Genomic DNA, 948,710 nt, shown 5'->3' with positions numbered 1-948,710 from the left:
AGAGGCAGAGTGGGAAGGAACAGGTGGAGGTGGAAGGGAGAGGGGGAGGGAAAGGGGAGATGGAGATGGAAGGAGTGAGGGTGAGGGTGAGGACAAGGGAGTGGGAGGGGAGAGGGAGAGGGGAAGGGAGAGGAAGAGGGTGAAGGAGAGGAAGGGAGAGGGCAGAAGATGGTGACGGTAAGGGGAGAGGGGAGAGGAAAGTGAAAGGGAGAGGAGGGAGGGAGGGAGAGGTGGAGGGAGAGGTGGAGTTTGAGGGAACTTGAGAGAATGAGGGAGAGGGAAAGGGAAAGGGAGAGGTGAAGGGGAAGGAAGGGAGAGGGAGATGGAGATGGAGAGGGGAAGGGAGAGGGGGATGGATAGGAGAAAGGGTGAGGGGAAGTGGAAGGGAGAGGAAGAGGGTGAGGGAGAGGGAAGGAAGAGGGTGAGGGAGAGGGTAAGGGTAAGGGAGAAGCAGGGAGAGGGGAAGGGAAAGGGAAAGAAAAGGGGGAGGGGAGGGGAGAAGGAGGTAGAGGGGCAAGGATAGGGGAAGGGGAGAGGGGGGAAATGGAGAGGGTGAGGGAAAGGGAAGAGGAAAAGGGAAGAGGAAGAGGGTGAGGGAAAGGGTGAGGGAAAGGGACAGGGCGAGGGTGAGAAAAAAGGGAAGAGTGAGGGCAAGGGAGATGGTGAGGGAAAGGGTGAGGGAGCAGGGAATTGAGAAAGGAAGGGAGAAGGGGAATGGAGGGGCAATAGGAGAAGGGTGAAGAGAGGGAGGCGAGAGAGGAAGGGAGAGGATGAGGGCAAGGGAGAGGTAGAGGTGATTGGAGAAGGGATGGTGAAATGGGAAGGGAGAGGGGATGGGAGAGGGGAAGAGAGAGGGAAAGGGGAAAGGGAGAGGGGGGAACAGAGGGGGGAGATGGGGAGGGGGGAGAGGTGGGGTGAGAGGGAAGGGAGAAGGGAGAAGGAAAAGGAGAGGGGAAAGAGGAAGGGGAAAGGCAGAAAGGGAAGGGGGAGGAGAAGGAAGAGGGGAGGGGTGGGTGAGGTGAAGAGGGGAAAGGGTGTGGGTGAGGGAAAGTGAGGGGGAGAGGGAAAGGGAGGGGAGAGGAAAGGGAAAGGTAGAGGGGAAGTGGAAGGGAGAGGGTGGGGTGAGGGAGAGGGGATAGGGAAAGGGAGAGGAAAGTAGGAGAGGGTGAGGGGGGGAGGAAGAGGGGGAGGGAAGGGGAGAGGGTGAGGGCAGGGGAGAGGTTGAGGGAAAGGGGAGAGTCTGGGTGCGGGTTAAGGGAAAGGAAGAGGGTGAGGAGAGTGGAAGGGCAAGGTAGAGGGAAGGGAGAGGAGAGGAGAAGGGAGAGGAAGATCGGACAGGAGAGGGAGAGGGGATGGGCAAAGAGAGGGGAAGGGAACGAGGAAGGGAGCTGGAGAGGTAAAGGGGGAGGGGAAGGGAAAGAAATGGGTTGGGAGAGGGTAAGAGGAGAGGTGAGGAAGGAGGGGTGAGGGGAAGTGATGAGGGTGAGGGAAAGGGAGGGGGAAAGGGAGATGGAAAGGGAGAGGGAGGGTAAGGGGAGCGGAAGGGGGAGGTAGAGGGGAAGGGTGAGGGAGAGGTGAAGGAAGAGGGAGAGGGGGAGGGAAAGGCAGAGGGAGAGAGGAAAGGGAGAGAGCAAGGGTGAGAGGAAGGGAAAGGGAGAGAGGATGGGAGAGTGTGAGGGAAAGGGAGGGAAGGAAGAGAGTGGAAGGGTGAGGAGAACAGGAGAGGGGAAGGGGAAGGGAGAGAAGGGTGAGGGAGAGGGGAAGAGGGGAAATGAGGAAAGGAGGGTGAGGGGAAGGGTGAGGCTGAGTGGAAGGGCAAGGTAGAGGGGAAGTGTGCGAGGGAGAGGAAAAGGGAGAGGAGAAGGTAGAGGAGAAGGTAGAGGGGAAGGTAGAGGAAGGGGAAGGTTGAAGATAGGGGAAGGGGAGAGATGGAGGGGAAGGGAGAGGGGAGAGGGAAAGGGAAAGAAAAGGTTGAGAGGGAGGGGAAGGTTGAAGATAGGGGAAGGGAGAGGGGGAGGAAAAAGGAGAGGGCGGGTGAAAGGAAGAGGTGTGTGAAAGGGAGAGCGTCAGGAAAAGGGAGAGGGTGAGGGTGAGAAAAAAAGAAGAGTGAGGGAAAGGGAGGAGGGAGAGGGAAAGCGTGAGGTTAAGGGAGCGGGCAAGGGAAAAAGTAAGGAAGAGGGGAAGGGAGAGGCAATAGGAGAAGGGCGAAGAGAGGGAAGGAGAGAGAGAGGGAGAGGGAAAGGAAAGGAAAGAAAAAAAGTGAGGGAGAGGGTAAGAGCAGAGGGGGAGTGGGAGGGAGAGGTGGAGGAGAGGGGTGAGTGAAAGTGAGAGGGTGAGGGAAAGGTAGTGGGATAGGGAGAGGGAAAGTGAGAGGAAGAGGTGATGGAAGGGGGAGGGGAGAAAGGGAGGGGAAGGGGTGTAGAGGGGAAGGGTGAGGGAGAGGGGAAGGAAGAGAAGAAGGGGGAGTGGCGGAGGGAAAGGCAGAGGGTGAGGGAGAGGGAAGGGAAGGGAGAGAGCAAGAGTGAGAGGAAAGGAAAGGGAGAGCGAAGGGAGAGGGTGAGAGGAAGGGAGGGAGAGGTAGAGGGTAGGGTAAAGAGAACAGGAGAGGGGAAGGGAGAAGGAAAGGGAAAGAAAAGGGGGAGGGGGAGGGGGAGAGGGTGTGGGGAAGGGAGGGGAGTGGGTGAGGGGAAGGGAGAGGGTGTGGGTGAGGGTGAATAGAGGGGAAGGGGAGGAAATGGCAGAGGGAAAGAGAAGGGGAGGGTGAGGGGAAGAGAGTGGAGGGGTGAGGGTGAGGAAAAGGGAGAGGGTGAGGGGAAGGGAGAGGAAAGGTGAGGGGAAGGGCAATGTAGAGGGAAAGGGAGTAAGGGAGGAGGGAGAAGGGGGAGAGAAGGGAGAGAAAGAGGGGAAGGGAGAGGGAAAGGGAGAAGAGAGGGGAAGGGAGAGGGAATGGAGAGGGGAAGGGAGAGGGTAAAGGGAGAAGAACATTGAAAAACATTGAGGGAGCAGGTAAGGGTGAGTAAAAGGGAGAGGGAGAAGGAATGGGAGGGAGAGGGAGGGGATGGGTGAGAGAGGGGAGTGGGTGAGGGGAAGGGAGAGGGTGTGGGTGAGGGTGAGGGGAAGGGTGAGGGTGAAGAGAGGGGAAGGGGAGGGAACGGTAGAGAGAATGAGGAAGGGAGAGGATGAGGGGAAGGGAGAGTGGAGGGGTGAGGGTGGGGAAAACGAAGAGGGAGAGGGTGAGGGAAAGGCAGAGGGTGCAGGAAAGGGAAAGGAAGAGAGGATGGGAGAGGGGAAGGGAGAGGTATAGGGGAAGGGAGAGAGGAAAGAGAGAGGGGAAAGGGAAAGAAAAGGGAGAGGGTGAGGGTAGGGGAGAGGGTGAGGGGAAGGGAGAGGGTGTGGGTGTGGGTAACGGAGAGGGAGAGGGTGAAGAGAGGGGAAGGGGAGGGGAAGAGAAAGGGAGAGGGAGGGATGAGGGGAAGGGAGAGGGGAAGGGTGAGGGAAAGGGAGAGAGTGAGGGGTATGGAGGGGGAAGGGAGAGGCAAAGGAAGAGGGGAAGGTGGAGGGAGAGGGGAGGGTGGAGGGAGGGAGAAGGGAAGGTGGAGAGTGAGGGTAGAGGGTGAGGGTAGAGAGGCAAGGTGTGGAGAGGGAAGGGTGATGGGGGAAGGTTGACGGTGGGGCGAAGGGAGAGGGAAAGGTAGAGGGGAAGGAAGAGGGGAAGGGAGAGGGTGAAGGGAGAGGGTAAGGGGAAGGAGAAAGGGAGAGGGGAAAGGGGGAGAGGAAGCAAAAGTGGAAAGGGAGAGAGGAGGGGGAAGGGCTGGTGGGAGTGGGGAGGGAGAGAGGTGGAGGAAGGGGGAAAGGTAAAGGGTGGGGGAAAGGGAGAAGGGGTGAGACGGTGAGGGAAAAGGGCAGGGAAAGTGTGAGGGAATGGGAGGGTGAAGAAGAGGCAGAGGGGAAGGGAGAGGGGAATGGTGAGGGGAAGGGAAAAGATAGGGAGAGGGGAAGGGAGAGGTTGAAAGTGGAGGGAAGGGAGAGTAAGAGTAAAAGGGTGAGGAGGGGAGGGGAATGGAAGGGAAAGGTAGAGGGAAAGGAGATAGGAAGGTGGAGGGTGGACAGAGAGGGGAGCGAGGAGGGTGAGGGTGCATTGTGGGGTAGAGAGGGATGGGGAAGAGATGGAAGGGGAAATGTGGGGGTAAGAGAAGGTTGAGGGGAAGAAGGGAGAGGAGTAGAGAAGTGAGGAAGGGGGGAGGTGAAGAAGGGAGAGGGAAAAGAATAGGAGGGTAGGGAGAGCAGGGAAGGGAGTGGGGATGGAAGATGAGGAGGATGGAGAGGTGAGAAGGGAGTGGTAGGGGAGAAGATCGGGGAGGGAAGGGAAGAGGGATGGAAGTGAAGGGAACGGAACAGAAGGTAATCGGAAGGGAAGGGAAATTGAGTTTCAAGCCAGTTTCAAGTCAGTTTCAAGTTTGGTTTCAGTTTGGTTTCAAGTTCGGTTTTCAGTTCAGTTTTCGTTTGGTTTATATACCCACCGTGTCCCTTTAGACCCATCCCCACCCACTTTGTTTTTCTGGAGCCTGATACGCCCCTGCTGCTTACACATCTCGCGGGCCTCAGCTCCAGCCGCCAGCAGTGGTCCTCTATGTCCGGTGCTCATGAGTGCAATGCTGCGGCTGCCTGGTTACCAGCCTTTTATACCAAGGGCACGTCACAATAGAGACTTTTCAACGTGTCATCATACATCACTGGTTAATGGACGATTGTGTTTTGCAGTGTAAAGGGGAGGGAGCAGGCGAGACACGGTTTTAATTACATTTCCTGAAAAAAGCAAAAACCCATTCAGTCACAAAAATGACCCTGCGATGAACCTCAAAGACGATCCCATCCTACGCGACAATCTTCCCCATCAGTGGCCTCTGCTTGTCTCGGTTGTGTCGGAGGCCTCCCCTCCGCACTGTCACAGGTGTTCCACTCACAGGATTCTGCAGCTGGTGCTAGCGCCGACCTCGTGACATCACATTGGAGGGCCTGGCCTGTCATAGGCGTTGCATACACAGGATTCTGCTGCTGGTGCTAGCGCGGACCTCGTGACATCACATTAGAGGGCCTGGCCTGTCACAGGGGTTCCACTCACAGGATTCTGCAGCTGGTGCTAGAGCGGACCTCGTGACATCACATTGGAGGGCCTTGCACGTCACCAGGGTTCCATTCACAGGATTCTGCTGCCAGCGTCGACCTCCTGACATCACATTGGAGGACCTGGCCTGTCACAGGTGTTCTATTCACATGATTCTGTGTGCTGCTGGGAAGGCGGTGATCTAAGGCTGATTCTCACAACTTGCTTGCACACACACAACCATACTAACACGTGCCACTTACACGGGGGTGTCACTCCGGGGTATCTCGAATACTCATTTTGGCATATCCAACCCTATGAGCTGCGAGGTCGTACATCGTCTTTAGAGAGGGCAGGAGAATGTTTGTGGGAGGGGTGGGGGGTGGAGGGTGGGGGGGGGGCGGGATAGCCATCATCCTAAAGGACTGCTGAGACTTCGTTACCATGCATTTAGATAACTTTGAGGGAGCTGAAGTCCGAGTCGCCGCCGTGAAGCCCCAACCACCTTGGCCCGATCCGGCCCCCGAGCCGCTCATGGAACGAACGCCTGCCCAAATGGCCGCCTCTCCCCGGTTTTCGGACCAGCGCCGGCGCGGCCTGAGTCAGCCCCGGTGACCAGCCTCAGATAGAGGGCGGGGGGCGGGAAACACTTCTCAGCCTCCACGATGCACCATAGCCCCCACCCCGTATGCTCGTCAGTGTGCAAGACCTCCAGAGGTGCAGTCCAGTACGAGGCCCCTCCCCTCAGCTACAACAATGTCCAGGCCTCGCGACGGTGCACTGTTCTCACCTGCACGCTCCGCCTGCCGTTAGCCGCCCCTCTCCACAACGGCAGCGCACCCAATTCGGAGGGAAGGGAAGCGAGAGTCCCCAACTCAGCGTGAGGTCCGGTCCCCTATGCTGTCTCTGTTTCGCAGACTATTCTTCCTGCGCCGGCCGCCTCTCAGCTGTGCCACCCCCTCCGCACGGGCCGATCTGACCCCCGGGCTTAGCTCCGGACGAGCGGCTGGCCCGTCCGGTTCCCTCCCCAGGGCCGGGCACATACTCTGCCACAGTCCGTAGTACCTCCAAATACTCACTATTGCAACAAGCATTGGCATAGCCAATAGGTCTCGCATTTATACGAGTTTGAGCTATTGGCATTGTAAGTGACTATGCCTTTTATTTATGTTTTGGTTTTAAAAATATAAATAAAAGGCATTGTCATTTTCAATGCAAATAGCTTAAACTCTTGCAAAAGTCCAGGTGCAAGTAAGGACTGGGGAGGAGGGGAGACGACTTGCTAGAACATGCACTCTCATGGAGCACAACATCAATAAAATGTAAATTATCTCCCAAAGCCTTCACTGTGCTGTATAATGGCTATCACTTGTAGATGGGAGAATATTATTACTAGCGATCACTTGAGCTGAATCCTTTCTTGTACATATGACTGCAGAGTGGCCCAAGTAAACCTGCTTATATACTCTAGTTTGGGAAGAAGAGAAATAGATCGACCCCCTCCACTTGTCTCTTTGACACCGATTGCAACTTAATAAGGCACTTGCCACCTGTGCTGTTGTAAAAAATTATGTAACACACTTGGAAAAGCAAACCGTGTGCTGGAAGCAGTACAAACCTGGAGTTCTTATCAGAGAGGGCAGGTAGGTACCTGTCTGAATAACATGCTTGTCCATGAATTCGGACACAACAGATGCCCAGAGGATTGCGGTCCTTCCTGTACAAAGAATTCAAGTTTTTACTCGCGACATGGAGGCACCTATTTCAAAATACTCACATTTTCTTTACTTAGTAGAAACACACACCGTAATAAAGACCGATGCGGCACAATGACTTGCAGTGTCAGGTGTAAAAACCCATACATGTGGCGATATAAACGAGCAATAGACTATGCAAAAAAGATTAATGCACTCTTATAGCGATATAACAAATGGAAAACACCTATAACGTGAAAAAGAAAAGATGAATGACTAATTAATACGGGCGTATATTACTAACAGCCACACACACCTGTAAAATGCACACAAAAAAACAGTCCAAACAATTTGGCAAGTACAGGATATCGCAGAACTTCAAGGATGTGAGGATTAAGGGGAGTTACCTGCTGTTACTGTGCAATAAAGAAGCAAACAATAGGCAGCTCAGTGTGATGTTGTATAAGCACACATCACACCGCTGTGCTATCTTTGAAAGTCTATGGCTCCGAGTGTGCCGATACGGTTATTTGGGTTAAGGCTTTGGGAAGGTGTACCGCTCCCCGCTCTCGAGGCAGTTCACCTGTGATGTCCGTGCCCAGGGGTAGGTTTCTGTGCCTTCCTGCCTTTGCTGCACTCTGCCATTGCTAGAGTGAAGGCTCGCATTCCGAGTGGGGGGAGGGAGGGCTCCTAATGCGAAGCGGGAGGGGGGGAGTAAATTAACTTCAAGACGTATACCACGGTGTGCAAAAGAAATAGAGAGGGGGCTCTTAATGCGAAGCGGGGGGAGAAAAAACTTCAAGGAGCACGCCATGGCCTGCTAAAGTTTGTTGCACTCTGCCATTTCTAAAGTGAAAGCGTGCATACAGAGTGGAGGGGAGATAAAAATGTACTGATCCCGAGGACGTTTACCTGCGATAACCGTGCCCAGGGGTAGGTTTCCACGCCGTCCTGCCTTTGTTGCACTCTGCCATTTGTACAGTGAAAGCACACATATGGGAGGCTCTTAATGCTAAGCCGGAGGTGAGGAAGCAAAAGAGCTCCAAGGAGCATGAGTGAGTACTACTCATGACAGATATAGGAGCACCACTCCTGAGCCATGGGCAGTGAGTACTACTATTGAGACTGGGGCAGTGAATACCACTTCTGGGAGGGGCGCAGTGACAACCAACCCTGAGAGAAATAGGCAGTGACTACCACTCCTGAGAGAGACAGATGCAGTGGGTACCACTCATGAGAGAGAGAGAGACAGGGCAGTGAGTACCTCCTCTGACAGGGACACAGCAGCGGCGAGGACCACACGAGAGAAGGGCACGCGGGCAGTGGGTTTCACATCCGAAGAGAAGATGGCGTTTGCGTACCAAGCCAGAGGGAGATACAGCATCTATGAGTGCCACACCTGAAGGGACCCGGCGTGGGCAGTACCAGACTAGAGGTGAACACAGGCGCACTGATTTCCACACGAGAGGCACGCGGCTGTGAGCATCATATCTGAGAGGTGCGGTCGGTGAGAGCCAAGCCGGAGAGGAACACGGGGACAGAAAGCACCATACCAGTGAGGGAAAGAGAGACAGTCAGTATCTCACACCAAACGAAGGAAGGGGGTGACCACTCCAGGAAGGGACGCAAGGTCAGTGAAAACCACTCTTGTGAGAGACACAGGGGCACTGAGTTACATGCCGAGTACCTCACATCAAAGGATGCAATTTAGTAAGAGACAGCACCCGAGAGAGGCACAGGGGAAGTGAATATCAAAATTTAAGGTAGATACGGGGGCACTGAGTACCACACTTGAGAGAGACACGGGGACAGTGAGTGCCACTCATGAGAGAGACACAGAGGCAGTGAGTATCAGAAAAGGAAGTGAGAGAGACAGAGGCGGAGAGAATACAGATAAGAGCAGAGAGAAAGAGACAGGAAGAAGACATTCGCAGAGACAAAAGAAATAGAGAGGGAAAGTAAAAGAGGACGAGAGTGAGAGGGGTGAAACTGAAGCTCAGAGAGACAAGCGCGCGCGCCTCGCGCTGAAAGTTTAAACAAGCTAATTAAAACAAGTAGCAGGCGGCAGCGAAAGCGATTTTGCGATCGCTATTGTTGGTACTGGGGAGCCATGGACCAATCTCGGCGTCAGCTCAAAAGCCTGTGATTCTGGGCGAATCCCTTAATCTCCCAATGCCTAGAAATAACAAACACACGAAAAGAACAAGCGCGCACTGAAGCTGACGAAGTGGGAGGGGGAGTGGGGGTGGGCACGCAGGCTGCCAAATGGTGCGATGAATCACGGCTAAAGTGAAAGCAAACAAGTGGTTGCAGGACTCCAAATGGTGCGCGCGCCCGGACGGGTCACATGCACTGTAGTTGGAGGCCTGCAAAGCCACTGTTTGCACTTCCAAAACGCGCTTACTATAAGTCTCGCCAGAGCAGCGCTAAAGCGCTGGTCAGGCGAGACCTAAAAATGATCGTTTCCCTCTCCATCATAGGAAATATGGCCACATACCTGATTAGTGGATGCCTGTAAATTAAAATTTCCTCCCCACAATAAAACATAATTTGTGTTAATTGGATCTAAAAAGGTCTCATGACCACGGTCAAGGGCTATTGCCACATTACTATGTGTGGAATCGAAGATGTTGTAATAGACGTTTACAACTATCAAATCTTTCCATCCTTTTTAGGTCTCGCCTGAGACAGCGCTTTAGCGCTGCTCTCGCGAGAGCTTTTGTAAAAGGGGGATCTGGAAGTGCAAACAGTGCTTTTCAGGCCTCCAAATACAGTGCATGTGTGCTGGGCGCGCGCACCATTTGGCAGCCTGAAAAGCACTGCCTGATCACTTCGCGGCCCCTTTGATGTCCTCAGTGAGCCATGCCACCACTGAGGACATCAAAGTGCACACCATTTGCCACCCCCTTCCCGCTTGTTGTTGTTTCCTTTGATCTCTATCTTTCCCTTTCTCAATCTCACCCTCTCCCTGCCTTTTACAACTGCGGCCGCACCACTGTGCCCGCCTCTACTCCCCCCTCCCACTCCCTCCTCGTCAACTTCAGTGCGTGCTTGTCTTCTCTTTTAGCAGCCTCTGCTCCCTGACACTATGCTTGGCTGTTTTTTATTTTTTCATTAAGATGTGCGCCACTTGGTTCTAAATATGAACAAAAACCAAGCTCGTCACCGAACACACTTACACGTGTGCATTAGTAATTTACCATTAACGTTTCGTAATTTGGGTTTGATAAAACATTTGTCCAGTGCAAAGAAAGTCACAGTCACTACATTTTCAGTTTTAGAGTCCTGTGTCGTATTTGCTTTCTGCACATTTTCTGTGGCACCACTGGGAAAGTCAGCTGTAATATATCACATTTGTGCACCGGCAGCGGACTGAAACTTCCCTATATGAACGTGAGGGAACGCTGCTGAAAACCCCCACCTGCATTCCAAGGATGCCAGCAGACAAACAACGCCTCGAAACCTGCCAGGAAGAACCGCTTCACAGTTAAGCCTACACTGCTTCTCGCATGATTGACTATCAGGGAAGGCCCTTAACTGGCACAGGATATCTCCAGGGAATAACTTACATTATTATGCTTGTTTCGACAAGTTTCCTTTCCCTGCAGTGTTTGTAGGGGTCTTGAGTAAATGTTCAGGACGTAAGCAGCTAAGACAATAAAAGCGACGCCCCCTCCAATTTCCTTCCAGGCCGACCTGTGCTTTCTTCATCCAGACATTTCACCTCAGGGGGAGGGGGGGGGGGTGGGGGACAAGGAGGTCTGTTTTACAAACCAGAGGCTTCTGTGATGATAGTAGGTCTCCTTAATTGTTCACTTTGTAAACCCAGCAGTCCTCCTGGGGAGATCAAAGCGGCCTTCGGATAAAGGGACCCCCCCTTGGGCCATCTGATAATGAGGAGTCCGGAGCCGCCCTCCTGGGGGCGCAGGAGCGTGCGCGCCGACACCTTGCTATCTAGCTGGTCCGCCAGGGTCCCTTGCCACCCCCCCCCCCCTCTCTCTGGGACATCAAACACCGGCCCGCAGCGCCAGCCCCATTCAGATGCAAATGTCACCTCATCATCAAAGAGGGGAGAATCCAGTAATGGCATCCGGTGCTCTTCCGGGGAGGTCACAGGGCCCAGGCGTGCCTCTGCCCCGCCACGTGGTGACCTGTCTAAAGCACTTTCTCCAGAGGAAACAGCGACATGTCTCAGCTGGAGTACAAGTGACATCGTCATCACTGGTCTGGCCCATGCCTGCCTGTCTCCTGCAGGGCGCTCAAGAGAGACACAGGTGGCTTCCCGCTCCCACCCGAATTCAAGTCTCTGCATCTAGTATGGTAATACCCAGGGCCACATAGACAATGAGTCACTGTCTGCATAATTATCGATTTACCTCACTTGTCAGACACTCCACTCTCGCTATGCAGTGTAGGCATTTTAACATCCTGTTTTTTTTATTTTAAGCTCAAAAAATGTTACGAAATAAAACTAAATGGGTAACAAGCACAAGGGTTTAGCACTTAACCATTTGTAGAACTCCAGGACCATTATTACCCCATGCGTGCACACGCTTTTTAATCTTTAACAAAGGCAACCTTGGAATAAAGGTGATTCAGGTGCCTTCAGTTGATTTTATTTCTACACCTTTCAGTCCAATCTGCACGCCTCACACTGCTGCACGCCGCACACTGCTGCACGCCGCACACTGCTGCATGCCTCACACTGCTGCACGCCGCACACTGCTGCACGCCGCACACTGCTGCACGCCGCACACTGCTGCATGCCGCACACTGCTGCACGCTGCTGCATGCTGCACACTGCTACACACCACACACTGCTGCATGCCGCACACTGCTGTACGCCACACACTGCTGCACGCCGCACACTGCTGCACGCCGCACACTGCTGCACGCCGCACACTGCTGCACGCCGCACACTGCTACACGAAACACTGCTGCACGCCACACACTGCTGCACGCCACACACTGCTGCACGCCACACACTGCTGCACGCCGCACACTGCTGCACGCCACACACTGCTGCACGCCACACACTGCTGCACGGCACACACTGCTGCACGCCGCACACTGCTACACGCCACACACTGCTGCGCACTGCTGCATTACTCACTGCTGCATGCTGCACGACACTGCTGCACACAGCACACTGCTGCATGCCGGACACTGCTGCATACCGCTGCTCGCCACACAGTGCTGCATGCCTCACACTGCTACACGAAACACTGCTGCACTCCACACACTGCTGCACGCCACACACTGCTGCACGCCACACACTGCTGCACGCCACACACTGCTGCACGCCACACTGCTGCACGCCATACTGCTGCACGCCGCACACTGCTGCACGCCGCACACTGCTGCACGCCGCACACTGCTTCACGCCACACTGCTGCACGCCACACACTGCTGCACGCCGCACAATGCTACACAAAACACTGCTGCCCGCCACACACTGCTGCACGCTGCACACTGCTGCACACCACACACTGCTGCACACTGCTGCATTACACACTGCTGCATGCTGCACGACACTGCTGCACGCCACACACTGCTGCATGCTGCACGACACTGCTGCCCGCCACACACTGCTGCACGCTGCACACTGCTGCACGCTGCTGCACGCCACACAGTTCTGCATGCCTCACACTGCTACACGAAACACTGCTGCACGCCACACACTGCTGCACGCCGCACACTGCTGCACGCCACACACTGCTGCACGCTGCTGCACGCTGCACACTGCTGCATGCCACACACTGCTGCATGCCACACACTGCTGCACGCACACACTGCTGTATGCCGCTGCATGCCACACACTGCTGCATGCCGCTGCATGCCACACACTGCTGTACGCCACACACTGCTGCACGCCGCACACTGCTGCACGCCACACACTGCTGCACGCCACACACTGCTGCACGCCACACACTGCTGCACGCCACACACTGCTGCACGCCGCACACTGCTGCACGCCGCACAATGCTACACGAAACACTGCTGCACGCCACACACTGCTGCACGCCGCACACTGCTGCACACCACACACTGCTGCACACTGCTGCATTACTCACTGCTGCATGCTGCACGACCCTGCTGCACACAGCACACTGCTGCATGCCGCACACTGCTGCACGCTGCTGCACGCCACACAGTGCTGCATGCCTCACACTGCTGCACGCCTCACACTGCTGCACGCCACACACTGCTGCACGCCACACACTGCTGCACGCCACACACTGCTGCATGCCACACACTGCTGCTCGCCACACACTGCTGCACGCTACACACTGCTGCACGCCATACTGCTGCACGCCACACACTGCTGCACGCCACACACTGCTGCACGCCACACACTGCTGCACTCCGCTCACTGCTGCACGCCGCTCACTGCTGCACGCCGCTCACTGCTGCACGCCGCACACTGCTGCACGCCGCACACTGCTACACGCCGCACACTGCTACACGAAACACTGCTGCACGCCACACACGGCTGCACGCCACACACGGCTGCACGCCACACACTGCTGCACGCCGCACAATGCTACACGAAACACTGCTGCACGCCACACACTGCTGCACACCGCACACTGCTGCATGCCACACACTGCTGCACACTGCTGCATTACACACTGCTGCATGCTGCACGACACACACTGCTGCACGCTGCACACTGCTGCACTCCACTGCACGCCACACAGTGCTGCATGCCTCACACTGCTACACGAAACACTGCTGCACACCACACACTGCTGCACGCCGCACACTGCTGGACGCCACACACTGCTGCATGCCGCACACTACTGCACGCCGCACACTGCTGCACGCCGCACACTGCTGCACTCCACACACTGCTTTTATGCGAGTTTATGCTACTGACATTGTAAATGACAATGGCTTTTTTTGTTTTAAAACCAAAACATAAATAAAAGGCATTTTAATTTTACAATGCCAATAGCTCAAACTCTTATAAATGCGAGACCTATTGCATTGCAAATGCTTGTTTACTTAACCACAATAATTGTGCATGGGAGGCCACTGATGCATCTTTCTTAACATTGGTGGAGATTTTATTAGAAATAAGTGTCCACAGTACCCCTTTTGCTCGCCCTTCTTGCGACCCAACTGCTGCTAAAAAATGCAAGGAATATCCTTCTACATGGACAAGGCTTATACACCAGGTCACCAGATATGGTACTAACCCAATCAATATTCTCAACCTTGTTGGATGGCCCGTTCACATTCCAAGTTGCGAACTCGAACCCTACCTCAAAAGGCTGACATACAGGGGGAATGTTTAACGCATTTATAGTTATGTTACAGGGACTAGGATTATCCTTACCAGTTGCATTAACTTCAACTAGCCCACAGATAGCGGGTGCCTGCGTGATATACATACAGTCTTTCGGGGGTGGCTGGCTTATCCGATTGGTTGTAAGATCCTTTGTAAGATCCCTTGTCTGATGGTTCCTAGATACCCTGGCATAGCTTTGATCATGGTTGAGTCATTTATTATCATCTAATCTACTCAATGCATCATATCTATAAGGCAATACAAATTCCAAACCATGTGACAGGTGCAAACTTTGAATGACCCTCTGTCTTTGTGAGTTCTGTACACTGCTACTGCGTTGGTCTGAACTCTTCAAATGGTATCCTATCAAGTTCAGGGCAAATGTGGGTATTCATGGACTTCATGGCTAGCAACTCTGCTTCTGAGTACCATATAAATCTGGCATGGGCACTGGCTCCTGGTCCCATTCGGGCGAGGACAGGCACAGACAGGCTTGCACCCACACCATGGCCCTGTTTAAAGAGGAAGTTCTCATAGCCAGTTGGTCTCCCCTGATTGCCAGAGGGCTTTCTTGCAATACAACTACTTTGAATGGAAATTACTTCCAATAAAGCGTCTTTGAATAGATAAAAGGGGTGAAAGGGATTCTCCAGTCATCCCAATTTAAGCTCTTCCTTCGCAAAACCAACGCAGTCCAGAGAGCACCCACAAAAAACACCCTCTATCCATGAAGATATCATGCCCATGTCCTGATGCCCACTTCTGTGGTGCTGAAATGAACGGCCTCAGTGCCAGCAGTAAGTATGCCGATTAAACCAAAAATGTCTTCAAGTGGTGAACTTTAAACAAATCTCTCAAGGCAATTCTAAAACAGTAATTAAAAAAGAAACAATTTAAAACTAACAACAAGTGCTCCACTTCATGAAAATATGCTGTATATAAATACTATGGGGCATATAATCAGGGGCCGCTCCTTCGTAATGGTGGAGGAGCATCGCCCCACTGCTTAGAACCAGCAGATGACATATAAAATGATAATTAAACAATGTTATTATCATTTTATTGATCACTGTCTGACTGAGCCGAAAGATGGAGTCTAGGGCGGGCGGGGCCAGGCCATGGCAGGGAGGAGGAGTGATGGGCACTGTAAGTGCGCATGTCAGTTTGGCCGGCCGTCTTAGGACGGCCAAACTAACATGCGCATTTATGTTCTCCAATCCAGCTGTGTTGCACAGCCAGATGGAGAAAATGCACAGGCTCCTTGTGCCTGAGTGAGCGTCAAACCAGCCCGTTCAGGCCAATCCCGGTGCTTCTCTCATGCTAGGTATAGCATGAGAGCAGCGTCTGGATTGGGTGGGGAGCCTGTGCTTTGTGGCCCATGGACTGTCGGAACGAGAGGAGCACCGAGGCAGACAGCAGCATCAGCAGAAGGTATGTCTTTATTTTAGTTTTAATCCCCAACCCCCCTGCGCACCACCCTACCACTTTACATTTGTGGCAGCCGCTACTGTGCATATTTACAAAAATATTAGCATAGGGCAGTATGCAAATCTTTTTGCTGCGCTGCCTAACACCAATTTGAAAGGGCAGGAATGCACCTTATTGTCGAGATATGGTGCATTCCTGTCCTTTTTTGCCAGCCCCGGCACACAATTTGGTGCATAGCGCCAACGCAGGGCACCATGGTGAAAGGGTGTCTGTGTTGTAGGCAGGATTGTTTTTGTGCAGGAAGGGGCACCTTCCTGCACAAAAACAATCCTGAGAGGCGTTTTCCTCATTCTATATAACAGTGTCAAAATCGATGGGTGTTGCGTGGAACATCCACCGCAAAGCCCATGGAACGCCTCATTGGCGCAGAGTAAAGCAACGCTGCCTTGCTTACTCCATATCTATGAGGCCATGCAAAGCCACGCAAGATGGCTTTGCCTTGCCTCATAGATATGATTGAGAGACCCACACCATCGGAGCATCAAAAAAAGTGATGCTCCGGCATCGCAGGCCTCTTGTAAATAAGCTCCGATATTCTAAATCGGGGCAGGGCCCATGACACAGTCAAATTTTCCTGGGAATTAAAGTCGCTTGGACTTCCTATCAGAATCACTGTCATCTGGTTTTGGGCTAGTTGGAAACTGTGGAACCAGGAGACATAAGGACATCAGTGATGTCATTTGAGATGTCATCAGTAATGTCATCAGTGATGTCAATGACCATGTCATGAGTGATGTAATATATGAGGTCATAAGCAGTGCATTGCGGGGGCGCCAGTTATAGTTAGCTCAGCTAACTATAACTGCTGATTTTCTCCTGTTTTGCATGAGTGAAATGTCAGCCTAACTATCACGTTCCTGTAACCTTTGGTTTTTTCAGTGAATTTCTAATTAAAAAAAAAAATGCTAATTCCTAAGTATAACGTTTTTCAGTGAATTTCTATGGTTTCTTCATCCTCCATCTAGTAGTGCACCAGGAGGCAAGTTTGCAGAGTGGTGGAGAAAGGGGGCATGCCTCTGACAACTTCTCAACAATCCTGCTGTGTGGGACTTACTGAAGGTAAGGGGGCCAATTACCCCTCCTATTACCTCCAGTAAGTCCCATACAACAGGATAGCTGAGATCTATTAGCAGGCCACGTCCCCATTCTCCACCAATTTGCAAATGTGCCTCCTGGCGCACTACTAGTAGGGGGATGACTGATGGCCACAGTCAATAGTCATGTGGGGAGGAAACTCCCGCTCCTGAAGGGTTGATTTCAGGGCTTGTCAGGCAGTGCCTGAAAATAGCATTCCTAGCATCCGGCATTCTAGGAAATCCCCTGATATCATGGTGGAACACACACATTTGTTCTAGATTGTGTTTTCTATATTGTGGAAAAGTCCCCCTTCCTGCCCCTGATCCTTCTATGTGCAAAGCACTAAAGTGTGGTGGAATAGGGGTGCACTCCTGCACTGGTAGAGATATGTATTTTTCCGAGAATGGGGATACATTGGTAGATCAGTTTTTTGTTGATGGTGGAGGTCCACAGGCAGAAAATTGTGTTTTCTGTGATGGAGTTGCGTTGGCAGCGCGATATGTGTACTTGCATTTATTTATGATGGAGGTGCACGGGTATTGGTGTTTTTTGAGTGCTGAGTCAAGTTGGAAGAGGAGAACTGCTACTGCAGGTGCAGTTGCATTGTCAACACTCTCCCGTAACTTTTCGCAGGTGCATTGTTGTAGGCGATCTGTGGGGCATCAAGACAGAACAGTGCTGTCTGAGTTATACATTGCTTTGGAGTGAATCTTATTTGAAGAGTCTAACCAACTCTCACCATTGTCATAAAATGCCTATTTTTTTAATATATAGGGAGACTATTTGTGTATTCTACTATTTTGCCCTAACGATTGCCCCAATTCTCACTTGCTGCTACATGGTGGTGGACAGGGAAGCTTTAGCCATGCTGGGATTGGTTGTCAGAGATATGAAATTGGGGGAAGATTCAATGTGGTGTAGCAGAGGCTGGAATCTGGACTAACTTTTTACAACATGCATTTTGCCTCTGACACCATTGATCACAAAATTTGTTTTGTCAGCTAGTCTGTTTAATGACTGCGATTTGAAATCGATTTTTTCATTTACTTATCAATTTTTGACTGGACGAACACTACTCATTTGTGATACACTTATTATATACATAAAACAGTGACATATATTTACATTTATACAGTGACTTCATAACATGTCAAAATAACACTGCAAAGAATTTGAAAGCAATCAGGAAGCCTATTTTGGCATAACAGTAATCATTTGTCCGATACTATTTGACTTTAGGAACTTGAGCCGGTTGGCTCCTATAGTTCTAGCTACTGTTGCGGTCCTGGGCAGAGTCGGGTACTTGTGACTAAAAAGAGTTCAACCAAGCATACAGATTATGTTCATTCTGTGTATTTGCTTGTGTGGAAAAACTGGTGTCTGGGTTAGTCTCTCACAAAAGTGTTCACGATCTCTGCTTATTCGCCAACGCGTTTCGACCTGTGTGACTGGGGACCTGTGTTATGTTTATGAGGTCGTCTTCAGGGCTGATGTGGGATTGTAATCGGACTTCTATTCCTGTAATCACAAAAGTATCTGTTTAGTTTTGGTGCTAAATTGGGTGGTTATGAAAGTAAAAAGTCATGTGTCAACTTACGCTCACTCTGAGAAGAGGTGGCTTATCTTCTTTGTCTTGCCGTTTTGTGTAAGGTGCCGGCTCTCAGGAGGTGACTTGTCTTGTATAAGTCTGGCTAGTTTCTTTCTGGGGGACAAGAAGTAAAAACGGTTGGTATCTCCACCCTGATATTGGCGCTGATGCTATTGAATCATGGGTGTCATGAATCACTACATAATCTCTAGCTTGTGATAGTATTTTGTGGCCAGGTACAAGGTATAGCTGCTGGTGCACTGTGGTTGGTCGTTTTTCGTCATGCCGGTTACTCGTGACTTACGTAGATTTTAGGTGCCTTGAATGCGGTGCTTAGGCTTTCCGAGCGTGACTTCACCTCTTGGTCAGTGTTTGAGGCTCATGCATGAAAAAGTTTTCTGAAATTGCGCTTTGCTTATTGGTGCCTTAAATGTATTAATACTGATTGGGCTTTAAAAGCCTGAATTAACCGCTTGGGCATTATTTAATCGCGCATGCATAGACGGATTCCTGACCTTGCGCTAGGGCAGTTTTTTCGTAGCGCGTCTTCCTTTTTTCCAAGGGGCCCGTGTGGGCTTGCTATTTCGTACCTCTTTGATTGTTGGTTCTCTAATCGTCTTGTTTGATGCTCCGTAGTCTCCTTTCTCTTTTTCGGCTGTTGTCACTTTTCCGGCATTTTCAAAGTGCTAGGAAGCGCTCTTTGGATTGGTTGGTTTATGTGGGGTTTCCGGCGCAATTGCTTGCGGCGTAATCATGGTTACAGCTGTTCCGGCGTGATAGCGTTTGATGTGGTCATTATTACGGAGTTGTTGTCACATCCGAAAACAAAGAGTTGGATAAAACTTTATTGTGCCACTACATTTTGTTCACTGCGGCGGCGTCCAGCGTGGTCATGGTTGCTAGTCTTCCGGCATGATTGCGTTTGCTGTGGTTATGGTTGTTGTCCCATCGGGAAAACGATGATTTTAGATGAAACTTTATTGTATCGCTACCTTTTGTTCACTGATCTTGCTTTTTGGTGTGATGCGAGGTATTAAACGTTGCTAGTTGGATTGGGCTAGCTTTTGGGTGTCTATGTTCCGTTTTCTCTTTATCCCCCTTGGGGCGGTGAAGCTTTGTACGGTCCACGCTTGCTGACTGGTGTGATCAGGTTTTTTTCTTGAGGCATAGAAGTGTTTAAACTGTATTTTGTTCCTCTCGTTTTGGTTAGTACGATGACGATCTCTTAGTTTAGTTTGTTGTTCTCGATCTCGTGAAACTTGAACGAAGTTTGTCTTTTATTGACACTCTATTGTTTGGTCTGGTAACTTCCTTGGAGAGAGCTCCATGTTTTTGTGCGGCACGGCATATAGGGATGGTTGTTTTGTAAATATTGCTTTTTAGCTGAGCTGGATTCTGGGTGTGTGGATGTGTCCAAGTTCTGCACGAGTACAGGAGGCATCAGATGTACTCACACTTTTGAGCTGGTGGTGGTGACTCAGTTGTTGTGTGAACTGGTTATTGTGTTGCAAAAGTTGACTTTGAGGAGATGACATGTCTGGCCCCTATCAAGTGATGTTGGATATTTCCGTCATTTCGTTTAATCCGTTTTCTATGGTCCCTAGGAACATAATGGTTTTTGCTTCCGTTTTTGATAGAATTGCGTCAACATTTTTGCCTTGAATATGGCGTAGAACTGTCCACTTGAGTTCGTTTGGGCTATGGTTTTTCTCAATACAGTGGGAAACCATTGGTGCATTTTGAATTTTGCATTTAATTCTTGATCGATGTTGCGAAATGCGATTTTTCACGGGTTGTGTGGTTTTCCCGATGTAGGCCAGTGGGCATGGGCATAAAACGCAGTAGATGACGTTGTGTGTGTTGCAGTTAGTAAAGTTCTCATGGATCATGTATTTTTGCCCGTACACAAACTTTGTGCCCTCCACTGTACTGTCGCATGATACGCATGTGCCACATTTTTTGTGGCCTTTTATTGGAGGTAGTAAGAGCATGGACCTCAATGATGTTGCTGGTTGTTTGTAAGTGGTATTTGCACGTACCAATTTTTCTCGTATGCTAGTGTTTTTTTTAAGAGCAAAAATTGGTATCTGTGTAAAGGATGGAATTCCTTTTACTGTATCCCAGTTTTTTCGAATGATCTTTTGCATCTCAGTTGTTCTACTTGAGAATGTAGTGACGCATACCAGTTTTGGGCTTGTTTTGTCTGGTCTTGAAGATAGAAGGGAATCTCTGGGCGTGTACCATGCCCTTTTTAATGCCCTCTTGAGTAGTTTTTTGGGGTAATTCCTTTTTAGCAGTTTCTCCATTAGTAGATGGGCATTCTCGAAATAATCTTCTTTTTTAGAACAGTTTCTCCTAATTCTCAGGAATTGACTGTATGGAAGATTTTCGCGTAAGTTACGTTGGTGGAAACTTGAGAAATGGAGAAAAGTGTTTCTGTCAGTTTTTTTGGTGTACAGTGTTGTATAGAGGTGACCCTCTTCATGTCTGATTAGGAGATCCAGGAAGTTCATTTCTGTTCTGTTATGATTCATAGTAAATTGGATATGTGGACTCCTGTTGTTCAGCCATGTCACAAACGCTTCTAAGTCTTGTGTCTCACCTCTCCACAGCAAGAAAACATCATAGATGTAACGAAGCCACATTTTTATGTGGCCGTCGTATGGGTTGTTGTTATACACCCATTTTTCTTCGTATAGGGCCATAAACATTATGGCCATTTCTGGGGCGAAGGGACATCCCATCGCAGTTCCCGTAACTTGCAAATATTGGGTGTCGTTGAAGGAAAAAAAGTTGTTTTTCAGACAAATTTCTGCTAGTTGGACGAGATAGTTTGTTGGTACATTGTGTGGTCGAACTCTTTTGTCAAGGAAAACTTGTATTGCTTCTAGGCCTTCTTCTTGTGGGATGTTTGAATATAGGCTGACAATGTCCAGAGTCACAAGGAATTCATTGTCTTTGTCAAAGGGGAAATTTTCCAGCATGATGATAGCCTGCATTGTGTCTTTAACATAACTTGGAGTATCTTTAATCAGTGGTTTTCAAAAAAGTATCCACATATTTTGCTGGTCTCTCCAGTATCGAGTTTACTCCTGAAATTATGGGCCTCCCTGGAGGATTCCTGGAGTCTTTGTGCACTTTTGGGAGGACATACATGATGGGTGTCCTGGGGTTATCATTGATCAGGAAGTGTGATTCCTTTGTTGTCAGCCATCCTTCTTCTTTGCCTATGTTGATAATGGGCAGGAGTTTTCTTTTTACTTTCGAGTTCCAATCATCATTGGTTTTTCTGTAATATTTTCTGTCCATTAGTTGGCGTTGTACTTCAGCTTCGTATTTGTCCCTCGGCCAGATGACTATTCCTCCTCCCTTATCTGCCGGTTTGATTATAAGATTCTTGTTGTGTGACAGGTGGTCCAAGGCTTCCGTTTCTTGTTTTGACAGGTTCCATTTTATAAAGGGTTTCTTTCTGTCTAAGTTGTCAAGATCTCTTAAGACGTTCTTCTCGAATGTTAAGAGTTCTACGGGCATGTTTTGTGCGTTTGGAAAAAAGGACGATGGATTTTTCAAGCCAGAGAAATTTCGAGAAGTGGTTTCTTCTCTATCTTGGAAGAATACTTTAAGTCTCATTTTTCTGAAGAGTTGAATTATTTCCATTTTCATTTGAGTTAGATCTGGTCTTGCCGTGGGGATGAATGATAGGCCTTTTTGGAGTACTTGGATTTCTGCTGGAAGGAGGGCTTCGTTTGAAAGATTGTATATGGAGCCTATTTCTTCCCTTACCATCGGTATACATTCCTCCTGGTTGTAATCTCTCCCTGGTGTTGGTTCGATTGAGGATTGTACCATCTGTTTGCTCGTGGACGGCCTCTCGGCCGGCTGTTGCCTCTGTCTAAAAAAGGTGCCTGCTGGTAGAAAGGCCTTTGTTGAATGTTTCTGTTGTCTGTGGGGCCTTCGCTGTCGCTCGATGTCCCGGATGAAGAAGAGGGTTCTGAGAAGGTGAGGAACCTTCTCTTGCTTCTGCCTCCGTATACGTTTAATATTCCAGTGTTTTGGGGCTGGCTGTAATATTCTTTTTCCAGATAGGGGTAAGCTTTAGATGTTGAGAAGTTTATTATATCCTTCTGTAGTTTAAATCTTTTGGCTTCTTCAGTGTTCTTTTTGAAGGTCGTATTTTCTTTTTCCAATTTGGATAGAATGTTCTTGGCGTCCTCTATTGCTGAATTGTTTAGGAAGGCTTCTTCCAGTTCTTGAATTAATTCCAGGACGCCGCCGCAGTGAACAAAATGTAGTGGCACAATAAAGTTTTATCCAACTCTTTGTTTTCGGATGTGACAACAACTCCGTAACCATGACCACATCAAACGCTATCACGCCGGAACAGCTGTAACCATGATTACGCCGCACGCAATTGCGCCGGAAACCCCACATAAACCAACCAATCCAAAGAGCGCTTCCTAGCACTTTGAAAATGCCGGAAAAGTGACAACAGCCGAAAAAGAGAAAGGAGACTACGGAGCATCAAACAAGACGATTAGAGAACCAACAATCAAAGAGGTACGAAATAGCAAGCCCACACGGGCCCCTTGGAAAAAAGGAAAACGCGCTATGAAAAAACTGCCCTAGCGCAAGGTCAGGAATCCGTCTATGCATGCGCGATTAAATAATGCCCAAGCAGTTAATTCAGGCTTTTAAAGCCCAATCAGTATTAATACATTTAAGGCACCAATAAGCAAAGCGCAATTTCAGAAAACTTTTTCATGCATGAGCCTCAAACACTGACCAAGAGGTGAAGTCACGCTCGGAAAACCTAAGCACCGCATTCAAGGCACCTAAAATCTACGTAAGTCACGAGTAACCGGCATGACGAAAAACGACCAACCACAGTGCACCAGCAGCTATACCTTGTACCTGGCCACAAAATACTATCACAAGCTAGAGATTATGTAGTGATTCATGACACCCATGATTCAATAGCATCAGCGCCAATATCAGGGTGGAGATACCAACCGTTTTTACTTCTTGTCCCCCAGAAAGAAACTAGCCAGACTTATACAAGACAAGTCACCTCCTGAGAGCCGGCACCTTACACAAAACGGCAAGACAAAGAAGATAAGCCACCTCTTCTCAGAGTGAGCGTAAGTTGACACATGACTTTTTACTTTCATAACCACCCAATTTAGCACCAAAACTAAACAGATACTTTTGTGATTACAGGAATAGAAGTCCGATTACAATCCCACATCAGCCCTGAAGACGACATCATAAACATAACACAGGTCCCCAGTCACACAGGTCGAAACGCGTTGGCGAATAAGCAGAGATCGTGAACACTTTTGTGAGAGACTAACCCAGACACCAGTTTTTCCACACAAGCAAATACACAGAATGAACATAATCTGTATGCTTGGTTGAACTCTTTTTAGTCACAAGTACCCGACTCTGCCAAGGACCGCAACAGTAGCTAGAACTATAGGAGCCAACCGGCTCAAGTTCCTAAAGTCAAATAGTATCGGACAAATGATTACTGTTATGCCAAAATAGGCTTCCTGATTGCTTTCAAATTCTTTGCAGTGTTATTTTGACATGTTATGAAGTCACTGTATAAATGTAAATATATGTCACTGTTTTATGTATATAATAAGTGTATCACAAATGAGTAGTGTTCGTCCAGTCAAAAATTGATAAGTAAATGAAAAAATCGATTTCAAATCGCAGTCATTAAACAGACTAGCTGACAAAACAAATTTTGTGATCAATGGTGTCAGAGGCAAAATGCATGTTGTAAAAAGGGTTTGGTTGTCAGTCATGCACTAAATATTATTAGGTGGTAACATCTAGCTATGGTAGTTTGGTAGTTCTATGAGAGAAGCAGCATATAATTTGTTGTCATCCCCAGAGCTCCACATGAAAGACAAGCAAGGATCCATCATTTTGCATGTTTATTCATTGAACTGCACTGGCAAACATGAATTATGCAAACACAAGGAGATGATGGACGAAGCGCTGAAACTTTTCAGGCACTCACCCCCAGTCACAGATCTGGGTTGAATCCATCATCGTTCTTTAGCTCACTTCGCCACCCCAGTTCAGACACAGCTATATGCAAATCAGTCTTGACCCAGTGCCTCATGGGAACAGTCCAGCCCGAACTGCCAAGCCATGTCTTCCCTGGACCGGAAACAGGCATCCTGGGACCGGTTTCGGGCTAACAGCCCTCATAAGCCAGGCTAGCTTGAATCCAGTGGCAAAGTGAGCAAGGGACCCACGTCTGGGCATACCCTGCCAACTTGAGACGAACAAAGCAAACACAAGGAGATGATGGACGGAGCGCTAAAACTTTTCAGACACTCATCCCCAGTCACAGATCTGGGTTGAATACATCATCGTTCTTTAGCTCACTTCGCCACCCCAGTTCAGACACAGCTATATGCAAATCAGTCTTGATCCTGTGCCTCATGATTTATGGTCAGATACAAGGAGCCGGACCTGATGATGTAGGCAGAAAGGGAAGTATGCTGGGATATATATTTAAGAACCAGTGAGGAATTCGGATACTGCAGACGTAGTACAGACAGTCAGCAATTCTAAAGAAAAAAACTGGTATTACAGTCTGGTCATAAATTACACATTTCTCAATACCAATATCAGATATATTTAAGGGCATCCAGAATTCTTAAACTTTATCCAAAAAGGCAAAATTACCACACTTGAAGATACTCACCTTCTGATGGTAGTAAAGGAGGTGCAGCAATTTTATGTCTCAAAGCTCCCAATACAGGGATGATAATGAGGGAAAATAGACTCAGTTACATATTATGGTCATCAAGATTCAGTATCGAGTTTAACATTAATTTTTCTACACAATAATCACTTATTTTTTAACAGTATTGTACCTAAATTGATCGAATAAATTTGGGAGAATCATATTGTAGCTGATCATTGCAATAAAATCTTTGGACACTTTCTTGATAGAACCTCTACGTTAAAATGTATTCATGATAACTCAGAAATCTCAAAATGTACTGGCATTATTAGAGGAAGACTTGATTCCTAAAGAAGCGCAATTCTGACACCAAAATAATTTTCTTTTTTGTCTGACCATGGTCCTCAAGGTACAGGAGATTACATTTGGGTAAGTGAGACTTTAACCGCTAATGCAATTAAATCAGAAACGGGCATAATTGTTATCTCTGGTCATGCCCTGTTATGTCTTCTGAGATCCTGATTACACTTTTTGAGGTATTTGATGTATTCATTTTTCACTTTCTTATTTTGATTTTAACAGATAATTCATAGGATTTACCACTAACTGCTTTTCTCTTAATGTTATGATACTTCCCTATCTCACAACTTGCATACTCATAAAAAAGCATAAAAAAATGTACTGTTCCTGATATAGCCAAGAAGACAAAAAGTAGAAGCTAACCATTTGTTTGCTGACTTAATTTAAATCTTTACAGCATGGCATTATATTACCAATTTACATGCTGCAAGATTTAATTAGGACTGAATTCGGACTAAATTATATTGTAACTCATAATAGTTTAGTCCTGTAAAGGGTCAACGCTAAAAAAAATATGGAGGGCAAGATAAAGCTGGTCAGATGCTGTACATTTATTGATAGAATAAAAAAGTATATGATCTCAATAAGCACTGCCAGTATACCCTTACAGAGGTATGTCTCTGTCATTTTAACAGTATTATAAAACCCAGTACTATTAAAACTTTTTTTGGATGACTACATCAATTCTATCACCTATGTTATTGGAGATAGACAAGACTTGTGTATTTTTCAAACAATTTTTTTCAATATTTTTTCTGGAGAAATAACATAATGCAGAAATATCTCAGAAGAATGGTATGTCTTCTGAGTTCATATTATTTACATATTTAGCTGTGTGTATGTACATTCATAAAATAACCCCCAAAGACATATAGTAATGCACCACGATCATGTCTGGGATGCCGCTATATCAGTAGTTAGTCTCGTTGGTCTAACATTAATCATTTCCATGCTCTGATTAGATACTTCCCCTTTGGGGGATCCAGGTAGATTACTACATCAGAACCCAACTACCCTTACTTAAATTAGTGGACCACCCACTTTCAACTGACTGGGTTATCTGAACTGAAAAAATCTTAAAGTCTTGAAAAATGTCTATGGCAAGATATGCTGAAGCAAAACGTGTTGGCTTATACCATCATTCTATACCTTCAACAATTAATGGACAGAATATTGTATATTGGTCAACAAAAGAAAGAGCTCTCTTTTTTTCCCCATGGAAGTATGTATAGAGAACGTTATACGGTAAGTACATTGAAAGACTTCTAAAAGCAGAAAATACAATCCATTTGGTTCAAGGAGACCCACTTCAGTTCAGGAAAAAAAATGTAAGTTACATATGTAACTGCTATCTAAACTGATAAATCTTCTTCTCCTAATGTCACCCTCCTCATCCTGCCCCCACTGCCTTCATTCCTCTTGTCGATTAAGATCTTCTGCCTTTCCCCACAACTGTTTTCTTTCCTTTACATTCATTTTTTTTTTTAATTCTGTTTAACAGATCGCAAAACCGAGCAATCCCAACTGCCACATCTAAATATCGCATCTCAGACAATAACTCCACCGCTTTGTTCCTATGAAGAGCATCATATTTAAAAAACAAAGGTCTTAAAAACTTGATCCGATTTGCAAAATAAAAAACACAGTCCATAAGAAGATGCGTGAGAGTACATTTAGTTTTCAAAGAGCAGGGACAAAGACCACTATTATTGTGCACCACAGTCCTATGTAGGTGGGATGAATAGATTGGTTTACATCCCACCCGAACTCTTAAAATGTATTTTCTCAAACCTGGACCTGGTAACTGTGATAAATAAGGGAAAACACAATCCTAGCCAAATGAAGCAAACGAGAAGCTAACAGAGGATTTCGTCTTTAAATATAATAAATCAATTTGTTCTGACGCCATAGCAGCAGATTCTCTCAGTACTCGTTTGCCTGGAAAAGTGAGCCAGGATGTGACTGTACCACTATTTAAATGGAGGTTCTTCATTACAGTTATTCTGGTTCTAACGGCCTTTGCCCACATCCTTTCACTGCTTTGGATCTCTTCCCAACACAATTTGGAGACTTTAACCACCTCATCATCCTCCAACAGAGTGTTAAAGTATCTTAGAGCCCGAGTAGCGGCCGCCATGTTCCAAGAAACCAGACTGCACTCTATCCTTATAGCCTGGACCATGGTACCTTGGGGGAGTGATAGAAGTCTTTTAAGCACTACCCCTTCCAGTCTCTCCCATTCATAGGTTGAATCAAGAGAAAATACCTCTCCCCCATACAGGCCTAACGGTGGAATCTTCCCTTCATAGGACTTTAGTAATGGGATATGGGATAGCCCCCCGAACCTACCATTGAATCCCGATAGACAGCTTGCCTGCAATAGGGCTTTTTGCTTAATGGCATCCCAATGCGCGCCCCAATTCAGATTTCTCCTAAAAGTTAAACCCAGGTATTTATATTGATCCACTTGTTCCACCACCTGTGCATCTAGATACCAGGAAAAACTCTGCACTTTTTCCCCGAAAATCATAATTGTAGTCTTTTCCAAATTAATGCAGAGCTTGTTCTGCTTACTATAAGAGGCCAATGAATTAAGTTTCCTCTGCAGACCAATTGGAGTATAGCCCAATAATACCAAATCATCTGCATAAAGCAGACAAGCGATATGCTGGTCCCCAATTTTAGGCGAAAAAGACTTTGATTGGGAAATAACAGTTGGGAGGTCGGCCAAAAATAGACTAAAGAGTAAGGGTGCTAAAACACACCCCTGGCGCAGGCCATTATCGAGATTCTTTTGGACAACCGTCCTGACTTGTCCAACTCCACCTGAGCCCAATTGCCAGAGTGCAAGGATTGAAGAGCCCCAAGAAGGTATGGTGGTAGATTCCAAGCAGCAAGTTTTCCCCACAAAATATCCCTGTCAACAGAATCGAAGGCTGTCCTGAAATCTACAAATCAACTGCACAATCTATGATTTTCCTCCAGAACCTTTCGAGTAATAGCCCACAAAGCAAAACAGTGGTCTATAGTGGAATGATCCTCCCGAAAGCCCCCTTGTTCTAGTGGGATTCTCTTAGTTTCGGTGGCCCAATCTTTAAGTTTGGCTAAGATAATCTTGGAAAATATCTTTAATGAAATATCCAAGAGGCTTACAAGCCTATAATGCATTGGGTCTGTTCTGCTCCCTTTTTTTAAAATCGGTTTCACTATGGAACCCTTCCAGGTAAAGGGGTAAAGGCCAGACCCTGCGACCCAGCTAAACAAGATAGAGTAAATTGTAGCCCACCAGACACTATTTGTTTTGATTATTACTGCTGGAACATTGTCTGGGCCGGTGGCACGAGAGAGTTTTATTCTTTCAATAACTGCCTTAAATTCCTTTGCTGAGAACCAGTTGGCTGGGAGACTTGCCCGTAGATATGCTGAGGGCCATCTGAACCTAAACGTCCCCTATATAACTCCGTCAGATAAGTAGCCCACTGGGCTTCCGGAATCATACAGGCCAGAGTACCCCTAATTTGACCATTAAACTCTTTGACCTTTGTCCAGAATTTTTGCTGATCATTTAATTATATAATCTCCTGCATCTCCTCCCACTTCCTATAATAAAAAGCTGCCCTTTTCGTCTGCACAAGGGATTTATATTGGCGTTTAAGTTTGACCAGCTCTTGGGTAGCTAAGGGAACGAAACGACGCCTAGCACTTCTTGCTGTCTGTCTCACAAGTCGTTTAAACTTTTGGCAATCTTGATTGAACCAGCCCGGGAAGCCCTTTGGGCGTGATTTTATGTGTCCACCCTTTTCACTTGTTTTCACTAAAATGCAGCCCAAAATTCGTTGCACAATATTATTATACCACACAATTACATCATCAACATGAATAGGGTGGATAGGGACCATCTCCTCTAACTGAAGGGATGCTAATTGTTGAAGATGCATAGTGTCCAAACGTGTTGTAAGCCTACGCGGGTAGGACATCTCTAAAGGAAAAACCCTCTCAGGGGATACCGGCTCACACAAATCAAGAACTGCTGTAGTTGCCCAGTGGTCACTGCCCTCATATTTCGCCACCTCAAAACTCTTAAAGAGGCCAAAATGCCAAAGGGACGTGAATATATAATCAATACAGTTTTTTCCTCCCCTTGGTGGAAATATATGTGAACCTAGATAATATTCTGAATAATGATTCTACTGTTTTCTCCCTCATCCTCGCAATTTCTGATTCCATTTGAGATTATTTTGAAAAAATATGTTGCTCTATGGCGTTATCTCTTGTGAAGTGTACTAATAACAGATTTTCTAAGATAGGAAAACATAAATGAATGAAAGACATTGCAAAATAGGTGATGCCAGGTCTCCCAGCAAACACATTTCAAATAATTACTCCTGTGGTAATGTTCAGAATAAACAGGTAAAAAATGTCCCTTTGAATAGAAATGAAGACAGTGAATAGAAATATTAATGCAGACGGTTTATTGTTATAAGATGGTATAGAATTGTGTGTGAAATGTGCTTGTAAATTATGTGTGAAAGGCTGCAAGAAACACATGGCAAAAATGTATAGAAAAATGCTAAAATGGCAATGTCACTGGATGAGCTTTGTTATACATCAATATGGCATCTGAAGAAATAAATATATATATCATAAACCAAATATGTTACTCTCTTTATATCTCTGTGCTATATAATTTCTTTAAAATATGAATCTTGCAAAAAATGCACTTTCTACACATTACATATTCTAAATGCTACCTAACATATATTAGTCATTTAATATATACAACATTCATAAATCCACATGCACCTTCGATGCATAATATTTGGAAGGGACATCCTTCTGTTTGTTTTTACACTAAAAGTACATTGTATTAGGATGACGAAACCCCATATTTGAGAAGCAAGAAACTGTGTGCGAATGAGATATTGAACAATATTTCAACAGGTGTACCAGCGGTCTTTCAGTTGCTGCATCTAGTCCACAAAGCACATTGTACAACTAGCATGGGATGTATAACACATTTTACACACGCATCTACATTAAGAACTTTTGTTTTCTCCACAATGTAAGGTGACCCACATAGGTTGTAACTGAGCGTTCTCATAATAATGCTGGAAGGGATACTACATCTTGAAATTGCAATCTATTTCATCTTGGGCACTACTGTTGCATTTCGTTACTGAATTATTGGTAACATGTCATAGTTTACAACATATGTTTTTATCAGATAGCAATGCTGGAATGAGTAAAGATCGATTTTTTTAACCAAAGAGTCCCCACAATTGTCCACAGACAGTTCATGCTGGAGATCTAAGGAGTTCCTTTTTCTTGTCAAGGTCGGGACCATTGGGCTCTGTGCTCCTAATCCTTTGCTATATCTCCTTTCTTTAGGATGATCTGCCGCTGCCATGGTGCCAGTTTTGTTTCATCATAACCGAGGGTTCTAAGTTTCTCTGCTTGCTCCTTCTCTCTTTCCTCTTCTTCTTTCTTCAATTTTTCTTGTTCTTTTCTAAAAGGAAGTAAACAGAAGAAGCATTAAGTATAAATGCCAGTTTTATTCAAGAATTGTTGTATGGGACTCATCTTCTCCTTCTGGCCCCTAATCATGTCCAACACAAGAATAAACATCAGTCTCATAAAATGCCTTAGAATTATAAAGCAATACCCACCACAAACAATATTTTCTCACTGAGATTTGGCAAAAATGCAGGAGAATATCCCTGAATTCCCTAGCACTGAACACAACTCCAAAATGGTATTCCACCTCCATTGAATACTAATGCATGCAGTAGTTGAGAACATATTCAGCCCAGTCTATGAGCCTACACCTAACCTACTAGCGAGAGTAAGTTATATCCCATAGTCCTGAATGAAGAATGAGGAGTGTCCATCCACAATAAGGGGAGGACATAATTTTACATGAAAGGTTACCACTTCAATGATATGCTCATTCTCAAAAGCGCCTTAAACAGCATCTTAAACTGGATGTCGGAGAATTGCTGAAACTAAATCATGACAGTCAGAATTCATTCTCCTTAGCGGAAAACCACCCCCACAAATATACATAGGATGTATCTATGAACTAAAAACAGAAATCCCCCACTCAAATGTACCACAACAGTAAAATCCTTCAGCTTTTGGATTCATGCCAACGTCTACAAGAAAAATCAAATTGATTGCAATGTTAAGTTGACTTGAGAAGGTCTTTTCTCTTTAAAATGCCTCAAACAACTTCTATTGCAATGAGACTTCTGTTCTGTAATCGAAGCCACAGTGATTTCCAAAACTGATTAAGGAATCGATAAACTCGAGGGAGCTATGGAAATCTCATTGGTGTTACTAAGTCCTTTTCACTCTCCGCCACATTTTTTCAAAACAGATTTCATTTGTCGTTTCTGCCACATATGGCCCGCTGGGCCCGATCCACACATGTACAGGTCAATGCGTATAGGTATGTCATTATTATCTACATCAGCACAAATCAAAAAAGGAATATCATTCAACAAGACAACTAAATGTACAATGTCACTACTATGCTCCCCCGAAACTGCTCTCCTGCGCCTAAATGTCTCCTGACACATATAAATCGTAGAGCGGTTTAATAAGCCAGTATCCCTATCGCGGTTCATACTCTGAATGCAGTGCTACAGGGATCAGGGGCTCCAAAAGAGGGTTGCATACTCCACCCACGCTGTCAAATCTTGGGATGTCTCTGTGGGCATCCCCTAACTTGGAATATTGGTAGTCCTACACCCATGCAGAAGTCCATGCCCTGTTTCCATACACCTAGCAAAGGAGGGGAGGTAGCTTTCTACAGCCTGGCTACATCTCATTTCGCCATGTAAGGCCCAGGCTCAGCAGGTGTCGTTTGAACCTATTGCCCCGATTTTGTTGGTGACGTATAAAAAAATCAATTTCGGAGACATGGGGAGATCCCAGGCCAAAATCTTGGACAGGCATGTCTTAACCCCCCCCGCCAGAACTTTGTAAGCACACCAAATTACCATATTGTGTGAAGAAAGGTACTCCCGCCGTTGCCACATTTTATAGGCATGTGGGGGAGGCCACCAGGCCGGTCTGCCAGAGCCTATGCTGGGTAAAGTATGCACAGTGTAGATATTTGAATTAAATGATGAATAGGCTTGAAGAAATGGCCGCGCCTTGTGGAGATTCTAGGCCTCGATCCAGTCGTCATCCTTTATCAGACCCAGGTCACCCTGCCAGGTTGCGTGGAAGGCATCAAATGTTGTGGTGTTGGTAATTAGAGATTGATATATCTGAGTAATTTGTGATCTCCAGCTCCCCATGAGTAGTTTGCCTTCTGGTGGATTGGACTCTGGAAGATCCTCTAGGTTCTTAAGGTAGGGGGACAGGGCATGACAAAATTGTATATATTTGTAAAATTGGTTGATGTGGCATGGCATATTTGCTTTCGAGCTTCTGGAAGATTTAAGAGTTTGGCTGTGCATGACTTCCCCCAATGAGGATATATCAATATTGTCCCATCCTCTGAACCAGGACAGGTTGGCCATCTGAGGGAAGCGAACATTATGCCACAGTGGTGTCTCTTATGTTAGGCGACCGCACCACCCCATCTGCAACTGCGACTGTCTCTAAAATTGAAACACCACTCCCATCGTGGGCAGATAGGCCTGAAGCCCCAGCCCACTATATAGATATGTGCGAAGAGAGGTGTCACCCGTTGCCCATCTTTCTACTGCATATGCAAGATCATCCCTGTCGCTGTTCTACCATTCGTTAAGCACCTGCAGATGAGACGCTGCATGATATAACTGGATGCCCACAGATGCAATGCCACCACAATATGTAGACTGAAAGCAGGTTTGTAGGGCCATCCGTACTGCACCCTGCTCCCATAAAAATTGTCCCAATAGTGCGTTTATTTGTCGACACCATGAGGCAGGAATCGGATATAGGTGGTTCTGCAACTGGCATAAGAGACGGGGAAGGGATACCATCTTAAAGATGGCGAATAGTCCATATAATGATAGTGGCAGGTGTGACCACGATTTCACCTTTACTCGTTCTGTCAATGGAGCTAGGTTATGCTCCCACGAGATAGGTTGAGAGGCGGACAAGAAGACGCCAAGATATTGCAGCCCCCTGTGGCAATGGTCAGATCAGCCGACCATGTTCCAAAGGCATGTGCCCCCTGTATGAGCCACAGAATGGCTTTGCTGGCATTCTAATATAGACCGGACGTCTCTCCAAAAACCTGTATGATACGAAGGAGCCTGGGGCCTGTTCTATGCGGGTCAGTAAGGAAAAATAAGACGTAATCGGCATATACCATGATGCGGTCTAAGACCTCTCTTGACCATTCAAAGCCCCGAACCAGGGCATCTATTCTGACCCAAGTCGCCAATGGCCCGCAGGGCAAATAAGTATGGAGACAGGGGACAAACCCTGACGAGTAACATGCCGGATAGGAAATCGGGGGGAAGCTGAGCCAGCCACATGCACCGAAGCAGTAAGCTCTGTATATAGTAGACTAACATATGATAGAAATCTGTGGCCAATATTGAGGCGTCACAGAAGTGCAAACAAATAAGTCCAGCTGACAGAGTGGAGGGCCTTATCAATATCGGCCAATAATAGAGTTGCCGGGCATCCCAGACGAGCTACAGCAGCTATGGCATTGTGAGCATGGCGGCTATTGTGACGGATAGCATGACACGGCATGAGGCCAGCCTGATCCGGGTGTACTAAAACAGTTATATGCTGCATGAGACGGTTGGCCAAGGCTTTGACGAGTAGCTTGGCTTCTATGTTCAATAGGGAGATTGGGCGGTATGAGGAGTGACAATCCTGGGGTTGGCCTGGTTTGAGGAAGACCCCCACTTCAGCATGTCTCCAGTCCCGTGGAAGCTTCTTCTATTCTATGGCGATTTGGAATGTCTCGAGATCATGGATGCCTAGTTGTGGCACGTATGCCTTAAAAAAATTCACATGTAAAGCCGTTGAGACCTGGAGCTTTACTTGGGTGTAGGTCAGCTAGGGTGGTCACTAACTCTTTAACTGTAAGGGGGATTTCAGGCAGCAACCTAGCCGTGTCTCAAAGGGCCTTCGGGGGTAGGTGGTCTAGAAATGTCGGTACTAAGGCATCTGGCAGCGCATCACTTTTGGTGTAAGCTCTTTGCAATCGCTGAGGGATCGGTGAAAATACCGCCATTGGAGTCGCAAATGCTTGAAACATGAACCGGCTGTAATGCATGTTGGCACAGCCGATGCAGTAGTTTACAGGATTTGTCTTCCCATTGATATATCTGACTACGAGAAGCCAGCCAAGCAGTCCATCCTTCTTCTAATAGTTCTCCCTGATACAGCTGTTGCGCTAGAGCCAACTGACGATGCGCCAGGCCCCCTCCCCACCCTCTGCCCCGCCCACTCTAAAATCAAGATGCCGGACTCCATCTGCAAGAACTTCTCACGATGTTGTTCATGCTTCACGGTGCAGAGTGAGATATTGACTCCAGGAAGAGTCGGTTTCATGGCCTCCCATAAAGTCGCAGCCAAGGCCACAGTCCCTGTATATCAAGGCCTACTGCATGTGTGTCCGGTATTGCTGATCCTGCAAATGCCAGGGGGAAAGACACCAGTGGAAGGGAGGACGGACAGGGCCCACCCAGAGTCCAAGCGACAACGGAGAATGGTATGACAGACTCCAGGACAGTTTTGCGGCGTGTGAGACTCTATGAAAGTAGCTAGAGGGTACAAACAAGTCATCTAGATGAGAGAACAACTCATGGACGTGGGAGTAGTAGGTAAAGCCCAGCTCAGCCGGGTGGAGCATCCTCCAAACGTCAACCCATCCCATCCTGTCAACCAGGGTCCGCAGTCGCAAATTGCGCGACCCCACCAACCCCCCCCCCCCCGTGGCTCACTACCTGTCTTGAGCTTGATACATAACATCATTCCAGTCAACCCCCAGTGCCGTCAACCGATCAGGGATGTCAACTCAGATAGCCATCAATCAGTCTACTAGGGCCTGAGGGAGGAGTGGGGGTGGGGCGCATATGCTATCTAGGATCACCTGTTCTCTGTGGATTGATCCTGTCACAACAACATACCTAACCTGCGTGTCTACCGATGAGCGTGAAAATTGGAAGGGAACTCTGCAGTGGATCACAATGGCCATGCCTTGGGAACCTCTAGCGAACCTCGAATGAAAGGCATGGTTGTAGCCAAATCGAGACAAATAGGGTGTTTTAGAACCTAGGAGGTGTGTTTTTTGTAATAGCAAAATGTCCGTCCCGAGACGTTTCACCTGCCAAAGCACCGCCCCCGCTTCACCTTGTCTAGGACACCCTGAACATTCCAGTTAATAATTTGGAGCCAACCCCGCGGAATACTATTGTTTACATCTGTCATCTGGACGGGTGGCAGGTATCTAAGGGACATGAGTTGTGCGCAGTCACTGTGCGAGGAGCACCTAAGTCCTTAAGTCACGCATAGCACAAGCAACAACTGAACAGTCCGAACCACCCCCCACCCTCACCCAATACCTCACAACCGTTGAAGTACCTATCGAGGATCTGGCATCATCCCATCCCCAACTGGGGCTGGAGACCAGGCCCCTCCAACGGATTACCCCAAAAAATGGCCCATTAACCTAGAGTCTTTCCCAGAGTTTGGGTGGTATCTCTCTAGGTGCGTAGACCATCTATATTGCCATCATGCAAGTAGGCGAATATAGCAGTAAAGTCCGGCTCTGTCGGGGCAACCAAAGTCATAAACATGCAATATGGATAGTCATATCAGACCTGGGGAGTTTCAGACTGGTCCTCACTACGCGCAATGGAATGCCACGATGACTCCAATCTGTGTCTACTTTTTCCCTTGGGCTTGGGCTGTTGACGAAGAAGATCGCTGGAAGACGAGTCTGAGTCAAGCCGCGGCGGTGTGTGTCGCTTCACACTTATCTCCTCACCCGTCTAGGCAAAAACCTCCACCGGAGTGTAAAAAAAGAGTGTACAAGGTTTGTATATCACTTGTAGGCAGGCCGGAAATAATTGCGCGTAGGAGAGCTTGAGGCTCCTCAAGCGAGCCTTCGCTTCAGGAAGGATTGATGACACTGCTGGACCAGTCTGGTATAGTCCAGGAATATCATGATATATTGGGAATCAAGAGAGCGAGAATATTTCAGCCTAGCCTGCCTGAAAATAGTGTCCCTGTCATGGAAGTTAAGGATCCTGGCAATGACAGGCCGCGGCCTGGCGCCAGGGGGGCCTCTTCACCAGAGCATGGTGGGCATCCTCGATAATGAAACACGGGGAAAGGGATCCAGCCGGAATCCAGTCTGCTAGCCATGTGGTGAGGAACTTTCCTACATCTTCACCTTTGCATCGCTTGGGAAAGCCCACAAATGGAAGGTTGTTCCTGCGGGCTTGCCCCTCAGCGTCCTCCACTCGCGTTGCAAGGCCTTTGGTGAGGGTCTCGAGGGAGTTCACTTTCTTTTAGAGGGTGGTCACAGTGTCCTCCACACTGGACACTCTTGTCCCAGCCTCTGTAAGCCTCTCAACCACATTTCACAGGACTTGAAGCAGCAGCATCACGTCAGAACCAACAGCGCCTATCTTGGTGTCCAGCATGTCTATAGATTGAGTAATAGCTGTCAGCAATGTTGCGTTATCTAGCTATGCACCAGCCGGTCCCCCAGAGTCTGAAGCCGGGGCGCCAGCCCCAGTGTTGCGGTCCATCGTGCTCTGTGTGAAGGCAGCGCCGGGTGGCTTATCACGTGCCAATATGGGGGGGCCCTCTCTATCTGGAGCTTCTAGGCCCCACAAGGCAGCAGCCAACTTATCCTGTGCGGACGAGGGTAAGGCACACACGGGTGTCTCAATCTGGGTGCTGGGCTCCCAACTGGGGGGAAGGGGGCGCCGGGTGTCTTTGTGTGTGTAGTGGGAGACAAGGAAAGTCAGCAGCGGCCTCAGTCTCACTTGGTAGACGCGAGGGGGAACTCACCACCCACAGGCCTCACTGGGGCCTGGCCAGATCGCTTCCACAGGTGGGAGCACTCCCCACCCCCCCAACGGGTGCCTTACCTATGGAATATGTTCAACGGTGTCTGTAGTGGATCAGCTCCCACAGCCAATGGCAGGTCCTCAGAAGGGCTCAGTAGCAGCTCGTCACCGGGTGTAGAGTGTGTGATGGAGCCCCACCATCTCGCTCGGGCCCAGTATGTGTCCTGTTGGGCCTCCTCTCTCCACAGGCCCCTGGTGGCGCGCGGGCCAAATCTCGGGCCAAAAAATCGACCTCCGCTCCAACAGTCAAGATCTCTGTAGCATCAGCAGTGGCGCGGGTAATGGGGGCCTGTGCCAGGTCCGTCCCGGCCCGACCCGGCCACCGAGACCCCAGCAGCTGTAGGCTGCACTCCTCAGGGGCCTCAAGCACACCACGGGCGCCGCTGCATCCAAGGCAACCCCACCCCAGCACAATCAAAGCCATCAAAGTGGCTCGATGTAGCCGCTGGATCTATTTGGCCCTTGTATGGTCGCGCTCACTGCCATGGCCAGGTCCGGCTGCCGAGACGGGAAGGAGCTGCAGTCTGCACTCCCAGCAGGTCGCTCGGTTACCGCAGGTTCCTGCCACCCCCTGAAACAACCTCCAGGCGGTCACAGTCCGAGAGCTGGCTCCAGGCTCTTTACAAAGTGGGGTCCCAAACTCCAGAGCCCCGCCACTGCTGTTGTATCGGCCAAGCAGCGGGGGCCCACCGTGCCACTCCAGGCAGCCAGCGCAGTCCAGACTGCCTCTGATGTCAGCTCTCGGTGGGCCTCAGCCACGGCCCCAGGAAAGACGATCCGGGACTCGATCAATCTCGGTCTCCATCTGCTCCGAGCAAGCCTACCCCTAAATTGTCACATCTGAGAGGCGACCGGATCTTGGCAGGGCAGGAACCTCCAGCAGACCATCTTCGGCCAGGCCTCAACCACCGCCGTGACTCGACACAGACGCCGGAGCACTCCTCTTAGGTGACCACACAGCCAACAAGTCACAGGGTATTTTTGAGGTGTCCCAGCATCCCAACGCCACTCCCCTCCTCGCCAAGTGACCCGAAAGGTACCAGGGTCGATGTAGGGGCGGCAAGGGGATAAGATACTTGCATTTCAGCAGAACTTCGGGCGGATAGAATATAGGGCTACTGGAGCTGGCCTAGAGTGCATGTGCAATGTTGGACTGCCAGGCCATGACCTACTCTCTACCACATTTAACCACAGGTCCCAACAGATTTGTCACATAACACGTGTGCTGAGAACACTTTACTGGCTACAGTTGGAGAAAAGGAAAATTCACACTTGCTTGTAGAACTTGTACGGACCTAAAATTTCAACAACCTTCACTCTTGTCTTCAGATCTCTGGGGGTATGAAAACCGAAGTAAAAAAGAAACCTTCCATCTTGAAATCAAGAAACTCAAATTGAAATTATCTGTGTCTAAATCCTTTTCTCTTTCCAAAATGCCTGTCCTCACCTGTGTGTGTATTTGGAGTGAAGCCCTGAAAAGAGTCACTTAAGCATTGCCTAATTATGTGAGGCATACTTTCCTGAATGCACCTTCCCCTTAAGTTCTGGGAACTGAGAGACTTTCAATTCCCCACAGCAGTGTGTGCTAACTGCACATGATATCCCTGGATCATTTGAGCAAAGGCCTATTTTGCAACCTACAGGACAGATTAGACTGGCCGAGGGGTATTGGCCTTCAATTTTCATACAACCTTTCAGACTATGCCTCAGATACTTAACAAGGAGTTCTAAAGTAAGGATGTCCAAAAGTGTAAATTCTTGCTACTCACAACTCCACAAATTCTACTTATTTTTTCTTTTTAAATTTCAAGAGGTTTAAACCTTGTGAAGTATGTGAAATTCTAAGAAAGTATGGTGCAGTGCTTGTGACCATTCGAGGCAGTGGGACATATTTCAACTGCCACAAGGGAACACTTTGGGCAATAAGGAGTGTTGTGCCACTTGATTGTCATCCCATCCCATGTAGTGAGTCCCTTACCTCTGCAAGTCTCAACATGGAGACTTCTTGGCCTCTCAGCCAGCCTTGTGTTCCCTCTTACCAATGCCCCTTGCACCTTGCACCATGTCAGGAGACCTCTTAAGGAACCTTTACCTTCCTTTTATAGCGATGTCCTGCTCCTGGATGTCTGGCTTCATTCAGAGTTGGGGATTTGGGCTCTATTATGAACCATTAAAAAGGTTAAAGACTGGAAACTTTGCCCATCTTTGCTGCGTTCAATGATTTTTTCTCCACCTAACTATGCACGTGTAAATACAGCTTTGCCCATTCCAAATCTAAAGTAACTATGACTTTGACTTTGTACACAAATTGACCATTCTTGGAAGGTCACACATTGCTCTCCCATCCACACTGTTATGTCCTTCAGTGTCATACGTCAAATAGAAGGACTTGACGCTGTTTCATCTCCCTCCTTCCCACACCTTGACAGGTGCTGGATTCTGCTCTGTGAACATTTCCTGCTCCTTCTTTTGGGCTTGCATGGCATGCCATCTGGAACACCTCTTTCACCCAGGTCATCTTGGCTGTGCGGTCATTGCAGGGCACTGGAACATGTCTCTTCTCCCTCCCAAAGCAGACTTCCATGGACTCATTATAGGAGAGTAGGATCTGCTTCACATGGGTACCCCCACTTTTTGCTGGTGTTTCACTGTTTTTCGACCTTAGTCTGGCTGTGGCCCTGCTAATCAAGACCCCAGCCTAGCTGCTTCCTCTCTAAAATGGTTTCCATGTACATTAGGTACATCTCTAATTGGATTCTGGAGTGCCTTATATGCCCCTAGTATATGGTATACTATGTACCTAGGGCATAGGTACTTCAGAGGCCTACCAGGGGCTGAAGCATGTGTTATGCCACCCCTGGGAAGCACTCCAAAATGACACCACAGGTCTGCTACTGCAGCCTGGGTAAGGTGGTGCCTGCACTCCTTACTGTGGTATAGGCTACCTATATCACTACCATTGCACACACATCCTGAAGGAAGAGTGCTTGGTATTTATGTGAGAGGGTGCCCCTGCATGAGCAGAGCCCCACTGCAGCATTCGGAGTACCTCCTCTGATGTAACCACCTCCCCAGACAGGCAGATATGTATTGGGGCTGGGCGGGAGCACTCTCTGGTGCTTTGAAGTCCTGCACTGGGGGCACACTTAGTGTCCCTGTGCATAGTCCAGTTCAAACCGGTTACAGGGGCTACCTGCCCCTGCTCTTGCACGAAACTGGACAATGGAAATGGGTGTAACCACCCCTCTTTCCAAACCCTCCCATAGGTGGGTCCCCAGAGTATGTCCAACCCCCAAACTTAGTATAAGTATGGGAACCCAGTCCTTGAGACTTTAGATTACCCTTGACGAAACTCTGCAACATATATCCTGGACCTTCGACTTTCTATTTTCGCTAGAAGACTGAAGAAATCTCCCTTGGGGTCAAGGAGTAACTCCCCTGCTTGGCAGGCACCAAAGAAGCAACTGTCCGGTCTGCAACTCTGAAGCTCCCGCCGGATGCCGAAGTCTTTGCATCACCAGAGGTGGATTTCCAGACTTTCCCGAGGCTACCCTGAGTCCACAGCAAAGCTGAGGCCCGTGGCTGTCGTGGGTGACGTGGAACCGTGACCCCTGGACACCGTGAACTTTTGCCGGTCCATCTTCCTGGTCTTCCTCGAAGTTGTGCTTTGGGCTCCGAGTAGCCCCAGCCTTGGGCATCTACAGCACCGAAGATCTCTGGCCTCCACTCCACGAGTGACCCGTGGGCCAGTTTCCAGTGCGACTGCTCGAGGCTCCTTTGCGATCGCTAGCCTGTTGGCTAGTGGGTCCCCATGAGGGCAACTCCTCTTCTGATTGTGCTTTCCTGGTTTCTCCAGACGTGCCCCGACTTACCCTCACTGGGTGAGTACCCCAGACCTTGCTGGTCTGCACCGACGTCTTTCTTCTGTTTCCCCTTGACTTGCCATTGCCAAGGCTTGTTGGGTCCATCCTGGTCGCCGACACCGCAGCACTCGACAGACTTTGTGGGACAGCTCGAATTTAGCTTCTGGTCCTCGTCCTGAAGACTCAAGACAACCGTCAACTCACCTGAAGCACCCGACATCTGTGGGCATTGGACTATCGTGCCCCTGGTCACAGGCAAGTGACCCAGACTCTGTCCCCTCTGCTTTCAGGTTCCTTCCATCCTCGATCCAGGCTTAGATCTCTCCAGACACTTCTCCTCTTCACGGCAGCAGCACTTCTTTGCCAGCTTCCATTGAAAACGACGCCGCGCCCCGACACCATTTGACACCTATTCACCCGGCTTCCCTGGGTGAGGTAACTCGAGTACTCCGGTGCTCCCGTGGGTGTTGGCCCTAGACACCTCTAAGTCCAAAAGGGTTTGCTTGTAGTCGTCCTCCAAGTGTCCTTAAACTCTTAATTTCCAACCGCGACTTTCCCCATAGAAGTTAACGGCGATTAGCGGCTGTGTTCTCACACTGCACGTGTCCCCTGTGGGTCCCCTGTGTCACTACCTTGGGTGGTTCCTTGTGGTCCAAGCACTTCTACAGGCTCTAGGCCTTGTGTCTAGTTCAGTTGTGGTTCTTATATCACTTTATTGGTATATGGTTTGGTACGCCCCAAGGGCCCAAACGTGTATTTGTGGTTTTACTGTTGAATACTGACTTGTAACTTAAGTACTTCGAACTCCAGCCTCATAAAGAGACTAGAGGGGTGTGTTTTATCTTAAAGACATATATTTTAAATATATACCTGGTGTGGTTGTCCTTTCATTTGGTCATTCAAGAGATTATAGACTGGTAAAACAAGCTGCTTTACATTCCTTCAAGACTTAGCCTGAAGGCTGCTCTCCATAGCTACCACTAGGATAGCTTTCAATAAAGGTTGTCTTTAACCTATCACCATAAGGGGTTGTTTGGACTGATACAGGGTGCCCACTATAACTAGTGGACAACATATATCAGGCCAACTTCTCACACTCATCCACCCCTGATGGCCCCAAATAGTACACCCTATCTCAAATCCATTGCACACCTATGGGAGCTTACTTGGTGCCAGGGCTTCACCTGAGAACAGCAATGTGCATGAACGAAGGGAAAGGAAGAGCACTCTTCCAGAGTGAACTGAGTACTTAATATAGATGATCTTGTATATAGTTTACTGCATTGTTGACCTGACTTGTGCCACCCTAAAGCTGGAGACAATCAATCATGTGTCTTTTGTTCCAAATAGGATTTATGTATTTGGTTTGTCCCAGATGTTTGATTACCTTATTTATTTCCTTTAGTGTGTCTCAGGTATTGTTTTCTTTTCCTGACATTCATTTTACCCAAGCTAGTTCATCTTCCTGGGGGAACATAATCTTTGTTAGTGAGGTCCACTCTCTTCATGAATCCAACACCCAGATGGCCATCCTGCACAGACCTAGCTGGAGATCATATTTTTTCTGCTTCTTTCTCCATAACTCAGAATGCCTTTATATTGCAAGACCCAGACTATACCCAGAGGATGGCATAGCACAGACGTTTTGTGCCTTTCAACCCATAAAATGCCATGTCAAAATCCCTGATGAGAATGTATTTGTTTTTGTTCTCTCTGGTGAGAGAGTTTGTTTCATACTCCTGGAGTGAGAAAGCAGGAGCAGTCACCAGCTTGCAATATTTTGGCACATTGGGGGTGATCAAAGGACGGTATTCCAAGTCACCTTAGGATCCACCTGTTTCATGGAATCAGCGAACATGTAAAACAGTAGGGTTATTCTATTCAGATAGCACAATGACCCATTGGAATGTGGTTTGTTGGAGCCAGGCTATAGGTGACCATAATAAACTGACTGGACCATTGGTTCTTAACCTGTTGACTTCTGTGGAACCAGCTATATATTTACTAGAACTCAGGGACCGCCATTGAATCTTTTTGGGAATTCGAGAACCACCACTGAGTCATTATTAGAAGCCGGGGACCCCGGCTTGAGCATTTTCGATGATTTCAACCTATGCACAAAAAATACAGAAACTAGCATTGTTAAAACAAATAAACAAGTTTTACATATCCTGGCAGCGGAAAGCTCCTAAAGTCATTTTTCGCTGTTGTAAGGCCTACCTCTCCCGTTGACTAACACTGGGTTACCTTTTTACATTTAATAAGTGATAACTTTAGATTGGGAGCAGTTAGAGATATGCTGGTTACCCTCAAATAAATTGTATTTTAAAACTCGCATCAATGGTGAAGTCGGGTTTTAAGTTATATTTCTGAAAATATCACTTTTAGACAGTTGGCATTTACTTGTCCCAAATTTTCTGTGCCTTCTGCCAGTGTCCTGGGTCAAATGACTGTGAATAGCTCTGCTGCTGGGGTTTTTGTATTGCTCCCTCAGAGTAACACAAAGGGGGCTTAGTTATGGACACGATGAGTTATCTTAGCAGTATGACTGGGAAAGGGCTGTATCCAGCCCCACTTAATCCACAAAAGGCTTTGTAATCCTGCTGCCCACACAAAGGAACCTGACACCAGGCCTGACCTGACTTTGGCAACTCCCAGACAGTTCGGAGCCTTGACAGGAGAAGGGAAAGAACTTTCCAGAAACAGATGTGGGGGTAGGATAGGGATTTTTCTCCACATAAAGGATAGCACCAGGCATAAATAATGGACCTCCAGAGCGACTCATAAAACACTCCTGGATCTGTGGAAGGTATAGAAGAAGGACTGCCCTGCTGCCAGAGGAATGTCTTGCTGCGTGAAGGACTGCCTTGCTGTCTGAGAAGGAAGACTGGACCAGCTTGCCTTTATCCCAGACAACCCAGAGTGACTCCAAGGGTCATTTGGCTGACCTCCTGTGTGAATTACAGGGACACATCAAGCTTCAGAGGCCTCTCTGCAACTGCCTAGCTGACCCGCTGCAGCTGGATCTTTCTGGACTTGCAACTAGACCTGCCTGATCCCTGCTGTTGGCCTCGGCTCGAGTGAGTCCTGATCCCTAATTGGTGCCTCCCAGGTCCTGGGCCCTTGGCTTGCACCAGTGACAGCACTACTCCATGCCCAACTGAAGATTCCATCAGATCCAGCGCGAAGCAATGCCAGGTTCTGCAAAGCCACTCAGAGGCCATCCGGAACTTCATCAGATCCAAAGCTAAGCGATGCGAAGCTCCGCAATGCTTCACCACCAGGTGAAAGATTCTTCGGAACCAGCATCGAACAATGCAAATCCCCATAAGACCTCACCACACAGCTGACAGCTTCATCAGAATTGACACTGAGTGACCAGAAATGCTGCAAAGCCTTGCCTCTCAGCTGAACATTTCACAAGAACCAACACAGACAGATACAAGGTCTAGCAAAACCATGCAGATCTTGTACCAAGGAAATAAGGTACAACTCCCAGTGGGTCTGTGCCTGGCCTGCACTCCTCCATTTTCATCCTGAACATGTCACATTGTCCCGGTCCATCATGACCAGATACCCTCAGTTGACATTTTGTGCCTTTTGGGGCTATTTTTGGCTTAAACTTAAAATTCAATATCTTCTGAATAGATTTGTGTCATTCTGGTTTCGTTTTATTTACAAAAAAGTACTCTATTTTTCCAAACTGGTTTGGGATTTTTCTTGCGTTATGTTTTCACTTGGTTACTTTTTGTGTGCTGCATAAATACGTTTTGCCTCTAAGTTAAGTCTAACTGCTTTTGGGCTAAGTTAGCAGAGGGTTAAACACAGGTAAATTTAGTAACGTTTGTTGTTCACCATGACAAGGATTGTAGTTGTTGGGGCTTTCACACCCTTCAATCAATAACCCAATTTCTTACATGGCTGAAGTTCCTCCATGATGATTAAGGCCACATCAGATTGCAGATTTGCAGATCTTTGACCTAGTCTGAAGACAGTTTTATGGCCCAGCTAAGCCAAGATAATGGAGTGGCAGCTCTGTACCGTGTGCACCAACAATAATAATTCTCCTACTGTGAATTTGGACTACAATGATTGTTGTTCCCTGGCACCAGACAATAAGGGAAATGAGAACATTCTGATTTCCTCAACAGGCACAACCAAGCAATCACCTAAAAGGATCAGAAGTTGTAGATTATGGTCAAAGTCCTATCAGACAAGTTTTTCTTCCACTATGGATGGTCAACCACTATGCTCATGACTCCAAAAATGATCTCATCAGATGTATGATGGACCTGTAGTGGTGAAAAAGACTACGTCCACACCATAATACCTGCAATGTTAAGCTAAGAAAGAGCACAGTCTAGGAAATACCATGAAAGAGAACATCAACCAGCATACTTCTCATGTTCAACACCACAAAACCACACCAGAATCTCCAGTTTAGAAAGCATGTGATTTATTTACTTTATGCATACATTTACACCAAATACAATGCCCCAGAGTATTCTCCCTACTACTTTATTGTTGGGAGGAATGCAAATCCAAGTGCAGCCAAAATGTAGTTATGGTTACATAACAAATCCTAAAAACCACTGTAATTTGCCAGCTTTGGATTCCGCCATGCTCATCTTATGACCTCACATATGACATATTAAATAACCACATTGATGGCATCATTGAAGACATCATTGAAGACAGCATCCATAGATAGCAATACTCTGCCTGTGGCTGCACACAGCTGAGGTTAGCCACATGAGCAGACACTGTGCCCAACCATGGGCCCATCATGACACACTCAAGGCTTCACCTTTCGTAAGTCATGACTCACTCCCAACACTCAACCCTATTAATCAAATTCATTCGACTTTTAAAAAATATATAGAAATGTAATGTAATGTTAAAAAAATTATATACAAGTACAAAATAAATATTAGTTTATGATTGAACATTTGAATAACCTTCTTTAATTAATAAAATTAAGTAAATTCATTTAAATTAATTCCCTGCTAACTTTTTGTAACTTATAATACATTATAGATAAATATTTTACTCTAGATCATTTTGTTTTAATAATACCTTAAAAGATAATTTATTTAATGTAATATATTTAAATTAATCACATATTTTGTGTCAAGGTATTTAAGTCAATTGTGCATCTATTATTTTTATCTACATTTAAAATAAATATATAAAATTAATGTACATTAATATTTAGGATACATATATGTCAAAACGTTTTGTATTTTTCCTATACCTTAATAAGGAGATCTCTGCATCAGTAGCGGGGAACTCCAGATTGGCATGCGGCGGATATTCACACATTGGGGGACCTCTACCGAAATGGGGCTCTTGTCCCATTCGCCTTGTTGGCGGAGGAGACAGGGTTACCAACTGGCCAATTTCTCCGCCACCGCTCACTGATATCGACGCTGGCGAGTCGGTGGGGAGATCTCAGAGAGGAGACAGAGCAGCACTTCACGATGCAATATCTACATGTCATGGGGCGGGGGAGACATATGATACGCTGGTTCGCAGCTTCCCTGCGCACACATACGGCGACCGACTTATCCTCGCTACGCCGTAAATGGGAGGCGGATCTGGCCCGCCCCATAACCGACAAGGAATGGAGCAGAGCGCTGCAGGTTCCTACGCGGATCCCCAGAAACATGCGATTCCGCCAAATCCAATACTTTATTCTACATAGAGCATATCTCACACCCGACTCTATAAATCGGTATTTTCATCGAGCAGACGCAGGCTGTCCACGCTGCGGGGTGCTGGATGCTGGACTGGTTCACATGCTGTGGAGCTGTCCCGCGCTGGGACTGTACTGGCGGATGGTGCATGGAGCATTAAGTGCATGCACGGGTCGGCTGGCGCCGCTGGAGTGGCCAGTCTGCCTGTTGCACCTGTTTCGTAGAGCCCCATCCACGAAAGTCGCCTCTCGATTTTTCGACCTGGGTCTGGTGGTGGCGAAGCGATTGCTTACCAAATGCTGGAAGGCAGCGGAACCTCCCCGAGCACGAGCGTGGCGGAGTTCAATGCTGGTGTGGGCAGGGGCGGAGGGCTCGGCCCTCTTGAGGGAGGAAACACTAGGCCTTAGGCGAACACCAATAGCGAACCAGTGGAACACACTCTTGTAGATCCTGACACACCTAGATGGGGACACCCTGAGACCCGGCGAGGTGCTGAGGGGGAGGGGGTCGGCGGTCAGGCTGAGAACCAGACATGAAAAGTGCCGCTAAGGCTTTAGCTGTCTAGGCGAGGTACCGGGGAACAGAGATGCTATCAATAGAGCTGTCTGCACAAGGGGACATGGGGTTGGTGGGGGGGGGTCGGGTCAGGGGACGGAACATGGGGATGTGGCAGTGAAGGTCGAAATTGCTGCTATTGTTTTGTTGGGGCACTAGTTGTTCTGCCCCCCTTTTCTTGCTGTTTAGTGAGCTGTTTCGAAGAATACAATAGGGAAGTGCGGGAGAATTATGAGTGGCTCCTTCAGGGGGAGCCCCCCAATGACGTGAAAGCAAAGGGGGATGTTGAGATGATGGAGCTGGCTGAGAGGCCTTTAATGTTCATCTTTCCTAGGAAGCGGACGTAGCACTTGATCCTGTTTGTTACTATACTCATGACTAGAGATGTACCAAGGTTAAGGTAATGTTATAGTTAGGTGAATATGTCAGCGGCACAATAACGCTATGAGCAAAAAATACCACAGCAATTCACCAGTTATAGTAGCAGTTCTTGCTATCACTTGCGCCTCCACCATGCACTGCTTATGACCTCACATATTACATTACTTATGCATGTTCAATGGCATCCTTCATGACATAACTGATCACAACTCAAATAGCATCACTGATGACAACATCCAATGAGTTTGCTAGTTTGCTTTATACTTTACATAGTGGTGGGTAGCTACCAAATTGCTTTTATACCTAATTTTGTACAGTCTGTGTCCAGCTAATGGGTGTAAGTGTTTACAAAACACATGTGCTGCCAATGTATCATAGGTATGTAGAGGTATTGAACATGTTCTAAATCTTTGTATTGAACAGCAACTCTGTGTGCAAGTATAAGTTGACGACTTGTGTTAAGCATGGTCCACACAAGTTTTTTGGTTCTGCAGATAATGTTTCCAACAGGGCAAGCCAAAGATTCTATGTTGCAGATACTAAGAGGCATATGTACAAGTGAAGTGGCGAAGTGAGGCGTTAGCCTTCCTGGTTTAACGCCTCACTCCGCCACTTCAGAAACGCAGGGCTGCACCATATTTACAAGAATATGGTGCAGCCATGCGTTTACCCCTGTGCTGGTGCTACACTTAGCAGCCTAGCGGCAACACAGGCAATACGTGCACGGCAATACGTGCAGGGGATCATTGTTTATGTGCAAGAAGGTTCCCCTTCCTGCACAAACAATTTTTAAATGCCTTTTTGTTACCTCTATGGGTGCTGCTTAATGCAGCACACATAGAAGTTGCAAAACGGCATTTTCAAAAAATGATTGTTTATGTGCAGGAAGGGGTATCTTCCTGGACATAAACAAACATTGGCCTTTTGCTGTTTTCATGTGTGCTGCACAACGCAGCACACATGAAAACAGCAAAAACTAGGAGAAATTAAATATTTATCCTCGTTGTGCCGGGTTAAGACCACGTTTTCACTGGTCTTAATTCTGGGGCTGCCTCCTATTTACGCCTCCCTCGTAAATAGGGGACAGCGTCAGAATCAATGGGTGTTGCTGTGGAACGCCCACAGAAACACCCATTGCCCTCCCCTTTCACACTAAGTATTGCATGAAAGGGGGCTTTATTTACAAGGCAGCGTTAAGCCAATTTAAGTTGCTTAACGTTGCCTGTAAATATGGTGAGGCCTCTATTGTTGTCACTGAAAGTGACGCTGTGATGGCGATAGGGGCTTGTAAATATGCCCTTAAGTATTTTAACCAGCGTGGAGTAATTAGACAGAATCATCTCAGCATGACAATTTCTACAATACATAGAAGACTGTGGGGGATATTCTCTGGAACGTGTGATAAATATTGCAAAATTAGCTTAACGCAACTTTGCATATCGCAGTCTATCGCGGGAAAACAACGCTGTGTTAATGTAGTATTCTCAACCCGGCGGCACCATGCGATAATCTCACGATAACACGTCAAATGACCATGTTAAAATGAACACGAAGCCGCATAAATGCGAAACACAAACGCGAAAAAAGTTGCGATGAGGTCAATCGCGATACATAAATCAGCGATAACCAGCGACATGCCTGCAATTCACACACGTCAGGCGGGGGCAAATCACTATAGAAGTAGAACAAAAAAATACAAACAAAAGCAAAACAACTGCAAAGCACAATGGAGGGAGCTGGAGCAAGTACAGAGGACAACCAGAACCCCACAAGCCCACCGGAGGCCCAGGCCGGGACCTCGGGGTCAGGGAAAGTCAAGGACAAGAAGAAGAAGAAGACGCGGTTCAGTCCACAGCAAAACAGGATCCTGATTACGAAGGTGATAGAACACCATCAACTACTGTTCTTCACCTCCACTGTGTCATTGGCAACAAAAAATGGGATATGGCAGTCCATCGTGGACAAGGTGAATGCAGTCGGAGTGCTGAAGAGGACAATGGAAGAGGTCAAAAGGCACTGGAATGATGTGAAGTGCAAAACCAGATGGCAGCAATGCAGACTGGAGGTGGGAGTCCCGCTCCACAGGAGGAGCTTGATGAGATGGAGGAAAAGGGGTCCACAGTCATCAGTGGGGAGACGGTGGCAGGAGTTGGGGGACTTGACACTGCTCAACATGACCTGACACAACAGCAACAGGCTGAGTAGCGACCAGGAACTGGGGGGACGGGGGGAGATGGGCACAATGGCACACATGCACAGTTAAACATAGCACAGTGCACACCCACAATGACTCTGGAGCATGTCCCTGATCCCCTTGGCACACTGCAGCACACCATGGAACAGCAAGTAGGCCCCTGTCGAGTATGTGCCCAGAGGGGGCCTGTCCTACACACCACCAATCCCACAACCAATCCATGCACGTGTCAAACCCAGCAATGTGGCGTGTCTGTGAACAACACTGACAATGCAAGTGACACTGCATGACGAGTAGCAGTGCTGCAGTCAATATACCATGAAATGTTGCACGCAACAACACTGAGGAGACTGAGTGAGGACCACATCCATAAAGGAGCAGGTCACACTCTGACACATCCACATGCACAACAACCCCTGATGTCAACAACACATCTGCAGACAAAACATGCCTCAGACCCTCAACTCCCACCAAGAGACCAATGTACCCGAGTATGCAACATCTCAGCATGGGCGACTCTCCCAAAATGCAGCACACACACATAACATGCAGAGCACATCAACATTGACAACAATGTGGTACAAACCGCAACATGTCAAAAACAGAACAGGGAACACAACTGTGGCCGCTTATCTGTAGAAACTGGCAAATCACCTTTGGCATAGCAGGGAAATGTGAGTTGATGATGTACAAGTAAAAACACACATCCGTGATGTTGTTGAAATGTCCACTGTCCCGCATCAAATGGGCAGCTCCTCCCAAACAGTCACAATGTACGTTGTCATGCAGTCTGTATGTAAACATGTGCAATGCGTCAACACACATGTGAACACAATGTTAAACTGCATCTCCCCTTCACATTGCAGGGGGAAAACCAACACCTCCTGCTGAGCAGAACGAACCTCTCTTCTCTGATGACGAAGGGGACCTCCATACCTTCGACACCGACGCCCTCCAAGAGTTCATCAACAGCTACGTCAACTCACCTCCAGGAGCAGGGCAGCCCAGCTGCATCGATGTGACCCCACCCCCTGCACAGACCACACAGCAGGCAGCACCCCCCACCATGGCTGCCTCCCAGGACCCCCACAAACAACACATGGCCTTCCAACACCGTTTGTTGGGGTGCCAGGAGAAGCTGGCTGAACAGGTGCAGGTGGGGTTCGACCGCATGGCGGCCAAACTAGATGCCATACGTGGGTGTCTAAGACCCATCAGGGACCCCTCACAGTCCCTAACAGACACCCACAGTCCGTTCCATGCTCTCCAATGATCCATGGCTGACATCGCTGGAGTCCTGACTCAGAGACAAGAACAACTGTCTCTAGCGAAGTAACCCGTGAGTTGGGACACATGCAGAGGATAATGGAGACCATGGAGTGGATGCAGGCGGAAAGAGCGGCTGCCACGGCTGCACACCAGGGAGAGGTAGCTGGGTTCCTCAATGCCCTAAAGACCCTCCTCATGACATTGCTGCCACAAGGCCTGGCTCGGATTACTGTTGCTGCTACCACTCCATCCACATCTCTGCCCCCTGAAGTGTCAGTGCCACACAGTGCGACAGACATTCCACCTCTGGCCCCTGAGGTGTCACTGCCACACAGTGCTGGAGACAGAACACCACCACCCACATGTGAGGCACATGAAACAGCAGAGGACGAAAATGCGGATGAGTCTGCCTTCGTGGTAAGAAGGACGCAGTAGCATTCATCTCCGCCATATGGCCGTTTTTTGCTTGGTTCTGCCCTCATCACCTTCCACTGTCCCCCGATACACTCTGCGACACTCACCTTGGACCTCGACATGGACTGCCATATTCTGTTTGGTCCCCAATGACACAGCATTCAGACTGCGGACTGAACTCTTCCTCTTCCGATGGACTTGTCATTCCCTAAAGGACTCTGACTGGCCCTCCACGGGCCAACAATGTACAGTGGGGTTTGCATGACCCTGTACTGCTTCAGCTACAACAGTCCGTTGAATGTGCATTAAACATTCATATTCACACAGATGTGTCATGTCTATGGTCATTCAAGTGTGGAAGTATGGATGAATATGGGGTCAGTGATTCCCCCTTACGTCCATGTTGCTCATGTTGTGGGACTTGGGTCACAGGGTGACACATTGCCGATTGCGGAACGGGTGGCGCCGACACAACAACAGAGACACATGCATTAGTTACTTCCTTGTCCAGCCCGGGACGGAACCATGCCCAGAGCGCCGCGGTCATTGTTCACACCCTTACGCTGGACTGGCATACGCCAGGCCAGCCCACTCCGCTTACGCTCACAGGGGACGACAACAACGCTACATGTCCCAGGTCCTCCCTGTAGTGATCTACTGATCACAGGTCTAGTTGTCAGCATGCCACAGCCACTCCCTCACGGCTGGTTTACACCCACACCACACCCATCCAGCACAGGCGTCACAGGACATGTGACCCTGCCAATAAAAAGGGCCACGCGCATGTGCTCAACGCCATTTCCACTCTCTATCTGGGTGTATCCATGTGGTTATTATTTATGCATGAGGGCCTAGGACCCTACCACATCACATTCCCCACTGCCGGAGGTGACATGATGGCGTCCGCACCACGATACGCAATCATAGAGAGTCCATGACTTGCCGTGCACAGACTTGGTGGCCCTGGATACACTGCGGCCAGCACAGGCACACGGGATGGTGTCTTTCGGTTCACTGAGGTAGGGGCACATAAAGGGCTGAGCGGCAGTGCAGCCTGCGATGATGCCCCATCCTGGCGGTCTGGACAGGTAAGGATTTGCGTGTGCCCCGCTGGACCACAGTGTAGGCCCGAGCCAGCGGGCAGAGTGGGCCTACCGCCACGTGGCGTTGCCTCGCGGTTCACAGAGTTAGTGGCACCTAAAGGGCTGAGCGGGTGTGCAGCCTGCGATGATACCGTGTGCACTGATATGATCTCTGCCTTTGTGAAATCAAGACCCAGAATCAAGTGTGTGACCTGGTGGCCCGCGGTGCGGGGCTGCATGATGTGGGGGTTGCCAAAGTCGCGGGCCCAGGGCTTGGAGCTTGCACCGGCACGTGGTGGGCCCTCTTGGAGACACGCCGGTGTCGGAAGGTGAGCAGTGAGGCCTGTGTGCGCAGGGGCAGACAATCACTGCTGGGCGGTGGGAGGGGCTGGGGTGCAGCAGACTGTGTGCGCAGGGGCCGGCGAGCAATGATGGCGTGTGCAATGATATAAACTCTGCCAAAACTGGACTCTGTTTCAGATAAGGGACCTGGTGGACTGCAGTGTATACCGGCACTTGGTTGGAGACACACCGGTGGCAGCAGGTGCGCAGTGAGGCCTGGGTCTGCAGTGTCGGCACTCTCTCTCCCTCTCACTCTCTTCCTTTCACTGGCTCTCTCTCTCTCTCTCTCTCTCCCTCTCTTTCTCTCTCTTTCTCTCTCTCTCTCTCTCTCTCTCTCTCTCTCTCTCTCTCTCCCTCTCTTTCTCTCTCTCATGTCCTCTCTCTCTCTCCCTTTCTTTATCTCTCTCTCTCTTTCTCTCTCTCTCTTTCTCTCTCTCTCTCTCTTTCTCTCTCTCTCTTTCTCTCTCTCTCTCTTTCTCTCTCTCTCTCTTTCTCTCTCTCTGTCCTTTGATGGCGCATAACGCACCTTCTTATCTTAAATTTTGTCTTGCAGGCTGTGTCTTACAGATTGTCCTGACTCTTCAATCGTTTTGAGTTTGATTTGAATAAAATGTTTTGTTTGTTTGGTTATTCAAAGATGTATGATCGATTCTCCTATTTCTGACCACACATGAATGTGAGGTGTTGTAATTGTGCGGCATCAGGCGAATTGTTTTGTTCATGATTTCGTAAAGTTGATGTGAAATATCTTTGTCCAAGGGCCCCGGGGGGGTGGGGGGAGGGTTAGGGTCCCTGGGGGTGGTGGCGGTGGGTGTTGTGGCCCTCTTGGGTGTCCGAGCTGCATCATCGGTAGCTCCATGGCATCTCTTGTTCTTCTGGTGTGGCTCTGGGCTGAGCTCCCTTTTATGGTGTAGGTTGTCATTCGACTTTACACCAGGTAAGAGCAGGTGTTAAATTCCTGTTGCTAACGTGCCTTATCGCCTGTTTTGAGCTCTTTTTCTTGAAAGGTAGAGACTAGGAGGTCACAAAACTCTTGACTGACATTTGCACAGTTACTAGGGGAAGGATTGGGTAGAGATTTAACTATTCTGAATAGCTATTTAGATTAGTTAATGGCAGATTCTCTTTTAACGGTGTAAGTATATATATATATATATATATATATATATATATATATATATATATATATATATATATATATATATATATTATCTACTGGCAGTCGCCAGTAGATAGTTATAGTTACAACCTAGTTTCCATAGGAAATCTCAAAATTCTATTTTGAATAACTTTGGCGCCAGTTGACGAATCCTCGCGAAATTTTCAAAACTAATGGGGCGCTCCGCTCAGCTCTTACCCTGAAAGTCTCGGGGTGATTCGTCAAGCGGGGGCCGAGAAAAAAAGGGGGGTCCCAAAACGCGTTTTCCCCATGCATTTTTCCATAGGGCCTTTAGACACAGCTACAGCCCGAACGGCTGAACAGAATTACTTGAAATTTGGCAGAGAGGTAGCCATAAGGTCAAGGAAGTACCTTTTGCAGGTCTGGTGTAAATCTGTTCAGTATTTCCTGAGAAAATAGCATTTAAAAGCATATCAATATCTATACGCGCGCACCGTGCGCGCCCAGTGCGCGCACCCTGCCGTGCGCGAGCGCCATTCTGATTGGTTGTTAGATGTCGGTAAACATTCGAATCGGTCGAAACCAGGAAGTTTCGGTTGCCATTTTGTCTCTCGCAGTCTGAGGGGGTGAAAAAAAAAGGTGGAGAACGTGAAAAGGGGGCAGAGTGGACAGTTCCTGGCCCCCTAGCCTTGGTCAGGGTGCGCGCACCTCGCGATTTAAAAAAATAAATAAATTCACGGTGCGCGCACGGGGAAGAACCTGAAAAAAAAAATTAATAAATACATAACTTAGCATTTAAAAAACCGTACAAATTCACTGAAAAAACCATAGGTTTGACACACGTTATAGTTACGAATTAGCATTTAAAAAACCTTGCAAATTCACTTAAATTCACTTAAAAAACCATAGGTTTCACACATGTTATAGTTAGCTGGACATTTCACTCGTAAAAAACCAATGAAATTCCCCCGTTATAGTTACTGCAGGCAACTATAACTCACGCGACCGCAATCCTCTGCTGATGACGTCAGATATTACAGCATTGCCTTTAACAAGGATGACAAACCCGCTTGTAGTTGCTTATGAAAGCTTTTAATCAGCCACCATTGAACGTGTTTCGGCTCACCAATGCTGAGGCATAACAATAATCACCATTTTAAACTTTTCCTTGTGCATAATCACGTGACAACTACCAAAAAAACAATAGTGAAGACAGACTCGTAGTTTATACGTATTTTCCAAAACTGTCTTGATCTTAGTGATTCTACTTATTTATACTTTGTGCCACATACTATGTGGTGGACGCAGTAGCACTTGACATGAGAGGGGGGAACAGAGAGAAGAAGTTGAGGAGACTTGAGTCTAGATATATCATTAAGCTGAATTCTAGAATCCCAGAAGGGCTAAGTGTAGAAGACGATTTTCACACGCATCTGTAATAAGAAAATAATTTGATGGAAGCAGTCCTCCAAGATCGCAAGCAATGATTTTAATGTAATTCAAAGCATGTTTTTAATTTTGAGCACTGTACATAATGAAAGACAGAAAATCAGGATGTAAGAGATATGTTGTGCCTAAAAATTCCCACTTGGGCTTAATTACAAAAGGATTGGTATAATATGATGCATTCATAGAAAATTGAACTAAAATACGGAACGCACAAATAAATGTGCGCTATAAATTGGGACACTTGTCACAGTATTAGTGATAACATCGTTAGTTGTGACGTATAAATGAATTTACATCAAATATTTTAGCAACAGTAATAATATTCTGTTACGGATATGAATTATGGAAATGCATCAATTCACGATGAATTTTGGCACAAAGTATAAATAAGTAGAATCACTAAGATCAAGACAGTTTTGAAAAATACTTATAAACTATGAGTCTGTCTTCACTATTGTTTTTTTGGTAGTTGTCACATGATTATGTATGAGGAAAAGTTTAAAATGGTGATTGTTGTTATGCCTCGGCATTGGTGAGCAAGGCTGCTGCGCAGCCGAAACACGTTCAATGGTGGCTGATTAAAAGCTTTCACAAGCAATTACACGCGGCGGCGTCATCCTTGTTAAAGGGAATGCTGTAATTTTATGGACCCGCTCTCGTGGGGTATATTGAGACGCGCACTGAGGAGGAATATAGATATTCGCCGGTTGACGAATCCTCGCGAAATTTTCAAAACTAATGGGGCGCTCCGCTCAGCTCCTACCCTGAAAGTCTCGGGGGGGATTCGTCAAGCGGGGGCCGAGAAAAAAGGGGGTCCCAAAACGCGTTTTCCCCATGCATTTTCCCATAGGACCTTTAGTCGAAGGTACAGCCCGAACGGCTGAACAGAATTACTTGAAATGTGGCAAAGAGGTAGTCCTCAGGTCAGGGATGTGCCTTTTGCATATATGGAGTCAATCTGTTCAGTAGTTCCTGAGAAAATTGCAGTTAAAGTACATAAATATCTATAGCCGCGCACCGTGCGCGCACCCTAACGTGCGCAAGCGTAATTCTGATTGGTGGTTACATGTCAGTCAACGTTCGAATCAGTCGAAATCAGGAAGTGTCGGCCGCCATTTTGTTTGTTTTGAGTGCGAGAGTGAAAAAGGAAGGTGGCGAACGTGAAAAGGGGGCAGGGTAGAGAGTTCCTGACCCCCTAGCCTTTGTCAGGGGGTCCATGAAGGACCGCCAAGGGGTGAGCGCACGGTGCGCACACGGTGAAAAACCTTAAAAAAAATATATATAATAATACATACATAACTTAGCATTTAAAAAACCGTACAAATTCACTGAAAAAACCATAGGTTTCACACACGTTATAGTTAGGCATTAGCATTTAAAAAACCTTGCAAATTCACTTAAAAAAACCATAGGTTTCACACATGTTATAGTTAGGTGGACATTTCACTCGTAAAAAAACAATTAAATTCCCCCGTTATAGTTAGTTCAGATAACTATAACTCGCGCGACCGCCACTCTATCAAAAGGATGATGTCATCAGTGATGTCATGAGTGATGCCACTGACCATGTCATGAGTGATGTAATATGTGACGTCATGAGCAGTGGATTGCGGGCGTGCGAGTTATAGTTATCTGAACTAACTATAACGGGGTAATTTCATTGGTTTTTTACGAGTGAAATGTCCACCTAACTATAACATGTGTGAAACCTATGGTTTTTTAAGTGAATATATATATATATATAGATAACCAAAGGTTAAAGCTTATATGAAGTTAAAGGTTAAGGCTCCTTTTATACAAACCAAACTTAACCAAACTTAACCTACACAACCATTAGAAGTTCTAAAGCTATTGTTATATCTTCAATTTATAATTTACGCACCACCATCAAATTACTGGAGCTCGCACACCTCCATACACAGTGTTGTCAACTCACTAGCCACAATACATTAACTAGAACTCATTACTGCCCATGCACACTGTTCTCAGAAACGATGTCATTTCAGATGCCATAAGCGCTGTGATTTCATATTGTATAAGTGATGTAATATGAAAGGTTATGTGCACTGCAAAGTAATGGCACAAGTTAGTTATAGTTAGTTTAGTGTGGCTGGTGAGTTGACAACACTGTGTACAGAATTTCAAGGAGTCCTGTAGAGTAGAGTGGTGCAGAGTATAGTGGAGTAGATTAGAGCGGCATACAGTGGAGTGGCGTAAAGTGCAATGGTGTACAGTGGCGTGGCATACATTGGAGTGCCATACAGTGGACTGGCATACAGTGGAGTTGAGTAGAGTGGAGTGGCATACAGCACTGTGGTGTAGAGTTGAGTGGAATAGAGTTGAATAATGTAGAGTGGATTGCAGCCGCGGTACGTGCAGGTAACAGCGGTGGGGCCCTGTGGGGGGGATTTTGAGGGACGATGCGAGGGAAAGTTAGTTATTTATTTTATGTTCCCTCTGCATCGTCCCTCGAAACCCCCCCCACATGGCCCCACTGCAGTTACCTGCACGGACCGCGGCTGGTGGATTGGCGTAGAGTGGTGTGGCAAACAGTGGGATGTAGAAGTGTGGAATAGTATAGAGTGGAGTGGCCTGGGTTGTGTGGGATAGTGTGGAGTGGAGTAAAGTGGAGTGGCATACAGTACAGTGTCATACAGTGGAGTGACCTAGAGTTGAATAATGTAGGGTGGAGTGGTGTACAGTGGAGTGGCGTAGGGTGGAGTGGTGAGGAGTGAAATAGCATAGAGTGGAGTGGCGTAGAGTGGAGTGGCATAGAGCGGAGTGGCATAAAGTGGAATAGCATACAGTGCAGTGGCATACAGTGGAGTGGCATAGAGGGAAAGAGCGTGAAGTGACATAGATTGCAGTGGAGAAGAGTGGAATAGTGTAGAATGTAATGGAATAGAGTGGAGTTGCGTACCGTGGAGTTGTGTACAGTGGAGGGGCAGAGAGTGGAGTGGCATAGAATGGAGTGGCATAACATGGAATTGCATTGATTAGAGTGATACAGAGTGGAGTGGCGTAGGGCTGAGTTGCAAAGAGTGGAATAACATAGAGTGGAATAGTGTAGAGTGCAGTGGCGTAGACTTGAGTGGCACAGAATAAAGTGGCGTGGAGTGGAATAGAGCAGAATAGCATAAGTGGAGTGGCATAGTGTGTAGTGGCATATAGAGTAATAGCATGGAGTTGCTTAGATCAGCTTAGAGTGGAGTGGCGTAGAGTGGAGAAGCACAGAGTGGAGAGGCGTAGAGAGGAGAAGCATAGAGTGGAGAGGCGTAGAGTGAACTAGAGTGGCATAGAGTTGAGTGGTGTAGCGTGGCATAGCGTAAAGTGAAGTGGCATAGAATGGAGTGGCGTAGAGTGGAGTGGCGTACAGCAGAGTGGTTTAGAGTGGAGATGGGTAGTGTAGAATAGCGTAGAGTGTAGTGGTATATAGTGGAGTGGCATAGAGATGAGTGGTGTGGAGAGGAGTGTTGTATTGTGGACTGCGATAGAGTGGAGTGGCATACAGTACACTGAAATAGAGTGGAGTGGTGTAGAGTACAATAGCATAGTGGTGTATAGTGGAGTGTCGTACAGTAGATTGTTGTGGAGTGACATAGAGTGGAGTGGCATGGAGTGGAGTGGGGTAGAGTGGAATTGTAGAAGGTGGAGTGGCGTAGATCAGAGTGGCATAAAGTGGAATAGCGTACAGTGCAGTGGAGTACAGTGGAATGGCATAGAGCAGAATAGCATGGAGTGATGTGGCATTGAGTGGAGGGCAGGTGGGTAGGAATAGCGTAGAGTGGAGTGGCATAGTGTCAAATGGTGTAGAGTGGAGTGGTGCACAGTGTAGTTGTGTACAGTAGAGTGGTGTAGAGTGGATTGATGTATGGTAGAATAGCATAGAGTGGAATAGTGTAGGGTGCAGTGGTGAAGAATGGAGTTACATACAATAGAGTGGCGTGGAGTGGAATAGTGGAGTGTGGGATAGAGTGGAGTGGATTATCGTAGACTAGAGTGGAGTGACATGGTTTGGAGTGACATGTCATCCAGTAGAGTGAAGTATCATGTCATAGTATCCTGTGTCATACAGTGTTTTATATTGGAGAAGCATAGAGTGGGGTGGCGTTAAGTGAAACAGCGTAGAGGGGAGTGGCATAGAGTGGTGTGGCATTGAGTGTAATAGCGCGGAGTGGAGTGACATAGTGTAATAGCGCAGAGTGGAGTGGCAAACAGTAGACTGGCTTAGAGTGGAATAGCGAAGAGCGGAGTGGCATCGAGTGGAATAGTGCAGAGTGGAGTGACATAGTGGAATAGCGTAGAGTGGAGTTGCATACAGTAGAGTTGCTTAGAGTGGAAAAGCGAAGAGTGGAGTGGTGTACAGTGAAATAGCGCACAGTGGAGTACCAAATAGTGGAGTGCTGTAGAGTGGAGTGGTGTGCCGTACAGTGGCATAGAATGGAGTGCTGTTGAGTCAAATATTGACGACTGATGTGGCACAGAGCGGAGTGATGTGTCGTAGAATGGCAGGGTGTAACATAACTGTTGGACTTGGCCCTTTTTGCAGGGTCATCACAGAACTTTTTGCCTTCCTCCTGTATTTTTTCTGACCTGTTGTGGGTGGTTTTACGACTCAGGGCGCGTTATTACTGCTGACTAGTGCTAAAGTGCATGTGCTCTCTATGGTAAACTTGGTAAGATTGGCCTACACTTGTTTGGCATATTTAATTTACCTGTTATTCCCTTGTACAGTGGTATCACATATACCCAGGGCCAGTAAATTAAATGCTACTGGTGGGCTTGCAGCGCTGCTTGCGCCACCCACCAAAGTAGCCTTTCAAACCTGTCTCAGGCCTCTGCCACTGTAGGGCCTATGCGCGCAGTTTACTGCCACTGTGACGTGGAAGATAAAGTGGTTGCCATGTCTGTGACTCCCCTTTTACTATGTATCAGTCACCCCTAAGGTAGGCCCTAGCTAGCCCTATGGGCAGGGTGCGGTGTAGTTAAAAGTAGGGGTGGGCGGAATTTGCGAAATTCACTTTCGCTAATTATCGCAAAAATGTTAAAAATCTCCGCAAGCACGCGGAAATATCGCGAAAATGCGGAAACTTTTTTCCCGCCCGTTCGCGGTATTTTCTGCGTGGTTTCGGCTCGCCAACTTACCCATGCGGTTGCTCGCGGGCGCGGCCATCTTGTTTTCACTTGTCTCGCGGTGCATGATCGCGAGAAGAAAGACGTGATCGCGCGACGAATGACGTTACTGCGGGCGCGAACTGTCGCGAGACAGCGTAAATGGCTACCAACAATCCAACATCTCGTGGAGAACGCGACCGGATCGGGAAAACTTGTCGGCGAACGCGGGGATTCAGGTAAGGCGATCGCGCGCACGCGAGAATGTATTATTTTACAGCGCGAGCAAGCGAAAAATTTCCGGTAACATGCGGATTGCGGAAATTTTGACATTTTCGCGCTCTCCGCGGAACGCGAAAATGTCAAATTATCGCAATTTCCGCGAGCAGAACGGAATTTTAGCCCAGGCCTAGTTAAAAGGTAGGACATGTGCCTTAACTGTGTGGTATGTTCTGGTAGTTACCAACAGCCTAGTTGGTTTCTCACTGCTGTGATGCTGCCCTCTTATTGGAATGCATTGGGGATTCCCTGGTATGTGCTTCAGTGGTAATTCCTGACATGATGGGGTAGCATGTTCAAGTTTGGTATGTTTGTGATAGTGGTGATAAATGCTGCATATTGGTGTTACCGTATTTATTATTACTATTTTAGAAATGCCACTTTTAGAAGCAGGCATTTCTGTGTGCTATGTGTCTTTGTGCCTGCCTGTTGTGTATTTACTATCTGGCTTTGGAGTGAAAGGGGCTGGGAAGGTGCAGTGGCTCCAGAGAGTCTGGATGAGTGAGCGCTTGGCTAAATAGGCCTGGTCTGCACTTGGAGTGGTGGGAAGAGTAGCACCTGCACCAGAATAGGGCTGTGCCTGCCTTCCACAATGATGGCTCCGCCGCCCTGTCGTGTGTCTGAGGCCAGGGCTTACGCTTACAACGGAGGTTGTTGTGCACTTGCAAAGTGCCCCCCATAAATTGTTTGGACTAGGGTCAGAGCCTGTGCAAGGGGGAGAACAAAGACTAATGCTATAAGTACTGGGGCTGTGACCCCATGTTTTTTGGAGCTTGCTGGGAACCGGATCTGAGGTGCACACTGCCAAGAGGAATCACCGTGGGACACAGCTAATACCTGCTGGGAGGCCCTGCGTGCTGACCTGCCTTTGTCCAGCTCTGCCCTTGTAGATTCCTGGGGAAGAGCGCCACCTGTTCCCTGTTTGTGTTTTCAAGTGGGAGACAGGCAGGGCGCTTTAGATTCCTCCTATTGCCTTGTACTCCAGCTCATGGCAAGCGCTCTCCTTCTGGTGCCCTAAAGTGACCAGAAGGGGCATTGGGCCCGGAGCAGCGCATGGGGCAATCCAGGATTTTTGTGGCCAGTGTAGTTGAGCCCTTACGTGGGCTCGTGTGGCGTTTTGCTGTATCGTACTGCGCTGGGAAAGCGCTGAAAAACCTATGGCCTAAAGATGTGTGCCCCTGCTTAGTACAGTGCGTGGAGGGCGCTTCTGATTGTAACTTCTAAGCCTGAGAAGGGGACTCTTACTTCCAACACAACGAGAGCAGCCGCAACGCGAACCGGAAGTCAGGCTGTGGAAGCCTGATCATGGGCGGGGCCCCCGTGAGGAAGAGGAGAGCCCCGCAGGTTTCCTCAGCCTGGTTGGAGGCGGGTCCAGACGCACCGGAAGAGACCGGAGCCCCGCTGGCTCCATTCAGCCGCTTCCGATGCAGACCCCTAGCTGGATGCCAGGCCTGGATGCAGGCGTTGCTAAGGAAGGCAGGAGCCTCCCAACCACACCAGGCCGCCTGCAGCGGAAAGTGAGGAGAGTGGACTGGTGGATGTCTGCAGTCTAAACTCGCTCAGCCCCCAGAAATTGGTGAGTGGGGCTGAGCTTCTGGGTGATGAGCCCCGGGGGCGGTGTGCTTGCGGGACCAGTCCTTGACGTGAAGGGAGGTCCCCAGTCAGCGCGGGCAGAGTGGGGCCTCCCCTACCTGTGGTATCTCACCTACATTGGGGGCACCTGATGTTTGGAGTGAAGGCATTGTGAGTTGCACCCCGGCCCCCTTTACTTGTGGTGTTGTGCCTCAAAACGGGATGAGACCTCAACGGAGGCTCTTGGGGCCAAGTCCTGCCGCATTTTCTGCTGTAGGTAGGCGCGTGGCCTGGAAGCCTATAAAAAGGACCCTAGTTACATCCAAAGGAGAGCGCAGGTGTCGCGCTGAATCGGGTGTTCATGTAGTAGTGTGTGCACTGCTGCAAGTGGGCTGTGGTGCACAACTAAATGTTGGTGCTGGGTATCATTAGGGTGCACACATGTATCTGGGGGACTTATGTGCCTATGGCCTCATCTGATACAAAGTGATTTGTGACTTATGTGATGCTTATGCCTAATGCTTCATGCTAAGTACAGCTTCTATCAATAGGTATTGGTTATCCCCAACTGTAATAGTCATGGCATGGCCCGATTGGCCTTGTGATGTATGTAATGTTATGACAATTGCCCGATTGTCAAGGTGATTTATGTACTACCTGTAAACTCACGACTGGTGACACAGTATATATAGGTGATTGTGTTCTAATGCGTTTTTATGGATAATACAAAGGCTATTTTTATGTAACCTTGTGTGGAGTTTCTTTTGTGGTGTGCCTAGTGTGTCGCTGCTGTGTCAGTGTGTTGCGTAAATGCTTTACCCATTGCCTCTGGGATAAGCCTGACTGCTCTACAAAGCTACCAAGGGGGTGAGCAGGGGTTATCTTCAGCGTGTAACTTTCTTGCCCTGACTAGAGTGGTGGTTTTTGCCTGACTTAGGCATACGCTCTAGCCAACCAGAAACCCCATTTCTAACAATAACATTATATGTGTATTTTTAAAGCGCATGTTCACCCAAGGGTTACCTTGGCACTTACTAATAGATGTTTATTGTGGCCCAACTCAATGGTACTCATTGTATCCTCCTCAGAAGGATGAAAGGCTGAGTGGACGCACCAGGATAATGCCTGCCCTTAGCCAACTTAGCCACCAGATCCGGCTTTGAGTGTAGCGTAGCTAAAGTCGAGGGGCGCAGAGTGGAATAGCATAGAGTGGGGTGGTGTAGAGTGGAATAGTGTACAGTGAATTGGTGTACAGTGAATTAGCCTAGTGTGGAGTGGCTTAGAGTGGAATAACGTAGAGGGGAGTGGCATAGATTGGAATATCACACAGTGGTGTGCCACAGAGTGGAATTGAGTGGAGTGGCGTGGAGTAGAATAGCGTAGAGTGGAGTGGGTAGAATGGAGTGTCGTACACTGTAATAGCATAGAGTGGAGTGGCATAGTGCTATAGAGTTGAGCATACACCAGAGAGTGCATAAAGTGGAGTGATGTACAAGTGGTGTTGTGTGGCACAGAGTGGAATAGCAAAGAGTGGAGTTGCGTAGAGTAGAGTGGCGTAGAGTGGAGTTGCGCGCAATAAAGTGGCATAGAGTGAGATATCGTAGAGTGGAGTAGCACAGATTGGAATTGTGCGGAGTGGTGTAGAATTGGATAAAGTACATTTGAGTGGTGTAGAGTGGAGTAGCATAGAGTGGAGTAGCATACAGTAGAGTGCCGTACAGTGGAGTTGGTTAGAGTCGAATAGTGTAGTGAATAGTGGCATAGAATGCAGTGTCATAGAGTGGAGTGGTGTGGAGTGGAATGACGTAGAGTGGAATAGGATAAAGTGGAGTGGCGTAGGGTAGAATAGCATACAGTGGAGTTGTCTAGAGTTCTTTGGCGTAGAGTGTAATGGCCTACAGTGGAATAGAGTAGAGTGGAGTGGCGTTCATTGAAGTGGCGTAGGGCAGAATAGTGTAGAGTGGAGTGACGTAGAGTGTAGTGGCATAGAGTGTAGTGGGATAGAGGGGAATAGCGTAGAGCGAAGTGGCATAGAGCAGAGTGGTTTACACTGTAATAGTGTGGTGGAGTTGTGGAGAATGGAGTAGCATAGAGTGGAGTGGCATTGAGGGGAGTGGTGCTCAATAAAATGTCATACAGTGGCGTGCATAGAGTGGTATAGCGGAGTGGCATACAGTGGAGTGGCGTATAGTGGAGTGCATAGAGTGGTGTGGCATAGAGTGGCGTGGAGTGGAGTAGGGTAGAGTCAAATGGCATAGAATATAGTGGCATAGAGAGCAGTGGAATGAAGTGGCATAGAGTGGATGGCATATAGTGGAATAGCATAGAGTGGAGTGGTGTAGAATGGAATAGTGTAAACTGGAGTGGTGTAGAGTGGAGTGGCATAGAGTTGAGTGCCGTAGAGTTCAGTGGTGTAGAGTGCAATGTCATTCAGTGGAATAGCGCAGAGTGGAGCGGTCATTGACTGGAGTGGCCTAGAGTGGAATAGTGTAGAGTGGCGTAATGTAGATTGGCATAGAGTGGAGTGTGGTAGAGTGGAGTGGCATGAAGTGGAGTGGAATAGCGTTGAGTTTAGTGGAATTTAGTGGAGTGGCATAAAGTGGAATAACATTGAGTGGTATGGCAGAGGGTTGAGTGGAGTAGAGGGACATAGTGTGGAGTGTTGTGTCAGAGTGGCATGTGGTACACTGTCTTAGAGTGAAGGGGCATAGAATGGAGTGACGTAGAGTGAACTGGGATGTCATAGAGTGGAGCAGAGTGGATTGGCATGCCGTAGAGTGGCGTAAAGTGGGAAAGCATAGAGCGGAGGGAAATGGAGTGGAGTGGCGTAGAATGGAATTGCATAGAGGAGAGTGTCATAGAGTTGAGTGGCCTAGATAGGAGTGGCATTGAGTGGAGTGGCATAGAGCAAAGTGGCATGGAGTGGAGCTGCATAGCGTGAATTGGCACAGAGTGGTGTGGCGTAGAGTGGAATAACTATGAGCCAAGTGTGATAGAGTGGAGTGGCATACACTAAAATAGTGCAGAGTGGAGTGTCATAGAGTGCCATAGAGTTGGGTGCCATAGAGTGGAATAGCATAAAGTGGATTACTGCACAATGGAGTGGCGTACAGTGAAGTTTGGTGGAGTATAATAGAGTAGAGTGGAGTGGTGTAGAGTGAAGTGATGTAGAGTGGAATAGCTTGGAGTGGTGTAGAGTATAATAAGAGAGTGGAGTGGCATAGAGTGGAGTGGTGTGGCATAGAGTGGTGTGGCATAGAGTGAAGAGGGGTAGAGCGCAGTGGCATGTAGTGGAATAGTGTAGACTGGAGAACAGTGCAGTGGATTGGTGTAGAATGGACTAGCATAGAGCAGAGTGGCATAGAGTGGAGTAGCATAGAGTAGACTAGCGTAGAGTTCAGTGGAGTGGAGTGACAGAGTGGTATAGAGTGTTGTGGCATAGAGTAGAGTGGCATAGAGTGGAGGGAGGTAAAGTGGCATAGAGTGGAAGGATGTAGATTGAAGTGGCATAGCGTGGCGTGGTGTAGAATGGCGTGGCATTCAGTGGAGTGGAGTAGAGTGGAGACGTGTGTCATAGACTAGAATTGAGTGGCATCTTATCGAGTGGCATGTGGTACAGTGTCTTAAACAGTGGTGGGTGGAACTTGTGGAGTCTCACTCAGCAGAATTCCATGGATTTACATAAAAACTCCACATGCTTCCATGGAGTTCTGCCAAGAGATGGAAAATATGGATGTTGTGGTGCAATTTGGTGCTGGTAGCATGACCAGTGCTGAAAAATCAACACAGATGGCACCATGCAGCCATGTGAGTTGTTTTTGCTGCCACTTGAGAAGTAAATCTACTCAAGCTGCAGCAAATCTACTTGAGATGCAGCCCTTTGGCCGCGACTGCTTGTGACTGCCAGTCAAAAATTACGCTAGGGTATGCCAAACCTTGCTCGCACTCACCAGCTCACATTTCTGGAGCCTCTCAGGGAAAACAATCACCATGCAGCGATTGCTGGAATTTGGCCGGAACTCCGCATTACAAGAGTAATGTGGAGTCGCCAAATTCCGCAGGCAGAATGAAACATTACACCCATTACACCCATTCTTAGACTTAGAGTGGTGGGGTGTAGATTTGAGTGACGTATAGTGAACTGGGATATCATAGAGTAGAGTAGCGTACAGTAGAGTGGTATGTCATACAGTGGCATAGAGTAGAAACAGCATAGAGCATAGTGATGTAGAATGGGGTGGTATACAGTGGAGTGGAGTGGCATGGAGTAGAGTGGAATTGCATGGAGTAGAGTGGCATGGAGTAGAGTGGCATAAAGTGGAATGGCATTAAGTGGAGTAGTTTAGAGTGGAGTGACAGAGTGAATTAGCTAGAGTGGAATAATGTAGAGCAGAGGGGCATAGAGTGGAGTGGCGTAAACTTTAATAGTGTAGATTAGAATTTAGTCGAGTTGTTTAGACCTCACTTAGCATTCTGGGTTTTAAATAGAAATATTGTGCACTACTGTATTTTAAGTGCATTGGAAGGAATGAAGCAGTCTAGGGAAGTATGTAAAGATAAGAAAAAGTAGTTTTATTACGTAATATATTTAAGAAAGATTTTACGGAATATTCACTAGTACCTAGATAAAACTGTGGAAATTAAAAAATTAGCTTATTAAATATGCTACAAATTGAAAAATCCACTATAGCACACTATGGGCCTGATTAGGATGGCAGTGGGACTGCCACCGTCAGCCCGTCGGTGGCGGTCCTACCACCATTGGACTATGGAGGTCCGCCCAACACATTACAATGGCGGGCGGATGGTTGGCGGTCAGAAAGACCGACCGCCACACATCTGATGGACTCGAGGAGCCCGTCGGTGCATTAAAGGGAACAACAATCCTTACAATGGTGGCGGTGCCTCCCTGGCACCACCGTAGAGATTACGATGTCCCTTCCCACCAGCTGTTTCATGGCAGTTTACCCGCCATGAAAAAGGCAGGCGGATTGGGACATTGTTGGCCCGTAGCTGGCCCCCTTTATCCACTGGCCCTCAGACATGGGACCTGGGGGGGATGCAGGGAAATGCAAAATGTGCATTTTTCGTACTGCGGTGTGTGCTGCAGCCCACAGCACATGACGCAATACAAAAAATACACTTTGGGACCACTTTGAAGGCGGTCACATTGTAATTATTATGGTGGGACCGCTGACAGAAAGTCTGGCAGCCCCGTTTCTGAAGGGATGGCGGTCAGACGTAAGTCCGACCGCCATCCTAATCAGGCCCTATATTTCTGAAATATAGTACAGTATTTTCTTTTCTCAAAGTTTTCTTTTTTTATAAGTACTGCAATACTTTCTAGGTGGTACCGCTGTACTGCATACACTTTTTTAAACATCTTAAATATGTAAAAAATTGAACACAAACTTTAGTAAACTGTTTTTGAAATATACTGTAGTACAGTGTATTTTCATTTATTTTATTGTTTTCACTAACACTGTACTTTCTAGTTAGTATTGTGGTACTCTATAAACTTTTTTTTAAAATATATAAAGTATTAAAACTACTTTTCCCTACATTTAAATACTTATCTAAAGTGCCTCAATACTTCCTATGCAATTATTAACAAGTAGACCATTATATTTCTACTTCTAACCCACAACACAGACTAAGTGTGGGCTAAACAACATGGCTGCCTTTCACTTTTGCAAAGGTAGTCATTAGCCAACCATATACTGCCTTATCATTGGCATGTACCAGGATATACAGCGGAATTACAGCAGTATACTACAGCCCAATATATCACTCATTTTTGTGCTTGATAACTAAAAAACAGCTAAACAAATTTTCATGAAATACCAAAAAGGATTCTTTCTAGAACATAACCTGTATTTCTGGAAGATATGATGAAAATCCATTCAGCAGTTTTGCCACTACATCTGTGTAAAAAGCCCTTCGGTAGTGTGATTCCAAGCATCTTAGAAGGTCGCGGAAGAGGTGGAGGTGTCCAGAATGGGAAAGATTCTCCATTTCCTGTGACCCAGGCACCGACTGGGCACAGAATTTGACAATCACAGACTTGGAGGAGCACTCCAATGGCAGCATAACTACAGTAAGGTGGAGGGTGCCCAACACAAGTCCGGTTTTACACCGACACCCCACTCACCCATACCAGCACTTGGGCCCACAATCAGGGATTTTAGGCAGTGCTCAAATGGCAGCAAAAGTGCAGTGAGGCAGAGGGTGCCCAACACAGGTCTTGGTTTATGCAGACACGCCACTCACTCATACCAGCAGTTGAGGCCACAATGAGGGATCTGAGGGAGAGATCCAATGGCAGAAAAACTGCAATGAAGAAGAGGGTGTGCAACACAGGTGGAGGTTTATGTACTCACCCCACTCATCCATAACAGCACTCAGGGGCCACAATCAGGGATTTAAGAGAGTACCCGAACTGTAGCAAAAGTGCTGTGAGGCAGAGGGTGCCCGATGCAGGTCCATGTTTATGCACACACTCCCCTCACTCCAAGTAACACCAAGGGCCGCAATCAGGGATTTGAGGTAGAGTTCCAAAGGGAGCCAAATTGCAGTGAGTTGGGGGGTGCCAACTACAGGGGCATATTTACATGAAAATCACGCAGCACGGTGCCGCAAGCAAATTTGCTGCACCGAGCGGCATCATTTTCAAAATGCAGGGATGCGTCATATTAACAATAATACGCGCACCGCTGTGCTCACCCCTGCACCAGTATTAAAAAAGCTGCTTAGCACAAGCGCAGGCACCCTTGCACAATGGTGCATTGCAGGGATGATTGTGTTTGTGAAGGAAGAAACACCTTCCTGCATATAAACAATCATTAATGGATATTTGCTCCTTCTATGTGTGCTGCAGAATGCAACACACATAGAAAGGGCAAAAAACGAGGAGAAATAAACGTATTTTTCCTCGTTGTGCCACATTAACGCCTCCTATTGAAAGGCCTTAATTGCTGGCGCTGCCTCAGATTTACAGACCTTTGTAAATCTGCAGCAGTGTCAAAAAGCCATGGGTGTTGCTGGGAATGCCTATAGCAACACCCACAGAAAATGCGTTGCAGAGGGCCATATTTACAAGGCCTTGCGTCCTTGTAAATATGGGCTTGCATAAAGAACTACTGGAGCATCATAAAAAGTGACGCTTAGGTGGTGCTAGGGGCTTATAAAGATGCCCCTTAGTGTCTAAACCTCTACAGGAGTGCAGATGGATCCAGAGATGCTCATGTCATATTTTGATCTGTTTGTAGCCAGTGTGTTTTCTGTGCCCAGACAATGTTTTAAGATTTTTTACCGCACTTTTGGGATTTGTCTTTATTGGTAAGTGATATGTATGGTCTTATTTTGCAGGAGATGAACTACTGTGCAGGGAAAGGATTTACGAGGTCATACATGGAAATTGGAAGCAGAAACAGAGAAAACTTTGATCATTTCGCCATCATGTTCACTGCCAATGGGAGGATGAAATTGTCACAGACATTTTCAAGGGTAATCCACATAATGTGCCCCTCTTTGGGGTTACATTCCCGTTGCCAGTTTTCAGAAATAACACCATGACGGACAGGGGCATAACGTTTACCGAATGTAGCTCTCCCACAATAGAAGATATTTTTTAATGTAGCAGGTTCCTTTTTCATCACTGGTTGCAGGAGATACCCCCGTCACAATGACATGTATGGAATCTGCTTTATCAACTCTATAGCAAGCAAACTTTGTTTTTTATTAGGTACAATCATTTTGAAGTCCTGCATCTCCTCCTTCCCTTTCTTCATATAGCTGAAATAATACAGGCATTGCATCTTTTAAATATCAAGCCCAAATCATCGAGGAAAGGCCAGTATAGAACCCGGAATCAGGAATGTTTCTTTACATTTAGCAACCAACATCAGCCGAGCAATACATGCTCATTCCAATGAACCTATTTGGCCCATCATGGGTTCAATTCCCAACTTGCAGGTGTAATGTCTGTATTTATGAAATACCGGCCTACTCGTGGTGACACAAGCCCACTGAAGTTAAGTCAAGGAATAATACAATCTACTGAAGGCTAACTCCAGTTCCAAATACCACCGTGGCCAATGAATACTATGCGCACTTCAACCCGGACTTGGATGTATTGCACAGCTGACTCTTACACCTAAGGAAGAAGCTGATGCCACTTCATTGTTAGTGCTAAACACAGGTGGAGGAGCAAATAGTGATCTTGTTAGACTGAACAATCTTGTAATATAGCAGCCAGATTTTTAAGAGGGCATCAATTTACATGTTTTGTCATTGGCCTCATAACCTTTTCCATGATGAATCCCCATAAATTCTTTAAATGTTAATGTTGTTTATTGATTCTCTGTATGTCTTTTTATATACCTGTCAACTGACATTATAATTTCTTATATTTACACTACTAGTTGTGTATACTTTTGTATACAGATTTTTGTTTTCTATACTTTTGTATACTGATTTTGCGTTCTATTTTGTTGAAAGTACAAAACAAGTTTCCTTAAGCCCAAACTGTTGCCTAGTGGTGTTTCAGTTTGTATGATCACTATTGGAAATGATTATTAAATATTTCAGCTATTTAATTTAAAAAAAAACTCTAGTTCCTCCATTTCACTGAACTACATAGGGTGCATTTTACATTGATGAAGGTCTTTACTGAGTAGGACAATCATTTCAAACCTAAGAATGAATATATAAACCATCACCGCTAAGAAGTCATAGTAAAGTGATGCATGTTTATGTGTAAACGTTTCATAAACGTAAAATTACTTTCTGTATAATTTGTTTAAAGTTACTTTAAATTAAACATGCTTCATCATTGACCCGTTTTGCTTCCAAAAGATGGACTTCTATGGTATTTATAGTTATTACACTGTGCCAACCTTGAGCTTATCTTGATGGCGAAAAGAGGTTAGTTAGCGCTACCTAATTGATAAATTTTGGCTCACATACATGGTCACTTGTAAAAAGAAAGTTCAGGACTAGATCATTAGAACAATTTACAAAGAGTAGTAAACTAACTCCATAAAGTCCTACATACCTAAGGATGCTTCATATGGCCATCAACAACAAAGCATCTCAGTTGCCTATCTTCATGTATCCTGGACATGAACCTCATTCTCAGTTCTGTTGACCAAACGTGTCATCTCCACTAAGATTTATGAAAATGAAGTCCATACTTTACACAGCAAAGTTGAGTAACATGAGAAATAAAGTTGTACCGCAGAAATAGTGCACCAGAAAGGTTTAGGTACAAAATCTCAAGAGTCATGTTGATAAAAAACACAAACAAAGCAGCAAAATACAAAATTCTGCACTGGTTATGTCATTATAATTCAGCACCTAACCATACGAAGATGGTCGATCCAATTTAGGAGGACAGTATGGCCATGTAGCCTGTAGGGTGAGAGAATAGCAGAAGAGCATGGACGTCATTTAGGGGTCACCAGGGGTCGCAGCTGCGACCCTTGGCTTGTCCCTTGCTACCCCTGGCACTGCCTTTGCGACCCCTGACATCCAGATCACAAAGGCACTGCCAGGAACAGAAGCAAAACGGGACTCAGAGACGATTTACCTTCTTCTGCTGCATGTAAACCAAGAAACTTTCATCCATTATAGTGCGCACCAAACTTCGTAATATTTTTACTTTCCATACATTCTCAAGTACCTGCAATGGACAGCTTAATGAATTAAAATATTACCCTGCGGGGGAGGGGAAGTTGTGTGTGTGGAGGGGAAGGTGTGTGTGTGTGTGGATGGACTGCTCCAACAGTAGAGCTTGTTTCACTTTTCACTTTCTTTGCTGCTTTGTCTCACATTGGCAGAGCAAGGCCTCTGTCTCCTCCGAAGACACAAATTGAAAAACAAAGGCAGTGAGAGTGAAGCGAGGGATAACATGCAAATGGTTCATTGTAAAAACCCAGAATCTGCGCTATTGCCCACATCTGCACAGCTGTTATGAGGGTTTTATTGTCCTATTTGGTGAGGCTTCTTGCACAGAGAGGGACAACTGGATGCTTGTTTGCTTCCTGTGGTGTTCGGTTAGTGAAGTATGCATTCTCAAATAATGCTCACTCTGTAACATTTGTATGAAGGACACCTTACTGCCCAGCAGTGTCTGTTTAGTTAAGCATTGTTGCCCTGTTGCTCCACTCCAAAGCTGTAACTGTTTAGTGAAAGAGACTTACACAACTCCTGCCCAGCAGGTTTATATTTTCTGTGAGGGTTTGCAAATCTTCTGCTCATATTAAACCTGAAATGGGAGTGATAGAGTGAGGAAGCACCATGCAAAGCATGCAAATGAACACTGTGGTTACAGAGAGAAGAAACAGGCACTTCAATGAGATGAGACATAATCGGAGAATGGTGGAGTTAAGAGTAGAACTATCTCAATAGAGCATCATGATGGAGGAAGATTGAATTTGGAAGATAACTGTGACAGAATGTTTAAGGGAGCAGTGAGGTAAAAAGGAAACTTGGCGATATAAAGGTAAGAGGATACGAGAGTGCTAAAGGAGACATCTACTGCAATGCTGGTTAGAGAGATAAGGATAATTAGTAGTGAATAGTGAAACTAAAGAGATCTGAGTAATTAGTATCCAGAGATAAAGATAGTGGTAAATATGAAATCAAAACAGAATGGGCTTGAGCTGAGACAATTCGAATCCTGCAAGTGAAGTGGAAACAGATTAGACATGAGAATGGTGTGGAGTTTGGAGAGAAACAACTGGGAGAGACATAGGTGAGTTAGAAACAGGTAGAGGTAATAGTGAAAGAATGACATTGACAAAGTTGGAAGAAGCAGGCTAATTGGGAAAGAGAAAGGTAGGAAATGAGCGAGGTTGAGGTGCAAAGATACCCATAGAAAATAGAAGAAATAGTAAGGCTATCAGATGCAGAGGAGAGAAAATATTTAAAAAGGTAGGTTTATTTGGAAAGGCGTGTATAATGAGTGTGCGAGAATGAGTGGTTGCAATTGGAGGGACAAAGGTGTGATAATAAAAGATGTAGATTTTAAAGTTAATGGGAAACTAGAAGAGTTCGGATTGTAGAGGTACTATGAAGTGTAGAGAACAGGGTGGGTGAAAGACAAAAACTGAACAAGATAGAGGTGAGTAGGACAGAGAAAGGGGTGATAGTGATAGGAAGATAGAGAAGAAAGGAGATTGAAATTACTGCTTTGGAGGTTCGAGGTGGACTCTGAGGCACAGCTGTGAGACAGAAAGATGGTGAAAGGAAAAGATAAAAAGATATGGTATGATATGATTGAGGTAAAAATAAAGCATGGCTACAACTCAGAGTCTGTTCTGAAGTACTTATATCCCTGTGTCTGTACCTCAGGTTTTTGTCACCTAATGGTTGCAATTAGTAGGTAATGGTTACACCATTGACATTTCATGTCAGTACGCTAATTAAAATATTGCTGGTTACTAAAATAGACATATCTGCTTTAGTAAGCCTTCTGTCATTTTATTCATCTTGCAATTATTGCAGGTTTGTTAACTTTAGTGATGTATTTTTACATTAAGTCATCTGGGTCAATGGGCATATGCCATAATTTCCTGAGAAGACATTGGATCCTATGATGTCACTTCCTGTGAAGTCATAGCAGTCAAACGATGTAGGATGCTTTATCCTCGTAAAAACAAGGAGAGGGGCTCAATAACGTCCAAAGGAACAGAGCACCAAAATATACTGTGAAGTAAAAGTTTTCCCTTTGGACTTTCTTACATCAATAATAGAGGCACTACTCAGGTGTCATGTCAAAGGAGGGATATAGCTTAAGAAAATTTCTACCAAAGCCAAACCAGTGGCCATAAGAGGTACAGAACTCCCTAACAGTATACACAATAAAAGCCAATGCGTGAGTGAAAATCAATCTTTCCGATAGAGTGTCGCAAGGGTGATCCAATACACAGCAATGTAATTAAACAAAGGGCATACATAAAGGAAATTTAGTTAGTCAATACATGTTTTATTAAAACAAATTTTAAAATAAAAAAGGAAGTGCGCATCATAGATACATACAGAATAAATCAATACATAAAAAGTTCTATTTATAAAAACAAATTTCTTCATACAAATATATACACAGATTTACTTAAAAAAACAGCAATATACATCACAAATCTAAATCACACAAATTAGTTGGAAGGACACATTTTGTGATAAAAGCACCCCAATTGTGCTTCAATATTGTTGGTTTGTGTTCCCTTAGGACCAGTACCACTAAGCTCACTAAACCCTAATATTTGGTAATTGGTCCCAGGACAAATACAACTCGGGTATCAGGCGTCGACGCGTTTCGGTGGACAAGATTATAGAGCCACCTTCTTCAGGACAGGTAATTGAGGTCCTTCCTTCCATAAATCGTACTTCTAACAATACCTCAAATTGGGAATTTAGGGGGGATGCCTGTAGTCTGTAAGGGTTAGTAGACCACTCGCCGTATCCACATTATAATTCAGCTTATTCACAGGAGTAAAAGGGATTGGTGTAGATGTTTTTTAATTTTATTTACAACACATCGTGGACGGGTCGTAATGATTCACCTTCTTATACCCGCGAAAAACGAGGGGGCGAGACGAAGACCGGATTGTGTAGAGCTATACAGCCTACCAGTATTAAACAGATGAAAGGCTATGCTGGCGAATTGTTCTAACAAGCGGAGATAGAGTATCAATCACCATCTCCCATCTTCTTTCACTACCGGTTATCAATGAACGGGGTGTTGAGAGAGTGTAAAGCTTACAGTGTCTTCGTCGTAGTTATCCTATAAGAAGGTGAATCATTACGACCCGTCCACGATGTGTTGTAAATAAAATTAAAACACATCTACACCAATCCCTTTTACTCCTGTGAATAAGCTGAATTATAATGTGGATACGGCGAGTGGTCTACTAACCCTTACAGACTACAGGCATCCCCCCTAAATTCCCAATTTGAGGTATTGTTAGAAGTACGATTTATGGAAGGAAGGACCTCAATTACCTGTCCTGAAGAAGGTGGCTCTATAATCTTGTCCACCGAAACGCGTCGACGCCTGATACCCGAGTTGTATTTGTCCTGGGACCAATTACCAAATATTAGGGTTTAGTGAGCTTAGTGGTACTGGTCCTAAGGGAACACAAACCAACAATATTGAAGCACAATTGGGGTGTTTTTATCACAAAATGTGTCCTTCCAACTAATTTGTGTGATTTAGATTTGTGATGTATATTGCTGTTTTTTTAAGTAAATCTGTGTATATATTTGTATGAAGAAATTTGTTTTTATAAATAGAACTTTTTATGTATTGATTTATTCTGTATGTATCTATGATGCGCACTTCCTTTTTTATTTTAAAATTTGTTTTAATAAAACATGTATTGACTAACTAAATTTCCTTTATGTATGCCCTTTGTTTAATTACATTGCTGTGTATTGGATCACCCTTGCGACACTCTATCGGAAAGATTGATTTTCACTCACGCATTGGCTTTTATTGTGTATACTGTTAGGGAGTTCTGTACCTCTTATGGCCACTGGTTTGGCTTTGGTAGAAATTTTCTTAAGCTATATCCCTCCTTTGACATGACACCTGAGTAGTGCCTCTATTATTGATGTAAGAAAGTCCAAAGGGAAAACTTTTACTTCACAGTATAATTTGGATGCTTTATCCGCCACCCCAGGCATTTTGGTGAATTCACTTTAATGCAGAAAAGGCAAACAGAACTGCCTTGTGGGCAGAGTACAGAGATTGGCCTCATCAGGCACACTTTAATTAAGATTGAGGTAGCAGGGGATAGAGAAAGAACATTCAGGAGTTTATCTTGTCTTCAAATATGAAAATGTATCCTAAAAAAGGTAAGAAGAACAGGGGTTGCGGGGAGAAGGACAGGACCGCACAAACAGAAGGCACTCGAGTATTCCTCCTTAAAAGAGTCAGCATAACAGGCCAGGAAAAGTTAAAGAAAACTCGCATGAGTGGCACAATGGAATAAGAATCAATGATTACAATAAAAAAAAAAAAAGAAAGTAAATAGGATTTTTTCAATTCAATTAATTAGGACGACACTGTAGTATTTTCAATTGCTAATCATTTAAAGCACGACATTTTGACACAATTATAATAACTCTACATTTTAGTGAACTGCATCTTAGCACGAGGCTTTTAATTCTAACACAACCCTTGGCAAACGTGGTTTTACCCAACCAACATTAGAGAGAGAATGAGAAACATCCAACTCACCGCTTCTGCTCCCTGTAAGCGATGGCAAAAAGAGAAAAAAGAATGAATTAGGGAAAACATGACTACTTAAAACAAAATAAAACGTAACTAAAACAACAACAGATCCTGCCATACCTTTCTTCCTCCATCTTCTTCCGTAGGATTTCTCTTCGCCAAGCTGGCATGGTGGCCAAGCGGGCTTCTTCCTCTTTTTCCTACAGTACAAAAACATATATGAAGGAGTTTATGCTTCGATCAGCAGTGACCTTTTAGTTTCCAAATAAAGAAACATTTTTTAGTCATTTATTTTTCATTTGTTATTCAGTTATATGTGTTTCATGGGTTCTGGCTAAATAAAGAGTTCTAGTTATTTTGGTCTTATCCTCCTGCTTACTCTGTGTTATTCCACTACTTGGAATGCAAGACCAGAGTACCATGTATGTGTACTGTTCATGTGAGATTCGCCATCTTCACCTGGCATGAGTAACATTTCACCCCTCCATGTTCTACTTCTGTGTTATTCATTGAAAGGGTGTGGCTGTTTTAACGGGGGCAAAGGACAGGAATCCCCAAAAGTCTAATGTGCTGCAATTCTGCAACTGTACTGGTTAACACAATTCCATCACTTGTGTGAAACTTTGGGAATGCTACATGAATTATGCCAAATTATGCAAAGTGAGATTTGTAGATATCTTGCATGACTTTTGGACACAGGGTGAACAAAAGTCATGTGATGTACTGACAGGAGACTACTTCGAGCAGGAACTGCCTCTCAGTCATGGCTTTGCTGTGCCCGCAAGATACTTTCTTCAGGAAACAGTCAATTTCAGGTGACATGCAAGTTGTGCATTTTGCATATGTAATTAAAATTTTACCTGGGCGTAATCAAATAAGGTGTTTCTGTACAAGGTCAAATATTTTATTTTGAAGAATCGTCAGAATCACACCGATTATATTTTAAATACATTCCAATAACACACACATGAGTTGAGTAAGTGTAGAAAAACTCAGGAAATAACTAAACACCGTAGGGTCTAACAAAATTGATCAGCGCCACGTTATACAGGACATTAAAATACTGCAAACCACAAAATGCAGGAAAGGGTCTTCTCAACCTATGATGTCTAACATTATTATCACTGTGCAGGAACCCTCTACAATTTAGTTGAAAACGTATTTGATTTTTTTTTATTTTACACCTCACTATTCAAACCATGGCTACATATTTTAAGATTCAACATTCAGAAGAGGAACAAGACAAGTTTTGTAAACCTATAAACCAAAGAGGAGTTTCACTGCCCATATACAGTGCTAAATCCGACAAATTCTATGTAAAACTATGGAATCATGTTCAGTACATGATTCATAGTAGAAAACCATAATAAAATACATTTAGGATCTTTATTAAGATCGCCAATCTTACCTTTTTTTAACTGTTTTCTTTATTGCTTTAATTAGGTGCTTCAGTTTATTGAGAGACAAGTCAACCACATTTAAAAGTCAAGTTTATTTCGGTCTTATGAAAGCAAACTACACAGCACACCACCTAAACTTTTATTTGTATTTAATAATTAGATTTTAAAAAACATTTTGATCATTAAGGTACACAAAAGCTCAATATGGCAGATAGCATGACTGGCTAATCTGATAAGTAACATGCCAGAGTAGGAATGTGTAAATAGGGGCCATTGGGTGTTAGGTAGACAACAGGTAATAAACATATAGACAAACAGTAACTAGAGTTTTATACAAAATTGCACACTTGCACATTAAATGCAAGAGTGTGATTTTCTTTTTATTTTCTGATCTCATGAGATTCTTCTTAAGGGTGGTTTGAAAATTAATGAGTGAGGGCCAAGCTTGGATCTCAAGGCATTCACTTCAGTGAAATGGAACAGGTAGAGAGATGAGAACCTAGATGCTGCAAAAGGAGGATTGTGGTTGAGCATATCTTGGAGGTGGGAAATGGCAGATCAAAAATACATGGTTGGGGTGTACCATATCAGAATGTCAGTCAGGTACATGGACAACTTTGAATAAACTTGAATTCATTATGTCTCATTTACGGAACAACATTTAATACTATCAAAGGAAGTTTTTCCAGTCCATGGATTCTATGTGCATGCCATACATGGGATTTAAAAATTAGTCTTTGAAACCTCTGCCACATTTTCACATTGACAAACCCTCCCTTCTCTTAAACTTTTAGTTTTACATTTAATGTATGCCATATTTATTTTTTTGGTCTTGCAATCTTAGATTTCTTTTTTCCTGAATGTATTAATCATATTTAATAAAAACAAATGAAGAAGATGATGCGAAATATAAAAAAAGTCACATGAGATGGAGGAGAAGCTAGAAGTCATTAGAGAACAGTTGTGGTAAAAATTGGATAGAAGAAGAAAATTTGAGATAGAATTTTGTAATAGAGTTACAATAGTTTCGTAGTTCTTGCTATGCATATCCATGTAGATGAATGTATTTTCCACATAAAATGTGGTTAGCGTTCCATACCTTACAAATTTCTGAACTCAGAGTTATGATGCATTGGTCAAATTTTACAATGGTAGTCTACTTTGCACACCTACGTTTGCGAAGGCCATCTACCTTCATTTCCTAACATTTTGGTCTTTACAGGCTGTTTTCCTCCTACACATACATACCTAAATTGTTCTACCTAGGACAAATGATATTAACTCTCAAAATTATACCATCGATATAATAATCTCTCAGTTGCAGCTCCTTATTCCAGATTGCTTTCATTATGAAACCCACACCAGTCCAATTCCTCTACTACATATCTGAATGTAAGTGATTTTGACAATATTGCGGACGTTTCCAACATAGGACTCAAAAATGCATTCAGTAAAGCAGTGAATGCTGATCTATACTGAAATATCTCTTGGCCACGCGAATTTCGCTACCTATATCACACTCAAATCATGGATCCTTTAAGGTATGTCCTTGTTAATATCTGCTCAAAAATAAAATGTAACCTGATCACTAGTGCCATTATATGATATTTTAAGTTATTTTAACAAGGTAATTTCAAAAACTGAAAAAAAAACCTTGGTTTCTTGAGTTCCTGTCTACAGGGGGTTGGATTGAAAGTTCATGCTGGACTGTTCCTACTGGAGCAGGACCTAGTCTGATTTGCATATGAATGGTCTCTGGTTGGAGCTGGGTACCAGGCACATTAAAGTAAAGTGCAATGGAGCGGAGATTTTTTTATGTGATCCACACAACATCTGTTTTTGCAATTTATATGTTTTAAGTGTAATTATCTATGTATTCCACTTCCTACTAGACACCTTAAACTTTCCTTGCACTGTTTTGTGAGACATTTCAAGCTGCTGCAGAACAGCATGGCAGAATCAGGAACCAACGCGATAGGACAGTGAGTCGGTGTTGTTTACTCTTGTATTACTCCTGGTTTAGTACTGAATTGCATTCAGGCGGAAACTGGGAGTACTACATGAGTAAAATCTTTTTGAGTCAGGCCCACTGTCACCTAGAAAAATGGCAAATGCACACTTTTTTTAATCGACTAATTAATATTAGTTCGTTGAGCCTAGTGCTTTGATTTGTGTAGTTGGTAACAGCATACCCAGATTTACCTGGCAAGAATAAACTCGTTACATCTCATGCCTTTGAAAAGGCATCTTAGATCTTGTAAAACTAAATATATTAACCTGTGAACCGTGGTGCACCATGTAGAACAATGCCAATGTGACTATTTCCTTAGACAAATTGAGGCAATTGCAATGAAACACTGTGATACTTATGCCCTTATTCCTTTTGTCATGGCACATGAAAGCACTGATGTTCTAGTAGTTCCAAGTTGTAGCAAAACCTTTGCCTTCCTAAAGTCACTTTAAGCAGCCCCTAAGAAATGGGGTATTACCAAGTGGGCTGTTGTTTCTAAACCCGTGTTCAAGGGGTAATTCCCCATTTTCGGCTGTTTTCACTCCAGAAATGGCTCCATCCTTAGCTCATAAAATGTCCTGTAAAAATAACAGGGGCCATATTACAGATAGTGTACTGTGGCACACCAGGTATGTGTGCCCCCTTTTTCATCCATGTGGCATCATGGATTATGGAAAGGACCGTAGACGCTTGTGCAACCCCTTCTGTAATAGTGATGGTGGAGGTGCACATCTAGCAACAGTGCTATCTTCAGAGAGAGTTTCCTCATTTGCATGGGAATGTGGCCCCATACAAATGAGGGAATCACTTTTACTCTGGGCCCACGTTGTATTATGGATGTGGGTGCAGAGGCAAACATGCCCTCGATGGGTAAACTGACAGTGCACCACAGAGGTGTCAGTGCACCCCGAGAGCAGCCCTCTGTAAGTCCCATGATCCCCAAGACATGTCCCTGCAAGCAGGTGTATTCACTCACTGCACCCGTCTTTGGGGGGGATCTGCAGTTTATTGAATGCACTGCCCTCAGGGCAGCGCACGTTTGAAGCTGCCCTGGAGGAAGCACATGCACTCTAATAGGGTGCAATATTCCTGTTTGCACCTGGCGCACCTGTGTAAAGGCACACCATGGTGCAAACAAGAACAGTGCGCCCTATCTGAAATACAGGCTCAGAGTCCAGATTTTCTATTTTTTCATGCTGGAAAGTCTTGCCCACTTGGGAAAACACAGTGCAGAGCCATAGTTACTAAGATTGGCCTGCTCTGCTGTCATCCCCTGTGCTGAAGCATACACAGGCTGCCTTGCCTGATGCTCAGCCTCACAGCAAGTGTGCGCTGTCCAGAATAGGGTTTGTACTGGAAGCAAATGCTTTCAGGACAAATTCCTATCCGTAAATAACTTAAGAAGGATTACATGAATTAGATGTGTGGTGAGCCATGAAGCACCCATGCAATGCATTTCTTTTTTGAGAAAAGAACAAATTTCACCTGTTGTAAGCCAGCAACAGGCAGGTGTCAGTATTTTAGGCAAAGCTTGGCCTGGACACCCTAGTAGATCGGGCTTTACATTAAAACGTATGAGTATTTGCGCTGACCTTGAGACTAAGTGATGCAAAACATTTCAAAGTGGCTTATGTGCTAAGTCACCTTTACCATGCAAAATACCCTTTGTACTGGGCTGTAAACGCCATGCAAGTGTTTGCGTTGCTTTGCACCAGTGCAAAGCCTTACTAAATCTGGGTCAGGGTTTGCTTTATTCCCACATCAGTCATTAAAAAACCTGATTCGCAAATAAACTAGCTGAATCAGCAAATACTTAGCACTAATAAAGAGGGCGTTTGATACCCTGTAAGACAGCAGTAAAATCTACTACCTAATTGATAGAAATATATCGAAATGTTGATACATTTCTTTTCTGTGATAAGTGGTTTTATTACACATATGGAAATTTGGAAAAGAAGAGCAAAAACTCATTCAAAAGTGGGATACAAAAACTTTCATTAAATACATAAAGGGCCTAATGTACAATTTGGCTGGCAGGCAGCCAGCTCTCTGCCAGAACGATGGAATAAATTACTCAGTCATTCTGACGGAGGTGCTGCCAGCCAAACTTAAACATGTCTGCTGGCCAAGCGCATATTTCTTGCATTGATAGGAACCACTGTTACAGTGGTTCCTGTCAATACATTGTAAGTTCTCCGTACAGCTTTCTCAACATGACAGAGCCGTATGGCAAAGTTACAAAATATTTCTGTTTTTCAAAAAGAAAATCCCAAAGCAGGATTTCTTTTTAAAATAACAAAAACAATGCTCCCCTCACCATGGGAGTTCGCTCCCATGACAAGGAGGGAATTGAGCACTTTTCAACGGCCTTACTGGCAGGTGTTTCCTGGCAGTGGCGGGTAGTGAAAAATGGCTGTATGCCTACTTGTCTAAATTAGGTGGGTGAACATCCAGCAAAACCTCCAACGGTCCTAAGTCCGTCGGGCCGTTGGAGGGGATTGACTGGAGCGGAGGTGGAGTAGTCTCCACTATCATTACACCCGTTTTTAGGTCTCGCCTGACCCAGCGCATGCGCTGGTCTGGCGAGACTTATTGAGAGGGCTCCAAAAAGTGCTACCAGGCCAGCCTAGAGCTGCAGTGCATGTGCGCGGGCGCGCGCGATGCTTTTACCGCGATTACTCTCACTTTCACGGACGCTTTGATGGTTGATCGCGATTGCGATCACTTTCGCGGCCGCCTGGCCGCTTGGCATAACCAATAGGTCTCGCTTTTGGGACCTTATAAGTATTTAGTTATACAACGGTTGCATGGCTAAACACTTGTAAGGTCCCAAAGGTGAGACCTATTGGCTATGCCAATGCTTGTTTAAATCTGGCAGGCAGACCGTAAAGTTGGTGGGGCGGGAACTCCGTTGCTCTCACGATAGACTTCCCTCTCCACCAACACATAATTCATGCCTTAAATCATTAATTCACATAAACAATGCCCAACTATTTCAAACGAAATTATTAAAAAACATATTAATGTTTCACACAGCAACAATGTAAGCAATAAACAAAAATTAAAAACAAAATGTAGACTGTAATTGAATAATTCATTCAGCTCTTAATCAAATATCCCTGGACAAGATTCACAAAGACTAATGTAAATGAGTGTGATCTGCTCTTGTACAATCCTGGCTCACTCGTAAATTTCAGGAGTAACCCAGGAGTGCGCTGGCCTTCCCCTGCCTTAAGCCTGAAATTCGGGAGCACTGCAACATCTCAGGGAATCAGTGTTTAAATACATTTTGACAAGTTAATGGTAGCTGAGGTTGCAACGAAAGAGATACACTTTCGCTTTACCAAATCTTTGCTACAGAAGCCAGTGAGCTTCCTGAAACAGCAATCTGTAAGAGACTAAGGCAGAAAGAAACACCAAACACATTAATGCACCCCTCATGAACATGAAGACATTAAAGAGCACATTGTGGAATGCACATCACTAATTCATATATCCTTTTGTGAGGTACAGATTCTACAGGAGCGAATGGATAACTCCGTCTTAAAATGTAATGGCCACCTTTGGTGCCTGCTCCGCCTGGATTTAACAACGATAAACTGTCTGAATGTGTATGCAGTTTCTTTAATTTTCAGTGTAAAAGTTAACTTTGGGTGCGATTTCACAGGAACACTGTGGCTCTGGAGTATCTCACCCCACACTTTGCTTAGAGATGGTTAAAAGAAATGGTAATATTAGGTATGCAGACCTTCTGGAAGGAGAAACTAGGCAACATCAAAGGGATGATAGGGTACCTCATTTCGCTGAAACTTCCATCCTACTCCTTGGGCTCCAGCAGACTACTTCAGAGAATGGGAAGTGCCCTTTAAAATGAAGCCAGAATCACGCTGTGCCTTTACAGTACCAGCAATGGAACGAACACGTCCTTACCACACATTTGTTTAGCACGCAAGTTGTTACAACAACTTGCTTTAGGAGGGAGCGTTGGTGGAGTGGTGCTGGATTTTAAGCCCAACACCTTCCCTGCTGTTGCACAGACAGGAGTTGAAATAGAAAGTGGTACTATTCCATAGTCCAGCGCCCCCCTAAGGCAAGTTGTTGTAATGACTTGCATGCTAAAGGAACGCATTGTAAGGATGCGTTTGTTCTAATGCCGGCGTGCTGAAGGCATGCATACTAAACACATGCAGGATTCCATCACACATTCCTAGAGCATATGATGCATGAGACTAAAGACTAGTCTGCTCCATGATGGGTGCCGCCAAACAGGTTATAACTCTATTCTGGGAAAAGACAGAGAGGCCCTGGCTACGGCACTGTGGTTTAGTCGCCTCTGGCATAAATTGGCTATGGCACACTGTTGTATCTTGACTCTGATGTTGTTCTGGCCCTGCCAATGGAATCTTGGTGCCATGACATAACATGGAATGTTGGGAGTCAAAGTGTCACAGTTGGCTGGGCTGAGCCGCATGCTGGCTGCTCCTGGTGGGGGTCTAGATCTGATCTATTGAACCATCTTGAATAAAACTACTTGAAACTCATCTTGCGTACCTGATTCAATCACTACAAGTTTTTGGCAATGATCCTGAAGTGAACCTGCATCTATCACCTCATCAAACGTCAAGCAACTTTAAGGAACATATCAACTCAAGTTAACCTTAGGCAACTGGCATCCCTGACCCCACCAGTGACCTTTACATCAGTCGCCCAGAGCAGTCTGCCAGTTGTTTCTTTTCCTGTGCTTCTGGGGAAGTGCTACTTAAGTAACTGCCCATCCAGTTAACAGCATCTTCTCTCCAGAGTCCATCTCTACGTGTCTGAGAAATCCTACGTCCACTTGTGCTGTGCTTTCAGCGAGGGTAAGCCTGTTTTTACTGTCTTCAGCTGCCACGCATAGACGTCTACACTGTCTGGTGAAGAAGTGTGCTTTTTCATGTGTGCCCTCTGAAGTCCTGCTACATTGGGACAGTGACTATCTTAACTGGATTGTACTTGTGTATCCCTTAACAGTTCACCCTGTTTGGATTGCCTGTTTCCAAGCTGACACAGGGGTGCAAGCTATTAAAAGTTGAGCTGCGCACATTGACTCTATTCCACTTTAAGAGTAACAAATGCCCAGTGTGGGTGTTTTTCTGATTGTAACATTGCACTATGTCTTACCTCCAGTCAAGGTTACCCCTGCACAAGCGAGTTGTTACCTTTATTGGGTGTATGGTTTGGGTTCCAGTCCCATTACCATAGTGCATGGTTTACGTTACACTGGGTGTTTGTTTTTACTGTTAATGTAACGCTTTGTTTCATTGTCAACACTACAGCCCAGTGCTGTTCCCTATTTTTTATTCGGTCTTTATTACATGATGGAGAAGTGTGAGTAATCTATTGTATTTCTCTTCTTCTCTGTCTCTTTGTTTCATCCTGCTCTGACTTGCCTCCTCGCTTTCTTGTCTGGCCAGTAGGTGTGCAGGTGGTTGTCATTGGTGGTTTCTCCTTCTATTCTTTATTTGTCTCGTTTTCTGTTTCATTCTTCTCTTTGTTTATATATATAGAAAGGAGGATAGGTAATGGTTTATGTTTTTCTGTCTTATCACATTTCTATTGTTGTTTCTCTATTTTCTCCCACTGCTCTTATCAGTCTCTGGTTCTCTCTTCTCTCTTTCGTTCATCTAGCTTCTGCTTTTCTCTTTTCTGTTTTCCCTTTGGAAGAAAGGAGGATATGTAGTATCCTGGTTTCAATGTGGTTCATGCTCTGTCCGTGAGATTCTCTCTGAATGATGTAATATGGAATGTTGGGAGTGAGAGGCTACAGTTGGAGAAGGGCTGAGCAGCATGCTGGCTGCTCCTGTTGGGGCTGAACATCTTAACATGTAACTTGTACAATAAATACTCTTGAAATGCTACAACAAGCCTGGAGTCAGTTACTACACACACATAACACATGATCTTGTACTCACAGATACAAAATATTCAGTTATATGGCAACCACTTATTGACTATATGTCAATAATTAGTATGACCGCCTCAGGTCTGTAATGTTCTTTCCTCAGGAGGACTTACCCTAGGGGAGGTTTGACTGCCCTTGAGTGACAGCATAGTACACCTACACAAAATGTCTTCTCCCCTAAGTCCAGGATATCCTCTGGCCACCGCCTCTTTCCCTTGGCCCTACTTCAGGCCACTGCAATCCTTATATTGGTTTTGGTCTTTTTTACTTTTTTAAAATATTTGTTGTTAAATCGTCTGGGGAGGCTGGTGGTGCCAAGGAGCTGTTATGCATCATATGGTGGTGCTTTTTGTTGCACATTCCAAGAAGGAATGTGCCCTGTTATGTTGTATAAAAACCTTCAATAAAAAAGATTTGAACAACACAAGAAATTGCAACAAACATGCAAGATCGGAGAGACGCACTACTTCCAGCATGTTTTTCCAAAGTATCTCTGAGTCAAGAGCAGATTACTCACTCCAGAATTACTGTGCCTGTGATATTGGTGATTTTAGGGTATGAGAATATAACATAAAATCTCCATAATATATGGGTTGCAATAGAGGCCATTTGTGCACACCTGGAGTTCAAAACCTGGTTAGTCACTGCTCTGACATCATAGCAGTGAAATAGCAAGTTTTGCTTTTTCACTGCTGACTTCAGATCAGTGAAGCACTGATAAGCAATGCCTGTGCTCTGTTTTGCAGTAATATTCTGCCTCCCTAGTCTTGAGAGACACAAGGTGCACAGTGATATGTCGGTGGCACTCTTGCCACGCCGCATAGTTCTTTTAATACAGTTCTTCTGCACACTTTTGCTGTCAGAGTGATGGTGGCAATGCTGAAGAGGGGCACTCACAGATCTGCTCTCAACATGGTTCCAGCTCTCAGGTCACGCTGTGAGAATTGGCATTGCTGTATTCAGTTGTGGGACATTGGGACTGTGCAAAGACACCAGCATTTAAGCTTTTTATATGTAGATGGGACAAGGGTTTCTGATGACGAGGGCGGGGCGGTAACCAGGCCTCCTGGTGATATCTTTTATATTTAGGCTGGAGAAATTGATGGTAATATTGTGGATGGTAGTGTGGCGGGTGGGAGGATACCAGATATTTTCTTTGAAATTTTTTGGTGGGAGGGAAGAGATGGCAAGTGAGTGGTAGAGGAGGGTGGCAGGACTATCCCGGGGACGCAGAGATGGGTAGGTGCAGACACACTGTCCGCACGCCGAAAATACAACACGTTTCAATGTGGCTTCTCCGCGCCACCTGATGTTGCTACATTTTTCCATTATTTAGGTTGGATACAGAACAACATACACACACAGTAGGTACATACACACACAGCAGTCTTAGTGTGGGTTAGTTTGTCCACTACACATGCTCTTTTTTTCGTCCTCATAAAGCGCTGTGGATCCTTATGCCCAGTTTAGGCGTGAAACATGTTGACTTTTCTTTATGTGAAGGAGTGACCAGAGTCAGGTCCCTCCCTTGAGACAACAGGAGACCCCACCTAGGCAGTCTCAGCACTAAGACTATCAGGGTTCCTTGGAAACCCCAAGGTAGCATTCACCTGCCAACAGGTTTTTATCTCTGTAAGGGTGGCCCTCCCATTAAAGTATAATGCAGGATCTCCCTTACCAGTTTTAATAATTTATTTCACACCCCACCACTTCACGAACCACCTCACCTGCATTCATCATATGGCATCCTCTTAAAAGATCTCCGCAAAAGTGACCCTTCAGGGGGACCAGTAGGGCATTGTAGCGCCGGACCGATGAGGAGCACCGCCTTTATGATGAAGTATGACATACTCTAGGGGATGTGTGAGGGCACTATGAACAGTCCAGCTGACTGTCTCTATGAAGTACTCTGACCCAAGGTACTCTCCACCTTTGAGAGATTGTGCCTTTCTTTCTATCCTTCATAGGAACATTAGCCCTTTGTTGAAACTTTGGAGGGTGGCTGGACACCAGGTATACAGTTGTAAACTTATGTATAATCAGGTAGTGTTGCTGAGAGAGGTGAGGCTATGTTTAATGTGGTTTATGCTTAATTGTTGTAGGACAAAAATAACATAAATGCACAGAGGGGTAACTGTGAATAAAGGAGATAGTTTTCACTTTAGTGTTCTGAGTGACAACACAGACAACTCAAGCTTCGTTAACATTGTGTATTTGAAGTCAAGGAGAACCCGTTGGTGAAAAATAATGTTATTGCTCCAAGTCCGAGTTTTCCTCGATCCAGTCTGCACATTACGAGGAGCTCCACCTCCCTCATACAAATTAACAAAAAAACATTTCAGGGAAGACGACATTTCCATTTTTTTATTTTTTGCCAAAGCTTACTTCCCTTTCTATGGCACTATTATGCCCCCCACTCCCGTACAACCCCTTAATAGATACAAATCCTGCCTCAAGAGTGTTTGAGAAGATGATTATGGCAGGAGGGTTCTAAAAGGCCTGGGACCAGGAAGCCTAGTAGAGTAATGAGGATCACTGGTAAGTAATCTAACTAATACTTCCTTGACCTTTTTCCCCATCTCAGTCCATATATCTTGAGAATATTTATTACATTAAGCATGATGAGAGAAGCACTCTGAATAATTAAAAACAAAATCTTGGATGCAGTAACAAAGATTTGTATTTATGAGCTAATAATACCCCATTTAGAGAGAGTTATCACCCAAATTGCTTAGGCCAGAACTAAAGGCCTCATTACGATGGTGGAGGGACCGCCACCGACAGGCTGTCAATGGCGGTCCCTCCGCCATCTTAACAGGGATGTCCGCCAACCAGATTACAATGGCAGGCAGACGTGTGGCGGTCGGAAAGATCGGCCGCCATGGTCCCGACATGCGGATGTCATCCAACCCGTCATCCAACCCGTCAGACCTCCTTGCACTCCCTGAATGGCGGCGGTATACAATATCCCTTTCCTCCCGTCATTCTGCGGCGGTCAACCCGGCACGAAAGGGCTGGCGGAAATGGATTTGAGGGTCAAGGCGGGACCCCCTTCCCCCCTGGGCCTAGGACATGGGCTCTGGGGGGCACCTATGGTGCCCCCCTACATATGCCTGCCACAAAGTGCAGGGATATGTCAAACCCTATTTTTAGGTCTCGCAGACCTAGCGCTGGAGCAAAGCTTATTGTCATTAATACGTTTTCAGAAGGGGACTTGAAGCCCCGCCCATTTTTTTGATTGGCTGGCATCATCCTCCATGCTAAACACTGGCTTCCGATTGAAAAGGAGGCTTCTTAGTCCCTCCCTGTTACCGCCCTGTCTCCTTTTGGGATGGTCCATCCCGACTAGATCTTTGACTTGTGGCGTTACACGGTCTCCTTCATTACTCGGTGTAGGCACTTCGTTTTTTCATTAAAGTGAAAGCACAATGTTAACAAGCGTCTGCCTTTGCGCAATGGCGACAGCTTATTTTTAAATGAAGGCGATCTCGGTCAAACCGGCGGGCAGCGATCATTTTCCTTTCCACCAGGGAACAAGAGTTTGAACACTTACAGTTGAGCTGATTTAAACACGCATTTCATTTATTATAAAAAAACAGTACAGCACCAGCAGTCACTAATTAAGTTTCACGCTTTGTTAAAGGGAGAGTAGAATTAACGATGGGACTTCTCCTTGTGACGTAGCCTTTGCCATTACTCCTTATAAACGTGCTTTAAGTTAAAACAGATTTTTGAAACATGTTATGTTTAAGATTTTTATGTACGTTTTAATTATATTAACTTGGTATTTATTCATGTGTGTGTATTGTGTGTGACAGTGACTATAAACAGCGTGAGCTTAGAACTTACAATACTCAAAATGCGTGCATGAAAATATTAATACTGTATGCTGTGTAGTGTGTGAGCGCGTTCTCATGTTGGTGCGTGCAGTTAAAACTACAGGCAGCTGAGAAGGCATAATTATTATTCTAGCTTGCAAAGCTCCTTAAAGGAGCAGTGCAGCCTAGCCAACCTCGTTGCAAAAAGAAACATGTAAGAGGAGTAGTGATAAAATGTTAGACGCAGGTTCCTCAGTATAGGATTCCCATGGAATTTTGATGTTCCCACGCGATGCTGTCGGGAGCAGCGACTGTCTTTGTGCTGGCTGGCACCGGGGTTCCTGCTGGGGAATTCCCTCCTGGGGCATGCCCTAACATAGGCTGCTGCGCCTGGCTCCTTAAACTCTATTGGGAGCAGTTCGGCCTCTATCTGGCGCTAAAAGGCACTTGAAATGGCGAGGCCGCATCTGTAGCCGCTCGCCACAACTGCCAGGTCATGTCTCTGCTCTCTTCTACTTAAAAATGCAAGGCCTTGGAGACGCGCGAGCTTGTGCTCCGGCTCCTCTGTGATAATGTTCTTGTGATTGGAAGCGGTTGTACCTATAACCTGAGTGCCAGGAATGGCGTTATCTTCACATCACAGCAGGAAGCTCACTTTCATCTGCCTGTGTCAGAATGCAGCGGTCACATCAGGGAACGCGCTCAGCAGATGAAGAATAACAAGCATTTTCAATGCAATAGGTCTCGCATTTACACAAGTTTAAGCTATTGGCATTGTAAATGACAATGCCTTTTATTTATGTTTTAAAAATGGAAACATAAATAAAAGGCATTGTCATTTATAATGTCAATAGCTCAAACTCGCGTAAATGCGAGACCTATTGCATTGCAAATGCTTGTTTGTATTACGGCTGGGACAGCTGACTGCATCCCTGCCGCAATACAAAATATAGGGAATGCGATTGCCGTGGTGGCGGTGGCATCATTATATGATATGTGAGACTACCACCTTGTAGGCGGGAGGTCTCAAATACGAAATGATGGCGAACGGACTGAAGTCCGTCTGCCATCATAATCAACCCCTAAGTGCTTCCAAAACGAGAATGATTTTCAAACGTTTGGAAATGAGCTTGTGTAGTAGCTCTGCAAAGCTCTTGGAGTTAGACCCTACTGACCTTTGTCCAGGAAATTCCGACAACTCTAATGGATGAATATTGAATTTCCACTGGAGGCTCCTGATCTACTGCAATTTAAGACTGGGAAATGGTAAATCACATATAGCAACTTAAAGTGCCTACTGAATATGTTTTCCTTCTCCTAGACCTCAAAAACAAACAAATGAAGCATCAGAAGAGTGAATGCTTTAATACCTTTTAAATAAAGAGATATGACCCTACGGGCGTCTAAAGAGTAGGCAAAACGTTCCTTACTTTACAACGAAAAACAGCTAGAATTCCTATGCTCAATGATTTGAAAGGATGCCTTTAGAAAGAACCCTGGAACAGGTCTTCCCTTATCTTAAACAAACCTAAATGTTGAGAAGTAATTACAAAGGATCATAGTTTACCTAATCCACAGGCCTAATGCATAGCAATCCTGAATGTGATGAGATAACAAATAATGATAAGTGGAATACAAGCGAGCCTCCTGTAACCCTTGTTGTATGGCTGGTAAATACCAAGAAGGAATGAGAGAATGAACTATGGGTTTGTTTAGAAATCCTCTAACTAGTTTAGAGGCCAAAGAAAGAATTGTAGCTAAGGAACTCCCAGATTCTCTAAAATGTCAGACAGCTTTCATTGATCATTCATATTAGAAATGAGTAGACCTCGTATGAGCCCATTCTTAAGAAAATGGTAAATTAGGAAGGGATTTCAAATTTTAGGATTTATATCACCTTGAATCTGACACCATGTTTCCAGATGGACCCAATGTTTTAAGTAGCAAGCCATAGTTGAAACTGTAGGGCATTCTTGAACAGCTAAGGCTACCGCTATAGCACATTCATGTAATTAGAGACTTACAACTTTCAGGTCATAAGGCATAATCAGACAAGAGCTTAATGAGAAAGCGGGGGGATTTTTCAGGGGAATGAGTCAAACATTATAGGGATTAGCTGCAGCCAGGGTCACAAGGGACAGAAATCAGGGACAAAGTGGACATCATCGTTATCTCCTCCTAAATATCTTCAGTACCATGGGGTGAGGGAGAATTTCATGGAAGGAACCCCGTGATGTGAAAAAACAAATCACCAGAGTAAGAAGACTCTCATCGAATGAAAGAATAGGCAGAGTGCACGAAAAAACATAGGGGCAGATGAAAGAATATAGCATTTTGCGATTCCTTAATTGTGAATCACAAGGATTCGCAATTAGGGAATCGCAAAATGCAATGTATGAAGGTGTATAGTACACCTTTTGCGATTCATAGGGGTCGCAAATGACCTACCTCATGAATACCGCAATTTGCGACCCCCTAGGAATCGCAAAATCACGGGGGTGGTGGCCTGCTAAGATCAGCAGACCACCATGACTGTGCTTTGCTCGTAAATAAAGCAAACTTTTTTTTTTAAAGCAGCCCGTTTCCCTTCAAGGAAAACAAGATGCTTTACAAAACGAAAAATGAAAAGTTTTCCTTTCATTTTTTAAGAGCAGGCAGTGGTCCGTGGGACCACTGCCTGTTTTTAAAAATGGTTTTACAAACATTCACAAAGGGGAATAAGTCCCTTGGGGACCCCTTCCCTTTCCATGTGCGAATGGGTTACCATCTACTTTAAGTAGGTTGTAAAATGCAAATGTTTTGCGACGTTCATTCATACTGATGCGATTCGGTATTAGGAAGGGACGCCCTAAACACGCTCCTTCCTAATACTGAATCGCAAACCCATTTTACGATTCGGTAACAGGTTACCAAATCTCAAAATTAGGTTTGCTATATCGGAGACACAATTTTTGCATTCTCAAACAGGCAGATTCTGTGTACGCAAAAAGGCTTGATACATCTTGCCCATAATTCTGACTTATGATGATCACCCACCACAAAGAATGCAGGAAAGCAAAAGAGAAGCAATAGGGTGGTAAATGGAATAAGCGCCTACTGGCCAGTAGGTTACCAAACATTAAAGAATTTTGGGGTGAGATAAACAGGCTGGTTGTGGGTCAGGATGGTGAACAAAATGCAGGAATCACAAGGGAGATCTGGGTGTCCCACTCCTACGCAATGAAATTCTTTCCAGTCGGTGGGTCGCCCGGTGAGCGCAGTCCGCATAAAACAAAAATGGTGATACCAGGCCTGATGCTGTCGGGGGACAGCAGGAAAACAGCCAGTGCCCAGTAGACCATCGCAATAATGGCAGACACCCAGAAGATTCAATCACCAATGCCTCCCAAATGGACTACGAGGAATCTTTAACATATATAAAGCGTCTGGAGAGGATACTAAATAAACTGAAGTCAGATTGGCCGCGGGGCCCTAATGGTCCACCAAACACTTGCTTTGAGCAACATGTCCACCGATGGGGTCAGTAGAGGGTTCAGCTTGGGCATGGGGACATTTAAAACCTGTTAGCTCTCAACATTCTAGCAGAAAAGGCAATACAGCAAAGGAGTCACCTATTTACATGTTTTGTCAGTCTCAAATCTGTTTCCAACAGAGTTCCCCGTGATCGTCTCTGGGGAAAAATGTCATAATAGGTCCTACCGGAAAAACTGCTAAACTCAATTAATGCCCTGTATAGTGACACATGGGTCCAGGTTAAAGTTGGAAACAACAGCAGAATAATGTCCAAGATTCAAACTTAAAATGGACTGAAACATGGGTGCTTGTAGCCCTTTGTTTATTTAACCTTTACCTGGCCAATCTCGAACGATAACTGTCACAAGTTGAGGGCTTTCTTCCTAGACTGGCAGCAGACAAAATTGGGCATTTGCAATATGCTGATGACATAGTAATCTTGAGTCAAAGACCCGTTGGACTCCAGAGGACAATAAGCGGCAGGTTATATATAAAACATAATGGCCATGAGCTGAATCTAAGCAAAACAAATATTGGTTGATTCAAAGTATAAGGTACTCAATTGGTTTGTTAAGGGGAAATGTATAGAAGTTGTATCCTCCTACAAGTACCTTAGTATCCAAATGGAACACCAGCTGACTTTCAAACAACATTTCGCCATGTTGCGGCCAAGGTGCACTCTTTAACCTTTGCCTTCAAACAGTTGCAATCAAAACTCAGATACCCATCATACTAGCACCTGCTAACAGTCATGGCTGCTCATATTCTACTGACAGTAGCATATGGTCAGGAACAAGGCCTCCATAGTGAAACTGCTACAAACTAATATTCACAAAGCTATCTTTCGATTGCCTAAGTCGACCACTCATGTGCAAGCCCGGCTGGAATTTGGTCAAATGAACCAATAGCTGCAAAGAATAAATACCTTTGTAAAGCTATGCTGGACCTTTCGAGGATGTGAAGGTGGCTCTCTGATTAATTTGTGCTAGCAGGAAATAGAGGCTCAGATGAGCAAAAAAATAAACAAAACATGGGGTGATCACTTGTTGTCATCTATAGACGTCCGAGGCACAAAATAAGCATGGGCTATCGCAATGGAAAGAGCATTTTTCTTCAGACAATGTAATGCATCAGCAAAAGTCCTGTCGCAACTGCAGGACAAGAACTAATTCACAAGGAAACCCCATGATTAGACAGTCATCAATTCATACCAACATCAAAAGCCCCTAGCATACTTGACAACTCATTTCTCTCTTGCAATAAAATTAGTTCATGTTGCTTCGCTTTGGGCTATTTGAAACAAAAGATCTCATTCCGTCTTTGAAGAGTTGTCTGATAAATCCGATCTGCCCCCTATGTGGGTACAAACTAGAGACGGTAATCCACATTCTTTGCACATGTCCAGCAAGGAAGTTATTCAGATCTCTTTTTTTTTGCAACTACACATACGCAGTCGTAGGCAAGCTGTTAGAAACTAGTTTTTTTGCTCGGCAGATGTATGCACCCTGTCCAAGCATGAATCACAGATGTATTCTAAAGCATTCACCACACACCCTAAATTAACCTGTGCTCACCCTCTAGTAGCTTGGCACAAAGCAGTCCGGTTTAACTTACGAGGCAATGTGTAAAATATTTGTGCAAAACATCAAACAGTAAAACATTGAAAACACCACCCAAGAAGATTCCACACCAAGTTTGAAAAATAGCTCTTAATTTATTAGATAAAATATGACCAACACAACAAAAATTCAATGAGTAGAAGGCAAGATATTAATTTTTTGCAGGGTGCAATTGAGTGATGCGTCTGTGTCGATCCCACAACTGAGACTTATGTGTTGATTTTCTCCACTGTAACGAAGGTGATGAGCTAGTTCCAAAGAAGAAGTGCCAGCTCCGAAAAGCAATGGTTATCCACGCAGTCGAGGGACTGTTTTAATCACCTCTCTATAGTGGTGGTGATGCAGTCATTCCGATGTGGAGGTTCTGATGGCGATGCGCTGGTTCCGAGTGTGATGCGCCTGTTCTGTTCCCACAACAGGGGAGATGTATCGGTTTTGCTATTGCAGCAGAGGATGCATTGGTTCTGCTAGAGCAAGCAGCTGGGTTTACTTCATTAGGCCAATCACTGGAGCAGGTTGGATGCCTTTGAAGTCCTTGAGTCTAAGAACAGGAGACTAGACAGCTAGCCCTTGAGTCACTCTGGGTTTAGTGATGGAGGTGCAGTATTTACCCAGTTAGTGATAGCAGTAGGGCAAAACAGCAAGGCAGCAGTTTTTCAGAGCAGCAGTTCAACAGAGTGGCAGTTCTTAAGCACAGCAGTTCTTCCAGGCAGAGTGGGCTCAGGTCCAGAAGTGTATTGAGTTGGTAGAGTCAGAGGTCCAGTACTTACACCCAGTTGTGCCTCTGTAGTGGGGGTGACTTCAAAGAAGGGTCTTTAAACTGCACAGAGTTCTCTTCTTCCTGTCCTGGCTCCAGGCTTACTACAGAGGGTATGTGGCCCTTTGTGTATGGACAGGACACAGCCCGTTCAGGTGTAAATATGAGGCTGTGCCCAGCTCCTCCCTCCCATCCTCCCAGGAAGATACATGAAGTCACACCTAGATTCCCTTTGTGTGTGGCTGTCTAGAGGAAATGCACATAGTTCAGCTGTCTCCCAGTCCAGCCAGTGATCAGAGACAGGCACCAGAGAGAAAAAGGTTATGATCAGGAAAATGCATAACTTTCTTAAAGAGGCATTTTCTGAGTAATAATAATAAATCCAACTTTACTATTAAAGAGGATTTATCATTACCGTTCCGTAGTTACTGATCATGACATATCTACAGTCTCTCAATTAGGAATTACAGCTTATTAAATGCAGTAAGGAATCCCCAATGTTAACCTATGAGAGGGATATGCCTCACAGTAGTAAAACAATGAATTTGGGTGTTTTTCAATACCAGGACATTCAAAACATTAAACTTTTGATTACACAGCATCCTGCCCTTTGGGCTACCTAGGTCCTACCTTAGGGGTGATGTATATGTAATAAAAGGGATTTAAGGGTTGGCAAGGGGTTTTAAATACCAAGTCAACATAGCAGTCCAAACTGCACACACAAGCTCCACAGTGGCCTGCCTGAGACCGTTAAAGGGTTAATTGAGTGGGTGACACAATCAGTGTTGCAAGCCCACCAGCAGCATTTAATTTACATGCCCTTGGCACATGTAGAGCACTCTACTAGGAAGATATAGGTGAAATCAATATCCCAATTTTGGATAAGTCTATCAAGCCATGTTTAGGGGAGAGAGCACATGCACTTTAGCGCTGGTTAGCAGTGGCAAAGTGCTCAGAGTCCTAAAGCCCAAGAAAACAAGGTTAGAAAAAGAGGAGGAAGGCAAAAAGCTTGCGGTGACCCTGCAGAGAGGTCCATTTTCCAACACAAGACATAACTTCCCGGCTGAGTAGAGTCTAGATTTCCCTGGTGTTCCGGGTAACAACATTTTTGAACAAACAGCCAGGCGAATCATTACACTAGGGACTTTTTCCCAAGCACCTTAAGTAAACTGATGGACATATAAATTGTTCTGCACAATGCACTTGCACATTTAAAGTTTTTTTGAGAAAACAGAATATAGTGGGCAACCTACTTGCCATGTAAGGGGAAATTGAATTGCTGACCTGTTCATACTATCTAAAACACAGTAGACATTACATTTTAAGCGATCCTTATTTGAGGTTTTTAATGTTTTTTGCAATTATTTATTAGAATGTCTAACATATTTGTAATGGTTTTTATTAACTATACAATAACTATACAATAAGCTACTACTTTATGGAAGTCATACATAAGATCCTGCAGTCATGGTATGATCAACGGGGAAGAAGAGGAATTTCCTTGGGTGCTAACAGGTTTAGTCAAGAAAGACCTAACTGACCTGTGATCATCTGAAATATTTCCTTGAATTGATTGAGTGACACTGACACTGCTGAAGGAATAATCCTGCATGGATGCAACCTGCTCTTTGTGTCCCAGAATAAAAGCTAGCTGGTTCTCCATCCAAAAATCAACTGCCTTGCCCAGAAGAAGCTGTACAAACCTCTTAAGAGCATCGAAAATTGCAGCAATTCCCACCAGTTTGTGTATCAGGTTTTCTCCATTAAATACCACCGACCCAGTCATTATTGTTTTTGAGCAGTGGTCCCTAAACCCAAATGACTCATCTTTGTGGTGAGTATAAGAGGTTATAGAGGAGTCAGATGTATTTTTTGCAAATGTTCTGAAATTAGCCACCAAAACAGTGTTCCAGAAACTATGAAGTTGTGTGAGGCTTGACACCAATGTCTGAGTAGGTGAACTTTTAGGGGTCTGTTTTGATAATAGACTCTTTTTCTGAAGCAGAGGAAAGGGACAAAATATAATTCAGGTGTTTTTGAAGATGCTAATGTTTGTCTTTATGAAGAAATCCTGATCCAAATTTGGACTGGAACAAAAACTCCAATGAATTCACATTCTTGGGAGGAAATAAGATGTAACATTTCCACCAAGAAACTATTTCATGTAAGATGGGCAGAACACTATTTTGGTATCAATTTCTGCCTCAATAAATAAGGGGCATACAGTAACAAGTGATCTAAGTAAGGGAACTAATGAATACCTTCAAAAATATAAGGAGAAAACCACTGGTGCCAATATGTATGTACTAAATACTCTTGCTGCAGACAAAAGGCTAAAAGGACGAGCCCTGAACTGGAAGTGAAACTTGTTTAGTCATTCCGAGTCTAAAATAAGGCAAACATTCCATTTGACTTGAGGTCTAGAAAGAGGATTGAGTTCAAATCTTCACCCCAGTTATCTTGTAGAACATGATGGATTGCTGATCCAACATGAGTGCCCCATTGAAAAAGTTTAACTTTTCTATGAGTCTTATGGAAGAGGTGTGTCCTAGTAGAAAAGTTCTTTGGGAAGAAGATTGAACTCCATAAAATAGCCACTAAATACAAAGTTCAGAACCCACTTTTCTTCCCCTATGGGATTCTAAGGGTTTTCTGCTTCCATATTGATCTGGTATAGTCAGGATTTTGGATGCTGTGGCAGCTGTTTCTATTGCAAAAGAAATCTTGGTTGTCCAGTGGATGCTTCATCTATGGGCTTTGCCTTGAAAGGGAAGTAAGATTTCTTGAGATCCCTGAGGTGCATATTAATATTCCTTTTTTATTATAGGAATTTTCAAAATGATGAACAGGATCTAAATGTATCAGACGCTGTGGAATGAGAGGAAGAACATAAGCAAGAAACTCTCTATTGAAAACCTGAAGAATCTTCCATATATCTGCAGAATATTGATTCACCCAAATTAGTTCTGAATCAAACAGTTTTTGGCTAAAAATGGATGGTTATTGATAAAGCTTCACTGCCTCCTCTTGAGTGTCCACAGTTTCATCCATATATGTTTCTATGCAACCAGAAAGGCACCTCCTGCTTTCGCGGAAGACTGCAAAAACGGTAGGAAGGTACCAAGGCAACATTAATTCTAAATTTTAACTTTTTATTGAATTTTTATTCTGCATATTTTTAATTGCTTATATATTATTTAAATAGTTTGTTTTGTTTTGTTTATTTGTTAATTTATGTTTACGTTTGTAATAGTAATACCTGTATAATGTTTGCTTAATGTTTTTCAAATTGTATTTGCTTAATTTAATCACTATTTTAATTGTACATTTTTATGGGTGTTTGTGTTTTTCGGGTTGTAAGGAAGGCAGTGAATTCAATTTTAATTAATTGTTTTAAGCTTATATTGTATGCATTGTTTAATAAAATATTATTGAAAAATGTATTGCAGTAAAGTTTTCTAGAAAATAATTATGTGTTGGAATTGCTTATGTAATATTTATGAAGTCCAACACTTTCACTACTGTTGTTTAGACTGGAGTGGAGATAGTAAATGGAACCTCTCCAAAAAACCCAACACTTGCTATACTGTTGCTTATTCTGGAGTGAGAATAGTGAATTAAAACACCTACAATCTACAAAATGTTACCTACTGTTGGTTAGAGTGGATCTATATTAATTTTAATATTGTTGTTTAATTTAGTTTGTTGTCTTAATATTTGTTTATTTAAATATGTATATTATTTTAAGGAAAACAATTACATTATTTTCTATACTCATATTGCTTTAATTGCTCTTTTTAAATATAGTTTATTATTTTTTTGTTTCTATTATTTTTGCAATCATTTAACTTGTTAAAATGTCATGTTCTTTTTTAAAATATATGTGAAAAATATTTCTATATTCAGGGTATAGTATTGGATAAAACTATTTTATATTTTTATCCTAATATTTAATTTAGGAGACATATTATTGTTAATTGTATGTATGTTTGCTAATTTTCACTTTAAGTTTGACTCAATGTTCACTTAATTGCTAATATTTAAAATTAAATGTATTTAAAAATAATTATTTCTTGGTATTTTTATAGAATATATATATTTATGTATGTGTATGTGTATATATATATATATATATTATCTACTGGCGGTCGCCAGTAGATAGTCATAGTTAGGACCGTGTTTCCATAGGAAATCCGCAACATTCTATTTGGAATAACTTTGGCGCCGATTGATGAATCCTCGCGAAATTTTCAAAATAGGTGGGGCGCTCCGCTCCGCTCCTACCCTGAAAGTCTCGGGGGGATTCGTCAAGTGGGGGCTGAGAAAAAAGGGGGGTCCCAAAACACGTTTTTCCCATGCAATTTTCCATAGGGACCTTTAGTCCAAGGTACAGCCCAAACGGCTGAACAGAATAACTTTAAATTTGGCAAAGAGGTAGTCCTCAGGTCAGGGATGTGCCTTTTGCATATCTGGAGTCAATCTGTTCATTAGTTCCTGAGAAAATTGCAGTTAAAAGTACATATATATATCTATAGGTGCGCATCGTGCGCGCACAGTGTGCGCACGGTGACGTGCGCGAGCGCAATTCTGATTGGTTGTTAGATGTCAGTAAACATTCGAATCGGTCGAAATCAGGAAGTGTCGGCCGCCATTTTGTCTCTCGCAGTCTGAGGCAGTGAAAAACAAAGGTGGAGAACGTGAAAAGGGGGCAGGGTGGACAGTTCCTGACCCCCTAGCCTTTGTCACGGGGTCACTGAAGGACCCCCAAGGGTGAAAAAAACATTTTTTTTTAAAAAGCGCGGGGTGCGCGCACGCACAAAGCATCGTGGGTGCTCGGTGCGCGAAGCGCGCCGAGCGCCCACAGAGCGCGCATGGTCGCCAGTAGATAGTTATAGTTAGGACCTATTTTCCATAGGAAATCCGCAACATTCTATTCCCAATAAGTCTGGCGCCGATTGACGAATCTGGCCAGCTCTGCCCCGCTCCTACCCTGAAAGTTTCGTGGTGATTCGTCAAGCGGGGGCCGAGAAAAAAGGGGGTCCCAAAACGTGTTTTCCCCATGCAATTTCCCATAGGATCTGTTGTCGCAGCTACAGCCCGAACTGCTGAACGGAATTACACAAAATTTGGCAAAGAGGTAGTCCACAGTTCAGACTCGTGCTTTTTGTATAAATGGTGTGAATCTGTTCAGTAGTTCCTGAGAAAATTAGGGTAAAAAAGTTAGTGATATCTATGGCCGGGGAGGATTCGCGCATCCTACCCGCACCGTAAGCGCACCCTCCCCGAACCGAGCGCGCACCCTGACGATCACACGCTGAATTCTAATTGGCTGTCGAGTGTCTGTCTACATTTGAAACCAGGAACTGTTGGCGGCCATTTTCTGCCTCGGTAGAAGCAAGGCTGAAGAAGCAAGGGGAATAAGTGTGTAAAACATATAAAGGGGGCAGAGTGGAAATACTCTGACCCTCTAGATCTGCTTAGGGGGTCCCAGAAGGACCCCCTGGGGCCCCCTTTTTTTTTACAAAAATAAAACGGCAAAATGCGCGCAGGGTGCGCGCATCCTATTGCGTTGGGTGCACGGATTCTCTCGCATTGGGTGAGCGGTTCCTAACGCGTTGGGTGCACGGATCCAAAAAACATGGAAAACAATATATAAAATAAAGTTTTGAACATATAGTTAAAAAAATATTTTAAAAAAAATATGTTTGAAAAACCCAATAAAAACAAATAATATTTTTTAATTTTGAAAAGATTTAAATGAAAAAATAGGTTAAAACAATAGTGTTAAAAAAGAATTTCAAAAAAACATAATTAATGAATTTGACACACTGAAATTGAAAAATATAGAAATCCAATGAAAATCATTAAACATGATATCTTTAGAGATAAGTTATAGATAGGAATTAGCATTTAAAAAACCTTTGAAATTCACTGAAAAAAACATAGGTTTAATGCTCGTTATATTAAAGAATAAGCATTTAAAAAACCTTTGAAATTCACTGAAAAAAGCAAAGGTTTCAGGGGCGTTATAGTTAGGAATTGGCATTTAAAAAACCTTAGAAATTCACTGAAAAAATCTTAGGTTTCAGGGGCGTTATAGTTAGCTGGACATTTCTCTCGTACAAAACCTTAGAAATTCCCCCGTTATAGTTAGTTCAGCTAACTATAACTCGTGCTCCCGCAATGCACTGCTGATGACGTCACATATTACATCACACATGCCATGGTCAGTGACATCACTGATGACATCACTGATGACATCTGAAATGACATCACTGATGACATCACTGATGACGTCATCCAGTGAGTGTGTGTTTCTGTAAATTTTAAATATGTTTAATATATATATAGGGAAAAACCTATGGAAGAATGAGTGGGTGTATAAGTGTGTGAATGGATGATTTAGTAGGTGCGTGACTGACTCTATGAGTCATTAAACGTATCTTACTGCAGACTAGTGACTAAACTGTGTGAATGTCTGCATCTGTCTGTCTGTTGGTGTATAAGCGGCTGCATGGTTTTGTGAATAGCTATATGAGTATCTCTATGGGTTATTGATTGGTTGTCTGAGTATCTGTATGGGTGCCTGAGTGTTTGTGTGGATGGGGTGTGTGTGACTCTGTGCATACATGTGTGAGTGGGTGATTCTATGCGTGCATGGTTTTAAGATTTCATCTGTGATGAACTGTATGGTTGGGTAAGTATGTATGGGTGTGTTAGTGATTGAATGTATATCTCAGTGGTACATGTGTGAGTAACTACATATGTGAAAGGCAGTATATATGTGTGTAAGAGTATATAAGTGGGTATATGTGAGAGTGTGTGATTGTGAGAGTGGCTGTATGGATGAGTGTGTGCTTGTATCAGTGATTGTATAGGAGCGTAAGAATGTGGTACTATTTTTATGAGTAAGTGAACTTGTGTGTGTATAACTGCATAGGTGAGTAAATGGGAGTGTGATTAATTATTTGCATGACTGACTAGGTGTGAGAGTACCTCTATGGATGATTGGTGGTGTGTGAGTGTCTATGTAGGTAAATAAATGCATATGATAGTCCTGTACTGAGTGACTGTAAGTATGAGTGACTGTACAGGTGAGTGAGTGGATGTGTGTGTAGATCTAAGAGTCAATGAGTGGGTATGTAGTTATTGGTATTGGAGTATCTATGGTTTTGAGAATGGACTTCTGAAATTTTGATTGAGTATGTCAAAGGGTGTGAGAAGATGCATTAATTTATCACATGAATGACGTCATCAGTGATGTCATTTCAGATGTCATCAGTGATGTCATCAGTGATGTCACTGAACATGTCATGAGTGATGTAATATGTGAGGTCATCAGCAGTGCATTGCGGGGGCACGAGTTATAGTTAGCTGAACTAACTATAACGGGGGAATTTCTAAGGTTTTGTACGAGGGAAATGTCCAGCTAACTATAACACCCCTGAAACCTATGGTTTTTTCAGTGAATATATATATATATATATGTATATACTTTAAATATACATGATATATGTGTAAATTAAATAAAAGAACAGCACATTCTTACCTGTTTCTGGTTGATATTCTCTTGCACATTATTGTTGACACAATATTTTGGTTGTTTCCATTATAAATGTGGAAACATATTTTGATAAGCAATATGTATTTGACAAGATATTTGTGTCTCAATATTTTTGTTCACAACCGCATTGTCTGTGGAGCATAGGAAGCAAATTAAGCCATCCTATAGGAAGAGGTACACTGCTTAATTCCCCCTTAATGGTCCTGCACATTGAATCTCAATCAATCAATCAATCAATCAATCAATCAATCAATCAAAGCATTTGTAGAGTGCACTACTTACCCGTGAGGGTCTCAAGGCACTGAGGGGTGGCGGAATGCTGCTACTGTTCGAAGAGCCAGGTCTTGAGGAGTCTTCTGAAGGTCCGTAGGTCTTGGGTCTGCCGTAGACGGATGGGGAGGGTGTTCCATGTCTTGGCGGCGAGGTGGGAGAATGATTTGCTGCCGGCAGTCACTCTACGGATGTGGGGAACAGTGGCGAGGGCGTGGTTGGCGGAGCGGAGCTGCTGGGTGGGGGTGTAGAAGCTGGTCGGTGTTGTGGAGTGCTTTGTGTGTGTGGGTGAGGAGTTTGAAGGTTATCCTCTTGTTGACGGGGAGCCAGTGCAGGTCTCTCAGGTGGGGTGTGATGTGGCTGCAGCGAGGGATGTCGAGGATCAGGCGTGCGGAGGCGTTCTGGATGCATTGGAGCCGTTTCAGGAGTTTGGCCGTGGCTCCTGCGAGTGGCGTTTCTGTAGTCCAGTCTTCTGCTGATGAGGGCCTGGGTGACTGTCCTTCTCGTTTCAGTGGGGATCCACTTGTAGATCCTGCGGAGCATGCGGAGGGTGTTGAAGCAGGAGGAAGAGACGGCGTTGACCTGCTTCGTCATGGAGAGGGTGGAGTGGAGGATGACCCCTAGGTTGAGTGCGTGGTCGGTGGGCGTTGGAGCATTTCCTAGTCCGGTCGGCCACCAGGAGTCGTCCCAGGCCGAGAGGGTGGATCCGAGGATGAGGACATTCATCTTGTCCGAGTTCAGCTTCAGTCAGCTGGTTCTCATCCAGTTGGTGACGGCCTTCATTCTCTCATGGAGGTTGGTTTTGGCGGTGTGGGGGTCTTTGTTGAGGGAGAGGATCAGCTGGGTGTCATCGGCGTAAGAGATGATGTTGAGGTTGTGCAGTCGGGCGACGTGGGTGAGTGGTGCCATGTAGATGTTGGACAGCGTTGGGCTGAGGGATGAGCCCTGGGGTACGCCGCAGATGATCTCGGTGGCTTCGGAGCGGAAGGGGGGAGGCGGACGCTCTGTGTTCTGCCGGAGAGGAAGGAGGTGGTCCGGTCCAGTGTCTTCTCTTGGAGCACGGCGTTGTGGAGGCGTGTTCGTAGTGTGCGGTGGCAGACTGCGTCACAGGTGGCTGACAGGTCCAGGAGGATGAGGGCCGCGGTTTCTCCGAGTCCTGATGTCGTCGGTGGCGGCGATGAGGGTAGTTTCGGTGCTGTGGTTGCTGCAGAGCCCGGAATGGGACGGGTTCAGGATGCTGTTCTCCTTGAGGAATCTGGTCAGGTGTATTTAGACGGCCTTCTCGATGACCTTTGTCGGGAATGGAAGCAGGGAGATGGGTCGGAAGTTTCTTGATGTCCTTGGGGTCCGCCTTGGGTTTCTTGAGTAGGGCGTTGATCTCGGCGTGCTTCCAGCTCTCTGGGAAGTTTGCTGTCTCGAAGGAGATGTTGATGGCTTGCCGGAGATGGGGTGCGATGGTGGTGCCGGCTTTGTTGAAGATGTGGTGTGGGCATGGGTCTGACGGGGATATGGGGTGGATGGAGTTCATGAGCTTGATGGTGTCATCATCGTTGATGTTGGTCCAGGAGATCAGGCGGTTGGTGCGGGTGGTGGTCTCGGTGGTTGCTGGGGCAGTCGCAGCATTGAAGCTGTCGTGGATGTCTGCGATCTTGCGGTGGAAGAAGGTAGCCAGCGAGTCGCACAGGTCTTGCAAGAGTGGGGTGTCGTTGGTGTTGGAGCTGGGGTTGGAGAGTTCCTTCACAATGTTGAAGAGCTCTTTGCTGTTGTGTGTGCGTTGTTGTCTAGTCGGTCTTTGAAGGAGGTCCTTTTGGCGGATCTGATGAGGTGGTGGTGTCTGCGGGTGGCGTTATTGTGGGCTGTGGAGCTTTCCGGTGTTCGTTCGCGGATCCAGTTCTTCTCTAGCTTTTGGCAGGTTTGCTTGGAGGCCTGGAGGTCTTCGGAGAACCAGCTCGCTTTCTTCTTGGTGTGGCTGTTGGAGGGTTTCTTGAGTGGGGCAAGGGTGTTGGCGCAGTCGTCAATCCACTGTCTGAGGTTGCGGGCTGCGGCGTCGGGGTCGGTCGGGTCTGCAGGTGGGCTTCGGGCGAGGGCGGTGGTTAGCTGGTCTTAGGTGACTTTGCTCCAGCAGCGGCAAGGCATCTGCTGGGTGCGGTGGTGTGTGGTGGGTTTCTGGAAGGTGAAGTGGATGCAACGGTGGTCAATCCAGTGGAGTTCGGTGGTGTGGTTGGAGAAGATGTGGGAGCTTGCTGAGAAAACTGAGCCCCGCGTGTGGCCGGTGGAGTGGGTGGGCGTTGACGAGTTGTCTGAGTCTGAGGTTGGCGAGGTTGTCGATCAGGGTGGAAGAGTTGGAGTCGTTGTTCTCGAGGTGGAAATTCAAGTCCCCGAGGAGGATGTAGTCCGTGGAGGCAAGGGCGTGTGTGCTGACGAAGTTGGCGATGCAGTCGCTGAACTGTGGTTGGGGTCTGGGGGGTCTGTAGATGAGGGTTCCTCTGAGGGTGGTGTTGGGGTCGGTGTGGATCTGGAAGTGCAGGTGTTCGGCGGTGCTGAGGGTGTCATCGGTGTATGTTGAGATTTTGAGAGTGTTCCTGTGGATGATGGCAATTCCTCCTCCCACTCCATTGGTTCGGGCCTTGCGGGTGATATTGTAGCCGTCAGGGATGGCTATGGCGATGTCGGGTGCTGAGGAGGGGTTCAGCCAGGTCTCTGTCAGGAAGGCGACGTCTGGGGTGTTGGTGTCGAGTAGGTCCCAGAGTTAAACAGAGTGTTTGCGGGTGGAGCGGGTGTTGAGAAGGATGCATCTGAGGTAGTTGGGTTCTTTGGTAGGTGGGTTGGCGGGCCAGATGCTGGTGAAGCTGCAGTTCCGGCAGGAGAAGGGTCCTTGGGTACGCTTCGGGCGGCCAGGCAGCAGATGCGTGTTCGTCCAGCGTTGAGTGCGTGGAGGGTGCTGGAGTCGTAGCGGAGACGGGCGTTGTGGCATTTGCAGGGGCCAGGGGTTCTGGCGCTGGGTGCGGTCCAGGTGCGGACGGGCGCAGACGGGCTTGCCTTAGGCGCGCCAGCGGTGCGGCTGCTGCGCGCAGTCTCCGTATGAGGGGAGGTGGGGGGGGAGAAGCAGCTGGGAGGTGGGAGCGGGCCGCGAATGGGTGGACAGTGGGCGGGGCCACAGGGACGCAGCGGCGGGAAAAAAACAGGTGGAGTACGGCGGGGAAAACAAAGGCAAAACAGGGCACAGAAGGAAATGGCAGGGGGAAAAAACAATTAGATTAGGCAGGAGGGAAAAAGGAACAAGGAGTTTAGGCAGTGCGCAGACAAAAAACACGACAGTGATCGCAGTAGTAGTCACAAATTATCACAACAAGCAGTACAGTAATACAGCAGCAGTGCAGAGGACAAGCCAACCTGGCCGTGCAGCAGCATGGGGAGCGACCTGTCTGCGAGCAGGGTCAATCTGGTAGAGATATTTTCTTCAAAGTCACTAATGAAGAGGATGTCATATTGGGAAGATTATTGTTCACTTTTAAGTCTTGCAGGAACTTCTCTTCAAAATTTGTCAACTTACATTGTTTATATTCTGACCTTATTATGACCGCCCTGCTCCTGCATCGCCAAACCAATATACAAATCGCCCGCCAAATCAGGAGTCTTCTCCTGTCTGGCAGGTGGTTCTTTGGCATTCCCAGTACCTGCATGGCAAGGACTGCTGCAGTAAATGCCCCCCTATGTGCATCCACATCGAGGCAGACACCAGGTGGCCCTGTTGAGCCCCCTTTGTTTCCTCACCGACACACATTTCATGGCAGTCGCACCACCATGAAAAGTGTGGTGGTGAGGAAATTCATATAACGCTTAGCCGGGCCACAGCGGCTCCACCAAGCATATTGTGGCCTCAATACCGCAGAGCCACCATCAGGAATCTCTGATCCCTGGCAGTTTGGTGGTCCCAGGGCGGCCCCACCGCCCTGGTTATAATGGGGTGGTTGGAAGACGACCACCACTGCGCCCCTGGTAGTCTGGCTGCTTGTCAATTGCCAGACTCATAAAAAAGCCCTTAGATAGCTAAGAAAGTTTTTTGATCAACAGGGGTGGCTCCTCTGTGCGAGTGGAGGAGCGTCGCCTCACCATCTAAATTGCCCCCAAAAGCCCCAGAGATGAAAAATAAAATAGTAATAAACTTAGTTTATTACCATATTATTTTTCATCCCCCCCATCCCAAACCAAGGGTCAGGACAGGCTGGGGCTTGCACAGTGACGGCAGCAGGGAGGATGATGGACTGCATGGACACTTTTCAAAGTGCGCATGTCCCTTTGACCAGCCGCCTTGCGACAGTCAGCCAGACAAGCGCCCTGTGAAAGCACTAACCCAGCTGTCTTAAGATGGGCTAGAGCAATTACAGGGCTCCAGTGTCCTCTGGAGTGGCAAGAGAGGCCACTCCCTCCAATCCTGAAGCTGCTCTCATGCTGGTCAAAGCAGCACCAGGATTGGTTAAGGCAGTTGACTGGGTCCTGTGTCAAACTACAGCAGCAGGAGTAGGACGACATATTTTATGGAGGAGCCCGTGTTTAAGGTATGTAATGTGTTTTATTTTTACCCACCACCCATTTGTCCATCCCACCACTTCTGATAGATGCCAAACATGATTGTTGATCAATGTCTTCTTACCACTCTTTTAATAAACCTCTGTTAATTCTTCAATGCCCATGCAGGGGACTGGCAAAGGGAGTATCACATTGTGCATAGAAATCATGTGTGACTTCAGATGTGCAGGATCTCTTCCTGTTACTGGACTCCCTGGACATTCCTCCCTTTGGTAAAAGACCTTGCTCATCATTATTCACATCTGCTGTATCAGATTAGGAGGTCACTACTGGATGTTTTGCAAGGTGAGGTTCTGTTATGACAAGAGTAGCAGCCTTTGCAGCGATTTGCTGCAATTCAAAACATGACAATGATAAAGAATCTTCCTCCTCCACAACTTGTTCAGGGTTGTTTCTCTTAATGAAACGTTCCTTCCCTCCATGCTGCTCAATCAGTGAATGACAGCAGTCGTTAGCAGCATTTCCTTAAATAACAGGTTGCTGAGCAACCTAACCTCAGAATTACAATAGTCATGAAATAGAGAACGTGGCTATCTTCTCCCTTTGATAACTGTAGTATCTATCGTAGCACGGCGTCTCGAACTATTAAAATTGCGCATGTGAGTTCAAACATTAAGAGCATAATCTTTTCCAAGAAGAATTATTGCAGCAGCTCACCTATGAGAAGGCAATTCTAAAAATCAGAAAGGAGTCACAATGCTGAGCATTATATATTAAGCCCAATATTGCTGGGTTACAAAAACAAACAAGGAATACCAAATTCCTTCCTCCCTGCTGGGCAGGAGAAAATTTAATAAAGAGCCACACAATGCAGTCAAGAGGGTGTGGCAGTAAATGTCTTATTACTGGATGTATTGCAACAACAGAGAGTTCTCGACTCACCATTGGTTACATACCCCAATGCTAAAGCAGAAGGGTTGTAGAGAGGAACGTAGAAAAACAACTGCCCGCCATAGCATGCCTTCAGCTTTCATGGCAAAAGACCAATAAAAGCTGTTGCACCTTCTACCTTGCCATGCAATCTGATGAGATCCGCTAGTGAGGTCTTTGGATCCTGGGAATTTGACAATAAGGGAAACATTGCCTCCTGATCCCTGGGCAACCAGTGTGAGACTCTCTATAGGTCTTCTTACAAATCTTGTGGCATTAGGCATCACCTTTTAAATAAAAATTGTTCCATCAAATGACACATGAAATTCGATGAATACATACAATCATTAATTCACATCCCTGTAAAAAATGTGAACTATTTTCATATAAAGAAACAAAAAGGCAGTGTAAAATCATGCATAAAGATAAGATGAAGGCTGAGATTATCTTTTAGAACAATGTACAATGATTTCCAGTGCACTGAATGCTGCTTTCTGATCATTTTAGATTGCTGTGCATTAGATATTCGTAAACTAAAGATTGTGCAATAGGCTTGGATAATTCCATGCATAATCATTGACTAAATACCAAATCAGATGTGTATTCTCAGTGTTGTCTGTTTTTGTCAATTATATTGAATGTAAACAAACATCTTGATGCTTCATCATATCATTTTAAAGACATACATTGGATACAGGCACATGTTTAAATAAAAACACACTTTTGTTTCGGGTTTCATTAGCAATCATTTATTGTAGGATAAGAAAGACCTCTAAAAAAGTCAACTCAGCCAAATATTAAAACCGCACAGCAAAGCATTGACAGTATTGTATTGTTTCACCATGGTAATTTAGAGTAGAGATTAAAATAAATTCATTAGAATATCCGTATCATCAACTCACACTGCTTTAGCAGGTTGAAATCCCATCAATTTTCAGCGACATGATTAAATAAACACAAGAAACTGTTGAGAGGTAGTGATCAGTTGAGCAGTTTTCTATGCCAATATCACGTATAGCACAAACTAGTTGTTAATAAGGACATTCACCTCTGATCAGTCCTTTAACAAAAAAACTATTTCTATTTATGTAGCTAACTGTATTTTAATTGTCCATCTGTTAAAGATAAATACACACAACACAAACCTTCTGTGGTGAAATTTTACACATCATAGAAAATCATGTCAAAAAAGAAAACCTAATATTAAACATGGCTACACCAGTGGACACTTTTGGATTCTTTACTAAAGATACACAGGATAAGGTACATACTATTTATTGTAGGTTAACAACAGTTATACAGCAGTAAATAAAAATTCAAATAAACCACTAACATTTGTGAGTTCTTTTGGTGTGAATGGATGTTTATTTTTATTTGCTATTCCTTATCGGCCAATTTCATCAAACTCTTTGGTTTGTTGGATTAAGACTGCAATAGCAAATGCCAGGATGGGTATTAGGTCTTATGTGCCTATTCCATTTGGGGGATTAATTGAAGTAAGATAGTGGAGTGGCTTGAGGACATTCTTTATAGGTCAATTGGTCCTAGATCTCAAATTTCCACAGGCTATACCATAGATTGGTAAACACAGCCTTAGGATAAAATAAAACAGCCATTATTCAAGTCCCCATGTAACAATTTAAATTGAACTTTCCTGGGAGAACAAATTCCAATAGTATTAACAAAACAAAGACACCATATAATTCCTCCACCCCCATTCACATGACAGGTTATGGTGCATCCGACCCAAGGGTCCATTTGTGTTATGTTATGAGAGAGTAGAATATTGAGCTGATGAACTGTGATTGGCGTAGTTACATTAAAATACAAAAAATACATTGTTTCCTAGGAAGTTAGACTTAGGGGCTGTAGAGAAAATAAGGTACTGGGGACTAGAGGTGGGTAAGGTGTGATTTTAGTTTAGATTTATGCTGATGTACAGAGTCGGCTCTGATTGTAGTCACGGACAACCTTAGGCACTCCCTGGACAATGGGCAAGCAGCATTACTGGTGCTACTGGATCTGTTAGCGGCGTTTGACACAATATCCCATTCCATCCTACTCAATAGACTAAGCAACATCGGAGTTCAGGGCTCTGCTATCCAGTGGTTAGCCAGCTTCTTAACCCACCGCACCCAAACCATCAACCTCCGCACTTTTCGCTCCCAAACATCGGAGCTGACTAAAGCTGTGCCCCAGGGATCGTGTCTCAATCCCACTTTATTTAACATTTATGTGGCCCCCCAGGCAAATCTACTAAGGGATTTGGCCTTTATCCCTTTCTCATACGCTGACGTTACCCAGCTTCTAATGGCGTTCAACAAAAACTCTCCCAACACCCAATCTACCTTCAGTGAAGGCATGATAGCTATATCAGCCTGGATGCAGAACAATTTTCTCCAACTAAACACCAGCAAAACAGAGATTATGCTGTTTGGAGAAGCACCCCTACTCTCGTTCCCTGATTGGTGGCCAGCTGACCTGGGTGATGCGCCCGTCCCAAAAACAGTGGAAAAAAACTTAGGAGTACAAATTGACTAGAAATTAGCGATGAAGGATCAAGTCACGACCATTGCGGGCTCTTGCTTCCACAAGGGTTTTTTCTCTCCTCCTGTGACAGTTCGAAAGACTCTCCTTCAGGCACTGGTAATCAGTCATTTAGACTATTGCAATGTCCTCCTGATTTCAGCCAAATGAGTAGTTTCTTAACAGACTTCAGGTGGTCCAAAATACTGCAGCCCGCTTAGTCTCCAACTCTCCTGCTAGGACCCCATCTATGCCACTTTCCCAAGGTCTGCATTGGCTACCCATCCACAAGCGAATCCAATTCAAGATCTGCTGCATAGTGCACAAGGCAATACATGGTAATGTCCCTAGCTATCTAGCAGACAGACTCATGCGATATTTACCCTCAAGAACTCTACGCTCTAGCTCTAAATCACTCCTCTTGGTGACTCGCGTCAAGAAATCTCGCATCGGGGGAAAATCCTTTTATCATCTGGCCTCCTCCCTGTGGAACTCCCTTCCCAGCCACCTGAGGAATTGCACCGACTATCTCCGATTTCGCAAGACTTTAAATTAATAAATAAATAATAAATGATGTATTTGGGTAGCAACATAGAATAAATATCCAAGTCCCTGTGATGGAGTGGTTCTTGAAGAAGGGAGGTTCGATGTCATAACAACAAAGAAGATGCTTTTGTTTTCTGTTCAAATATATATAGTTATTAGTGATACAGAGCTGACCAGCACTGCTACACAAAACAGGATTTGGATATTGCCTAGCTTTTCTGAAGAAAGTATTGTAGTAACAAAATAGAAACCTCTTGATGAAGTCTTGCACATTTTGTGACTCGCTAAATCAAGTAGTTCCCTTTCAATAAATTGCAACTAATTTATAGAAATCATATTACAAATGAAAGTTAAAGAAACATACATCACTGTTTGACGTCATAAGATTAATATTGGAAACAAATCAAATATTAAACAAATTTTGTCCTGAAGAAGACCAAGAAAAATTGATGTGATGTCTAAAACAGCAGAAACGTTTTACAGTTCATAATCTCAAAACATTGTTGATGAATTTAGAGTGATTCCTAGGTCCGCTATGCAAATAATATTTTCAACATGCTTAAGGGACACTTTTAAGTGTGCGAGGAAGCACATATGGATGTTCTGTAGGATTTTGAACATTAATGGGTTGTTTGTCTACAGGGTCTTTTTGGTTTCCCATTAGGTTTTTGTCATGTTTAATTTCTTGTTTTGACTAGTTATTTGTCTTGCCTATAAGTGTTTATGTTCTGACTCAAAACATGTGGTAAATTATGTTTATTTCTATTGAATTCCATTTCATTTATGTATATATTTCCTTGATTTGTGGAAATGCGAATTATTTTCTTTGTTAATTTTTTAATTAGGTTATAGCATAGAAGGTATGTTCTGAATTTGGTATTTGTATGAAAATATGTTTGATTTTTGTTTTTGAAAAAATTATAAGATATCATTTTTGGATAAGACAATGCGTTAAATTTCTTTTTATTATACTTTGAGGCTGATTACGATGCCATTGTTTCTTATTTGGGACTGCCCGCCTACAAGGCGGTAGTCCCACAGTACGAATTACAATGAGACCACCACTGTGGCAGTCGCATTGCCTATGTTTTGCTTTGTAACGGGTGATGCAGCGCTCTGCAGCACTCGCCACAAAGCAAAAAAGGGACTGTTTATACATCCCTGAACTATGTGGCAGGCACCATGCAGTGCCTGCCACATGGTGCAGGGATTTGTAGGGGGCACCATAGGTGCCCGCCAGGTCCGATGTCTGGGGCCAGGAAGTAAGTTGGGGTCGGAAACAGGCCCCCAAAGTCCCTTTCTGCCTCCTTGTTCATGGCAGGTTTACCAGCCATAAACAGGCGGGTGGAAAAGAACATCGTAATTCCTATGGTGGTGCCTGGTAGGCACCGCCACCATTGTAGGGACTACGATCCCCTCTGCTGCACCAGCAGGCTCAAGGAGCCTGTCGGATTCATAGCGGTTGGTGTTACCAATCGCCATTACACCACCTGCCATCCTAATGCGGCAGGCAGAAAAGGTGGTTCCGATGGCGTGGAGACCGCCACCGACAGGCTGTCGGTGGCAGTCTCCACGCTATCTTAATGACCCACTTTGTTCCTGGGAAATTAACAAGTGGTGCTTTTTGCAAAACTCTTTTGGACAGGTTAGACGGGTTTCACTGCAAAGTCCATGGGTTGTTAACACTAGTAAGGAGGAATAGCACGGTATTACTATATATTGTTCCTTTATTGATCTACAGTCTCTTGTGAAAGGATCACCATTTAGGTTGAGTTCAAGCATAAAGATGATGTCATCCTCAACTTTTAGTCATTCACAGCAAATCAATGCTTTAATTCATATAAAATTCTTATGTTCGGCTTTCATTTCAGGTCTAATTCAGAAAAAATCCAATTAATGTCATATTTGCCATCTAATTTTATTAATCATAATGTTCTGTTTCTTGGTGATGTAAGACGCGGGTAGGTCCCGTGCTGTGGAGGACTCGTACTGATTAGCTCTTCCCTCGCCAACTGGCGAGTATCTTGGACGTCACGGTTGGGGTTTCAATTACATCCCCTTCTGGGTGTTCTCCGGACGGTATACTGCAATTTTCCCTCACTTTTACACAGGACTACAACACGATTCCAGATTACAGGGGACGTGATATTTCATTCCACATACCCAGACTGCCCCCACTAGAGTAGATGAGGATCCCCTTGTCCTGAAGAAATGTCATAGATATTACTGGACGATATAGGGCATGAAACATGTCGGCCATCCCCACCCTACACATATCACTCTTAGCTGAAGCAGGTATAATTTTCCTCGTCAGCCACAACTTTTACAGTCGGTTGTTTTTATTTATAGCACAGGAACCCAGCAAATAAAATTGTTTTTGGGAATCCTCTAGCTATTTTTAATTGACACTCTTTGCTTCCCACCTCTACTCACTACACATCTGCCCCAAATCACTCTCTACCTTCATGTTGGCAACCAGAGAAGACCTCCGACAAAGAGCCCCCCTGTGGGGCCAGTGGGGCATTGCAGCGCCAGCACGACAAGGAGCTGCTCAATGATGAATCATGACACCTCTCGCGGTGTGTTATGGTCCGTGCTCCTAATTGGAGCTACTCCATTTTCATTTCCCCTTCTACACCAGGAACACCTAACATCCACCATCCCCTTCCATTTTCCCTTCCGCCTTCCCTTCCATGCCTAACTTAGGAACTGCAGACCTTTGTCTTGCCATATCTACTAGGGGCCTGTAAGCTGGACCTACCAAGCCCCTGTCCCTCATTTTTGTGATAACTAATGGACACATCACAAACAGGCTTCAAAACAGTACACATGCAGGGTCTCACCATCAAGCATTTTGATAAGGGATGCATTGCTGCATATAAAAGGATTAAAATAGAAACTGTTTCTACAAACCTTTCACTGGTGACAGACTGTTTTATGTAAGTGAAAATGATACAGGGAGAGTAAGGGGCTTGTGTCAGACAATTGTCACAGTCCCTTATGCGAGTATATGTGGAGATTGTAATTCAGGTCAGATGTGGCACTGGAACTTGCCAGGGACAAGCCTAGGTTCTGTCACTTTAATCTTATGGGTACTTGTTAGCCATCAGTTCATAGACATATTTGTATTTTTACATTGCACTGTAAGGTGGCTTTCAATGCTTACAGGTCAATGTGTTATTTGACACAATCCCTTCTACTGCCACACCCTCCACTTCAAGTACAACCAGCTGTATTTGTTGCTGTATCTTCAACATTTTTGTGACTTCATGTGCCAAACAATTGCTAGGTTCAAGCAAATTTAGGATTCTGTTTGCTCTAAGTCTCTACCTCCTATTCTTTTCTCCTCCTCAATATGTCACCTTCAAGTTTCCGTTTTTTTGAAACTTTTGTCTTATGCCTCTTAAAAACAACAACTAGTTTCTTGTTAATTAAACAACTAATTAAGAAATTCTTTTTACAATAGAAAAACCTCTGAGACTGACAGCTTGACATGTATGTGCATGTGCATTTCTGTGTACCTTTGACTGCTTCTCTCTATTATGTAGTAGTCATGAGATGTTGACTTGATGACATTGTACTCATGTGCTTTGCCTGCTGTTTCACATGGTAGAACTTTATCCATTAAAAACTATTTTGTAAGGAGAGTGTAGACTTCAAATAGGTGAAAATAATTTTCAAAAGGGGCTTTTTGATGTTTCTATCTTCAGGGTGGATGATAGGACAGTGAAATGTTATTTTTTAAAGAATAATTGTCTTGCACATAGGTTTTATTCTTTTACTAACTCATTCTTTATGCTGATTTGAATTGAAATTGCTTCACAGAGTCCTAGTAACTTCCAGACTGGTCTTCATAAACATTATTTTTTCTAGAGATTGCTAAAAATAAATATACCTTCTTCAAAAAACACAAAAATTGGAGTCCACATGGAAGCTGGTTTGAGAAAGAGGGACCATGCCTTGCTGCATGTGGACACCTCCACTGTTTATTGGGGATGCCAGAGTAAAATATAAATGTTTTTATATCTAATTCAAATGCGTGGAAGGCACAACCACCAACTACCTAATAGAAAACATCACATCTTATTCCCCACAGCAGGACGGTTCAGTCAGGCAAAGAAAGATTCAAAAATCAACTCAAATGTAGACTAATCACTGGGAGCAGGCGGAGGTTGGGATAACTTGGAATAATATTAAGGGACATTATTAGACAAGAAACGGACTTATGAACTATTAAGAAGAAGTTTAAGAACATTCCCTTTTAGAGTCCAGGACAAGCAATCATTGTTGGTACTTACAGACAACTAACCAAGGTAAGTGGCTAATAAATGTCAATAATAATAACACTAATCATATCATTTATAATACCTTCTTATTGCTCTTCTCTTTCTGCTTTGTTTTCTGCATCTATTTTTAAATATTGTTCCCATTAAGTCTGCTGAGATCCTGTACATATTCATAATGATCCTTATTTATTTTGCAGCATTACTGCCAAGAGTATCCATCAATATCACATTAGACTATTAGTTCTTAGAGAAATATTTCATGAACATTTTTTTGACTCTTCAACTTTGCAGATCCACTTAGGCATTAGAAGACCTCAGCCATAAACTCTTTTACTGATTGATCTATACCTTTCTAAAATCTTGATAATCTACTCAAAAGACTTGTGATGTCAATTGAACCCACTTTGGGCCTTATAAGAAGTCGGTAGGTTAATTACTACCCAGGCGTAAACTCCATGTGCGCACATATTAGAATTTATGAGTTTGAAGGTATTTAATGCATCCAATAATCTTCCTGATTAGGAGTGGGTCGATTAAATATGACCCAGGCATAAACCCCTATTTACGCACGTCTTGGAATTTATGAGTTTAAAGGTATTTAATGCATCCAATAATCTTCCTGATTAGGAGTCGGTCGGTGAATTATGAGCCAGGCATAAATCCCTGTTTACGCACATCTTGGAATTTATCAGTTTGAAGGTATTTAATGCATTCAATAACTGTCAGATGTGATAACTCAACCTCATTAGATTTCGGGAGGTCAAACCTGCTGGAATTTAACAGGGCAATTTGTACTGTATTTACTGTACCATGCAGATTTTGGTGCGTTAAACACCAAGTTTTGCATGTTATTCCCCCACAAACTCATAATAGGTGCTATTTATCACACACAATAAATAACTTACCCAGTGGTATCATTAGTTATCATGTGCAAAAAAAACATCTAAAATTGTATTTGGGCACTTTGTCTTATTATGCAATAGGTATGGACTCCAGCTCTGGACACATTACAATAGAATGTCTATATTGTTCGCCACCTACTCAGACATAACTTTTTCCCTGCTATTTTCATATTGTGCAGCCCTTTTTTATTGTCTTCATTATGAACGACATTGTTGAGTTTCTGCTCCTGTTGTTGCTCTTTAAAATGTTACCTTCTAATCTCCCTACTCTCATTACATTTTGCCATTTAGATATATCTTTACACAATGTGGAATTGTACAGTAGATGCCATTTTACTAAACACAAGATTAAAAAACAAAAACGCATACTTGCATTTATTCACACTGTCTGATGATGAACAATGTAATGTAATTTGTGCAAACACAAATGTGTTCTCTGAATCCAAAGCCAAATTTGATTTTTTCTGTCTTTAAATTCCTTTTCAGTATTATTTAAAATACATTGCTGAACATAGAGAAAAGGACAGCTTTTTTATCAAACCCTACTGATATATACTTTTCCCCAGAAGAGATGGAACCAATGACTGCTTAGCATTATCTTGGACATCAGAGACTCTAGACCTTGACAGAATCAATGAGCCTGAATAAAGTTTGGAATTAGTTGAAGCTCAATATTGTATTTGTCACAGATGGCCTAACAGCACGGTACAAAATCTGCAATTCAAGGGAATTAAATAGTTTCTCTGATTGAAGAATCCCAATGTATAGAAACAACTAAAAACAGAAATTTGGATATAGGAAATGAAAATACTTAACGTGTAAGGTGTGGTATGGTCCAAATATATGATGTTGATTGATTGATTTTATTTCTTATAAAGGTTGACCTTCACCTGTATTGACTCTCGGAGCTGACGAACAGCAAAGTCAGAGGTAATTAAAACTGAGAAGTTAATAGCAGCAAGGCCTTTCCAAAGCTAAGGAATGCTCAGATCTGTCTCAACTGTACTGGAAGTTTATTAATCATCTCTGGCTTTTAACACCTTCTCCACGGAACATGTTTCACTTGGAGGACCTGTAATAACAGGTGAGTTTCAGAGAGGTAGGTGGTTGTTTGTATCTAAGTACAGACAAGTTGGGTCAAGCAGGACTGTGCTGGGTGGTAAATGTATTTCGCATTAAACAGACGCATGGGAACTGAACTTTCAATCAATTTCTGCTTGAGAGACAATATCAAACTTTTGGAACTAGGAGATATGTTGCACCACTCCATTCTAAACTCTCTGACATATTAACTGGGAAAGAGTTGGTAAATCCAGATACTAGGAGCTCATTAAAAAGAAGTTGGTCGGAAAACAATCCGACTGACTCCTTGTCAGAATTAGTTCCGACGACTCGGGTTCGGAGAGTCTGACCGGCCGATTATGATGTTTCCGAACACCATTCGGTTGGACTCCCATTGACTTTAATGGGAGCCGGTGTTCTGACCGACAACACAGGCTCCCATTGTAAAAAGGGGTGGTTGCGGAAAACTTTGCACCGTGTCGCAGGCACCCCATGGTGCCTGCCACACTGTGCATGGTTGTGAAGAGAGAACCCATGGGTACCCCCACGGTCCCCAACCGGAGGCCTCCTGGTAAAGGTAGGCCTGCTACGGGCTCCCAAAGTCAGCTTCCGACAGCCGTTCCGTGTCGGACAGACTGATTCAGAAAGGCTGTCCTAATCCGACAACGTAATATGTTGGTCCGAAACGCAGTCCGTAGAGCTGTAGGATTCAGCTTCAATGACTCAGAGTCTCCAAATGCTGGTCGGAACTTATTTGGAATGACCGAACGGTCACCTTTCCATCGTAATTCAGCTGGGTCGGGTGGCTTAGTGGACTAATGCATCCACTGCAGGGGCCTGTGATTAGACTCATGGAACAGGTTCCAATCCTGGTGGGTCCACTCAGCCTTTCATCCATCTGAGGTCGATAAAATGAGTACCATTGAGTTGGGTAACAATAAACATCTGTGATTCAGTGCCTTGAGACCCATGGGTGATAAGTGCACTTTATAAATTCACATGTTATGTTATGTAATTGGTTGGTCGGAAATGTTTTAGAGTCGGTTGGAAACATAGATTCCGACATAGTTTAGGAGATTCCGCTGCTGTTCAAAGCCTTTCTGACCGACATCGTAATGAGGCCCTAGAAGTTACAATATTTTACCTGTGAGAGAATGCAGGCAGAGGTGACACATTTTGAGAGGCTACCATGTTGGGGTTATGGAGCTATTCACAAACCACTCTAATATTGGGCTTTGACTTAATAATTGGTAAATATTCCACAAAGGCCTAACAGGACCATAATACCAAAATTACAGAATAATTACAACATGTTTATATACACCATAGGGGGGATTCACAAAGGTAGATTACACTTTTGAGTAATTTACACTTTGTAGTATATTACTTTTTGGTGTTCGTAAACTCCAAGTGTAAATTTACGACAAAAGTGTAAGTTACATGTCTCCAACCCCTGTGTAAAGCTATTGGCTTACTCTTGTGTGGGCAGATGAAATCCCTTGCTGAGCCCCTCTTACTCCTCCTAATCCTACCAACTTTTGTAGTAAGTAGGCACCTTTTTCCACCCACTTTCTACAGTCTCTTTCACATTTACTACTAAATCTTAGCCTTGCATGTTTGGGGATTGTGCAGTCAGGGTGGAGAACAATCACACACATAAGTATAGGTAATGTGAAGGTGTAAACTCCACAAATAGTTTGTTAACCGCACTTTGTAGTATGTTATGTAGTACTACAACATGTACCACAAAGTGTAGTTTATGAATCAGGCCCAGTGAGTCCAAATTAGATGTTGAGAAAAGACTATAAAATAATGTTGTTTTTTTGCTGACGATATAAGCAAAAAGACCAAAAATTATATTATTTATTAATGTTAAGAACATGACAACAATATGGAAAAGACTGTCCTCTAAGAGTCTATGCAACTGAGATATACTAGAAATCAGAAATCGCCCTGATATTGAAGACAAACAATATAGTAAGCTTCTAAATATGACCATAAGAAGATGCTCAAAGGTAAACTTTGCAGAAATAGCTTGCATTAATGAAGCCAATATGACATTGATGATTCAATTACATTTTCAACAGACATTTTCTGCAATGTTTTAGAACCTCATAAATAAGTATATATATATATGGATGTTTTTTCAGTATCATTCACAAATGTTTGATACAGTAACAGAACAGCTTAGTAGTAGCTGAGAAGTGGACACACGCAAATAAAAGATTATAGGTTTGCCTAGCCTCTGTAATCATTGGTGTTCCTAAAGTGCAAACAGAAGTCAAAAGACCAAATGATTTTATGATTTTTGAGGAAGGTTATATCAATAGTATTAACAAACAAGAATACGAAGCCTGGGCAGCCACCATGTAGAAAATATTGGACAGTTGCTTTAGTGAATGCAAAGCTGCTGGGTAAATCGGCAGATACATCAGCGTCTACAGTTGTAATAATACTGAGTTTTAGACTCCACACAACTTCTGATTACAGGGAAAAACAGATAGGTAAAGGTGATACTATTAAATAGGAGGGTACCTTACATTGGCTTCTTGTCATATAATTATTCCTCTAAATTTTGACATCAGTAATTATTAGAAAATTGCCTCATTGGCATATGTGGCTCACCTGAAATGAATAAGAACAAATAAAGAGCACCAAAATGGGGCTTTGGACTTGTAATTCACATCAATTTCCTTTTATGATAAACTCTTCAGGGTTTTTTGATGTGACATAATAAAGATATTTTGTTGTTTCATACTCCAAGATGTTTATTAAACAGCGTAATTGGAGATGTACAAATAGCCATTTTACATATAACTTTGGGAATGGATGGGATTTCCACTGCTAGTAAAAGTATACTTTTCCTTTTGAAGTTGGTGTTTGGTAGTGTGTCGTTATTGTGGTAGAATCCGATTTTGGAAGCTTGTATTTAAAGACCTTAGTCATGAATTATGAGTTTGTTTATGGTGTAGCTCTAAAAAATTGAATAGGTGAGAGACGCTTGATAACTGGTTAAGTGAAAGAAGAAATATGTAATATGGATTCTGATATAGCAAGCCATTCTGAATATACAATGGTTAACTGTTGTTCAATTCCTTGATATTACTTTGAATTATGAGGACAGCAATATGTCTTACTATCAAATGCTTTTAAACACTCCCTTTAAACCTACTAAACACAACACAGCTTTAATCACATTCCTTATTTCAACACATTATTAAAAAAACGTAAACATCACCCTGCTTCTCTCACTCTTAAACTTTATAAAAAAACTCTAAGCCGCACACATTTTCTCCCACAAAATTGTACATTACAATGGAACTGCCTATATTTAAACAACAACTTGTGATTATTCAATTTACTTCCAGGATTTACCAAAACATTTATTTGTAATAAAACATGCAAAGGAAGACAAACACAATCTGAAATCTAAGTTCAGTTTGTAAAAAGTAAATGCTCAAAGAAAATGAATTTGCCTAATATTAATGTGACTTTCAGGACATGGAGCATAGCACAAAGTGTTACATTTATTCAAGTCCAACTAGAGAAAACACTACCCACATTCCTAGATACAAGATCAAAACCTCCTACATATAAAGTCCAAAGTGAATGGGCACTCAGAATGACTGATTTATAAAGATAAATAACATTTCACAAAAAGTAGGTGGTATAGTTTGATCTTATTTCTGCCTTCTCTCTGGCAAGTCTTATAATGCCACACAGAACATACTGGTGAAAGCGCTTCTGAAGATAGGCTTCTGGTGGTTTAGTTATATGAAATGTAGATAGGTTATGTCACCCTATCCTGCTAGTGTGAACCTCGATACAGCAATTGCACACAATACAGTTTTTCACCAAGAGATTTTGTGAGTGATCGCCACACCTAAAAATGTATAGACACAACAAATCCTAAATCTTGTCAGAACATTAGGGATGATATTAGAAACCATGTGGTGAGGCTACAAGTCAGTTCCTTGTAAGAAGGTGGAGCACAGACCTGACAATTTATTTAGGATTTAAAAGAATAATATGTAAACTACATTGCCACTTGTGGTGAGTATCTCCACTGGCTGCTTTGCACCTCAGCTGCATATACCAGTTTTTCACCAACATGTTAAGGGCCACATATGGGCATGTAAGAAAGATAATGCATACTTCCCAAACAATTCAGTGGAAAGTTAATGCACTTTATCTTAGTACTTGTTATCAATCCAAATACATTTGTACTAAATGAAGCTTTCAATGCTCAGAATAGTGACAGGATGTTTCTCATATTCTTCCGTTTTTTCTTAACCCCTTTAAGTGATGCTATGCTACCTCGAGTCTGAATGTTTCTTTTTAACATACTTTACAATTTCAAGGTGATGATACCTCACTGCAAGAACATTCACTGTTTCATTAAGCTGCATTGTGACCAAACAATGTGAGTCACCAAGCCTCTTTGCCCAACGGGACACCTATAATATTTACTCTGCATCTTGAAACATCATCCTGTAACCACCATTTGACATTCATCTTTGGTGTTCATTATGCAACATGTTCATTCTATGTTTTTTCTTCAGATGTGCATCTCCCTTAAGGAGATTGCTGTAGACGTTGCTCCATGCAAATGTGGCATGGTGATATGACATGATGCAACACTTCCTGATGTTTTACTCAGAAAACATGGTGTTAATTTATTCCACCAAACCTTCTTGTGTGCGCAAATATAATTAAAAATTTCAAATATCAAAAAGTTCAGCTTCTTTTTCTTTCCAAAATGAGAAACTGCGATCTATATATCTGCAAATATCATCATTACTAAACTCTCCAAGTTCTGATATGAGCTGTATTGAGTCTTTCCTGCTTTTTGTTAGTGGCATCAGTTCCCCTGCAATTGGCTCATTTGTTTCTATATTGCTCCCCAAGCTGGCAGAAGAGTCCTGGTGATTTAATTTGGGTTTAGAGGTCTCCTCTTGCTGTACTGGTTCAACTGGGGTTTTTTGTTCAACCCCTAGGCTTTCTCCAAAGAACTGTTGCTTGAGATCTTCAAACCCATCAGCCCAGTCTCGTTTTCCAGCTTCAACTTCCTGCATCACCGCTTTGTAAAAGTTACGAATAAGTTCCCAGCTGTGGCTACCCAGTCTGTCAAACATTTCATAGCACAAAATATGCCGAAATTTTCTTTCTTCCCGTGACATGTTCATTTCTAAAAGCTGAAAGTAGCCGAGCATAAAAAGATCAAGCGACAATGTTTCATACTCAACTGGAGCACCATTTATATGTGGAAGAAAGTGCTCTGGCCAGTATATCATGTTTGCTCTGCTTAAACGTCGGATTTGTCGTGTTGGGACCTGACTGATTATACTCCTCCAATGACCAAGCAATTTTCCAACGACTTGTCTTTGCTTCATAAAGTAAAGAAGCCTGTCGTCGTCGCTTGGTGCCTTCTCAATATCTGCTGCCACTTCCTGGCCATCAAAAACCTTTTGTTCATCTCCAAAATCAGGACTTAACGTGTTAGCTGAGAATTTGGATTTTGGAAGATTCTGTTTATCATGATCTGTAAATGTCCATTTTTTCCAGTGGTCAAGAAAAAGAAACACAATTCTCTCTTTCCGCATGTCGATGTAATCTTGAACACAGCTAAGCTCTGTCTGTACTGGAAGGCTTCTGGTCAAATGATTTTGACCAAGTAATGGGTCACCACATCGATCTAAACCCCCACGCTGGCTACTTGCATCATTATCCATAGGGAAAATATACCCTTCTCCCTGAAAATTCATTGTATCATAGGGTAAAGTTCTTGGAGATTCTATTAGGCTTGACTCTGCATCTTCACTGAGTATGTTATACTGATCATTACTTGTGATGTAGTCCTCTTCTAAGATGGGTTCCCTTCCATAGTTGTATGCAACGGTTCCAACTGGCAGGGAGCGTTTTCGTTTGTAAACTCTGCTGGATGCTGAATCAGACATTTGGGGCTGTGCATGGACTTCATAATTGGCTTTCAGATTTTTCACTGACACGCCACATTGTTTGATTTCTTTTTCAACTTCTTCTCTGGTTGAGCTAAATGATTGAGACCTTCCTATGTTAGTAGACCCTTCTTTTGTTGGAGAGCTTGGTACATTAGGCCCCACATTGTCTTTTTGTTCAGCTGTTTTTGGAGTCATCATGTCTCCTAAATCAACTTCTTTCCCTCCAAGTGTAGCCAAAAGAATTGCCATACTTTTTAGAAGAGTAGAAATTTTGCTGCACCACACAGGAAGGTCTTCTCCTCTACCTTGCATCTGTTTTGGATTGACAGTGAAATGCTCATGTGCCAGAGCTGCAGAAACAGGCAAAAGCTGCTGAAGTTCACGTTCCAATTGTTCCAGCTCGGTCTCTACCTTCTGGACTTTGTGCATCACTTGTAGGTTCTCGATTTGCTTCTCGATGCGGATTATGTCTCCCTCAGTCATCAGTTCCCCAAAGGGTCCCAAAATTGCATTGTGTGCATATGAATATCTCCAGCCTTCATGTTGGTAGTAACTACCAGTCTCGAACTAAGGCAGGAAAAAAACAGAGGGGAAAACATGTCCCTCAGGATGCTGGTCCAAATTTCCTTGTGTTGCACACTTTTTATTTTTACATGAATTTAGTGGTGTAATGATAGTGGCAAATATTTACTCCTTAGCATGAGATGCGCAAGTATCCGATGTGTGCATATCTGATTGGATAATCCATATCAAATTGCTTAACAGATTTACAATACATACCTTGCTTTGAGGAAGTTATCTTCTGCTGCCGCCTAAATCTTGCTTACAGTGCATGCACACAATTCAGCATGATTGTGGTATTTCTATGTTTTAACATGTCAGTTCAAATTGTTACTGAGATGATTAAAACCGAATGAACAGATTACTCATTACACCACTAAATGAACATGTAAACATTTAAACTTGCAGTATCTCTTCTGATAACTTTGAATATGACTTATAAAATTAGTGATTTTATAAATGCTTCAATATCTCAAATAGCAGATCTTGTTGAAATATCGAAATCCATAGAATAGGTGGATCAAATATATACCTCTTCAAGTTGCTACTATAAACCCAGCTCTGGTATCCAATGAGATTGGGCACCCTTTCATAGTTTTGTAGATTCGAAGGCACTAAATACTGCAGTTTAAATGCACGTTAAATTAGTAAAGTTGATGTTTTTCAGTACCAAGTAATCACACCATGCACAAATCAAAAACACTGAAAATCCATGCAATATTTTATCATTTAAGATAGTGTCTAAATTAACCGCAAAACCATGCAAATGACTACTGATTTCATTGGCTATTTACTTCTCCATTTTAGGAGAGATTATTTGAAAATATTTGGCCTATGTCGATCACTGTGAAATATTCCATATTCTATGGTGCGAATCCACTCAACCTACCACTTGTCCCTCATTAAGTGTGTTACAATAAGACCAGACCTTCGTTTTTATGGTCTAGCTTGACAGCTCAGTTGTTGTCAAACAATGATGTGTGCATCACTATAGGGGAGGTTTGGGTCCACCCACATGATGGGAGCCAGGAGTATATGTTTTGATTGGGCAGACAGATTTTATGCTTCAATAAAGAAAGGTGCTTGCCTTTCATGCAGCTGTGATCATTTTATTTATCTAGCTGCCTAGGCTTGAACCTTTAGAGCACACGTTTGACATTGGAATGCTATTAAAGTGTCTATATAACAAGATTATTGATGTAGTTTTTCTCTGGTAACAGCAAAGATAGGAGAAGGGCAGTCATTAACCTACATGAAGTTTTAGTCCTGGCTCGACAGTGCACTTTTAAACCTACTCCACAATTATTCTACAGTTCTTTGCTTCCAAACAAATCCATACTTATTTCCATGCTACTTAATGTTAATGCTTTAGATTACCATACAACATCCCTTTAAAGCCAGACCTATTGGCATGGCCAATGCTTGTTTCATTTTTGCCATTGTACGCTTTACACCTGTTATAAGCAGGCCGAATTCATCTGGGAGATTTCCTAGGAATGAAGCAAAGGCATGGGGAAATCTGTCCACAAGCAACCATTTCTCGGTTAATTCTCATTTGAATTACTGAAACTTACAATACTGCAGGGATTTCGTGCCAGGGAAGAACCAAACCTAGGATCTTTAGACTATTGGCTATGCACGCGTGATTTGCGTTACAGGGTAAATAATAAAAGGGAAAAACCTATAGTATAGCAATTTTGAGCTACTAAAACCCGATTTAGACAACTTGGTTCAATGTTTGATTGAATAAATCATTGAGCACAGAAAGTTCTCATTAAAGAGAGGGGTGATGGCAATTCCGGCCGCACAGTGCTCAGGCTCATGGTTGAATAATTCACTACCATGATAGAACAAGTTAGGAGTAACAGAGAGAAATTTAGTGTGAGTGAAAGTAAAAGCTGTGAAAGAAGCTAGGGCATTGAAGTAAGGAGTCTTCAAAAAATGTCAGACGTGGTGGTGCCTGATCAATTGTCAGCAATTTTCTTTCACTATTCTAGTCACAGTAATTGACTTATCTAATGGGTTATGTGATTTCCCGACATGCTGGTGGCTAAAAAAAGTCTGATAAGTTTAGGTACTGGGAGCTACACACCATCCGCCTACTAAAGCATTATGTTCATACACATATACCTTGTATCAAGTCATTGACACTAACAGCTGCCACTCGTGTGACCATTTTCTGTTGATCCTATTCAAAGGCCTCTGTGAAGACAGAGACTGCAACTCACCCTGTCTCAAAATAAATAAATTGAACTCTTTGGAAACCTAATACTCTTTAGTGTCGGCCATGAATTGATCATAAACACAAAAGATAATGAGGGTACAGATGTACAAAACCGTTTTGCAATAGCAAACTCAGTGCTTCATGCAATCATAGTGTTTGAGAATGCAAAATGCCTTTTTACAATTTACAAAAATCCTATTACAGTTTACAAATTCTTTTTGACTCATCAAAGATCTTTTGATATATTTTACGGATTGCAAATAGAAGGTGCATGATAGGGTCTCCCCCCTCCTATTTTTGATTTGGAAAGGAATGCAGCAATGGTTTGTGAATGCAATTGCAGTCACAAACCATTCTTCACTTAATGACTCCCTAATTGGGCTAGAAGCTGATTAATGAAGGGGAAGGTGTCCTCTTAGATCACCTATTCCATTGTACATCATTTTGGGGGCCTCAAGTGCAGACCAGGTCAGAAACCAGACAACCACTGCCTGCTGCTCCCGTTGTGATTCCGAATAGGATTTTTTTTTAAGCAGTACCTACTCCTTTAATGGACATGAGTATGAGGGGAGAAGATGTGGCCCAACGGCTAGAGCAGTCGACCTCGGAGCTGGGAAGCTGGGTTCGAGTCTCGGCAGGGACGATCAACATCCTGTGATTCTGGGCAAATCACTTAATCTCCCTGTGCCTAACAAAAATGAATGTGTCCATCTGTAATGCAACTGGTGCTCACGTAAAGCGTTGATACCTTCGGGTCGAGTTTGCGCTAAATAAAACCCCAGAAAATGAGTGTCTTTTGAAAACATATGTTTCCTGTTAAGGTACGGCAGGGACAGAGATCTGCTGTGTCTTTGTCCTCAATCTCTGCATTGGCAGCCAATCACAGAGGGTCCCAAATTGCAACTTGCCTAATTAATATCCATTAGGCAGATCATTTTGCGACTGCCAGTAAATGGCCAATTTTCAATCTAATCTCTTACTACATAGGTTGCATCACAAATTGCATTCCGTTCGCAAGTCAGATCTGGTTTCTGAGTCGAAATAATACATTTGTCCCTTCATAATTAAATATTCCAGTGATCAAATGCTAATAATATCACTGATTAACTACCATATTGTAACATTGCCCTTGAAATAAATGTCAATTCGAGGAAACAGCAGCTAGCCAAGGATATTGAATATATTTAGAAAATGCAATCTTTGAGACATTTCTGTCACATCGGTTAGACTTACTCGTTTATTCCTTCATTGAGAGATTTTATGGCATGTTTTAAACTTGCCCGCAGTCCCTCCTCTGGGGATGGTATTGCTTGGGTATCTGTTCAAAGGTAAGGAATCTGCGGCTAGATCTTTTTATCAGATGAACATGTTAGTTACCTTCGATAACGCCTTATCTGAAGGCTGCTTTTTAGCCAGAGCATAGCAAATTTTGATGCAGAGGATGAGATAATCCTCTTCTGTGCTGCACAACCATTCTTCATTCCAACGTACTCCACTGAGAGTTGGTTGTCCACCCGGAACTCTTCAGTGCGGTCAAGGTAGAATGACAACGCTGTTTTTAGCTCCAGATAGTAGAGTCACTCCTCTTCTTTAGAGGGGTGCGGAGGAGCATAAAAGTGGGCAAGGTGACAGACCGCCCCACATGGAATGGTGTTACCACTTTCGGGAGGAAAGTGCCCTAGTGTGAAGCATCAATTTGTCAGGGAATATTCTTAGGTAAGTAGGTTTAGATGACAAAGCCTGCAATTCGGTCACCCTCCTGGCACAAGTGATTGCCACTAAAAAGGCTGTTTTGATGATAAGCAGCCAGAGGGGGCAGTTGTGCAGAGGTTTGAATGGAGCACACATTATGTAGGATCTGGAAGGTGAGAACCAAAGTAAGGTCCTACTGAGGCACAATGCATGGGCAAGGTGGGAACATACATACAAGGTCTTTTAGGAATCTATTAACAATGGGAGATTTAAATAATGAGGGTTGGTCTGGCAGCCTCAGGAAGGCAGACAGGGCCCAAAGGTACCCTTTGAGAGTGCCCAGTGCAACGCCCTGCTGGGCAAGCATCAAAATAAAAAAATAAAAACTTGAGAGAGGGAAGCATAAAGAGGATCAATAGACCATTCTGTACAATATTTTACAAATTTGTTCCAGTGACAGTCGTACACGGTCTTGGCGGAGGGCTGCCAAAATGACATTTCAAACTTCAGGAGGAAGGTCAAATGCTATCAACTGCTGCCGCTCAATCTCCACGCAAGAAGGTGTAGAGTTGGTAGGCTGGGGTGAAGGACCCTTCCCTGCTGCTGTGACAGAAGATCCTCCCAAAAAGGCAGCCTGATTGGAGGATCGATGCTCAATTGGAGAAGCTCAGGATACCAGACTCTCCGTGCTCAGTCCAGAGTCACAAGAATGACTTGGGCCTAGTTGCTCCTGATCTTCTTGAGCACTCTAGACAGGAGTGGTATGGACGGAAAGGCTTAAAGGAGGCCTGAGCTCCCTCGAGACAAAATGCGTCTCTGAGTGAGAGCCGCCTTGGAAACTCAGGGCGCCAAACTGCTGATATTGCAAGTTCTCGGCAGAGGCGAACAGATCTCAGATCTAACCAAAGCACACCCCACTGTTGAAAGAAACCTTGTGCCACCTGCAGATGGAGACACCATTTGTGATCCACTAGGCATTCATGGCTAAGTTTGTCTGCCCTGGTGTTCAGAGAACCTGCCAGGTGACAAACCACCAGAGATATGCCCTGCTGTTCCTGCCATGTCCAGAGATGCAGTGCCTCTTGACAAAGGGTCTATGACCCCACCCCGTCCTGTCCAGTACCACATGGCAATGGTTTTGTCTATGAACACTTGAACCAGCTTTCCTTTGATTGAAGGAAGAAAGACTTTCAATGCCAAGCTAATCACTCAGAGCTCCAGCAAGTTGATGTGGAGTCTAGATTTCCCCAAAGACTAGACTCTTCTGATCTCCACCTCTCCCAGATAGCAGCCCCATCCCAGAAGTGATGCATCTGTCAATGCTGTGTGGTCTGGTTAGGGAAGGGAGAGGGGTCTGCCTCTGACCCAATTATGGTTGGTCAACCACCACTGCAGGTCCTGTGCAATTCCCTCCGAGATCTGGACCATGTCTGAGAGATTACCCTAGTGCAGCGATCACTGGAACTTGAAGTCCCACTGCAGAGCCCTCATACGCTATCTGGCACGTATCAGAAGCAGGATGCAGGAGGCCATGAGGCCCAGCAGCCTCAGAGTCATACTCACCGAAGTCCATGATTGAAGCTGAAATATCAGTATCATATCCTGAATATCCTGGACTCGTCGCTCGGGAAGATAGGACCGAAACTGCATTGTGTACAGAACAGCTCTGATGAAAGGGAGCGTCTGAGAGGGAATAAGGTGTGGCTTCAGGACATTGATAGTGAACCACAGCGAATGTGTGAGGTTTGTCATAGACTGGAGGTGTGAGACAACAGTCTGGGGCGAGCCTGTCTCCAACAGCCAGTCGTCAAGATAGGGGAAGACTGGCACCCCTGATCTGTGCAGATGAGTTGTGACCACTGCCATCCCCTTGGTGAACACCTGAGGGGTGCTGGTAAGGCCAAAGGGGAGCACGGCGAACTGAAAGTGCTCATGGCCTACCCTAAACCGCAGGTAGCGCTGATGAGCCGGAAGGACGGGAAAGTGAAAATAGGCATCCTGCAAGTCCAACGCTGCTCTCCAGTCTCCTGGGTCCAGGGCAGACAAGACCTGGGCTAGAGTGAGCATCTTGAACATTTTTGAAGAAGTAATGGAGGGCTCACATATCTAGGTTAGGATGAAGACCCTTGTCCTTTTTCAGGACCAGAAAGTAGCAGGAATAACAAGTGCAGTCTACTTCTGGTGCTGGAACAATCTGAATGGCTTCCTTGGCCAAGAGCGTCATGACTTCCTCCTGCAGCAAAGTCAAGTGATCCTCAGTCAGCCGGTCGTCAGTTGGAAGCATGGAGGGAGAAGTAGTCTCAAAGGGGAGGGGTAGCCAGTTTGGCCTATCTGGAGAACCCACCTGTCTAAAGTGATGTTCTGGCAGTGGTGGAGGTGATGGCTGACCCTGCCACCAACTGGCCACTCATGATCTGGAAGGGCCGGACTAGGAAGGTTTGGAGGCTACGGTTCCAGGGAGAGTGGGGGTCTGACCTGGCCTCTTGCCTGTCCAATCCAAGGGGTCAGAACGAGCCATACCCACAGCCGAGCAGAGGCTACTGAACTTGCTCTGTCTTGTGGCTGGGGTATGGCTGGCATGGCTGAAAGCCCCGTCCATAGCCATCAAAGGGGCAAAAGACAGACGGGGGACGTGTGGACACTGAGTGGCCCAAGAACTTGGCAGTAGCCTGTGAGTCCTTAAAGTGCTCCAGCGCCATGTCTGCCTTGTCTCCGAAGCGACGGGTGCCATCAAAGGGCATGTCCATGAGAGACGAGTGGACATCCTCTGAAAATCCAGAAGTCTAGCACCAGGTGTGGCGTTGAACAGTCACCATCGATAAAATCGCTCTGCCCAGTGAGTTGGTTGTGTCGAGATCACAATGAATGGCGATCTTTAATGCATCTCTCATGTCTGACACTGCTTCAGAGAGGATGGCCTGGGCAGCACTCGTGCACTCTTTTCCCACAGAGAGTGGGAGTGAAGGCCCAATAGGCATGTGGTGTTCACCGACTGCAATGCAAGGCTGGCGGAAAAAAAACATTTCATACTCCAACTGTCCAGCCTCTTGTATTCCTTGTCTAGGGTTGCGGAAGGGAATTTGTAGTGGGAGGTAGAGGCTTGGACCACCAAGCTCTAGGGGGTAGGGTGGTTTGGGAGGAAATTTGGGTCACCCGGAGCAGGGCAATGACGGCGGGTGATTGTCCTATTCACAGGATCCCGTGGTAGAAAGAGTTATGAGGAAGAGGCACCTTGCTGCAGGACCTCTATCAAGATATTTGTCTTACTACCACGCAAGGGAGCTGAACGTCCAGGACGTCAGCTGACCTTTGCGCCACATAGCATATGATGCTCCCGCCCCTGTAGGCATAGTAGAGGGAGAAAGCAGGCCAGAATCTGGAGAGGCATCCAGTCCACTGGCGTCACTCAATTCCTCGTACCAGTCCATGTCTTGAGAAAGCTAGTCTTGTAAAGGGTCCAGCAACCCCTCCTAATAGTCCTGCATTCCTAGTCCTTCAGAATAAGGCTGAGGTACCGACCTAGGACCTAAGGGTTCTGTTGGCGCCGGTATCAGCATCTGAAGGTGCTGATCTGGCTCTGGGTCGTCAGAGAAGAGAATGGGGCTGGCACCCCTGGGGTGCTGGCGGCTTTGGGAGCCTTGGTGTCGGTGCTGGCGCCGGGGAAGGTCACAATGACACAACCGGTGTTGTTCTGGATCCATCGCCGGATCCATAGTGGGTCATCGGTGCCAAAGCCGCTGATGCAGAACCCAATGGAGCCCCCTTCTGAGTCTCCAAGGCCTGAAGGAGTGCCGGTAGGGTCAGGCCCCCAAATATGAGACACATAGTGTCATAAAATTCTTTGAGCTGGGCGAGGGTTGCTCTGGTTGCTGGTAAGGTGGGGAAGTGCAGAGTCCACCGAGGCGCAGGTTTAGAGGAACCTGGCCTAGAACTCAGAGCGTCTTCCATGGTTTCGGCAGAAGGACGTAGAGAAGTCGAAGCACGTTTTGACTTCTTATGTTTTTTGTGCTTTTTACCTGACCAATTTGGCATAGCCAGTTACATAAAAGTATAATAGCCAGTTACATAAAAGTTTAATAGCCAGTTACATAAAAGTATCTTTGGCCATTAGGAAAAGCTATGAATTAGAACATATTGAGGTGTCCCAGTGATATTGTTTTAATTGAAGAGCTGCATGACCTTGGTCTTTTAGGATTTCTTTCTTAAAGGAAAGTCCAGTCGGTTAATTTATACTGTGATAATGTTTTTTGTTAATTCGAATTGGTGTTAGGAAGCGCTCCCAGATGCTGAATTGTAGGAAGTGTGTTCGATTGAATGCTATGGCTTTGAATTTCGGTAAATTATGGAGGTGTACTTAGTTGATTTTAAGCCTACTAGAAATGCACTTAACGCCATGTATTTACAAGATTTATGGATTTCTTATGTGATGTTTTTAATGTATTGAATGATTTTTATTTGCATTCTTTTATGGCTGCTTAAGCCGAATAAAGATTTATCGACGACCGATTTGGCAACTTCGAGTTGGAGGTCGAATACTTAGTGTAGAAGGTAGGATTCTTCTGCATGGTTACCTCCACTTTTTTGCCTGGTGCTCAGCTGTTTTTGACTAGTTTGCCTGAGATCCTGTAAATAGGACCCCATTCTCCCTGCTTTCTCCCTTAAACTGTTATGACAAGTACTTAGGTACCTCACATATTGGATACTTGTAAGTCCCTAGTATATGGTACTAAGGTACCCAGGGCATAGGTACCCCAGAGGTCCCCCATGGGCTGCTGCATGCACTATGCCACCAGTGGGAGACCATGCAAAATGGAATTACAGGCCTGCCATTGCAGCCTGTGTAAGATGGTGCTAGCATCTCTTACTAAAGCTATAGGTTTACTATATCTAGGGTCACTGCACTTAAAACCTATAAGTCACCCCTATAGCAGGCATTTACAATCCTGAAGGCAGGGTGCTTGGTTCTAAGTGAGAGGGTCCCCCTGCATGAGCAGGACACCCCTTCGGCCTATGGAGTCCATTCTCCCGGGTTGTCAGTGAAGCAGCCATATACCATATACAGGGGCACAGCGAAACTGCGAGATGGCCATCTCGAAACTGCCTGCAACAAATCCTATCATGTTTGGTATCAAACATGTTGGAATCATACCTCCCACACCGTAAATAGTGTGAGAAGTATGATTCCATGCACTGTAAAGCTCCTCCAGAAGGCCCTCAGGGCTCCCGGTACCAGTCTTCTAGACCCAGACAGCACAAAATGGTTCTGCAGACCAGAGACACGATTCTGCCCTCCTGCTGCTGAGCCAAGCTGGAGCAGGGGAAGGCATAACAATAGGCATCCTGTCACATGGAGGTGTGACCACCTCCCAGACAGGATTCACTGTATTGGGGCAGGGTGGGTGCGCTTGCCAGCTCCACTCAGTCTGCATGAGGGGAACATTTGGTGTCCCCATGCACAGACCAATTCAAACCAGTCCTGGAGCCATTGGCTCCTGCTCTGGCACAAAACTGGACAAAGGACATGGGAGCAACCTGCCCAGTGTCCAGACGCTCGCCTGGGAGGGTCCCCTGAATCATCCCAACCCTTTCCCTAGGGTACTTGTGGGCTTACCTGGGTGTAGGTCCCTAGATTCGTCTTGGGATAAGATTTAGATCAGACACCACTTCTTCTTCTACCGTTTGGGCACTATGGACTTCACTGGACTTCATTTGGGCTCGACTTTGTCTCTCTTCCAATCTGCTGCATCGTCTGTGCCTGTGCACCATACAGGAACCTTCCAAGGTCTCTGGGCATCAAAAACACCTAGAAGAATCTCCCTTGGAGAGAAGGAGTCACTCCCCTGCATTTGCAGGCACCGTAACTAAGTCGACCGGTCAGCTGATTCTGTAACAGAGGTGGTAGTTTTCCACAGCTCATGAGGCCTGCCCTGCCCTCTCACCAAGTTTGAGGCCAGTATCCCTCGTTGGGGCTGCAATAACCAAACCCTTATACACCGCATCAGCTTGCAGTTACAAACGCCTGTTGGCTTCCTTCCAAGAAGATCTTCGGGCTCCAAGTAGCCCCAATCTCGAGCACTTCCAGTGACCAGAATCTTGGGCCACATCACATCGTGTGCATCGTGGCCTGCATCTTTTGGTGAGCTGCTTGAGGTCCTCTCGTGACTCCAGTGCCTCCGGCCCATGGGTCCATTTGAGGGTCACCTTTGATTCTCTTGTGCTCCCCTGATTGCTCGGGGCCTTCCCTGACTACCCAGCTTGTGGTGAGTCCCCTTGATCATGCCGGTCCCGACGCTGCTCCTTCTTCAGCTCCTGTGTTGGTTGCATTTGCAAGGCTTGTTGGTGCTCCCGCCGGACACCGACCCCTCAGCACTCGACATCCTTCATGGGACGGCTCATGCTCGGTTCCTGGTCCTCCTAAGTGGCGCGTGGTCCTCACAGCTGCAGAGTCAAGGTCCTCGTCAACTCTCCTGCAACACCGGACAAAGGAGGGCATTTGTCTTCCAAGTCTCCTGGTTACTCCTGAGTGACATAGACTCTGTTACCTCTGCTTGCAGGTACCGCTCAACTAAAATCCACCTTCATTCACCCGGACACTTTCTCCTTCTTCAGCAGCGGCACTTTACTGAAGTCCTCCATTGGGTCCGACGGCAGTTTCTGACACCAGTTCACACGTATGCACCCGTATGCTTCTCTGGTGTAGATAACATGGGTAATAGGGTACCCACAGGTGGGGTGGCTCTCCATCCTTCTTTCTTTCCCAGGGTTTCTTCAGGGTCCACTGAGAATGGTCCTTAATCTTTAAAAATCTAACTGCGACTTACACGTAGACTTGTACGGAGCACGTAGTCGTGTTTCTACACTGGACACGCTCTCCGTGGGGTTCCTAGTCACTCACCTTGGGTAGTTCCTTGGGTCTCCAGCACTACTACACCCTCTCGACATTGTCTGGACCCATGTTGTGGTTCTTATACCACTTTCTTAGTATATGGTTTGGCCCCCCTGGGGTCCAATGTGTAGTACGCGCTATTTAGTGTGTTTCTTTGCAAAGTATTGTGTGCATTGTGCATATCTCCGGTCAGGATATATTTGTATGTTTTAGAGAATATTATACAATAAATACATATTTTTATAAATACCTTGCGTGGTTCTTTTTCACTTAGTCTATTCTATAAGACTGAATTCTGATAAAACAAGCTGCTTTAGACTCCTTCTGGACTAAGCTTGAAGGCTGCTCACCACAGCTACCACTTGGAGAGCTTTCTAAGGCTGTCTAAAACCTCTTAAATCACCATAAGAGTTGTCTGGACTGGTGCAAGGTGCCCAATTACATAAGTGGACATCATATACCAGGCCAGCTTCTCACACTTAGGACTTACAGAGCGGTGCCCGGACCTTCCTCTTGACTGGGACCATGAACGGGAGCTCCGAGGAGAACGACTCGGTGCTGAGCACCAGACCGCATGCAGCTCTAGGACCAGCTCCCTCAAAGCTTTCGGAGCCATGGCCCGGCAGTCGGAGCACGACTTCGAGTCATGGCCATGCTCCAGGGACCAGAGACAAACCAGGTGTGGGTAAATCACCGACATGGTGCTGTGACAGGAATCGCATGGCCTGAAACCAGATGTCTTCTTGGACATTTTAGGCAAAACCTACACACCAAAAAAGAGGTTAACAAAATGTTGAAAAAACCCTGTCAAAAAGTGACATAGGGTAGCTCTCTTCACAGATCTTCACTGGCTGGAGCGGAAAGGAAAGAACTGATGTCAGCGCACTGAGGTTGTGCCTAAATAGGTGACGCAGACGTCACAATAGTGCAGATGATGCCGATGAGGTCACCTGGAACCTACCAACGCAACCTACCAGCGCACAGGGGTATTGCAAGAAGAAAAATCATCTGGATCCAGTCTGACACCTGGGAAATGCAAAGGTTAGGAATCTGCAGCTAGTTGTCTCTATTGGATAGTGATATTTAAGTACTGGGAAAGAGTTATAAATGAGAGTGCAATATGTAAAATGGTAAGCAGTGCAAATACAATTGCATGATGAAGGTAGACAATAAAAAGGTCAATACAAGTGGCGATAAGAGCAAAACAAAGCAGCTAACATCTCCTCATCTGAATGAAGCGTCTGTGAAAACAGAAAGTTTTATTTCATTATTTTCAAAATGTTATGAAAATGACCAATCATCTGCCACCTAAACAGGAATTACTGACCAATAATCAATGCAAAACAGCAAGGAAGAGGAGCCCCAAACCGTGGCTCAAAAGCCTCAGGGAATAGACATGGAATCTACATTCATACACAATAAAACAAAAGATTGTGTATTGCATTAAAAGTGGGTAACAGAATAAAATTTAAAACATTGGAATCTTAATTTGCGCTTGAGCTCCGCCGTTAACTACGGGAAATGAAAAATTGGCGCCAGTCTGCACATAATTGGCCGGAAATGGGTCTCACAGTTCTGAGAATCAAAATTTAAAACAGTGTCTCCATGAGTTAGCCCTCACTGTCACATACTGACTCCAGATAACCTGTATCTTCTCCTTCTTGAAAAGGTTTTTTATTTTTACTGAACAGTGCATTATAAATGTGTGGTGTTTTCCACAGATATTCAATTAACAAACCACAAATTCTATACAGGTACAGAAGAAATACCCTCAGAGTTCTCAACAGATTGTTGCTGCATAAAATAGTTTCTTGAGTTGCACCTCCTTTTACACTTTTCTATGAGCCCTTCCACCTCCCCAGTATAAAAGCCTCAGGGCCAGATATATTTATACTTGTTTGCAAACCAGGTTGTGCAAATTGCACACTGACTGGTTTTAGAATAGGGATGCAAATTGTGATGTGACTGATAGTTTCATCTCAAAATGCCCTTTGGAAGGGTATGGCAAAACATCATGCCTACTGAATATTATTTAGGAAAGCTGGTATCTGTGTCCCCCTGTAATAGTCTATGAACACAGAGTTGGTGGCCACACGTTTCAGCAGACCTCCATTCTTGAGATCGCATTTGCAGCAGTATATATATATATATATATATATTTATATTTATTTATTTATTTAAAGCAAGCCATATTGCTTATGGCACAGGTGCTACTTTAAAAAAAAAGTTTCTCATTGATGAATCGATTGTGAGAGCATGCAGTGTCTATTTCACCCGACACAAGCCTGTCCAACATGAATCCCAAAGTGTTCCATAGAAACAGCTTCCTCTTTACAAATCAGATATCGCCCCAGCTCTAGTGTTAGTGTCGGACCAATGGTTTATGACCACAACTCCGGACACAAAGGACAATACACCCTGTTGCAGTGGTCAAAGTGGGCATGCTCAGAGGTGCACGCAGGGCATAAGTTGTGGGTACACACGGGTAGACTGTGTCTACCCACTTTTTTCACAGGGTGGACGCCATCTATCCTGCCAAGAGGTTGGGCCCCACAGAAATATGCTAAACTTGTCCCAGTGTAAATCTTAGACACTGGGAAACAGCACCTGCACAGTGTCTGCTTTCATTTGAAGCAGCAAAGAAAGGCAGCGAGGGGGGCTCATCAGATTCCAGCTGGGTCCACAACAAAGGCCAAAGTAAAGGGGCCATCAGGCCTCATTTTGTTGAAGTATCCTGGCTGGGAGCTATCGGGAGCCTCACACCTAAATGCAATGGCGGGGAAACAAAGGCACACAGCTAGAGTGCCATGCTTTTGACTTTGTTCAGTCCCCGTATATCAGCTAGATATGCACTCTTAGAATGTCAGGTGTGATGGTCTGTCCCAGTATTTACATAAATAACAATTTAAATAGCAATGTCAGGTGTGTTGTTCTGTCCCACAATTTACATAAATAACAATTTAAAAACCAGTGTTTAGTTGTATTTCTTTTATAATGCTATAGTGCTACTCATCCCATTGCAGGGTGTCAGAGCCCATTACAATAAATCATAAGTGTGTAAATCAATGTGCAGGGTGTGTACATAAGACAGTGAGGGTTACAAGGTGAAAAGGATCTTGGCGTTAAAAGCAGTAACCCACTTATCAGTTACATAAAATAAAATCTGCCATCTGTGTGTTACATCAAGTGCTTTGCAAGAGACATTTTAACACTCTATGCTACTTTGATTCACAACCGGAACTAACCAAGCACAAACCTCTTCAGCAAATAGTTATTTTACCATAATTATTATTATTATTATTCCTTGAGATTTACTGGCCACACAAAGATCTCTGCGGCAGGTGCCTAAACCCCATAAGATATTTAAAAATGTAGGCTGTACAACCAATTAAGCAGAGCAGATTTACTGACAAGTTTCTTCTTCTTGCAATTTCTTTGTGGCAGGGATGTGGGTAAGTTGAGGCCCTGAATTTGCGTTGGGGTCGCATCACTTTTTTGGCCACAACCCTGATGCAAAATCTAATTTGTTAAACATCGTAATGTGCTTTAATGTACTCATGATAGACCTTGTAAACATATGAGTGAAGCCTTAAGAACGGATGTCACTTATTGTGAGGTCATGGGTTGCGATGCCACTTCCTGTGATGCCACGCACTGTGATATCATGCACTGTGATGTCATGCGACATGGTGCCACTTCTTATTTTAGGACTTGTGATCTGGGTGCACGCATTTAAAAGGCAATGGCGGCTCCTCCGCTAAGGCAGAGGAATGTCGCCTCACTGCTATTTAAGCAGTGCAAAAAATAAAAATAAAATGATAATAACAGGACGTTATTATTATTTTATATTTGTATGCGGGAGTCGGGCGGGCTGGACTCTGTTACACCAGAGCAGGGGAGAAGTGGTTGGCACTCCTCTGAGGGCATATGACGGTTTGGCCGGCCCTCTAGCTAGGGGAATGTAGATGGAGCGGAGGTCATTAATAGAAGTGCAAGTGAGAGAGCGGGAGGACACTATACTGAAGAGGGGATTTTAACTTTGTCTATAAAACGATCTTGAGCACATCTATCAATAAATAGCGTGGCATGTTGCGCAGTGCCGCTGAAAGAGAGGTGTGTGGCCAAATGGATAGTGTTGGATGTTGAGTCTCTGATGCAGTGATCTAGTGATATGCAGGTCACTGGTCAGTAAGACAGTCCAATGCTCCTGCTGCAGAGGGAGAGTGAAAGGTGAAGAGTTTGTGAGTGTGTGTGCATAACCTCGGGGTTAGTTTTACTTTATATTACAAATTTAATATGCGTTAATCAAACTTCAAGGAGCAGCAGAGGCCCTTACAGAAAACGATTGTCACAGATTTCCTTAGGTACTTCTTTGGGTGGCAATAAAAGGTATGAAATCTCCTTCAAATGTGGTTGATGAAGAGAATTGGATTTTTTAATTTTCCTGATGTAGAATAGTGAAAAAAGACCCTGGCTTTAACCATGGTTTTGGTAATAGTTGGTAAAAGTTTTGGTAGCTTCTGTAGCACCCGTGGTGAACTAAATAACCTGTAGGCATAGAAGAACAGGTATATTTTAAGGAGATCCTAGGAGTATGGAGGTGACTGTCAAATGTTTTTGTTGTAGGGTAGATTCGAACAAGACTGAGCCAAAATAAGACCATGTCCGTCTGCAATTGTAATTGAAGATGGAATATGGGTTTGCTAACTTGGTGAAATACATAGCGCTTTTGCCTTAGGGCAAAAATAAAGCAATATGGTTTTGCCCTTTGTTTAACTCATGTAATAAGAAATGAAGTAATCCTATTGTAAACAAGTGGGCTATTAGAAGGTGGCGGTATCTACCCTTAGCTAGTAATAACACCATAATCACTAATTCGTCCAGTCAAGTCTCAGTAAATGAATCATTGCTAAACCTTTGGTAGCTTGGCAATTGAGCTTTCCAGCTTAACTTAGGAGACAAGCATGTGTAAAGCATTTAATACCACCAAAACAGCAAATAAGTAAATGAAAAAACACAATAAAAATCCAACACTAATTTATAAAAATAGGAAATATGTTTAGCTTTTAGAAGACACCAGTTTGCATCTGTTCTGAAGAGGCTGCTAGCTGCTTCTTGGTTCGTTTAGGGAGATAGGTGGCCTCTAGTACTGGTCAAATGTTTGGAGGATCTGGGTTGCCACTTGGGGGCTAGAACTCAATCTCCCACAATGCACTGGCGCAGTCCAGGGCAAGTCAAGTTAAAACTGATCAGCTGGTCAGCTGGCGTGTCCTCTCTTTGGCTTTGCAGGTGGCTTCTTCAGCTCTTTTGTACCTGTTGCTTGTCAGCAAGTCCACTCCTTTACTTTTGGAGTCAAGCACAGTCCTCTCTTTGTGCGGAGCCTTGTGAGTGCGGAAGGTACAGTCTTTCAGAGTGCAATCCTCTCTTTTGTGCAGTCCAGGGGTCCAGCAGGGCAGTCCTTCTTCTCTTCTTCTTTTACAGGCAGTGATCCGGTGAGCTCTTCAGAGCTGCCTTATTTAGTCTTCATTTCTGGGCTTGAGCAAGGTAAGCACACTAACCAAAAGGAAATAAGCTAAGTGACCACACCACCTTTACACCCTATTGAATGTCCTTCTGGGCCATGGGTTAAAATAGGTATTGACATTATGGGACCTTATGAGATTCTTCCTCTGGGAATGAAATACATTTTAGTAGTAATTGTTAGACCTGTCAGCCCTTTGGGTGGTCCCTCCTCATCATTATTTATTTTGTCCCACTTTTGCCTCAAACCCTGTTAGTATTTTTTTCCTTTTTGGGAACCACCAGACTTTTTAGTATTGATGCAGATTCAGGGAGCCATTTTATCTACCCCTGGAACTTCTGTCTGAGGGCCTGAAACACAAAATGGTGGCCACCCATTGTCACCTGTGACATCACTGGAACCTACCAGCACCTTCCAGAACATTCCAGAACCCTGTGACAGTGTGAGGCAGGTTTAGAATGTTGGGAAGGCATCTCCAGGTTGGCAGTTGGAGTTGGCAGTTGGCACCTGACTGGTGAAGAGAGAGGAGCACAGAACTGAAGGAGGAAGGAGTGAGGCAACAGGGGTGGAAACTTGTGCCTGGAGTGGGGTCCAGAAACCCACCCTTGATACTAGTCCCTGCTGACTGAGCCCAGCCTGGAGCCCTGTGTGGGAGAAAGCAAGAAAAACCATCTTAAGGACCTGGACAGCCGGAACAGGCCTTAAAAGTAAAGAACAGCAAGTTCCTGACCTGGTTACTGGTAACTTCCTGAAGTCCGACGTCGAGAAGCCCGAAGACCTGGAGCCCGAGGTGGAGAAGCGGCGCTGACTGGAAAGCAGACGTCGTACCCGGAGCCGCCAGAGGTCGGGAGAGGGCGCCGACGGAGGTCGTGGAGACACCAGAGGTCGAGGAGGAAGTCACCTGAGGTCACGTGTGTGGCGTCGACGTGGGAGTGAAGTCCGCCCTCCGGAGCCGCCGGAGACCAAGGTGAAGCGTGCCGGAGGTCGGGAGTGGAGATCGCACTCCGGAGTCGCCGGAACCTGAAGAGAATCGTGCTGGAGGTCGGGAGTGGAGGTCGCACTCCGGAGTCGCCGGAACCTGAGGAAAGGAGCACCGGAGGTCGGGAGTGGAGATCGCACTCCGGAGCCAGCGGAAGTCGACATCGAGCCAAGGCCGCCCGACGTCATCGAACCGGAGCCGCCCGAAGTCGACATCGAGCAAAGACCGCCCGACGTCATCGAACCGAGGCCGCCGACATCGAACCGGAACCGCCTCCCGGCGTCGACAAGAACTGTCATTGAGCCGAGGCCGCCGACATCGAGCCGGAACCGCCTCACGGCGTCGACACGACTCCAGCGGCGTCGGAACTTCATAAAAAGGGCAGTAAGTGGAATAGAGGGCGCCTAAGGCCCTGTGAAGCCCTAAGAGACCATCCTAGAAGCTAGAGAGGTGCTGGAACCAGTTTGATAGTGCCAGGGGCGAGCTGAGACTAATACAGAGGGGTTGTGTAGTGTGGGAGAGCCAGATCTCTAGATTCCCCCTTGATCTACCTCAGTTTAGGCCTCAGCCTTGTCCAAGCCAGGTAGTACACCCCGCAGGTCATCCAAAACTCTACAAGCTGGGATTGGGCCAAATCATCCCATAGTACCTCAGGAATGTGAACTGATTTTCAAGTGTCACTGTTGGCTTTTATTATTTATTGAGAGCACTGTATTTATTGTATTCATCCTATTTATTGCCTCACAGTATTTATTGTTTTACAGTATTTATTGTCGCACAGTATTTATTGACTCGCAGTATTTATTGCCTCATAATATTTAATTGCCTTTTATGTAATGCACTTATATTTATGCCTTGATTATTTATGATCTACCTTATTTATTGAATCGTTGAAGTATTATTTATTTGACTTACCCTTCCACAGGAAAAGCCTTGTGTACTGTGATTGTATTATTATTTATTTAATCAGCAACTAAGAGAAAAGAAGATAAAGAGATATATTTTCAGTATAATTTTTAAGGTGTAGTGTCGTTTTTGGAACGGATGCACGCATGGTTATTGTGTGGGTATGACGTATGCTTAGCACGGTGCCTGATCCCTGACCATTCGAGCCAAGCTACCACAGTGTATGTCTGGGAGAACACCACCACCCTTCCGGTGTGGGAGTGTTTTTCTAACAGTAATGGACTATGCATCTAAGTGGCCGGAAATCAAGGTAGTCAGGGAGGCTAATTCTTCATGCCTTGTCAAGTTTCTCAAGGATATATTCTTGAGGGAAGGGTTTCCACAATTCCTAGTTTCTGACAATGGGACACAATTTCTGAGTGAAGAATTTGAATCTTTTTTAACGCTATGTGGCATTAAACATCTCAAAAGCTCACTTTATCATCCACAAACCAATGGTCTCGTTGAGAGAATGAATAGGGTTGTAGGTGAGTGTGTCAAGTGGGCAGTTAATGGGAGACATGATGTATATAAAGCTCTCGAGAGTATGTTGTGGTTCTATAGAACTACACCACATTCTTCTACAAAGGTTTCTCCTTTTGAGATATTAAGAGGTAGAAAAGCTAATACAAGTTACCGTCCAGGATGGATGGGTAAATGGGTGGAATCGTTGTGTGATGTTGATGTTCTGATGGAAAAAGTCAATTCTGATATTGCACAAGGAAAAGAGAAAACATGGTTTGACAAAAAGAAAAGTGTAAAATTTGTTGCTCTTTCTGTGGGTGACTTTGTACGTATTAAGAGTCCTGTGCACACCAAGAAGGGGTATTCTAAGTTTGGAGATCCTGTCGAGGTCATTCGTATTTACAATAATGCTGCCCAGGTTGAAGGGGGTTGTTGGTGGAATTTGTCTAGACTAATTAAAACAAGATCTTGCTCTATTTCTAAAGATTCAAGTTCGTCAAGCAAAGTACACACCACTTCCAAGCCTTTTGCTGGACAACGTAGAAAGAGTTCAAGAGTCCGTGCTATTCCTCATAGGTTTCGTGATTAAGAATTTATGTAAGTTTTATTCATTGTATAATATGTTTTGTTTTGTATTAATTTTAGTTACTCAGGAGGAAAGGAGGTATGTTATATGCTGTAGTCAATGTTAAGTAAGCCTGAGTCATCACCTGCTCCCAGTTGAGTGTGTGTGATGTCATAGTTGGAATGTTATAATTCAACTTCAGGAAACTGACTGATGGTGAAGATGGTTGGCAGTTCAAGAGCTGTGTAGTCATCTACTTCAATAAATTCACTTTATTACAACCTGCTCCTGAGTGAATTACTACATCCTTCTACTATGATCACTTTGTGTAAAGTGTGGCAAATCTGTAGCCCACAATGCAACATTATACCGAAATCGAAATGGAGTACATCTCTCCTTGGAAAGTGTGTCTGTGTAACCCAAATAAGAGGTGTGGCTAATCACTCTCCCCTCCCAGCCCCCTCTAATCAAATTAGGATGGTTTCCATTCAGCTAGAAATCAAGGAAGTGAGGGTGAGCCCCTTGACATCTGTTTTCTGCAGAGGCTCCTGCCTTCGAAGTACAGCTTAATTGTCTAGCCTCACTCCTCTCCCTACTTCTCCAGGAAGGAGATCTGCTCTCATCAAATGGCTGTATTGATGAAGCCCAGGCCTCTTCACACCCACTCAAGGAGCAGGTTGGCTCAAGCTGTCAAAGGCTGACTAATCAGAAGAGGCTGCTACAGGGCTGCTTTAGGTAACTTCTAAAGCGACTTTCCGGTAACACTTATATTAATTCTGACATTGACAAGTTGTTGGGCTTTATGCAACTATTAAATTGATATTTTGAAAGATATGACTAGCTATCTCCAATCCAAAGTTATAGTTAATAACGCTCTTCCCATGTTAGCCTATGGGGCTGGCAGCACTACAATATGGAAAAAGAACTTTGGCTGTTTTCCCCCACCATGGCATATAAAACATATTTTTGTATTATGCCTGGCTTTATAACTATGCTACCAACCATTGGGCCACCAACGCCAAACTATAGAGGTGACATGAGTAATAAAAAGGCAGTATGGGACTTTGGAAGTGCTTTTAATTCCAAAGTCGAATTTGGACACAATTTTGTTTTAAAACCAACCTGGAAGGCAGACCTAGCTTTAAAATGACCTCAGAAACCACAGCAGTGCACACTTAAGCGCATTAGGCCCAATGGGGTCTCTAAACCTACATGCCCTACCATATACTAGGGACCTCCAGGTAGGTTGTCCTCTCCAATAAAAAATGTACCAATCAGCACATACCTTTAGAGGATTGAGCACGGGCCATTGGCCTGGTTAGCAGAGCCCAGTAACCACGAGCATCAGTCCAAAAATGGAGGGGGTGATCAGGGCAAAAAGGATGACTTTCCTACACCGATAAATGACCCACAGATATAACAATTGCGTACACTTAAAAATCAGTGCAAAGTGAGTTTACCCTCTAATGTCATGCCCATGTAGCAAAAGTTATTGAACCTGTTTTTGCTCCTCCAAAATGTGAATGCATTCAGTACATAGGAAATGCTTTAGGATGTATGGGAGAGTGAGGTCATGGTTTATGTTTAGTTGTGTCTTATGGCTTTGTAACATTTCTGTTCACAAACTTAGGCTGAGCTGCAGAGCTTTTGAAATGTTGCCAAAGTGAAATGGGGTGTAACACATCATTCAGTCATAAATGCTTGCTTACGGGTATTTGGCTTTGAGACCCAATTTTTATTTATAAAGTATTAAGGTTCATGGATACTGTGCCGTACACAGTCTCGTGAGATGGTGCTCCTACTAAATTGCTAAAAATCTGACAATGTCATGATCAAAGTGTTCTCCTGGACAGTCGGTGAGGACAAAGAAAGTCTGGCTTGCAGCAATAGATTTAGGTCACACATACATACATACATACATACATACATACATACATACATAGGGCCCGATTAACAAAAGTAAACTGAGACAAAAGTCTAACTTTACGACTTGTGGTATTCAAAAAGGGCATTTACTACTCGCAAATGCCCTTTGTAAAATACAAAAGTTGATCTTTACGACTTTCGGTATTCACAAAGTGCATTTACGAGTAGTAAATGCACTTTGTGAATACTGAAAGTCGTAAAGTTAGGCTTTCGTCTTATTTTACCTTTGGACCCCTAGTTTTTAATCTTTCCAAATTTCCCTGAGTTTGCCTGACATCAATTCAACAGTAAAACATAAAAAAGTGATTCTGCCACATTTTTGGGATCTGGAATTATGCTATATAATTGATTGTTCAGACTGCATTCACTAGGAAAATCCACACATGATTATTATAGCCTCACTCCCGACATTTAGGACAACATTTCCTTTGTTAGCGTTGCAAGATTTATGTTTGGCAATTTGAAAAATGCAAGGAAATATAGAGCAAAATTGCTAAAAATAGAATGAAAATGTCTCCACATTGTTCATTATAAATTCTGCTGCACTGGTTTGTAGATGCACGCTTTACACAAACACATAGCCCAGAATGTGTCGAAAAAGTATGCTTTGTACTGATGCACAAAGATCTACTGCCTTTTAAAAAAGCAATCCGGCACAGTTGGACCTGACATCCTTGGCTTGGTTTTCCTTAACTTTTTGCCTTCCATCCTTTTTGTTGACTTGTTTTTTTGCTGGCTTTTGGACTCTGTGCTCTTTACCACTGCTTACCAGTGCTAAAGTGCTTGTGCTCCCCTTTAAACATGGTGAAATTCACACACATCCAATTGCCACATTTAATTTTACTTGTAAGAGCCTTATTATGTGGTACTACATGCACCCAGGGCTTGAAAATTAGATGATACTAGTGGGCATGTAGCACTGATTGTGCCACCCACTAAAGTAGCCATTTAAACATGTCTCAGGCCTGTCACTGCAGCCTGCATGCATAGTTTTAAACTGCCATTTTGACCTGGCAAAATAAAACTTTTGCCAAGTCCAAACCTTCCCTTTTAATACATATAGGTCACCGCTGGCGTAGGACCTGAACAGCCCAGAGGGCATGGTGCAGTGTATTTAAACAGTTTGACATGTACTTTTACGTTTTACATGTCCTGGTGGTGAAAAACTCTTACATTTATTTTTCACTACTGCAAGGCCAACCTCTCCCACAGGATAACATTGGGTTGCCTCATTGCATTTAATAAGTGCTAGCTTTAAATTGGGAGCAAGTAGTATTGTTGAGTTTGGTGTCTAAAAAATTGCAATTTAAAACCCTCTTTAATGGTAAAGTCAGATTTTAAGTCACAATTCTGAAAATGCCACTTTTAGAAAGTTGACATTTTCTTGTCCTAACTGCTTGATGCCTGCAGCATATATCCTGGGCTGTCGCACATTCCTACTTTTAAGTAGGAACTGTTCATTTGTTGGACAACATAAATGTTGGAATAGTGCCAGACTGACTCAATGCACCCTCTCAGGATATGTTAGCATATAGTCCTGCTAGCTCACAGTGCCACCACCATAAGTACCCCTGAACCTACTAAGGTAACGAATGGTTTGGGTAAGCTCCGAACATGACAACCCAAGGAATCGTGGTAATAGATCTAGAACCCTTTCGCTCAGTCACTCGTGTTCTCTCAGAGAAATATATAAGAAATACACAAAGGAGTGTTTTCAATATTTATTGAACCGTTGTGATTCCATGTTAATAAACAGAAGAAGATGAATGTGATTAGCAACATAAGGACAGTGAAAAGACTGAATGATTCTACCATTGTGCTAAAACAGAATATATATGCTGACTGTAAGTACTGTGTCTAGTGTACTCCCACCTATGCATTCCATAACCTAGATGCCTTGGGCAGGTTTTCTGCCAAGAATCCCCTACTAGATGCCTAAATCCCAATTACCTGAAGACAAGGTATGTAGGTTGCCATCTTGGTCATAGGCTGGCCATCCCTCCTCGCGGAAGGTAAATAGGAATCAGCTGTGCTGAAACACTGACGATAGCGGATAGCGATGACCTCACAATGACAGCAGAGTGCTCCTCTAATTAGAATACGGAAATGTACGTGTATTTATAACAACAGCATTCATGCTTCTGTGCCGAACCTTCAGCCGAGCTGACATTGGTTATTGTCTCTGTGATAGCGCCGTCACCTTATGTACGAATAATAAACAACAACATTTGCATAATGTATGTTCAGACCTTGTACGGAGCGTTCAAGGTGGCATGATAGTGCACTTACAAAGAAGAATTGTATAAGCAATGTGATTTCAGAGAAACTAATTCTACACTGTCACATAAGCAAATGTGTGTTAAAAGTCAGTGTGTGGAAAAAGCAGTGAACTTTAGAAATGTGCACATGTAAAATGGCAGTGTTTCTTCCTGGGCTTAATGTAGCCATGTGACAGGGTCCCATGACTAATTGTAGCTAGCAGTTGGTCTCTGCGTGTTTATCCCAGACAGTTAAACAAAGGGAAATAGGTGTTGGCAGGATGGGCAAACTCTGACTTGATGAGGGGTGAGGAGCTGTCGCCTACAACACTTGCACATCACAAAGGCCCTACCTGAGCACACTCACAAAGGGTTTCACACAAATCTTTTATTACTCCAGACAAGGTGGGGCCACGGCAGGAAGGCAGGAAATTCCAAGCACCTCTGGGGGTGGAAGCCCCCAGAACCTTATCCTGCTTAAAAGTGAGTATCATGTATAAACATCGGACCTTCAGACCCAACTCTTCTTACACCTCTGAGCCTGGATTTGAAACCAGGAGCACAACAATTACTCTAAGAGCTAGTTAGCTGGCCACCTGATTAGAGCCTCAGGAACAGAAAAGGATCCAACCACCTAAAACCCAGCACCTGGACTCTGTCTGCTGTGTGTCCTCCCTCCAAGTGGTGCCACCCCAATCCTGACCCTTGGAGGTGGGCCTGAAGGTTCTCTGCCAGACCAGATGTGGTGCTGCTGAAAGAACTGATTCAGCAGGGTGCATCTACTCACACCTACGCTTCAGAACCGCTGCAGCACAATGCATAGCCGAAGCCCGACCCCACATCGCAGCCCACAGTCTCCTCAGAACCACTTCTGTAGAACTCATCATCAATGGAGGCCTTCCCATCACAACCCCCCGTTGTTGCACACTCGACAATGATGCACGACTCTGCATCGCAGCCCCGCAGCTTCTTTGGAACCGCCAGTGCATGACACATCTTTGATGCAGGACTTCATCTTCTTCTGGTGTTGTATTTTGACTTTAATATTGTTTGTTGTGTGGGGAACGTTGCGAATGTTGGGAGAGTTGAGCTAGGTCAGCAAAATGTAACAAGCAGCATGCGCTGCCCGCCCTTCGCGCACACCGACTCCTGCCGCAGCCTTGCGCATGCGCCTCTGCCATGTTTACGTCAGGCAGAGATGCGCGACAAAAAAAAAGTGCAATCTGGCGGACGAAATCTATAGTTGGTGGCCGCTGCTTCCGGACTACACGGAAGTCAGTTTACCATCATCAGCCACTAAAAAGCAAGCTAACAAGAGCCACGCCAACAATCAGCAAATGGCAAGCGGCAGGAGAAACTACCGGCCGCTTGCCAACACATACAGAATACTTTACGTCTCGCTGAGACAGCGCAAGCAGCATGTGCGCTGCCAAGGCGAGACCTAAAAAGGAGATCTTGGTCATTTATTATGCACAAAATGTCCTTGCAGGTAAGTTATGTTACAAGCCCCATTCAGTGACATCAGATCTTTCTCCGCTATTACTCAAATGCACTACCATTGCTTAAGTGAATATCAAAATATGCTACATTAATAAATACATCTCAGCTGCAGCTAGGAGTAATAAAAGAGCGTTTCAAGTATTGAGGTTCACAAAAATAAACCTTTTAAACAAAAGCCTGATTTGGCCTACTTACTGCATGACATGACTAATTCATGTGAGAATTAAGTGACTTGCGGCACAACTGTCCTTTGGTGGAGTGATTTTCAAGGTAACGGTCATACTGTAAATGCACTAGAAAACAAGTACAAGCAATACATCCACTATGAGTGTGTAATCAAATGTTACACAAGGCCTCTGCAAGATTCTGCACCCTCCAGAACCAAGGGAAGCTCCTCCATAATGGTGGAGGTGCATCGCCTCACTGGTCAAAGTCAGACATGGAAAAAAAAAAGGATAATAAAACAATAATGTCATTTGATTTTTCTGTAACTGACTGAGAGGATGCTATTGTAGGGTGGGTTGGGCCATGGCAGGAGGAGGAGTGATGGGCACTGTAACATGCACATGTCAGTTTGGCCAGCCGTCTTAGACGTTGAACAGCCGGGTTGGAGAAACAACACAGACTCCCATGCACTGTCGAAGCAGAAGACAAGGCTTCTTAGACCAATTCTGGTGCTGCTCTCATGCCAGGTATACCATGAGAGCAGTGTTGTAATTAGGTGGGAGGGCTGTACTTTCACAGTGACTGCCCGTAGCAGAGTACCACAGAGGCATCCGTCGACGACAGGTATGTTTTTTTTATTATTATTATTCCCCGCCCCCCCTCCCCACTTTACCTTTGAGGTGGCTGTCACTGTCCAGAATGATTTCAGAAAGTTGATCTGCCACAACACCATGCAAAGAGTTACTTTGAAGTACCTCATCTTGTTCTGGCATGGGCTGTGCTTAATTTGTGCCGGTGCTTTCACCGGGCCGGGTCTATATGATTTTTCTCCTCCGGCACATGGATGGCCTGGTAATTATTGAAATACATTTCTGCTCTCTTGTGGCTGCTGCTTTGTATGTCGCCTGGTATGTCCTCATAGGAAGTCCCACCCTGGTCCACGCATACTGCAAGAGCGTCGTCATCACGTTAGTGATGTCACGTCCGCAGATTGCGTATGTCTTTTACGGAACATTGTTTAATTTCCGTTTAAGAATGGCTGAGGGTGGGCTTTTGGCTAAGCTGGGGCACAGCATGCTGGAAGTGTGCAGGATTGTCAATAAACGTTTTAAAGTCCAGGAGAAGTGAATATACACGAGTGCCGACGCCCGCAATTAATACAGGTATGATTTTTATATATTCGATTTACTTGCTGCTTAAAAGCAAATAAACCGCAGTACTACTCCGAGTTCCACCACCCTGGACGAGAAAGAGGGCACTGTGATGATCATACCGCCATCGCCATCTGCAACTACAACCGGTTCCTCGGCCATCACCAAAAATGACATGCTGTGGGCTGGCCAGCTCCTGTGCTTAGAGGACAAGGAGAGCTACGGTGACTCCTTGCAGGCCCTAGGCCTTGCCGACAACTCCCCTAAATCGGCAAGTCCTTCAGCATGTTGGACTTCTTCTGGCACAGAGGCCACAACATGGAGGACATGCTGCTCTGCTGCCAGTACTGCAATGACGAATGCGGCCTTGTGAACTTCACCACCGCGAGTAGCCATGTAGCACCGAAAAACGTAATGCATATGCATGTAAGTTTATTAATATGCATACACTGGTGAGCCCTAGCTTCCTTGGATCACCTGTCTAGCACTATGGAGCAGGTCAGGCCTCAAGCACTAGTACGCCCCAGTTGTCAAAAGTTAATTAGCCACAGTTATCAAAAAAGTCAGTAAGCCAGAGGCATATTCTTTGTCAAGGAAAAAACGAGCCACAAGCCTAAAGTGCGGGAACAATAAAATGGATTGAAGGAAACGCAGCGTTTCTAGCACTAAATGTTCTGAGTTTATGATCTGAAACGGTAGAGTAAAGCTGGCAACCCTACAACACGGGAAATAATGAGAACGGTGTTATTCTCTGTGTGCAATGCTCTTCAGTTGCAGTTTAGCTGAGGGAACAGAAGTGGGTGTTCTGATGGTTACATTGGTGGACAGGATAGCATCAAGGTGCGTACTGACAATGTGCATTCTTAGAGGAAGCAACCTTCTTGCCTTTGGTAATTCCTTAATTTGAGCTGGTGGTTTTCGGTGCTCAGCACCGTTTCTTTTCATGAGCACCAGTTAAGAACATTTATGCATGAGGAGATTAAGTAATTTGCCCAGAAAGAGGATGTTGAGGTGACCTGAGACTCGAACCCCTGCTGCCAAGTCGGCAGCTCTGGCCATTACGCCACATACTCTCCCCACTTTCGTGGTTGTTCTATTGTAGACGGCGCTAACATGAGAAAGGGGCTGGTGTAAGCTTCCTCCTGGCGAGAGCCCCGGCACTTATATTTTTACAAATTAACCACTGGGCATGGGCACCTTTCACTGAGCTGCAATGTTATGGGACAAGCAGTACATCACAATGGTATAGACAGTTTTCAAAATGTACACTTGATTGTGTTGTGGGTGTGGCCATGTGCAGCATTATACTTCTCATTAGCTTCTGATTGCTAATGAAGAATTGGCATCATTATCCATAGCTTTGTGAGTAGTCATTATAACTTGTTTTTAGAGAAATAATGTCAGAAGTTTAATCTGCACAGACACGTGATACACATGTTTATACGTATATAATGTCAGTACTCACCCAGTAGCCAATTGCAATTGTGCAGAAAATTTGTTATAGCTCCAGGGACAAATATGCACCTCATAACATAGGCATAATGAGGTGATCCTGGACAACTGGCATAGCAGTGTGTTATGAACAAGTCAGCATCACTCCATTCCAATATTTATGGAATGGCTTATCTTTTCTATGCATTATATTTTTTCCTTAGAGTTCAATGGTATGTTTGGAAAATAGACAGTTTTGTAAAAGCATCCCAATACAGGAGGCAGTTCAGCACTGCTTTTTAGGACCATTATATAATAAGTTTGCACCTTACACACCATTGCGTTCAATGCTTGGGTAAGTATCCAAGAGAACTAGCTGGGGTGGTAGGGGTTTTCGCCACTGCGCCACCAAGGCATGGAACAGCCTTCCCTTCCATCTTAGAAACTCAACAGAGATTCTTCCTTTTAGGAAGGGATTAAAAACTTGCCTATTCACCTAAATGGTCATCTTAGCCAATTGTCACAGTTTCCTCTTTTTGGAAGGTAGCGCACAGCGCCAGGACACCCCAGGGTAACAGAGCGCTCTAAAAATCTCAGTAACGTAACATAACATAACATAACATGGGTTGCGAGATTCCAGCAGGCATAGTGACTCTTCCTCGATTGAATGAGTCGCACAGAAATGGGGGACAGGCAGGAGTTTGATCAATGGTGGTGCGTCAGAATTGATGATGGTCACTTTTCAATTTGAACTGACTGCAGCCCTTTGTGTCCAGGAGTCTTTCTTCATCAAGCATGTATTCAGCAGTACTAGTGGCAAGCTCATGTTGCACATGCTGATATGGGTTCAGTGAATGCTACTTCATCTTGTATAACTCTTGCAGTCTCATGTGTTGTGTTTTCTATACGTTTTACATCTAAAAAAACAGACCTGGAGTCCTCGCCCATTATTCTAAATCACAAATTTACTGTTTCGTGAATGAAGACTACAATCTAAGAAGGCCATGTGAAAAACTAAATATGTTGGCAGGTGCAGTTTTTTATACAGGCAGGAAACCCTCAAGAGCTATGTGCTAAATTTACAGCTAGTGCCAAAAATGATCAAGCAAAGTGAACTCCATGCTCTAAACATGTGACTCTTCCCTCTGTATCTGAGCTATGTTGTAAACATGTAGACCCTCCATTTAGACCAACACGCTCGACGATTCTTTCAGGGCGCGGTTGCACTATTTTTAACAATTGACACCAAGCGTTAACTATTAAAGTTCTTTTTTCGTTTGGTAGTCAATTTTAATATCACTTTATACATCACTTTGTCTCGCACTGCAAACACCCACCTCTATTAACATCCTTCATGCTTCACAGATCTTAGGAGATCAGACCAACTGACCCAATTGAAAACATCCGTGAGCTCCTCCCTTACAGTAAAGAGGTTGCAGCCCTTGGTTGCACTAGGCCTTGCAACTAAGAGGAGATCCCAAATGATGAAGCATGCCACCTTGGTGGGTGATGGGATTCTGTCCTGTTAAATAGGACTCTTTTTCCAAATACACATAATATTGCCTGTTTGTACTGTACTTGCTTCTGACCTCTTACCCCTATATGTTTCTAGGGGGAGGGTTCTAGACCCACAAATGTTATTGTTGGTAGTATATTGGACGGGGGATTGTGTCCACGCAGGTCTTTAAACTTATCCCTTGTGACCCCTTACCCACCTTTCGTTTTGTACAATCTAGGAAGGCCATATGAAAAACTAAATATGTTGCTAGGTGTATTTTTTTATACAGGTCGGAAACCGTCACGAGCTATGTGCTAAATTTACAGCTAGTGCCAAAATGATCAATCAAAGTGAACTCCATGCTCTAAACATGTGACTATTCCCTCTGTATCTGAGCTATGTTGTAAACATGACAACATGATTCTTTAATAGAAAAGGAGAAACATGTTCCAGATTGACAGCACTTACTGCCAAATAAAGGAAACTACCCGGCACAAGCTCTTCAAAAGAGAATCAAAGGCATTGTAAAATGTTAGTCATTAAAGGTAACAGCTGACAGCAATTACTTGGATACAATTCCCTGGATGTTGCACAAATATATTGATAGCAAGATTATAGGTATCCATAAGACCCTGAATAGAGTAATGCAAAGATGTTTAAGGTACCAATGACTCTCACAGTACTTCTCAGAGGAAGCTGACACTAATGCTTGAGAGTAGCTTACAGACCAATTAATAATGTAGTCTTTAAAAAGAAGGTCATTTGGAGAGCTTTGGTAGTAGATCATATACAGAGAGCTCAATCTCATCCTCCAGTGTTCCACTAAGATTCATCTTTGTAAGGAAATATCATGCTAAATGAAGATGCCCTCAGAGGGCAGAGTTATAAAACAAGATCCAATATAAAAAACACGTCCTTTATATTGTCTGTGTTCCCTGCCCATCTTCTACCTCATCCCCAGTCTTACCTTCTTCTTAGTGTTTTTTTTGTTTTGTTTTTCTTAGGGTGTGAGTTCTTAATAATGAGAAGTGTTGCATTAGGAGTAACGGCAAAGCCCTCTCTGATTAATGAGTTATAGCTAGAGAAGTATCACGTTGTGGCTATGATTCAGAGACTTTTCCTGTTCAAGCTACTCTCTTTTAGATGGGTGAGCATGTGAAACACAAATAGGTGTCTTATTTATTTTATTTTTAGGCTGGTTCTTATAAGGAAAAGTAAAATAAGGAATTAAGGGAAATTTGTGTTGATAAAATGCTGTGCTTTGGAGAACGATGAGCTATTTGAAATTCTTGAATATAGATGTGTATGAATAATCTATATTTTATCTGAGTTTTAGAATATGCTGAATTGGACAATTATGTTATATGTATGTATTTTTGTATGTGGTATTTCCATAACGCAAACCTAACCAAAAGGCAGCTGAACTTTGTACTGTGTCAAAGAAAATGAACGACTGATAGGAGAGTTAGCTGGTTTGTGGGCTGTCAAAACATTGTGAGTAGTGTTCTTTAAAGAGGTGTGTCAAACCCTTCCCCAAATTGAAGCAGCGTTGGGGGAGGGAATGAGTCCTGATGGATACAAGGATGTTCTTCCAGATCCTGGGTGCAAAGATGAAGAATGCTTGGTGCCTTTTTCTACTTTTTAGTCTGCAGTCTGATGGTCTCCTGGCAGCAGGTGTGCTGAGAACCATCAGAGAGGGCAAGCTAGTCTGCAAGATAAGTAAGCATGATGGCTGTAATTGCCCTGTAAATGATGCAGCTGCTTTTAAAGATGGTATGGCTCAGCAAAGGAAGACAAAAGAGTTCCATCAGGATGGGGATGATGTGATCATAATTCTTCAGGCCGTGGATGACACGTTCTGTGCATTATACAGTTAACAATCTTGCTACTAAGAACTCTTGTTGAAAGAAAAATGTCTGGTAGGTCTGGTGAAGAACAATCAATAGATGTGCCAGGATCCCTGTTTGTTCCTTCTTCTATAGGACAAGCCCTATGAAGAATCTCTTAAAAGTTTTCAATCAATCAATCAAGTAACTTGTAAAGCACGATTACTCACCAGTAAGGATCTTTCGCAGGCACTGTGGTTCACTCGAAGAGCCAGGTCTTAAGGTCCTTTCTGAATTGGGGCAGTGACGGTGATTGCTTTAGGTGGCAAGGCAGGGTGTTCCAATTCTTTGCTGCGAGGTAGGAGAAGGATCTTCCCCCGGCTATCGTCTTGCAGATACATGGGATGGTGTCTAGGGCCACTTGGGGGGAGCGTAGGTCTCTGGGGGTTGCATGGAATGCGATGGTTGAGGTATGCAGGTTCTGTGTCATGTAAGGCTTTGTAGGCATGTGTGAAGAGCTTGAAGGTGATCCTTTTGTTGACTGGGAACCAGCGGAGGTCTCTCAGGTGGCCGGTAATGTGGCTGCGGTGGAGGATATTGAGGATGAGTATGGCGGGTCTGCAGTTTCTTGAGGAGTTTTTGGGTGATGCCAGTGTAGAGTGCATTGCCGTAGTCGAGTCTGCTGCTACTGATGGGTGCGTGGGTGACCGTTTTTCTGAACTCGGTGAGGATACACTTGAAGTTCTTTCAGAGCAGGAGTAGTTTATTATTTCACTAAGATTAAATTTTTCGAAACATTGGAGATCACGAATAACAAAGTAGAACACAATTATCTTATAATTATTTCACTTATAAAGTCACTCATGACAGAAGAGGAAACTAGGGAAGTTACAGAAACTTCCAGGCCCATGAATGCCTTAAGGTGATGTGGAATAATGAGACTAATGTACTTAGTATTGAAGAGACATAAGAAGAGATTCTGAAGAGAGGGAGAATGCCTCCCCCACAAAATAGCTTAGTCGTTGGATATTTCCTTACCCACAATTGTCCTTACCCTTTTTATGGGTAGAAACAGACAATCTTCATAAAGGCAGCTTATAGGCATAATGGTTTGAGAGGTTCCTTTTTGGGTGAGTGGGGAATGGGAGTTTTTTTATCAGCCATAACGAGAAAAATCTTGACAGTGCTCTTTGCTCTATCTGTAGAAATCTGTTATTAGCAATGATGCTTACATGTAAAAGTAATTATATTTTTCAGTGTCTTGATACAAGGCAGTTAGTTAGATATTGTTATTATTCAGGTGACACATGTATGTCAGTTCAAGCTAGTGGTTGCCTATCATACATTTGGATCAAAGCCTGATTTATGTAAAGATGAATGGGCATGACCTCGCTGTTCTATTAGACTATCAATCACCAGTAGGGTGAGAGAGAGTTTAGATGACCTACAGTACATTTTTCCAACCACATTCTGGGAGGATGACAGCCCACCCTGGAGAGTGTTAGAAAATGCCTAACTTGCCTAGGCTGCTGAGATCCTATCCCAAGCTAGGTCTATAAGCTGGTCTTTCTTACCCACACATGCTTTACAACTTGGATGTTTCGGAGCTGTTTCTGAGCCAGCAATTAATTTTGTTAGGTGGGTTGGCCATGGGCTCTTTGTAAGTGGGTAATTTGTATGAAGAGCTTGTAACTTATCAATAGAAATATGGGTATGAATCGCTCCAGTGTGTAATGAAATCATGAAAACTGTGTGTAGGTAAGTTGGACAAGTATTTTTATTCATGTTATATCTCTACCACAAGATTAAAATCTATAGACTGTCTACTAGGACCCTACCTGCCTATTTCCTAACAGTAAACATATTTCTTGCTCTACGTTTAACAACTTCTTTGTCCTAGGCTTTCTTCATGACCATGTAGACCCCTATAGTTCTTATGTTGTCCAGCTAGGTCCTATAATGTCCTATGTTCAGGTATAAAAGAAATACACAGCTATAGCCTGCTTACTGAGCAGGACCAGGTCTATCCAAGATTCCTCTAGAGAAAATGAAATAATGATAGGTGACAGACTTGGAAAAGATCACAAAAGGTCTATCCATTTCCATTGGTGCAAACAAAAGTAAGCCTTTTCCATCTCTCTATGTGGACTGACCTACTTTAACTGCAATCCATCTTCACATTTACTCCACACATGTGAGCACGCACAGTATGCATTGTGCTCCTTTTATGCATGCTCTGATTAAGGACATGCTTTGCCTGGTGTAATGTACTCATCATCAAGGGGCAGGATGGATGCAGAACTTTGAAATGGAAGTAACCCTATTTTTCAGTAGGAAGAAATCAGATGTTAATTATGCGCAGTTCTATATTTTGGCTGATTATTTTCTCCAATTTACATTTTTCTTACCTAATTGTCACTATCCAGCACCGACCGTCATCGCGCTCTACTCTCTCTGACCCTATATTGCCTCTGAAGAATGCAGAGTGTCTAAAAGGATTTCTTGATCTCTGAATCATGCTCGTGCAACTGTATCAAATGCATCTCACATACATATGCGGCAGTGAATGGTGCCGTCAAATCATCTTGTCAATCGGATATTTTTCTGCAACTGAGTTGGGCTCTCTTGAGAGCTGGTGTGAATTATGGAAAATTTAGTAGAGAAGCTTTCCTACGGATTTTATCTGTGATGAAAGCGATTCTGGGAAATATAATATGAAAACTTTCCTGTTCATAAAGACCTATTAATGTTGGCAACATAGGCATGTTAATATCGTCTGCTCGACACTACATTCACAGTTACTGGGAATTATTTTGTCCTTAACAACATGTTTTGTATTTTCCTCACCAAATGTCACTGCCCATTTACGTTAGTCTGTCTGCCAGTAGATTAGTAAATTAACTGATTGCTAGAAGATGGGACAATTAACAGAATAGTGCATTTCAATCCACTTCATCACTGAGCCCCCTTTTATCGGACATTATTTAATATATTCCTCTTATTTATTTTTGTCATAAATTGCCTAGTTTTTACTCTTTTGTTTCCTGAAGTCTTTAAATGCTGAACTATTGCACATCTTTTTCTGAATTCTTCATTTGGGTAAGATTTCTTACCATTTTGACTCATCTAATGCTACCATTGTGTTCCAGGATCCTAGTTGTAACTCTTCTCATTATAATATCAATCACGATTCAATCAATCAGGATTTATAAAGCATGGCTAATAACCCAATAGGGTATCCGGGTGCTTGCAGGCCCTGGAGGCTTATTCGAATAGCAAAGTCTTGAGGGCTGTTCGGAATTCCAGTAGTGAAGTGATGATCCTGAGGTGCATGGGGGTGCTGTTCTAGGTCTTTGCTGCTATGTGGGAGAATGAGCGCCCTCCATTTCTGCTTCAGTAGATGCGGGGAGTATTGGCAAGTGAAAGGAGGTGAAGCGTAGTATTCTTGATGGTTGGTGGAAGCTCAGGCGGGGGTTAATGTAGGTGGGTCCTTGTTTGTGTAGAGCCTTGTGTGCGTGGGTCAGCAGCTTGAATTGGCATCTCTTCTGTACAGGGAGCCAGTGGAGTTTCGCGGGGTGGGGTGTGAAGTAGGTTCATCGGGGATTGCCTGAGGATGAGTCTGACTGCGGCATTCTTCATGGTCTGAAGTCTCTTTAGAAGGTGTGTGGAGATTCTTAGATAGAGAGTGATGGTGATGAGGGCTTGTGTCACGGTGTGTCTCGTGTGTAGGAGTAGCCACTTGAAGATTTTACGTATCATGCACTGTGGTAGGGTCATCGGCGAGTGAGAGAATGAGTTTGGTGCCGCCTATGTAGGAAATTACGTTGAGACCATGGGGTCTGATAATGTTGGCCAGTGAGGGTCATATATGCATTGAAGAGCATGGGGCTGAGGGCAGTGGTGGCTCGCCGAGGGAGTGCTGCGGGGCGATGAGGTGGAGCGGGGAGGGGCCAATGGCGATGCAGCGAGCGCAAGGTAAATAGTTTTATTTATTTAATTACTTACCTTACTCCTGTCCGTCGTATGTCTGAGTCCACTACCCCCCCCACCCTGCCCCTCCCCACAGCACTCCCTCGGCGAGCCGCCACTGGCTGATGGATGAGCCCTAGCGGTCACCGCAGGTGATCTCCTCGGGTTCAGTGGTGAAAGTTGGGAGGTGGATCCTCTGGGTTCTTCTGGTGAGGAAGGAGGTGATCCATCTGAGCACATTCCCTTGGATGCTGAGGTGATGGAGTCTTTCAATCAGTGTGTAGTGGGATATGGGATCAAAGGCTGCTGAGAGGTCAAAGAGGATAAAAGCTGCTGCTTCTCCTCAGTCGAGGAGGGTTCAGATGCCATCCGTGGCTGCAATCAGGGAAGTTTCGGTGCTGTGATTAGTGTGGATGCTGGATTGGGAGGTGCAGAGTACTTGGTTTTGATCCAGGTGTGTCATGAGTTGATTGTTGGTGATCTTTTCCAGTACCTTCGCTAGGAATGGGAGCAGGGAGATTGGCTGGTAGTTTTAACATTCGCTGGGGTCAGCGGAGGGTTTTTTGAGTAGTCTGACTTTGGCAACGGCAAATGTTGGGGTGGTGATTGAGGTGTTGAGTAGGGTGGTGAGTTCCTGGCCGATCCTTCGGTTTCTGAGGTTGCATATGTGGTGCGGGCATGGGTATGTGGGAGCGCCTGAGTGGATGGATGTCTTGGTGGATGTGGTGTCCTGGGTGGAGAGAATGTTCCAAGTGATCAGAGTGTGGTTCGTGTCAGTTACAGTGGTGGCGTATCTGTCGAGGAAGTCCATAGGTGTGGTTTGGGGGTCGAAGTTTCTGTATATTGTTACAATCTTGTCGTGGAAGAAGTGGGTGAGCTTTTCACAGAGCTCCTATGAGGGTGTGATGTTGTTTTTGCTGGCAGCCGGGTTGGAAAACTCCTTAACGATGTTGAAATGTTTCTTGGTGTTGTTAGAGCTGGTTTCTATGTGTGCGGGAATGGATATCTTCTTTGCTGCTCTCAGCAGGTGGTGGTAGAAGTTGAGGGGGGTCTTGAAGGCTGCACTGTCGATGTGTCCTTGAAGTGCGCCATCTCCTTTGTTTGCTGTCTCGTTTCCCTGTTCTGAGTTCTTGGGTGTACCAGATGGCCTTATTAGAGGCTTTTCGCTAGATACTGTTCTTCTTCGGGATGATGCTGTCTGTGCAATTAGTGATACCAGGTGTTGAACTTTTTCACTCCCTGTTCGAGGGTGGTGGCTGTATCAGGGTTAGAGGTGTTGAGGGCTTTCGCCCAGCTGGTCGCTGAGATTTTATCCGACCTCCGGTGGGGGCGTTGGTCATCTTGGGGTTGGCGGTGAGAGGGCTGAAGATGCTGAAGTGGATGATGGAGTGATTGGTCCTGGGGAGATCTGTGACATGGCTGTATTTTGCATGGTTGCTGGAGGAGAAAATTGGGTCCAGCGTATGTCCAGCGGTGGGTGTAGGGTCATGGAGGATCTGGGTTAATCCGAGGCTGCCCATACTGTCGAGAAGGTGTGCAGTGTTTTTGTTTTTGGGGTCGTTGATGTGGAAATTTAGGTCACCGAGGAAGATGTGGTCCTTGGAGTCTAAGGATAGGGGCGCAATGAAGTCTGTGATGGTGTTGCAGAAGCTGGAGCATGGGCCTGGGGGTCGGTAAGCGAGTTTGCCTCTGACGGCTGTCTTTTCATTCGTATGGAGTTTGAAGTTGAGGTGTTCCATGGAAGCTGTTGTGTTGTCTGTGATGGTAGTACATTATATGATCTCTTTGTTTAAAATGGCTGTTCCTACTCCCAGCTTGTTGGTGCGGTTCTAGTGAGTGGTTTTACATCCATCGGGGATCACTGTGTAAATATCTGGGGAAGATGTAGGTGACACAACCACAGACACACACATGATCTCTTGTAATTACATTCTGACTCATTTCATTCTGTATAGGACCTCTGTTGCAAATACATATTAGTCACAATTCTATTTATTATGTTTATACTTTCTATTTACTCCCACACTACATGGCCCATAAAGAAATGCCAATTTACTGGTGGCTTTTTCCACATTGTTTTCTTTGCATGTTCTTGGATGTTCACCTGAATGGGTAATATAGTAAAGGAGGTACAAAAAGCTTTTGCTGTATTTTTAGATTTTTGAAAGGTTTCTATAAGTAAAAGGTCCCAGTGGTTTGCCTTTTTGACCAATGTTTGTAGGTAGTGTTGCTCTATCAGTTTCATACACAGGTCCTCAGGTTGTCTATCAGCTAGATAAACCTGCCGACATGAAGAAATCGTCCTAATGGTAAGTCGTCCTGGAAAGGTCTCGGATAGTAGCTCTAAAAACAGGGCATTTTTGTATATATTCTTCCATCTCTGACTGAAAGTGAAAGGTCAAGGAATTTGAGTGCACTCGTAGTTACTGTAAAATGTAAATGCGATCTTTTGCATTCAGCCATAGAAACAATTCTTTGCTTCCAATTTGGTCTTTTTGGTATGGCTAAGATGTTAACTATGTAACATTGCCATACTTTAATATGGCACTAGAAGGTATTTCTATCCATAAATACCACTTGTATTTCAAAATAGTGCACATACATGGTTGCCATAGTCAGTGCATAGGAACAGCTTGTGCTAGTGCCCCCTACCTGAAGAAAAATATCTTCAAACTAGAAGCCATTTAAAACTAGGACTGCACATTCATTGATTAAATGTATTAGTTTTAGATATGGCCCTTAAAAGGTCTTTGATTACTCATAATATCGCCTCTTGTGGAACATTGCTTTACAAAGCCTACCGAAAGGGAACATTATTTATGAGGTAGCTGTATATATTAGTGAGCCCTTCAATTCCAAGTTGGAAGTCTGTTTGTTATACTACTATGGCCAATAAGAGGATGAGGGTAAGTTAAAATAATGATGGATTTTAGGCACTCACTAAGGGGATTTGACATAGGGTAGTGCAGCAAGTCACCTTGCTGCGCTGCCCTAGGTCAATGTGAAAGGGTAATAAATCACTGTATATATCCAATATGGTGCATTCTTGTCCTTTCCCCCTGCACTGGCACCGTTTCTGCAGCACAGAGCCAGGGTGCCTGTGTTGTCGGCAGGATTGCTTAGGTAAAGGAATGGACACCTTAATTCAAATAGACAATCCTTTGAGGTGTGTTCCTCTTTCCATGTGGGCTGTATAATGCAGCCCACATAGAAAGAGGAATAAATGAGGAGAAATAAGGTTATTCCTCCTCGTTACGCCTCACCTTGAGAGGCATAAGGTTTTGACACCTTCCCAGGTTTACAAGTCCTTGTAAATCTGGGAATGCATCAAAGCCCATGGGGATTCCATGGAAGCACGCACTGCAGCACCCATGGAATGCCTCCCTCGCACAGAGTAAGGCGACGCATAGATTTTCACTGTATTGCCTTACTCAAGATTTATGATGCCACTCAAAGCCACACAACGTGGGTTTTTGTGGCTTCAAAATATAACTCAGGGCTTTGCGTCACGCAGGGCCACCTTGCATGGTGCAAATGTGACACAAGGCTCTCATAAATATACCCCTAAATGTCTAGAGGGTCAGGTACCGAAGTATAGAGCAATATACACAATTGTCCCATTGAAATAAATAGTCACTGGGAGATGACAACATTCTGATTCATATTTTTTGCTGGATAAAGCCCATATTGAATGAGGCAACATGTTTGTCTGATCAAACTTCAGTAGAATAGATTGTGCATATCCCTGTGAACACTATTCCTATTTTTAGCTGGAAATGGATAAGGGAATAGTTAATGAGGATGATTTTAGGCTGATGGTTGTGAAAACGTTGGCCCAATTCATGTTGTAAAATTGGGGTGCATAATCTTTACAGGTTATGTGAAATGCCCACACGTTTGCCATTGTTCATCAGATAACATGCTTTTCCTTTTTCCGGAGGAGGAGGGAGGTTGTAGTAATGGCTAAGAATTGTGTTGCAAAAATAGAAACTAAGATTAATGGTTGAGGCTATCTGCTCAAAGTCATATTGATTGAGTTTATGTCAGAAGTGGGGAGTCAGAGCTGACAACTCTAACAAAATAAGTACGTATAAGATAAGGCAAAGGAAATGCGGTGAAAAATCTGATAACTTTCTAGTCCATATTTTGGAGGAAGTAATGTCCATAGAAATGATCATGGTGAACTAGGGCTATCTCTAAAGTCAAAAAGTCAATGATCTGCCGGCATTTAGAGATTGTTTTTACTATGTAATTCATATCTCCATTGTCGTGGACACCTATTAACTGATGGTTATCTTGGTAAATAATATTTGCCTAGTATTTCTGATAAAGACAAATAGCTGTATGAGGTAGAAAATCATCATTGGCTGCTGGCTTATACTGAAGGTGGTTGGCACAAAACAAAATCACTTACCTTTGCAGAGCAACATTCAACCCCCTCGGGTGTCTTTCAGGAAGCCTCCGATGCAGGAAACTGCACTACCCAATCCTGGCGCTGCTTTCACATCATGAAAGCAGTGCCAGGATTGGATAGAGCAGGCTCTCCCAGCGCTCCTAAGAGCAATGGAGGCCTGTGCTTTCTCTGACCAAGCTGTCTAAGACAGCTAGGTTAGAGAACTTTAATATGTGCATGTCTGGCTGGCCGTCCCAAGACTGCCGGGCAAAGAGTTATGCACATTTTAAAGTGCACAGCTCCCTGTTGCTGCCACGCCGCCGCACTGGCCCCGCCCCGCCCTGGCACTCAGTTGAGGATGGGTTGCTGAAAAATCAAACGGTAATAAATAAACTTTATTACCGTTTTATTTTTCAGCTTTGGGGCTTGTAGAACGAATCTCCTCTGCTCAAATGGAGGAGCCATCCCTGAAAATAACATTAGAAGGGATTTCAACTATGATTACGAACTACCGACCTGGGAAACCAGCAGGTTTAAATGGCCTGTGCTGAATCTAAAAGGTGTTGCTCCCCATTTTGTGAATGTTTTAATGCAGTTATTAGAACTCACAGTCCATGTGAATGTTTAGCATTAGCAAATGTAGACAGCTTATTGAAACTGGGAGCATAGTCCATGCTGTACATCCCCATGAGGATCTGAAAGGAGATGTGGATTGTAGGCATTGTCAGGATCAGGGGTAATGAGAGACACAAGAGAAACAGGATCAGGAGACAGACATGGCATGGAAAGAGCAGAAAAAAGCAAGATTGGAGGATTTGGACGGCAACCAAGAATGACTGGGGCACAAAGGCCTTCCAGATCAAGATCACTCAGTGACCAATCAGAGTGAAGCCTCGAGGGAAGGTGGGAGCATTCAGGGGAATTAAAGGACTGTCATCTATGCTAATCAGTTGCCTTGGAACTACATAGTTGTAAGGATCTCTCTTTCATAGCCATGCCTACTGTTTTCTCCTTGTCTCCTTGTTTTCCCCTCCATTCTTTCTTTGTTTCCGCCCCTCTGCAGAAGTCTAACTTGTTTGGTTTATTTGCTCTTGCATTCTATGTCAAATAGACCCTGTTGCATTCTAAACCTACCGTCTGGCATATTCAGCTGTTGCCTCCTCCTCCGATAACAACACACTGTCTTTGTACTAGCCACACCTCACATAATCAGCTTTCCATTTCTCAGACTCTCCAGGTAGCGGGAGGGTTACAAGTACTCTTGCCCTGTTACTGGAAACTCCTTACTGAAAGCCTGGAATGTCCTGGGGGTTTCACCAGAGATGGTACTGCCTTGCATTAACTATCTCCTAAGTCCTTTTGAATTACAATAATGTGAAGCTGGTACCGAACCATGGAAGTGTTCCTCTAATCCTTACCCCTACTTGCCCCCAACCAAGAGCTGGGGCTCTGAGCACCCGTCACTCAAAGCCGAGTCATTCTCCAAGGGTGGTATCATGGGAATTAGTATTGGAATCCACCAAATGTATACTTTAATTCCTGAAGCTCATAGTTATGCAGGTGGATTTGTTCTGTTGATCTTGCTAAATCAACTAGTACCCCACTGGATGTAATAGCCATAGATTTGGAGAAGGTAAACAGATGAGTTGGGTGTTAATCTGGCTAGTAATCATTAAAATTGGGTTGTCTACCATAAGACTGGTGGTTGTTAAGATATTCAATTCAAGGTATGACATTTTTGGTTGGCGACTGCTGTCAGTTTAAACACCCATCACCTAAACTTTTAACACATTATGTTTTTCCAAAACGAACTCTCCAAGTGGCAGTTAATGACCCCTACATCCTCGGATTTCTTTCCAGGGTGTGGTGTTTTTAAAAAAAAATTCTATCCCTCACCACCAGGGTTTTCCTGTTGGTCCAGACAGAAAAAAAGGACATTACACCGTTAACCCTAAATAGGGGGTTGGTGTAAAACACTTTCTCCAGTGGCCTCTACTCCTTGAGGCCATTGGAGAAGCCTTCCTTCAGCCGATCCAGCGGGGGCTCCGTTGACAGAAAGTTTACGGGCCGCCCATCTCTAAATCGGGTAGAGAGACCAAGGGGCCGATTAGGATGTAGGGCGGATCGCCACTGCCCGCATGACGGTGGCGATCCACCCTACATCCTTCCACACCCACCACCCATTTCCCCCCTGCCATATTAGTATGGTGGGGGGACCGCGGTGGACGGGAAGACTCGTCGACCGGGCAGAAAAGGGTTTAATATGGTGGCGGTGTCTACTAGACACCACCATCCATATCAGGATGCAGGCGGGGGGCAGCCTTTCCGTGGTGGGGTTGCGGGCCCCCAGGATGTTATGGTACCCCCTGCATGTGCATGCACACCATGGCAGGCACCGCGCGGTGCCTGCCACGTTGTGCATGTACCTGCTCAACATGCATTTCTGACATTGCGGAGGGTCCTGCTGAAAGCACCGTCCGCCGCAATGCCAGGAATGCGGGATGCGCCAACCAGTATGGCGGGGGCATCCTAATGCCCAATGCGGGACCGCTGCATGCAAAGCGGGAGGTCCCATTTTCCGGGCCTATGGCGGTCGGACAATACTAATGAACCCCTATGTGTTTGGCAGACAAGGCCCTCTGGCAACTGAGAATTCTATTCAGCAAACTATAAATCAGGCCGTAAGTTTAATCAGAGATGTTTCATGTACATTTTACCCATGGTCAGGCTATCTTTTACCTGAGGGACTTTTTGAGGTCGGACTATGTCAGTTCAGCTTCATGTAAGTGCTACTGAGAATCTTTCAGAGAATACCATGTCTCAGAGACATCATTAAAAAACTTTGATTTTCAGTTTCAGCAGGGAAAACTATAGTACGTTTTCCACCCCAATCTGTACTATTCTAATGTTTCTAAATATTGATAATTATTAAAAGAATGACTATTGTATTGCTTGTAGAGGGCATTCTCATCAATCAAAACTGTAATATTTCCACAATACAAGTGCTGTAAAAAGTATTTCTTAATATATGATCTTTATACTTCAATATTCAAGGCATGTCTGTATTAAGTAATAAGATAGGTGATCTTATCATGGTAAAGGATAAGCAGCTGTTTCAAAATCTAAAAGTATATTTGGTTGTAAGGAGATTTTTTTAATGAAGCAGGGGCTGTACCCCATCCCCTGAAGGGAGTTTTTTGGTGCCCCAAGAGAGTGGTTGTGAGCTATGACAGTCACTCAAAACGCAAAAGGGGGACAAGGAGCATTAAAGACCCACAAGTACTCTCTCCCTATATGTTAATCAATACACACAATGGGTACTTGAGGTCTATTAACACCAAGACGCAAAAAGATGTCAACCTGGGTAACAAGAGTTCTGTCTCTCAGGCACAGGGAGCATCCTCCTGTTAGGACAAAAGCCCTTTCCCACCCTTAGCTGACATGCTTCATCACAGGGTTCTTCCTCACACCATAAGCATAATTATAGTGTGGGCTACAACTCCCCCACAGGAGGGGAGCGCTTCAGATTGCAATCTATACAGGATAAATGGAGTGGGTAAGAAGCAGAGTGTACAGTGAAAAATGTGAGAAATCTAAAACTACCTCTTGGTGGATCTATCACTATCTTTATTCATGTTCTCAGGGGGTAGGATAAAAAAATTGGGGACTCCTTCTACCCTAGTGTTAATGAAGTGTCAACATGTTTCAGCCTCCAGTGACCCCTCTAATAGGTGTCTAAGACTTTCATCAGGACCAGTCTTCTAGTCACTCTGCATATATGTAAAATATATGGTCACTTACTGTAAACAGTGAATAATTACATGACGACAATAGCAAGAAACTTTTTTCATAAACAACAAAGTATAACATACCGCAGCTGTTATAGGTTGGGAGGTGTTCAGGGTTTTGACGAGGGGCTGGAGCAGATAGGTGAATAATATGGAAAGAAAAAGAGAGAAAACGCTATAAAGGTATTTGAAATATAGGTACAAAACCTTGAACAAGAGATCAGTTTAGGAAAAAGAAAGTAAAGACTTCAGTGTATCATATTTAGCTGATTTCATGGAGAATTATGTGGAAAGTCCTGATGGGTAAAGGCAGAAACACATGGAAAACAGAATATTTCTATCTCTAAATAAATCCCAGCCACTCGTATGGCATTATGAATTTCTTCTTGAGATATTTGTGGCAGGTTGTCTAAAATCAAAGAGAGAGAGAATGTCTCTTAACCATCTGTATCTACATCAATATGAAGAATAAATTATTGTTGGAAAGAGGATTGATTCATTTTGAGCTAGAATACTTAAAGATTTGCTATAGCCAGGACTCAAGCATGTGATTTGCACAATGCAGACATGTGAAATATGTAACAGTCCAATTTTCAATCCACTAAATAAGTTGTTTAAGAAAACCTCATTGGATACCTCCATCATGTCCATGAAGTGTCCCATTTCTTCCTGTTTTTATAGGATAGTGAAGATGCAAAATTAGGGGCCATTCTGATCCTACTCCTTATGAAATTGTGACTTGGACATACCAAGTTGAATTGAATTGAAATGAACAGTAACTCTACCATACTACACCAACATGTAGACTTTTTTTTTAAAGAAAAGGCAAACCTCATCTAATTTTGACAAAATATTCAGCTGCTGGGATGATGGTAAACATAGAGTAAGAAAAACAGTTATTACTATCTAAAACCTGCACAATGTTATTTTGTGTTGGTGCTATTTCTTACAGGTCATCTTGAACAGGTCATCCTGAAGAGCTCAAACAAAGTTCATATTTCACATGTTGATTTCAGGAGACGGATTCATCAGAATTGTAGAGCAAAATAAGGTGTCTACCATGAGCTCCTTGGGTGATTGTCCTCTTCTATAAAAGGAGGATATTCAGTTCTCTATGCACCCTTGGCCTCTTGCTTTGGCCTGAAGAGTATTTCAAGTATGAATGTAGGTAAAATCTGAGCTAAAGCGTTGGCAAGATGTTTTTCTTTGGCTTTTTATTGTGCTATAAGACTTGTTGCTGTCCTGTGTTGGCATAATAATAATATAATACCACATAATAATAACAACAATTGTTATAATAATAGTATTACTACTAATAATAACAAGAAGAAAAGGAAGAACACTTCTTATAGGAATACAATTCTGAGAATGATCATTTTCACTGATGCTTAAGGAATACTACATTGACAATGAGTGTTACATTAATACAAAAATATATGATATATAAATTCAGAAGGACTATAATAAATACGCAGTATCAATACAGAAGCACTTTTTAACCCTATTAAGTGTCTTGTAAGAGTAACACTGTTCAAGTATTGAAAATGAAGCAGAAAAACAGTAACACCATAAGCCAGGCAACCTGCAGCACAAGGAGACATTCAACCATTTTAGCTAAACTATATATTTAAAGTGATGAATAGTGAAGAACTACAGCTGGGACTTTCACACAGAACAAAATTTCGCCTAGCAGGTTAGAGACAAAATAGAATAAAAAGAAAGACTTTGATGAAAAACATCTGAAATGTGTTCTGTAAAAGCCACCTTTCAGAAGCAGGCCAGTCCCAGACGTAACCCTAAATGAGCCTCACCTGAAAAAAACAACATTACATACAAACAGGCAACTCAAGTACTCAGTTTGTGTGCCAAATGTTTTGGAAATCATCAGACAAATTGGCCGAATGACGTAAAGAGATATTTATTAACGGTGTTTGAATTTGTCAATATTAAACTCGATTTGAAAGATCTATCATCAGAATGGGGGGAAACTGTAGAATACCCTGAAACAACTATGAATACAAGACACAACATGAGGAAAGACATTGGGATTGAGCTGGAAAACATATACCACAGATAAACTAGCAAGAATAATTTCATTTTGGAAAATAAATGAACGTAGTGTCATATACTTTGTTTAATTTGTATTGGAAAATATGAGATGCCAGTAATCTGCACACTACACGGTGCTCTTGCGGCCCTTTGTTGAGTATTTCAAACAAGACTCAAGGAAGCACCTAAACCTGCCCATTTTGCTAAAAAAAATGCAACCTTTTTAGCAAGCTGGATCTAAGCAACAAATCCTCGTGCTTCAAATGAGGTGTACCCAGACTAATTTTAATGTTTAGACATTTCAGTAAAAAAAATAATGCCCAGAGATCCACAAGCCACATGATCAAATGCTGACAGGAGCGATTTAGTATATTTGATTCTGAGGTGAATAAAACAGATGCCATTGAGAAGGAAATCCCTTTCCTCATCGCCTACAAACAGTTCAAGTTGTGGTGCTTGATAATCAATGAGTTATTACTAATTTGATAATTATAATTAATAGTAGCTGTAACACTAACAGTAATAGCATTAGTAGAAGTAGCAACATAGTGGTAGAGTTAGTAGAAACATTAGTACTATTAGCAGCAGTAGTATTAGTCATAGCAGTATTATTGATAGTAGAAAAATGCAGTTCATCCATCTCCAAAACCTTATTTTGAAAAACTAAAAGTTATTCACTTTACCAATAAAATTTAGTTGTTGCGTTTAAATTTGCACACATTCAAGCCCAAAAATGTAAACCGTTTAATCAAAAAGGTCATTTGTGCCTATAAAATCTCTAGCTTTCCTGATAACATCAATTTCTTGTACTTTGGCAATTTGTTGTCCTCAGATATTATACATTTTGTTCAAGATACTGCTTATGTGCAATTAATGTGATTCTCTGCTAAATTTCTAAGAATGGGTGCAAATCACAAGTACTTGTTCCACACTCCTTGCTGCCCTTTATGGTGGGTGGTCTGAGGTTGGAAATGTAGGGTATATTGCAATAAAAACGTTACACTCCAGATGTTCTAATGGACGTTGCTTCAGAACAAGGAATATTACCAGTACAATTCACTGAAAACAGTCTAGGCGTCTTCATTTTTATAGAAGCTACAATGGTATAATAAATTAACAGCCAGTAATAGTGTTATGGCTAGGCCACGGAGGAGCCTTTGGGTGAGCTTCACAAAGTATTCCTCTAAGTGAACATTCAGGACCTGGTTTAATAACCTTTTTCTATGATTAGGGATGTCTTACTTATATGCGACTTGCTCTTAAATATGCTGAGCTGATTCACAAAATATTGCCCGTGAGGAGTTATGTTTTGTGGAAGCTTTTAGATGTGACCTATTCATAAATGTCTATGAGTGAGTCATTATTACTCACGACAAAAACATTTTTCCATGAGCGTGTGTTACTCCTTGAGAATTTGGGCCTGAGACTGGTGACTGATTAACAAATCTATTTTTACAAGTTGAAATTCCTGCTATGGCTTTAGATGATTTCCATCTTTTGGGGAATTCACAAAAATAAGCATACATTCTATTGGATTAATTGGTATGAGATTGCAATTGATGGTTGTATATCATTTATTATTAAAGAATGATCTGCAAATAATGATGAAGCATCTTCAAAAACACCCCCTGCTCAGGTGCTACGTTAGTGCACATTGTAAAGTCATTGTTTCCTCATGTGCTGGATAGTTTATTCCCATGCATGTGAGGGGCAAACAGCTTTGACAGTGTGTCATATAACAGAAATATGTACATTGGCACAAAGAGCTTAGGGTGAAATTTTTTTTAACTGCAAGCCACCCAGAAGATGGCACAATTTGTTTATCTGTCCGTGGTGCTTTGAGAGGGGATATGAACGATCCAAGCATCCTTAAGGTAATCTTTCATAGGCGGTGAAGCCACAGACTGCATTGAACTGATGGGGTACCTGTGCCCTCCCAAAGAAAGGCTGGTAGTTCCCAAGTAGAAACACTGACACTTCTCATATGAGTTGAGGGAAAAATAGGCCTCAAATAGTGAGTGGGCCCCTTCGTACTGGTAGCCCTGATGGAACTGACTTGGAGTGTATGTTTGGCAGGCTGTCCCTCACACTGTGCATGGCAACACAGTTAAGCAACCCACCAGCAGGTGGCACCAATTTCTACTTCTTAAAGGCAGTATCCACAACACTATCTATCATGGACACGGGGTTAAGTATACCTTTAGCACCCAGGACTGTGTAACATGGCAAGACGTACTGATAGGTTGACCATGGCCAATGTACCAGCTGTAGAACCATTTGTCATTACAGACCCTCCCACACACAGGATAGCAATGGAAATTATGGGTGGAGAGGCTCAACCTAAATTTCACTGCCACAGGGGTGAAGGATGAACAAAAGAGAGGATTGCTGTTGCACCTGGCAAGGACAGACACATACAAACTATGCCATTCAATCTAGAGGCGGGGCATCCGCACACCTATACGACCATGGTTGCTGCCTTCAATATCCATTTTGCATCAATGGCGACGCCATACTATGAGAGATTCATTATTTGCCAGGCTTGTCAAGAATCAGAGGCGTCAGTAGATTTATTCTACAGGAAAATCGAAGAACTAGCAAGCGCATGCACCCTCAGGGATGAACCAGAAGACATATGCGCATAATTTATCCAAGGTACAAAGATGCAAGTCCTCCAAACTAAGGGAACACATACTCCAAGAGCTGGAAACGTTGCTCTGCGACATCCTGACGCTTGGCTGTGTGAAGGAACTATTGCTGGCCTGAGCATATCATATGGAAGCGGTGCTGCATAAATAAAATACAACAGAGGGACCCTGAATATATCAATTATGTGAGGAAGAGGTCAGGGAATAAACTACAAAGCACAACAAAACTTCCTACACCTATCTCATTCAATGTTAGGCACTATGTCCATATAATGAAGCAAAACCCACAGTCAACAGTGTACAAAAATTGATCCATTCATTTATTTTATAATTTTTTTCATTTTCGAAAAAACATATACATGTATATTTTAGACTGAATATTGATACATATAGTACATATTACATCACAATAATAAGGCAAAATTATAACTTATCTTCAACAACCCACACCATGATGACATAAATAAAAAACACATATACAAAATACAATACAAAAACTAAGACAATAAACATCAGAATTAGCTATGGGAGGAAAGTGTTATTATTAAAAACAATAAACCATAAAATTATACACAAGACCAGCGCCAACGCGCATTTCGGAGATCCTATATAGCATATAAGGGCTCCTTCTTCAGTGCGTGTATGATAGGTCTTTCAAAGGGCAACAACTACAAGTTTAATAATAACACTTTCCTGAATGGATCTATTTTTGTACACTGTTGACTGTGGGTTTTGCTACATTATATGGACATAGTGCCTAACATTGAATGAGATAGGTGTAGGAAGTTTTGTTGTGCTTTGTAGCGGTGCTGCATAAACCATTGAACCTGTCACCCTGGTCACGTAAGTCCAGCCACCAACAAAGAAAAACAGTGTTAGACACAATAAAGATACTGTGGGCATTGCAGAGGTCCAGGACACTGTACACCTAAATGCCCAGCATTAGGGAGGAAATGTGCATCCTTCAGAAAAATAATCTATTTTGCCAAAGTCTGCTGCTCAAGTCAAAATCCAAAGATCAGACCATAAAAGACAGCGGATATAGTCATAGGCTCCCCAGGGGTTGAATTCGAGCAGGGTGGCATGCACCATTATGCATCAGAGGGCCCAGTACATGCCTTTTTTGTGGTCAGACATATACGCCTGCGACAATGCCTCCACAGAAATGTCAGGTCATGGGAAGATCGACAAAGCTGACAGTCATCATCTACATGGGAGTTTACATAAAGATTATAGCAAAGGGAACAAAAGAGAAGCTATGCAATGCCCAACACTTAGACCAGCAAAAATCCAGGTTTATACATATAGATAGACTCAACCACTGTCGCTAAAAGGCAGATTCACAACAAACATTTCTCACAATCACCAGGCAACCACAGCCACAATATATATTACCCAGGAAAGTACAGACATGCTGCTAAGTTACCAGAGGACAGGAAGAATAATTATGCAATTTGAGCTTAGGGTCCATGTCATAAGGTTGGATGACATCCTAGCACAGGTCAAATACTTATCTGAAGACACAGAGTGTCTGAAAGGAAAAACATTCACCCTGTACATACAGCATTCAATCCAGCCAGTCGCTTTGAGACACCAGCTTAGGCCAAAAGTGGAAGTGGAACTGAAAAAACTCACATACTCAGACATCCTCAAGAAAGTGGATGGCCCCTGTCACCTCTCTGTAGCCCAAACAACCAGATGCGGTGAGACTATGCAGCTACCGAATGTCACCATCAAAAGAGGCACCTTCCCGCACGGTAGTCATTGAACTGACTGGGGCAGGGTGGTTTGCAATGATAGATCTCTGCTCTGGCTAACACCAGATACGACTACACCCTGAATCAAGCTATCTAACAACCTTTTCGATTTATATGGGCATCCTCATGAATAAGAGGCTTAACTTCTGGATATCCAGCACTGCCGAAGTCTTTCAGAACATGATTCAGGAGGTCCTGTCTGGCCTATCGGGAGTCATACATGTAAGTGATGATATTCTGGTCTATGATGCATTATTAAAGGAGCATAAAGTTTGGCTGAGAAGGGTGGTGCTAGGACTTTCTAGATCTGTAACTCACGCCGACTTTGAAAAGCTGCAAATACTGCTAATACTTGTGGGGCACTGTATTTAGAATACTTGTGAGGCATTTTATCAAGACATTTACCTGTATTTTAACTACATGCATTCTCATGACTGATGCTCAAGGGTGCTTTCTGATTGATTCAGGAGTCGTCAATCAGCAGTAGGGTGGGTGGAGCTGGTCAGAGCTCGTAGCCCTTAAATGTGCACTGCAGAGTGGTCGTGCTTCTAAATCTGTAACTCACGCCGACTTTTACTCTGCTAAGCTGCAAATACTGCTAATACATGATGGGCACTGCTTTTACAATACTTTTGGGGCATTTTATCTAGACATTCACCTGTATTTTAACTCCATCGCATCGTCGTCACTGACGCTCAAGGGCGAATTCTGATTGACTCAAGAGTCCCCAATCAGCAGTTGGTCAGAGCCAGTAGCCCTCAAATGTGCACTGCAGCGTAGTTGAGCAGTGGACGCACGCCTGGCGTGCAGGTGGTGAGCCAAAGGCAAGCTTGCATGTATCCATCCACATCCGGAAGGCGGCCAGTGCCAGCCACCCTGTCTGTGGCATCCCAGGTGAGTCTCCTTCTTCACACTATTTGGAATCTTGTAAACATCTTGCTCCTCACTGTAGCCAAGTTTAAGACCCATCTTGTATCGAGGGCCCATTATCTTGCATAATGTGCAAAAGCGAGTTTGGTCTTCCAGTAGAGACATCCTTAACTACTATCCAGGCCCACAGTCCCCATAATAAGTCACTATTAGGTGGGCTTATTAATGCACGTTTCCTTAGCAAACATGCACAAGAGGTCCACTACTTGAACGAGGACCTCCATTTAGATTGTCTTTTTATCACAGAATCCTCGATTAAGGAATGGTGTAACTCAGATATTGCCTTGCTCTTCAACCAGGATACAATATCCTTAGGCAAGACATGGATGGGACATGTGGAGGTGGCTTGTAATAGTTTCTTTGATACATTTCAATGCTGTACTTTCCAACTAAGCTCCCTGAAAGGCACAGAAAGCCTAGGCATTTGTTTTTTGATCAGCCATACTCAATCTTTTGCAGGTAGTCTAACCTATTGTCCTCTGGCTGCTGAATCTACTTTTTTAGACTCCTTGGGAGAAGCACTGGCATCCTATCTACTTTGATATACAAACTTTACTATTCTTGGAAACTTCAATTACCACCTTGAGATCAGCAACAATCCTGCTATATCCAATTTCCCTTAAACATATTTGGCCTTAATCAGCTAGTAACTTCACCCACGCATATCGCGGGACATACCCTGACATACCCTGATCCCTCTTAGAATTTTGATTAACACAGACAGTGTACCCCTCTCCACCACATCAACGGCCCTCATAGTCTATGCAAATGGGGCAAGTTGATGACTGACACCAACCTAACATCACATCTTTCCACCTCTGCTCCAACTCCCATGGGGCATTTAGCTGCAGATCTTACTTTATTTAACAATTGGATTACTAATACAGCTAATGATATAGCCCTTGTAACATCTGCTAAGAAGCACAGACCCCACCCTTCAGCTCCATGGTTCTCGCCGATTGTAGCAGAGCAACGGCGGCTCTGCAAACAATTAGAACGCAAATGGCGGGAAGCATACAACCTCGAGGTCGTGCTTTGATTTAACACAGCGTAAAAACCCTATCTTGCCCAGATTAAGGCAGCCAAATAAATATGCTTCACTACCCAGATGGCAGAGGCCCCGTTTGATCCTAAAATTATCTTTAATATCTAAAATCTTTTTTAAAACCGAATTCATTGGCTAGGGACATTCCCCCTTCCCAAACTCTATGTGACCAAATCTCTTCCTTCTTTGAATCAAAAATACAGGCCATTAAAAGAAGCTTTTCAACCACTACGCTCCCTCCTGGCCGTACTTTTTAAGAGACCCCTTAAAGGCAGTGAAGTGCAAATTTGGCATCCTTTTATGAGATTGCACTGTCACAATCACGACAAGCCATCCTCTCATGTAAATCTGTCTACCCCAATGACCCTTATCCCCAGCTCTTTCTTCATAAGGTTGTTGACATTGTCAACTCATTATTAATCAAATCCTTAACACTCCCTAGCAATGGGTGAGGTCCCCTCAGATGGAAAATGGCAATTGTTAAACGTCTGCAAAAAAAACTGTTGCAGACCCTACCACACTGTCTAACCTTTGCCCCATCTTATTGCTTCCTGCATTAACCAAAATGCTTGAGAAATTAGTTAATGGCCAATTAATCTCCTGTCTGGAAAATTACATTGTGCTGCATCCCTGCCAATCCAGCGCCCACCCCCAAACATTCCATTGAATCAGCTCTGCTGGAAGTTCTGGACACGATAAAACTGACACTGGACTTGTGAAATCATGCAGTGTTGATTTTACTTTATCTCTCTACCGCGTTTGACACCATTTCACACTCGATACTCCTTCAGCAAATCAATGACTGGCGTACCTCATAAAGTCCCCGCATTGATCAAATCTTTTTCTAACCAGTCGCAGACAAGCAGTCACACTTGGACCTTTTTCCTCAAACGAAAGATCAGTAGCATCTAGAGATCCACACTGCTCATTTCTCAGCCCTGCACTATTCAATATATACATGGTCCCCTTAATTTCCCTGATAGCTTTTTTTGGAATCGCAATTACATCATACACTGATGATATGCAGCTGATTCTTTCCCTGGACAATGGGTCCCTTTGCTAGAACTAAACTTTAAAAACTATTGAACTGAAGTTATCCTGTGAATGCAATCAAACCATCTAAAATGCAACACAGATAAGACAGAGATCCTGCTATTTGGCAAATCTAATCTTTTCTATCCAACCCAATGATGGGCGAATTCCATGCCCCCCACCTCCTGCCACTGTAGAAACCACATTTGACACCTCCCTCTCATTCCACCCTCAAGTTATTGCAGTGGCAGGAATGTGTTTCAAAGTTTTTAGACTTTCTCTCTTTAGCTGCCAGGAAAACAGTCGCTTTTGCTCTCATCACTTCCAAACTTGACTATTGTAAAAGTCTTTTTGCAGGAGCTTCAAAACTAACACTCCACAAACTCCAGATGGTGCAACATGTGGCAGGTAGACTTGTGCTAAAACTTCCCAGATGGAGCTCTGCTTCCACTGTTCTAAAAACTCTACATTGGTTACCGGTACACAAAAGGATCCTCTTTAAGATCATTATACTGGTCTTTACAGCATTCTCAGCCACTGGACCAAAATACCTGACTGCCACATTCAAGCACTACACAACCACAAGAACTCTGAGATCCTCCCATGTAAATCTTCTCATGTCACCTCTAGTTAGACTAAAAACCTGAGGCAGCAAGTCCTTCTCAGTTGTAGAATCCAAGGCATGGAACCAACTCCCCAGCCCTTTGCGTTTCACATAATCAGAAGACCTATTCAAAAAGCTCTTGAAGACCTGCCACTTCTTGGCCCCTGATGCACTCTGCTAATCCCCTATTTAGTTATTTTTCTTGGCTGAGTATCAGATTCAGTTTCAGTGCCAGGATGCTCCACTGTGAGTGACAGTGTGCTTTATAAGTTTTAAATTCATAAATTCATTCACTTAGAGACAGCGGACTAATGCTACACACAATAAAGTATGAGTTCATGCGCAACTGAATTCATGTTTTCAGGTACCAGTTATCCCCGACCTCACCAAAGTTCGAGATGTCCAAGCAGCTCCAGCCCTATCCTGTGTCTCGGAAGTCCGCCGCTGCCTCAGAATGGTAAACTATTGCAGAAGATTCATCAAGAACCTGGCCAACCTCACAATAAGGAAACTAACCAAAACCTCTACACCACTGGTCTGGGAGGCTTCTCGTGAGGAAGAATTTCAACAAACCAACAAAGCATTGTCTGCGGACACCACCATAGTATACCTCCATCCAGCCCAGGATAACAAATTATTTGTTGGCACCAGCCCTACTGGCCTGGGGGCTGTATTGTCATGAAGGTAAGACTGTGGGGAGTGGGTCCCCACGGCACCATGGCATATGCCAGGCGAGTACTAACTCCCATGGAGCAGGGCTAATCAAAAATGGAATGTGAAGCAATCATGATTTACTGGGGATGCCGCCACTTTCACCTGTATGTTTACGGGCACCCGTTTGTGGGACCTACTGATCACAAAAGCATAATTCCCGTATTTCAAGGGTTGGTGTCCAAACCACCGCTGCACATCGAGAAGTGGGTCCACCAATTATAAGAATACCCCTTCAAGGTGGAATAGAAACGAGGTCTCAGAATCTAGGGGACTACATGTCAAGGCACCTCTGTGCAGTGACCTCTCAAGAAGAACAAGAGACCCAGGAAATGGAGGAGTTTGGCAGGTATGTGACAGAAAGAGCTTGGCCGCTATCTATGACACTGAGTGCCTCAAAACTGCCACCCAGCAAGGTAACTGTTTACAGCCAGTCCTAAAAGCAATTGAGACAGTATAGTGACATTGGGTGGAAAAGGAACCCGGATGTTTAGAAAACACTGGAACCACTATATGATGTACGCCATGAACTAGCAGCAGAGCAGATGGATTTCTGCTCTGAGGCCATTGCTTTGTCATCCCTAGCAGTCTTGTAGCCCAAGTGATTTCTTTGTCCCATACAAGGAACCAAGGCATGGTGAAGACTAACGCTGTCTATTTAACAAAGTGTGGTTCCCACAGTTGGATCATCAAGTAGAGATCACCATACGAAACTGCATCCTGTGCCAGGCCACGGAAAAACACGACTCATCAGCCCAATCATAACGGAGGAAGGCCACGAACAGCTATTAGACTGAGTCAGCATGAAATTTGGCAGCCTCTCAGATGGCAGGCACATGATGATCATCATTGATGACTTTTCGATATACCCCAAGGTCAAGATAGTGGCCACCCCCACGGCCAGCGATGTTCTGCCCAAACTGTAAAAGGACATGACCACCCAAAGTCTGCAGCAGGAATTACTGACTGAGAATGGATCCTCGTTGCAGGGTCATGAAATGGCAGAGTACCTGAGATCATGAAACATAGTACACATAAAGGTAAGGCAATGTTGACCCGTGGGCAGTGACGGCCGCCACTAACAAAGAGTGGTGAGACAGTGGGGAACACAGGACGGGTTAATAGTTTTAAAAATGTACGTGATGCCTCTGGCCGCCTCCTACATCACATCGCTCCTGCTGGCCTCTTTCTGGGTCCCCTTATAATAATGGGGAAACCCAGAAAAATGTCAAAGGACTTGAGTATCAATCGATAAAGAAAACAGTGGTCCTAGACAATTGCCGGCCCTGTCAGGAATTGTTGCTGGATTCAATCAAAAATGTCTTGGTGGTCCATAATTTAAGATTTGTTGTGTTTTTGAATGTGCCTTCAGACTGTACTTATGGCGCCTATATGAATTGATTGCATAGGATACTCTTTTTCAGACATGCATTGAGTACATTTGGCAATTGTCTAGGACCACTGTTTTCTTTATCTTTCTGGGTCCCAGCAGCCCCTGAGACAGACACCCAGCCAATCCATGTGCTGCAGAGCACCACAGGCATTGGTCTGAGCAGGCTGAAAAGACGCCCTGCTCAGACCAGGGAGTCTGTGGGGGTTTTTCCATCCCGGCTTCTGGATGCAGCCTGGCTGGAAAACCCTAAGTGTGCATGTCAGTTTAGGTCGGCCTGAGATGGCCAGCCAAACACACATGAGCACTTAGGAATTTCACAAGCACTCCTCCTCTACCCACCCATGCCCCAACCCTCCATGCACAAGTTGGCAAACGGAAAATAAACAATGCTAAAGCATCGTTTTATTTTTTGTTTGCTGGCTCTGCGCCAGGCAGTGGAGCGACTCTCCTCGCCATTGCGGAAGAGCCGGCACTGCCCTTGGGTAATGAGAAGCTGAGAGGTTCATGAGGACTATAAACAAAGTGATTTGCATTGTGCATAATAACCTGCAGCCTCTGGAATGGACCATCTGCTTTTGTCCCCAGGAGTATCGACAGACCCAGCACACCACCACTGGCCAAGCATCTACCCAAGCGAAGTGAAACACCTAGAGCAGTGTCAAGAGACAAGCCATACATCTGACTTACGGGAAGCATAAGTGTTTCTGGTTAAAAAACGGTACCCGGTCAGCAAGTTCAGGATGGTCTTTGAACCAGAACAATGGTATATGACCTGCAGACAGGGCACCATGATGACAGCTGGAAGGGGTGACAAAGAGGCCATGAGGAACATGTTGTTTTCTAAAAGGTACCAAGGCGAAGATCCAGAAGACCTGGAACACAGGCGAGAAGAGGAGCGAGAAAATGAAGAGGACAGGGTATAAAATGACCCAGGGCCTCCATCACCAGCAGAGGTGGCATCGCTGGACAGGCAAACCAAGACAGGCAACTCAAGTACGGCATCACCACCCCTGAGGCCATCAGTGTATGAGGCGACTCTCCAATAACTACAAATCTCTTGGGGAGTGGCTTACATGCACATTCAACGCCTGAGTACTTTCTCGCTCTCTGGTGAACCTGGTTATGTCAAACTCCATTATTTAAATGGTTGCCCTGGGGTATGTCCAGTTTACAACGGGTGCTATAACAAACAGGACCCATGACTTGGATGACGCTTTTATCTAGTTCTGGCTGTTCACTCTTCATTATTTGAGAACTATAATCGGTTAAAGAAAACCTACAAGTTCCGGAATGCAAAGGGCTTTTAATTTACATTTCAGAGCTGGTCCAAAGTGTGTAAATCGGCACAGTGCCACTTATCGGTAATTAAATATTGCAGGCAACATAGTCTGTATTTATTTTCTTGTTCAGAATAACCTTTCCCACTTCGTCGATAAGTCCATCTATGGACCTGTATGTCTAGTCAGTGGACGCTGTTAATCAACCATAGATTTCGGTCGTTTTATTTATTTATTTATTAAATGGAGCGTTCAGCAAATGAGCCGAGAAAATGATAGGCCTAAAGGCGCACATACTTAGCATTTGGTTTTTAAAACATACTAGCGGGCCAATGTGAATTATTTTCACTCTTGCATTCGAAAGGATTTTTTTTTATCTGCGAGTCTTCTTGATCTGGAAGAGGGGAATCTAATAGGATTTTTTTTTTTATTATTGTTTTTCCATCTTGAACTATTACTGGATAAAATGCTCCGGAACATGTGAGGATTCAGAAACGTCTACAGAACATATAATATCTTGACGGGTTCACCCGATAAATGTGTATCCCAGCAAAGCAGACGCACATGAAAAGCCTGCTGTATGCAAAATCCTGTTGTTTGCATAGACACTTTGCATTTAGTCTCCCAAACAGAGAAAACAAATAATCTAGAACTGCGAGGGGAGGGCTGCCTGACAGCAACCGGCATCGTTTTTCTTACCTAGCAACAATTAAGTAATGACAAAAAAATGGGGCCTGTGAATTGTTCTTCCGGCAATCAATGACTTCCACTATTAAGAAGCCATCTTAGAATAACTCGCAGTAATATCTTATCGGGACATCGATTTATATATCTTAAAGTATGCTGAACGTTATTTATTAGAGACTTTGTACATCTGGGAAGGATATTTATTTGATTCTTAATCTTTGGCAAATGAGGCTGTACGAGGGGTGATGAAAGGTTCTGGGTGGAAATAATGCAGCCTAGTACAATAAACTATTTTATAGATATGAGGGGTAAAAAGGTCTCAATCCCTTACTTGCCGGGAAATGAGCGCAGATTCTTCTTTTTCTGGTTCATGCCCTTGACAGGGGGAAAAACCCCTGACCCCCTAATGTGAACAAGGTTCAATAGGTTTGTCTGGGCAAGATTCATTTCATCTGTTTTTTCTCGAAGAAATTCCAATCACGTACTGGTTTGTTATGAGGTGCTTATAGCATAATATGGCACTCTATCCCATAAGAGTGAGTAAAGGACAACAACTAGCACGTGTTTCGCCCCTTTACATGGCCATCCAGCCTGGGGCTTCTTCAGGGCGGGTAGTAACTTTGGAAATCAATCAACGTCGTTTAAAGATAAGGTCCTAAGTAATTCTTAAGTCACAGGCATAATGCCGCGTCGGGATGTGGCAGTCAGCTTTCGTCGGTAGTGGTATATGATATGATGTGATCAAGACTGTCGTTGGGCAGTCGAAACGCGTCAGGCTGGGCACTTGCTGTAACAGAGACTTTGCACATGCACTTTAAAAATCTGCAACAATAAAAGAAGAATATATCTCCACATTGCGGTCCGTACCTGTTTGTTGTGATCGAGACTGGGATCATTGCAGGATTGTGGTTAACGTATATATATATATATATATATATATATATATATATATATATAGTGCAAACTCCGCTCGCATTCTTTTGCCACCTGTGTTAGTGACGGACCACGTTTTTAGTGCAGCAGTGGAAGTCTTTATTAAACTCCTCCAACACCAGCCATCATGACGTGTTTCGAGCCCCAAGGCCCTTGATCACATGAGGTGCTCTCAGGTAACAGGTAAGTTTAAATACATTTTTTTCTGTTTTTTCTTAAAGTGACAGTGCAATGGGTAGTTTTATATAGTTGACATAATAGACAGACTTTTGGCTTTTTAAAGTGCAAGTTGTATGCAGACATCATGTAATTAGCAGCATATATTTGTATAAATACATAAAAATTAGCCATTGATTACAAATTAAGGTTAAAACAGTTCTAAATGTTTAAAACCATTATTGTAAAAATCATATACCTAACGGCTTGCTAGACCCCAGCAGTAGTGCTAAGTCAGACCATACCATATTATAAAATTATAAAGTAGTTGGCAGGGAACACAATTTGTGGTCATCCTGAGCTTAATCTCTTTGGTATCAGCCACAAGTTTGTCACTCTGGTTCCTGCTGCTTATTTATTTAGATGTGTTGCATGCCTCCATTGTTGCCGTATGCCAATATTATGTCTGCAGAATCTACCTGTGTTTCCCTTTTGGGGTCTTAACTGGCGTTCAGGTCTAAATACCTGAAATTGCCCCCTTCGTCCAGTTGTTTCTATGCTACAGTGCCATATAGCTATTTTATCACAATGTAGAGTCATGTTAACTAGAAATTGAAGATAAAAACTTTCAAATACAATCTTTTCCATTGCATGTAGTGCAAATACTAAAAATTCTTAAATTACTAAAAGTGTAAAGTGCCAATGTGCTATTAACTTAAAATGAACACCCTGTCTAAAAAACGTGAATGAATGTGTTAGTGAGTAGGTTTGTTTAGGAGTTGGGCGGTTTTCATCTTCATACATTCACCGCAGTACAGATATCTGGGCCTAAATCCATCGTTTTTTTGCTCACCATGCCATTCCAGTTTGAACCCAGCCATATGCAAATCAGTCTTGACCCTGTGCCTCATGGGAACAGTCCAGCCCGAACTGCCAAGCCAGGTCCTCCCTGGACTGGAAACAAGCATCCTAGGACCGGTTTCGGGGTTTCACCCCTCTTCAGCCAGGATAGCTTTATTCCAGTGGCATGGAGAGCACGGGACTCACGTCTGAGCATACCCGTCCCACTCGGGGTGACAAATGCAAAAACAACAATTGATGGACAGAATGCAGAACAATGTCATACATTCACCGCAGTACAGATATCTGGGCCTAAATCCATCGTCTCTAAGCATCTTAGTACCTTTTCTCTGTTTCCTCCTCTCTTGTTAGGTGGGATGGCATCCATTCGAAAAGCGGTACAAAAGGGGGTGGTGATGGACGGAGCATCAGAACCAATCAAACACTCACACCCAGTCAACAGATCTGGGTTTGATCCATCACCGTTCTTTAGCCCACTCTGCCACCCCAGTTCAGACATGGCCATATGCAAATCAGTCTGACCCTGTGCCTCATGGGAACAGTCCAGCCCGAACTGCCAAGCCATGCCTTCCCTGGACCGGGAACAAGCTTCCTAGGACCGGTTTCTGGCATTTCAGCCATCTTCAGCCAGGCTTGCTTGAATCCAGTGGCAAAGTGAGCAAGGGACTCACGTCTGAGCATACCCTGCCAACTTATGGCGAACAAAGCGGTACAAAAGGGGGTGGTGATGGATGGAGCATCAGAACCAATCAAACACTCACACCCAGTCAACAGATCTGGGTTTGATCAATCACCGTTCTTTAGCCCACTCTGCCACCCCAGTTCAGACATGGCCATATGCAAATCAGTCTGACCCTTTGCCTCATGGGAACAGTCCAGCCCGAACTGCCAAGCCATGCCTTCCCTGGACCGGAAACAAGCTTCCTAGGACCGGTTTCTGGCATTTCAGCCGTCTTCAGCCAGGCTTGCTTGAATCCAGTGGCAAAGTGAGCAAGGGACTCACATCTGAGCATACCCTGCCAACTTATGGCTTGGCAGTTCGGGCTGGACTGTTCCCATAAGGCACAGGGTCAAGACTGATTTGCATATGGCTGGGTTCAAACTGGAATGGCATGGTGAGCAAAACAATGATGGATTTAGGCCCAGATCTCTGTACTGGGGTGAATGTATGACATTGTTCTGCATTCTGTCCATCAATTGTTGTTTTTGCATTTGTCACCCCGAGTGGGACGGGTATGCTCAGACGTGAGTCCCGTGCTCTCCATGCCACTGGAATAAAGCTATCCTGGCTGAAGAGGGGTGAAACCCCGAAACCGGTCCTAGGATGCTTGTTTCCAGTCCAGGGAGGACCTGGCTTGGCAGTTCGGGCTGGACTATTCCCATGAGGCACAGGGTCAAGACTGATTTGCATATGGCTGGGTTCAAACTGGAATTGCATGGTGAGCAAAAAAACGATGGATTTAGGCCCAGATCTCTGTACTGGGGTGAATGTATGACATTGTTCTGCATTCTGTCCATCAATTGTTGTTTTTGCATTTGTCACACCGAGTGGGACGGGTATGCTCAGACGTGAGTCCCGTGCTCTCCATGCCACTGGAATCAAGCTATCCTGGCTGAAGAGTGGTGAAACCCCGAAACCGGTCCTAGGATGCTTGTTTCCAGTCCAAGGAGGACCTGGCTTGGCAGTTCGGGCTGGACTGTTCCCATGATGCACAGGGTCAAGACTGATTTGCATATGGCTGGGTTCAAACTGGAATGGCATGGTGAGCAAAAAAACGATGGATTTAGGCCCAGATATCTGTACTGCGGTGAATGTATGACATTGTTCTGCATTCTGTCCATCAATTGTTGTTTTTGCGTTTGTCACCCCGAGTGGGACGGGTATGCTCAGACGTGAGTCCCGTGCTCTCCATTCCACTGGAATAAAGCTATCCTGGCTGAAGAGGGGTGAAACCCCGAAACCGATCCTAGGATGCTGGTTTCCAGTCCAGGGAGGACCTGGCTTGGCAGTTCGGGCTGGACTGTTCCCATGAGGCACAGGGTCAAGACTGATTTACATATGGCTGGGTTCAAACTGGAATGGCATGGTGAGCAAAAAAACGATGGATTTAGGCCCAGATCTCTGTACTGGGGTGAATGTATGACATTGTTCTGCATTCTGTCCATCAATTGTTGTTTTTGCATTTGTCACCCCGAGTGGGACGGGAATGCTCAGACGTGAGTCCCGTGCTCTCCATGCCACTGGAATCAAGTATCCTGGCTGAAGAGGGGTGAAACCCCGAAACCGGTCCTAGGATGCTTGTTTCCAGTCCAGGGAGGACCTGGCTTGGCAGTTCGGGCTGGACTGTTCCCATGTGGCACAGGGTCAAGACTGATTTGCATATGGCTGGGTTCAAAATGGAATGGCATGGTGAGCAAAAAAACGATGGATTTAAGCCCAGATCTCTGTACTGGGGTGAATGTATGACATTGTTCTGCATTCTGTCCATCAATTGTTGTTTTTGCATCCATTAGAAAATACATGAGACCCTTTGGGTTTCCTTGTGTTTTTCCTCGAAGTGCCTCGCCACCGGGTAAGATTGATCATGATTTTTAATGGCTCTAATGTGCTGAAGCACCCTTTTGTGGCCCTGTAGAATGGTACTACCCACATATTGTAGGCCACAGGGGCACTCCAGCACATAGACAACAAACTCACTTTTACAAGTTAAAGTTTTGGTGATTGGTTTGCTCACTTCACTGAAAGATGTTTGATATGTAATTTTGCTTAACCCAAATTGGCATGCTTTGCATGTTTTGCATTTGTGGAAACCCTTTCTCTGGGATAACCATGTGCCAGTTGGTAAAGTGCTTACATCATTTTGCACCAGGGAATCTTTCATTGAGGGTGCCCTACTAAATGTGATGGAAGCTTGTCCCGGTAGCAAATGACCTATAATTGGATCATAACAAGAGTGGCCAATTTCTTTTAATGATGTTTTTTATACTTCTGTGCTGTTTGTTGTAACCAAGGATCATTCTGAAAGTTGGGTCATCCTCTCCATGGTTGTCCTGTTTTCTTTTAACGGATTTCTGTTTAAGGAGACTTACTCTGGGGATAGCTGCACTTTTCTTTATTGCTGCATCCACACATGCTTGTGTGTAGCCCCTTGCTAGAAATCTGAATTTGCTGTCTGTCTGTGCTTTTTTCAAATCATCCTGACCACTACAGATCCTCCTCAATCTAAGCATCTCTCCATAGGGATGCTATAGATCAGATGCGATGGATGAGAGCTACTCGCATGTAAGACAGAGTTCCCTGCCGTAGATTTCCTGTGCAGTGTAGTCTCTATCTTATTTTCTTTTATGTATACCTCAACATCCAGGAAGGTGATTCTTTCTGGGCTAATGGTGGATGTGAAGTGAAGGTTTAGGCTGTTGTTATTGAGGCCTTCTATGAAATCTTGTGCAGCCCTTTTTGAACCTTGCCAAACTACAAAAAGATCATCTATAAATCTGTACCAACATTGCACATTATTGATTAAGGTTGTTTCATGCTGCATGTGGAGGACCAGCTCCTCCCACCATCCCATATGCAGACAGGCATAACTGGGGGAGAAGCTGGCCCCCATAGTCACCCCATTGTTGTTGGTAGTGGGCATTTTGGAACAGAAAAATATTGTTCTTCAAACAAAATTCAACCATACTGATGATCATTTTGCTGTGCTGTTCTGGTTCCGGTGTTCTTTTTGCAAGGTAATGGCTCAGAGCTCTGAGTCCATTCTGATGGCTAATTGGTGTATAGAGCGATTTTGCGTCCAAAGCAATTAATAGATAATCCTCTTTCCACTCCAGGTTGTGTATCTTAGATAGAAAGTCCCCAGTATCTCTAATATAAGAGGGCAATTTTTTAACATGGTCCTGGAGGTAGTAGTCTACATATTGTGATGTTGCTTCTAGTAGACTGCTACGGGCCAAGATTATTGGTCTACCCGGCGGCTTGAGGGGGTCCTTATGTACTTTTGGAATAAAGTATAAAATGGGAGTGACCGGATGGTCGTTGCGTAGAAATTTGTACCCCTGTGCTGTGATTAATCCTGCATTCTTCCAAGCTATTATATTTAGCTTATTAGAATAAGGGATGGCCTACCTGCCACAGCAGGAATCGAATTTCTCCCTCCAGTCCAGTGAACACCGTCCGAGGAAGTGGGTGGTAGGTGTTCTGAAGAGCGTAGAACAGCAGGGTGATCATTTTAAAAATGGTTGCCCTTCCTAACAAGGAGAGGGGGAGGTCCCTCCATCTCTCCGCATCCTCTTTAAATGTCCGGATGACCCTTCCAACGTTACGGTGCCTACACATTTCCTTATGTAGGGTAATGAAAATTCCAAGGTATTGAAAGCCCTAGTGGACCACCTTCAGGTCTCGGGTATTGGCAGACACGGTGGAATCTCCCCAAGGCAATACAACACTGAATTATTCCAGTCTATCTTGTACCCAGAGTGTCTCCCATACTCGTCTATGGTACTAAACAGGACAGGGATGGTAATTCCAGGATCTGTAATGTAGAGGAGAATGTCGTCCGCATAGAGGGAGATATTTTCTTCCTCTGTGTCGATGGGAGTGATTTTAAAACCTCGAGTCTCTGAGTGACTCCGAATAGTACATGTCAGGGATTCCAGTGTAAGAGTGAAAAGGAGTGGGGAGAGAGGGCACCAATGTCTCGTACTCCCGCCAGTGGGGAAGGCCAATGATGTCACACCGTTTACCCAGACCATTGCAACCAGCGTGTTGTATAGTAGTGCCACCCAACTCTGAACCTGGGTCCTATTCCAAGTTTAGCTAACGTACCATCCAGGAAGGGCCAGTGTACTGCATCCAACGCCTTTTCTGCCTTTAATGACAGGAATATGAGCTATGTATCACTGTCCCAGAACCTCATCAGTCAATTATGGGTCCTGCGAAGGTTTAGCCTAGTAGCGTGGCCTAGCATAAATCCGGACTGGTCATCATGGACAAGGGATGTAATATACCTCAGGAGGTGAGTCGCCAGCACTGTGGCCAGTATCTTTAACTTTGTATTTAGTAAAGAGATGGGGCGATATGAGTAGCATCTATTGTGAGGTTTACCATCTTTATACAGAACTACAATTGTGGTGGTACTGAGATCAGGGCGCAAGAGGCCATCCTTTTGCGCATCCTCAAAGAGACGCAGAAGGTGAGGACCCAGGAGGTCTATGCACCTCTTGTACAGCTCAGCCGGCATTTCATTGGGACCGGGGGTTTTCCTGGCTTGTAGTTTAGCCACTGCCCCTTATATTGCTGTCAGTGTGAGTTCTGTCTCTAGGTCCTTCACCTCCTCCTCTCCCAATACTGGGGTTGGGACAGCCGCCAGATAGTCCCCCATCCTATGTTGTAACTAAGAGGGCGTGCCGCATAGAACTCCCTACAGTAAACCGCAAATGCCCTGGCAATATGTGTCAGTGGTATATGTTACGCCATTAGTATCCATGATGTCCCGCACCCATCTAGCCTGTATTTTTTTTTTTGCTGAGTCAGGCCAGTAACGTCCCGGCCTTATCCCCAACCCCATAGAGTTGGTGCAGCATTGACAATCTTTGGTTCCTGGCATTAACCATAGCCAGGTCCCTATATTCATGTTTCAGTGTGGCTGTCGGGTTATTTTGTGATCCTTATCTGTCGGTAGCTGTCTTTCAAGCAATAATATCTGCTGTCTAGCTTTTCCAATTTTTCAACCCTTTTCTTTCTTACCCATGCAATTTGATTCTGGGCTTTATCGCGCAACACTGACTTATGGGCCTCCCACACCGTCACCCTAGAAGAGACAGAATTTTCGGTTTTGAAAAAGTAGATTTCTGTATCTGACCATTTTCCCCGTAGCATCTTACCATCCCGCACCATCCTGAGCGTCGGCCATGGCACCGAGCTCCCAGCTGCACCCCAGTGATTGGGACTCCCTTTGAGAGGGTAGAGATTGACATTGCTGGCCCCCTTGACCATCAGATTGCATCTGGGAATAAATGTATTCTAGTGGTAGTGGACCATGTCACTAGATTCCCAGAGCAATTCCCCTCAGGACTGCAACTGCTCCTGCAGTAGAATAGGCCCTCTTTGGAATCTCCGCCAAGGTTGGGTTTCCTGAAGTGGTGGTCTCTGATAGAGAGGTTACCTTCATGTCTGCATACCTAAAAGCTATGTGGGATAAATGTGGTGCAAGCTATAAGTTTATTACCCCCTATCACCATCAGACAAATCGTTTAGTTGAAATGTTAAACAAAACCATGAAAGGCATGACAATGGGCCTCCCTTAAAAACTCAGAAAGAGATGGGATGTCCTGTTACCTTGCCTATTGTTTGCATACAGAGAGGTGCCACAAAAGGGGGTTGGATTCAGCTCATTTGAACTTTTGTTTGGGCATCCTAAAAGGGGTCTAAGAAGGACATAGTGGACTATGTGTTAGGCCTACATTCATTTATGGCGGAGTACATGAAGAGAGCGAAGAGGAACCTATAGGCCAGCCAGGAGCTTATCAAGCACTGGTATGACCAGAAGTCTGCACTGGTAGAGTACCAACCAGCATGCACAGCCAGAAGGTAAATGAACCATCCATTAAACTTCGAACATTTTCTTCCATGTTTCAACTGTTTATTCCAGAGTTAATCACAAGTAATCCGACATTTCATTCTTCAATTCAATTTAATCATCAGTTCAACGAGTGCCATGCGGCTTTACTCTCGAACACATAGAGGTACATGTTTTTCTCACAATTCTCTACGCTGATTTTGGAGATCCTGACGAGGCCCCAAGTTGCAATAATGTAGTAACAAACGCGCACGGACGGAGCGAGCTCCAGGTTGGCACGCTGCAAAATTGCCTTGAGCATAGTATAACGGACATGTAATGTTAGGTGTGCATTCTACCTATTGATGTAATGTAGGAGTACCAACCAGGTCAGCTTGTGTGGATGCTGGAGCCTGTGGCTCCAGAACAAGTGGACTGGGCCCTATCCAATCTTGGTGAAGAAGGGGGATGTCAATTAATTTGGTTCACTTAGGCACCCCAGGAAGTCCTCACAGAGTTCTCCATGTAAATCGCTTAAAACCCCACCAGGACAGAGCAGACATGCTCATGGTTACTGATGGAGGCCAGGAGGAGGAGGAAAGCGAACCTATCCCTGACCTGCTGTCAAGCACCCCCAGTATGAGTTAGTTGAAGGTGTTGTCTTGTCTGGCACTCTCACTGCAAAACAACACTCTGATAGCAGGCAAGTTCCTATTATGTGGTATCAGGGGTACCAGGCCATTGGTGGTAAAAGGGTCCCCAGGGCTTCAGCACAAGTTTGTGCACCCTGGACAACCCATGCAACATACTGACAGTAGGCCTGCAATTGCAGACTGCAGGAGATGTGCAAACTGCTCGAACTAGACTGTGCCCTCACCATTTGTGACACATACACTGCCTTTCATGTATGTAAGGCACCCCTAAGAAGGCCTCCTCGGCCCAGGAGGCAGGTTGCATTATATTTAAGGTGAGGACATCTAACTGCAGGCCTATATATCCTTATAGTGGTGTTCCCATTGGAAGCCACTATATTTGTTAGCAGTCCATAGGATAACATGAGCTGCCAACGGGGCACCATCGAGATTGGCAGCTCCATTATGGTACCACTAAAATAAGTCATGTTTGGTATCAAGCAACATGCCTTCTCATCCTTGACATGATTCATGTGCCCTGAGGCACTTTAGAGGTAATCCCCTGGTTGGTCCCCATTTGCTGTGTGCTGGCTAACCAGCCCACACATTCCTGTGCGTGCTGATGCCAAGACAAGATTCTGACCTCCTGCCAGGCAGTGTGAGACACAGGGTGGGCAGGGCGGAGGTCACACCTCCCTCTTCCCTGGAAGGCTAATCAATTGGCACATCAGAGCAGTGAGCTTCAAAGGCTACACCGGCTCTGATATGAGTCTTGGCTGTCTCCCTGAGGAGAAACCATCCCTCCCCTTGCACCAGGGCACGGTAGGACAATAGCTATGAAGGAGGTGTCCACCCCCAGGAAAGCTGGTCAAACCTCTAGGGTGGGCAGCCTGGTCTGTACACCTAAAATGTAACTCTGCCATCATTAGGTGGGCAGAGATAGTGGGTTCTGGTTTGAAAAGGTAACCTATAGCACCAAATGTGGTCACCTCAGGGCAGACTAGCTGCACACACTAGATGCCCATTGGCTACTATCTCTCACACCTGCAACTTTCTGAAATCTAGGATTTAAAGGAGCCCCTAACACCAGAAAGTCAGATCTGAACAACGTACTTCAAGAAAGGACCAAGAGGAGACCATTGTCACAGACTACAGGACTTTGCCCACCAGCACAAAGCGAAAGAGGGATACTTTGTCCCTAAGGCAGCATACTTAGAAGTGAGTGAACAGCCCTCGTCCTAGGCCAAAACTCGACACTCCAGAAGAGAGGGACTCCTGTGGAACACCCAAGCACCCTCAGTCTCCCCTGAACTAGTCGCAGTAGTCCCCTGCCAACTGCAGGTATAAACGCTCACCTTATCTTAAGAATCCCTGACCATTGGGACCTCTGAGGGATCTCCCAAATCCAGGTGGTCAAGTGCATTGTGGGAGTTGTAGTCTCACCTGGTCCAAAGTCTCATGCTGCTACGTTACTGCCCCGGACCCAGTAAAGTTCCCAAAGCTTTTTGTGGTGCTTACAGTGGCCAAGGCTTGTTGGTCACCAGCCCAGTAACTGCCCTCACACTCAACGCTATAGCTATAGAGACCAACATGCAATCATCATTCGATGTCCTCTACTGTGTACCTGTTGTGTTTTTGTATTTTGTTTCTTGCAGCACCATGTAAGCGGCTAAAACAGCACCTCCCACGGCTCCCGTTCAGCACCAAGGATGGCCAGAACCACTGTGCACGTGGACTCCATGGACTAGGTAAAATTAATCTGACTGTTGTGGCTTGGTCCTGGGGCCTGCATGACCTTACCCTTATAAGAGTACCAAGTAACTCGACCTGCAAGTGAGCAATGTCACTAGTGGATTTTGCCATTGACTGTAATGTTATTTTGTCTATGTATTTGACTGCATTGATTTAATATTGCTTCAAAAATCATTACCTTCAGGTATATGTATGATATCCCATTTGTTTTGGTGTGTAACTTAAGATAAAAATACACTCCATTTTTATAAATTGGTGTTGGATTTCTCTTGCATCGTGTTAATAACTTATCGTCCACGTTGGTACTGTGAAATGCTTAACACATGCACATCTAGTAAAGTCTGACTGCTCTTTGCTGCTCTACCAGGACAGAAATAAGGATTTATTAGCGCACATACAAGGAGGATCTTTGGGGTATTGTGACAATATTACATACCACATAATATTCAATTTTCCTACAGCCTTTATATTTTATTTTTGACAGGTAGGCTGTCTCCAGTATGAACATCATTGGTACACAGATGTGTAAGCCCAGGAGTCAGAGACAACTGAGAGGTAAACTATCCCAACAACTGGCGAAAGTCCCTTTGCGGCTCTGGGGTCAGGGAAGTAGAGAGGTTCACACCCTTCACTGATCCATCTTTCTCTTAATATGACAGGAGGTCAGGGAGAAGATCACTCTCCTCCTCCTCCTCTGTCACCAGCAGCATGGGGACCTCAGACCTCTTGTAGTGGGGTCTGAGGTGGTTGATATGGAGTACCCTTAAAGGGTTTCGGGGGTATTGAGATCCACCACGTAGGTGACCTTCCCCTTCCTCTCAAATACCTCATAGGTCCCAGTCCAACAGTCTTGAAAAGCCCTGGGCTCCATTGACTTTATCACTCACACTTTCTGTCCAGGTTGAAATTGCACCATGGTAGCCATCTTGTTGTACCATTCCTGCATGACTTCCTGGTTGGCCTCCAAGTTCTCAGAAGCTTACTTATAGACTTCTAAACTTCACCATTTGGTTCCTGAGGGCACGCATGTAGCTCACCTCATCTTGGGGGGTTTAGGGAGCTTGCTCCCACCCCTTCTTGACCAGACTGAGAGGTCCCCTAACAGGGTGACCTCACACAAGTTCAAATGGGCTAAACCCAACCCCCTTCTGGGGCACTTCCCCGTAGGCAAAAAACAGGCATGGTAAGAGGAGGTCCCACTTCTGCTTCAAAGGCTGAAGCAGGCCTATTATCATGCCCTTCAGGGTCTTATTAAATCTTTCAAGATGCCCACTGGTTTGTGGGTGGTAGAGTGTGCAGAACTTGTAGGTTACCCCACACTCCTTCCACATTGACTTTATCTACACAGACATGAAGTTGTTGCACCTGTCAGAAACCACTTCTTTGGGGATCCCATCTTGTGTGAAAATCCCTATCAGGGCCCTAGCCACTACAGGTGCTGTCACAGTCCTCAGAGGGATTGTGTCTGGATACCTAGTGGCATGGTCCACCAAGACTAGGATAAACCTGTTGCCTAAAGTTATGTTGGGTTCCAGGGTCCTACAATATCAATGCTCACCCTTTCAAAGGGGGTGCCAGTGACAGGTAAGGGATTCAGGAAAGCCTTCAGCTTCTTCCCTGTTTTCCGACTGGTCTGGCAGGTGAGACAGGTCATACAGAATGCATCTAAGGCTATCCTTGTCCGGGGCCAATAAAAGTGGGAGACAAGCATATCAAAGGTCCCTGTAACATTGGGGGACTACTAAAAAATGAGTTGCCCTATGCACAGGTGCCCTAGGCTCACTATACAGGTGGTCATTCTCCCAGTAAATGAGGTAATCTCTAGACGTAACACCAGCTACCTGTGTTTCAGTTTGCCACCTCATGCTCCCTATGGTTGGGCACTTCTGTTGTACCTTACATAACTCCTTCATGGTGGGCCTTCCATCTGCATTCCATCTAGCAAATTCAGGCAGGCCACCATAGTAGGCTCCGGGTGACCTTCTCCAGCACCCCATTCACCTGTACCGTGAGACATTCAGGAGCTGATTTCCCATGCCTCTGCCTTTCCCTCTCTTGGCAGCTGTCTGGGCCATTTGCCTAGGCAACAGATCTTCTTTAGTCCCCTCCTAGGCAGCCATGGACCTGGTGGTCACACAGACCCACAACCCTAACATTTCCAGGTGTGACCTGAGCTCCACTTTCTTCTAGTAAGTGTGCTCCAGGTCATTCCCCAACAGACAGTCAATATACATGGTAGGGCTCACACCAACTTTCCGAAGACCTAAGACCACCCTCCCATTTAAAGGGATTCAGAGCCACAGGGTAGTGGCTTTCCCACTTATCTTTTACTACAACCTGGTGGACTGTATGGGTATCACTTGGTTTGAAGACACCAAATGACACTTGACAGTAGTCATACTGGCTCCTGTGTCCTCAGAACATCCACCCCCTGCCCACTGATGATGACCCACTTCCTATACTTTGAAGTATTTGAAGACATGTGGGCGCTGGGCACCATCTCTTTGTCACCCAGGGGCATTGGGGGAACCTTAGCTGTCTCTTCCACACTAAATGGGGCCCTCTCCTCCCAGCCACTATGTTTACCAACTCCTGGGTCTGCCCACCGCTGGGGGGCTGTGCCCTCTTGGTGCACTTGGGATCACCTTTGGTTTGCCCGTACTGTTAAAAATCATAGCACTAGGGGACAAATTTACCAGTGTTCTGGAACGCTTTCCCAATTTAATTGTTTTGGGGACCTTGAGAGAACTCTTTCTTTTTATCTCATCTCTTTTTCTTCTGGTGGGAACCCTGACCACCCTTTAGGAAGCTCCCCCCAACCCCAGAAGCCTTCTTGAACACTCTGTTGTTGACCCAGAGGCCCTCCTCCTCAGCAAGCTTCCTCTGGTGTCAGTCAGCTTTCTAAATCTATCTACCAGGTGTTGGCGCAGCTCCATAAAACAGGTGCTCCCTCAGAATCGGGTTGCACAGCCCAACAAAATCATTCACTTTGCTGTCCCTCACCTCAGTGTCTTGCTGGAATAATCTAAGAAGTTCACCCAGGACAGATTTGTGAGTTTGTGGCTGTCCCTAAAACTCTGATGGTATTTCTCAGGGGTAAGCCCACATTTGGAAATTAGGATAGCTTTCCTGAGGGCCTACTTGGTCTGGTCTTTTATCTCAAGTGTAAGAAGTGTGTCCCTCCCCACTGTACGCATGTACTTACACAAGCTGCCCACCAGTACTCCTCTTAAACCTTGTGTACCCTTCAAAGCTACCTCAATTTAATTTTTCAAACAAACTTTATTCGGTTTTCACATGTGAAACCACATACATGGTGTTAAAAAGGATACAATATTTATGCAAACTTCACATGGGAGACAGAGCTACCCTAAACATCTCATACAGTATATGAAATAAATTATAAAGTGCATATACCCTAGATCATAAAAAGTTAAAAAGATAATATCGAGGGCCTCCTCTAGACTATATACATCATCGGGGTAGCTAGAGTAAAAGAAACATACCCTTATAGCAACAATCATTTAATCGAAGCAGGCTCTGAGCTTTACTGCGGATTTTAGGAAATTGAGGACAAATAAAATGGAATCTCCATAGAACAATTGTAGATGACTAAATGCTGGATGCACCTGCTTGAATTTCAACCTCCTTAAAATAGGGATAATAAAGGTTTTCCGGGGGTTTGTATAATTATTACAAAATATTCAAAAATCCTGTGGAGACTCGCCGTCTCAGTCACAGGATTCTAAAATCTGACCTCTACTGCTCCCCCGTGGCAAGGCCAACAGGAGGTGAAACAGATCCAATCGGAACCTGATCAATAGAAAACGTTCATAGGTGCTGAAAGGTCCCAGGAGATATGGCTCAGTCATTGGTGTTGTTTTCAAAATTAGAATTTTTTGCAGACACTGGGTTTCCTCAGTTTCAGCTCTTTCCTCTCCAGTTTCCTTAGGCTGCAAAAAGACTCCCTGACCCACCCCAGATCATTCTTAGTCATCGATTCTGGGTTTGTATATAGTTCCACTCTTCCCAAGCTTTCAAAACTGCTCTTGATATATCCGAGCCAGGGAATGTATTGGTATAATCAAGGGGCATGCACTCCTTCAGGATCATATGACTCAAAGTCGATCCTTCATTCAGCCAAATCTTAGTGGACATAAAGCCAATTAATCACAGAGATAGGGCACCCCCAGTTCTTCGTGTACCACCAAGTTCGACGTTCCCTAGGGCACACCAAACAGGTGCTTCAGAAATAAGTTATTAACTACTTGTAACTCATTCATGGAGACGTAACCCCATGTTTTACTACCGTAAGTGGCTTTAGAGACACACTTGGCCTGGTATATCTTTAAAAGTGCAGCAATCAGTCCCTACCTAGTTTGGAGGCAAAGTTTAAAACAGCCGTATTTGCCCACACTAGATCTCCCCTTTTCCTCTGTTTTGGTGGGACCCATTTCATTTTCTCGTTCATTAGGACCCCCAGGTACGAGAAGGCATCAGTGCGGAGAACTTGAGTGGATCCAACCATAAATTGAAAAGGCTTTCACAGGCGAGGTCCCACCTGCATCACATAAGATTTGGAGTCGTTTATTGACACATCCTGATTCGCCATAAAAGTGGAGAAGGAGTCAAGCAGTGTTTGTAACCCTCTTGCGGTCCTAGATAAAAGGACCACATCATCTGAATATAATAAAACCACGTCTGCCTACCTGCAGATAGTCAACCCTTGTCTCCGTTAAAACTTTATCCAAATTATTAATATATACATTAAACAGAAAGGTGGTTAAAATACACCCTTTATGTACTCCTCTTCTTATAACAAAATTACGGGAAACCCTTAGATCTTGGGAAAATCTAACCTGCGCCTTGGTTGATTGGTGGAGGTCTTCCAGAGAATGAACGATGTTGCTATCTACCCCAATAGCCAACATGGCCTGCCAGAGTTTATCCCTATTCACACATCAAACGTGGATGACAGGTCCATGAAAGCTAGGTAAATAGTTCTGGGGCGGGCCACTGTCTATTTATTCAGAATCATAGATAGGTTAAGGCACTGGGCTACAGTGGACCGCCCAGAGCTAAACCCGTACTGGACATCCGATAGGATAGCGTGTTCTGCCCAGCTAGTCAACCTTTCCAAGAGTACTCGGCCTACCACCTTTACTACCGAGTCCAGCAGTGAGATTGGTCTATAGCAGTAGGTGCTATCTCGGTTGCCCTTTTTGAAAATAGACACTATTGTGGAAATAGCCCATGACTCAGGGTAACCTGTTTTTACTGCAGCGTTCATAACTGCTGTAAGGACTGGTGCCCAAAAGGTTGGATCTGATTTGCAAAGAGCCGACGGGATACCATCAGTACCCGGGGCTTTATTGCTTAACAGCCCAATGATGCCATCTTTAACCTCATCTATGTTAAAAACCAAATCAGTGGTGTCTGCCTCAGGGCAGTTAAAGTCAGGGGGACAATGGAACATGGCTTCAAAATGAAGCACCTACTCCTCTTCAGTAATATGGGCATCCACCACACTTCCATCCTCATGATTCAAGAAGGGGCTATTAATTATACTCCAGAACCTAGAACTGTCCCTCAGCGTACTGGCCTCAGTTAACTCCCTCCAGGCCTCCTCCTTCAACATGGACTTGCGTCTTACCATTTCCAACTTATACTCCCTCTGGCAGATCCTAACTAATGTTGAATCTCTTGGGTTCTTATTTAAAGCTCCCTCAGCTTCCTGGCTGCCCAGGAGCAATGAGAATCAAACCATCTGGGTGCCTGAGTAACCAATCGCCGAGCCGGGGCATTTAAAAAGTCACTTATTTTAGCAGAAATAATTTCAAAGGCACTAATGACCTCGCCCGGGGCCGTTGACGGAGTAGTGCACAAGGCTACCTCATTAGTACACTTGTCGGTTATTAGTTCATAAAATACATCTGGGGATATCTGGGCCCATTTTAGTTGCCTTCAACCATCTGTTGGTCTCACCACCCCACTCTGCCTGCTCCCCCTCTATGTCAGTAAGGGCCCACTAAGATGTACACATGGGTTGTGGTCACTATATTCGCTGGTTTGAATAATGAATCCCCTAAATGTCTCAAGTAGAGGCGTTGAAACCAATATGAAGTCAATAAATGACCTATCACCCCACCCATTAAAGAATGGAATGAGGGCCTTACTACAGGGATCAATTAAGCACATAGGGGACGATAAATCAAATTCATGTAAAAGACTGTTCAGCATGTCACCTTGTGAGATGTGTTCAAAACGAATTCTCCTCACGCGTGGACAACACAAATCTGCCAGGCTAGAGGTCCTAGGGTCACCACATGGGTGAATATTAAAATCTCCGGCAATCATAAAATTATTAAAATCAGCATTAAGATGTTTCCTTAGAAAGAAGCCCAACAGGGAGATATTGCATGCACCCTTTGCACAAGACAATGAGTTGTAAAAGTTAATAATACCCAATTTGTTGCACCTCTTACTCAAATCATAGGGACTGTAAACATGGATTCTCTGTCGACAGGGCCAATATCTTACACTCCACTGCCAAAGAGATATAAATAGCAAGGCCTCCCTTGATCTTTCTGCAGGTGAGGGGGAGGCCGGAACAAAAAAACGACTTATAGCCCTCCAATTTTAAACTGCTTTCAGACCACCATGTTTCCTGCAAGCAAATCACACTAAACTGTTTTATAAATAAAATCTACAAGGGGCCAAGAAGCTTGTTACCTAAACCTGCTATGTTCCAAGATATAAAATCGCAATCAATATTGCCCAAGGTCCCATTGTTTTGCAGTGAAGTTTCCTGCTGAGTATTATGAGTCACTTGATCCGTGGGGGCGGGCCCGCTAAGTCAGTCACACATATCCATGGCATCCAGGGCTGCAAAGCGGTTTGATAACTCCATTAGGGGTAAAACTGGCTGCTGCCCACCTTGTGGTAACCAATGCCTGTGATTTAAATTGGTGTTTGTGTTTCTGTACCTGGGGGTGGGCACGCTGGATATGATGGAGTCTGCCTGTTCAACGGGGCTCTGATGGTATTAGGCAGATGATTCTGCCCGAATGTCTCAGGTTTGTAGAAGAATCCAAGGGGTAGAGCCGTTATGGACGACTTAGGGCCACGGGGGGCATTGTTTAATGCTGTAACCAGAATTAATGATAACGCAATCATGCTTGCAGAACTTGGGGGAGCTGCCTACCCAGTCAATCCTAAGCACCATATTGATATTTTTCCCTACCCTTGTGCCTAGAGCTGTGTTACAAGATAACCAATGTAAGACTTTGTTTTTCAATTGGAAATAGTCCTCCTTGGCACCCTGAGAGAGGGTTGGCACATTCCCCAGTTCACAACATACGGTGTTGCCTCCGATGGGAGTTGTATAACAGGCAGACTCCGCATAAAGCCATCCCCTTCCCCCTAAGGTGGCTCTCTCCCTGTGTTACTCTCAGAGGTGGCTTGATCATGTGTAGAGGATCTTTCCATAAGGCCCGTGTTCGAACCAAGGTTTAACACTGTTTGATTCAAAAATGGCTGTGCAGGACCCCTTAGTAGCTTTGAAGGGGAAGGTGGGTGTTCCCTAGAGATTAAGGGAGGCGCTGTCAAGGTGGATCCTTTCGTTCGTCGTGGTCTATTGGACACCTTGATCCAGGGTAACAGCTTCCCCCTTGCGGGCATACATCATTTAAGATCAAAAAATCCCTTTTCGATTGACAACAAACGTTGGAACAAGGAACCCAGTTGAGAGTCCATCATGGCCTTCAAATAGACATGGAAGGATTCTAATACGGAAATTATATCCACCTTTGTAATTGGTTTAGTGCTTGAGGACTTCTGGGTTGTCAGCTGAGCTCTCGGTCTTTTGGCCTTTCCCCCAGGCAATTGGCCCTTACTTTTTGTGCCTGACCCGTGCCCGACCAACTCTACTCCTTCCGGTCTCCCTCGTGTGCCAAATCCAGTAATTATCGGTTGATTGTCCTGATGCTTGATAGGTGTGCTTACCACATGCCCTTGGGTAAGAGGTACATCAACCCCCCTAGAATTATTGACCAGAATAGTGGGTGTAAGTGGTGGCTGGTGACCCATTGTGCGACTGTCCAGACCATCTAATTATTGCAGTCCGGAGTTGTTTAATGATCCATCAGCACTGTCCATGGTCGTGAGGGCCCCTGCTGACATGGAGGGGCATTCACAGGGGACCTGGAGAGACGCCGGAGAAAAGAGTCCAGGCGTGGCCCTTCCAAGATCCGTGCTCACCTTGCGTTTCCCATTGTGAACCCTGAGCAGCATGCCTTAGCGCGTTTCAGCACAAATATAAGCAGTCTCAGGGCCTACTTGCACTCGCGGGATGTTAGCATCGCAGGCTCCGGTGCCCGAAACACAATGTTCATGAACACCCGGCCTCAGATAGATATTTTACCACTGGTGATACCAACAATTACAAGGGGTGCTGCCTCCCTACCTGCTTCTCTGCCACTGCCACCAGAGCTGAAGGATGAACAGACTTGCCGTGACGAGGTCCCAAAGGTTGAAGAAGAGGAAACCAAGTGGGTAGGCCCAGCCCAGCCTCCTCCGGTCTCGTACGGGCGCAGACGGGCCCGCCATTGGCCCAGGTGTGGTCTGGGCACACCTGTGCGCTTCCTGCGCTGCGGGAGAACCAGGTCGTTAATATGCGCCTCCTGGCGCAGGCGCGGTGTCCCCTGATGTAGCCTGCCGAGAAATGAAGCCCCCTGGTATGCTGAGGAAAGTGTTCGGTCAATTGCAGCGTCTATTACAGCGTTCCTCATATGCTGAGAACCTTTATTAATATCATCTCCCACCACATAATTGGGCACCAGTTCCTGTAGTATGCGAACCCTCACCACTCCAGTGGACACTGATGGTCGACTGCCACCACTGGTGCTGGACTACACATGTTTGTACACATGTTTGTACAGCTCTCTGAGACTGAGCTCTTGGTCCATTCTCCGTTCTTCCATGGACAGTCTCTCTCTCACAATTTTCTCTTCAAATTCCATATTTAACTTGTCCATTTGCAATTTGAGCTCTCGCTCTCTGCCTTTCTTTCCTCCATCCCCTCTTGGGTCAGGCCCCTGGCAGACACACTGCTCCCTACCCCATCTTGGGCATTGTAGCATACTGGTCATCTGCTGGGGTTGATATGGGCCCTCCCTGCAACTGTGCACCATCTCTTCATCCTCTGATAGTGCTCTCCCTTCCTCATTATCACGACAATCATCATTTCCTTAGGTGGACTGGAACCTCTGCACCTCCTCAAAGACTCTGAGGGCTGCCTGGATATCTAGTTTGGTAGCCTTCTTGTCTGCCTTCATCCCCTTCTGTTTGCAGAGCTTCAGCAACTCAGCCCTGTTGAGGGTGTCAACGTTACACAACTCCATCTCCATAGTGAAAATACGGGAAGGTTGGGCACTTAAATTGAGAAAAGGGAGAAAACAGCAAATGGAAAACTAGGAAGAATTTAAAAAGCAGTCAACACTGGTGTCAAATTATTTATCTGGGAATTGTGTGTAACATAAGTAACTGTATGGTATTGCATAAACACAAGCCCTGATCCAGACCCACCATGCTTATCAGTGGCATTTCTAGTCCCAGAGAAAAAACAAACTTCTGCCCAGAGGGGCGAGTAGTACAAAAGTTATCTAACTTACATGCCCGAGTTTCTTCAATCCAAATGTGTTTGCGTCAACAAACACACCTGTCTTGTACAGGGAAAGAGTCACAGAGCAAAAGGAATGAAGCTGATAAAGCAAGCTCTCCTACTAACTGCTCAATTCCTTCTTTTTCTAACTCTAGAGATAGTCTCTGATTTGAACTTTATTCCCATATAATAATAGGCATATTGGTAGAGTACACATTCACCCCAACAAAGTCTCTTGATGCTATTGACAGACAACAGGTGTTTATTGTTACCCAACTCAGTGGTTCGCATATTAGGGACCTTAAATAGATCAGACGCTGAATGGTCCTTCAGGATATTAAAAGATCTGTCGAATTTAGGATAGGATAGGATAGGATATGTGTTTGTAGAGCGCTCATATGCCGTGGCGTCTTGGCGCTAAGGGGAGAGTACCTGTGTTAAAAAGCCCATACCAGTTGTCTATGCTATAGCAAACAGCCAGGTCTTTAAGGCCTTCCTAAAAAGGAGTCTATCTGGTTGGAGACGTATGGCAGTAGGCAGTGAGTTCCATAGCTTGGCTGCACAGTGGGAGAAAGCTCTACCACCCCATCTTGCCTTCCTGATCCTGTCTACATGGAGAAGACCTAATGCACTAGACCTTAATGGTCGAGTAGGGATGTAAGGTCTGAACAAAATACGAATAGCCTTAGCGCCTCCTCCATGAAAAGCTTTATGGACCAGACATAGGGCCTTGAAATCGACTCGACGCTGAATTGGGAGCCAGTGCAGAGTTTGAATACCAGCAGAAGTAGATTGTCCCCTAGGTATGTCAAGGAGTAATCTGGCAGCACCGTTTTGTGCGTATTGAAGCCTACTCATTTGGGCCTTATTTATTCCCAATAGTAGACCATTACAATAGTCTAACTTAGAGAGTACAAGAGCCACTACCACTGACTTCTGTAATTCCTTCTTAATGAAGGGGAAGATCTTCTTCAAAGTTTTAATTATAAAGAAACAGGAGGAAGTGATACTGTTAACTTGGGAAGAAAAAGTTAAGTTACAGTCAAAAATGACTCCTAGATTTCTAATCTTAGATGCTGGGGTGGGACATTCCCCCGCTGTCATTGGCCACCAAGGTGCGCCCCATCGAGGTTGTCCCTGACCAAATTCCATAACTTCGGTCTTTCCAGTATTGATTTTTAGGAAGCTATGGTTCATCCAGGTTATGATCTCCTCCAAGCATGCATGAAACTTGACGGCTGTGTTATCGGGATGCTTGGCCATGGAGATTACAAGCTGAGAGTCATCAGCATATGACGTGAATTCGAAACCATGCTTCCTAATCAAACTGGCCAGTGGCAGCATGTAAATGTTAAAAATAGTAGGTGATAGTGCAGATCCCTGGGGGACCCCACATGGTAAGTTAAAGCTCTCTGATTGTAGACCATCCCAAAAAAGCCTCTGCACTCTCCCATTCAGAAAAGAAGATAGGAGGGACAATGCTGACCCCCCAATACCCACATCTCGAAGTCTCTGAATCAATTTCGGTGTCGAAAGCTGCCGATAAATCAAGCAGAACCAGGACTGCATTTCCCCCTTGATCAATTATTCTACGGATCCCCTCAGCAACTACGATCAGTGCAGATTCAGTCGAGTGGTTTGATCGAAAACCATGCTGGGTTAAATCCAATATTTCATTGGTGTCGAGGTATTCAGTCAAGGTTCTGTTCATTGATTTTTCTAAGATCTTGGCCATTACAGGCAGACCGGCAATCGGCCGGTAGTTCTTGGGATCTGTTGGGTCTAACGTAGGCTTTTTTAGAATAGGCCTGGTCGTGGCCTTTTTCCAGCATACTGGAAAATTGCCTGACTCCAGAACTTGATTAATCAATGGAGTCAGTTCATCACAAATCCTATTTGCAGCCAGGTGTAGTACCATTGCAGGGCAGGTATCTTTAGGTGATCCAGATTTTATGGAAAGCAGCAAGTTACAGACTTCCTCTCGACTGACCATAGGGAAACTAATCAGCTCCCTCAAGGAAGGTTTTACAGTCGTCTGTGGATGCTGAACTATATCCGGAAGCTGACAGGCTACGGAGAGGTTATCATAAATGACTTATTTTGAAAATAGACTGCTAACCTATCGCACATGACTTGGTCGGGATGAAAGATAGTACCTGATTGGGATTTGGAGAGCGAATTTACTATTTTAAAAAGCTCCCTAGCGGAGTTTCTCGCTTCCCCAATTTTTGTGGCAAAAACAACTTTTTGGCCTCTATAATTGCCTCTTTATATTCATTGAGAGTAACATTATAACTCGTTCTTGCAGACTTGTTATAATCCAGCCGCCATTTTCGCTCGGCTGTTCGACATTTAACATTTAGCACTTTCAGATGGGGATTATACCAGGGGGAGGTGGGCTTATGTCTTCTAATAGTGGACCATTTTTCAGGCGCGACCTGGTCGGCAGCTGTCTGAAACCAGTCGTTAATCTCAGAGGCTGCCACACTACAATCTTTGGATAGCGACAGAGGGTCTTTGCCAAGATCATCTGCGCTGACTTTATTCCACCGTCTGGACTTAACTTTGGTAGGTTTTATTTGTTTCCCCAAAGAAGGCAGTAGAACCTTAATCTCAAAGGGGACAGTATGATGGTCTGTCCATGGGAAAGGAATGACTTTTACCATGGTTGTGTCCGAGTTATTGGAGAAAACAGCGTCCAGGATATGACCCGCCCGATGGGTGGGCTCTGTGACAAGCTGAATAAATCCAAAGGTGACAAGATTATCAAGTAGTCTTTTAGTGTCAGGGTTGTCAATAATATCCTGGTGAAAATTAAAATCCCCGAGTAATATAAACGGGCCAGAGTCAGTTTGGGATTCCAAATAGGTCATCAAGGAGTGAGCGAATGGCGTTTTGGAACCAGGTGGGCGGTAGAGCAATAAGCCCTGGACCTTCATGATATTATTCACACTGATAATAAAATGCAGGGCTTCTGCGGGGAGATCCTTAATGGTAGTTACCCTCAGATTTATATGTTCCCTATAGACAATAGCTATACCCCCCATCTTCCCACCTCTCTATCCTGAGAAATCACTGTATAACCTTTTGGCAGGGCTATATTCCAGTCAGGACATGAGGCATTATCTGCCCATGTCTCAGTGAAGAAAAGTATATCGGTGTTCATGCTTTGAATCATGTCCTCTAGCTGATATTTGTGTTTACTTAGTGATCGGATATTAAGTAACACACACTGTAAATTCAATTCCTGAATATACAAATTGTTGCCAGCCGCTGTATGCTGTGAGGGGGAGCCACTTTGGGTATCCCTCTGGATTCCCATACTTCCACCTTCCCTCACACCAACTTTAGCATTGATCGAAACCCCCAAACAGTATGGGCAGTTAGTACATTTCGGTTTACCTAGAAGAGTTAGATCATGTGGCTTACATTGTCTTTGTTTCAGGGATAACAGCTCCTCCGTGCTGTATTTTCGGGGGGCAATTCGGCCAGGGGTCATGGCGCTGGACGCGTTTCGGGCGCTGACGGGCGCAGACAGGCTTGCCTTTGGCACGCCACAGGCGCGCCCGCTGCGCGCGTCCGCTGCGCGTCCGTCCCAGCGCGATTTAAGTAGCTTCCGTGTGATGGAAAGCTAATGTGTCCCTGAAGCGCATAAATTAGTCTATGGAGCAACCAGACCCAACATTACATTCAATGTGGTATACGGAAGAGGAGATTGGACATCTGTAAGAAATCGGGTTACTGGTTGAGGGGGGTGAAACCCTGTTCATGCAGGAACCACAATCCTTGTCAGAGTGAGGCACAAGTAAACCCCAAATTAACTTGTGCTCAGCCCTCGGGTAGCTTAGCACAGAACACTCAGGCTTAAATTAGAGGCAATATTTAAAGTATATATGCCACACTTCAAACTGTAATAAAGTAAAAACATAAAACAAGAAAAGTCTCACATGAATTTAGAAAAACTAAGTACATATTAATTAATAAACCAAGACCAAAATGGCAAAAAAACAATCAGTAGAACTGGAGATATGCAATTGTAAATATTTATGGGAAAATAGTGTCTCAAAGAGCCAACTATAGATATCTGGTGCGCTTGACTGGGACAAAGTCACCAGTTCAGGCTGACCACGATGGAGACCTAGGTACCCAATGAATAAGAGTACCTTAAATCATGGCTGCGAAGAGTTGCAGAGTTCCAAGTCAGAGATGCATTGCGCACCCAAGGCGATCCGAGGCCCTGGTCAGAAATGCATCGCACATTGGTTCTGAGGAGATGTGAGGCTGTGATGTGAGGTCCTGCATCGTCATTGAGGAGGCCGTTGATGAGGGGGCTTGTGGTTCTTTGGAGCTTGTGATGTGGAGTACTGAGTGGTCATTGAGGCTGTCACTACTGCATACTGGAGTAATGCTAATAAAGAATCACTTGGAAAAAGATAGAAGGAGCTCCTGGATACTCGTGCCTGGTTCAAAGACCAAGAAGCAAGGGGTAAGAGAATAGTGAATGAGGGAAGAGTTTGAGCAGAGAACACGAACCTTCTTCCAAAATGATGCAATGGTGTAATCTGGGCAAAGTAGCGCGAGCAAGGGAAGTCTGCCATTCCATTGTGTTTTACTTGCATGTGCAATTATGACCTAAGACTAGCTTTTTCCTGTCCCAATTCCAAAAGGGACCATAAAACCCAAAGAGCCAGGCCACGCCTCCTCAGAAGCAAACAGAGAAGCAGTTCAGCTTCTTTTCACTACATCATCCGAATTGTCCATTGCCCTCATTGTGAGGCTGGTGCTATGTTCATGCACACAAGCAAAGAGCAAGCCACGCACAAACATACAAAGTTAAGACACTGACGGCAACAAATAAATTCCGCAAGAAGACTAACACCAATTTTACTAAATCGGCAGTACTTGTTGGCTTGATCTGTCTCACATTTAACATAATAAGCTCAGTGCCAAAATAAATACACAGGCAAGTATTTCACTCTCCAAGAGGCAAACAGAACATTGTCAAAATATGGCACAAGCTATTTAAAAGGCATCAGGCTAGCAAGAAACAAGAACCCCATCACTCAGGACATAGGTGCCCGACGTGTGTTGGGTAGCTAGCACACCATAGTTGCACCTCCGCACTGTTAATGTGTTAATGCCGGCTCCGAAATTTATCATAGGGGAAGTTTACATCTCTTGAGGAATTTTCAATTATGCCTGTTATCCAAATTCTTGTTTTCCAAAAGCTTTGGTGTCAAATTTACAAAACCGCTCACACATGCTAGACCACACAGACCTTCCAATGTGTGTGCATCGGTTACGAGGTGTTGGATCACTGTTTGGTGTGATGCGTTTCAAAATGTGATACCATCTTAGACCTGATTATTAAAATAACTTGTGCAATTCCTAACCCAATTCCCCTATACATTGTCCTTATACATATCTCTGAGGTTGTATAATGTTACACAGCATTCCATGTATTTTTAATTCATATTGTCTGGTTCTGGTGTCATATAAGGGTGGATTTTGTGGATTTTAACTCAGAAATAATCCTTCTCCTATCACTGCATGGGTGCAATTTTGTTCTCTTCTGTGCTTGCTCTAGTAGAAGTTCAGTTCTGGCAAAATCAGTGTTGTAAAGTTTAGATGTTTCTAGGCATTTAGGGGAGAATATGACAGAGAATGCAATGAATTGAGATCATGATACTATCTGTGACCATCATTCTGAGTTGATGGCAAATTCTGGGTAAGCCACAAATAACTGTTTGCACCCTGAATGGAGATTGCTTCTTGCACACCCAATCTAATTTGCTTACATGATTTGTTCCAGATAAAACCTAACCTTATAGTCCTCATAATGGAAAAAACACAAAAATAGTATGTTATGCCTCATTCCAAGGTCTGAATCTATTCAAAATTGTGTGATATTTGTAAACCCAGTAAATAACACTCCCCGCAATATGAGTGTGCAATTAGCACCCAGAATTGTGGCACTGATGCCCAATGTGTCACTGACCAATTTCCCACTGGATTTGATACAGATTGATAATTCTATGGAGTCTATGCTCCTGAACTGCATTTTGAGTATTCTAGCTAGCAAGACAGTATAGAAAAAGAGAAGCATAAAGGGCTTGTATATTGTGTTGGGGGATGTTAGTTATTTGGGAAGCACTGAACACATATAACCAACACAGAAGATCTTGTATGAAGACTAAGGGGCTGATTTAGAGTTCCGCGGAGGGGTTACTCTGTCATAAATGTGACAAATATACCAACCACCATATTACAAGTGCCTTTGGATATAATGCACTTGTAACACGGCGGATGGGATATTCGCCATGCTTGTGTCGAAGTAACCCATGAGCCAAACACTAAATCAGGCCCTACATTTTCATCTTTTTTGTCACAGTTGACAGAATTTGTATACATACCTTTACATTATAACTCTTTTTGCATTTTAGCAGAGAAAATTATTGGTTCTAACACAAGACACAAATATTTAATAGTGATTAATTCTCATTGGCAGCTATTATTCACTACCAACACGTACTTCTTGGGTTTATGCTTTTATTTACTGTTTTGAGTCGCCATGTTGCATGTTACCACCCTGGAGTGCATGTCCTGGGAACTTGCAGGGGTCACGGGCAGTCCCCTAGCATGTTTCCCTTCAGAGGTGGGTTGCGATAGTGTAGCTGGCATATATGGGGACACCTACCTTAGCTGTTGAAGCATGGGGCGTTCCTTTGCGCCCTTCCCTGTCTTTTTCTCCACTCCTTTTGCCGAAAACTTGTACTTCTACAAGAATACGGCATTTTCCTTTCCTAACACATGCCCCCTACCAAGTGGGAGACGCGTGCCTATAAAAATGCGCATCTCTCATCACCAGCCGCTTTGCTTAAACGATTTTCTTCCGGGTCAATATAGTTGGACCCAGACAGCTTACAGGCCTTGGAGGTGAGCGACAATCAGCCGTGTTCACCCTACTTCACGACAGGGACCGCGGGTGCAGTTCCTTTTTTGGAACTATCCTTGCCTTTACTTTTGGTGATGCACCTTTCAGGAGAGGACCGCAGGAGCAGTGCCTCTTTAAATAACTAGCTGGTGAGTCAGCAAACTGCCTTGCTCACCGTTCTGTCACGCATTAAATGGCAGGAGCAGTCACCAGCGGCACCTCAACATGTGCTCACGGCGTTCCGCCGGGCACACTTGGATTGTCCTTGTGAGAACCGCAAGAGAGGTGCCTCAGGGTATATTCCTCTCTGGAGCTCAGCTGGAGAGGTTCCCTCATGGATTTTCTTTTTGTCTCTGCAGGAACTACCGGCGTAGTTCCATCCTGGTACCTCATGAGAGCTGCGCAGTCAACTGCTCACCAGCCCCCCCCCCCCACCCCCCCCGAATCCTTGTTGGATGCCCTGACGACAGCAGGTCTACACACCAGAGCTGGTGATCGTTCTTTTTTTTTGTTCCTTTCATCATACCTGAGATCCTTCCTCATGCTGTAGGTATTTTTTTTTTAATAAGTTTATTGGAGTCAGTCCACTGTCCTTTAGATGATTAGACCTACGTAGTAGTGAGGGTATTATTCCTCTCTTGTGGGAGCGGCTAAAGACCAGCTGCAGGTGCTGTTTTGGTCATTTACTGGACCTCTTGCTTTATCTACAGCTCTACTACCTTGGGCACCTGCCCCCTATGATGTGAAATAGGGGCAGTCCCCTTCTCACCCCTGTTTACCTTCCCTGGATATTATGTTGGCTGGGAGTAGCAACGCGCTCAGTCTCAAAGACGTGAGGCAAACCCCATCCTGTGTTATGGTCGTTTCCATGAGCATGCCTGTGGTCATACCGAGTTGACGACTTCTCCCACGTTTGTGTCAACCCTCCCTCTTAATTTTCCCCTTGGGACAATCGCCTGTGCAACTTGATGAGTGTGAAGGGTTGGTCTGGAGGTGAGAGGGAGGACTAGCTCTGTTTCCGCGGCCCCTGGCTTTCAGAGGAGTGGAATATTTGACATTGCACTTTGGCTAGAACACAATTATCCATGTTTTGATGGCCCGCCTCCTGCTCAGGCCAATGGTAACTGGTAAAGCACGAAAAGGAATTCAAAAGCAGTGAAAAATAATTTCTTTTCAAATAAATATTTGCCCTCTGCAATATCACTCTATTTTTAATTTTACCTTCTCATCTCAGCGGTCTGCTTTACCTATTGTTAATAATTTCTGAAACTGTACATCGAGTGGGCTTTGCCTCAGAGTAAAGGGGTATTATTGTCTCACCCTAGGTGAACCTTATTTCAATAGGACTGATCAGTATATGGACTGAGACATTTCCCTGCGCAGCATTAGAACACGCTGTATGAGAGTCTCTTGTGGGCTGGCCAGTGTTGAGGACTTCAGTCTTTAGCCCCCCTTTTTTTTAAATATACTACATCATAGCAAGTGTGTTTAAGCCTCAACTCCATTTTGTTGATGCCCCAGCGTATGTGCCTTCAATGGACGTCCCAGCCACTATACATTTTGTGGCTGGTCCCCACTGGGCGTAGTTCTGACGTTAGGATATGTGAGCCCACGCATGCTCCATCTGCACCAAACATAAAGGAAACATTAGTATTTGTGGTTCTAATTGTGTTTTTAATTGCACCTTTACAGCAGAGTAAGGTGGTTACTTTCAGGACTTGTCTCACGCATGATATTTCAGGTTTGGCGCTCCGTGTGATTTTTCACGCGCATGCGCTTTCTTTAGACACAACAATCACCGGAGTTGTTTCGGTTAGTTCTTGTCACGCGCATGCGTGGAGACGAGTGTTTTTACGAGCATGCTTTGGTGGTAAGATTTGAGCACCTACGCATGCTCTATTTGAATAAAAAATCAAAGAAACATTGGTATTCCTGTAGCAGAATAAGTTTGGATACTTCATACTCTGATCTCTAGCATTGTAAATATTTTTTCGGGATCAGTGCTTCCAGTGATTTTGGTACGCGCATGTGCGCGCGATAGACACTACAATTACCGGAGTTATGTCGATCTGTCTTCGCCACGCACATGCGTGGAGACTAGTGTCCTGGCGCCCGAGCATGCTCGCTCAGACAAGTGGGCGCGCAGAGAGCTAAACACCAGCACCTGATTTTCAAACGAGTGATTGTGCCAATTAGGGCGGATATTTAAGGAGCCCCCTCCTTCCTGCCGCCACCTCCCAGACAGCTCGCAGTCTGGCTTGAAGTACCGACGGACAGGTAAGGAGAGGGGAGTCCTATGTTCTGTATGATGAAGACTGGTTTATCCTTGCGTAACTTAAATGTAGCTGGTTGGGAGGAGACAGTGTAACACTAACTTCTCTCCCTCTGTATCAAAAATAGGGTGGCAGGGTTTTTTTTCCCACAGCCTGATTGTTTAGGTTTTTAAAGTGGGGTTGATCCTCTCTAACCATATATAGGGTGGTAGTAATGTCCCCCTCACTTGACTGCATTAGTTGTTGATGAAGGGTCCATCTTCTTTAATGTCAGAATTAGGGTTTCTCCTAACAGACTGAACTTTCAAAGGAATAACCTCCCCATATACCTGGATTGTCATGCCTGCGGGGCGGGTTTCCCTAGGTCTTTGACTTGTTGGTTTTTGTGTTTAAGTACATTGTAAGGAATGTAGATGGACAAGTATCAGTATGCAACTTGTTCTTGTGTCCTTACATTTAAACAGAGCGGTGCCTCCTTCTCCGAGCAGTCAGCCGGGTGAGGTGAGGCTTTCCTCCCACAGAAAGCTGGGTGAGTTGAATTAAGTTTTTTTGAAAATATTACTCATTTGTAACCACGTTTTTGGGTTCTTCCATAATAAGTCCAGTGCATAAAGGGCACTGTAGAATAGTAGTCACTGATGCTGTATTTGTATGTGAGATGCCTTTCTGATGGTTTGATTCTCCTAACTCCCTCCAGGAAAGAAGACAAAGTTCTTACATCCGAGCAAAAGGTTGCTTGTCTGGTAGGGTGGCTATTGCCACAGACTTACCCGATGATTATATTTTCACTGTTTTAAGGAATTTTTGTTTTTCACGTAGTATACACCAAATAAGTTAATCCTGCAGTAGCCTTGATTTCCATCATTTTAGGTCCTGAAGAAAGCAGGGTCAGTTGACCACACCGGCTGAAACATGTCGACCTCACTAGATCAAGTCAGGAAATAGTCAATCTTTCCAAGACTATTTGTTCTTTTAAATATGACACCTGGTCAATCCTTAATAAACATATTTTTTGTCCACGTAGTCATTTTTAATGCACATTTACACTTGAGCACTGCACATTATTAGAGTCTTCATAAGTTTGAATACACACCGTGGCAGGAGTTTTTTCTATCTTGGGATCATTAGGTCGGGCACTTGGCAGGGCCTGCTGGCTCGACAGTGTGGGCCCAGACCATGACCCCTTAGAGTCTCAGATGACGAAGCTCCGCCAATAAGGGTGGGCTGATGGACTCTTAACTCCAGCCTAGTGATGTATGAACTATTTGAAGAGGTTTTCACCCTGTTTACAGCATTTAGGGGCTTTCTGTTCACCATGAATGGACTGAACACCTTCTGTTAGTTTTTTCCAGTATTATTGTCTCACCTCATAATATTGGCTGGCTGTTGCATCCTTCCACCTCTTACGAAGTGCTTGCATTGCAACACATGTGACACTATTTTACATCTGAAAAGTACACTGATTCATAATATGTTACATTTTTCATCTGACACATTTTGTCTTTTTGTTTTTTCACAGTAGCAACATTTCTAGGTATTTCAATCAAGCCTCAAAATGCAGCCACACTAATTGGTTTTTCTCAAGCTTGCTTCACATAGGCCAGGACAACAAATCTGATAAAAGGCCTGTGAGTAATACAAAGTGCCTTAAACTGAATCTTTTGCACAATTGAAAGAGTCCCTATAATGAAAAGTCATTACCATTAACGTAGACCTATCTTGTCAAGAGACTCTCCTTGAATATGGAAATTACATATGGGTCTAGACACGTTCAACATGAGCTGGTAGGCAGGGGTCATTTCACACTGACATAAGAACAAACAGTTCTTTTTGCTGGCCTGAAACTTTCTTGCAGGAATTTTAAAAAAATATCATGCTTCAGTGTTAATGTCACTAGTTTTTCCATAAGAATTACTATTGGTTGACAGTTCAGAAATCTGCAAAATCTAACCGTCTCAGGGCAGTCAAGGGAAAGCTATTACTTTTTTTTTGTCTTGTAGCACTTCTTTGGCCTGATATAAAATGATATTTGTTCAAGCAGTTTTTTCAGAATGCTTAGTTCAACAAAGTATTCTGAAAAAACTAACTGAACATAGGTCATTAAACGTGATTTAATACATTGCAGAAGGCGATTTATCAAGCAACGTGTAAAAAGTGGCAATTCTGTGAAGCAAATTTGTCTTGAGTGTATCCATTAAACTTACTAACATGGTCTTCAAGGACCTACAAAGCACTTCAAATATGGTTAACAGTTGTGACAATTGATATCTCTCATTAAAGATCTTTTAGAAGCAGATCCATAACTACAGTAGCTGAAATCTGTGATGGGGGAATAGCCTGCCCTCACCATTAAGCTTCTCAGTGTTTTGAAGCAATTGAACATTGCTCTGAAGAGCCCTTGGCTATCCTCTTTCAAATTTCTACAGTTAATCTTGGGTATAGAACATTGGCCTCACTCTCTAGATTTAAACACTCTAAATATGAATTCAAGAGCATAAGGATAACGTTTATATTGCAATATGCAGTGTGTGTTGGATTCTACCCCCCCAGACAAAGCTTTATGTGATAAATGAATTTTAAATAGTAGAGAGCCATAATGACACACAGTAATCCAATTTTGAGATTGAATCTTTATATTTAAAGCTAAGTTAAACAGTTAAGTTGGACATATAATTAGGAAAGGATTTGGGAAAGACCTAGCCAAATTCATAGCACATCCACTAATTAAAGCAAAAAGAAATTAAGATGCAATGATTCTTAATCTGTGTTGAGATAAGAAAAAATAAAAGTGTTTTTAATTCTCCTTTTCAGGTTGGAAGATCTTGTAAACATGCCATAATCTTCCTGTTAATTTCCAGTACACTTGGATATCTCTAAATGTTATCCCCTAAAAACATTTGTCATACTTATAGACAGCACTTTGACAATTAGAGCAAAAGAATATAAAGAATGAAAAGTAAGTGATGGGTAGATAGATAGATAGACAGACAGACAGACAGACAGACAGACAGACAGACAGACAGACAGACAGACAGACAGACAGACAGACAGATAGATAGATAGATAGATAGATAGATAGATAGATAGATAGATAGATAGATAGATAGATAGATAGATAGATAGATAGATAGGCAGATTAACTGCGGAGAAAGGAGGGGATAATGGGTGAGTATGCTTTATAATTTCAAATAACTTAAGTTCTTTCTTACATAGGTGGACAGTTATATGCATATATTGTCTTTAAAGGCTCAAACCAGTGGCCTCAAATTATTTTCTTACTTGCTTGATTGTTAATACTTTTATTTATGTGTAAACAGTTTTTAAATATTTTAATATGTTTTTGATGATTGCATCTTTTATATTGTCTGAAGTTAATTCTGAGGCTAACTGTAAACCGTCAGTATCTGAAGTGAGTCAGTTTATTTTGAGGATATAAGGATAATTTTTGTTTAAGTTAATTTTATTTTCACTTATCCTAATTTGGATCTCCATGCAGCAGGATTCCAGATGTTTAAGGTTTACCCTGTTATGTTCCTCATAAATAGACAACTCAGTTTCACCGGAAGCAAGAGAAATAAAAAATAACCTACAAGGGACTCGCTTTTGTTACAAACAGTAATGTCTAAAGGGGTCATTTAGAGTTTTGTGGAATGGGATAGCAGCCGTCAATAAGTGGTGCCCCTTTCCCCGATCTTTTGGTTCACCTACCATATTTAGAGGTGAGGGGACCTCTAGCTTTTTGTCGGCAGATCCTCCGCTGGGTCCACTGTTAAAAAACTTTAACAAGGTGGGCTGTCTACCTATTTAGGGAAGGGCGACTGTCTCTAGATTTCCATGGCTATCCTGAGCAGGGAATTTGCTTAATGGCATTGGAGCGCAGTGAGAAAAACCCCTGAACATCAAAATAATGTATTTCTTTATTTTAGTTTTCACCAGAAACCCTTCGTTTGGGGGTTTGTTTCTGGAAACAAAAACTTTGGTGGGGGGAGCAAACACACACCGGACTGACAAAGTTGAAAAACTTTACTCCAAATGCTACCCAGCTGGTTGCAGGGAATGCCTTAGAGATCCCCAAGTCTAATTGAAGTGGATGGTCCTCATCCAGGAAAATGGAGACCTTTGCCACTGCTGACCTGGATGGTTCGCAGACAAATCACCAGGTTGTAAATGAGGGCATAAGTCTTTTTGCTAGATGCTCCTTGCATCAATTGCATTTATGCAAGTACCTTTTTTTATTACTCTAGACAAGGTTTAAGGGTAGTTTGTTTGAATACTGTGGTGCAAAACAGTTGGATGACTGGGCTCAATATAGGATTTACAATAGATTATCTTGTATATCCAGCAAGGCACATTTCATCCATGTAGGGGGTAATCCATAAAAAGAAAACATGCTGTAGTCATGTGGATTCCTTAAAAGATTTGAGTTGCACTATAACCAAACAATCAATAAGTCAGCCTTCAAGGGAAGGCCGCAAGTCTCTCTCTTTGGTTGTATGTTTAGAGAAACCATCTGTCTACTGCAGTTGAATGATACTCATAATAATAATATTATCATCATTATCATAATAATAATGATTCCACATTTGTAGAGCGCAAACTTATCATCCCTAAGGGTACCCAGGCGGTGGGGACCGACGGGGAGATTAAGTGACCTATTGCCCAGAGTCACATAATGCTGAACTAAGCTGAGCTGTCGCCGGCAATCGAATCGTATTCCCCCCGCTCCGGAGTCAGCCGCTCTGGCCAGTGCACCACACCTCTCCCATAGTTTCTAGACATAATTGAAGAATTTGTAGGGATGCTTTCTCTATTTGCTACTCTTTGTAGAGTAATTCTGCTTTTTTTTACATTTTGGGCCCAGATTTTCTTGTGGGTATCTGGCTTCTTGTTTTCTATTCTGCCATCCAGGATTTCTAAGACAAGTCCATGTCCCTGAGACCCAATGGTCTGGTACTTTTGTATCCTTTCACAAACATTTGCAACCTAACAGTTTATTATAATTAGTTCAAGTCATTTGAAGCAAGACTACAACTACCAGAATGCATTAAGTTGTTAAGGGAAAGTTCTGGGAGGGCAAAATATCTCTCTAGTGTCATGGAAGTCCTCAGCCAATAACCCTAATTAAATGGTAGTCATTTAGAAAACTAGGTTTCAAGTATTCATGCAACACCACACCAATGCACAACACACTTATCTCAAGCAGTACAACAAGAAATTATTCTGACCTTGCGCTTTTGTTCCTCCTCTTCCTGAATCTTCATCTGCAACTTCCGCACCATGACTTGTCGTTTCCACTCAGGGATGGGTCTGCCCTGCTCATCATGGGTGGGTATTAGTGTTTCTATGTCCATTTGTGAAGCTTGACCGGGGGCTGTCGGCGCGGTGTTGCCATTAAGCACTGGTTCTGGGGGGCTTGCAGCTCTTGAGTTGGAGGTAAATGTTGGTGTCTCAGGGGGTGATGGTGTTGTAACCACTGGAGGAGCTGAATTTGGACTCTCTGCCTAGAAAAGGAAAGAGCAGCAATGTGTCAGGACTACAGAGAAGCCACAGAATTTTTTCCACGATTAATTGCACTATGAAGACAAGAACTGTACAATATGGGAGTCATTTAAGCATGCATGTGCCAATCTGTGTTCATTCCTGACACACAGACCCTATAAGATTTCAAACTTGAAATGCCATCCCTCCCTTCTCAGTTATATTGCTCCTTTGAGTACATTCAGGGAATATTTTACATTTCTGTACTACTTGTGACTAATAGTAGCTGCTTGTGTGTACCTATAATTTCTGTGAAAATTGTAACCTTTAACGGTATCTCTGAAACTTTGGTATCCGATTGGGGGATTACTCTTTACTTGAAAAATGTTTTCCTCTTTTATTGTGTTTGGTTCCTTTAGTGTTTGAATGCCCCTGTTCTATTCCATCAGCACACCATTTCTCTAGTGTATTCATGTTTTAAATCTAAAGTCTCATGACTCTTCCATAATAAAGCAAGCATGATTATGTAAAGCCATGGCTGGACTGTCTCCAGTCTGTCTTCATCCTTCTGGAAACGTGGCCTTCAGAATTAGATACAAAAATGCTGATAAAGCTTAGCCTGTGATGCACACATTGGTACTATAATTGCCCTTAATTCTGGGCTTGCCTCTCTGTAGACAGTAGAAAGAAGTGTTGATTATACATATATTTCAAATTTGCTGTTACATGAAATTGCAAAGTTGTGATTTTTTTAAATTTGCTTTTCAATCCATTTTATGTGGAAAATTCTTCTACTAATTGAAGATTTGCAGGTTTCATTTTGCAAACTAAGAGAATACGTATGTATGGGTGTTCGGTTTATTTTACTTGGGAGGTATCAGTCAAAGTTTAAGTTTGCAGTTGTCGTCTTCTACAAACTTATTTTTCTGAAAGTTCCTAAATGGTTACAAATGCTGTAAAATTTGCATTGGTTTTCACATAAATTCACAAACATTTTGGAGGCAATGTCCCAGAATATAAGACTTTCGTGCCTAATAGTTCTCTTTTTCATCCCAAGGGCCTTCTTACACACTCGCACCGAACCTGTGGTGGCAGTCCGGCCACCGCCACACTGCGGGATCATCCACAGTATTACGACTGCAGCGGTTGGACTGCCACAAGAGCACCGACACCACTGGAATCAAGGATAGCACTGGACTGGTGGTCTTTCACCGGCAGGAATATGCTGGTGGTGCCACAGACGGCGCTGCTTCAGCATATTACAATTTGCCATTTCACCGTCCTTTTTAAGGCAGTGAACCCGCTATGAAAAGGGGGGTGGAATGGCAACAAAGGGGGCCCTAACAGGGCCCCCTGCCGGATTTAGGCATGGGGGTGCATGTGGGGGGCACATGTAGCACCCCTCTATATTTGCACCCCCATTTCCTGCACGGTGTGGCATGAAAAGGGGGGTGGAATGGCAACAAGGGGGGCCCTATCAGGACCGCCTGCCAGACTAAAATTTGACTCCTCCTAATCTGACGGGCTGTTACACCATGGGTTTGGCGGTCCTACAGCAGAATGCGTGTTGCACCGTCTGCTGTAGAACTGACAAAGTTGTAATAAGGCCCTAAGTATCAATGTTCATTCTCAAAAAACCTTGCTGAACCTAGTGTACCAGAGTCTTGTTTATAAGAATAAAATCATGTTTTGTACTCACAAAATGTGAATATACATTCAACAATAATTTATGTATTCACATGCATAACTACACCACTATGGTGTGATTTTCACACCTGAGAAAATTCATCTTGTAGTGGCCAGACGGGTTAGTCATTCCATAGCGAGATGACTTGGAAAGTTGATGAAATGTGTCAGTTGTGGATATACATATCCATTTGCAAGGCATAATCCCTCCCTGTCTATGGTCAAGATTTACTCCTGTCTAATTCTGGAATCAATCCGATTCTAGGTTGGGAAAGCAGGTCACCCCATCAAATTATTACCTCCCTTGGAAGATCATTTTTGTTACACTAACTCATTTGTTGTGTATATATTATTTTTAAAATATAGATATGGGTCTTGATTTAGGCTACTTAGAAGCTTTATCAGCAGAATGCATCCTTACATTAAGCTCCTCATGTTGGTTGGGTAAATGACAGCCCTAGAAGTGTGGAGGTCTTCAAGTTACTCAAATGGTTGGACTACATTTATAAGAGATCCTTGACATTTCTGCTGGGATTGTAAGCAAGCAGTTTGAGCAGGTTTCTTGGATTTTGACCGCCTTACTGAAGTAGGAATCAACCCTTTTTAAATCAGAACAAGACCAGCAACCCATTTCACAAATAGGATTAAAGGAGACAGTGTAACATTTCCACCAACCCACACATATCAATCCACAAGAACAAATGTTATCTTTAAATGAATCTTGTGACTTACATTGGTACCCGTCTGCCCACTGCCGGAGAAGACTGTTGTTAGTGCTTTACTCTGAGGTGTTGGTTTCAGGCTTTTCCCCGCTTTAATTTCTGCCAATAGTTCTGAGTTATCTCCTGTGGGTGACATCATGTTGAATGACTTTGTACCTGCAAAGTGCAGTTGTATATGATTGGTTTAAGAAGTATGCACTGCCAAAATGTGATTTACAATATGCAACAGTAGTGGAAAGAGATAATAAATTCACTTTTACCACTATTAGTAAACAATCAGATGTAGAAGTATATTAGGCATAATTGCCCACATATAGTTGTAGAAATGTAATAGTGGAATAGTTAACGTTTTTCACAATATTAATCGGCTCTGATTTATCAAAGGAAATAAAATGTAACTAATTTCTTAAACTTTCGGGCTCATTACAAGTGGGGTGGTTTCCAGCTCTGTTTACAACCCCTCATCCCATGGATTTACTTAAACAGAGGAACTATGGAGGACGATAAACCATTTATGGGTAATAGCATGCAAGAATCAGTGTTTCTGCACAGAGCTCCACAGTTTCAGACCGAAATATTTGAGCTGCTTTTATTAGTAGAGCCTCCAGGTAAAATACACCCCTCTCTGCTGATTTCTCTCACAAATCGCGTAATTCCAACAAAGCCAATAAAACTTGTTACTGGCCCCATTGATGTTACTTGGTATGTAAATTGAGGACCTATATTAACTTACTATTGATACTTTAAAGGGCAGCTGCCTGTGTGTATTTTTTCTAAGTAAAAATGATGAGGTTAAAGATACAGTGCTTAAGCTCTATTGGTAGATATTCCTAAATAATCATATTTTATGAGTTACCATAATTACAGTAAATTTCCTTGCACAGTGAACTCACAAGGCAAATAATTCTATGGTTCATGTACTAGAGTGTAAGCCACTTATTTTCTTATGACACATTCAATTAGAAATGGCCTAATGTCCACACAACCATGAGTCACAGAAGTTATCATGTATTTGAGAGAGTCCAGGATTTTTCCTATGTAAAGTGGTTATGCTGGATCCACTTGCAAGGGTCTCAAAGCAGTAGTTCACCACCTCTGCTTAGTAGCTGCATGGTTTGTCATCAGTTGATGTTCCATGGAGAAGCAGGTACAGAATAATAACTTACTTGATTTTGAGTATTATCTGTTGAATAACAAAGGTAGATTCCTCTTTTACAAAAGAACTGGGAGCTGATCATTGACATGATTTAAAGTTTCAAGGACAGGGAATAATTGTTTTAGTTTGTTGATTTATGGAGCCTTCATTCTTGGAAGTACAAACCTTACAAAATATTGACCATCATCATCCCTAAGAGGTGCAAAAGATTAGCTATAAATGTAAGTTTTTAGTCTTCTGATAATCATGAAACAAGGATCTAGGGGTGAGGTTTTTAATTCACATTATTTACATTCTACGATGAACTATTGCTGTTGCGATTCAGACACATCCTCTACCTTCTCTGTACACAACATATATGTCAAAACAACATATATGTTAAATCACATACCCAGCAGGATATGCAATAGCTTGCTATAGCTTACCATCAAAGTAGAAAGTGGTAGCATATTTACCTGGGTGTGATAGAGCACGTATCCAAAGAACAGAAGAAGATCTGATTGTCTGTCTTGACACAGGATAATCAAGATGTTTGATCTGGCAGTAGTGAGGGCCATCCTGTCTGCTTTAGTCTCCCTTATCCACAGCCTTGAAACTGGTAATAACTTTATACCTTTGGAAGAACATTTACATCTTGGTGGCTTCAGGATTCACTATTAGAAATTCACACTAGCTATAGAGTGTATGAGGTCTTTGGGGATCGTCCATCTTCTTTCAGGGACAGGGGTTGCTAAAAGCCAATATGCACACAGTCAGTGAAGTGGATGCAGGAATAGTGGTCTGTCGTCCCTCGGAGGCCTCCATTTCTGCAATTGCAGCTCCCCGGAGTAACAAAAAGAATCCTGACTCATATATATTAGTCAGCCAGTTTTTAACTTTCTGTGAATGGTGGTTTTGCACTGTCACTCATTAATACATCAGTCATGATGCAAAGCAATGTATAAAATGGTTTGCAAAATAGGACTGCTCTGTGTTCCTTATTTTATACATTGGTCTTTTCATGTTTAGGACACAGGTGTTGAAGGGAGGCCCAGAAGTACTATAACTATGCCATACTTTCAGGATGTCACCTTAGATCTAGACATCCCTGGTTTAGGAAAATAAACTTCAACAGCAAAATTGAATCGGTTGTATTCCAATTTCAAACCTTTGTGTTAAACCGTACCTTTAATATTACATTTCAGAAGCAATTAACACGTGTTTAAATTACTTAATTAGTTGGCGAACCAAAGCAACGTGTCTATTTAAAATGAAGTGTGTTACTACATTCATTATTGATTGCAACTGTTAAACTAGAGGTATTCTGTAGTGAGAATTTGTATTGTCACCATCTAATGACAAAGAAAGCAGTGAATGGGTCATGATTTGTATCTCTCTTTTCACTTTTCTAAGCCTGTTATGCTCATCAGGGTCATAGACATTCCAATACAACTTTGAAAGCAGGTTAGACTGAAAGTTTTCAAAGGAAAACAAATCAACTTTAAACAGGTCTAATGTATTAATAAGATATACTGATAAGAAAAGTAATAGTGGGTGGTAGGCATGTAACAATGGAGTAAATATTGTTTACTTACAAAACAAGCTTAAAGTTCCACCCTCCATTCCAGCATTCTACCCTCCAGTTCACCATTCTACCATGCAATATTGTGCCATATCACATCTCACCATACCATTCAACCTCATGCAGTTTATACCCAAAGCCAAAAATAAAAAAAATAATCAAGTTAAGAAAATAGGACTAACAGGGCAAAGTGGGCAAACCAATTGGGACTACAAGGATAAAACACAAGGATCCACCACATTAAAATAAACTGCTTGATTTTCAGAGGTAGGTTTATGCTCCTTGCGCTGCATCTAGCCCAACAACAATCAGAAGAAATAAGACACACAGAATTGGAACAAGATAATAAGGAAGTTGTGGCACCGAAAGAGCTGAAACAGGAATGAGAGATATTGCCTTCAAATGATCAGCTCTCCCCACCTCGTGACACATGGATGTCTCATCTTCCAACCCAACAAGATTAAATACAGTGGGGATTGAGTGTTCCAGTTGCATAAGGAGGTCAACACAAGCAAAAAAATAATCATCTATTTTGTAATCACGTTAGGTGAAACCAGGAATGTGACTTCCTTTCCCTCTAAAAATTGCTATTTTGTTCAAATTTAAAACAACACCTCCCTCAACTCTAACTGCACCTTTCAAAATTTTTGTAGCTTTGACAGGATCAGGCCATCATAGATGTGGCTTGCCGTGTTCCACTCTTTTGTTTGACTTGTATTGCTCCTACTGCTTTTAGTATATAACAACTTATTGTCTCACTCTCTTGTAAAATACTTTTCTAGAAACTCAAGAATTACTTAAAGAACTAACCTTATCTTTCAGCCACCACTGAGCCAGATGTGATGTTGGTTTGCACCCTCTCAAATGGTGAATGATTCCATGGGAAAGTAAAGTAGCTTGCAAAGCATTACTGCAACGGATTACCCATGCACACTCGCTGCCAACAGAATAGCCTCATTGATAATATGGTTCAAGTGCTCCACCTACCCATTAGCCATGAGATGAAAACATAACATGCTTTTGTGTAGTACTGGAGAATAAAACCTTGCTGATGTTACATTACTTTTGTGTTGGGCACCCCATTTGATAAGATACAAGTGAACTGGGGTCCATTGTCCAACTCTAAACATTCTGTTACCCATCCATGAAAAAGACATCCTCAAAGACATTTATTACAGAGTACGACATAAGTTTCTCTACAGCCTGCAATTCTGGCCACTTGGCAAAATTATCTATTGAGACAAAAGTATGTGTATTCCTCTTGGCAGGCACATGCATGTCCCTAACAATAGTCACGTACCTCAGGAAGGTTTACCAGCAAGTGATTCGCTACACAAGGTTTGGCAGTCTTATCACTCTTGTTGTAATACTTGTATTGCATCACCCTTGTCACCGACCTCATCTAGGCCTGACCAAAAGAAGCACCAGCAGGGTCTTCTTTTTGTAAAAGACATACCTAATTGTTCTTTATGACCTTAACTAATAAATATCCTCCTCTACTCAAAACATGGCACAATGGTACCTTGCCTAGTGAGTATACCACTTCCCATGCTAGGTCCCATTGGACTTTGGCTAATCATGTCAATTTGTTTTGTAGCTTTCATTCCTCTGGCCATCCAGATGTAAAACACTATTCATCCTACTTACTAGTTAAATCACACTACATAGCAAGGTTCCAAATTAATGCAATGAAGATCACATCAGATAGACTGAGTTGTTTCTTTCTGTCTTATGTAGGGTCCTGGAGACATACGCTAACACCCACTAATGCTGGCTATCAAATGGCTTTAAAATATCCCTTAAAGTACAACTACTGGCCTTAATAGCTATGTTATATTGTTTATCTATGACAAAGCACTTTAAACAAGGTGAATATACAATATCTTGTTTCCTTTATTCATCACCTCAAATTAATTTAGCATTCCCTTTAAGCATAGATCTTAAGGAATTGACTTTATTTATTGAAGGATAGTCTTCAAAAAGGTTTGTGTAACATGTTAGAGCAAGAATGTACATCAATTGTTTTTCAGAAGAAGAACCAGGGGCTTCAAGAATGGCTTCAACAAGGCACACCTTGTGTTTGATATCTTCTTTACTAATGGTGTGGATAAACATTCATCACCATTAGAAGTAGATTGGCACTTTTCAATTTTCAGAGTTGACCCTTTCCCAAATTCCCATTGTGTTCTGCCTGGTACTTAAAAGAACCAAGTATGTCCCTGTCTTCCTGTTAAAATAGCGGTTTTATTTATTTGTTAAAACACAGACAGAGCTTGCAAGGCCAAAGGGCACATGTGTGTACTGATACATGCTCTCTGTATAACAAAGGCTGTCAGATGTTTTGATTTCTTGTCCAAGACAATTTGAAGTTGGACACTTGCACAGTAGAGGGTTGAAAACACAGTTGTATAATTCAGCTTAGGTAGGATGGCATACGGTCAGCTTAGGGTATGTTAGGTAGAAGGTCATGATCTATCTAAATTGGCTCATTAAAACTGTGCAAACAGAGCCATATCTCATCTGATATTTTTAGGGAAATGATGATGGGGAAACCCAAGCAGAAGATTCTATAGTTTTCTTGATGTACTTGGAACACAGATGTTTCAGAATATAATTGAGTTTTCCCCTGCAGAACAGAAGAACATTCCTCACAAGACGCCTTACAGCAATAGTTTTTTCCTTTAATCTTATGCAATATTCAGGATTCTAATTCATAACAAAATCACTGAATTTCTTCTATAAGTTATCAAAATACATATTACTCATCCCTTTTTTCCAACCTCTTTCTTTGTACCAATGTTCTTTCTAAAATGAATCATGTAGACTGAAAAATCAAATCTGATCCTCACCTCCTCCTGCTGTGGCTAACCCAGCATGGGGTTTCCCTTTCCATGGCATACATTTTACCATAGCTTCTGTCACCCTTTTAATTCATGTCACCATAGAAATACACAAGGATGTTCTTTTGTAAGCTGTGGAACCACCTGGTTTGGGGATTTGTTTTTGGAATGTCAATAGGTAACAATTGCTTCACCCCTCTGAACCAGGGATGTGCAAAAGGATTATGAATCATGCACAAGAGTCACCATAAGTTGAACCTTGTCATCAATCAGCGTGGGCCATTTTAGCTATTAAGGGGGAAGTCAGCAGGCCCAGTTGGTTTGCCAATAGAACTTTACAAGAATCTGGGAGAGGTTATAATTCCAGCTCTTTAATGAGATTTTAAGTGAAGGAGAAAAGTTGGCCGGCTCTTGGGGTGAGGCAACAATTATCTTGTTATTGAAGCCAAAAGTAAAATGTGAGTCATATAGACCCATATCACTCCTAAACACAGATTATAAAATCTTTGCCAAAGTCCTAGCTGATAGGTTGGGAACAGTAGCAGGGGATATGCTGCACTTTGATCAAAAAGGCTTCATTAAGGGCAGAAACCTATACAAACTTACTTACGATCTGATAGGCGCAATCGATCTAGCCACAACGTATTCGCTTCCCCTTGCAGCTGTGACCTTGGATGCTACTAAGGCCTTTGACAGGGTCAACTGGGAGTATCTGTCGGTTGTATTGGAGAAATATAACTTTGGTATAAAATTCCGCAGAGCCATCCAGTTGGTCAATCAGGACCCGTCAGCGAAACTGCTAGTAAATGGCAACCTGACTAGCCACTTTAAAATCATGAGGGGCACCAGAAAGGGCTGCCCCTTATCTCCCCTCCTGTTCAACTTGTATATCAAGCCATTTGCTCAGAGGTTGAGGGATGAGATGAACATCATACCATTCAGGCACGAGGGATGGGAGAGGAAAGTGGACCTCTATGCCGATGATGTACTGGTCCTTTCCTCGGACCTTTCTAGTGCACTGCCAGCGATAATAAAGCAAGCTGAAGATTTTGGTACGATATCGGGGCATGACATCAATGCGGAGAAGACTGAGGTGATGTCCTGGAATTTAGGGGTGTGCCAATATCAGACCAAAAGAGACATGAGGAACTTGGCGGTAAGAATAGGACAGGAGATAGAGAAAATCTCAGAGATTAAACTGGCTAATGTAACAAAGGAGTGCCAGAAGCTTATGGAGAGCTGGGTCCACCTTCCTCTGTCAATCCTTGCAAGGTTTAATCTGGTAAAAATTATAGTGCTCCCCAAAATTACCTTTCTCTTCAATAACCTTCCACTACACTTTAACAAATTGGCTATAGATAAACTCCAGCAGGCAATTAATTATTTTATTTGGGCCTATAGAGGAACCAGGATTGCCTGGAGGAAGCTGTGGCCTAGGAGGGAGAAGGGAGGTCTTTCACTGCTGGACTTGCAGTACTACGCTTGGGCCTTTCAATTGTCCCACTCCAGGATGCTGCTAAAAACACCAGATTGCGCTAGGGTAGGTGCCATGATTTTAGCAATGTTGAAAGTTGCCAGCTTGGTTCAGGAGGACTTTCTGTTTAAATATGGCGACCCCAATTTGTTTTAAAAGATAAGGCTGAAGGTGCTGCAGGCAGTGGCCAAAACTTGGGCAAATATCAGACGGTTGAACGGCCTCAGCTATTTTTCTAGTCTTGTCCCGTTGTGGGATTCCCCCTGAGCACCAGAGTGCCTTAAGGATAAATTAGCACAGCCACTCAGGGAGGATGGGCTAAACATATGGAGCGACTTAGTCCAAGATCGTATACTTTTACCATGGTCAACGCTTTACACTATCTTGGAGGGGGCCATCTCTAAGTTTAAATATATACAACTTCAAAGCTGGGTCCAGAGCCAGAAAATACCTATTGGTACAGGAAAGACTTTAGAAGAACATCTTGTGGGCAGACCAAGTGGAAAGAGGGAGGTCTCCACATGGGACTGTAGCACTGAAGAGGAAATAGATGGGGACTTCAAATTAGCTGGGGCACCGTGGGGCGCCTGTATGCCAGGCGAACCCTGGGAACATCTTTGACAAACAACATTTGGTGCTCTATTCTTCATTGTCAAGCCTGCCTGGTTGAGAAGAGACCATGTGTTCACAACTCACAGGGCCTATTTAACACCCCAAAGGCTGTCAAAGATGACAACAGGACCACCTGTCAAATGCAAGAAATGCAACCTGGAGAAAGCATCCAATGTACATATGTTTCAGGAATGTCCTGTTATCACCGAGTTTTGGGGAAAAGTTAATGAAATTATCTCGACCATTCTAGGCTCGCAAGTTCAACTGAGCCTCTCTCTAATAATCTTTGGGATTACCAGTGAAGTTATGGGCCCATCAAGGGTTTTTCTTTTCTATGCCATACTCTTAGCCAGGAGAGAAATTTCTTAAAAATGGATGGAATGCTCGTCTCCCTTGCATGCGACTGGCTGGCCTCGGTCTTTTCGACATCAAAGCTAGATCTGAGTAGTATCCAGTCTGAAAGGAAAAAAGCACACTGGGACTTTTTATTAAGATGGTCAAATGCGGAGGTATGGATGAACCGTTAAGAAATCAGATTCTACAACCAAATATTTTGTTAATAGAAATGGGTCCCAAGATTAAACCTTTTGGGATCTCTCTAGACTGTGTTGGGCGTCCCTCGCTCCCTGTATTGCCAACACTAGCAGTCGCCAGTGAATACTGGACCAAATTGGAGAGTGACCATGCCCGTCAGAGGGATTGTGACCTCTCTATTCCGCATGTGTACCAGCAGGGAGGAGGAACTCTAAACCTGCAATCAGCAACGTGTAAGGTACGGGCGGCTGGTCAGGTCACGGAGGTCAGAGGTGAATGAGGACAAAAGAATTCAAAAAATCAGCGTCGTTAATTTTGGAAGGTGTTCATATTTTTTTTTGGTCCAATGCTAAAAACTATGTTAGAATTCATTCTCAAAGTATCTTTATCTTTCTCTTGAGAAACCACAATGATCTCACCACCCCCAAGTACTCTACTGAATTGGGTTTTCTTACAGCATTTGTTACAATATATATCAATGACAGGGCAATTTTCAAATTTAATTACCAATCTAGTTATTACTACTGCATCTGTCACAAAACGTGGAGAATTTCTTATCTGAATTAAAGTATGTGTTCTCCTGCTTCTTAGCTTTATCCACATTATCTTTCTTACTTATGGTATTCACCTATATATTTTGTGGTTCTCCCATTTCCACTACAAATTCCTCAGACTGCCTAATGCTCCTTGCAATATCACCAGGAGCTTCAAGCATTAAGTCTGAACAAAACCATAACCTCTCCTGAACTTTTATTTTACTATTGGTTCACATTTGGATCTGGGCCCTAAGCAGATCTTAATTTATGTTTTCAAAGTCACAATTTGCTGCAAATGTCCTTAGAGTCACTTCTATTTCTTTTAATAAAACTTGAAACGGGCAATTATTGTATTGACTCTATTGTAACCATATCTGATTAATATTTACTTAAAAGCATATTCACATATATCAAGGTTTGTAGCATTCGGCAAACTAGGTAATCATTTCAATTCTCTCAGACCTTGCCCTAAAGAGTTTTTGAGTTAAGAAATTTTCCTTGGAGGAGAACAATTATCACTCTGTAAAACATCTACAAAGGCTAAAAATATTTCATGCCAAATATTCCACTAAATAGTGAGTTCAATTGCAGAAGAAACGAAGAATGGTGGTGCAAATATGCTAGATATTTTTTTGAGTATAAAGTTTCTGAAACAAAGTTAAAAAGAAAAGAGATAAAATAACTTCTAAGAATAATCAAACTTATCACAGTTGTCTCATGGGTAAATAGGTACATTGGTATTGCACCTTAGTATCATTGCAAACATATGATGGTACACAAATATCAATAAAGATTGTGATGCCAATAATAATATGACATAATATACTAGTTAAAATAAAAATAAAACTTTGCTTTTGTTAGAAGCATTGAAGTATTTAATATTATTTTATGTGAAATCATTGCATATAGTATGCATTTTTGTTTTTTATAATGTTTAATTAGTTTACATTTTATAAGTTATGATTGCATTGTTATATAATTGTTATTCATTTTAATAAGATTTTTGGGGAGTTTAGTAATATGTTTAGAAAATTATATTTTATTTAAAATGTTTTTATTAACTGCCAGTTTATTGGGTTTGTAGGTGAATATGGTACAGTGTGTTTTAAAAGATATATTTGAATTAGATTATTTTAATTAATTTCATTTTATGTATATATTATTGGGTATGTTTATTGTATTAAATGTATTAACTTACTAATTAAAACTTTTTTTTATATAACAAATTTTATTGAATTTTCAGCCTACCAGAGGGGCGGAGCCTGACAAGCAAAGCAGAGGAAATGCATAAAATAATGTCACTGGATACCGTATGAAACCCCCCCAATAGTCTGCAGAACATCAGACAAGGAAAAACATGTAACCCCCCACCCCCTAATGCGCACCGTACATACTTAGGAAACATTGCCTGTATAAACCAAGGAAATTCCCAGCCACGTCTCATTAATATCGATACATTAGACAGACAAATTATTCACCACCAATTGTTCAATAGGATAACGGGCGGCGGACTGTGGCATTGGAGGCAGATCTATGCCTCTGTAAGCAGCCCACCAAGACCAAATCTTTCCATGCTGCTGGGGACACCCTCTCGCCTGAAACACCACATTCTCTGCAGACATGCACCTGTCCAGTGCCTTCTTCCAGTTAGTTACGCTGAGTTGGGACGCGTCCTTCCAATGCCGCGCTATGTCGCGCTTAGCTAAGGTGAGGCCCAAAAATAAGAGGTGTCTCTTATACCGGTTCCCCCCAATGTCTTCCGTGCTGTGTAAAAGGGCCAGTCCGGGGTCCAATGGGATATCCCACGCCAGGACACGACTTAAGCAAAACAACACGCCGGACCAGAATAGCTGCAGCGCCCCGCAGCCCCACACCGTATGGAGGAACGACCCCTCATCTGCATCGCATCGAAGACAGACCGGGGACTGGATTGCCCATATTCTCCAAAGCCGAAGACAAGTATAATATACCCTGTGAAGGTATTTAAATTGGATTAGTCTAAATCTAGTAGAGACGGCAGCATACGAGGGCTAGCCAACGCCTTGGCCCAGTCGTAATCTGTGAGGGCCAGCAGATCAGCTCCCCATGCCTCCCGGGTTTTATGAATAGTGGTCTTGGAATGTGTAGTGAGCGTCTGGTAAATTTGCCGTATTTTATGGGCCCCAAGATCCCCCATCAGCAGGCGAACCTCCAGGGGGTGGAACTCCAGTAGAGACTCTAGCTGCCGAATCAGGGGGGTCAGGGCGTGACAAAGCAGCAGATAGCGATGGAACTGCGATTTGTGAAGGTCAAAATCAAACTGCAGCCTTAGAAAGGATCCTTGCATAATGTCCCCAAGCATAGATATACCTATAAGGTCCCACCTGTGGAATCACACGAGCGCTGAAACCGGCCATAGATGAGTACCCTGCCAGAGGGGAGCTTACCTCACCAGCCCATGGACCGAACCACCCGCCTCCATGTCTGGATAACTATCCAGCAAGCCGGAGGGAGCACATCCAGGGAAGAGCTGCTGTATAAGAAATGGAGCAGAGGAGTACCCGCCATGGCAATCCGTTCCACGGCGTAGGCTGGGTCCATCTGGGAACTGTACCACCACTCGTTAAGCACCAGGAGGTGCGAGGCATAGTAGTACGCGCAAACATCTGTAGCCACGATACCCCTGCAATACGTGGAGTGTGTACACGTTGAAAGCGCCACACAAACCGTGCCTCCTTGCCAAAGGAATCTATTCAAAAGTGCATTGAGTTGGGTAAACCACGATGGGGGGATAGGGTATGGATAATTCTGGAGCCTATAGAATAAGCGCGGTAGGGACACCATTTTAAAAATTGCGGATCTGCCGTACAGCGATAGGGGTAGTTGGGACCAAATCTTCGTTTAATCGCGAACGGCCGGGAGTAGTGGAGCAATGTTGGACGTCCAGGCAACCGTGGGACACCGCGAGATATAGACCCCCAGGTACTTAAAGCCCGTTTCTGCGATAATCATCTCCGATGCCCAGGCTTGGCTCCTCTGTTCGCCGTGGATAGGAAACAGTGTAGATTTTGAAGAGTTGGCGAAGTGACTGGAGGTCTCTCCAAAGATACAGAGAATTTGGAGGACACGAGGCCCAGAGGCCCACGGGTCTGACATGAAGAACAGGGAGTCATCGGCAGAGTGCAATTCTGTCGGAATGCTCCGGCGCCAATCCAGTCCCCTAATGAGGGGGTCTTGGTGCACCCACACAGCCAGAGGCTCTATCGCTAAGGCAAATTGGAGCGGGGGTTGGGGGCACCCCTGGCGCGTACCCCTACGAATGGGAAAGGGGGCCGAGCAGCATCCGGCCGCGCGAATAGAGGCGGTGAGATCCATATACAGTAGCTTCACATACGCTATGAACCAGGGACAAAGGTTGACGGCCTCCAGGAGTTTATAAAGGTAAATCCAGCTCAGCGAGTCGAACACCTTGTGAATATCATCCAGTAGAACCACCGCGGGATGAACCAGGCTGGGGGCCTCTGCAACAGCATTGTGGGCTTGCCTGATATTGTGTCTGGTGGAGCGCTGTGGCATAAAGCCTGACTGATATGGGTGTACAGGTCTTGAATATAGGTACGAAGGCGGGCGGCCAGAACCTTCCCCAGTAGCTTGGGTTCAAAACTCAACAATGAAATGGGACGGTATGAACGAATGAATGATTCTTTATTTGTGTGATTAATAAAAACCAATACAAAAGGACGACCAATATAAAAAGAAATAATTAAAATAGAATAATATATATACACATCTTATTCTTAAAACCTCCTTTGGTGTTTTTTTTTTTATACAATGGAATTAATAATGGTCCTTTAGATGCGCCAGAGCAAACTTTCAATGGGGGCCAGACTGGGTAGGCCCCTCATCCAGATAATTCCCACGCGCTGCCAAAGTTGACCTGTCCATAAGAGCTGTGCGGGCGTGATAGATGAACTTGGCAAAGTTGTCCATATGTTTCAGTGTGTCCAGCAAGTATAACAGTTGAACAGCCTCATTTGCCGTCCGCGTGCCCAGTTGAAGGAGAATGGGCCTTAGATGGTTCAGCGGGCTGGCAACAAGGCAGGACAGCATAGCAGTGAGCCAGCGATTTGCGCTTATAATAGCAGAGGCGGCACTCCGTAAGGGCCGGTATTACTTTCACTGAAAGGTACAGACATTTTAGGGGAAGTGGATGTAGTCTGGCTGCAAGAATCCTATGAAGGGCGTGCCTCCCCACCGGCTGTGTAAGATGTGGTTTAAGGCCATTTGATGTGTGGGGGGGAACTTTGGATCTCATAAAAGCCTCTAGCTGTCAGAGCTTTGTTATCCAATATACGATAGTATGATCTTACTTGCTTTTTTATTGATGTTTTAATGGTGGTGTAAGTAAGTAAGTAAGTAATTGTTTATTTGTACATGATTAATTAAAATCTTTACAAAATATCATAAAACATCGAAATAAGTGTTTAAAAATTTGTTAATACATTGCCTTAAACTAAAAATTTACTTAAGATCAGTTAAGTAACCCTAAAGAGTTTTTTTAGTTGTCATCCGGTGCTCTTAAGTCTTTTACGCATTAAATCAAAAAACTTTACGACCTGGCAGTTCAGTTTGGTATATTTTGGGTTAAAACACAGTATTACAGCTTGTCTACAAGTCCGTATGCCATACTGCTTAAAGAATGGGCGTAGTAAGTTATGCCTTAAGTCATTTAATTTAGTGCAAATGCAGATCACGTGACCAATGTCCTCCTTGCCAGTTTTGCACAGTCGGCACTGCTCTGAGGGAGTTATTCCTCTCCCAAGGTGGCAAATGTGAGAGTATAGGAATTACTCCGAGACGTAATTTCAGAAACCTTTCTTTGATTTTTATTTTCATGCCAGTACTAAGATATGCTTGTGGTTGTACTGGCCCGTAATCACCCAGCGTTGTCCAACCATGCGCTCTTTTCGCTAGATCATTCTTGTCTTCAATTACTGAGATGATGCGCGCCGATTTTTTTGCGATTTTTTTGAAGGACAGGTGGTCTGTTGGAGCTTCCCAAGAGTCTGTCAGGCCCAAGACTTGAAGTGATTCAAATAGATAGTCTCTGGCCAAAGATTTTTGATGTCGAAATAGCTCCCCCCATACGTTGGAGCTTAAGGAGCCAGTCTCAGCGGTGCGAATCTTGTGCCAGGTCACTACGTACGCGCACCGCCTTCCTATTGTCTGTTTAATTATACCAAATTCCAGACGAATCTGAGCAGGAGAAACATATTTGGGAAGATTGAAAATGGCCCTATATGATTTGGCCATAAGTATGTCCAGTAGGGCAGCATCCTTCCCATGTAGGGATTCGCTCCCGTATGTGATGGTCGGCTGTAATTTTGCACGTAGTATTTGAAGGAGAGGTTTAAGTGTAAGATCAGGAAGTTTTGCCTTTTGTGATTTGATGGCCAGATGGATCATAATCGCCTTCCCTCGTAGGGATTCAAGACGTGTTTTTTTCGTCCAGGATTACTCTCAGGTATTTATAAGTAGTTACCAGATCCACTTTCTCTCCATTCAGGTACCAACGAATTTCCCTTTTTTTCCTATAGTTCACAGCCATGGCCTTAGTCTTTTTAAGATTTATTTGCAGGGCGTTTCTTTCAGAAAAAGTATACACAACATTCAGAAGATGTTGAAGGCCCATTGGGGTTCGACTTATTAACACTAAGTCGTCTGCATATAATAAGTTGGAAAGGGTAATTGACCCCAATTTGGGCGCGTGGTTGGAACATTTGTCAAGTTCCCCTGGTAGGTCAGCTAGAAAAAGGTTAAATAAGAGAGGAGCCAGTACACACCCTTGTTTTAGTCCTTTTGTTGTCTTGATAGGTTTCGAAAGGTGTGTTCCTGTTCCAAGTTTGATTTTAATCCAAGTGTTGGAGTGAAGTAGTATTAACACGTCTAAGAGATGTTTCGGTATCCCCCAATGGCTTAGTTTCTGCCAAAGTTTGTTACAATCTATGTGATCGAATGCGGCAGTGTAGTCAATGAACGTAAGATATAAAGGTGACTTGGTCTCTTTGGCCTGTCCCATCAGCAGGGACAGTGCCATGATGTTGGTTGTAGTGCCTTGGCCTCTGCAGAATCCTGTGTGAGTAATCGGGATAATGGATTTTTCAGCTGCCCATGTTGTTAACTCTTCCAGAATTATGCCTGCAAAATATTTAGCCTCTACATCTAGTAATGCAATGATCCGGTAATTATTTGGATGCTTCTTGCTACCGTGCTTATACATCGGGCTAATAACTGACCCATACCAGGACTCAGGAAGTATCTGGGTGTAAGTTAAACTATTGAATAAGGATACCAATGATTTGCTCCAAAATTCCACATCTTCCTTGTACAACATGGGTGGAATACCATTTGGGCCCGGTGCTCCCGTAGATTGCCCTCTTTTTATTTGTCGTTTTACGTCGGCTGGGATAATTAAATTTTGCCATTGCTCGGCACATATCGAAACTTCTGCCGCTGGTACTAATTTATCGAGTTTAGGTGAAGTCGTAGACCCATTCTCACACTTTTCCTGGAACCTTATGGGTGTGCAGCTGGTTTCTTTGCCTTCAGTTTTGGGCCACATGGTTTCTGCATGAGGTACGAAAGCCGAGGACCAGAACCAAATAGGTAGCAGGCAGGGTGACCGATCTTAATTAAGACCGCCCTCTTTGTCTTTTTGGTCCTGTGAGATACAGTCAACCTCCCCGAATTGGATGGAGCCTGGCAGTTGACACACACCCACCTTAAAGATATATCACGAGGAGCAGCTACTCTGCCCCCACCATACTGACAGGATAGGGACTTCCCATCCCAGTATTTACACTCACATAGGGGAGTTACATCTTTGCCCTGAAGAAAGTCCTGGACCATTTTTGGCCCTGTTATGGACTGAAACATGTCGGCACTAGGGTCCTAGGACCATAACACTCCTACAAAGACCCAATTTTATTTGTTTTAATGACCCAGACAGACCCAAAAATAAAGGGAAACTGGGGATCTGCCTGAGGTATTTTATCTAGCTAACCCCCTCTGTCTTTAACATATTAAAAGCACTCCCAACACTGTGGTCGAGCCCACCCGGACTTTTAGGGGTCTGGGTGACCCGATGAGGAAGCATGACACCACTAGGGTGTGTGAGGGTAACAAAGAAATACTTTTCTCCCCCACGATCATGGTTGGGTTAGGTACAACCTTCATTTCAGAATCTTCCATTTTCCTCTTCCCCTCAGTTTATCAGATCCTTTTTTTTATAGGTCCATTAGAGTATTTTTTGTGAATATAAGTATGTGTGTTGCAACACCCTCTGTGATGTCCTCATTGTTAAAATGCAATGACAGATATTTTGTCCAAACCTCCTCTGGTATGTGGGAGTTTTGACCCCGGTGGTCTGGGTTATTTTTTTTTTTTAACCATTTGCCAGAACTTCGAACTATTTTTCTGCTTCCCTTCATAATGGAGCTTTGCCCATAGATCTTCATTCTGTTCCTTCCTTTTTTCCCATTTCATCCATTTCAGGTGTTTTTTTGCTGTCTGTAGGACTGTTCGCAAATTGCAATTTGTTTGATCCTTTCGTAACAGCCTTAGAGTTTGATTTATTAGCCGTTTTTGAGTCTTCATTTCCAGGGTTACTAGATTTTTATTAGGGACTCTCTTCCCCTGGCGTAACACGTTTGGCAGGTTTTTTATCAGCTTCTCGCTAATTTTTGTAAAGAAGCTTTGCCAGTTTTCCGATGCTTTACATGAGGAATTGGCTGTTTGAGTAAAAAGGTTTTTTGCTGTTGTACTTACTGACCCGATGTTGTCAATGTTGCATCGTAACTGCCGTAGGTTTGACGTGACTTCCAAGCAAGGGCCTTTGTATAGTTCTTTTTCCAGTTTTGCGTTAACTTTTATTATGGTTTCTAAGGGTAGATGGTCGCTGAGGTCACTCGTCCCTATTCTGAACATTTTAGTCCAGCTGAACATGTTTAAAGATATAAACATGTAATCAAGATGAGAGGTTTGTTTATTAGAGTGGAAGGTTGCAACTGGTGGGTCGTCTTCGACATAACGCCCATTCAAGGCCCTTAGGTTGTAATGTTCCAAATTTTGGAGTACATTTTTTGGTTAATTTGCTGTTTTTTACCAAGCCTTGTGTGGGTACGCCCCATGCCACATTCAAATCTCGAGTAAGGTCGTCGTCTTGGTCCTCGCTGATGAGAAGCATGTTAAAATCCCCCGCCATGATGATTAAGTCGGAGTCCTGTTCTTCCCTTATCTTCTCCAAGGCTGCTCCCAAATCTTTTGCGGCCTTTTGCTTTTGTTTTGGATGTATGTATATATTAATTATGATTACTTCTTGAGGCAGGTTCCGTAACCAAAGTGAAATCTTTACCACCTGTATTGCACTCGGGGGAGGTATGTGAAAGTCTATTTCTTTAATTTCGCCTATTGTTTGTATAGAGGCAAAAAGCATCAGTCCACCTGACCTCCGCCCAAAGGTGGAATTTTTATTAGCCGGGATACAACATGATGCAAACCCTAACAGTTCAAATGCTTTATCTTCCCAGGTTTCTTGAAGCAATAGGAGATCAAATCTGTTCAGATATTGAAGAAATTCCGGAACATTGCTTTTGCTGGCTAAGCCATTGATGTTCCATGAGCAGATACTGATATCCCTCATCTTATTTAAGGGATTAGCTAGTTCTTGCCCTTTTTGTCAAGTTGCGCCAGTCGTTGTGCTAATTGTGCGTTGGATTGACTTCCAATTAGGGTTACAGTCTCGTGAAAAATAAGTACTGTGGTTTGGATTTTGTCCTGTTTGTAGTTTCCTATTGTCTTTGGAGTATGCCCTCGGGAAATTACTCCTAGCACCCCTTAAAATTGAGTTGGTTCTTTTGGGTGCTAAAGACCTATTGGATGGTAAAAAGGGTGTTGGATAGCGGGGGCGCTGTTCTAATCTCAACTCTATCCCCCATTGTTGGAATGTTGCTTCTTCTTCCATGATTTTACTCACTGTCTCAGCGGAGTTCCAGGTTGCTTTCGTTATTTCCGGGCGTTGGGGTTCGGTGTTTGGCTGAAACTCTATTTGTGCAAGTTCTGAAGGGCTAATATTTTCTAGGGTAGTGACTGAGTGCAAAAATCTTAGTATGTTACCCCTGTTTAATATATCATCCCTACCTCGGGATGTGTATTCAGGAATGAAAAGGATTGATGCCTGACTATGCAAATACTGAGGTGCTATTAGATTTACTGGAAGTCCCGCATTATCTTGGTGGAAGGGTTGAGGGGAACGTGCTAAGCGTATTGTGTCTAAGTGGTTTAGTTGCTCCGTTGGAATGTTATCTGCCTTTTGAGGCCTTGTGTTGCTGTTTATGTGCCATTTTGATTGATGCGGCAACGCTGTTTTGATGACTGCAGCGTTGTCCGCACTTTTTATTATTCAAGTATGTTCAACAAATGTTGGCTAAACATTGTGAGCATTATGTACCGATTGCTTTAGTTTGGTTTGAGGGCATTCCTGTTCAAGTTCTTTGAGGACAATTTCCTGAGTCGAACTGGTTATCTGTTTGTCGCAGGATTCTAAAAATGGTGAAGAAGTGCTACCTGTGGTCTTATAAGAGGCTGATGATTGATCATTGTTTTTTGCTTTTCGTCTGCGAATCGCTGCTAAGGTGGGAGGATACAGTTGTGTCTCTTTATAATGCCTTTCGTTCATTGACAAGCTGTTCCTTCCTTTCCTTTTCTTCTTTCTACGAGTTTTATTCAAAGCTTGATTGTTTGTTAGAGTTGAATTATCTATGAGTGTGGAAATAATCGTAGGGGCAGTATCCAACGGGTCAAAAGGTGATGTTTGTTTTAGGAGTAAGTTGGTTGTTAAGCTCTGTTCGGCAGACGGCTCGGTCTCTCGGTTTATGTGTGTCAATAAGGACTCTGGCGGTGGATCCGAAGTTTGTGGGATCGGAGTTTGTGAGGCTGTCAGTTTTAGGTCATTTATCAAATCTCCCAGCATTGCTGGTAAAGATGATAATTTGTCCAAGATCGGGTCGTAAGTTTGCAATTGTGGAGGGTTTGTTTGGGACTCATAGACGGCGTCTTGGCCTCTTTCTATGAGACCATTTAATTCTGAAATTTTCTGGTCAATTCCTGAAATTGTGTCCGCCATTGTCTGCAGAACTATGAGTTGCAAGTCCATTTTTTGAGATTGAAATTCTAGAGCCGTAGTCGAATGCTGCAGAGTTTTCAAAATTATTGCCCATATTGAATCTTTGCCCAGATTATCAATGTTGTTAGCTTTATCCAGTCTTGGTGATGCGTCGATGGGTGGACTGCATCCGACTGATTTCTGATTGTAGGTTGCAACTAGTTCCTCCCATTCCTGTGCTGCTATGGAGGACATGTCGTTATTTGCATAGTTGTCTGTGGGTTGAAAATCGTTGTACTGTGGTAAGGTGCAACATTGAGGTGAAGTGAGTATTGCTGACCTATCATTTAATACAATTTTTCCTATATTGCTATTAAGATTTATTTGAGATGTCTGGTTTTGGATCCAAGAGATTTTGGCCAGTTGATGACACTGGGTTCTGTTTCCTTGTTCCATTATTTTGGTTTGCTGCAATATTAGTATTTCTTCAATATCCTGGGTTACCTTCTTTGATTTCTTTGATTTTGGCGATTGGTAGGCTCCAATTTTTGATAACGGATTTATTGGTCGGCTCTTTTCCCAAATTTATGTGGTTGGAAATTGCTTGGACTGCCAGGGTTGCTAAGTGGGTAAGTGAGCCCACTTTCCTGTTTTTTACCTTTGATGGGGTTGGTACTGACCTTGCTTCAGCTACCTCAATATTAGATGTATTCAAAGGCCCAGCTTGCCTGGGGGGGCCTGTTAGGTTGCTGTTGGCGTTTTTTATACAGCTTTGATTATGTTCGCTTGGTAGGAGCGGTGCGTGGAGGCCCTTGATGCTCCCTGTCTTAGAAAAAATTGCTGATCCAGGATCTTTTAGGAAAGAAAACTTCGTATATATCTTTGGTTGGAAAAAACTTATCTTTTTCTTCACTGGCGTTCCCTCAATGGTTATAAGGTTGTTTTAACCCATTGATGGTGATTTAAATGCCGAAGGCGGAAATACCTGGGATGGTTCCTGTGGTTGCTGCAATCGTTGAGGAGCTGTCGCTAGACAGGGTAATACGATAAATTTGTTGTCGTTGTTGTGACACTTTATGTTTGAGGGTTTGTTAAAATCCAAAGTGGGAATTAGTTCACGACTAGTTCTTGGTTCTTGGTTAATAACTGACATCGCATCTTCCCTGTTTTCCGTTTTTTTACTTTCTCCGTTTTTGGTGGAGCTTAAATTTATTGGCGAAGATGTTGACTCTAGTTTCCTTTTCCGAGGTTTGGATGGGGAGTTGATTTTGGAATTTGATTTTATATTGGATGAGTTGGAAGGTGGTTGCCTCACTCTGCCTGATCTCATTGCTTTTTGCTATCTTTTCCGTTTTATACACAATTGATGTATTTGATATTTGTTATGTTTCGTTGTGGTGCGTGGACACGGTATGCAGCTTGTTACTTGTTACTTGTTCAACTCTTGTGCTGCTAGGTGACAATAAATTGCGACCTGGTGGTGCAACAATTCCCAATTTCCCTATGTCCTTTCCATGTTTGTCGTAATGTTTGCAATATCCAAAATAACCTTTTTTTTTTATTGGAGAGGTTTTTAAGGACTTCAAAGGACTTGAGAGAAGTAAGTGAGAAGTAAATGAGGCACGGTAGTGCACGATGATGTAATAACCAAGTACGCAACAGAGTTTTGTGGTGATTTAGAGCAGTTTTCAGCAATTTTCAGTGATAAAGTGATACAGCAATAATGTCCAACGATATCCAACTGCTCTTGAACTCGGTGGGTAACACTGGAGTGACGCTATAATTTCACCAATACCGGACTAGCAGCTGTTACCTGTTTGTGAGCTAATGAGCCCTTGGGGAGGGGGTACAACCTGAGCTGTTCTAATGCTGTTCTAAGATATAAGCTCTATGTCTCTATTGGTTTGTACCCCCCTATTCCTTATGGTTTGTTGTGTTTTTTTTTTTTTTACACCGGGCTCTTACTTTGCAACTGCCTCTAATAGCAGCTGCGCTCGTGCGCTTATGCGTCGTTCTCTGCTTTACCCCCAGCACCTTTACACAGCCTCGCCTTGCCTCACCTCGATCAAGTGGGAGCCGGGTGAGTGACCCCCACGCTCTCCCCTTCTGGGAGGTAGTGCAGGCAGTAGTAGTAACCGGAGCGGAACGAAGCAGGAACAAGACCGGGACTTAAAGGCCGCTGCCCAGCTGCCCGCAACTTTCCCGGTTTCCTCCCAGCTTTTTTCCAGCTGCTCGCTCTGTTCCACTGTTCAACGCCGAGAATTACTCAGCTGTCAGCTGTCACCTTCCAACATAACCTGGCGATTTCTGCCGGGGGAACCCAGAAATCGGAGACGAAGATCTCGGGAGGGAGTGCTCAGAAAGCAAGGCAGTTTCCTCCTTCAGCCCCTTCGTTACCTCGAGTGCACTTCTCAGCTGCCTCCACCGGTCCACCAGTCCGGGATCAAAATGCTGGCTTCGCCACTGCAAAAAGCTTCAGTCCTCCGCTTCCTGCCACTACCACCACAACCAGGGCACAATCACCAGCCTATCCGCCGGAGTAAGCACCTTGGGGCAGTAACGAGGGGTCCGGACCGGGGGCCTTAGGTGAGCGAGGTGAGCCGAGCCAAACGCAGTGCAGACCTCGACCAACAGTGGCGGGAGCAACGAAACCACGGAGTGGAGTCAATGCAGCCTCGTCTCACTAGGAGAAGCCTGTGGAAATGCTGCAATGAACTGAGCGAAAGTATTGGTGGTGTAGTTAATTATGTTGGGGTCCCAATTCTCTGTGGCTAGCTTCAAAAGTTATTTGGCTGAAGCAAAGCCAGTTGACCATGGATTGCCAGGTTGTTGAAAAATGTTGTTTACAACGGTCTTCATCGAATTCCCTGGTGCCACAGTTGTTAAATAAAAGTATTTCGCCAGAGTCGCCAGTTCTTCCAAAGATTGTCGGTTGAGATTGAATTCCAGGCGAATTAAAGTATTCCTAGTGCATGCTGGTAGACAAAATAACTTTTTGTAAGCTGCACAGTGGATCTTTTCAAGATCCTGCGTAAATTTGCCTGGAAACGCCTGTATCGCATAATTGAGGGAAAGTAATAGTTTTGCCCTCAGGACTCGTTGGATGGCCATTGTTGTTGGACTTTCTAAGACGGCATGGAGTTTGCAGATGGCGTAGGTAACCATTTTTCCTTTCTGCTGGAGATTATGGCGGTGGACCTGTGAGCGGCCAGTTTCACTGATCCAGACCTCAAGATAGTTGTACGATTGTGTACTATTCAATGTTAATGGGCCCAGACTCCATTTCATCAATTTTTTTTTCGGATGGCATCCAAAGATCACTATCTTGGATTTCGTTGGGTTGGCAAACCAGCTTGTTTTTAGCTTTGTACTCTGAGAGTGCTGTTAAAGCTTTTTGAAGGCTGACTTTGGTGTGGTCCAAAAGGACCAAGTCATCAGCATATTGCATTAGCTGGATCTTGATTTTCCCAATCCTAGGAGTCGCTAAAGTGGCTCCATGCAGAGCGCTACCCAAATCCGCTGTATATAAATTAAAGAGCAGCGGGGCAAGGAAACAGCCCTGCTTTAGCCCGTGATCCGTAGTGATTTTTTCTGTAGTGGATTCACATGAGAGTTTAACTCTTACCCAAGTTTGGGAATACAGCGATCTAATGGCTTGTAACAATTTCGGGCAGATGTTCCAACGCGCCAATTTCTTCCATAGGATGTTGCGGTCTACCCCATTGAATGCTGCTGTATAGTCGATGAAACAAGCAAAAAGCAGCTGAGTGCCGTGAGCCATCGTTTGGTGTACTAGGTATGATAGGGCTATGATGTTGTCTAAGGTGGAACCTCCTGATCGGAACCCGGTCTGGTAGAAAGGGGGAATTTCTTCCTTGCTGACCCAATCGGCTAGTTCTGTCAGAAGAGTGCTTGCATAAGCCTTGCCCTCAATGTCCAATAAGGCAATCATACGGTAGTCCCTAGGGTCCGTACTTGGCCCTTTTTTGCATATTGGGTGTAGCAGTGACCCCCTCCCGGAGTCTGGGACATCCTCCAAAAGCCTACACTTGGCATACAGCTGTTCCAAATTCTCAGCCCAGAAGTCGATGTCCTCCCTGAAGAGGGAGCCAGGCAGGCCATTAGGTCCAGGAGCTCCATTATGGCGTATTTCTTTCAAGATGATTCGAATTGTCTGTTTTTCTAGGGGGGTGAAAACGGCCAGAGGTTCCATAAGTTCTATTATCACTTTGCTAGATTGCCCCCCAAGAGTTGTTGTTCTTTCTATTAATTTTGCCTTCGAGTCATCGGTGTAGAGAGTTTTTACATGGGCTGTCCAGGTGCTTGCATCAAGTGGGTTCTCTCTGTTAGAGGTCCCATGGATTACCTTGTTTAAATATTGCCAAAATTCTTGGGATTTTCTAGGTGCAAGCAACTCGAATATCTTCAGCCATTTTGCCTCTGTGAGTCCGCGTTTTACCTGCTAAACCAGTAATTAATCGCTCTTGGCCGCTAGTTTTAGTTCCTTTTTGGCCGACTCAGATCTAGTTGCCCGATAGGCCCTGCGTTTAGAATTCAGTTGTTTGGAGCATTCCTTGATTGCTGGTTGGTTTCCCAGTTTATATGCGGGGTTAGCGTTGGTTCTGTGTGTTATGCTGCCCCAAAGCAGAGATGCTAAATCGTAGGCAAGTGAATCCCATTCCCCTATATGGCCCTTGTCGTTGAGACCGGTCTGCCAGCCTTTCCACGTTGATTTCCATGAGGCAAAGTTATGACTTAGGAGCTGCCCCCATTTGATTCTTCTAAGGAGTCTGTGTAGATCCTCACCCTTTGTGACTCCGATGGAGCGAAGAGTGTAACAAATTTTCGCAGTAATGGATAACTGTAAGTTTAGGGCGGCATGGTCACTTTCATTCTGGGGTTGGACTGCATAATTTAACACATGTTTTTGTAGACTCTCACTTGGGGCCATATGTAGGTAATTTCTATTTACCGATTCCTAAATACCGAATTTTACCGATTCGGTATTTAAGAATCGGTAAATAGAATGTAGGTAACAATCGGTGAATTTTACCGATTCGGTAATATTCGTTATTACCGATTCGGTATTTACCGAATTGGTAATAAGGAATACCTTCCCATTCATTCCTATTGGCCTGGAGGCCCATAGGTATGAATGGGAAGCCATTCACTATCACCGATTCGGTAAATACCGAATCGGTAATAGGGGGAGCATATTCAAGGGTGGCAGGGTGTCACATTGACACCCTGTTGCACCCCTGAATCGTGCATGTGTGCACATGTGGCGCACATACATGCCCTAAGGGCATGTATGTCTGCCACATGGCACTTTTAACAAAGCACAAAATTGCTTTTGGAAAGGTATTCGGTATTTACCACCAACTTGTAGTTGGTGGTAAATAAAGAATCCTTAAACCAAAAATGCACTCACTTGTGTGCTCCCTACATAGGATTTAACGATTCGGTAATTTACAGATTCCTTAAAATAACGAATCGGTAAATTACCGAATCCTTAAATCCAGCCTCCTACATCGCAAAGGGCTAAAAACCGGTCAGTAACGGGAAATTTACTGATTTTCGGCCATTACTGACCGGTATTAGCCCACCTACATATGGCCCTTGGTAGGATATAATCTATTGTGGTCCGATTGTTGTTAGTGGGTGCTATCAATGCTGTTGAGTTGACTTTGGTGGTTAAAGAATGTGTCGTTACCAGGTTGTATGCCCGCATTACGGCATTGAATCTTCCGGTGCCCCCGTTGGAGTGGCTTTCAGGTACTTTCAGCCCTATGTCGTGCATGTTAAAGTCACCAAGAATGATGGAGTCCATGCCTGCATACTGTAATAGCAGAGTTTCAATTTTGTTTAATAACCGATTAAGTTTGTCCTTCGAACCCGGTCCATGGCGATTAAAATAGACATTGATTAAGAGTATTGATGTTGGGCCATCTGTCGTGTTCAAGCCTTTCAGAGTGCCAGCCAAAAACATGTCTGAGGGGTTCTTTATTACTGAGAAGTGTACTTTCAGTGCATGCTTGACGTATATTGAAATGCCCCCTGATGGTCTCCCGAAAATGTTGGCTTTTATTGCGTGTTTGAAATATTCCGCATAGTCCCCTATTGGTGTAGAAGAAATAGCCCATGTTTCTTGGGCGCAGATTATTTCTGCTCCATCAAGGAATGTAATTGCAGCTGGACTTTGCAAAACTTTATGGATCTCTGCAATGTTCCAGGTCGTGATATTGATCGTTTGATTGATATCAGAGCGACTTCTACACTGGACGTGGCTGTTGTTTAAGGCGTAGCTGATCTTTGGTGGTATCGACTGATTGCCTAGTAAGGGCCTGATATTAGGAGCTAGAGTTTAAGGCCAGTGAGAGCCAGGACCAATCTTTGGCACTGTTCCCTTTAGTTGAACAGGAGCGATTGCCTCCTTCTACATATTTGGTCATTTGAATTGAACTGTTGCACCGCTGAACTGTTTGTGTGCCACCTATAGAGCTATGTAAAATGGATCCGGCAGCTAGTAAAGTTGAGTGTTTACTGTTCATCCATTTCTGACCATTCGGATCTTGTTCTCCCTGTCGAGCGCATGGCACATTATTTTTCAGAATCTCTGGATATTTAGTAACAAGTGGGGGTTTGATTTTTATGCCCCAATTGTCCAGTTGCATTTTGTATCCTCTCAAAGCGTCCGCCATGATCAGGTTGGAGAAAGTTCTCAGTTTTGTTTAATTCATTGGCCCAGGGCCAGAGAAAGCCACCGTCTCAATGTCAGTTGTTTTTATATTTTCCAAACCCGGAATATTTTCGCAACGCTTCAGAAGGTTTCCTCTGTTGAGGATGTCCCAATTCCCCTGCAAGTTATATTCGGGATATAAAAATACTTTCAGATTTTCTCGGTCTGTGGCATGGACCTTGAGGGGGTGAATTTGGTTAGAAAACGCCATAGTAGCATCTAAGGACTCTATAGAATTCCCAGTTGAAATTTCACAGGAAGCAGGTCCCTCCCCGGTCCAGTTTATACTTGAGGCACAAGTTTGCGAATCACTCCTGAGGGTAGAGATGCGATCCGGGGGGGACGGAGAGTCATTAGTGCTTACTTGGGAAGTTTTCATCTCCCGTTGGTCTTTAGGAATATTTACAAATTGGGGCTCCTTATGAGCTATTGGCTGTGCGGGGGCAAGTTTATTTGTGATATCTTGGCGTGGCTCTTCAATCTGTGGGCCCTGTGTGTTTATCAGGTGGTCGCTGGACACTGGGACTGTTGTGCTCAGAATTTTAATCGGATTCCCACTTAAGTTACCTGGGAGACTCGGAGCAGGTATGTCATTAGTAGTTGTGCCATAAATTTGTGTGCCTCTATTTTGATCAGTAGCAATTGTTTTTTGTGTGGGGCCACAGTCATTCTGGTTCACCTTGCTATGTTCTCTGTTTTCCTGTTTTTCTGGCACAAACCAATGCTTGATGGTCCATTTAGAATAGCTTTTGCCATTTTTTGTTTTGTTTGACTTTTTCAATTGTTTCTTGTTTTTCCTGGACAAGTATTGAAATTCTAAAGTTGATGATATTGGATCACCTAATTTTCCAGCACCGTTATCAGGGGTTAAGCAGGATTGTGATTTGGACTGCGAATTGAATTTCAAGGCCAAGACACTGACGCTAGATGGACTTTTAAGGTTGTTACTGTCATACCTGGAGATTTCCTGCGTTTTTCCTGAACTATCCTGATTGTACTGTAGCCTTAGCTGTGGGGCCAATGTAGGCTGCGGATCTCCTGTTCTTATTTTGTTTGTTTGGTCTCCCATTGGCCCTGATGACTTATATATGGCTTTTATCATATTTGTTTGTGTAGTCTTCATGCTTGGACTCTGAGTTGGATTGTAGTGGGGGAGGCGTGATGTGTTGCTCGTCCACCTATTGACCTCACACTTAAGGTCCGTAACTAAGGTGCTCCTTATTTCTGGAAGCTTTTCCAAGTTCTGCAGTATAGGGGAGCACCCGCAGTCATCTTGTTTTACCTTTACATCCGTGTTTGCCTGGGCTGTGCGTATCAGGGAGTTTAAATGTTCCAGTTTCAAGTCCAATCCAGCGATCAGGCTAGCGACTGATTGCAGTATGTTTATTTGAGTGTCTAATTTGTCTGCGTGCATTATGGCTGCATTTGCCATTGAAATCAAAGCTTCGTTGATCAGTGCAAGATGATTTCATATTTTTTGTGGCACCGAGCCAGTTTCCATTTCCGTTTTTAGCGAGCCGGGCGACCATGGTTCATTTGCACTTAGTAGGCTTTGGTTTGAGTCAGAACACCCTTTTAGTAAAAAGTTCTCGTCCCCGGGCTTAGTGGGCGTGAAAGAGGAAGCCAGGGGGTCCAGCTGGGGTTTCAGAAGTATGCAACTATTCGTAATGTCTGTAGTGTGTCGTGTTAAGGAAGGAAACTCCTCGCTTGCCTCACTTTCCTCTGAGGAGGTGGCGGGGAGAACTTCCATGGATCCATTGTCTAAATTTGTGGGCACTGATGTGCAGATTCCTGAGTTGTTGGGGCGAAGCGGGCTGTGATCGATAACATTTTCTTTTGCTAGTGCGCTATTGCCCATGACTATAAAAATTTAAGGAGAAAGCGGTGCAGTCAATGGGGAGCTTTGATTCAAGGTTTCATGTATTCTAGCACATACTGATGTGTTAGCAATGGTTTCGGTGGTTTCGGTGCCAGTTACATAGCGGGGTGTATCAGCTGTTTTTTCAAGGTTGCCAGAGTAGCCCGGTTTGGTCAATTGTTGGAAATAGTTTCTAATGTCATTATTACCTTTAGGACTGCTACTGTTGGTGTTGCCAATTGCGGTGTATTCACTCAGATTTAGGGTTGAGTTTGTATTTGTATTCCTGGTCTTTGTGCTCAAAGATGGGGGAGAGTTTGATTGCTGCTCTCCCAATTGTTGCCCATCCGGGGGAGGGGGGGGGGGGGAGGGCGGGTCGGACCGGATTTTGCACTACCTTTGCCAGGGGGTACAACATCTTAGCTTTTTGGTGTCTCGCAGATTTGTGAGGGTGGTGGTTGACCTGGGGCTGGGCCAAACCCGCATTCCTTGTGCGCATGATTGTTCTGCGCACCGTACTCTAAACTCTAAGGTCCGCTGTCCGAGGTCAGGGGTCCCAGAAAATCAAGTGGGTCCAGATATCCCTCCCTTATTCGGCAATGCAAATGGTCCTGATGGTTCTGGTGGTCGGGGGTAGCCTGAGGCTTTACGCTGAAGCTGATATTGTGGCTGGTGTTGTAGCTGGTGTTAGCCCTAGTGGCTTGGTCAGCTGAGTTTATCTGAGTTTGTCTTCTTCTGTTCGGCTAATGCCCGGTCCTTGGGCATGAAGAATGGAGGTTGGAGATTGGAGGCTTTTTGGGGTTTGCGTTTTCTGGTTTTACTGTCAGTGTCACTTTTGCCACTTTATAATGGGGGTGAAGAGGCAGGAGGCAGGGGGCAGGAGGCAGGAAGCTGCGGGAGCGGAGCAGCCCGGTGTCCTGACTCCAGCACCTCTCACTGCACCACTCAACACCTTCTGGCCCTTCTGGTCACCACTGACCTCCACTCCTCTCCATTCCACTTCACTCCCTACTGGAGCATTTGCCTTGGCGTTACCTTACCTTGGGGTTGCCTCTGTGGGGGTGAGGAGAAGTGTAAATGATGCAGCCAGGGGTGCGGAGGAGCCGCCGCCACTCAGCAGAGTTCAACTTGCCTCGCCTCCCGCACTCAGTCACCATCTCTGCTCCGCTTGTGGTCCAATGGCAGGCGAACGGCAAAGGTGAGAGCCGGGAAACGGGAGTGCGGGAGAGCGGGGGGGCGGGGAGGGCTGTGAGCGAGGAGCGACGAGCGGTACGCAGCGGCAAACGGCAAGCAAGATGCAGGGGGCAGGAAGTAAACCACCACCCCGCACCGCACCGCCACGCCACCACACCGGCTCAACTCGGTTATACTCACCCCCCTAGCTCCAGGCTCGCACGGCTCAAACCCGGCAACTCTGGATCAAAATTCGCGGCTCCGGTCGGATACAGCTTCTCTGCAGAGCCGCAGGCAAACTCGGGCAAACTCAGGCAGGGCGGGCTCCTTCTCCTCGTTCTCTGTGCGTCTCTCTGCACTTCACCAGTGTCGTCAGACCAAATCTGCTCTTAGAGAACTAGCTTCTTTTCTGTACCATTGAGACCTTGGACCTCAAAACTTTTGAAGTGGGACGGTATGAGCCTGAGTCTTCCGGGGGACTACCGGGTTCAAGGAAAACAACAATTTCGGCGTGCTGCCAGTCAAGTGGCAAAATGAGCTGGTCCAGGGCTTTGTGCAGTGCCTCAAGTAAGTGGGGGCCCAGGGTTGCCACGTGTGGGTGCAAGAAGTCACAGGGGAACCCGTTCAGACCGGGAGCCCGATCCGGGTGGACATTAGTCAATGCCTCCTGCAGTTTGTCCAACGTGATAGGGCTAGCCAGCAAGTCACGCATTTCATCGGACAACCGGCGAGGGGGAATGTCAGAAAGGAATTCGTCTATAATGGGCTCAGCTATCACCTCTCAATGCCTCTTACAGAGAGGCGTAAAAGGAAGCAAAGGCTTGGACCACGGCCTCTGTGGAGGAACACATAGTGCCGTCCGGGGCCTTCAATAAGGGAACCTGTGCCAGGGTCGACCAGACCTGGCACAACCTGTGAAGCATTTGACTGGACTTGTCACCCCATTGAGAAATTCTTTGCTGGGTCGCCAGCCACACCTCTTTGGCACTGTCCGTATGTAGCTGGTGGAGCTGCTGTTGGACATGCAGGAGGTTCCGGCGGGAGCTGGGATCAGATCCCTCCATCAGTTGGGACTGCAGTTGGACCTAACGGTCCTCTAGTTCCCTCACCTGTGCCAGGTGCCGCCGCTTTTCCCGGGTGCGAAAACTAATGTCCGCCCCCCTAATCGTTGGCTTAAGAGCCTCACAAATAGTGATATGAGACGGTGAGGTGCCCACGTTGAAACTGAGATACTCTGCGATGGCAATGTGTAATGTCTCCTGATAACTGGCATCCCGGAGGAGCCATGTCGAAATGCGCCACCGATATGGGGCCCGGTGGATCCGCAGGCGCAGCTTGAGTTGAACAGGCTAATGATCCAAGAGGCCTCTGGGCAAAATGGATGTGTGCGCCACTCTATGTATATAGCTATGTGGGAGGAAAATATAATCAAGACGTGAAAGTGTAGGGTGGACTGCCGATGCGTATGTAAACCCCGACTCACTAATTACAACTTTTAGTGTAATTTTGGTGTTTATGTTATATAAGTTAAAGTCTAACAATTGTTTTAATATTATTTAGAATTACTTTTTAAATATAAAATGTTTTAAAATTATCAATATATTTTGAATTCATTAGCTTGTTTATGAAATGTGAAAACTATTTCAATCTATCGTAAGGATGTGGCCCCTAGAGTGGTTGAACTCGAAGCTGGGGAACTGGGTTCAAGAATCAGCAGTGACGCTCAACATCCTGTGATTCTTGGCAAATCACTTAGGGCGTCATTAGGATGGTGGGCGCATCACCACCGCCGGCTCGGTGGTGGCGATCCGCCAGCCATCACAACAAGATTTAGCCCCCACCATATTATTATGGAGAGGGTACCGCGGCGGACGCAAAGTGGGTCCGCCGCTTTTCCGCCGGTCGGCAATCGCTCCGATTGCCGGCTGGGCAGAGCTGGGGCATAATATGGTGGCAGTGCCTAGAAGGCACCGCCATCCATATTATGATGCTGGGTGTCACAGGCCTTTCGCCATGGGAAGGCTGGTGGTGAATTGTTTTGGGGGCCCGTTGCGGGCCCCCGGGGCGGGCTGCACTTGGGGGGTACCCAGGATACCCCCTTCATTGCCATGCACAAGGTGGCAGGCACCACGCTGTGCCTGCCACGTTGTGCATGGCAATGCACAACATGCCTCTTTGGCATTGCGGCGGGTGCTGCAACCAGCAGCACCCGCCTCAATGTCAAAGATACAGACCTAATTGGCGGTGTGGGACCGCCGCACCACTGGCGGCCAGTCCCAGCACCGCTAGGGTGGCTGGCGGACTAAAGTCCACCCGCCATCCTAATGGGGCCCTTAATCTTAATGAATCTGTCCGGCTGTAAAGCAACTGGTACTCATGTAAAGCGCTTTGATACCTTTGGTTGAGTTCGCGCTATATACAACTCCCCCCAAAAATCATTTTGGGAAAATGTTATGACTGCTTCTTTTGTTAAAATTAATACATGTATATCTTAATAATTGCATTTTATTATATTTTATTTATATATTGTTTGTGTTCATTATGTTTGATAACTGATAATCATTATGTTTAAAGTTGTTTATTGTTGGAGGAATGTTTGGTATGTATTAAAGTAGAGTGGGACTGTTTCCCCAAAAAGTGTTGGTCATTTTAAAAAGGTATTTATTACTTAATAATTGTTGACATTTTTAATAATTCTGTAAATGAAGTGTTTAAATAATTGTATATAGACTTTGGTTAATTTGGTTAGTTAAGTTAAATTATGAGCCTCTCTTACAATCTGTCATAACGAACTTAAAAGACTGGAATAAATTACCCATTATCTTTGTCGGTTGGTGTATTATTTTACTCAACTTTTTATATCTATTTCACTCAATTCCTCTACGTGTCCCAAATTCCATTTTTAAACAATTAGAAGGTGCCATCTGCAGTTTTATCTGGCGTTACAGATGGGCTCGACGTGTAATACAGCTTATCAGGTTTCCTTATAACCAAGGAGGGCTTCAGCTCCCTTATTTCAAGCTTTATTTCTGGGCTGCATTCACTGGGCATCTCCGTAATCTATTGACAATTGGCAATTAGGACTCTATCACTTTCTGTTATCATCTAGCGCTCTGACCAGATAGCCGATTGTTTTTATAGAGACTTGGGGATCCGAACTATTTCAAGGGGGTCAGACTTAAGTTTATTAAGGATATAGTACAAATATGGTGCAAGATTTATTGGAAGTACCCTCTACCACTCATGCATTCGGATATGCCTCTTTGGCACAACCCAATGCTCCTGGATTTATTCCATGACTCTATCGCAAAGCTTGAGCTAACTATGGAGTAGAGCAGTTAGGACATCTTTATGAGCTAAACGGATTTTGTACATTTGAAGGGTTGCAAACTTCCAATAAATTTCCTTACTGTTTTTAAAAAAAGTATTTACAGATTAGGGATTATTTTATGGTGGGTTGTAGGATCATAACTGCACCCGTAAGCTCCAATCTACTTCTTTGTCTCTACAGTGCATCTAAGAAGTCACTTATATGCACCATCTATCCAAAATGTCTAACAGTATAGGGACAATGCTGTTCTTAAACGTGTTGCTAAATACAGTAATGTCCTCTCTGATGAAATAGTTCCTCTGATGTCCTAGCTGCATTAGAGACTGTAGAGGGCTTTGTGCACTCTATTAATTTAAAATTACAACAATTTAAAACTATATGTATGTTGTATTATACTCCAGAGAGAATAACAAGGTAGGACGGGAACAATAGTGAGGATAAGACCAAGTGCCCCAAATGCAGCTATGTGACTGCAAATATTTTACATTTGTTTGCTACCTGCCCTAAACTGGGGGAGATTTTTGGGCAGATGTGAATCAGCTCTCTGGGTTATGTATCAGCTATGATCCACAATTTACACATAAAGAGATTATGTTAGGCGATAGAGTGGAAGCAGACATGGGAATAAAACAACTGTTATCTATCATCATTGTGTTGGCCCCGCTCTGCATTGCCAGGGCATTGAATTCCTTATCGCCTCCTGGGGTAGCTGAGTGGTGGGCAATTTAGACGCATCTATGAGCAGGACCTCGCACTGGTAAAGTCAAGGAGGTTTTGCTCTTTTTAAAAGTTTGATAGCATCTGGGCTAGATTTAGCTGGGATCCACACTGTAATACAAATTCTCCTCTGATTCAATCTGTTTGAATCACTGGTGTAACAGCTTTGGATTGTTTGTGATTATGTTAATAAACTGTTTGTACCCATGTTATTACCTAATCATATGTCTGTTTTATTTTCTTTCTCTGCCATCCTGAAGATTAGAAATGTAATTGTAATATGTTTTTTTTAAGTTGGGAAGTAACCCTTGGCCTAATGTATTGAATTCATTTATTAATTGAACTAGAAGATTTGTGATCATGTTTGCCATTATATGCAAAGAAAAAGGGAAAAAAAGGAAAGGGATCAGCAAATCTGTCCCCACAAAAGTAAAATTCTTTCCCTATTGGTAAGTATTTTTTCGTTTTTAAAATGTATGTATTTTATTTATGTTTTTAAGACGTCGTCTATACAAGAATTGTGTAATATTATTAAGTGGACTTTTATTTGAATGTTTGAATTGTTTTGTATTTGCTTTATCATTTTCAGACACTTTTTTAAGTTTAATGTATTTATCTAATTTCATATTTATATATGTTTTCTACAAGTTGTTTGTGTTTCTTATAAATGTTACTTTTAGCATTACATTTTAAATGTTTTAATTGTATCTACGATTTAATAATTATATTTTGTAATTGTTATTCTGTATAATTTAACAACTATTTTATAATTTGTATAATAGGGTTGGTATACTTTTTATTACATTTTTAATCAATTATATTAGAAATGTATCTTTTAATTAAACATATATTCATTTTTTCACTCACATTTTATTTGAACTTAAAAAGAAAATTACGTTTTCAGGTTTATGTTTTTGTACTATAATTATTGTAACATATTGTAACATATATTTTAGGTTAATTAATCTATTTAAAGGTATTTTAATGTTAAAGACTTGTATACATACTTATATTATTTTCAATATTTTTGTCCACAATATTCTTTTAATCAACACTTTTACAATTGCCTAGCAATTATGTAAAGTCAATATTTTTGCTGAGATTTTGTTTTCCGCAATATTTGTTTCCTTGATATTATGTTATAGAAGTGCTGTGTTTAAATGGGAAAATGCATTCAAATATTATGGGCAAAGCAGGTTCAGTGGTAGTAACAGTACTAATTTCATATTCATCCTCACAATGTAAAGATTGTACACTCTGATGTGGTACTCCAAAGTAGTGCTGTTAATACATTTAATTTGAAAAGGCTTGCAAATATCTACACTCTGCTCATCGGTACTGCTCATGCTCTTCCGTTGCATGCTCAGGGCAACGCAGGTGTGTGGGCATTCTTCTCATCAGTGCTCTACTTATCCCATGATTGGGAAATCACACTCCATGCAAAGGCCTTCTGAATTTCTAAGCACATCATTGATCCTGCTCTGCAATGTAATAATGTGTGCAATACCATGGATTAGGTACATCGGGATCTTTGCCTGCTGCAATTTTTTTTTTTTTTTTTTTTTTTTTTGAAACCGTTTATTGCAGTTTATAGAAGTTACAGGTATGGGCCTACAACCACACGGCCGGCCGCTAGAGCATCAAAAGCATATTACATACATACAGCAAAAAGCTTTCTCAGCGGTGCACAGTAGGAAGACAGGAGTGATCAATGGTGCAGGCCTCACAGCTCCATGCCCACAGTACGGTTCCATTTTCTTAACGCAAAACAACATAAACAAACCACAACCGCAAGGCAACCCTCGATCCAAAGTGACAACACGTGCTCCATAAGTGGGGGATCCAAACCAGCAGCAAAATTCTGAAGAGGGGGACGGGAGTAGATCAGGGACTGGGGGACCGCGCGCCCGCGGCCAAGGGAGGGGCGCCATCTAGGGAGACGGAGCTGGCGAGGCCGCCGGTAGCAGCGGCGGCTCACAAATACCCCCGCGGTAGGCGTTCCAGGGGCCCCAGAGTTTCATCCACGCCCCAGGCTTACCCCTCGCCACATACACCACCTTTTCACGAAACATACACCAATCCATATGCTCTTTCCAGGCCGACACCGCAGGGGGCCTCTGGGATCCCCACAATTGGGCAATATCACGCTTGGCTATCATGTATCCCAGAGTCACCCACCGCGCCTGCGGGACCGAGTAGTCATTTGGTTCCCAGACATTCAGCAAGCATCTCCTCGCTTCAGGCAGCAGCGCGACACGCGTAACCATTCGTAGAACCTCATGCACACCACGCCAGAATCGCTCCACCTTCGGGCACTCCCACAGTATATGCATGAAAGTCGCCAACGCACCACAGCCACGCTTACACATTCCATCACCGGCAAAACCCATACGTAAAAGCCTTGGCCCCGTCACGTAGACCCGGTGAAGGATCTTGAGCTGGACGAAACGAAGGCGAGCCGGGATGGCCACCTCTTTCGGAGAGGCCACCGCGGAGATCCAATCCTCGTCGTCCAGCTCCAGCCCGTCGGCAACCCAAGCCTCGCGGAGACTAGTCAGCAGACACGATCTATCGTTAATCAATTTTTTGTATATGAGGGAGATCGTGCTGTCCGGGACATGGCCATCTAGCACTCTGTCCTCCAGGGGGGAAGACTCCGGAATGGATGCAACATCCGGGAAGACGGAGCCCAGCGCATGGCGGACCTGTAGGTACCGAAAGTACTCACTGCCCTGCAGCTGAAACTCCGCCTGCAGCGTCTCAAAAGTTTTGAATCCCCCCCCTCGTCCAGAGATCTCCCACCGTGCTGATTCCGATCGTGTCCCACTTCTCGAAGCCCTTCGACGTCCACAGGGAGCCCAACCTCTCAGATGCATACAGCGGAGACGCTCGGGTCAAACGGTCCTTCCACCCCATAGCTGCATTAGCCGCGTGCCAGACACGCACCATGACACGCGTCGGTCCCGTCAAGCGGGAGTCGGGCGCGCCAGAGTAGAGCGCTCGATTATAATCGCCACCGGGCAGAAGCGTCCTGTCCATCTCAAATGCCGGGTTCAAGACGGGCCCGTAAAGGCCATGATTAATTGCAGCTAGTTGGGAGGCCCAGTAGTACCGTTTGATGTCCGGGAGGGCAACCCCTCCATCGTACCACGGGAGCGTCAATTTAGCCAGAGCAATACGCGGCCTCCCGTCCCAGAACAGGCGCCGCTGGAGGCCCTCCACCTCGCGAAAGTAGCGTGCCGGGACCAGGTCCATGGTATTCTGGAGGGCGTAGAGGAAGCGCGGCAGAGACATCATTTTAAATAAGGCCGCTCGGCCGAGCGGCGAGAGCGGCAGACGCCGCCAGCGCACCACGTCCTCCCTCAGACGCTGGAGGGGGGGCAGCAAGTTCCGCTCATAGCGGGCCTCCGGGTCAAGAGTGATATATATACCCAGGTACCGGAAACCCTGGGAGGCAATCTGGATCGGACAGTCCCGTGGCAAGACCGGGGCCTCCCCGGAGAGCACATAGACACAGGATTTCGCCCAGTTGATGACCAGGCCTGAGTTGCGACCGAAGGAGCGCAAAACATCAACCAGGACGATCAGTGACTTGCGCGGGGAGGCGAGATACAAAAGGATATCGTCAGCATAGAGGGACACGCGGTCCTCATGCTCGGGGGTCCAGCGGAGACCACGGATAGAAGGGTGCCACCGCAACCACTCCGCCAGGGGCTCCATGGCCAGGGCGAACAGGAGAGGCGACAGGGGACAACCCTGTCGCGTGCCCCGCCCCAGCGCGAATGGGGCAGATACTCGCCCGTTCACCACCACCTGCGCCAACGGGCCCGAATATAGCAATTTGACCCAGCTGACGAAACCCGGGCCGAACCCAAACTTCGCCAGCATCGCCCAAATATATGGCCATTCGAGCGTATCAAACGCCATGGTGGCGTCCAAGGACGCCAAGATGGCCGGCTCCCGCACAAATGGGACACGCGCGAGCACTCCGTGTAAGCGCCGCAGATTAAGCGCCGTGTTGCGGTGTGGTATAAAGCCCGATTGGTCTTGGTGGACCAAATCGCCCACCACGCCAACCAACCGGTTGGCCAACACCTTGGCGAGGATTTTGGGCTCCGCGTTCAGAAGCGAAATCGGCCTATAGGATGTGACCCGCTCACGGGGCTTCCCCTCCTTATGGATCACCACAATTGTAGCCAGACGCTGGTCCGGCGGGAGGGAGCCCTGCGAGTGGGCCGCAAGGAACATCGCGCGCAGGTGGGGCGCCAACACATCCGGGCGTAGCTTGTATAGCTCAATGGGAATACCATTGGGGCCCATGGCCTTGCCGGATGCAACCGAGCGAATAGCCGAGGCAATTTCGTCCGAGGTGGGCGGGGCATCCAGCGAATCCCTGTCCTCCACCGTAAGGGAGGGCAGTGCGATGTCCCGAAGCAAGGCATGGGAATCTTCCTCCGAGCAGGGAGAAACCGGGGAGTAGACTTCGCGGAAATAATCCGCGAAGCAGGAGACAATGGCTTCCGGCTCAGTGACGCACACACCATCCACGCTCTCAATCAAAGGCACCACGCGGCTCGCTCTTTCCCTCTTGTCCAACCACGCAATCAATTTGCCAGCCTTGTCACCCACATCATACAATCGCCCCTGCTGCTCTCTACTGAGGCCCCTGGCCGCCTCCGTGACGAGGGCCCGATAGGCCGCCTGCTTTAAGTGCAAAACATGCAACTTGGCGTCTGTTACCCCGCTCCCCAGGTCACCCTCCAGTTCTGCAATCTCGGCCTCAACCCGGGTCACCTCCTCCCGCTCGCGCCGCCGGGCATTGGAAATAAAGGAGAGGGCCTCCCCTCTAAGAACCACCTTGAAAGCCTCCCACAGGGAGATGGCAGACGGGACCGACCCCACATTCTCATCGAAATAGCGCTGTAAGGATTTGATCAAGTCGGCACGAATGGTGGGGTCGCGCAAATACCAGGCATTGATCGGGGCCACTCTGCCATCCCCCCTCGGGAAGACATCGAAATGCAACAACAATGGGGAGTGGTCTGAGATACCCCGTGCCAAATGGCGCACCTCCCCCACCCTCCCTGCCTGGGCCGCCGGGACAAGGATGTAATCAAGCCGCGAGAGGCTACCATGGGCCCCCGAGTGGAAGGTGTACTGTTGCAATACGGGATGCTTTAAGCGCCAGCAATCCACCAGGCCCAGCGTGTCTAAAAGGCCGGGCAGCCACGCCTGTGCCCGGGGGAGGTCCCTAGGGGGATGGCGATCCATAGACCCAGAGGCAACCGCGTTAAAGTCCCCTCCAACCACCAACAGGCCACCCGGAAGGTCCAGAAGGAGGCGCCCCAGGTCCGCAAATGTAGTGGCTTGTAACCCAGGCGGGACGTACACTGATATAAAGATAAACACTCTACCCTCCATTCGTCCCACCAGAACAGTGTAACGTCCCCTCTCATCATGGCGCACCTCGTCAATCTCCAACGGGAGCGAGTTCTTGACCATAATACCCACCTCCCGCGAGCCCGAAGTGAAGCCGGAGTGGGCCGCCAAACGATATCCCCGCCGATTCATTGCATGAAAGGTGTTACCTATAAGGTGTGTCTCCTGCAGGAAGACAACATCTGGAGAAATACGTTTTAAATACTGCAGGACCACACCACGCTTAATCCTATCCCCCAGGCCGTTAACATTCCATGACAACACAATCAAATCCCTACCCCCCATCATACGCCAAAACAATCGGTCGCCCCCCACCGAGCACCTTAAAAACAACAAAACAGTTGCGGGTTTGCCTTGCGGTGCTAACAAACAACACACCCCCCCCACCCCCCGGTCCCAACAGAACTCCCCCCTCCCTGCACCCCTGCATGAGCCCAGACAGCCCCCCCAAAGTGCAGTGTGCCTGTCGCCCCATAGCTAAGTACTAACTAGTCCCCCCGAGGAGGAGGGAAGCCCCCAGCAGACCCCACCCGACCTCCCTGGGAGGGGAACATACGAAAGCAATATATGGTAAAGGAACAATATCCAGAGCAAGGCCTATACAGTCACCCCTCAATTCTGATCCGGCGGGCCCTCCCCGCCAGCCGCGCCCCCCCCACCCCGATCTCCAGGCAAAGTATCTAACCAGTCCCCAGCCACCTCGGGCCGGTCGAAGAAGTGCGCACGGCCATCCACCTCCACCCTCAGCTTAGCCGGAAAGAGCATTGAGTACTTGAGGTTTAGGTCCCTTAGGCGACGTTTAATACCAAGAAAGCTCTGTCGCTGCTTCTGGACCGCCGGAGTAAAGTCTGGGTAGAAGTGTACATCCATGTTGTCCAGCCTGACCGGTCCCTGTTGCCTGGAGGTCTGGAGGATGGCGTCCCTGTCCCTGAAATTAAAAATCCGGGCAATAATAGGCCGCGGCGGTGCACCGGTCTTAGGGCGGCCCCCAGGGACCCGGTGGGCACGCTCCACCGCAAAAAGCTTACTCAGCCCCCGGGGCTGGAGATGGGTCAGGATCAGTTCTTCCACGAAGAGATCTGCCGCCTCCGCCTCTCGGCCCTCCGGCACACCAATAATGCGAACATTGTTCCTCCGGGCCCGACCCTCGGAATCCTCCAGTCGCCGGTCCATCAGGGCGCTCGCCTGGCCAAGCCGGCGCACCTCCCTCTGGAGGGCCACCACGTCCGTAGTGAGGCCCGTTGTGGTGTGGGCCAGGGAGTCAACTCGGTCGTTCGTTTTTGACAAGTCTGCCCTCACAAGGCCCACATCCACCAGGACCGAGTCAATTTTTTGCGCCAAGGTATCGAAACGCTGGTCCACTGAGGCCTTCATCTCTGCGATGGCGCCCATGACGTCCCGGAGGGTCAGATCCACCGGTTGGGCAGGCGCCTCCGTCGGGCCCACCAGGGATGACCGCGATGTCTCCGGAGAACCCTTCTGGAGCGTATAGCGATCCATACTATTGGCCTGGTGCGCCGTGCCACGGCGGGTTGTCTTCATCTTCGCCCGGTCGCCATCTTGTTTGGTGGACATGCTGGCCCTTCCACCGTCGTGCCAAGATCTCCAAACGGGCCGCCACACCAAATCACGGGTGTCAGGGGGGGGGCGGGGGCGACCACCGGGCCGCGGGTCAACCCACCGCCGGCGGGTCAGCCGGGCACCTGGACAAGGCAACACCACCGCACCCCGCTCCGCAGCCCGACCCCGCCAGAGGCAAGGAGGGCGCAAAAGCGAAAGTGAAAGTGCGGGGTACGCGAGTCGCCCAGCCCCGCTCGCCGCTGTTATTCACTTCGTCCCCGGATCGCCCCACTACTCCAATCCGGGGGGCCGGCGAGGAGAAGGCCGCAACCTTCAATCGATGCTCCCACCGGTGTTCGGGGTCCGATTCGAGCCCAAAAAACGGGTGGCGCCTCAGCTCGGGTTCACCGACACAGTCCCCTCAACAAGGACAGGATATCGCCAGGATTAATTCAGGAGGTCGCGGAGGTCCTCGGGAGCCTCGCACCTACGCGGCCATCTTGGTTGCGCGCTAGGCTCCTCCTGCCTGCTGCAATTTAATGGCATGCATTGCACCATGCATATATTATGCTGGCAGAGACTGCAGTGAAAAGCAAAGCTTTCCATAAAAAAGCAGAGAGCTATTGTTCGATTACTGAGGCGCAAGAAGTTCTGATGTTTAAAGTCTCTCACTGCCTGGGATAATATCTTTGTCCACCTGTATTGACACTTCACTCATCATCTAACCGGAAAAAAGAACAGTTGTAAGAAACTGGGTTACTGGTTAAGGGTGGTGAAACCTTTCCCAAGCAACAACCACAATTCTTCTCAGGGTGAATACGCAAGCAATCCCTAAATTGACCTGAGCTCAGCCCTCGGGTAGCTTGGCACAGAGCAGTCAGGTTTAACTCAGAGGCAAAGTGTAAAGTTTTTGTGAAACACTTCAAACAGTAAGACAGTTAAGACACGCCACAAAAGAAGCCCACCACAGAGTTAGAAAAATAGAGTCGTTTTTAATAAATAAAACAAGACCAAAACAACAAAATTCCAGTCAGAAAGACTTTTTCAATTGTAAATATTTTAGTCAAAATAGAGGTAAAAGGTATAAAGCGTACACTGTGGCTATCTGGTTGGGCTGGACAGGGACAAAGTCACAAGTTCAGTCTGTCCTCAATGGAGCACAGGACGGCTTCAGTTAGTCCCACTGAACAAAGTACTTTCAATCCTTGTTTGCGGAGTGTTGGGAAGATCATGTGTTGTCCAGACAAATCAATGCACCGGTTCTGTGATACGACAAGACTTTGGTGCGAGGGCCTGTCACATCTTCGTTGAACATCCCATCGACGAGGGCTTGCGATCTAAAGACCGGAGTTGGGGATGCGTTGCGCAATTGGGGCAATGTGCTGGTTCTGAGGAACAGCGTTGCTGCAATGCTGAGTCCGGCACCATTGTCAAGGCTGCTGTCAATGAGAGGTGCAAGGGCCTGCGCTGAGCACGCATCACACAATGGCAGTGCCGAAGGCGATGCAGGCTGTGGCAGTGATGCACATCTTTGCAATGGGTCCAATCCAGGCAGCAGCAGAGATGTGTTGGTTCTGCTCAGGTTTGCGTGGCGCAGCAGATGAGAGGAGTTGGTTCGGCTGGAACCACAGAGACTGGCAAAGCACCTTAGGCCCACTTCCAAGGGTCCATGATTAGAGTGGCACCACTTAGCAGAGTAGACTCACAGATGGCAGAGTCAGGGGCAGGTGCAAGGTTGTTGAAGCCTCCTACCCCTGAGGCTCAAGTCAGGATGCCAGTCAACTAGCCCTTGGAGTCACTCTGGGATTCTGGGTTCAAGAGATATAGGTCCAGTCCTTCTCACCCAGGAAGGAGGGCTGCAGGCAGTGGGACAGAACAGCAAAGTAGCAGCACAGTAAGGCAGTAGTTTGGCAGAGTGCAGTCCAACAGAGTGGCAGTCCTTTAGTAGCACAGCAGTCCATCTTACTGGCAGAGTATCCACAGGTCCAGAATGTGTACTGAAGTGGTGGTGTTGTGGTGTCTGAAGTGCCCTTGTTCTGGAAGGTGGGACAAGCTTCTAGACAGTGTCATTAAAGTGCATGGAATCTCCTGCTTTCCCTGCCCTGGCTCCAAGCTTGTTGCAGTTACAATGTAGGGTTGTTAGGCCCTTTGTGTGAAGGTAGAGTAAAGGTTATTCAGTTGCGAGTGGGGCTGTGCTCAGCTCCACCTCCCCATCCAACCAGCAGATTGCCCATTCATAGACACCTAATCCCTCGATTGTGTGACTGTCTGGGAGGAATTCACAAAGTCTGTCAGTTACACCCAGCCATGTGACCCAAGACATGCTACAGGCACAAATGGGCTTAGGGCAGGAAAATGCCAACTTTCTAAAAGTTGAATTTTAAAAATTGTAATGCAAAATCCGACTTTACTGTTAAATTGGGTTTGTCAGTACAATTTCAAAGGCACCAAACATGAATGGTTTACCTGTTCGCTCTTTGAAATTACACTCATAAAATATAATAAGGTAACTCCAATGTTATCCTATGGGAGAGGTAGGCCTTGCAGTAGTATTTTTCACTAACAGGACATGTAAACTTCAGACCACATATTCTAATTTTTAAATAGTTTGTACCCTTCCCTCTAGGCTATCCAGTCCCTACACTAGGGGTGAGTTGTATGTATTAAAAAGGAACGTTTGGGCCTGGCTAATAGTTAATTTTGCCAGGTCGATAACACAGTTTAAAACTGCACAGATGGGCTCTGCAATGGCAGACCTGAGACAAGTTTACCAGGCTACTTAAGTGGCTGGCACAACCAGTGCTGCAGGCCCACTAGTAGCATTTAGTTTGACATCCTTGGGTACATGCAGCACCACCTTACTAGGACTTACAAGGAATTAAAATTGCCAATTTTGGTATAAGCCAATGTTACCATGTTTTAAGGAGAGAGCACAAGCACTTTAGCACTGGTTATCAGTGCTACAGTGCACAGAGTCCTACGGCAAGCTAGATAGTTAAGTAAAAATAGGAGTGAAGGCAAAATGTTTGGGGATGACCCTGCGGAAAGGGCCACGTCCAACAACAGTAAGAAGTGAAATGAGAATCTACAGATTCATTGCTCCAAAACTTCTTCAAAACCAGTGGTCGATCAAAAGAACTGCTACAGATAAATCTAGGTTTGCATAGCCCACAGGTAAGTTCCGTTCCACAAGGGATCTTAAACCATGCCCTGGGCCCAATCCCTTTATTCTCAGTGCCAAGAAGAATGGGTATCAGCTCAACAATGTGAGAAATTGGGTAGTTGGTTGAAATAGAGTGTGATCCCCTGTTTAAGCAACAGTCACAATCCCGGTCAGGGTGAACCACAAAACATCACCTAATTTACCCATGCTTTACCCTTTGGTAGCTTGGCACAGAGGCAGTCAGGCTTAACTTAGAGGCAATCATTAATACAACAACCAATGGTCTAGAACTGGAGGGGCACGAGTTGGGGGTTCAGGACTCACTAAGGTTGGGTCCAGGTGGGAGCCTTTTAAGTCCTTGCGGCTCTGATCAGGAGACCAGCAAACTAGCCCTTGGAGTCACTCTGGTAGTCCTCTGTTCAAGTGATGAAGCTGGGCTCAAGCAGTAGGGGAGGCCTCTGAGGGTTAAGGCAGGCTTGAGCCAACAAAGTGGTCATTTGAGGTGCAACAAAGCAGTCTTTTGAGGTAAACAGCAGTCAGTCCTCTGAGAGTCCTTCACCAGGTCCAGAAACTGAATGGAAGAGTTGGTCTGATGGTCCCTTTTTTATACGTGGCGCCTTCCTTGAAGAAGGAGAAGTTTCTAGAGGTTTTCCTTTGAAGTGCTTGAAATTTCCTGCCTTGGCCCCAAGGTGACAATTCCTTTGTGTGAAGGCAGAACACAAACTATTTAATTGCAAGTAAGGCTGTGCCCAGCTCTACCCCGCCCCATCCTGCCAGCAGATGGCTCATTCAGGCACATCTAGTATGTCTATTGTGTGACTGTCTGGGAGGAATTAACAAAGTCCAATTGCCAACTACACCCAGTCATGTGACCTAGGACAGGCTTAATGCACAAAATAGAAAGGGCGGGAAAATGCCAACTTTCTAAAAGTCATACAATTGATGGACAGAATGCAGAACAAATCAAAACATTCACCCCCAGCCAAGAGATCTGGGTTAAATCCATCATTCTTTTGCTCACCATGCCACCCCAGTTTAGACCTGGCCATATGCAAATCAGTCTTGGCCCTGTGCCTCACTGTAACAGTCCAGCCCGAACTGCCAAGCAAGGTGCTCCCTGGACCGGAAATAAGCATCCTAGGACCGGTTTCAGGGTTTCACCCCTCATCAGCTAGGACAGCTTGATTTCAGTGGCACAGTAATCCCGGGACCCACATCTGGGCAAACCCGGCGCACTTAGGGCAAGGAAGCAAAAGACGCACAATTGATGGATGGAATGCAGAACAAATCAAAACATTCACCCCCAGTCAAGAGATCTGGGTTAAATCCTTCATTCTTTTGCTCACCATGCCACCCCAGTTTAGACCTGGCCATATGCAAATCAGTCTTGACCATGTGCCTCATGGGAACAGTCCAACCCGAACTGCCAAGCCAGGTCCTCCCTGGACCGGAAACAAGCAGTCTTGACCCAGTGCCTCATGGAAACCCACATCTGGGCATACCCGGCGTACTTAGGGCAAGAAAGTAAAAGACACACATCTCCTTGTGTTAACTTTCTAAAAGTGGCATTTTGATAATTATAATTTAAAATCCGACTTTACAATTAAAGAGGGTTTTTAATTACAAAATCATAGATACCAAACATGAAATACTCACCTGGTCCTTAGCCCTCACTAAATGTAATGAGGCAGCCCAATGTTATCCTAAGGGACAGGTAGGCCTCACAAAGTGAAATACTAATTTAGGGGTTTTTCACTACCAGGACATGTAAAACTCAACAGCACATGTCCAACCTTTTAATACAATGCATTCTGTCCTATGGGCTACCTAGGGCCTTCCTTAGGGGTGACATGTGCAGTAAAAAGGGAATTTAAGTCTTGGCAAAGGGGTTATATTGCCAAGTCATATTGGCAGTTTAACACTGCATTCAGGTTGCAATGGCAGACCTGGGACATGTTTTAAAGAGCGACTGAAGTGGGTGCCACAATAAGTGCTGTAGGCCCACTAGTAGCATTTAATCTACAGGCCCTTAGTATATGGCAAGTCTACAAGGGACATATAAGTAAATTTAATATGCCAATAGCCATTGGTAGGCCAATATTACCATGTTTAGGGAAGTGATTACAAGCACTTTAGCACTCGTTAGCAGTGGTAAAGCGCACAGAGTCCTAAGGTCAACAAAAACAAATGTCAGCAACACTGGAGGGAAACGGGCAAAACATTTGGGGAAGACTGCCCTAAGGCTGACAGATCTAACAAACAAGATATCAGTAGTAAAGAAAGTGACATCATACAATCTTGACATGACAGGACTGATCTACTTGTCCAATCCTTACCCCCTCAACAGCCTCTTATTTCTGACAAGGGTTCAGGGAAATGGCAAGAACTGGAAGCAACTGAGCATAAACAGGGCTGTAAAGAGCCCTCTTAATTATTTGTTTCTGTCACTCCTTTCATGACTTCATATGTCAGGGGTAACAAGAGTAGTGTCAGGAATAACAAAGTTAAAGCCAGGGATAGGAGCTCCTACCCTTGACTGCCACTAAAACACATGCATGCCTAGCATGCTTCAACGTCATTCCTTCACCGGAAGTCACAAGAATCTAAGTAAAACATATGCATATTAATATGAAAGATTTTAGTGAGGTTTCGAAACAAGAGCGCTATTTTGCAAATCTCGTTTTATTATCTAAACATTTTTTGGGTACAAGGGGGTATTTTCATCACTCTTGTTAAATGACATATTCCCCTGGGGTGGGTGTGTTCATCTTGGAGCCTCAAGCTATTTTTATGACCAGGTTTCCGAAACTGAACAGCTTTTTCTTAAAGTTTGGAAAGGCTAGAAATATGTTTGCGTTCCACTCACTCAGATTTTTTATAACTTCAAGTATTGTTTATTGGACGAGTCCTCAAACCAAAATGTCGACTGAGCACTCATCCTCTTAACATGTCAAAAACGAGTCTATTTACATCAAACCACACACCGATTACAAGTAGGGCCATGGACTGCCTTTGCTTGTAGTTTAGTTTAAATCAATACAGTAGTAGCTTTGTGTGCGCTTGTGCAAAACACATTGTGCATTTTTTAGCACAAAATACATATTTTGAACAAGGCCATCATAATATCTGCCCCCCTCCTTGACTAATCTACATGGGTCTTCTAAAAATTCTAAAATTCTATAAGAAATATCGGAACAAATAGCACAAAAGGCAATAACCATCAAAAATTCACATTTCCTGAGGACTAACCAGAACAACCAAAACTAGAGGCTTTCTTTTGATAACTATCAATAAGATATTGATGACTGTTTCTTATGATATTCACGTTATAAATAGTTTTAAAGCTTTCATGCAAATGGCCAAAAGCTAAATACGGAATAAGAAGTAGAACATAAAGAGTGAATATCCAAAAGGCATTTGTTTTAAGTGTTTTCTGACTCCCTGGGTCCAAAAACATTCATGTCCAAACTGGAAGCTCTTTACAATTAGGGCCGTGCCCTTCTAAAGCTCTGAAGCTATCCCTTCCAAGAATCCTCAATGACAGTTAAAAAAATATCCATCTTAGTTTTGTAAAACTATTCCTATTTATCAGACATTAAGATCTTAGGGCCTGATTTTTTTTTAAATGTCATTGGTTTATGGAATTTTAGAGGCTGTCTTGAGCCAGAAGACGTATGTTTGATATATTAAGGTTTTCCCTGGCATAAAGCAGACCTAATCTTAAACCAGAAAGGAGTGACTTAAAGCAGCCTTAAGCTGCTATCAGCGCCTGGGCATTTGTGCGCTATATAAATGCACAAACTAAATCAATCAAATCAAATCTTAAGTGAGGACAAACACTTTATGAGTCAATGTTATGTTTCCTGGCTTAGGCCAGTCTTAAAGCTGCCTTAAGCAAGAATAAATAAAGCAGTACATAGACTGGGCCATTTGTGTAATATATTTAAATAGAATATTGCAAATACCGTCCCCATTAATTCTTCAAACAGAAGGCTTCAAATCTGCATTAACAAAAACTGGAACTCTTCCAAGGCCCTAACAGTGGTATGCTGGATACCTGATGACGGATGTGTCATGTGTTATACCTGTAGTGTCTTTGATGTTAGGAGAGCTAAGAACCTTGTGGTTCTGGGCGGACTCTGAAAAGAAAATGATGTAATCTGTTAAGGTGTGGCTATTAAAATAATGACGTAAGGTGTGTAGTGTGTGATCATATGTGAAAGAATAAAGACGTCTGTTATGGAGCACCGCGTGTGGCCCTAAGAAATGAAAGTGCTCTCCCTGAGAGTTTGCAGTGGTACAGTAAACTGCTCGTGTGTGCAACGAATAGATGCAAAGCAGTCTGAAGTTGGCGCATGTGGAGTCAAACCCACGCTCCATTCTAAAGATGGCCATTGAAGAAGTTGAAAGTCCTACAGAGGAGCATATTCGAACTCCTGAGAGAAACCCAATGGTAAGAACAAAAGAAGAGATACTGCGCCACATCATAACACAAAGCAATCCTCAATACGAAGTGAAACGCTTAAGGCAGCAACAACCAGGTATGATGCAAAAAGCTGAAAGCAGCTACAACTAAGTGTGAGAGACAGAACCGGTACTTACTGTCAAGAAAGAAGATGGCACCCTACGACCTCCGATCAGGTGTGTCAACCCAAGTGCAAGTACACTCGTAGTGCTTGCAGAAGTGGCAGGTAAACGTGAACAGCCACAGTTGTGTGAACAGCATATGCTCTCAACTGCAGTGGAAAAGAGCATGAAGTATGATGCCGCTGCATTTCTGAAACCACCACCTCAGTTTGACACGGTGAGGAAGCAGAATGTTGGTTCCGGGTGGACTGCATGAATCAAGACATTTGATGATTTCGTTGACGCGCTGTAAGGAGCAGATTATAAGAAAATCATCAAAAATGTAAAGAACCTTGCTGGTGAGGGAGTGAAAGAAGTGATAAAGAAGATATATCACTAACTGATGCAGTATCATACTGTCAAATCAAGGAAGCGTTAGAAGCCAAGTTTAATCCAATGACAAATGTCGACTATTAAAGGTACATTTTCAATCAAGGAAGATAATAAGCTGGTGAAACAATGGGTGAGTTTGTTGAGAGACTTGACATGCTTATTAAACACTGCAAGTTCAATGAATTCAATGATTAAGAAGCCATGGGTCTCAGAGTCATCAATGGTTGACTTTCAGACTCGTTCAGAAGACGCATGTTGAGAGAGACACTCAGTTTAGAAAATGTGCTAATGGCCGTGAGGGCAGAACAACATGCAGATCGACAGCCTGCTGATATGGAAGCTGGAACAACACAAGGTGAATCAGCACTGATCATGAAAAGCGGGCAAAAATCCAAGGTAGATGCACACAAGTCAATGTCTAAGAAGAGAAAGAAATTTCTGATATGGATTTCTGTTTCCACATGAAGGTAAATGTCCCGCCATCGGACAGACATGCAAAGGCTCTGGGAAGGAAAACCATTTCATAACGGTCTGCAAAGTGAAAGAAAAAACAAATACTTCACAGCGAGAAGAAAAAAAAGGGTGCCAGATAGTTGCAGAAACATTCTCACCCCGCCAACAAAGCCTAAAGGCAACATTAGTTACAACAAATAGACACTAAACAAGTCATTCATCATCAAATTCAACATCTAAAGACTCTTTAAAGTCATTATCAAGCGCTGATGAAGACGATGGATGTGCAGTAATGATGGAAACTAAGGAACAACATGCAAGTGCAGGATCAGCTGCTTGTAATGAAGATCAAAAGTCAGAAAAGAGCCACAAGTCAAAGTGATCAGATTCCTTTGGACACTGCTCCAAGATTACCTTAAAGGTGAATGGTTGCCCCATAACCTTCATTATAGTTAGTGGTGTGTCGATTAACATCATGCCAATGAAGAAGTTCAACAGCGTATCTCCTGTACCACGCCTCACTCTGTCAATCACGAAGGTATACACATGGGCCATTTCAAAACTGTTAGAGTCAAGAGTCATTCACAGCAACCATGTGACACAAAATGACATCAGTGCAAGTGCCAATTCCTGTCCAGGGAAAGGAACTTCATCCAGTACCTGTCTGCTCAGTTTGCCACAGCTGCTGACATGGGACTGATATCCCTCAACTTTTACTTTCATGCCCAGAGTGAAATTGTGAATCAATTCCCATCGTTGTTTTATGGTTTAGAAAGACTCAAGACAATGAAAGTGCAACTTCATATCAATGAGGGCAATCGCCATGTTGCACAACGGCACAGTAGAATTGCTTTTGACTTACAAGAAGCCGTTGAGAAAGAACTAGAAACACAGTTGAAGCACGACATCATTGAAAGCTCCACCGGTCCTACGCCATGAGTTTCACACATAGTGTTGGTTCCAAAAATGAAGTCTGGAGGTGCAGTGCGCATCTGTGTTGATATGCGCCAGGACAATAAAGCAATTGAGAGAGAAAGACGTCCTGGTCCAAACATAGCAGACATGATCATGCAGCTGAACAGAGTCGTAGTGTTCTCTCGTCTGGATCTGTACTCATGTTGGTTTATTCAGATATGAAAGACTGAGTTTTGGCGTGTCATTGGTTGCAGAAATATTCCAGGATGTTATACGTCAAACAATTCAACCTGTTACATTTAATTAAAGTGTTGACATACTGGTATTTGGAAGAACACAAAAGGAGCATGACAAGGCTCTCACACAAGTGTGCCAGCTACTTGCTGATACAGGTGTCACTCTGAATGCAGCAAAGTGTGAGTTTCACAAGACCAAACTTAAATTCTTCGGGCACATATTCTCTGACGGGGGAATGACTCCTAACCCTGACAAGGTGCAAGCACTGTCATCCACCTGCCCACCACAAGATGTAACTATGCTGCAATCTTTTTTAGGAATTACCAGTTATTGCTCAAGATACATTCTGGACTTTGCATCAATGAGCGCTCCATTGAGAAAGTTGATGAAGCGAAATGCCCCATATCAGTGGTCTCCTGAGTGCAACCAGAGTTTCAAAGGAATAAAACATGCAATTGAGAATGCAACTAAAATGGCCTATCTTGACCCCAAACTGCATATTGAGATCACAGTAAAAGGGAGCCCAGTTGGTCTGGGAGCAATCTTTGCTCAACATCCAAATGCTCAGGGACACATTGTGGACTATGCCAGTTGAAGCTTGTCTGAGACTGAACATGCCTGTTCCCAGCTGAAAAAGGAAAGTCTGGCTGTAGTGTGTGCCTGAAAACATTTTCTAGTGTTTCTGTATAGAAAACGTTTCACCATTATCTTGGATCACCAGTTGTTGCGCACTACCTTTGGAAACCCGAAGGCTAAGATGTCCCCTTGCATTGAGAGGTGGGAGTTGGGACTACAAGAGTATGACTATGAATTTGTGCACAAGCCGGGAAAAGATCAAAACCCTGCTGATTACTTTTCACGAGTGCCGCTGCATCACCACAGTTCAATGTCCAAAGTGGCTGAGAATTATGCCAACTTCATTGAGAGATCTAACACGCCATCAGCTCTATACATTGAACAGATTATTGCTGCCACCAATACAGACACCATTTCAGCTCGATCGTGGAAGACACATATTTGACCTTTTGCCGATGATTCAAGAATGTGCAGCATGAACTGTCTGTCACTTGAGAGGGTATCATATTTAGAGACTCGGGAATTGTCATAGCCCAGAGCCTGAGACAGCAAGTCATGAAACTCGCTCGTGAAGGACATCATGGTGTTGTAGTCACTAAAAGAGCTTTAAGAGATCATGTCTGGTTCCCTCGCCTAGATGAACAGGTTGAGAAAGAACTGAAAGCATGCCATCTCTGCAACTGCTTATCCCCCAAAATGATGCAACACAATGTGTGACCTACCTGCGCACGCCTGGAAAAGTGTTGAAGTCGATTTTGAAAAATGGACATCATCTCATGGTAGTTATTGATGAATATTCGCGGTTTACTCTGGTGGAGGACTTGTCTTCGATAACCCATGGCAAGGTCATTGAGCGGCTTGATGCCATCTTTTCGGCTTGGAACATTCCTGCTGTTCTCTATTTCGACAATGGCCCACCTTTCAATAGCAGAGAATTCAAGGAATTTCTCATTTGATGCAATGTCAAGCATCAGAAGAGCACACCTCTGTGGCTTCAGGCCACTGGTGTTGTTGAATGATTCATGGATACCCTTAAGAGAGAGTGATCCAATGAACATCAATGGAGGAAATTAGTATGCATCAAGCCCTGGGTTAAGCCCTTCATGCCTATGGATTGACTTCCCATTCCACAACTAATGAAAGCCCGCCACCTTACTATTTGGGAGAGCCATCGGAACTAAGCTACCCCAAACGATCAGTGAATGCTGAAGAGGTACATGTCACAGACATTTCGCGAAAGCACAAGATGAAGTCCTATGCTGATCAACGCTGGTGCTCTCAAGAAATAGCCTTCGATAATGACGAAGTGGTAATAGTGAAACAGAAATGGAAGTGGAAAATGGACACTCCATTTGCTGCTAAACCTTTGAAGGTTGTGATGAGCAAGGGACACATGATGACAGTCCATTGTCCCAGAAAATCCCTCACAAGAGACTTCTCACAATTTAAACATTTGCCTCTCTGTTCGACAGCCCTTGAGGTCGTGAGCAAGACGACTCGGCCTGAAAGACCTGTTCGAGCATCTGAGGCCACGTCATTGATGCCTAGTCCAGGTGCAGCTCAACTACCTCATACCACCCGATCTGGCAGACCAGTATGAGCACCTCGATGACTCATTCAGGAAATGTGATGCTAATTGTTATTTGTATTTTTGTTTAACAAAGGAGAACATGTAGTGTCTTTGATGTAAGGAGCGGTAGGACTCTTGTGATTCTTGGCAGACTCTGTAAAGGAAGGTACGTGGTCTGTTGGGAGGTGTTAAGGTGTGGCTATTAGAAATATGATGTAAGATGTGCAATGTGCGATCGTACAAGAAGGAATAAAGACATCTGTTACGGAGCTCCGTGTGTGGCGCGTTCATTTGCATGTTCCCGGGCAGGGGAGGACGCTACAATACCATGAGTATATATAGTATATATTGAGGTTCTAACTAGGAACCCCCTTTCTGAATTCCTCTGTCCTAAAGTGATAGAATAAACTGGACAGGTCGTCAATTCCTTTAAGTATTTTATGAATACATATATGTGAAATGATGTTAATACTGTGCCACATCGTAAAATACTTCTGTTCAATATTTATCAGCAATGCACAATGTTACTTCTAACGCTATAAATAAAGTAAGTGAGGACGTTCTTCTGTTTTTGTGTTTAGTTGGATGAAAATGCTTTAAAACATAGAAACAAAGGTGAGCAGTGAAATGCTTGCCAAAGTCGTGGGCACTGCCAATCACTTGGGATTGGCATCCGTGATACACAGGCACTTCAAGAGAATACAGATACATTTTCAAACAGTTGTGAACAGTACCGTAGCATAGCCATTGTGTTATGGGTCCTAGAGCAAGGAAGGAAAGGGAGCCCTGGCTGCTGGTTGAATCATGCGATACAGCGATAATCAGGGTTGAGCGGGCCCCAGTGCCACTGAACCTGCTGCACCAATTCAAGCTATGCCCCTGTTTCCATAGCCTTATATGAGTCATGGCATAGCCTACACAAATCTTTCCACATTTTTGTAAATGTAACCCCTACCCCCAATTCAAGTGGTGATCTCATATATTTCATGCTTTGTGGGAGATCTGTGAAGGGATAGCTGGGAAGCAATAAAGTCATAAAAATATAGAACCATCTTTGTGTATCCCACACAGGCAGCCCCGTTCGCAAACCGGCTATTTAACACTGTAAACGTGACAAAACTCCATCAAAAGTCGGCCATTATACACTTACTAGGCTGAAATGCTCCTGTCTTTCCATGAAAAACATGTATTTCACACAATGTTGTCTCCATTTAGTATATCGGATTTGCGCAATCAGCCCGCTGCCGATGAAAGGCAGGCTAAGTCCTGCCAAAATCTTCTGGTTCAGTTCTTCATTGTTGCTAATTGCATTGCCTCGCGGCGGTGGAAGTTTGTCTACTGTGTGGCAATTCGGGCCAAAGGAATCTCATAATTATGAGGACATTTACTCGGTTAATGATTATTTGTAAAATGTATATCTCACACATCTCTTAAAAGCAGACAATCTTTTAAAAAGTCAGTGGTAATCTTATTAATATTACCTAATGATGCATGTATATGTTCAATGTTATTAAATCATTTGGCTATGTATTTAATGCTTAGTTTAGCAGGAGACGTGAAGGGGGACTGAATGTGTGAGGGCAGCAGAAGAAAGCTTGTAAAACAATCCAAATATTATGTCCAAAATCTGTATTTACATTCATGTTTCATCATTCACTTTTTAAAAGGCCCCACATTGTTCTCAGAAGTTGCCCATAAATGTAATATATTATTTGTCTTGGACCATACTCCTATCTCACTAAATACCTTTGTTTTTCTTTTACAAATTTTGCATTACTACTCTTTATTTTTTGGAAAGTTTAAAAAAGATGGAAAGGAAAGTAAAATCCAAAGGCAGGAGCACAATAGACCACGTTTGTGTTGTAGACCCATTTTTAAATGTGAGGACGTGATGATGAACTATAGATTGCCAGTGTGCAGAAGCTTTATAAATGCCAAATGTACGTCGTAAATTTGTATCAAATTGTAATTTTAGCTTTCCCTAATGAACAGAGACAGATGCAAGGCTTCGCTAATTTCGATTTTCGCATTAAAATCCAAACAATAAAGAGCCACCATTTTAAAGCGCCGAAGTGAAAAGAAAGCATGGAGAAACATTGCAGAACTTTTTTGATTATGACAGAGCAACAGATTGTAAGTACTTACTCTTCCTTTGTCTCAGAGCTGTCACTCCTAGGTCGAGGAGAGCGAATCACAGAGGCACAGACACCGAGTAACACAACGGTGTTGGAAAAACCATGCAAACCAGCAACGAGACACACGACAAGAAGCAGCCATTTAGGCAAAAGGACAGGAAAGGAAAGGAGAGCGCCGACACACAGACATTTGTGAAAGGAGGCAGAGCAAATCAAGCGAGGAATGGATTTTGGCAAAGGAAAAAAGAACAGTAAGAAATAATTGTTAGTCGGAAAAGAAATAACATAAAATAAATAAATATTAGTGAAAAGAATGTATGTGAAAGAGCAAATTTCATAAGCTTGTTAAGCATTTGATGGAAAACGAGCAAATGTAATTGTCATTTGAAAATGCATTGCAACCCTTTGTGCACATTAGCTTCTAATTCATATAAGGAGCAGAGGTTTTTATAAATTAGGTTTAAATTCAACAACAATGGTAGAAAACTGGAGTATTATGTGGTGATGCTGGTTAGGATTAACCATGCAATTTTCTCACAATACCCCAAAGATGGTCCTTGGATTCACAATGATAAATCCTCAGCTCAGTCCTGGTGGAGTGGCAAAGAGCAATCAGGCTTTACTAGAGGAACATATATTAAGTATTTCAGAGTACCAACATGGACGATAAGCAATTGACGCTGCATGAAAAAAATCCTACACCAATTTATAAAAATGAAACATAAATTTATATAAACTTAGACACCAAAATGAAGTCAATCGGATAAGTATAACAGGAGTTATGGATTTTAGAAGAAAAATTAAATCAGTGCAAAACCATACTGCAAAACATGATCATTGCAGTCAATGGTAAAAAGCAGTAGTGACAATTGGTCATTTGCAGGTCAAGTTGCTTGGAACCCAAAGTGGGTAAAGGTGATGCAGGTCCCAGAACCACGCCACGACAGTCAGTTCGATTTTACCTGGCTTGAGAATCCCAGGTGCAGAGTTGATCTGGCTGCCCTTGGTATTGAAGCAGGAGCTGCGGGGAAACTGGTTTCATCGCTTACAAGGCGCTGGTGGGGAACCAGGTGCAAAAAGTCAACAACAAAACCATTGCTTATGTCATTTGAAGGTTTTGCAGAGTTCCCTCGAGGTACAGTGTCGAGTAAAGGGGATGGTTGCCAGACTTGCGACCAACAAGCTTTGGCAGCGGTAAGCTCAGCAAAAAGTTATTTCGACATCAGAAGGTAAATGGCAGCCTCTTGAAACTTGCTGGAGATTAGGACTATGCTTCCCACAATGCATTGGACCATCTACCTTTGGGTGATCCCTCGGAGTTTCAGGAAGGGGGCCACAGGTGAAGATAATCACACCTTTCTCACACAGATCCTCTTGTTGCAGACATGGGTCTCTTATTTGTCCTTAGTTTCTGTCAGATCTTAACTGAGGTCCTGGTGTCAGTGGTAGCCCTTAAATCCTAGCTTTAGAGGCATTAGGGCTAAGGGTGCAATTGGCCAATGGGCTACTATCCCCACTGGCTAATACACCCCTAAGGTGACCACATCCCGGGGTGGGCAGTGGCTGGCATGATTCGCAGGTAGTGGGTGGGCGGGTTGCGGGGGGACGGTTGCACAGGGGTAGTGATTGCGAGACGGAGGGAAAAAAATCACTTACCTTGCCGCTGCCATGTCCCACGTCACTGCTCCTTCTCTCCTGGTTCCGATTTCAGGAACAGGAAGCAGGCAGACAGGCTCCCTCCCCTAAGCCAATCACAACGCTGCAATTGCAGTGTTGTGATTGGTCTGAGAGCTGTGATACGGCGCTCAGCCAGGGGCTGGAGGGGTGGGCATGTACTACATGCAGGCTGTAATGCAGCCTGCATGGAGAAGTGGGAAAGTGCGCATGACTGGTTTGGGCAGCCCGAGAGGACTGACTAAACAGTCGCTGCACACTTTTAGGAGTGGGCAAACCACTCCTCCACTGCCCTGCTCGCAGAGCATCCCCACCCACCTGCCCGCCCGCAAAGCAGGCAAACATAAAATGATAATAACTAAAAGTTATTATCATTCCATGTTTTTGCTATAGCAGAGGAGCTGCCCCTGGATGTGTGTCACCTTTTCTACCCAGATCCCTCTATTCTACCACGTTTAAAGATGGCAGAAGTCTTCCTCATCTGTACAGATAAGGTAGCCCATCCTAGAGGTGTGGCTAGCCTTCTCGGACTATACACCTCCTGAATACATAATTTTCCCACCTGCTCAGTTGCGCAGAAGCCTGGGGGCAGGGAAAAAGCTGTTTCCTCCTTTGGGAAGTAGCCCGGTTGCATATCACAGGAGGTGAAGGCTTTGAAGCTTAACGCCTTGATGTGCCACTTTACCAGCTATCATGCCAAGGAGGGAGGTGTTACCTCCTTCCCGTCCAGGCCTTTGTTTCGACTCCTGGGATAGTTCACACCTCCTGGCAGAGGTACAGATTCCTGCCTTGGTGAGACAGCTGCAAGCTGGCATTCAGAGCACAGGAAAGGCTGGGGCATCCAGGTAGGAAGCCTCTAAGGTAGCCACCTGGGTGCATGTCACATTGTCTTTGACACAAGATGCATGTCAGGGGTGATGAGGCACATTGCTTGATACAAAACATGACATATTTCTGTGGTACCATAATGGAGCTGGTGACCTCGTGTTTGCCCGGGTGCCAGTCCATGTTATCCTATGGATACTTATAGTATCCTTCAATGGTAAAGGCCACTATCGGGACATAAAAGCTTGCACTTACATGTCTACATCTTTAATATAATGCACCCTGTCTCCTGGGCTCAGGATCCCTTCCTTGGGGTGACTTGCACATATTAAAAATAGTGCATTGACTTTGCCACACATGGTGATGGCAAAGTCGATTGTGAGCAGTTTGCAGTGGCAGGTCTGGTGTCAGTAGTTTACTTAGGTCACTCAGAGTGGCACAAACAGTGCTTCAGGCCCTGTGACACCTTTATTACCTATGCCCTGGGTACCACTGGTACCATATACTAGGGACTTATAAGGGGGTTAAAGTCCTTGCCAATTAGTTGATGTGGCATAAAGTGGATCCCACCAAAAGAATTAACTCCCCCAAGTTTGAAAAACATAAGTAACTTGGGGGCATAGCCAAGCAACATGTCTGATAGCATGTAGTTGCTGTGGTGCCGTGGCCTGATTTGTCATCCTAAATATTCCTGGATTCTTTGGGGTCACCAGATGAAACTCTGAAGGCTGACTGTGTTCCCTGGAAGCCACTGAAGGTGACCAATAACCCACATACCACAGCCATGTAATGCAGAACCAAACAGAGAGATCGAGCCGCCTTACTTGGGAGCACTGGGGGGCACCAGGTGATCACGATCTCTTCGGATTATGATCAGGGGGTGTCTGTGCTGCGCTCCTTTCTTGAAAATTCGCCTCACAGGTATGGGTGGCCCTGCCCCTTCTGGGGGATTGACTGCTGTGACCCAGGAACGCCATTGTGAGTCTGCACAGTCCAATCCATCCTAGAAGCAATGGGGATGTGATCAGGGGCTGCTGAGGAGGCTGGTGGTTGGGAGGTACTGTGGACGCTCACATCGGTATACTACAATGAGCAGAGAAATTAGGGATCCTCTTCTGATAGTGAGCAGCTTTCGGGGAACACTGGTGATGGTCCACGCTACCCGACTCAATATGGTGGCACTGGAGGACGATGCAGCAGCTGCTGATGGTGCTGACAGGTGGAGGAGAACATAGACACTTGAATTAGAATCAGGGAGAGGCACCTTCAAGAGGAGGCTTCCACAATAGGACAGATATTGGCAGACCCGAGCAGTTTATAATGAAGAACCTGAAGCTGCAGCTAACCTGAAGGGGAGCTGCTTTGCTGAGGAAATGTTGGAGTTCCTTGCTGGAGGGGCATGTCCTGCACTTTCTTTAACCTGGGCCCCTCAGGAGTGGCTAGCTTGTCCTTGATCTTCCTGTAGGTTTCACTGCAGATTTCGGAGGTCCATGCGGCAGACGGCAGACTGCCGTCCACAAATTACGTACTGCTGTCACTGCCTTCCTGTCCCGACTGCCTCTGTTGTTCCTTGGTACACACACATTGGTCATGGAAAAGGATAAAGCCCCTAAAACGGTGCAACAAACAAAGATGGAGAAGTATGCGTCAGGAGCCAAAGGACCTAGCAAGGCTCAGGTACGGGCACAGAGCCAGAGAAGGAAGCCACCTGGGCACCAGACAGTTCTACGGGGGGCGCAGGTCTTAGCTACGATGGAGAAAACAGGCAGTTGCTGGAATCCATAATAGATACCATCTCTTTAGAGGTAAATCTCCACAGACAGTTCTACAGAGAGGAAATAGGTGGACCCTTAAAATAGAAAAGCCTGTCGCAGGCCTCACATCCGAACTTAAACAAATTAAAAAGCACTGTTTGCACCCTCTCAGAAGGGGATCATCACTTTGACAATAGGGTGGAGGGTGCTTAGTGCCGCTTCTGCCAGGTTTGTTGGGTTCCTGGAGGGCATTGAAGAACGGGCTCGGGTGGTATCCCTGGTAAACTGGGTCAGAGACTTACCAAGGGGTTTTCACAATACTTCACCATGGAATGGGTGCATGGGGCCCTTGCGCCTTCTCCTCCACCTGAGAAGCCACTTCAGGCTGTCATTTGTAAGCGCCTTAACTACAGAGAGCAAGATCTTGTCCTGCAAAAGGTTAGAATCATTGACAACCTAGCCTATGAAGGAACAGCGACCAGAATCTTCCTCGGATTAAACCTATAGAGTACAATGCATCCGTCATACATTTGACCCAGTGAAACAAAGACTAAGGGCTATAGGTTTGAAATAAATGTTATTCTTTCCTGCAAAGCTCTGTGTTAAGCATGCTGGAAAATCCCACTTCTTCACCTCCTTGGAAGAGGCTTGAGAATGGCTTGACTTGGGGAGAGTTGTTGCAGCCACCGAGGCAGCGATTGGGTACCGCTGCTCCCGGGCCATCCGTACTTGTCGGCTTTTCTGAATATTGGGAGAAGGAGACCCCTGTAAAGCATGAGAGACACAGGCAGGCCAACAGTGCCGAGGAGGGCACTGTCAGTAGCCGGACGTCTTTCTGGATGTGGCACTAAGTGGAGGCTCTAGGAGAGACAAGATCTGAAGTCAGGATGGTTCTATGAATAAATACAGTGAATGGGATGCTTGATGAAGTCCAGCGGCACCACGACCCGGAACAAGGAGGTACAACTTTTCCCTTCAGAGAGTATCTCCATAGCAAAGAATGGTACCCTTGTTGCTCACAATATTGGCTTACTGAGTAGGGCCTTGGGCTTCTTCACTTAGGGAAGCAGCGGATGACTCTTCTCAATGGCACTAGGTGATGGTTATCTGTGGTTGTTCTCGAGAGGTGTGCAGCGATTTCGTGAGTCACCATCATTACACACCACTAAACCAGCCATGACTGAGACACTGAAAGAAGTCATGACTAACCTAGGCCGTTTCAACCTCTGGAGACGCATGCAGCCAATGGACAAAGAGTACGCATGTCACTCCACTACGCAGAATGCCTACAACCACTTAAAGTGTTTTATAACATTTGAACTACCTTCATCTCGGGCACTCAGGATGGACTACCTAACCAGATTTTTGTCAAACCACTCCCCGTTACTGTTTTTTATTATAAAATATTTATAGAGTGAACAGCTACCCTTGTGCGGGCTTCCCGGCACTGGCAGCAACACAGTGAGGACATGTGGGAGGTTTTACTCTGCTTGGGTGAAAAGGTTAGTTTTCAGCTGAAGAGTATTCCAGAGTTTTGAGACAAGGTAACCGAAAGACCGGCCACCCCCTCTTGCTCTCCTGACTCTGGAAACGGTTAACAGAGAGAGATTGTTTGACCTCAAATCTCTAAAGGAAGTATAGGGAGTGACGAGATGCTGAAGGACATGTGGTCCCTGAGGGTACTTTACCCTGTGAGCAATGCACAGGGCCTTAAGTTTACTCTCTCTTTCATTGGCAGCCAATGCACTAAGGCTGCTCGTGCAAATTGTGTTTTAGACAGTCCCGACAATGCTCTGGCTGCAGTATTCTGGGCAACCTGCAGCTTTCTAGTAACATATGAGGGGCTGGCTGCCCAGGTAGAGGGAATTGCTGTTGTACAATTGGGAGAGTATCAATCCCTGGACCACTGTTCTCAAAGACTTCATAGGAAGCCATTTGAGTTTCTTCCGAAGAGACCTCATCGGTGCCTGACACCTTTTTTTACTTGAGTGGCCATCTACAGGTCTTTGTCTAGGGTGACACCTATGCTCATTACTTCGGACTTGGGGGGAGGGGCAAGTACGATGGCCATACGAATTGGTCACAGAGCGCTGGATTGTTTCCTGTCACCACTACCTCAGTCCTGTCCCCATTTAACTTGAGGCAGCTGGAGGCCATCCATCGCATGTCCATGACACTGGTGCAGTTCATTAAGATATACCCATGCAGAATGGCAGCCTGCCCATGGCATAGGGAGAACTGCACCACATATATGCACCAGGTGTGGTCATGTGCTTGTGTGGCACCACTGGGTTACTGAGTTGGAACGCCTAAACATAGTCATTGGAATACCAATCAATTGGTCCCCCCTGATAGCTGTTTTTTGGGCATTATAGGTAAGCCAAAAAAGAGAGAAATACAATACAAATTTCTCCAATAAGTGCTGGTACTGGCAAAAAGATGCATGGTGAAATGGTGGATAAATGCCCTAATATTGATGCATGGCTCTGGGACACGAAGGCGTAAGCACTGGCAGAGGAGGGGTACCTTAAGATGACTAGAAAAGACAACAGGGGTGCAGAGTCTGGGGAGCGTCGTTGAATGCCTTGAGTTCTCCTGAGCCTCCTTATGGGATGTAACCGCCATCCAGTTCACTAGCTGATGGCGACGAGTAAAATGTGATTGGTGAATGTAAAAAAAAGGGGGGGAAACGCAGCCTTACTCGCCCAATAATTAGAGCATACCCGGGGTTAATACCCAGAACCTAGGGGGAGGGGAGGAAACAAAACATGGACATTGCAGAAAGTACAATAAGTGGCTCCTAAGCATCTGTTGGGACATGTATTGAATACGCATCATCATTGTTAGATTGTGGTTTCATCTGCTGGGGGTGCATCTCTGACTTGTAACTTGAGCTCCCATTTTTTTCTTTCTTGTTTCTTTTGTTTAACACAAAACCAAAAGGAAATATAAAAACAAAAAAGATGCAACGTACTTTCACTTGACACAGGACTGCCCAGAGTAACTGACTGATGGAAAGGTTCATAGAACAATAAAAGAGGGCATGTAAACTCCACTGATGCCAATACCACAAATGTGTATCCTGGGTATAGAAGCCTGCTGCACCAAAAATAAAATAAAGCAACATTTTACATACTCTTCTTCATATAAAGACAGCTATCCACTGAAAGATCCCTGAAGCACAAAAGCCCTGATTACGTGTGGGTGGGTTTTTTATTATTCTAGATTGGTGTAGGATTTTTCTTGAGTTTTCACTTCATTACTGTTTGTCTGGTGCTTAAATACTTTACACATTGCCTTTAAGTTAAGCCTGATTGCTTTTGTGCCAAGCTACAAGAGAGTTAAACACAGGTTAGTTTGGGGTTTGCTTGTATTTCACCCTGACAAGAATTGCTGTTGCTGCTTGAGCAGGGTTCCACCCCCCTCAACCAGTAACTCAATTGCCTACAAATATAATTATACCTTATAATCCATGGTGAAATGAATAAAGTAAGGGGAGATACCCTAAATGCAGATTCCTGAAACTGTCTTCTTGATGAGCTCCTAGCAATGACATACCTCCCGGCCTCTTTTCATCGGTACCCTCAAACAAACTGTGTTGGATATCCCACTGCTGAATGAGCCCCAAATCAACCCCGTGGAGCAATCCTGGACAGTAATAATATTTATTTTGTCTTACTTAAATAGCATCACTTCTTGTTGTGTTCTTCACCCACCTACTAACAGCTGCTAAATGTGTCCATATAACCTCATATGTGTGTCATGTGCATTCTATGCAATTCTTTCTACCTCATCTCTGGTAGATATGCTTTCATTTGTAAATAAATAATAATTAAACAAAAGCACCTCTTGCATTGCGCTTCTTACATTCCACTCTTGCTATTTTATTTTGTACCTTGATGACGCAATCAGAATAGATATCTAAACTCAGAACTTGGACCCCGCCCTCGACATGACACTCCCACACTCATCGTTCCTGATAATTTGTGTCACACCAAGTTCCACATTTTGCCACTGCTCTGTAGCTAGAGTCACACAATAAAAGCTGGTATGGGCTCCCCATCACCATATCCACTCACTCTCGGCATTCTTAACAGGCGAAGGATGCCCTATTAAGACTCAAAGCCCAAGCAGACAGCATTAAACCAAAGTACATCCTAGAATGTTTATTGCTTCTGTGAAAGGACAGAGTACAGAGATTAGTTATTTTCTCTTCACAAAAGGCCCCTTTAAAAGTTGGATAGATAGTTGTGTTACAACTGTCCATTTCTTGAGTAATGGATGTGTTTTTTTAAACTATATTACATATTTATCTGGAAATCTGAATAACAGGAGTTGATTTTGTATTTTTGAATGTTAAAAGGTTCAATTCTCCCCTGAAAAAACAGAGATTTATACTCTGTTAAACCACCAAATTGCCAATGCTATTATGCTTTAGACGATTCATCTGTGAGATGAATCTCTGCACTGAGAGGATCTGGCTACAGTTGGGCATCACACCGCAGGCAGCAGCACAGGCCTTAAAGGTTTTACAAAAACAAACTCTTTAATTTATTTTTGTTGGTAGTTGAGTTTTTGGTGTTGTATCAAACAGCTATGTAGATAGACATATATCCTTTCTCTCCCATTTTGTGGACTCTGCCCTTTAAACCACCGCTCTAGAATAACACACAATATAGTACGGAGGGTTCGAGGTGTCCATTGTGGTTTTTACTCTAATTCCCTCAGCACCTCTGCTGAACCATTTTGGAGAGGTTGAACATCCTCTTCTTGTGCATTCGATCGCACCTCAAGCACTAGCATGTTTCGACTTGAGGCATCATCGCATGTACAGCCCTCTCTGGCATCTGCTCTTCTTTTGGTCACAAACCTTGCAGGGCACCAGCCTGGCACTGAGCTTCTTCTGGTCTGGGTGTTGTATGAAGAATTACGAAATGATGAAACCCCTGGGGCCATATTAAGCATTTTCATTGTTGCCGCCTGGCCCACGTATTAAAAGGTGTACCCGGTGCAAACAATTAAAGTTCGCCCTATTGCGGTGAATGCGCTGCCCCCAGGGCAGCCGCGAGCTTGTGATGGCTCAGGACAGTGCATTCATGTGAAAACACGGAGTGGCTGCCACCTGCACATTTACAGGGGATTAGAGACCCCCTTGCAGGTGGATGCACTCAGTGACTGCACCTGCCTGCAAGGGGATGTCTGGGGGTCCATATTACCCCTTTTCCCACCTCCAGAGGGTTGCTCTCAGGGGGCACACTCACAGTATACCACCCTGAGAGCTTCTTTGCCTCTGCGCCTGCGTTGTTAATACGGCGCAGAGGCAAAGGAATCCCCTCATTTTAATAGAGCACACCCCCCATGCAAACCAGCGAACACCCCCTGAAGGTAGAGCTGGCGCTTTGAGTGTACCAGCGCTATTGGTATTACTGAAGGGGACGGCCAAGTGCCTGTGCCCCTTCTTCTGTAATGCCAAAGTGCCCCGGGGGCACACAAAGCGGGCACAAACACCCATTGTGCACTTGGGGCACTTACTGTAATACGGCCCCTGGTATTATTCTCACATGCCACAGTCATCCATGGAGTAGTTTACCAGTTGCTCGGCTAATGCAAAAGCTCGGGGTTCAGGTGACATTTATAAACTACTTGGGCTTGTGGTTTATAAATGTCATAGTAAGCACCGGATGGCAATATAGGCGCACACTACACATCTATCTATCTATCTATCTATCTATCTATCTATCTATCTATCTATCTATCTATCTATCTATCTATCTATCTATCTATCTATCTATCTATCTATCTATCTATCTATCTATCTATCTATCTATCTATCTATCTATCTATCTATCTATCTATCTATCTATCTATCCATCTATCCATCTATCTATCCATCTAGCTGACTGCCTATCTCGTTTAACAACACTATCTATCTGTCTGTCTGTCCGTCTGCCCGTCCGTCCGACCGTCCATTTGTCTATCTATCTATCTAGCTATTGGCCTATCTATTTATCTGTCCGTACAAATCTATCTATCTATCTATCTATCTATCTATCTATCTATCTATCTATCTATCTATCTATCTATCTATCTATCTATCTATCTATCTATCTTTCTTTCTTCAAGGCACATGGATGTAGTGTGTGAATAGTAAAAATATACTTATCTGCACATTCTTTTGATAGGTGATATTTAGCCTATGATATTTTTGCACATCAAGATTTTGCCCATGACATTCAGACACAACACCCCTGAAGATGAAGCAGCGCTGCACCTGGAGTCTGTCTGCTAATAGAAAACCCCGAACCAGGGCCAAGGAAGAGCAGTGAAGCTGAGACTTACTTCCGGTGGAATTGGAAGAGTGTCGCTGGCTGGAGCCGGACCGGGATAAGCGGCCCTCTGTTGGCAGTGGTGGTGGAGGTGGTGGGTAGGACATGCTTTCTGGAAGTGGAGGAGGAGGGGGAGGGGCAGGCAGCTCCCCCGCAGGCTTATTCTCAGTAGCATTTCCGTTCTGCACTGTGTCATCCGCCAAAAGGGAGCCCTGCAAACAAATGGGAGGAAATAAATGGAAAACAGTGAGGATAGCAACGGCCCTGGCTTGATCGCACTGTCTAAGTGTTATTGTGACCTCTCTGACTGTTTTTGCAAATTAATAATTAATATTTGCTTTTGTTACGGAATCCTGTTTATACATGTCCGTCGGTAGCAATCGCATGTTCGTTCTTTCAATTATCTATTTTGGCACATTTCTGAAGTCCAAGTAATATCATTTGGAACAAAGGCAATGTTACAAACCTCAAAGATTCCTATACCTGCACAAGAACATCCTGAGCATAGAGTTAGCTGGTCCCAAATATTCAACCATCAGGACAGAAGTACCAGCCACACAGAATAATCTCCATATGTTGGACTCGTGCCTGTATGTGATTCAGGTTGTTGTGGTATCACTGGGTTGGTTGCAAACAATGAGGGCAAATTGTGCTCCAACCTTTTACACCCTGCCCAGCATTGTTTGATGTTACAACTATATTAAGTAGTCACATTGCAAAATGCACATTTGCAGAAGGTCACAAAGCATGGACACATAGCACATCTCCAAAATTGAGGAGGATGTCCCTTTCATGCCTCCTCCTATTTTTTAGGTCTCGCCTGACCCAGCGCATGCGCTGGTCTGGCGAGACATTTTGTGAGGGCTCCAAAAAGTGCTACCAGGCCAGCCTAGACCTACAGTGCATGTGCGCGGGTGCGCGCGTCGCGCTTTACCGCTATTACTTTCACATTCGGCCGCTTTGATGTTTGATCGCGATCACTTTCGCGGCTGCACAGGCCGCTTTCATGTTTTCCGTGAGGCTTCAATAGATTGCAGCAGTTAAAACAAGCATTGGCATAGCCAATAGGTCTCGCTTTTGGAACCTTTTAAGTGTTTAGTTATGCAACTGTTGCATGGCTAAACACTTATAAGGTCCCAAAGGCGAGACCTATTGGCTATGCCAATGCTTGTTTTATTTGTAATGGTTTGCAAAACACACCTTTTTGTGAATCATAAAAAACCTTTCTGACTTGTACAAAGAAGTTAGGACAAAACAAAACCCTCTTGTCATCCCAAAGCCTACATTTTTGAGAGGTGCAGACTTTGCAACTGTGATGGTGTTTTGTATATGAGGCCCATAGTTGTAAAATCGGTGACTCCTGAGCATTACACAGGTTTCTAGTGATTAGCCAAAAAACAAGTCGTGCGCAATTTTAGACATTCAGACAGTAAAATGAAGTAATTTCGATCCAAAGAAAGACTCTCCCAGAAAACGGAGGCTCTGAAGATAGCGTGTAAGTGATTGAGATGCGCTCTGTGTTGGACCTGATATTCTTGGTGTGGTATTCCCCCAATGTTTTGCCTTCCAGCCTCCTGTTTTTGCTGACTTCATTTTTGCTGGCTTTAGGATTTTGCGCACTTTACCACTGCTAACCAGTGCTTAAGTGCTTGTACTCTCTCCTTCAAACAGGGTAATACTGTATTCCACCCAACTGGCATATTTATTTTACTTTCAAGTCCTTAGTAATGTGGTACTACATGTACGTGGGGCCTGCAAACTAAATGGTACTTGTGGGCCCGCAGCTTTCATTGTGCCATCCACTTAGGGAGACCATAAAAACATGTCTCAGACCCTAAACAGCCCAGAGGGCGGGGTGCAGTGTAGTTAAAAAATGGGACATGTAATTCGAACTGTTACATGTCATGCTAGTGAAAAACCCTTAAATTAGTTTTCCAGTACTACAAGGCCTACCGCTCCCATAGGATAACATTGGGTTCAATTATTACATTTAATAAGTGACAGCTTTTAATTGTGAGCAAGTAGGAATATCGCATTTGGGGTCTAAAGAATTGTAATTTAAAGCCCTCTTTAATGGTAAGTTGGATTTTAATTCACAATTCTGAAAATGCCACTTTTAGGGAGCTGACATTTTCTTGTCCCAACCATTTGGTGCCTGCAGTGTGTTTACTGGGTCACATGATTTGGTGTAGCTGGCAGTTGGTCTTTGTGTATTTCTCCCAGACAGTGAAACAAAGGGCAGTATGTGTTGGTAGGATGGACCATCTTTGATTGATGAAGGGAATGAGCTGTCACCTACCACACTTGTGCATCATAAAGGCTCTTTTTGAGCACACTCACAAAGGATTTGACACTAGTCTATTGTGACGTCAGACAATCTGGGTTCAGGGAGGCAGGAAAATCCATGCACGTCTGCGGTGGGAACCTCCCTAACCTTCTCCTACTTAAAAGTGGGAACCAGGTATAAATATTGGACCCACTGGCATAATGAAAATTGAGGGGCCCTCGCAAGGGATGTGAAGAGACCCCTCCGGGCTCAATCAAGAGCTCTCCGGTAAGAGTGATGTGCTGAGGGGGCCCCCTGGAGCTTTGGCCCCCCCCCCGCACCGCGGGGGCTGCGGGGGCCTGTGTTACGCCCCTGATTGGACCCTCATATCCAATTCTTCAATACACCTCTGGACCGTGGAATACTCAGAAGGACTGCTGTGCTGCTCTGCAAGAAGGACTGTTACTCTCTTGCCCTGCTGCCTGAGTGAAGGACTGGACTTGCATCTTGAACCCAGGACCACTGAAGTGACTCCAAGGGCCAGTTGGTTGGCCTCCTGATCAGAGCCTCAGGGAGTCAACAGGCTCCAACAACCGTGAACACAGCACCTGGACTCTGGGTCCTCGGAAGGGGCCTCCACATCGAAAACACTGAGCAATGCATCCCCGACTCAGGACTTTGCATCGCCACTGCAGATACTCAGAACTGCCGCTCTGTGAAGCATCTCCATGCAGGACCACGCATCGCCTCTGCTACACGATGGATCCTCGACATGGGACTTCACATCGCTCCCTGACCAGGATTTATGGTACTTTTGTTTAGCTGGCCTAACTTGGTTCCTGTAGCTAGTTGACGCTGAATTGTGGTCAACGTGAATTCGTGGCTATGTCCCAGTCTGGCAGGACCAGATAACCAGTTACCACTTTTTGCTTCGAGGCACTATTTTCACTTAAAACTTTGAATTTGCCTTTCTCCAGTTCTACTGATTGGATTTTTGTTGTTTTGGTCTCAAATAACATTACGTTTTAATCAAAATTTTCTAAATTGTTGTGGGATTTTCCTTGTTGACAGAAAGTGGGTTGTTGGTTGACTAGTGTGTGAACCCTGGTCAAGCAGCAACCACAATCCTTGTCAGGGTAAGGCACAAGTCAACCCTAAATTAAACTGCACTCAACCCTCTGATAGCTTGGCACAGAGCCACCAGGCTTAACTTACAGGCAATCTGTAAAGTATTAATCCAGCACTTCAAACAGTAATAAAGTGAAAACACAACACAGGTGTTAGACCTGGCATCCTTATCGTGGTTTCCCCCCAAACTGTTTTCCTTCCGACCCTCTGTTTTTTCTGACTTCGCTTTCGATGGCCTTAGGACTCTGCACACTTTACCGCTGCTAACTAGTGCTAAAGTGCTTGTGCTCTCTCTTTAAAACCTGTTAACTTATCTTATAGCCAATGACAATTACTTCTAAGTACCTAGTAAAGTGGCAGTATCTGTGACCATGGCCTGTAAATTATATGCAGCGCTGATGGTGCAACCCAGATATTTAGCACTTTAAACTTGTGCCAAGTCTACCATTGCAGCCTGTGTTTGTAGTTTTAAAACTACCATGTCAACATCACAAAGTAAACCTTTTTACCAGGCCAGAACCCTCCTGAGTAGGAAAGAATGACAGAAAGACAAAGAAAAAGGAAAGAAGGCATAAAAGAAAGAACACAGGAAAGAAGGCAAATTGAAGAAGAAGGAAAGAAAAAGGAAAGAAGGTAAAAAATGGAAGGAAGGAAGGAAGAAAAGAAAGAAGGAAAAAGAGAAAGCAAGAAAGAAAAAGAGAAAAATGATTGAATGAAAAAAGAATAAAATCAGGAAAGAAAGAAGGAATGAAAGAAAGAAAAAAGCAATAAAGACAAAATCAAAAGAAGTAAAAAAGGAAAGACAAAAGAAAAGGCAAAAAAGAAAGGAAGAAGGAAATAATGAACAAAAGGGAAAGAAGACAATAAAGAAAGAAGAGAAGAAAAAAGAAAAAAGGAAAGAAGGAAATAAACAATGAAAAGAAGAAAGAAAAAGAAAGAAAGAAAGAAAGAAAGAGAAAGAAAGAAAGAAAAAGAAAGAGTATTCACAGTATAAAATACTGGATAGTAAAACCCAAATTACACCCCACCTATGTTTAAATAAAACTGTTAGAAGTGTGCTGCAAATTAAACACCATAAGGTTTATTTTTCTTCCTGGGCAACGTTTCTAAAGAACCATTTTTGAAACTGAGTCCAGGAACAGAATATGATATGCTATGAAAGCAGCAGTCCACCTCAAAACGAATTTACAACAGCATATGAAGGAGACAGGAACTGATAAAGCTGGAATGTGCCTGTGCTCACTTCAAATGTGTCCTATTGTCACATCAGGCAATGCTGGTACTAAAGGCAACTCATTGTGTGTGGATGCGCGCCTTGTAAAAGAGCCAAATGCAGTCAATCAAAGTGACCTTAACCAGAGACTTAAGAAGGCTGCCTCATTGCCCCATGCTGTATGCTTTAGTGGGTGGAAGCAAAGTAGGCATGACACACAAACAGACCAATAGGCAAAGAGAGGTGGATGAAAGCCTTTTTAAGCAAGTATATTATACATATTATTTTAATAAAATCAAAGGTCTTAAGTAATGCCAGGCCTAAAGAAGGCCTTTCAGACCAGCCCTTTGGGCACTTTCAGACTGCCCTATAGGCCTGTTCGCTTGTACCCATGCACAAGAGGAATATTAGAGATGTTAAATGTTACATTGGCTCAGAGAGGGACAGACTCACGCAAGGTGGTATTCCCATTCATATGCAATATAACAGCTCAAGCTGTGTGAGTCTGAATAACTGAATAACCCATACTCTGTCCACGCACTCTTCACAGCTCATCGTCAGCACGCAAAAGAAATCAACGTTGATCCATCAGATGGGAAGACCTTTGCATATCATGATAGGAGCAATGGAAGGTATTACAATGAATGTTCTCTCCAAGCTGACCTACCTCTTTAAAGACCTTACACTTCTAATCAACATCAAAGCACTAGGCGTTTTTCTCCGTGAGACTGGAAGGAGGGGAGGCTGGTTTTGCTGCATTGCTACAATATCGACTACCAGTAACAAAATCAGCAGGACTGTGCAGCATAAAGACTCTCTTCTCACTCTCACTGCAGAGTTCCTTGTATACCCAGCAATTTTCAGGCAACAATAAAAGTGTCAAGATTGATATCTCAGGTGGTTTATCTTCCTGCTGGAGAGAGAACAGAGTTTTATCTATTGGTAGTTTTGAGTCATCTATTGTAATGCAGAGGGTTAATATGCCTGCCGAAAAAAAACGTGTACCATACAGATCACAGAACTGTTTTTAATGCGAATAGCTCCAAGGGTTACTGCTTTTATCACAGACATCCTTTAGTTACTTGCAATTCGTAACTTATAATTGTAATAAATCTAGCACAGGGAACTATGAACTGCCATCAAAGAGCTGCATGCAAACTGCATGCTACAGATTCGAAAGTTATGTTTTTTCCCCAGCCTTTGCTACAACTTATTAGCTCATATGGCTTTTCAGTTGTCTCCTACGCTGATGACACTCAGCTGATTGTTCATCAGGGACATCAGACATCCAGTATTACTAGTCATTGAAAGACATCTCTTTCAACTGTTGAGAAGTGGCTGGCTCTTAACTTGCTCCAGCCGAATGCCCAAAAATCTTCATTGTTGACAATAACACAGAGAGATAGCAGGACTCTCTTTTGTCCAGTTCACTGGATGACACTCTCTTTCCCTCATCCAGTGTTAAAACTCAGAGTATTTTTTGTAATATCAGTTGTTCCTGGAATGCCAGAATAAAACAGTCTTTTCAGTGTGTTTCTTTTACCTCAAAGTGTTAATAAGGATTCTTTGTTTTCCGCCCAAACAGTAATGGGTGCCGGTTGTTTTAGCCTGTGTGCTTTCCAAAATAAACCACTGCAATATTCTCTGTCTGATCTTCCGGATTCCTCCATTATCCAACTACAAAGAATTCACAATGTTTGCGATCAGATTATCTTGTGATTTAAGAGAGTTGACCATGTTACTGGGACCCAAACTCTGGCAACAAGTGTTATGTGTAAAGTTTTTTGTGGTATTGAAAAATCCCCACTAGCACTTCGATATAAGCCCTGCACACTTTTAACAGTGGTTTGTTCCCACACACAGTTACTTTTTTCATCCCACATATTAAATAAGTTAGATCACAGTATGTGTCTCTTTCCTTAGCGCCCGCAGGAGGCAACACCCCCCACCCCCCCACAGAAGCATGCATGTTCTACGTATAAATAAAACACACCATACAAATTTTGTTTGGGTAAGAAACTGCTGCAGGTTTATTACATACACCGTTATGTAATATGGTGGGTTATCTTACGGGAGATCCAAGGGCCGGCAACCATCTGGGCCGCCTGCCCGCCTGATGAGCCAAGCAGCACTGGGGCGAACCCATCTGTGCTGCCCCTTCGGTGATCCTCTTCCCGGATCACGGTCCCTTATTACTCACGCCCCTTTCAGGGCAGAGCGTAGCAAGACAAGCCCATGGTTGTTCAGGCCCACAACCTCCCGAAGGACTAACGGGGCACCGACACGGTTTTCCAGGAACCTCCCATGAGGCTCCTGGGCTCTGGCACCCCCTATGGTGCCGCGCAGAGGTACCCTTCGGTACCCATTTGCTTCCAGATTGCCCTGTAACTCCACCACAGCTCTGGAGGCGGCCACCGCCGGCGCCAGAGCCCCCCACCAAAATAGCTATAGTCTTGCCCGCTAACTCTCTGTCTAGAGCCTCCTGCAAATCAGATGAAAGAGGACATCCCTACTGGTTATCGATGCCCCATCTATATCCCAAAGGCCCTTGACGTTAGCTTGGATCAGCTAGTGTCAGGTGAAACCAAAACGCCCTTTATGCTTGTGAAGTAGTGCCAAGCACTAATCACCTCACGCCGCAAAGTTCCACTGCGTCACATGGCTCAGCCCCGTCCCACTCAGGGCGGGACAGTTTCAGACACCCTGGCACACGATGCCCCACCTATTTGCTGATCACACTGGCAGCCGCCCCTCTAGCATCGCGTGTGGCTGGACACATGTGTCTTCCATCCCTGGGACAGCAGCTCACATGTTAGAAGACTGTTCCGACCCCTTCTTGCCAACTAGGCTATGCCGGCGAGGGGGAAATGCTTAACCCTGGCTCGGTCCCTTTACTTGCTAAAACCATGTTCACAGGAATGTTTCTAACAGGCGTATGAGACAATGAGCACGGCTGCCCTCCAGCACTTGCCCTGCATCCCTTATTCCTTATGGAAATTTCGAACGCTCAGCTCCCTCTGGTAAAGCCCCCTAGGCATACCCGCTCAGAGAATCTGTCTGATTCGATACCGGGCGCACTATCTGTAATCCAGTGCCTAACACTTGATGTGGGAGGTGCCGCACACTGCCTAGGTGATGGGAACCTAAAGGAGCACCCCATATTCCCCCGGGCGTACCTCTACATGGGACTGGCTCAACCCAGCTGGGGCGCCGGAGACACCCCTCTTTACTGGTTTATTGCCACTCGGCACCCTTGTGGTTCCAGCTCTGTGTATTTGTAAAGTGCGCATGCCCCCGTGGCACGGAACCGCTGACTATCCAGTGTATGTCACCCACCAGCTGATAATTATCTATCGCTAACTGCCCTTACATGGATTGAATGGTTGCTGGATGCTACCCAAGGACTGCAGACTAATGTTCCAACCCAGTTTGACTCCAGAACTGGGGGGGAACCCAAGTAGTGACCATGCCTTTCGTGGTACAGCTATCCCGGTGCTTGACTATCCATGTGATCGGGACCCCAGTCCCAAAAGATGCCCCTTCTATTGTCTGGTTCTAGCCCGCAGAAGGATAACCCAGGGGGGGCGGCAGACAAGTCTGTGGAACCAGGAAGAAGTTATGTGCAAATACCTGCCCTTTCCTCAATTTGGGACGCCAAAAGGTAGATAAACCCAGTCGCCGTTTGGCACTAACGCAGTGTAACAAAGCATAACTGTGCCACAGCACACTGTTAGCTGACAACTACCACCACCCGCCTGCTGCCCTGGTAGAAGCACGGGTGAATATGTCTTAACAGAAGCTAACCGATACCGACCCTCGGCTGCAGGAGGACGCCCGCACAGTGTACATGGTACCTAATTCTGTATGGTGCCCGCAGGTGTTCCCCCAGAGGGCCCTCGTAGTCAATGGCACAATGCTGTCGCAGTACCTAACAGTGCATCTTTTTGCATTGAAGTTTCCTGAGTACGTATAACAGTAGACTTTCCCACCCTTGGGCTGGTAACCGGTGGGAAGGGCAGACTGTTATTTAGCAGCTTCTGACATTGACTCCGGATATATACCACAAAACCACAGTACCTACAACACGCCCATACCCTTGGCTTTACCACTGCTTGTTAGTTGTATAAGCTAACTGAAGCCACAATTCTGTCTTCCTTGTGTAGCCTATTGAAAATGATACCATCCTGAACTGGTGGGACTGTCACCCTATCGTGCTGAACATTCCTTAAAGGTCTCCCATCGTTGAATAGCAAGCTTTACCGCAACTGGGACCATTTCACGAAATCAACATCCGCAACAGCCTGAGGGGTCACCCGCACGTGACCCAGGTGCCGACAGCGGAAAGCGAGGGCCCTTAGGAAACGGAATACGGTGCACAATCCCCACATTGGAAACGAAATTGACCTTGCTGAACTGCGAACGAAGCCCATGCGGAGACAAAGTAACTATCCTTTGCAAAACAGAGTCTGTTCGTAACTTTTGTCCTTATTGGGACACTGGATGAACTATGAGTGACATTTAATAACTGACACTTTCTTGCGAGCAAAATCCACAATGGAGATGAGGGAGACATATTGGTATCAGTACTAAACCCCATTAGACCAACAAGAAACTTTGAGACCACCAAGCTTTAAGGCACCTTAGTGTGCCTTACCGGGCTGAGGGGCGCCTTGAGCGTACACATGTTACCTAACCCTTGGTGGCACAGCGACCTTGTCGGCCGAGCGGTAGGTCGTCACTCAATGCAATAGAACCAAACCGATTGCTCCAGCGCACGGCCCCACAGCGCCCCCCAGATGACACGGGACAAGCCGAAGTTTATACCGAGCTCTGGGGGCTTAAATCTCAGCACTTAATCCACCACACGCGTGAGGAATGACAGTAGTTAGTACCGTGCAAACTTGCAATCTTGCAAAACAACTACATAATATGTAACGGGTATTGCACTATGTGCTCTCCAACAGTGCAGTAAGATAACTTGAGTCACAATTCCGCCTTCGCTGTCTAGCATATTGAACATGCCTCCATTCAGAACTGGTGGGACTGTCACCTTGACGACTTGAACATTGCATGGATTGTCTCCCTACGCTGGGTAGTAAGCTTAACCGCAATTGGGACCATTACACTAATCAACTTCCGCAACCCGGACAGGTCACCTACACATAAGCCAGGTACCGAAGGCGGGATCCCTTTGGAAACGGAATAGCGGTGCACAAACCCTGCGTTGGAAACAAAATTGACCTCGTTGTACTGCAAAAGAAGCACAGGCGGAGACAAACTAACTATCCATAGCAAAACAGAGCCTGTCTGTAACTTTTGCCTATGGAGGAGCAAAAGATGAACCATGCTATTATCAATGACCAAGTCTGTGATGTAAGTATCAGGTGAGAAAGATGAAACCATGCATGCCGAGCCCCGGCCAGAACCGACAACCATTTTACCCTTTGTCATCAATAGCACATTCATCAACAAGACATTGCGAAGGGCCACATGCATAGCTCCTGGTGGCCCAAGGACCTTGCTGGCCAAGCGGCGAAAACTTCGCTCAATGCAATAATACGAAACAGACTTCTCACGGTGCACGCCACCCAGGCGCCAAGCAGGACATTGAAGGTTTACACCGAACATCCCACCGCCAAAGAAAAAGGCACCACAAACCCGAATCCCCTGCGCGAGTCACTCGCCGAGGCACCGCAAATCCCCCTGTAGAACAGGTAAAATGTTTGTAAAACCAGCCAAAGCCAGACGAAATCATTAGAGGCAGTACTAACCGGGAGCATTGTAAAGACGTATCAGATACTAGACAACCTGTCCCTTCTGTCTGAAACTCGATAATCATTAACAGAATGCCAAGGATACCTGCAATGTGCCAATTCCCCCAAGCTCACCGCGGAAACACCAACACTGCTCATTTACCGGACAGCGAGGGACCGGTATATAGACCAAACCGCCTATATTGGAGCACTCTACATGGGCAACGGTTGCTGGTGGGCAGCACTGCTGCTCATTGCCCGTGAGCAGAAGCGCTTCCCGTCGCCTTCGCAAGGACACCGCACTGCACCTCCTACCGGGCCCGTGGACAACCTGGCTGCGGGCCCTTAACCTCTGGCGGCGGTACCAGGAGGGTAACTCAACCGCCAACGGGCCCTGGGATCGCCCTGCAAAACACTGATGCTGCCTGCAGGCACGCAAGCGTGGCTATTCCGAGGGTCAGGAACCCATTGATCAACCTTCGCATGACAATGGAGGATACCTGCTGGGGTCTGGCAGGGGCACAGTAATTTATGCTGCAAGGTGTGTCTTCCCGTTCCGCCGACATAGGCACTGCGACAATGCACCTATTGCCGAGGCGCGAGGCTGCCCTCCCAAAACCGTGCAATGACAATGATGATAAAAGGCCACACGACTATACACTATTGCTGCCCATCAGTGCACGACTGCACAACTTGATACAGATAGGGGGAGGGGCGGCGCCAACAAGGCTGGCAATGCAATGATGCGCGGACAACACGCAATGCAGACACCACCCTACAATGCCCCCTCATTCAGCCGCATGGCCTCTGCCCCCGCCCTGCCAAAGCATGCCCCACCCGATACCTTCCTCACAAGGCACCAGCTCATTCATGGTGGACTGCGCAGGTGTCCCACAAACCCGTCTGGTCAGTAGAATTGCAGCTCTCTTATCCCTTTGCCAGCCGGGCAAACTGGTCTCAATACAGTGGCCGCAATCCCAGGCTGGCCCCAACTCACGCATCCCATCGGACCCGTGAAACCAGGCAGCCTCAACCCCCAGACCGACACAAGAAGGCTGGACTCACTGCTCAATATAGGCCACTTCTGGCCGCTTGAGTAAGTATTTTACCCTAGGCCTACTTTCCGACGGCCTCTGTTTAGTGCAACAAACAGGGAAGGGGTCGATATCCCCCGGTGCCGTTCGGTCAATATCCCCCGTGGCAGTAGCGTAACGAAAGTTCAAGGGGCCCCCCTGCAATATACGCGTTCAAGGGGCCCCCTCTCCGGATTTATTCCGGATCGCTAGGGCATAAGTACTGTACCGAGGGGGCTCCCTGCAGCTCGGGGCCCCCCCGCACCACGGGGGATGCAGGGGCCTGTGTTACGCCCCTGCCCCGTGGCCTCACGCCCAAACGTGATTGCCCGGCTGCAATCTCCCTGCTCCACAGAGGGCTGTTGGGACAGCGGTCCGGCCTGACCCGTCCCAGCTAAAAGGACCGGTGAACCAGGCCGGAGGACGGGCCGTTGCCTCTAGTAAGACGGCCGGAAAATTAGGGCCAAACGGTGGCAGGCCAACCCCGCGAAAGGGGAAGGGGCAAGCTTACCTGGGTCCCGTGGAGCCATGAACCCCTCAAGGCATCCTTAATGCCCCCCCCACCGCGGCCATGTCACAGAGGCAGTGAGAGCACGGGCACAAACGCCACACTAGGAGCCTCACACCCAACCCTCCAGCCCAGTTCCACCCGAACAAACCGGGCTCCCCAAGAAAGAGACCGGAGCAAAGTACCAAAGGGGGAGGGGAGATCATGCCTCCGCACTCACAGCCCACAACCGACGCACGCGGAGTCGCAAGACCAGGGGTCAAACGGTGTGCAGGATGCAGCAACATGCCTGCGCGGGCCCTGGCCCAACCCAGCCTCAAAAGGAGTGCAGCGGAGGGGGAAGCCACACGGCCCCCGCTGCCCCACACATGCCCCAATATGCCTGCGCGGGCCGAGGCCCCGGCCCAACCCAGCCTCAATAGAAGCCACACGACCCTCGCTGCCCCCCACACCCACCAACATGCCTGCGCGGGCCGAGGCCCTGGCCCAACCCAGCCTTAATAGTAGTGCAGCAGAGGGGGAAGCCACACGGCCCTCGCTGCCCTCCCCAACAACATGCCCCTGCCCGCCGCAGCCCCTGGCTGCCAGAGTAGGGGGACTCCTCCTCGAGGGGTCCCCATAATCAGAGGAAGGGGGGTGGGCTGGTGCCTTGCTGGCACTAGAGGCCCGCCCTTCTAGGGCACCCTGCGGGCGCCAGGGCAGCCGCATTCTTGGCAAAAAACTTTGGAATGATTTTCCTTTTGGGATCGAATCCACTATTTCTTGACGGATTGCCTGTTTTGTTGGAAATCCTGTTGAATTAGGGCCAGCAGTTATCAACGTGACTACTAATGTTTTTAGTTCACCAACAGTCCATTTTGGCCGTTTAGCCATTAATTCAAACCAACTATATAATTCTTTCATCTAGCCCTTACCTTCCTAGAATTTTCATAGAAATATATGCAATGCAATTTTCAGGTGTAGGAAAATTGACTAACTCTTAATATCTATATATTATTGATCATTTGGGCCAAGGAGCATCTATTTTAGCTGAATGGGTTGGTAAAGAAAGTGCAGGTTCAGTTCACCGATCCCACAAACATCTGCCGGGACCCATCACCACGCTTTTTCACTAAGGCTTTTCTCTCATTGTGCGACTGAGGAGAAACCCTTTGTGAACACTGCCTTAAGCTAGCGCATTAGCAAGTACACACCGGTGGCCCATATGGAACACGATAGCGGAGAGGCTAGAACATTGCAGTTTTGTTTTTGAACGTTTCTGTTTGAGCCAGTGTGTGTTGACTGCTGCCTGCTAAATTATTCAAGCCGTGAGTCATCCGGTTACCCTTTGTTCTCTACCCCTGCTCACTTGGTAACACGACACATCACCACCCAAGACACTGCCCTGTAAACCAGATTGCAGATCATCGTAAACTGTCGCGTCAGCTGTTCTCTGATTTTGGTTGCTATGTTTTGTCTGTTGATCCTAGCGATAGTAAGTTATTTGCACGCAAACTGCTAGAATGTTCTGAAGCGCGCAGGACGAATTCTGTTTTGGTGCCATTCATGCCAAAAGGGCTTTGGGTTTTAATATATACTCATGGTTTGCTATCGGAGAGCTTCGTTTCCGCTGCCAAATGTTTAATGTTATTCAAAATTATTAATATTTAATTCAACGAGCCTCCCATACAAAATACCTCACGGTTTAAATGAATCGAAGAACAGTTGTGTCACAAAATTCATCCCATTCCGAAAATGGCACTTTAAGACAAGTAAGTTTAAAAAATATACCCCCAGTATATAACCAAATAAAATTCAACTCCTCAGATAAAACATTACCATTTTTTTTTTTTTAATTGTGTTGTCATCTATAAAGTGGGCTGTATGACTTAACTGCTCATAGGTACTAATGAGACGAGCGCAGAGCTGGAAGATCGGTAGTATGGAGTGGAGGAGTCATGGGGCAGTGGCAGGAGAGCTGGACAACAAAATGGAGGATTTGAGTTTATTCTGAAGGACAAAAGGTTGCTGCGCTGCATGTGGACTTTGAGGGGTCATTCCAAGGACGAGGACCAACTACTGACAATTGTTTGTTTCCTCTGCTCTTGTATTTCGGGAACACTAGAAGGTTCTGTACTTCTGAGTGGACGTGTCCGTCTGCTTAGCATGTTTTTACAGCAGTTAGTATTGTGCAGAGCTATCTAGGTATCTGGAGATGGTGAAAAGTATTTTGAAGGTGATTATGGGATTGGTGGTATATCAGCGTTGGTTCCTGCTGTATTGTTTTGTATGTTGTCCTTTCACAGATGATATTTGTGCCAGATTGCAGGTTTTTGTGCTTGTTGCAGTGTCTCGACTGAGGCAGCTTAATGCATATTGCCTCGCCATAGTAGAGGCAGGAGTTGATTAGTGCTCCGAATTTAGCCACCATGCCGTCTTGAGGCTGAGGTATGCATCTCTGATACTTTTTTTTTGTACATTTTTTAACTTGAACAAGAAAGTAGTAAGACAGCGATTATACATTCATAACACATGACGTCATCTAAATTACACGTAATAATCAGTAATAACATTTATCTAATTAGTATACTATATTATAACCATAATACAAACAGAGAAAGTGAATATTGAGTGTGCAACTTCTACCCAAAAAGATATAGACTAGCATGTTAATGTTAATGTTAATGTTACTGGGTATTTATAGAGCGCACGGCTACTCCCAAGAGTGTCCCGTGCTTAAATTAGATACAGACAAGAGCTATTTTAAAATACGTAGTGGAAATAGCAGCAATTCGTTATTAAAATGCCATACCGAGCTAGCATTAAAGCCTTATGTACATCACGAAGACCTTCGGATACTTAGCAGCAGTTCTTAAATAGTGTGCTTAATATTTAGACCTTAAATAAAACAACCTGGAAGTATCATAACTCTTGTATTTGATAAATAGAAAAGCATAAAGCAGTTTAAAGTGCATAGTGCTAATAGCAGCAGCTCTTAAATAAAATGTCATAAAGAAGCAATTTAAAGTGCAAAAATGCAGAATAGCAACAGTTGTTAAATAAAGTGCATAATATTAGAGCTCTATTTTAATCGCCTTGCTCCTCTGCTATCTCAAGCATAATACTAATACACATAATCTGACCCGATTTATTTGGCTATGAGAAGGTTGGAGACTCTGGAGTACCTTGCCTTTAATGATCCTCCTCCTTTCCTCTCAGCCTGCTCGAAGTACTCGTGCCAAATAGCTCTAAATCTTTTGGTTGCTCCTATCCGTCTCGCATAGGCCTCCTCAAACTTAAAAGTTCTGTTAATTTTATTAAGCCAGTGGTCAATCCTGGGTTGTTAATCTGTTTTCCAATTTTGTAGGACTAGTGATCTTGCGACAGCTATGGCAATTAATATAAAATACTGCTGGTGTTTAGTTAACCCTTTGACCTCCCCCGAAGTGCCAAATAAAACCAGCATAACCGATGGTTGAATTCTCAGAGACAAAGATGAGGAGATCTTAACAAAAACATCATCCCAAAAAAGTCGTAGCTTATTACATTCATAGAAAATATGTACCCATCCACCCTCATCCTGGGTATTACATCTAAAGCATCGGTTTGGGTTTGTTGGAAACATCTTATGCAATTTCAGGGGGGTATAATAGGCACGCCATCTAGATAAAAAATTATCCTCTTGTAATTAGCCCCTCTAAGTGCTTTTTTTGCTAACTCATTGAGTTGTTGCCATTCCCTTATATTTAACTTACAACCGGTCTCTGAATAGATTTTCTGAAGTTCTATTGTCAGAATCTCTTCTGGATGGGCTTTTTGATGCAATAGCCGGTACCAGCCTCCTATCCCCAACATTTTATTCACCATTTGCCTGGCGATTTGCTCTGGCATCTTATTCAATGTTAGAAAATTGATTTTAAGAAAGTTAACTAATTGATAAAAACTCTGAGGGAGGGCTGTTGTTAAAGAATTAGTTTGTAATCGGACTGTTTCCCAAGTTATTAATGTCTCATGATTAAAGAAATTTCCGAGCCGACTAAAACCTAATTCTTGCCACTGTTGATAAAGGCCTCTAGATAATATGAGACCACCTACTGCACAGTCCTCTATAGGAGTAAAAGCATGAAATGCTGGAATATCTCGTAATTTAAAAAAAAGCTGCATTCTTTCTACTAATGTTAAGATCACTTTGTATCTGGTCCTTTTGGGCAATTTTGCCAGCCGTAAGAAATTCGGGAGCCTTATTGCACTCTCTTTCAGCATCTGCACCAATATAAAATTATCAAATACTGAATTTTCCGCACCCAATTGAGAAAAGAAATCTAGTAATGATGCCTGGTAATATGTTGAAAAATGTGGTAAAGCTAAGCCTTCTGAAGCTGCATCCAATTGTAGTGTGGCAAATTTCACTCGGGGATGTTTGTTATTCCAGACAAATTTCCGAATTACTTGATCTAGTTCCTTAAAATAAGAACTCGGAATTTTTAGCAATGCATCTCTGATACTTGCAAAGTTCCGATTTTGGTTTAAAGAAGTGAGGAGAGAGACTCTGTCCATTTTTTAGCAAGCTGGGTGGTCCCATCATCAGGAATTATTTCTTTAAATCATTAAGTTTTAGATTGTTTTGGTTCATCCGTAATCCATTGTACTCCATTTTTATGGACTGTCTAGGATAATCCAGCACAATTATTAACAGTATTTACAGCTCCCTGACTGAATTCTTCAAATAAGTGCAAATGTTATAAATCATTTTAATGAATCACAGACTTTAAACAACAATATTTACCAAGCTCCTTGTCCATGTTTCATTGCTACAGTCACGCATTGTATAGCCTTCAACAATACGTTTTTGGAGCCCCCTAGATACAAAAGTGAAACGGTTTTACTATAAGGAGATACTATCTTGAAGCCAGTTAAGTGCAGCTGAATAATAACTGCACTGCTGGGTCTCCTATAGTTCCCCTGGTAATTGGGTTGCCTGGTCAATTAGTATATGTTGAGTTACTTTCATACTTAGATCTTACTTTCAAATACTTTTTGCATTATCACCATTTCTGGTCAACAGACCATGTGAGTGTTCGTGGCTCCATGGCACTGAGCATAAACTTATTGGGGTTTGCTCCCAGTAGCAATTTGTGCGTTCATCTCCAAATTCTCAGATTGTGCACCATTATGTGAATATGAGGAGTATGGTGAGATCCTGTAGCTAGTTGTTCTTTTTGTCAACTAGGGAAACATGTGCTACATTCCCTTCTTTCGCTAGTCAAAGGCAACATCTCTCTCCAAGTTTGCTGTTATCACTAAAAATATCTCTTGCTTTGGACAATTATCTAACAAAGTACTAGAAGGTGGTCACTACCTGAAAAAGTGAATGCAGGCAAAATGATCCCAATCTTAGAAGGACATATGCCTTCTATTTGTCTGTCACAGAACATCAGAATTCTTCATTTTGACTGTAGGAAATATGACTTACAGGCTAATGGGGAGTGGGGTCACAAACTGAAGTGAGATGTGATTGATTACCAACACTGGTTTAAAAATGACTCACAAAGGTAAAGATTTTTCCCTAAATGGTAAATTTGGTTTACTTTTACTTGGTTCTTCTGAGGCAATCCTCAGATAAATTGTGTCACGTGTTGTGAGTAACAACCCAACTAAACAACGATATAGTTCAGTAAATAAAGTAAAGGTCCACACCTAATTTAAGTAGAAAGCTTCCCACAATCAACAAAGACTTCCAAAGTTTCCCCGCTGTTATATTAGTTCAATGAGAGTTCTTCCAGCTCATAGTAGCTTACTCTGAATAAGGACATTTCCAGCAGGCAAGTGGACAGATATTTGTTTAGGCTTCAAAAGGCTCTAACCCAGTGAACGGAGTTGGAAATTCTGGGATTTTCCCTCGGTTCTGTAGAACAAGGTGATATGAGGTGAAGCCAGTGTGTTTAAACATTTCTGTAAATGCCCTCAAACATTACTATTTTGTGATATTTTACAGCACTGCAATGCATGTTGTTGCCCAACCTTCTGAGACTCCGATATTTTTAGTGTTAACACTCATGGGAACCTCCACCACTTCCCACTGTACATACCTTTGCAAAGTAAGCAACTTATGAGTGACACACCCTAAGTTGTCCAGCCTCTCTAAGATAATGAGTTTAAGAAGTGGAAGAACCACCAGGTTTCTGCCAGCGGAGCCTCAGCCAGGTCTTCCACAGAAAACCCTTGACCTTGTGGTCAGAAAATGTCCACATTTATATTTCTGACACACCAAATCTGCCCTGTAACTTAGCTGTGCTTTTAAGAAACCTGATCATAAGGATAAACTACAATTCCTCACTCTATATCAGATGCAAAGTCATTGTGAGAAACTATAGATAAAACCTTAGCGGATTTCAAAATACATACAGTAAACCTGAAGACATCTAAACTGGTGAAAGATATAAAAAACTTTAAATTGGAGTGGGTCTACCCGTATTTGAAAGAAGATTTTTTTAAGAACAACAACCCAAGTAGCCTAAATTTGCAATATAGAGGCAGATCCCGTACCAAATTTGTGACTTTTTCTGATTCCTCCTCCTCCTCAGATTCAGATCAAGGTCCAGGACCTTTTTTTCAACCATACCCGCCATACCAACCATATTATCAGTATCCAAGAGCGCAGCCACCCCCTTTTTTAGACAGAGGTGGGAACAGGGGGCGGGGATTCAGAGGAGGATGGCGAACGCTGATGCAACAGAATCAAGAACAGGGATTTTTCAGGACACGGCACAGGATATACAGGCGGTAGAGCCAGCAAGTCTGGATGACAACCAGATGGAGTTGGCCACAATGCCGATTTATAATTTATCGAAACATTCTTTAACAGACATGGAGATAAAAATACTCCAAAAAGGTTTATCCTTTGTCCCCACGGTATTGCAGGATCCAGTTGACACTAAAACTGAAGTTTTACAATTTTTAAGGAAAATTAGACTCAAGGTCTTTTTCTCTGAATATAATGACACCAACGAGATGAACATTAGTGGTTTAAAGAAAGAATCCTCTTTTTGTCCTCAACGTATGGCTATGCCAGAGGAAGTCCTGATTTTTGAAGACCAAATTCTACGTGAAATAGATCAACTTAATACTAAACGAATTGCTTTTAAATCTAATTTTTCAAAACAAGAACAGTTGGCTCTAAAGGAACTCTCCCGTAATCCCCTCACGGTTATTAAACCAGCCGATAAGGGAGGGGGGATAGTTTTATGGGATAATGAAAAGTATGACGCAGAAATTATGCGACAATTGAGTAATAGGGACCACTATCGCCCCATTACAGAGAACCCTACAGCGAGATTAAATGCACAGATATTGCATCTTACCACTGATGCAATGGAATTAGGATACCTTTGTAAGAAAGAATATGAATACTTGAATTTTACTGAACAAAAGGTACCTAATATATACGTACTACCTAAAATACATAAAAATACAACCCAACCACCTGGGAGACCGATTATTGCATCTTGTGGGTCCGTTTTGGAGCCACTGGCTAAATATATCAATGTATTTCTGAAACCCTTTGTACCTTTAACAAAAGCTTATATCAGAGACACAATGGATCTTATTTCTAAGATAGAACTCTCAATGTTTGATGGAACCCAGCATTTGCTGGTTACCTTCGACATCGAGAGTCTATATACTAACATACCTCAGGATGAAGCCTTGATGGTGATGAAGTTAGTATTTGATCAGAGACCGAGACCCCATTACGTACCAACAGATTTCTTACTTTCCCTAGCTCGGATTTGTTTGAAAAATAATTTTTTCACCTTCAAAACAGATCTGTTTTTACAGATTAAAGGCGTTGGGATGGGTTGCTGCTTTGCTCCTGAAATTGCCAATTTAGTAATGGATCAGTTCGAAATGAGACACATCTTCCATGAAGCGTCCCCCTTCAAGGAACAGACTCTTGGATGGGTACGCTTCATCGATGATGTGCTCATGATTTGGAAAGGGTCACATGAACAATTAGAACAATTTCATTCGTGGCTTAATGCCCGGACACCAGACTTAAAATTTACCATGGCATCAAGTAACAAGCGTATTAATTTTTTAGATGTATGGATCGTGGATAAGGAAGGCAAATTGGAGGTGGACTTATATACCAAGCCCACCGACCGGAATACACTACTGGAATATACATCGGGACACCCGCGTAATCTCAGGGACAATTTGCCCTACGGGCAGTTTCTGAGAGCACGGCGTAATTGCACTGACAAAAATGACTATTTTAGAAACGCAAAGATTTTGCAAAAAAAACTCACTACCAGAGGATACCCGAGGAAACTGGTGAGGGGAGCCTTAAAGAGATCATGGTATTCCCCTAGGGAAACACTACTCATTCCCAAAACCAAACAAGAAACAGAACAATTGGTTTGTGTACTGACTTTTAACCCTAAGGCTAATAAGGTGAAGCGAATAATTTTAAGAAATCTCAGGCTAGTAAAACATTTGAATATCCCTAAGCCACTGTTCGCTTTCCGCAGAGGAAAGAACCTGAGAAATTCTTGGTTCAAGCCACCCGTTCGTCATCTGCCCCAGTTGACCTGCGAGGAATGATGGGTTTACCAGCACTTATAGGGCATTATAGGTGCAATGGGTGCGTTGTGTGCCCGCAAACTAAAGATTCTAAGTCTGTGGAAATAAATAAAGTACTACACTTGCAGTTGAGTTTCTCTAACTGCAATACTAAAAATTTAGTGTATTCATTCACGTGCCCTTGTGGAAAAACATATATTGGGCAGACAACTCAAGCCATCAAGATGCGGATTTTACAGCACAAATCCCGCATACGCTGTGGGACCGTAGGGGCTCCTATGGTCCAACACTTTATTGAAATGAATCATGGCGAGAATTAACTTTATTGGACTTTGTTAGCAGTAGTGAAAGCGCCCAATAAAATAACATTACAAAGTAACTTGAACCGCTTAGAGGCGCGTATGATAGAACGGTACCATACATCTACACAGGGATTGAATGACCACAATGAAATCTAGGCCTTGATATGAAGCAGTATGCTGCATAGGGAAGGGGGGACGTTTCAATTTTGAATTGTGAATTGTGGATTTTAATATCATGGGATACCATGGCTAGTATATATTCTGACGTTTCTCTATTATTCGTGCTCTTTGTGTGTTTATTTGGAATGTAATTTGCTAGATTCTGTAAATTTTTGTACATATTGTATTAATGTGTGGCCTTATTGCTCGGCCCTCTATGCGTTGGGTTTGAGATGGATGGGATTTTTTGGCGGCTGCCTTGCCTTTGAGAGGGGTTTTTGGACTTGGGGATGTCTCCTCCCACCATAGATAAAGGTGTGTGCATAATTTTTATACATACTCCCCCCTCTCTCTCTTGTTACACATTTCCATATACTTTATTTTTATATTATATTATTATTTTTTGTTTTTCATTCAGAGAGGTCCGTAGTGTTGCCCACTCTACTTTATAATCCTTCGATTAGGGAAGAATCTCCCTACTTAGACCGAGGAAGAATTACCCAGTTAATATGGCTGCCGTTTGTTCTTTATTTAAAACACGGAGGTCACGTAGTCCTATTTCTATTTCTATGCCTCTATGATGACCCGCGGCATGCCGGGCAAGGAATAACTCATATAGAGACGAGCTAACCGCCTCCGTATTCATCTTGATGGTTGGTGGACTACGGAGGACCGGATAAGTGATTAGACCCGTGATTAGTCAAGTAAGTGTATACCGACTTAACGCGGATGAATTACGTGCGCACGTTTGTAGTATGGAGAGGAGGCGAGATACGCTTTTCATAGTATTTGTTGGCTTTATTTAGGTCGTTTTTGAATCTAGACCCAGCAGAGAACAGAAAACGAAATAGCGACATTTGCGCTGTGGATCGGCGGAGAGCCGTCATTCGGGTTAGGGAGGTAAGCCCCTTTGAATTATGAGACATTTCTGAGCCGGTTACTTTTGGCCTTATATTTTTGATGTTTGACTTTACAAGAGGTGTCTATATTATATTTTTTTAGGTGCATTATTTCCTGCAGTACCTTGTTCATTTGAATTTGCCGCCTCTAATGCAAATTGCGGCGGTGGGACTTCTTTATAAGAAGTGAGTATAAGGTAGCCACGCTGTATATGCATGCTCTTTCTTGGCATTCCAATTGAGTGAAGCACTTGGGCATGTGTGCTTTAATGTTGAATAGTACTTGGTGGACAGGGTTAGTGCTTTTCTTCTGTTCTCTTTTTCGTTTTCTTTTTCCCCTATTTTGCACGAGGGATGCATTAAATATTGATTATCAGGCATGAGTGCCATAGGCGCACTGGTGATTGGAAGATACCTTGGGCAGCCTACTTTGCACGAGGGATGCAATAAATATTGTTTATCAGGCATGAGTGCCATAGGAGCACTGGTGATTAGATGACACCTTGGGCAGCCCCCATTCCCCACCACCTTATCCTAGCGCTATGGAGGGTTGAAGTAATACCACCATTATTTTATTACTTTTTTGGTAGTACGTGTGCAGTAATGTGTTAACCGTGTCCTGAGGAGGCCGAAGAAGGAGTAAGGCCGAAACGCGGTCGCGTAGACATTTCAAAAGGAGATATAGTAATGATTTGACATTGCTTGATGGTACACTGGGATGGCCTATATTAATTAAAAGACCTTAAGTGTACTATCTAGACTACCTCCTAGTGGTCCTTCCAGAGTTGTAAGGAGGACACTAGTGGAAATCATTTTGTTTTGGGGTTAGTGTATATTATATATTGATGTCCTATTGAATGTTGTGATTTATGTCATGTTATTGTGTATGTACATTTTTTTGTGTATACATGTATTTCTTCATGATCAGATGCCATTATCTATGTAGTATGTAAAAATGTTTTGATAACATCTTTCTAGAGTAATAATTAGAGAGGAAGTAATTAAATGTGCTCTATTCAAAAAATATAATCTGTGTATTATTTCCTTTATACCAATTTTTTGATTGTATAAAATTACGTCCTTTACCCAGGTTTATAAAGGGTTAATTGGGTATACCCCTGTTGTTCGTATGTTACAATTCCACACTCAGCACCTTAAAATCTTTAATATTTATGGCCTACGACAGGTCCAGATTGAAAGAGTTTGAGGTGTGAGGTGAGGGAAAGTAGTGTTCCCAAGCTTAACTATGATTAAATTCAAGGCCAAGGTCAACACTTAAATGACTGCACAATAGTGTAGGTTTGGGTTTTTTTTCCCCTTATGGAACCATGTATAGTAGTTCCAGCTTTCCACTTTGCTTTGACTTCATTATGATTAGACCCATTTTTCTTGACCACCCCAGTTTCTTTTCCTCTGTAGTTGTGTCCAAGCACATTTGTAAGACCTGCAGGAGTTATTTGTTGATAAGGGCATGGCAAATTTGGCAGACCAGCCCCCGTACAGCGCTGCGAGTGAGCACAGCAAGCAAGCCTGACCACTGCAAAGGAGGCTTGGAGGGGGGTTCTCTCCCCAAGAAAATTTTGGGAAAAAATTAAAAAAATGGTGCATTCTACAACACATTTTCATTATATATTCAATTGTAATAGCTTTTAGAGCACAGTAAATGGTGACATTACAGTGCATCAGGAAACGGCAGTGTTGTAATGAACCCTTCGATGATTCCCTCACTAGCACCCTCTAAGAGTGCCCCTCATCACTCCATAGCACATCATACACGTATTTCATTTCTTTTATAGCACCTCTCATACCAGTGTAGGGCGTTGGAGCACTTTACATCATGCACACAAACAGAGACAATGAAATATTTCTGTGTAAAGCAGTGTTTCAGAAAATGTTACAGAAGACAAAATGGAATACATTGTGTGGGATTTACCTGTCCTCCAGACTGGTAGGCATTTTGCAAGAGTGTTTGGTCTGGAGAAGCACAAACGCAGGATTCAAAACGTAACACAGTGGTTGGATTTACTAATACGAATGTATTTCTACACAAACAAACCCATCTTAGCAACATCTGGATAATGCGCCTAGACACCTTCGGTATAAGAAGTGCTATATAAATCTTCCTTGACTGTCTTTATGTTGGCTTTAGGAATCTGGGCATGTTATCATTACTAATCAGTGCTAAAGTGCATGTGCTCTCTCCTCTAAACATGGAATGATTGACTTACACCTGTTTGGCATATTTGGTTTACTTATAAGTCCCTTGTAAAGTGGTATACCATATACCCAGGGGCTGTAAAACAAATCCTACTAGTGGGCCTGCAGCACTGTTTGTGCCACCCACAGAAGTAGCCTTTCAAACCTGTCTCAGGCCTGTCACTGCAGGGCCTGTGTGCACAGCTTACTGCCACTGCGACTTGGCATTTTAAACCACTTTCCAAACCGGATAACCCCTCTTTTATTACACCTGGGTCACCCGTAAGGTAAGCCCTAGGTAGCCCTATGGGCAGGGTGCTGTGTAAGTATTAGGTAGGACATGTGCGTTTATGGGTGGCATGTTCTGGTAGTGACAGCCTATTTCATTTTTCACTGCTCTGAGGCCTGCTCCTCTAATAGGTTAATGCAAAAAGAACAATTGATGGACATCAGCCAGGATAGCTTGACTCCAGTGGCATGGAGAGCACGGGACCCATGTCTGGGCATACCCGTCCCACTCGGGGTGACAAATGCAAAAGGAACAATTGATGGACAGAATGCAGAACAATGTCATACATTCACTCCAGTAAAGAGATCTGGGCCTAAATTCATAGTTGTTTTGCTCACCATGCCATTCCAGTTTGGACCCAGTCATATGCAAATCAGTCTTGACCATGCACCCAATAGGAACAGTCCAGCCCGAACTGCCAGGCCAGGTCCTCCCTGGGCAGGAAACAAGCATCCTAGGACCGGTTTCGGGCTTTTAGCCCTCATCAGCCAGGATAGCTTGACTCCAGTGGCATGGAGAGCAGGGGACCCACATCTGGGCATACCCGTCCCACTCGGGGTGACAAATGCAAAAGGAACAATTGATGGACAGAATGCAGAACAATGTCATACATTCACTTCAGTACAGAGATCTGGGCCTAAATCTATTGTTTTTTTGGCTCACCATGCCATTCCAGTTTGGACCCAGCCATATGCAAATCAGTCTTGACCCTGCACCCAATGAGAACAGTCCAGCCCGAACTGCCAGGCCAAGTGCTCCCTGGACTGGAAACAAGCATCTTAGGACCGGTTTCGGGCTTTCAGCCCTCATCAGCCAGGATAGTTTGACTCCAGTGGCATGGAGAGCACGGGACCAACGTCTGGACATACCCGTCCCACTCGGGGTGACAAATGCAAAAAGAACAATTGATGGACAGAATGCAGAACAATGTCATACATTCACCCCAGTACAGAGATCTGGGCCTAAATCCATTGTTTTTTTGGTCACCATGCAATTCCAGTGTGGACCCAGCCATATGCAAATCAGTCTTGACCCTGCACCCAATGGGAACAGTCCAGCCCTAACTGCCAGGCCAGGTCCTCCGTGGACGGGAAACAAGCATCCTAGGACCGGTTTCAGGCTTTCAGCCCTCATCAGCCAGGATAGCTTCACTCCAGTGGCATGGAGAGCACGGGACCCATGTCTGGGCATACCCGTCCCACTCGGGGTGACAAATGCAAAAGGAACAAGTGATGGACAGAATGCAGAACAATGTCATACATTCTCTCCAGTACAGAGATCTGGGCCTAAATCCATTGTTTTTTTGGCTCACCATGCCATTCCAGTTTGGACCCAGCCATATGCAAATCACTCTTGACCCTGCACCCAATGAGAACAGTCCAGCCCAAACTGCCAGGCCAGGTCCTCCCTGGACTGGAAACAAGCATCTTAGGACCGGTTTCGGGCTTTCAGCCCTCATCAGCCAGGATAGCTTCACTCCAGTGGCATGGAGAGCACGGGACCAACGTCTGGACATACCCGTCCCACTCAGGGTGACAAATGCAAAAAGAACAATTGATGGACAGAATGCAGAACAATGTCATACATTTACCCCAGTACAGAGATCTGGGCCTAAATCCATTGTTTCTTTGCTCACCATGCCATTCCAGTTTGGACCCAGCCATATGCAAATCAGTCTTGACCCTGCACCCAATGGGAACAGTCCAGCCCTAACTGCCAGGCCAGGTCCTCCGTGGACTGGAAACAATCATCCTAGGACCCGTTTCAGGCTTTCAGCCCTCATCAGCCAGGATAGATTGACTCCAGTGGCATGGAGAGCACGGGACCCATGTCTGGGCATACCCGTCCCACTCGGGGTGACAAATGCAAAAAGAACAATTGATGGACAGAATGCAGAACAATGTCATACATTTACCCCAGTACAGAGATCTGGGCCTAAATCCATTGTTTCTTTGCTCACCATGCCATTCCAGTTTGGACCCAGCCATATGCAAATCAGTCTTGACCCTGCACCCTGGACTGGAAACAAGCATCCTAGGACCGGTTTCGGGCTGTCAGCAAACGGGGGTGGCATGGTGAGCAAAACAATGATGGATTTAACCCAGATCTCTTGACTGGGGGTGACTGGGGGTGACTGGGGGTGAATGTTTTGATTTGTTCTACATTCCGTCCATCAATTGTCTGTCTTTTGCTTTCTCGTCCTAAGCGCGCCAGGCATGCCCAGACGTGGGTCCTGGGCTCACTGTGCCACTGGAATCAAGCTATCCTGGCTGAAGAGGGGTGAAACCCCGAAACTGGCCCTAGGATGCTTGTTTCCGGTCCAGGGATGATCTGGCTTGGCTCGAAATGCATTGGGTGAAATTAAATGATATGAGCCTACTCGTATCAATGATTCTTCTCACGTGTCACTGTTAAAAGCCTGGATGGGTGAGCAGGAGGCATTTGAAAATGTTCAATACGCTGTGTCTGCAGTGATTTTCAGAAAAAGTAATGGATTAAATGTAAAATAAGGCATTGTTCTAATATGGTTTCACAGGTCAATAATGGATTATTCAGCAAAGAGTGGCCTATGGTGAGGAAAAGTTTCCTGCATCTAGCGGTGCGACATAGGGGTGCGCAAGGCTCGTGCCTTTTTGGTTTACTTTTAGAAAGTGGGCATTTCTCTGTGCATATAACTCTTTGTGCTTTGCAGCCTTATTCCAATACACGTCTGGGCAGGGAGACAGCTACACTTTGTGCATTCAAGACAGCCACAACACAGGAAGGGCTGGGTGTGACAGGAGATACAGCTGCATTCATCTGCATACTGATAGTCTTCCTGGGTTGGGAGAGGGAGTTGAGGTGGTTCACACTTAACTTTAGATAGTTGGTGTCCTGCCCTCACAAAAAGGACAGGTTTATCCCCAACTGATTGTCTGGAGCCAAGGTTGGGCTGAAAGGGATTGTTGTGCACTTCTATGGGATCCTTTGAAGTCCCCCTACATGAAAGACATTTTTGAGTAGAAGTACCAGGACTCTGACCCCATGCTTTTAGACACTGCATGGGACTTGTAACCAGACGCTGCTGGCTCTACAATCTGCACATTGCCAGAAGGACTGCTGTGCTGCCAGAAGGAGCTGCCATTTTTACAAACTGCTTTGTTGTGTTGGCCTGCTGCCTGCTGGGCTGCAGCAGGGACTGCCACTGTGCAATCTGACTTTATGCGCTGGCCCACTGTCTGCACCCTCAATTTGTGCCCCCAAGTCTTCTCCAAGGGCTTGTGGATGTCCCTTGTTCTCTCAGGACCAGAAAAGACTTTGCAGCCACCTGATTGATGTGGGGCTGAGTCCGGCAATATCCAGCTTTCTAACAACTCAGCGCTTGATTTGGCTACAAGTTTGGCACTCTGACAAGAGGTGTGTCTTGAGGATTATAGGGCAGAGCACTCAGAACCAACCCTATCAGCACTGAACTCACCAGCATCATCAACACCCCCATCTCCACGGTAGGTTTCCCGTACCGATGGAAATACGCAGTGGTCAGACCCCTCCTAAAGCAACCCTCCGCTGACCCCATTGATCTCAAATATTACCGACCGATCTCCCTGCTCCCCTACCTGGCCAAATTACTTGAGAAAGCCATCAACCAACAGATCACCGAATACCTGGAAGAAAACCACCTATTTGACGCCTCACAATCAGGTTTCCATACCAACCAAAGCACACTGATCCCTGCCACAGATGACAGAACTCTCCTCGACCATGGAGAAACTGTGGTCCTGATCCTCCTTGATCTCCGCTGCATTTGACACCATCTCCCACAATGTCCACCACATCCTCATCGACAGACTCTATAACATCGGCAACGTCTACAACATCGATATACAGCAAAATGCCCTCAAGTGCATCTCCTCTTTCCTTACAGGATGCATACAGACAATCCGGCTGCCTTCATTCACCTCTGAACCAAAGCACATCATATGCGGTGTACCCCAAGGATCATCCCTTAACCCCACCCAGTTCAACACCAACATGCCCCCTCACAGAAGTCGTCTGATCCCATGGCCTCAACATAATCTCCGACACAGATGACACTCATCTAATCCTTTCACTCACCGAGGACCCCTCTAACATCACACCCAACTTCTGCAATGCCATGACCAACGTAGCCAACTGGATGCGAAAGTACTGATCTTCGGGAAAAACACTTCCATCTGGGACCACAGCTGGTGGACAGTGGAACTCGGACCGACACCCACACCAACAGACCATGCACGCAACATAGGCATCATCCTTGACAGCAAACTAACCATGAAACGACAAGTCAATGTAGTCCCTTCCTCCTGCTTCCATGCCCTGTGCATGTTCCGCTGAAACTTCAGATGGATCCCAGTCAAAACCAGAAAGACTGTCACTCAGGCCGTTGTCACCAGCCATCTCGACTGTGCAATGCTCTCCACCTGGGTCCTCAAAAGACTTCAGGCCATACAGAATACTGCAGCCAGACTCATCCTTGACCTCCACAAATGGACCCACATTACCACCAGCTCAGAAACCTCCACTGGCTAGCTATCCAGAAGAGATGCCAGTTCAAGATCCTCATGCTCACCTACAAAGCACTACATGATCAAGGATCATCCTGTATCAATCATCGACTGAACTTCCACTTACCTGCAAGACACCTGTGCTTGCCCTCACTTGTCTGCACACCTACCCTCTGCATCCTTCGCAGCGGGGGCCGCTCTTTCTCCTACATCGCTGCCAAAACCTAGAAAAGCCTGGCCCTCACCTCCATACAGCACCCACCCTGGCAGACTTTAGGAAGAAGCTCAAGATCTGGCTGTTCAACTGAGACATGGCACCCGCAGTGCCCAGATACTGCTACGGGTGACAGTGTTGCACTATACAAATGCTGATTGATTGATTGAGTACTCTATTGCCACCAACGATCGTGAGCCTTCCAGTGCTGTTGTCTACCTGAGCTCTTGATCAGGGGAGAGAGCAGGTGCTTCTCTGCACAGTTTGGAACCAGTACCCGCTTGGTTTCTATCAATGATCGGGAGCTTGGTGACATTTTGCTTCACCCGTGGCCTGTGGGTGCCTAACTCAAAGGACAACACCACTGCCCTGTTGTCAAGCAACACTGTGTCCTGTTTCCGCTGCTGATGCACCACAAGGACAGCTGACTCAGCATGGCCCGCTTTGCCCATATTCAGGGTACTCGGAACAGCTACGGTGTTGCCAGAGGGACCCGATAGTTCCCCTCAGCTCCCTCTGAACCAGCTGGGATAACCTTCGCAGTAAGGGCTCACGAGACTGGCTGTGGGTCTGCCACCCACTTACATTGTTAGGGATTTTCTCTGACAAACACGGCTATGGCCGACTCCCGAATCAGCCCCTGCCTTGAGAGTAAGGCACTAAAAACTGGTTGAGGAGACTGGATAACTCTGAGTGAATGTGTGTGCCTTATCAGCCCTTGAGAATTCTTAAGCACTGCGTACACTCTACTTACTGGGGGTGACTCTTTCAGGGAGGACCCTGCGAGCGGTGCAGAGCTGTCCAGGGAGACAAAGTGACTAAAGGATTCTGGTTCCTCTGAAGTACTGTATCACGTGTAATAGGCACACAGGTGCTTCTGCGCCCTACGTTTTGTACCAGATTACTGTATAAAGTTTAATAGGAGTACAGGTGCTCTGTGCCCTATGTTTACATGGTTTAATATGGTGGTTCATGGGCATTTCTCTAACCTAACTTGCATTGCTTACAGTAATAGACAAACACCGGACCTGACCGCCTCAATTGCATAATGCTCAACACACGTTCCCTCCACAAACACACCGTTGAAATTTAGGACCTGCTCGACTCCGTCTACCCCGACATTGCCTTCCTCACAGAAACCGGGATAAACTCCACCTGCGCCCCGGAAATTGCCACCGGCATCCTGGATGGCTGCATGATCATTCACAAGGACCGCATCAACAAACCGGGGGGAGGCATTGCCATCATACACAAAAGCACTCTCTGCCTCCCCTCCCACACGACGATCACTCAACCAACAAGGAGCACCTCCACTTTCAGATCCAGACCAACCGGAACACCACCCTCATCTACTGACACCCTGAACTCTGTCCACCCTTCAGCGATTCCATCATCAAATTCATCACACCCCATGCTCTCGCCTCCACAGACTACATCCTTCTCGACTACCTCAACTTTCACTTGGCCAACTCAAATGACAAAAACACCTTGTCCCTGCTTGAAAACCTCACCACCATCGGACTCAAACAACAAGTCACCTCCTCAACCCACTCAGCAGGACACAAGCTCAACCCCATCTTCTCTGCCAGCAATAACATCACCTTCAGCCACAGCACCGAGCTCCTGTGGACCAACCACTGCTGTGTCCACTTCCCCCTCACCAAACACACTATACACCACCACACCCACCGCTACCCTCGCAGAAGCTGGAACAAGGTCACAGAAGAACAGCTCACAACCTCCCTCAGCAAAACCCCTCCACCGATATCCACGGACGCTAATATCTCAGCATGCAACCTCCACCGTTGGATCTCCAACTGTGCCAACACTCTGGTTCCCCTGAAGAAAGCCACAAGCAAGCTATACTCCAAGAAAGCCAGCTGGGTATCTCCCGCCCTCCATGAGTCCTGATGCACCTATAGACAGCTTGAGAAGAGATGCAGGAGCATCAAGACCCAGGAAAAGCACTCAGCCTTCAAGACCGCTATCACCCCACACCACCACCTCATCACAGCAATGACGAAAGAGCCCTACAAGAAAGTATCAACCCCAATGTGCTCAATAGTAAAGAAGTTTTTGCCATGGTCAAAGAATTTGCCAGACCCAGTACAGAGACAGCAGACATCCCACTCTCCAAAGACCTCTCAACAATCTCGGCAACTACTTCCACCGCAAGATTAAGGAGATATACGACAGCCTCAATACTCAAGACCCTCCCACCGTGCCCAAAGCCACTGCACCCTATGACACCAGACCCCAACAGACTCTACTCAGCTGGACTCCCCTCGCTGCAGATGACATCAAGGTCATCAAGAGCATCCACTCCGGTGACCATCTGACCTCTGCCCACACCACATTTTCAACAAAGCAGGCACCACCATCGCCCCCAAACTCTGTTGCATCAACTGCTTCATCAACTCCGCCACTTTCGCAGAACACTGGAAACATTCAGAGATAAACCCCTTGCTGAAGGAACCACGGTGGACCCGACGAACCTCAAGAACTTCAGACCCATATCTCTACTCCTCTTCCCAGCCAAGGTCATCGAGAAGGCCATCAACGCACAACTGTCAGAGTTCATCAAAACAAACAACATCCTGGACCTCTCCCATTCCGGCTTCCGAAGCAACCACAACACCAAGACAGCCCTCCTCGTCACCTCAGATGACTTCTGCACCCTCCTCAATAGAGGCAAAAACTACGGCCCTCATCCTCCTGGACCTCTCACCTGCCTTCATTACCATCTCTCACCGCACCCTATGCACAATATTCCACGATGCTGGCATCCGTGACAAAGCCTACCACAGTCAGACTACCACAGTTCCACACTGATCACACGATGAACAACTGCGCAGTGCCTCAGGACTCCTCCCTGAGCCCCACTCTCTTCAACATCTACATGGCCTCGCTTGCAGCCATCATCTCCTATGCTGACGACACCCAGCTTAGTCCCTCCCTCACCAATGAACCCACAGTTGCCAAGGACAACTTCGACAGGGTGGAAGCTGTTGCCACCTGGAAAAGCTGCCTCAAGCTCAACTCATACACGACAGAAGTCCTCAACATGGGCTCCACCTCCACCACCTGGGACAACTCCAGGTGGCCCGCAGCACTTGGAACCACCCACACTCACCAACCACGTACGAAACATTGGCATCATCCCGGACTCCTCGCTCACCATGAACCCCAAGATCACCACAGTCTCATCATCCTGCTTCCACACATTAAGCCTGCTCGGAAAGATCTTCAAGTGGATCCCTACAATTCCAGAAATACAGTCAACCATGCACTCATCAGCAGCAGAATCGACTACTGCGACGCACTCTACGCTGGCATCACCCAGAAACTCTTCAAGAAACTACAGAACATTCAGAACGACTCTGCTAGACTCATCCTCAACATCCCCCGTCATGCTACATCACCAGACACCTAAGAGACCTCCACTGTTTCCCAGGCAACAAAAAAATAGCCTTCAAGCTCTACGAAGCACTTCACTGCGCGGGATGTATGTCATTTTTGTCTTGCTTTAATCAGGAAAACAAGTACTATCTGGATAATGGCATAATGTGACGCGTATTTATGATTCATCTCATTTTGGTCTTTTTTTATCTACAATATAATCTATTTTTATATAATCCTGTGTGGAGTCTCTTTTGGGGTATATTCAATGTGTTGCTGGGTGAGTGTGTTGCACAAACGCTTTACACATTGCCTCTGTAGATAAGCCTGTCTGCTCTATGCCAAGCTACCAGAGGGTGAGCACAGGTTATCTTGGTGTGTATCTCACTTGCCCTGAGTAGAGTGGATGGTTCTGACAGGCTTAGATGCACACCCTAGCCAACCAGAAAACCCCATGTATGACAACCACAATCTGTGTACATTTAGTTAGACAAAAGGCAAACTACACCAGAATGTACCTTGTAAGTTTTGCCTCTATAGGTGATTTCAAAAGTGTGCTCTACTCCAAGGTATTAAAGCAGTGGACAAATCATGGAAAACACAAGCAGTCAAGTCTCCTTGATCTACAATCAATCTGAGATAATCCAAGGCAAGAGCAAGGGCTAGGTTTGTGATTCTGCCCAACTGAAAGCCTGGTTGGTTTGATTCTACGAGAAGATAACCAGCCATTTTGCTACCACCCCACCAACATTTTATCCTGGACAGTCAAGAGGGTAGTAGGTCTGTATGTCTACCATGAATGGATCAAATTTAGCTTTATTTGTTTGGAGAGACTTTACAATGCTACTTTTCCAATCTGCTGGATGAAACCCTGCAGAGAATGAGAAGTTGATAATATTCGGAGTAGTAAGAGTATAGAACATGCTTGTAAGAATGAAACTAGACATAGATTGTGAAGGGGGTATTCAGCTGCCTGAGTATAGCTCCCAAATCCTCCCAGGAGGTAAGTGAGAAGGTAAATCAGCACTCTAAAGAGATAATGGTTCAAATATGCAACATTTGTCTTGAGTAGAGAAGAGAGAATTCCTGATGCCCAAATATATCTCATTGATTATCAAAGAGAAAAAAGATGCTAGCTTGCCACAAAACTCTTGGGAGGCCTGGGCTGTGTGAGATTTACAATGAAGAAAATAAACCATCTTCAGGTATTGAAGAGTTTTTAGAGGAGTTTGAAGATCGCAGAATAACATAAAAAAGATAAGATAGGAATATTTTGCTCAAAATGTTATTTTAGACACTTTTATTTAATCTTTATATAAATGGGCATCTTCAATTTCATAAAAAAGCTTTCAAACTGCCTTGGTAAGACAGCTTTTTCCAAACAATCAGTGAACCATTTACTACTGGATTGTTTACCTTACAAAGTTTCAAGAGAATAAATAATTCCAAATAGCTACTTACTGAAATAGGATAGAGCCTTGCGTACAGTAAGTTCGCAATAAAACTTGAGAGGTTGATTTTGTACGAGCTTTTTTTAATATAAGCCTAGCTAAAAAGTGATTTGCATATGGTTTATCTAAGGAAGGGCAATTAAATCAACAATTCTCAGTTCTTTCCCTGAAAATAATTTTGTATTTGAATATGCTCAGCAGAATACTTCATGAAGAAGAGAACACTGGACATATCAGTTCGGACTGGTAATGGGGAGAAGCTAATGATGGCTATTAGCTCATCAACAAAACCCTCAATGAGAAATACATTGTACACAGTATTTTGGTGACAACTAAAGAAGAAGCATCTGGGAATGATGGTCTATCGGCAGAAATTTAGCAGATGTCTTCAAGAGAACTATTGCCACTGTTAGAGGAGAGTTTCAGTAGGGTGGTGATTCTGTTTGATTTGCTGGTTTTGGACGAAGTAGGTAGAATTAAAATAATTAAACAATGGCTTTGGAGAAGAATTTGAGTTTCTACATAATGGTATTAATAACAGATGAAGTGGATTATTGTCATCTTCTTTTCATAACAAGAAAAATACAAATATTCACGTAAATTCGCAGAGCAAAAAAAATAAATGATTAAAAACTCCAGGGTATAATGTAGCTGGGTGGAAGGAACTATTTAGTTTGTTTCACTGCACATTGTCCCATGCTAAAGCATGCAATAACAATAGTTTCCATGTAGTTTTCTTAGACTTTTCATTGAGCAATATCACTCAAATATTGTATAAGGAGTTCCAATACAAAATGAAATTACCTATGACTCCTTTCTGTTAATATTATATTTGAATCAAAGCTGATTAAAATTGAACTTTATGATTTCTTTTAAATGGTGTATTATAAATGTATCTTGGGTTTATGTGAATTAGACATGAGTGACAAGAGGACAAGAGAATCATTACAGAATTTAAAAGAGATTTCAAGGGTATATTTTAGCAGATTAAAACAGATAAGATTGAAATAGCTTCGGGTTTAAATATACAAAGATCCATTATTTTAACTCACTTAACTCTTAGGTATTAATGTATAAAACTGGTGAGATGTAGTACAAAATTATTCTCTAATTGGAGAAGGTATGAACAAATTGGTTAATTTTTATATACCAGCTATTTGCCTATTGGTCCAATGGTTTGGGACTGGCGCTCGGTTGTCATGCCTCTGTTACTAGGTGCTGATTTGCTAACTGATAAATGATTAGATTTTTGCTTGCATGAGTTGCAAAATCAAGGATTAATAGCACATTTGTCATTCTACATCTTGTGTGGCATGCTTTCACCCTTGCACAATAGTTGATGCTATTGAACAGTAGATGAATAAACCAGAGTGTGACTGAAGGCAACCCAAGTTTTGAGGAATCTCCAAAGCCTTAGATGATTATGCGTCTGGAAAATTGAGTCATGAACATCATTTCATTGTAGAGCATTCAAATGTCTTGGCCATCCCTTTTGATGCAATAGAAAATAACTTTCAAGAGGCAGCTAGTGCAGGATCTAGACGATTTAAGTAGCAGTGCAAAGCAATTATTCCAAATTTGATCTGGAACTCTAAATCATAGATTCCCATGAGGAAACCAAAAGGGGTGGGTATGCATTTTATCCATTTCTGGCTTGGCAGCCACTCATTTGATAGGTCTGATACAAATCAACTTTCTAACTTTAAACAAGATTCTGTCAAATGAGTAATGGACCTTTGCAGATGTGCAAATCATATTTTGGAAGGCCAAGGTGACATTGTTTCTGTAATCAAAATAGCATACACAAACGCCTAATATGTAATGAAACAGTGAGGGAATGCCAGCAAAAGAGGATTTATTTCAGGATTTTCAGTTGAGAAGAACAGGCCTTCACAACTATATTAACCTGCTACACAAAACAGTTCTGATTTGAAAAGTGCACATATACTGCAGATTATTTTGCATGGAGTTGGACACGGGTCGGAAGATGAGATATCACTCTTGAACTTACTCATAACACTGCAGTGATGTTATTTTTAGTCATGCTCTCTTTTTGGAAGGGCTGTAAATAAACAAGGTGTCATCGACATACATACAAAGTTTACTATAAACCAGTTAAGCATACAAGCCATACTCTTATAATAGTTTAACAGGAAAGTTACAATAAAGCCATTACCTTGATAGTAGTTGAATAGTGAGTAAGATGCACAAGATCTGGAGAACATCACGCTCATGGATTGAGGGAGGATTCAAGTGAAGTGTTGGCGATACAAATGATTGACTAACTTGGAAGAAAGTACTGTAGGCATTATAGCTCTATGTCTACACATGCAGATTCACCAAAATACCAGTGGTAGCAGACCTACAATCATGTACATACACGCACACATGCATGCAAACACACACGCACACACAAACACACACACACACATTTCAACTCCTACTGATATCCAATAATTAATTCCAAGTACCCTATTATTTTGAGGTTCTAGAGTAACATCATGGAATTTAAACTATAAGGCAAAATCAGAACGTTAGGTGTGCTGTTCACATCCTGTTCATGATTCCCAAGAGCATAGACTGCAAGGATAGTGCTGGGCAAATCAAATGGTAAACTAGTGTAGCATTGCTGGACCTGCCTACACCTAAATGAAGTCTATGACTATACCTCATAGACTGGCTGCGGAAAGTAAATTGAGCAGAGGCCAACAGCATCTTTGTTGAGATTTAAATGAAAAAAAGGCTGCTACATCATCAAATTCATGCTTTTTCTTCTTATTCAAGGTCTGAAAACACTTTTTGCCAATGCTATAGTGCATCACCAAAAGGCACTGGCAGAGCCAATAGGTCCCAAAGGGAAAACCTACTGGGTTTGCCAATGCTTGATCTCAGGTGCATTGAGAGGTTTCCAGTAGAGCTGGGGGACTACTACAACCTAATGTTGGATTTTGGGGGATGTTACAGGGGTATGAATGAGTGTAATTGTTAGCCTTCTTAACTGTGGGCTGGACAGGGTATTCCAAGGTGTACTTGAGGTAAATGCATGCAAATAAACATCAGTAGTATTTAAGCTGAAAGGGACTGCCATTGTTTGTTAAAAGTGAAGTGTGCTACAGTGCCAAAGATGCAGGAAAACAGAATCCGACCAACTGTTTACCTAAATGTCCATTCATACATTTTCTGACCAATACCAAGGACCTTTTATATTTTAATGTTTTAGAAGTAAAGTCTCCCAAATATTACTGTCAACAATATGTGCCTATCAAATTATCTTAGCTAAATATTTTGAAGATTCAAAATTGAAACTCACTGAGACTGTGGTTTATATACCAATTAAAAAAACAAAAACACATGTCAGCAGTAATTCCATTAAATCCACACAAAGGCAAAAACCATTTGTTTTAAATTGCTATCATCCCACATTTTGTCAAATTGAGAAAGGTTATCACATGTATGCATGAGTCCTTGTATCTACCTGTGCAGTGCCTTATAAATGTTATGACAGACACTTGTGTAAAGGACATAACCACCAGTACCAAAGAAAATGATCAGCTAATCAGAATTTCTCAAAGGCTTGAATTAATTAATGTACTCATACATGCAGCTCCTAGCTGAGGAATGCTTTTCTTCTTTCAACTACTAACTTGAAATTGAAATAGCATGCCCCTACAGTATGCACGTAAAATCAACTGAAAGTAGAACAAAGTGTTCAATATTTAAAGGATATAAAAACGACTGTTGTATGTTTTAGGGATTATATACCAAGGTAAATACTAGCAGTGAAAGTCTTTATATTTTAATCATTTATCCATTGTATGTGATCTCCTAAATCTACGTACATATGTCGTAGTAGACAAGAAGTGTATGAACATTTCCTCAGAGTAATATATTTAAATGAAACAAATGTACTCAATATAATGTTAAAGTGGATCACCAGATAGTTTATAATGTTTTGTTTTATGCCAATAATTTTAAGCACCCTTATATTCTGAAAATAATCATATTCATTCTACCTAAAAGCAATAGGATTGTTTATAAAAAAAAACAATGAAACTTAAAAAATAAACGCACTGAATCAGACCTATTACAAATTTATAAAGTTTAAAAGATTCTAACACAGGAATGGGGAAAACTATTACACAAACAAGGAAACTAATAAGAGGTAAAAGGAGCCAATGGAAAGAAATGAACAACAAAGTGAAAAATATCATTGAAAGTGTGAAATGAATACATGCATGAAATAGAGTAATCCCAAATAAAAAAAGGATACAAAATACATGTGAAATACAAGAAAACTCGGGCAAAGAGGATAATGTGTACTCTAGAAAAGAGTCAAAGTCCCTTAAAATGTCTGAAATTAAGTTCTACAAAACTGAACTTTAAAACAGTAGAGAGTAAGGAAAATGTGCATGATGCAAGTACATGGTACAATGCTAAAGTCTGAAATTAGGAAGTGAAGTAGAGGTACTGACAGTGGGAAGGTGAATAAAAAAGAAAATTCCTTTACAGTAACAGTTTAGAAAGACCATTCAAAAATGTAGTTGCCCAGAGAATGGCTGGAGGAGCAGACATTTGGAAGCCAACATGGGTCTCATAGAAGTTTAGTGGATCAAGAAATTTCACATCACCATTATTGGGTCATACATTTATAAAGGTCTGGGTGAATTTTAGGTTAGTAAAATGTGGGCATTGGGTTCTGCCCAGGCTCACCTCCTCACTGTGTGCCATCTTTCTACTCCCTGGTTGTTCGCCTGTGTTCTGCCCTAGATATCTATAGTAATCCCCAGTGCTGGGCTGCTTGCTGAAGTTTCTTGATTTCCTGCAGGAATCAGCCCGTCGAAGTCCTTCTGGACTATTTTCACGTGAAACAAGCTAAAAAAGACCAATTTTAGAGCTGTTTATCAAATAGCACACTCAAACATTCAATCGAAAAGGTAGCAGTCAACTTAGAAGAAATTAAAATAAATATACACATTTCACATACTGTATTATGTACTCATTGTATTAACCATTACTGTTCTATTTTTATGTTAACATCTGAAATGGTTATGACAACATAACCAACATAAGAAAACTAAGGGTTAGATTTAAAGTTTAGTGAATGGACTACTGTCCACCAAATTTAGAGCTCACCATTGACCCATTCTGTTCCTTGACAATAACCATACCATGGCAATTCTTGTCAAAAAACAAAATGTTTGGTGGATGGCCACTGCTGGTTTAGATGATTGTTCAGAAAACTTTAACAAAGCTTTTGTTTTTCACAAAGAAACTCACAAAGAGAGCTTATTGTTGAAAAATCAATAACTAATGACATCCACAACCAGGGACCTTTTCCCTGGATGTGGGGGTTCATTATTTGTTTTTTCTGTCCTTCGCTGCCTGAGTTTTACCTGGAGGTGATGGACAGAATAAAGAACATTACACTATCCACCCTATATAGGGTGAGCGGTCTAATGTCCTTTCACTGACAACATCTACTGTGCCAGGCCGATGGGGGATCTTTTCCATCCAACAAATACTCTGGCGATGGAAAGCTAATACTACACCCTACTCACAAGGAGGTAGGCAGACCAAGTGTTTGACAAACAGAGTACTCTGCCACATTTGTGATGGAGTACCCTACCCACCAAACTCCAAATCTGGTCCTGAGGTTTTTCGTCTTCTCTGGACCCAGTAACAATTCAGATATCATGGTTTTCAATGAGTACACCAGTCCATCATTTATAATATCTGTCAGCTTGTAAAATGAAAGAAATCCTTCATCAACTAAGAGTGATGCTGATGTGTAATTCGGAAAAAAGTTTGACTGTGAGTTGTGATGCTAAAGTGCAACTAATTTCATGAAAAACCCAGTGAAAGGAAATAGGTTGTCATCAAACACCCACTTTTGAAAGTTGTAATCAAAATATGCTGCAACCAATTAATATTGGCAAATTATTTGTGGACCTCAAATAATATTGTGCAAACAATGGGAAAAAGTCCACTAAAACAACATGCAAGTAAAAGTATTAGCACCAACAGGTGAAATTTGATCAAATCTGGTGAAATCTTTATTATCTTTGTCTTGGGAAGCTGCCACCAAAAATGCAATATGATATGTAGGAAAAACTTTTAAAATAAAATTTCAACTGGCATAACATGTTAAAATGACAATCTTTCTTGAGCATTTCAAAATGACATACATACATTTGGTGTAGAAAATGAAAACATGAGGCTTAAAAGGCCTTTAACCAGATTCTTTCTCCTATAATAAATCATGTTATTTTCAAATGTTAAAACATGTGCAAGTATAATTCAGAGTTACTGTGACTAGTTTAGACTTTATTTTAATTATAGAATGTGTTTATTTTAACTTACAATAATTAGTAAACATGTGTGCAGTAGTAGTGTACATTTGGTGTTAAATTAACTCAACATTTTAAAAAGCAACTTACACAAGAGCGGAATTAATGGTTTGCAGCTTGCTCAGAAGAAACTTAATTTGACCTTGCAGATAACAGAAAAAAGTACTGTGAATGTAACTTAGAGCCTTCCTGATATGTGTTAGTTGCTGGTACAATGTAATCTTAAACAGATATCTATTCATAAACTGAGATAAAGCCTCATTTACTTGCTGTAGTTATTATAAATAAAGCACACTACTTCAAAATACATTGCCACAATATTATTCTAAAGTTTTCCCTGCTTAAATAATAAGTTTCTCTTGCAGCTAATGTAATGTGATTAATTAGAATAACATGTTTATCAGAAAACTAGGAAATTAGATCATTTTAAATACGATACAAAATGTGTAGTGCCAACAAAGTGATAACTAGCTCCTGATGAATGACATGTGGACAGGAGGAAAGGGGAGGATGTGCCTTTTGGAGAATGCTGGATTTCCGTTGGAGGAGATGAAGAAACATGCCACATTTTGTGCAATATTTACAGATTTATTAACACGTTCCGAGATTAGGAGCTTTAGAAGAAGAAGAACTATATTGGAGTAGAATGTAACAGAACTAGAGGGAAGACTGCCTTAGATGAGAGGAAAATGGAGGAGAACTGGAACTGATGAGGGCAGGACTCAGACTGGGAGATCGGCAGAGAGGAGAGGAGATGCAGTGCAGACTTTGATTCAGACGAGAGCAGAGAAGAAGAGAGATTCCTTTCGATGGAGAGCAGATTCAACTGGAGAGGCGGAGGCAGAGCTGCAGAGCAGAACAACATGCTGTGTGCCCTATTGATATTCATTAAACCGCTAGCGTTATGCTTTGACTAATTGGCTTAACCATGACTTATTTGCTCTATGCTTTATTTTCTCCTATGGGAAACTCTGTAGTTATTAATTATTGATTTATTAGCTTCGTGCTAATCTTACTCTTGCCTTTATTTTTTAACTCTTCATGGGTTCTGACTGACATCATTTGTGCCCCAATTCTTAGAATAGGTATTCTTTCCATAATGGAACATGCTGTATGTTTAATATAATATGATCTGCATTTATTATATTTTTCTTTTATCAATTCTGTAACCTGATTGATATTTAACTGATGAATGAAGACACAGAGAACCTTCTATCTTAAACTACTCACAAACTCTCTTCGTTGACTCAATATAAAGTATTTAATAGTTGATGAAGCATAACTGTGTGTCTATTTTTGTTATTGCTCCTTCAGAAAATGGCGGAGAAGGTCCATTGGCCTGAAGGGAACCTATTAGGATTTCCAAACGACAAAATATGCAAGCTGGTATGTTTAGTCTTAAATACTAATTTGGTCCAATCCTCATAGAGATTCCTGTAGATGTAATAATCACAGAGCGGCGTTGATCACCAGTGATAATGAAAAACAGAGACGGTGACCAGCGATAATAAAAACTTTGAATCAAATGCGTACTTCAGGCTAATTTGTAAACATATTTGAGTTTCAACTTCCTAGCCTTTTTTAAAGATAAACTCGGAGTGGGGGCTTTATTCAGTTATTGTATTGGAGGTATTTTTTCACTTGCTTACATAAATAATAGTCAAATGCTACAGAGCTACCAGAGCAAAAACAGTGTCCTCAGTTGTAGAAATGTATAGGGCCATGGAACAGTCAGTAGCCTTACATGGGGCTGAATTGTGGGGGATGGACAATTTCAAAGTGCTCATTTCCAAAGAAAACCACTTTTTAAAACCCTTATTCACTCTGCCTAGAAGCACACCTACGTGCCCCCTGTGCTTTGATATTGGACTCAAACGAATTGGGAATATAGCAAAAATAAGGCCATTACCATTTTGGGTGCACTGGTGGTCATCCGCTGAACTGGCCACTTATAGGTCTGCACTCGAGGAGATAATCACCATGGGGAGCTGCGATACCATCCCCTGGCTCAGTTATATTAAGGCAAAGCTGAAAAATTTGGGCTTGGGAATCTACTGGTCAGACCCTTCTCTAATCAAACCCAACTCAAAGGCAATTGTGAAGGAGAAATATTGGACCAGTGTGACTGAATTGTACGATCGAAATGAGAAGACAGGTGAATTGACAGAAAGGTTGTTGGACTTCAAAATAGCCCCCTCCCTAGATCCTTATATGGACGCCTTTGTTCCACCGTTAGATCATACCCTGTTAATCAAATTTAGACTTGACACCTTGCAGGTGAATACATTTGAGTAGAAATGGCACAGAGCATGTAGAACATGTATTATTTTTTTGTCCACTTTATGGTAAATCTAGGAGATCATGGATGAAACTGATGTCCATCTCTTTGGAAACAAGTCATTTTAGTGATGCTTACCAGATTTTAAGATCTGACTTCAATATTCCCAGGGCACTAAGTTTGGGTTGTTATCTATTAGCAGTCAGGCATACAAGGAAATTGTTAAGTCTCCGGCTGTAACCATCGAACATGCCCTATGGAGAAGATGTGCTTTGGCCCAACCTGGATGTTACACTGCTGGGCTTATGATTGGACTTGATCTTTATTATTATTGGATTAAGATCATTTTTGTAACTGTTTCATTATGAATCATGTTTCGACAGTATGCCTTTTTCAACTCTTTGGCCAGTTCGATGTATGTTGCTGTTTTATGTCCACAAACTGAACAACATAACGGCTCCTTTGTAACGGTTTGCATAATTGGTTTAAATATCACCTGTATTGGCATGTTCCCCTCTGTTGCTTCTATATTTGTAGCTCTGTGCCACATGGATTTCTTATGATGCAATTGCTGCTCTGCCTATTTTGCACTCTATGAGTTTGATTTCAAAGTGCTTTACTGTGTGTGGGAATCGAATGATATAACCTGCCTTTTTGCAATGGTTTGCCCACTTGGTTTAAATATTACTTCCATTAGTACACTTCCATTTGCTGCTCCTATACCTGTAGCACTGTGTTTCATTGATTTTATTTGATCCAATCGCTGTCTTGCTCTTTTTTGAAGTTCAATTAACGATCTTGATTTTAATGTATTTTAGTGTAAATGTCTTTACTTTTTATTGCTTGTTTTATGGGTTTGTTCCCGAAAAAACCTTTTTGAACGAATAGTAAATAATAAATAAAATTATATTGAATTTATTTTTCTTAAGAGAAGGTGACACAGCATCAGTGATTCTCAGAATACTTCTTCTAGACATATCTTTGACCAGTCACTTTTGGGGAGATACAAGGATTGCTATATCAAGATAAGAGGCATTGTTGGTAGCTGTACCTATTTTAAAGGCCAGATGTTAATAAAATACCTTGGGTATTTCATGTCACATGACATATACTCAAGATCAACAATAGTGCATTTCAGTGCACTTTTTTATTGTCATAAATATTACGTTGTCTTTGCCCTGTACGGGTGAATCCTATATACATATGGAGAGAAAATATTATCAAGCTGCGGTTGCTTTCCAGAATATGAACCATTTTAGAATGTTATTCAAATAATGTTGTAATGTCGATTAGAGAAAAGCCTACAGTACATTTTCTTAGCAACTTACGCAGTATAATATCCAGAATATTTGAAGCACATTTTACGTTCAAGTTTCCAAGATGCTGAACAACCAAGAATGCCTACAGAAAGGCATCATGTTCTAAGTGGGGTAAATCACCATTTGGATCATTATTTCCTTTAATGACATTGAGCAGATCCATCTAAGGGGCATCTTCCAGTTCTAATCTCAGCTACTGGGCAGTCTAGCATGCTAGTTTATGATTACATATCTAAGTATTAGTAACGCTGCTGCAGAGTTGATGCCATGTACCCATTCCTTGGTATGATGTTTCTTGAAAGCAACTGAATCTTTGGGACTCAATGTAAGTTTATTATTCCTGGTCCAACTTTTTAGATTGAATGTCATTGATGTTCCCTCTCATTATTTACAGATTTATCCAGTGGTTTTACGGAATGAAACTTTTCTATTTGTAAGTGTCAACTATGGTTGGAAACAGTTGTCTTTATGTTAACACTCCAAATCCTGATTAAATTAATTGTCAGACCCTTAATGTCAAGTATGACATAGGACAAACTGGCTGCACTCAGACACTATCACCAGCAAAAAAGAGATGCCAAGTAAAAAGCATTGGCGAACCTCATCAAAGGATGCTCCAACAGCTGCAAGGAGATGTTCTCAATCGTTTAGGATTCAACCTTGCCCTTAGCCATTGTCAACAATATTGCTGCCTCCCAACAACTGTACAACAACCTATCCAACTTCTTCCAAAGCAAAATCGCAAACATCTACATCAACTTTACACACCAACCCAACCCCAATTAACTCATTGCTAATCTACCCACCACCAACCAAGACACCCACCTGACCAAATGGCCCTCACAAGAAATGATACAGCAGCATTCATGTGGACCATCCAATCAGGGACCCCAACAGACCCATGCTCCCACTACATCTACAACCTGGGAACATCATCCATCAGCACCACCCTGACTCACATCATCAACACCTTTATCACATCTGCCACTTTTTCGGATGAATGGAAACTTGCAGAAATCAATGCCCTGCTCAAGAAGCTCACAGTCCACACAAATCAACTGAGCGAATTCTAACCCATCTCCCTGTTCCCCTATCCAGCCAAAGTGATTGAGAAGGCCGTCAACAAGCAACTCACAACCCACCTCGAATTTCACCATCTTCTAGACAACACTCAGTCAGGATTCAGAGAGATCCACAGCACGAAACAGAATTGCGGTCACCGACGACATTCAAATCATCATGAACCATGGAGAAACAGTGGCACTCATCCTGCTTGACCTCTCCGCGGCCTTGGACAACACCCTCATTGGAAGACCACACGAGATTGGCATGTGAGAATCTGGTCTCACACTGATCTGTTCCTTCCTCCTTTCACATCAGAGACCAAGCAATTTATATGCGGAGTCCCACAGGCATAGTCCGTCAGCCCCATCCTTTGCAACATATTCATCACACCACTCGCCAACATCATCTGATCACAAGACATCACTGTCATCTCCTATGCCAATGACACCCAACTCATCCTCTCCCTGACGGACAAGAAAGCCACCACCAGGACCAACTTGACCAACTGTATGACCATGGTAGCAGACTGAATATGAACACACTGCCTGCAACTCAACTCCGACAAGACGGAAGTACTGGTCTTCGGCAACAAGACCTCCCTGTAGGACTCAACCTGGTGGCTGTCGGAGCTAGGAGGAACACCCCCACACCCTCAGACAATACAGGAAATCTAGGGATCATCCTAGATGACTAGCTCAGCATGACGGCTCAACTCAATGCAGTGCGCACCTTCTTCTTCCACATCCTACTCATGCTATGAAAGATTTTCAAGTGTTTGCCTCAGAACAGTAGATGGACGTCATGCAAGCACTCATGACTAGAAGGCCAAACGACGGCAAAATTCACTATGCCGGAATCTCCCTACAACTCCTACACAGACTTCAAACCATCCAGAACACCGCTGCAAAAATCATACTCAACCTCCCATGCCGCACCCACATCACACCACACCTCAAGGAGCTTCACTGGTTCCCCATTCACAAGCACACCCAATTCCAAGTTCTCAAGTTCCACAAGAAGCTGAAGACCTGGCTCTCTAAGCACCTTGGGGACCACATACCTACACACCTGCCCAAGCACCTGAAAACCCTCTTGGGTGATTAGTGTGGTATACAAATCAATATGTAGGATAATCAATCACTAAAGAAAATGCATGTGCCTGAAACAGCCAGTAACATACCACACTAGTCCAGGAGGCCCGCCTTGATCCACCAATCATTTGAGTGTTGCTAACATGGTATGATCTAATTCATGTATGATGTTACAACTCACAGGTCTCTGCTTCTGCAACAACCCCCTTCAATGGTTGCTACTGGAATTTACACAGTCTAGCTCTGCTTTTTTGGTGATGGAGACCAAAAAAGGCTACAGGGACTAGTGAAGATGAAGTAACAGCGGCTGATCTGGCCAAGTTGAATTGGGGCTCTGCATGAGGCAAAATGGGCACTGTTTGGTACAGAAAACAAAATAATGAATCACATAAGGAGAGTGGTGTCTCATATTTGCTCACATTATATTTCTTATATATACTTATATTACTGAAATATGGGGAATTTCAACCAGTAGTCCAGTTTGAAAAGTATATAATTTGCCTTTAAGTGTCTATATGAATTTTTATAGTTACTCAACTAAGTGATTCACATTTCCGTTCACATATCTAGCCAATGAGATCACAGCAAAACGTGTTCTTTTCTAATGCGAATGGTCTAAGGAAAGAATTGACTTGACTGATAAGTAAGCACAATAAAGATGTGCCCTGGACTGCTGTCATACTAGTTGTAGTGAATTGACCATCATTTCCATAGGCAATGCTGTTTAACCAGAAGATTCATCTGCACAAAACACTTTCTAGCATGGTTGGTGACACTAGAGTGTAGCTGGTATCTGAGTTTGCTTGTCCAGAGATGGATTACTTTGTTAAAATGTAACATTCCACCAAATGCTGTGAGCTGAACCAGTTATGTAGTATATGACAAATAAGCCACTTCCTTGAACAGGGCTAACCAAAGCAAACCAGAGGCAGGAGGGGGCTGACCCAAGGATCACTGCCTGTGTATAGTCAGAGCAACAGGTCTTATATCTACCATGAAAAGTGTAAATGATATCTAACAAATCTATTGACATACAGGTTGCTTTTTTGTAAACTCCAGATGCTGATAAAGGAAAAGCAAATGCATTTCCCAAAACCTCCTAAATGTATTACCTAACCACAGCTATGAAAGAAACATTGCTTCTGTAAATTGTAAGAAGCAAATATATTTTTCCTCAACCTTAATTTTCCAACTTATGAATGTGAAACAGCCACACAAACATATATGAGCCTTTCTAATACTCACTGCGCGGCACACTATGGCAAATTACTATTTATTATAATTATTTTGTGAACAGATATCCTATGCGAATATGGTTTGTGAAACTTAAAGGTCAACCAACATTGTGATTATGGAAATGGTAAATAAGCCAACAAACTTCCTATTCACATGTTTTGTCGTGGTGCTTGTCATAGAGTGCAGATTGATGTGTCACAGGCCATAGGATCATAAGGAGAAACCGAATACTGCCTTACAAAAATCCAAGGTTACAATCTTTCAAACATGACTATTGATCCAATGAGCAAATGACACATTTTATCAAAATGATTGATAATTCTGTCAGAAAACGAGAAGGGAAAGGAGATAAAAAAGAGGAAGGCTATAAAAAAAATCAATAGGGGTTTGCCATTTGTAGACATGGAAAAAGCAATTTCCGACATAATATTTTGAAATAATAACACTTTTTAAGTCTTAAAAAATAGAGAAAAATAAGTAATATCCTCAAAACATAAAACATTATTGAGGGTTGTTTTGTCTTACTTTATTGGAACGCTAATGGTTGTTTCTTTTTTAATGTTATACATATTGTTTTTATTTTATAGTGAATCATCTATGTTATTAGAAGCACATTAGATAATTAGGACAATCAAATTCAGGTACTTCGCATATGCACTAGGATGTTTCCAGGAGATAAATCTAGTGGCAAACCTAGGATTTTTGAAAGGAGGTTCTGAGGTATCAAACCTATAAGATTGTTGAGATATCAAACTTTAAGTGGGATATTGCTCAATATTGAAACATTAAAGAAATGACAGAATATGTGACGCAAAATCTACAGATTAACTACTGCTCAGTTTACACTGATCCATAAACTGGAGACCCAGAGCTTACAGGTTCAGGCATAATACAGCCGAGCTATCTTTCGAGTTACGCATGACTAGCAGACATGTGATTGGGCACTCTGGAGTTGTCTCCAGGGCCAATAGCACTGGCCTCCCCACTCCCTCCGGGGGACAGTATAAGGCAGTGGTTCTCAAACTGGGGTCCGTGGACCCCTAAGGGGTCCGTAACAAATTCACAGGGGGTCCGCAGGCTGCAGTTTTAAAAGTCCTGCAAAGTTCCTTGTATAGTCAGCAGTTTTCAAAGCAACAATAAAAGTGTCAAGACAATGTATCTGCTGTAGAGAGATGGGAGTTTTGTCTAGTGGCAGCTTTGACTCCTCTAAGGAAGGGCAGAGGTTTAATATGCCTGCTGCAAAGAAAGTGTACGATGCATTTAAAAAACCAATGTTTTATGTGCATAGCTCAGTGGGTGACTGCTTTTGTCACAGAGCTTCTGTTGTTACTGTGCAGATCATAAGTTACAATCGTAAACTAGCACAGTGAGCTATGAACTGCCATCTGCATTCAAACTGCATGTTACAAGTTGGTAAGTTATGTTTTCTCTCAATCTTTCACTATCCTGCTGCTGCTAATAAAGGTTTATTTGGGTAGAAATAAATTCTTATTATTAATGTCAATGCTGTTATGTTCTGAATCCTTAGTTTGTGCCTCTCCAGACTAAGCACTATTAAAAATGCCTACCAGTATAGATGACATCTGAATACGACACCTTGAAGTCCCCTTTGCCTTATGTAACATTTCCTATGGACTGATTTACACATGTATGATTCATTGTCTCTGCCCTACACCAGTATGAGAGATGCTATCAAACAAATACAATACATGTGACAGGGGGGCTATGGAGAGAGAAGAAGCACTGTTGGAGGGTGATAGTTAGGGAATCATTGAAGAGCCCCAACAAAGATCTTTGTATACTGGCACACAGCTAGCTCATCAATTACCATGCTAATATAGTCCAATATATAATGACGAATGTATGTGGAATGCACCACTTTTCCCTAATTTTCTTGGGTGGGAGCCCCCCAAAGCTCCCTTTGTAGTGGTCAGGCTCACTCGCTGCACTTGATGCGCACCATAAAGGGACTTGTCTGACAACATTTGCCAGGACTGCTTTGGGTTTCCAGAACGGCCCTGACAGGAGCAGGAGCCTCGTACCGCAAAATAAAAGCAAACATTGAAAAGGTAGTCACCGAGGTGCAGTACCAACCTTCCCATTAAAATCTTTAGATTTTCGCAAATTTTTTCAATATAAAATAATAAAATCTTTAGCTATTAGAGTATTTGTTCAGTGTGCACTTGTTTGTGTATTTTTCCAGAATTAGTGATTTAATGTTTGAAATGTAAATAGTACAAATTGCTTGGGGGTCCCCGGCTTCCAGTAGTGACTTACTAGGGGTTGTCAGTAGTCAAAAGTTTGGGAACCATTGGTATAGGGTGTAGACATGCAGGGGGACCCTGGAGGAGAGTGTTCCCCCGGACCTTTTGTGGACTAGTCCTATGGAGAGTATCTCTGGAGAGGGCAACCTCTCTCACAGCTTGGGCTGGACATGCAAGTGCTCCGCAAATGGTTAGAAGGCCATGGGGTGTGAGGCAGGTGGTATAAACTAGCCTTGTGGGCCGTAGGGTGCTGCTGAAGGAAGACTCAGGGGCAAGTACCCAGAGACCAGACAGAAGCAGAGGCTCTGGGCTATGCACTGCTCCCCACTGCCTGAAGGAGGCAGCTGTGTGTTGAGAGTTGTAGCAGAAGCTGAAACTCTGGCTGAGGAGCTAAAGGGCAGGAAGGCAAGCCCTGAACTCTCCCGTGTTGGATGGAGAGCAGTAGAGAAATCAGTTTCAAGACAACTGTATATAATTAGAGGCCAGTAGGCCTAAAATCAACACTCCTGATGGTTGGAGAGCTCCCCTAGGAGCCAAATACAACAAACCCCACAACAAATGGCCCAGTGGGGTCTAGGATAGTGTTTTTTTACTCTGCTTATGTTTAAGCCTGTTCTGTATGCCCTCAGTGCCACCGGGCAAAGAACACTGGAACACATCAAACCGTTTCTTTATATTATCCCCAGGGAGCCCATGGCTGCTTAGGTTATGCAGGGGAGGCCTTGACAGGGAGAATGCATTGCATCCCATTGACGCTTCGTTCCTCAATATCTCTCCGGAAAGGCCAACACCTCAGGGAGGGAGGGGGGCTATAGGCCAACTTAAGATTGTGGAGCTCCCTGCTCCAAGAACCTCCCAATTTCCCCGGGGATATCCAGCATAAAGGGGGCATCTTTGGAGCACTGCAGCACTCCGAGTAACAGGGACCCTAGGGAAGGCAATGGAAGCAGTGCCATTTGTTTTCTCCCGCTTCACATGCTCATACCTGCGGGAGAGTGGAGGATGCTGCAGGTGTGAACAGCGCTTGGTGGCAGAGCAGGAGAAAAGAAGGAGCTGGCTACCCTGCTGCAAGGGAAGTCTCCTCGGAGGGAGGAGTGAAGCTACTTTAGCTGCACAGCCTTGGGTTCCCTCACATCCTTTTCCTTAAAGGCACCTGGATACTCCACAGGAAGGGCACGGGCACCTGACTTGAGAAAAACACACATGCCCGAGAGCCCATTAGAAAAAGAAATGGAAGGAGAGCAGCCCATGGTGGCATCAGAGGAGGGCTCCCTATAGTTCTGTGTGGACCTGCAAATAGTTTCTGATGAAGCCCGACGAGCAGGGGTACCAGCAAAATGATTGCTATGGGTTGTGGGGGTTCCAGAAGAGTGGTAGGCCCCAAGAGCCCTCTAAGGCTTCTGAGGTCTAACAAAAGAGACCCAGGTGTAGTTTTCAATAACTTTAATTGTTGCCAGATTGACAACGTTTCGTTTTGTTATATTGGTGTGCATAACTGTTTTGTATTTAGTATAAAGTTAAAGAAGAAATCATATGTTCCAAACTTGGGACATTGAATTCATTATTTATTAGTGGTAATAACTTATTGCACATATAATAATAGAAAAGTGGTATCACCTCGAAATGTTTCAATATAGATTGCACTGTTATGACGTCAGAATTTTGCTTTTTACTATTGTGGTGACACACTGGCAAAGGCAGTAAGCCTGACTATTATTAAATGCACTCAGTATGTTGAGTTAGGCCTGTAGGGAGTCTTATTGTGTTCCTAGCACTCAATTCTTGCAGGTCGATAGACTGCTAGTGCTACCTCCTGCACACAGGGTAGAGGGTACATCCAGGGGTTACTTGAGCATCTGTAGCATGGTGTGAGGTCCTGTTGAGTGTCACCATAGGTAATGCTGCCAGCCATTAAATGTATAATACCTTGCAGCATATGTAATAAAATCGTTTTCCTTTTTTATAGGAAAAAGCACTGACTGGACAATTTACTAAGTGCTGTTTATTATGCTTCTGAGCGCTGATCTCTCTCCCGCAGCACCAACTCTGAGTAAGCCTTGGACTGCTCTGCCAAACTACCATGAGAGGCAAGTGCTAAAAAGGGGTACTTGGTTTCCAATTAGGGACTCCATGGTACTGGCCCCCCAGGACACCAGTGACGAAAGGCCCAGTTGTTACAATGGGGTCCAGTACCCCTTATCTGCCTTTGGATCCTTCAACTCTGAGTCCTGAAAGGTAGTATAAGTGTATCCAATTCAGGGTAAAAAAATCTTTTAGACGGGAGTCATTATTTAATAGTACTAGATGTGTTCAAGGTCTCAAACTGTTCTGTCAGCAGTCAGTCAGTCAATAACTCTTTAATCAGCTTAAAAAAAACATTAAACCATACATAACACACAGACCTTCAGTACAATAAATAATACAGAACAATAATTTTACCAGGCTTTAAAATCAATTCATAAAGTGACTTCAGCATAAAGGAAGAAAAACTTTTTCAACAGTCTACAAATAATACCACGAATATTTATCGTTACATCAAGCAGCTCACTTGTCTCACACACTCTAAATATACTTACTATAAATTAGATAAAAACGTAGAATAAAAAGGAACAACTTGTCTGACAGATCGACTCCATAAGACATCGCGTTACTGTACATTACTTGCCCTCCAGGTTTCTCAATCTCACTGCAGATTAAATTAATTTCTGAGCCATTTTGCAAACAACATCCGACAGCAGTGATTGAAGATAAAATGAAGCTGGCCTACATCTTCTTTTACTGAAAGACCTAAGGAAGGTGATTAAAAACAATGTCTTTGGTGCAGTGTTCAGCTTGCAAAAATAAAGGGGAAATGCAGCTTGGATTGCACAGACTCTCAATCACATGAACATAACACAAGATTAGATTCTCCAAGCCCATCTTTGTGATAAAACACCAAGAGATGGGCTACATTAATTCTAAATCTGACCAGATAATGCCTATGTTGCTGGTGAGGTGAAAAATATAAATAAGGCTCCATATAGGCTGTGGTAGTTAAAGGTTGATGAGCAACAACCCTCCTCTGGTTACACTCTAAAGCTTCTCTTCTACTCATCAACGTGGTGTATGAGCAACAAAGGCTTTACTAAAGCATTAAATGTGGCTAAAACTGGCAGTGTGTGTGGTAGATGCAGGTGCTTGATAAGATACATGGCACGAGCAATTTAACACATCAATACAGCACTGGGCTTGCGACTGACAGCAGATTGTGTAAGTGCCTCTCACTGATGATTGGATTGCACCTCATGTCACACTCTGAGAAATAAAGGTCATTCACTGCTCTGCATTCATGCATGGCACAGTAGAAGTGGCAATAGGGAAGGTAAAGAGAATGAAGCATGAGACCATGAGTGACCAGTGACTCATTCATGGTGAAAATTGGTTCTGGTCATTCTCTGCAAAGGAAGTAAACACACATGAAACACAGATGAACAGGCAGTGAGCAAATAATAATGTAGAACAGGGTGACCAAGGACCGCTCAGATGATTCTACACTTAATTATATCCATACTGAACTAATATTAATAGTATTTAAATGTGAACTCCTTCGGAGCAACAACCAGTGCCTTTTTTCCGCAGAGGGTGGTCCATAGGCAGAGTAATGGTCTTGAAACGCCTTACTAGTAAACTTGTTGTTATTGATAGCTCCTTCCAATCTTATGGTTATTTACACCCTCTCCCTATAAGCACTGCCTTTAAGCAGATTCACGTGGATCTTCTAAGCAGAGGGAGAAAGCCATTAGCTACACATAAAATGCACCGATTGACCACGTCCTCCTTTGTCTTCAAATATAAAAATCATGCCCACCTTCCCTCTAGCTTCCAACATGCCCACTTCCTTCTTACTACTGCACTATATGTTTCTAAAAGGATAAATCTTGACCTAGCACCCTTCACCCCATATTTCACATGAATTGGCAAAGCCAATAGGTCTGGCAATGTCCGCCAGCCTTTTAGCAATTCTTATGCAGAAATTTATAGATTGGGAAACTGACAGGTGGGAAACAATGTGTTTTGGTCTCAAAAAAGAAAACACATTACTCCCTGGCACTGAAGGGAACAACTTCGTGTGTGGATGTCCTCATTGTCAAAGGGCAGCAAGCTGTAACTCTTAGTGAAGTCAGCCATTTGCTCAAGTGGGCTGCTGCATTGCCCCTTGATGCATGCATGAATGGGTTGGGGAAAATGTGAATGACACATCCACACACAAATGGATGAAGTGTGTATGAAAACCTGTATATATGTAGCTATGTCATAGACAGAATTTTAGTAAAATGTAAAGGTCTTAGCTAACACAGACCTAAAAAAGCTTATTTATCTGCCAATGGTGCATCTTGCTTTTGAGAAAGAATGCATGAAAGAAGACAAGAAGTAAAGAAAGAGAGAAGGCAAGACGGAAAGAAAGCAGGAAAGAAGAAAAGAAAGCAAGAAAGAATTAAAGAATTACAGAAAGAAGGAAAGCAAGGACGAATTAAAGAAGGGTTAGAAGGCAGGAAGAAGGAACGAAAGAAGAAAAGAAAGAAAAAAGATAGGAAGGAAAGAAAGAAAGAAAGAAAGAAAGAAAGAAAGAAAGAAAGAAAGAAAGAAAGAAAGAAAGAAAGAAAGAAAGAAAGAAAGAAAGAAAAAGAAAGGAAAAAGAATGAAGATTGAAAAAAGAAAGTAAAGAAAGAAGGAATGAAGGATGGAAAGAAAGATGGAAAAAAGGAAGAAGGAAAGAAAAAATGGAAAGAAGGAAAGAAAGCAAGACAGAAAGAAGGAAAGAAAAAAGAATGACAGAAAGGATAACCGGAAAGAAAGAAAGATAAAAACACGACGGAAAGAAGGAAAGAGTGAAAGAAAGGATATAAGGATGGAAAGAAGGATGGAAAAAAGAAAGAAGAAAAGAAAAAGAAAGGAAAGGAAAGAAAGCAAGAGAGAATTAAGAAAAGAAAAAAAAATTAAAGAAAGGATAACAGGAAAGAAAGAAAAAACACTACAGAGAGTAGGAGAGAAGGAAAGAGTGAAAGAAAGGATAATAGGATGGAAAGAAAGAAAGAAAGAAAGAAAGAAAGAAAGAAAGAAAGAAAGAAAGAAAGAAAGAAAGAAAGAAAGAAAGAAAGAAAGACAAAAAAGGCAGGAAGAAAAGAAGCAAAGAAAGAAAAAAAATGAAAAGATTAAAAGAACGAAGAAATGAAAGAAAGAGAAAGGAAAGAAGAAAAAAGAAAGGAAAGAAGTGGAAAAAGAAGAGAGAAAAGAAGAAGGCAAGAGAGAAACAATCAAGCAAAAAAGAAGGAAAGAAAAAAACAAATGAAGAAGAAAACAAACAAACAAGGAAGGAAGAGGGGAATACATAACAAGTATTATAAGCTCTGCAAATTTAATTTGATAAAGGCTAATTTTCTTCATGAGTAACTATGAAAGAACGAATGAAAAAAGAAAGAAAGACACCAAGGAAGGAATCGGTATTGGGACACAGTTGCTGGTGATGTCTGAGTGTAACCTGAATTCTGTCACCTGCTTTGTGTTTGTGAAAACTGGAGAATGGTTGTAAAAGGTGGGGAAGAAGGCACACCATCATCGAACATGCCAGCCACCCCAGTGGGTCTCTACAAATTCAGATGAGGTAGAGGAATTCCTAGGAATCCACAATTTCTTCATGTGTGATAACAGTGTTAAAAATTAAGCTCAGTTTTTCACTGCTATGAACATAGAAGTGAATCACTGGACTTGAAGACCAGTATTCACGGCGTAGCCAAACAATGAGTTGTTTAACTAACAGTTGTCATTATTCCCCAACAAAATGCTGCTCACTTTATCAATCTTACAGTATAGAAGTTGAGTTGGTAATAGTCCCGGGCAAAGTTGACGTAATCTGACTGGATACACTAGTAATGTAAAATATCCGGAGGTACGCTATTACCCCACACTACATAATTATAAGACATTTGCTGCAGCGTTTTATTTAGTGCGTGAGCTCAGCACCAACGTGAGCGGCTGTAGTGTGGGGCGCTTATGTTTTCCAAGTCGTTTTTTTAGCTTGAAATCTATCCTCACATCCAAAATGGATATGAGGAAGCATTTCATTTTAAAATATAGTGCCAAACGCAGGTTACGCGTTGCGTAATTACGCACAAGTTCGTGTAATTTTCCCCGAAAGTTTGCGTGAGCATGCAAAGCTAATTATGAAGATTTCGCACCTTTCTAGTTGGTAACAGCTAGAATACACACAGATTCCTTCAGTAGGAGCCTTAACCCACAGCACTTTCTTCCTGGCAACGTATGAACCACTACGTACTGTTGCTCTCTCTTGTTGCCCCCGTTGTAGTTTTCTTTTTATGGGTTAACTATTTCCTCGCTGTTTGACCGCGGGAACCTTGGTTAACTTCATGCCATGCTACATCATCACAGCTAAATAAGGAAATTCTTTAACAGCAGAAAAACCTTGGCACCCAATATTATTTGGTGAGTCAAGGCCCTAGCGCAGTAACTAAAAGAGATCTCTTTTTACTGGGGAATTACACGGGTCAATGATTTGGCACAATGCTGGGCAGGTTTAATTTTTTATGTGCATTAGGTGGTAAAGACCTCCCAAGCGTCAGCATTTTCGTGTGCTCTGTAAGGTCCTTTTCCTTTGCATCATTTCTTTGGCCTGTGGAAGGAAGCATGTCCGCCCATAAATCTGTTTCCAGGTTCGTTGATTCGTCTTAGCTTGCAGAGTTCTGCTTCTACTGGACAAATGCCCTACAGAAAAACTCAGATTCATTTTTGCTGCAATGTTTAGGTAGCTGCAGTGCACCCCTCCTTTGCCTCACCTCCGCTTCCCCAAACAGTCTGGTTTTCTGTGACAGTAATTGCTTTCAAAGTAAGATGTCGAGGACACAATGGCAAGTTCTCATTTTTCTAAACCACTGAAATGTAAGGAAATCGACCCCTCCTACAACCCTTAGAAGTTGTGCTTCCTTGTTTCAACCTAGGCCTTTTAATTTTAAATCCACATTAATAAAAGTCTCAGTAATAAATCTGGAAATAGTTTTCGACTTTTCACATAAGCGCTCATACATACCTAAGGATTCCGCTTCTCTACACAAAGTGACATTTTTTGCCCTTTCTCCAGGCAACGTCACAACAGCGCTTCATGATTTTAGGAAATGGACGCCACAAAGCATAACTATTGTTATTCCTTAACATTGTTTACGCTATGAAAGAAACCTGTAAGGTGTGAGTAAAATAATTGCAATGCATGCTCCTACTGAAGGATTGTGGGAGAATTTGGAACATGTAGGAAAATTCTTTCTGTTGATTTAATGAATTTGACCTTGTCCATCTTTCGGCTTAAACCCAAAGTGGGTATAGCTGTTGTAACTATAGAGGTTAGAACAAAAACGCAATGATTTCCAATCCTCATGCTTTTGAAAGGCCAGGGTACATCATATCCTCAACAGCTGGTCTGAGACCCATGCTGACGCACTACATCTTTTCAGAGACATAGCTATCTATGGGGTACTTCAGAGGGCTTCCTGGCGGCTAGAACTTACTTACAGTAGTTCCATGAAAAAGGAACATTTCCAGCTCATGTGACATGAGCATTCTGCAGGGTGCAAACTGTTATCAAGAAAGGGACAAAGTTTTCTTATCACTCTGTAATTGAACAAATGTCTCTCATGAAAAAGTCCAACCTATATGTAACGTAAGGAGAGATAAAACTAGCTTGTTGGCCGTCTGAAGGGCCTGTATCACAAATCTGGGCTTGTACATCTGCCCTCATTGCCGGAGGGATTTCGGGGAGAGCAAAGTACAGGCGTTTCAGCATTTGTGTGATGTCATTCTCATGCAGACACAGGAATTTGATTTATGCTGTGCAGTAAAAAATTACTTGTGAAGGGAACTTTGTGCAGAGTCACTGCTAAAAAGGCCGTGGGTGTTCACGGGCTGGTGGGCTGCCGGCCGTAGAGCAACATTGAGATCCATGTGGTACTAAAGTTGGATGGTAGGTCTATGAGGGTGTTCCGTGCATGGATACCGATAGCGGTGTTGGCGTGTGGTTCTCCACCAAGGTGCAACGTGAAGATGACTTGGAGAGTAGGGGGTACGGAGGTCAATCTTCATAGTGCAGAGAAGAAACATATGTCTGACCACCCAAAAGTAGGACCCCGGAGGTGGATATGGTGACAGGAGGCCATTGCTAAGAGTTAGTGAGGTCTACAGGAGCAAGCCCCCACAGAGGACATAGGTCCTCCATGTGATTAGCAGGTTACACCACCAGTGGGGCTGATCGAATCCCTTGCAGATTTGAAAGACAGGTTAGCCCAGCAGCTGCATGAGCGCCAGCAGAGCTGGGAGGGAAGAGGCAAGGGTGTGCAGAAGGGGTCTAGTTGGGGGCAGAGGAACAGGAGGGGTACCTCAGGCAAAGACTGGCCCAGGTTTCAGTCTAGGATTGTGGGGGATCCTGTGTGGAGGGGGAAGGTAACCAGAGTGCCTAATCCAACTACTAATGTAGGAGGAATAGTCTTCTATGCTCTTGGCCTGTGTAACCAATGCGAGGGTGGGACAGGCCCATAGGGCAATCAGGCAGTGCCCGATGTGCTGGTCTGACAGGTCTGTGTGTGCACCGGTTTTTAGCAGTTATGGGCAGGTTTTATGGCAAGGTGGGCTGCGTTTACTGTTCATTTACCTTATACTACCACATTTAAGCTATCACTAATGTGGGCCTCTTTTTCTTTGATGCCCAGGTCTATTTTTTGTCCCAGTCCAACCCAGACCATTGGCGCACCAGTGTGCATGGTGCATACCAGAAACTGTCTGCAGTTTTGATTTTCCAGCTTGAGCCCCATCCCAAGACAGAAATGATGCAAGTGAACCGAACTTGCGGAGAGCATGAGGTAATGCAGCAAGGATGCCATGGGCTCTGGTGCAAGCAAGATAAATTGCCCCTTTGACTGCTGTTCGGGTATTAAATACAGCAATTATCAGGGTTCATAGTGCTTCACAGAGCTATGGGCCCTGGTGCTACTGCTGCATCAAGGGTAACTACGCCCGAGAGCACTGCTGCTTCACTAGGCACAAATGCTGTCCGTCGGTCTTACTCCGTTTTGAGCAAACCAATTGTTGTTACTTTGGCAATTGGCAGTTTGCATTTGCTATTAAATTTTAAGGTTTATAGAGCGGAAAGAGTATTCATCCAGGCAATATTTAGAAAGGGTATGCAGTTCCTTAAGGGGATGGTTTGTTAGTGAGGTCAATTCTCAAATCCGTCGATATTGACCTTAAGGAACTGCATACCCTTTCTAAATATAGTCTATCCGGGGCATGTATGCTGGACCTCTTGTAAACACCCTTCTGTCCTCCCCCTTTTGTTAATAGATTCTTAGCACGGGCGACCCCCGTAGGATAATTTATCTAGGTTACCAGCCTTGCCAACTAAGCAATAGCTGGCCCATTGCACTGCAAACTACAGTGCCTTACCTTTCTCTTCCTCTTCTTGTCAGCTTTGTCCTCTCCTACAATGGAAGGTGCAGTAGGACTAAGCTATGACGATGACACCATCACAGACATCCTTAGAACACCATCGCTCTTGGGAGCGAACAGTAGCACTGCCTCATGAGGACAATCTGACGATTGGACCTCCATAATGACACTCAAGAAAGAATGGCTGAAAGTCACAATGCATGGAGCCATTATGACTGAATACTTGCGGGCCAATATCGCCCCTAATGGCCTAGTCGTAAATCTACCACCCAGGCTATTCCTGGACGACCAGGCCTGCAAGACAGACTGGTCAATGATCCTATGGAAATGTACTAGAGACCTCTTGGTGCTGATCATCAGCACAGTGAAAAGGATAGGTGATGCTATCCTAGTGCGTATTCAGGCCGCTGAGAACACTATCAAATCCACCATCAACAACAATAACATTTACAAAACCAAACTCGCTGAGATTAACAACGAAATTACAGAGAGTAGAGAATTCTTACTCAAACAGAAAATCAGTAAATTACAAAAGGACATAGCCAAGTTCGACAAAGAGAAGATCTTTCCTTTTCTTAAAGCTGACTATTCTGTGTCTAGAACAGGATACTCCACAGATGAAGACTCTAACAACAGTAGAAGGGGATCATCTAATAGTGATTTGAGTTCTGGCAGTTGGAACAATAAAAACCAACGGAGACAGAACACGAACCCTTACATTCCTCGAGGAGGACAAATATATCAGGGTCCGCCACCCCACCCCTACTGGCAATACCCGATCTTCCCCCAAGGACCACCACAATTCTACCCCATGGAAAATGCCCAACCTTTTTTAGGCAGAGGCTGGGGCAGAGGAAGAGGAAGAAAAAGAGGGACACAACAAGTTCAGTGGCAGGACCAGCCTCCACACATGATGGACACAAGGAGCAAGACAAGAGGTCAGAGGAATTAGTAGTTAACCTCTCAGACCGTACCCTCACAGAGACTGAACAGAGGGTCCTGAAAAAAGGTTTGGGCTTTGTCCCTACCCCTAGGGTGGACAAATTTCAGGAAACTTGTGAAATACAACAATTGTTTAGGAAGATACGCCTAAGAGCATATTTTCATGACCATACTCCCATTGAGAGTGAGGACTCTGGGTTACGCAATCCATCTACCTTCACTCCAACGAATAACATGGTCCCCCCAGAAGTATTGACTTTTGAAAAGGCAGTCAAGAAAGAAATGGTTACAATACGTCCCACTGACACATTCCATAACCTCTCCAATGCTGAGAAGTCTGCAGCAAGGGCCCTTGCGACACACAATAGTATAACTATTAAACAGGCAGATAAGGGAGGTGCAACTGTCATACAATCCACTGTGGACTATGACAAGGAATGTCAGAGACAATTGGCTGACCGGAGATATTACACCCCGATCACATTGGACCCGACTGACAGAGTAAGGACCACCATCACCACTATGGTGGTCGAGGCCGAGAACAACGGCTGGATCACAAGGAATGAGGCAGAGTTCTTGTCCACAAAAAATCCAAGGACACCGTATTTTTATACGCTGCCCAAAATTCACAAAGGAACTACACCAACCCCGGGTAGGCCCATCATATCCGGGATCGGCTCAATCCTTGAGCCACTTTCGAGGTTTTGTGATCACTTTTTACAACCCTTAGTGAAACAAACACCCTCATATGTCAGAGATACAACTGACATCCTCCGCATTTTAGATGAGACAGAAACCACCGAAGAGATAAATCTCTTGGTCACTCTAGATGTGGAGGCTTTATATACAAATATACCACAACAAGCGACCCTAACAGTCATGGAGACGGCCCTGTTAAGAGAGGAGTGGCCATCACCAACACCAGTGTCCTTTATCATGGAATGCGCATCTCTCGCACTCACTGAAAATTACTTTGAGTACCAGAAGAAAATATACCATCAATCCCAGGGTACGTCCATGGGAAGTACCTTCGCGCAGAGTGTGGCCTGCCTCTACATGGCCTCATTTGAGTCAGAGGTCATCATGAGCCCAGAAAACCCCTTCAGAGAACACCTCATACTATGGAGGAGGTTCATCGATGACATTTTCATCCTCTGGAAGGGAGAGAGATCCTTATGTGAAGCATTTTGCTCATGGATTAACACCAAGAACCCATATCTGAAATTTACACATACAGTGTCAGCGACTGAATTACCATTTTTAGATCTGATGGTAAGACTGGACAACTCGGAGCTGAGCACGACACTGTTTAGGAAACCTACGGATAGGAACAGCTTGCTCCTGTACAGTAGCCATCACCCTGGCACCCTGGCACCCTAAAGAACAACTTACCAGTAGGTCAATTCCTGAGGATCAGGAGAAATTGTAGTACACTGGAAGACTTCAAAAAAGAGGCGAAAACATTGGCTGATAACCTAGAACAACGTGGTTACCCCTCAAAAGAGATCAAAAAGTCAATGAAGTGGGCTAGGAACAATCCTCGGGAAACACTAATCCAGGTAGTGACTAAAGAACAGACAGACACTCTGACGTGTGTTACTTCATACACACCAACATCATCTTCCCTTAAGAAAGTGATCAACAAACACTGGGGTATATTAAATACCGGAGATTTAACCATACCTAGGCCTAGATTTGCATTTAAAAGAACTCAGAATCTAAAAGACATACTGATACACACCAGACCATTGAAGGAGGCCAGGGTAACACAAAGTACATTATGGGGCCTCCCACCAGTCAAAGGCCACTTCCCTTCTGGTAATTGTACCACTTGTGGACAGACAACAAATACCAAAGAAGTGACCTTGAGAGACAATTTCACCTGGGAACTTAGACGACACACAAACTGCAACACTACAAATTGCATCTACCTTGTGACATGCCCTTGTGGCCTTGAATACGTTGGTATGACTCAGAGGGCAGTCAGGATACGAATAACAGAGCACAAAAGTAACATACGGTGCATGAAAACGACAACCAGGCTGTATACACACTATAAGGAACACAAACACACCCCAGAATCATTGAGGTGGTTGGTCCTTGAAACTCACCCTAACATCACACAACGAGCCCTGTTCAGAATTGAACAGAGTTGGATACACTGTCTTTCCTCAGACTCCCTTGGGCTTAATGATGACATCCCGTGGGTTAGCTTAAGGTAAATTTCACACGAATACCTTAAGATATTTGGACCCCCATACACTCAGAAGCAACTTTTTAAGGGGACTTACATAGTCCATGAGTATCCCTGGTAACGGTCGATATACACTTACTGACCCTTTTTCAATCCCCTACCTAATTTGTTCATAATACAACTATTAACGTTGATATATATCCCACATTATCACCATCATAAGATTCCAACACCTGACATAGATAGTCATTCTTACTTAAGTAAACCCACTACAAAATGGCGCCCACCGTAACTCTGACAACTTGGAGTTCTAACCGGACTTACATAGTCCATGAGTATCCCTGGCAACAGTGGTCGATATACACCTGCTGACCCTTTTTCAGTAATACAATATATCTCACATTATCACCATCATAAGACCCCAACACCTGACATAGATAGTCATTCTTACTTAAGAAAACCCACTACAAAATGGCACCCACCGTAACTCTGACAATTTGGAGTTCTAACCCAATCACATGATCATGAATTCCAGACCAATACAGATCAGAGCCCTTTACTACATAAAGGAAGTTGAAAGACACTCGTGTTGTTTCTAGCACTGGCGGTGACGGGTAGGTCAGGCAACATGAAACTGTGAGTATCAATTGGCTGCATGCGACGACGCTGCGATACTGAATATAACAACCTAACATTAGATTCATATATGTTATGGGTTAATTAATGGTACTAGAGACCATCTAACACTAGATTTATCCAACATATATTTATGTGGGGTTCAATAATGATTCTAGAGAGGTGTGTTTACAATAACCGCACTCCAGATTTCCTAATGAGGTTTAAGTAAGGACTTCATTTGTAATAAGATTCTTAAGCGGTCTGTTTGGCTCGCTATGTGCTAATGCATGCTAGTTGTGCCTCCGCTCAGCCACTAGCAATGGCCACAATACTTGGCGTTACCCTAATACATGACTATAACACCTGGCATTACCAATCAGGCTACCTTGGGACATGCAACCACTGTACCGTAGTATAGCTTAGACAAGGCATCTTAAAGCTATAACAACCGCTTTTTAATTTTCTTCTTTATTAACTAAGAGAACGTTTGGATGCCTAGTACTCCTTGTTCCATACACAACCTCACACTACAACAAGATATTCCATGTTAGGAACAGCATCCTATACCTGAATAGCCAAATCCTTTGCCGTTTAACACGTGGATTTACGTTTATTTCACTTCACAGATAGCTAATGGGCTAGCCTGTGATACCGCCAAGAGCTGATTGAAGCACTAATACCTGTCGCTCTAGGTGAGTTTCACCTTAACAAAATCATTTGCTACTTATTCTCCTATGCGATGAATTAAATTGGTGATGAGATGTCTACCACTTAAGGGTCTAATGAATGCCTCCACCCCTAGTCTTGATCACCCACTCAGGTGTTCACCTGCACTCTGACATAAACAATAACGGGCACAGAACTAGACTGATGTCATATACCTCACGATGGTTTGGTTGGCTTGAGGTATGCACGGTTGCAACCTTGAACATAAGCAAATATGATTCTGATATGAATTTTGATATTCCCTTCTCCGCAGGTTGCTCCACTGCGACGATTGGCACACCTTAGTGGTGCCAAATCCAGATAGTGATAGTATCACCCTCTGTACACTGTAGATAGAAACACACACAGGTCCTGACGAAATGCCATGAGGGCATGAAACATGTCGACCACTAGAGTAGGAGACAGTTAGAGACAAATACAAGTCACACTAACTGTCTATCTTCCTCTAACTTTTTAATGAGGTGGACAGCTGTCCTAAATAAACACATTCAACAGACTATCCAACCTTTTTTAACTCACTCTACTCATCTACACTCCTTCAGGCCCCTCACACCCACGCACTCAACGGCAAGGAACAAAAGATCTCCGCTAAAGAGCCCCTTCACGGGTGCCCGTCGGGCATTCCACTGCCGGCCCGACGAGGAGCAGGCCTAGATGATGAAGCATGACACCTAGCTTGCTGGGTGTGGGAGGGCATTAGTTTCGAATATGGGAACTCCCCTTCCCTACCTATAGGTTCTTTGAGTCCAATCAATATCGACGGATTTGAGAACTGACCTCACTAACAAACCATCCCCTTAAGGAACTGCATACCCTTTCTAAATATAGTCTATCCGGGGCATGTATGCTGGACCTCTTGTAAAAGCCCTTCTGTCCTCCCCCTTTTGTTAATGTATTCATCCAGGCAACCACTCATTTATTATTCCAACGTAGGTTTCTTTTTCAAGATTACTTCCTGCAGCATTCGATCTGCCGGTTCCTCTTAGCACGCCCTCCTGTGCACCTGTGAGCGGAGGAGGTGTTATGTGATGTTGCATCATTTCCTATCAACCCGAGCTGCACTCATTGTTCCCAGGTGCCCAGAGTGACTCAGGGGAACAGGATACTGCTCTGAAACAGAAAAGATTTCAATTACCGTCACAATGATTGGTCAGGCGCCTTGGTACACTCTACTGTGTGTCGGTGTAACTCAAATTCCGGCAGAATGCCAGTGCATTTAGGAAAAGTGGCATTTAAGGTAACTTGGAAAACAGCATCCTTGGCCAAATCTGAGCGTCAGTAATTGATATTGTGTTTTATTTTAGGACAGCATACTTGAATTGATTTCTGTTTCTCACCAGCATAGAAAATATTTAATCATGGGCACTATGCAGACAATGTGCAATACAAGTGTGAGACAAGTATGGTATATATTATAGATACTGATTACTTAATTTTCAAATGTTAGATTCTTTAATGGTACTAGACATTGCGCAAATAAATCTTAACAGCAATGTGTCTTACTATTTATCTACAAATGTAATGTGGGGTGCATCCCCCATCTCTGACCTTCGGTGGTCTATCTCTCCAAACCTATATGGCCAATGTATTATTTTATATGGAAGTTAATAAGCAGCATTGGCTTTTGTAAGCTACCAAAGTGGCACGTTGGCAAAGGCGCAGAGACAAATGCCTCTATGTGCTATAGCTCAAGTGCATCAACAAGGTAACCAGAGGATTCCCCTAAGCAAAACGAACCAGAGCATCCTAGGATAGCTCGTTAGTATCATCGACTGAAGTCTTAGTCTCAGAATGCGTTGGGGGACTACAAGGCTCCGGCAGCCAGGGTGAACTACTGCTTACCTCACTAAAATGAAGTGAGGATTGCCTTCAAGCCACTATGGTCTTAAATGGATTCCTGTAAATTCAACATGGTGGAGAGCTCAACTTGAAGGTAAGAGATGCCCAGTCTTTGTGCTTCCAATCTCTTTGCCTTTCAAGGGACTCATATTAAGACTGGAGACAGAGAGTCAGGTCTGCTCTTAATGAAAACACATATTGACTCACCTATTTAGACCGGGTAAAGTAACCTTCTCCAGCCAAGTCATAAAGTATAAAGTGCACTGGGCCTTCCCTGGGAAGCTAATCAGAATTTGATAGTTTCTATCCATTCCATGTAGGGAAGGTTAAAACTGCCCCAGAAAGCTTTTCAGATACTTATGCATTTCTTCAATGAATCAGTATTTGGCCGAGACCAGAAGCTACTTCATTGCATTGAGGAGTCAAATCTCATCAGTTGCACTTTAGAAAACCCCTTTTGCTGTGTTGTTTGATACATATCAAGAAGGAGGCGACTTATGGGGATCTTTAGCTTTGGCTTTTATAGGGGATTAACATTACTTGATTGGTCTTCCTTCTTTTTGGAAGCTGTGGGATCCTGCTGCTATGAAGGTGGGACCGGGAAGCCTCTTTGGAGAGACTCATCTCCAACAGTTTTTTCAATCCTGTAAATCTGACTGGCATTTAAGGTCTGGGCTTAGCAAGTTCCAGAGTTGTGTACTCATAACACAGATCATTCTGCCTCAGTAAATGTTAAATCAAATCTGCTTCTTTTATCAGTCTCAATTTCTGCAAGCTAAACCACAGCCCACCTGGTTGGTTTTACATTCTACACATTTCTGCACGTATTTCATGTGTTCTACAGTGTAGATAATAACATAGGAATTAAGACAGCACTATTCATGCTTCCTCATTCCTCCAATCGCACTTTAAAGCAGCTTCTTTAGAAAATATTGTACTCCTAGGGTGCTAAACTGTTTTAATTATAACCCAAATTGTGTAACGTCTTTCTTCCATTTCTGTTGCTAATAATGAAAACTGTTCTTTTTTTTCGGATTGTCTTGATCATTTTATTATTATTATTATTATAGATGAAATGTGTACTATATGTGAAATATATGATAAGCACAATTTAAATTTATGGAGGAATGCATACTTGACGTTTGAAGAAGTTTGTTTACTTTGGTATTTGTTTTATAGGATTAAGAGCACTCACTGTAAGAAAACTAACAAGCATTTGAAATGCAATAGGTCTTGCATTTGCAAGAGTTTAAGCTATTGGCATTGTAAATGATAATGCCTTTTATTTATTTGTTTTGATAATTAACACATAAATAAAAGGCATTGTCATTTACAAATGAGCCTGAGCCGCTCATTTACTAGTCACTGCTTCTGGCAAGGAGCACCCCATAATAGCCTTCAAGGGCTAATTTACATATGCTTGGTTGCATGGTGGCGTCCCTATCTGAGCTGGGGCACTACAAGCATGTTTTATAAGTGTTGTGGGGGGCTGCGCAAAGTGCAGCAGTCCAACAGAAATACTAGAAAAAATTAACCCTATGTTTCCTCGGGTCTATGAAACACGACCCCTGGAAAAATGTCTTATATTTTTAAGCATTCCCAGAGATGGAGCTTTTGCTCACCAGCTTGGGAATACAGTGACTACTTATGGTTGGTCTTATGGCTATATTTTGTGGCACGAGGAGTGTAACAGAAAGACAAAAGGCATGTTTAATGGTGTTTGGAACACAAATGCTTTAGTTAGACGTTTATTGACAGGAAATGGCGTCCTGACTTCTTGACAAAACCAGTAGGTTTGACTTGGATATTGTTGTAGTCACTCCTTGACAAAGCCAATAGTCCTGCTTTTTAGGTCTCGCCTGAGCCAGCGCTTTAGCGCTGCTCTCGCGAGAGCTTTTGTAAAAGGGGGATCTGGAAGTGCAAACTAGTGCTTTTCAGGCCTCCAAATACAGTGCATGTGGGCCGGGCGCGGGCACCATTTGGCAGCCTGAAAGCACTAGTTTGCACTTTCAAATCCTCTGTTTACAAAAGCTCATTTTGCGGCCGCATTGATGTTCTCAGTGAGCCGCGCGGCCACTGAGAACATCAAAGCCGCCGCGAAAGTGCTCACCATTTGCCACCCCCTCCCTTATCCCACTTCCTGCTTGTTTCACAATGGCGACAGCTTGTTACAAGTGGAGGTTGGGGACAGAAAACACCTTCCCACGCCCTCTCTTTTGCAAGTTTTACAAAAAACACCTTCCTCCACCCCCCCCCCCCCCCGCGCACCACTCTCTTCCGAATTTTCATCTAAAGCAACTGGTAAATAAATGGGGGAACCCTTTATTCCACTGACTACCTACATATGACCGCTTGTCTTGCTGCCTTTAAAAAGCTCAAATCCCTCCAATTACCTGATCCGCAACTTGTAGTCACCTGTGACGCCCCTTGTCCCCTAGGCGAACCGCATAGCAGCATCACAGCATGCCGCAGGCAGTAACAAGCAGCCAGCCTTTCGTTGCCACCACCACCCAAGTAGATGCACAGGGATGTAAGACCTTACAAGTGAGCAACATTCAGAGAGGTCCTTTACCAGACGCATGAAACCAGGGAGGAACCCTACACATGTTCCCGCTGACTATAACGAACTCACACCAGCGAGGCAATACTTTACCTGTTAGAACCCTAATCTGCGATTTTAAACACACAGAATTCACATGCATACGAACCACAGAACTTCGAGCACTTCGTTTCCCCTGTCCGAATTTGTATATTACACGTTTTTAGGAAATTATTTGCACTGCAGCCCTGCATTCTGTGGCCCCCACCCACCCGAAAGTACAAAAATTATCCACACACATATATCATGTAAAAGTGCACATTCCTGCAACCTCGGTGCAGGTCTGCAGTCTTTTACATAGTTTCACAGCCCAGCGAAGCGCCGCCCACGCCCCGCCCCCAAATACTGCAGGATTTTGAAAACTTCGACGGAGAGCAGGGGGAGAAGGGGGCTGTGCAGTTGGGATCTTGTAAGGAATTAGTGCCGCCTTGTTCCTCAATTTGCTGCCCGTATGACCCCCAGACTTTCTGGCGTAAGGAACTATCTTGTGACCAAGGAAAATGGGGGGTGGCGGAAATTAATTGCACTTTTCAGGCTGCGGTTTCAATGGACACATTGTAAATGACAATGCTTTTTATTTAAGTTTGTTTTTTTTAAAACTTAAATAAAAGGCACTGTCATTTACAATGCCAATAGCTCAAACTCGTATAAATGCGAGACCTATTGCATTGCAAATGCTTGTTATATATCGAGGTCACTTTACATTAAAAGTTAAAGTTACAGTTCTAGTTAGGTAAAGTAAACAAAACCTTAGAAATTCACTGAAAAAAGCAAAGTTTTAACCTCTTCAGCGCTGCGCGGATTCCCGCGCGGTGCTGAAAGTTCTGAGCGCGGGCGGGGCCATGACGGAACGGTTCCGTCATAAGCACAGCCCAACCGACGTGCATGACGGAACCGTTCCGTCATCGGCGTCGAAGAGGTTAAGTGACGCTATAGTTAAGTGAATATGTATCTTACAACATGTTTTAAACAAAAAAAAACACTGAAATTCACCAGTTATAGTTAACTGAAGTAACTATAACTTGCCTCATGAAGTAACTAATTCGTGCCCACGCCATGAACTGCTTTTTCCCTCACATATTACATCGCTCATTACATGTTCAATGACAGCATTAAAAACATTACTGATGACATCTGAAATGTATGACAACACTGTGCATGGCATTCATCTTTGACCCCTAGTGGGTCACGACTCTCATAATCACAATAGCCCCACCTATAATAGATGCAACATGACAATATAATGGGGTTTTATTGAAAATAAAGAAGGCTTATTGGCTTTGCCAAAGGTGCACTGCGTCAAGGTGTCACCACACTCAAGTATAAGGCAAACCCACTGGCTATGTCAAGAGGTCACCACAATGAAAGAACAATAATCACATGTTTGAAATCACCATGTTTCCACAAAATTAATAAACATATTCAAATGAAATCTTTCAGCCCTTAACTGCTATTGTTTTACCACAGTTCTGGCATTTTTCAAAGAGGTGCCCATTTTTTGCATTTTTGTGTGTTTTCAACCTATTTCCAGTTTGTGGCAGAAACCAGTGTGAATCTTATGGGTGATGCAGGGAAGCTATATATGTCTGAAAAGTAGACATAATTCTAAATTCAACAAGGGGTCATTTGTGTAGATCCCTCAAGGTCTTCTCAAATAATCTAACGACTGAGCTGAACCATGCAATGTTGTTTATTGTGTACTGAGTGTAGACCAATTCATATTGTAAAACATGCAGAGCGAAAAATTGGTATCAGGGTCACCTATGTATTTCTGAATTGAGCACAAGCTATGAAGTATAGGAGCAGTGGTTATTTATACCTCTTGGAATTTGTGGAATCCCCGTACGAGCATATGATTTAGAGGGTATTTTTAAAACTGCCTTCTTTCTGTGAAATCCAATTGGTAATAATGATCCTACTATTCTATGCTCCCACATGTCTTCTCATAAAAAATGGTACCTCTCTTGTGTGGGTAGGCCTAGTGCCTATGACAATTAATGGCCCAAAGCACAACCTAGATACATCACAATTTGGACCGGGGTGACTTACATAGCTCTCACCAGGTTGTTTTACCCAGAATCCCTGGCAAACCTCACTCTTTGACTAAAAAATAAATGTTCCTCTCATTTCTGTGATGGAAAGTTCTGGAATCTGTGGGAAGCCACAATCTCCCTTCAACCCATCATTCCCCTAAGTCTTCCAATAAAAATAGTACCTTACTTGTGAGGGTAGACCTATTGACCGTGACAGGAAATGACCCAGAATGCAACACAGATAATCACATTTTTGCACTTAAAACGAACCCGTTTTTCGAAAAGAGGGTAGGTGTGGATTTTGGGCCCTAATTCAGGGGGGACCTAGGGAAACCTAGAAAACCAGCACATTTTTAAAAGCTAGACACCTCAGAGAATCTAGGGTGGGATCACTTGTGTAGCTCTCACCAGGTTGTTTTATCCAGTATCCCTTGCAAAACTCATACTTAGCCTGAAATCACACATTTCCTTACATTTTTACGATGGAAACTTCCAGAATTTGGAGAAAACCACAACATTCCTATCACCCAGCATTACCTCACTTGTGCCGCTAAATATGCTGCCCCACTTGTGTGGCTGGACCTTTAGCCTGCAACAGGAACAGATCAAACCAAGGTCAAAGGAAGCCCCCTTGGTTTTAAACATTGCTGTCACGGCCACTAGGCCTAACCACACAAGTGGCACAGTGTTTTTTTATCAGAAATGTAAGGGAAATGTGTGATTTCAGGCAAAGCTTGAGGATTGCAGGGTATCATGTGTAAGAAAACCTCGCAAATACACCACCTTTGAATCCCTTGGCTGTCTACCTTTCAAAAATGTCTGTGGTTGGTAGGATTTTATGGGTGGCAGCCAAACAAGGCCCCTAATCTTGCAGCTACCCTTATTGCTAATCTCTTCATGGACCATTTTAGGGCCTTTTGTGTCAAGGTCTCTTGTCCCATCGACACAAGTCAGGGACCTTTTTTGTCAGGAGAGTTGGGGGAATGCTGTATGGTAGAAAATCTGTGGCTCTCCACAAATTGTAGAAGATTTCCTCACAGAAGTGTACAGAAAATGTGCGTTTTTAGTCAATGTTTGAGGTTTGCAGTGCATTGTGGGTAAGAAAATGGTGTGGGTTGCATGCACCGCACACCACCCTGGACTCCATCAAATGTCTAGTTTTGGGTAGATGGATGGCCACGCCCAGGCTGGGCAGCTACCACTGCATAGTCCTAATTATTTTTTTAAAACCCTAGTGTCTAGTGTACTTTCTGCGCCGCCCGGGGGGACAGATCAGGTGTAATTACCCTCATCTCCCCCGAGGGGGCAGATAGACTGTTGCCCCATTTAGTTGGAGTAGGGGATTTGATAAAAAAAAATCCCTGACATCTAGTGGGCTTTTTGTGTTTCGGGAGGGGGGGAATGGCCATGCCCATGCTGGGCAGCCCCCAACCCACAAGTCCTAAAAACAAAGAATTAAAAACTGGTGTCTAGTGGGCTTTCTGCCTATCCACGGAAACAGATTGCAAATAATTACACCCACCTGCCTCTGGGAAGCAGAAAGACTGTGGCCTCATTTAGTTGTGGTTGGAGTGGAGGCATAGCCATACCCAAAGTGGGAAGCCCCCACCCCTACATTTGATTTAAAAATAAATCCCTGGCGTCTAATGGGCTTTTTGCCCCAGGGGTGCATATTGGGGTAAAATATGCACCTCTGCCCCTGGGGAGGGCAGAAAGACTGCTTGCCAATGTATTTTTACGAGGGTCATGCCCATGCCCATGCTGGGCAGCCCCCACCCGAAAAGTCCTAAAAACAAACACCCACCTGCCCCTGTGGAGCAGAAAGACTGTTGTCCCATTTAGCTGCGGTTAGGGTGGAGGCATGACCATGCCCATGGGCAGTCCCCACACCTACATTTGATTAAAAAACAAATTCCTGGTGTTTGGTGGGCTTTTTGCCCCGGGGTAACTATGCCCCTCTGCTCCCGGGGGGGTTGGCAGAAAGACTGCTTGCCAATGTATTTCAGGGGTGACATGGCCATGCCCCCACCCCAAAAGTTCTAAAAACAAACAAACTAAAACTAGTGTATAGTGGGTCCCCCCTCCCCCACAGGAGCCGACAGGGGGTAATTATCCCCCTCTGACCCCCCCATTGGGGCAGAAAGACTGTTTCACCCATTTCTTTATGGTGAGGGCATGGCCATGCCCATGCTGGGTAGCCCCCACCGCTGCAATCCTAACGAATAAATAAACTCTGGATTCTAATGCGCTTTCTGCCCCCTGCAGGGACAGATCAGGGTTAATTGCCCCCATCTACCCCCAGGAGGGGCAGAAAGACTGCATTATAAAAATAACAAGGGGATCTCAAGCCATTGCCCAAGTGGCAGCACCCCAATCCCTGGTGTCTAGTGGATGGATCACTCTTTTGGGGCAATCCCGAAGCATGGATCCACTGGGCAGTCATACCTGTTGAAATGGGAGATTATCCCCTTTACACCGATACCTCTCCTATTAGAATCAGTGCTCGGGCTGAGAAAGCCCCTGAGCATTGATTCAGTGAATGTAGAACGAGCCTTTCAGCTCTTTCACTTTCACTTTTACTCTAATGACGTCAGCCGTCCGTGCCGAGCTTCATTAAAGCATAAAATAAATCTAAAATTCAGTCTGCTCGGGAAGCTCTTTCTCAGCAGCCTGATCTAAAAAAAGAATAAAGGACTCTCTCAGGTACAGAGCACCAGAGAGGCCTTTACATACCTCCCCAGTGTTGGCCATTAGAGGTTAATTAAAGCATTGCATTGTTTATCAACAGTCATTGTCAATAAAACATTTCAAATAAAGCATTGCAGATCAAATTAACATGTCAGAGTCTTTCTTTTTACTTATCAGGTCACATAATGCAGTCATACAAACCACCACTAGGGTTCCTGCACTCCTGAGCTGAAGAGCAAATGCTAAAGTCTAGGCAGTTCTTTTGAAAATAATTTAGACATTTCTGGGGGTCCTAAAGTCTCAGTTCCCATAGACTCAGGGCCATTTTATAACTGTTGGACTTGGACCTTTTTGCAGGGTCAACCCCTAACATGTTGCCTTCCTCCTCGCATTTTTACTGAATTCATTGTTGCTGGCCTTAGGACTCTGCGCACGTTACCACTGCTAACCAGTGCATGTGTTCTCTGCTCAAAACTTGGTAACATTGGCTTATACCCAATTGGCATATTTAATTTACATATAAGCCCCTAGTATGCTGCACTACATGTGCCCAGGCCCTAAAAATTAAATGCTACTAGTGGGCATGCAGCACAGATTGGGCCACCCACTTAAGTAGCCTCTTAAACATGTCTCAGGACTGCCATTGCAGAGGCTCTGTCTCCAGTTTTAACCTGCCATGTCGACCTGGCCAAATAAAACTTTTGCCAGCCCCAACCCTTCCTTTTTAGTACATACAAGTCACTCCTAGGTTAGGCCCTGGACAACCCAGAGTGCAGCTTGCAATGTATTTAAAAAGCTGGGCATGTACTTTAAAGGTTTACGAGTCCTGGTGGTGAAAATCTCTTCAATTTGTTTTTCACTACTGCAAGGCCCATCTCTCCCATAGGATAACATTAGAGTTGCCAAATCAAATTTAATATGTGTAATTTCCAAACGGGAAGAGATAGCTGCTTCATGTTTGGTATCTCTGGAATTCTACCTTATGGCAAAGTCAGATTTTAAATTACAATTCTGAAAAAGGCGCTTTTAGAAAGGTGAAATTTTCTTGTCTTAGCCATTTGGTGACTGCACCTTGCCTCCGGTCACATGACTGGGTGTAGTTGGCAGGTGGGCTTTTTGTATTCCTCCTAGTTAGCCACACAAAATAAAGTGACTGGATGGGTCATGAATGGCAGGATGGGCAGAAGGAGTTCGGTCTAGCTGCACTTACCCCTGAATAGGCTGTGTCCTGTGTCCTAGGGCTGCATACCCCCAGTAGTTAGTCTGGAACAAAAGCAGGGAGCCAGGGCATTTGTGCACTTCAAAGGCATGCCTTCAGAAGCTTCTCCCCAATTCAAATGCACAACTGTGTATAAAAGAAAGACCTCAGACACCACCACTTCAGTACAGTTCTAGACTTGTGGATACTCTGCTAGTAAGAAGGACTGATTTACTTCTACATGGACTGCCACTCTGGTGGACTGCAACTCTGAAGTAACTACTACTCTGCTGTGCTGACCTGCTGCCTGCTGCCCTCTTGCCTGGACCTGGAACTCCCTCTTGAACCCAGGACCCCAGACTATTTCAAAGGGCTAGTCTGCTGGCCTCATGATCTGAGCCTCAGGGACATAAGAGTCTCCAACATCTCCTGGACCCACCCACAGGGAGTTCTTGAACCCTGAAGCGGTGCCTCTCAAGCTATTAAAATCAAGCTTTTGGGCTCTTCTCAACCGCGAAAAGGCTCGTTCACACGGAACAACACCACTCACAGCGTAAACCATCACGAGAAGCTGCCAACCCATCTCTTTGCAAAGCAAGCATCAATCACCATGGAGGACTGCCAGCCTGAAGCTCCAGCCCACCCGTACGCGAAGCCTGCCCTGCTCTTCATGCCACACCGACCCTCAGCGATGCTCTCCTTGCTTCCTGTAACCCTTTCCAACGCGAACGGGACTCTAGGCACAAAACTGGAGAAGATAAAACTTCAGCCGGACTAATCTGGCACTGTCTCGACCCGTGCTCCATTGCGATTGGCCTGAACCTTTGACTTAGACCTGGGAGAGTGTGACCAGATAACCGTGCATAGCACTATATGCTTTTAGGTGCTATTTTTCAGTTTAATCTTTAAAAATTCAGAACTCTGGTTCTACTGATTGGATTTTTGTCATTATGGTCTTGTTTTATTTTTTTAATTTGGAACTGTTTTTCTAACCTGGTGTGGGATCTTTTTATGAGGTGTTTGTACTGTTTTACTGTTTGAAGTGTTGCATAAATACTTTACACATTGCCTCTAACTTAAGCCTGTTTGTTCAGTGCTAAGCTAATAGAGGGATGAACAAAGATTAATTTGGGGGGTGCTTGCGTCTTACCCTGACGGGGATAGTGATTGCTGCTTGACCTGAGGTCACAGCCCAGTCAACCAGTAACCCAATTTCTTACACCACAGTGCATGGATATCAGTACATTGTGCAACACAATATAGAGAGCTCTTATGATATCTATGTGGGAAAATATGAGAGCAGGACAGGTCAGTGTGGCGCAGATGTGTCCAGAATAAGCCCAGGAGGGCCTGATATCATGTTTTCAAGATATCCATATGCAATACATTTGTATACAGTGAATCTAGCTGAAACCCATTCTGATAGTCAGTGTTTAGCTTGAAAATCTTTGATGCAACTACCTCCAGCTCTACGTTGGGCACTCCTGGTTTGGCAATACACCCTGAGAGACATGCTTGATCTAGTGGGCTTCAGTGTAAAAGATTGACAATGCTTCTTCTGTGGCCCAAGTGGATTTGCTTGCTGGTTGCTCTCATTGTTTTGTACTTGGCAGATACATGCATCATTCCATGCCTTTGACAAACAGCGGTCTTCAGTTTTAAGAAAGATTTTTCAATGGATTGAAATGGATTAATAGTGGTCTTTCACTAGTGCATGCATAAACTGTCTTCTTGGGCAATATATTTGAGGTGTGGACAAAATTCAGTGTTGGGACTCAAATGTTCAAAATAACTGAAGGTCCCCAAACTACACTGAAGATTGTTTTGCTGGTTTGAAATATTTGCTCACTCTGAAATATGTGGGTGGTTTGCAAATTTTGGCAGGGATGTTCCTGCTTCCCAGTCCAGACATGGAAAGATGAGCACTGTGCGGCAAGGAGTTGGAAATAGTATCTATTGAAAAGCACTGTGCAGACAATGATTGGGTAGAAGAAATGTGTACATATTGAGGGGGAGATTTACTGAGATTTTGTACTGTGTTTGCGTCACAACAGTGACGCAAGTAGGTGCAAAATCTTTTTTTCAATTTACTTTCCAACTCTAAACTTGTTTAGCACTAGAAATAACGGAAAAATAACGTGAAGCATTACTTTGCGCCATGGTAGGGGCGGGGGAGCGGGACCAAGGGTGGAACATGGGCATTGCCATGCAACCACCTAAGGTTTCTTATGCTAAACCTAATTAACTAAGTAAAGTAGATTGGGTTCAGCGTGAGAAAACTGCGCCATTTCAAATAGGCGCAAGGAAGAAGAAATGCTTTCATTTCTCCTTCTTTTTCTGACTATGCATGTGTGCTGCACTGTGCAGCACGCATACAAAGAGGGAAAAGGCTTGAAGTGAGTTTCAGCATAGTATTTTGTACTGGAAGGGTACCCTTCCAGTACAAAACCTATGCTAGACTCACGACACACCCTTGCAATAAAGGTGTCTAAATGGCACACGGCAACTGCTTTCAGTGCCGGTGCTAGTGAGAGGGGCGGAGAGTGCCTTATTTTAGTAAATAGGGCACTCACCTCCTTTCTCCTTTTCACGTAGCGCAGCATTTGCGGCTGCTGCAGTGCGCTACGTGAATCATAGGTAAATCTCCCCCTGAGTGTGTTAGAGGTGCTGTGAATTCAGTTAGCAGGCATTGGATGAGAAAAACTGGTGACAAACTGATTAAGGGAGAAGCACAGTAGACAAGAAGTCTACAGAAATGAGTGAGACACAGGAGCTATGCAGTGAGTGGGGATCAGTGAGAAATGGTGCTATGTAGACAGTAGAGTGGATGAATGAGCGAGAGGGGCTATGCAGACAGCGAGTGAGAATGAATATAGGAGAAACACTGTGCAGTGGGTAAGATGAGTGATTATCAACTAGTTCACAGGAAGTATACAAAGTATATTATCCAGTGATTGGGAAAAAACACATGAGCTTGAACTTGTGAACTGCACTGTACAGAGAAACAGTGGACTGTCGTTGAGGGAGACGCTCTGCGAAAACTGGTGAACTGAAGGGCACCCTGGGCATTCAGTGTGTTGGAGATGTACACTGTACTACTGTCGGGAAAGGACTAAAGAGAAGACACTGAGTGATGGAAGCGAACTAACATGAAGTGAATGCGGGTTAATAAAGGGAGATTGAGCGGTGTGTGTTAAAGGAAAGCACCATTCAGGCAGTGGGTAGGAATGAGCATTGAAGAGGCGCTGTTCTGAGAGTGAGCGACTAAGAATTATTGTGAACGTAGTGAGTGGAAAGATGGTCACTATCCAGAATGTGAATTATGATGATTGAGGAGGGTGAACCCTGTAATGTTATGAGCAGTCTAGTAGTTGGGTGGGAGGAGTCCTGGGGTGAGGGGAAGAGGAGGAGTGATCAAGGGAAGAGGCAGTTAGAGTAGGGACCGGGAACCATCAAGACGTAAAGAATAAAGCTCTGAATAAATATCCATCGTGTCTGTCCTCATTGCGTCCAAGACACGACAGCTGGCGACGAGGGTGGGATAAGCAGTCCGCTATCCCTGAACCCAGAAGGAACAGTGTTCGGCCCCCGGGCATCACGAAGAGGAGGTCGCAGTTGCGACACGTGAGCCCCGACGAGACTGCCGTCTGCAGCACAAGACCAGCAGTAATTGTCTGCGCTCCGCGATGTACAGATCGCGTGGAGCCCTGTGGTGATAGCGTGGTCGAGCGCGGAAGAAGAGAATTCTAAAGTGAGCGCTCTTCGCGCCAAAATGCTAAAACGTGCCCCGATTAAACTGAGGGCTGTGTGAGGCTGAGAGAGGAATCGGGAGCCCAACCCCAATCCTGCCGTGCTGATCGGATGCCAGGAAAAGCTGGAGGAAAAGCGGAGTCTGTGAAAGCGCTGTGAAGAGGAGCGCTGTCCCGCCGTTATTGAATCTCACCCCCGATGCGTGAGGAACAGCACTTGCGCCCGAAGAAGAAGTCGGGAGTGGATCCCGAGCCTACCTGAATGGTGGAGTGGCGAGAATCCAAAGAAAAGACTGAGGGTGAGTCCTCGCCGAAGCCTCGAGTGTGGGAAAGAGTCGAGGACAGTCAAGCCTCGTGGGATCCAGTCGGGCGGCCATCTTAGAGTCAGGCACCTCAGAAGGACATTCCTATGAAGTAAATGGGCGGCCATTTTAGAGTCAGGCACCAGTTAGCTCCAGGAGACAATTCTACGGAAAGAAGAGCACGTGCATAACTAGGGAGCACAAGTCAAGATAAGAAGCGAGTAACAAGCATTGGCATATGAGAGAGTGCCTCAGCAAACAAGCACAAGTAAGTGCAAGAAGAAAACAAGACAACAAATAAGTACACATAGGAGCAAGAAAGGAACAAGATGTCAAATCACGGCTCACCAGTACGAAATGAGGCCAAACTCATCTTGATGGGAGTATCACATCTGCGCCCCCCAGAACCCTTGACGCTGGTGGCCGGAGGGAGTATGGGTCCCAGATGGGAGGAATGGATTGAGGACTTCGAGGACTACATTAAGGGGTCCAAAGTAACAGAAAATGAAGACCAACTAATTGCACTGCGCAATCTCGCAGGAAAAGACATCAGTAAAATAATCAAAGAGCTCCCTGCGGCGGACACTGGGACTTACGCCAAAGTACGAGAGGCGTTAAACAAGAAATTTCTGCACAAGAAAAACGTGGATTATGAAAGGTATATGTTCCAACTGGCTCGTCAGGAGAAGGAAGAAATGATGAGCACATACATAAGAAGGTTACGCCGTCTTTCACACCACTGCAATTTCGACACATTTTCAACAGAGGACGCCATCCGTTTACGCATCATTGATGGCTGCCAGTCAGAGACACTCCAGAGGAAGCTGCTGAAGAAGAATCACAATCTCGATGAAATTGAGGAGATGACGCGGGTGCATGATCAGGCAGAGGAACAGGCCAAGAAAATGGAGGCAGGACGCAGTGAAAGGAGAGAGCAAGCCTACCGGGTACAAGCCAGCAGCTCTCGCCGATGGTCGAGAGAGCGACCGCGAAATTCTCGACTGCCTTCGCGTCATCAGTATTCTGGACGTCGGCGGCACGAGTCAGGAAGGCGAGACAAGAAACAGGAACGTCCGAGGAAGTGTTACAGGTGTGGATATGATTTTCCACATACAGATGCGTGTCCAGCCATGGGCCAGCAGTGCCGCAAGTGTGGTCGGAGCAACCATTTTGAAGTAATGTGTGGGGAATATCGTCAAGAGAAAGGGAAAGATCCACCCAGGTCGTCTCGAGTGGACTCGAGACGGCATCACACGAGAGCGGTGCAAGGTCGCCCAAAGTCCTCGTCAGGATCTTCACACTCTAGCAGAGAGTCACAGAGATCTCGATGGTCGAGGAGGTCCCCCTCCAGAGAATCCAGATCAACATCTCATGAACAAGAATACACAGTTGAATACGTGAGTATGGTTGCTGACCCGGACCATCTCAAGAAGTATCCCCGATTGGACATCAGTGTAGGAGAGCATGCAACCAAATTTGTGTTGGACAGTGGGGCGTCACTGAACCACATTCCTGTGACCGAGTACAAAAAATTAATCCTCCGCCACCACTAAGTCCCGCCTATGTTCGGGTATACACCTGGATGTCCAGGAAGCCACTTCCCTGTCTAGGGAAATTCTCAACAACACTGAGGCACAGAACGACGTCGGTACCCGCTTTCATCCACGTCATCGAAGGCCCAGAGGCCGACTGCCTACTCAGTCTGCCGACTGCCGAGCGACTGCGATTAGTGGAAATCCTATATCGTGTCAGTGATGTTCCAGACATCATCCACAAGTTCCCGAAACTGTTCAGGGGGCTTGGTAAAATGAATCGGTGTCAAATTCGCTTACACATCAACGATCAAATTCGGCCTGTGGCGCAGCATCCACGGCGAGTGCCGTTCCATCTTCAGCAAGCCGTGGAGGAAGAACTTCAGGATCTGTTGGCAACTGACATCATCGAGAGAACGGAAGGTCCCACGCCATGGGTATCGCCAGTAGTCATTGTTCCGAAGAAGGGGACTCCTGGAAAGGTTCGGCTGTGTGTCGATATGCGGCTACCCAACACCGCCATTGAAAGAGAACGACACCCAGGACCCCATCTGAGCGATATGATCTCTGCGTTAAACAGTGTCCGAGGGTTCTCAAAGCTGGACCTCAACAAAGGGTATCACCAGCTGGGGCTGCATGAGAGCTCCCGGTACATCACAACTTTTGCAACGCACCTGGGGCTCTACCGATACAAAAGAATGAGTTTTGGCATCTCCTCGGCGGCCGAGATCTTTCAGGAGGCCATACACCAGACTATCCACCACATCCCCAACACGCTGAACTATAGCGATGATATCCTTGTGTATGTGGCCAATGTTCAGGAACACGATACTGCCCTAGACCGAGTGTGCCATGCTCTTCTGGAGGCTAACCTAACTCTTAACAAGGACAAATGTGAATTCCACCAATCTACCCTCAAATTCTTTGGACACATATTTTCGGGAGCTGGAATGAAGCCTGACCCTGAAAAAGTGACCGCCGTAAATGACACCAAGAGCTCCCGAGACGTCAGTGATATTCGGTCATTTTTGGGAATGGATAGCTACTGCTCTAGATATATCAAGGACTATGCCACCATTAGTCATCCACACAGAATCCTGACCAAGCAAGGACAGCCTTTTGTCTGGACTCCCGAGTGTAAGCAAGCTTTTCAGGAGATCAAACAAGCAGTGGAGGCTGCTGACAGTCTAGCATATTTCAGCCCTGACCGCAAGACAGAGATAACAGTGGATGCTAGCCCGGTGGGCTTAGGGGCTATTCTAGCTCAATACAACAATGACACGGATCAGAGACATATCGTAGCATATGCTAGTCGAAGCCTGTCTGACACCGAAAAGGCCTATTCCCAGCCAGAGAAAGAAAGCCTTGCAGTTGTGTGGGCCTGTGAACACTTTCATGTTTTCATATACGGCAAGCACTTCACCATGGTGACCAACCATCAGGCGCTTGTCACCATTTTTGGAAATCCCCGAGCCAAAATGCCACCTCGAATCGAACGCTGGGGCCTGCGCCTGCAAGAGTACACCTATACCATCGTCCACAAGCCGGGAAAGTCAGCCAATCCAGCTGACTACATGTCACGACACCCAAGAGCATCTCAAACATCTGGCGCGTCTGTCACGGAGGAGTACATCCACTTTGTGGTGGACCAGGCTCGACCACCAGCAGTTCCTTTGGAGGCTATTCAACAGGCAACCCGGCAAGATGTGATGTTGCAGAGGGTGATACGCCGAGTGCAGATCAACAGGTGGAGATAGGAGGGTCCAGAGGAAGAGAGTGATCGGCAGGTACGCCAGGAAATGCAGGCGTTTAGGAATGTGAGCGAAGAGTTGTCCGTCACCGCAGATGGTCTGCTGTTAAGAGGTCAGAGGATTGTCATCCCCAGTCAATTACGGCAAGGCATCATCAACCTTGCTCATGAGGGCCACCGGGGAGTGGTCGCGACGAAAAGAGCTCTCAGAGAGCGTGTGTGGTTCCCACTCCTCGACCAAATGGTGGAACTCACTTTGCGGGACTGTCCCCAGTGTCAACTAGTAAGCCACGGTGATCCTCCAGCCCCGCTGCAGATGACCCCGCTACCGCAGGGAGTGTGGCATGAACTAGCCATGGACTTTTACGGACCACTGCAATCCGGCAAATATGTCCTCGTGATAGTGGACGAATACTCCAGATTTCCCATCGCCCAGTTCGTGCCGTCCACCAGCGCCTCCGCCACCATTGCAGTCTTGGATGAAGTATTTGCGGCCTGGGGTGTTCCCAAGGAACTGAAAACGGATAATGGTCCCCCATTCAACGGACATGAATTTAGTGACTTTGCGAAGCACTTGAACTTCAAGCATCGCAAACTCACGTCCCTGTGGCCCCTAGCTAATGGCACTGTCGAGAGATTCATGGCCACGCTCAAAAAGACTTTCCAGCAAGCCACCATTGACAAGAGAGACTTGCAAACAGCTCTTAATGAAGTGCTAAGAGCCTATAGAACAACGCCACACGCTACCACAGGCAAATGCCCGGCTACGCTCCTGCTGGGGCGTCCCATTCGAACACGTATACCTACTTGGGAAGGTACCCTAAGACCAGTGTCACCAGTTCGAGTTCATCGAGAAGTAGTGGCTGCTGATCGCGCCGGAAAAGCGAGAATGAAATCTTATGCGGATGGTAGAAGAAGAGCCAGATCTCTTTCCTTTCATGAAGGGGACTGTGTTGTGGTTAAACAAGAACAAAACAAGAAAACTGATTGTCGATTCAGAGCGGAACCACTCACAATCACTCGCCAGAAAGGCACCATGCTTACTGCCGAATCTGATAACAGACGTGTCACCCGAAATGTGTCTCACTTTCAAAAATGTACTCCCACCATGAGAGAGACACTCACACCGGGGCTTGCAGCTTCTGAGACCGAACGAAGTGAGAGACCCGGTCAGGTTCCCCGAGATCAGAAACGGGACACCCCTGTGAACGATGAGACTGTGTCGGAAGGCATGTCCCTGCGACCAAGAAGAGATCTTCAACGGCCCAGACGGTTGATTGAAGAGCTATGAACAAAGCAAACAAGTTTTGTTAACAAAGGGGGAGATGTAATGTTATGAGCAGTCTAGTAGTTGGGTGGGAGGAGTCCTGGGGTGAGGGGAAGAGGAGGAGTGATCAAGGGAAGAGGCAGTTAGAGTAGGGACCGGGAACCATCAAGACGTAAAGAATAAAGCTCTGAATAAATATCCATCGTGTCTGTCCTCATTGCGTCCAAGACACGACAAACCCCTATGCAGACAGTGATGAGTTATGTGATTAATAAATACTTTGTAGGCAATGAGTGGAGCGGGTAAACTGTGCAGACGCTTAATGACTAGCATGATTAAAGATTGCAAGGACAGTGGTCAATTGGTGTGTTTGGTCACTGTTAAACTCTGTGAAGATAGAGTGTGGTGGCTTAAGAATTATCAGTACACAGATTTTTACTGGAAACACAGAAAGAGAGTGAATTGAGTGAGTCTTTCTGAAGACAGAGAGTTGGGGGTATGCACAGTGGCGTGGGTAAAGGGGTGGCACTGTTTTTGGGTCAGCGGAGGTGAGACAAGTCCGGTCTGAAGTCTACCACCACCCACCGCCCTGGAACAAGTCGTCGTCCCCCCCGCTCTGACCTGCACCAGCCAGACAGAAAACTTAGGGGCCGGCCCGGGTGGCCATAGGACTAGCTATGACACTGGGTACGCACGCACTCTGAGAGAGTGAGATGCATAATATGGACAGTGAGTGATGAAGAGGAAATGTGCAGACCGTGGGTGATAGTAAGAAAGAAGCACTGTTCAGTCGGTGACTGGAGTTAGTGAAGCAGTGTGTACACAGCGAATGAATGAGAAGCCCTGTACAATTGGAGGGTGAGACGCACGACGCAGGTGCAAAGGAGGTAAAGAACCATGAAGCCAGTGAGTGGAGTGGGTGAAGAAGTACTGTGCACAAAGTAAATGAAAGAAGCACTGTCCACAAGATGTGAGGGAAGTCTGAGTGAGACGCACTACCAGATGGTGAGTGGTGCATACTGCTGTGCAGACAGCACATGGGGGAATGAAATGGACATATACTGAGTGGATGCCAAGAATTGTGCAAAGTGTCAAAGTTACAACAGGCAGACACTGAGAGAGGAAACAAAAACTGTGGGCCTGATTCACAAAGGTAAACTTACACTTTTGTGCATGTTTTCTATTACATTGGTTTTCACAAACTACGAGTTTAATTTTAGTAATAGTAATTTTACGACTGTGGAGACTGCACATAAAAAGATTGAACTATCCTATATTTTTACGTGCGAAGTTCTAGCTCCAACTGCGGAGTCTCCGTAGTTGTAAAACTACTATTAGTAAAATAGCAAAGTCAAACCCTATAGAGAACGTAGCCACTTAAACTAAAAGTAGGCAGTATGTGTGAATATCAGTTGCAAATATATCATCTTACAAAATTATAGTCTACAAAGTAACTATCGTCCCATTGGTTGTAGAATTTCTATTAATAACTCCAAAGGGGTGATATTTGTGACAACAATATTTAGGATTGGTGAAGTATAGTAGATACTTAACAGCCAAGAGTCCAGAGTGAAGGAAAAGAGGATCACAGGTGAGGGTTCAACGCGGAACTAAAGACTTTTCGCTCTTGTGGAACAACGACTGTCTGTACTACTGTTACTAGTACTTCAATTCGCTCTCCTGCTCTGTCACACAAACTTATGAAAGTCTTTTCATACTTAGGAAATATAAATCAAGAATTATAGGGTTTTGAAGACTTGGTTTAAGATGCACCCCAATGAATATATAAATATGTTTAGGGCAGTGCACCTCAATAGAGCTGTATACAGCACTTTCTGCCACAAATGTCAATTTCCTAATGCTCTTAATAGTAAATAAAAGATGGAGCTACCACCCAACTCAATGATACTCATTTTGTTGACCTGAAAAGGTTGAAAGGTTGAGTTGGCCATGGTTAATACTGGTAGCCTGCAGGGTACACGCAGATCACAGTAGCATATGCTTTACACACTGAACTATTTTTTATCACCGTAGGAATTTACCACAGGTTTCCAATCCCAGGGAACACTGAGAAAGTAGGGAAACATGATGCTCAAAAACTAGTGTAATTACCATTGTGCGAGAGATACTCCTATGTATTGATTAGAACACCTAGAACCACATTACGAGTCAGGCGGTGTGGCATCCCTGGGGAGAATACCATCCTGCCTCATTCCTAGGTGGGATGGGGTTCCTCCTGCATGTGGTGATACTGAGTTCGAGCACTTTAGGCCCTGTTTTACTGGGTGGCAAACAAGTCACATCAGAGCTTTCCTACCCTACCCAGTTGACCCCTGTCTCCCGCCAAGCAACACAATTTGGTCCCCTCTCATATGTACCACCTGCTGAGAGCAGGTGGTAAATCTCAGCAGAAATGTCCCCAATAAGGTGAGACAACCAGTACAGAAGAAACTAATAATTTTCCTCACAGTTATTCCCAATTCCAGGGATATTATCGGCCTGCTACCTCCTTGTCTTAAGTTGTGATGAGGTTCAGAGCACTTACCAGCTTCAAAACGATTGGGGAATCAAATGCATTCTGAGAAGTCTTCCAGATCGGTTCAACCCATACCTGTCCTTCAAGGTGAATGAGTCTGATTTACATTAAAGTATTTCACAGTTTACAATCCTGTTTTTTACCCTTATGCAGTTGAATTTTCCTTTAATTTTTGGCCTCTGTTTTCGTTTATTTCATTCATCGTTGTTCAATGTTTGTGGTCGCTGTGTCCTTTAATTTTTGGCCTCTGTTTTCGTTTATTTCATTCATCGTTGTTCAATGTTTGTGGTCGCTGTGTTTACACACACACGCAGCCTGCAGCTCTTGGAGCAGTACAGAGGCTTAAGCAAAGAAAATTGTTTGAAATATTTTACGTAATATGCTTCTTTATAAAGGGCCATGTTTGTCAAACGTCATTCACCATTTTGAATACTTCTTCACTGTTCAAATATAGCAGAGTGCCCACTGTTCCCGTGTACTCCAAGCAGCAGTTTGTTAACGAAATTTCTGCCGCTTTCCTAAGCAAATGAATTGTGTTTTGTTTAATTTCTATCAATGAATTCTGTTTAAAACTAAGCAGTGTCATCTTAGAAGACAACTGTGTGATTGGAGTTTAGTAAGCCACACAGTTACAGAAACGTTTTTAAATTTTTTAGTGCCCATTATTAGTATTTCTGAGATGCTCTCGTTTGCCACAGCCTAAAAAAAATACAAAAATAGCATTTTAATTAAAAGTTTAAAATATAATATATTTTTTACAAATATAATGCATTTTTCCCTTCCAGAAAATTATTTTCAGGTATATTAGTATTCAAGGAATCAGCTGCAGTTGTATTAGCTAGCACAATTTCAAATATGCATTCTAAATGCAATTTCTGGTCCCCTACTACAGACTAAAACGTAAAAAGTTTGTACTAGTTAGTGGAAGTGCAGCCAATTTTTAAACACTACTATATCTGAAAATAATTTTCTGGGAGGACAAATTCAATACATTAAAAATATATTCTAAACATTTAAACAATATGCCATTTTTGTATTTTTTAGGCTGTAACAAATGAGAGCAACTTAAGAATACAATGTCATCTGCGTATGTCTGCGGCAGTGATCTCAAAAACAAAAAAGTGAAGGTGCGCTCACCGTGGCCACTATACGTTAGAGCAGTGGTTCCCAAACCATTGACTACTGAGGACCCCCAGTAAGTCACTACTGGAAGCCGGGGACCCCCAAGCAATTTGCACTATTTACATTTCAAACATTAAAACACTAATTCGTGAAAAATACACAAACAAGTGCATACCAAACAAATACTCTAATAGCTAAAGATTTTATTATTTTATATTGAAAAAATTTGCAAAAATCTAAAGATTTTTAATGGGAAGGTTGGTACTGCACCTCGGTGACTACCTTTTCAATGTTTGCTTTTATTTAGCAGTACAAGGCTCCTGCTCCTGCTTGGGCCGTTCTGGAAACCCAAAGCAGCCCTTGCAAATGTTGTCAGACCAGTCCCTTTACGATGCACACCAAGTGCAGCGAGTGAGCCTGACCACTACAAAGGGAGCTTTGGGGGGCTCCAACCCAAGAAAATTAGGGAAAAGTGGTGCATTCCACATACATTCGTCATTATATATTGAACTGTATTAGCATGGTAATTGATGAGCTAGCTGTGCGCCAGTATACAAAGATCTTTGTTGGGGCTCTTCAATGATTCCCTCACTATCACCCTCCAACAGTGCATCTTATCTCTCCATAGTCCCCCTGTCACATGTATTGTATTTGTTTGATAGCATCTCTCATACCAGTGTAGGGCAGAGACAATGAATCATACATGTGTAAATCAGTTTATAGGAAATGTTACATAAGGCAAAGGGGACTTCAAGGTGTCGGATTCAGATGTCATCTACACTGGTAGGCATTTTTAATAGTGCTTAGTCTGGAGAAGCACAAACTCAGGATTCAGAACATAACACAGTGGTCAGCATTGACATTAATAATAAGAATGTATTTCTACCCAAATAAACCTTTATTAGCAGCATCAGGATAGTGAAAGATTGAGAGAAAACATAAATTACTAAATTGTAACGTGCAGTTTGAATGCAGCTCTTTGATGGCAGTTCATAGCTCACTGTGCTAGTTTACGATTGTAATTTATTTATCTGCACAGTAACAACAGAAGCTCTGTGACAAAAGCAGTAACCCACTGAGCTATACACATAAAATATTGTTTTTTTAAATGCATCGTACACTTTCTTTGCAGCAGGCATATTAAACCTCTGCCCTTCCTTAGAGGAGTCAAAGCTGCCACTAGACAAAACTCCCATCTCTCTGCAGCACATACATTGTCTTGATACTTTTATTGTTGCTTTGAAAACAGCTGATTATACAAGGAACTTTGCAGGACTTTTAAAGCTGCACCCTGCGGACCCCCTGGGAATGTGTCACGGACCCCTAGGGGTCCACGGACCCCAGTTTGAGAACCACTGCGTCAGAGGATAAAGTGTCATTCACAGTTTTTATAATTAGTGTTCTTATTTTAGCAGTCAAAGGTTCAACATGTTATTTTTGTCAGAGCAAATTTTTTAAATATTATTTACTAACCACTTTTTTCATTTATTTTTGTTGGTGCTGCGGGTCTCTGATTAATTAGGAACACAGCTGGCAGTTTTTGTATGTTCTACTTTCTTGTGACTTCCTGCCAATCCCCTCTGTTCCCCAATTGTGTTTTGTCTTTTCCAGTAAATTATAAGGTCACCTTATCACTTGTCATAGAATACAGTCATGCTAGTTCAATCTTCCACTGTAATTTGCACCAAATGTAGACTGCAAAATCGACACGTGCACCAATCCACTTGCAGAAATCTAATGTTTTTGCACAGGTCATTTGGTGCAAAGTGTGTTTTTCTCAAAGTGATCTTTAGGTGCAAATGAAGAGGGCAAAATTTCATGGGCACTGGTGCAGACCCAGGTGATCATAGTCACAAGTCCTCGCACACCCCACATGTGATGCACCCCTTGCGATACAAAACTTTGTTTTTAGTAACCCACTAGGTTAGTTGTAACATATGGGAGGAACAGGGTCTATTGACACACTTGATGCATTGGCCATACCTCTCATTGTTTTAACAAAATTCAAAACAAGTCAAGAGCAATAAAAGAGTTCAATCATCTGTTGGAATTCTTCAAGGCATCCATAACCAAGTGCAAAAGTATACACAGACACATCATACCTACTAGCAACAGCGAAGGTACATCAACTGTTGGCTTCAACTCGTACACACCGACAGATAACCATTTGTGTTGTGGGGAAAAGGCCCAACCAATCAATCTTTATTCTAACTGCCCTTTATAGGCATTGCTTTAAGTTTTGCCCCATTCAGTGCCCTGCATGAACAAAATTCGCCCAAATGTCTTTGGGTCACTTCTTAGGATGAACCAGGTGCCAGTAAAACTCCTCACAGTCATTATACAATGCCAAAGTTCAATAAAAAAGATCAATGAGTTATAGAAAGTTTAGATGGGTATGGGGAAGTTGATACCTTAGATCTGTCCATACTATTCTGGGTCATTGAAAGACCTTGTCTTGGAATCCAACGTATTTCCTCACTTGCTCTGTGCCTGAAATTGTAAGTTTTGGGATTGTCTCATGGTCACATACCACAAGGATGAAAGTTCCTGCAGGACATCAAATCGTCGTATACACTTTGATTTGATGGCGAGGTCAATTTTACGTAACATTATTGAGGTAGCATAACTCTTCCTTATTTAAAGTGAAATAGGCAAAACTGTGGGATTAAAGAGTCTTACAGAGACACAGATCAGGCCCCCTCCCACTAATAATTTGTTACTTCATGCCCCACACCTGGCTCCCATTGGCCTCTGAACAGGTAAGGTTTCTAAAATATAAGCCCTTTTTGCAGGTGAGTGAGTGAGGTTATCTGATGGCAACCACTTGCATCTTCCATCACGTTTTCAAGAAAACCAAGTCAACACTTGCATGGCTTTGCAAAATCCCACCTAAGTGGGAGCAACAACTGCCCTCACTTTATGCAGTAGAATGTGGTCATTGCCAAGCACAGCAACAAAGTCACTGTTGCCTCCCTGGATGATAAACAGCCCATATGGAATAAGAACATCCATGATCTGGATCACTGTTGCCATCACTATTCACCCTGCAATTGACTCTGTGAGTCGGCACCACTACAATATTTAGGTTTTAGAAAAGGAACAATAGCACTCAGTAAACAGCAGTGATACTGCTGGGCCCTGAAAACCTCTTACTTAATGTTAACATGGTTTTGTTAGCTTCTTCTGTAGTTCACTAAGCACCTGGTGCAATCGCAACCTCATTGTGGGTCACCACACTATTAGTGAGTGTTGAGTCCCAATCTGGCTTATGAAGCATCCATATCTGGAAACTGCAGTTCACAAATGTGCTCCTTTCTCTCCAGGTTCTATAAACTGCGCTGCTAAATGGGGCCGTGGACTAGCAGATAGGGTGGAGATCTTGGAGCACCAATCTTTTTGCTGTTGTTTTGTTAGCCACATCCCAGTGGGCAAAAGACCAGAAGTTGGTAAGGAGACAGACTTTGCGCTATCTTTTCTTGAAACTTTAAAAGTGCTTTTTCCTCTACCCTTGACTGCTTAAATTTACCTCTTGGTTTGTGGGCTTTGTACAACAAAACTTCTGTTCTACCTGCCCGTGATTGCTTGAGTTTACACCCTATTGTGTGGACTTTGTACTTTAATATTGCTGATTTACATTCCAGTAATTACTTAAATTTACATCTTAGGTTGTGGAATTGGCACTTTAAAACTGATGTTTTAATTGAATGTGACTGCTTAAATTTACCTCTTGGTTTGTGGGCTTTGTACTTTAAAACTTCTGTTTTACCCGACCAAGACTACTTAAATTTGCCTCTTGGTTTGTGGGCTTTGTACTTTGAAACTGCTGTTTTACCTGCCCATTACTGCTTAACTTTACATCTTGGTTTGTGGGCATTGTACTTTAAAACTGCTGTTTTACTTGGCCATGACTGCTTAAATTTACCTCTTGGTTAATGGGCTTTGTACTTTAAAACTGCTGTTTTACCTGTCTGTTACTGCTTATATTTCTCTCCTAGTTTTCCCCTACACTGTGATAATGCCTGTTTGAAGGCAACCCACCTTCAGTTCCCTTTCGTCTTAGCAAGTGGAAAGGGCTTTCTACACGTCAGAGGCTAAGCAGAGTGTGCTTTGAGACTGCTTAAATCTGCTCTTAGGGTTTAAACTGTGCTTGGAAAGTGTATGTCGCACTTGTTTTTTGGCTAGAAGAGTGAGTTGTTTAAGTGTGCGAAAAGCAGTACTGTTAATGGCTTAGATTTGACCCTTACCTGCAGAGATTTGAACAGGACCTCCAGAGTGTGGATTAAGCCTATCTGTCTCCAAGGAGATTCTGACTTAAGGAGCAGCTCCCAGCCCTGCATCCTGAGCTTAAGGTCACAAGACTCTTATATAGGTTTCCTACTGGTTGTTACATCTGTGCTCTGGTTCCTATATCTAGGGTTTCTATTGGACATAGAACTTAGGGTTAGAGTTCTGATTGGCTAACAGGTCTGGTGTTCTAATTGGTTACTGCGCCCAGGGTTTCTACCAGACTTAGGACTTTGGGTTGGAGTTCTGATTGGCTGATAGGTCTGGGGTTCTAAATGGTTACTGGGCCTAGGGTATGTATTGGGTTTAGGATTAGAGTTCTGATTGGCAGATGTCTGGGGTTCTGATTGGTTACTGAGGCTAGGGTTTCTATTGGACTTAGTATTTAGGGTGTGGTCTCCGATTGGCGGCTAGGGCTTTGATTGGTTTTTAGGGCGTAGTCTCCTATTGGTCCTAGGGCTAGTGTTCTGATTGGTTAGGGTAACAGCTAGGGTTCCCATTGGCCAAAGGTGTCACCTGATCACTAGAGCTATTTAAGCTTAGGGTTCAGGGCATCTCAGCTCGGGCTTTGAAGATAAGGGCGTAGAGGACAAGGACAGTTGCCTGTTTGGTTCTGTTCAGCACTTGTTGGGCCTAAGGCCAGAAAGGCTCCCCATTTTTCCATTAACCAGCAACCACCGTAACCGATCTACAGCCACGAAAATATTAACAGACTCACAGCGGATGCACTTTCATAATTTACTACAAACAAACCCTAACCACTTTTCATTGTCTCAACAACCACTACAAACCCCCACAAACCAAACATATACACCCCTCTACCTTAACTACCACACAATGGCAACATAATTTTCACGCAAAACACCATTCTGTCCTATACCACTAGCAAATCCACACATCACCAACACAACACAAAGCCATACTTTACATAATTGTAATCCATCCAGACACACACCCTGTTCATACAAAGCATTATCTATACCTTCTACTTACTCTCAATAGACTTCTTTCTGTCACCACAAACCTATACTCGGCTCTTCGTTATTTCATCCACCAACACGCTACTCCTTATTTTACTTAAAACACACAACTAAACAATCCTTACACTCCACTCCACCATACATATTACCTCTTCCAGCTAGAAAATCTAACACAAACACTCATAACTCTTGTCCATCCCCTCTCATACACCACATACACTCTTTGCCAAAACATATCACCATCCCCGTTGCCATTCAGCTTCTACTCACCAACAATACTTTACATACAAATCCTTCTCAAGAAAACCACTAAATCATCCCTTCTCACTACTCCACAAAAATGTACCATAACAGACACCAGCGCAACAAAATCTCACACTCACTAGTTCATAATACATTTGCTCACAAACAAAAAACATATACCCACTCCCAACTTCTGGACTACACAAATAATACACCTCCTAAACCATCTTTACTGTCAAACTTGCTCTCTTACCCCACACCTAACACAAATACAACAACACAACAAATCTCATTTAACCACCTCTTATCCATTGGACAATTCAAAGCCTTACAACATGACCCACATGCTGCACCACCACCCCTAACTCGTGAACCTTTTCACCCTACACAGACGAAAAACAAAATAAACAAGAAGCCACTATTCACAACTTCACATCTCCATGTCTATTACACAACAAGACTACTGTACAAAAACAACACAGCTCACCAACTCATTCTCAACCACCATCTCCAACTCCTACACATGAAGACCCATCAAAGTGCATTCTAAGCCTGTTTGATGAGGAATATGATCTTGAAAAGCACCACTATTGCTATCCACACACAACTAATACCAGCACTATTGACACACCTACGACAAGTGAAAAAAACTACTGTAAACTCTTCTATAAAACAAAGTCACACCATCACCAAAAAACAATCTCTAAAACTGCCTAGTAGTAGATGCTCGATCACTATCTAAAAACAAGCATCACATCTACGACCTACTCACTGACATGCAACCTGACTTACTCTTCATAACTGAATCATGGTTTGGAGATGGCATGTCTCCAGTGTTGCAAGAGGCTATCAAACTGTCACACAAAATCGTACAGCCAAAAGATGAGGTGGACCAGCTGTTATATTCAAGCAAACAATAAATCTCACTAAAGCTGACAACGTCTCCATACAAGGTTGTGAGGACTTCTTCGCCGGATGCAACTATACATCATCTTCCTCAAGTAACTTCCTTCCTCTTTACAGACCACCACCTAGCAATGCAACATTCCCAGACATTTCTAGGTGCAGTTTCAAACCTGATAACACTACACTCCAACCTATGAATTCTTGGTGACCTAGACATTTGGTTTGACAAACTCAATATGCCCAATCCAAAAACCAGCATCACTGGCCTAGACATAATGAACCTACATCAGATCATCCACAAACCCACACATATCGCTGGGCACATCCTAGATGTCATTTTTGCAAATCCAGAACTAGTTACCTTTCAAAAAATGACTCCAGTCACTGGGTTTCCAACATAAAACACCACAAAGCAGCACACCTAAAACCCCCTTACATGCAGTACACCAAGCGACCGTGGAACAAACTAAATTTTAAAAACTTAGAAACACAACTAACATCCAACACAGATCTAGAAACAATGAATTCTGTTAAAAATCCAATGAGTAGCTACAGGAAGCTTTAGATATACTAATAGCACTCAGAACAACAAAACAGGACAAAGGAAAACAGGCACCATGGAGAAATATGGAACTAAAAGAGATAAAACAGCAAATTATAAAGCTGCAACACACCTGGCAGTTAAGACAAACTTCACCTACAGAAACTTAACAGATTATACAAGTCAGCAATCAAAAAAGCTACTATTCAAACAGAATTCAAAATAAATTGCCACATGTAAGTATCTGAATATGAAAATACAGAATTTTATAAAATTCTCAACGAATTTCGAAAATCTAAATGCATAGAAAGAACTCGTCCCATTACTCAAGAATTCACAGACAAACTGGCAAATCATTACACAACCAAAGCAGACACATTGGACTACTATTTAAAAAAGAGAAACCACCAGCACGAAGCCTTTGCAAAAAAACCTCCAAGATTAGGCTAACTCAGCCTCTGGATTACTTCAAACAAATATCATAAAGTGAATTTATGGATCAGGTCAAAGCAAGCAGGCCTGCCGGCAGCCCTTCTGAAGCATTGTCCTCCACAAACCTTCAAGAACATTCTTCTAACTACCTCTGCTTCCACACCTGTAACAAGAATCATCAAATAATTCTTTAACTACGGGAATCTTTCCAGAAGACCTAAAAAAGGCATACAGATACCCATTATAAAAAGAAAACAAATCTGGACCCGCTTGACCACGGCAACTAGAGACAGATTACAAATGGACCTATTCTGCATAAACTGATAGAAAGAGCAGCATTCGCCCAGATGTCACAATTCATTCAAAATAATTCCCGACTTTCCAACTTCCAAACAGAATTCCGTCCAGGAAGAGGCACAGACTCTGCCCTCATTGCCATCTGGGATGACCTCAAAAACACCATAGACAGGAAAGGGGTTTCTTGGACTTGGCCTTTTTGGCTAAAGTTCACTTAAACTTTTTGCTTTTCCCCTAGACCGTTTTCCTGACAGAGAGTTGCGAAGTTAGATGCTGTAGGTACTTGCCACTGCTAATCAGTGTGCACGTACAGATGTTTCCTGTATTAATTGTAGTGGTGATTGGTTGTGTCTGCTCCCCGGTCCAACACAGCTGTTGCTGATTGAGTGGAGGGAGCTCTGACGCTACATTTCCCCTCACTTCCGCCTGGACATTAACAGGCGCCATCTTGGGAGGGAGACGGTTTACTCTCTCCACAAGATTACCGGCACCGCAATACAAAAGCAGGAAATGGCGCCGACGCGCAGCGAACGCGCTCAGCGAGCGCGCCAAAGGCATGCCAGTCTGCTTCCGGATCGCATCCATTGCCAGCCATGCTGCAGGTTTCCAAGCAGACAAAGTCTTTTCACCAAATCTCCTAAGACAGTTGAACACCAAAAATCAGTGTGAATACTATCTGGAGGCGGATAAAATTAGAGGCCCTGTTGCTTGCTGGAAATGCCAAGCACAGGTAACTTTTGTCGAACTTAATCATGCAACAACAAAAGACAAAGGAGTTAACCATCAGGCGGTAATAAAGGAGGGACTAATTAATGCACGCTCTCTAGTTAAGCATGCATTGGACATAAGAGAGCTAATCTTAGATAATAATTTAGACTTTCTATGTATCACCGAAACCTGGTTAAAAGAGGACTGCAATCCAGATATCGCAGTCGCCTTGCCTCCTAATTTTACCATCTGTAGGACAGATAGAAAGGACGGCAGGGGGGAGGGATTGGCTATCATTCATAGAGAAACCCTACAATGGAAGAATTTTAATTTACATGGGCTTAAGGGAGCGGAAAGCCTTGGTTTCTGCTGTGCCATAAACGGATCATCCTCATTTTCTGGAATTTTAATATACCGCCCTCCTGGCAACAGCAGTACCTTTTTGGACTCATTAGGGGACACCCTTAGCCAAGCCCTGCTTAGATACGCTAATTTTACACTGCTTAGAGATATTAATTTACACCTAGAATGTAATAATAATCCGGGAAACAGTCACTCAACTGGGCTTGAACCAACTAGTTCAGGGGCGGACACACAGGACAGGACATGCACTAGATACAGTCTGCTCCAATCTTACCTCACTTCAGATAGAGGCTCCAATCCCGCAGGCCTGGTCTGATCACTATTTTACTCCTCTGGCTATCCCAATACCCAAGTCAGAACACGTAGCCATGAACAGCAACACAGGAGTGCCAAGGCGTAAATGGCATCTGCTAGCCACTAACCCCAGCTTACCCACAATTGACCAGGATAAGGTACCAACCTTAACTGGCAAGCCAGCAGAGGAGTCCCACCGTTTCCACAGTTGGATGACGGCTATAAGTGAGGAACTAATTCCCTCAAAGCACACCACCAGAAGGGGTAAAACTACATAACGATCTATGGTTCACGAAAGATCTAGCAAAACAACATCTACATTGTAAACAACTAGCACGTAGATGGAGAAGGGGATACGAAGTAGCCAATTTGCATATTTTTAAAACCCACAGGAAACAATATCACTGGGCTTTTAAATTAGCTAAAAAAGAGTACTTCGGCAATAGAATAGCCATGGCGAAGCAAAGCCAAAAAGAGATTTTTGAAATTGTAAAATCTTTCATCGATCCCAAAGCTCTACATTCAGAAATTCCCCCCTCTCAAATGCTTTGCAATGATATTGCAACATATTTTGAGGACAAGATCAAGAATATTCAAAAGGATTTTAGAACCTCTAGCCTACCTGAATCTATTAACGAACATGAGCTGGATCATAGGCAGGGCAGGCCCGTCCTTCAAGCCTTTCAAACTGTTACGTTGCCCCAGACACATGAAGCCATCTTAGCATGCAAATCAGGTTCGCCACTGGATGCTTGCCCCCCAACGATACTACATCATATTATTGACATAGTGAATCCTGTGGTTAATAACATTGTAAATTCCTCTTTATCCTCAGGCATAGTGCCGGATGAATGGAAATTCGCCATTGTAAAACCATTAAAGAAAAAACAAAATATAGAACCCTCTAATCTTTCCAATTACAGGCCCATATCCTTACTACCTATTTTAGGTAAGATCACAGAGAGAATGGTCTATAAGGAACTCTCCAATTTTTCTGAATCAGCTCAGATCTTCCACCTCCGTCAATCTGGCATTTTCCCTGGTGAAAGGCCATTCTGCCCATAGGACAGAATTGGGAGGCTGGGTGTAGTATTGTTAGTCTAGTTTCCCAAGAATTGGAAATGGAACAGTGAAGTTTGGTATGTCTGAACTCACAGCGTCATAACGCATCTTTTTGGGTAGATGGTTTTGTCGCTGTGTGTCCAGAAGCCGCTGTTTGAGAAAATGGACGAGTTTGTGCTTTAGACCTTTTTGTGTGTCTCAGCAGAATGTGAATTGCCTGCCTGGATCTGGGAGAGGCAAGAAAGGCTGAGGGAGGTCATGCCCCAGGGGAGGGGTGGAGACGGCACCAGGCTGCTCTGCACGTGGAGCGGGGAGAAGGAGAGGCTTTGCGAGGTGAAGAGGCCTGGTTGTGAGCCATAAAACAATAGACCCATCTCCCTCTGAGTGATTAAAGATCCAGGCCCCCAGTATCAAAGGGAGGACGGTGACACTGGGGGGGAGATACGCAAGACTGATTAAGGGAGGGGTCAGGGACCCCAGAGCACAAGGAAACTACAAAGGCAATGAGGGGTATAACTAGAAGAGCTGTAACCTCAAGACTTTGGTTATGTTGATGATGTCATTGAGAGTATAGTTCAGAGAAGTGCTGGGAGTGCTTTGAAGACGCCGTGGACTGGTCGAGTCTCTGATGGCTTTGACCTGTCCGCGATCGGGAAGAAAACCTCTGCCTCAGGAAGAGTTGCTGAATAGGCTGCGGGAGACACTTGACCCTTGCTGCGTGATCTGGGACTTGTGGGCAGTTTGTAGCTCTTGACCGAGGAGAGACTGAAGGGGCACTGCAGTGGGTCGTGTCCCCCCTTCTTCCTGAGCAGGACTTTGCTGTGTGCTGCGTCCTGTACTCCAAGGGCCCGCAGTGAGCTGGCTCCCTGTTCGGAAAACACAGGAACATAAAAGTTTCCAGGAGGTCTCAAGTGGCGCGGTGGTGGGACCGTGTCGTGACAGCCTGAGACCTCCGAAGGGGTGCCTAAGGTGATCGTGGGCACCTGGAGCGAATCAAGACTCTGACGAGCAGGGTGCGTGTCTTGGTGCGGCTACAGGCGTTGGAGCGCCTGTGGATTTTGGGCATCGCGGAATTGAGCCGAGATTCGGGACTCGCAGTGGGTGCGTGTCGCAGTGCAGTCAAGGCGCTAGTGAAGGGTGCCGGGACATTGTGCGCACCAAGAAACGAGGTGGGTCTCCAGCACGCAGGGTGCGTGTGGGGGTGTAGTTGGGGTGCTAGAGGAGAGTGCCTGAAGATCGTGTGCACCAGGAGACGGAGCGAGACTCGGACGTGCAGGGTGCGTGTCAAGGTGCCAGCCGAGGTGTAGTGGGGTGTTCCTGGTCATCGGAGGCCGGAGGAGGAGTGAGTCTCGGACGCACCGGGGGTGTGTGTCGAAGGTGCCACCGGAGGTGCTGGTGAGGAGTACCGGGGAGCGGTGACCACCGGGGAGCGAAGAAGTCCTAACAGCGCTGGAGAGGAGGGCCACGTCATTGGGCCCTCGAAGGCAACGTGGGGTGGCACCAGCGTTGTGTGGAAGGCTTCGTGGAAGGAGTTTGTGCTGAACGTTGGCAGCACGGACTGCCAGCCCCGCAGGAGCTGAACAACTTTCCTGAGTGCGCCTTGCCCGTGGTGACAAGGTTCTGGAGTAAGGCCAAGCCGCTGCTGCAGGAGAAGAGAGTGGGGTCGTGCACCGCCCCAGGTAAAGTGGATCATCACCTGGGGCGGGGTGCGGGCTCGGATAGACACTCTCTGGGCCTCTCGCTGCTGGCAGCTATGTGCGCCTGTTGCTTCGGCCCAGATCTCGGTCCGTGCTGGTCCCGGACGGGGCAGTACAGGGGCCAGGGCCCGGAGTGGAACTTGGGTGTCATCGTTGATCTGTGTTGGGGGCAACCGGTTGCACAACTTCTGAAAACAGTCATATAACACTTTGCATATTTGCTACTAACGAACTATAGAACTATTGGACAACGTCTGACACTAGTGGTGCTTAACGAACTCAGGGGTTAGTGCGACACGCACTACGTTATGTTTCTCTTGCAGGATACAGGATCATAGCGTGGCGCACTGCATTGGTTATTTACTGCACTGTACTGAATTGCACTGTGACGCATTGCCTTATTCCTTCCTTGCACGATGGTGGTGATACTCATTGCATTGTCTTCCTATCGCACTGTACGTAATTGCAGCATGACGCATTGCTGTATTTCTTCCTTGAACAGGACATGCTGGTAGCGATCCAAGTTGCATTATCTTGTGTTGACTCAGTACATGATCGTGACGCTACGCATTACATTGTTTTACTGTGGCATTGTACAGGAACCTATCGTTAAGTAGGGCAGTATTCCTTTTATTTTGCAACGGGTGTGTTTCTAGTGATACGACGTACCTAACCTGTTGAGAACGGTTAAAAGTGAGCGTAACTGTTGGTTAGAAGCAGCGGTTGGGGATTAGGACCGCCTAACCCACCGGAAACAATATTACCCATTGTATATATGTTGGGTTTGTATTGTGTGGTCATTTTGTATATCTTTCTATATAAAGTATACTCGTTTTATACAAACTCGTGTGGAGACCATTTGTGGTGACATCATTGGGATTGCTGTGGGCGTGGTTGCACATACTGAACACTTGTGCCTTGAAGATAAGCCTGTCTGCTCTTGTGAAGCCACTAAGGGGATGAGCAGGGCTGTCTCGGACGGTGTCCTTTCTTGGCCTAACGTGGAAGCGGGGGGTGGGGGGGGGGGGGTGGGGGTCCGGGTCGCGCACTTGACAACAACAGTGCGCACAGAATCTCCGGCTTCTAACAGCGTTGCTGCACTACTTCTCTTGGACCTCTCAGCTGCCTTTGACACAGTTGACTATGACACTCTACTACAAAGACTCTGTGGAGCCGGCATGGAAGGGACTACTCTCGACTAGATCACATCGCACCTTTAAAACAGAACAAATGTCATTCATTCTCCCCCTTTCTCATGCAAACCATGCTCGACAAAAGCAGGGGTCCCAAGGCTCTATCATCTCACCCATGCTTTTCAAAAGCTACATGAAGTCATTACCGGCAATAATTAATGAATTTCACCTCACACGCTATAACTATGCAGATGACACACAAACACTCCTTAAACTGGAAAGCCCGAAAGGCATTGGAAAATCACACATTTTCAGTTGCATCAGAGCCGTTGATCAGTGAATGAGATGGAGCCATCTCAAATTGAATGCTTCCAAAATGGAAAAATTCACATGCGGCAATTGGAAAAATTATAACCCACTCGCCGCCTGGCCTGATGATCAGGGAACACCTCCTAAAATATCTAAGGAAGTAAGAAACCTTTAAATTACCATGGATTCCAAGCTATCAATGAATACCCAAGTAGACAAAAATTAGCAAGGTCAAGCTATGAAAGCTCTGCAACGCATCTTTCCCCACCAGGGATTTTCACACAAGGCCCAGGCTACTATCTCTTATACTCTAAACTTGATTAGGGCAATGGCCTCCACCACGGATCATCATTATCAACTATGAAAAGACTACAACGCATTCAGAACTCAGCTGTCATGTCAGACTACTCCTACATGTATAGCCACAAGTCCACATCTTTCCTGACTTGAGAGCCTTACATTGGTTACCGGTTGCCAGAAGACCCACTTTGAAGCTGCTTCATATAAACCACAGAGCAATTCATGGACAGGGACGTTTTCATCAGGAATAAAATCACCAAATGCATTCAACAAAGGAACCTCTGCTACAGATTGGCATTACTAGAACAAAACCATAGGTGGCACATCCTTCTCTGTTCTAGCAGCCAAACTATGGAATTCATTACCCCGAAACATAAGATCCATGGATAACTATTTGATCTTCAGAAGATTACTCAAGAGTTGGCTCTTCCATACATAACCAACATACTCAAACACAAGTGTAAAGCAGATCCCTTTGTACATAAGCATTTAATTTGATTATGTGTATGTATCTAGATATGAGTATTTCTTTGTATAAATATGTATAATACTTATATTCATAAATGTATAGATATTCTTTAGGTCTGCTTAAAAATGTATATATCCCTTATGGTTTTATTATTCTATGTGTAATATGTATATAGATCATTGCATAGTTTTCATATAAGTTATTTGATTAGATACTGATGTTTCTCCATTTATCCATCACAACATGTAAATTCTATAATAACTATTATCTACAATTGCTTCACTATTGTATTATTGAAAAGAAAAAGAACACAAATACATTTGCTTAAAGTACAGCAACAATTTAAAGTCTGAGTTTATTAAATACAATTTAAATATTGATATATTACCTTCCTTATATATGTATACCTTCCATTTACCTATGTATCTATATATTTTGTACTTTACTCCTACTGTTAAAAAAACCAAATTTGCGTCTCTTCAATGCACTACTTTGTGTTTCACCATATACCTCTCTCCCTATTTCCCTTGCCTCCACTCTCATCCCAAACCTCATTCTACTACTATGATCTCTGAAATAACCCATTCTACTACTATGGGATCTCTAAAATAACAATCTCTGGACTCTTCCCTCCTCTGTCCCTCCTTGCATCACCCCACACCTCATTTTACTACTAAGATCTCCCAAACAACCCTTTCTTAATTCTTCCCTCATGTATCTCTCCTTATACTCATCTGAGACCTCATTTTACTACTAAGACCTCCCTTTTTCATTTCTGGAGACTCTTCCCTCCTCCATCTCTCCTTTAATCATCCTAAACCCCCTACTACTACTATGATCGCCCAATAAACACTTTCTAGACTCTTCCCTTTTCTATCCCTCCATTATCCTTTTCAATACTACTAACAGACTCACATGTCCATGTTCAAATTATCTCATCTTTCCCTATACTAATTCACCACTGATCCTTTTTGGATTCCGAGTAGTGTGCTACTTGCCGAAAAGCGCTTTGACACCTAGTCATGGGTAGGAAGCACTATATAGAAACAATTGCAATTACCGTATTCAATCCAACTCCACTTGTTTCTTTCATTGTGCCAGTGTACTATATGTGTCAGGAGCATGGATATCAATGCTACCTTGATTGACTAGTGAAACATATTCATAGAAAGCCCGGCTATCTGGAAATGGGTTACAGATGCAGAGCTAAGTGCAAGCGAAGAAGACTTAAGGTTACTGCAGAAAAGACCAAGGCTATAGGAACTTTTCAAAATGACCGATGGTCGGTTTACAGACAGAGAGACGAAGAAGGTTCCAAAGCTCAGCAGCCAGATTCAAAAAGTTTTGGAAAAGCCAGTAGGTTTAATGCCCCCAACTCAAGCACTGGCAAAAGCAATACAAGTGCGTGCTGCAGTGCAAAGAATTGATACATGATTGATTTCAGTATACAGTGCATGGGTGAGAAATGTGTAGTCACAGAATTTAAATTTCAGATGTAAAATAGTGCCTTATGTGCTCAAATGAGTGGTGGAAAGATACACCCAAAGAGATAGAAGACAGAAGGTGAGACTAAAACAGTCATTTGAGCCCATGCAAAATATAATTGACAAGGGGCCAGATGTACGAGTCGCACATTGGTATGTACTATAGTGTCTGCGACACTGATTGCGATTCCCAATGGGGTAGCAAATTGCATGCCTCATGCATATTCATGAGGCACTCGCAATTTGCGACCCCATTGGGAATGGCTGGCCCTCCCAGGTATGGTGGCCTGCTGGGCTCAGCAGACCTCCATGTCTGGGACTGCTTTTAAATAAAGCAGTGTTTTTTTTAATGCAGCCCGTTTTCCTTAAAGGAAAACGGGATGCATTGAAATAATTTAAGGGCAGGTAGTGGGACCGCTGCCTGCCCTTAAAAAATATTTTTAGAGCCAGTCACAAAGGGGAAGGGGTCCCCTGGGTACCCCTTCTATTTGCGAGTGGTTTACCACCCTTCCGGGAAGGGTGGTACACTGCGACTGTTTTGCGACCGCAATTACGGAACCAAAACAGTCACAAATGGCATTTGGGATCTCTATTAGGGAACACCCCTTCCTAATAGCGAGTCGCAAATAAATTGTGACTTGCTAAATAGGGTTTGTACATGGCCCTGTAGGTTTTTGCATGTGCAAATGGGTCGCAAATCCGTTTGTGCATGCAAAAATGGGTCGTACATCTGGTCCAAGGTCTGAAGCCAATGATCAAATGTTAGAAGCCAAAGAAGCTAATGGCTCAAAGAGGCTGAATCAAAGGAACTATAGTAAATTTATAAAATGTGTGCCATGAATTGCATTTGTGCCATTACACATGAAACCTAGAAAGAATCATACCCTAGCCTGAGATTTTAAATGACATGGGGCTACATACAAGGGAGGGGAATGAGCTCATGGTATAGATTTGCTAGGCCACAGCAGAGACTTGTGGTAGCGGGCCTTCCAATCCTGAGTGTCCTTAAGGCAAGGCTGGTGGTTGAGGGCCATGGGCCTGGGAATTGGGGGGGGGGGGGCACAGAGGTGAGGTCGGGAAATAGTTGTGCAAGAAAAAGCAAATGGGGAGTGGTGAGGTTCGGAGCAATGGCGAAGAGTAAGAGAAGGAAGTAGGAGACACAACGAAAGGAAAGAGTAGGAACAGTAGAGATATAGGTGGGAAGGGTAAAAGACAGACCAGTGAGACTGATCCGGAGAAAGGAAATGCGGAAGTAGAGAAAGGGAGGCAGAAAGAATAAGATTCGGGGAGGAGGGAGTCAGAGGGGGGAGGTGATGAGTCAACAGGAAGAACGAAAGGAGAAAGAAAATGGAGTGACGAAGATAAAGGAATGAAAGAAGGGGGAGAGGCAAGTGTAAGAAAGTTTAATTTAAAACATTGGAATAGCTTTGAGAGAAAGTTTATTTAAAGACGCTGCAAGACAATTATGTAAAAAAATGCGGCAAGATATTGGAGAGACAGTCTATCAAAAATGCTGCAATAACATAGACACTGCATCTCTTATATTGCCATTGTATTTATTTTGATTGTGATGGACTGGAAAGGAAGGGAGCACGAGGAGAAATAGGGGAAGTAATTGTTTCTTATCTAAAAACATGCAGCTTCCTAGAACACAGATATTTAAAAATGCTGCACATTCGCCACAATGTCCACAGAATTAGCACATTGTGCAGAGGTTGGTGTGGGCCACAGCGTAGTTGTCTGCTTCCTCTCCTGCTGCTCTGGCCCAGGGGACCACACAGTGAGCAGGGAGGCACCGGGCCTCGGGCCTGCCCAATGAGTAGGTAGGCACCGGAAACACCTCACAGCCCTCGGCTGAAAGCCTTCGCCAGGGCAGAACCTTTCCCACGTCCTTCCCCTCAGCCCCACTCTAAGATGGATGGCACATTCAGGAGGGGGCATAGGGATTATAAAGTACAATAAGGAGTTTTAGAGGGCAGGGTATGGTATTAATGGTATGTACCAAGGATCACAGGTTTGTTGGGCACACGGGTTGTGAGTTTTTCACAGGGTCTATTTCTTTAGCATGCGGGGTGAGGGGGAAGAGGTGTGGAGGGCACTTGGTATTAGAAGGGATTTTCGAGGAACTACCGCCCTGGGGCAGGGATGTTTTGTAGGTTGGCTAGATGTAGTGCTTTTATTGTTGAAGCACTAGGCATAGAGCTCCACAGCCCCTCCCCCCGCCTCCCCCCCACGAATGCGGGTGTGTTTAGGTCTGGATACTGGGTCGCATAAGACAGTGAGATAAGGTGCACCTGGCATGGGCGGTGTCGTGTATCAGGAGGCAGTAGAGACTTTGTGCCATAATTGCCGTGGCACGTGATGGTGCTCTCCTCGGTGTGTAGGCTGGCAGATCGTAGTATTAGCTAATGAAGCTAATGGTGCAGGGTTTGTTTTAGGGTGGAGAAAGGGGGGTGGGAGTTGGAGATGGGGCCATGGTGTTTGTCTTCCCTGCTGTAGCGACTGTCTCATTAACGCCTTCGCCGCGGCACGAATTTTGCCGCGGCGCTGGGGGTGGTTTGGGGGCAGTGCGGCGCCGCCATGCTCGTGACGGAACCACTCCGTCATGAGCCACGGGCGCGCTGTGCTCATGACGGAGTGGTTCCGTCACGACTCCGCCCACTCGCGCTATTCGCCCGCACAGGCGGGGAATCAGCGCCGCGTGGGCGGAGCGGCCGCCAACGGCCGCAGTATGACGGAACCACTCCGTCATGAGCACACGGCGCCCGTTGCTCATGACGGAGTGGTTCCGTCATGAGCAGCGATGCGGTTAATACGCTTTGTTTGTGTGGTTTTAGGTCTCGCCTGACCCAGCGCTTGCGCTGGTCTGGCGAGACTTTAAGTAAGGGCTTCAAAAAATGCTACCGCTGGCCACAGCTTGCAGTGCATGTGCGCGGGCGCGCGCTTGAGCAGAGGCGCCATATGGCGTGATTACTGCTGCGCGCACCACTCGCGCACATGCACTGCAAGCTGTGGCCGGCGGTAGCATTTTTCCCCCGCGATCACTCACTTTCACTTTGGCCCTGCGTCATTGTCAGTCCATAACAAGAGGGGGTTCCCCTTCCAGAGAGTCATGTGCGCGTGAACGCGCGCTGCCGCCATCTGTCTTTTCTTACGGTGTGATGCTGACTTTCACAGCATCATGACGAGCTGCGACTGTGAATGCGACTCGTGTTTAAAAAATGTCAACCGTGATAACAACTTGGTAAGTTTCAAATACAAATATTTAAGAGCACATATTTTCTAAAACAGTACCTGCGTTCCTTTATTTGTATAGAAGAGCGTATGTCGCCATTACTTCATTTCATACAATGCAAATAATTAAACATTTATCTGCATACATTAAGCTCCAAAAGTAGGCTCACTTACTTTCTAATATACTCACAATTTTGTATTTGTAAAAAACAAGATGTACATGTACGTTTCGAAATAAATAATGAATTATTTGCCTGGTTTAGCTACGAACATCGAACTGCAGACATGTTTATATATCCATATGTTGCAAGTACGCTGAGCCTGTGTCCTATATTAAGGCTAATCTAAAGTTGTGACATACTTTCTCCGGGGAGTTTCCCACAGTTTAATGGCTTCACTGGTATTTCCTGGGGAATGGGGCATTGCACCGGAGAGTGTGCTGTCGCCTTTCGGTATCTTTTTATGTGTCGTGCCGCCATGTAGTTTACTGTCCCCTTGCACACGTACAGTTATATGAAAAGGTACTCTGCAGGGGTAGGCTGCATACATCCTTTTGCTGCCACTGCTCAGCATGCTAGTCTTCGTTCTCCCTGCTCCTCAGTTGCGGGGCTGTGCTCACGCCGCAAACAGTGGTCGTTAGAGCTCGGCCATACGTGTCAAGGTTTGAAAAGGCATTGTCATTTAAAATGCCAATAGCTCAAACTCTTCTAAATGAGATAACTATTGCATTGCAAATGCTTGTTTTTTTTAGTGATAAGACTTTTTTTTTATAACAAAACACAGGCTTCTTGCAAACACATGCGGAGCCTACTGCTAGTGCTTCCTGTGCTGATAGAAAGGGTTAACCCTCCATGCCCTCCACACCCTTGCCTTCGGATGCGTTGGTACATTGTTTTCCTCATCCATGCCTTATTCACAGCCTTTCCTTACAAATTGAAGAGCTGTAGCCGAGTTTTCAAAAATGTATTTGTGAAATTTATGTGTGTTTCTATGCTTATTTGTTGTTGAGAAGGCAGATTAGCTTTCTATTTAATTTCTTATTTAGGTTTGAAGAGTTTCTTTGTTTTCAATAGGGCGCGCAAATCACTTAAATAAATTCTACATGCAAACACCTCTCTGTATGCCAGTCACAGCAATGATAGAGCTCTTTATGGCTATGCTAATTCTCTGGTTAGTCGAGCATGGCTGTCTCCTTTCTTAACACAGTTACAGACTATTTAACCCTTTCTCGCCACTTCAGACTCCCTGACTCTAATTTGGTATTGTTTGGGTGGAAAAACAATGTTCCTGCAGATGTCTTAAAAGGTAAAATGTGTATTTTTAAGCCTTTAGGCTACTTTAGCAAGTAAGCTAATTGTAAGGCTCTTACACTTTTTTTTATAAAGCAAGAAGGGTCGAGCAAGAAGTTTGGAGTGACGGACAATTGATTTTTTCATAGTTGTGTTTAGAAAGATACTTATGCTATATTAAAGAGAAAGTTAGCATAGCTGTAAAGATGGCTCTCCCCGCCATGACCTGCATATGTGTGTTTTTTTGGTACATAAACATTGTGTGGACTGCTGTAAATCACTGGTTCTGAAGCTTCAAACCGGGACTAAAACCTACTTCCTAAGCTGCTAAGTTACTGGTTGGGGATAGCAAGCCACATTTGCTGTTCTTTATTGTTACTCAAAAGAGAAAGAATTACTGGGTGATTGTTGCCTAGATGAAAAGGATCAAACCAAAACGTTGTGTTTCCTTGCAAAAAACAAAAAAAGTTCATTCTAAAGACACCCAAAGCAACATTTACGATGGTATAGAAAGTTGTGGCAATTTTGTGTGCGACCCATGATGCGCTAGGACACTTTTCAATATCATATAGATCAAAATGCTTACACTTTTGCATGAACCAAATGTAATCTGCATATATATAATGACAGTGTTAGACATGTCTAATAAGATCTCCCTTCTCTAACAAATGAACTGTTCTCTGCCATTTGCTGGGTTTCACACTTTCCCTTTTCATAGTGCAAGGTAGGAGAGCAGCTTAGCTGTGATGCCAGAAAACCACAAAAGGGAGAAAATGCATTTTTAAGTATATGGCGAGTGCTCCAAAGGCAAACATTTTTTTGACTTTGAAAAATTAAACACTGCATGGTGCATTGCAATTGTGTAAAGGCCTTTTTCACTACATTCACTTTTCTGTTAAGCTTCTGATTGTATATCATACAAAAAAGGCACTTCTTTGCATAGCTAAACAGTTTTTTAAGAGCAGAGTTGCCTTCATTGCCAGTCATCCACGCAAGGCCACTACACGCAACTGCACTCCAACAACACCAACAGAAGCATAACACCACCTCAGCATCACTCAGTCCAAGCACAGCACCACCTCAGAACCAGCGCAGCCCACCTCCACACCAGCACACCACCTCAACACCAGCTCTGCACCAGTGCAGCACCTTCGCACTACCTCAGCATCAGTGCAGCATCACCGCCTCAGCACAACACCAGCACAGCATCACTCTGCACCACCTTAGCACCATCGCAGCATTACCTAAGCATCACTCTGTGCCACCACCTCAGCACAGCACTACCTCTGCATCAGTGCATCATCCCCTGAGCAGCACCATCGCCGCCCCAACACAGCATCAGCACAGCGCCACCTTATTCTCAATACAGCACCAACGCATCACCAGCACAGCATCACATGAATATCACCAAATCATCACTCAGCACCACCTCAGCATTACTCAGCACCACTCTAGCATCACTCAGCACCACCCCAGCACCACCTCAGCACCTCCTCGGCATCACTCAGCACCAACTTAGCATCACACGGCTCCACCTCAGTATCACTCGGCACCACCTCAGTATCACTCAGTACCACTTCAGCACCAGTGCAGCACCACCCCAGCATCAGCATAGCATCAATGCAGCACCAACTCAGCCCCACCACAGAATTAGCACAGCACCAACTTGGCACCAGCGCAGCACCACTTCAGCAGCAACTCATCACCAATACAGCACCACTTCAGCATTAGCACAGCAGCACCAGTGCAGCATCACCTTAGCACCAGCGCAGCATTACTAAGCACCACTTGAACACCAGCACAGCACCACCAAAATATCACTCAGCACCACCTCAGCATCACTCAGCACCACCACAGTGTCACTCAGCATCACTCAGCAGCACCTCAGCATCACTCAGCACCACTTGAGCACCACCTGAGCACCGCATCAGCACCATCTTAGCATCAGCACAGTACCGATTCCTCATCAGTTCACCACCACCAGCGCAGCACCAACTCAGCAACAGCGCAGAATGACCTCAGCTGCAGTGCAGCACCATCTCATTATCAGCACAGCACCATCTCAGCATTAGCGCAGCTCCACCTCTATATCATTGCACCACCACTAGCGCAGCCCCACCTCCACACAGGCGCAGCCCCACCACAGCAGAAATTCAGAACCAACGTAGCACCACTTCAGCATCAGTGCAGCACCACCTCAGCACAGAACCAACTCAGCACCACTTAGCACCACCTGAGCATCAGTTCAGCTCCACCACCTCAGCATTAGTCATCACCGTAGAATCACTCAGCAACTCAGTACCACCTAAGTATCATTCAGCATCCCCTGGGCATCACCTCCGGACCAGCACACCACCACTTCGGCATCACCTCAGTATCATTCAGGATCACCTGTCACCACCACCTCAGCATCACTCCGCACCACCTCAGTCTGAACTCGGAACCTGGCATCTGTTGATTCTCCCCGAGTGTCACTCCACTGCTCCTATTGTAATTGAGGTACTATTTCCCAACCTCCACCCTCAGCTGTTTATGTCCCCCTCCCCCATAAGAAAAAAACGACAAATTAGCTTTAGAAAAGGCAGGGAAAAGTTGCCGGCATTGCATGGACAAAAAAACTAGAACACACTTTTCGTGTTAATTCTGTTTTTATTAGGGTCGTTCAGTTGTACATAAAGTTTTCTTGGTTATATATAGGGTGTTAAAAATGGTTATAACACTTTTTTTATTATAACTTTTCAACATGCTGCACAACATTCACAATGCTTTACAACACAGCTTAAAGACATTAACAAAGCCAATAGCTCTGTCTAAACACTTATAAGGTCCCAAAAGCGAGACCTATTGGCCATGCCAATGCTTGTTTTATGTGCATTGGGGGATGCAGTGCCGGCAAGTGGTGGTGCGTGACTGCTTTAGCAGCTGCCCTGTCCTGCACTGCAGTCCAGTGCAGCCAATGCCGCGCAAGTTGGTTGGAGTGTCCGACCTCCTGGACCACGGCGCTCCCTGGGACGGTGCTGGGGGCTGCCGATCAACTTTAAACTATGCGGGACCCGCCAATGGTGATTGGACAAATGCAATTATGATACTGAAGACTTGTGAAGTGACATCAGTGATTACTGCGAGCTGAGCCAGGTGACTGGGCGAATGAAATCACGAGACTGAAGACTCGTGATGTGAAGTAAGTGATTACCGTGGGCCAAGCCTGCCCCCAAGCCCGCAAGCTGCCTGCTAAGAGCTTTGACTGTCAGTGGAGTTGCTAAATAGCAGCGCTCTGGCAGACAGCTGAGGTGCTAGAAATGCGTGACAATGCGTTTCAGTGCAGTGATGGGGAACAGCACACTGAAATGCGTTAATCTAAAGCCTGATGTGTCGTACTTGGCAGGGCTGTTGAAAATGGGGTGTTTGCCAAAGAAATTGCGCTTGCTCCAATGTCATGATATGAAACAGGACAGTCTGTTAGTAATGCTTGTATTTATTAACTTAGTACGGCCCCTGTTGACAATGCTTGCACCATTGATGTTCTGTTTACCTTGAATTTATTTTGATCGTCCATGTTTATGTAACTAAGCAAGTACGCAGTTACTCTATCCAGTGCTCACGTTCTGGTGACTGGAGATTTCTAATAATTAATTTAATCTTTGTTCGCATATATTGAAAGCATTGAAGAATTAATAAAGACAGACACTGAGTCAGCCAGTATTAGTTTACTTTTCCTTTCTTTGTTGACAGAAGACTCCTTTATGTAGTTATCGATGATATTAGCAATTTCGAACCGTATCTGTAATATGTTTAATAAGTCTTGTATTCTAAATAATAATAATTCTTTCTATTTTCATTTTTGTAATAAAGATGTATCGATTCATCCGGGCTTTCAAAGTACAATACGAAACCTAATGCGTCCAAGCCTCTCCATTGTCAAGGCGATCCCTGGTCCTGACTCCTGACTCACCCAGTATTAAAACTATCTTGGTGACAATCATACTAATTTGCAAACTTAGCTGCTTTTCTGCTTCATGGGAATATTTAGCCTAATGACAAGTGAAGTTCAGCTTGGTAACAGCCTAGACATTTGCTTGCGAAATGAATAAACTCTTTGTTCTGCAACTCTAAACTGTTTGCTTTCCCAAATGGTTGTTTTGGTTAATGAATGCATTTTGCATAGCCATTGTTTGGGCAGCACACAAATAAATGGCCTGCTCCTCGTGACGGCGGATGGCCAGGTCGGAGCATTCGGTATTATCCAGGTAAAAAACACAAGAGCACAAGGGTAGAAAATGATGATCAATAACATGCAGCCGCAACATAGGAACCAAATGGAAGTGACAGGCAGGAGATAACAGTATTGATTAAAAACACAGGACACACCACGAACTGAAAATGTCTCCTGGCGTTTAAACAAATTGAGCTATTTTTTTCCTGACTCATTGATACGCATTTATAAACCTCATTCGTGCTGGGGTTCACCTTGGGAATCCCTGGATACATATAGGTCAAGGGGGCTTTGCTGAGCTAATTTAAGGCCCCTAAATGTTGGGTTTGAGAAAAAAAGAGATAAGCGTTTATTTCAAAACTTGGTGAAAAATGTCATTTGAAACACTTATTCTATTAGTTATTTTTAATACATTAAAATCAGGAGGGATTATGTATTTAAAGTCATATATTACTACTCTCTGCTTTGGTCACTTAGGGTTGTTAACTACCTATTCCACAAGGTCAAGGAGCATTTAACAACAGTAGCAACATCAGCAGAGGGCAATAATGGTCTTAGAACTCTTCACCCACCTCACCCCAAAGCCAAGATGCACAAGCCTACCATCCTCTTCTGCTTCATGCCACTGCTTGGCACATTGATATGCATAGAAGACAGACATAAAACATTAGTTAATGTCTGCATTCTTAGTCTTCTCGTTGGCTGAGCAATTCCCAGAATTCCGTAGATGGTCCTTACTTTTTGCAGTAGAATGCCAGATACGAAATGGAAAACACATAATTAGATAGGATTTCAGGCGATAGTCTGGTAACACAGGGTTAAAAAGCAAAACAGGGAAGGAGGCGTGGTTTCTGTGAGGAACCCTGAACATGCTTCATTTTTTAGCTTTGTGGGATGGGCTATATCCACAGATATACTGATGGATAAAATGTACATCAGTGGATCACGGCGATGAAGCTGAGTCAGGGAATTTATGGACAACACACAGAAAACCCAGGATCGTTGCTAGTGGTGCTACAACCGCTATTTGCATGCTGCCTCTCCCTCACCAGCAAGTGCAGACTCAAACTCGGTGGGGCCGATTCACAGAACTAATCTGAGACAAAATCCTAATCTTACTACTTTTGGTACTCACAGATGGCATGTAGTATTATCAAAGTTAGTATTTTGTCTTACATTAGTATTTTGTCTTAAGTTTGTATTTTGTCTTACGTTAGGATTTTGTCTTAAATTAAGATTTTGTCTTACGTTTTGGTTTTAAGACAAAATCCTAATTGAAGACAAAATCCTAACAAGACAAATCCTAATTTAAGACAAAATACTAAATTAAGACAAAATACTAATTTAAGACAAAATCCTAATTTAAGACAAAATCCTAAATTAAGACAAAATACTAATTTAAGACAGAATACTAATTTAAGAGAAAATCCTAAATTAAGACAAAATACTGATTTAAGACAAAATCCTAATTTAAAACAAAATCTTAAATTAAGACAAAATCCTGATTTAAGACAACATACTAGCTAAGGCACAATACTAATTTAAGACAAAATCCTAATTTAAGACAAAATACTAAATTAAGACAAAATACTAATTTAAGACGAAATCCTAATTTAAGACAAAATACTAAATTAAGACAAAATCCTAATTTAAGACAAAATACTAATTTAAGACACAATACTAATTTAAGACAAAATCCTAAATTAAGACAAAATCCTAATTTAAAACAAAATACTAACTTAAGCCACAATACTAATTTAAGACAAAATCCTAATTTAAGACAAAATCCTAAATTAAGACATAATCCTAATTTAAGACAAAATCCTAAATTAAGACAAAATATTAACTTAAGACAAAACACTAATTTAAGACAAACATTACTGTTTACTTGTAATCTGCTGTACTTTGAAATTTTCCATAATCACACTATTGACCTGCCAGTGAAAATAGCTTTAAGGGGCTAGTCACTGGCGGAACATGTCAACTTTAATTTTGCACATGATCCACTATTAAAATCAGACACCCTACCTTGTGGGCAACAAGTTATACTTAGTGGTGACTAGTTAATATTTTTCCCACTTGTCAGAAAGAGTTATTTTTATAGTTTTACCAACAGGGTTTTAGGCTGCTGCAGTCAGACTACGCATGGTAGGTCTGAGGTCCTGGGTGCATTTTCTGCACCATTTACTAGGGAGTGATTTATAGACAAGTAAAATATGTCAATCAGGGGTAGGCCAATGTAACCATGTTTAAATGGAGAGAACATGTACTTTATTCCTGCTTAGCAAGGGTAAAGTGAACAGGGTTCTAATGTCAGCAAAACAGATAGGGCAAACTTGCGAGGAAAATCTCACCAAAGATTTTTCTTTGCTACAGTGTTTAAAATAAAGGTACTTTTATGGGAATTCAGTTACACAGTATTTGTGCTTTTACCAAACAAATGGGTATGATATTGTTTTTTTTTTTTTTATTCTCATGAGTGTCCCTGGAGGGTGGCACAATATTGACACCTGGACTTAATCAGGTTTCCTGTATCCTGCGTACAGGTGTGTCTCTTTTATGCGCAAATGGTAGTTCACGTGTGACGTTTGGTAGAAAGAGCTGCACAGATGGTTCCACAAAGGTGAAAAAGGCAGAGTAAGAAGTAACTTTTAATACCAGTTATTAAGGAGCACCTAAAAGTCCACCAGAAGGTTGTCTATCCCTCAATTTTCAGTCTATTTTTGTACATAATGTGTTTCCATCTGAATGCATGCAGGGTTAAATTATAGTGACCCCACATTATGATTCCATTGTAATCTGATTTCCATTTTTCAGTTGATCAGATAAGCAAAAAAAGTCCACAGTCTACCTGAGAGTTTGAGCCTTTGAGAATGGTTGGCGGGTCATATTTTTTCCAGATACCAATGACTCATTGTTGATAATCAGAATGAAAACAAAAACTGCATTAACGAATTGTAGTAAGTAGATATTTTACCTAAAAATATCTACCTAGTTAGCGAGCTGAAAAGATTGAGTTTGGTAATTATAATATTTTGAAGGTGGTGGATAAATTGTAAATAAAAGTTATAACTATAACTTTAGAATTTTTTGATTTTGTGTAGTTTAAATTTGTTTTAGATAGCGAAAAATAAGTTTTCTTAAGCATAACAGAACATAACATGCGTTTGTAAAGCGCAGGTTTACCCGTGGGCATTTTAGCGCTGAATAACAGATGTTTGTTGTTACCCTACTCAATGGTACTCATTTTAATTAAGTTGTAACTTTGTTTTTCTTATAGAATTTCATTTAAAAAAAATAAAAAATGTGTTTAAAATCCTAGAGTCCAGTGTCGTAAGTGGAAAGTTGTTATGTGCAGTGTCATACAGTATAGTGGAGGAGAGTGTTGTAAAGTCTATTGTCGTAGGCTGGACTATTGGAATCGAGTAGAATAGAGAGTACTAGAGCATCGTACAGTCTATTAAAGTGTTTTATGCATGGTGTCTCGTATAGTGGAGTCAAGTATCATAGACTGGAGCAGCGAGTTGCACAGTGGAATGGCGTGTAGAACAGTACAGTAGGGTGTTTTAGAATGGAGTAGGGTGAAGTGGAGTGTCACAGATAGGAGTATTGTCAAGTGGAGTGTCATAGAGTACAGTGGAGGAGTGTTGCAGAGTGAAGTGCCATGTCGTATAGTGGATAGAGTGGATGGGCATAGAGAGTAATAGTGTGGCAAAGAGTGTAGTACAGTGGTTTAGAGCAGAATTTTATACAGTGGAGTAAATTGTCGGACAGTGGAGCTGTGTAGGGCAGAGTATAGTACAGTGGCGTAGAGTGGGATAAAGTGTATCAGAGTGGAGTATAGTGGAGGGGAATACACTGAAGTGGAGTAGTGTAGAGTTGAGTGGCGTGTTATAGAGTGGAGTGGCATGTTGTACACTATAGTGGTGCAGAGTGCAGTAAAGTGAAGTGGTGTAGCATACAATTGAGTAAAGTGTCATAAATTGGAGTACAGTGTTGTACAGTAGCATAGTGGGGTGTTGTAAAGTATTGGGAAGTGATGTGAACTACTGTGGAGTAGAGTGGCATACAGTCTAGTTGACTTTGTAGAGTTGAGTGGTGTACTGTACAGTACATTGTTGTAAAGCATGGAACAGTGGATTGGCATACAGTGTTATAGAGTAAAATGACATTGAGTGGTGTAGAGTGGACAGGGTATAGTGGACTAGTGGAGTAGCATGGAGGACTGTGTCAGAGTAGAATGGAGTAAAGTGGGGTGCAGTGGCATACAAAGAGTTGCGTACAGTGTCTTATAGTCGACTAGAGTATTGCAGAGTGGAGTGGAGTAGTGTGTTGTATAGTGGCATACTGTTTAGTACAGTGTTGTACAGTGGATGTAAATGGTATAGACAGAAGTAAAGTGTTGGAGAGTGGTATGCAGTGTAGTAGATTGTTGTAGAGTGGAGTTGCAAAGAGTACAGTAGTGTGTGAAACAGTGGCACTGCGTAGAGTGGATTGTTGCATAGTAGCATAGAGTGAGGTAAAGTCTCGTATGGTGGAGAAGAGTCGAGTGGAGTGGTGTAATGCAGTGTGGAGTATAGTACAATAGAGTGTATTGGTGTAGAGTGACACGGAGTGGAGTGTACTGGTGTATCGTAGGTAGTAAACTGTTATAAATTAGAGTAGCATCTCGGACAGTAGAGTGGAGTGCTGTCTCATATAGAAAAGTGTTGTATAGTGGAATAGAGTGTTGTACATTGGAATGTACAGGCATAGAGCGGAGTATAGAGTTGGACAGTAGAGTGTATGTGGATAAAGTGGAATAGAATGTCATAGCATGCCACAAAGTGTTGGAAACTTTTTTAGAGTGGAGTTATATAGAGTGGAGGAGAGTATCATACAAATAGAGGGGCATGGTGGCATACACTGTAGTGGCATTGAGTGGATTACCGTAAAGTGCAGTAGTATACAGTGGAATAGCATGCAGTGGAATACTGTACAGCGGAGTGTAGAAGAAAGGAGTGGCATTGAGTGGAACAGCATAGAGTCGAGCAGTTAACAGTGGAGTGGCATAGAGTGGAGTAGGGCACAGTGGATTAGCGTTGAGTGGGGTGGCATACATTGAAGTGGGATAGCGTAGACTTATGGAAACCTATAAATTGGAGTGACATCTCAAACAGTAGAGTGGAGTGCTGTGTTGTACAATGTTGGAAACTGTCATAGAGTGGAATATAGTGTTGAACAATAGAGTGCTTGGACATAGAGTTGAGTGCAAATTTGGACAATGGAGGGTAAAGAGATAGAGTGTAGTAGAGCCTAGTAGAGTGGCACAGAGTATAGTAGAGTTTTGCAGAGTGGAATTATATGGAGTGGAGGAGACTACACATGAGTGACATAGAGTGGAGTAGCATAGAGTAGAGTGGCATACAGTGGAGTAGCGTACAGTGGAGTGGGAGACAGTGGAATACAGTTGGCAGTTGTAGAGTGCCATACACTGGAGTGGCATAGAGTGGAGTAGCACATGGTGGAGTGGCAGACAGTGGAATAGCGTAAAGTGGAGCACGATCCAGTGGAGTGGCATACAGTGGAGTGACGTAGACTAGAGTGGTATACAAGTGGCATTGCATACAGTGTAATAGCATAGAGTGGAGTCTCGCAAATTCGATGTGTAGAGTGGAGTGGCATAGAGTGGAATAGCATAAGATGGATTGGCTACAGTGGCATGGCATATGGATGTACTTGAAATTTAGCAACAATGCAGATTGTTGTATGCAGAGCAATGCAAAACAGCCAATTGCGCTGCCTTGTGTTTTTCCGGATTTACAACGCAGGGCAACACATTGTGGCCTTGCATTCCTTTGTAAATTGGATTTAATTATTTAATTGCTCATGCAACACCATGAGTGATGCAAGGGTACTGCAATCCCATAATACAGCTAGGCCTTAGTGATATTTTGGGCCGTGGTATACCGTGATAACTTTGCAGTATACCATGGTACATAGCGATGACAAGCCAGTATATAATTGAGTAATGGCTGCTTTTAGAGAGTGAAAAGGCAGCCATTATGTTTTTTCTACATTTTGGCGGTGTTCAGTGTTAGGGCCTTGGATATATGTATGTGGTAGGTCCCTCCCTTTTACCAATTTATTAAAGTGATAATAGATAGGGGATATTTTTTTAAATATATTTTTAAACAAGTTTATGGCTATGTACCACAGTAGTTTCACAAACTTTTTTTTTGAAATTCTGCAATAGTACCTCGGTGACAGATATCACTAAGTATAAATGCCTTATAACTTAAGAAATAAGTACCCAACTTAACTGCAATACCCAAAAAAGCATCATCTCTGCACCATAATTTGTAGTCCTGCCGAATTTCATATAAATTTAATTAGCTGTAGTCACGCTACGTCAAATACAATGGTCTATGAAAAATGGTTTGGTGGAAAAACACATTTTGGGACCCCTTTTATCTTTGCACCCCATTTACGATTCACCCCAAAAATTTACCATCATCTCAAAATGTAGAAAATGCTATAAGGTCTGGAAAGTTTTGTGGTGATTCGTCAAACTAGAGAAAAGTTAATAAGGAGATGTTGGACTTGGCCCTTATTGGCAGGTTCATCCGTAAACCTTTTGCCTTTTCTCTGACATGGTGTTGGTGGTTTTAGGCCTCTGGGCACTTTAGCACTGTGGTCCAGTGTAAAGTGCGTGTGCTCTCTGTGTACATTTGGTAAGGTTGGCCTGCCCTCCCATAGGAATGCATGGGGGATTCCCTGGTGAGTATGTCAGTGGTAATTCCTGGTATGAGAGGCACAGCGTGGTCACGTTTAGTATGTATGAAATTGTAATAATAAATGCTGCGCAATATGGTGCGCAGGTTTATTATGACTATTTGAGAAATACCACTTTTAGAAGTTGGCATTTCTGTTTGCTATGTGTCTGCCTGCCTGATGTGAATTGCATGTCTGGCTTGTGAGTGACAGGGGCTGGGAGGTGTGTGTGGCTCCAGGAGGGGCAGGGTGAATCAGCGCTAGGCTGAATGGGACATCTGCAGTGGGAGTAGTGGGAGGAGTAATCCCCTGACTCTGAATAGGACTGTGCCCAGCCTGTACAATGCTGGCTCCACCCCCTGGTGTGTCTGATCACCTAGCCCCCACCTGACAAAGGGGAAGAGGAGCTTGGAAAACAAAGTGCTTCAAATCCACACTGAACCAGTTGCATCTGGTTCCCACAAGCCCTGCACTACAGACAGACTGTGTGGTATAAATATAGGGGCTGTGTTCCCATGGTTTGGTTCGGTGCTTTTGGTGCTGTTCCTGACTTGGGGGCGTGCTGCTGCTGGGGCCCAGGAAGAACCGCCATGGGAGCTTGCATCCCTGCTGGAGGGCCCTGTGTGCTGACCTTCCTGGGCCCAGCTAAGCCTCATGGACCTGGAAGACCTTGTTGCTTGAACCCATTTGTTTTTCTTTTGGCAGCCGAGGACCTTCAGGACTTTGTGCAGCATCTTGCGCCCTGTGAGCGCTTTATTTTTTATTTTCCCACAAGAAAAGGAGCGTGGGCTGCGCAGCGCTGAGATGCAGCCCTTTGAGAGGGAATCCCCATCGTAGGGATTCCCCTGTGATGCCTAAAGCGGTGGTGCCCACCCTGCGTTTTTCCTTACTTTCATGGGTGCCCACCTCGCTTATTTGATATTTGGAGATGGCAGGTGCCTTCCCCGCTTATGCTTTTATTTAGTTTGCGGGTGCCCACCCCGCATTGCTGACCTTACTGTAGCGAGCGGGTGCCCACCCCGCATTCAGAAAATTTCACAGGAGCTGCCGCAATCGAGCGTGGCGACCCGGAAGCCAGGCAAGCTGCCTGGTTGTAGGCAGGGCCTGTTGCGTGCCGCCGGAAAGGAGGAGAAGTGCTGAGGCAGGCCACCGGGTCTCCCGTGATGAAGGGAGAGCCCCGGGTGTGGCAGAAGCCAGGCAGGAGCCCACCCCGCACTGGCGAACCGAAAAGGAGGAGCAGTAATGAGGGCAGCCCTAAGCGGGGCTCTCGGGAGCTGGTGGGAGCCCCGCGTGAAGTAGACGCTAGGTGGGAGCCCACCCCGCACTAGCGATCATCCCGGAAGAGCGGTACCAGTGAGCCCGGTGAGTGAGGGCTTCCCTTTTGTTGGTGCCTTGTTTGCAGAGTGGACCTGCGGGACAGCTGCCCGCTCCAGCGTCGGGGGGGGGAACCAAATTGATTACAGGAGCCCCAGAGAGAGGCTCCACAGCATCGTGCCATTTGTTTCTGCACAGCTGCACCACCGTAGAAAGCAGCTGAAACGATGAGGGCAGTTTTGTTCAGACAGCCACAGTGGGGGCTGGAAAGGCACAGTGGTGCCAGGCCCTTTTCCTTAATCCGAGCTGCGCTGCACCAGAGCGGGCAGCTGCAACGTTTTGCGCAGATTTGTCTTAGAGAGTCCCAGTGGGGACCCACCCAAAGGGCACAGTGAGTGCCCAGGCCTACAATTCATCACAGCTGTACGGCACTTAGCGGCAGCTGCAACGTTTAGGCCAACATGTCTTTGGGGGCATTTTGAAGGAGATAGAAGTGAGATGCACTCCTCTGCCCCAGCACAATTGCGCACTTGCAAATTCTGCTGCATTGGTAGCCGCCCTGACATTTGTACATAGGGCATTTGAGCCCTCTGAGAAAGCCAGTTGGCCTGGGGGACTGTTAGGTTGTTAGGGCGCCAGGCCCTAATGTGATTTATGTGGTGCACAGGAAATGTAATTCATGTACTGTGATTGATGCGCCCTGTTTTATGCGTCTAAATGTGGTTTATGTATGAAGTTATTTGCATACTGTGGTTTATGCTTGTGAGGCTATCCTCTACTGTGAGTTATGCCCCTAATGTGAGTTATGCTTAGGAGGTTATGGTGTAATGTGTTTAGGCTTATGAGGTTGGCGCATAATGTATTTTGCGCCTGATGTGATACTGTGCATAATATGATTTATGTTGCAGGATGATGCTGAGTACAGTGTTTGCCAGTAATTACTGGTTGTGGTCTACGTTTATTATATGTTCTACATTTACTATGTCCACTTTGTGATGGTTCTGACAGTGGTCCAATTGGCCCTGTCATGTGTATATAATCCCCTGTAAATATTGCCTAGTGCCAGTTGGCACAGTGTATATTGTGTAATTACTATTCTAATGTGAAATATGATAATACAAAGGCTATTTTTGATATAACCTTGTGTGGAGTATCTTTTGTGGTGTGCTTAGTATGTTGTTGCTGTGTGTGTGTTGCACAAACGCCTTACACATTGCCTCCGGGATAAGCCTGACTGCTCGTGCCAAGCTACCAAGGGGGTGAGCAGGGGTTATCTTTGGCGTGTAACTCCCTCGTCCTGCCTAGAGTGGTGGTTTCTGCCTGGCTTTGGCGCAAGCCTTAGCCAACCAGAAATCCCATTTCTAACAGGAAATAATATCCAAGGAATTCCTATCTTTGAGAATACTAGCTATAACTACAGAGTGGCATTCAAATTTATTGTGAATTCTTTCTTTTTCTCTATTGTATTTGTTATGCATATGTTTATTGGTAATATAATCATGTGACCATAAATGTGTCTTTTAGTTGTTATTGTAGTAATTTTCAATCTTTACATATGCAGTCTCATTAATTTTGTAGGCTTCCTTGCTACTTCTAGTAGGATTGTTTTACATATGAAGCCCAAAGTGAAAGAAAATCAATCAAGATTTTTTGTTTCCTAATGGCCATTTATCATGTTCTCTAATAGTAGTTTGTATAACTCACTGCTAGGTCACTGTTCCATCTTGTTGCACAGGAGTGCATAAGAAAGATGTTTTTTGTTTAGCTTGCTTGGCCACTTATTTTGTGAGATAGAGAGCATGCAATGAAAACGTCTGTAGATTAAGATGAATTCTATTTGTATGTATTTGTTTATAGGTTTCCATTACGATGTGACCATAAATAGGTCTTTCAGTTGTTCATGTAGTAAATCTTAAACTTTACATATGCAGTGCAGGGTATTTTGGGGGCTTTCTTGGTATTTTTAGTAGTACTGTGCTACAAGATATCACTAAGTTGAAAAATCTTAGAACTTTGAAAATACTTACTCTACATACCTGCACTACCCCACAGAATCCTCTGTGCCCCTAATATGCCAAATTTCATAAAAATCAATGTAATGGTGACACACAAATGTTTATGGAAAATGCATTGGATTTCAACCCCGTTTTAGAACCTCTCCTTTTTTCATGCACCCCCTTGACCAAACACTGCAAAACATTCAGTCCTCCCAAAATCAAGCTGGGGCAGCAGGTCTGCAAAGTTTTGCATACATTCATCAAACAGGTGCAAAGTTATTAAGTGACAAAAAACTGAAAAAACCCTCTCTCTGGTCACCCCAACTATAACTACAGACCAGGTTACAGGGACGCTCGCCCTGCTTATAACCTCATGATGTCATTTGAGATGTCATCAGTGATGTCACTGACCATGTCATAAGTGATGTAATATGTGAGGTTATAAGCTGTGCATTGCGGGGGCATAGGGTATAGTTAGATCAGCTAATTATAATTGCTGAAATTTACTGGTTTTGTACAAGTGAAAAATGAGCCTAACTATAGCTTCCCTGTAACCTTTGTTTTTTTCAGTGAATTTCTAAGGATTTTTAATTCTATTTCCTAACTATAACCCCCCTGTAACCTTTGTTTTTTTCAGCAAATTTCTAAGACTTTTTAAAAGTTGTTTCCTAACTATAATTTCCCTGTAACCTTTGGATTTTAAGTGAATTTCTAAGGTTTTGGGGATTTTATTTCCTAACTGTAATCACTAACCTTCGACAGTGAGCCTGTGAGTCAATGTATGAGTGTCTCAGTAGGTCTGTGAGTGGGTGTGTGAGTTTCTGAGTGAGTCTGTGGATATCATAGTGGGTCTGTGAGTGGGTCTGCATTAACCCCGGGCGTAGCACTACGCTTCGCCCACGTAGTGTACGTAGCGCTGCCTGCTTCGCACTTTCCGAAGTAGGCGAAGCAGGGCAGCGCTACGCACACGCCGAGGGCGAAGCGTAGCTGCCTGCCACCCGCCACCCACCTCCCGCCTGCCCTCCTTTTAATAATATCAGCAATGAAAAATAAATTAAAGTAAAGCGACTTACCGTAAGCGTGGTGTCTCCGGGGCTCCCTCTTTCTCGTTTCTAATTTCTTCTGGCAAATGCGCATGCGCGGACACCCGCGCATGCGCATTTCTTGCGAGAAATGCGCATGCGCGGGCGTCCGCGCATGCGCATTTGTCAGAAGAAATTAGAAACGAAGAAGAGGGAGCCCCGGAGACGCCGCGCTTACGGTAAGTCACTTTACTTTAATTTATTTTACATTGCTGATATTATTTAAAAGGAGGGCGGGCGGGAGGTGGGTGGCACGTAGTGGGGCTACGCGAAGCACGTAGTGTGCGTAGATTTGGGCACACTACGTGCTGCTTCACGTATCCCCACTACGCCCACCCTTAGTCTGCATCCCTATATATACAAATTTGGATTTCACTTAATATCTAAAAAAATATTGAACAGATTTATGACAATTTACTAAAAGGTCACTTTCTGGAAAAACAGCAACGTCTCAGCCATATTTGGTGAAATTCCGTTCAATGGTTCCGGCTGTAGTCGTGTCTAAAATCTCTATGGGATTTAACATGGAGAAAACGTGTTTTGGAAACCCCCCCTTTTTCTCAGCTCCTGCTTGAGTGATCACCATGAAACTTTCAAGACAGCAACTGAACAGCGTGTTGTAATGGTTGTGAAAATTTCACGAGGCTTCAAGTTATTGGCAAAACTATAAACAGTGTTCCTATGGAAACAAGGTTCTAACTATAACTACCTATATACATATATAACAAAAATAGGTATATATATATATATATATATACACACATATATTACCTACTGGCGGTCGCCAGTAGGTAGTTATATTTAGGACCCTGTTACCATAGGAAATCCGCAACATTCTATTTTGAATAACTTTGGCGCCGGTTGACGAATCCTCGCGAAATTTTCAAAACTAATGGGGCGCTACGCTCCGCTCCTACCCTGAAAGTCTCGGGGTGATTCGTCAAGCGGGGGCTGAGAAAAAAGGGGGGTCCTAAAACACGTTTTCCGCATGAATTTTTCCATAGGACCTTTAGACACAGCTACAGCCCTAACGGCTGAACAGAATTACTTGTAATTTGGCAGAGAGCTAGCCATAAGGTCAAGGAAGTGCCTTTTGTAGGTATGGTGGAAATCTGTTCAGTAGTTCCTGAGAAAATACCATTTAAATCAATATATATATCTGTGGCAGCGCTCCGTGCGCTTACCGTGCGCTTACGGTAAGCTTACCGTACGCGTACGGTGCCGTGCGCGAGCGCGTTTCTGATTGGTTGTTCGATCAAAGTAAACATTCGAATCGGTCGAAACCAGGAAGTGTCGACCGCCATTTTCTCTCTCGCACTCTGAGGGGGGAAGGAAAAACAAAGTTGGATTACATGAAAAGGGGCAGGCTAGACAGCTCCTAACCACCTAGCCTTGGTTAGGGTGTCCCAGAAGGACCCCCAAGGCCCAAAATTAAAAAAAATTTTTTTGAAGAAACGCCGAATGTGCTTACCGTACGCGTACTGCCAAAAATTAATTTAAAAAAAACAAACTCCACATATCCCCCCCCCCCCGTGTGCAAAAGGAGCCCGCAGGGTACCTTTTGTGCATGGCATATAACCATTTTGAACATTTAATAGATAACCTTTCACAACGAAGCGCATAATATGTCCTCCGTGTGCGGACGGTGCGCGAAGCGCATCGTGCGTACATGGGCCATCCAGCGTAACGTGGGCACGCGGTGCGCGTAGCGCACCGCGTGCCCACCGTGCGTGCACGGCACTAACTGCGTAAAGTGGGCGCACGGTGCGCAGAGCGCACCGTGTGCTCACTGTGCGTGCACGGTGCGCGAAGCGCACCGTGCGCGCACGGAACGAACTGCGTGAAGTGGGCGCGCACGGCACGAACGGCGTAAAGTAACTTAGCATTTAAAAAACCGTACAAATTCACTGAAAAAAACATAGGTTTCACACACGTTATACTTAGGAATTAGCATTTAAAAAACCTTGCAAATTCACTGAAAAAACCATAGGTTTCACACAAGTTATAGTTAGCTGTACATTTCACTCGTAAAAAACCAATGAAATTCCACGTTATAGTTAGTGCAGGCAACTATAACTCACGCGACCGCAATCCTCTGCTGATGCTAATACTGTATTTAGACACTTATTTGCCCATGTCTTCTTCCATTAAATTTTAGCTATACATATATTACAAATATTTTTTTTTCATAAAGACACATATGTCATCAGCAGAGGATTGCGGTCGCGTGAGTTATAGTTGCCTGCACTAACTATAACGTGGAATTTCATTGGTTTTTTACGAGTGAAATGTACAGCTAACTATAACTTGTGTGAAACCTATGGTTTTTTCAGTGAATATGTATATATTTATATAAACACACACATATATATTATATATATGCACTGAAAAAAAACAAAGGTTGCGGGGAAATTATAGTTAGGAAATAGAATTTTAAAAAACCTTAGACATTCACTGAAAAAGCAAAAGTTATCGGGACATTATAGTTGGGCTTGGATTTTACATGCACAGAACCATAGAAACTCAGCAGTTACAGTTACCTCAGCTAACGATAGCTCATGCCCCTGCAATGCAGTGCTTAAGACCTCACATATTACATCACTCATGACATGGTCAGTAACATCACTGATCGAATCTCTCATGACATCCCAAATGACATCACTGAAATTTTAAGGTTTCTAATATTTTGCATGTGTAGAATCAGAGCCTAACTATAACGTCCCTGGAACCATTGGTTTTTTTTCAGTGAATTTCTAAGGTTTTATAAATTGTATTTCCTAACTATAATGTCTTTGTAAAGTTTGATTGTTTTGGTGAATTATATATATATATATATGTATATATATATATATATATATATATATATATATATATATATATATATATATATATAGAGAGAGAGAGAGAGAGAGAGAGAGAGAGAGAGAGAGAGAGAGAGACAGAGAAATTCACTGAAAAAAGCAGTTAGGCTCAGATTTCACTCAGATAATCAGTGAAATTCAACAGTTATAGTTACCTGAGCTGACTATAACTTACGCTCATACAGTGCACAGCTTATGACCTCACATATTACACCACTCAATACATGGTCAGTGACATCACAGATGACATCACTGATGATATCTCAAATAACATCACTGATGACATCATACAGTGATTATGAGTGTTTTCTAAATGTTTATGAGTGTTAACCCTATATACTAAGGTTTAAATCAATGTACTTTGTGTACTAATAATGAGCGATACTATTTCTAATATATATTATGTGAGTGGTTGTGTGACTGTATTTATGTGTGAGCTGTTGTGTGAGTGGCTGTATGGGTATGCGAGTGGGTGTGTGAGTGGCTGTATGGGTGAATAAGTGGGTGTGTGAGTAGCTGTATGGTTCAATAGGTGGGTATATGAGTATCTGTCTGGGTAAATAAGTAGGCTTTTGAGTAGCTGTATGGGTAAGTGAGTGGCTGTATGAGTGCCTGTATTGGAGAGTGAGTGGGTATATGAGTGGTTGTAAGTGTGAGTGAGTGACTATGTGAGTGGCTGTATGGGGATGTGAATGGATATGTGAGTGGTTGTATTGGTGACAAAGTGGATGTGTGAGTGGATGGATGGCTGTTTAGGTGAGTGACTGTGTGTAAGTGGCTGTATGAGTGATTTAGTGGCTGTTTGAGTGACTTTTTTATTAACTGAGTGGGTGTGTGAGTGGCTGTATTGGAGTGTGAATGTCTGTGTTAATGGCTGTTTGGATGAGTGAGTAGACATATGAGTGGTTGTATGAGTGTGAGTGGTTGTATGGGTGAATGAGTGGCTCAGATGATAGGCCGTATGGGTGAGTCTGTGAGTGTGTGAGTGGTTATAAGGGTGAATAAGTGGGTGTGTGAGTAGCTGTATGGGTAAGTGAGTGGTTGTGTTAGTGACTGTATGAGTGAGTGGCTGTGTTAGTGGGTATATGGGCAAGTGAGTAGCTTGGTGAGTAGCTGTATGTGCAAGTGAGTGGATGTGTGAGTGACTCAATGGATGAGTGAGTGGGTGCATGAATGATTGTATGGGTATGTGAGTGGCAGGGTCATCTTAAGGATTATGGGGGCCCTGGGCCAAAAGTATTTTAGGGGCTCCTATTCAGATTAGCTTTGAATTCATGTTCCAGTTTAAGCTCTTTCATGCCCTCTTTGGCCAGGTCACTGACAGTGCACAGGCGCACTGGTCCAAATTCTGAATATGTTTATATCTAATATTCAGGGCTATTGATTTGTGTTTTCAATATTGTAACACAACAGTAGCTCACTAACATTACTGCAAATAATCTCTTTGACACCCTCCCATTTCTCAAATATAAGATCCTATTTAGCTCTAAAAGAAACTTTTTTTTATGGATGTTGCAAGAAAGATAAACACAAAGGGCCCGATTCACAGAACTAACTTAAGACAAAATCCTAAACTTACTACCATTTTGGTATTACCAGAAGGCACTTACTCATTTTGGTATTCACAGAGGGCACTTACTCATCAATGAGTAAGTGCCTTCTATGAACACCAAAATGAATAAGTGCCTTCTGTGATTACCAAAATGGTAGTAAGTTTAGGATTTTGTCTTGAGTTAGTTCTGTGAATCGGGCCCAAAGTTTTTCTGCATAATGTCTGTAATAGAATCAGACACATCACCCACATTAAAAATTAATTGAGGGGAAAACGCTGGTTGCAAAAACCTGTTTAAGAATTATTCATGGTCATCAAGCCAAGACTCTCTGCAGAACAGTGCTGGCTCTATCAGGGGGCCCCCTGAAAGGTTGAGTCCCTGGACCAGAGCCCACTTTGCTCATGCCTTTAAATGTCTCTGGTGAGTGGGTGTATGAGTAATTGTGTGGGTATGTGAGTGGATGTGTGAGTGGTTCTAGGCATGATGTCACCAGTGATGTCATTTGCGATGTCATCAGTGATGTCACTGACCATGTCATGAGTGATGCAATAAGTGAGGTCATAAGTAGTGCACTGTGGGGGCATAAGTTTTAATTAGCTCTGAATTTCACTGATTTTGTTTGAGTGAAATTGGAGTCTAACTATAACGTCCTTGTAACCTTTGGTTTTTTTTTTCAGTGAATTTCTAAGATTGTTTTAATTATATTTCCTAACTATAACATTTATGTCACCTTTGGGTGTTTCAGTGAAGTTTCTATAGTTTTTTAATGTTATTTCTTAACTAAAACATCCATATAACCTTTGCTTTTTTTACTTAATTTGAAACGTTTTCTTTTATTCGATATCCTAAATATGACGTCCATGTAACCTTTGTTTTTTTCAGAGAATTTCTATGTTTTTTTATGTTATTTCCTAACTACATTGTCCCTATAACCTTCGTTTTTTTGTGAATACCTACTTTTATTATTTTTCTTTCCTAACTGTAACCTGTCCCATTTGAGAGTGGGAGTGGCTGTATGGGCTCTGCTCCCACCAGGAGACGATATGAAAGAAAATCAGAGTAACTACACATCAGATTTTGATCCGATCACCAACAAATTCATCTCCATTCAGGATTCCATGACGCTTTGTAGCATGGAATAAGCTTAGAAACACACTTGCTTTGCCTTCGCCAAGCCCAGAAAGTTAGGATCATTTGTCCTTTACAGAAGTGGAGCTTCAACTCGGGCACCTTCTATGTTTATATCTGTAAGTGCTTCCTGTTGATGTTTAATATCTGTGAAATGAGCATCAGGGCCAGAACAGAACCTCACCTGTCCGTTTATCCAACAAGAGTTCACAGTTTTGCACAAAATATCTACCCAACTGGAGTCATTTCTACTGGTTAATTAGTAAGTGCTACCTCATTGGGTAAATGTCTAGTGCAGATTCTTCATTACAGCTGCATAATGGACCATGAGGAAATGTCTCCAGTGACCTTGTGTGCATTTCAGCAACGTGATTGTTCCTCATGGGTCTTTATCCAGAAATCTGTGATAACATGAATCCTTCTATAGAGAAGACAACGAGACACCAAAGAGGTAAATCTCCACCAAACAAGGGTTCTTCCTCTTAACTAAATAAAGTAACTGCTTCTTTGTTTGGTAGAGATGTCCACATATTCCTCAGCATCAAGAACGTGTCATCCAAATCAGCGGTAAACATGTAGGGAGGGCATTTGTTAAGCTGTCCATCATCCTCGCAAAAGTTGGGAAGACCTATGCATACTACTAAGGTGGATGGGGTGGGGCCAAATGGGCATAGCTTAAGGTGATTTGTACATTTAAATACTCATAATAATTTAAAGGGAGAACCAAGAACTCTCCTCTCAAAATGACAGGACTGGACAGGCCTAGTCTTGAGCGACATTCACAGAGTTTCACTCAGCAGAATTCCACGGAGTTACTGAAAATCTCCACCAAATTTTGTGGAGTTCTGCGAGTGGGTGGTGTATTGCGCGACCACCCCTAATTAAGCTCTCTTGGATGCTGAGGGTCGTTGGAGGCCAAGAACTCTTCATGTTATCACCAGTAAGTCTCACACAGTGGGATTACTGCGAGCTCATCAGAAGCCCTGTCTCCTTTCCCAAACCCTCTGCAAACGCTCCACCTGGCACACTACTCGTTGGGGGATGAAGTCCCCCAGATGCTGAGGGTTCTTGGGGCCCAGCAAGCCCTCCTGTTACCTCCAATAAGTCTCAGACAGCAGGATTACTGAGAGATCATTGGAAGCCCCACCCCCTTCTCATCTACTCTGCAAATGCACCTCCTGGTACAGTACTCGTGGGGTGTCCCCTCGGATCCTGAGGTCATCCCCTGGGGCCTAGCTTCATGCCGCAGGGTGCCCTGGAGCCCACCCAGGGTACCTAGGGTACTATGTTGGGGACAGCAGGGGTGCCTCAATGCTGTCTCTACTGGCTCCTCACCTCAAGACAGGAGCCAACATTGCACCCACACAAAAAATGCTGCTTGTTGCATGTAGGAGCAATTCTGTCATCTATTTTCTATTTTCCCGCCCGCTGACAGTGAGCAGGGGAACCGATGAAAACTCTGCTCCCTGCGAGCGGAAGCAGTTTTTCTGCTCCAGCCCGCTGGGAGCGAATTTACTGTTTGCTCTTGCTTGGTGGGAGCTGTCAAAGCTTCTGCCAAGTGAAAGCAAACTGCTCTCTCCTGAAGGTAGGTACCTAGGGGGTCCACGTGGCTCCCTCTAATTTAATAATTTAAGCCCTGGGGCTCTAAAGAGCCACAGGAGGAGGGGTCTGTGAAGCCCCCTTCCACTATATTAAAATAGTCCAGGAGAGCTGGTAGTCCCGGGGGCCTCAACAGAGACTTAGGAGGGGGGCCCCGAGTGCCCCCTCCTTTTCTTCTGTATGTCCCCTTGCCCCTGGGACCTGGACCACTCAGGGCCTATACTGTAAACAAGCATGGGAGACCACGCTTTTTTTTTTGCTGCAAATTTGTGAATCTGTTGTGATTTTCACCGGAAAAAAATGCTTTTGGCCCTGGTGGGATCCCTGGGGGACCCCAGCACCAGGCCTAGGGAGTAAGGATATTCCTACCCTACCTCTTCTTTTTTTGTAAGGTTTTTGTTTGGGACTCAACTGAGTCCAGTCCCAAGGTGGCTGCCAACACTTTCTGGTTGAAGTGCTGGCAGCCAATCAGCTCTTTGTACAAGATTGGGAGGATACGCTGAGGGTTTGCGCTTCTAGATATATAAATTTGGTTTTCTTGGAATATATCAAAAACTAAGAACAGATTTACAACAAATCACAAAAAGCACTCTTCCTGGAGTAGGATCTGGCTTTCTGCCAAATCTGGTGTAAGTCTGTTAAGCAGTTCAGGCTGTACAAATGTCTAAAATTCCTATGGGAATTAACAGGGGTATGCACATGTTTTGCCCCCCCCCTTTTCTCAGCCCCCGCTTGACGGATCACAAAATATCCATGACCCACAAGACTCAACTTGACACTTTTTGGGAAAATTATGTGAAGATTCTGAAAGTGGCCCAAAGATATAGGCAAGTCAATAGACGCTTTTCCTATGGAAACTAGGTAATACCTATAACGACCTAGTGCCAATCGTCACTAGGGATATATATTACCTAGTGGATGTATATATTTACATGTGTGTGTATATATATACATATATACATATATATATTATATATATATATATATCTCTTGCAACTGCTGCTACACTTTCAACTGGACAAAGGCTTCGCCGAAACACGTCGTTGTTTTTGTGCACAATGAAGTTCATTGTGCAATCCTCTGGTGTGCCGCTGTTTCCTTCGGGATCTGTCCGGAAGAGCTAGAGCTGTATATGTGTGCGTGTGTATATTTTTTTTTTTCTTTGCTTCTCTTTTCACTGAAAAACCAAAAGGTTAAAGGGACGTTATAGTATGCTGAAAATGCAGCTTAAAACCTCTAATTTTAAACAAATAATATACCAGCTATAGTTATCTCAAGGAACTATGACTTGTGCCCTAAAAATCTTGCCCAGGGGTGAGCTCCTTGGGGCTCAGTAATTGAGCCTGTGCCAGGGAGGGGGCCCCTGGGCCTTGAGAGGTTTATAGAGGAGGAGAGTCATGTGGCCTCCTCCCCTTTAATGTTGAATTAAAGTTCAGTACTACCCCAGGAGATGGGGTCCCAAAGGCCTTTTAGGGTTAGGGGATAGGGGCCACTCTGCCACCCCCCCTTTTTAATGACATGCGGACCTAGAGGATAGGTCCCCTAAGTCCATTTAAGCTCGGGGACAGTAGAAATTTTACCAGTTGGCTGGTCTGACCATTATTTGGTCAAGTTTCAGATATTTAATTCAAGGAAGGTACAATCAGCTACCAGTGAGACAAGGACTTTCATGAGCAAAGACTGGAAGGGACTTTAAAAAAAAAAGAGAATACTTTATCCACAATCTTTTGTTTTGAAGAGGATCTCAACAATGGGAGGGCAGTGGAAGATAACTATGTAGATTTTTGTGATCAGATTAAACTTAGGCTTCACCAGGTCATTCCTATAAAAAATTGTAAAAAGACTGGCAGGCCATCAGCCTGTTGGTATAACGATCACCTTAAAACTATAAAATTGACCTGCCGGCAGGCGGAGAGGGAGTGGAGGAAGTTATAGCACAATGAAGATAAAATTAGGCGGAAGGTCGCAATAGTGGAATATAGGAAGGGAATTATGGCAGCAAAATCAGAATATTTAGCAAATATTATTCTGAACTCAAAACATAACTCCAGAAAAATTTTCAAAATAGTAAAGGATATTGCTGCCCCTGAATGTACACAATGTAAAATCCTGCCAACTCAAGATTTGTGTGACAATTTAGCGACCTTCTTTTTGGAGAAAATCAGTAAAATTATTGATGGACTGAAGGTGAACAACCTCTCCGGAAATGACGGTCCTATCACTAAAACTAATGGGCCTCGAGATCCAGACATGGAGAACGGGGGTGGAGCCAGGCCGATTGATTTTCTTGAACCATTTTGAACCACCCACGGAGGAGAACTTTAATAGAATAGCCATGGGTGTGTCATCTGGTTCTCCTTTAGATCCTCTTCCACACAAAATGTGGAAGGAATTGGGCTCTAAGCTTTTTCCCACTCTTTGACAGATTTGCAATAGTTCCCTGACTTCTGGATCAGTACCAGCATGTTGGAAACGGGCGGTGGTTACTCCACTTTTTAAAAAAGCGATACTCGACCCTACCTGTGCTAATATCTACAGACCGATATCACTCTTACCGTATCCGGTTAAGATCATTGAACGACTGGTCAGCAAAACTTTGTCTCAGTTTTTGGAATCTAATTCTAAGCTAGATGATGTACAGTTCGGTTTTCGACCTGGCCATGGAACGGAGACTGCTCTGGTGACCGTGTTAGACGATCTCCGATTGAGGGCAGACAGGGGACAATCTGGCATTCCTATTTTGCTTGAACTGTCTGCCGCTTTCGACACGGTCAACCACGACATTTTGCTGACCAGGCTGGATGAGATCGGGGTGTCAGGCATGGCTCTAGAATGGTTTAGCTCCTATTTATCTGGCAGGTGTCAGGCGGTGTCTCTCCCTCCGTATCAATCTGAGTTTTCCAATGTCCATCATGGCATCCCTCAGGGATCAGCGATCAGTCCCATCCTTTTTAACATCTATATGAGACCCTTGATCGATATTATAAAGGCGCATGGTGTGAAGTTGGTAAACTACGCTGATGATACTCAGCTTTTTTTCTCCTTTAGAGGGGAATCAGTCGATACCTCTTGCGACATTTCATGCCTGCATGCAGGACACTGCCTGTTGGCTAAGAGCCAACTCTCTCCAATTTAACTCTGACAAGACCGAGATCTTGCACTGTGCTTTGGGGAAAGTTCCCTCTCCTTTTCAAGATAATTTCTGGCCTTCTTCAACTGCCTCTACTCTGATCCCGGCTAAATCAGTATGCAATCTGGGAGTTATGCTAGATGCTAACTTAAACTTTGAAGTACATGTAAATAAGCTGGTGGGGAGCTGTTTTTCCCTGATCAGAGCTCTGAGGAAGATCCTCCCGCTGTTGCCTAATACAGCCAGAGCCTTGGTTGTTGGAAGTATCATCCTCAGTAGGCTGGACTACTGTAATGCCCTGTTATTGGAGTCCCCAAAAAATTTTATTGAACGCCTCCAAAGAGTTTCAACTTTGGCGGCCAAATTGGTATTGATGAAACCTCGCCGCTCGTCGGGATCTTCGGCCCTTGCAGAGCTTCATTGGCTACCAATCATGCAGAGAATCCAGTTTAAATCTCTCTGCTTGGTGTTCAAAGCCCTTCATGGGTTCGGACCCAAACCTATACAGGAGACATTCACATGGTATATTCCGTCGCGGTGTCTTCGATCCTCCACTGCCTACTTGGTGAGAACTCCTAAAATTCGAAGAACCAAAGCAGGAGGTAGGGCGTTTAGTTCGGCCGCTGTAAAGCTTTGGAACAAACTTCCTCTGGAAATCAGACAGTCCCGTAACCTTCTGCAAGTTCGGAAAAAAGGCTAAAACATGGTTGTTCCCTAGAATCTAACATCATTGAGGACTCTATGTTACCCCACATCTGTTGTCATCTCGGACTGATAATTCACGTACTATAACGCCAAGATACCCGTTGGGTGATAGCTACGCTCTATAAATACCGCATACAAATATGGATGTATGTCGTTACAACGCACACTTTTACAACGCATGCACTTACAACGCATTTTTTACAACGCAAAATCCATTACAACGCATTGCATTACAACGCATGACACTACAACGCATTTTTAAAAACTACCTTTACAACGCATACCATTACAGCGCATAATATTAAATTGCATTTAAGGTAAGTATTAGATAGTATAGGGGTAAAAATTACTATTCTAACTCCAGGGGGTGCAACAGTAGGGAAAGTGTTGGATAGTATAGGGGTAAAAATTACTAATCTAACTCCAGGGGGTGCAACAGTAGGGTAAGTGTTGGATAGTATAGGGGTAAAAATTACTATTCTAACTCCAGGGGGTGCAACAGTAGGGTAAGTGTTGGATAGTATAGGGGTAAAAATTACTATTCTAACTCCAGGGGGTGCAACAGTAGGGAAAGTGTTGGATAGTATAGGGGTAAAAATTACTATTCTAACTCCAGGGGGTGCAACAGTAGGGTAAGTGTTGGATAGTATAGGGGTAAAAATTACTATTCTAACTCCAGGGGGTGCAACAGTAGGGAAAGTGTTGGATAGTATAGGGGTAAAAATTACTATTCTAACTCCAGGGGGTGCAACAGTAGGGTAAGTGTTGGATAGTATAGGGGTAAAAATTACTATTCTAACTCCAGGGGGTGCAACAGTAGGGTAAGTGTTGGATAGTATAGGGGTAAAAATTACTATTCTAACTCCAGGGGGTGCAACAGTAGGGAAAGTGTTGGATAGTATAGGGGTAAAAATTACTATTCTAACTCCAGGGGGTGCAACAGTAGGGAAAGTGTTGGATAGTATAGGGGTAAAAATTACTATTCTAACTCCAGGGGGTGCAACAGTAGGGTAAGTGTTGGATAGTATAGGGGTAAAAATTACTATTCTAACTCCAGGGGGTGCAACAGTAGGGTAAGTGTTGGATAGTATAGGGGTAAAAATTACTATTCTAACTCCAGGGGGTGCAACAGTAGGGTAAGTGTTGGATAGTATAGGGGTAAAAATTACTATTCTAACTCCAGGGGGTGCAACAGTAGGGTAAGTGTTGGATAGTATAGGGGTAAAAATTACTATTCTAACTCCAGGGGGTGCAACAGTAGGGTAAGTGTTGGATAGTGTAGTGTAATATTATGCGTTGTAATGGTATGCGTTGTAAAGGTAGTATGCGTTGTAATGGAATGCGTTGTAAAGGTAGTTTTTAAAAATGCGTTGTAGTGTCATGCGTTGTAATGGAATGCGTTGTAATGGATTTTGCGTTGTAAAAAATGCGTTGTAAGTGTAGTGCGTTGTAAAAGTTGCGTTGTAAAGGTTGTTCCCCTACAAATATAAATACAAATACATGAGGCGCTGCGCACAATTACGTGGTTGTCTTAACGGCGCTTTCTAAGTATCCGGCGAAGTTGTTCGGCCTTCGCATTGAGCGCTCTCGTGCACATCCACAAAAGTGTTTATCGGTAATTTTGGATACAAAAATGTATGTGACACACTTTCCGCTAACTTTTTTTAAGGTTCTACATGCTACTGTACATTTACTTTGTTGCTTGTTTATTATGTCTTTTTGCATAGCAGATGGGAATGCCTCTTGGTGCTTGATTAGTTGGTGTTAAGGGAGTCCTACAGAGCATGATGATGAAATGTGTGCCCTTTGTGATTGCTAAAAATGTTTGCTTGCAATGGATGCTTTCTAACAAAATATGTGCGCCTTTTAATGTAACAAACTAAAGATTATATTTAGTGGGGCTCATTGTTGACAAATTGTACCCTCTATTGACAAAACTGATCCATTATGGCCGATCCAACACCAAAAAGTGTACCCCTTTTGGATTACAAACTAAAATTATTTGGCGGCGGCGGAGTGTGCATCTATCATTATTATTAGTAGTTATGTTTCAGTGTCCTAGGTTTGTTTCTTTTTTCCCCATCATTCTGATGCATGCACAAGTGGTGTCTGTGTGTAGGGGGGAAAAAGTTTTTTTTAAATATATTTATACACACAGGCCACCTGTCACCATTTCCTGTGCCTACACTAACATGATGTCTGAAATGCTTTACACATGGCAAATAGCAATGCCAGCAGGACCTCTTGACGCATTTTTTATCACCGGTGTAACTCCCACAGTTCCGGATGCATGTCATGGGGTTGCATATTGGCATCCAACCCCTTCCTACTGAGCTATTTCCTCCTCCTGCCTTCATACTTCTCCCCATGCCATTTACCCTTTGCAGGGGTGCACCAGACTGCCTTCCTGCTTAGTCCCGGCATGGCACCTGGTGGTTGCGGGGATGGGGAGGCCTGTGGGGAGGATAGTCTGTTGTAAAAAGCTTGTCATGTGAACTTGCCCTATACTGGCAGACTTTGCCCCTTGTGACTTGTCCCTAGTGGTCGCCGGTGGCAGATATTAATGTGAGCATCATTCCATCACTTTGTTGTTCTGACCCGGCAGCGGGCAGGAGAGAGACTGTGCTTTAGATGGAAACATAGAAGTGCAGGTACTCACTATTTAGAGTATCTGTGAAGTGCCCGTACTCTCCAATTATAGGCATTGCAGCAGTACTGAGACTGAGTGGCAGACAGTACCTGTCCATTTAAGGCATTGAGGAGACTGCTGTCATTCCTATTGAAGCAGTCTGTGTCTCTAATGAGCCTCTGGGCTGTCTGCCTGGTACATGGCGTGACTTCCTTCACTGGATGCCCCCTTGTAACTCTGCCCTGTGCCATGTGTGACCATCCTTGCTCCGTCCCTCGACAACGCCACCTAACAGTACAAAATATTTTAAGAAGATATGCAAAAGACATCTCCAACTGATTCATGTATGTCGCTGGAATGACTTTAAGGAGCTATCAATTGGAGCACATGGTTTCGAGATTCGAGCTAGCTTACCATACCAAGTATACAGTTAGGTCTAAATTTTATATTTCCTGTCCTGGAAGACACAGGCAAAACAATTTACTTTTTTTATTTTCACCTCTTAATTACTTACTTCCCGGTGGTACCGCAGCTGGCACCCAGCTGCACACAATATGCTGCATGGCTAAATACTTATTAGGCCCCAAAAGGGCGAGACCAATTGCATTGCAAATGCTTGTTTTTACTTTTTGTCTTGTTTGCGCTGGTCCTCCTTAGCTATCATTTGCCTTCTCTCATCCTTCATCTGTGTCTGTCTAACTGTCAATTTGCCACTTTGTCTTTTTATCTCTGTCTAGCTGGCAATCTGTCATGAAATCTTTACATCTGACTTCGTCTATGGGTCACATTCTCTTGTATCTCTCTCTCTAACCCTCTCTCTAGCTCTCTTTGTCTATTTTTCTCTTTACCAACCTCTCTCTCTCACTCACTTGCTCTCTTTCTCTTGTTCTCTCTTTCTTTTTGACTCATTAATGATGCCTAATGATGACATCATTCAATGGTACAAATGACACCACAAATCACTTCACTGATCACATAATCAGATGACACCACTAATGACATCATCCAAGGTAAAAAAAAAAAAACTCTGCTCATTTTGCCTTGACAAAATACATTTTTAAGTAGATCATTATTTACTAAGTGGCTCACCTAAAATCCTGTTACAACTAATGATGCACACATTGCTGAACGATCAATCTACATACTGTTGCAATGACATGCCAAGCACTATAACCTCTTCTTCAGCAACATAACTCTCCATTACACATGTAACTCACTACAGATTTAAAGAAAGATGTAGAACACATGAAGCAATATTTGCACAGATCGCAACTGTTGTAAACCACTATAAAAGAAACATCTTATACAAAGACACAATCATGATCCCATGAAGCAAATGCAATATTAAACCATGAAGAGGCTCTTAAAAATAAAACACTCAGTATTGTGCAATAACACAAATACAAGGATTTAGAAATGTTCCCATGCAAGCTAGACGTTTTGCCAGTATCATACGACTACACAGCAACTGATGAATACAAACAAAAACATACATGTAATTGCATTCACTGCAACATAACACTTTCCAACCATCATGCTGTCATTAAAATTATTATTTGAGAACTAGGGGCCCAACACTATGCTGCAAAATAACATACACAATTAATACAAATGTATTCACAGCTTTTTAAAAATATTGTCACAAAGAGGGTAGCATTAAAAACATGTACTACGACAAAAGAACTATGAATACTAAATATAATGTAATATCTACATTTATCATTGACCTCATGAAAAATCAAAACTAATGTCAACAGCAGTATCATGAATCATGTAAACAGGGAAGTCATCGATGGTGCCATTTACCATGTCATGAGTGATGTCATACCCAGGCCATATGCAGTGCATGACAGCGGTTGGAGTTATGGTTAGCTTACCTAACCATAATTGGTCAATTTCAGCAATATATATATCGTGGGAACAAGATCCCAAAACGCGTCGAGTTCCCGAATGCTTGCTAAAATAAATTACTGCTTGAGAAGCGATTTGAAGTCTGTGGTTGCTGTTTTTCCTTTGGATTCCTTTGGATTGGGACAGTGATTTTTGTGATTGAGATATATATATATATATATATATATATATATATATATATATATATATATATATATATATATATATATATTTTTTTTTTGTTTTCTTTCTTTTTGTTTTTTACTCCAAATACTCTATTTTGGACCACAAGTCCCAGCATGCATTAAGGAAGTCAACGCACTTGCGAGGCCCACTGGGGGTCGACAATCAAATGAAGCATGTAGGAAATGATTTAATTAGAGACAACTGACAAGTATATATAAATTGCCTATGAGGAAGAGGTAGCAGCCTCGAAACGCGTCAGGCGAAAAGAATTACTAATGGAATGCTGATTTTCCCTTTGAAAATGAACCGAAAGGTTTCTTCTTCGGTCGAGTGCTTTGGGCATTTGGAGTGAAATATATATATATATACATATATATGTAGTACGTAGACAAAAGAGGATTGATTAATTCATAAACCCCGTGTGACATGTTTCGACCGAATGACGGTCTTGTTCACACAAAGAGTACCAGGACGGAGTATCAATACATGAGTAAAGTAAAGTAGAAATCAACAAAGGATAACACATAATTAAGGCACCCGGTGTTCTGTTTAAACAGATTTTTACATATAAATACAGACGGGAAACTATTTTTCCTTTGTCTGTATTTATAAATAGAAACTGTAAAATACTGCTGAAACTAATTCAGAAACTTATACTGCGCAGCCATGCTCCAGCCCAGGGTTGCCACGCCCCTCTGCCTGATATAGATCTGTGGATGCACTCTGCCTGCCCCCAAACCCCTGCTGACATTTCCTAATTCGTTTTTTTCTCCTATTCATGGTCGGATCCATGTGTCACAGTGTGGGCATAACAGCCCCCCTCAGCCACTTCAAAGCTGATGTAAGTGAAAGGGAGGGTGCACATCTATGTTTTATTATTTGAATAGCATGGAGCGAGGGAGGGGGGATGGCCTTTTGTTGTGTAAACCTCGCTTTAAGTGGTGAGGTGAGCGATTCTTCACGCCCGAATCACACTTCTCTGCTCTACCTTGAAACTAGGCTTTGGGCTCTATATCTGGTGTGGGTCTCATGGTTTAATTCCTGATAGGTGTTAAGGGAGTAATTACAGCTGGATGGGGCTAGTGCAGATCCCCTCTACATGCTGGATGATTTGTTCCTCTGTTTATTGATGTTTAAACTTCTGACTTTTCAGAAGCACGAGCGCGCATTCATTCTAAACGACCAGGGTATCACAGTGCACTATTTCGAGATTTACATTTTTAGCTGCCGGGGGTGGGAGGCGAAGCAGGGTGTGTAGAGGAAAGTCCACAAAATAATAAATAGCTGAACAGGATGGGGTGCAGGATCGGCATGTACTCCAGGCATGCAGTGGATGGAGAATAATTACTGCTGGTTGATTTTCTCTGACCGGGATAGGGAACGTATAACTTTTTACAGACATCAGTGGTCTATTTTGTCTTTATTGTTTTGGAACATTGCACATTGTAGCTATTACATGATATCCTTCTCAGAGTTGTACTGAAGATCGTTTTTAATCCGAAGTATAGGAGCTCCTACGAAGCACATATAACAGTAGATCACAACTTGTCCTACGTCATCGATCCTGCTTTGTAGACCAATAATTACACACGTCATGAAAAGTGCACACGTCTGGCGGCGGGTTGCAGAGGGAAACAGCTGATATGGTCCTCATGAGCACTCTGACTCTAGGAGCTTGAACATGTGCTCGTACTACAATGGCAAAGTTTTCAGATGAATGTAATAAGTAAACTTAATTTGGCATATATATAGATTTATAAATCTATAACAACCAAGTGCAAGTGTGCATTGGCTATCTAAATGAATGTGAAAAAATACTAGCTGCAGCCTCTTCTTTTGCTCGCTATGAAAATAAATGTGGATAAATACACATAAAATGAACAAAAAATAAATATGGATAAATACAGACGGAAATGTTAAAAAAATAAATACCAAAAAACTGGGAGCCCTACACATAATACACAGTCATTATTGCACAGCTAAAGCAGTGGCCGAATTGAAACATTACCTACAGAAGTTATACAGGCACACACAAATGCTATTGGCTATGACAAGACGAAGCTCAGAGAGCAACAATTTCTTGTTCAATAACGAGTCACTTCACCAGTTGCGTGGAATGTCGATGGGCACCTGTTTCACCCCCAGCTACACATGTTTACATGTGAGCTAGTGGGAGGAACATGTACTCCGCAATGGCCACAAATGGGCTTGGGACCAACATGTTATTTGGACAAAGTTTATTGATGATTTATTTGTGATGTGGAGAGTGGCTATTGCTAGTGCTGAGAAGTTTGTGAGAGAGATCAATGTAAATAGTCTGAATTTACATTTCACAGGTCAAAACAGGTAATAGGTGTGTATATATCTATATATACATATATATATATATATATATATATATATATATATATATATATATATATATATATATATATATATATATATATATACACACACAGGGCCGGCTTTAGTACTGGTGGCGCCCTGTGCGACAGTGTTTGTTGGCGCATCCGCAATGACAACCTCCGCTGCGGATTCCCTCACTACCACCATTTGACAATGCCCCCCAAGTCTCCATAACCATTCTCTCTTAGATTTATTTAGTTTAATAGCGCCACTCATACCATTTTAAAATGTCAGAACACTTTACATCTCACACGCATTGCACAGAGACAATCATCGCTGTGCAAATCAGTATATAGGAAAGGTTACGTAAGACAGAGGCCTACAAGGAGTAGGAGTCACATGCCATCCTTACTGGTAGGCAGTATAATTTAATAGTCCTTGGACTGAAAAAGCACAAATTCAGAATTTAAAATGTAACACCATTGTTAGAGGGCTTCTTTAATAATAAGAATTGATTTCTCCCCAAATGAATCCCTTTGCAAAATTAGGACAACGAAAGACTGGGCAAAAAATATATAGCTCTAATATTTTCCTTGCAATTTACATGCAGCGGGCACATTAACCCTCTGCACTATGATGATTCAAACCTTTTACTAGACAAAGTTCCGGTCTTTCTTCAGGAAAAACATGAATCACTGGAGTTGTAATTTTTATTGATGTCTGGAATTTGCTGAGTCAATGTACACGGCATCAGGTGCTTTTGAAAGATGAACATGGTGCCCCCACCCCAAGTCAGCACCCGGTGCGGTGGCACCAATCGCACCGCCCAAGAGCCGGCCCTGTATATAAACATATTACCTACTGGTGGTCGCCAGTTGGTAGTTATAGTTAGAGCCACTAGGTTTTAGGGCCCAGTTTCCATAGGAATAACTTGGATTCATTTGACAAATCTTCACAAAATGTTCAAAACTAGTTTGCCATTCTCTTCAGTGGCTGTCTGGAAAGCTTTGGGTGATTCGTCAAACCTGGGCCGAGAACAAGGGGGGGTGGGGGGGGGGGGGATGTCCCAAAATGTGTTTTCTCCATGCAATTTCCCAAAGGGATTTTAGACACAATTACAGCCCGAACCGGTGAACGGAATGACACCAAATTTGGCAGAAAGTTAGATCTTGGTCCAAAAAGAGTGCTTTTTGTCATTTGGTTCAAATATGTTCAGTAGTTTTTGGAGTTATTAAAGAAAAAATAATTATGTATATCCAGATCCACCTACACACCGACAGCAATGCCGTGATTGTCTGGGCGCAACCTGAGAGAAAAGTTGCGTCTGCCATTTTGTCAATTGGGACACGGTTCTCGGGGGCGGAATAAAGTGTATAAAGGATATAAGGGATCAAGATAGCTCTATCCTGAACCCATGGGACTGATGGAGTGGTCTATAAGCAACCTCTCATGGGAAAGATATTGTCCTAAAATGTTTTTTTATGGGCATAGGAGGATCCGCAGATCCACCCTGGCGCTGACCCAGTGTCGATCCACAACGGTTTTGTGGATCCAGATCCCAATTAAAAAACTCCCACTCACAGACACACTCACTCACACACCCACCTACAAACCCACACAACCACTCACACATCCATACAACCACTCACACACCCACTCAGAGACCCAGAACACCACTCATACAGCCACTCACACACCCACTTGGAGAAAAATGAGAACCACTCACACACCCACAAAATCGCTCACACCCACTCACTCACTGGTACAACCACTCACAAACCCACTCAGAGACCCACAAAACCACTCACACCCACTCACAGACCCACTGACACACACCCTTACCCCCCCTACACACAAACTCACACAATCCCTCACATGCCCATTGAGCCGCTCACACACCCACTCAGAGACCCAGAAAACAACTCACACACCCACTTACACACTCATTCAGACACTCATACACCTACCCAGAGATCCTGGAAATGACTCACACAACCACTCACAAACCCACAGCGGCACTTACACACACTCACACCCACATACATGTCAATACAGCCAATTACATACCCACTCACAGACGTACACAGCCACTCACACACCCTCTCACAGACCCACACAGCCAGTCACACACACACACACATACTGACATATCCACTCACACACCCACTTAGACACCCAGACAAGCACTCACACACCCAGGTTAAATTGACATTATAGTTAGCAAATAGTATAATAAAATGTAGAAATTCACTGAAAAAACAAAGGTTACAGGATTGTTATAGTTAGGACATAGAATTAAAACAAAACTGAGAAATGTACTAAAAAAACAACGGTTACAGGGAAATTATAGTTAGGTTCAGATTTGACGTACACAAAACCATAGAAGTTCAGCAGTTATAGCAACTCGTGCCCTAAGGTGACTATAACTCGCGCCCTCATCATGCACTGCTAATTACTCTACATGTTACATCACTTATGACATCTTCTATGACATCATTGATAATATCACTGCAACCTTTGCTGTGAAATTATTGATGAGCAAACTGTGCATGGGGCACAAGTTATAGTTACCTTAGGGCATGAGTTATAGTAACTTGATATAACTAGAACTCTAACTATAGTGGCTGAATTTCTATGGTTTTGGGTGTGTAAAATCTGAGCCTAACTGCAACATCCCTGTAACCTTTGGTTGTTTAAGGAGTTTCAAAGTTTTTTTTAATTCTATTTCCTTACTATAAAGTCCCTATAACCTGTGTTTTTTCAGTGTAATCGGTTACTGTCACACAAAATATATGCTACAGTGACTTTACTGAAGCAAACAAGGAGCTCAGTCAGAAGGTCTATTCCGTGCAATTGTACCTCATAGAGTAGATTAATACAATTTTACAGTGTTTCTGGTTATATAACCTTGTGTATAACTACTACATGTGCCAAAACAGCATTGCATAAGCCATATAAGCAGATATGCAGAGTGAAATTTATTACCACCGTTTAGGAAGGGGTATCATGATGCACTCAAAGCTTCGCATCTCATGAGTCATGGCTACTCCCAAACTCAAAAATTTTAGTAAATGGCATATTACAGTCTGAGTATCTGTGTATCTATCTGTCTATCTATCTATCTTCCTTCGAGTTTTTCTAAAATGTCATTGCAGATGTTTAAAGGTTACATGTGCAATAGGAAGATTTTTAATTGCAATACAGGAGTCGTTGAAGGAAATGGTAATATAGTCTGAAATTAGCACGTGATAGGAATTCGTTCTTAGCTATGACCTGGGGATTGTCTTTGACTTTTGGCAACATGTACGGAGGTATAAATGTACAGCTAATGTATAAGTGAGCTTGTTCCTGCCTTGGTGATGAATTAAGAGCTTTTTATAGGTGAGCCAAATATCTATTATATAATTTATTAGGTTTTATCGTGTTTTATATTGTGTTATGGTTACAATATTCGTACAATCTGCATTTTAATTGTTTGTAATATGCTACTTTTTATGGCTATATATGCCAAATAAAGATATATATAACAACAACAAAAAAAATGTCATTGCCGTTACAATGTTTTAAATAAAAGATAACAGAATACAACATTTCAACTTCAAGGTAAAGTGACAAGTTCTAAGTTCTTAGTAATACACAGTACACTGCACTGAAAAAAATATTCAAGTGGGCTGGAAAAGGTATCGAATTGTAAATAGAACTGCCCAGTGTCAATTCAAACACAGGCTTTCTTGAGATGCCGAAAAACACCGTTCTCTTTTTAGCAATGTAAACCTACTTAAAAAAAAATTGCAGTTCTTTGTGTGGCAACAAATGAAAAATATATTGGCAAATATAAAGCAATGATATAGGAAAGGAAATGCTATCAACTGAAAAGACAAGACATAGACAAAGTGATGAATTCGTGATACGTTACAACCGTTATTAGCGAGTTGTATACTACGGATCTCTTTTATACAAATGAGAAAGACGCAAGGCTCATTTTCTAGATAATTATGAGCAGACACAAATTTTACCAAGGAGAGAATTGGTGACATGAATTTTCGTCTGTGAATTATTTCACGGTATACACCTGTCCATTTTTGCGGCTCAGAGGATGCCGGCGGCAACAACTTTACCTCAAATACAAAGGCACCTCCCTGAAGTCTCTCCCGTAGCATAACTGCCGGACTTCCCCGTTTAATTTCTCTGCTCCATCTGTCTACGTTAGATCGCGATTCATAACAAATACTAATCAACCCGAAATACGCATATAACTATTCATACATAGGCCTGATATCTGATTAATAAAAAGCATCCACCGAATTAGAGGTCCGCTTAACCCCTTATAATGAAACATATTCCAGTAAAAGAGAATAAAGTTCAACGACACAGACACTCAAAATATATATATATATAACCTGCGCAAAGTTTCTGGGTACGTATCGAAGCTTTTTCTTTAAAAGATAAATGTAGAAATGTTTTACCTGTGTATTTCGGTCCCTTGGCTGTCGCCCCCGGTACAGCTGCCTGTCTGCAGAGGGAGAGTTACCTGACACCGCCTCCCAGCACACCTGGGACACACAAGCCAGCCTCTCACGTTACAGGCCCCGGCTAATGAATTATCCAGCCCTGTCATCGGCTCGCGGGGCCATGACATCACTCGCATTTCACTGGCCAATCACACTTGGGCGGCCTTCCTTTCTCTTCACAAAACCATAACTAAGGGTTAGCCCTGGAAGCAGGCGGAAAAAAACTGCCGCCTCAGCAGCTGAACACCGAGCTCCTGGGTCAGCCCCCCTTTCACACGGCTGTTAAAAGAATTAGGAACTGAGGTAGACTGAAATCTGGGGGCGGCGCATGTGTTTGTTCAGAAGCTTATGGAACCTGTCAGGCCCATGTGACGCCATATTCACAAGCCAGCCCCATGATTACTTGAAATCATAGCCAGTCATCCTTATTAGTGAAATACGCTGCGAACTGGACAGGCATGCCTTGTTCTTTCGAGAGAGGAGGCGAGGGCTCTCCAGAAAGTAAGAAGCTTTAAGGTTTAAGTTAGAAAAAAAATAATAAAAAAGTTGTACAATCAAGGCAATTGAGTCGAACAAGGACAACCTGGTTTCTAGAAGTTAGCAGTTTTTATACAGAGAATTGTTCTTATTTTTCTTTTACCCTTGATGTAGGAATTAACTTTTAGGTTTTGTACAGTGGTGGACGTCTTTCTATTGCCTAGGGTGTAAAAACGTTCAGAAGCTCATACATAAAACGCAGTGCAGTGTAACTGCGTGCTTACCGTGTCTGCGCAGGCAAAAGCCCGTCACAACTGCCCTTAACTGGGAGACGTAAGTGCATCATTTGTAATTAAAAAAAAAAGAAAAAGAAAGAAAGAAAAAAAACGCAGGGGCCCAAAGGATGTTCAGTTGGTGAATTCCACGTTTGCCTAGTCTTGATTCATCCTCTTACCGGTTTCTTTCACCATACTACATTTGCTGCCTCTTCATCTCACTCTTAAAGGGTTTTTATCCATCCTTTATACCTTTTTCACTGTCTTCCTACATTTTCTCCCTTTTTTCTCTCTTTTCTGCCTTTTTCTTTCTTGCCCTGAGATAAACTTTGAAGATGAAAAATTAGCCTGTGTCCTCAAAAATGACTACTGGTGCCCATCACCTACCACCAGCGGTATGCATAAATGTGCTTCCTGTTTCTGCGCAGGCAGAGGCCACTGCAGCTGTCCCTAGCTGGCAGAAGGCGAATTAATGTAGTAAGGGAGCTGGCTGACCTAACAATTCCCGTGAAACCTCCTTCAAATGTATAAACGTACTCAGGTCAACCCACCAAGTGCACCCAATCAAGAAACTGTTTGGCTACCTCGTACATAACAGCGGAAGACGGCGGAGCAACAAAACTTGGTGGGGGGGGGGTGGGGGTGACTGAATGTGGTGAGGCGCCCTTCAGACTCCCATATCTCACAGATACTCAGGGTTGACAGGGAGGCCTCTGAAGTGTGGTGACCCCCATGCACCGCAAGGGCTGCAAATGCCAGTCTCATGCCCTTGGCAGAAGGTACAGTATAAAAAAATTAAGAGCCTCAAAATCTGCAAGAAATCAAAAACACTGATACACGCCTTCGTAAATTTTGTGCTGAGACAATGGAAGAACGCTGGCCCTAACACCACCCACACTGTCTCTCCTGTAATTCAGAAGCAACCTAAAACCCAATTCTATGCAGCTTTCAATGTCACTCCTAAACAATATCATCACTAGTTCCCATGCCCCTGCCTAACCCACTAGTAACCTACTACCGACCAACCCGCCACAAAGATAAGATCTCAATCCTATTTGTGTATGCTATGTTGGAATTTCGGTGCAAAGTCCCATTTGAGCCCAAAACAAGATTATGGTATAAACTCATATCAAAGTTATTTAATCCTGTTATTTGTGTCTGGCAAAACCTTGAACAAATTGTGGGACTAAACAGCAAGAATGAGTTCTTTGTGCAAGTAGGAATGGTAAATAATATGTGCTATTTGCTTGTTATTTCCTATTCCCAATGAAATTGGTTGCAATATATGCCCACGCTAATTTGCATACCCCACGCTAAACGTGTGTGACATCCGTAGGATGGATGTAGTGAATAAAAGCGTTTAGTACTGTTGGTGCAAAGGTTCAGACATATGGAAAGGGCTAGTTAAGCAGGCAATATAATTTAATGTACAACACTAACGGAAGACATAGGGCTAACAAAATCTTAAAATGGCAAGCGAATATTTTAATATAGGAGCAGGTTCCAGTTCGAGCAGAGAGACAAGCATTCAAAGGAGAAGAAACCAAAATTAATTTTAGGAATCCAAGACGCACACCAATTAAGGCAAGTTAAAGTGAGAGGGATAGAAAACACGCCTAGATGCAAAAGAGTAGGAATGTGTAGTACCAGGGAGTTCATGCCACAGGGAAAATTCTCCAAACTGAGACCACCAGGATCAACATATTCTTTCTAAATACCCACCATCCACGAAATGTTATAGTGATGTGCCTTGCACTATGCACCCCCACCACCAGTTCATTAGCCTTTTTGGCCATGAAGCCTACCCTCTTTGACACATAAATATTTCAGATATTCTTCTGAGTGGTGTAACTTTATCCCCTGCCTTTGATTAACACAAACATGTTAATCGCTTGATAAAATATCTATAGTCAGGACAGTGCAAAACCTGAAAATGATTGATTTCAACCTACCCGAATCTGGGTCTATGGAGAAACCCTCTAAGAAAAAACCCATAAATCCCTGTTGAGTGGATGTTACTCGGATTTGGGCACAAAACATAAAGAACAAACACAGAAATTATAGAAACATTAAAAGACTACTGTAAATAGTCTGAAAATTATCTTCACAAATGTCACAATAAGTAGGTGGAAACAAAGAAATAACCAATGACATCTGTCCTGGATTGGAAATTCACAAATCCACTCAGTGTTGTTAAAATTCTAGATGAGGATTAGAAGAATAATCCCAGACATGAAACTATTTCTAATTTAATCAAAACATTACTTAAACATGTGTTGGATAACAAAATATGCTTACATTGAAAATAACATTGAAAATAATAGATTCCAAATTGTTGGAGATGTAAGATGTTGTAGTGTCCTATTAAGAATGTTCTGAGAATGGTCAAATATCAATTTGCAGTGCACCGGGTTTGATAATAGGATGATGCTTATCACTGATTTCCACACGGTGTTGAATCTCCATGATGTAGGCAATCTAAAAACCCTTGAAATACAACAACTGCAAGAATCAGAAGAGGGCTACATTTTAACGGAAACCTCCAATACGAAAACTCAACTTGCAATTTTTGTTTTCAGGAAAATAGGTAAAAAAAAGCTCCCAAGGATTGTCTCTTGTAAGGATTTTGGTGTATTTTATGGTATGGTTGTGAAACCTTACTGTGCAATACACTCCCAAGAACTGTCTTGAATCCAGTCAGGCCCATTTGCAAAACCATTTTCTCAACCCTGGGTAGCTGTGGCTTCGAGCAGCAAGGCTTAAACAAAGGAACCATTGTAAAGTATTTAGAAACATCACACAACAAAACAAGAACGTCACACAAGTGAGACCAAGATGAGCAAAATTCACCAGAGGGTTCAGGAGCTATAGATTTTGAACATAAACCTAAATCTCAGTTCTTTTAGTCACAACTGCAAACATGCATTAGTAATTGTAAAGTTAGGAAACTTTTGAAAAGCTTGAAAGTGTTGAGTTTGGCTACTTTAGCCCAACTAGGTTGGTCAAATCCAGCAGGTCGAAGGTCAGGGGTGGCCACTAAGGATTATTTGGACAGTTATCTGATCACCAAAGCATTCTTAAGTCCAGTTCTGAACTTTACACCACAACTGCCATCGACTTAAATGGAGTGTTCCTGATGCTGGGTATGCAGGAGATGGAGGATGCTTAAGGGTGTTCTGGGTGCTGTGCGATCAATAGGGGTGTATTTGCGGTTTCTCCTCAGTCCACGGCTCATGTGGGGTGACTTTGATCACAGAGGTCAGAGTCCCTTGAAATCCTCTTTGAGCCAGTAGAAGGCCAGCTGCCGCTGGGCTACCGGTCTCAGTCCACAGTGGATCCATCAGTTTCATTTGGTGGAGGCTAGTGTCCCTCTTGGGAGACCAGTCAGGACTCAGATCAACCTTTTGGTCTGGCAGACTTGGGTGCAACTTTTGTCCAATGAGGATCGGTCTCTTAGCAGTGGTCAGAGATAATTCCCCAGAAGTGGCTACTCAACTGCCGAGTTGGGCTACTTCAGCTTTAATGGCCCTGGTGCTGGTTCCATGTTGTCAGCCGACTGACCCATGGAGTCACGTCTTTGGCCTAGGGCTTGGGAATTACTCTTCCTCAAGCTAGGAATCACAGGCACTATCCTGTCTATACTAGCCCAAGCTGCGAAAGGTTCAGTCCAGCCGGCGGTGCTGCCTTTCTTTGCCAGGTCCAGGGCCAGCAGGGCAGTCCGTCTTTGGTCCTTCTACAGTACCGTAGTGATCAGAGGCTCAGGGTGCCAAGGGTGCCATATTTATGCCAAGAAAGTGCCCTGGGGGGATGATGTGGACACTAGCCAATGGGCTACCAGGATCCCTCTTGCCCTGTGATGACTTCCAGCTATGTGTGGCATCTAACAAACTCAGGGTGCCTATTCTGCCCACTTCCAAGTTGTCTGAACCTTTCATTGGATGTTAGGAGCTTGGTAGCTCACCTAGAGGTGTGGCTACCTGTGGCTACAGGAAAACCGGTTTGGGCACTGATCCCCCCTCTCTGTTCCTGAGCTAGCCTGTTTACCTGAACCAAGGGGAAACCCCTCAGGTTTGTGATCTACATTTGCCCACCAAAGATGGCTTCTCCTTTGAAGATTGCCTTTTGAGCCACCACCCTGAGTGGCTTTCTGGAAGCAGGAGGTAACACCTCCCTCTGGAGCAGGGTACCATTATTCCTAAGCCTGGGATTCATTCACACTACTCCCCAGGAGGACAGAGAGCTGTCTCGTGGCCAGCAACCATGTGGGGCCACTGCACAAACTGGGCTACAGAACAACAATTTTCTAAAAGCTGCTGTTCCTGAAAAGTGGCATTAAATTTGACTTGTAAGGAACAGAAAACACTGGTATATTGTGGGGACCAATTTTCCGGCACAATTTCAACCCAGTGAATACTTAAATTAGTCAATAGTAAGATTATTTATTCAGCACAAAAGTTCATTTATTAATTGACTTATATACAAACTAAATAGACCTTGCTCTCTGTACTTATACCTAACAAATATCAGAACAAATCACAGGGCATACAGCAATGCATATATATAATAGGACAATTGAGAAAGGATTGTAACCAAAAACCAAACAAGGAATATTTTGTTTCACTATAGCTTTATCCAATTTTTTCATCCAATTTTAAAAATTGTGTTTTTAAACCCTTGCGTGATTTGCACATTTGAGTGTTATACTGTGTAATTTTGCAAGCTTACCGTCTTTTGCCCGCCCCGGTCCATCCCGGCTGTGTGCCGTTTGTGTGGAGGGTGGGGCAGAGCGTGTCAGGACACACCACTTCCAGTCTGGTCGGCAGAGGCGGGGCTTACGCCGGACTGCCTACAAGTAACCGAAGTGAGCGCGACCGCGCAGAGACACTCTAGGTGAGATCACCGAGTGTACGCTTGGCAGCGAATTGTGATTTTTGACTTGTTTAATGTTTAAATAACGAAGAAACTAGTATACCGTTTACCGTTTTTAAAGTGTCCAATTTTAAAAATTGTGTTGTTAAACCCTTGCGTGATTTGCACATTTGAGTGTTATACTGTGTAATTTTGCAAGCTTACCGTCTTTTGCCCGCCCCGGTCCATCCCGGCTGTGTGCCGTTTGTGTGGAAGGCGGGGCAGAGCGTGTCAGGACACACCACTTCCGGTCTGGTCGGCAGAGGCGGGGCTTCCGCCGGACTGCCTACAAGTAACCAATGTGTTCTCGACTGCGCAGCGGGCGCGCCGCGGGCGCGCCGAAGGTGCGCCCAAGGCAAGCCCATCTGCACCCGTCCGCGCCCAACTGGGACTTAGGGCTAGGGACCCTGAAAGTATAAGGCCAGATACAAAGAAGCACTACACTAAAAAGGAATTACTTGGTCTACGAACAGCTGTCAGCACTGTTTGCAGGCATAGCACGAACGTGGATAACATGGAACCCGCATGTACACACTGTAAAGCTAGACTTTCACATAGGGTACCCACTCTTAAGGAATCTAAAACTCAACTAGCTCTTAAAACTGTAGGTCTTTGGCCAAACATAAGCTTGAGATATGTGATCTCCTTATCGAAAAATGTATTGATGCCCTATTTCTGACAGAAACATGGCTCAACGAACACTCAGCACCCGATATAAAAGACGCAGTCCCGAAGCACTACCACATAGTAAGGCAGGATAGAGAGGGCCAGAGAGGCGGGGGGATCGCCATTATCTACAAAGATGATATGTCATGCGAGATTAAACAAGCAGGTTTAGAAAAATGTGAGGCTTTCTTTTTTACCCTGTCTATGGTAGAGGGCAATACTATGACCGGTTTCCTTATATATCGCCCTCCGGGCCAGATAGCTCAGTTTGTGGCCCGTTTGGAGGATAAGATAGTACACCCTGCTGTGAGACACAACAAATTATTGATACTAGGAGACCTAAATATACACTTTGACGATGCTGAGAACCAGGAAGTAGGGGCTATTTGCAAAGATATGCTCACACTTAATCTAACACAGAGAGTAGAAACGCAAACGCACCAAGGAGACCACATATTAGATCCTATTTTCACCAACTTCGAGGAGGTTGAAATAGGAGATCCCTGGCCAGTCCCATGGTCAGATCATTTTTTAGTCCCGTTCACAGTGCCATCACATAGAAGGAGGGCGCCTTTTTCCAAGGAGATCATTACCACTAGAAAGTGGAATAACTTTAACCCCTCATCCTTCGCCCACGCATTGGGGGAGCAGAAACCTACGCTAGATAATAACATCGACGTAGCGAATGAGCAGATTGAGCTCTGGATCACCAAGGCTTTAGACAAAGCTGCACCTTGGAGTACTAGAATCTCTCAGAGAGAGAAAGCGACAGCACCCTGGTTCAATGAGGAATTACGTATGGCAAAAAAAGATGTAAAAAGGCAGAACGAACTTGGAGGAAAACCTATTGTACTAAATTAAAAGAAGAATACAATAAGGACCTAAAAGCTTACCACTTGTTGATAAAGAAAACTAGACGGGTCTTCTACTCGGACAAAATTGATAGTGCAGAAAACTCTCACAAAGAACTGTTTACTATCCTAAAATTCCTCAAAAACCCTGGTGAGGAAACAGTTACCACCTCCTCCAAAGAGATCTGCAATGAAATGGCGGATTTCTTTGCAAACAAAGTCACGAAGATATACTCGTCTTTTCCGACTGCGGCTCAATTGGGCTGTAATCAGTCTACGGGCAATCAGGGGGAGTTTGCTGGAGTGATACTCAATGAATTTATAATACAGGAAAGGGAAGAACTTATAGCCACTATCAATGGAATAAAATCTGGATCACCCCGCGATCCAGCACGACCTGAAAGAGTTATGGTAGGGATTAACATGATCCTGCCGTACATCTCCGGACTAATCCAACGTTCTTTTAGGACTGGGACAGTTCCTTTAAGTTGGAAACAGGCCATCGTCAAACCTCTGAGGAAGAAACCCTCACTTGATTTCACTGTACTAGAGAACCTACGTCCCATCTCACTACTACCTTTCATGGCAAAAATTGCGGAAAAAATTACCAATAAACAACTAGTGGAGCACATCAACGCTAACGATCTTTTTCATCCTTCTCAATCAGGTTTTAGAAAGGCGCACTCCACTGAATCAGCCTTACTAATGGCAACTGAGACCCTAAGAAAATATGCGGATGAAGGGAAAACAGCTGCGCTGATCCTACTGGATCTCAGCGCAGCTTTCGACACTGTGTCTCATCCCCTGTTACTACAGAGACTAGAGGCTTGTGGCATCAGGAGCAATGCCCTCAAATGGCTGATTTCTTTCCTATCCCAACGGAGCTTTCAAGTAGCCCAACTCTCACATATATCAGACAGTCATCCATTAATGCAGGGAGTCCCTCAGGGATCTATTCTAAGCCCTACCCTGTTTAACATGTATGTGGGACCACTTGCAGAGTGTGTGCAAAAGCATGAGATATCAATTGTATCCTATGCTGATGATACCCAACTAATCGTTATGCTATCCCAAAATAGAGAACAGGCTGCCATCCGCTTTACAAAATGCCTTGAAGAAGTGGCAGGCTGGATGACTGACCACTGCCTCAAACTTAATGGGAATAAGACAGAGGTATTGGTAGTAGGAAAATCACCTTCCATTTGGTCATCTGCATGGTGGCCTGAAACACTAGGACAAGTCCCCCTCCCTAAAACAGAAGTAAAGAATCTGGGGATCTGGGTTGATTCCAAACTGTCTTTTGACAGCCAGATACGTAAGATTGCGGGAAAATGTTATGGAGCAATGAAAACCCTGAGGAAGGTTATAGATTTGCTCCCATTAAAAGCCAGGAGAACCATAGTCCATGCAATAATTACATCTCAACTAGACTATGGCAACGTACTGTATCTAGGTGCATCTAAAAGAGGACTAATGAAATTACAAAGGGTGCAAAATGCAGCTACCCGCCTAGTCCTCAGCCCACCCAGGAGAACGAATACGAAAAGGGCTTTGGCTTCCCTTCACTGGCTGCCTATAGAAAAGAGAATTCTATTTAAGGCCATGTGCTATTGTCACCGCATACTCACCTACAAAAGCCCTCTTTATCTTCAATCACTATTGACAAGATTTTTTTAACGAAAGAGGAAGGTGCACCAGTAAGAAGTCCAAACATGATAGGAAGTCCTTAAAGTTTCTTTAATTCTTGTATGTATTCTTAAAAACAGACATCAGCCAACGCGTTTCGTTCTAAGAGGCAAGAACTTCTTCAGGGCTCTACTTTGACGATGTGGGATACCTGCGATTATCAATCTGGTTCCGCACGATCAATAGATCAGATATTATCACACGTTTCAGTATAGAATTCAACGATGTGAATTCAAACAAGTAATAAAGATGTCTTTCACAGCACTAAATCATTTGGAAGTTCAATGGAAAGATATAAATAAGACCGTCGGTATGAGATACGAATATATCCTTCTAGTCAAGACCCGGAGTGGCATTTATCTTTGTAGTATGTGAACATTCCAACGCGCTTTTCCAAATACGAAAAGCGGAAACGGGTGTGCTGTCTGACCCCGTTACTCTTTTACTCTTTTTCCGCTTTTCGTATTTGGAAAAGTGCGTTGGAATGTTCACATACTACAAAGATAAATGCCACTTGGCGTCTTGACTAGAAGGATATATTCGTATCTCATACCGACGGTCTTATTTATATCTTTCCATTGAACTTCCAAATGATTTAGTGCTGTGAAAGACATCTTTATTACTTGTTTGAATTCACATCGTTGAATTCTATACTGAAACGTGTGATAATATCTGATCTATTGATCGTGCGGAACCAGATTGATAATCGCAGCTATCCCACATCGTCAAAGTAGAGCCCTGAAGAAGTTCTTGCCTCTTAGAACGAAACGCGTTGGCTGATGTCTGTTTTTAAGAATACATACAAGAATTAAAGAAACTTTAAGGACTTCCTATCATGTTTGGACTTCTTACTGGTGCACCTTCCTCTTTCGTTAAAAAAGTTTTTCCATCTGTTAATCAGTGAAGTCCTTCTGCGGCGGACTTTTGGAAGAACTGTGCACAGGATTTGCAATTTTTGTATACACTAAGATTGAGGTGCAGAACCAGTGGTCAGCCGTGGTGGTGCTTTGTGTTCACTATTGACAAGATATACCCCTGGACGTAATCTACGATCCAGGGATATGGCCTTACTGACTGTCCCCAGAATATTTAGAGCCAGAATGGGAGCCCGCTCCTTTAGATACCTGGCAGCCAAATTGTGGAATACTCTGCCAATGACCATGAGAACAGAATCTGGCAAAAATACTTTTTGTAGAACTCTCAAGACATGGCTATTTCATAAAACAGATCTCTGATTGGCGCATGTTTTTTTTCTATCAGGTCCTCCTCTTGACGTCTCAGCGCGGGGACACACCGCTAGGTGTAACCAGGCGCTTTATAAGTGAATAAATAAATAAATAAAAATATACACAAATGTGTACATACACAACATTAAATCAAAAAAACATGGTGATTAGATACTAGTCTTCAGTCTTCCAGCTATTTAGGGGAGATGTGGCTATCTCTTTAGTTGAGTCGACAGTCCACATCAAGAGATTGTCCTTAGAATAATCCACACAGTAAGGACAAACCTGTCCTCTGTTCGTTTCTTGTGTGTCCCAAAAGTTACTTTCTAAAATTCCAATTCTTAGAAGACTCAAGCAACAAGAAATGTTGATGCATTTTGGCCCTTTCAGATAAGGGCCTCTTAAGGACAGTGGAAGACCAGAAGGAAATAAGTTCCTCTAGCGCTTGACGGGTCAAAAAAATAGGACAGTCAAAGGCACCTTCGTCTTCTTAGAAAATGAATCAGCATCGACCTTGGGGCCAAGTCGCATCGGAGGGATGCAACTACCCACTGTGACGATGATTGAGGACCGCTTTCTTTCCGGTAACTGTGTTAGCCAATGTGGCTACTAACTTTTCCCACAGCAAAACGACAATTTGGAACTGTTGTTTCAGGACAGCTGAAAAGCATATGTCCAACTTAATATTATACAGCTCCCTGCCTCAGGGCTCCAAATGCCTTCCGTAGGGGAGACTTATATATATATTGTTAAGTGAAGTGGGGACTTAGTCACTAGTTTAAATGGCAAAGTTGAACTGTCAGTTTAAAACTGCTCTTCCGGGCTACAGTGGCAGTTTGTACTTTGTCCCACAGGATGGCACAACCAATGCTGGAGCCATGGGGGGACACTCTGTCTTATATGCCCTGGGTATCCTTGGTACCATATACTAGGGACCTATAAGTAAGTCAGCAAGTGCCAATTGGGGGTAGCCAATTCAACATACACTTTGTAAGGGGTTAGACACAGGCACTGAAGTCTGGTTAGCAGGCTTCAGTGCACAAAAAACAAGCAGCATCAGTCCAAAACTTTGGGGGTGATCATGCAAAAAGAGGCATTTCCTTATATATTATTATATTTCCATTAATAGAGGCAGACCAGGCTTCATGTTTCACTACTAAGTTAGCAAAGTCAATCTTTTCCAAACAGCCTCAAAGTGCACGAAAGACTGATCCCCTCCAATCTTGCTCCCCTTTAGGTAAAATCGCATTCATAGTGACAACTAATATGGAATACTTTGCAAAATTCAGCAATTAAGCTTGAAATGACAAAGCACATGTCTCCAAGTATACCTCACCCTCCAGAAATAGTAGCAACATATGCCAATTATTTATGAAATCCAAAGTAGGCAGCTCGCATTACATGCAGAAGTTATGTAATGTGATCAGGCGTGCAACTGCTATGGATAAAAATAACACAGGGAGCTTATTAGGAAGTACTTTATACTTTACAATTTGAAAAATTAAGCTTATGCTTCTGTGCAGCATCATGAGATATATGCCAGGGCACGGAGCTGGAAGTCCTCAGATGATCAAGGTAAGAGGGTGTTCAATGAAGTCTTGTGGCAGTGACAACAAGCAAGAACCGAAGCAACCACATAACTCCGCATGAAGGAAAAGCACAAATGTCTACCTTCCCAAACAATAATACTCCAATCGCATACCTTTATAGAGATGCCTCACTGCAGCACATTTTCCCAGAAGCGGGTTTACATTAACCCCGGGCGTAGTACTCCGCTTCGCCCACGGAGTGTACGTAGCGCTGCCTGCTTCGCGGTTTTCGAAATAGGCGTAGCAGGCAGCGCTACGCACACGCCAGGGCGAAGCAGAGCTGCCAGCCGCCCGCCACCCGCCTCTCACCCGCCCTCCTTTTAAAATAATGTAAACTATAATAAAAAAATTAAATATAATGCCTTACCTGCAGCGGGGCGTCCCGGGGCTCCATTTTCCTCGTTACCGATAATTTTTTTTCACAAATGCGCATGCGCGGACGCCCGGGCATGCGCATTTCTTGCAAGAAATGCGCATGCGCATTTGTGAAAAGAAGTTGTCAACGAGGAAGAGGGAGCCCCGGAGACGCCGCGCTGCAGGTAAGGCATTATATTTAATTTTTTTATAATAGTTTACATTATTTTAAAAGGAGGGCGGGCGGGAGGCGGGCGGCGCGTAGTGGGGCTACGCGAAGCGCTTAAGTGTGCGTAGATTTGGCCACACTACGCGAAGCTCCACGTAGCCCCACTACGCCCACTACTCCCAGGCTTAGTTTACATACTTCATTTTATATGTCATTATTTGACAGTTGGAGTATCGAGAGTTTTGTGGTCTAATATAGTTATGTTGTTGACACTAGGACCTTGAGGGTCCTACTCCTGGCATTGCTGCTTATCCCAAAGCAGTGTGATTCTTGTCACGTAAATGTATCCCTTTAAGCCAGGTTAGATTAAGCATGTTGTCAATCAGCTGGACAACATCCTACCTCGTATTGTCTCAGTTGCACATCCCTGTCTTTCTCCATGGCATATTCTGTAAAATAGTCACAACCAGATCGACCACCTCCATGCACAATACTTTCCTAAATACAGCAACTCATGATTCGGATACTCCTGCAATACAAATGTTACTTGTTAAGTGTTCAACTGCCTCATGGAGTTAGGTTTTTACTGTATTTCCAAACATTTACAAATAAACACATATACAAATATAAATAAATAAATAAAACTTCTAAGTTGATGAGGTACTGGGAGGTAGAGTGGAGATCTATGTTTGGCTGTAGCGCTACTATGGAGAGCGAGAGTGTTTCTACTGGCACGTTTGAAAGTGAATGAAGACATATGTCAAACCTTAGAGAAATGTATCCATGAGTCTATGCTCAGAGTTGCATTATACATTTCTACCGTAAAAGGTAGCTGGAGGAGTGGAAATCCTTCTCGCAGGGATTTACGCTAGGATATGCTGTGCATTACTAAACAGTAACATTTTCACACCGGTCCATTATCTTCCTCCAAGTCGAACCCTTCAAAGCTGAGATGGAGGAGATCAAGGCTCAAATCCTTGGGTCGGACTCCTGCAGGCACGAGCTTCTTTTGCTCCGGAATCTTCAGACTTTGGCTTGAAACATTGTCAATTACACCTTGGACCAGCCCAAAGAATCATTTTATTCTCAACATTTTTCTATTGGCTGTTTGGGTGGGTGTGTACTTTCACCTCTTTTAGAATGCAGATGGGTGTATTTTACATATGAAATCAGATGGTGAATGACCCAGTAGCACTGAGAAACCAGCACTATCAAAAGTATCTGCAAAATGGGTACTTCAGAAGAAAGGGGTTGCTTTATTTATTTTTGCATGCATTTTACAGATGTTTGTGTCTGTTCTTTAGTGTAATAGATTTGACCTAATTATATTCCACATGTTGATCCAATGTTATACCTATTGGTTTTGCTATGTTCAGTTTATTTTTTTAACTTTATTTTCAAGATTTCCATTATAACAAAATGCAGTTACATTTACTTTTTGGAAGACATTCTGAGGCATGGTATAATGTGCAATTAGACAAGGTCTGACAGCATCCTTTTGTAGTACCTTTTGTTAAGTAACATGAACATAAACAGCATTCCTGTTATATCAATACAATAGCTCGCACGTAACAGCTAGTCATTTTAGTCGTTGGAATTGGGGTGACAGTCACAAACTAATGCAAAACAAAAAACACAGTTTACCTCTATTTAGGTATATTATTAATCAACATTCCTTAACACTTTATCCCACTCCGTTGCGTGGTTCAGCAGTATCCTCTTCTGTCACAGCAGTTTTCAACAGGTAAGTCCTATATGGTCCCCATATGTCTTTCGGTGCACAACGTACCGGCATCAGTTCGTTATAGCCTTCAGACTGGGTAGAACAATACGCTAAGTCAGTTTTCCAGTCAACAAGCGTTGGTAATGGACCCTTCATCCATCTCATAGCTACTCTCCTTTTAGCCAGCATTAATCCAATAGCCGCTAGCTTACACACCCCTTTGGGAATTAGTTTGTCATAACCTAGTATTGCAGTTAAAGGTGTTTCTGGAATGACACATCCCAGCATTGTGGTCAGGACCCGAATCACCTCCCGCCAGAAGTGTCGTACACCTGTGCAGTCCCATGCCAAATGCAGAAAGTGCGCTCCCGGGGCATTGCATCTCAGACAGTTGTCCGTATCTCGGAGCCCATACCTGCTAAGTCGGGCCGGTGTATAATAGGTTCTATGAATATACTTAAAGTGTACTAATCTATGTCGGCCGTTGGATGAAATCGTTTTGATCTTATTAAAGCACCAGGACCATTGTGCCGTAGTCACTTCTACCCCTAACTCTTCCTCCCAGTCTCTTTGGTACTTTTCTTTGGCCTGTTCACTATGTGGCTTAAATAGTTTATACAATAATGCAATGCCATGTTGTGTAGTTGGAGCCTGTAATAGATATGTGAGGGAGGGCATTGCATCCGGTTCTGCTGTGCCAGTGACTAAACATTACCGCAGTGCATTACGGAACCTATAATAGTGGAAGGCATCAAGTGGTGTGGCTCTTTCTATGGGGGTTGATACCTGCCACCATGTTTTAGCTACCCCATTTGTGAACAAGTCTTTAAAGTACTTGATGTTTAATTTAACCAGTGTGCGCATTACATCTTTATCAGTGTGCAAGGGCAGCTAGGTGCCCACCCCAAAGGCAATTTAGGGGAATAAATCACTTGTAGATCATGTTTCTTTGCGATTTTAGAAAGTTGCTGTCCTGAGCTATGCACAGGGTCAATCTTTCGCATTGAGGGACGTGCGGCACCAGTCATAAGTAAAGGCAATGGTTTAGGGGAAATTCTGTTCTGTTCTATAAGGAGATGCGGTAGGTTATGAGGCCCATGTATCCAGCAATGTGTATGAAACGACTGGGCTGCTCTGGAGTAACGTTCCATATGGGGAGCATTCAACCCTCCTTCTGAAAATGGTTTAGTCAAGGTGTCCGACTGCACTCTGGGTTGCTTACCAGCCCAGACCAGTTTTAGTAATAATGTACGTTACGTTCTAAAAAAGGATTATCCGCACCCTTGCCAGTGGATTTGTATAAAGCACCTTCACCAGTTGTATAGAGACCTCCCTGACTCCCACTTTTCGAAGCACTGCATATAGAAACCGCCATTCAACCGAATCGAAGGCCTTTTCTATATCTATAAACAGAGCTGCTGCTTTGATCTCTGGCTGTATGTGTGCTATCGTCCCAAACAGTGTACGGAGATTGCCTGTTAAAGCTCTACCAGGGACAAAACGTGGTTGTTCAGGTCCTACCAGTTTGGGTAACAGTGGTGACAGTCTATTTGCCAATATTTTGGCAAATAGCTTTGTGTCTGCATTTAAAAGCGACAATGGTCTGTATGACGAGCATTGCTCTGGTGATTTTCCTGGTTTTAGAAGCGTAATTATTATAGCATCCCTCATGGAAGGTGGCATTTGCCCTGTCTTAGCGATTTCTTCAAATAAGTTTACTAAATGTGGTAGTAGTTTGTCCTGAAAGGCCTTATAAAAGGCCACCGTCAAAACATCTGCCCCCGGGGCCTTCCCATTGGGCATGTCTTTAAGGGCTGCTATGATTTCAGTGGGTCTAAGAGGTCCAATAAGGTGTGCTCTGTCTTCATTCATCAACCAGGTCATAGTGATATTTGTGAGGTAATCGACATCTGACTCTGTGTCGGCTGTCTCTCTGGAAGTGTATAATCCCTAATAATAATCAGCAAAGGTGTCAAGGATTTCTGGGCTAGTGTCAACTAATTTGTCACAAGTGTTATGTATATTTAATATGTGGCTGTCGCCACAATGTGGTTTAATAGTAGCTGCTAGTGTTGCACTGGGCCTATCACCTTCTGCATAGGTACGGGCTACTGCATGCGTTCCCAAGTGTTTTACCTCATCGTCCGCTAAGTCATTAAAGGCTGTGATCAAAGTTCTAATTTGTTCCAATATATGTGGATCAGTCGCCGTTTGCTAAAGTCTCTCTAATTCTCGTATCTTGGTTTCGATTGTGTGCATTCGGTTACGTATCGATTTAAGCACTCCAGCATGTTTGGATATCATAACCCCTCTAATATGAAAGCTTCCCATATGGAAGACATTGTAGGCACACTCCCCAGGTTGGTCATAAAGTATTCATCAATAGCAATACCCAACTCTGCACGAAAGACAGAGTCCAAAAGCGAATATTGAGGGAATCTCCAGGATTGCATATTCAGGGCCTTTATGGGGAGTGTTAAACTAAACGAGACTGGGGAGTGATCTGACAACATACGTGCCATATGTTGAAAATTCTTGATTGAGGAGAGTAATGTACTCGTTGCATACCAATAATCTATTCTGGTGTGTATATTATGCGCTGCTGAGTAGAGTGTATATTCACTGCCTTGTGGTGCAAGATATCTCCAGACATCACGCAGTCCTTCTTTCAGTGCAATATCTGCCACCACACAAGCTGCTTTGGAGGGGGGTCTGACGTTACCACTCGACCTGTCCAATTCTGGGTCTTGTAGGCAATTGAAGTCTCCCCCCCATAACATAGGTATATGTGCATAATTTGCCAGTTTCTGATGTAACTTCTGATAAAATGCGGGGTCATCATAATTGGGTCCGTATACCCCCACCAGTAATATTGTGAATTGCTCTTTTCTGCATTTAACAATGATGTATCGACCACCTGGGTCCGACTCAGCAGTATTTAGTTCTATACCCGAGTTAAGTCTAACTCAAACTAGCACTCCCCTAGCATGGGATGTGAACCCTGCTGCAGCGCATGTGCCTCTCATCCTTCTATGTGATAATAATCCAGTTGTGGGTGCTAAATGGGTTTCTTGTAATATCGCCACGTCTATGGAGTGTTTGTTTAAGTATGCTATCACCTTCCTTATCTTCCTGAGATCATTTAACGCTCTTACAATTCCAGGACATAACATTTATAATATTCGCATTTTTGTTTTGTTCAGTCATTCGTCGACTTTAACATCCAAGTCTTAACAGATATACATCCGCATTGCTCTATCAGCCCATAATAAAACATCTTTGTTGTATAATCAAGGATTCGAATGCCTTCCAAAGTACCCTTCCTGCGACCCTCCCACTCCATATCAAAAAAGGTAGATACGGATTGACAATATGTCCCACCCTTCCCACCCAACAATAATACCAAACCCCAACCAATGAAAACCCCTAAGATTAGTAACATGTGGTGTACACGTGAAGGCGTAGGCAGCCTAACCCACAGTGTATAGAACAAATGTCCAATGTAATGAGTTAGGTCTAGGCCGCTCCTATATAGCTACACCAATTGGGCTACACATTAAGAGAATTAGAAAAATAATAGGTCGTTACTGGCGGAAAATAGTCCTAAACCAGAAGTGATCCTACTAAGGGGTACAATTCTGCAGAAGTAGTATAAAAGCTAAATCACAACTTATCGTGTGGATCATCTAGAGCTCTGGAGCCCATATACAGGTTGATCATTCATCTTCTGCTTCATGTTTCACTGCAGCTGCGTTCAGAGACGTCTCTTTGTTTGCTTGTGCCTCCATCGTTTTGTCTGATCTGTTCTTGCCGTACTTTTTCAGGTCCTTCTGTAGCTGACTCGGGTCTGTCTAAAAACGTGGCTTAGCCGAATATAACATGGCATAATCGAGCTGTAGGTCTCTCAGCTTACATTTCACCGGGCCAAATTTCTTGCGCGCCTCCTGTACCAGTGGTGTAAAGTCAGGAAAAATGGAGAGTTCAGATCCCTCATAGCGGAGTGTTTTCAGTTCTCTTGCACGTCTTAGTGCAGCATCCCTGTCTCTGTAATTAAGGAAACGAGCTACCACCGGGCGTGGGGGTGTCCCGGGGGGTGGACGAGCACCCAGCGACCGATGCGCCCTCTCTACCACAAAAACATCGGAGAATGTCTCTCTGCCCAGCAACTGAATCAGTAATTTTTCAACAAATAACTCCATCGTACCTGTGGGTGTGAACTCAGCTAGACCAAGAATGTGCACATTATTCCGTCGCGAGCGCGCTTCAATATCTTCCGCCTTATCTTTTATTACTTTTAACATTTTATCCATACGTTTTTGTGTTTCTCCCATTTCGTTCTGGGTATCTTCAGTTTCGGAGATTCTGCGCTCCCGCATGTCAATCCTTTCGGCGTGTTTATCCACTCTTTCGGACATTCTGTCCATCCTGTATGATAAGGAATCCATCTTCGCGTCTATTGAGGTGAGACTTCGTTGCATAGCCGCTAGAATTTGGCGTATGTCCCCTTCCGGGTCCATATTTTCCGTGGATGTCAATGCTGAGGTTGCTTCCAAGTCATCGTCACGGTGTCTGGAGGATTGCCTCTGGGTGAAAGGGATTTTAGTCTGAGTCTTGTCGCCTTTTCCCATTTCGTACATTTCGGAATAGTAAGGGTAGTCTTCCGTGGACAGGCCTGGCGCACCAATGATGTGGATATCAGCTAGCGATTATGTTAGGCCCCACATCTCAAAGCCTGTTCAGGGCCGGTCAGACGAGTCTTTTGTCAGCCTTATAATCGTTCCCACATAAGCCAGTTATGTCTTGGTTATATTGATGCGTGGCTTAGATCCCTTCGAATACCAAATATTTATCTCTGCGATCGGCCGGAACCTCAGGCTATAGTTCGCGGGGACACTACAATGACACGTGACCGCTCCCCAAAGGCATCAGTATATTGCTGTGTTTGTCTTGTATCTCCTCATAGGCGCAAAGCTCTACACATGCACAAGCTCTCCACAGCCGCCTTCTCATGAGCCTCCAGGGGCCTCACACTACGTCGCAATCCGTGCGACCTCTGCGTCGCAGCGGTTAAAGCGGAATCCTTTTTGTAGGAACACTGTATCGGCCGCCACCTCGCACTCAGTCAGCAATAAATGAAGTGCACACCTCACGAACTTCCAGTGCACTGCTTAACTTTTTCCCCAGCGTGTGCATGCAATTGTGTCGTATTTCTCTCTTTCCGCACAATTAGGGGCTAGTAGAGACCGTGCTAGCACACGAACAGTAAGTTGTGGTCACTGTGGGCTTTTCCACACTGCGGCACTCATGCGTTTCAAAGCCTTAGGGTTATTCAGTACCGCATCACCCACGCAGGCCAGGCCCTTCCAAGCTGCGGCACTTGCGTAGATCAGCCGCCGAGGCCTCAGCGCGTGGGCGGGGACCATTATTAGACGCGCACAGGCACCTTCAGCTTTGGCACGCTCCACGGCAGTCCTCAGCATCTGCCCGGTCAGCACACTCGATCACATTGGAACTCACAGCCGGACCCCGCCAGCAGTTCTTCCAGGAGCATCTGCGATCGTCGCAGCTCCGACTTGCGATCCGCGCTGCAGTCAAGATGGCGGCGGGGCGCTGCTTGGATCACCAGTGCATAAGAAACAAGTTACTTACCTGTAACTTTGGTTCTCCAGTATTGGTAACTTTCATAGATTCCCATAGCTTCTATCATTCCCCGTCGTCGGAATGGGAGTCTCGGTATCCAAAATAACATAGCAGTAGTTACACAAGAGAAAGAAAAAAGGCCTAGGCCTCATTCCCTTTTGTAGCATATCTACCTCTTTTTGTAAAAGAGACCAAAATAAAGTAACAACCAATCAGATTAGCCTCACCCCACAGAACCTTCCTGAGAGAACCTCAGAGCCTCAGATTTTCGTAGCCGTTGTGTAACAGTACAACCAAACCTTGCGAGGGCTGAGCTTTCCCAGGGGAGGAGGGTGGGCGCATGTGAATCTATGAAAGTTACCAATACTGGAGAACCAAAGTTACAGGTAAGTAACTTGTTTCTTACTCCAGAATTGGAACTTTCATAGATTCCCATAGCTTGTATCTGAGTAGCTAGCAGTAAGAAACACATTTTGCCTCTCTGAGACATCTCATTGTGTATTATTATACATCACCGTACTTTACCTTGTGTTTATTTTTATTTTTTTGCAACATAAAAGTACCATGCAATCACATAAGAACAGTACATAGCAAAATGTGCAAGAACCATACAAAGGAAGGAGGGAAGAAAGGAAAGCTCACCACTCAATGGAAGAGGTTCCTCAGGACTGCCTGGCCCACAGCCGAGGCTTCCTGCGCCAAGGTCTCCAGACAGTAATGTCTTGTAAAGGTGTGCACGCTGCTCCAAGTCGCAGCTCTGCAGATGTCTTTAATCTGGACCCCCGCAAAGAGAGCAGTAGAAGAAGCCATGGACCTCGTCGAGTGTGCTCTAATTCTGCCACCTAGAGGCTTGTCCGCTGCAGCATGACAGAACTGAATAGCACTGGAGATCCACCTAGCAATACCCTGTTTGGACAGGGGTAACCCTTTGCGGGGAGCACTGAAAGCAACAAACAGTTGCGAAGATTTTCTAAAGGTTTTAGTACGGTCCAGATAAAACTTCAAGCACCGCTGCACATCCAGCGAATGAAGTGCCCTTTCTGCCTGTGTAGATGGTTGAGGAAAGAAAGCCTTGAGAATCACCGGCTCATTTAAATGAAAGTCCGACGGCACCTTTGGGATGAACTTTGGATTAGTCCATAGAATGACAGTATTCCTTTTGAATTGGAGGAAAGGTGACTGAATTGTCAGAGCTTGCAATTCCCCAATACGCCGCGCCGACATGAGAGCAAGAAGGAGTGCCAGTTTCCATGAGAGGAACTTCAGATCTGCTGGATGAACCGGTTCAAAAGGAGGCTTCATCAGCTGGGTGAGAACCAAGTTCAAATGCCATGTGGGAGGTGGAGGCCTCACGGGAGGATAAACTCTAAACAGTCCCTTGAGAAATTGCTTGACAATTCTAGAGGACCAAAGAGACGGTCCAGAGGCAGTACGTCTGAAGCGAGAAACTGCAGCCAAGTGCACCTTGATTGAGGAATGAGCCAAACCTGCCTTAGCTAAGGACAGGAAATAAGGAAGAACCTGATGAGGCTGAGACAAAAAGGGATCCACACCTTGCTGATGGCACCAAATGCAAAAGCGCTTCCATTTGAGACGGTAAGTCTTGTTAGTGGAAGGGGCTCTAGCCTGAGAGAGAACATCCCTTATTTTGTGCGAGAGAGGAAGATCTAGGAACTCTCGCTGCTCAGGAGCCATGCTGAGAGGTGCAAGGAACACGGATCCGGCTGCCAGATCTGGCCCTGGGACATTGTGAGAAGATCCGGAATCGTTCGCAGAGGACGAGGAGGAACCAGAGAAAGAAGGTGAAGCTCCGTGAACCAAAACTGCCTCGGCCATGCTGGGGCTATTAAGATCATTCTGCAAGGTTCCGCCTTGATCTTCGTGAGTATCCTCAGTATTAACGGAATGGGGGGAAAAGCGTACACAAATGCCCTTGACCAAGCTATCGAAAGCGCATTCCCCAGTGATCCGCGATGGTGAACTTTGCTTGCGTAAGACCGGCATTTCCGGTTTTCCGGGGTGGCGAAAAGATCTATCAAAGGTGTTCCCCACTGGCGAAAAATGTCCTCCAAGACCATCTGGTTCAGTTCCCACTCGTGGCTGATGGAAGAAAGCCTGCTGAGCCTGTCCGCCTTTTCGTTGAGGACCCCTGGAAGGTGTTCCGCTGTGAGAGATATGCCGTGAAGGATTGCTCATTCCCAAATCCTCTGGGCCTCCTGTGACAACGGAAGAGACCTGGTGCCCCCTTCTTTGTTGATGTAATGCATGGCCGTGGTGTTGTCCGTGCGGACGAGAACCGCGGAACCCTGCAACCACGGCAGAAATGCTTGAAGAGCCAGGCGGATCGCTCTGAGTTCCAAGAGGTTGATATGAAGGAGGCGGTGCTTGGGTAACCAATGACCGCTGACCTGCAAGTCCTGAAGCACCGCACCCTATCCTTCCAGGGAGGCATCTGTTGTGACAACATGAGGAGCCGGATTGCTTGCGAAGGATAGACCACGGGACAAATTCTCCTCCTGTGTCCACCACAAGGTGGCGTCCCTCATTGCCGCCGTAATCTGCACCTTGTCGTCGAAAGAGCCGTGAACTTGTTGCCACTGCATGTCTAGTTGTTCTTGAAGAGATCGCATCCGTAATCTGCAATGGGGTATCAGAGGGATGCGTGAAGAGATCACGCCTAGCAGGGATTTGTAACGGCGTACTGAAAGACACCTTCTTCTTCTCAATAGATGAGCCAAAGATTTCAGCTTGTCTTGCCTCTCGACAGTTTGGGAAGCCTTGTTGAGAGACGTGTCCAAGATAGCCCCTAGGAACCTTGCCCTCTTGGATGGGCAGAGCGACGACTTCTCTCTGTTGAGAGTCAGACCCAGATTTGTGAACAGAGCTGTACACGCCCGACAGTTTCCTCCGCTATGAGCCTGGACAGAGCCTGCAGCAACCAGTCGTCCAGGTAGGGAAAGATTTGATAATGCTGCTTCCTGAGGAAAGCTGCTACCGGTGCCAGCACCTTGGTAAAGATCCTCGGGGCAGAACGAAGTCCAAAGGGTAAAACCCTGAATTGGAAGTGGCTCTTGGCTACTGTGAAGCGTAGAAACCTCCTGTGAGCCGGATGAATAGGGATGTGAAAATACGCATCCTCGAGATCGAGAGTGGCCATGAAATCTCCCGGGCTGAGGAGACGCAAGATATCCTGGAGACACACCATCCGAAAGGATTGACAGATGAGATAGGTGTTGAGCTCCCTGAGATCTAAAATGGGTCGCCATTTCTCCGGCGTCTTCTTGACCAGGAAGAACCTGGAGTAGAAACCGTCCCCCCTCTGAGACAGGGGAACCGGTTCCACTGCTCTCTTGAGGAGCATCTGATGTACTTCGAGCCTTAAGAGACGCAGATGTTTTGAAGGCATGGCGACAGGGGGCTTGGAAGGTGGCATATGAAGAAACTCCAGCGTATGACCATCTCGAATGATGTTGAGGACCCAACGGTCCGATGTTATCTGGGACCAGTTGTGGAGGTAATGGGATACCCTGCCTCCCACAGGTGTCAACGGAGAGGAGGGTACAGTAGGCAGAGCCAGAACGCCGCTATTGTCTCTTGGAGGAGTCACGACCCTGGCGAGCCTGTTTCCCTCTAGTGGTGGAACGAGAGAAAGACGAGGACTGGCCTTGTCGTTGTTGGTACTGCGGGCGATACGACTGAGGTGTCGAACCATAAGAAGAGTACCTCTGTTGTTGGTACGAGCCTCTGTAGGACGTGGTACTCTTCCCTCACGGCAAGGCACTTTACGATATTGGAGAGTGCCGAGAGACCTCGCCGTTTCTGTATCTTTTTTAATGTCCTGGAGGGCATCATCGACATGTTTCCCAAACAATGCTTCCCCATCAAACGGGAGGTCCAAGATCTTGTTCTGAACCTCCGGTCGGAACCAAGTCACCCGGAGCCAGCCCTGCCGACGAAGAACCGCCGCACCTGCAAGTGCACGGAAAGCAGTAGTGGTGATGTCCATGGCGCAGTCAATCACTTCCGCCGACGTAGCCTCCCCCTCCTGAAGAATTTTCCTGGCCTCCGTCTTGGCCTCCGATGGCAGTTGGTCCAAGTAAGGTGAAAGGTCGCACCACATTTGGCGATCGTACCGGCCAAGGATCGACAATGCATTAGCTTCCCTTACCAAAAGACTGGTCATAGAGGAGAAACGTTTCCCGGCATTATCAAGGCGCCTGCCTTCTTTATCCGGAGGGGTGGTGAGTGGCGCCGAAGGGTTACGCGACTTGCGCTGCGCCGCCTGGGATATTACTGAATCCGGCTTCGGCTGACCAATCAAGGACGCTGGACTGTCCTCAGGCGCCTTGTATTTCTTCTCCAGGTGCGGCAAAACCGGAATCACCGTAGCCGGGTTCCTCATAGCCTTCAATCCCTCGTCCCAAAGATGGCCAACAATGGGAATCGAACAAACCACTTTCCTGTAGGGCTCCTTAAAATCATACAGGAAGCATTCCGCTGGGGCCGATGTCATAGGAAGCTGGAAGCGACTGGAGGCTCTTTCCATCAGCTTGTGGAAACCCCCAATATCTGCCGGGGGGTAATCCACCGGATCAAGAGTCGGTGAAGCCGGATCCGGAATGACAGAGTCCTCCCACTCAACACACTGATTAGTCGTGTTGCCAACATTTGGATCCTCATCAGAGGAATCATCCGGAACAACCTGGATCACTGGAAGCAACCCTGGGCTGGAAACTTGCAGGTGAGAAGCCACCTGAGGCGGTTGCCCCGGAGAAAAGTCTGTAGGAGCCGATGGAATAGGCACAGCATGCACTGCAGACGACGTCGAAGATGGAGGAGGAGGAGCGTGAGAAAATCTCCTCTGATAATCATGTAACATGCCCTGGAGATCCGCCAGGAGTGAGGAAGGAACCGCAACCATACCCTGGCCGGCGCTGTCCTGACGCCCATAGGATGGTGGATAGGAGTACCCAGGCGTGTAGTCACCCTCCGAATCAGTGTCCTGACATTTCACCAGCAGTTGTGAAGGACTATGGGCATAACCACAAGAATCCTGATCATCCCCATCAGAATCTTCTTCTTCCAATAACAATGCGGGAGGCAAGGGGGGTCACCCTCCTTGGAGATGTCATATCTGGTGTCAATCGCCTCAAGAAAATTGTAATTTTCTCCGTCGACGAGGTTGTCGTCGGTACCATCGGCGATAAAGATTCCATCGTCGACGAGGTCGTCGTTGGAAGCTGCACCGTCGACGACTGGATCGTCGACGAAGATATGGGCGTCGTCGACACTGCCGTCGACGAGACCGTCGACACTCCCTCCGTCGTCGTTGTCATCGTCGACGTCGTCATAGCCCTCGTGGACGACACCGTCGTCGCCACCACCATCGTCGACACTCTCGGAGACGCTGGCATCGTTGTCGACACTCCTGTCGACGCTGACATCGATGCTGGAATAGAAAGCACCGTCGACGAGCCCGTCGACGGCTGGACTTTTTTACGCTGAGATTTAGAAGTCTTCGTCGACGGAGTCTTCAACTGCGTCGTCGACGATCTAGATTCCTTTTCTGACCTCTCTGAAGACAGCGAAGAGGGTTTCTTGAACGCCACAGTGGATACCACCACTGCTGGGGCAGTAGAAAGTCCTTCACTCTCCTTTGCACCGTGGTGAGGAGATTTACTCGGACTCCGGCTCTCAGACTCACGGGGAGTCTTTTTTGAGGCCTTAGCAGGGCGGTCAGAGGATGGCGAAGGGGAACCCCTACCCCTTTTCACTGACCTGCGAGAGGAGGTGCCAGATGAAGAGTCCTCACTGTCACTGGATGCAGCACCCTTCCGTGACTTAAGCTTCTGGAGCCACGTAAGAAGGCGACCCTCACGGTCCCGGAGGGTCTTTGTAGAAAAGGTGCGGCAGATCTTGCATTCCGCAGCCTTATGTTCCGGGTACAGGCAATAAATACAATCTTTATGCCTGTCCTCCACGTAAAGTCGTTTTTTGCCACAGGTGGAACAAGGCTTGAAAAGGGCTTTCTTCTCCTTGTCAGACATTCCAGAAGGAAAACAGCAACAAGTTGGAAGCAAAATATTTTTTTAAAAAGCAGTCAACAAAGTTGAAGTGAGCAGAGCTCAAAGGAGACTCCCTAAGCACAACGTGCGGTAGAAAATCTGAGGCTCTGAGGTTCTCTCAGGAAGGTTCTGTTGGGTGAGGCTAATCTGATTGGTTGTTGCTTTATTTTGGTCTCTTTTACAAAAAGAGGTAGATATGCCACAAAAGGGAATGAGGCCTAGGCCTTTTTTCTTTCTCTTTTGTACCTACTGCTATGTTATTTTGGATACTGAGACTCCCATTCCGACGACGGGGAATGATACAAGCTATGGCAATCTATGAAGCTCCAATACTGGAGTAACTCGCTGTACCTTTCTGTCTCTAGAAGCTGCCGCCCTCTAATTTCACCAGTGCGTGCAGTTATGGTTCCACCACCACAGCAGTGAATCGCACTGTTAATTCAGCCCATTTAATGCAGGATATTGTAGGATTTCCATGAGCGGCCGCCGGAGCTCGTTCAAGTTGCTGCCATCCGCGAGCCAGGCAAGCCACGCCCCCTGCTATGTTCAGTTATATTTTGAGTTCCAGTAAGCATGTTAATTTACTCAGCTCTGTTCTTTTGTACTTGGCCCTCTCTGCAGGGTAACTCCCAAACATTTTGCCATCACCTCTTCTGATTTTCTGAATTCGTTTTTTGTTGGCATTAGGACTCTGTGCACTTTGCCCACTGCTAACCAGCGCTAAAGTGCTTCTGTTCTCTCTAAGTCACTGTAAACTTGTCTTACACCTAATTGGTACATTTAATTTACATGTCAGTCACTAGTACATGATACTACATGTACCCAGGGCCTGTAACTAAAATGCTACAATTGGGTCTGCTGCAATCATTGTGCCATCCAATAAAGTACGTAGGACATGTCACCCCGCCCAGCTCTGTAAACGCCCCGGCTGCTGCCTCATTGTCTGGTTAAGGCGCAGCTGCCCCCTGCTGCAACGCTGTGCCTTCTGGGATTTCGGAGCCTTGGCCCACCACCTCTCAGGGAATACTCAGCACAGGCTCCTGCTGACATCTAGTCCAGGGGGTCGAGCGAGATTAGACGCTGCTGCCGGAAGGCCCAACCCCTTCCCCCAAGGCCTGCACTGAGGGATGTGTGTGCCGCAGGCCACCTGCAATGCAATTGCAGAGGTGAGAAGTGGCAAATAAAACAGGTGGGGCAAATATTCAATCCACTGTCAGGCACTAGTAAAAACAAAGCAGTGACCTTAGGCTCAAAGCAAAAGCTCTCAATCGTGGTCCATTTTAAATAGTGTTTTTTTACGGACCACGTTTGAGAACTCTGGAGTTGAGACTTAAGGTCCTGTGAGTTTCTCACAGCATCTGTCAGTGAGTTAAACCAACGTTAAAAAAAAATTAAAGATTTACTTACATGTTGCCTCATGCTTGGTGCTCCTCTTCGTCTCAACAACACAGGCTCCCAGAGCTCCAGCCAGCAACTCCCCTCTATCAATCCAGACACTGCTCTCATGCTGCTCAGGAAGAATGAGAGAAGCACCAGGAATGGCTGGAGTGTGTTGGTTCAATGCTCCTTCAGGCTCTGGGGGCCTGTACTTTCTCTTTAGCCAGCTGCCTAAGACAGCATGGGTTGGAGTGTTTAAAGTTCGCATACCAGGCAAGACAGCCAGACAAATTTGACATGCACACTTAAAATTGAAGAGTCCACTGTTTCTCCCTGCTGCTGACTTGGCTGCTGCGAGCATGAAAAATAAAATGGTAATAAATTCGTTTTATTACCATTTTATTTTAAGGCTCCTCTGCCTTCCTCTTCCCTTATGGAGGCACAGCCACACAAAATTTTATTAAACAAGGAAAAACGATGGGTGTTCCGTCTGAAGTCACACATTGATGGCCTAAATGATGCTATACCTTGGCTATTGGTCACTCCTAGATAACCTGGAACTATATGTAATACTTTGGATTCTTTTAATATCTATAAGCCAACTGGTTTCCGAGCCAAAGACATTTTGGATATGAGCCTAGTATCATATAAAGATACTACGATGTTTCTATACCTTTAGCTTCTTCACATACCTATATACATCTCTCAGAAACGAGACATTGACAGGCATATGCAAATACAATGTTTATCTTCAGAAATACGTCAGTATTACTTAGAGAGTAACATGAACTCTACCCCACTCCGGGTCTAATATTTTAAATTCAATAATACAGAACTGACATTTCTCGCACAGCAGACTGATTCTTTATTGGGCACCTACAACCATATAACCATGATGATTGGAAATATACTCATTTGGTTGAAAAAACTTTATTTGATGCTTTTTCTCTGTAAGCTCTAACATAATAATGAAAAATCTTCAGTATAAATCACACTCACCGAGGGCACTAGGACTACATTTCCCAGCAACCCCACCATGTCAGGATGTGACGCAGACATGCCCACCTGTCAGGTTTGGCGGGCACACTATACGTACTGTAACTTTTGTGGGCACAGCCAGTACAGCTTTAGTGAAACGCTTTTAAGTTTTGACCCATCACCAACACAATGAAGAGTTAATTGAAAACGCTTAGATATTCCAGAGGAAAAACACCTTTGATGAATTAAGGACCGGGGACTCACGGGGATTGGATGCATTCCCTTCTCTCTTTTAAAACTATCGCTCGGCTCACTTACCATGCTGTTTTATGTACATAATTTATCCATAAACTGTGACGACTACAAGGGTTTTCCCAGCGAACTACTCCAGGGGGCCCTCACTAGCATGAGTCAGAAGAAGACTCCATGATGGTGTATGAAATGAACATATGCATGCATCTCAGTCTCACAGAATTACAGCGGTTTGCAGGGTGCACTTTTCACGTGTTACATGATCTTAAGAAATAGTTACTAGGAGTATGAAAAGAAACGGATTACTTTCTATGTTCTTTGTCTCTATCATTGTTTATTGATCATTTTCGTTCCGTTTATGTCTCCAGTTATGTGCTTCATCATTTATGATTTGCTGTATTGTATGTTTTACATACTTCCAGGACCTAAAAACTCCGCACCTCCAGCACACATTGTCCTACAGGACTGTACTAATAGGTATAGTGTGTCTGTTGATGAATGAATGAATGTGAGTTAGGAAAATAAGGATCCTGGTGCTGAAGAAAGACTAAGACTTGTTGCAGGATCATTATATAGGCTAAAACATGTCGACCTGTACAGATGCAGGGATAATAAGTAGTCCCATGCATCACCACATTTTTTAATCACCCCTTAGGCTCCCAAGTAATAAAGGGAAGTCATTGGGTCAGGACATAGGGATTATAAAGGGCTCCTAAATAAAAGGATCATTCCCTAAAAGCGAGTTCCATTTGAGAATGGCCTTGTTTGATTTTGGTTGTTTTACTTAAAAAGGATGTCAAAAAGTAATTTTTCTCCTGTGTACTTGACAAAATAAATGAAATGTTATTCTAAAAAAAAAAAAAAAAGTAATCTGTCTCAAATGTTCGGATCCAGAAAATGATCGCACGGTGGTCTGGTGCCTGATGTTTTTAAACAATTTTGAGGTTGCAACACCTGATATTTGCACATTTGAGGCTTTCCAACCACAGAACTCCAAGTCTTTGCAACTCTCAAGAGACATATTGTGACACATTATGAGTTGAATGGAGTAGGAGGCTTGAAAGGTGGAGATCCCCTCAATAGAAATCACAATAGAATCTATCAAGTCTTTGTGATTGCAATTGTTGTAGCTGTGTGTGTAGGGTCAGACTTTGGGAAGGATGGCATGACACTAGCCATTTTCAAACTGTGAGCGTGTGATCAGGCATTGGCAAGGAGGATACAACAGTAGACATTGTTTTTTTTCTGGGTAGGGGTTTAAGAATAAAAATGGGTGAGGGTAGCAGAATGAAAGGTATATATTTCCTGACACAAATGTATTGAGGAAAGAGGGAAGATTAGAAAGAGAGAAGTTGGAAGCAATGCAGGACATCAGTTATTGTTTTGATACTTGGTGATGACAGTATTACTTAGGTAAGAAATGGGAAGAGTACAGGTATTCTGTGTGTGCCTATCCTGCACAGCTAGTCCATGGTATCACTTTAAAACAAGAGTGTTAATTTGGAGGCATGCACAGCAAACACATGTAGCATAGTAGCTATCGGTAATAGGGAGGTTTCAACCTCAGGACTGTAAGTGACCTTGTAGACAATTTGAGTTGTCTACAAGGCCACCTGGAACCCAGAGGTGGAAAACAATCCTATTATTGATTGCTATTCATTTATAATTTAAAATTCCCAAGTAGAGATTTATTTTCTCAATGGAATATAATCCATATATTTGTAATGAGGTTTGATGGGCTCACTTTATCACATCAAAAATAAAATGTCAAAATAATTCCAACATCATGTTTAATTCCTTTCAAATGGTGGACTTGCATCCTTTCAAATGGTGGATAGATATCATATTTGTCTCCAATACGTTTATATGAGGTAATTCTACAGCATAAAGTTTCAAACAACAATTTTTAAACTCCATTAGCATTATTTTGCATATTTATATATTTTTTATATTTAATTTTGTTACACCCTATTATACTCAAGATCTTATTTGCATTTAATATCAGAGTCTCCTGGGATTTCTTGTTCTTGACTTTAAGGCAAAAACATAATCAGCATTTCCCTGAGTTTTAGTCAGTATAACATGTGGCTAATATTGACAACCAGCAACACCTGTGATCCTAAATAATGAAATACATAAGGTAAATATTATCAACTCAGTTTCAAAAGGTTTCACTGTTTAAAAAAATACAACTTCTCTTACACCACAGCAAAGGAATCAGTTTATAAAAAACAGATAAAAGTATAAAAGAGCCATAACATTCACAAATATCAATGGACGCATTTGTTAAAGTAATTGTTTGTTTTTGTTTAAAAATTGGAAACGGTTTTGTTTAGGGGTGGTGGTACTCGGGGAGTTTCACTCACTAGAACTCCACTGACTTACATGAAAACTCCACGAAATTCCACGGAGTCCCGCAAGCAGGCAGAATTCGGCACGTCGCAATGCTTGCTCTGATGTTTATACTGGGAGGTTGTTCACAGTGCAAAATTTGCATAAACGGCTACACGTGGCTCGCCAGTGGGGCTTTTTCTTTGCTGCATCTTGAGTAGAATTTCTACTCTGTTGTCAGCTTTCTCACCACGAATGGTTGCGACCGCCTGCGTTGAGAAAATTCTTGACGAAAAGTGGAATGTGTTTAAATTCCAAAAACCTTTTTATGGAGTAGGCAGTCTTTAGGAAGGCACACAATAGTAAACAACTTTTTGTCAACATTCCGATTTACGAATGGCTTAACACCTCCTTTGAGGAGGTGGTAAAATATAGATTTTTTGCAACCGGAATTCAATCACAAAAAATGACTACATACCTTCAGGAATTGGTATTTGGAAGGGATGTCCTTCACAAGCCCCTTCCAAATACTGATTCGGTATATATTCTCATACCCAAATTGTTATTGGGTAACGTGTTACTGAAACACAGGTTGGGTATTGTGATTACAAATATGCCATTTTATCAGGCCGTTCCTTCCAGGTTTGGGAGAACGACAGCCACTCACCTATCATCCCCCTCCGCTGTGGAGTGCCGCAGGGCTCATCTTTGAGCCCTACGTTATTCAACGTGTACATGGCCCCACTGGAGAAGAGAGTTAGTTCGTTCGGCGTTTCAATTATCAACTACGCCGACGACACCCAGTTGGTGGTAACTCTCTCACATCCCCATCACGCCCCCTCTGATCTCCACAGCTGCCTCTCCGAAGTCCACCGATGGATGAATCTCTCATCGTTAAAGCTGAACGGGTCAAAGACCGAGATACTCATGCTGGGTCATAAGGGGCCTTCCCTGCCACCTCACCTCTGGCCCAATTGCTTGGGTGACCCTCCCGCTCCCAAGGATGAGGTCAAAAGCCTAGGCGTGTGGATCGAGAAGGACCTGAGCTTCAAAACCCAGGCAAAAAAGACGGCAGGGACATGCTTCGGTCTCCTCAGAGCCTGTAGGAAGATCTTCCCCCTGCTCCCCGCTAACGCAAGGAAGCTCCTCATTCAGGGCCTCATCCTGGCGAGATTGGACTACTGCAAAGCTATCTATCTGGGAGCTCCTGAAGCCACCCTTAACACGTTGCAGAAAGTCCAAAACGCCGCTGCCCGCCTACTTACGGGCACACCGGCTAGATCCTCTGCCAAGCCAGCTCTCAAATCTCTACACTGGCTTCCAGTCAGAGAAAGGGTCGCCTTCAAAGCCCTCTGTCTGGCCCACAAAACCCTCAACAATAACGGCCCCCCCCTTCTCAAGGAACTCTTAATCACCTACAAGGTGGAAAGGGATCTCCGGTCCAGCGGAGAAAATTTCATCTCAGTCCCCAGAGTCAAAAAAGCCAAGACCGGTGGCCGTCGTTTCTCGGTCCACACGGCCAAATACTGGAATCACCTTCCACGAAGACTGAGGACAGAATCGAATCACCTCCAGTTCAGGAGATCATTAAAGACTCTCCTCTTCCCTCAAACATAATTCTTTAGACGGCTGAAACCCTTGGAGATGCAGGTTAGCGCTGGGATGCTCAGTGGGTTACTACGCGCTTTACAAAACCTTTAAATAAATAAATAAAATAAAATTTTGCGGTTGATAATGGCTCAAATTTTAAGATTTGGAGCCTTCGTGACCACAAATTGGTTTTGTAAATGAGGGCTACGTTTTGAAATATATTTTAAGTCCAAAGGAAGAGACGTCTGAACAGAACGCTGAAAATAACCAAGGCCTCTCTTAACCATCCTAGCATTTCTTCTTGTTTTAACATTCAAACGTTATATGTCTTAGATCAGGGGTCTCATACCTTTTCTGTAATAAGAGCTACTTGTGTTCAATTAAAATCCTTGTGAGCTACTATTATTAGAGATGTAGTAGGAACCAGATCAGACAAGCTTACATTAGCAGCCATCAAATGCAAGATTAGCAGTGATTACCTCTGTGCATCAAGCATGTTTGCCCACTGCAATGTAAAACATGCCTTATCAATGTTCAAATGTCTGCGCATTGGTAATACATAACAGCTATAGCTGCAGTGCCCCTAGTACCAAGTCAATAATATTAGTAATTGTCTCACAAGCACCTTTTGATTTTTATCACTAAAATATCAGTTTTAAATACATTTTGGAAATTCAACAATTTTATTCTCTAAACAACAGTCTATGAATGCTAAAAATACACACATTTTCATTTCAAATACATGCTTTTCAATTTTGGCATACAGATTTTGATCCAACCGAGCGAAGCTTTTAAGTTAGTCACTGGGCTGCTACAGAAGAGCTACTTCAATCAGCTTGAGTGCTACCAGTAGATCACAAGCTACTCGTTGGCGAAGCCTGCCTTAGATTAAATGGATGCCTAAATTATTCTCTGCTGTCTCTCAGCCTGTGTGAGCACTGTTGGGCTTTTCATAGTCATGACAAGAATCATCCAAACTGGTGCTTCAAGGGGCTTTCCATTTACAAGAATTTCTATAACGATATAAAAGAGAAGTGTTCATAATTTCTCCATTCCTTTTGTCTTTGACCTCAAAGGGGCTAGCCCTAGTTTCTCTTCTTTAGACACAGATATGTGTGAGAAATGCAATTTTTATTCTGATTTTGTAGCATGGCATTCTTGCCTTTTTTGGCTTTTGTTTTTCTTTATACGGTCTCAATTGTACCCTACTCTTTCTCATAGTTATTCTGGTGTTTAGTAACTATATTCCAAAATTAAAGTCTAATTTCGTAACAGAAGATGAGCGCCTTTCCTGAAAAGGGCAGGGACTGTTTGGCAGCGGTGTATGTGTCAGTAATGCAGGACCAGAGAGAGAGATGGCAGCAGCCGCTTTACCTGAATTATATGAAGACAGTGCTCTTGGGCGGACTGCTTTTCTCGGTTGCAAGACCTAGAACACGCGGGGCGCAGTGTTAGTCTAGCATGAATGGCGCGGAAGGAAAACAAGAAAGCTGGAAGAAGGTTGGAAGAAGAGATGCTTTATGCATCACCTGACCTTTCCCTCAGAAAAATGGCTAAGTGCATCGAGAGGACAACAGAAAAAAGAACAAGGACAGAGAATGCAGAGTATGAGATTATGGATGGTTGATCAGTGCACCATAAGCTCGTGTATTGGAAGTCTATATCCTATAATGGCCACTGCACTCCGGATATATCTTGTCACCAGGGCTCCCTCAATCATACATAACCACACTCTGGATGGTTACACTTTAAGAGGCTAATATGCTTTATCTTGTTTACAATCGCTGCTGTCCATTAAAGTAAATTAATTGCAATCACCTGTCGAAAAAACATTCTTCTTTCCTTAAGATTGACACTTTTGAAAGCACTATAAAAAGTTGTTTACTTTCACATCACTGTTGATGGAAGACTACGAAGATATGCTGACCTGCATTTGGGTCCATGATTGATTTGTATATCATTGGCCACTTATGTAATGTTGCAGACTATGATGGAATGGAACGCTCTCCGGGGGGTTCTCAGTAGTTAAGACTGATTCATAAAGTTTCATTCATAACTTTTACATTCCCATTTTAATCCCCTTCACATATAAAACCCATGAATAAAGGCCAAATTATCTTTAATAAAATGTATCAATTCAATTTTAGAAATCTAAATTTCCATGCCGGGTCAAATACCTGCTCTAGCCCGCCACCTCCAAAACCTTTTGTTTGTATACTTCTGTGCCTTTCAATACTGATTACTGTGTGATGACACTGGACTGTAGGTGATGAAACTCAAAATCCTGTGTTTGGGAAAATGTATTAAAAAAGCAGAAGCTTTGTATTGATGTGACATTCATTAAGCAACATCCCTAGGGCTGCAAACTTACCTTAACCCTTTAAGTGCGCCCGCCGGCCAACAGCCGTCGCGAGCACTACCTCGGTAGTGCTGCGCACGTCCGTTGGCCGACACGTCCCCGCCCACTCAATGGAACGCCCCGCACCGTGGCGGAATTACCGCTGCGGTTAAGGCGTTAACCACAAATTACAAAACAATAAAACACCAAGATCGATGTTTGAAAAGATCAAATGGAAAAAAAACTAGTTTAGTCTCATCTTTATCAATTTCTTTTTAAAGCATGTTGTCTGTTCAGATTTCCACTTTTCTTTTCTACCAGTACTTTCTAATCCGTACTACAACAAGAAAAGATAGATCTAACAGTTTGTCTTCCAATTGATCCCAGATTGAGTAATCTATTTACACAAATAAAACTAGTGTTCAAGTAATAAATGTATTGATTCCCATAGCTTTAACTTTTGAAACAACCCTTAGAAAAAATTAGCCACTAAGTGTGACAGGGAAAAAAAGATGTGCCAAAATGTTTTTCATACTATAGTACGCAGAAACGAACTGCATTGAAAGTCTGCACAATGTGTTTCCCCGTAACACCGATTAATAAAAGTGAATGGATGTGGGTCATTCAGCAAGTGAACTGCAAACTGTATGGGTTTTGCAGTTCGATTGGTTCTCCCTAGAGAAAAGAGGTCCAGAGAGAAACGCAGGAAACAACAACTGCCCAGTTCATGAGCAGTTCAAGCTGTTTGTGGGGTTCTCCCTAGACTTCCTTTCTCTAAGAAGTACCACATTAAGTGCACAAAGGGTAGGAAATCTCCAAAAGTCTCTTATCGTGCAATGTCGACCTGTTGAGTAAATTATGGTACATTTGGTATCCCAATTTCGCTTTGCAGGGAAATTTTAAAAAATAGGCAGCTTTCACTTGTTTAGCATTTTGCAAAACACTTTTTGCTGAACCACAGTTATAACATTGATGTTTAATGCCCAATGATGGTTTGGAGAACATAAAATACACCTGAGAATATTGACTAATGTGCTAGTCAGTGCATGTAAAGGCAAGTATCACTTCACCAAGCTTCGGCACTTGAAGCCCTGGCTGCACGCCACAGTGACACGGGCACACCTGATCGGTGTTGCTGTCTAGCATGTGCATCAAGATAATCTTGATAAACTTTGGCTGACGCTGGTACTTAATACTTAATTCAAGAAAATGAGCATCACCCGTCTAGTATGGAGTGCCACAGTTGCATATCTCGAAAGATGTAGGAAGTGAGCCAGTAGGACCCACCACCTCAGTTTGATTATTGCAACCCTCTATTTATGCGTGTTTGCTCTTTGCAAAAGGGAACACAATGCTACTGGTAGTTGTACCTCAAGGGCAGTAATAGTAACCTGCACATACTTTGACTCCTGAGTATTGACTACAAGACAAGCATACATAGATCTCCTTACATTGACACCATGTTGGTTGTCAACATTGAGGAGTCAATATAAGTAGTGACTGGTATGAAAAACTGAGGGCCTGATTCACAAAAGTAAACTTAGACCTGAAGTCTACATTTAGATCTGAAGTCTCAGTTTATACCTAAAGTCTAATTTTAGACATGAAGTCTAATTTTAGACCTGAAATCAAATTTTAGACCTAAAGTCTAAATTTAGACCTCATGTCTAAAGTTAAACTCTAGGTCTAAACTTAGACTGCAGGTCTAAACTCAGGCTTCAGGTTTACGTTTACGTTTGTGAATTGGGCTCTCAGTGTTTTGCTAGAACAAAAGGTTTGTGCAAGGAGAGGTACAGGATTAGAGAGGTATGAGCAGGTAGAGGTACAGGCAGAGTAGGAGCATTGTCATACAAAGACAAGAAATGGTTCAACTGGAACAGAAGCAGGCAGGGAGAAACATTGTCAGAGACAGGTACAGGCAGGCACAGAGTTATGGGCAAGGACATTTTTAGGATTTTGGGGGCCAAGTGTAATTTAGGGGCCCTCTTTTTGGAACAGCTTTAAAGTTATGATCCAGTTTCAGCTCTTTCATGCCCTCTTTGGCCAGTGCACAGGCCCACTGGTCCAAATTCAAAATCTGTTTGCATCCAATATCCAGGGATACTGACGCGTTTATAATGCAGCAGTTCACTAATATTATTTGTAACCCCCTTCCATTTCTCATATAAGAGGCCCTGTTTTGTTCTAAAATAAGCTTTTGTAGGGATGTTGCATGGTCATATCACTCACATTAAAAATCAATTAAAGGAAAACAGTATTTAAAACAAACTGTTTAAGAAATGTTCAAGGTCATCAGGTCAGGACTCTACAGAAAAGAGTTGCCTCTCCTGGGGACCCCCTGAAAGGTTGGGGCCCTGGACTAGAGCCCACTTTGCCCAAGCCTTAAAACGTCTCTGGTTATGGGCACGAGGAGGGAATTGACAAGAAGAGGATGAAGCTGGCAGAGCTGTGCATAGAGAGACGAGTGTGCAGGAATGGTTAAGTGAAATGTGCAGCCAGGGCAAGGTAGGGGATATGAGGTGTGGGCTGGAAGAAGGGAAGACAGACATAGGTGTAGACCGAATGTAGACTAGAAGAGGTGCTGGCAAGTAGAAATGTACGCAGGGAAAGGTACCGGCAGGGAGAGCTGCGGGGAAGGGGGGGACTGGGAGGGTTAAGTGAAGGCAGGGAGAGGTGCAATTTTAAAGAGGTGTAGTGGGAAAGGAGAGGTATGAGAAGGCCAAGGTTCGAGCTTTGAAAGGTGTATCTCTAGCAAATATAACCTGTGCAGCAATCCTAAAGGCCTTTTCGAGGCCAAGGTACCCACAGACCACCCAAACAATAGGGGCAGCATGCAGTCCAGGCTCCCTCTCCAGGTGCTGCAGCCCCCAAAGCCTTTTTAGTTAGCCCTTGATGGTACACAGCTGGATCCGATATTTTCTTTCACGGTGTCAGATGATAACTTCAGACATGTAGATTCTGTATGGGGTTACTCCTCACCATTCACAACCAGTGGTGATTGGTGACATTTATATATGGTGGGGCAAGTGAAGCAAATATTTTGATCCACTGACAAACACTGTGAGAAACCAGCAATGCCTTTACGGTCAACACCGAAGCTCATTATAAACAATCTTTATAATGGGCATGACAGAGAGCTCTGGAGTTCAGGCAGAAAGCAGTGCGAGTTTCTCACAGTGCCTGTCAGTGGGTCAAAAATAAGCCTGGGCAAAGCACTACGCTACGCTCGCGTAGTTTGCGAAGTTTGTGCTACTTCGCACTACGCGAATTTCACGTAGCACAGTGCAAACACGCGTAGCGTAGCGTAGTGCAGCAGTCATTTTTTGCTTGCTCGCGGTCCTCAATGTCAAGTTGGCGACCGCAAGCAAGCAAAATGACATCCCGGCGAGACTTTTTCCTCATTCCCGATCAGCAACATCAAGTTGCCGATCGCGAGCGTGGAAAATAAACCTACCGGCGAGATTCTCAATGCGGGGAGGTCAGGTTTCTCATTGCGAGTGGTCACGTATGCTCACGACCGCTCGCGATGAGAAACTACCAGTCCGCGTTGAGAAAGCTGCCGCTCGAGTAAAAATCTACTCGAGCGGCAGAACACTACAGCTCGCACTGTGCAAGATGCCGTTTTCAATGATTGCACAGTGCCGGATGCTTGTCCGCACTGTGCAATCATTGAAAACGGCATCTTGCACAGTGCGAACAGGGTACTACGCAGTTTGCGAAGTGCTACGCGTAGCTCGCGTAGTGCGAAGTGCACTTTGCATAGCTACGTGTAGCGCTACTTCGCGAACTATACCCAGGGTTAGTCAAAAACTTAAATCTAAAATGTTTACTTACCCAATGGACTGCATTTCCTCTGGTCTTCTGGATTCTTCTCCAAAACACGGGGTCACAGAGTCAACTCCCCTAACCAATCCAGACATGACTCTCATGCTGTTAAATTAACCTGCATGTGAGAAGCAGCAGAATTGATTGGAGCGGGTTGTTTCAGAACTCTTTTAGACACTGGGTGGCTGTGTCTGCTCTCCACCAGGCTGTCTAACACAGCTGGGGTTGGAGAGGTTTAAAGTGCACATGCCAAGCTAGCTGTCCCAAGACAGCTGGCCAAACCGACTTGTGCACTTGTGGCCACCACTCTTCTTGCTGCAAATCAGCAGCAACAATGCCCTCACCCTGCTCTCACACTAGGTTCAGACTGGCAGCACAGCAGTAAAAAATAAAATGTTCTTAAAAGCATTTTATTACCATTTATTTTTTCCAGGTTTGCTGTGCTCGCAGCGAGGGGTGCTTCTCTGCCCTAATGCAGGAGTCGCTGATGTTCACAACCCTGCCATACCTTCAACCACCACCAGACTGTCTGACAGAGGAACATATGTCTCTGTTGCGGCAGGAAGTGCAGGGTATTTTAGCCAAAGGACCCATATTGAGGGTGCCTGTGCCATACGTTGGTTGTAGTTGTTACTACCATGCTGAAGATGGGATTCCATGTTTGAAGGCCTAGGCAATTCAGAAAGCAACTGATTTCAGCCCGCCGTGGGTGGATTCTATGTAGGGCCCCACGTGTCACTTTCAGAGTGGGGCACTGTCGGCACAAAGCTGTATGGCACCACCTGTTGGCTTGAGATTTTCCAGATCCAGTCTGATGTTGGGGTAATATTGACAGACACGGAATCTGTGGTTAGATAGAGCCTCTACATGAAAGAGCATTACTGAAGGTATGCAATGTGTTCTTTAGGGGGCTCGTCTTTGGAGAAATATGCAAAATTTAATTAAGCATATGTTCTACTTTTACATAGCAGGCACCCTACCAAATGGGCCAGAAGGTGTACTTAGGGGTGACTTTTTAATATGTAAAAGCAAGGTTTCCTGTAAGGGTGGGAGGCAAACTCCGCTCCGCCGGTGGAGTAAGCGGAGCTTTGCCCACTCCGCGCTCCATTTGAAACGTAGAGTTTTAAAAACTCCGCCCACTGCCGGCGGAGCAGAGTTACCCGACTCGCGCTTAATGCTGCTCATCCTGTTTTGTGCACAATACGCCCCTCTACCTGCAGCAGAACGCGCTGTGGAGCACCAACCCCTCCCCCCTTTCATTCCGGAAGTCCCTCACTGTCACTGTATGCCGGAAGGGGCCTGAATAATCCCTGAACCAACTGAGCTGGTCTGCGGAGTCCCCCAGGGATATTCACTCAGCCCCACACTCTTCAATATCTACATTGCCCCACTTGCTAACATCGTGAGAGTCTTTGGACTCAACATCGTCTCATATGCTGATGACACACAATTCATCCTCTCCCTCTCCAAGGACACCGTCAGCAACCAAGCAAAGTTCCTCATGATAAATCAAACTGCCTCAAAATCATCTCAGAAAAGACAGAGGTAGTAATTTTTGGGAAGGACTCGATTATCTGGTCCTTGCTCTGGTGGCCAAGCCAACTCAGACCAACATCCACCCTTCCACCCAAGTGAAGAACATTGGAGTGTTGGTCAACAGCAAACTATTGATGGCCAGACAAGTAAACTCTGTCATATCTTTCTAATTCCACACCATTAAGACCCTTAGGAAAATCTTTAGATGGTTTACTCTTGGCACCCTCTGAACAATCATACAAACACAGTTAACCAGCAAGCTAAACTATACAAATGCACTCTACATCAAAATCTCTGTTCAACTCACTAAGTGACTCCATATCACCCAGAGTACATCAGGCAGACTTACATTCAACCAACCTACATGCATCCACATCTCCAGCCACAACAGAGACCTCAAAAGGCTCCACGTGCAGAAATGAGCTCTGTTCAAACTACACACAGACACACACAAATCACTATACAGCTTAGGCCCCATCTACCTGAATAGCTGCTTCAGCCCATCAGACACCTCTGCTCAGCTAACCAATGTCCCAAGCATCTGAAGAACCAGAGCCAATGGTCGTGCCTTCCTAAAGCCAGGAACAAACTCCCCCTCCACATTAGAGCCACCAGCTCAACCCTAGAATTCAGGAAAAGACTGAAAATGTGACTCTGCACATAGTAGCCTGTTAGGACAGCCACCACACTGTTTAGTTTGTCCCAGGATACCCTCCCAAGTGCGATTAATGCTTACACAACTTAACTTAACTTAACATAACATCACATCACATCCAGGGTCATGGTGGGAAAAGGACCATAAATATAATGACCCTCATGTGGTAATATCATGAGAGCAAATAATTGGTTTAATATTGGAGAAATATTTTCTAAATGACCGGATGTGTGATGTTTGGAACATGGGTCACCATCAAAGGATATCTGTTTTCAAGAGGATGTTACATAGGGAATTTACTCAATTTGTTGGGGATGCATTACAGAATAAAGTTTGTTTAGAATTTTTGTTAAAAGCTTTGGAATCAGGCAGAGCTGGTTGGTTTTATCTTAGCCAGAGATTAATTGCCAGGTGGAGCACGTCAGCAGGTGGTTAAGAGTCTGTTCATTTGGCTGTGCATTCATGATTATCATGAAAGAGAGCTGTCCAGTCTGTTCAAGTTGCTTATAGGACAATTAATCTTACTGGTGCTGGTAAACCCCTGTTTTGTATTAATGAAGATGTGAGCACTGGTTACATGGTTGTTTCAGGTGTGATTTGAATGGCAATATTTGATGTTATGTTATAGATATTTGTAGAGCGCATGGCTACCTGAAGGCGTCCCAGCGCTAGCCGAGAGAGAGGCAGGTCAGAGCAGCTTAGTAGGAGGGGTTTTGAAAAAAACACATTTTCAGATGTTTACAGAAGGGAAGGAGATTTGGTTCCGATCGTAGGTGGGGAGGGAGCGTGTTCCAGAGCTTGGCAGAAGTAAAGCAGAGGGAATGACCACTGCTTCTCATCCTGTTGATTTTTGGGACCGCAGCTAGGTAGAGACTGGATGAACGAAGGAGTCTATTAGGGTGGTAAGGGGAGACGATGGCTTGGAGGATGGGGGGCCTTTCTTCCAGAAAGATTTGTGGGCGATACATAGAGACTTGAATTTTATTCTGTCCGCAACTGGGAGCCAGTGCAGGGTTTTCAGAGCAGGCCTTGCGGAGTGGCTGTTGGGAGTCATAAAAAGCATCCATGCTGCACAATTCTGGATGACTTGCAGTTTATTTGTGGTAGCCCTAGGAGCACCTAAATACAGAGCATTTCCGTAGTTGAGGTGAGAGAGGATTAAAGCCTGGACTATGAGTCTTCTTGCTGAAAAAGGGAGGAGTGGAAGGACTTTGCGGGGCATTCGCAGGATGCCAAAGGATGCTGCCAGTTTAGTTGCCTGATGATCAAAAGTGAGTAACAGATCTAGCCACATGTCTAGACTTTTGATATGATTTTTGGGTGTGGGTGGAGGGTCAAGAAAGCTTGGCCAAGTTAGGCCGATGCCAGAGATGGGTGAGTTGCCAAGCATCATAAGCTCTCTTTTATCTCCATTTAGTTAGAGGAAGGAGAGTTCCATCCATTTGGCGAATTTCTCCAGGCAGGGGCCTAGACTGGACGAGGTGGATCCTGGGTGGTTCAGGGCCACCACTAACTGGGTGTCATCGGCATATGTAACAATGTCTATCCCGAAGGGGAGGACAATCTGTGCCAGTGGGCTCATGTAGACATTGCAAAAATAATGGAGGTACCCTTATTTGTCAATCAGGGACAGGGTTAGTAGTTCAGAAAAGCACACGGAGTCCCAAGAAGAAAAGAGAATTATAACTCAAGCTTTCTAGGGCAGTCTAAAATCAGAAGTTGAGTGACAGAGTAGTTTATAGTTATTACAATATATAATGGAGATCAATTGTAGTGAATCAACCAACTATAGATAACTAAGCACACAAATAACTCAATAAACAAAATTTATTCAAAATTGGCGCAATTAGGATGCATCCTAACCCGGAACTCGTTCGTTGGCTGCAGGGAGGCCGGATCGCTGTGTGCAGGTTTTTAATCTCTGGGAATCGCGGAAATTAAAGCGACTTTATCGGCCCAGGTACCCTACAAATTTTAATTAAATAGGGTGAAAATCCACAAGTGAATAGTACAACACCTACCCTAAAGCCTACCAGTGGGTGTATATACTCACCTGCCCTTTTTTATGTTGTCAAATAGAGACTCTCAATTTGAATCGGTGGCACCAACGAACATATTCAAATCCATTGGCCAATACCTAAGGCTTAATGTCGAGTGGACTATTCTCATTCCCTCAAAATTTGAAAAATTGTATGTTATGTGGACATCCTGAGTCATTCGAATTTCGTTTAAGACCTAAAGAATGATCAAGAAAACTGTCCTGAGGAAGGTGAACGATCCACTTCTCACCGAAACGCAGCGTCGACTTGTTGTTGTCTTTACATTGTATTGTATAGTATATTTTCCAAATTAAATGTTTTTTAATTAAAAAGATTTTTTATGTTATGTTTTTAATCCTGAATGTGCGCCAATTTTGAATACATTTTATTTATTGGGTATATTTGTGTGTTTAGTTCCCTATAGTTGGTTGACTCACTACAATTGATCTCCATTATATATTGTAATAACTATAAACTACTCTGTCACTCGACTTCTGATTTTAGACTGCCCTAGAAAGTTTGAGTTATAATTCTCTTTTCTTCTTGGGACTCCGTGTGCTTTTCTGCTCATGTAGACATTGAACAACATCGGGCACAGGGTTGAGCCATGAGGGACGCCGCAGCCAAGTGGGATTTGATCTGACGACTTATCCCCTTCAAATACTTGAAAGCTCCTGTCCTTGAGGAAGGACTATAGCCAGGTGATGACACTACCTGATAGACCAACATTCCTCAATCTGTGGATCAGGATGTCATAGTTAACAGTGTCAAAGGCAGCACTCAGGTCCAAGTGGATGACGGCAGTCGATCCTCCTCTGTCCAGGATCATTTCAGCCTTTTCAACCACTGCGAGTAATGCGGTTTCAGTCCTGTGTTGGGGACGAAATCCAGTTTGAGACAGGTGGAGTATGTTATTAGATTCAAGAAAAGCAGAGATAACTGAGTTAACATGCTTTTCCAGCATTTTGCTGATCCCGGGGAGAAGGAAAATAGGGGGATACTTTCCAAGTGTATCAGGGTCACGACTGGGTTTCTTCATTAGTGCCCGCACCATGGAATGTTTCCAGGGTGGGGGTACTAATCCCTTTGGAATAGAGGAGTTTATCAACTTCAGCAATACCGGGAAGATTGTATCCATATCTTTACTAAAAAATTGGGGAGGTGCTGGGTCATTGGCAGAGCCAGAATTTACTGAGGCACATATATGAAGTCCAAAGGATTCAGCTGAGTGGCAATAGATGGACAGATATGCATTCAGTGCTGACAAGAAAAGAGACAAACTGGACAAGTAAGTGCTTGGACACTGTGTTTGTGAGCAGAGGACCCTCCTATGGCAGGAGTACAGTACTCTGCCTATGCAGACAGACTTATCTCTGCCAGCAAAACTCTAAATCAGCCCCTAAATTTTTGTTTGTTTTAAGAGAATAGCTAATGTTGCATACATGTATTTCTGAATGTTCAACACATGTTCTATATCATTGGCATTCTGTATTGTTATTACTAGTAATGTAAATGCTTGCTGCTTTATCTTTATACCCAGTTCTATGTTTTGGGGCTTTGAACATCCATGTGCAGGTAAGGGGCTGGCAGGAACGTTGCCTGGCCAGTTGCTGCAACCTTGGTGTACTGGATGCTCTAATCCCAACATGGTTTCTGAATGTGGAATACATTTGCAGTTATATCATTACCAGTATTTGGAAGTTCATTCTCAAATTATTCTGCTCTTGCCCTGCATAACATCATAGTTAACCAATGTATTCTTAATCCAAGACTCTCTTACCTGCAACTTTAGGTGAACGGTATTACTATTTCTGGAGCAAGTAAGAGGGAAGCTGCAGTACCTGTCCAGTCTGTCTGCTGCCACCAGGGCTGCTCAACCATGCCATACTCATTGAAGTTCTACCAGGGGATCAAACTGGGTGAATATCCCCCTTTAGCAATGTTTTTACTGATACACTCTGCACTGTAGTGTGTTATAAATGGAATGTATAATTAGTACATAATGAGTAAGGATGAATTGCTTTACTTTGCGACGAGCACATCTGAGATGCTTCTTACAACACTCTTACAAAACAACATCCAGGAGGGGCTCCTCCGTAACAGCGGAGGAGCCTCTCCCCACAGCCCGTGCCAGCAGACAATAAATAAAATGATAATAACGCAATGTTATTATCATTTTATTTATCCTGTGTGTCTGAGCCCTGCAATAAGTATGGGGCGGGCGGGCCGGGCATGTCAGGGAGGAGGACTAGAGTGCACTTATAAGTGCACATGTGTGTTTGGCCAGCTGTCCTAAGCCAGCCAAACACACATGTGCACTTATGTTTCTCCAACCTGGGTGTGTTACACAACAGCATTGGGGAAAAGGTACAGTTTCCAATTCTCCATCTGAGTGGCAAACAAGGCTGCTGGTGCTGTTCTCATGCTAGAGCAGCATTTGGATTGGATGTGGAGCCTGTGCCCTGAGGGCCCATCCCCTTCCGGCCGACAAGAGAAGCAGCACGGCAGGTGGGAGCTGAGCGGAGCAGCAGGTAAGTATTTTAATTGTTTTAAATTACATTTTATTTCCCCCCTCCCTAACATGCCGCCCTCTGCACCCGCTGCCGCCCTACCACTTTAGGTAGGCGGCGGCCGCCACTGACATCACTTGGCACTTGTGTACATTTTCAGGATTTGCCGTTAGTTTCACTTGTGTGATTGGGACCTATCACTTATACAGGCATAAGGTATAGTCAGGAGTGAATACAAATGAAAAAGAAAACTTACCCACGACATAACCGAAAGGATGAATCACTGTTATAAGACAAATAAATAACTTAGAGAAGAATGTAAGCAGAGAGGTGCCTATAATTCCGAAATCTGTAACATAAGATTACTCTTTTATGCTGCAAAAGATCAGTGGCGGCTACCTCGGAACAGGGGTGGTGAGGCGGGGGATGATTTAAAAATTTTTTTTTTAATAAACATACCTTCTTCTTCACCGCCGCTCGTCTCTCCTCGGTCCTCACTCTGCAGCACCAGAACACCCAGGCTCCTGGACTTTCCCAGTCAATCACAACGCTGCATGAGCAGCGTTGTGATTGGTCTGAGTGGCCTGTTTGGCCGCTCAGGCAGTATCTGGGAGGCTGGGCATGTTGTCAACTGGGCTGTGCAACACAGCCAGTGGAGCACATGCTAAGTGCGCTTGACTGTTTGGCCGGTCCCAGAGGGCCAGTCAAGCCGCCATGCACGCTTAGGGAGAGCAAACCACTCCTGCTCCCTCTGTTGGTGGGAAGCAAGTGGCACAGAAAAATATAATGATAACAACTTCTTGTTATTAACATTTTCTTTTTCTTTTGCCCTGCTCAACGAGCAGTGGGGCGACGCTCATTTGCCTTAGCAGAGGAGCCGCCACTGCAAAAGAGGAAGTAATCAAGATCTTATATTTTATCAACAGGAACCATTTGTTTCCTGTTTCACATCATCCCACCCCCTCCATTGCTAACCCCGCACCAGAAATACACCTTGTGTACTGTGTGATGAAAGCATCGACTGCCAGGCTCGTTTCTTTAATATCTTTATTAATCTTATCACTTTTTAACAGGAAACTAATCTACTGTAATCCCTTTCTCAACTAAACTGACCCAGGTTGGATTTCAGGGAAACTAGAGACTTGTGTCTTTATTTCTAGCAACGCTATCTCTGGCATACAATACAGCGGTCAACAAAGGCCCTTTAGCTACAGGCTCCATTAGTTGTTAAGCTAAGCAGCAGACTTGTGTTTCCTTATTTTGGGGAATTCGTTATTGTAACTAGAGAGCCCGCTCTTAGAAAAGGTGATTAATTTACACGGTTGGAAGATGAGCACTAGTCAAAGACTAGGCATTGCACCGATAGAGATGAAGTTCCAGGAGGCATTATGTAAAGTGTCACAAAAGAGCTGTGGCATTAATACCCTAAGTGTGATAAGAGAGAACGCCGGCCTCTGTCCTGGCGCGTGCAGTGCTAGCCCCCGATGCCCATGGAGGCCTGCTCGTCTGGTTGAGAGGGTTCCTAGTTCTCTGTACAGTGAGGGTCTCTGTGACATCCTTTAAGATTACTAGGTGTTGTAACAGCCTCTTGCTGCTCTTACTCTCAGGTAGGCTTGAGAGGATATTGACTTTCCCTTGGCCTTACATTCCAACAAGTGTTTTTCCCTGTAATCCTGTGTCAACAAGGATACCAGATATGCCGGAATAACAAAAGGGATGTCTGAAAAGAGTCTCAACAGAGGAACAGCTGCGTTGGCATCAGACCCTGATACAATTAATCCTGGACTGAAAAGTTTCTGAGAAAGTTTGTCATCCTAAGAGAAAAAAGACCCAGTGGTATATTTTCTATGTTTATTATCCATGTATTTTTGTTAATCACATGGGCCATCATACTATCTTTGGCAGCCACAATATACCTTTATTGGCTTCCCAAAAGACATAGTATTATTTATATGTTGTTACAGTGACCATATAATACTATTGGGATTTCCAGCTAATTATTATACAGCTCATTTAAAAAAAAAACAATACTCTTCATTTTCTATATTAGCAGAGTACTGGTGCCCAGCCATAGGTTTTTTTCTGAACTACATGAAAATGATCATTAATGAGTATTTTTCATCATATTTCACCTTGTGTGGGAGACCACGGATATACAGAATATAACTGGATTATGTTTTCAACTGTCGTTCGTTGTGATATGTTCAGTAGTCTGTTAAGGAGTGCGGTGTGTAGTGTAAATGCTATGCTATTCCTATGTTTACCTAATATTGTCAATCTCTAGAGTACAACCTCCCACTACAGAGCTGCTTCGGAGCCTTGGATATACAAAAAACATATAGGCACTACAGTGTAGCGTGTCAGCGACTCACCTCTTTTCCCACAGACCTCATCTTCAGGGCCGGACTGGCCATAGCAGGCATCGGACGTTTTCCCAAGAGGCTGGAATGGTGGAAGCTGTTTATTTGTTACTGGAGGGGGCGGGGGGATATGAAGCAGTGCCAATATCAGTCCCCAATAACAAAAGCAGAAGTGCTTCACATTTGCCCCTCCCACCTCCCAGGGGTCGGGGGGGGGGGGGGTTAGTCCTACAATATTGTCCAGCCCTGTTCGCCTTAAGGCCTTGCTTCAAAAATCATTACCTCCGCCAGGTGCAGCTCTTTTCATCCCCTTCCCTGCAAATTTTGACCTATGCTGATGTCCCATAGCTCTATATCCATCTAGAAAGTGAAACTATCAAACTGCATTAATTCATGCATATCTGCTATGCACATGCCCTTATATGGTCAAAGCGCTTTTTGACAATAGATTATGCTTCTTTTGCAGGAACACTGGTAAAGGCTTCATCCATGTATTATTTGTTTTTCTGAGTACAAATAGTTGTGATCAGATGTTGTCTAAAACCTGTTTACAAATCCACATTCAGACAAATGTTGATTTATCACAAGGTTTATATGAAGCCAACCTTCCATTACTGTGTGTAGACTGTACATCATCGTAGATATATTTTTAATTTCTTGTTTGAATGCTCAAGGCACATTTTCAATAGATCTTGCAGTTCATGGTGCTGTATTTTATTTTAATCTATAAACAAATATCAACATTTGAACTTGAATACATCACAATGCTATTATATCTTTATTACGAAACAGGATTCATAGGATTAATTCAAATGATCCTTTGTCCCTCAAAGGAAATTTATTTTCAATCCTAGTGAGTGCAGACTCTTTCAACCATATTTAACTAATTGTATGTAATTCCTCTCCCCTTCGATGACTGACTAAAACTTAGTGTGAGAGTGATCAATTTTGACTCATTTTGCAAATGTGTTTTAACATCTTAAATTCCATCCTATATAGGAGAGTGTGCAGACATAATTTAAAATCTGTGTGGACACATGGGCCTATGATTATGTTGTGTAAACAAATGTATCGTTAACTCAGTCTTGAAGCAAATGTGTTTCTTACTATTGAATTACAGAATATGTTCAGACTCTTTCTATTGGAAATGATGATAACATTTAAGATTTTGCAATGGAAGAAGATGCTAAAGCTATGAAATAGCCAAAGAACCATAACGTCCACTCCGTGATGGAGTATCCTTAGATCTGTGCAAATATAACCTGCGGATAAGGAGCTTCTTTATAGCAAATTTATTAAACGCTTGTTATGGTATTGGTTATGGTCTGCCACAGACTCCTCTGCGTGCTAGATTCTTTGAAAAAAAAACATCTTTTCAAGGCTGGGGTGTGGGCAAACGATAATGACGTTTTAGCAAACATTAAGTATGTATTTAAAAAAGGTGTGGAGATGATAATTCAGTGCCTAACCTATAAATTGTCCACTGGAGAAATGTAGTCTACTGCATAAGGCAAGGGCACTGTTGCTCTTAGGTTCATTGACTTATCTACGGTTATTTACAAGAGTCAGGGTTGACCCAAAGGAACAGAGAACCTGATTTCTTAAATCCATCAGAGGAATAAGACATAGGCTATGTCCTGGAAGCATTGCTGCTGTCGCTGTATTTTAAGGGCCTGGCAGAAAAATTACATGGGGATGCCAGAAATTCACTGAGGATTACAACTAGAACACTCTGACTATTTCTAGACCTTCCATACATTTAGAAGGTCCAAATGAAGAAACCTGTATTTCACATGAACACTTGAAATATTTTCCATATGTTATAGGTGCTGTGAAATATGGGTTTTCATACTGCTGAATGCTGTGCAACAAAAGAACCAAAGCGTAATATACGAGTCCCTGTGAAATATGGGTTTCATCATTATAATGACAGTCCCTAAATCAGACCGCAGAGCTTCATCATCGCTTGGGGCAACAGTATCTTGCAGCATTGGAAACCAAATTATGTGACAGGGTTATCCAAATTATGCAGCTAGAAAAGATAAATTATTATGTGGCATCGTGCCTTTCATTTTCTGGCAGTATTTTTTTGATCTGTTTGAACTATGAGGGTTGGTTGGGATTCAAGCTAATTGCAGATTTGAGGACCAGGCTGCAATATTTCAACCCAGACCTTTGCCTAAGTCCACAGATCCAAGATAGCATGATGGATGTCATCTTACATTCACACACCTCAACAAAAAGTCTACAAATCTAAAAGAAATGTAAAAGTAAATAGAAAGCGCTCAGTGTCCAAATGGCAAAATTATACTGTTCCCTACCCAGGTCCCAGCGACTTCATATGGGTCGACCCTTTATGTTCTCTCTCTCCAAATGGCAAATGAGGGCACGGAGCATGGGGCATTGGCACAGTCTTGGTGTTTGGAGGCATTATGACTGGCTGGATGGCGCCAGAATGTCTCTACACGTGGCCAAAAGTGCTGCACTGTGGTTATAGGGGGCATAAAGGATGGATACTAGGGGCCTTATTCACAGAGGGCTTCTGCACTCATGGCGAAGGCCCCACAGTCATGGAGATATCTCTGCACTCAGGGCAGAATTCCCACAATGAGAATTCTCATTTGCGAGATTCTGCCCTGAGTGCGGAGACTCCCCACAACTGCGGAACCTCGGCCGCGAGTGCGGAGGCCCTTTGTGAATCAGGCCTTGTGTGTTGTCACAGGAGACACCCAGTCCCCCGAACCTGCTGTAGCCACGCATAGTATAAACTGGGGACAGGTACTGGTAGTGGGTGGGGAATGTAGAGTCAAAGGTGCAGCATATCATCCCGTTCCTTAGATCGATGCAAGGTGTCAAAGTGAAATAAAACTTTCTGTGCAATTTGTTGTAAAAAATGATTCTTTAATTAGATTAGACAATAACCAGGAGTGAGACAAGGTAATAAGTTCACCCTTAAAGTTGATTGAATGTGGAATCTTTGTCTTGGGCAAGTGAGACACATCCTCCTAACATATCTTCAGTTGAACAGAGATGTTTTAAGGCATGGGCAAAGTGGGTTGTTGCCCAGGGCCCCACACTTTCAAGAGGGGGGCTGATAGAGCCAGCTCTGTTTTCCATACAATCTTGCCCCAATGACCATGAATAATTCTTAAACAGATTGTTTTAAATAACGTTTGTGGATGATGTGTGAGAGTCCATTACAGACATTTTACAGAGAAATGCTGTGTTTATGTTTCATGCAACATCCATAAAAAAGTTTCTTTTAGATGAAAACAGGACCTCACATATGAGAAATGGGAGGGTGTCAAAGAGATTATTTGCAGTAATATTAGTGAGCTGCTGCTGTTACAATATAGAAAACAGGTCACTATACCTGAATATTAGATGGAAACACATTTAGAATTTGGACGAGTGTGCACGGTCGGTGACCTGGCATGAAAGAGCTGGAATTGGATCATAAATTCAAAGATGTTCGAAAGAGGGACCCCCAAAATACATTTGGCCCAGTCCAACAAAATTTGTAAAATGTCCCTGAAAGTTGAAGCAAGATTATTGCTACGATCCAGAATCTAAAGTCTACTGAAATTTGAAAATGATGGTTAGCTGCAGAGCAATAACTCCCCCAATGTACCGCTCATTACCTTAGAAACATATATATATATATACAACGAGGTTTAAAAATATATATGATATTCTGTGTGTTTCTGTGTGCACACGTGTTTGTTATACAACTCACTTTTGCACATGGAATGTCTCTCCCATATTCTTCACAGAATTAAAATTCAGTCCTGACAATTTGAAACCGGAAGTAGATTAAAAAATAAAATACACAAACGTATTCAGACAGAATTCAAATCTTCAGTCTATGTTACAGAACAACCAGCATGGCATTTGATCCCTGTGGATTTCTATTGCTGAGTTGAGAGAAATTATTTTGTGAAACAATGGGTTGATGTTGTTTTGCTTGTCCTTTCCACAGAACAGATCAAGTATACATTTCCAGAAATCAACCACATTTCACAGGCCTAAAATAGTCCTCTTCATCTCGGCTACTGTGCAATTAAACAAATTAGAAACCCGGTCATCACATTTCAAAACCTTCGAGTCTGCACAGGAAGCCGATGCCAAACAAACACAAAAGACGCATTGTTGGTATTGTCTTTCTGTTTCACCCAACAGTCATCGTGAAGAAAAGCACACTCTGTGCCACCCATCTCTGCAAGGATGCTCAGTGTAAAATGCAACATCATCTTTACATATTCGATTTTATCAGCTCTTGTTCGCAATGAGGCAGGCTTGAAGTTAATATAGTCAGAGAGGATGTGGCCTAACGGCCAGAGCTGCCAAGTTTGGCGCTGGGGGACCAGGTTGGAGTACCGGCATCAACTCAACATCCTGTGATTCTGTGCAAATCATTTAATCTCCAGGTGCCTACTAAAAAATGAATGTGTCCTTGTGTAATGTAACTGGTGCAAACGGGTCAATACCTTAGGGTTGAGCTCGCGCTATATGAAACTGCAAAAAAGACAACAAACTAAAATCTACGTATAGAGAAATTGTTGAAGCGTTAATACCTGTAAGGCAGCGATTACTATGATGAATAAATGTATGCAAATGCATCTACAGGAGTAGGAGGTCAAGCTAAAGATAATACTGCCTTCCCATACATGTATATTAAGGCCTTCCCTTCTAATGTTAAGTATCGTTTTTATCGTTAAAGGCTTAAAAGAAATTCTACAAAACGTTGCATTCCAGAAAACATACAGATGAACACTGTAGTTAAAGCAAGACACCCCGAATTGGAATATAGTTCAAAGATCAGTAAAAAAGATTTTCAAAAATTGATTTCAAGATTAATGTCACCAGTTGTGTTGGGGGTTGAACGAGACCTTTGTCATGATCATTCATGTAGGTGGTGCTGTAGAACTGCAAGGTAGTAGATTAAATTAATTATGACAATAGGGCTGAAGAAAAGAACGTCCCTCTAATTAAGTGTAATTAAAAGACATCTATTAATTGTAGATGTATATGCTATTCATATGGTTTCGTGGAACGAACACACTGTTGTAGCACACTAACTGCCAATATATGAATTGATACATTTGGCATAATGCAAGGCAGAATGAAAATGTGAAAACATTAAATGAAGTAAACCAATGTCTTCTCTCTCTCTCTCACTCTCTTTCTCTCTCACTCTCTCTCTCTCTTTCGCTCACCCGATCTCTCTTTCTCTCCCCTTTTAAATATGTATACGTTTTTTCAGGGATTACACATTATTTCCCCAAACTTAGGGAATAACATGTGGACCCTGGAATACCAGAGACAAATCCATGTCTCCTCTTATCTAGGAACTACTGTGCCCACATCTGTGCTCACTCACCAGATGCTTAACAGCAGCACACATCCCTGCCAAACAGAACAAGAACCGTGCCTCGGGACCTGGAATTTTGGGTCCCTAGTATGCAGGCAGGGGCTGCTCCTCCATTAGGGTGGAGGAGCATCACCCCACTGCTTTCTCGCTGCGAGAAAGTAAGCGGGTGGGCGGGTCGGGGAGGAGTGGTTTGCCCACTGTTGTGGCCCTGACTGTTTGGTCGGCCCTCAGGGGCTGACCAAACCAGTCATGCGCACTCTACATTTTCTCTATGTAGGCTGCATGCAGCCTACATAGTGAAAATGGCCTCCCTACCGGCACCTGGCAGGACGCTGTCCGCACCAATCACAAAGCTGCCATTGCAGCATTGTGATTGACTTAGGGGAGGGGAGAGAGGATGCATGCTTCCTGTTCCAGGAAACAGGACCCAGCCAGGAGCTGAGGCGGTGCGGGACTCAGTAAGGTAAGTTTAAAAAATGTTTTTTAACCCACCCGTATGACCCCCCACTAGCCTCCCCACCCGCGAGTCATGCGAGCCGCGACTGTTTGCAGGGCATGTAATTCAAGGACTTGAAACACCAGACACCTTGGAGTGGGTTGGAGTGGTGCGTTCGGCCAACTCAAAATAAGTGCATTATTGTTCTATGAAGAATTTCATCTCCTGCCTAGGGATCTGGATTTTATATAAAATAACATATGTTGATAGAAATTCTGTGAATGCTGCTCCAAGTAAAACCAGAGGGGATTTCAATGCTGCTAAAGAATACTTTTAAACATATAAATGAAATAGAATTTATAGAAAACGAAGGAATGGTTATGTTTGTACTACTATAGGTAGGTGATATTTCTTTATTCCCTAATACAAGACAGGGTGGGTACTTTAAGAAAATAAGATATTATGGAAAATGTGAATGGCGATAGAATTTCTAGGAGGAGAACCACAAACATATTGCTAAGTTCCTCTCCCATTACAGATCAGTGCCCCTGCTTGTGATAAATGGATGGCTACGTGGTCCAGGAGGAGACCCAGAACTGTGGGCACCAGGAGACACCTCCACATTATATTACATATGCGTGTACTTATCTCTACCCCCTGCGATATCACGCTGTGACTAAGACGGTCATCAAAATATGGAAAGACATATTAAAACAGATCCATTGGCAGGGGCAGCTGACCATGCAGACCCCACTTTGGGTCAGCATCCTACTTCTTCATGTGGCTACAAATTTAGGAAGAGTAGGGCTGGCAGGGTATCCCGAGGAAGAACAACTACACAAACTATACCTAAATCCTCTAGGGAGATGGAAGAGGAATCTGGTCTGTAACAAACACAGTTCCACAAATGTCTCCAATTTAGGCATGCTATACTCCACTATATTAAACATTAAGGGGGGGTCATTATGATGACGATCGGACAAGCTTCCGACCACCATCGTTGCGGAATTCGGACCGGCCGACAAGTAGTAGGCGGTCCCACCCCCCAGATTAGGATGCGATCGCCGTGTAGGTGGTCGTAAACATCCATTTTTCAAATTGCAGCTTGTGCTGCCGCCCAGAAAAGGGCCACAGCACAAGTTGCAATTGAAAAAAGGATGTTTTTAAACATCCTTGCACTGTGTGCCAGGCACCATGAGATGCCTGGCATGAATGTTTGGGGGGGCACCACATGTCCCCTCCTGGCCACATAGTGGAGGCCAAGAGGGTACTGGGACCCTGCTAGGGTCACCCAAAGTCCCTTTCTGGCTGCCTGTTAATGGCGGTGGGACCACCATGAACAGGCAGTTGGAAAGGGATATCCCAATTCCTACTGCAGTGCTTGCGCAGGCACTGCCCCCATTGTATGGATTAGGAATCCGACATTGGGTAGACCACCACTGACGGCCTGTCGGTGGCAGTCTGCCAGCCATCATAATGAGGGCTTTAGATACAATACCAGATTTCAACCCTCTCGAGGCTAAACTCACCATGGGAGAAATGGGGGCAAGGGAAAGGTCTCTAGGATATACAAATCATTAGTAATAAATACACCCAACACATTTTATATGCTTAGGGTAGCATGGGAAGATGACATAGGCACAATGGAAGATAGGGCCTGGCAAGAACCATCGAATAAAATTGCAATATCACCTATATATCACGTTATACAATTTAAATATCCACACTTGGTGCATTACACAAGGGCCAAGTCTCTTAACAGAGACTCTTTGCTCACATGCCTTAGATTCCAGGCAGAAGATGGCAAAGTGCTACATACGGTGTGAAGTTTTAAGGCCATAGTAGGTTTTTAGGGGGACCTTGAAACCATATGTAAAGAAGTCATAGACGCACTAATCAACTCCACAGATAGATCTCTTTAACATTCTGCAGGACACTGGGCTGACTAGATGCAAATCTATGCTCCTGAGTGTAGTTCTAGTAGAGTCCAAGAGGGATATATTGCTAAAATATGGTGAAATACATCATCCATGAGTGCAGCAAAGTGGAATAATGGCCTCGATGAATGTAAAGGCCTAAAAATGCCTATATACCAAGTAAGAGGATGTCCTTGGAAACATCAGAAAATCTGGGATGGGTAAGCCCAATATTAGGGCCTTACGGACTGACTAAGCTTCTAAATGATGAGAAAGAATATATTGATGTAAGGGGCAAATATATGATAAATGTGAATGAGTACACACCAGCATTATGGAATGACCTCAGGGGCCTACTTTGATGTTTCTTGTTGTCTATGTAATAATTTATTTGGAAAAACAATAGAAAATTATAAGATAAACTACTATTGCATTGTTTATACAATATTCTTTCCAAATTAAGTTTTCAATCCAAAAACAAAATAAATTCAGGCTCAGAATACAAACATGAACATTAGAGATGTGTTAGATCTTGTCAACAAAAAATGGGAAATGTATGCTCTTCTTGTCAGTTTATAGTTTAGAAGGGGAGAACTAAATTGATAGGGACGGCTCGGGCTGCTTAGTGACAACCAATGAAGTTTTTTAGCTTTCTTGCAGCAATTGAAGTGCTTATTGGAAATGTTTACTAAAACTCGAAGGCCATAGTCCAAATAGTAAAACACCCATATATGTTTACCGTACCGAGAGACTCTAGACCAGGTTGCCCATTAGGACACTTGTAATATGACTTCAAATTAGAACCTCTACTTGTTAAATTGTGAGTAGGTAATTTAACTCAAGGTATTGATAGTGGATGTAGTACATTAAACAGAGCTATGGGAGTATTACTTTACGCTATCAAAGCTACCTTTGTGATAATGGCCTTCGCCATCCTTAACATCTCATTGCCAATGTTACAATGCTTGTGTAAGTAGAATTCGTTGTGATGCTGAATCGAGCACTTCATGTAGGATCCCTTTGTATTATGTCAGGCTCCACACATGCGCCAAGTAAAAGAAGTCAACTTTGGTAGTACAACCCGCCAGGAGAAAGGAATTGTCTGTTCAGGCCCCAGAATCCACTTACGCTCACAGGCAATATTCCGCACTCATCAAGAGACGTTTTAAGGCATGGGCAAAGTGGGCTCTGGCCCCAGGCCCCAGACTTTCAGGGGGGCCCCCTTATGGAGCCAGCTATGTTCTACAGAGAGTATTACCCTGGTCACCCTGGGTAATTTTTAAACAAATTATTTCAAATACTGTTTTACTTTATCTTATTTTTTAATGTGGGTGATATGAGAGAGTGTATAAGGGACATTTTGAAGAGAAATGCTGTTTACCTTTTGTGCAACATCCATAAAAAGGTTATTTTAGCTCAAAACAGGACCTCACATATTCGAAATGGGAGGGCGTCACAGAGATTATTTGCAGTTATATTAGGGAGCTGCTGCTGTGTTTAATATTGAAAACACAAGACACTATCCCTAAATATTAGATGTAAACACATTTAAAATTTGGACGACTGTGCTTCTGCGCTGTCAGTGACCTGGCTAAAGAGGTCATGAAAAATCTGAGCTTGGATCTTAAATTAAAAGTTGTTCTGAACAGGGGGCCCCAAAATTCGTTTGGCCCAGGGCCCCCAAGATCCTTAAGATGGTGACTCATCGCTCTCAAGATTTCACTCACACACCATCAATAAGGCAGGCCTAGCCGCTACAGAAGTCATGAGGCAAGCTATGACACACCTCCGTCCCTTTAATGATAAAGACAAATGCACCACAATCTAATCACCCTTTCAGGGCAATACCGTCACTTGCTTCTGGAATGTCAATATTTAGTTTGAGGGCAGATTAAATCTCACTTTGGGGCAATCTGATCAGTGTTGTCTGGCTATAATATCCGTTACTATGCCAAACTAATGAACATTTTAGAGACAAGTTGATACATTTATTCTGGCACAAGCACTTTGGTTATGTAGAGGTTAATGCAAAGTTCATTCGAGAGATGAGCCAATGCCTTATACGAATATACTAAATAGGGGCTAACTGTAAAATTAATATACATGTCCTGTTCATACTTTTCCAACATAAACTAATGTTTATATGAAGGATGACTTAAACCTGATGTTGGAGGCAATCTTCTGTATGTATTTATACTTAAAGCTCTGCTCAGCGCCTTTTAATGATTTCAAAGCACTATCCTATTGGAGCAGATGTGGGTACCTAGGTACTGGGAAGCCGGTGAGGGGGGTTGGCATGTTTTCCTTACTTTTTCAATTACAATTCCTGGGCAGTCATATCCTTTTTCAAGGCCATTTTCACTCATGATAACTTGAGGTGGGTGATGTATAATTTAATAAGAATGTAAGAAGATAGACAATATCTTATATACGTAAAGCTATAACAAAAAAGAGAACAAATCATAATTGTTGAAATAATCTGATGTTTATATTATTAGCATTCACCTGATGATGATGATGATGGTGGTGGGGCCACCAGTGCAATGAGGGTCTATCCTTGTTTAGAGTGACCACCTCAATGGGGTCATTATAGACCTATCTCCAGCCCTGAACTTTTTACCTAATCATTTATTTCTGGTGTGTTAGTCTAATTAGTTCAACAGAAACAAAAATGACTACAAAACCCATATGCATTGGGCTATCACACAAAACTCCAGGACTGGACACAGTGTCTTTAATGACCCGAGGAGAGATGGTCACCCTTTTATGTAGTTTGAAAAGAAGAATAGTTCTCTAGGATGTAAATCATTTTTGATTTATATCCTAGTTAACCATTGTTCTTTTCAATCATTGTGCCACCCCAGGTTCTCTAAAGTAACGGGTCACCCTTGTTTATAAGTATACACTATTATTTAGGACATGAAAAATCATATGTTCCTCATTAGCAACATATAGTTAGATTGAAAACAATGCAAAATGATGATCATGTCAGTGGCAAGTAATGGCCATTGATGATATGCATTGTTGGCTCTATGTGTTTGAGACTATCTTTGAAAAACATCAATTTTGTTAAAGAGTGGGGAATGTGCCAAGGTGACCTTCAACTAATCTAACAAACTTATCCCCTGAACACGCCTTGATGGTACGTGTCCTTTGGAAGCACCACAATGGACACAGGAGTCATGCCATAGACGATGACTCTAGCCATACTGCCGAAAGTGCACAAGTGGTGCCAGCTAATTCATTCTCCTTGAACCAATGCTGTGTACCTTCCAGGGAGTGATTAAGGCAAGCGCATGTTGAATGTAACAAATTGGTAACACTTACCACTAGCTTCCTTCAACCCAAAAATGACAAAAATGATCAGACTGATTACATCAGGTTTGTGTGCTTTGTTGATACTACTGAACATTATATATGTAAGATCTGTGTACTGTGGACGTTCATCATTCATTCGTAATGGCCCATTGTACAACGCCATGTGATGAAGTAAATATTTTATATCACAAACCATGGCAGAGCATTCTCCATTAACCAATAAAAGTACTTTTCCTAAAATGTCTGCTTAGTGACATCACTGTATAGACGGATCCCTCCCAGCTGCATTCGGCACAGATCAACCTATAGTTGCTTCAAAGGTTACCCCAGGTTTCACTACCTCGCTGTCGATGTGGCGCAGGTTGTTCTTTGCTTGCACGTAAATCTCCGCCGTGGGCTGCCCCTCCGGAGGGATTGGCGCTGGATAACAGGGTGGCGGAGGCAGTTTGGAGTCAGGAGGTGGAGGCGGTGCAGGGAATCCCGGAGGAGGTGGAGGAGGAGGAAGAGGTGGAGGTTGTGGAAGGGTTGCAGCAGTCTCTCCTCCCTTTTTGCTTCCATTAGGTCCTATCTCTGGATTCAGCATGTCCATATAGGCCTGCATGTCCCCTATCGTTGATTCCGGCGGCCCTACACAGAAAAGGAAATCCATTAGAACATTTTCAATTTCTTCACAAAACAAAACAAGTTGCTATAATTTTGCACACTATATAAATACGCCTGCAAATTGGTGTATTGCAGCCGAGACATCCTGTGTACTACACACTGCCAGTACCCTCATACCCATTGGTGCTCCAGCACTATGATTTCAGCCATCCTCAACCTGGTCTATGCCCAACAGGCTCGATGATCAGATGGAGGGCATGATGCAAGATTGTGAGACATATATATTGATCTGCCAGAGGCATGTGAAATTAAAAAAACGAATTCAACTGGATTTTTTTAATCACCCTTATTTTAGGGTGATGGGGATTTTTCAAATGTCAGCATATTAGGTTCTTGTGGGGTTGAAGATCAGACAGCATTAACATTTCCTTTTAGGCCACGCAGGGGAGGATAAGCCCTTGCAGGGCAGTGTAGCGTTTGATCATCTTTCTGCATCGTGATGCACCTCTGGGAAGGGAAGGCAGGGCACTGCAGGACAGTTCTGCGGTTTTCTAAATCTCAGCCCTACAGCACAAATAGAAGTGTTTATATTATGTTTAAATTATGTTTATTACAAGAGAAGGAGCAAGGCAGCTGAGAACAGCTTAGACTTCATTTTTAATGGGCAGTTATGTTTTATTATGAGTCTTCAATTACGCAATAGATATAACAGTCCGTCTTTTATGTTTGTAGACAGAGGAGGAGCAAAGATGCTGACTCCTGCTCCAGCCATAGACATAAAAGACACTACTGTCATGTCTTGCACGAGGAGTAATGGGTCAGCTGTCAGCTATCCCAGTTCTCCTGCCCTATTACCCGTAGTTGTCCCCATATCTCCCCTCTTGCTACAGATATTATAGTCCTGTCATGAATTTCTAACAGGATTAAGAAAACGACAGCTATCGTTTCTCAGATCGCCTCATGTGTTGGAGTAAAGAGAAGGGACCTTCCTAGTACACACAGACATAATCTTTCATTCATGTCTCTATTGGACTAACAGCTGTGGCAGCTGTAAACTGTACTGCTCTTCCTCCAGCTTTTGAAATAAAGGAAGAAATATTGCACCTAAGATGGGAGGGTGAAGTTTAAAAGAAGTACAGGACTGGATGTGGATTACTGCTGCCCTTGAAGGGCTTTCAAAATGAAAGATAGAAAGTAAGGGCTTCTGAAACTGCTCTATCTTTGTATCAGGCTTCTGGACTATTACTGGCCCTCAAATAGCTAACATCCATATGTTTGCATACAGTTCAATTTCTATTTAAATGATACTTTGAAACGTATCCCCTGTGCTTCCCAAAAGTATTGGACAAGCATAAGAAGGCTCCTGTATGGCGTTAATAAAGGCACTGTAAACACTCCTCAATGTTTAGTAATGGTTTCTCCAAAGAAGGCTTCAAAAATGTACCATGTTGGAATCACAAATTATCATTGTCAGTGTTAGAACTGGGGTCTCTAATTAGCAGAGGGAAGTACCTTTGTCCAAGTAGGGACCTTTGATTCTAGTCAGGGTAAGGGGGATACATAGTCTAGATAACCCCTACTCACCCTCTTGGTAGCTTGGCACGAGCAGACAGGCTTATCATAAAGGCAATGTGTCAAGTATTAGTACTCAAAACACACAGTAATATAGTGAAAACACCACAAATGGACACCACACCAGTATAGAAAAATAAAGTATCTTTATCTAAACTCAACAAGACCAAAACAACAAAAAAACAACATAAAGGTAGTAAGATAGCGCCAGGATGCCCAATGGGTTGCAGTGCACTCTATAAATTCTTTTTACATTACATTACAAAATAGCACTTAAAAACAGTTATTTACAAAATAAAGCTTGTAGAAAACAAATAGCTTCACCCGGGGCTATTACAACAGCGTGACAGCAATAAATCGAAAGTATGCTGCTGACCGCGTGGTGCGCTGCGTCGACATGGAGTCACACGGACCCCCAAACAAACAGAACCTTGGAAAGCGAAGTCTATGATGAAGCGCCACCTCGTGGAGGTGAGACGTCAGTGCCAAGGTCGAGGCCAGCTCCCTGGCTGCCATGGGGGAGGAGAGGCGTCGTGTCCGCAAGGAGGTGACGTGTCAAATCCAGGACAGGGGAAGTCGGTTGCGTCAGCGGTGAGACGTCGGTTCCAGGGTAGCGATGTGAAGTCGGTGAGTTCATGGAGTCACCCTCGGTGGTTATCGGCTACGCGATAACTGGATGCAGGCACTGATGGTGATGGATTTGGTGTGAGTGCTTGCATTGGAATGGCTGATAACTGCAGGCGGCAGAGCTGTGATGCAGGCCGGGCGGTGCGTTGTGTACTTCACTAGCGGTGCCCCTGGCCTCGGTGCTGGTTGCGTTGTCACGGCGACATCGCTGACCACATCGTAGATTGTTTCTCTTGCTTCTACGAGGTTTCTTCCAGCTCCCAACAGCAGGAACAACCTCCAGAGGCCCAAAACTGGAACAGGTACATCCTGGCAGGTCAGAACTCCCAGCAGTGGAGTTCAGGGGACCTGATGGTGAAGTATTTGTGTCCCTGAGACTTCAAAACAGGAGGCTAGCACAAACAAGCCCTTGGAAATTCTTCTTCAAGCAGGTTTCTCTGCAAGGTTCCAGTCTTTGTCCTTTCCTTGGCAGAAGCAGCAACTGTAGGCCAACCCCACACAGAACACAGCAAAGGAGCAGTACTCCTCCTCACAGCTCTCCATCTCTTTTTCTTGGCAAAGGTTCCTCTTGAGTCCAGAAGTGATCTAAAGCTCTGTGGTTTAAGGTCCACAACGTATACCCCATTTTGTTCTTCTTTGTGCAAGGGTCTGTGAGCCTAGTCCAAATCAGTTCTCTTCTCAATGGTGCAGTATGACCACAGGGGGTGGAGACAGCATTGCGCAAGGGAGACAGGCCCTATTCAGGTGTAAGGAAAACTCCTCCCACTACTCTAAATGCAGCCAACGTCTATTAGGCTCAGCTCTGAACTGTCCAGGAAGGGCCAGACACACCTCAACCTCCCCAGTGGCTGTCTACAGTGAATGCACATCCCCAGCCCCTGCCACTCCAAAACCAGACAGACAATCCACAAACAGGCGGAGGCACACAGAATGGTTAAGCAAGAAAATGCCTACTTTCTGAAAGTGGCATTTTCAAACACACAATTTAAAAAACATCTTTATTAAAAGATGTGTAATTAAATTCTGTGTTCAGAGAGCCTAAGTTCCATTCCTCTATCTGGTCCCAATGGGAAGTTATACTTTTAAGATGTTACAAAGTATCTCCCGTGTTAGCCTATTGGGAAGATAGCCTTTCAATAGTAAACAATTAAATTGATAGTATTTCACTATTAGGACATGTCACAGACACAAGTACATATCCTACCTGTTTCATACACTGCACCCTGCCCATGGGGGTACCTTGGACCTTGCTGAGGGGTGCCTTGCATATAGGAAGAGGGAAGGTTAGTGCATGGCAAGTGGGTGCACTTGCCAGGTCGGCATGGCAGTTCAAAACTGTGCGCAGACACTGCAGTGGCAGGTCTGAGATACATTTACAGGGTACTCATGTGGGTGGCACAATTAGTGCTGCAAGCTCACTAGTAGCATTTGATTTACAGGCCCTGGAAAACTCAGTGCACCTTACTAGGGCATGCCAGTAAATCAAATATGCCAATCAGGGATAACCAATCACAATAGGAGTGTATACAAGGAGCACCTCCACTTTGACACTGATCAGCAGTTAGTGAAATACTTTATTTGATTAAAAAATATAATCATAAAAGCAGGACATACACACCACACATATACAAAAAAAGATAGTTAAAATGACCAAGAATTATATAAAAGTTCGAATTTTAAAAATAGGTAGCGGCAAGAATGTTAATGATGTGGCAAAGAATGGGTGTTACTTTCAGAGTCTAAGATGGAGGCCCAGAATTATAAGGAGACCCAGAGAGTGTAAACATTTCATTAAAATAGCCGTCAAGTAGCAGGATCGATAAAAATCCTCGGAGTCACATACCCTGATATTGTAGGCATCGAGAGCACAGGAGAGACCAGAATGAAATTTTGTAGGTCTACAGTTTTGTTTTAGACACCTGTGACTCTCTAGAATTGTTACCGGGCCTGCAATTTGCTGGTTAAATTTACGATATATATGATAAATAAAAATAGTAAAACTTATGTTTAAAACTGTATTCTCAGGGTTCAGGGCCGCAATAATTGCCTGCCTGCAGGTCCGAGCTCCCAGTCTGTTCCATTCTGGCCTCAATTTTAGTCTACGCTGAGTCAGGAGAGCGGGACAGTGGCATGCAACATGCTCCATAGATTCCACCGGGGCCCCACAACCCCTGCACTGTTGATTATCTGACGAGCGACGCCAGATAGGTAAGTGTTTCAGCAAGTGCCATTCCCCCAGTCTAAGTGCCATAAATCGCAGTTTTAAATACAAAGAATATGTGCAGGGCAGGTATGATGACGGTGATGCCAACTGATAAGAGTTAATTACTGCCCATGCATGCTTGCATTTGGCAAGAGAAGCTTTGTCGATGGTGTGGGACAGAATGCGAGTATGCTTCTTAATGCTGGTTTTAAAAGCTGTTTGACTGGGGTTTAGGTTCCAAAGGTCACCTGCTGAAAATTGCTGAAGACATTCATTAAAAAATTTACTATAGGACCCACTTGGATTATTAATGCCAATATCAGACCACAGCATAGACTCAAGGGAACCGACTTCAGCCCGCCTTAGCTTATGGCACAGATTTAAGTAGGCACCTGAGCAGGAAATTTCATAGTTTAGGAGGCCCAGTTCTAATCTAATCTGTGCAGCGGAGGCAGATTTCGGCATGTGAAAAACACTTTTATAGATCTTAGTCACGTGTTGATTTAATGTTGTCCTGATTTTACCCCTGAAAATTTCAAAACCATATGACAACGTGGGGCCGACTTTAGCTTTCATAACTTCCATCATTGGGGCCAAACTCGGATCCATCAGTTTTTTTGAGAGTTTTGAGAAGTTCAATCGGAGAGCTGTGGCTTTCATTGAAATGTCAGTACGATGCTTGACGAAGGTGCCCCTAGAGTCAAAGTTAACCCCCAAGTATTTATAGGATTTTCCTACGACAAGACTGGAATTGTTGTATGACCAGCCACCACCTCCATAACGTTTTCTGCTGAATATAACCACTTGGGTTTTCTTTAAATTAACCTCTAGGTTATTCTTAACGGTATAACTATGTAGCTTGTTTAACAATCGTTGCAGCCCTACTCGGGTAAGGCTGAAAAGAACAAGATCATCAGCATACAGAAGGTTACTTAACTGCACCCCACCGATCTTGGGGGAACGGCTATTTATCTCGTCCATTTCGGCTGAGAGATCGGCAGTAAACAGGTTGAAAAGCAATGGGGCTAGCACACACCCCTGTTTCACTTTTTCGAGACAGATGTGTGCCAGTGCCAAGCTTGACTTGAATCCAGGTGTTGGAATATAGTTGGACAATGGCCTCCAGTAGTTTGACCGGGATTCCCCACTTCATTAACTTTGCCCAAAGTTCTGCACTGGGGACTCGGTCAAAGGCAGCTTTAAAATCAACAAAACAACAGAAGACCAGCTTAGATGAAGTAAGCAATTTGCAATAAGTACTGATAATGGCAATAGATTAGACGAAGTACCTGAATTTACAGTAAAACCCGTTTGTTTTTTTGGAATCAAGCCTTTTTGGTCCACCCAGGCACTCAATTCTTCAAGTAAAATGCTCGCAAAGTACTTTGCCTCATTGTCCAGTAAGGCTATCAACCTATAGTTGATTGGGGACGAGTGGGCGTCAGACTTATAAATTGGATGAATTACTGCACCTCGCCATGAGTCTGGTATGGTTGAGCAACTCAGCACAGATCTAAAGAGGGTTGCTAATTGTTGTGCCCAATAGGGAACATTTGCTTTAAACAAGGCCTGTGGCAGGCCATTTGGGCCTAGTGCTCTGTCTGCTCTCGCTTTTGATAATATTTTGACCAGCCTTGCTTGAGTAATAGAGATCAACTCACATTGAGGCTGCGTCAGCTCTTGGGTATTATCCTGGTTCTCCAAAGGCCCATCTTTAGACGTAAAGAAGGTGTTTGTTACTAAAAAGTCTGCACCTTCGTTGGCCTTAAAGTGGTCAGTCAAAAATTTAACCCATTCTGCCTCAGCAATGTTTGCACTCCCCTGTCTGGTTATTCCATTGAGTTGTCTATTCAGTAATGCCCGACATTTTCTTGAATTACGATTTTTGCTTTCCCAAAGAAGGTTACCCCAAAATTGATCAAGATGAAGTCGTTTATCTTGTTTTGATGCCTGTCTGTAGTTTTTCTGAGCAGTTTTGTAGTCGATAAAACGATCATTGGATTCTGGATGCTTCCTGATTGCCCACAAAGTGGTATTTCTGATCAGCAGTTGCAAAGTGCCCAAAGCATCTAAGCCAGCAAAAACGAAATCTAGCACAGCATCAAAAATACAGGTGGTAAATCAAAAAGTCTGGGGAAACAATGCCAAAAATGCCAAGTCTATCAGTCAGTTGGTTGGTTAGTAACTTTATTTGAGCTTAATTGATAAGGTCATAAAAGTATGCAGATCATACATTATTCAAAGTATATAAGAAAGATATATCACAAACAGTATAGTTAAAACATCACAAATGGGACTAAGGAAATGTTTGGAGGAAGTAAAAGGCTGGATGACGAGATCCTCCCTTAAGCTCAATGGGGATAACACTGAGCTGATGCTTATGGGCCCCGCTGTTCCAACATTTTTTGACTCCCTCTGGCCTCCATGCCTAGGCACCCCCCTATACCCAAGGACAACATAAAAAGCTTGGGGGGCTGGACAAAGCCTTAACCTTTGACACCCAGGCTATCAGGCTTTCTGCAACTTGTTTTGGCCTCCTCAGGATGCTGAAAAAAGTGCTCCCACTTCTACCGATGGAGGCCAAGCAAGTTGCTGTTCAAGGCCTGATCCAGTCTCGACTGGACTTTAACAACACCCTGTATCTTGGTGCCCCCGACTACACACTGCGCAAGCTGCAGATTGTCCAAAACTGCGCTGCCCGCACATTGCTCCAGCTGCCACGGAGACTGTCAGCAAAACCTGGGCTGAGTAGCCTGCACTGGCTGCCGGTTCTGCAAAGAATTGCCTTCAAGGCAATGTGCATATCCCATCAAGCATTCTGGCACAAAGGTCCGCTAATCAGCTGTGAACTAGTCACACAGCACCAGCCTACGAAACATCTTCGCTCAGGCCAGGCCTTTTTGGCTACAGTTCCCAGAATCAGAAGAGCGAGAGCTGGTGGCAGGATGTTCTCCTATAACGCCGCTAAATCGTGGAACCTCCTCCCCCTTCAACTCAGGTCTAACCCTAATCTGCTCTCCTTTCATAAGCAATTAAAGACCTTTCTTTTTAATGTCCACAACTAACCCCCTGCTGATCGCCTCTGACAATTGACTACACTCTTCAGGTTGCGCTTGGACGCCTCAATGCAGCAATTTGCGCTTTATAAATTTACGCCAGTTCTTGCCTCCAAGACGGCGTTGTCTGCATATAGTAGTATGGGAAGCTGTTTCTTATTTACCCTAGGTACATCGATAACATCCACATTTACTGCTGACTCTATCCCATTAGTGTACATAGAAAATAAAAGAGGGGCTAAAACACAGCCTTGCCTAACCCCACGGCGAATTGGGAAGGCTCTTGTACATTCACCCTGGGATCCGTATCTGACACAAGCTGTGGACTAAGAATATATAGATGTCTGATAAAAATTATAATATTTTCCTCCATGCCCATCTCTTTTAAAATAAACCATAATTTTCCATGTGAAACTGAATCAAAACGCGGCGGAGAGATCCATGAACGCCACAAATATATTCCCCTCCTTCGCGTTGGTATATTTTGCCGCAATTAGGTTTAGATTTAGACACTGGTCTAATGTCCCCATCCCTTTTTTAAAGCCATATTAAGTCTAACAGTCAGAAATTGTTTTTTCAATTTGGAAGGCTATGACCCCTACCACTTTAACAAACACAACTTAATTAGGTCAAAACAAGTCTCTTGAGAATCTTAGTGTAATCCCTGAAAGCTATGGAAAAATAGGTATGCAATTCCCCAGAGAAATTTGTGTTAAGGTCAATCCGTAACAACAATTTCACTGTCAAGAAAACAATATAAAATTCCCAAATTAAATTAGAAACATTCAGAAATATCTAATGAGCAAAAAACACATCAAGATCATTAATATCAGATGACTGAACCCAGAGATGTTATCTTTTAAAGTATTAAGGCAAAATGACGCTTGAAAAAGCAAAGTGCCATTGATAAACTAAAGTTCACGGTTGACCATGACCGAGGTGCGAATTTAGGCTAAGCTCAAAGGATCAGAGGCCCAAATCATCCAGCAGGTTGTCACATTCGACATTTTACATTTTTGATAGATTTAGCCACCTCACCCCACACCAAGGTTTTACCTTTGGAGTTAGGGCTAAATTTAGAGTTTGACAGAGAGGGTACTCAGTCACAAACGTGACAGAATAAGCTGCTTTGTAAACTCTCGATCCACCCTTCTCATTTAGAGACGGGCAGACCTTTAGTAGTCCATCAATGGAGTCCCCATTGGCTCTTTTGATGGAATACTCTCTCTGGCATGTTGATGGAGGAGGAGGTGTCGTCAGTGGAAGGACATTACACTAGCCTCCCTATTTAGGGTGGACAGTGTAATGTATTTTTTTTCTGGTCTCTCGCTGCCAGGTAAAACTTGGCAGTAAGGGACAACAACAAAATAATAGTGACCCCCACACCTGCATTTGTCCTCTCCCCTCCCTTGCTCAGATTAAAACAACTGGTGCCATGCCACCTGCTCAGACGACCCTCTTTCCAGCTCCTACACTTCTCAAATAAATAAAAATAATCCTGGCCTCCTTCAACTCACCCACACCACTTAGCCTCCATGCACCTACATTAATACATTAAAAACATAAACTGGCATTTTGCCACCAGCTCACATCACCCCTCCCACACCCAGATATATTAATGTAATACAAGATATCCTGCGACACCCCCCAGCGCCCTTTGCTCCCCTCCTCCCCACCCAAAGCTGTGCTCTCTTCTCTCCAACGGAGCAGTCAGCCCTGTCCATGCAGCCTGGACTCTCCCGTGACGTCACAACAGCCGGAAACAACTTTTGTTCAACTGTTGTGATGCAGTAGGAAAACTAAAGTATCTTTAACTAAACTCAACAAGACCAAAACAACAAAAAATCAACATAAAAGTAGTACACAATCAGATTCCGAATTCGGCATTGACGCTACTAGTTTCCAAGGGAATACGTACACAGCAGTAACTTTAACTCACCTCGTGTGTGAAGTATATGTGTTCAGGAGAATATGTGGTGTAAAAGCCCTGTTTACTATACTATCATCAAACTCGAGGCTGTAACTCATACATAAACTCAGATTCAATTAAATATATTGCCCTGAGATTGAAATTATTCGATGAGCATATTTAAGAGGGGACATAGAAGGGTATATGAAGAGGAGAGATGCCTTTACCTTAATATGTTCACCAAATTAGCGAAAACAGTCTGTATTGCCTTTAAATCGTATACTAATAGTAGCTTGAAATCAAAGTATGGTATTTTTTAAACACATATCATTTACACGTTGAAGTTTCAGAAAAGACAGACATGCAGAATGTGATATTGTATAAATGGTCATTCTATTTGCTGCCATCTAGTGGCCACTGGAGGTATTACACCACAGTTCATTCAGATAGCACGTAATGCTTATTTGGAAACAGAGCAAAGACGACCATGGGGAAAGCAAAATGAAACACCTTGGAATGTTCATAGCTGATGAGTCTCTGGGTCACCGAGAGGCATATGTGTTTAAATGTGTTATTTCCAGTGGTCAATTTGTAAGATAAGTGCCGGGGCTCTCGTCTGGAGGCAGCTTGCACCAGCCCATTTCTCCTGCTAGTGCTGCCAAAAACAACTACTAACCATAAAATGGGGAGAGGATGTAGCGTAATGACCGGAGCTGTTGACTTTGGAGCTGGGGACCAGGTTTGCGTCTCGGCATCGGCTCAACATCTCCAATCACTTAACCTCCTGTGCCTACCAAAAAGGGGTTAGTTCTTAACTTGTGCTCATGAACCTATAGCGCCGGTGTTGATGATTAAGTGCTAGTGCTGAGCACCGGAAATCACCGGCTCAAATTAAGCACTGGTTCTTTCCACTGCTTCCAACTCAAGAAAGTTCTTTCTCAATCTAAAGCAGTGGCGTAGGGACTCCCCCTCCCCACACACACTTTAGCAGCTTGGGAGGGGGGGGGACTTACACTTAATAGGCCACATGGGTTGGTGAATAAGTTGTTTAGACCACTTCCTAATGCTTCGGGAATACATCAAATTGAATTTTAAGCCGTGGGGTGGCATGACAGAGAAGGAAAAAGAAATAAAACTAAGCAAAATAGTGGAAAAACACAGAGAGAGGATTGGATAGAATAAGTTAGCATGAAAGAGAAGGGCAGGAAAGAAAAAGTAAGGATTTACATGCAGTATCGCTACATCAAACTAATGCATCACTGAATAAAGAGACGCAAATGTTTCCTTTACTGGCATCTTGAAATAAACACATTTTGGCCTAGGTTTTTCGTTTTATGTCTGTACCTTGTAAGAGAATCTAAAAATCCATCACTTGCTGATGTTATTTCACAGACCTTTTTCTGTATAAAATTAATTGTGTCAGTTGTAGCATTTGTTGCAGTTCAAATGTACCAGTGTTTCCACCTGTAAAGAGATCCGACACCCCTCGGAATGCTATGTACTGTACAAAACTACAAAAACAAATTATAAATGAATGAAAAAGCTTTATTTGACTTAAAACATCACAGTCAATTATCTTTGCACAAGGATAAGGTTGTCTCTTGGTATGAGGAAGGGGCTTTTTTGCTATCCAGAATGATATTTATGACTGTGAAAAACTGGTATTATTTCTTACTAACTGCTGATGGCCCCCTCAATTCTTCTAAAAGTGATTTTCTAGAAAATGTAGTTTATCAGACAGCTTATGGTTTTGCAGTTAGTAATCTCAAAATTGCAGTGTCTCCATTAGTTAATGTAAAGCTGCATTAACATTTGCCCTGATATTTGAGTGGCTGCTCATGGTACGGTTTGCTGTGATGAAATGGGTTCTCTTGTGAGTTTCTCGTTTACTCCATGCCATTTCCTATACAATTACGAGACAGACAGATTTAGGTGTGGGGAAAGAAGACCTCAGTTCCAACCATTTATTCCATGCCTTTGAGTCGATCGGGTGAACCGACAACATTTTCACAAGTATACACAGTATACAAACATAGCCAAAACTGGAAATTTCTCTTCTTAGACATTTCCTAGTGCCAAACATCACATGATTTCAACAATAAATCACATTAAAAATACATTGATTATTTTTCGGTATAAGCAGACAGGCAACGGGGAGGCGGGTGGGTCAGTGAGGAATCCACAGGCATAATACTGTATCCACCAGAAAAAGCTTTTCCGAAGGTGATTAATTTGTTCTTCCGATGGATACATCTGCCAGTAGATTCCTTACCTTATGAATTGAATCCCCAAGCAGTCCCAATCCCGGTGGAGGGTGCCCGTCTGTCTGCCTATACCAAAAAATCCTGCAGCACAGAACGTGCAAAATGGCCGTCCCTCCTCCCCTCCGAACCTAAACAATAGTGCTTTGCAAAAGTGAGGAGGAAGGCCCAAGTTGCCGCCTTGCAGATTTCTACCACAGGGACACCTCTAGCTAAAGCCAAAGATCAAGACTTAGCTCTGGTAGAATTAGCTTGAATACTTTCAGAAGGCTCCTTCTTGGCCAAGGTGTAGCAGCTCTTGATACCGAGTATGATCCACCTGGTGGACAGCATTCTCTTGTGGAATGCCTTGCCCTTCATCTTGCCCACATATCTGATGAAGAGTTGGTCATCCAACCTAAGTCCTTGGTCCTGTCCAGGTAGAAGCTAACTGCCCTTTTAGGGTCCAGGCGATGACGTTTATCCTCCTCCTTAGAAGGGTGAGGGGGAGGGTAGAAAGTGGGTAAGGTGATGGATTGTCCTAGGTGGAAAGGAGTGCGCACCTTAGGCAGGAAAGCAGCTCTGGCCCTAAGAACCATCTTATCCGCATGGAATGATGTAAATGGAGGCTTGGACCTAAGAACTTGTAACTCACTCACCCTCCTAGCGGAAATGATTGCAACCAAAAATATCGTTGCAAATGCTAGAAACCTTAAGGGACAACTATGTAATGGTTCAAAGGGTGAACCAATCAAGAATGTGAGAACCACATTTGAATCCCACTGAGGCATGATAAAAAGAGTGGGGGAAACCTATTTGTGAGACTTTAATGAACCTCATAACTATGGGAGATTTAAACAACGAGGGCTGATCTGGTAAACAGAGAAAAGTCAACAAGGCAGACAAGTAGGGCCCGATTCACAAAAGTAATCCGAGACAAAATCCTATCAGACAAATGGGCCTGCAAAGCATCAATTGATCTCTCTTCACACCATTTAACAAACTTGGCCCACCTACCAGGATAGACGGATTTGGTAGAGAGTCTCCTAACCGATAAAATAACATCCACCACATCCGGTGGGAGAGAGAAAGAGCTCAGGTTTCCCTGTTAAATCTCCAGTTATGAAGGAGAAGGCTCTGCATGGGGGCAGGGGTATTTCCTGCCTCTGTGACTCTGAGAGGAGGTCTACCTTGAGAGGGAGATGGAGCGGAGGGTGCAATGAGATGTAAAGGAGGTCTGTGTACCACACCCTTCACTGCACATCCAGGGCAATCAATATGACTTGGGCCCGGTCTTGGCGAATCTTCTCAAGAACTTGAGGAATCAAGAGTATGGGAGGAAACGCGTAAAGAAGCTGTGAGCCCCAATCTAACTGAAATTCTTTCCCCAACGCTCCCCGTGTCGGATACTGGAGACTGCAGAAAGATGGGCAGTGCGCGTTCTTATGAGTGGCAAACAGGTCCAACAGAGGAAACTCCCACAGCCTGAAAATGTGAAGGACCACCTCTGGATGGAGACGCCACTCGTGATCAGCCGAGTACTGCCGACTGAGACTGTCCACATGCACATTCAGTTCTCCAGCCAGATGATTTGCGATCTTGCAAATCTGATGGTCCTGAGCCTCGGGCCGAGTTGCACAGCCTCTCTGCAAAGAAGATACAACCCTACTCCTCCCTGTTTGTGGATGCACCACATCGCAGTAGTGTTGTCCGTCAGGACCAGAACTGACTGACTATGAAGGGAGGGAAAAAAGGCCTTGAGAGCCAAACGTATTGCCCGCAATTCCAGAAGATTGATGTGAAATAATCTTTCCTCTGGAGACCAAAGGCCTTTGATGTCCAGATGAGCTCCCCACCCTTAGTGGAGGCATCCATTATCACTGTAGCCAACGGAGAAGGAGGTTGAAATGTCTTCCCTTAAGACAGGCTGGCGGGAACACTCCACCATAACAGCTCCACAGGCAGTGTCTCTGGAGATCCTGACAACCTCTTTGAGATCTCCATTGTGTTGAAACCACTGCCTGCAGTGACACCACTGGAGGGCCCTCATATGCCAGTGTGCATGGTTGACCAACAGTATGCAGGAAGCAAAGAGACCGAGCAGGTGCAAGACCTTCAGGACTGGAATAGCTGCTCCATTCACAAAAAGTGGAATCATAGCCTGGATGTCTTGAATCCTCTGTAGAGGCGGGAAGGCATGACTCACAGTAATGTCCAGTACTGCCCATATGAACAGGTTGCGCTGAGAGGGCACCAGGTGAGATTTGAGTACATTTATCGATAACCCTAAGTTGAACAACAATTGTGAGGTTACTTGCAAATGATGCCGCACCATCCCTTGTAACTTCGCTTTGAGCACCCAGTCATCCAGACAGGGGAAAACAGGAACCCGACCTTCTGAGATGTGCTGCCACCACCGCCAAGAAGACTCGAGGTGCGGAAGTAAGGCCAAACGGAAGGACCACAAACTGGTGGTGTTGAGACCCCACCGTAAAACAAAGATACTTGCAATGCAACTTCAGGATGGGAATGTGAATATACGCATCCTGCTAATTGATCTCACCATCCAGTCTTCCTCTGCAGCGCAAGAAGAATCTGCTCCAGGGTCAACATCTTGAATTTCTCCTGCTTGAGGTAAATATTCAAAACCCTGATGTCTAGGATCAGCCTCAAGCAACCGTCCTTTTTGGGAATCAAGAAGTACTGGGAGTAGCATCCTTGACCCCTTTCCTGATCCGGAACCATCTCATTCGCACCTTTTTGCAGTAATGACAGAACCTCCTGCTGGAGAAGCAGAAGCTGCTCTTCCGAGCATGAACCCTGGTGGGAAGGGAAAGGAGGGGGAACTCCCGGATGGGTAGGGCATACCCATTCTCTACGATGTTCAACACCCAGCGGTTTGTAGTAACAGACCTCCAATGTTGTAGAAAATGAGACAACGTCCTCCAACACGACAAGCATGCTCTAGGATGGAGGAGCTAGTTCGGCTTCCCTACCATACCAGTTACAGGGACAGAAGAGGAGGAACAGGAGACTTGCTGTCGTACTGCACCCCGCAGACGACCTCTGCTCTTTCCCCTGTAAGATCTGTACAGGGGATTTGCCTGCTGCTGAGGCTGCTGTCTGGCATGAAAGGAAAAGTTCCTCCCCAAACCATGAAACATGTGATATCCAAAGCTCCTGAACTGAGACTGGAGTCCCAAAGACCTTGCAGTGGCTCTACTGTCTTTAAAGCGCTGCATCACCTTGTCCACTTTGGCCCCAAACAGGCAAGAACCATCGAATGGCAGATCTAACAAGGTGGCTTGGACATCCGGGGAGAACCTTTAACCCCATAACCAAGCGTGCCTCCTGGTAGCCACAGATGATCTCATTGACCTGATAACCGAATCAGCAGTGTCCAGACCAGACTGTATGACCTGGCGGGCCGCAGTTTGGGCATCCGTTAGTACCTCCGAAAAATGTCCTTGAACTTCCTCTTGCAGCTTTGGGAACACCTCGCTGGCAGAGTCCAAAAGGGCATGAACGTAGCGACCCAAAAGGCACGTAGCATTTCTTGATTTGAGAGCCATACTGCCTGACGAGAATACCTTTTTCGCAGATTGCTCCATGCGTTTTGACTCCCTATCTACAGGTGTAGATGGGAATGACCCTGAAGACTGCCTAGAGGCGCACGAAGCCTGGACGACCAAACTTTCGGATGAAGGATGAGTGGAGAGGAAAGCAGGATCTCCCTGAGCCACCTTGCACCTCTTTACCACAGACCTGGGCACCGCTGGAGCAGTCATAGGCTTCTGCCATACATGAAGGATGGGCTCAGTCAAAGCCTTGTTAAAAGGAAGTAAATGCTCGGAGATAGCGGAAGGAGAATGGAGCACCTGAGACAAGATGTTAGACTTAAATTCCACTGAGGCAAGACCCAATTCCAGCATGTCCGCTGCCTTCCTGAGCACAGCGTGATAAGAGGTCACCTCCTGCGGTGGGAGACTTTTCGGAGATGAGAGCTCCCATTCAGGAGAAGTATCCAAGCCACTAGCCTCCTGCAAACGTTCAAAATCCTGATCAGGATCCACAATCGCCCCTTCCTCAGCCTCTTCATGCTCCTCTTGGTATTCTTCCTATTCTATCAATCTCTGTGCATCTCTCAGAGATCGCATCCTCGGAACAGGTGTCTGTGGCGCCAGACACGGTGCCGGGGATTTCGGTAACGGCATTGACGGGAGGTCTACCGGAACAGTAGTCGACACCGGCTGAGGTCGAGTCGGCGCCGGTTCAGAATCAAGCGGAGCTGGGCAAGATCCATCGAGTGACACTCGCCCCTCCAGAGCTTATACAGGCATAGAAAATCTCGGCGTCGGGAGAGGCCAATTCCTGGAGCCATCGGCATAAAAGGTGCCTGAGGGACATGAGGTGGCAAACCTCCCAGGGAATATGCCAGCAGACCCATGGGGCCAACAGGCGCACGAGCAGTGTTTGCTGCTCTGGCGAACAAGCCGAACATTGCGTTTAATAAATGCGACAGATCCATACACGGAGTTGGAAAGGCAGGATGCACCGAATCTGGCACTGCAGGCTCTGAAGCCACTCGAGAAGGAAGCACATTCAGCTCCAGTTGTGGTGCCAGACGCCCTAGAGCCAGAGGTGGAGAAGTCCGCTTCAGCAACTGCGGGGGCATCGCTTCTCTTGGAGACGGTGGAGTTACCGCTCTCAGAGCTGGAATCACCTTAGGAGAAGGAGATGGAGCGATTTTATCTTTCCGATGACGCTTGGGAACCAGGAACACGGACTTCAGCGTCACATCCTTCAATGAACGGTGCTGAAACCCATGGCGTTGCTTTTTCTTGTGCTTCTTCGATGACCTTGAAGTATGCGGAGTCGGAGACTTGGAACGGGACCTCGATCTTCTTTGACCCCTGTTTTGTTCCTAGCCTTTTACCATGAATAATTTGGCCTCCCTATCCTTCAGCGTTTTGGGATTGATGTGACTACAAGATGAACACTCCTCGACGTCTTGGTCTGATAAAAGACACCACAAACAGTCTTCATGGGGGTCAGTGATAGACATCTGACTCCCACATACTCTGAATGGCTTAAAACCAGATCTTCTCTGCGTAGCCATAGTCACTGTTACAAAGACACTACGACTTGCAACCAAGAAACTCCCAGAAATGGGGAGCCCTGGGAAAAACCGTTACACGTCGACGGCACAGGCAAAATGGGAACTGACGTCAGCACGCTGACAAGGTCTTCTTATGGCTCTGAGAACGTCGCGCAGAGTCGCGTGCGGATCCGTTCCATTGTGACGTCCTCGTCGACGTGGGAGAGCTGAGGAGAAAAGTTTCTGTAGCAGGCGTTATTTTAGTCTGAGCCTCATGCCATTTTACCAGCTGGATTTTCTGGCCAGCAAATTTTAGACCAGCGTTGCCGCACCCAGATAACCTTAGTGTGGAAATACAGGACTAGTTATAATCAGGCATATGACAGACTATTAATTTCGTATATTTAAGCAAATTCGAAACTATTACAGGGAAGCTGAGAAATTGTATTAGGACATTAGGACATCTTTATTTAAAAAATTGCTGAATTTCACTGGTATTTAAGAATGATTTTCAATGTGTCACAATACATATCTAGTTTGTAAAACAGTGTAAGCAGAACAAACGAGTACATATATTATATTCTGTGCTGCTTTTTCTTACAATAAAGCAAACACATAAAATTAATAATATATTGTAATACGGGGGGAGGTGATGCATCTAAGGAACATTGGGAAGCAGGGGATATATTTTGTCCAAGTAATAAACACTCTTGTCCATTGCTACCATTTGCTGTTTCACATTATTATATACACATATTTCATACACCGGAGTGTGCTTTAGTTCTCCCTTTAAATGCATATTTGGCAAGATTATATTGGTTTTCTGAGTCACCTTTGAAGCGTCTGAGGAAGCTGCAGTTATGTTTTTTGCACAGCTTTGCCCCATCACATCACATCGTTTGGTGCCACCGTTTATAGACTGGAGCATTAGAGATAATATTTCTCCAAGATGGCAAGCTGATTTTTCTTTAAAATGCATTGTTCTACACATGCAAGACATGCATTATATAACAGGGATCGCTCAGGATATAGCAGTAATTTGCCAAAAGAGAGGCCACAATTTATGGATTGTCTACTGTCTGACATACTTACTTGGCCCTTGGACACCATGCTGGCTGTTTTTCTTCTCTCCTGTGCTTGATTGGCTGGAATTGCAGGAGTCGTAGTTCGACAGAGTACTGGAAGGAGACCCGATGTCAAAGTGTGGTTGAGGCGCAGACATGGTAGTGTTTGGAGACGACATGCCAGAATCTGGCTGCTTGAACTCCATATCCGCAGATGGGTCTCTGGAGAGGACTCTGTGTTCCACGCTCTAAAAATCAGAAAGTTGAGGTAAGTATGGATTTTAAGCCTTTGCTCCTTATAGAAGACATTAGAGTACGATATATTTCAACAAACTATTTAAAGTATATATGTGCAATGGAGAAGCGTAACCCTTTAAGTGCGCCCGCCGGCCAACGGCCATCGCGAGCACTACCTCGGTAGTGCTGCGCACGTCCGTTGGCCGACACGTCCCCGCCCACTCAATGGAACGCCCCGCACCGTGGCGGAATTTCCGCTGTGGTTAAGGCGTTAATTAATCACAGTCTTCTTTCAAAAATCACAGAACTGCATTATACACCACATATCATGCTAGTTCACATTAAGCTAGCAAGATGCAAATGCCTCATATCAAAGTAAAGGAAACAAATTGATTTTGAAATAATAAATTAAGATAGCCATTCTTATCCTATTACTTACCTAAGTCTGGACAAGGCAGCATGCTCACTGAAGAGAGCTGGTACTTCACCTATGGTTGTTTAGGTGCACTTAGTGTTCAATCCAAACAGTTAACACTATATGGGTCTCAAATCTTTTCACCCAAATTGAGCCTTACATTATCTTCTGTGCAGGTTTCATGCTAATTTTTGCTGTTCAGATATGTTTTCCGACCTATCAAGTCACTGAGGGATGCATCTGTGCTGTACAGTATAAGAACTATGCTTCGCACACATTTTTAGGATAGTTTACAGAATTTTGAGATGACGGCTGTAGCAGATGGACATTATGCAATTGTACGTGCCTAATCTGGCTTCCTTACTGTTGATAATGTTAGCCTTACAAATACACTTCAAAAAGCCTCCCCACGCACCTCCGGACCATCACCTCCCTTCCAGATTTCCGGATGGCCCTAAAGACCTGGCTGTTCGAATTAGCCTCGGGGGCCTGTAAGCGCCTGGATGCCCTATCAGGATATTATCTGCGCTTTATAAATCCTGATTGATTGATTGATATCTCACCTTATGCACTGCTGTCATTTCCTATTGATAAGCGGAGAAACATTTGGTTGCTAGAGGAACTTTTCAAAAGTCCCAGATGTAATTAAGTTCCTCCCATTCGGTCCACATTTCAATCTGCTCCACTACCAGTGGCGGCTCCTCCGCTAAGGCAAGGAGCGTCGCCCCACTGCTTTGCAGCAGTGAAATAAAGGAAAAATAAAATGATAATAACTTGGTGTTATTATCATTTTATTTTCTCCTGCTGCAGCGTCTTTGTGGGGTGGGGCAGGGCTGCTCAAGCAGGGGGAGGAGTGGGGGGCACACTAAGTGCACATGATTGTTTGGCCGTCCATCTCGGGCCGGCCAAACAGTCATGGGCACTTTGCATGTTCTCCACCCAGGCTGCATTACAGCCTGAGTGGAGAACATGCTCAGGCTCCCATTCCCTTGGCTGAGCGCCGAACCACGGTGCTCAGATCAATCACAACGCTGCAATGCAGCATTGTGATTGGCTAGGGGAGCCTGGGAGCACCCTGTTCCGGTCCGAGTCCGACGCGGTGAAGAGACGGAGGAGAGATGAAGCGATAAGGTATGTTTTTTTTATTTTTTAACAGCCCCTTACCCCCCACACCCACCCCGCCACCCTGATCCATGCCGGCCACCACTGTCCACTACAGTCCATCCTAAACCAAAACTGTCCATTGTTCTAGAGTCTTTCTTTATGTAACAGCATCTAACCTGCAATAAAATTATGGATTGACTTTCTATTGTCGGTACCATTGTACCAGTTTTTAGACTGAAGCCTGTGTCCAGTTAAGAAGTGTTTAGCTTGTATTTGAAGAACCTGGCCACCAAGCACTATTCCAGGAAAGGCCCCAAACTGTTTAGTTGTTTTTAACACAGAGGGCCCTATTTGCAATAAAATACAGGAAAAGTAAGTAGGTGATTTATACTTCCACCTGAGTGTACTTTTCTGTTATTTGGCAATTCACAACCATTCCCAGATGTATGCCTGGAAATGTGTGCCAGGTGCAGGTTTCCAAGTGTATTTCTAGGAATGATATGTCACTTTTTAAAAACTCTCCTATTCATGCTGTGCAGAGGTCTCCGTAGCGGAGAAGTCCACACAGGTTAAATGTAGACCTCTGTGAATATGCCCACTTTTCCTTGATTTTCTTAATGGAAAACATTTACTTGATAGAATGTGGTTCGAGTAAAGTTTGGGAAAGCCTACAAATGTGCATGCTATTGGACAATTCCAAACTTCGAGAGTAAATTACGCCATGGAAATTCCTCTTCCAAGCCCTGGAGTGGGACTACCAAGTTCACAAACTTCCATGACAAACCACACCTTTGAACTCAGTCCTCCCAAAAAAATCCCTTGAGTGGGATTTACGAGTGTGGAGACTGCACTTGTGGCAGTGAAAACTGCACTCTCAAAACTATTTCCATCTGCCACAATTCCCATCACTCATAAACTTATATTTACTAACCAAATTTACCTTTGTAAATAGGCCCCAAAGGGCTTCTTCGCATGCATGTTCCCGTTAGTAAATCAGATTAACAAATGCAAACGACTGCGTTTACAAGAGCAAGGTATTCATAAAAGGTGAACTTCCCCTTTACTCCCAAGAAACAATGACCTATGTAATATTCCGTGGGAGTAAATTGCATGCAAGGTGTGCAGAGTGAGCGTTTCAAGGTGTGTTGAGCCGTAAAAGGTTTGTGAATGCCCATAGGCAGTTTGCCGCCATTCATAAACCTCCCCATGACCCTCTCCCACCCTAGGAATTGTTGCACATGTGTTCCTAACAAGGGCTGTAGCAATTCCTTTTCCATGCTAGGACAGGGAAGGCCAGGTTCGAATGGATGTTGGGGTAGAGTTTTCTCCACAGAGAACAATGTTTGGTTCACAGGGGAAAAAAGATGAGGAAACATGCGACATTGCATAAGGGTGTTGACAGTGCACAAATATACCTGCGTGCAATTCAACACTGTCAAATACCAGCACCTACACCAAAAATAGAATTCACAAATGTTTTCAAGGAATACACATGGAAAGCTGTGACTGACATGGCATTCCAGGTGAACCCTTGGAAAGTTGTGTGATTCTGAAAACACATAAACCTACGTCCATGTGAGACAGTAAAGCTAAGCACATAGTTTTACACTTTTGCTTCAAGATGGGTCAACCATATTTGACTTATGCTGAGGTTATTGTTAAAGAGTCAAGAGCAGAATTATTGTAAAATGAATATAGCATACCATCTCTCATTAACAAGGTAAGGCCCATCATTGCTTTCTGTGGTGTTTGATGCCAGGGCCATGAGGATACGAATGTGTGAGAATCTGCAAATCTGACTAAAACTCATTATGAATTCATTAATTGTCTCATACACCATATGCCTTAAAAATACGAACCAAAATTGTGTAACAGTAGTGGAAAGTTCCATATAATAACAGACACAAAGATATGCGATAATGATCCTTTGAAGAAGGAATTATTAACAAAATCATGTTGCCCAACAGGTTATTTGTCGAAATGTCATCTACAGAAACATCGCAATACCTAAATTTTGTGGCCAAAGTACCAAAGACCAAAATATCGATGAACTAAGTGGATATAGGTAATTATATTTGCAATTATTAACTCCACATTTATGTATTTTGGCAATAGATATATATTGTCCAGGCACACATATGTGGCGTTTAGTAAACTAAACGTATGTCACTAATATACAGGGCCAGCGTTAGGGTAGTGTGACCGGTGCAGCCGCGCTGTGCGCTGACCTGGAGAGGGCGATGACCTCAGGTGGGGGTGCTGTGTTTAGCAATAACTTACGATTTAAAAGCAGCTTATGCGGAGTTCCTTGTGCAAATATTGTGATTAATGTTCCTGCTATAGAGAGAGATCAGAGTTTTGTCTAGTGGCAGTTTTGACTCACCATAAAGTAGCACAGAGGGATAATGTGCCTGCTCCAAAGAACAGATCTGTATTTAAAGTGGATAGCTGAGTCGATTACTAAAACCAGCCATTACCAGCGCATTAAAAGAAATGAAATATATGTGAGAGAGGGGCTATGGAGAGATGAGGGGCCGTTTTGCCGGTTGGTAGTCAGGGAATCTGAGCAGGAGGTCGTGAGGGGGGCGGTAAAAAAGATTGTGGCACCAGGCACCACCAGCGCTAAAGCCGGCCCTGCTAATATATATTCTATTAGCACGAAATTCTGGACTCAATATCAACGTGGAAGACTCTCCTATATCCAGTGGGATAATAGATTCATGGTTGGTGACCATCAAGCAGAACATCTGGGATGTGTGCTGTGGTAGACATTGGGTTATTCTGCAAGCTATTGGGAAGCATCTGAACTGCAAGATGTAGTGGAAACCTCACTGTGCCGAAGAGACAAATACAATTTTAAGAGGTCTGTAAAAGTGGTATTGCTTCCTTCAATTAGCAATTAGGAAACAAGCAGCAAATGGCAATCTTACATGTTGAAGGAGCAGTTTAAAGTTTGCATTCTGTGGACATGCATAAAACAACGTTTGAGTTGGGGGCAATTGAGTTGTATTATAATCGGATGTACTTGCCAAGTGTTATTAAAAAATATGAGAAGTGTTTCGGAGTCGTCACACCTTCGTAAGAATGTAAAAAATGAGAACAAGTGTTGCTCGGCAGATGGACAAAACCATGCACTGGAACGGAAATCAGAAGGAGCCACAGATAGTGGCCTTAAAATATTAATCTATGCAGCCAATCGATAAGCCGAGGCTAAACAATTGCCATTAGATATTTAGTATGCTGGTGATGAGATAGGTGAGAGGTAGGTGTTGTTTGATATGGAAAGCATATTTTGTGAAGTTTTACATTTCATTTTACAATGAGCAGCGGTTTTAATAATCCCTTCTCTGTTTATGGAACTGTTGCTTAAGACAGGGACCGATATCGATGTCGGACGGACCTGAGCCTGGATCTGGAACTGGGACTGACCGACCTCCTGTCAGCGGTCCCAAACCAGCAATTGGGATGCGACCCAAAACTTTTAAGTCACAATCCTATTCTTTACAATGGGAGCATGCATTCCGACATGAATGCATGCTCTCATTGTAAAGATCTGAGATGCAGTGCATCCCTGTGCCCCGTGTCAGGCACCTCAAGGTGCCTGCCATGGGGTGCAGGGATCAACAGGGGGGCACCATAGGTGCCCCCTAAGCTGCCATCCGGAGTCCTTGCACCCATGGGGGCACTACTGGGAGCCACCAAAGTCGGATTCCCACAGCCTTTCTGTGTCAGAAATGCCGGCATAGAAAGGCTGTAGAAATCTGCCATCATAATCCCTCGGGGGGAAAGAGCCACCCATTGGGAGCCATTCGGAAATCCTGTTTGGATTGATTTCCAACCGACTCCATCAAAATGGGTTGGTTGGAAATTATCCAAACAGGAGATTACGATGCCATAAGAATGGTTTCTACGGCATCATAATCGGCCCTTTAGAGTTTGAGCAATTTTTAGGAGCTATGCTGCGCCGAGAATCACAATAGGAGTTGAAGTAATGCACTGATTTTATATTTTTAATTTAGATGTGTAAAAGATAGATCTAATTTTGCTGCAACAAGACTAATTTTGCATGCAAATTACTATTGAATCCATTTTTGAGAGCCAAAGACTAGTCCATGTATACTATACCTTTTTCTTTGGAAATATATTCAACACTGATTTAGGCAGTGATTTCTGTTATTTTCACTATTGTCAAATGTGACTCAAAGAAATACTTTGCTTAGATCTTTACAAGCAATTGGCGGTGTTGGACCCGGCCTCGTGGCGTGGCCCATTCAGACCCGTAGCGACAACAGGCTAACCCCCAACACCCCACACGACACTGACTAGCGTAGCCTACCCGACCCAGATCCCGGGGTTACCCCTGTCCTCCCCTCCATCTTCCCGACACCAGGCACCCTTCCCCTTCCATCGGCCTTGCGGCCTCCAGTACCCGGCCCAGCACCCCAGATGGCCGCCCTTGACCCAAGCGCAACCCCGGCCTAGTCGCGCCATGCCGGCTGGGGGGAGAGAGAGCTCCTGGTGAGCAGGAGAGGGAGGAGTGGCTTCATTCACACCTGGCCTCCTCCCAAGAGATGGTTTCGATCGGTCCTCCGGCCACCCTGAGGGCTGGCTCCACGCCTGCTGCGTGTCTGGGATCCCCCCCGACCCCGCTTTGAAAGGATCAAAGGGCCGCGTGGCAGGAACCCCCAACAAACGACCCCCAGGCACTAAGACCCCTGCCGTGAGGACTCCGGACATCAAAGAGGAGTCGACCTATAACAAGGGGCGCCCTGGGACCCTCGGCAGTTGAATCCTGGAACGAACGAGCCCTGCTGACGTGGTCGCGGCTGAAGAACATCCTCCCAACATCCGACGAAACTCTTGGAACCTTGGTGAGCCCTGCAGACAGCGTCGCGGCTCTACCTGGCAGAGACGGACTTCTGCCTAACAACATCCGAGCCCTGCTGACGTGGTCGCGGCTCCCCTTGCACCCTAGAGAACTCTGAGCCCTGCTGAGTGACTCGCTGCTCCTGGAAGATTGTCCGACCTCCGACACCCGGACTCGAGTCCTGCAGATTGGACACACACTCAAGAGACATTCCGGTCCGGCTGGGCCCCAAAGATCATCTCGTATCCCCCGGCTTGAGGATTGAGAGCCGTGCGCCGGATACGCTCCCGCACTGACCCAGATCCTAAGACTGTCCCGCTACCCCTAACCCAACCGAGACTTTGTGAGCCCTTGCTCTACTTGTACATACGCCTGCGGATCATAAAGATCCTGATATTGCTAGATAAAGCATACGTATTCCAGAATCTACGGTGTGGTGTCTCTGTGTTGCCTGGTGCTGAATCAGCGTGTACGATCCTAGGTGCGAGACCCAGTCCTGAAGGGGTCTCCGACCAGTGCTCGGCTATTTCTCCCGGAAGGGTGGGCGCAGGGTGGTCAGGCACATATTCTGTCCTTCCCTGGGGCTAGCCCTTCTAACAGGCGGCAATAAATATATTTCAGCACAAAGTTCGGAGGAATAATGCAATTCTTTTGCACGTGTACTGCCTTTGTGAAGTACTCATTTCCATCCTACCTGTGCAAGCAAATATCTCATATTAAGTTGCATACTGGTTTGTATTGAGTTATTCTTAATATGTTCTCAAATTATTGTGACATCAGAGCAAACTCAAATAGTGAATTAAATGTATCATTTAGAATTTGGCAGACAGGATACCCTCCACTAAAAACCTAGTTGAGTACCCTGTTCGCCAAACTGACGGTCTATCTTCGCTAATCAGAGTCCGGCAGACTATCATGCTCTCTTGGCAGCACCCATGCTGGCTTCACCACTGGAGACATCAACAGAAGGACAAACTTTGGGCACATTTAAGCAGACATTTTGATGTACTTTTCTTTTCTGTTTGGGACCACCAGGAAAAGTCTGGCGGTTCTGAACAGAAAAAAGAACAAACATTTGCAATGCAATCGGTCTCGCATTAGTAAAAATTAGAGCTATTAGAGTTGGAAATGCTATGATTTTTACTTTTTTTTTTAGTTTGCAATGGAGTGATCATTTAGAAAATCAGTTAACAGCACAATACTAAAATGCAACGAAGTTTGTGTTAGACAACGGATTCGAGTGTCACAAGCATGGGTTAAGTTGGTAATAATAAACGGTTCTAAAACCAAACGCTAAACATGATTTAAATGGATTGTGTGCCATTGCAACCTTCTAAATGAGAAAGAATGGGCAGGTGTCTCCATGTTAAAAAGTAAAAAATGTATTCTGGATTGGAGTTGTGTTATTTTTATAGTGATTAAAAAAAAACACCACATTGACTACTCAGCTACTCTGGTTAAATATATTTCTGCATCTACATGGAGACCCATACCAAAAAGTGTGTGCACATTTAATATACATACCGCAACCGGAACGTAGCCGCAAACATGGCGGGGAGCATTGTTTTCCAGCAAGTTGCAACTCCTTTCCCCTAACGGCTAGTGAGGACTACAAAGGGATGTAGGATTCCTTGGCGGCAGACAATGAAGCGTGGAGCCTTGTTGCCTGCCAACTCTTATGTTTAGTTATGGCCACATACTACAGGAGTATAATGTAGGAGTTCACAAGGGTCCGGCTGAGAACCGTGGCCCATGCTCAATTTGAAAGGTACAGTGGGAGAGGAGGCACATTACTGGCGAAAGGCGCATGGATTAAGGCAGCGGCCACAGAGTGCCAAACCTGGATGGCTCAAGAGGCATTGGCGACACCTCCTCCTGCTGACTCTCTTCCACCAGCTCCGGTGGTGCAGCGAAGCCCCCTGAAAGCACAGAGCATTATTATTATTATTATTATTATTATTATTAGGAGCTTATAAAGTGCACTTATACCCAAGGGTGTCCTGGCGCTGCACACTGACTCCCTGGAGCACGAGGGACCTATTCCCTAAATAGCCAAGTTTTCAGCCCCTTTCTAAAAGAGAGGAGCTCCTCAGCATTCCTGATATGTGCCGGCAGGCTGTTCCAGGCTTTCGCTGCACAGTAGGAAAAACTATTTCCTCCCCAACTGTCCTTTTTTATTCGGGGCACCGCAACTTGTCTGCCTTCGGAAGAGCGCAACGCTCTCCCAGGCACATACCAATCGAAGCACCTACTCGAAAACTCTGGGCCACTGCCCTTCAATACTTTGAAAACAGTGCACAGAGCCTTAAACTCAGCTCGTCTTGATACAGGCAACCAGTGCAGTTGCCGGAGTCCCTCTCGTACGGAGGCAAACCTTGAAATGCCTGTTAGCAGTCTCGTCGCCGCGTTTTGTAACAACTGTAATCTGTACAGATGGTTTTTTTTCAGATTCAGGTACAAACTGTTACAGTAGTCCAAGTGTGACAAAATGAGGGTTGAGACTGCTAACCTGAAACCATCGGCTGGAAGAAAAAATTTAATTTTTCTCAGTATCCTAAGGATATGGAAGCAGGTCAAAACCACTCCGCTAACCTGATCCCCAAAGTCAAGTTTCTGGTCCATGATCACACCCAAATTCTTTGCCTTGCAAGTGGGGACTGGTGGCTTCCCCATTGCTTCAGGCCACATATCAGGAGTCCAGATGTTAGGACTGTTCCCAAATATCATGACCTTGGTCTTCCCTGCATTCAATTTAAGGCAATTCGAGGCCATCCAACCAGCAATAACTTTCAGGCAGTCATGGCACCTTGCGGCCATATCCACTTGAGACCCTCACTGTATGGATAACACAATTTGTGTCATCAGCATAGGACGTGAGTTGCAGGCCAAAGGATCTTATCAAAGCAGCCAACAGGCTGACATAAATATTGAAAAGCGTGGGGCTCAGGGAAGACCCCTGCGGTACCCCGCAAAGGAGGGCAAAAGGTTTGGATTTATCAAGCCCCAGATCTACTGTTTGGATTCTGTCGGCCAAAAAAGATTTTAGGAGGTTCCAGGCCGTGCCTTCCACCCCCGCCCTCGACAACCAGTCCATCAGCACCCCATGATGGACCGTGTCGAAGGCTGCCGATATGTCCAACAAAATCAGGACGGCCACCCCTCCCTGATCAACCTCAGCTCTAACCTCCTCAGTGGCCTTAATCAAGGCCAGTTCCGTGCTGTGTCCTGCATGAATCCCGAACTGCGTAGGGTCGAGTGCCTTGGTTCTCTGAAAGAAAGAACTTAGTTGCCTATTTATGGCCTTCTCCAGTAAGTTAGCCAGAAGCGGGAGTCCGGATATGGGTCTGTAGCTATTAGCGTCATTTTTATCCAGTTTTTTCTTTTATTAAGGGCAGGATAGAGGCGGATTTCCACCTCCTACGATAGATATCCGAGTCAATAATGGTGTTGAACACTGGGGTAAGTGTGGTTGCAATGACCTCTGAACAGTTTTTAAGTACCGCCACAGGGCAGTAATCACTAGGAGATCCGGACCGAGCAGCCCGCAGTAGGCTTACGACCTCATTCGTCTATAGCGGACTAAAACTCTCTAATCTATCCGGTGCCAACCTCACCCTAGAGTTGCAGCTGATTGCTGCTTCCCCTACCTCTCCTTGAGAATTGGAGAGGGAGGAGAAAATCCCTTCCACCTTGTTCCGAAACAAGGAGGCTAAAGATTCGCACAAAGCCGGACTGCTGTGTATAATGGGTTTAGTAGGGATGGTAAGCTTCGTGATGGTCCTAAACAATTCTCTGGAGGAAGAGTTAGCCTTCTTTATCTGATCAGCAAAGTAGACTTTTTTGGACTCTACTATTAATTTCTTGTAGATAGTGAGGCTTTCTTTGTACTTTTCTTTATTATTGGAACTGTACCCATTCCTCCACACCCTCTAAGTCTGTTTTGTGCTTGTGCAGAGTGTCAGAAAACCAAGGGGCAGAGGGCTGGACCCGCCTTGGAGTAAAGAGTTTTACTGGCGTGAATTTATCGCAAGCCCTCTCAATCCACCTTGAGTAAATCTCCTCTGCCTTGTCTACATTTGCTGGAATGCTGGGGGTATTTAAGGTTAGAAAATTTCCCATCTCAGTCCCATCTATGTTTTTCCATGCCCGGATGGAAATCTTTTCCCTTAACTTGGGGTCAGCCTGGATCTGAGGCACCTGTGAAAGCGTGAAAATGATGGCTGCATGATCGGTCCACGGAAGAGGCAGAGTTTCCAATATGTCCAGGCCAGAGTTATTAGAAAAAATGCCATCCAGGGTATGCCCCGCTGTGTGTGATGGTCCAACCACCCTTTGATCTAGCCCCTCTCCGTACATGAGATCCATGAGTCTTTTATTATCCGGGTCTAAGGCATCCTCCAGATAAAAATTAAAATCTCCCATGATGGTGAAGGAGTTTGAGCAAAGTCCTTCCTCCAACAAAGCGCTGAGCGAGTCCAGGAACATGCCTCTAGGCCCTGGGGAATGATAGATCAGCAATGCTTTAAAGGTATTTTGGGGGGAGAGGCGGACACTGACAGAGCTTCACATGCTTGATTAGAGGCTATAGAAAAGGAGGGCTCCAAACTACTATGATAGATTACAGCTAGCCCACCCCCTCTTCTTGAGGGTCGGTCCAGCATGTGGCAAACAAAGTTTGCAGGCAAGGCCTTCACAATATCAGGACCTGAGGTGTTATCTGTCCAGGCCTCCGTAATAAAAGCCATCATGATCTGATGATCTTCAGTGAACAAACTGCATTCCAGGCGTTTAACAGTAAGAATTTCCAAGGAGGAACATTTGTACCTAGGTTCTGCGGACCCTTCACCTCTTTGAGCGGAAAATTGCTAGTGTAGGCCAGAATATCTGGCAGAGGACAGTGACAGAGCACGCACTTAGCGGCACGCACTTAGCGGCCGGCCTAGTGCTAGGTAAAAACCTAGGGCAACAAGCCTTCCCACCCTCTTGGTCCAGTCTTCTAAGCAGGTTGGAGGAATATCTTAAAACTTCTGATGTGCCAGAACCAGGGGGACTGGACCTGAGCCCGAACCGAGCGCGGACGGGCGCAGACGGGCTTGCCTTAGAAGCGCCTTCGGAGCGCCGGCGGCACATCCGCTAGAAAAGTAAAAACAGCGTGACCTGGCGGGTATTGCACAGAACCCAAATTCCAGGATTCAGCGCTGCGCGGTCGCGGCAAGCTGGAATTAAATAGCATGCCCAGTCCACCCGCCCAATCACAGCCCCGTTCCCCACCTCCCTGTCCCTCCAATCAACCGCCTCTCCACTCGGCGTCAATAGGGAGTCCGGAGAGTCGAGCAACAGTGGTAACCCTGCCCCCGGTAAGACTAATTAAAATATGGCACTTTAAAAGCAAATAGCAGCACTAGAAAAGTAAAGCCAGCGTGACCTGGCGGGTATTGCACACAACCCGAACTCCAGGATTCAGTGTGGTCGCGGCAAGCTGGGTTTAAATGGCATGCCCAGTCCACCCGCCCAATAACAGCCCCGTTCCCCGCCTCGCTGTCCCTCCAATCAATCGCCTCTCCACTCGGCGTCACTAGGGAGTCCGGAAGGTCGAGCAACAGTGGTAACCCTGCCCCCGGTAAGACTAATTAAAATATGGCACTTTAAAAGCAAATAGCAGCACTAGAAAAGTAAAAACAGCGTGACCTGGCGGGTATTGCACACAATCCGAACTCCAGGATTCAGCGCTGCGCGGTCGCGGCAAGCTGGATTTAAATGGCATGCCCAGTCCACCCGCCCAATCACAGACCCGACCCCCGACCCCCTGTCCCTCCAATCAACCGCCTCTCCACTCGGAGTCACTAGGGAGTCTGGAGGGTCGAGAAACAGCATGAAATGGTGCAACCGAACAAACTCACAGCAAACACACTTGCTAAAGCGCACACACGCTTCCCGAAGTGTTATAAACAAGCAATTAAAGTGCATGTTAACAAGCAATGGAGATGCGTGTGCATCGACTATTTAGCTTTATACACATTGAGGAACAAACTTTCCGTGCCTTCCAAAAATAAAATGCAAATATATGTGAAGTGTAAAAAATAAAGTAAAAAGATGGTGAGCATTTTCGAACACTGGAGCATGTGCAAGGTGAGGGATGTAGGGAATGGAAATAGGCAGGCTCTACTGTGCAGAGTTTAGTCACAATGTTGGGAAAGAGGACCGGGGAGGTGAGGCACACACGTATGAAGGAGGATGCGGTTTCTGATTTATCTTGTGCGAGGGAGGGTTATATTTTGATTGAAGCACACAACAACATTAATGACGTGCCCATCATTGTTAAAGTTGTTGAGCAGCGTGCCTATGTGTAATAAAAAATAAAATAAAATGTTGCTGTCCGTGTTCATGTCTTATGGGCAAGCAGGGCATAAGAAAATAACGGTGCGGCCGCCATTTTTTACCCCAAAGCATGCCGTGCTGAACTGTGAACAGACGTGAGGTAAACACTCTTGCATCCTGCAGCCAGCCGAGTGTTCTTCGGGTTACTGAGCAACACGTCTGAGGCAGCCGCTCATGTTAATTTCTTAAAAGCACTGCTTTATCATGCGCAAATAATTTTGCATTGGAAAACTTTCCCCGAAACAATTTCTCCTGCAGTATCGTGGATTCTGACCACAGAGGAATATTGCACATGCTGTATAAATTGCTGTACTGTAAACCTGCCAAACAAGAATGAGCCTTGCAATTTTGAACAAAACAAGCAGCAGTGAGTAACCATTAAAACAAAAATAGTGCTCCCACACAACAGCTGAAGAAGGAAAGCATAAGGAGACTGTACTTCACCAGTGGGCCTTAGTCTTGAACGGAAAAGACGAATAAGCAAAGCCAATCAATTAGGAGGCAGCAAAGAAGAGGGACACTGGAGTAAACAAATGGTAAGTAGCAGGAGGGAAACAAGTCATGTTATTCATTACAGCAGGTCCTGCATACAGCGCATGCGTGCTGTAGGCTCAACATAACAATTACCCGCAGGCCCTGGGACAAAGCTAGTAGGCTGTCCACCAGGGCAGCCGAGGCATGTACTCTGCTGCCCTTGGGGATATATTGCCCTCCATTTTTAGAGATCTCTGCCTGCCAGTGCCCGCTATGTCTCATATGTCCCCTCAGTTATCTTTTTCGTTCTTCAAAAACAAAATACTAATGACCCTTCATTAGTATTTTGTTTTTGAAGAACGAAAAAGATAACTGAGGGGACATATGAGACATAGCGGGCACTGGCAGGCAGAGATCTCTAAAAATGGAGGGCAATATATCCCCAAGGGCAGCAGAGTACATGCCTCGGCTGCCCTGGTGGAACAGGGTACAGTCCCCCCAAAAAAGAGCCCCCTGAGTCTCATAAATATTGAAATCAAGTTAATCTAGAGTGTGACAAAAATCTGAAGAAGTCCCTCACGAACATCCCACAGACTTCAACAATCCGAGTCTCAAGTATTTCCAGGCTTGACATTGGGCATAGCCTATTCATTTTTTACCCTAAATATCCCATACTTGTTGTTAAAGCTATCTTTCATCTTTCAGCACATTTCCTGACCAGCACAAGATCATTTGACCAAGTAACCCCTTCTCGGGTCACATTACATTAGATCTCTGTGGATACTTTTAGCCTCTTAAATTGTCCTGCTTCTGGCACAAGATGATTCACACAAAAAACCCACCTTCTCTGATATAAACAAGCCATTGCTGATTGGTGGACTGAGGGTGACCAGATGGAAAAAATACTCAACAGAAGCAATTCACAAACACAATGACAGGTCTTGGTCATAGTTCTGAAAAGCCCACTCTCTCACCCAACAAAGTCTACACATGCCCTGATTATGCACCAATCAGGCTAAGGCGCAAATCACTCCTCTTTGAACACCACCTCATTTTAAGCTACGAAAATGTAATGTATATTGGCTCTTGAGGTCAGTCTAGAAGTCAGTATGAGACTTGGGCTAAAACTTAATGCAAGCATTCTCGACCCTTCTTCAGTTTCTAAGTAGTTAAAAAAATGCACTTCAAGGTAGGAGAAAACATGGTGCCTGGTGCCATTTAGCAGGCTGGCTGCAATAGCAAAATCATTATTAATGAAGGTGACAGAATAGCTTGCCATTAAAAATGTATAAATAAACGCTGCTGAAATAAAAGCATGGGGCCTTGGCCATAAAGTCCCCTCTGCCCTGCCCCTGTGACAGCCTAGGCTGAGGTAGCAGTGGAAAGGTTCTCATCCTGAGTGGGGGAGGCAGTGATGACGTAGCAATGGGAAAGAGTTGGGCTATGGGTAAAAGAACACAGTTATGCGAAGATTCTTTTCAGCCCTGGAAAAGGTCAATGAAAAACAATGCCCCTTGCAATATTTTATGAATTTACGACTTTTGCATGAATAACAAGACTTTTTGGCAATTTGTATCACACAAATCTTTATTTAACACTAGCAAAATGGTTCTGCATAAGATATTCTTCTCAGAAAACCATTGTGTTTTTTGCTGTGCAAAGCCATTATACTCAGAAAAGTGGTGCAAAAGGTAAACATACAAAAAACAAGCATTGGCATAGCCAATGGGTCTCGTCTTTGTGACCTTATAAGTGTTTAGCCAGAGCTAATGGTTTTGTGTGGAGTTGTTCTGCATATAATGGAATGTCAAGCTTGTTGCTAAGTTAGAATGTTATGCCTTGAAAGGCATTCAGTTACTTGCAGCTGTGAAGCTGAGCTGGAGGTACCTGTGCTCACTCTTCAAGAAAGATTACCTTTCCTCTTCAACTGCTTGAGGTGAATCTTTACATTGGCGACGAGTTGACCTGATCTGCGCAGGGGGCAGATACCTGTACCAGTACCACCACCCCTGGATAATTTATTTTAAAGGACTCTCCTAAAGACAAGAGAACCCACTGTGCGAGTCTCCTACAACCTACTAATTGTGACTCCTGTGCACTGTGAGTACATGCGCAAATTTGACTAGACTGTCGCTGCTGAATACAAATGTTGTTGTTTTTTTACTCGGTTTTGCCTTGCCTCGATGAATTTTCTACGTGTGGATTTGTGGAGAGGTTCCAAGAGCGTGACAAAACCGCTTTGTGATACTTGTGAGATTTTACTGTAGCGCGTTTACAAGTAAATACCATTCAAGGCAATACTTGTAAAAAATTCTTCATTGAAAGTAAATAACGTTTAACGTTCAGAACGTTGCCTACCCAGTGAGTGGAACCAGCTTGAGACTCGCGCTGACTGCCTTGTTACGATATCCATGCCGATTTTCTTCGCGCTAACACGCTAACTTCTCACTTCCTCGCGTCACCACGCACGCCTCATCCTCATGCCCCATCCTCATGCCCTACTTTCTTCAGAAAGAAGAACGTGAACTGGGCGTCTTGGCAGCCATCTTAACTCCTTCAGTGCCCATGACGAGATGATCTCGTCACGGAGCGCGGCTGCGCTGTGCCCATGACGAGACTATCTCGTCATGAACCCCGCTCGCTAATGAAAGGGCCGGCACAGGGCGGGGAAAGGGCGGGGCACTGAAGGGGTTAAACAATTGGGAAGGATTTCCCTTGTTTTCAATAACAAGACGACGTTTCACGACGCTTTTATTTAAATAAGCCAAGTTTGTATAAAAAACTTCGCGAGCAACAGTGAAGATAACGATCAAGGACAAGGATTTCCCTTGTTTTCACAATAGCACAAAAGAGTAGGATTTCCTTTGTTTTCACAACAGCACAAAGGAGAAGGATTTCCCTTGTTTTCACAACAGCACAAAGCAGAAGGATTTCCCTTGTTTTCACAACAGCACAAAGGAGAAGGATTGCCTTTGTTTTCACAACAGTACAAAGGAGGAGGATTTGGGCATAGCCTATTCATAATGAACAAGTAGACACAAGAATTTGGTTCGTTATTTTTTAATTTTTATTTTGGTTTATTAGGTTAGTTTGTTGTTTCATATACCATTTGCTTCCTTGCAGGTGAGATTGTTACTGTAAATGTTGATTATCATGAGTGACCATGGGTTGTCTGCACCACCATCTTTTCTTCCCACTCCAGGTGATCCAGCTATTCTTTGGAAAGATTGGAAGAAAATATTTCTAACATATATTCTTGCAACTGGTGCAGATAAATATGGTCCTGTGCGTAGACAGCCATCTTGCTCCATCATTTGGGTGTGGAAGGACGGTGCCTGTATGAAAAATTTTCCCGAACTCTCTTTAGGAATGGGTGATGGTCAACGAAGCAATGTGTATGAAATGACAATGGAAATGCTAGATTTACGTTTTACCACTAATGTTTTTTTAGCCGTACGCAAAAAATAGATGAGGATATTGCTAGTTATGTGGCGGCTTTAAGAGGTCTTTCACTTACCTGCTGTTTCGAAGGTTTAGCAGACTCTCTTATTCGCAATCAAATAGTCAGGTGTACAAATAATAAGACAATACGTGAAAAGCTTCTTATTAAAGATCCAACTTTAGATGAAGCGATTCAAATTGCCAAAGGGTTAAAGCATACTGATTTTTGGATAAAAGAGATGGAAAGTTGTAGCAACTCTGCGGTAAAAAACAGAGCAAGTCGCAAAAGGGGCTGAAATTCAATCACGTATAGATGAAACTAAAGTAGTGAAACCTCATGTTAAAGCTCCTCCACCTTCTACTCCTCTCAACAAGTTTGGTAATAACCCTAATAACCCTAATACTAACCCTCATGCAGGTATTGCTGCTCCTGCAAGGGTTGCTAAATGCTATCGTTGTGGAGCCCCTGGACATATAGCTTCCAGTCTCAAAAGTATGGCTAGGAACACATTATGTAGAACTTGTGGTAAGAGAGGTCATCTTGCCAAAGACTGCAGGACCAAAACTCGGTTTGGTCAGATACAAGAAGTAGATGACACATGTGAGAATGTTCAGGAATTTATGCTATGTATTGATGACTTCAATGTTCCAGACACCTCTGAGGAGTTATGCCATAATCATGCTGTCTTGGACTGTGATATTGTTAAAGATAGTACATGTGTGTTAGAAAAACCTCACTGTATCATACATTTGGATAAGCATGATGTTAATATGCTTGTTGATCCCTGATGTAAAAGGATATGTATTTTAAAGTATGGAAAGAGGAAAGAGATGTCGAGTCCTGGGTTAAGCCTGATATCAAGGCTGTTGGGTATGGAGGAAAAACGATTGACATTTTGGGACTGAAGTGGATGACGATATCATTTAGTGGAAAAAAAGTATATGGTTGGGTATACCTAACAAAGCAAGGGTCTAACTTATTAGGTTGGGGCCACCAGAAAAATTTGAATATAATTCTCAATACTAATGCCGATGTGCCGGTCCACAATAATACATGATGTTAATACAACGTATCAAACAAATTTGATGGGAAAATACTCAGAAGTCTTTTCTGATGATTTGGGCAAACTTAAGAATTTTTCACACAAGATTATTTTAAAGAAAAATGCAATCCCAATTGTGTATAAGGTGAGAAATTTACCATATTTGATGAAAGGGCCATTGCAAGATGAGCTCACAAAATTGCTTGCACAAGGAATTATAGAACCTATAGAAGCCTCTGAGTGGTTGGCCCTCATCGTAGTCCCACCTAAGGATGGAGGGAAGAAGATCCGCTTATGTGTGGACTTGCGCGACTTAAACAAGAACATTTGGGTTGATAGACAACCTTTGCCCAATATTTCTGAGATGTTGACAAGTATGGGTGGTGGCGTTGTTTTTAGTATGATCGATATGTCTGCAGCATATCATCAGATTGACCTGGATTGAAAATCTAGACACCTCACTTCATTTGTTACACCGTTGGGGGCATTTCGCTATTGCAGGATGCCATTCGGCCTAGCATCTGCCTTGGCTGTGTTTCAGAGGGTAATGCAACTGAATTTTGATGGTATTACTGATATCTTGTGTTTTCAAGATGATGTGTTAGTTGTAGGAAAAGATGATGCACATCATGATGTGATAATGGAAGAGGTTCTGAAAAGAATGAGAAGTAATGGGCTGATCATAAGGAGTGAAAAGTGTCAAATGAAGGAAAGTTCTGTAACATATCTGGGACATGAGATATCTAAAGATGGTATCAAACCTAAGAAAAGTATTCTTACTGCCATTAAGGATGCACTCACTCCTTGTAATAAGGACCAGTTGAAATAATGTCTTGGCTTAGCTGAGTATTGCTCAAAATTCGTGAAGGGATTTACAGAAATTGTTGAGCCTTTGAGGAAACAAATGAAAAAACGGGTCACATTTGAGTGGACTGATGGTTGTGATGGTGCATTTAACAAGATAAAGAATTGTATTATAAAAGCTCCTACTCTAGGTCACTTTAATGTGAAGGACAAGACTTACATTACGACTGATGCTAGTGCTATTGGGATTGGTGCGGTTCTAACTCAAGGGTGTGATGGCAATGAAAAGATTATTGGATTTGCATCAAGAAGATTACGTGATGCAGAATTGTCGTATTCAGTAATCGAAAAGGAAGCCCGAGCATGTTGTTGGGGAATAAAGCATTTTAGGTATTTTGTTTGGGGTTTGCCATTCAGAGTTCATACAGATCATAAACCTCTTGTGCATTAATTTAAAGGAGGGCCTAGAGGGTAGTGTCACTCCAAGGTTTTCCAGTTGGATGCTGTCAGTTCTGGAATTTAACTCTGTGGTCGAATATGTTAGAGTATTTAGAAATGTTGTAGCTGATTATCTGTCAAGAATGCCTATAGAAACAATTGATGTGGATGGGGATGAAGTTTTGAAGAAGTGTTTCAGAGTAGCAATGGAGGGGCTACTTTTAGCAAACAGGAATGGAAAGATGCTATGTTAAGTGATGATATCTTACAGTGTGTTATAAGGTGTATATCAGATGAATGGAGTGAGAACCTCATTGAAGATGTTCGTTTTAGGAGTTTCCACCATGTGGTGGAGAAGCTTAGTGTTTGTGATGGAAAGTTATTGAGAAGATGTCAGATTGTGCCACCGCTGGGATTGAGGAGGAAAATTGTGAATATTGCTCATGAAGGGCACCTAGGAAGAAATATGACTAAGAGGAGGGTACGACAGTCATATTGGTGGCCCGGCATGGATGGTGAGATAGAGGATGTAGTGAAAGAATGCCATGCTTGTGCCCAAGCTGATAAGACTAAGGTAATTAGACAACCTCCTTTAGCATGTGTGTCAAACACCCATGGGAAAGGGTTGCAATTGATTTTTTGGGTCCCATCGCTAAACTTGGGTCACATAGCAAGTTCCTCATGGTTCTAATTGATTATCATTCTAAATGGTTTGTGGTTGAATCCACAGAGTGTGTGAGTACGCGAAAAGTAAATGCATTCATGGAAAGGACATTCTTGAATGAGGGAATTCCAAAGTTCTTGGTGTCAGATAACAATGTTCAATTGGTGTCAAAGGAGATGCAAGATTTTTTGTTCAAATTTGGAATCAAACTGGAGAGGGTTGATCTTTTCAGGCCTCAAGCTAATGGCTTAGTTGAGAGGATACATCGTTTAATAAAGGAGAATATTCAATTAGCACTTTCTAATGGATTGTCGTGGTTTGAGGAACTTAAAAAGCTCATCTGGTCATATAGAGTCACAGCACATTCTGTGACTGGAGTTTCACCATTCATATCTATTAAAGGTTGTGAGCCTATTAGAACAAAGTCCTGTGCACACGTTTTTAGTTTGATGGTTTCAGTGTAGAAACCGCTAATCAAGTGTTCTTTGTGCAAAAAGAAATATGAAGGTTGACATAAGGAGAATCTTTCTGAAGATATTTATATATCAAACCAGATCAAATACAGAATTGAAAAGCCAGCCGACGCGTGTTTCGTCACAACGCGGTACAATTGTGACTTCAGGGCTGTTATATGGAAAAATCGTGGTGCATGAGTCGCAGTACCGGTGATAATTCCAACCCAGTAAGGACATGGGTTCATCGAACAATGAGGACAGGTAGGAAGGAACGGGTCGTCCTTCCTAGGTGTTTCAGAAGTAGTTTGAAAACACGAATAAACGGACATGTCAGTCCGTAGGATCGGGAGATCTCAGCTCCCGAGTGAAGGGCGAACAGTAGTCGTGTCTAGAGTTCCAGTGTGGAACTTACCGGGTTGGAATTATCACCGGTACTGCGACTCATGCACCACGATTTTTCCATATAACAGCCCTGAAGAGTCACAATTGTACCGCGTTGTGACGAAACACGTGTCGGCTGGCTTTTCAATTCTGTATTTGATCTGGTTTGATATATAAATATCTTCAGAATGATTCTCCTGATGTCAACCTTCATATTTCTTTTTTGATTAGCGGTTTCTACACTGAAACCATCAAACTAAAAACGTGTGCACAGGACTTTGTTCTAATTTCTACAGTATGGGTCCTGACCTACACACTCGCAATGGTTGTTTTGGGTTTGTTTTTCCCTGACCTGGCAGCACCGTACTCACTTGTCACATCTGTAAATTCGATTGCGTACCTGCTTGAGCGCCATTTCTTTCTGTCCTCAATCAAAACCCTCCACCGAACCAGTATTAAGGTCGTGAGCCTGGTGTCAAGGAAGTTCCTGGATGGCTGAAGGATAAGGACTGTGTGTGGGTTAACAGAAGTGCTGTAGAGAGTGATGTGGCCCACCGACAGTTGGCTGCGACGAGGTATTACAATGCAAAAAAAAGGTGTAAAAAACCTTGATGTGAGAGAAGGAGATTGGGTAGTTGTAAGACGTGGAGGAATTGTCTTAAAAGGAGACCGCACATTTTCTAGGCCTATAGAAGTAAGAACTGTAAATAGGGACATTGTCATTTTGTCAGATGGTTCTGCTTGGAGCACTGGAAATGTTTGTAAATGTTGTGCTCCTTTGCCTCTTTCTGATAACTGATTTTTTTTTGCAACATTTCACCAGTTTTTTTTGTAACATTCTGTCAATGTGTTTTCGATATAATTTGTGTTGGTTATTATTAAAGGGGGGAAGATGTGTGGAATTGTTCTACATATAATGGAATGTCAAGCTTGTTCCTAAGTTAGAATGTTATGCCTTGAAAGGCATTCAGCTACTTGCAGCTGTGAATCTGAGCTGGAGGTACCTATGTTCACTCTTCAATAAAGATTACCTTTCCTCTTCAACTGCTTGAGGTGAATCTTTACATTTTGCAAAGGTTTTTAGGTCGAACCTGGGCAGACATTGCGCTGCGCTGCGAGCCATGCTGTATTGGAGTATGGAATAGAACCCCCGCCCACTCTCCACCCATATTTGTAATTGGCTTGTGTCATTGTCCTTCGTAAATGTTGGCTTGTGATTCTTTAATAGGCTTGTTAGTCCTTCCTAAGTACCGCCTTCTCTTCATTCGTACATGGTGTGTCTTTTTTAGTCTGTAAGCACTATTTCCTCTAAATAGTTTCTCCTACTACAGGCACAACATGTTTTCCAGCCTGGGACAATGGCAGCCGCTTATTTGAATAGGTCTGGAAGTGTGTGATTGACTACCAAACTGTATCCCTATTAGCCCTTCAATAGTGGTTCCCAGTGATATTATTTTACAAAACAGGAAAACAAATATGTTATCGCTAGTAACTTGGAATGTGGCGGGAATTACCTAAAAAATAGGTAACAAAGAATGGCATAATTATTGGCAAATGATAGACATTGTTTGTGTCAAAGAGACGTGGTCTAAGGAACCAGTTTTTTTCTCGGGCTACCGTACCATTCATACTCCTGCAGTCCCTTCAGTGTCCGGAAGAGCTAAAGGAGGTCGTTTAACCCTATTCTCCAATACACTAGCAGAACAGTTTACCTATATCAATAAAGAATAGCAACTCACTAATGACTTTCAGAGGGTTGCTTAAAACGTGGTCATTTAAGAACTAACTATCTAAGTATCTGGTGATCCAAGCAAAACTGCATAGAATCCCTATGTGTCGTTCATAGCGCCAAGACGCCTCTGGGCAATCGTGCGCTCTATAAGTCTATAAATCAAATCAAATCAAGTAAAACAGGTGGGCTCCAGGAATAATTGCTTTCAAATTCTCCAATTAGACTTTTTACCTGCTGGAGAGTTGTTATTAATTCATTTTTATAATAACGAATTCGGAGCAAATATGAAAAGTGTATTAGAGGTCTTGAATGAGGAGCTACGTCTAATTTATCTGGCTAAACAGAAGGGGAATCCCAGCCTAATCTGGGTTGGAGATTTTAATTCCCACCCGTGTAAGTATGATAATGACATTGTGTGGAGAAGAAACGATCCAGAGGGTAATCCCCTTCCACACTTTGTACATAATACTTACGGAGATACACTCAATAGGCTGCTTTTCACAAGGGACCTGACTGTAATTAATAGTGGGAAAACAGGCCAGATAGAGCCAACTTTTAGGAGGAATAATTCTGAGTCTATAATTGATTTTATCATGGTTTCAACTATAATACAGAATAGAGTGGATCATGTTAGCAATACATTCACTCCCTATAGTGACCATGCCGTCCTACTCATTCATGTAAGTGCTCCTCAAAAAGTTAAGAGACCCCATTTGAAAATCAATAATATCGCTCTTGTGAGGAAAAATGGATATCAAATGAGGTGGGCCCAGGTCGTGAAAAAGAACTTAGTCGTGGATATAATATCCCAAGTGAAAGGAGATATCCTACACTGTTTGAAAGAAGGTGGCCCCCTCCTCTTCTACTACTCTATTTCACAACCCTAATAGAAAATTTAAAAATTGCACTTACCCGTCAGAAACCGGCAACCGATGTACCATCTGACCGCTGGTTCAACTCAGTTTGCTCAGTAGTAAAGAGAGCACTTGATAGTGCATTAAAATCACAGCCAAGAGATACTGTACTGATAAGAACCCTCCAGAAAGGTTACAAGCAGGCAAGGAATACCCACAAAAAGGAGCTAAAGGAAAAGGTGTGGGATGACCTCGAACATGCAGCTAGCTCCAAGAGCAGTAAGGAGTTTTGGAAGGTCATAAATGCGCTGTATTTCATAAATGCGACTGACCCGTCTCTAGATACTCATGTAGAGGAAGAACTATGGGTAGGACACTTTGAAAGTATTTTTGCACATCAACCTAATGAGCCCCCTTATATAGATTTTTCGCTGCATCCCCAAGGTACCCTGACTTTCACCATTGGAGAAGTAAGGGAAGCTTTGGAAATGTGTGCCCAAATATGGTTTTCAAAAGGGCAAGGGGACAGTGGACCAAGGTTTGAATCTTTCTCTTTGTATAGATAAATATACAAAGGTGAAAAATGGAAAAATCTATATGGCATTCATGGACCTTTCAGCCGCGTTTGATTGTGTGTCCCATTCAAAACTGTGGTCCATGATGGAAGTAATGGGAATTGATCCCCTGATCATCCACTTTATTCGCCAGCTGTATTCCAATGCCTCTGCTTCGGTGAGATATGGTAGAAATAGGGAATGCACACGTTCATTTAAAATAGAAAAGGGCGTCAGACAGGGTTGCGTCCTCGTCCTGTTTTTTTTTTCCATCTATACTAACGGGGTGGAGGCGGCCCTGTCTGAACTGTCTTTAGATGTCCCCAAAGTTGAAAACAACTCACTCCCCATACTGGCATATGTAGATGACGCGGTTTTGATCGCAAGGACTGGGGTAGCCCTCCAAAAACTGCTATCTTCCAACGCCTCATTTATGACTTCACTGGATCTTAGAGAGAATGAGTCAAAATCGTTAATTATTATAGCAGGAGCTCCGAGAGGCACAAAGGCTCCATATTTCCATCTGGCCTCTAAGAAAATCGAGGTGGTTGACTGTTTTCCTTATCTGGGGATTTTGTTTGATAGTAAACAGTCATGGAATAACTTGGTTGCAACCAGAGCCCTGGGCATGGAAAGGGGTCTTCAAGCTATAAAAGGCTGTGCTAAAAAATTAGGAGCCAGCCCACTGGAAATGATTAAGAACATATATCAAGCGAAGCCAAAGGTAGCTGTTACCTACGGGGCAGGAGTTTGGGGAATGGCCAAAATAGATCAGCTTCAGGAAGCGGAAGATGCCTTTTTTAAGTCCAGGGCCTCGTTACCTCCCTCTACCTCTAATTATATTCTACATCTTGAACTGGGTCTCCCTTACCTGTGTGATTCTATCAGGTTAGCACCTATCCTTTTGTGGATTTCAATCTGGCGTAGGGATACCGTTGATTTAACGTATAATCAGGGACTGTCTGAGGCTTGAGGGTCACAGTAGAATTGGTTGGCTTAGTTATGTTCAGGCTGAACTAAAAGCAATTGGGCAGGGAGAATTATTTAGGAACCCTTTATTATGTACCAAGGTATCCAAACGGGATATAATTGATTTATTCATACAAAAGGCCTCTGCTGAACGCTGGTTAAAGAACAGGTGTTCACAGTGGCTTACAGTTTATAATGGACTTTCACCCAGACCGGGGGAAGGCTATTTTTATCTTAACCATGTCACAGTGGCTCAGCATAGGTTTATCCTGTTGCGATTTCATTTGAACCTAATCCCACTAATGCTGGGGTTTCCAGAAAAAAGGTTCAAGCTTTCAGAACTAGGCCTGTGCCCGTGTGACACTCACTCCTCCCAATCTGATTTACACTTGTTGTTCTTTTGCCCATTTTATTGTATCAAAAGGGAAAAGTTCCTTTCCCCAATTTTAAGGCGTCAAAATTTATCTCAATGTAAAGTTGCACTGTATGTTCTAAAAGCCTTGCCTAACCCTTATGTTTGTTTTGTGGTAGCATCTTTTTTATGGGCTTGTTGGAGAAATAGAAGGGCAAGAAGTTTGCTGTAATGAATCTCTAAGGATGGATCAATTATGATTTTAATCTGATTTTAATTGTTTTAAAAAACCATTTTAAATATTCTGGTATTCATGCAAATGGTTTTATCATAAAATCTGTTATGAGATTGTACTTTTATGATCTGTTTATTAATGGATCGAATAAAGATTCAAAATGGAAATGGAATAGGTCTCGCATTTACAAGAGTTTCAGCTATTTCATTGAACATGACAATGCTTTTATTTATGTGTTAATTATCAAAACATAAATAAAAGGCATTGTCATTTACAATGTTAATAGCTTAAACTCTCACAAATGTGAGACCTATTGCATTGCAAATGCTTAATAAGCTATGTTGTAGAGCCACTGTGTCTGCTGTGCAGTATGTTGAAAAGTTACAATAAAATAGTTTTCTATTAATTTTTTTTAACTTTTATATAACTAAGACATTATGTACAACTGCAGAAGATTAATATGCCTGCTGCAAAGAACATGTCATTGTGTGTCCAGAGGTTTTCAGGCAACAATAAAATGTAAACGGTAACTTTGGCGATTAAAGCTCCTGCTGGAGAGAGATCGGAATTTTATCTAGTGGATGTTTTGACTTATGTTAAAGTAGCGCAGAGGATTGAGATGCCTGCCACAAAGAACATGTCCTGGTGTGTCCAGAAGTTTTCAGGCAACAACAAAATGCAAAGGTAACTTTTGCGATTAATGTTCCTGCTAGAGAGATGGGAGTTTTATCTAGTGGCTGTTTCCACTCATGCTAAAGTAGCGCAGAGGATTAAGATGCCTGCTGCAAAGAACATGTCCTTGTCGGTTTAGATGTTTGTTGGCAACAATAAAAATGTAAAGGTAACTATGGCGATTAATGTTCCTGCTGGAGAGACATCGGAGTTTTATCTAATGGCTGTATCCACTCATGTTAAAGTAGCAGAGAGGATTTAGACGCCTGCTACAAAGAACATGTCCATGTTTGTTCAGAGGTTTTCAGGTAAAAATAAAAATGTAAAGGCAATTTTGGCGATTAATGCTCCAGCTGAAGAGATATGGGAGTTTTATCTAGTGGCTGTTTCCAATGATGCTGAAGTAGCACAGAGGATTAATATGCCTGCTGCAAAGAACATGTCTGTGTGTTCAGAGGTTTTCAGACAACAATAAAAATGTAAAGGTAAATTTGGCGATTAATGCTCCAGCTGGAGAGATATAGGAGTTTTCTCTAATGGCTGTTTCCACTGATGCTAAAGTAGCGCAGAGGATGAAGATGCCTACTGCAAAGAACATGTCCTTGTGTGTACACAGGTTTTCAGGCAACAATAAAAATGTAAAGGTAACTTTGGCAATTAATGTTCCTGTTGGGGAGAGATGGGAGTTTTTTCTAGTGGCTGTTTCCATTGATGCTAAGTAGTGCAGAGGTTTAAGATGCCTGCTGCAAAGAACATTTCTTGTGTGTTTCAAGGTTTTCAGGCAATGATAAAAATGTAAACTTAACTTTGGCGATTAATGCTTCAGCTGGAGACAGATGGAAGTTTTATCTAGTGGCTGTTTCCAATGATGCTGAAGTAGCACAGAGGATTAAGATGCCTGCTGCAAAGAACATGTCCTTGTGTGTTCAGAGGTTTTCAGGCAACAATAAAAATTTAAAGGTAACTTTAGCGATTAATGCTGCTGCTGAAGACAGAGACTGAAGTTTTATCTAGTGGCTGTTTCTACTCATGCTAAAGTAGCATAAAGAATTAAGATGCCTGCTGCAAAGAACATGTCCTTCTGCATGCAGAGGTTTTCAGACAACAATACAAATGTAAAGTAACTTTAGTGATTAATGCTCCTGCTGGAGAGAGATTAAAGTGTTATGTAGTGGTTTTTTCCACTGATGCTAAAGTAGTACAGAGCATTAGGATGCATGCTGCAAAGAACATGTCCTTGTGTGTACAGAGGTTTTCAGGGAACATCAAAAATGTAAAGGTAACTTTGGCGATTAACGTTCCTGCTAGAGAGAGATTGGAGTTTTATATAGGGGCTGTATACACTTACGGTAATTGTAAGGCAAAATAATTGTAAACTCCCAATAAACAAAATTTTACTCAAGTGTGAAAAAATTATTTGCTCAGTTTCTTTATAGAAACCAACTCAAAAAATAAGATGTGTTGAATTGTGGTGCAAATTATATACACACAGCGTCTGCCACAGAAAACATCACCCAACGTAAAAAATTTAAAAAAATTGTGCACATTAAAATTAAAATTATTTTAATAAAGGCTCAATGCAAAATGTAAACATGACGCTTTTAACGTGTAATGAAAAATATTAACACGGCTTCTGTCACCAAAAAGTGATGCCTCCTTTAATAAGTCATCACCAAAACACATTTAAAAAGGTTTAAATATTTCTGTAAAATACAAAGAGAGCTGCACTGCCCTTTCCTTTCAGAAATAAATACACTGTCATGCTGCATGGAATGTTATGCCCCTAGTGATCTGGGGTCGGTGGAGGCTGAGGTGAAGGGGGGATTTGCAGCGGCACGTTGATGTGTAAAAGCCTTAGGAAATAAAGCCCTAAAACATGAGCTGGAGATGGAAAGCATAGGAAACATGCCATCTGTTTCTAAAGTAAACAAGCACTGTAATTGTATCCACACAACTTGAGGGAAACCTGTGCCTTTAAAAACACACAAGCGAGCAGTGAGGAGAGGGCGGAAAGAAAAAGTAGTGCATTGAATAGAAACATGTGGCCCCTAGTGAAAGGATCCTTGTAGCAGGGTCAGTCGCCAGGGCGGTAACAATACAGCCACAAGGTGGGGAAAATGCACCCTGTTCACCAATGTCAGCAATGCTAGGGGAATAGGATGTAGCCTAACTACTAGGGCGGTCGATCTCAAATCTGAGAGACTGGGTTCGAGACTCGGCATTGACGCTCAATAACGCTGTTATTCTGGGCAAATCATTTAATTTCCCCGTGCCTAACAAAAATGAATGTGTCCTTGTGTAACGGAACTGGTGCTCATGTAAAGCGCTCTGATACCTTCGGGTCAAGTTTGTGCTATATAAAACTACAGGGGAAAAAATGCAATATGGAAAGGCTAACCAAGCAACCAATAAAAAAGTGGTAGGTGTGTTCAAACTCCACAGAACTTCACAGGAGCGATTACTGTATGCCTCGCAGAGCAGCGCATGCTCCCTGACTCTAGGCTAGACCTAAAATCTGCAAGCATTTGCCATTGGTCACTGCAAAGCTTTGTGAAAAGTAAACTTGAGTGAACATTTTTTTTTAACTTGGCTGCATTCGAGTGGAGCAAAAACTATCACGCTAGGGAAAACCATCCGGTAATGCCGGAACAATACTTCTATCTTGTCAAGATAAATCGGGAAAATTTACAAACTTCACAATGATTAAAATCAGGAATTTTGCAAAACTTCGCCAGTGAAGGAGATTGTTGCACATCCCTAACTATGAGACAAAGGTCGATGGCAGTTAGAGTATGGGCTTCATAATTTATTTCTCTGTATTTTGCTGCCTCCTTCACATCAAAGTGCAGTTAGCCTCACAGGACATGATTCACACTGTTTTTTTTAATGCTAAAGGGCCTAACCTACAGGTGCAAAGCACTGAGGGCCTCATTTATGTTTTTTTGCCGTAGGACAGTGCAGCAGGCCTTGCTACTGTGCTGCCCTATGGCAAAAGAAAGGGCAGAAATGCCCCGTATCTATCCGATATGGTGCAGTTCTGTCCTTTACCCCTGCACCGGCGCACAATGGGCTCCCGTGCGCCAACACAGGCAAATTTGCACCATGGTGCGGGTGCCTGCATTGCGGGGATGATTATTTTGTGCAGGAAGGGAAACCTTTCCTCACAAAAACAATCACAAGAGGCTTTTTCCTCTTTGTATGTGTGCTGCAGAATGCAACACCAGCCGCGGCCCGTGGAGGGAGTTCCGTGGGGCGGAAAGGCGGGGCGCGGGAGGGGCAGTGTGGGGGTTCTAAAAACCGGAATATGGATAATTGCAGGTAAGTAAACAATAACATTAATTAAACGAATTTCGTTGCGCACCCTGCATCGCAAAATGCGATGCAGCGCGCGCTACGAATTTTGTTTTATTTATTTTATTGTTTACTTACCTGCAGTTATCCATATTCCGGTTTTTAGAACCCCCCACCCTGCCCCTCCCCCGCCCCGCCTTTCTGCCCCACGGAACTCCCTCCACGGGCCATGGCTGTGCAACACACAAAGAAAGAAGAAAAACGAGGAGAAATAAAGATATTTCTCCTCATTGTGCCTCCCTTACGCCTCCCCTGGGAAGGTGAATGTTTTTGGCGCTGCCTCAGACTTACGATTTCTCATGATTCTGGGGCAGTGTGAAAAAGCCATGGATGTTGCTGGGAACGCCCCCAGCAACACCCATGGAACGCCCCTTTCACGCAGTTTTCTGTGTGAAAGGGGCACATATATATTTATAAGGCCATGAAAGCCAAGTAACGTGGCTTTACGTGGACTTATAAATATGCCAGTGGCAAATTGCCCACCGGAACGTCAAAATAGTGACATTCCGGCAGCACAATAGTGTCAGTAGTGCCTCATAAATGAGGCCCTGAATTTCCAGATCAAGATAATACATTCTAATTCATAGAGTTAAGATGTTTGTGTAGAAATCTGTTTAGTGGTGCAGGGAAAACTACTTACTTGGTTGACTTTTGCTCCTGCGTACAGCTAGCTAGGGCAGGAGCAGGAAAATGTCTGGGTGGGGTAATCCTGAGGGCGGGGGCAGCTGACGTGTTCATGCAAAGTTATAAAAATTATCCGAATACGTACAAAGGCTGAACTTTGTATATTCTCACAAAACCTTTTTTATGTGCCTTGTCCCACTATAGAAAGGCATGCAAAAGCACTCCTGCCGAAAGTAGGAGTACGTGTTCTTGTCAAGTAACAAAGAGAAGTGGAATGCCAACCGTTTGACCAGTTGTAAATAGGAAGGGATCTCACAGTGGAGTAGAACTGACGAATATAAAATGCAAAACGCAGTTTGACGATCCTAATGGCGCAATGCTGTATAACTTACAGGGTGTAAAGAATCGTTTTTTCTGTGTGCGTCATACAGACTGTATAGTATAATTGTAAACATACTGCTTACTTTATAAGAACAATTACAGAAATTAGCATTTCTTTTGTGGCATAATTTAGGTTTTATCCTAGAGTTAGAAAGGTTGCAAATGTACATGGCCGTATGTAACAATTGCTTTTCTGTGAGAAACACTGCGCTGTGCGGCGATGTAGGCTTTGTAAGGTTGAAATGCCAAATCTGAAAGCTTTAAAAATAAAAATGTGAGTTGCAAACGTTTTTCTGATGCACAATATCAAAAGTCAGATTTTTTGGAGACGATTGTAGCAAAAAACGCGTTCGCCCCTTTGCAGTTTGCAATCAAAAGTATCAAAACTCTGATTGGTTACTAAATGCACTTGTCAGCCGGTGACCATTCACACAGTGGAAGCAGCCTGTTAGGAACAGCTTCAACTCTGCGAATGTCAGATGCGTCGAGGAAAGTCAACAGGGTCTTCGATGAACTAACGCATTATCCCCATCAGCAAGTTCCAGTTTTTACTTCCAGAGCAAGCAAGACCTTACGGTTTTACCTAAACTACAAACATAATAAACTTATCTGTCGGGGCTTTGGTCTGTTGTGTCATTCACAATTTTTTTCAGCCCACTACAGCGTACACCATAGGGCAGCAAAGAGGCCCACTTCAACCATTGGCTAACTTCACTCTGAGTTACAGCATTCTGCTAATTCACAAGGAACACATTCACACTTCCGTGCCCGGAATAGCTATGGCAATGCATGCTTTTGGAGACCAAAACATTTATTCATTTTAGCCATGGTTTTTTATATATTGGTGAGGGCCTGGCAGCTCATCAAGCAATATATTGTACAAAACCCATGGCAAAACAAAACAAGCATTGACAAAACCAAAAGGTAGTCAACCAATGCCGAACTATTGGTTTTGCCGATGCTTGTTTGCTGTGCTGTGACCAACACCAGCAATTGCAAATGCCCTTGCTCCATCTGTTCATATACAACTGTTCACAAGCATTCACAAATGGAAGCCTATCTCACAAATGTTAATGATGCAGGATTTCCGAGACTGCTGGTGAATAGTCCCTTTGTGCTGCGCATTACCGAGGCACCCAGCTGAAAACAATGATTTGGCGGCTTCTCAGACACACACACAGATGCACCAAGCCCACCATTTCATTACTAAAGATTACATTGTAAAGGGGGCAGCTAACCTCAAATATGAAAATTAAAATCACATGCACATTACCATCTAGACTTTCAGTGCCAGTGAAGATGCACACACGACTCACTGTACATGTCAATCAAGAATCCCTGCACACGAGCACCAGCCAAACCACCCACAAGACTGAACTGCCACTGAACATGAGGTGAAAATATTCAGACATTATAATGGATAAGAACACATACGCTGCTTGAGGTGCCCATGTTTGCTCCGATTCCTGAGGCCTCCTGCAATTTGCTTTTTGAAAACAAAAAAATCTTCGCTGCTGGTGTGTGGCCCGGTGCAGCCCCGGAGAAAGGTTCCGTCGCCTTCAGGAGGAATGGAAAGCGCATAACAAGTCAGAGCTCTACGGAGTCCCAGAGGGCCCTGAAACGTGTCACAGGTCTATGGAGAGTTGGCATCGCAATAATTACAGTTGCTGTTAAGGGTAACACTGCAGCCTTACCAGCTGGTAGACAGGAGGCCAGATCCATAATTAGATCATATACGTATATTCTTTATCAAGTCCTCGATGGCTTGAAATCAATTACTTGCTGGTGATGATATAAAAACTCTTGCATTAATCCAAAACCAACAGTGGGTGAGGAGGGATAGTGCTGACTTGTGAACACAAACATAGAACCTTGTAAACATTGGGCAGTCTAAAACAGCTGAAAATAATCGAACATGCGAAACCTTTTAAGCAGGAAATACCAATGTTTTGACTTGGGAGTCACTTTTTTCTTTTTTTGTTTTGTTGTCACTGGCGAAGTTTTACAAAGCTAAAGATGTTCACTTTTCACAAAGTTTCCTGGCCTATCCTCTGCCGAGTAAATTTTATTCCATATTGCAAGATCATTTTATCTGAGCAAAGAGAGCATTATCAATGTGTTCAAACACAGCCACACTGTTCCCTGCAAGTCTATATGTTTTTCTACCTTTTTATTCACCAAGGGACATGTCTGCATATATTTTACTCGCTGCTTTCCTTTTGCACCACTTTGCTATGGGCAAAGGCAACGCACAGAAAAAGAACTCGAATGTCCTCATTGAGAGTTTCAAAAATTGGGCACAAACAAAATTTTACCCAATTTACTTACTCCAAGATTGACTATAATTACACTCCATCCTCGCGATATTATGAGGGATGTGCAAAGTTGCATAGCTTCACAATTCGTAGGCTTTTTTGTCTCTCTGGAAAACAGGGATTGGACTAGGTTAATTTGGAAGTCACCTAGCCGGCCCTCTTTGGGAAGCCACGGGACCACCAGATAGAGATCTGGCCAGCCTGCGCACAGAGATGCCCGTTGCCAGTTGGCCACTGGCAATATCCCCCGGGGGTTCACTGCGCACGGCCCTTCCCCGGTGTCAGCCTGGTCTCTGTTGCTGCGTATGCTACCTATATCAGATCTTGGCACTTTATAGTAGAGCATTATATTCAGTACTGATATTGCATATTTGCACTTAATAAGGTTCTATATTTTCTGTGAATTCGTTTTGTATTAGATGTATTAATCACACAGATTTAGGTCAGCTGAAGGTTACACTTATGGATCCCCGTGAGTCAATTATGAATGGATGAAACAATTTACCTTTAGATGCTAGTGTTTTTTTTTCTTCTTTTAAATGATTTTCCTGTGAAGCTTTTTAACACTGTTGCATTGAAGATATGAATGAATTGCTGTATTCTTTCTGTGGACCTCAGTTGAGTTCCATAACATAATAAACATAATTAAAATACGTGCCCTACCTGTCCACACACCCCAAGCAAGGCTGTGGGTGCCCTCCAAGCCGCACAGTGCACATCGAGGGGAGGTTTAGCCCTGCAGCCTTCGTCTGTTTGTTCCTTGTTCCAGGGCCTTCCTAGAGAAGGGAATGCTGTGTTTTTGCCCATCCAGACACAGTACGCAGCGACTACACGCCCGCGCCTTCTTGCCTAAACTCGGAGGAGGGAACTAGAATCGACCCGAGGAAAAATGGTAAAGGCAGTGAGGTTTTCTCGTGGGGTGATTTTAATGTCAATTATTGTCACACCGGCCAGAATGCGTGCGGATTCTTTGAAAACTATCACGTTCAAAATCATTTTTTTTGTGAGCAACATAACTTGTTGCAAAGGTCACAGTTTTCAAGAGGAACATGCAAAGTGGAAATAATTGCAATCCAAGGGTGTTGCATACACCTTTGCTAAGCTTGCAAAAAAAGTCAGGTCACCTTACGCTATGTCAGTCATGGCATTATTGCTCATCCATTATGAATTTACAAAAAGCTTGCAGTAGCGCAGAGGGATTAGGTGTGAGAGCGCGTGGGATCAAATTCACAGAGAAGTCACTTTATTCTGTTATCATTCCATTGCCTTATACTGTACTGACGCATCAAGGAGTTGGGAATCGGAAAGAACGAGGTGTCACATCTGAAGTTATTCGCCCATATGAGCTCGCTTTCACTCTCACTTAATCAGGATATTTTGCTGTGAAACCAAACGCATTGTGCAATGAAAACGAGGACATTCAAAGGGCAGCAGGTGCAGTGGCACCGAGTCCAAAAGCTCTGGGGACCCTACTAAATGCAGAATAGTGCAAAATGTTACTACTATACAGGCAGATACAATTGCAGTTATTTTGCAGTTAAAAGGGGCTTGATTTAAATTGTGCAGCAGGTGCAGTGACACCAGGGCCAAACGCTCTAGGTACCCCACTAAATGCAGAATATTGCAAACATTTTACTACTAAACAGGCAGTCACAAGTGCAGTTATCTAGCAGGCACTTTGTCCATGATTTCAATGGGGCTGCAGGTGCTGTGGCACTGGGGCCAAAAGATGTCAGAACTCCTCTAAACACCAAATACTGCTATATTTAACTACTAAATAAGCAGTCACAAGTGCAGTTACCTTGCAGGCACTAGGGTCATGATTTCAATGGTGCAGCAGGTGCACTGACTCTGGGGCCCAAAAGCTCTAAGAACCCCCTCTAAAACAGCAAATATTGCAATATTTTACTACTAAACAGGCAGTAGTCACAAGTGCAGTTACCTTACAGGCAAGGCAATAAGGTCATTATTTGAATGGTCAGCAGGTGCAGTAGCACCAGAGCCAAAACTGGTCATATCACCTCAAACTCCAAAATATTGCTATATTTTACTACTAAACAGGCAGTCACTAATGCAGTTATCTTGCAGGCACTAGGTGCAGTGGCGCTGGGCTCAAAATTTGACTAAACTCCTCTAAACCCACATTATTGCTATTACATCAATTAATTCTATTTCCTTCTTTTATTTCATTTTTCTAAATGTTGCTATTACGTCACGGTGCTATACCTCTAGTAACAGAACAATATATTGCCTTTCTGTACAGAAACAAGTCATAACACTTTAACAGACTTTCTGTGACTTATATTGCACAACTACTCAGCAAGCTATAACTTTCAGCAAAAAACAGCTTAATATTAATCACATAGGGGAAACCTAATGCATTTACACCATAGCTTGTTTCCTATGCAGAAAGTGCATACATTTAACGTCTCAGAGTTAGTGCATAAGCTGCAGATAGCAAAGCTTGGAAACAGTGAGTAGTGACTGCCTCTCTGAGGAAAGGATACACAGTAATATGATATGGGAGAATGAATATCTGCTCATACAATATCTGCATACAAACATGCTCTATCACACCCTCTGTATCGGCTGCCACCCTGTGGTGGTTAATGACCCTGTATTGGCAGACAGTTGGGAGCATCAAGGCAGTCCCTACTTGTTCCCCATCCACATAATGACAAACAAGCAGGAGAAATCTAAGAGACATTAGAATGGAGTGCCCTGGCTTGCACCGCATAAAGTGAGCTTCAAATACCCTGAGTGCGTATTCCAGGTATAATCCTTCGCCCTGTCCTTACCTACTCTAGCAATCAGATTTCCTATACACCGCATTGGCCTACTTCAACAGAGACCTTACAAGAAAGTGCTGAGTTTTGTGGCAAGTATGCTCGGCTGCATTTATTTCGTTGCTTTATTGCAAGTATATGACTGGAAATAAAAAAAGGAATGTTAAAAAAACAAGAATGCCCAATTTGAAAATTAGAAATCCATGTAAACTTCCAGAAAATTTACTGATATATATAGTTAACCATTTTACCTTTAATTAGTCTGACGAACAAATGATTGACAGTTTGATGATCTTGGATATTTGGTGGAAACAGCACGTCGACCTTAATGTATACAGATGGCTACAAAGACCTATGTTTTCTATTTACACATCATTTGAAAATAGGTACTTTAGTTCATCAAGAAGGAATTGGGGGTTTAGGAAAGCCCAGGTTTAGAGCACAGTGCCCCCTGTTAGATGGAATAATCTATTAAGGTTAGGCATGGAGAACTTGTTTAAGAAAATGTTAGAGTACAACTAGAACAAGTAATAAACAGATAAGAAAATGCAATGGCTGTATTATTATTTTGCTTACTTTGCAAGCCTTGTATAACAGCAAAAATTAAGCTATGCATTGTCCACCTTTGCACTGGTGTTAAGCAGTGCCTAATTTGAGCCGATAGTTTCTGGTGCTCCACACCAGCGCCTAATTGTTTTCCGGCGCTCAGCATGGCACTTATTTGTCAACTGAACCCTTATGACAGTCTGCCACATGGTGGCGCTGTTCATCTAATTTAGAAATGAGCACACCAACGGTTGTTTATGAATACAATACACATTAAAAAAAACACTGATACCTGCGTACCCATCCATTGCTTTAGCTTTTGGGGACCTGGAATAATCTCAACAGTTGCACTTGCAGGCGAGAGAGATGGCTAGTAGTTGTCCTGGTATTGTCATTGGTAGCAATGATAGGGGCAACGGGTGGTGCACGCTACAGTGACCTCCTATTATTTTACAAATCAAGCATTTGTTAATGGAGGTGCGAGTTTTGCAGACCATGCTATTCTATTACCCAGCAGCCTCCAGGGCCGGACTGGCCGTAGCGGGCACTGGGCAATTCCCCGGTGCGCCGCACAGGTGGGGGCTGGTTTTGGGCACCTGGGGGCCGTTTTTGCAGCATAGCTGCAAAATCCGCCCTGTAACAAAATCGGCAAAGAGCTCGGCGGCACCCCCCCCAGCCGAGCACTTTGCCAGGGCCAGTTGTGGTTCCCAGTCCAGTCCTGCTCAGAACTGCAGTGGAGCACGTGAAAGCACTGACATCATTGCACACTGTATGGCGTCACTTCTTAGTGAATAGTAGTATCAACGTTATAACAGATCATTATCAAGGAGTGGTGGACATACTGGGGACTCTCCGTAAGCTGTGCTCGCTAAACTAATATCACAATAGCTCGTCTTACCTTGTGTGTTTTGTTAGCATGTATCGCCAGGCTCCGTAATACTAAATTGGTGTTCAGAAGCAGGGCTGGACAAGGACAAAGAAATTGGCCTGGGCACCAAAAAAAAGTGGCTCCCATTATTGAAAGAGATAGATAAGAAAAGAAAGTGTCCCAGTTTGCAAATTGTGGCAGTTTTGAACTTGTAAAGACACACTCTATAAGTGGTTTGCAAGGATCGGAAGACTGCGTGGATTTGAGTTTGCTACAGGCAATGAGTGTGGTAACATTAGGGAAAACAACAGTAAAAACTGGCGCAGCAGACTATAAGAGAGGCCCACATATAGCCAATAAACTGGCCCATATAGTAACCTGTCAGACCAGCCCATCAGGCACTGCCTGATTGCCTTATAGGCCACTTTGAACCTGTTCAAAAGAAAGAAGCACAAGTGGAGGGATGGACCGGGGCGTAATGCATGTCTCTGTAGCCCCTGCAATGTAGGAGGCACCACACCTAATGGCTAGTGTGATCGACCTCAAATCTGGGGAACCAGGTTCGAGTCTCGGCAGAGATACTCAACATTCTGTGATTCTGGGCAAATCACTTAATTTCCCCTGTGCCTAACAAAATGAATGTGTCCATCTGTAACGGAACTGGTGCTCATTTAAAGCGCTCCGACACCTTCGGGTCAAGTTTGTGCTATATAACCCCCCCCAAAAAAAACTCATGGGGGCCCCCATTCAGCCAAGGCCAATAAATATCTGTGAGATAAAGGCAACTCAGGGACACCTCTTCATGTTGCGTTACATCACTGTTGATGGATATGCATTTATTTGCCCTGAAAGGTGGCCTGACACCTAGCGGAGATCAGCGCTGCAGTTCATCGGCAGATGCCACTGTCAGTGAATCTCAATGTCAAACCCGGGGATGCATTCTTCAAAGGGAGGCAGCTGTATTCCAGTAGCAGTCGCACCTAACAATGAGGGTACTGGCCATTCCGGGGATCAGGCGTTTCCCTGGGAGGCTAGAAGGGTGAGGGCCGGTTTTGTTACTGGGGGCCGGTTTAGCAGCAGCGTTGCAATATCGGCCCGAGTAACAAAAGCAGCATGCAAGCGTTTCCAGCCTCTCGGGGCCAGGCAGTGTCAGAGAAAATTGCCAGGGCTACTTTGGGTTCCCAGTCCGGCCCTGTTCCCAGTTATGGAGTGGGCACCCTTATGCAATGAAATCTTTCATAGAATGCACCATAACAGTAAAGGCAGCATCACCATGCTGAAAAGCTCATTAGGCAAGAGAAGCGTAAGTATTTATTTAATCTGCTATATGTAACCTTTCGTGTGTGTATCATGAATGTGTGCACTCAAACAGGGTACAACTGTGCACCTATTTTTTTTATTGCACTGCAAGCACATACATTTAACTCAGAAATCCTCAGAGTTAGTGCATGAGCTGCAGACAACAAAGCTTGGAAACAGTGAGCAGCGGTTGCCTCTCTGAGGAAAAGATACACTGTAATTTGACGTGGAGGAATGAATATCTGCTCAAGTGGCAATCAAAAACCCATGCTCTATCACACACTCTGTATCAGCTGCCACCCTACATTGGCAGACAGTTGGGGGATTCAAGTCAGTCCCTACTGCATCCACATCCACGTAATGACAAACAAGCAGGACAAATCTGAGAAACATCAGAATGGAGTGCCCTGGCTTGCACCGCATAAAGTGAGCTACAAATACACTGAGTGCGTATTCCCGGTATAATCCTTCGCCCTGTCCTTACCTACCCTAGTCAATCAGATTTCCTATACACCGCATTGGCCTACTTCAACCGAAGACCTTCCAAGAAAGTGCTGAGTTATGTGGCAAGTATAGTTGGCGGCATTTGTTTCGTTGCTTTATTGAAAGTTTATGATTGAAAAAAAAGGAATGTTAAAAAAAACAAGAATGCCCAATTTGAAAATTAGAAATCCAAGTAAACTTCCAGAAAATTCACAGATATACATTTTTACCCACTTTACCTTTACTTAGTCTGATGGACAAATCAATGACAGTTTGATGATTTGGGATATTTGGTGGAAAGAGCACTGGTACCTTAATGTATACAGATGGCAACAAAGACCTCAGTTTTCCTTTTCCACACCATTTGAAAATAGGTAGTTTAGGTAATCAAGAAGGTTTAGAACGCGGTGCCCCTTGTGAGAAGGAATGATCTATGAAGGCTAGGCATGACAAACTTGTTTAAGAACATTTATTAAGAGAGAGCAACAGGAACAGCTAAGAAAATGTAATGCCCTATTACTTACCAGTAATCTTCACTACTCCTGGTCCTGTAGTCCTCCTCCCATTTATAAATGGTGAGCTATTACTATCGCACGTCAAAAAAAAAGAATGAAGGAATGCTGGCTCTACCCCAGACCCTCCCCCTGGGAGTACAAAAGAGAACCAATCCCAGCATTCCTCCTGGAATAACACGCCCAGATGAAGGCCGGCAAAACCGGGAGCTAGGGAGGGAAGTAATGAATGTGACAAGGACAACGGGACCAGGAGTAATGAAGATTACATGTAAGTAATAGGGAATTATTTCCCAGGTCCCTCCTGTCCTCGTCCCATTCATAAATAGTGAGAATACCCAAGCAAACACCGGCATTCATCAACAACAAACCACCCGGACAAAAACATCCTGCAAACCAAGTGATTTATTGAAGAAACAGGTTGAGAAATTCAGGAGCATACAGCTTGCAGAACCCCCAAACCAAAATTAGCATCATCCCCCAGCAAATTCTGGATCCGATAATACCTCAGAAAAGTCTAAGTAGCCACCCTACAGATTTCGGCCAGGGACACTCCCACAAATCTCCGCCCATGAAGAAGCCACCCCACTTGTAGAACGCCCCTGAACTCCAGCCGGAGGAAGGGTACCTGAAAGCGAATAAGCCAACATAATGACCTGTTTCAGCCAGCGACCAATGGAAGAGGAAGAAGCCTTCCCCCCATGAGAGGCCACCCCAAACGAGACAAACAAAGAATCGGATTTCCTAAAGGAACTCGTACGGTCAAGATAGACCCGCAAAGCCCTGCACACATCCACCAAAGGCCAAGGAAGATCATCAGCCAACACAGGAGCGTCCAAAGCAGGCAAGATCAACTCCTGGGAATGATGGAAGTGAGAAGAAACCTTGGGGACAAAGGCTGAATCCAAACGAAGGACCACACCAGCATCCAAGAACAACAAAAACGGTTCCTGGGCCAACAGAGCAACCAATTATCCAAGGCGCCGAGTCGAAGTAATGGCCACACAAAACAAGGGGCAAGTTCCACAAAGGATGTGAAGGCTGCACCACAGGATGGGACAGCCAGAAAATCCCCAATAAACGATAGACCAAATCATCCATGTCCGACAGATTCCCCCAAGGGGAATGAAAAGCATTAATAGCAGCCCACTGAGCCCGTAAAGTGGAAACCGCCAACTGCTTCTCAAAGCCTTCCCAGAGAAACTGTAGAACTTCTGGCAAAGATCGCACCAGAGGGGACAAACCCAGCACCCAACACCAGCGCTGCAAATTCCCCCAGTGACGTTCATAGGGTTTCAAGGTGAAAGGCCTGTGAGACTGCAGTAGAGCCAAGGCTAAATGCTCTGAGAAACGTCTACGTCGCCACCCCTGATTCTCAACTTCCACACTGACAGCCAAAGTCGCATAGGAGACAACATCGGAGCCGACTGCAGAGGGGACGGAAAGCAAGGGAGAAACCAGGGACCCTGAACAGAAAACAACCTCAGAATGGAAAACCACAACCGGCGAGGCCAGAAGGGAACCACCACCCGGGACTCCCGACAGATGCAAGCCAAAAACCAGGGGATCAGAGCCAGAGGAGGAAATGCATACAGGAGGTGCGAAGGCCAAGGAACGGATAGCACATCCACCCCCCCCCAAGTCCACTCCTGCCGAACCCGTGAGCAGAACCGGGGCAGCTGGGCATTGTGCCGGGGAGCAAAGAGGTTGAGATAAGGAAGACCAAACCTCCTGCACACAAGCAGAAAAGCCTCAGGAGTCAGGACAACTCCTGGGAGGTGGGGAAAAACCTGCTGAGGGCATCCGCCACACCATTGTCCACCCCCCGAATGTGAACAGCCGAGAGAGACAGCAGATGCCCCTCCCCCCAACAAAACAACGGAATCACAACTGCATTCAAAGACTTGGACCTAGAACCACCCTGATGGTTCAGGTACGCCACAGACACCATGTTGTCTGAACAAACCACCACATTGCGACCCAACAACTGGACGTGGAAACCCATCACAGCTCGGAACACCGCAGCCAACTCCCTCCAGTTCGGGGAATGCCACCCCTCCGGAAAGGACAAACGGCCCTGAAGGGACCTGGAATCCAAAGTTGCCCCCCACCTGAAGGCACTGGCATCTGTCGTCAGAACCGCCAGTGGAGAGGACTGCAACAACAGCCCCTGAGAAAGATGGTGCGACAACGTCCTCCAGCGCAGAGCACGAAAGAGCGAAGGAACCACCAGAACACGAAGAACCAGATTGCGGGACAACAGATTCCAATGGGCCAACAGATACAACCACAGAGGCCTGAGATGAAACCGAGCCCAGGCCACCGTAAACACCATTGCCGCCATGAGACCCAGAAGCCGTAATCACAGATGGACAGGAAAGGAGGCCCCCGCCAAAAACATCCGAGCAAGGTAACATAAAGTTACTGCACGAGAAACCGTCAGGAACACCCTGTTCAGATCGGTGCGAAAGCGTGCCTCGAGGAAAACCAAGTCTTGCGATGGTTTTAACTGACATTTGGGCAGATTCAGAAGCAACCCATGAGCCCGTAATGCAGAACACACCACCTCCTGATCCACCAGCAGTTGATCCCGAGAGGGAGCATGGATCAACCAGTCATCCAGGTGTGGGTAAATGAAGATCCCCTGCAGATGTAAGTAAGCCACCAGAGGTGTCACCACCTTGGTGAATACCCATGGGGCAGACCTCAGGCCAAAGGGCAGGACCTGAAACTGGAAATGACGCCCCTGAAAGCAAAACCTTAAGTACTGAATAAAGCTGCGGTGAACTGGGATATGATTGTATACGTCCTGGAGATCGAGGGTGCACAAGAAATGACCGGGGAAGACACCAACGGAATCACCATCAGTAGAGTCTCCATTCAAAAGGGCAGATGGACCACAAACTTGTTGAGAGTCTTCAAGTCGAGAACCAGACGGATCCCCCCCCCGTCCCCTTGGGAACCAGAAAAATCTGAGAGTAAAACACCCTCCCCACCTCCAGAGAAGGAACTTCCTGAATCGACCCCTTCAGCAAGAGAGACTCTACCCCCAGCGACAACGCCAACCTCTTGACCGGACAGGATGGCCAAGGAGTCGGACGAATCCTCGACCTCGGAGGAGGCTCTGCAAATTTGATTCCATACCCCTGATGAACAATGTACAGAACCCATAGTCAGGAATGAGGCTGGGGTGGGGGGGGATTTAGGCATCCTATCCCTGCTCCTACCTGAAGAAAACCTCCTGTGACCCCTGGAGAAATGCCTACGAGAAGGAGGGTGAAATAAAGATTTAGGTTTGGAAGAAGGAGGCGCAGCGGAGGGCTGCTTGAAGGAAGAAGAGTGCTTTTTCTCCTTAAACAACTTATGCAACTTGCCCTCCAAATCCTCCCCAAGCATCATAGTCCCCTGAAAAGGCAAGCGTAAGGCACAAGCCTTCTGAGCGGAATCAGTCTTCCAGTCCTTCAACACCAGATTGCGCGCGTGCTGCCACACCCGCACTGCCAGAAAGGGTCATAGCCCTCACCACATCGAAGGATACATCCGACAGGAACTCGACCTGCTGCTCGATGTGCTCCAACAACCCAGAGCAGTTCGAAGAGTCATTCATTGATTGATACAACACCTTGATAGCAGAGATCAAGGACTGAGAGACGTAAGTTCCATGAATACCGGCCTTCAAAGCAAGATGGGACCCAGAGTACACCTTCCGGAGGGAGGCACCCACCTTTTTATCCACAGGATCTTTTATCACTGCATCCTCCGCCACGGAAGTCCGCCCCACCAGGCTAGCTACAAAGGAATCAATCGGAATTGAATCCAGAAACTCCTTGGACATATCCTGAAGAGGATAAAGTTTCGCCATAAACCTAGGACATAAAATAATGCAGATCCTTCCACTCCCGTTTCAGAATCTCACGTATGAAGGGGTGGACCGGCACATCCACCGCAGCCGAACACTGAAACTGCTGCAGCGAAGAACCCCCCGAGGTGCTGGGTGCCTCATCATCAGGAAATCCTATGTTGGATCTGACATGTCTAAGCAACTCAGGCAACATGTCCTTGTCCACATATTTACCTTTGCGTTCTGCACCCCCCAAACCATCCTCCTCGGAATCCAATGAGTGAGAGGAGTGAGGAGGAAGGGGTCTTTTAGAATGAGCCCCTCCCCCCATTTCACGCAGGGTCTCCTTAATAAGTCTCTTTATCCGATCATGATCCCGCTTAAACAGTGCTGGAGAAGGGGAGGAAGAAGAGCTGGAAGAAGAGGAGCGCTCCACATGCCTGCGCTTCCTCGAGTGCTTCCCCATCTCCAAAATATCAATGCAATTCAGTCACCAAGAACCCCCACCCTGCCGAGAACTGTAGGCCTTGGGAAGAGGGAGAAAAGTTAGAACTCCCCTCGAGGAGAGAGTAAATGTCCACCCAGGCAGCAGCCACAGAATCACCTTCAGCAATGTAAGGGAAATGTAGAAATCCAATCGATGAAATGTGAAAAAACTAGCCAAAGAACCGCTACGCGGTACTTACGTTATATGCCGGAGAAAAAGCAGACTCACTGCCGACCAACATAGCCATGCCTGACTTCCGGAACCGCCCCCGACCGGAAGCCAGGCAGCGAGACCCAGAAGCAACCACATACCTCGACAGGAACGCCACGCCTCCCAGAGTGCCTGGCAATACGGGAGGCGCAGACATTAATTCCCCTGCAAGCATCACACCATGGAGGAGGGAATCCACCCGGCTTCCCCCAAGCCCCGTAGGGAAGAAGACGGGACACGTCATGACGCCCCCACCGCCGGCAGTGGAGCAGGTGAGAAACCAGGAGCTTCCTTGCTCCTGCATCCTCATCCCATTCGGTTGAAAAAAAGAACAGGAGGAATGCTGGGATTCGTAGTCTTTTGTACTCCCAGGGGGAGAAGGGTGGTGTAGGGCCAGCATTCCTGCGTTCTTTTTTTCTGTCGTGAGATAGTAATATATCACTGTTTATGAATGGGACAAGGACAGGAGGGACCTTGGATGTAATGGCTATTTTATTATTTTACTTACTTTGTATGCCCTGTACAACAGCAAAAATGCCAGCAAGAAGCATCTTTGATCAGGTAAGCAAAATTGCTACAAACAGATTCCGTGCTGTGCTTCCACAATTTATTCACAAAATGTGAATATTAAAGATTTTCTATGGCAAGCTATGAGGTGGAAAAGGGAGAGGTGCACATATCAACGAAGATCGAAACAACTCAAGTAGTAAGACAATGTTTGAAATGCTAGCTGGACAGGATTATATTAAACCACTAACTGCTAAAGAATAATAACAGATATCACTTGCAGTATCGAGGGAAATAACTCAAATGCTGCCACAGGAACCTATGTACATTTGAATTGACCAGAAACCTCTTCACTGTCTGTGTATTCCTTTCTGGGTAGAAAAGAGAACGTATACATGCAATTTACCTATGCATTGCTTATATTCGATTTATTGGTGTATTTGCTGGTTCATTGTCTTTTACTTTATTTTATTTTTTTATTTAAGTTTGTTTATTTAGGTAGTTTTCCAGAGCATACACCCGGATGTTGCTACTTATCTCTGCCTTTGCATTTACCAGTTTTCTTCTATGGATTTCTGAATTCACATTGCACATAGTTAATCTACAGAGTCTAGAATGGAAAAAATGAAAAAACGCTGCAATTAATAAGCATGTGTAAATACATACATATGATCAAGATTCTGTCACGTAGTATTTATAATGCGGTCTGGAGGGGAACCAACTAGGTGACATACCACGAGGAGCTCTCCCACTAAATCTAAGATTACGAGAGCCCTCATCCTCCTCAGTCCATGGGGCACATTTTTGCTACATTATAAATACTACGTGACAGAATCTTGATCATACGTATGTATTTACGCATGCTTATTAGTTGCAGCGTTATTTCATTTTTTCCATTCTAGACTGCCTAAGTTCAGGCCGATTAGGAGTGGCGTACACAGGGCTGGTCCCTGTGTAGTCCCGACGAAGAGCTTTGGGGAATGCTCGAAACATGTTGACGTTTACTAAGGATTACTAACCCATTATAGCTAGCTTTTCTTGTATCCTACCCCGTTTTTAGACATACCAAACTAGGAGCAATAATAAAATATTTTGCCCACTAGCAAGGTATTTTTAACCCACCTCTGTCTACTCCACTACACTTTTGCACTACACATAGCCGGCACAAAAGTGCTCCTACATAAATATCGCAAGTCGCAGCACGCCTCAGTTCGTAGAGAACTGAGATGGCCCCTATGATGAAGCATGTCACCAAGGGGAAACCCTGGTGAGTGAGGGGACTCAAGAAAGATTTTTTTTTCTCTCTTGCAGATTTTCTATCTCAAACTGAGTGAAAATCTCTTTCCTGTTTCGGCTAGGTTCTTTAGCCGACACCTCGGGTTTCAGGTTTACTGTTGCATAAGGAGGCTGGACCTAGCTTAAAACACCTCTATCTCCCCCCCTTTTTTCTGAATTTATCCTCTCATTCAGACATCACAGGATATTGCAGTATGGATTGGGAAATTTTGCAGCACAAAAATGGAAATTTTGTGGCACATTATTGTGTTATTTGCGGTATTTTTGTGCCACATTATTTTAGTGACATTTAATAGTTATGTCCTAATAACAAGGGAATCTGGAGGGAAAACCCATGGTTTATGCTCTCCTAATCACAACAGCCTAGGGCTCCTTCTCACACAGACTATTTTGGGGTACCAGTGTGAGCACTCTTAAGTCATTGGGCAATGTTTGCGCTATGTAAACTGTCAAAAATAGAATGTGAATTCTGCCTATCACACACACTCTAATCTCATCCTCTAAAACTTAAGTACAAAGCTTTTTGATGTTTGAAAGAGACACCCATCTACTAGCTGGTTTGTGTAGCATAAAACTGGAAATCAGGGACCAATCCTCGCTTCCCTGCTTGACCAAATTGAGTGATATTTGGCAAATACTTTTTCACTGGGCCTCCTTTTTGTTCAGTACCACATAAGAGAGCACATCTCACTGCCACCTTCAAGTAATGGAGACATTTCAAGGCTGGCATTTTGTGGTCATGCTTCTAAAGATTACAGCCCAGCTTGGCAGCTTGATTCTGCAAACATTGCATCTTATTTGCCAACTTTTATAGCACACGATGTGCCATATTACAGTACTCCGATTGTGCTATTACCCTTGATCTGGTAGAATCTACATGGTTTGTGGCATAGAGGTACAGGAGAGGAGCTGCACAGATGCGTGCAATGCAGGATGGTAAGAAGCTTTGTGTGAGGATGTGAGTCCACCACCAACACTAGAGCATACATATACATATCTCCTGTTCCCTTATATGAAATCTGTTGCCTCTGTCTGTAGTATAGGTTGCCCTCTACTACAACTGAACCAGTTAGGACCTTATTATGAGTCTGGTGAACTGGCATCCTCGGATGGGATACCATTCAGTCTGATCACAAATGGTCAGGTTTTCCCACACCTGTTTGCACAAGTGTGGGAACACCAGACCTGATTATACCGACAGGTAATTCCAGCTAGTAAAATCACATGATTTACCTGCGTATCTGCACTTTTTCTGTGCATGAGGCCTCAGATTATAGTTGTCGATGTACTGAAATTTAGATGTATAACTCTTTCAAAAATGTTTTTTACTGTATTTTATGTGGACCTTTTCGAGTTCCAAATCATAATAAAATTTTGATTCTGACTTTGGCTAGTAAAATCACATGAAGCTTTGGCTGTAAAGGTAGCCAAGTCTCATCCCCCAGTCCCTGGCAATGCATTTCTCTGGGAAGGAAGAGATCGCATTGGATGCTCCGCCTTGTTAGAAACTGTGAGAACTATCCTTTTCCTTCTCTCCCATCCAGTCCCAGCCCTCACCTTCCACCGTTGTCCGACATAGAAGCCCATGCACACATTTACCACCTGCTCAGAGCAAGTGGTAAATGTGCATGATAAAATGATTGGAATTAGGAATACTGTGTGGAATTTGGCTCAGTAATTCTGTGTCCGCACAGTTATTTCCCTGTCCAAGGGACTTACAGTAACAAAAGGGGGAAGCAGGGATGAAAAACAACCTGTCAGAGTGCGATGAAGAGGCAGGGAGTGTTCTAAGGTGGATTAAAAAGGCATGAGAAAGAGCCAAAACTTTGCAGCCGTGGTGTGTTTCGGCACTCTGACTTTTGGTATAGATGGCCAGGAGCTTTTGAACAAAAACCTTGGGGCACTGCACTTTTACAAACTGGCCCTGAAAATACTGTTCTGCCTGCAGCTACATGGTAACTACCACCTATGTGTACTTGACCTTTCAGCACTGCAAAGTGACAAGAAGGCAACATATAAATACATAAACACTAGATAAATACGTAAATGGGGCATTAAAAATAACAGTTAAACTTTTACCATGTTTTCGACAGTCCTGAGATATTTAGCACAGTGGGTGTGTCCGTTATATTCTGCAAGGTCAGCCGCAGTGTAGCCATCGTGGTCACGGATTCCCAGTTTGACCCCATTGACGACAAGAATCTGGCAGCACTGGAAAGGACAAGGGACAAAGACACTTAAGTAAATGTGAAACAAGAATCTATTGATGAAGTGAGGATACTGCTTAATGTGTAGCATATTTCAGAGGCCAGTCCATCGTTGATGGCGCTCCAAGCCCATGAAGCCATGGTGGGCAACACTCACAACTAAACCAGCACATGAGAAGCATGACAGCACACAACATGAACAGAACAGAACAGGAAAAGGAAATAATGTGCACGGATTTTGCACATAGTGCAGTAGAAAGTAACCATTTCAAATGGCCCACATCCCACACAACAGCCCTTTCTAAAATGTTTTCATTCCAAAATGAAGAACTGGTATGAGGTGTGGCTTTGGAAAACTGTACAAAGGAACACCCACTTTGTAATCTAAAAGGTTTTGCAAAACAAACTAATGGTCTGAAAGCAGTGTAATATGATAACTTACCCATCTCAATATAAGCCTTCCCTACCTATTATGGACTTCTGTGCGATGTACGCAAATATGCAATATAAGAGCAGCGACTGCCCTCTTGCGGATTTAACCCATTTGCTATTCTTCTTCTCAGCGTATGTTTCGCAGAGGAAAAGAGGGCTACTGCCACTGTGTAGGACCCTGGGTGTTAGGAGCTACCTGGTGGCCAATAGGATTTTAATAACTGACGCATTAAGGTATCTCCAGGCAGCCTGGATCTGGCAATCCAAACGTGTTTGCCCAAAGGATGGTAGAGTATGTTCGGAGAAGTACCAATGGGGACCATCGTGTAATGCCAGCATTTTCAAGCACATTTTCAGTCTATTTTTCTACAAAGGAAAATTATTTTGCCCATAGAGAAATCTCGTAGCCCTCACACATTTTTTTAATTTTTTAAAAATCTTTTTATTAACATTTTGCTCAAATGACCACAGACAGTCATTATTATGACAGTATGCCCCCAGTTGCCAATAAAGTCCGATCACATTTGGTTCCCAGCAGGACAGAAGGTCATCAACAGCATTCTTTCCAATAGATATAAAGCCAATCAATGCGTACATAGAGCTGGTAAAACAAAAACCCGGCAATAAGGACTGAGCATCTTTGCCTCGCATCCCTGACTTTACGATTGATCGTCATCCAAACCCAACCCCAGTCTATATTTACACCATGGAGCCCATATTTTCTCCCACTTTTTGCTACATCCTCTTCTGTTATACACCGCCTCTTCTACCCTCTGGCACCAGTCCATGTCACATTTCCACTCTCTCAGTGAGGGCGGTAGGGGTGACCCCCACCTTCGTGCAATGTTCCTTTTAGCGATACCGGCCTAGAGCCAACCGGATTCCCGTATACCTGGACCAATCTGAATCCCCTTTGATCATCAGGAGTAGCCATTTTGCATCCATAGGGACACACTCGCCTGAGACTCTGGACAGTATACCTGTAATGTTCTGCCAATAACTAACTATCCTCAGGCATTCCCAGAATATGTGAAAAAATGTACCCTCTTGCTGACAGCCCCTAACGCAGAGCGCTGTGTCTGTTTTTCCCCAGGTATGCAAATGTGTAAGCGGGTAGTATGTGCGATGTAGAATTTTAAGTTGCACTAGCCTGAATCGTGTCCGGATTGCTGCTTCCCTCGGACTCTGCACTGCCTCCTGCCAATCCGTGTTGTCTAAGTTTCCCAGGTCCTCAGTCCATGCCGCCCGCAGCGCGACAAGGGGGTCTGGCATGTTATTGATTAACTTACGGTATACTGCGGAAGTGAGCTTTTCTACCCTCACATATTGCTTGAGGTGTTTTCTTATCTTTCTCACACGTAAAGGGGATTTACTGCTGAGCTTGACAGGAGTAATGCATTACCATTTCAGTGGAGCAAGAGATCAGAGAGGAGTTAAGAGGAGTCAAAGATTACCATAAACCTAGGAGTTCACACATTTTCCAGGAACACAAAGCCTATAAGTTATCAATTCTTGAGTGATCATGGGCATCATTACACAATCGGGTGGGATAATAGATTTATAATCGCGATGACACTTTTTGTAAATCCCGTGCAATGGTAAATTCAGCCATTTCCACTTGAGTAAACTCCTTTGGTATTCGGGCACTGGGTGTTTGTAACACAATATTCTCAATCAATAATGTGTGTTGAGCAGAGGTTTTGATGTTCAACAAGTTGAGGATCTCTGTTTATAAAGTGGTCGATTCGCCACAGGCTCCATTTATAAGTCAACTGCAAGGGATATTTATCTGATTGCCTTCATTCACGCAGTAGGAATTGGTTCTCATTTGGACCCAATTTCTCAAAAGTAAAGAGGATTAAGTCTACGAATTTGCTCCAGTCAAATTACTCCTAAGCTTGGAATTCCAAAAGAATTCTAGAAATTGTCAAAAAAATGAATGACTGTCTTAGATTTCCCTACATATTCAAATATGTAAGTATGCCTGAATGTGAAATTGTAACAAATTGTTCAGCTCTATATGCATATTTTCAGCAGAAATATGTATTTCCACGTCTAACTTTTCTTTTGTTTCTCCATAAGGAAAGTATTTTTCACATTTAACAAATTTTATTTTAGGGATACTCTGCTACCATTCCAACCTTGAAAACGAACATGACAGAAATAGATTTGCAAACATTTAAAAGATGTGTAATATGCAAGTTTGCAGGTGTTCATCAACTTTCACAGGTGGACTCACCGAGGAATACCAGAAAACCCAATTCTAGCCCTTCATTTATAAATGTACTATCACAACACAATTTCAATTGCTAAATTTAATTTTTTTTGGTAAAAATCGCCTTTTGTGATCTATAGTATAATGTTACCCTTGAGAATATTACTTGTTTGCACGCATTTATTGAACCATATTTCATCACATTTAACTGCGAGACAATTTACAAACAAGAAATATGCTAACAACATGGCCAACGTGAGAATAGTAATGCCAGTCATTACCAGCTGGGTGAAATTCCTTGCCAGTCACTTTCAGAGCCTCAGGTCCAAACATAACTGTTATGAAAGAATCATATTTACTCACACACAGATACATGTATATTACACTGCCTCGGCCAATGGCATATCTGCTCGAGAGATAATGCCTGCAGTGCTGATTCCAGGCTATTTATTTGTTCACTTTACTTAGGATATTAGTGAATAATACATTTTCTATTTTGACTCTTATTATAAGCCAGGCAGAGTGAATTACCATATGGAATCCTGCTTTGCCTCATCTGAGTGGGCCAGTGTTCCAGCTTTCAGTTTTCCAGATTGTGGGAACATCGGACCCAGTTATTCCAGGCAGTAAATCTGTCCAGCACTATAACGTGAGCAGAAGCAGCCTCATTCCCTGTGCTGTTTCCTGGCAAGGGGAGCATTCAATGCTCTCTTCTGCCGGAAATTAACATTTTCTCCTCTCCCATTCTCCCACCCCTCACCCCATCCTGAGGAAGAAGCATAGGTTTATCACCTGCTCTGGGCAGGTATGTATTAAACGCCATTGAATTGGGACTTCTGTGTGGTTTTACAAGTGGTATATCCAGTACCACATTATAATTCCCCATTCCATGGAGCTTAACTTGTAATTCCACATACTGGTGTGGATCTACCACATCGCAACAGTAAATCTGCATGAAATTTACCACCAAACCAGCACCATGCCACTCACAATCAGGGCCTTGGTGGTGTGGTGATGTGGATATTTGGCTACAATGATCAACTTGAGTAGCAGTCTAATATCGCTCGGATTTACAGTAGTGCGTAACCCTGTCTCACATGGTGTGATAATTGCAAAATCCCAATTGTCTTGATCCATACTTGGAATTAGGCACAAAAACCGACCTGACACTAGGCCTGGGTGGCAAATTCCATTCCGCTCGCGGAATTTGGGTAACTTTGCGTTCCGTGGAGAACACGGAATTGCCAAAAAATTCCACGATCCGTGGCTTCGCGGAATTTTTTGCTTGTTCGTGCTTCCAAAATACGTGTTCGCAAGATATTTCTCCCCGAGCATGCAAACAGCATTCGCTAACAGCAAAAAAGCATCGCGAACAGGCGGAACAAGCATTTCCACGTGTCCGTGGAAACGTGTTCACAGAGATTTTTTACCATTTCACGGAGCTTAGCATAGCGCAACTACGCAAATTCCGCCAACCCCTACCTGACCCCATATACAAATAATAATGTTTGTGCCCGATGTCACAGTAGAATGAGACAGTTGTTCCTGGTCTAATAAAAGATGTCTACACATCTTTCCCGTTCTTGCTATAAAGTAATAGTATTTTCTTAATGTAAATTTGGGGCTATCTGATGGTGGGTGTAAAGCTTATTGTTTGGCAGTGAGCACTGTGAACTTTTTCAATAATCAAATCATATGCTGCTTGAATTCGGCTCTTTCTACAGCATATCTGTAAGAAATTGTGATACTTGTTGAGGGGGCTGAAACACTTCTCAAGCAGCAATAACAATTCGTCTCACGGTGAAGTCACAAGCAAACCCTAAATTAACCTGTGCTTAACCTTCTGGTAGCTTGGCACAGAGCAGTCAGGCTTAACTCACAGGCAATCTGTAAAGTATTTGTGCAACACTTCAAACAGTAACACAGCAAAAATCCACTGATAATAGAGTAATTTTTAATAAATAAAACAATACTAAAGCAACAAAAATCCAATCTGTAGAACTAGAGATATGCAGGTTTAAAGTTCGCAGTGAAATAGCACCAAAAATCGCAAAGCTCCAACTGTAGATATCTTGTTGTGCCGTACTAGGACAAAGTCACAAACTTAGGCTGGCGGCGATGGAGTGTGTGGAAGCAACAGAGACCCAGTTAGACTTGATGAACAAATTAACGTAAATCCTGGTTTGCGGAGTGTTGCGAGGATCCGCATCAGAGATGCCTCGTGCAGTCGAAGCAATGCGTCAGTTCCGAGATGGGGCCAGGCTGCGGTGTGAGGTCATGCATCATCGTCAAAGGTCCTGTCAGTGAAGGCTTATGATGCGAAGTCCAGTATCAAGGATGTGTCACGCAGTTAGGGCGATGCGTTGGTTCAAAGGAGCTGTGTGGTTTGTTGCAGAATCCAGCATCATCATGGGATGTGTCGCGCTGGTGTGTTTACGACGAGGTAATAGCTGCGATGTGGATCTTTGCAGCGGTTCCAATCCACACAACAGTGGCGATGAATTGGTTCTGCTTTGGATTGCGCTGCACAACAGAGGAGATGCAGCAGTTTCGCCGGATCCACTGAGGCTAAGAGAGCACCTTAGGGCCACATCCAAGGCTCCAGTAATGAGCCGGAAGCACTTGGCTGGGTAGATTCAGAGATGGTAGATGCCAGATTCTGGTTCAAGGTTGTTAGAGACTTACATCCTCGAGGCTCAAGTCAGGAGGCCAGCCAACTAGCCCTTGGAGTCACTTTGGATTCCTGGGTTCAACCAATGAAGGTCCAGTTCTTCTCAACCAGGCAGGAGGGCAGCAGATCAGCACAGTAGGGCAGCAGTCCTTCAGATTAGCAGTTCAGCAGAGTGGCACTCCTTTCAGCAGCCCAGTCTTTCTTTCTGGAAGAGTATCCAAAGGTCCAGAAGTGTACTGAAGAGTTGGTGTCTGAGGTACAGCACTTATACCCAGTTGGGCCTTTGAAGTGGGGGAGAAGCATCTAGAAGTTTTGCTTTGAAGTCCCTAGGTATCCTGCCTTCCCTGGCCTAGAATCAGACTCACTACAGGGGTTATGCAGCCCTTAGTGTGGGGGCAGGGCACAGCCTATATTCAAGTGTAAGTAGAGCTGTGCTCAGCTCTGCCCTCCCAGCCTGCCAGTGATAGCCCATTCAGGCACACCTAAGCTCTCTGTTATGTGTGGCTGTCTACGAGGAAAACACAAAGCCCAACTGTCAGCTACACCCAGTCATGTGACCCAGAGAGAGGCTACAGGCACTAAATGGCTAAGGCCGGAAAATACCAACCTTGTAAATGTGGCATTCGCAAAATTGTAATTTATTATCCTACTTCTTCATAAGTTAGGATTTTTCCTTGCAATTCCAAAGATACCAAACATGACCTGGTCACCTGCTCCAATTTGGAAATTATAGCTGATTATATGTAATAAGATAACTCCAATGTTATCCTATGGGAGAGGTAGGCCTTGCAGTATTGACAAACTAATTTAAGATTTTTTTGCCGGTAGGACATGTAAAACTTAAATTTACAAACCAACTTGTTAAATACATGGCTCCTTGCCATATATATCATGTGATAAAGGCCCCACGAGGGCTGAAACGCGTTATGGCTGGGTGTACGGGTTTGAAATAAATTATACTGCACCAGATTTGGGTTCGCTGTGTCTTTGTTCGAGGAAACGAACGTGAAAGAGACATTTCATGCATATATATATATATATATATATATATATAGTCGGTCTTTTCTCCGTTACTCTTTGGAAAATAGGCACTCACGGAGTTCGTTATTCCATCCGTCTTTTATTGCATTTTAGCAAAACATGACGCGTTTCGGCAGACGCCTTCTTCAAATGTTATACATACATGCCAAAGCTACGGCATTTTTTATACATAAAGTCAACATTCAAAACCCGATCACATGATTTCCGGGGCCATGAAATTGAAGACGCACTTTCCTTACTTTCACGGAACCCGCCTTATATGAATGATTAGAAATATACAGGCACCCATCTAGTAGTCAAACCATATTTTGTTTAAAAACCACGTCTGATGTGCATAATTGTCATAATCTTTCTATATTTTTTCAAAAAGAAATAATATCTTTCGGCCCCATTGATTTTCCTTATTGTCCGCATGTTTATTCTTAGAGGTATGTTGTTGTGCTGTGTATCGGCTACTGGGTATTTTCACCTATCGTGAAAATCCTTGTCATTGCTCTTATCTAAAAATTACAAATGCATAATTGCACATTGATTCTATCTCACAATTGAGTTTTTTATCTATCCTCTCCTGAGCAATGCTCTATTATATTGTCCTCATCAAGCCCTGAATCGGCCCAACATGCTTGCAACAGTGTTTAACCGTGGATTCGGGTTATTAATTAATTATCTTCAATTCAAAACCAAACTGTGCATTCAATTTTTCCTAATCTGTTTTTGTTTTTATTTTAATTTTATTTTTATTTATGTTTCCTCTGAAGCTTTCACCATTGATAAGGATTCTTTTGTCTCTAAGTCGATAATATATCTAGACTCCATCCTCATTAGTCTTTTTACTCTGTCTCCTCCGCGTACATTGGGAATCACCTGATCCAATCCAAAGAAACAAAATAGATCCCTATTGCTTTGATGTTGTTCCGCGAAATGCCTCACCACTGGATATGTGGCATCCATTTGAATCCAGAGAATGTTGTAGGGCCATGACACAAGCATTAAGGTCTACAATAATACTACAGCAAAATACTACAGTAGAGGTCTTCAGGTAATACCCATTGTCCTAGCACACAAAACCATTATCCCACACACAAAATTGCAGCCAATCGTTCTGAGAGAACCAAGCTTCTGTTGCGTAGTGTTGTAGGAAATAACCTTACCTTTCAACCTATCAACACATCACATGGTGCTGGGCAGATGGTACCACTGTAGATTCAAAGAACACAAAGTGTATACCCAAGAACGACAAGCATGAGAACTAAAGAGAACCACATTAAGTTCCACACTCTTCATGTGGGACTGGAATAGTCTTGGCCAAGGTAATTTCCAGATAAGAGGATTTCATGACCTGAAGCTAGGGAGAAAATTGGGATTTTATTTAAGGCATGCATCTTCTGTACTTTAAAGTGGTCATGATCAAGCTTTTTCTCTCGACCATCTCCAGGATATTTACTCCCCGCAAGAAGGACATTAGATATGTGCCAAGCACAGTTACATATTGTGGCATGGACTGGTCTTTAATTTTGTTAACAACGTGATTAGGGAAGACTATAGATTTACCTCCAGCTCGCCGTTCTCCGCAGCATCATGAAGAGGAGTTCCTCCCCAGTTATCCGTGGTCATCTCTCCCCCATGAAGCAGCAACCAGCTCAATACCTTGGCATGACCTCGACTGGCAGCGAAATGCATGGCAGTGGCGCCATCATCATCCTGTTCTGAGAGGCTGATGTCTGTTAAGTTCCGCTGTAGAATTAAATCGGTTTTAAAATCAAATGAATAAGCCAAAGTTTGCATTGTCAATTAAAAAGAAATAACAAAAAACAAGCATAAACCTTTGTCTAGGCATCATGTACACTGTTTATAACCATCAATGGTATACCATGAAGACACTGTTGATCGTCCCCTAGGTAATGAATGAATTGCTACAAAGGTGCCTTCCAGTTACACTGATGCTAATGGTCACTGCCCGTAGGAGGCACTTACCAATCAACTACTCGCTCACCCAGCGACAACTCATAGTATCACTTCCCAGTTGGAGGAAATAACCACTCCATTTCTCACCTTCAGAAAGACAACTCATATGATCATAGTCCCTATGAGGAAATTCCCACTCCTCATATACAGAATGACAACTCATGCAGTTACTGACCCTTGGAGTCAACAATCACTCTACTCCTCACCTTCAGTTAGATAACACATAGCCCAGAGGTATTACTGAGTAGAGTGGCACTGAGTAATGCACGGAAAGGATGTCTACTCTTGATGCTGAAAATTAACATCCTTCTGTAGCCTATGCCTACACCGTTTTATATTGGAGCCAAGGGTACCCACTATCCAGACAATTTTTACACTGGTATGTCCTGGACAACCAGAACGTTTCAATACACTGCCTGCAGATCAAGAAGAGATGTGGTCCAAGATAGGGCCATAAAGGAGGTGCATAAGGATCAAATATATAACTTCTGCCTGCACGGTACACATAAAGTGACCAATAGCTTAATCCCATCACTTTAAGGGCATCTACCCCTCCTACGTGAAAACATGGCTGAGTGAGAATTGATGACAAGCCCTACAACGACTTAGTGAAATAAATTTCTTTGTGATGCATATACGACTACAGCCAGCAAGAGAGAGGGCGCTACTTATTTGTTCTTCTGTAGTTCATACATTGTGCTGTTGTACTGGGGCTTCCTAAATAGAGAGTGAAAGAGGACAGAACACAAACTTTGTGAGGTCCACAAAGGAATAAAACTGACAAGATACAGCCATATAAAACTTTCAAAAAACGATATTGCAACTGCGGGTGGGCAAAATGACCTTTCTTCAATCCGTGGTAGGTAGCCACTTCCAGAATTGTTTCAACCACCTACCCCTGTTTGAAAAAAGGAAGGGATAGAGGTGAAATGCCCTGCAAAACAAGAGCTCCTAAACCTGCACATCAGGAAATGCATGGAACAAGGACTGCTTAGGCTGCCTAGAACTGTCAGGAGCCAAAGAATGTAATTGATTTATTTGTCTAGCACTCAATAGTGCTAATGACTAGCACTTAATAGTGCTCTTCAAAGCAGCTTTCCTAGCAGGGGGTCTTGTGAGTGGTGCCTGCCTGTACTAATGATAGCTAATTCCATGGTTCTATGAAACCGTCCTCTACAGAATTGTGTCTGCTGTTCCCAGAGTACTTCTGCCATCCTTTTCTGACTAGGGGTACTGGAGAAGAGTTGCTAATCTCAATATAGTCATCGGCCACATGCACATGAATTGATGGTAACCAATTCCTTCACTGCGTCACATAACAGCCTGACAATATCACAGAAGGGATTAGACCAAATACTTAGAAAACTCCTGCAGCCTCACTTACTACAACGTTAACTCCTCAATAAAATAGGTTGTTAGCATATGGTAGAGCAATGTATTTTAACACATCGGTATTCCCATTTTCTAGTGACTATAAAATATCGGAGTACATAGGACCAAATAGTGTGAAAATAAATATATATATATATATATATATATATATATATATATATATATATATATATTCCAAATGAAGCTTGCTCGCTTATTGAGGAGACCACACGCAGTTTGTAATGTGGTAGGAATAAATGGGCAGCGTCTACTAAAGAATTTTACTTACCTGAACTGCAAATACCAGCAAGCATAGCGAGGACACGTCCCCGAAGGGGCAGTCTTACAGACTTTTAAAACACCGTAAAGACAGGAACACGCTGTCCTTCTTCCACCTGAGCCTGAGCCCAGCCAGTGACCAAGGGAAGTTGTCCCGGAACGCGTGTGGCGCCAGTGGCGAAAAAATGCTGTGAGGTCCGTTCTCGGTCTTGTTGCTGTCATCCAAATAAAGAAGCAAGAAATTAACGCTGCGTGTGGTCTCCTCAATAAGCGAGCAAGCTTCATTTGGAATATATATATATATATATATATTCACTTAAAAAACCATAGGTTTCACACATGTTATAGTTAGCTGTACATTTCACTCGTAAAATACCAATGAAATTCCATGTTATAGTTAGATCAGGTAACTATAACTTGCGCGCCCACAATAAACTGCTGATGACGTCACATAGTACATCACTCATGACATGGTCAGTGACATCACTCATGACATCAATGATGACATCTTGAAATTACACATTGTGGATTGCGGTCGCGCAAGTTATAGTTACCTGATCTAACTATAACGTGGAATTTCATTGGTTTTTTACGAGTGAAATGTACAGCTAACTATAACATGTGTGAAACCTATGGTTTTTTCAGTGAATTTGTACGGTTTTTTAAATGCTAAGTTATTTATTTATTTTTTATTTTTTGTTCTGGTTTTTCACTATGCGCACACCCTGCGCGCACCGAGCGCCCACGTTGTGCAGTCCATGCCGTGCGCGCCTCGCCTTTTTTTACGCAGTAACATTTGTTTTTTTCTCCCTTGTGGGTCCTTTAATTTATGTAATAAATGTGATTGTTACTAATTTATTTTTATTTTTTTATTTTTTTTGCCGTGCGCGTACGGTAAGCTTACCATACGCGTACCCCGCGATTTTTTGTAAAAATTATTAAATTTATTTTTCGTACTTTTGGGTCCTTCTTGGACCCCCTGACAAACACTGGGGGTCTGCAACTCTCTTCGTTGCCCCCGTTTCACATTCCCCACCTTTGTTTCTCAGTGCGAGAGACAGAAAATGGCGGCCAACACTTCCTGATTTCGACTGATTCGAATGTTTACAGTCATGTAAACACCAATCAGAATTGAGCTCGCGCACGGCACCGTACGCGTACGGTAAGCTTACGGTAAGCGCACGGAGCGCGCTTACAGATATATATATTGATTTAAATGCTATTTTCTCAGGACCTACTGAACAGATTTACACCAGACCTACAAAAGGCACATCCTTGACCTGAGGACTACCTCTCTGCCAAATTTCAAGTAATTCTGTTCAGCCGTTCGGGCTGTAGCTGTGTCTAAAGGTCCTATGGAAAAATGCATGGGGAAAACGCGTTTTGGGACCCCCCTTTTTTCTCAGCCCCCGCTTGACGAATCCCCCCAAGACTTTCAGGGTAGGAGCGGAGCGTAGTGCCCCATTAGTTTTGAAAATTTCGCGAGGATTCGTCGACCGGCGCCAAAGTTATTCCAAATAGAATGTTGCAGATTTCCTATGGAAACACGGTCCTAACTATAACTATCTACTGGCGACCGCCAGTAGATAATACATATGTATATATGTATGTATATATATGTGTGTGTGTGTGTATATATATATATATATATATATATATATATATATAAATATATATATATATATATATTACCTACTGGCGGTCGCCAGTAGGTAGTTATAGTTAGGACCCCTTTTCCATAGGAAATCCGCAACATTCTATTTTGAATAACTTTGGCGCCGGTCGATGAATCCTCGCGAATTTCTCAAAATAGGTGGGGCGCTATGCTCCGCTCCTACCCTGAAAGTCTCGGGGGGATACGTCAAGCGGGGGTTGAGATAAAAGGGGGGTCCCAAAACGCGTTTTTCCCATGCATTTTTCCATAGGACCTTTAGAACGAGCTACAGCCCGAACGGCTGAACAGAATTACTAGAAATTTGGCAGAGAGGTAGTCCCTATGTCAAGGAAGTGCCTTTTGTAGGTTTGGTGTAAATCTGTTCAGTAGATTCTGAGAAAATAGCCTTTAAATCAATATATATATCTGAGCCCGCTTACGGTACGCTTACCGTACGCTTACGGTAAGCTTACGGTACGCGTACGGTGGCGTGCGCGATTCTGATTGGCTGTTAGATCTTAGTAAACATTCGAATCGGCCGAAACCAGGAAGCGGCGGCCGCCATTTTGTGTGTTTCACTCAGAAAAAAAAGAGTGAAAACAAGAAAAGGGGGCAATGAGGAGAGTTACAGACCCCCTTACATTTGTGAGGGGGTCAAAGAAGGACTGTAAAGTACAAAGAAAACATTTATTGATTTTTAAAAAAATCACGGGGTACGCGTACGGTAAGCTTACGGTAAGCGTGTGGTAGAAAAAAAAATAAAAAAATAAATGAAATTCAGATTTAAGTGTTTAGATATTAGGGGGCTCTAAAAAGAGCCGTTGTGTTTATGAAATGATTTTTTAGTGGTACCTACAAGTAAGTACCGATGCAGAGTCTAAGGTTCAAGAGGAAGACTCTGTTCCCTTCATCATTGAAGTGCACACCATCTCCTCTATAAATGTCTTGCATGTCATAACGCAAGTTGTTGTGGTAAATGGCACCCATACCATAGTCACGGAGGAAAGCAGAAACAGATTTGTTGACGTGCTTTCTTGCTTTGTCATCGCACCGCGTGCCCACCGTGCGTGCACGGCACTAACTGCGTAAAGTGGGCGCGCGGTGCGCAAAGCGCACCGCGTGCTCACTGTGCGCGCACGGTGCGCGAAGCGCACCGTGCGCGCACGGAACGAACTGCGTTAAGTGGGCGCGCACGCCACGAATGGCGTAAAGTAACTTAGCATTTAAAAAACCGTACAAATTCACAGAAAAAAACCATAGGTTTCACACACGTTATAGTTAGGAATTAGCATTTAAAAAACCTTGCAAATTCACTGAAAAAACCATAGGTTTCACACATGTTATAGTTAGCGGAAATTTTACTGATAAAAAACCAATGAAATTCCCCCGTTATAGTTAGTGCAGGCAACTATAACTCACGCGACCGCAATCTTCTGCTGATGACATATGTGTCTTTATGAAAAAAAAATATTTGTAATATATGTATAGCTAAAAATGTATGGAAGAAGACATGGGCAAATAAGTGTCTAAATACAGTATTAGCATCAGCAGAGGATTGCGGTCGCGTGAGTTATAGTTGCCTGCACTAACTATAACGGGGGAATTTCATTGGTTTTTTATCAGTAAAATTTCCGCTAACTATAACATGTGTGAAACCTATGGTTTTTTCAGTGAATATATATATATATATATATATATATATATATATATATATATATTACCTACTGGCTGTCACCAGTAGGCAGTTATAGTTCCATAGGAAATCCTCAACTTTCTATTCCCAATAACTTTGGTGGCAGTTGACGAATCGTCGCGAAATTTTCAAAACTTTTGGCCAGCTCCGGTCCGCTCCTATCCTGAAAGTCTCACATTTATTCGTTAAGCGGGGGCCGAGAAAAAAGGGGGGGTCCCAAAACGTGTTTTCCCCATGCAATTTTCCATAGGAACCTTTAGTTGCAGCTACAGCCCGAACTGCTGAACGGAATTACACCAAATTTGGCAAAATGGTAGCCCTTGGTTCAGAGTCGTGCCTTTTGGTTAAATGGTGTAAATCCGTTCAGTAGTTCCTGAGAAAATCAAAAGTAAAATCACATATATATCTATGGGCGCAGTGGATCCGCGCACCCTACCGAGCACGAGCTGTATGCTAATTGTCTGTCAACACTCCAAACCAGGAAGTGTTGGCAGCCATCTTGTGCCTCAGTAGAACCGAGGCACAAGAAAACAGAAGGAAAAATGCGCAAAACGCAAAAAGGGGGCAGGGTGGAAACACCCTGACCCCCTAGGCCTGTTCAGGGGGTCCCACAAGGACCGCAAAGGCCCAAAACGGGGTGTGGCCTCTGAACACTTGTCTGCAACACAGCTCTCTGGCGCATACTGGAGGTACCTGGTGGGCTAGTTTGCCTCCAGGGACCCTCAGGATTGAGGAGGAATTAATTCCCCAACTTAAACCGTGCCACAGGGTGTGTTTGCACACATGTCACCTCAGGCCACACCCCCTTCGTTCACCACTGTGCAAACGCGCCCCGTGGCGCGTATTAAGTTGGGAGATTAACTCTCTTTCAATACTGAGGTCCCTGAGGGCCAACTAGCCCAACAGGTACCGCCAGTATGCGCCAGGGAGCTGCGATGCAGACAGGTGTTCAGAGGCCACCCCCCTTTTTACACCTTTCAGGAACACAGCTCTGTGGCACTTACTGGAGGTACCTAGTGGGCTAGTTTGACCCTAGGGACCCTTAAGATTCAAGGGGACTTAATCTCTCAAGTTAGAACGGCCAAAGGGCGCATTTACACAATGGTGAAGGGAGTGGACGGGGCCTGAGGTGACGGGTGCAAACACGCCCTGGGATGCGTTTTAGGTTGGGGAAATAATTCCCCTTCAATCCTGAGGGACCCTGGGGGCCAACTAGCCCACCAGGTGCTTCCAGTAAGCGCCACTGCACTGCGTTGAAGAGAGGTGGTGCAGGCTGTGCCCCTTTTTACACCTCTCTGCAATGGTGCTTACTGGACGTACCAAGTGGGCTAATTTGCCCCAAGGGACCCTCAGGATTCAAGGGGACTTTATCCTTCAAATTAAAACGGCCACAGGGCATGTTTGCACACATCAGCTCAGCTCCCCTCTCCCTTCAGCAGTGTGCAAACGCGGCCTGTGGCGCATTTTAAGAGGTAGTTTTAATCCCCCTGCCCTATTATATACTAGGGGCTTACAAAGGAGGTCATGCTAATAACAGGGGTACCCCAACACATACTGTTCCCTAGTGTATGTAGGTGTTTTAACTGTATTCTAAGTGTCTTTTAGCTTAGCACTGGCTTTAGGACTGGTTAGTAAGAGTCAGTTACCACCAGTACCCATCTGAAAAAGTTGAGGGTACAGGATGATTTTGCAACAAAGGCCTCTTTCTGCTCCTCTGTTTGTTCTTTCTGCACGTCTTCCTTCTTCCTGCACTTTTCTTCGTCTTTGAGGACTTCTGTTGCTTCTTTCTGCATTTCTTTTTCTTCTTTCTGTGTGTTTTTTCTTATTTCTTCACATGTCCTACCTCTGTAGGCATAGTTAGAAACTAGCATTTAAAAAAGCTTTGAAATTCACTTAAAAAACCATAAGTTTCTGTTACGTTAAAGTTAGAAATTAGCATTTAAAAAACCTTTGAAATTCACAAAAAAAAACATAGGTTTCAGGCACGTTATAGTTAGGAATTAGCATTTATAAAACCTTAGAAATTCATTTGAGATGTCATCAGTGATGTCATGAGTGATGTCACTGACCATGTCATGAGTGATGTAATATGTGACGTCATCAGCAGTGCATTGCGGGCGCGCGAGTTATAGTTAGCTGAACTAACTATAACAGCGGTATTTCTATGGTTTTGTACGAGCGAAATGTCCAGCTAACTATAACGCCCCTGAAACCAATGGTTTTTTCAGTGAATTTCTAAGGTTTTATAAATGCTAATTCCAAACTATAATGTGCCTGAAACCTATGGTTTTTTTCAGTGAATATATATATATATATATATATATATATATATACACTGAAAAAACACAGGTTTCAGGGATGTTATTGTTAGAAATTAGCATTTAAAAAACCTTAGAAATTCACTGAAAAAACCCACAAGTTTCAGAGACATTATAGTTAGTTGGACATTTCACTCATACGAAACCAGAGAAATTTGGCTGTTATAGTTAGAAGCGATAACTATAACTTGCGCTCCTGCAATGCACTGCTGATGAAGTCACATATTACATCACTCATGACATGGTCAGTGACATCACTGATGACATCACTCATGACATCTCAAATGACCACTGTTGGCCCCGGGGACCCCATCCCCGGGGCCTGGCCTGGTTGATTTATTTATTTTTATATATATTTGCGGTGAGGGGAGCCGCGTGGCCCTCCTCCCCTGGGCCATTTCTGGCCCTGGGGAACCCATCCCCCGGGCCTGACCATTTGTTTTTTTAAATTAACGCGAAGACGGGCCGCGTCCCCTCCTCCCGGGCCACCCCCTCATTTACTTTGAAAGCCCCCGGGGCTTGAGGGGCCGCGAGGCCACTCACCTCATAAATAAAAGTGCCCCGGGAAGGTGGCGGTCCCCGAGGCAGCGTGGGGGGGTAGGGCCACCCCACACATTTAGTAATGAATTCCCAGTTAGGTGGTGGTCCCCGGGGCTGCGGGGGGGGGCCGTGTGCCCCCCATTCAATTAACTAAGCCCCGGGGAGGTAGCGGTCCCTGGGGCTGCAGGGGGCCCCCGCAAATTAATCATTGATTGCCCCCGGGACCTGGCCCACCCGGGGGCTTATAGAATTTTGTTTTTTTTCCTCGGTCTGAATTCGCAAATCCAGCGCGAATGTAGCTGTTTTTTTTTAATAAAAAGCATTTTTTTGGGCTAGGGGTCAGGTTTTTCTACCCTGCCCCCTTTTCTTGTTTTTTAACCTTTGTTTCACTGTTTTCTTGTGACTCGGTTCTACAGAGTCACAAGATGGCTGCCGACACTTCCTGGTTTGGAGTGTTGGCAGCCAATCAGAGTGAAGCTCGTGCCCGGGAGGGTTCGGGAACCCTCCTCGGAGCTCAGATATCGAAACTTTTCTTTTTCTAATTTCTCTGGAACTACTGAATGGATTTACACCATTTAACAAAAAGGGCTCTTTGTGAACCAAGACCTACCTTTTTGCCAAATTTGGTGTAATTTCATTCAGCAGTTCGGGCTGTAGTTTTGTCTAAAGTTCCTATGGAAATTAACATGGGGAAAACGTGTTTTGGGGCCCCCCTTATTTCTCAGCCCATGCTTGACGAATCACCCCGAAACTTTCAAGACAGGAGCTGACCGGACCGCCCAAATAGTTTTGAAAATTTCGCAAAAATTCGTCAAACGGCGTCAAAGATATTGGCAAAAGAAAAAACGCTATTTGAATAGAAACGAGGTCCTAACTATAACTACCTACTGACAACCGCCAGTAGGTTATATATATATATATCTATATATATATCTATATATATATCTTCAAGGTGCATAGATGTGGAGTTGAGAATAGTAAATCTACACTTACATATATGCATTAACCTCCACTGTATTTTGTACATCGATATTTACGCTTCCATTCTTTGGCCCCATGATATTTTTGTTTTCCGTATTCTAACATATAATATATTCGACTGTCCCTGGTTTCCGATCAGAACTGAGCTTTGGTGATCCAACCCACATGTCATGACTGTCTCATTCGACATGATGGACGAAGTTAGTTAAACTTACCAGCCAGACTATGACTGTGTTGTGACCCATCTGTGCAGCTGCATGTAAGGGGGTCATTCCATCATGAGCTCGTATGTGGGGGTCAGCCCCACAGTTCTTCACCAAATACTGTATGATTTCCAAGTGTCCCTCCTGGCAGGCGAGGTAGAGGCATGTGGCACCGTTCTTTGTCTGAGCGTTGATAGCGCTGCAAGTGAAAATAGCGAGAAGTGAATGACTTAGGAAAATCACTACATACACTTTCATTCATGGAAGGATTGAGGCATGGGTCAATTACCATTCCCAACAAATTTCAAGTGTTTTGAAGTTATTGTTATGCACTTTCTACTTCACTGTCCTTGTTTTCAATCTTTAAGCCTAGGTATCATGGGAAAGTTTTATTATATTAGTACATAAATTGTTATATGAAATGCCTACTTGTGATGTGTCTATTCCTTTAGCAAAATGTTTGATGTCAGCGTTGCAGAAATAGAGACCAAAAATAGTATAATTGATTGAAATTATATGCATTTCATACTGTGGTAATAATGATTTGCTTTCATTTATACTTTACATGGTATGGTAAGCACAGTAGTCTAATAAACTTAACTAGATTGTTATGTAAGAGAATGCTGGAGGAATCTTTCCTAAGATAGCTATCAGGCTGCCCTCTACCCGAGGGCTACTTTGCAGCTCAAGGATATACAAAGAAAGACTAGGAGGACAGTATTTCTCCTATTTGGCAGGAGAAAATGAAATTCCTTTACAAGAGCCCTCAGAGACTTAGAATGGGAGAAGGCATTTAAGTCTGCGCTAAAAACACAGTGGATTAGGGAATTTTAAAGTTAGGCCCTTATATCGCTCTACTGGTTCTAGCCCCGAAATGCCTCTCAGGGAGCAGTTGTGCGCTTTAAAAGTGTTTTTCATTCATTCATGAAGCTTTAGGAAACGTACACATTTCAGTCTATATTTACTAAGGCTTTGCAACATTCCCAAATAATGCAAAGCGATACGAAGTCACCTCATTTGTGTTTACTCTCCAGGGCAAAAGGTATTTTGTGCTGGAAAGGGTCTGTTTCTCAGCAATGTTTCGCATTGCTTTGAGTTGAGAGGGCATTAATAGGGTGTTACTTGGGTGGATCAGTGCAGGGTTTGACAGATAGCCCGATCTGCTAAGACATCGAGACCAGACTTTGCATCATAAACTAACGGCTCCTTAAAGCATGTGCCAACAAGGGGAAATGCTTTCATATCTCAAAACAAAAACTACCCATTGCATGTGTGCTGAAATGCACATCACACATCCATTGTGTGGGACCACTCTGAAATGTGTTGAGGCATAAGACCTTTTTTTCTGGAAGGGTAGGCTTCCAGTACCAAACTTATGCTACACAGTGCACACTCAACTCAGCACCATGGTGTGAAGCAGAGGTAGAAGTGCATTAATAAAAGTACTGTGATGCAGCGCAAGTAGTGCGTGGGGTGAGCAAGCATGGGGTTGGGGTCAAAGGCATGGCTAAAAAAAGCAAAATATTCTGTAACTTTTTCGATCTTCCCCTTCAGGTAACTACATATATAATAACGCACAGCTTAAATTAAAAATAAATGCAAGTTAAGTTACTCAGTGGGAAGTGCATTATTGTACATTATGAAACCTCTATTGGTTGATGCACTGCATAGATCTGTGTGCATAATCAGAAAGCCACAGAATTGAACCCTGGTTGGTGCAGTGCAGAACAGAGACTAATTAATGTATGTTTAGTGCAACGGGGTCCCAACCTATTAATTATTATGAATGTGCATTACACACAGTAGAAGATAGGCTGCTGTGAAATGGGCAAAAATGTTTAAGATAATAAATGTCCTCCAAAATATAGATTTTTTTAAAAAAACAGACTGTGCATAGTGGAATTATTCTTCTAACTATTCATTAAAACCACACACTTCACAGCTCAGTTGGTAACTCGCTTTCAATATGACTGCAAAAGAAAAAAATCTGTTTCACCAGGAAGCTTCAAGTGATTCCGTCAATTGAAGTCATCAATACCAGCTTCCAAGCACCATTGACAATCGCAGATTGACCACTTGTGCACATTTACATTTCTTTCAGGCAGCAGGCACCCTGACAACCGGGCTTGTTTAGCTGTCTGCCTCTCATCGGTTTCACAGGGCAGGGAAATCCCTGCCTTACAATTCAGCTGACACATTTCACCTCAGAAATCACGGTCACGGGACGGTTGTCTTTTCTTAGAAAGTAGGGGAACTAAACAATATGGGTATGTCGTGCCCCTCAGATCCCGCCCACTCCTACCACTGGCTGTGAGGGTGTGCAACACCCAAGGCTGTCTAATTAGAGCACCAGCAAAGAGGATGACAGCAGCAACAGGCCAAACTGCACGCGCTGCATCGCTAAATGGGATGCAGCTCTCGCAACGAAATTCGTTTTATTTATTTAAATGTGTACTTACCTCCATTCATCCATATTTTTTTGGTTGAAATATGCAACTTTTAATGGAAGTGAACAATTTCACTATTTTGGAAACGATCCTGTGAAGATCCGCTTTCTGAGGGCATAATTCTCAAAGGCATGTGTACACTTATGATTATTTGAGGGGCACGCGGACTGGATCAAGTATGTCTAGGAGGCGCAGATATGAAGATTCCACAGCCCGCTGCCGGTTATAAAAGTAGAAGCGGCCCATAGTGGAAGGCAAGGTTTGTGACGGCCTGCAGTGCGAGGGAGGGGGGAGAGTTGGGGAGAGAGCTGGGGGGAGTTGGGGGGAGGGAGTTTGAACGAACTCAAACGGCTTGGAGATGCCAAGACATTAACTGGGCTATCAAGGAAAACAAAACGTAACACACCAGTCAGTCATGTAGCATGAGATATGTATTCTTAAGAAGAGAAAGTGTAGTACACCAAAACCCAATAAAATATGTTTAAAAAAAAATGATTATTTGAGGTGCACAAATACTGCAACTTGTGCAAATGCATCCATATTTTATATTCATTGAGAAAATGCGCCCAAAATATATTTGCTCACACACAATATTATACAAGCATGGTGAGCTCTCTTGGAGATCCTTTCTGAGCTGCTCATTCAGTCCAGGTTTTTTTTTTTTGCTCTTTGGGGTTTTGTTTATCCCATTATAAAATAAGGACTACAAATTTCAGAATGCAAAGGAATAAACCTGAACTGGAAGTGCTACTGACCCATATACCTAGAAAAACAAGAACTGTGCAAAGCAAGTGATGTTGAATTTCAGCAAAGCTGTTCCAGGGCATTCCATAGCGGGGATACCCCAACTCACCCGTGAGTTTTGTGGTCGCTCACTTTCACTTGCCAGAGACATTCCCATCCTGGATCAGGCCGAGATTTCCTGCTATTTATATCTATTACAATACATACCTAACATTTCTAGGTCTGGTTTCACAGTGCAGCTTATGTGATCAACTTATAAAGGAGCTTTCAGGAGCACTTCAAAGATGGATTTTGTTCCATCCACATGTGGGTGCACAGGGGTACATGTTACATGTTCTAAAGAACTTGTATGCTTCCACCGAAAGTAGTGCTTCCCCTCCATACAGCAGTCATTATTTTGTTTGTTTAGTCAAGTTTAAATATGATGGATATTGACCTTCTTTTGGGGGTACACAAATGGCACAGTAATGCTTTTACAATATCATAGATAGGTAACTAATTTACAGTTTTTGCTTTTCTCTGGCAGCAGAACAGATGGTATAAAGGCAGTTGCGAGGCATGTTTTGTTGTTACCAGCCCCAGCACTCCTTCTCTTTCCATAATTAACTTTAGACTTCAGAGTGCAGTTGTGTGTTTGAGAGCAGTATGGGGTGCCCGGAGCCACACTAATATATATGTGAAGCTGTCACCTGTCCTTATGTAATCAACAAAAAAGAGTTTTCAGATTACTACTGAGATATGGGCTTAGGCTCCACCCACATGTGGGTTCCACAGGGTGCAGGATGTGATAGGGCCAAAGTTGTGTGCTTCTGCTGAGAAGAACGCTTGTGGTGTACGTTTTGGCTTGTGGCAAAGCTTAAATTATGTACAGCACGGTAGAGTTGGATATAGTGACAAGCAAATGATCATGGCTAAGGGCTTTTCCTGTATATTATGAAATATTATGATAAAGGCAGTAGATCTGACATATTTATTGTGAAAAGCATATGTTAACATCAATCCATTTGATTATGGGTTGATATTACTCTGTATAAAAGCTTGCAGAGAATGATTTTGTTACGTTGAATCTCACATATCATCATTGTATTCCTGAATATTGAGACTAGGAATCTCGTGATACCTTAATATCATTGAAAATATAACAAGGACCAAAATATCGAAAGGTAGCGTGTATAGAGAAAGTATAACTTAAAAATTCTTAGCTCCACATGTACATATCATGAAGATATATCGCCAGGGTACATATATGTGAAGTTAGGTATAGAAAATCTATAAATACTTACCTTTCAAGACCTAGATATTTTGTCCACGATATTAAAGTTCCACAATATATGCTATTTGAAATTCAGGTTCCACCCCACAGATTACTTTACTAGACAAGGGGTTTGGTGTTGGTTACGCCCTTCACAAACCTTTGATATAAAATATATTTTAGGAGAGGCAGTTTCTTGCTTTGCCAACTGCAATTTTGTATACCTTTCTATGTGTGCCTCATGTTTGCCATGTGGAAAAGCTTATGATCAAAACATTAGGCGTAGCTGTTTATGGTGACAAGCTATAGCCCTAATTGGTGCACCGGGAAAAGTCTGAGGTCATGGGCCTGATCTGATTGAAAAGTTATGGAGGTTTTCATAGTGATGATTGTTATTAGGCCATATTGGGAGAGCATGTATATTGCTTTGCAAGATATATTTTCTACATATTTGTAAATTTATAATTGCATGTTCATTGGTTATCAGTTTATGTGCAATTGAATAGGGAGGGGTTGATCATGGTGTCAGGCAAATGGTAAAGGCTATATGCTTTCTCAGTTCATTGGGAAAAGTTATGCCAAGTTCGATAGGTCTGAGATGTGTGCGAAGCGTTGTTACAAATCTAGGAGGTTTGACTTACATATTGTGAAAAGCATGCACGTTTTAACAACTGCACTTTGAACATATTTGTAATTGTATTACAGTATATCTTATGGTTTCTTTGTCAGAAAGCCAATGCCCAGCACAGCAGGCAGTGCTCGGGTGCTTCTCAGGAGGCCACTGCAGCTTGCATCACTCATTGCCCATGTCAGCGTGGCCTGTGACAGCATCAACATAACTACTAATCATCACACTCCTACATGTGTATAAGAATGGCTTGGGCGGCAGGTATTACAATTTTTAATGTATACACAAACCTTTCTGCAGGGCCATCCCCAAACAATATGCCTTCCTGCTCCTATTTTTTGCTGAATTTGTTTTTGCTGGCCTTGGAACTCTGTGCATCTTACCACTGCTAAGCAGCACTAGTGGTTGTGCTCAGGGTAACATTAGTTTATCCCTAATTGGCATATTTAATTTATTTATAAGTCCAGAGTAAAGTGGCACTCCATGTGCCCAGGGCTTGTAAATTAAATGCTTCTAGTAGGTCTGCATCATTGATTGTGCCACCTGCTTAAGTAGCCCTTCAATCATGTCTCAGGCCTACCATTGTAGCCTGTGTGTGCAGTTTTACAACTGCCATTTCCACCTGCCTAAGTAAACCTTTTGCCAGGCCCTAATATTCCTTTTTAATACATGCAAATCACCCTAGGGTAGATCCTGGAAAGCCCAGAGGGCAGTGTGCAATATATTTAAAAAGCATGTACTTTTACATTTTCCATGTCCTGGTAGTGAAACACGCTTACATTTATTTTTCACTACTACAATGCCTCTCAATCTCCAATAAGATAAGATTGGAGTTGTTTTTATTACATTTTATAAGTGCAATTTCCAAATGGGAAGATATAGCCAGTTCAAATGTTGTGCCTCTGGAAACACAATTTAAAATCTGAACTTATGGTGAAGTCAGATTTTAAATTGCAACTCTGAAAATGCCACATTTAGCAAGTTGGTATTTTTTTGCCGTAGCCATTTGGTGCGTGCAGCCTGTCTCTGGGTCACATGACTGGGTGTAGCTGACCGTTGGGCTTGTGTATTACTTCAAGAAAAAAACACACAATGGGGAGCTTAGTTGTGACGGGATGGGCCATCACTGGGAGGATTGGATGAGGAGCTGGGTCTAGCCCCACTTATACTTGAATAGGCTTTACCCTTTCTCCATACAAAAGGCTTCATGCACCCTGTTGTTAGTCTGGAGCCTGGGCTAGGAAGGCAGGTTATCTGTGCACTTCACAGGACTACCTATAGAAGCTGTTCCCCACTTCTAGGGCACAGCTGTGTACTGGACCTCAGACATCAGGTCTTCAGCACACTTCTGGACCTGTGGATACTCTGCCAGGAGGAAGGGCTGCTGTGCTGCTATAAGTACTGCCACTCTGCTATGCTGCTGCTGTGAAGGAACTACTACCCTGCTGTGCAGACCTGCTGCCGGCTTCCCTCTTGCCTGGGGAGGAAGGACTGGACCTGCAACTTCATCTTGAACCCGGGACCCCAAAGTGACTCCAAAGGCGAGTCTGCTGCCCTCCTGATTTTAGGCTCAGGGACATAAAAGGCTCCCCAAACTGCTCCTGGACCCAGCAGCAGCAGGTTCCTGACACCCAAGTGGTGCCTCTCAGGTCCAGGACCTTTGGTGTGGCTCACAGGCTCTTAAATGAAGTTTTTGGGCTCTTCACAACTGTGAATGGGCCCATTCGCAGTGAGACTTTGCCACTAGCACTGAAAATCAGCACAAGCCGCCACCAGCCCATTTTTTCACACTGCAGAATTGACTGCATGCAAGGGACTGCCAAGGCAAAGATCCACGACACCGGGCCGGCTCTTCGCGCCACATCAACAACCTCCTGCAACGTTCTCCTTGCTCTTGCAAACCTCTCCAACGCTAAAGGGACTCTTGGCATAATACTTGAGAAGGAAAACCTTCAGCGGAATTAATCTGGGGATTTATCCAACCCACGCTCCATCGCAGTCGGCCTGAACCTTTGACTTTGACCCAGTCAGCGCAACCAAATAGCAACGGTTGGCGCTTTATGCTTTTAGGGACTATTTTTCACTTAATTTGATAAAAAAATAATTACTCTGGTTCTACTGAATTGTTTTTGTCATTTTGGTTTTGTTTTATTTATTACATTTTGCAAATTCTTTCTAACCTGGTATGGGATCTTGTTTGTGTGGTGTTTTCACAGTTTAACTGTTTGAAGAACTGCACAAATACTTTCCACATTGCCTCTAAATCAAGCCTGACCGTGATGTGCGAAGTTACCAGGGGGCTAAGCATAGGTTAATTTTGGGTTCGCCTGTGCCTTATCCTAAAAAGGATTGTGGTTGCTGCTTAACCAGGGCTCACACCCCAGTCAACCAGTAACCCAATTTCTCACACGGGCCTTGTCAGTTTACTGGGAAATATTCTGTCACATTCCTTATGTGTGATCTATTTATAATGAAAAGTTATGATGATGCCTGCAGTATTGACTTCCTGAAAATAAAAGTCATGTGTTAAAGGTAATAGGCTTTTAAGAGGAGGCTATCACGCTGTGCCAAAGCCTGTATACAGGTATTTTGTTACAGAGAATCTCACAACTCATTATAGTAGGCAATGATTTTGGTGCTGGTGTTCCACCCAAACAAACCATGGGGATAGAAGATTTGCACTATAGTAATCCTTAGTAGGCTCTATTAGGAGGGGTGCTACATTGTTTTGGCATCTGAAATTGTGTACATATTTGCAATTTTATTACAGTATACCTACTGATTGTCTTGTGGGAAAGCTTATGCCCAATACAGATAGTCTGAATTGTTTTTTTTTTTTTTGTTTTTTTTTTTGAAACCGTTTATTACAAAACTCAAAAAATATACAAAGATGGGCCTACAACCTTCCGGCCGGCCGCTAGTAGACAAAAGGAGCATATGATACACATTGTAGAGCGTGCGTTGCGGCTGAGGAAGATGCACAGGAGTTAGCAGCGTTGATAGCCACCCCATCCGGACCCCACTGTACGGTTTCATTTTAAACTGAAAAAACAACCAGAAAAAACAAACCCACAAGGCAATCCACAATCCGAAATAGCAGCATGTGCTCCCCTGAGAGGGGGACCCTACCAGTCCATAGGAGTATCAAGAAGGGGAAGAGATCAGGACTAGGGCTGGGTAAACTCAATGTCCGGAACAAGGAAGATGGGTCGGCTAAGGGGATGGGGCAGGCGACGGATCGGGCAATAACGGCGGAGCACAAATTCCCCCTCGGTAGGCGTTCCAGGGGCCCCATACTTTCACCCATGTCCCAGGCTTACCTCTCGCCACATACACCACCTTTTCCCGAAACATGCACCAATCCACACGTTCCCCCCAGGCCGAGACAGTCGGGGACCTCTGGGATCCCCACAGTTGAGCAATATCACGCTTGGCCACCATATATCCCAGAGTCACCCACCACGTCTGTGGCGCCGAGCAGTCGGCAGGCTCCCACACATTCAACAGGCATCTCCTCGCTTCGGGTAGCAGCACCACATGCGTAACCACACGCAGGACCTCATGCACACCACGCCAGAATCGCTCCACCTCCGGGCATTCCCACAGTACATGCAGAAAGGTCCCCAAAGCGCCACACCCACGCCCACACAACCCGTCCACAGCATAACCCATACGCAGGAGCCCCGGCCCCGCCATGTAGACTCTGTGGAGTATCTCGAGCTGGACGAAGCGAAGGCGGGCCGGTATGGCCACCTCTTTCGGGGAGGCCACCGCAGAGGTCCAGTCCTCGTCGTCCAGCTCCAGTCCATCGGCGACCCAAGCCCCACGAAGGGCAGCCAGCAATCCCGAGCGGTCACCGACCAGCTCCTTGTAGATCAGTGAGATCGTGCTGTCCGGAACGTGTCCATCCAGCACTCTATCCTCCAGGGGGGAATACTCCGGGATGGATGCAACGTCTGGGAAGACGGAGCCCAGTGCACGACGGATCCGCAAATACCGAAAGTACCCCCTGTCATGCAACTGGAATTCCGTCTGCAGCATCTCGAACGTTTTAAATCCTCCCCTCGTCCAGAGATCCCCCACTTTGCTGATGCCTATCATGTCCCACTTCTCAAAGCCCTTCGAGGTCCACAGGGAGCCCAACTGCTCGGACGCGTATAGTGGCGATGCCCGGGTCAAACGGTCCTTCCACCCCATCGCCACATTGGCCGCGTGCCACACTCGCACCATGACACGCGTGGGGCCGGTCAGCCGAGCGTCGGGCGCGCTGGAGTAGAGCGCTCGATTATAGTCCCCACCCGGGAGTAGCATCTTATCCATTGCGAATGCCGGGTTTAAGGCGGGCCCGTACAGGCCGTGATTAATCGCAGCCATCTGGGAGGCCCAATAGTACCGTTTGATATCCGGGAGGGCGACCCCTCCGTCATACCATGGGAGCGTCAGCTTCGCCAGCGCGATACGCGGCCTCCCGTCCCAGAACAGGCGGCGCTGCAAACTCTCCACCTCACGGAAGTTGCGCGCTGGGACGAGGTCCATGGTGTTCTGCAAGGCGTACAGGAAACGCGGCAGAGACATCATCTTAAACAATGCCGCCCGGCCGAGCGGCGAAAGCGGCAAGCGCCGCCAGCGCGTGACATCTTCCCTCAGGCGCAGGAGGGGGGGAAGCAAGTTCCGATCATACCGGGCCTCCGGGTCCAGAGTAATGAAGACACCCAGGTACCGAAATCCCTGCGGGGCGATCTGGATCGGGCAGCCCCGCGGGAGAATAGGAGCCTCCCCAGAGAGAACATACACACACGATTAACCCAGTTGATGACAAGGCCGGAGTTACGACCAAATGAATGCAAAACATCAACCAGTACTATCAGTGATTTACGTGGGGAAGCTAGGTACAGAAGGATGTCATCAGCGTATAGGGATACGCGGTCCTCATACTCGGGGGTCCAACGGAGACCACGGATGGAAGGCTCCCACCGCAGCCACTCCGCCAGGGGCTCCAAGGCAAGCGCAAAAAGGAGCGGCGATAAGGGGCAACCCTGCCTCGTGCCCCGGCCCAGCTCGAACAGAGCCGATACTCTACCGTTCACCACCACCTGCGCTAATGGGCCCGAATACAGCAATTTGACCCAACTGATGAACCCAGCGCCAAAGCCAAACTTCGCAAGCATCGCCCAGATGTATGGCCATTCAAGCGTGTCAAACGCCATGGTGGCGTCCAAGGACGCCAAAATGGCCGGCTCCCGGATGTACTGAACACGTGCGAGCACCCCATGCAAACGCCGCAAGTCAAGGGCCGTGCCACGATGGGGAATAAAGCCGGACTGATCCTGGCGAACCAGTTCGCCCACCACGCCGACCAGCCGATTGGCCAGGACCCCGGCGACAATCCCGGGCTCCGCGTTCAGTAGCGAAATGGGCCGATAGGATGTAACCCGGTCCCGAGGTCTCCCCTCCTTGTGGATAACCACGATTGTAGCCAGACGCTGGTCCAGCGGGAGGGAGCCCACCGAATGAGCCTCCAGGAACATCGATCGGAGATGTGGAGCCAGCGTATCCGGTCAAAACTTGTACAACTCGATGGGGAGACCATTAGGACCCATGGCCTTGCCGGAAGCGACCGAGCGTATGGCGAGGGCGACCCCGTCGGAGGCTGGAGCGGCGTCCAACGACACTCTGTCCTCCTCCGAAAGGGAAGGCAGCGCGACACCCCCGAGCAGGGCACGGGAACTTTCCCCAGAGCGGGAAGACACCGGGGTACACACCCCACGGAAACAGTCCGCGAAGCAGGAGATGACCTCCCCCGGCTCAGCAACACACACACCATCCGTCCTCTCAATCAGCGGGACTACACGACTCGCTCTCTCCCTTTTGTCCAGCCACGCAATCAATTTACCAGCCTTATCACCCACATCATACAGCCTCCCCCGCTGCTCTCTACTGAGGCCCCTGGCCGCCTCCGTGACGAGGGCCCTATAGGCCGCTTGCTTGAGTTGGAGGACATGTAATACGGCATCCGTCACCCCACATTCTAGGTTACCCTCCAACTCGGCTATCTCAGCTTCCACCCGGGTCACCTCCTCCCGCTCGCGCCTCCGGGTGTGGGAAATGAGGGACAGGGCCTCTCCCCGCAGCACTGTCCCGAATGCCCCCCACAGTGAGACAGCCGACGGCACGGACCCCACACCCTCGTCAAAATAGCGCTGGAGGGATTTAATCAATTCAGCGCGAATGGTGGGGTCGCGCAGGCACCAGGGATTGATCGGGACCACCCTACCCTCACCCCCCGGAAAAAGATCCAGGTGCAACAGGAGCGGGGAATGGTCCGAGATACCCCGTGCCAAATGACGCACCTCTCCCACCCTCCCAACACATGCCGCCGGGACCAGGACATAATCTAGTCGTGAGAGACCACCATGGGCCCCCGAATGGAAGGCATACTGTAACTGCGTGGGATGTTTTAAACGCCAGCAATCCACCAATCCCAAGGTGTCCAATAGACCAGACAGCCACGCTTGGGCCCGGGGGAGGTCCCTAGGGGGGTGACGATCCACAGTCCCGTAAACCACCGCATTGAAATCCCCCCCCCACCACCAGAATCCCCCCCGGAAGGTCAAGGAGGAGGCGCCCCAGGTCCGCAAAGGTAGTCGACTGCAGCCCCGGCGGGACGTATACTGACACAAAAACGACCACTTTGCCCTCCATCCTTCCCACTAAGACTGCGTAACGTCCCCTGTCGTCATGGAGCACCTCATCAATCTCCAACCGGAGCGAGCTCCCAACCATGATGCCCACAGCCCCCGAGCCAGACGTGAAGCCCGAATGGGCCACCAGGCGATAGCCACGCCGATTCATGGCGCAGAAGGAGTTGCCAATGAGGTGTGTCTCCTGCAGAAAAACTACATCGGGCGAGATTCGCTTCAAAAACTGCAGGACCACACCTCGTTTTATCCTGTCCCCCAGTCCATTCACGCTCCAGCACAACAAAGCCAGCTCCCCACCCCCCATCGTAGACAGAAGCCACCATTTGTCCCCCGGAGAGCACTATAGAGCTAGCACAATAATACTTTTGCCTTGTGGTAAAAACGAACAACACCCCACCATCCCTGCCCACCCGCCCCAACAAAACTCCCCCCTCCCTGCACCCCTGCATGAGCCCGAACAGCCCCCCCAACGTGCAGTGTGCCTGTCGCCCCATATATATAGTAAAAAACTAACTAAACCCCCTAGAGGAGGAAGGAGAACCCCCAGTAGACCCCACACAACCTCCCTAGGAGGGGAAATTATACAGACAAACGCTTAATCGAGAGCGGCATCATTTTTGTCCAGAGTGAAGCAGAATATTACCCCCTCAGTCCCGATCCAGTGTGCCGTCTCCCCCCGCCGCCCCCCCCCCGCTCCCCAGATCACGATCCCCAGACAGAGTGTCCAGCCAGTCTCCGGCCGCTTCGGGACAATCAAAAAAGTGCGTGCGACCCTCTACCTCCACTCGCAGCTTGGCTGGGAAGAGCGTAGCGTATTTAAGGTTCAGGTCCCGAAGACAGCGCTTGACGCCTTGGAAGCTCAGTCTCTGCTTCTGGACCGCTGGGGTGAAATCAGGATAAAAGTTCACCTCCATATTGTCAAGCTTAACCGGCCCATGCAGTCTGGAGGCTTGCAGGATAGCGTCTCTGTCCCGAAAGTTGAAAATCCGGGCAATGAGAGGCCGCGGAGGGGCTCCGACCTTCGGCCTTCCCCCGGGAACCCTGTGGGCCCGCTCCACCGCGAAGAATTTACTCAGCCCCCGTGGCTGGAGATGGGTAGCGATCAGGTCCTCCACAAATAGGTCCGCCGCCGCTTCCTCCCGTCCCTCGGGCACCCCGATGATGCGAATGTTGTTCCTCCGGGCCCGACTCTCGGAGTCCTCCAGGCGCCGATCCATAAGGGCGCTCGCCTGACTAAGCCGGCGCACCTCCTTTTGTAGTGCCGCCACCTCAGTAGTAAGGCCCGATGCGGTGTGGGCCAAAGAATCAACTCGGTCGTTGGTCTTGGAAAGATCGGCCCTCACCAGGCCAACATCCACGAGGACCGAGTCGATCTTCTGTGCCAGTGTGTCGAACCGCTGGCCCACCGAGGCCTTCATCTCGGCAATGGCACCCATGACATCACGCAGAGTCAGATCCGTAGGCAGGTCCGGGGCATCAGGAGGGCCCTCAGGGGATTTGAGCGGTCCACCAGGAGATCCCTTCTGGAGGGTATAGCGGTCCATACTGTTGGCCTGATGGGTGGTGCCACGCCGGGTCGATTTGGTCTTTGCCCGGTCTCCATCTTGTTTCGTGGCCATGGCCACCAATCCCCCGATCGCACCAGCCACGACGTGAAGAGCAGGCAATCAGGGCCACAAGCTCCGGGGGGGGCCACCTCAGATCGGCGGGGTGGGTCACAGCCGGCGGGCAGGCCGAGTCTCTCCGCGAGACCACACCAACACAGAGAGCCCCGCGACCCAACCCTGCAGAGACAGCAAGGGGGTGCGAAAGTGAAAGCGAAAGTGCGGGGTACGCGACTCGCCAGGCCCGGCCCGCCGCTGTTGTTCACTTTGTCACTGGGTCGCCCCTCAGCGCAAATCCGGGGTCTGGCGAGGAGAAGGCCGCAGACTTCAATCGGTGCTCACTCCGGTGTCCGAGGTCCGATTTGACAACGGGAAACGGGTGCCACCTCAGCTCAGGCTCACCAACACATTCCCCTCGTCCGAGACAGGATAAATTCAGGATAGTCGTAGGAGGTTGCGGAGGTCCTCGGGAGCCTCGCACCTACGCGGCCATCTTGGTTGCGCGCTAGGCTCCTCCCGATAGTCTGAATTGTTAATAGTGACAAACCAGTAATAAAGATTATAGGCGTGATTGTTTTTCTATGAAAAGTTATTATGAAGCTAGTAGGCCTGACAGACTCATTGTGAAGAGCATATGAGTTAATACTCATTTGGGAGTGGATTGTTATTGTTCTGTATTAAAACCTACAAATATGGAGCTGGGCGAACTCGAGGAGGAAGATTGGCGAGGCGCCTTGGCCTCCCCCAGATAGGTGGCCATCCCCATGAGATTGAGGTTAGTCCAGTACAAAGTCCTGCATCGTGTCTACCTAGCAGCAGGAATCCTGGTCAGGATGGGCAGGCGTACTGATCCCCTTTGCCTTAGGCAATGTCAACAAGAGGGGACCTTCTTCCATACGATCTTGGCATATCCAGTCATTCAGTCATACTGGAACGTAATTGCTGGGCATCTTGAGAGGGCCGGGGGGCAGAAAATAACAGCTACCCTGCAACTATGCCTGCTAAATATATAGGACGCCACTGACTTTAATCAGACCGAGAAAACATGGGTCTCACTCGGGTGGGCCATAGCCAAACACAACATTGCACAGAAATGGGGGTTGGGGGAGGCGCCACGAATTAGAGACTGGGCAGTCGACATAGATAGGGCCATGATTGCCGAAAAGGATGTATTTAAAAACAGAGGCTGCCCCAAAAAATGGGATCGTAAATGGGCAGCATGAAATACATATGGAGGGGAGATTTGCCGGTCACCTACAGTGGAGTTGCGACGTAGTGGGGTCAAAATGCATGAAACATTTACCGCTGTTGAAGAATTGGCAGAATAACGAGTCACTGTGTTGTCTATGTGTACTTTATTCATTCATGCTGATTGTATACCTGAAGATATGCTGGGCCTTGAAGGCATTGCTATACTGTTTGAGGTATTTTTTCAATAAAAACAGTTTAAAAACTAAAAGAAAACTACAAATAAGAATTGTGTTACATGGAATCTTACAGATTACCATGGTAGGCAATGGGATTTGGTGTTGGTTAACCCCTCTGATAAACCATGGGTATAGAAGATTTGAACCATTAGAAACCCTGTTAGACCCTCTTAAGAGAGATAATATGTTGCTCTTCCAGCTGTAATTTTGTATACTTTTAGAATTTGATGACTGTATGCCTGATGGTTGGTTGCCTTGTGGGAAAGCTCAAGCTCAACAACAACTATTGGCCTAATGGGTTCACCATGTAAAAGTATTTCAAATACCATGATCTGATTGGTTTATTATGAAACGTTACAACAAAGGCAGTAGGCCTAGATCTAAATATATATCCATATAGAAACATAGAGAGCCTTTAGATCAGCCCTCTTAAGCCTTTGGTTTGTCTTTGTGCTAATTACATTCTGCTTCCATCTGTGCCAAATCATCACACACACATATAATTTTGTGCAATCTCGCAAACTACTCCCCCTGTAGGCTCTTCTTGAAACAGTTACATAATTGAAAGAATGACATGTCTTAGTCATTGCAGGTATCAGACTGTCAAATCAATCAAAGGTCTTCCATATCATTTTATTTCTCTTTTTGTCATAGGCTCTTCTTGTATTAACAGAATTATGACACATGATATCCAAGTTGAGGCCATAACAATTATAAACAGGCATACTCCCTCCAGATCAACAAACGCATATAATTCTGAGCAACCTTGCGAATTCTTCCCGATTTGGGCCCTCCATGTTGCAAAAGAATGGCATATATTAGTCTGTGCCCTGTATCAGACTGCATTGATGGTTAAGATGTCCCATGTCACCTTTGTGTACTGGCGTTCTCCAGTGATACTAGCATAATGACAGGACTGACATTTTGTAACCACTGAATGATATAAAATTATTTTTAACCCACCATATGGATACACTTGGTCAGTGATTATCCATTACACTTGGTTTTTTTAATAATGTCTCATAATAGTGCATCTCTGATAAGATAAACACATTGTATGTCTCTACTACATATTCCATGACTGAATTTGTCCCACCAATAAATGACCAACCAGGCATTATCCAAATTCAACCTGACTTCTTCCATCTCCCAAACTTACCCCTGGCTACCACAATTATATTTTGTTTTCTCAACCATAGTGTGACAGACTTTGACAAACCATATACTTTATATGCCTCATAATGTCTATATTTTTTTCTTCACCTTCACTTCACATTCGATACCTCGCCTAATCCAAAATGACTGACACATTAGGACATCAGTCATGACCCTTCCTACTTCGACTCAAAGGTGCAATCGGTCATGAATGATACTCCCAACTTAGTGCCTTAATCTAAATGTCCCACTGTGCCACACCTCCACTTATAACATGGCCACCGTCAGAGAAAGTCACTTAACTTCTGTCCATCGCCCCTTCACACACCCTACTGTGCTGTATAAACACACATTATTTTAAGTACTATCCACTGCTCCAGACTGCAGCAAGAACAGCTCTAGGACCAGATGCTCGGCTGACCGGCTATGAGCCACAGCGGATGGCATGTCCTGATCAGACATTGAACTGCCCTTCCTCCTGTCCATAGTATATATCACCCAGACTAACATTGGTAAGCAAACGCAAGGCAGCCTCTGCAATTGGTAAAAGCAGCCCAGTCAGCCCGACCGATGTGTTGAATACATGTATCCTATACCATTTACCTTCTAGGTTTCATTTGTTTCATTTAACTTCTAACACTGATACATACCTGAGGTACTTACAAAAACCATTTTTGCAGTGTGCCACCACTGTTCTTCTCCTTTGCCCCCCCAGTTTTGACCATTTTAGTTCCTTACTAGGAACATTTATGACTGACTGCCTACCTACAGACATCTACAATAGGATTTCCTTTATATGCATGGTAATTCATTTTCCTTTATCTATGCTCAGTTGCACTTTAGTCTCGTTCCTGTGTTCTTTATGCACCCCATAAGACTCCATCTTTATCAGCCCACAATGATTACAAATGCTATGGGTGCTCTACTCCCGGAAAACGTGCGACACAGAGAAACCACCAAACCACTGAGTCTTCTAGATAACACACTCCTTGCATTTCTTCAGGACCTGACCAATTCCCGTAACTCTTGAATTAGTTCCCAACCTTCCTCAATCTCTTTCGTCTGCTATTATCTAGTAATGTAATATCTCCCAATGTACAGCAGTCACAAACTGCCTCGCTTTGTTGTGCTGTGATGTTCTCGATCTTGTGCCTGTGCTATCCCTTCTTGTGTATCGACCCATATGCTTAACTGTACCCTGTTTGTCCATTTCTGTTTGCCAATTAATGTGTATTTTACTTTCCTGTGTTTTCAAAAACAACACGAGTGCTTCACCTGTGTACTGATGAACGTCTAATCTCGGCAAAAGTACAGTTTTTGTATCTATATGGTAATCACTTCCTAGAGTAATTTTATTGACTCTTTTCTGAACATATCTTAGCTGTGATTACTGTAACAAATTGTTCATAGCCTTGAAAAAGCCCAAGGTCTGTGTGCCAGGGAGAAACGTGTTGGCTGTCCATTGCTCAGTGTGTCTCTGAAGAACATACTTCGAACAACTAAACGAGAGACCAACAGAGTCTGCAACATAAAATGTATACATTTTTAATACAATTAATGTGGCTATGATCCTCACAATCACGCCTTAAAAGGAAAACATCCACCTTGAGAAACATGCATTCATGACAATCATGCCAAACAAACATTGGCATAGCCATTTTGTTGATGGTTTTTTTGTTGTTATTTTTTTGGCAAAACGTTATTGTTGAGGAAGCTTTGCGGCCCTTGTCAGTCTAAAAAAAAAGCATTGACATAAAACAAAAAATGTTTTTGATCTTACAAAGCATACATGAACATAGTAGTGCCTAGTACTGAAGGAAACTACTTTGTGTGGATGTGCTCTTTTAGAAAGTCACTCATAGTGAAGTTAGCCAATAGCTGAAGCAGACTGAACCACTGCCGAATGATCTGTGCTGTAGTGAGAGGAAGAAAAATGTGCATGACACAATAACAGACTGTTAGAAATTGGGTTTCTGGTTGGCAGTAGTATGCACCCTGTCGAAGCAGGAACCACAGTCCTAGTAAGGGTAAGTAGAGTACACACTAAGTTTACCTGTGCTCACCATCTGGTAGCTTGGCACCGAGCAGTCAGGCTAAACTAAAGAGGCACTGTGCAAAGTATTTGTGCACACACATACAATAACACTGTGAATACACCACAAACGACTCCACACCAGTTTAGAAAAATAGCCAATATTTAGTAAAATAAGACCAAAACAACAAAAATCCAACATATACAAGTCAATATATGTATTTTGCAAGATGAATTAAAAAATGCAGTGCTTCGAAGTCAATAGCTCCAACTGGAGTTATCTGGTCACGCTTGAGCGGGACAAATCCAAAAGTTCAGTCTGACCGCGATGGAGCACGGGCCAGATGCAGGAGTTAACAGACTCACTGACAGTACCTTGGATACGTCGGAAACCAAAGAAGATGTGAGGCACAGAGGAAGTGAGTCGTCACGGATACAGGTGATGCGTCGTTTCCTGAAGACAGTGCAGGGTCGTTGAGACTTTAACGCTCGGGGACAATGCGGTGTGCTGAGGAGGTGGCGCGTCAATTGCTGGTGTGAGACCACAGTTCCTGCAGATAACGTGGTGTTTATAATGCGTTGAAGTCTAGAGCATGATGCATTAATCATATGGCATCAATATTGAACTGCTAGACTGAAGGTGCTGCATCGGCTGGAAGCCACACAGGCCGAGGCTGCGTCAGAGTCGTAATGGTGCGTCACAGGCTTCGGTGAGGTGGTGTTCGAAATTCAAGCAGTGGCGAGGCACTGCAGCTAAGTCAAAGTTGCGTTGTAAGGACTGGATTTGGCACCACGTGGGAAAGCAGGACTCGCAGCAGATTAGCCCAGGTGCTGGTAGCAAGATGCAGGTGAAGTCTTTGCTGTCCCTGAGACTTCAACAACAGGAGGCAAGCTCAGTCAAACCCTTAGAGAAACCTTAGATGCAGGATGTAGGGAGTAAAGTCCTCTAACTCCCAGGCAAGAAGCAGCAGGCCAACACAGCAAAGCAAACAGCAAACTGGCAGCACAACAGCTCTTCTTTCTGGCAGAATGTCCTTTGTCCAGAAATGTTCTGAGTATATGGTGTAAGAGGTCCAGTACTTATACCCATTTTGGCCTTTGAAGTAGGGAGACTTCAACAAAGGTCTTTGTAGTGCACAGGACCCTGCCCTTTCTGGCCCTGGCTCCAGACACATTGCATGGGGTATGCAGCTCTTTGTGTGGGGACAGGCACGGCCCTATTCAGGGGCAAGTGTTAGCTCCTCCCGCCACTCTAGCTCAGGAAGGCTCATCAGCCTGGTGATGGGTCATCAGGATATGCAGGACACAACCTCAGTTCCCTTTGTGTGTGACTGTCTATAGAGAATTCACAAATCCAAACTGTCATCCAACCCAGACGTGCATTCTAGGGACAGACAGATGCACAGAATGGTTACGCACGAAAATGCCAACTTTCTAAAAGTGGCATTTTCATACCTCCAAATTAAAAAACAACTTCCCTAAAGGATGTGTTTTTACATTGTGAATCCAGAAACACCAACCTCCAATTTTCTATCTGCTCTCAATTAGAAGATACACTTGTAAAGTGTTACAAGACAGCTCCAATGTTAACCTATGGGAGAGATATGCCTTTCTGAAGTTAAAAACAAATTTAGCAGTTTTTCACTACCAGGACAGGTGAAACTCAAAAGTACATGTCCTACCTTTTAGGCACACTGCACCTTGCCCATGGGACTACCTAGGGCCTACCTTAGGGTGACTTTTATGTAGTAAAAGGGAAGGTTTGGGCTTGGCAAGTAGGTGAACCTTCCAGGTCAAAATGGCAGTTTAAAAACTGCACACATTGGCTTTGCAGTGGCAGTCCTGAGACAGGTTTTGAAGGGCTATATATGTTGGTGGCCCAATCAGTGCTCCAGGCCCACTAGTAGACTTTGATTTACAGGCACAGGGTGCATGTAGTGCACTGTAGTAGGGACGTGTCAATAAATCAAATATGCCAATTATGGGGAAATCAAATGCCTTTACATTTTCGACACAGAGCACATGCACTTTAGCTCTGATTAGAAATGGTTAAGTGCCCAGAGTACTAAAACCAGCACAAATGAAATTCAGGACACAGTCAAAAACTGGAGGTCAAAAGCAAAAAGAGAGGGGGAACCATGCGAAACGCTGCCAGGTCTAAAACAGACCAATAGATGAAGAGGGCTGATAAAAGCCTCTATAAGTAGGTGTATACATATTACTTTATAAAATCAAAAGGTGTTGACAACCGCTAGACCTAAAAATGATTAAATAAATATTCTACTTTATGTGAAACTCAAACTAGAAGAAGGACAAATCGAGGAGAGAAGAGTGGCACAAGCAGTGGCGTAACGATAATTGACGGGGTCCCCCTGCAAGGTACGTGGAGGGGCCCCCTCCGGACTCTGTCAAAAGCTCTCCGGACAAAGTGCAGTGTTGAGGGGGCCCCCTGGAGCTTGGGGCCCCCCCGCATTGCGGGGGCCTGTGTTACGACCCTGGGCACAAGAAGCACTGTACAATGGAAAATGAGTGCCAAACCTACCTGCTATTTGTCTCAGCTCCCTTCTGTACATCAAGGTTAAATTGACTCAGTGAAACAAAGAAAGCTTATTCTGGCTACTCCATGATCTGTTGCATCTGTTCACCACGGAAGTGAACATGAAAACTAACATAATAGAACATTACTCTTGGACATTCTAAGAAGCAGATACATCGTGAAGCATTTCCCCCTAACTTGCACTTGTCCATAAATGTCAATACATGCAGTTACTGACGAAAAGCCACTCTCCTTGGAGTAAAGAGCATCAGCGAACAGATGGGATCACTACCTTAAGGGACAGCTACAGAAGTGTGGAAGCGTATCTTATTAAAGGTGCTTGCAGAGACCCTAAAGGATAGTGGGGGGTGGCTGTCCTGGACTGACTGCCATTGTGAGTGTTCATCCACCAAGCAAGACTAAACCAACAGAGGTTCAACCAGACAGGATGTACTGTGGACTAAGCCGTCTTCTGCCTCTGCTTAGAAGTCTGCTCCCTCTGCCCAGCAGTCTACTGCATCTGCTTAACTGTCCCAATGCCCAGGATCTGCTGAGGGCCACCAGGCATAGTATTTACCTCCCCACGCCATCCAAAGAATATTACCCATCAGTTGTAGGTCCTCAACCACTGCCTTTCCTTCCACACCCTCACCAGACATCTCCGCTCCACCCATCAGACCCTAGCCAACATCCCACAGACCTGCAGGACCACCACTGGAGGAGGATCTTTCTCCTACCTCGCTGCAAGGACCTGGAACTCCCTTCCTCTCCATCTCAGGCAATCGCCATCTCTACCTCAATTCAGGAAGTATCTCAAGACCAAGATCTTCGATTGAACAGCAACCCCACTCCCCCACAGCGACTTGAGAGCCTTAAGGGTGAGTAGTCGCCCTCTACAAAATCCTGATTGATTGATTGAGTCCTGGTGTTGGACCTAATGAAATTCTAAACAGGAAGGTAGGCAGTCCATAAGGCTGGGAGAACACAGCAACTCCTGACTGTAGGAGAGAATCTTTCGAGGGGCTGGCGGTAGGCACTGGTACCACAAGCAGTATGATTGTACTGTCAGCAAAAAAGTGCATTTTATCAAACTGAAAAGATCATTTTTGTTGGCAAAGGAATTGCATCTACAAATATATATTTAAAGCAGACATGTGAGGGATATATCCAGCTGTTTCTGGGTGCATAGTCTGTAAACCATCTCCTAACCAAAGCTCCAAGGTTTCCTTAATCTGGGAATAGCACTAATATAGGAAGATCCTGCAATTCCTCGAGGCTTCATTTTTCCACCTTGTCCCATCCAAAGAGATGCTTGTCCTAACATGTGTATGAAAAACTACGTAGAAGGGTCAGGGTTAAAAATGAAGGTAATTTAAAATAGAATTGTAGATAGGTGATATGGAACATGATAGATCATGTGAATTTACATTTTCTGAACTGTCTGTGGCACCTATGACTTTTTATTCAATTTCTTGGGACCTATGCTGGAAAATGCATCATTTTGCTACTATTTTCAAAAAATTATTCTTAGGGCAGGTAAAATTGTCCAGACTACTAAGGACAGGTTTGAGTGGCACTCGATGAGAGTTCTGAAATATTTCACCATTGCCTAATTGCAACCTATGACTTCTTATTTATGGGGAAATTCTGCTTTAAAAACTGTAAATTGCATGATATGGTCCCATTTTCTCAAAGCTTTTCGTGGTGAGCTGGACTTTTTGAAACTTGTTGATTCTAAGGTGCCCTGATAATATCACACATTTTTATCCTCCTTAAAATGCACCTTTTATAGCAAGCTTTGGCAATTCCATACATCATGCGGCTTTGCAGGTTAGGATAAATTACCGTTCATCTGTCTTTGACAATTGCCACTAGAAACAATGTAATTTCTTTTTTAATGGTGCTCCTTATATCAATCAACCCAGAGTCCTTGTCTGGCACACATTTCAACAGGTATGCACTAAGAAGACTTGGAGCCACACACTGCTTCCTGGAAATGCTAATGACACAGTAAAGAAATTCAACCCTCACAAAGGGATCGTCTCTCTGCTTTAAAATGCACGGATCGGTGTTTTTTTAACCAGCAGGATGTACTTGTGCTAGGTCAGAACTTTAATAGGTGTTCTGTCTGAAATGTCCCCTGGGATGCTTTGGCGGATGTTTGTTAGGGCAGTGTCGTGTTACTGCTTGAATGTTTATCTGGGGACACGCACAGGCCACCAGAACAGGGTTCCTGCCCATTCTGCAGATAGAATCCTATTTACTAGCAGGACACTGGAAGAGCATTCATTGAACTGACATATAGCATGTTAAATTTACAAACATAGAAGCAGATGGTGGTCAGGCCTGACTTTGAGGGCACCGACGTGCCTAAAACCAGGGGTCTGATGAAGCACGCAGCCTTGGGTCACAAAGCAGTTGCTGTTTTTGCACAGCAAATTGTTTGCGACCTGAGGCTATTTATTTTGCACTGCGAGGCATGTGTTAATCTGTCACAATGCAAACATTATTCACAGAATCCTGTCTCATTAATATTAATGATGCATGATTCCGTTTGCAAACTCTACCAAACGGGCTGCGAATGAGGTAATGCAGGCTTGCGAGGGACAGGAGACCTCCATTCCAGCATTTCAACTAAATGCCCTTTTTGGTAGCAGCGTCAGTCCCGTAAAGGTACAGTGCCTATAATAAAAACAAGCATTTGCAATGCAATAGGTCTCGCATTTACGAGCGTTTGAGCTAGTGGCATTGTAATTGTCAATGCCTTTCATCTACGTGTTGATAAACAGATAAATAAAAGGCATTGGGCCATATGTAGGTAAAACGTGTTTTGCGATTCTCTAATTGCAATTTTTAGGGAATCGCAATTAGAGAATTGCAAAACAGAATGTAGGTAGGATTAGCAAAATATTTTGCGATTCCCACCTATTCCTTATTTGCGAATCCCAAATTGAGATTCGCAAATAAGGAATACCTTGCCATTCATTCCTATGGGCTAGAAGGCCCATAGGAATGAATAGGAAGACATTCTCAATTTGCGATTCTCAATTAGAGAATCGCAAATTGAGAATGCAATTTCAAGGTTGCAAGGGTGTCAATAGGGCACCCTTTTGCACCCCTGAAATAAACATGTGTGCACATGTGGCGCACATACATGCGCTAAGGGCATGTATGTGCGCCACATGGCACTTTGAAAAATGCAAAAAAGTGCATTTTTCAAGGAAATCGCAAATTACCACCAACCTCAGGTTGGTGGTAATATGCGATTTCTTAAGCCAAAATTTCACAACTTGGGTGCTTCCTACATTGCATTTAAGGAATCGCATTTTGGGATTCCTTAAATGCATTAGCAAAATAAGGAATCGCAAATTTTGCGATTCCTTATTTTGCATGTGGGTTTTTGTGTGCTACATAGCACACTGCCCAAATTGCGATCGCAAACGCCGAAATTCGGCGAATTTCAGCATTTGCGATCGCAATTTGGCATCCTACATATGGCCCAATGTCATTTACAATGCCAATAGCTTAATCTCTTGCAAACGCGAGACCTATTGCACTGCAAATGCATTCGGCGCCCGTGCTATAAAGATTTTTAGGAGAGGGCATGTCCTGCTTGCAAGAGAAGGCAGTACAAGGCTATTTGAGGAAATAGTGCTCAGAGGCTGTAATTAAAGCCTACTGTGCAACAACACACATAACAGGGGGTGTCCTCATGAGAGGTTACAAAATAAGACAAGGCGGTACTAATAAAGGACAACTAAGCCTATTGACCAATGAAAAGCCACAGTTTACAGTGGACAATGACACAAGCCAATGAAAAATATGGGCGGAGAGTGGGTGGAGCTTCAAATCCATACCTGAATACAGCATGCCTCGCAGAGCAGTGCATGAGTTGCCCATGCTCCACCTAAAAATGCATGATGCGATGGGAATTGGGGGAAGCGTGTAGCAGTCGACTTTGGTGTGCTTCCCTCAATTCATCTTCTCATGCCCACGACAATACATTTTCTTGCTATTTGCAAAAAGAGAGGAGACGCTCCTACAAAATTGCAAGGCGTCGCAACATGTACATTGCAAGATGACATTTGTGACTCGTATTTAAAATTGCAACGTAAGGCTTTTTTCGTCAGAAAACCTGTGGTTTTGAATATTGCTGGCTTTGTGGCTTCAAAACTCTTTAAATACGTCATGTCCTAATTCAATATCCCCTGTCCTCTGGCTCTAATGTGGCTACAATCGTGCACAGTGGGATGGAGCAAACAGGTGCCTGCTCAGAGCTTACTTCCTCATAGTCGCACTCTTCCTCAATTATCTGTCTTTTTTGTTATGGTCTGCCTTGACAGCGCAGCTGTCTCCTGTCAATTGTGTGAGCATTACTAGAGAGGAGCTTTTATCCACCCACATGTTGGGAGACAGGAGCACATATTTTGATTTGGCAGAAGTTATGTGCTACCACCAAGCAAGTATAGTATTGGCCTCCTGGCTTTGATGGAAACTTCATAGTTTGCCTCCCACTTTTCATAATTGCTCTCTTTAATATTTTTTACACTCGACTTAAGCAAGGGCTGTGTGACTGGTGTGTCCGCACTGGGCACTGACCTGGGGGGGGGGGGCGGGTGGGGGGGGTTAAAGAACTCAGGTGGGGGGGCGCTATCTTTAGCAATATTGTAGAATTTAAAAGCACCTGGTGCAGATTCCCTTGTGCATCCAGGTTTTAGGCAGCAATAAAAATGTTATGATAACTGTTGTGATTAATGTTCCTGCTGGAGAGAGAGAGATTGGAGCTTTGTCTACTGGCAGTTTTGGCTTGCCATAAAGTAGCGCAGAGGGTTAATAGACCTGCTGCAAAGAGCAGATCTGTATTTTATGTGGATAGCTGAGTGGATTAGTAAAGCCAGCCCTTACCAGTTCTTTATAACCAGTGCAATGCATTTGAAAGAGTAGCTACACAGAGTTGAGGGGCAATTTTGCAGGGTCGTAGTGAGGGAACCTGTAAAGGAGGTCTTAGGTTGGTGGGGGGGGCATAAAAGACTTCGCACCGGGTGCCACCAGCGCTAAAGCCTGCCCTGTACCTAGGTTCTTGTTACTGGTAATTTCACTGCTTGATCTCAAGGCTTTGCAACACAATCCAAGCTTATCAATCACGAGTGCTGTGAGCTTACGTCAATTGGTGATGGCCAAACACACCCTGCAGTTCACATCTTTGACCTTACTTTCCAACCACATAATTTTGATTTTTTTCACTGGGTGTCGTTCCTTACTTCGTTGTGGCCAAACAGGTATTTCCTTAAGTATCTGCACCTGGACGGCCATAAAGAAGAAGAGAACACTAAAAATCCCATAAACTTATTATGTCATCACTTGAGAAATCAATAGGCCTTCCTCCTCCAAATGCTACTAATTATTATTCTGCATGTTCAAGCTTTTAACCATAGCTTGCTAAAAAGAATTGCCATAAATTAATTTCAGTAAAAAGCCACAATTCGGTTGCCATGCCTTTTAAAACCCTGTGGAAAAAACTTATTGTAAATCTGTTAATAAACGTACATAGGAAAAACCGAAATTGAATGAATGGCAGCGACAACCTGCACGGATCGGCGGTAGAGGGGTGTTTTTAAAAAAAAAAAAATCCTCCCTTTTCGCCCTTCCTCATCACCTCTCTCCTCTGTAGTCCTTCCCTCGCTCGGCCACAGGAAGCACACCCATGCTCCCAGTCAGCCAATCACAACGCTGCCTTAGCAGCACTGTGATTGGTCAGAGCACCGTGTTTCAGCACTCAGACGCTGACTGGAAGCTTGAGCATGTTCTCCACGTGGGTTATAATGCAGCCTGCATGGAGAACATGTGAAGTGCGCAATACTGTTTGGGTGGCCCGAGAGGGCCGTCCAAGCAGTCATCGTGCACTTTAGGAGGGTGCTACCACTCCTCCACTGCCCACTCATGCAATGCTGTGGCAGAAATAGGAGAAAATAAAATGATAATAATGCAAGCTATTATCATTTTTTTTCTCTGTGTTTCACTGCAAAAAAGTAGTGGGGCGACGCTCCTCCGCCTTAGCGGAGGTGCCACCACCGATGAATGGAACATTTGTATCTGGAATGAAGCCCAGTGTAATGGCTGAGAATAATTTAAGCCTTTCACCCGTCACTTTTGATGTCTTCTGGCTGAGTCTTCCCAAGTGGGAGACGTATGACCAGAAGTGGGTCCTGAGTTCCCTGTGTCAAAGGACGCCAGCTGCACTTCACTGATGAAGCCCAACAAGACCCAAATTGGCCTCTGGTTGCTTGTGTTCCCATTTAAAGGGGACATGACATTGTAATACAGGGTTGACTGTCCCTTTTGGGTGGTCCCTGTATAAAAAAGCATATCTGAGCTGAAAAACAATTAAATTGAATGTGATCGAGTGTAATTACCATTGACTTCGTAATTTAAAAATGCCATTTATCACTTTTTCTACTGCCACAGAACTTACAAACATACATGGAGCCAGGTCCGACCAAATCTTACAGGTCATACATAAAGATAAGGTAATCTTTATGGAAATCTAGGTCTTTGAGATTGCAGTAGCCATAACATGGCTATTGTTCCTACTCTAAAGTTATGAGACAAGCTCCCTAAATTCTTTGAGACTGAGGTCCTTAAAATAAGAAAAGCTAAGTCAGATGGTCATGTCAATGGCAGCTTTCAAGGCCATCTCAGAAGATCAATTATTGCACCATATGAGATCTCTTAAAACAGACTTCCCATTTGACTCCTCCTGTATTAACTTCTGGATCAGTACCAACGCACTTCAAATGTGCTTCAGTATTTCCTTTAATTCATTTGACAAATGCTTACCCGAAATATCCAGCTATTTTAAGCCATTCTCGCTTATCCCTTAGCCACTGGCTTGTCTCATCCAGTCTTGTTACATGTACATTGGTGACACCTAGATCTTGTTACATATAGATTTAGCTATATGTATTTAGCTGTCTGTATGGAGTGGGTCCAGGGCTGAAAGGAGAGCCACATACAAAAATTGAACATAAATAAGACTGTGGTGATGGTGCGTAGTGACAACATTTACCATTGCACTTAAGCTTCCTAGCGGAAGAATGTCAGGAATTCTCCCAAACCGGTTGAGGTGCTACAGAGCTTGGGTTTCATATTAAATTCTCACCTTTATTTATTTCTTCAGATTGTAGCTGTGAAGTTAACATGCTTTCTCCACCTCAAACTGCTGTGTAGGATTGTGTTAAGTCTTACTTCATCAGGACATATTGCAACAATCACATGAACTTGTGCCATCATAATAGGACTAGGAGAATCCCTTTTAAAGTAGTTTGGCTTAATGACCCTTACCTTGGCTGCGAGTTAAAAAAAAATGCTACATTGAGGTTACTGACTGGAGCTCATTAAGTTTTCTTCAGCCACTCCTTTGTTGCAAGAATTGCAGTAATTGGCAGGATCAGCTGCAATGTTCTTTAAATCACTGAACATCATCCGTCATGCTACATAAGCTTGAAACCCTTTGTTCTTCACAAGTAACCTCCAGAATTACATTGCTTCCAGAAATTGTTGCTCCTGAGATCAATCTCTCCTGCTCATAAAAAGGCGGTAGCAAAACACACATGGAATGCTCCACCACAACAGCAATGTAGAACCTCGGGTGATCTCCTCTTGCATAAAAATCTGAAATCTTTCCTCTCACGTAAATATTTTTATATTACTCATTTTAACATTTTTTTCTACTTCTCAGCAGCAGCTCCAAAGAACCCTTGAGGATGTATATGCGCTTTTATAAAGTTACTCAGTAAATATATGTGAGAAGGGAACTAACAATGTTAAGGAGATGATTGAATGGATTAGTGAGCAAGATTCAATTCTAGGGAAAGGAATACTAATATAGTCCATGTTTGGGATGCTGCAAGGTTCATCTTGTGAGAGATGGTTCAAGGAACGACATTTGGGTGTGTTCCTTTGGTGAATGTCGGGGATGTTAGTTGAATTATTGGTGATATAAATGGAGTGAAGGATTTAGCCAATCTTCTCCCAGAAGTGTTTGTTAATTGCTCTAGCTCTATGACCTTATTGTGGGACTAAAAAGAGGAGTGGGTTGATGCACTGACTGATCTCCTTGAAGAATGCTTGACCTGCATTGATATCTTTGGTAATGGGATAAAAATAGACGTTGCTCTGGCTCAGGGATATTCTGTTTGCTTTTGGCTTACAATGTTTTTAGGGTGTGTTGGTGAGTGTGAATGGATTTGTGGCAGCATTATTTCGCAGCCTGGAGACATCTCCTATGATGTAGTTGAACTTTTGGAAATACAGGTCGAAGAAAATTTTGATTTGTTGATATTATTTCAATACTGCACAGCCCACAGTTTGGAATACAGTGTTGTAACATGCTCTTCTGGAAATCACTTAGCCTAATACCATACCCTGGATGTTTCAAAGCAACACACATAAGACCTTGAATCTCATTTAGCCCTCTACCATTAATGGCATGTTTCGGAAACCTAGCATATATACTGTTGGCACAGTCCAAGATGAAGGGATAAAGTCAATTTCTTTAGTTGGAAAAACTTAAAGAAAATAATCAGTGTCACGTCTCCCACTTGCTGTCCTATGGTGAAATCCCTGTTCAGATTGACTCTCAAGTGCATCACACTGTGCAGTCTGGCACGGAAACGTCTGGGCAAAACTGTACATGGTCTGATTGGAAAGTTTACTTATAAGAACAGGAAAGATATTTTCAAGCTTGTTGCTGTTAGTCTGTGGTTATATGGTGTTCAGCTTGACTCTAATTTATGTAAGTCATTCTGCCAGAGGCTCATACTTGCTACTTTTCTGTTGATTTTTGGCAACAAATTTGCGTTATCAAATGAAGGCTGAAAAGATAGACCCCTGGACTGATCAAATATAGGAAAGGGTGCATGGGTACAGTGAACAAGGTAGGCGACAAGGGCGAACCCTGTGTTACAGCGCAAATTAGTCCATAACTCCAAGTAGGCGGTTAAAATCTGATCTCTGCTCACAACCCTGATTGTGTAGAGATTGGAATTATGAGTTGTGTGGTTAACGACCCCAAAACCAGTCCCAGGATTATTGTTTTCGGTCCAGGGAAGACCTGGCTTGGCAGTTGGGGCTGGACTGTTCCCATGGGGCACAGGGTCAAGAATGATTTGCATATGGCTGGGTCTAAATTGGGGTGGCGAAGTGAGCTACAAACGACAATGGATTCAACCCAGATCTGTGACTGGGGTTGAGTGTCTGAAAAGTTTCAGTACTCTGTCAATCATTTCCTTTGACAACACCCTAACATTGTCCCTGGGTGAATTTTAGCAGGAAAAAACTGCAAAAATTCACCAGGTGAAACAATGCGATGGATTCTGGGTAAAGGTTAACACATGACTCGATGTCACCAGGAACACCATTATCCAGAGCTGGGCTTTTAGATATAAACTGGTGCATTTTGAAGTTGTAGTCTTGATTTCTTTCAACTTAACCAATTTGACTAACACAGTTGAAATCAAGGTTTCAAAATGGAAAGCCAAGGACTGGAAAATGGCGACCCTGGTGACAGTGAGACCCGGTAATCGGCATCTGATACAAGTGAAGTTGGTGCAGAAAGCATTAAATGCGGCATGAAATTCTAAATGCTCAAAAGGGAAACTCAGAATTTGAAGTGTTTCCTGTACACAATGGGCCAAATGGACTGATTTTTCACACAATGCACCACAGCAACCAAAGGTGCTGTACTGTGATGTATGAAAGTGCAAGAGGAAAACAGCATAATATCTACTAAGATATGGCACTATGTCTCTCCCTACCGAGGCTCTCATACTTTAGGCTGCCTTGCAAGGGTGTGTGCAAGATGTCTAGTATAGGCTTTATACTGGAAGTGTATCCTTCCTGTGTGAAATAATATGCTTAGTCATAGTTTGAAAGATTTCCAAGTGTTTTTGTGTGATGTGCAATACAACACACAAGCAAAGTTGGAAAAGTTTGGAGAAAAGAAAACTTTTCTCCACTGTTAAGTCTACCTCAGCAAGGTGTACATTTTTGACTGAGAGCCCTGTCTTTATTCTTAGTAAATAGAATTGTGCATCAATGTGTGGTTGCATGAGAATGCCCATGTACCAAACTAAAGTACGCCCCCTTTGATGACATGTAGCACAAAAGAACATAGCACTACTTTGACTTATTTTAGGGCCACTTTCCAGTTCAAAAGAATGTTTGTGTTGGAAAGTAAATTCCAGTTTGACACTTTGCACTTGTTTGCATCACTTTTGTGTCACACAACCAGTGCAAAGGGTTAGTAAAATTGGGCTAGATGCACAGCACCCTGTAGTATAGATGTTTACTAGGTGCAGTAAGGTCCAGCCACAATCAGGGCTGCTTTGTACATTTTAACGGTTACTATCATATGGAGTGTTCTACGAATTTTAGAGCACCTCCTCCTTCTTAAAGGAGTGCCAATCATATATATACTCCTATCGCCCATATGTATAAGATGAGTACATCGCTTTGGCAAACTGCCCCATAAACGGGCGGCAGTCGCCCTGTTTCACCTGGGTCAGACTAGTGGAGAGACTCACCCCCTCTACTGACCCATCCTGCTCCACGGAGGATAGGAGGTACAGGAGAGGTTTAGTCTCTGTTTCCCCCATTATCCGTGACCAACAGCATGGTCAACTCAGTCCTCTCAAAATGTGGCTTGAAGCAATTCACATGCAGGACCCGCAAAGAAATCCAAGGAGTGTGCAAATTCTCCAGATAGGTGATGTCACTCTTGCGCTCCTTCACCTCAAATGGCCCAGACCACTTGTCCTGTAGAGCCTGAGGCTCCACAGGGGCCATGACCCACACTTTCCGGCCAGGCTGAAACTCAGTAGGAAAAAGTTGCTTCCCCTTGGAATCGGAAAATATCACCACAAAATTAAAATCCCCTTTTATCCTGCTTTACTCACTTGCATCTACAATCGATCCATTAATCATACACATATACCACCAAGATAGAACATAGGCTTTAATTAAAAATTATAAAAATCTTAATGCATCTTAAATATTTCATTTATACATAAAGGAAAAATTATATATATAAAAAACCTATATACAGTTTTATTATATATCCCCCTGAAGTGAAATACAATGCGTATGAGATGGAAAAAACATGTATTCAATAAAATAAAGCACAATTCATAACAGGGAGAACCCTAATGCACAGCGTCTAAAATCCTGTTACATTTTCTGATCCAATGTCCAGCATCAAATCTGAGTCCTTGTGAATGTAAATCAATTCATCACAGTTACTCTTCGTAGTTGGATCCAGTTCAAACCTTGCGTTGACGCGTTTGGGTGGATTCTACTACGTACACACCACCTTCTTCAGGACAGTACTATTTAGATATTTATCACCCACAGTCAGATTGACAAATTCATGAAGAATCGCATGTCACGGCGGTCCAATATTAATACCGCTTTGGACACATCCCCTTGACATTTAATGATAATTCTAGAGCCCAGACAATTGATTATTGACGGGTTGGACCTTTTGGCGGGTTGGACATTTGAATCCAGAATCAGAGAAAGGGGAGGATGACAACTACTCCCCATTAATATTAACCTGGATTTTTGGGGAATATGACCATTATTTACAAACACAATCTGGGTCAAAGAAGAAAAGGAACTAACTTTTAATCAGCAGGAAGTGAGATACTCAGGGGTTGGAAATAAAGAGGTGCTCAGGAACCTCCCACATAAACAATATATAACAGGATTGGGTCTGGGAACACGCTCATATTTATTGTGGATTGAATGACCAGGTCCAACCTGTGGTGGAGCTTGCTTAGGACACTTGGGATCCCCCAATAATGTCCTACTTGCTGACAAGCATAGCACCGGGGTGGTTCCTTCCCTGTAGGTAACCTCGTCTTCTTATCACCAGGGTGTTGGGACTCCTTACCCCGAGACTTAGGGGTCAATTAGGATGGCGGTCGGAAAATCTTCCCGACCGCCATGGTAGTGGGAAACGACCGCCCGCAATGACCGCGGCATAATCGCCGGTCCAATTAGGATGCTTCACAGTTGAAATCCGACCGCGATGTTAAAAGGAGCATGTCCTGCATTTCCCTGCACGGCGTGGCAGGCACTGCACAGTGCCTGCCACCTGGCACAGGGAAATGTAGGGGGGTACCATGGGTACCCCCCCAGTGCACCCACACACCCCCAACACATTGGGGGCCCGCAATGGGCCCCCGGAACATGTCTCCGCCACCCTTTCCATGGCGGTTCCACCGCAGCAGAATTGCTGGCTACCGGCAGCATCATAATCGTGCCGGCAGTGCTTGGCCCTGATCCGCCACAATTGTAGCGGACCAGCTCAGCCCGCCAGGCAAGCGGGTGGAAAATCACACCGCCGCGGTCACAACTGCGATGCTAATCGGACCAGAGGTTTTCCCGGTTTTATTCGCGGGCGTCCGTCCTAATAGACCCCTTAGTCTGGGGCCATTGAGAGACCTCCTTACTTTTGTTCCTTTTTTTGGACTTGGGTTTTAATCCAGTGGTCCAACAACTTCTGCACAATCAAATTGTACAGCCCTTTGTAGTCCACCACCTTTTTGCCCTTCACCAAACCATCCAATACCTTGCAAAACGAATTATCAGAATCTGCCCAGGTCTGGGGAGTCAGAAACTCCTGCTCTGTACTTCTCAGGGATCAGCCCATATTTTCTGACCAAGGCCTCCTTCAGGATGGAATACTTCACACAGTCACCCTCCGCAAGGGCCAACAAGGTGTCCCTCCCCTTTGGCGGAATATGGTTCCACAAACTCACCTCCAATCTCTCTCAGGGATCCTCTACCTTTGTAAAGCTATTTCATAGGCTCCAACCCACCATTCTGTGTCATCCCTCACTCCATAATCAGGCACCAGCCCCTTAGGTATGTAAACTCTTTTATCCGAACACACAGATGAAATGCTGCCACCATCTTGGCTGGACTCAGCCCTCCGGGCTCTTACGTCCAGCGCTCTCATGCTCAGCTTTTGAACCAACATCATTTTCTTTTCCTCCAACGCCACCTTGGCCGTCTCGCTTTTCCACCTAAGTTTGGCCAGCTCCAACTTGAGCTTCCTTTCCTCCTGTCTGTCCTCTAGCTCCTCTTGGGAGAGACTCATAGAGAAGCTGCTACTGCCCGACCTGGAGGGTGCTACGCTCCCCTCCTGCAGTTCCTGCTCCTCGGTGTCCACTATATCAACCTCCCCGGGATCCACAACTGTACCTCTGGCCTCCAGCCAGGACCTCAATATCTTTTGCAGTTCCTCCTTCCTATCGAGGCTTTTAAAAGAACATTTCAGGTCTCTGTTGAACCCTTCCTTAAAGCTGGGGTATTGTATATGTCTCCAACGTATCTCGCTCAAACTCCCCTACTGCAGGTATCTCCGCTGGCCCTTCCACCTTAGACATGATTGTGAACAAAGAAAGGTTTCCAAACTAAAATAGCAAAATCACAGAAAAAGAACCAAGAGCAAGCAAACGATATTGTACACCGGAGTCCGACACCACCTCAGAATGTAATCTAGGCATTCCTTCTACTCCCGCTTCGTGTCTCAGCTCCTATTAAGTGGTACACCACTGGGTTCAAGTGCACTCCAGAGAAAACGCCGGAGTCAACAAAATCTCATTCAGATTATGATGATAGAAGTGAAACATTCATTCAGCCAATCGATGAATGAAGGGCTAAAGTACTAATAGTGGGTCCAACCCTTCCGAAACACCAACATCTGTAATGATAGAAACATATATGAGTTGAAGTCCAACAGGACTGTCTGCAGACCTCGGTCAATTTAAGGCCCTTACTTCACCCCAGGAAGCGGCCATTCATCTGGTGGTCTGGTAAAAATGAACAAACCTGCACCACGTTGCTTCCTCCCAACTTCTCCTTAAATCTGTCAGTTCTGACTCACTCCGTCTTTCCTCCCTCTTTTGTCCTCTCTCTTTCCTTCCTTCCTCTCTCTCTCTCTCTCTTTCTCTCTGTCTCACTGTGTCTTTCGCTCCACCACCCTTTCTCTCTCTCTCCCTACTTATTTGTATACACCTGCTCTGCCTGCTGCAATTAACCCCTGGGTACTTGAGTGAGTGACAGAGGCCAGCAGCGGCAGTGCCTCTTCAAATATTGGCCTCCAAAATGCTCCAGCCCTCCATAACTGCTCACCATTCATTGTTAGAACTTATGGTCCGTCTCCTCTAAAGGATGCAAAGGTTAGGTCTGCAGGGTCTAGAGAACTGAGAACAAAATAACTGGCCTAGAAGGAGATAAGCCTGCAAGGAACCTAGGTGCCAGAGCCTCATCTTCACCCCCAGAGCACTCTCAGCTTCCTACAAGCTTTGACCACAGTCCTTGAGATCTCACAATTTAAATGGCCGCGCCCACAGAAAACCCATGCATGATACTCGCATTCAAGTGGGGAGAAAAATATCCAAATGCACCATCTTTAAAATGAGGCCAAATGTTTTTAATAAGCCTTTAATGTAAAGGGGCCATTGACGCTGCTTAACAGTTGAAGTCTGGTGTCTCTGCAGCCCCACACTTTCAGCTCCTAGGCCAGCACAGCCAGAGGTCTGAGGGCCTGCCCTTCCAACTGAGTAACTTGAGACCTAGAATGGAAGCATCTGAAACTTCAATAATCGAGTCATCTCTAGCACATGCCTAATTGAAACAACCAAGATTTTTACATGTATGCTTCCAGAGTTTTCAACATTAGCATAGGAATTACTGGAAGGGGTGAGAATGCGTCCAGGCGCTTCAGATGCCACTGTTTGTCGAAGGCACCACCCCGCCGCTCTGAAAGAGGAAAGTGAGTGGGAGCCTCCTCAGTTATGCATTCAGTGTGGTGGAAAAAGGGTTGAGGAAAGTGGTACAGCACCTGTCGTATTTGGACTGAAACATCTTCAGACAGAGGAAAGTCACTCGATAAGTTAGGTTAAAAGCAGCTCAAACATCTTCTTGTGCTTTATCCAAAATCCCACCATGGGCTGCTGATAAAGGAGACCGAGCATTCTGGTACTCGTGGCCGACTGGACTGTGCGAGCATGACCATGACCATGACCATGACCATGCTGTACCTAACAGCACTCTTTCCCATGGATGAAAATATTTAGTGTACTGAATACCACCACTAGCTCCTTCCAGTAGGACGCATGGTGAATTTCTTCCACTGACCACATTTTTTTAATTGTCTTGGCGCCCAATAACGCCCTCGGAAAGGGCCAATGTTTCCTGGGGTGACTGTATCAAGTAATGGGGTTTAATGTTCCTTCCCCTTCCAAAGTTGAGACGATTCCACCAAGAGAGGAGTTAGACCGATAAGTAAAGGGTGACTGGAATTAACTGCTTGAAATTTAGAGAATATGTGGACCATCAAGCCTGAAGGTGTGCTAATTGGAGCCAATGATTGAAGCAGGTACATTGAACTTTAAAAAACAAAATGCATGTCACTGTGAACTTGGCGCCATAGGCGCCATATGTATTTTGGAGCCACATGCTTGAGAGCAGGGGTAATAAAAGACTCCTCAACTTGTAATATTTCAGTGTTATAAAGAACATTGAGCCATATTTGTTAGAAATCGATTCCATACAAATTCCAAATGCTGAAGTGATTCAATCAAAATGTATTGTGATTGTTTAGGAAGTTGTCTGATAAAACCCTCTGGATGTGGCCAGCAATCCTCTTCCACCTCCTGCTGTAAGACAGACTGAGTAGTCCATCCTCCAGGTGTGCATGGAGTGACCAGATTTGGAAATGTAATGGTGCCACAATTGGTGTTAGCGCCCTAATGAAAATTCTGGGTGTTGTCAGAAGCTGAATTTGAAGAACCATCAGCTGTAATGTTTCTCTGAAACTACTAATCTGACACACACCTGATGATTTTGCAACTGTGAGGCCTGAAGGTTTTGCATGAAAGAAGTCTTGTATCGCTATGAATGTCCTTGCGGTCTCTAAGGGAAAGTAGTTTAACCTACTCCTCCAAAGGAACTGTCATGATCATCCTAGGTCCTTAATATGCGTGTCCAGGCCCACCAACTTCTATCGTCGAGTATATGAGTTCCTTTAGATGCCAGAATTGGGGTGGGGGTACATTTCAACACATACCCTCCTAGAGTGATATGGAGGACTCAGTAGTCAGGAGTGGACTCCTCTATTTCTTCAAGACACCCTCTATCTAGACATTCTATGTCAACTACAGCATGGTTTGGAGCACTGTGATTTCTGTATGGTGGAAAAACATAATTTCTGAGCTGTTGTCCCTGATGGATGATAATCTCAACTTTATGCATTGATAAAGGCTACAGGCTGAAACGCGTCTGCATTAATAAAGCTGATTGAAATCTATCCCGAGAGTGCCTACGTGTGCTGTAATTGCACATGCTGGAGCTGTGGTATTTACGTGAGTTCCCATTCTCACGAAGGAAAGGCACCCGCCTTAAGAGTTTGGCAAAGCTGCTTTTAAATGGGATTTTGGAGCTGTGATTTACGAGCAGAGACCAGAACCGCCTCTAAAAGAGACCTCCGTCGATGAGAGCATCGCAAATTATCCAAATTTGGGGAACGCAGGAATTGTACTGCTACCCGTGGAACTACATTTTGGCAAAACATCTAGAGGCTTGGCGAGGGATTATTTACACACAGCGCAAGGAACTGCAAACAACATTGGCATGCCTGCCAAGCAAGGAAAAGGAATTGTGTCCTTTTTTTCCTGGAAGTAAGAACTCGGTATGAAAATGAAAGGTGACATTTGGATTATAATTAACATCGTGAATATATCACCCTGCTTACATGTAGCCAGAATTGCGAGAATAACTTTTGCAGTCCTTTTTTGATTACCATCATTAGGAACTTACCAATAAGGGAACAGCACTGTTTATTTAAACGTCATGCTGTGCGCTGTGTGTTAAGAATCTCAACTTTATGCATTAATAAAGGCTACAAGCTGGAACGCGTCTGCATTAAGAAAGCTGATTGAAATCGATCCCGAGAGTGCCTACGTGTGCTGTAATTGCACATGCTGGAGCTGTATATATATATATATATATATATATATATATATATATATATATATATATATATATATATATATATTACAACCAATCCCGACTTGAGTAAAAGTCGGACACCGACACAGGAGAGGCTTTAGCTATCCAGCTTGGGTTTTATTTCTCTTCACGCTGACGCGTTTCGGCACAACTGCCTTGTTCATATATATATAAATATATATATATATTTCTCTGCAGCGGTATAATGAGGCCACAAATAGAAGCACTCACAGGTTGATTCTTGATGGTTTTCTTTATTGTGCAGACCCCCGCCGCACCGACAGACGCGTTTCGGCGTGAAAGCCTTTTTCAATGTCGGTGACCTCAAGCCAAGCACTGACTTAAGTACAAGCCCATTGGTGCATGCGATAGTCACAATGTGAAAGTAAAAATAAAAAACGGTTTCTCTGGCCTTAATTCATGGCAGCCATATTATAACGTACGAAAACTAATAGTGATAAACGGTAATTAAACCAAATAAGGTATTTACATACATAGGGGAAAACATTGTTGATGTGCACATTAGTCTCGCTCTTTCGATTAAAGAATATATGCAATTCATCTTTACGAAGGTGCACAAAAATCATACATAAAGAGATGTAAAAATGTATATATTTCCCCTCAGAATTGTGCCCTGAATGGGCTTATATCAACCAAGTTTGTCTTTCTGTGGTTGAAACGAAAAAAAAAAAATGTAATCCCACATTATTTATCCTCAGCCATAGTTGCACTCATTCATTAATTTTGGAAAGAGAGCTACACAATTCCTCATTTATCCTGCATGTATTGCTAATGTTTCGGAGTGGTAGTTAAACTGAATGCCCAAATAAATTGTGGCAGCACAGGCGTAGCTAGAGCTTGTGGCGCCCGGGGCTATCCCTCAGATTGCCGTCCCTGGGGAGGGGGGGTTGCTGGGAAAAAAGGACGGCGAGCACTAATAGTTACCTCGATCATGCAAGTTACATGCACAAACACGGCACGGTCCAAGGCTACACAGTTGAATACACCGGTGACTGGCAGTACAAAAGAGAACACACAGACTGCATGATTTATCTGGGGACTCAGAAAAACCGCATGTGACATCCATCAGAGAGCTGCGTGAATAATTACCTGGTAATCCCCTCAGCACAATGCAAACATGCACATGCATGACACTGTTCAGGGATCCATCATCTACAGCTGACATTAAATGACCATTCATCATGGTCCCCCCATTAAAGCAGTGCACTTTGTGATCTGAATGGTACATGTTCTTTGCAGCAGGCACATTAACCCTCTGTGCTACCTTTCCAGGAATCAACCCTTCCACTAGACAAAACTCTGATCTCTCTCTAGGAAGAACATTAATCACTGAAGTTATTATGACATTTTTATTATTTCTGAAAATTGCTGAAGGCCAGGAAGGAGGCAGCAAGTTATTTTTAAACCATAATATACTTGTAAACACTACGCACCCACCCGAAATAGGTACCCAGTGCGGTCACACCGTTCACATCGCCCTAACCTGCTCAAGGTTCATATTACCTCAGTGACAGAGTCACAGAGACTGGATCACTGTTGCTCTAGGGTGTGCTGCTTCGTAGGCCTGCCCGCAAGACTGGAGATGAACTTCAGTATGGATTGTGGTGGACAGGCCTTCAAGGTTAACCCACAATTGACACCACTAGGGTACACCTGCTTGTGCTAAGACATCAAGCCTTTTAAGGTCTAGTGGGGCCTTCTAAGGTCTATCATGGGAATGTGCTCCCGCAGTAGAGTGGTATGGTGGACTCCGGTTCCCCAGTTCCAAATTCGACAGCTCTGGCCATAGTGCCACATCCTCTCCCCCACTGAACACCATACTTCCCCACTGAGAGAAACTCGCACTGCCTTCAGCTATAACCTAATTGTGCCCGCTATAAACACTTGGATGTGGCTCAATTCAAATTATGCACTTAATAAGAGTAATATGCTGCCTAAAAAAAAAGTAAAAGCAACCACTCATAGGGAATGCACGATTAAGTAAAGCATGTGAAATTTAAGCAGAAACAACATGGTTACCTCAACGATCTCTCACTCACTTTTCAGAAATCAGCGAGTGGTTTTACCTGAAAAGTTAAGGACATGACTAGAGGTCCCTGAAGGGAACCGTTTCAATGTCCATTGCTTATATTATATCCTTACAAAACGTAAGCAGTATGGTTTAAAAAGACCACATCCATAAACACAGAGCCATGGTACACATTTTGTTTTCCAATCCACCCATCAACCAGGTATTGCAGTACCTCCAGGAATGGTACACTTTCCCACCTGGGAACAACAATGCTGTTCAAAGAAAGACGAGAAAACAAAAGTAGCACTTCACTGGCAAACTCTGTAAAGTGATGCTGATGTATTTGAATGTAAATAAAACCAATCTGGCCACTTTGCAACCACTCTGTCTTGCTTTATTTTGTTATGTATTTATTTTTCATATTTAAAACCTTCTATTTCTCTCCATCCTGCTGCACTTTGGAATAGAAAAATGTCAGAAAAAGGGCATTTCTCGGAAGAGTGTTTTTCTTTTTTGGATCCATTTCACAGGGAAGCAACTAAATGAAAGAAGGAAAGAGAGGTTGTGAACCATTTATTCAAGTCACAGTTTTCAGTAAGTGAGGAGCAAGACAGAAAGAGAGGGAATAATAGGAAGAGAGGGGGGGACAGCTGCAAGCACAAAAAAAGAAGAGGACATTGCCCAAGTCCTATTCCTTCTCTGCCCGTCCCCGAACGTCCACGAAAGCAAGCCGAGCCTTATCTGACTGCCTTTGTCCTCCCGCAAAATAGTGCCGCCTGGGGCGTGCCGCCTGCGGCGGACCGCCCCCACCGCCCCACCCTAGCTAATGTGTGGCAGTTGCCTGAGTGTAGTGAATATGGTCCTTATTTTCAGGTGATAGGGTACTGAGATTTCGAGGCAGCTATGAACATTATTCTTGCTAGGTTACGGGAATTTTTGTTTCCCTCAGAGTCTTATATCTGTGTACAGTGACTGAATTCAGGAATTAAGGAGTGTTTAAACTAAGTGAACCCACACCTCTTCATCCCCATTGAGGTTCCGCAACGCTTTTGAAATGCAATAGGCCTCGCATTTGCGAGAGTTTAAGCTATAGGCATTGTAAATGACAATGCCTTTTATTTAGCTGTTTTAAAAACAATGCAAAAATAAAAGGCATTTTCATTTACAATGCCAATAGCTTAAACTCTCCTAAATGCGAGAACTTTGGCATTGGAAATGCTTGTTTTATTGTGGCTTCTATACTGACAGGAGTCAGTCATTGGACAGCTGCTGCCCAAAGACCTGTCAAAAACAAATGCTGTTGATCCGTTTCGTTTTTTAAAAGTAACTTTAGAACCTCCTAACACGAGCGTAATTGAACACAGGGTAATCTTTCAAAAACCTGATTTAAGCAAAACTTGATTTGAGAACTTCGAATCCTGTCCACGAGGTGGCAGCAGAGCATAGAGGATGACCAACACTCGCAGTGTTATCGTTTCCCAAACTGCAATCCGGACTAGAAAAAGCATCATAAGGAAGCAGAGGCATGACTGAGTATATCATTATCTAGCCACTATAGGTCACTCAGATGTTATGGCAATACCAGAGGCTCCTAGTATTAGCTGCTTTGCTGCTTTGCTTCGTGTAGCAGCAAGATAAACACAAGAAAGGATCGAGAAACGAACCATTTGGAAAGAACTACAATACCCAGGAACACCTACGCAAGAAGAATCAATAAATGTTTCCCATTCACCGGCAGAACATGAAGCTTTTAGACCAGGTATGGCCCAGAGGAGACACAAAGTGTAATCTAGGTGGTGCAATTACTAGCGCTGGCGTAACGCAAAATTATTACCCCCCCCCCCACAATGCGATGAGAGGCCCTTGGGTTTGCCATATCTCACAAATATTAATTGGACTTGGGTTTAAAGGGACCCCCACCAAAGAAAGGATGAGGCGCCCCTGAAGGGTTGGGGGCATGCTGCACCGCAGGGGTTGGAGGGACCTGATTTACACCCCTGATTACTACCAATTTATCATCATGCATATAAGGTGTGCATTATCACACTGGCTATTTATCATTACAGGGAAAATGATGCCACTGACATAACCATCCTTTTGCTTGGTATAGACCACATGTAAGTATTGCCAATAGGTCTCGCTTTCGTACGTTGATGCGATGCTTAATTAAATAAATATATACATCTCAAGTGCATGAAACAAGAATAAAAATAAAAACTCCACAAAGCACATTTTACCACATAAATATGGCAACCATATGCTTACTGTAAAAGTTTTACATTAAAATAAATAACCATTTCTATAATTCACCACAGCACCATGTGCTTCTGAGCAGGCAGGTGTATAAAACCGTTTTAGTTTTAATGCACGTCCCTGGAATAGGATTCTTACTTGTGCAAAGAAGAGTTGCTATTTACTTTGAATCACTGTATTCTGGAGCTATTGTTTCAATACAGAAGGATGACTAGAACAAGTACAGCATTATGAAGCACTGAAAAATTGCATTGGTAAAGTATTGGCCGATGTTTGTGTTCCTTTATTTTCAGATGCATTTAGTATTACTGTAACACACACAACCACAACCACAACCACACACACAACCACACACACAACCACAACCACACAAACAATCACAACCACACACACACAACCACACACACACAACCACACACACAACCACACACAACCACACACACAACCACACACACACAGCCACAACCACACACACAACCACACATAAACACACACAACCACACACACAACCACACAAACAACCACCTACACACAACCACACCCACAACCACACACCCACAACCACACACAACCACACCCACAACCACACACACAACCACACACACACACACACACCACAACCACACACACAACCACACACACAACCACACACACAACCATGCACACACAACCACAACCACACACACAATCACACACACAACCACACACAGACACAACCACACACAATCACACACACAACCACACACACAACCACACCCACAACCACACCCAACCACACACACACAACCACACACAAAACCACACACACAACCACACCCACACAACCACACCCACACACACAACCACACCACACCCACAACCACACACACACAACCACACACACACAACCACACACACAACCACACACACAAGCACACACACAACCACACACAACCACAACCATACACACAACCACATACACACACAACCACACCCAACTGCACACAAACAACCACACACACAAACACACACAACCACACTCAACCACAAACACACACAACCACACACAACCACAATCACACACACAACCACACACACAACCGCACACACAACCACACCCACACACCCACCCACACAACCACAAACACAACCACACAAACAACCACACACACACACACAACCACACAGGATGACTAGAACAAGTACAGCATTATGAAGCACTGACAAATTGCATTAGTAAAGTATTTGCCGCCAGCCCTGGAACTGAAGTGCCTTTCTTTTAGGAAGTGCACATGTGATCAGTTAAAATATAATCACTCAAAGAAAGCGAGCCAGTGACTGAAGGGGGTCCCCCACAGCCTCATGCTGTAAACTGAGAAGTAGGCAGGTGCCAAACTATGAATGACAGTTGAAGAGACCAATGGTTAGGGCTGCCCCAACCTCTATGTATGTATTTTATTAATTCATTTATTTGATTACATGAAGCTAAGGAGAGAGCTAAAGATGTTACGAGGCAAGTCCTAAAAATCCTTATATATGGAGAGCATTGGCACATTCACTGCAAATGATCAGTGCCACAGTCATTCTGCTGACGACACACAACCACACACACAACCACACACAACCACAACCACACACACAACCACAACCACACACACAACCACACACACACACACACACACACACCCTCAACCACACACACAACAACACACACAACCGCACACACACACAACCATACACACAACCACACACACACAACCACACACAAAACCACACACACACACACACACCACAACCACACACAACCACACCCACAACCACACACACACAAATGCACACACAACCACACACACCACACCCACACACAACCGCACACAACCACACACACAACCACACACACAACCACAACCACACACACAACCACAAACACAACACACACAACCACACACACAGCCACACACACACACACAACCACACACACACAACCACACACCCACAACCACACACCCACACCCACACACACAACCACAAACACACACACAACCACACACACACAACCACACACACACCATACACACAACCACACCCAACCACACCCAACCACACATCCACACACACACCCAGAACCACACACAACCACACACACAACCACACACACAACCACAGCCAATGTCACACACACAACCACACACACACACACAACCACACACACAATCACACACACAACCACAAACACACACACAACCACACACACACAACCACACACACACCACACACACAACCACACCCAACCACACCCAACCACACATCCACACACACCCACAACCACACACAACCACAACCACACACACAACCACACACACAACCACAAACATACAACCACACCCAACCACACATCCGCACACTCCCACACCCACAACCGCACCCGCACCCACAACTGCACCCATGCCCACAACCACACACAACCACACACACAACCACACACACAACCACACACACACAACCACACACACACAACCACACACACAACCACACACACACAACCACACACACAACCACACACACAAACACACACACAACCACACACACACAACCACACACACACCATACACACAACCACACACAACCACACCCAACCACACATCCACACACACACCCAGAACCACACACAACCACACACACAACCACACACACAACCACACACACAACCACACACACAACCACAGCCAATGTCACACACACAACCACACACACACACACAACCACACACAATCTCACACACACAAACACACACACAACCACACACACACCACACACACAACCACACACAAGCACACCCAACCACACATACCCACAACCACACACAACCACAACCACACAACACACACAACCACAACCACACACACAACCACAAACATACAACCACACCCAACCACACATCCGCACACTCCCACACCCACAACCGCACCCGCACCCACAACCGCACCCACGCCCACAACCACACACAACCACACACACACACACAACCACACACACACACACAACCCCACACAACCACACACACACACAACCACACACACACAACCACACACACACACACACACAAGCACACCAAGCATTGGCATAGCCAATAGGTCTTGCCTATGGGACCTTATAAGTGTTTAGCCACGCAACAGTTGATGTGGTTGCACCAAGGATATTGTGCTGCATAACTAAATACTTAGCAGGTCCCAAAAGCGAGACCTATTGGCTATGCCAATGCTTGTTAAACTTTATGCTACAGCAGTGCAAGCGCCTTCGCTGGCTGCAGCCTCAATAGCTCCTTCTTGTAGTATGCAGGGAGCACACCCCGCCTGGGTAGGACAGGGCACGGGGTGCGGGGGGGAGACTGCCCACCTGACTCCTAAGAAGTATCACGGAGGGGTCTCCGTAGGAAAGAAAACACCCCAACCTCGGCTCCTTTGAGGCCATTTGAGGAGCACAGAAAGCAGCCGCCACTGTCAATGAACGCTGATGTGATCAGCCAGTTCAAAGGCAACGCCAGGAAATGCTGCTGTGTTGTTTTTGCTGTTTGAGACACTTTCACTTTATTTCCACATTACAAAAGCAGATACATATCAGTAAATTCAGTTTGAACAAGCACTGGCAAGGCTAATGGTGTTCCTTTCTGTAAAGGGAAAGCTTTTCTCTTCAAATAGGTAGGTAGGGATAAGTGAAAAAGAGAGCATGGAGGCAGAGGGGGCAAAGGGGCTCTCTGAAAACCTGTTCAGAATTTTTATGACATGAGTCTCGGCAGTTTAAATTATAGCTGGTAAGAGGCAAACTATCATCCAACCAATGAGTTTAATTCCTAGTCAGGGCTAGCCTTCACTCACAGTGAACCAAATTCGGTGTCTGCCATTTTACGGTGAATCGTTTGGTCCCCGACCCTTGTGAAGTTTGATTAAAAGTGGCAGTGGGACAGGGAAGAGGGTACGAGACGGCAGTCATGAGAATATGTATAAGCAGGATTGATATGAGTGTTAGCGCCCTGCAGAAATATTGATCAAATGCCATAGTGCTCTCACAACGTGCAATTTGCTACTCCCCTCACTGCAACAACTCCCAAGAAGAGAAGGAAAGAGACAAATTACTGTGGTTTAACCAAGTGCGTAGCCTTTTATTCACATAGTATCCTTGAGAAACAATAGCCATAGTTAAGCACATTGCTATGCAAATACAGGACGTAAGTAGACATTGTTATGAGAATACAGGACATAAGATCAGCAAAGACATACATTATTGACATACATTGTTGTTTGGAGAATGCATGACATCAGGTCACCAAAACCGTTCAAAGATACAGAGGTGTTTCCACCTTCCATCACAGCTGAACACTTCAGGATGGAAAGTGCCAGAAGGCCCCTTTCCTTATCCATCGCCCACACCCTCCACTAAGGGCATCCATACCTTAACAGGAACTTCACCTCATCTCTCAGAGGGATGGGAAGGCTATACCCGCCGGGCCATACCAACACATACACAAGGGCACCGCATAGCGCTCCGTCCTGGCCGGGGCACCTGTCACTAGGCAAATCCCCCAAAATCTTCAACTCCAGGCTTCCCGGGGTAGGGCAAAAAGGACCAGGACCACCAGAAAACCAGTCCCTCTTCCTGCCTGCCCAGTGCCCACACAAATCAACACCCCTCCACAGGGAAAGTTCAGTAACTCAGTCCATATTTGGGGTAGACCCCCTTTTCTGCTGCACGAAATTCCACCACAGGGCGAAGAGATCACTGGCGAACTCGCTCTCCTCCAGCTATCGCTGAAGGTCCTCCATAAGGGCGCCTATGATTGTGCACCTGATGATTGCAGAGCTTTCAGCCCCTGGATGACAAATGCACCACCTCCCTATAAGATCGCTCTCCATCCCCAGGACCACACTTCTATGGGTGCTTCCGGAGGTGCCTCTGCCCCAACTTCCCCGATGGGTACTTGTTGCGAGATGGCTACACCAGAACCTTACCAGCTGTAGTCATACCAACCCCACTGTCGGGCAACATACCATCCTAGATGTATGGCTCACTCCACCCGGGTACTGTAACTATTCCCAGTGATCTCAGCTTCCACCCAAGTAGGAGGCCAATGTAAAAGTACCCATGCTCAATCCTTTAGTCGCGTGAAGCATGCACTCTACCGAGTGCTTCTGCCATTTTCATAGCCTACCTGGGAGCCATACCAGCCTCTGGTGGATTTGTTCAGCCTCCCTGAACCTGAATCAATTCCTTGGCTGATGGTCACAGTAACGGAGCTTCACGGGTAGAATTGTAGGTTGCCGAAAATGTCTCTTGAACTTTGAGTTTAGAATGTTCCTAAATGATACCGCCCTTGTGACATGCGTCAGTTGTTGAAACTGACCCAGGCAAGAACCTTCAACTAATCCAAGATTACATACCAGGGGTTGTCTCACCACATTCATGTAGAGCCTCAGTACGTTCTAATGCCACAGCAACCCTTGACCCCTACTGGTTCCCCCTCTGGTCATACAGTCATACAAATGACCGTAGAACCCCAGAGGACCTCAACGGGGGGGGGAAACTGGATTCTACTCCTAACCTGGTATCACGTAGTTGGGTCCGCCTAATGCGGTAGGGTGAAATGCGGTGCACAGTGGATGGAAAAGAGGCCAACCCTTTGCCTTGAGATGCCTTATATTCTGCAGTCCCAGGCGGCGCCCCCAGATGACGTCACAGGGAACCCTCCTTTGCGGCGACACCGATGAGGGACTCCGACTTTGCTCATGCCTGTGGAGCGACTAATGGCGCCCCTCTGCTATTTGCAGGGGGCGCCCATCCATTTACATTGTAGCTGTGTCGGAGGGACGCTAGTGCATGTCCTGTATGCGGACAGCTCTCGAAATCCCTCAAAACGTCAACTCCTGGGTCCAGGTAAGCCATGCCCAAGGCCAACCCTGGTCCTTGTGAGTTATCGCCCTTCAGGCAGTGCACTGAGAGTGTGAGTATTCTATCAGACGAGACATAATTAAAAAGAATACTCAAGCTTTTTCAATTAACCACCTAAATGTTGCTCCCAGACCACTTCAATCATCTGCGATTTAAAATCCACTTTTGGAGCCGCTAGGAGCTTTTATATAGAATTTGGACCTTTTGGTAAATCAGCAAATGGACGGAAGTCAACTTTATTTAATTGGCTGCTTCATTTCCATTTGTCTCTTTCAAAAAAGAAAACTACGATGTTTTCCACCAAATGTGTGACTCTGGGGGTCATTTCAGGTTTGACGGAGGGAAAACTTCACCCTAAATTGATGGGATTCCCACTTCACCAAACCAGCGTTTGATCCTTCCCATTTAGGTTTGGAATATCCACTGGTCTCCTGTGGCAATGCCTCTACTAGTTCTCCTCTCAGAAACCCTGCACCTAGACAGTTGCTGGATCACAGGAGCGGATGTCACACCCTATTCGCCACACATTTTTTCATCTCAGAACCACAAGCAACCCATGGCGTTCCTGAGCTGAAAAATAGTGCAGGAAGAAATCTCCATGAACATCAGGGAGACTCAATGTAAAATATTTTTCAGGATTGTACACCACAATAATGAGTACAGGAATATTATCTACAAAGTTTCAACTCTTGAATATTGGCTAGCACTATAACATCAATCTAGGCGTGCATAGGAAGTATAAAGTTATATTCTTAATTTTACATGTATCCATCTTGAAGATATATATATATATATCAATAAAGTACATAGATGTGAACTTAAGAATAGTATATTTATAGTAACCTATGTATACTTATCTTGACAACAACTTGATAATGTGACAAAACTTGATAATGTCATAGAACAGGTTTTCATATATAAACCTCCCCTTTGAGAGTCAAAGAAATTGCCACAGCACAAGCTAGAATATCTAAATACGGCAGGGAGGCGGCCCACGTGCTGGCATCGGTAAACATCGTTTACAGCAATGTTTACACATCGGATCCATTTACAACGCGGTCATTACAACAACTGCGTTGTTACATCGCATGCCATTACAACGCAAGCTGTTACAACAACTTGCTGTAGGGGGCAGAAGGTGTGGAATTTTAAATCCATCACCTTCCCTACTGTTGCACAGACTAGAGTTGGAATAGTATATTATACTATTCCAACATCCAGGGCCCCCCCCCAAAGCAAGTTGTTATAATGACTTGCGCTGTAATGGTATGCGATGTAACAACGCGGCCATTGTAATGACAGAGTTGTAATGGCATGCGTTCTAACCGCATGCGTTGTAACGTGGCATATACGCTGGCATCTAAATCAGCTCCTTAGTAGGCCCCGGTGAAATGTAATTTACACCAGCATCATGTTCCATAATTTCACATTATACTTGTTATGCAAAATACCTGAGATTATACCATTAACGCACAATGCATAATTGAGATCTTGTTCAAGTGGAAATTCTTTTGCTGGAGCGTGGGAACAACACTAACGAACAGAACGCGAGTGGCTATTGTGTACGTCACATGTCATTTTTGCTAGTTTTTTAGGTGCAAATTATGTCCTTTTTTCAAAATGACCAGCTGGACTGGCATTTCATTTAAATTCACATACATTTTTGGGCATTTTGCATAATTTCCACTAAAAAATATTTGAATTTCACCCAGGCTTATGACTTAGACACTTCTTTACCACAGGATGATAAGACCCCTGAAAGGTAAATGGAGATCTTCTACTCACACACTGCTGGAATACTAGAAGTGGTGGCCTCCACAGAACAGAGGAAAATGAACTCAGTCCTTAATGCTCCCAACCAAAGATACTATCTAGAATTGTATGACCTATAGATCACTGATCATAACATTAAATGACAAAGACAGAAAACAATTTCATGGGAAGATAGGAAGCGCTACAAAATGTGCATGAGGAACAAGCGCAGAGCAACAGATAGGGCAAAAAAGACCAATATGTCTCTGGTCAATGTAATGAAAAATCAATCAAAAAAGTTGTTTAAGATCTAGATAGGGAGTCATAGACTCCAGAATTCCTAAACTAACTTCCACGTCTCGCAACAATATTTCAAAGATCTTAAAGTCTTTATTGTAACAGCACCTAATCCAACACTCTCAGAGTAGGAGACAGCCCAGGAAATTGTGGCCTGCATGCCAATTAATTGAAGACTGCAACCAACCTAAATGACAAATGTATGCTGCCCAGCTGACACAAACAGAGAATATAAGCTTTCGCTCCAAGCCATTCATTGAGACCGCTACACCTTAGCAGCCCTGCATGAACCAGCTGCGGCTTCCTTGACCCGAATAACACCCTGCCTGAGCCCGCATGGCTGCTCCAAGCCTGAAGGACTACACATGGAGCAACTGATGTTTTGTCTTTACGGTCTGAGATAAAAAACCCACTCATCACAAGAAGACCCAAGGCATCTAGCTAAATATCATTTACGAGAAGTGCAGGCTGATTCTGCGGATGGACATGCTCCCTCAAACACCTCTTGTCATACCACGGTATTCCGCAGCCTTTATTGCATGCAATCTGTGCTTGGTCCGCAGAAAGTTGTGGGCCCCGGTTGTGAAAGAATGACCTCCAAGTCACAATAAAGGCTCCCTTGACTCTTATGGGTGTTCAGAATTTTAGCATGTGGTTAGCCCTGTTCCCCGGATCTATAGATCATTGATTGGGAATGCAATATGCATTTGATGAACTCGATGCTTGAATTACAATGTTTAGAAAAAGGCTGGAGCCATTCAAACTCATCATCATCCTTTGAATCCAGAACATCTGACCTCGTGTGACGTTTACCAATGCTATGGGATCCTAATGGCCTGGGGTTCCCTAGCACTGTCATGGAGGTCATAGGAATATGAATTGAATTTTAAAAAAATAGGAAACTGATCCTATGCTCAAGCTGTGGAATGCCACATTAAGCCTAACTCTATTTTTTGTAAAATTTCTTCAATGGTTAGGGCAATAGACTTTAGACTTTTTAAGTCGTAAAGTTGTGCATTCATGTGGATTCTCATAGCACATGAATAGGTGTAGCATAAGCTGTAAGATGTGGGTGTGAGTTTGACATTTCCTGACCATTCTTGAAGTATAGCCAACTAAAATAAAAAGTCGGTGTAATGTGTGCGGGATAGGCACGTGAGGGGGCGGGGGGCACTTTTAGGAGGGCTGGGGGTACATGGAGTGCCTGGGTAGTGTCTATTCTAGTTTGAAAAGTAAACAACACTCTTGAAGCCATCAGAGTTCTGCAAGCATTCAGGACTGTGTGTGTTGGTCAGACCAGCTCGAGAAAATCTGCAAATAATCAGTAGAGCACTCGCCTTGGAAAGTGTGTCACAGGCAGATTGCAGGCTTTGATCCTAATGAGATAGCTCAGGAGGTTGATGCTGTGATCTGAGAATAGAATGCAGGTCGCAAGTTCAAATGCCAGTGTGATAGTTTGTTCGGTTGATGCATGTGTGAGAGTGTTTTTGTGTGTGCATGTGCATCTATTTCCGCGTTCATGTGTGCACGTGCATGTGCCTGTGAGTACGTGCGTGTGGCAGTCTCCATCCAAGTAGCTGCACAATGAGTAAACAGATCAGATTAAATTATCTCAGTGCGGATAGGATAAGTGGTATATCACAGAAATCTGAACTATGTCTCTGTTACCAGCTTACATTTTCAGAGGGACAAGTATATAATGGTATGAGTGCGGCTCATACCAAGAGAACCCCACTGAGACACAGCAGCCGAAACTGGGAGTCTTTTCACCCGACTATGAGCCAAAAAATGGATTTATTTGGGACGGGATAACCCACACACCCCCCCCTTTGAAGCAACACCCATGTGCATCCACGCTAGTTCCTATGAACTAAGCTTCCACTGCGCATTCAAGTCACCCAGGAGAGACAATCAGGCTTTTGGGGTTCGCACTCGTGGTGGAGTACTCACATTCGTTGTGGAGTACCCGCAGTCGTGGTGGAGTACCCACAGTAGTGGCAGGGGGCCCACACTTGTGGCAGGTTCTCCGATTTGCAGTTTTTCATTGCGGATGTCCAGCCACTAGTGCGGGCCCAAGCCATGACTGCGGGGCCTCTGCCACAAGTGCGGTCCCCCACCAATACTGCAGGCCCTTCGCCACGATTGCGGGCCCCCACCATGACTGCAGGGCCTCCGCCACAAGTGCGTGCCCCCGCCATGACTGCAGGGCCTCTGCCATGATTGCGGGCCCCCACCATGACTGCGGGGGCCTCCGCCAAGAGTGCGGGCCCCCCATGTCTGCAGGGCTTCCGCCACGAGTGCGGGCCACCCATGACTGCAGGGCTTCCGCCACAAGTGCGGGCCCCCACCATGAATGCGGGACCTCCGCCACGGGTGCGGCCCCACCCGCCATGACTGCAGGGTCTCAGCCACAAGTGCCGCTCTCCGCCATGACTGCGGGGTCTCTGCCGCAAGCACGGAGGCCCTTTGTGAATCGGGCACTTAGTGTCCTGACCAGGAGGATACGCATGCCATCCCTGCTGGTTCTGTGAGGTTGTAGTTTAACCTAAAGGATATGGGAAACATGGAAAATCTTCAAAAAAGGGACACATCGACTATGTATTAGGCCAATCAAGAATTGATCTAATATATAATGTTTTCTCTACAAAAGAAAAAAAAACATTCCCTGTTAGCTGTCTGTCTGGACCCTGTAATTACGCATAGCCAGCATCAGAAATTGAGGTTGTGTGAATGCAATGCAAATAAAGGTAGATGGATAGTTGTGTTTATTTCTCATTGAAAAGAGTTTGCAATCCTGTTTATTGTAGAGTTGCCACATGTTTATGTTTTTATTAAAAAATAAGCTTGACAGACCATTTTTTTCCGCAAACGTTTGCACAATTTGCTGCACACAAGGTGAGTTTCCAAATCTGTCCTGGTGACTAATTATAGACGTAAAGTATCCTCTCGCGCATCAATAACAATTACCAGCTCTGTAAGCAGTTAAGATAAGCCCTATCTAATCATTTCACATTAGTTGGTGCAACACAAATAGAAGGCATCACGTAATGAATAGCCTTAATTGTTCTGGAGATGAATGCCCCAGTGTGCATGTGCTCGCCTCTGCCATTGTCTTGGAGGCTTGAATTTGAGTAAGTGCCAGGTGGCAGACCCGCCATTTGCATGAGACACAGGTATCACCCTCTCTGCACACAAGGACAGGCAGCTTTTCTGTCAGCTCTTGTTGTGTTGGCAACTCATAATTTTGATACTTGTCGCTCTGCCAAAAACCGATAAAGAGACCCAACACTGTGGGCCTTATTTATAAAGGTCTTACACCGTCGTTGCGTCACTTTTTGTGACACTGCGGCGGTGTAAAAAAATTTGTCACACTGAGCTATATTTACAAAGTGACGCATCTGCCTAGAAAGTCATGCACCGCATTATACCTGCATCAGGTATAATGTAGGCAGGGTGGGCATTCCCACGTAAAAAAGGCTCGTAAAAGTTGCGCAGTGAAATAAGATTTTACTGCGCCACTTCTGTGACTTCACTGCATCAAATCCTTATGCCTGCTGCGTAGAGTGGTGCAGGCCTTTTTACATGTTACTCGCCCATGTGTAATGACACGTTGCTGAAGTTGCGTCTGTTTTGTGACAATCCAGCAATGTGTCATTTATGCGCCAACAGGTACGTCAGGATTCCTGACGTACCTGTTCAATACTTGCAACATGGAGCACCGTGGTTTAAATACAGTGCATCCATGATGTCACAAGGAGGGTGCATTGAAAAGTGCTGCATTGCTGTTTTTAACCAGCAGTGTGACACTTTTCATAAATGAGGCCCTGTGTTTTTTGTTTCGATTCTAAAAAAAGGTGCAGCAATGCTATATTAAACTTGACTGAATGGTGCTAGTGATATTCATAGCAAACTATTGCATGTAACCAGTGCTTTAAATAGGCCGGTACTCACAGGTACTGATTATCGGCACTTCTTATTTTTATCACTCTGAGTACCGGCACTTTTCTACTGCTGAGAAGAGTACCAGTACTCATGAAAGGATAGGTGCATTGGCTGCTAGGGCTGGTAACCTGTCTATGACAGTCAAAACACTTCTGTAGCCCTGAGCCGAGCCCCCGCTGAACTATTCAGAGTGGGCTCATTTGCATGATATCCGGGTGTTCACCATCATGCTGTGTTGTAAGGACAGTGCAATTAAGAAAGCCATGGGAGGTAAGGAGGTTGAAATGGCTTTAATGCCACCAATTGTTTTGTGTGAGTGTCTGCTTATATTTGTCTGTTTACCTGTGCGTGTTTTCGTGTGAGAGAAAAGAGGGAGGAAATCGAGACACTCTTGGGGGAATATTAAAGGAAATGTGTGGACTGCTTTGTGTGTGCACATCTTTCTGTGTGTCTTATGCTCGAGAATATATAGTATTGTGCCAAGTAACAACAAATAACAGTATTCAAGCTGCAAATATTACAAAACAAGGAAATGCTAAAATATCACAGTGTTTGTCTTTTGTTTTGTGTAACGAGTTGACCTATTTTGTTCATAAAAACAATTTCTCATGTGTTTTGGTATGTGCTACAACTAGTATAGAAGTCAATGAGTATGTCCTGTCTTGCCTTTGGTAATGCCCCTAGCCACGCCCACAAACCCCGCCCACTCACCACATTTAAATGAGTACCTGCACTATTTTTCCCCATTTAAAGCACTGTATGTAACATGCCAGAAGACGTTATTTATTGTGCATTTATCCAGAATTGCTACTTTGTGATTGGTTCAGCGACAGAGCTGTGCAAGCATCATGTCTCAGGACTCCAGATTAGCTGTTTTACATGTAAGGGCAGTTTTTTGCTATTTTCTTTGGTGGGTCAGGCAGGCATTTGTTGCAGTGACATTTCAACCCTCGTGAATGACAGCGGGCTGTTGGCAACGAGTTCAGGGGCTTCGGGTGTTTCATGCATCCCTTAGTTTCAACAATGCTCTGCTTGGAAGGACTTGTCAGTAAAAAATAGAAAGACTTGCAGGAAATGAAGCAAAGTAAAATAATTAAAAATCACGTGTGAAGTATTTTCTATTTTCTATCCTGCTGCCGAATCACAAGCGAATTCAATTAATTTAATTTATTTGAAAACTGTCATACGGACGTAAGATATCTTAATTACCAAATGTAAAAGATTTTTGTTTGTGGCACCAAAAAAATGAAATACAGAGAATCGGATTGCCTGTAGTATCAATTATTCCTGATATAAACGATGTTAAAAAAAGCAAGAACCATTAAAAAAAGGGACACTTTCCACCCAAAAAGGAAAATATGAAATTAAATATCAAGTCCTTTGAAACAATTAGGCACTCATGAGACAGAAACGGCTGCCTCTTTTCACGAAACAAATTCCCTCTATCTAATATACCAGAGAGAGAATACAGGACTTGGAGCGTTTCCATTTTCTAGTATTAAACAGGAGAGAAACTCTAATAGCAATACAATGAAACTCCAAGATCAGACCTGTAGTAGATTAAATTAAAACCAAACCCAACAATTCACGGGGGTTCAAGGAAAATGTGCGTTGGCAAACCTTAATAATACATTCAGTTCTGATTTCAATATTCTTCTAGTCTAGGACTGATAGAAATCATGTGTATGTCTTTTACATCTGGTGTCTCAGACCCAGGGCAAAATGAGTTAGCCCATCTACCCCATCGACACCGATCATCTAGGATATAAAATAATCTAAAAATAGTTTTTTTGAAAGTGCTGTTAATTTGATCGTACACGAAGAATGTGTAAGTTTGAAAAATTCGCATCACTCCTAGGGTAGAATTTGATTGTTGTGGGGCTGATTATGAGTTGAGTGGAGTGGACTTCCTGTGTGGAATTGTGCTGTACTCAAGCAGGATTTGCCTGTTGTTGCCAAACCCTGATTTACCAGGTACAGGAACAACAAACTCAATTTTACTAAGGAAGGCACACTCGTTTATGAGTGGACCATAGTTTACACATAACAGTCTCTGTACCTAACAGAGAAAGACTTTAAAAAAAAGTTTGGGCCAAGAAAGTAGGAACACAAAAACAAGTAAACATTTTGATAACCTGCTGCCAGCATGAAGGCCTCCATGTTTTGGTGTAGCGCTTTCATGAAACAAAACTGATTAACAAGTCTCTTCTAACAGGGAGGTTTTGCATGAATGGAAGCTGCTTGTTATTACCATGCTGCTTAAAAACTCCTCCGTGGTGCAGAAGTATTGTGAATGTTTGTCACAGTTACAGGCCTTTCATGGCTCTCAAAGATCACTGACATGGTCCTGGCAGACCAATTAGAGAAATATATGGATCATCATAATATATTAGCTATCTCTGCATTTGATATTCACTACCAGCATGGGATGGAGAGGGCACTTCTGCAGATCCATCTCTGCTGATAAGGATGATCATTTTAATAGAATAACTTGTTTTTATATATAGGATCAACTCCTTGCCCTTACCTAAGGCCTTTGAGGAACTGAAGACGGAAAACAAAAGATTAAAACACGGTAATCATGTGATGTCATAGGGGTTAAGGGGTATGTGATGTCACCTTTGCCCACCATGCCATTTTAGAAAGATCGTCCTTCGGTGTGTCCCAAATTAGCCAAAACACCTACAGTCTCTGATCCAATTTAGGCCAGTCTTACTGCTCTCTATATCACAATTGATATTTAAGATCTATCCAATTCGACTTGATGGTAGCATTTCAATTGTTGTTTTCATCGCAATTTTAATCACAAACCCACATTGGCAAAGACAATAGGTCTGGTTTTTATAATGCAAGGGTATACAAAATGCTATTTGCGTTCGTTAGCATATTTAAGCCAGGCCTACTGTCTTTGGCAATGCTGGGTGTCCTGAGTGCGAACAGCATAAGACTGTAACATCACAGGCTGTCACTTGGTGACCCCAGAGTGGGCACCAGACGCTTCAGTACCACAGGTTGCTACTGGGTGTATCTGGATTTATGTTTTTTTAAGCATCTGCAATTTAATACAATGACATTTCAGACTAACTGTATTCATGTATAACATATTTTATAAATGAAACAGTACTCATGTTGGTGACACTAAATTCATTGTTTGTGTAAATGTACTATAGTTAAAAAAGGCCACAACAGCACATACCATCAGCAAGACATATGAAGGAGCATAATGACATATACGACGAGTGCCCTTGAAAACTGTTTCTAATGAAAAAAACAAGCAATGATACAAGAGAAAGTCAGAAGTGGCACCAGGGACTTGAAGAAGGGCCTCGATGGCACATAGAACTGGTGACGTAGAAGCACCACAGTGGCATATAGAACTGGCAACATTTTAGAAGGAGCACAATGGCAGATACAAACAGCAACATTGAAGAAGGACTACAGTGGCACATGCTACCAATGACATTGAAGGAAAACCACAATGAAAAGAAAACAGACGAACCGACCCCGGAAATAAATTGGAATCCTAATGAAAATAATGACATAGCTCATCAAGAAAAGTATACAAATGCTGGATAGTCTTTATCTTTAAAGATGATGCATTTTGATATATAATTTCTTTTCACAGCAAAACAAGCAATTTCTTTAAAAACAGCAAGACACATACAATAAATGATTTATATACTTAGGGTCCTCGTGAAGAGAAAATAGTAAATACGCACTCGTAGAAGTACACCCACATAGAGGTGCAGATTCAATGCTTTTGAGAATTTACAAATATTCCCAGTGGTACGCCTGCAAAGCTGAACAAAGCGCAGGTTTCCAGGCGTGCTACCAGGAATGTTGAGTGGCATCTCACCCCCACGTGGAAATGTACACAGCGTAGATTTAAGCTGAGCGACTGACCATACCCTTCCCATCCTGGACAGGCAAGTACTCCAGCCCTTGCTAACTCCAAATCTTACAGGTAGGAAAGTAATGGCAAAGCCAACAGATCTTGCCTTGGCATACTGGTCCAATGGTTACGTTTTTTTTCTTTAACATTTTGTATTGATAGGTTTGTGTCACCAAAATAAAAAATAAAAGGAGATAAACTGCTAGGCAAATATGACCACTAGATGAATGCTATAAAAATATTAATTTAAAAAATATTGACTAATATGGCTATTTTTTTATTTTTTATTAAGCCTTTCAATGATACCCTGCATTTTACCATTACTTTTTATGAAGGGGACAAGAAGGAACCATTACACAGAAAAACACTAAAATTACAAACAGTCACAATGTCACTTAGTTAACAACAGTAACATCAAATGGAGGCAGGAAATAAATGCATCAAAGAAAAATAGATATTTTTTAAAGATAACAAGCAAAAACAAAAAACCCACACTGAAAGAGCTTTCTCACTGAAGAGAAAATAACAATTTTAGGCGAATGCAATCAATGCGCTTTTGCACAGTCACTCAATGTGAAAGAATCCAATGGGTAAAGTGTGGGGGGGGGGCACATTGCCCCATGCTTTATGCTGTGGTGGGCAGAAACAAAATGTGAGCAACGAGTCAAAAGACGAATAGATGAAGCTTTCTCAGCAAAAGCCCCTCTATGTACGTATATTATATCAGAATTTTTTTTCGAGTCCAACAAGAGAGCTATAGGTGCCACAATGACAAGACCTAAAAATTAAATGCATAGAATACGCATGAATAAGTACCATCCACTCAGATAGATAATGTTTGCACATCAATTGAAATACTGTTTGACTAGAAATCAATGAAAATGGTGAGCATCCGCACAAGGTGAGCTAAATAGTTGGAAATGTACATCAGTTGAACTGGCAATATGCATTCTGTAACGAGTCCTATTCACTGCTTTCCTCCAGTTCTGTGTGGGGTCATCTCCCTTCTTTTGGTTCTCGCACCCACATTGGAAATGTACCGGTCTTTGTTACTGCCTCCATGCACTGATCTTGCCCTGGCCCACTGTCACAGTTTTTCTCTGGTGAATTTTCCATCACGTAGAAACTAAAGAAATTCTATCACACCAGTTTCCCTTAATTGTGCATGCCACAAGGCTTTCTTTCATCAAACTCCAGCTCTATTGGCCACAGCTTTGTGCTGCCTCTGAGCACGTTGGGTAGATAAAAAAAGAATCACTCATCACTGTGCTGATTAGTTACTGGAAATTTTAATTACTCTGAATACCCTTCCTCATCCCAGTACTTACTAATGAGGTGTGTCCACCTCCTCCCAGATACCCTGTGACCGGGCAGAAACTTGAAAAGCTGCCTCTTTCAATTCCTTTTTCACCTCTCCTCAAAGATTTCCCCTCTTACGAACAGGGGCGGCTCCTCCACTAGGGCGGAGGAGCATCGCCCCACTGCTTTCTCGCAGTTCGAGAAACAGAAACATAAAATGGTAATAACTTTCCGTTATTGCCACTTTATGTTTGGTTGCAGGCGGGCAGGGGGCTGGGCTGCACTGTGAGCAGGGCAGGGGAGGAGTGGTATGTCTACCCACTCCCGAGTGTGCAAAGACTGTTTGGTCGGCTCCCAAGGGCCGCCCAAACCAGTCATGCACACTCTGCCCTTCTCCATGCAGGATGCCTGTTTCTGCATCCTGTTCCTGCCGGAGGCAGGAGAGCAGGAGCAGAGAAGACGCAGGATCCGGCCTGCGGAAAAGTAAGTTTAATTATTATGTTTTTATTATTAAATTAAACCCGGCACTCCGCACGACCTTCCCGTGCAACCCCCCCCCCCTCACCGCGCAACCGTCCCCACCTGCGAGCCATGCCGGCCACGGCTGCTTACGAAGACAGTAAAGGGGTGAGTTCTTCTGACCTTAGTGTAATCAACAGAAAACCCAGTATCATACATTACAGGTCATACTGAAAGTCTAAGGCCAGGCCAAAGCTCAAACCAACAAAAAGAAACAACAAAATATATTTGCAGTAATAAAAATGCTAAAGTCAAGACTCAATATGTCAAACTCCAAGCTGGAAAGGGAGAAGTCTAAGCTTGACCCCCAAAGAGACCTAAATTATAAAGGGCTGACATGGAAAGAAAAATCGGGCTTTATGTACCAAAAGAGGCTAGGACAGTCACAACTTCGCACCCCAGCCCCGAACCCAAGGAGCAGCACAAGAGGAAATCAGAATGATCAAAACCTAAACTGCAAGTTCTAAACACAGCAGAGAGCACACTAGAATGTCAGTGAGATTAAGTCCTAATTCACAAACTCCAGATCTGTTAGGGAGAAAAAATATGCCAGAACAGTCAGGGTTCAATTCACATGTCTCTAAGTTGCAGAATTATCACATTAGGAAACCAGAGTCATCGAGGTAAAATTCATGAACTCCAAACTCAACATGACAAACAATAACAACAGAGTGACCAAAGTCTAAAATGCAAACTCCAACTGTAGCATGACACAAAAGGTCTTACTCCAGAGAGCAGGAGGAAATCAGAATGGCCAAGGCTTAATTCTCAGGCTCCAAACTCAACAGAGGGTACTTGCAGAAGGAGCTCAAGTGTCTGAAGCCGGAGATCACAAACTCCATCCGCATCAGAGAGTACAAGAGAAGGCCACAGTCACCACGACCTAGAGCATCAAGCCCACAGTTGACGCGAGAGTCTAAAAGGAGCAACATTGACCAATAACTCAATAGGGAACACTCACAGAAACCAGAGTGACAATGGCTCAGCTTAGAATATAGGAGGAAGCCAGAGTCACCAGTCTAACATCTCGGACCCCAAGACCAGCAAGGAGCTCAAAAGGAAAGTAGAGTTACCAAGTTTTAATCCACAGACTCCAGTATTGGCAGAGAGCACACACAAAAGCTAAAGTGGCTGTGACCTTGCACTTCACACTTCATGCCCAGCAGAAAGTACAGAAGGAAGCCACAGTGACTAACACTTCAGGCCCGCGACCAGTATACAGTATAAGAGGATACCAGATTGGCCAAGGATTAATGAAAACTCTAAACTCAACAGGGAACACTAACATAAATCAACTTGTCTATGGCCCAGGCATCTATGCATGCCTACAGTGAGTACAAGATGAAGCCAAGGTGACCATGACCTAATACCTCTAGACCCAACACCAGTAAGGAGTATAAGAGGAAAGCAGATTGGCCAAGGACTAATCCATAAGACTCAGACTCAGCAAGTTGGCCAGAGTGGTTATGATCAGATACGCCACATTCCGTGCCCAGCAGGCCATACAAGAGAAAGTCAAAGCAACCAGAGTCTAATAACTGAAGGTCTTACAACAGCATACTGACCAAGGATTAATCCACAAACTCAGACTTATCAGGGAGTACTCATGGAAACCAGAGTAGCCATGGCCAGATACCTCATATTCTGTACCCAATAGCAAGTACAAGAGGATGCCAAAGTGGCCAGAGAATAACATCTCAAGACCAGCAGGGAACATAAGAGAAAAACAGATTGATCAAGGATTAATGCACAAGCTCCAGACTAAGCTGGGAGTACTTGCAGAAAGCAGAGGAACTCAGCAGGGATTACAAGTGGAAGTGTGAGTATGATCTAATGCTTCAAGCCCCAAGACCAGCAGGGAACATAAGAGACAATCAAAGTAACCAAAGCATTATCAACAAGCACTAAGCTTAATAAGATTTACTCAAAGTATCCAGAGTGGCTGTAGTCAGACTCCGTTGACTCCAACCCAGCAGGGAATGTACAAGAGGTCAAAGGCACCAATGTCGAACACCTCACACCAAAAGCTCAGCAGGGAAAACAAAAGAAATAGATTGGCGTAACCAAAGGATTGAAATTTGGAACAACCTCCTAGTCCAAGTAAAATAACACTATCAGGAAGGAATCCCAGACAATCCTCAATTGAGAGGAATCTCTCCTACATTAAGCAACTCCAAGCATATCAAGGAGCACCGTGGGAGGTCCAAGGCAAAGGGATAGGTCAGGGAGTCACAGATCATGTCCCACATAGATAGAGGGCCAGAAATAGAAACAGAAAGGCAACCCGCAGCTCCATTAGGGAGCCATGGGGAACCGAACATCAGACTGTCAATCTGGTAATCAAAAATAGAAAGCTGGAACCAAAGCATTTCTGCAGACATATTTCCAAAGACCCGACCATCCCTGAAAGAAGGGTGCACAATTCTGCCAAAGGCTCAAACACAGGAGTAACGAAGCTTAAGTCCCAAGCTCAGTCAAGAACTTTTGAGAGGACATCTAGCGTCAACCAGTAGGGAGACAAAAAAAAGAGATGATTGAAACAACCCATCCATTTATAACTGAATAGGAATATACCAGATATGTAGCCAAAGAAAGAGCACCACTGGCACCAACAATACTGTGCACCACATAGCCAAAAACCAGGGAGAGCACAATAACCTGCAAACAAGTCAAAGCACTTCTAAACAAGCCCAGAAGGAAGTAAGGAGAACTAAAGAGACAGACCTTTCGATTGAAGAACTGGTTAAGATATTCGGATTCTAATCCAGTAGAGTGTCCAGGAAGGGCATCCACAACCAAGTGGACCTAAAGGAATTTCAACAATCACTACAGAGACTTCAAGCCTCAAGGATCAATATCTCAGCAAGATTGATCCCTAGCCAAAGCACTTCAAAATCTGGCAACATAAAATGAACATCAACCAATCGACTATCTAGGCCATACAAGGCTCAGAAAAATAGGTTTTAACAGAGTCTCTCGAAAAAGAACGCAAGGGTGCCTTGTGCAACGTTATATAATCTATCCCAGACTGAGCTAAATCTTAAAACTACCAACATCAGCTGAGGCAAAGAGAACGGGAGTCCAGCCAGGACTCAAACTGCTAAGCCACAGAGAACTTCAACTGGGAATGATGATGTCTTTATGCACATGATTGGTCATGCATTTGAAATGAGAGGCCGATTAAGCAGCCAGGACATACCTCAGCACCAGGTCTAATAGGTCCATATGCCAAGACAGAATGGAAGACTACAAAACACATGCTATTGCAACATTAAACATCAAACTAATGCATTGATTCTCTGTACCTTACTCCTCTAAACAAGTCAACTGCGTCTGATTGGTTATACCCCTCCCACCCAGTTCCCAAGTTCTCCAGCCTTTTGAGCATCTCCAATTTCTGGACCATCCAGTCTACATAAACACTAGGCTTTCTTCAACCTGGACTTATGCTTCCCTAGGCTAGCCTATCTCCATAGCTTACCAAGCATTTTTGTAAAATCCACAATAGATGTAATTGAGCATCACACAATTGTCATACAACATTTCCAAACGTAGAGATTTAACTGGGCCCTTGGCACATTTACTAATGTGGAACTATGCTGAATTGCTAACTAAATGGGGGTGCAGAGGGCACAGATACAGACAGACAACAAGACACGTTGGAAGAGCTTGGATTTGGGAGTCAAGAGACAAGTTGGGTCAGGTTTTCACACACAGGAGGGAAAGCACAGACGATGATGGGAATCAGACAGGGTGAAAATCAGAGGAAAGGTTTTGGTCAGGGATAGTGTAGGAAAAGGATGCAGGAATTAAAAAAGACAAAAGACAGGGAAAGAATAGGTGCTTGGAAGACAAAACGTTTGGAGCAATATGTAGTACAAATAGCATACAATAACAGTCACCAGTCAGTGAAGGATTGAATTAGTTTTTTTATTACTTCTTGTGAGTTTATTTTAATAAGAATCACTTTTGATAGTCTTTCACCAATTTTCGAGAAAATCTAGATTTTTCTCCTATGCTAGGTGCCTCACTCATAGCTGGCATGCCTTGGCACACATTATTTTTTTTAAAATAGGTCACAGTACGAGTTAGTTAAGTGGGTTCTCAACCTGTTTCACATACTTCATCTCAGACAACACATCTGTATTCTAGGAACTCAATAAAAACAGATCATTTGATTTTAATGTGTTGGTTTTAAGATCTAAAAGGAAAACCATACACATTCTATGTAATAATGGCGCGTGCAAAGATTTCCCATGGGTCACTTGGGAAGACGACAAGCTATCAGTGAATCTCCTATGGGTTTGCAGGGGGATGAACTATATAGAATCCAGATGCTGGCTAATGATCTGAACATGTTGGAGAATGGAAGCAGATGTTTCTTTCAGATGCACCATAAAAATGATAGAAAGTGTTTAGAGACCCAAAAGAATTCAAAGCAGATGTTTTTTGCTTTAGTAGAGTATAAATTATGGGTCTGTTTGCTGTGGCTCACCTGCTATCCCTTCATTTGGCCAGAGACATTTTGAGGCATGGGCAAAGTGGGCAACTGCCCCGGGACTCAACCTTCCAAGTGGCACCCTGGAAAAGTGTTTTCTTCTCTCTCTGTATATCACCTCTATTTACCTACGTAACAGTGTAAAAGCTGATTATTCTTTAAATGACATAAAAGTGTTTATGACAAACAAAAAAGAATGTGCACTTTGCACACATCTAGAAAAACAACATTGCAACTGAGAAAAGTTGGGGTATCAGCACTGTAAAAGAGAGCTTGGGTTTGTAAAAATAGAAGAATTTACTTACTATAAGTATTAAATGATTATTAATGGATTACAAATTATATTAACAATATCAAATGAGTCTCACACGCAATTACACTAATATGAATGATCAAACCTAGGATCTTTAGCTTCTTTAAAGTGGTGCACAATTAACGTGCAATGTTGTATATGAATTGTTACAAATGGGGGTTTCTGGTTGGCAGAGGTAGGTATCTTAGTCCAAATAGGGACCCTTGCTTCTAGTCTGAGTAAGGGAGATACACTTCTAAAATAAGCCCTGCTCACCCCCTTGGTAGCTTGGCACGAGCAGACAGGCTTATCTCAAATGCAGTGTGTAAAGCATTTGTGAACACATACAATAATACTGTGAAAACACGAGAAATGGACACCACACCAATTTAGAAAAACAAGTGATCTTTATCTAAACCAAAACAAGCCCAAACGACAAAAATCCACAGTACAATAATAAAAATATGACTTTCAGATGGTAAAAAAGTTACGTTCAAAGCAAATTGCAGATGCAACACTTTTCTCACAAAGTACCTGGGATGCGTCACGCAAACAATCAAAATGGGCCGCAGAGAAGGTGATGCGTCGGTTCCTTACACTCAGTGAAGGGGATGCATTGGTTCCTTGCTCCGGGGGAGGTGATACGTCGGTTCCTTACCAGAGAGGAGGTGATTCGTCGGTTTCTTACTGTGTGAGGAGGTGATGCATCGGTTTTCTTACTGCATACGCCAACGATGTAACAAACTTGGCGCTGTGATGCGACGATCCGGAACGATGCGTAAACTCTTGCAGCCGCACAGCAGGCCTTGCGTAGAAATCGGAGCGGTGATCTCAGACTTTGGAAACCGGTGCCCTCGATTCAGCGTGCAGCGATTCCTCGAGTGCAGCAGGCGCTGTGACAATTTCTTCGGCGATGCATCAGAAGCAGTCCTTAGAGGTCCAAAACAACACCAGGCACCTCTTTGCAGGTCAGAACTACTCCCAACAAGGAAGTTCAGGGGAGCTGGTGGTGAAGTCTTTGTGTACCTGAGACTTCAGAACAGGAGGCAAGCTCAGTTCCAAGCCCTTGGAGATCTTCTTTCAAGCAGGGGACACAGCAAACAGCAAAGTCATTTTCTCAATTCCTAGGCAGCAAGTAGCCACTGCAGGCCAACCCCAGACAGCAAACAGCACAGGGGCAGTATTCCTCCTCAGCTTCTCCGGCTCTTCTCCTTGGCAAAGGTTCCTCTTGATTCCCAGAAATGATCTGAAGTTCTGGGGTCCGGGCCCCAATATTTATATCACAAAATCCTTGGTTCTCTGATGGCAGGGAAGCCCTGTGCTCAGTCAAAACCGGTTCTGTCCTCTCTGGTGCAGCTTCCTGGAAGGAGATGGAGACAGCATTGTGGTAGCCTGGCCAGTCCCATTCAGGTAAAATGAAGTCTCCTCCCCTTACTCTAAATGCAGCCCAGGTCTATTCAGCCCAGCCCTGACTCATCAGGCTCTCTGGAGCCACTGCTCCTCCCCAGCCCCTGTCATCCAAAAGCCAGACATGCAATACACAAACCTAGTAGAGGCACACTGGATGGCTAAGCAAGAAAATACCTACTTTCTGAAAGTGGAATTTTCAAACACAGAATGTAAAAATCCCTCTCACTGAAATATGTATTTTAACATTCTAAATTCCGGCATACTAAACTTTAATTTCCTACCTTGTTCCCAGGGATAGTTATGTTTATAAGATGTTATAAGAAAGCTCTCTATTCTGTCCTACGGGAACAGGTAGCCTTGCAATAGTGAAAAACTAAATTGACAGTAATTCACTATCAGGATATGCCACAAACATCAGGGCATGTCCTACCTTTCACATACAGTGCACCCTGCCCACAGGGGTACCTTGGGCCTACCTTAGGGGTGATTGACATGTAAGAAAAGGAAAGGTTAGGGCCTGGCAAGTGGGTGCACTTGCCAAGTTGACATGGTAGTGCCAGACTGCACACAGGCTCTGCAATGGCAGGCCAGAGTTACATTTACAGGCTGCTCATGTGGGTGGCACAGCTAGTGCTGCAAGGCCACTAGCAGCATTTGATTTACAGGCGCTGGGTACACAGGGTGCACTGTACTAGGGACAGACCAGTAAATCAAATCAGTCAATCATGAAAACACCAATCCATATCAGTAATTTAGAAAGGCAGCAGTTGCACTTTGACACTGAACAGCAGTGGCAAAGTGCCCAAAGCATCTAGACCAGGAAAACAGAGTTCAAAACACAGCAACAACCCTGGAGTTAAAGGCAAAAAATGCAGAGGAGGCCCACACCAATGGTGCCAGGTCTAACATGAATTAAACTTTCAGAAATGATGCTTAATACTAGTAGGGTCTCAGATTTATTAAAACAAAATGTGTATGTTGACCTTTGAGAATATTTTACATGTATGCAGTTTTAAAAATGTTAGTAGTCGGACATATTTGGGTTGAATATTTCTATACAATAATTGTTGACAAAAACATAAATCTTTCATTAAATGACATTCTCATTGAATTTCATTATACTTGAACTTAATTATGAGATTCTTTTGCTAAATAAAAAATGCTGACTTTAAATGCATTAATTTGCATTTTTCACTTAGGTTTGCGTTTTTTCATAGTAATGGACTTTTGCTACAACCCTTAAAATATTTCTTCATCTGTTTTCTTCACGTCATATTTGCCCAAAAATAAGATACTTTTTCTTTACCCACTTTTTGTGAAAGCATGGGAACTTGTTCTCTACTTTGACACATGACGAGCAACAAAGTAAATACATTCTGCGTTGACTAACCTATGGGGAAGGAATGAACAGTTGTTTCTCATGAGCAACATTGGAAAATATGCATGAGTATAAATCTTGAATCTGGTGAACGGAAAACAGTCACATGACAGCCAGACCCTCGTATGGTGAAAACAGATGTCAAAAATGGATGATCTAAAGTATAAAAAGTGATTTCCCTAGGAGGAGGAGCCCCAATACGCAGACACAGCCGTCTTGCACCTTTCTCTTTCCTCCATTGACAACTACCTGCCGGACTATCTTTATATGCCCCCTGCCTTTTTCCTTTGCTGAAGAACTTGCCTTTTGGACAATTTTGAGCTGTCTGGTGAGAGACCAGTCTTGAACTTTCCTGATTACTGCTCCATCCCCTTTGCCCATGGACTTTCCCCTAGTGGACTTTAAGCTAATCCCTTTTGCTATGCTTAGAGAACTCTGTTGAAACCATCCTCCTGCCTTTATTGGTGGTAGGAAGCCTCTGATTCAAACAAGCCTCATATGGATTTCTGTCTTTTCGCTACTGATTTTTTCTGACTAAGGGGCCGATTCCGATCCGGGTCGGAAAGCACTCCGACCGAGTCAGATCCGGAGTGTTTTCCGACCGAGCCGAACCCCTACAGTCCGACCGAGCGAGTACGATGCGCACGTATGCTGTCGGACTCGATTCGGTCGGACTCCCATAGAAGTCGATGGGAGCCAGTCGTACGACGTGTACATGGGCTCCCATTGACTGAATGGGTACGTCTCGAACAAGTGCGCCCTCTGCAGTGGGTATGCATCGGTGCCACCCGCACCATACATGCCTGTGTTGGGGAGACCCATAGATCTTCCCCTGTGTCCGAGTCGTAGGGCTGCGGGTGTCAGGGGGTCCGACGCGGACCCCCAAAGTCCAGCTCCGGGAGCTTTTGTGAGCCGGACACTCTGGCTCGCACAGGCTGTCCGACACGTGCATCGTACTGGCTCGGTTGTAAATCGCATCCATTGCACGCCACGGTTAGCTTCCGACCGGGACAAACGGAGCGGCTCGGACTCGGAAACGACTCAGTCGGTGAATTTCATCTAGCTCGCTTCGTACTTGCTCGCTCGTACAGCTGTACGAGTCGGCCGGAAAACACACGTACGGCTCGTAGTTTTTCGGCCGAACCTGATTCGGTGCCCTTCCGACCGAGATCGGTATCGACCCCTAAATGTGTGATTTTATATAACACGTTTGTGAGACTCATTAAAAAATGCCTAAAAATTTTACTTTATTCCATTGATTTTGGGTCTTTAATACAATAACTAAATACTTCTGAATTTGTCTGGGTCTTTTAATAATTGTGTCTAAGGGCCTCATGTAGGTAAATAAATTTTACCGGCTCTTAAATACCGAGCCGTACCGAATCGGTAAATTAGAATCGGTAAGTTATATGTAGGTAAAAATTCGGTAACAGTTACCGATTCGGTAACATTCGGTAAATACGAATCGGAATTCACCGATTCGGTAAATACCGAGGTGATAATTACCGAATCGGAAAATACCGAGGTGGTATCTACCGAATCGGAAAATACCGAGGTGGTATCTACCGAATCGGAAAATACCGAATCGGTACGTACGGATTCGGTAAATAACAACACATGACTTGACGAAACAGCTAATCCTGTGCAACGACAGCCCACCCAACCAGGAACTGCCCACACCCAGGCAGGTGGACACAATTAGCCGAAGTGGCCACACCCAGGCAGGTGTACATAATTAGCCGACCCTGGAGAGGCTCGGAGTGCAGAGGAGAGGCAGGGAGCAGTTGCATGTGCGAGCGGGAAACGAACAGCATGTCCAGCCAGAGAACACAGAAAGACGGAGGGGAAAGGAGGAGGAAGCTCAAATTCAGCCCCAAGGAACTCCAGGTGCTGGTGGAGGAGGTGGTGAAGCAGCACCAGAAGCTGTTTGGGAGGCAATCCCTGCAAGTGCCTGAGGCCGAAAAGCGCAACATATGGCTGGCCATCCAGGCGCAGGTCAATGCCGTGGGAGGGACCCACAGGGAAATTGAGGTCCTCAAAAAGCGCTGGTATGACCTGAGGATTGTGACCAAGAGGAAGATGGGCGACATCCAGAAGGAGGCCAGCCAGACCGGAGGTGGAACCAACAGGGCACCTGCCCTCACCGAACTGGAGGAGCTGGTGGCGGCCACAATCGAGCAAGAGAGCGTCGTGGGTCTTGGGGACGCCGACAGCTCTGCCAGAGCCGCAACACAGCAAGGTAAGACGAAAGCACAGCAATGTAGCCGCCCCTACCCCTATCCCACATCCCCCATTGTGAAACGAGAATCACACTGCAGTCCACACGTGTCAGTGCAGACAGGCAATGCATTCCGGGAGATGTAGTCAGGGCAACACTAACCATGACGTAAATGTCACAGGGCAACAAGGCATGTCACGCACTCGAGGCACAAGGAGACAGAGGACAGATTGGAATGTGAAATGATTTATTGTGACGCTTGCAATGCAGCCCTTCGGGGACACTGAGCCAATGTTGTTTTTCTGTCCACAGATGTGACATCATGCAGTACAGGGCATGCTGCAGGGGAGACGGCACACCGGCCACAAAAATCACCTCTAGCCAGCACGAGTGCAGACCAGGGAGCAGGCCCACTTGCAGCCGCACCACCTACGCAGCCAGCCTCGCCGCACACAGAGCCAGCATCACCTCACCGAGAGCCAGCATCACCACCACCAGAGCCAGCATCGCCACTCATGTTCGATTCACCGGCCACATCTCCGCTTGCAGGTGTGAGAATGAGGAGGCGTCCAGCAGCCAGGCTACGAGCCTTAGACCCCTCGTCAGACGACAGCATGGGCCCAGAAGACCGCACCGGGCCCCAGGAAGGGAGCCATCCCACTGTGCCCCACACCTCACAGGCAGCACAGACGGGAGCAAGAGGGCGCCGCAGGTCGCGTGTCCAGAGTCCACCAGCACCCACTGACGGCCATGGTGTCTTCTTGGGGCTCGAGGGCCAAATGTTGAAGCAACAGCGCCTGCAATCAAAGGCAGTAATGTCAGTCCAGAGGCACATGCGGGTGATGAGGACAAGCTTAGTCAACATGGACACAAACATTGGCGGCATGGCTGCGGGCATTCGGGACATGTCCCAGTCAATCCAGCAGTTGTGCAGCAAATTAGATGCTGACATCGAAGCACGGCGCCGGGAATGCCAGAGAAGGGACACTACCAGCAGGGCACTCAACCGTCTGGCAACTGCGACTTCCCTACTTTGCCGGCGCTCTGTGACGATGCAGGAGGGCCTAACACAGTGCTGCAGCGACCTGTCTCGGGGGATGGTGCAGGTGACAAGTGCACTAGGGGTGCTATTGACCAGTCAGGCGTCGACAACTGCTGCAGGGGATGCTGCGGAGAGCATCGACACCAGCAGCAGCATCACACCCCCCGTCCCAGAAGCACGCAGGAGCAGCAGGCGGCTTGGGGTTGGCTCTAGTGAGGATGCACAGGCCGTGCAATCCACCACTGCAGCGCGTATGCGCAAACATTGATGTGGCCCTGCTTATCCACTTGCCATTGGGTGACGTAACCCTGGACATACTCATTGTATAGATGGCATATTGCCAGATTGGCCTGTTCATGTGTTCATGGCGTGGTGCCACATTAAACTACGTCATGACTTCTCACGACTCGCTGTGTCCCCTCACTTACTCAGAAATAGTTGCATGTGATCTCTGCCCGTCTCTCTCTCCCATCGATTGCAGTTGGCACTCTAGCTGCGCTGCCCTCTGGCTGGCCTGACTCATCCTCGTTGTCCTCAAAATATGTTAGTTCCACATCTGTACCTTTTTTCGTGGCAAGGTTGTGCAGCATTGCACAAGTGGCAATTATCTTGCAGCAGGTGATGGGTTTGTACTGGCGTGCGCCTCCGCTCTTGTGGAGGCAGCGGAACCTGCTCTTCAGCAGTCCAAACGTGCGCTCCACCACATTGCGTGTAGATTTGTGGGCCACGTTGTATCGTCTCTCACTCTGGGTTGCTGGGTGTAGGTAGGGAGTGAGGATGAATGAACGGCATGCATATGCACTGTCGCCTGGATGAGTAAAAGGGAACCATCAGTTACATGCCTCTATACACTCTGACTTGCAGGTTTCAAGGGGCGTCACTGTTACTTACCCAGCAGGTATCCCTCTCCGAATTCTCCGGCTCTCAGTCGTGTGTAGATCCCACTATTCTGGAAGATGTAAGAGTCGTGGGTGCTCCCAGGAAACTTTGCAACAATATCTGTGATGATGTTCCCTGCATCACAGATCACCTGCACATTGATGGAGTGGGTGGACTTCCTGTTCCTGTAGATGTGCTCTGTGTCAGCTGGTGGACAGATTGGGATGTGTGTACCATCAATACAGCCGATGACATGGGGGAACTGTGCCATGTGATAAAAGTCTGTTTTTGTTTTCTGCAGTGCAGCCTGTGTGTTTGGGAAGCTTATGTAGTGGTGCATTCTCTGCATCATGGCATCCAGGAACTTCCTGAAGAAACGTGACAGGCAACTCTGGGATACCCCACCCACCGCAGGTATCACCACCTGATAACTGCCGGATGCCAACAGATGTAGGCTGCAGAGCACCTGCACATGTGGGGGTATGGCGTGCGCCCTTCTTATTGGCTGGTCCAGGAGTGGGTGAAGGTCCCTGATTAAGTCCATGATGGTTTCGGGGTGTAGCCTGTACCTCTCATGTATCTCTGCATCAGTCAGCTGGAATAGTGTGATGCGCTGTCTGTAGATTTGTTCCTCCCGTCGCCACACCCTCAGTCCTGCTGCCTGTAGACGTAGGCGCCTTGCAATGACGTACATGGCGGCCATGTTGTCCACGCTGTTGCATTTTGGGATTGCTTATGTGCATTGTTGATGGTTACCACCTGCTTTCCATCCGTGTTAATTACCGACTCTTATTTACCGATTTTCCTGGATTTCTTAATTACCGACTGCTCCTACATGTCATTTTAAATTTTTACCACTTCATATTTACCACTTCATATTTACCGATTCGTTAATAATGTATTCGGTAAATATGAATCGGTATTTTAGAATTCGGTAACTATGAATCGGTATTTACCGCCTCATATTTACCGAAAAGTGGTTTTTGGACTCCTACATCTCACTTGTCTGTATACCGGTCGGTAACGGCATATTTACCGAATTTCGGCCGTTACCGACCGGTATTTCGCTACCTACATGAGGCCCTAAATGTTGTTTCCATAGAAACTGTGCTTACCAGATTTGATTTCTAATGCACTATAGAGATAATTGTAAATTGTTTTCAGAGCATCAGGTTTTATTACTCTTTTTGTGTGTAGCAGATGCGGAATTGCTAGACTATATGACTCTTGCTAGACTGAACTTTTCAGAAGGTTTGGTTTCCCTATCACCTTCCTTTACGTTCATAGTATGGTCCTGAGGGTGGTGTATTTGAATTTGATCTCTAATTTGTCCTCATTGGGTGGCCAACAGTTCAACACCTTAATTCTTACCCTTGACTACAACCAACAAGATCCATCAGAGGACCAATGCTTCTGAGGGAAAATATTTATTAAAATAATTAGGATTTTGGGCCCAGTACAGAAAATAAAAAACGATTCCCCTGCAACACCTATCTCAACCTCTTCCCCTGTCTCTGCTTACTTCTTCCTCAGACTCTGTCTCTCTTGAACGAGTGTGATATTTTGACTGTTTTTGAGTGACCCCCGTTTCAAATAATTTTAACTATAATTCAATATTTTTTTACATCTTGCAGGCTTGCATTACCAGAAAATGGTCAATAAAAGTTCAAATATTTTATTGTATTTTAGAAAAGGTATACAGTCGAATGATAATGTGATACAACCATGAACAATGCGGTACATGGTGCACATGACAAGGTAATGAGTAAAAAATAACAGTAGTCGCAATCGAATGTCAGATAAAAGATCAGGCGTAATAGTGCAAGAGTAGTGGATCGAGCTAGCCATGTGATTACTACAGTTTACAACGTAAAGGCCCCAAGGGTATCGGGCCCCAAAAATCCTTAAAGGGACACTATTCATCCCAAAATTCTGATGATGTAGCATTCACATTCTAACAAGGGTGCAGTGCTAAATTCTCCATCCTGGCTTGAGTTCCTCTGGCTTTGTGACCTCACTTCCTTTGGCAGAAAGGCATCAGTGTGGGACGTGTCTGGGTTGTCGTCTGTTTAGATCCTTTCACATCCATCATGTCAGTGCTTAACTAGGCCGCACGCCAAGGAACAATTCACTCAACGCCAACTCTTTGATAATAAAGAAGTACTTTTTATTAATCAGCACACAAGACTTTCCTCTGATATGGAGCAAGGCAGATTTACATTACATTAGCCCTATATGACGTGCCAAAAAATCTTCAATTTCAAATTGTTTAATTGCACAACGTCTCCCTTATCCAATTTGCTAAAGTTGCGGATTGGATTATCAAATAACAAAGTTATATATTCAGGCCTATTTCCTGTTTTATCCCGTCTTCTGCAGAACAAACAGGGCGAACAAAACGAGATGAGAGACGGCAGATCTTCATTCACCTGTCTTCGTTTCCTCTTACTGGTGTGCTGCAGGTTGGAGGCTGCTTGTTGCCATGGTCACCACAACAAACAATGCCGGATGGAAAAGAGCCACGTGCTAACATTGCGGTCACTATCACAGCTGATTAAGAATTAACAAGACAAGACTGCAGTTTGAACCCGGGGCGCTGCCCAGGTTTAAAGCTCGCGAGCAATACAGCGGTGAATACAAATCCCAATTCCGACTGCATTGAGTATGCAACTGGTCCATCCCTACCTAGAACACAGCTCTTACTGCAAGGGCTGTGGCCATGCAGGGCTTTAAGGGGGATGAAAAAACGTGGGGGTCTCCCATAGGGGCGTGGCCGCTGCAATCAAGGGCGTGGCTTAAAACACTAAAGCTTAAAATCTGTGCTTAGCATAGTGTGCCGCCCTACTGGTATTTTGCTGCTTCTGTCCATTAATCCAGATATATAACACAACAAGTAACATTACACCTACAACAATCCAGGACTATTGGCTTTGTCAATGGTTGTAAGTCACAGAAGATAAATAAACAACAACTATAGTTTCGTTGTATAGAATATTGAAAATGCTATTTGCTCTTATGGGCGAGGTTGTGGCATAAGGCTAGAGAAGCCGGCCTTTGAGCTGAGAAAACAGGTTCGAGCCGGACGTCCTGTAATTCAAAAAATGAATATGTCCTTGTGTAATGTAACTGGTGCCCATGTAAAGCGCTCCAAGTTTGCACTATATAAAACTGAAAAAAGAGTCTCTTTGAAGTTACATCAAAGGCAGTGACAGGTTGTACCATTGCAGAGTTAAGGTTTTTTTTTTCTCAATCGGAGAGTAAAAATGGAGAGCTCTATAGGGACTCACCTCGGCACCTGCTTTTAAAAACTGCCAGTGCTGAGCACTGGCAGGACCGGGCCCAATTAAGGCTCTGGGGCCATGGCTTTAAGTGGGGCGCGTCCTTCCAGTGCTCATACCCGACAGCAAATAAAAACAAATGTGGAAGCGTCACGGGTTCTGCCAGATCATTTTAATCATGCCCTCAACTTTACAGGGAAAAGCATTGATCGATTTTTTTAACAATGACGTTAAAAACCTCATGGTCTCCAATGTCAACGAGGCAGTCCTTATTTACTTTAACGTTTTACTTCATCTTGCTTCTACAAGAGTATTTGCTTTTTGCAGATGTGTTTCTGTAGTTTTTTTTTTCCAAGCAGCATAAGTCTCCTGTATAGTGCATATTGTGAACTGAGTCGCCCCATGTGTCTGGGTAGTGCAGGGTGTGGATGAGTGGTCTCAACAAGGTACGAATGAGGTACAATTGAGAGCTCGGGAGTTGAGGCTAAAGGCAGTGCACATTTTTCACCGTGTTTGTTAGTGTTCGGACTACATGCTTATGCAGTCCTTGGCCTCTCTACAAAAAACACGTAGCAATGGTCACATTTGTGCCAATTGCGGTTACCATTAAGTGTGAAGGAGGTATACACCGCTGTTGTGTACATGTCCATGTGTGAGAGGGAGAAGGGGCATGGTGAAAGGGGATGACAGAAAGAAATATATGCAAAACGGCAGAGTAAAAAGCAGAGATGAAGAGGAAGAAGATGATGTGTGAGATGTTCATGTGGAGGATTTCAGAACGATATGAGGAAAAAAAGAGGGCATAGATGTCTAACAGAGTAAGAGACTGCAAAAGAAATGGCTATGGACAGTGGAATAGCAAGAGGGTGGGGTGGTGGTTTCTGCCCCAAGCGGCACAAGTTTTCGGGGCGGTGCCCCCCGTACCTGCAGCCGTGCAGGGCGGCAAAAGGAAGGAATTGATCTCCAGCACCCCCTACCTCCCCTCTTAGGCCACCGCGGGCGGCAAAAGCTGGGACCGCCACAGGTGGCAAAAGGCCTAGCTAAGCCACTGGCTATGACGGGGAGAATTTGGGTGATTGAGACACTTTGAAGACCACTATCCTTTCCACAGACATAGGCAATGTTTAATTCCCTGTCTTGTTGCCAGAATTGAAATATTTACAATTTTAAATATTCGGAACAATATCTTTATAATTCTTTTACCTGATACTGCTAGCACGCATTGATAAACCCAAAAGACCGGGCATGGCATATGTTCGTAGTTGTGTAGTATGTTTTGATGCAATGTCAGAAAACATCTATAGTATCACCCAAACACTGTCAGGTGGCATGCTGTGTCAAGCACAAGGCTCTAGTTCACTTGCTTTACTCATGCCTTTTTAGGCCACACCCTTAATTTCACAGGCCACACCTCTTGAAAGGGATTCCTAGGCACACTTCTTTGGCACCAACTCTTTTAGAGATCCCCAACTTTTTCATCCCACTTAAAGCACTGCTTAAGGCTGTATTTATTAAAGCAAGAAACAGAAGGTTTAATTTAAAGCATGGTCTCCTACATGGTTTTGAACTGACACGTGTCTTAAATAGTGGAAGAGCTGGAGCAGTATATTATTTTACCACATTAGTCATTGGTACATAGTTGTTTGGCACTTGAAATTGAAAGGGAAGTGCCGCATTCGGATGGAGATGTGCAGCATTTATTGTTATAGCTAAAGGATTTGTAGAAAACAATACAGTCACAAAATTAAAAGAACAACACAACATGAACATAACGGGGCACAACATAGCAAAATGTCCAAAACAGAACACAAAACAACAACCACAGTAGAATAGAATGCATTAATATAACACAAAACCAAAAAAAAAAAAACACACATCTCAGTCGCAACAAGAAGCAACACAGCGAATATGCACAAATATTGCCATATATTAGTACACATAATTCTGCTTTCATGATGCAGTGGTAAAAGATGTTCGCAAACACTGCCTTTCTCTGCAGCAAGGACAAGTAAGAGTATCCGTCTAAAACGTATTATGACCTGACCCTGTCTCTACACGGAGAAAGTCACCATAATGAATAGTACCTATGTATGTATGTATGTATGTGTGTTCTTATATAGCGCTCGACTTACCCTTGGGCATCTCGGCGCTTGCATTGGGAACCCGTCCTGGCTTTTCCCTGAGAGATAACCCGTACTGGGCATCCCCAAGGTGAAAGCCAGGCATCCCGCCGCAGGCGGGGCCGTAGTGGAGATTAAGCAAGCTATTGCCCAGAGTTGCAGAGTGTGAACCCATGATTCGAGTAGGCACCGAGTCCGTGGACACTTGGGCTCAGACCCTGCCGTGTCGGGAATTGAACCCTGGTCCCGGGTCTGACCTCTGCTTCAGGGTATGCCTCCTCTAACCAGTGAGCCACACTTCTCCACCTATAAACAACACATGTGACTGTAAAGTCCTGCGGTTGTCCTCCAAGGCAGAAAACCGTTGTGGGACAAAACTATGCAAAGTGAGTGGCACCCAGCCTCCTGTCATTGTGCTTTGGAATATTTTGCAGTAGTTTTGATGCAAACACCAGCCCGTGAATAGAACGCCATTTGATGACCTCAAGGGACCACCCTCACCTATCTTCCCCAATAGTAAGTAAAGTGTTATGATCAACTGAGTGATGACTATTAGAAAGCAGGAACTCTATAAAAACTGTAGACCATCAATAATCACAGAAACAAACCAACACCTGACTCCATGGTCCAGCTTCCTCCCAGGTACATCATAGGGATTCTAGAGAAATTAAACATGGACGTCATTTATGTTCGGAATCTGCGACCCTTGACTTGCCCCCTTGTGATCTCAGCACTGGCTTTACGAGACCTGCCCTCAGCGGAGGCAGAATCACTGCCAAGACACCAGAAGGAGCCCCATATTCCATATTTTCAGTATGTTTTCCTTTATATTAATAGTGAATAATATTCTATGATTCACTATTAGTGTATTAAAATGTGGAGCACACGTAGCTGGCACAGAACATATGATGGCAGCTACAGTAAGTAAAAACATTGTTAAATGTATGCTGTGTGCGTGATTGCAGGTGAGAGTCGGTTTGTGCAGGATAATATCGTATGTGTGAGCATGTGTCTGTATGTGTAAACGTGTGTGTGAGTGAAGTGAAGAAGGAGTCAGTGACAGGTAGTGAGTGAGATTGTGTGAAACTGAGGCCCAAATTCACTATTCTTTAACACAAGGCATCGCTGCCCCGAGGATGCTGTTCGTCCTTGTGTCAAAGAGAGAGAAATAATGCACAATATCTACTAATAAATGGTGCATTTTTTGTCTCCCTATGTGGTGGTGCACTTTTGGCATCGAAGCACCAATGTACACACCCTTGTGGCATAGGGCAAAGTTATTGAGCGTTCTGGATTCGATACTGGCAGCCGAGCATAATTTAAAATATTTCCTAGTATCCTTTGTGATATAATGTACCACCTTGATCTGACTTGCGTCTCTAATCACACTTTGCCAGTGATTCTAAAATAAAACTGAACTTCATAAATAGAATCCTGATCATGTGTAAAGAGCTTATAGAATATTTTTTTTTAAAGAAATTGTTTGAACATCAATGTTATCGCCATATACTACCAGGTTCAATTTGCCCCCAGTACGAATTCATTCTGACTTATGTGTTGAAATGCACTGAAATCATATGAAGGCCTCTATATCATATTAATATGTATGCCGCTACTAAAGTGCATTCGCAAAATGAACTAATAGAGCAGTTACACTCTCCTTTGTAACCTTCTTGTATACATATTCAACAGGCACTAAAAGTACAAGTGTTGTACCTTATAAAAATTGATAAACCGTAAGATTGCGAGGGCTCACACACCACTCTCGAACATTCTAGAACTGCAAACATAATGGAAATTAACATCTGCCTCAGCCAGTTATGTCTATATGTCTTGCCCTACCACCCCAAGCCCCCGCATCCCCCACACCCTCAGCGGCAGTGGATCCTTCTTCTACATTTCAGCCAAGACCTGGAAATACCTCCCACTCCAGCTCCGTGCGGCCCCCTCGCTAGCAGACTTCAGAAAGAAACTCCAGACCTGGCTCTTTGACAGAGACACAGCACCCAGATACCTCTAGGGGTGACAGAGCGTGCTTTACAAATGCTGATTGATTGATTGATTGATATGTGGAAATCAAACTCACTGCTCAAACAAGCTTTCTTGAAACATTCTCAAAGCCAGCTGTCAAACTATCCTTATCATTAACCTTTAAAGCCTGCCACACTTTTTTTTATAATGCAAATAAAAAATAAAATTAAAAAAACTAGTAAACAGATGCACCAACTGACAAAAAGGGTGTAATCTGAGTTAGTTTCTAGCTTATCTTTATCTGCCCCACTCATTTAACTTTGCCAACTAGATGCCCTGAGACTCGCCCGATTAGCAATAGATGTGATGAATACAGGCCCCAGCCAGGCCCGCAGGACACAAGGGTTCGCTCTCCTGTAATGGAATCTATAAGGAAGTTGGCACGGAAACTGCAAAGTACAAAGACAGCATTTATTAACCCTTAAGGCTGGTCCTACAATCCACACAACACTCTTCAGTATTGCATAGAATAGCACAAAGAACCTTCGTACATGGTCCCCTTTTATACACAGTGGAGGGGCTCACAAGTGGGTGGATACAGCATGAGGCCGAAGAACATTACCATTTATGGTCATTTTCGATACTGAATCAATATGTGGGCGGAGCTAACACACTCCTTGAGCCCGCGAAAACATGGTCAAGCAAGGCTAACTGATAACAGATGTGGTCAAGTCTGGGCATGTGCCAGATGGACAAAGGAGCTATTTATAGATTGTTACTAGGCAGATTACAAGAGCAACTAACACAGAGGTTGGACTCTTCTCATGGGGAACACGTGGAAGCATGACGATACAAAATGGAGTCCAAACTTCGGCCAACCTAACAGGAAAGACACGATCTATAAAAGGGGAATTAATGTCTTTAGTAAATGCTTAATCACATCGTCGTTTCAATTTACAACAGACGACCCTTTCAGCATTTACTGAAGACATCCGGTTTGTTAGGATAATCATCATGTATGTCAATTGTCATCATTCCTTCAACTTCTTTAGCTAAACGTTTTTGGTGAGCAACCTCAGCAATAGCTTTCTTATCTGGGATACAGAATGATACACATAATGAGCAGAACAAGGGACCACATTGAACGCAAATACAGCACGAAAACAGAACCACTACAATAATGCAGAGACCAGTTAAAACCTTCCATCCCCAGGCGGTAATTAACGCCCAAAACCATCCAGAAAAGGACCAAGTGCCGTTTTCTGTATGGATCTCAGCTGCAATTTTATGCAGTTTATTGATGGCATTATAAACTGATGGCGTATGATCAGGGATAAACACACAACAGCTACTTCCAATAATTTTACATGCTCCTCCTCTGTCAGCTAGCATAACGTCTAATACCATACGATTCTGTAATGCAACAATTCTAGTAATTTGCAATTCCTCCGTAAGATTCCCAAGAGCAGCAGCAGTCTGATTTGTCACAGCTTCTACCACTCTTGTTAATCTTCGGATCTTCCTACTGTTCAGGGCAGCTCCAACAAAGAAAAACAGTCCTAAGTTAAAATCAATATACTGCTGCAGACTGGTGTCAGTCTGATCTACATCGTCAATTGATAAAGTACGTTTATACCTATTTACAGTCACATTATTCAATAATTTCAGATCCTTATGATAAGATGCGGGTGCTAGGAATACAGGAGGTAATAGGAATGATACATAGCATACCCCAGACCACCCAGCCGGCAGACGGTAATAACCTTTATTTCCACACACAAAGTACGTATTATGGGAGGCTAAGAAGGTACTATTGTTCAACCCATCAATATTCAGAACAGTAATGCAATCACTAACACCGACAGGGATGAAACCCACACTCTGGACGCACAGGTCCGCCTGAGCTTGTGCTACTTGAATCACGAATTGGTCCTTTCCCACAGTGTCTCTTGTGTTCGTGAAGATGTAGGGAATGGATTCATTGTCTGGTCGGTACTCTTCCCACTCCCAAATTGTCCCATTCGCTTGTGGATACCCATTCTTGTCTTGATGACATTCTTTATTGAGTCTGAAAAGCAATCGTCCCACTGTCGGTTTCCGAGTGGCAAAAAGCAAAGTATACCATGCTCTACAAGAGCCATTATGAGAGAAAGGAAGTGGTATAAATGGCGTTCCTCCTTTCTTCTGATGAGCTGGCATCATCCCACATATCCAACAGTTCGTAGCATTCGTAGCAACGTGGGTATGATGCAGCATCTGGATGAAAGTGTTATTCAAGTAAGATTGTCGATGCTTCAACTCTTGATACGGTAATGTATAAAAGTAGTGCTCCTCAGGCACCGGAGTTGTCAACACAAGAATCTTCCGAGCGGGAGTTACATCCTCCACGAACCATGTGGTTATCCCAACAATGGCTACTGTCAACATGAACCCTAATGCACAAAGGATTTTCTTTTTCTCCATATCAAAAGCAAAAATAAACCCAATATCTTCCTGAAACTAAAAGTCTGTCAGAACTCTTCCCCTTGGGCAGCGGTTGATTTCTTCACCAGCGGGCCAAGACGGGTGTCGCTACACTAATGCAGGGCTGATCCCCCCCCCTTGCCTCATCGGCTCTCCGTTTCACTAACCCAAGGGCCGTTCTGACAGTATGTCCCGGTACTGGAAAACTCACTTCCTTGGTCGAAGATGATATCGCCTTCCTCCAGAAGTCACGTGGTCCGGAAAGAGCTCCTCAGTGGCGTTTGGTTCCGCAGCACGGCCTGTCTCCGCAGCCAAGATTTCTCGTTGATCGGTCAGCACGGCAGGTTCCACCAATCCGGGCGGCACCTTCCTACAGTGGATCCAATTCTTTCTGTTGGAGACTCGCACAGCCGTCCTCGTTGCGAGGAGGACCTGCTCAGGGCCCACCCATCTTAGCTCCAAACTGTTCGTTCTGTCGAAGACTTTCACCATGACATGGTCACCAGGCCGGAGACCATGTCCTTCGCCGGTAGACCGATCAGGGAGCGCCTCCCGGACCTGTTGATGAATAGAAACCAAGTTATCCGTTAACTGTGCCAGATAATCACTCATCATCACACAAGGTACATCATACACAGCCTTAGGTTTTGGCGGACCCCAAATATTCATTGGGCGTCCGAAAACAACCTCATATGGTGTAAGGCCAGTTCGAGAGTGCGGTACTGATCTAATTGACAATAACGCCAGTGGCAGAGCGTCTGGCCAAGTCAAAGACGTCGAAGCTTGAATTTTGGCGATCTTAAGCTTCAGTGTACCATTATACTTCTCAACTAGGCCTGCAGACTGGGGGTGAAACACGGCGTGGAACTTCTGAGTGATGCCTAGGCCCTTCAAGACATACTTTATAACATCCGCTACAAAGTGAGGGCCATTATCACTCCACAGAAGTCTACAGACGCCATATCGAGGGAAGAACTCTTTCAGCAGCAGCTTCGCAGTAGTCATTGCAGTATTGTCTTTCGTAGGGTACGCTTCAACCCATTTGCTGAAGGCGCAAACCACTACTAGAACATACTTCAGATTGTTACAGCGCTCAAGCTGGATGTAATCCATTTGCAGAACCTCAAAGGGTGCAGTGGGTGTCACAAATCCTCCTGCTGGAGTTCGAGTACCTTTTCCAGGGTTATACCTCAGGCAGATCATACAGGTCTGCACCACCCTCTTTGCCGTGCTAGCAATCTCTGGATGCTCCCAGACTTGGGTAAGCAATTTTACAATTGCGGAAGCTCCAACATGTGCTAGCCCATGTGCCATCTGAACCATTGGTTGTACAAAAGCCGTGGGTAATTTCCATCTATCCATCTGCTTATTTCTCCAGCAACCCTCATCATCCAATTCTCCCTCGCTAGCCCATTGTTCCCGCTCTTTGTCAGAAGCGGTCCTTTGCATTTCCCGCACTTCTTCCTTTGCATCATGCCATCTCTCCACCTGTGACTTCACTACATACATGGCAGTAGTACCGGGCTGCATCGCAGTCTCCCGTGCTACTCGATCCGCTAACGCATTCCCTTCTCCAACTTTATCAACCACTTTCCTATGAGCGCTACACTTAACGATGGCAATTTTCTTCGGGTATGTCAGTGCAGTTAAAAGATTGTGAACTAACTCTCCATGCATTATCTGAACTCCATGTGACGTTAAAAACCCTCTCTCCTTCCAGAGTAGGCCGAAGTCATGCGCTACTCCGAAGGCATAGCGGCTATCTGTATAAACATTCACACATAGTCCTCTACTGAGCTCACATGCTCGTGTTAATGCTATCAGTTCCGCTGCTTGAGCTGATTTCTGTGGTATTCGTGCTGTCTCCACTATCGTTTGTAATGTGGTAATTGCATATGCTGCTGAAGTCGTACCATCTGGTAGCTTCAAACAGGATCCATCCACCCACAGTTCTCCATCTACATCTGGAAAGGGCGTATCCTGGAGATCAATACGACCCTTTGTTTGTTCCTCAGTCACGAGAATACAATCATGCGCTTTCCGCGCCTCAAGCTGGGTTTCGGGGTACGGCAACAATGTTGCCGGGTTTAACGTTACGCACCTTTTCAACGTAATATGAGGAGCCAAAAGCGTCAACTCATATCCCGTTAAACGGGCGCTGGTCAAATGCTGCGTCTTCGTTTGATTGAGCAGGGCATCGACAGCATGGGGGACTAATACCAACAGCTTATGAGATAACACAATTCCCTCGCTTTGGCGTATTGACACAGCTGTCGCCGCAACCGAGCGAAAACACCCTGGTAATGCTCGGGCGACAGGATCAAGTACAGCCGAAAAATATGCACATGGGCGCTGCTTATCGCCGTGCATCTGCACTAAAACTGACAATGCACATCCATCTTTCTCATGCACATACAACGAAAAGGGTTTTGCATAATCCGGGGTCCCTAACACTGGTGCTGAACAAAGGGCCTGTCGTAGTTGCTGAAAGGCAGTATCACACTCATCTGACCAAGGAATTGGGATAGGCGTGTCCTTTGTCAAGAGGGCTAACAATGGCTTAGCTATGTGCGAAAACCCCAATATCCACTGTCTACAAAAAGAAACAAGGCCCAAAAATGCACGCACATCCTTCTGTGTGGACGGTCTCGGTGTATCCAAAATTACTTGGACACGATCCGGTGTGAGTGCACGTCCCTCCTTAGACAAAAGGTGACCCAAATAAGTCACCTTTGGTCTACAGAATTGCAATTTCTTCCTAGATACCTTATGATTGTGGGACGCTAAAAAGGAAAGTAAGGATAGCGTACTTTTTTCACACAACTCCAGGGTGTCAGCCGCCAGCAAAATGTCATCAACATATTGAATGAGGGCGACCCCCTCGAGCAAAACAAAGGAATCCAATTGTCGTTTCAAAGCCTGACTGTAAATGCTAGGGCTTTCTGTATAGCCCTGGGGAATCCTACAGAAACGATAAGATCTATTATTCAATGTAAACCCAAAAAGATATCGGCTATCAGGGTGAATGGGAATGGAAAAGAAGGCATTCTTCAAATCAATCACTGAGAACATGGTCGCCGTAGGCGGGACCAAGGTAAGCAACGTCGTGATATCGGAAACCACTGGATATTGAGGTATCACGATCTTGTTCACTTCTCTCAAATCAATTATAAACCGATAAACTCTGGCGTCCGTATCCTTTTTCAGTATGGGAAGAATACTGTACAAATATTGTAGGGGACTTCCTCGACTACCCCAACCGTTATCAAATCCTGCACTATCTGTATGAGAGCCTCCTCACCCTCCTGGGAAATACGGTACTGTGGGAGGCGTGGTAACACCGCCCCCTCCTGGACGCTAATGTGGACCGGTGGAATCACCATTTGTCCTACATCAGTATCCGAAGTTGCCCACAAAGCACGAGGGAGGGTAGATAACAGCCCATCTTCTGACATCGCACACATCCGTTCAGACCGGGGGTAATTGTCATTCAATATTACCCGCACACCAGCAGGGGAGCAGCGGATCGTAGCCCTAAAATGCTTTAACATATCAAGACCCATAATATTGTCCGGTGTGTACGGGGCAAGCAGAAACGGACAGGGCGCAGAAAAAGAATCAACCTTAAACATGAGGGGCTGGGAAAGAGGGCTTCGGGAGAGTGTACCATCAAACCCTACCGATGTGACCATTAAGCCGGATGGGGGGGCCCCCGGAACCAATTGCTTAGATAGCGCACTACGTGTCGCTCCTGTATCCACTAGGAACTGATCAGTAGAGCCCAAAACCTCAGCTGATACATAAGGGCCCTTCTGATCGACCGGCACCTCAACTGATTCTAACCCCCATCCAACGCATTCCTATGCATGCTGAGAGTCATGGTACCCCGACCGGTCAATCCCTGACGCTTGATACTGATGCTGGCGATCGAAAACATTTGATCTATCTCGGTGCTGCCCAGCAGAGTCAAAACGAGCCTGTTCGTTAGAGTTCCCTCGAAAGTTCGAGAAACCCCCTCTACCTCGCGGGCCGCCGTGGGTATGCCCCTGGCGCGATGCATGCAACACCGGGCAGTCCCTAGCCCAATGACCCGATTGCTTACAATACGCACATTGGTTCCTATTCAAATCAGATCGGCCCGAGGGAGGACCATAAGTTCCTCCCCTACCTCTATTACTACCCCGTCGGGGCGGGCCATAGACTTGCGCCAACATCACCTTTGTTTTCAAATCTTTCGACTTCTTTTCCTCCTGGCCCTTTGCTTCTTGCTCCTGACGCTCATAATACTGGGCGATAGTCAGGAGGGCCGTCGGTGTAGCGGAGGACCAAGAACTTTCACTCGCTTTTAGACGGGCCGCAACTGCCGGCAGCAGATTAGCTACATATTTATCCGCAAAAAGGTGGCGTCCCGTATCGTCGGTAAGCGACTGTCCACTAAAATCATGAAACGTCTCCTCAAAGCGCGTAAAGAAGTCCGCAACTGACTCGTCAACTTTCTGTTTACATGCAGCCAACATATTCCAGTCAATCTTTTTAGGGGGAATAATTGTCTTCAACTTAGCCACAATAGCAGCAGGGAGATCTAAAATATTCTGGGGCGGTTTCTGCGCAGGCTTCCTCTCCCTATCCTCATCCTCCAGTTCAGACCATCGAGCCTTAAAAGTGGCAACATCATCTACCTTTCGCACAGATCGCCACATGTCTGGTGGTAGAATAAGCCCAAAGAACAAATCTATATCTGCTAAAGTCATAACACAAGAATTCAAGGCCCCCTCAACTTCTTCATAGAAGGCCGCTGGATTCTTGCGGGGGTCGGGCAGCGCATTCTTCAATGCCATAACATCAGCCCTATGCCATGGAGTGTAAACCCAATTATACACAAAATATCCCTTAGCATCGGCGGAGGTAATGTCCGAGCTAGTCCCCGCTCCTTTAGGAGGAACATACAAAGGCGCCGCCTCTCGCATTGGTTTAACATGCACTATGTCATCCTTATCTGACTGGGAGGTGGATGAGTGGCCCTCTGTTGTGCACGAATCCGACTGCTTCTCCTCCCCTGCTCGCTGGCGCGCTTTCTCTTTAAAGACCAGCACCTCGTCCCGCAAGGCGAACAGCCGCCGAGCCGTATCTGGAGCCTTAGAAAAAGAGAAAACACCATTACGCAATGCTTTAGCATCCGATGACACTTCGTCGGGCTCAAAAACACCAGAACGTTTCCGGAAAGCATCAATCACTTCCTCCGCGAAATGACCCAGAAAATACAATTTATCTCTCTCCTGCCACGGCCACCAAGTATGGAATAATTCCTCTATGGATATCTTGCCTTTAAGTGCACGGAAGGAAAGTTGCCGAAGCTCAGCCATTTGTTCGGCTGATAACATGGACCGCGTATCTACCTTACCCGGACCCGGGACAGAATCTTGCGGCCTTGGAGCAGATGCGCCGACATAAGGGGGCGGAGAACGATCTAGTAAATAAAAATCATCATCAAGATTATTAAGGACAGGATAAAGTGGCTGCCGAACAGCATATTGACCCGAGACTTGTAGCCTACGCTCCTTCTCTTGCCTGTCCGTCTGCTCTCTGTCCTCCCGACGCTTCGCTTCCTGTGCTCGCACATGATCATTCTTCCGTTGTTCTTTATCAAACAGCGCTTTCTCACGCTTCTCTCGCTCACGCACCTCCTTCACCCACAACCGCACACACTCAAACATATCCTGACGAGCACGCCGTTTACACATACACTGTTCCACATACTCAATCTTACGTATATCAAACGATCCATACAAAGGCCATCGTAACTCAGGATCTTTTTTTGTATATTTCCTCCATACTGTGCTGTACATTATGGAAGAAAGACCATGCTTCACATACATATCCCTATTAGGAGTCCCCTCTGGGGGAGCTGGAGCAGATTCCTCGAGGTTCAACCGGTTCCCAAAACAGCAACACCACTTACGGAGTGCGCTGAAAGCAGGCATGCTCAGAAATAATGCAAAATATGCAATATTATAGAAAAAATGGCACTTAATCGTTGCGCCGTTCAAAGTTACACAGCTCCGGAGAAATCTCTCCACATTGCCTGCCTATATGTGTTGCAACGCATATATTCACAAAGACAAATACAAAATATGACTAGTCATCACAAATCAAACTCAAATAGCCAGATCAGGCTTCAAAAACTCGGAGCAAGTACCGTACACCGGTTCTTACCAATCAAGAGTCCAGATTCCAACTGCCAAGCTCCACAATCGCCCAAACGGCTTTCACGGCAAGATCGACAGAAGAGGTCTCAGTCGAGGACCGGCGCCACCCAGACGGTCAGCTCGGAAGGGAAGGAAGAAAAACCTCGGGATGCCAGGGCTAAGACGCCGCTGGCAGTGATCACGTCCCCGGCCAAATTCCTCACCTTCGTCGCGACCAGTCCTTCGAGCATCCGAGTCGCCGATGAGCCCCACGTGACGGGCGCCAATTGATGAATACAGGCCCCAGCCAGGCCCGCAGGACACAAGGGTTCGCTCTCCTGTAATGGAATCTATAAGGAAGTTGGCACGGAAACTGCAAAGTACAAAGACAGCATTTATTAACCCTTAAGGGTGGTCCTACAATCCACACAACACTCTTCAGTATTGCATAGAGTAGCACAAAGAACCTTCGTACATGGTCCCCTTTTATACACAGTGGAGGGGCTCACAAGTGGGTGGATACAGCATGAGGCCGAAGAACATTACCATTTATGGTCATTTTCGATACTGAATCAATATGTGGGCGGAGCTAACACACTCCTTGAGCCCGCGAAAACATGGTCAAGCAAGGCTAACTGATAACAGATGTGGTCAAGTCTGGGCATGTGCCAGATGGACAAAGGAGCTATTTATAGATTGTTACTAGGCAGATTACAAGAGCAACTAACACAGAGGTTGGACTCTTCTCGTGGGGAACACGTGGAAGCATGACGATACAAAATGGAGTCCAAACTTCGGCCAACCTAACAGGAAAGACACGATCTATAAAAGGGGAATTAATGTCTTTAGTAAATGCTTAATCACATCGTCGTTTCAATTTACAACAGATGGGCGGGGAGATGGTGGCTCGGCCTTTTGATTCGACCTATCATCTCGCCCAGGAGAGCACCCACCGCCACGCCACAGTCGTATAACGGAGGAGGAAGTCAATGTAAGAATGAATGAATTGCTGGAAGAATGAATACACACAGTGGAGGATGAGTGACGGAGGGCATGCATGATGACTTACTGATAATCATCATCAATCAATGTTTATTTCGGGGATAAACCCATAAACACATAAAATACACAAAAACAATATAATACAAGTAAAATCAAGTAAATTACATGGCATGTACAATATGTGCAAAATTAATCAGAAATTCATTTTTCGAGAACAGTTATAATTAGCCTCCATATTATAAAAACAACCCTTGACTGTCCCTTAAAAGTCATATAGCATTAAAAGAATTGGACAGACCAAAAACAATGAGTGTGCTAGTGCCAGACAAAAACAAAAGAAACAATTGATGGACGGAATGCTGAACAATGCAAACATTCACCCCCCAGTCACAAGAATCTGGGTTGAATCCATCATTCTTTTGCTCACCACACCACCCCAGTTTGGACCCATCCATATGCAAATCAGTCTTGACCCTGTTCCTTGTGGTAATAGTCCAGCTTGAACTAACAAGCCAGGTCCTCCCTGGACCGGAAACAAGAATCCTGGGACCAGTTTCAGGGCATCACCCTTCATCAGCCAGGCTAGCTTGAATCCAGTGGTGTAGTGAGCACGGTACCCACGTCTGGGCATACCCTTCCCATTTAGGGCGACATATGCAAAAGAAACAATTGATGGACGGAATGCTGGACAAAGCAAGCATTCACCCCAGTCACAAGGATCTGGGTTTAATCCATCATTCTTTTGCTCACTACACCGCCCCAGTTTGGATCCAGCCATATGCAAATCAGTCTTGACCCTGTTCCTGACAAAAAGACTCTCAAAGTGGTCTGATAATGCCTATTGCTCCAAATGCATTTATAGCAGTCTATCTACGTTCTTGCTGCTTTTTATACTGGGCAGAAAAGTAGGGAGGGCATGGTCTATACTCTCTTGGTAAACATCTTACAGGTTCCATGGCCATTTCGACTATGCTTCCATTTGCCTGCAAAGTTAATAACAAACACATTTCCAACCCTGAATTTAATGTACAGGGTTTTCGTCTGGTGGGGAATGTATTTTCCCATATAAGGTTCAAAGGAGGGGACAGGCGTGATAGCCAGAAATGTATCTGTAAAACTACTGTTTTTCACGGACCTGTGCCATTACTCTAATGCAAATGCACTATAAGCACCTTTTAGATTTTCTCTAGTCACCTTATTAATAGAGGCTGGGTCGTGCCAGAGAATTCCCAGCCCCAAGACATTCATCCAATATTTGACCTGGAGAATGTGGTCCTTGTCCAGGTTCTTCATTTCTTGCACGCCATTTCTAAATGAGGCCACTCAATGGTCGACCACAAGCTCACCCAATACATAAAGGATCTGTATTGGCTAGATCTTCTATTTTCTTGAGATTGTATAAAGAAAGAGTAGAAGGGTGGGAGTGACAGTTTTTTGCAAATACCTCAGAAAATTGGACTCTCTTCTTTACAACTCCTTACTTTACGCTGTCGCCAAATTTCAGCCCATATAGGGTGACAGTTTGAGCCTTATCTCTATAAACATCAGATGCTGGAGACACTGATCTAGGGGCAGTAGCCCTATGCATTTTTAGATTTGCAGAAGACCTTTGCAACAAAAACACCTCGCTTTTATGGACATGAGGGGACCAGGTAAGAGAGATGTCAACATTCACTCAGAGATACTCACATTTTCAACATTGTCTAAATGAGTTTCCCCCCCCCGAAGATTTGTGTAGGCTAAGAGTCATATATTTAGTTTTCAGACATTAATCTGTAAGTCTCACCAGTAGCGGTGCGTCCATTAGGGCGTAGCCCCCCGCCCGCAGCGTCGCCCGCAGCGTCGGCGTCTTTGAACTTAACTAAACTGAATCAGTTTACTTAAGTTCAAAGAAGCAGAGGGAGAACTGACAATCATGTCAGTCAGCATGACGTCGGACCGCCCACCCCCTTCAGAGTCTGAAGGGGGTGGCCGGTCCGGCGTCATGTTGACTGACATGAATGTCAGACGGACCAGGCAGGGGCAACAGGCAGCAGCACAAGTGCGCATGATTGCGGAAGGTGAGCGAATTTTCGCTCCGTGCCCAGTCATGCGCACTAGTGTCTGCTCTGGTTGGCGCATGCCCATTAGGAGACCGAGGGTTGAGCAAAGGCTCAAACCTCGGTCTCCTAATGGGCAGGCGGGCGAGCAGTAACAGTGCCCTAAGCCAACCCTGGCGCTGCTGGCAGCGCCAGGATTGGCTGAGAGCGGCTCTACAGCTGTAGGCGCCAACGGATGGACACGAGGCGGCGCGGACGTGCAGGTAGGAGAAGGATTTTTTAAAATTTATTTTAACACTCCCCCGTGAGATGGCGAAGAAAAGAGACAACACATATCAGAAAAGGAGAACGTGTATAGAAGCCTTGATTGAGGCACTAAGTACTGATAGGTTTCTTTTTTTTGGTGCAATTTTCTATAGCGCAAACTCGACCCCAAGGTATCACAGCCTTTATAGGAGTACCTTTTGCATTAAAGACGGACACATTACTTTTTTGTCAGGCACGAGGAGTTAAAGTGATTTGCCCAGAATCACAGGATGTTGGAGCCTCCTGCCTGACTCGAACCCGGTTCCCCGATTCAAAGTCCGCTGCTCTAGCATTAACCTGTTGAGTGTGGTATTTACCGGCGTTCTGTAACCTCCGTTAGGAGCTCTGTCATTTGGAATGGGGATATCATAGTAATGGTGCAAGTTTTCATCCTTCAGAACTGCAAAAATGTGTACTCTGTGGTACTTTCCATGTAAAAATCCTGCCAGGTTGTACGTGGCTAAAAAGTGTGGTATTATTGTACCAGTTGTGATCTTCATTTGGGCACACACGTTTCCCACAAACTCAGAAGGGCCTTAGCGCATTTCAGATTTCTTGACAGATAACATGCAGGTTTTACAGTTAGTGTCTGGAAAACCTGTGACATCTTTCACTCTGTTGTTAATTTAAAAGATTCATCGGTGCTTACTAGGTGAGAGATAACATGACGTGTATTTGTAAAGAGCACGTTCACCCGTAGGCCTCTTGGCGCTGAATAACAGGTTTATTGTTGCCCAACTCAGTGGTACTCCTTTTACAGTGACCGTGCTGCATGCTGGCGCAGGAGGCCTAGCTTCACTGGCTAGGGTGGAAGGTCACAAAACCCACTACTTTATGGAGCACCCAGTTGAGATAAGCCCACACTCTCCAAACCACCCACCAATAGCAATGTGGATAACATGTGCTGGATGAATCACAACCGCAGGCCATAGTCTGCGCAAGCAACAAGAGGCCGTGTAACTCACGACTGCTGTGCTTTAAAAGTAACCACAAACATCTGGTCTCCTCCACCTGCTTGAAATCATGCGATCCTGAGTGAATCACTCCACAACCCCCACCCCCGCGTGACATGCTCCCCCCCCCCATGAGCCGTGACTGCTAATAGGTAGTTATTACTTACATAATGTGGTCGTACACGTATACTGCAGGAGGACATATATAACAGCAGACAATTGCTGACCTTACCAGAGCCTTCGACCTGTTCCGATTAATGGCCCCTGCATGCCGTGTTGGAGGGGGTTGATATTTCATGCCTGTGATGGAGGAGTTTTGCTAGCCCACAGAGCACGCAAGAAATCTCTTTTTATTGCCTCCGTTGCGCAGCAAAGCATTCCAGGAACGCTCCGGCGGAGGCCTGTAATATTGGATGGCGCCGTGCCAGGCATTTTGTTGTATGATCACAAACACCTTACTGTACTGATGGAAATTTATAATGCACTCATAAAACATGACTGGGTCTCTGCGTGCTAAAACGCAGCCATATTTCTTATCCCTATTTTTTGCATTATCTAAATGCGATTTATAATACACAATATAGATACTAACGACAAACTTTAGATACTGCTCCCGTCTTTCCCAGCCCCAGCTGTTCACATTCTTTGTTCTTGGTAAGCTGTTCTGAGTCCATCTGAGATAAACTGACTCAGGAGCTGTGAAGTTAAACAAACCTGGCTCCTCTTTAAATGCATTCAGGATGTAAACCGCATTTTTAAGTCTGCGTGTAAATGATGCTCATTGCCCACATGTACCAAAAGCATAAGATGTCTCCTAAATTTAAGAGCAGACAGTACACTTGTATTGCACACCACGCTTAATAATATTTGGTTCAAAGAATGTTCAATGGTCAAATATTTTCCACATACGTCAATTACGGAAGAACCGCTGTTATTGCTTTTTGATGTTTGTGGAGTGTACAATGTGCCATAGACTGGCTTTGATGTGGTCTCTGTAGTTGGAGGGGCATGGTCGCCGGGTTTTCATCAGGACCGGAGTGTGATTGAGGGTGAGGATATGTAGAAGTGAGTGAATGCGTTTCCGTCTTATGAAAGTGTTTGATGGGGGAGGCCAGCCTGCTCCCCCAGGTGCCCCACATACTATGGCAGATGATTTTAATGCTGCCCGGGTCTAATGGGCAGTGGCTGCAATTAAAGAAAAACTATTTTGAGAAGCTAAATGCAGGGATAGAGGTCCGCTATTCCCCCCGGCATCCGGCATTCTCGGGCATTCTGACTGATTAACAAATGGAATGCCTGCTTCCTTTATATCAATTGTTTGTCATATTTTGTACATGTTATATGCTGCGTGATTTACAATGGCTTGGTTCGGCTCAGGATATTCATTTTTTTCGACTTCCTGCCTCTAGTGCCAAGTACAGTGCTTCTCTGGACTGGACTTCTCTTGACTTTATGTGTGAAAATGAGGGATGGACTCGTCATTCGCTCTGTTTTTAAAGTTGACTTTCTGTTGATATTACATGTTAATTCTTTACTAATGCATGCTGCAGATTGGCCATTGTTTGTAGCTTGTATGCTTTGGCTGGTGTACAGGGGTTGCTGGTTCAGATTGTGAAGTGTCCATATTTTGTAGCACCAATAGGATTGGCTGTCAGACTTGTTGAGATGGTTCTGTACTCTTTCAGCAACAAGATCAAAGCTGTGTGAAGTGAGGGGAAGGGAGGTGCAGTGACCAATCTTTGTTTATTAGGCTCAGCACTAATTGCTTTATTAACCTTCCTGCTTCCTCAAATTTGCTTAAAAATGCACCGTTTGTCCACTCTTTTTTCAAAATTTTCTTGGGGCGAAGAACCCCCCATAGGTTGTTCTAGCTCTCTCGCTACGCTCGCTCGCTGCAGTGCAGTACAACAATAATGTCACGCACTACCACTTTCAAATGTCACCAGCCACCACTGAGTCCCACGAATCACAAACGTCAGAGAATCGATTCAATAGTAAGCCTGGGCGAAGCACTACGCTACGCTCGCGTAGTTTGCGAAGTTCGCGCTACTTCGCACTACGCGAACTGCACGTAGCACAGTGCGAACACGCGTAGCGTAGTGCTGCGGTCATTTTTTGCTTGCTCGCGGTCCTCAATGTCAAGTTGGCGACCGCGAGCAAGCAAAATGACATCCCGGCGAGACTTTTTCCTTGTTCGCGATCAGCAACTTCAAGTTGGCGATCGCGAGCATGGAAAATAAACCTCCCGGCGAGATTCCCAACGCGAGGAGGTCAGGTTTCTCATTGCGAGTGGTCGCGTATGCTCGCGACCGCTCGCGATGAGAAACTACCAGTTCGCGTTGAGAAAGCTGAAGCTCGAGTAAAAATCTACTCGAGCAGCAGAAAACTACAGCTTGCACTGTGCAAGATGCCATTTTCAATGATTGCACAGTGCCGGTTGCTTGTCCGCACTGTGCAATCATTGAAAACGACATCTGGCACAGTGCGAACAAGGTACTACGCAGTTCGCGAAGTGCTACGCGTAGCTCGCATAGTGCGAACTTCACTTTGCGTAGCTTCGCGAAGTGCTACTTCGCGAACTACGCCCAGGCCTATTCAATAGATTCTAAAGGTCCACCAGTGTATGTGAAATAGTGTCTTCTGTAAAAAGAAGAGGGAGTATTGGCTTATCCTCTAACTTTGGGGAGTCATGGACACATTGAAGCAGGAAATCAATAACATTGTTTAAATAAGAGGAAAACAAGGTGGGCATCAAGACACAGTTTTAGCGAACTCCAGGATCTATCTGGATATGGTCTATGAGTTCTCCCTGTTTGTCTCAGCCAACTTTCACATAATTAAGTTTGTGGAGCCTCATTAGGATGCTCAATATATTTTGAGGCACAACCATAGACCTGACGGCTGCTCCTGGTGGGGTTATCTAACATCTTACTTACCATCTACATCATCTGGAACTGGATATAATAAACCACCTTCTTGTAACTAACTACCTGGCTACATCTGGACTTCTTTTACCTACTACATTTTGGCGACGATTTGAAATATGAACCTGCGTGTGCTGGAATACAATCTACATTTGAAACTGCGGTGGAAACCCAAATTCTGTAACAAAGAAAACTGTAAAGGAACTGTACTTCTGGAAATTACAAAATAAATGTGTGCTAAAGAAGCTTGAAACTTTGTGGAAAAGAACACTCTTACCAGCCCCACCAGTGTGCTTTACCATCTGGACAACCTGCTTAGAGCGTTTGACTTTCCTTAAATCTAGCAACATGGACATTGGGAGTTTACTAGCATCCTCGTTTGAGTAGCGACCTGCAGTCACTGTCAAGGCGTGATTTTATTGTTTGCAGTGTCTGGCAAGACTTCATGCTTCCTTTCTACAAATCCTGTCAAGTCGTTGCCACCGCGTTAGGAGCTGCACATGAACAAGTGCTCCGTGAATCAAGACTATACTGATGCGGACTGGTTTTGGTGGGGCGGAGAGAGGTTCCATTTATTTTGGGGGGTGAGTGCCTCTTTTACCATGTTCAAGGATTGCTGTTTGTCGTTATCTTAAGTGGCATTTGAATCTGCCACAGTCTGCGTGATAGTGAACAGAGCGCGCACACCTCACCTTACTTTGGTGTCGCGTGAAGCTCCTGTGACGTTTTCTCATGCCACCTTCGATTTCTAGCTGTCCTGTGATGCTGTGTTGTTCTGCAATGGTGGGAGAGCACGCACTCTGCCTAAGCCACCCTGCGCACTCTATTCCTGCGTGCCACCATTTTGGATGCCTGATTTTCTTCTTCATGCTGCTGCGAGTAAGAGCTGCTACACTTCTTTGGAATACCTTCACCGTGATTACGGTATCGGAGTTGCTGTTTTCCTCATTCTGCGATGTTCGAGTGTGCTGTCTCTTGCCCATTGTTTCTACAGAAGCTACATATAGACTATGCCGGTATTAGAGGCAAGTAACGTGAGTACTGTTTAAGTGCCTACAGCACCAGTTTGCCACCATCTACAACTCTACTGTAGACTTAGTCCATCGTAGAGGATTGCTATGTTCAGTCATTGGCATTTAATCTAACGTATGCAGATGTTGGAGTCCTGCTGAGGTCTCTATCTACTATCTCGGTAATGAATCGGGTGAGATTTCGCTCACCGGAGTTACTTCAGTGTTAACACTGAACTTTTCATTGACAACAGTTTAGCGTTATGCTACAGTTCCATGAATTTTTAAAAATGTTGTTTGTTCATGTCTTATACTCACATGATGTACTTGCTTTCCATTGGTATATGGTTACACTTCTTAGTTTGTAGTTTTAGTGTGCTGGTATTTATGCCTTGGATTTTAGTTAGGCTTATCTGTACTTTGAATTTTAACTTTTATGTAGGTGGCAGCTATTGTACTGCTTGAGCTTTACAAAATAATAAAAAGATTTAAACCATAAATTTTGACTTTTAGCTTACTGGTATTGTACTGCGTTGTGTACAGTAGTTTGTTGTGTTAAGGGTCTGTTGCTGCATAGTAATGTCTGCTTGGTATTGAGTTATAGGATTATGTATCTTTGTGCTGTGTTTAGGGTTGTGTACTTCGAGGTATTTTCCTTGAAACTTTTTGTTCTGTCAGGTTACAGCACAGTTCTTGCGTCATAGGGTTAGTTGCCCTAGAGGTTACTGCTTAGTGTGTGTTTTGCCTGAGACCTTTTGTCCTGTCAGTTGTAAAGCGCGTTATTTTTGTTGCGCTACAGGGTTGGTTGTTTGAATGGCTATGGTGTAGTGTGTGCATAGTGTGTGCATTGCCTGTGACGTGAAGTCATGTCAGGTGCATAGTTTGCATGGTTGCCTGAGACCTTTGTTTTGTCAGGTGTGCAAGACAGTATACGTGTGTTGCCTGTGATGGTAGTTCATGTCATGCTTACAGTATAGTGTGCAGTGTTCTTGCATCCTTTCTTTTGTGAGGAGAGGGGATGGGTGAGAGTGATTTCAAGGTAATTATTTTCTTGGTTTAATGCATTTTCATAATGTGATGCTTTTATGAAATCAGGATTGTTCTACCTTTTAATTTAATGTTTTATTGCATTTAGGACATTTTGAATGTGATGTCTATTATTTGATGATGTTAATATATTAGTAATTTTTGCTATCTTTTATTTTTGCTGTATTTTCAATTTGTTGATTTTACTTTTTCGCATTTCTGCTTGTATTGTTCTTTGCTTTTGTTTTTTATCTTGGTTATAGCTTTATTTTCGTCCATGCTTTATTACTGTCATTTGTTGGTGTAAAGAAAGGGGATATGTTGTGACTTGATTGTCGCCTCTCCTTTCTCTCAGTCACATCTTCCCTACTGCTCAGCCAGGATAAGTGTTGGAATGTTTGGTGATGTCGCAGAATGCATGGGTGACTGGTGATGTGGGGAGTGTCAGTTGGTGTGTGCAGGCTCAGCAGCAGGGAGGCTGCTCCTGGTGGGGTTATCTAACATCTTACTTAACATCTACTTCATCTGAAACTGGATATAATAAACCACATTCTTGTAACTAACTACCTGGCTACATCTGAACTTCTTATACCTACTACACTTACCAACTTTCGTTCAGCAGTTTTTGACTTCAGCATGGAGTAATTTGCTACGTTAAATCATAAACAGGCAAATTTTAGGAACCATCCTTATAGCATTTGAACTGTTTTAACAACCTGAGACAAATTTGTAAAGCTCAAGGATTACATTTTGTATGAGGTTTCACCCCTGGTTTGCAAATTGGCCCTGGGGTCCAAAGTTATTAAGTTGTAAAAATTGAATTTTCTACAAATTGATGTGTCAACAGTGATAAGACTCTTGTCATTTATAAATAGTAATACATTTTGTGATATAGCAAAATTACCAGCTCACATTCTTACTTCCTGTCTGGCACTGTAAAGCCTTTTTTGTCTACAGTTCTAAAAGAATCTGCATGGCACGGTGAAGAACAAAGCAAGTGCTCTGTACTAACTTGTCAAATGTTGTGTTTTTGCGTGAAAGCTGAGAAATGAATTCTGAGTATGCATCATTGTGCAAGTATAAACTCTGCATTTGAGCCCATAGCTTCAGGAGAGATTGACACAGAGTGGACACCTAACGACTTTACCAGTTAGGCCGAATTCAATCATGCGATCAATGGGGGAATTACGGATGTCACAACCAGATTCCGTCATATCCTAGCAAGGACTCTGCTCTGTGGAGGAATTACTTATCCCAGAATCCCATGTTGATACTGGAAGGGGGAGGAGAAGTCAGGCTCACAAACTGGAGGTACTCTATAAAGCATTATTTACATCCCTGCTGTTCAGGATGCACATGGGCTGCACCCAGAAAAAAAGCCCGGGCCAAGAGTGGGTCTATTCGTGCCCGTCAGAGCCAGGAAGATGCAGGGCATAGTCAGTAACGAAAGGCCTCTCCCCTTGGCATTGCATTTTAGGGTGATTCTATAATACTATTTCCATGCACCACCACCTCACATTGAATCTCAAAAGGGGAGCTACACTTAAAAAGTAAGATGCTCCAACAGGCAATAGGACATTTATCTGCCTTTATTTGTTTGGGTTATTTTAATGCAAGGTTTGTTTCTTATGTTTACATTTGTACCCTGATATGTGTTAAATTGCACAAAATTCACCTGTAATTTATTTAACATGTGCAATACTCTGGAACTCCATAGGTAGCCAATAAAGGGAGAAGAAATGCCATTGAAACTCAATGGGGGCAAGGAACGAGTCCAAGATAGCAAGACACAAGGCCGAAAAGTGTACCCTTCAGTAGACTGATGTGTTGATTGAGGAAGCAGAAACTATTTCAAGTGAGGAAAAACCTAAAACCAAAAAATCCACATGTTTGGCCAAAAGAACATTAGGTGGTAAATGTGTACAGCTTTGGGTCTGTCATTTAACCCGGTGAGGAAAAACACAAAGAACTGAATCAGGTATCTCCTGTTTCTGGTGTTCCTCTTATACTGATCTGTATCCGTAATCATATTCAACATGTTTCAGCCATTCCTACTCAGTGCCCATAGGGGTCAATATGGCTTTCGTCAGGACCACAGGAAATGCTCAATGCATGGTAAGATATGCAGAATAAGCTTGCATTCAAACTTACAGTGAAGAAATCACCTCATGCAATTATTTTTGTTGTGTAGAAATTTGTCACAACATGGCTTGCTCCGAGGGTGCGGTGGACCCTGTCACACTTTCATTAAGGCATCTCACCCTCTGATTCACCTTGTCCTCTTCCTCGTGAGCCCTGGATGAGTCGAATCCAAGGTGAATTTAGAGGCATTCTTATGAAGGTGCCTTGCCTTCCTTGCCCTGGCTCCAGACTAACTACAGAGAAAATGCAGACCTTTGTGTGGAGACGGGATACAATCTATTCAAGTGTAAGTGGGGTTGGGTTCAGTTCCTTCCTCCCACTCTACCAGTGAAGGCCCATCCAGTCATACCTAAGCTCCCCATTGTATGTGGCTGTCTAGGAAAAATACACAAAACCCAGTTCTCAACTATACCCAGTCATGTAACCCAGACACAGGCTGCAGGAACCAAATGGCAAAGTGGCATTTTCAAAATTGTAATTAAAAATCAGACTTCGTTTTAAGTTAGGATTTTTCATTACATATCCAGAGACACCAAACATGAACTAGGTACCTGTTACCATTTGGAAATTACACTTATAAATGTAATAGAGTAACTCCACTGTTATCCTGTGGGAGAGTTAGGCCTTGCAGTAGTGAAAAACAGATGTAAGAATTTTTCACTTCAAGGACATGTTCACGTAAAAGTACATGTCCTACTGTTGAAATACATTTCACCCTGCCCTCTGAGCTGTCCAGTGCCTAACCTAGGGGTGACTTACATGTATTAAAACGGAAGGTTTGGACCTGGCACATGGTTCACGTTGCCAGCTCAAAATGGCAGTTTAAAACTGCACATAGACAGGCTGCAATGGCAGTCCAGAGACATGTTTAAAGTGCTACTTGAGTGGGTGGCACAATCAGTGTTGGAGGCCCACTAGTAGCATTTAATTTGCAGGCCCTGTGCACAGGTATTACCACTTTACTAGGGACTTACAAGTAAATTAAAAATGCCAAATGGGTATAAGTCAATCTAACGTATATTAAGGAGGGAGCACAAGCACTTTAGCACTGGTTATCAGTGGTAAAGTGAGCAGAGTTCTAAGGCCACCAAATAGAAAGTCAGCAAAAACAGGTCTGAAGGCAAAAAGGTTGGAGGAAACAATGCCAAGGATTTCCGGTCTAACGGTACTCATTAGTGGTTTTTTGAATCGGCCCCATGGAATGTGATAAATAGACATTTAATATAGTATAACCACAAAAAATATACTTAGCAAGAGAAAACAACTAAACAAAGTGCACAGCTTAATTGCTCATCAGGATTGACAATATTTTTTAGTTTAACACTAAGGCCCTGAATACTAGGAGCAGAATTGCTGCATGGAATTTTACTCTATTTGACCACCAATGGCATGGTGTTCCCTAACCTGGGCTTCCTGGAACACTGGACACTATTTTACGAGGCAGGAATTCCGGCTGGTAAAACCGCATGATGCTTCGTCTGCTACAGCTCCACCCTGAATTATTTCCCTGACACACCCTCCCAGGATTGATCTTCTTTCTCTCCATAAACCCCTCCCTCCACACCCTCCCTTAACAGAAGCCCCAGCACACATTCAACACCCGCTGTGCTTTAGATCCCATGTAAAAGAGAATACCGTACGGAACACGGCACTTAATTCCATGTCCACTCAGATATTCTTCATTCTGAGAGGATTTACTCGTAATACGAGTAAACATGTCCAGGGATAACAGTCAGAAATTATAATGCTAGAATTGCTAGACATTTGCTTCTAACACGCAATCAGGATCTTAACAGCCTTTACCATTACATCAAAATGTGATCCACAATGTTGTAGGCCGGAAAAAAAAAAAAATCACCCCAGAAGATATACACCAAGGTTTGGAGTAAAATCTCATTCATTTTCTTTTAAATTTACAAAGAAAGTAGCCAGGAAAGGAATAGTCAGGAAAGCCACTCCTGTTGCACTCTTCCAGGAGTTTATGTTTGCTTCTGTGTAAATGCCCCTGCAAAAGTAGATTTGCAATTGCTACATTTTCTGTGGGAAAGTAATTTTTCCTGCACAGAAAGCTCTTCCTCTGCATTCCTTCCCAAGGACCCAGTTTTGTATCTTTCCCTCCTCTTTAGATATGTACTTACTACAGCACTTGATAGAAGTAAATCTATAACTGTGCCCAGGGTAGCAATATGCCTACCAAAGATTTGTGAATATCCAGAAACTTACAAGTGTTTGGATGTTCGCCAGCTTTGCAAGGGGTCCCTCACTCTGAAGCACAGATAAGTTTCACTTTCACTTTGGATCGGATATGCTCAAAGGTGTGAATAAATTCCTATACAAGTGTAGATTAACATTCTGCGGATATACAACATGAATTTGCAGTGTAAACTAACATTCTGCGAATGTACAACATGAATTTACACCTACATTTTCGTTAGTTGCGCGAAAGGATTTGTGAAGCTATCTATGTGCCAAAGTTCACCCCAGCTCTCCTCTCAATGAATTCTAATCCCTCATATAAAGAATAAATTTATTGAGCAAAAGAAACTCTAACTTAAAGTGATGTAGTCTTTGATAGCAGAGATCCTTTGCAGTGGAAAACGTACCCAGCCTGAAGCTGTCTGTGGGATTCCACGTGGTGCCTGGTGTTTGCAGTGGATAGAATTTCAGGCGTGGGTAACAGAAGCCGACCCCACGCAGGCACAGGAGGCAGAGTGAATAGAAAAAATCCCCCCTGTAGTGTGAATTATTCATGTGGTTTCTTAAGTAAAGAGGGCAGGTGATCACAGTGAGTAAACGCAGGAGAAGCATAAAATGTGGAATCATCTGATGTTGAAAGCTTTTCACTTAACCAAGGGGTAAAACCCAAACCATCTGTGAAACAAAGTGTGAGGGACGTTGAATAACCGGTGCCCACTGCCGGAGCCATTTTAAGACATGGGAAAGGTGGGCCCCTGTGCAAAGTCATCTGGACACTCTACCAGGCTCTGTGCAAAGCTCTACCTCTCTCTCTTGCTTGCTGTCGCTATCTCACCTCTCTCCCTGCACCTCAGTGAATTGTTTCCACCTCACCATCTCTCTTTATTTCTCTTCTAGTTCATCTAGTCTCAACCTCATCCCTCTTTTCCTCCTCACTCTATCTCTCTTCACCTCCCTATATACTGCATCTGTCTCTGTCCTTTTCTTATCCCTATAGCTGCCTCACCATTGTCTCCCTCTCTCAAATTATCTCTACTTCACATCTATTCCACCTTTCTTTTAAAACATAACAACTCAATTTACCTTACTGTTTGTTCACTACCTTGCTTCTCCACCTCCCTCCACTCTTTCTGCCACTGCACCCTCTACCTCACCGCTCTCACTACCATACTCTTTCCTCGCTACCTCACCTTCTCTACCACTTATTCTGTACCGGTTATTAGAATATTGGAATGTGGAGCACTTCATTGAATACAATGGAGTGCTCCGGGATTATACAGGCCGGTAAAAGTCCGCAGAGCAACATTCAAATTTCGTTTTTATTCACACCTGTTGCTGTGAACAAAGGCCTCTCGGGACCCGAGGGGATTTAAACCCCTTCGGGCTGGGTTTTAAACCCCTTCGGGCTCCGAGAGGTCTTTGTTTTTAGTAATTAGAACATTCTGCCCTCTAGGGGCGGAATGTTCTATTAGCCTTAGAGCCCTCCTAGCAGCTCTACCTGCCATTGAAGGCCCGCTCCCTTGTTAAAGGCTCTCGCCTTCGGCTCAGGCCTTTAACGCTGGCGCTGGCCTTTATTAGCTGGGAGAGCCCGCTAGTTCGGTCTCTAAGGACCTTCTCTCTGTCTATCTCTGCCTATTCTCCCTTCTTCTTCACCCCCTCTTCTTCATCTCTCCCTCTACATCTCTCTCTTTATAGAGCTCTCTAATTCATCCCTTAGACTGTACCTCTCAATCTACCTCAGCTTTCTCTATATTCCGCACTCTATCTCTCTCTCTCCTATGTACCAAACTCATCTCTTTTCAGTACCTCACCTATCTCTCTCTCTCTCTCTCTCTCTCTCTCTCTGCTTCCGATGTTCTCTCTACACCTCCACTTTCTTTTTAATCTTCTTTCCTCCTTTCACATTTCTCCCTCATGACTCTCCTTATCTGTTATTCTATACAACACTTCCACTGTGCCCTTCTTTCTAACTCTCCACTATCTCTACCTTGCGTCTCTATATTCTTCTCTCACTACCTCGCCTTTCAACCAGTGTACTCCTATCACTGAAATTCCTCTGTCTCTCTCTAACTCACTTCTTTGCCCCTTACCTCTCTCTGTGCCTCACCATTCCGTGTAGACCGCCCTGTCTACATTCATTTTTCCCCATCTCTGGCTCTCTCTTCCTCCCTACATCTCTCTAAAACCTCTCTTATTATCCACTACTCTCCACCCGCTTCTTCCACTTTTTAGTCTGTGTCTTTCTTCTGGCTATCTGATCTTTCCCACTTTACTTCCACTGCTGTTACCCTCTAGAACCAAAGGCACTGTGAATGTCTACCCAGAGAAGTTCACCCATAGAAAGAGAAGAGGAGGAACACGGAAGGGAAAGTGAATTAAAAAGAAAATGATCAGATTTCACCCAATTTAATGGTAAAAATCCTAAGAGCGGTGCTTTCATTGACATTGTTACAATGATGATGTCATTTATAATTAGACATATAAAGCAATTAAAGAGACAATTTCAAGCACTATGTGCATAATGTCTTCTAATGATATTATGCATTACTCCACTGTATATCCACCAAGTCATCCTTACCATAATTGTCATGCAGTGGGAGGAAGAGGATGTTTAGACATTGAATTCAACTCAAAATGTTGTTAATGTAAGACAAAGCTAAATGCAAGCACAAAAAGAAATGGCTTTATGAATGTTTGCCCAAGCTTTCCTACGGTGCTATTTCCCTGGCCCACTCAGGGCTGCTTCAACCATGCTGTTTTTGAACACAGGGGCAAATTTAATAATATTTATGCGGACTCTTGCGCAGTGCAGAGCAGAGCAATTTTGAACAGCGCGCACGTGCCTTTAATATATAAAATAGGTGGGCACTGCGTTTTGCATCTTGTTGCACCTTGGCGGGCCTGGGCAAAACTTTAGTAAGCCTTCCCCATAATGGACTGTTAGCTAGTGCGAGCCAATGGTGATTTTTAGGTCTCGCCTGACCCAGCGCATGCGCTGGTCTGGCGAGACATTTTGTGAGGGCTCCAAAAAGTGCTACCAGGCCAGCCTAGAGCCACAGTGCATGTGCGCGGGTGCACGCGTCGTTCTTTACTGCGATTACTTTCACTTTCGCGGCCGCTTTGAAGTTTGATCGCAATCGCGATCACTTTCGCGGCCACACGGCCGCTTTGATGTTCTCCGTGAGGCTTCAATAGATTGCAGCAGTTAATAGGTCTCGCTTTTGGGACCTTATAAGTGTTTAGTTATGCAACTGTTGCATGGCTAAACACTTATAAGGTCCCAAAGGCGAGACCTATTGGCTATGCCAATGCTTGTTAATAGGTGGTCATTATGTACTGCTGAGGAGTTCAGGGCGATTTTCATAACAGTAACAAATATAAAAGTCAAATTGCTCACTACTTATGATGTTCGGGATCATATTAATGTGATCTTTTTTTAATGGGGCCTTGAGCATGTGAATACTAGAGCAGTGTTAAGAGAGGTCTGTTTTAAGCAAAGTTAAGAGACCTTACCCCAGGAAGAGGTATTTTCCTCGATATCCATGTTTTCGAGGAAACATTGTGGAATTACATGCATATCAGTGTTGACTGCACCGAATCTCAGGGTGGCTGGAGTTTTCCTGCACATAATTCCACAAAAAGTGGAGATGTCAGTGGTGTTAGATCATGATTGACATTATTGATGACATGTCATGAGTCATATGTGAGGTCATAGTCAGGGCACGGCAAGTTATAGTTATGTCAGTAAATTATAACTGATGAATTTCATTGTTTTTTTTGTTAGTTTTCATAATATTTAAATACCCAACTATAATCTCACTTTAATGTTTGGTTTTCTCAGTAAATGTATATGTTGTCTTTTTTATTATTATTAAGCTGAAATGTTATTACTATACGTAGCTATAACATCACTTTAACTTTTTTTTTTTCAGTGACTTTTTGACGCTATTTGATCGCAAGCACCCAGCTAAGTACAGCTTTTGGCTATGTGAACCAATGGGTTGGCTACAGGGCCCAGGGTGCACCCAGGCCCTGCTTCCAACCCCCTTCTTGCAGTCAAACCCCTGCCGTGCACAGCCTTTGGCCATGCACATTATGGGGCTGGCCATATGGCTTGACCTGGTGCTTACAGCACAAACAAAATACTTTTTACATTTTTGGCCCATGCAGGGTTCGCTCTGGGTCATGACCAGAAGGGGTGTAGGGTCAGGATAACCCTATCCTAGTCCCTTATAAATATTTTCACTTTAACTTCAGCATTTAGGGAATGAATCCCCGTGTCCTGTATTGGCAGGTGCAACATTTTTCTTCCTGTTTCGTCCAGCCAATCTCATCGCTAGGTCCCATAATACCAACCAAATCGTTCGACAGGGAAAAAAGCTCTCTTGGCCAATTTGGTCACTCTATTTTTAAAATGTTTGTTAGCACCAGGGTCCCACGGAGCCAACCATCCAGTTATACCTATTTATTATAACCCTTTCAAGGCTACCCCAAGCACTACTTTAAATGCAAATTTCTCGAAAAAACGCTAAACAGATTTACACCAAATAATGAAAAGCACGCTATCTGAGTAAGGCCCTGCCTCTCAGGCAATTTAGGTGTCATTCTGTTAAGCCCTTCTTTCTGTGTCGCTTCCCAAAATGTCTTATGGGAATTAAAATGGGGAAATGACATTTAAAGACCCCCACTTTTTATTGACAGATCACCCTCAAACTTTCCAAGAAGAAGCTGAGGGGTCTGAACTTTTTTATGGAAAGATTCTATGGGCCAGAGTTGTTCACAATCGAAAATGCTCTCTCTATAGAAGCTCTGACCTAACCATGACAATACAATGGCGACTGCCACTGCGTGATATCTCCAAGGAAAACGAGAGGGTTGATCAAATATAATGGGCGTGTATAGCAGGAGATGTGATTAGTTGAAGTCATGCTCTAGCAACCAGTGCAACTGGGCTGAAGATGTCATGTACCAAGGCAAAACCTACAATGAAGGTTTAACTATTCAGTAAAGGGTCCAAAATGAGGGTACAGTCTATAAATAACATTTTGGAAAAAGTTTGAAATATCAATATTGCAGCATTTATTTAGAAATGTGTGCGTGTCCCTGTACACGCTTGGAAAACGTAGGAAATGCTGACTGGTTGCAATGTTTTTCAGCTGCATACTTTTTTTCCTGGAGGCGTGCCCTTCAAATACTAAATACTATGACTTGACAAACTTTTAACCTTTTACCACCTTGGATGTGTGCTGAACATTGCAGCACACAGGCAATTTGTGAAAAGTCAGGTGAAATTAAAAGATTCGTCCTACTTATCACCAGCCACAAGAGGGGTTATTTTTTTTATCCTGTTTAACAATTTTAGTAGACAAGGTTTTGCATCAAAAACCATGGGTGGTAGTATGGGAATGCCCATGTACCACCCATGAAATGCCCTCTTGATGCAAAGTAATCCAATACAATATTTGCATTACTATAATAGGTACTTTCTGGCTCACTAAATGCTTGCGCTGGAAAGATAATACTTTATCAACTTTGTGCCGCTTTGCGTCACTTAGCATGATTTTGTGGCTGTGAAAACTATTGATAAATCTGCTCTTTCATCTGCCTTTACCCCATTACTGTGTCACTGTTGTACTTTTTTGCCACTGTGCTTTATTTTAGGCAGTATCGGCGTCCGCAAACAGGTTTGCAGGCCTTACCGTTTCTGAGCCTCCTATCTCAAAAGGAACCATGTTTTGGTGGGAAGATAGCTGTGTTCCATACAGAGTTGATGATCGGGTATTGGTTGCTCAAGTTACATGTTGGAGAACATTGTACATAGCATCTGAGTACTTATATAGGATCTGCATTTCTATTCTATTTCCCTTCTCATTTTCAAGAATGACCTGCTAATCTCGGTCACCGAGCGATCACAAACGGTATATAGTGATTACATTGGGTCTACCTGATTTTATTATTGTATTCTCCTTACATTACAATATTTACAATGTGAATTGTGCACTTTGCATTACTTGACCTTACTTTTAGAGTACACAAATTAATATACTGAGATATCATTAAAGTGTTGGCCATTTACAAACAATCAAAACTCTTCTGGACAGTCACATCTTTATTGGAACTGTGAGAACTGTGTTGTATTGTAACCTCTCAACCCTGCACTTCTACTTTTGAGGCAGGTCATGAATTTATGAATATTTATGTATGCGTGTATATGGTATTTCTATATTGTGGACCAAGCCAAACGGTAGCAGAGGGCTGTGCATGTTCAAAGACAAGTGTACAGTCAACGAGTAGGAGGAGATGAAGCTGGGTGGTGGATGATTAATGCATTGCGATGTAATGTTCTTTAATGAATTGGGGACTAAATTGGAGCAGCTTTAGGGTGGGCCTGATGGATGTAAGGATGTTTTCCTTATCCTGACGAATGCTGATTCTAAGAGGTTGGAGGGACAGCTTTCCTACACAGAGGAGTACCCAGAGCTATAGTTGGAGCACAGCCAGGGCTGGACTGGCTGTTGCAGGCACCAGGCATTTTCCCAGTGGGCCGGTTTTTGAGCAGTTGGGGATGGTTTTGTTACTAGGGGCCAGTTTTGCTAAAGAGGCCAGCAGCAGTGCTAAAGCAGCAGCAGTGCTTCTCACTAGCAGCCCCCCATCCCCCTCCCCTGCCCACCTCTTCCCCCCATTGCTGGTCCAGCTGAATTGCCAGGGCTGGTTTGTGTTTCCATTCGAGCCCTGGGCACAGAATTTATGCTGAAACTGCATGTATAGAAAAAAGTCTGACAACCAGCGTAAAATGCAATTTAGTTAAGCACATTATTTCAAATAAGCCGCTTAATAATCAACAAAAAAGGAACAGTTCAAAAACGATAATTCTACACTAAATTATTCTGCGTGTTACTATTTAAAAATCTGTTACTACTTGACAGACCATGGAAATGTGCATCATATTCACACAAGGGTTTAAAATGTTATAGCAAGAATACGTCTATTTTTAATGAATTTTATTAGCATTCGGCAGTGAAAGATTAACAAAAGCAGCTTTTCATTTCACGCCATATCATAAGTGAAACTGATATTGCTAAAGCAAAAACGCTTACTGAAAGAGTGTATAAAAATTCCTACGGTGAAAATAAATCAAGGTAGATGGTTCTAATGAAGTAAAAGAAAATTGCCAAACAAAATAAAAATCTTAAAACATCAGGAAATGTAGGGGATTTATGAAATAATTTTGGGCATGCCACAAACTCAGCCCTTCCTTCTAGGTACACGCCTGTGCACAAGTTCCCCAACAGTGTTCTGTTTTAGAAGATGCTGTGCTGTGAACTGCAACATGATCATTTCTTTGAAAGCGACAGATTATGTAGACAGTTTATGTCAATCCCTGTAAATAGGATTAGTCATTAGCCGCATTGCAGAAATCCAGATTGCATATTGTGCCTTTCTGTTTTCCGGCTTGTATTAAACGTGTTTCGTTCCAAGACATTTGCAACCTTTTGCCAAAAAATAAAATAAATGAGAAACATGGTATCCTCTAAACATTAAGCAGCGTCCTCATACAATGCACCTGCCCCTATGTCTCTGCTACCCTCGCTTTAGTTGTATGGGTTCTTGTCCTGCCCATCCTCCACCCAGCCAATCTGCTCTAACTGCATCAGCAGTTCCTCAAAGCCTTCAGTGAGCAGGATAAAGACTGGCAAAGAGGCATTGTTGTTGTGCAAGCAATGAGGGCAGCCTTTATGGAAGTGGAAATGTGAACTATGAGTAACAACATCACTATATTTAGCTTTTGATTTATTTTATAATTTAGAATTATGCAGTGTTCTATTTCCCAAATGGATTATCAGCAGGCATAACATCGAACAACGTGGAATAGTCCTTAAGCCATCGAATCAGGCATGGAGAACAGGTTTTACTTTAGAATGCGCATAATGGACCCACACAAACAACACAAATACACCTATGCAACTATAGGCAATAGACATGCATCAACAGTGTTTAATTTGATACAATAACAAGTGCGCAGGTCAAAATGGTTTTCTTAGAATCCTATCACAGGCTTTGCCGAATGCTGGCTTTGACGAATACTGTTAGAAATGGCATTCTCTAGTTGGCAGTAGCTTTCAACCTGTTCAAGTAGGGACCCTTCCTTCTAGCCAGGGTAAGGGAGTTTCACACCTAAGATAACTCCTGCTCACCCAGTTGGTAGCTTGGCACGAGCAGTCAGGCCTATCTCAGAGGCAATGTGTAAAGAATTTCTACATAAAACACACAGTAGCACAGTGAAAACACTACAAACGGACACCACATCAGTTTAGAAAAATAACCAATCTTTATCTAAACCAAACAAGACCAAGCCACAAAAATCCAATATACATAAGCAAAGATATCACTTTTTAAAGATTTAAGCAAATTTGTCCATAGGACTTGTTGATTTTAGCACAAAGTACCTTTGATGCATAAAAATCCGGAACAAAAAACAGCCAAAGAGGAAGAAGTGTCGAGATCCCAAGCGATGCGTCGATTCTGTAGTGGCAGTAGAGTGGAGGCATCATTACTTCCTGCCCACAGGAGAAGTGTTGCCTCGAATCCTTACTGCGAAGGGAAGTGTTGCGTTGAATTTCAGACACACAGCCATTTTTTTCATTACTTGGCATGATGCGTGAAAAAATCCAGGCGCGATGGGTCGATGGCGCGGCGAAACAGGTGCTGCGTCGATTTCTACATCCGTGGAAAGGTGATGCATCAATTCCTTCAGCCGCACAACAGAGCCTGCATCAAAGTCGGAGCGGGGTTCTCGGACGTCGGAGATACTGTGCTATGGACTCAGGTTGTGGGTGTTCTTCCAGCCTGAAACAGGCGTTGCCTCGATTTTTAATCTGCGGCACGACAATGCGGTGTTAAATTCAAACTCATGGCAAGCTTGTGGTGGAAAAAACAGCATTGAAGGGCGATGCATGGATTTTCAGTCCTTAAAGCAGCAAAAACTCCTCCAAGGGCCCAGCACTGGAATTGGCACCACTTGGCAGGTCAGAACTCCCAGCAGAGGAGTTTTGGGGGACTGCAGATAAAGTCTTTGATGGCCCTGAGACTTCCAGCAGTAGGCAAGCACACACAATCCTTTGGAGAACTTTGGAAAGCAGGATTCCAGAAAGCAAAGTTAAATTCTTTCACTGCCCACAAACAGAAACAGCAGCTGCAGGCTAGCCCAAAAAAGCAACACAGCAAAGGGGCAGTATTCATCCTGACAGCCCTTAAGCTCTTCTTCTTGGTAGAGTCCTCAGACAGGAGTGTTCTACAAATGTGGGGTTTCAGGTCCAATACTTATAACCCTTTTGGCCTTTGAAGTAGGCATACTTCAAAGGAAAGTCTTTGTTGTCCACAAGTTCCTGCCTTGCCCTGCCTTGGTTCCAGACACACGACAAGGGGGTGGAGACAGGATTGTGGGAGGACAGGCACAGCCCTATTCAAGTGTCAGTGAAAACTCCTCCCACCACTCTAGCTCAAGAAGGCCCATCAGCCTGGCGATGGGCCATCATGATATGCAGGGCACATCTCAGCTCCCTTTGTGTGACTGTCTAGAGTGAATGCACAAACAGCCCCTGTCTTTCTAAACCAGATGTTGATTCCTCAGGCAGGCAGACTATGGTAAAGCAAGAAAAGTTCCACTTTCTAAAAGTGACATTTACAAACACACAATTCAAAAACCAACTTCACTATAAGATGTATTTTTAAATTCTGAGTTCAGGGAGCCCAAACTCCAAATCTCTATCTCTTCCCAATTGAAAGTTACACTTGTAAGGTGTTACAAGGGAGCTCCAATGATAACCTATGGGCGAGATAGCCCTTGCAATAGTGAAAAACTAAACGGACAATATTTCACTATCGGGCATGTAAAACACACCAGTACATGTCCTACCTTTCACATACACCGCAACCTGCCCATGGGGCTACCTTGGGCCTACCCTAGTGATGCCTTACATGTAGTAAAAGGGAAGGGTTGGGTCTGGAAAGTTTGTTGACATGGCAGTTTAAAACTGCACTGGCAGACACTGCAGTGGCAGGCCTAAGACGTGGTTACAAGGCTACTCATGTGGGTGGCACAATCAGTTCCGCAGGCCCACTAGTAGCATTTGATGTACAGGCCCTGGGCAAACACAGTGCACTTTACTAGGGACTTACTGGTAAGCCAAATATGAAAATCATAATCACAATTTACACAGGGAGCACTTTCACTTTAGCACTGCTCATCAGTGGTTAAATGCCCTGTGTACAAAAGCCAGCAATAACTAAGTTAAGCATACAGTCACAAATACAAGTGGTAGAGGCATAAAGACAATGGGATGCCAGGTCTAACAAATAACAACCCTTTCCAGCCTTGATTCCACCTCATGCCTCCTTCTTCCACCACCTTCCACTACTTGTCTTTTCATCTCACTATTGAAAGTTCATTTTCATCTCTGCTTTCTCCATTTGTCACTGCTTTCTTAGAGTTCTTTTCCTCCTTCTTTCAACCTAGTCTCCCTTTCGCTCTCTGGCTCTGGGCAAAGCTCTGATTAATGAAAAATAAATGGTCACAAAAATGTGTGATTGTGCCCTCCGGCTGCAACCTCTGGCATACGTTCAGCACTGCACTACGCTAGTATAAAGGCAGAGATGCTTACAAAGTGAATACCCATAAGGCATCAATACCTTACCCCCATAAGTTAGCATAGGTATGCCCCAATAGATAATATAGTAATGCCACAGCCAGGCAGTACAGATATATGGGAATTAGAAAATAAAGGTCATCATTACAATGGGTGAATCATTGAGGGAAGGCTGAGTGGAAGAGGCAGTACCCTACATTTACTACCTTTCATGCAACAGATTGATGCATGAAAAATAGCAGCGCTGACTTGCTCGAACAAACAAAAATCTCACAGTGTCTTATTTACAAAGAGACACTTGGTGATGATGGCATTGGCATTGCTCACACTAAAAATGGTTGTGTTGGATGGCACCCTGCCTCACGCTATGGCACAATGGGAGTCTGCGCTGTCTAGCATAGGCTTTGCAGTGGAGCTACACCTCCCAGTACAAATTCATATTTGTAACCAATAGTACATGGCTCAGAAATATAAGATGTGTACATACGGTTAAAGCACATGGTATATGTTGGTATGTCAGACCCTATTGGGCTTGATCCCTTTCTTGTATTACTTGCTGTTAGAATCTGGGGGAAATCCTTTGTGACAAAACTTAGGGATTTCAGCAGGCTCTCCCAAGTTACGTTCCCCTTGCAAATATTAATAGAGGGATGACACAAAGGGGGTTGGTAGCAGTGTGAGGGCCAACTTTCAGCACTGTTTTTCAATGTGAAAGCTGATCCGTACTGCTGTAGCTGATGCACTGCAAATCTTTGCATTGCTTAACGTTGTGACATCACCAGCACAAACCTGTAGTAAATCTAGGCCAGTGAGTCTGAAGTTGACGTTAGAGAAGATATTTGATATGAAACCCAGAGATACATTTGTTCTGATGCATTAATGGTGCTACACAGAAAAATCAGAGTTTGAAAGTGATATAGGAACACATTTCGAGATTGCCATAAGCGGCGACAGAATGTCAAACATGGACACTCGCTCCATAGCTCCTCAACAGGATGAGGGTTCTGATCTCTTTGGCTGCTGAATGGATTCACCAGATAAAAGGTGATTCATTTATACATTTTATTTTGCATGCATTCCACTGATGCAGATACAGCGAAGTTCTAAAGGAATCAGATGAAAGTGGTGGGGTTAGTGTGAAACGGGATAGATGTAGAATACACAGGGGTATATTTACAAGGGGATATCACCACCAGAACATCAATTTAGCGATGTTCTGGTGGCAAAATGCCCTTCTCCATATTTACAAAGGTCCGTTAAGCCACTTTTTGTGGCTTAATGCCGCCTTGTAAAGAAGGACCCTTTACACGCATCACTTAGCGTGAAAGGAGCCTGAAATGGGTGTTGCTGTGGGCGTTCCACCGCAACACCTATTGCTTTTGACACTGCCCCAGATTTACAAGGGAGTGTAAATCTGAGGCAGCACTAAAAACTAACGCCATGCAAGAGCAGGCGTTAGAATGGTGAAACGAGGAGAAATACTTTTATTTCTCCTCGTTTTTGCTTTTTCGATGTGTGCTGCATTCTTCAGCACACATAGAAAGTGAAAAATGCTACTAATGATTGTTTATACCAGGAAGGTGCCCCTTCCTGCACATAAACAATAATTAAATAATGATGATTTGCTACTTTTATGTGTGCTGCATTTTTCAGGGGGCACCTTCCTCCATATAAACAATCATTCCCTGGAGACATTTTCTTAAAGCAGCCCATGTCCATTAAAGAGAGAGGTGCTGAGGTGGTGCCTTAAAAAAATGCTTCGCATTTGAAAACACATCAGGAAGGGCAGGCAGTAATCCTATGGACCACTGCCTTTTCCGACTGAGACCACCAACAGAATTCTGAAATTGGAAGCTGTGCCTCTTTGCAAATCAGTTTCCACCCCAACTCTAGGGTTGGTAACTGATCGATGGTTTGAGACCCTCAAATGCAGTCATAAAGAATTGATACATTTCAGTGATAACTTACTATTTCCCCTTTTCTAATCCATTCCTATCATTCTATCCCCACTCTAAACTCTACTATATACACACACAAAAGAGCACAATCTTAACACAACTGTCCCACAAGAAAAAGAAAACACATTACAAACCTACTGTGAGGAATTGTGGTGTTTTATATGGTGTGGTTGTCCGATTTCACCGTGGAGGTCGATTACCTCCACGGATTATCACTAGTCTACTGTGAGGAATTGTTGTGTATTATATGGTATTCCATGATGGGCCTCATCATGGAATGCACTCACGAAAGTAACTCAGGTCCAGTGATGCTTGTTTGCTAAACCTTAGCTCAACTCGAGGTTTCTGCGGCTTCAAGCAGTCCGGCTTAAACAAAGGAACAACTGTAAAGCTTTTAAAAGTACCAAAACAGCAGAATAAGAAAGTCACACAACACAAAAGAAATCCAACACCAATTTATAAATATAGATTATATTTTTATGAATTTTTATACACCGGAACAAACAAAATTCACCAAAGAGTTCCAGAGATATAGATTTTTAAGCAAAACGCATATCTCAGATTTTCCCTCCAAAACACGAACAAGCATTGAAACCACCATGTTTGAAAGTTTAGTAAAACTTTTAAAGAGTTGTGTTTGACTACTCCGGCCTGTGTTGGGTGACCAACTCCAGCAGGGGAAAGTAAGGAGGCTAGGGAGAAGTAGTAGGGCAGTTAGTTTGGCACCAAAGATGTCGCAAGTCCAGTTGCAGGCTCTATGGGTGAACCGCCACAGACTTCAATGGAATGTTGCTGATGCAAGGGATATAGGATACTGAAAATGCTGTAAGATGCTGAGGATGCTGTGTGGTCGACAATGTATTTTTGGGGCTACTCCTCACAGCATTGATCACATGATTTGATGCCCCTCAAAGTCCTCTTTGGTGCAGCAAAAACCCAGTTGCCACTGGACTGCTGGTCTCCCATCACAGCAAAGCCAGTGGTTTCATTTGGGGAAGGCTAGTGTCTATCATGGGCGACCAAACTGCAGTTCAACGACTGCCCCATGTCTGGCAAACTCAGGTGCAACTTTTGAGCATTAGGACTTGGTTGTACAGGCTGCACGCTGATGGTCAGCCGTGGTCAAGTGATTTTGCCTACTGATTGACCAGACTGGGCTAATTCAGCTTTCGTGGCCCATGTACTGTAATAGTAGGTTAGCCAATTGACTCTTGGAGTTCACCTTCTCTGCCTGGGGCTCTGGAGTGACTTTGCAATGAGACAGGCACCACAGGCATAGTCCTTTCTTTGCTAGGTCAAGGATCAGCAGATGCAGACCAGCAGTTGGTACAGCCTCTCTTGCCAGGTCCAGGGAACAGCAGGGTGGTCCTTCTTTGGTCCACTCTCCAGTCAAGATGTGATCTGAGGTCCAGGTGCCAGGGCTGCCATATTTATGTCCAGAAAATGCCCTGGGGGGATGTGACAGTCACTAGCTAATGGGCTAGTAGGAGCTTTTCTGACTGATGACAACTTTCTGTAAAATGTGGCATCTTGCTATACCAGAGTGCATTGTTCTGTCCACTTCCAAGATGGAAGACCCCTTTCTCTGGGTGTGGAGCTTGGTAACCCACCCTAGAGGTCTGGCTACCCGAGGGCTAGAGTTATTACTCTTGGGAGTCATTCACACTCTCCTCAGGAGGGCAGAAGTCTTGTGGCCAGCATCTGTGTATATGTACTGGAAAACTTGGGCAAAAGAGCGGCAACTTTCTAAATTTTGCCTTTACTTAAAAGTTCAGTTAAACTCGACTTGGGCATCAAATCAAATTTAATGGGACAATTAATTTGATACCTTGAAGTGCCAACTCAAGTAGTCCCATTCAGGAGTTAGCACAGATAAGTTGTCAGTGTGTAACCCTGAACTTACCAATAAGGCTGCTAATCTTTCCACAGTGAAAATGTCAGTTTTACTCTTAGGACACATAAAACTACATGTCCTGGTTTTTAATATACAGCACCATTCTGCAGGACTTGATAGGACTGCTCTAGGGGTGACATATATATTAAAAAGGCAGGTTTGGGGCTTTGACATTAGTTTAAATGGCAAAGTCAAGTTAGCAGCTTAAAACTAACCTACAAGTCTGCAGTGGCAGACTGGGAGACATGTTTCCATGTTGTCAAAGTCAGTCGTGCTGTGGCCCTTGAGGAGACACTTTAACTTACAGGCCCGAGTACCTCTTGTACCATATACTTTCAAGTAAGTAAAGTTATGCCAACTGGGTATGGCCTATCTAACGTTACACTCTTAAGGGTCAAAGCACTGGCACTGAGGTCTGGTTAGCAGGCCTCTGGGCATTCTCAAAAACCAGCAGCATCCGTCCAAGACACTTTGGGCGATCATGCAAAAAGAGGCATTTCCTTACATCTACTAACTAGTAAAGTCAAATCTTGGGTTCTGGAGTAGCATGCTCCTTGCCGCAAAGCACCTCAATGCCTCATCAGTGATATTTGGCACTATATAAATAGAAGTTACAACTATAGGTCCAAACAGGAGGGACACGCTCCTTCATATTTGTGATTCATAATGGATTGCAAAAGCCTTTTCATGATTCAGAAAGACTTTTCAGACTATTGTACATGAGGCTCAGAGTCCTGTATTTGGCACTTTTAAGACTACCTTCAACATGATCAAAGGGACATAAGGGAACAGATCTACAGAAATTAGCCAGATATCTGGACTCAGAGCTTTCCAACATCACATGAGTATATATTTTTGACTTTTTGGAATTTACAAAAGCTATAGAGATAATGCAGAAAACCTGTGATAGTTGCTAATTTCCAGGCAAATTCTTGAAAAACGTATATAAACTCATGCAGAAATATCCACATATATCTTAAGATGCGAAAATTGCCAGCACAAGTGCAAGTCAAAATTTCTGTATTGTCTGGCTGTGAAAGTATGGTTTCAGAACAATAATGATTTGGAATATTGGTTGAATCCTAGGGAAAATATTTAATGCCAAAATATAGGCCAATGTGGCGAACATTTGTGTAACAACATTTGTGCCCATGTTAAGGATTAGTTGCACTGCTCTGGTCTGTGCTACACCACACATTTAACTGGGTGCGCCAGGCACACAACAGGTAATTGCACCCTATCACAATGAATACGCTGTCCCCAGGACAGGTGTGAGCTTGTGACTGTCTGGGGGCAGCACATCAGTGAATGGTGGGCTAGCTATTTGAAGCTGCAGATTCCACTTTAACTGAACAGGCAGCAACGCGGCATGCTTTTGAACAGTGGGCAGAGATTGGCTGCAGCGAGATGTCTGGGTAGTCCAAGGTGCCTTCTTGGGGTACAGATGAGCAGTGGCGGCCGGCACGGATCATGGGTAGGGGACGTAAGGGGGGGACGCGGGAGAAGCAGGAGCAGCGGGTGTACATCAAAAGAAAAGAACTTACCTTCTCGCCACTTCCTCGCCGCATCTCTCCTTGTAGTCCCTCACTCTGAACAGGAAGCACACCCAGGCTCCCAGTCAGCCAATCACAATGCTGCAAATGCAGCGCTGCGATAGGTCTGAGTGCCGTGGTTCAGCGCTCAGACACTGACTGGGAGCCTGGGCATGTTCTCCATGGAGGCTGTAATGCAGCTTGCATGGAGAACATGCAAAGTACGCATAAATGTTTGGCCGAGACGGCTGGCCAAACATTCATACGCACTTACAGTGTGTTCACCACTCCCCCTGCTCCTGTCGTGAGAGCATCCCCGCCCTGCAAAGCTTCCGGGCATCAGGACAAAATAAAGTGATAATAACACAAGTTATTATCATTTTATTTTTCCTGAACTTCACTGATAAAAAGCAGTGGGGCAACGCCCCTCCACTTTAGCAGCGGAGCCGCCACTGCAGATGAGCAGTGTCTGGGCCACCTTTATGTCATGCACAGTCAGTGCACCTCCTTTTGCAGCCATTTTGCCTCTGCATCTGCATCTGTAATACAGTGTAGATGCAGTGTTTCTTCATTTGCATTGGGCCAAGCCCCAATGCAAATGAGATAACGCCCCTTGGGATGATGCCAGCGCTGCATATGCGCCAACATGATCTGTATTATCAAAATACAGCCCCTGTAGTGTTCCAGTATTTGCACAAAGAAAGGTCCGACAAACCAAATAAATATTTTGTTATATGGATAGAATGAGAAGTTGAGGATGGCATTGGAGAACGTGACGTTCTCCTGGAGGACCTGATTCCATGAAATAATGTAGTATCTCTTTGGATTGGAGAAGAGGAAAGACTGGGTTGCAGAGAGGTTAAGTTCACATGTGAGGTTTGAATGTCACAGCACACTATGAAGCCTCTACTTCTCATCTGCCTCTTACCAAACGAGCATGATAATACCAGAGGTATATATCCTAAGACTGATATTTGATATCTGATGCACACCAGGGGCTCTATAATATATTCTACACACTGTCCCAGTCTGCACTGCGGTGCACCATTAAATGTGTGCACGAGTCATAGACCAGGACAGTGCTTCATATTACAGTGAATATACTGTTCATACTGAGGGCACAAACATGTGCCTGTACTAAGAACAGCACACTAGTGAAAGACGGACTAACTGTTTGAAGGCACTTGTCTGCTTTTCACAGTGCAGCTGCACCCACCTGCACGTGGATGCCTGGTAATCCATGCGACCACTTTTCTCCCTTTCAAAGAGTGCCCTCTCATTGAGTGTGCACTACCTCAGTGTGGTGCACACAGGTCCTTTACGTCTGCACCCATGTCTGAAATATAGTGGGGGTACACAGGCAAAGTGGTACCTCATTTGCATTGAGCCACACTCCGATGCAAATAAAGGAATGCCTCTTTTAGATCATGCGTGCTCACGTAGCACTGGCAAGATCTATATTACAGAAGGGGGCACACAACCACCAGCGGTCCTTTCCAAAATACCAAACTGCTTTGAGAGAGCTGAAAAAGATGCACAAGCCAGTGGCTTCCCCAAGGCACTGACTGTATTAGGACCCAAGGGTTTTGAATGTCTGCAGAGGCACCTTAAAAATCATGTAACTAGGGAGTCGAACATCTGAGGTCCATCAAGAAAATGTAGTCACCCAATTGCAGGTAAAGAAAATAAATCTCTACATATATACAGCTGGGAGGGGATCTGGATCACCTTATGAATGCCTGACCACATAAGGTGAGGCCATTGTGCTGTATGGTGCAGCAGTATTATGCCGCTTTGTCGGTTGGAGATCACATGAGCAGCTCTGTATAGAGTGACTGGCAGAGTAAGTGGTTGGTGTGATTGGCCATGCCACTGTACCAGAGAATGACACAACTATTTCATTTTGCCTAACCTAGCTGAAAGTGAAGAGCAATTCTTTGCGATGATGCAGAAAAATGAGTTTTGTTCATGACTTTGCTTGACCTTCCTTAGTGCTTAATTAGTAAACAAAAACAAATAAATGCGGGCAGGTACCCAATTAGACATCACTGGCTCTTCCCAATGTCCCTGCACATTTCTTTACTGGCACCACCCACTTCCCCTTCTGGTGCCACCCACTGCTTTGAGACACAGAGTCCAAAACAACACTGTAGCAAGCAAATCTGCTTTCTTCGGGGAAGTGTGAGGGGGATTCTGCAAAGAAAATGTTTTAAAACTGTGGACAAATGGTGCATTTTACAACCCAATTTTCACTTATAGTTGCTAAAACAAGTAGATGCCTGCATTTCATTTTTAACCAGCTAGGGTAGCAAGCCAAAGTTCATAATATTTTTTTTTTTGTGTGAATTGTTAAGCGCACAAATACCAACCGGTGTCTTGGTGCTAGCAGCCCTAAGTAAGAGAAGCTTGCCCTAATTGCAGAATATCCAGGTTTTGATTTCCTCCCCGAAGACCGTTAACGTAGACAAGGCCCTAATAAAGATCGGGAGGCTATTCCAGAGTTTGATGGATCCTGCTGTAAAGCTTATGCCACCCCAATTGGCTTTTAAGAACCTGGGTAGGAGCATAGGTTTCACCCCTTCTGAGCTGAGGGATCTGTTGGGGGAGTACCACTTCAATGACTGCCTCAATAACTGCAGGCCTGTGTTGTTCAACGCCGTGTACGTGATGCAGAAGGCGTTGAATTCGATGCTGCTTCTGACCGGAATTCTAAATGCGCCTAGCCACCGATTGGAACTAAGGAATATCAAGAAGAAGCCTGGCAGCAGCATTCTGTACCATCTGAAGCTTTCTCAGCTGTTTCTCATACGTGTTAAGGTAAAGGCCATGGCAGCAATCTAACTTGGATACGACTAGCGAGGTGATTCTGATCTTTCTACTGTGCTCGGGGATATACGGTAGAATATTTTTTTACATTTTGAGTAAATAAAAACTTGAAGTTCAAAGTTCAGTTTGTCATCAATTATTACTCCTGATATTTTTGCCTTTGTCGCTATGGTAGGCCACCATGCCAGCGACCAGTTGGTGGAGAGATTTCCAAACAGATTTATCTCGGTCTTTGCTGAGTTCAGTTTGAGGCAGCCCAAAGGATCTGATCAGAGTGGCCAACTCTGTGACGTAAATATTGAAAAGAGTGGGGCTGATTCATGAGCCCTGAGGAACCCCACAAGGGAGTGAAAAGGGGGAGGAGTCACATATGCCAAGGGCTACAGATTGAAGTCTTCCTAATAAGAAGGAAGAGATGAAAGATACTGCTTGGACGTGTTCCTAGGGGGGCGCAAATGGGTCTGCAATTACATGTAAAGGAAGCTAGTCTGGAAGCGCGAACGGCGCGTTTCCAGGCTGTCTTCATTTACATGCAGCAGTTAAAGCCCATCAAAAAAGTGTGAGTATGGTATGGTTTCCATATGGTCTCTCATAGATGTAGTTTTCAATGGTGACAAGTTATTGTTGTTTTCTGTTTTAAGAAGAAGGCTGTTTCCTGTAAAATAGAGGAAAAGATGGAGCATTGCAGAGTTTTCAACTTACTTGAGGAGCGCCTCTTTAATTAGGACATGCTTAGTATATGCCTGGAAAGCTTTAGTTGGTTTAGCACAGCATTTTTAAATTTACTGCATAAGGCACAGTAAGGTAAACATTGAAAAGCACTTAAATTACATGATTGAAGATAGCTTATCTCACAGGTTCTAGGACCAGCATTTAAACATCTGATTGCACCCATATGAGAGGGATTCCTCCTCCTTTGTGCCTGCCCAAATATACAACTTTTAAACTAAGGAAGTGTTGATTTCTCTTTTACGGGTTGTATTTCCTCTGTATTCCAGTGGGGGAAGTGTGTTTTTTTCCTTCGCATTTTACTTGCATTTTACTGTTAAAAAGTTATGTATTCTGGTTCTGATACTTTGTGTGTGCAGGTGTTTGTGTGTATGAAAGAGAGCTATATATGTAGCAGGGTTATTTAAAATGTGTGTGTGCTTATGCATGTCTCAGAGAAAGCTACATATTTGCAAGTGTTATTTCCTGTGCGCATGTAAGAGAGTAAAACATATGAAGTGGGGGAGGTGCGTGTGTGCTTGCGTGTATGTATATGTAAGAGAGTGCTTTATATGTAGAATGTTTATTACAAATGTGTGTCTGCCTGTCAGACTGTTTATTTAATCCTAACAATGACAAGGACAGTGAATAACTAGCAAAGCGTTGAGTACTAGTGGTGTAACACAATCCCCCGCTGGTCCCGAGCTCCGGGGTCCCACTCCAGCACAGGCAGGTCCCTGGCCTAAGAGCTCCGGCCTAGGTCTGGAGCTTCGGGGGGGCCTGCATGTAGTTTGCTGGGGGCCCCCTCAAGTTTTGTTACGCCACTGGTGAGTACTGGTGTTTGCTGTGCGTATAGGGTGACCACCTGGCCGTAAATTTCACAGACCGTCCGTTATTTGGGCCTCTTGTCCATTGTCCATGAGGAATTCTTTCACGAGCGCCCTTTGTCCATTATTTCGGACATTGTCACCGCAGGGGCCAGCTCGCCCTCCTGCTGTGATCCTAAGGGCCTGCATCAGCCCCTCCCTGACCTGGAACAGATAGTTATCGACCCATTATCATTCTGTATGTCGGCCTGATTATCACATACAGAATGATAATGGGCCTCTCTGTGCAGTGACAGTATTTGCTGGGCCTCCTCCTGACAGAGAGTTGGGGGCATAGTACCCTGCTTTTGTTTAGGGGCTCCTGTCACTGCGAAACAGCGCCTCATTGTGGACAGCATTAGAAATAGTGGCAAAGTTATAGTCAGCAAAGGCAAAGACGTGGGCATGCTCGTCTCATGTGAATTCACACTGCCTTTCATGCATACCTTACAACCCACTCCTCCTGGTCATTTTTTTTTGCCAGCCAAAACATGCTAGAATGGAACCAGCCCTTCTCATTTTTGCATGACTGGTAAGTGAGTGTCTATAATTGTGCAAATATTTATCTTTTTTTCTGTTGTATGCCTCTCTGTCAGTGAGTTACCTATGCAACTGCCTTATGGCACAAACGCACAGATTCACAGAGTGTATGTCCTGCAGGAGTCCCTTCTTTATTTGTTACCATCGTGAGAGCCTCATCACTTCAATCGGCCCGCACCACCTTTCAGCGTTCATTGTTGCATTACGTTTCCCAAGGTGCTATCTTTGAAACTAGTTCCAGTGCATTAGGAAGATTTATAATTAAATGATCCTGCATTAAACCCCTGCCATAAGAATTAATGATGTCCTGGTAATCAGCACAATGGCCGGACCTTTAAATGCCTCCTCTAATGGAAAGCAGATTGCTTCTGTAACTCTAGGAAAACTGATCATCCATTAGCAGAGCTCCTGTACCCGTAAGGTAAGATGACTTACTAGCTCCAGGAAAAATTTGGAGGCACTTGCAGCAGGGAAATATTTATGGCATTGCTTGCCGAAATTCAGATTTCCTGAGAGATTCTAGAGATTACTAGGTTGTGTTCTGGATCTTGCTGCAAACAATAAAGGTTCTGCGGCAGCAAACGATAAACGTAATGCTGAATAAATCAAACATTCACCCCCAGTCAAGAAGTCTGGGTTAAATCCATTGTGTTTTTTGCTTACTACACAACCCAAATTTGGACCCAGCCATATGCAAATCAGTCTTGACCCTGCTCCTCATGGGAACAGTCCAGTCCGAACTGCCAAGCCAGGTACTCCCTGGGCCAGCAACAAGCATCCTTGGACTGGTTACAGGGCATCACGCCTCATCATCCAGGCTAGCTTGGATCCAGTGGCAAAGTTGTGCAACCTCCTCTGATGTGTCTCTAACTTACCTTTTGTCCCGAATTTTTGTCCAGAATTTTGACCCTTTGTCCTGAATTTTTACACTCACTGTCCTGAATTTGCACCCATGCCAGTTGGTCACCCTATGTGAGTACTGGTGTTTGCTGCGAGTACTGGTGTTTGCTGTGAGTACTGGTGTTGGCTCTCTGGATGTGGCAAACAACCAATGTCTAGCTGAAAAGAAATGATATAGGGCTGAGGCTAGCTACAGTACAACAAAGTTATCAGAGTTGCAATAACGATGTGAATGTTCAGTCAGAAATGTGAGTTTTTGTGAATACATAGCACTTTAATAACGTCTCCTAATGTCTAACTATATTTACAGTAGAAATGGCGATTAAATGCTTACAAATCACACAAAACATAATACATCATGAGAATGTTACTGCAGGACTGTACAGCAATATAAGAAGGCAACGCCTATAAATGTTATATATTGGTTGTGTTCAATAACTGATCACTAACACCCGAAAAGTTTGAAAACAAGAAAATTAAACATGATACCAATGAGTGCTGCTGAGTGTTATGGGGGCAGGGGCAGTGAGTGTTTAGTCAATGTCAAAGAAATGGCTAAAAAAAAAGAAAAAAATCTGCATTTTGTTCACCTTCAGGTAACTGCATATAAAAACATGCACACACCTCAAATGAAAAATAAATGCAGGTTAAACTAATCTAAGGGGAATATACTCTTTTACCTTATGAAACCTCATTTGGCTAATGTGATCACTGCAGATGTCTTCATGTGTGACCTGAGAGTCACAGAATTAAATCCTGATTGGTGCAGTGAGGAATAGTGACTTGTTTATAGTGCTACGTGGTCCCAAATTGTGACAGAAAGCACTGTGCATGCCATTATTTTAAATTTGTATTACTCTATATAAAACAAGTGATTTAAAAATACAATTTTTAGCAATAAGCATTCAGAATATATCTAGTGTAAATCTTTGTATATGGGTCCATTAAAGGGTGCATTCCTTTTAACAGACATGTGTATTACATCTCAAACAGAATAAATATTTGTCACCATTAAGCTGAGTGACTGCATTAATTATAAGATACACTGACTCCAAAGCAGCCTTTATATGTGGTGATTAACCGTTGCACACATTTACATTTCTTTCAGGTAGCAGGCACCTTGGTGAGAAGGCTTGTTTCTTCTTTAGTTCTCTACTATATGTTTTACAGCACAAGAGCCCTTCCCACCATCTGGCATTCTTACTATGAAAAAGAACATGGGTGCATTTTCCTTGTTAGCATTAGGGCCCAGGTCACCATTGTTGCACACATACGGAAAAGGGCCTAAGCAACAGCGAGGGGGTGGGGGGGGTCTAAATGTGCTTTTTTTTTTGTTTTTCACACAGGGGAGCAGAAAGCCTGCTTTGGGCATCTGGCCTAAAAGTAATTGTTTATTAGGCAGAACAGACAGCCTGCTTCGCAGAGCTGTAGGTATCCTTGGTGCTGCAGTTGCAGGGAATACTTGCTGTGCCAGTGTTTCTTTGAGCCTTAACACAATGGCCTATGGGAGGGGAAAAATTAAGCAGAGGAGACACCTTGATTTGGGCATCAGAGATGGAGAGGCATGATGAGACATGGGAGGGAGAGAGATGGTGTGAGATGGGTGCCCATGTCAACAAACTTCAGAGGGACAGCAAGGAAGTACCTATCATTAGTGAAACAGGCGCAGTGACACTCTTACTCAGGGGCCCACTCCATCATAATTATGAATGTTTTGCAATACTAAGTGGGCATAGGGGGTCATTTTCCTTGCTAGCATTAGAGCAGATGGCGCCCCTTGGCACAAAAAAGGGGTGCCGCATGCAGTTGCTCATTTTCTTTCAGAAAGAGACCAGCCTTGTTTTGAGATTGAAGTGATGGGCAGACATGATGCGGAAGGAGTGAAAGAATGGGTGGTAGTGTTTTTGGTCAATTCTATTCTTGAGTGATGCTGTTGCTTTTTTACAAGTCCCACATTTAGTGTGGACCACGAGTGACAGAAATGCACCCCTGAAATGATCTCATGATCCTCGCCCCCTGGAATCATCCCTCTTCCTCCTACTATCCAAATCCTTGCCATAAAGTTTTGGAGGAGGGCCTAACTTCCAAACATTTTGCTTAGGGGGGGCTCAGAGCAAAAATGTTTGAAGACCTCTGCCCTAAGGGGTCTCCAACCAGTAGCTCGTGAGCTACTGTAGCTCTCGAGCTACCACTGAGTAGCTCATCTGTGTGCAGCCCAGCTTATTAAATTAGAAAGCTTTTTCTTGGCTGAATTATTATACATATAAAAAAATGTAAATGATACAACACTAATATATTAGTAGCTCTCAATGAGTTTCATTGAACATAAATAGCTCTCAATACGGAAAAGATTGGAGACCTAATACATATGTTTAATGTCGGGATCGTAATAGCTAAATTTACCAAAGGCAAAATAGCTCAGGACCTATTATTTATAAATCATTTATAAAATACAAAGGAGAAAACAGGGGGGAATGTTCACCCTGCCTTTGGAACAACATCCTGGAGCAGGAGATACTGGCTGCTTACATCACTCCCAAGCGGTGTATGAGAGTAGGTGAGTGCATAGGGGGATGATCAAGCGTGCCTGGGGTTGGGTGCAGTAAAAAGACAAGCCAGCACAGGAAAGTGCTGGTGATGATGGGGTGCTAGGAAATATTTTCATGTGGGGGACACATAGCATTGGACAGAGCATGGCTTGGATGCAGTACCACTCCTTGCGTTACCTTGGCTAGTCCATCATGGCCTCACAAGGCAGGTAGAACCTTTGCCACTGCTGTGAGGTCAGGTCAGGGCCGTCTATAGTGCGGTCTGCCCGGTGCCACCGCACCAGGTAGTGAGCACATGGACGGGGCACTGTGTTTTGAAATATCATTTAAGTTGAAAAGCGCCAGCTGAAGAGTTCCTTGTGTGTCCAGCAATTTTCAGGCAACAATATAAATGTCGAGATGACTGGTGGTTCATGTCCCTGCAGAAGACAGATAGGAGTGTTGTCTAGTGGCAGTTTTAACTCATCATAAAAGTAGCACAGAGGAGTGATATGCCTGCTGTTAAGAACGTGTACCATGCAGATCACAGCACTGTATTTTATGTAGATAGCTCAGTGGGTTACTGCTTCTGTCACAGAGATTCTTTAGTTTCTTGTAGTTCATAAGCTACAATCCTACTATAGCACAGTGAGCTATGAACTGTAATGAAAGAGTTGCATGCAAACTGCAATATATAGGTTATAACATTATGTTATTGCCACTGTTTTCGTTGTCCTAATGTTGCTGAAAAAAAGGGTTTGTTTGGGTAGAAATTAATTTTTATTAACAAAGCTAACCCCAATCACTGTGTTACATTTAAAGTCCTGTTGTTGTGCTTCTCCAGATCAGGCACTCTTAAAATACACTGCCTCCCAGTATGGATGACATGTGACTCTTACACCCTTGTAGTCCTGGTTGTCTTATGCAACGTGTCCTATACACTGCTTTACACACTTATGACTCATTGTCTCTGTATAGTGTGTGGGTGATGTAAAGTGTTCTGGAATCCTACACTGCTATAAATAGAACTATAAAAAAAATGAAATACATTTAAGAGAGGGGCTATGGAGTGATGCGGGGCACCATTGGAGTGTGGCAGTGAGGGAATCTGCGGAGAAGGAAGTCATTGTGGTGGGGTACAAACAAAGATTGTTGCACCGAGTGCCATCAGCGCTAAAGCCGGCCTTGCTGTTGGTGACACTTTGATGCAAGTCAGGAGACTTTGCAACTACCTGATATCTGAAATCAAGACAAGTCATTCTCAAAGTTACAACTAAATAGTACACAGAGGTGACTGGAATGTATGTGCTATGAGACAGCTCAGTGAGTCAATACCACAGGATTGCCTCCTTGCATGGTCGACTCAGGTTTCTATCTTCCTAAAGAAAGTAACATAAGAGCATAACACTGTGTAAAAGTGACACCAGTTTTAGCAAGACTTAATTGATGAGCGATGTATGCTGTACTCAATGCTGTTCATGCCCATGCACCTGATTCCCAGGCCAGGATCTTTAAGCCCCGGCATCTATTAAGGTCTGGAAACTATCCTTGTTAAACTAGCGTTCCTAAACTTAAAATATGTTATGGTTGATCTCTTCAACTAAAGAGATCCTCCCTCCGGAACAAATTCCCCTGTCATAGACAATGAAAACAGATTTCCTAAAGTGCAGGTGAGGCCGAAACACATTTTCTGCTTCTCTTATTGTTGGGACTGTGCAGGCACCAGCCTGACCCTCTGTCCAGCTTACCTCTTTCTGCTTTCACCTATCTGCCAGTGATATGGCTAGACCTGCTCATTCATTGGATAGACCTTCTCCTTTGGGGCTTTCCCACCTTGGGTAATATTTTTAACTTTGTCTTGTTGTTATTATATGAGTAAGGCATTACAGATGCAGTGTATCTCTGTTGCCTCCCTCCTTCAACCTCCCTAGTGCTGTAAGACAACAATAGTGACTGAGCGCTATATAAAAGCTTTAAATAAACACATAAGTGGTATTTACAATTATACGGGAGAACAATGTGATTTTAATGATATCACCCATTGCTTCTTCATCCAAAAATGATTTTGTGCAAACACGAGGGCACTGAACAATTGAAATTCAAGATGGCTGCCGCATAGGAAAACACGTAGCTGAGCCCATCACATGAAAGTCCTTATCTTAACCAAACGCTATATTTAGATGTTCCTCTTTTTTACGATGATTAAGGGATTTTAGATTTTAAAGACCGCTCTGTCATTTATCACAGTTCTAAATTCCTATACAAATTGGAAGGTTATCTTTCCTTTGTGTAGGTTGCTCATGTGTCTCTCCGTCTTCCAGGCCAATTTACAAACCGGTGGAACAAAGGCGAGCTGTTATCACAGTGCCTCAAAGCCCAGGCAAACAATCGCTAATCGACACCAGTTACAATGGTGAACAATATTCCCGTCAAAAGCTGAGGTTTATGGCCCCACCCTTTGTGAAATCTGCACTAAAAGTACAAAATGTGCTCGTCTTCAAACATCATGCTAGGTACCTGTCATGTCGTAGACAATGTACGGATTTACAAAAAGAAGTCTTTGTCAAACCAGCCAGAACAAATCTAATAAAATCACCAGCTAGCAATAGCATTGTGGGGACTAGGGAAGGATTTCCATTTTCAAGGTTAGCACAGTGGTGCTGGAACGATTTCTAGAGAGGTGGTGCTGTCATCAAACCTCATCACTGTACTCATAAAATTCTGAAAATCCAAGTGTTAAACAAATAACAAGTATCAAACAATAAGCCACGCCCATTCAGAAGGACAGTGGTAATGTTTGGTATTCAGGTTTCAGTGACTATTGTCATTTGTGCATCAGCAAGTATGTGTCTTGATTTGTGTTGATCCAATTAACATCTTTTTGTCCACTACACTATTGAATTGCTAAAAGTCATTCATTTGTGCTTGCCTAACTGCATATTTATTTTAAAATATGTGTACAGTTCATGTATAGGTATTTACATTTTGTTGTGTGTTAGAAAACAAAACAACAACCTACTGCAGTGGGTTGCACCCAGGTGTCAATTTCCAGGTGAGGAGAAGGTGGGACGCGTAGCGGAGGAGGCCCGGGGTCGAGTCGCCCAGGTCTAGCACCTGTGGGTGACGCACCCCCAGTGGCAGCTCATCCGCTATAGAGAAAGAGCTTCGCCCCACTGCTTTGAAGCAGTGCAAGAGGAAAGATAATAACATGATGATAACTTTCTGATGTACTCATGCTATGTTTCCTTTGCGGGAGGGGGGGTGGGGCTGCTCCACTCATGAAGCAGGGCAGGGGTGGAGTGGTATGCCTACCTAAGTGCGCAATGACTGTTTGGCCAGCCCATCTCAGGCCGCCCAAAGCAGTCATGCGCACTTCCCTGTTCGCAATGCAGGCTGCATTACAGCCTGCATGGAGAACATGCCCACCCCTCTAGCCCCTGGCTTAACGCCTTGTCACGGCGCTCAAGAACAATCACAATGCCACACTGCAGTGTTGTGATTGGCTTAGGGGAGGGAGCCTGGCTGCCTGCTTCCTGTTCCTGGAAGCAGACTCCGAAGAACAGGAGCACAGAAGACGGCCTCAAGGTAAGAATTATTTGAAAAAACTTTTACAACTCCCGTTCACCACGCGTGATCACGCCCCCTCCAGTGTCCTTTCCCGCGTTTCCCGCATCCCAGCTGTCCAGTCCCCCCTGCAGCACTACTCAGTGGGCGTACCACTGGTGTGTCAAATGCAAGCCAGAGGCAAGCCTATCTGCGTCCGTCCACCCTTGGACCGTGCCCAGCTCCAAGGACCCTTCCTCTCGGACACTACACCACTACGACGCCAGCACCCTCCTCGCCATCAACCCTGGATGCCACACCACCTGCCATCTAGCAACACTGTAAAATTTTCTTGAACCCTGTGCCTGTCAAAACTACAAACGCACCTTCTGCCACATCAGCACACCAGTTCATCCTGGCACCCAGCCGACCAACAGCACACCCGACCGGCTTAACTGCATCCTCCTCAACGAGCGGTCCCTCCACAAGCATGCAACTGAAATCTGGAACCTCCTCAACGCCACCTCTTCAGACATCGCCTTCTTCGTGGAAACCTGTACCAACCTCTGCTTTGGACCGGACATCGCCATCGCCATCCCTAAAGCCTACTAAATCACCCGCAAGGACCACCCTGAACGTCCAGGATGAGGCATTGTCATCGTCTTCAAAAGCACACTCCGACTGACTACGCACTCTAATGACCCAACGGTGACCATGGAACACCTCCACTTCCAGATCCAGATCCATCCCAATGCCATCCTCTGTGGCACCCTCATCTACAGGCCCCCCGGGCCATGGTCCCCCTTTCACCGATGCCATTATAGACCTCATTGCACCCCAGACTCTCTCATCCACCGACTACATCCTACTTAGAGACCTCAAGTTTCACCTGGACAACCCCAGTGACCAGAACACCCCCTCCTCCTGAATAACCTCGCCAACATCGGACATCTAGTCACCGCACCAACCCACATAGCCGGACACACGCTTGAGCACGCTTTCTCCGCCAGCGGAAACTTCAACTACAGCCACTCTACCAAACTCTCCTGTACCGACCATCATTGTATTCATCACGTCTTCACCATGCCCACGTACACCACTGCCATCATCGCCTCCCTCGCAGCTTGATCAAGGCCACCAAAGAACTTTTCGTCAACTCCCTCAGCACCACCACTCAGCCATCGCTTACAGAAGACAACACTGCTGCGCAGCCTCCACCAATGGATCTCCAACTGCGCTGACACCCTGGCACCCCTCAAGAAAAGACCATGCAAACAATGCTCCAAGAAGGCCAACTGGTTCACTCCTGCTCTCCACTAGTCCAGATGCCCTGAAGACGTCTCGAGAGGTGATGGAGACAGGGGGGCTTATTCATGAGCCCCTTCTGACAGTTTCACCCCGCCAGTGCATCATATTCTTGATGTACTTGCAGCGTGATTCTTGCACCACATTGCGCCGTATTTGCAAAGAGACACAACTAGGCATATGTGTGACCTTGTGAAGCCCAGTGCCAGATTATACCTGCATCAGGTATGATGTATGCAGGGTGGGCGTTCTCACGTAACAAAACCTCATAGGAGTGGTATAGTCAAATCCATCAGATTTCACTGTGACAATTCTAGGACGCCACTGCATCAGGACCTTATGCCTGACTCATAGCCGGCGTAAGGGTGACGCAGTGCCACAGGGATAGGCTGGCCCCATGCATTGCTGGAATTGCATCATGCTTGTGACACAACTGCAGCAATGTATGACTTTAGCGCTGACAGATACGTCAGGATTCCAGACGTATCTGTCATTATTTGCAATATTGAGCGCTGTACAATGTATACAGCGCATCCATGGTGTCACAAGAAGGGCATAGTGAAAAGTGTTGCAACGCTGTTTTGTCGCAGCGATGCAACACTTTTCATGAATGAGGCCCAGGAATGCGCCCTATCTTATTGATGGTGTGCATACCTGCCCTGTAGTTTTGTCGCAGGGCAGCGCCGTAACATTCCTTGCAGCGCTGTTCAGCACCAAAATCTTCTGAAATGAGGCCCCAAGTATTTGCACCATTTTTAAGACCAGCTATTTTCTGGTCTTAAAAAACTGCCTCTAACTGCAGTTAGAGGCAGTTTTTTGGGTTTTTCACCATACAAGGAATTCCTTGTAAATATCTCATAGTGGGGTTAGCGGCAGTTTTTGCACAGGAACGCCTACCTTGCATCTTATTTTCATTAACTCCCGATAACAGAAGTGGCGATCTTGAAAATGCATGTTTTCACCAGAAAACTGCCGCTAACTGAGGTTAGCAACAACTTGTAAATAAGACGATAAAAAAATAGCTGCCGTAACATCAACACATTGACGCTACGGTGGCGTTAAGTCCTTGTACATATGCCCCTTAGTGTCATCCTTAGTACTCATTCACCTTCAAACTTCAGTATGGTTATTTCGGGGGTGCTGCAGCACACAAGATCCACTTCCAGATCACCTGGGTTAGTATGTAAAACTCTGGATAAACAAGCTAATGACACAGGGCAATCAAGCAACACATTTATTGTGTAGGGCTTTCATTAAATGCCTTTGATAGTAACAGATTTTCTGGCTCCTTGTTATTACTGTGGTGATATCATGACAGTGAAAAACTAGACTGTTTTTTCAGCCCGGATATCAAAGCAGTGGGAAGCAGTACAAGATCTTCTTCCCCTTTCTTCAATCCCTTCGCCAAGCAGGGCTGGACTGATCCATATGGCAAACTGACTCAGCCAGAGTCATTGGTCTGACAGGTCAGTGAATGGGCCAATGCAGTGTCTATTTGTGGGCCTGTTGTATGGCCTTGTGGGGCGATTTGTACTGTTGATTCCTCTGACGTTACCACTAGCATTGCCTGCAGCAAGCACAAATGATTGCAGTCTCCCACACCTTGCAAAATGTGGATGATGTCCACAATATTAGAAATCAATTACAGTCAATCACACTAGTAACATGGCAGATATGATATCTGTCTCATTTGTGACAGAGTCCCTGTCTGCCAAACTCTAATGAAGGCCCAAAGTAGCTTAAATTCTCAACAGTATATGCACCAGATTTGCCAGTGGTAGACACAGGCACTTGTTAACGGACATTGTTAATTATTTTAATGATTTATGAGCTACATGGTGGTGCACAAGAACATAGCCTGCCTAAACGGAATGCTTTCTTCGGTGCTGTGCTTTGTCCAGTCCTGCTAGCCACCTGTTAGACCTGTCAGCCTTGAGGTGGTCTTCCCCCAAATGTGTTGGCTCCTTAACTCCAATTTTGGTGCTGATATTCGTCATGTTGGCCTTAGGACTCTGCAGTGCTAAAGTTCTTGTGCTCAATCCCCTAAACATGGTTTGATCTGCTTACATCTGTATATTTAATTTATATATGAGTGCCAGCCTTGTAGAGTGGTATATCACACACCCAGGGCCTGTAAATTAAATGCCACCAGTGATCCTGCAGAAATTATTGTGCCACCCACTTAAGCAGCACCTTAAAACATGTTCCAGGCCTGACATTTCAGCCTGAAAGCAGTTTTAAACTGCCATGTCGACTTGGCATTTAAACCCCTTTAGCAAGCCTTAAAGTCCCCTTTTCATCACATATGTCACACCAAAGGTAGACCCCAGGTAGCCCATGGGGCAGGGTGCTGTGTAATTAAAATGTTGGACAAGTATGTTTAAGTTTTACAGGTCTTGAAAGTGAAAAGCTCTGAAATGTGTTTTCCCTACTGTGAGGCCTACCCCTCCCATTTGAGAATATGGGGGGATTCCTTATTATATTTAACAAGCCATAATGCCCAATTGGGAGCAGGTGGCTATGTCATGGTTGGTATCTATGGAATTGTAATGATAACTCCTCTTTAATAGTAAAGTAAGATTTTTCATTACAATTTTGAAAATGCACTTTTAGAAAGTTGGCATGTTCCTACCCTACCCTTAGCCCTTTGTGCCTGCAGCCTGTTTTTGTGTCACATGACTTGGTGTAGCTGGCATACTTTGTGAATTCCTCCCTGGCGCTATGAAACCTACGGGTGATTTATGCGCCTTACAAATACCAAATACATACATACAAAATACATACAGTCAGTGAAGGATTGGGGTGGGTGATGAGCACAGCCCCACCTGCAACTGAATAGGTAGTGCTCTGCCTTCACACAAAGGCCCTAACTCCTACTAATTGTCACTGCAGCCAGTTTGGAGCCTGGGCGGGAGAGGCAGGAAGTTCCATGCACTTCAAAGAACCTTTCCAGAAGCTTCTCCTACTTTCCACAAGAAGGGCACCAGGGTATGAAAATAGGACCTCCAGACCCACTGTTCAATTCACTCCAGGACATGCAGAATGACTCTAAGAGGACAGCCTGCTGTTGAGTCCTACATCTTCACCTAAACCCAGGACTACAAGGGTGACTCCAAGGGCTAGTTTGCTGCCCTCCTGTTCAGAGCCACAGGGACACAAAAGGTTCCTACCAGCTTGAACGCACACCTGGACCCATCATGAGTGAGTCCTCTACCCCCAAGAGGTGCCTCACCAGTCCTAGACCCTTGGTTGTGGTGCTAAAGGTGCCCAGATGGCCAAATTCCAAAACTGAGGAGTTACTAAATTTTCTGCCAACAACTACTCTGAGAACCACGAGGAGACCGGGACCAACCTGCTTGCCTATCCGCCAGAGCTGTATCGACAGTCGGATTGAGTCCTCAGCTTCTCCTGCTAAGTTCTTCTCCACAGCAGCAAATCATTTTCAGCTGTCTTTCGCCAAAGGGGTATCCGGCCTCGTGAAACTGTCTTTGGCTTCAGCCCTCTGACTCGTCCTGCTGGAGATTTTCACCCTCCATTTCAGAGTCTTCGGGGCGTGAGACAATCACGCCGCCGTTGCGTCACTTCTGTGACGCAGAGGCGGCGTAAACCATGCGCCATGTTGCGCCTTATTTACAACGTGACGCATCTAGGAAGATGCGTCAAGTTGTAAAGCACTGCGCTACATTAAACCTGCGTCAGGTTTAATGTATGCACTGTGGGCGTTCCGTCGGAAAAAGCCTCGGAAAAGTGACGCCGTGAAATCTACAAGATTTCACTGAGTCACTTTTCCGACGCTGCTGCATCAAAACCCTGCGCCTGCTTGAAGCAAGCGTAAGGCATGACGCAGCATGTTCGGTATGGGCAGCCCCTGAGCATTGCTGGAGTTGCGTCGTGCTTGCGACACGACTCCAGCAATGCGCCTCCCTTATACCATCAGATGCGTCACGCATCTGTTTATTCTTGCACCACGATGCACTGCATTGTAAATGCAGCGCATCTGTGGTGGCGCAAGGATAAACTTGCGTGACGCATCTTTCCTGGCGCATCCCTGCTGATTTGCAGGGATGCGCCAGGAAACATAAATCTGCCATTAAGTCTGAATGTAGACATTTTCACTGTAACTTCACCCCAAGACTACCGCAGAGCAATACTTCCTCCTCAGACAGCTAAGCAGCCTTGCCCAGCTGAACCTTACCTTCTCAAACATTTTTTCTCAGAATTTCTTCTAAGTCTGAAGGTAAGCACTGACCGGCCCAATCCACTTCTTGTATCCAAATTGCGCTTCATTGTGGTTGGCCATTTCTTTTTTTCTTTGATCCAGCCTTGTGAGACTAGATATCTGTGGTTCGCACTGATTTTTTAGGCACTAGTTTTTACTAAAAACGTTAACAATTCATAACTCCAATTCTACAGATTAGATTTTTGTTATTTTGGTGTCAAATACTTTATTAAAATGTCCTCTATTTTTCTAAATAAACCTCCTCTCACTAGAGTTCCATGTAAGCTGCACGTGCTTAATGTGACTCACACCATGCATTAGAATACGTCATGTGCTAGCAGGCCTTCTCAGAGCTTCTGAGAGAGAGTGCACAGCAGCCTTAGCCTGACTGTTTGAAATGCAAGAACCATGCACACCCCATGCTACACAGCTGTTCATGGTGAGCTTTTAGGGGCCTCAAAAGTATCTAGAGACAAATTAGAGCTAGCAATTATAACCTTTATCAGACCCCACCCCCACCCCTCCTTTGGAGGAGCACAAGGTATGCAGGAGCTACTGTGCCAAAACTGTTGTGGTTGAGGTCGTTTGCCACTGGTGTCCCGGAACCTATCCTATGATGGTTCTGCAAACCAGTCCACCCATGAAAGGCTTCTCAGGCAGGTAGTGTGAGGGATAAGAGATCAGCACTCAACAGTCAACCAACTAACACAATTAAGCATCCCAGTTCTTTACTTAAAGTATTTTAATCTCACAGAAAAACAAAACACTACACAGTTCAAAAGGGTCCTAAGTTGCAGGGATGTAATCCTATTTATGGTTTTTTGTAAGCCGCTACACCCCTTATGGCACCCTCTTCTATAGAAGTTCTCTATTATCCACAGCCCCTCGTGTATAGCATGGGTATAGGAATTGAGCAGGCTCAGGTACAGTTCACAAAAGAGTACCCCACTGGCTAGATGCGTAAACAGCTTTCACCATTTCAAGCTCACCCGGGCAAAAGTCTTAAATTCATCTGGGAGCATTATCTACGTGGTCAGTCTTATGCACCACTCACGGTCAGCCTCCAATCTTACCTGCTCACTTTTGTTGCAGTTCTAGTGGTGCGGGTCTGTGTGTGCTCAGAATTCCTGCTCCTGCGGCACCGACCCTGAAACTACAGAGACGATGACAGCAATCTCACTCAGAACCTGAGCCACTGGGTTAAATGTGATGTGACGCACTCAAATGGAGGCACTCATCTTTGACAGCGGGAGACTCCCAGGCCAGGTGCTGACAGGAGCTTGGACCTGACAGGTGCAGCCTCTGGACCAAGACTTCAGTTGGTGGGTGTCTTTGGCAGGGCCGGCCTGAAGGACCTTTGGCTCTAGAGTTGGCAATGGCAACCTGTGTCTATCGGGCCCACAGCAGGAAGTCAGACGAAACAATTGCACTTGAAAATGAATCTTAGCACAGTTCGCAGCAAAACCAATCAGGGAGACCGGGCATCCTTTTTGCAATATGGGTCGCCCCGGGCTTTGATCCCTTGTGCCTGATGAGTGAGGACTCAAGTACGGTGTCAGGTGTTTCCACCTTCAGTATTGCCCTTCAGGTGATGCTGTTGACTTTTAAAAAGCAGGAAACTATTTAACAACTGCTTCATGCGTGCCTAATTTACACTTTCTAGAGCCGTCTCGGCAAATTGTCCTTTTCTTTTGCTTCATGCTTCCTAGATTTAATACATTGTACTTAGAGATATTTTAAGAGATAATGAAAATTTCAGGTTTCCTTTTTAGACCGGATTAAAGCAAGAAGCTGCTTGAAGAGACATCATGTTTAAATCGACCATTTTTCGATCAATTGTAAGATCAAATTGAGATATTATGTTTTTCTTCTTCGCACCTTGAAAAATCCCTTTATGCTTCAGGGTCCAGGCAGCAATTTACATGCATATGCTCACCTCATTTTTTTCAGAATTTGCTTTGGGTGCCCCTTGTATGTTAAGAATTACTAGCAGTGTGCCGGTGCCAGAGTCCACCATGGGTACCCCCTTATGCCAAGAATGACATACTACATGTCACTACCAGAATTTCACCAATGATACTGCCTCATTCAATAGGTGACCCGTATGTCAAAGTTACTTCCAGTATGTCAGAGCCAGCCCTTTCTAATGGTTAGCTTACTCCAATCAGACCTCTCACCCCCATATACCATGAATGTCAAATATCACCTCCCGTAAGCCAGCATCAGCATTGTGCAATAGGTGTCCTCTGTCTGCAAAGAATGAATTCCAGTATGCCAGGGCCTGCATTTTTAACGTGCATCTTCCCTTATGCCAAGAATTGCGTCCGGTATGCCAGAGAAAGCAAGTTACATTGAGTGTTCCCATAAGCCAAGAATTATTAAGAGCATGCCGTGGCCAGCAGCAGACTTACAACCATAAAACATGATAACAAGCACTTACTCACACTCATTCACTCTCACTCATACTCACTCACTCCCTGTAACACTCACCCTCTCTTTCCCTCACTGAAACTCACACTCTCACTTACTCATTCTGACTCATACACACTTCTGCTCACTGTCACTAACACATAAATGTGTTCACTCACGCATACCCACTGATTCTCACTATAATTCACAAATGCACTTACACTCACTCTTTCACAATCACTAATCCTCACCCACAACTACTAGTGTACAGGGGTCTCTGATTCAAACTCCTGGTTTACCGTCACACTGCTTTAACAAATCAGTTTCAATATGCTTGTAAGACATCTGGACCCTGGTGCAACTGCGCCTACTCCACTATTGATATCTGTGCTCCTGACATTCTCTCTCACAATTTCCCTCTCATACACTAATTCTAGCTCATCCACACTCCTTTACTCACTCCTCCACGCTAAATTTCTCTCCATACTCTCTCACACTCACTAATTAATCATCAGTTCCACACTAATTGTCATTCTCAAAGTCACTACGCTAACAAACATCGCTTTGTTCGCCCTAAATTGGCAGGGTATGCCCAGACATGGGTCCCTTGCTCACTTTGCCACTGGATTCAAGATAGCCTGGCTGATGAGGGTTAACCCGAAACCAGTCCCAGGATGCTTGTTTCCGGTCCAGGGAAGACATGGCATGGCAGTTCAGGCTGGACTGATCTCATGAGGCACAGGGTCAGACTGATTTGCCTATGGCCATGTCTGCACTGGGGTGGTGGAGTGAGCTAAAGAATGATGATGGATTAAACCCAGATCAGTTGACTGGGGGTGAGTGTTTGATTTGCTCAAGCGCTCCATCCATCATCCCCTTTGGTATCGCTTTGTTCGCCCTAAGTTGGCAGGGTATGCCCAGACGTGGGTCCCTTGCTCACTTTGGCACTGGATTCAAGATAGCCTGGCTGATGAGGGTTATTAACCCGAAACCAGTCCCAGGATGCTTGTTTCCGGTCCAGGGAAGACATGGCTTGGTAGTTCAGGCTGGACTGATCTCATGAGGCACAGGGTCAGACTGATTTGCCTATAGCCATGTCTGCACTGGGGTGGTGGAGTGAGCTAAAGAATGATGATGGATTAAACCCAGATCAGTTGACTGGGGGTGAGTGTTTGATTTGCTCCAGCGCTCCGTCCATCATCCCCTTTGGTATCGCTAACACACACACTCTCACATTAATGGAGGGAATCACTTTAGGGTCTCTGCAACAATAATTTAATCCTGATTTTCTTCTGAGTAGTTCGATATACACAAAGTTAGAGTGTAGGGCTAAATATGTATGAAAGTGTATGTGGTAAACGTCAAAAGATATACACAAAAAAATGCAAAGGAACCCAAGAAACCGAAAGCTATCTCTTAAGAGCCCCAGAAGTATCAGAAGACATCATGAGTAAAAAGGAAGAGGGGAAAAGAGGGACAAAACTGATATTTGACTAGGACTATGGGTCTGTGATAAATGTTTGGGAGTTAATTATGAAGTCTCCTGAAGAACCTTTTTCACCATGTTTTCAGAGAGTCAATGGGGCATTCTGGATATGTCTCTCTCCGATTAATACTTTGTTGTATATACGGTCATGAGGAAGGCCCCCACGAACACTAGGGAGGGCAGACACGGCATTGTAACTAAATAGATCTGAAATCTCATGACCACTATTGTGATAAAACGGAGGCGGCGTTATGCAGTCTACGTAACTGTTGATGCATAATTGCATAACTGAGACAGTAACAGTACACTTTCGCTTTCAGAAATCAGCAATCCCCCATTCATTATGTTGACTTTGTCTTTGCTTTTGATCCTGTGCAGATCTCTTATGCAAACAGACAACCATGGCCTTTAGTCTGCATTTGTGTCAATGACGCCATGCCTGGGAGATAACGGAGACTTGAATGGAGATTTAGGGCCGCCCGGAGTGAATATAAAGTGTTGACATTGTATGTATATCTGATGCGATCTTATTAATAGTGCTTAAACTTTTTACTTTAAAGAATTTTATGAAATATATTTGAATTACATTTTTATGTTGAAGTTAGCTTTGCTACATTTTGTAAATAATTAAGATAAATTAAAAAATATATATTGTACTAATCTCGCACTAAGTGTTACTTCGATTTCACTAACGGTGACCCTTGGTACTGAAGGCTGAGGTGATGGAAGGATCTAAACTACACGGCATACGCGTGACTGGTATATACAAAGTATTGCTAGGGATGTCTGAATGAATTGTAAGTGGTTTACGCGTTGGCAACTCTCCTAACTAAGGCATGTTTCTGGGAACATTGGGAATAGGAATCAGGGACAGTTGTGTGAGGTGTATGGTAATCCAGAGGCGATGTTTATTGGGTCATCCCTTTGCATTTAAATCCTATGAAACGTCAGTACCAGAGACAGCTCCAACTCCGTCCAGAGTGATGAAATAGTTTTAAACTGAAATCTATAGGGTGGCAACTAGAGAAGTATATAAGGAGGATACAGATGCTTGAGTCACAGTGTATCCTCTTCAAAAAGACTCAAATTCTTATGGTGTTATTTTGGGTAATACGATAATAGCTAAATAAAGACAATTTAATATTAGTCAAGTTGTCTGAAAGTCAGCTATTGCAAATTCAACTGCTCATAGCTTAATTGTTATGTTATCCCATGCTACCATATGGTACCAGATCTAATGGGATATTAAAAACTGAAGCGTACCGTCAAAAATGTTCATGTGCAGTGAGCCAATGATGCACTGGATAATCCAACTGACTGGTCTAAGAGGCCAACAAAACATTAATGCCTATAATTTTGGTACTACTGGTGGAGATAAAAAATGAAAATCCAATGGGGTGTTACACAAGGGGACGCAACAGTCTTCCTATTAAGATTAGAGACTCCCTTGAACTTCAGCATGGTATGTCACAAACCTCAATAGTTAGTGTTTGGAGCACTAGGTCAATTCACAGGACAGACACTATTGAACCTGAATCGGTTATGGACTTGCTAATACCCAATACTAGGTTGCAACCTGAGTTTGAGTGTGCGAAGGTGAGCAACAAAGCAAGGCCTAGATGTATTTAGTATCTAAACTAAAAGGTATCCAAGCTCTCCAAACACTTTCTTTAAGAGACGAGCCTCAGGATCTGAGGTTGCAGAGATCACTGCACAGGCAGGTCCACTGCACAACTGGGTAATATCTCTTGGTGAGATGTCTCTTTAAGGGTTCGAGTAACTCTGCCCTGGCTCTATTGGCTCCATGAGCTCAAGGCAGGCTTCCATGCAGGCAGAACTGCCAGGCAACTTCATGGCAGGGCAAAGCAACAGGACTTCGGGTAGTTCATAAGCTTGGTCTCATGCTTGTTCAAATGGAAGACATGAATCCAAGGCCTATATTACCAATAGGGTGCACTGTCCCATCTGCACCATGGGATATCTTTAACTGGATGTGGCGGCACAGATCACGATAGTGCCTCCTGTTACAATAAATGTGCTGTGTCCAGCGCCGTCAAGAAATTGTGCCGGCCTTTGGGACAGCACATTAGTGTAAGATGGACCAGCTGTCTGAAGCCACTGATCTGCCTTTCGTTGTGCAGGCAGCAACCTGGCCTGTATTTTAGAAGGAGATAATGATCCGACTGCAGGCAGGCATAGTCACTGGCTGCACCCTCCTATAGTGGGAAGCCTAGGGGATCCCTAGGAACCTTTATTACCCCTCTTCCAAGGAATGACTTTAGGAGGCACACTGTGTGGAGCATGGTCAGTGTGCTTCCCGGCAGTTCCTTCGCTCTGCACCCATGTCTGTAATATAGTGTATGTGCAAAGGTAAAGAGCTTCCTCATTTGCAAAGAGCCACATCCCCATGTAGATGACAGAATGCCCCCTTGATTTAACTCTGGTGTATAATGTGCACAGTCGCGAAACCGAATATAAAAAGGGATGCACATGCATTTGAAGCCCCTTCTTTAATATCAAAGTGCCACAGGAGGGCATGAAATGTGCAAACACCTGTTGTCCCCCAAGGGTGCTTACTGTATATGGCCCCACAGCTCCAGAATGCTCCAGACAGGGGTTGTATAGACTTTTGAACCTCTTCATCTTGACAGTTGGCTGCTGCAAGATTTATCACATTTTGACGCAGTTCCCACAGCAGTCCTCAGTTAATCAAACTGAATATACAGGTTCAGGCATCAGTCAGGTTTAAAGCTACTTTGTGATCTTTATCAAGCCCTGAACTGTACAGTCTTGGTGGGGAGTTGTTTGCTGTATGGCAAATGAAACCTGCTCCATTGAAAGCATGTTTTATGACTGATTCAAGCCAGGCTACTTGCATGGAAGCCGCTGTGGCGGGGAATTTGCAGCTTCATTATCAGGCAGTATATTCAAGAATTGGGAATGGGCAAATGCTGCTGTTTCTTTGAGTGGTTTTCAACCATTTTATATATCCCAGGCCCTGCTGAGCATGGCACAGTAGCAAACAAAAGCCCTCATCACAGGCATGGTGGAGTCGGACATCACCTGGAATCAGGGATTCTGCACCTCAGGTATCCCTGCATCTCCATAAGGTCAACTCATGCTGAGAGTGTGTCTGGGAAAAGCCAAAGTCTATACAACTAAATTAATGTATTAATCACAGTAAACTTGAAATTATAAAGAAAGTAGCCCATAGAGTACTTCAGCCGAAGTGACTAATCTATTTATTCATCATCACAGAAGGATAATAATCAAAAACACACACCTGTCGAAATATAAGACGCCGTTGAAAGGTTCCAACCAGCGGAGCCACGGGCGGAGCAATGCTCCATCTGTGGGAAACAGACTTTTGTCGTAACCAACCCAGCGCCTGCTACAGGAGCAGAGCTTAAGTGCCCCTAGTCCCCATGAAGTCCCAGTCCTGAAGAGACCCCCATATCCTTAGTTGAGTCGAAACGTCGTAGACAACTGTTAAGGATAGTCTGACAAGGACTAGAAAACAATCTGGTCCTTGATCTGGAATATTCAACTCAGAATCATCAAGACATCCTTTCTTTCCAATCACCTTAAATGCCTTTGATAGTAACAGATTTTCTGGCTCCTTTTTATTTACTGTGGTGATATCATGACAGTGAAAAACTAGACTGTTTTTTCAGCCCGGATATCAAAGCAGTGGGAAGCAGTACAAGATCTTCTTCCCCTTTCTTCAATCCCTTCGCCAAGCAGGGCTGGACTGCCCCATATGGCAAACTGACTCAGCCAGAGTAATTGGTCTGACAGGTCAGTGAATGGGCCAATGCAGTGTCTATTTGTGGGCCTGTTGTATGGCCTTGTGGGCCGATTTGTACTGTTGATTCCTCTGACGTTACCACTAGCATTGCCTGCAGCAAGCACAAATGATTGCAGTCTCCCACACCTTGCAAAATGTGGATGATGTCCCGTCCACAATATTAGAAATCAATTACAGTCAATCACACTAGTAACATGGCAGATATGATATCTGTCTCATTTGTGACAGAGTCCCTGTCTGCCAAACTCTAATGAAGGCCCAAAGTAGCTTAAATTCTCTACAGTATATGCACCAGATTTGCCAGTGGTAGACACAGGCACTTGTTAACGGACATTGTTAATTATTTTAATGATTTCTGAGCTACGTGGTGGTGCACAAGAACATAGCCTGCCTAAACGGAATGCTTTCTTCGGTGCTGTGCTTTGTCCAGTCCTGCTAGCCACCTGTTAGACCTGTCAGCCTTGAGGTGGTCTTCCCCCAAATGTGTTGGCTCCTTAACTCCAATTTTGGTGCTGATATTCGTCATGTTGGCCTTAGGACTCTGCAGTGCTAAAGTTCTTGTGCTCAATCCCCTAAACATCGTTTGATCTGCTTACATCTGACAGGTATATTTAATTTATATATGAGTGCCAGCCTGGTAGAGTGGTATATCACACACCCAGGGCCTGTAAATTAAATGCCACCAGTGATCCTGCAGAAATTATTGTGCCACCCACTTAAGCAGCACCTTAAAACATGTTCCAGGCCTGACATTTCAGCCTGAAAGCAGTTTTAAACTGCCATGTCGACTTGGCATTTAAACCCCTTTAGCAAGCCTTAAAGTCCCCTTTTCATCACATATGTCACACCAAAGGCAGACCCCAGGTAGCCCATAGGGCAGGGTGCTGTGTAATTAAAATGTTGGACAAGTATGTTTAAGTTTTACAGGTCTTGGAAGTGAAAAGCTCTGAAATGTGTTTTCCCTACTGTGAGGCCTACCCCTCCCATTTGAGAATATGGGGGGATTCCTTATTATATTTAATAAGCCATAATGCCCAGTTGGGAGCAGGTGGCTATGTCATGGTTGGTATCTATGGAATTGTAATGATAACTCCTCTTTAATAGTAAAGTAAGATTTTTCATTACAATTTTGAAAATGCACTTTTAGAAAGTTGGCATGTTCCTACCCTGCCCTTAGCCCTTTGTGCCTGCAGCCTGTTTTTGTGTCACATGACTTGGTGTAGCTGACATACTTTGTGAATTCCTCCCAGGCGCTATGAAACCTACGGGTGATTTATGCGCCTTACAAATACCAAATACATACATACAAAATACATACAGTCAGTGAAGGATTGGGGTGGGTGATGAGCACAGCCCCACCTGCAACTGAATAGGTTGTGCTCTGCCTTCACACAGAGGCCCTAACTCCTACTAATTGTCACTGCAGCCAGCTTGGAGCCTGGGCGGGAGAGGCAGGAAGTTCCATGCACTTCAAAGAACCTTTCCAGAAGCTTCTCCTACTTTCCACAAGAAGGGCACCAGGGTATGAAAATAGGACCTCCAGACCCACTGTTCAATTCACTCCAGGAAATGCAGAAGGACTCTAAGAGGACAGCCTGCTGTTGAGTCCTACATCTTCACCTAAACCCAGGACTACAAGGGTGACTCCAAGGGCTAGTTTGCTGCCCTCCTGTTCAGAGCCACAGGGACACAAAAGGTTCCTACCAGCTTCAACGCACACCTGGACCCATCATGAGTGAGTCCTCTACCCCCAAGAGGTGCCTCACCAGTCCTAGACCCTTGGTTGTGGTGCTAAAGGTGCCCAGATGGCCAAATTCCAAAACTGAGGAGTTACTAAATTTTCTGCCAACAACTACTCTGAGAACCACGAGGAGACCGGGACCAACCTGCTTGCCTATCCGCCAGAGCTGTATCGCCAGTCGGATTGAGTCCTCAGCTTCTCCTGCTAAGTTCTTCTCCATGTTACAACAAACAAATGATGGACGGAATGCTGACAATGCATACATTCTCCCCCAGTCAAGAGATCTGGGTTAAATCCATCGTTATTTTGCCCACTACACCACCCCAGTTTAGACATGGCCATATGCAAATCAGTCTTGACCCTGTGCCTCATGGGAACAGTCCAGCCCGAACTGCCAAGCCTTGTCTTCCATGGACCGGAATCAAGCATCCTAGGACCGGTTTCTGGCTATCAGCCGTCATCAGCCAGGATAGCTTGACTCCAGTGGCGTAGTGAGCATGGGTCCCACGTCTGGGAATACCCATCCCACTTAGGGCGAAAAGCGTTACAACAAACAAATGATGGACGGAATGCTGACAATGCATACATTCTCCCTCAGTCAAGAGATCTGGGTTAAATCCATCGTTATTTTGCCCACTACACCACCCCAGTTTAGACATGGCCATATGCAAATCAGTCTTGACCCTGTGCCTCATGGGAACAGTCCAGCCCGAACTGCCAAGCCTTGTCTTCCATGGACCGGAATCAAGCATCCTAGGACCGGTTTCTGGCTATCAGCCATCATCAGCAGAGTGGGCTAAAGAACGGTGATGGATTAAACGCAGATCAGTTGACTGGGGGTGAGTGCTTGCAATGTTCAACACTCCGTCCATCATTTCCTTTGGTTTTTGCTTTGTTCGCCATAAGTTGGCAGGGTATGCTCAGACGTGAGTCCCTTGCTCACTTTGCCACTGGATTCAAGCAAGCCTGGCTGAAGACGGCTGAAATGCCAGAAACCGGTCCTAGGAAGCTTGTTTCCGGTCCAGGGAAGACATGGCTTGGCAGTTCGGGCTGGGCTGTTCCCATGAGGCACAGGGTCAGACTGATTTGCATATGGCCATGTCTGAACTGGGGTGGCAGAGTGGGCTAAAGAACGGTGATGGATTAAACGCAGATCAGTTGACTGGGGGTGAGTGCTTGCAATGTTCAACACTCCGTCCATCATTTCCTTTGGTTTTTGCTTTGTTCGCCATAAGTTGGCAGGGTATGCTCAGACGTGAGTCCCTTGCTCACTTTGCCACTGGATTCAAGCAAGCCTGGCTGAAGACGGCTGAAATGCCAGAAACCGGTCCTAGGAAGCTTGTTTCCGGTCCAGGGAAGACATGGCTTGGCAGTTCGGGCTGGGCTGTTCCCATGAGGCACAGGGTCAGACTGATTTGCATATGGCCATGTCTGAACTGGGGTGGCAGAGTGGGCTAAAGAACGGTGATGGATTAAACCCAGATCAGTTGACTGGGGGTGAGTGCTTGCAATGTTCAACACTCCGTCCATAATTTCCTTTGGTTTTTGCTTTGTTCGCCATAAGTTGGCAGGGTATGCTCAGACGTGAGTCCCTTGCTCACTTTGCCACTGGATTCAAGCAAGCCTGGCTGAAGACGGCCGAAATGCCAGAAACCGGTCCTAGGAAGCTTGTTTCCGGTCCAGGGAAGACATGGCTTGGCAGTTCGGGCTTGGCTGTTCCCATGAGGCACAGGGTCAGACTGATTTGCATATGGCCATGTCTGAACTGGGGTGGCAGAGTGGGCTAAAGAACGGTGATGGATTAAACCCAGATCAGTTGACTAGGGTGAGTGCTTGCAATGTTCAACACTCCGTCCATCATTTCCTTTGGTTTTTGCTTTGTTCGCCATAAGTTGGCAGGGTATGCTCAGACATGAGTCCCTTGCTCACTTTGCCACTGGATTCAAGCAAGCCTGGCTGAAGACGGCTGAAATGCCAGAAACTGGTCCTAGGAAGCTTGTTTCCGGTCCAGGGAAGACATGGCTTGGCAGTTCGGACTGGGCTGTTCCCATGAGGCACAGGGTCAGACTGATTTGCATATGGCCATGTCTGAACTGGGGTGGCAGAGTGGGCTAAAGAACGGTGATGGATTAAACCCAGATCAGTTGACTGGGGGTGAGTGCTTGCAATGTTCAACACTCCGTCCATCATTTCCTTTGGTTTTTGCTTTGTTCGCCATAAGTTGGCAGGGTATGCTCAGACGTGAGTCCCTTGCTCACTTTGCCACTGGATTCAAGCAAGCCTGGCTGAAGACGGCTGAAATGCCAGAAACCGGTCCTAGGAAGCTTGTTTCCGGTCCAGGGAAGACATGGCTTGGCAGTTCGGGCTGGGCTGTTCCCATGAGGCACAGGGTCAGACTGATTTGCATATGGCCATGTCTGAACTGGGGTGGCAGAGTGGGCTAAAGAACGGTGATGGATTAAACCCAGATCAGTTGACTGGGGGTGAGTGCTTGCAATGTTCAACACTCCGTCCATCATTTCCTTTGGTTTTTGCTTTGTTCGCCATAAGTTGGCAGGGTATGCTCAGACGTGAGTCCCTTGCTCACTTTGCCACTGGATTCAAGCAAGCCTGGCTGAAGACGGCTGAAATGCCAGAAACCGGTCCTAGGAAGCTTGTTTCCGGTCCAGGGAAGACATGGCTTGGCAGTTCGGGCTGGGCTGTTCCCATGAGGCACAGGGTCAGACTGATTTGCATATGGCCATGTCTGAACTGGGGTGGCAGAGTGGGCTAAAGAACGGTGATGGATTAAACCCAGATCAGTTGACTGGGGGTGAGTGCTTGCAATGTTCAACACTCCGTCCATCATTTCCTTTGGTTTTTGCTTTGTTCGCCATAAGTTGGCAGGGTATGCTCAGACGTGAGTCCCTTGCTCACTTTGCCACTGGATTCAAGCAAGCCTGGCTGAAGACGGCTGAAATGCCAGAAACCGGTCCTAGGAAGCTTGTTTCCGGTCCAGGGAAGACATGGCTTGGCAGTTCGGGCTGGGCTGTTCCCATGAGGCACAGGGTCAGACTGATTTGCATATGGCCATGTCTGAACTGGGGTGGCAGAGTGGGCTAAAGAACGGTGATGGATTAAACCCAGATCAGTTGACTGGGGGTGAGTGCTTGCAATGTTCAACACTCCGTCCATCATTTCCTTTGGTTTTTGCTTTGTTCGCCATAAGTTGGCAGGGTATGCTCAGACGTGAGTCCCTTGCTCACTTTGCCACTGGATTCAAGCAAGCCTGGCTGAACACGGCTGAAATGCCAGAAACCGGTCCTAGGAAGCTTGTTTCCGGTCCAGGGAAGACATGGCTTGGCAGTTCGGGCTGGGCTGTTCCCATGAGGCACAGGGTCAGACTGATTTGCATATGGCCATGTCTGAACTGGGGTGGCAGAGTGGGCTAAAGAACGGTGATGGATTAAACCCAGATCAGTTGACTGGGGGTGAGTGCTTGCAATGTTCAACACTCCGTCCATCATTTCCTTTGGTTTTTGCTAAGTTCTTCTCCACAGCAGCAAATCATTTCCAGCTGTCTTTCGCCAAAGGGGTATCCGGCCTCGTGAAACTGTCTTTGGCTTCAGCCCTCTGACTCGTCCTCCTGCATCAAAACCCGGCGCCTGCTTGAAGCAGGCATAAGGCATGACGCAGCATGTTCGGTATGGGCAGCCCCTGAGCATTGCTGGAGTTGCGTCGTGCTTGTGACACGACTCCAGCAATGCGCCGCCCTTATACCATCAGATGCGTTACGCATCTGTTTATCCTTGCGTCACGATGCACTGCATTGTAAATGCGGCGCATCTGTGGTGGTGCAAGGGTAAACTTGCGTGACGCATCTTTCCTGGCGCATCCCTGCTGATTTGCAGGGATGCGCCAGGAAACATAAATCTGCCCCTAAGTCTGAATGTAGACATTTTCACTGTAACTTCACCCCAAGACTACCCCAGAGCAATACTTCCTCCTCAGACACCTAAGCAGCCTTGCCCAGCTGAACCTTACCTTCTCAGACATTTTTTCTCAGAATTTCTTCTAAGTCTGAAGGTAAGCACTGACCGGCCAAATCCACTTCTTGTATCCAAATTGCGCTTCATTGTGGTTGGCCATTTCTGTTTTTCTTTGATCCAGCCTCGTGAGACTAGATATCTGTGGTTGGCACTTTGATTTTTTAGGCACTAGTTTTTACTAAAAACGTTATAACTCCAATTCTACAGATTAGATTTTTGTTATTTTGGTGTCAAATACTTTATTAAAATGTCCTCTATTTTTCTAAATTCATTTTGGAATTTTCTTGTGTTGTGTTTTCACTGTATTACTGTTTGTGTGCTGCATAAATACTTTACACATTGCCTAAAAGCTATGCTTGCCTGCTTTTTGTGCCACACTACCCACGGTTAAGGAGAGGTTAATTTAGTGACTTTTTGTGGATCACCCTGCAAGGGAATGTGGCCGTTATTTGACCAGGACTCACACCCCAGTCAACATCCTTGTCTGCATGTGGTAAACCTCCTCTCACTAGAGTTCCATGTAAGCTGCACATGCTTAATGTGTCTCACACCATGCATTAGAATACGTCATGTGCTAGCAGGCCTTCTCAGAGCTTCTGAGAGAGAGTGCACAGCAGCCTTAGCATGACTGTTTAAAATGCAAGAACCATGCACGACCCATGCTACACAGCTGTTCATGGTGAGCTTTTAGGGGCCTCAAAAGTATCTAGAGACAAATTAGATCTAGCAATTATAACCTTTATCAGACCCCACCCCCACCCCTCCTTGGGAGGAGCACAAGGTATGCAGGAGCTACTGTGCCAAAACTGTTGTGGTTGAGGTCGTTTGCCACTGGTGTCCCAGAACCTATCCTATGATGGTTCTGCAAACCAGTCCACCCATGAAAGGCTTCTCAGGGAGGTAGTGTGAGGGATAAGAGATCAGCACTCAACAGTCAACCAACTAACACAATTAAGCATCCCAGTTCTTTACTTAAAGTATTTTAATCTCACAGAAAAACAAAACACTACACAGTTTAAAAGGGTCCTAAGTTGCAGGGATGTAATCCTATTTATGGTTTTTTGTAAGCCGCTACACCCCTTATGGCACCCTCTTCTATAGAAGTTCTCTATTATCCACAGCCCCTCGTGTATAGCATGGGTATAGGAATTGAGCAGGCTCAGGTACAGTTCACAAAAGAGTACCCCACTGGCTAGATGTGTAAACAGCTTTCACCATTCCAAGCTCACCCGGGCAAAAGTCTTAAATTCATCTGGGAGCATGGTCTACGTGGTCAGTCTTATGCACCACTCACGGTCAGCCTCCATTCTTACCTGCTCACTTGAGATGCAGTTCTAGTGGTGCGGGTCTGTGTGTGCTCAGAATTCCTGCTCCTGCGGCAACGACCCTGAAACTACAGAGACGATGACAGCAATCTCACTCAGAACCTGAGCCGCTGGGTGAAATGTGCTGTGACACACTCAAATGGAGGCACTCATCTTTGACAGCGGGAGACTCCCAGGCCAGGTGCTGACAGGAGCTTGGACCTGACAGGTGCAGCCTCTGGACCAAGACTTCAGTTGGTGGGTGTCTTTGGCAGGGCCGGCCTGAAGGACCTTTGGCTCTAGAGTTGGCAATGGCAACCTGTGTCTATCGGGCCCACAGCAGGAAGTCAGATGACACAATTGCACTTGAAAATGAATCTTCGCACAGTTCACAGCAAAATCAATCAGGGAGACCGGGCATCCTTTTTGCAATATGGGTCGCCCCGGGCTTTGATCCCTTGTGCCTGATGAGTGAGGACTCAAGTACGGTGTCAGGTGTTTCCACCTTCAGTATTGCCCTTCAGGTGAAGCTGTTGACTTTTAAAAAGCAGGAAATTATTTAACAACTGCTTCATGCGTGCCTAATTTACACTGACTAGAGCCGTCTCGGCAAATTGTCCTTTTCTTTTGCTTCATGCTTTCTAGATTTAATACATTGTACTTAGAGATATTTTAAGAGATAATGAAAATTTCAGGTTTCCTTTTTAGACCGCATTAAAGCAAGAAGCTGCTTGCAGAGACATCATGTTTAAATCGACCAGTTTTCGATCAATTGTAAGATCAAATTGAGATATTATGTTTTTCTTCTTCGCACCTTGAAAAATCCCTTTATGCTTCAGGGTCCAGGCAGCAATTTACATGCATATGCTCACCTAATTTTTTTCAGAATTTGCTTTGGGTGCCCCTTGTATGTTAAGAATTACTAGCAGTGTGCCGGTGCCAGAGTCCACCATGGGTACCTCCTTATGCCAAGAATGACATACTACATGACACTACCAGAATTTCACCAATGATACTGCCTCATTCAATAGGTGACCTGTATGTCAAAGTTACTTCCAGTATGTCAGAGCCAGCCCTTTCTAATGGTTAGCTTACTCCAATCAGACCACTCACCCCCCTATACCATGAATGTCAAATATCACCTCCCGTAAGCCAGCATCAGCATTGTGCAATAGGTGTCCTCTGTCTGCAAAGAATGAATTCCAGTATGCCAGGGCCTGGGGGGGCGTGGCTTCGGAGCCTTAGAAGATGGCCGCTATTCCCGGGAGCTCCGGCGAGCCGTGAGGGAGCGCGACCTCTGCAGGCAGCATTTCTTCATCGAAATCGCCGAAATTGTTTGTTTCGACTATCGGAACTGCCACTCTCCAGAATGATACCTTTATTTTTTCATAGGGTGAGGCTGGAAAGTTTATTTTAATGTTTTTTCTGTTACCTCACCGTCGCGGCCGCCATTTTGTTTTTTCAACGATCCTTTACTCCCCGCCTGCGGCTGTATGACGGTGCTGATCAACATTTGGCTGCCTTCTTTGTTAGTATCACGTTTCTTTCGTCCTTTTTAAGCAGCACCTATATTACTTGATCTCTGGTGTGCCTGCAGTTACTGCTCAACATTATTTCTTCATTTTTGCTGGGCTACTATCTTTCAATTTTGACTCTGCTTTCTTTTGAAGGATTCTCAGTATCTTTTCTCACAACATCATGCCTCGCGGCAATTGTAACGCCGCCCGTTCCTCCACCGAGGTCAATTTAGAGGTCTTTAATCCTTTTGATGTTTTACAAGAGCATACTGACGATAATACCAAAGACTATGTTGGCGCCAAATCTATTACTCCGCCTACTCCTCGTTTAAGCGCTAAACAAAATACCAAGATACCTGCTGCGTCACCGTCTACTTCTGGCAAAAGGGTGAAGGCTAACCCGCCTTCTCCCACTAGTTCATCGTCCCCGATTTCTATGGAACTCCTTCTTGATGAAATTCGTGCCCTCAAACCACATATGGAGGAAACTAACGCCAGACTTCAGAACCTGGAAGTTAACTGGTCTCTCACTGAAAAGAGAGTTGGAGACCTGGAATTACGTCTTGACTCTGTCCAAAACCTCACAACTCAAGTTCCTCTTATATCTCAGGAGGTGGCTCAACTTAAACAACAGGTTGAAATGTTAGAAAATCGTAATAGGCGCAATAATCTGCGCATTTACGGATTGGTTGAGGGTCTTGAAGGTGCTAACCCAATTTCTTTTTTCAAATCCTTTTTGCCAACTCTTTTGGGTCTTCCAGAAAACCCTTCGTTAAATATTCAAAGGGCGCATCGTTTAGGTCCCTTAGCTCGCTCTCCTTCATCATCGTCTACTAAACCGAGAGGAGTCATCTTATACTTTCTGGAGTATACGGATCTACTCAGAGTCCTGCAGGCTGCCAAGCAACGAGGGAAAATTACTTGGAATGGTTCTGCTCTTTTCTTTGCCCAGGATTATGCTAAACTAACTGCTGACCGTCGGAAAAAAATCCTAGACATGAGACCTGCGCTACGCAGCATAAACGCACGCTATGGTTTATTCCATCCATGCCTCTTTAAAGTAACTTATAACAACAAGACTACCAGTTATGAAGATCCTGCGCTGCTCCAACAATTCCTGAACAGCTGCAGAACGGAATCCATGGAAGTGCCTCAGCCATGATGTTGGATTTATTCATTTTAGCGGTGTCTATTTGTCTCACCATTAATGATATTTAAGTCTCCTCTCTTGTGTTTTGTATCGTTATGTTGCGCTAATTTGTTTCCCTTTTCTTTTCCCTCTCAGGTAGCGATTTTGTGGTTCCTCATCGTTCCTTGTTCTCCTCAGCTTGCCTAGCGGATGTCCCTTCCTTACCGTCGTCGTAGAGTCTCCCGTCTTAGTGTCCCATCTTCCTCATGTGGCTTCACCAACCCCGCTCTTCATTATTTTTGGTGGTATGTCTATTTGTTCTTCTATTTTTTCATTACTCTGGTCTGTCGTTTTGTACTTTTGTTTTTTGTAATAACTGTTTTTTCTCCTCTTTTTCCTTTATCTTTTATTCTCTTTGCTTTTCTCTCTGGTCATATCTCTCCTCCGGTTGTTTTTCCTCTTGTTTATATTTGATCCTCAATTTTTTTGTTTCATACCTTTCTGCTTTTAATCTTTCTTCTCCAAGTCTCTCTCTTATTTCATATTTTTTCTCCTTATTCGTTAGCTACTCCTCTAGACGCAATGCCATTTTTTCTCCAGTTTTTACAAGATGCTTTGTATTTTATCACTTTTGCATATATCTGACTTTCACACAACTTTTTTGGTATAAATTGTGCTTTTAAATGTCGATAAATATACTTACATGGAATGTTAAAGGATTGGGTTCTCCCATTAAACGGCAACGTGTTTTATCCCATTTAGCAAGTTTAAGAGGGGATATTGTGTTATTACAGGAAATTCATATAAAAGAGGTTGAAATTGCCAAACTACGTCGTAATTGGGTAGGTCATGTTTTTGCATCTCCTGGTTCAGGGAAGCGTAATGGTGTTGCTATTTTTTGTCATAAGCGCTTAAATATCAAAGTTATACACCAAGCCAATGACTCTGATGGTAGATGGGTGAATGTATCTTTGTTAATTGATAACATCCCTATAACTATTTTTAATGTGTATGCTCCTACCACACAGGACAAGTTATTTTGGCCACAGATGCTCACCTCATTGATGCAGTCTTCTGATGACTACCTCATTTTGGGGGGGGGATTGTAACACATTTGTGGACCCTCTTATTGATCGACGCTCCAACTGCCATTTCTCACCCTCTCTGGTGCACACTCAATTTACTTCCACTATTTCCCAACGGTCTCTTGTTGATTCCTGGAGACTCTGCCATCCTACACTTAGGGAATACACATATTACTCACCAGCCCATTCTTCCCAATCCCGGATCGACTACATCTTTATCTCTAAAGCCTTGACTCAACATATTACTCATTCTGAAATAGGTTCTATTTTAATCTCTGATCACGCTCCAGTTTCCTTGCACCTAGATTTACTCCCGCCCGCAAAAGGTACTAGGAGATGGCGGTTTAATAACTCTCTTTTATTAGATCCTAAATTTACCCCAGCTTTTCTTGAGTTCTCATCCCTATTTTTTACGGAAAATGAATCTCCTATGATCTCTCCTCAAGTATTATGGGACACTTTTAAAGCTGCTTCTAGGGATTTCATTATTTCTTTTGTCTCTCGTAAAAGGCGTGTCGCTTCCCAATCTTTACAATTGGTTAACTTACAAATCAAACAATTGGAGCATTCCTATTACTTGACTAAATCCCCCTCTGACTTGGATAAGCTTCTCAAGGCTAAATTCTCATTTAATAAAATCTCCACGGAATCTGCAAATTTATGTTTACTTAAATCTAGTGCCAAATATTATACTGCTCAGAATAAGGCTGGTAATCTTCTTGCCAAATATCTTAAAGTTAAAAGAGAGCGCACAAGAATTGAATCTATTATTTCCTCATCTAACGTCACACTCCATAAAGACGAGGATATTCTGATGGAATTCACTAATTTTTATCAAAAGCTTTATACTCCGGAATCCCCTCCCTTGTCAACTGATATTGACCAATATTTATCCTCTATCCCCTCCCCTTCCTTTCCCGAAATTGATTTTGCCCCCTTGGAAGCTGATATAAGCCTTAAAGACATTCAGGATTCCATTCAAGTGCTTAAAAAAGGCAAAGCTCCTGGGCCAGATGGTTTTACGATCGAATTCTATTTACATTTTTCCAAGTTGCTTGTTCCTAAGCTTCATCAACTGTTCTCATTCTTTATATCTTCCCAAAAATCTGAGGGCTCCTTTCAGGAAGCCTTAATTTGCCTCCTTCCTAAAGAGAATAAGGACCATACCTTATGTAAAAATTATAGACCCATTTCTCTAATTAACCTGGATTACAAAATCTTTGCAAAAATTCTAGCGCTTCGTCTCGATAAAATTTTACCTCACTTGATTGGTAAGGAACAATGTGGTTTTGTTAAGGGCCGTCACCTCTCGGATAATACTCGACTCTTTTTTAACGTATTAAGTAAGTCTCATTCTTATCCACACTCTTTAGCTGCTATTGCATTAGACGCCGAAAAAGCTTTTGATAGGGTTAATTGGCAATTTATGTTCGCGGTTCTTGTTTGGTTTGGTTTTGGTCCAAGATTTCTTGCTTACATCTCTTTATTATACTCCTTTCCTAGGTCTTTTATATTAGCTAATGGCCTTGTCTCTTCTTCGTTTCCCCTCTTTAGATGTGTCCGACAAGGTTGTCCCCTTTCTCCTCTTCTTTTTATTTTAACACTAGAACCTTTTTTGACAAAAATCCGAGAAAATAATGGTATCATAGGTTTTCCATATGGGGATAAGTATTTGAAACTTTCGGCCTATGCGGACGACATACTTTTATTCATTTCTAATCCCAAATCCTCTATCCCATCCTTTTTATCTGAAGTTTCTGGGTTTGCGAAAGTATCGGGTTATAAATTAAATGTAGACAAATGTGAAATCCTTCCTCTTAATAAATTTTGTTTCCACGTAGATTTTTTAGCCTCATCCTTTCACTGGAGCCCGACTCAGATTAAGTACTTAGGTTTGTGGTTTAAACCCTCTATTAAGGACACTGTCACGCTCAACCTTAAAAACCTACTAGCAACTTTAAAGGATTCTACAGCTCGGTGGCATCCCCTGTTTTTATCCTGGTGGGGTAGATTAGATTCTATTAAAATGATGTTAGTTCCGATAATTCTGTTCTATCTTTCTAATCTTCCAATTAATATACCTAAATCCTGCTATAAAAATATTTACTCCATCTTGTCAAAATTCCTATGGCATCATAAGAAACCTAGGATGTCTTTTGCCAGACTTAAATGTCCTAAGCAATTGGGTGGAGTTAATTTCCCGGATTTTGCTACTTATCATACTTCATTTTTTCTTCAGCACTCTGTTTCCCTTTTATCTGATCATGCGTCTGATATCCTTTCTCAACCTCTGTGGGTAGACATTGAGTCCTCTTTCTTTCATCCTTTCACTTTTGAAGAATTTGTGTCATTGTCCCGCATTCCCAAGAGCTTTTCCCTTCCCATTCTTAAAAATTCTCGGAAAATATTTTCTCCTCTTTTTCTGGACGGCTCCGATGATCGCTCACGTTTCTTGCATTCCTCCTTATGGTATAATCCCCTTATTAAACTAAAAAATAGGATGCTTTTTTGGAAGGACTGGAGAGATCTTGGTCTTAACTGGACTCACCAGCTTTTTCATGAAGGTACCTGTGTCTCCTTCAATACTCTTCAATCCCGTTTTTCTCTATCAGTTTCCTTTGAACTTAAATATAATCTACTACGTGCGGCTGCACAGAATAGCTATGATTCCCTCTCTCCCTCTACCACTCACATCTACCCTTCTCCTCTTCCTCTCCCTTACTTACTTGCTTCTTCTTCTGCTTCCCAAATCTACAAAAAGTTGAGAGAGTTTCCTACTACACAAGATAAATCTAAAGTAGAATCCGATTGGGAGTCAGATTTAGAGGACTCTTTTTCTGCTTCCGTATGGCAGAAAATTTGGGTCAAAATAAGGAAGTCGTCTAGAGCAGCTAACACAACTCAAACGTTATTTTTTATCTACAATAGACTTTTAATCACTCCTGCTAAATTGAATATGATTGATCCCTCTGTGCCATCTACCTGTTGGACTTGTTCAGCCTCACTGGCAGACCTTAAGCATATGTTATTTACCTGCCCAGTGATTTACAAATTTTGGAATGACGTATGGCGGCAGATCAACAAAATCTTTTCAACACATTTCCCCTTTACTCTTTCACATATTTTCTTAGGCAGTCTCTCCGACATATGCTCCTCTTCCACTGCAAATACTTCCATTATTGATCTACTTATAGCTGTGGCGTTTCAACAAATCACTAAGTCTTGGAAGGATGCTTCAAATGTTTCTTTTCAAGCCTGGTGGTATGGGGTTTGTTATCACCATAGATTAGATAGGGCCTATGTTTATCCCATTACACTTGCTATTAAACGTGATATATTATGGGTACCAATCACAAACTTTTTAAATGAAGTTGCACGTTCCCTACCCTTACACAATCCACGTACAGAAGAAGTTCCCAATCCTCCCTGAACATGTTTCTGTTGATTTTATGCATTTATACATATAAAATGTTTTGTATTTCCAAGTATTTTATACATTGTTATTGGAGAAGTCTTTATATACCCAATGTATCTGTATACTTTCTCTGCATACGTTTTATACAGTAATAATTATGCTCTTTGCGTATATATTTTGCTCTATTCACTGACAATCCCCTTTTCCTTTTTATTCCCTTCCCTTATTTCTTTACTTCCTCCCCTTCCGTACGACAATACTCCATTCTAGTTGATTTTATCCATGCTGTTTTATTATAATTCTGTTGTGCTTAAATTTCAATAAACTTCTCTTTTGAAACTTAAAAAAACGCATAAATAAAGATTTACAGTATGCCAGGGCCTGCATTTTTAACGTGCATCTTCCCTTATGCCAAGAATTACGTCCGGTATGCCAGAGAAAGCAAGTTACATTGAGTGTTCCCATAAGCCAAGAATTATTGAGAGCATGCCGTGGCCAGCAGCAGACTTACAACCATAAAACATGATAACAAGTACTTACTCACACTCATTCACTCTCACCCATACTCATTTACTCCCTATCACACTCATCCTCTTTCCCTCACTGAAACTCACACTCTCACTTACTCATTCTGACTCATACACACTTCTGCTCACTGTCACTAACACATAAATGTGTCCACTCACGCATACCCACTGATTCTCACTATAATTCACAAATGCACTTACACTCACTCTTTGACAATCACTAATTCTCACCCACAACTACTAGTGGTTCAGGGGTCTCTGATTCAAACTCCTGGTTTACCGTCACTCTGCTTTAACAAATCAGTTTCAATATGCTTGTAAGACATCTCGACCCCGGTGCAACTGTGCCTACTCCACTATTGATATCTGTGCTCCAGACACTCTCTCTCACAATTTCCCTCTCATACACTAATTCTAGCTCATCCACACTCCTTTACTCACTCCTCCATGCTAAGTTTCTCTCCATACTCTCTCACACTCACTAATTAATCATCAGTTCCACACTAATTGTCATTATCAAATTCACTACGCTAACACACCTCGCTTTGTTCGCCCTAAGTTGGCAGGGTATGCCCAGACGTGGGTCCCTTGCTCACTTTGCCACTGGATTCAAGATGGCCTGGCTGATGAGGGTTATTAACCCGAAACCAGTCCCAGGATGCTTGTTTCCGGTCCAGGGAAGACATGGCTTGGCAGTTCAGGCTGGACTGATCTCATGAGGCACAGGGTCAGACTGATTTGCCTATGGCCATGTCTGCACTGGGGTGGTGGAGTGAGCTAAAGAATGATGATGGATTAAACCCAGATCAGTTGACTGGGGGTGAGTGTTTGATTTGCTCAAGCGCTCCGTCCATAATCCCCTTTGGTATCGCTAACACACACACTCTCACATTAATGGAGGGAATCACTTTAGGGTCTCTGCAACAATAACTTAATCCTGATTTTCTTCTGAGTAGTTCGATATACACAAAGTTAGAGTGTAGGGCTAAATACGTATGAAAGTGTATGTGGTAAACTTCAAAAGATATACACAAAAATATGCAAAGGAACCCAAGAAACCGAAAGCTATCTCTTAGGAGCCCCAGATGTATCAGAAGACAACATGAGTAAAAAGAAAGAGGGGAAAAGAGGGACAAAACTAATATTTGACTAGGACTATGGGTCTGTGATAAATGTTTGGGAGTTAATTATGAAGTCTCCTGAAGAACCTTTTTCACCATGTTTTCAGAGTGTCAATGGGGAATTCTGGATATGTCTCTCTCCGATTAATACTTTGTTGTATATACGGTCATGAGGAAGGCCCCCACGAACACTAAGAAGGGCTGACATGGCATTGTTACTAAATAGATCTGAAATCTCATGATCACTATTGTGATAAAACAGAGGCGGCGTTATGCAGTCTACATAACTGTTGATGCATACTTGCATAACTGAGACAGTAACAGTACCCTTTCGCTTTCAGAAATCAGCAATCCCCCATTCATTATGTTGACTTTGTCTTTGCTTTTGATCCTGTGCAGATCTCTTATGCAAACATACAACCATGGCCTTTAGTCTGCATTTGTGTCAATGACGCCATGCCTGAGAGATAACGGAGACTTTAATGGAGATTTAGGGGCGCCCGGAGTGAATATAAAGTGTTGACATTGTATGTATATCTGATGCGATATTATTAATAATGCTTAAACTTTTTACTTTAAAGAATTTTATGAAATATATTTGAATGACATGTTTATGTTAAAGTTAGCTTTGCTACATTTTGTAAATAATTAAGAGAAATTAAAAAATATATATTGTACTAATCTCGCACTAAGTGTTACTTCGATTTCATTAACGGTGATCCTTGGTACTGAAGGCTGAGGTGATGGAAGGATTTAAACTACACGGCATACGCGTGACTGGTATATACTAAGTATTGCTAGGGATGTCTGAATGAATTTTAAGTGGTTTACGCGTTGGCAACTCTCCTAACTAAGGCATGTTTCTGGAAACATTGGGAATAGGAATCAGCGGTAGTGGTGTGAGGTGTATGGTGATCTAGAGGCGATGTTTATTGGGTCATCCCTTTGAGTTTAAATCCTATGAAACGTCAGTACCAGAGACAGCTCCAACTCCGTCCAGAGTGATGAAATAGTTTTAAACTTAAATCTATAGGGTGGCAACTAGAGAAGTATATAAGGAGGATACAGATGCTTGAGTCGCAGTGTATCCTCTTCAAAAAGACTCAAATTCTTATGGTGTTATTTTGGGTAATAAGCTAATAGCTAAATAAAGACAATTTAATATTAGTCAACTTGTCTAAAATTCAGCTATTGCAAATTCAACTGCTCATAGTTTAATTTTTATGTTATCCCATGCTACCATATGGTACCAGATCTAATGGGATTTCAAAAAACTGAAGCGTACCGTCAAAAAAGTTAATGTGCAGTGAGCCAACGATGCAGTGGATAATCCAACTGACTGGTCTAAGAAGCCAACAAAACATTAATGCCTGTAATTTTGGTACTACTAGGGTCGATAAAAAAAAATCCAATGGGGTGTTACACAAGGGGACGCAACAGTCTTCCTATTAAGATTAGAGACTCCCTTGAACTTCAACATGGTATGTCACAAACCTCAATAGTTAGTGTTTGGAGCACTAGGTCAATTCACAGGACAGATACTACTGAACCTGAATCTGGTAAGGATTGCTAATACCCAATACTAGGTTGCAACCTGAGTTTGAGTGTGCGAAGGTGAGCAACAAAGCAAGGCCTAGATGTATTTAGTATCTAAACCAAAAGGTATCCAAGCTCTCCAAACACTGTCTTTAAGGGCGAGCCTCAGGATCTGGGGTTGCAGAGATCACTGCACAGGCAGGTCCACTGCACAACTGGGTAATATCTCTTGATGAGATGTCTCTTTAAGGATTCGAGTAACTCTGCCCTGGCTCTATTGGCTCCATGAGCTCAATGCATGCTTCCATGCAGGCAGAACTGCCAGGCAACTTCATGGCAGGGCAAAACAACAGGGCTTTGGGTAGTTCATAAGCTTGGTCTCATGCTTGTTCAAATGGAAGACATGAATCCAAGGCCTATATTACCAATAGGGTGCACTGTCCCATCTGCACCATGCGATATCTTTAACTCGATGTGGCGGCACAGATCACGATAGTGCCTCCTGTTACAATAAATGTGCTGTGTCCAGCGCCGTCAAGAAATTGTGCCGGCCTTTGGGACAGCACATTAGTGTAAGATGGACCAGCTGTCTGAAGCCACTGATCTGCCTTTCGTTGTGCAGGCAGCAACCTGGCCTGTATTTTAGAAGGAGATAATGATCCGCCTGCAGGCAGGCATAGTTACTGGCTGCACCCTCCTATAGTGGGAAGCCTAGGGGATCCCTAGGAACCTTTATTACCCCTCTTCCAAGGAATGACTTTAGGAGGGACACTGTGTGGAGCATGGTCAGTGTGCTTCCCGGCAGTTCCTTTGCTCTGCACCCATGTCTGTAATATAGTGTATGTGCAAAGGTAAAGAGCTTCCTAATTTGCAAAGAGCCACATCCCCATGTAGATGACAGAATGCTTTAACTCTGGTGTATAATGTGCACAGTCGCGAAACCGAATATAAAAAGGGATGCACATGCATTTGAAGCCCCTTCTTTAATACCAAAGTGCCACAGGAGGGCATGAAATCTGCAAACACCTGTTGTCCCACAAGGGTGCTTACTGTATATGGCCCCACTGCTCCAGAATGCTCCAGACAGGGGTTGTATAGACTTTTGAACCTCTTCATCTTGACAATTGGCTGCTGCAAGATTTTTCGCACTTTGACGCAGTTCCCACAGCAGTCCTCAGTTAATCAAACTGAATATACAGGTTCAGGCATCAGTCAGGTTTAAAGCTACTTTGTGATCTTTATCAAGCCCTGAACTGTACAGTCTTGGTGGGGGAGTTGTTTGCTGTATGGCAAATGAAACCTGCTCTACTGAAAGCATGTTTTAATACTGAATCAAGCCAGGTTACTTGCATGGAAGCCGCTGTGGCGGGGAATTTGCAGCTTCATTATCAGGCAGTATATTCAAGAATTGGGAATGGGCAAATGCTGCTGTTTCTTTGAGTGGTTTTCAACCATTTTATATATCCCAGGCCCTGCTGAGCGTGGCACAGTAGCAAACAAAAGCCCTCATCACAGGCATGGTGGAGTCGGACATCACCTGGAATCGGGGATTCTGCACCTCAGGCATCCCTGCATCTCCATCAGGTCAACTCATGCTGAGAGTGTGTCTGGGATAAGACAAATCTATACAACTAAATTAATTTATTAATCACAGTAAACTTGAAATTATAAAGAGAGTAGCCCATAGAGTACTTCAGCCGAAGTGACTAATCTATTTATTCATCATCACAGAAGGATTATTATCAAAAACACACACCTGTCGAAATATAAGACGCCGTTGGAAGGTTCCAACCAGCGGAGCCACGGGCGGAGCAATGCTCCATCTGTGGGAAACAGACTTTTGTCGTAACCAACCCAGCGCCTGCTACAGGAGCAGAGCTTAAGTGCCCCTAGTCCCCATGAAGTCCCAGTCCTGAAGAGACCTCCATATCCTTAGTTGGGTCGAAACGTCGTAGACAACTGTTAAGGATAGTCTGACAAGGACTAGAAAACAATCTGGTCCTTCATCTGGAATATTCAAATCAGAATCATCGAGACAGCCTTTCTTTCCAATCACCCCGTTAAAAAAAAAAAAAAACCACAGTCACTTCATGATTTTGGTTCTGGTCACTTCACTGGGGTCACTACTGTCACTGATTTTTTACTACTGCTAAATGCATTATAAATATATTTCGATAAGTGAGTAAAGATTTACCACCAATCCCTATAAAAGAAGGAGGCGTACAAGCGCCTGTGGCCCCTTCAGTAATATCAAATTGGACAGGGCATTAAAGAGGCGTGTATACGTGCCCATTGCACGCCGGAGGCACTCTGTGTAATGTGGCCCCATAAGTCATAGATAGCCCAGTAAATGAACGTTCGCCTGTGATGGCAACACAATGTCGATTTTTTTTATCTCTGGATTTGTTACTGCCACTATATGGTAAGATTTCCAAATCACTACTTAAAATAGCAGAAGTAGTAACGACTATTAAATTTATTGTGTATTGCTTATTTTTTCCACATTTACAATAAAATACATACATGATATGAATATCAATTAAAAGAAACAATTAAATGAGCCGGTCCTTTCACCCATTAGCCACAAGGAGTGATTAATCAAGGCTTTGAACATGCAACACGAACTTTGTATTTAGCTTTCTGATGATAAATTATTTATTGGTTCTATGAAATCTTCATGTGTAGCAATATCCATAACGTCATTGCATGACACTGTATTACCAATGTTCTCATTTCTGGTACCAAGAAAACATAATGAAACTAAAACTTCATGTCCCAGAATGCAATGAACTTTTCCATAAAATGCAGGACGGGCAGTCATTGTCACTCAAGAAATGGAACAATGTCAATATCCTGTTGGAGGGAGACTAGTACTAGATTAAGGGAGCCCTGCAGGAGTCTGAAAGGCGAAATAACACAGACGCCTGACATAAGGTATCCTGCATGTTCTGAATGGAGAGATTACTGCCAATACACCAAGGAAGGGCAGTAGGTGTTTAGAAGGAGAGAATGCTGCTGAAGCCCATACGCGTCTGCGGTCCCTGCCATGCTCGAAGAGAAATCCCAGAACCCAGGGGGCCTATTTAACGTGGGTCCTAGAAGTATACCCTCACTTTGGTAGCGCATAAGCAGAACACACATTGTTTTGGGACAAAGAGAGACTACAGAACCCGAAAGGGGTCAAAAACACAGGAGTGGCTACAGAGGGGCACAGTCATGGTAGAAAAGATAGATCAAGTCATGAGAGCAAGGGGAAGAGGAGAGACATTCGGTGGAGTGGGGCAAGTTGGGAGATGATGGAACAGACATCACAGAACTTATCATCTGCAGCAGCTCCTGCCACACAGATGGTACCAACCGTGAGTGAACAAACAGCCACTGGAGGGGCGGTCTACTGCAAGTGTGATGGAGCTCTTCTCTCTATCTCACCAGCAGTGTGATGGGCCATCTGCCAAACCATAAGCCCTCACTGCCTAATTTAAAGTTGAGTGGTAAAGGAAAATCCTGTACTTTCTGGAGGAAATTCTAAATCCTCACGACAATGCATTGGTGGACCGAATTAGGTTAATGTGGTGGAGGAAAGTCCCACCAGTGGATTTAGTACATCCTACAGAAATCATGTGATTTTCAATACCACCCATCTGACCTTTAATGACAACTGTGATGCCTTTACTAAATTTCTTCACCATCTTTATACCTTTCTTTTGATTTGCTTTGATTTCCATAAAAGGCTCCTGCTATGGACTTTTGTTGGAATCATTAAACCTAGTTAATTAATACGTTTTTATAAACTGTATTTGGACCTTATAAATTGTATTCTTTAACTACATTGCTATTCAATACGTTGCAACCTGGCACCACCAATCACTGCTGGAGAGCAAGGTGGTAATATGGAGGTCTTCTGGTGGAATTTCCATCTACTAGAGGGGTAAATAAAGATCCTCTATATTGGACGAAGTAAACCTGCCATATTGTGAATTTGCTGCAATGACATGGGAGGTTTCTATCTTACGATTGCTGCCTTCAATGGGGAAGGAGCCACCTTGTGGGAGTTCGTTTGTAGGAATTCTGCCAATGCCCATTTCACGAGGGTAACATATGTGCCACTACATGTAGACATTGGAAACCTACGCGAAGAAGGTGTGAAGTGAAGGCACAGTTTTTGCTTTGTGGCTAATAGGGTGGACAACAATAATTTGAAGCAATCTTAGTTTTGCCTCTGGTGGATCCCACTTCCAATGTTGTTGTGGGAGTTTTTTCATGGCACAGAAAACGTGATTGGCCTACTCTCCCTATGATACTAATGGGTAGATTTTGGAAATTTTAAGAAAGCATACTGTTCTTGTTAGAGTGTCTGCAAGACACCATGAAGGTGTAATAGATCCTTATTTTAAAATATGTTTAAATGTAATTACATTCGAAGAAACGTAAATAAAAATAATCACGTGAATATTTTATTAGCAAAAGCTAGTAACCATTGAAATAGTTTTGTGCATGCTGGGTATTTAACCCAGGACAGACACCAAGGACAGGACAGTTTGCAGCAAAACACCACAAGCCACCACTGAATGCTGCGAGGGATGCATTAAAAGACACTGAAAAAACATCAAGTGGAGAATTCACACACTGTAAAGTTCAATCATCCAAAAATGTTGGACAAGAACATGCCAAATAATGTTATGGAAGGGAAAAAATTAACGACTTTACGTTACCATCTTTTTTTCTCTCGCGAGAGGATCGTGAGTGTAAACCTTTGCTGTTCATTCCTGTAGGATCATGAGATATATTAGTTTTATATACGTTATTTCTGCATTTTATTAGCAAGTAAACTGTTGTATCTTCACATACCAACAGTGTTCAAACGAGAGTGAAAAAGTTGATGATGTAAATGTTTTACCTACTCAGCAATCTTCCTCGACTCAGTGCCTAATTGTGTGTGACAGCCCACCTTCTCGAGACAGTTTACCCAACAATCTATGGCTTAAAGCAAGCTCAGTTCTCTTTCTACTAAGGGAACCAAAGTTCCCTTACCATTTCTTTTATTAACTCTGCCCCCTTCCCTATGTACACATGTTGTGCTCTATAAGCGATACTATAGTCCCACCTCTAGTGGAACATGGATAGTAGAAAGGGTGCTACACAATTTATCAGTCTCACAGAATTGTGTTTTTTAACTGCTTGAACAGAGAAGTACTCTTCCTGCCTAAGTAGAAGCCTTTTTAAATCTCACAATGTCGAAGTTATGTGCCCATGTCAGAAAAGGTTATCGGTTTTAATAAGCTCCCAGCTGTTGCAGGAGGAAATTTTCCTTACTTTAATAAAGTTATGATGTGATCATAATCAGGTCCCAAACTAAAAGGTCTATGCACATTCATTGTTGCATTTCATAACACAGGCCCTTTCTGCTATCACGCACAGCGAGATTGGTTGCCTAGCAACTTCCTGTTTAAGAGTGTGCTTCATTCCATGGTTGGAAATATGCGGAGAAAGCAGTGCCGTGAAAAAGGCTCAATGTAGAGCCTACTCCTAAATTAGAAAAACAAATCCTTTCTGTCTTTCCTTCAGAGCTGCAGGGTTTCCTTGCAGTGCCTGCGGCTGCAGCTTTAGGTCTTGGTGAGGTTCCTCCTGATAAACGTCATGCACTAGATATGTCAATAGATCTTGCTGAAAGTGAATAGGATGAGCAGGATCCTTTACCTACAGAGAAGTATGTGCAAGTATCAAAGTTACAAGACATTTTGGATCTCATTGAGTTCCAGGTGCCTGAATTGGCAGTATCCGATCACTTGAACAAATGTTTTTTGACGACTCCAGACCTCAAGGGTGGATCCATCAAAGTCTCTATTTATTCTACATATTAACACTTCCCACGGTGTGCAGTGGGGGGGCCAACCCTTCCAATTCAGGGAGCTGCCTTATGGCCTACCCACAGCCCTGAAAAGTATTGCCCTATTGATAGGTTCCTTACGGTTATGGGTGATACAGATATTCCTTTATTTTGATGATTGACTGATCTCTGCTCCTCCTTCCCCAAATGCGGTCTCCCATACCCAGAAGAGTTGCAGATGCCTGACAGAACTGGGATTTCTACTGAACCTGTGAAAACAACATCGCATTCCAGCTCAGCATCAGACGTGATTATTGTATTTCTAAAGGAAAAGAAGAGTTTGAGACACCTATTGTCCCTTTCTTTTGGAGCTGAAAGATATTGGTTAGTGGTTCAAGGGTTCTCGGTAGCCCCCTCAGCTGTGGCTCCTTAGTCTCTCTTTAATATCAAGCCCCTGCATTTTCTTATTCTCAAGTACCAGCTACCAGAGTCCTGAAATTAAGAGACTCTCGTCCCTATGACCCCTGCATTGCCCCCTGCCCTTACATGGTGGCTAGTTGCAGAATATCCTTGGAAGGTAATAGCCCTCGTTCCTTCATATTCATCTGTCCTCACTGCAGATGTCAATCCTTGGGAGAGGGAGCCACATTTCAACGTCACAAGTTGGAGGGTCAGGAGTCAATACTTGACTGGAATCATTCCTCAGATTGGATGGAGCTTTCAGCAATCCTTTAGGTCCTTCAGCCATTTGCCTCACTTTAGCGTCATGCGGTCCTACTCAAAACTGACGATAAGGTTGCCAAAGCTTATATCAATTGGGAGCGGGGCACAAAGTGACCAGCTCTAGCTTAAGTGCTCCAATCAATCTCCTGGCCAGAGAAACATCTTGTTTACATCCAAATTTGTTAACTCCCTGGGCATGAAAATCACCTCAGCAGGGTGGTCCCTTCGTCACTTCCCTTTCATATGCCCAACGAAGTGATCCAATTTTTAGCAGACCATGTAGGGCTTTCCTGGTTGAAGATGTTTGCTTCAAAGGAAACAACTCCTCTTCTTCCGCTTTCTCAAGAGGTTTGGTGTTAGGAAGCCTGGGGCTGGGTGCCCTATCTTTTGTTGGGCCAAGAGGTTGCTTTATGCATTTCCACGAGTTCTCCTCACCCCACGAGTGTGTGGGAAGTATGTGGGAAGCAGCGACAATTATCTGGATCACCCTGTTCGATCTCTGCCACCCATGGTTTCCTTTTGTCATTAAACCAGCCCATCGCTTAGTCTAAGTAGGATCCCTGGGAATTTTGGCCACAACCTTATGATTTTTTGCAAGACAAAGACTTCTTAACGTGTCTCAAGAGTTTATTCTACCAGTTTTTCAACCAAATGAAAACGTTCGCTCCGTTCTTTGAACGTTCTATATATTTGAAAATAAGGATTGGCATTCCTCTGATGCTGTGTTTGTTTGTTTTGAAGACATTAGTAAAGATAAAAAAGGGCTTCCCTTCTATTTCCCAAACTTATGTGGCAGTAAGTCGGCAGATTCCTCGGAGAATTCACTGACTGGCTACTAGAGGAGCAGCTCTTCATGGGCAGAGGCTAGTAGACTTACGCTCATTCAGATCTGCATAGGAGCCACTTAGGCTCCTTCCTATACATTTATACCGTCTGCAATTTGTAAAAGGACAGGTTCCAGCGGCTAAGTTCTTTCTAGGAAGCCTATCTGCTTCCAAATCTCGGGGTTACCGAATACCATGATGGTCTCATCTTTATTATCTGAATCTTACCCTTCCTTGTCTCAGTCCTCTCTTCCTCTTGCCCTGTCTTCTCTTCCCCTTCGTATGCCCTTAAGTGGGGATGACGTCTTTGTGCCACTTCAAAATGATGTAATGTTTTAGGAGGAGAGAAGAGGGTGTGTAGGGAAGGGGTCGAGTAATAAAAAAAATGGCAGAAAGGGAAATTGCCTATTTCTCTAAATGTTGGTTAAGCTGTCTCGAGCAGACTCACCACCTCACACAACTATGGTCTGGGATCAGGAAGATGGGGCTTTGTGTAATGAAGATTACCGGTAAGTAAATAGAGCACTTATTTCCAAATTGCAGCATGGTGCATCGACATTCAAAATAATGAGATAGCCAACTTTAAAAAGACAACAGTTTTGAACAGAATAATGATTTTTTTGCGTTAATTTGTGTAACTAAGTGAGACATTTTAAACTATAATATAACATCCAAAAATGCAACGTTTATTTTTAGGTGTCTGTGTTAGTAATAATGTATGTTTTATAGCCATTACTTATTACAAGTATTTGTCAAGAAAAAATCTGGTTGCAGTCATTGAACTTAGCTTTCATTTTCATTTATTGTGTGCCATGTGTCATGGATACAATATCGAATCATGCTGTTAGTTACTCAGTACCACTGATGCAAGAATGTCTTGAATTTCTGATAAATGTCCTGTTGTGAAGTGTCATGCCCAATGCACCATGATTGAACCTACTATCAAACTCAAAAGCGCTTCACCGGGGTCCTTGCAGTGTAATGCAAATTTCCAAACACCAATGTGGGGTGTGCACTTCAATAAACCAGCTAATAACTTGCAGGTCTAGCGCCTGTTTTTTTTCACGCTTGGCATTACGGGCAATCTGAATGATTTCAGAAATCGAATTAGCATCTGCTATGAGCTGAAGCTCACTGGGTGATTTGAGCCACCTTGAAGTCCGAAAGGATGTTTCACATGCTGTCCTGCACATGTGAACAGTGCAGAGGCACGTGGAAAGGATGTGGTGCAAACTTATTATAATATATGATCAAAAAGCGGATTGTCAACAATTTCAGTACTGTACCATCCCCAAACAATAATGTCACTGGTCCCAAATCCTTTAATGGCGGGTGATCCAGCCTTAGCCAGACTGAGGTAGTGGTCAGTCAGCCTTTAGGTGTGCCCACACCTGAGCGCAGTTAAAGGGATCTCATAGAGGCTCTTGTCGCTCCTTCGACGATTGCATTCTGGACTATTCAGTTCTTGAATATCTATTTGTTTCTTACTTCAAGCTCACGAGAGGTTCGTTACATTTTAAGCTTGCTTCTGCTATTGCTACCAAAGACTTTGTTTCACACAACAAGGACTCTGACGAAGCACCGTACCCCACGAAAGTGCTTTGCCGAATAGTAATTCTGAACATTATCCTGGCATAATGCTGCCTTCCATAAGTGCACCCATCCAACTTTATATTGTACTTTTATTAATAACCATGATTATTAAATGGAAAAACTTTTTGTTGCAGGTTCCAAAAATACATAATATACCATCGAGGGGAAGGATGCCTTTTTGTCCAAGGAACTAATTTCCAGCCAAAATGTAATTTATATATTTCCAAGTTCATGACATATCATTGTTTAGTCCAGCTGGTGTAAGCAGCCAATCATTAGGCTTTTTTCAGGATACAACTCGATATTTTTGGTCAAAATGATCTTTAAGTAATTTTCACAGTAGAGCACCATCGAACCTGGTCCTTTCTGCAGGGCCACTTCCAAACTTTTTGCATTCATCCCTTCTGTTTTGCTGAATTAAATTTGTCTTTAGGACTCGGTGCACATTACCACTGCTAACCAGTGCTAAGGTGAATGTGTGCTTGACCTAAAACATTGTACAATTGGCCTGCACCCAATTGGCACATTTAATTTATGTGTAAACCCTGGTGAATGGTACTACATGTACCCAGGGCCTCTAAGTTAAATGCTCCTAGTGAGCCTGCAGCACTTATTGTACCACCCACTGAAGTAGCCTTCACCACTGCAAAGCCTAGTTCTCTTATTAGATAACATTGGGTTACCTTATTTCATTTGATAAGTGCTAACTTTAGATTGGAACTGACAGGAATGTCAAGTTCGGACCCAATGAATTGTAAATTAAAATCCTCTTTAATAGTAAAACGGGATGGATTTTAGGTCAAAATTCTAAAATGCCACTGTGTGTCTTTTGCTTTCTCACCCTAAGTTCGCCGGGTATGCTCAGACGTGGGTCCTGAGCTCACTGTGCCACTGGATTCAAGCTAGCCTGGCTGATGATGGCTGAAACCCCGAAACCGGTCCTAGGATACTGTTTGTGGTCCAGGGAGGACCTGGCTAAGCAGTTCGGGCTGGACTGTTCCCATGAGGAACAGAGTCAAGACAGATTTGCATATGGCTGGGTCTAAACTGGGGTGGCAGGGTGGGCAAAAGAACAATGGATTTAATCCTGATCCCTTGACTGGGGGTGAATGTTTTGATTTGTTCTAGATTCCGTCCATCATCTGTGTGCCTTTAACTTTTAGAAAGTTGGCATTCACGCTATTTGATGTCTGCTGGCAGTGTCCTGGGTTACATGATTGTGAATAGCTTGGCAGTTTGCATTTGTGTATTACTCCCAGACACTGAGACAAAGGTTGTGGCAGGATGGGCCATCCTGCCAGGATGGTTGGTTGGGGCAGAGCAGTTCCCTGCCCCACTTACATTTCAAAGGGCTGCCTCAGGCACACACACAAAGGAACTTGACACCAGTCTTTTTAAACCCTAGACTACTCGGAGCCTAGGAAAGGGAAGGAAGGACCTTTCCAGACTCAGATGTGGGAGTAGTATAAGGAGTCCCCACACTTCAAAGGCTGGCAGCAAGTATAAATATTGAACCTTCTGAATCACCCATCTGATCACTTCTGAACCTGTGGAAGACTCAGACGAAGGACTGCTATGCTGCCCTGCTGCTGGAAGGACTGCCCTCCTGCCTAAGAAAGGAAGACTTGGCCTGCTCCTTGAACCCAGAGCCACCAGACTGACTCAGAGGACTATCTGGATTGCCGCCTTTCTGAGCTCCAAAGACATCACGAGCTCCAGAGAACTGTCCTGCATCTGCCCAGCTAACTGGACCCAACTGGACCTGCCTGTGCCCAGCTGCTGACCTCTGCTGGTGTGAGTCCTGATTCCCAGGAGGTGCCCCCAGGTCCTGGACCCTTCACTTGCATTAGAGTCTACTCCTCCTTGTATTCTGGTTGTTGCTTGAGAAGGGTTTAAACACCTCTCAACAATAACCCAATTTCTTACAAGCACTAAAAATAATGCTTTGTTAGAGGTATCATATATGCTGTGCTGACATATTATCAGAGAAAATATATTGTGTGGACAAAATATTGTGCCAAGAATATCGAGGACAAAAATATGGTGAAGGTAAGGTTCTATAAGTAATCAAAGTTTAACTATATATAAGTCCACATACATGCAGCTTGACGTTATATATATCTTTAAGGTAGAGCCACCTGAAGATCTTTCAAGTCTCAAAAAGTCAAAAAAATTTAAATTAGAATAGGTTTTTTCCCGCATATATACTAAGGACGGCAATATAATTGGATGACTGGCAAAAAACAGATGGTAATCTGCTGAGAGTCACGGAGCTAACACAGGGGATGTGCACTAACAGCATTGATAAAATGCATACTATACAAAAAAACAGCTGAGACTGAAGAAGGACAGATGTAGTACCACTTCAAGAAACTGGACGTAGGGGCGTGGCCAAGCCGGCTGTGATGGTGGACGCGTTTTGCTGAGGCTCCGTGATAGACGGGGTCTGTGTCTGCCTCACAGCGTCGATCCCGGCCGCAAAACGGACGAGCAGTAACCGGAGCTCACGGGGCATCTAGCACCGTTCCCCCAACTGCTGCACGGCGATTTCAAGCCAAGTTGCAGACTGCAGCCTTCCGAGAGCCCGTTACTGGAAAACAAGATGGCGGCCGCCCGGGATCTTGCCCGGCATCCACGTATCCGGGCATTCTAGGAGGCTGCAGCCTGGATAACAGCGTGCCAGATCGGTGGAGCCAGGCCACAAGGCGAGCCGGTGACCGGCGCACCTGGCAGCAACCAATGGCCCGCCCACTCTGGATGGTGGGCGGCCCTGCGGAATCCCGGCAGCGACCACGGCGATGCGCGACAGCGCTCAGACACCTTGGGACACATAGCGGTGGAGTAATAGCGGCAAGCGGAGGTGTACTCACTAACGGGAGGCACATGAGTGCAGGCTGCCTCTTCTCCACCCCCTGCGCAGTGAGACGCCAGGCCGCCATTTCACCCGAGGCCGCCTGCCTCTAACATGGCGCCCAGCGGTGAGGAGTGGGGATGACCGGTGAGCGTCCACAGTGCAAGAGCAGGGCACAGACCAAAGCTGGATGGATCGGCAGCACCCTACAGGCGGTGAGTGGTGAGGACTGAACACCCCCACAGGACCTACCAATACCGGGGGGTGTAGGACACCCCCTTCACCTTCACCACCACCACAGCCCATCAGCACCCGCTGCCTGGCCCTAAGATGGTGCAGAGACTGCCCGCTCGACACCAGGACTGACGGACTGCCCCTCCGCCGGGCCAGACACTACCTACTCATCGGTGTCTCCGCAAGGCATTTGGGACTGGAACTGTGGCTGGGAGGGGACCGCGGCTGCTTCAGGCTGGTGAACGGGTTAATTGCCAAGGACGGTGCAGGGTGAAGGAGGAGGGTACCAGCAACAGTGGTCCCCCACAGTGCGATCTACGCGGTGCCCGTCGCAGCAGCACCGGAGTCGGGGTCGCCGTCAACCAGGCTGGCGGAAGTGCTCGCGGGGGAGCGCGCAGTGCCCAACACTTACCCCAGAAGGAACAACAGCCCCGGGTGACACACGGGGATCCCCGACCTCGCATCGCGCAGGCCCGAGCCCGACTGGACTGTCCGGGTGCTGTGATGGGGAAACCGAGAACTACACACACCACCGCGATACCGGAGACTGCGCCCGAAAACATGCCTCAGTCCAAGACGGGGGCCGCAATGGCGGCGACCCCCTACGACATGTCCATATCAGACAAGCTTGACCGAGTGTTAGCAGCCATCGAACTTTCCCGAGTGTCAATGGAGGAGAGGCTTGGCACTTTGACGACCGACATCTCCCTCATCAAAGATGACCACCGGAAACTGGCGGATAGGGTCAACGAAGAGGGTAAGATTATGGCGGACCTTCAACCTGCAACGAAAGACCAGCAGAAAACGATGTGGGATGTCCTCAACCACCTGTCTCTAATGGAGGAGCGCGTGGTGGACTTGGAAGGCCGGTCCCGGCGCTGTAACATACGGGAGCTCGGACTGCCGGAGGGGATTGAAGGACAAGACCCGGTGGGTCACATGGAGACATGGCTGTAGTCCTTTACCCCAGCCGCACATAGGCCGGCCTTTTTATCCGTTGAATGCGCTCACAGAGTCCCGGCGCGCAGACCCCAACCCGGAGCGCCCCCGCGACCGATGCTCGCGAAGTTTCTGCATTTTAGGGACTAAGATGCTGTGTTTAGGGCCGCTAGACGCACCGGCCCCCTCCGAGTCGAGGACAAAGACGTGATGGTCTTCCCGGATTACGCGAGGGCAGTACAGCAGCAGAGATGGTTGTTTCTGGAGGTTAAACGGCGGCTGCGAGCGAACAGTATCCAGCACTCTGTTTTATTTCCCGCAAGACTCAGAATTGTCTACAAAGACTCAACATTATTTTTTATGTGTGCGGAGGAGGCGAGCGACTGGGCGGACATACACTGCCCGCAGAAGCCCGGATCAGGAATGGAGCGAAGACAGAGGAACAGGGCGCCGAGGCCCAGAAAACGCAACCCCAATAAGGGACACAAAGGCAGGGACACTCTGGCAGGGAGCCCGGCGTTTGACTCCCTGATCTGGAGCAGATTATGCAGGAGCGCCGGGACGCTCTCCGGGCCGTATCGGCGCTGCAAGCTTTACCGCCCTCAGATGACATGGACAGATCCCCGCGCCTGTTCTCCTCCGCGGGCGAGGAGGATAGCGAGGGAGCGTCGTCCAAGGGAGACTCCGTCACCCTGCCGCAAGTCACCCCCCAGACAGCAGATCTTTTGGGGTAGGATTCACGCAGGTTCCTGACACCGAGGCTGCAAGGGAGACACGGTAATGGGATTCTAGGGGTGAATGGAAATGGGGCAGCCCTGCTCACAGCTGATCGAGGGAGAAACCCCCCCCACATACACTGGTAGGTCTATCATACCACTTGTGTACCACAGCCCAGTAGCAGTCCGGGACCACATGATGCACAGTGATCCTTCCAGACCAGTCCATGGATCACCCTCGCATACACGAACCACCACCCCCACGATTGTTCATTGTTTGTCAACACTCTCCTTCTTCCAGAGCGTCAGTTTGGACGTATCGCCCCCAGCAATAGGTCCCCAGTATTGGGACTGTTTCTCGACCCCAGTTCTCAGTTTCCCCACCCCATTCGCCATGATCTTTGGTTACTCCCCAGATAGGGGGCAGGGGCATACACATACATTTCTACATAGTTACGCATATACCATTCACTGGCTAGCAAAAGGAGGCTCCCCTCTCTTGGGAATAGAATGCAACTGCGACCCAATGTCGACCCTACTATGGCACACACGGACTTCCAGTTCTTAACCCTCAACGTGCAGGGGATGCACACAGCCCGGAAGCGCTATGCAATATACGCATACATCAAGTGGCAGCGAGCACAGATCATATCTCTTCGGGAGATCCAACTCACTGGGGAGGAACTACGCAAACTCCTTAAGAAGTGGCGAGGCACCTTCTGCGGCACGACCTACTCCGCCTTCGCGAGAGTAGCGCTCATTTGGATCCGGCCCGGAGTGCCCTTTCGCGAAACCGGCAAACGAGTGGATACTGAGGGCCGCTATGCTCTGCTAGAAGGATTGTTGGATGGGCTGCCTCTCCTTGTAGGCAGTGTATATGCCCCAAATATAGATCAGGCACCATTTTGGGGAACCATGACGAGCGCGTTAGCGGGATACACACGGTCCCCGTGGATACTGGGAGGGGATTACAACTGCTCCCTAGAGCTCACACTGGACAGATCCTACCCCCCTGCCACGCGCTCCCCAACCCATGCACAATCAGCCGTAGTCCATGCCTGGGCTGCTCACTGGTCCCTGGTGGACGCATGGAGGCACACACACCCGGACTCCAATATATACTTATTTCACTCGACACCACATGACCTACGAGTCCGTCTGGACCGCTTTATGTGTACACAGTCTCTCATTCCCAGCATCAGGCACTCTGACTACTTGGGCAGGATAATCTTGGATCACGACGCGCACACGTTAACACTAGTGTGGCGACCCCCAGCACCGCCGATCCCCACATGGCGCCTCCCCAGGGACTGACTTCTGGACCCAGTGTTCAAACACGAGCAGTCAGAAACCATCCAACATTATTTCGCTGACAACGCAGGCACTACCTCGACAAGGGCCCTAGAATGGGACGCATTCAAGGTAGTCCTACGGGGAGCATGCATCAGACAAATCACCGGAGTGAAGCAGACATTAGAAAGAGCAGTGCAGACCACAGAACAACAAGTGGCTAGGCTCTCTAAAGCGGCCGACCAACGGGAGCTCCCCCCCACACTATTGGCAGATGCCAAACCAAATACGAAGAGGCATGCGCTGATGTACGCCAGTATAATTTCCGCACGTACACCACCAGAATCCACAGTGAAGGTAACCGTGCAGGCGCCTTACTGGCCTGGCTCATCCGTCAAGACACGCACACACAACCGATCACTAGTATTCGAAACGCCGCTGAAGAGATAGTCTATGCGCAAACTGATATCTTAGATGCCTTCCATGACTACTACGCCGTGCTCTATAGGGAGCCCATGCCGGAGAGTGGGGAACACATACGGAACATGTTGACATCACGTACCATAATCCAACTCACGGACGAGGAAAGTAAGACATTAGATAACCCGATCAGGCCGGCGGAAATCAAATCTGCCATGCACCACCTGGCCAAAAACAAGGCTCCGGGTCACGACGGGTTCCCGATGGAACTGTACTCCACATTCTCCCAGCAATTAGCCCCGCGGCTGGACACCGTCTTTCGGGAGGCGCTAGAAAGGGGACTCCTCCCTCAATCGATGCGAGAATCGGTTTTGGTAACATTCCCCAAACCCGATCGGGATCCTTTGCTCCGGCCTTCCTACCGACCTATCACCCTCCTGACTATGGATTGTAAAATCCTGGGAAGGATCCTAGCAGACAGACTGACTGACATACTCCCCAGACTAGTGCACATAGATCAGAGTGGATTCGTCCCTGGGAGAAATACTTCCCAGAATATACGGAGACTGTTCCAGGTCCAGGACGGGGTTCGGGGCAAGTTCCCGAGGGCGGCGTGCCTCGTGCTGGATCTGGAGAAGGCGTTCGACACCCTGGCGTGGCAATACCTTTTCGATGTACTACGGAGGGTGGGCATGGGGACCTAATTTACGAAGTACACCCGGCTTTTATACACGGACCTCTCCACGAGGGTCAGAATAGGCCGCTCCGTGTCTTCTCCCATCCCGATCATGCGTGGTACCCGTCAGGGGTGCCCCCTGTCCCCGGTTATATTTGCTCTTGCTATGGAGCCTCTGGCGGCTCAGCTATGGAGGTGGGCGAGCAATGGGGCATCCCTCTGAGGTGTTGCACACACTGCGTCTCCCTATATGCAGATGATCTCCTGATATACGTTAGAGACATCGCAGCGGACCTCACCACCCTCTGGGCCGCACTCGCAGACTTCGAGAGAGCTGCGGGACTTCAGGTGATCTGGCAGAAATCCTCTCTCTACCCCCTGCATCTGCACACACCGCATAGGGAGCTACGTATCGGAAACGCTATACTGGCATGGACGGGCGACGCCCCGCGGTACTTGGGCGTCAGACTCTATCATGAGCCACGAGACCTCCTGGAGGGCAACCACTATCGGGCCCTACGGGGACTTAAAAGTCAAGTTGCTTTCTGGTGGACCCTCCTCCTGGCCCCCATTGGGAGGGTAGCCTTATCTAAAATGATCATGGTACCCCGGCTTTTATATTACTTCACCAATATTCCAGTTGTCCCGCCGCGGGCCTTCTTCCAGGAGCTCAATTCATTACTAATTTCCTAGATATGGGGGAGGGGCCACAGCAGAGTGGCCCTTTCGGCCCTACAGCTGCCCTGCGATCAGGGAGGGATGGGCACCCCAACTTTTGAAGCCTATTTTCTGGCGGCTCAGCTGCAGTGGTTGTCGCGGTGGACGCCGCATCGCAACCTTTGGGAAACGATGTCCCAGGACAGACAAGTGACGGTCCCGGAGTTGACCCGAATGCTCCTCCCAGGCACCAGACCTGTCCCAGCATATCCGCTGCTGGTCAAGGCAGCCAGAGCCTGTACCATGCGAGTTCACCGCATGTCTAAGGGAGTACCATTGTACTCGCCATTACTACCGTTGGCCGGCCTCCCTAGGGGACGTGGGTTCTACACCGCGGGAGAGCTTAGAATCTGGACCGAATTCCAACTCACGGAAACAGAGGCCCTGTTCTCCGATGGCCAATTGATCCCGTTCGCAGACCTAGTCGAAGAGACCGGGATTCCAGACAGCCAATTCCTGTTGCATAGGCAGCTGAGAGCGGACTGTGAGCGGACCTGGGACCTCGGGAACGGGGAACCCAATACTCATCCGGTGCGACACACACTATTACGCATGGGAGCGGGCAGGCACCTCATCACATGGATCTACAAATCCATTATGGAACTCACACAGGTACCGCTAACCCGCTTACGGCTCCACTGGGAGGAGGATTTCGGGCGTGCCCTTCACGATCGTGAATGGCGGCTGGCCCTAGAACACCACAAAAAAGTGTCCCGCAATCAGAGGTTCAAAAACATCCAGCTCAACATATTACACCGAGCCTATCTCACACCGGCACGGCTTAAACGCTTCTACCCGACATCCCACTTTGATTGCCCTCGATGTCACACCCCGGAAGCCACATTTGCTCATATGTTTTGGTCATGCCCAGTGATACAAACCCTCTGGACGGCGGTGCACACCACCATGCAGACAGTCACAGGTCTCACAGACTTCCATACATGGGAGGCATGTGCCCTAGGCATTTTTAAGCGCAACAAGCGAAAGAAAGTGGAGACCAAATTTGCCCTACTAGCCGTGCTGTTGGCCAAGCGCAGTGTGGCAATGCATTGGCGAGCGGCTGAGGGGCCACCAATAGCTGCATGGTGGGGGGCGGTGCAGAAGTGGGCCGCGGCCGAGGAAGATCTTATTCGACAGGAGGAAGCTCGTGGTCTGCGACGGCGACCTATCTCATTAGAATGGGCAACACTCCTACAAGACTTTCGACTAGCGCACGTGAACGACACAGAGCACGTGCAAATCCTCCAGGTGGCACCAGCTTCACCTGCATCCCAGTCCACGCACACGACTGGTCTTTCATCCCCCACCCCTTCCCCACCCCTTCCCTTCCTCCAAGCGATGACTACTCACCCGGGGCGTCCCCCCGGAATCATGGCATTGACCAGGAGTAGGTAAAATGCACGACGCTAGCATTCTGATCTGGGACCCCTCTACACGGCCCCATGCCTTCTGCGACCCCTGCCACTTCTGCGACCCCTGCCCCTTCCCCCTCCCCCCCGGACCCCATAGTTCCCGAGTTACATACCCCCAAGTTTAGTTTGAAAACTGGATTACCCATGCATGATACCCAACACAGGGGTTTAGGATCAGAGATGAGCATGCGGGTCGGAGAACGACGGCAATTCTATTACTACCAGCCGCCCGATGCCTTCCGGCACCTCCGGTGGAGAAGCTGGGAGGGATACCCCTCCTCCACTAACAAATCCACTATGTGACGGCTTCCCCCGCTGCCCGTGTCATATTGCTGATATTGAAATTTGTACTACTGAAATGATTAAGCTGATTACTGTATGACTTGTAACATGCTAAAATCCAATAAAAAGGTTTATCAAAAAAAATTCAAGAAACCGCAAGTAGATAGTAGGCTACGACGTACTTGGTAGTCAGCTTGATGACAACATGGAGGAAATGAATGGAAACATTTATGAAAGAAGAAACAGACACACACCTTCATAAAAGCGGGTTTTTATCATAAACGTCATGCATCTCAGAGATAACATTTCAAAAGAGATATACACAAATTGGAGGAAGTTCGGAGGTAGACTACCAAAATAGTAAAGGGTTTACATTTCAAGTACAGTGGAAAGAGAGAGTTTTATTGTGCATACTACTAATTAACTGGTTTGTGGGGATTATGTTACCAATGATGGCATTTTATATGTGATTTTTAATGCTACCTATAATGTCATTAGCTTTAGTACTTGGAGATTATGTCAATCGCATTATTTTTATAGGTTGAATTTTCTGACTTTGTTGAGCAATGTGATAAATATAAAAGCCTTGGTCCACTTTGGCGAACTAGTACAGAAAACGGAGCCCAGGGGAGAGATGTCACAGTCTTTATAAAGTCTGTGACTGAATTCCCACAAGGGCCAAGTTTTGTGCCCTCCAAATGTAAACTGGTTTCTATGAGAAATCCCTGATTCACCATTAGCGGCCAGGTTCAAGAAGCAAGGCCTTCTACAGGGAAACTATGTAATGTATGTGTAATATCAGGGTAAACAATGATGGAGTTAATAAAATAACTTGCATATATTGTATAGGAGTAGAAGTTGCTCAGAAAAGGAAACAATGGAAAATTTATTTCTATGTTTCAGAAGCAGGTGGGACAAATATATATATTTACATTTAACTTCCCATATCTATAAACAGCTATGCAAAGTAGCAATTAAAAAAAAATATTTCCTTTAATTAGCAGATGCATTCATAGTCCTGCTACTGGACTATTAGTCTGGAGCCACTACACAGCCAAAAATATTAGAAGTCTAGAGGAAACTAAACTAAAGGAGCACAGCAAAAAGATGGCTTTACTTGCAGTACACACACAGTATAAACTATACTGTTATTTGGATTAAGAGAAGGCAATCTTGTTTTTTCATAACTTTTAGAATTTCAAAGAAGAACCTTAATGTAAGAAATTGGGATCCTGGTTGAGTGGGGGGGGGGCCTTCTCAAGCAGCAACTACAATTCTTCCCAATGTGAAGTGACCAGCAGACCCTAAATGAACCTGTGCTCAACCCTCGGGCAACTTGGCATAGAGCAGTCAGGCTTCACTCAGAGGCAAGGTGTAAATTATTTTTGCAACACTTCAAACAGTAACACAGTGAAACCACACCACAAAGGGATACCACTACATATTTAGAAAAATAGTGTACCATACCAGCAAAATCCAATCAGTAGAATAAGAGATATGTAATTTTAAAAATTTTAGTCAAAATAGTGCCAAAAATCACAAAGCGTCAAGTGTGGACATCTGGTCATGCCGGACCGGGACAAAGTCACAAGTTCAGGTCAACTGCGATGGACCGCAGGCTGGCTACGGGGAACCAGTTAGGCCCACTGAACAAAGTGCCTCACATCCTAGTTTGTGAAGCGTTGTAAGGATCTGTGCCAAAGATGTATCGCACAGAGGAAGCGATGAGTCAGTTGCAGGGAGTGGCTAGGCTGCAGTGCAAGGTTCTGTGTCATTGTGAAGGATCCTGTTGAGGTATTGCGATGCGAAGTCCAGAGTCGAAGATGCGGCATGCAATCAGGGTGATGCATTGGCTCAGAGGAGCTGTGAGGCTTTGATGCGGAGTCCGGTATCATCATCGAGGCTGCCATCTACGAGGGATGTGAGGGCCTGAACTGTGAATGCCTCGCACAACAGCGGTTTCGATGATGCGATGGACTGTGATGCAATATGGGTCTGTGCAACAGGAGAGATCAATGCAGCAGTGGCGATGCGTTGGTTCTACTTGCAGTTTCGCTGTGCAGAAGAGGAGATGTGGCTGTTCCGCTGGATCCACAAAGGCAGGCAGAGCACCTTCAGGCCACTTCCAAGGGTCCAGGACTGGGGTGCCACCTTTTGGCAGGGTAGACTCACAGATGGCAGAGGCCAGGTGCTAGGTTCAAGGTTGTTGGAGCCTTCTGTCCCTGAGGCTCAAAGAGTTCAGCCAACAAGCCCATGAAGTCGCTCTGGGGTTCTGGGTTCAAGAGATGCAGCTCCAGCACTTCTTGTCCCGCAAGAGGGAGCAGGTCAGCATAGCAGGGTAGCAATCCTTCAGAGCAGCAGTCCAACAGAGTGGCAGTCCTTTCAGAAGCACAGCATCCTACCTCCTGGCAGAATATCCACTGGCCGAAATGTGTACTGAATAGTTGGTGTCTGAGGTTCAGTATTTCGACCCAGTTGTGCCTTTGAAGTGGGGGGGGGGAGCTTATAAAAGTTTCCCTTGGAAGTCTGCAGCATCTTGCCTTCCCGGTCCTGGCTCAATACTAACTTCTGGGGGTATGCACCCCTTTGAACCGGAGGCAGGACACATCCTATTCAAAAGTAAGTAAGGGTGTGTTCCGTTCCATTCTTCCATCCTGCCAGTGACGGCCCATCCAGGCATACTTAAGCTCCTTATTGTGTGTGGCTGTCTAGGAGGAATACTTAAAGCCCAACTATAAACTACACCCAGTCATGTGACCCAGAGATAGGCTACAGTCACTAAATGGCTAAGGCAGGAACATGCCTACTTTCTAAAAGTGAATACTGTATGTGGCACGGAGTGTCCGTGTCACGAAAGGAGATGCACAGCTGTATGCACATAGGTTGAAAATATTCAGACATACTCCATAGTTTTACTGAGTTTGTCCAAATTTATTCCAATGTTTCAATATTTAGTCAATTTTTTACCATCACGTCAGAGACATAAAGTTTCTATATTTTATACGTTTTGAATACTCTGAGGATGCCCATCCAGGCTTATCCACAGGCAATTACTTGAAACTTCATGGTTCCCAAACATTTGAATCTACCCAATGATTTCGGTCCCAAACGACCTTCTTCGGGGGTATCTATGGTGTTAAAAAACATGTTTCAATTTGTATTTTGTTCTTATAGAGCGCTACTGTCACCCAACGGGTATCCTGGCGCTAGACTGAGATGGTAAAGAGACTTTTAACCAGCCAAGTAACCACAGACAAACCAAGAGAAATGCCGAGGTCGGCCAGAGGTGCAGAATTAGGAGATCAGGAGATCAAGGGCTTCTCCCTAGGGAAAAGCCAAGTTTTCAGGCTGTGCCTAAAGTCCATCAGAGAGTTAGCCTGTCTAATATTCAGAGGAAGATCATTCCAGCACCGTGATGCCACTGTACTAAAGGCCCTGCCCCCCATCTTGGCCTTCTTAACCCTGCCAGTAGTTAACAGAGAAGCATTTGAAGAGCGTAGAGTCCTTTGAGGCTTATACCAGGACAATTTCTCCTGCAGGGAGGTTGGGCCGAGACCGTGTGCCGCTCTATAAACCATCAGTCCAAGTCAGTGTACACTAAGCAATTCTTACCCACATTAACTTTACAAAAGCCATTTAACCAAAACACCCCTTTGTGATCTTCAAGAATATAACTAAATCGTGTGTGTAACTCTTAAACACGATGTTCACTTCCCCATCCTGCAATTTTAACGCTCCCCTCTGAAACTGCACCAGTTCACATAGCACATAGCTAGATGTGCCCTCCTTGTTAGCGTCGCGCTTAAATCCCTTTCAAAAATAAAAGGTGAAATCAAACTGCTGTGACCCCTGCTCCCCAACGAATCTCCTCTCAAAGCTCTACCCCAAGTGTCTGCTCCCTTAAATAAACTCTTAAATCCCTGTGCATACCTGCTCCAAACATCCTGAATTTCGGCCAACAAGACCTCCTCGTCTCCTTCCATTTGACTTTCTAATCGTGCCGCTCCCAGCGTAACTGTTTTTAACCTTGTCCACCCACCTGTGTTTGAAAACCTTGTCACGTGTTATCTGTGTCACCTTATTTCTTAAAGTGCCCCCTGCCACTAAATCCCTCTAATCACTGAAAAAACAAACCCACACTGCCATAATCGCCTCGAGCCCCGTGGTCATCATTACCAAACAAAAATGATAATATAAATAACTTCATCACCCCCCACAGTCAACACAAATTAAATAAACATAATTAAACAATGTGACACATTTCCATTACTTAAAAAATAGCTCAAAGGTCCATTGTAAAATCATCCGAGTTTAGTGCACCTTCACGTTCTGTGGAGAAAGTCTTTCTCCACAGAACGTGAAGGTGCACTAAACTTGGATGATTTTACAATGGACTTTTGAGCCAGTTTTCAAGTAATGGATTTTTCACTACCAGGACATGTACACATTAAAAGTACTTATGCAACTTTTTAGATATACTGCACCCTAGGGGTGACACATATATATATATAAGAACGGTTTGGGCCTGACAAAAGATTTGCCAGGTCTAAATGTCAGTTTAAAAACTGCACATATAGGCTGCAATGACAGGCCTGAGACTAAAGGGCTACTGAAGTGTGTGGCATACCAGGTGCTGCAGGCCCACTTGTAGCATTTATTTTACAGGCCCTCTATAGAGGTGGTACCACTTTACTAGGGACTTATAAGTAAAATAAATATGCCAATTGGGGATACGCAAATGTCACTATGTTTTAAAAAGTGAGCACATGCACTTTAGAACTGGTCATCGGTGGTAAAGTGTGCAAAGTCCCAAGGCCAGCACAATGAAGATCAGCAAGAATGGAGTAGGATGGCAAAAGGTTTGTGGAAAGCCCACGCTAGGGGTGACATGTCTAACACATAACTTTACTTAAGAAATGTAGTAAGAAGTTACAAAATAATTCAGGTTGCGAGACTAAGGAGGCTAGGGGAACATCAACTCAAAATCAGAGAGCTCAGGTAATGTAAAATCTTCAAAGAATAGTTCAGATATGGCTCAGCAGTTCTTTTTTAAAAATACATCTGTTCATAATAACACGACGCCAGTGAAATTCTGTCAATGATGATCCACATGATTCTTGTAAGCAGTTGCTTTACCCAAATATAAAAACAATATGGCTGCTAAGTATGTGTTAACCATGCCTATTACAGTATTTTTCAATAGAGATGTGTCGAGAGAAAAAACTCTCTGCAGGGGTGTATTGCAGGCCCCTGCAGCCCCTGCGGTGCACAGGGGCACTCAACTCTTCATGGGGCCCCCAGCCTTTTAAGGGGACCCCATTCAGTCCATGGCCAATCAATATCTGCGAGATAAGGGAGACTCAGGTGCCCCTCATCACATTCTACAGAGGGCCCTATTATTTGAGCTGCACCACTGGCTTTATGCATTTTGCTCTGAACTCACTGCACTGAGCACAGAAGCCACCATATGCGGCTGTTTCAGAGCACAGCATGTAAACAGGGTCAAACAAAGGGATATATCTTTGCAATTCCTTCTCTGCTGATATTTAACTAAATGTGTCTGTTAGACTGTATCTATTTTTTCTCAGCATGTGAAATTGTGGTGTGTGTGTGTTTGTGTGTGTTTGTGCGCATGTCTACGCACCTGTTTGTCAATATTTTGTGTTTTGCATGTGCGACTGTTGGTGGTGCATGTATGTGAATGTGTATCTGCATGTGCATGTTTGCAAATGTTTGTCTGCAGCAGCGTGTCTAGGCCTCGTGTGTATCTGCATCTGTATGTCTACTGCAAGGTATCCCTGTTCTTCATGGTGTTAACCCCTCCATGCATGTTCATACACACATCAAACATATCATGCGCTGATAATGTCTCTTCTGCCTCTTAGGTCAGAAGACGGGAGGAATCAAAGTGGGTAAAAAATAAATGGAAATTAGTTGACCTGCTTCATTGGCTTGCTCCACCTAAATTAATGTGGATCCCTGAAACCGTTCTCTTCCATCACCCACAGTCACTGGTAGATCCTACCTTTTCTTGTGCCTCGCTGACTCCTGGACCTTTGACATCTTCTCTGAGCTATGCTTTGAGCTATCCTACACTAGCTGGCCCCAGTTCCCTAGTAGGTTAGAACTGACCTGCTACTTTACGGGGCACAACACAACTATCTGCCGACTTGCACTCTCCTCTAGTTTGGTGCTTCTATCAACGCCTTGAGCACACACATAAATAGTACTCAAAGCTGAGAATCTCACCCCTCCTAAATCCAGTACTCTCCTAAGAAGTCATGTTTCAAGACAATTGATGAGTTTGTCCAGAAAGGAAAACCTAGAACATTTTCCCTGCACTAGCAAGTACTTTGTTACCAGATACTGAGAAGTATGGTATTTTTCACTGCATAAGAGTGGACTTGCCTAGGGCCAAACTGGGAACTCGAAACATTCCTGACAATTTTGACGGACCAGCATCCCTGCTGCTATTGTTACTGGGGGCTGAGATAGCAGCACAGCTGCAAAACCAGCCCACACAGCTGTAAAATCAGCCCCACACTTCCAGCCTTCCGGGAAAACGCCTGATACCCGCTACAGCCCTGGACATGCCTGATAGTCCCACCTGGTTCTTTAAAAATAGTTCAGTGTTCTTACAGTTGCAGCTTCATAATAGTTTGCTCAGTTCTACACTGAGGAGTGGAACTGTGTATTCAATTATATAAGTGAAATTAATTCAGCCTTATGTAAAATAAATGACAGTCATTGCAACAGCCCCCCAATCAGCCAGGATCTAGACATGATGGGAGTTGAAGACATTAAAAAATGTATTTCACAATATACAGCAACATAGCGAAGAACATATGCTTATTGCCCAGCCAGCTACCACTACAACCTTTATTAGCTCCCACCCCTCCCCGAAAGAGACAAAACATACCAGGTGCCCTTCCATCCTTCCACACCACTCTTGTTAGCAGCCACATCTATCCCAAAATACAACAATGTTGCCTGGTATCCTGCAACCATCCCACACCACCCTCTATAACATCAACCCTACCAGACCTAATGTTTAAAACTTGCAATAGCCGGTGTCCTATGCCTCTCCCACCCTGCCCTAATCCATGCTCTGAATGTCAGAGCCACGTTGACAGCAGCTCTCTTAGAGACACCTCAGTGTGTTGTGCATTTACGTATTAACAAAGGTATGCACAGACTTACAGCATTCAGGGAAGATTTTCCCCACCTGCCTTGAGTCTGCGAAGACTGGAAGGTCTGCCGGTTAAGGCAGCCACCATTCCGCAACCTCACGTTTGTCTCTACATCCCAAGTCAAGACGGTGGCTCCGCCTCACCTTCGCTTAAGGCCTGTTTTTTTCATTTTCTGGTCCTGATATCAAAGGAATAAATAACTAGGTTTCAAAACCTATAACATCAATAATGGCTCACACAGTACAGATGATTCGGCATATCAAGAGGAAATAGAAAATCTGTGATTAAAAATACCATGGTTTAAGAAAACCCGAAATGCTCATTTTCTGCTTCTGCCCATAGGGTCTGGAACCCTATGCAAAAGCATACCCATCTTGCTGCCTCTCTGAAAACTCCCGAAATATCCAAAGGACCAGCAACTGATTATCTGCCAATAATGTTTGAATGATATGTCAAATTTCTCTCTGTCTTGATAACAGTACACTTTGAAAAATGTGTTATTATAGAGTCTTTCAGAACCACAGAAAACAAGCTGTGCAACTAGTTTCTTTTAATAGGACTTTAAATATGTTCATATTGATTTATGGATGTTCACTTTGTATGTTGCACGTATCTGACGTTATGCGAAACTCTGTGTTTATTATCTCTGCATGTTTTCCTTTTTTAAGTTTCATACTCCAAATAGTCAAGTATAGAGGGACATGACTATTGTTATGCTGCTTGCACTGAGTCTAATGCCATTACTAAAAACATGTGGCCCCTGCCATAATTGGAGACTGTCAGCTTGCCCCTTGCAGAGATATACAACAAAATACTTCCCATGTGCATATTGTAAAAAATCAGTTTCTGACCAGTAACAAACCCCATGCTTTATGTTTTTGAGGACGTTCTGGTTTTTGGAGATCTCCTACGAGCGCGTCTCCAAAATGGAGCCTCACGCAACTTAAGTTTCTGTTTAAATATAGGTCAGCTACTGTGTACAGCTGGGGTACTCAGGCTGTATGCGACACAGGTTCACAAGTGTGTGGACACATGTAGAAGCCGAGTGATGAGCTACTTGTTTGATTCAGCCCATTATCTGTGCACAGGTAACACTGCCATTGACAAGACTCAGATTAAATTGGCTATGGTTTAATAAGGCCCTATTTTTCAATTGTGAAGAAGAAATGCCCCCGTTTGCTTGGCTTAAGTGTAGAGTGTGTAGTGTTCAAACTGTTCTTACATTTCGGGTAAAATATCCCTAAAACAAAACGTTAGATGGACACGATGTAGGAAAGCAACTGAAGAGCCCTTCCCTAATAATTTCGTGGCCCCGAGTGCATACTCACTGTCAGTATCATTCTTGATGTATTTATTTTTGTATTTTTATATTGGAAATAGTTTCTTCAGGCTGCCGAATGGACATCATGCCTTCAGCTACCCTGATGAGTACATGTAATTACTTTGGGGCCCTCTAGCGGTTCAGAGCCTCCAGCTGAACAAAAGATCTATATGGCGGGATTAACCCTGCACTTGGAGACAAAGAGGATGGGAAGAAATCTCACTAAGGCGATTATCTGTCTCTCTTTGTCAATCTGACACAGGATGCTCCCATAGTCGACAAAAGCAGGGCAGGCAGACGACGGGCACCAGTCACCACAGGGATTCTCTCGGAAACTTGGAGGGGATAAGCCAAATCTGTGGGAGAAGAGTTTGTCTCAGACAGAGTTCCTTCACGCTGCCCATTTGGAGAAATCCATAATTCGGAATAGGGGTTTGGACAGAGTGGGGGTTGTGCCATGGAAGTGTCAGTCAGGAGTCAGAAGTTGCAGGGTGATGTGGCATCTTTAGTCTGGGTAGGGACTCCCAACTTTTAGAACTCTCCACCATCATTTTTAAATCTCACACAAGGAAGGAGCCTTTGAGAATAGAAGACCTATGAAAAAAGAAGGATGGACTCACGATATGGATGAGCCAATGTCTGGGGAGAAGGGACACTATGGTCTTGTACATCAAGTCCTTTGGTGGATTTGATCTCCAGAGCTAGTGGCACTAGCTCTCCACCTCCCTCTTGGAAACAGGAGAGTGTTGATGTTAGAAATGGGGGTCTCTAGCTGGCAATGGTTTGCACCTTTGTCCAAATAGGGACCCTTGCTTCTAGTCAGGGAAAGGGAGTTACGCCCTTAGAAAACTCCTGCTCACCCCCTTGGTAGCTTCGCACGAGCAGGCAGGCTTATCTCAAGAGGCAGTGTGTAAAGCATGTGTGCACACATACAGCGACAAAGTGAAAACACTATAAATGGACACCACACCAGTTTAGAAAAATAGGAAATCTTTATCAAAACAAAACAAGACCAAAACAACAAAAATCCACCAAACACACGTTTGTACAGAACTGCTTGAGTCCGCGTGCAGATGGACTCAAGCAGTTGTGTACAAACGCGTAGCAGCCGCCCATCGTTCCCGTTCTCAGGCCTCACCAGGCAGATACACGTATCGACGTATTCGCAAGTGCCATTAATTTACAGATCCATGAACAGAGGGCGGAACAACTGACTTCCTGCTCCTTTGGCCAGACTGCACCACACGGATTGTTGTAGTCCCATCATTTTTTCATCCCCTTATCCTGCCACCTGTGCAGCTGTCACTGTCAGCTTCCCTTCCCCTCTGTGAGTGCCCAGCTGGGTCCCATTTGAGTAAAATACCCTCCCTTTGTCACACTATCACTTCCCTGAGGTGTACGTTCTTCACGCTGACATAATATTCTTACTCTCAGATGTCCCTATCTCAATAGGTCCTGAAGAGACCTCTCATTGCACTAGGGGTCGAAACGCCGTAGACAAAAGCAAAGTGAACCATTTCCCCAGCTCCTATTATTATATCAGGACGCTGTTGTGATTATTCATTTCCTCTAATGGTCGAATTTTACAAATGTTGGAAACCAATGGTGCATGTCCCTAATATGTCGCCACAATTGTTTTAGGTTCCATGTTCACTGGGGACACTCTTACACTGTTGTGTCGAAAAATTGTATTTACATTTACATAAATAACTATTACTTAACATTGAGTTGTATATGATTTTTCTCCTTCCGATATCGACGTAACCCTTATCTGCATTGCGATTGCGCATATTAGTATCACATTCCTTGTTATTGTCCCACAGGAACCGCTGTTTCTGTGTATAAAATACTTACCCTCGTTCCATGTGAGTAGGGTTTCCCTTGTTCCTTGTTCTCGACTCAGATCTTTACGATCACAGGGATATAGTGTATGTCGGTTGACCAAAAACATGCAATACCCAGAGCCAAGCTTACAATGCTATTTCATTGTGTAACACCTTGCAGCAATTCATGCAGTAAAATCGAATGAATGAGTATGACGGAAACCTCAGCAGTTTTGAAATGTGCCCATGATAATGAGATCAGGAGCAGTGTTTTTTTGTATGACTCTGAATTTGGGGTTACCCATTCTACCATGTGATTCACAGGTAATTTTGCATAATGTGTTGTTTCTTGGACAGTATCTTGCATTTTTAAGCAAAAATTGGACAGAAATGTAATGATGAATAACAAATGTTCTACTATTCTGTGTTCCTTCACTTCTCCCGATAAACACGGTACAGAAGTTGTTTGCTTGGACCTATCATCTGTGACAGGAAAGGCCTCCAAACGCATTGATGAGGTTTCAAACCTTTGCCTTGATAATTGACCCACACTGGTGGTTTAGGTAGTGGTTGTATTTGCGCTCTGGCTTAGCAGTCACCAAGATAAACCCACCAAACCCAGACATTTCTGACAATGAGACATCCCGGACAGTCCAATGTGGTGGGGCTTATATGGATCCCACTACCTTTTCTTACCCAGAACGCTCTGCAAACATCAAACTATTTCTACAATTATGTCTTTTCGTCACATATGTGTAAAGGAAAGTCTGAAATCTGTGGGGATACGCATAATTTCGAGCGCCCAGTTTGTTTGAACAGTTCTCTCAATAAAAATGGTACGGCACATCTGTGACTGTTCCTATTGCTTGCAACAGGATAAGCCCCAAAACACAACATGAAGGTATCACATTTTCTCCCTCAAAATGGACCAGTTTTTGCAATGTGTGTTGATGCAGTATTAGACCCAGGATTGATGCCACACAGAAAAAACCTAATAAAAACCCACACATGTCTGTAATTTCATTACATTTTCTTACCCAGAATGCCGTGCCTACCTCAAACTTTGACAAAAATTGACATTGCCCTCACATTTCTGTGAGGAAACATTTTGCAAATTGTGGAGATCCACACAACATTTCTACCACTGACACACTGCTCCTGCTAAAAATGGTACCCCACTTATGTGGCTGGACCTATCGATGGTGAGAGGAAAAAACCCAAAATGTGACATCAAAACTTTAACTCGAAAATTGGCCTGTACTGACAAAGTGGGTAGTAACAGTATTTGGATACAGGCTCGGCCACCTCAACGGAAACCTTTTATTACCAGACATTTCAGATAACTAGATAACCCACTAAAGTTCAAGGTGGTGAGACTTGCATGGATTCCACTATGATTTCTTACTCAGAATGCACTGCAATCCTTAATCTTTTGGCTTACATCACCAATGTTCCTTATACCTCTCTGAGGGAAAGTTCAAGAACGTGTGGGAATACACAAAATGGCTACTTCCAACAGTCCCCAATTTCTCCATTAGGTGCTGACTGCTTTCACTTCCACATTGTGATGTCAGCATGCTGAGCGCACTGATTGTCAAAGTTTTAAAAACACGTCAGGACATGAGGAAAGCTCTTCCCTCGTGTTTTTAATTTCTTGTTCAGAAAAACAATAATTCTAGTGCAAACACCAGGAGTGTTTTCACCTTAATGAAGCGGATACAATGTTCACATCCTGAACGCCAAGTTTCTATCATTTAAGGGGTTATTGATTGTTATGTGTTACATTGCTGAGTTCTGTGTCTCTGGGCCCACAGATAATCCCTACGTAATCCTTGAACTGCTCTACCTTGCTACCACGAGAGGCAAGTGCTAAAAGGGGTACTTAATTTCTTGTTTGGAAGTCCTCAGTACATGAGCCCAAAACATCTCAGTCTGCATAATTGGGGGCCAGCAACTTCTAATTGCCCAGAAACCCTCCAACCTGCATTTCTCACATATATATTAGCTGTAAAACTCTATACTGTCCAAACGTTCTAGGAGACCATTTAGGATCCTGTGATGAAAGAGCTTCTGCAAACATAGCAGAAACATTTTCATTGGAATACAATACTGGAATACTGGGTAGGCATTTGTTTTTGTTCTTTTCAGAAACAAACTTCCAGAGAGGGGATTTACTCATTACAAAAACCAAAGGGGGGGAGCGCTAGGTGGCGCTAGCCAAGATGGCCGCGCCGAGGTAGAGCTCCGTGCTACCTGACCCCTCACATCCGTTCTTCCTCCGTTGCTGCCGTCCTGGCTGCAATCCGCTTCCTGCCACTTGCTGCGGAGTTGTAGCCCTACCCTCGCTGCGACTTTTGGCTGCCTCCGAGCCTTGGGGACTGAGCTTTGCCGCCTGCAAGAGTCACCGCGGCGGGGGCGCGCACTCGGCCGGTTCCTCGGCCGGCGGCGCCTGCTACGAGCGCCCGCGGCGCTACACGAGGGGCGCAGGCCTCTGTCTGCTGGCGGCTGTCCGGAGGCGGGAGAAGCCCGCGGAGAGGCATATCGGCCTGTGACACACCGCGGGTGAGTGGGGGGGGGGGGCGCGACAGATCCCCAGCGCCTCCCCGGACCTTCCCCGGCCGCGGGGCCCTGATCGGCGGGCGGTTCGGCCCGAGCAGTAGTGGGAGCTCGTGGGGCTGGGCCCGGATCAGTGATTGCCGCCACCCGCCATATTGTCGCACCCTGGCCTGTGAACCGGTGCATCCTCCGAAGGACTGCCTTCCTCTGCCCCCCCCAGCCCCCCTGCTACGAGCGTATGGTGGTGATTGCTGCTGGCGAGGTCCCCCGTGGAGGCTCGGCCCCCCCCCGGATCTTCTGGAAGGCCCCCGCACATCGCGCTCCGGTGCCCGCGGCGGCGACCTGACGGGGGGGCGACGCTGAACTGGTTCCGCCTGGTGCCGACTGCTGGGGGGCTGCTGCCGAGGGGGCCCCTCTGCCCATTGCCCCTCGTCCCCCCTGCCTGGCGAGGTGGCCCACGGGGCTGCGGTGGGCTGGAAGGGGGCGCCCTGTGACCTCTGCGTCCCGGGAGCGGGGGCAGTAGCGGTGCTCCGAGCTGCTGGACTGGCCCTGCAGCTTGCCCGGGGCCTCCTTCTGGGACTGCACGGGACGCGGAGCGGTGCTCGCCCGGCCCCGGAGGGCGCGACGCGCTGATCCACCATGGGCAAGGACAAAGGCCCTAAGCAGCTGGCAACATCCCACCAAACTAAGATTGACCGCTTCACGACACCGGACCCCCCGGGTGCCGGCGGAGGGGAGGCGCCCGCCCCCAACAAAGACTTGGCCACCATCCTACACGCGATCGATGCCTCTCGCACCTCGTTGGAGGGGATGGTCGGGGAGGTGAAGATAGATGTTGCGCTTCTGAGGCAGGATCTCCGCAACGCCACGGCCCGCATCACGGAGGCCGAATCGCGGATCTCCGCGACGGAGGATGACATCCATCAATTACAAGACCAGGTCCGGGAGCTCACGACCCACTCCAAGGAACTACACAGGCGGGCGGAGGATGCCGAAAATCGCGCCCGCCGCAATAACCTTCGCTTGGTGGGCTTCCCGGAGGGGGTCGAGTCGGGCCGGGCCGACGACTTCCTGGAGGCCTGGTTTAAATCCTGGATGCCGGCGGGCAGCTTGTCAACCTGGTTCGTGGTGGAGAGGGCGCACCGGTCGCTGGCGTCCAAGCCTCCGGTGGGGGCCCCCCGCGCCCCTTTATTCTTCGGATCCTTAACTTCAGGGACAGAGATGCCATTCTGCGGGAGGCTCGGGTGAGCGGCAAACTGGCCTATGACAATCACACCATTATGATTTTCCCAGACTACACCCGGGAGGTCCAGGAGCAGCGCCGTTCATACACGGAGGTGAAGCAGCAGCTGCGCTCCCTGGGCCTTCAGTACCAGCTCCAGTTCCCGGCCCGCCTCCGTCTTGTCTTTCAGGGTAAGACGCTGTTCTTTGACACCCCCAGGGCGGCCTGGACATGGATTACCGAGGAGCGGCCTCTGCGGCAGCCGGGCGGAGGGCCGCCCGTTGCAAGGCCCGGGTGCCCCGTTGTGGCTGGGTCCCAGCGGCCGCGGCGCGGGAAGCGCACACGCTCCCGGCAGCGGCGAGGTGCCGCGGTCCTCAAGGCCCGGTCTGTGAGCGCTTCTGGCAGACCGATGAGAGACTCCTCCGCCTCTTCTGAAGCCTCCTCCCGGGCGGCCGGGGGATCCCGGCGCCGAGCATCACCTGGGCCGACCGGATCTCCGACCCCCCTCAACACGCACATTGACTCATCAGACCTTTCTCGCAGTCCAGCTATATGACTTTTTTCTTTGTTTCTTGCAGTTGCGGGGAAGGTAACAGCCTTGCCCGAGGGCGGGGGTAGGGGGCTCCACATTCTTGCGCTCCCCAGTGCCAGCCCAGGTCCGCACAATGTAATCCGTACTTCAGGAGGGGTCCACTACGCTCTTTATACCCGAGCACCTGAGCTTGGGGTCTTGTGACTGTTGGTTCCGTTCGGGCGACAGATGCTTCTGGTTTTGAAGTGTAGGGTGGGGGGTGGGGGGTTGGGGTTGGGGGTTTGTTTGGGGTTTCTCTTCGCGAGACTGTTTTGTTTGGGTTTGCACTGTTATTTACTGAGCCTTTCACACAGCGCTGCGCGGCGCGAGGCGTCGCGTCCCTTCACTCAGCTCCATTTGCGCGCTCTACTGCCGCTCACCCTCCGCCACCGTCCGCTCGCTTCCCCCGGTGGGGGCTCCATGGTCCTTCAGGGGCCTGCACGCTCCGTGCCCCCTTTGCTGACACCCGGGTTCAAGGGTATCCCCCCGGTGCCCCCCGCCTGCCCTCTCCCCGGCGCGCTCCATTCCCACTGCTGCCATGGCTGATTTAGCCCCCAAAGCCCAGGTGCGCATCCTGTCCTGGAATGTGAACGGCCTGCTGGACCGGCTTAAGCGCACTGCTGTCCTCAAATACGCCCAGCGCGCGGGTGCGGACGTGCTCCTGCTTCAGGAAACCCACCTCCTCGGAGAAAACTGTCCCTTTTTGGCGCGCTTCGGATTCGACCGGGTGTGGCACTCCGGGTTCTCGCGCGGGTCGCGGGGGGTTGCGGTCCTCCTGCGCCGTTCCTTCCCTTTTGTGTTGGCCCGAGTGGTCCATGACTCCCAGGGGAGGGGGGTTGCGATTAGCGGCATGCTCGAGGGCCGGCCACTCAGCCTCCTGTCACTTTACGTGCCGTCCACGGGGCTGTCCTCGGCCTTATCTCTGACCACGTCCTGGCTAGCGGCTTTTCCACCTGGTACTGTTGTTCTCGGAGGAGATTTTAACGCCGTCTCGGCCCCGCACCTCGACTCTTCGGGTCCGGTCTCGGACTCCCGCGCGGCGCGGGCGAAGCAGCTGGCCGGGTGGGCAGAGGCACAGGGCCTCTGTGATGTGTGGCGGCTCTGGCACCCACGCACGCGACAGTATACCCACACCTCGGCCGCCCACCACACTCAGGCACGCATCGACGCGATCTTTGTCCCCTCGGCCGACTGTCTGGGTATCCAAGACGTCCGCATCCTTCCCCGGGGGATATCCGACCATTCTCCGCTTTTGCTGGGTTTGGGCCCCCCGCCTTACGGTGCTCGCCAAATGTGGCGTTTTAATGCGTGGTTCCTGCAGGACAAGACGCTCCGTAAGGAAGTGGGGACCGCGCTGGCACTCTATTTTGGCGACAACGACGGATCGGTCTCCTCGGCGGGCACCCTCTGGGAGGCTTGTAAGGCCACGGTTAGGGGGGTTGCTAAGGCACAGGTGATGAAACACCGCCTGGCGCAGCTGCAGCAGCTCACAGCCTGCGAGGCTCAGGCGCTGCGCCTGGAGCAATCCGTCTCTGACTCTGCCGACCCGGCCGAGACCCGGCAGCTACGGCTCCTGCGTGAGGAGATTCGACAGCGGTCGCTTGACGCAGCTAAACTTCTTTGGCAATCATCGGTGGCGCGGGTATACGGCTGGGGCGACAAAAACGGGGCGCTTCTGCACCGGCTGGCCACGTACCCCAGGGCATCACGCATCATCCCGGCGGTGACCGACTCGGGTGGCGCGCTTCAGTCTTCATCCGTGGCTATAGCGGACGCTTTCGCTCAGTACTACTCACAACTCTACCGGGCACGGGCATCGGATCTGTCTTTGGCTTCCTTGCTCGCCGCTGGTGCCCTAAGCCTTCCCCGGCTGGGGCCGAGTGATTGGGAGAGCCTGGAGGCTCCCATCTCCCCTGAGGAGATCGGAGACGCGATAGGGCGCACGTCCGCCGGGAAGACCCCCGGCCCGTACGGGTTCCCGCAGGAGTTTTACGCCACCTACAAGGAGCACTTGGTTCCACGGCTGGGTGCCCTGTACGCGGAGGCGGTTGAGAGAGGCTCCTTCCCCCCAGAGGCCGACATTGCCACAATTGTGGTCCTGCCTAAATCCATTCCGCCGCCCAGTGACAGTTCGGCCTACCGGCCGATCTCTCTGATCAATACCGATATCAAACTATATGCCGCGGTCCTAGCCCAGCGGCTCCGGCCCTTCCTGTCGCGTTTGGTGCACCCGGACCAATGTGGCTTCATGCCGGATCGAGGCACTCGCCATTGCCTCCGCCGCCTCCATGTGGCTCTGGCGCACCGCCACCGCCTATCTCCATACCTCACTCTCCTGCTGGCTGACTTTGAGAAAGCCTTCGATTCGGTGGGGTGGCCCTACCTGTTCGACGTCTTGGCTCATATGGGTTTTGGTCCCAAGTTTGTTGGGATGGTGCGGGTTCTGTATGCGCGCCCTCGCGCCAGAGTGTTGGTTAATGGGGCACTGTCAGGAGCGTTCCGGATCGGCCAGGGCACGCGGCAGGGGTGCCCGCTCTCACCCCTCCTTTTCGCGCTCGCAATGGAGCCCCTTGCCGCCCTAATCAGAGCGGATCCTCTCATTCGGGGATGGGAGTGGCCGGGCCTCGAGGAGGACAGGATCGCCCTCTATGCGGACGATGTCCTGCTGTACCTTGGTGACCCAGCGCGCTCGGGTCCTCGGGCTCTCCACATTTTGGGCCGCTTTGCCCGCGCCTCTGGCCTCTGCCTCAACTCGCACAAGTCGGTCCTCGTGCCTCTTCATCCCTCCCGCGAATGCTTCGATTGGCAGACCACGATTCCCCCCTGCCGACTGTCCTTCAAATACCTGGGCATCTGGGTCTCCCTCCTCCCGGAATTGAGCTGGGCACTCAACGTGGCCCCTTTAGTCAAAAAAGCCAAAGCAGACCTCACTCGGTGGCACTCGCTCCCGCTGAACCCGCTGGGGCGCGTGGCGCTCTACAAAATGATGATCCTCCCTCGGTTTCTGTATGTATTGCAGAACACCCCGGTGTCCTTTCCGAGGTCGTGGTTTCGCGAGTTGGACGGGATGGCCACCAGGTTCCTCTGGGGTGGTGGAAGGCCGAGGCTGGCCTTGCCGATCTGCCGCCTCCCCACCTTTGATGGGGGGCTTGGTATGACCAACCTCTACCTTTATTACCTGGCCACCCGGCTCCTGGTCATCCACGACTGGTTTGGGGGGGGATGGTCCGATCCGGCCTACAGGGTGGAATTGGAAGCCCTGGGTCTCTCCAGCGTTCAGGACCGCATGTACGGCGCCCCGGTTCCCACCTCCTGCCCCGACATCACTAGGGCGGTTTTCCTGGCTTGGCGGGCTGCGCTCCGCCACACCGGATGGACCAGAACATTGACGCGCGCCACCCCTCTCTGGCATGGGACATGGTTGCGGGAGGTTGTGGGGCTGGAGGGCTTCGGACCGTGGGATTTGCTCGGTATCTCCCAGCTGGGGGACGTGTGGCGAGGGGGGCGCATGTGCTCATACTCAGAACTGCAGGCGCGCTTTTCTCTCCACTCGTCCCAATTCTATAGATACCTCCAATTGCGACACGCCATACGGGTACACACCCCGCTGGACATCCGGCTGCCGGACCATAGCCCCCCAGAGGCTCAGGTTCTGATGGGTAACCTAGGAAAGGGAGGCATATCCAGAATATATCGTTCCCTTGTTAACAATACCCCTGTGCCCCAGGAGGGTCTGAAGGAGCGATGGGAGGAATGGGTGGGTCCCTTGGACGAGATCGACTGGCGGGACGCCCTTATGGCCCCCAGGCTGGTGACGGCCTCCGCCAAGCTGAGGCTCATTCAAATCTATTATCTGCATACGGCATACCTTACACCAGCGCGCATGCGCCGTGCGGGTCTTTCCACCGACGCAGCCTGCCCTCGCTGTAGCTTTGACCAGGCCGACTTCATCCATATGGTATGGTCATGCCCGGAACTGGAGGGGTACTGGCGTAGCATTGAAACTGACTTGACGGATGTCCTGGGGTGGGAGGTGCCACACGACCCCAAACACATCCTATTGGGTATCACTGATGGCCTGGACGGCACCCGCGCTGAAAAATTGTTCCTTACGACAGCGCTAATGGTGGCAAAGCGGGACATTGCGGCAGCCTGGAAACAGCCGCAGCCGCCCAGTCTGACCAGGTGGAGCGCGGGAGTGGACTGGTGTGCGGCGCAGGAGCGGACTCTTTACCAAGCTCGGGGCTGCCACAAAAAATATCGTAGGGTGTGGGGGAAATGGTTAGGAAATGTGGTGTGATCTGGTGGGGCGGGGTGGGGGCGGGGGGGGGGTGGTCCGGGGGGGGGGCTGAGAGGGGGAATGATTCCCAGATGGGACTACTGTATATTGTTGGTCTGAAAGGCTCACTGTTTTTGTTGCAAAAAAACAATAAAAACTTGTTTATCAAAAACCAAAGGGGGCTTCTTTCTGCTCATAGAGGTTATTCTATTTTCCATGGGTGATCCTGGCAGGGAAATCTGCAATGTGAAGTTAACCCTAAGTAGGGCAGACCACCTGATGCACAAATCAGCAGCCAAGTGGGAGATCAGCCACTGTTACTTTGAGCAACATCAGATGTTTAACTGGCGCACAATCAGCAGATTCCCCACCTCTGATGGAGCATAGAAAACAGGTATTTTGTAGGGAAGATGACTTGTCAGTTTATTCCGGCACTCATGCTCCATCGGGCCCTTAATGAAGCCCAAGGTCACGTTCCCAGAACATTAATTATGCAAAAATCGGATATGCAGTCAAATTTCTGCGTAAGGGTCTAACCACAGATCTGATGTTCAGCAGGTAAAATGTTCACCCCAGATTGGGTTTTCTGCTTTCATTTGAAACCGATAAGCACCAGTAAAACCTCACAAATAGGGAAATAGCGCTCTTCAGTACAAATGGAGAGACACTCATAGGCATAGATTGCCCTGCCCTCCTACATTATCGAGAATTCCATCCCCAAAACAGAATAGCAGGCACTTAGGGATGCTCTTGAAACACACTAGATGAGTATCCAAATAACCTAAGAGAGACTGAAAGAGAGAGAGGGTAACGTTTGTGTATTTGACAGAGAAACAGAGAAAGTGTGAGAGAAGTAATCATATTTTTATATTTTTTTGCCAGCTCAGCACAATATGCCTTTGTCCTAAAAGGCAAGAGCAGGGTTTTTGGTTTTCCTATTGATTCTACAATCCTTTGCTTCGTGCACAGAGGTGCAGGTTTTTCAAATGGATCAAAGCGTTTTTTTCATAGAATTTGGAAGGATTAAATCACATGTGATCTTTTCTCAATGTTTTTATGCTATCACTGTTCTACGAAATGACTGATTTCTCATGAACCTTTCATCACAAGCCTATATCCTTATTAAGACACTTGCCACTGCACTTGGTGGTGTGACAGTTACTTATGAGATGTGTTAGCACCATGCACAAAGCAAAAGCATTTGCAGACTAACAATCCTTCCAGCATTCCAAAACAGTGTAATATAATATTCATAACTTCCAAGTAGTCAGAATTGGCCAACGGTGTCACACTTCACAGTAGAGTCACTTGTCACCTATTACTATACACATATTGGGAGCGCTGCTGTTATGTAGGCACATGCAATATAGCAGTGGACAGCGTGCGGAAAGAATCAGGTCTGAGGTATACAAGAAATTAATGGCACAGATTGCTCTCGTGTCTTTCAGGTTAATAATTTCACAAAGGAATTACACTGTGGCGTCTTCAACCACCCCTACACATTTCCTAATATTTAGTACACATTACGTGAATGAACTCTGCATGTGCATTGGTTACTCAGCAATATTTGAAAATAACAAAGAGCCTAATTGCGAGTGACCGCCGAACCCATGGTGGCGGTGCTACCACACCGGCAGTTCAACCGGCGTATTTTAAGTTTGGTGGTCGGATCACCACAGGACCGCTGGAACTGCCGGGGTTCATGGGTTCCGCTGCAGTGGCGCAGCGGTCAAAGGCCGCAATATGCTGGCGGTGCCAGTGCGGCATCGCTGATCGTATTAGAAGTTGCCTCACTGTGACCCTATCCACGGCGGTGAGTATACCATGGAAAGGGTGGAGGGGAGGCTACTTATGGGGCCCTTACTGCCCCCTGTCACCTCTGTAGAGGGGGAAGCATGCACTGGGGCACATGTTGTGCCCTACTGCATGTTTGCACCCCCAGTTCCTGCACAGGAAGAAATGCACGACACCTTTTCTCCCTGTGCAGGAATATGCTGCTGCGCTCCCACAGTGCTGCCTTCCTATGGCTGTCCTTTGAGCCTTAGAAAGTCACCGCCGTGGGACCGCTGCAGCAGGACCGTCTGCACAGGATTAAGTCGTAATCCGGCGGGTGGTCTGACTTCGGGTTTGGTAGCCTTACAGCGGGGCTCTGTCATGGTTGCCCGCTGTAGGACAGCCAACTCATAATCAGCCCCAAAATTGTAAACCATCTATTTATCCTCTAAACCAGCCAGAGTCCTGAAAGTGTGAAACACACTGAGCATGTGAGTGGAGGGTGTGCAAAACCGAGGGCTGTGAGTATGAAACAGAAGAGCATAGTGAGATACAGGCTGAGCAGCATAAATATCTCGATACAAAACATTAAGAGAATGAGGTAAGCACAGTCTACAAAAAGCTCATTGCACGAACTACTGATAGACACAACAGCATGTATATCCTGCAGTATGATGTTGCACAAGTGATGCAATAAAATTAAACTTTTTTGAAAACACTGGAATGGTGTAGTTTTATGCATTTCTTTAAGGTTCTTTGAGCTGTACAATCACTCATAAACACTGATTTCCAAAAGTAAGATAGACACTAGCGAAAAAACACACTTGTCACAAAAAAAGCACACTGAAAACAGGAAAAAAATGATCGTAGACTACAAGTACTGGAGAATCACATAACCAAAACCACAAATGGTACATCAACGTTTCATTTTACATTAGACTGACAATAATTACAAACCAATAACAAAGAATGACAAAATATTCTTTAACATTTACAAAATTGCTTGCATTGATATCAATGTAATTCCGACCACATCCAAGTCCTGACCCTAACCCTTTTTTATTTATTTAGTTTTTACATATCCTGATCCAGGATCAAATTGAACATTAGAGTATAATACATGAGAAAACAGGTAGGAACAAAACTGTCTTTAGAAAAACAAAAAAAGTACTATTTTGACAGCCATTAAGAAGCAGATTTAAACAAGCAATGGCAAAGCCACTAAGGGCCCTATTACAAGTCTGGCGGTTGGACTTGTGATGGCACGGCGGATCCAGCCACCGCCGCACCGGCGGTCTGACCACCTCATTAGGAGTTGGGGGGTCAGACCTCCCTGAGACTGCCGGCTCCGTCATTCCCCGCCGTTGGAGTGGAGGTCACAGGCTGCAACATGCTTGGCGAGACCACCATATTTGGGCCTATCGTACACGCTGTGAGAACACACTCCGAAGGAATCCATATACGGGAATGGGTTTGAACATGGAGATGCACTCATAATATCAGAGCCTCCATCTGCTTATACTGATGAATGCAAATGGACCACTTTGAGAATTGCATTTGCGGTACACATGGATATAAATCATTCGACATTGTGGGTAGTACGTGACGGGAATTACAACCGACATTAAGGAATTTATAGCTGGATAATATAGCCCTGAGAAAGTCGCTGGACAATTTTCCTTTCTATGCGACAAAACACGTGTTGGATAAGGCAAAAGAACTGTCCAGCTAAAACAAAAGAATTGTATAACTTAACTAAAGTAATAAATGAAGAGAACTACTGTTACATATTAACTGTGTTTTTTTATATTAGCGTGTGCTGGGGAAATTATGTAGTTGACAAATAAGGAATTATAAACAAAAAGGAGGAATTATATACAAAAAAGAGACACAGTGACGCACATTTTATAACTATAGACTAGGGCATTTTTCATCAGCATGTATGGCGCCTGGTCCATTTCTCCCATCTGGCAAACAGGTGCAAACTAAAATATAAAACTTTGCGCAACTTGAAGTTGCATCTGCATTACTCAGGCCCCTAAGCGCATTGAAGATGTTGCACGACCAGCACCGAATAAGGAGGGATCCTCTGCACCACACCTCCACTGACGTACACAACAAAGACATTGTGAAAACGTTACCAGAAGGAAAACTAGATATCATATGCTAGAGCAGTAACATCGTAAGGCTGCCTTGGGTCCTGATGTAACCAAGTAAGGTGGCTCCCAGATACCCGGGTTTGGTGGCACAATCTAGCTAAAATGTGGGTGCATTGAGACACGCAGCGCAATGGACCTTGGAGTCGCTGCACTTGCTGCCATATTGATGGCCACACCTCTGTGATTGGGACCGGCGTGATGAGGAGGATTATCCATTAATATATAGTTGCAATTGCACTAGTAGTAATGGTATAAATAGCAGTAGTGCCAATGGAAGTGGCGCTAGTAGTAAAATGAGTATGATTAGTGGTTGTCCTGTCACTAGCAGTAGCAATATAAGTATCTGATTTAGTCATTTTCTGTGCTACCTGTATACGCAGAGGTGCATGTAGCAGTGGTACTGCTAGCCGTAGAACCAGTAGGTTTTCTACCAGTAGCAGAAATAATAGAAGAAATATTCAGAAGTCATTTTCAGTTGTAGTAGGAGTAGTAGTAGTAGTACTAATAATAGAACTAGTGTCTGGTGCTCAAGCACTATTACTAAGAACTGATGATGTGGTACCAGTAGTACTTATAGCATCAATAGTAGTAATACTATATATAGTAGTAAAAAAAACAATAGCAGTGTAAGCATTTGTATCATTACTCAGTGCATTACTACTACTTGGAGTAGTGACAATAGTAATACTAATAGCAGTATTTACGCTATACATGATAGCGCTGTCGGTACTAAAGGGGATAGAACTACTTGTAACTACAGTAGAAGTAGAACTAAAAATGGAGGTAGTAGAAACGCTATTAGTCACACTAAAAGAAGCACCAGCAGTAGTTGTAAATGACAACAACTTTGAAATGAGAAGGCAGTCCCCCTTTCTCTTTGTATTGAATAAAATGCAGCTTACAATGGTCCTTGGTTTATTTTGGAAATTAAATTAAATAATTTTTACTCAGTGTATGGAATCCCGATATTAATGCAATTTTTAGATGCAAACAAAGTAAATAGATTAAATTAACTTCATGTGTTAGTTATAGATGAACTTGGAAAGATCTGTCAGGATCTGTGAGCGTACAATGTTAGTAAACCTTGCAACAAGCTAGTAGTCTTTTTAAATATTGTAATTACACAAGACAGGTCATGAAAAATATGTATACTTTTAGCCTAACACAAAGACATGACATTGGACTTAATAACCCATATTCCCACAGAATCAGGTTCAGTGTTTAATTGATGTTTGTGAGTGAAATAAAATCCTTACTTTGGACAGTCTTCTAACAAATACTGTAACGAGGGGAGATCTCCTTTGGCCGCTGCATAGTGAATAGGTAATGCTCCTGTGTCTGTAGTAACCATTGCGTCACTGCTCCCGAATCGCAGTAACCAATTGATTATTTCGTGGTGACCGAACCTCGCGGCGATATGCAGAATCGTGGCACCGGAATTATCCTTGTCCTGTGGAATGAACACAAATATAATTAAGCCTTTGATTGTGCTACAGAAAAAAAATGCAATATAGGACGATGAAGAGGCTTCTGGTGGGCTTCCTATAGGTGAAAATAGAATCCAAACAACCAAGTACATCTTTCCTAAAAGACTACCTACCATAAAATAGAGAATTCCATGTATACATTTTTGTAAATTGCGAAATTGAGTGTGATAGGCTCCTACACATACAAATATTGTATTGTGTTGTAGTTGCATTTATATAGTGCTTCATCTTTCTAATACGTTCCAAAGCGCTTTCTATGGACAGTAGCATGCTACGCCGTATGTTGTGCTTGGTTGAAAAGGTGTGGGTTAATGGTGCGCGTGATGGTGAAGGTGTGCTCGTATGGTATTACAACAGTGCCGGAAATGGGTTTATGGGACCTGAGTAATTACCAAGTGGTTCCGCTTTGACCATTACCTTAATAACTTCAGCATTCTGAATATTGTGCTGTGCATGAAACTTCATAAAGGAACCAATATGGTTGACAATGATAGAGGACTGAAAACTGGGGCAACGTTCAGAGTGTAATTGGAATGGAAGTGTTTTATGCCCATAAGTGTGATTCCTGCTGGTAGCAGATATACTCTCATTTGGCCCAGGGTTTCAATAACGTTTGTTTGCAAGCTTTTCCCATCCAGCAAACTAGTGGGAATACATGTTTGTGCTGTTAAATTCATTGACAATTCAAGTCGAGCGTTGTCAAAGCCAACAAGTCTGGCATGCATCGTCTGCTGACATTTTAGCTTTGCCAATGCTTTCTTTTAAAAAAATATTTCTTTTTTATTTTGCAATGCAACAGGTCTAAAGCAAGAGACCAGTCTATAAGGCTGAAATAGTTATTAGGTTAAGTCGAACGTACAAAGCATAGCATGATCAACAGCAGCAAAATATTGATTTAGAAAGAGAAAAGGGAAAACCAAGAAAAGTAATACAGATGTCGCCATCATAGTACACATCTGGAACACTCCTGCTATGCGTTCCCCCGTTCACCCCTTCTTCACCCAGTGCCCTCCTCTGGCTTGTACACCCCTCACAGTTCGTCCGACAAGCACAATGCAGGAACGGAGGCAGAGTGGATCTCTTCAACCTCAGTATGTAAGTAAGGTACTTCTTGATGATGGCAACAGGTACCTTAGAGACAATAACTAATCCCCATGTATGTGGTAGCGAGGGCTAAATGATGGTGGCACTGTTTTACATTTTGATTCGCAGGACTGTGGGACCCCTTTTGGGCCAATATCGGGCAGACTGGGACCAATTTTTTATTTCCCAGAATTAACGGCGGAGCTGAAGTGCAAATCTTAATGTTGTACATGCTAGTTGTTCAGGGGATCATAGAGTCTCAGGACTCAGTTTGTCTCGTTGACCTTTATGTCACGTGATGTCACGTCCTATCAGGGCAAGGCCTTGTCTATGACGTCAAGGGGCGGAGAAGAGCGCGGAGAGCGGTAGCCGGCGGGTTGTGATCGCCGCTCCTCGTGGGCCTATATATATATATGTATATATATATATATATATATATATATATATATATATATATATATATATATATATATATATATATATATATACACACTATTATTCTTGTGACAAATAAAGACATCTATGAAACTCCACCTGCTTCCTTCTTACGACGTGTGTCACTACAAATGGCGACGAGGGTTCCGGTTGTGAAGGCCCATGAGAGACTCTCCGTTATCCAGTGAAGGCGGCGATCGGTGAGCGGCGCACATGTGCTCTCGGAAGCTGCGCGCTGCGGCCGCTGAGTGAGGCGGAGCCCTTCCCACGCGGGTGTCTGCTGCTGAAGCCCCTCCCTGCATTCTACGGTGCCTGCCTTGTCTGTGTGCCTTCGGCCGTCCCGGCCGAGTGATTCCTCCTCCTGCCCACGTGCTCCTGCCTTGCGGCGCTGCCGCTGAAGCCCTGCTGTGCTTGTGCCCCCCCTTTCGGCCTCAGTTGATCTTGACTGCGAACTCCACGAGCCCTGAGGTCCAGGTACTTTCGGTTTCTTTGGGGTCTCGCCTGGCGGTATTGGAGCCCTGCCTTGTGCCTCTCTTTGCGTGGTGGGCCCCAGCCTGTCCTGAGGTGCTGCTGCTGCGTTGGGGTACCTGCCTCCCGAGCCCCGACTGTGTGGAGTGTGCTTCGTTTCGTTATGGCGCACAACAGCAATATCTGTGTCCCGCCTCTCTTCCTTGAGGTTCCCGGCAAGCCGTGCATGAAGTGGAAGAGCTGGTTGAGGGCCTTTGAGAACTATATTGTTTCCATTGATGGTGCAGGGTATGCTGCGGAGCGCAAAAAGGCGCTTTTGTTCGGTCTGCTGGGGGAGGCTGGTCAAGAAGTCTTCGACAGCTTGCCCGTGTATGTGACTCCGCCTGGGAGTTCCGGTCAGCTCAGTGTGTACCAGGAGGCGGTGAAGAGGCTCGAGCTGCAATATTCTGAGGAAACTAACATTATGGTGGGGCGCCACAAGTTTGCTCTTCGAATGCAGGAAGAGGGAGAGACTATAGAGGAATATATTGCCTGCTTACGCGTCCTGGCCCAGGACTGTGAATTTGCGGGCATGACATACATCAGGGACCAGGTGGTGTTCTACTGCCATTCCAAAAAGGTGCAGGAACGGCTGCTGACGTGCCGGGATCCAACGCTGCAGGAGGTGGTGGCGATTGCGAAGGCCATCGAGAGGTCTTTGGTGTCCACAAAGGAACTTGCTAGTACTAGCCATGCTTCCAGTGTGTTTTATGTGCAGGACAGGAGTAGGTCTGTCCAGAAACCTCCTGAAAGAGGGGCGAGTGATAAGGGAGTGGGTAGGAAGCCGCTCGCTTGCTTTAGGTGCGGGGCACTGGATCATTTGGCGGACAGCAAGGCTTGCCCTGCGCTGGGTAGGAAATGTACAAAATGCAAAAGGTTGGGTCATTTTGCTGCTGTGTGTAAGACCAGGAGGTCTGGTAGCAGTGTGACAGTGAGTTCTGTAAGCGAGGGTGATTTTGAAACGAATGCGGATATCGTGCTGTCTATTGATTTGGAAGATGGGCGAGTGAAGGGACCCATAGGCTCTGTTATGATCGGCACTGTAGGGCTGATTCAGGTTCCCCAATTACCTTAATTTCTGACACTACGTTTGATGCGAAATGGCATGGTGTGCAGTTGCGTGTGACGGATGTGAATCCGAAAGCATTTGGGGAGCAGGACATAGTGATGAAAGGCTATTTCAGTGACACTCTCACTTTCAAGGGGAGGGCAATCACGACCAAAATTTATGTGGCTGAGAAAGGGAGGAGCCTTGTGGGATGGAAGAATCTGGCGAAATTGGGAGTGATGCTAATCCCGGGGGCGGCAGATCCCATAGTTCTGCGGGCGGACTGGGTTAACTTTATTCAGCCAGGTGACGAGCCGGGTGGGTTGTCCGGAGTCATCGATAAATTCAGTTCGGTCTTTGTAAATGAAGTAGGATGTGTAAGAGGCTTCGTGCACGACATCCAGCTGAAGGAAGGGGCGGTGCCGATTAAACACAAGGTCAGGACCGTGCCTCTCTCATTCAGGACGGAGCTCAAGGCCGTGCTGGACAAGTTGAAAAATGAAGGAGTGATAGAAGAAGCGGGTGCTTCAGAATGGGTGTCCGCGATTGTCGTGTCCAAGAAGAAGAAAACTGGAGACATCCGTTTGTGTGTGGACCTGCGGTCCCTCAATAAGAATATCCTGGTTAATTGTCACCCGCTGCCCAACATTCAAGACATTTTGGCGTCTACATCGGGGTCACGGTATTTTACCTTGATAGATCTGAAATCAGCATACCACCAGGTGTGCCTCACTGATGGGTCCAAGAAACTGACCACGTTCGTCACTCCGTTCGGGGCGTACAGGTACGTCCGATTGCCTTTCGGACTCGCCTCGGCATCGGGGGTGTTTCAGAAGTTGATGGATCTGCTATTCTGTGACATGGCTGGGGTCGAGGCGTTCCAGGATGATATCTTGATCCACACTAAGGATGAAGTGGAGCACTTGGAAGTGCTGGGCAAGGTATTGGAAATCTTGCGCGAGAAGGGGATGACAGTTTCCAAGGACAAGTGCAAATTTATGGAGACCAAGATCGAATACTTAGGGCATGTCCTGACCCCAGATGGCATTGCGCCCAAGGACGACCTGGTGAGAGCGATCAGAGAAGCTCCATGTCCTGGTGATAAAGATGCCCTGCGGTCCTTCCTGGGGCTCAGCGAGTACTACTTGAAGTTTCTGCAGGGGTACGCGACCACGGTGGAGCCACTGAGGGCGTTGCTGAGGAAGAATGTGAAGTACGTCTGGACCGCGGAGCAGGACGCGGCATTCGAGTCCATCAAGCGGGCCATTGCGGTGGCACCGGTGCTGCAACCTTACAACAAGGACTTGCGGAATGTGGTCACTGTCGACGCCAGCGCTAATGGCATAGGAGCGGTTTTCTGTCAGTTTCAAGGGAAGAAAGAGAACACTATTGCCTTTATATCGCGCTCCTTAAGCGACGCCGAGAAACACTACAGCACCATCGAGCGTGAGACGCTCGCTTGCGTGTGGGCGGTAGAGAAGCTAAAGAATTACTTTTTGGGCAAGGTGTTCGAGCTCGTCACGGATCACAAACCCCTGATTTACATGATGGACGGAGAAGGCCATGGCAATGGGAAGGCCAGCTCGCGGCTGCTGCGTCTACTATCCAAGCTGCAAGAATATCATTTCACGATCCGGCACATCAAGGGTGGCCTCAACAGCAGAGCAGACTGCCTGTCCCGCATGCCGGTGACGGTGGAAGATGACGTATCCCTCGATGATGCGGAGTGCGTGGTAGCCCTGGTGGATGCAACGACTATGTGCGAGGGATCCATCTCAGAAGAGGAGTGGCTTGCTTCTCAGGAAAAGGACATGGTTATTCGTACAGTGATGGATCACATGACGTCCCACTGGCCTCCTGTTCGGAATTTGCGAGGTTCGCTTAGGTGTTTCCAGCAGGTGAGCGCAGAACTCACTCTTGAGAACGGATTCTTGAAAAGGCACGAGTTGTTTGTTCCCCCGGAAAGTCTAAGGGGAAAGCTGATCAAGATAGCCCACAAGGGTCACCCTGGCAGCACCGCGACCAAGAACTTGCTGAAAATGTACTATTGGTGGCCGGGGATGAACAGCGACGTCTGCGAATTCGTAGATCGGTGCGAGCAGTGTCTGAGGGCGGACAAGCATTGGAAGACCAGCAAAGGGGAGCTGCAGAGGGTAGACATACCGGTGGGCCCGTGGAGCAAGGTTGCTATCGACTTCGCGGGTCCGTTCACGTTGCTGCCGGAGGGTTGCAGATTTCTAATTGTGATCACCAACTACTACTCCAAGTGGATACATTACAAGTTTGTCCGGGAAGTTACCACTGACCGAGTGATCCAGGTGCTTCGGAAAGTCTTCGCACTGGAGGGGCAGCCGAAGGTCATGGTTTCCGACAATGGCACCCAGCTCGTATCCAGGAAGATGACGGATTTTCTGGCCAAGTCGGGGATCAAGCAGGAGAAACCCCCGTTGTACAGTCCGAAGAGTAACAGGCAGGTGGAAAGGATGAACAGGTTTCTTAAAGAGGGGATCCAGCTGGCCGTTGCGTCCAATTTGGATGTCAAGGCGTTTCTTGCGGACAAGGTGCACACTTACCATAATACCCCGAATGTAGTTACAGGCCACACACCTTTCTATTTGATGAGGGGGAGGAAGTGTACCAGCGAGCTTACTCCCAAGTACAACAAATGGTATGATGTAAGAGAGGACACGGAGGTTGTACAAGAGGAGACGCTAAGAGTCAGGGAGCGTATTATGGCCAAACAGGAGAGCACCAAGCGATACGCCGACATGGTGAATAAAGCCAAAGCAAAAGAGTGGAACAGGGAGATTGGGTGCTAGTAAAGAAGCCGCATAAGGTGATGAAAGGGGAGTCAGTCTTCCAAACCCCTGTGCGTGTGCGGGAAGTTACTAAAGGGGCAGTGTGCTTGGAAAGTGGAGGATGGCGAAGCAAGGATGACATTGTCAAGCTCAAAGCTGGCCAGGAAGAAATTATTTTGAATAGAAGTCATGCGAGTGGTGCCAGGAGTGATGATAGTGTACTAGACTGGCAGGAGAATGAGGTTGCAGACAGGAGGGTGTGGGAGGATGAAGGATGTGTTGACACCTTGACCATGGATGAAGCTAGCAGTGGCGATGCCGCCACTAGTGAAGAGGTGCGATTTGAGGCTTGTGAAACCAGTGGGCGGGGTGGAACGAAGCCCATACAAGGGCGTGCTGGCAACCAGGGTACCCAGGACTCAAGCCGCAGTAGTAGCAGCTCATGCTCTGAGGGACGCCCTCGGTTTGTTACTCCAAGTAGGCCTTCTAGACATGTTAGGGCGCCCAAGCGTTTTGAAGATTTTGTTATGAAATAAATAATGTTGTAATGTTTGCATTGTTGAGGAGGGAGATGTTGTACATGCTAGTTGTTCAGGGGATCATAGAGTCTCAGGACTCAGTTTGTCTCGTTGACCTTTATGTCACGTGATGTCACGTCCTATCAGGGCAAGGCCTCGTCTGTGACGTCAAGGGGCGGAGAAGAGCGCGGAGAGCGGTAGCCGGCGGGTTGTGATCGCCGCTCCTCGTGGGCCTATATATATATATATATATATATATATATATATATATATATATATATATATATATATATATACACTATTATTCTTGTGACAAATAAAGACATCTATGAAACTCCACCTGCTTCCTTCTTACGACGTGTGTCACTACACTTAACCTTCCCAGGATTTATATTTTATTCGGTAATCTACTTTTAATGCATCGCTCAGATTTTAGTTTTATTGTGCAAGAATGTGGATTCAATGTCTAGCCCTGAGGCGTTTGATCCACGGGTTGGAGCTCCTTCTCCTTGCTGTTTTGCATCGATTATCATTGATTTTTAATTGATTACAACTTTTTGTTTCCATGTGCCTGCATGATAATGTCTCTTAACTTGATTACGGCAAGCATTTTTTTTATCAATCGCGCCAAATGAAATCTGATCTAATCAAGTACTTCTGGAGCCTGTGGAACTCTGTCAGTTCAGTCTAGCAGCCAGTTGTTCCCCCTTTATCTCTTCTTTGTTTTGGGTCGCGCCATGTGCCACACGGCGGTCGGAAAACTCCCTGCCCCAGCAAGTCCTCCCAGTGCAAGTCAATACTTTAAGGGGTGTGCGTATCTGTCCTCTAGCTCAAAGAACATAACAGTGAAGGATCTAAAAGTCGCGTGAACAGGCCCGCACACCCTGAAACTGGGGGAGTTTATCCTGGACTTTACATATGCGCCTCTCGTGTGTGACTTATCGGAAGCGGTTGGTTGACCATTCTTGGAGTGTTGGGATCATCGGAAGGCGCCAGTGTCGGAGGATGCAGATCTTTGCGACCATTAAGGCTGTCGATAGCCACCTCTTCCAATGAGAAGTACTGTCATCCACGTCCAGAACATCATGTAGGAGAGTTCATTTTGCTGATGTGGATGGGGCTGATATTACGTAAATTGCTTAATACACTCGTCTAGCAGTGGGGCAGTTTCATACAGAACTATGGTATATGGAGGTCGTCACAACCAAGTTCTAAGCACCTCCAGCTGTTGTCATGTGGTAGTACAAGGGACTTTCTCAGCAGGTTCAGGGACCAGTATCAGTCATGCAATATTTTAAAATATGAAAACTTTAACTGGTCCTCTCTTAGGGTTTTGTCATGTTTGTCCAAAAGGTTTGACTAGTCCTCATTAGTGTTTTAGACGGCTAGACGAGCCTGCCAATACTGTCTGGCCTTATGACTAGTACTATGGGAGTATAGAGAATCAATAAGGATCTGATATCAACTGGAAATGGCGCCCCTGGAGACACCCCATGTAACCATCTATATCTGAGTAGGCAACTTCGGTAATACTTTTTAAGCAGTGTCGTAATTGATAATACTACCACCAATGCAGTGTTGGCTGTAATGAAAATTCTGTACAAAGGGTCTCAAAGGACTTGATCACATTGGTGTTATATAGGTCCTCTGTCTTTGTTATCCCTTTTTCCAACCACGGTGGCCAATAGAATATATTGAGGCCTATTCTAAGGACCCTCTTGGACCAGATCAGCACCTCCCGATGGACTGAGCCATTCATGCCTAAGAGCCTGTGGGCGACTATTTAGGCAGCCCACATCGTGGGGGGTATGCTTGTGAAGAGAGGTCCTGGTCACTGCATAGTATGCCGGGACCCGGCAGAGTTTGCCCCTCAGATTTTTCTATATTTACCCACATAGGCTACTCGTCTTCAGAGACATAAAGTACCCCAATTGGGCTGGGCGGAATAGCACTCATACATATATGGTAGTCATAGGCCCCTCCGCCCTTGTGTCTGCTTAGAATTTACCAGGTTTGAGTCTGGGTTTGCTGCCCGCCCAAATTAAATGTTTAATATGTTTATTTAGAGTCAGGAGAAGCGTTTTAAGAAATTGCAAGCATTATCATGCCTAAACCACAAGTAAACCCGAGTGCTATCACTATGTTTACCATCTGTTATCTGCCCCACAAGGAGAGTTGTAGCAAGGATCATCTGTGCAAATCCCTGTCCATTTGCACCATCAGCTGCTGTAGATTTACCATCACCATTCCCTCCAGGCGTCTTGTGACCTGAATGCCCTGGTACTTGAGCCCAGAGGTTTCCCATGTGAAGCCAAAGTCACTATGGGTTCTTCTGATTGGGCACTTCATGATTAGCAGATCCTTGCTCAATCAATTTTGTACCCAGAGAAACCTGAACATGCTGAAATCAGGGACAGTAGTTGGGGTACTAAGTCACCAGGGTCACAGAGTGTAAGGAGACTATCATCCGCATAGAACAGGATCTTGGTTCTGCCAGCAGCCATGTCAACACTCTTCAGCTGGTGTTATTGATGGATAGCTGCTGGGAGTGGTTCTAATGCAATTAAGAAGTGGAGAACGAAAGCACCCCTGTCCATCCCTCTGTGTATAGCAAACTACTGTGATATAACTAAGCCCCCTGCAATTGACCTGTGCAGTAGGATTAGAGTAGAACAACTTCATTTTCACAAAGAATCCAGACCTATGACTACTCTGCAGCATTCAGAATAAGTACCTCATTTGACCCTATCAAACGCCTTTTCCGTCTCCATTCCAGGGACATTAATAGTTTGTCATCCATGTCATCTTTCACTTTCCAAAGGACATTTGCTGGTAATCTCATGTGGTTCCTGAAGTAACACCTGGGGATGAAACCAACCTGAAAGTCATGGATAAAACTCAGAAGAACTGTGGAAATATGGATTTTTATGGTCGGTTATGTCCCCTATCTTGGACCCCAACGGCTTCATGTATAAATCACAAGTACATGTATGTTCCCTCCAATTCCAGTTATGAAGACGCAAACACATGTGCGTCCACCGTCAACATGTCCTCTTTCAGATCCGCCATGAATGGGCCGGATATTCTATTCCTAAGTATAAAAGGCCACCGGCTTTATATGGTTCACTTTCCACATTTCTACAGATTCAGGCGAATAGGCCCTGATTCTGCCACCAAGCCTTTTCCTGCCTTCTGCCTCTGAAAGCTCCAGTCTGAGCCTGCATCTGTGACCATGAACTTTGTCTTACTCCCTGCGCGGCTAACGGGGCCTGATCCAGCCCGTCGCCTGCCAAAAACTGTATTTCACCTTCGAGATTATCTCCTTCGCTCCTCATCCGATGCATTCCTGTCTAGTAGTTTAGGTAAACATTCCTCCAACTACCGTGCAAAGGGCCAGGCCTCGCTGCCCTCATGCAAGTAATTCATAACCCCGTTACCATGGAATATTCCTACCCCCTCGCATCTAGTGTAGACACTTAGACGCTTGTACACGCACTAATAGTCAGTATAGTCAGTATAGAATAAGATTCTATCCTAAGAGACCTCTCTTTTTGGATAACACAGTTCTTTAAACATAGGATATTAGATATGATTTGGGATTAGGTTGACATAACCCCAGACTTTTGTCTCCACATGTAGAGCTAAATGTCAAAGCCCCTTCACCCTCTCGTTGCACGTCAATCACACGTCATGCGGCTGCGCGCGCATCTCTGCCAACTATTTCTGCTGACATTGCAGGATTCTCTTATGGATCCACCCACTCATGACATCATGTATGACGACGTTTATTAAATTACGCCCTCTATTAGCTACGTATGCACCTTTATCAGCTGTTACGCCTCTTGCATCTGCTTTACTGTAATGTATTTTCTATAAAACTGCCTATCTGTCAATAATATATGTTCCTTCCTTCCTGAACTTTCGTGGTGATGGAATAGAAGGCCCATAATTCGAATTATTTTCCTTTGTATAGGAATAAAGCCCGTTCCGAACCTCTAATACCACGGATTCTGCCTCTTATTTTACTGAGCTGATGTTATTAGTTTTCCGCATCAAATTAAGTACCGGTAATTAAATTATTTACCACATATATGGCGCCCGAACAGGGACACTTTCTCATCTCACGCGCCGGAGGTGCGTTGCAGACCCGGTCTCCTGCCACAGCTGGACGGACAACAACGCGTACCCACAGGATTTCCTGTATCTCCCTCCTGCCGAGCGGGGGTAACTGAGGCTGCGATCAACACCCAGACGAGGCGGTGAGAAGTGCGAAGTATCCCGACCAGAGCCTAGCTGAGAGAGCAAGATCCGAGGTATACAGAGGCCCACCAGGTTCCGAAGTTCCGAAGTTTCGAGTCGAGTCCAGTCCGGTCCAAGTCCAGTTCAGTTCAGTTCCGAGGCCTTCCGTTCCGAGCTACCCGGTGAGTACCATTGCCGGGGAGGCGTTCTGACGTGCACATAGGTTGTGCCGGTCAAGACGGGTTTGGGTACACAAATCCGGTCTGCACTGTTTTAGCAGTGTATCTGTACTGTTTAGCAGTATATCTAGTATGTCTAGTATATAATTCAGAATTACCTAGTTAGTGCCGAGTATTATGCTTAGTGACTAGATCCCTAAATGGCCATCATTGTTGTTCATTAAATGTTAAATGTTAAATGTTTTAAATACGTTCTACATATTGTGGTGTGAATGACTGTTCATTATTGTGTTTTGTTGTATTAAACGTGTTCAAAATTAGGTATCAGATCAGTTCTCAATATGCCGCTCTTTTCGAAATTAAGACAGATCAAAACTAGAAAAGGGGTACTCGAAGAAGCTGTTCCCATTCCTCCTAGGGACACTCCAGGGTACTTCATGTATCATAAACATGGCCTAGACGCCATATTATTTCTTGATTTATGGGTAGACTACACCAAGGAATTACCAAAAAATCAGAGATGGCCCGCAGCTGGGACCTGGGATGCAGATTGCATCATGAAAGTAGAGGAAGAATTATGGAAAAAGAAAGCTAGACAATCACAGAAAGATGCCATTGAATTATGGCGTAAAGAATCGTATAGACGTACAGAAAAAGCACTCAGACAGGAAGAGAAGAGTAAGGAGAATTCAAATAAAGTCCGAGAAAATCTATTAATTGAAGAAGGTACCCGAGCAAAAGCAGAACAAGTAGACAGACAAAGAAATGCCCTTATGAATGGTATGTATCCTCTTCTGGCCGAAGGGTTACCTAAGGCTACTCTGGAGATACCCAAAGACTTGCCACCTCCATTGTTTCCGATAAAAGCACATCCCAAAGGGCATCCCAGAACCGCAGAAGATGTTTTCCTTTCCTCTTATTTAGACGACGCAGCTCCCGAGTATGCTAATACTGCACCACATAGACCGCCTGCCGAGGGGGTTCAACGCCAAGACCCTCCGTCTGTACCTCCGCAACAACAAACTCCGACACAAGTTCCGGCAAGCACATCTGTTTCTACAGCTGTACCCACACCTATGGTTGCTATATCACGTTCAACGAATCCTTTCACATCCAGCACCCCAGGCGGTGCTACAGGAGGTACAACAAACATTTTTTCCACGCCACCCAGAGTAAATAAACTTTCCTTTCAAGAATTAGCCCACCAACGTACGCCCAAACTAGTAACTCCCGACATGCTTAAGGAACTTCTAGTAGATTGTAGATATGACCCTGTGCCCGGCAAAGAGGATGAAATGCTGCTGGCATCATTACGTATCCGACGAGCTGCAATATATTTGGGGAGGCTACCAGGAATGACTACACATTTAGAAAATATATATCACTTTGTCCAGTCAGGGCGAGATTCTGAAAGTATTAATAGAGCCATGGAGTACCAGAAAGTGGAGATACAGGGGGAACTGTTACGTTTCCTCATAAATTGTGTGATCAGAAATCAAGACCGACCAGGGGTAAATCCGGAAGAAATGCGGATTCTTACCACATGGAGTCGGAATATATCAGAGGGGAGACATGATAGACTATTAAGTATAGTAGCTATGTGCCGAAAGATCCGCAAAGAAGTAGAACGAATACACGAAGAAAGATTGGCGGTAGACCAGCCTGAACAAAACGAGGAGGAGGAAGAATTAGAACTGCCCACAGGACAGTTAGAAACCATGGCCTATGTAGGTAGAGGAAGATCTTGTAATAATACTAGATGCTTTACTGATCCGATACGTCCGATACTTCCAGAAAATAACAGAAATTTTCAAACCCCTATAATAAATATAAGGTCCCCCGAATATTCGTTCCATGCCGCTGACAAATTACTTCGAGAACGAAGGGGTTATCATATACTAGATTCAATGGACGAACAAGAATTAGCCAGGTCAGCCGTTCACTGGGTTGACAGTCCCGGAAAATATAGTGATGATACACTAGCGCACACGTTTTTGAACCTCACCCCAGATGAACAGCGTTTAGCTGGTATCTACATGATTCAACAACTCCTTATATTATATAAAAGCCAACACTCCGATCCTGGTCCCTTACCTGATATATTAACTGAATTACTCACGAATAAATGGAGAGGTTCAGGTACTGAGTTAATTAGAGAAATACTAGAATCCAGAAAGCAGTACATTCTTTTTGTATGCCCCGAACATGTCTCACTGCCCATCAAGGAAAGAACGACGTATTATATGGATAGACAGAATCCCTTACGCGAAGTCCACCCGATAAAAGGTGATGACAATCAGTTTAAACGTGTGTTTGTATACACACCCATATCAAAAATGGAACTATTAGAAATGAAGAAAGTGGTACCCAGTCATGACAAAGACCCAGCGGGTTTCCACCGTGAAATTAAAGACATGTTGCTCATGGGAGAGTATACCTATCCCGACATTATGAAAATATTAAAGGTATTAATGCCTGCGGGCATTTATGAAAAACTCAAAGAAAAGGATTGGGAGGTGGGAGACCAAAAGATAGATTGGACAGCATTAGAAAACGAAGAAACAGCTCGAGGTCCAGGTTTAGGGCTTGGGGAAAAGACCAAAATACTACCAGGTTTATTAGTACAGGTACTGCCACGTTTATTAACTACGAAAAAGGAAGACTGGGGTGCAATCTCAGCCTGTAAACAAAAGCAAGATGAAGACACTAGTGATTTTTATGCCCGATTCGAAAAATGTTTTGGTATAAATAGTGGAATAAAAGCAAGTAGCGAATCGTATCCACATCTGTTTGTGAAAATGCCCTGCCCCAAGTTAAGGATAGAGTATTGAAATTCGAGAGTACCTGGCAAGGTAACACTCCGTCACAAATGTTACAAATGCTACAGTACCATCACAATAGAATTAGAGAGGAACAAGAACATGAACAAAGACGCATGAAAGACACGAAAATGAAAATGCTAGTTTCCCAGACAGTTCCAGCTGACGGTCATAAAAAGGGTATGACACAGTCCAGTGTTTCAGCAGGTTCTGCAAAAGGGACATGCAACTATTGTAAACAGCCAGGTCATTATGTACACGATTGTCCAGTTTTAAAACATAATATCGCCATAGGTAATACAAAAGAAAGACCACGGCCACTTAGACAGGATCAGAACCAACAAGGAGCCCCGCAGCATGCACAGGCCATGCCAGCTCCGCAACAGTCTATGCCAGCTCCACCACCGCAGCCTATTGCTGCCACACCAACAATGACACGACAGATGTACCAGACCGCACAGTATGACTACCCTGATTATCAACGATACTCATGAAACAGCCTAGAGAGGGAAGTTGGCTTACCCCTTATCGAGGTCCCTGTAGATCAAGAAGGACCTTATGTACACAGTGAACTATTAGGCCAGGATAGAAAATTTTTACTTGATACAGGGGCAAGCCGAACAACCATAAAACGTAGTGAAGTTCCAGGGGCACCCCTCTCAGGCTCACAGAATATTTCCCTTGGTTTTTCAGGAAAACCTATCGTTAACGAAGTATCACAGCCTCTTCCACTTACGATTGGTCCCTTGACACGAACTACAGATTTATTGCTTACTAAATCATGTCCAGAAAACCTGTTAGGTATAAAAACACTGAAAGCTCTAGGAGCTATAATATGTTGTTCTCCGGAAGGAGTAAGATTGTTTTTACGTGATTTCAAAGGGCACTATGTGTCCCGAGACATGGATCACAGACTGCAGACTTTACCCACACATTTATGGGCGCAAGGCCCTACAGATGTTGGTTGCATGAACATTACACCATATCAAGTCACACTAAAGACAGGAGTAGTACTACCACGAATGCGACAATACAAGTTACCCCCAGATGCTGTAGTGGCTTTACTGCAAATCATTGATGAGCTTATTACCCAAGGAGTGGTTGTGGAAACCGACTCCAATGTATGTAATTCTCCGATAATTCCGATCCTTAAACGAACTGATCCAAAAGCCCCGCCAGTATATCAATTGGTTATTGATCTGCGCGAATTAAATAAATGTATTGTACCACAATACCCCGTAGTCCCAGACATTTCTTCATTACTGACAGCCATTGATTCCGAAGCAACATTCTTTACTGTAATTGATCTCAAGAATGCTTTTTTCAGCGTCCCAATAGATCCGGAAAGCCAATACTTGTTCGGATTTAGTTTAAATGGACGAAGCTTTAAATTCACACGCGCACCTCAAGGATTCACAGAAAGCCCCAGCATCTATAGCCAAGCACTGAAACGAGAACTTGACAGTATCCACATGCCAGTCAACACTGCCCTGCTTCAATATGTCGATGATCTGCTGATCACCGCCCGAAGCGAACTTGAATGTGAAAAAGCGTCACTGACGGTTTTAAAATTTCTGGCCGACAAGGGGCACAAGGTGTCCCCTTCTAAGCTGCAATTCTGTGTCCAGCGAGTTGTTTACCTTGGGCACTCGCTGTCCAAGGAGGGAAGGCAGCTTACATCCGACCGCATCCAGTTAATCGCTAACATGCCAATACCCAAGACACAAAAGGAGGTGCGGGCTTTTATAGGCCTCACTTCATACTGTAGGCAGTGGATCCCTCAATATGCATTTCTAGCAAAACCGCTCATCCAGTTGACAACACAGGAGGCGGCCACATCGACTGTCCTCCCTTGGACTCAAGAACATACACACGCCTTTGAAAGCCTAAAGAAAGCTTTATGTCAAGCACCTGTTTTAGCAACACCATGTTACAATAAACATTTCACGCTCTTTGTTACAGAACGCGAAGGTACTGCTTTGTCAGTACTCACTCAGGAACAAGCAGGATCACAAAAACCATGTGCTTATTTTTCTAGTACATTAGATCCCGTAGCTCAGGCTCTGCCTGCGTGCCTGAAATCAGTGGCAGCAACAGCTTTAGCAATCAGACAAAGCGATGCCATAGTGTTAGGACACCAACTGACAGTACAAGTACCACACGCAGTAGAAGTTCTCTTGAACCGCACACAGACACAACACTTGACTATAGCAAGACTTACCGGTTACGAATTAACATTGTTTCAGCCACATATAGAAATCAGACGTTGTAATACGTTAAATCCTGCCACACTTTTGCCAGTAAATGGAACAGACCCACTAGCACATGATTGTATTGAAGTTATTACTATCACGACGAAACCCAGACAAGACTTGACAGACGTCCCATTGTCAGATCCAGACCTGACGTTGTATGTAGATGGTTCATGTATGAGAACAAGTACAGGAGAGCTAGTGGCCGCGTATGCAGTCACAACAGACACTGAAGTCATTGAAACATATTGCATAAATACCTTGTCAGCTCAAGCAGCAGAGCTCATCGCTCTGACACAAGCCTGTATTCAAGCCACAAATAAGAAAGTCAACATATACACTGATTCACGTTATGCATTCGGAGTTGTACATGACTTCGGCGTGCTGTGGCGAGAGAGAGGTTATTTAACTTCTCACGGTGCCCACATTCAGCACGGACCCCTCATTCATGCCTTATTAGATGCAATACATCTACCCACTGCAATATCAATTATGAAATGTAAAGCTCATACGAAAGTTACTGATATCATTTCCCAAGGCAATGACCTAGCTGACAGAACAGCTAAACAGACTGCTCAGAATAAAACTCACACATCTGACATGACAAAGACAATAGTTCTGACACCAACACATTGCATGACGGTTAAGGATCCCGCTCTTGACGTAATTGACATACAGACACATGCTACACCAGATGAAATAAAGAAATGGACTGAATTAGGAGGGATCCAAACAGATCAGGGATGGATGACGAAGGAAAAATCTATATGGTTTCTTCCCGACTCAATGGTCCAAGTCATCATTAACACTATACATAGTCCAGCGCATCTAGGAGAAAAGGCTATGCTAGACAGCATTCAACACATTTGGTTCAACAAACATTTGCGAGCCGCAGCTAAACAAAAAGTTCGTACCTGTATGATATGTTGTCAGTTTAATCCAGGTAAAAGCATCCCCGTAGAACAGGGTGGATTTCAACCTCCTAATCATGCTTTTGAAGTCCTCCAGATGGATTATATCCAGATGGAACGATGTCGAGGATTCAAATATGTTCTCGTAGTTGTCTGTGCTCTTTCCCGTTGGACAGAAGCATACCCGGTTTCAGATTACACTGCCCCGACTACTGCCAAACAGTTAGTTCGAGAATTCTTCCCACGGTACGGTTTACCACGTGTTGTCTACTCAGATAACGGCCAGCCGTTCTCATCCGAACTAATGAAACACGTTTCACTTTTGTTAGGCTATCAATGGAGATTTCACTGTGTCCGACACCCCGAGGCAGCAGGTCTCGTGGAACGACATAATCAAACTCTGAAAATTAGATTGTCCAAAATATGTAGACAGAAAGGTGTCGATTGGGTAGTAGCCTTACCAGTTGCACTCTTTTACATGAGAATGGTAGCACATTCTCGAACAGGGCTATCCCCGTATGAGGTGATCTTTGGTAGACCACCAAATATGTGGGGGACGCCTATACCTCGTAAAATAACTGACGTTGACTGTAATATGCTGACAGATTACCTGGCTTCCTTGATGTCTGCACTACAATCTTGTCGTTCACAGGTAGCTGCAGCCTTTCCCGACAACACCGAGGTGAAACCCCATGACGTAGTTCCCGGGGACCTGGTGTTAGTGCGGAATTTTGACCGGAAGACTCAGCTGGATCCTAGGTGGAAATCGCCTCAACTTGTACTACTCACCACGAGGACAGCCGTGAAAATCGAGGGAAGAAAAGGATGGTTGCACTCGAGTCATATCAAGAAATTTTATGGACTACCATCCAATATAGAGACTAAACCCTGTATTTCCTCAAAGACAGACTCAAAGCTCCCTTTGGTTGAGCAATCGAACTCAGAACTATATAGACTAAAATTGAGGTCCAGTCAGTCAGACAATTTGATTGTTTAAGTCCTCTCCAAGGTGAATCGGTTGAATTTGTCTCTGACATGTATCCTCTGGACCGGAATAGAGAAAGAAATAATCAAATGCTGCTCAAGAAGCAAGCGTATTGTAAATCATTTCGTAGTCATTGTACAGTAACATTATTAATTTTGTTTTTTCTAAGTCTTTTGATCAACATTGTCAGCATCCTATTGCACATGTATTACCCTATTCCTAAGCATGCTTATAATATAACTGCAGAACATTCTTTTAGTGAATTTCCTCCGCATGAGTTGTCATATAGATTTGCGCTGCGCAATAACACTTTTATTAGTATGTTACATCATTCCCATCAGACTAGCAATGCTACAAATTGTTGGATATGTGGCCGACTCCCTCCCTATCAGAACTATAAGGGAGTTTTGCCCCTCTTTCCCTATCCGTTCACACACAATGGCTCCTGTGGAGCATGGTTCAGTTTGATCAATTCCCTAGATTCAAATTCCGCAGTTTATCAAGACAACTGGGTATGGGGAAACCTGAACTTAGTTTTGCTTAAAGTCTGCTACCCTAACAAGGAGGGACTTCCTAAAAGAACAGGAACTGATCTAGAAAATGAAGTATACGGATTAGGTAATTTTACACTTAACCTCATGATCCTGAACGTTGAATCTGAAGCTACACCAATCTTGTCCGCCATGTCCGTATTCCCAGTAAAAGGGGAACTATGTATAAGAAAGAATGGCTCCATACACATGGGCCATAGTAAATGCACCACTGTGATAAAATTCAGTGATCAAGGCAAGTCTACATTTAGAGCTTCTCGTCATTCCTACTTTATATGTGGCCAGACCGCATATATACGCCTACCTCTAGATTGGGATGGTACCTGTTATATAGCATTCCTCCTACCACCTGTTTTCCTAGCTCCTCCTGATTATCACAGAAATACCCATTTAGTACACAATAGACAGCAGAGAGATCTCCCAATTGTCGATTACACTGAAACGGCATGGGAAAAATACACAGATTTCAATAAAGGTTTCTTTCCTTATATAGGTACAGTCACTAATAGTAAGCTGATACGTAGATTAACCAGAACCCTTGAAGCAGTAGTGAACGAAACTATTTCCGCCTTAGGCAATTTAACAGAAGAACAGTCTGCTATGCGGATTGTTGTGCTTCAGAATCGTCTTGTCCTTGACGTCATCCTGGCCGATAGGGGCGGAGCTTGTAGGGTCATCGGATCAAGTTGTTGTATTTTCATACCAGAAAATTCACCGTCAGTATATAAAGCCATAACCCGCCTTCATAAGATTGTAAGCCAGATACACCAGAGTCCAGGCACCTGGACTTGGTCCGGTTGGTTCTGGGGCGTGTTGTCAGCCTGGGGATGGAGAATTCTATCCTTCCTAGGTATTGGCTTTCTCATACTATTCAGTTGCTGCTTATGTCTACAATGTGGGCCAGCGATTTGTGGTCTATGTGCCACCTCGTGTATCCAACATCCAAGTTTTCGTTCGAGATCCCGGAAGAAGAAAGAAGAACAAATGATGTTATATGAACAGATCGATGGATTGATGAAGATTGATATCTCCTAAGGGCCAGTAGGGGACAAGGAGGGAATGTGGAAATATGGATTTTTATGGTCGGTTATGTCCCCTATCTTGGACCCCAACGGCTTCATGTATAAATCACAAGTACATGTATGTTCCCTCCAATTCCAGTTATGAAGACGCAAACACATGTGCGTCCACCGTCAACATGTCCTCTTTCAGATCCGCCATGAATGGGCCGGATATTCTATTCCTAAGTATAAAAGGCCACCGGCTTTATATGGTTCACTTTCCACATTTCTACAGATTCAGGCGAATAGGCCCTGATTCTGCCACCAAGCCTTTTCCTGCCTTCTGCCTCTGAAAGCTCCAGTCTGAGCCTGCATCTGTGACCATGAACTTTGTCTTACTCCCTGCGCGGCTAACGGTGCCTGATCCAGCCCGTCGCCTGCCAAAAACTGTATTTCACCTTCGAGATTATCTCCTTCGCTCCTCATCCGATGCATTCCTGTCTAGTAGTTTAGGTAAACATTCCTCCAACTACCGTGCAAAGGGCCAGGCCTCGCTGCCCTCATGCAAGTAATTCATAACCCCGTTACCATGGAATATTCCTACCCCCTCGCATCTAGTGTAGACACTTAGACGCTTGTACACGCACTAATAGTCAGTATAGTCAGTATAGAATAAGATTCTATCCTAAGAGACCTCTCTTTTTGGATAACACAGTTCTTTAAACATAGGATATTAGATATGATTTGGGATTAGGTTGACATAACCCCAGACTTTTGTCTCCACATGTAGAGCTAAATGTCAAAGCCCCTTCACCCTCTCGTTGCACGTCAATCACACGTCATGCGGCTGCGCGCGCATCTCTGCCAACTATTTCTGCTGACATTGCAGGATTCTCTTATGGATCCACCCACTCATGACATCATGTATGACGACGTTTATTAAATTACGCCCTCTATTAGCTACGTATGCACCTTTATCAGCTGTTACGCCTCTTGCATCTGCTTTACTGTAATGTATTTTCTATAAAACTGCCTATCTGTCAATAATATATGTTCCTTCCTTCCTGAACTTTCGTGGTGATGGAATAGAAGGCCCATAATTCGAATTATGTTCCTTTGTATAGGAATAAAGCCCGTTCCGAACCTCTAATACCACGGATTCTGCCTCTTATTTTACTGAGCTGATCTTATTAGTTTTCCGCATCAAATTAAGTACCGGTAATTAAATTATTTACCACAGAACTATCATTAGCTTGGTGAAGAGCACGTTGGCTAATATTTTCATATGCATGGTGATTAAGGATATTGGGTGATAGCTTGTGTACTGCCTTTTGCTCTTATTTGCTTTCTAGATGAGGGTAATGAGAGCTTTGTTGAATTGTTATGCAGTCTGCCTGTAGTTTCTACATCTTTCAAAACTCTGCAAATTTAGGGCACCAAAATGGATTTATTTAACTTATATAATTCAGCGGGGAAGTCGTCTACCCCAGGGCTTTGTTATATGGCATGGCTGAAATCGCTGCTGCTCTCTCTTCTTCGGTAATCTCACACTCCAGCAACTGTCTGCCTTCATCCGATAGGATGAGTAAGTGAACCCTGGTCAACAGTAAGGCTTGTTGTGCCTCCCTTTGTGGAAGCTGTGCCGCCAGCCATTTCCCCTTGTTCATAATGTCTCCACTTAAAACAAAGTAGGGCATATTCTGCTTGTGTGGTGAAGTGCGAGTTCAGATCAAATGTTGCCATTCCAAGTCTTCTAAGGAGCTGGGGGTTAAGGTTCCTTATTTGTTGTTGAGTCAGGGTAGTTCTAAGCCTGCTATTTTGTCCCTCAAGGCCTTTTTTCTTATGGCTGAGTCCCTCATCAGGTTTCCTCTAATTACGGCTTGCCCAGGGACCCAGAGAACATGGCATGAGGTAACCGAGAGTTCATTTGCATCTAGGTCTGTGGTGAGTTTTTGTTTATCTTCCAGGAGCTTGTAGTAGGACAAATTTAGATGCCAAATTTTGGCGGCAGTGGCAATATGACCGAAAGCCAGTTTCAGGACTTCTAGTGAATGATCTGATATCCCATCCCTCCACTATCGTTCGGTCCCACAAATAGTCAATTCTAGAACATGTACTATGTACACAGTAGAGAAAGGTGTACGCCTTAGCTCTCAGTTGTAGTATACACCAGGGTCCACCAGGGTATGGTCTCTCGAAAGGTCCCCCAATATCGCCTTATCCATGATTTTGAGCTTATCAAGTGGAATGGTCCTGCCAATAACAGGCCACCACTAAATTGGCACACCCAAATTCCATTAACAGTTTCGAGAGACTCTAGAAAAAGGTTGCTCTGTTAAGGTTATGTGCATATATAGAGCCCACTATCATTGTGCCATCCATAGTCTTCAATTTTGCAACAACATATCACCCCATTGGATCCATCCAGATTTTTGAATGGTATACGGTAATGATTTCTGAAAGAAGATAACCACCCCACATTTCTTCGGCATTGTGTTGATGATGCAGTCTGGGAGACGTTGTCATCCCTGCTGGGAAGACTGCTACTAACTATTCTGCCAACCCAGTCCCTCTTAAGGTGATCTGATTCATCTTTCGATAAGTTGGCCTCGTGGAGCAGTACAATATCAGGAACTTTTAGTGGATAGATAAGCAAGAGTCTTTTTTCGGTTGATGTAACGTGTCAATCCATTAACGTTAAGGCAGGCGATATGGAGGTCTCTATTATGTGATAATCCTGCCAGTGTATTGGCAGGGTGGTTATTTACTAGTGTGTAATACATCGGCTCCTGAAGAATGTGTGGGGGGGTGTTGAACGAAGTGTACTACACCCTTGCTGAAAGGATTGCAAGTGTAAACTCCTGGGGAGCCCCAGAAAAGACTGTCCCTCCAAATCAACAACAGAAAATGAGAGGTAAAGAAACAAGCAAAACTAAACACTGTGCAGAGCACAATCTCAAGGAATAGTGTATCAGTAACAAATGAACTCATACTTTATTTATAGGAGTGAGTTACAACCTCCAACACTACCCCATAGCGACCCATGTACATGCTGTTCGGGCAACCATGAAGTCCTCATCCAGGAAATAAGGCGGTCCTAGTAATGAGTCAGACAACCAGGGGGAGGGCGTTATCAAGGCGGCAGTTCCAGAATAACAGTTCAGATTATTAAGGCCTAAAAGGGAAAGACCCATGGGTAGAGAGTTTGCCCTGTCCACCTGGTAGTCTGGAGCTCAGTTCTACCCCAACAGATAGAAATTACTTGGTAGCTGGTGTGGCATGCACCATCCCTTGCATCCTGCCAATAGAGTCAACTGTGAGCCTTCAGGGTTTCAGTGGAGACTGTGTTTTGTCTCTGCCCCTGTTTTTATTTGAATGGGGGTGTTAATTCATCTGTATTCTCCCAGTGTTTTATCACTGCCTCAATAAACTTACGTTCTCGTAGACATACTCCGTGGGGCCATTGGGAGCCAGCAGGTTGGCCGTGGTTAGTCCAGTGAGGTGTGTCCCACAATGAGGAAGTGTCCATGTTGGGGGGTTATAAAGAATCCAAGAACAGTTCAAGGTTGGCGGGTCTGTGAATTCCCTGTGTTTGGCGTTGATAGTAAGCAACATCGTGGAGAGTTCAGGTAGTCCATGTTGGATCTCCAGCTTTCGGTGTGGCCCTCACAGAGCCAGGAATTCTTTTCAACATTCTATAGTAACATGAGAAAAGTCCACTGCTATTTTTTATGGGTGCATCTTTATAAACGAAGGGTCCAATACATTGTTTTACCTCTCTCACTAGCTGCCTAGCCCAGTGGTGGCTGAGGAGACATGCTGAGACGGGCTGGTTGTAGGTTGGTTCCGGGTTGTGCACATGCACAGTCAATGGCCATGTTGTAAATCCAAGGGTGGTACAAATGTAAGGCCAATGAGCTCTAATAGGAAGAACACAAAGAAACCGGCCATGTCAGTCTATGCGCCTTCAGGAAAGCCAATAAAATGGATATTGTTGTTCCTACTCCAATCTTCCAAGTTCACCAGTTTCCTCCTCAGGCCCTACAGTCCCTGGCCCAGGTCCAGTTAGTCTAAAAAACTGTAAGTCTGTCTTTCAATGCCTCTTTTTTTCCGTTCGGTGGGATCCAAGCAAGCTTGGAAAGCTCCTAAATCCATTTGCAGGGATTTTATTTTACTAGACATGGATTTTGCATCCTCACGAATTGAGTCGATGGTCGATTTCATGGAGGTGAGTTCTTTCAACAGGGTTCAGCATGGTTTCCAGCGGGCCTTCGGCCATAGCTAATTGGGCAGGTTTTTGCTTTCTTGCCACTACTGCTTTAAAAAGAAGTTGATAGTTCGCCTTGCCCTTTGACATCCTGAACGACAGGGCACATGACAGGAGGCTCAAAGTGTGGTGGGCCTAAGAGGGAGACTTGAGCAGGCAAGGACAGTGCCACCTGGATTTAGATCTGGTAGTCCTCCTTTGGCTGTACCCCACTGCTCCATGGAAGCATGCACTGCATAGTGTGAGAGTGTAGTAGTCCTAGGGCATTTGACTCCCTGGTGTGATGACCAAGGTGCATATGCAGGGCTCCCCATTGGTAGGTGAGAAGAAGGGTCGTAGGCAAGAATGAGGAGAGATGCAGATCTGGTGTGAGACAGAGAGTGTATATTGCCAAAAGTGTCAAGCTCTAAGGTGCAGAGGGCTCCCAAGGTGCCATCCTGTGGTAGTTTCTCTGGGAGGCTCCAACAGTGCAAGTTAATGTCCTAAGTTGCACACTGTACCTGGTCTCGGGTCACCAACACTGCTGCTGCTGCTATCGCTATGCAGGTACCAGGCGCAGGGTGGGTTTCACTAGTGTGTACTGTCATTAGCTGTGCAGGAATGTGGCAGACAGAGTCTGCTGCATGGGGCTGCAGTTCAGTGCCCAGCTTCAGGAGGAAGGGAAAAGTGTGGCAGCATCATATCACCCTCCGAGCTTTGGGGTCATCGCAGATGTTACTGGCAGGGTGAGATTCACATCGAAATACCACTGTAATCACTAGGGCCTTCGGTCATGAGCCGCAGTAGCAACGCCTCAGTCTGGCGTGTGGCTCTCACTGCAGTGGAAGAAATGTGGGTGGTGCGTGCTTCACCGGTGAAGATTCGCCAGAAGAGCCTCTGGGTTAGGCTGTTGAAGGAATAGCAGGGAAAGCCGAGGACGCTGGAGGCCCATGTCCCACAGCAGTGGCCACTATTTGCCAGAGTGACCACCCACCTGGTGCGGTAGGTGTCAGAGTGGGGCCCCAGGTGGCTGTAGCAATTTATCAGGAGCGGCCAACTTGGATGAAGCCCGATTTTGCCCCCAAGTATACATTAATGAAATATATTGAGACAGAGGAATATAATTATAGGGTAAGATAGATAGTTTTTGTCTTGGGGATATAGAAATCTTTCGAGATACATGTAATGCTTTTACTGGTAAATCAATATCATAAATACTTGCATTACAGTTATTAGGGGTGAGCGGAATGTTTCATTCTTCCAGTGGAATAGGTGGAATTTGGTGACTCTGCGTTAATTTTGTAATGCGGAGTTCTGTTCAAATTCCACCAATCGCCTTGTGGCAGAATTTGTTTCCCACGAGGCTCTAGAAATGCGAGCTGGCTAAGGAGATTTATCCTCCCCAAGAGTGATTTTCTAACTCTTGCGGTCGCAATCAGAGGGCTGCCGCTCGAGTAGATTTGCTACTCGAGCGCAAGCAAAGTTAATTCAAATGGCTGCTCGCTCTTTCACACTGCATGGTGCTATTTGGCTGAATTTTCAGCTATGCTCACACTACTGATGCTAAATTGCAGTGAGAACAGCACAATGTGCACATATTCTGCTTGTTGGCGGAGCTCTGTGGAATCTTGTGGAGGTTTTAAGTAACCCCACGGAATTCTGTGGAGTGAAACTGAAACGAGCTCCGCTGACCCCATACAGGTATTGGAGTATATGTGAATGTAACAATTCCTTGTTTAAATACACTGATTGGGTACCTCAGGTGACTAATGACTTTTACACGTTGAATAGTTTTTTTCATGAGTGACATTTTTTAAATAAGGAGCTAACAATATAATCACTGAAGAGCATGAGGTATTTTGGGGAAAAAAAGCTTAGATAGTTGCTTTGAATTATGATAGAACTGAAATATATGCAGTAGTTAATAATGAAAATCGATTAATTATTTTAGTCAAAAATACTGTTAATGACTTTTAAATTACACTTTTGTTTTGATTCATTATGAAATCAATACATATTTCATTAGTACAAGCTATTTTCACACATTTGTTGCTTATAGCAGTTCCATGGGCTTTTAAAAATTTCCATAGGTTTGTGATAACAACTTCCAAATTTACATAACTTTTCCAGGAAAAGTTATATGAATGAGGGAACGGTTGAAATATGTTCAATTGTTTTTGTATGTATTACGTGGGCTAATCATGGGGGCTGTTTATGACTGATTTAATGTATGGAATAGTGTGGCTGTGGATGGTAGATGTATGAATGGTGTGTTTTTAAATGGTCAGGCTGCAATAAAAAACTTTTTCAGAAAATATTTTCTTCTTTGGTTCCCTTTTTAGATGGTTTCCCCTTTCATATGATTTTATGATGAAATTGTGTATTTATGACTATGAAAAAAACTTTGGGATTTGCTTCAATGTTATCTAATGATATTATTAAAACAAACACATGTAATATCCATATATATGAGTTGGTTTACCCTGCATTGATATTGCATTAGCAGCTTTATGTACCTTGTGTTTATTTAAAGTGGGTGGCGGGTTATTTACCTTGTGGTTTGTACACTTAGCTGCATTTACAGTCTCACTGCAATCGGTCAGAGCACATCTATAGCCCTCAAGCATCATATTCAACATATTACATATATGACAATCTGACCCACGCAAGTCCCTACATCCTTTTGACTGGCAGCATGACACGGTGCCCATATTACCATATTACAGCAGCGGCTCTTCCGCTGAGGCGCATCACCCCACTGCTTTCAGAGCAGTTCAAAACGGAAAATTAAAATGATAATAACGCAATGTTATTATCATTTTATTTTTCTGCATTGGCTCAGGTGCGGGGAAGGGTGGGGCCGGGCTGGCCAGAACAGGGGGAGGAGTGGTGGGCATTTTTTAAGTACACATGAAAGTTAAACCACCCGTTTTGGGCTGGCCAAACAGCCATGTGCACTTTGCATGTTCTCCCACACTGTATTGTACAGCCTGGGTGAAGAATACGCACAGGCTCCCAGCCCCTGTCTGAACGCTGAACCACGGCGCTCAGACCAATCACAACGCTGCTCTCATGCTGATGACAGCAGCATCATCATTGGCTAGGAGAGTCAGGGGGCCTGTGTGCTTCCTGCTTTGTCATAAGAAGGACAGAGGAGCGCAGTACCCAGGTAAGTGCAATTGTTTTTCATTCCTCTCTCCCTCCCTCCTCTCGTCACCTCTGTTCAGTAGCAGCCACCACTGCCATATTAGGGCCGTAGTGCTCAGAAAGTCTACTGAGTAAACCAAAATCCTTAATCATATGATATCATTAGCCAAAGGGTCGAGTGTTATATGATTTTCAATGTTTCAATTCACAATCTACATGTTTGTGTTTGAGGTTAATTATTGTCTTGTTAGATGCCAGGACTTTCTGTTTTTGTTCATTCGACAGTTCAACTTTTCAATAAATGATGTTACTTTAAAAAAAAATATGAATAGCCCTATCTAGAAAGTATTAAGTGAATTGAGTGGGTGAGTAAATCTGGGCCGAAGTGTCATGACTGATAGTCACATCATAGACATACTTTTACATTATTAGACCTGTAACAAAATAGTCTTACCCGTTGAGCAGATAGTGGCGCCTAACCTATCCTGTTTTATGACCCAACAGACAGTCTCCAGGAGACTGAAGTCGGTTCAGACAGATTGTCTGATTAGTAAATGATTGGATTAGGTATGGAATGTGGGAAGAGAGGCTGGAGAACCGCCAAGTGCGACGACAAGACACATACATCTGTGGGCCTTATAGAAGCATCTGGTCAGATCTCTCACACCTCAAAATTGCACACGGAAATGGAAAGCTGGTGGGAGAGATAGTTGAAAGAATATGTCAGAGCAGCAGTGGAGCCTGTCCTTAAAAGAAATGTAGGGAGCAATTTGACCTTTTATGGTCTGCAGTCCGTTTCTTATATAGCGCAGCATACACCAAAGCTTCTTGAAATTTCAGCAAAGATAAACACTGCGATAGAGTAAGTCATTTTATTTACCAAGCTAACAGAGAATAAAACCAGAAACACAGAGAACCCATGCCCGGGCATATCCCTGGCCACTTAGAAAGTTACATAAAACACACAAAACATGATAGGTGGAATACTTGCAAAACGTCTAACCCTTGGCAATTGCTCAGGTAGCATTCCAACCCAACTTTTCTTTTGCCCACCAAGTCACTTTAGACCCAGCCATTTGCAAATCATTCTTGGCCCTGCTCCAATAAGAACAGTCCAGCTAGAACTGCCAAGCCAGGGGGTCTTCGAACCAGAACACAAGCAACTCAAGACTCTGATTGGGGCTTCCCATGCAGGTGTAGCTTAGTTCCAATGGCACAGTGAGCAAGAGACCCACGTGTGGGCATACTCACTTAGGGTTTTACATAAACACACAAAACGTAATGGGAGAAATGCTTGCAATTTGTCTAATCACTGGCAAACTCTTGGGCAGCATTCCAACCCATCAATATTTTGCCACCATGCCACCTCAGATTAGACCGAGTCATATGCAGAGCTGTCTTGTTTCTGCTCCAGTAGTAACAGCCCAGCAGAACTGCCAAGCCAGGTCCTGTCTGAACTGAAACACAAGCAACCCAGACCAGGTGTAGCTTGGTTCTAGTGGCACAGTGAGCAAGCGACCCATGTGTCATAGAAGGCAGTAAGTCTTAGTGACTTTATATGTGTATTACATAAAGATTCATGTTGTATATCTGCAACAGGTGGCAGAGTACTGAGAGTGTATGTTGTCCTGTTAAATGTGGACGTGGTGTTAAGTTGTTTGGCTGCTGTCCTGCTGTGTGTATTGTTCTCTAAGGTGTGTGGGTGGAGGTAGGGACTCTGATTTCTACCAGTGACATTTTTGCATTTGAACACAAGTTTTCTTCAGTGTAGTGTTATCTTAATGTTCCCTATATTTTGGTAGCATGGGTCAACTGCTAAAGCTGTAGTTTACATTTGGCATTTGAGGCAGCTGTGCGCTATATAAAAAGAATTAACATAACATAATATTTGCATCTGGTGAACGAGCGAGTGGTTGAAGTGAGCAAACCAGACTTCCTTTATGGCCTATGGGAAGGGCTCTCTAGTGACAATATTTAGAAAAAAATTAAGCCAAATAGTGCATGATATAGAACTATTTTATTATGAATTTGCTAAAAGGTTATAGGTTTCGAAAGGGTACTTATAACCAATATTCCCTCTAATTATGTTTCTCAGTGTGAGGCAATGAAATGTTCATGTGCACAATTTAGTGAATGAAGTATGCATCTGAGACATAATACAAATCACTGGAAGTGAGAGTGGTACCAGTAGTGGTACTATCCTACGATAACAGTGCAGGAAAGCACAGTTATTTCAACATATTGTTTAATAAAAAACAAGTATCTTAGTAAATAAACATGCGAATTAGAGATATTGTGCCACAAAGCATGGGCTTAATTTATTGTGCTGATCCATCAGCTACACATTTCAGAATGCCCTCCAGGTACCTTACTACAGGATTCCTGCATTTACTGTGCCCAGAGAAGGTGAGCCTGTAAAGTGTGGTACACATTGCCATAATTTGCTCACTCATCAGTATCTCTATCACACTGTCTTTCACTCTCTACCTCCCACGCCCCACTCACTCACGCAGCACCTCAGAAAACTTCACTGGGTTTCCATTCACAAGTACAGCCAGGTCAAACTTCTCATGCACACATACAAAGGCCTACAAATCACAGGACCAGAATAGATGAACAGCTTCAAACACTTTCACCAACCCACCAGACACCTACGCTCTGCCTCACTCGCACACAATCACTGCATCCACAAAAGCAAATCTGGAGGTCATTCATTCTCCTACATTACACCCAAGACATGGAACTATCTTCCTCAGTGCCTTAGAGGTTCCTCACCACTTCTTGAGTTCCACAAGAAACTGAAGACCTGGCTCTTCGTATTAAAACCTTAGGGACCACACACCCACACACCTGCCCAAGCGCCTGGATACCCCTTTGGGTCATTATTGCGCTATACAAATCAACGTAACATAACATAACAAATGTCTCTAGTGCAGCACCTGTGTAAAGTATGTGTTGTTATAGATCAGTTATTAATAATTGTGAATTATGACTGTCACAATGGAAGGTTTTTAGCTAAAGTGAACCATCAACTCTCTCCATGAACTGCAGCTTGCCTCTTTCCTCTATGTGTAGATACCTCAAGATTTTAGGCTCAGCCACTTGTGCTCTTTGTGAGGAGCACTCTTCTCACACACCCTCTAAATAAGTGCCTGTGGGTTGTATCTAAAGAGCTGGAAGGTAGAACAAAATGAACCCTGGGAACAAAACAAATCTTCAACTCAGTCTCACACAGCAGGAGGCAGTGACTAGAATGAGGCTATAGGGCCCTTCATTGTTGGGTGAAAGCAGCCCATCTAGCTCTAAAAGCAGACTTCTAGACTGCAGCCCACAATCAAAATGACAGAATGGCCAGCCCCGGCCATGAATATTGCACATGAGCAAACAGATTGTTCTGTAATTGGGCACGGTCTGTGCTCTCACTTTCAGACATGCTATTTCACTCGGTCCCTCCCTCAAACACACTTTCAATTACTTTGTCACTCTATTTCGATTTCTGACTTTTAACTCACACTCCTTTCCTCTCCAACACTCATTCTCTGTAAAACTCTTGAGAAATGAATGTGGTATAGTAGCCTAGTCAGACAGTGCTAGTTACAGGTTGACATGTGCCCTGACAGCACTAATACACCACACAGTAAATTAAGAACCTGTACTCCAGACCAGCCAAAAATAGAATTCTGAGGGTAAAGTAAAGCAGGGTGTTAATGGTTTGCAAATGTGTGATTGGTCAAAGCCCAAATATGAACAAGCAATATGAATTTGGTGTTTACCCACTTGCATGTCAAAATAAATCACTAAAGTGCATGGGGGAATAATTACAAATATAGAGGGCAAGAACATGTATACAACATCTTGGCTTTGAGATAAACAAAAGAGGAGGTTAGTCTACCCTCTAACAGAGAATCATTAGGGAGTGCACAGCACCCAGTTTATCCTATGCGTTAATGTGGAGGTAGTCTGGGGTTATCTTGACATTGATGACCCAGCAATTTAGTAGCAAAGGTAGGCTAACCTGCACATTGTGTGCAATGGGTTCAAATTGGCTTTGAGAGCCGAATGAGAAGCTCTTTGCTCAGTGGACATAAAAGCCAAAGCTGGCTCTGGTCTTTCCAAAGTATTAATATATCCACTCCAGTAGCCTGATTTGACATCATGATCACAAGTTTCAAACATCAGCATCCTATTAAGCCTTTCATCCTTTTGAAGCCAAAATAATGAGGGCCATTGAGTTGTGTAAAAATAAAAATCTGGTATTGTACGCAATATGCACCACAGCTCGACTCGATCTGTGCCACACTCACCCAGATACTCAGTGACTCCATCCCCACCGCCACCGCCACCGCCACCTTCCCAAATACCTGGAAACATACCACCATACTACCTTGTATGAAAAAACCCCAAAGATTCTGGAAACAACAGACTGACATCCCTCCTTTCAAGCTAAAGTCTTGAATAAACTAAGCAGCAAGCAAGTGGCTGACCACGACAACATCAACGAAAATCTCCTCCTGACCCCTCTCAATCCGGATTCAGGCATTATCACAGTACAAAGACCAATGTCAGTGCAGACGACAGCCTTATGATCATGGACAGAGAGGACACAGCAGTACTCATCTTACTTGATTTCCAAGCCAGGTTCGACACTGTCTTCCACCCCATCCTCATTCAGAGCCTTCGCAAAAGTGACATTCACTTACACACCCGCCTTTGGACCAGCTCCTTCCTCACTGGGCACACCCAATCAGTGTGCCTAACACTGTACTCCTCCGCCAACTAGATCTATCACATTCCCCAAGGATCCTCGCTCAGCCCCCACACTGTTTAATGCCTACAAGACACTGTATGCCAACATCATCTAAACCCATGCAATCAGCATCATCTCATAGGATGATGAAACCCAGAACACCCGGATGAAGTTCGCCACTTGCTTATCCGACGTCACCAAATGAAGACCAAATGTTTGAAACTTAAATCCAAGAAGGCAGAAGTGGTACTCCTCGGAAAAGGCACTTTGCTGAGGGGCTGCAGTCTGGTGGCCAGTTGAATTAGGATCAATACCCAACCCATCTAACCAAACTGGTCACCTAGGAAGAGTGGTGGGCAATCAACTCTTGATGACCAGCTAGATCAACTTGGTTGCTTTTTGTTTTTTACACAGCCTCAAGCTCCTCAAACAGACCTTCAGATGACTCCCTCTCAACACTCGCAGAACTTTCACATAAGCACTGATCAACAGAAAACTGAACTATGGGGATACACTCTACATTCTCTCCATACATCTCAAAAACCCCCATTGGCTCCCAGTCCACAAGTGTGCATTTTCAAGCTCCTCACAAACATACAAAACCCTACACAATCAAGGTCCTGCTTCCTTGAACAAGGGAATCAGCTTCCACACCCCTACTAGAAACCTCTGCTCAGGCAGCCTCCTGCTTGCTTATGTTCCCTGCATCCAAAGAGCGTGAGCTGGCAGCACGCATTCCCTCCTGCACATCAGAGCCACCACAGCAGACCTTGATTTCTGCAGAAAACTGAAAACCTGGCTCTTCCAATAGGCCTCAGCAAGGACCGTAATGTTCTTCCAGGGTGAGGATACCTTCCTGGGTGATTTGTACGCTGTACAAATACACATACCATTAAAATAACATAACATGAAGTGAGCATGTACTTTTTAAATATACATGTTATGTTAGGACCGGAGCCATTAAAATACTAGGCATGTGAAAATGCAATGCATCACATAAAAATATAAGTTAATTTCTTTACCAGTACTGTTTTAATTGTTGCATAATGTTGTATCACCAGACTAAGTCATGTGTATTAGAAATAATAGTTTAGTATGCACTCCCCTTGCCTGACGGACAATGATTCCATTAGTACAACAAATCAGTTTGACAAGTGCACTGTATGTATGAGAATAATATTATATAGGGAGTAATACTAAGCTTGTTAAACCATAGAAGTGAGTTTTTTGTTTAGCACAGACATTGAACTGAATTGCTGGAAGATGCTCTCAAATTTGACGTTTAAAGAGTATGAGGCACAGATAAGTTAACATATTTGATTGGATCACACAATTAGAGCAAGTGAGCAAGCCAGTATTTGAGCCCAGGTTTCTTGATCATATCAGTTTTAAATATCCACACGAACCCTCCTCCACACCCTACCATTTTAACAGTTACATTATTAAGCTGTGTGTTGTAAAACCATGTATCAAAAGATAAATACATCTGTCACAATCACGCTTTCTGAAAAAAAAGTGCAAAGAAAGTGTGAAGAAGTACAAAATGTTAATGTCTTCTCTGACTTGAAAGACATAACGATTTCAAGGTAGGCTCAACATACCAGTGAAAGTAATTAGATAGATTAGCAAAACAGAGGTCTGTAGACAGCACAGTTTGCTCGCATGTTGATTGACATTCTAAGTGGGGAAGCAGGCATTATCTACACATTTTCTTTTTAAATTCCATTATGGTATTTAAGCAGTACAGCACCTGTCCTGTGTAGAGACAAATTCCTAATGTAAAGGGGTCCACAGTGAAAATCATTTGAGTGTGCAACCAGATACTGATAACGCGAGGCTAGAGGTTTCAATAAAACTCGAAAGTTTGTTTTCCTTGCTTATGCTGTCTGGGTGTTTTGTTTGCCTTTAATGTCTGCCTTTGACGTATTTTATTTTTTTTGCAATTTTATTTAGCGCAAACTCAGAGAGTATTAGAGCGCTTTACGTGAGCACCAGTTACATTACACAAGAACACACTTTGCACAACGAACTCTCATACTGGCCAACAGAAGTACCCTATATAATGCACGCACCTGGTGGCCACCCTGTGCAGAAGACAACTACAGCTTGGCGGCGCCCCAGCGCACACCTTGGAGGGAACAGTGCTTCATTAGGAGACTTTATTTGTTTTCAAACCGCCGATGGAACAAAAACGTCCATGTAATATATATGACAATTTCGCTTCATTTAAAAACTTGGGGGCAGATTTACAATAACTGGCGCATCCCTGCATATCAGCAGGGATGCGCCAGTTATTGTGCGTCAGGGTTCCGCCACCATGGATGCGCCGCATTTACAATGCGGCGCACCATGGGGCAAAAACGGACAGATGCGTGACGCAGCTGTGCCGTAAAGGCAGCGCATTGCTGGAGTTGCGTCGCAAGCGCGACGCAGCTCCAGCAAGGCTCCGGGGTGCCCTATCTTTGAAATGCTGCGTCAATCCTTACGCCTGCTTCAAGCAGGCGCAGGGTTTTGACGCAGCATGGGCTCAAAAGTGACTGAGTGAAATCTTGTAGATTTCACTCAGCCACTTTTCGGAGGCGTTCCTGCGCCGGAATGCCCCCCCCTGCTCCGGAACGCCTACTTCTGGCACAGGGCTTTACAAAGTGACGCATCTCCCAGATGCGTCACGTTGTAAATACCCCGCAGCATGGCACTGGTTTTGCGCCGCTGCTGCATCACAAAAATGACGCAACGGCGGCGTAAAAAAAGGCGCAAGGGGCTTGTAAATCTGCCCCTTGGTATGTTAATATAAAAAAATGAATTAAACACTGAAATGTAATCATAAAACTTGGCCCCAGCAACCACACACAATAAGTTACCGATGTTGCTATCAAACTATCAACATAATCCATCACCTATCTTATTTCTACACAAATTTTTAAATTCTCCTCAGTTCCTAATGGATAAAATCCGTTATGTATTAAAAAGTGCAATGTTCAAAAAGTGTTTTTAGAGAGAAATAGGCAATAAGTAAAAAGTGTAAAACATGTATACATGACGCATGAATACTTAAAATTGTTTCCAGAAAATAACACATGCACTGAGGATACTTGAATTTATAACACTTTCAAAAACTTCTCCCACTTAATCCAGATGTCAAACAAGTACTGGCTCACAGAAAAAACAACCGGACCAGATGTATCAGTCATTAATATACTAATCTCTAAAATGACGTACCCCCAAGGACAAACAGATCGGGCGCAACCATTTTCTGTGTGCAGCACGATATTCAGGACATGCAAACATCACATGATCAAGGGTCTCAGGATTCATGCCACACCCTGGGCATGAGTCAGGCGAGGAGTTTTTATTCCAATTTTTGCTAAATGATCAAAGGGTCAAACAACCTATTCTAAATCTTATAAACAAGCTCTTGGCCAATGGTGGCGTAAAAATGTCCATATAGTTTTGAAAAGTTGAAATAGGCTTAAATGCCAAGAACTGCTCGGTAGGGTTGAACAAATAGCCCCTAGTTGTCTTTTGCCACTCTAGGGACCAATAGGTTGATTTTAAAATCTGCTTATGCACCCTACAAAGTAGTTCAGGCGAATCCCACATTTGATCAAACCCAATTATTTACACCAGTCACGTACAAACCTTAAGTAAGGGATGTCCATGACGCGATCCAAATTCATTACATCGCTCAAAGAATCTCTGTAGTCTGCTAATTCACGAGTAATCCAAAAACGAATACAGAACAGTAGTGGTTTTAAGTGCGCCTGGTCAGATACCCTTTTCATCCCTGTGTCAAAATAGAGCAGGACCAAGGGGGTGCTTGTGGGGACCGAGAGCAATGCTCTGACAAATGAGTTCTCCATCACTGCAAGCGTCGAGGTGTCAGTGTAACCCCAAACTTCAGCACCATACAATGTTGTGCTTTGGGCCTTCGCTTGATAGACTTCCAAGGCCAAGGAGATAGAACACAAATATGTATTTTTCTGAAAGCGTAGGATGGCCTTTGATCTATGTGATATCGTCGGGGCTCCTTTATTTATTTGGTGGACCCACCTAAATTTGTCTGACAGGGACCCCCCTAAATAATCAAAGCTGAAAATCCTTTGCAAATGGTCATTACCTGCCATAACCAGACAGCTCTTGCTAACATTCGTGCCAAGGATCATGAATTTGGTTTTTGCAGCATTTAATTCTGAATGTTAGTGGGTACAGAACTCTAAGAATTTATTTAGCAGGTTCTGCAATCCCACCGGGGCCTAGTAAATTAATAACGAGTCACCTGCAATCAAAAGTATAGGTGTTTTAGCCTTGGTAAGGGTCGAGGATTCATTTACTCACTTTGTCAGTTCTGTGGCCACATCATTTTTTTTTTTAAACACTTTTTATTGATATTTCAAGAACATATATGACAGTCTTCGGCATTGCTTATAATGAGGATCATTCCCGAAATACATGTATATTCATTTAATATCTGACATAATTAATGCATTGATATGATCGTATCTTAGACCATTCCTCCGAGTCAGCGCCTCGTCAAGGACATCAGTATTGCCCACCCCTCCATCAGCCGTCCCTCAACTTCTTCAGTCGCTTATTTCTGAATCTGAGTTTTCCTTCGGGGGTTCGCATATATCCCCTTGGTACTTGTTCCATCCCCCCCATATCTGAGTCCATTTTTTGGGGCATCCTCTATGTACATATACTGCCTTTTCAGCAATCATTGTGGTATCCATGTCTAATATTACCCATGTTTGTGCTGTACGGTTAAGATCTGTGGGTTCCCATATGTTAAGGAGGCATCTCCTTGGTTCTGGGAGAGTCGTGATTTTCGTGACCTGAGAGAGTGTACGCATTACCGCCCTCCAATATTGGACAATTACAGGACACATCCATAGGGTGTGAAAGAGAGCCCCTTCCTCTCCGCATTGTCAAAGACATAGTGGCGAGTCTGTCCGCTTGAGTTTATATAGGAGAGTTCGGGTATAGTAAGTACGATGTAGCATTTTCAGTTGTATCAGTTTGAGTTTTGATGGTATCGCTACCTCCCTGGGGGACGAAAGGGCTTCCTGACATTCTGTTTCGTCGAGTTCTCCTATATCTGCTTCCCATTTTGATTTAAGGACATTTAGAGGGTCTGGTTGATTATTTATGATTTTTCGATATGTTTGAGATATGGCTTTTTTGTTGAGATGGTCTGTGAGGAGTCTATCCTCCAATGGTAAGGATTCCGCCAGCTGTGTGCCGGTGCGATCTCGGCCATGAGTGCGTGCCTGATTTGCGTGTAGTGGATTTTTTCGGTGTGTGCCAGGTCGTATGCAATCTGAAATTGGGCACATGTAAGTACTTCCCCCTTCCTCCAGAGGTCTCCGACCCGCGAGATCCCTATCAGATCCCACTGCCGAAATCCTTTAGTATTACGCAGCATACCCAGTCTTTTCGTGTCCCATAATGGCATAGCCTGCATTATCTTTCCTTCCCACCCTAACGCCCGCTGTGCCTCAAACCATATTTGTATAGTATGTGCCGTCGGGCCCGTGAGGTTGTGTCTCCTAATCTTGTTATATAGTGCCCCATAACTCCACCCTCGCCCAGTAGCTGTCGATCCATAAGGTACACTGGGTCATCTCCAGATATCTGAAGCCATTGGTTTATAACTATGAGCGGTGAGGCCCAATAGTATATTTTTATGTTAGGGAGGGCGATGCCTCCGTCATAACAGCTTCTTGTTAATTTATGAAGTGCTATTCGTGATGTTTTCCCCTCCCATAATAAGCTGGTCACTTCAGCGTTTATAGCTGTAAAGTATGCGTGGGAGACTGGGAAAGGCATGTTCTGTAGTGTGTATAGGAATCGAGGGAGTACCATCATTTTAAAGAGGGCCGCTCTACCCAGTAGTGTCAGTGGTAAGGAACGCCAATGCTTGACGTCATGTCGGAGCAGTGTTAGGGGCTGTGTGAGGTTCTCTTTGATGAATTGTGTTCTGTCAGCTGTATCCCTAAATATTTGAACCCATCCTCTGCTATCTGTAGCATACATCTCCTTGGTAGCCGTGGTGGGGGACCCTGGAGTACATAGAGGTGTGACTTTGCCCAGTAAATGGTATATCCGGAAGCCCGACCATATGATGTACATATGTCTAAAGACAGTTGATCGAGCGCGCCGGGGATGCTAAGTATAACAGGATATCGTCCGCTTATAGGGATATGCGGTCTTCCCATCCCCTTGCCCATTTCAGTCTACGGATAACCGGGTCTTGGCGTATCCAGACCGCCAATGGTTCCAGTACCAACGCAAAAAGAAGTGGTGAGAGGGGGCATCCCTGTCTTGTTCACCTTCCCAGCAGAAAGGTGGTCGATATATGGCCGTTTACTTCGACCTGCGCCAGTGGGTGTGTGTGAAGCAGCTTGATCCAGGCACAGATCCTGGGACCAAATCCCACGTTTTGAAGGACTGCAAATAGGAAGGGCCTTTCCACCAAGGCAAATGCCATTCTAGAATCTAGCGATAGGATGACGGCCTCCTCCTCTATAGTGGATTGGCGCGCAATGACACCATGTAGCCACCTCAGGTTAAGGGCGGTATTACGATTTGGCATAAATCCGGATTAGTCCGGGTGTATTACTGTGGCTAGATATGTCTGCAGCCTAGTTGCAAGATCTTTGCCTCCGCATTGATCAAGGAGATCGGTCTATAAGATGCGCATTCGTGCGGTGGTTTGTGGGGTTTATGAATTGCCACTATAGTGGCCAGCCTCTGATCTCTGGGTAAGATCCCTTTCTCGAAGCTATCAGTGTACATATTTAGTAGATGTGGTACAATCTGTGTTGTTGCTTTTTTATATAGTTCAACTGGTATTCCATTTGGCCCCATTGCTTTCCCTGTGTGTAGTGCGGCTATTGCAGACGTTAGTTCCTCAGGAGCCAGATCTTTTTCAAGGGCTGCCACCACGGATGGGGATAGCTTGGGCATAGCTATGTCTTTGAGGAAGTCCAAATTGTCCTCTATGGTGTTTGTGGCTTCCAGGGTATATATTTTTCTGTAATGTACCGCGAACGCCTCTGCTATCCGCTGAGGTTCCGTCGTAAACGTGCCCTCATCCAATTGGATTTCTGCCACCCATCTATTAGCCCGTTCTTTTTGTTCTAGCCATGCTAATAATTTACCCGCTTTATCTCCTAATTCGTATATAGTGTGCTGTGTTGCGGTGAGCCTGTTTTTCGCCATTTCCCAGACGTAGGACTTATATTCCTGTTGTGCCAATTGCACCTGGTGTGTTGTGTTTTCGTCTACATGTAACACATGTTCCGCCTCCGCCCGGGACACCCTCTGTTCAAGACTATCAACCTCTTTTTGCTGGGTCTTTTTATGATCTGTTACCAGCGAGATTGCCTGTCCTCAAAGGACCATTTTGTAGGCTTCCCACAATATCGTCGGGGATGGAACTGAATGTTTGTTTTCCGCAAAATATTGTTTAGTTGTTAGCAGAAGCGCTTTGGTAATTTTTGGAACTTTGAGGTACCCGGGAGACAGTGGGAACATCCTACGTCTCTGAGGGGCAAAAGCTGCTTATGTGATAAGGACCAGGGAATGGTCAGAGATGCCCCTAGGGAGGTGTGTCACCGCTGCAACACCTATCATTCCCGTCGCCAGTGTGAAAATATTGTCCAGTCTAGAGAGGCTCCCCCGAATGGAATGTATACTGTCGTTCTTCCGGACATCTGAGTCTCCATACATCTGTTAGTCCGAAAGCCTCAGTGAATACTAGCAGTTTAAGGTTGGCAGTACTGGGGTCTCTAGGGGGCTGCCTGTCAATGGATGCATCCATCGTCGCATTAAAATCCCCTCCCATTATTAATTCTCCGTGCGGAAGTGATAGGAGGAATTCCCCCAATGCCTGGAAAGTAGTCTGATGCAGTGTTGGACGGATGTATACTGTCACTATGTTGTAGACCTTCCCCTCCCATTGGCAGGTCATTGCCGCAAAACACCCCTGGTCGTCTTTGCGGGAATCAGTGATTATCAATGGGAAACGTTTATTCACCAGTATACCCACTCCTCGTGAACATGACGTAAAGTCAGAGTGCACCACCATTTTGAAGCCCCACCTATCTAGAGCTCTACAGGCCGAGCCTGTCAAATGAGATTCTTGGATCAGTGCCACAGCCGGACTCTTACGCTTGAGGTATTGCAAGACCAGCCCTCGTTTTATTTTATCGCCTAAGCCATTCACGTTCCAGGACAGCACTTTAAATAGGGGGTTGGGCATTCAGAGAGTCTCTATGTTCAGTCCTACTTCAGCCGTTGGGGTCTGAATTCGTGTCTTGTCTGTCATCCACTGTAATGTAAAACTGTGAAATGTGTATATTACTCCCTATAGCAATGCCATAACTGCCGTTTGTTATCATCCTATGTGTCACCACAAAGCCAAAGGCTAAACCAATAATAACCATTAGAAACTGTACCCATCCCCCCTCCCTGCCTCCCTGCCCGGCGGATTTAAAACTACCCACCACCCCAACTCAGCAGAGCGCTTAGTCCCCATAACTTTATACTTGCGTAGGGGGGGAAGAGTCACTTCTTGCCTTTCACCCACTCCCCAGATATGTCGTAGTTCAGTGCAAGAAACCTAGAGTTCTAAATGCATGAGTCCAGTGCAGAGCTAATGTAGGCGGACCCACAAGCTAGCCAGGCTCCGTCATCTTCTTCAGCCATCGCCTGTTCAGCATCTGTGAATCAGTCTGAAGTATTTGCTTCATGCAGCTGTGTGTTGTCTGTTACTTCTGGCCCAGTGCCACCCGAGAATTTCGATATCTGTGACCGCTGCTTGTGTACAGGATCCGCACGTCTCGAGTCCTTCGCTGATCGCCAGCCTTCCAACCAGTCAGTGGCCTCCGCAGGCGTAGTGAAGAACCATGTCTTTCCTTCTGCATCTACTCGCAATTTTGCTGGGTATAACATTGCATATTTGAGTTCACGACTGCGGAGTTCCCTTTTTATATCCAGGAAATCACGACGTTGTTTAGTCACTGCAGCAGTGTAGTCTGGATATATTGTTATAGTACAATTGTCCACTTGTAGGGGGGGGGGGCAATGCGTGCCCTCTGTAGGATGGTATCCCGGTCTCGAAAGTTGAATATGCGTGCCAGGATCGGCCGGGGGGTGCCCTGGTCGGGGCCTTCCCCCGGGCACCCGACGCGCTCTTTCCACTGAAAAGAAGTTGGATAAGCCACGAGGCTGCAGCCGGTCCATGATAAGTTTCTCAACAAAAAGGTCTAGGGCCGGTCCCCTCACGCTCTCCGGCACTCCCACCAGGCATATATTATTCCTTCTGGACCTTCCCTCCTGATCCTCCAGCTTGTCAAGCAATTGTTTTTGCACCATTTCCAATATTTGTATCTGTTTTTTGAAGGCAGCTGTTTCTTTGGTTAGAGTCTCCGTGGTTGTTTCCACCTCTTTTATTCGTGTGCTCATTTTAGAGATGTCAGCACGGAGCAGCGCGACATCGGTCGAGATTGTCCCCATGGTTCCCTGCATCTGAGTCAGCGTGGTCATCACATCCCGGAGGGTGATCTCCGGTGGCTTCTCGGGCGGCAGATCTGGGCCAGCGGCCGCGTTTGGCGACGGCGCGTCCGTGCGCCCTTTATGATAGGCGTACTTGTCCAATTTGGTGTGTGACATCGTGCGTTGCCCTCTGCCTCCCATTATGATCAGGCGGGTGAAGGTGAGGTCCGGTACATCAGGGAGCCCACCAATAAGGGGGGAGCCAGCAGTCGCCGCCGCCTGCCACGGGGAAGTTTCCACACACGGCCTGTCGGTTTTACTGGTCCCTGTCTAGCCGATCTCGCGGGGGTCACACAGCTATGGCCTCCTCTGTTCGTTTTTGTAGTCTGTGATGCACCGAGTGTCGCCTGGTCGTCTCATACAGTCTTAATCTTCACCCGGGCCGCCTTTGTTTGTTCCACACGAGGGGGCCCCTCTCATTCACATATATAGACACAATCAGATGGTATCCCCTGCCTCCACGCCGCCACCAGGGCCCCGGGACTGTTCCAGGTCTTAGGGGTCCGCCCCAGAAGGAGCTACTCTGTTTCCAGTGCCACCTCGTCTATCCCCTCTCTGGCGGTGTTTTCTAAGCCCAGGGGTCCAGGAAGCAGAGGGCTTGTATCCTATCTTCAGCACCACTATTCCTTATTCTTATAGATGCAGGGTCACTTCTGCACTTAGTGGCCTCCATACATAGCAACGATGCCTGGGGAACGGCCTGCCTCTCTCCTGCAGTGCGTCCCCCGCGAGTCTCTCCCGCAATAGAGCTCGCCACGGGGGGGTGGGGGGGGGAGCGGCGAGACTTCCAACGACAGGCCTACATCCAGCACTTCCCCCCGGCACCGCGGGGTCCATCTCACCTCTCCGCAGATTTCCTCTGGGAGTCGTTAAGTCGCTCCCTGCAGTCCTGCCTCCGCACAGGCTATGGAGTCCGGGCGGATTCAGCACGTGGGCTCCAGGGATCAGGATGGGTGCGTGCGCGATCCTCGCATTCCTCGGTGGTGCCCCAGGCTCACGCTGAATCGAGGCCCCGGCCTGTCTGTCGCCGTGAGGCCTCAGCCGCGCTATTTCTGTCCGTCTGGATATAAGGGCGGAGCTGCCCCCGATTTCCACCCCGCGCCTCCAGGCCGCCACAGCCGCACCGCCGCTGGACCCCACAGACCGCAGGGGCAGCACTTGCATGTGCGAGAGTTCCGCACTCTTCAGCGCCTCCTTCGGCACACATTAAATCGAGGCCCCGGCATTTCTATCGTTTCTAGGCCCGGCCGCTGCGCTCCGTCGCGCCTCGCTCGGATGTCCGCACGGGGTTATAATTGCTCCCGGTCACCGCCGCGGTCTTTCCAGGTTGCCTCAGCTGTATCGCCCTTCAGTTTTCGCCGGATTTGTGTCAGGACTGCTCGGAGGGTGGGTTTCAGGCACAGAGCTTCCCTAGGCTGCGGCCAACTTTGTTGGCTGCTGGCCACGCCCCCCTGTGGCCACCTCATTAATATATATTTGTGAACAAAGTGGGAGTGAAACAACACCCCAGATGACCCCTCTTGTGACTAGGATGAGGTCTGTCAACTCACCTCTAATGTCCCACCTAACCTGCACGTGGCTTTTTTTCACGCAACCTAGTTAGTAGCTCAATTAACCCACCTGAAACTGCCAGTACTCTCAATGGGCTCTCCTGGGGTATCAGATCAAATGCAGCACGCTGATTGACAAATGCCAAATAAAATTTCTGGCTGCCCAACTGGACATATTTCCAATAAAGGAGGGCAAATTAAAAAACCTGATCTAAAGTACTAACTTTAGCATGAAATCCTGCATGAAAGGGAGTTACAAACCTCTGATTTTCCATCCACTCCTGCAATCTATTTAAGACCTGGCTGACAAATTTTTTTGGGAGATTATCCAATAGGCTAATGGCCCTATAATTTGATGGACAGTTAGCGTCTCCATTTTAAATATACCGGGATTATTTCTATCCCTCTCCAGGTGTCCGGAATCTCTCCACCCCTTGCTTTTGTATTAGAGAGGATGTTCACATAACTAGACCACAGCCCAGGTTCTGATTTACATAAATCACCCGGGATGCGAGTGGGACCAGGGGCTTTAAAGTCTTGAGACTAATAATAGCTGAAAGAGTGCCCTCTAGGCTGAAAAAGATCTCATCTGTCTTCCCAGTTCCCAGTGTAGTAATAGCACCCTCTGAGCACTCATCAACCACATTGGGGGCAATTTTGTGGGTGGAGCCTCAGCATATAGTTTTGCAAAAGGTTCTAGCCATCTCTCTGGCATAATATTATTCCTTCTGGGGATGAAGCTTCCAATTGTCACATGAACACTAATGTGCCAAAAATATCCTGCCATCATTTATTTTAAGGGCCTGAAGCATGTCTTGCTTAGTAGCGTCCTCCCACTTCCTTTTTGCATAATCAATTAAGGGTTTGTATTCCCGACCGGCTTTGCAAATCTCAAATTGATTACGGCCCCTAATAGCGCATTTCAGTACTTTCTTTGCCTGCTCACAATCAGATGAACACCATTTCGGGTCTTTGGGTGGGCCTGTCTGATGATGGTAGATTTTTAATAAAAGATTCTATGCAGTTTGTTAAAAAACCTACCATCAATATCTGGGATTAGTATAGCCTCCTCAGGTGAGTTCTCTTAAATAGATTTAAAAATATATAAACCACTGATATATCTTGTGTACATGTTCTCATTCTCATTCGCCAGAACCTTAGGACAACAGTGCTTATAATATAGCCTACTAACTTCACCATGCGCCAATCGCCAATCAAGCAGCAATATCCCCGTGGGCTTTGGGGTTTTACCTACCCAAGGACAATTTGAGAGAGTTTTGGCAGTATGGTGTAATTCAATCTTTTTTTTTAAATGCAAACATCAAAAATACTTAAACAGCCATAGGTGATAAAGGCAGTTTAAAGATGCATTTTCTCATAGCCTAACATTTTTATTTACCCTCTTTCTTTACTTCGGCATTTCACTTCTTTTCATTTTGCTGTCCTGACATTTCCAAATAGCTGTTCAGCCTATGCTTTGCCAGAATCTCCTAGTAAGAGGCAGGGTTCAAAGTACAATCTCATGTTCACAAGCTATTCAAACAGAGGTAACTAGATTTTGCAGACACATAGATTACCAATACCCTTAAGGTTTTGGCAGCACACATGCTATTCTAATCTTAAAGCCGTGGGTTAGCAGTACTTATCACATCAAATATGAATTTTAAATATATATTTGGAAATGCAATAATTTTGACTGAAAACATCAACTTATCAGTTGATGATATTATGCCCCATTTGGTATCAAATATAAGCTTCTCATTTGGAGGAATAAACGTAATTTCCAAAAGCAAAAGATTATCAATGTCTTGAAAAAAAGGGCTATATTTGCTTTTTATTAATTTGATAAATTAATGAATGTCCAAATAGCAAGTAGATTCTGCAATGCATACCAATGTTTCACCCTTTTATGTTGGGGATGTCCCTCATATTAAAGGAATATTTATTTTCCAGATTTATATAGCGCTTATTCACGCAAGGTATAGATGTGCTTTACAAGTAACAATTAATGCTACTCAAATTCTAATGCAACACTAGTATTAGCAAACTAGAATGAGTGGGTAAGGAGTGGAGTGGATGAATAGATGGGGGGCAGGAAGTTGAAGAACGAATGATGGGGAGGGATGCACCAGAAGGGAAGCAGAAGAAAAGCCGATGGGGAGGTTATAGCGAGGACGTGCAAAAAGTAATTGGGAGAAGAGGTAGGAGTATTGGATGGGGGAGAGGAGCAGAAATAGTTTAGTGAGTAAAAGGGTAAGGGCTGGAGTGTAGGGATGGGTTCATTCTGATTACGCAATAAGTTGGTCCAAGACTTCTCCTGCCTTAGCTCTGAGAAGGTGGCCAAAATAGTGCCTAGTAGAGTTGCCATGTGCTGCCATTCTTTATTAAGTCAATTTGCAAGGAGGTATCAATCACGTTGCCTTCTTCCTTGACCCTTTAAACTAGCAATTTGAGAACTGCTTTCCACCATTGCCACGTTCTAAATGTTGTCTAAAACAGACAGCAGCCTTGCAAGGAGAGCTTATCTAAAACGGACGAGGTGCTGTTGTTTGTATGTGTAGCCTCCATTACCTCCTCACCTCATCCACTAGGGTATTCATCTTTACCAATTTTGGGGTATATTCACAGAGGTATTTTGGAGTATGGAAATGGGTGCTCTTGTAATACTATTTTATGTAGTCTTACAAGCCTTTGTGAATTGGCCCAAAAATATCTAAAATTTGAATATTTATATATGGTCATTCTGCTGGTTATTAATGTATGTTGGTCTGGGTTGATACATTAGTGCTGCTTCTTAAGTTTCATTAAAATTTGAAATTTCAATAGAAGAAAGCAATGTAGGTTGAAGAAAGGGGGTTAAAACTCAACAAGGGTAAATTCTTGAAGGATGAGATCTTGAGAAAAAGCATAAAGGTCTGGATAACTAATCAGAGAGAAGATTAGGTCAATGGTCTCTTAGTTGCAGACAGGAAAGTACACTGAGAGTAGTGTAAAACCAATATCTTTTTTGTAGATGAGCAGACTGTACACTGTATTTACAGCACTGTATGATAAATGGCATATAGGCTTAGGATACGTGGAAATTCTACATTAATAAAGCACAGAACTATGTGTTATGTTATCCCACTTTTGATATCAGTCCCTCTCAGATGGTCTTCCAAAGGTGGCCATGAAGCGTGAACTGGCTGATATGCTATGCTTACAATATCCGGTAATGAATGCAGGCCACAAAGCATAGCTACGTACTTAATGTACAGCCACATAACAGCGATGTGAGGTACGCTATCCCACATAGGCATACAGTTTGATGCTACCAAAAGCCTTTTAGAATAGTTAGGTGCTTAGCAGTCTCCTCAACCTGGGATAGCTCACTTCCACTCCGTATGGAGATATATTTTGATGGACTGGCTCCCCATTGTTGAGGTACAACCAATGTCTTAATGCATTTGAACCTGGAGCTTCTGAAATGAGGTAAAGCCGATATCGACTGGCAATGTCATAGGGTGAGCCCGGGCAGGGTTTGTGATAGTCCTTCTCTCATCTCCAAAATGCTATGTAATCAAGCATCAAGAATGTGCTTAACCATTTGTAGCTAATAGAAACAAGATCCTTTGACCCTGAGGATCCACAAACAGCCATTCAATCAACTCTATGAACTATAAATCTCAACAATGTTAGTGTTAAAGAGTCACTCCAACGTATTGCTTTACATCTATGAGTCAACAAACAATTTAATTTCTACTGACAAGTGCTTACTTTTAGGCTTTCAAGATAAAGAACCCAAAATGCGACCCTAGCCTATATATTCCACCACAACAATGCACCTATCACATACTGTATCTAAATCTGTCATCTTCTCCTCGGTCACCTGCAAACATAGAAGAATCCTGTGTATTCTGTTCATTTCTATCCACCAGTCTCTTCCTCAATGGATCGCAACCCATGCCTTTTTATAAAAAATATTTCTATTCCTTAAATCAGAACGAATGTAATGAGATTTTGAAGATTTCAAAATTGCATTTATTCATGACTCAGTATTAACGTTGGAAGGGAATGACACACAACCTGAGTGAAATGAAATTATTAGAGCCAGGAGACAAATATTATTAAAATGTTGATGTTTAATTGATCATACAACCACACTTATTAACTTTTACAAATGTTGCATCCACTGTTAACTACATTGAAATAACAAGGTTCTTAGAATCATGGTAACTATTATCACCATAGTATATGCCTGGTTTGGACTTTTCGTTAAAAAATGTAACAATTATTGAACAAAGCATTTGTCTGACATTAGTATGACAACATATCAAATACTTTACAACTTCATTTAAAATTGCAAAGTGTAAGAAATTGGGTTTTGATTGAAGGGATGAAAACCCTTCTCAAGCAACAACTACAATCCCTTCAGGGTAAACCACAAAAGTCACTAAATTAACCTATGCTTAGCCCTCTGGTACCTTGGCACAAAAGTCTTTAGGCTTAACTTAGAGATGCTGTGTTAAGTTAAATTCAGCACACAAACAGTAATAAAGTGAAAATACAATACAAGAGATAACCTACACCAATGTAGAACAATAGAGTAAGATGTAATGAAGTAAATGAGACCAAAACGATGAAAATACAATCAGTAGAACCTGAGTGAAGCACTTTTAAAGGTTTAAGTAAAAATAGCGCTGAGGAGCAGAAAGCACTAATTGTGGGTATCTGGTTGCGCTAGAATGGGCAAAGTCACAAGTTCAGGCTAGCAGCAATGGAGTGTACGGGGACCGGGTTAGTTCTGCTAAAAAAGTTACTTTCTCAAAGTTCGGCGGGCAGAGTTTAAAAGTACTGGATTTCACAGGAGGAGCTCAACTGATGCCAGCCAAGTGTCCAGGACCTGGGGAGGCACCTCTTGGGGATCAGGAACTTCCTCCAGCAAAGGCCATCAGGGCTCAACCAGGTCGAGTTGCAGGTTCAGTCAAGTCAAGTTGCAGGTCCAGGCCGGTCCAGTTGCAGGTCCAGACAGGGCCAGATGTAGGTCCAGGCAGGACCAGTTGCAGCAAGACAGCTGGGCAGTTGCAGGGATGCCTCTGAAGGTTATTGTGTCCCTGCAGCTCAGAACAAGAGGTCAGTCAACTGACCATTGGGGTCACTCTGGTAGTCATGTATTCAAGAAGCTGATCCTCACTCCTTCAAGCAGCAAGGAAGGTCTCAAGCAGCAAGGCCGTCCTCTGAAAACAAGACAGGCGTCAAGCAGCAGGGCAGTCCTCTGAAGTACAAGGCAGACTTTCTGAAGTCTTTCACAGGTACAGGAGTGTCTTAAAGAGTTAGTTTGAGGGTTCAATATTTATACCTGGTGCCAGTTTTTGAGGTGGGGGAAACATCTAGGCAACCCCCACATCTGGTTCTGGAAAGCTCCTTCCTGCTCTGAGTAGTCTAGGGTGACAAAAGACTGGTGGTAAGTTACTTTGTGAGTGTGATAGAGGCAGCCCTTTTAAATGTAAGTGGGGCAGGGACCAGCTCCATCCTACCCATCCTGTCAGGATGGCCCATCTTGCCAACTTCTAGTCCCCCTATGTCTCACTGTCCGGAAGGAATACACAAAGGCCAACTGCCAAACTATTCATAGTCTTGTGATCCAAGACACAGGCTGCAGTGCAGGCACCAAATGGTTAAGAAAGGAAAATGCAAACTTCCTAAAAGAGGCATTTTCAAAATGTTTATTTAAAATCCAACTTTGTGATTTAAGAAGGTTTTAAATTTCAATTAATTTGAGGATAAACATGATATTTCTCCCTTCTCCCAATCAAAAGACAGCATTTATTATTTGTGATTAAGTAACCCAATGTTATCCTATGAGAGAGATAGGCCTTACAGTAGTGAAATTGAATTTAGAGTTTTTCCACTATCAGAACACGTAAAACTTAAAAACACATGCCATACTTTTTAAATACAATGCACCCTACCCTGTGACCTGTTAAGGGCCTACCTTGTGGCTGACTTATGTGTATTAAATAGGAAGGTTTAGGCCTGCTAAAAGGTTTAATTTGCCCGGTCAAATTAGTAGTTTAAACCTGCATGCAGCCTTCAATGGCAGGCCTGAGACATGTTTTTAAATGCTACTTTAGTGGATAACCCAATGACTACAGCTGAGTAACCATGTTTAACATATCACATGGACATAGGCAAATAGGTTTACTCAAGCATGCATCCACAATCCTTCAAGATAGTCATTCATTGGGGAAGAAAAGGAGAAGTCTTCTGAAATTCCTAACAGTGTAGATGCTCTCAATCTATTGGTATATTAAGGTTTCATCTAGCTGGAGTGAGGCAATATTATCAATTTCAAGATTCCTGATTTAATATATAAACTCTCCTGCTTTAAATCTCACTATCTTGCAGTTTAGTGAGGTGCCGATCAGAGCTGAATGACTAATTTCATCACTGATCCTCCATGATCTATCCATGGCCTATTACACAACAAACCTTGAAATGTTCTCAAAGACATGACAAGGGTACATAGAAACATCCTGAAAGGCTTAAACCCTTCCTTGCAATCAAGACTAGCAGATCATTTAGACCTTAACAGATGGTTCTATGGTCTGCTAGTGGGATGGTGGTCATTACCTGCACTACATTAGTGTAGTGCCATATGCCGTATTGAGAGAGCTCTGCCTAGCTGGCAGGAATCTATATGATGTAAAGCTGGAGATTGTTTTCTTTAAATACAAATCAAATGGCCCCAACATGCAAGTGAGTTTATTTTCCTCTGTCCACAGGGACAAGTTAGCATTTTCCCAGCTGGTTTACACCATGTCTTGCAAGCCGCAATGGGAAGGGAAACTGAGTGATAGCAGTTCCACACTCAATAGGGCAGGACAATCATCACTGTGAGCCAGTGGTCCTGTGGCAGGCAGACCACTGGGTCATGGTTACCACCAGTGGAAGCAGAAGAGACTCTCCTGACAACAACCCTCTGTTTCCCCTTACACTAAATGGAGAATGAGAACTGCCAGTTTAGTGGGGCTTGAAAGACCACGTTTGTGGCATTTTTTCCAACCCACCAAACCCTAAAAAGGTTGTAGTTCTTTTTGGATGGGTCACAAGCATTGGAACTCTAGGTGTACTCTCTGAGAGACTTTGATTTAGGAATGGCAGGAGTATGCACTTCAGAATTTGCAAGCGCCTCCTGCCATAATCAATTTAAGAGTCAGGTAGTTCGCTGACTCCTCGGGTACAACCTCATGAACTATTCGGGCCTACTTGAAGGTGTCTATTGGAGTGATCAGGACTGAGGATTTATGTTCAGATCTTCTTGATACGCATACTTATCAAGCTACATCACTGAGTGCAGTTTTCAGAGATGCAAAGTATATTTTACGGATTGCAATCAGTAGGGAGTTACTATAATCGGCCTCGCAAAGGCAGGTGACTGAACCATGTAGACAGAACAATCCATGTGATAAAATTTCATGCGTTATTACATTGATAGGCAATAGTAACCCTGTAATCCTTTGAGAACCAGACTTTAAGCTCGAGGTAAGTATGAATACATTTCAAATGAAAAGATTCTTGAGAGTGCAGTGATCTCCCGTCAGAAATATTGTTTTTAACTGTTGGAAGGTTAGATGGTTCAGTGAGACTGATGCTGAATTGTAAGTATGCATGCTGTAACAATGCGAACATAAACTGTACAATGTGCTCTGCCAGTTACTTATTCCCACAACTACTTCCAATGACAACCAAGAGCCACACATCATACTGTTCGATGTAAGAAACCTTCTACCTCAGGGACTTCTGACGGAACCTCAAGAAATGGCTCTTCCAGAGGAAGCATGAATGATCTCCTCCTTCCCCCCGCAGGCCTACCCTACTCAGCACCTAGATTCCCATACGGGTGATTCACCATGCTCTATAAACACACTATGGGCCCGATTCACAGAACTAACTTAAGACAAAATCCTAAACTTACTACCATTTTGGTATTCACAGAAGGCACTTACTCATTTCGGTATTCACAGAAGTTAGGAGTCCTAACTTTAGGACTCCTAAATGCCTTCTGTGAATACCGAAAGTCTTAAAATTAGGATTTTTCTCAATTTAGTAGTAGTAAAGTTAGGACTCCTAACTTTAGGACTCCTAAATGCCTTCTGTGAATGCCGACAGCCTTAAAATTAGGGTTTTTCTCAGTTTAGTAGTAGTAAAGTTAGGAGTCCTAACTTTAGGACTCCTAAACTGAGAAAAATCCTAATTTTAAGACTTTCGGTATTCACAGAAGGCATTTAGGAGTCCTAAAGTTCGAACTCCTAACTTCTGTGAATACCGAAGTGAGTAAGTGTCTTCTGTGAATACCAAAATGAGTAAGTGCCTTCTGTGAATACGAAAATGGTAGTGAGTTTAGGATTTTGTCTTAAGTTAGTTCTGTGAATCGGGCCCTATGGCTTTTCCAATGCTTGATTTTGTACTAGGAAGCATGCATAGACAAAAGTGTCTAAAAACCAATGCAACAGAAAAAAGGGTTGCTTTATTTTCTGGAGCATCAATTTTTAAGATGCTTTTGTAAGCACTCACTCCCTCTTGCTACCTTGCAGATGCATTCCAATGGAGGTGACAGGTCCCACCTAAACAGTGAATAGAAAATGAGTGACAGGAAAATACTCCTGTGGGTTGATCCAAGATGTGCTAGACCATTTCACAAGCCAATGGCTGAAGGTTACAACAAAATAAGCTAATGACTGTAGGAGGCTGACCCAAATCCCCTTATGGTAAATATAGAATGCAATATGTCCACCATAATTAGCTCAACTGCATACAAATCAATCATAAGAATGTTCGCTGTGTAATGCTTGCCTACTTCTTAAAGCTTGGCCCACACAAAATCAAAAGCAGACAAAGGAGTGTAAAGCATTTTTTCTCACTATTCAAATTAGTATGTAAATGTGCTTCTCTAACATAAGTACCCTATCTAAAGGCTTTATTACTTTAAACATATTCTTATTGGTCCAAATTAGTATTTGCTATTTTTTTTATTAAAGCCCAGATTTGGTTGCTGCAAATACATAGTGAATGAATTAAAACTGATTTCTTTTTATCCTGGCCATAAAACCATGATTTATAATTTGCACCTATGTTGTATTACCTCCTCAATCCTTTCTCTTCTTGGTCCTTACTAAATGATTTTTTTCCACGTCAGCCAAGCACCATGTGATGAGTTAAAAAAAAGAAATGTCTCCCTCTTTCTCCACCTTCTCCTCATGTCTGTTAGACCCAGCTGTTTCCAACTGGCAGGGACACAACAAAACCAGTCAGAATCCACTGCTCTAGATAGGATGAGTACTATACACTCATACTAAATACTTGGACGGCCCATAGCAAGCTTCGGAGGTGGACTGGGCCTTCCCCTGTAACCAAATGGCTCATCTCCATCACGGGAAAAATAAGGATCCCCGGCTGCACCTTACTCCAACATGGCGCCCATGTCGCTGTAGCTACGGGAGTGACTGTGTCGACCCAGTCCAGCTTGTGACTTACCCCCTGGACCACCAGGAAGTCTTTGGATCACCCAAAGACACAATCTGGGAGCTGGCTTGTCTCCAACAACAAGGGGCGTGAGCATCACACCGCGCCTGACCCTAAGATGGCTGTCACTGATCCCATCTCGTAAAGGTGGAAGCCTCATGGCTGAATCAATCGTCCCCACAAAGTCCTGGGCCACTGATCCACTGGGAAAGGAGCTAAAAGGTGCGACTGGGAGGTCTCTGTAGTACTCTGGATGCTCTTTTAATGAAGTAGATGTAGTAGGCTTTCTCTTATAGATTAGGTTTATTTGCTCCCATACTGATGCCGGTAGACTGCTCGACGGCATGTATAAAGAATTGAGAACAAGGCTGTGACATTCCTGCCTCATGAACAATGTTCCACCGCAGTGTTTTCCCACCCGTGCAAAGATTCCGCAACCAGAATTCAGGAGGCTTACCTCGAGCAAAAGAGCATTGGCACCACTGAGCGCAAGAAGCACCATGATTGGGCCCCTTTCCAAAGCACTCCTTCTCCCCTTGTTGGGGAGGGATCCAACATTTATGCCCTGGAGTCTCAGAGACCCCTCTGAGAGAGTCCACAGCGACCAGGGAGTTTCACACAGCAGAGGCCTGGGTTTTTATCCCATTACCGCTGGGAGCACAGCACCATACACCGTGACTGGCGCACTCGATGGAACTTTTGGACTATGCCCCCCCCAGGCAGAAACTATAACCTTTCTGTATGTACTGCGGTGCCCGAGCAACCTTTGGCCGATGACCTGTGGAGCTGTCCCATGCAGCTATAGAGGAGTGTGGCTCTGGTTCACTCCTCGGCTGTCACCTACCCAGCCGGACGTCGGACACTGTTTTTCCTCGTCTTCCCGTTGTGCCTCCTACACCCTTCCTCTCCTCTTCCCTCCATTATTCTCCATCTACCAGCCCTATTCCTTCCCGTCTCCCCTAATTCTTCTTTCCCCTTGCCTATTTTTTCCTCATGTTTATGCTATGCTTTTGTACTCATGTAATCCCGGTAACTACGTGTTACGAGCGCAGGATGAGGAACGTCGTCAGCACGGCGTACACAGTCCTGAGGACAAGAAACTACACTTCCCGATAGGCATGCGGCGCACGTAATGTGTCATGACGCGATTTCCGGCCTCACGCGCCTGTAAAGGAGGACCCGACGTCTCAAACGGTGCCGGATATTCCTATTCCCGTCACCACGGCAAAAGACTACAAACAGAAGGCAGTTCCAGTAGGGTAAGGGTGCTCACGCACCAAGACTCCATGAATCTCTTGAGGCATAAAGAGTGAGTGCTCTATAACCGAAGCTCGCTATTTTGGCTCACTCGTGAGTTTAACAAGGTGGGTGTCCGGGTCAGGGGAGGAGCGCATTCTCGGTAGAAACTTCAAAGCATACAGTGTGTTTGAATCTGAGTGAGTGTGGCAGTGGTGCATGAGACATCAGCCAGGTTGAGAAAGAGGCCAAGACTGGCGCCAAAAGGAAAATTGCTTTGCCATAAAAACCAGAGTACGATAAGACACGTTTGGGTGGAGCACTGGGAGCCGAAGCCGGGTTGCGAACCGGCAAAGATACAGTGCACAAAACTAAGAGGTTCAAAAGAGTGCCGAAGCCGTGTTGAGAAACGGCAGAGATATCTGAGCACACAGTTATTTTTGTTCTTTGGGGAAAACTATTCCCGTTATTGGATGAACTCAAAGCGTTGTGATTTCTAAGTCATACAGTATAAACATCTCTTGTGTTCTTAAAGTAACAGTGGGCTATGAACGAGGCTTGCAGCTCCTATGGAAGCAGAGTATTCTGATGCCTAGTGGGGGTCAGCTTGCCATGAAAAGAGATAGCAACAGAAAGTGAAACTACTCATGAAGTAAATGAGAGCCGGTGTTATTTTCCTTTACAGATCTACCTCCCCGCTGTTCCCTTCCTTTCCTTCCCTCACTTGATCCGATCAAGCTTCTGTGCTATAATAGCAGGCGGAATTGAGACGATCAAGAGGTGGAACCCTTTATGCAACGAACCAACTCTGAAGTATCCAGTGGACCCACCAAGAAGCTATCAGAGCTGACACTATGCTCCAGTAACTGATGTAAATTTGTAACCATGTTCTCAAACAATGTTTCTTCCTCATGGAAAGCGCTCTGATACCTCCAGGTCTAGCCAGCGCTATATAAAACTCAATAAAATAAATAAATAAATAAATAAATAAATAAATAAACACTTGTCCGATAGCCTGTGCATACCCTTAGGTAGCTTGGCACCAAGCAGTCAGGCTTATCCTCAGGACAAAAGTGCAAAGTATTGAAACTACATCACCCTTGCAACACACAATGTACACCACAAAAAGACTCCACACCATATGTATAAAACACTTGTCTTTGTATTACACACACTGAAATCAAAACGAGATACATATTGCATTATAGATACTTTTTACAGTTACATGCAGTTGCTGAACTTTTCCCATTCGCAAACAGTCAAAGGTCTTTGACTACGCCTCGTTTCCTAGCCCCTCAGTCACTCAACTACATCAGCCAATGATACACATTGCCCCTGCTGGCACACCATTGACTAGGCATCCGGGACCAACAAACATGGAAAGAAACAGTTACTTAGTATCGTCCATCCGGATGAGACCTCCAGTCGCCCAACGGCACCTTAATGAGTGCAGGAGCGCAACCCCCTCCCCCGTAGACAAAAGGTTGTGACCCAAGAAGCTGGTGCACTTCCAAGTCTGGAGAAATGTTTCCCCCCAGGCAGAGATGTGAACTGCTGTTGCCACCAACAGTCAGCTGCAGGTGCCCACAAGGCACACAAAAACCCTCTGGCCTCATCATGATGTTCTCCACAACAATGTGCCTTGTGGAGTGAGTCCATGGAGAGGGAGCCAATGACCTCAGACAGAGGCAGTAATGTGAGGCACAGTCGTCTTCCTGATTGGGAGGGAGAAGATAGTCTCTGCTCCTGGTTCAGGTTCCCCCAAAACCCCTTGGACACCACACAATCTAGAGCGCAAGCTAGTACAGGTCCACTTGGTTTTAAGCACGGGTCCCTCAGACTGCAATCTTCCCACGCACTCCACGAACTCCTCATGTTTGGGCACCTCAGGTGGCTGCCAATATTCACGAGCACACTCCTCTGCACAGTGTGATGATGATGTAGTCAGGACACTCCTTATCTCAACCAACAATCACTTCCATCAATTTCTGCTGCACCCAGTGAGGTCCTTATGATATCATGGAAACAGTGAAACAGTGAGATCCTTTGTGTCCCTGGGATCTCGTGGACAGGAGGCCAGCTAACCGGCCGTTGGAGAGTACTTTTACTGGAGCACAGTAAGCCACAGACCACCACAAGTCTGCAGATAATCCAGTTGCATTTCCTCCTGCCCTAAAGATCCCTTGTGTTGATTTCCCAGTGTCAAACCAGCATAGTACGGTTCCAAATCCAAAAGCGTCTCTAACTTCTGAGGCTAGAGCCCCACTAGTTATATCCCTGATGGCCAATAAAGAATAAATCAGTTCAAAAGGCCACCTGTGAAATGCACAGGCTTCTCTAAATTCTGTCCTGTCTGCCATCGTAACCTGGGAGGTTAGAGCACTACCTTTGGTGAGGCCAAGACCCTGCCCCTAGGAATGCAGGTGCAATTTCACCCCCACGTAAGGCCCCTCAGTGTCAGAGGTCTGCAGTTTCCCTTGAGCCCCTGGTTTATGGCTTTCAATCACGAATGCACAGATGTAGCTGTACGCCTAGAACGCAGATGTGAATTGGGGACAGGCCAACAGGCACACAGACCCACGAGCATCAAAATGCCCACTTTCCCAAAAGTGACATTTCCACACATGCAATGTTGGATCCACTCACACTACAAGAGAGGATTCGCCATCACAAACTCATTGATATCAAACACGGTACTGCTACTACTGTGCCCATAGGAAATACTGCTCAATAGCTTTTCCCTTCATTCCCCCATGCTAATCCAATGCGAGAAGCAGGCCCTGTCATACCGAACACATCACCCGGTGCCATTCATGATCCTTGCATGTAACGCCCACAAGCACATGCCCTACCTCCTCCCCACACCACACCATGTCACCAGGAAGAACTCTGATATAGCAAGAGACATGCAGAACCTTGGCACGCAGCTTTTTAAATGCCAGGTCGAGTAATAGTAACCCGTGCATACAGGCCCCACTACGGCAAACCTGTTGCACAATCAATGAGCTCCCTCCATGAATACACAACAAGTGCTTCAGGCCCACGGAGGAGCATTCCAGATACATGCCCTGGGTATATGTTAACTGCTTGACAAGGGACTTACAATTAACTCGAATAATCCAAACACAGCCCTTTGGCACTGAATGGCAGTGTCAAACGAGCTCAAAGTCCTAAGGCTAGCATTCAGATCAGCGGAAAACTGGGAAGAAGAAAAGCAAAAAGTTGAGGAAAAGCACACTAGAAAGGGCCATTTCCAACAATGTCCAACTCCAATACAGCCGAGTGACTATCATGGGAAATGTCACCCATGTCACATGTGCATGAGGTCCTGGATAGTAAAGGCGATTTTTTTCCCCTGCTTCCTGGCCTCGGGATTTGTATGGCAGAAGGCTTGGCTCTCTTGCGAAGGAAGGGCTTACTGCATTGTGTGAGGACTGGGAGCTGGATGGTGTGGTTACCGCTGCCCTTTCTCTTTTACTTTATTGATGCCCTCGTGGTGGATGTGACGCATTTCTGTGTCCTTGCATGTGGGTCTCACCTGCCTTCCTATTCTGCCGGTAAGTGAAGAAGGCCGGACCCTACTACCGTGGTTGCCAGCCTCGAGGGTAAGTGCCGGTAGGGCTGGGGACATGCAGGTGGACACTCTCCACCCAAGGAATTAAACTTTTCTGCATTATATTTGTAATGTAGCTTATGATTGATCTTAATCGTGCACAACTGGAATAAACAAATACACCTTGTAATTCTCATTAGAACTGAAAGTTTTTTCAGTAACCGATGCATCTGAATCATTTCTTAGATCCACTTATAATGTCTCCTTCTTTATAACCTAGGCCTTGATGTACCAAAGGGTTTTACTCATGCTGTCCCTGTGCGGAAATGTGATGATACCTAAGAGCCACCATTTGACAGCGAGGCTGCTTGACGTATGTTCTTTTTTTCAGGTTACTTGTCAAATAATACGTCACCTTACTTTACTACTAACAATATCAATGACTAACTTGCGTTTACATAGCAGCTTATAGCAGACCCGGGCAGTTAAGTAGCACCAACAAATATATGCGCCTGTTAAGCAACAGGCTGAGCTTTATTTATCGACCTCGGAAGGATGAAGCGCTGTGTCGGCTATGTCGGAATATAAAACTCTGACCTGCGGAGGCAGACAGCTGTAATGGGCAGAAATGTGAATACTATGGGCTGCATCGCTTCATACGTTGCTCATCAGAGACAAATATTGCAGTAAATCACGGTCTACAATGAAGCAGAACAAGTGAACCGTGCAACAAAGCCCTGTGTGCATCACTTCATGAGAACCACCGTTCACAAACAGACGGCGAAATAAAAACGCACTGTTCTTTCATCGAGAACAAATGTGTGCAAATCACTGTGCCCTGAAAAAAAGATTCAACAGAAACATTCCTGAGCGTCCTTCCCCGGTGGAGGCTAATCCCATACTGCTAAATCCACTCCTACTACTACGTGAGAAGATGGCTCAGTGGGTTAATGCGCCTGTGCGTGACATGAGGCTGACAGATGATTGACACAGCAGACTTCGGTTGCGTGCGAAAGGGAACCATTGGGTTTTGCAACTGTGGAATCAGCTACTTAAAAAGTCGTGTCCTCGAGATACGCTGTGATCTGCAGATCACTGACTGAGATACACATCCTTTCTTCGGCCCAGCAGTGGTAATAATAGCATCTGTAGGGCTTTCAGAGGTCAGCAGCCGGGGACAAGAAACATTGAAAAAAAATCGAATACATACAAAATCTTTTTCAGTGGTCTTTCTTCTGTCCATCCGACGCTGCACAGGAGCGCTGTTGATCTTTCCAGACCCTCTGCCCTTCTGCCTGGCACTTCTAGGGCAACAAGGGGGCGCCTACTAATGACATTACTCCCTGCCAAAAAGAAAGAGACAGGGTGCAGAGAAGGCTGCTGCACTTCTGCAGAATTAAAGATGGATGGAATAGTTGAATTAATGTCACCCATTATTTCTCGGGCCGCATCCAGTATTTTTTGCATAAGATATTTTTGAATACATGGGGCTCTCTCTGCCAAATGTAAAAAAATACCAAGCATGTGTGGAGGCTTTATAAAATGTCGGTACTTCCAAACAAATTTGCTATTTACTACTTGGCCTTCTTTTGTCACAATCTGAGGTGGTTTTGGAGGTCCAATAGCAGAGGCACCTGAGAGGAATAGCCCTGCATGGCGAGCATGCAACTTTATCCTGGACGTGGGTAATCGGAGGAGGCCAATACAGCTCTTTGTAAACAAGCGCAATTCGGGCAAATGTCCTGGTAGCCAGGGGCTGCCAGACTGCAATGTGAGGCGCATCCTTGAGAGGAGTAAAGGTGAATTCAATGACAAATGATTTAGAATCCAGAGGATGCTCGACCCACGTGAATCAAGTGGTGTTTTGGAAGCTCAACCTCGTGCCGCTAAGCTTTTAGGTTTAAATATGTGCTGTAAAAATACACCTGGCAATAATGCTTGAAAATAAATGAGGTAAAGAACACTCTACCATACATTGCACAATTACGGCAAGTCACAGAGGAGATCCCTGGCCATAAAGAAGAACAGTTGAGCCAATATGTCATTTTCTTATTACAACTGACTGGTTAAGTCACAACTAAGGTGCCGATTCCGATCCGGGTCGGAAAGCACTCCGACTGAGCTGGATCCGGAGTGTTTTCCGAACGAGCCGGAAGCCTGCGGTCCGACCGAGCGAGTACGATGCGGCCATATGCTGCCGGACTCAGTTCGGTCGGACTCCCATAGAAGTCAATGGGAGCCGGTCGTACGACGCGTACATGGGCTCCCATTGACTGAATGGGTACGTCGCGGACAAGTGTGCCCCCTACAGTGGGTACGCGTCGGTGCCATCTGCACCGTACATGCCCCCTGTGTCCGAGTCGTAGGGCTGCGGGTGTCAGGGGGTCCGACGCAAAACCCCAAAGGCAACCACCCGGACGTTTTGCGAGCCGGACACTCCGGCTCACACAGGCTGTCCGACGCGTGCATCGTACTGGCTCGGTCGTAAATCGTATCCATTGCACGCCACGGTTAGCTTCCGACCGAGACGTACGGAGCGGTTCGGACCCGGAAACGACTCGGTTGGTGAATTTCACGTAGCTCGCATCGTACTTGCTGTCTTGTACAGCTGTACAAGTCAGCCGGAAAACACGCGTACGGCTCGTAGTTTTTCTGGCCGGATCGCGTTCGGTGCCCTTCCTACCGGGATCGGAATCGGCCCCTAAATGGTAATAAAACACATAAGAGACACATTTTTACAAAGGGATTGTAGGCCCCTATATATTACATCCCTATAAACTCGTTCACTGAATTGAATGGCTAATCCTAATGGAGAAGGATCAAGGTAAAACTGTGGCTAAATATTAATTGCCCTGGAAATAAAACAGAACACAAACAAGATACAGATTGCAGTGCTGTAGACAGTGGGGATGTAATACAGTGCACAGCGCTTTTCACTTTACATGTCCAATCAAACATAAACTAAACAACTGGCTTTGATTGTATGGGCTTTCAAAGCGAGGGGTCTTTAATACACCGGATATGTACTCATTGGATCATTTATTAAACAATTCATGAACGTTCCACTGAAGCTAAGAAAAATAAAGAGCTGCTGTTATAGAGGTGCAAATGCCTTTGACGTGATCAGACAGACTATGTCTCTCGCTATGCAAATATATCTAAATGCCGCTGTGCACTGTGCACCTTACAAACAACAGGTCACTGGATAATGGGATGCAGGAATGCACAGCAACACAAAATAAAACAAAGGGATCCGATTGCTTGTGTTCCATGCATCTGGAGGTGTTTATCACTCAGCATGTGAATACTTTTAACACAATGCACGCATACGTATAGTTATGCCTAACCACAGAACTGGGTTGCTTCCCTCATTATGAGTTATTAATTTCATAGATGCCAAGGATTATTTATATAGAGATGTATGCTCATCCCATTACATTTGTATGTAATATGTAGTGTTGTAACTTTGAATTTATTGTTGTGAACTTTGAAAGTGAGTTAAATAGGGTGCGATACATGTTTACTTGCAGCTTCAATGTGCAAGCAGGAGAGGTGGCTGGTAGGTGTTGCTAACCAGTAGTTAGAACCAGGCAATGCCCTTGGGGAGACAAAACGTCATGAACGCTAGCTCCAGATGAGTTCTAGCAAGTCGCTGATCCGTTTATCGGATGAGGAAAATGGCATCCTTGGCGAGGCGGTATGAGAATTACATTGAGTCCCAGGATGGTAGCACATTGGACAATAGGTTCAGCTACCTGCAGAAATGGGGCTTGATGCCACTGTGGCATGCTCAAAGGTACATAATCAACTTAACAGGACGGTTTTCTGGTCGTCCCTGAGTCTTCTGTTGATTTGTTGCACCCTCAAAAAAGTGGCCAAGGTTGTCTCAAAGCACGGGCCCTCGTGCCCTGAGGGCCCTTTGTGTTGCTTCCATCTGACCATGTTTTCTCACGGTGTGCCTTTTTATCAGGTCAAAGTGGTGTGTCTTAATCTCAAAATACTGGTGAGGTTAAAGTGAGAGGCATGATCTGTAAGTAACTGGGTAACCAGTTACAGAAGACATTGTGCAATATGAGCAACGATATCAGTGGTATTCTTCGTGTTACTATGGCCATAGCAGTGGCAATAGCCCCGTGCTGCGGGGAGGCCCCATGCTCCAGGGGGCCACCTCTGGCATGGTGAACGGACAGGCCTGAGAGCTCCTGCCTGGGTCGGGGGCTTGGAGGGCCCCATCCATGCACTGTGGGGGGGGACCCCCGCAAGTTTTGTGACGCCGCTGGGCCACAGAGGTCTTTTGGAGACAAGCATTTCATGCTCCTGATTTCAGCTAAGGGATGCACTGCCAGCCTTGTTTTGCATCCCCTGAAGTTTTTCATTTGAGTTTTGGTAGATCGGTGAGAAGGGTGTTACAGTAAACTGGTGAGTGTGAGAAAAGTGACATCATCATCTCCAGGTGGTGGGTTGTTTGGAGCTTCCTTAGAACGTGAAGTTGGATTTCTTTGAGTTCATAAAGCATTTATCTGTGAGTGCACGAGAAGAATGAGTTGAACAGCAGTAAGCACTTATTTATGCACGGTTTTTATTGAGTTCATACAGAGGAAAGTTTGCTTCATCCACAGGCATTACCAGTCCAGACATTTAACCTGAGGTGGGGGTGCATGTGCTTGTAAAACAACAGAAAATAAAAGGATACGGCTAACAGTGGCACCGTACAGGCACCCTTTTTGTAACTCACTGAATATGTTGGAATGAGACTGAATGTGAGAAAAGTGATGCTCTCCAGTTCAATCCCATCCATAGTTGCAGATGCTTTGAAGGACCTGGTTGTCTGCGATTTCATAAGCTGTAGACACAATAGTGAGGATTAGAGTTGGCGGCAGAACCTCATTATGGCAGTGAGCTGGAACTCACTGACATTTATCTCTACAAAACTAGTTCCACTGGAGTGTCTGAAGCCTGACTGGTGGACTAAATAATACTGCAGCAGTTTTGTACTTACACTTTTCACAATATTACTTTAATAAGGCATATTAAGATTATTGGAGTCCATCGGATCTCCCCAGAATGGGTCTCATTTAGGGGTGCCGGTGATATTGGGGGAATTTGACGACTCGTTACTTTTGTAAAGCAGAGTTCCCTGCAAACTCTATCAATCGCTGTGCGGTGGACATTTTTCTCACCAGACTTCAGAAATGAGAGCTGGCAAGCGCGAGCAAGATTTTGGGACCCACAAGTGGTCACTAGCGGTCACAAGCGGAGGTGGTCAGAAGGCTGCTTCCCAAGTAGATTTGCTGTAGTTCGAGTAGATTTTCGACTACAATGGCAGAAAAAGTAACTCGAATGGCCGCACAGGAAGCAGTGTTTCGTGAGGACTCCGTGTTACCAGCCCAAGAAAACAATCATTCTTTGATCTTCTGTGCAATTCATTTCACAGTTGACATCCTGTTAGAATAACCATACCCCTCCAATCAATTTGCCTTGACCGCCCTTGAAATCCTAGGGCCTCCTCCTCCACAGTCCTGATGAAGACCCGCTTGTGACACTCCACCAAGCGCCCATAGGGTTGAAACGTCGACGATCTATTGTGGCACAGATTGCAGGAAATAGTTGTTACCAACTATTTAATTTGTTTATCTTACTTGTTACTGCATTTTGAATCTGGCCTTTCAAAAGCAAACCACATCCTCCCACCCTCACCTCACTGCACTATGTATTTATATCACCACTGAGCACCACTATCTCACTATTGTTTATCACTGTATGAATTTGGAAGTATAAAATTCTGCAATGTGTTTCTGTTTATCGAATGTTATCAATTCTGATACATAAATCAATGAAAATCCTTTCTCTGTGTTCTTGTTCCTCTTTCCCCTTTTGTTCAAGAAATGTTTTTGCTTTCAGAAATGTATTATATGTTATGCTGAAGTAACTACGGCTAACTACAATACGCATTGTTTCTACCCAAGGGAACCATTGTTCTTTATACGCACACTCTTTAGTAGCAAATGGTATGGTTCATGCTGATTTCTCAGTGCTGCCTGTGCTACCAGTGCTGAATTGCAGCGCGAGCACCACAACCTGCATATTTTCCATCAATTGACGGAACTCTGTGGAATTTTGCAGAGTTTTTATGTAACACTGTGTTATTCTGCAGAGTCAAATTCCGTGAAATCCGCCCACCCCTTGTCTCATTCGGATCTGATTCCCTTACTGCGTCAAACACCTCAAATAATCTTACCTACCACTCCGCCTAACATAACCAATGCCTCCCTATACTATGATTTTGGAGTGGGTTCTAGGAGGCATGCCATCATCATCCCTTTCTGAAGAAGAACATTCCTCTGGACACAAAACTCTATGCCAACCAGCAGCCTATCTTCAAACTCCATTTGCCAGCAAAATCATGGAGAAAAAGGTGAAAATACAACTTCACAAGTATGTTGAGCTCCTTGACAGTATCTGAACCTGCACTGCAATAGGTCCAATCTTTTTTCAGCAACCCTAGCCAAAAATCAGGTCTGGATCATTTCACTCAACCACATCCCCTGTGTTGTGTGAAAAAAGCAAAAGTAACAATTGAGGGACAGAATGCTGAACAATGCAATCATTATCCCCCAGTCGCAAATATCTGGGTTTAATCCATCGTTCTTTGCTCACCACGCCATCCCCAGTTTGGACCCAGCCATATGCAAATCAGTCTTAACTCTGCTCCTAATGGGAACAGTCCAGCCCGATCTGCCAAGCCAGGTCCATCCTGGACTGCAAACAAGCATCCTGGGACCTGTTTTGGGGAATCACCCCTGATCAGCCAGGCTAGCTTGAATCCAGTGACGCAGTGAGCACAGGACCCATGTCTGGGCATACCTTTCCCAATTAGGGTGACAAAAGTAAAAGGAACAATTCAAGGACGGAATGCTGAACAATGCAAACATTGACCCCCAGTCACAAAGATCTGGGTTTAATCCATTGTTCTTTTGCTCACCACACCAACCCAGTTTGGACCCAGCCATATGCAAATAAGTCTTGACTCTGCTCCTCATGGGAACAGTTCAGCCCGGACTGGCAAGCCAGGTCCTCCCTGGACCGGAAACAAGTGTGTTGTGTGAAGGCACTCAAGGTTTGAAAACACTATACCTTCTGTTTAAAATTTACCTAGACCTCATGTACAGCTCCTTGAGCAACACCAGGTGAGTTTTCAAAGGTATGCTGCTGACGTACACATTCACTTTCACTTTGAAAATGAACAGAGTAATCAGACCAAAAGAAGTCTTCCTGTTGCAACAACTCTTTGCTTTGGAAGCATAATCTCCAAATGCTGAACTATTTGGTTTGTTGTTTAGACAGTTATGACCATGAAGGCTCCTGAGGTCAATAGGGCTAGGGGTAGCAGCTGTATTTACTGGTAGGGGAAGTGGGCATCATATTGGGACCACTGTCTGGATTGTCTCTAGAAGTTCTGAGCAGCTCGACAGAGAGGCTCAAGGATACTACATGAAATCCTTTAGATTTGTAAGAACATGGCTTGAGCATAAATGCCAATCATTGACTTGGAGTACAACTGGGTTCTCTAGAGATGGTCACTTTGTGTTCTGGGCACTTTTAAAGAGAGAAAAGCAGGTTCTCAGTATACAAAGTCTGCAACAGAAACAGGGACTCATCTAAGCCTTCTTGCATCTCTGGGTAGATGTGAGTGAGCAGCCCAAGACATAACTCAATGGAGGTGTATGAGTAGAGTCTAGAGACAATGCAACATGGTCATTGCAGTTTCAATAAAGTGTGAATGCCTGGCCAGAATTGTGTGCTAATACAATACATTATTAACACCTCATACATACCAAATATATTTACAGCATAACTGTTACCAAGTTAATGGAAATACACAACTCATAATACAACTCAACCCCAGATATAATACAGCAATTAACCAAAACTGCTCGCTCCTTCAAGGACTTACTTGCCGTTCATATCAGTGCTTTCTACCTCGTTCCTACCTCGTTGTGCAGCAGTCCCCCGCCGCCGCCATCTCCATCAGCGGCCGCAGTGTGGGGACAGGGACGTACTACACTACCCAGCATCCTGTGCGCCGGCGGACCCGCTGACGCCGTGTTCGCGCCGGGAGACGCTTAAAAGAACCCTGCTGCCTCCGCGTCGCGGGACGCGCGCGGGCAGCGCCGGGCGGAGCCCGGGCAGAGGGCGGGCCGTCTACGGCCGTCCGAGGCCGGAAGAGGCTGGGCTGGGCCATCCCTCTATCAACTGCACTTCTGAGTAAGTAGCTGTAATTTCTTCAATAACTGTCAGCACCCCTTACAAATGGCTGCTAGAAGGGCTGCGAAAGCCACACCTGTTGGGATGGTAGCGGGGACACTCGACCAATTTATAACGAGGGCAGCATCGGTATTGGAGCACGAAATTGAATTGACACAGCGCAGTTTATCACAAGACCCGGTCTTCTTAAGAAGATCCTCTTTGGGTATTACTGCTCATGTTAGTTCACCTGCTTCCACTCAATTAAATTTAGCTATTGAGGACTATCCAACAACCACATTGAATACTGGGACCGGTTCAGACGCCCGGGTCGACGACCCCACGCAACCACCATGTCGGCAGTTCATTAATATAACTACGGCCCCAATTGAGTTGAACCCAAATAATGATAAGGAGTCAAGACCTAAGGAGGGTGCTATCCCAAAGAAGAGGAAGGCTGTTACCTCGTCACGGGGAAGAAAACCGAAATATCCTAAAATCTCGACCAAATCGCCTCCCCGGACTACGGTACCTTTGGAGTCCTGCTCCCCTGGGACCCTAACAGATACCCCTGTTGAGAACGGCTCACTATTTGTGAATTCATGCTCCCTGGATTTAGACTCATTAGTGGGAAAACTGAGTCTCGTCTTATCCTCTCTTATCCAGCCTGTGGAGCAAAAGTTGCAATATTTAGATGCCAGACTTGGGAAAATGGAGGCTTTACTTGTGGAAAATATGGGCATTACAAAAGATCTACTTGCCATTCAAACCCAAGTTAAAGCCCTAGTCCCTTCGTCCAATGCCATATACCCACAAACCGATATTATTGCAAAAGATCAACCTCCAATGTCCAACACACAGGGGTCAACCTTGGGCTCTCTTATTATTGACTCTAACAGCAGCCTTAATTCTGTGGTCAAGGTACATCCCATCCAACCGCTGTTATCGGCATCCCTACCAAACTCTGCTATTCCAGGGAAGGTGCATGTTGCTGGAAATACTAACTCTCAAGCTCTACCATGCATCAACTTACCTCCTGATTGTGCTCCATATGTTGTTGTTCTAACGGAGGTCCCGGAATTACCGAGTAACAAATCAGAATCTTATGAAGAACTTAGGAACAAGACTATGCACTGGCTGAATTCTCATAGATCTTTGCCTAGTTCTACTTATAGTAAAATTTTGTATGTTAGAAGAGTGAGGTGGGTAGGTTCCAGATTTAAAAATGTGCGAGGAGATTGTATAATTATTAATATTGAGGACTCTAGGGCAGTTGATCATGTATGCAGTTGGCAACAGTCAAGCTCTAATACAATGATTAAATCATGGAGGTTAGACTATTTTTATCCAACAGCTCATATTTATTCTCCACCCGATTACGGGAGGTTTGATTTGAGGCCACAGCAAGAGGACTCCTGGCACCTTGCACCTAGAAGTAGGGGTAGACAGCCTAGGGGGGAAATGATGGGTATTTCGTTATACAATCGATAGAGCTTGCTCCAGGTCATCTATAGAGGTTGGTGTGGTGCCCAATGAGAATCTGCTTACAATAGTCAGGGAGTTTAGGGATGATCGACCATCCTCTATGATTCCTAATTGTTCGTTGGTGCCTCAATCTCAGTATACTAGTGCACAGGCGGACTTTAATTTACTTGGTTTTGGGACACATGGCTTTGCTGGCCCCCGTCATGAGGGCAATGTGGGAACTAAGCTGCCAAGTACAAAAGGGTCCCTAAAAATTTTATCATGGAACATAGCAGGCCTTGTGTCTAATCTAGATATCCCAGATTGGTACACTTTTGTGGATTCCCATGGGGTCTGTTTATTTCAGGAAACATGGGCGACAGGTCCCACCCATAGAGCAGGGTATGTAACTTTTGCAGAACCTGCAGTAAAAGGTGTAAGAGGTAGACCGTCAGGGGGGTTGTGTACCTGGATAGGCATCCACCTTGGATTCACGTTGAAAAGAATAGTGACAAACAGCCCTGATCTCACGTGCATCCTGATGTCTCATAAGAGAACACCCAAGCTGGCCTTGATTAATATTTATTCACGGCCAGTAAAACTTGGTGGAACCTCCGACACCCTGGATATGTTAACTGCGTTACTGCATAAATTGGGGGGCGATGTAGTGTTGTTGATTGGAGGCGACTTCAATTGTCATTTTGAACCATTACATGGGGTTCCTACAATGACCAAGGCTGAGGATGAGATTTGGTCAGTTCCTCCCCCTATTGCCTACCCTGCTAAAATTGGTCAGCCTTAGTTCTACAACTGACCTCCCTCTGCCTCACATTTTCCCTCAGAGCTTGTAATGGTCGCTTTAATAGCGACACCCCTGCTTACTATACTTACAATGGCCTGGGGCATACATCAGTTATAGACTACTTTTTGGTGAGCCTGACATCCTGGTCAAATATCCTGGATTTTACCGTCTGTCGGCGCTCCGAAAGTGATCACAATCCCTTGATAACTGAGTTGGATTTTCAACTAACCTGTGGGGAGAGTGCCACAACCAGTTCCCCCAGATGTGATCTAAGGCTAGAACAAGGTGGGAGAAGAATTCGATGGGCAGCCGCGAAATCTTCTGTGGAATTAATGCCAAACTTATATAGAAACGTAGTCCCCCCTCCTTGAAAAGACCAACCACGCCTTTAGCGATCCTAATACCATGGATATGACTGCAATCACTGATATCCACAGTGAGATGGTTTCTTTATTAAAGGATACCTTTTATAAAGTAGGCCCTATCAAAACTAAACCATGTCCTGGTGATAATCCCTGGTACAATAGAGGATGTAGGGACGCCAAATCAGCATTACTACTGGCTATAAGCCAAGGAAATAGTCAGCACATTATTCAGGCTAGACAAGCTTACAAGAAATTGTTAAAAAATGCTAAATCAGAATGGGAGGCTGATCGTTGGGCCGCCATCTCATCTGCTCTCGCGGCAAAGGATGGGAGGTCTTTTTGGAACCTTGTCCATACTGGGAATCCAGAAGGAGGTTCTGCAATCATCCCTAATATTTCAGAGGAAGCTTGGTCCTCTTATTTTAAAGATCTCTACTCTCTCTCTCCCTCCTGCATTCGGGAGGCTCCGCAGAGTCCTTTGGCTCTGAACCCCATATGGCCTGCGCAAACAATTTCACTGGCGGAAGTAAAGATGGCAATACTCAGGATCCAGCCCAATAAAGCTCCGGGGCTTGATCGTATCCCAGGTGATTTATTCAGAGAAGAACTATCAGTTTGGGCCCCTTATCTCCTGGTTTTATTCAATGCAATTCTGCAGGGGCTACCTTTGCCTAGTACTTGGCTTGGGGCGGAGATTATCCCAATATATAAGAAGGGTTCCCCGCTCCAACCCTCTAATTATAGGCCGATTAGCCTTATTGATGTTACACAAAAAATCTATGCCAGGGTATTGTTACAACGCTTGGAGAGCTGGTCTAGTGATAATAATATCTTGACGCCACTCCAGGCGGGATTCAGGGCGAAAATCTCAACAATTGATCAACTATTCCGGTTACAAGTGATATATTGGAAGCATGTGACCTTGGAAGGGGGTAGTCTTTATCTTACTTTTGTCGATTTAAAATCTGCTTTCGACATGGTGGATAGAAAACAATTATGGTCCATTTAATTATCAATGGGGGTTCCACCCTATTTATGCCACCAGTTTAAAATTTTACATGCTGGTACCTTTGCAAGAGTACGCTTCGGTAAACAAGGTCAGTTAACTGGAGCCTTCCCGATTGAGAAAGGCGTTAGGCAGGGCTGTGTCCTTGCTCCAACTCTATTTTCCCTTTTTCTCAACGGGCTTATCGAAGATCTCATGGCCAAAAAAGATATAGACTCCCCCAAATTGGGCGCCCGAAAATTCCCCGCCTTAATGTTTGCGGATGACACGCTTCTGCTTTCAAAATCTCCAATGGGGATGCAGCGCGTGTTAGATCAATTCTCCAATTTTTGTTCAAAAAGAAATCTGGTGGTCAACATAAATAAGACTAAGTACATGGCTTTTAATGCAAAAACTGTTAACTGCCCCCATCCAATGATGGGTGGCAGACCCCTTGAAAGGGTTTCAACATTTGAATATTTGGGTGTGACTTTAAATGACAAAATGGGTTGGGGTCCTCAAGTGGCCAAGTCCAATCCAAGACTAACGCAAGCAGCAGGGGGAATTCTTAAAGTACAGAAGAGTTGTACCCTTAAAATTGTCAGTGCCCCGCTTGAAATTTTTAAAGTGAAAGCCAGGGCCTCTTCTCTCTATGGGGCAGAACTTTGGGGTCATACATCAACAAGTAACCTATCTATAACTGAAAATAACTTTCTTAGACAACTATTGGACCTCCCAAAAAGCACTCCTCTACTCCCATTAAGACTTGATCTTAATGTCTGTCCAATTGTAGACGCTATTGCCATTCGACCGTTACTTTATTGGAAGCGTCTCTGGAGTACACCGGAGTTGGTGAGCTACAAGGAGGAGCTCAAAGTTGTCATGGCTTCTATTGGTTCCGGAAGGATTCCTTGGCTAGCCTTCGTAAAACAGTCACTTATATCGAATGGCTTTGAGGAACTCTGGTCTAATCCTGAAGTTTCCTGCCCAGCTATCTCAAAGAAGATTGTGACTAGTGCGGTCAGGGAAAATAACCTAAGTAATCTTTTTCGCTCAGTAAAATCCTCAAGCTTAACCGATATCTTTTTGGATGTAAAATCCTTTTATAGCTTTGAGTCTGCGATTGATTTAATTCAACCAACACTAGCTAAGAAACTTTATCTACAGTTTAGATACGGCACATTGCCATTCTTTTACATTTCTGATAGGTGGAAGGGGGGAGCTGTACGCCCCTGCCCTGGCTGCATTACTGAGGATGAAACCCCGGTTCATGTCATCCTATTTTGCGCAGCTTATATGCCTATATTAGGAAGTCATGGATAATACAGTTGTGCAAGAACCTGGGTATAAAACATTATTTGGCCTTTTTTAGGATATTGAAAACAGACACCAATCCATTAATTGTCTGCACAGTAGCCAAATTCTTACATTCAATGTGGATTGCTCGAAGGAATTTGATCAATAATGCTATTTTAACTCAAGACTAGCCAAAATGAATTTGAGAGAGTAGAAATATTTTATTCTTTTTAGGAATAGTATTGGTATGACAACTTTTAAATCTATGGAACTATTTAAATTTTTAAAGGAACAAATGTTTTAACAACCATGTAATGTTGTGTAACTGCACCCATGAAACGGACTGTCTGCTTTGTCGTTTTGTTCATTTTCTGTTATGTGCTTTTATGGTAAATTCAACCGCAATAAAGCTATTTGAATTGAATTGAATTGCAATTAACCAATGAAATCGGTAATCTCAAATGAAAAAGATAATCTCATTAAGAAGTTGATAATGGCAAATGAAATACAATAATCACAAATGAAATACAGTGACCTTCATAAGGCAATAAAGCAAAGGTCCATGATGAACACCAAAACATGTCGATACATTTCTGAGGTTCGCAAACCTCTGAACAGATACAACATGGAGCTCAAAACCAATCCAACGAAGTACGGGATTTATAGTTCAATAATGTTATGTTTGCGCCATTATGTATAAAGACTAAACAAATACTGTATCAAAAAGATGGATAACCATCTTTCGTGCAAACTTGTGTAACTTTATATCTTTTTGGTAATTGCTCAAATTTGCAACTCTAGAGTTTTGGAACAACTGTAACAACAAGGTACAAAGAAATTACAAAGAGAAAAATACAATACCTTTGTTACCTGCAAAAGAAGAGGACAGTATCTCGAAGTTGGGTTATGTAATGATGGATAATACGGATAGATGCTGACCTTGAGGTGTTGCAATAGACAAAAGCCCTCCTAGGCAAAGAGAAAACAGGGCTCACAATAGACTATAACGGTGTCTAGATCTGGCTCACCTGTAATCGGACCAGGTGCTGGACCATCTCAAAGGGTAGGTCACGGAAGCAACTTAGAAATTGATAACATTAATATACGTTAATGCAGAGAGGGGATGCTCACCACTACCTGATCTGCAATTTTCAGATTTCAGCGACTGATCTCTAACACACTCATTGACGGAGATTGGTCTGTAGCAGTGTCTACCCAAGTCCTGGGGTCAAATGATATTGAGTGTTCTGCAGGCCAACTCCAAGTTTTATACATAAGTATGGGCGGTTAGGCACATTCCCACTGCCTTTGACTGTGCAGTGCGTACAATTCAAAGGTCTAGTCAATAAGCCTGGGTCCTTCTTCCCTCCTCCGAAAGGAACATTAAAAGGCAGGAGACCCTGACTATGGGTACGGCTCAGGTGAACCCTCTTGGCTTCTCCTATGGGGTAAGAGTGTTGACACCCCCTAGACAAAACACAAAGACAACAGCAGGAGAAAGTGGGGTGTGACACTGTCCTCTGTGGGCAGCACTTATCCTTCATCTTGTAAATGCTAATCATTCATGCATTAAATGAAACGTGTGTGAACAGTAACTCCTAAAATAGGTGCTTTGATAATATTACTAAGCCTCTTACTCCAAATCAAACAAACTTATATTTGCAAAGGTTTACACCAGAAATGATTGAGAGTAATATACACAACCATTACATTTATTGCTAAAAATATATGTATGAAGAAGTCCCTTTCTGCCCCATGACTCAGGGCATAATTTACATGGGGAGGCTAAGAGGCAGCTTCCCCACGGGGCCCTAAAATCTATACATTATGCTGCCTCCAGCCAGAGTACATTTAGACGTTATGGGCAGGGACTACTCCCTAGAGAGTAAGGATGGGGAGACCAAATGGGCTTTACCTCTTAGTGATCACCAAAAATGTGACCCTTAGAGCACCAATCTACAGTTTGGTATGTCCTCAAACGTTTGCCAAAAACTAAAACATTTCGGGCAACTTCGACAATAAAGCAAAGCGTTGGAGACTTTAAACAACTTCATGGTGTTTCAGGCTTTCATTTTTATGGTCTGCTTTCATTTTTATGGTCTGGCTTGACAGCTCAGCTTCCACCAGACAATTAAGTGAGCATCACTAGAGAGGGCTTTGACTCAGATCACATGTTAGGAGGCAGTAGTACTTTTTTGATTGAGCAGAAGTTGTGCACTGTGATCATTTTGTTTATTTATCCAGCTGGCTGAGCTTGAACTTTCAGGGGAACACACACATGGCATTGTCTCAAATAACTAGATAATTTATGGTGTTTGTCTTTCTCTGGCAGCAGCACAAATGGGAAAGAAGGCAGTCATTAATCGAAATTGATTTTTTTAGTTGTGGCTTCACAGTGCAACTTTCAACTGACCTTTTAACCTACTCCAGGATTCTAGAGTTCTTTGCCTCCACACAAATACATATTCATTCCCATGCTATTTACATGTAATTCTTCACATTACCGTGCCACGTTCCTTTAAAGCAAGACCAATTAGTACTGCCAAAGCGTGTTATAACTTGCATTTTCAATTTAAAGTTTTTCGGCCATGCCTGGACAAGTGCAATGCATTCAAGTTTCTCCCAGCAGAAGCACCAGATCTTGTGGGGGAAGTCTGCTCTGCATTTGTTTCTGGCGCACACACACCTCCACTAAGCACTATGCAGGGTCGAAGAGGATGTAGGTACTGGGAATCTTCCTTGAAGTTAGTGCTACCTCTGGTAGGAATCACCTCTGAGTACAGATTTCAGTATTGTTTCCCCCAAGTATATCTTTTCACCAGATGGAGCCCACACAACTACTAAGGCAATACTACTCACCCTGGAAGAAGGTGCACCACTGGCCATCAAATTGTAGGGTTCTGTGGAACATGTCGGGAATTGCTACCCTGCTATGCCTCTGGTGATCAAAATTAGTCGAATGAAGGGAAGTAGCAACCTAGGATTTTCAGTCTCGCAGTGAGCATGGTGCTGAGATGCGCTTGTATGGCAACGCGCCTATGTCATCACAATATCCATAAGTCGCGTGAGCGGAGGGTCCTGCATTGAGTCTAAATGGCTCAGACATGTTTACTAATCCTCTCTCTGTACAGCTGAGTGTATCCCTCTCTAGTATTTAGTAATCTACTTCTCTCACTCTATCCATGGTCTTTTCGCCAACCCCGCCCACTCTCTCTCTCTTGCTTTGAGGTTTCACTACGTTGTCTCTGTACATCAAGTATTTGACCTACCATCACTGTCTTTTATCTATCCTATATCCCTTTCTCTGATTACTCCCTCATGTTCCATATTTCCAAATATTTTATTTCTTTCCTTCTCCCTTTCTATTTATTTCCCTTTAGCTTACACTCGCACTCCCAGGTCTTTTCCTCCTGTTTCCTCCTCTAACTCCCTGCATACATATATCTAACTATCTGCCGCTTCCTTTTTCCTCTCTTTCAACCTGATAACATCTCCCCCAAATAAAATTCTCACTATTTTTGTTCCATTCTATTTCCATCTTTAACTTTAATCCAACGGATCTCTTGACCGTATCACCGTTTCTCGCCCATTCTCCATCTCTCATTCCATACCTCTCATGCTCTCTCTCCGTTAAGTTATTTCTGCCCTCCCTTCCTACCTCGCTCGCCCATCGGTTCGCTGTACACACAAATGACCCGTAATGCTTATTAAGCCATTACAGCGTCACGTGTTTTCACCTTCTACCCTTCACAATGCAATCGGCTTAAGTCTGAGGCATTTGCATTGATTGCATTACTGTGGCACACTTGCACGGTAGGGTAAGCCCTGCCTGCTCTTCACAGGGCGAGCTTCAGAGACGATTAAATCTCGATCTAACAGCCACAGATAGTACTGAGCAACTTCCTTCCTGAATCAGATGTCTCAAATCAGCCTTTATGTACTTTAATTAGATACAAGTGTACAATTAAATGTGTAAATCTGATAATATTATATGTCACTTTATTCCCAGGCCTCAGAGAAATTTAACAACACTGGCGACATTTTCAATTTCATGTTACACAAACAAAGTGAACATTCACACAGAACTTGTTATAAGCAAGTGTGCACCTTGAGTAAAAAACAAAGTCTTACAAGATAGCAGCGTGAGATGGGTTCGTGCAGAAAAAGGTTCACCAGCAGACATTTTCATGGCTAGAGAGGCTGGGAAGGCCGATTCCAGTGCCTCTGTCAAGTGTCTGACTGAGAGAAAAAATAGGCTCAGGCATCAAGTGAACCCTATTAGCAAAGCAGGTAGCACATAGTTTAAAAAAAAAGTAATTTTATCAGGGACATCAACAGTAAAAACCGGCCCGCATGGCCATAAATCCGGCCAACACTTGCTAAAAGAAAGGCAAAAAATAACGGCCCACTCAGTAACCTTTAAATATAACGGGGTTCCCTTGTGTCCCTTAGAACCTGAGTATACATTTATAAACAACAAAGAGTTCTGTCGGGTAACACAATTCTTAAACAAGAATTGTGAAAAACATTTCTTCTACATGAACAAAAAAGTGAACGAAATGTATCATGTAGAAGAAATTTCAGATATCTGATGATGAATATTTTTATTAGAAGCTGTCTTTTTGTGTTGTGATTATGGTTTTTCATTTTCCATGTTCAGTTCATTCATCTCTCAAAACCACCTTTATTCTTCTATAAAGGGATAATTTTGTAACCCTTTGGCATTAATGTTGAATGGTCAACATTTTTCACAATTCTTGTGTAAGAATTGTGCTACCCGACAGAACTCTTTGTAGTTCATACAGTGACCTGGCAGCCCAACCCATCAGCACTGCCTGATTTCCCTATAGGCCAATCTGACCCGGCCTCTGTCGGTTTCCCAGCTCCCCGAGGTGATTATATATATATATATATATATATATATATATCAATAAGCTCTCCCATTATTTAACTATAGAGAAGAAAAGCGAAACACAAGGGAGGTATGTTCAATGATTTATGTTCAGCTGAACCATATACATATATTTGTTTGTGTGTATATATATATATATATATATATGTATATATATGACAAACTCCAACTCCTGGCCTGCCGATCCCTTGCAGAACACCCAGGCACGGACCTCAGCACACTCCAAAAAAGCTCCAAACAACTCGAATGTTGCATGAATGCAGTGTCAATTTATTCCATTATATTCCACAGATTAAACAGGCATAATGCCTGCCATGATGCGTTTTGCTCGCCTCACGCGAGCTTGATCATATATATATATATATATTCACAGAAAAAACCATAGGTTTCAGGCACGTTATAGTTAGGAATTAGCATTTAAAAAACCTTGCAGATTCACTTAAAAAACCATAGGTTTCACACATGTTAATAGTTAGCTGGACTTTTCACTTGTACAAAACCATTGAAATTCCCCCGTTATAGTTAGTTCAGCTAACTATAACTCGCGCGCCCGCAATGCACTGCTGATGACGTCACATATTACATCACTCATGACATGGTCAGTGACATCACTCATGACATCACTGATGACATCTCAAATGACACCACTGATGACATCACTGATGACATCATCCAGTGAATGTGTGTTTTTCTGAAAATTAAATATGTTTTATATATGTATATCTCAAGGTCGATGGAAGAATAAATGGGTATATAAGTGTCTAAATGGATGATTTGTTTTTGAAAAATTGATTGTGTAACTTACTGATTAAGTGTATCATAGTGAATACATGGCTTAGTGAGTTTAAATATGTAAATATCTGTATCAGTCTCTCACTTTGTGTATAAGTGGCTGCATGGGTTGGTGAGTAGCTACATGGGTGTCTATATAGGTTATTAGTTGGTTTTTTGAGTATCAGTCTGAGTGTCTGCATGGTTCGGTGGGGGGTATTACGTAGTGCATAGGTGCATGAATGAGTGACTCACTGTTTGTATGTGTTGAACACAGCATGTGCGCAGGACTGTATCGGTGGATGAGTGTGTGTATGGGTGTGTTAGTGAGTGAATGACTGTCTCAATAGTGTCTTTATGAGTAACTACATATGTTTTAAACTAGTATATGTGACTATTGGTGTATATATGTGAGTATATGTGAGAGTGAGAGATTGAAAGAGTTCCTGTATGAATAAGTATGTGTTTCTATAAGTGATTGTTTAAAAGACTAAGTATGTGTAAGTTTCCGTAGAAGTAAGTGTGGTGGTGTGTGTATAACTGTATATGCAAGTAAATGTATGTTTGATTCTTTATTAGCATGAGTGACTATGTGTGTGAGTGACTCTATGGATGAGTGGCATTGTGTAACAGGATGTATAGGTGTATGAGTACATATGATGAGTGAGTACATGTATGAGTGACTGTATAGGACTGTTGGTGAATGAGTGGATGTGTATGTGGATCTTAGAATTACTGAAGAGGTTGTTGTAACTGGTATTGGTATGTCCATTGTTTTGAAAATTTAAGTCTCTATTTTTGAATGTGTGTATCAAAGGTTATATTAGGGTGAGAGGAGGTCTGCCACTCTATCACAAGGATGATGTCATCAGTGATATCATCAGTGATGTCATTTAAGATGTCATCAGTGATGTCATGAGTGATGTCACTGACCATGTCATGAGTGATGTAATATGTGACGTCATCAGCAGTGCATTGCGGGCGCGCGAGTTATAGTTAGCTGAACTAACTATAACGGGGGAATTTCAATGATTTTGTACAAGTGAAAAGTCCAGCTAACTATAACACCCCTGAAACCTATGTTTTTTTCAGTGAATTTCTGAGGTTCTTTAAATGCTAATTCCTAACTATAACGTGTCTGAAACCTATGGTTTTTTCTGTGAATTTCAAAGGTTTTTTAAATGCTAATTTCTAACTATGCCTACAGAGATAGGACATGTGAAGAAAGAAGAAAAAATGCACAGAAAGAAACAAAAGAAGTGCAGAAAGAAGCAACAGAAGTCCTCAAATACGAAGATAAGTGCAGGAAGAAGGATAACGTGCAGAAAGAACAAAAAGAAGAGAAGAAAGAAGCCTTGTTGCAAAATCATCCCGTACCCTCAACTTTTTCAGACGGATACTGGTGGTAACTGAGTCTGACTAACCAGTCCTAGAGCCAGTGCTATGTTAAAAGACACTTAGAATACAGTGAAAACACCTACATACACTAGGGAACACTATGCGTTGGGGTCCCCCTGTGATTAGCATGACCTCCTCTGTAAGCCCCTAGTATATAATAGGGCATGGGGATTAAAACTACCTCTTAAAACAGGCCACAGGGCGTTTTTGCACACGTTAACTCAGGCCCCGTCCCCTCCCTTCACCACTGTGTAAACACGCCCTGTGTCCGCTTTTAGTTGGGAGATTAAGTTCATTTGAATCCTGAGGGTCCCTAGGGTCCAACTGGCCCACTAGGTACCTCCAGTAAGTGCCACAGAGCTGCGTTGCAGAGAGGTGTAAAAAGTGGCATGGCCTGGACCACCTCTCTGCAATGCAGCTCAGTGGCGCTTACTGGAAGCACTTGGTGGGCTAGTTAGCCCCCAGGGGCCCTCAGTATTGAAGGGAAATTATATCCCCAATTTAAAACGTGCCATAGTGCGTGTTTGCACACGTCACCTCAGGCCCCGTCCCCTCCCTTCACCACTGTGTAAACGCGCCCTGTGGCTGTTCTAAGTTGAGAGATTAAGTCCCATTGAATCCTAAGGGTCCCTAGGGTCAAACTAGACCACTAGGTACCTCCAGTAAGCGCCACAGAGCTGCGTTGCAGAGAGGTGTAAAAAGGGGCTTGGCCTCAGAACACCTGTCTGCAGCGCAGCTCCCTGGCGCATACTGGAGATGCCTGTTGAGGGCGCGTTTGCAGAGTGCTGCACGGAGGGGGCATGGCCTCCGGCACAATGCCAGTCTTTTATTTATTTTAATTGTTTAAGAAGGGGGGCTGTGTGGTTCCCCTTCTTATTCTAATTTATTGGCCCTGATGACCCCATCCCCCAGGGCCTGTCTCCTAATTATATTTTTTTGACCCAAATCCCCAGGGCCGGCAACTGTTTTTTATTATTTTAAAAAAATATATATTTATAGACACACCTAGGACATGCTGGACAAACCGTACGTACCTATCACCATGACGATTTGCGTGATATTCATTAAAAGGCGACTATGCATGCAATGAATCCACGTGGAATGTATTTACACCACTAGTGAAGCTCTGACATGTCTGATGCCCTACAGTGCCTAATCCCGGTAGACACCCTTGTCGTTTATTTATACAAACATGGGTAGCTATTGACGGGCACATTTAATACACATGCACACCAAGCCATTCAAAGGGGATTCGACAAAAATTCGACCAAAACTATGCAAGAAACCCCCCTCACGGTTAATAAAACACACATCCACTGCCGGATGTGTAATACTTTTTATTTTACTCTCTGGAAAGGGGACGAACATCACTTGAGAGTCACAGCGCGCTCCTGACAGAGCCCAATGCTGTGTTACACCCACCATTGCCTGCCGAGTGCCACACACCTCTGTGTTGTATTCCACTAGCTAGTGCATATGCTCTGACACTCTCTAGCCCATGTGCACTGTAACACCACCCCGTGAATATGTCATGCCACACTTGTCTTCGCATGGGTTATATTGCCCCATCTAACGTGCCTTCCTCGATGCCTATGTTATAACGCACAGTGCTATGCCATACATATTACAATCTGGGATCCATATCTTTGTCAAAGTGCATACGCAACGTTACACTCCCCAGCACATATTTTATATTACAACTTTAGAGACTAGTTAGGTTACACAACACTGCCCTGTGCATATTACACTCCAAGGCGCATATCGCATAGCACGCGCTAGTGCCTGTGCTATCTCGCGCTCTCCAATGAATCTGTCATTGCGCACAATGTATTGCATATTATATTTCACGCCCGGTTCATCTTATATCACACTTTTTGGTGCATAGTTTATACCATACACTATATCTAGTTTTCATTTTCAATCGTGCTCTCAGGACTATGTTCTATATAACACTGTGTTCACCTACCCTTTTCACGGGCATGACATTTTGCGATAGGGGTGGAGGGTCAGGGGGTGTTTCTGCCAAGTGAGCCCGGAGTCACAGTCACAAACGTCCTCTTCTTCCTGAATAAAAGTGAGATTATGCTGCATACTTGTTCATATTTTAAGTAGTTCGCACAGACACAATGTTTTAAAAACAATAAAGTTCCTAATACCCGCCTTCTCTGAACAGTTAGCTTGCTGCCCCATCCCCCTCCTCCCTATACTCTGTTGTGTGAATCCATGGACTAGCCTCCTCCCTCCTGCCATGCATGGTCTGATGTGCTGCCACTGCCCTCAATTTAGTATGATGTACCAGTCCACTCCTCCTGCCCTCCATTGCCCAATTCTATGCCCCATCATTGACCTCCTGCTTAAACTCTGTGCTTAGCTTGCTGCCCCTATTCTCCTTCCCCCTGCCCTCCGATGTCTTTGTGCATGCCCCTGCTCCATCCTTTTTGCCCACCATGTCCCATGGACCTGCCACTCCTATCTACTCTGAGTGTTCTGTTGAGCTGCCACTCCCCTCCCACCTGCCTAGCATTGTCAGATGACTGTAACCTGTCCCTGCCACCTCCACCCTGCCTGTCCACATGCCATGCCCCTATCCTTTTCCTCCTGTCCTACATGGTCCATTGTACTGCCACACCCTTCTGCCCTCCCTGGTCTGTTGTGCTGCAACTGCTCCTCCTGCCTGCCCCGTGTGGTCTGCTGTGAGGCCCCTTCCCCTGAACTTTCTCGTCTGTGCACAGGTCCTGACCCTCCCTTCTATCCTCCATCGTCCTTTGTGCATGCCCCTGCACCCTCCTTCTTGCCCATCATAGCCATTGTGCTGCCACTAACCCTCCCACTTGCCATGCATGGTCTTCTGTGCTGCATTGGCCCCTCCCACCTTCCCTGTGTGGTCAGTTAGCTGCCCCTGACCCCCTCCCACCTTCCCTCCATGGTCTGTGTGTATGCCATCACAGTCTCACTGTTGCTCTTCATGGTGTGTCTTGCTTCTAGTGCCCATCCTGCCTGACCTCCATGGCTATCTTGCTGCTCCTGCCCTGCCCCCTTGCCCCCAGCCCTCTGTTTACATGTGCAGACCCCTACTCCCTCCCTCCTGGCTTGTCTGTTCCATTGTAATGCCCCTGATCCGTCCCTCCTGCCCTTTATGGTCTGTTATGCTGCAGCTTTATCTCCTGTCTGTCCATTATGGTAAGCTAGCTACCATTGCCTCTTGCCCCTCTGTTCTCTGTTGTCCATGTGCATAGTCCTGTCCCCTCCCTCTTGCTTTCTATGGATTGTTGTGCTGCACTCCCGTCCTGCATGCCCTGTGTGGTGTATTGTGCTGCTGCAAACCCTGATGCCTGCCCTGCAGGGTCAGTTTGGTGCACCTCTCCATGTCCCTCCTGTCCTCTGTTATCCAAGTCCATGTCCCTACCCCATTTCCTTCCATGATCCAATGTACCATACTTGCGAACATTTTGAACTTGGTAAGATTGAGATTTTGAAAAACAACTGGGGTATTGATTTTCCCCTTTGAGTTACATTGAAAAAGAGGAGATTGTAGACAGGAGACAGATCAAATAAAGCCCATTTGAGCTTAAAAACATTGGACGTTTCCTGGCTGAATCGGGTCTGTTGGCATGTATGGTTGTACTACCATTGCCTCTTCCTTCTGCCCACATTGGTCTATTACATTGCCACAGCCTCTCTTGCAAGTCCTGTATTGTTGGTTTGTTGCCCCTGCCCCCCTTTCCACTGCCCTCCATAGTCTGTTGTGCTTCCACGGCCCTTCCTGCCTGCTCAGTGTGGTTAAATTGTTGCCTTTGCACCCTCCTACCTGCCTTCAATTTTCAGAGTCCGTGCCCCTGGCCTCTGCCTCTCAACAGTATCCTAATGAACAACTAGATTGCTAACATTCTATATTTATTACAAAAGTGTGGAACGCCTGACATCATCTTGATGTAATCAAAACTGTAATACCTACAGCATTTCCTTTAGAAATTACATATATGAGAGGGTCTTATTGGCATCAAAATTATGGTTAGTGCTCTAAAAGACTAAAATAAGGACATATTTTCTGAGTTTTCAAATAGCGACAAAGCACTTTTAAATTATTTGTTATCTTTATGCTTTTTTATCCAGTTGACCACTTGATTAAATGTTGCACTTAGGGGAGAGGATGTGGTTGTTACTTCCAGAACTGCAGACTTTGCAACTGGGGAACCAGGTTGAAGTTTCTGCTTCAGCTCGACATTCTGTGATTCTGGTCAAATCACTTAGTCTCCCCATGTCTACAACCAAAATGAATTTGTTCTTGTGTGATGTAACCAATGCTCATGTAAAGCACTCCAATACCTGACAAGTCTGCACTATATAACACTGCAAAAACACAAAATAATAAGTGTTTTGCACACTTCTGTCATTGGGCTATATTTGGGCTACATCTGGGTGATTTTGGGCTACATTTGGGCTCTTTTGTCTCCGGTGGCCATCTTGGGAGATTTATTTGTTATGAAGTTTCCTAATTTCCTCATGTACTGCAGTCTCCTCAGTAGGAAATGCTTTCAGTTTTTTACTTTGATTCCATCAAGAAGGCATTCAGATGTGTCACACATTTGCCATAAATTCAGAATGTTAGCACTCTTTTTGCTCATTAGATCACTGTAGTAAAGCTACTGCTCACCAAGGAAAACTGCTGCTGGTATTAAAAGTGCATGTTTCAGTCTGCATGTCAGAATTTTTTAATGAAATAGAAGAGGATTTGAGAAGTCACTCAAAATGTGCCCTAATTTTTCTTTCTGCAGCACTAATCATACTTTTTATGGAAAAATGAACCCCCTCATTTTGTTCCTTTTTAAATTAAATGTTTTAAGAGTTACCACTTTAATCCAAGCAAGATGGCTTCAGGTGTGCCATACGTTTATCATAAGTAGGACTGTTAGCGCTCTAGTAGTTCTTTGGAACACTCTGGGAAGCTGCAGTAGAACACAAAGGAATCAACTGACAGTCTCTGCCCTTGTTGGATGTACATGTTTTACTGAGAATGTCAGACTTCATTCTCACATGACTGAGAAAGATAATGTGAATTTACAGAAAATAAGCTCTCAGTTTAGCTTATAGATCACCTTCCAAACCTCTGTGGTAAAACCATGAGAAAATATTTTTCTCTCAATCATGATATCCCAGCAGAAGGCTTTTTCACATGGTGAAATCACCTTAGAACATACCACAATTCCTAAAATGAGTATGGTACCATCAACAAATGATTTATAATGTAACTAAAGTCTTAAAACCTTCTATTAACTGCAATGCTTTTTAATGAGGTGCTATCATGTATATTGGTCCCAAGATGGCTGCCAACACTTCTTGGATGAAGTGCTGACAGCCAATCAGATCTCAGGATGAGATGTGTGGTTAGGCTCCGCCCACATATATATGCTTTTAAATGCTATTTTCTCTGGAAATACTGAACAGATTTACACCAGACCTGCAAAAGGCACCTCCTTGACCGTATGGCTACCTCTCTGCCAAATTTCAAGTAATTCTGTTCAGCCGTTCGGGCTGTAGCTGTGTCTAAAGGTCCTATGGAAAAATGCATGGGGAAAACGCATTTTGGGACCCCCCTTTTTTCTCGGCCCCTGCTTGACGAATCACCCCGAGACTTTCAGGGTAGGAGCTGAACGGAGCGCCCCATTAGTTTTGAAAATTTCGCGAGGATTCGTCAACCGGCGCCAAAGTTATTCAAAATAGAATTTTGAGATTTCCTATGGAAACTAGGTTGTAACTATAACTATCTACTGGCGACCGCCAGTAGATAATATATATATATATATTCACTGAAAAAACCATAGGTTTCACACACGTTATAGTTACGAATTAGCATTTAAAAAACCTTGCAAATTCACTTAAAAAACCATAGGTTTCACACATGTTATAGTTAGCTGGACATTTCACTCGTAAAAAACCAATGAAATTCCCCCGTTATAGTTACTGCAGGCAACTATAACTCACGCGACCGCAATCCTCTGCTGATGACGTCAGATATTACGGCGCCAAAGTTATTCAAAATAGAATTTTGAGATTTCCTATGGAAACTAGGTTGTAACTATAACTATCTACTGGCGACCGCCAGTAGATAATATATATATATATATATATATATATATATATATATATATATATATATATATATATATATATACACACACTATCTGCTGGTGGTCGCCAGTAGGTAGTTATAGGTAGGACCTAGTTACCATAGGAACAAGCACTTTGCCAATAATTTTGGTGCTATTTAACCAATCTTCACAAAATTTTCAAAATGGGTATGACGCTCAGTTCAGCCGCTGTGTTGACAGTTTGAGTGATCCATCAAGCGGGGACCGAGAAAAAGTGGGGGGTCTCAAAACGCGTTTTACCCATGCAATTTCCAATAGGGATTTTGAGTACAACTACAGCCCGGACCACTGGATGGAAATACACCAAATTGGCAAAAAGCTAACTCTTGGTCCAGAAAGCATGCTTTTTGTCGTTTGGTTTAACTCCATTCAGTAGTTTCAGAGATATTAACTAAAAACCAGATTGTATATCTAGGGACGCGGATCCGACAGTCCCCATGCTGAAATCTAATCGGCTGCTAACAAATCAACTGTGAAGTGTTGGCCGCCATCTCAGCTCAGCTGAGTCCCAAAAAAGTTCAAAATTAAGAAAATGGGGCAGGGTAGGAATACCCAAACCCCCTAGGCCTGGTGGTCTTATTCCCTGGGAACCCCGTCGAGGATTAAATAAAAAAAATGTAAATGTTGCTGTGAAATTGCATGTGGATCCGTAAATTCACGGCAAAATTGTAAAAAAAAAGCGAGCCTGGGCTCCAGTGCTTGTTTTAAAAAAAGTCCCTGGTGGGCAAGATCCAGGGGGCTTTGACATATAATATAAAAAAAGGAGGGATGTGCATTGGGACCCCTCCTGATGCTCTTATGAGCTCCAGGGACCGGCACCTCCACATGATTTCATTTAAAACAAAAGAGGGAGGTCAGGAAAATGAGCAGAAAATGCAAAACGGAGGGCAGAAACATGAGCAGAAAAGGCAAAACAGAGGGCAGAAAAACAAGCAGAAAAGGCAACACAGAGGGCAGAAAAATGAACAGAAATGGTAAAACAGAGCAAAAAAGAGTGAAACCAAGGGCAGAAAAAAAAATAGCAGAAAGGCAAAACTGGGGGCAAAAAAACAAGCAGAAAAGCAAAACAGAGGGCAGAAAAACAAACAGAAAAGGCAAAACAGAGGGCAGTAAAGTGAGCGGAGAATGGAAAACAGAACAGCAGAGGGCAAAACAGAGGGCAGAAAATGTGAAGAAAAAACGGAGGACAGAAAAATGACAGAAAAGGCAAAACAGAGGGCGGAAAAACTAGAAGGAAGGCAAAACAGAGGGCAGAAAAACAAGCAGCAAAGGCAAAACAGAGCAGAAGAGGGCACAACAGTGGACAGTCAAATGAGCAGAAAAGGGCAAAATGGAAGGCAGATAAATGAGCAGTAAGGCAAAACGGAGGGCAGAAAAATGAACAGAAATGGTAAAACAGAGCAAAAAAGGGTGAAACCAAGGGCAGAAAAAAACTAGCAGAAAGGCAAAACTGGGGGCAAAAAAACAAGCAGAAAAGCAAAACAGAGGGCAGAAAAACAAACAGAAAAGGCAAAACAGAGGGCAGTAAAGTGAGCGGAGAATGGAAAACAGAACAGCAGAGGGCAAAACAGAGGGCAGAAAATATGAAGAAAAAACGGAGGACAGAAAAATGACAGAAAAGGCAAAACAGAGGGCGGAAAAACTAGAAGGAAGGCAAAACAGAGGGCAGAAAAACAAGCAGCAAAGGGAAAACAGAGCAGAAGAGGGCACAACAGTGGACAGTCAAATGAGCAGAAAAGGGCAAAATGGAAGGCAGATAAATGAGCAGAAAGGCAAAACGGAGGGCAGAAAAATGAGCAGAAAAGGCAAAACAAAGGGCATAAAAACAAGCAGAAAGGCAACACAGAGGGTAGAAAAATGAACAGAAATGGTAAAACAGAGCAAAAAAGGGTGAAACCGAGGGTAGAAAAAAACGAGCAGAAAGGCAAAACTGGGGGCAAAAAAACAAGCAGAAAAGCAAAACAGAGGCCAGAAAAACAAGCAGAAAAGGCAAAATAGAGCAGATGAGGGCATAACAGAGGGCAGAAAAATGAGCAGCAAAGGCAAAACGGAGGCAGAAAAACAGGCAGAAGAGGCAATACGGAGGGCAGAAAAATGAGCAGAATAGGCAAAACAGAGGGCAGAGACCCAAGTAGAAAAGGCAAAATAGAGCAAGAAATGAGCAGAGGAGGCACAAACAGAAGGCAGCAGGTATTCAATTTCAATTTTATTTTATTATGTTTTGGCTCTCAAAAGAGGGCCACATAGAAGTTTACAATGATAAAAGCAGAAGACAAGTACATATCAAGATTATGACATTTAAGAAACATATTTAAGTACAAAAATAACATACAATGACAGATCTACAGCAGGAAGCAATGTCAAACATCTCCAGAGGCATGTTAATAAATAGCTAAAAAACCTTTAAAAAAGTTAAAAATATAGAAACAGAACATTTCATTAGGAGGCCAATAAAGTGCTTGGAGAAAGCCGTTCAAAGTGGAAATGCCCAGACGGATACAAATAGGTTTTAACCATCTGAGACGCAATATACGGAGCGCAGGGCAGATCAATAAAACATGCATACAATCCTGGGTACTCAATTTACATAAATTGCACATAGGAGAAGAACCGTACCATTTGGATAAAAGTAGATTTAAAGGTACTAGGTCGTAACGTAAAATAAACCAGAATCTACGAATACCATGCGGCAAGTTCCATGTGGCATAGGGTTGGGCCGACTTCATCACATAAGAATTAAGGAGAAGGTCTACATCCCTTTTTTCACAGATTAACTTCTTATCAGACTGAAAACATAGTTCCCACGAAGCCTGTTTTAATACGAGTTTTAACTGTAAGGGAGAATACAAAAACAAGGTGTTTTCATCTAAATTTAGAAGGGTTACGGCTTTTCTAAAATTCCTTACAAGTTGTGAAAACTCTTTAAAATTACCCAGTAATTCACTTCTGAGGAGAGCTCTCATCGTCCCTAGTTCAGCTCTAGCCAGGCAGGCCACCCATTTTACTAGGGCACATAGTCCCTGTACCCAACTGCTCCTGAGACCGAAATCGAGCCTACAAGCGGCCAAAGAGCACGCAGTATTTAGAGAAGATAGGGATCTTAAGAGTTTCCCCTCAATCTTATGGCAAAAGTCCCAATATTTCACCTCTATAAGTTCTATACCATACAGTATCGTTGCGGGGATTTTAGACCTGTACACCTCTAAACACGAAAAGTGCCTTTTCCCCGTAGCCTGATAGAGGGAGTTTAAACCTTTGCCATGGGCGAGGGCTTTGCGTGAACTATGCTCAATATGGGGCCTCTCACTCAAGTTAGCCGTGATAATTTTCCCCAGGAAGGTATAGGAGTTAACAACCTCCAGTTTTTGGCCGCCGATATACCATCCAAAATTTACAGATCGGCACTTCTTCTTACCGGCTATGCACATAACTTTACTTTTAGATATATTAATCTTCATGCAATGGGCAGCAGCAAAAACATGAAGGGCATGTAGCCGATTTGTAAGTCCTTTAGGAGTCAAGTCTAGAATAAGGACGTCATCGGCATACATCAAGCAGGATATTGGGGTCCCCCCCAACACCGGAGCAATACCCTCACTGGCAGACAAGGCGGCGGGTAGGTCTACAGTATATAAGGAGAACAAAAGGGGAGCCAATAAACAGCCTTGTTTAAGGCCATTCAAGGACGGAATTTGGTGGGAGAGCCCCCTTTCGCCCCCTTGCAAGACACTACACCAAGTCTCTGTATGGAGAGTCCGAACAAGCTCCAATAGATAAGCTGGAACACCAAGAGCTGCCAATTTTCTCCACAGCGTTCTACGATCTACTTTATCGAACGCTGTGGAGAAATCAATAAAAGCCGTATACACCACCCCCCTCTCACCTGCACGTATTTATCAGTAACCACATGGAGAGCGGTGAGGTTATCTAAAGTACCATGCCCCCTACGGAAGCCAGTTTGTTCAAGAGGCAAGATATTATTCTCCTCGACCCAGTCGGAGAGGAAATTTAAAAGACATTTCGCAAAGACCTTTCCGATAGAGTCGAGGAGGGCTATCAAACGATAATTGCTGGGGCTATCCCTGGTTCCCTTCTTAAAAATAGGGACCAAGATACTTCCCCTCCAGGAGGCAGGTACCGTTTTAGACAAGAAACAGGCTTTAAACAATGGATACAGGATTTTACTCCACCTTAAAGGATCCTGCTTCAGGAATGTCATAGGGAGTTCGTCAGGACCCATTGCCCCAGAGGCACGCATATTTTTTATAGCCATCTCAATTGCTTCCTCTGTGGGATAATTAATGAGTCCTTCGGGCGTTGCATCTAGGACAATATCATCACCTGTAATACCATTCCCTGCATAGAGGTCCCGAATATAAGTGATCCATACCTCTTCAGCTATAGGGATGGGGCAAGGGCTTATTCTAGTACCACATCCCTTCCCAATTATTGCCCAAAATTCTCTAATCCTACCATGAACAACTGATTCCCTCAAGTTGATCCAAACTGTATCTTCCTTCTCCTTTTTTATTTTCGCCTTTAGTCTGCATCTCTTTCTTTTTAGTCTAGAAATTTCTTTTTCTCGTTCCATAACTCTATCTAGATATTGCTCACGGACTAGTTTATTTATTTCCTTGTTCAGGATGCGTAGTATACTAGGCACCACTACCCCTTTTCTAGGGCGGGAAGTCTTTTTTACATGTAAAATAATGTTTCGCATGAGTTTTTCAAAATTAACTATTTCTAGACCACGCCACTCATTTAATTCTATTAAAGTTTCACATAATATATCCTGGACCCCATTAATGGCAGAAGGATTCCAAAAACACCTTCCCGTGGAAGCGTGGAAAGCAGCGTCACTGCCGTTAAGGGACCATGGCGCAGTGGGCATGGGATTTAAAGAAATAGTTATGAGCATTACACTATGGTCGCTCAGAGATGTAGGAATAATCTTAAGATCCTGAATACACGGAAACAAGCCATAATCCGAGATTGCATAATCCAAGATAGAAGACCCAAAAGGAGACTTATGTGTAAATTTGGCAGGCACATCGGACGGGAATCTCCCATTTAATATAAGTCCCTCAACGGCCGCTAGTTCTTTTAGCAGAATCTTCCCTCTTTTGTTAGTCACTAACTTATCTGGGAAGAGGGGTTGGGGAACAAAATGCGCCTCTTCTTTAGATTTATTTCTAAAAAGTTTCAGACTAGCATTGGAAATTTTGCAGTTCAGATCTCCTACGAGAATGATTTCCGGAGGGGATGGAACATTTTTAATTTGATCAATATATCGAAATACCTGCTTCAATATGAGATTAAAACGCTCTTCTGGAGGAATATACACATTAAGAATAACAATGGGTGACTTTTTAAAATTACTAAACAGATTTGCTATTGTTATAGCGTGAAAAAATGTACTTGGGTCGGTGTAATGGGAAAATCTCCACTGCAATTTATTTGATAATAGACAAGCGATTCCCCCCCTAGCGTGACCTTTCTTGGAAGGGGCAGCTGGCACTTCCAAAACATAGAAATCCTTCGAAACGTCCAGCATATTAATACACCAGGTTTCCTGTATGCAAATCACATTTGCTCCTAAAGAGAATAAAAGGTCAAATTTCTCTGGGCTACTATGAATCCCTGCCGCATTCCAAGAAATAATTTTCAATGGGGTGTTAAAGATGGTGAAACAATTTGGGGTTATCTGTGGTCTTAGTAGATAAAGCACTGTGCAGCCAATTCCACCGATTATTATCCTCTATGAAGGAGGAATTCTGAGGCAGAGGGAGTGGCTTTACCTGAGAGACCGAACGTTTCCCCTTAGAGACCCAAATCTTCAGGTCTCTAAGAGGGGAGGCTACCCCATTTTGTTTATCGCCCTTTAGTGCCATCCCAAGGGAAGGGTTGGTATTACCAAAGTTAAAAATAGGGAGAACATCAATACCTGTGCGTTGAAAATTCTCAGCTTGCTGTAATATCAAGTTTACAATGATAGGTGAATAAAATTTAACCCTTATACTCAAAACCCTGTCTCCACCAGACAAAGAGACTAGCTCAATGTCCCTAGATTGAATAGGGTGAAGACTTTCAATCTGGCTAAAACGCTTAAGTAGCCATGCTCTGTTTAGGGGTATATCTGCATCGAATAAAGGTAAAAAGTCTAACACAAGAGTGTCCACATGAGCCTTTGAGTTTTTTGGATGGCGCGCAGGAAGAGAGCGGTCTCCAATCTCTGGGGCAGGAGAGAAAGAAGAGGCCAAAGGGTTAAGGGGCCCAAGTTGATATAGGATTGGGGCTCTTGTCGCAGTCGATGGAGAGGAACTCGGAAGAGGGCCCTCCATTTGCGGCAAAACTTCCAAAGACATTGGTGGGCAAAATTCACTTTCCACCTTTAAAGACGTAGAAGTTGGATCCAAGTCTATTTCTTCGTTCTCCGATGCAACTAGAGAGTTTTGGAAGATTATCCGTCGTTGTCTTTTCTTCCTGTATTTTCGGATTGGTTTCCTTTTATTCCCTTTATTCTTTCTATGTTTACCGTTTTTTACCTTTACCTCTTGTTTATCTTCAGAAAGTTCTTTTTTATTTTCAGACATGAAGATTGGGAATAAATCTTGAACCACTTTAGAACCGGAAATAGATTTGTTTTCTTCCTCAATCTCTAGAACAGAGTTCTTAACACAATTGGGCACTGCGGTTAGAGGCTGAACTGTAGTATGAATTTCATGAACTATTGCTGCAGCCTTTATGCCAGTATCCACTATGGGCGCATTTATTTTCCCCTTTGGAGAACTGGGTTCAGCCTTGGAGGGGGAAACACTCCTCGTATCTGGTGATTTTTGTAACAATGTCTTCAGTATTTGGGTAACTGAATCCAGGATACAATCCGAGCTGCCTACAAAATTCCACAGGAGAAATAGAATGGAAGCTAATAATTGTTCCAAAGCAATCATGGATTCTGATATCGGTTTATCACTAGCTTCAGCTGGACGACAAATACCAGAAAGATTGAGACCCGAGCTCCTGGAAACATTTAACAGATCAGACATGTCCTGTCCGTTTAACGAAGGGGTACTACTATATAACATTAGCCCAGAGGGAGTAGCACCCCCAGAAGGCTTAATAGGATCCAGAGTCTCCAAATTAGCTGTATTTACATAGCGGCCGCAAAGTTCAAGATCAATGGATAACGGTGAGGAATCCCCACCTAACCTGTCATTCAAAGTAAAAGCTTGAGGCATAGGTGGTTGATTCTCTAGTTTTCCTTCAGATACAAGAACTCCGAGATTACTCTCCCCCTCCCCTTCAGGATGTACAGGGCAGGCATTCACCACTGCTGCTGTTTGCGGTGGCGCGGTCAGCAAGGATGAGGACAAAGAGTTTGTAACAGCTTGAGTAAGATCCTCCTGAAATGCGGAGCGGAGAGCTTCCTTTACAGCAGAATTAGACTTCTTATCCATAGGAATGTCCCATAGCTCAAAGAGTTGGCATTGACCCTTCAACGGGGGATTATTCACAGATTTATTTCTTGTGCGGATGGTATCTATTTTAGCACCAGGTTTTCCTCCCACTAACCTTCCTGAACGGAGTTTTTTAGACATCTTCTGCAGACTTTTCCCACAAATCGATGTTATACAAGTAATTTACCTCCAGAAGAAAAAGTCACAAAATAGTACAATGTTCATAGGAGAATAAATATAGTTCTGGAGATGCAGCAGTAACTAACCGGTAGTAGATAGCAAGGAAGCGACTTAATAATTTCACAGAATGTTCCTTCCTCTAACTGCCAGACGTATATAATATGAATAGCGACAAGGACAATGAAAGTAACAGGGCCCAGCCCAGCCTACCTCAGCCACTGAGGGCCACAGAGGGCCCGCCCTTTGCCCGGGCTTAGCCCCGGGCGCTCCCGCGACGTGGATGTCAGACTGGATTTATGGCGCCTCCGGGCGCGTAATGCGACGTGCGCGCCGCTAAGCCCCCTGGGAGTAGTAGTCCTCCCCTCGGCTGCCGGACCGATGGTAGTGCGGCAGCGGGAGGACTACGGGGCTTAGGAGCAAGTGGCAAGCAGGTAGGGCTTACAGGCAGCAACAGCAGGTCCTCGGGGTCCGCAAACAGTCACACCCGCTCCACCCTCGGGGTCCGCAAACAGACACAGAAGGCAGCAGGTAGACAGGGAGCAGAGGATAGCAGACTGCGGGCAAGCTGGACAGGAGAACTATTGTAGGGGGAGCTAGCACCGGGACATGCTTAATTTTTACAGAAATTAAACCTCAATGGGAAACACTTACTTATACAAACATAGCATGTGCCCTAATTGAAGGTCCACTTCCGTAAAGGGAAAAAGATCCTGACCTCCTGGGCTTGACAAAGGCAAAGCAAGTGTGTTTTCTCTGCAATTCCACATTGAAAGACAATCTGTAATGCTTTGTGGAGGTGCTTCGTGGAGGTTGTAATGCTTCGTGGAGGTGCTTCGTGGAGGTTGATCCATTGGAGCACAATGTGTTGTGACTGTGACGAATGGGTTCTTTCTTGTCCTTAGCTAGTGAGAGCAGAGTCCATCTTTCTTCCTTTAAAAAACTACAAGTATACAAATATGCAAAATCACCAGAAGCTCCGCCCATTTGGCTCCACTCTGTCCACCTTAGTAGCATGCAATGGTCTTCCTGCCTTTTGCCATGATGATAGGCAGCTTACCAAAAGGCCCTCCAGTGCTTTTCCTGCTGATTTTGAAGATGCGTTCTTGAAGCTGAGGAATGAGGACACCTCGACCAAACAAATAAGCACTTACTTCATACAGTTAAGAAGAAGGACCCTTGTTTGGTGGAGATTTACCTATTTGTGATATCATCTTCCCAATAGGAAGATTAATGTTATCACAAATTTCTGTATCAAGACGCACAGGGAACTATCACATTGCCAAAATGCACACAAGGTCACTGGTGACATTTCCTCATGCTCCATTATGCAGCTGTAGTGTAGAATACATGCTAGACATTTACCCAAGGATGTAGCACTTAGTAATTAACCAGTAGAAAGTTTTCCACTTGGGTAGATATTTTGTGCACAACTGTGGAATCTTTTTGGATAAAGGGGCAGGTGCGGTGTCATTGTGGCCCAGTCGCTGACACAGCTACTGACACATCCACAGACACTTGGACACCCACTGACACACCCTCTGACAGGCCCACTCACACACCGATACACCTATTCATAGACCCACTCAGACACTCACACACCCACTCACATACCCACTCAGACACTCTTACATTCACTCATAGACCCACTCAGACACTCATGCACCAACTCACAGATGCACTCAGACACTCTCACATCCACTCACAAACCCACTCACGCACTCATGCACCCACTCACAGAACCAGTAAGACATTCAAAGACCCATTAAGACACTCATGCACCCACTCACAGATCCACTCAGGCACATACGCCCAAGCACAAACCCACTCCAACACTGATGCACCCACTTACAGAACCACTCATACTCTCTGACACCCACTCACAGACCTACACAAACACTCATACACCGACTCAAATACCCACTCAGAGACTCACACACCCACTCACAGACCATGCAGAGACTCATGCACCCACTCACATACTCACTAGGACACTCATGCACTCTCTCACAGACTGGCTCATACACTCATGGAGGCACTTTAATACCCACCCACTCCCACACCCACACCCACTCACAGACCCACTTAGACACTCACTCAGACACTCATGCACCCACTCAAATACCCATTGGGACACTTGCACACTCACTCACACACCCACTGAGACATTCATGCACTCCCTCACAAACGCATTCTCAAAGATTACAGGTTACAGATGGGGAATTTCTTTTTTTTTTTAAACCTTAGAAATTCACTTAAAAAAGTAAAGGTTACAGGAAATTTATAGTTAGGAAATAACATTTTTTCTAAACGTAATAACACAAAAAAAATCTAAGGTTACAGGGACGTTATAGTTAGCAAATAACATTTTAAAAAGCTAGTAAATGCACTGAAAAAAACAAAGATTACAGGGAGGTTATAGTTAAGAAATAGAATTCAAATATCCTTAGAAATTTACTGTAAAAACCAAAGGTTACAGGAACGTTAGTTAGGCTCAGATTTCACTCATACAGAACTAGTGAAATTCAGCAGTTATTGTTATCAGAGCTAATTATAACTTACGCCCCCATAATGCACTGTTTATGACCACACATATTAGATCATTAATGACATGATCGGTGATATCACGGATGACATCTCAAATGACATCACTGATAATATCATCCAGTGAGTGTATTTTCTAAGAGAGTTAGATTGTTAAACAGTTATACTAAGCTACTACAAAAGTTAAATTAGTATACTAGGTGAACTAATGAGTAAAACTGCTTCTAACATATATTATGTGAGTGACTGTGTGTCAAAGCTCAGGGTACAAGCAGGATAAAGTCTAGATCCCATCCATTAGAGAGATACGATAACTACCATCTGGAGTGGGAAGGGCCATACCTACTGGTTTGCCCTCCACGGAGTCACTCTAACTCCAGGAGTCTCTATACAGTACTTAATTTGTAAAAAAAAAAATGAGTGCCAGGTCCTTTGTCAGGATGTCACTTGCAGAACCCATGACAGTACCAACACAGCTACTGACCATCACACCCCTACAAGTGTGACAAACTAGACTATTTCAGGCCCCCAAAGATATAAAAATGGCTTGGGTGGCAGGTATTAGTAATTTTTAGTGTATATCGAATTCATAAACAACTTTTCTTGTGCTTTTCTCTAAATAGAACAAACAGCACTACCATGTGGCACACTGTCATAATTACCGGTGTTGTCAAATATGTGCCATTGCTGAGTACCGGAAACCACCGGGTCAAATTAAGCAATGATGAATCATGACAATCAGACTCACCCCCCAGACTGAAGGGCATTAATGGTTTAGTTGTCTTTCAAGATGACATTTTGGTTGCACCTAGAGATGTCCAAGAACATGAAAAAATCATGGGCAGTGTTTTGGAAAGACTCCAAAGAGCAGGTGTTGTGGCGAATGTAAAGAAATGCTAGTTTGCTAAGACACAAATAGAATATTTGGGTCATTTGTTTTCTGCCAGGGGTGCAGAACCTCGTCCTGATTTAGTGGAGGCTTTTGTAGGTGCCCCTGCAACCAGCAGTAAAGAACAGGTATCATCATGTTTGGGTGTTTGCAAGTTTTATGTGAAGTTTATTTAGAATTTTGCAAGCAAGACAGAGAATTTGCAGAATTTGCTTTAAAAAATACAGTTTACAAGTGGGACGAAAGGTGTCAGGAAGAATTAAAAAAATTGAAGGCAGAGATAGGGTCTGAGAAAATGTTGGCACCTTATCATCCTGGAAATGTATGCATTCTCACTGTTTTGCAAGCAATAGTGGTCTGGGGTCTACTCTTTCACTAAATGTGGGTTCATGTGAGCGCACGATTGGTTTTGCTTCCAGAGTGCTGCGTGAACACAATAAAAGGTTATCTGTCATAAAAAAAGAATGACTTGCTTGTTGTTAGGTAGTAGAGTGGTTCAAATGTTTTGTGTGGGGAAGAAAATTCAAAATTTTGAGGGATCACAAACCTCTGCTTGGGATTCTGTCTGGTGATATCATTAAGGATTTGACTCCAAGGATTGCGAGATTAAGTATGAAATGTCTGTAACACAATTTTGATGTGGAACACATTCCTGCTGGGAGGAATATTAGGGCAGACTATTTGTCAAGGTCTCCTCTAAGTATGTCTAAGGTAGAACCTGAGGAGGAAGACCAAGAATGGCTTATAGCAGCAGTGGATGTGTGTTTGGAGAGTTCTTTAGGTAGAGATGTATGGATGGAGGGTATGGTATGAAGTGTTGAGAAAGGTGCAGGGGTACGTGGTGTGTGGATGGCCGAAGTAATATGTTCTCCATCCCAGTGTCCAACCATATTACAAGATATCAGAGGAGTTATCATTAGAGGATGAAGATCTCATGATGAGGGGTGATAAGTTTATTCCCCCGGTTTCACTCAGAAGGTGTATAATTCAAGAAGGTTATGCGGGCCATTTGAGCAAATGGTCACCAAGAGACAGATTTGTTCTGTTTATTGGTGGCCCGGCATGGACAGAGAAATTGTGGATACAGTCCGAGATTGTGTTATTTGTGCTACTATTGATAAGACACTTAAAACTGTCACTCCACCTTTGCATCCTGTAGACCTTCCAGAAAGTATCTTATAATATCTCGGAAACGAGTGGGGGTCAAAGGGAAAAAGTTTACAGACTCTAATAGTTGTGAAATCCCCAAATCAACATTATAATATACTAGAACAACTATGAGTCTCATACAATTGAAGACCTTGACACAAAAATAAAGGTGATGCTGAAAACTAGTAAAGCTGTGAATTCAAGTATGCATATGTGTATGTATGCATAGGTGTAAAAATTCCCATCATCAACCTCAAGAGGTTAGCTTCATCATCTGGGAGTGAAGGACTTGAAAGAGTACCATCTTCTACTTGGCAATTTGTAGATCTTGGTCTCTTATGTGGCCCAAACCAGTAGCTGGTATATTGTGGTTGTTGAATGATGGAAAAGTGTGATAGTTGCAGTGCTCGTGAAACGTGATGGTGTAAGAGTGCTGGATAAAAATTGTCTAACAAGGCACTAAACACATTTTATTAAATCGCTACCTTGTTGGTAAGATATAAAAACAGTGCTATAACAGTTTCAATAATATAATAACTGTGATGGAGAAAAGAGGTCTACATGTTTCTGCTATCGGGTGGGATTCACCCAAGCATTCGTCAGGACCAATTTAGCTACTGCAAAGATGAAACAGTGCTCAAATGAGCAGTGAAGTGATTAATACAACCTGGACCCAATCGAAGGGCCTAGAGGCTCTGTAGGAAGTAATTTTACTCCGCTGACCTGCAGTGATGGATACACAGGAAAAGAAGAAAAAAAGAAAACACAGCATGGCAAAAACCTTTTAGAAAGTGGTATTTTCAAGGTCAACGTTTAGCATCCAGTACATTTATCTAGTATACAGATACTCTTATATGTATCAAGACTGTAATAAGTCTGTGTAATTAAGTAAATTGAATAAAGTTTGTAGCACTTACCCAATATGTTGTGGGTGTGCACCTCACCTCACCTGGCTACTGCTCAGGTTTGGGGAGGCCCCGCTCTGTAAAAGAATCAGAGGGTTCACAGGAATTACTGCTCAGAATTTGGGCAATTTTAAACCGCTGTCGCTCACTCCGCGAAATGCCAAAGAAAGTCTAAACCGACATGATGTCATTCGTATGCTACATAATGTATAGACATTGTCACGGACTAGGCTATGTAATCGCCATGGTATCAATTAAAGCAAGAAGCCCCTCTGGCGAAAGCAACCCGGTCCGTTAAAATGAAGTGAAATGAAGCTGTGTCTCTGCCAAAGTGCCCAGAGAACACGAGCAATAGCAGCGATGTGCTCGCTTACTAGCAATAAACAAAGCGGAAGAGATCCCTACTCACCTATCCGTCGGTACCTCAAAACGGAGCTGTAATCAATTATGTTACCTCGCGCTGTTCTACTAATGAGAAAGGATACTGCAATTTTCCTCTTTTACAAAAACAAGCCATAACGACACTATCCAATGACAATACCATCACCATCAAGCCCGCTGACAAGGGAGGCGCCATTGTCATTATGGATTCTACAGCATACCGAAATGAATGTCTAAGACAGCTGCATGACGGCAAATCTTACCGGGTTCTGTCCGAAGACCCGACAGCAAGATTGTCTAAAGAAATACATGACCTGGTCTATGAAGCCAAAGAGTCAGGCTGGATTACACCACAAGAGTCTGATTTCTTGATCACGAAGTTTCCGGTGATGCCCTATTTTTACGTCCTCCCCAAAATACACAAAGCCACTAGACCACCACCAGGACGCCCCATTATATCGGGGATAGGGTCACTCCTAGAACCCTTGTCCACTTTCGTAGATTTTTTCCTACGACCGTTGGTCAAAGAGATGCCAACATTTTTACAGGACACAAAAGACGTCCTGAGACTGTTGCCTGAGACTACATTTGACATCGAAACAGACCTTCTGGTGAGTTTCGATGTTGAATCTCTCTACACCTGTATTCCCCAGGACGAAACATTGGAATCTATCAGGGGTTTACTCGACACAAAAGATCTAGTCACGAGCACCCCCATCAATTTCATCATGGAGTGCGCCAGGCTAGCAATGAAAGAAAACCTCTTTAAGTTTGAGGAAACCATCTACCTCCAGACCTCAGGAACATCGATGGGCAGTATTTTTGCGCCCAGCCTGGCGAATCTCTACGTTCATCTTTTTGAACAAGATAAAGTGCTGAATAACACCAATCCTTTCCACGACAGGATTGTCGTTTGGAAGAGATATATTGATGATATTTTGGTAATATGGCGCGGCAATGTTACCACCCTGCTTGACTTCCATGCGTGGCTCAATGCCCAAAATAATTTTCTGAGATTTACAGTGACACATGACAAGACAAGACTGCCCTTTTTAGATATTTATCCAACACAAGGTACTCTGGGGAGTGAACTGTACAGAAAACCCCAAGCAAAAAACTCACTACTAAATTTTCAAAGTCACCATCCCAAGTCTCTTAAGCAGAACCTGCCTGTCGGACAATTTCTGCGGATACGCAGGAATTGTTCCACCAAAGAGACTTTTGACAAACACGCTGCTGACCTGTCCCAACAACTGAAAGTAAAGAATTATCCTACCTTCTTGATAAGACAAACTAAAAAAAGAGCGGCGAATAACAACAGAGACGCTCTCATTGCACCCTCAATACCAAAACCACCACTGACGAGATTGACCTTTGTCAATACTTTCAGCACACTATCCAACCATGTACAGAAAGTAGTGCGGAAACATTGGCGCATCTTAAATCTGAACAATGAAGAAATACCTCCCCCACTCTTCTCATTCAAGAGAGGGACGAGTTTAAAAGACAGTCTTGTACATACACGACCTAAAACTATGAGGAACCCTTCTACATCAACACTTTGGGACTTGCCACCTGTGCAAGGCCACTATCCTTGTGGCAGCTGTTCAGTGTGCCCACAGACAGCACCTACAAAATCAGTAGACATTGGTACCTCAAGACCATGGGTGCTCCACAAACATACAAACTGTAACTCAGAGAAAGTTATTTACCTGATTACCTGCCCTTGTTCACTAAAATATGTAGGGATGACCACCCGTAAAATTAAAGTAAGAATAAGTGAGCATAAGAGCACAATCAGGCGCAAGAAGCAGGCCACTAAAATGACTACCCATTTCCTGACATCGAACCACAAACCAGAAGACATGAAATGGCTCGTCCTGGAACAACCATTTATTCCATCGCATATCACAGATGTTACGAATTACCTTTTTCACAAAGAACAGAAATGGGTGTTTAGACTTCGTAGTGATCAGAATGGGCTCAATGATGATATTCCCTGGGCATCACTTTAGGATTAGACACTTATATATCCTATCGAATACACAATGTGCCTCAGGCTGATATGATCTTAACATCATGTGCTTTCACACCATCAAAGCCACTTAGGCTTTCTCGTCTGGTTACACCCACCCTAGCGGCTGACTTCCATGTATACGACATTCTTCTAAAAATTTCAGGGTGATAACAACAGTTTGGCTCCACTGCCATTCTGTTTGGCCAGGCGAAACGAATGAGGATTGGTTTCTTGGCCACCTACTCGTTGCGCTAGTCAAAAGACTACATTTCCCAGACTATCTCAACGTGACGTGACGACGCAATCCACCAGCGTCCCACTCACTTGGTTGCCTTGACAACAGATATCGGCATTCTTTACTTTAACTGAGCGCTTACACGCCGCTGGTTGCCTCCCCTACGAGCTCAGCTCCGTTTTGAGGTACCGACGGATAGGTGAGTAGGGATCTCTTCCGCTTTGTTTATTGCTAGTAAGCGAGCACATCGCTGCTATTGCTCGTGTTCTCTGGGCACTTTGGCAGAGACACGGCTTCATTTCACTTCATTTTAACGGACCGGGTTGCTTTCGCCAGAGGGGCTTCTTGCTTTAATTGATACCATGGCGATTACATAGCCTAGTCCGTGACAATGTCTATACATTATGTAGCATACGAATGACATCATGTGGGTTTAGACGTTCTTTGGCATTTCGCGGAGTGAGCGACAGCGGTTTAAAATTGCCCAAATTCTGAGCAGTAATTCCTGTGAACCCTCTGATTCTTTTACAGAGCGGGGCCTCCCCAAACCTGAGCAGTAGCCAGGTGAGGTGAGGTGCACACCCACAACATATTGGGTAAGTGCTACAAACTTTATTCAATTTACTTAATTACACAGACTTATTACAGTCTTGATACATATAAGAGTATCTGTATACTAGATAAATGTACTGGATGCTAAACGTTGACCTTGAAAATACCACTTTCTAAAAGGTTTTTGCCATGCTGTGTTTTCTTTTTTTTTTTTTTTTCTTCTTCTTTTCCTGTGTATTCATCACTGCAGGTCAGCGGAGTAAAATTACTTCCTACAGAGCCTCTAGGCCCTTCGATTGGGTCCAGGTTGTATTAATCACTTCACTGCTCATTTGAGCACTGTTTCATCTTTGCAGTAGCTAAATTGGTCCTGACGAATGCTTGGGTGAATCCCACCCGATAGCAGAAACATGTAGACCTCTTTTCTCCATCACAGTTATTATATTATTGAAACTGTTATAGCACTGTTTTTATATCTTGCCAACAAGGTAGCGATTTAATAAAATGTGTTTAGTGCCTTGTTAGACAATTTTTATCCAGCACTCTTACACCATCACGTTTCACGAGCACTGCAACTATCACACTTTTCCATCATTCAACAACAACAATATACCAGCTACTGGTTTGGGACACATAAGAGACCAAGATCTACAAATTGCCAAGTAGAAGATGGTACTCTTTCAAGTCCTTCACTCCCAGATGATGAAGCTAACCTCTTGAGGTTGATGATGGGAATTTTTACACCTATGCATACATACACATATGCATACTTGAATTCACAGCTTTACTAGTTTTCAGCATCACCTTTATTTTTGTGTCAAGGTCTTCAATTGTATGAGACTCATAGTTGTTCTAGTATATTATGACCTTCCAGAAAGACCTACGTTCAAACTTGCTGTGGATTTCATAAGATCTTTTGGTGTTTTGCCAACTAAATTCAATTATGCTATAATTGTGGTGGACTTCTATAGCAAGTTGTGGGAGCTGGAATTTGTCCAAGCACCGAACACCAATGTCGTTTTTTCATTCTAGAACAACATTTTTCAGAGAGAATGCTTACCAAAAAAGCTGGTCTCTGACAATGGTGTTCAGTTTCTGTCTATGGAAATGAGAGTTTCTATGTAAAGCAGGTATCACTCACAAAAGGGTGGCATTGTATCATCCACAAGCCAATGGTTTGGTGGAGAAATGAATAGAACATTTGTAGAATGCATTCAGTGGGCTGTTTAGAATGGAGTTGATGTGCGTACCGCAGTGGAGGAAATGCTGTTTGCCAATTGCACGGTTCCAATGTCAATTCAAACAAAACACCACTTAAAAGTATGAGAGGTTGAGTGCCTGCCAGTGTATTTTTCCAGCATGGTTGAAAAAGAACAGATCTGGTTCTTCTCATGAGTGTGATATAAATAGCTGTATTTGTCCTTTGGTGGAAATGGCACAGAGTAAAGTGAAGCAGAAGGGTGATACACATGGTGGGGGCCAGAATGGCAATGCCATCATGAAGGGATATTGGGTTTGTATAAAAGAACCTTCTCATGTGCCTAAAGGCAAGTCTAAATTCAGGGAACCAGTACAAGTTGAGGCCGTGAGCGGTAATTCTATCAAGGAGCAGGGAAATCAGTGGTGGAATGGTTCAAGGGTTGTGACGGTTAAACACAGAGATGCAGTTGAAGCATGAGAGGAGAGTGTGTTGGTTCGCAGTGATAGGGTACCCTCGGGAAATGGTAAGCATCAAAAGTGAGCCATCAGAAAACCATTAAGATATCAATAAAGTTTTGATGTTTCATACATTTGTTATGTGGTGTACAGATGGGAGAAAATTGCATTGTGTTGATTTTCTTCTAATGCACAGGTGAACGAAGGTTGCATGTGTTTATTTTTATTTCTTACAGCATGTATAACATTTTAAATTTTTATGTTCATCTTCTTTCATATGTAATATTTTGATGTTTAATTATCATTTTTAATTCTTTATTGTGACTTTGAGAATAGGGAGATGTTGTGGTGATCTATTAAGTGATGTAAAACAGTGGTGGAACACATGATGTTCTGTGTTCCATGTTCTTCCCTTGGAATGTTCTTTGCCAGGATGGCACATGCCTCTTGGTACTTTTTGATGACAATAAATATCTCTTCGTTCAACTCACAATCCTGTGTGTGATTACATTACTACACTCTCCTTGAACTCAGAAGTGATAAGAATACAAAATACAAATCTCTCATTTCAAAACGATTTTTTGTCAGGGTTGATTTTGGTTTCCAGGGGCTCGGTCTACTATTTCAGAAAGACTAAATATTCATCATAGCTGTGTCGCTCATTCCCACGTGCTTTTCTAAATCCAGGAATCACCAAGAATTCCATATTGGTCCTAGCCACTCCCCCACCCGCCACCACCTAAGTACTCCAAATCTTGTGAGCTGTATGAACTCTAGTTTTTTATGCAGATTGCTCTTCCAAGGGTTACTGAGGGTTGAACAGAGCCCTGCTTCGCAATGAATTGCTCTCTAAGCTGAGGCAGTGCTGTAGTATTGAACAAAGATACTTCTTTACTCCTCACACCACAAGTCTGTCTCTTAAGTCAAAAAATTCTGGTATATTTGACTAAGACCCCTCTCACTCCCTGAGCCTCTTTCCAGGGGCGGTGGGTGAGATTTGAAAGTGGTGGGGCGCAAACGAATTAGCATACAGCACCGTAGCGAGCGAGCGCAGCGAGCGAGCCCGAACCCCAAAAGGGGGGTTTGGGGGGGTTACCCCCCCCACGAAAATTTTGAAAAAAAAGAAGAAAAATCGTGCATTTTCAAGCAAATTTGAGAAAGCAGGAAGGTTAATAAAGCAATTGTGAAAGTGCAGTTATTACATTAATAGATGGCATAACATAGGTAGCTGCTTATTCAGTATTACCACAGAGCCAATTATTTTTGACTGATTTCCAAACAGGATTGGCCCGAGCTTACATCGCCCATCTTTAAATCTCCAGAAATCCTCCTCTTTTAGGAGGGGAAACACTATTTTGGCAAAATCCCATTCAATGGCAGTAACTCTTACATGCTGTGTCCTCTCCTCTGTAACCCCCCAGACTGCAGCTTCTTTCCTGCAACCATGTAGATCTCAGACTGAGTGGGCCCCTGAATGGTTGGCATGGGGAGGGTGTGAGGGGGGGGTGTGAGGGGGGGGATGCAGCAGACTGTGTTAGCCACTGGCAAGACGCCGTGTCACCCAGGAGCTAGGAAAATGAATTCTCTCACCCATGACTCCCAACACATATTGTATATCACAATCAAAACCTTATTTAAACGACAGCCCTTTGCGGCTCATCTCCCTGCTTTAAATAACTGCAAAGTGAGCCGAGCATGGAGTCGGCATCCATTCCATTACCGTGATTATTTCCACTCTGCTTCCTACTCCTCGCGCTTCCTGGGACGCCCCCAAACATGATGTACATACAGGGAGCGCACTCTGAGATAGGGCATTCCCAGAAGAACAGATGGCTATTGATTCCACACATCTCCTCAGACGGCTGCACCTCGGCAGCCTCTGTCCGCCTTGGAGCTGCGATTCTCACACTTCGGTGGTCAACGGCGCCGTCTCCCTGTTCACGTGGCTCTTGTGCATCTGCTATTAATTATGTTTCTATTTACTGACTGAGAGGATGTGTTTTCTGACCTGTGCCAGCTGAGAAACCTGAAATGAAGGCAGTGCAATAGACTAAAAAGAAAAGAACCAAGAAGGCCAGAGGCATGCAATAGACTGTAGTTGACGACTGAAAAACTATAGTATCTTTCCAAGAAACAAAAAATGAATGACCAACTAGCTAAGAGGCAGAGTGTGCGCTTAGAGAGAAAAAAAAGGATTCGCAGAGAAGAATAAAGAAAAGACTGAAATGGAATCAAAGCATAAGCATATTAAGGAACACTTACATATAAAGAGCAACAATAATCTAATTGTGATAACGTATGGAGTGAGCAGTGTAGATGCAGAGAACGGAAGAATGAACCGATTTTTATTGGTAATGTACCGTTTTTTTAAACTTGTTGTTATTCAATACTGCACAGGTATCACGATACATATCGACCCATCAGGTCACGATGTGTCAAAAAAGGATAAAAAGAAACCACCAATTAACATACACTTCGGATTAGCAGTGCAGGGTGTCCCAGGCCAGCAGAATAAATGAGTGACCATGTGCAGAACAGCTCCCAGATTATGCGCAGTAGAAGCCAATATAACATAACATAAGTATTTGTAAAGCGCACGTTCACCACTACGGGTATCTTGGCGCTGAATAACAGATGTAATGAAAGGTATTGTACAGTTCTAAGTGGATGTAGTGCTTTCAATGCCCTCAAGAGTCCTCCTTTCTGAGCATTTTATCAGTGACCACCGTTTGAAGGGGGGGCTGAATGCTATCTGCTATTTCGCTCCTGACCTACCCAATGGGGACCTCATTTTGAACATTTGACAAATCAACCATTTAATACTCGCAAATTTAAGATTTCCAATTTAAATTCCGAAATTAGCAAATACTACTCATCTCAGTCAACCAAAAATATAAAAGTATAGCCCACGCATTGTTATTTCATAGATTGCTTTGTGTATAAGGTTATATATAATGTTAGAGCTCTGATCACGATTTGACTATGAATCTCGCCTGTGGCACAAACTCCTGTGTTCCCCCAAAATCGGATTGCTAATAGACCACAATTTGGGGATGTCTACACATAGTACAGGCGTTATGAAAACACAAATGCAAATCATTTTTCAACACAATCATGATCATGAATCGCAATTGGTTATAAACCTTGAAACTTTAAAGACCTAAATAATTTGATCACGTTTCTGGCCCCGCCGTAGAGAGTAGTTATGCAATCTACTAAATTAAATAGGACATGGTGAAAACAAGCTCCTTGGTGACTTCGAATCAGGGTTCAAATGACTTTGAGGCCCTTAGCCATCTGCACAGGTGTCATACTACCGGCCCCATTTCGACTGATTAAACGAACCTCCCGCCGCCCCTCACGCATACGGTGGGTGATTTAGAGACCCCTTGGAAGATAGCGCTGCCCCTTCTTTTATCTCTGCATGCACTTCTCTGCAGGCCATGCAGTAATGGAGTTAGTTTTCAGGTCATCATTCCAAATGACTCCACTCACTGTGACGTGCGCCTGAAATGGCCGTCACTAAGGCAGGCAGGTACCTCTGAAGCACATTGCAAAGGCCTGTCAAGCACAGCGGAGTTTCGCATGAGGCCACAGATTTATTTCGCGATACCTGGCGGTAGCACAGCAAAGAAATTCAAAAACATATTTTTGGTTTGATTAGTGAGGCTGGGCGGAAGGAATGAGAACACAGCCATCATTAAGGACCAGCAACAGTCCCAAGAGTACTGTTTGTAAGTATTGGTAATGAATGAGGAAATGGAAAATACATTACAGGGAGCTTCCAGAAATATCAAAACCGCATCTTATTATTTGAAGGTAAACAGACCGACCACGCAGAACATTGATATGTTGTACTTTAAGTTGACCTGTTTCCTAAGATTTGATCTGATTTTCCTCTCTGGAAAAGGTACTTTATTTCTATTTTTGCTGTCACTAAACTTAGGAGTATGCAGTGACTTACTTACCTTCGCTTGCTGGCAGAATCGAAGGACTTCAATCCACGAGGCGACTCAGGCGAGGAGTGAACCCGACCGTTACCTGTAACCAGGCAGAACCGGATCCCAACAGCGCCGCGCGCCGCAAATGGCCAATCACTGCATGACTACATGAAGTCAGAGACAGTGATTGGCCATTGTGCAGGGCGGCTGAACCACCCACGCTCGGCATCCAATATGGATTGCCCCTGCTGTGCTGCGCGGTGACCGGCCAATCCTGGCGCTGCATGCAGCGCCAGGATTGGCTTGGAGGGCTCACTAACTGCTCGCCCTGTCACCCTTTTGCTGCCAGGGGCTGCCGCCAGCATAACCTGCCCCCCCCCCCTACTAGCTATGTAATGGGGCCGACTTTAATGCGCATGCTCGGGCAAGTTGCTGCCCGAAGCATACATGCGGGAAACCAACTACCGCCCCCCGCGCACTCCCGATTCAGTCGGGTGCGCGCCGGATAAATATCGTGCTAAGCACGTACAAAGCACGCACGTACATTTATTTTAATTAATAGCACGTACATTTCGGCAGCCGCGGCTGGTGGGGCTACGCCCCTACGCCCCAATGGACGCACCGCGGCTGCCTCTTTCTAAACGTAGGAATAATTTGATATTCAACACAGGTATCCCCAGTGCTTAATTTGTAAAAAAAAAAAATATGTGCCAGGTCTCTCGGTCACTGCTGCTTGCAGCCCACATTGCCCCTGCCATGCTCCCAATGATAGTAAGTATTATAAGAGACATTGGTCCCTGGGCAAGGAGACAATAGAGGTAGGAAATAAATATAGACCCAATCGGTGCTATGTTTTCACTGTCATCCAGCCGGATAAGGGCAATTTAATATGCAAATAAAAGAGATAAACAAAACATGTGAATTGATTACAGTGGGACACAATCCTGCATCCAAGAACTCACATAACAGGGGGAAACAAAAAAGGCTCAGGCAGCATGTGGTTGTCTGTATGAAGTGATCATAGTATAACAAACAACATTCAAGAGAAGTCACCTTTACACATAATATATCTTAAATGACAGTGTATAAGGCAGAGAACATGTCGACGGCATTTCAATCCTTTACAGAAAGATACAGGATCATCATCAGGACATTATAGATAAGATGCCTGAAAACAATTGCTTGTAATGACTCGTGTCGAGCCGGAGAGCACTATGGAACAAGGGAGTGTGACCAAATGGTACAGTCACCACGAGCAGCAATCAATGGACCTATTCAGGGACACTAGGTTTGAGTACGTGGAGGCTGGGCATCTCCTTCGGGATGAATTAATAGAAATGCGTGCACCGTGGAGCGGTCTTGGTATTGCACGGTCATCCCGAAGAAGAGGCCCATCCTCCACGTACTCAACCCTAGTGTCCCTGAATAGGTCCATTGATTGCTGCATGTGGTGACTGTACCATTTGGTCCCACTCCCTTGTTCCAAGCACTACATGCCATAGGGCTAGAAAAGCAAGTGTGTCCCGAAAAAAGCTCTCATGAAATAGTTCAACACATTCACTGTGTACAAAGAAAGTATGACTCCCCTAAAGGGTGTAAGGGATTCATCCTTCCCAAGAGTTTTGGAAAACTGTGGCAAATTCAGCACAATGTCGAAAGAAATTGTCAAAAAAGCCATAGGTATTTAATAGCAAATAAAAATGTAGGCGTGCAATTTCACATGGCCTATTACTTTTTAAACGGTATGTAGTATAGCTTTTATCTATTGCATTACGGTTCAGGGAAGACCTGGCTTGGCAGTTTAGGCTGGACTGGTCCCATGAGGCACAGGGTCAAGACTTGCATATAGCTTGGTCTGAACTGAGGTGCCAAAGTGAGCTAAACAATGATAATGGATTCAACCCAGATCTGTGACTAGAGGCGAGTGTCTGAAAAGTTTCAGCGCTCCGCCCATCATATCCTTGTGTTTGCTTTGTTCATCCTAAGTTGGCAAGGTGTGCCCAGACGTGGGTCCCTTGCTCACTTTGCCATTGGATTCAAGCTAGCCTGGGTGATGAAGGGTGTTACCCAGAAACCGGTTCCAGGATGCTTGTCTCCGGTTCAGGGAAGACCTGGCTTGGCAGTTCGAGCTGGACTGCTCCTAAGAGGCACAGGGTCAAGACTGATTCGCATATAGGTTGGTCTGAACTGAGGTGTCAAAGTGCGCTAAAGAATGATGATGGATTCAAGCCAGATCTGTGACTGGGGGTGAGTGTCTGAAAAGTTTCAGCACTCCATCCATCAGCTCCTTGTTTGCTTTGTTTGCCCTAAGTTGGCAGAATATGCCCAGACGTGGGTCCCTTGCTCACTTTGCCACTCGGTTCAAGCTAGCCTGGCTGATGAAGGGTTTTACCCAGAAACTGGTCCCAGGATGCTTGTTTCTGGTTCAGGGAAGACCTGGCTTGGCAGTTCGGGCTGGACTGTTTCCATAAGGCACAGGGTTAAGAATGATTTGCGTATAGCTTGGTCTGAACTGAGGTGCCAAAGTGAGCTAAAGAATGATGATGGATTCAACCCAGATCTGTGACTGGGGGTGAGTGTCTGAAAAGTTTCAGTGCTCCATACATAAGCTCCTTGTGTTTGCTTTGTTTGCCCTAAGTTGGCAGAGTATGCCCAGACGTGGGTCCCTTGCTCACTTTGCTACTGTATTCAAGCTAGCCTGGCTGTGAAGGGTGTTACCCAGAAACCGGTCCCAGGCTGCTTGTTTCCGGTTCAGGGAAGACCTTGCTTGACAGTTCGGGCTGGACTGTTCCCATGAGGCACAGGGTCAAGACTGATTTGCGTATAGCTTGGTCTGAACTGAGGTGCCAAAGTGAGCTAAAGAATGATGATGGATTCAACCCAGATCTGTGACTGGGGGTGAGTGTCTGAAAAGTTTCAGTGCTCCATACATAAGCTCCTTGTGTTTGCTTTGTTTGCCCTAAGTTGGCAGAGTATGCCCAGACGTGGGTCCCTTGCTCACTTTGCCACTGTATTCAAGCTAGCCTGGCTGTGAAGGGTGTTACCCAGAAACCGGTCCCAGGCTGCTTGTTTCCGGTTCAGGGAAGACCTTGCTTGACAGTTTGGGCTGGACTGTTCCCATGAGGCACAGGGTCAAGACTGATTTGCATATAGCTTGGTCTGAACTGAGGTGGCAAAGTGAGCTAAAGAATGACGATGGATTCAACCCAGATCTGTGACTGGGGGTGAGTGTCTGAAAAGTTTCAGCGCTCCGTCCATCAGCTCCTTGTGTTTGACAATGCCCTGGTGTTGACAATTAAGTGACGGTGCTGAGCACCGGAAACCACCGGCTCAAATGAAGCACTGGTTATCTCTCCTTGGCGAGTCTGTCTCTACACTCAGGAATGGCGGAGAGGTCAATCCAACCCACTTTCCAGTCCCTAAGTGTAAGTCATTCTAAACTGTGGAGTCCCTGCGGTATTTAACTCAGTTCTCTCTGCCTCAGTGACTCTTCCTCTATACTCAGGAACTACAGGGGTATTCATTGAATTTCATTGGAGTCTCAGAGGATGGGTTGTGTCCCTGGGAATATAGGCTAAATGTTTATACAGGGCAGGCATATGAGTGACGGCTGCTGAACGCTGACAAAAAAGCCATGCCATAGGACCTGAATATCAATCCCGATTTGCAGAGAAGATTCGAAAACAGCATGCATGCCCAAATTCGTTCAGGGGGATTGTGGAGTTTGTACTACCGAGAAATGTTTTTTTTTAAATAGTTAAATAATGCATTTTACTGCATGTTTTTTTACCTAATTTGGCTAGAAAAGTGTGTCCCGAAAAAAGTTCTCATGAAATAGTTCAATACATTCACTGTGTGCAAAGAAAGTTTGACTTCCCTAAAGGGTGTAAGGGATTCATCCTTCCCAAGATTTTTGGAAAACTGGGGCAAATTCAGCACAATGTCGAAGGAAATTGACAAAAAAGCCATAGGTATTTAATAGCAAATAAAAATGTAGGTATGCAATTTTACATGGCCTATTACCTTTTAAACGGTATGTAGTATAGCTTTTAGCTATTGCATTACACTTATTTTGATCCTTCCATCTTGTTCCTCCCAAATGAATTATCAGTCATATTTTATGTCTGAAAATCTATTTGCAAGAGGCCTTGTTTGAAAACAGTAGAAGACAGTAAAAGCAGTGATTTAAAGACTCATTTAGGGGAACTGTAGCCAGTCTTGCGGGCTCAGGGGTCATACTACTGTGGTCATGATGTAAAAAAGCAGAATATAGATCATAAAATCCCCACACCAGTCATGAAATAACAGCAGTAGCAGCTGGTGTCCACGAGCACCAATGGAAAATAACTTCACCACGATGGCCGCCAAACTCAGCAAAACATACAGGGGCCTCTCCTCCATCTGGGCGGAGGAGCGTCGCCCCACTGCTTTCTCACAGTGCGAGAAGCAGAAACATGAAATGGTATTTTAAATACCATTGTATGTTTCTGCTTCTCGCACTGTGAGAAAGCAGACGGCAGGGTTTGGTTGGGAGCAGGCTGGTGGGCGTGTCTGTTGAGGGCAGGGGAGGAGTGGCTTGCCCTTTGATGTTGGCGCTGACTGTTTGGATGACCAAACCAGTCATACGCACTCTGCATTTTCTATATGTAGGCTGCTACATAGAAAAAATGGCCTCTTCATAGACGCCTGTGGGGTCGGCGTCCCAGCCAATCACAACACTGCCATTGCAGCGTTGTGATTGGCTTAGGGGAGGAAGGCTGCCTGCGGCTGCTTCCTGTTGTAGAGAGGATGAAGCAGACTGACAACGTGGGACGGGCCGGCAAAGGTAAGTTAGCGTAACCTCCCCCTGCGCAATCCCCCCCTGCCCCCCACCCGCGAGTGATACCGGCCGCGACTGATAACATATCGCTAGAATATCAGCTCAAATATATTTTGGAAATTAATTTAGTGCCAGATGTACAAAAAGTAAGAATTGTGATTTCCTTATTGCGATTCTTACCTAATAGCAATTAGGAAATCACACTTCCAAATGTAAAAAAAAGTAAAATTTTGAATTAGCGATTCCTAGCGGGTCCCAACTTGATCTACATCATAAATATTAATGAGGTAGGTCACAGTTTCTGACCCATTAGGAGTATTAGTCATTACAGGGAGGGTGCACTGCTGGGGTCAGCAGACCACCAGGTCTGTGATTTCTTTTTAATAAAGCAATCTTTTTATTGTTTTTTTTATGCAGCCTGCCTTCCTTAAAGTAAAATGGGATGCGAATAAAAAACAGAAAATTATACTTCAAAGTTGCATTTTTTAAGAGTAGGCAGTGCTCTTAAAAAAAATTTTTTTCCATTCTCCAAGGAGGAAAGAGGTTCTATCGGTACCCCTTCCCATTTGCGAATGGGTTACCACTTCCTTTAAGGAGTCGGTAAAGTATTAATGTTTTGCTAACAAATTTAGGTGGCAAAACATTAATACATGCCACTCAGATTCAGTATTTGGAAGGGACGCCCAAAACGCGCCCCTTTCAAATACTGATTCACAAACAGAAATTGTCATTTTGTAACATGTTATGGAATGCAGTATGTGCTTTGAACATATGTAAAGGTATTTTTGCTGTGGGAAATTTTTGACTGCAAAAATGCTTTGTACATATACCCCTTACGTCTACATGTACTTACAACTGGTCCCAAAATACTTGTTGCAATTTTTGAGACCAGTGTGGTAATTTATGCAGTGACCTATGTACCAATAGGCCATTTTGCAAAATACTGATTTGTAGTGGGTTGCAATTCGACCTACCTTACTTAGCTACTGCACAAACTGTGGCCCACTAGGAATCGTAGCCATCGCAGGGAAGGTGGTCTGCTTAGGAAATACTTCCAGGTTACAAACGGTTTACCAGCTCCTTTGAGGTGCCAGTAAAATATGAATGATTTACGACCACATTTCAGTTACAAAACATCAATGCATAAATGCATACCACTACGATTCAGTTTTTGGAAGGGAGACCCTAAAAACACCCCTTCCTTCGGTATGAAGTTGCAAACAGAAATTGTGCTTCGGTAACAGAATGGCAATTTGATATTTATACATAAAAAAAGTATTTTTCCAATTGCAAAATAGAGATTCTGCTAATCAGGCTGTTTGCTAGCTCCCAAATGCCTAGTACATCTGATTATTAGTCTTTATACATCGATTTGTCATTTTCTGATGCACTTTTCTATCAAAAGCATGTTTTAATGCATTCTGTGTTCATAAAAAGTACAATATTTGTTCTGTAAAATTGAGCTTTTGTTTAGTGAATACAAGTTTACTCCCAGAACATCAGTGTGTCCCCTGTGGACAGATTCTTTCTTACAAGTACATATACCACCATCTTATCTCAGGATTGAAAACTAAAATCTATGGATGTCCTCCATCTTTATTTGAGGAGTGAGTATTCATCATGCAATGTGTCTACATTATGCCAAGAATTGCCATTAATATGCCAAGTCAAGCATTATAACACTGGTTAGAGACATCATATTTTGGAAGCCCATAATTTGCCAATAATTACTACTTTTATGCCACAGCAAATATTGGATATTTGTGGGCACCATTGGAGCATGCATGCCAATCATATGTCTATTATGAGACAGCATGAGAATAGCAACAGGACTGGATAGAGCAGGCTCTCTCAGGGCTGCTAAGAACACGGGAGGTCTTCACTTTCTCTAACCCAGCAATCTAAGATAGCTAGGTTCGAGAACTTTAAAATGAGCATGACTGGCTGGCCAGCCCAAGACGGCCGGCCAAAGAGACATCCGCATTTTAAAGCGCAGAGCTTCCTGCTGCTGCCACTCGGCTGCACAGGCCCTGCCCCGTCCTGACACTCAGTTCAGGACGGGTTGCTGAAAAATAAAATATCAATAAATAAACTTATTACCATTTTATTTTTCAGCACTGGGGCTTGTGGGTTGACGCTCCTCTGCTTAAATGGAGGAGCGCCCCTGGGTGCTCCTCATCAAAACAGAGATGCCCCGATATGCGGGAGGGGACACCAAATGACATGACTGGACCCACATGCTGAAGGCCATGTTAACAATGGATACTAACAAGGGATTAGTAAAGGTTAAGGGACACAGAAACACTTCCTCTCTGTCTAACACGTGCACCGTGACACACACTTTCACATACACAATGATATGTGTACACAGACAGGCATTCAAGTCCACACACCCTAGGCAGCTTCTCCACCCCCGCCTTCCACCCCTGCAGCAGTACTTTCCCCTTGCCCCCTGCCACTCACTCCCACACTAACACCTGACATGCAGTGCCATCCTTGGGCTCTGCTCCATCTATCACCCTGCTTGCTGAGATCTGCAATGTGCATACACAATCACTGTGATTGACTCCACTGGATCTGCATCATAACTAATCACCATACATATGCTGGAAGGGGATTTGTTGTATTGCATCTGTTGATCACACAGAATTTGTGAGCACGTGTGTGTCCACGACCAGCAGTACTTTGGTGACACCATCTAAAACATGATTTTAGTGAGCTGCACCCAAAGCCCCAGTGATGAAAAATAAAGTGGTAATTTATTACCATTTTATTTTTCATGCCCTGTCCCGAACAGAGCATCAGGATGGGGGCAGGGCCGCTGCTGAGTGACAGGAGCATGTCACTCAGCAGGGAGGAGGGTGGGCTGGCAAAACACTGTTTAAAATATGCATGTGTGGAAATCGCAGAAATGACCGTTAGCATAAGCAGAAGCCATTTTGTTTGTGGCATCCATTTTAGTTAGCCATGTGTTAGCCATGTGCTTCTTCCGTCCTCACTGTTGCCTGCTTTTCTTTTCTGTTCGAGTCATCAACTATAGTTAACTCTTTCAGTACTGAGCCAGAGCACTGCGCATGCTCAGAAAGGCCTGTAGCTGCTAGAATGCACCTGTCTAACTACCACATGCATCAAAAATGCCATTTGCGATTCCTTATTAGCGAAAAATAAGGATTCGCTAATAAGGAATCGCAAAAGCGAGTCGCAATTAAGGAATACCTCCCCATTCCTTCCTATGGGCCTAGAGGCCCATAGGAATGAATGGGAGGACGTTCTCAATATGCGAATCTCAATTAGAGAATCGCAAATTGAGAATGCAATTTCAAGGGTGCAAGGGTGTCAAAACGACACCCTGTTGCACCCCTGAAATCGATCTGTGTTCAAATGTTGCGAACACACATGTCCAAAGGACATGTGTGTGTGTAACCTACCACTTTGAAAAATGCACTTTCGTGCATTTTTCAAAGTTTTTGCAAATTACCATGAAGTTTATCTTCATGGTAATTTGCGCCCCCTATCAGCGAAATCGTTAATTATTTTACTTTAATGCATTGCATTTAAGGAATCTCAGTTTGCGATTCCTTAAATGCAATCGCAATTTGAGAACTCGCAATTAATTGCGAATTCTCAAATTGCGAGTGCCTTGACCCTTCATGCATCGCAAATGCCCTTTTTGCGGGCGTAAACGTCTGGTTTTTGCGAATCGCACCGTTTGCGCTCGCAAAAATGGTTGATGCATGTGCCCCTTAGAGGCTGGAAGAGCCCAAGGGTGAATGTGCCAAATTATATAGGATCTGTGATTTTTTTGTTATAATGGAGAATGTAGAGGGGTGGCACTGCTGTTCAAATCCCCGGAAGTGGAGCAGAGGTGGGATGGAATTTAGCATTCATGTGCAAAATATAGATTACACCTGTTTGAAATGTTTTTAATAGTGGAAAAACAGGATACTATGTTAAGACTGCACAGTTAAATAACTGGAATTGGATTGGTTGTGCTGTACAAACATGACATAATAATTTGGATATGTAAATGCAGCTGTTTAGAGAGCAAAACTAATAAAAATTAAAATTAAAAAATGCCATTGTTTCAGCAAAATAATTACATCAACGAACAGAGATTGGGTCTCAATTTCAAGCCACAAGAGGTGTTGCATTTGGAGTTTAACAGAAGGATTACTTGATCCCATCAGCAAAATCAAGTGGGAACACAAATGGGGCAATACAACCAACATCAACATGGCAGACAGCCAACTAAGCAATGGCAAACCATGAAAATCGCATGCGAGTGAATGGCTGACACAATGCCCATTCTCTCCATTTAAAAAAAAATACTTTTTGAGGTGTTGATGACGAGAACTCTCGAAATACCTAAAGAAAGAACGCGGGAGAGGTGAACTTGTAGGTAGAGAAATTAGAATGTGTTCAAACTGAAATTGGGACTTAAACTTCTAAAAGAAGGGATAACACAAAGCAGAGACAAATGGAAGAAATTATGCACAGGACATCCCCATCAGAGATTACAAAAATAATTATGTACAATCAGGGATTCACTTTAACATTGTTAGTGTCAATTTATATGATGGTTTTGCTTCCTCTCAAGACGTTTTCTGAAGTTCTGCATGTGAATATTTTCTCCACATGGCAATATAATTTTGGCTCGACCCTGAGTTTTTCTAGTCACAATGGGAAAGGTGACCAGAATTGTTCCATGTCTGTTTACCTTTGATATATGGCACACTGTACAGGAGAACTCTACTAAGGGGTCATTTAGAAGGGGGATCTGGTGATCTGGCAAAAACGCAAATGTCTGCCTCCTCTCAGTTCCCTCCTTCATTTTGAGGTTGGGCCAGGTTACCCAATGGCAGCGCAAGCGCCAGTTCAGCTGTCAGGAAACCATTTCCAACTGACCTGATGCCAGTATGCCCTATGTAGGGGATTCTCTCTAATCTCAATCCGCCCGTTTCCATCCTTTCGAGGAAACTAAGTTAATCATGGCATTCCTGAACAGAACAAGTCAGGAAGTGTCCCCCAGAACTCAGAGAAAACTCCCTACAAATAGGGGACATTAGTTATTAATTTTCTGTAGGCAAAAAAACGTAAGTGCTGAAGGTCCGCCATGCCAGAATGGCACAGCAGACTTGCAGTCACTGTCTTTTCCCTCCATAGCGGTGGCTACCATGCTGGAGGATTCTGTGGAACAACCATGGAGTTGTAGATTGACCACAGTTGGGTTGGGAGAAAAAGTTCTCCCGCTCGACTAGCCATGTAGCAGTTGGCCTCTGAACCACAAACGAGGCCCTAATGATTTTCTGTACACAGCTTATGCAGACCCAGTTTGGTAGCATCAACAGCAGATGTATGAAACTTAAATTGCTGCAAAAGGCACAATCTCAAACAGATGTGACAAAAGCCAACATGTTGCATTCTTGAACTAGTGTTCCACAGACCTAGAGGTTTTCTGAGCACAAGAACAAGTCATTATGTTTCTTCCTGGGCCCTGAGATCCATCCAAGAGTGCCAAAAAGTCCAATTTATCAGGGGCGGAATCCTTCTCGAACACAGCAATTGCTGTCACCTTGGTGGCACCATAAGAAGCAATGAGGTGAAAGCACTACTTATATAGCTATTATATCGCTAATATGGAATTTACAGTGCGCTCGCTGGTGATCTTTCTTTTAAGTGCTCTGTAAAATCAGATAAGATACAGGGATGTCACAAATGGTCAGGCAGGGAGTTCTAGAAGGCCAGTCTTAGTCCTGAGAAGGGCCTACCACCTTTGGACTTGAAATGTTCTTGAAAATAGAGAGTGATATTCTAATTGGCTTTGCAACTGCTGTCGTGAAGCATGGAGAAGTATATAGCTGTAAAGATCCTACGGTGAGCAGGCATGTGTACATCCAGCTCCCTGCTCTGGTGGAGATCTGATCCGGTATTAGGAGCTAGGGAAGAGGTCCTCTGGCATGAGTAAAATGGTCTCTTTTAGTGAGACCATGGACGAGAAAGACACCAGAATTTTGCGCCTGCGACCTGACTATGGCAGGGAACTGTAGTGGTACTGGCTTCACAGGAATCAGTTGTAAATTGACACCACTAAGTGGCAGTTACCTTAATTTTCTTGATCATGATGGCCGGAGGTGGAGTCTCTACATTTCAAGTCTTGGTACACACTGCTATGTTGTGCAAAAGTAAATGCTGGATCTAGAGAAGCAGTCTGACAGAGTCAGACAGACTGAGCAGTGGTACATCGGTGTAACCACCAACTGAGATAATAGTTATAGCACTGGTGGTGCTTTGCACCAATGTCTAACCTAAGCTCTATACACATCCATAGGAACATGAGTTATAGACCTCAGAAAACGTATTGCAGCAATTTTAAGAACGCAGGTGAAGCAGTTAGCATCAGGTGCATAGCTATCATTGGTGCAGCACGTGCAGTTGCACTTGGGCCCAGATGTGTGAGAAGCACACTGCATTGAAAATATGGCTGCCTTCTACTACCTACCCAGGTGGCAATGTGCATTTTGCTTGTTTGCGTTAGAACCAATCGCACCCTTGTTACATATCCATCAAAGTATCATTCCTGAAGCCTCTATCATCTCAATCACATCTTTGTACTAAAAAGAGCAAAACCAGCAAGTGCCTTTGCATTAAAGTGTTTGATGACGTCTAGGCATGCGTGAAAGGCGCAATATACCTGTACAGCCCGAGAACAACGCATGAGGCTAAAAACAAACGGGTCGACAGCCACAAGACTTGCCTATCTCCCAACAAAATGTCTTCCACTCCATCACCACATTGACCTGCTTAAGAGAATGGTAATACATGAGCCCACAGTCCATAGTGTTATGCACATAAGAAGCATTTTATACAATGCACGTTCTGCTATTGATATGGCCTCGGATTGCCATCAGAAGGTTGGGTCGCCATCAAGCATGTTTCTGAGGCTTCCAACGCACCTCGCTGTCAGGTTTGGCTAGCGATTACTATGCCTGTGTTGTCTATACCCATCTTCTACAATGATGTGACTGTCATGTCCATTGACTTCTTGAAGTATGACTGTGATACCTGATGGAGAAGGACTCTATGCATCTTTTAAGTCATTCTCTTTGCGCAGCACATGGATTAGCGTGAACGAGACATGTCAGTGGCGAGACCTTTGAGTGCTTATATGGACTGTCTTCAGTGTATGTTAGGGTTTCTGTAGTAAGTTAATTTGTGGCATAACTTGTTGGAAACTGCTGTTGTGTACAATGTGACACCCAATTAAAAGACCCATAATGATTAAGCTGGAAAACTGCCTGGGAATACCTTCGCCTACCTATAACAACTTCATATGTACCGCAGGCATCTGTAACTCTTGTGGGGTAGCAGGTTTGCTCCCCATCACGTTTTTAGGAAAAAGTGTGGAAGGAGTCTGTGTTACTGCACTGATGTCTGCTCGTATTTCAACCAGGAAGGAATACCCATTTCCTATCACTCATGAGTGTTCCTTTCCCCTTCAATAATTATAGAGTGTCGCTCTCATCTGACTTTCGTCATTTGCTTCATGACACTGGATTCACAAAGTGCCAACGAGACACCCATTCACATTTTAGGAGTAGAGGGTCCAAGATGCATGTTAGAAACAATCAACCATCTCAGCTTATAAGATCCTTGATACATTTTAAATTTGGTTTGTGTACATCTGCAAATCTAATATGCAAATATATATGAGCTTATGCACGTCAATGGTGCTTTATAAAGTGACGTTGTTGTAATTATCGCCAAAACTACAAGAAATAGATTGCTAATCATATTCCAGTTGGAAAGATTGTTTTCACATACTCAACTCTAAATCCAGATGTTTGGACCATACATCTGACAGTGTTTGGAAGTAGGCTGTGTTACCCAGGATGAGATGTCTGTAATGGGTCTTCATTTAAGGCATAGACCATCTGAGATCCTGGCTTGAAACTTTCACATCAAATGGCTTGCAAGGTATTGGTTATTGACACTGATGTGACCAAGGCCCTGTGCAGGTGATCAAAAACTAGCCATGTGCCTGTTGGGTTGCTTGCGTTTCGAAGCATTGCCATGAGTGAATGTGGCCCACCAAGGTCAAAGACTTTACCGACCTGTGCAGTGCCCTATTTCATTGGCACCCCAATGTCAGACAAATGGCGCAATGAGCATGAGTTGGTAGTTAAAGGCAAGGTAGATGAAATACATCTTGGGCTATAGCGGCATGTTGATACAGCAGGGGCGGCTCTAGGCTCATGGTGGCCCTATGTAGGGAGCGCTGGTAGGGGGCCGCGGAAGAGGGGGTCCGGGCGGGGCGGAGCTCAGGAAGGTGTTTTAATAAAACGTCCAGAAAAGGCGTTAGATGACCAGTAACATGGTAACAGAAAAACAACGTTTACTTTTTGAGTGCTCATCACTTGGATACTTTGTTTTAGAATCTGGGTCTATGGAGGGACCCCTTTCAACAAGAAAAACACGTTGCGCGTCCGTAAGAGAGTTCGGCCACAAAGTAGGATCCCTCCAATCACATAAATCATATTCAGAACACGGGTCTGTAACATGGTCTTGCTCTTTGGCTTCCTTTTCAATACCAGCATCATCCGTCTGTAAACTCTGAACCTCCTTCAGAATGCCAGATGTTGCTGGACCGATGAATGATGTTTCAGTTTCTCTGTTTGAGGGTCTTTTGTAATAATCCTCACCCTGAGTTGGTAATTGCTGCATGTTTGTATCAATTTCAGAGTCACCTTGTTCATTTTCATTGGTCTGCTCATGAGTATCATTCTGCTCATAGATATCATAAGTTTTTTTGTTCTTCTTTATGGTCGTCAGCGCCTGTTTTACCTAGTGCATCAGCAGTACTCTGGCCAGAGGATTCTCCATCTTTAGGGTTCCCTTGGGTGATAAAGTTCAGGATTGCTCCTTCCTGTGACACTACGAAAGCCTGCTGAGCCACCTTTCTCTTTCATTTTGAATAACCAGATTTGTGTACTCGAATTCTCTTCATTTTGCTTGCAATGCAGCGGGCGAGGCTAGCAGTGGGTAGGGAAAAAAAGAAGACAATCAGCAGTGGCGGCTGCTGAAAGATTTTGATGTGTCGTTTTTATTTTCTTGCAAAAACAACAGTTGATGGACAGAATGCAGAACAATGTCATACATTCACCCCAGTACAGAGATCTGGGCCTAAATCCATCGTTTTTTTGCTCACCACACCACCCCAGTTCAGACATGGCCATATGCAAATCAGCCTTGACCCTGTGCCTCATGGGAACAGTCCAGCCCGAACTGCCAAGCCATGTCTTCCCTGGACTACACAATGAAGGACCAGCATACCTTAATGAAAGAGTGAATTTCCACCAACCTACCAGGAAAATATGTTCCAGAACCATCTCCCTAGCAGCCACCCAATGCAGCCGCTGATAAAACAGTGGAGGCCGCTACTTCTCCCACCTGGCAGTGAAGACCTGAAAACCCTCCCCCTGCACCTCAGAGCCTCACCGTCGCTCCAGCAGTTCAGGAAGGACCACAAGACCTCGCTGTTCAACCAACAAGCAGCATGATCCAGCAGCATGAATCCCACACCGCCTCGAGACCCTTATGTGTGAAGCAGCTAAGCTTTACAAACCCTGACTGATTGATAGTAATTACCCTTCCCACTACATGTATGACACATTATGAGGACTATCCACATATGGAAGGTTTATTTGAAGAGTGTTATAAAACTATAGGGTAGATCATGTGACTTGGCATACAAGGTCTGTTTTCTCAGTCCACTGAGAACAGTAGAGCCTGGAGAATAGTTCATGATCTATTTGGGAAGTGACCTTAGCAGGAAGAGAGTAAGCTACCTTGAAATCATGGCACACAGAGACCTGTCTCATTACGTCACTAACTGATCCTGAAGACAGCCTACAGGTAACCAAAGACTCGTCCACTTTACTACATTGTCAAAAGGCAAAATACAATATATTTAATTAAGGTACCCTGAGTTGGTAATTGCTGCATGTTTGTATCAATTTCTGGGTCACCTTGTTCATTTTCATTGGTCTGCTCATGAGTATCATTCTGCTCATGGATATCATAATTTTTTTGTTCTTCTTTATGGTCGTCAGCGCCTGTTTTACCTAGTGCATCAGCAGTACTCTGGCCAGAGGATTCTCCATTTTTAGGTTTCCCTCGGGTGATAAAGTTCAGGATTGCTCCTTCCTGTGACACTACGAAAGCCTGCTGAGCCACCTTTCTCTTTCGTTTCGAATAACCAGATTTGTGTACTCAAATTCTCTTCATTTTGCTTGCAATGCAGCGGGCGAGGCTAGCAGTGGGTAGGGAAAAAAAGAAGACAATCAGTAGTGGCGGCTGCTGAAAGATTTTGATGTGTCATTTTTATTTTCTTGCAAAAACAACAGTTGATGGACAGAATGCAGAACAATGTCATACATTCACCCCAGTACAGAGATCTGGGCCTAAATCCATCGTTTTTTTGCTCACCACACCACCCCAGTTCAGACAAGGCCATATGCAAATCAGCCTTGACCCTGTGCCTCATGGGAACAGTCCAGCCCGAACTGCCAAGCCATGTCTTCCCTGGACTACACAATGAAGGACCAGCATACCTTAATGAACGAGTGAATTTCCACCAACCTACCAGGAAAATATGTTCCAGAATCATCTCCCTAGCAGCCACCCAATGCAGCCGCTGATAAAACAGTGGAGGCCGCTACTTCTCCCACCTGGCAGTGGAGACCTGAAAACCCTCCCCCTGCACCTCAGAGCCTCACCATCGCTCCAGCAGTTCAGGAAGGACCACAAGGCCTCGCTGTTCAACCAACAAGCAGCATGATCCAGCAGCATGAATCCCACACCGCCTCGAGACCCTTATGTGTGAAGCAGCTAAGCTTTACAAACCCTGACTGATTGATAGTAATTACCCTTCCCACTACATGTATGACACATTATGAGGACTATCCACATATGGAAGGTTTATTTGAAGAGTGTTATAAAACTAAAGGGTAGATCATGTGACTTGGCATACAAGGTCTGTTTTCTAAGTCCACTGAGAACAGTAGAGCCTGGAGAATAGTTCATGATCTATTTGGGAAGTGACCTTAGCAGGAAGAGAGTAAGCTACCTTGAAATCATGGCACACAGAGACCTGTCTCAGTACGTCACTAACTGATCCTGAAGACAGCCTACAGGTAACCAAAGACTCGTCCACTTTACCACATTGTCAAAAGTTAAAATACAATATATTTAATTAAGGTTTCTTGTATAGTGCCATATTCCAGCAACCAGTTCTGCTCGCTTTCAGAGCACCTATTAAACAAGGATTAATTACAATGAGTCCTAAGGCTATGAAAAGGCACTAGAGGTTCACTGAAGCAAAATGAATGTGCAAGGAACATCCAGTCAGGAGACAACTTTCAAGCAGACGTACGAATCACTAGCACAGCGTACCAACGACCCCATGGGCCGTGGCATAAGCAAGGAAAATGGCCCCTTTGGCTGCTGCTCAGGAAGTAAAATATAGCAATTATCAGGGTTCAATGGGCCCCTGAGGGTTTTGGGTCTCAGTACCACTGTACTTGCTGAACCAATGGTAACTATGCCCCTAGTATGGACAGAGAAGGCTGCTTCACCAATTGCAAACTGAGGACTAGTTAAACTAGTTTTCTCTGCTAGTCACATGACAAGCACTGGAATGTAATTAAAGAAATGATCAAGAAGCCAGTCTCCTACCAAGGTCTCTGCAAAAGGGCATTAGATTGAGTTAACATGGGTAGGCACTGCCATCCTATTCCAGGCGTCCATCCATAGGTGCTTGCATTTCATGTCTGCCTCAACACCATATAAACAGACATAACCAAATGCCAAGTACATTCGAACACTCGATGTTTTAAAAGATTTGTGCAGGCAGATCCACTCATTAGATCACAAGTATCAGCTTCATACTCTGTTTTCATGATTGTTGATAAGTAATTGTAATCATTTTAATGAATCCTTAACATTACGTCTAACACCTCGTACCCTGCTCTCCTCTTTCCCCAATACGACCGTGCCTCCCAAGTTACACCTCCAAAAGTCACCATGCCTCCCCTCAGTCACAAGTAAACACCGCCCCTGCACTCCTGACTCACTCTTCCCTCAACATACAGCGCCGATCTGTACCAATCCCTACCCCTGGCGCACGGTGACCACCTCTCCGATCCGCGCCCTCTCAGAGATGAATCGTGAGAGAGAGGCTCTCTCTCACGATTCATCATGCCCTCCCTTCCCATGACCACCAGAATACCTCCAGCTCACCACCTCACATGGCTTACCTCCACCCAGACCCAAAGCACACACCATCTACAACAATAGCATCCTCACCCAACCTTCCCCACGCCCCCGGCTCCTCACCCCCACAGGCTGGGATACATTCCTACGCCTGATCTGCCCTCCTCCCCAGGGCTCCCCACACCCTCGTCCAATGGCTCACCTTCCCTCGGGTTCACTCTGCAGTGGCACACGCTGACCTCCTCACTCCCCCTCCCCATGCCCTGACCCTCTGGCTGCTCACCTCGCAGCTGGCACCAAAGGTTGCACACTGGCATGCTATCCTCTGCAAGGCGGCCTTTCTTGCCCAGGGTCTCTAGGCGCGCCGGTGCATGGCCTCGGCCGGTCTCGGTGCTGCTCGCTGCACGCCGGGCACGGGTGCTGCCACCCCTCCTGCCGCCAGTGATGCGTGGTGCTTCTGTAACCCCTTCGCTGCAGGACTCGCGGGCACTGCACATGCGCGCGCATGCGAGCCTCCGGAGGTGCCAGATCTGGACTATTAAAACAAGCTCGATTCTCCTGGAAAAAAAGTTCTAAACAAGCACAAGACCTACCAGAAGAGCCCGAAACAAGGCCGACCCCACACAAAGACGAGACTGGGTTAGAAAGGAAAAGAGTATAAGAACAACCATTCAGCGTGCATCACATTGGATTTAGCACGCCTCAGTCGTTCATGCGCCAAATCCCTGCCAGGGGCCGCCACGAATATGTATTGTATCCGATTCCTCGTGGTGGCCCCTGGGGTTTGGTGGCCCTGTGCAGGTGCACAGCTTGCACATGCCTAAGGCCGCCCCTGGATACAGTTTGTGTCAGCAACTTAGTGCGAAACCGCATGATGGATACTTTTGTTGCACCTTGGGATGAAGGAGGATGAAATAAAACTAACAGTAGTTTGACCTAATCGAGCCCCTGTGGTTGATTAAATAGTTTTCCATTCAGAAATTGCCATATGATAGCCAGGAGTGTCGTGTGACACCCACTCCCCCCCCCCCCTTTACCAGCTACAGGGGGTAGGATTCTTTATGGGCTTCTTTTATCTGCTACTTGGCAAATTAAAGCTTACAAAATCAGTGGTTAGTTCGTGAAAAAAACAGTGCTGAGGTTCTCATCAGGAGGCAGCTTGCTCCGGCACATTATCGCCGCCTATGACAGAACCAACTACTAACCATGAAACTATACGCATGGGGAGAGGATGTGGCGTAACAGCTAAAGCAGCCATCTTTGGAGCTGGGAAACCAGGTTTGAGTCTCGGCATAGGCTCAACATCCTATGATTCTGGGCAAATCACTTAGGGCCTTATTACGAGTATGGCGGTCCTCACGACCACTGCACTCGCCGTGGAGGTCTGGCCGCCATAGGACCACCATCTCCGCTGGGATACAGGATCTCGCGGCAGTTGTGCAGCAGAAAGGGCCAGGAATATGCTAGCTGTGCCTCTGCGGCACCACCGAGCATATTCCGACTTCCATTTCCATTTCATGGTGGTGAGCCTGCCATGAAAAAGCACACGGACATGGAAGTAAGAGAGCCCTAACAGGGCCCACTGCTGCTTCTGGGCCTGGGGGTGCATGCAGGGGGGTGCATGTTGTGCCTCCCTGGAATTGCACCACTGGTACTGCACAGTATGGCATGCACGGCATGGTGCATGCCACAATATGCAGGAACATACTCTAGACACTATCACGGCAGCGGTCAGCTGTTAAGATTCTCCGATGAGCCTTAAACAGCTGCCGCTGTGAGACCGCCGCAGCACCACCCACCCGCCATAGTTCAAAGTCATCATCCGGTGGGCAAAAGCATGATGGGCCTTGCGGTCCTCCTGTCGGTATGGCGTTGGCGGCAGACAGGAGGGCCACCAAACTCGTAAAAAGGCCCTTAAAATTACTGTGGCGGTGTTGACGATTAAGTGCCGGTGCCAAGCCCCTTAAACCACTGCCTCAAATTAAGCAGTGCAATTAATGCAAGAAGGTAGAAAGAAGGATAGGCAGATGGGAAAGCTGGGTGGACAAGTGAATGCATGTATAAGTGAAAGTATGGATTAGTGGGTGAAAGGGTGGGAAGATAAGAGGATGGATGAATGGTGATAGGATGGGTAGATGAAAGGATGGATGAAGGGGTAAAAGGATGGATGGATGGAAGTGTGAGTGAAAGTGTGGGTGAATGAAAGGATGGATAGTTGAGTGGATGAAAGGATGGTTGGATGAAGGGATGGGTGGATAAGGGGGTTAAAGGATGGGTGAATGAGGGGTGAAAGTGCCAATGAAAAAATGGATGGATTTGTATGTGGAAGAATGGCTGAGTATAAGGGAGTATGTGTGGGTGCAAGGATGAATGGGTAAAAGGTTGGATGGATGAGTGAGTGACAAGATGGGTAAATGAAAGAATAGATGGGTAGACACAAGTATAGAAGTGTGACAGGGTGGATGAATGAATTAAAGAATGGGTAGATGATTGGATGAAAGGATGAGTGGGTGAGATGAAGGGTAGATGGGTGGATAAAAGGATAGAAGATTCAATGGAAATCTGAGAGAATGGATGGGTGGATGAAAAGATGTCAGATTAAATGGAAATCTGAGTGGGGTGGATGGCAGAGTAAATTGAAATATGAATGGACGGATGGATGGCAGAATAATTTCAAATATGAGCAAATGGTTGAATGGATAGCAGAGTAAATGGGAATCTAAGAGGATGGATAGGTGTCGGAAATGATGGCAGAGTAAATAGTAATGTGAGAGGATGGATGGATGGCAATGTAAATGGAAATCAGAGAGAATGCATGATGGTTGAATGAATGGACAAAACGATCAATTGATGGATGAATGGATTTATTGATGGGTAGGTAAAATGAATGGGTGTATAGATGGATGCATGGATGGAATGATGAAAGCTTAAATGATGGCTTTTTCCAGCAGCAGCGAGGTGCACGGAGCAGAGTGGAGCGAAAGTGAAGGCTGAAGGCTGTGAGGGCTGTGAATGGAAACGGCCGAACGGTCAGGGAAATCACCGAGTCGAGGCCTCAGAAGCTGTCACCGAAGCCGCCTTGCTGCCTTGCTGCCGACTTTTGAGCTAGTTGCAGGCACGGCATCAGTGAGCTACGCAGCCTTTTTACTACAGCAGCGGCGGTAAGGCTCTACCAACAGCAGCGGAAGCGGCAGGCAAGGCTCTCCGGTTTTGGATCTGCTTGGGTTTTCTGTGCCGGCGGTGCGGTTGGAGCCGTCTACGTTTTCTCATCACAAGGGGCGCATTGCAGAGCGGAGCGGCAGGGGAGCAAAGGAGCCCCCGTCCCCAGATGTGAAATCACCCGATGCGGTGAGCCACAGCGAAGTTGGCAGCAAGCTGAGAGAGCTGAGAGAGCTGAGAGAGCCGCGAGTGTCTTGAGAGTCTTGAGAGCTGCGAGCAGAGCAGGACACAGAGGAGAGAGGTGAGAGGTGAGCGGAGGTGAGCAGAGGTGCACCCGCACCGCGTCCCGCCGTGCTGCCGCCCAGGTGAGGGAGGTCTGAGGGAGGTCAGATTTGGACCGTGCTACCGCCGGGTTCGAGCACAGAAAAGGTTACGCCAAAGGAGGAGGAAGTGGCAGAAAGACAGCAGGTGGCCACGGCCGGCCTCACGAGTCACCACATTAGTCTGCACTTGATTGTATTAGGCTGAGCAGCAACCCTGGCGCCCTCTATCATTAGCAGATGGTGAGTGGAAAAGTGGAAAGGGGAGACAAGACTGGAAGAGGCGAGGGAAGCGAACAGAGCGAGGGGTGTTTTATCCACCAGCACTCCACCCCACAACCCCCACAACCCCTTTGCCCCATGTGTTGCCGGCTTTGCAAGCTCCTGCGACCTGTGACCAGTGACCAGTGGTCTGTAACAAGCAGAAAGTGGCAGAAAGGTAGTAAAAAGGAAGTTGAATTTGAAGTTGATCTGTAGCGTGGGCAGCGGGCCCAGCGCTTTATCCACCTTCCCGCTACACTTTCCGCTACACTTTCTTGCCACACCTGGCCCACCTAAGATGAGATCTGGCAAAGTGAGGGCTCTGGACCCACAAAAGAAAAAGAAAAGTAGAGGAAAAATAACCACCGTTAACACAGACTTTGAGCCTGCATCAAATCTGTTGTTGTGTGATCCAGCATTCACAATTGACAGCACGCCCCAATCTACCTGTAAGGACCCTGATAGGATGGCCTGTAAATCCTTCAGTAAACAGCCCAAGATAACGTCAAAATTCACTTTCCTAAAAGATGCTGGTTCAGCGATCTTTTCAAGTAACACGAACATTGCTGGCCTCCCAACCCCCCTAAGTCCCTTGGTGACAGTCATCAAGGGAAGCTCAGTGGCAAACGGGGGGTCTAGGATCTTGCGAAGTAGTTACACGTCACCTGGCGTCACTCCAAATCCATCAGAGGAAGCACTTAAGTCCTCCCTAATTGAGCAAGGGTGTCAATATAACTTAGCACCTTTTTACGTCGCCAAACCCAACGCTGCACATAAGTCACTGGACTTACAAACAGAACCAACTGAAGAACGAGAAGAAGAGGAAGCAAACAAATCCTCTCCAATTAACCAAGTGTGTCAACACAACTCAGCACCTTCTTACGCTACCAAGACTAACGTTGCATACAAGTCACTGGACCGACAAGTAGAACAAATGGATGAAAAAACAAGTAATTTGGACGATTCAAATGAACTTAGCTACTCGCAAAATAAAGTTAAGTTCAGTATTTCGCGCAGCGAAAACGGCGAATCTTCAAACCACCTCAAAATGGCGAGTTCCACGGCGTCGAGGACGGAGGGAGTACTTACCACCCCCGGGGACGGGGCAATAGATTCAGCCAACCAGGATCAATACAGAGAGAGGAAACCAGACCCCACTGGGATTATAGAGGACGTATTCGAGGTAGATGGCAGCACCAAAGAACTCTCCTACTTCGAGTCAAAAGAATGGGAAAACATGCTGCATTCATATGGGAATCCCACCTTCGGACACCCGCCTCCTCCAGTATCTCCAATGCAGGACAAGTGCGCGGGCCCTTCACAAGAAAAGGCATGGGCCACCGCCCTTGACATTCTTCAAAAATCAGCCGACGCCATGACTTATCAGGCGAATAAAATGGACATCCAAATCAGCCTTCTAAACACTCTAGCCGTGTACATAGTCAAAATTGACGACAGGATCTCAAACTTAAACAGCCTGATAAAACGTGCCCAAGAAGCGGCAGACCGCCCGCAACAAGGTTGTGACTGTATACCAATAGTTGAGAAACTCAGCTCACTTCCAGGGATAATGGAAAAGCTAGTGGAAGATCTCAAAGAAATAACAAAAGCCAAACCCATACCTGGAAAAGGTAGTGTCGCTGACTTGGGAGACTCTTGCGAAGATCCACAAGTAATTACAGCTCCCAACTCAAGACTAAGCGGGGCTGAACGGACCAATTCCCCCCAACCCCAAGACTTCCCTGGGCTTGTGAGCCGTAAGAGGGCACAACAATCATCTCCGGTTAATAGTAAAGCAAATTCTTCCTGCCTTACTTCAACAGAACAAGAGCAGGGAGAACCACTGGGGAAGGGAACAAAACAAAGGAAGCGGAAAGGACGAAATAAAATGAGAAGGGGGAAACAAGATCTAAGCCTCTACCCTATGTTCAATTCTCCTAGACGGCCGGCCGCCACAGGGGTTGACATTCCAAAACACCCTGCCACGTCACCAATCATAAGGGAAGAACAACCAATTACGCCAGACATTAAAAATAGGAAGAGGGGCACAGGTCCACCATCAACGGAAAAGGACCCAGCAATGTTACCCGCAGGTAAAAGGGTGCACAGTGTGACAGAAGTGCAATCCACTAACATCCACCTGGCTCCCCCAAACATGCCTATTAAGCAGTTCACCACGAACCAAAGCCAAACAGCCTGCTCTTCGACAAATTTTCCCGGTCATACCATGTCCTCAAACCAAGTTTTTACAATCAGCCACGCCAACAACCAACAGGGCGCATTTCCAGGCAGCTGCAAAGGGGCCGTTGGTCAACGGCAAAATGAAAAAGTCGTAGGAGCACCACATGAAGACCAAGCCACGGGTCCTCTGCGAAAAGCAGATCACACGTCTAGTGCACAAAGCATAGAGGCAACCCCAAGGACGCTAATTACTGCAGCGAGGGGGGACGCCTGCTTCACTTATTTCTATCCTGAATACCAGTCAAAAGGCAGCCATGAAGTTTTAAATCGTGGCAACATCATGAAGCTGATCCAAGCATCAGGTCTGTCAAAACAAATAACCACTCATGACATAACATCAATAGAATTTATTGCACCGAGTCCGGGCCAAACAAACGAAACAACAAAGGTCACCTGGAGCTCAGCAGAGGTAATGAACAACATCCTAGGGCAAATAGACACCTTCAAGCAATGGGGTATACAGATGAAACCGGGCAGGGTAACGGGTTATCCACACATCCTGCAGGCAAGCCACGGCGAGGAACTCACACGCCCAGGGAGGGGCGCAGTATATTCGGTCCTCAGGGGTGCTCGTAACAAAACTCCCACCCCTGCTTACAAACAGAGGGAACAAAGAGATGACGGCTCTACACCACTCAGGGATCCGGAAGAGGCCGCAACATGGTCATGGTTGGCTGGTACACTGAACACAACTCGCCTTTTACGATGACAGACCAACAGGGAATACCGCCACGCAACGACTTCCCTAAGAATTTGTTCGTGGAACATCCACGGTCTAACAAGCAAACTTGAGGACAACACCACTATTTCCTATCTCCAGGAATTCGACATACTATTACTACAAGAGACATGGCTTTTTGAACCGCAGCACATAGAAGGTTTCAAAACTCACCACATTCCAGCCCAAAAATTGAATCGGTTGGGAAGAGGAAGCGACGGCCTTACAATCTACATATCAATCAAAAACACAGTTACTTCTTGGGACCTTCTGGGCTCATCACATTGTCTCCAATGTGTGGGAATTTCTTATATCCCTAGTAATGGCCAACACCGGACCTTGATCTTAATGAACGTCTACGTCCGGCCAACTACAGCATCAAGGCTTTCCTTCATAGATGAAGTGACTTCGACAATAGTAAGAGTGAAAACAGGACCCTCTGATCCAGAAATCTTATTAACAGGTGATTTTAACATGTGGCTAATGTCTGATTTAGAGAAAAATTAGGTCACCAAATCACACGACAGCATTTGGGAGATACCACCGTTGGCCCATCCAGGAAGGCACAAGAACGACCCAAAGGGACGATCCCTTCAAGGCAATCTTGAAAATTTGGGCCTCAGAGCACTTAATGGTCGTTTTCCCCTCAGACAAGCCTCCTGGTTTCTCCTACATATCGAAAAAAGGTACCTCACTAATAGACTATACATTCGCTACCCTCTCTCTTTTTCAACAAATAACGGATTTCAGTTTAGGGAGCAGACCTGAAAGTGACCTCTGCCCCCAAGTAATATCGTTGAGGACTAGGGTCATGCAACTTGATGAAGGAAGGGCACTGCCATCTGAGAGTTTTACAATCAATCTAAAACGAATTAAATGTTCCTTCAATAATCTTCAACTAGTAGCAATAGAGGCCAAAGGACTTATTGAGCACCACTATGGACGCCCGGATGACATAATCTCCAATTGGTCAACATTTGCAACTGACCTCTCCGAAAAATATGCTCAACCAGTAAAACACGCGACCCAGATTGGGCCGAAGCAGACGCCCAACTCGAATCGTGAAATACAAGCTGCAACAAGATCCATGAACCAAAGCTGGTGGGCGCTAAAAAGTGATCCAACGGACCTCACAAAAATAACAAAATTGAGAGCGGCCCGCAGCTACTTAAAGAAAGCTAAAAGAGAGCTACGCAGAAATCAATTGAACTCGTTCTGGGTGAAATTGCAGCATGACATTAAAACGAATAACTCCGCAAGGTTTTGGAGGACAATCAATAACGCTTCTGGGCGTGCATCGAAAGTTGCTTCATCAGGTATTTTGGAATCTGAATGGGCAGCGTTCCTCCATCTCCACTTCAACAATCAGGATGCAACTATCTTAAATCGGAGGCCCCTAGTCAAACACAAAACGGCACACGAAGAAGCCAATTGGGCACATGTTTCGAACACCACAAATTTGCAAACAAGAGTTTGCTGGAATGATAAATCCAAAACGAAAATAATAAAAGAGAGCCTTCAGCCTCAAAGCGGTACAGAAACCATAACAACCCAGAAGGCAGTGATTGAAAAACTGATAAAAAAGGGACGGAAGGACGGGGCACCAGGCCCAGGAGGAATTCCACAAGCTTTGTTCAAGGACGATGCATCTTTTTGGGCTGGGAAGCTTAGCACTTTATTCAACTCAATTTGGCAGAACAACACCATACCGCCTTCTTGGCGGGGATCCATTCTTGTGCCAATCTTTAAGGGTGGGGATAAACAATCACCGAGGAATTATCGCCTCATCGCCCTCATCGATAACGAAGCTAAGTACTTCGCGGGAGTTCTGCTTAACTCACTTAGGGAATGGGCAGACGACAATTCTGTTATTCCCCCAAATCAGACCGGGTTCACAAAAAATACAGGTACATCTGTCAATCTTATGACCCTCTCTTGTCTGATTGACCAAGCCAAGTCCAGCTCCTGCCCTCTCTACATGGGTTTTATTGACTTCCAAGCGGCCTTCGACAATGTGAATAGATCAAAGCTCTGGAAGAAGTTGTCCAGTCTTAACATTCCAGCCAACCTCCTAAGAGCTTTACAACTTTTACATCAGGACACATGGGTCAGGATCAAGGTCGGGGACGGCTCAAAACTATCCCGCCCAATTCCAACGGGAAAAGGATTAAAACAGGGCTGTGTCCTAGCCCCGACACTTTTCAATTTATTTTTATCCGACCTTCCAGAAGCCCTAAACAAGGTTAATTCCCACGCTCCTAAAGTAACTGGCCTCTTGTTGTCAAACCTTTTATACGCCGATGACGTGGTGCTTCTGAGTAAAACAAAGATCGGAATGCAAAGGCTCCTGGACGCCACTCTTGAATATTCAAACAAGAACGAACTTGTGATTAACAACAAAAAGACCAAAATTCTGGTGGTTCGTCCTGGGAAAGCCAAGAATTTGTCCTGGACCCTTAATAAGGAAAGCACTGCCGAATCCAACTGCCATAAGTACCTTGGAGTCATATACAACAATAATGACAAATACAAATCTCACTTAGAAGAACAAAAAAGGAAGGGTGCTGCACTTGCCTTTGCAATTGGCTCTATTCAAAAGAAACTACAAGGTCCAACCCTTGCACCTACACTACAGGTTGCCCAGGCGAAAATCATTCCTACTCTAACCTACGGCAGTGAAGTCCTCAAAGGACTAGATTGCTGCCAATTGGACAAAATAGTTTCAAAGATTTACAGATCAGTGTTCAAGCTTCCTCCTCAAACATCTCTGGCACAAATCAGGCTGGAATTTGGAATCTTCCAGCAATCACTTGCAAGAGCTATGACCTTTCTCGTGTGCTGTCACAAGCTAAGGTCATCTAAGGATGGAAGTCTAGGCATCCATTTGTGGGCTAGTCTTGACACAAACAAATGGCGAGCAGGACACAACTACTTGGCAAAAGGCCTAACCACTTTAGGTCTAAATGATCTCTGGAACATGCACATTAGCCAGAAGGAATTCAAACGGCTAGCGAAAAAAAGCACTAAACACCTTTCAATAGTGGAAGACAAGGCTCGTCTAGCGAAAAGAAGTCACGGGTGGCTGACGCTGCAATCTTACGCCTTGTCAACCTCACAACAGTACCTAATCGCTCCCTTCTCTGTACGAACAAAACTAAGTTTCCTAAAATTGAGACTGGGAGCCATTAACTTGTTGGTTCACTTGCCAAAATGGAAAAAAGAACGTGGGCAAGTTCTCTGCCGACTTTGTGGGGACCAAAAAGAAGACATTACACACATCATATGTCTATGCCCAAAACTACTGACAAACAGACGGGCCCTTCTCAAACATCACTGGAACACAAGAAAGATTAGAACTTGTAGAGAAGCAGTGTTGGCTTGCTTTGACCCCAAGAACATCAAACTAAACTGTGCCATGGTAAGGTTCATGGCCTACGCTGAAAAAAAAATTTGTGAGGGTTCCCCAGTTAGCAACCCTCAGTTGGCATAACGTCTTGGCAGGCACAATCTGACTTTTTTTAGCTTACAGGACTAAACTAGTCTATTTTAAATGAATTTTTCTTGATATTTTAACTTTGTATTTGCAATGGTTTTTTTTAAATCACGCAATAAAGTATTATTATTATTAAAAATGATGGCTAAAAGAATAAATGGATGAGAGAATATAAAGGTGAAATGTTGGATATCAGTGGGTGGAAGGAAGGGTGAAAGGATGAATAGACTGATTCTTGGATGGAAGAGGCAAGGGTGCTCTTTTATGGAGGTTCGGGCTGGATATACCTTGCTTGTTTGGTGCCATCAGAGCTTGAGTTGAAAGCATTTTTTTATTTATTATTTTCTGGCTACTCCCCTGGCACTAAAAGTAGGGTAACACCATCGCAGCTGCTGTTTGGGTTGCCCTTAAGGAAGGTAACCTGAATGTGACCTTTTTGTGTCATACATATTTGAATAAGCCAATCTTACATCTATAATAGCTCTTAAATATCCACTGACTGGTAGCATTTGGAAGACATACAGCAATGAGAATAGTATTCATCTTTAATACAATAATGTAATCCATGAATGAGAAGGACCCTATTCCAATTCGCTGGATCATCTTTTATTTGCACAGGGTCTGGTCATAGTTTTGCTCTTATGTCCCTAAATAATATCATTTTTCTGTAACCGGAGCTGAGAGTTAATGGCTGCAACTCATCATGCAGTGTCTCATAAAAGCATCAATTTGAACTTAAGAAAGTCAACCCTGTACTAAGAGTTAGCTATAGACATCGAGGAAGAGTAGGAAGGTGGGTGGTAGGTTTTGAGATCAGATATGTGTGCCTGTAACTTTTTCCTCTGTTTGAATTGTCACAGCAAGAGATTCATACCAAGATCTATAGTGTGTGCTAAAAAGGGGAGAGAGGTAATAATTTGTGAGTATTGGAACCCTGAGGGTTTGTAAATGGTAGGTGGACCAGTGGTTGGAAATGGCCAGTGATACTGAAAGCATTCAAGGTATCATATCTATACTCCCATGTGATCTTATAGCCATCCATTAACAGGATTGCTCCAATGGAGCTTGACTGGCAGTGATTACATGAACTAGCCTATGCTTGTTTTCTGTGGAATTGCAACCCGTGCTTTATGAGGAGGAGGGACAAAATGGGATTGAGTGTTAAAGCCAAACACCTAGCTAGGACTTTTGCATACCCATGTTTCAAGAATGTTAGTGGATACAAGTTGCTAATCTAAGGATTTTTTATGTTTTTCTTTTCAATAGGACCGTTGTGGCTTCATACTTTGATGAAGGAAGGGAGCCTGAGCAAAGGGCCTCCCTGTAAATGGTTTAAACTTTCTAATTCCAGAGCTATCAAAACTGCAATAATGGCAATTTTTACTTCCTTTGTGATGCGATTGTTTAGAATAGCTAGAAATCTATGAAGTGGATAACCATTGCCTTAGCATAAAAGGTTTCATGATCCAAAATCACTGTTTATTTTTGCTGTTTATTTGGGACTATACTATCTATTTGCAGTTACAGATGCCAGCCATAGGTTAGCTTGTCACAGTCGGGTGGGTGGGATCAATGGATGACTCGCCACTTAGAGCATGATTACGACTTTGACGGTGCGGTGCCGGGTCCACCCCACCACCGCACTGCTAAAGCCATGGTCAAACTACCTGCCAGATTAGGAGTTTCCTCCTATCTGGGGGGCTGTTTTTTGGCGTTCCCACCGTGGTGCCTCAGAAAACAGGCACCACAATGGGAATGTCAAAAACAGTTCCTGCCCGTCATGAACTGAAAAGTCCATGCTGTGCAGGAGCTGGGGTGCATGCACACAGGGGGCCCATGTTTGCCCCCTGCATGCATCCACATGCATAGGTGTCACAGGGGGCCCTGCAGGGCCCCCTTTGTTTCCTCTCCACCACAGTGTTCATGGAGTAGGAACCTCCATGACACCGCCGGTGAAGAGGAAACTCGTAATATGCTTGGCGGGACCACAGCAGTCCTGCCAAGCATATTGCGGCCTCCCGACTGCCGCAACACTGCCAGGGAACAGCAGTTCCCTGTCAGCTGCGGCGGGGCATAGGTAGTCCGAAGCCCTAATCATATAGGGTAGTCGTCAGAAATGTATTCATTGTTCTACGATGGTGCAGTGGTTGCCACTTGTCGACTACAAAACCAGCAGACTACCTCCACCTTTAAGGTGGTCTCTTGCTAAGGACCATATCTCCCACAAGGGACAAATACTATTATTTATTTGTTCTCCCAAGCAACTTTAAGCCAGTGCACTAGGTGGTGTGTTAATAAGTAAAAGAGAGGCTATAATAAAAGCATAATCAAAGCTACTAGGGCGCTGCATATTCCTAGCTATGTCAGCTGCCATCACAAAACTGAAAGTTTGCCAAGAAGGCACCATGACTAAGAACCTATGGGCTCATTATTGATGGCGGAAGGACCGCCACTGTTGGGCCGGCATTGGCAGTCCTTCCGCTATCACATATTGATTTACCCACCGCCAAATTAGGATGGCGGTGGGTACCGCGGCAGACGAACAGTCTGTCTGCCGCTTTTCCGCCAGAGGCAATTGCACCGATTGCCTGGCGGACGGAGCAGGGCCACTAATATGGTGGCAATGCCTAGCAAGCACCGTCCGCCATATTAGGATGTGGGTTTGAAGAGGCCTTTCCATGGCGGCAATGCCACCATGGAAAGGCTGGCGGGGATTGAGTTTGGGAGCCCCCTTGTGTGGGAGGGTTGTTGCTGCACGGGGGGTACCCATGGTACCCCCTGCATTTCCATACACCAAGTGTGCCTGCCACGTGGTGCAGGGAAATGAGGTGCAAGCACCTTTAACATTGCGGACGGTGCTGCAGCCAGCAAATCCTAATCGCAGTGGTGGGACCGCTGCATGTCTGGCGGGCGGTCCCAAACACGGCTACGGTGGCAGGTGGACCAAGTCCACCCGCCATCGTAATGAGCCCCCTACTTTGCAAACTTTTTAGAGAAAATAAATTTCAAAATCAGGAATTTGTTTTCTCAATACAAACAGCAAATGGCCCTGGAGAGCAGGTAGATTTCGTCGTACATATGTGGGTCATTCTATATTCTTCCTATCCATGTCTGCCATGCCTATGGGCAGGGAAAATGAGTGAGAGTTGCCCTGCCCTCAACAAGTCAGTGTGACATTCATTGTGACCTGGTAACGCTTCGGAAGATGGGTTGCCAGGTCAGAGATGTGCCTGGTGGAGATGCAAACACTTCACCACTGTAAACACAGTGCTTCCCAGATTCTAAATAGAAACTGTGACTTTGAAGTGGTGGGGCGCTGTCAAGTTATGGCACTGCTTATGCTCCAACAAACTCTAAATGAGGCCCTATGTCTCATGATGTGACCTCAGGTGCTCGAGAACACCTCTATCTTACAGAATTTGAAGATGACCTTCTTAAAGAACACTTTCTATACTGAGTTGTATGGGTTCGCGGTGAAATTGTACAATATTTCGTATTTGTAGCATGCATAGATTTCACTTAAATTATGTAAACTTTGCATAATACTGTAGGGTGGTACCTCACGTATATAATGCCAGTAGATGTTTTTGATCAGGAAGTTTTGCGTGGCTGCAGCATACCAGTTTCATAGTTCCTGCAAGATATTTTCCACTTGAACCAATCTCTCAAGGGAAAAAAATCTATGAAAACAAGTAACTGCTAAAAAAAGAAATTACACAAAATATTTCAAATCATATGCAGTAAATATATAAGATGACCCTTGGTTATTAAAAACAAATTAGTTTAGGTCTATAAAACACCCTAGAATAAGGGATCTGATCTAAAATGGCAAGGCAGCAAGGTCCTGATTTTGGATTCTGACAATACAAGGATAAACTACTCAGTGACTAACCATTGGAATTCCAAATCACTACACTAAAAAGGTATTTGAACAAAATATGATTTAAAAAATATCGATTTACACAAAATTGTGTCAAAAATATTACAATGTTAAGAATATTGTGCAACAGAATACTGACATAAAAATATCCTTTTTAAGAATTAACTTTTTTTAATTAGTGATACGAGATATTGCTTTTTAAATATGTGTTGTGTTTTATCAGTTTTTGTTTAATAAGCTGATATACTTTTAATGGTGTGTGTGATCATTTTTTGTGTCTTTTTTATTTGTTAACATATTTAAGGTTTTTCTTATTGTATTTCAGTGTTTTTTTTTATTGTTGGGTTTAAAAAAATACTTTTTTTTAATTGGTTAAAGAAATCGGTTGTAAATTTGATTGTTACCATTATAAATTATTTTCCTAATTCCTTATTAGACATTTAAAAATGGAACTTCCATTTTTAAATTGTTCATTGGCTAATTAAATAATTGATTTTGTGTATTATTTATGTGCCTTTAATAATTTGGATTAGAATTAACTATATTTTTGTTTTTTTATATCAAAAGCTTATAGTGTTCTTTTTTTAATGCTCTTTTTTGTTATTTTTTTCTAGTGTTATTTTAATTTCTTTTTGTGTGTTTTAGAACTTAGGGTAAAGGGGTGGGGTGTGCTTTAAATGTATTTTTGAATGTTTTAATTGATACCTTTTAATATACTTTTATTTATAATTGTATATGTTAATTTATTGTTTTAGTTATTAAATATTTCTATTAAGTATATAATGTTCACAATTTTGTAAAGTTTTTTTATGTGGAAATCTTTTTTATTCATGGCGGTCACCAGTAGGTAGTTATAGTTAGGACCTAGTTTCCATAGGAAAAGAGTTTTTTGATTTGCTTATATTTTTGGCCCAGTTTGACAAATCTTCACAGATTTTTCCAAAAATAGCGCCCTGGTGATTCTTATTGTGCATGGAATGTTTTGGGGGGGTCCATCAAGCAGTAGCCAAGAAAAGGGGGGGCCAAAAACATGCATTTCCCATGATAATTCCCATAGGGAATTTCAGACATGACTGCAGCCCGAACTGCAGAACGGAATTACACCACATTTGGCAGAAAGGTAGCTGTTGGTCCAGAAAGCAAATTTTTTTGTAAATTGGAGTAAATCCATTAAGCAGTATTGGAAATATTAACGAAAATCCAAATTTGTATAAATAGGGACGTGCATCCTCTGAGGATCCAACAGTCCCCATGCTCAAATCTGATTGGCTGCCAACACTTCCAACCAGGAAGTGTTGGCCGCCATCGTAGAACTCTGTTTCAGCCCAGTGCCCCCAAAAATGTTAGAAAAAGAGAAGGGAGCAGGATAGGAATACCATGACCACCCCCTAGATGTGGGGTTGAGTTCCCAGAGGGACCCTGCCATGGCAAAACAATCTGTTTTTTATATTTTTGGCGGGAGCCACGCTGAATCCACAGCTCCTGCCAAAATGTTTTTATAAAAGAAGTGCGGACTCCCGTGCTTCACGAATATTTAGCCCAGAGGTGGGCCACCTGCCCGGGGTAATTGTTTAATTAAATGTGCGAGCCACCTACCCTGGGCAAATCATGATAAATGAATGTGGGCCAAAAAAATTCCTGAAGTGAAACAAAAAAACATTGCTCCCATAAGTAGATATGCTATTTTCAGCATTTCCCTGCTTGCGGGAGCAATATCGGGTACCGCAGGAGTCAGAAGCAGCTGTGACCGCTGGGCCATTGAGGCTCCGTCCATGGGCCCAGGAGAGGAGAAAGACAAAAAATTAAGTTCAGAAATGATAAGAAAGAGGCACAATAAAGGTCTGAAATTAACAGAAAGGGGCAAGATTAAGGTCAAGAATGTTGTATTAATGAATTGCTACGGTGGTATACTTGTTATAGGTGTCTTGGCGCCACTAAGGAAAATATCACTAATTTATACGTCACAATGGTATCTAGGTGACGGTGCTTGCAGGGTGGGGAGAACCACCTACCTCCTCAAAATCTTGGTGACCAAGGCCACCAAAACATGCAAACTTAACAGATCCCCAGCACACGTCAAAACAATGTTTTTTGGATTACAAAATTAATGCACAACAGTAAGTAGAAATTTTCGGAACACATGTAAGTTTTCTTGTTTTTATTCCTGTGTGTCTTCAAGCAGAAATAGCTCTCCGAACAGTAGCAGCTGACACGTGTTTCGTCGCTCAGGGGCAATATCCCGCGACTTTTTCAAGGCTCTTTCCTTTTCGATGAAAATTTATATTACGTGGTTATACTTCCGTCCCACATGGGATTTTGCATCAGACGACGTTCTGACTGTGTTCGGTACTGTAACCCGGATTTGCATATGTTTCATACGACACTGGATCTTGTGTGAGATATCTACGAATCGCATAGTGAAACAGGGTTCCTGTGTGAAGCCGAGTGCAGTACCGAAAAGGAAAGAGGCTTGAAAAAGTTGCGGGATTTTGCCCCTGAGCGACGAAACACGTGTTAGCTGCTACTGTTCAGAGAGCTATTTCTGCTTGAAGACACACAGGAATAAAAACAAGAAAACTTACATGTGTTCCGAAAATTTCTGCTAACTGTTGTGCATTAATTTTGAAATCCAAGAAACATTGTTTTGACGTGTGCTGGGGATCTATTAAGTTTAAGGTCAAGAATGAGCAGAAAGAGGCAAGATAAAGGTCAGAAACGGTCAGAAAGAGGCAGAATAAAGGTCAGAAACGAGCAGAAAAGGAAAAAAAAGGTCAGCAACAAGCAGAAAGAGGCAAAATAGAGGCCAGGAACTACTAGAAAGAGGCAAAAGAGAGGCCTGCAACAAGTAGAAAGAGGCAAAATAGAGATCAGCAAAGAGCAGAAAGAGGCAAAATAAAGGTCAGCATCCAGCAGCTCGACAGAAAATAGAGATCAGCAATGAGCAGAAAGAAGCAAAATAAAAGTTGGAAACAAGCAGAAAGAGGCAAAATAAAGGTCAGCAGTGAGCAGAAAGTAGCAAATAAAGGTCTGCTACGAGAAGAAAGAGGCTAAATGAAATTCTGAAAGGAGCAGAGAGAGGCATAATAAAGGTCAGAAATTAGCAGAAAGAGGCAAAATAAAGGTCATCAATGAGCAGAAAGAGGCAAAATAGAGATCAGTAACAGGTAGAAAGAGGCAAAAAAAGACAAGACATGAGCAGAAAGAGGCAAAATAGCAGAAAATGGCAAAAACAGGTGAGAAACGAGCAGACAGGAGGTTGATAAAGGTAAAAAATGAGCAGAAAGGCAACATAAAGGTGAGAAACGAGCACTAAAAGGCAGAATAGAGGTCAGAAACAAGCAGAAAAAGGGAGATAAAGGTGAGAAATGAGCAGAAAGAGGCAAAGTAAAGGCCAGCAATGAGGAGAAAGAGGCAAAAAATGGTGAGAAATGAGCAGAAAGATGGAAAAGAAAGGTGAGACATGAGCAGAAAGAGGCATGATATAGGTCAGAGCAGAAAGAGGAAAAATAAAGGTCAGAAAGGAGCAGAGAGAGGCAGAATAAAGGTCAGAAAGAGGCAAAATAAAGGTCAGCGATGTTTGCTAGGAATTGTTGAGGCCTCGTCGGAGGCCCGCCCCCTTTCTCAACCACTCTGCCTAGGGGCCTCCTGGCGCACTACTGGTTGGGGGATGAAGTCGCCTTGGCTGATGAGGGTCGTTGGAGGCCAGAAACCCCTATTGTTGTGACCAGTAATTCCCCCACAGTGGGACTGCTGAGACATTGCCAGAGGCCCCAACCCCTCTCTCCACCACTCTGCACAGGGTCCTCCTAGTGCACTAGTGGTTGGGGGATGACGTCCCCTAGGCTGCTGATGGTCGTTGGGGGCCAAAAGCCCTGTTGTTGCCACAAGTAAGTCCCTCACAGCCGGCTTGCTGAGATGTGGTTGGAGGCCCGACCCCTTTCTCAACCACTTTGCAAAGGACCTTGGCCTCCTGGCACACTACAGGTTGAGGACGAAGTTCCCTTGGCTGCTGAGGGAAGCTGGGGGACAATAACCCCTATTGTTGCCACAAGTATGTCCCCCACAGCTAGACTACTGAGATGTCGTTGGAAGGCCCTGCCCCCTTTCTTAAGCACTCTGCACACAGGCCTCCTGGCGCACTACTTATTGTGGGATGAAGTCCCCTTGGCTGCTAAGGGTCATTGAGGGCCAAGAACCCCTACTATTGTGACAAGTAAGTCCCCCACAGTGGGATTGCTGAGACATGGTCGGGGGCCCCACCCCCTTTCTCAACTACTCTGCACAGGGGCTTCCTGGTGCACTAGTGGTTGGGGGATTATGTCCCCCTATGCTGCTGAAAGTCGTAGTGGGCCTAGAGCTCCTCCTGTTGCCACAGGTAAGTCTCCCACAGCCAGCTTGCTGAGATGTGGTCAGAGGCCCCACCCCCTTTCTCAACCACTCTGCAAAGGAACCGGGCCTCCCTGGCACACTACAGGTTGCAACTTTGGTTGCTCGATCGTGCTCACCTATGGCATACAAAAAATTCTGCAGAGTTTATCGGCCACTCTGCATTCTCCGCAAAACACTGAGTTGCTAAATTTCACAAACTCCGCGACCGGAGCGAAATTTCACGCCCAGGATTAGTTATCATTCACAGATCCACTCAAAGACTCACTTGCCCACTGCCAGATCCAATTACACACTTACGGACCCACTCACAGACCCACTCTGACACTCACACAACCACTCAAAGACCCGCTCAGACATTCATGCACTCACTCACTCACCCACTCAGAGACTCACACACGCACTAACCTACCTATACTGCCACTAACACACCCACTCCCAAAGGTTATAGTTAGAGAATTACAATTTTGTTATAGTTAGGAAATAGAGTTCTAAAAAACGTGGAAATTCACTGAAAAAAACAAATGTTGCAGAGACATTACAGTTAGGAAATAGAATTTCAAAAACCATAGAAATTCACTGGAAATACCAAAGGTTACAGGGATATTACAGTTAGGTAAATCAAATTTCAAAAAAACTTTGAAATTTACTGAAAAAATCATAGGTTACAAGGACATTATGGTTAGGCTGGTACAAAACCATAGAAATTCAGCAATTATAGTTAACTGAGCCAACTATAAATCACGCCCCCACAATGTACTGCTTATGACCTCACATATGACATCGTTCATTCATGACATGGTCAGTGATGTCACTGATGACATCTTCCAGTGATTGTAAGTTTTTTCTAAAAGTTTATGTTTGTTAAACATATATAATAAAATACAATAAAACTTCAATTAGTATTAGTCATTGTGGTGCTTTTTTTAATGGAATAACGACTTTAAAAGAGGCACTGCCATTGGACTGCCACGCAGCCCGCCGGACTACTAAAAAGTCGTAATCTGGCGGGCAGCGTGACCTTTAGCGGAGCAGTTGGCACGGAGGTTTGCACCGCTGCGCCACCGCTCTGCCAAAAAGTCGCAATAGGCCCCTAAATCTGTTCTCTCCAAAGTCCAACATTTCCTTACTGTTGCTTAAGTTGGAGTTGGGATAGTAAATCTGATCTCTCTAAACTTCAGAACTTTGGCTACTGTTGTTTATGTTGGAAAAGGAAAAGGAAATATGAACCCTCTGAAGTGTCACACTTTCCCTACTGTTGCTTGCGTTGGAGTGGGAACAGGAAATCTGACCCTTTCAAAGTCCAACACTTTCCCTACTATTCTTCAGGCTGAAGTAGCAGAAGTGAATTTGACCCTCTCTAAGTCTATTTTTTTTTTTTAAATTACAAATGTTTGAACTTAAATTTGGGTAGTTTAATTATAAAGCTAGTTTCATTGAAATTATTTTTACTATATACTTTTTGGAGTAGTATTATTTGTACTTTTTATTTTAATATTGTCATTTTTTATGTTTTCTAAGATTCAATGTGTGTAATTATAATTATTATAAGTATGTTTAATTGACGGTATTTCAATGTTATGATTTTTTGCTTTTATTTTGAAGTGTATATTTTCATGTTATGTTTGTAAGTTATACAATTGTATATACATTTGATATATGTATTTTTTTAATGTAAGATATGAAAAAAGTTAATATATATTTTAAAATAAATGTTTAATACGTACAACTCAATATATTTACCTATTTAATGACGATATTGTGTAGCATATTTTTAAAGTCGATATTTTTACATTTCATACAGAGTATGTAAAGTTGATATTTGTGTTCTCAATATTTGTTGCCGATATTTTTATTAGTAAGGCCAGGGCCCTGCAGCTGGCTTTGAACAGAGAACTCTGCACTGGCTGTTTAGGCTAGTTACAAGGGGTCCCTTCGAGGTTTGGGTGCATACAGGGACCTATAGGTATAATCTGAACGCAATACTGTGAGAATAGCATATTTACTAATAAAATTTCTATAGATTATTGCTATCGATTTTAGTGCTTGTTAAAGGGCGCTTCTGAACAGATTCACTTTCTTCGGAGAGTGCCTGAAGACAGCATCTCACCAGATGCTCACTGTACCTGTCGAACTGTGGAAAAAGTGTCACTCTCTCTTATTTTTTATAGTGCATACCTAGCTGAAAGGCAAGGGAACATGGTACAGGGTCATACGCAGAGTCAACAAATTATTGGAAGGGTAGCGGAGTCCTTAAAGCGGAAGTGAACAGGTACTGTGCCATGATATACAATAAACGCAGGTACTACATTTTAAACAACCACTAACTTTATTCGTAAGCCAATCTTTAGCTTTCTTAACCTTAGATCTCACAGTATCACTAGTACTGAGAATATTCTTCAGTGTTTGTGCCCTCCTATATGTAACCGATGACTTCTCTGTTATGATCTTACTCAAGTCTTTATCAACTTTGAAATCAATCCAAATAACTGACTAACATCCACTACTCAAATTACTTTTATGTCTTCAATATACTAATTCATGATTAATCCTTTATGGGTTTCGGAGTAGCGTGCTACTCGCCGAAAAAGCGCTTCGACGCCTCTTCAGGGGTAGAAAGCGCTATATAAATGCAATTACAACACAATACAATAGAGCTCTTGAAAGAGGTGTGTCTTCAGCTCGTTCGTAAATTGCAGCAGGCTCGGGCCTCCTCCCTTCTCCTTTAAAAACAGTAAACGTGGCCGGCCATTGAGTAATTGGAATAACTTAAACGCACTGGAAATTGTCCATGTGAACTAAATTAGGCGTTCATTGCACACTTTTTCACCATGCCTGTTAAAAAAAACTCACAAAATGTCAGCGCAAGGTGTCGCCAAGCCAGGCATTAATGCAGAAGGATCTCTGTGCTTCGTGCGCAAACATGGCCATTGTAAATGGCCTCTCGGGCGCTATCATTAATTATAGAGTGAAGCCGATACCGAAGGCCTACCTCCGAGGCTTGAGTTTCCATGCCTGTCGGAAGCAGCATCACCAGCTAACTCCACGCTGCTTCACGGGACACGTAAGGCTGGCGCTTTCTGGTAGCAACTTTTGATTGCAATGCACATTCTCCCACACTAACATTTCATTGTTCAGCTGCTGGTCGTGGTGACGTTACAGGTCTCAATAGCTTTCTATGAAATTGGCTGTGCCCTATGCTCAGAGTTTAAGAGCGAGACACTCCAGCGGAACAGAACTGTAAAAAGTCCATGGCTCCGAAGACCATTAGATAATTGCACTCAAAGGTGGTCGGACTGGAAGAATGAGAGATGGCTGGTACGCGGGAGCAAGGTGGAAGGGAGTGAGTTTGTTTGGGTCGTTAAGGAATTGGGAAGCAAGAAAGGTGGAAAGGGCAATCGAAAGATGGATGAACTAAAATGAGAAGTGAGGCAGGGCGGGAATGTAGGCAGGGAGAGGCGGCTAGAGGCTTTAAGAAATTAGCTTTTCACACGAGGAAAGAGAAGGAGGGAAGATGATAAGGTGTGGGTTGGCGGCGGAGAAAGAATTGCGCTTCAAGTAGAACCTACCTCGAAGTCGCATCCTCCCTGGGTGAGCAGCCACTGTAAGCAGGACAGGTTGCCGGTAGCTGCGGCGTCGTGCGCCGGGGTGGCCCCGTTGCGCGCTCGGCTGTTGCCCGCCACCCCCGCTTCTTCCACCAGGTACCGAAGGCAGCTCAGTTTCCCGGAGCGGGCGGCATGGTGTGCCGCGGAGGCCCCCAGAGGGTCTCGGAGGTCTGCCTTTAGCAGCCCCTCTGCCTTCAGGGTCCGCAAGCTTTCCAGGTCCCCCTGACGGGCCGCGTTGAGTGTCCGCTCCAGGGCCATAGCTGTTCCTGGCCAGTTCAAGGACTGGGTGGGGTGAAACCTCTTCAACAAGTGGGAACAGAGCCCATCGTGAGCTCGGGTATTTTTACGGCGCGAGCCATGGGCGAGTCTCCTCACACTGCGCTACAAAGGCGCGAAATCGATAAAGCGATGCTTGCAGACGAGGCGACAGTTCAAAAACAATAGCATCAGAAACGCAGCTGGCGCGCGGAGCGGCAAACTGGCCAGGGAGTCCCCGCCATCAGTCCGCATTACAAATGACAGGTCAACAAGTGGTGACAGCTCCACTGAGGGTAAGCAGGATTGGGTACCAACTTCCAGCGAGTCCAAGTGTGAGCAGAACCTCCGAGTGGGGAACAAACAGCACACTCCTGCTGAGTTCAGGGTTCAGCCACCTTCACTTCCTTTAGTCCTGTCTTCTGTGTCAGAGAAGGAAAAGTCAATTTTTGCAGCCCCCACCTACGCATGCAATATTTCTGCCCCCCTAGTCCTTCTCTCCCTGCCGCGGTTCATAAGCGGTTTAGCCAGCTCAAGGTCGCCCGTCACTCCCACCTTCCTTGCGCTGTGTACTGGAGCAAGTTTCCCAAGTGCTGCCGGTCACGATGAATTGCCCCCTCTGCTTCAGTCCCGGCCCCCGTTGACTTAGCTTTAGGGTGGGTATCCTCGTGTTCATCCCTCGGCACCAGTTGGAGTGCAGCCCTGGGATAACCATAGCAGGTGCTTCATGCGCGGTCCCTTCGCTCTGTTGTCTTCCTGCTCCAGCCAGTGAGAGCGGTCATTGGGCTCCCTCCTCCCGCCCCTTTCACTCCTGTATGGCGCGTGCGGCAGCAGGGCAGCCTTTCAGCCTGTCTAGCCCCTCCCCCGGGCTGCAATCCGACCACCTGTTGCAGAAGCACTGGAGATCTTGTTCATGCTGGGCTCGTGAGGCCGCCTCTGAGACCTCTTCCAGAGGGCAGAGGCTGCCTCTGGTCTTCCACTGTCCCTTTTCTCTACCCAGCTCTGCCTTCTCTTGTGGTGCATCTCAAATCTAGTCGGCTGTGCCTTTCCAGGGGGGCCCTTATATTTTAATTACGAGTGTTTGATATTAAGTGGAACTGCTACTTCTTGTAGTGTATAAACAGGGCTTTAAGCATTTCTAAAAAAGCAGGCGCGAGACGGGTCTCTATCGGGTTCTCCATTCATCCTCAGGATGAAAAAAAATCTGAACTCTGCAATAGTGCCACCCACCCTCCACTGCCTTGTATGTAACTTCTAAGAGACTCGTTATAGTTCTTTCACAGTCTCATCATTTCAGAGATGAAACATTTCCAGTATTATATGCATCGAAGCCATAGTTGTTGCCTTTTTATCTTAAAGCAGTACAAAAGGGGTGGTGATGGACGGAGCATCAGAACCAATCAAACACTCACACCCAGTCAACAGATCTGAGTTTGATCCATCACCGTTCTTTAGCCCACTCTGCCACCCCAGTTCAGACATGGCCATATGCAAATCAGTCTGACCCTGTGCCTCATGGGAACAGTCCAGCCCGAACTGCCAAGCCATGCCTTCCCTGGACCGGAAACAAGCTTCCTAGGACCGGTTTCTGGCATTTCAGCCGTCTTCAGCCAGGTTTGCTTGAATCCAGTGGCAAAGTGAGCAAGGGACTCACGTCTGAGCATACCCTGCCAACTTAAGGCGAACAAAGCAGTACAAAAGGGGTGGTGATGGACGGAGCATCAGAACCAATCAAACACTCACACCCAGTCAACAGATCTGAGTTTGATCCATCACCGTTCTTTAGCCCACTCTGCCACCCCAGTTCAGACATGGCCATATGCAAATCAGTCTGACCCTGTGCCTCATGGGAACAGTCCAGCCCGAACTGCCAAGCCATGCCTTCCCTGGACCGGAAACAAGCTTCCTAGGACCGGTTTCTGGCATTTCAGCCGTCTTCAGCCAGGTTTGCTTGAATCCAGTGGCAAAGTGAGCAAGGGACTCACGTCTGAGCATACCCTGCCAACTTAAGGCGAACAAAGCAGTACAAAAGGGGTGGTGATGGACGGAGCATCAGAACCAATCAAACACTCACACCCAGTCAACAGATCTGAGTTTGATCCATCACCGTTCTTTAGCCCACTCTGCCACCCCAGTTCAGACATGGCCATATGCAAATCAGTCTGACCCTGTGCCTCATGGGAACAGTCCAGCCCGAACTGCCAAGCCATGCCTTCCCTGGACCGGAAACAAGCTTCCTAGGACCGGTTTCTGGCATTTCAGCCGTCTTCAGCCAGGTTTGCTTGAATCCAGTGGCAAAGTGAGCAAGGGACTCACGTCTGAGCATACCCTGCCAACTTAAGGCGAACAAAGCAGTACAAAAGGGGTGGTGATGGACGGAGCATCAGAACCAATCAAACACTCACACCCAGTCAACAGATCTGAGTTTGATCCATCACCGTTCTTTAGCCCACTCTGCCACCCCAGTTCAGACATGGCCATATGCAAATCAGTCTGACCCTGTGCCTCATGGGAACAGTCCAGCCCGAACTGCCAAGCCATGCCTTCCCTGGACCGGAAACAAGCTTCCTAGGACCGGTTTCTGGCATTTCAGCCGTCTTCAGCCAGGTTTGCTTGAATCCAGTGGCAAAGTGAGCAAGGGACTCACGTCTGAGCATACCCTGCCAACTTAAGGCGAACAAAGCAGTACAAAAGGGGGTGGTGATGGATGGAGCATCAGAACCAATCAAACACTCACACCCAGTCATGAGGCACAGGGTCAAGACTGATTTGCATATGGCCATGTCTAAACTGGGGTGGTGTAGTGGGCAAAAGAACGATGGATTTAACCCAGATCTCTTGACTGGGGGAGAATGTCTGCATTGTCAGCATTCCGTCCATCAATTGTTTGTTGTAACGCTTTTCGCCCTAAGTGGGATGGGTATTCCCAGACGTGGACCCGTGCTCACTACGCCACTGGAGTCCAGCTATCCTGGCTGATGACGGCTGATAGCCAGAAACCGGTCCTAGGATGCTCCATTCTTGGCATGGTGAGCAAAAAAACGATGGATTTAGGCCCAGATCTCTGTACTGGGGTGAATGTATGACATTGTTCTGCATTCTGTCCATCAATTGTTGTTTTTGCATTTGTCACCCCGAGTGGGAAGGGTATACTCAGACGTGAGTCCCTTGCTCTCCATGCCACTGGAATCAAGCTATCCTGGCTGACGAGGGCTGAAAGCCCGAAACCGGTCCTAGGATGCTTGTTTCCAGTCCAGGGAGGACCTGGCTTGGCAGTTCGGGCTGGACTGTTCCCATGGGGCACAGGGTCAAGACTGATTTGCATATGGCTGGGTTCAAACTGGAATGGCATGGTGAGCAAAAAAACGATGGATTTAGGCCCAGATCTCTGTACTGGGGTGAATGTATGACATTGTTCTGCATTCTGTCCATCAATTGTTGTTTTTGCATTTGTCACCCCGAGTGGGAAGGGTATACTCAGACGTGAGTCCCTTGCTCTCCATGCCACTGGAATCAAGCTATCCTGGCTGACGAGGGCTGAAAGCCCGAAACCGGTCCTAGGATGCTTGTTTCCAGTCCAGGGAGGACCTGGCTTGGCAGTTCGGGCTGGACTGTTCCCATGGGGCACAGGGTCAAGACTGATTTGCATATGGCTGGGTTCAAACTGGAATTGGCATGGTGAGCAAAAAAACGATGGATTTAGGCCCAGATCTCTGTACTGGGGTGAATGTATGACATTGTTCTGCATTCTGTCCATCAATTGTTGTTTTTGCATTTGTCACCCCGAGTGGGAAGGGTATACTCAGACGTGAGTCCCTTGCTCTCCATGCCACTGGAATCAAGCTATCCTGGCTGACGAGGGCTGAAAGCCCGAAACCGGTCCTAGGATGCTTGTTTCCAGTCCAGGGAGGACCTGGCTTGGCAGTTCGGGCTGGACTGTTCCCATGGGGCACAGGGTCAAGACTGATTTGCATATGGCTGGGTTCAAACTGGAATGGCATGGTGAGCAAAAAAACGATGGATTTAGGCCCAGATCTCTGTACTGGGGTGAATGTATGACATTGTTCTGCATTCTGTCCATCAATTGTTGTTTTTGCATTTGTCACCCCGAGTGGGAAGGGTATACTCAGACGTGAGTCCCTTGCTCTCCATGCCACTGGAATCAAGCTATCCTGGCTGACGAGGGCTGAAAGCCCGAAACCGGTCCTAGGATGCTTGTTTCCAGTCCAGGGAGGACCTGGCTTGGCAGTTCGGGCTGGACTGTTCCCATGGGGCACAGGGTCAAGACTGATTTGCATATGGCTGGGTTCAAACTGGAATGGCATGGTGAGCAAAAAAACGATGGATTTAGGCCCAGATCTCTGTACTGGGGTGAATGTATGACATTGTTCTGCATTCTGTCCATCAATTGTTGTTTTTGCATTTGTCACCCCGAGTGGGAAGGGTATACTCAGACGTGAGTCCCTTGCTCTCCATGCCACTGGAATCAAGCTATCCTGGCTGACGAGGGCTGAAAGCCCGAAACCGGTCCTAGGATGCTTGTTTCCAGTCCAGGGAGGACCTGGCTTGGCAGTTCGGGCTGGACTGTTCCCATGGGGCACAGGGTCAAGACTGATTTGCATATGGCTGGGTTCAAACTGGAATGGCATGGTGAGCAAAAAAACGATGGATTTAGGCCCAGATCTCTGTACTGGGGTGAATGTATGACATTGTTCTGCATTCTGTCCATCAATTGTTGTTTTTGCATTTGTCACCCCGAGTGGGAAGGGTATACTCAGACGTGAGTCCCTTGCTCTCCATGCCACTGGAATCAAGCTATCCTGGCTGACGAGGGCTGAAAGCCCGAAACCGGTCCTAGGATGCTTGTTTCCAGTCCAGGGAGGACCTGGCTTGGCAGTTCGGGCTGGACTGTTCCCATGGGGCACAGGGTCAAGACTGATTTGCATATGGCTGGGTTCAAACTGGAATGGCATGGTGAGCAAAAAAACGATGGATTTAGGCCCAGATCTCTGTACTGGGGTGAATGTATGACATTGTTCTGCATTCTGTCCATCAATTGTTGTTTTTGCATTTGTCACCCCGAGTGGGAAGGGTATACTCAGACGTGAGTCCCTTGCTCTCCATGCCACTGGAATCAAGCTATCCTGGCTGACGAGGGCTGAAAGCCCGAAACCGGTCCTAGGATGCTTGTTTCCAGTCCAGGGAGGACCTGGCTTGGCAGTTCGGGCTGGACTGTTCCCATGGGGCACAGGGTCAAGACTGATTTGCATATGGCTGGGTTCAAACTGGAATGGCATGGTGAGCAAAAAAACGATGGATTTAGGCCCAGATCTCTGTACTGGGGTGAATGTATGACATTGTTCTGCATTCTGTCCATCAATTGTTGTTTTTGCATTTGTCACCCCGAGTGGGAAGGGTATACTCAGACGTGAGTCCCTTGCTCTCCATGCCACTGGAATCAAGCTATCCTGGCTGACGAGGGCTGAAAGCCCGAAACCGGTCCTAGGATGCTTGTTTCCAGTCCAGGGAGGACCTGGCTTGGCAGTTCGGGCTGGACTGTTCCCATGGGGCACAGGGTCAAGACTGATTTGCATATGGCTGGGTTCAAACTGGATTGGCATGGTGAGCAAAAAAACGATGGATTTAGGCCCAGATCTCTGTACTGGGGTGAATGTATGACATTGTTCTGCATTCTGTCCATCAATTGTTGTTTTTGCATTTGTCACCCCGAGTGGGAAGGGTATACTCAGACGTGAGTCCCTTGCTCTCCATGCCACTGGAATCAAGCTATCCTGGCTGACGAGGGCTGAAAGCCCGAAACCGGTCCTAGGATGCTTGTTTCCAGTCCAGGGAGGACCTGGCTTGGCAGTTCGGGCTGGACTGTTCCCATGGGGCACAGGGTCAAGACTGATTTGCATATGGCTGGGTTCAAACTGGAATGGCATGGTGAGCAAAAAAACGATGGATTTAGGCCCAGATCTCTGTACTGGGGTGAATGTATGACATTGTTCTGCATTCTGTCCATCAATTGTTGTTTTTGCATTTGTCACCCCGAGTGGGAAGGGTATACTCAGACGTGAGTCCCTTGCTCTCCATGCCACTGGAATCAAGCTATCCTGGCTGACGAGGGCTGAAAGCCCGAAACCGGTCCTAGGATGCTTGTTTCCAGTCCAGGGAGGACCTGGCTTGGCAGTTCGGGCTGGACTGTTCCCATGGGGCACAGGGTCAAGACTGATTTGCATATGGCTGGGTTCAAACTGGAATGGCATGGTGAGCAAAAAAACGATGGATTTAGGCCCAGATCTCTGTACTGGGGTGAATGTATGACATTGTTCTGCATTCTGTCCATCAATTGTTGTTTTTGCATTTGTCACCCCGAGTGGGAAGGGTATACTCAGACGTGAGTCCCTTGCTCTCCATGCCACTGGAATCAAGCTATCCTGGCTGACGAGGGCTGAAAGCCCGAAACCGGTCCTAGGATGCTTGTTTCCAGTCCAGGGAGGACCTGGCTTGGCAGTTCGGGCTGGACTGTTCCCATGGGGCACAGGGTCAAGACTGATTTGCATATGGCTGGGTTCAAACTGGAATGGCATGGTGAGCAAAAAAACGATGGATTTAGGCCCAGATCTCTGTACTGGGGTGAATGTATGACATTGTTCTGCATTCTGTCCATCAATTGTTGTTTTTGCATTTGTCACCCCGAGTGGGAAGGGTATACTCAGACGTGAGTCCCTTGCTCTCCATGCCACTGGAATCAAGCTATCCTGGCTGACGAGGGCTGAAAGCCCGAAACCGGTCCTAGGATGCTTGTTTCCAGTCCAGGGAGGACCTGGCTTGGCAGTTCGGGCTGGACTGTTCCCATGGGGCACAGGGTCAAGACTGATTTGCATATGGCTGGGTTCAAACTGGAATGGCATGGTGAGCAAAAAAACGATGGATTTAGGCCCAGATCTCTGTACTGGGGTGAATGTATGACATTGTTCTGCATTCTGTCCATCAATTGTTGTTTTTGCATTTGTCACCCCGAGTGGGAAGGGTATACTCAGACGTGAGTCCCTTGCTCTCCATGCCACTGGAATCAAGCTATCCTGGCTGACGAGGGCTGAAAGCCCGAAACCGGTCCTAGGATGCTTGTTTCCAGTCCAGGGAGGACCTGGCTTGGCAGTTCGGGCTGGACTGTTCCCATGGGGCACAGGGTCAAGACTGATTTGCATATGGCTGGGTTCAAACTGGAATGGCATGGTGAGCAAAAAAACGATGGATTTAGGCCCAGATCTCTGTACTGGGGTGAATGTATGACATTGTTCTGCATTCTGTCCATCAATTGTTGTTTTTGCATTTGTCACCCCGAGTGGGAAGGGTATACTCAGACGTGAGTCCCTTGCTCTCCATGCCACTGGAATCAAGCTATCCTGGCTGACGAGGGCTGAAAGCCCGAAACCGGTCCTAGGATGCTTGTTTCCAGTCCAGGGAGGACCTGGCTTGGCAGTTCGGGCTGGACTGTTCCCATGGGGCACAGGGTCAAGACTGATTTGCATATGGCTGGGTTCAAACTGGAATGGCATGGTGAGCAAAAAAACGATGGATTTAGGCCCAGATCTCTGTACTGGGGTGAATGTATGACATTGTTCTGCATTCTGTCCATCAATTGTTGTTTTTGCATTTGTCACCCCGAGTGGGAAGGGTATACTCAGACGTGAGTCCCTTGCTCTCCATGCCACTGGAATCAAGCTATCCTGGCTGACGAGGGCTGAAAGCCCGAAACCGGTCCTAGGATGCTTGTTTCCAGTCCAGGGAGGACCTGGCTTGGCAGTTCGGGCTGGACTGTTCCCATGGGGCACAGGGTCAAGACTGATTTGCATATGGCTGGGTTCAAACTGGAATGGCATGGTGAGCAAAAAAACGATGGATTTAGGCCCAGATCTCTGTACTGGGGTGAATGTATGACATTGTTCTGCATTCTGTCCATCAATTGTTGTTTTTGCATTTGTCACCCCGAGTGGGAAGGGTATACTCAGACGTGAGTCCCTTGCTCTCCATGCCACTGGAATCAAGCTATCCTGGCTGACGAGGGCTGAAAGCCCGAAACCGGTCCTAGGATGCTTGTTTCCAGTCCAGGGAGGACCTGGCTTGGCAGTTCGGGCTGGACTGTTCCCATGGGGCACAGGGTCAAGACTGATTTGCATATGGCTGGGTTCAAACTGGAATGGCATGGTGAGCAAAAAAACGATGGATTTAGGCCCAGATCTCTGTACTGGGGTGAATGTATGACATTGTTCTGCATTCTGTCCATCAATTGTTGTTTTTGCATTTGTCACCCCGAGTGGGAAGGGTATACTCAGACGTGAGTCCCTTGCTCTCCATGCCACTGGAATCAAGCTATCCTGGCTGACGAGGGCTGAAAGCCCGAAACCGGTCCTAGGATGCTTGTTTCCAGTCCAGGGAGGACCTGGCTTGGCAGTTCGGGCTGGACTGTTCCCATGGGGCACAGGGTCAAGACTGATTTGCATATGGCTGGGTTCAAACTGGAATGGCATGGTGAGCAAAAAAACGATGGATTTAGGCCCAGATCTCTGTACTGGGGTGAATGTATGACATTGTTCTGCATTCTGTCCATCAATTGTTGTTTTTGCATTTGTCACCCCGAGTGGGAAGGGTATACTCAGACGTGAGTCCCTTGCTCTCCATGCCACTGGAATCAAGCTATCCTGGCTGACGAGGGCTGAAAGCCCGAAACCGGTCCTAGGATGCTTGTTTCCAGTCCAGGGAGGACCTGGCTTGGCAGTTCGGGCTGGACTGTTCCCATGGGGCACAGGGTCAAGACTGATTTGCATATGGCTGGGTTCAAACTGGAATGGCATGGTGAGCAAAAAAACGATGGATTTAGGCCCAGATCTCTGTACTGGGGTGAATGTATGACATTGTTCTGCATTCTGTCCATCAATTGTTGTTTTCGCCTTTTTATCTTATGCAACTAACAACCATTGACAAAGTCAATAGTCCTGAATTGTTGCTGGTATAATTTTACTTGTTGTATTACATATCTGGATGACATGACAGAAGCAGCAAATACCCGGTCGGGCGGCACACTGTGCTAAGCACAGATTTTTAGCTCACTTTTTAAGCCACGCCCTAATTACATAAGCCACGTTCCTTTGAGAGACCCCCCAGTTTTTTCATCCCACTTAAAGCTCTGGCTATAAATCTGCCTTAGGTCTGCTCAGCTAATCCAGAGTCTCCTCCCGAGGCTGCACTTGATCTGCCGATGACAAGACTGCTTCTGATCTACAAGGATGGGGAAGGGGGGGGGGGGGGGTCTCCTGATGCAGGTGTGCTCTGTAGTGCCACATGATTCTTTCACTGCTGCCGATCTTTTGCCGAGGTAACTCACAATCACCCACAGTGCTTTGAGTGGAATGAAAGAAGTGTGTGTGGGGGTGTCCTAAATGGGGCATGGTGTATATATTTAAGAGCTTCGCTTAACCACGTAAACAACATTTGAATCATTTCCATACTGTGCCACCCAACCAGTATTTTGGGTCCTCTCTGAGCTTTCTGTCATTGCAACCAGATGTATGACACTACAACCGACGTACACATAAAACCAGCGAGGTCCAGCTTTGCCAATGGTTTTGAGCTGTTTAAGAGAAATGAGTGACAACACTGATTTTGGTGTAAGTGTTTAAATTCTGACTTGCTGAGACTGAGGTCATAACTGAGGCCTGTAGAAGGGGTAGGGGGTCTTCAAAGAGTCTCAATCACTCCTGTTATGTTCACTCTATGTTGGACATGTATGTCCTTGTTTTTGTCCTATCTACCTCCATCCTCATATTTTACACCTCATCTCTCTGCTCTTCAGCATCCTGTTTGACTCTCTCCTGAATCCACTTCCTTGCATATTCTTACCTTTATCAACCCCCAAAACACCACACAATCATTCACCTGTAATCACTGTATTTTCTTTTACGTTGACCTTGTCAATATTTTGACAATTCTGTACCTCCTTCATACACATTTGCACAGAACCACAATTGCAACGGGGAAACGTGACCATTGCTTGGTGCACTCTGCAAAGAGGCCAAGGATTGGATGGCCATGTAGTCTAAACACTTTTTTGACCCACTAACAGGCATAAACTCGCACTGCTTTAAGTATGCACCAAACAAGAGTAATATGCTACACAAAGAAAAAAAACATAAACACAGCATCCTTGACATAGCAAACATTCTTGGGGAATGCATGATTATGTAAAACATGTGAAATATAAACAGGAACTAAATTGCTGACATGGATAACCCTAACATTTTTTTACAATTATTTTGCAGAAATCGATCATTATTTTTCCTGTAAAGTTAGGAATATGAATATAGGGCCTCATAGGGACCCGTTTCAATGTATGGTTTTAATTACTTCCGGGTCTGAGACCCAGAGAGATCTGGCCCACTTAAAGCCAAGATTATCTACATTGGGGTCCTGTGTCATTTGCCTGTCCTACCGTATCCCCCTCCACCCAGTGTGGTCTAGTACAACCTACCTCTGGCTGTTCCGGATTATTTGCGTCAAGCTGTTCTTGATGTTCTTCAAAGGTTGCCCCCCATTATCAGAGGGTGCCCCAAGTATTGTGGCTACTTTTAATCTGCTTCTGATTTACGGCTGAGTACAGTGAGCAAAACACAATATACTGGAACATATCTTAGAGCAATTTTTAGAGGCTGAGATTAATTCCGACATTTACCCATCCCTTTCATTTTTTCTCAGTAAGACATGCTGTGTGCCACCATATATATTTCTTAGTGCCATAGCTACGCCCAGATATGAAACCCCATAGCTTACTCTACCACAGGGCACTAGTTGCCCACTCTGATGAGGTCCAAAAAAGTCATTACATGTCAGGAGTAACTTGTGTTTCATCCAAATTCCTAGTCATTTGGGCTGTACAGACACTTCTCACTGGAGCATGACAAAAGAGACTTTCTTATAGGTGGACTTTGTTAGTAGTGGCACCACGATCAAAAAGACAAAGGACTGCAATAAGGCCCAAAGTATTTACCAATGACAGACAGACACACACACATGCACGCATGCATGCTCACACGCACGCACACACACACACACACACACACACACACATGCAGATTTAAATTACGAACTTCATGGTACACTTTAACAGCATGACAGTAAAGATATGGTATTTTGGTTGTCGCTAAATTACACTTTATTAAGCAGTGGGTGAAAGGGTCTGATGTTAAACAAATAATGACTATAAAAGACCATCTCAAAGCCTGCTTCCCACAGAGGTCATAACCCAAATGCATTTTCCGTTAAAATGCAATACCTGCCAGCATTACCCTTATGGTCACCACTGTCAGGTTCCTGTCAATTTGTCCCATGATAAACTGCAGCATGTCCTGATGTCTCTCAAACCTGCCGTGTTCATCAGATGACCTTAGCCTCACGTCAGACTCCAAAAATTCCTTCCAGCTCAGCTTGTAAGATGTCCTTGTTGAAACTACTGGGTTTTCCACCAGAGGTTATGCTTTCACATCCAGTCGCAGCCCGCATGGCTCACAGGTGGGGGTCGGCACTGGGTTGCATGGGGGTGTATAGGCCAGTGGTCACAAAGGAAGGGGGATCGCGCGGGGAGGGGGTTAAAAAATAATTAAAAAATAAAACTCACCTTTCCCGGGTCCCGCGTCTTCACTGCTGGGTCTGCTCCTGCTTTCCTGCCTCCGCAGAAACAGGAAGCAGGCAGCCTCCCTCCCCTTCCCTAAACCAATCACAACTCTGCAATGGCAGCGCTATGATTGGCTGGGACGCCAACCGCAAAGGCGTCTATGGGTAGGCCATTTTCTCCATGTAGGCTGCATGCATGGAGCCGGCACCAGAGAGCCAGCCAAACAGTCAGGGCCCGCAACATTGGGCTAGCCACTCCTCCCCTGCCCTTGAGCAGGACCGCCCACCCCCAATCAAACCCTTTCTCTGCTTTCTCACAGTGTGAGATGCAGAAACTTAAAATGCTATTTATAATGCCATTTTATGTTTCTGATTCTTGCACTGCGAGAAAGCAGTGGGGCGACTCTCCTCCACCCACATGGAGGAGCCGCCCCTGCTCACATCCCGTTTGCCCACAAGTTGTCTGAAACTTTCAAGCCCTTCTTCACAGTTCCCGAGGTCAAACCATGGAACCTCTACCACTGCAAATGAGAGAATGCATCAGCCACCCCATTCTCAAGACCCTCAATGTGCTTATCCCTGAAGAGAATGTTGAGCTCCAGACATTGCAAGGCGAGCTTCCTCAGGATACTCGGCACCCACACATCCTTCACAGACATCCTGCTGACCACTTCCACCACAACTGCATTATCCAACATGAGCATCACTTTCTTGTCCCTCAAAGCTGCCCTCACAAATGGACTGCCAGCACCAAAGTGAAAAATTCCAAGAAAGCAATGCTGTGCTATTTGTCCCTTCAAGCCTGTGGATACTGCTTGCACACCATTGGCTGTTCCAATACATTTCAAATCCCCAAACCTCAGTAGCATCAAAGTATATTTCCACCCTCCAAGTCAATGATTGATTCTGCATCTACATTGTCGCCACACCATTGTATCAAGAAGCACAGCCACAACTGCAGATTATAGTTCACCCTCTTCATCATGCACAGCCAGTGGTGCAGTTTTGAAACCCCTTGCACTACAGACAAGAGGCTCCTGCAGAAAGTCTGCCCTGGAGCTCTCACCTGGCACACAAACTTCATATGCCCAAGCAGGTTTTGCATGAGCCGCATCTCACATATCCTCTTACCCAGTACTTAAGCAGAGAAACTCAACCAGTGCAGACAACTTGTTCCCAGGCAATCTCAGGACAATGGCTATAGAATCCAGCTCAATGCCCAACAAGGTGAACCCTGCAGCCGGCCCCTGTGTCTTCTCTCCTGCCAGCGAAATCCCAAAGCTGTCCATCACCACTTCATGGTTTTCATCACTCTCGCATTCCCCTTTGGCACCAGCCCTCCCAACCATCCAAAATTCGTCCAGGTAGTGAAGGGCCTGTTCAGACCCTGCCACTGACCTCACCACCCGTTCCACAAAGGTGCGGAACTTCTCAAACAAAGAACATGCAACTGCGCAACCCACTGGCATGCACTTATCCATGCAGTAGTCACTCTGAAAATGAATCCCCAACAGGTGAAAGTCAGATGGATGTACTGGCAGTAGCTGAAATACTGCGTTTATATTAGCCTTCCTCATGTCGGTGCCCACTCCAAAAGACCTGACCAGTGCATTGTTATATCTAGATTAGCGTAGGACACCGAACATTCTGCCTGATCAATGAAATTGTTCACTGACATACCCTCCGGTAATGACAGGTGGTGTATAAGGTAAAATTCCCCAGGTGCCTTCTGTGACACCACCCTCAGAGGGGATATTATAAGATCAGGCAAGGGAGGTGGGGCAACATTGGCCATCATCCCCTGTGCTACCTCTTTGTGGTGCTTGTCCCTCATCACCTTCAGCATTTCCTTGCAAGATTCCAGTATATCAGCCCATCTCTCTGTCTAGGGGCCAGTGCATGGTATTGTAAACCACCAGAGAAACTAATTCCACAACATGATATCTGCCACTCTGTCCAAGTACCTCTTCAACTAAGGAAACATGGCCTCTGATCTAACCTGAGCAGCCACATTTCTCTTTGCATCACCCCCTACCCCATCCTGTTGAAGCTTGAACTGCCCAACGGGAACATTGCAAGACTAGATTTCACCAACCGCACTTCAAACAGTCATGGCGGAACTTGCATGGTTATCGATAGCAGGCCCATTTATTGAGGATCCAACATATCCGTGTAAGGCACTGCCAAGTCGCTCCACCCCACTCCCGGAGTGGGGTGATTTGGAAAGGGCTTAGAAGATATGAGTTAACTACTAGCTCAATGATTGGAATTGATCAGCCTTGTAGGGGGTCACGTACTTCAGCCAAAGCTCTCTGTTTATTTCACCCCCACGATTTCACATGGCCAAGCTCTTTCATGCCCCAAATTGCTCAAAATAACGAAGCCAGGCTAGGCCCCCAAAGGCCTATGCTGGCTGTCCGACTCCTAATAATATCAAGATACTGCCGGAGTGGTACACTGCACTCTGGCACGCTCTTGCAAATTATATGGGCATAGATTGTGAATGCCACTGTCCAGGTATCAATTTTGTTAGAGATGGTGAGCCACTTAACCAGCTTCAGCTCCTCCACCATCAATCCCTCTTCCCATCTATGAAGCCGCATAAATACATTCACGGATTAATTTACCCATATATTTTCTTTCGTGGATAACAATAAGACCCATGTAAATCAAGACCATGTGCCCTGGCTGGCCATTTCTGCTGGCATGGAGTGGAGCCTCCAGTACCACCTTGTCACCAAGCCCTGGCATCACCTGTTTCTCCCCTAAGACCATGCCACCCTCTGATGCCCCGCCCCATGTATCGCTGTCCTGTCATGACATCTCATCCCCCTAGGTCACAGTCTGCACCATCCCCCCACCCTGTACAGCTCCACCCACCTTGGTCTTCACCACCATCGACTTCCTGTTACCCTCCTTCACTATGAACTGCTCCCACAAACTCCACCATACTTTCTGCATTCGCGCAAACTCAGACCCACCCCTCTTCCTGCTATTTTCATTCACTCTGCCCTTCCAACACAGCTCACTCCCTTGCTTACACTCGCCCCCTTTCTCATCATAGTCATGTTCTAGACCCCTCCTTTGGTCAACCAATCTTCCTACTTCCTCATTCACTTCTCACTGGAAAGCAGCCATTGCCCATCCTGCCCTCTGAAGCGTGGCCTTCTGCTTTGGCACACCCTAGTTTGGCTCGCGCCAACATCACTGCTGGCGCTGGACTCCCCTCCTCCATCTGACTCACCTACTAGTATGACTCCCATCAAGTCCATGCCCCTCCGTCTCCCACTTCATCACCCTCATAGTGCAACTCATCTCCATCCTCTCCACTCCATGATTCATCACCACTAATGCTAAGGTCCTTCACACCAAGGTTCTCACCTCAGACCATGCAGCCTTCACCGCTTTGTCCCCAATAGTCCTCCATCTGGCCCTAACCTTAACCTGTATCACCACTGACCTGGGAGCAGCTCTGTGCTCCACCACCTCTAGAACCTATCACAACATGCCCTATTGTTTGCTCCAAACTCTGGGGTGTCCCTGTCGTCCGTAAACCCCCAATCCTATCTGTATAGCCTGATCAGAGAACACACCCACAGTCCCAATCACTGAAGTCCCAAAACCTATGGTGGTGCATGCCCAGGGACAACTACGCAAAGGGACCAAATACTGTGAACACCGTGACTCTGCTGGGGGCCTCCATATGTCCAACAGGGGCCCTGTCCTCTTTATATACAGTGTGGCCTGCCATTGCATGCCTATACTGTCCACAGGCTTGGCAGTTCCCACATCTCTTCGGGATGATGACCATCTGCTCGAGTGCACTCTGTACAAGTCCTCCTCTTGCTCGTGATTTCCAAACCTGGGGGTGTGTCCACATTGCCAAGAGGGCCGGAATACACAGCTGTCCTGCCACATTCATCCACTATTGTGATGTGAGCACCTCCAGATCCTCAATGCTGTCCTGGCCTTCCCTCTGAATGCACTGCCTGCTGATCCTGGGGCCTGATGCCCCATGGGGGGGTGCTCCAGGAAAGGTCACTCCTCAGCTCCTCTCTGTGCTCTAGAGGCTCTCCCCACTGCAGAACCCAACCTTCTCCACCAAGAGACCTTGTACTGGCCCCAACTACTCCAGCAGAACTTTGAGGTAAATATCCCACCACCGGGAAATAACCAGAGTGTGGGCCATCTGTGCTGTTGCCTGGCTGTCTGAGCGGGTTCAGTTCCTATTTATGAGGGACCTCCCAACACTCCTGCCTCTCCTGAGGGGTGACTACATGACATCGATGAGAACCCCCACTAGGTTAACCTCCGGTTCACCATAATTGGGCGAGAAGTGTCGTGCCGAGCACAAGAGTGTGAGTGTGCTGTCAATGTTTGCATTGGATGCAGCTCTCCAGGCCAACAACCTCCTTCTTTCCAGTCACAGGGGAAAGTAATCTCCCTTAAACAGATGTATGTTGAGTGATTCGTAACAAAAAAGAACTAACAAGGAAGCAAGATCTCTGCTTAACCTCAAATCGTAATCTAGTAGTTACTAAAAGGAGTGGGATATATAGGGGAGGAGAAGAGGTCCGGTAATTGACTTTAAGGTTTAGATGTCACAGCTGATTCACTTTTTGTAGCTATATATCCAGATCATTACAACGTGCATCTAGTTATTTATCAAGTCTTGAAGTATGAAAGTAGTAGTATTAGTGCTTCCTAGTTAACAGAGCCAAGCTCAGCAATTGTGTCCTGAGAACTCTTTGGCATTTGTCAAATTATTAAGGATTATTTTAACACCCACAAGGAAGAAAAATTCTATGAGTAACCGTAAGGAAATGCCTCTTTTTGCATGATCACCCCCAAAGTTTTGTAATGATGCTGCTGGTTTCTTGACTCTAAAGGTGCTCTTAGGCCTGGCAACCAGGCCTCAGTGCTCTGCATCTCAAAAGGGTTATGTCTGATTTGTTTACCCACATTTGGCATAAGTTAACTTACTTATAAGTCACTAGTATATGGTACCAGGGGTACCCAGGGCATGTAAGTTAAAGCATTCCTCATGGACTGAAGCACTGCTTATGCCACCACCTGGGTGTGACAAAGCAAAATATGGCTCCCAGGCTGCCATTGTTGGCTGGTAGAGCGTTTTTGAAACTGCTAACTTGACTTTGCCATTCAAAATAGTGACAAAGTCCAGACCTTCCTTGTAAATATATGTGTCACCCCAAGGTAGGCCTATTGAGCACCAAGGTAGGGTGCTTTATATTAAACAGTGGTACATGTGTTTTACATGTTCTTACAGCAAAAACCCCCAAAGACTGGTATTCCCATTGACAAGTACAGGGTTACACGCTGACAACTCAGTTGTGCTAATGCCTGAAAGGGACTACTAAAGTTGGTACTTCAAGGTATCAAAAGAATTGTTGCATTCAACCTGACTTGATGCCAAGTTGAATTTAATGTTACTTTTGAGTATATGGCAACTTTAGAAAGTTGACACTCTGTTGCCTAAAATTTTCATGTGACCATTTACAGTTGCTTGCCACAAGACAGCCTTCTGCTCTCCTGGTGGGAGGTGTGAACGACTTCCAGGAAAGAACACAAAGGGCCTGCCATTGGAAGAGGTGTTACCTCTACCTGGTGGGAAGTTCCACCAGAGTGAGAGCACAAAAGGTGAGTTTCAAAGGAGAAGCCACCTTTGAATGGCAAATGGTGGCCATGCATGAAAGGAGTGGTTCTTTTGTTCTAGTAGACAGGTTGGCAACAGGGAACAGAGAAGGGGGGGGAAACAGTTGCCAAACCAATTTTCTAAGGGGCATATTAACCCTTAGGTAGCCACAGCTCTAAGATGGGCTACCAAGCTCTGCACACCAAAAGAGGGATCCTGCCATTTTGAGAGTAGGAAGAATATTCCTTTTCGGGAAAGGTAGATGAGTCACACTGCAGGAAGTCATCATCAGGTGACAGGGAACCTGGCAGCCCATTGGCATCGCCCGAGGACAGGATCGGAGCATAAAAATGGCACTTCTGGTGCCCAGACCTCAGATCACGTCTGTAGTGAAGTGTGTACTGAAGAAGGATTGCCCTGCTGTTTCCTGGGCCCAGCAAAGAGAGGCTGCACCAAGGAAGGCTGCACCTGCTGCTCCATGGGCTAGCAAAGAGAGGACTGTTCTTGTGGTCCCCTGCCCAAAGAAAAGTCACCCTGAAGCCTCAGACAGAAGGAGTGACTCCAAGAGTCAGTTAGCTTATGTTCTGTTGCAGTTACAGTGCCACCAAAGCTGATGAAGCCTGCCTTCATGAGTTGGTAGCCAAGATTGTCTGACCACCACTGACTGCCGAAGAGAAGCATGGGAGTCCAAACCATCAAAAGCTGCATTAGAGTCTGCTGGATCCAGGAAAGTCTTCAGAGTGCAATTTGATCTCCTAAGTCAGGAGTTATCACCATTTAAAAGGGAACCTCTGGTTTCACTGTAACTGACAACCAGTAGACTAGTGCCAACTATTTTGGGGCTGGACCTCAACAAGTACTTCAAGGGACTGCCCAAAGTTGCTCCACCATGAATGTGGATCAATGAGTAGCCCCAGGAAGACCCCAGTCACCCAATCAGCATTCTGAGCATCCTTCAGGCTCATCAGCATCCTGTATCCATTGCATCAGGACCCCTCCATTGAAGTCTGTGGCTATTCACCCATAGAACCTGGAACTGGACTGGGGACTACTTTGACTGGGAGGTAACTGGCCAAGTAAGCCTCATTGGCCACTGTGACTAGCTCCCTGCTGGAATTGGTAAACCAAATGAGAACCAGAGTAGTAGTTTAGAACTTCAAAAAAGTTTTCAGAGGTTTTCCAAGTAACTGCCAGCCATGGTAGTTGCCAATGCTTGTTTGTGACTTGAAGTGAAAGAAGTGATTTATTATTTGCTTAATAATTTATATCTTGGGACCCTTCTGATGGATTTTGTTCCTTTTGTTGTATAATAATTCATAAAAATAAGAGCTATTTTTGTAAATTGGTGTTGGATTTCCTCTGTGCTCTCTTTCTTTCTTATTCAACTGTTTTGGTACCTCTAAATGCTTTGCCCTTGTTACTTTGACCAAGCTTGACTGCTCGAAGCCACAGCTCAATCAAAGGCACGTTTGTGAGTTTATTACACAGTGAGGTCACACAAATACAAGATATTATAAACCACGTTTCTCACTGTGACAATTTATTGTGTGTTAACTGTAATGGTGTTTGGGCAGAGTTTATACATAAGCATGCTCTCATAGAGTCAGGCTCCAAAGAAAACAAACTGTAACATATTTTTATGCAATTATGCATATCTTACCAAATCAGTTTACACTCAAACATTATGTGAGGGAGATCACCCTTTTCTGTTTGGCAGTATCAGCAGGTGTCTAGCTTGGCTAGGAACAGTGTCAATCAGTGTATGATCTGCCAATAATCTAGTTTGGACCAGAGCTAGAGCTTTCCATACTGGGGACCATTGCTCTTCAGTTAGGGATCTCCTGTTCGAGGGAACAAGTTCCATTTCCCATTTGCCCTGGGTTTTTCTCTTTTATTCTGATATTTTCAAGTCGGCCAGTTTATCCATTTTACACAACTTATGCCATTGTCTATAATGTTACAGCAGAAGATGTGACAACTCTGGTTCGGGAAGTTACCCTAGTGTTAAGTTAGCTATCATTAACTTCATGAATTTATATAAGTAAAGTATAGATCCCACAATTTAAATATAGTGTGTGATTCCACATGTGTCCTAGGTGCTCCTTGCTAGCTCAAGTCTTCTGTTATAGCTGTTTCAACTTTAAATCATCTACTTTAATTGTGTTAAAGTGACATTTAGAAACTAAAGATAAAGTGAATTTTTTATGTTTCACTTTTTTATTTAGTGGAGGTAAAACGTGAGCTGTGCCCTGATGGATGAAGCAAGAATGTTGCATTTATCTATCTATATAATTATCAGTAGCAAAGTAACAATATGATTCGGTGCCAGTAGGTCTCCCATCACCAGAGGATAGCTAACGTGCGCGAAAGCAAAGAGCTCCCTGTCTAACTAGATATGATGTTGGGCATAAGTAAGTGTTAGCCAGATTTACCCCTCTCAGTGATTTCTGAAGTTTAATTTATTTATAGATATTCTTTTTGTTTTTCCTTAAGAACTTAGTTATTGCCAACTCTGTGTTTTTAAACAATCAGTGGACAGATACGTTGGGGCCACAGTAGACAGCTAACTCTTTGGAAAACCATAATGTATATTGTTTCAAGTATGCCACACCAGGAGAGATATTTAGAAGACCAAGTGGTCAATAGGTACTCTTTCCTGGCCAACAGAATCTTTTCATTATATATAGCTCCAACTTCTTGAATGTCACTGTTGGAACAGATGCCAGAATGTTTCCCATCAATTGCCACCTCAGCCTTCTTTCAGAGAATGTCTGGTGTACAAGAGGGTAGTAAGAGGGCACAGAGGTGCAACTAGAGCCACATTTCGGGGGGGGCTAAGAAAAAATTTCGGGGGGGGGGTGAAACTTTAAGCAATAGGCACAGTGGAGCTGCAGGGGCTCTTAGAAGGGGTGAGCAATAGGCAGAGTGGAGCTGCAGGGGCTCTTAGAAGGGGTGAGCAATAGGCAGAGTGGAGCTGCGGGGGCTCTTAGAAGGGGTGAGCAATAGGCAGAGTGGAGCTGCAGGGGCTCTTAGAAGGGGTGAGCAATAGGCAGAGTGGAGCTGCGGGGGCTCTTAGAAGGGGTGAGCAATAGGCAGAGTGGAGCTGCAGGGGCTCTTAGAAGGGGTGAGCAATAGGCAGAGTGGAGCTGCAGGGGCTCTTAGAAGGGGTGAAACAACAGCAAGGCCTCATTAACATGCAAATGGTCTTTTTAAAGACCTGTGAAGTGCTCGGGTGCGGCTGTGTGTGTGCCCGGGAAGCTGTCTCATCCCGGGCTGCCACACACGACAGGGGGGGGCTGAAGCCCTTTGAGTCCAATGGGTGTTGCGTGCCCGAGAGGGCACACTTCAGAATTGTCCTTATTAAGTGCAAATCCTGAAACTAGGGCATAATCATTGAGAATCTTGAGTATTGCTGGAATTAAGATAGCGGCTTTTCCCATAAATATAAGCAGATCCTCTGCCTATGCTGCCGCTTTGTGTGTCTGGTTACTTGACTGGGTTCCTACTAGAGAATTATCGATTGTAATGGAGGACAAGAGTGGTTTAACGGCTAATGGGAATGGATTGGATATAACGGAAATCCTTGATCCTTTCCCTGCTCCAAAATGAAGCCATCTGATAGAATTCCATTTATCCGCATCCTGGCTAAGCGGCATTGTGTTCATTATCACTATACTTCCAAACCATTCGCTGAGTTGGAATTTCCATACCACTGAATGAAAATGAAGAAAAATCCCACAATACCATACTTTATGACTTTTTCGCATCCAGCGGTGTTGTCGCAGTAGGGAGAGATAACATGTTTTGAATTTTTAAAAATGAGCCAGAATAACATCATTTTATTGCTAGAGTATCTAGCCCTAATTAAGCCACTCTGTGATGTATGGATAATATCGGTAATAATTTTTATAACCAACAGGCAAGCATCTTGGCATAGATTTTGCAGGCTACATTTATCAGAGCTTGTGGCCAGAAACATTTAGAGAGAAGCGACTCCATGTCATCTTTATGGATCACTACAATTATGGCATCAACTGCAATGCTCATTAGAAGAAAAGGTTTGGAAGAGTTCAAAGAGACCTCCTGCAATGCCCTCATGAAATATTTATAAAAGAGAGCACGGAAATCACCAGGCCCAGGTGCCTTGCTTTTGGGCATGGAAAATATGGCCTTCTAAATTTCTTCTGGCATTATCAGTTCGTCTAATTCACATTTCGGAACTTCTGATATTAATGTAAAGTCAATTTTTTACAGGGATGTTATGAATTTTGTATGGTGGATAGGTATATTTTAGAAATACATGGAAACATGATGATGTTAAAAAATTGAGGTAATTTCAGAGACTTTGGGTCATATTTACAATCCCCTTTCGTCACAGGAGCATCATTTTTCTTGATGCTTCGGTGGCCATTTCACATATTTACAAGGTGGCGCTAAGCCACATAATATGGCTTAATGCCACCTTGTAAATATGCCCCTTTCCTCTGCAGTCCTCTGTGGCAAAGGGGCGTGCAATGAGTGTTGCAGTGGGCATTCCACCATTGCTTTTTCATGCTGCCTCAGAGGTACAAGGCTGAGGCAGCGCCACAAACTAACGCCAGAGAAAATCTTGTCTTAGTATGGCAATTATTATTTACAATTTTTTCCTCGTATTTTGCTCTTTCCATGTGTGCTGCATTCTGCTGCACACATAGGAAGAGCAAATCGCCATAAATGATTGTTTATGTGCAGCAAGGTGTCCCTTCCTGCACATAAACAATCGCCCCTGCAGCGCGGGCACCCTTGCAACATGGCAGCTGGGTGCCTGCGCTGGTGCTAGGCAGCTTTTTTTTAGCACTAGGGGAAACAGGGGTCATTTTACCCGCTTTTTTCAGTCTACATAGTTTCCTGAATTTCTGATTATGTAGTGAAACACGCTGACTAAGGATTTTATTATACTATTGGTTAAGATTACACAGATTGTTGCCTATATCCTTATATTAACTACTGGCGGTTGCCAGTAGGTATTTATAGTTAGGACCAAGTTTCCATAGGAAGAGCATTTTTTGTATTGCTTATAACTTTGGCGTCGTTTGATGAATCTTCATGTAATTTTCCAAACTAATTCTTTGTTCATATCAGCTCCTATGTGAAAAGTTCGGGGGTGATTTGTCAAGGAGGAGCCGAGAAAAAAGGGGGGTCCCAAAACGTGTTTTCTCCATGTTAATTTCCATAGGAAACTTTAGACAAGGCTACGGGTTGAACGAGTGAACGGAATTGCCCCAAATTTGGCAGGGAGAAGGGTCTTGGTCTAGAACGCACGCTTTTGTTTATTTGGTGTAAATCCGTTCAGTAGTTTTGGAGAGATATTGAAATTTACAGATATCGATATTTGGGAATTCTGCCATCTGATTGGCTGAGGCGTTACGAGCACGAGCTTGCTGCTTATTGGTGGCGAGCGGTTGCAACTAGGAAGTGCTGGCCGCCATTTTGTGATTTCATTTTAGCGAGTAAGGGGGAAAAAGGGCGAAAAGAGTAGGAAACAGGAGGATAGGAGCACTATAACCTCAGTGGGGGAGTGTGAAGCGAAGTAGTCACACCTACCGGTCTGAAAGTGAGGTGATGCTCAGAGTGACATGGTGCTGAATTGAGATGGTGCTACCGTCGGATATGAAACCTAGAGCCTAAACCGGGAGGTCATTGCTGTAAAGTGATGTGCTCTGGTGTTTGTAGGATACCTGTGGAAGTAGTGTTAGTAGGCGTTTATACCATACAGGGAGTGGGAAGCGAACTACTGAGCTCTACCGTGCGTTTATACTATACCGGAAGTGGGAAGCGAAGTACTACGCCTACCGGTGTGAAGACTCGGGGATCAAACCGAGCTGATTGTTGTAAAGTGATGGGCTGTGGGCGCTGTAGCATACTGGCCGCTGTAGGATAACTGTAAGTAGTGTTAGTATGCGTTTATACTATACAGGGAGTGGGAAGCGAACTACTCACCCCTACTGGTTCAAGAAGACTCGGGTATTAAACCGTGAGCTCATTGCTGTAAAGTGATGTGCTCTGTGTACTATTTCAATGTAAGTCATAGTACAATGTTAGTATGTAATGATAGTATAACCGCTTCAGTGCCCATGACGAGATGGTCTCGTCATGGAGCGCGGTTGCGCTGTGCCCATGACGAGACTATCTCGTCATGAACCCCGCCCGCTAATGCAACGCCCGGCACAGGGCGGGGAAAGGGCGTGGCACTGAAGGGGATAATGTAAGTATGTAATGTTAGAATGTAGGGCTGTCATGAGGGGAATCTTGGGGAGTTTGTACACGGTGCTGGAGAAGACGGATGCCTTGGTGTCTGGTCCTGTTAGTGGCTGTTCAAGCTGTCTTCTTTTCCTGCAATAAATCTACTTATCGGATCCACTGCTGTCTTCCTGTTCACTACATAAATTTGGCGACGAGCGGGAGAAGGTGAAAAGAAGGCAGCACTCACTAAGATTTTGCGCTTGCTTGCGTTGTGCTGAAGACCCGTTTTCTTGGTGAATCTGTTTCTACTCATCCCAGGGTCGTGTGCTGAAGACCCGTTTTCTTGGTGAATCTGTCTCTACTCTTCCCAGGGTCATCAGCTGATCGAACTATGTGATCCTACCTGTGGTAGGATTTATATTTTTTTGATTTTGGGCTTCCTCTGCCTCTTCACTACACTCTGGTTGCTTTTCCACACGTGTGCAAGTAGTGTTAGTATGCGTTTATACTAATTCTGTAGTTATGCATTAAACAAAGCATCATGGTCCCATGGAGCGCCACCTCCCAGGTGCAGGTCATACAATGTCCCGGAGTGTGCAAGCGCGGGACATTTATGTTTGCTAATACAGGGCGGGAGCATTGCTTGCACCCTGTGATAGTAAATTCTTGTTTGCCTCGTTGTATCGAGAGAAGGAAAACCTCGTATCGTTTCAATAAAGCGGAACCACATGGTAAAAATGGAGAAAAAAAATGAAGCGGGGTCTCACCAGTTCATTTAAATGAGCACACTGGTGGATAATGTTCCGGGGCCAATCCTATTATTATATTGCTGGGTCTCTGCAGCACTGGGGATCTTAATCTCACATGTAAATTAGGCACGGGAGGGCACAGAGACGTTTCGCAGACTAGGGGATCGACACCTCCCCAGGTATTGTTTACGAATTGTTCGGGGAGTTTCGAGGCCAACTCAAGACCGGGGATCGGCAACCTCCGGGGCTTTATTTAAATATGAAGGGTTGGCCTCGCCAGTCCTTGAAGCCTTGGTGGTCCTAGGCAGTGCCTTATTGGTTATGAAATCACACGGGTAGTACTCATGGTGTTATAAAGTGATACACTCATAGAACTCTTGTGGTTGTACAATTACCCAGGCTTCATTTGTGTAATAGTGTGTTGGTTTATATTTGGTAGGTGCACCGGAAAATGAAACAAAATTTCCCTTATAACCTACTATCAACCGCCGATTTTCACAATAAACTACAGACAAGTGTTGTCAGAAAAAGAAGACCCATACACTCAGTTATTTATTGGTAAAAAAAAGAACTTTTATTAACACAACACAAATAAACAGAAATGTAACTTTATTAGAACAACAGTAAAACATGAAAGAAGTGGGTGGGACTCCTCCGGAAGCAGCGTACAAAACCTGCAAGACAAAAAAAAACATAAGTATGTGTGCCATGTCTAAGAGACAAAGAAAGGTAGTGAGAATGAACGGAGGAAAGTGAGAATGGGACAGAGAGCGAGAGGGGGAAGGGGAGGTAGAGTGAAAAGAACAGAGGGAGGAGGAGACAGAGCGCCGGCCTACTACACCCAGCCCTCACTGTTCACCTCCCGTCACCCATGTGTCTGGGACGCTGGGGTCCGCGAGAAAGAGTGCGGTCCAGCAAGTCCTTAAAATGAAACAGAGATATGAATGAGGCCAGAGATTACATTATTATATATGGCAACATCGCTTGCCTGCACCTGTGCATCCAGGCTACTGCACCCCAGCCCCTTCCCCTGCACTGTGCTCAATTGCAGCTCCTGCGCGCCGAGGCTTGACTGCTCACCTGCCACAACCGGTGTGTCCAATGACGTGCCGGTGCGAGCTCCAGCTCCGGGGTGCCGCTATCAGGGTGGCCCAGCAGGTCTCCGGTCGGGGACGGTGTCTTGATACCATGGTGAAAGGCATCAGAATGCCCAGGGCATTATCATGGGGTGAGCACCCGCTCCACCCATTTTGGCTCCACTAACCCAGTGTCTGAAAAGGGGGAAAAAATATAATGTTGGAAACATCTTGAGATAAATGAAGGTTTCTTTCAACGTTAATAGAGAACACCAGTTGAGTGCATCCTTCCTTCTTGAAGTACGATCTTCGAACCGTTAGTGGTAATCGTGGTCCAAAGAAGAGTTGGAGTGCACGAGAATACACAAGGTTAAATAATAATATGTTATGCCAACATTCACATACAAAGGAACAGAGCGCATGCTAGAAGTATAATGTGCGTGTGTAATGCAGTGGCACAAGCCTGTGTGCATGTACACTTAGTAAACATCGGTTGTTCGCACCTTTGCACACAGGCTGATGCACCCCACCCCTCCCGCAGCACTGCGCTCATCACGTGTCTGTAGGGCAGCGCTGCGTGCTGGCTCAGGCCTACAGTACGGTCCAGCAGGTCCTTAAAATGAGACAGACATGTGACTGAATGAGGTCAGAGAACACATTATTAAGCAGGGCAATATCGCTTGTTTGTACCTGCGCACCCAGGCTGATGCACCCCACCCCTCCCGCAGCATCGCGCTTAATTGCAGCCCCTGTGCACCCGGCCCCACTGCTCACCTGCTGTCATTGCTGTGTGTCCAAACACGACAGGCAGCAGTGTTCACAATTCAGGTGCAGTGCTGATAGCGACGATGGTGTACGCCTCATGGATCCCTTTTTTTTTTGCGCATTGTAAAATGCGAGGTGGATGCGGCCATATCACCTGAGGCAGTGTAGAAGAACTGGGACATGTGGCGTCGTCGTTATCCTATTTATGCGTACGCAAAGTGGGCTGGGCTTGCGTATGCCAGGCGAGCGTAGGGGTGTGAATAATAGTTCCGGGGACCTGGGCGTTTTCAGTTCCTGCCTGGCCAGGAAGTGTACTTATGTGTGTTTCTGCTGCAGTTTTGACGTTGCAGAATGCGCAATTTACATTAATGTAGCATGTACCGGGAGGGCAGCAACTATCGCTAATGAGATGCTGTTCGAAAACATTGAATGGCCAACATCACATGTCGTTGTAAAGGTTGTGGCTATGCGCAGACACTCATGTGAATGGTGTGCGGTATTATTGAAAGTGTTGCTATTGCGAAGCGCACACATGTGAATGTGCTCGAATGGAGGGAGGATCAGCACTGAGGCTACGTCATAAATAGTGATAACGTTCATTATAGTTAAGCAATGCATGCAAAACGTAGATCTGAAAGTCTCAGATATGACACACTACTATACTGGTAAAGCCTGACAACAGAGAATACAGCAATGCAAATGTACACATTACTGTTTACTGTTTGTCACATGTGATCTAGGAGTGAGGGAGGCCAAGATGGCGGCTGAGTAAGACCTCGGATGCCTACCTCCACCTTGCCCTCCGACCTTCAACGAGAGCCGATCTTGAGTGTGGCCGAGAATGCATCCTGGTCTTGAAGCCTGGCCTCGCTGGACTGGCTGGCATGAAGGAGAGCAAACGACGATCAAAAAACGAGTTTCTGGAAAAGCCGAGCGAAAGGATTGTTGTTCGCACTGGGAAGAGCTGGCCCGGCTGCTGCTGACGGCAGTTTCCGGCTGGGGAAGCTCAGACAGGAGCCGGTTGGAATCGCCTAGCAACCAAGACGCTGGATTCACAGGAGTGCATTGTGGGAAGGCTATAGCTACGGTAGCGCGAGAAGCGCAATGCAAGACGTGCTCCACGATACAGGAGAACTCTGCTTCAGTATGGCGCGAACCCGACCTGAAATCGGACATAGAACTGAAGAAGTCCGATCAATGTACGGGTAAGAAGAGCAAGAATAATAACGAAAAAAATAGTAAGACTTACCGCCCAAACAGCATAACTGCAGGAGAATCAGGAAAGAAGCAGACTGTCATTACGAGTCTGTTCTCCAAAAACGGTATGAACATTAAGGCGGGAGTGCAGATGAAAGATCAGACAAATGGCTTGGCTGGTAGTGAGAATGTTGGAGAAGCTCAGAGGATTATTCAGGAGAGCTTGCCCGATCCAAATAACGTGCGAATGTCATGGGGGTCAAACGGTGAGAATACCGTACTGAGCATACATGATACACCTAAAAATATTCAGCAAGGTTAGGAGGAAAGGGATGAAAGTAAAGAAAGTAAAGAAAGCAACTCGCTACAGGCCACCCCTCCCAATAATGATAAGACTGAGACGGAAAAACAGAGAAAGAGTTATGTAACACATGTGTGAGCCAAGAAGTGAGGCAGCTGACGTTCGCTTTGGAAGAAGGTCTACTAGAAAATACAGAGATGGGCTATCTGTCCCCCGACCTCATGGAATTATTTTTTTCGCTGAATGAAGAATCCGGTGACTCTGATGTTATGGAGTCGAATAGTGGTAGCAGCGATAATGGTTGCGCAGATACCTCAACAAGCAATTGTAGCCAACAGGAGGGGAGAAAGGTGCCCAGGAAATCGGAGAAACTCTTTGAAGGGAAAAAGAATGCTCGTAAGCAGAGTGGACTAGTGGAAGAGGGTGAGCTTGGATGGGACTACTCAGACACGAAATCGCTCTCCTTGTTGGATCACATGAAATGGAGAGGTTAGATAAGAGACCGCAAAGGGGCAGATCAGTCACCTGAACCCACATTAGCCATGATCCTACAATCTCTAAGATTATTTCAAAACGAGGTAAAATCGGAAAATAGGCATGCCCGAGTAGCTGCAAACAAACTACAAGGTTCAGTGCGAAAAATTGGGAAAACATGCACTGAAATTGCTGAAAGGATGAGTATGGTAGAAAATCAGATGGAAGCACTAGAAACCACTGTTGAAGCACCAAAAATACAGGCGACTTCACAAGAGAGCTCTGTGAAAGACATCATTTGGAAGCTGGAAGAGGCAGAAAACCGCCAACGCCGGAATAACCTAAGGATTCTAGGGATCCCCGAGAATAGTGAAGGAAGCGATATTCATGCATTTACAATTAACTTGTTCAAGAATGCGTTTCCAGAACTAATACAATGGGACTGGGATAAAGAAATCCAACGTGTTCACAGATTCCCGATGTCAATGCCAAAGCGCCCTCGAAATGATCAAACATACCCAAGAGTTATATTAATATACTTTGGTAACTTTTTGCTCCGACAGGCGGTGTTTGACCTGGCAAGACCTAATAAAAGACGGAACTGGGAAGATGTCTCCTTTTTTGCAAAACCGGATTTTGCACATGCCACAGTGGAGAGACGTTGGAGGCTCCGGCAGTTGATTACACCATTTCAGAAAGCAGGAACAGTAGCTTTTCTCCAGAACCCTGCAAAATTGAAAGTAATCTCGCAAGAATGAACCTTGTTTTTCATGTCAGAGATACAAGCTGAGAAAACATTGAAGGAAATTATTGCAGGGAAATCTGGATTTTCCAAGAGTAATCAATAGCTTCTCCTATTGTTCTATATTATTTGGATGACTGTGTATAGAGTGATCTTGCCATTTTCTTATGCAGTTGGGTTGAGTGGGTAAGTCAGTGGGAAAAACATTTAAGGGGAGGAATATGCATATATGAGGGATGGGGGAGTGGAGAATGGGTGAGGTTGGTTTAGACGCCATCACACAGGCTCAGGATTGAGCCTGGCGGCTTAGATAATGGTGGGAGGTAGGGGGTAAGACAGAGGAGGTTTTCAGACACAAGGTGTACTTGATAGGTGCAGGGAGGAGGAGTCAACGTGAAAATAGAAATACTAAAGAAGGGCAAGGTTGGTTTAAATTAAGGGACACAGTCAGAGATAAGTATGGACGGGGTGAACAAGCACTATCATGGCTAGTATGAAAATTTTGACTGTCAATATATATGAACTTAATGATGCGAAGAAAAGACAGAGAGTAGCTGTTGGATTACAGATGACCGAGGTTGATATAATGTCTACAAGAGGCACATATCGAGGGTTCGCAACGATATTTGCTCAATACATTAGGGTATTGGCTGATTACTGCTACAACACAGGGGGTGCGAACCAGGAGGGTGGCTATCCTGGCAAAAGGGGGTGGTCTACAATTCATACGATCCGTAGCTGATAAGTTTGGACGGTGGGCAATCACAGAATGCCATTATGAAAATGGGGAAAGTAAAATGACATTATGTACAATCTATGGTAACGTTAGCGATGACCCAGATGTATTGTCTAGCGTGCTAATGAACTGGTTCACTGGCCTCTCCCATTGATAGTGTGTGGGGATTACAATCTAAATTTGCCAGGTGACTGGTCATCGGACCCAGGTTTCAAATATCAAGGTAGGAAACCGATAGTCTTCCGGGCACTGAAAGATATGTGTGTATTACATGGGTTGATCGATGGCTGGCAAATAGAGCATTCAGGGGATCCTGTATATACATATTACTCCAATGCATCAGATTATCACGTGGATGATGTCATCAGTGATGTCATCAGTGATGTCATTTGAGATGTCATCAGTGATGTCATCAGTGATGTCACTGACCATATCATGAGTGATGTAATATGTGACATCATCAGCAGTGCATTGCGGGCGCGCGAGTTATAGTTAGCTTAACTAACTATAACAGGTGAATTTCTCTGGTTTTATATGAGTCAAATGTCCAACTAACTATAACGTCCCTGAAACCTATGGTTTGTTTAGTGAATATCAAAGGTTTTTTAAATGCTAATTTCTAACTATTACGTCTGTAAATCCTATGGTTTTTTCAGTGAATTTTGATATAATATAACAAGTTTGTGGTTATTTGATTGCTCTTTCCATCCAAACCAATGTTATATTATTGGACATCTTCGTGTTTGCCACGATATGTAGTTTTGCTTCAAGCAAGTTCCAAAGCACCTATGGAGGAAAGCAAGAAACTTTAGTTGAAGACAGTTAATAAATCTTCACTCATCCTCCAAATTCAGGATTTGGATGAGGTTTGCATGAGGAAATGAGGTGTCGGAGGAAAGGTGAAAATACTCGCACGCCTACTAAAGTCTTCACAAGTTTATTCTGCCAAACAAGTAAAGTGCAATATTGTTATGCAAAGCTGCAGCATGTTCCATCTCCATCAATAAGCATCTTATGCTACCCCCTCCCCAGTACGCATAACTTTTGATTTCTTTGTGTATTGCTTCAAATTAGAGTACATGTGAGAAAAACGAAAACTCAGATTAACAGATGCAATGTTTACTCATGAGAAAAATGAGAAGGGATCTTGAAAGAGATACACGAAATGTAAACTTCCAGAAGTTGAGCTAATTATTTGTAAACCTCCCTTAGAAGTGGCAAGCACGAGAGCGAGGCAGAAAACTTCAGAAGGGAGAGCACAGGGCAGGCTAAGTATAACATGGGCACAAATTAAATGCGAAAAGCAAAGTGGCAGTAACACACTAATTTGGTGTCAGGTATAATAACAATGATTTCTGAGCAGCTCTCATGCAACCCCACAGCATTATCTGGCTTGATCATCAGTTCAGTTTCTGCCTACTCTATCAGTGTGTGCCACTCACAAGAATATAAGCAGGAGACCTGGCTCTTCGACTGACCCACAGCGCCTTGGACGGATTAGCAGCCTCCAACCCCCTCCCCCCCACAAGCGCCTTGTGACCCTTACGGGTGAGTAGTCATGCTCTACAAGACACTTGATTGATTGGTTGAATCAGTCTCAGACTGTCTTTGGTGTAGTATGGGTCTTTGAAGAATTTTGGACATGCTATACTAAGCATTTTTCTGGCTCTAAAGCTTGTAAAATGTCATTGTGTAATTGACAATGAATACATGGAAACTGGAAATGCCTTTTTGGCTTGGAAAATGGCCTTTGCGACCGATTATGATTCAGTGGGAGAAGGGACATGAAAGTGGCACCTCCCTCCTCCTACCAAATCACAATGGAATGCATCTATATTTCCTGATCAAAATTTCTGATGTAAACCATGGATATGAAATTGACTCTGTATATGGGATGGCATCCCGTTTGCAC

The 948,710-nt window shown here is 44.5% G+C and overlaps 1 protein-coding gene across 4 annotated transcripts; it reads right to left on the bottom strand.

The window, feature by feature from the left end:
• Positions 1 to 29,760: 29,760 nt before the first annotated feature.
• Positions 29,761 to 917,997, bottom strand: ESPN (espin). 4 transcript variants are annotated; one of them, XM_085608893.1, is made up of 16 exons: positions 916,920 to 917,997; positions 772,417 to 772,610; positions 570,359 to 570,545; positions 560,894 to 561,076; positions 552,856 to 552,987; positions 505,230 to 505,449; positions 487,170 to 487,456; positions 322,979 to 323,140; positions 284,350 to 284,548; positions 273,768 to 273,794; positions 220,089 to 220,234; positions 217,418 to 217,693; positions 168,382 to 168,426; positions 77,040 to 77,119; positions 76,926 to 76,937; positions 29,761 to 30,817 (listed from the first exon to the last, which is right to left on the bottom strand). In XM_085608893.1, exons 1-16 carry the CDS (start codon positions 917,211 to 917,213, stop codon positions 30,670 to 30,672), a joined length of 2,592 nt encoding a protein of 863 aa, XP_085465019.1. In that variant the 5' UTR covers positions 917,214 to 917,997; the 3' UTR covers positions 29,761 to 30,669. The 4 variants fall into 4 exon arrangements, with proteins under 4 accessions (XP_085465019.1, XP_085465020.1, XP_085465017.1 ...); XM_085608894.1 differs by lacking the exons at positions 168,382 to 168,426; positions 273,768 to 273,794; XM_085608891.1 differs by lacking the exons at positions 29,761 to 30,817; positions 76,926 to 76,937; positions 77,040 to 77,119; positions 168,382 to 168,426 and adding an exon at positions 123,118 to 125,121.
• Positions 917,998 to 948,710: the final 30,713 nt, after the last annotated feature.

Source organism: Triturus cristatus, chromosome 1_2 (genome assembly GCF_964204655.1).
Source record: "Triturus cristatus chromosome 1_2, aTriCri1.1, whole genome shotgun sequence".
In the NCBI taxonomy this organism is placed as follows: Eukaryota; Metazoa; Chordata; class Amphibia; order Caudata; family Salamandridae; genus Triturus; species Triturus cristatus.
The sequence above is the reverse complement of the archived record's forward strand: the minus strand, read 5'-3'. Positions and strand labels throughout refer to the sequence as shown.

Bases quoted from the DNA above. Each gene is read 5' to 3' on its own strand.
- ESPN (XM_085608891.1), bottom strand. From the start codon at position 917,213: ATGGCCCTGGAGCGGACACTCAACGCGGCCCGTCAGGGGGACCTGGAA. The intron at 323,141-487,169 runs GTAGTGAAACCT...GGTCTTTTTTAG, and splicing joins TGCGCCACATCGACAGCGAG to CTTGTTTCACGTGAAAATAG. The intron at 273,795-284,349 runs GTAAGTCTCAGC...TCCTCGACCTAG, and splicing joins CTCTTCCAATTCCACCGGAA to GAGTGACAGCTCTGAGACAA.